Source organism: Sardina pilchardus, chromosome 22, assembly GCF_963854185.1.
Source record: "Sardina pilchardus chromosome 22, fSarPil1.1, whole genome shotgun sequence".
Lineage (NCBI taxonomy): Eukaryota > Metazoa > Chordata > Actinopteri > Clupeiformes > Clupeidae > Sardina > Sardina pilchardus.
The window spans coordinates 28,607,232-29,629,731 of record NC_085015.1 but is presented as its reverse complement, the minus strand read 5'-3'; the positions used below and the strand labels follow the sequence as shown (position 1 = coordinate 29,629,731).

Sequence of the window (1,022,500 nt, the reverse complement as noted above, 5' to 3'; positions counted from 1 at the left end):
GCATCTTGTCTTACCTTGTCACATGAGCAATAAAGCTGCTGTTTGATGTACGACAAGTCAGATTCCGTCAACGTAACCGCTGCACACGATAGACAGTTATGAGTACAAGCTATACTTCCGACCGAGTCATTCACGCTATATTTATTTTCTTTAGCCTTGTAACGGGCAGAGTTTTGAGGACGACGACGTTTTCTCTGTCCATTTGCTGCTAGAAGGACAGGTTCATCCATTTCATTCTCCATTTTCGAGTTAAACCTCAGTCTACTCTTTTACCACAGCACTGTTTACAAAAAAGCCGGCTCCTCAGCGCTTGAGAATACTAGAAGTCACATGATTCGATCTTGCGTTCTGATTGGTTTTCGGAACGTAGCGGCTTTTGTTGCAAAAGGGAAGTGGCGTTTAGAGGTTTCTGCTCCCAAATCAATATTTTAGACGAGGTGGAAAGAAGGATTTAGTGTTTTTGGAGGCAAAATGATTTTATTTACATATAGTATGTGGGGTAACCATTCACTCAACATCGTTATCTCATTTTTGACGGAGATGGCGTTTAGAGGCTTTTGCATCTGAACTCTTCAAAGAATAATGAGACAAATCTCTCTCCATAGAAGATGGGTCGTCACTGGGTCTTTCAGCAAGATAATGACCCTAAACATATGACCAAGTCTACACAGAAATGGTTCACCAGACACCGTATCAAGCTCCTACCATGGCCATCTCAGTTCCCAGACCTCAACCCCATTGAAAACCTGTGGGGTGAGCTGAAGAGGAGAGTGCAGAGGAGAGAACCCAGGTCGTTGGATGATTTGGAGATTTTGTGCAAAGAGGAATGGTCGAAGATCCCTCTTTCTGTTTTCTCTAATCTTGTGAAACATTATAAGACAAGATTAGGTGCTGTTTTATTAGCAAAAGGGGGTTGTACAAAGCGGTAGGCGTGTTTCCACTATCAAAACTATCGGGCCGTTTTTCAGGGACTTCGCCGTGTGCGCGTGTCTCCACTGACCGGGCCGTTCCGACAGGGCCGTCTTCAGGGCCATTTACAGGAACTAAAGGAGTACCTGATGGAGGGTAGGTACTAAAAATGTCCCGGTAGAGTCGCTGGGCGGTACTAGTGGCTACCTCGCACAGATTGGTTGTCGCAGTGACATCAGCAGATCACGACAAACAACCTCGAAATTTTAAGTGAGGAGTTGCTAGAGGATTTTTTCACAACATGAGAAGCAGAAGACGATCTACTTGACTCTACTCGTCAAAAGAACTCTTCTAGTCCTTCCAGTCTCCTAGTCAAAACAGAGCTTTTCGCTGTTGTCGTTGCTTGTGTGATGCCAATAAAACTCACTTTCCAACAAGTAATACTTTTACACTTCGCCTGTAAACTGAGCTAGCTACAGTACATATAGAAAGTTAATGGCAAGGGCTAGTAAGGTTTGCTAGCTAGGAAGATAAGGACTGTGGTTAAACGTGTTGTTACAAACTAACCTCATTGCTTGTGTGTGATATAAGACACACTTTCGGACACAATAAACCATTTAATTTAGCCTGTTAACCGACCTGGCTAGCTAACTTTTGCACCGTAGCCTAATGATGTTCGCTAGCTAGCTAGCTAGCGGTTTCGTCCACGCAACCTAAGCCTACAAGCTGTTTACAGCTCCTCTAGTCACGGTAAAATGTCATGTTTGGTATATATAGTTAAAGGAGAATTCCGGTGTGAAATTGAGCTTAACTGTACCGAAACATGTTAAGGTGTACTCACACGTGTTGTAAGACGCACCTTCGCTCACCCCCAGCATTCCGAACTCCTCCGTTTTCAGCCTAGCTTGCAGTAGGCTTGAATCTATTAGATTAGGCATCACGTAGCCTATGCAGCTAAATCGTTATTTTTAAACCATTAAAAAGGTTCAAAGTAACTCCACACTGCATTGGTAGACTTCTGAGGGTCCTGACATTTAAAACGAGATACTTAGAACTTTGGAAGTGCACAGGAAGTTTTAAAGACTGTTTATTCAAGCAGTACCTTCATAGAATCTCTCCGCTGGGCGCCATCTTGTGGTGAAGTCGCGATAAGTCGACTGACGAGCACAAACGAACAGGAAAGACGGGGACTTATTGCAAACTGTTGGATTCTGGGGTACTTTTACTGTAGTCTGATGTGTTCACCATAGAATGGGATTCTTTAAGCTCTGATATTAGATGCACAGTTGGCCATGTTTACGTCAGAGAAGGCCTTGCAGCTTAGAACATCCAGATATGGGTGATAGCATGGGCCGAGGGCCGGAGCCATTGTATCTGGGTCAGAGCTGTGTTTTTCCATCATGTTTGTGCCACGTTCAGTTTGTGACACGTATGCATTTGATTCATGATTAGGAGTATAATAATGTTACAATTGTATTTCCTCGCTGAGACGGATCGAGAAGCCAACCGCATAGCATCACTCGCGACGATACTATGTGCAACGCTTGATCATTCACACTACGAGAACTCTGTCAGTTTTACTGAACGAGAACTTAGACTGTGTCTGTTATTCACTTTATTGTACCAACCAATAAATCATCATTCAATCGCCGATCCTGATCCAGCCGTCAAGCTTTATTGACCAACTTCAATTCAGACATTAGAACATTAACTGAAACACAACGCAAACCACTAATGAATCCTACAAAACATTTTGAGCTTTGTTACTCATCATGCTCATGTAGACAGTATAACTATATTCCTATGGAATTACTTTAGCAATATGTTCCCCTGTCCTTCCTGTTCGTTCGCGCTCGTCAGTCGGCTTATCGCAACTTGATTCCAAGATGGCGCCCAGCGGAGAGATTCTATGAAGGCACTGCTTGTAAACAGTGTTTAAAAACTTCCTGTGCATTTCCAAAGTTCTCAGTATCTCGTTTTAAATGTCAGGACCCTCAGAAGTCTACCAATGCAGTGTGGAGTTACTTGGAACCTTTTTAATGGTTTAAAAATAGCGATTTAGCTGCATAGGCTACGTGATGCCTAATCTAATAGATTCAAGCCTACTGCAAGCTAGGCTGAAAACGGAGGAGTTCGGAATGCTGGGGGTGAGCGAAGGTGCGTCTTACAACACGTGTGAGTACACCTTAACATGTTTCGGTACAGTTTCACACCGGAATTCTCCTTTAATGTAGATACACTTATGATGTGGATGCTTGCGTTTCTTTACGAATCTGCAGTCTTACGGTGCATGTCCATTATTGCGGCGCGTTGACGCTTGCAGACGCCTAGACCCTCTCTTCGTCGCCGTTTGTGGTCGTGTAGTAGGCTAAAGCAGTTTATTACATCGAAATACACAATGCCAGCACACATAGGCAACTAAAGTGAAGATAGCTACTTAATACGTAACACTATTAGCCAGTGCAAGTAATTTTAACATATTTTGTTGAAATACTCACAAATGTCATTGCCATGTTCCTCCAAAGCACCTTTCTGTCTTGGTTCAAGTCGCCAACAATGTCATTTTGATAGGGTGCAGTGGCAAACTTGTTCTAAACTTAATGGCTTAGCCGTTATATAACTTATATATTTTCATTAAACCGAGACGATTAGCAGGCGGAACAAATATTTCTAGCAGGCTATGGTTCCGGACCGGAGGACTAGAGCAAAGGAGAACACTTGTTTACCAAAGACGTACTTTCATTGGCTAGCTGCCTCGCGTTTACCGCTTTCATTTGCATAAAGTTCAGCAGAGCCCAACTTCTTGACGCATCGCCTCTGTTCAAATGACCGCGCCGCCTTCCCAAGGTGCTTTGCGGAAGCGTTAACTACGCCGTGCCGCTCTCCATAGGAAATGAATGGGCTATGTGCGGCGCGGTGGCTTTTGCTGCGATAATGGACACGTAACGTTAGTTGGTATAGAAATGACTTAAGTGACAGCTATATCGAACCGAGTAAACGGACGCGATTTGATGACGGTGTCGCGAGGTCCATACAGGGCCATCACTGTAATGGAGACACAACGTCTGAGAGGACCAGGCCAGTCGGTCAAAAGTACCTTCCCCCAAGAAAGTCCCAGAGCCAGGGTAAAGGAAACACGCCTATTAACATCAGGGGTGCCAATAATTGTGGCACACATGATTTGATGTAAAATAATCATTTCTTAATGTGGTATTTTTTTCCTTCTAAATAAATGCACTTTTTTTAATTGTGGTCCTATATTATTTGGAAAAAAAAACATCTTAACCAGGGGTGCCAATAATTATGGAGGGCACTGTATGTTTGAGATAGATAGTTAAGCCCTTAGCCCTGTATCATGGTCTTCTATGAAACTGTGTATGGATTGGTTCTGAAATTCCAAAAGGTTCTGAAAGTAATGTTATTAGTAATGACATGAAGTTGCCGTGCAATTATTTCATGTAGCAGGCTATTTGATTTTTATATATCTATTCATTATTTAACTTCTTATGGAACACCTAATTTTGGGGTGTTTTTGCCCGCATTGCACATCATCTACTCAGGAGGGCACTGCTCCCACATACTTTGGCCCACCATGACAAACCTGACCTCTACTGAAACCTGACACTCAGAGGTATTATATGAAACAGTCTGTTTGACTGTGTGATGTACTGGCAAAGGGTTACAGAGGCTTGAATATTGTTTTCTCTTTCAGCCGGTAACATACATCTCTGGAACTGCCCACATTTGGGCCCTCTAGATCACCATGTCAGCCTTGAAACACAACTAACACCTAACACCAGGTCTTGTGAGCCTGTAACTCAAAGTAGATTACTATGGGCTAAAATATGGAGTTTTCACAAATTTATTTGTGTTGAAATACCTATGCGAGTGTGTGTGTGTCATTTTTAGAAATCTGCCAGAGTAGCAAATTAATATGTAAAGTTATCCTTTTTCTTTGATTCTATGACAGTCAGTGTCATGCAAAAGTGGATAAAACTAGAATCTCCAGAATGTTAGCTTTCATTTGACACCAAGATTATGTTTCTACTCAAAGGGGTTCTTGTGTAGTAAGGGTTTTATTGTTTGTATGCACCATCAAATCTCTGAATTCTTTTGGCCGAAATGACTATTTCCTTGTTTGAATGGATTTGGAAGGGCTATCTCTATGGTATATCCGGTAGTGTCACATATCAATCGATCCGTCTAACTCTTAGCATCCCGGAACCGTCGGTCCCATCTCCGAGACTTGCTGCAGTCCCGCGTTATCGTCATTCAAAGCGGAGGTCCCTGATTGACAGCTTTCTTGCCCAATCCCCTCCGGTTACGGATATCTCGACAACCAAAGGTCGCAGAGAGACATGGGAGGGCTCTATGAATGCGGAAGAGGCAGACGAATCGTCGGATGTTTTTAGCTTAGCGATAGCACTTTGCTATGGAATGCTACGCGGCTATACAGATAAGTTTCAAGTCGCAGATTATTTATTTCTAGTTTGTTGCTTTTGTATGAACTGTATTATACATCTACCAAACGTATTATGGATAAAACAACGTGGATATTCCATTACTATGGGTTCTTACGGACATGTGAAGGCCCAGCATTCTATGGTTGGCAGATCGCTATGGGGTCGTACAAGGACTGTAAGGTAAGGAGTCACTGATTCGAGATGGGTTTGGTGGGAGGGGGGGTACAGTACAGTACAGTACAGTAAGTTTTTTTTTTTTTTTTTTTCATAACGAACTATACATATCTTGATTCGTGAGAGTCTAAGCTTTCAACCGATATGTGACATGACTATGGAACTTCGTGATATGATGCCTAAAATTATGGGAGGGGGGAGTGGGGGAGGTGTGGGGGTGGGGGGTGAGTCGTGAGCGGCACGCCCGTTCCAGTACTGGTTAATTATTCTTTTTTTGTTGTTGTTCAGAATATGTGATCTACAAATGCAATTTTGGCTGCAGAAAGGGCAGTCACCACCACTGCTGTGGTGGCCTCACCTTTCCCAGGAAGAGAAGCTTTGAAGAGCATCGCTGCACCTGTCAGCCTCTGCAACATGGACAGTCATCAAATGATGCTGGTGTCGGTAGAGTTCTCAACGGGCCTGAAGATTACAACCCGACCCGACCCGGCCCGTGGCTTTCAAAGCCCGAGCCCGATGTAACCCGAAACATAAATTTGAATTATCTACCCAAACCCGGCCCGCGGCCCGACGCCGGCGATCGCGTTTTCCTATGTTATCTATGGAGACGGACAGTCGTTAAGGGCACAATGATGTGCAGTGGCCTACCTAACCCACGTAAAACCTAGTGAAACGATATTTTCCAAAATAGAAACATGTTATAAATGGGAAAACTTACTGTTCTTGCTATAAAAAAGGCAGAATCATCCACAGAGCATAATATTTCAATAACCACTTCATACACGCTTCATGATGAGTTGTTAGCTATTCACGAAGATGTATAGCCCAGCAACAATAGGCTACTGCCATTTTATTTTGTTCAAGGAGACAGCTTCTTAGAACTTGCACAGGAACTCATAAATGTTGGTGCAACACATGGCAGAGCTGCCGCAAGCTCTGTCCTTCCATCTCCCAACACAGAAGCGTCACGTCTGCCCCCGCTCCATGATTGCATGCACCTTGCATGCAGCAGCCAGACTTCCTTTATGATAGATAGATAGATTGATCCCCATAGAGAAATTCATGATGATTTGCGGTAAACAGCAGCGATGATTAATAAATGGATTTCTTTTTTTTTTCCACTGAGTGAAAAGTATTTAGCCCGAGGACCGACCCGACCCGAGTCATCTGCTTATTATTTTCGACCCGAACCCGGCCCGAACCCGCGGGTCGAAAATACCGACCCGGCCCGTTGAGAACTCTAGGTGTCGGTGCTACTGTCACTGCTGGACAGTTTGCACCCAGTACAACACCAACGGCAAAACAGGTGACAGTGAGACAGGTGCAGTGCCCAAAATGTTCAGTTGTCTTAAATTAAAAAAAAATCTCAAGGTACACATCAAGAGACAACACCCGATTGTCAAAGATGACATCACAGGGGATGGCCATTTAGCGAGTGAATGTCTGGACAAAACCTCCGGCACAAGCCAAGAAATCGTATGCGAATGTATCAGAAACATGGAAATAATGCACAGGAGTGGTTTCACCACATATGATTGTGTCCATATTCAATCATTGATGTACTGTCCACCTCCCCTCACCTCTAAGGGCCATCTGAAGGAAGATGTCCTTAGAGATATTGGCCCTCATCAACCGAGCGTAGAAACCAGCGTACATCTGAGCACAGAAATCGTCTTACGACGGGGCTAACGTGTGATTCATTAAACTTTCGTATCACCCCAATTCCAGCGTAAGAATAAACGTGTGTTGATAAATGTGGCGGCTGGAAACAAGCTTGATTTAAATATCACTCCCCTATGCTCGTTTTAATGGCCTCGCCCCTAGAATTTACGACATGCAATTATAAGGCATTATACTATATTATATTATATTAAGGCATTATACGTCCAAAAGAGATCATTAGTGATCTCGAGCCACAGTGACGTCCAGCTGAACTTTGTTAATTTTAACAGCTAGAAGCTGTCATCAAGGAAGGCGGGAAACTAGAGCGATTTAAGCCTACCTTACATTGCCAGACTTTGCAAAGATTTGGAAAAGATTTTTGAAAAACTACAGTCTCAGACCCTCTCACATCTAAAGACAATTCATTGAGTTTTTAGTCACAGTCTAGTCTCAGATTAGGATTTTGCAAAGACTGTGGGTCACTATTTACAAGACTGCTGCTAGATTCCTTCAAATTATTTCCATCGTGCAATAGGCTACACGTCATCATTCACAGGAAATCACATGATAGCCTACTCATATCAAAGTAATTTTTCGCGTTTCTGCAGCATTGTTTGATGTGTGACATCACTAACAGATATAGAGTTGTTCTGTCACGTAGAACAGCCGACTAATACATTATAAGAAATGAAATAACAAATAATCATAAAGGCTACAGCTGTCGCCTATTTTGCCCCTTCCTGTTTCATGTTCGCGCAAGGTTACTATTGGTTTTTAATGTTCACGTCACTATTTGCATGAGCCACGACTGAAAAGACTTCCGATAATATCAAACATGTTTGATATTGTCGTAACGGCAAAACTAGAAAAAGACTGCCTCCGACGGACTTAAAACCGCTAAGATTGGCACCTTACACTAAACGATTTAGATGACGGGAGCGCGCTGCGATTTCAGTACAACTCCCAAGATTTCCGCCCGATTTTGGAAATGTAGTCGCCGACTGTTAAAACAGACCAAAATCGTGCAATGTAAGCTAGCCTTTAAACGCAACAGACTTAATTTTCGCAGAGTGAATGCATAGATTCATTACAAAACCATACGACACTGAAATTTGCCCTTTGAAAATAAATTCTAATTCATGAATGTTGCGTTTGCCAAAGAGAAAGTAATCATCTCATATGACTATCCTAAGCCATCAAATTTGTCAATATAATATGCTATATTACAGCAAAGAGGCTGCACATGTGCAGGAAAGGTGTATGAAAGGTTATGTCCAAGATAATCCAAGAAATCAACTCTTCAACTTTCTAATCCACCGCCGATTTACTGCTGCACGGTGCTATTGTCGTGGAAAAAAACACTGACTTTAACTTAACTTTTAATCTAACTTAGCACTCTGAACAAAAACCAGCGGAGAATGATCTGAGATGAGAAGTGGCCGCTTGTGGCCTTTATTCGTTCTCCAAGACACAACTCTGAACAAGCAGAGACTAAGGCCCAATCCCAATGTCCGGACTCACGAACTCACGGACTTTGGTGCGCGTTCTCGCGAAATTCGTAAGGGTTTAGGGCTGTCCCAATGTCGAATTACAACGGGCGGGAGGGTTTGAGTACAGACTTACCGAGCCCTTTCCGTGAGTCTGCATCGGTGCAGACTTAACCTAAGGGAATTACCCACAGTTCAAAGTGTTGTGACGTTTACCGCGGAGATCATAGAAAAATCCGGAAATGAAGGTAAACAACAGCACGCACGACACACGTGCATGGTGCAAATGTTAGCAACGTCTTTGTTAGTAAACATCGCCAAGGTACATGTGATCTCGTGAAGTGCTGTCCCAATCCCAAATACCTATCTGAGCCTATGTGGCCTCACACACTCACTCACTTAGCACCTGAGATCAATTAAGTCTGTGAGTCTTTAGTTCCTAGTCTTTAGGGCTGACATTGGGATTGGGCCTAGGTGTTGCCAAGCAGGAGTCACGAATAATGGATGCCCTCTGCAGCGGGATGTCCACGACCCAGGCCTCGGGGAGAAGGTGCACACGTTCTGAAGAATCTCCAGAGGGAGAGGGTTTTTAAGTGTCATCATAACACCTCTTTTTTCTCCCTTCTGTCCAACCCTGGGCAGGTGTCTGCCCACTATGTAAATAGGAGACCCTTGTCTTCCAATCAGTACAAAACTGTATCTTCCACTGTAGACGTGGAAGAGGCCCCTTGGCCTGTCATTAAATGATTTAATTATTCTACAGTAGGCCTGGGTGAGTAGGTTCATAGGGTATCCGCCGTTCATTCCGACATACCAGCACTCCGACATTGACGTCCAATTGTCGTAGTGGAGGCATGTCTCCTTATGGGAAAAAGTCCCACCACTCCGACATTTTTTTTTTCATGGTCGCAGTGGCGGTATTTCACTTTTTTTTCAAACAACGTGCCATTCCGACATGAGGTAATTAATAGGCTATTAATGTTACAGTTATTATTTTGCTGTCACTTCGTCTTTTTTATGGCCTAGAAGGTTGTATTTGGTATCTGTGGATAGCTCTAGCTCTCCTCTTTTATCTGACATGCAAGTCATATATTTTTGACCAGGCGTTTCACGAGTAAATCAAACGAAAGTAGCGAGCCGAAGCTATATGACATTCTTATTTGTTTGTCACTTCGTCTGTTTTTATAACACAAAAGGATCGATGTGTTTGGTATCAACGGAAAGCTCTGTTTCTCCTCTTTCATTTGATATGCTTGTCATGTCTGTGCGATGCCTGGTCCCGGAGTAATCCAAGCGAGAGCAGTGGCTGTGTGCGTGAACGCAGAGCAATATAGACTGTAAATATGATATACTTTGATTTAAATTCATGATTTTATTTTATACTTTATACTTGATCGTACAGACACGTGTCTAGTCTCGTTGGAAAGCCCCGATTCTGCTCTTTCATGCAATATAGGTCTCATCTCGCTGTGACTAATAATCACGGAGCAATGTAACAGAGAAGAATGGGTGTGTTTTTTGACGCACTTTGCATCCGTCGGGCTCATAGGGTCCGTTAAATTGACTTGGAAAAAAATAGGATTTGTAAACTGTCGGAATGGGGGTACTAAAATGTGTCGGATTGGCAGCATGTCTAAATAGCAGCATGTCGAAATAGAGGCATGTCTAAATGGAAGTATGTCGTAGTGGTGGCATGTCTGAGTGGCAGCATGTAACCGGTTCATAGCCGGAACATGACGACTATGTGTGTGTGGGTGTGTATGTGACATCATCCTTCTGCTCCTGCCTGGCAACACATGAGGCCTGCATGAAAATTTACCACACTATGCCGCCTGAAAAACTTGCGTACACGCGAGTTCAGACTAGACGTGAGATTTGAGTATAGCACCGATCACGTTCATATTGATAAATGCCATACCTTGCGTATAAACAAGCGTACGCCTGTTGTACGCCTGTTTTTGGTCATACGCACGTTTCATAAATGAGGGCCATTGTGAGTAGCAAGTGGTTTAGTGAGGATAAAAAAGGCTATATCTCCAAAAACAAGAGGCAGCAACTGAGTGAGGCATTTCTTTGAGTATAGAAGTTCAGGTCGAAAGTTCCTCAACTAGGAAATTTGTCGCCGTTTTTGAACCTCACCTCTCTTACAGCAACCACTTGGGAAGAGTGATGGTGATGTTTGACCTGGTTAGAAACACATGGCACTGTCATTGTGCTTCGGGTTAACAAGCCTGCATCCACAAATGCATTGCCAAATGGCATCTCTTGCAAACTATGAAGCAGCAGTTCAGAAATGAAGATAATGAGGCTGAAGAGAAAGAAGGAGAAGAGCCGGAAACAGAACCCTGTTTGCTCGAACATAGGTAGGCTACCCTCCTCAAGAAGAAAAAGAGTAGTGAAATACATCTACAGGGGAAAAAAGTATCCCGCAGACTTGCCTACAGAGTTCTGTGGTCTGACGAGTGAGGCCAGACTTCCGATGCATCTGGTACCAAAGGAAAAACATTGTCCAGAATGTCAAAAAGCTCCGTAAACCCATTGGAATAACGAAGTCGGCAAAAACAGTCACACTGAAAGGAGTCGTTGAGGGTAAGTAACATGTAAAATTAACCTTGAATTGTATATATTTGTTTTTCCAAGGTTTAGGTGACACCACTGTTATAATTTCTACATGTAATACAGGTGTGACCAGTTATTTTAAAAAATGCGTTTCATGTGGCATTATGATTCGCTACCAAGAATGGGAGGAAGGTTTACACAATTTTGATCCTTACACTTCAGGTAATGTATAGTTCTTGATGTGAAGTTAGATATTGCATACACGCAACATATAATTTGTTATTGAAAATCCCATGTCTTATTTTAGACACAGCCCTAAATCGAGCCATTGAAGCATGCGAGTTGACCTCGGGACAAAAATATCTATAGTAGTGTGATACATGGGTACCTTCATTTTGAGGCAATAACAAATCATAAATATGATTTTGCTTGTGTTCGCTGTGGTAATCATCCACCTGTTGTTGTTATGGATCTCCATAAGAACTGTTCAGGGGTGCGTTTCTAGAAGAGTTAGCAACGGCGTTGTTAAACCAACGTGGTGCGACGCAACTTGCGATCAAACAACGACAGTGTTACACCTGTTTCCAGAAAGCATTGTACTTGTGTCGCAATTCGCTACCTCCGGTGTTCGAACACCGTTGTTCCAACAACGTTGTTGAGGACGCAACGGCACATTTCATTGGTGGAAAAAGTGTCAACGTTTAATACCCCACCCACTAGAAATTCTCTGTCATTGGATGCCTATCACTTGTCTTTTATATATCCTCCTTTCCTTCCTCGATCCTCGTCCTCACTGAATGATGGGGCAGCAACAATGGGATAGAGGACCGAGGATCGAGGAGGGATGTTGAGAGGCACCCTCTATGTGTCGACGTGTCTAATTTAAACCCAAAGTGATTCATGCTGGCATTATCATTGCTATCAGGAAAAAACGTAAACCTATGCAAGCACATAGCTGCTTAAGCTGTCCAATAGGCCATATGTACTTATTTGTGTGAAATATATATGGCCTAGACTAATTACAAATTATCACAACACTAAATCAGTGTCTGGTGGTTCAGCTGTTGCATGTCAGTACATTGAGCGCGCGCGGCCCAAGTTCGCATCTTACCTCTCCATGTCACTTTTGAGTAAGAGCAGACATACCACACACAACTATAGGTTAGACCCTAAATATATTTAATTGCTTTACATCGAGTGGCCAGGAACACGACATCAGTTTAATAGTTCCACGACATTACTTATTAGGGTTATTTCCACGTTTCACTAGTCAGAAACAAAAGCATGTGTGATGCATACGGGAAAAGAACCTACGATGTTGTGATGATAAGCCACCTGCCTTAACCACTATACTAATGAACGGTGTGCTTGACCCGAGGTTTGTAAATATCATAACAGTAGCCTACCAAAACGCAAATGAACGCAAGGTAACACAAGTAGCAAGAATGAGCCCAACGGTATTTTAATTTATATTAGCCTACAGCAGTGGTTCCCAAACTTTTAACAGGCATGTACCCCCTGAGACATTATAGATCTTCCCGAGTACCCCCACACCACCAATTGTTAACAACATGTTTTTTAATTATTATTAATATTCATTCGTATCAATTTTGTCACAGACAGATCTCACACACATTAGGCCTACAACACATGTCCAAGATCTCATTAAAGCTATTGTTAACTTTTCACATACTGATAACAAGTATTGCTTTTCATATATTAAAGGAGTCATAGAATGTATTTTTTGACCATTACAAATTGATCTTTGAGCCTAAATAATGTCATATGTAAATTTGTGGGGCTGAAAACGCCCCAGGAGCACTGCTAGATCGCCTAATACAAGGTCATAAATAAGCCTTGCAATGAAACAGTTTGTTTTTCCCGCCCACTCAGCAAGTTCATGAATATTCAAATGAGATGCGCGCTGATTGGTCTATTGACCGATATGTCCTGAAAGTTGATTGGCTCAATCCACCGGTCTGAAGCTAGAGCAAAGTGAAACTACGTTTACTGCTGGTAAATAAAGCCAAAGTCTTTGGTAAAGCTATCAACAATGGATTTAAATAAGGAATACAGCCGTACATGTATAAACCGAGTCAGAAGAAGGTTCTGACGAAGATGAAGTGCAGCAGATTCCCCAACAGAATTAATGTGTTAGATTGGTAAGTTTTATCAGTACATTTCTTAGTATAGTAACTCTCCAAAGTTAGCTGTAATAACGCTAGCATTACAACGTCTCTGCCATAGACCACATATCTAGATACTAGCATCGTAAGAGCAGTTTAACAAGAATTATTAATCGAAGGTATGCAAATGAGAGGGGGTGTATCTAAAGGGGGATGGGCGCCTATTACGTGTTATCTGAGCTCTGTTCAGATTGGAGCATTTCAACACGGCTGTTTCTATTTCCCAATTTGCATACGAAAGCAGGCGGGGGACGCGGCCCTTTGTCCTTTGGACACTGCTCGCAGCCTAAATTCAACAGGAATAAGGTGAATGTGGTTTTGAATTCTAGGACTCCTTTAACATTTTATATTTTCTTAACTTCTCTGCTGTAAAGTAATAATTAAAAAAGGAAGCACATTAACAATAGTTAAACTAAATTGGAGTAAACCACACAGAATAGGCCCACCTCTCCACCCACGTCACCAATCAATGTGAGGGATGTGCCTGGATGTTCTTGCATAATGCAGCGATGTTGCCGAATTGGGGACAGTTTCAGTCTTCGATAATTTTCAACAAACAGTCTGTACTCTTAAAGGGACACTTCACCGATTAGCATTAAGCTCTGTATCTTTATAAAACCAGTCATGTTTTTAAATGGTCATGCATCATTCCCTCAGTTTGCCTTGAGATGGGAGAAATACAGATTTTAATGTTGGACTTCCTGCTTTCAATGATGTAAAAATCATCATTTTACATCATTGAAAGCAGGAAGTCCTATTCATGGGTTTCATTGAAATCTGCATTTCTCCCATCTCAAGGCAAACTGAGGGAATGATGCACAACCATTCAAAAACATGACTGGTTTTCTAAAGATACAAAGCTTAATGCTAATCGGTGAAATGTCCCTTTAAGGCAGACCAACGCTGAGAATCCAGTCTCGCATAATAAACACGTTGTAGCAAATGGCATCAACGTCTTAGGCTTAGTTCACACTGGCAGTCGAAATCGGATGTCTTGCATATCCGATCGGAACCTGATCTTTCTGACTGACTGTTCTCATTGCATATTGCAAGTGATCACATCCGATCACATCCGATCTTGGCGTGCAATGCTCAGATCCGATATAAATTACACACACCTGGATTCATTAGGTAGAGTTGTACACAACCAAGTCGTCATGGATGAAAGTGGATTTATTTTTTATATTTGCCAACTTATTATGCGTAGCCGCGGCGCAAATACCTCGTCACCCTGAAAGTTTTCCATGTTTCACCATAAAATAATGACTTCAGTCTGACGATGGTTTTTGTTTTGCTGGTAGCCCTGGCGCACACTCTGAATCAATCAATCAATCACTTCCGTCACTCAGAATTACGTTGCAATTGTTTGTCGCAGTGCAAATGACGAAAGGGGCATGTTGAAATCCTATTCAAGTGGTTCGACTGTTCAGATTGAGTCATATCCGATAATAAGTGATATTGAAACCACCTCTGTATGTGGTGCGAATCAGCATTGGAAAAATCGGATTTCATGCGGTTTTGTGCCGTTCAGACTACCCAAAATTCAAGCTAGATACAATCCAGATAAGCAAAAAATCGGATTTCGACTGCCAGTGTGAACAAAGCCTTAATAGCTCGGTTTGCCTGGACCGGATAGGCTACTCTGCCCGCAAACTAACCCAGACATCTGTCACTGTCTTCTGACCGAACTCTGATAGTTTTAGTTTGCTATGATAGTGTCTTGACCTGAAAAGCTTGTCCCGACAGCAGGTGACAGCAGCTCCTTTGACGTTTCTGTTGTTGCTGCGTGAACCCGTTGCGTTTCAGCCATTTATCTGTAGCAGGCTGTACCTAACAGGATACAGCAGTCTGCTGTGAGTGGCCCGTAGTTAACGGCAGAGCCAATTGGGGTGACCAAGACCGTTTATAAACGGGGACTTTTCTTTTGACGGGTGACGTCACCGGCACCCGATGCTTGCCCTGGTTACTTGGTTGTCCGTCCACCTTAGCGCCGCAGGTAAGTTGGCTATACGTTTAGGTCCAGTCGGGTTCCCGTCTGTTGGGTCTCCAAGGGCTTATGTAATATTTCCTCCCGTAGAATCCCCTGCTGACGCAGCCCTTCATGGAGAGTGTAGCCTACCCTGCAATTGGCCATCAGAGCTTGGGCCTGAAACGCAGCGTGGTTAATCGGAGGTATGTTGCCACCACGAGCATCAGCTGATGGTATAAGTTAGATATGTTTTAATGTAGACATTTTATGTATTTCAGGGAGTGCTATATAGCCGGGGTGTGACTGCTGGTTGGCGACATCAGGCGCTGAACAGCTACTGCTTTGCGGATATTTTGTGTACGGGTTGCTTCATTGTGACCGCCCGACTGCCCCTCCCGACTTGTAATTGCTAGCCGGTGGCTAGCTTGTTATTGTTTGTCCAACGCTGTGGATTTCGCACGGCAGCTGTCTTTATTGTGAACGTGTGTTCATAGTGTGCTTGACTGTCATTACGTTGTTGTTTTGTTTCCGTCTGTCTCGTTATACGTAGTCTACATATGTTCCTTAATCTGTGGTTGTTTATTTTAAACCTTCTCTGGAGGTTGGTTACATGTTATCAATGTGTGTCCCTTACACCTGTTCCCTGTCTGTGTAGGTGCCGAGAATTGCCGGTGGGAGCAGTGTCCTGACGGTGGTGGTTCCTCTTTGGTGTGCAGTGGCAGTGTGTTCACCAAGTGTGACTTCTTCCTTGTGGTTTGAGTGTGTGTGAACCTGGCACGTGTGAGTGGGGTGCTTTTCATGGACGCTCATTGCTCGAGCCACTGCTTCCCACTGGTAGGCTTCAGCCCTATTCTCCCTCCCTCCTGTGTGTGTGTGCGTGTGTGTGTGTGTGTGTGTATGCGCGCGTGCGCACGTGCTTTGTGAATAGTATAAGTGTGTGTAGGCCTTGTTTAATTTGGTGTGCAGTGTATTGTGATTGCTGTGAATACGTTTGCTGTGAAGTCCAAACCACCTGTTGTGTGAAGTATTACAGTGTGTATGTGTGCTCTGTGGCTTTTATAAATAAAAAGCTATACTTTTGTACTGGACCACTGTTTCTGGCTAAATCCATCACGAACCTGAGTGCCTTTTTGTTATAGAGAGAACTAATTCTTTGGGTGCAAGTCCCATCGTGGCGTAGTCTGCTACTTAGTTATGTCCCACTTGCCACATATCCATCGATTGCAATTTTCTTTGTCAAATAGGCTAGTCGTAGTTTACAGTGGGTACGGGTTGAGAATGCACCTTCTCCCGCGGGACTCCCGAAGAGATCCCGCAGGCCGTCAAGACGATTTTTTTCGAGGCTAAGGCAATGTACCCAAACAACCACCAGGTGGCAGAAAGTTTCATCCCGCATTTCGACTGCATAATGATGAAGACCGCATAGGCTATCCGTCAATAGTCGACCCCTTAATCTCATTTAATCATTACAATGAAGGTGATGACTGGCGAAATTATTCAAACGACGTTTCAATGAGCCATTGTTGAAATGAATGAAAATGGTTATAGAAAATCGCCTACAGCCTAACGCCGACACAGCTGATTCTTTGATTGATTCTAAGCTGTTTTGATGTAGGGGATGGGTAAACTGGCGCGCTATAAACATGCTACCAATCAAATGTAATATTAGTAGGACTAGCCTACTTAGACACTTTAGTCATAGGCAACGTTGCCATGTTAATTTGGGCTAGAAGTGCTTGCTTGTGGCGCTCCTGTCCGCTGCTTCTCCCGAATTGTGTGGCAAATTTGTCAACAATCAGCTTAAATGTCAAATCATATTTATTTCTCTTTGTCGCCATGGTATTGGGGGAAACGCGGAGAAACGAGATGGTCAGTCCTCGTATTTTTTCTTCGCGTTTCGTTAGAAGACATATATAAGTAATAGTTAAAGTCTTCTTCCGTATTGAACAGATACGGGATGCTCTTTGTTCCGTGTTTTAAGGAACTACTCAATGCACACACACTACAATGAAAAACACACAAAGAAAACACTAAACATATAGCCTACAACCTAATGACACTTTAATGCAGCGTTTCTCATACTATGGGCCGCGAAACGTGGAGACTGCTGCTGGTCCGCGAGACATGGAGTGAAATTAAGTCCGGTGCTTCATCTGATAATTTGCTGCGCAATTGACCAAGCAACCGCGGACCGACAGAAAAAGAAAGCAAACGTTGCTGCTATCGGGAGGAAATGCTTGCTAATTTGATGTGTTTAAACATAGAGCCATACAATTAGGTGTGTCTGTGTCAACTTTTCCGAGGTTGTCTTGTCTACCAAATCCTAAACTTAAATAGCGTAAACATTTTATCTTATGAAAAACTCTTAGGGGGAACAGTTAGGCAGCCCTTCCTCCATATCGTAGTAGGCCTATAGGCAATTTATTAGAGGGGTCAAAAAAACTCATAAAGTAGGCTAGCCTGCTACTTTTTCCAGACTAAGGCCATGTCCACACGTAGCAAAACGAACTTCCCCCCCTCCGTTTTACCTGGCAGCGTTTCAAGAGTATTTGCGTCCAAACGGATCCATCTCAATCGATCTCAATTACGACTCAGCACGCTACTTCATATTCCAGGCCTTTGCGTGGCGCTGTTTCAGTTCACCTAATCACCAAAAACGGAGAGGAAGAAGAAGTTATAGCTTTAAAAAGACGAGGTGAAAACTATTCTTACGTGAGTGGAAGGCTAGAGCACCTGCCAAAAACTCCCGTTTACCCCTTGTTTCTCTCCTATCTTAAGGTCATCTCCTGCCGCCCGTTTTGTTGTTTCTCCCGAAAAACTCTCGTAATTTGCATGGCCATCATACTTCATTCGAAAATCACTGATCCATTCATTTTCTGACAACAGCTTGCCATACACCCGACACATATAGCCTACGCAATCACTTAATTTCAATTGATTTCAACCGTTCTGTCAACGTAAACTCAATAAGGAAACCGGTGCAGTTCACAGCCGAGTCTCGCAAGCAAGCGGGCTAGTTGTTAGCCTAGGCTACTCCAGAATTAGCTGTTATGAAATGGTTGGAAATTGAATCGATTAACACATCATAAACTGTTCTTGAGTGTAGCCTAACTTGTGTCCTCGAAACAAAATCTGACAGCAGCTTTGGAGTTTTGGAAGTAGGCTGCAGGCAGCAGTTGGATAGGCTGCATAGGATCTAGGTAAGGTAAAAAACAACGACCGAAATGTATTAACGTTATCCCGTTATTTTGAAAGCTAAATGTTGACAGGTATGGGCTAGGGGTCGAGGAGTGTGGCGATGACATCATCGAAACGCAGGTATATGCGTCTTCCCCCGTCCAAACGAACGCTAGAGGGATGCGTATTCGAACTTATGCACTCTGGGACCCGGTTTCAGATCGATTCGTTTTAGGGCTATGCGTTTGCAGTATTCGTTTGGACGAACGGCCTAAACGAAGCAAAACAGCTGCGTTTCACCCAAAACTCGTCTCTGTCTGGACAAGGCCTCAAAATGTGTCACTTTAGTGATTGCCTCTTTCAAATGCAAATTAGGTGGATGGGCTTTTGAATGGGCCTGCTGCAGGTGAGAGGACAAATCCTAAGAATTTATTGTTTTTAGAAAGTGCCATTATCATGGCCATATTCTCTTAGAACATAGGCTATATATTTGAAAACGAGTTGATTAAAGGTTTCTAATGGTGTTTCTATAATATGATAAAAGCAGAGATTGAGATGTGTGTTTGGAACCGTTTTTTCAAATCCCCCGGGGGGTATTTAGACTCCAGGGTGTTAAGCACTCATTCACAACTGTCCCATCGCTAAATGCTCTCTTGTGTTGCGTGATCACACAAGTATACCTGTCGTAGTGTGCTTTTAATTTGATAGGCCTAATTATTATCTCCGCCAAGAAGGTTGTTTTCATCGGGGCTCAGTGTGACAGGAACAGGTCAACCCCGCGATTAGGGGTGTGTGACTGATGACTTATTTGGCAAGGCTATCATTAGGCTTACTATGCATGGCTGTAGGCAGCTATGAGGCCACTGAGATCTGGACCTCATCGGTTTTGAGAGCTGGAAATACATGTGTTTGCTAAATATCGGTATATTGTTGTGCATGTTGCGTTCGCGACTCGGGGAAGTGAAAGCAGTTCTGTATAGATATTGCAAGTTCATGGTGATCATCAGCGCAGCTGTAGCTGATTGTGAAAGCCGATTGGAAATACATAAGTTTAGAGCTAACGTTTCAACTATGTTTGCCTTGGTAGACAAAAACACTCAAATAAAACCTATATAGCCTAAAAAATAACTGTAGTGCGTAATGGACACGGCTCTATATCCAAAATAATTTTTGAGGTTCGCCATTTGGTAATATGACCTATCCTTACTAACAATAATTTTTGGGCACGAATGAATGGGTTTGCCCTTAGTTTAAATGGAGGCCGGGGAGAGCACGCGGCAGCTATTGTTATGTATGGAGCTGGCTTAACAAACTTTGTTAAGTCAACTCTATATATAGTATATATATATAGTAGCCTAATAATTAGGCTATGTGCCACGTCCGATTTCGCAAGTGGTGTAGTAGGCTACATTTTAAAATCGACAGCCGTCTGTGAGATCCATTTCATGAAGAGCAATTGTCTTGTGCGATCATTCCCCCTCCCCCACACTCGTCTAACCAGTTCACTACATTATAGCCTACCTATATGCGGCACTGAGGACGACTGCCTCCCCCTCTTCTCTCTCGACAGACACTATGTCAATGTAAAAATGTGTGTGAGTGTGCGCTGAACCACGAATTCACATATTAACTTTTCTTTTCAGCAGACATCGCAAACATAAAAAAAATCGCAAAACAGAAAATCTTTCAATTTTTTAATAAAACAATGCCTTTTCTCTTGATGGGTTCCGTCTTCGAGTGGGGTTTGAACCGCGATCGCTGGCGTACGATTCACATGCTTCAACCAGTTGCGCCACAGCTCGACTGTAAGCACCGCTATGCTTTATTCGCGTCATGGACTTGAAACGCCGATCAAAAGTTCTGACATGTTAAACTGACGTTATTAATTCACCACATGATAAAATGCTGTCATATAGCTTAACGCCCAGCAGCCTATGGTAGTCTATGTCTATCTCTGAATCAACATGAACATGCATACACGATACATACGTAGCTAGAAACTTATTTTGCGGAGCTAGGCCTGCTAGTCGATGGTTACAATGAATCACCCTCACTGCCCTATCGCATATCTGACCATTCATTGTTACAATGTTACAAAATGCGCGATCTTCTCCATGCATGTAGCCTACGGTTATAAGTAAAGTGACAAGCATGTATTAAAGAGATTTCTGTTAAATACATTTTATATTCAGTCGTCAAAAGTGGTGGGGACAAAATATGTGATAACAAGTGCTGGGTACATGTAGGCTACCCAGCGTCGCCGGTTAAAATGAACATGCCTCCGTTTTAAAATAGCCTATAGCCTACACATTTCTAAGTATTCCTAGCATATACAGATGGTACGGGTTGAGAATGCTCCTTTCGTTCCCGCACATCTGGAGTCCCGATGCTTCGGGACTTTGTAATTAAAACTGCAACCGGAAGGGGGCAACATAGACCGCCCTAATAATATGAAGGTTCGGCTCATGGAAAAACCCGAGGACACCGCGCTGGTGACAAGCGGAGAAAAGAGACATGACGCTCGCAGAGCAACGTTTTGGTCAATGGAGAGGGAGAGAAATGCTCCGCATATCCGTGTCATTTAATCATTAAAATGAAAGTGATGACTGGCGAAATTAATCAAACGACATTTCAATAAACCATTGTTGAAATGAATGAAAATGGTTTTAGAAAATCGCCTATAGGACTATCAGAAGGAAATAGCCTTCAATTCAACCTGAAATACTCGAAAGGCAACCTTAAATTAATTCATGAATTCATTATGGTTACAAGACCGCATTTCCGTGAATAGGCTATTATTGTCGATGTCAAGGCGAAGACGAAAGAGATGGACAAGATGGACATTTTGGCAACATTTACATGCTAGGAATACTTGGCAATGTGTAGGCTATTTTAAAACTGAGGCATGTTCATTGTAACCGGCGACGCTGGGTAGCCTACATGTACCCAGAACTTGTTATCACAGATTTTGTCCCCACCACTTTTGACGACTGAAAATAAAATGTATTTAACAGAAATCTCTTTAATACATGCCTATGCTTGTCACTTTACTTTTAACCGTAGGCTACATGCATGGAGAAGATTGCACATTTTGTAACATTGTAACAATGGATGGTCAGATATGCGATAGGGCAGTGAGGGTGATTCATTGTAACCATCGACTAGTAGGCCTAGCTCCGCAAAAGAAGTTTCTAGCAACTTAGAACTATATGGATCTCGTTATGCATGTTCATGTTGATTCAGAGATAGACATAGACTACCGTGGGCTACTGTGCGTCAATATTACAGCATTTTATCATGTGGTGAATTAATGACTAACGTCAGTTTAACATGTCAGAACTTTTGATCGGCGTTTCAAGTGCATGCCGCGAATAAATGAACTCGACTGACTGAATCCTTTCTATTTCTTGGCTAAGTGCGAAGATAATGACACTCGAACTGTGGCGTAACTGGTTGAGGCATCTTTATCACACGTCAGTGACCGGGGATCAAAACCTACTCCACGAACCTCTCCGGAACCCATTACGACAAAAGGCATTATTTTATTAAAAAGCTTTGCGATTTTTTTATGATTGCGATGTCTGCTGAAAAGAAAAGTTAATATGTGAATTCGTGGTTCAGCGCACACACACACACACACATTTTTACATTTACATAATAGGGCTCGGGCACACGCCTTGCATTCTAGGAATATCGCAGCCATTTGGTAGCGCACTGAACGTAATATCCATTCATTCAGATGCACAAGACAAGAAGCAGAAATATAGTAGCGATTTATTATTTTCCTCTTGCGATCGTGGGTTGCACTGTTACACCCCACTACACAGCAACATACGACCAAGAAGGCAAAAACTAAGTAACAGGAACACACTAAAAGGCGGGAGTAAATCCATAGTAATCCATAGTAAACTAAGGAGTGAAGCTGCCAATGTGGCTGTGCCCGCAAAGTTTTGATGTCATGATCCCGAGCCCTAGTGTCAGGAAGTGTCTGTCGAGAGAGAGGGGGGAGGGAGGCAATCGTCCTCAATGCCGTATATAGGTAGGCTATAATGTCTAGTTAACTGGTTAGACAAGTGTGGGGCAGGGGGAATGATCGCACAAGACAATTGCTCTTCATGAAATGGGTAGTCTCACAGACGTTTGTCGATGTTTAAACGTAGCCTACTACATCACTTGCGAAATCGGATGTGGCACATAGCCTGATTATTAGGCTACTGGATTTAATATAGCAAGTCCATAGACTTTTTTCATCCTATATTAGCCTATATTAAAATGTAATGTGCTGCGGGGAAGCATTGGTGAAGTCAGTTTAAGTTGTCCTGTAACAATTTGCCTCTTATTATAATCAAGAGTATACAGCCACTACGCACATAATAGCCTAGGTTACGGGCGGATGCGAGCAACCCCATGCAAAAGAAGGCCTTAAGCTAACGGACTGAAGGCCTGTTTACATGTCAAACATGCATTAAATCTAAGAAACGAAAAACACAAATGTATTGTGTCGTAAACAGTTAATGACTTCGTGGCCACTATGCGCAACTGCATCGCGCAGTGAGCTGAAGGATAGGAGGACCGACACTTATTAACACAAAGCTTTGTAAAGCACTAACAACCACCCCTCAAAGTTCATTGTCCATAAGTCCAAACAATAAGTATAAAAATCCGACAATCCAAAACGATAACGAGATCTCCCAGAAACGAAAAACAAGTTTGTTGAGTAGCCTAGTCCTTCAACAATCTCAGCTTTTGCGTTTGTTAGATAAAAGGCATCCTGTCCTGCTGTATTCCAATGAGAAAAAAATCATCCACAAGGTAGGCTAAGGGTCATGGTAATGCAGCATGCAGGAATCTATATAGGGCCTACGCACAAAACGAATGAATGGGTTATATCGGCCAAAACGAATGAATGGGTTGGGAGAGTCGTCCGGCTGTATCAGCAGACTGCAGTCGGTCTCGAAGGGTTAAATAGCGCACGTACTTGAATTTTAATCTGAAGAAGACCACACGGTCGAAACGTCATTCCTTTGTGATAAAGAAAATAAAATCAAATCAAAAAAGAAGGATTTCAAGTGTGCGAACCTTTTTCCATTTTTTTAATGATTTAGCCTACTCTTGTTCTGCACCTTGACCGGGGATGTGCACAAACTTTTTTACTACACTTGAATTTTAAACCAACTCTTCTCTAGCCTATATCCTATAGCCATACTTTAATAATCAGATGTTATGCTCATTTTTGTAGGCTACACCTCACCGGCAAGCACGCACGCAAATGCTGCTTTTGCACATCTACAATATTGGCCAGGCTATATAGAATAGCCTTTTAGGACTGTATTTTGCCTTCGTGCAACTTTAGTTGTGCTCAATCTAAATTATTGTCAGTAAGGATAGGTCATATTACCAAATGGCGAACCTAGAAAATTATTTAGGATATAGAGCCGTGTCCATTACGCATGCAGTTATTTTTTAGGCTATTGTTTTATTTGAGTGTTTTTGTCTACCATGGCAAACATAGTTGAAACGTTCGCTCTAAACTTATGTATTTCCAATCGGCTTTCACAATCAGCTACAGCTGCGCGGCGTGGCGCAGATGATCTCCATGAAAACTTGCAATGTCTTTACAGAACTGCTTTCACTTCCCCGAGTCGCGAACGCAACATGCACAACAACCGATATTTAGCAAACACATGTGTTTCCAGCTCTCAAAACCGATGAGGTCCAGATCTCAGTGGCCTCATAGCTGCCTACAGCCATGCATAGTAAGCCTAATGATAGCCTAATAGTTATGACATTAATAGCCTATTAATGACCTCATGTCGGAATGGCACGTTGTTTGAAAAAAAAAAGTTAAATAGGCCTAGGCCTACCGCCGAGTGGGGATATGTCGGAATGAACAGCGGATACCAGCTGGGTTGTAAAACATTCGAAAACTTTGCAACTGCAATCTGACATGCCGAGCGTCTGTTCAATACGGAAGAAGACTTTAACGTATTACTTAGCCGAAACGTGAAGACAAAATACGAGGACTGACCATCTCGTTTCTCCGTTTCCCTCAATAACAAATTTGCCAAACACAATTCGGGAGAAGCAGCGGACAGGAGCGCCACCACAAGCAAGCACTTCTAGCCCAAATTAACATGGCAACGTTGCCTATGACTAAAGTGTCTAAGTAGGCTAGTCCTACTAATATTGCATTTGATTGGTAGCATGTTTGTAGCGCGCCAGTTTACCCATCCCCTACATCAAAACAGCTTAGAATCAATCAAAGAATCAGCTGTGTCGGCGTTAGGCTGTAGGCGATTTTCTATAACCATTTCAACTGTCAATTTCAACAATGGTTTATTGAAACGTCGTTTGATTAATTTCGCCAGTCATCACCTTCATTTTAATGATTAAATGAGATTAAGGAGTCGACTATTGACGGATATGCGGTCTTCATCATTAAATGCAGCTGAAATGCGGGATGAAACTTTCTGCCACCTGGTGGTTGTTTGGGTACATTGCCTTAGTCTCGAAAAAAATCGGCTTGACAGCCTGCGGGATCTCTTCGGGAGTCCCGCGGGAGAAGGTGCATTCTCAACCCTTACCCACTGTATTACTTCAAGCAGTTTCACCCAGTTCCATTCAGGATCCTCCTGATCTCCCAGTTCAGGGATATTTAACCATTCACACAACGCCCTATCAGGGCTGGTCCACGGGACCATCTCACAGCTCATCTGTTCGTCTGTAACATTCAGATCATTCACACCCCAGTTAGGCTTCAGTCTGCCTAAGACTTCTTTCCTCCATTCACTCAGACTTCTTTCCGTCTGAGTATAATTGCCCTTTTTACGAACAACAGGTATGAAGACACATTTGCCCAAGGAGCATCATTCACTCCTTACGTCTCAATCACTTCATGATTTATAGGACCAGCAGTACCATTCCATTATTTGTCAGAGTATTTATCACCCTACCCTTGGAATTGGTACTCTCCCATTTTGTTGATTTGCAAACATACACACACACAAAAATAAAAAGGTCAAAAATTTAAAAAGGAAAAAGATTCAAAAATGAAAAATTTGGTAGTCGTTTCACTGTCCATCTGAACCATCACAATTTTGGCGTGAAGGCAAAAGGGAAAATACTAACAAAATATTAAAAGTATCAATTGAGAATAAGATCAAGTTCAAAAAGTGAAAAGTGAAGTAAAAATAAAAAGTAAAAGGTTCAACGCCAAGAAAAAGAAATCTCCATCCCCGGCGGCAGAAATAACCAGTTGTCCCCTGGACATACATCCCGGCTTAGGTTGTGACATGTTAGGCCTGTAGGTTCACTCACTCACTCACTCGGCACTTATCTCCTTTATTTAAGTCTTGTGATACATTTTGAACATACAAGATGAGATTGTCTGCACAAGATACGGCAATTTATTCACTTGTCTTGCGAGTATGATGAACCTACTTAATATATGCCACCTTATGCGGCACCGTTACGCTAAATCACTCGCCGTACAAGTAGTTTACTTGAAGATACACCAAATGCTTACTCGCCTAGACTAGGCTTTTTCACTCGCCCGAGCGAGTAGTTCAGAAAACACTAATGCCTGTTGGCACAGACTACTCTGAATCCCTCACTTTGCGAATGGGGACGAATACACAACAAAAGAAACTATATAAAAGCTGTATCACTCCTTGGTGAGAGCAGCTTCGAATACAATGAAAGCTATATCACTCCTTGGTGAAAGTAGCCTCGGACACACAATAAAAGCTGTATCACTCCTTGGTGAGAGCAGCTTCGAATACAATAAGAGCTATATCACTCCTTGGTGAAAATAGCCTCGGATACCGGTTACACAATAAAGCTATATCACTCCATGGTGAAAGTAGCTTCGCACACACAATAAAGCTATATCACTCCCTGGTGAAAGTAGCCTCACATGTACAATGAAAATGTATTATCTCTCCTCAGTGAGAGCAGTTTCGAATAAACAATACAATTTTAATGTCTCTCCGTGGTGAGAGCAGTTCCGAATACACATTGGTCTGGTATGGAGGTCAAGAAGTTTTTGTGCTGGCCTCCGAAGCCACAGCCCCCCGACCTGCGCTCTCTCCCAAAGACTCAGACACAGTAGACCGTCTTGGAGTTACACACAGGCGGCGAGGTGTAGAGTCATACGCGCAGGTTTGCAACTCCGTACGCACCCTGGGGACGAACCATTGGTCCGACATCCCATTAGTCCGACATCCCATTCGTCCGAAAATGAACCATTCAATAGAGATCCCATTAGTCCGACATCTCATTAGTCCGAAAAAAAGAGAACCATTGGTCCGACGTCCCATTAGTCCGACCATACACAGTAGAGATGCATGGATGACTTGAAACTGAAAGATGCAAAATTCGTGGAAAAGAGGAGACGTCTTTTTTGCAGCATCTTGTGTCTAACAACAGGTGGAAATAGCCTAACCTTTTACCTTCGGCTGTGTTAATTAAACGCACAAGTTTTTTTTTTTTTTTTTAATATGACTAGGCCTAAATATGAATGGCAATAAACAGATAAGTCTGAGAATGAAGTTCAACGTAGCATCTGAGTGCGTCTCTTGACTATAACAATGAAACAATGTTGCTGTCTTCGGTTTAACAGTAAAGGAAGACACACACCAAACAATAACCCAGGTCGTGCACAGCGGCGCTTTATATTCACACACAATTAAATGTCCCAAACAATCCCAAGCGTTGCAATTCCCCCTTTCATTCAGCCCCGAAAATAAACCTAAAAGTCCAAACTAAACGAAAGATGTCCTATTTTTGCCAGGACCGCACACAAGAGTCAATAATAATCCAGAAAACGAAAGGGCCGCTGTCGACAAAACGTCCCGCGATGTAGCAAACAAAAAATATAATGCTCAGAAAAAAGGGAAAATGCGATTGCTGTCTCTCTGCTAGATCAAGCAATAAACACAGTAAAGCAATCTATCTCACCAAATCTGGTGAATGCACCAGCAGTCCACGAAGGCTTTTTCTCTTCGTGCGTCCGTTTGGTAACGCACCGGTCCAAACTGCGCACAGCGTTTAACCAATGTGAAAATAAGTTTCCTCAGTAGTCTTTTATTGTTGTTAGTTTCAAACTCACAGGAAAACATTTACAAACACTCGTTGCCGCAGCACTGAGTACTAGGCTAGGCCTGGCGCCACAGATTCAAAATCTCACAGACGCACTTGCTACCCTCTTCAGACGGCCCCCATCACCGGGTAAGGTGCGTGGGTGCGCGCGCATATAAAAAAATACATATAAATAAGTAGGCTACATATACATACAATTATATTACATGAGAACTACAGAGATATTATATGCAATTAAAATGTAATATTTAAGAAATGGCACAAACCAATGTGGCAGTGTTGTGCGACATTTTGGGAAGCCAGGAAATTAAAACGACATGTTTCTGGAGTGAAACTTTGAATTTAGTCAGACCTGTGTGATAGAAGAATATGGCAAGGCTCTATTTCTAGCTCATATCGAGAAGAATGCACGATGGAAATAACTGTGGATAACTTAGACCATAAAGGTAAGAGTTCATTGTCCTTAAGTTTAGCTATGTTGGAATGTAGCCTAGGCTAATTTGTGGTTTTGTCGTGTGAAAGTTTATAAGACTGAAACACGTTAGCTTTGATGTTCGTTTGCAAAAATATAAAACACATCTAGGCTATAGATGAAGTTCATCGCGGGATGCGAGCCTGGGTCACCTGCGTGACAGTCACGCACCCACCCACTCATGCTATTGAAATCAAACTATAATAGCGTCACATCAGTCTAACTGTAAACAGTGGCAGACGGAGTTTTTAGGAGATAGACCAAAGTCTGGATTTGTTTATTCATTGTATGGTCGGACTAATGAGATGTCGGACCAATGGGCCTCTTTTTTTCGGACCAATGGGATGTCGGACTAACGGGATCTCTGGTCAATGGTTCATTTTCGGACTAATGAGATGTCGGACTAATGGGATGTCGGACCAATGATACGGAACCACGCACCCTACGCGCAAGCGCTATTGACCATTGCTTCTGGTTAGCCTCGCTGCCCCTTATCGGCTGAACTGCGGTCCACGTCCCTTTCTCTCACCCTGTACAGACGCACACTTCGTACTGTCAGGATTTGGGCCCGTGGGTGGGTTTGGGACTGCGAGAACCGTTTCGTATTGGGACTGAGGAAGATTCGGCATCCAATGTGGAGACCAGCCCGCCAGAAGCCCACAACTTGGTCCTCTGCACGGACAATTAATTACTGGGCCTAACTCTCCGCCAAGGGACGCTTCCCCCTCCCAATAAATTCTCCCAGCCCCTGTGCTTCGGACAGACTTAGTACAGACGCAACTAGGAAGACTTTGAAATCCAATGTCAACCAAACAACCAAAAGCCCAAAACTCGGTCCAGTGGCTGGATTTACTTTACTGGTGTGTTCAGAGGAACTCCCCAGGGTACAATAGTAAGCCTGTTCGGACCACCGAATGGATACTTTTCATGCAGGCTGACCACTCGAAAGAAAAGTTGGTTCTTCTCCACTCATTCCCTCGAGGCCGGCCTTTTGGAACGCCGACGTTGTCATCAGGTATACGCCCCACGGAGAACCTCTCCCAGTGCCCCCGCGCACCCACTCAGCAATCATGCACCACTGACGCCTGACACAGTTGTCCGAATCGTCAGTGTAATCGCACTGGAAGGCTTCTCTCTCTTGGAGAACCCTCCAGCACGGTGGGGGAAGACACGCAACACCTGACTACTACAATTTTTAATTTGTACTAGTCCCTTGCGTTGAATTCGAGCTTAGACTATGTAGACATATAACAGAATAGAACAAATTTGTACTTTTCCTTAAATACCTAAATCTTTCTCATTCTATTAATTCCACAATAGCCTGCACGTTGGGCGCCATGAAACGTCTATTCATCTAGCAGAACACCTTGACCTAAGGATGCTAGGAACGTCAGGCCTAACTTTCCCTAAAGGCTGGCTTACATTGCACGATTTTGGTCTGTTTTAACAGTCGGCGACTAAATTTCCAAAATCGGGCGGAAATCTTGGGAGTTGTACTGAAATCGCAGCGCGCTCCCGTCATCTAAATCGTTCAGTGTAAGGTGCCAATCTTAGCGGTTTTAAGTCCGTCGGAGGCAGTCTTTCTCTAGTTTTGCCGTTATGACAATATCAAACATGTTTGATATTATCGGAAGTCTTTTCAGTCGTGGTGTCACGGGTGTAGCCAGGAGAGCAGAGTGTGGACCCAAGTGCAAGGCAAGACACAGCACGATGAGGCAAAATGAGGCAAATCAGGAATCTTTATGTAGTCTAACCAAAATTCAACTACACACACACCACGTAACACAACTAATGACAGACAAAGACTGGGGGAAGACAGAGGGCTTAAATACACAAGGGAACAAGACACAGGTGATGACACTGAAACAATAACCAGGTACAGGTGAACTTAACAAGGGAATGACAGGACTAATCATGAGAGACAGGTGAGGGGCGGAGACAAGAACAAACCAGACCACATGGAGAGGGTAAACAAAGGAGCACATGGAACAGGACACAGGAAGTAAACAGGAAGACACAAGAGGAGCAGACATAATGGAAAACACTAGACAGGGAGGACAAGACAGGACAGGATCGTTACAGTACCCCCCCTTTAAGGGCCGGATTCCAGACGGCCCAAAACAGAAAACAAAAAGTCCAAACAGGGCGGGTGGAGGGGGCCAAAGGCCGGAGGGTCAGGCGGGCAGTGGGGCGGACGGCCAGTCAGGCGGACGGCCCAGTGGACGACCGATCTGGGACAGCGGATCAGGCGGACGGCCCGGTGGACGATCAATCTGGGACAGCGGATCAGGCGGACGGCTCGGTGGACGACCGATCTGGGACAGCGGATCAGGCGGACGGCCGGGTCGACAGCCAGGTAGGGACTGCGGGTCAGGCGGACGGCCTTGTGGATGGCTGAACTGGGACTGCGGGTCAGGCGGACGGCCTTGTGGATGGCTGAACTGGGACTGTGGATCAGGCGGACGGCCTTGTGGATGGCTGAACTGGGACTGTGGATCAGGCGGACGGCCTTGTGGACGGCCGAACTGGGACTGTGGATCAGGCGGACGGCCTTGTGGACGGCCGAACTGGGACTGCGGGTCCGGCGGGCGGCCGGGTCGACAGTCAGGTAGGGGCTGCGGGTCCGACGACTGGGCTGCAGGCACCGAAGCTGGATTCGGGATTGGAGCCGGAACTGGGGCCGGAGTCAGGACCGGTGCAGGAGCTGGAGCCGGGTTCGACGCTGGGGTCTGGACTGCAGCTGGAGTCGGGACAAGAGCTGGCCTGGGGACTGGTGCCTGTGTCGGACTCGGGGCTGGAGCCTGAACCAGCGTCGGAGCCGGGACTGGCGCAGGGGCCGGAGTCGGGACTGGCGCAGGGGCCAGAGTCGTCGGGACTGGCGCAGGGGCCAGAGTCGTCGGGACTGGCGCAGGGGCCAGAGTCGTCGGGACTGGCGCAGGGGCCAGAGTCGTCGGGACTGGCGCAGGGGCCAGAGTCGTCGGGACTGGCGCAGGGGCCAGAGTCGTCGGGACTGGCGCAGGGGCCAGAGTCGTCGGGACTGGCGCAGGAGCCGGAGTCGGGACTGGCGCAGGAGCCGGAGTCGGGACTGGCGTAGGGGCCAGAGTCGGGACTGGCGCAGGGGCCAGAGTCGGGACTGGCGCAGGGGCCAGAGCCGGGGCCGGAACTGCAGTCAGGGGAACAGGGAGAACAGGGACAGGAAGGGACCAGAAGTCAAAGGGAGCCGAGTCCGGAGCTCGTCGGGGAGACGGGACTGGAGAGGGGACCACAGACGGAACGGCGAGGTGTCGGAGAGCCGGGACAGGAGCCAGGACTGGAGTCTGACGCAGAACCGGGACAGGAGCCGAACGCGGAGCCGGGACAGGAGCCAGGACTGGAGTCTGACGCGGATCCGGGACAGGAGCCGAGCACGGAGCCGGGACAGGAGCCGAAAGCGGAGCCGGGACAGGAGCCCGGACAGGGACAGGAGTCCGTCGCGGAGCCGGGACAGGAGCCAGGACTGGAGTCTGACGTGGAGCCGGGACAGGAGCCGAACGCGGAGCCGGGACAGGAACCAAGACAGGAGCCGGGACAGGGACAGGAGTCCGACGCGGAGCCGGGACAGGAACCAGAAGCGGCGCCGGGACAGGAGTCCGACGTGGAGCCGGGACAGGAGCCGGGACAGGAGTCCGACGTGGAGCCGGGACAGGAGCTGGGACAGGATCAGGAGTCCGACGCGGAGCCGCCACAGGAGTCTGACGCGGAGCCGGGACAGGAACCAGAAGCGGCGCCGGGACAGGAGCCCGGACAGGAGTCCGACGCGTAGCCGGCACAGGAGTCTGACACCGGGGCGGCACAGCAGTCGCCGCTGGAGCCCAGACTGGATCCGATGCTGGAGCCAACGCTGGGGCCCGGACTGGAGCCGGCGCTGGGGCCCGGACTGGAGCAGGCGCTGGAGCCCGGACTGGAGCAGGCGCTGGAGCCCGAACTGGAGCAGGCGCTGGAGCCCGAACTGGAGCAGGTGCTGCAGACGGAACTGCAGTGGGTCGGGTAGCCGGAACGGCAAAGTAGTGAGGAGCCAGGATTGGAGCCAGAGAGGGGCCCGGCCAGTCCTCATCAGAGGACCATTCGCCCTCACTGGTCTCTGGTTCCTCCTCCTCCACCCAAAAGAGTTCCCATGGCATCATGTGGATAGGCACATCAGAACCGAAATCGAATAACTTGCCTGCTGGGTCCATTGTGTGGTCTGTCATTCTGTCACGGGTGTAGCCAGGAGAGCAGAGTGTGGACCCAAGTGCAAGGCAAGACACAGCACGATGAGGCAAATCAGGAATCTTTATGTAGTCTAACCAAAATTCAACTACACACACACCACGTAACACAACTAATGACAGACAAAGACTGGGGGAAGACAGAGGGCTTAAATACACAAGGGAACAAGACACAGGTGATGACACTGAAACAATAACCAGGTACAGGTGAACTTAACAAGGGAATGACAGGACTAATCATGAGAGACAGGTGAGGGGCGGAGACAAGAACAAACCAGACCACATGGAGAGGGTAAACAAAGGAGCACATGGAACAGGACACAGGAAGTAAACAGGAAGACACAAGAGGAGCAGACATAATGGAAAACACTAGACAGGGAGGACAAGACAGGACAGGATCGTTACACGTGGCTCATGCAAATAGTGACGTGAACATTAAAAACCAATAGTAACGAGTCACGTGATCACCGCGAGGGATGCAGTAGTTTCTCATTACAGCTCCGCAGTTTCCCCCTAAATTTTTCATATTTTAACCGCATATATTAAACTTTGGTCGATTGTTTTATCTTTCTAAACGTATTCAACACCTTGCTATGGCAAATTCATCCAAAAAGACAGCTGCTAAGCAGACAACGTCGCGTTCAGTTGACAGTGAAGAACTCGCTGAGCTAGTTAAGCTAGCAGTTGCAGAAGCTATGAAGGAGGCTATCCCTAAGTTCGTAGAGGATGTGGTGGCTCAACTCTCCGCTAAAACGCAAGCCATGGTGGCTGAACAAATGGCAGAATTTAGGAGTGAAATGGTGGCCATGCGTGCTGACACCTCAAAGACTATGGAGTACATGGAGGCAAGTAAGAATCGCCTGACTGAAGTGGATGGCCGTCTCTCTGCATCGTTGAGCAAACTAAGGGATAGGTGTGCCAGTCTGGAAGATAAGGTAACTGACATGGAAGACAGATCACGTAGGGACAATATACGGGTGCATGGGATCCCTGAAAACACAGAAACGTCAAATCCGCTTGCATATCTGTCTAGTGCTATCCCAAAATGGTTTCCGGCGCTGGATTCTGTTGAAATTATGCGTGCACACCGGGTAGGCGCTGCTAATGAGGACGCTAACGGCAAACCCATTCCCCGTACTCTCCTGCTGAAGCTGCTACGTTTCACCGACAGAGATAGGATCCTAGGCGCCGCCCGAAAAGCGAACGTGGTGGAAGATGGGGTGGCTATTCGCTTCACTCCAGATTACAGTGCACAAACCTTCAGACGCAGGATGACCTTCTCTACCTCAATGAATGCTTTACAGCAACTGGGCTTCCGCACCTTTCTCCTGTACCCTGCTAGGCTGAAGGTAACGCGTGGAGGGGAAAGTCATTTTTTCAACACTCCACAAGAAGCTAAGGATTTCACAGAGTCTCTTAATGAATCATAGGCTACTTTTATTTACTTCTCTATCTCCATTAACGAAATAGCATAAGGTATTTTACTTTCTATTTTGTCTTGATATAAACTCCGCCATGTGTCCTACTTTGGGTTTAGATTGCATAATGAGCCCAAACAGACTATTTATCTGATGGCGATCTTCTGTCTTCTGTGAGTTTGACTTGGTGATTGGAGTTGACATGGCAAATCTTTTCTTACAATTTTATTTTCTCTTTCTTTTTATTTCTATTGTTTATCTTTGTTTTCCTTGCTACCATTTATTCATTTTTATGATCTTTCACTGACCGAACTATTCATTTACTACTGCGGTATTCACAGTGTTTATGGTGGGGGGTGGGGGGGCTGCGTGCTGGCCTACTTGGGGATGTTGCTCTACTCAAGGATCACGGGTCCAACGTTTAGGGGTACTCCAGACTCTTTAGGAGTGGTTTCTAATGTGTGTTATTGTTATGTTGTTAACAGGGACTTGGGAGTTTTCAGGCTCTCTCCCGTTCTTTGGAGAGGGTTATTGGGGTTATGGCGACAGGGTTATCAGAATTGGTACAGATCTCTCTTTTTTGGTTTCTACTTACTAATTTGTTTGCACTTAGATTGCTGCGCTGCTCGACACATTTTATATATTTATTTTTCTTTCACTACTTTCAATCCCAGTTGCAATGTATATTTTTTATTTATTTATTTTTTTCCTGACATAACTTAACATGGCTAATTTACATGTTATTAGCTGGAATGTTAATGGGCTTAATGGTCAGATCAAGAGAACTGCTTGCTTGGACTTCTTACGTAGACAACAGGTGGATATTGCTTTCATACAAGAGTCTCATTTAAGAACTGCAGACACCCATCGCTTTGCAAACAGACACTACTATGTAGCTGCGTCTGCATCCCTGAATTCCAAAACTAGGGGTTCACTAATTGTAATGAAACGCAATCTGTGTTTAAGTATACTTGATACATTTGGCAGTGAGGATGGCAGGGTTGCATACATAACGACTATTATTTCAGGCCGTAAATTTGCCTTTATTTCCATCTACGCTCCATCTCAATATGAACCTGATTTTTTCTCCAATCTTACTACAGTCTTATCACACCTTCAAGATTTCTCTTTAATTATAGGTGCAGATATGAACACCTGTGTAAACTTAGCATTGGATAAATCTGCTCAACACTCTACCTCCACACAACTACGAGCCTCCAGGGACATGCAGGACTTTTTAGCATCTCTTAGTTTATCAGATTTATACCGTACAATTAATCCCACTTTCAAACAATACACTTTTTATTCAGCTAGACATCAGTCTTTCTCCAGAATAGATTATTTATTAGCTTCACCTGGTTCCTTTTCTGAAATACGGAATGTTGTAATTAAACCCTGTTCATTATCAGATCACAGCATAGTCTCTGCTCATCTTACACTCCTGGGCACACCTCCTAGAGCATCGCGCTGGCGCTTTAACATTTCTCTCCTCAACAATGAAGAGTTCTGTATCTTTCTTAGTAATAAACTAACAACTTTTATTGAAATTAATGCAGGGTCAGTGGGGGATCCCAGAATTGTATGGGATGCCATTAAGGGCTCAATAAGAGATTCATCTATCTCTTTCTCATCTCATCTTAAAAAAAGCAGGCTCCTTAAAATATGTGAATTGGAGGATACCCTCACACAACTTGATGCCAAGCATCAGAGTGCACAGTCTGATGTCTTACTAAGGAAAATATTGACAACAAGGACTGAGTTAAATTCCCTACTGAGGCTGAGGGCAGAGTTCTTGATGCACAGAACCAGAAGGACATATTATTTCAACGGATCTAGACCAAGTCATTTATTGGCTCTCAGACTGAAACATAATGAAAAATACTCTAGCATTGTAGCCATTAAATCGTCCAATTGTACTTTAACTGAACCTGGTGAAATTAATTCTGAATTTAAAACATTCTACTCTACGCTTTATCAATCTGAAGTAATACTAGACCCAAACACCTGTGAAAATTTCTTTCATGATCTGGATTTGCCTTCCCTCTCCAGCCAAGAATCAGAAAGCCTAAGTTCTCCCATCTCTTTAAAGGAGTTGAGAGAAGCTCTTGCCAGTATGAAAAAGGGCAAGTCCCCAGGGTGGGATGGTATTCCGCCAGAGTTATATCTTGCTTTTTGGGACATACTTGGCCCACCACTGTTGGATATGATTAATACTGCAATTGATAAAGGTGCATTCAACTCAGGTGCTAATACTGCTATAATCACATTACTTCCCAAGCCAAACAAAGATCCTTCCCTGTGCAGTAATTATAGACCCTTATCACTTCTCAATGGGGATGTCAAGCTTTTTGCTAAAGTACTTGCTACACGCCTAGAAACATACTTGACAAAATTGATAAATAATGACCAAACTGGATTTATTAAGACCCGACTAGCATCAGATAATGTGCGCCGCCTCTTACATATTATTCATGCTGCAAGTACAGATGATTCTCCCTGCTCAGTTCTGTCCCTAGACGCTGAGAAAGCTTTTGACCGGCTGGAGTGGGATTATCTATGGACTGTTTTGGACACCTTTGGGCTAGGTTCTCAGTTTATTAATATGATTAAGGTACTGTATGCCAATCCTTCAGCAATGGTTAGTACAGGGAATATCTGCTCCACCCAGTTTTGTATATCAAGGGGCACCCGTCAGGGCTGTCCCCTGTCCCCATTGCTTTTCGCCCTCTCTCTAGAACCGTTGGCCCAGAAAATTAGACAGCATCCTGCTGTACTTCCTATTACATTTTGCAGTACAGAACACAGGATATCCTTATATGCAGATGATATCTTACTTTATGTTAGGGACGCAGGGTCCTCCATTCCTCATTTATTATCCACCTTTGATTTATTCAGCTCTTTATCCGGATATAAGATCAATTGGACTAAATCCTCATTAATGCACTTAAATTCGGCTGTATCACTCACGCCCTTGCCTTCTAACATCCCAGTGGTAACCCACTTTAAGTATCTTGGTGTTGACATATTCCCTTCCATATCTCGTATAGCCTCACAGAATTTCCAAGGCATATTTAATCGAATTGAAAAAGATCTTGACCGCTGGTCTAAGCTCCCGAATTCCCTCCGAGCCCGCATATCAGTTGTAAAAATGGATGTACTCCCTCGTATAAACTTTTACTCCTCTATGGTTCCCCTAGCTCCCCCAAAAGGTTACTGGGAAAAACTGCACTCACTCTTATCTAAATTTATATGGAATGGGAAGAAGCCGCGATTGAAATTAAAAACTCTTCAACGTGATAGGACACAGGGAGGATTGGCTCTACCTAATTTTAAGATATATTTTTGGTCTTTTGTTCTTCGCCCCTTATCTGTTTGGTTTAACCCTAATGCTTCAGTGTCCTGGAGACCAATTGAGGAAAATCTTTCGCAACCTCACAGGCTACAAGATCTGGTGTTCTCCAATATACCGCCTAAAGAGGCTAAAAAACGTCTAGGGCCTCTGATGTCTTTTTTGCTCTCAACCTGTTGCTCCGCAATGAAACATGTTAGAGTAAATCTTAAATGGCACACACATTCTCCCGCATTCAATAACTTTTCTCTTCTTATTGGTAAACTTCCTTTTTCTTTTCAACAATGGATGGATAAGGGAGTTTATGTTCTCCAAGACTTGTATGATGACAACGGCTTAAGAACTTTTAATGATTTGAAAGCTGATTATGATTTGCCTGGCACATCATTTTTCTTTTACCTGCAGTTGAGATCGGCCATGAAGGCATATGGTGTCCCATGGGGAGTACCACTTCTGACACACCCACTGCATAAGTTACTTGCTGTACAAGCACAAACGCGAGGGCTGGTTTCTAAACTTTATATTTTCATTTCTCAACCTCATGTAGCTTTACCAATAGAAAGTGTATGGTGCAGGGATCTACTCTCTACAAAAGAGGGTGATATTTGCTGGGACACAGTATGGGAGAATTTACAGGATACCTCCAAAAACCCTGACCACCAATTAATACATTTTAAATTCATACACAGAATGTACCTTACTCCAAGAAAACGTCATGCTATGAAAATTGTCCCGTCTCCTAACTGTCATCTATGTACACTTAATGTTTCAGGGACTTTTTTACATATGTTTTGGGAGTGTCCCAATGTGCTTGACTTTTGGAGACATCTATGTCCTACTTTTAGTGAAATGCTTGGAGTAGATGTTCCACTGTCACCGACCTTACTTTTACTTAATGATGACTCTACTTTAGAACTCTCTCTACAGCAGGGGTAGGCAACCTATGGCACGGGTGCCACTGCTGGCACGCCGAGGCATAATCACTGGCACGCGCCACCAGTATCAGCAAAAAAAAAAAAAAATCTCAGACTGACAGCAGGATCTTCCAATCCCTCTTTTCAGTGTTCAGCTCAACATACCTGTGTGAGCAGGTATTTTCGCATATGAAAAGTGTGCTCAGCCCTATCGGCAGCCGTTTGACCACGGACAATTCCGAGTCGTGTTTACAATTAAAAGTGACAAACTACGAACCCCAGATAAAAATTGATGATAGTGGCACACTCTTTGACTAGAAATTTTGAAGTTGGCACTGGATGTCTCAAAGGTTGCCGACCCCTGCTCTACAGCAAAAGCGCATATTATGGGCTGGTCTCACTGCAGCAAAGAAAATGTTAGCTTTGCGATGGAAACCGCCTCACACATTGTCATGGCAGCAATGGGCCAACTCTTTTCTAGATATAGTTATGATGGAGAGATCTGTGGCCCGGCTACATGGAGCTAGTCAGAAAACTTTGCGTGCATGGGATGAAGTTTACAATTTAGTTAAAGAAAGGGTGCAGCGTTAATGTGCTTGAATATTATTTTTATAATGTCTGTACTATATTTGTATTTTTCTATCTTTTATTTTTTGGGGAGTCGCCATGGGTTGGGGAGGGTGGGGATATTTCGCTCTGTTTTAGTGATGTAAAAGATTTTGTGATATCTTAAAGCATGTACGGTCATTGTATTTCTACCTGTATTTTGTAAACAATAAAAAAAATTGGTCACAAAAAAAAAAAAAAAAACAATAGTAACCTTGCGCGAACATGAAACAGGAAGGGGCAAAATAGGCGACAGCTGTAGCCTTTATGATTATTTGTTATTTCATTTCTTATAATTTATTAGTCGGTTGTTCTACGTGACAGAACAGCTCTATATCTGTTAGTGATGTCACACATCAAACAATGCTGCAGAAACGCGAAAAAATTACTTTGATATGAGTAGGCTATCATGTGATTTCCTGTGAATGATGACGTGTAGCCTATTGCACGATGGAAATAATTTGAAGGAATCTAGCAGCAGTCTTGTAAATAGTGACCCACAGTCTTTGCAAAATCCTAATCTGAGACTGGCCTGTGACTAGACTGTGACTAAAACCTCAATAAATTGTCATTAGATGTGAGAGGGTCTGAGACTGTAGTTTTTCAAAAATCTTTTCCAAATCTTTGCAAAGTCTGGCAATGTAAGGTAGGCTTTACACAACCACGATAATACCTGACCCTATTCTAAAGACATACAAACACAAACACTCTCACCGTGAACCATACAGTACAGACCAAAATGTCACCCACACATCACAACCTTTTGCCGTATGACCAGAGCTCCCCCCCCTCAGGCCAACATGCAGGGGGGGAGAATAGAGACAACCTTTGACTTACCCCACTTTCCTCCAGACACGCAGGCTCTCTGGAACAAAGACGTCCGGCCCGACAACTGATCCCCTAAGGGTCAGCCAGTAATGCCCACGGAAAGAGTAGGGCTACTTCATGCACACCGGGAGGGGAAAAGACCCCCTAAGATGGAGACTCGGACCCAAAAAGTGTCTTTCTCTTCCCCACTGGAAGCGGTTTTTATTAGTTTTTTTTGGTTCCAATAAATGTAATAGTAAAGTGAAAATCCAATAAAAGTAAAAGGTAATAAGGTATAAAAATAGGACTGGAATACAATAAAAAACAAAGAAAAACCCACTGACTAAAGGTTAACAACCCAATCACGATGCAGGTTCAAAAGCAACAACCAAAAAAACACAAAAATTCAACAGGAAAAATGGTTCAAATAAAGTGAAAAACAAAAGTATTTCTGTCTTCTTCCCAATGGTAACTAAGAAGCGACCCTGCGTGACCACCCCCCACCAGGTCCCAGCAGCCCGCTTCCAACTCTGTCGCTACATCTCGAAAAAACACAAAAGCCAAAAAGCCTCGAACTTATCTTGTTCTCTCTTTTTTATACTCCTTTCCCTAAGACTCCAACACTTCACCCGATTCTGGTGTAAACCGGTTTTTTGACAGTCAGATGATTTACCTTGCCATGACCCTTACACAGAATACTGATCAGCCACATTGACGTTTATTTCTGGGTATTGTTCCACTCAGATATCTCTGAGCACCTTGTGTTCTTTTGTGGTTTGTCTTGAGTGAGCTTAGCAGACAGCCTACCCTCGTGTGGTTATATGAACATCCTGTGCACCTGCAGTCACCACATACCTTACACAGGCTTACATTTAAAAATGATTACGTTTCAAACATAAAAATGTGAAATACTTCAAAGTTATATCATTGGCCCAAACTCCCTGACCATTCCTTGTGCTTGGGTATCTCTCACATTTTATTCACACAAGGTTTGATTCACAAATTTAATTTCTTTTTGTGTTTTCAAAGTCTTTTGGCAGCATGGTTCGTTCCAAATTTGATACATTTATTTTACAACATGTACTAGTGCGGACAGACAACATGTCGGCAATAGCTTACATAAACCGCCAGGGGGGACTGAGGTCTTCAGCACTACACGGTGTGGCTCAGACACTCCTTCTTTGGGTAGACAAACATCTCTCCTCCATCAGAGCGGTACACCTTCCGGGTTCGTTGAACTCCTGTTGTGGAGAGGCCGCCCGCATCCGAGCGAATGGAGGCTGCATCCAGCCACAGTGCACCTGATTTGGGTTCGTTTTGGGAAGGCACGCGTAGATCTTTTCGCCTCAAAGGAGTCGGCCCACTGCCCACTGTGGTTCTCCTTAAGCGGAAACGACGCTCCTTTGGGGGTGGATGCACTGGCGCACGTGTGGCCCCAGGGCCTCCTTTACGCCTTCCCTCCAACCTCACTCATCCCAGCAGTGCTGGAGAAGACAAGGAGAGAGAACTTGGAGGTTTTGCTGGTAGCACCACGCCGCCACCAAGTGCCTTGGTTTGCCGAGATTCACAATCTCCTGTCAGGGGATCCATGGGAAATCCCTCTGAGGAAGGATCTACTATCCCAGGCAGGGGGGCAGTTGTGGCATCCGGATCCATCTCTGTTCAATCTTTGGGTCTGGCCACTGAAAGGGAGGCACTCCTTGCTCGGGGATTGTCCAGTGCGGTGACACAGACTCTGCAGTGTGCTAGAGCCCCCTCTACAAGAGTGCTCTATTCTTATAGGTGGGAGACGTTCAAGACTTGGTGCATACGCCGAAACGAATGCCCAAGGTCAGGTCCACTAACGTCAGTACTTGAGTTTTTGCAGGAGCTCTTTGAACAGGGCAAGTCCCCTTCGACTTTGAAGGTATTTCTTGCAGCAATTTCAGCCTGCCATGAGCGCATAAATGGCAAAACTGTTGGAGCTAACCCCTTGTCTATACAATTCTTAAGGGGAGCTCAGCGACTACACCCAAGACGGCTTCCCTCTGTGCCTGCATGGCAACTCAATGTAGTCCTCCAGGCACTGACAAAATCTCCATTTGAACCCTTAGCAGATGTAGATATAAAATGGCTTTGTCTGTGCATGCAGACTGTTTCTATGTCAAGCCGGACGGGGCTGGAATTGTGCTGCGCCCTAATCCAGCCTTTCAATTCAATTCAATTTTATTTATAGAGCGCCAAAACATTACACATGTCTCAAGGCGCTTCACAGAGCGTCAAACCTTCAAGGAGAGCCCATGAGCAACAGGGGCAAGGAAAAACTCCCTAGAATTGGAGATACATATAGGAAGAAACCTCAAACAGATCCACAACTCAAGGGCCCAACCCATCTGCCTAGGGTCAGTTAAGTAGAGTAAAGTCATTTGTAGTATCAGAAGGTTCAAGCAGTCCAGTATAGGGAATAAATAGTCCATCAGTAATCCATTAGTAATTTTGGAGGGTAATGGGTCGCTAGGATGTGTGGCCCAGGGATCCTGGCAGGGAACCACAGCAGGCGATGGTAGGGCAATCATAGGGATGATGATGGCAATGGCACTCAGGGGGATGGGACTTCAGGTGTGATGAGGGCCAGGCACAAAGATGGCTGATGACTGGTAATGGTTCACCTCACAAGTGAGGTATAGGGGGTAAGGGAAGAGAAATAAAGTGTGTTAGTATTACTATAAGTCATAATGGTTGGTATTAATAAGTATATAAATGGGGATATAAATTGCTATACTATAGAGGGAAAAGGCAGAGGGGAGAGGGAGTTGAATGACAGGACAGAGAGAGAGGGAGGAGGGAGAGTTGAGAGAGACAGAGGGAGAGGGGAGAGAGTTGTACGGCATGACACATGAGAAGTCCATGACAGTGCTATGCTATAGCAGCATAACTAAGGCATGGTGGAGGGTAGTCAGCACCAGCACAGGTGTGGTTGGTAGCCACCATGGCAGGCATGACTGGAGCACCAGTCACACAAGTCCACAGCAGAGGTGGTCCGTTCCAATGAAACCCTGAAGTGGTTGCGGTTCCACACTGCACCATACCTAACTATAGGAAGCACTAAAGAGATATGTTTTAAGTCTAGACTTAAAAATAGGGAGGGTGTCTGCTAAACGGATTGAGGGAGGAAGATTATTCCAGAGGAGAGGTGCGCGGTAACAAAAAGCTCTGCCTCCTACTGTAGTTTTTGAAATTCTTGGAATTACAAGAAGTCCAGTATTTTGTGATCGTAAGGGTCTAGGTGGATTATATGGGACTAGAATATCTTAAATATATTCAGGTGCCCTGCCATTTATGGCTTTGTATGTTAGAAGTAGAATTTTGAAGTCAATGCGACTTTTAACAGGTAGCCAATGTAGAGATGCTAGGATGGGGGAAATATGTTCATATTTTTTGGTCCTAGTGAGTGTGCGAGCAGCTGCGTTTTGTATAAGATGTAAGCTTTTTAGACAGGTATTATTGCAGCCGGCGTATAGTGCATTACAATAGTCTAGCCTAGAAGTGACAAAGGCGTGAATTAATTTTTCAGCGTCTGGTAAGGATAAGGACTTCCTTATCTTTGAGATGTTCCTTAAATGGAAAAATGAAGTTTTTGTGATCTGCTTTATGTGACTACTGAGTAGAAGTTCTAGGTCAATTATAACTCCTAGATTTTTAACACTTGTGGATGAGGTCAGTGAGAGATCACTATATGTAACTTGTGATGTAGATAGGATGTCCCTAATCTTTTTTGGACCTAAAACCATAACTTCTGTTTTATCTGAGTTCAATAGCAGGAAGTTATTAGTCATCCAAATTTTTATGTCTCTCAGACATGTGTTGAGTTTGGCTAAAGGGGTTGGGTCATCGGGCTTTATGGAAATATATAATTGTCTATCATCTGCATAAGAATGGAAATTAATGCCATGTTTTCTAATTACAGAACCTAGGGGAAGCATATAAAGAGAAAATAATAGGGGCCCTAGTACTGAGCCTTGAGGCACTCCATATTTTACCATAGTCTGGGTGGATGGTTCATTATGGACCTGTACAAATTGTTGGCGGTTAGTAAAGTAAGATCTAAACCAAGCAAGGTGCAGAGTATTTGATACCTATGGAATGTTCAAGCCTGTGAAGTAGTATGTCATGATCTATGGTGTCAAAAGCAGCACTGAGGTCAAGGAGGACTAGTATTGATGCATATCCGTTATCAGCAGCAATGAGGAGGTCATTAAACACTTTAACTAAGGCTGATTCGGTACTGTGGTGGGCTCTAAAGCCAGATTGGTACAGTTCTTGAATTTTGTTCATTTGTAAGTAGGCGCCAATTTGTTTGGAAACTATTTTTTCAAGTATTTTTGACATAAAAGGGAGATTAGAAATAGGCCTATAGTTAGCTAGGATGTTAGGATCGAGGCTAGGCTTTTTGAGTGATGGCTTGATAACAGACATCTTAAACTGCTGTGGAACATGTCCTAATAGCATTGAATTATTTAAAATCTGAAGCAAGGCGTTATCAAGGAGGGGGAGAGCAGTCTTAAGAAGGTGAGTGGGAATAGGGTCTAGCAGACTAGTTGCAGATTTTGATGAGGAAATTGTGGAAGTGAGCTCTAATGTGTCGATAGGTGTAAATGAATTAAATGTTGTTCTAGGTTGCAGCTGTGATTCTGTTATGTTTTCACTATCATATAGCAGTGGAGTATGTGTATTTGGAGAAACTGACTGGTTGTCGATCTTAACTCTAATTGTTTCAATTTTGTCATTAAAAAAGTCCATAAAATCATTACTATTTTAAGCTCAAAGGAATAGATTGGCTTACTTCATTATGGCTCTTTGGGCCCAAGATCCTCTCAGCCCAGAACTTGAACCAGGTCGTTGCCTTAGACCCATTTCATCCCCCTCCCTTTGGGTCAGAGGAGGATGAAACATTGAATTGTCTGTGCCCAGTGCGGGCCCTCTTCTGTTACGTCAATCGAACACAAAGTTTCCGGGTGACAGATCAGCTTTTTGTATGCTATGGTGCAGGGCAGCGAGGAAAAGTAATCTCCAAACAGAGATTGTCACACTGGGTGGTTGAGGCTATTAAGTGTGCTTACGAGCTGTCAGGACTTTCTGCGCCTACAATGACTGTGGCCCATTCGACGAGAGGTATTGCTACGTCGTGGGCTCTCCTGAAAGGAGTTCCTTTGAATGAGATTTGCCAGGCAGCTTGCTGGTCTTCACCCTCAACCTTTGCCAGGTTCTACTCCTTAAATGTGACATCCCGCTTATCTTTCGGGAATGCGGTTTTGAGTTCTTAACTGAGTATCTTACTGAGTTCCACATGGTTGCTTTGTGTGCAGCATTCAATAAAAGTCTGAAAGACATTTTTTTGTCCTGTCTTTATTGAACTCTGTTGGTTGGTCCGTCCTCCGTGACGTTGTGACATACATGTATTCCAGCCCCTTGAGCTAGCCGTCTGGCAGCCTTTCTTGAGTGAAACAGAACGTTGGGTTACGGATGTAACCTTGGTTCTGTGAAGGAAAGAAAGGCTGCCAGACTTTGTCGTCACTCTGGACTTCGCGTTCAGGATTGATATGAGGACGACTGTGTGCCGCGTTCCGAGTTATATTCGGTGACACGACACACTCACGTGGGTAATGTTTTGATATAAGTCTTCCTCAGAATTCTCGCGCATGCGCGGATTATATTCCAGCCCCTTGGGCTAGCCGTCTGGCAGCCTTTCTTTCCTTCACAGAACCAAGGTTACATCCGTAACCCAACGTTTTATCATTGTTCGGCCAACAATCGCGGTAGCAGAGTAGTTGTTCTTGACTTAACTGGTTATTGTTGTTTAGTCGTGCACTCCGTTCGGTGATCTCCTTGCATTTAGAACTGTTTTATCATTGTTTGCAGGAGACACGCGACGGAGTTGCAATTGCTGTTTGCACACCGAGCTCCGTGATCGCTTTGCTTTAACAAACTGTCTTAACATTGTTCTGCAAGCGATCACGTTAGCAAAGGGCCGGTGTTTAGGGCTGCGCTTGCGTCTTTTTTCCTGTGCTTTGAAGCGCTCGGCGCGACTGTAGCTTAGTTTAATATAGGCTATACCAAGGAGGGCTATTACTTTCCTTTTTTGGGGGAATACTTTTCATTTCTACATTTTTCTTTTCCTCTGGCGCCCGGGTTGCCTTTCAATTGTTAAACTGTAATTGTAATTGTTAAATACCTGAGAGCAAGTCACGTTTGTTGCGCCCTGGTTTTAGGGAGGGCTTTTCTTTTGTCCGTAACTTGGCTATTATTTGTTGTTTACTTTGTTTATTTAACCACACTGGAGAGCAGTTAACTTGTTGTGAGCAGCCTGTGTATTTGTCCTGTTGCTGCATACGCCTAGCTTAGTTTGTTTATACTGTGCAGATGTTATTGTGGCCTTGTATTGTGGCTGAAGAGGTCTTTTTTGGACTGAAGAACCTTTTTTTGCGTTTTTGGGACCTTTTTGCATCTCGCCTTTTTTGTGATTTACCGAGGATATCACTGCTGCCCTCTAGCGAGGGGCTTACTAGATATAATATTGCTGCTGACTGCTTCTGGGTGGTTTTGTTTTTTATGTGTTTATGCTTTGGTGATGTACTGAACAACACAACAGAACATACAATATTCAATACAGTACATCTTTTGAACTCCTGTTTGGACCTCATTTCTTTATCAGTTTAGTATTGTTTATAATTTCTGAATTTTAGTTTGCTTATTAGTTTACTCTGTCTGAGTGGTGGTAGATAACCACCTGGCGCCCAACGACCGTTACCCCACTACCGCTACAACATATATTCACAAAAAATAACCAAATTTAGTGGGCATGTGTGTTGCTCATGCACATGGCCACCAACCCACACATGTTGCTTTGTTAGATTCCGAAATGTCACACGTCCGCACCGCAGGTGCTAGGGCCCGCCATTGCCGCTTGCGGCTATATTTGTTATTATTATTATTATTATTTGCTTCTTCATAGTGAACTTCATGAACACTTTGAACATGAGGGTTTTTTTTATTTAGTTGATTGAACATGACATACAGTACCAGATTTTTTAAAAGAAATGTAAAATGTACAGATATCAGAGTAAACTTGACAAAGCAATACATCACTAGCTATATACATGCAACATAATATGTGACCCTGTAAAGCGGAACCAGTCGTTTCGGTAAAATGTATTAAATTAAGGTATTGTGCTCACGTGAACGGCCATAAACTAAGCTTTCCAACGATATGTATATCGAGGGTATTACACAAACTATCGCTAAGATAACCGCATCCAAAGTTGACATGGTTCTCCTGTCACGATATGCCAGAAGAGGAGAAATCGCCTTTTTAAGCGGCACGTGCTCAACGGGAATGACAGCAAATGTGTTGAATCTTCGCCGGGTTTAACAGTCAAAACGTATGTTTTTCCGTGAAATGCGTTCACGATATGAAACTGTAGACTGTATACAGTCAAAAAACGTGAAAACGCGAAAACGTGAAATTCAACATGTTAACCCGGAAGTTTGTTATTGTTGATTTTCTCAAAATAACGTTGTGCGCAAAACGACTGATTTCGCTATGAATGGTCACATATATGTATAGAATGAAATATAACAGAGCATAATTACAAAAACATGTTCAAACTTGTTTATTGGGGCTGTCTGAGCATAATCCCAATCGTCTGGATGCCTGAATCTGAGCATCTAGATTTCTAGAGTCTTGGGAGAGCTCTTTGTTGTTTGGACACTCATAGAAAGCATTCTGATGTGCATTTGGAATTCTGTATTTCCATAGGCAAGTCTCTATCTCTCATTGTAGATCAACTGCTCTTGAAATGCGTTCTGATATAGGAGGATATAACACAGATTGGATTACATGGGGATTACATTAAAGAGGTACGCTGCAATTAATATTCTCCGCTTGATTTTGCTGTCCTGAATTAGGCAGTGGGCCGAGCCCCGATATTATACATTTTGTAAATTCCCATCCGCTGTGTACGATTTTTTTGCTAATCACATTTTCGAAAATCCCCTAACCACTACCGACATTGTTTCCAACTTTGTTTCGCGCATATTTGATGAAAAAATTGTTTTAAATGCGCGCCGTTTTAAACAGGCAAATTCACCAGACTACTACAGAGATCCCACTGAAATCTGCTGCGTTCCCTTGACAACAGGAAGTAAACAACGTGCGATGGCACTTGTGTACCGCTATCTTGAGCATGGATCTATGCTGTCAACTTATAAATTTGACAGGTTTTAATGCTTTTATTAACAAACTTGCAACAGCTCAATCCATTGAATCCGGACTGTATTCTTTGCTGATGTGGAATTTCTTTCTGTGGCAGATAATGGACTTCCAACTTCAGAGGTTTCGATATTGGTAGCATTTTGTTTACACAGATTTCCTGTTAACTAAAAAAACTAGATGCGTGCGCACCCGAGGGGCAGAACACGCCGGATGGCCGTGTCATAACATTATAAAGTTAACCTAATAACCAGCTGCTGTAAGCTACAATCGGCATTTTTTTGTATGCCACTGTTGTCTAAATGATGATAATATCTCATTTCTGAGTTTATTTCAGAGTTTGTCGTTCATTTTCATTATTCATATAAAATCGTCTTTTTTGGCGGTTTTGATGGTTTCTGGCAAATAAATGCATTACTTTACATTCCTGAACATTCTCTAACCATCGTCATTTCGAATAGTGCTGTTTTCGGCACTAACATTAATTTTAATCTTTTGCAGCTGCTTAATGCATGTTTTTGAGAAATCTATGTATTCGGTTATTAAGTGATGATGTAATAATGGGATAATAAATAGTTTTCCGGGTCCATCGGCTTTCAAACTCTCATGTTATTCTCCATAGACAGTAAAATAAACTATTATTTTCCGCTATTCTGACTAGCCTTCAAGAAAATTTTCATCTTATACGGACTTGTTGCCTCAGCCTAATCAAATCTGTATTTTTCGCGGAAGCCTGGACGTTACCCATTCATATATCATCCGGCTGCATAGCTACAGTGATTATTTTGTTAAAGTTTAGCGATTTTCTTTTAAAACCGCTAAAACAAAGGTGGTGATGACAAAGTTTACAAGTAGCAAAACCCGTCTGGCTGCGCTAATAAACGTCTTTTCACAAAATAGCTGCTGGGTCCGTGACGTCGGACTTAACAACCGAATAGGCCTAACATTGATCAAATGGAGTTTGGCATAAGTGAGACTATAAATGCAATAGGCCTATCATTTTATGATTATTCTAATAAATTGTGTATTGTTTGCAGAACTGTTTGTGTGTGTTTCTTTCATTGTCATCGTCTGTCATTGTGTAACGATGTGGCGAGCTATGCTCGCTAAAGTGGGAGACTCAGTGTCAAAGTTCTCTGCTATGTGGAGTAGTTTCCTGACATTTATTAAAGATGGAGATCAGTAGAAAATAAGGGGTAATAAGAATTGACCTTAAACAGTGTGTATTATGGTGAGTGTTGGGGGAGAGGGGGAGAGAGAGAACCTGCTGTGCGGCTATGTTGTGTATGGTTTGTTTGTTTTTGTTTTGGTGTTGTGTGATAATGTAGTGCTACTTACTACAGTGTATTATGGTATTGGCTTAAATACCCAATGTAACTGTCATTTTGCACTATGTTTTAAAATAAAAAACTGTGAATTATATAAAACGATGTGGCGAGCAACCTTGGGTGGGCTGAGCCTGGACGGGCTTTTCATTGTAAAAAATTAACATTGTAACACAGAATGACAATATCTAAGCACACATGTATGTGACATACACGTGTGCTTAGATATTGTCATTGCATATATGCTAGTAGCAGACTGAAAATGAAGTGCTGCATGCATGTAGCTGGAAATGCAAAAAGCCCTGTAACCCTTTTCCAACACAAGTTGGGCGAAATGTGTGCAGTGTGCACTTTCATGGGCAAACGTGCACACAACAGAAAGTGTAATTGCTGAAAATGCCATAGTGGCACATAACCTGAGAGACGACATTCGAGAGGTGCCAGCTAATGTTGGATATCACTGAGGGGCAGATGTACGAATGCTTTTGCGCAACGTGCATATAAAAAGATGGCCAGGTATGTACTAACAAGCCGCAATGAGGTGAAGACGCAGACTGCCTATCGCGGGAGCTGAGAATGGCAAATTGGGCTTCTCCTTCTCATGCATATGGATTTATGGGAGTGTCAGGTGATAGTAGGAGGTTTGTGTAAAAAGATGGGAGGAGAAGCGTAACATGCGCCTAATCATGTTTTCCCCTGTATGTACTAAAACTGCCTGTGAAAGCGCACGTCTATTTTGCGCCTAGATATTTCCGCCTTGTAAAAGCAGGTGTTAAATGCATCGATAAGAGAATCATTCAATGACAACAAAATTGCTTATTAGACCACCAGTTTTGCGTCTTTCTACTACATTAAAAGCAACCTTAACTTTTGATGGTCTTTCGAACGTCTACTTTCACTTTCATGCCATCCGCTTTCACTTTTCATGCCAAAGTTTCCTCCCAGCAAGCAAATAACGTTCTGCTAACTTTAAGTAACGTTAGCTTTTGGTTCCCCTATGGTTAGTTTTTCAGCAACCTACTAATAACGTTTAGAGAACGTTATCTCCAGGTTGTCAAAACAAATAACGTTTTTACAACTAAAAAAAAAAAAAGTTATATTTTGGTTGAATCCCAGCAAGAAAATAACGTTAGCCGTTGGTTCTCCCGTGGTTAGTTTATCAGTAACCTTCTAATAACCCTGGAGAGAACGTTAGCTCCAGGTTATCAAAGTTCCCCGAACGTTATTACAACTAAAAAAAGAAACATTATATTCTGGTTGCATTTCTCTTTTCACACATCGGTATTTTCTGGGTATGTGCGTGGGGTTGATTATTGTTGATGAAAATCGCCCCAGAGTTTCTAAGAGTTTCCAATTGAACACGACCAGCAGCCACACTGCAACTTAGTCGGAATAATTTGTTGCAAAATCGACATATAGGCCTATTCTATTCTCCCCCCCTCTGTTGGATTGATATTAGGCCAACCAGAGCCGGTTCCATACCATTGGTCCGACATGCCATTAGTCCGAAAATGAACCATTGACCAGAGATCCCATCAGTCCGACATCCCATTGGTCCGAAAAAAAGAGGCCCATTGGTCCGACATCTCATTAGTCCGACCATACAATAAATAAACAAATCCAGACGGTCTATTTCCTAAAAACTCCGTCTGCCACTGTTTAGGCTACAGTTAGACTGGTGTAACGCTGTAGTTTGATTTCAATAGCAGGGACATAGGTTAGTGAATGGGTGCGTGACTGTCACGCAGGTGACCTCGCATCCCACAATGAACTTCATCTAGCATTAGATGTTATTTATTTTGCAAACGAACATCGAAACTAACGTGTTTCAGTCTTATAGGCCTAGGCCCTTTCACACGACAAAACCACAATTTAGCCTTCCAACATAGCCTAACGTAAGGACAATGAACTTACCTTTATGGTCTAGGCTACAAGTTATCCACAGTTAGTCCACAGTTATATTCTGCCTCAGAATCACAGGCGAAGCACTGCTAGATAGGCACAAGGTTCTCATGCAGCAGCACTTGAATCCCATTCTGTGAAGTTCCAGTCGAAGTTAGGAGTTTTCAAGTGCTTCGTGAAACTAGCGGTGCTTCACCTGTGATGAGGCTGAATATAGTTCCAAGTAAATATCTGCCCAGGTAATAGCCTCGTTCGATTTTGCATTATGATTTGTACTTGTTCTGAACACACGTCTCCCAATATATATTTAGAAAGAAAATTAGATGTCTCGGTCACTTTTTTGGAGGACGTGCTAACTGACACCCTTCATTTACAGCAACTATGCTAAGCTAAAGCTAAAAACGCTGCTCCCAAAGCAGGACAATGCCCGGACGGATTTTAACCGGGTTTATTTCACTGTTCTAACTCTGGGGGTGACCAAGACTGGCTTAACTTCATTTTTGGGTGGCGTATTCCTTTAAGTATGGGGTCATTCCGTGTCAAATCACCCAATTTCAGCCAATTTGGAAAGTGACCCTCTCCAAAAAAATCTGAAATAAATCACAGGTGTTTGTAGCCTAGACCTATGCACAAATCTTAAATAGTATGTCTGGATCACTAATGGTTTAAAAACTGCAGCCCTTTGAAGCTTCAAGTCATTTTAAGCATTGTGGTGAACAATCCTTTTTGGTCAACTTGCAACGTTATTGGTTCTTTTGGTATTTCACACACATCAGTGAAACTATGTGAATGGAAGCACATTTTCCTGTTGAATTAAGAAATCTAATCAGATGAGACGTGTCTTGTGTAATTTTCCCTCTGTAAAGCTCTGAAAATGGCTATAAATTCATTATGTGAAAAGACATCATCACTTTTGAAGGCTTCTCATTCGAAAGGTATGTGCCACAAATTTCATCAGGTTTTTTTCCCACTCATATATGGACTATAAGGTCATGTCCATGCATCAACTTTGGTTGTAATCGTTGTCATATTGTCAGAGCATTTTGTTTTAATTGGGCTTGATTTTCAAAAAGCCCATTTTCGTCCTATCATTTCACCATGTGGACAGTTAACAGGATTTTTTTTAATTTTACCATATCACATTCTGTATGTGAGGATAATCTGTCCAAAATGTGGGCTTGTTGCTGAGTTTCTTTATTACAGTGCATGAAAATGCACTGTACTGTTATTCCTAGACTTCTTATTCCTCTTATTATTATTATTCCGCTTACCACTTTTTCTGCAAGCAATTTCTCTTCAACCGTTTAACTTAGAAACTTCATTCAAACTCTGTAACGTAGGTCTTCTAATGGATCGGGTTGGTATGACTTTTCAACTTTGTAACTTTTATACTTTTTGAACTATTAAATAAAAACTATTAAAATTTCCCCATAGACTTAACATTGTGATCATGACATCATAGAATCTTTATGCAAATGTGAACCACTCAGAGCAAATCAGAAGCCTGCGTTGTACACAGAGGCGGGAGTAACAAAAAAATCAGAAAACAATGGCGGCGACCTTGGGGCTTGTAACTGGAAATATTAAATGTGAATTAAGGTTTCTTGACCACCTTTAATGGTTTATTTTTTATACGGTTTATTGTTTATATGCGACATAAATGTGTTCAGGACACACAGATCATTGTAGGTTAACGTAAGCTCTCTAACGGTAGAGATAGCTTGTTAGCTTGTTGACCCATTATAACCTATTGAAAACACGTAGCAACTAAATAGCTAGCCCACTGAAATGAACTACTATCGTGTTTCTGTAGACCATGACTTGTTGTCAACATAAAAACATTCAAACGGATTGTTGTGTATGCCACCTGAACATACTTGGGCTAGATAAACCACTGGATATAATCTGAAGCACTAGACTGTCTCGCTAACTAGCAGGCTATGTAGGCAACAAACAACTTGGACTGGTCCGAGCTTGCTTCTGCCATCATAAGTCCACATCTGGCAGCACATCTGGCATATGTATGCACAAAGTGCGGTTAACATAACAAACCAAACGATTTCCGACTAAAACAAATAGCCGTTATCAAGCCAGGCACAATTGCTAGCCTAGGCTACGTGAATTAAAATAACGCAGACCACGAGAGACCTAGATAGTTAAGCTGTAAATAAAGCTAACTTCACTGAATCAATGTCAACTCCCGGTGTTGATCCCCGTCTTTTGGCAGGCGATTAGGCATACCATTTAAATGTTTACCACCGTTAATAGCCTATTGTGAAACTCATAGCCTGCTTCATCTAAAGTTAGGCTACAGCCAGGATGAATATTGTAATACTTCAGACACTTTGTCACACTTGAGGGAAATTTCCAGTGCTTTATTTATCAACCAAGTACCTTATATCACAACCGAGTTGCTGTCTTAGCCACAACTCACGCTTTTAACAGAGCATTTAACAGACCTCTCAGTCCAACTCCTTCACTCTCCGACTCCGACCTACTCAAACAAACACACGCAAACACACGTAGGCCTACCTAAAACTCCACCCCTAAGTTCCCCTTAAAGGGACACAACTATTTCAGGAACAGGTAACAGAACACATCACACACAATAAAGAGGACACCACAATATGATATCAATGTAATTCGGCTACACAGCCTGCCGAAATGACCGTTGAATATTTTATCAATTTGAAAAATATAGACCTAATCATTCAGCCAATAACGTCGGCGTCGCCTAACTGTGATTTTTGTGTGCAATGCACACCCTAGCTCTTCTACAGTCACGATAATGCAATACAATTATGATGTTTAACGTAGGCAATGTGAGCCTGCATGATAGACAGTAAAAGAATGACCTCTGAAGATTTCACCATTTCTAAAAAAGTAAATTTATGCACGCATATTGTCTACTCAAATTATCTCTTGCTGTGATCCCTCGTGCTCTCATCCTAAATTGCAGAGTTTATTGTAGCAAAAAAAAAACAACCATTCATGGTTTAACCATAAATGCATGACTTCATATCACAACATAATATCGATGTTACAGTAGGTTATAAAATAAACTAAGCCTAGTTTGCCTTTGGACTGTTCAAGAGTTCCATGCTGGTGTGTTATCTATATATGATCAGTTTGGAAATTGTCCTTCTGTTTATCAACACTCATGTCTGATTCAATTACCACCTAGGAACCTCCACCTAATTTAGCAACCTACATAGCAGAGTAACCACTATGAATACCCTATGATAAACCTAACAGCTATCTCAATTACCCTTGCAACAATATAGAAATCATCGCAATCACCCTAGTAATGTTAACAAAGACCACTTTCCATTCAATTCAACTTTCCATTTCCACTTTCTCTCCATCCATTTACTTCCAACTATGTATTCCTTCATTAAACTGTCCTCCTATCAACATCCATTAATCTTCCTATACATCCATTAAACTATTTGTCTATCAACATTCATTAAACTATCTGTCTTATCAACATCCATTAAACTGTCTACCTCTACACAGCCATTAAACTATGTCTATTAAACTATCTGCCTATCAACATTTATTAAACCACGTCAACCTAGCAACCATGTCTTAGCAACACCTAACAATCTCAATTACCTATTTATAGATCAGTGGTCAATCCTCATTCGCTCAGTTTTACCCCATCTCTCTTTTTTTATATAATTTGTGTTAACTACAAATTATATTGTACATTTAATTTTTGGCATTTTCATGCACTGGTAATTCCTTGGAATTGCATTTCTAGTTGGAGATATGATTTTTGGAAAATATTCTCTATAAATCCACTGAACTTGCATTGGATCTGCAGTACCACTTTGCACCACATGGGGTGCCCTTTTAATATGGCTATGGCTATGGCTATGGTTATTTAGCAGACGCCTTTGTCCAAAGCGACATACAAATAAATAACAATACAAATTAAATTAACAGTGAACAATTACAAACTAGGGAGAATAGTAATATTATCAGTAGAACAATAATTTTAAGCACTAACCTAATGAGAAATAAAACAGTGAAATGAGAATAGCAATCAAATAAGTCACTCAGTTAATTATATATGATAATAATAACTAAAGCATGGTATGGCTAAATTTAAGGACAATAGCAAAATAAATTTCAAATTCTATCAATAGACAAATTATAACAAAACAATACTATTATACAAACCATAACACATCACAAACTCAAAGGACTAAGTGCATATTAAATAAATATGCCTTAAGACCCCTCTTAAAAGATCCAAAGCTGTTGCTGGAACGGAGAGCACTGGGCAACTCATTCCACCAACACGGAACCACTGAAGAATAGGATCTACAATTTGACCTAGCATGTATGGTTGGTCGACATAACAGACGCTCCTCAGAAGATCGCAATGGGCGGTTGGGAATGTACATCGTGATTAAAGAACTGAAGTAGCTGGGAGCAGATCCAGTCAGTGTCCTATAGGCCAGAGTGAGAGATTTAAATTTAATTCTGGCTACTATAGGGAGCCAGTGGAGAGTAACTAGGAGAGGGGTTACATGTGTCCTCTTTGGCTGATTGAAGACCAGTCGTGCTGCAGCATTCTGAATCAACTGTAGTGGTCTTAATACACAAGCAGATACAATGGAAGTCAATGGAAGAGTAAGAGATTCACTTGTTTGCTGCACATATCCAATCTAAACACACATTTTATGGTTCATAGTTGAATTTCTCCAAGTAATTATAGCAACATGAACAACATACTACTCATAAATAAATCTTATTTAGAGAAAATAAGCGGATCAAGCAAATTATACACACATAAGACTGACTGGTCATTATACATACAAGATACTTGATGAGTTATCTCCTTTTCATGAATGCGTCTTGGATCCAGGCAATAGCGTTTTGAGCCCTCATACCTTTTGATTAAAACTTTTATGTGATGGAAACATGCATGGTCATCTTCATCTAAACTGCATCTGACGCTTTTTCTGCATCTGATAATGCACTGAATTCTTGAAACCCCTTTTTTCTTGAATATGTTCATGACTTTCATTTTCCAACTTCTATGGTGGTGTAGAAAACTGTTACAAAGATGGCAAGCTAAATCCTCTTGCTGCATGTATGATCAGTCAGTCGTATGTGTGTATATTTAGCTTGATCAGTTTATTTAGCTAAATAAGATTTATTTATGAGTAGTATGTTGTTCATGTTGCAATCATTACTTGGAGCAATTCAACTATGAACCATAAAATGTGTGTTTAGAATTTGGATATGTGCAGCAAACAAGTGAATCTCTTACTCTTCCATTGACTTCCATTGTATTAAAAGAGCATCCCATGTGGTGCAAAGTAGTACTGCAGATCCAATGCAAGTTCAGTGGATTTATAGAGAATATTTTCCAAAAATCATATCTCCAATAAAGAAACTCAGCAACAAGCCCACATTTTGGACAGATGATCCTCACATACAGAATGTGATATGGTAAAATTAAAAAAAATCCTGTTAACTGTCCACATGGTGAAATGATAGGACGAAAATGGGCTTTTTGAAAATCAAGCCCAATTAAAACAAAATGCTCTGACAATATGACAACGATTACAACCAAAGTTGATGCATGGACATGACCTTATAGTCCATATATGAGTGGGAAAAAAACCTGATGAAATTTGTGGCACATACCTTTCGAATGAGAAGCCTTCAAAAGTGATGATGTCTTTTCACATAATGAATTTATAGCCATTTTCAGAGCTTTACAGAGGGGAAATTACACAAGACACGTCTCATCTGATTAGATTTCTTAATTCAACAGGAAAATGTGCTTCCATTCACATAGTTTCACTGATGTGTGTGAAATACCAAAAGAACCAATAACGTTGCAAGTTGACCAAAAAGGACTGTTCACCACAATGCTTAAAATGACTTGAAGCTTCAAAGGGCTGTAGATTTTAAACCATTAGTGATCCAGGTATACTATTTCAGATTTGTGCATAGGTCTAGTCTACAAACACCTGTGATTTATTTCAGATTTTTTCGGAGAGGGTCACTTTCCGGCACTGGGTGATTTGACACGGAATGACCCTATGAAGAGTTGAGGGTAGCTACCAGAAAGAGGAACAACAAATAGCCAATCAGCTGACTGTAATACCAGTGATAGATTCAGGTTCAGCTGGGCAAATATAAAAAAGGTCCCGGGACCGGGACTAGGCGCGCTCTCCATCACCTCTTCTGGACTTCGTCAACTGAGCGCAAGAAGATTTTTTTTATTCAATAAAGTCAGAGCCCTAACCCTAGGTTAGGGATTCTGTTAAAAGGCAGCAGACTCCTTCTTCGAGTTTTCTTTTGCCTCCCCTGTGTCAACGAGAATATTGATCTCCTTGCAAGAATACTTTTTTCTTGCGAGAGGCGCACGCCTGCAAGGAGACCCGGCTGGAAAGGGGTGAGTTGTCCGTTTGAAGGGCTTACTTTCTAGACACTGTTAATGGGCAAACACTTATTACACAATATATTGACATACACTGGAGTAGCGAACTCAGCTGTGTATTTAGGAAGGAAAGTCCTAGACACTAACGCGGTCATAAAACCAACCGGACTGTATTTCGCCGACATGGTCCTGTAATTAAATGACACCAGATTGTATTTAGCAGACATGTATCTGTAGAAAAATTACATTGGATTGCATTTAGCGGGCATGGTTCCGTAAAAAAATTAATGTTCGGGGGCCTTTGTAAGGTCCGAAACCTGCACCATACAAGCAAAGATAAGGAAATCTGTTTTTAGTAACTAAAGTAGGTAAAAACGGAGTACAAATTATCATTTAGATCTGTTATATGCCAATGAGTGCTATACAGATGTGTCCTAGAAAACCCCATAGTTGATCACCTGGCCAAGACTTTAGAATTAGATTAAGTTTGTTGTATCAGTGTTTCCCACAGATTAGAAGGCAATGTGTGGTGGTCGCCCCATGTCCGACCCATATTTTCATTGCATCGCCTTTTTATCGCTCTCCTTTCATATAATGTAAATTATGTTTTTAACAAGATGTAAAGCTTGTCTTTATTTGAAACACACACATTATGTAATTATTTACATTCTATATACTGACATTTCTGATATTCATAACAGCAAACTTTATGCAGATTATAGCCTACTATTCATATTACAACTCCACTTCTTAAATTCAGCTGTCTGGTTGAAGCCTCAAAATATTGTAAACAAAGTAGCAGACTAAGCTTATCATACTTTACTGGTTGGACTGTTCAGTTTCCCCACATGTGTTTAAGTTTCAAGGTAAGCTAAGACTTTTTCTCCTTGGGACAGACCCTTTTAAGTCTTGGAGTTGAACATATTGGTATTGAGATGGTCAGTCAACTTGAATGCAAGAGTTTTATTCAAATGCCTGCAGCATAGCCTACTAATGATGCTAACCGAATTTGACAGTAATTTAGCTAGTTCTGTGCGTCAATGCGTTCACGATTGTGAATGTTTTATTTATATTAAATATGCATGTCAATGGCGGGTGTCCATTGAGCGCGCACGAGAGCCGGCCAAGGAGAATGAGTTTACTTCTACTGTTTGGTAATTTAGTTGTACGCATAGTCTACAAAAGTTACGGGAGAACTTTATGTTTCTACCCGAGCAGCGTCAGGTTCATCAGTGCGACCACCGATCACGTTTCCAGGGATGATCTTGTTGGTTTTCATGGAGATAGACGCGGTGTGCACGGAGGGGATGGGCTGTGTGTGTGCCTGTGTGTGTGTATGAGAGACAGACGCGTGAGTGACAGAGAGGAAGCGCAAGAAAAGGAAATTCAGCTTAACGAATGCTGCGCGTTTTTCAAGAGCGTTTCAATAGCGCAAAATAAATAAATAAATAAAATAACGAAACGCAATATGTGGCGGCACCGCCACAAATTTGTCTATGTGTGGGAAACACTGTGTATGTTTCCGGTGGGATGAGAGAAACTGTTTTCCCCCAGCCGTGTTACACAACTTACAATTAGGAACCTAGAACCCCTTTAACCCCAACCATTCACCCTCATCAAGAGGAGGAGAATAAATCTGAATTCCCAATCCCAAATTAGATTTAATAGTTGTCTTCTATGTCATAGAAATCTGTCACTAGAACAGTTATATATGAATCTTTCTGTGACCACTAGGAATAGGTCCCCATTGTCCCTACACTGACAGGCACCAGCCTTTGTAACAGGAAGAAGACTTTTAGAAATCATTGTCACAGATTAGTTTATGCAGTAAATGGCCAAGTCCCCCTATAAGAAGAGAGTCACATAATTAAGCACGTTTGCAGGTAATAAGGATTTTGATTCATGTATCAGTCCTTTCGTGCATCCTAAACCCATTGAAAAGGGGCCTTTGCCACAGACACGACGCTGATATATACTTCCCCTTTTTCGCTGAGCAGTCGCCTCAAAGAGTCAGAAAGGGGGAAACAAGCTATCTTTAGCAAGGCAGAAATCTCTTGCAGAGTCTAAAGATAGTATACACACACACAACCAGGTTAGCAGAGTGAGGGATTCACAGTAGTCTAACAGGTTTATATATGCACACACTCTGAGTAGCGGTCTCAGCTGAGACATTATAGGAGCGGAGCCCTGTAATCATCATATAGGATACAAAACGCAACAGGACTAATGGGACGTCAGACCAATGGTTCTCTTTTTTTCGGACTAATGAGATGTCGGACTAATGGGATCTCTATTGAATGGTTCATTTTCGGACGAATGGGATGTCGGACTAATGGGATGTCGGACCAATGGTTAGTCCCCCCAGAGAGCCAGCCCGTCGAAGGGGCCAGCGCGAGAAGAGGTTGAGAAAAGCTAGCATACTTCCATCATCTCGGGTCCGTGAAAAAAACAGCCAGCTGGTGTGTTGGTGTGTTAGCAGACTCAACCTCGCTAACTTTAAGACATTTGGATAACACAGAGATGAAGTTACTCACGTAGGCTATTGGCTGTGTGGTATCGATCACATTCTTCACATCGCTCTCCATGCACTTGTTCCATTAAGTCCAACAGGCTTTTAAAAAACACTGTAGCCTACAGGGTAAACCCATGGGTAAACCGGGTGGAAGAGCTAGCTAGCCATAGTCCCAGCAGGCACACAACGATTTCATGCTAAGTATGGCACCTGAAATGCATTCATGTTTTTAAAGCTTTATTTGTTATGAAAATATGATGATGAGGACCCAACAAATTCTTTCTCAAACGTTGAGACTGCATCTTAAAGAGGAACTATGCAGGATTGCCGATTTCATCTCTGGTTTCGGTTTCGTTTTTCGTTTTTCGCTTGTTTTATGCTTGCATTTTCTCTGCAGAGCTTCCCCGACAGCTTTAGCGTGTATATTTATACATGTATAGGCTATATTTAAATATATAAATTGCAAGCGTGGTTCTTCGTCTCAGACTTCCAGATGTAAACAAGGAGCGATCGTCTCCTGCAGAAAGTTGCATAGGGTCTCTTTAAACAACACAATGTTCCCGGGGGAGAATTGTTTTATATTAACACGTAGTCCAAGTTATAGCCTATGTTTACTGTGTTCACTCAGCCTATCCCACAATTCCCAGTCCCAATTTAAAACAAATTAAACCAAAATCCATCATAATTCTGAACCGAGGACTTTTAATAGAATACGATGCAATAAAAGCAGCCAGTTTTGAATTTTCAAGCAATGTGTTAGGCTAGTGCCTGCTCTGCTGATGTTTTGATCTGACTAATCGTTTATTATAGGAAAAAAGACACCGTAGACAAGAAAGTATTAGACCTAACCGCATTTAAATATTTAGCTGACACATACGTAGATTAACGGGCTGTATTCGTCGCAGTTCAGCAGGCAGCTAACGGTAAGTGAGAAAATATAGGTGTAGTGAATTGTCATTGCCTTAATCATCAGAGACGTTCGCTCCCCCAGGTCACAGATAGTCTATCGTCGCAGACGGCGAGTGTACAGCGGAGCCGTGTCTGGATGTCACGTTAAATCCACATATTTTTTTTCCCCTTTACACTTTGTTGCTGGGAGGTTAGGGGAACGTTAATGCAACCAAATATTGTAACGTTCCCTAAAGGGTAGGAGAACATTCTGCTAACCAAAATAAATAACCAGAAAAAAACGTTGTATTTTCGTCAGGAAAACTTTCCTGGGGAACCATGGGGCAACTTTCGCAACTTTCAGGCAACGTTCCCCTAACCAAGAAAAAAACGTTCTAAAAACGTTCTCCTAACCAGAAATTGTTAGCTGGGCTACTTGTTAGATTTGATTAATCTTCCATTGCCTACGTGCACAAGTAAGCCTAGTTTGAGAAGAACTACTGCTCTTCATTATCTTCCTGCTTGTTGACATTATGCATTGTATCATGATCGCTAAACTTTGGATTCCTTTTAATGTTGTCATCAGTTCACTTCATTCAACTGCGCTTCTGACTTAAGTGTTGTTCAGTTGTTGTCCTTAATCCGCTAATTGTGTTAGCGGGCGGAGAACGGCGCAGATTACACGAGTTTCAGGATTGGTAAATAGGACGTAAACTGAAGTATCTTAGCGTGTGCTTTCTGCGTGTTGGCCTTGGCGCAAACAACGCTACGATCGCTATTCTAAGTACATCTGGGCCCGTATTCACAAAGAATTTTAGGGCTAAAATTAGCTCCTAACTGGCGAATTTAGGAGAAACTCCTAAAAATAATGGGCGTGTCACTCCTAACTTTAGGACTCCTAATTTTTCTCACTAAAAGTAATTCACAAAGCATTTTAAGCCTAAAAGTAGCTCCTAAGTCTAGGACAGCTTAAAAGAAGTCGAGAGGACTCTAACTCAGTAAGACCTATTCACAAACCGCTTTTAGTGTCATTTCACGTCGCAATGTAGTGAAATGACCGTGCGGTTACAGGAGCTGTCATGCGAGGGAATCATTGTGCATTGCAACTAAGAGATGCAATAACGCCACAGACAATCAAAAAAACACCACTACATGTAAACTAAATGTAACGTGTCGTTGTAGGGCTAAATTAAATTAAATTGTTTATCTTCTTCGGGAATGTAGGCTTCATGCTTTCATACAGATTCATTTAAACCATGTTGCAAATATAGGCTACTGCTCCAGTCTGTGTTTCATTATGCTCCTAGGCTATTTGCTTTAGCCTACTCTTTATTAATTTAGGCTATACCCATTTATTCATCATCTTCCATCCTTCACAGTCCGACATAGCGCACGCATTCTCACCAGCTAAGACCTGACACCTGTCACTCAACTCGTCATCGTAGGGGAGGTTTTTGCCATCATTCCCGCGTTATAATCACCAGCCAATCAAGGTGGTCACTTTCATCAAGCTCGTGCATGAGTAATGACGTCAACCATAGCAACGAAGACTCACTTTTAGTTTAAGAGTGGGCGTTTCTCCTTACTAAAAGTAGGTCTGAAAGGCTTTGTGAATAACTTTTAGGGGAAAACTCCTAACTAAAATCTTCTAGCGCGATTTAAGGCTGGCTTACATTGCACGATTTTGGTCTGTTTTAACAGTCGGCGACTAAATTTCCAAAATCGGGCGGAAATCTTGGGAGTTGTACTGAAATCGCAGCGCGCTCCCGTCATCTAAATCGTTTAGTGTAAGGTGCCAATCTTAGCGGTTTTAAGTCCGTCGGAGGCAGTCTTTTTCTAGTTTTGCCGTTACGACAATATCAAACATGTTTGATATTATCGGAAGTCTTTTCAGTCGTGGCTCATGCAAATAGTGACGTGAACATTAAAAACCAATAGTAACCTTGCGCGAACATGAAACAGGAAGGGGCAAAATAGGCGACAGCTGTAGCCTTTATGATTATTTGTTATTTCATTTCTTATAATTTATTAGTCGGTTGTTCTACGTGACAGAACAGCTCTATATCTGTTAGTGATGTCACACATCAAACAATGCTGCAGAAACGCGAAAAAATTACTTTGATATGAGTAGGCTATCATGTGATTTCCTGTGAATGATGACGTGTAGCCTATTGCACGATGGAAATAATTTGAAGGAATCTAGCAGCAGTCTTGTAAATAGTGACCCACAGTCTTTGCAAAATCCTAATCTGAGACTGGCCTGTGACTAGACTGTGACTAAAACCTCAATGAATTGTCTTTAGATGTGAGAGGGTCTGAGACTGTAGTTTTTCAAAAATCTTTTCCAAATCTTTGCAAAGTCTGGCAATGTAAGGTAGGCTTTAGGAGTACTCTTAGTGGTAAGATGAAATGCTTTGTGAATACGGGCCCTGGCCCTGATAGTACTACTTGCTCTTCACCAACAAAGAGCATATTGCTAGAGCACTGAAGAGGAGAGAAGAAGACAGTGAAGGTTTGTATTAAAATGCTTATTCTGCTTATTCCTAGGCCAATATGAAAAATAAACGTATTACAAGTTTTCTGTACTCTGATGTTTGAATATGCAAATTAGGCATGATACAATTAAATATGCGCTGATTTGCTTAAACTTAAAGATAAAATATGACCATTGGATAAAGCCAGTTTATTTTATTGTTTTTTTTTTCCATTTGTTTCATTTTTTTTTCAATTGCACACGAGATTAAATGCATTTAACAGAGGGAATTATGGATATCTCGTTCAGTTATTCAGTAAATCAGGAAATAATGCCAATAGCCTTTAAAAAGTCAATTTTCGCTATGTTTTTAGGAACAACAAGTCATACAAATCAGGCTAAGAATAATATGTTAACAAGCCCTTCTGTAAAAACCTTCTAAATATGGTTAGGTATGATAAGTTTGGTGTATGTAGATGCTTGTGAAGTGGAGATTTTGTTCTCAGAGTGAGAGAGGAAACTCATCCATGGGTGCTAGCATCTCCCACTTGCATGTCTCTTAAGGGCCGTTCACACCCAGAACGATAACTATAATGATAACTATCATGAAATATCATCAAGATCATGAAAAATAGGAAATACCCCCCATCATATCCTATCAAATGCAAATCAACTCAAATAAAATGTACTTTACAGTCCAAGTGAGATATGGATGAGTTTCCTCTCTCACAACAAAATCTTCTTTTCACAAGCATCTACATACAGCAAACTTGTCAGTCTTATCCCTAACCATGTTTAGAAGGTTTTACAGAGGGGGTTGTTGATATATTATTCTTAGCCTGATTTATATGAAATTTTATTCCAAAAAACATGGCGATTTGTTTTTTGTATATTGGTAGTATTTTCTGATTCACTGAATAACTGAATGAGATATCCATAATTCCCTCTTTCATCTCAACAAAATGAAAAGAAAAAACTCAAACTGGCTTTAGCCAATGTTCAGATTTGATCTTTTTTGTGCATTGAGTTTATGCAAATCAGTGCATATTTAATTACATCACGCCTAATTTGCATATTCAAACATTAAATTACAGAAAACTTGTAATACTTTTATTTTTTATATTGATCTAAGCAATCAACTGGTGAAGTTTCATTGTGATGTCTGCTTGTTATTTTTTTTTACCCTATTCACCTGTAGTATCTCCGTCTTATATTCAACACATTGGACAAGAAAGGCTTAAATATACGAAATTGCCCAAGGGATATCACAGGGCTAAATCTTAAGAGGTACCCCTAGTCTAATAGATTCTGCAAAAAAAAAAAATTGGCTGCCTGACTAAAAGCCAAATATAACTGTTCACTGTGGCATAGTTCTGAAGTGCTTATTTAAAGCCTCAACAATGGTCCTTTTGGTTCCAACATGTGATGTTTGACACTATAGTGATAGTGACCTGTCCAATCAACAAAGAAAAATACCTTGGAGGTAAAAATATGGTCTAGGGTCTTGAGTAATATTTCAGTGTGACTTTTCAGAGATATTGGCAGTTTATTTGAGCTAAATATGACTATGATAATAGATTAAACATGGACATTGACTTACATTAAGAAGAATATATCAGAATAGGATTCCTTGTATCAAACAAAGTAGAAAAAATACATTATACAACAATTTAAGAGTAAAGGAAGCTGAGATATAACCTTTTCTCTTTTCAGTGGGGGTCATTTTGGACTGTATGCATAACTGCCACTAGGGGTGCCAACCCAACTTGTATCCATGGATTTTTTAAAACCTTAGGCCTATATCTAACACCCTGCCAAAAATCAAAAACTTTTCCAGAAGTGCCCAATTTTTCCGAATTCGGCCCTAGCTACAGCTGATAAAGTTCCAGATAGAAAAGTCCAACAAGTTGTCTATGGACGTACAGTGTGAGCAGTCTATCACATCCGAACATCTGATCGTGTAGTGTGAGAACAGAAATCGTGAGCTGTGAATTCACTCGTACAGTATGAGCAGCAGCTGAGTACCGCGATTGAAAAAATTGCACAGTGTATGCCCAGCTGTTGTCTCTACAGAAGGAACAGTGCGATTTCGAGGGAGAAGCCTAGAGATGGCCCTATCCAGAAGAATTGAACTGAACTGAGCTAAAGACCAGGGGCCTCATTTATAAACGATGCGTACGCACTAAAGAATGCGTATGGCTCGTTTTACGCAAGCTTTGGTATGTAAAAAAAATTAACTTGACGGTAAAATGTGCGCACCTCCACGCAAGCGCTGACCCCTGCATACGCACAAATAAAAGGGAAGAGCAGAAAGTGCAAACTCAGGAGGAAACAGGTACAACGACCCGACATTGATTCGATAATCGAAGTTTAACACAAACATAACATTGCGCAATGACGCGCATCAAAGACATAACTGACTTAACCTACTGGTAATCCTGTTTGAAATTGAAAACGTGGTCGGTTGTTGTTTTGTGCGCCCTTCAGAAATTCCATCTTATTTGAGGCAAGGAAGACATGTTGATAGGCTATATACACATTGGCCCTCATTGATCAACAGAGCGTAGAAACCAGCGTATATCTGAGCGCATAAATCATTTTACGACGGGGGCCCACGTGTGATCCATCAAACTTTCGTATCACTCCAATTCCAGCATAAGAATAAACGTGTGTTGATAAATGTGGCGGCTGGAAACAAGCGTGATTTAACCCATTAAGGCCTAAAGCGCCTGGAAAAAAAGCCTGTAAAACCTAAGGGCGATTTCAGGAAAAACCCCAAAAGCCTGAAGTTTTTCTGGAAATTCAGCAATTGTGTCAACGCCTACTAATTTATTGATTTCTCAGCCTCTGTAGGAGATAGAAACAAAATTCAAAAAGTATTTGAGAGCTTACACCTGTGGCTTTCCTGGGAAATTGAGTTTATTTAGTTACACCTTCACAAAAATAAAACATGTACTGTGTCAGTGCAGGAACAGCACTATTTCATCAGAAACGAGTGCATTTTCCACAGCTTGTCATTCTGATTGACATCTGTTGACTGGTTATATATTATTAGTATGGTCAGAATTTACTGATAGGCTTACACAAGCTGTAATAGTTTCAAAAAGTGACTGTGTTTACTATATTCCAAAAATGTAGGCAAATTGGGGCCACCACCTTCACGCTATCAGTAATATTGAATAATGTGTGATCATTGACAGTCCTGGTGATCCTAGTCTCTGCTTGACCCTCCACACACACACACACACACACACAAACAAAATGATGGCTTGTCATGTTTCTATTTCATATTTTGAATTCATAAACTCCATATATTTTGTTAATAGTTTATAGTATTTTATGATCTGCATAATTACTTATAGCTAAAAAATATTCAGTAATTTGAAATTTCTTTTTTTTTAACTATTGCACTTGTCTTGACGTTACAGTGGTGATATGTACTGTAGGTCTAATTGAGTGCCTGTCACTTTAAGAGGAACGTGAAAGTTAATTAGATTTCATTCTCAAGGATTTTGGCTAGAGGAAAATAATCACGCATAGTCTCATGATATGTTTTCATTATGTTTCCGTCATTGGTAAATCAAACATGTTTGATATTGTCGTAACGGCAAAACTAGAAAAAGACTGACTCCGACGGACTTAAAACCACTAAGATTGGCGAAAACTAGAGATTTAAGCGCAACAGACTTTATTTTCGCAGAGAGAACGTATCATACTACAAATACATTCATTACAAAACCGTACGACACTGAAATTTGCCCTTTATCCCTTAAACAGGCAGAAGTGAAAAATTAATTGAAAAAAATCATTTCATGTTATTTTCTGTCTCATTTGCACCTAAGGAAATCCTTCCCATACTCATTTTGAAAATATTTTGTATATTTTGGATTTTATGAGTTGTATCTCCCAGGATATGTTGCCCTATTAAGGTACGAAAAAAAATCAAAATGGTAAACATTTTAATGTTTTATTTAATAAACATAACTGATACAAGCTTTATTTTCTTAGCCATTTATTTAACAAATATTATTTTTTAAATGAATTATATATATTTTTTATGAAGCTCTTCATAGTATGAATAGCAAAATTCGTAAAAAAAATAAAATAAAATAAAAAATTCTGAAATGAAACCTAGTGTGAAGCATGGTTGGGGCAACATTATGTTGCGGGGATGTTTCTCTTCAGCAGGGACTGGGCAATTGGTCAGGATAGAAGGGAAAATGGATGCTGCCGAGTACACCCAAATGATGGATGGTGACTAGCCTTGAGTGGCAAAGTCAGAGCCCTGACTTAAATCCTATAGAAAATCTGTGGATTGACTTGAAGAGAGCAGTCCATCACCATTCCCTACAGAATTTGACTGAATTTTAACAATTCTGCACGGAAGATTGGGCAAATATTCCCCAATCTAGGTGTGGAAAGCTATAATAGACATATCCAAACAGATTGAGGGCTGTAATGAAAGCAAAAGGAAGCTATACAAAGTATTAAGTCAGGGGTATGATGACTTTTCCAAACCTGTTATTCTAGTTTTTATTTTTTTATTAATTTTCAGAACTGTTGACTTTCTTTTCGTGATTTTGATGTTGTACAGCTAAATTTGTGAATAAAACTGTTTATGTATGTTTTTAAAATGGGTTTTGATTTCAGGCTGTACGACAAAAAAAGTAACCATTTCAAAAGGGTATGATGACTTTCTATAGGCACTGTATATTAGTTTGTCTTCCTGTCTGAAACAAAATTTCCAATACCACATAGAATACACAATATTACACATTGACCACATGTTATACCGCTAATCTGGCAACGTATCTCGTGGGATACGTTTCAAAGTTGCTAAACTAACACCATGAGCATAATAGGCTTTATTTCCCTTCATAAATATATTTAGACTATAGTTATAATCAGTTATAATAGTTAATATGGTTGTTTAATTGAAAATAATTATGTTTTATACATATTTACTCATCTCATGGTCAGCCTGTGCTCCAGCACTGGTGGCCATTTTGATTTCTGATCAGGCTGACGAAACTACGGCTATGTCCAGAAGTCAAGCGTGCACGCTGGGTAGTACCTTCTTCCCAGTAGCGTATTAGTTAGCTTGCTCCTCAGTATGCGTCCCTACCTACATTTGGACAGCACTAACTAGTTGGCGTCACCTGACTCGGGGAGGGGGGTGTGTTGACGATTTGCATGACGTGTGGAGCTTGACCTGTGCTGAGGGCAAAAAAGATGCATCGATGCACGCTGGAAATCACGCCAAACGAAGTAGCCAACTAGTGAGAGCGCTTGACTTTCGGACAGTCTATTCTGACGTAACAACCGGAAAATGCACACTGCCCAGCGTGCACGCTTGACTTCTGGACACAGCCAATGACTTGATAACCTGAACCAAGTCATGTGACCTAGATACTGATAACAGACAAGACTCTTGATAACCGATAACTTGATTTGAAAAAAATATATATTGTGGCCCCATACAGGATGTTAAAAAGTATGTATCTCGTGGTGCACATCGCCTGTTTAAGGGGATGATTTAAAATATAGAATTCATGAATGTTGCGTTTGCCAAAGAGAAAGTAATCATCTCCTATATGGCTATCCAAAGCCATGAAATGTGTCAATAATATGCTACATTACAGTAAATAGGCTGCACATGTACAGGAAAGGTGTTTAGTCCGAGATAGTCCATCAATTAAACTATTCAACTTTCTAATGCACCGCCAATTTACTGCTGCGCGATGCTATGCCGCCTGAAACACTTGCGTAGGCGAGTTCAGACTAGACATGAGATTTGAGCGTATCCACGATATTCCGCAGCCAACAATGGGGGTCGCCATGACACCGAAACGGTTTTCTATTTCCGGCGAAGCTGCATTGTATCTGTTTTAACGTGACGGTTTACGGTGCTTAACATATCATAATGCATATAAAAGTAAACTTTTCTATTTCATGTCGGTTATATATGATGTAGTATATACATGCTGAGGGCAGAATTGTCAACATTTCGAAAGAAATCTAAGTTGAGGCATAATCTAGTTAGCTACAGAGAATGCACATGTTAACAGAATGAATGGAAGTTGAAAACAGTATCGTAACCATCGCAACGATACATATTTCCGGGTTAAGGAATAAGGTGGATAGCACCGATCACGTTCACATTGATAAATGCCATACTTTGCGTGGAAACAAGCGTATGCCTGTTTTACGCCTGTTTTTGGTCGTACGCACGTTTCATAAATGAGGGCCACTATGTTTTGTTAATTATCCTCTTATGGCTTTCATGCATGTTGTGTTATTTGTCAATAATCCATCAAGGCTCAAACATGTTGCTTGTTAGCTTGCAAATGCTAGGCTATATACAGAGGGATTTGCTGAGAGGTACCCGCCCGAATCATGCCATCCCAGTCTCGCTGCAAGTGCTGACTTGCATCAGCTTTCTTGCCACTGGCTGACCGGACTGGGATAGCCAACCTTCAGCCGAATTTTGCCAGACGTGTTAGGAGGTGTAATTGCTTTATCAACACACTACTTACACGGTGGGTGAACAGGCAAATAAAAACGCAGCAAAGTCTAATTTCCCAAATGTGATCCATGCTATTGACTGCCATCATATTGCTATAAGAGCACCGAGTGAAAATAAATGTGCCTTTGTTAGCAGGAAGCATTTTCATTCCCTCAATGTTCGAGTTATATGTGACACGGACATGTTGCTCTTGTTGTCGCCCGGTGGCCTGATTCATTTTGAGACATACTGTAGCAGCGGTGGGCGCAGACTGGATGCTGGAGCTGTGCACCCTTTACTAATTCAAGTTATGTTGTAGGTGACAGTTAGGCTGGGTGAACCCTGTCTGAACTTCCGGGGAATTTGAATTTCGCCCGGCAGCTCAGGCTGGATACCTGCAGATATATCTTCTCTGTTTCACTGCCAGAATCTTTGGCTCCAATCAGAAATGGCCATACTCTAGTCCTGGCACGCTATTGGCCGGTGACGTGAAGATAACGAAACTTAAGCAGCAACGAAACGAAAGCTGCAGCCGCTGTCGCTTCTGTTGCTTCTGTTTTGGAAGATGTTAAAGGCAAGTTGTCTTTGAAAACAGAACAAAAACTTGCCCTGGAACAGTTCATACAGCAGAAGGACGCGTTTGTGATTCTCCCGACCGGCTTTGGTACAGTAGGCTAAAAGTTTAATTTACTAACTAGCCCCGCTCGTGGCATTTGCGTACGGAGTCATTTGAACGATGCCCACTGATAACGCCTCTTTTGCAGTAGAATCAAAGCGCAGCCTCCCCAGACTAATGTTCAATTTTAAAAGATTGAGCTTAGTATGGTGAAAACCAGACTAGGTGACAGTGGGTATCCGCTGAAATGGTGGCTGTTCACGCCATTTATGAACCCACAAACAGTAAATGAAGTTGCGTTTTTTGTCTTTCCCGCTGTTTTCGGCATGTTGTCCACAGACATCAATATTCATTAAGGGCGTTTCTGTGAATATTTATAGGCAATTATGGGTGTGTCTTGAGGTACGCAAATTTAGAGTAGAGCTTGATTTATAAAGGGAAATTGGCGTGGAATGTGCGTGCACACGGTTTTATAAATCAGAATATTTCTGTGTGCACGCACTTTCTGAGTTCTGTGCACATGCCATCTTCTGGCCTACATCCTGCGCAAAGTTTTATAAATGAGGCCCCAGGGACGGACATTCCTGGTTCCAGAGAGTAGAAGTCCTGCCATATATTCCATATTCTTTCTACCAGTGCATTTAACACAGGTGATATCACTAGTTAGGATGAGATGGTTCATTAATGGTAGTACTTGGCAGGACTTTTACTTTCTGAACCCGGGATGTCCGCCTCTGCTAAAGACATGCTTGTGGACATAAAAAATTCCAAATTCCATGACAGGATGTTACTTATCAAAACAATACACGTTGAGGGAAACTGAAGAGCTCTCTAGACACTCAAATCGATCTGGAGACTTAGGGTGTTTCTCAAAGTCAAGGATTGGTCCTTCCAAGCCACTTTTTCAAGGACGTTACGTCATCAAATCTTGTCAAGCACTGTTCCAAAGTAAAGGATGCTTTAAAATTCTACCAAGTACTGAGTCCTTCGTTCTGATAATTTTGGAGGATGCATCGATGGATCCTCGGCATGAAGAAATAACCCACAATCCTTTGAGTATGGATGATTAGAAATGATCTGACGGTGTGATTAAAAAAAAGAGGGAGAAGGAGATGGAAAGTAGATGCAAAGAAGCAGTGTGTGTTAATGTAGGCTAAATACGATTTCTCAAGTGTTTTGTTAATATCATCATATATTTGCTCAGACATTTATATCAAGTTATTGTGCATTTTCATCCTAAATGCATATGTCAATGTGTATGAATAAGTTATGATAGACTTGTTATTAATTTATCTCTGAACTTCGCCCAATGCAAACTTTGTAGAAGTTTAACAAGGTTACCATTACCGTTGCCAATTACCGGTATAACTTTCCATTGACACTATACATAATTATAAACCACGGATTGTGATATGTGAAGACCAAGTCGAATGTGAAAATAATATTGTAGGCTACTCAAAAAAGTTTATTTAGAGGAAAGTGCAGCTGCACAGTTGTCGGAACTCCTGTAAAAACAGCACAATTTCCACGGTTCAAATAAAGCGCGCAACCGGAACCGTGCACTTCCACACTCGCTAGGCTGTTCCATTGCATGTGATCTTGACGGCTGGGGAGGGTACTGGGAAGTTGTGTAGCCTTATCTCTCTAGCACCCGACTCGCAAGAAAGCATTCTATCAAGGATGCACTCTTGATTTTGAGAAACACCGTTAGACTTAGCATCCATGTCATTATTAAAAGGTGAAAGGGCAGGGTCAATTATCTCACGCAATTTTGAGAAGTGGCTAAACAATGCATTACACAGAGCGCTGCTTTTGCAGGGCAAAGAATCGTCACAGTAAGACCATTCTAAATAAGACAAAAGGCAATCACTGCCAAACAGAACTAAAACTGTAATATATATATATAATAAAATGTAACTATAGAATTTGGAATGGTCTACATTTACTTTTTCATCTTGTAAAGCACTTTGGTCAACCGGAGGTTGTTTTAAACTGTGCTATACAAATAAACTATTCTTATTTATCTCATCCACTGTTGAAAGAAATGATTACCTAACAAGATGCTGGAGAAATCCAATTTTGGCATAAATATAAACACTGCACATACTGTAATGCTGGTGGAGCACTTGTAACTGGTTCTAGACCATAACATTGATGTTTTGGTGTAAGCTATATGTTTTTTCCATCATTTCAATTTAATGTGTTTCACCATGACATCATGTTTCTGGAGTTGGCAGTCCTTGTTAAAGGACACAAACTAAATTTCAGTAAATACAGTTTCAGTACCAATTTAGTAGAGGGTCGATGTAAAAGGCTGGGGCATGCCATCTCATTATTTATCTTTGGGGCAAACCACTGTTAACCATTTGTAACCGAAGGGTTGCCATTTCAATTTGCGCCCAGTATAGGAACAATTGAGCACTGCTCTCCCATACCCACATCCACGGCTGAAGTGCCCATGAGCAAGGCACCTTACCCCTATAACTGCTCCCTGAGCACCGCTGTATGAAGGCAGCTAACTGCTCCTTGTTAGTGTGTGCTTCACCTCACTGTGTGTTCATGGTGTGCTGTGTCTGTTCACTAATTCACGGATGGGATAAATGCAGAGACCAAATTCCTTGTATATGCAAGTATACTTGAGAAGCCTGATTTACATGATTTACATTTTTAGATTCATGTGTCTGATCATTGTTATGTGAACTGTATGAGAGTGTTGATGATGAACAATGCAGCTATGATCCATTTTTGGGTAATTTCGTTTGGGCTTAAAACAACATAAATTAGTGCAGTTTTGAGAAATACTGGAATAAATAGCAATATAGCACTGCGTCTTTGCTGTGCCAAAGTAAATTGCACTTTTCAGCCATTAACAAGATTCAACAAAAACATTTCATGTCTATGCTAGTGTGGAGAAAGCCTGTGCAAGTTGATTACTGAAAGCAGCACAGGTTACTGTCAATGAACACAAAAGGAGAATGTAGTAATCAACTTGCACCAACATTCTCCTCATAAGAACACAGCCACTGGAATAATAGTAAACTTGTGCACTGATTACCCTGTCTTTACTTATTAAGGCAAAAATGCCTAATTTTGTCTGCAGGGACTCTCCTAGGTAACATTAGCCAGGTTTCCATCCAAGGCGTTTTGGCGAGAAAGTATTTTAGCGCTTTTTTTTACCGATATAGCTGATGGCAACGCTAATTATCGATAGAATTTTGCAAATGTCGACAGAATATTTTTCCGTTTAACTTTAGCGCATTAACACCATATCGATTCTTCAAATGTCGCAAAAAATAGATTTTTGTCGAGAAAAAAGCCTTTATCGCACATTCATGTATCCCATGATGCATTATCATCACGTTGAAATAACACAAATATCGCGAGCGGTTTGCATGGACAGATGAGGAGACCCCCGGTATTTCCTCAATTTAATTGAGGAAAATGATATCACAGCTATTTTTGATGGAAAACGGCAAAGGAATGCTACAACATTTGTGAAGCTGAAATTACTGTTAGCTGGCAAATTTAAAAAACTGTCTGACTAATCTCTCCATTTTTGATTGTTTGTGGAAGGGGGTGGAAGGGGGTGTCACGTGGAAAGTAAAAGGTAGCCAATTTGCGACATACCCAAAATTCTGTATGGAAACGGCTCAAAGGCAGATTTTTTTGGCGATACACCAAGACTTATGCGACAGTTCGTTTTAGGGGTGTGTGACGTCATCACGCACAGCATTTTATCGACAGAAAGCCAGTTGGATGGAAATAGGCTGGAGACAGCAAATATCGCACAATTTTTTTCACGCATATTCTGTTTGTCGATAACAAAACGTCGCAAAAACCGGATGGAAACTTGTTTATTGACAAGCAATGATTTTTTGAGCATATTCCGTCTTACTCAACATTTCCGCGATTGACAGTTTTGATCCCAAATCAAAATTTAGATTCATCATCATCTACAAATAGACCCTTGGTTGAAGAATACTGATCTTTTCCTTTAAGCACAGTGTCATGGTTTATCCTGTCATGATCAGTCATGATCCTTCTTGGTCCTCCTCATGTGTAAGCAGCCACTTATTCACTACAAGAGAAAAAGAAAAACAAAAGGTCATTGCACATGTGGATACCATCTAGCCTGGAAGCCAGACCAAATGTAAATCCGCTCACAAAATTTGAGGTCGGAAAATCAACCTGAACTTGTTCCATTGAGAAGCTTCTATGAAACCTTGAGAACTGTGTGGACCAATCAATATATTTATATGATGATGGATAGATGAGCAACCATAGATATGTGAGCACAGCGCCTAGTCATTCAGGTCACCGTAGCACGCTTTGGTTGATTTTGTTTACAACAAAATGGCTGTCGCTGAAGAAGCTAGATGTATAGATGTCGTAATCACGTCTGTTGTACAATACATTGATAACTTCAATAACGTATGGTTATCAGCATGACCATCTTACACCAGCTGTATACCACACTACAGGCTGGTCACACCAACATGGCCAGCTTCCTCAGGTTGTCACGCCAGCATGTCCACCTGGTGGCCTAACCAGCTACACCAGTAAAGACCAGCTAAACCAGCTGTGTTTTTCAGCAGGGAAGCTTGGCATTGTTGGTGTAAGATGGTCATGCTGGTTTGCTAGAATGACCAACATAAGCTGGCATGGCCAGTAAAAGAGATATCTTTAATTCATGGCTATGGTTATTTGGCTATGGCTATGGCTATGGCTATGGCTATGGCTATGGTTATTTAGCAGACGCCTTTGTCCAAAGCGACATACAAATAAATAACAATACAAATTAAATTAACAGTGAACAATTACAAACTAGGGAGAATAGTAATATTATCAGTAAAACAATAATTTTAAGCACTAACCTAATGAGAAATAAAACAGTGAAATGAGAATAGCAATCAAATAAGTCACTCAGTTAATTATATATAATAATAATAACTAAAGCATGGTATGGCTAAATTTAAGGACAATAGCAAAATAAATTTAAAATTCTATCAATAGACAAATTATAACAAAACAATACTATTATACAAACCATAACACATCACAAACTCAAAGGACTAAGTGCATATTAAATAAATATGCCTTAAGACCCCTCTTAAAAGATCCAAAGCTGTTGCTGGAACGGAGAGCACTGGGCAACTCATTCCACCAACACGGAACCACTGAAGAATAGGATCTACAATTTGACCTAGCATGTATGGTTGGTCGACATAACAGACGCTCCTCAGAAGATCGCAATGGGCGGTTGGGAATGTACATCGTGATTAAAGAACTGAAGTAGCTGGGAGCAGATCCAGTCAGTGTCCTATAGGCCAGAGTGAGAGATTTAAATTTAATTCTGGCTACTATAGGGAGCCAGTGGAGAGTAACTAGGAGAGGGGTTACATGTGTCCTCTTTGGCTGATTGAAGACCAGTCGTGCTGCAGCATTCTGAATCAACTGTAGTGGTCTTAATACACAAGCAGGTAGGCCAGCTAACAGAGAATTACAGTAGTCCAGCTTGGAGATAACCATTGCCTGTACAAGAAGCTGAGTGGAATCTTGTGTCAGATAAGGTCTGATCTTCCTAATGTTGTACAGGGTATACCGACATGACTTTGCAATTGAGGCAACATGCTCAGAGAAAGTAAGTTGGTCATCAATTATGACACCCAAGTTACGTGCCGATCTGGTTGGAGTCAGTGAATTCAGACTGGAATATAAGGCATGCAGAAATCAAAACAATGGAAGAATCAAAACAGTGGAGTCATCAGTTGGGAAAGACAATTAACATTAAAGAGACCCTATGCAACTTTTTCATAGTCATAAAATCGCTTAGAAATCGTTGTTTTGCTTGACTGACCAGTTTTATCGAAAGCAGTCATATTTCCTCCCGCCCCCAGTGTCCCTATCCGCTATTGCAACCTTGCAGTTTGTGCAGGAGGCGATCGCTCCTTGTTTACATCTGGAAGTCTGAGACGTGAATGTTCGCAATTTATTTATATATATACAGCCTATATATGTATAAATATACACGCTAAAGCTGTAGGGGAAGCTCTACAGAGAAATATGCAAGCATAAAACGAGCGAAAACGAAAAGCGAAACCGAAACCAGAGATGAAATCGCTAATCCTGCATAGTTTCTCTTTAAGTATCATATAGTATAATATAGACAAACCTGTGGGAGCAAATGGTTTCACCCAAAGAAGTGGTGTAAACAAAGAAAATAAGGAGCCCTATTACAGATCCCTGAGGCAGGGGCGCCTGTAGGAGCAAATGGTTTCACCCAAAGAAGTGGCGTAAACAAAGATATAGTTAATTTTGATAACGTGTTGACTAACTTCACTTAAAGCAATAGTTCGGAATTTTGGACATAGGACCTCATTTCCAACTTAGTCGAGGTGATATAGGTCGGTGAAGACCATTTTCAGTGAATTTCTGCCCTTCCTTGAGTTGCAGCGTTCATCTCGTGCTAACGTAGGTGCCGAGATAACGCAAGTCAACGGTAACATCCAGCCTGCCTCTGAAAACACTCCACAGAACACCCGAAACAGATAAATTATAACGTCAGACTATCATGCACATGCCACATGTTGATAGAACAATGTTAGAAATAAAACTAACCTTGCATCGCATTGCAATAGCCTACTTTGTTCCCTGTATGGCAGTGGCGGATTGATATTGAGAAACTAGTCCCTCAAATTGTAATAAATCATTGAGTTGCAAGGTTAGTTTTATTTCTAAAATTATTCTATCAACACGGACATGTATATCGATAGTCTGACGTTTTAATTGACTCGTCTCGGGTGTGCGGTGGAGTGAGTAAGACTGTTGTTGATGTCAGACTGATGTTACCGTAGAAATGCGGTAGCTCAAAACCAGCGTTAGCAAAGGGGGACGCTGCAACTGAAGGAAGGGGCTAAACGAGATAAAAACGGTCTCCACCGACCTATATCACCTTGGTAAAGTTGGAAATTAGGTCCTATGTCCAAAATTCCGTACTATTCCTTTAATATAGTGTCACAGTCTGGCTCACAAACTGGGACAAAGATGGGAGACACATGAGAGGTTCGCAATATAACAGATGAATAATTTATTTACAATAATAGAATATAACAAAAACGTTGTAGATCTACTAAGGATAAAGAATAACACAACCGATTCCAACAAATACAGTTAAGCCAAAAATTATTAGTCCCCCTTATGAATTCAGACATAATCCTTTGTTTATACATGAAAATGACCATTTCCAAAAATGTGCCTAGTTTATATGATTACAGAAGCGCAAAGACAGTATGCTCACAAAGTTTGATGATCGTTGTTTACTCATGCTCTGATTTGTGACAAGAAAAGCAAGAATTGACATGTTCAAAATTATTAGCCCCCAGACCATTAATAGTCAATAATGTAGCCTTTCTTTGCTTCAACTGACAACAACTTCTTTGAATAGTCTTTTACTAGGTTGGCACATATCTCTTAAGCACTCTTTAGCTCCAGCTCGTTCAAACTGCTTGGTTCAAACTGCTTGATTCTCAGTGGGGTTGAGGTCTGGTCTCTGGGTTCTTTCTGAGGTCCAGACAGATTTCCTTTATCTTCAGTATGCCTGTAAAGGCAGTCCCCTCTCAGACAGGTGTTCAAGTGCCTGTAGGCCTGTTCCTTGAAGTCTTTAGGTAAACAATCAATGATGGTTGGGTGTTCAGGTGTTGTCTGGACATTGACTAACTGCAAAGGTGTGGCTTGAAAGGTGGCAGGTTGGTCGTGTGTGTTTAAAAGCAAAACAATCACATGGGGGCTATTCATTTTGACCACTCCACTTTTCAAACAATTTGAGATTAAGCATTTAGTACAGTGCGCTGTGTCAGAAAACAAGTTCTCGCTGGATTTGGATGTTAATTTTGATTTTTTTGCAGAAATTGCTTGTACAGATGTTAAATAACAAGATTTTTTTTGTCTTCAAATTTTCATCATCATATTTGTCATTTTTTCAGACATTGTTTGAGGGTAGCCCTAATATGCAGAACGATTTGTGATTTTTTGCCTTTTCTTTCAATTTAACTCATTCACTGCCTTTGACGTCTTTAAACGTCAATTTAGACACATACGTTGACTGCCATTGACGTCTATAGACGTCAATTGCCTTTTTCAATGGGGAGGGCTCCTGGGTGGGCTTGGGAACGATCTGGCAGAGTTTCAGGCTTGTAAACAGGCTGTACTACCGATCCCAACCGCTAGATGACAGCAGTGCCATTTGGATGATTAGTATCTGCCTGCAAAGTACACATACAGAGACATGCAACCAGCATGCAACCAGCTAACAATGAAGATCGACCACAGTGGATCTAGTTTGCACGCGATGCAGGGAATAAATATGCTTACTTCTTACATCAAGGATGGAAAACACGTGAACGGTATGATCCATTTACATTGGATATTGCTATATAGACTAACAACAACTTTGCTAGTGCTAGCTTGCTAAGTCTACCGTCCTGTTCAGAGTCTTTAGCGACCATCAGAGTCCCTAGCAACCTTGACGAGACTGACGAGATAACAGTGCAATCGCGGTAGACATACTCCTGAATCGCTAACGTTAAAAAGTTGATTTTCACAAAAAGATCGTTTTCTCCATGTTTTGGTCAAAAACAGGTGTTTTTAGCAAAACTAACCCATGTTCTACTGACGATTACTAAAGAACGGAAAACGATAGAAACAAACCGTTTTTTCCTGGTGAAAGAAGAGAGTCTAATCTTTCATTTGGTACCTTCGGTGTTTACATAGTCATAAAGCTCACCGTTCGGTGGATCTTGGAAAAACAGTCAAAATGCTGTAAAACGTCTGGCAGTATGGAGCGCTCTGCACTGAAAATCGCTGGCAGCATGGTAACTCATCCCACTTTTTGAGCACAAACTGTCAAAACACACTTGGAAAATAGCAGATCCTAGATAATATCCTCCGTTTTCTGACCTTTAAGTGTTTTAAAGGTTAAACAGACCCCCTTTGTAGTGGACAAAATTATATTAGCCTAGCTATTTCTTAATCTAGGCCTGTAGGCTAATACTTTTTTCATTTAAAAGTGTCATCCCTGCCTTTATGTACAGTAATGTAGTCTTAACATGGATTTCATGCATTAACATGAAAATCTTGATCTCATTTTTTCATTAGGAGTGTGCATTCTTAGTTTATATTGATAGGAGTTATGCTAGTACTGTGTCTTGTGTATTCTCACTGGATTTGAACGTTAAATTTTTTTTTTTTTTTTTTGGTTGCTTAGATTGATAGAAAAGGGATAGAAATAGACATTCCACGTCGTCTTCAAATTTATACCCTCCATTTTCACATTTTAGTGACATCATCATTTAGTCGGAGCTTAACTTACAGTATAGGCCTGCTACAAGGACCTAAACCATGCTGGAATTGGATGTAAAAAAAATGTGCTTAACTTGTTTGAACAAGGATAGAAACAGACATTCCACTTTGTCTTCGAATTTTAACCCTTAATTTTCACCTTTTTATGACATCATTTAGGCGATGCTTTAATTACAGTATAGGCCCACTGAAAGGACCTCACAATAACTTGCAGTAAAAAAAAACCAATACATTTTGTGAATTGTAAGAACTAAAAAGTGATTACTTATTAGTAAATAACTAGTCAACCTCATTAACTTTAAAGAGGAACTATGCAGGATTGGCGATTTCATCTCTGGTTTCGGTTTCGTTGTTCATTTTATGCTTGCATTTTCTCTGCAGAGCTTCCCCGTCAGCTTTAGCGTGTATATTTATACATGTATAGGCTATATTTAAATATATAAATTGCAAGCGTGGTTCTTCGTCTCAGACTTCCAGATGTAAACAAAGAGCGATCGTCCCCTGCAGAAAGTTGCATAGGGTCTCTTTAAGAACAGGACATTTTCTGAACGATATTAACTATTTACATTGAATTCCCATTTAATTGAAATGAATGCAAACAATATGAACTATTCCAAAACCAAACACAGGGAATATTCTTGGACAATTTTCCTTTGAATGAAACTCTACTTAGTTTTCACTCACTTATCTCCCTCACTTTCCTCACTATCACTCACATCATTTTTAAAAATCTCTTGGTTTTGACAGTCTACGCAAGTGCAGGCTTTCACACTTGCTCATATATGGCAGCCACATTTGACAAAGGCCAAGAGCACTTCAGGTGCTGAGTCATTTAAGCAGCAAACTGGTAAGAACCAATCTCCCTCCAGATACCACCCATGATCAACTGGGGAAGGCAGCTCAAGTTTTGCTTTAGTGCTGGACCTCCATACGTCAAATAGTTTGTAAATATGAGTGTAGCAGGACTAGGTCCACGCCCCTTTAAGACAGCTCGGCAGTGCCCTTCTGAGTGGCTCTGGGAAATTGGAGGTGAGCCAATCAGTACGTGGGAGCGGCTATAAGGTTTTAGCTTTTACGTTGAAGGCTAGCGTCGTAGCTACATTGTGTGCCTGACTCCAGCCTTCACCGCTCCCCGTATTGGCTTTGCCTCTGGCCGGTTCTGTGTGTCCGCCGACTTCTCGGAGTGCAGCTAGTCGCTGAACATGGGCCTTATGACTGACCACAGCAGAGCGATCTCGGGCGTAACAGGGAGCGGCAACATCAAGGCAACTTGGTTCCAGTTCGAATGCTGCTGTTTTGTCCTGTTCTGTTTTTGTCTTGTTTTGTGTTGGTTTTGTCTGTTTTCATTCTGTGTGCTAGAATGGCTGTGTTTAGCCACCACAAACTCAGCCCTCATTGATTAACTGAATTGACGACAGGTGTGCTGCTGTTTGCTCACGAGTGACTACGAATTCAGTTCGGTTGTGGAAGCTATTCCTTAGCTTGTTGCACTGCGTGTCATGATTTGTCACCATAAGCCTGCGTGAGTGATTGTGATGATTTTACTATTTGCTGTGACAACTGAGTGCTGTGCATTAGAGTGCTATTTTACTCACGAGTGTCTCATTCCCTGAATAGTCACCTCTACTGACTTTAGCGAACTCACTCTGGAGAGTACTACTGCTGTTAGCGAACCCACACTGGAGAGTACTACTGCTGTTAGCGAACCCACACTGGAGAGTAATACTGACTTGAGCGAACCCACACTGGAGAGAACTCATTCATGTTTTTAATGTAAATAAATACGTTTATTTTTGGAACACATGCCTCTCTGGTTTTCTGTGACCCCGAACCTGTGTTGCCCGTTAGCTTAACCCATTAACAAGTTTCTAAGAATTTATATTCTGAGGGGAAGGGCCTCAGATGGCGTAGTCGTCGTGTTGCAGAATGTAAAGCAAACCATTCACTTTGCCACATTTGGCGTAGTTGGCAGAGGATCACATAGCAAATCCAGAGAAGTGTGTTCCAGTGTTTTCTGTCTTTTGTAACTTTGTGTCTTTGCTTTGTTGTATTACTATTGGTTATCTTCTTTTTTTATTATTATCTCAGACAAAACAGCAGCTGTTTGTGGGACCAAGAAGGAGTCAGGTAGGCTTGGTGCATGGCCAGCTTCGGTTGGGTTTTGTGTCCCTGTCCGTCCCCCCCCCCCCCCCCCCCCATTGCCTTCCTGGTGCCCTTTCTCCTCCTCCCCCCCCCCCCCCCCCCCCCCCTTCCCGGTTTGTACGGCGTGTAGCTCAATGCAGCGCTGTAGCCAGGGTAGCTCCCCACCTATGCCTTTGGGTCATGGGTCGCCATAAGGGCGACAGCCATTAGCGGGGCCTGGTGTTGTTGCCTTCCTGGTACCCCCCCCCCCCCCCCCCTTCCCCCATCTTGTACAGCGTGTAGCTCAATGCAGCGCTGTAGCCAGGGTAGCTCCCCACCTACGCCTTTGGGTCATGGGTCGCCATGAGGGCGACAGCCATTAGCGGGGCCTGGTGTTAATGCCTCCCTGGTACCCCCCCCCCCCCCTCCCTCCTCCTTTCCCCCTTCCCCCATCTTGTACAGCGTGTAGCTCAATGCAGCGCTGTAGCCAGGGTAGCCCCCCACCTGCGCCTTTGGGTCATGGGTCGCCATGAGGGCGACAGCCATTAGCGGGGCCTGGTGTTAATGCCTCCCTGGTACCCCCCCTCCTCCTTTCCCCCTCCCAATTTTGTACAGTGTGTAGCTCACTGCAGCGCTGTAGCCAGGGTAGCTCCCCACCTACGCCTTTGGGTCATGGGGCGCCATGAGGGCGACAGCCATTAGCGGGGCCTGGTGTTGTTGCCTTCCTGGTACCCCCCCTCCTCCTTTCCCCCTCCCAATTTTGTACAGTGTGTAGCTCACTGCAGCGCTGTAGCCAGGGTAGCTCCCCACCTACGCCTTGGGTCATGGGTCGCCATGAGAGCGACAGCCATTAGCGGGGCCTGGTGTTGTTGCCTCCCTGGTGCCCCCCCCCCCCTTCTCCAAGGTGTACAGCGTCGCCTCATTTTAGGTTAATCGTCGGGGCGACGATTCAAAAGCCTTGGGAAGAATGTAGCAGGACTAGGTCCACGCCCCTTTAAGACAGCTCGGCAGTGCCCTTCTGAGTGGCTCTGGGAAATTGGAGGTGAGCCAATCAGTACGTGGGAGCGGCTATAAGGTTTTAGCTTTTACGTTGAAGGCTAGCGTCGTAGCTACATTGTGTGCCTGACTCCAGCCTTCACCGCTCCCCGTATTGGCTTTGCCTCTGGCCGGTTCTGTGTGTCCGCCGACTTCTCGGAGTGCAGCTAGTCGCTGAACATGGGCCTTATGACTGACCACAGCAGAGCGATCTCGGGCGTAACAGGGAGCGGCAACATCAAGGCAACTTGGTTCCAGTTCGAATGCTGCTGTTTTGTCCTGTTCTGTTTTTGTCTTGTTTTGTGTTGGTTTTGTCTGTTTTCATTCTGTGTGCTAGAATGGCTGTGTTTAGCCACCACAAACTCAGCCCTCATTGATTAACTGAATTGACGACAGGTGTGCTGCTGTTTGCTCACGAGTGACTACGAATTCAGTTCGGTTGTGGAAGCTATTCCTTAGCTTGTTGCACTGCGTGTCATGATTTGTCACCATAAGCCTGCGTGAGTGATTGTGATGATTTTACTATTTGCTGTGACAACTGAGTGCTGTGCATTAGAGTGCTATTTTACTCACGAGTGTCTCATTCCCTGAATAGTCACCTCTACTGACTTTAGCGAACTCACTCTGGAGAGTACTACTGCTGTTAGCGAACCCACACTGGAGAGTACTACTGCTGTTAGCGAACCCACACTGGAGAGTAATACTGACTTGAGCGAACCCACACTGGAGAGAACTCATTCATGTTTTTAATGTAAATAAATAAGTTTATTTTTGGAACACATGCCTCTCTGGTTTTCTGTGACCCCGAACCTGTGTTGCCCGTTAGCTTAACCCATTAACAAGTTTCTAAGAATTTATATTCTGAGGGGAAGGGCCTCAGATGGCGTAGTCGTCGTGTTGCAGAATGTAAAGCAAACCATTCACTTTGCCACATGAGGAAGAAATGCAGCTGGTGATGGTAGTCTTTTCACCTTCTTTTCCTTTTCAAAACAGCTCCCAGCAGAGGTCTTTCAAAGAAGAAGCTTGCTTTGCTGAAGTTCCATATGCCATGCACACAAATTTCTCCAGAGACTAAAGCACTTCTCCTGACAGGGAATCTAAGGTTGAACCCAAAGCATGCAGGCTGTCAATAATGGGGTCTCCCTCTTCAAGGTGCAGCTTTGTCCATTTTGTTTGCTTATCCCAACAAATTTGCCTCCCCAATCTGCTCCTGTGAGGGCATGAAATTCTCTTTTTGGTGTAGATTTATCCAAATCTACACCAACAGAAGGCAGAAAGCATTCACCATCGCCAGCTGCATTTCTTCCTCATATTTACAAACTATTTGACCTAAGTATGGAAGTCTTAGCCTGGTAGTAAACCAGACCCTGGAATCTTTCAGATTAAGGGTCTGGCCGTGAATAATGAAAATGGTCCAACTCGAGTGGCGGCACCAAGCATGCATTTGAAAATTTGGCGGCACCAGTCATGCATTTGAAAAAATCTCACTGCACACATTTGGACACTACGACCAATGTTTACTCTGACTGATATGGACTCTTCGACGCAATTGGATAACACTACGACAAAAAATGAAAGTTGTACCGCTGTCGTCATCAGTTTATCTCGCCCACACCTTTTTGGAGAGAACGTAACGTGCAACATTGCTCGTGGCCAGAGTATCTTGCGGATACAATTGCGAGAGCAATTGTGCTCTCGCAAGAACTCTGGATTTCCAGGGTATGGAAGTCCAGCACTAAAGCAAAACTTGAGGTGCCTTCCCTAGGTGATCATGGGTGGTATCTGGAGGGAGATGCTCTTGGCCTTTGTGAAATGTGGCTGCCATAAGAGCAAGAGTGAAAAAAACATTGTTCCTGTACTTGTAAAGGACATTCATGCACCCCAGCATGCACTTGCATATTGTCAAAACCAAGAGATTTTTTTAAAAAGATGTGAGTGATTGTGAGGAAAGTGAGGGAGATGAGTGAGTGAAAACTCAGTGGAGTTTCATTTAAAGGAAAATTGTCCAAGAATATTCCCTGTGTTTGGTTTTGAAATAGTTCATATTGTTTGCATTCATTTGTATTAAATTGGAATTCAATGTAAATAGTTAATATTGTTCAGAAGATGTCCTGTTTTTAAAGTTAATTGAGTTGACTAGTTAAGTACTGATAAGTAATCACTTTTTAGTTCTTACAGTTCACAAAATGTATTGTTTTTTGTACTGCAAAGTTATTATGAGGTCCATTCAGTGACCTATACTGTAATAAGAATCGCCTAAATGATAATGTCATAAAAATGTGAAAATGAAGGGTTAAAATTTGAAGACAAAGAGGAATGTCTATTTCTATCCCTGTTCAACCAATTTCAGTAAAAAAAGAAATTTTACTTCCAAATCCAGCATGGTTTAGGTCCTTATAATGGCCCTATACAGTAAATTAAGCTCCGCCTAAATGATGATGTCCTGAAAATGTGAAAATGGAGGGTAGAAATTTGAAGACAAAGTGGAATGTCTATTTCTATCCCTATTCTATCAATTTAAGCAAAAAAATCAATTTTAACACCCAAATCCAGCGAGAATACACAAGACACTGTACTAATTCCTAATAATATATTAACACTCCAAAATGCACCAGATTCTACATAATAACACTGGCGAATGTTTGATTTTTAAAATTTGATCAGGGATGAAAAATTTAGGGAGAATTTTAGAGTAATGTTCCAAAATTTCAGGGGGGCTAATAATTTTGGGCTTAACTGTAATAGGCTCAGACAGGCATCAGGGAAGAGACCGAACAACTGCAGCTCCATAGATTTAAAAGGTTGGCCTACACCGGGCCCTTGGTGCAGGCCAATCAGCAGCCAGCCCGATTCCTCTCCAACGGCCTGAAACTCAAAGAGACAGAGACACCTGGTGCCAGGGTGGAACTCTGCACCCCACAGGGACATGGGGCCGTGACAATAGAAAATTGTAAATAGCCAGATGGCATGCAGCTAATGGGATACTGTGCATAGTTGGGAAGTTATGGTAGGCCAATTTGGTGTGAATACACACGTCTACACAATGGGCAATTTTCTCTCCTTGATGAGTAGCCTCATGGTACGCACACTGCGTACGGATGTACACCTGCAGGTGCCACTCTCCTGAGGCACACCTTTGATGAGTATGTGAGCAGTAATTATTGTTGCACTAACATGTCCTTGTCACACGGTACCTTTTGTAAATCACAAAATCAGATAAAAGTGTCAGATAAAGGACTAAATACAGGTCTTTCAGTGTCCCAGGAATCACTGACAAAAAAATAAAGAAAAATCCAGAAGGATGCTGCTGTGCAGCAGTCATAATAAATAAGGTTAGTTGGGTTGATGGACTATGTTTCATCTTTTTTTGAAAGACCCGAGTCATGGAGCTAGTCAAATGAATATGCTTGGGCATGGTATGGATCACCTAGTGTTAATGTCTGAAGTAAGACAGAGCAGGCAATGACCGTGTAACAGCTACGGATAGGCAAGATTGCTACTGACCTCGATATTGCAATTTCTGAGCTCTTCTATTTGGACAGTCTTTGCCCAGCGTGCCGAAGTTGATGTTGGTGCGGATGCATCGATTGTTTAAAGGTTGTGTTGGACGAACATTGTCACTCATGCTCAGAAAAATGACAGATGGGTCGTTCTGACTCAGGAGACGCATAGAATGCATCTGTAAACACAGCACAGAGAAAAACAATAAAACACATTGTAGAGATACACTGTTCTCACTAGAATCAACTTCACAGGGCAACGAATTTAAGACTGTGCAAAAGATACAGTAGATAGATAGATTGACAAGGGAAATTCAACAAGCCAATATTGAGTATAAAAGGAGGCCAATAGCTAGCCCGGCTATCATCAGTCTAAGATCAATCTTTTGAGATTGAACTTTAGTCTGGGGTAGAGTGTGGATCGGGCCTTTTTTTTCTGTCCGCGACCGACCCGAGCCCGACAGCGCAGTGATCGAATCCGACCCGAACCCGACAGGCATTAAGATATTTGTGTCCGAGCCCGACCGGGCTCGACACAGTTCAAATCACACTATTTGCATAGGCATACTAATGACACACGTGGATATTGCTTGTGTGGAAAGTCCGATTGTATCAATCAATTGAAAGGCATTCGGAAACGTCGGCACAGATAAGCGGAGCCATGAGCTCTCACACACACGGAGCAAGAAGTGCACGCGTTAGAACAAGAGGCTGGGCACAGTTATGTTGGCTATGTCTACATGCCATGATTTGATTTTCCTCTCTCGTTTTTGATGGTCTTAAACTCTCCAGAGGCTAACTTCTGTTTGCAATCTTCCATCTTAGCACGGCTCACAACTGCACTTACTGTACGTGTTTCGTTGTCGCATGCAATAGAAAAATCTCGCGCACAGGAGGAAATATGTTTATGCTGTTAGGATCAGGAATCAAGATAATCAGGATAATCTATTACAAACCACAAAAATGAACATCAAGTGAAATAAGTTGTTTTTCATTTTACATTTCAAATGTCTTATCGCGCTGATGTGTCCGGGTCCGACCCGAGCCCGAACATAAGTTCTAAATATTTGTCCGACTCCGACCGAACCCGTCGGGTTCCGACGGGTCCCGTCGGGCTTCGGTCGGGTTTCCATGCTCTAGTCTGGGGAGTCTGCGCTGCATTTCTACTGCGCAAGAGGCATGATCAATGGGCACCGTTCAGATTAGACAGGTCATTTGCTCGAACTTTTGGGCCTAGTTTTTGGTCAAAGTTTTCTCAATGGATTCCTGGTCAGAACCCCTACTAAAACAGATTAAGACTTGGGGCATGTTAAATTTTGGCCAAAAATTCAATATGGCTGCCGTATGGGCAATTCCATATCAGTTGGAACAGGTCCGACACCATGGTCCTCAGTTTTTCCTGATTTTTGGTCCAAATGTTCCTCCATGTCTCATTAGAAGAAAACCAAAACTTTAGCTTGGTATCTTGTTTAGTTTCTGAGATATGGCTCTTCAAATGTGGATAGACGTGTCCTAAAAAAAGGCTGAAAATGCCTGTATTTAATGAGCACCACTTTTTTAAAACCCCTCTCCTGTCTTAAGGCTACCATATTATTTTCAAAAAATTTGAACACTGGGGCAGTACCCTGTTCAGTTGTCCAATATCACAAAGGAATTACAGTCCTTCCCACCACTGAAGACTTATTCATCTAAACAAACCCATATTTTTTTAAAGCAATGAAAAACAAAAAAACCTGTTTTAAATGCTTGGAAAACGACTCAAAAGTCAAAGACTAGACTAGACTAATCGTTATAATATTTTCCATGTTTCAAATCACTTGATTGCAGATGTTACAGAACCCTTACCAATTTGAGTTGACTGTGGGAACCAGATAACCTCGCAAACTCCTGTAGCCTCGTTTTTGTTGCCTTCATGATTTCCTTTTAAACGTTTATTATATTAAAAGGAAGATAAAATGACCAGTCAGCTGGAATCGGCCACTCTCCCTCCTGTGCGCAATATGCGTTCCCAATTAAATGGAGTAGGTACAGTTAGATAATGCTATGTGGTACAGATAGAGAGGGCTCAAAACAGCAAAAAATAGCAAATTGTCACATTGTAAACGTTCTCGAGTGAAACTCAGTTTGCTAAGTAAAGTATTTTTGCTTGAAACTAGGCTCGCATCCAAAACGACTTCTGCATGGGTGCATCTGAGACATGGGTAGCCTACTCTGTTCACTGAATGCTTAGTGCTGTGCAGATAAGTATACAAATAGACTACATAAATTGGCGTCACTACTATTCATTATTTGCTTTTTCTCTCCATCGCAGAAGATAACAGACAACGTTATACGTCTATCCTACATGGCACTAGCTTACACGCTGTGTTGATCCGCTTCACATCCGAACTCTCGCGTCATGGTAAAATGCTAGAGCTCCTCAATTGAGGCACAAGTGAATGGTTGACTCGTTGTGGTCAAACAAAGAGGCCTGCAATTGGGTTAATTTAGTAATGTGAGCGCTGATTGAATGTGTGCACGTCTGCGCAAGTAAAACCGAACATTATATAGATAGATAGATAGATAGATAGCTATCCAAAGAGAAACTACAGAATTACATGAGGAAATACGTCAGATTACAGAATTATCATAGACGCAGTATGTAGCCTAATTCAATAAAACTTGTTTGCATAGTGCTAATCATCCTCACTGTCGAATGAAACATAAAGTGTTATTTCAATCTGCTGCTTGTGTTAATGGCAATTTTGAACTATGACAAACAGTTTGTTAGTTCATGCTCGTCTTTTTCGAAGTGCAGAGCCTTGCGAACATTTTCAGAGTGCCAGACTGAAATTACAAACACCCGAAAAAACAAAACAATAAAAGAGTTGTAGTGTTGCAGTCTGTAGCTGTAGGTGACTAAACTACCAGGGATTTCTGTAGGCATTTTCCGAAAGCTCGCGAAATATTTTTTCTCTGGCTTACATTTCAGTCAAAAGTGTAGGCTGGGCTAGCCTGATTGCCATCGACTTGAAAGGCTCTGCGAGACTTTAGTCTGACCAAGAGCCTGTGCTAACATGGTTTCTCCAAGCGCTGGTTGACCCGCCTCCTTTAAGTGCCTCGATTTGCTACTGGTCGATGTCAGAAAGCGGTTTACCGAGTTTAAACCAGTAACAACACTCTTTCCTCTGCCTTGAACACGGCTCTACCCAGAGCCGTTGGAGCTGCTCAAAGTTGATTGGTTCTCGACCAAAGGGGGCAGTTTCGCAGATTTGGGAAATTCAGAAATCCTTCCCGATTAGCAGTTGACCAGACCAGCGACAGCAACGCCGAAGGTGTTACGTCACTGGGAGGGCGTGCCAGGCTAAGGCTGGGCCACTTAGAGGTTGCTTCCGGGCCGCCTATTGAATGAATAGAACTGTCTGGGCTACAGTATCAATCACACCGCCGAAATGCTACAGTGGACTGTACTGCCATCTCGTGGCGGCAAGTTGTAATACAGTTGTAATACATTTCACACAGAGCGTGAATCAGGCAACACGTGAAGGAAATGGCCATCACAATGTAACGCCTACTGTATGGCCGTCCTTTGGGGGTTAGCAGAGTGTTGATCACCAGCTCAATCCGTGTTTTTACTTCCAGGAATATTCCTGCCCCCTTGATACTTTCGGCAGTATTAGCTTATATTTAGGCTTGTAACCATAGACGTAGCGCATGTTTTTTGGAATAAAAAAACCTTCTAAACATGGTTAGGTATATTAAGACTGAATAGTTTGGTGTATGTAGATGCTTGTGAAGTGGAGATTTTGTTCTCAGAGTGAGAGAGGAAGCTAATCCATGGGTGCTATAGTAATCAACTGGTGAAGTTTCATAGTGATAAATGCTTGTTAATTTTTTTACCCTATTCACCTGTAGTATATCCGCCTTATATTCAACACATTGGACAAGAAAGGCTTAACATACGAAATTGCCCAAGGGATTTCATCGGGCACCCTCTTAAATCTTAAAGAGGTACCCCTAGTCTACTAGATTCTGGAAAAAAAAAAAACTTTAACCGACAAAACCAGGTTCACCTAAATTATGGCTTTTGGCTGCCGGACTATAGACAGAAATAATATTTTAGGCTAACTAACCTAATGACTGAGTCATGTATGTTTCAGGCCATTTACTTTTCTGGTGAAAGTGTCTTGCCACAGGCTATAATGCAAATCGACTTTTCTACTTTGCAGATTGCTTCATATTATAATATTGACCATATAGCCTATGCCATTACCATAGGCCTACAAACAATTGAATTATATTCATTCTGTAAGTATAATGACGCTGCCTTATAAACATGAGCTACGCGCAATCTTTTGCGTTTGAAAAAAATAAACATAAAACCCATGAAATTATATTCATATGATGATATGCTGAAATGTATGCTATAGGCTACTGTAGGCTACCTGGAATATACATTTCACACGCAACGCAGGCAGTCCGAGTTTGCCCAAGACGTGAGAACTCCTCCTGCAGAATTCGGCTAGTCAACAAATGCACGTGTAGGCCTATCCTAGTCATGCTGCCAACCCAACTGCTCGGGACCTGGTACTAGTTATAGCTCAATGTGTAAATCTACCGCCTATAGGCTACTGACCAGTTATCACGTGTAACAGGGGAGCTACAGCAGGTGCATAACGGAAGCGCTCCGTTTGCGACGCGTATGTTGCAGCCAGTTGCAGCAGTTAATAATCACCGTACTCAATGGAAGTAGCTACACCAGATGCGACAGTGGCGCGTACATTCGAAAAAAATAGACCCATCTTCTAAAATGGACTTTACGCGTCGCGAACGGAACGCTTCAGTTACGCGTCTGGTGTAGCTCCCTTGTAAGATTCTGTTATCATATTACAAGAGCTCTGCCTCTCCAAACATTTTGGGCGTGCAAATATATGCCACTATGGACGTGAATGCCATAACATACAATATCTGGTGACCATCAATTTTTTACGCTATTGCTCATAAATATCGTAATCGTTTTTTTTTAAATAGGCTAAGTAATTGACCAACAATGACCAACATTATCCCAATACCGAGAACGTGCACAGACCTGAACTGAAAGCCTAGTTTTACAAATGTATCAGTAACTGGTATCGTAGTACCAGATCATTTAATTTTTAATGTGCAGCCTCAATATGACTAGCCTATGTACGCTATGTCTAACTTGCTTCTGGTGTAACCGTGACAGATTTTACGACATAAGTAGAAGAAATGACTGTTTCCCAACTGTAGGGAGACCCCGAGAGCAAAACTTCCATGGTGTTGCTTTAATGTCTTTGGTCATTGTTGTGAAGTATGAAAAATTCAATTAAAGCAGACAAAGGGCAGTTTAAGAGATTGCAAAACATGGTGAGACATTTATTAGCTAACAACAGTTATAACTTAAAGCTTAGAGACCAGCGTCAGCACATCACTTGGGACGATGGCCTACTGAGCCTCCTGCGCTGTGTTTTCTCTGCATTTAAGGTGTCCTCTTCTTGAAGAAAACAAAATGTCACAAAGGCAGTTGAATCATCAAATTATCAAAAGGTCCCGGTCACAATAAGGGCAGTCGTTTGACCAGGTTTTGGTGTGATCAAAGACTGGGGTTGTGTCTAAAGTGATGAAATATTTCTACTACAGTTGTCCATCCAAGTACATTGGTTTTTAACTCATTAACTGCCATTCAATTTAGACACATACGTTGACTGCCATTGACGTCTATAGACGTCAATTGCCGTTTTCAATGGGGAGGGCTCCTGGGTGGGCTTGGGAACGATCTGGCAGAGTTTCAGGCTTGTAAACAGACTGCACTAGCGATCCGAACCTCTAGATGGCAACAGTGCCATTTGGATCATTAGTATCTGCCTAGAGTGCACAAGTCATGCAGAGACAACTAGCAAACACACTGAAGATCGACCACAGTGGATCTAGTTTGCACGCGATGCAGGGAATAAATATGCTTACTTCTTACATCAAGGATGGAAAACACGTGAACGGTATGATCCATTTACATTGGATATTGCGATATAGACTAGCAACAACCTTGCTAGTGCTAGCTTGCTAAGTCTAGCATCCTGTTCAGAGTCTTTAGCGACCATCAGAGTCCCTAGCAACCTTGACGAGACTGACGAGATAACGGTGCAATCGTGGTTGACATACTACTGAAACGCTAACGTTAAAAAGTTGATTTTCACAAAAAGATAGTTTTCTCCATGTTTTGGTCAAAAACAGGTGTTTTTAGCAAAACTAACCCATGTTCTACTGACGATTACTAAAGAACGGAAAACGATAGAAACAAGCCGTTTTTTCCTGGTGAAAGAAGAGAGTCTACTCTTTCATTTGGTACCTTCGGTGTTTACATAGTCATAAAGCTCACCGTTCGGTGGATCTTGGAAAAACAGTCAAAATGCTGTAAAACGTCTGGCAGTATGGAGCACTCTGCACTGAAAATCGCTGGCAGCCAATGAGTTAAGCACCTATGCCACCTATGAGTTTTTTTTAAAAAAAATATCGGAAGTAATAAACTTTGACTGTTTTATTGGAGACTTTTCTCTGAACACCTTTACACCTTGAAAAAAAAGAATAATAAAATAAATATTTTGTATCAGTTTCAAACTGTTTCCTGCGTGTGTTGGTATCTCTTAGCTGTAGTTCACACTTAGATTTTGGAGTTACCTGCATCTTAGTCATATATATGGGCTTGTTCATCAGTATCCATGTAGATGTCTCATAGCATGGGGGTACGGTCATAGAGCCTTCATATGTAATGAAACTGGAGGTTTCTGGATAAATATCCTTGATGTTCAGTTCTCCAAGAAAATATGCATCATCTGTGAGATAAAGAAGAATAACAGAAAGCATGACATATTGTTATTTCATTTGCACTGAATTAGAGTTAGCAGTCACCAGTTTTCTGTTGAAGCTAAATATTTAGTGAAGAACCAAATATTATATTTGAGAAGTCAATTCTGAATTTTTATAGCTGCATAAACCAACCTGGTCTCATTAGCAAAACGTTCCCCTGGGAACGTTTTTACAGACCCAGCAAAACATGTTTGATGCTCATTGAGCTCAATGCAAATCAAACAGGCTAATAGGCCTACTGGAAAAAGCACCATGCCAATCTCTAGCTATGGTGAAGGGTATGTGATGATGTGGGGCTATTTTAATTCCAAAGGCCAAGGGAACTTTATCAGGATGCATAATATCCTGGATCCATGAAATAGCTGCCTTTTAAAATAAATATCTGCCTGCCCCTATGATAACCCTATGTGATAAATTCCCATAGGGTTACATAGGGATCAAATACTTCCTTCCTTTAAGGAAAACATTTATTCATTTACGATACATTCTTCAATCAAAACGACAATTGGTGTCCTTGGCGGTTTTATTTTTACTCATTTTTTTAATTAAGGCATTAAGATCAATTGTCAAATGATGATTTTATATTACTTTTTTAGCATGGTATTAATGTTAATGTTAATGTTAATGTTAATGGAATTACATGTGCTCCCCACTGTACTTGCTTCCTGTCTATCTTTACTGTCCTATCTAAATAAAGGCAAAATGTCTAGAAAATATACTTACAAACTAAAAAAGGAATAAAATCTGAGGCTGTAAAAAGTTTATATTTAAGTAATGTCATTTTAGAACCAGCATTTTATGCTTATATTAAGTATATTATACCTATTTTGGGGATGTACAAATATAATTATAAGTAATCTGGTCTTAAACCCAGCGATTTCAGCTGATGTTAAGTTTCCAAATACCTCTGTAGACATGCTTATTTCTAGATTTTATATTTATCTTAATTCAAGAAATCTTGGCAAGTAAAATTATCTTGCTGCATGGACAGAAAATTTCACTTGTTTTGAGTACCTTTTACCTCAGATTTTATGTTTTTATCTTATTTTTAGACACACTTTTTTTGCAGTGCAGGTTTGAATTCAGCCGGTCCTGTTCCCAGGCGCATCTAGTCTTCTCAGCTGAAGGCATATTGAAATTCAGAATAATGTTGTATATAAAAGAAATGTTGCCCGTAAGGGTTGGATCACTCCCAAGTATTCTGTCAAGCAAATCACTGTCAGGAAGATGTGGGAATCAATAGTGTTCTCTGGCAAAGCTGTTCTAGTGGCTTATTTTGTGTGGCTTATTGCATTTTTAAAACAGTTACTAGGTCGATCTAGCAAGATTTAAAATGAAACAAAGGCACAGCAATGAAAATGTAACGATGTATTCATGGATAGATATTCATTCTAACGGCAAGAAATATATTTCCTCCATATAAATGGTTGCCATGTAACATTGAGACGCAGCTACTCTAACTTCTGTGCAAGTTGTGGTAGCGCATTACTACATTATAGAATGAAATGCGGTTATGGTGTATGTTTGTGTTGGATCTTACAACAGTATCGAACGCAACAGAATTATCGGTAATACTTTACATTACGGCTCGCTAATAAGGTGGTAATTGTATGGTAATTTCTATGTAATTTCATGGTAACAATCCCTTGTTACCACTTGTTACCACTTATTACCAGTAATTTCTATGCAGTTTCTAGTGCAATTACTCTGCTGTTTCTAGGTAATAGCAATGCAAACAGCATTAATTAAGGTGGTAATTTCTATGGTATTTTGATATCATTTTATGAATAATCCTTTGTAGCCACTTATGACAAGTTATTTCCATGCAGTTTCCAGTGCAATAACTCTGCAGTTTTTAAGTAATAGCGATGCAAACCATAGGCGTAATTTGCGGGGGGGTTACAGGGGTCATGACCCCCCCAAAAAATCATATCAGATAATATAACCCCCTCAATATCATCACATAATTCAGATTACACTGAATATGAAATATTCTGGAAGAATATTTTTTGTTCGTTTTCTTTATTCATTTCATTTTCCAGCAAGATAGTATCATTTTTTAAAAATATTCTGAAATGTACCCCCCTGCCCATCGACTACTTGGTATTACCCAACCTGCGTTCTCTACCGAAAGTTTGTTTACTATTTTGCGCAGTCGCTGGAATGAATGGTTGGAGAAAGCTCTCAACTCAGGTGGGAAGATGAAAAAGACATTGAAAGGCAGCCAGACAGCATTTTTTCCATTGTTGGTTGACACCAACCAAAAATAGGAAAATCCTGACCGAATGGAGGTATACCCCTATTGCTAAGTTAGCTGTTAAATTAGCTGATGATTTTTTTGACTGGAGTTGGCTGGCTAGCCCTATGAGCCCGACGAACGCAAAGTGCGTCAAAAACACACCCATTCTTCTCTGTTACATTGGTCAGGGATAGTTAGTCACAGCGAGATGAGACCTATATTGCACGAAAGAGCAGAACCGGGGCTTTCCAACGAGACTAGACACTTGTCTGTACGATCAAGTATGAAACTAAAATAAAATCATTAAGTTAAATCATATTTACAGTCTATATTGCTCTGCATTCACCCGCTCGCTTGAATTAAACGCGAACCCGCCATCGGAAAGATATGCATGTCAGATGAAAGGGGAGAGCTAGAGCTAGAGCTATCCACAGATACCACATACAACCTTCTAGGCCATAAAACAGACGAAGTGACAGCAAAATAATAACTTCATTTAGCTCCACTTACCCCATGTTTTTGTGTGGCATAGCTATGTTCATAATCCAACGTTACCATGTGTTTCAGTTTCTCTATGACAAGTCACGTTCATTATACGGTTTTGAGATCCTAGCAAACTGATGTATGGTATCCAATTCTAGACTCATATTGCATCCAAATTTGTTTGACAAATAACACTTTTTTGCCTTTACTTTGTTCATTGCAATGCAGTAAAAAAATATTATAGAGAATCATCATCTGTGCACGTCATGTGTGCTACCACGCAAACAAGTCAGGTCAGATCAGCTAGTGTCACAAATATGGAGCACAAAAAGTGTCAAAAAGTCATTAAATAAAAATTGCCATTTATTTCTGGAAGGCACACACCACATATTTCTGTAAATTGCTCAGCCCCAAAGTATACCTCCACCATGGTTCTTATAGGCCTATTGCAATTTTCAGGACAGTCAGGTCTACACAACCATGAAAGTCATGTCGAGCTGTAAGCGTGCTGTGGTGAGATACACGTCGAAATGTAGGAATTTGTATAGTATGCTTTTTCATTTTTTATTATTTAAAAATCTAAATCAAATCAATGCAAGTATTAATACATGTGGTAGATCTGGGTAGCCTAGACTGTGCTGAAAAAAACAATATGTAGCATGTGTGAATGGCACTTAGGCCTACAATGACCAGGATAAATGTTTCTAACTAGAGGTAGTGAAAATGCCCTTAAAACAGCCTAGGGCTCATAGGGCTAGTGCAGGCGCGCACTTTATACATAGGCCTACACACAAGACGGTCCATGTGAGCACACTGAATTTAACTACTGTGTCATTATGGCACAAACAGTCAAGTGAACAGCTGCATTTACATTAAGTAACCTAGCCTATATCATCATGATGTATTTCTAATAAAGGAACGGCAAATTAGCATGTTACCTTTTGCACAAGAAAATTATTCAATAAATAAATAAATATTGCCGCAAGTTTAACCCCCCCAATGGTAGACCCAAAGTTACGCCCTTGATGCAAACAGCTTTCATTTTAAGAATAATAAAATGGTAATTATTTGAAACTTTACTTATTGTTTTTGTTTAATTACATGACAAACAAGGAGGTAATTTCCAGGAAAATACACAGCATCAGGGCCGTAAAATACATTATCACTTATTTCCACCCAATTACTTAGTTATTAGCCTACAAAGAGACAAACCAAGTCATTGTCGTAGTAAGTTGGTAAAGAAGACATTAAACTAAACTGGAACAAGTGAAGTAATTTTATGGAAACTATATGGTATCAGAGCTGTAAAATGCACTATTGCCTCTTCCTATTTAATTACCTAGCTGTGTTGATAAACCCATCAATTATCCTTATGACATTTTTATTGTTGTTTCTGTTTAATTACCTGAAAAACAAGGAGGTAATTACCAGGAAAATACACAGCATCAGGGCCGTAAAATACATTATCACCTATTAGGCCAGTCAATCTAGCGTTTGACCCATAACTAATTGCAATAGTAATCATTCCAAGTTTTTTGTGATCCCTAGCTATATCTAATTAACATATAAAAAATCTACCCACTTATATTTAGTGGAACATACTTTTTTTCAAGGTCAAAGGTATCAATTTCCAATGCATTTTGCCATTGGGATTTACTACTGGTGAAATGGGTAAAATTTTAAACTATATATATCAAATTGAAACTTTCACAGTTGTTAACTCACATTAAGGCAAAGATTTTTTGTATTGCAAATTTTCTGAAATGTGATGTTTAGATATGCAAATGAGAACAGTTTTACCAAAATATGCAATAATTTGCATATATTTCTAGAAAACTAAATCTGAACAATAGGTACAGTCAGCTTCAAAATAATTGCTGCATTTTGCTACTATATTGGATACCAAAAGCCTATGCAAAGGGAATATTAGATATTACTTCATATCACCTCAGAAATTAGGAAATCAAGTCAAGTCAAAATCAATGCGTTTCAATGGAAGTACATTATAGAACAAATGATTGTCAATGATATGGTATGATGGAAGTATCTCAGTGCATGCCAACTCACTTGATATGTTGTCTAAAGGTCAATATCTTCCTTATGTGACTTGGCATGCGTTGAGATACTTCCATCATACCATATCATTGACAATCATTTGTTCTATAATGTACTTCCATTTAAACGCATTGATTTTGACTTGACTTGATTTCCTCATTTCTGAGGTGATATGAAGTAATATCTAATATTCCCTTTGCATATGCTTTTAGTATCCAATATAGAAGCAAAATGCAGCAATTATTTTGAAGCTGACTGTACCTATTGTTCAGATTTAGTTTTCTAGAAATATATGCAAATTATTGCATATTTAGGTAAAACTGGTCTCATTTGCATATCTAAACATCACATTTCAGAAAACTTGCAATACAAAAAATATTTGCCTTAATGTGAGTAAACAACTGGGAAAGTTTCAATTTGATATCTATAGTTTAAAATTTTACCTATTTCACCTTTAGTAAATCCCAATGGCAAAATGCATTGGAAATTGCTACCTTTGACCTTGAATAAAAGTATGTTCCACTAAATATAATTGGGTAGATTTCTAATATGTGATGCAGGAAGGTTTAAGGATCAATAAAAAGTATGAACCATTACTATTGCAATTAGTTTAAGTTTTGGCCCTTTTTTGAGCTAGATTGACTGGCCTATATTTCCACTCAATTACTTAGTTATTACCATCTCTGATCTGAAATAGGCTATTTTGTAGCCTACTGACATTCAACACACAAACACATGATGAGTACGACCTTTATTACTTTGTTCTGCAAAAAAAGAAAGTTAACATTTAACTTACAACATTTAAAGTAGCCTATAAGTCCGCCGAAAATTTAACTAAGCCATGGAAGAAGTATTAGCCTGCAGAGCTAGCATGAGCTACAGCCCAAAATCGCTAACAGTGGCATAAAGCCATAGGCTACGCTTTCAAATTTAAACCACTAACATTGCTCAAAACAGCGCAAAACCTCGTCAGCAGCTAACTCGGGGTCTCTACACATAAAACAAAGCACCAGTCAGTCTGTAAACATTGGAATAGTCTGTACACACTTAGAAATCGTTCGAGACTGCAACTCTATCTGAAGCACAGAAATGTCACGCGAGGTCTCACACGGAAGCACGCACGGGAGCTATTGTTGGAAGAGACTACGGGTAGTCTGGTGCTCAAATTACAGTGAGATCAGAGCCCGTCTTTTCTCTGGTGAGATATGCTACAGACAGAAGAAAGAGGACAAGGAAGACAGAGTGGTTCGTGTCTGTTCCTTTCCCGGCAGCGAAACAAAAATAAAAAGTTTACAATCCAGCAAGTTTTCATCAACTGTCATTGCGATATGGTCGGTCTCCGGTGGCTTATTGTTTTGAATGTGGACATTGACACCTCAATCGAAACGCTAAAGTGATGGATTACCGTGTCTGCTGTCATAATTTTGAGAAGGACGACTTCGTTATTCCGAGAGGAGCTTCTGACCCAAAGAAGTCAATGAAATATTATAATATTTTTATCTGTAACAAACACGTCACCTCTGTACCTGTATGAATGTTTTGGTAGGTTTAGGGTGCACTGCAAATAAAATATTTAGCCTACTGTTTCAGAATTTGATTATGTTGTTTTATTATTGCAGAACATGTTAAATGTGTGAAAACAATGTTTTTTTGCAGAACAAAGTTAAGGTTGTGCTCAACATGTGGTTGTGTGTTGAATGTCAGTACACGGTAACCTATTTCAGATCAGAGATGGTAGTAACTGCATGAAAAACTGCAGAGTAAATGCACTAGAAACTGCATGAAAATTACTTGTAACAAGTGGTAATAAGGGATTGTTACCATGAAATTACATAGAAATTACCATACAATTACCACCTTATTAGCGAGCCGTAATGTAAAGTGTTACCGAGTTAACAATTAAAACCCACAAGAGCTACACGTTAATTTGACGATAGTTAATCGCGACATACCAATCAGACGTCTGCGGTGTTGTGAGGCCCACGTTCTGCAATGTTGCCCATGTTATGGTCCTAAAACCCCAAAGTTTACGTTACAACAAATACAGGACATGCATTAACGCATAGGCTATGTTGTAATAACCTACTCGCAGGAGGCCACATAGCACACGGAAATCCTGCGGTGGAGGCCGGAGTCAGGTAAACAACCAACATTGTTCGGCTAGGATGTCGGCTATCAAAATAAAAGTCCGACTTTATAGCCGCTTCCGTCTAGGGATTGGCTCTGGACAATTGGAAGTGAGCCACTCAGAAGGGAACTGGCGAGCTAACTAAGGGGCGTGGACGTAGTCCTGTTACATTCTACCCCAGGCTTCTGAATCGTCGGCCCGATTGACCTAAAATGAGGTGCACGCTGTACACCTTGGGGGGGGGGGGGGGGGCACCAGGAAGGCATCAACAAGGCATCAACACCAGGCCCCGCTAATGGCTGTCGCCCTCATGGCGACCCATGACCCAAAGGCGTAGGTGGGGAGCTACCCTGGCTACAACACTGCAGTGAGCCACATGCTGTACAAAATTGGGAGGGGGAAAGGAGGAGAGGGGGTACCAGGAAGGCAACAACACCAGGCCCCGCTAATGGCTGTCACTCTCATGGCGACCCATGACCCAAAGGCATAGGTGGGGAGCTACCCTGGCTACAGCGCTGCAGTGAGTTACACGCTGTACAAAATGGGAAGGTGGGGGGGAAGGAGGAGAGGGGGTACCAGGAAGGCAATAACACCAGGCCCCGCTAATGGCTGTCGCCCTCGTGGCGACCCATGACCCAAAGGCATAGGTGGGGAGCCACAAAGTTACAAAAGACAGAAAAACACTGGAACACACGTCTCTGGCTTTGCTATGTGATCCTCTGCCAACTAAGCCAAATGTGGCAAAGTGAATGGTTTGCTATATTTTGCGACATGTCGACTACGCCATCTGAGGCCCTACCCCTCAGAATATGAATTTTCTGAGACTTGTTAATGGGTTAAGCTACCAGGCAACACAGGTTCGGGGTCACAGAAAAGCAGAGGCGTGTGTCCAAATCTAAACTCTTTTTTTTATTATCATCATTAAAACATAGGGAGTGAGTTCTCTCCAGTGTGGGTTCGCTCAAGTCAGTAATACTCTCCAGTGTGGGTTCGCTAACAGCAGTAGTAGTAGGCTACTCTCCAGAGTGAGTTTGCTAAAGTCAGTAGAGGTGACTATTCAGGGAATGAGACACTCGTGAATAAATAGCACTTCAAATGCACTCACGGCAAACAGTGTTAATTGGCACAATCACTCCACGCATAATCATGACACGCAGTGTACACACGATAAGGAATAGCCTCCGTAACCGGACTGAATTCGTAGTCACTCGGATAGCAAACCGTAACACACCTGTCACTCAACTTCGTGGTGGCTAAACACAGCCGATGCAACAAACGGAATGAAACAAACAATACAAACACAAAACAAAACAAAACAGCAGCGTTCGGAACTGGAACCAAGATGCCTTGATGTTGCCGCTCTCCGTTACCCCGAGATCTGCTACACAAAGAGTTAACAATTCAAACCCACAAGAGCTACACGTTAATTTGACGATAGTTAATCGCGACATACCAATCAGACGTCGGTGGTGTTGTGAGGCCCACGTTCTGCAATGTTGCCCATGTTATGGTCCTAAAACCCCAAAGTTTACGTTACAACAAATACAGGACATGTATTAACGTATAGGCTATGTTGCAATTACCTACCAGGCGTCACTGGATAACCAACTCGCAGGAGGCCACATAGCACAAGGAAATCCTGTGGCAGAGGCCGGAGTCAGGTAAACAACCAACGTTGTTCGGCTAGGACGTCGGCTATCAAAATAAAAGTCCGACTTTAGAAGGGAACTGCCGAGCTAACTAAGGGGCGTGGACGTAGTCCTGTTACACTTGCATAGGTTACGTTTTTTCCTGATAGCAATGATAATGGCAGCATTAATCACAGGTTTAAATCAGACACGTCGACACATAGTGGGCGCCTGTCAACATCTTTCCTCGATCCTCGATGCTCGGTCCTCCAGGCTCGTTCCCACTGATCTATAATGAACAACAGATAGACTATCCCAGTGTTGCCGCCCCATCATTCTGTGAGGACGAGGATCGAGGAAGGAAGGGAAGATGTAAAAAAACCAAATGATAGGCACTCAGTGACAGAGAATTTCTAGTGGGTGGGGTATTATACGTTGCCACTTTTCCCACCAATGAAATGTGCCACTGCGTCCTCAACAACGTTGTTGGAACAACGGTGTTCGAACACCGGAGGTAGCAAATTGCGGCACAGGTACGATGCTTTCTGGAAACAGGTGTAACACTGTTGTTGTTTTTATCAAAAGTTGCGTCGTACCACGGTGGTTTAGCAACGCCGTTGTTAGCTCTTCTAGAAACGCACCCCAGACCGATTATCCGGTGCGTCTTTTGGAAGAGCTTGTTTCTGATTGGAGCCAAAGGTTCTGGCAGTAAACAGAGGAGATAGATCTGCTGGTTTCCATTCAAATTCAATTCCATTCCATTCAATTTCCATTCAAATTCAAATTCCCCGGAAGTTCAGGCAGGGTTCACCCAGCCTAGTTTTCAAGTAGATTATTAAGAAAGGCTCACCTTATGCCCCCCCATTTTTGTAATGGATACTTTGTATCTCTTTCGAGCTTCAGCAGATAATTAAAACAGACACCAAAAACGCAAAAAAAAAGAAAAAAGAAAGGAAGAAAGGAAAGAGGTCCGTGTATGGTTCGTTCATTTGATATTCAATTAAGAACCAAAAATAAAAAAATAAAAAAATGACTTGTTATTTCATTATTTGTTTATGAATGTGATACGAAGAAGAAAATTACGCTTTGTTTTCCAGACTTTTGATTTCTTGGTCAGATCAAAAGTAGAAAATTTGAAAAACGGACTCAGGGCTAACTGATTTTGATGTTTATTTTTTTCCGATTGCTGTGACCTGGAAGTCAATTCAAAGTCACTTTATTGGTCTTTCAGTGCTCAGTGTTGCCAATTTAGTGACTTATATGTTGCTAGCTTTAGCGACTTTTGGCAATTTTAGCGACAGAAAATATTGTCTGGCAAACCAGAATCTGCGCGACTTTGCGCAACTCAGTGCCATTGTTGAATCGTCAGAAAATCATCTCCCTTCTCGTGCCTGTTTTCTTGAACATTGCATTCGCCCAAATCGTTGCTCCATGATTATAGAAGTAGCCTAATGATTAGTCTGTAGTAGCCTAGGCTATCAGGCCATGTTATTGCATGGAAGTAGGCTACAGTGGGTTGACACATGACGGCTTGACGCCGAAACGCGTTTGTTTTTTAGGCATGGTGCTACAATAAAGAATAAAAAGATAATGAACTGTGAGTGCGGTTCTTTTGCACACCCTAGAAGTGGCCACTTAATTCACGCACATTGAATTGTATTACAACTTATCGCCGCGAGGTGGCAGTTTAAGTCCGCTGTATTATTGCCCCGGTGTTATGTTTATGTCTGCTTTTCCCCAACTACTGGTTTCTTTGCGCAAGCTCGCGTTGCTCACAACAGCTGCAGGAGTTTTCTGTGCCATCACTACACTACAACCACTCGGACGAAAGACATGTGAAATATAGGCTATGGGCTATTTTAGCAAAAAGTGGACCACAACTTCATTCACAAGCAGAGCAAACAATTCAAATGAGAAAAACCTAGATTGTCAGCTGAGGGGACGTTTAAATAGCCTATAGCCTAGGCTAACCATAGTCTTGAGGTTAAATTGTGTATAGCCTATGGTAAAGTTATATTCGGACTGGTCTGACAGAAGCAGCAGCTGGCAATTGGAAGTCAATAAATAATTTCCGGGGTCACAGCAATAGGAAAAACATAAATATCAAAATCAATTTTGTCCCTAAGTCATTTTTTCAAATGTTCTACTTTTGATCTGACCACGAAATCGAAAGTCTGAAAAACAAAGCGTTAATTGCTTCTTCGTATCACATTCATAAACACATAATGAAATAACAAGTCATTTTTGTATTTTTTGATTTTTGATTCTCAATTGAATATCAAATGAACGAAGCATACACGGACCGAAAGAAGTCCCCCAATGATGGGGGGTGGAGGTGGGTTTAAAAAAGTTTATTTACTGGATAAAAAGTGTCACACTTCCATGGCACAGTACTTAGCTCTTCCAAATAGCTTAACATCATGATCATAAATACCCTCTCTGTCTTCATTTATTGGCCCAAAGTTTATATGAATATTGCACAATTTATTCAGCTAGGTTAATACACAGGGGCGGGCTGTTTGTATTACTTTCCTATTACTTTCCTATTTCCTAAAACGGATAATTCGGTAACAATTACTCAATTACTAGCAATTACTCTGCAGTTTCTAAGTAATAGTGATGCAAACAGCTTTCATTTTAAGTTTAATAAAATGGTAATGATTTAAAATGAATCTAGTTCTTGAAATGAGAGTCCAGGATTTACTTATTGTTTTTGTTTAATTACCTGAAAAACAAGGAGGTAATTTCCAGGAAAATACACAGCATCAGGGCCGTAAAATACACTATCACTTATTTCCACCCAGTTACTTAGTTATTACCATCTCTGATCTGAAATAGGCTACCGTGTACTGACATTCAACACACAACCACATGTTGAGCACAACCTTAACTTTGTTCTGCAAAAAACATTGTTTTCACACATTTAGCATGTTCTGCAATAATAAAACAACATAATCAAATTCTGAAACAGTAGGCTAAATATTTTATTTGCAGTGCACCCTAAACCTACCAAAACATTCATACAGGTACAGAGGTGACGTGTTTGTTACAGATGAAAATATTACAATATTTTGTTGACTTCTTTGGGTCAGAAGCTCCTCTCGGAATAACAAAGTCGTCCTTCTCAAAATTATGACAGCAGACACGGTAATCCATCACTTTAGCGTTTCAATTGAGGTTTCAATGTCCACATTCAAAACAATAAGCCACTGGAGACCGACCGTATCGCAATGACAGCTGCAGACAAACTTTTAATTTTTGTTTCGCTGCCGGGAAAGGAACAGACACGAACCACTCTGTCTTCCTTCTTCTGTCTGTAGCATACCTCACCAGAGAAAAGACGGGCTCTGATCTCACTGTAATTTGAGCACCGGACTACCCGTAGTCTCTTCCGGCAAAAGTTCCCGTACGTGCTGCCATGTGAGAACTCGCGTGACATTTCTGTGCTTCAGATAGAGTTGCAGTCTCGAACGATTTCTAAGTGTGTACAGACTATTCCAAAGTTTACAGACTGACTGGTGCTTTGTTTTATGTGTAGAAACCCCGAGTTAGCTGCTGACGAGGTTTTGCACTGTTTTGAGCAATGTTAGTGGTTTAATTTTGAAAGCGTAGCCTATGGCTTTATGCCACTGTTAGCGATTTTGGGCTGTAGCTCATGCTAGCTCTGCAGGCTAGCCTACTGCGTGATCAACGAAAAATACTTCTTCCATGGCTTAGTTAAATTTTCGGCGGACTTATAGGCTACTTTAAATGTTGTATGTTAAATGTTAACTTTCTTTTTTTGCAGAACAAAGTAATAAAGGTCGTACTCAACATGTGTTTGTGTGTTGAATGTCAGTAGGCTACAAAATAGCCTATTTCAGATCAGAGATGGTAATAACTAAGAAATTGAGTAGAAATAGGTGATAATGTATTTTATGGCCCTGATGCTGTGTATTTTCCTGGTAATTACCTCCTTGTTTTTCAGGTAATTAAACAAAAACAACACTAAAAATGTCATAAGGATAATTGATGGGTTTATCAACACAGCTAGGTAATTAAATAGGAAGAGGCAATAGTGCATTTTACAGCTCTGATACCATATAGTTTCCATAAAATTACTTCACTTGTTCCAGTTTAGTTACAGGCACATAATGTCTTCTTTACCAGCTTACTACGGCAATGACTTGGTTTGTCTCTTTCTTAGTAGGCTAATAACTAAGTAATTGGGTGGAAATAAGTGATAATGTATTTTACGGCCCTGATGCTGTGTATTTTCCTGGAAATTACCTCCTTGTTTGTCATGTAATTAAACAAAAACAATAAGTAAAGTTTCAAATAATTACCATTTTATTATACTTAAAATGAAAGCTGTTTGCATCGTTATTACCTACAAACTGCAGAGTTATTGCACTGGAAACTGCATGGAAATAACTTGTAATAAGTGGCTACACAGGATTATTCATAAAATGATATCAAAATACCATAGAAATTACCACCTTAATTAATGCTGTTTGCATTGCTATTACCTAGAAACAGCAGAGTAATTGCACTAGAAACTGCATAGAAATTACTGGTAATAAGTGGTAACAAGTGGTAACAAGGGATTGTTACCATGAAATTACATAGAAATTACCATACAATTACCACCTTATTAGCGAGCCGTAATGTAAAGTGTTACTGCATTGCAATGAACAAAGTAAAGGCAAAAAAGTGTTTATTTGTCAAACAAATTTGGATGCAGTATGAGTTTTGAATTGGATACCATAAGCCCTTTTTCCATAAGATTTTCAAGCGAATTAACTCATAAGTCGATGTAATTTTGAGCGATACAAGAAGTGCTAAAACGGTTTTCCATTCAAAAGAACAATTCTAGCGAATCAAAATGATGTCACAAGAGCCCTGTTAATGCGCATATTTCTACTGCGCTAGATGGTTTTCCATCAACAGTTGTAGCGAATGGAACACTTCTAGCGAATTTATCAAAGGTAGCAAATGGTACACCATTGTGAGGTCAACGTCTTTGAATGCGCGAGATGGTGTTTTGTTCAGTTTTCTTCAGTTAGCCTATTAGCCTGTTTGATGCTCATTGAACTCAATGCAAATCAAACAAGCTAATAGGCTAACTGAAGAAAACTGAACAAAACACCATGCCTACCTCTAGGTATGGTGAAGGGTGTGTGATGATGTGGGTACATTTTAGTTCTAAAGACCAAGGGAACTTTATCAGGATGCATAGTATCCTGGATCCATGAAATAAGTGGCCTTTAAAAATAAAAAACTGCCTAACCCTATGTGTTAAATTCCCATAGGGTTACATAGGGGTGCCAATATTTTTGCCCCCAGTATTTTGGGAAGAACATTTATTGATTTATGATACATTATTCATTCACAAAGAAAATTGGTGTGTCCTTAAAGGGATAGTTCGGGTTTTAAGACACAAAGTTATATGGGTTCCCTGTCAGCAACGTTGTGCATCAGCACTGACTTACCCCCCGACAGCGTCCTGTGAGCCGAGATCCAGACGGTAGTAAAGTAAAGTCTTTTTCTTCTCAAAACCATATGCGTTCAAAAGAGTGATATATTTGCACCACAAAAACGTTGTCCAGGAAAAATTCAAACCTCGTTATCACTTGGCACTATTTTTCTCGATTCCTATCACTGCGCGCTACTGACAGCTGGACAACGTTTTTGTGGTGCACATATATCACTCTTTTGAACGCATATGGTTTTGAGAAGAAAAACACTTTACTTTCGTGACCCCAGCAACTTGCCGGACTACTTTCTTCAGCATCAAAAACGATCAAAAACCGGCTGGATCTCGGCTCACAGGATGCTGTCGGGGGGTAAGTCAGTGCTGATGCACAACGTTGCTGACAGGGAACCCATATAACTTCGTGTCTTAAAACCCGAACTATCCCTTTAAAGGTTGGATTTTTCCTAATTTTATTACTTAAGCCATTAAAATCTATTTCCAAAAGATGATTTTATATTCCTCTTTTTAGTCAACTTTAGCATGGGGTGCCAACAATTTCAACCATGACTGTACATGATAACGTTGGATTATGAACATAGGCTATTATGCCACACAAAAACATGGGGTAAGTGGAGCTAAATTAAGTTATTATTTTGCTGTCACTTCCTCTGTTGTATGGCCTAGAATGTTGTATTTGGTATCTGTGGATAGCTCTAGCTCTCCTCTTTCATCTGACGGTGTCACGAGTAAATCAAACGAGAGTAATGGTAGCCGAAGCTATATGACATTATTATTTGTTTGTCACTTCGTCTGATTTTACAATACAACATGATCAATGTATTTGGTCAATGGAAAGCTCTGCTTCTCCTCTTTCATTTGATATGCGTGTAATGTCTGTGCGATGCGGGGTCCACAAGTAATTAAAGCGAGAGTTCTGGATGCGCAGGTGAACGCAGAGTAGACTGTAAATATGATATACTTTGATTTAACATCATGATTTTATTATATTTTCATACTTGATCGTACAGACACGTGTTTAGTCTCGTTGGAAAGCCCCGGTTCTGTTCTTTCGTGCATAGGTAAGGGATAATGTATAGAACGCCGGTCATTATCGGAAAATAATTCCCGACAGGATGAACTGAACCCCGACGCGCAGCGGAGGGGTTTTGCTTCGTCCTGAAGGGAATTATTTTCCGATAATGACCGGCGTTCTATACATTATCGCGCTTATTATACGGCTACTTGCCAAAACGAGAAAAGAAACTCATCTCAATGTGTCTTTAGCAATAACTTGGCTACGGTTTCGTGGCTTCCGCAACAACTAGCGGAGTGAACCCGTTGCCATTGGCAGCGGTCATTATTTCCTCGGAGCGGTCATCTATCAAGAAATAATGACCGGTAGAACGTTGTAGTCAGGGAGCCAAAGTCTCAAAAATGGGTTGAACCTGACATGGTCTGTCATACTTTTTATTTGTGTTTTTCCTGTTAACTTAAACCCTAAGAACCAATAATCAGAGGGTCTGCTCTGCCGGAAATATTGCGAAAAAAAATTGTGGCCATTTTAGTGTATGCACCCTGTATTTTTTATCAAAAAATATGAAAAATGTTTTTTTTCCCTCAGATTCTCAGTGGGCTGGGTAGGCTGTCAATAAATGCTTTCCAAATGCACATAACATATGTGCTGACAACATCCACTGAAAAAATAACCCTTAAAACACATTTCTACATGATTTTGGCTCAATTTAATGCAAAAAAAATAGGCGTTTTTTACCATTTTTCCAATACATTCATCTCTACTTCATTGGCAATCAACTATTTCCCAAAGTTATGACACCAGTCAATATGCCATTCTTTTCCCCAAACAGTATACTCATTCCAGAGACAAAAATTATAAAAATCCAACCAAAATCAATGGATCTGTAATGATTTTAGTACTAGTTGGCAATCAACAGGCTCAGAACTTCAATAGAATTTTAGGCTACTCTCAACATTCCGAAAGACATACTGGATATTTAACATGGTTGTTATGTCCACAATATTAAACCTCATGGCCTAGGCATCTTTTTCATTTCAACATAACCCTGTGCTCCAAATGGAAATGCCACAAAAGAATATAATACAGCAAAATTACTTTCCTTAAGGAGGGGTCTTATCTCTGTTCAATTTCGAGTTGCTGTTGCGACACAAAAAGAAGCTTCTCCCAGAAAAGACTCTGGGGTGCCAGTGACCCCCATCCACATACAGTATTTGACAATGCAGTGAGCATCACTAGTGGCTGTGCACATGGAGAAGACATGAAGAGAGGTCTTTAGTAAGTCCATAAACCTCTAGAGCTCCCGAAGGCTTGGCCCAAATAGAACCACCAGCAAGGTTGTTCCCAGAACCACAGAGACTCCATCTACAGGCAGGGATGAACAAAAACCTAAGGTTTCCCCCCCCTGCATTTGGTCTGAGTATATATGAAGAGTTCAGATGCAAAAGCCTCTAAATCCACTTTTGTCAAAAATGAGATAATGATGGTGAGTGAATGCTCTTCACATATAGTGTAAGTTAATTCAATAAATTAGCTTCAAAACTCACTAAATATCATTCTCTTCCTGGTCTGAAATATTGATTTGTAGGCGAAACCCTATATGAGTCTGATACAAAATGCTCATTTAAAAGAAAAGTGGTCAGACGGATTTAGAGGCTTTTGCATCTGAACCCTTCATATGTACTCTGTGCAGAGGAACCCAGTATGTGTCTTGACCAAATCTCCTGACCTGGAGAACCTCTCCTGTGTCCAAACTAAAGTCAAATGGGCAAGATAAAAACAAGGGGATGAACTGGTGTCTCTTGGTATTTTAACTACCTTCTCCCCACCATCAAGAAATTACACAAGGCTTTCCGAAATAAAAGATGAAAATTGGTCCTGTGCTTGAGTTAATACATGGGTGCAGTTACCAGGGTATTGATATGGTTTTGCTGCTTTTTCTTAATACTTAATTAACCTCAGAGCTGAAAAAAAGCTAAATCAGTGTGTAAGCCACGGCTAATAATTGGGAAATGGCGGTACACACAATGCTAGAATCATACTTCACAGCAGAGTGTCCCTCTCCCCTTAGGCAGCTGTACATTGTAAGGGACCGGTACAGATTCACCATCACCACCGTGATGCCATTCAGGCTGTACACGATTGAACTTCCGGACTTTATGTGTTAACTCATGATCATCTGCGTAGACTGTGGCATCAGAAGCATTGGACATGCCATGCTCCCATACAGTTGTGCTCATACTGTAAGTTTATGAACCCATGCTTAAGCTGACTAAAAAGAGGAATAAGTCATCTTTTGGAAATGGATTTTAATGCCTTAAATTCTTCTGGATAGGGCCATTTCTAGACTTTTCCCCCGAAATCACACTGTTCCTACTCTAGAGGCAACTGCTCCCACCCAGTTTGGCCTATACCATCAAATGCATGACCTCTTTGAAAAGATGAGACCCTGTAGTTTCTTACGCAATAATCAGAATAAAGAAAAGGTTTAGAAAATGAGGAAAATGAGGAAAAATCCAACCTTTAAGGACACCAATTTTGTTTGTGAATGAATAATGTATCGTAAATAAATAAATGTTCCTCACCCGTTTTTCAGACATGCATGAAAACATTTTAAAACAAAACTCACAGCCATAGGTTATTTTGAGAATGACGACTTTCTCTTCAGCATGGTCCTAACCGTTAAAATGAGTGTTGTAAAATATACACGCTAAAACTGTAGGGGAAGCTCTGCAGAGAAACTTCCAACAGGGTAACAGGGTAAATGTGACTTATAGTCTGGTGCAATAAAATTTTTTCCCTCTACATGAGGCATTTTTTGACTGATGCGACTTTATACTCCGGAGCGACTGGAAAATTACATCCCTAATTAACACCCTATGTTAAATTCCCAGGCAGATTTTTATTTGTAAAGGCCAGTTATGTCATGGATCCAGGATACTATGCATCCTGATATAGTTCCCTTGGCCTGGGGAATTAAAAAAGCCCCATATCGTCACATATCCTTCTCTAGGGTGGTCCTTATTTTTTAAGTCTCCAATTGTCCTGCTCTTAACCCTTCAAATTGTTCCTTTATATAAGGAAATATAGCATGGCAATTTTTATGGTAGTAACATAATTACTGGTAGATCATTAGCTTAAACTTTTGAGACTTGGATGATCTTCATAAAAACAGATCATTTGAATTGATATTGCAACTGGCTAGTGAAATTCCAAAAAAATCTTCATAAAAGCATCTAATGCACCATTTATTCCTAAATATGTATTATAACTAAATCCAAATGAATCCATCCATGACCCAGTTTGCAGATGTCCTATAGTGGAATCAATATAGCCTAGAAATCTAGCTGCCAGGGCAGTCTAGTAACTCTCCGTAGAGCTTGGGAGCTGGGCTTTGGCAGAAATCACCGGACCAATCACATTATGTATAGAGTCGGTGGGCGGGCTTAACCAGTGGTGGACGAAGTACATTGATTATGTACTTAAGTGAAAGTATAGATACCTTGTGTCAAATATTACTTGAGTAAAAGTGAAAGTACCCACTTTGAATTTTCACTTAAGTAGAAGTATAAAAGTATTTGCCTTCACATATACTTAAGTATTAAAAGTAAAAGTACTTCAATGAATTATGGTTCTAATGGCTTAATTATAATTATAATTTATCATTTCCACATCAAAGCTCCTGCTAAATCAGCTTACCGGTATATACTGTAAGGTGAACTACTAATGCCACTCTTCAAATAGTTTCTTACATTTCTCTATTTGCTTAGAAGCTATCTACAGTGGGGAGAACATGTATTTGATACCATGCTGTAGTTGCCTAAAAAAAGAAATATAAAATCATCATTTGACAATTGATCTTAATGCCTTAATTCAAAAAATGAGTAAAAATCAAACTGCAAACAAACAGATTGCCATGGTAGTTTTTCCAGTAGGCCTATTAGCCTGCCTGTTTGATGCTCATTGAGCTCAATGCAGGCCTATACTGGAAAAAGCACCATGCCAATCTCTAGCTGTGGTGAAGGGTATGATGATGTGGGGCTATTTTAATTCCAACGACCAAGGGAATGGGAAAAGGGAATTTATCAGGATGCATATATCCTGGATCCATGAAATAGCTGTCCTTTAAAAATAAAAATCTACCTGCCCCTGTGTTAAATTCCCATAGTGTTACATAGGGGCTCAAATACTTCCTTCCCCCTAGCATTTAGGAAGAACATTTATTTATTTACGATACATTAAATTATGATAATAATGACAACGTAATTTTGTTGTAGAAAATACATTTGTTAAGAACTATGATGCTGTTTGATTAATTTATAAATGGTACACTGTCACTTTAAGACTTGCCGGCTGCCCTTTATAAAGCGGAGATATCAGTTATCAATGCACTCTCTCCCTTTCATGCATGCTCACACGTTCCCAATTATGTTATGAGTAACGTTATGAGTAACAAACGCGTAAATTAGATTTGCTGCAATAGAGATTTCAAAGAGTAGGCTTTCATCTCTATGTAACATTGATATTGACATTGTAAATGTAAACGTTCTCTAAGAAGAGTGTTAGTTTGCAGTAATGTTAACCATTTTGGCAAAAAATGGAACGAGAGGGTTTTCATAAATATAACGGAGTAAAAGTACGAATTTTCACTTAAAAATGTAGTAAAGTCAAAGTACAAAGTCTCACCAAATATAAATACTTAAGTAAAGTACAGATACATCAATATGCTACTTAAGTACTGTAACGAATTACATGTACTTCGTTACTGTCCACCACTGGGCTTAACACAATGATGACTGACATGCGACCAGAAGTTGTGACCGTTAGGCATCCTACTTGAAAACAAGAAGATGATTCGTCTAGCTACCCTATTCTATTGCATGGAGAGGGAATTTGAAAGTTTATCCCACCCCTCCGATTTAGCCCTGCCTATAAGGGAGTTCCCAGACCCTACATCTTGATGTGGGTCTGGCTGGTCAGGCTAGAATCAATATATATTTCTATTGATGATCACCTTGGTTATTGTTCGGGTTTAGAGCATTTTTTGGTCTTCATTAGAACATTCAAACAATTGTATTCACAGAACCCCAAATACGTGCCACAAATATGTGCCCAAATATGTGTGGGCACAGCAATGGTCTACTAGCCTGGAGACCAGACTCTCTTCTTCGTAGAGAGTCTGGCCTAGATCTATTGGCAAACGTTTAGTTCCTGGTTTGTGGATGCTTGTCTTAAGTTTGAATTCATTGGAGTTCAATCACTAACGTTTGGTAGTGACATATGATAACTCCAGGGGACACAACGATAACGATAAGCTCGAAACGTATACGTAATCGCTCTTGGGAACGCCCTCTGTTCGCTGATTGAGCGGAGATGCACTTGCCAGCGTAAACAAAGCTGAATCAAGCTATTCCAGACGGAGTATGAAGAGAAATGAAATTGAGCTAGGTTAGGGCTGGACTGGTTAACTGCAGGGTTGCCGGTCCGATCCTCGACAAGTAGGAAAAATGTGGGCGGGGGGAGTGGTTGAGTACGCCCACATCCACGGCTGAAGTGCCCTTGAGCAAGGCACCTAACCCTTCACTGCTCCCAGAGCAGGCCGCTCTGCTGCTCCGGGTTAGTGTGTGCGTCACATCACTGTGTGTTGTGTATGTTTCACTAATTCATGGATTGGGATAAATGCAGAGACTGAATTTCTAACGTCCATCAAATCAAAGAGTATATATACTTCAACTGCATGAGGAAAAGGACCCTTCACCCTTCCCTGCTCAGCTTTGCATGCAGCTATGTTGTGTACCAAGAGCAAAAGTCATGGCAAAAAGAACAAGTGAAGCTTATTTGATTGGTTCCACCATACCAGAATTAGTTGGATCAAAACCGCCATCTATTAGAATGGTACTTGGATTATTTCTTCACCATCATCTAAATCTCCAAGAGACTATTACCTCAGTCTTCTTCTGCTACAATCAAAAGTAGGGGACTGTTGAAAACTTCAGACTTTTTTTGTGATTGTTGTCATGTTAGTGCTGCTCTGATTTCAATAAAATGTAGTTCATTTGCAGCTTCTTTTAATATTACTTGCATATCACAATAACACTGCATAGTTAACATAGGCAATCTTCCACATGATTGGGCTACGTCTCTATATATGTACTTTTGTCAACATTTTTGCACATTTCTAATTTATAAGTTAAAAGAAACACTTTGAGGAGGTAAAGCCACTAACATTTTGCCAAAAAAAAGTTGGACTATATAAGGACCACCCTACCCTTCACCATACCTAGAGATTCTTGTGTGACACATTCCCATTGGGAGCACAGGGTTACAGTATGTTGAAAAGAAAAAGATGCCTAGGCCATGATGTTTAATATTGTGGACATAACAACCATATTAAATATCCAGTATGTCTTTCGGAATGTTGAGAGTAGCCTAAAATTCTATTGAAGTTCTGAGCCTGTTGATTGCCAACTAGTACTAAAATCATCACAGATCCATTGATTTTGGTTGGATTTTTATAATTTTTGTCTCTGGAATGAGTATACTGTTTGGGGAAAAGAATGGCATATTGACTGGTGTCATAACTTTGGGAAATAGTTGATTGCCAATGAAGTAGAGATGAATGTATTGGAAAAATGGTAAAAAACGCCTATTTTTTTGCATTAAATTGAGCCAAAATCATGTAGAAATGTGTTTTAAGGGTTATTTTTTTCAGTGGATGTTGTCAGCACATATGTTATGTGCATTTGGAAAGCATTTATTGACAGCCTACCCAGCCCACTGAGAATCTGAGGGAAAAAAAAGCATTTTTCATATTTTATGATAAAAAATACAGGGTGCATACACTTAGATGGCCACAATTTTTTTTCGCAATATTTCCGGCAGAGCAGACCCTCTGATTATTGGTTCTTAGGGTCAAAGTTAACAGGAAAAACACAAATAAAAAGTATGACAGACCATGTCAGGTTCAACCCATTTTGTTGAGCTTTTGAGACTTTGGCTCCCTGACTATTGGGAAATCCCATTCAAGTCAATGGAGTGTTCTACTTGCATTGTGAAGAGCCGTATAATAAATATATATAGAGGCTATCGGGCCCTCAGGTCAACCTCATAAAGTCCGTTTCTGACAATGTGGTCTGAGACATTCACACCAGCGGCCTGCTGGGGGTCATTCTGATTGACATTCTTTTATTAGGATAGCCTCTTGAGATGTGACATCTCGTTTTCAAGAGGGTCCTAGGCGGGCGAATCCAAAACATTACAAACAAACAGTAGACACATACAGAAATAACAAAAACATACATACAAACACAAGACAACAAACAAACAAAAAAACAACAACAACAACAACAACAAACACACAGATAAACAAGACAAAACTGCACAAATGTCAGGACAACACAAATAACACGATACAGAGCCTACAATTCCAACAGTAACCTACACAAAGCAACTAAGACGTAATGTGATATTGATCAGAGAAAAATAGAATAAATAAATAAATATATAATAATATTTTCATACTTGATCGTACAGACACGTGTTTAGTCTCGTTGGAAAGCCCCGGTTCTGTTCTTTTGTGCATATACATATATATAGAGGCTATCGGGCCCTCAGGTCAACCTCATAAAGTCCGTTTCTGACAATGTGGTCTGAGACATTCACACCAGCGGCCTGCTGGAGGTCATTCTGTAGGGCTCTAGCAAAACTCCTACTGTTCCTCCTTGCACAAAGGAGCAGATACTGGTCCTGCTATTGGGTTAACAACCTTCTACCACTCTGCCCTGCTCTCCTAGAGCAACTGCCTGTCTCCTGGAATCTCTTCCATGCTCTTGAGACTGCAATGGGAGACACAGCAATCTTTTTGGCAATGACAAGTATTGGTGTGCCATTCTGGAGGAGTTGGATTACCCTGTGCAACCTCTCTAGGCTCCAGATACTGGCTTATGCTACCAATAGTAACACTGACCCTATCCAAATGCAAAACTAGTGAAAAATCAGTCAAGAAGGATGAAGATGGAAAAATTACCAGTTGCCACCACCTGTAAAAACATTCCTGTTTTGGGGGTCGTCTCACAGTTGGCCCTCTAGTACACCTGCAGTAAATTTCGTTGACATCAAAGCGGGTCAACCTGATTCATAACCACCTCTGTTAAGCCTACCTTACATTGCCAGACTTTGCAAAGATTTGGAAAAGATTTTTGAAAAACTACAGTCTCAGACCCTCTCACATCTAAAGACAATTCATTGAGGTTTTAGTCACAGTCTAGTCACAGGCCAGTCTCAGATTAGGATTTTGCAAAGACTGTGGGTCACTATTTACAAGACTGCTGCTAGATTCCTTCAAATTATTTCCATCGTGCAATAGGCTACACGTCATCATTCACAGGAAATCACATGATAGCCTACTCATATCAAAGTATTTTTTTCGCGTTTCTGCAGCATTGTTTGATGTGTGACATCACTAACAGATATAGAGCTGTTCTGTCACGTAGAACAACCGACTAATAAATTATAAGAAATGAAATAACAAATAATCATAAAGGCTACAGCTGTCGCCTATTTTGCCCCTTCCTGTTTCATGTTCGCGCAAGGTTACTATTGGTTTTTAATGTTCACGTCACTATTTGCATGAGCCACGACTGAAAAGACTTCCGATAATATCAAACATGTTTGATATTGTCGTAACGGCAAAACTAGAGAAAGACTGCCTCCGACGGACTTAAAACCGCTAAGATTGGCACCTTACACTAAACGATTTAGATGACGGGAGCGCGCTGCGATTCTAGCACAACTCTCAAGATTTCCGCCCGATTTTGGAAATTTAGTCGCCGACTGTTAAAACAGACCAAAATCGTGCAATGTAAGCCAGCCTTTACATAACTGTCCAGATCAATATCCCACAATTGTGACTGACTTGATGCTATACTCCTATGAACCAGTGTTCCCTTTATTTTTTTGAGCAGTGTATATATGTTACATTCCGTTTTGAGTTTATGAGGTAAAAAAGGTAACGTTTTACCTCAGCTTTTATGGCACGACGTAACTCATTAAATCCAAAGAGGTAAAAGCGGAGATCTATGGTATTTGTTCAATCAGTGCAGCACACACACAAACGTAATGTTTTGGACTGTTTGACATTAGCTAAACATGGTGACTTTGTTCGCTATCTTACGGGCTTACCATCAGCAGTCTGCTAGTTGATCTGGCCGTTGTTATGGAAACCATCACCAAACCGTCTTTTAGAAAGAATGTTGCAACAAGTTGACGGGGTTTAGTTCTAGATCTAGATGTTAGCTCGTCTCGTCGTGAATCTTGGGTTTGAACCATAGACTGTAAAAAATATTTGATTAAGTTTGAACTGGCCTTATATTAGCAAACATGCCATAGTTTAGCATTGGTAACTGCATCTGAATAATGTGGAAAATTCATAGCCCATACATAGGCTACCTTTTGTTTATGTAGTGACCCTGAGTCCTGACCAGGTGAGGATATGTTAGACACATTCCTTTTAAAAGATATATCCAAAGAAAAATATTTTTATCTGATCTGGATGTCCTGTGTTTTGGCTTCTTTTCAAGAGATGTGGGGAAATTGAGCTGCCTTTGTTGTGGCAGATGGCCCGTTGATAGTTACCAGTGACAGTGGGGAGGGGACAATTATAGGTGTGACCCACTCATCTAATCTGTATTCACCTGAAAAATCACTTGGCTGTCAAGAAATCAAACTTATTTGGAAGTTTTTACAATTACTAGTGAAACCACAAAATATTTCAGATTTTTTCCCCCACTTTTATGTAGCCAGTAGGCTACTTATGTTTACAAGATGCAGACTTCAAAAGTTTTCGATAGATATATTTATACTGTGCTTTTTTATAAAGTTTGAAGACCTTTGAAAATGGGATTTTGTAGGCTAAGGTTGTGTTTGCACTTTATTTAAATAAAACATTCTTTACATTCACTTCACTCTCATTTTCTTATTGCTTAGGACTTCTAGATTAAAACCATATGTGTCACTTTTGCATGGATGTTTTCAGTTAGACAAAAAACTTAAAAACCTAAAGTGGTAGCAAACTGCCTCAGAGTGTCTGAAAGGCCTCAGACCCTGAAGAGCTAACCTAAAGCTGGGCATACACTGAGCGATTTTTGGCCCATTTTGCCACGATTTTTGAGTCGTGCGACTATTTTGGGGATCAGGCCGAATTTTGGCTCAGTCGTGCGTCTCGCATCGTGTAGTATACATGGGGTAACGAGAAGCGATTACCACCTCACGACCACCTCCCGATCGATCGGGAGGATATCAAACCTGTTCGAAATCCTGGTCACCCCTCGTGAGTCTATCGCACTGTTGAAGCACTGTTACGATCCGATTTACCTCAACCTGTCACACTACACATGCGCAAACACAGATACGGACACCAAAACAAACGGTGTTGCCATAGTCTGCTTATTTTAAGTGACTCGGGCTTGATTTTGTGTGAAGTTGCTGGTTGCACGCAGGGCCTGCCTTACACAGAGGGCATTTTGAACCTAGGCTATGCAGCTGCGTCGACTCTACACTGTAGGCCCACATAGAAGAAGACTTTTTGGGAACGTTGCATGACGTCCCTTAAAGGTCCTCTGAAAGTGACAAACGAGTTTTATGACGGGCTTCCCGTCAGTAATTTAGCGCTTTAAAATGAAGTCAAATGATAAATTAAAACAATGGAGCTAATTCTTCTTTTCAACTTGCAGGTACAAGAGGAACAGGAAGAACACGGCACACCACACAACTCACACACTGACTAGCCTACACTCATTAACTGACTTGACTTCACCCACACTGTTTTTTTTTTTTTTTGGAATCAAAATAAATATTAAAAAGCAATTATTGCCTATGACTGTGTTTATATGTGTTTTAAGTGTATCCTAGTGTAGCCATGACAGAAGGTAGGTGTATGCAGTAGCTTAGGCTGTCTCATGAAATTATGTATGTTTTCACTAGCCTAAAAAATGTTCCCACCACAATAACATGTAGCCTACTGGCTGTGATTACCAAACAAATAAAAACGGCATTGTCTGTTCAGTTCCCATTATGCTACCAGGGGACGTTCTGGACATTTAAAAGACGGAAAGGGGACGTTATATTAATAGTTCCCAAAACGTCCCCAAGACGTCCCGAACGTCCCCTAAAAGTTCCCAAAATAACGTCCCCTGGCCATTTAAAGAACTCCGCATCGGAACCGTCTGGGGACGTCTTTGGAACGACACAATGTTACGTTCGGTGCACCACCACGTTTTTAGTGCGGTTCACTTTCACACTGTGATTAAATGCAACCGGACCAGAATTTATAAACAAAAACATATGTGCTAAGGTCGTTCAACCATTGGCAGGTAAACGTGTAGGCGGGGTGAAAAATAGAAAGCCAAAGTCAAAGTTGGTCCACGTAAATACTATGGAGACTTTGCGTGGGCTACTGTACTCGTTATTATCCTAGCAATAGTTTATAGTTTATAATAGTTACAGCTTTGCAGAAGTGTTCGAGCGTCAAGACCGTTTGATGCAACATGAGTTTAACAATATCATGCTCATAATTTTGCAACGACGAAGACGTGCAGCAAAACAGCGAGAAGGAGAGCTCTTATGTGTGTCCAACATGCTACACTAACAGCAGGCCTACGGAAGACGGAACAGGTAGGAGATGCAAAATCATTGCCAAAAAAGCGTTAGCCTACTGCTTCATACAGCTGTTGTCTGTCACTGAGCTATCCTACAATTCCCATAATGCACGAAAACTACGGGAGCTCGTCAAATCCAAAAAAGGTAGATTTCTGCAACTGGGTCGGATCGAAGTCGGGCTGCTTTCACACCATAAACGAACCACACCAGGGTTCGATAGGAACCGCTCCGAGACCACCTCCTCAGCTGGGTCTCGGTTCGCTTGTTTGGTCCGCACCAAAGTTCGAGTGATTGTATTCACACCAGTCAAAAAGGTCCGAACCAAGTAATAAACGAACTTGAGTTCTTTTTAATCGAACTAAACAAGGCAGGTGTGAATACGCCTTAAAACTTCAGGAAGAAGATGACGGGGGAAAAAAAAAAAAAAACTTAAAATCCAATACAATTTCTCCATTGACAATTGGAGAATAAGCCATAACATCGTAAACGTCCATGGTAGACTTAAAACCAGCTACGATGTGACTAACCGATTATACCTGCTCATATAGATGTCAAAAGTTAATGGGGGCATCAACCTTGTTTTGAGAAAACAATGCTTTATTCACGATTTAACGAGAGAGTACTACACTACCCGACACCCTAATGTGTAAAACTGGTGAAAGCAGAGCCTTTGATTGGTAGAGATTGCCGTTGCCATGGCAATCCCAAACAAACTGTACTCAACTTTTCCCGCGCCTATCGTCCTGCTAGTCTCGCTGGAACTTCAAAACTTAAAATGGCTGCAGGGCTGTCAGGACCGATGTGTGGTCTTCCGAAAAAGAACAGTTTTCTCATCTTGAAGGTTGAATTTACTCAATGGAAACGGTAGGAAGTAATCATCTTCTTTTCTCAGATTAATATGGAACCAAGTTAAACTATCGTTAGGCTGCAAATGTTGGAAATGTGTGTACGTTTGCAAAGCATCATGGGATTTGAGTTCTCTATCTCGGAATTTAAGATATGTACACAGTCTTGTACCTTTTGCTTTTTTTACATTTTCTGTTCATTTTTTCACTCGAAATTATAAGTTATATGCTTATGAGTCACATCGTAGCTGGTTAGCCTAAGGCATGGTCTAAAACTCTTTATATCAATTTTTCCAGAAGTCAATGGGAGAAATGAATGAGAAATTTACTTCTGGGCAAGCACCTCTCTCGGAGGAGAGGCGGGACTGTGGAGCTCTATATGACCGCTATGCTAACTGCACTAGCGGCTGTCATAAAGAAAGGTTCTGAGGTACTTACTTTTATATGTAATTCTTGTGATGGTGTCTCTGTTCAGCATGCGGTTCAAAAATGAATTTGAAGTTTCAGCAATCTGGAATGAAAGAAGAGAAACAGTTGTGTATGTGTGATCTATTAATAGACTATGTTGATATAATTTTATACCCTGAAGACAAAATAAATCTCTTTTTAGATCAAACTAGAACACAAAGGTAACTTTAGGGCTGTATAAAGTTGACACCATCTGCACCAAATATGTTTGTCTTGCTCTCATCAGACCACAGGATATGGTAGACATGAAAAATGAACAAATATTTTAATCCGTCAAAGGATTAACAAAAGACATACTGTAAGCGATGAATGAATACCAAATGAATGAATAAAACTAGATAACATCATTTTGAGAAATTTTATTTGGAAAGAGTGGTGGGCAGAGGAAACTGTTGGCAGGAGTCATAGTTGATGATGCTATAAATATGAACACTTTCACCTCAAAACCAAACTTGGTGTGTGGAGCACATCCCAAGGACACACAAAAGAAGACATTCTAGAAGACATTCTAGAAATGTCATTTTTTCTTTACACACATGTACATCCACTCTCTCTCTCTCTCTCAAGCAGACACACACACACACACACACACACACACACCAGGTACATGCAGACATTTTAAGGGACCATTGCTCTTACCTGAAGGGAACCCCTCTATGGGGGGGGGGGGGGGTCAACATGACTATGCACAAAGCAAGGTCCATAAAGACATGGATGACAGAGTTTAGTGTGGATGAACTTGACTGGCCTGCAGAGTTCTGACCTCAACCCAACCTAAACCCAATAGAACACCCAATAGAACACCTTTGGGATGAATTAGAGTGGAGACTGAGAGCCAGTCTCCTGGTCCAACATCAGTGTGGGACTTCACAAATGCACTTCAGAAAGAATGGTAAAAAAAATCCCATAAACACACTCCTAAACATTGTGGAAAGCCTCTCCAAAGCCTTTCCAGAAGAGCTGAAGCTGTTATACAGTAGCTGTAAAGGGTGGACCAACGTCATATTAAACCCTATGGATTAAGAATGGGATGTAAGTTCACATGTGAGACAAGGCAGGTGAGCAAATACTTTTGCCAATATACTGTATATATTCATATATAATTTATATTACTCTTATTATATGGCTCTCTAGAATGTTGAGGGAGCTCCCATTCACTTTGAATGGGCCTCTCAACGTTCTACCGGTCCGTTATATTTGCATAATGACCGCTCCGAAGGTATAATGACCGCTGCCAATGGCAACGGGTTCACTCCGCTAGTTGTTGCCACGAAACGGTAGCCAAGTCATTGCTAAAGACACATTGAGATAAGTTTATTTTCTCGTTTTGGCAAGTAGCCATATAATAAGCGCGATAATGTATAGAACGCCGGTCATTATCTGCGCGTCGGGGTTCTGTCCGTCCTGTCGGGAATTATTTTCCGATAATGACCGGCGTTCTATACATTATCCCTTACTAATTCACCACCTGTCTGTACTTGTATGTCTGCTTTTTTGCACTTCTGGTTACACGGAAAATGCATGATCTTCCTTTGATGATCTAGTTTCAGTGAGGGTCAAGGCTAGGGACTCAAAAGATTCATAGAATCCACAGACACACAGGTAGGTTACTATATATATATATACACATACATACTTTAGTGCGGTCAAAAATATCACGTTATTAACGCATTCACACAAAATAAATTTAACGCCGTTATTTTTTTTTGTGCGCCATTAACGCTCTTTCTGACCTGTGACAAGTTTTTTCATAAACTGCTGTGGCCACCTTAGAAAAACTACAGGACCCGGCTAGTCCGGAAGTTCAGGCAGGGTTCACCGGGCCTAGGACCCGGCTGTAAACCAGAAGCAAAACAGTAATGGTGCATTCCAGACAGCATTTAAACTAGTGGGATGTGGGATTTATCCTACCTCCAACTACGAAAGATGCACTGGAACGCCTGTCGAAGTGGGAGCTCCTACTTGCGAACTCGTAGGAGCTCTACCTGCCCCGACCTCAAAAAAATGAAGTGGGAGGATTATGGCGGCGCCCATGGAGACATGCTCCGTGAGAGGTAACTTCAAAGAATACGCTATAAACTTCAGGGTAGGGTTGTTTTAGACACAGTAATCAACTTGTTCTTCATATTATGACTTAAAATTGTGTCAACAAAGAATACAACGTATTGTGAAAGTAACGTTATAACGTTATACAGTTAGCCTAGCCGAATATGCTAACGTTACGACGGTATGCTAACGTTACGGCGGTCACCCATGTTTTCTATACCTCCCACTCCAAAATGCTTGGAACGCTTTGAAGTGAGAGGTAGAACCTTTCAGGTAGGGTAGGTCCCACCTCCCACTCGTTTGGATGACGTCTGGAATGCAGCATAAGCACGCCCCACAATGCCATTGTTTAGATGTCCAGCGGAAGACGTAAAAATAGACGCTGCTAACAAACTAATGAATGGAAGGTTTAGTTTTAAAACATTTGCCAGGGTCAGTTGATAAGAGCAAAGTTATCTGCATGTACTGTCGATGTGAACAGAGTTACCATCGTATCACGACAAATAATTATTAGCCGCATTGAGAATTTGAACGAAACAGAAGTAGGTAGAGCTGGCGTTGGGGCAGACAAACACAGTTGCGCTAACGGGAGATTAGCCGAACTATCTCGGGGTAAAGTTAATGTGAGTGTATGTGTGTGTATGTGTGCGACATCCCTCTGGCTCTTCTCTCCCCTTCCTGCTACTGTAACTTTAGACTGTAACGTTATCTGTCTTGTGCCTGCGTGTGTGTGTGTGTGTGTGTGTGTGTGTGTGTGTGTGTGAGAGAGAAAAACTATGTTTGAATTAGGCTTGAATTAGGCTACAACAATTAAAAGCCTTTTTTATGTTATTGCAGTATCTGAACTTCTAGGAGGAGAGAAGTTTGTTTCTTGCTCAGTGGTGCTGCCAACAGGTGTCATCTGCCCCAATACTTATTGACAGTACAGACATGGCTGTAACACTATACTGTGGTTTGCAATAAAATAATAATAATAAAAACATTTGCACAAAGCAAGCCTATCCACTTTACTTTGATAAGAGTATTACAAGTTTTTTTAATCGATTGACAGCACTAATATATACAGTATACACACACACACACAGTGGGGAGCACATGTATTTGATACCATGCTAAGGTTGTCTAAAAAGAGGAATATAAAATCATCATTTGACAATTGATCTTAATGTAAAAAAAATTGTAAAAATCTAACCGCTAAGGACACAAATTTTCTTTGTGATTGAAACTGTAAGCCAGGTTTTCAGATTCCTTTGAGGCAGATGAGAGCTGAGTGCCTTTTGCTGCTAATTTACATCTGTGTGAGCTTCTGATAGCCCATTTTTGTCCTAGCTAGCTCTGGCTGGACACCCCACAAAGCTTTGCTTGTCTTTCCCGCATAGTGGAGAGGGTCACCTGTGAAATCTCTGTAAAATGGATGTTGTGAATGCAATACATCCATGTTTGGTCTTAAATTAATACTTGTAATGTGGGCAACAGCCTAATCACGGTTTCATTGCAATCGAATGTATTTGTACATAGTTATAGACTAAGAAATACACTATAGAGTTTTAGACGCCACACCCACTTTCAGGTAAAGAAGTCCTGCTGAGCTGGGGGTGGCTGGATGAATGAAAAGAGAAGCTCTTGCAGTGATTCTCTCTCTTGGCTATCTCACTCTCTTGCTACTTTGCTCTGGTCTTGGCAGGAGGTCAGGCTGACCTCTTGCTCTCTCTCTCTCTCTCTCTCTCTGCCTTTTCTCTCTCTCTCTCTGTCTATCTTTTGATTTCTTTATGGGGTTTGTTATTTTCACTATTTGATATATTGTTTTATCTGGTGTATGTAGCATTGTAACTTGGTAACTTGTTAAGGTTTAAGTCCAAGTTTATTGTTTGTTTTGAAGTTAAGTTTACTTTCTACTTTGTTCCTTTGTTTAAGGATAATTACTGATACTTTACTCTTACACTCAAAGGCTCAAGGCCTAAATGGTTAATTCTCCTCGCTCAGTTTGCATATCTCTAAAAATCTAGTGTGCCATGCCATTCTCTACCATAGTTAAACAAACTAGTTATTTGGTAATTTATTAGAGGTACAATATATCTTATGGAGTCAGATACATCGTGGTGAAATTCCTAATAGCATTACCATCTAACTTCTCAGATATTTTAACAGTCCAATTCAACCTCATCGAAGCGCCAGACGTAGACAGAACGCGTATAAAGTGGGAAAATATATGATTGTATATTTTGCCTGCTTACAGAAGAATGTATCGTAAATAAATAAATGTTCTTCCTTAAATGCTAGGGGGCATAAGTATTAGACCCCTATGTTAAATTCCCTTAAGAGCAGGAGGATTTTTTATATATATTTTTATTTTTAAAGGCCAGCTATTTCATGGATCCAGGATATTAGTATCCTGATAAAATTCTCGTGACCTTTGGAATTACAGTAAAATAGCCCCACATCATCACATTACCCTTCACCATAGCTAGAGATTGGCATGGTGTTTTTTTCCAGTTAGCCTATTAGCCTGTCCGATGCTCATTGAACTCAATGCAAATCAAACAGACTAATAGGCCAACTGGAAAAACTTGTTTCTGGGATGACTTTGGTGGTGAGTTAAACAGCCAATGGTTTGTACTTACCATACTGACCTTCATAAATATCGACACAACTGCCAAACCATTTGGACTTTTGGCTGCCTCTGTGTAGTTTGTGTAGAGTTCATGGTTGTAGTGTATAAGTTGAACCTAAAAATAGACAAATACAGAAATCATGTATTGCATTTATAGTTACGGTTATGGTTACAGTTATGCTATTTGGCAGATGCCTTTGTCCGAAGCAACATACAAATAAAAAAAATAGTATAATTCAACTGTGAACAAATTCAAAAGCTGGTCAAACTAAGTAGGGAGAATAGCAATGTAATCAATAAGCAATATCGAGTTGAGACTAGACGTGAGATTTGAGCGTAGCCACCGATCAAGTTGAAATTGATAAATGCCATGTGAAATAAGTGTATAAAAAATCTCCAGTCCCAATTTTTTATTTGTCCAATCTTTTGTCCAATCGACACAAAACCTAAACAGACGATCCTCAAACAATTTTGGCTCATCATCATTGAAAAAAACAAAACAAAAAACCTATCCAAATAAATTGGCCAATCCGAATAGAGTGAATTTGATTGTGGTTGGGCGAGAATTGTAAACATATACCATTCCGACACCCTATTGGTTTGTAGGCGATCCATCACACCGCATCCCTGGAAGAACTTTACGAAATGGTTGATTCCAAAAACTCATTTCGGATGCACTGCTGCAAGTTCTGCGCACTCAAGCACCACAAGCTAATGGCTTTCAAAAACACACCGTCTAATTTGCATATTGCATATTGAGGTAAGCTTTTAGAGAGTTTATTATTATCAGTTGATTATTGTATATTGTAGTAACCTATTAACGTAGGCTACTAATGGTACATTTCAAATGTTTGCTATGGCTAGATAGCCTACTGTAGGCTACATGCCAAGACATGCCATGGCTTGCTTGCTAGCGGTAGGATATGATTTAACATAGGCCAGGTTTTTTTGGTGGGTACTGTGTGAGATTTGAAATTCAACTTTAGCCAAATGTTATCTGAGCTTATATTACTGCTATATGCGATATTTGTGAGTAAATTGTGTAAAGATATATTCTAGTTGATAGAGCATAGGCTACAGTAACCAGATGTCCGAGACCAAAACCGGGGACATAGCCCCGAAAATGTGGAAAAAACGGTAACATTTTCAGTTTGACTATCAATCTGCTTGAAATACATACAAGGTTTATCGTCAAAAACGGGGACATATGTAGTTTTTCCTATATTTTCCCGGGGACAGGCAATCAAAAACGGGGACGTCTGGTCACCCTCCTATGGGTAGGCATGATCCTGTCTGTGTATGAGAGTGTGCGGGCCTTTGTGTGGCAGATCCTATATGGGTCCTTGCTAACAGGTAATAGGCCAACTACCATCTAGACCCATCAGCTGAATGCTGTTCACAATGAATTTAGTCGGACTGTCTCATCAATAATGCTTCTTTTGTCATGCCAGCAGCTGCTTGTCCTAAGCAATCCTAAAACAGCTTTAAGTGTCAATATTCTGGTCTGCTCAATATAACTGCACAGACCAGTGAGGCTGCTTCCTAATTTGTAGTCTGACCTTCATTTATGAACTTCAAGCATGACATTTAACACAGTGGAAGTCCTAGATAGTCTGAGTTTGTGCTTTTAGAGAAATAATATGAATCTTAATCTGTGCCTGTGCATCCATTTTTCTCCACAGGAGAAACAGCCGACTCGTCTAGAGGCTACACACAACTTACTTCAGCAGCTCTCAAAAGGAAGTAATCCACTGAAGGTGCTTTGGCCCCACGGCTCCACCCTCCAAAAAAAACAAGTATTTTTTTTTGAATCACCTGGATTAAATGGGAAAATTACCAGAGATCTTAGTCACTTTTAAGCGACTAGCAGGCGAGATGCTAATGGTCTAAACTGATTCAATGATTTATGCTAGGCTGGAGCTAAAAGTTGTATCGCCAGACTCAAAGAACGGCTGGATGAGCGGGGAAAAAGGTAAATATCATTGTTTTGCTCCAGGGGAGGTGGAAAATTAGCTTAATTCCCCAAATGGTGGAATATCCCTTTAGATACTTGATTGGGTGATTGGTGTGAAAACAAACAATCTCGTTAACAGTAGACTAATTAACTAAGAAAGAGACTAATAGACTAAGAAATTTGACTACCTACCTGATATCCCAACTCGTGGGTTGGCAACTTCGGTCGCTCACACCTACCATCTATTTGTGTAACTGTCACAGGGTGACTATGGCCAGTGGGGGAGGTTGTAGCACAACAAGTATCTAATGAATGTAACAGCTGTAGACACTTGTCTAATTATGCTTCCGATTGATGAATGTGGGTGGCGGGAGTATTTTAAATGCCCTAGAGAAAACTGGCTAGAAAGCACGGACTGGAAAAAAACGGACGAGAGAACGGACTAGAGGGGGGACTTGGGGAGGGATGCAACAGTGGGGTGGACAGCGACGAACCGAGGCCGGGCCGAGCAGGACGTTGGAGAGAGGAGACGTTACTGAGTGCCGGAGCCGACCCCGAGACGAGGAAAGGCGGAGTGGATGCATGAACACGCTATGGACGAGGAAAGACAAGTTAGAGAGACACGCTATGCGTAGAGCCGACAACTGAGACCTGGGAAACGTTCACCGCATCTAAGCTAAGTGCCCTTGTATGTAATGGAGTCTGCTCGGCCGCTGATTAGGAAGTTGGCCCTCTTGAACATTGTGTCCTCCGCTCACCCCATGTTCTCTCTCTTTCTCCCCCTCCCGTCCCCGAGACGAAGTCCGCCCTAGCTGATTAACTGAAGTGACGGCAGGTGTGTTGCTGTCTGCTGACCGAGTGACTACGAATTCAGTCGGGTTGCGGAGGCTATTCCTTAGCTTGTTTAACACTGCGTGTCGTGATTGTCACCATAAGCCTGCGTGTAGTGATTATGTCAACGTAGTCTACTGTTTGCAGTGCCCACTGAATGCATTTGAAGTGCTGTCATTCACAAATGTCTCATTCCCTGAATAGCCACCTCTACTGACATAAGCGAACCCACACTGGAGAGTACTACTGCCGTCATTAGCGAACTCACACCGGAAAGAACATTGAATAAATATATTGTTTTAAACTACAGTACAGTTGATTCAGAATGCTGCAGCACGACTGGTCTTCAATCAGCCAAAGAGGACACATGTAACCCCTCTCCTAGTTACTCTCCACTGGCTCCCTATAGTAGCCAGAATTAAATTTAAATCTCTTACTCTGGCCTATAAGACACTGACTGGATCTGCTCCTAGCTACTTCAGTTCTTTGATCAAGAGGTACATTCCCAACCGCCCATTGCGATCTTCTGAGGAGCGTCTGTTATGTCGACAAACCATTCATGCTAGGTCAAACTGTAGATCCTATTCTTCAGTGGTTCCGTGTTGGTGGAATGAGTTGCCCAGTGCTCTCCGTTCCAGCAACAGTTTTGGATCTTTCAAGAGGGGTCTTAAGGCATATTTGTTTAATATGCACTTAGTCTTTTGAGCGTTTGTTATGTGTTATGGTTTGTATAATAGTATTGTTTTGTTATAATTTGTCCATTGTTAGAATTTGACATTTATTCTGCTATTGTCCTTAAATTTAGCCTTACCATGCTATAGTTATTGTTATTATATAATTAACTGAGTGACTTATTTGATTGCTATTCTCATTTCATTGTTTTATTTCTCATTAGGTTAGTGCTTAATTGATTGTTTTATTGATAATATTGCTATTCTCCCTTTTTGTAATTGTTCACTGTTATTTAATTTGTATTGTTATTTATTTGTATGTCGCTTTGGACAAAGGCGTCTGCTAAATAACCATAACCATAACCATAACCATAAACTCTACTCCTTGTCCATGCCATTTGTTGGGTGGGAATTGGGTTGCTCCCCTGGGGAAACAGTACAAGTGGCGAATAGTGCCCCTTGCCTGTGACATAACTGCATTTATGATGATGGACAATTCTGAACAGATCAACAATAATAATTCCTTCAGGAAAAGAGAGACAGAAAAACATACTGCATTTTTGACTAGAAGGATGTCAAACTCACTTCTCCGGCAAATGCCTGACCATTGAGTAGGTGCTCAGAACCTTGCCCATCTTCGCTGCCAAAGTGTAATCTGATCTCCTCAAGACGGTGACTATATGTCATTGGTCCACCAGAGATATTCACTAAGTGCTCCTTGTCCAGTCGTAGGGATATATGACGGCCAGTGTTGTACATGGTACCTCCCACCTGAGTAAAAGCAAAGTAGTTGTAAAGCTCAGTAACTTCACAAAGCTTTAAACAGGAAATTGCACAACGACTATAAAATCATCCAAACCTGGCTTCCACCTGGAATATGAAAGCAATTATTTCCATTGAAGTGTCAGTAGTTTTTGTAGCAGCTTTTGTTTTAGTGCCCATGTTGTAAGGTTTTATGTGGGCAATAATTAGCTACACTAACAACCTATAGAACATTACATGTAAGTTAAGCAAAGGATGAATGGGAACTGAAGTGGCCATTCAAGGTAATGACTCGGAGCATTCTGATGCAGGATTAGCCTTAAAAGCTGACTTTACTATTACCATGTTTACATGATGTTTTTTTAATTCCGAATTAATTATTCGGAATTAAATAGTTCGGAATTAAAATATTCTCCTTCGAGTTTACATGGAAATAATAATTCCGAATTGACGTTTACATGGAACATAAGTTAATTCCGCTTTATTTTATTTCGCTCAACGTCTGGGGGTCGGGAAAGGTTCCGATTGGACAGGCGGCGCATGAACGTAGCCTAATTAAGGTCTACCGGAAGAAAACAAACTCTAGTTGGCCACCGGCTTTTTTGTCATCTCGGGTTAACGTTACAGCATGGACAATAACATAATAAAAAATGTTTTCGCAATCATTCTCATAATAGGCCTACTATTTAAGGCGAGACACGGCCGGTGAAAACATTGGATTTTTTAGCATCAGTCAATTTCGAGATTTTGTGCTAGTTTGCTACCTTAGCATGTATTCTACCACCCTACTACAACAACAAAGTCCGATTTGCACATTTAAGTGTTTATTTCATGACATTTTGTCTACTCGCGCCTATATATTTCTCCTAATTTTACCAAAAGTTCCCATTCTAAAGTGTCATGTACTACCGTGACCGTGATCCAAATCATATCGTGTTTGACACCGTTGGAAAGCCCTGTTTCTCCTACCAGACGCTATGCTATCCAAATATGGGCATTTCCTTTGTATTAGCAACCAATCGCAAAAGTTCAAAGACGAGTCTAAGCTGAGAACGCATTTCATTGGCTGTGTTTCAAGGCTGTTTTCTCAAAACGAGTTTTTCCCCACACGCCATGCAAAGGATCTCCACTTCTGCAGCACCTACATACACCAAACGTTCCAGTCTTAAGGCCTATTCGGACGGGATTAGTTTTATGGGGTGACATCAGGTAAAGTAATAATTACCAGGTAATGTAGTCCCGTCCGGACGCGCCATGTCAGTAAACATAACGGAGTATGTCGGTGACATTTACAGACACTTTTACCTTCCGTAAAACGGTCCGGAGAAATTACCTTAGGTAATATTAATCCCGTGCGAACGCAACCCTCTGTAAAGATGTCTGTAATATTTCGTCACATCCTGATTTGAAAACAATTCCACCATAGTCTGAATGAAAACATAACATGCTGTGCAGCTCCTAATAGGACGTTAGCTAGTTTGCCTAATAGCTTGATATTGTTAGCCATTTCAAACTACGTATGGCATAACATAAAGCTAACGTTTGCTAGTTTAACTTGTGTAGTCTTTCAAATCTGAAAATGCCGCACGTACTTGACGCAAAGTATCACGTGCACGGCGACGAAGATGTGACGGCAGAACGTAAACGTAGTTACTCCTCCCATGTCAAGTAAAATGACAGCGATATCTAGTCCCGTCCGAATTGGACATTTATATTACAGAGGTCATATGATAAACCTGCATTACTCTACGTCCCCCTATAAAACTAATCCCGTCCGAATAGGCCTTTATTCCTAACTATATTTGGAAGATATTTACTGAGGGATTTGTTGATATAGCATTCTTGGCATGATTTATGTGATGTATTGGTAATAGCCTATTATGGTTTATCACACCACACCAGTAGGGGACGCTGTGCTACCCAGGATTGTATTGTTGTGCATGAGTTCATTAAACCAGTGTGGAATCATACTAAAGCGTGGACGGTCGTCATTCCAAGAGTTCAGCATACTACTGTAAGTTTATGGATAGATTAGAGCTTTAGGCAAGTCATTACAAATTGGCGACGAGAAATGTAACCCACTGATGCTGTCGGATGATTACGGAGACGAAGTTATTGAGGCCCTGGACCGAGAGGAAACGAATGGAAGAATGACAGCGCTTATTGGACGCATTGATGCCTTCGACGAAGCTACGGAGCAATGGTCAAATTATGTCGAAAGGTTTGAGCATTTTGTTGAGGCAAATGATGTTTCTTCTGCTAAACAAGTAGCCGTTTTTCTGAGCATGATGGGTGCTAATACGTATGGACTGCTGCGTAGTTTGCTAGCTCCAGATAAGCCGGGGGACAAAACATATGGGCAAATCGTGCAGATGCTGAATGCTCACTACTCTCCGAAGCCAATAATTATTGCGGAGAGATTCCGTTTTCACAAACGAAATCAAGAGGAGGGAGAAAGTGTTGTGCAGTACGTAGCTGTTCTAAAGAGGCTGTCGGAGCACTGTGATTTTGGCGCTCACTTGCAAGATGCAATGCGTGATAGACTTGTGTGCGGCCTGAGCAATGAAAATATTCAGAGGAAGCTACTAACTGAAGAAACGCTGACATTTCAGCGTGCATTAGAGATTGCTTCATCAATGGAAGCCGTTGCAAGAGAAGCTCAGCATTTAAAAACTTCGCTAAAAGTTAATGCGGTGTCATTTTCACCATCAAAAGGGGGCGACAAATGCTTTCGATGTGGCAAAACGAATCATGATGAACGTGATTGTTACTACAGGGAACAGCAATGTCACAATTGCAAAATGAAAGGCCACATCGCTCGACGGTGTAAAAATAAAAGGAGTGATCAGAAGTACACTAAGAAAAAGGATGAGACAAAAATGAAACAAAAGAAACCTCAGGAAACGGCTAGGACGGGGAAAATTCTTAAAGTCAAGGTTGACACTTCTGATAGTGAGTCTGCTTCAGATTCAGACTCTGAATTGACACTACATATGGTGACAGCAGTACAAAGTGAGCATGGGGAAGCAGTACATAAAGTCAATGCAGCGTCGTCTTTGATGATGATTAGGCCTAAGGTGGAGGGCCATCTGATCAATATGGAACTAGACACTGGGGCAGCGGTGTCCTTGATTTCAAAAGAGCTATACCAAACCAAACTGGCCCATATACGCTTACGAAAGACTGACGTAGTGTTGAAGACATATACAGGAGAGCTGCTGATCCCAGAGGGAATGTTGAAAGTGTGGGTCAAGTTAAACAAACAGAAAGCTAGATTGCCCCTGTATGTGGTAAAAGGGAAGTCACCACCACTGTTTGGCCGTGAATGGCTTAGGAATATCAGACTGGACTGGCGAGAAATTAAGACTGTGAGGACAGGACACAAGGCTAGTGAGACATTAGAAACTGTGCTAAATGGTCATGCCAAGGTGTTCAAGGAGAATTTAGGAACACTGAGGGGGTTTGAAGCCTCATTGACGTTGAAATCTGGCCATCAGCCCAAGTTCTGCAAAGCGCGCGTCGTCCCATACGCATTAAGGTCAAAAGTGGAAGCCGAGCTTGAACGCTTGTGTCAACAAGAAGTAATCTCTCCAGTTAAGTTCAGTGAGTGGGCTACCCCCATCGTCCCTGTCATTAAGAAGAATGGTGGGGTAAGAATTTGCGGAGACTTCAAGGTAACGGTGAATACAGCTCTATGCGCTGAACAATATCCAATACCTCGCATTGAGGATCTGTTCGCATCTCTGGCGGGAGGGCATCGTTTCAGCAAACTAGATCTTTCACAAGCCTATCTCCAAGTGCCTGTCAGTGAAAGTTCACGCAAATAACTCACCATCACCACACATAAGGGCATGTTTTGTTTCAATCGTTTACCATTTGGAATTACGTCTGCGCCATCTATTTTTCAGAGAATAATGGATCAAGTGTTACAAGGACTCCCCAATGTCCACTGTTTTCTGGACGACATCCTTGTTACAGGCCGGGATGATGCTCAGCATCTAAAGAACCTGAGGGCCGTACTCAGCCGTCTGGAGGAATTCGGACTTCGAGTCCGGAAGGAGAAATGTGAGTTTTTCAGGAGTTCTCTAGAATATCTTGGCCACATAATTGATGCAACAGGGCTTCACAAGTCACCAGACAAGATTCGCGCTATAGTGGATGCTCCCGAACCCACCAATACGAGTCAATTACGCTCTTTCCTTGGGCTCATTAACTATTATGCACGTTTTGTCCCGAATATGTCAACCCTGCTCCACTCATTAAATTCTCTGTTGCACAAGGATGTTAAGTGGGAATGGTCAAGGGAGTGTGAGGAGGCTTTCCGCCAAGCAAAAGAACAATTGGCTAGCAGAAGTGTTTTGACCCATTATAATCCACAACTTCCAGTTATACTTGCCTGCGATGCCTCACCCTATGGTGTTGGAGCCGTCATTTCCCATCGCCTGCCAAATGGGGAGGAAAAACCTATAGCCTTCGCGTCTCGGACATTGAGCAAAGCAGAGCAGAACTATGCTCAGATTGAGCGAGAGGCGTTGGGAATCATATTTGTAGTTAGACGTTTTCACTCTTACCTGTATGGACGCCATTTCACTTTGCTCACAGATCACCGCCCATTAACAACCATACTAAGCCCCAGCAAGGCGATTCCTTCGATGGCTGCAGCTAGACTACAGCGATGGGCACTCATATTAGCGGCACATAATTATACAATCATGTAGAGGCGTGCCGCTGACCATGGCAATGCAGATGGCCTATCACGTTTGCCACTTCCTGTGCAGCATAAAGATACGCTGGGGACAGTTGACACCTTCCTCATTAAACACCTAGAAAGTTTACCGATTCGTTGTGCCGATGTGAGAAGAGAAACCAGGTCAGACGTCACACTGGCACTGGTCATGGAGATGGTGTCAACTGGTCGTTTTCCGGCCAACAAGGGCTCCGATAGTAGTCTTTCACCGTACCTCGTACGGAAGGATGAGTTGACAGTTCTTCAGGGCTGTTTGATGTGGGGGAACCGAGTCTTAGTTCCAACGAAACTACGTCAGCAAGTCTTAGAGGAGCTACACGTTGGGCACCCCGGTGTGGTCAAGATGAAAGCCGTAGCGCGGAGTTATGTGTGGTGGCCGGGTCTTGATGCACAGATTGAGGAGAAATGCAAAACCTGTGTGTCTTGTCAGCGTACTCAGAAAAGTCCTTGCCTTACTCCCCTGCACCCATGGCCATGGCCCGCAGCCCCATGGCAGCGGATTCACATCGATTTTGCTGGCCCATTTGAGGGGCGCATGTTTTTTGTAGTGGTCGACGCTCACTCCAAGTGGCCAGAAGTGATTCTGATGGAATCAACCACTTCGACAAAGACTATTCAAGTGCTTAGGGGTCTTTTCAGTCATTACGGAGTACCGGAGGTTCTTGTGAGTGATAATGGGCCGCAGTTCACGTCGGAGGAATTTGCCAGCTTTTTAATATCGAATGGCATCAAGCATGTGCGCTCAGCCCCTTTTCACCCTGCGACTAACGGCCTGGCAGAACGCTTCGTACAGACCTTTAAGCACTCTCTAAAGTCATCGAAAGGAACATCATCGGTCCAGCAGCGACTGGATGCTTTCCTACTGCAATATCGGAACACCCCCCATACAACTACAAGGGAAACACCTGCTGTGCTGTTTCTACATCGCAAGCTTCGCACCCGTCTGGATCTGCTGAAACCAAGTGTGGCAGCGGTGGTGGATCAGGCACAAGATGCCCAGCGGGGCTACAGAGCGGCGCACTCAAAAGCCAGGACATTTAGTGTGGGCGATCCAGTCCTTGTTAGGGACTACCGAAAGGGAGAAGAAAAGTGGATGGCCGGGACTGTTACAGCACAAGGTGGTCCGCTGTCGTATCAAGTCAATGTTGGACCAGCACAACAGTGGAAACGGCATGCAGACCAGATGGTGGCCTGTCACCCCAACATGGTCCAGTCTACTACTGACATACAACCTACACCCATTACTAACAGTCCGCCAGCTCTGCCCGCATCAGGTGGAAATTTGGAGACTGCTTTCCCAGTTACTGAGTTTACCACATCACCATCAGAGCAGTCAGACATCACATACACTGACACCTCTACAACTACGCCACAGCAGATACAAAACAGATACCCTTGTCGGAACCGTAAACCACCAGACAAACTGACTCTTTAAGGTGTGAATGATCTGTTCAACTCTTCAGTGAGTGAGTGTGTCTCAAGAAAAGGGCAGAATAATCCCTTGACACGCTCAAGGGGACGGGGCAGTCTACCCCTAACCTTAGATATGTTTGTTTGTGTGTGTGTATCTGTTATGTAAAAAAAAAGAAAAAGAAAAAAAAAAAAAAATGGAATTTGACTTGGTTACACATGACATGTTATGTAACTACTGTGTTACAGTGGGTACTAGGTTGGTACTATTATGTGTTGCTCACTGCTTTGAAAAGGGCAAGTTGTGAAGATGAATAAGGGGGGAGGAGTTGTGATGTATTGGTAATAGCCTATTATGGTTTATCACACCACACCAGTAGGGGACGCTGTGCTACCCAGGATTGTATTGTTGTGCATGAGTTCATTAAACCAGTGTGGAATCATACTAAAGCGTGGACGGTCGTCATTCCAAGAGTTCAGCATACTACTGTAAGTTTATGGATAGATTAGAGCTTTAGGCAAGTCATTACAATTTACATGACTTTTTATGCCTAAAAATAGGGCGAAAATCCACTTTTTAAGCCAATTGGCAGTATTTTCTGATTTACTGGAAGACAAAAGAAGATATTCATAATCCCCTCTGTAAATGTTTTTTTTTATTTGATATATTAACACAACAAAAAAATTATTTTCAACCTGGCTTTTTCCAATGGTCAGATCCTTCGCATTAAAATATATGCAAATGCAGGCTAGTTATAAGGTACAGAGCGCAAAGTCTGAATTTTTCGCTGATGCCATTAGTGCAAACTCACATCAGCCCAAAAAGCTTTGGCGAGTCCTCACTGACATGGGCTCCAAGGGAAAATCAAAATCTAAGTCTGGTAATATTGGATTAGTCATTGAGGATCAGATGATTGTTGACAAACAACAGGTTGCTTGCCATTTTAATACCTTTTTTACAACAGTTGCTGCCAGTCTGGTTGATAAGTTACCTAGTGTGTCGGGTAGATTTGGCCTATCGTTCGTAAACTCTTTTTATAAAAACAAACATGTAACTCCTGATGCTTTCGAGATTGTCCCTGTCTCAGAGGAGAGGGTGAGAAGGAGTTTATCCACACTGTCAATTAACAAAGCCACTGGGCAGGACCTCATTCCACCCAGATTTCTGAGTGATAGTGCCAATGTAACCTCTAGGGTACTCACTCATATTATAAATTTATCTTTAAGTCAGGGTATTTTTCCGAGCGACATGAAAAGGGCCAGGGTCGTCCCCCTTTTTAAAAAAAGTAGCAGATCAGAGGTTGGTAATTATAGGCCCGTATCAATTCTTTCAGCCATATCGAAGGTGATTGAGCGTCTTGTGTATGAGCAGGTGGAAGAGTACCTTGTCAGACAAAATTTACTGTATGAACTTCAGTCCGAATTTAGAGCAGCTCATTCTACGGAAACTTGTCTTGTTCATTTATTTGATTACATCCGACAAAACTTTGATGAAGGAAAGTATGTGGGCATGGTTTTACTTGATTTGCAAAAAGCCTTTGACACAGTAAATCATGCTATACTTCTATCAAAGTTACATAGTATAGGCTTTAAAACTACTGTTGTGAAATGGTTCACCTCTTACCTCACTGGAAGAACTCAAGTATGTGATGTTGAGGGCACCATATCGGATCCTCAGGATATTACTTGTGGGGTGCCCCAAGGTTCTATCCTGGGTCCCCTTTTATTTTTAATTTATATCAATGACATGCCAGCTGCGGTGAAATGTGAGCTGCTTTTATATGCCGATGACTCTGCATTACTGGTCTCTGGGAGTGATGTCAGTGAGATTGAGAGGACTCTAGGTCAGGAATTAGATAGTGTTAGTAAGTGGCTTATAGACAACAGGCTTTCGATTCATCTGGGCAAAACAGAGTCCATTTTATTTGGAACCAAAAGGAAGTTGTCTAGAAAAAATGAACTCAAGATCACATGCAATGGCACTGATATAGTGTCTCAGAAAAGTGTCACATACCTGGGGCTAACATTAGAGCAGTCATTAACCTGTTCATCTGTTGCCGACAAAATATTATCCAAGTGTGCTGGTAAATTGAAATTTTTGTATCGCAAGACAAGACATCTAGATTTCTCTATCAAGAAATTACTGGTTGTATCACTGATTCAATGTCATTTCGATTATGCTTGTTCTGCCTGGTACTGTGGGTTATCAGTTAAGCTTAAAAACAGACTGCAAGTGATGCAAAATAATGTTATCCGTTACCTACTAAACGCACCCCCCAGGACTCATATTGGTAGAGATGCTTTTAAAACGGTAGGGCTGCTGCCAGTACATGTTAGAGTTGAGCAGTTAAAGCTGAACCACATGTTTAATGTCATAAATGGCTCTGCTCCCAAATATTTACACTCTCACATAGAAATGGTCCATACACAACACAATCACAATACTAGGGCCAGTGTCCGTTCTTGTAAAGTACCCAGGGTTAACAGTGCAGCTAGAAGCGCTTTTTTCTATACAGGCATCATATTGTGGAATAATCTGCCACTTTCCCTCAAAATGCTAAACTCCAGAGGGAGTTTTAGACGTCAGGTGAAGTCATTTTTATGGAATAGAGTAAATTAGCTTTTTAAATATAGATGAATTATTTTATGTGATCTGTGATTTTATAGAATTTTCCCAATACTGGATGATTCTGTGTTATATGTTGTTCTTTTGTTCTGTAATATGTCTTATATGTGTCTCAACCACCAAGGACCATGTTGGAAATAAGTGTTCACACTTTAACATGCCATCCTTTGGATTATGTTGTCTGTCTAATCCAAAATAAATCAAATCAAATATAAAAAAAAATGCAAATTAGCGCATATTTAAAGAGGAACTATGCAGGATTGGCGATTTCATCTCTGGTTTCGGTTTCGTTGTTCGTTTTCGCTCGTTTTATGCTAGCATTTTCTCTGCAGAGCTTCCCCGACAGCTTTAGCGTGTATATTTATACATGTATAGGCTATATTTAAATATACTGTATAAATTGCAAGCGTGGTTCTTCGTCTCAGATTTCCAGATGTAAACAAGGAGCGATCGTCTCCTGCAGAAAGTTGCATAGGGTCTCTTTAATGACATATAGCCTAATTAGCATATTCAAACATTAAATTAAAGAAAACCTGCAATACATTTTTTTCTCCTATTTATGTGAGTATTCAACTGGTAAAGTTTCATGAAGATATCTTTAAGTTTAAAATGTTCCCCTATTCACCTGTGGTGTCTCGCCTTAACCAGCAGCTTGAGAATATTATCAAGCTTTACGTTTGCTAGCTGAGGAGGAGAAGAGTGTCGGAGGAGGGGGGAAGAAGACTGAGCCGAATTTGCAATGAAATGAGCATGCGCTTCTTCTTCTTCCTCCTCGTGCGAGCATGCGCCAAACAAACAGAATAAACTTGAAGCGGAATCAAGGTATACATTAAGCAATTAGTTAATTTACGCTTTAACAGCGGAATAAACCACCCAATTACTTCGGAATTAAGTTTCATTCCGAATAATCATTTTCATGCGGAATAAACGTTTACATGGTCTTTTTAAAAGCGGAATTTAGTTTTATTCAGAATCAAGTTTGTTTAGTTGGAATTCAAGCTCTCATGTAAACGCAGCATATGTTATGTTAATATCACTGGAATTGCAATTCAGTACATTTCTCTGGTAGCCAGTGAAAATCCCAGACCAAGAGAACAGACAGAGACAATGTAACTGGACACATAGAGCCAAAAAGATTGCAAATTCTACAAAGGAGTGAGGCGAGGTGGCCAACAGGAGGGCCCGGCAGTAATTCTAAAGCAATTTACAAAAGATTCTCTGAAAAAAATGCTGACGTGGTACATGAAAATATAGCTGAAAATGTGGAGAATGCAATGCAATCAAGCATTTTGGCCAATGTGAAGGCACAAGCCAGCAGCAGAGCAAATGCTCGAGTGGTTACCTCCAAGAGAAAAAAAGAGGTGTGTTTTTAAAGAACATGCAAGCTTCAACAACACTATACTAAGGAAGCTCCTCCTGTCAGCACACATACTGTAGGTCTCCAAGATGCCTGGAAAATATTTGAACTGCTTAGTTTCATTGCGTTCTATAGTTTCAATTAATGTCGCTTATAGAGCGCCAATACATTACACATGTCTCAAGGCGCTTTACAGAGTGTTAGACATTCAAAGAGAGCCCATGAGTAACAGGGGCAAGGAAAAACTCCCTAGAATTGGAGATACATATAGGAAGAAACCTCAGACAGACCCACGACTCAAGGGCCCAACCCATCTGCCTTGGGTCAGTTACAGTACAGTCATTTGTAGTTTGAAAGTTACAATGACAATGAAAGTTCAAATAGTCCAGTGTAGGGAATAAATTGTCCATTAGTAATCCATTAGTTATTTCGGAAGGTGATGGGTCGCTGGGATCCGAGGGCCAAAGATTCGGGCAGGGAACCACAGCAGGCGATGTTAGGGCAGTCATAGGGATGGCGAAGGCAATGGCGATGGTAGGGCAGTCAGAGGGATGTGACTTCAGGTGTGATGAGGGACAGGCACAGAGATGGTTGATGGCTGGTAATGGTTTACCTCACAGGTGAGGTATAGGGGAAAGGGAAGAGAAATAGAGTGTGTTAGTATTACTGTAAGTCATATTAAGTATTAATAAGTATATCAATGGTGATATAAATGGTTATACTATAGAGGGTTTACAAAACGCTTTTACACACCTCTTTTGTGGGGACAGGTGCGTAGGAATAGGTTACCCAGTTAAACCCGAAGAGGCATCCCGCTGTAAAGTAGGGCAAAATATACGACAATATATTTCCCACTTTTATACGTGTTCTGTCTACGTCCGGCGCTTCGATGAGGTTGAATTGGACTGTAAAAATATCTGAGAAGTTAGATGGCAATTGTATTAGGAATTTCACCAAGAATCTGACTCCATAGATTGTATTGTACCTCTAATACATTACCAAATAACTATTTTGTTTAACTATGGCAGAGATTGGAATGGCACACTAAACTTGTAGAGATATGCAAACTGAGCGAGGAGAATTAACCATTTATTAGGCCTTGAGCCTTGGGTAAGAGTAAAAGTATCAGTAATTATCCTTAAACAAAGTAACAAAGGATAAGTAATCTTAACCTCAAAACAAACAATAAACTTGGACTTAAACCTTAACAAGTTACCAAGTTAAAATGCTACATACACCAGATAAAACAATATATCAAATAATGAAAATAACAAACCCCATAAAGAAATCAAAAGATAGATAGATAGAGAGAGAGAGAGAGAGAAAAGGCAGGGAGAGAGAGAGAGAGAGAGAGAGAGAGAGGGGCAGAGAGGTCAGTGTGACCTCTTGCCTAGACCAGAGCAGAGCAGGAAGAGAAGCGTCACCTCTTGCCCAAAGCTGAGAAAGTGAGAGAAGAGAAGAGAGCGCATCACACCAAGAGTTTCCCTTTTCACCATCCAGCCACTCCCGACTCAGCAGGATCTCTTTACCTGAAAGTGGGTGTGGCGTCTAAAACTCTATAGTGTATTTCTTAGTCTATAACCATGTACAAATATATTAGATTGCAATGAAACTGTGATTAGGCTGTTGCCCACATTACAAGTATTAATTCAAGACCAAACATGGATGTATTATCATTTGTCATGAAACAGATACATTTTAGTTTCCAACATTAATTCATCAGAGGCATGGAGAGGGGGAGAAGAGGTGTGTCCGAGGGCCTTTAACCAAATGGCCGGCCACACACACAATGGGAACAGTTCAAATGCAAATAGATCACCTGGACACAAAGGAGTCTAGCTGTGAGGTCGTCTCCCCCGTCTTTCAAGAGGACTCATGCCTGAGCAAGTAATGTTACCCTAGAAAGTTATGTATGGGAAAATAAGATTATCCTATAAACTCATATATGGAAAATAACCCAGCTTTACAGTCGCCCAGTTGACACTGTGAAGTCATTATCTCATAAGTGTCAAAAATGAAAGCTGGCCATCCATATTCACATATTTGTCCATAGTGTCCAAAGGAATCTCTCAGAGTAGTTTTGACATTAGTTGACCGAGCTTCTCCGGTCTGAAACAAGTTCTCAGGATCAGGTGAGCATTGCTGTAGCGTGGAACATTCTTCTCGTGTAAAAGCAATCTGGAGTTGAGCAGAATCGTGAGAGTATCGTCTGTCTGCTGTAACATTAGAATATGAATAGTCTTTTGCTTTTCAATGAGTTGGGCATGTATATAGGGAAAAGACAGGAAAGAGAGAAAGAGCAAAACAAACAAACCAATATACAAATTTTTAAATAAATGGAATTAAACACATTCTGGTGTATCTCAAATTGAAAAAAATGTTTCATAAGATAAATCATCTTTGTCACTGGCATTATTTGCATACTGAATACAAATCTATCAAGAAAATCAAATCAAATAATCAAAGAATGTATATAAATGATTGGTTAAAAGGAAAGCAAATTAGTTCATCCCAGCAGTTAAAATTCGAAATTTCACTTGTGTGTGACTGTGTGTATGTGCTTTATCACTTCTGAGCACTGTAAGAAGTCAATATTTTAGCTATAAGAATAATTGTACCACCAACATCTGTCTATGTGCTTTGAAGCAAAACATTTACAGAATCTATGCCCTTTTATATAAGCATACAACAAGTCAGTATATAACATTTATCTTATACTTAAATGTGTAAATTCTTTTTAGAGTGAGCATGAATGTTAGTACAACTGTCTGCCACAGCAGTCAGCCATGTGTACGTCTCCTTGGCAGATCTGTGTGTACAACATTTGTTCAATTTAGAAGTAAATCAGTGTGTTAGCAATTCATTTGGAAAAATTAAGTAAGCATGAGTCATCCTTGATTGTTAAGCGTCACACAGGCATCCAAAATCCAACTCAATAGGGTTTAGTGTTAGTCAATAATCTGTAACATGCACACCTAAGGAATTATCTCTCTATCAGGGGCTTATCTGTAGTCATAAAATATTTTACCTCATATCCATAACTCTTTGGCTCATGGACCGTTTAACGACAACAATTTGTTTATATCAGACTAGGCCTAGTTTTTCACGCAGAGGCTCTTTTGGCTTGGTGATAACAACACTGGTATAAAGCAAGGATTATTTCGTTTGGCTAGCCCTCAAAATGAGTACATATCAAAAAAATGTAAAGAATAAGCATACTACTGGCATTGGTAGGTGCTTTCAAACAGAAACACTTAAAGGTCTATCCCTCTACAGGGGCATACAACAAAGCCAGTACATATCGTATCATCTTCAAATTAAATAAACAAAAACTCATTGTCTGGATATGTGACTAACAAATTTCTCATCAGAGAAAACAACCTCGAGAGGGCACTGTTACAGGAGATGGCTATGTATTAAAAGGTGTTAAGACCCGGCTGAACAGTCTAATTATCCGTGATGTCTCATTTTTAACTGCAGATTTGATCATAGTGAGAAGTTCATCTTGCAAACCGTTTTGTTGTTTGTGAGGAGGCTTGTTTCGCTCGCGGCGCTTCAGGTAATATGGCGGAGGTTTCCCCAATCCGAGGGTCCAGCATTGTTGCTCGTCATGGCCCACTTTATGGCACGAATTGCAGAATCTGCTCGCTTTGGGTCCGCGTTTGTGGCCTTGTCGTTTCTTGACCAAGCCTTGGCTGTTTGTGTCCACGTGTCTCACTGAGGCCACAGCGCATTCGTCAGGTAGAGGTCCATTTTCAGGAGAGACAGACCTACTGGTGCTTGGGTTGTCTTGCAAAACAACAATGTCTGGGACCTCATTAGAAATATCAGCATCTCTCACATCAGAACAAGATGGCAACGAAGTTGGCAAAGTAGAGTTATCAGAAATATCGGTGTTCACAACATCTTTTTCATCAGTCATTTGCATTGAATTGCGAAGTGTTTCAATTTCATTCATTTTCTTTTGCAATATTAAAGACACGAGGCCTTCCACCATTGAAGGCTGTATATCACGTTTCCCCGCCTCAGTGCACGCCCAGAAATCATATATCTCCAACTCGCTAGAGTGAATTGTGATTCCTTCATGTGCTAGTTTGTCTAATGTGCCTTTGTATTTTAATGTTGTTCTCCATGCAGATAATACCACATTTTCAGGTGTGTTGTTCCTTAAGAGGACCATAGCTGCGAGAGTTATTTTTTCTGAATATTATGGTGAAATGTTAACATCAATGCACGTCTTCAAGAAATGTTAAATGTACTCACCAAATTTCACAGATAGAATCAAATCACTCACGACGACGATTCGCTGTTGTTGAGTAGAGACGTTTACATCTATTGTTTAAGGCGCGGACCGACGTAACTGGAATGCTTGTTTTAAAAGCAGTTTCAGATCACTAAAGGGATGTCACCAACTGTAAAGTAGGGCAAAATATACGACAATATATTTCCCACTTTTATACGTGTTCTGTCTACGTCCGGCGCTTCGATGAGGTTGAATTGGACTGTAAAAATATCTGAGAAGTTAGATGGCAATTGTATTAGGAATTTCACCAAGAATCTGACTCCATAGATTGTATTGTACCTCTAATACATTACCAAATAACTATTTTGTTTAACTATGGCAGAGATTGGAATGGCACACTAAACTTGTAGAGATATGCAAACTGAGCGAGGAGAATTAACCATTTATTAGGCCTTGAGCCTTGGGTAAGAGTAAAAGTATCAGTAATTATCCTTAAACAAAGTAACAAAGGATAAGTAATCTTAACCTCAAAACAAACAATAAACTTGGACTTAAACCTTAACAAGTTACCAAGTTAAAATGCTACATACACCAGATAAAACAATATATCAAATAATGAAAATAACAAACCCCATAAAGAAATCAAAAGATAGATAGATAGAGAGAGAGAGAGAGAGAAAAGGCAGGGAGAGAGAGAGAGAGAGAGAGAGAGAGAGGGGCAGAGAGGTCAGTGTGACCTCTTGCCTAGACCAGAGCAGAGCAGGAAGAGAAGCGTCACCTCTTGCCCAAAGCTGAGAAAGTGAGAGAAGAGAAGAGAGCGCATCACACCAAGAGTTTCCCTTTTCACCATCCAGCCACTCCCGACTCAGCAGGATCTCTTTACCTGAAAGTGGGTGTGGCGTCTAAAACTCTATAGTGTATTTCTTAGTCTATAACCATGTACAAATATATTAGATTGCAATGAAACTGTGATTAGGCTGTTGCCCACATTACAAGTATTAATTCAAGACCAAACATGGATGTATTATCATTTGTCATGAAACAGATACATTTTAGTTTCCAACATTAATTCATCAGAGGCATGGAGAGGGGGAGAAGAGGTGTGTCCGAGGGCCTTTAACCAAATGGCCGGCCACACACACAATGGGAACAGTTCAAATGCAAATAGATCACCTGGACACAAAGGAGTCTAGCTGTGAGGTCGTCTCCCCCGTCTTTCAAGAGGACTCATGCCTGAGCAAGTAATGTTACCCTAGAAAGTTATGTATGGGAAAATAAGATTATCCTATAAACTCATATATGGAAAATAACCCAGCTTTACACCGCACATCGTCCACCACGCATGCAAACATCCACCCACCCACCACGCACGCAACATCCACCCACCCACAATGCCCCCCCCAATGCCCCCCCCCCCCAGGCGAACCCACACACCACCTCTGAACCGCGCGTCGGAGCAGCATGGCCGAGCATGGCCAGCCAGAGTCCGCCCACAGGCGGCGCCACCCATCCGCAGACACCCCCCACCACCATCCGCGAGCAGAGAGAAGTGTTACATCGTGCTACATTTTAGACATTAAGATTTCCAGCAGATGGAGAACTCTAATGTGTCTTGACAGTGAAATTGTGCCGTCATTCGTAAGATCAAAATAAGGCATTCTAAATGGAATGTGATGCGATTAAGCTGTTCAGATCCTTTCCAGGTGTCTTGTAGACGTATGCGTGCCGACAGGGATCCTTATCAATTTTACCAGTAGGCCTATGGACATTTAATCTGGAAAGGCAAGGTATTCGACTAGCAAACAGAATAGGGTGACCGGATGTACTGGACAGTCCCGATTTTGAGATGCATGTTCTGAGTCCCGACAAAAGCCTTTCGGGACGCTAAAATGTGCTGGTTTATACCAACCACTACTAAAGTGTGGTCTTGTAATACTATAGCCTAAAGCCTCCGGCCTATGATGTCGTGGAAAATATACGAGTGGTGTGGACTGTGGAGCCCTACTCTGAGCCATAGCCATCCTTTTCAGAAGGGACCTTTGATTACCGCTTAATGAACTCTGAAAACCCCTTTGTTGAAGTGATTGTTCTGCTGAAAGCTATGGCGGCTGGAACAGGACAGAGGACCTGAATCTCAAGCGCCAACACATCAAGCAGTCTGGGTAGCTAGGTCAGTGGCAGGAACCGCACTCCTCCTAACTGTCAGCTTTTCTCAATGAGAACAGTATCTATGAGGCTTTTCAATCAGGTTTCAGGGCATTTCACAGTACTGAGTCTGCTCTACTAAAAGTGACCAATGACCTGTTGTTGAATGCTGACTCTGGAAACTGTTCTGTTTTGGTCTTGCTAGATTTAAGTGTGGCTTTTGATACTGTGGACCATGATATACTCATTGAGCGTCTGGAGCACTGTGTTGGAATCAGGGGATTGGCTCTCCATTGGTTTATTTCATACATAAAGCACAGAACTTACACAGTCAACATTGGTTCATGCTCCTCTGCACCCGCCGCTATGACCTCTGGGGTCCCGCAGGGGTCTATTTGGGCCCTCTTCTCTTTTCTCTATACATGCTTCCACTAGGTCAAATCATTCGCAAACATAATGTCTCTTTTCACTGCTATGCGGATGATCTACAATTATATTTACCTCTGTCCACTGGAAACCAGTGTGCTATTGATAAGCTTAATGACTGTATCAGGCAGTTAAATGCCAACAAGACTGAGGTTATTCTGTTTGGTCCTACCAAACAAACGGAAGGCCTGAGAGGAACCCTGGGCCCTCTTACCCCATCTTTGAAGCCACAGGTCAGAAATCTTGGAGTGATCTTTGATACTGATCTAAAATTTGATAAACAGATAAATGCCGTTGTAAAGGGCAGCTTCTTTCAACTCAAAACAATAGCTAAATTAAAATCATTTTTAACTGCAGTAGATCTGGAAAAAGTCATACATGCTTTTATCACCTCCAGATTAGACTATTGCAATGCCCTTTATACTGGAATTAATGAATCATCTCTTTCAAGACTACAATTGGTACAGAATGCAGCAGCTAGACTGCTTACCGGGACAAGAAAACAACAACACATCACTCCTGTACTGGCAGCCTTGCACTGGCTTCCTGTTAGATTTAGAATCCAGTATAAAGTGGCATTGACTGTTTTTAAATCACTACATGGGCAGGCCCCAGGTTATGTATCAGACATGATAAACTCTTACACTCCATCACGAGCACTAAGGTCTGCATCCCACGCGCGCCTGGACACACCCCGTTCCCACACCCAGAAGGGTGACCGTGCTCTCAGCATCCATGCACCACGCCTCTGGAACAGTCTACCACATGATCTTAAATCAGCATCATCTGTCACTGCTTTTAAATCTCTTCTTAAAACCTATTTATTCAGACTAGCTTTTAATAGTCTTTGAGTTCCTGTGGAACAATTGGATGTTGATGCCACATGTATCCTTGTCTATGTGTATGTCTTTCTCTGTTGTTGTGTATGTGAATTGTGTTAATCTGTGTATTTTTACCTGTGAAGCACTTTGGCATGAAATGTGCTATACAAATTAAACTTACTTACTTACTTACTTACTTACTAATGTTGGCCTTAGGAAGCACTAGCATGAGCCCTGACAGCCTTAGCCCAGCACTGTGAAGATTTGAGTTGCCTTCTGCTCACACTTGAATTTCCCCTTGGGGATCGATAATGTATCTATCTATCTATCTATCTATCTATCTCTTCCCTTTCCCCACATATTATAAGAACATTTGTACGCTTGTTTCACTGCAACCCGCATTTCTGACTGCTCCGTTCCAATTGGTTGACTCAATTGTCTGGGTTGAACATGGACCCAATCTCAGACCCAATCCCAAACCGCAAATTGCTAATTTTAAAGATAGGTAAGGTGATTGCTGACACGCTGAAGGTAGATCACCTGAAGCCCCCTGAAGATCGATTTCCTGAAGCCAAATAGTGGAATGTGGAAAGTTGTAAAGGAGATGCACAACTACAATTTAGACCTTCTAGTGGTCAGTGACAGCAGTTGATGAGTGACGAGTCACCAGCCGGGCACACCATCAGGAACATACAAGGTTAACACGGTGGCCGACAGGTGCAAACAATGTGCAAATTATGAAAACACATGCAAATCAACAAACCACGTGCAAAAAGACAAAACACAAAACGACTTAGGAACACACGTGGACATCATTTAGAAAATGCGCTTTACATTTCAGAAACAAGCTGATCCTCTCCACGCAATACACTGGGTGAAAAGGGTCTGAATCAGGGGATATTCATCGTGATATATTTCCTGATATGTGGAATATCAGGGAATATATTGGTTGATATGCTCCTGATATTTTTGTCCCATTTCGCATATCCGGAGCATATCAAAACTCCTGAATGGCACTGCGACGACATGCCAGATATCCTGACTTCATATACTCACCAGATATGATCCATGTTTCAAGTATTAGCTACTTATATGACCCAAGATATCTCTGGTATTTGTTGCCATATATCCCCTGATATGTCAAACATGACACTACGCATATACTGCCCAGATACTGCCAGGCAGAGCTAATTTCACAGGCATTAATGTGCATGCCTTTATTAGTTATATATTTAATAGTTTTGATTATTTAAATGAGTTATGCCCTATATGAAATAGTTTTAAATGTGGGATAGGCCTACATCACCAACACTGAGCTTATTGTTACACCCACAGCCATTCAACATTTCAATATTTCATTGATTGTATAAATTATTATTACATTATTATATTAATTTTACATAAACTTAATTACATTATTTACTTTGCACCTGCATTATTACACCTACTAAATCCCAGTGACTTAATCTAAACATTTAAATTCATATACGACAGGCAATAAAATTTGTTACATGGTCTTTATTGTATTTATCAAGAAATACTCAAATCAATATGGCTTGGGTACTGACACTCGCCGCCTGTCAATGACCTGTCTCGAGTGAGAACAAGACTTCTGCTTGACCTCAGTGGTTTCAACAGTCCATGGGCGTGAAATGTCCTTTAAATCATGTTGAGTCCTTGTCCGTACTCTTCTGGTATAGTTGTCCTGCAGGGAAGGCAGAGGTGCTCTGATGGGGATCCCTTTGGCAGTAAAGGTCAGGTGTCTGCAAAAAGAGAAACAAAGCATATATTGTACATGAATATAATTAATGTAAACTACTCAGTTTGTGTGACAAATAAAAGCAAACCCACAAGAGCCTAGAAGTCAGGTGCAATAGTTAGGAATAAAGTTGGGGTACACTTAGAAATGTCCGGTGCATTTATTTTGATCAAGGGGACATTTCGAAGTGACCCTACACTTCCGAACAGTAGTATATCTGTGTGCATACCTAATTGCAACACTGTCTGCAGAAGCTCTTGCCTTCTTGCGTAGACCACCTTTCTGATGCCTAGCACAGATCATACCCCATCTGATGTGCAGTACCAGCCTCTGGCTCCAGGCTGGGGTTGCTGGAGGGCACCTAAAATAAATAAATAAAAAAACAGCAATTGCCATAAATTATGTTATTGTTGATTAATATCAAAGTATTAAAACAAAAGGTAAGTCAATCAGGTGTACAAACATACATATATATATATATATATATATATATATATATATATATATATAATTACCTTATGAAGGCCTTTCCATCATCACCATCAATGTTAATTCTTGATATCAGTTTATTTGTGAGGGTTTCTGTCAATAGAAGATATGATTTAACACAATTATACATTCTGTACAATACATTTGAAATAGTGATTATGATCAGTTTGGCATATATTCACAACACTTACCACCAACATAATGGTAAACATGGCTAAATTTCTAAATTCAAGACTATTACAAATAGCCGCATATTCATGCATTACACTGCACGTATGTCAAACAAATTAGTATGGACAGTAACATACCCCATAGCCCTCATTCAAAACACAAAGACACTTACAGCATGTTGAGGGCAGCATCCATGGCTTCCAGACAAAGTCAAGTAGCATGTAGTAGTAGAAGGACAGACCGACTTTGTCCTGGACTATTGAGCCCACTACACGACATGAAAAAAGGGGATAAACTAACCACAGTAACAGACACAAATACATGCACACATATTATAATGCTATATGTGATACTACGTGTGTGCGTGTGTGTGTCTGTTTCTACCTGGTGAGTGTAGGCTACTCTTGATTGGAACTTTTTTCTTATGGAACTGGCACACATTTGGAATATTCCAGACTGCACTCGATGGTCTCAGGACAGCAGTCGTCACAACTCACCGCCTGCAAACAGGGAACAGAGGGAGACTAGGATTAATAACCTGAAAATACCATCACTGAAACACTACTGCCCTCACATGCATCTCACATACTTTTGCACAAGGTCAGGTATAAGCAAATAGGGGCTATGAAATGAAGAACATGTTGCCTAATGCTATCAAAATAGCCTACTTTGACAAGATTTGAGTCATTAAACTAATGCCCCCCATTCAAGCTTCAGTGAAAAGACTACAAGCTGTCAACAATCTTACCCAAATCTTGTCAAAGTCTTCTGGTGTAAGGATGGCTTAACACTACGTTACCTTTCACAAACTAAAGATCCCTGGCATTTACTTCGGAATTGACGTGGGTCAGCCGCCTGTCTCTGTAACGTTAAAGTTCACGTCAGCAGCAGCCACTTTAAATGTAAGGTATAGCTTCTAGCTAGGTTAGCTAACATTCAAGACTGATAGCCTAGACCATTTCATTTAAACTAAAACTTTACATTCATAACGACATCTCAGACAGACTTATGATATTACTACCATTCCATAATGGTAAAGTTAGTTATTGGAAAAGTTAGCAGCTAACATTAATTTGTAACAGCTAACGTTAGCGATGTTAGCTCGCTAGCTAATTCATAACGTTAGCTAATTCTAACATGACAGTTGACGGTTAACATTAGTGCTACATTATAAATAAAAAAAACCCTGTATTTTTCTAATTAATTCCAGTTTTCAATTAGCATACAAAAGTACTGTAGTTCTTACCTTGGATATGAGGACGGCAGAGTTTGTACAGCTTCAGATACATGACAGAAAAATGACGGTTGAACTGAAGTCGGACTCGGCAGCAGTGGTTGGATTTTAAAAGTCAGTTGGGTGGGGAAGTGCGTGCGCATGCTGATAAGCATCCGTTATATTTTAAGAAATCGTGGAAATTAGACATAGCCTACTGTTGGCATATTTTAAACTGTTACATTAAAATCACTACCAAACTCATAAAATCGAATATCTAACATAATAGCTTGTCTAAGGATGATAGACCTATTAATCCAGAAATGGTGTGCATGACTTGTGCTTTGAGTATCGCACCCCTGATTTCTGATTAGCAAATCAGGAGTCGAAATAAATAATATTTCCACTGATTCTTAAAAACTCAAGATATGATCAAAATTGTTCCTGATATGCTGCATGTCATACAAAATATCCGGACGGCATATCCCCTGATTCAGAGCCTTTTCACCCAGTGATAGGATAACGCTAAACGAATCATCATCTTGTTTTCAAATAACAGGATGCGTTACCGTCGCAACTTCTGGTCGCATGTCAGTCATCATTATGTTAAGCCCTGTGATTGGGCCGCTGGTGCTGGGGGTTCTCAACTTCCTGGCTCAATGGATCGTGCCTAGACTGCCCCGCCAGCCAAATTACATTTGCTGCCGCTAGGGGCGTCTAGATTTCTAGGCTAGGGATAACTATGTTGTGTGGCAGAATAACACTTGCTTAATTTGCATTGAGCTCAATGAGCATCAAACATAGGCTAACTGGAAAAAACACCAACTGGCCTTTAAAAATAAAAATAAATATCACTCAGACAGTCAGAAACATTGAATTCCAAACTTTGAGGGACTAATATCCGATTTCTTCTCTGATTCTACTCCTTGATGCACGGCTCCTCCGTGTGTATGGGGCTATTGCGATGGTAAACTGGCTTTGAAGCATAACGTTTCACTTCAGTTGACATTCACGGAAGTTATGGTTACAGTTTTTCTCAATTGTTTACACACAATTTCTGGTACTTGAGACACAATTCCCATAATATGTAGCTCATGCACCAACCTCCTGAACCGATTCTGCTGAACTAAGCACAATTTCTGCTTCACACTCAAATTGCATTTCTAAAACACACTGGCCCTCATTTATCAACCGAGCATAGAAACCAGCGTACATCTGAGCACAGAAATCATCTATACGACGGGGCTCACGTGTGATTCATCAAACTTTCGTATCACTCCAATTCCAGCGTAAGAATACGTGTGTTGATAAATGTGGCAGCTGGAAACAAGCGTGATTTAAATATCACGCCCCATATTATGCTCGTTTTAATGACTAAAAATGTTATGATCTAAAATTTACGACATGAAGGTGCATTATACGTCCAAAAGAGATCATTAGTGATCTCGAGCCACAGTCACGTCCAGCTGAACCTTGTTCATTTTGACAGATAGGCCTAGAAGCTGCCATCATGGAAGGCGGGAAACTAGAGCGATTTAAGCGCAACAGACTTTATTTTCGCAGAGAGAACGCATCATACTATAAATACATTCATTACAAAATCATACAACACTGAAATTTGCCCTTTGAAAAAAATAATTTAAAATACATAATTCATAAATGTTGCGTTTGCCAAAGAGAAAGTAGGCTATAATCATCTCCTATGGCTATTCTAAGCAATCAAATGTGTCAATATAATATGCTACATTAAAGCAAATGGGCTGCACATGTACAGGAAATGTGTTATGTCCGAGATAGTCCATAAATTCAACTCATCAACTTTGTAATCCATCGACGATTTACTGCTGCACAGTGCTATGCCGCCTGAAAAACTTGCGTAGCCTACGCGAGTTCAGACTAGATGTGAGATTTGAGCGTATAGCAGCAATCACGTTCACATTGATAAATGCCATACTTTGCGTGGAAACAAGCGTACGCCTGGTTTTGGTCGTACGCACGTTTCATAAATGAGGGCCACTGTTTTCAAACCACTACACGCAATTATCTGCATTTCTCTCAATTTTCATGAAGAAATTCTCTTGTTTTCACAAAGAACACACTGCCATTCAAATTCTAACTGCCCTACCATGCACACTGACTCATCAGATGGGCAAACACCTGTCACACAGTTAAACAATTAGCAATCAGAGCTTTAGTATTACAGCAGTAGTACAGGCAGAGGCAGGGCCAGAGGAGTGAGAGTAAGACGAGGAGGACGGGGAGGCCAAGGACCGTAATTTCTGATGAGACCCGAGCCACTAGAACATTGCAGTGCTGCGTATCAATGCAGTACAGTACCGTACAGTGCAATACAGCTCAATGAGCACAGTAGTACAGTATTGCCTGTGGGCTGTTCTGTAGGACTGTAAAAATAAAGTATTTGGGGAAAGTATTCCTACTTTGTATTCCTACAGTTTACAGTATTTTACTATTTGTTTGGCAGCTGAAAGATTACCAACAAAAGGCTGTCTCCTGACCAGGAAACTGAAATCATGAGCATTGTCCTAGAAGAAAACGCTATAACATACATACAAAAAAAAAAAAAGACAATAATGAGATATTTCAAAATATTGATAGGGTAAGCATATCAACTTACTGTATCAGCTTATCTACTGGTATCTACTGTTTGTAGTGTAACACTGAACAAAAAAAGGCATTATGATGAATGGAGAAGAAGTGTTTTCAATTCATCGCAGTGTTTCACACTGAGCACATCAGTGTTCAACTGGGCCTTGTTTATAAATGTCTTGATATATGATGGTCTGTGTGTGTCTTTTGAAAACAAAACACCATTTTGAGGAGAAAGTACATTGTTTTGAAGGTAGTTTTGCCCATTGTGTGTGTGTTTTTGGATTTGTGTGTAGAGTTCTGAGAGTATGAGGCATGTTTTCAGAAAATGTGTGTTAACAATCCAGAAAAACTGTAATAGTCACTGGCTGCAAGGCAATTAATTATTCATTTGGATGTGCAAAAAAATGTGAGGGGGCGCTAAATCAGCTAAAATGCACCGTTTTATTCTCCAGCACAATATAGAGTTGTGAAATAACATCTGAGCATTTCTTTACATACCATAATTGCATACTTTCTATGGTAACATTACAGAACAAATTCTCTGTTCATCCATTCTATGACCGCTTTAAGATGACCAAGTTGGCCACTTACCAGGTGAGCTTGTCTCACTCTACAATTATATACTGTACAATCATAAGAGCCAAGTGGCAACAGCAGGTCCCAGCTGTTGAATCTTTGAATAACTGATTAACTGTTCGAGAACATCCTTATTCAGTTATTCTTATGGAATGTGACAAAAGTTTAACATCAGGGAAGCAAATTTAAATGATTGGCTAAGTGCAAAGTCTTAAACATAACTTAAATTAGGCAATATCAATTTGCTGATTCAACACCATAGGCAATACATTGAATCACATTGATGAGACAACTCAATATGCCTCATAGCTATAGCTATGTCCACCATTCAGATTAGGGACCCTTGTCCTGTGCATAACTAAAATTTAGAAATGCAGCTATAGCTCAGCCTTACTTCTGATAACATATAAAAAGAACATCTTCAAAATTACAAATGACAGTAACCTATAATGCTTTGAGGTAGAATAGAAAAACAGAAAAAGACCCAACTATACCATTTGTCCATCTGTGTTGAGCCTCAGAGGGGTTAGGTATGGATCAAAGATCATGTGACTGGTCTCTACATTCACTGGAGACTGTCTTTTCCCAACAGAACATAAGTTCCATGCAGAGTTTACTAATCCCCAGAATGATGGTACTGCAAAAGAAAGTGTGGAGAGAGAGAGAGAGAGATAGAAACATTCAGTATGTGCTGTTATGTGCTATGTTTCTACTGCGCTGTGCATGATCTCATGTAGAATGAGTATGCCTTACAGCTCATGTGTCTTTATTTAAGCAATAAGCCCAGAGTGGCCGTGGTTTATGCTGAATTTAGAACAGCTAAGAGGCGTTGTTAGGCACGGAATTATCCGTTTTAGAATAGTATAATAGACAACTAAAACTACATTAGCCAAAAACACAAGCAAGAAGATGAGTGACCCATACGGAGTGTCTGTTCAGCAAGGTTAGAGGTCAGAGGAAGGAAATAGATGGACAAACTAGACAACTATGATTTGCCTACTTTGGTGAAGGAGATACAGTATAGGATCTTCCTTCCATTCTGAGCTACAAAAGCAAGTGACAACATGAGACAAAAGTATAAAAGCCGAGCACAAAGTTTTAAAAGCAGCTTGCTTCGAGAACCAATGCTCTGCAATGAATTAAAGCCACACTTCTTCAGTATTCTTTCACTTTGTCCAAATTATTCTGAGTTTTAATCAGTAGATTGGAATTTGACACAACATAATTTGTGGCCTGTACAGGAAACTGTGAAGGACCTGAGAAGGACAGACAGTTAAGACTTTATCACGGCATCATTTACAGTTTTTGCCTATTGCCTACACACGTTTTGCAGCATTTGGCTCATTATGTCAAAACTCTACACACAGCTATATAAGACATAATACTTGGGGATAAACAACTCACATCTATGTCAAAATGAAACTGCAATCAAAACATAACACTCCTTTCTAAAAACTAAATTCTTGCAACAAAACTAAACACACAAGCACCATTTGAATCACCCTTCCATATCACCAGTAACACACTGATGCACTTTATTTAAAACACTGCCGTCTTTGTGTTTCTATTTTTTTTTTTTATCTTATTTGGTCATTTTCTCAGCCCTCGTCTTCTGTAAAACTCAAAAGTTGTAATCAATCAAGTTTATACAAAAAACAAACATTCTTACAGAAATAAAGAGAAATAGAAACGTCAAATATAGCAACAAAACAAAAGTAAAAAAACCCTATTTGTTTATTAACTATTAGTTAATGGTTTGTTCATCATTAGTAATTAATTGTTCGTGCATAATTTATCATCACTTAAGCATTTGTTCATAAAGTTATGATTGGTTTGTTCATAGTGAATAAGCTTATATCCGCTCAGTTAAAAACATATACAACTATGCAAGAATGTCTTCTACTACACACTGTTAAGCATGTTATTAAATGCTGTGTTCTTAATTTTAAAGCATAATTCCTAAATTAACTCACACAATTATAGCAAACACGCGCATCTGTTTTATATTTCTGAATTTATAGCCACAATAGCAATGGGCAGGGGTAGTGTAGTGAATAAGGCATTGGGCTAGCATGCTGTAAGCCTCAGAGTTGGGGGTTCAATCCCCAGGTGCCACCATTGTGGCCTTGCTCTTTAATTTCATTGATAGTGTAAGTCTCTTTGGATGAAAGTGTCTGCTAAACGAATAAATGCAACTGTAACCTTTATAACTCATTTGTAAATATGTAACAAGGCATATACAGTCCACACTTTAGATGAGCTCACAATTATCATTAACTAACCACTTTTAACTCCTGAGTTAATCATGAATTACAGAATTAACATAGGAGTAATACTTTACAAATGATGATCAAAGCATTTACTAATAGTTTGTAACTGGTTCATAATAGGAAGATGATTTCATTTATAAATGGTTGTTTCATTATTTCTAAGGTATAAACCATGTATTTACAAACATTTGTTTTATCTACTAACAAACCATTCATAACTTTGTGAACAAATGCTTTACTGATGATGAATTATGCATGAACAATAAATTACTAACGATGTACAATGATGAACAAATCATTAACTAATAAGTAACAAATGCTTAATAAATGATGAATTGTGTGTAGTTGTTTTATAATAATATTATTACCGCTATGGTTACACTGTGTGTAAAGTATAATACAAGAAGTTTAGGTATTGAGGCTTTGATGATGTAAGCATTTGATTTTAGTGTGTAAGCAATTGGCAAAAACGGTAAACTAAGGTAAGGAACTTTTGCTTAAATAGCAGCTATCTCCTCTGACCAAGCTATATACTGAGTTATGAATATTTGTCTTGAAAGTCCTCCAGTAAAAGAATCTTGCTAAAACAAAAGACAAAGGTGGGAATTCTCCCATGTGCGTGAGTGTGCGTAAGTCAATACAATTATATAAATAAATAAAATAAAAATCACCAAGATATTGGCATGGTTTTATTTCAGTTAGCCTATAAGCTGGTTTCATTCTCGTTTTTAGACTAGAAAAGCTAAGTTTTTCAGCAAAATGTGTTCATGGCCGTACAGTGTAGACCTCCCACTGTTTCAAAACACACACACAAAAAAATCCACGATTTTAGCACAAGTAACTTAAATGGTAATTTTTCTCAGAAACGCCTGTTGCAACAAGCGACTGGTTTTGCCGTGGACAGTCACATATGTGTATTATCTCGAAATAATGAGATACTACTGTATCTTGAAATAACGAGATATGATCTCAAATTAACAAGATATGATGATCTCAAAAAAAAAATCTTCACTTGCAGTTCAGGGCTTCCGTACAGAGCCCGGGAAGGGTCAGGTGGGTGAATATTTTTAAGTGCACTTTTGCGTTCCCTCGCAAGGGCCCTCATTTATCAAACGAGCGTACGACAAAAAACGGGCGTAAAACAGGCGTACGCTTGTTTCCACGCAAAGTATGTCATTTATCAATGTGAACGTGATCGATGACTATGCTCAAATCTCACGTCTAGTCTCAACTCGTGTACGCAAGTTTTTCAGGCGGCATAGCATCGTGTAGCAGTAAATCGGCGGTGCATTAGAAATTTGAATAGTTGAATTGATGGACTATCTCGGACATAACACCTTTCCTGTACATGTGCAGCCTATTTGCTGTAATGTAGCATGTTATATTGACACATTTCATGGCTCAGAATAGCCATAGGCGATGATTACTTTCTCTCTGGCAAACGCAACATTCATGAATTAGGCCTAGGCATATACATTATTTTCAAAGGTCAAATTTCAGTGTCGTACGGTTTTGTAATTAATGTATTAATAGTATGATGTGTTCTCTCTGCGAAAATAAAGTCTGTTGCGCTTAAATCGCTCTAGTTTCCCGCCTTCCTTGATGACAGCTTCTAGCTGTCAAAATGAACAAGGTTCAGCTGGACATCACTGTGGCTCGAGATCACTAATGATCCCAGCTAACAATTTCTGGTTAGGAGAACGTTTTTAGAACGTTTTTTTCCTGGTTAGGAAAACGTTGCCTGAAAGTTGCGAATGTTGCCACAAGGTTCCCCAGGAAAGTTTTCTTGACGAAAATACTACGTTTTTTTCTGGTTGTTTATTTTGGTTAGCAGAACGTTCTCCTACCCTTTAGGGAACTTTACTTTATTTGGTTGCATTAACGTTCCCCTAACCTCCCAGCAACAAAGTGTAAAGGGGGAAAAAATATGTAGAATTATCGTGACATCCTTGCATGGCTCGCTGCACACTCGCCGTCTGCGACGACAGCCTAGCTGTAACCTGGGAGAGCGAACGTCTCTGATGGCTAAGGCAATGATTATAGTATATGAATCTTCACTTACCATTAGCTGCTTGCTGAACTGCAACGAATACGGGCCGTTAATATGATTACGTGTCAGCTAAGTATTTAAATGCGGTTAGGTCTAATACTTTCTTGTCTACGGTGTCTTTTCCTATAATAAACGATTAGTCAGATCAAAACATAAGCAGAGCAGGCGCTAGCCTAACACACTGTTTCAACATTCAAAACTGGCTGTTTTTATTGCATCGTATGCCATTAAAAGTCCTCGGTTCAGAATTATGATGGATTTTGGTTTATTTTGTTTTAAATTGGGACTGGGAATTGTGGGATAGGCTGAGTGAACAGCACAGTATAGGCTATAACTTGGACTACGTGTTAATATAAAACAATTCTCCCCCGGGAACATTGTGCTGTTTAAGATGCAGTCTCAACCAGAGGAGGCTTCTATAAGACTACAGGTGAAGCAGTGCTTCACCAAAAAAAAAGTAAACATAAAAAATAAAAAAAAACCTTACAATAATCCCATTTTCACTGTTTTGAAACAGAAAGACAGTCATTAAGACGAGTTGTTTTCCTGAATTCAATTCTGTGAGTGACAACAGCGCCATCCCCACACCCGCGGTGAAACAGACAATTGCAGTGAATCAGACGATTTTCTTGCTTCACTACCATCGATATCTTTTCCCATTGACTTCAATGTAAATCGAGTGAAACCCCCCGCGGCTCGTGGATTTTTCCCGTTTCAATGGATCCTTATGGCAGATAAGTCCCACCCGTGAAGCAGTGACCGATAGGGTAGAATTTTGCACTTCCGTCACTTGAATATGATTGACACAATACTCTGGCCAGTCAACGCCTTCATAAGGCAACTATCGTTAACTGACTTTGACAGCGACGATTTAGGAGAGCTTCATAATCAGCAATAACAACACATAATTTGTTGAACAGTCATTTCATAAGACATATCTTTATTTTTCCGTGTAGATGAGGATTTTGTTACTTAGGGTTAGTGAATATCTTTTTTGTTTCCTAATATAATTTGTTTAGCAAGAGCCCTTACAAGCTAGGAGGGTATTGCTAGGAGGGTAGCTAGCTTCGTTTCCAGACATAATATGAGGACAAATTACGAGTGGAAGCAGAGGGCAGACCAAAACTTTCTGTGGAAATTACACAGCTCGTTGATGCTACGGTAAGGAGACATTTCAATTGTAGAATGTGAGGAAGAACCGTGAGTAAGGCTGAACGATATACCGTTATGTAAGGGATAATCAACGACGCGCCGTGCTTCTATAGGAAAATAATGCACGTTCGAAGTGGTAATAAGGTCCCGACGCTGCAACCGCTTCGGTCGACGGGGTTTGCTCTGGGTTTGCTTCACCAAAATTTTTGATGACCAGCCGCCACTGGTCTCAACGTTTGAGAAATAATTCATTGGAGTCCTCATCATCATATTTTCATAACAAATAAAGCTTTAAAAACATGAATGCATTTCTGCCATTCTAATCGATTATGGATTAATCCAAAACTATTCGTCAGATTAGTTAGCATGAAATCGTTGTGTGCCTGCCTGGGACTATGGCTAGCTAGCTCTTCCACCCGGTTTACCCTGTACAGTGTTTTTTAAAAGCCTGTTGGACTTAATGGAACAAGTGCATGGAGAAGATGTGAAGAATGTGATCGATACCATACAGCCAGCCTACGTGAGTAACTTTATATCTCTGTGTTATCCAAATGTCTTAAAGTTAGCGAGGTTGAGTCTGCTAAAACACCAACACCCCAGAACTCACGGACCGAGATGAAAGTTTCTCAACCTAGCTTCTCGCGCTGGCCCCTTTAGCTGACGGGCTGGCTTTGGTCGGCCGAATATCAATCCAACAGAGGGGGGGAATAATAGAATAGGGCTATATGTCGATTTTACAACAAATTATTCCGACTTTGCAGTGTGGCTGCTGGCCGTGTTCAATTGGAAACTCATAGAAACTCTGGGGCGATTTTCATCAATCAACCCCACGCACATAACCAGAGAATACCGATATGGTTATACAAATAAGATACCTAAAAACAACTAAGTAGCAACGTTGTGTGAAAAGAGAAATGCAACCAGAATATAACGTTTTTTTTCTTTAGTTGTAATAACGTTCGGGAAACTTTGATAACCTGGAGCTAACGTTCTCTCCAGGGTATTAGAAGGTTACTGATAAACTAACCACAGGAGAACCAGCGGCTAACGTTATTTGCTTGCTGGGATTCAACCAGAATATAACGTTTTTTTCTTTAGTTGTAAAAACGTTAGGGGAACGTTATTTGTTTTGACAACCTGGAGATAACGTTCTCTAAACGTTATTAGTAGGTTGCTGAAAAACGAACCATAGGGGAACCAAAAGCTAACGTTAGTGAAAGTTAGCAGAACGTTAATTGTTTGCTGGGATCTCTTTTGGACGTATAATGCACCTTCATGTCGTAAATTCTAGGGGTGAGGCCATTAAATCGAGCATAATATAGGGATATTTAAATCACGCTTGTTTCCAGCCGCCACATTTATCAACACACGTTTATTCTTACGCTGGAATTGGAGTGATACGAAAGTTTGATGAATCCGACGTGAGCCCCGTTGTAAGATGATTTCTGCGCTCAGATATAGGCCTACGCTGGTTTCTACGCTCTGTTGATAAATGAGGGCCAATGTGATTATAAGCATGAAAACAGAAGCGTCTGCTAAAGAAAAACGGCTTGTTTCGGCGCAGCATGAGAGTTGATAACACATTAAAATGACATAGCCTAGGCTAGCCTACTGTAGGGTAGACTGAGTACAGTTGGGTCATGTGTACAGTTGAGACACCTTAAATATCTTGCCTGCAAACCAAGCCTGATCTATGATTTTTGCTACACATATGTGTGTTAGTGTTCTCTTTAATCATGGGAAATTTGGACACTGTGCATATCTCCTGTCCAAAGTGAGAATTTCACTTAACCATGTTCCTTCCACAGTGAATATCTTATTACTCCAATGTGACTGTTATACTTTTCTTACATCATTGCAAAGGTCATTCTGTGCTCTACAAACTGACATATTTCATGACATCCTTTCACGCAAGGTTGTTGCATTATTTAGAAAAATGTGCAAGATGGTCAGAAGGGTACAGTTGAGATAAAATCCCATTGGATTGCATGGTGTTTATTTGTGCATATCATGATGGCATTTAGGCAATATAGAACACAAATGTCGTTTTTGATATTTAAACTATGTATTATTAATGAATATACTGTATCTTATAACATGAAGATTTTAAGGATTACATCATAATTTGAAAATTAGCCATGATAAAACCAAGAAAAAAAAGATATTTTCTTCTTTAAACATTTGTCCATGCTTTACGTCTATCTGATGCCAATTTAGATTGATGGATTAAAATGGATTAAAATAAAAAGAAACACTCAGATTACACATTTTAAAAAGCTTGCTACATTTGCAGTGAATGGCTAGTCAGCCTTATTCCAGCATCATGAATGGGCGTCTCAACTGTACCATGCTACTGTCTCAACTGTACTCAATATAATTATATTAGGGTACGGTTGAGACAAAATGCCACCTTGTGTTTATGAGTTAATTGTGAAAAATCTAAACAACTTACGGATATACTTTGGGTTTTATTTTAGTGCACAGATCAAATAGGCCGGGAGCCAGGTCCACCCCTCAGGATGTTTTTTGCTACCTTTTTTTCACTATTATTTCCTATTATCTTATACCTTGAGCCATCACAAGATGGTAATGACCACCCCCAACTCGGCCCCGTTTGGTCTCAGGAGCCAAAAAACACCCTTTTTGGGAAAAGCTTTTGGCGGAATGACATAATTGTGAATATTAAGGTACTGGAGCTACATAAATGGTCATATAACCCTATAATTTAGCATGGTATATCCTGACACATAGGGGAAACTACCAAAAAAAGATTTTGGGGATTGCTGCCTTTTTGCTGTCAAATATCACCCTCAACATACCCCAAAAGACAAAAAAAATATCTGTCCGCCTGACAATTGTCATCAAAAGTGATCATTTTCAAGCATTTTATTATACATATCACTGCCTCAAATGTATATGAAACACTTCCCAAGTTTATAAGCTTCAATTTAAGTCCAAGATGACCTTTCTATCTAGAGGAGTTCAGCTGGTATGATCAAAGTTCTCCACTATACATCAAATCGCAGAAAACAGAACTTTCAAGCATTACCATTCCAAATGGGATTAAGCATATTTTTTTGCATATAAACAATAAACAACCTTTCTAACTAGAGGATTACAGCTGGTATAACCAAAGTTCTCCATTATAGCATAAGTCAAGAAGTCTAATTGCTCCGTTTTGAAACGGACTGGCAGAAAACACTACAGGCACCCAGGGCCGGCCATAATAAATCTGACCTGGACTAAATGTCGTCCTGAGCTAGGTATTACAGTAGGTGCACTAAAGTGTAGTTTATAGCTACATATCAACACAACTTGTATGCTTAAATAGTGTAACAACCATTTTAAAACTGTTTTGTTAAACTATTCAACCTTTATACTTGCCTATAGTCATCACGCATGCACCTTCCTCTCCCTCTCTCATGCACTCACATGCACAATGGCAAAGCATTCACTTTGTGACAACAACAACACAGCCCATTGTGTAATCTATGAAAATAATTGCGGGCCACAGCTCACTCAGCTTTTGGATTAACATGATACACATGATTTACACTTGTGATGCAAGTTGATAGACAATTGTGTAACAAAAGAAGAGAGAAATGTTTGCATAATTAAATGCAAAAAAGAAAATGTGTGCTGCATATCACCTTTACTATCTACCTCCCTTTTTTGACAACTGACATATCAGTTGTTCATATCAGTTACTGGACTCTTTTTGTGGTAATAATTGATATCGGTATCGACCCTGAAAAAAACATATCGGTTGAGCCCTAGTGAAGAGGCCATGGAGTCTCTTACAGTGGCTCTTTGGAGCAGCGTGCAATCAAAGGCACCACACACTGATGCATGTGGTCAGGACACTCTCTATAGTTCCCCTATAAAAGAAAAAGAGAATGGTGTTGGGAGATGGACCTTCTTCAGCCGTCGGAGAAAGTACAGACGCTGCTGGGCTTTTTTTGGCCAGGTAGTTGTTGGTGGACCAGGATAGATTGTCTTCAGTGTGGACACCAAGGAACTTGGTGGCCTTCACCTGTTCCTGTTTCCAGTAGTCAACGAGCACCTCTTTGGTCTTTTGGACGTTGAGAAAGAGATTGTTGCCCAGCCGTATATCATCATGGTTGCTGTTACGTTGTTACCCACTACTGTGGTATCGTCTGCAAACTTGATGATGTGGTTTGAGAGAGAGCTGGAAGTTGTGTGTCAGGAGAGTAAAGAGTAGAGGACTGAGCACGCACCAGGGTTCAGTGTGATGGTTCTGGAGCTGGTGCTGACAATCTGAACTGAACTGTCTGGGGCCTCTCCATCAGGACATCCAGGATGCAGTTGCAAATGGAGGTGTTGAGACCCAGCAAGCCAAGCTGCCCAATCAGCTTCATCGGGATGATTGTGTTAACCCTCCTGTTGTGTTCGCATGTGACTGATTGACAATTATTTTCTTTAAAAAATATTGATAACTTATTCTGACTCCCATGAGGCTCCATGACTTGCAGGGCATCTGAACACATAAAACAAATTTTGATCATTTGCATTACAATTTGCGTGTTTAATTTAACTTTAGAACACCCATGTGTATTCCCGGTCAAAAATGACCGACCATTAGAAATGAATGAGTGAGAAAATGGTCAGTGTATAAAATTGAATCCAGGCGCATACCTATTGATCAGATGGACTGTTTGTGTGCTTCTGTACATTAAAACACACACACAAACACACCATCACTCCCCCTATTTGCTTCTCTGCCAGCCCCCACTGGAACCTTTCCCCAATATAATGTTCTGCTTTCTGACTTGCATGAGCTCAGGTCAAGTTCAAAACAGGTAATATTCAACAGAATATAAGTTGATACAAAGAGCTATCACAACATTAGATGATAATATATGTATCACTATGGATTTATAACAAGTTATAATGCAGCAGCCATTTATGACGGATGCATAAAACTAGCAAACATGAAACGAACACAACAGGAGGGTTAAGCGCAGAGCCAAAGTCAATGAACAGCATCCTCACATGGGTGTTGCATTCAGTGCCGCTGCTGGCCATTTTGGTGCCTATGTGAGTTGCTTTGTGTTTCAAATTAAAAGTGAAGCCTGGTAGCCACCTAGCTATTTGAATGGATGTGCGAAACTCATCAATTCCATTCTACAAAGGAAAAGTAGTAGACTAGTTTTTATATTCTTGTCCATGTCCCAAATCACATTGATTGCAGCCTATGTTAAAGAGCCCTTTCACCGATCTGAGTTTAAAAATGATCAGTAGGCCTATCAGTAGGACCTACAGTATAGGACCCAGATAACCTCACAAACAACAATCTCTCTTTGTTGACTTGATTTCCTTATTTAAAAGGAGATACACAATGATAATTCAGCTGGAGTCTGCCACTCTCGTTGCCTCTCTCCTGCATTTAAGTGAAGTAAGTAAAGTTAGATCTGCTATATGTGGTGGAGATTGAGAGAACCCCAAAAGTACAGTATCATCCTTGAATGTACCATGGTGTTGGTGTATTTTGACATTGTAAATGTTATCGAGGAGGAGAGAAGCACAGTTTGCAGTAAAGCTAGGCTACTATTCATTGGCTATATTTGGGTGGCCCCTCTGTCCTTTGGTGCCTAAAGCACAGTGCATGATGCGCGTGGTGGGAGTGACGGCACTGGTTGCATTGTTCCAGGTGTTTAGGGGCAAAGTGGAGGGCAGATGAAATTGCATCACCCATGGACCTGTTCTTGCAATAGGCACACTGGTAGGGAGGGTGGTGGGGAGCCGGCGTCTGATTAGGACTAGCTTAGGACTCTCCGCTCCAAGCACTTCATGATGACTGAAGTGAGTGCCAACGGTCTGTAGTTGTTGAGCTCCATCACTGTTGGCTTCTTATGTAGCTTAGGACTGCCCGCTACAAGCACTTGGATCTAAAAAGTTATTTTGGTTTCATTTCTACTCAGAAACTCTAAGAGACTGCTTTATAGAATCCCTGAATTTTGCTTACTTGCCCTGACTGTGCTTGTTTGTGACTTTCAGCTAAACGACCCTTTAACTTTTAAGACCACCACAGGATTCTGCAAGGAGTACAGTATAAGGATTCTACAAGGAAAGAAAATTTACTGAAACGTTCATTAATAAGCCTTTATGCATGGGGAAACTTACTCATTCATACTTATATACTAATTTTTACACTTTTACTGTACATATTATTACAAGGGATAATCTCCCCAGAGCAACTAATAGGTTAAGTGCCCTGCTCAAGGGCACAATGGTGGCAGGCCTGATTTTAACCCACAACTTGTCTTGCTGCTTAGCCTGACGTTGTCATACTCAAAATTCTAGTCAGAATTTGAGTCTGATACTGCTCCACTGGGCTGTTAGCCTGACGAGCCAGACCCACATCAAGATGTAGGGTCTGGACACTCACCGTAGACAGGGCTCAATCGGAGGGGTGGGATAAACAGTTGTCTTTCAAATTCCCTCCCCGTAATAGGATAACGTTAAATGAATCATCTTCTTGTTTTCAAGTAGCAGGATGCGTAACCTTCCCTCTCCACGCAATAGGATAACGCTAAACGAATCATCTTCTTGTTTTCAAATAACAGGATGCGTTACCATCGCAACTTCTGGTTGCTTGTCAGTCACCATTATGTTAAGCCCACCCACCGACTCTATACACGCTGTGATTGGCCCGCTGGTGCTTCGGGTTCTCAGCTCCCTGGCTCTATGGATCGTGCCTAGACTGCCCCGCCAGCCAAATTACATTTGCTGCTGCTAGGGGCATCTAGATTTCTAGGCTATTGGGCTGTAATTATGGGGTGTGTTTCAACTGAACCAGGAAAAAAATGCCTCTTCACTCAATTGGATAGACCTACAACCAATCAGAGCAGCATCTTTGTTGTAAGCTAAGTCAACCAAAGCGCTCTTTGGTGAAGTGGTTGAGTATGTTACTGTTAATCATTTCTCCATCGTCATATAAAGCCCACCCTGACAATTTGATTGGTCTGCACAGCTCTGGTTCAAGCATAGTTGCGCCACAATGGAGCAATGCCAGACCGAACTTCCAAACCTTAAATGTTGTGGCCGGGGCTAAGTTCGGCTGGCACCCAGGCTACTTGCTGCTGCATGTTAGCCCATAGCCAGACAACCACCACATCAGGTTCTAAAGCTCGTAAGAGGATTCTCAACTGTCTTAATCAAGCGTCACTGAACAACCATCATCATTAACTGATCACACGGCTGACTAGCGTATTGAATACTCTCTCTTTCTGACTTCCATGGTAGCTACTATACAGTGTTGTCATTTCTGGTGATCCAAAGAGGTCAGAGGTGAGCAAGCAGCCATCAGTGAAAATGGACGTGGCTGTAAACTGGTCATCAGAGATACAGCCGGACTGCATGCCCAGAGCATAACTACACTGGACACACACACACACACACACACACACACACACACACACACACACACACATGCTCTGACCAGTGCTCATATGTACTAGAGTAGAACTCACATTTGTTGACTCTTTTAAAAATATGTTTAATATATGCTTAATCCCATTTGGAATGGTAATGCTTGAAAGTTCTGTTTTCTCCGATTTTATGCATAGTGGAGAACTTTGGTCATACCAGCTGTAATCCTCTAGATAGAAAGGTCAACTTGGATTTAAATTGAAGCTTATAAACTTGGGAAGTTTTTTGTGTACATTTGAGGCAGTGATATGTATAATAAAATGCTTGAAAATGATCACTTTTGATGACAATTTGTCAGGCGGACAGACATATTTTTGTCTTTTGGGGTATGTTGAGGGTGATATTTGACACCAAAAAGGCAGCAATCCCCAAAATCTTTTTTTGGTAGTTACCCCTATGTGTCAGGATGCACCATGCTAAATTATAGGGTTATATGACCATTTATGTAGCTCCAGTACCTTAATATTCACAATTATGTCATTCCGCCAAAAGCTTTTCCCAAAAAGGGTGTTTTTTGGCTCCTGAAACCAAACGGGGCCGAGTTGGGGGTGGTCATTACCATCTTGTGATGGCTCAAGGTATAAGATAATAGGAAATAATAGTAAAAAAAAGGTAGCAAAAAACATCCTGAGGGGTGGACCTGGCTCCCGGCCTAAAAGATATACCATGTAAGAACACAGTTATTTTCAGCGGCTTTTTACAGTCAAACTTTCAAGTGGTAATGGGGAAAGCAAAAACTGTCCCAACTGTACTCAGTCTACCATTGGGCCCAAGTTGTCTTTATGTCTTAGAACGTAGGCTAGTTTGAGATTTCAGGGGAGACTTATTTGGCTGCTCCTAGGGCCGAGGACGAGGTACTTGAATTGACTCCGGTTAACTCCCTCTCTCCTTCACAACAGCATGCAGGTTAATAACTTGCACAGTGGTTTGGATCCGAGGATTTATTTTGTGATCTCTATAACAATATAGCCTACATTCACATTGCTCAGAGGGGTATTCCACAAAGCCGGTTTTATCACAAAACCGGGTAAAGCCTACCTTACATTGCCAGACTTTGCAAAGATTTGGAAAAGATTTTTGAAAAACTACAGTCTCAGACCCTCTCACATCTAAAGACAATTCATTGAGGTTTTAGTCACAGTCTAGTCACAGGCCAGTCTCAGATTAGGATTTTGCAAAGACTGTGGGTCACTATTTACAAGACTGCTGCTAGATTCCTTCAAATTATTTCCATCGTGCAATAGGCTACACGTCATCATTCACAGGAAATCACATGATAGCCTACTCATATCAAAGTAATTTTTTCGCGTTTCTGCAGCATTGTTAGATGTGTGACATCACTAACAGATATAGAGCTGTTCTGTCACGTAGAACAACCGACTAATAAATTATAAGAAATGAAATAACAAATAATCATAAAGGCTACAGCTGTCGCCTATTTTGCCCCTTCCTGTTTCATGTTCGCGCAAGGTTACTATTGGTTTTTAATGTTCACGTCACTATTTGCATGAGCCACGACTGAAAAGACTTCCGATAATATCAAACATGTTTGATATTGTCGTAACGGCAAAACTAGAAAAAGACTGCCTCCGACGGACTTAAAACCGCTAAGATTGGCACCTTACACTAAACGATTTAGATGACGGGAGCGCGCTGCGATTTCAGTACAACTCCCAAGATTTCCGCCCGATTTTGGAAATTTAGTCGCCGACTGTTAAAACAGACCAAAATCGTGCAATGTAAGCCAGCCTTAAGTTAACCCAGGGTTTGCAGTAACTCTAGGTTTTCCGTTCCAAAATGAACACGGTATGTTAGCTACTATAGAAACATATGCTCTGAACCAAACCTGGGGGGTATTTCACAAAACCAAGATAGGGGATTTAGACAGGCTTACTGGGTTATCCTGGATGAACATAGCCTTGACTTGGTTTCACAGAAGAGATCGCATATAACTTACCATGGGAATTTATACTTGGAAGCTAGCCTGCTCCCGACCAGGCTAACAGCCAAGCTAAGTTAATTCTAATGGTAATTACATTATCTGATTGGTTCTGCTAGCTGTCATTCAAATCAGACCTCCATGCGATTTTTTTAAAGCGCTGTATTCCATTTATATATTATTTGCTACTCGCATTTACTCGCAAAACACAGCAGAATGTCTGTCTAATACCATATGGATGTCATTTAAATTATGGTGGCCTTATAATTAATAATACTCGTTGTTTGCTTCTTCTTTGACGGACGTTTGATGAATAGCCTACTGTAGTAGTTGATTGGAAGTGGAGGGGACATTTTTCGAAGGTGTTTTCAACTAATTCAGCTTTTAAGACAAATTAAGATATATATAGTCATACTGTGTGCATCTTTGCGGTGACAAAGCGCTTTCTTAATGACGTTGCATGCTGAGACAAGGAAGCTCTCACACGTGGGTGCATACGTACATTTGCATTCACTTGGTCTGCCACACCTACTCCCGCTATGTAACAGAAATAATCATGATTCCCATCCAAAAAAGTACAACTTTACCTCGTTGTTAGTCTATCAAAAGCGGTTGTTCACTTTGTGTGCAAGACGCTATTTTTCGCGTCTTTTTTATTCCAACCGTGAGTTATTTGGGGGAGAAACGAGAACGCGCACACATACCGAATAAGTTACACCTGGCTTGACCTAGCCGCCTCAACTCATCTGCGCTCAGCATTAGTGAAACGTATTAAGCATGTTTACTTTGACCAGGCTTGGTCAACCGCATATGTCGTCACTTATCTTGGATCTACTTACTCTGGTTTTGTGAAATACGCCGCTGGTCGGAGCAGGTTTTGCACAGATTAAGTTTGAAAGATAACCCGGTTTTGCTCAGGGTAGGCTATTTAAACCCGCGTTTTCCGCAGCTTTCTCGTGTTCGCAATGGCATGCCCTATTAATGAGAGGCCTATTGACATCGTGAGCGCAAATAATTTGTGCAATTGACCGAGAGAGATTGATAAGACCACGGCTCGACATCTTGATGAATTTTGGCTGAAGCGATATCGTTTTTCACGTTAAACTTTAATATATTTAAATAGCCTTATACGTTACCAATCGTGAACCTGCCTCAGTTCACTGCAAACTATTTGCATAGCTCTCCATTAATTTGCGAAGTGTAGTTTTCTGTACAGTATTTGAGATGCTGAGCATAGGGAAAGCTACGGTCTGCCAATCAGTGCGTACAGTCTGTCTTCAATTCAATTCAATTCAATTTTATTTATAGAGCGCCAAAACATTACACATGTCTCAAGGCGCTTCACAGAGCGTCAAACCTTCAAAGAGAGCCCATGAGCAACAGGGGCAAGGAAAAACTCCCTAGAATTGGAGATACATATAGGAAGAAACCTCAGACAGATCCACGACTCAAGGGCCCAACCCATCTGCCTAGGGTCAGTTAAGTAGAGTAAAGTCATTTGTAGTATCAGAAGGTTGAAGCAGTCCAGTATAGGGAATAAATAGTCCATCAGTAATCTAATAGTAATTTTGGAGGGTAATGGGTCGCTAGGATGTGTGGCCCAGGGATCCTGGCAGGGAACCACAGCAGGCGATGGTAGGGCAATCATAGGGATGATGATGGCAATGGCTCTCAGGGGGATGGGACTTCAGGTGTGATGAGGGCCAGGCACAAAGATGGCTGATGACTGGTAATGGTTCACCTCACAAGTGAGGTATAGGGGAAAGGGAAGAGAAATAAAGTGTGTTAGTATTACTATAAGTCATAATGGTTGGTATTAATAAGTATATAAATTGGGATATAAATTATTATACTATAGAGGGAAAAGGCAGAGGGGAGAGGTAGTTGAATGACAGGACAGAGAGAGAGGGAGGAGGGAGAGTTGAGAGAGACAGAGGGAGAGGGGAGAGAGTTGTACGGCATGACACATGAGAAGTCCATGACAGTGCTATGCTATAGCAGCATAACTAAGGCATGGTGGAGGGTAGTCAGCACCAGCACAGGTGTGGTCGGTAGCCACCATGGCAGGCATGACTGGAGCACCAGTCACACAAGTCCACAGCAGAGGTGGTCCGTTCCAATGAAACCCTGAAGTGGTTGCAGTTCCACACTGCACCATACCTAACTATAGGAAGCACTAAAGAGACTTAAAAATAGGGAGGGTGTCTGCTAAACGGATTGAGGGAGGAAGATTATTCCAGAGGAGAGGTGCGCGGTAACAAAAAGCTCTGCCTCCTACTGTAGTTTTTGAAATTCTTGGAGTTACAAGAAGTCCAGTATTTTGTGATCGTAAGGGTCTAGGTGGATTATATGGGACTAGAAGATCTTTAATATATTCAGGTGCCCTGCCATTTATGGCTTTGTATGTTAGAAGTAGAATTTTGAAGTCAATGCGACTTTTAACAGGTAGCCAATGTAGAGATGCTAGGATGGGGGAAATATGTTCATATTTTTTGGTCCTAGTGAGTGTGCGAGCAGCTGCGTTTTGTATAAGCTGTAAGCTTTTTAGACAGGTATTATTGCAGCCGGCGTATAGTGCATTACAATAGTCTAGCCTAGAAGTGACAAAAGCGTGAATTAATTTTTCAGCGTCTGGTAAGGATAAGGACTTCCTTATCTTTGAGATGTTCCTTAAATGGAAAAATGAAGTTTTTGTGATCTGCTTTATGTGACTACTGAGTAGAAGTTCTTGGTCAATTATAACTCCTAGATTTTTAACACTTGTGGATGAGGTCAGTGAGAGATCACTATATGTAACTTGTGATGTAGATAGGATGTCCCTAATCTTTTTTTTTGTCTTGCGCTGGAGCGGTTAGTGCGCGACTTCATCCGCTTTCCTGGCCACAACTCACGAGGGTCATTAAAGTTTCACCAACTCACAGGTCCCCAATGCTTCAAGTGTCCCCAAGTGGTACAGAAATTATCCTTGCTGTTGACTTTCCATATAGGTATCACTATGATACCATTCGGATACAATATTATGTCATTGGGTGCATTGATGGCACAAGTGCCTATAAAGGCCCCAGCCATATATGAGGCCGATTATGTGAACAGGAAAGGCTATCACAGTATAAATGTTTAGGAAGATTTAGGCTACGCAGCCTATATTGGCCATTTCCAATATCTTCAAGATAGTTTGTTAATCGCTGTCGATTTTATCATGATATGATGCTTCTTACATGATTAGCCTATACTTATGTGGAGGCAAAATTGCCTGGTTCGGTCTACGATGCCAGGATGTAATTTGGGCTATACATTTCAACAGACTGCGTTGCATTATGAACATATCATATAGACCTTATATAATTGATGTGCTTGTGCAAGCTAGCTCAAAGTTTGTATTTGGTCGCAGCGCAATTCGATGGGTAGCTCCTTGGGGAACGATGGTAGCCATGCCTCCCGACGCTCATTACCCTGTACCCTAATCCCGCTCCTGGACCACAGGCAACATTTAACCTGGCACACAGGAGAACCCGCGATTGAAAACACATTTGGGACATTGAAGTCCAAATTTCAATGCCTACGTAGTATAAGAGTGTGTGCGAACGGGCTTGCGTAATTGTTGCATGCGCCGTCCTCCACAATATAGCCATTTCGCGCAAAGAGATGTAGAAATGTATGTGGAAAAATAATATAATTACTACCATGAATCGTAACATTTCATCTTTACTTGATCAGATGATCGCTTGGGCCCGTCGGAGTAGCCTACATCTTTATAAAATAACAGGTTATGTGGTAGGAATGCTAAGAAAATTTAACTGAGATATGAATAGATTAATAGTTCAGATATTTAGGAACGTGCTTTTGTCATGAAACGCATGCATTCACGCATCCATTCATGTTTCTCTGAATGGCAGAGGCTTTGGTGTTACTTTAAAAAAGTTTTTCTAATTTATTACAGCCTGCGTTCGAGTTCTGAGAAACATGCGGCCCGTTTCTCGCCTAGAAATCTAGACGCCCCTAGCGGCAGCTAGCCTGTTTCGCCCTTTTGATCAGGATTTCCATGCTCCATACATCAGGTCTTTATAGGTTTGGCGTGTACGCGCACAACCCAGTGTTGATTAAACTATTTCATAACCGGCGCGGTGGAACCGACCGCTCTATTTTAGTCGGCTCAGGGTCAATCAACCTAGAGTTCAGCGTTAACTCTGTGTTTGTTAAACCTCCGTTCATGGAATACCCCTCAGGTCCCTGCAACATGCCTCTCTCTCACACTCCAAATTCACACACCCTCGCTCCCTCTCTACCCCTCCCACTCCACAAACGGAACCTGCGGCTTAAAGGACATACACATACAAGCAGGACCGGTGTTCCAGTTTAACTGGTTTGTATGTTAACTGGTGATATTTGCATAAAATCAGTGAATATTCAACAAGGCCCTTCCTACTTCTTAAACACATTCTGCTCTGCTTCCGCCCCTTAAGAGTTCACATTTTCACAAAATGCTTGCAAGTGAGAGAAAATAATGGATAGCCCATCGCTGAAAGCATCACCAGTGTATGTTTAATACATGTTCATCTAAGCATTAATCACACAAATACGACACATGCTGTGCGAACAGCAAAACATGATATGAAACAATGTAGCCTAGCCTAGATGGCTGGATTCGAACCTTGGATGTCCTGGACAAAAACATCAGACCACTAGCTGTTTACACCCCTACACCACAAGCTGCTGAAGGAGTGGGGTGATTTTCATTAATTTATTTGGCTTTTAGTCAAAGTTAACACAGGTTAACATATGTGAGAAATATACGCCTATCAGTGATGCACGGGCTGATCCAAATCGAGCGGGCGACCGCGGTCACCCGCGGTTATGGGTCAAGAAAAAATACTTTTAATGATATTCGGGTCATGTTTGGTCGGGTCGGTAAAAAAAAATATGCCGTTAATTTTTTGTCATTTATATCGTACCTAATTGTCTTTAGAAGAGAAAGACATAATTTGCAGCATTCCCACTGAAACGCGATTCTATCCCCCACATTTTGTTACGAACATGTAGAAATGCACTTGTTGTTTCTGCGTAGACAGACCTCGGCTCGGGCCTCGGCTACACTTGACATGCAGTTGTGTTCCGTTCTCAGAGCATATGCTTTCTGTCTATGATCTGCAGCTTTTTTCTCTAACTGCTGGCCTCCTGAAAATTCGGCTTTACTGAGCAGCGAAGTTGCCGATGCAATGCGTGCTTCTCAAGTCTGATAATTTGCAGCAAGATCCAATGGTATTATGGAAAGAAAAATAAACTAAAAGTTTCCCAAATCAGGAAATACTTCTTAATTTAACGTCATCAATGCATAGCCTACAATTGGTATGAGCATGCAATGTGCGTCCTTGCGCAACTTATAAAGTGGCTCGTTGGAAAGCCCCACGTCTGCTCTTTCGTCCAATAAAGGTTTCATCTCGCTGCAATTTATAATCACGGTTTTATAATCCATTGATGAACACGTTAATAAAGAGTTTCTTAATAATATTCTATGCCTGCATTTCATGCTTGGGAGAGCTTCAGGGCATTCATGTAAGGAACGGCTGAAACAGAATTTGTATAGGAAAATCCTTAGGCTAATTATGTTCATTGTTGAGTCAAATAGCCTAATTTTTGGATGAATGCTGACACGGAACAAAAAAAAGGTAGACTAAATGCATGTTTCCCAAATTCTGAGCAATTATAGGCTATATGATTAGGCAATAGATATTATTGTTTTACATGCATATGAGATACCAGTTTTGCGTAGCTCAATGACGCTACGACTAAGTTAGACTACTTTTTACAATAAGCGGGTCGGGAAGCGGGTCGGGTCCAGTATTTCAATATTTTTTTTTTGCGGTCCGAGTTGCGGTCGGGTTAGTTGTAAACGGCGGGGCGGGGCGGGTCGTTCAGACTATGTTAACTGGTGATATCACAATTTAACATGGGCATGCAAGTCTCGAAACAGTAGCCTAAAGTAGGTTCATCTTTGCTTCAACTCGAAGCCTACTATCAAACAGGCATGATCCCTACCACTTTATTCTGTTTTTGGGGTAAAATGAACAAGTAAGGCAAAAATGTGATCATCTATCATTGTTAAATTGTGGGTCATCTCACAGAATGTCACATGCTTATCTCAGCGAACAGATTTTTAAAAAGCTACTGCTCATAGCCTATAGCCTGTTGCAAAACATTCTTCAGATGTAGGCTATTGCTAATGTAGAATTCAATTTCAATTTTCAATTTAATTTCGCTTATAGAGCGCCAAAACATTACACATGTCTCATGGCGCTTTACAGAGTGTAAACATTCAAAGAGAGCCCATGAGTAACAGGGGCAAGGAAAAACTCCCTAGAATTGGAGATACATAGAATGTAGTAGCCTAATATTGATCGGCTGACAAACATTGTCACAACTTATTATACGGCTCTTCACAATGCAAGTAGAACACTCCATTGACTTGAATGGGATTTCCCAACGTTCTACCGGTCATTATTTCTTGATAGATGACCGCTCCGAAGGTATAATGACCGCTGCCAATGGCAACGGGTTCACTCCGCTAGTTGTTGCGGAAGCCACGAAACGGTAGTTCTTAGCCAAGTCATTGCTAAAGACACATTGAGATGAGTTTCTTTTCTCGTTTTGGCAAGTAGCCGTATAATAAGCGGGATAATGTATAGAACGCCGGTCATTATCGGAAAATAATTCCCTTCAGGAGGAAGCAAAACCCCTCCGCTGCGCGTCGGGGTTCAGTTCATCCTGTCGGGAATTATTTTCCGATAATGACCGGCCTTCCATACATTATCCCTTACTTATTATATGGCTCTCTAGAATGTTGAGAGAGCTCCCATTCACTTTGAATGGGCCTCCCCAACGTTCTACCGGTGATTAATATGTATAATCACCGGTGAAAGTATATGTATATGCTTCTAATTCACGTCTTTCATATCAATCCGCAACAAAGCTGTTCGCTGGTTGCAATGGAATTTCATTGAAAGTTACCAAGTATGTTGCCAGGCAACACCTAACAACTGTCAACTGTGGCGAACTATTTATTTTCTAGAAGTTAGCGGAAGCCACCAAACGGTAGCCAAGTCATTGCTAAAGACACATTGAGTTAAGTTTCATTTCTCTTTTTGGCAAGTAGCCATATAATAAGCGGGATAATGTATAGAACGCCGGTCATTATCGGAAAATAATTCCCTTCAGGACGAAGCAAAACCCCTCCGCTGCGCGTCGGGGTTCTGTTCATCCTGTCGGGAATTATTTTCCGATAATGACCGGCGTTCTATACATTATCCCTTACATAACATAGCTACATTAATTTATTGGGAAGACCATAGGTTAAAATATATAATTCATAAATGTTGCGTTTGCCAAAGAAAAAGTATAATCATCTCCTATGGCTATTCTAAGCCATCAAATGTGTCAATGTATGTAATAGGCTATGCTACATTACAGCAAATAGACTGCACATGTACTGGAGAGGTGTTAGATAGTCCATAAATTCATCTCATCAACTTTGTAATCCACCGGCGTTTTACTGCTGCACAGTGCTATGCCGCCTGAAAAACTTGCGTACACGAGTTCAGACTAGATGTGAGATTTGAGCGTATAGCACCGATCATGTTCATATTAGCCCTTTTTCCATTAAAAAGTTAATTCGCTTAAAAAACGATGCGCATCAAAAGTTAGTGCGACACATGTGATGGAAAATGACTTCTATCGTTTTAACACTCAATTCGACGCGCTACATTAATACGCTCGCTAGAGGTGGATTAAGGAGAGTTAAATCGATATAAATGTGATGGAAAAGGTTTGTAGCGATATAAGTTACTGTGACGCCTGCTCAGAATGTTCACAAAGTCTGCGCTAAAATCTGAATTCTATCTCGCGCATACAAAGACGTTGACCTCACAATGGTGTACCATTTGCTACCTTTGATAAATTCGCTAGAAGTGTTCCATTCGCTACAACTGTTGATGGAAAACCATCTAGCGCAGTAGAAATATGCGCATTAACAGGGCTCTTGTGACATCATTTTGATTCGCTAGAATTGTTCTTTTGAAAGGAAAACCGTTTTAGCACTTCTTGTATCGCTCAAAATTACATCGACTTAGGAGTTAATTTGCTTGAAAATCTTATGGAAAAAGGGCTAATTGATAATGCCAATAAAGTAATCCATTAAAAAGGTACCTGGAATGAATTTCCCTTGAACAGCTTCTTTATATGCCCACCATCCCTCATGACCTTTGTATGGATTTGGTTGAGCTAGGAGGCAAGGGACAAAATAAAGCAAAAGCAAGAATAAGTCAAGACATGTATTCAATAACACCAATTCAATAATACCTTTACAATGTGTCCCCACTTCATCCTAAAACCAATTGGTGTATAAGATTCAAGATTCAAGACTCAAGACTTTTATTTGTCTTTGAACAGTTGCCTGTACAACATTTTTTTTTACCAGCAAGGCCACAAAGGTGCAAAAAAGTCAAAGACTAAAAGTGACGAGTACAAAACAAAGATGATCAGTGTCATAAATAGGGCATCATAACTATAACAATAATAAAATACAGTGCCCTCCATAATTATTGGCACCCCTGGTTAAGATGTGTTCTTTAGCTTCTAATAAATTCATTTTTTTTTTTCAAATAATATAGGACCACAATGAAAAAAAAGCGTAAAATCCAACCTTTAATACAAGTGCATTTATGTAGAAGGGAAAAAAATCCCACATTAAGAAATAATTATTTTACATCAAATCATGTGTGCCACAATTATTGGCACCCCTGATGTTAATGCTTTGTACAACCCCCTTTTGCTAATGAAACAGCACCTAATCGTCTCTTATAATGTTTCACAAGATTAGAGAAAACAGAAAGAGGGATCTTCGACCATTCCTCTTTGCACAAAATCTCCAAATCATCCAACGACCTGGGTTCTCTCCTCTGCACTCTCCTATTCACCTCACCCCACAGGTTTTCAATGGGGTTGAGGTCTGGGAATTGAGATGGCCATGGTAGGAGCTTGATACGGTGTCTGGTGAACCATTTCTGTGTAGACTTGGTCATATGTTTAGGGTCATTATCTTGCTGAAAGACCCAGTGACGAACCATCTTCAGCTTTCGGGCAGAGGCCACCAGATTCTGATTTACAGCGCCCTCCACAATTATTGGCACCCCTGGTTAAGATGCGTTAAAATCCTTCAAATAAATAAATTTTTTATTGTAGAAACATTCTCTCACACTGAAAATTGTAGAAAAATGTAACCTTCAACTCAAGAGAATTTTAAGGTGGGAAAAAAATCCCTGACTGAGAAATAATTATTCTTCATAAAATCACCTGTTCCACAATTATTGGCACCCCTAACAATTCCTAGGAAATAAATGTAATTAAAGTATTTCTGTCATTTCTGTCATTTCTACAGTTGTTTACAAAGTCAATCAGAGTATGTAGGAACATTTAATTAGTAATTCTTAACATCCTGTTTCCCTGGGCTATCAATATGACGTGACACAGAGGCCATTTCTCTTCAACATGGGAAAGACAAAGGAACACACTGTTCAAGTAAGGCAGATGTGTGTCGACCTTCACAAGTAAGGCAATGGCTACAAGAAAATAGCCACTCGCAGAGGCGATTCTAGAGTCTGTGGGGGCCCTAAGCAAAAAATCCTAGGGGGCCCTACTTACACAACCGCCCCCCCCCCCCCCCCCCCCCCCAAAAAAAAAAAAAACTTGTTTTTATGTTTTTAACATGTTGCTAGCCCTATGCCAAGCATTTATCATTCATTGCAAGTGCCATTCACACATGCTACATACTGGGGTTTTTTTTTTCAGCACAGTCTAGGCTACCCAGATCTGCCACAATATCATGCATAAATACTTGCATTGATTTATTTTAGATTTTTAAATAATACAAATTCAAAAAGCAGGCTACTATAGGCCTACACGTGCCCCAGTAAAAATAAGCTGTGCCCCAGTAAAAAAAATGTTAAACAAAGTGCTGCTGTCAATGTCTTACATGTACACAAACGATGCAGAAAACAACGGCGACGGCCATTTGCAGCGCAACCGGGATCGCAGAGGCATGTCACGCATATCAGATGTAAGAGGGGAAACAGAGCTTTCCATTGATACCAAATACATCGATCCTTTAGTGTTATACAAACAGATGAAGTGACAAACAAATAATAATGTAATATAGCTTAAGCTACCGCTACTCTCGTTTGATTTACTAAATGGACCCGCGATTAGACATGTACGCATGTATGAAAAAGGAGACACAGAGCTATCCAGATACCAAATAGCCTACAACCTTATCTAAAACAGACGAAGTGACAGCAAAATAATAACTTTAGCTCCACTTACCCCATGTTTTTGTGTTTTTTTTTTTTTTTTTTGTGGCATAGTAGTAGCCTGTTCATAATCCAACGTTATCATGTGTTTCTCTATGGCAAGGCACGTTCATAATCCGGTTTTGAGATCTAGCAAACTCCTGTATCCTCCTGAGACCCTGCGTCCTCGTATGAGGACATTACATTTAGGCTCTCCTTTACCTTGTGCTTACTTTTTCTGAATAAAAACCTGTTGTCCTCATATGTGGACACTTCATTTTACCTCTAGTGTTATCAGACATACAATACAATGTTTAGGGAAAAAGCAATATGGCGTCGATATCCACCTCCACGCTTTACAGGCATACGCGTGAGAACTATCGTCATGGTAACGTACCAGTCAACGTTATGACATTTAAATTTTTTGTATATGTTTGTGAACAGTTGTAGTATGATATGGCATCAAGTTTCCCCCATTTCGATCATTGCAAACAGACCAGGACGTGTTTAAATTTCATGTCCTCATACGAGGACATCGGGACTGAAATGTACGCATAATTTCATTTTTAGGCTACATATTACATTGAAAATTGTCGTTCATTGGCCATATCAAACTACTGTAAAGCAATAATGGAAGTGAAAGTGTGGACATAGACATAATAGAGTAGCCTGAATAAATAAATCCATTGAAGGAATTTAAAGAATAAATAAATAAACAAATAAGAAACAAATAGAGCAGAACTGTTTCACTTCAATTCATTGTGGATAGACTTCTCTCCATATGGGTGTGACCCATACACAAAACTAACATTTACAAATAAACACTAAACTTAACCAAATTAATAACATGACATTTCTGTTCAATAAAAACAAACTGTTTTCTTAATAGTTGAATCTTAGGCACTTGGAGTACACATATGAATATTCACATTCTTTCTGGATTGGCAATCTCATTGTATTTTATGGTAATAGAGACCCAATGTCCTCATACGAGGACATCGTTTTTCTCAAAAACTACTTGATGTACAGAGGTGAAATTTTTTTTGTATGTTTATGAAGCCCTACTAAGCTAAAATAATTGAGTGAAATGAAAATAGCATTCAAATTTACATCCTGGGTCTCAGGAGGGTATGGCATCCAATTCGAGACACATATTGCATCCAAATTTGTTTGACAAATAAACACTTTTTTTGCCTTTACTTTGTTCATTGCAATGTAGTAAAAAGTTATTATAGAGAATTATCATGTGTGCACGTCATGTGTGTGCTACCGCGCAAACAAGTCAGGTCAGATCAGCTCTCACAAGTATGGAGCACAAAAAGTGTCAAAAAGTCACTTTTCATCACTAAATAAAAATTGCCATTTATTTCTGTAAGGTACACACTACATATTTCTGTAAATTGCTCAGCCCCAAAGTATCCCATCCACCATGGTTTTTATATTGCCATTTTCAGGACAGTCAGGCCTACACAAACATGAAAGTCATGTCGAGCTGTCAGCTTGCTGTGGTGAGATACATGTCAAAATGTAAGAATTTGTATATTGCATGCTTTTTGCATTTTTATTAAAATCAATGCAAGTAATAATACATGATATTGTGGCAGATCTGGGTAGCCTAGACTCTGCTGACAATATGTAGCATGTGTGAATGGCACTTATATGACCAGGATAAATGAAGGTAGTGAAAATGCCCTTAAAACAGCCAAGGCCTCATAGGATTAACTTCTGATTGGTCTGGGTGGAACATGCAATACTTAGAGTTTTTTGCACTTTTGGCTTCTAGAGAGGTAAGGTAGCACGAAGTTTCTTGAAAAACGAGGGGGGGGGGGGGGGGGGGGGGGGCTTGCGGCGGGGGGCAGTGCCCCAGTAAACCTTAATTCCTAGTGACGCCCCTGCCTACAAATTCTTACATTTTGACGTGTATCTCACCACAGCAAGCAGCTCGACATGACTTGGTTGTATAGGCCTGACTGCTCTGTAAATGGCAAGAACCATGATGGAGGGATACGGGTCTGAGCAATTTACAGAAATATGTGGTGTGTAGGCCTACCTTCCAGAAATAAGCTGATCTGACCTGACTTGTTTGCGTTGTAGCACACATGACGTGCACACATGATGATTCTCTATAATATTTATTTTACTACAATGCAATGAACAAAGTAAAGGCAAAAAAGTGTTTATTTGTCAAACAAATTTGGATGCAATATGAGTCTTGAATTGGATACCATACAGGAGTTTGCTATAGCCTATAGGATCTCAAAACCGTATGCTATTATGAACGTGCCTTGCCATAGAGAAACACATGATAACGTTGGATTATGAACAGCTATTATCGCACACAAAAACATAGGGTAAGTGGAGCTAAATTAAGTTATTATTTTGCTGTCACCTGGTCTGTTTTATAACTTAAAAGGTTGTATTTGGTATCTGTGTGGATAGCTCTAGCTCTCCTCTTTCATCTGACATGCGTGTCATCTTTCTGATCGCGATTTCACGAGTAAATCAAATGAGAGCTAGTATATGACATTATTATTTGTTTGTCACTTTGTCTGTTTTTATAACACAAAAGGATCGATGTATTTGGTATCAATGGAAAGCTCTGTTTCCCCTCTTTCATCTGATATGCGTAGCATCTCTGTGCGATGCCGGGTTTGCCAGTAATTCAAGCGAGACTGGATGTGCGGGTGTATGCAGAGCAATATAGACTGTAAATATGATATACTTTGATTTAACTTCATGACTTTCATACTTGATCGTACAGACGTGCCTAGTCTCGTTGGAAAGCCCCGCTTCTGCTCTTTCGTGCAATACCGGTCTCATCTCGCTGCGACTAATAATTGCGGAGCAATGTAACAGTGAAGAATGGGTGTGTTTTTTTGATGCACTTTGCGCTAGTCGGGCTCAATATGTGTGGATTGTTTGCACTCTTTTGGACACAGATCCACTGTTTATAAGCCGATAGCATACATGTAGGCTACTATTTGTAAGAGAGGACAGGACAGGAGCACACAAAATCACGTAACCCACCATTCAATCTCTATTGACGAAATTCTCGCTTGTCGCACCAGTAAACGCTCTGAGGTCTCGGGGCCCCCTAACGGCTCGGGGCTCCAAGCAGTTGCTTGCCATGCCTGTCGGCAAGGTGCGCCCCTGGCCACTCGCACACCTGCCCATATCTATGGTCAGAGGAATCGTTCAGAAGTTTAAAACAACTGGAACAGTGGTAAACAAGCCTGGAAGAGGACGCAAGTTTATTTTGCCACCATGCACAGTGAGGAGGATGGTAAGAGAAATAAAAAATCTCCAAAACTCACTGTTACAGAATTGCATCAAATGGTTGCATCTTGGGGTCACAAACTCTCCAAAACAACCATCAGGCGCTATCTACATGCCAACAAGTTGTTTGGGAGGCATGCACGGAAAAAAACCTTTCTCACTCAAAATCATAAGCACAAACGTCTGGAGCGGTACTGGGCCTTCAACTGGGACCATGTGCTTTGGTCAGATGAGACCAAGTTAGAGCTTTTTGACAACAAACACTCTAAGTGGGTCTGGCGTAACAAAAAGATGAGTATGCAGAAAAACACCTCATGTCCACTGTGAAGTATGGTGGAGGATCGGTGATGCTGCGGGCCTGTTTCTCTTCCAAAGGGCCTGGGAACCTTGTTAGGGTGCATGGCATCATGAATGCTTTCAAATACCAGGACATTTTAAATCAAAATCTGTTGGCCTCTGCTCGAAAGCTGAAGATGGGTTGTCACTGGGTCTTTCAGCAAGATAATGACCCTAAACGTATGGCCAAGTCTACACAGAAATGGTTTACCAGACACCGTATCAAGCTCCTACCATGGCCATCTCAGTTCCCAGACCTCAACCCCACTGAAAACCTGTGGGGTGAGCTGAAGAGGAGAGTGCAGAGGAGAGGACCCAGGTTGCTGGATGATTTAGAGATTTTGTGCAATGAGGAATGGTCAAAGATCCCTCTTTCTGTTTTCTCTGATCTTGTGAAACATTATAAGAGACGATTAGGTGCTGTTTCATTAGCAAAAGGGGGTTGTACAAAGCATTAACATCAGGGGTGCCAATAATTGTGGCACACATGATTTGATGTAAAATAATTATTTCTTAATGTGGGATTTTTTTCCCTTCTAAATAAATGCACTTGTATTAAAGGTTGGATTTTACGCTTTTTTTCATTGTGGTCCTATATTATTTGAAAAAAAAAATGAATTTATTAGAAGCTAAAGAACACATCTTAACCAGGGGTGCCAATAATTATGGAGGGTGCTGTAAAATGTCCTGGTATTTCAAAGCAGTCATGATGCCATGCACCCTAACAAGGTTCCCAGGCCCTTTGGAAGAGAAACGGGCCCACAGCATCACCGATCCTCCCCCATACTTCACAGTGGGCATGAGGTGCTGTTCTGCATTCTCATCTTTTTGCCCTATGAGCCCTATGAGAGTGTCAGGCTGGATGAACTCCTGTGACCAATCCTGACAGACTGTGGGCGGTCGGTGAGGAAGTCCTTGATCCAAGCGCACGTGGTGGGGGGGATCCAAGTCGACAAGCTTATTTATGTGGCTGTCCGGAATTATGGTATTGAAGGCCGAGCTGATGAAGAGCATCCTTACTGATGTCCCAGGATTCTCTAGGTGATGCAGAGGGCAGTGTGAAGGGCAGTGGAGATGGTGTCCTCAGTAGACCTGTTGGGGGAGGCAGCCCTTGATGTGTTTTAGGACCAGCATTTTGCCACCACAGGTGTTAGAGCAATGGGTCTGTACTCATGTAGACTACTGATGGTGGTGGACTTATTGTTTCCGATTTCAGACAGTGTGGGACAGTGGATTGAGACAAGGAAAGGTTGAATAATTCTGTGAACAGTAGACAGCTGGTCAGCACAGTCATGTTGGAACAGGAAGGGGCCACCGCCGAGCTGGGCTTGGTCCCTTAGTTCCAGTGTAAGGAACTCTGAATGCTTCAGTATTAACCAAGAGATTTTGAACAATTCCATCCTCCCAACTTTGAGGGAACAGTTTGTGTCACCAGTGCACAAAGCAAGGCCCATGAAGACATGGATGACACAGTTTGGTGATGCCTAGCCACCTAAGTAAACTATTACTAGCCTATAAGACACTTTCAACGACATGAAACTTAATAGTAAACCATCAAATCCAGATTTCAGTGCTCATCAGTCCCAACATTTAACAATATAATCAGACAGTCCAAAAGTAAATTAAATCCCACACCAAACTGAAAAATGTTTGATAGCCGCTCCAAACGAAACATGTGTCTCACAAATGCCTTCCTCGAAAAACAGCCTAAGTAAATAAAAAATACCCTAAATAATTTGTAGTGTCTGATACCACAGCTACTGGCACGCTGGCCTCCTTTACATTTCAGCAAATAGTGTAAGATGAATGTCAGTATATTAACGCTGCATGCGAAATGCCGGCGGGCCAGTTAGGGGGCCATATACAATTACATTACAAGACCGAAACTGAAAAGCAATACTGTGCATTAACTTTCAATGGTTGTGCAAACATCCACGATGTAGAGTGTGATTGACATACATTGCTGTTTAGGTTTGAATTGAGCTCGCTCATTGACCAGGAAAGGCATTTGCATAGCTACTGTCGGGAACACCCACTGGCATGCTTCTTCTGGGCAACTTTGCGTTTTCACCTTTGTGTGTAAACGCAAGGGTTTTTTTTACAGGTATCGTTGAAGGTGTGAAAGCAGTAAAGACAAAAGCGGTGTCGTGTCGAGTTAGAGGTACATTAATTTCCTACACAGTATCATCCACTAGGAATCCCTGTGCAAGACTGTTTTGCACTTTGATCACATAGTAACGTAGTAATGGGCAATATAAACGATGGGATATAAACAATATAAAATTGGCCTGCGATAGAGATTTCAGTTACTATCATAGTATGGATGTTGATGACGAAATTTACCCGTGAAATTTAGAGCCACACGCTGCAACCAGTTACATTCACATCATCTTCTTGAATAAACATGGCTGAATGTGAAATGGTTATCAGTGTTTCCCTCACATAGACTAATTCATATCGGTGCGCCACAGATTCAACATTCGTTATTCTTTTTCAAAAAATACAATTAAAAAAACACACATCATACACACACGTCTCTCTCTCTCTCACTCACACACACACACACACACACACAGCCATGAACACTGCATCTTCAGAAAAAACAAGATCATCCATGGAAGCTTTACCTACAGTATTTGGTGCAGAGAAGTCGCGTCTGGTGTAGCTACTTCCATTGATTATTATGATTATTAACTGCTGCAGCATACGCTTCGGAACGGAACACCTCAGTTACGCGCCTGGTGTAGCTCCCCTGTTACTATTATTCGACAGCAGTGATGGGCAGTAACGCGTTACTGTAATCCGATTACTTTTTTCAAGTAACGAGTAAAGTAAGGGATTACAATTGCAAAAACAGTAATTAGATTACCTTTACTTTCCTGCAAGCAGGCTGCGTTACTGCGTTACTAAACCGTGATTTAATTGCTTTGTGAGACTGTCTGACAATCAGTAGCCTAACGTGCAAGGCATTGCGAGAGATGTAAACAAAAGACGCATAGGCCTATCAGCCAAGTAATATCAGCAAGACAACGGAGTGCGGGAGAGAGTATGACCATGCTGCATTTCAGCCTACGTGAGTTGGGGTTTTCCTAAACTTTTCCCATAGTTCAGGACAGGGGCTTGTTTTAGCCTACTTCTTTACTTCACTTTAATCTTCTTTCTACTTTCATTTAATTTCAATGACTTATGCTTTTGCCTAGCTTTCACTCTGGACTGATGCTTCAACTCAAATGTCTTTTCAAATTCGAAATTGAGGTCGTTGACGTTCGAACTTGTTTTCGGTGGACATACGTATACGTTTGTAGGTTACCGTCGGAGTCTTTGCGAGACATGAGTAAAATGTCCGTAAATAGCCTAATAGGTAGAGCCTGTATCTTTCTCTGTAGGCTAGTCACTTTCAGACATAACCTGCAGTAGCCTATGAGGTTTGCCAAACGGAGATCCGACTCTTCGGTTAATTAGGCTATACCAGATTCTCTGTGTGTTTAAGTGAGGGGTGGTCCGGCCGCTGTCACAGGGCTACTGTTTTTGTTTTACCACCGACAGCGCGCCCGTTTCGAATGTTGTTGCAACGATGCAGCATGTGTTCTGTTACATCCGCAGCATCGATGAAAGATTGGAGCGTGACATGCAGGCGTAACGTTTAATTGGAACTCAGCAGTGACGCTCGTTGTTCATTTAACATAATCTGAAGGAATTCACGTTCAAGATCTTTATTTACAAATGTGTTGCATGCAGTTCATAGTTCACAGAACTCGTTTTATTACATTACATTACATTACATTTCATTTGGCTGACGCTTTTTAGCCAAAGCGACTTACAACATGGAAAAAAAAAAACAATTAGGTGTTTTAAGAGCATTTCGAACAACAATAAAGAATACAACTAGAAATGCAATTCCAAGGAATTACCAGTGCATGAAAATGCAAAAATAGATAGATAATATAGATATGGTTACTAAGGTGTAGCTAGGGTAAACATGGTGGTTGCATAGTTTACAGAGAGTTGATAGTGTGAAGGTAGACAGTTTAAAGATGAAACATTCCAGTTCTAACTTAACTAATGATTTCTATTCATGTTAAAATGTTGATTAGCTAACTTAGCTAATGATTTCTAGCAGTTACGCTAAAAATGCTAATTATGCTAGCAATGCTAACTTTACTAACAATGCTAACCAGGTTGATTAGCTAACTTAACCGATGATTTCTAACAGTAATGCTAAAAATGCTAACTATGCTAACAATGCTAAATTTGCTAACAATGCTAACCAGGTTGATTAGCTAACTTAGTTGATGATTTTTTGTAGTTATGCTAAAAATGCTAACTATGTTAACAATGTTAACCATGCTAACTAACTAACTTGCTAGTGAGGACTTTTATTTTGAAACATTTGTTGCTAGGGTATCCATGGTGGCCACTATCAGGAAACAAGAAGTTACTGCAGTATAATCATGTTGGTTGCTACGGAAACGGTCATAAACACTTAATTTTAATGGTTGCTATGTTGGTTGCTAGGTTGGTTGGAGGTTTCATGTAGTTGACTGGAGGCATAGTGGATGATAACTGACAGTTGGAATGGTTGAACAGTTCAATAGTTGAGTAGTTTCAATGGTTAAATGATTTAATAGTGTATTATTGCATTGAGGACTTTTATTTTGAAACAGTTGTGGACAGAGGAAACAGTTAACAGGATATGTAGTCTTCTGAGAGACTGTATGCTTAAAGCCAGAGAAACTGACAGTTGGTGCCCAGGTGGCCGGCCACCTGGCGTAAGATTCTAATTGCTGCCGTGATGTCATAATGAGCAATGTTAAGTCTATGGGGGAAATTGTAATAGTTTTTAACTATAGTTTAAAAAGCATAAAAGTTACAAAGTTGAAAAATACAAAGCCCACATCGCGTAAGTAAGACCTACGCGACAAAATTTGAATGGAGTTTCTACGTTAAGCGGTTGAAGCTGAATTGACTGCGTTAGAAGAAGAAGAACTACTAGAAATGCAATTCCAAGGAATTACCAGTGCATGAAAATGCAAAAAAATGTAGATATGGCTACTAAGGTGTAGCTAGGGTAAACATGGTGGTTGCGTAGTTTAAAGAGAGTTGATAGTGTTAAGGTAGACATTTTAAAGCTTAAACATTCCTGTTCTAACTTAACTAATACTTTCTAATAGGTATTCTAAAATGTTAACTATGCTAACAATGCTAACCAGGTTGATAAGTTAACTTAGCTGATGATTTCTAGCAGTAATGCTAAAAATGCTAACTATGCTAACATTGCTAACTATGTTAACAATGCTAACCACATTGATTAGCTAACTTAGCTAATCATTTTAGCAGTTGTGCTAAAAATGCTAACTATGCTAACAATGCTAACTATGCTAACAATGCTAACCAGGTTGATTAGCTAACTTAGCTAATCATTTTTAGCAGTTATGCTAAAAATGCTAACAATGCTAACTATGCTAACCATGTTAACAATGCTAACTTGCTAGTGAGGACTTTTATTTTGAAACAGTAGTTGCTAGGGTATCCATGGTGCCCACTATCAGGAATAAAGAAGTTACTGTAGTATAATCATGTTGGTTGCTATGGAAACTGTCAAAAACGCTTAATTGTAATGGTTGCTATGTTGGTTGCTAGGTACATGGAGGTTTCATTTAGTTGACTGGAGGCATAGTTGATGATAACTGACAGTTGGAATGGTTGAACAGTTAAATAGTTGAGTAGTTTCAGTGGTTAAATGATTTAATAGTGTATTATTGCAGTGAGGACTTTTATTTTGAAACAGTTGTGGACAGAGGAAACAGTAAACAGGATATGTAGTCTTCACAGAGAGATTGTATGCTTAAAGCCTGAGAGAGAGAGGGCTGCTGCAGGTGGGGCTGGCCACCTGGCATAAGATTCTAATTGCTCAACGACCCGATTGTGATGTCATAGAGGCCAATGTTAAGTCTATGGGGAAATTTTAATAGTTTTTATTTAATAGTTCAAAAAGTATAAAAGTTACAAAGTTGAAAAGACATACCAACCCGATCCATTAGAAGACCTACGTTACAGAGTTTGAATGAAGTTTCTAAGTTAAACGGTTGAAGAGAAATTGCGGTTAGAAAAATCGATCAGCGGAATAATAATAACTAGAAATGCAATTCCAAGGAATTACCAGTGCATGAAAATGCAAAAATAGATAGATAATGTAGATATGGTTACTAAGGTGTAGCTAGGGTAAACATGGTGGTTGCATAGTTTACAGAGGCTGTGTCTCATATGGCGCACTTGCACACTAAAAGCACGATTTTTAGGGCATAGTGCGTTCACACTGAAAAACAAGCGAAAACTCAGTGCTCTGAAAGTACCCGGATGGTGCACTAATAACGGACAAAAATCCAGTGCAAGATGATGGACACTACTTACACTAAACGGACGCCATTTTGCCTGCGTAGCGGAAGGGGAGGGGCTTTCCCCCAAGTTTTCAGATTTGAAATAATGGCGGCCAGCACCGAGATGGAAGCGATGAAAGCAGCGAATGCAAGCCGAGGGGAACTGCTTCGTAAAAATGTAAGTAACTTGAATGAAATGAAATTGTTTTACTAGTGTATACAACGATATGCCGTATACCTATCTCGCTCTCTGACAAAAGTTATGATTTACTTGTTCGTTAGCGATCATACCGAGAGTTAGCACACCGTAATGTTAACTGTTGTTTCTTAGCTTGTTAAGCAGTCTTTGATGACTACTGCATATTTTAAATGGTCCATGTTGTAGTTTATGTATGTCTTCGTTGTTGAATCTGTAGGTTGAGCATTTTAGAGTCTCTGAGGTGAACGAATGGTCTTTGAAAAACGCTTCTCGGAAAACGACGCCAGTTAGCAGCTAACGTTAGCTATCGTTAGCCAGCTATCGTCAGTGTTACCTTGGATTAAACGATTGTCACAACGAAATCAAATTTGGATCATGTGCTGGCGAACTCAACATTGTGTTGTATTAGATATATACTTTTATTTACTTGGCTACCATAGGTCTTGTTTTTAATGTAGTCGAGGTATCTCGGATGTTGCAGGGACAGATGAGGACACCGGGGCCGTAATATTGTGGCGGACGGCCAATGTGGCGCTTTTCACGGGGAAGAGGAACGGTACGGACACCTACAGGTTTGTATTAAATGTAACGGTAAGTGTTGAATTCATGTGGGTATGATAGTTAGTACGCTTTTTTGGTTCTTGTAACTTGTGACTAAATAATTTTCGTAATGTATTTTTTGTTGTACATCACGTTGTACAAAAGTCTGCAAAAGTCTGCAAAATATCCATAATCATCATAGTCTACATCTGGGAGGGTCTCCAATATTTTTCGCCAAATAGTGAAACTGGGATAGTTTTCTACCATTGCCTACCAGACAAGATGTTTGACTAACTTTTTTAATGTTGACAGATGTAAGACAGAAAGATTATGTTATCAGATTTATTTAGTGATAAGTGATAGCGATTAAAGTTGTGTCTATGTTGTGTCTAGTCTTAATTAGATCTTATATCTTCAGTTTGCTTATTCTGAGGTGTTGAATGAATGAAGACACTAGCTGGGCAGACACTTTTATCCAAAGTGACTTACATTGTCAACTCTTGAAAAGATTTGGATGGTTTAAATGTAATTAAGATCAGGGGCATAACATGCTGTTTCCATCCTCTGTCTGTTGTCAGCCCCAGAGGTGGTTCCTGGAGGTGCTGGTCCTGGTGCGGGTTGGTCCCTTGCTGCTCTCCCAACATCGACATCAGCATCTGGCTCCAGGACGTCCCCGTTGCTCACACAGATGTTGTGGAGAACAGTACAGCACACAATGACCTCCGGCACATACTTCACCTCCACCTCCAGAGCCTTGAGGAAAATGACTGCCATCTTGTTTTCAGGACCCCAAAAGACTACCCTTGACCGGTAGCAGTTGTATATTGCTTGGAGGTGGTTCTAACAGGCTGTCTGAAGGGTGTCATGAGGCAGATGGGGCGTGACAAGCAGGGGTAGCCACATCTCCAATGTGCAGTATCCTGTGGGGGGTAGGACTGCTCATAGTAGATGGGGCCTTTTTGTAGGACTTGGGCGTCGTGGACTGACCCACAACATCCAACAAACACGTCCAGAAATCTTCCGCCGTCGTCACAGATGACCTGCAGCTGGACGGAGTGAAATACCAGGGAGCGTCCTCTGCAGGGGGCTTCACGCGGATGTGCCATCAGTCAATCGCTCCTACCACCCTGTAATCGCTCCTACCACCCTGTTGAAGGCAGCAGATCCGGCTAGGCGGGCAAAGCGGGCACCCAAGTGAGAGAGTTCCTCTGCGGTGGGATGGCGGACCACTTCATAAAGCAGAACAGCGATCTTATATTGATTTTAATAAAGTATATGAAAGTTTGCTGCATCCCTGTGTTTTAGCCTCTTCCTTACTTTTTTATTAGATTTGTCTTACTATGATATACTGTAACTATGATTTTCTAACTATAATTGGTTATCTTTTGTCATACTTAATGTGTAAACATCAGACTACAATTAGATGTGAAACAATACATTAATTTAGTGGATTTAGTAAGATATTTATATTTCTCAAAGGCTTTTACTGGTGTGAATTGAACCTTAATACTAATGGTTATGGGAGAGACATTTTACTGGTGTGAATTGCACCTTAACACTAATGGTTATGGGAGAGACATTTTACTGGTGTGAATTGCGCCTTAATACTAATGGTTATGAGCAGTGTTGGGGAGTAACGCATTACATGTAATTGAGTTACGTAATTTAATTACATAATAAATGTAACAGTAATATATTACAGTTACTGTAGAAAAAAATGTAATTCAATTACAGGTACTTTTGACATTTTTCAAAATTACAATTTGAATTACATCTCAATATTGTCAGCAAAACTTTGCAAATAATATTGTATGTAAAAATAATTGTTTCCCTCCACAGCCATAGTTTGATACGGGACCTTCTGATAGGCTCTATCACGTCTACAGCGCCATCAGCGTAGGCCTACATGCCTGCCTGTAAACGTGTTATGATTATCATTATATTATCCTCACAAAAAATGTGATACTAATTCATGTATTGAATGCCCTTGCTGCCTTGTGCGCTTATACAGAACTGCTCGGCAGCCTGTAGACCAAGGCCGAAATCTTCGCATGGATTTGGGGACTATATATATCATTCAAAAATCGGAAAAGTAATCAAAAAGTAATCAAAAGTAATTAGTTACGTTACTCAGAAAAAGTAATTCAAATAGTTACACTACTATTACATTTTAAACAGAGTAACTTGTAACTGTAACACATTACATTTCTAAAGTAACCTTCCCAACACTGGTTATGAGAGAGACATGCGCACACACATGAATACTGGTATGTATGCTGATGGTGCTGAACATGAAAACATGAGGTTTAGTTCTCAAAGTACAGTGTTACATAAATGTGGGCTAAAAAAGGCATTTAATTGCAATAAGTAGGGTGATAAGCAAAAAACGAATATGAACTTTATTTTGACTAGTGCATGTATTGATAAAACTTTGTACAAACAACGTCGTTGGACACACTGCATGAAAAGGTAAGCCTAAAACCGGCGGGACGCTGCCATTAGGCATGTATTTTAGGGCGGTCATACATAAACAATTAAAATAACAGGCTAGTACCATCTCAGCTTGCGCTAATAATAGGAGTCGGATCTTACGATTACGTTGGATTCGGCGTCGCCTCCACGTGGGTAACGGGGTAAATAAACACGAGCAAAACCACGAGGAAGTTCATTGTTGTAAACAACGCCGTTCAAATGTTTAGCGGGTTGGAGAATCGCGATCACATGATAGCCTGTCACTTCCGCCAAGTGCAAAACGACAGTGTTCCACTCGAGACGATACTTACCCACGACAGTGTGCACTACAGAGGTAAGTGTTCAGTGCGCACTACGCACTACATTTCAGTGCACTGACGGAAGTGCGCCATATGAGACACAGCCAGAGAGTTGATAGTGTGAAGGTAGACGTTTTAAAGATGAAACGTTCCAGTTCTAACTTAACTAATGATTTCTATTCATGTTAAAATGTTGATTAGCTAACTTAGCTAATGATTTCTAGCAGTTACGCTAAAAATGCTTATTATGTTAGCAATGCTAACTTTACTAACAATGCTAACCAGGTTGATTAGCTAACTTAACCGATGATTTCTAGCAGTAATGCTAAAAATGTTAACTATACTAACAATGTTAAATTTGCTAACAATGCTAACCAGGTTGATTAGCTAACTTAGTTGATGATTTTTTGCAGTTATACTAAAAATGCTAACTATGCTAACCATGCTAACTAGCTAACTTGCTAGTGAGGACTTTTATTTTGAAACATTTTTTGCTAGGGTATCCATGGTGGCCACTATCAGGAAACAAGAAGTTACTGCAGTATAATCATGTTGGTTGCTATGGAAACGGTAATAAACACTTAATTTTAATGGTTGCTATGTTGGTTGCTAGGTACATGGAGGTTTCATGTAGTTGACTGGAGGCATAGTGGATGATAACTGACAGTTGGAATGGTTGAACAGTTCAATAGTTGAGTAGTTTCAATGGTTAAATGATTTAATAGTGTATTATTGCAGTGAGGACCTTTATTTTGAAACAGTTGTGGACAGAGGACGTAGTGAAACAGGACCAGTAGTCTTAATGAGATTGTATGCTTAAAGCCTGAGACAGAAGGTGCCTCTCATATAGCGTTTACACGTCCTCTCTCGCTCCTCACTGATCTACATAAAGAATGATGGAGCGGCAACAATGGGATAGTCTAGCCCTTCTTCTATCTTTCTTTATGTAGATCATTGAGGATCGAGGAGCGAGGGAGGACATATAAACGCTGCTTGAGAGGGACCCACAGTAAATACTAAGTTGTATGTAGATAGTCTAATTAATGTTGATAGACAGAATGTTTAATGGATGTTGATAGGCAGATTGTTTAATAGATATTGATTGACAGTTTAATGGGTGGATGAGTGAATGGTCTGAAGAAGATGAATGGATAGAAGGTTGGATGGAATGTGCCTTATATTCTTGTAGAATGGAGAGACACAGCTCTCTACTGAGAGTAGTGGATACAGATACAGGTGTAATCAATTTAACTGGCTAGTCTTAAGAGAGCCAGCCTGAGACAGAGTAGATTGTTTAAAAGTTGAATGTAGAGCGTCTAATTGATGTTGATAGGCAGACTGTTTAGAATGGGTGGATGAGTGAATGGTTTGAAGAAGATGAATGGATATAAAGTTGAATGGAATTAGGAGGAATTATTTTGATACTGTTGTGCGCAGAGGATACAGGGGAACAGAATATGTAGTCTTCAGAGAGATTATAAAGCCTGAGAGAAACTGACAGTTGGTGCCCAGGTGGCCGGCCACCTGGCGTAAGATTCTAATTGCTGCCGTGATGTCATAATGAGCAATGTTAAGTCTATGGGGGAAATTGTAATAGTTTTTAACTAATAGTTTAAAAAGTATAAAAGTTACAAAGTTGAAAAATACATTGCCCACATCGCGTAAGTAAGACCTACGCGACATAGTTTGAATGGAGTTTCTACATGAAGCGGTTGAAGCTGAATTGCGTGCGTTAGAAGAAGAACTAGAAATGCAATTCCAAGGAATTACCAGTGCATGAAAATGCAAAAATAGATAGATAATGTAGATATGGTTACTAAGGTGTAGCTAGGGTAAACATGGTGGTTGCATAGTTTACAGAGAGTTGATAGTGTGAAGGTAGACAGTTTAAAGATGAAACATTCCAGTTCTAACTTATCTAATGATTTCTATTCATGTTAAAATGTTGATTAGCTAACTTAGCTAATGTTTTCTAGCAGTTACGCTAAAAATGCTAATTATGCTAGCAATGCTAACTTTATTAACAATGCTAACCAGGTTGATTAGCTAACTTAACCGATGATTTCTAGCAGTAATGCTAAAATGCTAACAATGCTAAATTTGCTAACAATGCTAACCAGGTTTATTAGCTAACTTAGTTGATGATTTTTTGCAGTTATGCTAAAAATGCTAACTATGCTAACAATGCTAACTATGCTAACCATGCTAACTAGCTAACTTGCTAGTGAGGACTTTTATTTTGAAACATTTGTTGCAAGGGTATTCATTGTGGCCACTATCAGGAAACAAGAAGTTACTGCGGTGTAATCATGTTGGTTGCTATGGAAACGGTCATAAACGCTTAATTTTAATGGTTGCTATGTTGGTTGCTAGGTACATGGAGGTTTCATGTAGTTGACTGGAGGCATAGTTGATGATAACTGACAGTTGGAATGGTTGAACAGTTAAATAGTTGAGTAGTTTCAATGGTTAAATGATTTAATGGTGTATTATTGCAGTGAGGACTTTTTTTTGAAACAGTTGTGGACAGAGGAAACAGTTAACAGGATATGTAGTCTTCAGAGAGATTTTATGCTTATAGCCAGAGAAACTGACAGTTGATACAGGTGTAATCAATTTAACTGGCTAGTCTTAAGAGAGCCAGAGTGTATATGCTTGAAGCCTGAGACAGAGTAAATAATTTAAAAGTTGAATGTAGTCTAATTAATGTTGATAGACAGAGAGTTTAATGGATGTTGATAGACAGTTTAATGGGTGGATGAGTGAATGGTCTGAAGAAGATGAATGGATAGAAAGTTGGATGGAATGTGCCTTATATTCTTGTAGAATGGAGAGACACAGCTCTACTGAGAGTAGTGGATACAGATACAGGTGTAATCAATTTAACTGGCTAGTCTTAAGAGAGCCAGGGTGTGCTCTTAAAGCCTGAGACAGAGTAGATTGTTTAAAAGTTGAATGTAGATAGTCTAATTGATGTTGATAGGCAGACTGTTTAGAATGGGTGGATGAGTGAATGGTTTGAAGAAGATGAATGGATAGAAAGTTGGATGGAATTAGGAAGACTTATGTTGATACAGTTGATACAGGGGAACAGAAAATGTAGTCTCAAGAGAGCCAGTGTGCCTGAGAGAGAGAGAGAGCTGCTGCACCTGGACTGGCCACCTGGCGTAACATTCTAATTGCTGCCGTGATGTCATAATGAGCCATGTTAAGTCTATGGGGAAATAGCTCAATGTTAAATCTATGGGGAAATCATTTTTTAATTCATAGTTTAAAAAGTATAAAAGTTACAAAGTTGAAAAATACAAAGCAGACATGGCATGAGCAAGACCTACGCAACAACATTTGAATGAAGTTTCTACGTTAAACGGTTAAAGCTGAATTGGCTGCGTTAGAAGAAGAAGTTTAACTAGAAATGCAATTCCAAGGAATTACCAGTGCATGAAAATGCTAAAATAGATAGATAATTTAGATATGGTTACTAAGGTGTAGCTAGGGTAAACATGGTGGTTGCATAGTTTACAGAGAGTTGATAGTGTGAAGGTAGACAGTTTAAAGATTAACCATTCCAGTTCTAACTTAACTAATGATTTCTATTCATGTTAAAATGTTGATTAGCTAACTTAGCTAATGATTTCTAGCAGTTACGCTAAAAATGCTAATTATGCTAGCAATGCTAACTTTACTAACAATGCTAACCAGGTTGATTAGCTAACTTAACCGATGATTTCTATCAGTAATGCTAAAAATGCTAACAATGCTAACTATGCTAACAATGCTAAATTTGCTAACAATGCTAACCAGGTTGATTAGCTAACTTAGTTGATGATTTTTTGCAGTTATGCTAAAAATGCTAACTATGCTAACAATGCTAATATGCTAACCATGCTAACTAGCTAACTTGCTAGTGAGGACTTTTATTTTGAAACATTTGTTGCTAGGGTATCCATGGTGGCCACTATCAAGAAACAAGAAGTTACTGCAGTATAATCATGTTGGTTGCTATGGAAACGGTCATAAACACTTAATTTGAATGGTTGCTATGTTGGTTGCTAGGTACATGGAGGTTTCATGTAGTTGACTGGAGGCATAGTGGATGATAACTGACAGTTGGAATGGTTGAACAGTTCAATAGTTGAGTAGTTTTTAATGGTTAAATGATTTAATAGTGTATTATTGCAGTGAGGACTTTTATTTTGAAACAGTTGTGGACAGAGGAAACAGTTAACAGGATATGTAGTCTTATGAGAGACTGTATGCTTAAAGCCAGAGAAACTGACAGTTGGTGCCCAGGTGGCCGGCCACCTGGCGTAAGATTCTAATTGCTGCCGTGATGTCATAATGAGCAATGTTAAGTCTATGGGGGAAATGGTAATAGTTTTTAAGTAATAGTTTAAAAAGTATAAAAGTTACAAAGTTAAAAAATACAAAGCAGGCATGGCATAAGCAAGACCTACGCAACAACGTTTGAATGAAGTTTCTACGTTAAACGGTTGAAGCTGAATTGGATGCGTTAGAAGAAGAAGTTTAACTAGAAATGCAATTCCAAGGAATTACCAGTGCATGAAAATGCAAAAATAGATAGATAATGTAGATATGGTTACTAAGGTGTAGCTAGGGTAAACATGGTGGTTGCATAGTTTACAGAGAGTTGATAGTGTGAAGGTAGACAGTTTAAAGATGAAACATTCCAGTTCTAACTTAACTAATGATTTCTATTCATGTTAAAATGTTGATTAGCTAACTTAGCTAATGATTTCTAGCAGTTACGCTAAAAATGCTTATTATGCTAGCAATGCTAACTTTACTAACAATGCTAACCAGGTTGATTAGCTAACTTAACCGATGATTTCTAGCAGTTATGCTAAAAATGCTAACTATGCTAACAATGCTAACTATCCTAACTAGCTAACTTGCTAGTGAGGACTTTTATTTTGAAACATTTGTTGCTAGGGTATCCATGGTGGCCACTATCAGGAAACAAGAATTTACTGCAGTATAATCATGTTGGTTGCTATGGAAACGGTCATAAACACTTAATTTTAATGGTTGCTATGTTGGTTGCTAGGTACATGGAGGTTTCATGTAGTTGACTGGAGGCATAGTGGATGATAACTGACAGTTGGAATGGTTGAGCAGTTCAATAGTTGAGTAGTTTCAATGGTTAAATGATTTAATAGTGTATTATTGCAGTGAGGACCTTTATTTTGAAACAGTTGTGGACAGAGGAAGTAGTGAAACAGGATCTGTAGTCTTAATGAGATTGTATGCTTAAAGCCTGAGACAGAAGGTGCCTCTCATAGCGTTTACGCGTCCTCTCTCGCTCCTCACTGATCTACATAAAGAATGATGGAGCGGCAACAATGGGATAGTCTAGCCCTTCTTCTATCTTTCTTTATGTAGATCATTGAGGATCGAGGAGCGAGGGAGGACATATAAACGCTGCTTGAGAGGGACCCACAGTAAATACTTTAAAAGTTGTATGTAGATAGTCTAATTAATGTTGATAGATAGAATGTTTAATGGATGTTGATAGGCAGATTGTTTTATATTGATTGACAGTTTAATGGGTGGATGAGTGAATGGTCTGAAGAAGATGAATGGATAGAAGGTTGGATGGAATGTGCCTTATATTCTTGTTAAGAGAGACACTGATACAGCTCTCTGAGAGTAGTTGACACAGGTGTAATCAATTTAACTGGCTAGTCTTAAGAGAGCCAGCCTGAGACAGAGTAGATTGTTTAAAAGTTGAATGTAGATAGTCTAATTAATGTTGATAAACAGAGAGTTTAATGGATGTTGATAGACAGATTGTTTAATAGATGTTGATAGACAGTTTAATGGGTGGATGAGTGAATGGTCTGAAGAAGATGAATGGATAGAATGTTGGATGGAATGTGCCTTATATTCTTGTAGAATGGAGAGACACAGCTCTCTACTGAGAGTAGTGGATACAGATACAGGTGTAATCAATTTAACTGGCTAGTCTTAAGAGAGCCAGCCTGAGACAGAGTAGATTGTTTAAAAGTTCAATGTAGAGCGTCTAATTGATGTTGTTGATAGGCAGACTGTTTAGAATGGGTGGATGAGTGAATGGTTTGAAGAAGATGAATGGATATAAAGTTGGATGGAATTAGGAGGACTTATTTTGATACTGTTGTGCACAGAGGATACAGGGGAACAGAATATGTAGTCTTCAGAGAGGAGCCTGAGAGAAACTGACAGTTGGTGCCCAGGTGGCTGACCAGCTGGGGTAACATTCTAATTGCTGCCGTGATGTCATAATGAGCAATGTTAAGTCTATGGGGGAAATGGTGATAGTTTTTAACTAATAGTTTAAAAAGTATAAAAGTTACAAAGTTGAAAAATACAAAGCACATATGGCATAAGCAAGACCTACGCAACAAAGTTTGAATGAAGTTTCTACGTTAAACGGTTGAAGCTGAATTGCGAGCGTTAGAAGAAGAAGTTTAATAACTAGAAATGCAATTCCAAGGAATTACCAGTGCATGAAAATGCAAAAAAAGATAGATAATGTAGATATGGTTACTAAGGTGTAGCTAGGGTAAACATGGTGGTTGCATCGTTTACAGAGAGTTGATAGTGTGAAGGTAGACAGTTTAAAGCTGAAACATTCCTGTTCTAACTTAACTAATGATTTATATTCATGTTAAAATGTTGATTAGCTAACTTAGCTAATGATTTCTAGCAGTTGTGCTAAAAATGCTAATTATGTTAGCAATGCTAACTTTACTAACAATGCTAACCAGGTTGATTAGCTAACTTAACCGATGATTTCTAGCAGTAATGCTAAAAATGCTAACTATGCTAACAATGCTAGATTTGTTAACAATGCTAACCAGGTTGATTAGCTAACTTAGTTGATGATTTTTTGCAGTTATGCTAAAAATGCTAGCTATGCTAACAAAGCTAACCATGCTAACTAGATAACTTGCTAGTGAGGACTTTTATTTTGAAACATTTGTTGCTAGGGTATCCATGGTGGCCACTATCAGGAAACAAGAAGTTACTGCAGTATAATCATGTTGGTTGCTATGGAAACGGTCATAAATGCTTAATTTTAATGGTTGCTATGTTGGTTGCTAGGTACATGGAGGTTTCATGTAGTTGACTGGAGGCATAGTTGATGATAACTGACAGTTGGAACGGTAGTTAAATAGTTGAGTAGTTTCAATGGTCAAATGATTTAATAGTGTATTATTGCAGTGAGGACTTTTATTTTGAAACAGTTGTGGACAGAGGAAACAGTTAACAGGATCTGTAGTCTTAATGAGATTGTATGCTTAAAGCCTGAGACAGAAGGTGCCTCTCATATAGCGTTTACGCGTCCTCTCTCGCTCCTCACTGATCTACATAAAGAATGATGGAGCGGCAACAATGGGATAGTCTAGCCCTTCTTCTATCTTTCTTTATGTAGATCATTGAGGATCGAGGAGCGAGGGAGGACATATAAACGCTGCTTGAGAGGGACCCACAGTAAATACTTTAAAAGTTGTATGTAGATAGTCTAATTAATGTTGATAGACAGAATGTTTAATGGATGTTGATAGGCAGATTGTTTAATAGATATTGATTGACAGTTTAATGGTGGATGAGTGAATGGTCTGAAGAAGATGAATGGATAGAAGGTTGGATGGAATGTGCCTTAAATTCTTGTTAAGAGAGACACTGATACAGCTCTCTGAGAGTAGTTGACACAGGTGTAATCAATTTAACTGGCTAGTCTTAAGAGAACCAGAGTGTACTCTTAAAGCCTGAGACAGAGTAAATAATTAAAAAGTTGAATGTAGATAGTCTAATTAATGTTGATAGACAGAGAGTTTAATGGATGTTGATAGACAGATTGTTTAATAGATGTTGATAGACAGTTTAATGGGTGGATGAGTGAATGGTCTGAAGAAGATGAATGGATAGAATGTTGGATGGAATGTGCCTTATATTCTTGTAGAATGGAGAGACACAGCTCTCTACTGAGAGTAGTGGATACAGACACAGGTGTAATCAATTTAACTGGCTAGTCTTAAGAGAGCCAGCCTGAGACAGAGTAGATTGTTTAAAAGTTGAATGTAGAACGTCTAATTGATGTTGATAGGCAGACTGTTTAGAATGGGTGGATGAGTGAATGGTTTGAATAAGATGAATGGATATAAAGTTGGATGGAATTAGGAGGATTTATTTTGATACTGTTGTGCGCAGAGGATACAGGGGAACAGAATATGTAGTCTTCAGAGAGATTGCCTGAGAGAAACTGACAGTTGGTGCCCAGGTGGCTGACCAGCTGGAGTAAGATTCTAATTGCTGCCGTGATGTCATAATGAGCAATGTTAAGTCTATGGGGGAAATTGTAATAGTTTTTAACTAATAGTTTAAAAAGTATAAAAGTTACAAAGTTGAAAAGTCATAGCACACATGTCCTAAGTAAGACCTACGTAACGCAGTTTGAATGAAGTTTCTACGTTAAACGGTTCTAGCTGATTTGCGTGCGTTAGAAGAAGAATAATAAGAAGAAGAAGCCTAGGAAGAACAGTACAGTGCATTTTCATGCACTGTAATAAGAAGCCTAGGAAGAACAGTACAGTGCATTTTCATGCACTGTAATAATAACTAGAAATGCAATTCCAAGGAATTACCAGTGCATGAAAATGCAAAAATAGATAGATAATGTAGATATGGTTACTAAGGTGTAGCTAGGGTAAACATGGTGGTTGCATAGTTTACAGAGAGTTGATAGTGTGAAGGTAGACGTTTTAAAGATGAAACGTTCCAGTTCTAACTTAACTAATGATTTCTATTCATGTTAAAATGTTGATTAGCTAACTTAGCTAATGATTTCTAGCAGTTACGCTAAAAATGCTTATTATGCTAGCAATGCTAACTTTACTAACAATGCTAACCAGGTTGATTAGCTAACTTCACCGATGATTTCTAGCAGTATTGCTAAAAATGCTAACAATGCTAAATTTGCTAACAATGCTAACCAGGTTGATTAGCTAACTTAGTTGATGATATGTTGCAGTTATACTAAAAATGCTAACTATGCTAACAATGCTAACTATGCTAACTACCTAACTTGCTAGTGAGGACTTTTATTTTGAAAAATTTGTTGCTAGGGTATCCATGGTGGCCACTATCAGGAAACAAGAAGTTACTGCAGTATAATCAGAGCCATATAAAGAGAGAGTTGCGACAACTCGGGTACAGAAAATTTGGTTTGTGACGTGGTTCGTGTAACTTAAAGTAGTTCAAATAGTTCCCGGAAGCGATTTTGACTGTTCGTTAGAATCATAAAATAACCGTCTTTTACTGTCTGTTAACGAGTGTTCGATCCTAACTTCCGGGAACTATTGTTGAGAAAATATGGAACATTAGCGTCAATGGAGTTGTCGCAACTCTCTCTTTATATGGCTCTGAGTATAATCATGTTGGTTGCTATGGAAACGGTCATAAACACTTAATTTTAATGGTTGCTCTGTTGGTTGCTAGGTACATGGAGGTTTCATGTAGTTGACTGGAGGCATAGTGGATGATAACTGACCGTTGGAATGGTTGAACAGTTCAATAGTTGAGTAGTTTAAATGGTGAAATGATTTAATAGTGTATTGTTGCAGTGAGGACCTTTATTTTGAAACAGTTGTGGACAGAGGACGTAGTGAAACAGGATCTGTAGTCTTAATGAGATTGTATGCTTAAAGCCTGAGACAGAAGGTGCCTCTCATATAGCGTTTACGCGTCCTCTCTCGCTCCTCACTGATCTACATAAAGAATGATGGAGCGGCAACAATGGGATAGTCTAGCCCTTCTTCTATCTTTCTTTATGTAGATCATTGAGGATCGAGGAGCGAGGGAGGACATATAAACGCTGCTTGAGAGGGACCCACAGTAAATACTTTAAAAGTTGTATGTAGATAGTCTAATTAATGTTGATAGACAGAATGTTTAATGGATGTTGATAGGCGGATTGTTTAATAGATATTGATTGACAGTTTAATGGGTGGATGAGTGAATGGTCTGAAGAAGATGAATGGATAGAAGGTTGGATGGAATGTGCCTTATATTCTTGTTAAGAGAGACACTGATACAGCTCTCTGAGAGTAGTTGACACAGGTGTAATCAATTTAACTGGCTAGTCTTAAGAGAGCCAGAGTACTCTTAAAGCCTGAGACAGAGTAAATAATTTAAAAGTTGAATGTAGATAGTCTAATTAATGTTGATAGACAGAGAGTTTAATGGATGTTGATAGACAGATTGTTTAATAGATGTTGATAGACAGTTTAATGGGTGGATGAGTGAATGGTCTGAAGAAGATGAATGGATAGAATGTTGGATGGAATGTGCCATATATTCTTGTAGAATGGAGAGACACAGCTCTCTACTGAGAGTAGTGGATACAGATACAGGTGTAATCAATTTAACTGGCTAGTCTTAAGAGAGCCAGCCTGAGACAGAGTAGATTGTTTAAAAGTTGAATGTAGAGCGTCTTATTGATGTTGATAGGCAGACTGTTTAGAATGGGTGGATGAGTGAATGGTTTGAAGAAGATGAATGGATATAAAGTTGAATGGAATTAGGAGGACTTATTTTGATACTTTTGTGCGCAGAGGATACAGGGGAACAGAATATGTAGTCTTCAGAGAGATTGTAAAGCCTGAGAGAAACTGACAGTTGGTGCCCAGGTGGCTGACCAGCTGGGGTAACATTCTAATTGCTGCCGTGATGTCATAATGAGCCATGTTAAGTCTATGGGGGAAATTGTAATAGTTTTTAACTAATAGTTTAAAAAGTATAAAAGTTACAAAGTTGAAAAATACAAAGCCCACATCGCGTAAGTAAGACCTACGCGTCAAAATTTGAACGGAGTTTCTACGTTAAGCGGTTGAAGCTGAATTGCGTGCGTTAGAAGAAGAACTAGAAATGCAATTCCAAGGAATTACCAGTGCATGAAAATGCTAAAAAAGATAGATAATGTAGATATGGTTACTAAGGTGTAGCTAGGGTAAACATGGTGGTTGCATAGTTTACAGAGAGTTGATAGTGTGAAGGTAGACAGTTTAAAGATGAAACATTCCAGTTCTAACTTAACTAATGATTTCTATTCATGTTAAAATGTTGATTAGCTAACTTAGCTAATGATTTCTAGCAGTTAAGCTAAAAATGCTAATTATGCTAGCAATGCTAACTTTACTAACAATGCTAACCAGGTTGATTAGCTAACTTATCGATGATTTCTAGCAGTAATGTTAAAAATGCTAACTATGCTAACAATGCTAAATTTGCTGACAATGCTAACCAGGTTGATTAGCTAACTTAGTTGATGATTTTTTGCAGTTATGCTAAAAATGCTAACTATGTTAACAATGTTAACTATGCTAACTAGCTAACTTGCTAGTGAGGACTTTTATTTTGAAACATTTGTTGCTAGGGTATCCATGGTGGCCACTATCAGGAAACAAGAAGTTACTGCAGTATAATCATGTTGGTTGCTATGGAAACGGTTATAAACACTTAATTTTAATGGTTGCTATGTTGGTTGCTAGGTACATGGAGGTTTCATGTAGTTGACTGGAGGCATAGTGGATGATAACTGACAGTTGGAATGGTTGAACATTTCAATAGTTGAGTAGTTTCAATGGTTAAATGATTTAATAGTGTATAATTGCAGTGAGGACCTTTATTTTGAAACAGTTGTAGACAGAGGAAGTAGTGAAACAGGATCTGTAGTCTTAATGAGATTGTATGCTTAAAGCCTGAGACAGAAGGTGCCTCTCATAGCGTTTACGCGTCCTCTCTCGCTCCTCACTGATCTACATAAAGAATGATGGAGCGGCAACAATGGGATAGTCTAGCCCTTCTTCTATCTTTCTTTATGTAGATCATTGAGGATCGAGGAGCGAGGGAGGACATATAAACGCTGCTTGAGAGGGACCCACAGTAAATACTTTAAAAGTTGTATGTAGATAGTCTAATTAATGTTGATAGACAGAATGTTTAATGGATGTTGATAGGCAGATTGTTTAATAGATATTGATTGACAGTTTAATGGGTGGATGAGTGAATGGTCTGAAGAAGATGAGTGGATAGAAGGTTGGATGGAATGTGCCTTATATTCTTGTTAAGAGAGACACTGATACAGCTCTCTGAGAGTAGTTGACACAGGTGTAATCAATTTAACTGGCTAGTCTTAAGAGTGCCAGAGTACTCTTAAAGCCTGAGACAGAGTAAATAATTTAAAAGTTGAATGTAGATAGTCTAATTAATGTTTAATTTAAAGTTTAATGGATGTTGATAGACAGATTGTTTAATAGATGTTGATAGACAGTTTAATGGGTGGATGAGTGAATGGTCTGAAGAAGATGAATGGATAGAATGTTGGATGGAATGTGCCTTATATTCTTGTAGAATGGAGAGACACAGCTCTCTACTGAGAGTAGTGGATACAGATACAGGTGTAATCAATTTAACTGGCTAGTCTTAAGAGAGCCAGCCTGAGACAGAGTAGATTGTTTAAAAGTTCAATGTAGAGCGTCTAATTGATGTTGTTGATAGGCAGACTGTTTAGAATGGGTGGATGAGTGAATGGTTTGAAGAAGATGAATGGATATAAAGTTGGATGGAATTAGGAGGACTTATTTTGATACTGTTGTGCGCAGAGGATACAGGGGAACAGAATATGTAGTCTTCAGAGAGGAGCCTGAGAGAAACTGACAGTTGGTGCCCAGGTGGCTGACCAGCTGGGGTAACATTCTAATTGCTGCCGTGATGTCATAATGAGCAATGTTAAGTCTATGGGGGAAATGGTGATAGTTTTTAACTAATAGTTTAAAAAGTATAAAAGTTACAAAGTTGAAAAATATAAAGCACATATGGCATAAGCAAGACCTACGCAACAAAGTTTGAATGAAGTTTCTACGTTAAACGGTTGAAGCTGAATTGCGAGCGTTAGAAGAAGAAGTTTAATAATAACTAGAAATGCAATTCCAAGGAATTACCAGTGCATGAAAATGCAAAAATAGATAGATAATGTAGATATGGTTACTAAGGTGTAGCTAGGGTAAACATGGTGGTTGCATAGTTTACAGAGAGTTGATAGTGTGAAGGTAGACGGTTTAAAGATGAAACATTCCAGTTCTAACTTAACTAATGATTTCTATTCATGTTAAAATGTTGATTAGCTAACTTAGCTAATGATTTCTAGCAGTTACGCTAAAAATGCTTATTATGCTAGCAATGCTAACTTTACTAACAATGCTAACCAGGTTGATTAGCTAACTTAACCGATGATTTCTAGCAGTTATGCTAAAAATGCTAACTATGTTAACAATGCTAACTATGCTAACTAGCTAACTTGCTAGTGAGGACTTTTATTTTGAAACATTTGTTGCTAGGGTATCCATGGTGGCCACTATCAGGAAACAAGAAGTTACTGCAGTATAATCATGTTGGTTGCTATGGAAACGGTCATAAACGCTTAATTTTAATGGTTGCTATGTTGGTTGCTAGGTACATGGAGGTTTCATGTAGTTGACTGGAGGCATAGTGGATGATAACTGACAGTTGGAATGGTTGAACAGTTCAATAGTTGAGTAGTTTCAATGGTTAAATGATTTAATAGTGTATTATTGCAGTGAGGACCTTTATTTTGAAACAGTTGTGGACAGAGGAAGTAGTGAAACAGGATCTGTAGTCTTAATGAGATTGTATGCTTAAAGCCTGAGACAGAAGGTGCCTCTCATAGCGTTTACGCGTCCTCTCTCGCTCCTCACTGATCTACATAAAGAATGATGGAGCGGCAACAATGGGATAGTCTAGCCCTTCTTCTATCTTTCTTTATGTAGATCATTGAGGATCGAGGAGCGAGGGAGGACATATAAACGCTGCTTGAGAGGGACCCACAGTAAATACTTTAAAAGTTGTATGTAGATAGTCTAATTAATGTTGATAGATAGAATGTTTAATGGATGTTGATAGGCAGATTGTTTTATATTGATTGAAAGTTTAATGGGTGGATGAGTGAATGGTCTGAAGAAGATGAATGGATAGAAGGTTGGATGGAATGTGCCTTATATTCTTGTTAAGAGAGACACTGATACAGCTCTCTGAGAGTAGTTGACACAGGTGTAATCAATTTAACTGGCTAGTCTTAAGAGAGCCAGAGTACTCTTAAAGCCTGAGACAGAGTAAATAATTTAAAAGTTGAATGTAGATAGTCTAATTAACGTTGATAGACAGAGAGTTTAATGGATGTTGATAGACAGATTGTTTAATAGATGTTGATAGACAGTTTAATGGGTGGATGAGTGAATGGTCTGAAGAAGATGAATGGATAGAATGTTGGATGGAATGTGCCTTATATTCTTGTAGAATGGAGAGACACAGCTCTCTACTGAGAGTAGTGGATACAGATACAGGTGTAATCAATTTAACTGGCTAGTCTTAAGAGAGCCAGCCTGAGACAGAGTAGATTGTTTAAAAGTTCAATGTAGAGCGTCTAATTGATGTTGTTGATAGGCAGACTGTTTAGAATGGGTGGATGAGTGAATGGTTTGAAGAAGATGAATGGATATAAAGTTGGATGGAATTAGGAGGACTTATTTTGATACTGTTGTGCACAGAGGATACAGGGGAACAGAATATGTAGTCTTCAGAGAGGAGCCTGAGAGAAACTGACAGTTGGTGCCCAGGTGGCTGACCAGCTGGGGTAACATTCTAATTGCTGCCGTGATGTCATAATGAGCAATGTTAAGTCTATGGGGGAAATGGTGATAGTTTTTAACTAATAGTTTAAAAAGTATAAAAGTTACAAAGTTGAAAAATACAAAGCACATATGGCATAAGCAAGACCTACGCAACAAAGTTTGAATGAAGTTTCTACGTTAAACGGTTGAAGCTGAATTGCGAGCGTTAGAAGAAGAAGTTTAACTAGAAATGCAATTCCAAGGAATTACCAGTGCATGAAAATGCAAAAAAATGTAGATATGGCTACTAAGGTGTAGCTAGGGTAAACATGGTGGTTGCATAGTTTAAAGAGAGTTGATAGTGTTAAGGTAGACATTTTAAAGCTTAAACATTCCTGTTCTAACTGAACTAATAATTTCTAACAGGTATTCTAAAATGTTAACTATGCTAACAATGCTAACCAGGTTGATAAGTTAACTTAGCTGATGATTTCTAGCAGTAATGCTAAAAATGCTAACTATGCTAACATTGCTAACTATGTTAACAATGCTAACCAGGTTGATTAGCTAACTTAGCTAATCATTTTAGCAGTTGTGCTAAACATGCTAACTATGCTAACAATGTTAACTATGCTAACAATGCTAACCAGGTTGATTAGCTAACTTAGCTAATCATTTTTAGCAGTTATGTTAAAAATGCTAACTATGCTAACAATGCTAACTTGCTAGTGAGGACTTTTATTTTGAAACATTTGTTGCTAGGGTATCCATGGTGGCCACTATCAGGAAACAAGAAGTTACTGCAGTATAATCATGTTGGTTGCTATGGAAACGGTCATAAATGCTTAATTTTAATGGTTGCTATGTTGGTTGCTAGGTACATGGAGGTTTCATGTAGTTGAATGGAAGCATAGTTGATGATAACTGACAGTTGGAATCGTTGAACAGTTCAATAGATGAGTAGTTTCAATGGTTAAATGATTTAATAGTGTATTATTGCAGCGAGGACTTTTATTTTGAAACAGTTGTGGACAGAGGAAACAGTTAACAGGATATGTAGTCTTCACAGAGAGATTGTATGCTTAAAGCCTGAGAGAGAGAGGGCTGCTGCAGGTGGGGCTGGCCACCTGGCATAAGATTCTAATTGCTCAACGACCCGATTGTGATGTCATAGAGGCCAATGTTAAGTCTATGGGGTAATTTTTAATAGTTTTTAATTTATAGTTTAAAAAGTATAAAAGTTACAAAGTTGAAAAATTATAGCAACCCGATCCATTAGAAGACCTACGTTACAGAGTTTGAATGAAGTTTCTAAGTTAAACGGTTGAAGAGAAATTGCGGTCAGAAAAAGTGGTAAGCGGAATAATAATAAATATAATAATAAGAAGTCTAGGAAGAACAGTACAGTGCATTTTCATGCACTGTAATAATAAGAAGCCTAGGAAGAACAGTACAGTGCATTTTCATGCACTGTAATAATAAGAAGAATAGGAAGAACAGTACAGTGCATTTTCATGCACTGTAATAAGAAGAAGACCGAGGAAGAACAGTACAGTGCATTTTCATGCACTGTAATAAGAAGACTTGGAATAACAGTACAGTGCATTTTCATGCACTGTAATAAGAAGAAGAAGAAGTTGAAGAATAGGAAGAACAGTACAGTGCATTTTCATGCACTGTAATTATAAGAAAAAGCCTAGGAAGAACAGTACAGTGCATTTTCATGCACTGTAATAAGTGCATCAGTGGGTCTTATAAGTGCATAAATAAGTGAATAAGTGCATGAGTGAGTGCGATTGTCTGAAGTAGTGCTATGAGAGGAGATGTTCTTTGAAGAGCTGGGTTTTCAGACCTTTTTTGAAGATGGCTAGGGATGTTCCTGCCCTAGTTGGACCAGATAGTGCATTCCACCAACGAGGGACGACAGATGAGAAAAGTTTGGATTGGCCTGCGCGTGCTGGCGGAAGAGCTAGACGTCGCTCAGCTGAGGAGCGCAGCGGTCGTGTGGAGGCATATGCCTGTATGAGGGCATTGAGATAGGTGGGGGCAGAGCCGGAGAGTACTTTGTAGGCAAGCGTTAGAGTCTTGAATTTGATGCGTGCGGCCAGCGGTAGCCAGTGTAGCTGGATGAGCAGTGGGGTGACATGCGCCCTTTTGGGTTGGTTGTAGACCAGGCGTGCTGCTGCATTCTGGATCATTTGAAGGGGTTTAACAGCGCAGGCTGGGAGACCTGTCAGGAGGGCGTTACAGTAGTCAAGTCGAGAGATGACTATTGCCTGTACCAGGAGTTGGGTAGCATCTTGAGTCAAGTAGGTCCTGATTTTCCGTATGTTGTATAGCACGTAGCGGCATGACCTGGCTACTGAGGCTACATGATCGGAGAAGGTCAGTTGGTTGTCAAGAACGACTCCTAAGCCACAGCTTCAAAGATGGATCCTCTTCAGTTTGCATATCGTGCAAAAAGAGGGGTGGATGATGCCAAAATCTACATACTGAATACCATCCATGCACATCTAGAAAGCCCAAATTCTTTTGCCCGACTCCTATTTGCAGATTTCTCGTCTGCCTTCAACACCATTCAACCTCACATGCTGGCTAAAAAACTTATCAACTGTTTCAACTTGGATCATCAGCTAATTCTGTGGATCATAGACTTTCTCACACAAAGAACACAGAAGGTGCTGGTCAACAAGAGGTTCTCTGACAGCAGATACACATCCACAGGCTCACCCCAGGGTTGTGTCCTCTCACCACTGCTGTTCATCTTATACACAGATGACTGTAGAAGCCGCCATCCTGAACATCTAGTGAAGTTTGCCGATGACACTGTTCTCCTGTCCCTGTTATCAGGTTCTATCCAAGGTCACGGGCCTGTCCTCAGTGAGTTTGTGGAATGGTGTGATAGCTCCTTTTTGGAGCTTAATGTTACAAAAACCAAGGAGATGTTCATTGACTTCAGCAAGCATGGAGGATGCAGGACTGCAACTATAATACATGGGGAACCTGTTGAAGTGGTACAGGAGTACAAATACCTGGGCACCGTCATGGATGACAAACTGCGTTTTGACTCCAACACAGAGGTGATTCTCAAAAAATGTCAACAGCGGCAGTATTTCCTGAGGAAACTATACTCCTTTGGAGTGAGCAGGAAGATTCTCAATATTTTTTACACCTCCTTTATTGAAAGTATACTGACCTTTTCATCAATATGCTGGTTTCACTCTCTATCGATCTAAAACAAGAAACACCTCCAGAGCATTGTGCACACATGCTCTAAAATCATTGGCCACCCTCTTCAGTCTCTGACGTCACTGCATGACAAGGCAACCCTAAGAAAAGCCAACTCCATCTTAGAAGACCCTACCCATGTCTTACACAGAGTTTTTGAATGGCTGCCCTCTGGCAGGCGTCTGCGCTGTCCTCTTGCTAGGACCAACAGGAGGAAGGCTACTTTTACTTTTGAGGCTATTCGCCTTCTGAACTCAAATATGCTCCCAGCCCCCTCCCCCTCTCTCTCCTGGTACTAGGAGACTGGGACCCAGACACACACTCACACCCCGTCTGTCCTGTTCTCCCTTTTGTCTTGTCTTTTGTCGTGCGTCTTATATGTCACTATGCCTGCATGGAGAAATTGCCCCTCGGGGATAAATAAAGTTTTTTGAATTGAATTGAATTGAATTAAGTTTCTTGCAGTCCTGGTGGGTGCAACAGACAGGGAGTCGATTTTGATGTTGATGTCATGATGAATTGGTTTGGCTGGGAGGACCACCAATTCTGTTTTAGAGAGGTTTAGCTGAAGGCGGTGTGCCCTCATCCATGTTGATATGTCTGAGAGGCAGTTTGAGATTCGTGTGGAGACCAAGGGGTCATCCGGTGGAAAGGACAGATAAAGCTGTGTGTCCTCAGCATAGCAGTGGTATGAGAAGCCATGCGAGTGGATGATCTGTCCCAAGGAGGTGGTATAGATAGCAAAGAGCAGGGGGCCCAGCACAGAGCCCTGGGGGACCCCTGTGGAGAGGAAGTGAGGTGCAGAAAGTTGTCCAAGCCATGATACTTTAAACGAGCGGCCTGTGAGGTAGGATTCAAACCAGGAGAGAGCTGAGCCAGAGATGCCCATGTCTGAGAGTATAGAGAGAAGGATGCTGTGATTTACCGTGTCAAAGGCAGCCGATAAGTCAAGCAGAATGAGCACTGATGACTGAGCGTTCGCCCTGGCCTCCTTTAAGGCTTCTGTTACAGCCAGCAGAGCCGTTTCGGTGGAGTGGCCGGTCTTGAATCCAGATTGATTTGGATCCAGAAGATTATTCTGTGAAAGGAATTCTGAGACTTGTCTCTAAACTGCTTGCTCTATACCTTTGGATAGAAAAGGCAGTAGCGAAACAGGACGGTAGTTCTCAACTTGAGCCGTGTCGAGTGAAGGTTTCTTAAGTAGAGGTGTAACCTGGGCCGCCTTGAATGCCGCTGGGAACGTGCCAGATGTTAGGGAGGCATTGATCACATGCGTGATGGCTGGTGTGACGGTCGGGCCGATGGACTGAAGCAGGTTCGTCGGTATAGGGTCCAACGCACATGTGGTAGGACGGCTGCATGTCAGTCTCGGAGAGAGGCGCAAATGTTGAAAGGGATGTTCCAGAGGTTTGAGAGGTTTTAGCAACTGCGTCTGGTGAAGAGAATTGACTGCTGATTGCCGCCACTTTGTTTGTAAAAAATGAGGCTAGGCTGTCTGCAGTGAGGTTGGACGCAGGAGGAGGTGGCTGAGGGTTGAGTAGTGTTTTGAAGGTTGAGAAGAGTTTCCGGGAGTCTGTGGCATTGTTGATCTTGTCATTGTAGAAGTCTGTTTTAGCAGCCGTGATGCTAGTTGAGAAGGAGGATAGGAGTGTCTGGTAGTGTTTGAGATCATCTGTTGTTTTTGATTTGTGCCATTTCCTTTCTGCAGCTCTGAGTTTGGTCCGCTGTGTGCGTAGGGTGTCAGTTAGCCATGGATGGGAGTGTTTGGATCGCGCTGGCCTTGTAGTTAGAGGGCACAGTTTGTCCAGACACAAGCTCAGTGTGGAGCAGAGCGAGTCCGTGGCATCGTTGACCTCCAGAGTGGAGAAGGAGTTGAGTGGAGGTAGGTTGGAGGCAGAAGTGGGCTGGAGTCAGGTGGCGGATGTTGCGGCGGAACGTGACCATTGGTTGAGGAGTCAGGGGTTGTTCCGTCAGGCTGACATTAAATCGAATGAAGAAATGGTCAGAGAGAGGTGTTACCCAGAGGGAATCTGTGATGCAGTTCCGGGTGAGGATTAGATCAAGCTCTTTGCCAGCTTTGTGAGTGGGTGGGCTGCGAGTCAGCTCGAGATCGAATGAGTGTGCCAGGGCCAAGAAGTCTGCTGAGCCTGGAGCGTCTAAGTGGATGTTCATATCGCCGAGGACGAGTAGTGGATAGTCTTGCTCAGGGATGGAAGACAGCAAAGTGTCCATCTCGTCCAGAAAAGCACCTAGTTGGCCTGGTGGGCGGTAGATGACGATCACATAGAGTTTTACTGGGGCCGTTACTGTGACGGTATGGTATTCAAACGAGTCATATCTGTTTGCGGGTAGCAGTGGAGTGAAAGTCCAGTTGTTAGAAATTAGCAGACCCGTTCCACCTCCTCGTCCAGTTGGCCGAGGGGTGTGGGAGAGCGAGAAGTTGGTGGAGAGTGCAGCCGGGGTGGCTGTGTTTTCTGGCTTGATCCAAGTCTCAGTGAGAGCAAGGAGATCCAGGGAAAGGTGGTTGGCATACTCAGTGATGAAGTCAGCTTTATTGACTGCGGATTGGCAGTTCCATAAGCCCATGGAGAAGGAGGTTTTGGTACGTGAGGACTGTTTGAGTTGCCTGAGGTTAGTGGGATGTCTGGATCATTTTGCATGATTTCGTTTTCTGTGATGGCTGGTGTGAACAGTTATGTGCAAAAGGCACATTTTGATGTTGTCGGTTGCCTTTGCTCGGTCAACTTGCTTGTCTTGAACTCGTGTGTCTTAAACGAGGGCTGACGCTTCAGCCCAGCCTCTATTGTTATGTTGAATGCAAGATCAAGTGCAGCTGTTCGCACTAAGTGAATTAGCGTAGACCGCCCCCTCTCGTCAGCGCAGCTTGATTGTTCAAAAAGGGTGTGAAACACTAAACTGGTTAATTCCACCCGCTCACACCGAACGAAACTCGCAGTTATAATGCACTTCCCCTCTCAGCTGTTTGTTAGCGACGAGAATCCAATTCAAATGAACTGAAAGGCTAGGTAGAAGATCTAAATGGTCTGGTTGTTGCTCTTACAACGCACTGCAGCTGTTGTCTGAATTATCTCAGGTGCTTCCTTGTTATAAGGAGCTCTTCTCGTTCTGATCCCGCCCCCTCTCGTCAGCGCAGCTTGATTGTTCAAAAAGGGTGTGAAACACTAAACTGGTTAATTCCAACCGCTCACACCCAACGAAACTCGCAGTTATAATGCACTTCCCCTCTCAGCTGTTTGTTAGCGACGAGAATCCAATTCAAATGAATTGAAAGGCTAGGTAGAAGATCTAAATGGTCTGGTCTGGTTTTATGCACAACACTGCATTTGATTCTATCTTATAGGATGGAATATGCAGAAAGAATAGAATAAGGCTGAAAGGTGTATTGCTTAATAGCATATTAAGGTTGTGTAGCCAAGCTAGTGTGTTTTTGAAAAGTAGCCTAACTAAGTAAAGTAATTAGTAAAGTAACTAATTACTTTTGGAAAAAGTAATCAGGAAAGTAACAGGATTACTTTCTTGGATAAGTAATCAGTAATCAGTAACTAATTACTTTTCCCAAGTAACTTGACCAACACTGTTCGACAGTGCCGCATACATTCAAAAATGTCTTCTAAAATGGATTAAAAACGTTGCGAACGGAACGCTTCAGTTATGCGCCTGGTGTAGCTCCCCTGTTAGCAAACAAGTGATTGCGCCTTCTTTAGAAAGTTAACTAGTTGCAAGTTTGCGGTAAAATGTAGGTTGTCGAGGTCAAAACAATAGCCTATGTAGCAGCTGTGAATCAAATAAAATTATTGTAAATAATGTTATGTAAATTTTTCACTCTTACGCTGAATGTTTGTTGCTTCAATCCAGATGAGTATTGAAAAGTATTTTCCGTGACTGAAAAAGGACCACGGGGCGACCATCACACATTGCCTTAAATAAATAAATGTTCTCAAACCGCATACTGTTTCTTTCTTTCTTTTTTAAAAAAATAAATAAATAAATACATTTAGCAGTTCGTTAGGGTCTACGCAGTGCTTAATTTGAGCCGGAACAAGCCGGAACAAGATCCGGAACCTCCGACGTTGGATCCGGCAGCTATTCAAGGCTTAATTTGAGATCCGGAACCTGGCCTTACTTTCCTTCTCAAACTATGTTGAAATCGCATCTTTCACAGCCCAATTTTAAAATTTTCCCGGGGGAAGAACCCCCGGACCCCCGGGAATTGGAAGGGTCAGCCGAGGTATATGAACACCTATAGCGACACGCCTGGTGCTGTCGCATTTGTAGAACATTAGAATTTGTGGTTGCAAAGGACAGGCTATGAAACGTCTTGCCCTCAACCGTACACCGCGCTAATGACGTATTTAGCAGTCAAAATCCAAAACATGTATAGCAGGGAGAAATCGTTGGACATTCTTCATTATTTTGTTATTCAGCACCCCTGGTCAAAAAGAGGTTCCTGCGCGCCTGGTTCGTTCGGACCTTTTGGCCGCGGTCAACACTGTCCCCATCTCAAGTGCATGAGCGGGGTTTTTCGCAGATTAACTTGATTTGCGCAGCAAATAGAGCACAGGTGTCAAACTCAAGGCCCGCGGGCCAGATGCGGCCCGCCACGTCATTTCATATGGCCCGCGAGAGCTTTAAGGGTCTGATACAGTATGTGGCCCGCGAGAGCTTAAAAGGTCCGATACAGTTTTTGCGTTTAGGCAATACACTGCAATACAATGCACGCATGTGAGACTGACAGGGAGGCAACATCAACCACCTTCCTCTATGATCAGTGCAACTGGCTACATCAGATGTGATAGCAACGTGTACGTGTGAAAACAAAATAGACCAGTATTCTAAACTACTTTAGCGAACGGAGCGCCTAAATTACGCGCTCGGTTTAGCCTGCCTGTGAATTGTTTGAAGTGCGTGTGCTTCTTTGAGAGGGGAATCGATGTAAGTTGTAAACTACGTGATACGTTTACGTCTACGTTTAAAAGGCATGTATAATTGTGTGTAGTCCTATTATCCAAAAAATCCAGCTCCAAATCCTTGCTAATCGAGCAAGTGATTGTTTGGCCAAAAGCGAAAATAAGCCTATTCTGACCGAGAAGAGGTGCATTCATATCAGGCAAGCAGAGGTATGCTAGAAGTTTGTAGTAATCGCCCTGTTGCTTTGCATTTTTATTTCAGTTTAAAACGAACAACAAAGAATCCACACAACACCTTTCAACTTTAAAACTTCAAAGAAAAAGTCCACCGGGACCGTTCGCTTCTACTGTATGTGTATGGAACGGTGTAGGCTAGTGACGCATTTCATATGGATGCACTTTTTGATATGACAGTTAGCCTACTCGTTTGCATCACTTGCTAGATGTAAAACTGCATTTCGTTACTGGTATTTCACTCGTGCAATGACAGTAAAGTTGTATATACTCGAATCTACAAAACTCAGAAATATGAAAAAAAAAAGAATCCATGGCATGATCTCTTCCTGACTGACCAGTGACCCTCATTGAAAAGTCAAACTGTATGGAACTGACAGTGGTGTTTTGTTTTTACAAAACATAACAATAATAAAAAAGAACATGTCATGCTGATATCTTTTGCTCTTCTCGATTTTAGAAGTTTTACCGATGCTAAAGATTTTGTGGCTGGTGCTACAAATCTTAGAAGTTACATCTGGCCCTTTGAGGGCAACCATTGGGCTGATGTGGCCCTCGGTGAAAATTAGTTTGACACCCCTGAAATAGAGCATCTCTTTCCCCCTCTACCATCTCCTCAAAACTCTCTATTGGCCTTGCCGGCCCACTGCTTAAGCTACCCGGTTCAATCCCATTCCCTACGTGAAATCATGGATTGCCAAAGGACATATCTGCACGGGATCTGAGGAGTAGGGAAATAGAGGCAGGTGTCTATCAATGGATACTGTATGGGCTGTTGGACAAATAAGATATATGTGTAACTAAAATGAAGTCTTAATTATTCTCTGCTGGTACTCTCAATATATTGTGTTGCGTTAACGTGTGTTTGGAGAGTTAACGGGCGAACTTTGAGTGAGTAGGCCTATTGTGTGCTTGTTTGGAGTTCATCCTTTTACTCTGAGCGTTGTCCGTTGTGGTTAAAATAACCTTGGCTAGCTTACTGTCTTGCAGTGTTGGCGAAATAAAGCCTTAAACATGCGAATCTGCACTCTGTCTCCGCACTCGGTAACTGGTTTAATTGTAGGCTAGTGCACACAGAATCCTTGTGCGTCGTCGTCCCGCGTACCCTTTATTTATTTATTTATTTATTTATTTATTTATTTATTTATTTATTTTTGAGTCGCCGGATCCACCCATCATCTGCGTTCCGGCACCTCCCACTTTACAAATTAAGCACTGGGTCTACGTAACCTGTTCTGAAATGGTTTTCTTATAATCCTTATATCATGACAAACTATATTGCCAAAAGTATTGGGTCACCTGCCTTGACCCCCATATGAACTTCAGTCACATCCTATTCTTAATCCATAGGGTTTAATATGACGTCGGTCCACTCTTTATAGCTATACGCTTCACACACTCATGTTCGAATAGGAAGTGGCCATCCAAACTGTTCCCACAAAGTCGAAAGTATGGAATTTTGTCCAAAATCTCTTGGTTATTGCTGTAGCATTCAGAGTTCCTTTCACTGGAACTAAGGGGCTAAGCCTTGCTCGGGGATGACCCCTTCCTGTTCCAACATGACTGCACCAGTGTACAAAGCAAGGTCCGTAAAGACATGGACAACAGAGTTTGGTATGGATGAAGTTGACTGGCTTGCACAGTCCTGACCTCAACCCAACAGAACACCTTGGGATGAATTAGAGCAGAGACTGAGAGACATTCTCCTCGTCTAACATCAGTGTATGATCTCACAAATGTGCTTCTGAAAGAATGGTCAGAAAGTCCCATAAATACACTCCTAAACCTTGTGGAAAGCCTTCCCAGAGGAGTTGAAGCTGTTATACTGTAGCTGCAAAGGGTTGACCAATGTCACCCTATGGCTTAAGAATAAGATGTGACTGAAGTTGATATGGGGGTCAAGGCAGGTGATTGTTTGTAAAAAGTAAACACACACCTTGTGAGGTGCTCACGGCGGTAAATGAAAAGTTAGATTAAACAAAAGTGTCGTGGCACACTCGGAACTTCAAGATATTTTACGAATTTTTATTGACCAACGTTTCGGCTTAAGCCTTCATCAGGGTCATTTTCACATACAAGTCATTCAGGTCAAGGCAGGTGACCCAATATTTTTGGCAATATAGTGTATATTGTTATCGCAATAGGCTGCAATGTATATCGCATTATGGATTTTAGCCATCGGTGAGCAGGGAGGGGTTATAATAATAATACACTTTACATCGGTGATCTCAAAGGTGCCTTGCTCAAGGACACTTCAGCCATGGACTGGTCAGGCCGGTCACTGGCAACCCTCCGGTTACAAGCTTGACGCCCTAACCAGTTCAAGTTCAAGTTCAAGTTGTTTATTGTCATATATACCTTGCAGTATAATGAAATTCTTGTGCCACAGTTGCAATAAGGAGGGTAGGTAATAACAGTAGGTAGTGAGAGGGGAGGGGCTTAAATAAGGGGAGTTGAAATAGATTTGTAAAGTACCACACATTACTGAGCCCGACAGTGTTCAGCCCGAGCCCGACCCAACATTTTGCTTGACAGCTTTTTAAAAGCCTGAACCCGTTTACAGCCCGACATTATTGAAATGTGCGCACGCACATATCTTTTGCCTTTAGTCATGAATGAGTCATGTATACGTCTTTTAACATAATTTATTTATAACTAGGCTATAGGCCACTAATGAAAATGAAATGAAAATTTCTCCACACAACCACCAATACGAAAACAAATGGGCCAACGCGCCAATAAAAACAAGTCTTTGTTAACAAATCAAATTAAGATCAATTCTAAATTAAGATGTTATTTGGCAATAACAATATTAAGATATGACCAGGCTAATATTAAGATAAAGGCTCCGCAGAATTTGCTTCGCCACTTCTCCACTTCTCTCCACAATCCATTCCAGCCTCAACACAACGGTGAACAGCAGCTGAAATAATCAAATAGCCTATTAATGCCAACATTAGGCTATACTCTGTCTACCTTATGCATCTAAGACTCAATTAATATTTAGTTGGGTGGTTGACGTTTTAGGCCGAAAAAAAGTTTTTGAAAAAAAATTCAGATATTATGCATGGAAATCAGTTAGTTATGTTGTACTGACTCTCCCATTCCCAAAATATGTATGATCTTTTAGAATTTGTATTGGAATTCATATTTATTCACTAATGTCTTGTGTTAGTGACTAAAAGTATCATATGGTGTGACATGAAAGTTATTGTGTGTAAAACTATGATGGGGTATATATTTTTTATGTGAGTCAGTGTATCATAATCTTCTATCTTTACTTCATCAAGATCTAGCATTTCCTTGTGGAAATGTATTATATTTTACAGTATATTTATTCATCAATACACAAAGTAAGGCATTTGTCCCTAATCTTTCAATAAACTTCATATTAATTTGGACATACAGTATCTTGATACAAAAGAAATAAAATGCATACAATGTTTGCTGACCCTATTTCCTATCTGTTATATTCAGATTTGTATGATTTAGACTCCGAAAGCCTTTTTATTTTCATAATTACTTGATGTTTCTTGATGTCACACCAAATGATATAGTGTCACACCATATGATAAATTACACAAAATAACAATCTGTTAACGCAAAAATGTGAATATATGCATTTCACAAACAATAAATCACAGTTTAAGACAAATATATCACATAAAGGATCACTGTTAAAAACTCAGAACTTTGTAAAACAGAATTCCACCAGATATTGTATAGCACTTGGGTAATAGGTGCCACATATTAAATAATAAATGTTAACAAAATGTTAAATATGTTAAAATATGTATAACACTAAACTATTAATTAAACATATGTTTGAAAAAAACATTATTTATGTAGGAAAATACAGATTATATCATATAGTGTGACAAATAAATCATATGGTGTGACAGCAAAACCCCATCACACCATATGATATGGGGTCACTCCATATGAGGTTTCATGCACTTAGCAGAACAATGAGTCTTGAGGCTACATGCTAGGACCAAAATCATATGCTCACTTTAACATGGTAACATGGATTTAAAGGTAATTTTGACCAAAAACCTATTTACTTTTAAAATTTTCAAAAAAATGGGTCACACCAAAAGACAGCGAAAAGTGGAACTGAGATAGGAGTGCTAGAAATACTTGATTTATTGAAAGAAATATGAGAGATAACTCAACACGTAAACTTTCAATGTCCTTCTGAGAAGTTATTATACTTCCTGAATGAGGAAGGACCCCCTATCCCTAAAGGTCTCCACACAATTGCACATTTAAAAAACATAATTTAGGGTCACACCATATGATATTGATTTTTGGGACAAAATGTTTTTGTTTATGGCTTGTTCAAAAATATTATGCCTGGACTTTATACACTACAGACTTACAAGTAGACATATTTAGTATTCATTGTATTTAAGTAATGGGAAAATATATTAATTAGATTTTTTTTTATTCAAAATCAAACTTTATGAAATGGGCTCGGGACAGTCACGCCATATGAGCTTTTCCTGGTTTGGATGAACATTTTGAGAAATAGGAATATGACTGGCATGAATGGTCCATATGTTCATATAAAGCAGGATTTTCTGAACAATATAACCACATTTATTTGCAGATTAGACATTTCTTTACTTCAGTTTGACACTCTGGACCAAAAAAAGGCCATGTCATGTCAACCACCCAGTTACCATTTGGAAAACCTTTACTCTCACTTGATTAGGCTACATGTTTTGTGGAGGAAAATCCATTTTCGAATCTTTCTCGCACTCGAAACGCATGCATCACCTGACCACTAATTTACTGCGGAAGCCCGAGCCCGTGCGAAGTGACAAAAATTAAGACCGAACCCGACCCGACCCGTCGGGTCCCGGCAAAGATTTTAGCTCTATGTGACATGTCCATTCAGTATTCTGAAAGCTGCTGGAGAGAAACTATCTCTGAACCGTGTGGTGTGGGTGGTGATGCTCTGGTAGCACTTGCCAGAGGGAAGCAGAGAGAAGAGGGAATGCGCTGGATGGCTGACATCTTTGATGATTGACGCAGCCCTCCTCTGACAGCGTGTAGAGTAGATAATGTGAAGCTGAGGGAGGTCAGCCCCAATGATCTTTGATGCAGTCCTGACAGTCCTGGACAGCACTTTCAGGTCATGAGCAGACAGGTTCCCCAGCCACACTGTGATGCATCCAGTCAGTACACTCTCGATGATGCAGCGGTAAAAGTTCACGAGGGTTTTTGTTCCCACCCCAAAGCTCTTTAGCCTCCTCAGAAAAAAACAGTCTCTGCTGTGCCTTCTTGAGGATGCAGGTGGAGTGTAGAGACCATGAGAGGGAGCTGGTGATCTGTACACCCAGGAACCGAAAACTGCTGACCATTTCAACAGGTGAATCATTTATACAGAAAGGTACATGATTGCCACCTTTCTTCCTGAAGTCAATTACTATTTATTTCGTTTTGTTGACGTTCAGGGAGAGGTTGTTGTTGTGGCACCATACAGTCAGGTCTCTCACTTCCTTCCTGTAGGAAGCCTCATTGTTATTGCTAACGAGGCCAATCACTGTAGTATTATCTGCAAACTTGATGATGCTGTTGTTTTCATGCCTTGCCACACAGTCATGAGTGAACAGACTGTATAGCAGAGGACTGAGGCAACAGCCTTGTGGTACTCCAGTGTTGAGGGTCAGTGTGGATGATGTCCTGTTGCCTATTTTAACTAACTGGGGCCTGTTGGTCAGGAAGTCCAGCACCCAGCTGCATATGGGGCTGCTCAGACCTAGGTCTCTGAGCTTTAACACCAGACAGTGGCGTAACTATAGTAGGTGCAGCCGGTGCAGTCGCACCAGGGCCCGTGACCTCCCGGGGCCCGTCGCTACCCCCGTCCTGCCTTTTTTTTTCTTTTAGAACTTCACCATTAAGAATCAAACTATCAAATAGAAACGGCTAAATCAAATGTACCATCTTTCCTTGTCGTCATACTGTTTCGCCAGCTTATCTTATATTTCTTTCTACTGAGATACAGCAAGGATATCTGGTTGCTACAGTAGGCTTAGCGATTTGTTGTGATTTTTTGAATGGATAGCGGCTGCACATTTCAGTCATCGTTCAGTCATCGAGCGGCTGCAAGAAGCGGCAGGAGCGTAAAGAGCAAGGGGAAGGGTGGCCAAACTACTAACATCTATTTTTCAACTTGCCAAAATGCTGGTGGTAGATTATTTACGACAGTGTAACATCCACATTCGGGGAAGTGTGTAGCTAATTGCTCTCATGTTTCTGACATTGCGTGTGACTGTGACAACAGCTGAGCGATCTTTTTCCAAACTCAAACTTAAGACTTACCTGAGGAGCAGCATGGGGAACTAGAGGCTCAGTGGGTTAGCTATCCTGTCCATTGAAAATACGAGAGATACATTAAATATTGGGAACATCGTTGACGATTTTGCACAACCAAAGGTCTCACGGCCTAATTCATGCATATTGGGGATTGTATGCATATTAATGATTTTATTTGGTTTCTGCACGGTTAAATAAGGCTAAATTAAGTTTCGTTTCTGCGCAGTGCGAGTTTATAAGCAAGCAATCCACGCTTACAGTTTCAGCAGAGGGTTGAAAAAGTTTCAGCGCATTGGGTGTTCCTATAATTCCATGCGAGTTGATGTTAATGCAGTAGGCTAATATTAGATTACACTGGCCTGCAGACTATTAATAAAATAAATTTTTTATGTTTTCAGAATGGATCATGTAGCCTAGTCGTGTGATTCTTATTTGAAATTGTATCTGTAACTACTAAACTACTTCGGTGCCTCAGGTCCTTTGCATAGTCACCCTTAATGTGTATTGCATGTATCAGAGTTAAGACTTCCTGGGCTACCGTTATTCGTCATTCTCATGCAGGGGCCCGGACACAATTTTCGCACCGGGGCCCGCACCTGCCTTGTTACGCCACTGACACCAGATTAGATGGTACAACAGTGTTGAAGGTAGAGCCGTAGTCAATGAACAGCATCCTGACATACAGTAGGTGTTATTATTGTCCAGGTGAGCTAGAGCAGTGTGCAAGGCGATGGAGATGGCATCATCCACGGACCTGTTACGCTTGTATGTAAACTGAAGCTGAACGTATTTAGCTCTTCTGGAAGCGAGGCGGGGGTGTCCTTAAAGGAACACTTCACCGTTTTTTCATATTAAACTACGTTATTCTAGCCTAGAAATCTAGACGCCCCTAGCGGCAGCAAATGTAATTTGGCTGGCGGGGCAGTCTAGGCACGATCAATAGAGCTTAGAAGCTGAGAGCTGGAAAATCAAGCGATCCAATCACAGCGTGTATAAAGTCGGTGGGCGGGCTTAACATAATGGTGACTGACATGCGACCAGAAGTTGCGACGGTAACGCATCCTGCTATTTGAAAACGAGCAGATGATTCATTTAGCGTTATCCTATTGCGTGGAGAGGGAAGGTTACGCAGCCTGCTACTTGAAAACAAGAAGATGATTCGTTTAGCATTATCCTATTGCGGAGATGGAATTTGAAAGACAACTGCTTATCCCACCCCTCCGATTGAGCCCTGACTACGGTGAGTTCCCAGACCCTACATCTTGATGTGGGTCTGGCTCGTCAGGCTAACGTTATTCGCTTAATTACAGTTTTTCTCAAATGCTAAAACACATTTCACAAACGTTTTCTCCATGTTCCCCAATGTCTAAACACAATACCCTTTTCTAAAGCTACATAAGCACAACCACACCTTCTCACTTCAAAACTCAAACTTTCACACCAAAAGAGCAGCTAGAAGCTTTCAAAAATGTAAACACTATACACATCATTACACACTACAGCAAAACAATTGAAAACACAAAGCTCAATTTGTGAGAAGGTTCTTTGTTTCATGACTGCCAATACATATTTTTAAAAAACTTTAGAGTAACGGATCTTCTTAGATCTCTGCAGAGGATTAGGCATTTGGGGAGTTCTTTTCTAAACGCTATATCCACCATTTTACTAATGAATTTTCAGAAATATACTGTACATGTATTTTTTACATTTTGTTTTTCAAGTAATCTCAGTGAAACGGTATTGGGTTATGTTTAGTTACAGTAATTTATCTTTACTCAATAAAAACAAAACAACTGTATTTTTATTGATATTACCTGAAACACACAATTACTGTAAATACAGTAACATGATTTGTTACAGTACAGTAATGTTTTCAAAAATGGATTTATAGCGTTTTGGAAAAGAGCTCTTCATTTAGAGTTGTGAGTTTCATATGAAGAGTATAGAAAATTCTGCAAGTACACTGTAACACACAGGCCCGCCGCTCCGCATACGCAGAGTACGCAGAGCGCGTAGGGCCCCAAGTACCTGGCGGGGGCCCCCAAAATTAAGGTTGCTATTTTTTTAAATGATAATTAATATATTATTACATTACAAAGTTTTTTAAATTTTAGTTATTAAAAAAACTAAAAAAAAAAAACTTTATTAGAAGGTTACTGAAAAGCTAACCACAGGAGAACCATAGACTAAGTTAGTAGAACATTATGTGCTTGCTGGGAAGGCATTTTTTGAAAATATTTCACCCATCCAACCCCTTATTTGTGCTTTAATTTGAAGATTTATGTCAAATGAATCAGAAAACATTTAGTGTGTATACTCAACATTTTTAATCCTTAATCATTGTATCAATCAGTAGGGCTACACGTATTGACTGATGATTAGCTCACTAGCAAAACTAATCTTTCCACATGAAACCAAATAGAAAAAAATGACAAAGAACTACCTGTTTATACACAGAACAAAACAAATCAATAGTCTCCCAATTTACATACAGTAATATGAATGTACTTACTAAGACAGTGGCTGAAAAAAGTTGAAAAAGTCTCTATCTGAGGGCTCCGAAAATGCCAAAGTTTTGAAGTGACTACTGTATCTGAGCCTCCTTGAGACTGCACAGATGTAAGCGGGCCTTATTTGATATTGACAAATGTGATTGGTGCCAAATAAAAACTGACATATAATTCATGCATCAACATGCATTAGCTATGTGAATCAACATCCATATAATCCAATCAACATCCATTTAACATAAGTTATTTAAATATCTGCCTATCAACATCGATTAAGCACCATGAGACATGTGTATACGAATACGAATACGAAAACTTTATTGTCCACAGATTGTGAAAATTTGCCTTCGGTTTCACCAATACAATACAAGGATACATGAAAGACAGGACATTACAAACAGTGCATAGCCAAGACAGCAAGACAGACAAACACAGTCAATACATTCCATGAAAAAAGTAGCATTTCACTGGTTGGCTTTACAAAAGTATTAAATAAATAAATAGGTAAAAATAGTAGCCTAATTAAAAAGTTTTGCCAATTCTATCCTTATGTGTGCCTTTATTGCTATTTTGCACCTTCACAGCATTAGGGACAAAGGATTTTTTAAAGATGTTCCTATTTGCTGTTGGTACTCTAAAACGCCTCCCTGAAGGTAGTAGTTCGAATTCACTATGTACAGTGGGTACGGGTTGAGAATGCACCTTCTCCCGCGGGACTCCCGAAGAGATCCCGCAGTGCGTCAAGCCGATTTTTTTCGAGGCTAAGGCAATGTACCCAAACAACCACCAGGTGGCAGAAAGTTTCAACTGCATTTAATGATGAAGACCGCATATCCGTCAATAGTCGACTCCTTAATCTCATTGAATCATTAAAATGAAGGTGATGACTGGCGAAATTATTCAAACGACACTTCAATGAACCATTGTTGAAATGAATGAAAATGGTTATAGAAATCGCCTACAGCCAGCGTTATAAGAAATATATAAGTAGCCTAATAGTTAAAGTCTTCTTCCGTATTAAACAGATAGCCTACGGGACGCTCTTTGTTCCGTAGGCTATTTTAAGGAACTACTCAATGCACACACACTGGGTAAACTGGCGCGCTACAAACATTAAAATGTCAAATCATATGTATTTCTCTTTGTCGCCATGATATTGGGGGAAACGCGGAGAGGCGAGATGGTCAGTCCTCGTATTTGTTCTTCGCGTTTCGTTATAAGAAATATATAAGTAATAGTTAAAGTCTTCTTCTGTATTAAACAGATAGCCTACGGGACGCTCTTTGTTCCGTATTTTAAGGAACTACTCAATTCACACACACTGGGTAAACTGGCGCGCTACAAACATTAAAATGTCAAATCATATTTATTTCTCTTTGTCGCCATGATATTGGGGGAAACGCGGAGAGGCGAGATGGTCAGTCCTCGTATTTTTTCTTCGCGTTTCGTTATAAGAAATATATAAGTAATAGTTAAAGTCTTCTTCTGTATTAAACAGATAGCCTACGGGACGCTCTTTGTTCCGTATTTTAAGGAACTACTCAATGCACACACACTGGGTAAACTGGCGCGCTACAAACATTTAAATGTCAAATCATATGTATTTCTCTTTGTCGCCATGATATTGGGGGAAACGCGGAGAGGCGAGATGGTCAGTCCTCGTATTTTTTCTTTGCGTTTCGTCATAAGAATATATAAGTAATAGTTAAAGTCTTCTTCTGTATTCTCTGCCACATTCGACAACAGCATTCAAGTTCCTTCTCAGCACGATGACGTGACTTTGCTTGCTGTTGGCCCAGAACAACATGCTCGAATTCACCAACAGAGTCGCGGCAACGTTGGTAGATGCCTGCTCTTCAGAGCCATCACCACAAAGGAGCACTACAGAGCCTGGTGCAAAACCACCAACTGGGATGGATCGAAGGGCAAGCAAGCACTGCCACACAACGTCAAGACCTTTGTGTTGTCAACACTAAGCAGAAAGTTTCCTACGATGGGGAGAAGTGGCCGCAAGGACTGCATCGATAAGATCAACAAATGCCTTCGCAAGCCCCGAAACCCTGGCGATACATTTTCTTTCCTTTAATTCAATAAAACATTGTTTATCTGAAGAACTTTTCCGAGGTTGTCTTGTCTACCAAATCCTAAACTTAAATAGAGTAAACATTTTATCTTATGAAAAAACTCTTAGGGGGAACAGTTAGGCAGCCCTTCCTCCATTATGGTAGTAGGACTATAGGCAATTTATTAGAGGGGTCAAAAAAAACTCATAAAGTAGGCTAGACTAAATGTGTCACTTTAGTGATTGGCTCTTTCAAATGCAAATTAGGTGGATGGGCTTTTGAATGGGCCTGCTGCAGGTGAGAGGACAAATCCTAAGAATTTATTGTTTTTAGAAAGTGCCATTATCATTGCCATATTCTCTTAAAACATAGGTTATATATTTGAAAACGAGTTGATTAAAGGCTTCTAATGGTGTTTCTATAATATGATAAAAGCAGAGATTGAGATGTGTGTTTGGAACAGTTTTTCAAATCCCCCGGGGATATTTAGACTCCAGGGTGTTAAGCACTCATTCACAACTGTCCCATCGCTAAATGCTCTCTTGTGTTGCGTGATCACACCAAGTATACGACAAGTATACCTGTCGTAGTGTGCTTTTAATTTGATAGGCCTAATTATTATCTCTGCCAAGGATATAACAAAGTCTATGGATTTGCTATCCAGTAGCCTAATAATTAGGCTATGTGCCACGTCCGATTTCGCAAGTGGTGTAGTAGGCTACATTTAAAAATCGACAGCCGCCTGTGAGATTCATTTCATGAAGAGCAATTGTCTTGTGCGATCATTCCCCCTCCCCCACACTCGTCTAACCAGTTCACTACATTATAGCCTATATGCGGCACTGAGGACGACACTTGAGCCCGACACTATGTCAATGTAAAAATGTGTGTGAGTGCGCGCTGAACCACGAATTAACATATTAACTTTTCTTTTCAGCAGACATCGCAAACATAAAATGAATCTCAAAACAGAAAGTCTTTCATTTTTTTTTAATAAATCGATACATTTTGTTTTGATGATTTCCAGAGAGGTTCCTCGACTAGGTTTCGAACCCCGGTCGCTGGCGTACGACTCCTATGCTTCAACCACTTGCGCCACAGTTGGATGTGAACCTTAACGGGCTTTATTCGGCACATGTACTTGAAACGCCGATCAAAAGTTCTGACATGTTAAACTGACGTTAGTTATTAATTCACCACATGATAACATGCTGTCATATAGCTTGACGCCCAGCAGCCTATGGTAGTCTATGCCTATCTCTGAATCAACATGAACATGCATACGATACATACGTTGCTAGAAACTTATTTTTCGGAGCTAGGCCTGCTAGTCCATGGTTACAATGAATTACCCTCACTGCCCTATCGCATATCTGACCATCCATTGTTACAATGTTACAAAATGCGCGATCTTCTCCATGCATGTAGCCTACGGTTATAAGTAAAGTGACAAGCATAGGCATGTATTAAAGAGATTTCTGTTAAATACATTTTATTTTCAGTCGTCAAAAGTGGTGGGGACAAAATCTGTGATAACAAGTGCTGGCTACCCAGCGTCGCCGTTAAAATATGCCTCCGTTTTAAAATAGCCTACACATTTCTAAGTAGCCTATTCCTAGCATGTAAATGTTGCCAAAATGTCCATCTTGTCCATCTCTTTCGTCTTCGCCTTGACGTTGACAATAATAGCCTATTCACGGAAATGCGGTCTTGTAACCGTAATGAATTCATGAATTAATCTAAGGTTGCCTTTCGAGTATTTCAGGTTGAATTGAAGGCTATTTCCTTCTGATAGGCCTATATGTTTCTAAAACCATTTTCATTCATTTCAACAATGGTTTATTGAAAAGTCGTTTGATTAATTTCGCCAGTCATCACTTTAATTTTAATGATTAAATGAGACGGATATGCGGAGCATTTCTCTCCCTCTCCATTGACCAAAACGTTGCTCTGGCATCTCTGCTGGACTGACTGAGTTATAGGCTACGTCGAGTGAGAGAGCTGTGAGGTAGGCTGTAAACATTCGAAAACTCTGCAACTGCAATCTAACATGCCGAGCGTCATGTCTCTTTTCTCCGCTTGTCACCAGCGCGGTGTCCTCGGGTTTTTCCATGAGCCGAACCTTCATATTATTAGGGCGGTCTATGTTGCCCCCTTGCGGTTGCAGTTTTCCCGATGCTTCGGGAGTCCCGATGTGCGGGAAAGAAAGGAGCATTCTCAACCCGTACCATCTGTAGTGGATGGGAGGGGTCAGTTATGACTTTTTCAGCTTTCTTTGTGATACGCTCTTGGTAAATACTGCTTAAGTGTCTTTGTGGCTAACCTATAATTTTTGAGGCTATGCTCACTATTCTCTGCAGTTTATTCCTTCTTTGGGTGTTTAGGTTACCATACCACATAATCATATTAAAAGATAGGACACTTTCCACTAAGCTTTTATATACGGTTTATATACGGTATGGTACGGTTTTTGTCTTGAAATTCAAATAGCAATGGCAAACGCGATTCCAAAACACATTGCAATCTGTCCGTCTCCCGTCACCCATGGCGGGAACTACGTCACGTCTGTGTTTATCTCGCATTGGCCAGTCTTCTCTTTAAGGCGGGTCTTGGGCAGGGCGGCTGACGGTCAGACCAGGAGTGGCTGAGTGTGAATGAAACGATATGTAGCCCTGTCATTAGGCTTGTTCACGATGAGCTGCGGCTGACTTAGGCTGGCTTCATAGTCAACGAGAGCTTGAGAGTCTTAACGGGTGGGGCGAATATCACACGCAGCTGGTCCCGGACAGTCCAGCTGAGCTGCCGTGTGCCTGAATTCACTCGCGGGAGACCTCACTGGAGACCTCGCGGGAGATATCGCGGGATTTTGTATTAAATATAGTATAACTTTCATTTTTACTCATTAAAATGAGCATGATGACTGACAAAATAAATTGATATGATGTGTTTAAATGAACCACTGTTGTCATACAGTTAACAGGCCTGCATTGTAGCACATTAATTAAATATCAAGTGTTTCCGTGTGTATCTATTTAACCAACAGCATAAAAATAGCAGAATATCCTCACGTTTTCAGTAGGCTAGCCTACCGCTGTTCCATTTATCACGAATAAGAAGGTATCCCTTCGATTTCTGTTCATTTTAGCACATCCTAAAGTAAGGAGCAAAGAATCTAGAACAGAGCAAGATGGATCACAGGGATAAGCTCCAGCGTCGTCCCAGACGTTGGCTACAGTGCTGTTCGTAATATATGGATTAATCCATCTTGGACCGAGTCTTTGGTAAGGAGGCAGAACGAGACACCTGTCATACTCGTCATGGGGAGATTCCTTCCAAACGGCCCTATCACGACTTTGAACTGACGTCATTGGGGTGGGTTTCAACCTGTGCAGTCGCTGAAAAGTCAACTGCGCTAAGGAAAGTCCAACGCAGACGCCTGCGATATTTTAAGGACATGTGACATGATGTCACGGTGGTGACTCCCACCGCGTCTGCAAGAAGTCGGACATGATTTCTAACCAGTTTGCATTTCGTCTGTCCCAGTATGCACTGTGTTTAACCCAGCAGGCATCACATCAAGTCAGATCTGCGCAGATTTTCGAGAAGTCAAACGCACCTATCCAGCCCTGTTAGTAGCCCTGTGTTAGCCCTGTCAGTAGCCTATCTTACTGTCTATGGTCATGAATCTGGAGCAGTCCTCCGGCTCAGAGGAGCAAACGCTCCATCCAGATATGAGCTCCAAGGCCCTGGGCTGCCAGCTCCCTCAGCTCCCCTGGCTACCTGCGTGCTGTTTTTCACGCTTCACCCTGATACACGCTCCTGGAGGGGGTGGCACGGTCGGATCAAGGTCTCCGCACGCGCACACAAACACACACACACACACACACGCCTGCCTCCCTCAGTAGCTGGGCGATTGTTTTTGTCCATCACCTCCAACAGTAGGCTACTGTCAGCGCCAATTTCTCTTTTGCGTTCTCTTCTCTACCTGGAGACCATCACCCGCCCTGCCAAAGATCCGCCTTAAAGAGAAGACTGACCAATGCGAGATAAACACAGACGTGACGTCGTTCCCGCCATGGGTGACGGGAGACTGACAGATTGCAATGTGTTTTGGAATCGCGTTTGCCATTGCTATTTGAATTTTAAGACAAAAAGAGCGTTACAAAGTGCTATGCAAAAACGGGGGCGCTATTTCTGTAAACCAGGCAAAACATTTTGCCAAAAAATATCCAAAATGTTTTCAATACTTTTTCAAAAACATTTTCAAAAAACAATTTAAAAAATAATAATAAAAATAATAATTCAATTCTACATTGAATTTTGAACGTTAAATTGCAAAAGTAATTGACAATTAAATGATGAAACTGAATATTGAAAATTGAAATGCAAAATGAATTGCCATTTGAATTTTGAGACTAAAGTACCATGGCAAAATGCAATTCAATCCATGTTTATTCATATTTTTAACCAAAATAAATAATATTGATTTGATGATTGCATTGTCACTTTGCATATTAAAATACATTTTGAAAGAAAGTATTGCACATTGTAATATTAAATTGCATAATGAATTAGCAATTGCATAATGTAATGTCTTTTAGAATGGCATATTGCAGAATGCATTCTCATTTGAATTTTGGAACACATATGCTTCCATAAGAAAGTATTGCAAATTGCAATATTAAATTGCATAATGAATTGGCAATTGCTTAATGTAATGTCTTTTAGAATTGCATATTGCAGAATGCATTCTCATTTGAATTTTGGAACACGCTTCCATACCTATCATTGCTTATTCGGGCTGCATTTGTCTGCGAATAAAATGGCTTTAAAATGGAACTGCAATTAAACGCATTGTAGGACTCCCAAACCAATTTCGACTAACTGTGTCGTGCCTAACATGCAAATAAACTCATGCTCCACGACTTGTGGAGCATCACTGCAATTAGACTTAGACTACAGCCTATACCAGTAACATAGCACACCACGTAGTCTAAATTGTAGGCTATACAACAAGTATTCCCTTACTGGTAGCTATAACAGACCAAGCAACCTATTTGTAAACGGCATGCGTTCTCGTCCAGCCCAAAGCAACGCTGTAGGTGAAAAATGTAATAGCCTACGATAAATGGAATGGTAGACTTTCTTACAGGTAGGCTAAATGCCCTTTTCGATTGATACGTAATACAATTTCTAATCTATGCCTATTTCCGCTGGATTTAGACAGAATAGAGTTTCGTCCTACATCGTTGTCGTTTAACTGTAGCCTGGTCTATCTCTGTCCTGACGCTAAGGTAGCCTAGGGTAAATTATTCTTTGACACAGAACAAGAAGGCATGACCAAAATGTGTAGGTTAATATCTCAGTTTAAGGTTAGGCTACTGGAGACATTATCGCAATGCAATATTGGCATTGGTAGCGTTACAACACGAACCACACACTGAGTTCATCGCATAGTTCACTCACCTGAGGAACAGACGATGAGGTAGGCATGGGAAAATATAAGTACCTCCAAAGTAATATCCATGATTTGTCTTTATTAAGTGCACATTCCGCTGTGGACTATTAAACCAGCTTGCAGCTGTTCAGTAGTCAGCAGTATCACGCTTCTGCACACCTTCCAAATGTTTCCTCTTCGATACATTGCAGATTAGGATAGAGCTACCTCGCTCACATGACGCCACGCACTTTTATGCGATGGGATTTCAAATCGGCGAACAATTCATGATAGATTATAATCTCAATTAATACAACGAAATAATGAATAGGCCTACATTTTCCGTCATTATCCGTATGTGTTTTTCACGGATTCCGAATCACGCAGGAGGACCCATCTCCCATTGGAATAACCACGCTGACTTGCTTGGCATGCTTTCTAGTACCAGAAACGTTTCACCATCATCGATAGGCCTAACGTATCCTCACTCCATTACAATTAGGAACTGCAGTTATGGGACAAAACAAGTAGCCTATAAGGCCACTGCATTTTAGTAGTATAGGCTTGACTTTAAATGCAGTAACCAATAGCCTAGATTGTGCAGTGCAGTAATACTGTTTTTCCAAAACCAAAAATGCCTCTTCAGCATATGAACTGCAAATAATTTATCCAATGCAATTCCCTCTAAAGAAAATTGCTGTTTTGTATGGAAGCCCTGCCTGGGTGTTCCTATCCTGCCTTGCTGTTATTTCATTCACGCTGCTAAGGCCATGGGCTACCCCCCCAGCACACGACGTCATTTCAACGTTGATATTTGGGCTAAATCCCGTCGGTCCGTCATGGCCCTGATTTCAACCAAAATTAGACGTAGAATAATGGTCTTGTTTTGGCCGGCCCATTTTGGTCTAAGGAAAGACGCCTTTCGGACGTCCTTTTTCAGACCACATATCAACTAACTCAATCCTGATGTACATTATCAGTTATAGTCTACCTAGGACTACATTATCGTTCCTGTCGACCCTCTTTCCCCCCCGGGAATCGCCCAAATCCGCCGCGAACTATACGGGCGCCCGGCGCCGCCATCTTGGCTGCCTTCATAACTGCGTGTGTGACTTTTGTTTGTTTAGCCTACTCATGGCAACAGTTGATATGGACGGACAACTCTGTTTTTAGCCTTCTCCCCTCTGAAAAAAAAAAATCAGAGGAAAAATTCAGATGGAAAAAAATCAGTCATTGAAATAATGAGTAATTAAAATAACTTCACGAATTCTGATTAAAAAATCAAAAAAATCACATAAATGTTCACGTAAAGGAGACAAGAGTGAACTCTGCGCATGTACAAGAGGAACGGAGGCGGGAAGCCGTAGCCGAGCCCATTTCGAACTTTGTTTGAAACACAGTCAGTTCAGTTGAAGCCGTTGAAGAACAGCGTGAAGATGGAACCTGCTACTGAGGTAAGTGAGTTTATGCCTATGATTTAGGAAGTAGAAATGTAACATTTTGATCGAGAGTCAGTTTTGCCAAAACGAGACGAATGCTCTGAACACCATCAACAGTGCTATCAGAGATGATTAAAGCGGACAGCGGAGTAGCAGCTAATCGATGATCTGTGTGACACCATGCTAACTTAACCTGTCCTGGGCTAGTTTTACTTGTGTGGAGAAATTGTTCTGTGTTAATTCACTCTACCGCTGATAATCTAGTCGGACTTGAAACCCGTTTGTAATTGCTGTTAGGTCCCGTTATCTCTATGAAAGTAAAGTATTTTCTGTCTGATCTATTCAACACAATTTAGGGCCGTTTGTGGTAACGTAGGAAGTTAGGAACTGCAACACGCATGATTTCGTGGACCTGCTTAGAACGTTCACAAAGGTAGCGCGAAAATTTGAATTTTTTTCGCGGGTAGATCTACCCGTCCCGAAGAGTCCTTTGTAACCATGGATATCTCTCCACCGTCCTGCTAGATACACTAGACTAGAGTAGACAAGCAGCGCGCTGTTATCCACTTCATTTTTGTTGTAGCATTTTGGTAGCAACAACTTGTACTTGTTGCCAACAAGACTATTTTAAATACCAGAATCGCTATTAGGCCCACTCTCCATTTATTGTTTATGGTTCATAGCAAGCAGTCATCATCATTTACCAGTTGTGCAGCATGTTAATAGTGTTATTGTTGTTGTTGTTATTATTATTATTATGAATAATAATGATAGTAGTATCTATTTATTTATTGACTGTCATTTGGCACAGAGTAGTAACAGAGTGGTCAACATTGTCGAGGCTCAGATGCCCAGGTTGTGCAATATGTTGGTATTTTAAAGTGAAAGGTAGGGGAAACTAGCTGTGTGTTTATGTGATTGTATTGTAGCGCCGAAGCTATGTTACCCCTTGTTGGACTATCCCCTGTGGTCCCTTGTGTCCCCTGGTTTCCCGGTCTGTGTGTGTGTCTCCCTCTTCCTCCTGTGTTATAGACTGTGTCAATAAGTTCTGATGGGTTTGTGTTTAATGATTATTTTTGGAAATTGGTTATGTAAGAAGTGACACTTCCAGCGTGTTTTTACCAGACACTGCTTTTGAGGTCTGGGGTTCCTGTCATTTTTCTGTGTAACTGTTGCTTTTTCTAAAGCCTTTGCTCATTTGTCTTCTCAGCACATCAACTCTTAAGTGTGTCCCTGGAAGATCTACCATCAACTTCCAGAACTGCAACTGCTAGTATTGTCAGATGGTGAATGCTACTCAGGGTAAAAAAAAAAAAACTTTACGTAAAACCATTTTCATCTATTATTTCAAGTTCTGTCTCAAAATGTGTTTGAAGCCATTATTCTAAGCTAAAGTAACTGCTGGATGACATTGAAGAATCTGAACAGTGTACGGTTCACTATGTACTGAATTTTATTATTTCTAAGTGTTGTAGCAAGCAAAGTTGTTTTATTCTAACTTTGCTTTTTTGTCTTTTTTTTTTTTTTTTTTTAAACAGCAAACACCATTGTTACACCACTTTGAAGGAGAGCCTGGTCATTTGGTCCCCTCAGCTTCTCCCTTTCTCAGTGATGTGTTCATTGTGGCTGGGAGAATTGTGGGGCACTCTTTCCTTCATGGAGGACCCTGCTTGTCTGGACTCTGTGATGTGGTTGTCCATACTGCTTGGTGGGAGCCCAGACACGGCTACAGTAAACCTGGAGGACTGTGCAGACCAGTGGGGTGTCCTACGAAGCTCGATTAGTGGCTTAGCGAGGTATGTTGCGCTCAAAACCAGGGTATGCTGTCATACGAAAGTGGATTTGTTTTAGCGTCGCTGTATCACCATGGTATCTTATGCTCGCAACCAAACCTGCTCGGGAGCGGGTTATGTGCTTAGTTATAGCTCAAATCGTGAAATATCACCGCCCTCTGACCAATTCTAACCAATCCATTATCTTGAACAACGAAGTTATCTCACGTGTGCTAATCTGTCATACTTTGAACAGGTTCGGCCCCGCCTCTGCAAACATTTTGAATCTCGAAGGCGCTTTTAAGTATGTTGTGCGTGCAAATATGTCACTACTGTGGACATGCATGCCATACAATACCTGATGACCATCGACTTTTTGATGTTATAGGTTAGACACTAAAAAAGACCACCCTAGATTTCGCTACCGCTCATAAATGCGGAAGTAATCGTTTTTAAACCTAGGCTGTCTTGTGCGTCTCCACGTTTCACGATTGGTCAAAATCACCCCAACCACGAGAACGCGCACAGATCTGAGCTGAAAGCCTAGTTTGACAAATTTATCACATACCTGCTGTCGTAGGATCACTTAACTTAATACCCGAGTTGAGGCTTTGTGCAGCCTCAATATGTCTAGATAACCTAGATTTGTCTAACTTGCTTCGTAGGACACCCCACTGGACATTAGAGAAACAATCAGGCTTGTAGGTTTACATAGAAAATACTAATGTTTGATATGTTGTGTTTTTATTTTGTTTTGTTGTTTGTGTGTTGCCCCCAAAAGACTGTGGGTCTTTGATTTTATAATGATTTTAGAAAAACTGAGGAGTCAAGTGGTGGACCCACTATTATGATTCTATCAACTTTTAACACACTGTCTAACCATTATTTATCTCTTTCATGCTCTCCATCTTCAAGCTGGAGGTGAAATCAAGCTGAAGAAGCTGAAGCTGAATCAGCTGAAGAAATGGGAAGGGTACAGAACATGGCCTCTTCCTGGGACCTCCCTCCGCTAACCACAACCAACAGGGCCCTTAATGCTGTGAGTGAAATACATTTATATTTCCCTATGCTATAGTGTGCTATACATTTTCCTTTTCCCCCCGCATTTGGTAATTTAGTCAATCAGCAGACGCTTCTATCCAAAACAACCTAAAACTACACTTTGGAGGTGTGTTTTTTTTATGTCGGTCTGGTTTGACTTGATGTAGCCGTTTTAAGACGACTGCAGACGTGATTATTTCTGAGATTCTGATAAGTTTTCAACCATGACGTATGCACAATAAATTCCAGTTTTTAAAACATATCAGAATCTCAGAAATAATCACGTCGTGACGCCTTCTAAATGCGGCCGCGCTGTCAGCTGTTCATTCACGACAGCGGAAGTGAATTCCTGTTAGCATGCTAAATTCGACATCCAAACGTAACGAGGAGACTCGCGCGAGCTAATATGCTATTAATTCTGCTTAACATGCTGCGCAAATGTGTTCAAAACGGCTGCTGTACGGTCCTAAAATGTACACCCTACTGCTGCATTCAAGTTAACTCTGCTAACGTCTCACAACGTAGCCTACATTATGCATTCGAGCTGTATCTCCAAGCGTTAGAATGGTGTAAACGAAGAGACTCTTGTGTGGGGGAAATCAATGTGAATTGGAATTGTACATTGTAATTGATAACACCTGCGTGTTCAGGGCTGCCCGCGGTGAAGCCAGAGAGTGTTAGGAGACGCTAGCTAAGGCCGGGGATGTAGGAGTGAGGACTGATTGTCGCTTCCCAGTCAGGGGGTTTTCCACGTTAGCTGCTGTGGAGGCAGCGTTGGATCGGGTACTTCACCGGCCAGCGGGCCGGTCAGCGGGTGAGACCACACAAGAGTCTCTTCGTTACACTATTCTAACGCTTAGAGATACGGCTCGAATGCATAACTTAGTTTAGTCTCCCTAATGTGGGCTACGTTGTGAGACGTTAGCAAAAGTTCACTTGAATGCAGCCGTTTTGAACACATTTGCGCCGCATGTTAAGCAGAATTAATAGCAGTTTAGCTCGCCGTATGTGGCAACAACAATCCTTCAACAATCGTTAATGTTTTGTTAAATGCACATGCAGAGGCAGCGGTTTCATTCGGGCAAAGAAAAAGCTGCGTGCGTAAATAGCGCAGCTCAATGAAAGTGATTCAATTGATAACATGATTTTAAAATAATTTCAATCGTACAACATAGAACATTATTTCGTGGCGACCCGCCACAGATTACTCAATGTATGGGAAACACTGTTAATGAAAATGTTTCCTGTCATTTCAGCTGCGGTGAAAAATGGAGCAACAAGGCTAGGGAGAGCTGTAGCAGATCATCTTAAACATGATGCACCTGGACGGTCCGGTGGCGGAGACTTCCAAGAATTAAATAAAATTACAATGAAATGGATAACGTTTGTTTGACTGTTTGTTTACGCCTAGCTTGCTATTGTAATGTAGGCCTATTAGATTATGTATTTATCATCTAGATGGTTAAGTTGGTAAATGAAAATGCTTAATGCACATTTTAAAAGCCTATAATAGGATAATATAGGCTTATTTTAACAGCAATAGTATGGGTAATGGTAACGTTAGTAAGTGGTTAATGCACATTATTTAAAAGCCTATAATAGGATAATATAGGCTTATAAATTAATATATAATAGCAAAATTCTGGTTGAAAATAGGTCCATAGCAGCACCTAAACAAGACGTGGTTTCAACCAAATATAAACGTTGAAAAGGCGTCTTTCCATAGACGTCTTTTCAACGACCATGAAAAGACGTCATCTAACCTTTCACTTTTAAACCAAACTGGGCCGTTGTTTCGACGACTTGACAAGACATCTTTTCAACGACTTTTCAACGTGATTTTGCTGGGGGGGTAAGGTGCCTTCATGTGCTATGGTAATTATGGTAAATACCAAAAGCCGAGGTCAAAAATGCACATGAACACCATCTCATGTGGTATTTTCCACTGGGCAACTCGTAGAATATTTTGATGGACGAGTTGCCGAGATGAGATAACCTTTGACATTTTCAACATGGCGGAGAGCAACGGAAGAGTTGTGAATGATAGCATTGTTTACTACTAAACATTTTGTTAGCAGATATGTTTTGTAGCCATATACAATGTTGTGTCATTGACAATTGTAATATAATGCTTTAACACTCAGTGTACATTTTTAAAAAGCTGTTATGGTTTGGTGTTGCCTACCCAGAGCGATATGCTAGCTAGTGATGAGCGACAGGCAATTTACTCATTTCCTATCAGTACGGCAACAAAGCACTTGAACACAACACACTGGTGACTACCAGTTCACAAATGGAAAATATCATCTTTTCCATAGCACGTGAATGCAGTATAAGGCAGTCTGGAAACTAACACCCACATTTTCGATGTTGGTGACCAATCACAGAACAGGGGAGAAAGCAAGACCATGATGTGTTGTGTTGTAACCATGGAGGTATTATAAGAACTGGAGAAAGTGAACAAGTCCCGCCCCCATTCATTTCAATGGGAATGCTAGGCTAGTGAAAAGTGCCAAAATTGAACGATTTTTTCAGGCTTCAACATGGCGTTTCAAGGGGCTTGTTTCCGGTGCCGTTTTACTTAGCCAATTAAGTGCCAGGTTACTGATTGACGTAAGGTACAGAAGGAGAGCTCGTGCCCACACTAAGCTCGTGCATGAGCTGAGAGTGGAACAGTCACCAATCAGCATGAGGAGAAATCGGGCACCGGACATGATGTATTTCTGGAAAATGGCGACGAGGAAGTGCCTTGCTAATCGGCGAAGCTAATCAGTCAAATCCTGACCCCCTGGTTGTAACACGGTCTCACACCCAATTCGTCGAACGAGGACGCACGGTCAAGCCCCCTGGTGTCAATATCGGAAGCCGAAAGTGCCCCCGCGCGTTCATATGCAACGCCAAGGGCTGCCATAGACATCAATGTAAATCCTTTGGCGTCAAATGTAGACGTAAGAAGGCAGCGGAAAATTATCGGGAAAAACCATCCAGAAATAACCGCGATATCATAACATTTGCTGTTTCCGGTTTCGTCTATAAATTGAAAAAGTTAAATTTTGGCCTTACATATCGCGGGTTTTCTGGATGGTTTTCCCCGAGAATTTTCCGACGAGTTGGGTGTGAGACCGTGTTTGGATGAGCTATGCGCATTTGATTGACATCCGTGGCGCCCAATGAACAGATCTGGGCATTTTTTCAAATACGTTAGACTGGACCTGCGTCACACAGAGCAGGTTGTTTGCGCCACGCCCCTTTTGAGGGGAAAACAATCCCTCAGAACAAGTGAACCGGTGTTGTTCACGGTAGACAGATATGCCGAAAAGTTGCTGCGTGGTTGGGTGTACCAATCACAAAGCTAAGAACCCCTAACATAGGCTACACCAAAAATTAATCAGACCAAAGAAAACGGAAATCTAGGCTAACACTTATATGACAGAAATTATCATATCTTGGAATTATCTAACGATCTGAGCCTGCGAGTCAACTTCACTACATTAAAATTCAAATATGAGGCCAAAAATACAGGAAAACAATTTAGTTATTTAACTGGAGACTCAATGAGATACGAGTATGTCCGGGTATGACACTGGCCACTGAGTGGGGTTATTGCTACTGCTAGCAGGCTACTCGGGAGACTGAAGGGACATGTTTTTATTTTAATTGAATTAAGCTTTTGAGCGTATCTTTCACGGTCAACGACCGGCAAAGTGGTAATATATTGAGTGGTCCTATTGATTCGTTGTGTTTTCTGTTATTATTTACTCCTACGATATCGGTAGGAATTACGTTTATTGACCCTAATTTGCATTGGAGTTAATGAGAGAACATAATATATGGGATACTAGATGCAACAACATCGCCTGTGTGCTTGTGATAACATAAACGTGTATGTAAAAAATAGGGCTGTCAAAATAATGTGTTCATTTAGATTAATTAATTACAGAAAGAATAACGCATTAAACAAATTTATGCAGATTATTGACATTTCGTAGTGACGTAAAACCCAGTGCAGTCTGGCTATAGTGACTGAAGGAAGCAGACGAGAAAGCACTGCTTTAAATTAAATATTTAGCCTGCGTTGGGGAAAAAAGAAGGAAAAAAAACATCAATCTACTATATCTGCAGTAAGAAATTTCTGTTGCCTACCATAGGAGTTTGTGAAGTCTGAGGCATCACCTCAATGCAAAGCAATCTGAAGGGACGAGTAGCACACCTCTTGATGATAATATGCCAGCCTTGTCAAAGGTAACTTTGCTAATGTAGACTATTGCTTAGCCTACCCTATGAACCAACAAACTCCCTTACTAAATCGACTACATTTGTTTCACAAGTACACTATATTGCCAAAACTATTGGGTCCCTTTGCAACTGTAACAGCTTCGACTTTTTTGTGAAGGCTTTCCATAAGGTTTAGAAGTGTGTTTATGGGAATTGTTGGCCATTCTTCTAAGTGCATTTGTGAGCGAGGAGAGCGAGGAGTCTGGCTCTCAGTTTCCGCTCTAGTTCATCCCAAAAGTGTTTTATCGGGTCAGCACTCTGGTGCAGGCAAGTCAAGTTCATCCACACCAAACTCTGAGATCCATGTCTTTATGGACCTTCCTTTGTGCACTGGTGTACATCATGTTAAAACAGGAAGTGTGTATCCAAACTGTTCCCACAAAGGCATGGAATTGTCCGAAATCTATTAGTTAATACTGTACCATTCAGAGTTCTCTTCACTGGAACTAAGGGGCCAAGGTGTGGATAAACTTGACTGGCCTGCACAGAGTCCTGACCTCAACCCAACAGAACACCTTTGAGGTGAATTAGAGTGCAGACTGAGAGCCAGTCTCCTCATCCAACATCAGTGTGTGACCTCACAAATGCGCTTTTGGAGGAATGGTCAAAAATGCCCATAAACACACTCCTAAACCTTGTGGAAAGCCTTCCCAGAAGAATTGAAGCTGTTATAGCTACAAAAAGTGGACCAGCATCATATTAAACCCTATGGATTATGAATAGGATGTGACTGAAGTTCATGTGGGAATCAAGACAGGTGACCCAATACTTTTGGCAATATAGTGTCTGTTGTTTTCAAAAGTATGATTATGGTGGTTACATTTATTTCCATTCCAATAACTTCACACGTTACATTTCTGTTTGCACTTGCAGGCTATGCTGCTTTTCCTTGTCTCGTGTTTCCTACTGTTTAGTTTAATCCAGGGATGCCATGGATCAGATTTTTTTCCAGGGATGCCAGGGGACAGATTTTTTCAAGTGAGATCTCAGGGAGCCGGATTACACTTTCGGACTGAAATGGCCAAACACTGACTGAACACATGGATAGGTAGGCTATTTTTTCATGAAGGCCTATAGCCTGACGATGTCACACTCATACATTCTAGTCAGGATGTGAGTCTGAAACTGATCCATTGGGCTGTGATTATGGGGCATGTTTCAACAGATACAGGGCGGGGGGATGGCTCTGTACTCATTGGATAGACCTGACCAAACAGAGGAACGAATTAGCCTATAATAGCTTCTTCTGGGGTGCGTTTCCCGATAACGATGGATAAACGCACTTACGAGGGTTTTCTACATCTTAAGACCGTTCTTAAGGTTTTTTTGTTTTTTTCGACTGTTAACTGAAATATAGAAATGTTTCTGTTATTTATGGCGTGTGAAGTTGATGCTAAAAGCTATAGTGGGATTATGTTAGGGGCTCATGAAGAAACATAAATGTAGCCTAACGAACAATAACTTCATTGAACGTCCTTATCAACATTTGCCATTGAAACATTGTGTGTATCTGCACAAAAAAAGCATCATCGGACCTACAGGTAGTGATTTTTTAATTATGCGTTAGGCCTATGTGTTGAGTTCAAAACACAATGTTGTGAATGTCCTTTTTTATCTGCAGAAGAGCTGACGAGTTGCATACAGATGTCGGCGCGTCTTTCTAATCCGCCCTACACAGGCGTTGCACGTTTGCTAAATGGTATGTACGCAGTCGAGGACGTCTCATTTGCGCAGTTCATCGAGCTTCGTTCCTCCATCCTCCGCTCATTCCTTCGTCGTTTCCTTCGCAAAATGCACTAGTAGGAGGGGCTATGACCGGGGCGAGGATCGAGGGAGGAAGGAAGGACCGATAAATCGTTACATGAAAGTCACCCATGGTCTTGACCCCCTGGCCACAATGGAACAAGTCCAGACCGAACTTCCCTCCCATGTTGTGGGCGGGGCTAAAGTTCAGCTGCAACTAGGCTAGAAGACCTACACATCAAAAAGAAATTGCATTGTCACCAAAATAGCCTCACAATGATGCCTACAATTGCATAGCCTAAAACAGGAGACAATTTATACCCTCTATAAACATAGCCTAACATTTCCCTATCCATGCAAGTAGCCTACATTTAAACTGTAAATGTATACATCTTGTTGAAGTCAGACACCTTTTAACTTTCACCAGCTTGTCCATATCGGGGGACAGTTTCTGGGCAGTGGCTATTTTCATATCATCAGTCAGATATCCATGCGTCAGGCGATTGCACACTTTCGATTTATTGATATTCATTAATGAAAAGGCCTGCTCACATAAATATGTTGTCCCAAATATACAAAGTATTTTACCTACAAAGGCCATGAACATTGGGTACTGTGGTGGCAAGGATTGATAAAATGATTTGATTGCAACAGATGTGTAGTTTTGGTGTGTAACACTGCAGTTCTATCAGTTCAAAAACTGTGAATCGATTGTCAAACTCATGCCTGAGTCCAGAAATCAAGTTTGCGTACTTGTCCATACTCTGATGATTGATAGGCTGAGATTTTAGACTGGGGAAGTGGGCTGCATTGGGCTTGGAGAGCTGTGTCTCCCATAACGCCAGTTAAATTTGAAAAGCACAAACACTATCATAATACTCTGTGACCTGTTTGTTGCAGTCCTGCATAGTGATCAACACATTTAGATGTTCAGTAAAGTCCACTGAAACCATTCTGGGTTGTCCCATTCCGCCACAGGCTTCCCTTTACCCTGCATGAGCTCGGCCATCTCTGCATCCCCTTATCACCTGCGGGCTGAATGTGACATACAGTCGGGCCGGGTCCGCGGGCCATAACCCTGGCATCACTGCCTTACGCAATTTAGTCCATTCATCCAATCCGCAAGAAAAACTAGCAAATTATTCCACCAATGACAACATTTGTTGGCATGGTCTAGCCATTTCATTCCTTTGTCAGCCACCATCTTTGCTATTTTAAATTTCTCCGCCTATGACGAAACTCGGTCAGCTGATTACCTGTGCAAGCGGCGCTCCAGAGAGACGTGCAGTCAGAGAAAAAGGTGTGTGACAAGTGAAAAGTGAATCGCTATTTAATAGTATTTTCTTTCCTTACCTTTGTATGCACACAAAAATATAACAGCAATAACTTATTAAGTTAAGTATTAAATAAGTATTTTTTCTTAGTTCAGATATATTCATTCATTTAATATTTAATCCCTTTATAAGACCTTAAATATCAAAATGAAATATCACAGGGGGGCGCAAGACTTTGATGGCTCTAAGGTTGTTAAAAAAGTGTCCATATCCCCTTGCCATTATACTTCCTTGTTTATAAATTTGTTCTTACTTTTGCAGATCCTTAAATCATGTCATTTTGAAGAAATTAGTAAAAGCTCTGAACAGGTTGACAGTGCTGTCCCATTAAGGTGCTGTGTCCACCAAATGCGTTTTTTACAGCCAGAGCGCCCAAAACCTCCTCCTCTCGGCGCTTCGATAAGTGTTTATTGTTGCTAAGTTACCAAAACCAGTGACAGTTTATAACGAGAAGTGCCATTGACGAGCCCGGCGCTGTTCTAAAAGTTGAACAGATTTCAACTTTGAGCGCTCTGAGCGCTGCGACAAAAAACGGTCGGCGCCGACTTTTTTTTTCGCCGAGGGCGCTCAGCGCTGTGAGCGCCGAGCTACATAGACTTAACATTGAAAATTGTCGCCGTCGGCGCAAAAAACGCGTTTGGTGGACACAGCACCTAACTCGCCACAACAACATGACACCTTTGCTTATAGCACACACAAAAGCTGTCTATTATGATAATGGATAATATCAGTCAGGCATGTAATTGGAAAACCACATGCTTTCAGGTCGGGTAGCAGCAACTGACCTATGATAAAGCTGACATAAAACAAATGAAGAATTTGTGTAGATGAAACAATTCCCATTAGTGGTGATAATCTGCTGAGCATTAGCGATAAGGAGGAATAGTTTACCTTAGCCATTTGTTGATTAATAAAAAAGACAATTTGAACAAAAAGGAATACACATTATTACAGAAAAAGCACACACACAAAAGGAATTGATGTAGGACAGTTCTTTCACATATTCAACAGTGACAAACACAATCTTATACTGGATTATTCAGAGCACTTGATATCCCTTTACTTTAAAGATGACATATGCAAGTTTTTTTTTAGCTTAATGTGCCTTAACTAATCAGCTTCGGAGTCATTGGAATGGTTATTTGACTTATTTCGGGTTGAATGACGGCTGTTTCGCTTCCCCCTAGCGCCTCTGACCGGAAAAAACATGTGAGCCAGTTGTATCAATTACCAGATGACATGTAGAGTGATTTACAGTAATACTTAAAAATAACATTTGATCAATTAACCTTACATTTTTCAGTAGTGATAGGTGTGTGGATTTGAAGAAAAATGGTTTGGTTCTTAACCAAAATACAAGCTTCGGAGTGTTGCTTAAACATCGTCATCGTTGTGCTGTAGCTTTTTTTTTTTATTATGAATGTGTTTACATGCCTATATTCCTGTTAAAAGAGTCATGACTCACACATAATCGGAATATAATAATAATATCACTTGTAATAATTATGCTGAATAAAACCGGAATGTGGTGTGTATGGAGACGTAGTCATGTTGTCTTGATTGCAGATGCTGTTTATTGTGAGTTTATTAAGTTCCGGCGAAGTAGCTAAGTAATGTTAGGAATCCCTGATCAATATGATTGGGTAGGCTGCACCGATCCCTGATCAATATGATTGGGTAGGCTGTACCGATCCCTGATCAATATGATTGGGTAGGCTGTACCAATCCCTGATCAATTTGATTGGGTAGGCTGCACCGATCCCTGATTGGGTAGGCTGGACCGATGATTTGGGCGTTAATGCAAAGGCTATGCCTGTCACTGGTGTTGAATTGGTCTGATTTTTAACCTGGCTAAATATGACATTCTGCCTAGTCCAGCTATCCTCCACACATGGGGCAGGATAGTTACCAACATGCTTACTGTGCACAGGATGGGGGAACACTCAAGCGCAGTTGGCTTCTTGAGTGGCAGATAGAAGCAGGAGGAGGGGTAAGCTCAGCCTCTGCCATATCACCTGGAGGAGGGAGTGTGATGTTGAAAGATCCAAAACTGACATCCCAATCCCAAATCCCATCCAAAATGATGTGCCTGTGTTTTTCTACATCCTTAAAGTGTATCTGGTTTTGAAATGAAATGGGAGAGGACATTCCCATTGTTTTTTTATTACATATTATGACCAAACAACACTCACACTCAGTGACACATGTCCACTGTTAAATGACCAAAAGTGGATCTGGAGATGACAGCCTATTTATTCCTAATTTAACTCTACCCCACATGCTCAGTTTCCCAGGCCCTCGCTCAACCCTCATCCAATGCCTTTTAATGTCAAATCCAACATCTGTTGGTGATAGCTGTGTTGTACAGACAATGCTGGAAACCAATGGAATAATTAATCCACAGGGAATAGTCTTTCACAATTCACAAACCAGCAGTGAAAAACATTAACTGTAAAGTAGTAACTGTACACTATTGTCCAACATAAACACACAACACGCTTACATCCATAAGCATTAATTTCAGTTACACTGGCACTGATAGATGATGGGAAAAACACTTCATTAAAAAAGGGTCTAGATATTGTGTATGACTGAGGTCACATTGACCTATTTTTTGCAGGTAATTCACACAAAGTGGTACTTATCTTGAACACCTGCCTTAATACCTAACATTTTGTCTGATTAAAAGCAGAAATCTGATTATCTCTTTCTAACCAGAGAAAATACAGGGCATCTTGGGGATTAGGGTTAACAGTGTAATTAACACAGCTGGTTACGTCATATATTGGCATTTGTGTTTTCCTCTCTCACATACTTTGTGCAGGTAAAAATTAAAATATTTAAAATATTTATCTCTGTCTCTATCTCATTCATAAACTCACAAACTCTCACTCAGATGTTCACACACAAATCAAGAAAGGGCTTCAATTAAAATAGTTCTCAATGCTTGAAAAAAGATAATCTTGATCATTAAACAAAAATCTCAACAACAAAAAAAGAATAGCCAACAGAAGATTAATTCTAAATTGAGTGAACTGAGTTTCTCCAATATGACATACTGTGTGAAGCCAAGCTTTAAAATAATTTGTGCGCGTGTGTGTGTGCATGCATGGCGTCTCCGCTTGTGCGTGTGTGTGTGTGTGTGTGAGTACGTGTTTATGTGTGGGTGTGTGTGCGTGCGTGTGTGTGTGTGTGTGTGTGTGTGTGTGTGTGCTTATGCGTCACAAACAGACTCAACACCACCATCTACAGGCCGATTAGTGGAAATGTACACATAGATTACAGTGCATGAATGTGCATCGTAGCCTACTGTTATCGCTGAGCTTCTTCTTGCCTGTGGGCTGTTCTGTAGGCCTGTAAAAATAGAGTATGTTTCAAGTATTTGGGGAAAGTATTCCTACTTTGTATTCCTACACAGTTTACAGTATTTTACTATTTGTTTGGCAGCTGAAGGATTACCAACACAAGGGCGTCTCCTGAACAGGAAACTGAAATCATGAGCATTGCCCTAGAAGAAAACACCATAACATTACGGCAAATACAAAGAAAAATAATAGAAAACAATGAGATATTTAAAAATATTGATAGGGTAAGCATATCAACTTACTGTATCAGCTTATCTACTGTTTGTAGTACTGTTTGTAGGGTAACACTGAACAAAAAAAGGCCCATGTCATTATGATGAATGGAGAAGAAGTGTTTTCAATTCATTGCAGTGTTTTACACTGAGCACATCAGTGTTCAACTGGTCCTTATAAATGTCTTGATATATGATGGTTTGTGTGTGTCTCTTGAGAACAAAAGAGCATTTTGAGGAGAAATTACATTGTTTTGAAGGTAAAGTGTCAAAAACAATGTCAATTTTGCAGGAGAATTGCAGGGTTTTGCCCATTGTGTGTGTTGTTTTGGATTTGTGTGTAGAGTTCTGAGAGTATGAGGCATGTTTTCAGAAAATGTGTGTTAACAATCGAGAAAAACTGTAACAAACCGAAGGATTTTTATTTATTTTTTTTAAGGTTATTTTTTTGGGCTTTTTTTTGCCTTTAATTGGACAGGACAGTAGAGAGAATGACAGGAAGCAAGTGGGAGAGAGAGCTGGGATCGGATCCGGAAGGGACCACGGGGCGGGAATCGAACCCGGGTCGCCGGCGTGCGGTGCAGGTGCCCCAGCCAGTTGCGCCACGGCTGGGGCCAAAACGAAGGATTTCTGACTAAAACAAATATCATTATCAAGCCAGGGATACTTGCTACTTGAATGAAAATAACGTTAGGTTTTTTTTTCAACTGTTAAGGAACATTTCAAAGATAAGGAAGTCCTTATCCTTACCAGACGCTGAAAAATTAATCCACGCTTTTGTCACTTCCAGGCTAGACTATTGTAATGCGCTATACGCTGGCTGCAATAATACCTGTCAAAAAGCTTACAGCTTATACAAAACGCAGCTGCTCGCACACTCACTTGGACCAAAAAATATGAACATATTTCCCCCATCCTAGCATCTCTACATTGGTTATCTGTTAAAAGTCGCATTGACTTCAAAATTCTACTTCTAACATACAAAGCCATAAATGGCAGGGCACCCGAATATATTAAAGATCTTCTAGTCCCATATAATCCACCTAGACCCTTACGATCACAAAATACTGGACTTCTTGTAACTCCAAGAATTTCAAAAACTACAGTAGGAGGCAGAGCTTTTTGTTACCTCGCACCTCTCCTCTGGAATAATCTTCCTCCCTCAATTCGATTAGCAGACACCCTCCCTATTTTTAAGTCTAGACTTAAAACATATCTCTTTAGTGTTTCCCATTAGGTATGGTGCAGTGTGGAACTTCAACCACTTCAGGGTCTTACTGGAACGGACCACCTCTGCTGTGGGCTTGTGTGACTGGTGCCCCAGTCATGCGTCCCATGGTGGCTACTGACCACACCTGAGCTGGTGCTGACTACCCTCCACCATGCCTTAGTTATGCTGCTTTAGCATTGTGCTGTCATGGACTTCTCTTGTGTCATGCCGTACTTCTCCCCTCTCCCTCTGTCTCTCTCAACCATTTCCAGTCATCAGCCATATTTGTGCCTGGCCCTCATCATACCTGAAGTCCCATCCCTATGACTGCCATTGCCATCGTCATCCCTATGACTGCCCTACCATTGCCTGCTGTGGTTCCCCGCCCGGATCCTCGGCCCACGCATCCTAGCGACCCATTACTTTCTGAAATTACTAATGGATTAATAATGGACAATTTATTCCCTACACTGGACTATTTGAACTTTCTGATACTACAAAATGACTTTACTCTACTGTAACTGACCCTAGGCAGATGGGTTGGGCCCTTGAGTCGTGGATCTGTCTGAGGTTTCTTCCTTCCTTCTTTTTCCTTGCCCCTGTTACTCATGGGCTCTCTTTGAATGTTTAACACTCTGTAAAGCGCTATGAGACATGTGTAATGTTTTGGCGCTCTATGAGTGAAATTAAATTGAAATTGAAATTTTCACACTAAATCTTTGCTTGTCACACAATATTCTAAACATGTCTTCTAACACCATAACGACACCATGTTCGACACAGTTTTGTAGTTTTTCTCAAATGCTAAAACACAAAAGCCAATCCTCTAAACCAAATGACCAGTTGTTTAAACACATTTACTAAATCTAGCCATAATTTTTCAATATCATAAACACATTTCACATGAAAACACAATTCACAAAACACAATCCTCCGTTCTCATAAATCTAAGCACATTTTCCTTGCTAAAACACATGTTGCAAAACATGTTCTCAAATGAAAGCTCATGCAAAATGCTTGCCACAGTCAGCAATAACTGAACACAATGAACACACCTGGCATCATTTATTACACACAACGACTCCAAATTGAAGACACTTGTTGCTAATGCGCACAGTGACTGTGGTGTGTGTGTGTGTGTGTGTGTGTGTGTGTGGTGTGAATGAAGAAAATAAAAAAAACTTCACACCCTGATCATGTTTTCAAGAGTACTGTTGTGTCTGGTTTTTGCATTGAGTTGTGTTACAGTAGTGTACTTGCAGAATTTTATGTACTCTTCATATGAAACTCACAACTCTAAATGCCTTATCCTCTGCAGAGATCTAAGAAGATCCGTTACTCTAAAGTTTTTTAAAAATATGCATTGGCAGTTATGAAACAAAGAACCTTCTCACAAATTGAGCACTGTGTTTTAAATTGTTTTGCTGTGGTGTGTGTCATGGAACCGGGCTGGTTACCATCTGAAGTTCGTGGGTGTGGCCAAGGAAGCAGAGGCAGCAGTTTCAATGGCTGTAAAATACTGTAATCGATACAGCAAATTATTTGGGGGTAAAACACTGTTTTTGGTTTCAATATTGCTTACATTTTGACTGTGTATTTCAACTTCTCTTTGTAGATGACTCTTGAATATAAATATACATATTGGGGGGAATTCTCCCCTTTTACGTGTGTCTGTTGCGCACCAATGTTTTACGCGCATTCTTCCATCCCAGCTTATGACACACCCACATAGGGCAAATTCCAAATAAAGGCGGCCTTATGAAAGAGGCGTGATTTAGGTTGATATGAAAACGTGGAACGTGGACTTTCTCATTGACCTTCTGAATGCCATTTAAATCCAGAAAGAACACCAACCAGTCTTTGATTTTGAAAACGTATGCAAGGTGAACTGAATAAAGAACTGCCTACAGTAAAATAGTGTGTCATCACATAGCTTAGCAAAGAAATTACTTCACGAAATTCCACTTTTGCTTTGACGTTTGTCAAGACGTGCTTGAGGTGTGTAGATTTATGATTCAAAAACTCACGGTCGACAAAAAGGTTTCACTGACAGCTGCCTCGCATAATATCAATTTATCTATGCTAAGAAATATGTAGACTGACATCTGCAGCTTCGAACACAGTAGAGAGACTGGCATAACGAAAAGACGAGAGAATAAACTATGCTGCTCCACTATATAGTGCAGACGTCTGAGCAAATGTAGGCCTATGGATGACTTCGGTGAAGTTGGAAAGAAACGGACAGATTCGAACAAAGTATGCTATGGGATTATGACTTCTCGTCAAGTTAAAACTGAAGATGCATAATCGGTAAGCTCCAATACTGAAAGTGGGTGATTATAACGGGAATTTCACTATTTAACCCTCTACAACGTAGCCTATGAAGGTAATGGCGTGAAAAATGCCACCGTGTGACACAGCAATGCGGAAAACATGAAGCTGTATCAGCTTATAAGCATCACATTTGATACTGTAATGTCAATTTGTAAATTCCGTGTTGCCTACGTGTATTTAGAACTAGGCCTTCTGCCGACATGAGCAATATGCTGTTTCACCTTGTAGTGGCGCTCGACCTTATTCCAGCCCTCCAGAGTGCGTAGCAGGAAAAGTTGCTTAAGCCATTGCAGAATGCGCGCAAGAGTTGTACTTGTATATATAAGAAACGCCCAGATTTTGGGGTTGCTCCACCCAAAACGCGCAACTCTCTACCACGCGTAAATGGCCGACTTAAGTGGATGGCAGAATCCGCTTAGAGGGAAATGCGCGTAGTTGCGCGTTTTTTTGGACTTACGCACCCTTACGCGCATGGGAGAATTCCCCCCTTAGAGGGAAATGCGCGCAGTTGCGCATTTTTTTGGACTTACGCACCCTTACGCGCATGGGAGAATTCCCCCCATTAAGCTCATGAGAGACAAAAGAGCGTTGAATTTTTAGCAACAGTATGTTGTATCCAAGTGTGTATAATGTGAGGTGAATGTTTGCTTTAAAGATGTTGTAGAGTTTTGAAAAATAGACACAGAGTTGTGAAAATGTGTGTAAACAGTTTCTAAAAATCTGTAACAACCAAGACCTAGATAGTTTAGCTGTAGCCTGACTGCCACCATCTAAATAAAGTTTAGACTGGTGGCACAGCGGATAGGCTATCTACGCATAAAATCATGTTCTATCTGGGTCATTCCGTGTCAAATCAGACAAAATCCAGGAAAATGGTTGCAGCACCGACTCGGATTTTCTTCAAAGTTTGTATACACAATGTTTAGGTTCCATAACTAAAATCTGTAAAATATTTTTGTTCAATTCTATTGTTTTCATTGTCTTTTTGCCCTTGCCTTTTTACACTCTCTAAATGACCTTATCTTGGAGGCCATGTTAAGGTACTCATATCTTAAAAAGTATAATTCCTAGCCTGACTAAACTTTATAGAATGGAAGACAAGCATGTTCTCAGTAAGATTCAATGATTAAATGTTTGTACCACAGTCTCACTGGTTGTACAGAAGTCCCTAGTTTCTGAAAAAACATGCAAAAAAAGTGATATTGAGGGTCTCAAAACTTTTTTATTGGGACACACCTGCCATCAATGAGTCTTTTCTATAGAAATATAATCCTTTGTTAATGTTGTCTCACCTGTAACTACATGCATTTATTCTGTGAACGGGGCTTGGATGCAATATTAGAACTTTACACACTACATGTCCATATACTTTTCTATTTCCACATAGATTTTCATGATCCTACTACCTACCCCACATAGCATTTCAGTTACATGAAAATGACACAAAATACAAACATGCCTTGTTTTATTGTTATTATTGTCATGGTTATTTGTCGTGGAGACTTCAAATTGTGGGAAAACATTAATTAACTGCCGTATTTGAAGAGGAAATAGTGACTGATACCAAGTGAAAAAGATAAACAGTTTTTTTAATACCCTAAATATCACACTTAATGCACGTTTTTCCAAAATTGAGGGCCCTTTCGAGAGTCAAGAGACATTTAGTACAGACTTTAAACTGTTTACACATGCTTATTATGAGTTGATCTTCCACCCTAGAAAATTTGGGGAGGCTAGGGAACATATTTGTCAAGATATTAATGCCCAGACATGGCATGTGTTTTTCAAGCTGTAAAAATGAAAGAATTTCAAGGTCTAAAAAAGATATGAAGACAGATGATTTCCACAGAAATATTTCACAGGCCTTGGTTTTAGGACCCATTGATGATATACACAAAGTTTTAACAAAATCTGAGACGGTGCAGCAACAATCTTATCTGATTTGACACGGAATGACCCATCTGCCAACGTTAGGCCTAGGCTACCGTAACTTCACTGAATCAGTCTCTGACATGTGGAACCAAAGATCCTTCATTACTCCGCTTTAACCCTCTCTGGTGAAAGTAACCATGTATTATAATGCTCAGACTGATAATGACCAACTGAAATTGAAACCTGGCGTTTTTCTAGGCTGATTTGACATGGAACTACACTCTCCTCTGGCATAATAATCAAGGGAAGTTGCAAACGTACCATGGGCGCAGTGAGATCACGCACTACTTAGGCTACTGCTTGTTGCCTATGGGGACTATTTTCAGATATCAGTGTAGTTCCATGTCAAATCAGCCTAGAAAAACGCCAGGTTTCATTTTCAGTTGGTCTTATTGCATTTTCTAACTTGAGAAGAGACACTTTTTAAATGGGAAAATTACCAGAAATCTTAGCCACTTCTAAGCATGATGCTAGCAGGCGAGAAGCTAATGGTCTAATCCGATTCAATGATCTATAGGCTGAAGCTAAAAGTTGTATCGCCAGACTCACAGAATGGCAGGATGAACCGGGAAAAGGTAAATATCGATTGGAAAATGAGCTTATTTCCCTTTAAGGAATAAGATAGATGAGCTTCAAGCTAATATAAACTACATGAATATAGAAATGCTTCTATAGTGTTCACGGAAACATGGCTTAGTAGCATAGATGACCATGCAATTTCTATTCATGGCTTCAACAATCTGTTAAGACTCGATAGAGACAAATGCAGCACTGGAAAAGCACATGGAAACGGAGTCTGTCTTTATATCAACAACCACTGGTGCTCTACAACCCATCATTCGCAAGAGTCTGTACATGCCTTATAAAGGTAAAAGATAAAATATGATCTACCAAGAGAGTTTCCTCAACTATATTTTATTCTTGTTTATATTCACAATAACTATTTTCCTCAACTAGGCTATGTTTTATTCTTGTTTATATACAAGAAAATCCATCAATATATTACATGTGCCACACGTTTTGACAGAGTTCTTGATAAGTGCTATGGTTCTATTTCAGGGGTTTATTAATCTGTACCCCTCCCTCCTCTTGGAACTACTGATCATAGTTCTATCCTCCTTGCACCTGAATACAGACCAGTTGTCAAGAGAAGAGAGAAAGTGGTCAAATCTATAAAACAGTGGAATGAGGAAAGCATTGATGAACTAATGCTGCGTTCAACGGCATAAGGGATGTGGGACTTGGGATCCTACCTCCAACTAAAAAAAGTGCACTGGAATGCCTGTCGAAGTGGAACCTCCTACTGGCGAAGTCGGGGGAGCTCGACCTACCCCGACCCCACCAAATTAAATTGGAGGTTAATGGTGGCGCCCATGGAGTCACTCATCGTGAGAGATAAAACTTCAACGAATAGGCTATAAACGTTACTTCTCTACGTGTAGGGTTGTTTTAGACACTGCAATTTTAACACAACTTGTTTTTTCATATTATGGCTTGAAATGTTGTCATTATTACCTGTTATGCGTCCGCTATCTGTCAACCAATGTTACCCAGTGTGTCCATGCTTTTTGTTTACATTCCACTTCAATTACCTGGAACGCTTTAAAGTAGGAGCTAGTACACTTCAGGTAGGATAAGTCCCTCGTCCCATTGCCCTCGAACGCAGCATATGGACATGTTTTGAGTGTACATCTTGGGACATATTTTTACAACCTGATCTCACCCTAAATGAACAGGTTGACGGTGTATCATCTTAAATGTCTTTTTGTTTAGATAATATCATTCCCACCAAAGAAATCACCATCTTTCCCAATAATAAACCCTGGCTATCCTGAACAAAAAGAAATGTATACACTGGATCTATGTTGGAGAAGAAACAAGTGAACATACAGTACAGTAGAGATGAAGCAGGCCATGTACAAAAGTACAAAAGTAAGATCAAACAGAAATGTACACAAGGTAACCTCTAGGAAGCCTGGCAGGGTATTAAGACAATGGTAGCAGTCAACACTGTGCGTGACTTCAGACCTGTGTGCGTGGCTGGCAGCAGTGATGAATCCTTCCCTAATGAGCTTAACTCTTTTTACACCAGGTTTGAAAAAGATCACCAGTCTCAGTTGGCGGATATCATCACTAGCTTGACCCCGAGTGACCCTATCATCATCACAGTTGAGTCTGTGGTGGAATGTTTGAGAAGGACACAGATCAAGAAAGCCCCTGGTCCAGATCACATCTGCGGTTACACACTGAAATGTTTTCCAGCAGATATTCCAGAGGTCTCTATCTACTGCCACTGTCCCACAGTCATGGAAACACTCCACAATTATTCCCATTCCCAAGAAGAGCAGCCTTAGTCCTGAATGACCTAAGACCCATTGCCCCCACCTCCCTTGTTATGAAGACCTTTGAGAGGGTTGTGAAAGCTCATGTCAACGCCACAGCTTCAAAGATGGATCCTGTTCAGTTTACATATCGCACGAAAAGAGGGGTTGATGATGCCATCCATGAACACCTAGAAAGGCCAAATTCTTTTGTCCGACTCCTATTTGCGGATTTCTCATCTGCCGTTAACACCATTCAACCTTACATGCTGGCTAAAAACTTATGAACTGTTTCAACTTGGATCATCAGCTGGTTCTGTGGATCACAGACTTTGTCACCCAAAGAACACAGAAGATGCTGGTCAACAAGAGGTTCTCTGACATCAAATACACATCCACTGGCTCACCCCCGGGTTGTGTCCTCTCACCACTGCTTTTTATCTTGTACACAGATGACTGTAGAAGCCGCCATGCTGATCGTCATCTAGAGAAGTTTGCTGATGACACTGTTCTCCTTTCCCTATTTTCTGGTTCTTTCCAAGATCACAGGCCTGTCCTCAGTGAAGGATGCAGGACTGCAACTACAATACAGGGGGAACCAGTTGAAGTTGTACAGGAGTACAAATACCTGGGCACTGATAACAGACTGCGTTTTGACTCCAACACAGATGTGATTCTTAAAAAATATCAACAGCGGGCCACCCTCTTCAGTCTCTACACATCAGTGCATGACAAGGCAACACTAAGGAAAGCCAACTGCATCTTGGAAGACTCTACCCATATACAGAGTTTTTGAATGGCTGCCCTCTGGGAGGCATCCTTCGCTGTCCTCTTGCTAGGACTATCAGGAGTAAGACTATAGTTTTGAGGCTATTCCCCTTTTGAACTTAAATATGCTCCCAGCCCCCTTCCTTGTACTTCTACTTCCTTTAATCCAACTTCGAATTGTAATTGTACATCCTGTTTATGACCTCAATTCAAATTCAATTGGAATTCAATGAGGGGGGAATTCCCATGCGTGTAAGGGTGCGTAAGTCCAAAAAAACGCGCAACTGCGCGCATTTCCCTCTAAGTGAATTCTGCCATCCACTTAAATCGGCCACTTACGCGTGGTAGAGAGTTGCACGTTTTGGGTGGAGTAACCCCAACATTTGGGCGTTTCTTATATATACAACTCTTGCGCGCATTCTGCCATGGCTTAAGCAACTTTTCCTGCTACGCACTCTGGAGGGCTGGAATAAGGTCGAGCGCCACTACAAGGTGAAACAGCATATTGCTCATGTCGGCAGAAGGCCTAGTTCTAAATACACGTAGGCAACACGGAATTTACAAATTTACATTACAGTATCAAATGTGATGCTTATAAGCTGATACAGCTTCGTGTTTTCCGCATTACAGTGTCACACGGTGGTATTTTTCACGCCATTACCTTTACTGGCTTCATAGGCTACGTTGTAGAGGGTTAAATAGTGAAATTCCCGTTATAATCACCCACTTTCAGTATTGGAGTTTACCGATTATGCATCTTCAGTTTTAATTTGACGAGAAGTCATAATCCCATAGCATACTTCGTTCGAATCTGCCCGTTTCTTTCCAACTTCACCGAAGTCATCCATACATTTGCACAGACGTCTGCACTATAGTGGAGCAGCATCGTTTATTAGGGCCCGAGCACCGAGGTGCGGCCACTGAAAGTGGCTGCACCGTAGGTGCAAGGCCCTATTGTTTTTGCTCAGATTATTATTATTATTATTCTTATTATAGTATTTTCCTCTTACCGGACATGTTTTGCCCTTTTTCAGCAACTTGGCATGCTCTAAAACTCTTGAAATTTGGCAGCTATCTGTGGAATTGATGCCTCTACTGAGAGACAGACCTCTGGCCTAGGGTGTGGCTCAGGGACTCTATAGCGCCACCTAGCGCGCCGTCTATTGTGGTTGACACATACATTCACGGAAATGAGCCAAATTTGGTGGACATGTGTGTTGTATAAATCTGAACAAGTTTTACATTGAAACTATATAGTGAATCTTATAAGAATTTGAGTTATGATTATGATTATGATTTTTGCACATCACGTATTTTAAAACACTTCTCCTAGACGGTTTATCGAAATCATGTCATATAAGCACTAAAATGATCTTGAGGGGTTGCCCGAGAGGAATTGCGACCAGATTTTTGAATTTCAAAAGTATATTGAAATGGCGAACGTTTGAATTATGGCGTTTTATTAAGAAACAGGAAGTTGGTGTTATAGGCAGAAAAAAGGTTATGAATTGGATGTAATTTGGCAGCTACATGTGGAATTGCTTCTGCTAGTCAGAGACAGAGCTCTGGCCTAAGGTGTGGCTTTGAGACTCTATAGCGCCACCTAGCAGCACGTTATCTGTTGAGGTTGACACAAACATTCACGAAAATGAACCAAATTTGGTGGACTTGTGTGTTATTGCTATGGCTAGTCAGAGACAGAGCTTTGGTCTAGGGTGTGGCGTAGGGACTCTATAGCGCCACCTAGTGCGTTGTCTGTTGTGGTTGACACATACATTCACGAAAATGAACCAAATTTGGTGGGCTTGTGTGTTATTGCAATCGGTAGTCAGAGACAGAGCTCTGGCCTAAGGTGTGGCTTTGGGACTCTATAGCGCCACCTTGCAGCACGTTATCTGTTGTGGTTGACACAAACATTCACGAAAATGAACCAAATTTGGTGGACTTGTGTGTTATTGCTATGGCTAGTCAGAGACAGAGCTTTGGTCTAGGGTGTGGCGTAGGGACTCTATAGCGCCACCTAATGCGTTGTCTGTTGTGGTTGACACATACATTCACGAAAATGAACCAAATTTGGTGGGCTTGTGTGTTATTGCTATGGCTAGTCAGAGACAGAGCTTTGGTCTAGGGTGTCTCGTAGGGACTCTATAGCGCCACCTAGTGGGTTGTCTGTTGTGGTTGACACATACATTCAGGAAAATTGACCAAATTTGGTGGGCATGTGTGTTGCTCATGCACATGCCCACCAACAGACACATGTTGCTTTGTTAGATTCCGAAATTTCACAGGTCTCCGCACCGCAGGTGCTCGGGCCCGCCATCGCCGCTTGCGGCTATATTTAGGGCCCGAGCACCGAGGTGCGGCCGCTGAAGCAGCGGCTGCACCGTAGGTGCAAGGCCCTATTGTTTTTGCTCAGATTATTATTATTATTCGTATTCTTTCATCCTCTTACCCCGTGCGCCCTTTTTTCACCAACTTAGCATGCTCCAAAACTCTTGTATTTTGGCAGCTACATGTGGAGTTACTGTGGCTACTCAGTGACAGAGCTCTGGCCTAGGGTGTGGCTCAGGGACTCTATAGCGCCACCTATCGCGCTGTCTGTTGTGGTTGACACATGCATTCACGAAAACTGCCCAGATTTGGTGGGCATGTGTGTTCAATTAATCTAAACAACTTTTACATTCACACTATATAGTAAATATAAAAAGAATTTGAGTTATGGTTATGATTATGATTTTTGCACATCATGTATTTTGAAACACTTCTCCTAGACGGTTTATCGAAATCATGTCATTTCAGCAGTAAAATGATCTTGAGGGGTTGCCCAAGAGAAATTGCGACCAGATTTTTGAATTTCAAAAGTATATTGAAATGGCGAAGGTTTGAATTATGGCGACTTATTAAAGAAACAGGAAGTTTGTGTTATAGGCAGAAAAAAGGTAATAATTTGGATGCAATTTCGCAGCTACATGTGGAATTGCTACTGCTAGTCAGAGACAGGTCTTTGACCTGAGGTGTGGCTTTGGGACTCTATAGCGCCACCTAGCAGCGAGTTGTCCGTCGTGGTTGACACAAACTTTCACGAAAATGAACCAAATTTGGTGGGCTTGTTAGGGCCCGAGCACCGAGGTGCGGCCGCTGTAGCAGCGGCTGCACCGTAGGTGCAAGGCCCTATTGTTTCCGCTCAGATTATTATTATTATTATTATAGTTTTTCCGTCTTACCGAATTGCTTTTTTCACCAACTTAGCATGCTCTAAAACTCTTGTAATTTAGCAGGCATATGTAGAATTCCATGTCTTACTCAGAGACAGAGCTTTGGCCTAGGGCGTGGCTCAGGGACTCTATAGCGCCACCTATCACGCTGTCTGTTGTGGTTGACACATGCATTCACGAAAATGGCCCAGATTTGGTGGGCATGTGTGTTGCATTAATCTGAACAATTTTTACATTTACACTCTATAGTAAATATTCGAAGAATTTGAGTTATGGTTATGATTATGAATTTTGCACATCATGTATTTTGAAACACTTCTCCTAGACGGTTTATCGAAATCATGTCCTTTCAGCAGTAAAATGATCTTGAGGGGTTGCCCGAGAGGAATTGCGACCAGATTTTTGAATTTCAAAAGTATATTGAAATGGCAAAGGTTTGAATCTAGGTGTCTTATAAAAGAAACAAAAAGTTGGTGTTATAGGCAGAAAACAGTGACTAATTTGGATGAAATTTGATGGATTATTAGTTAGTGTGTTTGTAGTGACAGTCATATACAAAGTTTTGAATTTGGTGTTGTTTGTGATTTTTAAAAGCGCATTAATGATTGTGGTGGATACAGTTTTAGCTAAAATATTTTGAAGCGAGTTGATGAATGATTATAATCATATCAAGCTATGCTGCAATTTTGATTTTAACCATGTTAACAGAAAGTGAGTTATTTTTAATTTCATATTTGCCCAATCACACAGCCCCTCCTCTCTGTCCTTCTCTGCCTCTCTCTCTGTTGCAACTAACAGACACACGCACGCACTCTGTCACCCCCCTTCTCGGGTCCTCCCTAACTAACACACACACATTGACACACGCGCGGCTTTCTAGAGACACAGAGACAGAGACAGAGACCGAGACAGACACAGACACAGACACACACACAGACACACACACACACACACACACACACACACACACACACACACACACACACACACACACACACACACACACACACACACACACACACACACACACACACACACACACACACACACACACACACACACACACACACACCCCCTTTGGGCAACCGTGGCCTACTGGTTAGGGCTTGGGGCTTGTAGCTGGAGGATTGCCGGTTCGATCCCTGACCAGTCCACAGTTGAAGTGCCCTTGAGCAAGGCACCTAACCCCTGACTGCTCCCTGAGCGCTGCTGGTTGGGCAGGCAGCTCACTACTCTGAGTATAGTATATTAAAAAGTATACAAAAGTATATTGAAATGGCGAAGGTTTGAATCTAGGTGTCTTGTAAAAGAAACAGAAAGTTGGTGTTATAGGTAGAAAACAGTGACTAATTTGGATGAAATTTGATGGAGTATTAGTTAGTGTGTTTGTAGTGACAGTCATATGCAAAGTTTTGAATTTGGTGTTGTTTGTGTTTTTTAAAAGTGCATTAATGATTGTGGTGGACACAGTTTTAGCTAAAATATTTTGAAGCGAGTTGACGAATAATTATAATCATATCAACCTATGCTGCAATTTTGAAATTTTGACTTTAGCCATGTTCACAGTAAGTGACTATTTAGGTTTATTTGTGTTTGCATATGTCTTATACTCCATCCATTTAGCTGAGCAGGAGTAGGTGCTCTCTCTCTCAGCTGCATGTCTCTCTCGTCCCCTGCTACTTCTCTACACAGACTCACAGACACTCTCTCACCCCTCCCCCGTCATTCTCTCTCTCTCTCACGCACGCACACACACAGACGCACACACACACACACACACACACACACACACACACACACACACACACACACACACACACACACACACACACACACACACACCCTCCCTCCCTCTTTCCTCCCTCCCTCCTTCACTCTGGGCAGCCGTGGCCTACTGGTTAGGGCTTGGGGCTTGTAACTGGAAGGTTGCCGGTACAATCCCCAACCAGTCCACCACTAAAGTGCCCTTGAGCAAGGCACCTAACCCCTCACTGCTCCCCCAGCACCGCTGGTTGGGCAGGCAGCTCACTGCTCTGGGTCAGTGTGTGATTCACCTCACTGTGTGTTCACTGTGTGCTGTGTGTGTTCACTAATTTGGTTAAATTGGGTTACATGCAGAGAAATAAATTTCCCTCACGGGATCAAAAAAGTGTATATTCTATTCTATTGATCCATTTGTCTCTACCCCCTCTGTCTGTGTCTGTCTAGTGTTATTGCTATCGATAGTCAGAGATCGAGCTCTGGCCTAGGGTGTGGCTTAGGGACTCTATAGCGCTACCTAGCATATTGTCTGTTGTGGCTGACACATACATTCAGGAAAATTGACCAAATTTGGTGGGCATGTGTGTTGCTCATGCACATGCCCACCAACACGCACATGTTGCTTTGTTAGATTCCAAAATCTCACAGGTCTCCGCACCGCTGGTGCTCGGGCCCGCCATCGCCGCTTGCGGCTATATTTATTATTATTATTATAGTTTTTTCCTCCTTACCTGTTTTTTTTTTTTCACCAACTTGGCATGCTCTAAAACTCTTGTCATTTGGCAGCCATTTGTAGAATTGCAATCGAAACCCAGAGACAGAGCTCTGGTCTAGGGTGTGGCTCAGGGACTCTATAGCGCCACCTATCGTGCTGTCTGTTGTGGTCGACACATGCATTCACGAAAATGGCCCAGATTTGGTGGGCATGTGTGTTCTATAAATCTGAACAACTTTTATATTTACACTCTATAGTAAATATTGGAAGAATTTGAGTTATGATTAGGATTATGATTTTTGCACATCATGTATTTTGAGACACTTCTCCTAGACGGTTTATCGAAATCATGTCATTTCAGCAGTAAAATTATCTTGAGGGGTTGCCCAAGAGAAATTGCGACCAGATTTTTGAATTTCAAAAGTATATTGAAATGGCGAAGGTTTGAATCTAGGTGTCTTATAAAAGAAACAAAAAGTTGGTGTTATAGGCAGAAAACAGTGACTAATTTGGATGAAATTTGATGGAGTATTAGTTAGTGTGTTTGTAGTGACAGTCATATACAAAGTTGTGAATTTGGTGTTGTTTGTGAATTTAAAAGTGCATTAATGATTGTTGTGGACACAGTTTTAGCTAAAATATTTTGAAGCGAGTTGACGAATAATAATAATAATCATATCAACCTATGCTGCAATTTTGACTTTAGCCATGTTCACAGTAAGTGAGTATTTAGGTTTATTTGTGTTTGTATTTGTGTTTGGAGTATGTGTCTCATGCTCCATCCATTTAGCTGCGCAGGAGTAGGTGCTCTCTCTCTCTCTCCCCCTCCCCCGACATTTTCTCTCTCTCTCTCTCTCTCTCTCGCGCGCGCGCGCGCGCACACACACACACACACAAACGCGCGCGCGCGCATACACACACACACACACACACACACACACACACACACACACACACACACACACACACACACACACACACACACACACACACACTCCCCATTCTCCATTTGTCTATCCTACTTCTTTTAGCCTATCCTAGCCCCATGTGGTTGACACATACATTCAAGGAAATTGACCAAATTTGGTCAGCTTGTGTGTTATTGCTACTGCTAGTCAGAGACAGAGCTCTGGCATAGGGTGTGGCTTAGGGACTCTATATCGCCACCTAGCACATTGTCTGTTGTGGTTGACAAGTTCATTCACTAAAAAGGACCAAATTTGGTGAGCATGTGTTTTGCTATAGCTATTCAGAGACAGAGCTCTGGCAGAGGGTGTGGGTTAGGGACTCTATAGCGTCACTTAGTGTGTTACCTGTTGTGATAGACAAATACATTCACGAAAATGAATCAAATTTGGTGAGCTTGTGTGTTATTACTGCCGCAAGCCAGAAACAGAGCTCTGGCCTAGGGTGTGGCTTAGGGAGTCTATAGCGCCACCTAACGCATTGTCTGTTGTGGTTGATACATTCACAAAAATGAGCCACATTAGGTGGGCATGTGTGTTATTGCTACTGCTAGTCAGGGATAGAGCTCTGGCCTAGGGTGTGGCTTAGGGACTCTATAGCGCCACCTAGCACTTTGTCTATTATGATTGACACATACGTTCTCGACAATTAGGTACTCTTGTGTGTTATTGCTGCCACTAGTCAGAGACAGAGCTCTGGCCTTGGGTGTGGCTTAGGAACTCTATAGCACCACCTAGCTTGTTGTCTGCTGTGGTTGACACATACATTGATGAAAATTAACCAAATTTGGTGGGCATGTGTGTTGCTCATGCACATGCAAACCAACAAGTATGTGTTGCTTTGTTAGATCCCGAAATGTCACCGGTCCGCACCGCAGGTGCTCGGGCCCGCCATCGCCGCTTGCGGCTATATTTCTCTCTCTTTTCGTTATTTTGCCAGTCTCTCTACTGTGTTCGAAGCTGCAGATGTCAGTCTACATATTTCTTAGCATAGATAAATTGATATTATGCGAGGCAGCTGTCAGCGAAACCTTTTTGTCAACCGTGAGTTTTTGCATTATAAATCTACACACCTCAAGCACGTCTTGACTCTTTATAAACAAACGTCAAAGCAAAAGTGAAATTTCGTTAAGTAATTTCTTTGTTAAGCTATGTGATGACACCATTTCACTGTAGACAGTTCTTTATTCAGTTCACCTTGCATATGTTTTCAAAATCAAAGACTGGTTGGTGTTCTTTCTGGATTTAAATGGCATTCAGAAGGTCAATGAGAAAGTCCACGTTCCACGTTTTCATATCAACCTAAATTAAGGAGGAGGTAGATAAGTCTGGTTCTTTTTAAAAATAAATCACGCGTCTTTCATAAGGCTGCCTTGATTTGGAATTTGCGCTATGTGGGTGTGTCATAAGCTGGGACGGCAGAATGCGCGTAAAACATTGATGCGCAACAGAACCGCGTAAAAAAAGCTTACGCGCGAATGGGAGAATTCCCCCCTAATTGAATTGCAATTTAGGAGTCAGTCTTAATTCAAGTCTGTATTTTCTGAAACAATTCTGAAACCGATGGTGTAATCAAGGACGTATCACTGTCAATGGTAAATTCTACAAAGGGACATTGAAGTTTTAGTGGTGGGCCTTTGTCCCTATTACATGCCAAGGGAGTTCTCTCAATTAAATATAGTACGTTCTATTCCTGCAACAACAGCATGTGGAAAAAAAGCTTTACTGAACAGATGAAAAGATCTTTGAAACATTGAGACATAGCTGATCAACTGTTTAGAAAAAGACCAGCCATAAATTATCTCAATTAGAGACAGGTATTGTTATTTATTTCAAAACACAGACATTCACAATACTGTAAAAATACATTTTCTGGATTGATGTTGTTCAATATGTTCAATAGTTTCACCACTAGATGGCACTCATCTAGAGAGGGTAACCTCTCACAGTTTTTCTCGATTGTTTACACACATTTTCTGAAAGCATGCCTCATACTCTCAGAACTCTACACACAAATCCAAAAGCACACACATAATGAGCAAAACCCCTCAATTCTCCTGCAAAATGAAACTTTACATTCAAAACAATGTTATTTTTTCTCAAAATGAAACAAAGATACATGGTAGCAAATATATTTTATTTTTCCCACAAAAACAATGTACACAGTGTACATCCCAACCAAGACAATGTTGCATATACAGTGATCTGCATAGACAACAGCGTACTTTACTGTATGCAGTTGCAGTAAATGTTCAATAAATGTACAGTGTTCATTCTCAGATTATTTCTGCCCAAGTTATGGTCCAGTGTTACAGTTTTTTTCAATCGTTTACACACAATTTTGAAAACAGGGCTCTTTTTGTCAAAACATATCACACAATTAGCCAAACACCACACCCAATCAGCAGAACATAACAGATTGTTAGCAAAATGGAATATTTCTGTCAAAACAATACAGTTTTTCTCAAATGCTAAAACACATTTCACAAACGCTCCCTCCATGTTCCCCAATGTCTAAACACAATACCCTTTTCTAAAGCTACATAAGCACAACCACACCTTCTCACTTCAAAACTCAAACTTTCACACCAAAAGAGCAGCTCGAAGCTTTCAAAAATGTAAACACTATACACATCATTACACACTTCAGCAAAACAATTGAAAACACAATGCTCAATTTGTGAGAAGGTTCTTTGTTTCATAACTGCCAATGCATAGAGTAACGGATCTTCTTAGATCTCTGCAGAGGATTAGGCATTTGAAGAGTTCTCTTCCAAAACGCTATATCCACCATTTTACTAATGAATTTTCATAAATATATTTATTACATTTAGTTTTTCAAGTAATCTCAGTGAAACTGTATTGGGTTATGTTTAGTTACAGTAATTTATCTTTACTCAATAAAAACAAAACAACTGCATTTTTATTACCTGAAACACACAATTACTGTAAATACAGTAACATGATTTGTTACAGTACAGTAATGTCTATAAAATTGATTTATAGCGTTTTGGAAAAGAGCTCTTCATTTAGAGTTGTGAGTTTCACAACAACAATTCTCACTAGCCTGGCAAGCCAAACTACACAGAAATGTATAGGCAAAAATATTTTTGGCCACTAGGGTGCATCTAGATTTCTAGGCTATCCAAATACACTACTGTAACACAACTCAATGCAAAAACCAGAATCTATTGCACACAACAGTACTCTTGAAAACGTGATCAGGGTGTGAAATTCTTTTATTTTCTTCATTCACACCACACACAAACACACCACAGTCACTGTGTGCATTAGCAACAAGTGTCTTCATTTTTGAGTCGTTGTGTGTTATGAATGACGCCAGGTATGTTCATTGTGTTCAGTTATTGCTGACTGTGGCAAGCATTTTGCATCACATGAGCTTTCATTTGAGAATATGTTTTGCAACATGTGTTTTAGCAAGGAAAAATGTGCTTAGATTTATGAGAACGGAGGATTGTGTTTTGAAAATTGTGTCTTCATGTGAAATGTGTTTATGGTATTGAAAAATTGTGGCTAGATTTAGTAAATGTGTTTAGACAACTGGTCATTTGGTTTAGAGGATTGTATTTTGTGTTTTAGCATTTGAGAAAAACTGTAAACACATTGATAAAACCTTATACTGTTCTCATATCACTAACACATTCTTTTAATGATTCTACACTGTGTCCATCTTATACACACCAACACAATAAATTCAAAACACATCTGTAAAAACCCTCTTCCAATATATGGATCTTATTCAGACATATTGTTTGAGAGCATTAGGATAATTTAGAAATATTTTTGATGAACCCTCATCAAGCAATGCACAAAACTGATGCTGCAGGCAATATTTCTTTCTTTCACTGTACCATATGTTCAGTTACAGTGACAAGTCAATCAACAGAAAATGGCAAAATTATAGTTCTTACTAAAGTACTGTACACTTACAGTCACTGAAGAAAAACTAAAGCAACAATACAAACAGGTAACAACAATACATAATACTCTAATCATCTCTCTGTCTAGCTGGATCAGGCCATAAGAGTTCACCACATCACAGGCTATGGGTGCCTCTCATTTGGGCTTTTATACGTCCTCCCTCGCTCCTCTGGCCTCGATCCTCACTGATCGACATAAAGAATGATGGGGCAAAAACAATGGGATAGTCTATCCAGTGTTAGTTATAGATCAGTGGGAACGCCCCTCGAGGATCGAGCATAACACACCTGAGTGCTGCGTTTTCAATTTTGCACATGTGTGCTTACACATCTGGTGGATGTGATTATTCAATTTGTTCATTAGTGTGGTCATTGGCAAGCCAGGGCTTTATAATGAGAAGGAAGTACCTAACAATCTTTATCTGTGTCTAAGGTGTGAAAATGTGTTTTACGTTTTGACATTCACTGTGTGTAATGTTTCGCAAAAAGTGTGAAGCTGAATTTGTGCTTACTGTTGTACTACTCTGCGCAGGCGTTTTGCTTCTTAAGTGTTAAGTATTGTTACTGTCTGTTAATCTTAATTTTAGTGTGTAAACGATTGGAAAAAACTGTAATAAGCTTACCCTATCAATATTTGCCCTAATGTTATGGTGTTATGTTCTATGACCATCTTCTTGATGTCAGTTTCCCGTTATGGAGACAGAAGACCTTGTGTGGTAATCTTTCAGTTCTGCCAAACAAATAGTAAAATACTGTAAATACTGTGTAAGAATACAAAGTAGGAATACATTTCCCATATACTTGAAACATACTTCTATGTTTCTCAACAATTGAACAGCTCCCACCCATCAAAGATGAGATTTTACTGGTTAGTTTTGATATTGTATCCCTCTATACAAATGTACCACACAGTGGAGGTCTTAAAGCAATTGAGTACTTCTTAAATGAACGAAAAAATAAGCTGCCATCTAACCAAACAATTATACAAATGACTAAATTTGTTCTCACTCATAATTTCTTTACTTTTGACAACTAATTTTATTTACAGGAGTGGGGCAGTTCAATGGGTTCACCAATGTCACCTAGCTATGCATCTCTTTATGTAGCCTTTTGGGAACACACAGTCTTACTTAATCCTAATGCTAATCCCTTTTTGACAAAATTATTCTATGGAAACGTTTTTTGGATGACATCTTTATTGTGTTTAAGGGTAATGAGAATGAATTAGCATTACTCCATAACCTCCTCAACACTAAAGTCGAGCATTTATCTTTCACCATGGAAAAGGACTGTAATAAAATCAACTTTCTGGATCTGGGGATCATAAAAGGGGAGGATGGATTATACACAGATCTATATACTAAACCAACTGACAGAAACACACTTTTAACTCATTCACTGCCATTGACGTCTTTAAACGTCAATTTAGACACATACGTTCACTGCCATTGACGTCTATAGACGTCAATTGCCTTTTTCAATGGGAAGGGCTCCTGGGTGAGCTTGGGAACGATCTGGCAGAGTTTCAGGCTTGTAAACAGACTGTACTAGCGATCCGAACCGCTAGATGGCAGCAGTGCCATTTGGATGATTAGTATCTGCCTGCAAAGTGCACATACAGACACATGCAACCAGCATGCAACAAGCTAACGCTGAAGATCGACCACAGTGGATCTAGTTTGCACGCGATGCAAGGAATAAATATGCTTACTTCTTACATTAAGGATGGAAAACACGTGAACGGTATGATCCATTTACATTGGATATTGCTATATAGACTAACAACAACTTTGCTAGTGCTAGCTTGCTAAGTCTACCGTCCTGTTCAGAGTCTATAGACCATCAGAGTCCCTAGCAACCTTGACGAGACTGACGAGATAACAGTGCAATCGTGGTTGACATACTACTGAAACACTAACGTTAAAAAGTTGATTTTCACAAAAAGATCGTTTTCTCCACTTTTTGGTCAAAAACAGGTGTTTTTAGCTTAACTAACCCATGTTCTACTGGCGATTGCTAAAGAACGGAAAACGATAGAAACAAATCGTTTTTTCCTGGTGAAAGAAGAGAGTCTACTCTTTCATTTGGTACCTTCGATGTTTACATAGTCATAAAGCTCACCGTTCGGTGGATCTTGGAAAAACAGTCAAAATGCTGTAAAACGTCTGGCAGTATGGAGCACTCTGCACTGAAAATCGCTGGCAGCCAATGAGTTAAGGGCAGACAGTTACCATCCTCTACCATTAAAAAACAGTTTACCCTACAGTCAATTTTGTAGACTTAAGAGGATTTGTAAGAAAGAATCTGATTTTTCATATCATTTAACAGAGACACATCAAAAATGTAAAATATGTGGTTATAGTGAAAAAAGTATCCAGGATGCCACGAAAAAGATACTTTCAAAAACAAGAGATGATTTTTTCCAACCAAAGAAGAATAAAGAAAAGAAATCAAACTTGTTCATCACTAAATATACTAAGAAATCAGAACCATTTTTAAGAAAATAATTCAAAGCCATTGGCATATCCTACAAAAGGATGAAAGTATTAAAGACCTTTTTAAAGATTTTCCAACAGTGGTTTTCAAACGGGGCCACAATTTAAGACATGTATTGGTACAATCTGAATATGTCCCTAATCCTTTACCCTCCCAAACACTCTTAACACCTATTCCTGATGGAAATTACAAATGCGGGGCATGTGCCCAATGCAATTCTACAACTAAGAAAAAATATTTTAATCATCCTCACACAGGTAAAAAGATTAACATCAAAGGCATAATTACATGCAATACAAAAGGAGTAATTTACATGCTAACCTGTCCTTGTGGAAAAGCTTACATTGGGAAAACATCTCGTGAACTATAGCAGAGGATTGCAGAACATAGAAGTACGATCAGATGTAAAAATACCATCTATCCTGTAGCCAAACACTTTATGGAATTAAATCACCCAATATCATCATTAAAATATACAGGTAGAGAAGGTTCAACAATCTAAAAGGGATACTTTGATACAAGCTTACTAAAAAGGGAGACATTTTGTTTTAATACATTTTGACTGGCATTTTTTGATGAAGTTAAAAAAAATGATGTGATATAAGATTGTCTATGAGTGTACATGACAACCATTTATGATGAATTGACTTAACTTATTGAATGTGGACTATGTGGAATTTTATTGACTGTAAAACGTTTGATGAATTGATGGGGGGTTTGATGGGGGGTTTGATGGGGAGGGGGGGGGGGGGGGGGTAATTCATAGCACCCTCTATGAAAAGCATAGCTCCCGAATAGCACCGGCAGAAACAAATCTGAGGCGCCGCCCCTGCTGGTGGGGTTGTATATTTGGTAAATTATCTCTGGGGTGTGTTAGAAAATTTCAATTTATAATGTTAATGATCTAATGATTGTATGATAATTGACTATTTGTGTGGTTCTGGCTTGATCGTATAACCAATTACCCAGAATGCCTTGATTTGGCATGGGCTATATAAAATCACTGTTTGCTAGTTCCATTGAGAAACCTTGAAAAAGGCCAACTGGCCGAAACGTTGGTGTCAATAAAATTGGAGATCGAGACTGAGTGTGCGGCAACATAATCCTTACCTCCATAAATCCTCCATACGCAGTGTTGATACCATGTACAGTGTTGATACCATGGTATTTTCAGTCTTAGCATATACGGACATCCCTATGTACTGTAGACAGGGAATGGAGTTTGATGATCTTTAGAAAGCCTATTAGTTGCAGCACCTTCTTTGTAATAGGGCTCGGGCATACGCGTTGCATTCTAGGAATATTGCCGTCATGTTGGTAGTGCACCAAACGTAATAATCCATTCATTCATATGCAGAAGACAAGAAGCAGAAAATGTATAGTATTAGCGATTCTTTTCCTCTTGCGATCGTGGGTTGCGCTGTTTACACCCCACTACACAGCAACATACGACCAAGAAGGCAAAAACTAAGTAACAGGAACACACTAACAGGCGGGAGTAAATCCTTACAAGGTGCAAAATAAGGAGTGAGGCTGCCAATATGGCTGCCCGCAAAGTTTTCACGTCACGATCCCGAGCCCTATTTGAAAAGCAGTTATACTGAGGAAGCTGAGCCATTGCAAGGTCTGTCCTGGATGCTTCAAACCTCAGCTGAGATTTTATGTCAGCCCCACGTTCAATCATACAGACAAACTGAAGCAAAGCTGAAGGTACTGTAGGCTACAGTGTCAGTAATAGCACTGTTGGGGGTCATCCCTATGTTCCCCAGGTCCTATGTTCCCCGCTTTTCCAAAAAAGGGTCCCATGTTCCCCGGTCGCAATACATACCTGGGAACATAGGACCCTTTTTTGGAAAAGCGGGAAACATAAGACCCTTTCTAAAATTTAAGAAAAAAAGGGTCCTATGTTCCCCAGTCCCATACGAAGTGGGGAACATAGGACCCGGGAAACATAGGACTTGGGGAACATAGGTACACTCCCCACTGTTGTGGACAATTACTTCAAACTAACATGTATGGTCGCATTTGCCTTTGTAATATTTTGCTATTACATTTGGTTAGCATCATTAGCATGCTGCACACATTTGTTTGAAACTCTTGCATTCAAGTTGACTGATCATCTCAATACCAATGTTTTCCTTAAACGCACGTCGGGAAACTATAAGCAGTCCAACCAGAATACTATGATAAGCTAGCCAACTATGCTACTTTACAATATTTCCATGCTTCAACCAGCCAGCTAAATTAAAGAGGTAGCCTAGAGCTGTAGCCTAATAGAAATAGTAGGCTTTAATTTGTAAACTAAAGTATATTCTAGACAGAGAAAGAAAATAAATGATATTCGAGAGAGCGATAAGAGGATTTGATATTCAAGAGTAAGCTTCGATAAACAATATTTGAGTGCAGTCCAACTGTTTTTGGCCGCCATCTTGGAAACTAGCCTTGAATTTTTATTTTTTATTTTTTTTTGCACCATTTGATTTACCATGTCAAAATACATACAAATTGATGCCTAGATCATTTAAATACACCCAGCCATCAAAGTTTAATAGCAAAAATGTTTGATTTTTAGGTGTTTAATGTGCTTTTCTCAAAAAGTAGGTTATAGGGATTATTCATGCCAAATTTGGTGCTTGTACCACAAAGTGAACGATTGTCCTGGAATATGGACTTAACCTGCCGCACTAAAGAGGCAGAAAAGGACCATGACGAGAAAGTCAGGCGCTTTCTAACCAGGTGCAGAGAGCGCAACATCAAGCTGAATGCGGACAAATTCAAGCTCAGAAAAAAAGAAGTACCCTACATACAGTACTGTAGGTCATCTGCTCACGGGTGAGGGGCCGAGGATTGACCCGGAGAAAGTACGGGCGATCAGAGAAATGCCAAGGCCAACAGACGTAAAAGGGGTACAGAGACTAGTTGGGATGGTCAACTATATCTAAGTTCTATGACCACCTTTCGGATGACTGTGAGATTCTGAGACAACTCACACACAAGGAGAACTTATTAGTCAGGTAGAACCCCAGGATAGGTGTGACATAAGGTACTAATGCAATTTTTTTGCATAATCTGATAGTTTAGGGGGTGTAGACTCAGAATCTGACGGGTGCCGCTCCGGCACCCTTGAGCATTTTCCTTAAAATTACATCATCTGCCACACCCCTTTTTGATCATAGAAAGTCGTCTAAATATACATTAACATATAAACCCATCATGTATGGTATCAAATTAAAGCTCTTCTCATGCAGGAATCAGCTTTGACCATCAAAAAGATGAAAAAAAAAAGTTTTTAATGACAGAATCTGCCACGCCCCCTTTTGTTGACCATAAAAAAAGAACTAGACTCACATTACTGTATAAAACCCATCATGTATGGTATCAAATGAAAGCTCTTCTCAAACACAAATCAATGATGTCAATTTAAAAAATGCTAAAAATTATCCCTCCAGAGAACATAATAACTGTAAAATCTGGTACGGTCACACCTCTGAAATGGTAGGCTGAGCAACAAATTGTATCAACCCTCACCAATTAATCAAATAGAAAACAAAGTAGTACTTTATCACAGATTTCTGAAAGCAACTATATCAAGAACATGTTGCCAGGCTGGCCTTGTACACATCACAAACATCAAATGTCTCCTCCAAAGAACATTCATTCACTCAGACATTTCTCCCTCGCTGTCATCAGTATCCTCCACTGAAAGTCGAATTTTTATTTGCACACTGCTCATCACCTTTGCAATGGATCCCTGAAGCAGACGACCACCTCGTGACCCAAAGAGAGAGCCATTAAGAGACCAGGAAGGGCAGTACATCTGCTACACATGTGGAGAGTCCGGTCACACCAGTCAACAGTCATGGCCAAGTCACCCGGCAAAGACATGCTCCAGGAGAGGCAGACAGTGCACAGAATACTCCACCAGAGAGCGAACCAAGGCCCCCTGGTTAATCAATGATCAGGAGTGGGCTGGCAGACTGTGTTGACACTGAAGTCGACCAGTTCCTGAAACAAAATGCATTTGGTCACTGCTGGACGGTTGACCTGATGATCTCTGGAGTGAAGACAAGCTGCCTTTGGGACACTGGGTTTGAGGTCACCACCATCAAAGAGTCTCACTTTAGAGAACACTTTGGGGAGGAACAGCTAAAGTCCACCCATTGGGTGGAGCCTATGGACTGAACATGCCGGTCCTTGGTTGTCTCAAAGCAGATGTTGAGTGTTTTGGAACCACTCTTTAGTGGCGGTGCATCTTCATACTGAGAGACACCCATCTGGATGTTGTAAAGATGTAAAAATGGGCTCCCTGGCATTATGGGGATGAACATCATCAAAGATCTAGTGACCTCTCTGCTGGGTGTGGATGCAATGAGGATGAAAAGGCTGCTCCACCAGAGGCAAGTGTCCGTCGTGTGTTGGCTAGGGTCAAGAATGAGGTGGAATTCTTGGATTCAGATGGCAAAATTGGGTTTGTCAAGGTGGCTGGCAGAGAAGTGATCACCATCCCACCACACAGTAAGAAGGTGATTGAAGGCTGGTGCCTCCAACAGTGGAATGCCATTCCTGGTGGAAGCCACTCCAAAGATCAGCATCCAGAAGGGGCTTCTGGTTGCCAACATACTCGGAAAGGCAGCAGGTGGAAAAGTCCCTGTCGGGGTTATGAATACCTGTGAGAAGGCCATAAAACTAATATCCAGGGCCAGGGTAGCTGTGGTGTCCAAGTCACAGAGGATCTATCCAAAAGAGGTGGTGGGGTTTGATGAAATGGATGGGGTATTGCATGTTGAACAGTGTTCAGGCTACCGAAGATGGACACCAATGTATGCCTCTTCCAGTACAGGTAGCTGCAGGAGAGCTTAACTCGGCACAGCATGTAAAGCTTAGTGCACTGTTGAAAAGCTACGGGGATGTCTTCTCAAGCCACGAAAATGACTATGGCTACACAACTACAGTGACACATGACATAACATATAAACTGGTGACACCCACCCGATCAAAAGTTCAAGCGACATGTACAGGACATAGTGGGGCAAAGAGAGTAGCAGCCCCTGGGCATCGCCAGTGGTCATTGTGCGAAAAAAAGACGGGAGTGTGCGCTTTTGCTGTGACTACAGAAAGCTGAACATGGTCATGTGCAAAGATGCATACCCACTTCCACGGATAGAGGAGGCGCTTCATGCACTGGGCAAGGCACAGCTGTTCCCCACTTTGGACCTGACATGGGTTACTTTCAAGTGGCTATGGGTGACCAGGATAGAGAGAAGACAGCTGTCTTTACCCCGTTTGGTGTCTATTCTTAAAGCATTAAAAAAAATGATAGGATGAAAAATATTGTTTTCTGTAATTCTGGGGGGGATCCAAGGACAGTCATAATTAATGTGCTTAACTACCTGGGAAGTACCTCACAACATTGCTGTCAAATTCAGTGACAGATTCAAGGGAAATTATAACTAACATGCTAACTAACAAGGGTACATCAGACTTGCTATAATATTCACAATAAAATGAATTACTATTGAATGATTGTATTCCTGTATGTATTAGGCCAGGGGTTCTTAACCTTTTCAACCTTGAGGCCCAATTTGTTATAGTAGAAAGTGGCCCGGGGCCCATTTAATATTCATCATTCACATCCAAAAAGCGCACGTTTTTGTATTTATTGGTAGACATTTCACAAGTGCAATTTCATTACGTTACGTTAACGGTATTTGTTTTTAGACATGGATTCACTTAATGGTAGCTTTCTGGCGATGAACTTCTGGCCATCCATACATTCTAACACGTTGGGCAAGTCTCCCCTTTAGTGAAATGTGTAGTGTCAGAATCCCAGCAGTTTTGTAAGGATTCTTGTGAGTGCATAGGTATAACGACAATGTGCTAACGTAGCTAGCAGCATTTGCAGTACATATCCTCGATACGGATATACCCACAAGGTGAATGGCAGAGGTGGAAAACTCCAGCTTCAGAAAGTAAAAGTCCAATCATGTATTGGTTCTACCTGTGCACTTAACAGCTGGTTTGAGTGAGTGGTTGGCACAGATATGTGGTAGGACTTTTACTTTCTGAAGCTGGACTTTTCCACCTCTGATGAATGGAATTAAGTCTCATGCATTACATATCTCTGATGTCTTCATTTGATAATCTACCCAGTACCGCGGCCCTTGCGGCCAACAGGTGCAACACTGAACATGTCTTGCGGCCCTCTGGTTAAGAATCACTGTAAGTCTGGGCCGCGGCCCTGTGGTTAAGAATCACTGTATTAGGCTAAATGGCAGTTCCATCATTTATTCAATTTAATACCAAAATATGACATGATTTAGAGTCAGCTATTATGCGGCAAAAAGGAACGTAATCTGACCTTAAAGGTCACTTTGCAAATGGTATTTTGTTCTCTGAAGGGACCTGAACTATTTTTTTCATCTTTTTGATGGTCAAAGCTGATTCCTGCATGAGAAGAGCTTTAATTTGATACCATACATGATGGGTTTATATGTTAATGTATATTCAGACGGCTTTCTATGATAAAAAAGGGGTGTGGCAGATTATGTCATTTTAAAGAAAATGCTCAAGGGTGCCGGAGCGGCACCCATCAGATTCTGAAAGGACACCCCCTAAACTATCAATTTATGCAAAAAAATTGCATTAGTACCTTATGTCACACTTATGCCCAAATTCCACAAAGTTCTACCTGACTATATGGGAATGGTGACTGGATGCTATTGTCAACTAGCCAGGGGAGCACACGAGACAGGACACCTTGTAAATTGTAGGTATAGGAGAGAAATGTCCCTCCATGTTGATGGATCATTAGGTACATTGTCTTTTTTGGGAATACGATAAATCACTGCTCCTTTCCAGGACTCAGGCACTTTCCTATTTTCCAGGCAGACATTAAACATGGATGTTAATGTGTTACAAATGTGTGCAGTCTTTAGGTTTTCATATGTGACTTCATCTATACCACATGCCTTGTTGTTTGGCAAGCTATGTAAAACAGTCTCTACCTCAGTCATTGAGAAATGCATTGAGTTTGGAAAGTCAGTAGGATTTACACGTTGTAGGCTATTATCCCAGGGTGGCAATGGAAGAGGGTCGTTGATTGATGTTTGGCTTAGACATTATACATTACACATTAGACATTGGCTTAGACATTATTTTCGTAGTAGCTCGTTATCAGTGTGATATCTCTAGGACAAGGAGGTGGCACGGGGTACTCACTATTGTTTATGATGATCTGAATTGCCTTTGATTTTCTATGCTGCCACAGGTAAACTGCCACAGGCTTATTTCTACTCACTGGTTTGTGACGCTTGTATACGCACCTCAATCCAGTCCGTGATGGTGAACGGTGTCAGGATTCCAGGCAGTTGTTCACACACACAAACACACACACGCACATGCACACACACACACACACACACACACACACACACAAACACACACACACACACACACACACACACACAAAACGAATATACTGTACATGTTGTTTTTTCCAATCACAAATTATCCAGTAATTATTTTTTTTTTGATTTCTTTTGTTGCTATATTTGATTTGTGATTCTATTTTTCTTTATTTCTGTAAAAACTCTTGATTACAGCAGAAATTCTACTTTTGAGTTTTACAGAAGTAAGTAAGTAAGTAATATTATTGATAAAGCACATTAACAACAGTTCACACTGACCAAAGTGCTGTACATAGTGTAATACAAATAGGTAAAGAAATAACATGAAATAATATAGGCCTACAATAAACAATGAAATACAATAAAACAAGATAATAATAATAATAATAAGTAAAAATAAAAATAAATAAGAATTAATTAATAAGAATTAATTCTTATTAATTAATAAGAATTAATAAGAATAAATAAGAAGAATTAATAAGAATAAATCAGAAGACAAGGTCTGACAAAATGACCAAATGAAATTTAAAAAAATAGAAACACAAAGACGGCAGTGTTTTCTATAAAGTGCATCAGTGTGTTACTGGTGATATAAAAGGAAAATTCAAATGGTGCTTGTGTGTTTAGTTTTGTTGCAAGAATTTAGTTTTTAGAAAGGAGTGTTACGTTTTGATTGCAGTGTTTCATTTTGCCATAGATGTGAGTTGTTTATCCCCAAGTGCTATATATAGCTGTGTGTAGAGTTTTGAAATAATGAGCCAAATTCTGCAAAACGTGTGTAAGCAATTATAGGCAAAAACTGTAAACACATTCTCTGCTTTGCACATGTTTTTTTTTTCAATAGAAATTTCTCCAGTATTGTTTTTTCTTTTGTTTTGTTCCTACGTTTTTGATTTGTTTATTCACTTACATTGCATTGATATGTAATTCTTTTTTCTTTATTTCTATAAGAATGGTTTTGTTGCAACAAATGTCAATTGATTACTGCATAAATTCTGAGAGCAGAGTCTGTGAAAATGACCATAGAAATGTTTTGAATAGTGCACCAGTATGTTACAGGTGATATGAAAAGGTAATTCAATGGTGATTGTGTGTTTAGTGTTGTTGCAAGAATTTTACTTTTTATTAAGGAGTGTTACGTTTTGATTGCAGTGTTTCATTTTGGAATAGATGTGAGTTGTTTATCCCCAAGTGCTATGTCATTTATGGCTGTGCGTAGAGTTTTGACATAATGAGCCAGATTCTGCAAAAAGTGTGTAACCAATAGGCAAAAACTGTAAAAGGGGCATGCAGAGACATCGAAGTGGAGTGGATCAAGGGTGGATGTGTTACACAAGGTAATATCTTCCCTGTTGCCTGGCCCAAGAGGACATATAGCCTACCTGCGATGTCAACGAGGACTTGTGGCCAGATCTGAACAGAGCTCTAATGAGCCGAATTCTGCAAAAAGTGTGCAAGCAATAGGCAAAAACTGTATTTCAGGAAAACATTCCACAGGAATTTGTTGAAACGTTAAAACAAATTTACCAGTATTACAGGGCATTATACAATAATCATCAAATAACAATCCTGTTTTATTATAGGTCAAGACTACTCTTAATGGACTCTTAATGGACACACATTCATGTTACATAGAGAGATCTTAATGTAGGCTTGTATGATGGGCCGTATACATTAAGCTTTAGATCAGTTTTGATCTGATAATCTTTAAAGCACTGGATTGAGGTTGCTCCACAAAATGCCATCTGTGTCTAACAGGAGAGTGACAAGGACAAAGGTTTGCATAATCAACTGGTAATGTCAGGAGGAGGCTAGTCATTGTTGATAACAAACCAGAGGGTGGTGGAATAACAGGCTATTTCAAAACTGAACACATATTCTTAGTTTCTGACTGTAAATCAGGCAAGATCATATCTCCTGATCTGCCATTGGCTAAACGTTCATTTGATCATTTTCTGCCAATGCGCTACTTGAGCCCGCAAATTGTGGATGACCTTAGCGTAGATAATCTCCCATCCATCAGTTAAGCCAATCGCCCAGTTCATTCACCAGTCCCGCCTACCCAGTATAAAACCAGACACGTCCCTGACACGGAATCACAGATGGAAATCTCTGCGTAAGGATACACTACATCTATTTGCAAGGCTAGTCTGCTGTTCGTCCCATGAGGTTTGTCGCACCGAAACTACTTGTTTGATCTTTGGGAAGTTCAGCCAGTAGGTATTTCCTGTCATATTGGTAAAGTGCATTTGTTATAGCTCTAGGCCACTAGCCTCAACTACAAGCCAAGTTGTGGATGCTCAGCATATTCCTATTATGTGTATTAATCAATGTTTTCAGAAGTCGTTGCCCATACCGCCGGATAATTCAAAGCTTGATCTTTGGACGTATCCTATCTCTAACAGTAGTGGGTTTAGCTGAAGGTGGTAGTGACCACACGTGATTGGATTACATGTAGGCTCCTAAATGCGCCTTAGGTTGGATGTCTTAGGTTGGGTGTCTGGGGACAGTCATTAGGTAAATCAACAGTCGGCGGCGCGGTTTGAGTGGTAGCCATTTAGATCGTGCTAGGTGCAGAGCGCTGAATAAACACGCTTTTAGTGGACAGGTATGATATTTGTGTACCACGTCGTGCGTCAAGGCGCATGAGAATTTCTTGATGGGGTCGGGGGGCTCTTCATCTCGGCCCCCCGTCGGTACCGATGGCCAGAGTATTAAAAGCCAACCTCTGTAAGTCCAAATGGTAATGGGATTCTTGTGATTTCATGGCGTGGATTGCAATTAATCACATTTTTACATCTACAGAGCGATGTCTGGAGACGAAGAACGCACCTTCATAGCGATCAAACCGGATGGCGTGCAAAGAGGACTTATTGGAGAGATAATCAGCCGGTTTGAACGAAAAGGATTCAAACTTGTCGGAATGAAGCTGATTCATGTAAGAGATGGGCCATGTTACTATATTCCAATTATTATCCTACGCATGCGCTACGGTAATAATATTGTACATTGCATGAATTGAACGCTACACTCATATAGTTAATATAATTAGGATGACTTCTGTTGAAACCTAATCTCACTTGGCATCACTACAGCGACTTGCTTTAATTGAGGCTTCCCATCCTACCCTAGCCTAGTTATACTTGTGGGGTAAGAGGTCATGCCAGATTTAGCAGTGTAGGCCAATATCTGAGTTGCCAAATTCTGTCTGATGGTTTGTTACTTAATGAACGTGGTCTATATAACCTTAAGTAAACCCCTAAAAATAGATTCACAAGCAGGGGATTAGCCCACCATTCTATTCTTAGATGCTTAACCAGCTTGTTTAGGTCAGTCTTTATTCCTTGACTTTATACACCTCACACCCCTTTGACTTTTGATCATTTGATTGGTTTGCTTCCTCTTCATCAGAAGATTGTGTATCAGAATACGTTCTATAAAGATGTACAGAATGGATGAAACTTTAGATGCAATAAATGAAAACTCTCACATCACAGGCACCTGAGGACCTTCTCCGGCAGCATTATGCTGACCTCAAAGACCGACCTTTCTTCCCTGGGCTTGTCAGCTACATGCGTTCTGGTCCTGTTTGTGCAATGGTAAAGAGACTGATCACAATGATTGGATTTTCAGTTTGTCTCTCTTTGTTGATGTTTTCTGGAGGTAATGTTACTGAAATTAAATTATTAATTTGACATTTTCTTCCAACAGGTTTGGGAAGGTATGAATGTTGTTAAGACGGGTAGAGTGATGTTGGGAGAAACCAACCCCGCTGAATCCAAGCCAGGCACAATTCGAGGGGACTTCTGCATTCAAGTTGGCAGGTATGGTATTCCCCTCACTTCAGTCATAAAAATGCATTTTTAAGATGGCACACATTCCTTTAATCATTTACATTTTTGACAAAATAGTGTCAAAATCAATATGATAGGAACATGTATGACTAGATGTATAGGCAGTGATAGGGCACTGGCATAACAAACAGAGTGTGTAGGCTACACTGGGTTATCCCAGAGAGCAGGTTTAAGAAACTCTGAGACTGCATGAACTCTAAGATGGGAAACTCAGGGTAGATGTAAAGGGTAGAGCAAACTCAATGATTGGTTAGGCACAAACCAGCACAAAGTGCAATAGAATTTCCTGCACCAGTCAATGTGTTTGAATGCAGTCTATTCATTTAACGTAACACTTTTTTAATATTAGCCTACCTGGAAAAGTGGAGATATATTAGGCTACTGAACGCATTTCCATTTCAATTAAAAAGAAATTGCAGTTGATTAGTCATCAGCGAATGGTGACACTTTCATTTGGGATCTCATAATTTTGTGGAAAAGCTTTGCAAATCAATTTGATTTTGCATTGAATAGGTAAACAAGAAAATGACACCCCATATCCACTGACTGCTAAGCAGGAGGGAGTTGATATAATATAGACAAACACTGAGTTTGTTCAGCAAAACGAGTTGATATAATATAGAGAAACACTGAGTTTGTTCAACAAAACCTGCTAGCGAGTAGGTTAGGTTGACAGTCTTACTGACGTATGCTGTCTGACCCTATACGATTAAGCCTCTGTGTGGAAGGGAAAGCTTAGAGTTCAGGTAATGCTATGTAATATGGTCAAAGCAGTTTGTATGCGGGTCATTGACAAATAAGGCTTTTAAATATGTGTAAACTTTTTTTGTAAGTAGACTATGCTTGCTTTCGACCATGCTGTCTGTTGATGTAAACATGGAATAAGTTCCAGAGTGGCGCGTGGCCAACAACAGCTCATTAGCATTTAAGGCAACAGGCTCCAGAACAGTGTTTCCTAAAAGGGACTGAAACTGGCAATAAAGGAGCTGCTGATAATGTGTAATCTGAGGGGAATTTTTCGCAAACAGGTTCAGAGACGTTTTGTGCAACCCATCTATTTTGACTTTTTGAAAAAGAGGTCCAAAATATGGGACCTTTAACACATTATTATTCTGCGGCGACCCCTCCCATCAGCAGCACCCCCTCCCCATTCATTTCAAATTCCTACGGTACAAAACCCCACAGATGCACCACCTGGCATTTTGAGGGTTTGAGAGGGCAAAACCTAAAATATATAGAATTTGTGTGATAAACAGAAAATATGATCAAATTTGTCAGCTTTTATAGAATAAAATGAATGCTTGCTTGAATCATTTGAAAATATTTTAAAGTAATTGACTCAGACACAGCAATCCGCATGTCAAGACCTGAATCAAGCTGGTATTTTCTGTTTTGACAAAAACATAAAATTATTTTCTCAATCACGTCTCTTTCACAGGAATATAATCCATGGCAGTGATGCAGTTGACAGTGCCAATACAGAGATCAACCTTTGGTTTAAACCAGAAGAGCTTGCATCTTACACAAAATGTGACCACAGCTGGCTGTATTAGGCCTGTATTATGTCCTTCAGTTTCTCTTCCTTTATTGTTACCATTGAGTTACCTTTCATGTTGTACTTTGCATTGATTTATGACAGTTGACAACAGTAACTTCATCTTATTTTCTTGGAGTTTTTCTGCTGTGTATTGTGATGTTTGTATTTGTGTAACAAGTTCTATTTTCTGGATTTTCCTTTGTTGTAAGACATCACATAAAGGATATGATATCCATACCATCCATATTGGTATCATGATTGAATATTAACAGAGTTTCTGAAATGCAGTGGCTTTTATGGCTTTCCAATGGTACCTGAGCGAACCTGATGACGGTGAAACATGTTGTTCGCTCGAAATAAACCAAAGTATGGGTCATTCCGTGTGAAATCACCCAATTTCAGCTAAATTAAAAACATCTGAAAAAAAGCACAGGTGTTTGTGTGTGTTTGCACAAAACTTAAATAATATCTGTATAAATGGTTCAAAAACTATAGCCCTTTGAAGCTTAAAGTCAGTTTAGGCTACGCATTGTGGTGAACAATCCTTTTTGTTCAACTTGCAGTATTATTGGCTCCTTTATTTCACACACATTAGTGAAACTATGTGAATAGAAGCATATTTTCCTGTTGAATTAAAAAAAAAATCCAATTAGATCAGAGGTATCTTGTGTAATGTCCCCTCTGCAAAGCTCTGAAAATGGCTTTAAATTCATTATATGAAAAGACAATCACCTTTGAGGGCTTCTCATTCAAAAAGTATGTGCCACAAATTCATCAGATTTTTCCCCACTCATATATGGACTACAAGGTCATGTCCATGCATTAACTTTGATTGTAATCATTATCATATTGTCAGAGCATTTTTTAAAAAATGGGCTTGATTTTTTTTTTTTTTAAAGCTCATTTTTGTCTTCTAATTTCATCATGTGGACAGTTAAAGGGATATTCCACCATTTGGGGAATTACACTCATTTTCCAACTCCCCTCGAGCAAAACAATTGATATTTACCTTTTTCCCGTTCATCCAGCTGTTCTGTGAGTCTAGCCAGTGGCGTAGCGTAGTTGCGCAAGGCCCCGGTGAGAGTCTGGCGCTCTCAGTCGCTCCTGACCCATGGCACTCCTCAGATACTGTGGGTCTTTATTAATTTCAGCTTTGAAAATGACCGCTCTACCGTGGCTACAGTGACTGGTAAGGTGAGGTACAAAAACTTTCCACGACTTTAGTAAGAGTAGTAGCCTATACCTGTTTACATTTGCTAGCATGTGCAGCAGCCTATGATCAGAGATGACGTAAACATTTTATGACTGCACATACAGATTTCCCAGCAGGCCATGTTACAACATTTTGTACGATATATGATAAAATAATCAATAATGTTATTAGTTGTATTTATTAATTTTGATTCTAACATTGAAATATCATTAGTAAAATCAAAATGATAAGAAAAGTAGGAGAAAATACAAGAATTGGGGAATGGGTAGGTGCCACCATCAGACCATGTTGTAGGAGATAGTGAAGCAGTTAAATAGCGATCAGTTTACCTACATTGAAAGATTAGAAGAGAAGGCATCATTAATGACAAAAGTTGACTTTATGTCGCCTAGCTGGGAGGCGCGGGGCGAATTGCGATTTGCAAAGGGCCCTGCGAAGCTCTGAGGGCTGCACCGTCGAACGCTACGCCCCTGTCTATATCATTGAATCGGTTTAGACCATTAGCATCTCGCCTGCCAGCATCACGCTTCAAAGTGACAAGATTTCCGCTAATTTCCCCATTTAAAACTTGTCACTTCTCAAGTTAGAAAGTGCAATAAGACAAACTGAAAATGAAACCTGGCGATTTTCTAGGCTGATTTGACATGGAACTACACTCTCATTCTGGTGTAATAATCAAGGAAAGTTGCAAGCGTAGTATGGGCACAGTGATATCACGCACTACTATTGATTGTTGCCTATGGGGACTATTTTCAGGTGCTGCGTGATATCACTGCGCTCATGAATGCGTCTTGGATCCATGCAATAGCGTTGCGAGCCCTCAAACCTTTTGATGAATACTTTCATGTGATGGAAACATGCATGGTCATCTTCATCAAGTGAAAAACCTGATCTTTATCTGATCTGAATTTTAGAAACCCCTTTTTTCTTGCATATGTTCTGTTATGACTTTCATTTTCCAACTTATATGGTGGTGTAGAAAACTGTTACAAAGACGGCAATGATGCTAAATCCTCTTGCTGCATGTACGATCAGTCAGTCTTATGTGTATAATTTGCTTGATCAGTTTATTTACTCTAAGCAAGATTTATTTATGAGTAGTATGTTGTTCATGTTGCAATAATGACTTGGAGCGATTCAAATATGAACAATACAATGTGTATTTAGATTGGATATGTGCAGCATACTAATTGATACTCTTCCATTGTATCAAAAGAGCACCATATGTGGTGCAAACTAGTACTGCAGATCCAATACAAGTTCAGTGGATGTATAGAGAATATTTTCAAAAAATCATATCTCAATAAAGAAACTCAGCAACAAGCCCACATTTTGGACAGATGATCCTCACATACGGAATGATATAAATGGTAAAGATGTGTAAAATCCTGTTAACTGTCCACATGGTGAAATGAGAAGACAAAAATGGGCTTTTTGAAAAAAAAAAAAAAATGCTCTGACAATATGATAATGATTTAATGATTACAAGCAAAGTTAATGCATGGACATGACCTTATAGTCCATATATGAGTGGGGGAAAAAATCTGATGAATTTGTGGCACACACTTTTCGAATGAGACGCCCTCAAAGGTGGTTGTCTTTTCACATAATGAATTTATAGCTATGTTCAGAGCTTTGCAGAGGGGAAACTACACAAGATACCTCTGATCTGATTGGATTTTTTTTAATTCAACAGGGAAATGTGCTTCTATTCACATAGTTTCACTAATGTGTGTGAATTGTGAAATACCAAAAGAGCCAATAATGTTGCTAGTTGAACAAAAAGGATTGTTCACCACAATGCTTAAAATGACTTGAAGCTTCAAAGGGCTGTAGTTGTGGAACTATTAGTGATATTATACACTATTTAAGATTTATGCATAGGTTTAGTCTACAAACACCTTTTTTTTCAGTTTTTTTTTCGGAGAGGGTCACTTTCCGCCACTGGGTGATTTGACACGGAATGACCCCTATATCAGTGTCCGGAGGTTTATTCATTTGCTGGCTTATATGATGTTCCTGCTATCTACCAGCACCTAAATCTACCGGAGGCTGTGCATGAACAATCGGTTGTGCAGTGCATTAACAGAAACATAAATTCAATTCCAATTTCAATTTAATTTCACTAATAGAACGCCAAAACATTACACATGTCTCATCTCGCTTTACAGTGTTTTAAAGATTCAGAGGGAGCCCATGAGTAATAGGGGCGAGGAAAAAGAGTGCCTTTGAGCTCAACTGCTTTTTAATTTGTGTAAAATTTGGAGAAATTGTCCTGTCGTAGTGTGAAACTGGCTACTGTGAGGCATTGTCCTCAATGTATGATACAGCGATGTAAAGTAGTATTTCTTCTTTAATATTCCTTCTTTCAGTTTTTCAAATTGCTCACTCTCCCAGCACCAATGCACACCAGCTGTCCCATGACAACTGATGTCTTGTGTCATTATTTATTTCAATGTCATGTAATTGACAACGATGACAACAATGTGTTACAACAGCTTAATATTACATTTTATTAGGCTGCAATAGAATCATACAGTGATGACAATTACCAATTGTATGACGTTTCATCACTTCACTTGACACTGATGATGACATATAGTACCAAGCATGACATGTCACATTTTATTACTGTTACGAAGCAGAAGCAGGGCTCAAGTGAGGTGTTACCAAAATGTCTTTGTGATTCTTAAGTAAAGTGCGATAAAACTACTGCAAAGTTGAGGACTGTTTGGTTATATGGTGCCTCTCAGAAGTAGTCCCGTACTCCCGTACTTTGGTCAATTAAATCTATTTATCACTGATAGCTTTAGATTATAGCTTGGAGGACAAATGGAAAATATAAAAGATTTGAGGTTTATAAGACAATTTCAGGAATCATTTTGAGTTGTGGTCTAACACATATCATTGTTTGCTGTTTAGAGACTGAGCACCCGTGCTCCCTTTGAAGGAGTTGTGATGTAGAATGTCGGCTGTCCACTGTATTTCTCCTAAGAAAAATTAACACAAATATTGCAATTATATTACTATTATTATTCTTACTATAATTATAATTATGATATCAATAAATACATATGAACTCAGTCATCAATAGTTCCAGTCAATGGTTGGAATGCAAACTGACCATGATGTGTTGTTTTGCTTGGTTGACAGCATCAGCCTGAAGAAGAGTCACTGTGCAACCTCCAAATCCTCCACCAGTCATGCGACTCCCATACACACCAGTCACCTCCATGACTGCATTTACCAGGTCATCTAACTCTTTACAGCTGACTTCATATTGGTCCCTAGAGAAGGAAACATTCAATTTTAATGCATAAAGCAAAGCACATTTCTGGGAAGTGTATCAAAGGGGAACATCAGCGAGACATGTAACTCGGTATAAAGTCCATCATATTTTCACCTGAGTGAGTTGTGGCTTTCTACCATGAGCTTCCCAAATTGTTTGTAATCTTCCTGTCTTAAAGCCACAGCAGCCTGCTCAGTGCGCTTGATCTCCTCAATCACATGGCAGGCTCGCTGATATATCACATCGTCCATCCCACCTCTTGCAGCTACAAAACATCACGGTAACACTTTAGTTTAATGTGTCACTGTTACAGTGTACGTACCTAATTAGGTACAGTGGTACAATCTGTGTAACAACATGTACTATCAGGTACTATCATTGTACTTGCATTATGTATTTGTGGGTACCTACATATAGTTGCGACGTAATACTGAGTGCTTTTACAAAACGTTGCCAATTTGCCTACATTTTTCATCAGAGGCAAAGGGCTGACCTGAGACCTGCTGGATGGGGTAAATCTGGTCATGAAAGATTTGATATACAAACCATTCTTAGCTCCAGTCAAGGGGTCATTGTTTTCAGTGTACATGTAACAGCTGTGCTGCTACAACCTTGTTAGGGGTTTATGTCACTGTATCAAAGAGTAATGAGTGTGTACCAACACAGTTGATACATGTAACAGCTGCACTGCTACACCTTTGTTACTCTTTGATACTGTGGAATGAACCTGTTAAGTGTACCAGTTAATGACTTGCATGCACTTATGACATGTATGTTGTGTCTTTGATGTCTTGGAACATGTCTGCCATTACCCTATGTAGCACATGTATCAACTGTGTTGGTACATACTAACTCTTTGAAACAGTGGCATAAACCCTTAACAAGGTTGTAGCAGCACAGCTGTTACATGTACACTGAAGACAATGACCCCTTGACTGGAGCTAAGAATGGTTTGTATATCAAATCTATCATGACCAAATTTACCCCATCCAGCAGGTCTCAGGTCAGCCATTTGCCTCTGATGAAGAATTTAGGTAAATTGGCAAAGTTTTGTAAAAGCACTCAGAATTACAATGTAACAACTATATGTAGGTACTCACAAATACATAATGCAAGTACAATAATAGTACCTGATTGTACAAGTTGTTACACAGGTTGTACCACTGTACCTAATTAGGTAGGTACACTGTAACAGCGACACATTAAAATAAAGTGTTACCAACATCGGTAACACAAATGTACTGTATACAGACACGTCAAGGACAGTTAAGAAATACTTTTTTAGCCATTAAGAGTACCATCAAGGGCTGGACAGGCTATCTGGCATACTGAGCAAAGGCCCGGTGGCCCGACACACTTTTGGCCCAAATCGCCGATGTACGTGTTTGACCAATCATGGTGGGTGTGCGTCATCTGAGCCAAGAATGCCAAGGCGATTTTCTGTCCCAGTCCAGCCCTGGTTCTTTTGGACCGATCATTCCCTTGGCCATTGATACTCCACTTCAAATATGTTACTATTAAAAATGAATATTCTGGCTAATGCCATACCAATTTTTAAAAGAGAATTGGTCTGGGAGACTTAATTTACTTCCAATTTCCAAAGAGGGTAACAATAGTGAAATCGAACATGGGTACATTTTTAAATTGCCCGTATAATTAATTGTTATACACTGCTTGGTCAAATTTCCTATTGTGATGCACTATTTGGAACGTGCATTATTTTTCGATATACCGCACGGCTATGAAGTAGTTTTTTTTCTTTTGGTCTTATTATACTTGAATATTAATTCGCCAATGTGAATGTAACGGTAAAACAGCAACGTTGTATCTAAGACAGCGGCAATATAAACGAAAATGATAGTAGCAGTGGTATAAGTGGGATAATCAACTCCGCGGCCTGTGCGTTTCTAGGAAAATAATGCACTTATCGAAGTGTAAAGTCCCCTCCACCTGCGGCGTCGGGTCCTTATTACCACTTCGAACGTGCATTATTTTCCTATAAACGCACGGCGCGTCGTTGATTATCCCTTACATAAATTACACAACAACATACTCATAATTACTACTGATTACTACTGATAATAACTAATAATTGAAAACCCTGTTCAAAAGAGTTGAATTGTTAAAAATGTGGTGCACAAACAAGAACCAAACTGTCAGTAATGTTTTTAAGTCAGAAATAAGTAATAAGTAGCTTACAATGTTATTCTTTCAAAATAGCTACCCCAACATTGGGTATAAGATGATAAAAACATAACCTTGCAAGCTGTAAGCTACAAGCAAGATACATAATCGCTGTGGTACTTATCAAGACTGTTTTGCAAAAATACAAATGCCATTAAAAAAATGTGCATCTTCCTGTTTGCGTGAAAGTTCTGAATGGCAGAAAACTTGGCAAATGACTATAAAAGCCTATACAACCATTCGTCAGTCAGAAAGCATGCATCAAAGCTAGCATGCAGTATGCATGCAGTACTGTAAATGTCAGCTTGCAAAGGCTAGCATCTGTGTTTCTCACCCTCTAGGTCCTCTAGGGTGACATCCCTCAGACTGCTCTTTCCAAGCAGAGTAGCAGCCTCCTCACACTGGCGTCTTCGTGTGGAATATTCACTCCCTGTCAGAGAGTGCCTCACGTTGGAGTTTGTGATGAGAATCACAAGACTGGGGTCAGTCAGGGGCACTGGTGTAGCTTCCAATGATCTGGGGAAAATAAATAGAATATAGTCATAAAACTGGTCAAGGTTTTACTCTAAAACATCCAATTGGATATGTGTACTCAGTGTTTTTGATACCTGCAATCTATGAGCAGTGCATGAGCTTCTCTCCCCAGCACAGACACATACTGGTCCATAATACCACATGGCACACCTGCATATGTGTGTTCTGCCTTTTGGCATGCCATTGCCTTTGCCACATCGTCCATATCATCTGTGGGTCCACATATGAATTGATTGAGTCAATTAATGTGATTTTAGCAAAGACAATGGAGCCATCACTAAGCCCCTCCTGTCCTTTTAAAAAACAAACAAATAAATAAGTAAATAATAATAATACAAAAATAATATAAAATTATTCACCTTATGTTATTTTCAATAGTTTTTATGTTAGTGCTAGTCATTTTTTTCTGCCTATTAGTTGGCTGATACCTAGGCCATGGGGTCATCCCTATGTTCCCAGGGTCCTTTATTCCCCAAATAATGGGAACATGAAAAAAGGTCACATGATCCCCAGTTAAAGGGTCCTATGTTCCCAGGGCCTGGGTCGGTCTATTCAAAGACACCATGTGCGCAGTCTTTGCCCATGGACATTTTTCAGCTAAAATTTAACGAGTTGGACTAATTTAACATAATTATATCTATCTATCTATCTAGATAGATAGATATAATTATGTTAAATTAGTCCAACTCGTTATATATATATATATATATATATATATGTATACACACATAAGACAGTTCTAGCGATTAAAACGTTTAATGATAATTGGAAATAAACACAACGCAAGTAGCAACAGTGGAATAAGCAGGATAATGGACTCCAGGGTGGTCTGTACACAGAAATAAATGCATGATCGAGGCTCAAAAGTTGTCCATTATCCCTTACTTATTTGGATGTGTGGTGGCCTAACCCATATAAAACCAGGGTGAAATAACATGTTGCACAAACATTAATTGGGAACATGTATTATTCTAACTATAAAATGACAATAATTTATAGTGCATGATATTTCCATAACCGTAAGGTACACAATTCACGATGACTGCAAGGAGTTGTTAAGACATTCACTAGTAAGACATAACCCAGCAGCAATCTCTCTAATGTAAAATAACACCTACTTGAAATGCCATAATATGTTGTCAAATATTGAAGTTATGGGAAGTTTACACAGCTTAATCTGTATGTTTCTTTTGTCCCCCATGCACGTTTCAGAACACACACTTGACTTTTACAGGTTTAGCACCTACAATTCAGGGGAAAGAAGATTGCAGAGCTTTTGATAGCCTCACACTATGGTAAAAAGCATACATACACATTACTAAACACCACTATCAAAGAAAAGTTAAACACTTTGACAATAAAGAACATATGAAATGAGGTATGCCATAGTTAGAGGTTAGAAGGGTGAAAGTATGTTAAGATGTGCTAAGCTAACTTTCGGGTGACCTTCACTAAATGTAAACCAGACGTAGACTCGAAGGGGTCATGCAACTTAGTTAGTTTAGTTTTGTGACTGTGTTAATGAAAATAAATCTTGCCTGGACAAAGTTGTTGAAGGAATGTGTAAAAAGCAACTTCAAGTGAGGCTGAGCTTGATAGTCCTCCTCCCAAAGGTACACTGCTGATGATAACAGCTTGAAATCCAGGCAAGGGATGTGCTACCAAAAGATAGTGTGAATAAATGAGTGAACCCCACAACATACCACTAGCCATTAAAGAAGCAAATTAAACCAAAGATGACATTTCCTACAGTTTCAAACAATTCTTTACCAAAAAGACTATCAAAACTATTGTTCATTCAGGGAAAACTCACTGAGAATTTAGCCTTGTTTTACAGTGACGCCCTTCACCATTGAGGTGACAGGGTACAATAATGAATATAGAGCTACAGTGAAGTCGTGACTCAAGCACATGTTTATAACACATTATAATCATGAACAGGTTAGAGTTCGGAAAGACTTAATCTCCATGGGGAGCTTAATCCAGCAGTGGGCAGAGTAAAGGATACAATTAATCTCGCCCTGTTTGTTTGTACAGCCCCTGGAAACAATCACCACTCTTGGAAGATGTTCATTCAGTTGTTTTATTTTTTAGAAAAAAGACAAACCACAGATGTGCCTCAAACATGTACTGGGGACAAATACGGACTGTTTTGCGAGATCACATTATGTTGCCTTTGCTATGAAATAACCCACATGAAAGTGTTCTGCATTTTATCTCTCCATCATATAGTAAGTCTGTAGCCCTGATATATAATGATGTATGCTGTTTTCTGTTGTCTGTTAGTTCTGAATCTGAACAATTGATTGTCGCGTGTGTGCGACCGCGTGTGTGTGAAGTAGGCAAAATAAGGAACTGCAACTTAATTTCAGTGGCTAAGCTCTCCGTAGACAGCTCTAGTGGTTCTCACACGCATATTGTTGGATTTGCGAGATCTTGCAAATGACACTCGGGATCTCCCAAATGGAACTTGAGATCTGGCAAAACAAACACCAGATCTCGCAAATCAAAGTCAAGATCTCGCCAAACTATAGTCAGTGTTTGTCCCCAGTACATGTCTTTTTCTTTCTATTTTTCCCATGTCACTTTGAAGGCTCCGTATAAATCATCATATAGTACTTTTGCTCCTTTTTTTCACAGCTGGATTTCTCTGAGGCAATCAAGGATTTGGAGAATTGCGACACCCCTACTATAGATATGCACTCATCAATGAAAATGATTTTTTACAATTGATCTTAGGAGCGTTTGTTCGGTTTTTCCAACTGTTTCCCGGAGATGCTTGTAGTGTGAACGTGTACGCACTGCTTTTAAGTTGTTCTTCAAGTCAGTTGTCTATGTTAACAATTAACTCAAATGTCCCCTAATGTGGTGATATCAGGTGACTTCATGTGATCACATCACACCTGCCATTTGAACTTCAGACCATATGTTAATTAACTTAGAAATGAAAATAGAAAAATGTTGACATCTGCATAAGCATTCCCTGGAAGGACAAAAGACACAGACAAAAATGGAGCACAGCGTTAATCAAAATAACCCCACATCAACACTATACCCTTCACCATACCATTTCATTCTCATTGAGCTCAGTGCAATTCAAACCAGCTAATAGGCTAACTGAAATAAAACCATGTCAATCTCTTAGTGTGGTGAAGGGTATAGTGTTGATGTGGGGTTATTTTAATTCCAATGGCCAAGGGGACTTTATCAGGGTGCATAGTGTCCTGGATCCATGAAATAACTGGCCTTTAAAAATAAAAATAAAAATCCTCTATGGTAATTTAACATGGGCATTCCAATACTTATGACCCCTGTATTTTAAGGAAAACATTTATTTATTTACAATACATTATTCATTCACAAAGAAAATTGATGTCCTTAAAGGTTGAATATTTCCTCATTTTTTTCATTTAAGGCAAGATCAATTTCCGAAAGATGATTTTATATTAACTTTAAGCATGTGTTCCAATAGTCATCAGCCATCCCTATGCCTGGCCCTCATCACACTTGAAGTCCCATCCCTAGGACTGTCCTACCATCGCCTGTTGTTGTTGTTGCCCAGATTCCTTGCTCATGCATCCTAGCGACCCAATTCTTTCCTTAAAGTAAGTAAGTAAGTAAGTACATTTTATTTATAGAGCAAATTTAAAACAGTTTCCACTGACCAGTGCTGTACATAGAATATGGCTAAAAATAGAGAATAAAAGAAAATCAGAAGCGAAATATAAAAGTCAAGCACAGAGAAAGTAAGCAAGACAAATACAGAAATATAATAGACAAATAGACAAATAAACAGCCCTAGACAAAATAGAATAGCAGCAGTATAGAAGACACTTGAAAATGAAGAGAGGAGAGAGATGGACAGCTAGGAAGCAGGGAAAGCCAAGGAATAAAGGTGGGTCTTTAGTCGTGATTTAAAAGTGGTGATAGTGGGAGACAGTCTAACATCTGTGGGCAGGCAATTCCACAAACATGGGGCTGCTACCTCAAAAGCTCTATGGCCTCTTTGCTTGAGGCGGGTGCGGGCCACAGAGAGAAGACCCTTGTTGGCAGATCTAAGGGACCTGGATGCCGAGAGGGGACGGAGGAGGTCTGCAATATATGAGGGAGCCAATCCATGCAGTGTCTTATAAACAGTCAGAAGGACTTTGAAATGGATCCTAAAGCTAATGGGGAGCCAGTGTAAGGAGGCCAGAACAGGGGTGATATGATGGTATTTTTTGGTACCAGTAAGCAGCATAGCAGCTGCATTTTGTACCAATTGCAGACGGGAGAGTTGGGACTGGGGGAGACCAAGATAGAGGGAGTTGCAATAATCTAACCGGGATGTAACAAATGCATGAATTACTGTTTCTAAGTCCTTGGGAGACAAAGAGGGTTTGAGATGGGAAATAATTCTCAGCGGATGGAAGCTGCTCTTGATAACAGAGCTAATCTGCCTCTTAAAACAGAGCTCTGAATCAAGGATCACACCCAGTGGGCTAATTTTCCTTCAATCAGGGGTCTAGCTTTGGAAGGACCAAAAATGATGATCTCCGTCTTACCATCATTCAGCTGAAGGAAGTTATTACTCATCCAGTCCTTAATATCCTGGAGACAATCCAGAAGAGGCTGGATGGAGTTATCAGATTTTAAGGGCAGGTATAGCTGGGTGTCATCAGCATAAGGCCTATTCGGACGGGATTAGTTTTATGGGGTGACATCAGGTAAAGTAATAATTACCAGGTAATGTAGTCCCGTCCAGACGCGTCATGCCAGTAAACATAACGGAGTACGTCGGTGAAATTTACAGACACTTTTACCTTCTGTAAAACGGTCCGGAGAAATTACCTTAGGTAATATTAATCCTGTGCAAACGCAACCCTCTGTAAAGATGTCTGTAATATTTCGTCACATCCTGATTTGAAAACAATTCCACCATAAGGCCTATTCGGACGGGATTAGTTTTATGGGGTGACATCAGGTAAAGTAATAATTATCAGGTAATGTAGTCCCGTCCGGACGCGCCAAGTCAGTAAACATAACGGAGTATAGGCCTATTCGGACGGGATTAGTTTTATGGGGTGACATCAGGTAAAGTAATAATTACCAGGTAATGTAGTCCCGTCCGGACGCGCCATGTCAGTAAACATAACGGAGTATGTCGGTGACATTTACAGACACTTTTACCTTCCGTAAAACGGTCCGGAGAAATTACCTTAGGTAAAATTAATCCCGTGCGAACGTGACCCTCTGTAAAGATGTCTGTAATATTTCGTCACATCCTGATTTGAAAACAATTCCACCATAGTCTGAATGAAAACATAACATGTTGTGCAGCTCATAATAGGACGTTAGCTAGTTTGCCTATTAGCTTGATATTGTTAGCCATTTCAAACTACTTATGGCATAACATAAAGCTAACGTTTGCTAGTTTAACCAACTTGTGTAGTCTTTCAAATCTGAAAATGCCGCACGTACCTGACGCAAGTATCACGTGCACGGCGACGAAGATGTGACGGCAGAACGTAAACGTAGTTACTCCTCCCATGTCAGGTAAAATAACAGAGATGTTTAGTCCCGTCCGAATTGGACATTTATATTACAGAGGTCATATGATAAACCTGCATTACTCTACGTCCCCCCATAAAACTAATCCCGTCCGAATAGGCCTCAATTCGGACGGGACTAGACATCTCTGTCATTTTACCTGACATGGGACGAGTAACTACGTTTACGTTCTGCCGTCACATCTTCGTCGCCGTGCACGTGATACTTTGCGTCAGGTACGTGCGGCATTTTCGGATTTGAAAGACTACACAAGTTGGTTAAACTAGCAAACGTTAGCTTTATGTTATGACATAAGTAGTTTGAAATGGCTAACAATATCAAGCTATTAGGCAAACTAGCTAACGTCCTATTAGGAGCTGCACAGCATGTTATGTTTTCATTCAGACTATGGTGGAATTGTTTTCAAATCAGGATGTGACGAAATATTACAGACATCTTTACAGAGGGTCGCGTTCGCACGGGATTAATATTACCTAAGGTAATTTCTCCGGACCGTTTTACGGAAGGTAAAAGTGTCTGTAAATGTCACCGACATACTCTGTTATGTTTACTGACATGGCGCGTCCGGACGGGACTACATTACCTGGTAATTATTACTTTACCTGATGTCACCCCATAAAACTAATCCCGTCCGAATAGGCCTTTTAAAATCTGAAAATGCCGCACCCAACTGACGCAAAGTATCACGTGCACGGCGACGAAGATGTGACGGCAGAACGTAAACGTAGTTACTCCTCCCATGTCAGGTAAAATGACAGATGTCTAGTCCCGTCCGAATTGGACATTTATATTACAGAGGTCATATGATAAACCTGCATTACTCTACATCCCCCTGTAAAATAAGTCCTGTCCGAATAGGCCTATAGAAGTGAAAAGAGAGGTCATACCGCCCGGATGATGTCACCAAGGGGGAGCATGTATAAACAGAACAGCAAAGGGCCCAAAATGGAGCCTTGTGGGACCCCATAGGAAACAGGAGCTGAGGAGGAAGCGGAGCAACCAAGGGATACTGAGAAGGTTCTGTGTCTGAGGTAGGAACTGAACCAAAGTAGTGCTGTCCCCTTAAGACAATTCCTAATCCCTATGGACAATGTATTCCCTACACAGGACTATTAAAACTTTCTGACACTAAAAAAGACCTTACTGTACTGTAACTGACCCTTGGCAGATGGGTTGGGCCCTTGAGTCGTGGATCTGTCCGAGGTTTCTTCCTATATGTATCCCCAATTCTAGGGAGTTTTTCCTCACTCTTGTCACTCATAGGCTCTCTCTGAATGTTTAACACTCTGTAAAGCGCCATGAGACATGTGTTATGTTTTGGCGCTCTATAAGTAAAATTAAATTGAAATTGAAGTTTGCTGTATGATGTGAGAACACATTAGGCTTAGACTACTCAATCCTCAATCTGCTTTCAGGAGACTGGGCCATGATAGTGGTGCGTACATTTGCCCAACACCGATGACAGAATAGTTTATCCACCTTTTTCTACTACTACACTCTCACCCACCTTTTGTTATACTTACGTACCATGCTTGTTTCTTACCCACCAAATTGTTAGGCTGCCAGCTGCCTTTTCTCTACAATTTTCATTAGCTCATAGTCTGAATGAAGGCTGATATCATGAAACAATTTTGTACAAAACAGATGATGACATTGCATTACATTGTATTACATCTTACATTTGCATACCCGAGAGCTCCGAATCTGACATTAACTCAGCATATCCATATTGGTATTGAAATCAGATCAGCACAGGGAAATAAGTTGATCAATGCATCTCTGCCATGTAACTATGATCAGTTGTGGTTACTGCATGTAGTATTCCAATCAGATTTATTTTCAGTGTAATTAAACCAAAAAAAATGTTGCCTTAAAGAAATTCAGCATGAATATTCATAGTAACAAATGACAGAAAATATATGTTTCAGTATCTTTAGGTATTGTGAAATGGTGACGACTTTCAGTGGGGTTGAATGATTCTGCAAACTACAGTATGGATATTTGATCTAACATAAATATTACATTAATAAAAATAAATAGTTTCATTTATATAATAATATATGAAAGATCCTTTAATGTAGCACAGTAGCCTACCTCTGTAGTTCTGAATCACTCCTTTAACATAATTAGCCCAAGAGGGTTTCCCAGGCTGGAGGGGTGCAGTGGATGTTGGCAGATCAAAGTCAACCCTTTTGGATTCTTTCAACACCTCTGACACAGTTAACACTGAGACATTTGTTCCTGAGATCTGACTGCCAACTACCACAGTTACAAGAGGCAGAGCCTGGATGACATGGAAATATATAGTTAGAAGCCATCTAAATATAATTTAACATGGTTCACATAACTTTTGAGTGATTTTTTGCTTGTGGTTAGTTAGCAGACGCTTTTATCCAAAGCGACTTTTAGCCAAAACAATGTCATAACAATAATTAACAATAACAGTAGACAAAACATTGATATTATAATGTTATATTATAATGATCTTTCTAATATTATACAGTGTGAACCAACAACACCTCGAGGCTAAAGCTACATGCTTAGAGAGATTCAGTCAGTCATCAATTATGACATGAAAGTTATGTACCGTTTTACTGAGGGTCAGTGATGACAAACCAGGAAGTTTTCCAAATATGAAAACTAGTTTTTAAATAAGAATTTTCAGCAGACAACGGATTAACCCCCTCACTTGCTTAACAGACAACATAGGCACAGCAAATACATAAATATGTGGGTGTCTGCAGTGTCTGTCTGCGGAGTGCAAGGGCTTTTCCGAAACTACTGTAGTACCTACCACCTCCATCTCGATTACCAAGTTCACTTGGGTGAGAATCACCCTTGCAGCTAAATAAAATGAAGACTTGATTAGTGCGTGGGGTAGAATACAGCATTCAGCTTTGGGACAAACTTCACTCTGCCTAGTGGAAACAGGCTCTGACGTAGTCTTAACCATGGACATTTTTGTACAGGTGTACTCACACGGAACTCACATTTGCATGATGCGTGCCGCATTAATTGACGCACATCCTCGACAAGGGGCATCGGTATTCACTCTGCGTTAAAGGAACACTTCCCCGTTTTTTCATATTAAACTACGTTATTCCCCTAACTAAGACGAGTTGATACATACCTCTCACGTTTCAATGCGTGCTCTCACTGGCTCTGGCACGCGGCGCTACTTTGATAGCACTTAACTAGCCCAGTTCATTGATTAGGATCCAAACAGCGATGACGTTAGAAGCGACCAAACACCTCCATGTTTTCCCTATTAAAGGAAATATCCGGAGTAAAATGCACTTAGGGATGATTGGGAGTACATACGTTGAGTTGACTCACATCATGTCATTCGGATGTGTTTTGAGAGAGTTCGATTTTACCATTTTTTTAGCCAAAAACTCGTTAGCCTGGAAGTGACCGGGGCAAGTCCTTTCACCGCAACAAAACGCTATTTTTATACCTCTTCTACTGTTCCAAACAACATTACACTTACGTGGTAGTGAGTAGAGGGTCCCTAGAGACAAACCTAAGTATCCCCACGTCTTTATGTGGTCGGATAGAGAGTCCAGAATGAATTTAATCGAGTCAGTACCTTTCCGGAAATGTTGTAAAAGTGTTGTTCAATAGTTGCCCAGCTGCTGCAGCAACATTTCCGGAAAGGTACTGACTCGATTAAATTCATTCTGGACTACATTCTGAAGTTACATGCGTGAACGCACGTCCAACTTTGACCTGTTGGTGGCACTAGAGGGCTTGAGCTGCCAACATGAAACTTAGTCACATGAATCATCAGACTGTCCCTAATCAGTGTGCCAAATTTCACAACTTTTCACCAGTCGGTTCTATGGGCTGCCATTGACTTCAATGGCAGAGGAATTATAGTCTATAAATATAGCTGCAAGCAGCAATGAAGGGGCCAAGCAGTAGGCCGGAGTAACCACGGCAACTCGGAGTAACCACGGCAACTCGATGCTGTTAGCTCAATGCTGCAATGAGACATATGGCCATAAGCAGTCAGAGCAAGTTTCATGTCTAACACGTAAAAAAGCTACAAGCCAACTTGCATTTTTGCTAATTGCAGGTATCCTAAAGGTCAGAGGTCACCAAATGTCTTCGGTGTCCTCATGATCGGTTCACGAGTCCATATACCAAGTTTGGTTTTGATAGATGCAAGGGTTGCTGAGATATGAGCTCACTTCCTGTTTGGCAAATTCACACCCCAGAGGTCAAAGGTCACCAAATTTCTTGGGCATCGTCCCGATTGGGTCACGAGTCCATATACTAAGTTTGTTTTTGATAGATAAAATGGCTGCTAAGATATGTGCTCACTTCCTGTTTGGCGGCTTCGATTTGGCGAATTTCGATTGGCTGCAACGGGCAAACGCTTATGTCAATTGTTACAGAAATCAGAACATTAACAAGGCATGGCCTAAAGATGGTCTGTGCTAATTTTGGTGAGGATCGGTTGAAATTTGTGACCTAGGGAAATTTGTTAGTGTTTTTCATTAAATCCAATATGGCGGCCGAATCAATTACGTTGATGTCATAAGTTGCCATCTGTCGACATAAGGATCTACCACAGTATTACTAGACACCACTAGTACATTGTAATTCTAAGCACAACAGCAACTACAGGCCAAAAGGCATGTTTCTGAATAACAGCGCCCCCTAGAGGTCAAAGGTCACCAAATTTCTCGAGCGTCCTCCTGATTGGGTCACAAGTCCATATACCAAGTTTGGTTTTGATGCGTGCAAGGGTTGCTGAAATATGAGCCCACTTCCTGTTTGGTGGCTTCGCCGCGAATTTCGATTGGCTGTTACGGGCAAACGGTAAAAGTTCCGAAGAAGAAAAGCACAACTGGTATAGGGCATTGTCTGAGGATGCTCTTCGTCAAGTTTGGTGTCGATCAGACAAAAGTCGTGACAGTTATTATCTTTGAAGTGTTTTTGATGAAATCCATAATGGCGGAAAATCCATCATGGCGGAAAATGATGTCATAGGGTGCGTTGAACTCGGGCAGGTCCAAGGATTCTAACGATACTTGATTTTTGAAAATCGGACCAACGGGTCAAAAGTTACTTTGGCCTGTTGGTGGCGCTAGAGCAGTGGTTCTCAAACTTTTTCTTTCATTCCCCACTTTGATCAAGGGGGCTTTCTCGAGCCCCACCTGTCCATCATCGCTCTAAAAAAGTAGTAGGTCAAGCTCAAAATGTTTTAATTTATTGACATACTGTCAGTTTCTAAATATAGGCTACATCAGTAGGCCTAACAAATAACATTTGACGACAGATTATCACTTCAAAAATAGAGAAAAATATAGCTGCAAGCAGCAATGAAGGGGCCAAGCAGTAGGCCGGAGTAACCATGGCAACTCGACGCTGTTAGCTCAATGCCGCAATGAGACATAAAGCCGTAAGCAGTTAGAGCAAGATTCATGTCTAACATGTCAAAAGCTACAAGCCAACTTGCATTTTTGCTAACTGCAGCTATCCTAAAGGTCAAAGGTCACGAAATATCTTGGGCGTCCTCACTATCAGTTCACGAGTCCATATACCAAGTTTAGTTTTGATAGATTCAAATGCTTCTGAGATATGAGCTCACTTCCTGTTTGGCGGCTTCACACACCAGAGGTCAAAGGTCACCAAATGTCTTGGCCATCGTCTAGATTGGGTCACGAGTCCATAAAAAAAAGTTTGGTGTTGATAGATGCAAAGGCTGCTAAGATATAGGCTCACTTCCTGTTTGGCGGCTTTGCCGCCAATTTTGATTGGCTGCGACGAGCAAACGCTTCCGTCAATTTTTACAGAAATCGAAACACTAACAAGGCATGGTCTGAAGATGGCCTGTGCCAATTTTGGTGAGGATCGGTTGAAATTTGTGACATAGGGAAATTTCTTAGTGTTTTTGATTAAATCCAATATGGTGGCCGAATCAATTACATTAATGTCATAAGTTGCCATCTGTCCACATGAGGATCTTCCACAGTATTACTAGACATCACTAGTATATTGTAATTCTAAGCACAACAGCAGTTATAGGCCAAAAAGCATGTTTCTGAATTACAGCGCCCCCTAGAGGTCAAAGGTCACCAAATTTCTTGAGCGTCCTCCCGATGGGGTCACGAGTCACGAGTCCATGTACTAAGTTTAGTTTTGATGCGTGCAAGGTTTGCTGAAATATGAGCCCACTTCCTGTTTGGCGGCTTCGCCGTGAATTTTGATTCGCTGTTGTGGGCGAATGGTAATACTTCCGGAGACAAAAAGCAATGTGTTGGCAAAACACATTCTGTGGATGCTCCGTGTCAAGTTTGGTGTCGGTCAGACAAAATTTGTGAGAGGAGTAGGCTTTCAAGTGTTTTTGATGAAATCCAAAATGGCGGAAAATCCATCACGGCGGAAAATGACGTCACAGGGTGTGTTGAACTCGGGCAGGTCCAAGGAACAATACATGATTTTTGAAAATCGGACCAACGGGTCAAAAGTTACGTGCTTGAACGCACGTCCAACTTTGGCCTGTTGGTGGCGCTAGAGTGTATGAGGTGCCGACATGAAATTTGGTGTCATGAATCATGGGACTGTCCCTAATAAGTGTGCCAAATTTCACAACTTTTTACCAGTCGGTTCTATGGGCTGCCATTGACTCCCATGACGGAAGAATAATAATAAGAACACTAACAAACACAATAGGTGCCTACGCAGCTTCGCTGCTTGGCCCCTAATAAAAATCTAAATCAATGACCAATAACGTTAGTTATTGACAAGGTGTCCATCCTTGCTTCAAAAAAAGCTGACTTCCAAAAATAAAGATGAAGGGGCAACCATTGTGTTATAAATGAAGGTTCACCAATCTCACAACCTTGTTCAAAATCGTATTCAGGTCAGGCCTTGACATTAGCGCTTCCCTGAATGAACAATCCGTCCGTTGCGCATCGGGCGCTACCCTCTTTATCACGGCCTGCAGACCATTTATTTTACCGTCTGTGCACCATCCGAGCAAAGTCTCTCACATTTCCCATTTGATGTCATGTTCTGCCAGGTAGACTAATTGTTGAGAATGTTGAATAGCTCATCAGCAGTGGCCCTACGTTTGACATACTCGCGGAATAGAATATCTTCGCTCGCTGTCAAGTTAACAAAGCGGACATAAGCAATAACTAAACCACCTTTGTTACTGTCATAGACAGGTCATTTGAGGGAACTTTTGGGCCTAGTTTTTGGTCAAAGTTCTCTCAATGGATTTCTGGTCAGAACCCCTATTGGAACAGATTAAGACTTGGGGCATGTTAAATTTTGGCCAAAAATTCAATATGGCCGCCGTATGGGCAGCTCCATATCAGTTGGAACAGGTCTGACACCATGGTCCTCAGTTTTTCCTGATTTTTGGTCCAAATGTTCCTCCATGTCTCATTAGAAGAAAACCAAAATTTTAGCTTGGTATCTTGATTAGTTTCTGAGATGTGGCTCTTCAAATGTGGATAGACGCCTCCTAAAAAAAGGCTGAAAATGCCTGTATTTAATGAGCACCACTTTTTTTAAACCCCTCTCCTGTCTTAAGGCTACCATATTATTTTCTAAAAATTTGAACACTGGGGCAGTACCCTGTTTAGTTGTCCAATATCACATAGGAATTAATGCCGCGGTGATGTCTGTAGCCCAAGTAGCCTAGACGAGTGCATGGGGGAGGGGGAATGATCGGTTTCAAATAGGCTATGTTTGCAATGGATAGTGTGTTATGTCTTTGAGAATAACGGCTGGCTGATGAAGTTGTTGGCTGGCTAGCTGGCTCAGCCAAAACCTAAATGCTGCTGCAGCCGCCAAAGTTTTCATGACTGATAATGGCTTTAGTTGCCACTTCATGTCTACAGATGTCTATATTGTACTAGATCTCAACACACAATATTATTGTATTGTTTTGGACAACGTTCTGCACGTTTCACTTCAATCAGTTCAATGTAGACTGCATGCGTTGTGAACAGTGCAGCAATCTCTGGAAAGGAAACGGTGGAAGTCGCAGTAATAGCAAAGATTCTAGAGCGTAGTGCTCTATGATCTTTGGTAATAGCCTATCGCGTTCAATGCTGTAAATCCGTCTGTTCCAGAATATTTGGTTCATATCATCAATCTTTGGTTTTGGTGTTTGTGCAACTGGGCCCTGAAGATTTAACAAAAGTCTGAGTAGCCCTACGTAGGAATTAAGAAAGTATGTAAGGCGAAAATTAGGCTATCTTGTTTGCTTCTTTCCCCCATGTCATTTTAATTGGTCGTCAACTCACTGTGAGTCCTGTGTATCGTAGCAACGAGCACAATACTGATGTGGTGTATCCAGTGGGAAAATCTCATGTAGGCCTAGTTTCTAGGCTATCGTTTATTTTTCGTGTGTGTCTCTATGATATAATTATTTTTAGATGCACAAAGTCTAACTGACTTTCTAGGTTTGTCAGATGGCGGCTCAATTTGGCTCAGAAAATGATTGGCTGGCGAAATTATGTTTCGTTAATGGTAAACAGTATTGTGATTCATCCGTTTATTTCAGATAGTTTGTTATTAAAAACCATTAACAAAAAATAATTGTTAGTTGACGTTGAAAAACGGTCAGTGAATTCAGTCAATATAAGCTACATTATTTCACTCGTGCCGAGTTGTAAACCCGGGTCTCATGCGTAACAGTCGAGCGAGTTAACGTTGCGCCACTTAACGTTTTGTATTTCATACAATTGGAAATAGGTACTTGAAGCGACGCAACTCAGTTTGTCCAGCAAATATGTAAGAAAATGCTTATACATTAGTCTGAGCTTTAAAAGATAGCCTACAAATAGAAGATAAGATATACAACTATGAATGTATGTAGGCATACGCGCCCTACGTACATAAATACTACGACGAATTTCAGCTGAAAATATTTTTTACACACGTACAGTAGGCCTGCCTAATAGAACAACGTCGCATTTTACCACAGTAAATCGCCTCCATAGACTATGCCATGTAAATGAAAAATAGTTATTAAAATAAATAACATATATATATAATACATATTGCACATATATAAACTATATGTTTTATGGTAAAATATTATTCTCATGCCCGACTGACAGGAAACCCTTGCGACATCTGCTGTGAGAAAAGAGAATAGCAGCCTGGACAAACATGGCCGAAAGTGAGACAACATAGTGTTGTCACATAAGTGAGCGCAAAATAGCTCTAAACTAGCTTGTACTGGTGTGCTTTTGATCATGTAAAAATTCTGGGTGATAAAACACGCGTATTTAGGAAAATTCGTGAACGTAGGGTCCTGGAATTTAATCGAGTGAAAATATATATATTTTTTCTAATCACTGTGGTCAAATGACCGCAGCCCGGCAGTTCTAGGTATATCTAGGTCAAACCTACACGGCGCTTCTAGTAATACGCGTCATCGGTCAAATGACCGGCGCTTGGCGCTTCTAGTGTTAATGCATGCAATGGCATCAGATGTGCTTGTTATCAACGAGTTTGTGATTAAGTTGTTCTTCAGGTGAACAGTGGAACTAATTAATGGGATGACATTTCATTTAGACCTGATCTAGCTTGTTAGCTTGCTAGATGGAATGTTTCATGGCACTATGAAGTGAACCTGAAGCTAAACTTGTGATCACAGAGCATGATATGAACTCGGGTACAATTCTTCACAACAGAAATTTCAGTTATGAACTTCAGGCCAGGGGAGCTGTAGAAGCAAAAACTGTACTATACTCTCCTGCCGTGTGTCACTTGCCTAACTGTCCTGTCCTGCCCCTAGTGCCACTACTGTTCCAACTCGGAGCAGTGGCACGAGACTAGAGCTTGGGATAGGGGCGTGTACAGTGCAGTACTTCTTTTTGCCTCAACTGCTGTTGGATGTCAGGTTGCAGTCAATATATTCTACATTGAATGTACATTTCTGAGGTCTATATCACCACAGCAGGTCGATGTATTTGATGGAATATTTTTTTTTGAATGCAATGACTATCTTGCAGATGCTGAAAGTGACGTGACAAGACATTGCCTTCAATTAAAGGTATACTATGCAGGATTGGCGATTTCATCGCCGGTTTCGCTTTCATTTTCGCTTTTCATTTTCGCTCGTTTTATGCTTGCATATTTGCAGAGCTTCCCCTACAGCTTTAGCGTGTATATTTGACAAAATTCCTCAATCGGTCAGTCTGCCGTGCCTTTTCATGAGACGTTACATGACACTTCCTGGAGTAGATCATGGGTGCGTGCCCGGTGTTTCCTGAAGTTGCAAGTGTGGCTCTACCGCTATAGACCACTAGAGCGGCCAAAAAAAACACTGTTCGACCGGTAATGACTAATTTAATCATATAACAGTATGGAACGAATTGATTAACTGAAAAACGTTGCATAGTATACCTTTAAGTGGTCCTTGTAAGTAGAATAATTTTCTTTCCTTTTTGTTTTACCTTGTATGGATAACTGAAAAGTGTAGGTCAATGATGCTCTAAGGGCAGAATTAGGTCCATCCATAGAATTAGAACAATATGTTTGCAATGATGTAGCCTAGTCTAGTTAGCTGGTATACTGTAATCAATCCCAAATGTTAATATTTTAAGTGGGTAGAGATGCTTTTAAGTGGGTATACTATCTCTCTCTGTAGCAGTGCCTGCTTTGGTTGACACCATAAGGGATTCGTAAGGGACAAGTATACACTGACTTTTACCTGCTCTCTCCATTTTCCACTGTGCCTGTTCTTGCCTAGGACCAAGGATGCAGAGGACAAGACGGGTGTGTAGTATTGACTGAAATTATCAGAGAAGGTCATTTTTTATGGTTTAGGTCCAAACGAAGGGACCCTTCCAACCTCAGCATCTCCAACACCTCCTGTCACACCTCCAGCCAAATGTGCTACACCTTCCTCAGTTAACCTTCTTGTAGGTGTGCATGTCCAGCATCCTTTGCACATTAATGTCTTTGGTTGTTCACACACGGTTGTTCAGATTTGGGAATCTGAAATGTTTTTCAGAATGTCTTTGAAAATATAAATGGGTGTTAAAGGTATACTATGCAGGATTGGCGATTTCATCGCCGGTTTCACTTTCACTTTTCATTTTCGCTCGTTTTATGCTTGCATATTTCTCTGCAGAGCTTCCCCTACAGCTTTAGCGTGTATATTTGACAAAACTCCTCAATCGGTCAGTCTGCCGTGCCTTTTCATGAGACTTTACATGACACTTCCTGGAGTAAAGCATGGGTGCGTGCCCGGTATCTCCTGAAGTTGCAAGTGTGGTTTTACCGCTACAGACCACTAGAGCGGCCAAAAAAACCACCGTTCGACCGGTAATGACTCATTTAATCATATATAACAGTATGGAACGTATTGATTAACTGAAAAACGTTGCATAGTATACCTTTAACCCTCCTTTTTATATTGCAGTCTCACCATATCTCCCTTCCGCCTTTTCTGTGTGTATTCCTGTTCTTGTTGTTGTTAAAACACCCCCCCCAGCACACGACGTCATTTCAACGTTGATATTTGGGCTAAATCCCGTCGGTCCGTCATGGCCCTGATTTCAACCAAAATTAGACGTAGAATAATGGTCTTGTTTTGGCCGGCCCATTTTGGTCTAAGGAAAGACGTCTTTAGCACGTCCTTTTTCAGACCACATATCAACTAATTAAATCCTGATGTAAATTATCAGTTATAGTCTACCTAGGACTACATTATCGTTCCTGTCGACCATCTTTCCCCCCCGGGGATTGCCCAAATCCGCCGCGAACTCTACGGGCGCCCGGCGCCGCCATCTTGGCTGCCGTTAACTGCGTGTGTGACTTTTGTTTGTTTACTCATGGCAACAGTTGATATGGACGGACAACTCTGTTTTTAGCCTTCTCCCCTCTGAAGAAAAAAATCAGAGGAAAAATTCAGATGGAAAAAAATCAGTCATTGAAATAATGAGTAATTAAAATTCTGATAAAAAAAAAAATCACATAAATGTTCACGTAAAGGAGACAGGAGTGAACTCTGCGCATGTACAAGAGGAACGGAGGCGGGAAGCCGTAGCCGAGCCCATTTCGAACTTTGTTTGAAACACACAGTCAGTTGAAGCCGTTGAAGCGTGAAGATGGAACCTGCTACTGAGGTAAGTGAGTTTATGCCTATGATTTAGGAAGTAGAAATGTAACATTTTGATCGAGAGTCAGTTTTGCCAAAACGAGACGAATGCTCTGAACACCATCAACAGTGCTATCAGAGATGATTAAAGCGGACAGCGGAGTAATCGAGGATCTGTATGTTACCATGCTAACTTAACCTGTCCTGGGCTAGTTTTACTTGAGTGGAGAAATTCTTCTGTGTTAATTCACTCTACCGCTGATAATGTAGTCGGACTTGAAACCCGTTTGTAATTGCTGTTAGGTCCCGTTATCTCTATGAAAGGAAAGTATTTTCTGTCTGATCTATTCAACACAATTTAGGGCCGTTTGTGGTAACGTAGGAAGTTAGGAACCTGATTGCAACACGCATTATTTCGTGGACCTGCTTAGAACGTTCACAAAGGTAGCGCGAAAATTTGAATTTTTTTCGCGGCTAGATCTACCCGTCCCGAAGAGTCCTTTGTAACCATGGATATCTCTCCACCGTCCTGCTAGATACACTAGACTAGAGTAGACAAGCAGCGTTATCCACTTCATTTTTGTTGTAGCATTTTGGTAGCAACAACTTGTACTTGTTGCCAACAGGACTATTTTAAATACCAGAATCGCTATTAGGCCCACTCTCCATTTATTGTTTATGGTTCATAGCAAGCAGTCATCATTACCAGACGTGGAGATCCTGTTGACCAGTTGTGCAGCATGTTAATAGTGTTGTTATTATTATTATTATTATTATTATTATTATTATGAATAATAATGATAGTAATATCTATCTATTTATTGACTGTCATTTGGCACAGAGTAGTAAGAGTGGTCAACATTGTCGAGGCTCAGATGCCCAGGTTGTGCAATATGTTGGTATTTTAAAGTGAAAGGTAGGGGAAACTAGTTGTGTGTTTATGTGATTGTATTGTAGCGCCGAAGCTATGTACCCCCTTGTTGGACTATCCCCTGTGGTCCCTTGTGTCCCCTGGTTTCCTGGTCTGTGTGTCTCCCTCTTCCTCCTGTGTTATAGACTGTGTCAATAAGTTCTGATGGATTTGTGTTTAATGATTATTTTTGGAAATTGGTTATGTAAGAAGTGACACTTCCAGCGTGTTTTTACTAGATGCTGCTTTTGAGGTCTGGGATTCCTGTCATTTTTCTGTGTAACTGTTGCTTTTTCTAAAGCCTTTGCTCATTTGTCTTCTCAGCACATCAACTCTTAAGTGTGTCCCTGGAAGATCTACCATCAACTTCCAGAACTGCAACTGCTAGTACTGTCAGATGGTGAATGCTACTCAGGGTAAAAAAAAAACTCATCTATTCATCTATTATTTCAAGTTCTGTCTCAAAATGTGTTTGAAGCCATTATTCTAAGCTAAAGTAACTGCTGGATGACTTTGAAGAATCTGAACAGTGTACGGTTCACTATGTACTGAATTTTATTATTTCTAAGTGTTGTAGCAAGCAAAGTTGTTTTATTCTAACTTTGCTTTTTTGTCTTTTTTTTTTGAAACAGCAAACACCATTGTTACACCACTTTGAAGGAGAGCCTGGTCATTTGGTCCCCTCAGCTTCTCCCTTTCTCAGTGATATGTTCATTGTGGCTGGGAGAATTGTGGGGCACTCTTTCCTTCATGGAGGACCCTGCTTGTCTGGACTCTGTGATGTGGTTGTCCATACTGCTTCGTGGGAGCCCAGACACGGCTACAGTAAACCTGGAGGACTGTGCAGACCTGGACATTAGAGAAACAATCAGGCTTGTATGTTTACATAGAAAATACTAATGTTTGATGTTATGTTGTGTTTTTATTTTGTTTTGTTGTTGTTTGTGTGTTGCCCCCAAAAGACTGTGGGTCTTTGATTTTATAATGATTTTAGAAAAACTGAGGAGTCAACTGGTGGACCCACTATTATGATTCTATAAACTTTTAACACACTGTCTAACCATTATGTATCTCTTTCATGCTCTCCATCTTCAAGCTGGAGGTGGAATCAAACCTATCAGCTGAAGAAATGGGAAGGGTACAGAACGTGGCCTCTTCCTGGGACCTCCCTCCGCTAACCACAACCAACAGGGCCCTTAATGCTGTGAGTGAAATACATTTATATTTCCCTATGCTTTAGTGTGCTATACATTTTCCTTTCCCCCCCGCATTTGGTAATTTAGTCAATCAGCAGACGCTTCTATCCAAAACAACCTAAAACTACACTTTGGAGGTGTGTTTTTTTTATGTCGGTCTGGTTTGACTTGATGTAGCCGTTTTAAGACGACTGCAGACGTGATTATTTCTGAGATTCTGATAAGTTTTCAACCATGACGTATGCACAATAAATTCCAGTTTTGAAAACATATCAGAATCTCAGAAATAATCACGTCGTGACGCCTTCTAAATGCGGCCGCGCTGTCAGCTGTTCATTCACGACAGCGGAAGAGAAAAGTACCTGTTAGCATGCTAAATTCGACATCCAAACGTAACGAGGAGACTCCCGCGAGCTAAACTGCTATTAATTCTGCTTAACATGCTGCGCAAATGTGTTCAAACCGGCTGCTGTACGGTCCTAAAATGAACACCGTACTGCTGCATTCAAGTTAACTCTGCTGACGTCTCACAACGTAGCCTACATTAGGGAGACTAAATTAAGTTATGCATTCGAGCTGTATCTCCAAGCGTTAGAATAGTGTCAACGAAGAGACTCTTGTGTGGGGGCGGATCTGTGGGGGAAATCAATGTGAATTGGAATTGTACATTGTAATTGATAACACCTGCGTGTTCAGGGCTGCCCGCGGTGAAGCCAGAGAGGGTTAGGAGACGCTAGCTAAGGCCGGGGATGTAGGAGTGAGGACTGATTGTCGCTTCCCAGTCAGGGGGTTTTCCTCGTTAGCTGCTGTGGAGGCAGCGTTGGATCGGGTACTTCACCGGCCAGCGGGCCGGTCAGCGGTTGAGACCACACAAGAGTCTCTTCGTTACACTATTCTAACGCTTAGAGATACGGCTCGAATGCATAACTTAGTTTAGTCTCCCTAATGTGGACTACGTTGTGAGACGTTAGCAAAAGTTCACTTGAATGCCGCCGTTTTGAACACATTTGCGCCGCATGTTAAGCAGAATTAATAGCAGTTTAGCTCGCCGTATGTGGCAACAACAATCCTTTAACAATCGTTAATGTTTTGTTAAATGCACATGCAGAGGCAGTGGTTTCATTCGGGCAAAGAAAAAGCTGCGTGCGCGCAGCTCAATGAAAGTGATTCAATTGATAACATGATTTAAAAATAATTTCAATCGTACAACATAGAACATTATTTCGTGGCGGCCCGCCACAGATTACTCAATGTATGGGAAACACTGTTAATGAAAATGTTTCATGTCATTTCAGCTGCGGTGAAAAATGGAGCAACAAGGCTGACCGTGACATCGGGAGAGCTGAGGCAGATCATCTTAAACATGATGCACCTGGACGGTCCGGTGGCGGAGACTTCAAGAATTAAATAAAATTACAATGAAATGGATAACGTTTGTTTGACTGTTTGTTTACGCCTAGCTTGCTATTGTAATGTAGGCCTATTAGATTATGTATTTATCATCTAGATGGTTAAGTTGGTAAATGAAAATGCTTAATGCACATTTTAAAAGCCTATAATAGGATAATATAGGCTTATTTTAACAGCAATAGTATGGGTAATGGTAAAGTTAGTAAGTGCTTAATGCACATTATTTAAAAGCCTATAATAGGATAATATAGGCTTATAAATTAATATATAACAGCAAAATTCTGGTTGAAAATAGGTCCATGGCAGCACCTAAACAAGACGTGGTTTCAACCAAATTTAAACGTTGAAAAGGCGTCTTTCCATAGACGTCTTTTCAACGACCATGAAAAGACGTCATCTAACCTTTCACTTTTAAACCAAACTGGGCCGTTGTTTCGACGACTTGACAAGACGTCTTTTCAACGACTTTTCAACGTGATTTTGCTGGGGGGGACACTTGTTCCACACATTGAAAATGTAATAAACAAATGTATTGAAAACTCAAAATGTATCAGTCATCCTTTTTATGCTGTTCTAAGTGCTTTCTTGAAACAGATGATTGCTTATTGAGTTACAATGTTATCGAAACAGTGGGTGTCCTGAACAAACTGTTGAACAAACTTAACTTTAACATACACACTTTTAACATTTTGGCTGTTAGCCTATTTATTGTTCTTTGTTTATGTATTTTTATATGTTTATGGCTTAATCTGAAAATATTACTAAGGCTGTGTGGTGGCCATATTTACGCTATTCCTTAAAATAAACAAATTAACAGATTGACTGCATTGATCTAACTTTTAACGCTGTTACTGGTTGCCATCCTTTTTGTAGGCGAACTTCAGAGGTCTGTTTCAGACGCCTCGCGTTTCCCCGAGGTCTTGTCGGCTACCGTAGCTGAAAACACGTAGCCTACGGTCCCGTGACAGCGATGTCGTGTGTTCACTTCTGGCGCATTAGCTACCGTTTGTCTTGTAGTATTTCACGTCTTTTTAGAACACTAAATATACTGGAGGTGTCTAATGTTCAGTTACTCTTCTTGACTAGCTTTGACGTTAATCACTGATATGGTCTATCGAAGTTGATATATCGTCAAATCAACCAAAACTCATATTGGTTGCACCTAAGTGGTTTGCGACGAAAACTTGTGTGAAAGAATAGTTCCCGGGGTAGTCGACAAAGATTCTCCGCTGGTCTTCGCCAAGTCCAGCTTTTTCCAGAGCACCTCTCCTAACACATGCTGATAACATTCTGAGACAGAAGTAAGCAGAAAGAATCATTCTGATAACAAAAGTATTAGGCTACCTAGCCTTCTCTTACCATAGGCAAGACCAATCCTTGGTTGTAATCGGTGTGCTCCCCAATCAGGTTAACTCTCCCTGGAGCACATACGGCAATAGTAGGACCTTTTTCTCCGAAGGTTTCAATATACGCTTGCCGAGCCTTGTCCACCAATTGCTCTACAGTAGGGATAGGATAAGTTGCCATAATGCTAAGTTTTCTGTGGTTAGCTACTCCTTCTGCACAACATCAAACTGAGCGGAATTCTACCATTAGCCAGCCCGCACTTTCTTTTACTGTCTATGACACGAATCGATATTGCCATAGGATTGATTTCTGTGTCAGCAGACACATGGGCGGAGTTTATCTTGAATTTTGGCAGAGACGAACTAGGCAATCTTTGATTGTGCTTATCGCGGCCAGAGTCCTCTGAATCTGAAGTAAAGATACGCATTTACGCACACATCAGGCACATCCGGGAAATTTCGATGTGCTACACACAGTCTCTCCCCTTTCACCTCATCCGTGGACAGAGAATGCAAAAATACTGCGTGAGCGTGAGGGGGCATTTCTTATAGGCTATGATAGGATGCTACTTTGTACCAGTGCATTTAGCTGAATGCATTTAGGCTAGCAGAAATGCTTTAATGGCAGTATATGTTTATTTAAAATGCACCAAGGTGTTTATCACTTTTTCAGCACTCATTAATCTTTAATTAGCACTAAATGAGCAAGGAACATTGGATTAATGGTGTGCAAATAACCAGCACTGATGGTTCCAGCACTGATAGTCTCTGAATACAAATATCTTGGTATCTGGCAGAATGACAAACTCACATTTAATTAACATTGATATCCTAGTAAAAATGACTGTTATGCTCAAGGTTCCTTCTGAGTTGGGAAAGTTGGACTTCATGTTATGGTGCCCCTACTTCCCTCCTGGAATAATCTTAAATGTACGGTAATACTAAAATTAATTCAGATCTGTAATCACAAACATTCATGTCAGTTTGTACCTGTTTTCAGTAAATGTTATTATTCTATTGTTAATATTTTATGTGTTTACCCCCTTCCTCCTCTTTAGTATCATGTAGGCCAAGGTCATCTTATTAATATTTATTTTATTTTGTTTTTTATTTGTAGGCCTAGCCGTACTACATTAGAAAATATATATTAAAGCAAAATGGAAAAATCTGGGATGAATACTGCATGAAGGAATTTTAAGAACTGTGACCCTGAAGTTATTACCATTAGAAATTAAATGCTGTATCCAGAACAAACCATCTCACATGGTATCTCACATGGTAACAATTTTACCATACTGAGACTGCGGTAGAGCGATCGAGACATGAAATATAGGCTACATTCTGAACATGTTAGAAGGATTTCATTTCACCCCCCCTTTTACATGCACAATTTATTGTTTTCACAGCCACACAATTTGAAGTTCAACAGTGTGTGTCAAAGTAAAGCTTAGTATGTGACTTGGTACAAACTGAGCAGCCTACGGCCTGGTACCTACAAAGGTGAATTTGGTATAAATATTTATATAATTTTGCAAGTAGCCTACATTCCACCCCCCTTTTACACAATTTCTTGTTTTCACAGCCACACTTGAAGTTCAACAGTGTGTGTCAAAGCTTAGTATGTGACTCGGTATACAATCTATGGCCTGGTGCCTAAAACGGCGAACATGGTATAAATATCAATATATATTCTAAAAGTACATGTTATAAGGATTCTATTTCGCCCCCCCCCCCCCCTCCCCCCTTTTACATATGTGCACAACTTCTTGTTTTCACAGCCACACAATTTGAAGTTCAGCAGTGTGTGTCTATAGGCGCGTTCAAGTTCAACTCCAAATGACCTCTTGCAGCAGCGAGAGCTGCCGGTGGCAGCAGGGGAGGGGATACAAACGCTGCTATGAAGTTGTACACTCTCTACTTCCCGTAGTCTAGACTTGACCATGTGACGAAACACGAGGCATGGACCCGCAAGGACCCTTGTGGATATGAAGAGGCATCTAAACACCTGCACATACGTCAGGGATGTAAAAGCCAATTGGGGCAAAAGGCGCGTTCAAGTTGGCTGCGCAGCACAAAAACTGCGCAGCACAAGATGCACGTGGTTAAAAATCTGTCCACGATGGTCTAGATGGGCGTGTTTTCGACTCGGCAGTCGGTATCACATGGCCTCAACTTATCGCGGGAGCAAGGCGTGGCCAGGCGGCTGCTCCGCAAAAGAGCAGTCGGTCTGGAGGTACTGCGGAGAGCAGCGGAGCCTAGACCCTGCCTTCATGACGTCAGGTCTTTGCCCTAATTGGCTTTTACATCCCTGACGTGTGTGCAGGTGTTTAGATGCCTCCCCATATCCACAAGAGTCCGTGCGGGTCCGTGCCTCGTGATTCGTCACATGGTCAAGTCTAGACCACGGGAAGTAGAGAGTGTACAACTTCATAGCAGCGTTTGCATCCCCGCCCCTGCTGCCACCGGCAGCTCTCGTTGCTGCAAAAGGTCATTTGGAGTTGAACTTGAACACGGCTATTGTCCTGACGTCATGAAGGCAGGGTCTAGGCTCTGCAGCGCTCCGCAGTACCTAGAGGGCGGCTGCACTGCTGCTAAGCAGCCGCCTGGCCACGCCTTGCTCCTGCGATAAGTTGAGGCCATGTGATACCGACTGCCGAGTCGAAAACACACCCATCTAGACCATCGTGGACAGCTTTTTAACCACGTGCATCTGGTGCTGCGCAGTTTTTGTGCTGCACAGCAATCTTGAACGCGCCTAATAGCAGGCCTATCATGTGACTACAGAGATAATGGCCTGTAGGCCCTACCTACAAAGGCAAACTTGGTATAAATATCAATATTTTCTAAAAGTACTTCTGTCAGGACCACTTAAGTCAAAAATACACAAGAGAGAACTATCTTTAGAGCCAAATTTATTTTGTATTTGGCAGTATGGCTCTGTTCAGAGGAAGTTCCCTGTCTTCATGAGCTCCATGGAAAAGGCAGCGAACAGCAGTTCAGCCAGGAAGACTCGGGAAGCACCGTTTAAGAAAAAGACAGTGATTTAATTCGTATAGGGTTAACAAACATGACAGTTGGCAATACGGAAAGTCTTTGGCGTAGGCCCCGTCCTCGGTCCAGGGGCCTCATTTATAAAGTCTGCTGCGCACAAAAAAGTTGCGTGAACGGGACTGAAATGTGCGTACGCACCTTTCACCGTCAATGTCGGGATTTATAAAGAAAACCTATGCGTGAAAAGATGCGCAATTCTACGCATCCTTTGGACCATCCGTAAAGCTTTTTCACGCATGAAAATAAGCGACATCTAATGGTGACATCACAAAATAAAGCTCAGAGGGCATTAAAAAGTATCTCAACACTTCAATATTTCATTATGTTACTACCTTCGTGATCACTATCATTCATTCATATCACAGGCTATGAGATTTGTAAGACAGCCAACAAATAGGCCCAAGTTAACACTAAACTGCAAACGTTTTCACGTTTTCAGTAAGTCACGTTTGGTAATATTGATATTGATGTTCCTTAATAATAGTAATATAGCCTAAATGCCTCTCCCGACAGTGCGGCTACTTGCGCTGCTAGTCTAGACTAGAAAAGTACTCCGAGAGCGCCGATATCTTGCCAACAAACAGCCAAGCATAACAAACCGAAAACATAACCTCCTTGGCCGAGGTAACAGTTCATGTTCATAGTGTCCCTAACGCGAAATTCATTCGAATTAATGCAAATTGGTTTCTGTTGACTTCGGCTGACATTGACAACCACGGATGTGTACAGAGATCATTGCTTTCGTGAACCAAATATAAGCGCCTATAGTAATAAGAGGCCATTAAACCTTTTCCATAATTGTCTCTTAGGTTGTATTCTATTAACGCCTACCGTTCAAGCATCTACACTCATCTTACGTCTTTTCTCTCATTTGGGCCTCAAATTACTAGGCTGCAAGATATTCCGAGACAACCAGAAACTCATCTGACATAATGTCCCACGCATTATTATTAGCCATACGAGTCTTTGTTTATTAATACTTTGCACTTTATGCTATGGTGCACAGTATATGATGAGCCCAATACATGGCAAAATGTAGGATATGGTTATTAAGTTATTTTAAAACAGAATTATATCACTCGGTAAACTTATACTTATTTCACGGTAGGCTACACTTGTCAAACGTGATATTAGCCGTGTTCAAGTTCAACTCCAAATGACCTTTTGCAGCAACGAGAGCTGCCGGTGGCAGCAGGGGAGGGGATACAAACGCTGCTTTGAAGTTGTACACTCTCTACTTCCCCTAGTGTAGACTTGGCTAGACTTGACCATGTGACGAATCACGAGGCACGGACCCGCACGGACTCTTGTGGATATGAGGAGGCATCTAAACACCTGCACACACGTCAGGGATGTAAAAGCCAATTAGGGCAAAGACCTGACGTCATGAAGGCAGGGTCTAGGCTCCGCTGCGCTCCGCAGTACCTCCAGACCGGCTGCTCTTTTGCGGAGCAGCCGCCTGGCCACGCCTTGCTCCCGCGATAAGTTGAGGCCATGTGATACCGACTGCCGAGTCGAAAACACGCCCATCTAGACCATCGTGGACAGCTTTTTAACCACGTGCATCTGGTGCTGCGCAGTTTTTGTGCTGCGCAGCCAACTTGAACGCGCCTATTGCTGTCAGCCAACTTTCACTTCCTTCTTCAGATTGATGTGACGTCTCTATCATGTCAACGATAGCCAATAAAATGATCGGTATAAATGCTAGAATATTCATGAATCGTTTTGCATGAACCTTTTATGGGATATTGTGGGACGACAATGGGAGGAGTGTGGTGCTCGTGCACGCACGCACAATTCAACTCAGGTTGGTATTTATAAACAGCCGCCTGCGTAAACTTGTGCACCGCACAGTTTTATAAATCAGAATATTTTTTTGCGTACGCAAATTGCAAGGTTTGTGCGTACGCAATGTTTTAGGGTGGAATCTACGCACACCTTTATAAGGCCCCTGGTCTTGAAGCGATCGGACCCTGCAGATCTTGCCGAAATGAGACGGCAGGGGCGGAGTCTACCCCCTGGACAGCTGGACAGGGACCATACTGGTGGTGGTTGGGGAGGGAGGAGGGTCGTCAAAAGTCAGTATCTGAAGAAAGCAGCGAGACAGAGGGGTATTCCACGAACGGAGGTTTAACAAACACAGAGTTAACGCTGAACTCTAGGTTGATTGACCCTGAGCCGACTAACACAGAGCGGCCGGTTCCACCGCGCCGGTTATGAATTAGTTTAATCAACACGGGGTTGGTTAACACTGGGTTGTGCGCGTACACGCCAAACCTATAAAGACGTGATGTATGGAGCATGGAAATCCTGATCAAAAGGGCGAAACAGGCTAGCTGCCGCTAGGGGCGTCTAGATTTCTAGGCGAGAAACGGGCCGCATGTTTCTCAGAACTCGAACGCAGGCTGTAATAAATTAGAAAAAGTTTTAAAAACACCAAAGCAACTGCCATTCAGAGAAACCCTGGTAGGGGATCGCTGACTGCGTGAATGCATACAAAAGCACGTTCCTAAATATTTGAACTATGAATCTATTCATATCTCAGTTAACTTACCCGGTTTTGTGATAAAACCGGCTTTGTGGAATACCCCTCAGGTAGCCTACGTGACCAAGTTTATTATGAAGACAGTTGTAGTTGCCTATTGGCAATGAATGGGCGTTACATGGCTATTGAGTCTTCCCAGCAGAACTACGCTGGCGCTTGCAACACCCTCAGGGGGTAGGCTACCCTCCCAGTTGAAAACGGGATGAATGATAAAACAACTGCACAAGTTGTTTTATCATTCATCCCGTTTTAATTTAACACTTGGCAATACAGCATTCTAAGGTATATTTTCGATCTAAATGTCTTATTTAATCATATGGTACTTTGGGGTTAACTGTGACCATTTTTGAGGTCGTTTAAAACGCACCAAATCAACAGGCCACCTGTTCACCATTCACCATTCAAATTAACAGGCCACCTGTGCACCATTCAACAGCCTCAGAAAATGGTTACAGTTAACCCCAAAGTACCAATCATTTTACATTCCCTTTGATAACACAATAAAGTGTAAATTAATATTTTTCGTCTTATATTATATGAATTAATTGAAAAATAAATGAATATGTTCTGACTTTTATTTTGAAGGATAGGCGAATGGCGGCCATATTGGAATTTCCTTACCTGTCGCTAGTTTCACAGTTTCAGTTGACGTTACAATGCCCAGCGACGTAACTGCAAGGAGACCGGTTAGGCGAGAGAGTTTAACAAAAGTGTGTTACATCTTTCATATGCTAAAATAAATTGCATATGTTTGATTATGCTTATGTCAACTTGGGTTGCAGTTTGTAAGGTAAGGTTCGGTTTTCTTTGACCAAACGTCTACTCGTCTAGTTCTATCTGGCTAGGCTAGCTTGACGTTGCTTAGCAACACAGCAATTGTTGATTCTGGTCACAGAGGTTAGAACCTGACCTTTGGTTTGGGTTATGTTGGTTGCTAAATGTATAGTTTATCGGGCTAACATCTAGATTGCACTATGAAACAGCTTTTATCGCAACACATTTAACCAACCAATATGACTATAACTATTCTGTTCAAGAAGTATTGTGTGCAGCAGTAGACGTATGATGCGGTTGAATTAACAATGGGCTAATTCATCCCTGCTGCTTGATGCTAAGTTATTTAGTTAGAAACAGGTACGGTCCGGTTAGAAAGAGTAATTTATGATACAAGAATATGTTGGGAGGCATACGTTTTTAAATCCATCTATGCAATTACTAAACTACTATTAGTGTGGAGTTAAGCGCATGCGCCCGCGTGCGACCTGCTGTGTCCTGTGTACAGACCGTCTATGGTAGGCTACAGACTCGCTGCAGCATTACGCACTACTGGACTCAATTGCAATTTTACAAATCCAATTAAAACCTTAGGTTGGGCTTTGCGATATTTGACATCACAAGTAGGCTTTGTTCTAATTCGCCCATTTTTCAGTGGCTATTTCTAAGTTCAAGATTTTCATATAACCATGCCTCATGTTCATTATAGCTCTTTGGTTCATCAATTCATCAAAATCAATGTCACCTTGAATATGTGTTCTTCATGAATATGAAGAACACATCCCAAACCACAGACAACCGCACCAGATTCCTTCACTTAGAAATAACTGTGGCCTGATCTTTCAAGGATGCACCACCTTGAGCTTTAAACAATAGGCCTTCAATTTAAACATTAACTGAAACTTGAAACTGATCAATAAAGAGTAAATGTATTTCATGTGGGAAATTCTACTGCTTGCAAGCAAAATAAAGAAGATTTAAGTTGAAATTATATATTTAATGTGTGCACAGATAGAGGGAAGGTAAAAAAAAGCTGTGCTAGGGCATTTGAGAAGGATGCTGATTTCGTTTTTCTCGTCAGTCATAGTGTGGAGATGCTGAACTCTGGGGATCTTGAGTCTACTTTGGCCAAGAAAGAGAGAGAATGGAAGGAGTTACAGGCACTACACACTCGACAGCTTGAGTTGGCCCTAAAGGAAGCCACAACTGAGCTTTATGCCCAAAGGAAGCATTTCCAGCACCTTAAGGAGGACTTTCAATTCAATCTCAAGTTGTTGGAAGAAAGAGATCATAAGCTAGGGTGTTATGATGCCATTATCACAAAGTTTCAATTCAATGACTGTATAAAACAAGAGGAGGTGAGTGAGCTGCATGTACAAATAAGCAAGCTTCAGGAAACCGGAATGCAAGAGAAGAGACTATGTTCAGAACTGCATACCAGGTACCAACAAAAGATGGCAGACCTGCAGCTACATTTGAACACAGTGTGCAGGTACTGTAGGCTCAAACACTATGCTCATCATGCTTACATTTTGTTTTACCTCAAATTGTTGCAATAGCCTGTCAGACCAAACCAACCTCTAACCCACAAGCGCTTATAAGCATTCACCTTTTGTCTGTTGTCGTCGCTTCCTGTAGTGAAAAGAATGAAGAAATTCATAGGCTCGAGGAGGAGAATGAAGGGCTAAAGACAAGCTTAAAGCTAAAGATACAACAGACAGAGGGGGAGCTGGCGTTGCAAAAACAGGTGAGTTTGATGGGCGTTCAAAGGGAATTTGTACTTACCTGTAGGCTATTGCTAGGAAAACCCTGGAAATCTTTCACATATTTCTGGTGGCACTGAGTACTGTCAATACATAATTTATTTTATTCGTTTTATATACTCAAGCTGTGATCATTAACTGTAAAGCTGATGATACTGTACATGGGGCATTTTTGGACAATGTATTTTACATGGCTTTTCTGGCTGAACATTATAAGCTATTACACAACATACACATTGTTAGTCCTTTGGTGTAGCTTGGTATGCCATTTTGGCTTGACTACGTGGCTTAGTTAATCTTCAACAAAATAAAGCAAAATGGTTCAAACGATCATGCAAGACAATTCTTTAAAGCAAGTGACTTGTTTTGTTGTTTGAACATCACAGGAGATGATGGCATACTTCGATGTTGAAATGCGAAAACAAGAACATGAGTTCAACCTGAGGATTGATGAGCCATGCAATGAAGTCCTGTCTCATAAGCTCAAGGTAACATGCTGAGTCAAATCAGATAAAATCCTGGACATTTTTTACATTTGTCCAGTTAGTAGGTGTCTATTTTAGACACTTCCAGAATGTCCAGATTGTCAGTCAGTCTCTGGATACAGGAAAAAATAGCATCTTGGGGTAAAACAAGATAAATTGACAAAATTCCCCATTTTACCCTGGGTGCAATAAATTCCTGGATGCCAGACCGAAGTTTAGCTCCGCCTAAATCCTTTTTCTGCAGGGAACTTCGGTCTGGCACTTCTCCATTCGGCTGCTACTATTCCTGAACAACATCTGTTCGGACCAATCACATTGTCAGGCCGGGCTTTACGTGATGATTGACAGATGAACAGCAGTGACATTCATGGCTGAATGCGTCCTCGTTCGACGAGTTGGGTGTGAGACCGTGTTGGCTTGGGTTGATTTTGATTGCAACAGAAACGCTAAAGGGCCGTTCACACCAAGAACGATAACGATAACTATAACTATAACGATAACGATAAAAGCGTCCACACTGGCCAACGATAAGAAAGGTCTCTCCGTGATGGCTAGAATATTATGGGTTCTGATTGGCTGTTAGCTTTTTATCGTTCTCAAAATCGCTCTGAAAGTGATCAACAACGATATCGTTCTTCATGTCGTTATCGTTATAGTTTAGGTGTGAACGTTGTCATTCATATTAACAAGAGCGATATTTATTTATGGTTATTGTTATCGTTATCGTTCTTAGTGTGAACGGCCCTTAAGGCTATGAATGCATAATTCATTCATGCAGTTTGGCCTTTCGTTTAGCTTAGCTATTGAAACTGAGGTTTTATCACGGATTCACACAACTATTTCTGAACACTTAGACCAAGGTGGATATGTGGGAAAACTTCAGTTTCACTTTCACCAAGTTAAAACAGCATGTTTGCGTGATGTTGTTCCCGTTTGTTTAAAAATGTCTGTTTGCTCGTTGGGTTAACAACACACTTCCCCAGCTGCTCATTGCATACAGTTTGAAGGAATTATTTTTAAAAACGAAGGAGGATGTTTTCCATATAGCCTACCCTGCTACATATTTCATTGTCTTAGATTTCGCTATCAGGTGTTGTACAAGATAGATAGGGCCTACTGACAGCGCAATAACTTGTTCTGTTTGGTTTGGTCTATCCAAGGAGTGCAGAGCTATCCCCCCTTCCTGTATCGGTTGAATCACGCCCCATAATCGCGGCTGAATGGAGCAGTTTCAGACTCATATTCTGACAAGAATTGAGTATGACGTCGTCAGGCTAATAAATTCCCCCTCTTTTTTTTTTGTTTTTGTAACTTTATTTTTAGGTTTTCACAGTTCAATTATACAAACAACAACAGCTACATCCCCGATCCCACCCACCCCAGGGTACATACATCAGGGTTTCCCTCAGAAAATTTGTTAGTTAAGGTGGTGTCTGTCCAGGGGAAGGGGGCGTCGCCGTAGCGTCCCCGCCGCATCGCCGGCACTGCCCTACGATTGGGGGGGGGGGGGGGGGGTCGAGACCGTTGTTTTAACTGCAGCCGAGACCGAGTGACAATGACCGAGTCTTTTAGGAAGCAAGTCTGAGTCGAGACCGAGTCTTAAAGGAGTCAAGGCCGCATCAAGACCAACCAAAGAAAGGGGTTTTCATAATTTACATCACCAAGGATCATATAACAGTTCAATTCCCAAAGGGTAGAGAGGGGATTGTTGGCTACAGGAGCAGTCTAGCACACACATGTCTAAATAACTTCTTTTCTGATTTACTTGAAGACAAGGAGGTCAGCTGAAGTAAAAATTGAGTAGGCTGTCAGCATTTCATTAATGTTGAAAATGTTGAATTTTGACACTAATGACAGCAATATACCTGGATTTCACATTCATTGTATCAGATTTAATTGTATCAGCAACCAATTAACATCATTAACACAATTTAGACAATATTATACCTTAAAAGTGTAAGTTTACAACTCCAATACAGGGCCTTTTGTATCTTTCAAAACCTTTGCACTGCTCAGCATAGCACCATAGGATATATTTTAAAGCCAGTCAATATTATAATATTCTATTAAAACCAAGAATATTTGTAATGGTGGATATTTTAGAATATACCATGAAATAAAGATGAAACTGTATGAAAATGTAACATTGCGACTGTATGGTAAAGTTAGTGAATTGTGATTTAGTAGCCTAAAGCTGCAATTCTTTGATTGAAGCTGTATATTGTGCGTGCCTGTTGCTCATATAAGCTAAGAGAGCCGGAACGTTTTTAATGCTTTTTAAAACATAATTAGCGAGATCGTACCGCATTGAACGCTAATATTTTGTCACTAGCAACCAAATCTGTCATCTGTCAAATAGCCCACAGTTGCATGTTCAGCTCTGAACAAAAACATTCAGGAGTTATTTCAGCAAAACCAAAACGTATGAATGAAACTGGCATGGGAGACAAGAGGCTACAGTTTGAAGTTTAAACTAGCCTGTGTAGGCCTAAACCTCAGACAATTTCAGTATTTTACAACACGTGAATGAATAGCCGTCACAAGTTGTTGTTAGCTGTAGGCTAGATGGCACAAGTGTTTGTCACAACAAATTACAAGATGCAGTGGGCTATGCGTTCATAGTAGACGAGTGATAAAAAAAAAAAAAAAAGATAAAGCGCTCAAAAGTGTTATGCCGCTCATCCCATAGGCCTACATTTGGTAGATTCAACGGAGAACCATTCCTATGAGAGTCGTCAAATCTAGCTAGGTTTAGGCTATTTGTGTTCGCAGTCACTCTGAGATATGCGTGGCATTGGCACCTGATATCAAATACTCATGCTGAATGAGCGAGTCGCCTGTGCGCATAGGCCAACTCGATTTGAAAAGGTGTCTTTTTTTATGCGTTCTACAGAGAAGGGAGACTAGCGGCTACAGTTTGGAACGACAGGGAGAAAACATGACAGGGTAATACGGCGAATATCACTATACATAATACATTTATTTATTTATTTATTTATTTATTTATTTATTTATTGAAGACGCTAGTTAAGGCGGCGGCCCTGTGTTGTTAAGGCGGCCGCCTTAGCAGGAAAGCACTGCGGGAAACCCTGATACATACAGTAGGTGTTGAAATGTGATGGCCGTTTCTCTCGCGCTTTGCATGATTCACGCCCTGCGTGAAATGTATTACAACTGTATTACAATTTACCGCCACGAGGTGGCAGTACAGTCCGCTGTAGCACTTTAGCATTTTAGGAGGCATAGCCTCGGACAGCTTAAAATAATTTGAGAAGACTCCTAACTCACTAAGACATATTCACAAACTGCTTCTAGTGGCATTTCACGTCGCGATGTAGTGAAATGTAGGCCTACGTGCAGTTACAGCTGTCAGGCGAGGGAATAATTGCATTGCAACTAAGGGATACAATAACGCCACCGACAATCAAAGCCACCACTGCATGTAAACTAAATGTAACGTCTCATTGTAGGCCTAAATTAAATTAAATTGTTTCTGCTCTTTGTGAATGTAGGCTACATGCTTTCATACAGATTCATCCAAAGCATCTGGCAAAGAAACTGCACCGTTTCGTGTCTGCAATTGAGTAGCTCAATGGGTAGCGCTGCACTCTTTGACATGAGGATTCGACCTATCCAAAACCGGGTCAAGAGCGCAATACTTTAGACCGGACCCGCGTCACACAGAGGAGGTTGTTTGCGCCACGCCCCTTTTGAGGGGAAAACAAGCCCTCAGAACAAGCCTGAAACAAGCCAAAGTGAACCGGTGTTGTTCACGGTCACTGATCTATAACGAATAACTTATTATTAATAGATCAGTGTTCGCGGTAGACAGACATGCCGAGAAGTTGCTGTGTGGTTGGGTGTACCAACCAGAAGGGGCTGGAACGTTTCTCGCGAGTCAAGTTCATGGATGTACCGGTATTGAAATCGTATTGAAATCTCCTCCCAATACTAGATGATGTAAATTGATATCTGGTAACTTGGCTATAATAGTGTGTTCGTTTATGCTCTCCGAGATGCCTCGGATCTCGGGTGTGATGTCACGTCTGCGCTTCAACCGTTTTTTTATCTTTCACGCGTCCGAACATAGACGTCACGTTTTGCGGAAGCACTGGCCAAGTTCCAGGCGTGTTTAGCTTCTGTTAGCAACGCTAGCTACATTTACCAACACCAGTTAAACAAGTCTTCATTCAATAGTGCACTCACAACAAGGCCGATTTCCATTCCCATAGGCAGTGATACAGACGCAGTAAGGCATTGTAGTGATTGAAATCGTCATTTAAACCACCAAAGCGGTCCAAACACAATGAAAACCGTTAATATTTACAAATGAATATGGGCGCAGCCATCTTGGAATATCTCTCGGAAACTTCCCTCGGTCTCCTCTGAGTTCGACGAGCAGACGAGGTCGCCTTGTATAGTTCTTGTATAGAACGCCGGTCATTATCGGAAAATAATTCCCTTCAGGACGAAGCAAAACCCCTCCGCTGCGCGTCGGGGTTCAGTTCATCCTGTCGGGAATTATTTTCCGATAATGACCGGCGTTCTATACATTATCCCTTACATAGTGCATTCGTTTATGCTCTCCGAGATGCCTCGGATCTCGGGTGTGATGTCACTATCTGCACTTCAACCATTTTTTTATCTTTCGCGCGTCCGAATATAGACGTCACGTTTTGCGGAAGCACTGGCCAAGTTCCAGGCGTGTTTATAGTGCGTCCGTTTATGCTCTCTGAGATGCCTCGGATCTCGGGTGTGATGTCACGTCTGCACTTCAACCGTTTTTTTATCTTTCGCGCGTCCGAACATAGACGTCACGTTTTGCGGAAGCACTGGCCAAGTTCCAGGCGTGTTTAGCTTGTGTTAGCAACGCTAGCTACATTTACCAACACCAGTTAAACAAGTCTTCATTCAATATTGCACTCACAACAAGGCCGATTTCCATTCCCATAGGCAGTGATACAGACGCAGTAAGGCATTTTAGTGATTGAAATCGTCATTTAAACCACCAAAGCGGTCGCCTGGCAAGCCAAACTACACAGAAATGTATAGTCTGGGGTCGGACCATTCACAGAGCTGAAGCCTGTGGGTGGGATGAACAGTTGTCTTTCAAACTGCCTCTGCACGTAATAGGCCAGCATTTGTGACCAATCGTAGCCGGTTGGCAAAACGGCAAATACATCCTTCTTTAAAACGAATGACTTGAGTGCATCTTTCTGCTCAACCTTCAAAGAAAAGCCCAAGTCTAAGTCTTGCAAAGCCGATTCAAACCAGCGCGCTTCGTTAGCCTCATCCATCTTTTGTTTTTCTCTATGGTTGTGCAACACGGTCTCACCCAACACGTCGAACGAGAGTGCATGGTCCAGCCCCCTGGCTGGCGTCAATATCGGAAGCCGAAGGTGAGCTAAGGCGGGCTCTAGGACTCTGTACACAGATAGAGCGTTCTGATTGGCTAGGCTGGCCTTGTGCCTAGCGCAGGTTTGGCCTCAACGGTGCGACCCTCGACCATCCCGCTAGGCAAAAATATTTTTGGCCGCTAGGATGCGTCTAGATTTCTAGGCTACCAAAGCGGTCCAAACACAATGAAAACCGTTAATATTTACAAATGAATATGGGCGCAGCCATCTTTGAATCTGTCTCGGAAACTTCCCTCGGTCTCCTCTGAGTTCGACGAGCAGACGAGGTCGCCTTCCGTGGAAAGGGGGCGTGCTCGTGCATGTCACTAGGCAACGTCCTCGGATCTCGTCCTCGGAAGGTTAATAGAACGCACTATTAGCTTCTGTTAGCAACACTAGCTACATTTACCAACACCAGTTAAAGAAGTCTTCATTCAATATTGCACTCACAACAAGGCCGATTTCCATTCCAATAGGCAGTGATACAGACGCAGTGAGGCATTGTAGTGATTGAAATCGTTATTTAAACCACCAAAGCGGTCCAAACACAATGAAAACCGTTAATATTTACAAATGAATATGGGCGCAGCCATCTTGGAATCTGTCTCAGAAACTTCCCTCGGTCTCCTCTGAGTTCGACGAGCAGACGAGGTCGCCTTCCGAGGAAAGGGGGCGTGCTCGTGCGTGTCACTAGGCAACGTCCTCGGATCTCGTCCTCGGAAGGTTAATAGAACGCACTATTAGCTTCTGTTAGCAACGTTAGCTACATTTACCAACACCAGTTAAAGAAGTCTTCATTCAATATTGCACTCACAACAAGGCCGATTTCCATTCCCATAGGCAGTGATACAGACGCAGTAAGGCATTGTAGTGATTGAAATCGTTATTTAAACCACCAAAGCGGTCCAAACACAATGAAAACCGTTAATATTTACAAATGAATATGGGCGCAGCCATCTTGGAATCTGTCTCAGAAACTTCCCTCGGTCTCCTCTGAGTTCGACGAGCAGACGAGGTCGCCTTCCGAGGAAAGGGGGCGTGCTCGTGCGTGTCACTAGGCAACGTCCTCGGATCTCTTCCTCGGAAGGTTAATAGAACGCACTATTAGCTTCTGTTAGCAACACTAGCTACATTTACCAACACCAGTTAAAGAAGTCTTCATTCAATATTGCACTCACAACAAGGCCGATTTCCATTCCCATAGGCAGTGATACAGACGCAGTGAGGCATTGTAGTGATTGAAATCGTTATTTAAACCACCAAAGCGGTCCAAACACAATGAAAACCGTTAATATTTACAAATGAATATGGGCGCAGCCATCTTGGAATCTGTCTCAGAAACTTCCCTCGGTCTCCTCTGAGTTCGACGAGCAGACGAGGTCGCCTTCCGAGGAAAGGGGGCGTGCTCGTGCGTGTCACTAGGCAACGTCCTCGGATCTCGTCCTCGGAAGGTTAATAGAACGCACTATCACTAGGCAACGTCCTCGGATCTTGTCCTCGGAATGTTAATAGAATGCACTATAAGTCGTGAAAAAAACTGTGGATTGTCCCAGTTTGGACCATATACGTTGGCTAGGACGATGGGAGTGCCAAACAATTTCCCTGAGACTATAATGTAGCGTCCATTTGTGTCAGAGATAACTTGGGATGGTACAAAGGGTGTCCCCCTTTTAATCAAAATTGCCACCCCTCTGGCTCTGGCCCCATAGTTGGAGCAGAATATTCACCCCTTGCCAATGATCTCATAAAAGTTCGCGCCACAGTAAAATAGCTAGCTGACGGCAAGAAGACGAGTCGAATCAATGGGTTCTGATGGGACGTATAGTATAGCTCAGAGAATATAGTGAAATTTAACCTTCATACAATCCTTCTTCCAATGTCCCGCTTTCCCACAGTTGTAGCACCTTGCTTTCTTCTCTCCTGTCTCTCTGCCATCTCTCTTGTAGGCATTCAGGTTTCTTATCTTCACCCCTGTGTCGCGGGCTACTCAGATAGCACAGGTGACAACCTGATGGAAATCGACGATGTAATCCTCCCAGTTGTGGAAAATGAGCCTAACTCCCCTCTGAATCTCAGGCAGCAAGCCCTGGAGATATTGACTCTTCAGGGGGCTCTCAGTGGCTGCTGAAATGGTGTCGGAGTCGTGATTCATTCCACCATATTGCAGGTAAGCCTCCACGAAATGGTTCCCATAGGCGTCCACAGACTCCCCTTCTTGTTGTAGAATGGCAGTAACTCTGGACCAGTCGACCCTTGATTTGGCTTGTTGTCGTAGCCACTGGCGAATTTCTTCCCAACCGGCCTCCAGGCCCAGCTGGTTTTCTCCTAGCGCTGTCATGACTGTGATCCGGAGCAATTCTCTCTCCCTCACATTCAGCACACGGTGCAAGATCTTCAGGGCGTCCAGTGGATGCAGGTCTCTCATCTCCTTAAGTTCTTTTATCTTCGCCCAGGTACCACGTCCTGCGTCCCGAGGGTGTTGTACAGCCTTAGACCACTTCTCAATTTCGTCGGCTCTCGCTGGCTGGTAGTACACAGACACACCGTCGGCGTTGGCAATGGTGCGCACAGGGCATATCAGTGCCTCGTCCACTGATTCGTCCCAGACATCCCAGCCGTCCGTGCCTGGAATGGCCTTCCTCTTCTTTGGAACAGCACCTCCCTGGGCAGCCGTTGATGTGGATGCGCCCTCATTCGCTGTTTCTGGGGGGACTGGTACTGGTACCGGTGGCACATATCCTGGGTTGACAGCAGGTGGCGCTGGTAACAGCATGGATAGAGTTGGAGTAGGTACTGATGCTGCGGCTGGTGCTGCGGCCTGTAGCTGATGGTAGCCCAGGTGGGATGGAACCGTCTGAGGGCAATGGATTGCGAATGCACCTCCTGGTGTGTATGGAATGCAGAAACCAGAGGCTGCTGATGGGGCCACTGGTGGTGGTTGGTGGTAATAGTCCTGGGGGAGCTGTTCTTCTCCATTGCACTTCCAGAAGCCCCCACTATTGGAGGTGGCGCTGCCGCGCCCTGGCCAGGCAATTCCGGATAAAGACAGGTGCTTGATTGTTGCCCATCACACCCCTCGCCCACATGGAATGACGGAAATGGGAGGATCTGGCCCCTCCCAGCCGAGTGGGGCCGCCCTGCCAGTCTTCCTCGCCTCAGTCCATTTTGTTCCAGCAACAGGTCTGCTTCCTTGAGCTGTTCCACCAAATCACACTTCTCTGTCTCACTTCTCCACTTCTCCAAATCCTCAAATCTGTCTCCAACTCTTTTCCAGACTTTCCTGCCTGGGATCTCAATTGGGTTTCAAGACGCTCTCTTGCGAGTGTCACCTCCTGCGAGTGTTCTTGTTGCGCAGCACTCATCAAAGATAGTCTTAGCTGACTCATGATCTTGCAATATTTTGTCAGTAGTGTTAAAAACGCAATATTACGTTGTTGGCAATCAATGAGTTAATACTGCAGCACTTAAGTTCAGTCGCTGATCATCAACCGAACAAAAGACCTTTGGGAAACAACCAACCCTCCTTTTCTCATTGGCACGCAAACAGCATTTATGTCCCGAAACTCACACAGTTATAGCATGTCTTGATATCACAGAAACAGGAAAAACATTACCCCAAGCTTGGCCGTAATTAGTTAATCGATTACTTCTTTTAGTTCGTTCACGAAACTGTTATGTAACATTGATATAGGTATGGTATCCTTACTTTGTCAAACTCTTCATGACACAAACTTCAATAATCTCATTAAACAAGAGCAGCATTTAATTCTCTAATTTCTCTAAAGAATTATCTTTATCAGTTATCAATTATCAGTTTCAATGTCCTAATGTCTGAATTGAAGTTGGTCAATAAAGCTTGACGGCTGGATCAGGATCGGCGATTGAATGATTTATTGTAGGTGGTACAATAAGTGAATAACAGAACACAGTCTAAGTCTCGCTCAGTAAACGAACAAAGTCCTGTAGTGTGAATTGCAATCAAGCGCTTCTCGATCCGTCTCAGCGTGAAATACAGTGGGTACGGGTTGAGAATGCACCTTCTCCCGCGGGACTCCCGAAGAGATCCCACAGGCTGTCAAGCCGATTTTTTTCGAGGCTAAGGCAATGTACCCAAACAACCACCAGGTGGCAGAAAGTTTCATCCCGCATTTCAGCTGCATTTAATGATGAAGACCGCATATCCGTCAATAGTCGACTCCTTAATCTCATTTAATCATTAAAATGAAGGTGATGACTGGCAAAGGTCGTTTCAATAAACCATTGTTGAAATTGACAGTTGAAATGGTTATAGAAAATCGCCTACAGCCTAACGCCGACACAGCTGATTCTTTGATTGATTCTAAGCTGTTTTGATGTAGGGGATGGGTAAACTGGCGCGCTACAAACATACTACCAATCAAATGTAATATTAGTAGGACTAGCCTACTTGGACACTTTAGTCATAGGCAACGTTGCCATGTTAATTTGGGCTAGAAGTGCTTGCTTGTGGTGGCGCTCCTGTCCGCTGCTTCTCCCGAATTGTGTTTGGCAAATTTGTTATTGAGGGAAACGCGGAGAAACGAGATGGTCAGTCCTTTATTTTTCTTCACGTTTCGGCTAAGTAATACGTTAAAGTCTTCTTCCGTATTGAACAGACGCTCGGCATGTCAGATTGCAGTTGCAGAGTTTTCGAATGTTTTACAACCCAGCTGGTATCCGCTGTTCATTAGGCCTACAGTATTTAACTTTTTTTTTTTTCAAACAACGTGCCATTCCGACTAGGGATGTAACGATTACCGGTGTGACGGTAAACCATGATAAAAATGTTGATGATAACAATTACCGCGTTCATTTCGAATATCATTATTATCACGGTTGATACTACGGTGTGGTAACTGCGTGTTTAATTCCTCCCAGCTTCATCCGAGCCTGCTTTTGACACAAGCTGGAAGGCTACTATGAAACACAAGTTTACACAATTTGACCTTACTAATTCTGTTTTCTAATTGATGGATTTAACCATGATTCGGATAAGGCTACACCTGCTTTTAAAGGGCGCAACATTTTCACCCCAAAACGTGCGCTGTATCATGTAGCCACTCTGCGTCTTTTTATGTAGGCCTACTACACGTTCACATTAAATCTAGCCTATTCCACTAACGTTATCAGGAGAATGCCGTAAAGTTTTATGTTGAGCGCTGGGTGTCACTCATTGGATATAACAGATATACGAAACTCCAAATCATAAGATAAGCTATAAGCAGCCAACATTTCCAACCAAGGAAAAAGTGAGCACAATGCCACGGTAACCTACCTACAGTAGGCTATGGAATTTAGTTAATTTAGGCCTACTGTAGTGTTTAATTCAATTTCCGAAAAAAGCTACACAGCCTATTGGCAATCTTTTCCATCAAGGTAACTATCCCGTTAGCTCATGCGTCATGTCTATCATTAGGCTAATGTACAGTAGCCTAGTGCTCACCAAAATCATAGAAGTTAACATTGCAAGACACTTATCTTTTCTATGATCCCAGCAATATTTTCTTTGACTTGTTGATTTTTTGAACATACATTTTATTCAATGAAAACGGATATCCTTGAACTATGCGTGACTACTTTCCTAAAACCGAATGAAGGTTAATATAATTAGGCTACTTCACGTATCTCTTAAAGTGACAGGCTCTCAATTAGACCTACACAACACCCCTGTAATGCCATTAAAGACAAGTGTAATAGTTTAAAAATCAATATGAAGTATTCAAATTACTGAATATTTTTAGCTATAAGTAATTATGCAGATCCTAACATATTCTAAACTATTAGCAAAATATATAAAGTTTATGAATTCAAAATATGCAATAGAAACAAGACAAGCCATTTTCTGTGTGTGTGGAGGGTTGAGCAGAGACTAGGATTGCCACTGCTGTGAATGATCGGTATCCTGCTGAAGGCAATAAGGGTTTGCCTATATTTTTAATGTAAGAAACACTTTTTTAAACTAAAATATTTCAGCGTGTCTACACCCATCAGCGCTTTCTTAACATATTGTACACACAATTTTTAAAATACCGCGATAATACCGAAAACCGTGATAATTTTGGTCACTATAACCGTGGGGTTAAATTTTCATACCGTTACATCCCTAATTCCGACATGAGGTCATTAATAGGCTATTAATGTCATAACTATTAGGATATCATTAGGCTTACTATGCATGGCTGTAGGCAGCTATGAGGCCACTGAGATCTGGACCTCATCGGTTTTGAGAGCTGGAAATACATGTGTTTGCTAAATATCGGTTGTTGTGCATGTTGCGTTCGCGACTCGGGGAAGTGAAAGCAGTTCTGTATAGACATTGCAAGATTTCATGGAGATCATCTGCGCCGCGCCGCGCAGCTGTAGCTGATTGTGAAAGCCGATTGGAAATACATAAGTTTAGAGCGAATGTTTCAACTATGTTTGCCATGGTAGACAAAAACACTCAAATAAAACAATAGCCTAAAAAATAACTGCATGCGTAATGGACACGGCTCTATATCCTAAATAATTTTCGAGGTTCACCATTTGGTAATATGACCTATCCTTACTGACAATAATTTAGATTGAGCACAACTAAAGTTGCACGAAGGCAAAATACAGTCCTAAAAGCCTATTCTATATAGCCGGGCCAATATTGTAGATGTGCAAAAGCAGCATTTGCGTGCGTGCTTGCCGGTGAGGTGTGTAGCCTACAAAAATGAGCATAACATCTGATTATTAAAGTATGGCTATAAGATATAGGCTAGAGAAGAGTTGGTTTAAAATTCAAGTGTAGTAAAAAAGTTTGTGCACATCCCCAGTCAAGGTGCAGAACAAGAGTAGGTTAAATCATTAAAAAAAATGGAAAAAGGTTCGCACACTTGAAATCCCTCTTTTTTGATTTGATTTGATTTTCTTTAGCACAAAGGAATGACGTTTCGACCGTGTGGTCTTCTTCAGATTAAAATTCAAGTACGTGCGCTATTTAACCCCTCGAGACCGACTGCAGTCTGCTGACACAGCCAGACGATTCTCCCAACCCATTCATTCGTTTTGGGCGATATAACCCATTCATTCGTTTTGTGCGTATATAGATTCCTGCATGCTGCATTACCGTGACCCTTAGCCTACCTTGTGGATGATTTTTTTCTCATTGGAATAGGCTACAGCAGGACAGGATGCCTTTTATCTAACAAACGCAAAAGCTGAGATTGTTGGAAGGACTAGGCTACTCCACAAACTTGTTTTTCGTTTCTGGGAGATCTCGTTATCGTTTTGGATTGTCGGATTTTTATACTTATTGTTTGGACTTATGGACAATGAACTTTGAGGGGTGGTTGTTAGTGCTTTACAAAGCTTTGTGTTAATAAGTGTCGGTCCTCCTATCCTTCAGCTCACTGCGCGATGCAGTTGCGCATAGTGGCCACGAAGTCAATTGTTACAGGACAACTTAAACTGACTTCCCCAATGCTTCCCCGTAGCACATTACATTTTAATATAGGCTAATATAGGATGAACAAAGTCTATGGACTTGCTATATTAAATCCAGTAGCCTAATAGGCTATGTGCCACGTCCGATTTCGCAAGTGATGTAGTAGGCTAGCCTACGTTTAAAAATCGGCAGCCGTCTGTGAGACTACCCATTTCATGAAGAGCAATTGTCTTGTGCGATCATTCCCCCTCCCCCACACTTGTCTAACCAGTTCACTAGACATTATAGCCTACCTATACGGCATTGAGGACGATTGCCTCCCTCCCCCCTCTCTTTCGACAGACACTTCCTGACACTAGGGCTCGGGATCATGACATCAAAACTTCGCGGGCACAGCCACATTGGCAGCTTCACTCCTTAGTTTACTATGGATTACTATGGATTTACTCCCGCCTTTTAGTGTGTTCCTGTTACTTAGTTTTTGCCTTCTTGGTCGTATGTTGCTGTGTAGTGGGGTGTAACAGTGCAACCCACGATCGCAAGAGGAAAAGAATAAATCGCTACTATATTTCTGCTTCTTGTCTTGTGCATCTGAATGAATGGATATTACGTTCAGTGCGCTACCAAATGGCGGCGATATTCCTAGAATGCAAGGCGTGTGCCCGAGCCCTATTATGTAAATGTAAAAATGTGTGTGTGTGTGTGTGTGTGTGTGTGTGTGTGTGTGTGTGTGTGTGTGTGTGTGTGTGTGTGTGTGTGTGTGTGTGTGTGCGCTGAACCACGAATTCACATATTAACTTTTCTTTTCAGCAGACATCGCAATCATAAAAAAATCGCAAAACTTTCATTTTTTTAATAAAATAATGCCTTTTGTCTTAATGGGTTCCGGAGAGGTTCGTGGAGTAGGTTTTGAACCCCGGTAGCTGACGTGTGATAAAGATGCCTCAACCAGTTACGCCACAGTTCGAGTGTCATTACCTTCGCACTTAGCCAAGAAATATAAAGGATTCAGTCAGTCGAGTTCATTTATTCGCGGCATGCACTTGAAACGCTGATCAAAAGTTCTGACATGTTAAACTGACGTTAGTCATTAATTCACCACATGATAAAATGCTGTTATATTGACGCACAGTAGCCCACGGTAGTCTATGTCTATCTCTGAATCAACATGAACATGCATAACGAGATCCACATAGTTCTAAGTTGCTAGAAACTTCTTTTGCGGAGCTATAGGCCTACTAGGCCTAGTCGATGGTTACAATGAATCACCCTCACTGCCCTATCGCATATCTGACCATCCATTGTTACAATGTTACAAAATGCGCGATCTTCTCCATGCATGTAGTCTACGGTTATAAGTAAAGTGACATGATAGGCATGTATTAAAGATATTTCTGTTAAATACATTTTATTTTCAGTTGTCAAAAGTGGTGGGGACAAAATCAAAAAAACAAGTGCTGGGTAAGCTACCCAGCGTCGCCGGTTAAAATGAACATGCCTCCGTTTTAAAATAGCCTATAGGCCTACACATTTCTAAGTATTCCTAGCATAAATGTAGTCTAAATGTCCATCTTGTCCATCTCTTTCGTCTTCGCCTTGACAATACCTATTCACGGAAATGCGGTCTTGTAACCGTAATGAATGAATTAATCTAAGGTTGCCTATCGAGTCTTTCAGGTTGAATTGAAGGCTTCTAAAACCATTTTCATTAATTTCAACAATGGTTTATTGAAACGTCGTTTGATTATAATTTCGCCAGTCATCACCTTCATTTTAATAATTAAATGAGACGGATTAAATGAGACGGATATATGCGGAGCATTTCTCTCCCTCTCCATTGACCAAAACGTTGCTCTGCCATCTCTGCTGGACTGACTGAGTTATAGGCTGAGAGAGCCAGCTGTGAGGTAGGCTGTAAAACATTCGAAAACTCTGAAACTGCAATCTGACATGCCGAGCGTGATGTCTCTTTTCTCCGCTTGTCACCAGCGCGGTGTCTTCGGGTTTTTCCGTGTTTTCCGGTATGAGCCGAACCTTCATTTCATTAGGGCGGTCTTATGTTGCCCCCTTGCGGTTGCAAAGTCCCGATGCTTCGGGATTCCCGATGTGCGGGAAAGAAAGGAGCATTCTCAACCCGTACCATCTGTACAATAAGCAAAGTTAGTTATACTAAACATTCTAACATGAATCATACCCATGTAAACGTGGCAACAAGTGGAAAAACCCAGCTCTGACCCAGATACAATGGCTTCGGCCCTCGGCCCATGTTATCTGGATGTTCTGAGCTACAAGGCCTTCTCTGACGTAAACATGCCTACTTGTGCACCTAATATCAGAGCTTAGAGCTTATCCCATTCTATGATGAACACATCAGAATACAGTACGAATACCCCAGAATTCAACACTAGTAAAGTTTAATACACGAAAATTAAACATGATTACAATTTCTCTAATTTATATTACTCCATAATGCACACACTGCATAAACAGAAGTAGGCATCATTCATTGTACAATCCTTATAGGCAGCGGGTCAAACAGGGCCAGAGTTCATCCCCACCACGAAACTAACCTTTTTATGCATGCTCTTGCTATGCTGAAAGTGACTTTGGATGTTAATAGTAAACATTTTGAGATGCACTGCCTGTTTCAGCCATGGCCATTCAAGATGTGTCGGTGTGTGGCCTCTGACCCTATTTAGCCCGCAGCCTACTAGTTTTCAGCCACATACATGTTACCAACATATTTAAATGGACAAATGCAAACAGCGCATTCCTTTGTACTACATGCACTTTTATTTATTTCCATAGGTCAGAGAGACACACATGCATCCAATGCATCAGTTAGACAGCAACCATATTGCAGACTGTGTTGAGGAACAGCAGCAAACAATAAAAACCATCAGTGTAGGCACCCAGACAGATCAGGAAGTGCAGCGATACAGCAGCAAAGCCACAATGACTGATGACATTGAATTGTATCAAGTTCTTGACCCATGACCATCCTTACAGCAAAGACTACGTTTTAGGAAGGTCATTGTGTCTGGTGCAGTCCACAGGTCCAAGTCTGTGTCGATCCGAGCAGCACTGCGACAGTAGGCCTATACCTCTGAGCCAGAACTCACACTTGCACAGCATAAAGGTGTTTTGAAACCTGACAAGGCTCATTCAGTAGAGAAATATCTGAGCATATTAGCGCCAGGAACTTTCAAGTGAACCCACTGAAAAATAGAATCATTAAAGGGCAATTCCATATCAGTTGGAACAGGTCCGACACCATGGTCCTTAGTTTTTCCTGATTTTTGGTGCACATGTTCCTCCATGTCTCATTAGAAGAAAACCAAAATTTTAGCTTGTTATCTTGTTTGGTTTCTGAGATATGGCTCTTCAAATGTGGATAGACGCATCCTAAAAAAAGGCTGAAAATTCCTGTATTTAATGAGCACCACTTTTTTTTAAACCCCTCTCCTCTCTTAAGGCTACCATATTATTTTCTAAAAATTTGAACACTGGGGCAGTACCCTGTGTTGTTGTCCAAAATCACAAAGGAATTACAGTCCTTCCCACCATTGGAGACTTATTCATCGAAACAAACCCATATTTGTTTTGAAAGCAATGAAAAAAAAAACCTGTTTTTGTTCTCTTATGGTCATGAATGGCTAGCACTCACAGTTTTAAAACTCTACATATATATAGTCCATGAGTAAGAGAACATGTTGACAAAAAATTGAGAATGTTAGTTTTCGTATTTCGAGGCTATGAGCCTTCAAAGTTGGCCAAAATGGCGTTTATTCCTAAAAATGCCACTTTTATTGCCTTTTTCCAAGGACAAGATGAAATGCAAATCCAACATTTCTTTTTTTTCTGCAATAGTGTGGCTGTTTGTAGATCACGTGAATGTGGTAGATCCAACCTGTCCATTTTAATATCCCCACAGCACATGTCTGAAGTTAGAAAAAATGAAAAAATGTCTTGGCTGAAGGAGGTGTTGGTTTGATTTGTATGAACCTCTTAGAAGGACAATTAGGGGTGTAAACCCATTTTGTCTTTTTGAGGGATCAGCATGCCATCCTGTAAACAGGATAAAAATCTTATATCCCATTTTTACTCTTTATTGATCCCTTAGAATATGTCCAAAAGTTGTCATAAATGAAAAAAGGCGACTAAATTGAGGGGCTTATTAAATGGCCAAGTGGATCAAGTCACACAAGGCTAAAAATGAAATATAAGACAGAAGAGATACTGAGGGAGAACACTGTGAAATGTATAACCCCTGCTATGATGGCCTTTGAACCCACTGTGTCCTTAACTGAGGTTCATTCTTATTAAACAAATTTCTTCTGCATGAAGCATATTGTCTCCTGGTTGCTGTTGGAGTTACCGTTGTATGCAGCATGCATTGTGATTTGTTCTAATGGTATCCCTGGACAATTAACCCGAGATCCACTTAGATAAACATAACCCTAGGACCAGTGAAAATCCTACACTTTTTGGTCATCCATATCCATCCATTAAGTTGCAAGTCAAGTTAAACCCTAAGGGGGGATTTTTTTATGTCACACAAAGTGGGTACCAATCAACTCCAAATGGTCTGAAACATACTCCTACACAATATCTCAAACCATGATTTTGGCCTCAACACTTCTGTTTTTTGTTTTTTTCCCATTCGTTTCAATGGGAAATAGTTTTTTGGGAACAACTCTTGAACGGAAGGTCGTAGACTCAATCTGATTTGCTCCATCAGACATAATTCGACCATGAGGATCAAGCAAGAAGTGAATGTTTATTTCTATGACCTTCCGTTCTCTAGATATAGCATTTTTAAAGTTTATTTCCTGTTTTAAACCAACTTCCGGTTATCACAGGATATTAGGGACACAGTGGGTTCAAAGGCCATCGTAACAGGGTTAAACATTTCACAGTGTTCTCCCTCAGTATCTCATCTGTCTTATATTACATTTGTAGCCTTGTGTGACTTGATCCACTTGGCCATTTAAGCCCCTCAATTTAGTTGCCTTTTTCATTTTTTACAATTTTTGGACATATTTTAAGGGATCACTAAAGAGTAAAAGTGGGATACAACATTTTTATCCTATTTACAGGATGGCATTCTGATCCCTCAAACAGAAAAAAATGGGTTTACACCCCATATTGTCCTTCTAAGAGGTTCATACAAATCAAACCAACACCTCCTTCAGCCAAGACTATTTTTCATTTTTTCTAACTTCAGACATTTGCTGTTGGGATATTAAAATGGACAGGTTGGATCTACCACATTCACATGATCTACAAAGTGCCACACTATTGCAGAAAAAAAGAAATGTTGGATTTGCATTTCATCTTGTCCTTGGAAAAAGGCAATAAAAGTGGCATTTTTAGGAAAAAACGCCATTTTGGCCAACTTTGAAGGCTCATAGCCTCGAAATACGAAAACTAACATTCTCAATTTTTTGTCAACATGTTCTCTTACTCATGGACTATATATATGTAGAGTTTTAAAACTGTGAGTGCTAGCCATTCATGACCATAACAGAACAAAAACAGTTTTTTTTTTTCATTGCTTTCAAAACAAATATGGGTTTGTTTCGATGAATAAGTCTCCAATGGTGGGAAGGACTGTAATTCCTTTATGATTTTGGACAACAACACAGGGTACTGCCCCAGTGTTCAAATTTTTAGAAAATAATATGGTAGCCTTAAGAGAGGAGAGGGGTTTAAAAAAAAGTGGTGCTCATTAAATACAGGAATTTTCAGCCTTTTTTTAGGACGCGTCTAACCACATTTGAAGAGCCATATCTCAGAAACTAAACAAGATACCCAGCTAAAATTTTGGTTTTCTTCTAATGAGACATGGAGGAACATTTGGACCAAAAATCAGGAAAAACTGAGGACCATGGTGTCGGACCTGTTCCAACTGATATGGAATTGCCCTTAAATCAGTATAGTACAAATAATATTAACATAACTTTTGCATGATTTCAATATATTCCTACTTTCTAATATGAGAACAATTAAATTAACTGATTCAAACGCACTGTGAAAAGTCTTTGACATTTGTTCAGAATTGAAACTTGTATTCAAAAGCCGTAATAATGTAATGATAGAAATAGTCCTGATTGTGATCCATCACACAAGCTATGGTCCGTTTCTCCTAGATGTCCTCTAGCTGGTCCAGAGAGTGAACTGTCTGTAGGCAGTTAACCTGAACAGACTAAAAAGGCACTTGGACCATTTTAGATTTTATGTAAGGTCACCACGTAAAACAATATTTCCTTAATCAAATGTTAAAACACGTTTCTTTTTCGCCCTCGGTACGAACAAAATCGCCATCATCATCTGCCTGAGGAAACTAACTTTAGCAAGCTGGAGATAGCTAGCTCAGGCAGAGTTGCTAACGATAGCCCACAAGCTAACGGTAGCCAAATCAAACGACAGATAAGTATGCACATGTAGCGTAATCAATCAATATTTAGGTAACAGCAAACTTTTCAACCATGTCTATGTTTTAAACATTCGTCATGTATTGTACCGTGTGAAACTAAACATTACTGTTAGATCGTGCTAAAAAATGTTAGCTACAGCGAACTTACCTGCTGTTGATGGGCTGGTCCAAGGTTTCGGCACAAACTTCAAGTAGGGAGAGCATAGACACTTCCAAAGACGTCTCGTTCACAGCACAGTATCTGGTAACTCCATGACTGAGTGATGCACTGAAGTTCCCCAAGCAAATTACTTAAATATTAGCCTTCTGGCAACAGACTCCCTGGGGTCAGCACTGCTGTGCAGTGTCCAGTCCACAACGCACCAGGCGGTGTTACCCACCCTCTCCAAACCTGTGAGAATCGACGGGGGCTCGTCTAAATCACCCACTGTAACAATTCACGTTTGTCTTTCTGTCCTCACTGGTTCAAACGCGTAGCCACAGGGTCCCTGGCAACCTCTAAAGACCTTTCCTCCTCGTCTTCTGCCACAATTAACGTTACGTATGTCAGTCCCAGATGCATCTTGCTATGAGCTATCAGTGTGGAATGTTCACCAACCAACCCAGTGGTGTCATAGCTAGCCTAAAAGCAAGATGGTGGCGAGCCAAAATAAAAGCCTTGATACTGCTGTACTGACATGTCGTTTTAAATGATGGGAAACTACTTTACGTTTATTTTTTTCTGGCCAAATCAATTCTATTTAACTTTACTTTGATTCAAACCCATACAAATGAAACTGTTTCATGTCCACTTTAAGGTCAATGGAGAGGGAGAGAAATGCTTATTACCTTCTTTCAATGAAACAGCAGTGTCTGCTCAACTAATACGCTTCATAAGTCACAAACATTAACGCAATGTTTTGGACAGTTTGACATTAGCTAAACGGGGGTGCCTTTGGTGTTTACATAGATAAAAAGTGAGTGTTAAAGACGTCACTTCTCTGGACCAATGAGGGAACAGAAAGCGGTCGAAGGAAAGTCTGTGAAGCAGCCGCGCACTGTAGAAAATATCAATTGATTACAAGCCCCTGCTAAACCTAATAAAGCTGACTCCGCTGAATATGGAAAGTTTCAGTTCAAAGTAAAGTCAATAACCGTAGTGGGTTGATAAACCCACAATATAAGCTGTTAAGGAGAATGCCTAACTGTTCTCATGACACTCGTTTAGTCCCTAGGAATAATGCTTGTAGGTATCATCCTCGGCCGTTTTATTCGGGCAGTTCCTGAACACATTAAGGCTGGCTTACATTGCACGATTTTGGTCTGTTTTAACAGTCGGCGATTACATTTCCAAAATCGTTTAGTGTAAGGTGCCAATCTTAGCGGTTTTAAGTCCGTCGGAGGCAGTCTTTTTCTAGTTTTGCCGTTACGACAATATCAAACATGTTTGATATTATCGGAAGTCTTTTCAGTCGTGGCTCATGCAAATAGTGACGTGAACATTAAAGACCAAATGTGACCTAGCTCCAACACGAAACAGGAAGGGGCAAAATAGGCAACAGCTGCAGTTTATATGATTTTTTTGTTATTTCATTTCTTATAAATGATTAGTCCAATTATTCTACATGACAGAACAGCTCTATATCTGTTAGGGATGTCACACATGAAACAATGCTGCAGAAACGCGGAAAAATTACTTTGATATGAGTAGGCTATCATGTGAGTTCCTGTTAATGATGACGTGTAGCCCCTATTGCACGATGGAAATAATTTGAAGGAATCTAGCAGCAGTCTTGTAAATAGTGACCCACAGTCTTTGCAAAATCCTAATCTGAGACTAGCCTGTGACTAGACTGTGACTAAAAACTCAATGAATTGTCTTTAGATGTGACAGGGTCTGAGACAGTAGTCTTTCAAAAATCTTTTCCAAATCTTTGCAAAGTCTGTCAATGTAAGGTAGGCTTTACTCGTCCCGGTTGCTGAAATAAGGCAGAGACTGCAGTACTGACTCAGGCTGCTTTGAGCTGCAATACTCTGAAACCCAATGTGTGATACGCCTGGTCTACCAAAACCTTATGTTAGAGGGCTTAGGCTGAACTAAGGTAAGGCCGTCTCGCACGGACCAACCACTGGGGAACTGCTCATCGCTAACTCCGGTGCAATAGCCAGTTCTTCCGCAGCTTACTACTTCAGCTGACTTAACTTCTACGGTGGCAAAGTTAAATCCCAGCCTTTCATTGTGCCAAACACCGTTACCTATCACCACCGCTCTGGTCTCTAAGTACAAGAAAGGCTATGCGGATCAGCATAACAATTTATTTGTCAGGTACAAGTTAAGAATTCAATACATTACAAAAAGCATCTAAATAAATAATATGAAAATTACGAAAAACAGGTTAAAGAAATACTTAGGCTATCATACAAAAAACAGTCATAGAAATGTACATACCGGCTCAGAAAGTGATGACTACACACTGAGATGGTGCGGGAGAATCTGGCTACAGATATAACTCCCAGATTGGTGAATTGACTATCCTTATAGGCTACTACATTTGTGATTGGTTCAGACCGTAATAGAGGTTACATGAATGGAGATCACATGATGAGTACTGTAGGTGAAACTGAGACCATTGTTGTAGTGAAACCACTTGAGTAAATCAATCAAGACATGACAATACATTTGGTTAAATTTCCTGGTCCAAGTTAACTTCTGAGGACCTTGGACAAACATGTGACAGGAGGTCCACAATAGGCCCACACTTAGTAGCTAATCAAGAGTCCATATATGATTGAAATGAATGTCATCAGCCTAGGAATTAGATCCTTACAGTAACATTTAACCCTGCACTCCCCTGCTGCGCTGTGAAATCGTACAGCATACCCTGACTTGGTGTTTCATACCGCTCAATCTAGCTCACGTTCAGAATGATAAATTCGAAATTTTGCGTGGGAATGAGCATATGCTGTTGAGTGGTGGTGTCTTAAACGAGGGCCTTTGTTGCCTTTCTTAGCGTTGTGCTTAAGGGGCACCAGCTAGATGAAGATGTTGAAGTTGGTGCGCTAGTGTTGCGCGGGTGGGCTTTTTTTTAAACCCGCACCAACCCGACTCTTCAGGAGATCCAAACCGCCCCGCCCAACCCGCAAAAATATGTTCGAATCGTGACCCAAATCCGACCCGACCCGACCCGAGGAAAGAAACAAATGCACCTAATGTCTTTCGTAGCCTAATTAGCCTAATTCTCCCAATTCTCCCGTGCACGTGAGGACAGCAGTGGTTAAAATGATCGGTCATTTTGACAATCTGCGCTCGTCCACACCATTCATAATTGGAATCTACAGCCTAGACATAGCTAGTGTTAAATCTCTTCATGGACATAACGATTTTCCATTAATATTTCCCCTTGCAACTTCATAGGCTACTTTTGCGTGAAACACTGCCAAGCATAAACACATTTTGCATGCACAGCTGTTTATTCGTGCATATGACAGAAGCAAGGTGTTCTCGCATTGTGCACAACCTTCCATATCCCAGATCATTAGGCTATATGTCCATAAAATAGCATATGCGCGGTTTACTTTTTTCAGTCAGTCACTCACGCATGACGCAATTGGATGCTGAATTTAGGAGAAATTATGTTTTGCGCACGACCACACCTCCTGCGTTGTACATGGGATTTAGAAAGTCTGTAATGTAAAATGTCAGCCTAATTCGTTGCACCTAATATGTCATAAGTTCCCAATGTAATGTGCATTTTTACTTTTTTGACCTGACCCACCCGCAATGTTTAGAAAAAAACTACTAGGCCTACCCAAATCCACCCGACCCGCGGTTAAACCCGCGGATATCCACGGGTAATGGGCTGAACCGCACATCACTATGGTACGCTAAAATAAAACGTTTGGGAATCGCTGCCTTAGACTAGGCTTAGGCTATAGCCTTTCACCCTGAGCAGTGGCATAGACTTTATTTAATTTAATTTCAATTTAATTTCACTTATAGAGCGCCAAAACATTACACATGTCTCATGGCGCTTTACAGAGTGTTAAACATTCAAAGAGAGCCCATGAGTAACAGGGGCAAGGAAAAACTCCCTAGAATTGGAGATACATATAGGAAGAAACCTCAGACAGATCCACGACTCAAGGGCCCAACCCATCTGCCTGGGGTCAGTTACAGTAAAGTCATTTGTAGTTTGAAAGTTACAATGACAATGAAAGTTAAAATAGTCCAGTGTAGGGAATAAATTGTCCATTAGTAATCCATTAGTTATTTCGGAAAGTGATGGGTCGCTAGGATGCGTGGGCCAAGGATTCGGGCAGGGAACCACAGCAGGCGATGGTAGGGCAGTCATAGGGATGGCGATGGCAATGGCGATGGTAGGGCAGTCAGAGGGATGTGACTTCAGGTGTGATGAGGGACAGGCACAGAGATGGTTGATGGCTGGTAATGGGAAAGGGAAGAGAAATAAAGTGTGTTAGTATTACTGTAAGTCATGATGGTTGGTATTAATAAGTATATCAATGGTGATATAAATGATTATACTATAGAGGGTTTACAAAACGCTTTTACACACCTCTTTTGTGGGGACAGGTGCGTTGGAATAGGTTACCCAGTTAAACCCGAAAAGAGAATCCCGCACATTTCAGCACTTTATGTGTTGAAGCTTTTATTTTTGTACCATTTTACAATTTTCAATTTTCAATTTAATTTCGCTTATAGAGCGCCAAAACATTACACATGTCTCATGGCGCTTTACAGTGCTAGACATTCAAAGAGAGCCCATGAGTAACGGGCAAGGAAAAACTCCCTAGAATTGGAGATACATATAGGAAGAAACCTCAGACAGATCCATGACTCAAGGGCCCAACCCATCTGCCTTGGGTCAGTTACAGTACAGTCATTTGTAGTTTGAAAGTTACAATGACAATAAAAGTTCAAATAGTCCAGTGTAGGGAATAAATTGTCCATTAGTAATCCATTAGTTATTTCGGAAAGTGATGGGTCGCTGGGATGCGTGGGCCAAAGATTCGGGCAGGGAACCACAGCAGGCGATGGTAGGGCAGTCATAGGGATGGCGAAGGCAATGGCGATGGTAGGGCAGTCAGAGGGATGTGACTTCAGGTGTGATGAGGGACAGGCATGATGGTTGGTGGCTGGTAATGGTTTACCTCACAGGTGAGGTATAGGGGAAAGGGAAGAGAAATAGAGTGTGTTAGTATTACTGTAAGTCATGATGGTTGGTATTAATAAGTATATCGATGGTGATATAAATGATTATACTATAGAGGGTTTACAAAACGCTTTTACACACCTCTTTTGTGGGGACAGGTGCGTCGGAATAGGTTACCCAGTTAAACCCGAAGAGAGAATCCCGCATATCGTCCACCACGCATGCAAACATCCACCCACCCACCACGCACGCAACATCCACCCACCCACAATGCCCCTCCCCAGGCGAACCCACACACCACATCTGAACCGCGCACCCAAGCAGCATGGCCGAGCATGGCCAGCCAGAGTCCGCCCACAGGCGGCGCCACCCATCCACAAATAACCCCCCACCACCATCCGCGAGCAGAGAGAACGGGGCCCGCGCCAGCCCCACCCCACCCCATCCACAACACCGCACGAACACACACCAACGGCCCGACCAGGACACACAATCTGATCCGACCCGCCGCCCAGGCCCCCCGGAAGCAGCGCCCCCAGACGTGTCATCCTGTCATCCTGTTAACAGGGTAGGGAGGCGTAGGGAGGCGTAGGGAGGCGATGTAATGTAATTAAAATCGTTAAAATCATTGGACATTGGTGTAATGTAATTAAAATCGTTAAAATCATTGGACTTCCACTCTAGAAACACCACCCCAAGAAGGCCCGGACCGCGAGCCCAATCCAAATACAATGCCGCAACATAGCCCTCCCCTCCGCCATCCACTCCCAGCATTCCCACCTCCCCCGTCCCCCCCATACACACTGCTATTTAAAGGAATACGCCACCCAAAAATGAAATTAAGCTAGTCTCGGTCACCCCCAGAGTTAGAACAGTGAAAAAAACCCGGTTAAAATCCGTCCGGGCATTCTCCTGCTTTGGGAGCAGCGATTTTAGCTTTAGCTTAGCACAGTTGCTGTAGATGAAGGGTGTCAGTGAGCACGTCCTCCAAAAAAGTGACCGAAACGTCTACATTTTTTTCTAAATATATCTTGGGAGCCGTGTGTTCAAAACGAGTACAAATCATAATGCAAAATCGAACGAGACTATTACCTGGGCAGATCTTTACTTGGAACTATATTCAGCCTCATCGCCGACGAAGCACCGCTAGCTAGGCGCAAAGTTCTCACGTAGCAATCTTGTAAACTCCCAACCATAGATTCGACTGGAACTTCAAGGGATGGGATTCAAGTGGTGCTACGTGAGAACTTTGCGCCTAGCTAGCGGTGCTTCGTCGGCGATGAGGCTGAATATAGTTCCAAGTAAAGATCTGCCCAGGTAATAGTCTCGTTCGATTTTGCATTATGATTTGTACTCGATTACAAAAAAAAAATCTTTTCACTCGACGAAATTCCAGGACCCTACGTTCACGACTTTTCCTAAATACGCGTGTTTTGTCACCCATAATTTTTACATGATCAAAAGCACACCGGTACAAGCTAGTTTAGAGCTATTTTGCGCTCACTTATGTGACAACACTATGTTGTCTCGCGTTCGGCCATGTTTGTCCAGGCTGCTATTCTCTTTTCTCACAGCAGATGTCGCAAAGGTTTCCTGTCAGTCGGGCATGAGAATAATATTTTACCATAATACATATAGTTTATATATGTGCAATATGTATTATATATGTGATTTATTTTAATAGCTATTTTTCATTTACATGGCATAGTCTATGGAGGCGATTTACAGTGGTAAAATGCGAGTTTGTTTTGAAAACGTTGCAACGTTGTTCTATGAGGCAGGCCTACATGTGTAAAAAATATTTTCGTCGTAGCCTATTTATGTACGTAGGGCGCGTATGCCTACATACATTCATAGTTGTATATCTTATCTTCTATTTGTATCTTTTAAAGCTCAGACTAATGTATAAGCATTTTCTTAGAAACAATAGGCCTATAGCTTTTTTTTCAGCAGACATCGAAACATAGCCTACACATTCCCAAACGGATAATATCTTTCACTCATCATTTTTAATTCTCGCGCCTATGCCTGCTCAGCATAGCTGCTCACTCTATCTCCCCCCCTCCGAGGTAGCTAGACCCTACAAGATCCCTACAAGATTTTTACACAGCCTACGTGTGTAAAAAATATTTTCAGCTGAAATTTGAAGTTTTGGCCAAAACATTCACGGCAAGCGAAACTTCAGTGGGGGCAGGGAGGTAGACTTTGTTAGACTCCCCTAAAAGGAGTGTCTAAAGGTCTAAAGCTGCCAGTTACAACTGTCGTTCAAAAACAATTTACGATTAGATAGTTGTTTTTATTAAACTGCATGTGTAAAGCTTGATATTATTGGGAGGAATTATTAACCTTATTATTAGCCTTCCAAAGCACTCTTCCCTCGGAAAACATCGCAGAAGCCCGCTACTTCTCTCTCCCACGACTCCAAAACAAAACTGTTATCTGTCACAGCAATAGGCAAGTCAATTTTGAATCACAATGGTCAACGTTTCAGCACTTTTTTGGATTGTTCTGACGGTAGCCTACATTTATGACTAGGTGCAACGACTTGATTATTTTCAGCCGATAACTGAATGTTATAGCCTATTCGTAGATTAACTGCACTCAAACTACCGTGTGTGACATTGATTTAATCATCTTTATAACAATCTCCAAGATATTAAAAACTAATATTCATATTTATTAAAAACGAAATAGGCCTATATATAAAAAAATACTACGAAAAAGTCGAAAGTCAAGTTTGCTTAAGGTTTGTTCAAGAACTCTTCCAGAGTTTTTACCTCAAACAACACAAATAAAGATAGCCTATCTCAAACGTGCTGTATGTCATAATGAAACAACCACAGACTATCAACACGGTTTGACACGAATGAGACATGGCTTAGTGCAAACTGAATCTATGACCAAACTATTTGATTCGTGCACGAAGCGCCATCTAGCTATCATTATGTGTAAGTGACAGCGTCCCAGTCTAAGGACTCAGCGGTCATTTGACCGCCTCACCGCGCTTTAAGTAGTTCACACCAGCACGGCGCTTCTAGTAGGTCGTCAAAGCGGTAAAATGACCGGGGCGCGGCGCGGCGCTTCTAGGTATAAGTGGGTCAGAACGGCCCGGCACTTCTAGTGTTAAGTTGTTTATTTCATCAGAATATTAGCAGTCGCCACAGAGATAAGAACACACGCCTTGTATCAATATCCTCAACATCAATAGATAGCATGGACATGACGATCACAACAGACATTCTGGAACGGATAGAAGGTTGGCTCTCATCATTGCGTCAGTATCCTTAAGATCCTAGCCTATGCTTCCAGTTAAGGTGACAGCTAGATAGCCTACAACCATTGACTTTATAAATTTACAACGAGGCTACCGGTTGATACGTTTAGGTAGGAAATACATTGGATAAGATATACCAAACTCCGAGTCATGGTACCTAAGTTAAGCACCCAGCCAATTACACATGACCCTGGAAAAAATGATCGGGACAACTCACAATGCCATACCACAGAAGCCTAACCTACCTAAATCATAGAACACTTATAAATCATAGATCACTTATCTTTTCTATGACGCCAGACATATTTTTCCTTGCCTTCTTTTTTTCCCCGTTTTTGTTATTTAATGAAAACATGTATCCTTGAACTATGCGTGACTTAAAACCAGATGAAACCTAATTATTTTCACGTACTTCTTAAAGTGACAGGCACTCAATTAGAACTACACACCACCCCTGTATTTAAAGACACATGTAATCAATATGAAGTATTCAAATTACTGAATATTTTCAGTAATTATACACATCCTAAAATGCTATAAATTGTTAGCAAAATGTATAAGTGTATGAATTCAAATATGAAATAGAAACAAGACAAGCCATTTTCTGTGTGTGTGGAGGGTTGAGCAGAGATTAGGATTGCCACTGCTCTGAATGATCTGTATCCCGCTTAAAGGAATACGCCACCCAAAAATGAAATTAAGCTAGTCTCGGTCACCCCCAGAGTTAGAACAGTGAAAAAAACCCGGTTAAAATCCGTCCGGGCATTCTCCTGCTTTGGGAGCAGCGATGTTAGCTTTAGCTTAGAACAGTTGCTGTAGTTGAAGGGTGTCAGTGAGCACGTCCTCCAAAAAGTGACCGAGACGTCTACATTTTTTTCTAAATATATCTTGGGAGCCGTGTGTTCAAAACGAGTACAAATCATAATGCAAAATCGAACGAGACTATTACCTGGGCAGATCTTTACTTGGAACTATTTTCAGCCTCATCGCCGACGAAGCACCGCTAGCTAGGCGCAAAGTTCTCACGTAGCACCACTTGTGAAGTTCCAGTCGAAGCTAGTTGGGAGTTTACAAGACTGCTACGTGAGAACTTTGCGCCTAGCTAGCGGTGCTTCGTCGGCGATGAGGCTGAAAATAGTTCCAAGTAAAGATCTGCCCAGGTAATAGTCTCGTTCGATTTTGCATTATGATTTGTACTCGTTTTGAACACACGGCTCCCAAAATATATTTAGAAAAAAATGTAGACGTCTCGGTCACTTTTTTGGAGGACGTGCTCACTGACACCCTTCATCTACAGCAACTGTTCTAAGCTAAAGCTAACATCGCTGCTCCCAAAGCAGGAGAATGCCCGGACGGATTTTAACCGGGTTTTTTTCACTGTTCTAACTCTGGGGGTGACCGAGACTAGCTTAATTTCATTTTTGGGTGGCGTATTCCTTTAAGGCAATAAGGTTTTGCCTATATTTTTGTAATGTAATAGACACAGTCACACTTTTTAAAAACTATTTCAGCTTGTGTAGGCCTATCGGTGCTTTCTTAACATATTGAACACAATACCACGATAATACCAAAAACAGGGATAATTTTGGTCACTATAACCGTGGGGTTAAATTTTCATACCGTTACATCCCTACTTGGCAGTATAATGTATGGAACGGTTGAATATATATTGGCAGGTAAAAATTTTGAGTGGCTGGTAGATTTTAAAATCTACCTGCCACAGTGGCAGGTGGACAAAAAAGTTAATTTCCATCTCTGACATAATAGGTGTATTATACAGCTTCTGTGACGGATTAGCAAACTAGGTAAAATCATTTACATGTACTTCATTTTGCAGGTGGAGCTATTGAATAAGGAGCTGGAAGTATACACCAGAACTCAAAGTCAAGCCACTCAAGCATTACAGGCCTCTGAGGATCAGTGCTACCAGGCTCACAAAGAAATCCAGCATCAAGAATGGATCCTGAAAAATACTATTTCAATGAAGGATACTAGGTATTTTTTTTACATGACTGCTGTTAATTTATGCTGTTAGTTTATGATGTATACCAACAGCTAGATGATGTTTCTTGATATGAAGAGAGTTAAGCTCCTTTGCAAAGAGATAGCAACAGTTAGTGAAAACAGATAAAATAGAAACAAATACCATTTTTTTTACTTTTTGACTTCTCGTGGCTTTGGCAACCTCTGTTCAACAGTGACTGCCCATTCCGATTCCAGATTAAGAATCCAATTAATTTTCTCTGTTGAGAATTTGATTATAAGCCATACAATCATAACCGTCCAAGGTAGATTATATGTGACAACGAAGCAATTGAATAAGATCATTTAAACGCCACAAGTTCATATGATATCAACCTTGTTTTAAAGGGGAACTATGCAACATTCTCAACTTAATAAAACTTGATGGTTAAATGACCTGTTGTGGTGAAAATGGCGACTTTCCCTGCTCCCACTACCGCAGGGTTCCCCAAATAGCGGCCCGCGGGCCAGATGTGTGTCTTGTGGGGCAAGTGAGTGGCCCCCGCCCACGTGTGTCTGCCATGCACGGACAAGAATGTCAGTATACAGGGAATCCTCACTGCATCCAAGCGAGCAACTGTTGTGGATTATTGAATGCTCTCCATCTGCATTGAATCTGTTAAATATGCGTCATATTTCTCGCTCAGAATAGCAGTAACCTGAGCGACTGGAAGAAATTAGAAACGGGTCGTCTGACAGAAGTTGTGCTCAAAACGCTGTGTTGCGTTGCACACCACAGCAAACCCTTACGTGTCTGAACCAGTCCTCCACAAGCTACATAGAACACATAAGTATTGAATTTTGATTCTTCTGAATGAAACAATTGAATAGTAATTATGAAAAACTAGCAATGAACTTATTGCATCCTCAGTGCCCTCTAAGGTCCACAGTAATTTAAAATGTACATTTTCTTTTTTTTTCTTTTCCTGTCATAAATTTTGGTCAATGATTTGATTTTGATTTCATGATCCTGGGAACACCAGGGAACATGAAACTTGGCGGTCACTCCCCCACCGCACTAGGCCAATAATGCCTTCTTCTTTTTTTTTGCTAAAGAACTACATGAAGCGTTGCACCCAAGATGACAAAATGTTTAAGTATGTTAGTCTCAAGAACTCGTATCAACCTAGCCCATACCCACTCATTTGTGATTTGCACACATGCATGGATGCACACACACACACACACACACACACAAACAAACACAGACACTCACGCCCACACATGCGCACATGCGCATGCGCACACACACACACACACACACACACCCACACCCACACACCATTAAAGGAGCATTTCACCTAGGGATGGGCATTCGGTTAAATTTTCTTAGTCGATCGTCGGGAGAATTAACGATCAACTATCGATTAATCATTAATATTTACATATTAAAATTAATTGTTTATTAAATTTAAAATACAATGAAAATACAAAACCACAACGTGTTTGTTGCGTAGTGTGAGTCTTGAAGCAATGAAATCAATTTCACTGTGTGGCAACAATGAAACATTTTACCAGGCAGGGGCAATATTTGACGCCATTCTCAGTTAAATGCGAGTTTCCGTTTCGATTGCGCTCAGTTTCAACCTAGCATCAACTCGAATTTAGCATGGAGGACAAGCGATGCTCAACGAGCTGAGAAAATGACACAATGGATGTAGCGCATTGAGATGATATGCTGCCCTTATAGCCTACATTTATTGAGACCAGCATATCACATTCCGTCACGACATAGCCTATCACCAGACTGGTACGGTAGAATCTCACTAACAGCTGCTTCTTTTCTTCGTAGTGAGATTCATTACCAGTTTGGTAAATAACATTACAGGATGCACCGCGATATTTAGTCAAGTCATACATAGGCTATAGTTTGAGTTATGGCCGTGTTTGGATAAAGGCGTCTGCTAGCATAACCATAACCATACACGTCATTGTAGTAGTGTTTGCAGCGAACTAAGTCACTTTAAAAATTTAAATGGTCCCACACCACACTTCACCGTGACTTCTTCATGATTAGCCTACTTCAAAAATCAAAACGGAAACTCGCAGGTAACTGAGAATGGCGTCACACAGTTCCCCCGGCTTGTAAAATTTTTAACTGTTGCGGCGCAGTGAAATTAATTTAATTGTTTCAAGACTCACACTACGCAACGCAACCTACAATAGTTTAATCGATTACAAATATATGTTGTCGACGAAATTCTTAATGATCAATCCTCGATCGTCGATTAATTATGCCCATCCCTAATTTCACCATTTTGTATTAAGCTTTATATTGTTAGAACCTCAGTCATATTTTTGAATGGTCGTGCATCATTCCCTCATTTTCCCCTGAGATGGGAGAAAAAAGCCGAAAATGTACTTTTGGGTCATGTGGATAAAAGCCAACAACTCCCAGAATTCCCTGCCTTTCACTGCCTTACCAAGCCACCCACCAGGAAGTAGCTACAAGTACACAGAAGGCCTCATTTAGTGTAGGGCGATATGTAGCAAAATAAAGTGTTTGGAACATTTCATATAGATTTTTGCAAATTATGTTTTTTCACTTCCTCAGACCCTATAGTTTGCAAAACTACCTGTTTCCGATTTTTTCCCGGGCTGCACAGGCCCGAAATCCAAGATGGCGGATATATCACCAAAAATGGCAAATAATCGCCTTTTTAAACATTTCAAATGGACATATGGTATATATTAGGTATAATCATTATATATATATATATATATATGCATTTTCTAAATAATTGAATTACTAAATATGACCATTAGTAACATGAGTCTCATGATAATCAACCAATAATGGGTGTAACCACCATTATGTTATTATGGTACTTTTATTTGCATACCCGTTGACTGATTATGTTTCCTTCACATAACCTAACTAGAAAAGCACTTCCGCAGACTTCCACCTGTATCGCTCTACCTAGGTTGTCATACATTTGAACCTAAACTATTCAGATCGCCACCACGTGGTCATACCATGCCATTACACCACAAAGCGAAAAACATAAACGCCTCCAGAATCCCGACGGTGATACGGATCACTCCCAAAATTGAATAGTTTCTTCTGTGGGTCATTTCTGACCACCTCTGAACATTTTATCATTTGAATTAATATACTAGCACAGCCCTTGTTACTCGGAAACAATAAACAAAATGAAACGTGAGCTTTTTCAGGAAGAACTCAGTTCTGTAATCTTAACGATCTGATGGCAGGGGACCACCAGGAAAATGAACCAGCACTTGTGTGGTCAGACATGGACTTTTATAAAAGAGTTCAAAAGGTCATTTAAGTAGACTACATCACATGCCTACTACTACTATATGTAAGAGACATGGGATGTGTCTTTACTGGATAGGAGTAAGTATAGGAATAGTCTCCCCTGAGCTATAATAAGAAAATGTATATTAATAATCACCCTGTTTGATCAGTTGCTACACTACAGTATATTGCCAAAAGTATTGGGTCACATGCCTTGACTTGCATATTAAATCCCATTCTTAATCCATAGGGTTTAATTTAATGTTGGTCCACCCTTTGCAGCTATAACAGCTTCAATTCTTCTAGGAAGGCTTTCCATAAGGTTTAGGAGTCTGGTTATGGGAATATTTTACCATTCTTCCAGAAGCGCATTTGGGAGTCCCCATGTTCCTTTAGTTTCAATGAAAGGAGCTCTGAATGCTTCAGCATTGACCAAGAGATTTTGGACAATTCCATGCTCCCAACTTTGTGGGAACCATTTGGGGATGACCCCTTCCTGTTCCAACATGACTGTGCACCAATGCACAAACCGAGGTCAATAAAGACATGGATGATAGAGTTTGGTGTGGATGAACTTGACCTCCTAACCTCAACCTAATAGAACACCTTTGGGATGAATTAGAGCAGAGACCAGTCTCGTCGTTCAACATCAGTGTGTGACCTCACAAATACGCTTCTGGAAGAATGGTCAAAAATTCACACACTCTTAAACATTGTGTGAAAGCCTTCCCAGAAGAATTTAAGCTGTTAGTATCAGTTAGATATTTGAAAAAAGTGGACCAACATCATATTAAACCCTGTGGATTAAGAATGGGATATCGCTTAAGTTCATATGCGAGTCAAGACAAGTGACCTGATACTTTTGGCAATATAGTGTTTCTGGAGGTTCTGGTTTCATCTGGAGGGAGATTATCATTTTTTTCATGCTCTTCCATTTCACTGCATGTGCCTTAGCCATGGTGCTACTTTTGTGGTCACCATAGATGATCTGTCTCGTGAACTTGTAACACCTCCTGTATCACCTCATCCTCAAAGTCAAGGCTATCTCCACACTGTGAGAGCTATTGCACAGGGTTCTTTGCCATCTGGTCATACACTGAATTCTTATCCTTGCCACAGAATCCAGTTAGGATCACATCCGATCATACAGTGCAGCTGCACAATGCAGTCTACCATCTTGTCAGTTATCAGATCACTGCAGGCTACCATATTCTATTTTCTCTTGATGTAGAGCATACCAGAAAGTTGCTTTGAGATTAACGCTGGTTTGACATAGGCATCATTACCAGCAGAATCAAGGACAACAGGTCCATGATAGCCTGATTCTCGCAGCATTGCGTAAGTGGAGAAGATGATAGTGTTGAGATGATAGTGTTTGCCTCAGACTGGTGAAAGCAGAAGTTCTGCATTGGTTGCTGGGTTGACAAGTTAGTACAGTGGGGGCCACCAGAGTAAACAATCTCTGCATCAACAGTTTGTGCAATGTCAGTCAGGTAGCCTCATATACATTTTTGTAGATGCCCCATGTTACTTACGCTACAAAGCAATGTGTTAAATGCTTTAGCCTTGACCTTGAGGAGGAAGTGTTGCAGGAAGTATCCAAGTTCACAAGACATGTCATCTGTGGTCACACAAGAGTACCACAAGAGTAGCACCATGGCAGAGGCAGGTGCAGTGAAGTGGAAGAGTATGACAAATAAATCATCTATCAGTCTCACCCCAGATGAAGATAGCTTGTGCCAACGCTGCCTCTGTGACAACTACTTGCCATATCTAGTACGCCATCCCTCCCTGAGCACCATCCCATGCCAATCAGACATGGATGGGAGTTGGTGGATGGTCATTGTCGCCCTGTCCGCAACACAATACCTGCTCTTCCAACTCATCTACCTGCATTAAGGGCAGTTGAAGACAGCACGGAAGATAGTAGTGCGAGTATGATTGGGAAGAAAATGAAAATGATGATGTGCAGAGTAGAATTTCATCAGATAGTGGTGATTCAGAGTCTAGTGAGGCAGAATGCTCTGATTCGGACTAATCTTCTACTACTTTAAACTTCTTGGATGGTGGCCGTCTTGGGTTTCGGGGTCAGAACAATGTGTTAATGTCAAAAGGATGTCAAAAACACAATCCTTATGGTCAATTTACCACAAAAAATGTCTTCATGCATCATTTTAGGTGCTCTGGTTTTTATATCTCTTATACATGATTGTGTCAAGTTTGCCTAACAGGGTTAATTCATCAGGCTTTATGGAAAAGTATAATTGTGTATCATCTGCATAAGAATGGAAATGAATGTCATGTTTCCTAATTTAAGAACCATGGGGAAGCATAATGCAGGGAAAATAAGAGGGGCCCCAGTACTGAGCCTTGAGGCACTCCATATTTTATCATAATCTGGGTAGATGGTTCGTTATGGACCAGTACAAATTGTCGACAGTTGGTAAGGTATGATCTTAATCACGTGAGTGCTGAGTCTTTGATGCCTATGGTATGTTCAAGCCTATCAAGTAGTATGTCATGATCTATGGTGTCAAAGGCAGTGTTTCTTCTAAACGTCACATTTTTGCCTTCCCAGATGGTGGCCATCTTGGGTTTTGGGGTCAAAACAATGAGCTAATGTCAAAATGATGTCTTCATGCATCATTGTAGGTGCCCTGGTTAAAAAGTTCATTTGTGTATTAAAAATGATGTTTTCGCTCTACCAGATGGTGGCCATCTTGGATTTCAGGGCCAAGATGATGTCTAAATCTCAAAATGAGATGTATAGGGTGTATAGAAGTCAAATCAGTCAACAAAATATATTTGCCAGAGAATAGTCACGGAATTACTATACTATATGTTATTTTTTGTGATTTTTCTGCATACATTGACCGCCATTTTGAATTTTGGCACTAAAAATGATGAAAAAAATTGGAAACAGGTTGTTTTGTATTCAATGGGGTCCTAGCAAGTAAAAAAACACTAGTTGCAAAAATCTATATGAATCGTTCCTAAAATAGCACAATTCCCCTCACTAATTACTGTAACTTTTGGCATTAATAACGATTCTAAAATGAAAATGATTATTGTTTTATGTTGCACTCAATCTTGTGGCCATATATCAATTAAGTTGCTGTTCTTCAAAGGGAATTAGCGAAAAAATCGTGAAAAAACCCAAAACGTTAATTTTATATATTTCCATGTCAAATGTCCCGCAAATTGACAGCTAGAATACCCGACGTTTAGCAAGTATTAGTATCGCTAATACTATTTGTGCATTTTGATTGAGGCCTTGATGGACGCCTCCTGTTCTGTGCTGTATTATGGCTCGTACAGATAATCTTGTGCATCAAATTCACATACCAGATCTTCATTTGCCATATCAGCATTCAATGAATTGGTATTCAATATTAAATCGTAGTTACTTATCAGCTTTCTCCACAGACTGGGAGCCTAGCACGTTAGCTTAGCTTCCAACAAAGATGGCGGCTATATATTTTAGTTTCTGCAAGTGAAGTCCCACCCCTAGGGCCCCCCCCCCCCCCCTTGGAAAAATGAGGAAAGCCTTTGTAGTTTCACCTACTCGACAAATATATAGGACTTCCTGCTTTCAATTATGTAAAATGACGATTTTTACATCATTGAAAGCAGGAAGTCCAACATTGAAATCCGTATTTCTCCCGTCTCAAGGCAAACTGAGGGAATGATGCACAACCATTCAAAAATATGACTGCTTTTCTATACAACGCTTAAGGAGAAACTATGCAGGATTGGCGATTTCATCTCCGGTTTCGCTTGCGCTTTCCGTTTTCACTTGTTTTATGCTTGCCTATTTCTCTGCAGAGCTTCCACTACAGCTTTAGCGTGTATATTTGCATATATAGGCTATATATATATTTATAAATTACAAGCGTGGTTCTTCTCGTTCTTCACGCGTCTCAAACTTCCAGATGTAAACAAGGAGCGATCGCTCCCCGGACAAACTGCAAGGCTGCAATAGCGGATAGGGACACTGGGGGCGGGAGGAAATATTACTGTTTTCGATAAAACTGGTCAGTCAAGCAAAACAACGATTTACTGTTGTTGATTAATGGGTACATAAAACACTCAAAATATGAGCAACATTTTTTTAAAAATCTCAAAATGTTAAAGGCCAGTTTTTGCCGTTTTTGTCGTAACTTAATTTGGTGATGACGGAACTTTGGGGACACGTTGAGGCTGCACTTCTGAATTTTAATGTACTCTGAAATTGCAGTTCGTCACATAATTTATATCACAGCTACCTAAGAGTTGCCTAACGTTGTCCGATTTCAATTTAATACTTTTTTCTGAATTTGGGGAGGTGTCGTTATGGAGGCTATGTTTTCCATTTATTCCTTTGGGAAGAGGTTGTGGCTACACTTTCAACATAAATAGTTTGTATATTTACACTTCGAATTTCGTTACAGCATTTAAATCATTGCATGGTCCAAGCGGTGAGTTGATATGCGAAATGCTGTTAGTTATACACCGAACTAATAAATAATCAGAAATGCTGACCTGTCGCTGGCGCCCTCTTTACTGTCGTTCTAATGGCAGTGTTGGCCTTTATTTTGAAAATTGAAACGTTTACGTGGAGAATCGATTATACAATCGATTCAGTGAAAATGTAAGTCTACATTTTAAGTCTACAAATCAATCATGATTTTTTCGAAAAGTGACAGCCCTAGTATGAATGTGTAGTACCAAGGAGCTAATAACGCAAATGTGTTGGAAAATTAACCTGCAATGCGACCTAGCACACACACACTCACACACAAAAGCAAACTCACATGCAAACACTCATTTATAGGCAAATGGGTTGTAAGAGCAGGAGATGGAGACAAATTGACAAGCGTGATTTTATTTTTGCTGAGCGAATGAGCGGAGGTCATATATTGTACTGCTATAGTATGCGGTATAGCTAGTTTGTTGCTGGCGTTATTCTTGTTAATCTGTCAGTATTGGCTACAGGGGATCTTAACCCTCTAACCGCCCGGGTTTTTTGGCCATGGCTTGAAAGTGGTCAGAGATACAGTCCTACTGTAAATGTGAAAATCATTGAGTATGAGCTAAAGTTTATGAAGGGGGTAAATGTACTCATCTAATTTGCATATTATGACATCACAGGATGGCAATAACGTCACATTATGCACCTTTCAGTAAATACTGGTTGTTGAACACATTTGAGCAGTTTTACTTTGATTTTTGTAATTTCTCCAACATAACAAACAAACAGGACCACAGTCACATGTAAACCAACAATAGTAAACTATTAGTATTACCACAATCCTTATGTTACCATACAATAAAGTAGCCTGGTCAAATCAGTTCCTATCGCGGATGACTTTGTAGTTCTCCAGAGCCCTATTTTTACTAGCCCTGCTGTCTGTACCATGTCAATTACAGACACTATCATCATGATTATCACTGGCACCAAGCACACCATGCTTATTTGAACCCTCTGGTCAACATTGCTGCAGGTAGACACTGACGTATACACGCAAAGACGCACCTCCATTCACCTACGCATCTTGACTGTCACTGCCAATAGATGACCGATCATAATCTCCAAAAGGCAGATATTCTCCTTCAGAATGAGAGTAGGTGAATGACAGACCCAAGACTTCATAACACATGAGTTTGTTTTTTAACATTAACAAGGTAGAGGCAGAGCCAGAGGAGTGAGAGTAAGAGGAGGAGGACGGGGAGGCCAAGGACCGTAATCTCTGATGAGATCCGAGCCACTAGAGCATTGCAGTGCTGCGTATCAATACAGTAATGAATTTCATTACTTATAAATTCTTTTTTATAATTACATGACAATAAACTTGAACTTGAACTTGAAGTAAAGTACAATACAGTACAATACAGCTCAATGAGCGCAGCAGTACAGTGTTGCCTGTGGATTGTTCTGTACGACTGTAAAAATAAAGTATGTTTCAAGTATTTGGGAAAAGTATTCCTACACAGTATTTACAGTATTTTACTATTTGTTTGGCAGCTGAAAGATAACCAATTCAAGGGCTTCTGTCTCCTGAACAGGAAACTGAAATCATGAACATGGTCCTAGAAAATAACGCCATAACATTATGGCAAATATAAAGAAAAATAATAGAAAACAATGAGATATTTAAAATGTATCAACTTACTGTATCAGCGTATTTACTGTTTGTAGTACTGTTTGTAGTGTAACACTGAATGAAAAAAGGCTTAAGTCATTATGATGAATGGAGAAGAAGTGTTTTCAATTCATCGCAGTGTTTTACACTGAGCACATCAGTGTTCAACTGGTTCTTATAAATGTCTTGATATGATGGTTTGTGTGTGTCTTTTGAGAACAAAAGATCATTTTGAGGAGAAAGTACATCGTTTTGAAGGTAAAGTTTCATTTTGCAGGAGAATTGAGGAGTTTGCTCATTGTGTGTGTGTTTTTGGATTTGTGTGTAGAGTTCTGAGAGTGTGAGGCATGCTTTCAGAAAATGTGTGTAAACAATCGAGAAAAACTGTAATTTATTTGTTTCATGGCTCTTTTGTTGTAGAGCTATGTGCACCTTTACTTAAGAGTTTGGAAGTACCTTACACAGCCTCTCCTTGCCCCGCTCTCTCTCTCTCTCTCTCTCTCTCTCTCTCTCTCTGCCCCCTTCTCCTTCTCTCCCTCTTTCCAGCCAATGCCATAAACAAGCTAGGCATATGCCGTAAGAATACTGAAAAACCCCAAACGGTTTTACTATCTGGGACAATACCACTTAGTGACAAATCATAAACTACAATGATTGTTTTTTAAACTTAAAAAAACTTGATATTTTTTAGAATACAGGAGCTTGAGGGTCAACTAAGCCAGATGGAGTGCAAACGTGAAAAGGAAGAGCAGAAAGCATGCAGAAGGTATGATTTCAGCTCTTTAGTATTTTTGTCTTTACAGTCTACTTGTTCTGACAATGAGGTGGTAGACAATACATCATCGGAAGTTAATAATAGCAATAAAAAACTACTCCCTGTTATCTGGTTTAGGTTTTTCATCAGAAACAGTTCCACACTGTAAAGGTATACCAGAATATTAAAGGAACATGGCAACTTTTTGGGGAAATTAGCTTATTTGCAGTCTACCAGATTTAAGCCGCATTCACGCTGCACAGCTAGCCGGCAATTGACTGGCTTTTAGACGGCTCGTCCCGAGCGTTCAAACTGGAGCCGGCTAATTGGTGACATGTTTTACACCAACAATTGTTGAGAGATGGGCGGAGAGATGGGCTGAGAGATGGGCGGAGCTGTCGATGACGCGAGTTATGCGACCCACAGCCGGAAGATTTAAAATCAGCAAACAGCTGAGCACAGCTGTCATAATCATAATCACATACGTTACTCCTATTATCCGCCGCCACGTCTGCCCAACATATCTCATGCAGGGATTAAAGTTTTCCGGCACCGTGCCGGAATTCCGGCGTGCGGCCATTGACAGCGTTCATTTTTTTAAATATTATTTATTTGTTAACGCTATTGAAAAACACGCAGCATTCGTTAGGCTGAATTTCCTTTCCCTGCTCTCCCTCTCTGTCACTCACGCGTCACGCACCCTTGAACACACGCTCACACACACACACTCAGACACAGACACAGACTCCCCTTCGTGCACACCACGTCTGTCTCCATAACGAGATCATCCCTAGCGGTCGCACTAATGCACCTGACGCTGCGGGTGGAAGCAAGTTCTTCCGCAAATTTTGTAGACTATGTGTGCAACTTTACCAAACCGTATAGAAGTAAACGAATTCTCCTTGGCCCGCTCTCAATGGACACCCGCCCCTCGACATGCACATTTAATCCAAACAAAACATTCACAATCGTGAGTGCAATGACGCATAGAAGACGACTAGCTGAATTATTGTTAAATACGGTTAGCATCATTAGTAGGCTATGCTGCAGTGCACACATCTGATTAAAACTCTGCATTCAAGTTGACTGACCATCTCAATATACCAATGTTTTTCAACTCCAAGATTTAAAGGGCCTGTCCCAAGGAGAAAAAGTAGGCTATGAGCTTACCTTGAAACTTAAACAGACGTGGGGACACTGAACAGTCCAACCAGCTAGCTAGAGTATGATAAACTAGCCAACTATGCTACTTTGTTTACAATATTTTGAGGCTTCAATCAAACAGCTGAATTTAAGAGGTGGAGTTGTAATATGAATAGCAGGCTATAAGCTGCATAAAGTTAGCAGTTATGAATATCAGAAATGCCAGTATACAGAATGTATAAATAATTACACGTGTGTGTGTGTGTGCTTTACATCTTGTTAAAAAATCATTGAATAAATAAATTCACATTATGTGAAAGCAAAGCGATAAAAAGTCAGACATGACCACCACACATTGCCTTCTAATCTGTGGGAAACACTGTTATTACTCTTTAGAAAGAGAATCATTGTCTTTTTTTGAATACCTTAACTGAAATGGTTGCAACTAAATCTTATTCTTCAAATGCCTGCCTTCCAATTTCACATATCCTGACAACACGACACTTTATGATTGTAGGTCAATTTGTAACCTGTCAAAGACAAAGATTAGCAGCAAAACTTGATATAAAAAGAAATCCTAAATGCTACATGTAGCATATTGTAGTGTGTTGGACTACTATTGCCACCTATTGGCCTTTCTTGGGGTCCAACATCACAAACAAGGCCTGTGTCGTCTAACCTGACTTTCGCCAGATCCTGTAGTTCGCTGTCTGCTTCACACAAGGATCTGGGACTTCTCGATAGGAGATGTATTTCTGAAGGCGGGTCCTTGTAAAACATCCTCGCATGTGATTTGATAAACCACTTGCCTATTTTCTTGAATGACGTGCTAGGCTTCTTCAAGCTCTTGCCAAACCCGGTCGGAAGAAGAGTAAAAACATCCTTGCCACCAATAAATGTCTACAAAACTATTCTCTGTTAATCTTTTAAAGAATGAATACTCGATAGATTCGACAAAACGGTTGAAATAGCAGAACCAATGTCAGCACAAGACTCCTCGCTGCGTGCCGCCATTGTTATTTGAATCATACACTCGCTTCGGCGCTCCTGATTGGTTGCTAATTTTTTTAGATCACTGGCAGGGGTTTGGATTGCCCTCGCGTCCAGACCCTTGTGTGGAGCTCAGCGAAACGCCTCTGGTGGAGCATGGCGGAACTACAAGGGTCTGGCGAGAATCAGGCTATGTGTCGTCTGCAAACACTCCAAAAAGTAAACCGGTTTCCAATCGACCGACCAACATAGTGTCGTATAGAGTCGCATGCACGAGTCTAAAAAAGTTCAGGCTCAGGATTTTTTTTTGCTTTAATCCCTGCTCATGCTTTGTCCTCATATTAGTAGGGGAGATTATGTGAAAAACCGTTACGCGGCGGATAGATATATCTGCAACAGCTGGATTAGAGTTCTCACTCTTTGCAAACTCTTTGTTCTTTGCACCGAACTGGGTCCTTGCACTGTTGTAAACTTGTGAATAATCTTGCCATTCTAGCCAGTGCGGCTTGAAAACAAAAAAATATTTAAACGTTTTCAGTTAATTTACATTACAATATGTCTATGCCTTCAAGTCTGACTCGAGGCTCCATTGTCTGTCGCCAGTTAGTTGTTTTTCAGATGTTGTTCAATAAGTTCCAACACAAATTCAAAAGTACGCCGCGACACACTGGATATGCTTCCACACTGTTCTTTCAAATGTCAATGGCAATTGATCGAAAATCGCCAAACATCTCCGTCTCCGCTTCAGCATTTATTTATTAATTTGGTAAAATATTATAAAACATATCCTGCTTTATCTACAGCCAGGATAAATTAAGCTAGACCTTGCATGGCTATGGCTAGCAGCTATGCCTGAGACATGTAACGTTAACCTAGCATTATGATGAACAGCCATAACTAGCGTAAAACATTTAATTTGACAACAGCAAGTAACTTAGCTAGCTAGCATAATGCTACTTATCATATGTTGGCCCAACAAGCACTGCTTACCATTAAGCTACCATTGATTACCGTTGGTGCTTTTTCCAGTAGGCCTATTAGCCTGTTTGATTTGCATTGAGCTCAATGAGCATCAAACAGGCTAATAGGCCTACTGGAAAAAGCACCATGCCAATCTCTAGCTAGGGTGATGATATGGGGCTATTTTAATTCCAAAGGCCAAGGGAACTTTATCAGGATGCATAATATCCTGGATCCATGAAATAGCTGGCCTTTAAAAATAAAAATCTGCCTGCCCCTATGTTAACCCTATGTGTTAAATCCCCATAGGGTTACATAGGTAGTCAAATACTTCCTTCCCTTAGCATTTAAGGAAAACATTTATTTATCTACAATACATTCTTCAATCACAAAGAAAGTTGGTGTCCTTGGCGGATTTATTTTTGCTCATTTTTTTAATTAAGGCATTAAGATCAATTGTCAAATGATGATTTTAGCATGGTATGAAATACATATGCTCCTCACTGTAATAGGGATGGGCGATACCACACTTTTAGGATTCGATACAATACCGATACTTTTTCTTGCATTTTCATCGATAGCGATACTTATTGGCAATTTTTGTCTGTAAAAAATATTATTACATTTAAGACCAATCACAAGACAATTACAGACCATTTACAAAATGTATTATGGCCAAAGGTGTTGGCTATATAAAAGTAAGAAGAACATTCAAAAATGTTAAGCAATTTTACTACAAATTGGAAAAAAGTCAGAAGAATAAGGAAATGTGTCTCTTGATGAATGGCTCTTTCAAATGCAAATTAAGTTGAATGGGCTTTATGAATGGGCCTGCTGCAGGAGGACTGAATATCCTAGGAATTACTTGTATTGTTTTTACAAAGCGCCATCGATACATTTTCTTTTAAAACATCTATATTTGGAAACTAGTTGATTAAATGTGTCTAATGGTGTCACGTACAGTATATGTTTATTATTATGACAAAAACTCGCAGAGATTCAGATGTGTGTTTGGAACAGTTTTCCAAATCCCCAGTCAAAATCTGTCGGTGTAAGGTAGGCTTAAAGTGTCTGTTAAAATTTGACTGTGATCGGAATATTTAGAGACATTTTCACACTGTCAAATGTAACTGGACCAGCGCTTTTTGCAGACTCTCGCCTGTCTCTTTTCAATCTCACTGTGGCTCTCGGGGTGCGTCGTCTTTAAAAGTTTTAATAAACTGCTTGTGTTGCTGCTGTGGGAAACTGTTTAATCACACACTTGGCTCCTTGCCGTGAGTTTATCGACTGGTGAAATATAACCATAGCGCTTCGTAATATCGCTTCCTGTTTTTTCCTCTGGTTTCTGCATTGGTGCTGAGCGGGCTCTGGCTGTGTCGATGTCTGCTGTGTCTAACGTTGACGCTCATTCGCTCGTCTCCTATCACGTGACATGGACCAGCTCAATATGTCGCCAATACAGGGGTGTCCCGTCACATAGTAATTTTAGTAAGGAGTCAAAGCAGCTGAAAGTGATGCATACACCCCCAATTATTATTTTATAGTTTGTATCGATATTAAAATATATTCCAAATGAGTTCTACGTGAGTATCGATCTACTTAGGATCGATACGCCCATCCCTAGCACATCCCTAGCGCATTCCAGCAAAAGGTAACGAAGAGATATATTTTCAACCAAAGGATATCTGCTAACCTAAAAAAAATCTCTTTCCACTTAGTATAGGGAGATTACACAAATTCATCTCATTAGCTAGCTGCACACACCTAAACTAGATGGTAATCCTTCAGTTGTGAAGAGCAGCAAGCAAAGTCTGAAATCAAAGAAGCTAGTTGCTACTGCCATTAACGTCAATAGATACCCTGCCTCTGTTCGGGAGAATACTGCAAATAGTGTCGCGACCACCACGCGCAAGTATACATGGTTACAACGTTCCCCGTGATGTCAAATTGTCGCACGACAAGTCTGGTGTGTGGACTGTACCGGCGGCTTTGAAATATCGCGCCTCCTGTTCACATAGACCGAGCCGGCCAATAGCCGGTTACACCAAGCCGCGGATGAGGCGGCTTTCAGTGTGAAAGCGGCTTTAGGGGATACATACTCTTCTCCTCTGTGTGTGCAATAACCCAGTCTGACACCCCCACTGTTAGTCCAGATTAGCATAATTCATTAGACGTGAGTTAAAAAGTTAAACCAATTAGCCTATAGCTCCAAAAGTGACAAAATAGACTTCCTCCTATTTTTTCTTATGTACATGTTGTGACATGTTGTGACATGTTGTGACATGTTGTGATGTGTACCACGTGTAGAAATAACAGTGTAAAATGAGACGTTGATTGTCTAAGCAGATATGTTCTTTGTACTATATCTCCTGTTGGCGAAGCACTGCTACCTGGGCACAGTGTACGCAGCAGCATTTATTATTAGGTAACGCATGCACAGAGATTCAGTAGTTGGTGAAGTGAAGATTAGCATAACATAAGGTATTTCCGAGTATGTATTTGGAAAAATGCTCAAAGCCTTATGATGAGAGACCGAGATACTTAGTCCTGTCGATATATGAAATGTGCTAAAAATTCTCCTTTGTGTCCTGAGAAGTATATTGTTATATACGTTTGCAGGTATGCAGAACTGGAGGCCCATGCTCGTGATAGAGAGACTGTGCTTACCCACATGTGTGATGTCCATGCTGAACAGCTTTGTGAAACAGAGACCAGGAGAAGAGAGCTACAAACACAGCTGGATGTCTTACTGGCTGAGCAAACCATGAAAGACAGAAGCCATACAAAAGAATTGGAGCAGAGGGATCTGGAGATTTTGGGGTAAGAATGTATTAGCACCTTGCATGCTGTTTCTGTTATCCAAAAAATTATTTTCTGCACAGAGAAATTTTTCTCTGATAAATGAACGGGCTGTCACATTGAATTGCTTTCTGATTACATTGTCGATTACATCCTGTAAGTGATGTTATGCTTGCTATGTTGTTATGCTTTTCAAATCCTACATTTATGCTGACATGCACAGTGGGTACGGGTTGAGAATGCACCTTTTCCCGCGGGACTCCTGAAGAGATCCCGCAGGCTGTCAAGCCGATTTTTTTCGAGGCTAAGGCAATGTACCCAAACAACCACCAGGAGGCAGAAAGTTTCAACTCGCATTTCAACTGCATTTAATGATGAAGACCGCATGTCCGTCAATAGTTGACTCCTTAATCTCATTTAATCATTAAAATGAAGGTGATGACTGGCGAAATTAATCAAACGACGTTTCAATAAACCATTGTTGAAATGAATGAAAATGGTTATAGAAAATCGCCTACAGCCTAACGCCGACACAGCTGATTCTTTGATTGATTCTAAGTTGTTTTGATGTGTAGGGGATGGGTAAACTGGCGCGCTACAAACATGCTACCAATCAAATGTAGAAACGAGATGGTCAGTCCTCGTATTTTTTCTTCACGTTTCATTATAAGAAATATAAGTTAAAGTCTTCTTCCGTATTGAACAGACGCTCGGCATGTCAGATTGCAGTTGCAGAGTTTTCGAATATTTTACAACCCAGCTGGTATCCGCTGTATATTCCGTCATATCCCCACTCGGCGGTATTTAACTTTTTTTTTCAAACAACGTGCCATTCCGATATGAAGTCATTAATGTCAAAATTAATGTCATAACTATTAGGCTATCATTAGGCTTACTATGCATGGCTGTAGGCAGCTAGGCCACTGAGATCTGGACCTCATCGGTTTTGAGAGCTGGATACACATGTGTTTGCTAAATATCGGTATATTGTTGTGCATGTTGCGTTCGCGACTCGGGGAAGTGAAAGCAGTTCTGTATAGACATTGCAAGTTTTCATAGTGATCATCGGCGCAGCTGTAGCTGATTGTGAAAGCCGATTGGAAATACATAAGTTTAGAGCGTTTAAACTATGTTTGCCATGGTAGACAAAAACACTGAAATAAAACAATAGCCTAAAAAATAACTGTAGTACGTAATGGACTATATCCTAAATCATTTTCGAGGTTCGCCATTTGGTAATATGACCTATCCTTACTGACAATAATTTAGATTGAGCGCAACTAAAGTTGCACGAAGGCAAAATACAGTCCTAAGCCTATTATATATAGCCTGGCCAATTAGCCTATATTGTAGATGTGCAAAACCAGCATTTGCGTGCGTGCTTGCCGGTGAGGTGTAGCCTACAAAAATGAGCTTAACCCTCTCTGGATTGCCCTTAGTTTAAATGGAGGCCGGGGTGAGCGCGCGGCAGCTATTGTTATGTATGGAGCTGGCTTAACAAAGTTTTGTGCGTTATACATATAGAGAGAGAGAGAGAGAGAGAGAGAAAGAGAGAGAGAGAGAGAGAGAGAGAGAGAGAGATATTCTTGCATGCTGCATTACCGTGACCCTTAGCCTACCTTGTGGATGCCTTTTATCTAACAAACGCAAAAGCTGAGATTGTTGGAAAGACTAGGCTACTCAACAAACTTTTTTTTCGTTTCTGGGAGATCTTGTTAATGTTTTGGATTGTCGGATTTTTATACTTATTGTTTGGACTTATGGACAATGAACTTTGAGGGGTGGTTGTTAGTGCTTTACAAAGCTTTGTGTTAATAAGTGTCGGTCCTCCTTCGGCTCACTGCGCGATGCAGTTGCGCACTAGAGGCCACGAACTCATTAACTGTTTACAACACAATACAGTGTGATATTTGTGTTTTTCGTTTCTTAGATTTAATGCATGTTTGACATGTAAACAGGCCTTCTGTCCGTTAACTTAAGGCCTTCTTTTGCATGGGGTTGCTCGCATCCGCCCGTAATCTTATATAGGCTATTATGTGCATAGTGGCAGTATACTCTTGATCATAATAAGAGGCAAATTGTTACAGGACAATCTAAACTGACTTCCCCAATGCTTCCCCGCAGCACATTTCATTTTAAAAGCATATAATATAGGATGAACAAAGTCTATGGAGTTGCTATATATAAACCAGTAGCCTAATAATTAGGCTATGTGCCACGTCCGATTTCGCAAGTGATGTAGCCTAGTAGGCTACATTTAAAAATCGACAGCCGTCTGTGAGACTATCCATTTCATGAAGAGCAATTGTCTTGTGCGATCATTCCCCCTCCCCCACACTCGTCTAACCAGTTCACTAGACATTATAGCCTACCTATATGCGGCATTGAGGACGACTGGCTCCCTCCCCCCTCTCTCTCGTCTTGACAGACATTTGAGCCTAATTATGTAAATGTAAAAATGTGTGTGTGTGTGTGCGCTGAACCACGAATTCATATATTAACTTTTCCTTTCAGCAGACATCGCAAACATAAAAAGAATCGCAAAACTGAGAAAATCTTTAATTTTTCAAAAAAAAAAAACGCCTTTTATCTTTATTGGTTCCGGAGAGGTTTGTGGAGTGGGTCTCGAACCCCGGTCGCCAGCGTGCGGTATAGATGCCTCAACCAGTTGTGCCACAGCTGGAGTCTTGATCACTTGTCGCTTAGCCTACATTTTAACACTTGCCAACAAATATAAGGGATTCAGTCAGTCGAGTTTATTTATTCGCGGCATGCACTTTAAACGCCGATCAAAAGTTCTGACATGTTAAACCGACGTTAGTCGTTAATTCACCACATGATAAAATGCTGTCATATAGCTTGACGCAAAGTAGCCTACGGTAGTCTATGCCTATCTCTGAATTAACATGAACATGCATACCGAGATCTATATAAGTTGCTAGAAACTTATTTTGCGGAGCTAGGCCTACTAGTCGATGGTTACAATGAATCACCCTCACTGCCCTATCGCATATCTGACCATCCATTGTTACAATGTTACAAAATGCGCAATCTTCTCCATGCATGTAGCCTACGGTTATAAGTAAAGTGACAAGCATAGGCATGTATTAAAGATTTCTGTTAAATACATTTTATTTTCAGTTGTCAAAAGTGGTGGGGACAAAATCTGTAGCCTACATGTAGGCTACCCAGCGTCGCCGGTTAAAATGAACATGCCTCCGTTTTAAAATAGCCTGCCCTGTACACATTTCTAAGTATTCCTAGCATATAAATGTAGCCTAAATGTCCATCTTGTCCATCTCTTTCGTCTTCGCCTTGAAAATAATAGCCTATTCACGGAAATGCGGTCTTGTAACCGTAATGAATTAATGAATTAGTAATCTAAGGTTGCCTATCGAGTCTTTCAGGTTGAATTGAAGGCTATTTCCTTCTGATAGGCCTATAGGCGATTTCCTAAAACCATTTTCATTAATTTCAACAATGGTTTATTGAAACGTCGGTTGATTAATTTCGCCAGTCATCACCTTCATTTTAATGATTAAATGAGACGGATTAAATGAGACGGATATGCGGAGCATTTCTCTCCCTCTCCATTGACCAAAACGTTGCTCTGGCATCTCTGCGGGACTGACTGAGTTATAGGCTACGTCGCGTGAGAGAGCTGTGAGGTAGGCTGTAAAACATTCGAAAACTCTGCAACTGCAATCTGACATGCCGTGACATCTCTTTTCTCAGCTTGTCACCAGCGCGGTGTCTTCGGGTTTTTCAGTGTTTTCCGGCATGAGCCGAACCTTCATGTTATTAGGGCGGTCTTATGTTGCCCCCTTGCGGTTGCAGTTTTAATTACAAAGTCCCGAACCTTCGGGATTCCTGATGTGCGGCAAAGAAAGGAGCATTTTCAACCCGTACCATCTGTAATGACTATAACTCCTTATGCTACTGTGCTAAATTTTGATTGTGAGAGTTTTACACTGTCATTTGATTGAGTTTTGATTGTATTGAGAGCTTTACATTCTCATGGCTGTAGGTGTACGCTACCCTCCGAAATTAAAAAGGAGAGCATTCAGGTGTGTGTGGAGGCAGTACATTGAGTGAGACGCAGTTTCTTGCCCTGTGAAGTAGAGGAGGGGTGGGGGATATGGACAAAAAAATTATATCCAAATATTTTTTGTGATTTTGACAAAAACAAGAATTAGTCGATATCTTTTAACAGACTGAGATAGGCTACTTACTTACTGGTTATTATTTATGAATAGCATTATTACAATAATAACCATAATAATAACATGTAACAGTAACATGACTTTTCATATTTGTCAAAGGCTTCGCTCAGAGCTTGAAGGGACAAGATCCAGCTGGGACACCTACATCACACAGGTGTCAAAAGACATCGTCATCAAAGACACAGAGCTTCTGGCCTTGAAAGAACAAGTAACCAAACTACAGGACGAACTCAACAGATGTAATGAAGATGTGAAACGGTATGTGCCCACTGAGCAAAAAATGGTCCAAAATATGTCAAAAAGACGTGGTCGCCGAACTCCAGAAGACGTCCTCAGACTAGCCAGAATGAACGTTTTTAAGACGTACAGTGGGTGTTGGTTGACATTGGCCGCTTTCATGTGAGATTCTCATGAGAATCACGTGTGAATCACGTGTATTTTATTTATTTTTCCCAAGTGAAGCTGCAATGTCCCAAACAACCACCAGGTGGCACTTGTGAGCAGGGTTAGGAATGTCGGCATTTACCACTAGCCAAACAGTCCCAAATTGAATTCAATCCCGAAGCAAGCTGAACATCTTTTCTGCTTTTAATGGCCTAGTCTCACGACAAAACTTGTTATTGTTTATGAAGGTGTCTTCTGTTAGCCTATTTTATGAAGAGGCATCTGGCTGTTTCGTTTAGGTTTGTTTTGCTGTCAATGGTTTCATGAGGTAGGCCTAACCACTAAAAGCATAAGCCTATGTCCTAAGCACAACTGTGTTCTCGTTTTTGGGTCAATTCAGACATTTTATTTCAAATGTGTGGATAGGCCGATGGTACGCTTGTTTTTATGCTGGCAACAAAACAAAATGGTTCACGAATGTTATTCTTGACTCTAAATGCGGGAAACAATTCAAAATAAAATGTCCCATTTTCCGACGCACCACAAACCTCTTGCCTGTATACATTAGGCTATTTGAAATGTAAGCTGGCTGTTGTCAAATTTTCTAAAAATAAAATAGGCCTACAGGAGAAACTATATGGTTTATGCTCTCTTATGCTGTTTCATTCAGAACCGAAAGCGAAGGAGGGAGAATGAATTACGAACGTTCACTTTTGCATAAATAATTCCTGAACGGTTTTGATCAGGCGGGAAACAATTAACAATAAAATGTCCCATTTTCCAATTTCATTTGAATTATGGACTGCCTTTGAATTAAGTTTGATCGGACTTTCAGTTCACAGAAGAAAGTTTCAAGACGCTAAGATGTTTGCCCCGTAGCATTAACGGTGACTTAATTTATTTCAAAAGGATATGACCTCATGAATCCCATGGTTGTTTGTGTGTATGTATGGTTGGTATGTTCTACTTGTCTTTTTTTACCTATAATGATTAGGGGATGCATCTCAGTTGTTAGATTTGCACATAACATGTTTGCATAGGCTAGTCTTCTTTTTCTCGACTCTGCTCGGTTATGGGTCAAGAACAAATATTTTTAATGATATCATATTCGGGTCATGTTTGGTCGGGTCGGTAAAAAAAAATATGCCGTTAATGTTTTTGTAATTTATAGGCCTATCGTACATAATTGTCTTTAGAAGAGAAAAACATAATTTGCAGCATTCTCACTGAAACGCGATTCTATTCCCCACATTTTGTCACGAACATGTGCACTTGTTGTTTCTGCGTACAGACCCTCGGCTACACTTGACATTCAGTTGTGTTCTGTTCTCAGAGCATAGGCCTATGCTTTCTTTGTCTATGATCTGCAACTTTTTTCTCTAACTGCTGGCCTAGCTCCTCGACAGAAAATTCGGCTACTGAGCAGCGAAGTTGCCGATACGATGCGTGCTTCTCAAGTCTGATAATTTGCAGCAAGATGGAATGGTGGAACCATGGACTGAAAGAAAAATAAACGTTTCCCCAATCAGGAAATATTTCTTAATTTAATGCCATCAAGGCCATTGGTATGAGCATGCAATGTGCGTCCTTGCGCAACTTATAAAGTGGCTCGTTGGAAAGCCGTACGTCTGCTCTTTCGTGCAATAAAGGTTTCATCTCGCTGCAATTTATAATCGCGGAGCAATGACACACTCAAGCGGGCTGGGTTTTGGTTTTGATTTTTGTTTTGGTCCATTGATGAAGACATTAATAAAGAGTTTCTTAATAGTAATGCTGTAATATTCTATGCCTGCATTTCATGCTTGGGAGCCTCAACGTATTCATGTGAGTAACGGCTGAAACAGAATTTGTAGGCCTATATAGGAAACTCCTTAGGCTAATTATGTTCAATGTTGAGTCAAATATAGCCTAATTTTTGGATGAATGCTGACACGGAACAAAAAAAGGTAGACTAAATGAATGTTTCCCAAATTCTGAGCAATCACTAGGCTATATATAATTAGGCCTAGGCTATACTGTTTTACATGCATGTGAGATTCCAATTTTGCGTAGCTCAATGACGCTACGACTTTAAGTTAACTAATTTTTACAATAAGCGGGTCGGGTACAGTAGGCTATTTCAATAATTATTTCTTGCGGTCCGAGTTGTGGTCGAGTTAGTTGTAAACAGCGGGACGGGGCGGGCCGTTCAGACACGTACCCACGCATCACTGGTGGGCACCAACTTTTTTGATGAATTGATAAACATTTAAAATGTGGTGGGGACAAAAAAGTTCGTCATAAAAAGTGGTGGAGACATGTATGCTACCCGATTCCCGGCGAAAATGATGCTGCCGTTTCCGAAAGCCGAAAAGGAGTAGGCTCACTGTTGCAGACGCACACTCAACAAAAGATTGCTAATGATGTGTGAAACTGCTCTTGGGGGGTTGGGGGATTTTTAAATTCGTGTTGTAAGGCACAGAGGGGGGATGGTACAGTTCGCTTCCAACACTTAATGGCTCTCACCCAGCTGCTGCTGCCCATTTCGGAGCCCTAGAATCGCTTTGTGGTAGCCATCTGAATGGAAATCAATAATTTAATACAACAATAAAGGCTAACAGTAACCTACTCATTTGGACAACGTTACACAGCCCTATAAAGGCTAAGTTACCTTTAGTTTTGTTCTAGCGAAGGTCTACCGTTAACGTCAGGCTTTAGCTAGTCAATTCTGGCAAGCACACCAATTGTCTACCTGTTTTGTCCATCTGGAATAGGCGTAACTCTAGCTTTGCGTTCCATCCTTTCTGTTTTCGTTGTTGCGATATAATATCCATGATGTGTTGAGTTGTGATTTAGCTTCACATTGTGTGCTGATAACGCTAGCCGAGTTAAAGAAAACAAATAGTTGCGCGCCTGCGTGCGTAATTTCTCCTGCTTAAACAAAATGTGTGCGCGTGGATGTAACTCTGCATTAAGTTCATTTTGATAACGTGTTGACTAACTTCAGGCCTACTTAATATAGAAAATTGTAAATACCCTGATGGCATGCAGCTAATGGGATACTGTGCATAGTTGGTAAAGGTAGGCCAATTTGGTGTGATACACACGGGATATTTTCTCCCATTGATGAGTAGCCTCATGGTACGCTCAGGCAGGTACGCTGCAGGCAGGCAGGCAGGCGTGTGTGTGTGTGTGTGTGTGTGTGTGTGCGTGTGTGTGTGTGTGTGTGTGTGTGTGTGTGTGTGTGTGTGTAGCCTACTAATGAACCCAACCAACGTTGTGGTTCGACTGCACAATTACAATAGCACAACATAGATTGGAAGGATGGCCGTATAAACTTTCATTTCCCCAGCACCTCTCAAGACAATGCCCGTCCAATGTATTATCAAAGGCTATCAATCTGCTTCAAATCTAGATGATTTTACGAGTTCTCCCTACTTACTGAAATTCGCTGCGTGACGTGAGCACGAAATAGAATGCAAAATATTAAAATAATCGCATCGGACTCGGTGTGTACACTTAGATTTTTTACATTTTTGCACCGCAAATTCGTATCGTATCTGGTCTGTACGGGCCTTTAGTCCTTTGTTTTTTAATATAAACATTTAACTGGGGGCACACAACCCTTCTTGACAGCGACACATCCAACACTATTGAATCTGAACAAAACATTTAAGATTCAGACCTTCAACGCATTATTTTTTGTGACACATAAAGAAAGAAACATTTTGACAATCATTAAGAAACGGAGGCTACATCATTCATACTCCTACTTCCCGTGCATCTTGCATTTTACTTGCTTCCTTAATTTTGTGAGAGTCTGAGATTGACAGAGCATTAGACTCTGATCTGATGGACAGTCGTCAGTATGCATGTTAGAAGTTTTGATCGTGCGTTAAGTGTATGCCGCGAATATCAAATAAACTCGACTGACTGAATCCCTTATATTTTTGGCAACTGTTAAAATATTCAAAACCATGCACAGAAATATCAAAGATAATGGTAAGGCATGGTAGGCTACTGTTCTTCGATAAACAACCAATATTTAGATTCACTGCTCCCGTCCTCCGCTGATCGAGCGCAATTCGAATAGCCCACGGAACTACGATTAAAATATTTATGCTTTGGCTACTGTATTTCAGCGCCTACACCACCTTGAAAAATGTCTCTGCCCCCCGAGAAAGTAAGCCTGAAGCCTACATATTCACCAATCCTTATGGATTACTCCACAAAGCAAAGCAAACTAACAAGCGGTGGTAATTTTAGTGGAGTTAGAATGAACTACTTGGGACACAGACCGGTAGGCCTACGCGGTTTCAGCATCACTCTGGTTTCGTTTTTTTTGCGCGAGCCGAGTCCTGAGGAGCCAGCGAACTAGCCTTCATTCTCCTCGGAATGAGCCATTTAAGTACGAAGCTGATAAAGTAACCTAAATATAGCCTAGACGTGCGTTTAAAACTGGTTCTGGCGGCAACGGCGCAGCAGAGTCAGAAACGCAACAAGTCCTCAACATCGTTAAGATCATATAAAATGTATGTCCCCAGCACTTATCAAACCAAGCTGTAAAATAGCGTTTTGTCCCCTGAAAACTAAACCGACGCCCTTGGATAGATAGATAGCTATGCAAAGAGAAATTACAGAATTACATTCATGAGGAAATACGTCAGATTACGGAACTATTATAGAGACGCAGTCTAACTCAATAAAACTTGTTTGCATAGTGCTAATCATCCTCACTGTTGTCAAACTCTCGAATGAAACAAAGTGTTATTTCAATCTGCTGCTTGTGTTAATGGCAATTTTGAACTATGACAAATAGTTAGTTCATGCTCGTCTTTTTCGAAGTACAGAGCCTTGCGAACATTTTCAGAGTGCCAGACTGAATTGACAAACACCCGAAAAAACAAAACAATAAAAGAGTTGTAGTGTTGCAGTCTGTAGGTGACTAGGCTCCTAGGGATTTCTGTTGGCATTTCCGAAATATACTATATGGGCTGGGCCACTAGAGGTTGCTTCCTGGCCGCCTATTGAATGAGTAGAACTGGGCTACAGTATCAATCACACCGCAGCAATGCTACAGCGGACTGTACTGCCACCTAGTGGCGATAAGTTGTAATGCAGCTGTAATACATTTCACGGCGAACGTGAATCAGGCAAAGCGTGAGTGAAATGGCCATTCTCAAGTAACGCTTACTGTATGTCCTGGACATTGAATATACGGGCTATGCTGGGTGTCACATAGACGTCGTTAGAAGACGTCTGGAAGACTTAATTATTGAGCATCCAGAAGATGTCCTCAGAGTAGCCAGAATGAACATTTGACGACAATTAAAATAAAAGTAGACAATGACAGGTGCACAAACTCTTATTTGCCGCGAGATGAAGTCATCAAAGAAAAGAGAGTCATTTGCACATACTTTCACAACATTTCATTTTAGCGTGCAAAAAAAAGTTTCTTTTGATGGTATGCGAACCTTTGATCTCCGATTCCCAACCCGCTCACTCCTGCACTAGGCTACTCTATTTTGGCTGATGTGGTAATGGATAGGCTACTACTGATATCTCAATCACTATGTTGTGGTTGCTAGTTAACGGTAAACAAACTAAAAGATCATATTTTTTTTATTTTGCCTACAAACGGCCGGTTTTACCAGTTTACTTAACAATGTTTATGGGAATTTAGCACCACGTTTCCGTAAAAAAATATTTATTTATTTGTTTAAATCCAAACTTGTTAGATTTAGGACTTAGGTTTTTTGATGGATTTTTTTGAGCATGCACTGCTATATTCACATTATGACCTGGCAGAACGTCATTTATGAACTATTTCTGGCGGTCAATTAGACATTCACATTATGACCTGGCAGAATGTCCATTTGCAACTAATTTCGGTTGTCTATAGACGTCCCGAACGAGGTCGGACTGGACTATTTTCCCATTGTCATGTATTAACTAATTCTGGCTGTGAAATAGACATCTACATTATGACCTAGCAGAACGTCTATTTGCAACTAATTTTGGTTGTCTATAGACGTCCCGAACTGAGGCATGCTGGACTGTTGTCCCAATGTCATTTTTTTAACTAATGCTGTCAAATGGATGTCCAGATCATAGCCTGGACGGTCCGACATGATATCAACTTGTCTTGGACGTCCATAGACGTTGCTTGCTCAGTGGGTGGGTACTCCATTTCTATGATTGAAATTGGATACTCTAGTTCAGGGTTTCTCAAACTTCTTTGCTCTGGGGCCCTGTGATGTTAGGCCTTGGTGTTCCAAGGCCCTGCATAGGCGTCTGCACACTAGAGTGTGGATCGGGCCGATTTTTTCTGTCCGCGACCGACCCGAGCCCGACAGCGCAGTGATCGAATCCGACCCGAACCCGACAGGCATTAAGATATTTGTGTCCGAGCCCGTCCGGGCCCGACACAGTTCAAATCACACTATTTGCATAGGCATACTAATGACACACGTGGATATTGCTTGTGTGGAAAGTCTGATTGTATCAATCAATTGAAAGGCATTCGGAAACTTCGGCACAGATAAGCGGAGCCATGAGCGCACACACACACACGGAGCAAGAAGTGCACGCGTTAGAACAAGAGGCCGGGCACAGTTATGTAGGCTATGTCTACATGCTATGATTTTCCTCTCTCGTTTTTGATGGTCTTAAACTCTCCAGAGGCTAACTTCTGTTTGCAATCTTCCATCTTAGCACGGCTCACAACTAGTGTTGCTTTCGTCAACGAAAATTTTGACTAAATATCGTCGTCAACGAACTTTTTTCATGTGACTATAACGAGACGAGACGCAACGTAAATGCTGGCCATGTGACGATGACTATAATTAAATGTATTGGCAATATCGTTGACGAATAAAAACGAGACTAAATGTGGTTTACAAAATAAAAAAACATGCTAACATGCCTCTTCATTTTCGAAGACCAGGACAGGAATGTTATAACATTATTTTGTGTCGTTTAGTCGTGTTATTATTTTGCAGTATTTCTGTTTCGCGTCTCACTTCAGGGGCGCATCAGGTTGCATGGTCTGATTATCATACCAGAGGACCAGCGTTTCTTGCGTGGGCCTGTTGGTCATATCCGGTGCTTCTGTCACTCATCTGATAATATTTGATCATGTAGCAAATAAAAGGAGCGGTAGATACAGTACATAGCCTATTGTTATCGCTAATAGAAGCTAAGAAATAGCTATAGGCTACGTTCAGTCCGTTAGATCTCTCTCAGTTCAACTTTGCACTAGGCTATATCTCACCTCCGCATGTAGGCTAGATCTAATTCAGATGAAAATGTTAACAGGCAACTGCAGATTTGATTAGTGTATAAGCTTCTGTCCAGCTGATACTGGCGCTGTCATAGCCTATAGCCTACGATAATAACATTATTCCACCGATCAGCAACGAAGTTCTAATCATAGACACATTTTTAATGGAACCTTGGCTTAGTAGGCTATTTAATGTTGTGTGGGAATTGCAAGAAAACTATTGAAAACAATTCCTTACCAACCACACAAGTGGGCGTGTGTCGTTTATTTAAACGGTAGAAAAACTGAATCAAAGACGGAGCTGTTCATCAACAAATTCAGCATGGAGTTAAAACGTAATTTAAAGTCCCACGCATTTAAAGGGGCAGCGATCACTCAAGGCATAGGCCTGTAGCCTACGTGATGAACGTGAAATGCGTTTTATAGGCTACAAAACACTGCATTAAGATGACAACTGTGTGTAACCACACTTATAGGCTAGTTAATGGTGAAATAGCATCCACATTTACAGCATTCAATAGCCAGGACAACTTGATCTTCAGTTAAATTGTTCTCAGAAAAGGAACAGCAGGTCTACAGAATATTCCAAATAGTCCTTTCATGGTGACAGGGGGAGACCAAACAAACTCTGTGTAACATACCTGATTCCACTGTCAATGTTCAGTGCCTATGTAACCTGTAATATTTGTAATTTTCTAATCCATGAAAATTAACCAAAATGTATAATTTCCTATTAAAGGGGTAGTTCAGAATTTTGGACATAGGACCTCATTTCCAGGTTAGGCAGTGTGATATTTATCAGTGGAGACCGTTATCTGTACATTTCATCCAGTCCTATAGTTTCAGAGTTCGCTGGTGCTATAGTGCCTGCCACTAAAAACAGTCTTACCCAGTCTATGGAGGAACAACCCCTTTAAATAGAATTGCATTAATAAAAAGATGCTAAAATCCAATTTTCATTGACTAAAACAAGACTAAAAGTCATTCGTTTTCGTCAACTAAAACTAGACGAAAATAAGACTAAAATGCTCATACTTTTAGTCGACTAAAACTTGACTAGACTAAAAAAATATGAACGTGACTAAAACTGATAAAAACTAAAATGACAGCTTGACACAAAGACTAGACTAAAACTAAAACCAAAACAGGCCGCCAAAAACAACACTACTCACAACTGCACTTACTGTACGTGTTTCGTTGTCGCATGCAATAGAAAAATCTCGCGCACAGGAGGAAATATGTTATGCTGTTAGGATCAGGAATCAAGATAATCAGGATAATCTATTACAAACCTATCACAAAAACGAACATCAAGTGAAATAAGTTGTTTTTCATTTTACATTTCAAATGTTTTATCGCGCTGATGTGTCCGGGTCCGACCCGAGCCCGAACATAAGTTCTAAATATTTGTCCGACTCCGACCGAACCCTTCGGGTACCGACGGGTCCCTTCGGGCTTCGGTCGGGTATCCATGCTCTACTGCACACCCTCTGAACACCTGCCAATCCCCCCAACTTCCACCGCCTGCCAACATGTACTCCTTTATAGATAGCAGGCTTGTGCACAATTCCGAATTTTAGAATTGGCCTCCATTCAATTCTTGAATTGGAATTTGTATTGACTTGGCCCCACCCCACAGGAAGTTGAATTTTAATTTTTATTATTATTATTATTATTAAGGTTTATTGAGATAGGGACAGATACAAAAACATAGACAAGCTTAAAAAGTAATCTGATGCATGCATCATAGCATTTTTAGCTGACGCTAATTTCCAACACTTTGAAGTGGAATGACAGGAAAAACACTTTGAAGTGGAATGTAATTGATTACTGTTTATTTCAATAAATTGTGTGTTTGTTGCGATCATATCTGACATTTTGTGAAACTTAATTGTTAAACACTACCCTTAAATTATGTATATGAATTTCTTTGAATTTCAATTCTTCTTTAATTCAAATTTGAATTGTAATTCTGCATCCTGTTTTTGGAGTCATTCTCAATTCAGTTCTGAATTTTGCACAAGCCTGATAGGTACAGCGCCCTCCACAATTATTGGCACCCCTGGTTAAGATGTGTTCTTTAGCTTCTAATAAATTCATTTTTTTTCCAAATAATATAGGACCACAATGAAAAAAAGCGTAAAATCCAACCTTTAATACGAGTGCATTTATTTAGAAGGAAAAAAATCCCACATTAAGAAATAATTATTCTTCATAAAATCACCTGTTCCACAATTATTGGCACCCCTAACAATTCCTAGGAAATAAATGTAATTAAAGTATTTCTGTCATTTCTGTCATTTCTACAGTAGTTTACAAAGTCAATCAGAGTATGTAGGAACATTTAATTAGTAATTCTTAACATCCTGTTTCCCTGGGCTATCAATATGACGTGACACAGAGGCCATTTCTCTTCAACATGGGAAAGACAAAGGAACACACTGTTCAAGTAAGGCAGATGTGTGTCGACCTTCACAAGTAAGACAATGGCTATAAGAAAATAGCCACTCGCACACCTGCCCATATCTATGGTCAGAGGAATCGTTAAGAAGTTTAAAACAACTGGAACAGTGGTAAACAAGCCTGGAAGAGGACGCAAGTTTATTTTGCCACCACGCACAGTGAGGAGGATGGTAAGAGAAATAAAAAAATCTCCAAAACTCACTGTTACAGAATTGCATTGCATCAAATGGTTGCATCTTGGGGTTACAAAGTCTCCAAAACAACCATCAGGCGCTATCTACATGCCAACAAGTTGTTTGGGAGGCATGCAGGGAAAAAAACCTTTCTCACTCAAAATCATAAGCACAAACGTCTGGAGCGGTACTGGGCCTTCAACTGGGACCGTGTGCTTTGGTCAGATGAAGTTAGAGATTTTTGGCAACAAACACTCTAAGTGGGTCTGGCGTAACAAAAAGATGAGTATGCAGAACAGCACCTCATGCCCACTGTGAAGTATGGGGGAGGATCGGTGATGCTGTGGGCCTGTTTCTCTTCCAAAGGGCCTGGGAACCTTGTTAGGGTGCATGGCATCATGAATGCTTTGAAATACCAGGACATTTTAAATCAAAATCTGGTGGCCTCTGCCCGAAAGCTGAAGATGGATCGTCACTGGGTCTTTCAGCAAGATAATGACCCTAAACATATGGCCAAGTCTACACAGAAATGGTTAACCAGACACCATATCAAGCTCCTACCATGGCCATCTCAGTTCCCAGACCTCAACCCCATTGAAAACCTGTGGGGTGAGTTGAAGAGGAGAGTGCAGAGGAGAGAACCCAGGTCGTTGGATGATTTGGAGATTTTGTGCAAAGAGGAATGGTCGAAGATCCCTCTTTCTGTTTTCTCTAATCTTGTGAAACATTATAAGACAAGATTAGGTGCTGTTTTATTAGCAAAAGGGGGTTGTACAAAGCATTTACATCAGGGGTGCCAATAATTGTGGCACACATGATTTGATGTAAAATAATTATTTCTTAATGTGGGATTTTTTTCCTTCTAAATAAATGCATTTGTATTAAAGGTTGGATTTTACGCTTTTTTTCATTGTGGTCCTATATTATTTGGAAAAAAAAAAAATTTATTAGAAGCTAAAGAACACATCTTAACCAGGGGTGCCAATAATTGTGGAGGGCGCTGTAGATAGATAGATAGATAAATAATGTATTATTATTATTATTATTATTATTATTAGCAGTTAGTAGTAGGCCTACACCAGCATAACATTTCTTTCTATTGCTATTTTGGGTCCTGAAATGGCATATCAAGCATCTGCCATGGCTATATGACAAACAGGGGTCTGAATACAACTTCTGATATGAAAAATAAATTATTTTGAAGTCGGGGAAATGAGGAGGTATGAAAAAATTCAGAAACGTGATGTGATTTCAAAAAAGGATTTCTCGTGATTACTGCTAATTATACAGCTACATTCTACAGTAGGCGTTACTTGAGAATGGCCGTTTCCCTCACACGTTGCCTGATTCACGCTCTGCGTGAAATGTATTACAGCTGTATTAGAACTTACCGCCACAAGGTGACAGTACAGTCCGCTGTAGCATTGCTGCGGTGTGATTGATACTGGTAGCCCAGTTCTACTCATTCAATAGGCGGCCAGGAAGCAACCTCTAAGTGGCCCAGCCCATATAGTTTTAACTGAAATGTAAGCTAGAGTAAAAATATTTTGCAAGCTTTCGGAAATGCCAACAGAAATCTTTGGGGTGTTTGTAAATTCAGCCTGGCACTCTGAAAATGTTCACAAGGCTCTGCACTTTCAGACGAGCATGAATTTACAAACTATTTGTCATAGGCCTAGTTCAAAATTGCCATTAACACAAGCAGCAGATTGAAATAACACTTTATGTTTCATTCGAGAGTTTGACAACGGTGAGGATGATTAGCACTATGCAAACAAGTTTTATTGAGTTAGACTGCGTCTCTATAATAGTTCCGTAATCTGACGTAGCCTATTTCCTCATGAATGTCATTCTGTAATTTCTCTTTGGATAGCTATCTATCTATCCAATGGCGTCAGTTTAGTTTTCAGGGGACAAAAACGCTATTTTACAGTTTGGTTTGATAAGTGCTGGGGACATACATTTTATATGATCGTAACGATGTTGAGGACTGTTGCGTTTCTGACTCTGCTGCGCCGCCAGAACCAGTTCTAAGCGCACAGGCCTACTAGGCTATATTTAGGTTTATATATTTAGGCTTTATCAGCTTCGTACTTAAATGGCTCATTCCGAGGAGAATGAAGGCTAGTTCGCTGGCTTCTATCATGTCCTCCCCCAAAAATAAACGAAACCAGAGCCAGAGTGATGCTGAAATCGCATAGGCCTACCGGTCTGTGTCCCAAGTAGCCTAGTTCATTCTAACTCCACGAAAATTACCACCGCTGGTCAGTTTGCTTTGGTTTGTGGAGTAATCCATATGGATTGGTGAAAATGTAGGCTTTAGACTTACTTTCTCGGGGGACAGAGAAATTTTTCAAGGTGGTCTAGGCCCTCTATGAAATACAGTAGCCAAAGCATAAATCTTTTTATCGTAGTTCCGTGGGCTATTCGAAATTGCGCTCTGATCAGCGGAGGACGGGAGCAGTGAATCTCAATATTGGTTGTTTATCTAAGAACAGTAGCCTACCATGCCTTACCATTATCTTTGATATTTCAGTGCATGGTTTTGAATATTTTAACAGTTGCCAAAAATATAAGGGATTCAGTCAGTCGAGTTTATTTGATATTAGCGGCATACACTTGAAACGCACGATCAAAACTTCTGACATGCATACTGACGACTGTCCCTTAGAGTCTAATTGTAAGGATCACCAGGGTATCGAACTTGGGTGTCCTGTGTGACAGTCAGGAGACTTACCCCTAGACTACAGGTGACTGGAAAAACTCAGTAGCAGAGACAGAGACCAATTCAGCAGAGTTGAGTCAAATCAAAAAGCTCTTTACTTTGAGGCCATGCAGAGGAATCCAAAAACACAAAGGCAAAAACAGAGTAATCCAAAAGGTCAGAAACATCCAGGAATTAAAGAAGTCCACAGAGAAGCAATAAAAGGTAGTCCACAAAATGTACAGGGAAAAAGGCAAGGCTCAGAAGTCCATAGCAGCTGAATGTTCATTTAATTTTAAGTGACTATATGATTGGGGTTCTTATGATTTGACATTTAAGCTGACAGTTGTCAAATTTGCCGAACAAAATATAGGAGAAGACAAAACATGTGTGGCTTTCAACTTGTATTGATTGAAAATAGGCCTAATGTTACGATTTTCAAACCTGTCAATATTCAATAGGCCTACACTGCAATGCAGTGATATAATAAAACATAAAACGGATTAATAGAATTATACCCAGCACTTTTCTAACCACACTCAAGTTTATGTTATTGTCCCCGGCACTAATACAAACAAACTGCCCTTGAGCATGAGAGCGCATGAACCATATAGTTTCTCCTGTATTTTATTTGACAAATTTGACAGCTATTTCAAAACAAAGCTTTCTTTCTCTTTATCGCCATGGTGGTACGCATTTAGATTAAAGAATAATGTTTTACTTCTTAGCGTCTTGAAACTTTCTTCTCTGAACTGAAAGTCTGATCAAATTTCATTCAAATCCATAATTCCATAATTCAAATGACAGTTTTCTAACGAATAAGTCCCAACTTTTTTAATAGGCCCAAATTATAGAATATTTAAATAGGCAAGATGTTTGTAGTGCGTCGGAAAATGGGACATTTTATTTTTTATTGTTTCCCGCATGATCAAAAACGTTCAGGAATTATTATTATAAAAGTGAAACGTTCGTAATTCATTCTCCCTCCTTCGCTTTCGGTTTGGAATGAAACAGCATAATAGAGCATAAACCATAGTTTCTCCTGTAGGCCTATCTTATTTTACAAATTTACAAACAGCCAGCTTACATTTCAAATAAACATATAGCCTAATGTAGGCTAGGCAAGAGGTTTGTGGTGCGTGGGAAAATGGGACATTTTATTTTTTAATTGTTTCCCACATTTAGAATCAAGGATAACATCCGTGAACCATTTTGTTTTGTTGCCAGCATAAAAACAAGGGTACCATCGGCCTATCCACACATTTGAAATAAAATGTATGAATTGACCCAAAAACGAGAACACAAGTTGCACTTAGGACATAGGCTTATGCTTTTAGTGGAAACTGGCCCTGTGACCTCATGAAACCATTAGTGACAGCAAAACAAACCTAAACGAAACAGCCAGAAGCCTCTTCATAAAATAGGCTAACAGAAGACACCTTCATTAAAAATTACAAGTTTTGTCGTGAGACTAGGCTATTAAAAGCAGAAAAGGTGTTCAGCTTGCTTCAGGATTTAATTCAATTTTGGATTGTTTGGCTATAGTAAATGTCGACAATCCTAACCCTGTTCACAAGTGCTACCTGGTGGTTGTTTGGATCATTGCAGCTTCACTTGGGAAAATAAATAAAATACACGTGATTCACGGGTGAGGTCTCGAGAGAATCTCTCGTGAAAGCGGCCAATTTAAAGCAACACCCACTGTATCGCACCCCTTTCACTAGTGTAAGTCATCAGTAGTGTTGCTTTCGTCAACGAAAATTATGACTAAATATAGTCGTCAACGAACTTTTTTCACGTGACTATAACGAGACGAGACGCAACGTAAATGCTGGCCATGTGACGATGACTATAATTAAATTTATAAGGCAATATCGTTGACGAATAAAAACGAGACTAAATGTGGTTTACAAAATAAAAACCATGCTAACAACATCTCTCTTCATTTTCGAAGACCAGAAGGACAGGAATGTTATAACATTATTTTGTGTCGTTTAGTCGTGTTATTATTTTGCAGTAGGCTCTCTGTTTCCTGCGTCTCACTTCAGGCGCGCATCAGGTTGCATGGTCTGATTATCATACCAGAGGACCAGCGTTTCTCGCATGGGCCTGTTGGTCATATTCGGTGCTTCTGTCAGTCATCTGATCATATTTGATCATGTAGCAAAGGAGCGGTAGATGTATAGCCTATCGTTATCGCTAATAGAAGCTAAGAAATATAGGCTACGTTCAGTCCGTTAGATTGGCAACTCTCTCAGTTCAACTTTGCACTAGGCTTCTTATCTCACCTCCGCATGTAGATCTAATTCAGATCCGCATGTAGATCTAATTCAGATGTAGATCTATTCAAATGTTAACAGGCAACTGCAGATTTGATTAGTGTGTAGCCTAAGCTTCTGTCCAGCTGATGCTGGCGCTGTCATAGCCTACAATAATAACATTATTCCACCGATCAGCAACGAAGTTCTAATCATAGACACATTTTTAATGGAACCTTGGCTTAGTAGGCTATCTTTGTGTGGGAATTGCAAGAAAACTATTGAAAACAATTCCTTACCAACCACACAAGTGCGCGTGTGTCGTTTATTTAAACGGTAGAACAACTGAATCAAAAGGCGCGTTCAAGTTGGCTGCGCAGCACAAAAACTGCGCAGCACAAGATGCACGTGGTTAAAAATCTGTCCACGATGGTCTAGATGGGCGTGTTTTCGACTCGGCAGTCGGTATCACATGGCCTCAACTTATCGCGGCAGCAAGGCGTGGCCAGGCGGCTGCTCCGCAAAAGAGCAGCCGGTCTGGAGGTACTGCGGAGAGCAGCGGAGCCTAGACCCTGCCTTCATGACGTCAGGTCTTTGCCCTAATTGGCTTTTACATCCCTGACGTGTGTGCAGGTGTTTAGATGCCTCCCCATAGGGAGGGAAAGTAATCTCATCGCCATCTGGTGGTTGCGTTCCTAGAGGCTAGCGGGAGAGGATGGGATTTTCTTTTAGAAAAAATATATCTCGGCCCACGATGGGAAGTTAGTTAAATGCCTTCAATATGCTATGCATGTAGGTCAGCTCTATTGCTTCGAGTGGTCATACTTTATTTTTTAGGATCAGTTTAATTGTTTTGAGTTTGTTTGTAACATGGTGATAACGAACTACAGTAGCTAGCTACAGTAGCATTTGACGTCACCAGTTTGGGCGCTTCATCTCCAACTGATCAAAACGGCAATTTGCTTAACTGGCTTATCATATTTTTGTAATAACAGAGAGCGATGTAAACCGCGTGGTAATTACCTTTATGTTGGGATAACTTGTGTTGTGCTCCTACTCACACAAGAGCTGGCAGTAAGTGTGATTGTCTACTAACTAACCTACTAGCTAACAGGCTAATAAACAAACCATGCTAGGTGAGTAACGTCGTGGAAGGGTGTCACGTCACTTGAAGTTGTAGTTCATTTATGAAATGAAACTAGCAATTACGGTTTTTTTAAATAAGGCGAAATAGGGTCTGATATTTTCACAGTTAGTAGATTATTACAGTATGCAGACTGAAAAATATTTTTGGTGGATAAGATCGCTGGTATAGCTGCGTAGTATTTTTTTGAAAAGTCGGTCTATGGGACTTAACATTGGAGCTGCTCTTCGATAGGAACGCAACCACTTGGGGCGCTGGTTTTCACTTTCCCTCCCTATATCCACAAGAGTCCGTGCGGGTCCGTGCCTCGTGATTCGTCACATGGTCAAGTCTAGCCAAGTCTACACTACGGGAAGTAGAGAGTGTAGGCTACAACTTCATAGCAGCGTTTGCATCCCCGCCCCTGCTGCCACCGGCAGCTCTCGTTGCTGCAAAAGGTCATTTGGAGTTGAACTTGAACACGGCTAAAGACGGTGCTGTTCATCAACAAAATCAGCATGGAGTTAAAACGTAATTTAAAGTCCCACGCATTTAAAGGGGCAGCGACCACTCAAGGCATTGGCCTGTAGCCTACCAAAACTGAGTGATGAACGTGAAATGCGTTTTATAGGCTACAAAACACTGCATTAAGATGACAACTGTGTGTAACCACGCTTAGGCTACCTAGTTAAAGGTGAAATAGCATCCACATTTACAGCATTCAATAACCTGGACAACTTGATCTTAAGTTAAATTGTTCTCAGAAAAGGAACAGCAGGTCTACAGAATATTCCAAATAGTCCTTTCATGGTGACAGGGGGAGACCAAACTCTATGTAACATACCTGATTCCACTGTCAATGTTCAGTGCCTATGTAACCTGTAATATTTGTAATTTTTTAATCCATGAAAATTAACCAAAATGTATCATTTCCTATTAAAGGGGTAGTTCAGAATTTTGGACATAGGACCTCATTTCCAGGTTAGCCAGTGTGATATTTATCAGTGGAGACCGTTATCTAGACATTTCATCCAGTCCTATAGTTTCAGAGTTCGCTGGTGCTATAGTGCCTGCCACTAAAAACAGTCTTACCCAGTCTATGGAGGAACAACCCCTTAAAATATTCATTAATTAATATATCATTAATATTGCATTAATAAAAAGATGCTAAAATCCCATTTTCATTGACTAAAACAAGACTAAAAGTCATTAGTTTTCGTCAACTAAAACTAGACGAAAATAAGACTAAAATGCTCATACTTTTAGTCGACTAAAACTTGACTAGACTAAAAGAGTATGAACGTGACTAAAACTGATAAAAACTAAAATGACAGCTTGACACAAAGACTAGACTAAAACTAAAACCAAAACAGGCCGCCAAAAACAACACTAGTCATCAGCCACATTTTTTTTAAATCCTTTTTAGCCCCATTTCAGTGATTTCAGGGGAGATATTTATTATATAATTATTATAAATTACATAATTATATGTAATACAGATATAAATTATTTTAAAAGTCTGATTGACTTTTTATGCCAATATGACCTCCTGTATGCCCTTCATTCACTTCAATGGGAAAATAGCTGTCCAATAACTGCACAAAGTGTGTTAAAGAGACCCTATGCAACTTTTTCATAGTCATAAAATTGCTTAGAAATCGTTGTTTTGCTTGACTGACCAGTTTGATCGAAAACAGTAATATTTCCTCCCGCCCCCAGTGTCCCTATCGGCTATTGCAACCTTACAGCTTGTGCAGGAGGCGATCGCTCCTTGTTTACATCTGGAAGTCTGAGACGCGTAAGGAACAAAAAGAACCACGCTTGCAATTTATTTATATATACTGTATATATAGCCTATATACAGTGAGGAGCACATGTATTTGATACCATGCTAAAACAGGAATATAAAATCATCATTTGACAATTGATCTTAATGCCTTAATTAAAAAAAAATTAGTAAAAATCAAACCGCCAAGGACACCAATTTTCTTTGTGATTGAAGAATGTATCGTAAATAGATAAATGTTTTCCTTAAATGCTAGGGGAAGGAATTATTTGACCCCCTATGTAACCCTATGGGAATTTAACACATAGGGTTAACATAGGGGCAGGCAGATTTTTATTTTTAAAGGCCAGCTATTTCATGGATCTAGGATATTATGCATCCCCATAAATTTCCCTTGGCCTTTGGAATTAAAATAGCCCCACATCATCACATATCCTTGACCATAGCTAGAGATTGGCATGGTGCTTTTTCCAGTTGGCCTATTAGCCTGTTGATTTGCATTGAGCTCAATGAGCATCAAACAGGCTAATAGGCCTACTGGAAAAAGCACCATGCCAATCTTTAGCTATGGTGAAAGGTATGTAATGATGTGGGGCTATTTTAATTCCAACGGCCAAGGGAACTTTATCAGGATGCATAATATCCTGAATCCATGAAATAGCTGGCCTTAAAAAATAAAAATCTGCCTGCCCCTATGTTAACCCTATGTGTTAAATTCCCATAGGGTTACATTGGGGGTCAAATACTTCCTTCCCCCTAGCATTCAGGAAGAACATTTATTTCTTTACGAAACATTCTTCAATCACAAAGAAAATTGGGGTGCTTAGCGGTTTTATTTTTACTATTTTTTTTAATTAAGACATTAAGATCAATTGTCAATTGATGATTTTATATTCCTCTTTTTAGGCAACTTTAGCATGGTATCAAATAAATTTTCTCCTCACTGTATGTATAAATATACACGCTAAAGCTGTAGGGGAAGCTCTGCAGAGAAATATGCAAGCATAAAACGAGCAAAAACTTTCTTTAACCTCCTGAGACCCTGCGTCCTCATATGAGGACATTACATTTAGGCTCTGCTTTACCTTGTGCTTACTTTTTCTGAATAAAAACCTGTTGTCCTTATATGTGGACACTTCATTTTACCCTCTAGTGTTATCAGACACACAATACAATGTTTTGGGAAAAAGCAATATGGCGTCGAAATCCACCTCCACGCTTTACCGGCATACGCGTGAGAACTATCGTCATGGTAACGTGCCAGTGAACGTTATGACATTTATTTTTTTTTGTATATGTTTGTGAACAGTTGTAGTATGATATGGCATCAAGTTTCCCCCATTTCGATCATTGCAAACAGACCAGGACGTGTTTAACTTTCATGTCCTCATACGAGGACATTGGGACTGAAATGTACGCATAATTTCATTTTTAGGCTACATATTACATTGGAAATTGTCGTTCATTGGCCATATCAAACTACTGTAAAGCAATAATGGAAGTCAAAGTGTGGACATAGACATAATAGAGTAGCCTGAATAAATAAATCCATTGAAGTAATTACAAAAATAAATAAATAAACAAATAAGAAACAAATAGAGCAGAACTGTTTCGCTTCAATTGATTGTGGATAGACTTCTCTCCACATGGGTGTGACCCATACGTACAACTAACATTTACAAATAAACACTAAACTTAACCAAATTAATAACAGGACATTTCTGTTCAATAAAAACAAACTGTTTTCTTAATAGTTGAAACTTAGGCACTTGGAGTACACACATGAATATTCACATTCTTTCTGGATTGGCAATCTCATTGTATTTTATGGTAATAGAGACCCAATGTCCTCATACGAGGACATCGTTTTTCTCAAAAACTACTTGATGTACAGAGGTGAAATTTTTTTTGTATGTTTATGAAGCCCTACTAAGCCAAAATAATTGAGTTCAAATTTACATCCAGGGTCTCAGGAGGTTAAAGGAACACTTCACTGTTTTTTTCATATTAAGCTATGTTAAGACGAGTTGATACATACCTCTCACGTTTCAATGCGTGCACTCACTGGCTCTGGTGCTCGCCGCTACTTTGATAGCACTTAGCTAGCCCATTTCGTTCATTAGGATCCAAACAGAGATGAAGTTAGAAGCGACCAAACACCTCCATGTTTTCCCTATTAAAATACAGTTACACGAGTAGTCACACGACCAAGTATGGTGAGACAAAATACAAAGTGCATTTCTAAGCAGGTAAGAGGCATAACTATATTGTGTGGCGGAATAACAATTGGGAGCACTTAGACTCGACGCAGTAATATCCTCACTCTTGCGCTTTCAGTTTCACTTTGGAGTGAGGATATTACTGCGCCGAGTCTAAGAATGTCTCTCTTTCAACAGACTCTAAATGAAATGTAACTTTTACCAACAGGCTTACAGCTACCATTGAAGTTTAGTAAAACATGTTGAGTAATGTTGACCGACTTTTCTGTTCGCTGATGTGATTTTCCGACAGGTACAAGCAGCAGTTAACAAATGGGCTGAAGCATGAACAGACATTAGAACAGAAGTTGGTGCAGTTGGAGCTGGATTGGAAAAGGCGTTGTGAGGATGTGCGGGCTGAGGACTATATCAGAGACACAGAGCTTGTAGAAAGTCTCACCTTCTCCAGAGACAAAGTAAGCAAGCAAGCACAAACAAGGGTTTATAGATAGTGGGCACCCATTCATTACAGATACTTGCAAAATCTTAGATTGTTCCTCAAAATTCTATATATAGCCTTCAAAGGGATTGCAGGTCTCATTTATACACATATACACCCACACTCACATACATCCACACACTCCCTTATAAAAGGACTGTGAAATTCAACTTCTGTAGTGTTATATTAGGCACACATGGTTGTGAGGTATCTGAAAAAGTACTTCCGGGATTTTGAAAATCCCTGATAAAAGATGACAGAAGCTGTATTTCGCTGCTAAACTTGCTATAGAAGATCGTTGAAGACCAGTAACCACTCGGTGAGTTGCACATTTTTAAAAACGAACGTTTAGGGGTGTTAAGGACAGAATAGACCATGCACATAGCGAGCAATGTTAAAGCCATACAGAGAACATTCTTAAGCTGCCAAATTGCGCAAACAGGCTTAATCGTCGAGATTTCGGTTCTCGTTTTCATGCTAGGCAATACAGAAAACGGGCTTACAGTGTAAAATACCAAACCGAGTTTATGGTCATGTACTCATAAATATGCATTTATAAGTATTGAAAGTCCTTGTGCTCAAGTGTCCAACTTCATAAATCAGGGGTGTCAAACTCATTTTTACCGAGGGCCACATCAGCCCAATGGTTGCCCTCAAAGGGCCAGATGTAACTTCTAAGATTTGTAGCACCAGCCACAAAATCTTTAGCATCGGTAAAACTTCTAAAATCGAGAAGAGCAAAAGGTATCAGCATGACATGTTCTTTTTTAATATTGTTATGTTTTGTAAAAACAAAACACCACTGTCAGTTCCATACAGTTTGACTTTTCAATGAGGGTCACTGGTCAGTCAGGAAGAGATCATGCCATGGATTCTTTTTTTTTCTCCATATTTCTGAGTTTTTAGATTCGAGTATATTCAACTTTACTGTCATTGCACGAGTGAAATACCAGTAGCGAAATGCAGTTTTACATCTAGCAAGTGATGCAAACGAGTAGGCTAACTGTCATGTCAAAAAGTGCATCCATATGAAATGCGTCACTAGCCTACACCGTTCCATACACATACAGTAGAAGCGAACGGTCCCGGTGGACTTTTTCTTTGAAGTTTTAAAGTTGAAAGGTGTTGTGTGGATTCTATGTTGTTCGTTTTAAACTGAAATGAAAATGCAAAGCAACAGGGCGATTACTACAAACTTCTAGCATACCTCTGCTTGCCTGATATGAATGCACCTCTTCTCGGTCAGAATAGGCTTATTTTCGCTTTTGGCCAAACAATCACTTGCTCGATTAGCAAGGATTTGGAGCTGGATTTTTTGGATAATAGGACAACACACAATTATACATGCCATTTAAACGTAGACGTAAACGTATCACGTAGTTTACAACTTACATCGATTCCCCTCTCAAAGAAGCACACGCACTTCAAACAATCATGCGTTTCACAGGCAGGCTAAACCGAGCGCGTAATTTAGGCGCTCCGTTCGCTAAAATACTTTAGAATACTGGTCTATTTTGTTTTCACACATACACGTTGCTATCACATCTGATGTAGCCAGTTGCACTGATCATAGAGGAAGGTGGTTGATGTTGCCTCCCTGTCAGTTTCACATTCGTGCATTGTATTGCAGTGTATTGCCTATAGGCCTACGCAAAAACTGTATCGGACCTTTTAAGCTCTCGCGGGCCACATACTGTATCAGACCCTTAAAGCTCTCGCGGGCCATATGAAATGACGTGGCGGGCCGCATCTGGCCTGCGGGCTATCCTTGTATCTGCTGGTATAGGTCCTTATGCTTATGTATCGTCGGCCTGAAGGCAGGAGGGTGAAAAGACAGTGGCTGGGATGACTGGGGTCAGAAACTATGCACTTGGCCTTTCTTCTGCAGTGCTGACTGTAGAGGTCCTGGATGGATGGTAACAAGTTCAAGTTCAAGTTTATTGTCACGTTCTCATGAAAATTATTTATAAGTAATGAGATTCATTGTGCTCAAGTGTCCAGAAATAAATTAGAAAGAAAAATAACTAAATAAACCGCTCACAAAAAGTAAGGAAACTTGACTTTGGCCCATTATATCTCCACTTTAATAATACCAATCACTAAAGTGTTTTATGTCATTTTCATCGTTTATTAGTAGGGATGCACCGATCCGACTTTTTTAGTCTCGATACCGATACCGATGCCTGGGCTCTGCGTATCGGTCCGATATCATTGTTAATTTATAAACTGTATACCTCACCATGTGGAAAAGACTAAAGGCATCAGGCTTGACTAAAACATTCTTTCCCTAACTAAAATAAACAGTTGTGCACCAGCAGCAACTTGGAACAGCATTCAAATTCAAGTTCACAGTTATTACTAAATAATAAATCTAACTAGCTGACATGAAACTCAACAAATGCATAATTTTCTCCCATCAAAACAATTTTGCAGATACAAATCCCATATTAGTGACATACATCGAAACACCCCTGCCAAAATGGTGTCACCCGCGAAACCCCTCTATTTACTCATAGTGGTAGGGCCCCTCAGTTTCTCCACGATAAACTAATTAGTTCACACGGAGTTTGAATGGTGGTAAACGGTACTTGAAGTTGTACGTTTTATCAGTTTTAACAGCCAACTTGAACATTTGCATGTCTTGATACCAAGAACAGTTTATACAAATATGAAAATGACAATGTGTTTAGTTTGAGTAGCCTATTTTGTGTTGACTGTTACACATTAAACGTGTTGCCTAAATGCAACAAAACGCATGAAGATCGTAATTAATCTATGACAAATGGTGGCTAGTGTAGATATTCTTTTGATCCTATGACATAAACTTGGTATCTGTATTTATCCCATCCATGAATTTAAACACTCAGAGCACACAGTGAGGTGAGGCACACTCTCAGTGAGGTGAGGCACTAAATGGCTGGTTGCGCGTCATGGCTCAGCCTTTTTTTTAAACGAAATTAAATTTGGATCGGCCCATGGATCTGCTCATTTTTCCGATCCCCGATCCAGCTATTTTGTTCATATCGGGGCCGATATCCGATCCAAATATCGGATCGGTGCATCCCTATTTATTAGTCACCTTTACAATGAGGTACAGCTTGTAAGCATTGGGCTCCCATGGAATGAGCAACACAAGCAAACGTGTAAGTAGTGCCAACGAAAAATGTGCCAAAATGGCCTGTTATGCTGTTGGAATTCACCTTTGTTACTTCAAGCATTGACGATTGCACTCTCCCACAGAAATGAGGAAAACAAAACATGTTAGGCATACATTCGTTCATTTTATACTCAGTGTCAGGGTCCTCAGTAGCGTGTAGAGGATCCATATGCAGCCACAACAGCTTGGCACCTTCTTCTCATGCTGGTCACCAACCTGGCTACATTCTGCTGTGGGATGGCATTCCATTCCTCGATAAGGATCTATTAAGTCAGCCAACCTGGTTCTGTTGGTGACTCTGGCACGTACAGCACGCCCAAGCTGATCCCACAAGTGTTCAATTGGGTTGAGGTCTGGACTCACGTCACGGCAGGCCATTCTATCCTCTCCACTCCCAAATTCTGGAGGTACTCTCTGATGATCCCAGCTCTATGGGGGCGAGCGTTGTCATCCTGGAGGATGGCATTTGATCCCATATTCTGGAGATATGGAATTGCCACTGGCTCCAGAATCTCATCCTGGTATCTAAACTCACCTGGTAGCACTTGAAGCCCAAAACGAGATGTCTGGCAGCAGAACCCTATTACTGGCCATTTTGGCACATTTTTGGTTGTCAATGTCAATGTCAATGTCAAATTTATTTGTATAGCACGATTTACAGACGGCTGAACCGCACCAAAGTGCTTCACAGTAAAGTGCAAAAATGCAGAGAGTAAGTAAAAAGAAACACAAATTTAGTTAAAAAGATAAAATGAAACAAATAAAACAAAAGGAGAGATATCAAAAGGTAACCATGGGACACTGTAAACAGGTGCTTAAAAGAAGGGGAACCCTAATTAAAAGCAAGTGCAAAGAGATGGGTTTTTAACAGGGATTTAAAACTGCACAGACAGGGCCGCACGGATGTGGAAGGGGAGGCAGTTCCAGAGACTAGGGGCTGCAACTGCAAAGGCTCTATCCCCCTTTGTTTTTAACCTGGTCCTGGGCACTTCCAGTAGCAGCTGGTCAGCTGACCATAGTGCTCTGGAGGGGATGTGGTGATGGAGGAGATCAGAAAGGTAAGTGGGGGCCAGACCATGGAGGGATTTGAATACAGTCAGTAGGAGTTTGAAGTCTATGCGGTAGCGGATGGGTAGCCAGTGGAGTGATGCAAGGACCGGGGTGATATGTTCGCGCTTTTTTGTACAGGTGAGTAGTCGAGCAGCTGAGTTCTGCACTAACTGTAGGCGGCGGAGTTGAGATTGGTCAATGCCGGTGTAAAGAGCATTGCAGTAGTCCAGTTGTGAAGTGATGAATGCATGGATAACTCTCTCCAGAGCACTGCGGGGTAGGTAGGCTTTGGTCTTGGCTAGGGTTCGTAGGTGGAAAAAGCTTTTCCTAACCACTGCACTGACCTGCTGCTCGAACTTGAAGGCACTGTCAAAGATCACCCCCAGATTTCTGACAGAGGGCCTGATGTTGGAGGCGAGAGGGCCCAGGGCATCGGTGGAGAATGCCGTAGAGGTTTTGCCGAAGACAATGATCTCTGTCTTGTTCTCATTTAAGTTGAGGAAGTTTGCACCCATCCATGCCTTGATGTCCGCCAGACAGTCAAGCAGAGATTGGAGCGCAGCCTGCCTGGTTGGCACTACTCAGACATTTGGCTGTATTGCTCATTCCATGATTGCCCTATGCTTACAAGCTATACCTCATTGTAAAGGTGGCAAATCAACGATAAAAATGATGTGAAACACTTTACTGGTTGGTATTAAAGGGGAGATATAATGGGCCAAAGTCAAGTTTCCTTACTTTTTGTGAGCGGTTTAGATACTATGCAAAGAGGGGTTGGGGAGCACCAAGGGACACCCAGGAGCAACAGGGGCAAGGAAAAACTCCCTTGTTCAGGAAGAAACCTTTACTCTACTTGGGCAGATCCACGGCTCAAGGGGCCAACCCAACTGCCTGGGGTCGCTAGTAGAGGGAGCATGTAAGTGTGTGTGTGTGTGTGTGTGTGAGGGCAAGGGAATCCTAAGGGCAGGCATGTGTGATGTCTTTGGTGGAGTGGTAGTGGGTAAAAGGGGGGAGGGGGGGTAATAGTGGTGTACTGTATGTATGTAGGGGTTGGAGGGTTAAGGGGCAGTGTATATGTGTAGGGGAAGTGTGCATTTGTGTGTGTGGGGGGGCAGTGTGTTGTATAGTATGTGGCATAAAGATGCTGGTAAGGGGCAGTGTGTGTGTGTGTGCTGGGGGGGGGGGGCGCAGTGTGCTGTGTGTGTGGGGCAGTGGCATACTGATGGTTCAGATGAGGGGGCAGTATGTTGTATGTATGTGGCTAATAAGAAGCTGGTAAGGGGCAGACTGTTTGTGTATAGAGGGGGTGACCAGTGTGCTGAGTGTGTGGGGAGTTACTGTAGGTTAAGGTGGGGTAGGAGGGCAGTCAGGTGTGTGTGCGTGTGTATGTGTGTGTGTGTGTGTGTGCGTGTGTGTGTGTGTGCGTGCCTGTGTGCGTGAGTGAGGAGGAAGAGGGTAATAAATAATAAAGTAAATAAAATAAATATTACACACACACACACACACACACACACACACACACACACACACACACACACACACACACACTGACCCCTCCTGGGACAGCACTGCGGTGGCTACATACACACACGCACACATACACACAAACACACAGACACAGACACACACACACACACACACACACACACACACACACACACACACACACACACACACACATACACACACATACACAGAGACACACACATACACAGAGACACACACACACACACACGCATACACACACATACACAAACAGACACAGAGACACATACACTGGACACACAAACACCCATGCACACATACACACACACGCATACACACACAGACACACTGACCCCTACTGTGGCAGCACTGCGGTGGCTACACACACACACACACACACACACACACACACACACACACAGACAGACACAGACACAGACACAGACACAGACACAGACACAGACACAGACACAGACACAGACACAGACACAGACACAGACACAGACACAGACACACACACACACACACACACACACACACATTTATATATATATACACAGTGGCGTAACTATAGTAGGTGCAGCAGGTGCAGTCGCACTAGGGCCCGTGACCTCCCGGGGCCCGTCGCTACCCCCGCCCTGCCTTTTTTTTTTTTAGAACTTCACCATCAAGAATCAAACTATCAAATAAAAACGGCTAAATCAAATTACCATCTTTCCTTGTTGTCATACTGTTTCACCAGAGTATCTTTCTTTCTACTGAGATACAGCAAGGATTTCTGGGTAGGCTAAGTAATTTTTTTGCAATTTTTTGAATGGATAGTGCGGATGCACATTTCAGTCATCGTTCCGAGCAAAATGCCCTTCAAACACAAGAGCGGCTGCAAGAAGCGGCAGGAGCGTAAGGAGCAAGGGGAACTAACAGTAACATCTATTTTTCAACTTGCCAAAATGCTGCTGGTGGTAGATTATTTACGACAGTGTAACATCCACAATCGGGGAAGTGTGTAGCCTACTAGCCTACTCTGTTGTTTCTGACATTGCCTGTGACTGTGACAACAGCTGAGCGATCTTTTTCCAAACTCAAACTTATTAAGACTTACCTAAGGAGCAGCATGGGGCAGGAGAGGCTCAGTGGGTTAGCTATCCTGTCCATTGAAAATACGAGAGCCAGAGCATTAAATATTGGGAATATTGTTGACGATTTTGCACAACGAAAGGCTCACAGCCTAATTCACACATAGGCTATTGGGTATTGTATGCATATTAACGATTTTATTTGGTTTCTGCACGGTTGAATAAGTTAGGCTAAATTAAGTTTAGTTTCTGCGCAGTGCGAGTTTATAAGCAAGCAATCCACACTTGCAGTTTCAGCAGAGGGTTGAAGAGGTTTCAGCGCATTGAGGGTTCCCATAATTCCATGCGAGTTGATGTTAATGCAGTAATATTAGATAACACTGGCCTGCAGACTATTTATATATATATTTTTAATGTTTTCAAATGTAATGGATCCTATGTAGTCGTGTGTTTTTCATTATGTATCTGTAACTACTAAACTACTTCGTTTCCAGAGGTCCTTTGCATAGAGAATTGAAGTCACCCTTAATGTGTATTGCATGCTAATACATCCTTCGCTAACACAATAACTTATTAGAGTGATATGGCCCGATTCGCAATGTCGCACCGGGGCCCGCACCTGCCTTGTTACGCCACTTTATATACAGGGCTGTACGCTTAGCTTTTTCACTAGGAGCTCAGGTGCTCCTAAATGAAAAAATTTAGGAGCACAGAAAAAAAAATTAGGAGCACTATGAAATTTCCTTGAAAACAGTATTGCCTTAAGCAGGATACAGATCATTCAGCAGTGGCAATCCTAGTATCTGCTCAAACCCTCCACACACACAGAAAATGGCTTGTCTTGTTTCTATTTCATATTTTTAATTCAGAATTTGTGTACATTTTGTTAACAATTTATAGCATTTTAGGATCTGCATAATTACTTATAGCTTGAAATATTCAGTAATTTGAATACTTCATATTGATTACACTTGTCTTTAATGATATTACAGGAATGGTGTGTAGGTCTAATTGAGTGCCTGTCACTTTAAGAAGTACCGTACGTGAACATAATTTGGTTTCATTCGGGTATTTAGGAAAATACTCATGCATAGTTCACTACATGTTTCATTAAATAACATGAATGTTCAAAAAACTAACAAAGGTAAAGACAAATGTTTCTGGTGTAATAGAAAGGATGAGTGTCCAGCAATGTTAACTTCTATGATTTAGGTAGCCTACCATGGCATGGCAGTGTGAGTTGTCCCGTTCACTTTTTCCTTGGTCATGTTTAATTGGCTGGGTGCTTAACTTACTCTACCATGACTTGTCTTGGAGTTTGGTATATCTGTTATATCCAATGAGTGACAACCAGTGCTCAAAATAAAACGTAACGGTATTCTCCTGATAACGTTAGTGGAATGGATTTGTTGCGTTTTTTATCCTATCTGATGATTACAGGGCTCCTATAATCACAGCTGAGATCGCTACTCAGGGTGTGTGCAGGTATCATTTTAGACTCTGTGAGGCTCTCACTTTGCTAAGAGGGGGGTGTGGGTGCCACCGTCTTTAGACCAGGCGAGATCTTCACCTTGCTAAAGACTAAGTACTTCCTTTTTTCGACTCTGCGAGGCTCTTGCTTTGCGATCAAAGAGGAAGTATTTATCAGTGTCGTGTATGTTGCAAAGGCCCCTTTTCAATGGGTTTAGGATGCACGAAAGGACTGATACAAGGGAGAGGCTCTCTCCCTTTATGAATCAAAATCCTTATTACCTGCAAACGTGCTTAATTGGGTGATTCTCTTCTCATAGGGGGACCTGGCCATTTACTGCATAAACTAATCTGTGACAATGATTTCTAAAAGTCTTCCTCCTTTTACAAAGGCTGTCGCCCGTCAGTGGATAGACAAAGGGGACCTATTCCTGGTGGTCACAGAAAGATTCATATATACAGTACCTTCCAGAATTATTGGCACCCCTGGTAAAAGTTGACTAAAAATAGGTCTAAAAAATAATCTTTAGGTGATTTATTGTACTCCCACAATGAAAACAACGAGGAAAAATACACCCTGCAAGGGAAGCAAATTTATTCTGAGAAAAAGGAAAATCTCATAAAGAAATAAATGTTTTTAATAAAAACACGTCACTCACAATTATTGGCACCCCTACTTGTAATACCTTCTTAAACCTCCCTTTGTCATTCTTCTCTGACACCCCATTAAGATTGAGAATACAAAGTAAGGGATTTAAGACCATTCATCTTTACAAAACCTCCCCAGATCGTCCAGATTGCTAGGTCCACACTTGTGCATTCTTCTCGTTGACTCATCCCACTGTTTTTCTATGGAGTTTAGATCAGGGGACTGCTATGGCAATGTCTGAAGCTTGATTTTGTGTTCAGTAAACCATATTTGTTTTGATCTGTGCATTTGTTTTGGTTCATTGACCTGATGAATGATCCAATCATGACCAACTTTTAGGGCCTTGGCAGAGATTGTTTGATTTCCTTTGAAAATGTTCAGGTTTTTCTTGGTGTTCATGATGCCATGCACCTTAATTAGGTTCCCAAGGCCTTTGGGAATTAAAACAGCCCCACAATAGCACAGCCCCTCCACCATAATTCTGATTAGGCATGGGGTTCTTTTTAGTATAGTCATTCTTCTATGTACGCCAAAGACACCTTAAGTGTTTTTAGCAAAAGAGCATAATTTTATTTTCATCTGACAATAGACCACACTCCCAGACATGTCATGGTACCATTCAGTAACTCCTGCCATTTACATTGTTCATTAAATGACTCTACTAGCTTTAACCTGACATGCTGTCTAAATAATCTATTAGCAGTGAGGTCACTTTTGAAGATTTTTGGGGGGGACTTGGTGACCCCAAGATGATAGCTTTGTCTGTAACTCTCAACAGTGGTTCTTATGGATTTTTTTGCCTATCATACCATCCTCTATACTGTGCGTGGGAGCAAAATAGCCATGGGTCTTTGTCCAAGCATGTTTGCCACATTTCCAGATGATTAGAACCTTTTAGTCATCATTTTAACTGAAAATATAGGCATTTTCAACAAAATACCTAGTTTCCATAGACATTCTCTTACTTACAAATGTCAACATAATTTCTTTTTATTTCAATTTAGTGTATTCTCTTGTCTCTCCAATGTTGAAAAATGACTAGAGGATTTAGCCTCTGAGTGACTTCATTTTCATACCATAGTGAAAAAGAACGTCATGAACTACTTCTGAAAGTTCACAGACACTCTGATTTACTTTAAAATGTTGCATTTACATAGGAAAATGCTCCTGTTAAATGTTGTACATAATATGTTTCAGGGGTGCCAATAATTGTGAGCAAGCTGTTTTTGTTAAAAATATTTATTTCTTTATGAGATTTTCCTTTTTCTCAGAATAAATTTGCTTGCCTTGCAGGGTATATTTTTCCTCATTGTTTTCATTGTGGGAGTACAATAAATCACCTAAAGATTATTTTTTATACCTATTTTTAGTCAACTTTTACCAAGGGTGCCAATAATTCTGGAGGGTACTGTAACTGTTCTAGTGACAGATTTCTATGACATAGAAGACAACTAGTAAATCTAATTTGGGATTGGGAATTCAGATATATTCTCCTCGTGACGAGGGTGAATAGTTGGGGTTAAAGGGGTCCTAGGTTCCTAATTGTAAGTTGTGTAACACGGCTGGGGGAAAACAGAGCTAGAAAATGGTTGACAGAAGGGTGTGTGGACAACCAGAGAGGACGGAGTGCAGGGGGTTTGGGGGGACAGTTGCTGATGAATCCCTTGTATTTTTCCGTTGAAAAATGACATTAGGGAATTGCAGTGATCAGTGGAGTAAAACTGTGGAGGAAGTGAGGTTGGGGGTCATAGTGTGTTTTTGAGCTTTATTAACGTCTTCATCAATGGACCAAAACCAAAACCCATAGAGCCCGATTGAGTGCGTCAAAAACACACCTCTCTGTTATATTGCTCCGCAATTATAAATTCCAGTGAGATGAGAACTTTATTGCACGAAAGAGCAGACGTGGGGCTTTCCAACGAGCCACTTTATAAGTTGTGCAAGGACGCACATTGCATGCTCATACCAATTGTAGGCTAGCCTACAGTATATGCCTTGATGACATTAAATTAAGAAGTATTTCCTGATTGGGGAAACTCTCAGTTTATTTTTCTTTCAGTCCATGGTTCCATAATACCATTCGATCTTGCTGCAAATTATCAGACTTGAGAAGCACGCATCGCATCGGCAACTTCGCCGCTCAGTAGCCGAATTTTCTTTCGAGGAGGCCAGCAGTTCGAGAAAAAAGCTGCAGATCATAGATGGAGAAAGTATATGCTCTGAGAACAGAACACAACTGCATATCAAGTGTAGCCAAGAGTCTGTCTACGCAGAAACAGCAAGTGCATTTCTACATGTTCGTGACAAAATGTGGGGAATAGAATCGCGTTTGGTTCCAGTGGGGATGCTGCAAATTATGTCTTTCTCTTGTATGTGTAGGCTACGATATAAATGACAAAAAAATAACGGCATATTTATTTTAACTGACCCGACCAAACATGAACCGAATATCATTAAAAATATGTTTTCTTGACCCATAACCGCGGGTGACCGCGCATCACTGATAGTTTATGTTTATATATATATACACACGTATACACATATACACATACACACACAAACATACACATATACACACATACATATGCACACATACATACATACATACACACACACACACACACACACACACACACACACACTCAAAAAAAAAAAAAAATGAGAGAAGAAAAGTGCAGTTCTTGTAATGGGCTGTGCTGATCTGACAACTCTTTGTAGCGCTTTTCGATCCTGGGCAGTGCTGTTACCATACAATGTTGTTATGCCACCAGTCAGAATGCTCTCTATTGTAAAGCGGTAAAAATTGGTCAATATTTTGTGGTTCATAACAAATTTCCACAGACGTCGCAGAAAGAAGAGCCGCTGTCTAGCTGTCTTTGTGATCACACCAATATGGCTCACTGATGTTTCTACCTAGGAATCTGAAGCTTTTGACTCTCTCCACAGCTGCACTCCCAATGTGAATGGGTGTGTGTTCTTCTCCCTGCAGCTGCCTGAAACCCACTATCAGCCCTTTGTCTTTGTTACATTGAGCAACAGACTGTTACCCTGACACCAAGATGAAATTATGATGTTTTCTCTTAATTTTGACCTCTTTGAAGAAACCATAATTCATGTCAATATTTTAATTGTTTGAAATCATCTGGTCTGTATCCTTAGGCAATGGCTGCACTGCTTGACAAGGACAAAGAATTGAAAGAGATGACTGTCCTGCTGAATACATTCACCATAGACAAGGACCAGACCTTGGAGGGAAAACATCAGGCACTACCAAATAATTCTCAGGTGAGAAATGATCATCTAAAAATATATTTTACATCACAAGCACCTCTATGTTGGGTGGCTGAAATAGCCCTCCCACCAGTCAGAGGGTCTATATTGTGAATATTGGAGAAAAAGTTTTCCAATCGCAAGATATGACATTATAAGATGAGAAATAATAGGGATGAATCGCAGTTTCAACTAGAAAGCATTGTTTGTTAGAAATGTCAGGAAGATCTTTGGGAGTTCAAGGACCTCTAAAGTACTTTGGGAAAAAGGGGTGTATAGAGGTCCAGGAGACCAGGAAAGGAAAGTCTAAATATTTTTTTAACAAAAACACGTTGCCCACAAATATTGGCACCCCTAGAAAATCGTATATGCAATATGTAACAGAAGAATTTTCCTATTTTTATTCAAGTTCTTTAACCCTTATGTTATCCTCAAATCTTACCGACGTTCGTTATCCTCGGGGTCAATTTGACCCCAGCTAAATAAACTCTCAAAAAATGATTAAAATGATTTTTCTAACAAAATACCTGGGTCACTACATCACAGATCAGATGTCTGATGATGATGATGACATATATAGACAGTGTCGCATGCTATATGCCCAAGCTAATATTTTGAAAAGGAGATTCCAAATGTGCTCTGACAAAGTAAAAAATCAGCTTTTTAAAGCATACTGTACTCCACTGTACACTGCAGCCCTATGGGCAAAGTTTAAAAAGGCCAGTCTACAGAGGCTACAGGTTGCTTATAATGACTGCTTTAGGATATTACTGAAGAAGCCTAGGAGCTGTAGTGCTAGTGGCCTGTTTTGTAATGCAGGTTTCAGAACCTTCAGAGCATTGTTGAGGAACCTGATGTATAAATGTATCTGTCGCCTAAATATGTCACAGAATTACATTGTTATATTGCTGACCAATCCCAGATATAGCACAATTCGTTACCAGTCACCAACGTGAAGGTACTGGTATGAATGTCTCTTGTGAAAATGTGTGGGGGAAGTTGTTGGGTTTTTTTTTTGGTATGTTTGTTTGTTTTTTATGTAGGGCTGTTTGTGTGTTCTTCTATGGACCTTGAGTCTGACAAATAAAATGATGATGATGATGATGATGATGATGTACTTGTATATGTAATAATGATAATAACTACATGTTCTCATACTATTACAATAATAATATCCATAATGTGTCAAATATTCATTGACCTCATGTTTCATACAAATGGGGTCAAATTGACCCCAAGAACACCAATGTAACAATTTTTTTACAGGACATTGGAAACATATTTTTGTGCATATTTCATGTTTACTCTGTTGTACCCTTCAAATGAGGAAAAGTCATGAAACATGAAGCAAAACAAAAAAAGTGAACCATATATTTTATGATGTTGAACATTGACCCCAAGCACAACATGAGGGTTAAATTAACCAGAGTGTCTGCAAACTTTCAGAAGTAGTTCATGACTCTGTTTTTCACTAAGGTATTAAGTGACAATAAATACCTAGCAAACCTTCTCCAACATAAAAAAGAAAAGTCAATCATCCCCTCAATCACTGACTCTTGACTTATACTCCTCCCCTCACCAGCCCTCAGCCCCTGAAATTGATACAGATGGTACGGGTTGAGAATGCTCCTTTCATTCCCGCACATCGGGACTCCCGAAGCATCGGGAAAACTGCAACCGCAAGGGGGCAACATAGACCGCCCGAGTTTTCGAATGTTTACAGCCTACCTCACAGCTCTCTCACTCGACGTAGCCTATAACTCAGTCAGTCCAGCAGAGATGCCAGAGCAACGTTTTGGTCAACGGAGAGGGAGAGAAATGCTCCGCATATCCGTCTCATTTAATCATTAAAATGAAAGTGATTGGCGAAATTAATCAAACGACGTTTCAATAAACCATTGTTGAAATGAATGAAAATGGTTTTAGAAACCTATAGGCCTATCAGAAGGACTATTTCCTTCAATTCAACCTGAAATAGGCTACTCGAAAGGCAACCTTAGATTAATTCATGAATTCATTACGGTTACAAGACCGCATTTCCGTGAATAGGCTATTATTGTCAACGTCAAGGCGAAGACGAAAGAGATGGACAAGATGGACATTTTGGCAACATTTACATGCTAGGAATACTTAGAAATGTGTAAGCTATTTTAAAACGGAGGCTTGTTCATTTTAACCGGCGACGTTTCAAGTACATTTCCCGAATAAAGCCTATGAAAGTTCACATCCAGCTGTGGCGCAAGTGGTTGATGCATAGGTATCGTATGCCAGCGACCGGGGTTCGAAACCTAGTCGAAGAACCTCTCCGGAACCCATCAAAAGAAAATGCATCGATTTATTAAAAGAAACGAAAGACTTCCTGTTTTGAGATTCTTTTTATGTTTGCGATGTCTGCTGAAAAGAAAAGTTAATATGTTAATTCGTGGTTCAGCGCGCACTCACACACATTTTTACATTGACATAGTGTCGGGCTCAAGTGTCGTGTCGTCCTCAGTGCCGCATATAGGCTATAATGTAGTGACCTGGTTAGACGAGTGTGGGGGAGGGGGAATGATCGCACAAGACAATAATGCTCTTCATGAAATGGATCTCACAGGCGGCTGTCTGTTTTTAAATGTAGCCTACTACACCACTTGCGAAATCGGACGTGGCACATAGCCTAATTATTAGGCTACTGGATAGCAAATCCATAGACTTTGTTCATCCTATATCCTTAAAATGAAAGTGATGACTGGCGAAATTAATCAAACGACGTTTCAATAAACCATTGTTGAAATGAATGAAAATGGTTTTAGAAACCTATAGGCCTATCAGAAGGAAATAGCCTTCAATTCAACCTGAAATAGGCTACTCGAAAGGCAACCTTAGATTAATTCATGAATTCATTAGGCTACGGTTACAAGACCGCATTTCCGTGAATAGGCTATTATTGTCAACGTCAAGGCGAAGACGAAAGAGATGGACAAGATGGACATTTTGGCAACATTTACATGCTAGGAATACTTAGAAATGTGTAGGCCTAAGCTATTTTAAAACGGAGGCTTGTTCATTTTAACCGGCGACGTTCAAGTAGGCTACGGCGACGTTCAAGTAGGTACATGTGCCGAATAAAGCCTCTCGAAATTCACATTCAATTGTGGCGCATGTGGTTGAAGCATAGGTATCGTACGCCAGCGACCGGGGTTCGAAACCCAGTCGAAGAACCTCTCCGGAATCCGTCAAAACAAAATGAATCGATTTATTAAAAGAAATGAAAGATTTCCTGTTTTGAGATTCTTTTTATGTTTGCGATGTCTGCTGAAAAGAAAAGTTAATATGTTAATTCGTGGTTCAGCGCGCACTCACACACATTTTTACATTGACATAGTGTCGGGCTCAAGTGTCGTCCTCAGTGCCGCATAGGCTATAGGCTATAATGTAGCCTAGTGAACTGGTTAGACGAGTGTGGGGGAGGGGGAATGATCGCACAAGACAATAATGCTCTTCATGAAATGGATCTCACAGGCGGCTGTCTGTTTTTAAATGTAGCCTACTACACCACTTGCGAAATCGGACGTGGCACATAGCCTAATTATTAGGCTACTGGATAGCAAATCCATAGACTTTGTTCATCCTATATCCTTGGCGGAGATAATAATTAGGCATATCAAATTAAAAGCACACTACGACAGGTATACTTGTGTGATCACGCAACACAAGAGAGCATTTAGCGATGGGACAGTTGTGAATGAGTGCTTAACACCCTGGAGTCTAAATACCCCCGGGGGATTTGAAAAACTGTTCCAAACACACATCTCAATCTCTGCTTTTATCATATTATAGAGACACCATTAGAAGCCTTTAATCAACTCGTTTTCAAATATATAGCCTATGTTTTAAGAGAATATGGCAATGATAATGGCACTTTCTAAAAACAATAAATTCGTAGGATTTGTCCTCTCACCTGCAGCAGGCCCATTCAAAAGCCCATCCACCTAATTTGCATTTGAAAGAGCCAATCACTAAAGTGACACATTTAGTCTAGCCTACTTTATTAGTTTTTTTTGACCCCTCTAATAAATTGCCTATAGTCCTACTACGATAATGGAGGAAGGGCTGCCTAACTGTTCCCCCTAAGAGTTTTTTCATAAGATAAAATGTTTAGGCCTACTCTATTTAAGTTTAGGATTTGGTAGACAAGACAACCTCGGAAAAGTTCTTCAGATAAACAATGTTTTATTGAATTAAAGGAAAGAAAATGTATCGCCAGGGTTTCGGGGCTTGCGAAGGCATTCGTTGATCTTATCGATGCAGTCCTTGCGGCCACTTCTCCCCATCGTAGGAAACTTTCTGCTTAGTGTTGACAAAGGTCTTGACGTTGTGTGGCAGTGCTTGCTTGCCCTTCGATCCATCCCAGTTGGTGGTTTTGCACCAGGCTCTAGTGCTCCTTTGTGGTGATGGCTCTGAAGAGCAGGCATCCGTATCTACCAGTGATGCGCGGGCTGATCCAAATCGAGCGGGCGACCGCGGTCACCCGCGGTCACCCGCGGTCACCCGCGGTTATGGGTCAAGAAAAAATATTTTTAATGATATGCGGGTCATGTTTGGTCGGGTCGGTAAAAAAAATAAATTGTCATTTATATCGTAGCCTACATAATTGTCTTTAGAAGAAAAAGACATAAGTTGCAGCATTCCCACTGAAACGCGATTCTATCCCCCACATTTTGTCACGAACATGTAGAAATGCACTTGTTGTTTCTGCGTAGACAGACCCTCGGCTACACTTGACATGCAGTTGTGTTCTGTTCTCAGAGCATATGCTTTCTCTGTCTATGATCTGCAGCTTTTATCTCGAACTGCTGGCCTCTACAGAAAGTGGCAGAATCGTCTACTGAGCAGCGAAGTTGCCGATGCAATGCGTGTTTCTCAAGTCTGATAATATCCAGCAAGATCGAATGGTATTATGGAAAGAAAAATAAACTAAAAGTTTCCCAAATCAGGAAATACTTCTTAATTTAATGTCATCAAGGCATATAGCCTACAATTGGTATGAGCATGCAATATGTGCGTCCTTGCGCAACTTATAGGCCTAGTGGCTCGTTGGAAAGCCCCACGTCTGCTCTTCCCCACGTCGTGCAATAAAGGTTTCATCTCGCTGCAATTTATAATCGCGGAGCAATGGACTTTTGGTCCATTGATGAAGACGTTAATAAAGAGTTTCTTAATAATATTCTATGCCTGCATTTCATGCTTGGGAGAGCTTCAAGGCATTCATGTGAGGAACGGCTGAAACAGAATTTGTATAGGAAAATCCTAGGCTAATTATGTTCAATGTTGAGTCAAACAGCCACATTTTTGGATGAATGCTGACACGGAACAAAAAAAAGGTAGACTAAATGCATGTTTCCCAAATTCTGAGCAATTATAGGCTATATATAATTAGGCAATATAGGCTATATTATTGTTTTACATGCATGTGAGATACCAATTTTGCATAGCTCAATGACGCTACGACTAAGTTAGACTAGGCTACTTTTTACAATAAGCGGGTCGGGAAGCGGGTCGGGTCCTGTATTTCAATATTTTTTTTTTGCGGTCCGAGTTGCGGTCGGGTTAGTTGTAAACGGCGGGGCGGGGCGGGGCGTTCAGACACGTACCCGCGCATCACTGGTATCTACCAACGTTGCCGCGACTCTGTTGGTGAATTCGAGCATGTTGTTCTAATCTGGGCCAACAGCAAGCGAAGTCACGTCATCGTGCTGAGAAGGAACTTGAATGCTGTTGTCGAATGTGGCAGAGAATAGCCTACAGAAGAAGACTTTAACTATTACTTATATATTCTTATGACGAAACGCGAAGAAAAAATACGAGGACTGACCATCTCGCCTCTCCGCGTTTCCCCCAATAGGCCTACCATGGCGACAAAGAAATAAATATGATTTGACATTTTAATGTTTGTAGCGCGCCAGTTTACCCAGTGTGTGTGCATTGAGTAGTTCCTTAAAATACGGAACAAAGAGCGTCCCGTAGGCTATCTGTTCAATACAGAAGAAGACTTTAACTATTACTTATATATTTCTTATAACGAAACGCGAAGAAAAAATACGAGGACTGACCATCTCGCCTCTCCGCGTTTCCCCCAATATCATGGCGACAAAGAGAAATACATATGATTTGACATTTTAATGTTTGTAGCGCGCCAGTTTACCCAGTGTGTGTGCATTGAGTAGTTCCTTAAAATACGGAACAAAGAGCGTCCCGTAGGCTATCTGTTTAATACAGAAGAAGACTTTAACTATTACTTATATATTTCTTATAACGAAACGCGAAGAAAAAATACGAGGACTGACCATCTCGCCTCTCCGCGTTTCCACCAATATCATGGCGACAAAGAGAAATAAATATGATTTGACATTTTAATGTTTGTAGCGCGCCAGTTTACCCAGTGTGTGTGAATTGAGCAGTTCCTTAAAATACGGAACAAAGAGCGTCCCGTAGGCTATCTGTTTAATACAGAAGAAGACTTTAACTATTACTTATATATTTCTTATAACGAAACGCGAAGAACAAATACGAGGACTGACCATCTCGCCTCTCCGCGTTTCCCCCAATATCATGGCGACAAAGAGAAATAAATATGATTTGACATTTTAATGTTTGTAGCGCACCAGTTTACCCAGTGTGTGTGCATTGAGTAGTTCCTTAAAATAGCCTACGGAACAAAGAGCGTCCCGTAGGCTATCTGTTTAATACGGAAGAAGACTTTAACTATTACTTATATATTTCTTATAACGCTGGCTGTAGGCGATTTCTATAACCATTTTCATTCATTTCAACAATGGTTCATTGAAGTGTCGTTTGAATAATTTCGCCAGTCATCACCTTCATTTTAATGATTCAGTGAGATTAAGGAGTCGACTATTGACGGATATGCGGTCTTCATCATTAAATGCAGTTGAAACTTTCTGCCACCTGGTGGTTGTTTGGGTACATTGCCTTAGCCTCGAAAAAAATCGGCTTGACGCACTGCGGGATCTCTTCGGGAGTCCCGCGGGAGAAGGTGCATTCTCAACCCGTACCCACTGTACATTTTTCAACAATCTGGAATTACCCAAACTAACATCAGAACAAGCAGAACTCCTAGATGCACCTCTCTCCCTCAGTGAACTCACTACTGCTCTAAACAAAATGACAAATAACAAATCTCCAGGACCAGATGGACTGCCAGCCGAATTTTACAGACACTTCTGGGACATATTAGCACCACTATTCAACAAAGTAGTTTCAGAGATCAAAGATACCTCTACCATACCTACACATATGAACACTGCTGCTATGACAATACTACTCAAACCCAATAAGGACCCCACCCAACCCGCAAGCTACCGGCCACTTTCACTAATCAATACTGATCTAAAAATTATCACTAAAGCCTTAGCAACTAGAATAGAGCCTCAAGACTTATCCACCCAGACCAGACCGGCTTCATAAAAAGCAGACATGCCACCGATAATGTTCGCAGACTATTTAACCTTATCAACATATCACAACAAACCCAACAAAAACCCATCATCATGTCACTCAATGCAGAAAAGGCCTTTGACAAAGTAAACTGGTTCTTTTTATTCAACACTCTTAAAAAAATTGGGTTTGGAGAGTCGTTCATTCACTGGATTAAGACACTATACACTTCACCTAGGGCCACTATTGCCACTAATGGAATCACTTCACCAAGCTTTACACTGCACCAGGGGACCAGACAAGGATGTCCACTCTCGCCTTCTCTTTTTGCCATCTTTATCGAACCTCTCGCAGCAGCAATAAGACAAAACACCCAAATCCAAGGAATACAGGTCATGGACACACAACACAAAATAAGCCTTTATGCAGATGATTTACTACTCTACCTACAAAATCCATATGTATCGCTTAAAGAAACATTTAATATCATTAATCAGTTCTCAGCAATATCTCACTGTACCATAAACTGGAATAAATCAATAGTTTTGCCTCTCTCTGAAAATGTTTGGAACTCTGCAACTCAGGATTCCCCCCTCCCCCTTCACACTGGCAATATTAAATATCTAGGCGTTAATTTTTCCCCCAGGCTGTCAGAACTTTTCAACCTCAATTACACTCCCCTCCTCAGCAAAATCGAGGATGACTATAAACGCTGGACAAAATTCCCACTTACACTCATCGGAAGAATCGCAGCTGTGAAAATGAAAACTCTACCACAAGTCAACTATCTGTTCTCTATGATTCCCACTACACCCACAGATAATTGGTTTAGAACACTCAATTCACTAACAACAAAATTCTATTGGAACAATAAAAAACCCAGAATCTCATTCACAACTTTACAAAATAAAAAATCACATGGTGGCCTCGACTCGAGGCACCAAATTTCCATCAATATTTCATTGCAAATCAATTACAGTATCTGATTAAATGGACCCACAAAGAAAATCATAATTACCCCTGGTTAGAACTAGAACAATATCAATGCAAAAAAAATTCAGTAGCTGACCTTCCCTTTCTCCCACAGTCAATCAAAAAATCTAGCATCTATAAATCAAACACTATCTCAACAACTCTGACAGCCTGGTGGAAAACCAACCTAATCACTAAATCACCACTAGCACTGAATAAGTTTACCCCACTTTGGCACAATCCATCTTTCACCCTACAAAACAAACCCTTTCACTTTGTCACATGGGAACAAAAGGGAATCACACACCTCCGTCATCTATTTCAGAATAACCAATTTATATCATTTAACACACTAATTCAAGCATACGGGGTTGGGAGAGACCAATTTCTTCAATATCAACAACTCAAAGTAAGAATTAAAGAAAAAGCAAGTTTAAGCAATAATACGCTACAGCCATCTCCGCTAATTGAAGAACTAACCCAAATTAACAACCATAAAAAACTGACTTCCAAATTGTATACAATCATATCTGACTTAAACAGCACAATAACACTCCCAACTATTAAGTGGGAAAATGATCTCAAGCTCTCTCCCAACCCTGACTTATGGGAACAAGTATGCAAAAACACTTTCACCATGACAACTAATCCCAACCTACAGTTTATACAATATAAAGTCATCCACAGAACACACATCACTCAAAGCAAGATGTTCAAAATGGGATTGGCCGACACCGAGATTTGTTCACAATGCACTTTAGGGAGCACAGATAACTACCTCCACGCCATTTGGTTATGTCAGCCGGTTCACTCCCTCTGGACAAAGGTCACTGAAACACTATCCACTATCCTGAGTTGCAGAATCCCAACTTCAGCACCACTATGCCTTCTTGGCGATACCTCCAATACACATTTCCCACCTAAATTCAAAAACCCTCTGCTGATTTCTCTAGCTGTCGCTAAGAAAGTAGTCCTCCAGAACTGGAAATCAAGGAAGTCATGTCACATCACACACTGGACTAATTTAAAGGAGTCCTAGAATTCAAAACCACATTCACCTTGTTCCTGTTGAATTTAGGCTGCGAGCAGTGTCCAAAGGACAGCACCAAAGACTTTACCACGTCCCCCGCCTGCTTTCGTATGCAAATTGGGAAATAGAAACAGCTGTGTTGAAATGCTCCAATCTGAACAGAGCTCAGATAACACGTAATAGGCGCCCATCCCCCTTTAGATACACCCTCTCATTTGCATACCTGCGATTAATAATTCTTGTTAAACTGCTCTTACGATGCTAGTATCTAGATATGTGGTCTATGGCAGAGACGTTGTAATGCTAGCGTTATTACAGCTAACTTTGGAGAGTTACTATACTAAGAAATGTACTGATAAAACTTACCAATCTAACACATTCATTCTGTTGGGGAATCTGCTGCACTTCATCTTCGTCAGAACCTTCTTCTGACTCGGTTTATACATGTACGGCTGTATTCCTTATTTAAATCCATTGTTGATAGCTTTATCAAAGACTTTGGCTTTATTTACCAGCAGTAAACGTAGTTTCACTTTGCTCTAGCTTCAGACCGGTGGATTGAGCCAATCAACTTTCAGGACATATCGGCCAATAGACCAATCAGCGCGCATCTCATTTGAATATTCATGAACTTGCTGAGTGGGCGGGAAAAACAAACTGTTTCATTGCAAGGCTTATTTATGACCTTGTATTAGGCGATCTAGCAGTGCTCCTGGGGCGTTTTCAGCCCCACAAATTTACATATGACATTATTTAGGCTCAAAGATCAATTTGTAATGGTCAAAAAATGCGTTCTATGACTCCTTTAATTTCAGAATACATCTCAATGGAAAGAAACCACGCTCATCAAAAGAAGCATATGTCGGCCTTTGAAGAAATATGGAAACCATTTATAATCTTTACCAAACCCAACCAACATAATCTGTAACCACGTATATCCCTTCTGATCAACAGCAGCATCACCAACAGTAATTACATATCCACCCTGTCCAAGCACTGCACAAGCACTTCTTGTCCCTGGTCTCCTGTCTTTGTCTCTTGTCTGTCAATGTGTCTTGTCTCGTGTCTATCGCTGTGTTTTGTCTCTTGTCTGTCTCTTGTCTGCCTGTCCCATATGTCCTACAGTTTGTTGTTGCTGTTGTTGTTGTTTTTTTGTTTCCTGCTTCCCCTTGAAACAAAAAAGCTGTAACTAAAAAAAGATGTCCCCCGAAGAGGGTGGTGGGATTAAAAAAAAAAAAAAAAAAAAAAAAAAGGTATTAAGTGACAGACGTTAAACCCCCTTGTCATTTTCCAACATGGGGAAGTCAAGAGAATACACAAAATTGAAATAAAAGCAAAGGGTGTTGACATTTCCTGAAAATTCCTATAGTGTGTACGTACAGCTAAACTAATAATTGAAAGATTGTAAGCAACTGGAAATGTGACAAACTTGCTTGGACAAAGTGCCATGTTTATTTTGCCCCCAAGCACGGTATGGAAGATTAAGAGAGGCAAAACATTCCATAAAAACAAATGTTGGAGAGTCACAGAAAAAATGTATCATCTTGGGGTCACCAAGTTTCCAACCACCTCAGTGCTAATAGATTATTTAGGGGGCATGCCAGGTAAAAGCCTTTCCTGTATTTTCATTGCAAATGTGAATGGGCAGGGCAGGGGTTACTGAAGGCTACATTTCATGTCAAATGTATTATCCCATGGGGGGAATAAGTTGGAGCTAGGTATTAAGAAGCACACAACCCATGACACAACACACAAGTTGATAAATAGCAATGGAGACAGTATTACAACACAGATAGACATTGACCAGTACATGAAATAGTTGATAGGCGACCAGTGGTTAGAACTCCGGTGGGCGTGGTCGACACAGCAAACGGGACAGAGAGGGCTGCGCACCCTGAACAGGTGTTACACTTACTAGTTGAAATACAGTACATGCAGCAGTCATCATTCAAGTAATTCAAACACCTTAAATCATAAAGGGTACTACAGCATTTAAGCTACCTTAATGCCATATGGTATCTGCATGTGAAAAGACTATATTGTTAGTGCCCCCATGAGGAACCTAAGAAGTAGATGGATAGATAGATACATACACTACAGTGTAAACAGGATAATACAAAGCAAATCAACAAGTCAACATAAAACTAAAAGAGCAGTTAAATACTAAAGATAAAGATGTGCATGAGTGTAATAATGATTGGTACTGTGATCCAGTGTGAGGTGTGTGTGTCAGTTGGTAGTGCAAATAAGTCTAGTGACCAGCAATAAATATGCACAGTAAAAATGTTTTAAAAAGTAATAAAAGAACAAGAAATGCAATTTCAAGGAATTACCAGTGCATGAAAATGCAAGGGTTCAGATGCAAAAGCCTCTAAATCCGTCTGACCAGTTTTCTCTTAAATGAGCATTTTGTATCAGGCTCCTATAGGGTTTCGCCTACAAATCAATATTTCAGACCAGGAAGAAAATGGTATTTAGTGAGGTTTGAAGCTAAATTATTGAAGTAACTTAAACTATATGTGAAGAGCATTCACTCACCATCATTATCTCATTTTTGACAAAAAGTGGATTTAGAGGCTTTTGCATCTGAACTCTTCGTATAGATAATGTAGATATTGCTACTACGGTGTAGCTAGGGTAAACATGGTGGTTGCATAGTTTAAAGATAGTGTGAAGGTAGACAGTTGAAAGCTTATACATTCCAGTTCTAACTTAACTAATGATTTCTAACAAGTATGTTAAAATGTTAACTATGCTAACAATGCTAACCAGGTTGATCAGCTAACTTAGCTAATGACTTCTAACAGTTAGCGATATTTTTTTTCGTAGGATAGATCCGGGAATCTCATTAATATTCATGAGGAGACGTCATGTGATGGAGACGTTGGAGACCTATCACAAGAGTTTACTCTAGCGCGTCACACACCCGAGAAATGATACACCAAGTCACCAACTAAAGCTCACACCGCGGGAAAGTCGAGCAGGTGGATCAAAAACGAACTTAATTTCAGTTGCTTAATTGTTACAAACTTAATTTAATTGTTAATAAATCAAACGTTTTATTGAGCATCCAACTTCGTGTCACTCACTGGACTTACAAACAGGGTCAGAACGGCAGAAAGACGTATACGAAACTCCAATGGTAGCAGGCTGCTAGCTAGGGTAAGTCTGTCAGTTTTAAAGTTTTAACTTAGCAAGGTGCGAGCAATGAAATTATGTTGCCTCATACCGAGGTACCACACCTAAACAAAATAACTGAAGCAATACAATTTGTAGTAAGTTTGCAGATGCTGTCTTCATTTTTTTACTGATGTTTGCAAATAAAAGAACTGAATACCATCACAGTGGATGTTGGGTGTTATGGTAGGGGGGAAAAAAACCCAGAGAGAGGTTTGTGCAGGTTCTAAATGACACTGGTTTAGGTTATGGCTAGATCACAGTCATTTACTCAACCCAAATTGCACACAACACTCACTGATAAGTGTAAAAATACAAAAAAAGATTCATTCTTTAAAGTTAAAATCATTCACTTTGTGTAAGACAACAGTCATGTGAACAGTAAATCATTAGTATTAAACGTCAGTAGAATTGTACTTGTAAACATGTAAATCACTGCAATCTATCTATTCATACATTCATTACATCTATATTATCATTACAATCATTAGTGGGTTCCACCAAGGGACATGTTCTGTTCGACACAGTGGGACAAACAATGAGGAGCACTCTTCTTTCTCCCTGTTTTGTGATATGGATGCTCCCTCGCCGAGGCCTTTGTGGGCCGCCCTGATGTTAAGGCCCTTCGCCCACCCAGTGCCACCTTTCTGCGTGCTACAGCGGTTGGTTGGACCCCTATTTGGGTCGTTGTTTGCAGGTACCTACGGTATCGGGTTGCCTTGACACCCGGGCTCTTACTGAATGTTGTCAGAGCTGACTGCAACGAACTATCAGTTTTTAATTTATCAAAGCTGGATAGGAATGCTGACACAGGGGCTGTGAAGCTGGGGTCATCCCTTAATTTCTTTTTCAGACACTCAAATACGTCTGCCAACTTCTTTTCCAGTCCAGATGTTCCTTGAGGTAGCACAAAAAAAAAAAACAGATGCATCAAAAATACATGAAAAAGTGTGTTTTATTACCAGTCACAATTGGGATAATATGTGTGTGTGTGTGCGTGTGTGTATGAAGAGGTGTGTGTGTGTGTGTGTGTGTGTGTGTGTGTGTTTGTGCGTGTTTCTGCGTGTGTATGCATGTGTGTGTGTGTGTGTGTGTGTGCGTGTGTATGCATGTGTGTCTGTGTGTGTGTAGGTGTGTAGGTATGTGTGTCTCTGTGTGTGTGTGTGTGTGTGTGTGTGTGTGTGTGTGTGTGTGCTTATGTTGCCTCATACCTAGCAAAGGAACGAACGTCTGAGCGAATTTTTCAGACTAGCCTACATGTCATGTCTCTGTCTGTTTTTGTTTTGGGTTAGATCGTGATTGTACAACTGGTTTGGGGGCATCAAAGTAGAGCCTGAATCCTTTGCATTAGAAGTTTGACACTTCTACCTAGCTGCTAACAAACGGCTGAAAACGTTCTACTCAGAAACTCTAGGACCCATATCAAAATAAAAGTCCTAGCACATTTTCAGTGCATGCGTTATGTCTTGCAGTAGAGGGGTATAAAACAGCACAGGATGCTAAAACTAAACTAACAAGCTGGGGTACAAATAATTAGTGTGCTTGCTGAAAGCAGCACACTATTGTTCTTCCTATTATTATCAAATTTATTTATCTTGCGGAACATTTTTGTCTCCCTATCTTGTCCTAGGGATTTGGAGCTAGAGACGCCGTTCCACTTCTCACGCGTGCGTCCTGATGCGAGGATGGTGGCTTGTATAAAGCTTTTCGATACGCCTTGTCGTTCTCCCGTTATTCCAGTTTTTCCGGTCGATTTTTCCCCATAGGAATGAATGGAAAAGCGACTTTTGAGCGCTGATGCCCACACATTTTTCCACCTGTAGCCCAAACCGTAAGACATAAAGTCATGGAATTTGGTATGCTGATAGAGGAGACTACCCTGATTGACACCACCAGGTTTCATGCTCGCCACTCTCACGCTCTAGCGCCACCAACTGGTCAAAGATGGAAAATACGTTCATGCCCGTAACTTTTGATCCGTATGGCCTATTTTGATAAAACTTATACCATTGGAATCCTCTGACTCAGCCAATTCCAACGCACCATATGATGTCATTTTCCGCCATGATGGATTTTCCGCCATTTTGAATTTTGTCCAAAGTCAAAGTAAAGCTACCCTGGCCGCATAGTTTATCCGATCGTCATGAAACTTGGCACACATGATCTACAGACAAAGGCGGATCAACCGCCTTGATTTCGCCTTCATACGTCCAAGCGTTCGCCTGTGATAACCAATTAAATTCAGCGAGCGAAGCCGCCAAACAGGAAGTGGGCCTATCTTGGAAATTCTGTGACGTATGAAAGCCATATTTGGTGGGATGACATGAGACCCCATCCAAAGCACCCTCAATAAATTTGGTGTTATTTGGTTTGTCGATGGCTCTATAATTAGCAAAAACGTGTGTGTTGGTGAATGTATACTATTATTCGGAATAGCTCATCTTAAATTGCTTAGGTCATGCAGAAATGACATTTCAGAGTGATTTAAGATACAATGTTGATATTTAAAAAAAAAAAATCAAATCAAGGCCATTCTTGTAAAAGTTATTGGTGCAATTATCACAGCACTATGCGGTTCTGCCATGTAATTTCATACTTCCCTCATTGTCTAATGGTAGACCTGCACTTGTCATTCATTCAATGGATGGCTGAGATGGTCCGCAACGATGCAATGTGGGTGTAGTTCTAGGGTGGTCCGCAACGGGGTGTCTCATCTTGAGACTGTTTATATCTTAGCAATGCCATGACCCCGAGGGGCAAGTATGGACTTATACGCTGTTACGTGTTGAGAGTGTTCATTTGGTATATATACTCGACAATCACACGATGTTTCATACTGACGGTGTGTTTTGGATGATTTGTATTGACCTGAGCATTCTGGGTAAATCACTCGAAGCCGGCGAAATACCGGAAGTAGAGCGGTCGCCCTGTCTGTGGTGTGCGTGAGGCAACGAGGATTTTAATTAGAATGTATATTTAGACTTCAAATTTCGGAATTTGAGAAGTCTAGTTATGAGGGTAGGCTAAACTAACTGCAGTTCAAATAGTTGGTTTTAACTTTACCAAGGCTGTTTTAATACTGAATTGCAACTGCTGTTATGAAGACTGTATGAAAGACTCTTATTTTGTTGAGGTGTGGTTGCCTAGCGACGCTCCCTCGTGCAGTCTCATGTTTAGTTTTATCAGACGTAGCGTTCTATGATCTTTGGTTAGTAGTAGGCTATTACCAGAGAGTTGCAGTCATGACGTTAGCTTTATAGAGATTAATACAGAGTGAGTCTACTACCTGTAAGTTGAAGTTGTGTGCGTCCATGACAACAAAGTAAGTAAAAGTAATGTTTGGTTATGTGTATTGTAGGTGGGATGTGTCGTTTACGTTAATATAATGCAAGTGATTAGCATGCTAAACGGAGATTTAGCATTCAGGGGATGAATGAATGCTGTTTATGTTACGTGTGTAATTAAGACAAGTTGTGCTCATAGAGAGATAGAGATACACTTTATTTGGTAATCATATTACTAATAGCATTTTATTTGGTTCTTTACAGACCACACATTCCTATATGTATAAGTTCATCCACACTGTTGTGTGGAACCTGTTTGAAGAGAAAATAAAGAAACGACTGCTTCAACCGGTGTTTTAACTGACGCCACCCAAGCAACACAAAACCTCATTTCCATACAGTCCTTTAGCCCTCAGTAACAAAGACAGTTTGGAGCCTGGCAGACGTGAAGGCAGTGAAAGGTAATTAAATGCATGGTCCAAGAAGCCAAACTATGTTAACTGTAAATTTAATATGGAACGAGAGGTACATGTTGCTGATGTCGTTTCGCAACTCATCGAGCTAGCAATTGCTGTCAAGCTAGTCTACATCAGGCAGTGCATAGATAATATTATGACACTTTTTTACCGTCAGTAAAGCACCGAGTGAAAGTCAACGTTTGCTTTATATCCAGTGACAGTGGTGCTGATGTCGTTTGAATAAGTACAGTAAACTTATTCAGAAGATCTAAAAATATTTGCACTCATGCTAGCTATGGTCTATGTGCCACCTATGAATCCCCCTGTTGCTAGCTGCTGCCAAGTTGAAGTAGGCTGGTCATGTCTAAAGTGTGATTATTTTCAATAACTACTCTTCCTGATTGATTGTCATTGACACCGTCAGCGTGATTATTTTCAATAACTACTCCTCCTGATTGATTGTCATTGACACCGTCAGGGTATGGCTCACCAAAAGAGGGAGAAAGTAAGCTGTGTATGGCAGGTACTTGTGTGGTAGGCTAGGCAGTACTGTTCCATGTAAACTGCAGTGGTGGACTGCGTGATCGCTGGTCAGGCCACCCCAAAGAGTAGCCTAGGCATCACCAAATGGAGGACCACGGTCCGGGTCCGGACACAGTGACGGTTCTGTCCGGACCCAGCCTAATTGTCAGCCTAATATCATCAAAGAGCATCGTCCGTAGCCAAGCCAATCAACTCGATTGTTTACCTTTCAGCAACAGAGAATAGGCCTAGCGGGAGAGAGAGGAGATGAGAGAAAATGGCTTGCTCAACAATTAGAAAAAAACGAACTTTTAAAGATGAATGGACGGACCAATACGTTCATTCTGCTGTGAATATGTGCTGTGAAACTGTAGCGACGTTAGCGTCACTAACACGGGTCGTTTGAGGAAAAGTACAAAGTCCGTGAGGGCAAGTAACACTTGAAAAACCGCTGTCACGTCATCCTGCACTAAGCTTCCTTGTACGCCGCTATTAAAAGTATTACGGTTCCCCATTGACTCCCATTGATTCCGATCGATGTGCTGAAACAAACGCTGCTGACATATGACAGTAACCATTTCACTTTGATAATAACCTACATTTTTGTCCGACATAATAGAGCAAGAATTTCGACATTTTATCGACGCAACGTGGAGAAACTTAGTGGAGAACAAAAACATTACATCCGTGACCCATGTTCAATGCAATTCCCCATTGACCCTGGGTCACGAAAAATGGCAGCCGTTATTTCTTGAATGTCAGAGTAATGACATTCAAAATGATACCTTAATAATACACCACCATTCATAAAGTAACGAAGTATGGAAAGCAAAACACAATTTATCACATGGATCACCCAAACGACTTTGTGCCAATTTTCAACCGCGCAGCTTTTATTATCATAATAATGGGTGTGAAATATTCCTTAACCACTAGATGGCGGCATGGCACAGCGCACTTTGCATGACACCGCAACCATGATACAGGAAGTAAATGGTTGCTGTGTCATGCAAAGTACAGAACAAACAAACTTAATGTTAACGAAGTTGTTAACATTACGCCCTGAAGTAATGTAAACTGTAGCCTATTGTTGTTTGTGCTACAAAGAAAACTTTAATTGATATTATTGCAATATAATTATTATGGCCAAAATTGTTTTTATGAAATGATATATCAAAGCAGGTAGAAGTAACTGTAGTCACTTGACATTTCTGAGGATTTACATATTTCCATCAGTGCAGTGGTATAGAAATTCTTCAGTGGAGGCACCACACTAGTTAATCACGCTATCAACATCTTCTTACCTTTTCTTCTGTTATTACTATTCTTTAACTTTATGGTAGACAGTGAGTCCAGCAAATTGAGAACCTAGGATCCTGTTTATGTTTAAGAATGTGACTCCAGTATATGTTGAGACGTGGAAAAGGGGGTTATATTTATATAATGCAAATGATTATGTTAACAATGTCATCGAATATGTTGTACAAACAAGAAGAGCGAAATGGTAAGCTTTTAAGAAATCATCATCCACATCATAGTATGATGCTGTGTGGGGTTATGGACTTGACAGTTTTGCATGGAATTGCCCATACAGTATATACAGTATACATATTTAAGCAATATAGCACGAGTGGGAGTGGGTTGTTGCTAGATATTCCCACGGGTGTTGTTCGGCCGTAGCCTCGAGGCCGGAGGCCGAGTGGCGCAGGCAACAACACCCGTGTAAATATCCAGCAACAACCCACGATCACTATACAGCTTTTATACAACAATTCTACCACTTGTTTTTTGCGCTAATTTCCCATTATAATGTAAATCGCTAAAACTGTCTTGTTTGTAGAACTAACTTCTCTCCGCCACAAAGTTCTATTACTTGCAGGACAAACTGCCGTTACTAGTTCTAAATGGATGGTTGCTATGGCCAAAGGCCAGTCGTTAGTTCTAAAAGCACGTTGCTATGGCCAAAAGCCAGTCGTTAGTTCTATCTCTCCCGTTGTCAAGCAATGCAGAATATAGCCTAATAAACGTTAGCTCGCATTGCGTCTGGTTAGGACATGCTTTTAGCTTTGAAACATCACTATTTTACTTAGCCTACTTGCCATCCAACTAGCTAATATCCACCTCCGTCATATTCTATGTTCTGAGTGTCTGTATTTCAGCTTGGATGCAACGTGACAGTTCGTTTTACACTTGACAATTTGACATTGTATCGCGAAGTGATTTATTATTAGCTGTGAAACGTCTCTCGGCCAATCAGAAACAAAGAAACAGCTTCATAGAACCCAATTGTTGTATAATAAGATTTGACACATTGCAGTTTTTTAATGCTGGGGTTAATTATAAATCAAAGAATTGTGGGTAGATGTGGGTGAACTGTGCAACATGCAGTTTGTAGACAAGAGGCAGACGTAACAGACAGATATTTGTGTTTGAAGGGGTGGTGTGTCTGTGTGTGTGTCTGTGTGTGTGTAAGTGTGTGTGTGTGTGTGTGTGTGTGTGTGTGTGTTTATGTGAAAGTCTTCGTTGCTAGTCAACTCAGCGACATGCAGTTTGTGGACAAGAGGCAGATGTAACGGACTGACGTTTCTGTTTGAAAGAGTTGTTTGAAAGAGTGTGTGTGTGTGTGTGTGTGTGTGTGTGTGTGTGTGTGTGTGTGTGTGTGTGTGTGTGTGTGTGTCTTTGTTGCCGGTGTACAGTATTTCTGAATATGAATGCTGTCTGGACAGGAAATGGCATAGCTTTTATCACATGCAACCAATCCAAAATCGATTTCATATTCAGAAACGTTAACCAGTAACAGCCTGGTTGCTTTGACATATCAAAACCAAATTTTATCCTATTACATCATTTGAACAGGTGAGTTGTCCTGTTTATTTTACCATCCATTTGAGGCTATAACACATTGCAACTTATTCAACAGTGAGTAAACTGCGGATGTTCCCGCATAACAGGATAGCTATACTCCTAACATTACTCGTATTTGTTCTAGAAACATGCCTAGTTTCTTAGGCTCCCTCCTTCCTTCAGTGGTTACGTGTTTCATGCTAGCTACACGTGAACAACTCATACTTAATTCAACACAAGGTCTACAGACCTTAGAGGTGTACATTTCATTTTCATACATCAAAGCGTTCGCCCGTGACAGCCAATCAAATTCGATGGTGAAGCGTCCAAACAGGAAGTGAGGTCAAATCTCGGAAATGCTGTGAGGTATCGAGACCATATTTGGCGGGATGATTTTGGACACCATCCAAAGTAGCCTCAGTAAATGTGTTGTAATTTGGCCACTAGGGGGCGCCGCAATTAGCAAAAATGCATTTTGGCTCATATCTCTTTACGTCTTTGGGATGACATCTACATTTTTACATTGGAGGTGCTCTGGGACATACCACTGATAAACCTAGGCAACTCGTCAGGTCAGTGTAAGAATTCGGCAATCGAGGGCAACGTCGCCAAACTCGAAGCAGCTTCGCGTCTTGGCCAAACTTTGGCGCTTTGACCTGAGGGCGAGCTGTCGCATATCCTGCCGGGGCGCTCTCGCGGCGCTTCGGAGCAAGCACACTTCGCACTTTCCCACCGGGAAATGCATTCTAGTTGTATTTATTAATTCCAGTTTACTTTGGCACTAAATCATATCCATAACCATAATGTGGGCTTAAAAACTTCCCTCTCTGAGAGACCACCCCCCGCGCGCACACCTTCAGTCTAAAACCACAGTCTAAAACCATCAGCCGCCACTGGTTTAAGCCTACAAGTAGCATTCCCCGCAAACTGTATAATTCTCCCCCCCAAACTGTACAAATCCCCCCCAAATTCAGGCCCTGAGTGTGTATGTGTGTGTGTGTGTGTCTCTGTGCATATCCGTGTGTGTGTGTGAGTGTGTATGTATGTGTGTGTGTGTATGTGTGTGAGAGCAGAGCGCATACCTGAGTCAATCTCATCATGAACCAGACCACAATCCATGAGTCCATCAGTGTCTTCACTGCCTGTAGATGGTTACACAGAGACAGGCAGACATATATTCTACTGTAAGCAAAGGCAGTAGCATTCCCATGTAACATATTACGAGAACCTGTGTACAGAAATGAGTCTATGTTGTCTGACGGAATTTCCATGGCACTTGAATTGCTTCCCCTTTCTATTGCAAGATTGCAGTACTTTAGTTAAATGAACAAGTAAATCATGATAATTATATGATCTGGTGTGTGTTGAGGGGGCAGGGGGGGGGGGGGGGGGTAACCTGTGAGCTCCAGAGTTTCAGAATTTGGCACAAGAGGGGCCACAGTGCATTCCATCTCCGCTCCAGATGCATCTTCAATGCCTATACATTAAACATAGACAGACAGATCGGCTATTTGTATGTAGTTGTAAGGTGTTGCAAGAATATTTAGATTTGATGCAAATACATATAGAAGGAAAGGATAACATCTGAGTGGTTTACTTAAAAGAAGAATAAATTATTGTGTGCATTTGTTGTGCAACAGTAACAGTTTGCACTGATGTGAGATTGCAGTTGCACCTTCCAGAGGGTGAGATAGTGCCAACGTCTGGAACCAGTCATCAGGAATGTTCATTCCTGTTAAAAACAGGGTACAAACTGTGAACTTTACCACCAGAGGGTACTTTTACAGTTAACATCCCTCCCTCGAGTGAAGACTTTAATATTTCTCATTAGATATGCCACTTACCAGTGGCAATCTCATGGTACTGCTTCCTCATGGCAGGCGTTGAAATGCGGAGGAAGCTGTCATGCACACTGAACTTGCTTGCCACAGCACTCTGGTGTTTGCATGTTCCACCAGAGATACCAAGTGGGCAAGAACAGTAGCCGATTGCCATGTTGACATTGTATTTGTCATGGCCCGAGGAACTAAGAACAATGAAATTAATCTGATCCTCCTGAATAAACAAGCAAAAACTCAGTTACAGTCATAAAAATGTCTATAATGGAATAGTAGATAATAGTTTAGTAATAGAAAACAGGAGAGAAAAGAGGGAAGCAGTTATACGTACTTGAACAATCGCTTCACAGTCAACATCTGCATGTTGCATTGGCTTTGTGCTCCTCACTCTGCCATTTGCAACATCTGTTAGGCGGCGGATGTAGTAAGCCTCCAGCCGGGTGATGACGAAGCTTACCATCTGAGTGACGTTGTAGGCCTTCAGACGGTAGAATATTTTCTCTTTTAAAATGTGCATTGCGCTCTCAACATAGTTATTTGTGTGATTACCACTGGTGGGTAGTTTTGTCTGGAGGCAGATAGCCCACTCTTCCTTCCTCTTAAAGACCTCCTTCAGATGTTGGAGGAACTTTGGGTACCTCTGAGCTGTAGGGTCTTGAGACGCCATCCTGTAGCTGTCTTCCAGGGAGGATGGGGTGCCAGCATACACAATCTGTCTGAAGGAGGTCATCAAGTATGACCGATGGTCTTTGGCCACACCATTGTGGGAATTCCACAGCCACCTCCACATGGCCTGCAGCAGATGGAAGACACACAGGATGAGTGTGGCCCCTGGGTATACAGCATTGAGGGACTGTCTTAAGGCGAGGCAGTCATCAGTCATTATGACTTGTGGACCCTCCTGACTTTTGAAAAACCTCTCTGCTGGTAGGACACTGTTGAGAAGCTGCAGGGCAGCTGTGATGGTTGCTTGGTTCTCTGAGGTGGTGATGAGAATTCCCAGCGGCAACCCACCAGCAGTGGAATGTGTCATTAAGAGGAAGATGCGGTGGTTTTGGCGATCACAGTTCCCCGAGGAGTCAATAAACACCATTTCTCCACTCTGCTGGATCTGGCTATGGACCCTCCTCATGAGTGGGGTGCATATGGCGATGATGAGCTGATTATCATCAGTCATAGCCACCTTAGCACTGACCTCTCCCTGCTCCTCATTGTACTCACTCAGCTGTTTCTCCAGATCTGCTATCATCTCTTCCCCTGCTGCTGCTCCATAGGCCTTTTTGAACAGCTTGTAGTAAAGCCTGGGAATGCAAACAAATTAAGAGTGGTCATTTGTTTATTTATTTAAGTTTATTTAATTGATTAACACAACATCAAGATAATGATATGTTGCCCTCTGGGAGAAGATATAGGGTACCAAGTCACAAAACAAATAGGTACAAACACTCCATGGTCCCATGGTCAGTGTGCAATACTGTGTGTGTGGTGGCTATATGTGTGTGGATGTGAAGTTAGCTTCTTGTGAGTAAAGGGGGGTGTTTATTAGGGCAGTGTGCAATACAGTGTGCAATATTAAGGCAATGTGCAATACTGTGTGTGTGTGGGGGGGGGGGGGTATTTATTAGGGCAGTGTGCAATAGTGTGGGGGGGGGGTATGTATGTGTGTGTGTTGTGAGGGCTCAGTCAGGGGTCAGTGCCCCACATGGCTCCAAACAGGCCAACAAAGGCAGATGAGAGGCATGGTTGTGGATGGGCGGTACTACCCCAGAGCTGTCCTAACGAAGCTCCACCCCCCAGGTGCCTTTGATTACCTCTGGCCAGGTGCAGTGTATTGATCAGGCAATTGGCTGCCTTTTTAAAGCCGACCAGCACAGACTTCAGGCAGACTGGTTTGAGGAGAGTGAAGAGTGAAGAGTGGAAACCCGACATCAAACCGACATCAAACCAGTCTCAGGGTAAGGGCCTACGGCCACCCCTTTAACGAAGTGTTCTGTTTTACTTGTGGAAGACTGTGGGACTGTGTGCTGCAACCAGCTGAAGACGGAGAAGAGGGACAGGACTTCCAGGACGACCACAAAGCCGGAGGAATAGGTCAGTGGCAGGGACCACACACCCCCCCCCACTAACGTTGTCCTTATCTCTCTCCCTCTCTCTCACCTCAGAAGCAGACACGAGCCCTCTGACTGCCTCGGTCCAGGACTGAAGAGATTTGAGTTGCCTTCTGCTCCCCAACCCTTTCCCCACTGATTATAAATAAATACCTAAGTTTGTTTCACTGCAACCTGTGTCTGACCTACTTTGTTCCAACTGGTTAGCCCACTACCCTGTCTCGTACGGCCAGGCGGCCACATATGGTGGAGAATGCGGGCAGGTTAAGTCCTCGCTGTCAGTGGGTGAAGCCAAGTGGAACAAATTGGGTCAGAACGAAGAAAGGTTTTGAATATGGAAGAGACCTTGAAAGCCATTTTGTCAACCCAAGCCACGTTGCAGTCGGCAGTAGCGGAGCTCTGCAAGCATACAGGGAGGCCAGAACGACGGCCGAAGGATGTACTGACTAAGCTGAATCCTGATGATGACGTCGAGACCTACATTGCGCTGTTTGAGAGGACCGCAGTGAGAGAGAGATGGCAAAGAGTAGAATGGGCGAATATTTTGATGCCTTTCTTGACTGGTGAGGCCCAGAAAGCGTGTCGTGACCTCTCAGTAACCGATGCTGCTAATTATGATCGGTTGAAGGCTGCCATTCTAGCCCAATATGGACTTAGCCTCCCTGCTAGGGCACAACGGGTCCATGACTGGGCCTTTGACCCTGCTGTCCCAGTCCGAGCACAAGTAACGGCGCTGGTCCGATTAACCAGGAGCTGGCTGGAAGAAGCAACTGGCCCACCTGTGGTGGATCGAGTGGTGATTGACCGGTGCATCAGGGCGTTACCAAATGACGCCAAGAGGTACGTTGCCCAGCAGGGGGCCTTAACTGTGGAGACGCTGATAGCCTAGTTGGAGAATCATCGGGTGATGGGTAATCTAATGCGGTCTGAAAGTAACAAGCTGAGCAGCTCCAAACCCAAGTCAGAGAGAGACGTGGCTGGCAGAACAGGGAATCACCCGACAGGCCGAACCTCCTCGGTGGGGGCTGGGCCCACTCCAAGAAGACCCCAAATGCCCTCTCTGCTCCCACGATGTTTTTCCTGTGGAAGAGAGGGACATCTAGCCCGAGACTGCCCTGGCCGTGACGAGTCCATGCCCACCGCCGGATCCACAGAGGGTAAGGCCTTCTACTGCAACCACCTCACCACCTGTTGGGCTCATGAGGGGGTGCCAGCCCCAACGTTCCCGGTGAAGGTTGATGGGAAAGACACAGAGGCACTTTTAGACTCTGGAAGTATGGTCTCCCTGATCAGGCCCGAATTCGCCAGTGGAACCCAAGGAGAAGAAATATCTGTGTCCTGCATCCATGGGGACACCCGGAAGTATCCCACCTCTGAGGTCCAGATGATCACTCCACGAGGACAGTTCACCCTACAGGTAGGGGTTGTTCGGCAGCTCCCAGTCCCGGTGCTTTTGGGCCGGGATAGCCCACTTTACCCCCACCACTGGTCTGGGAAAGTAAATGGTCCAAAGAAGCGGTCCAGAAAACACCCCAAAAAGACGGAGAAGCACCCTGCTGCCCAGCCCGCTTGGGCTGCTCTTTCTCCAGGTGGTAGTCGTGCAGGAACCAGTGAGGACGAGGTGGGTGATGCCATCCACACGGGAAGAACTGCTACTGATCCCGAGCGAGTAGCTGGTGAGGTTCCCCTGGAAGACATACAATCAGATGAGGTGTTCTCTCACTTTCCGCAAGTGGAAGTTGGCGATGTTCACCGGTCAGGCAAATTTGGCTCGGCACAGCTTCGGGATCCCAACCTGACTCAAGCCTGGAGAGACGTCCAGGTGGTCGAGGGCCGCACAGAGGATGGGGTGAGTGAAGTGTCTTTTCCACATTTCATGATCAAAAATAAGCTGTTATACCATGTGACTAAGAGAAACTCAGAAACCTGTGAACAGTTGCTTATCCCCAAAGAATATGTTTCGAAGGTACTGTACCTAGCTCACGCTCACATATTAGGGGGACATTTAGGAAGGGAGAAAACATATGAACGAATTCTGAGCCGTTTCTACTGGCCAGGGGTTAAGAGAGCTGTGGAGGATTACTGCCGACACTGTGCCGAATGCCAGATCAATTGCCCAAAAACAGTGTACCGGAATCCACTAATACCGCTCCCCATTATCGAAACGCCCTTTAGCAGGATTGGCATGGACATAGTTGGACCCCTCCCAAAGTCTAGCCGGGGTCATCGCTATATCCTAGTTATACTGGATTATGCCACTCGCTATCCGGAGGCAATTCCTCTTCGCTCGGCGACTGGAAAGGCAGTAGCCAGGGAAATGTTCCAGCTTTTCAGTAGAGTGGGCCTGCCTGAAGAAATCTTGACTGATCAAGGGTCCTGTTTTATGTCCGAGGTGATGAAAAGAATGTGCCAAAGTCTGAAAGTGGGGCAGATCAGAACTTCTGTGTATCACCCTCAAACCGATGGCCTCGTAGAAAGGTTCAACAAAACTCTAAAACACATGCTACGCAAGGTCATAGATGTTGATGGTAAGAACTGGGATCAGCTGCTGCCATATGTCTTGTTCTCCATACGTGAAGTTCCACAGAGTTCCACAGGATTCTCTCCGTTCGAGCTTCTGTATGGACGGAGACCTCGGGGCCTGCTGGACTTGGCCAAGGAAGCCTGGGAGCAACAACCCTCCACCCAGCGCAGCATCGTGGAGTATGTTGAACAAATGCATCACCGGATGACTCAAGTCTGGCCCATAGTTCGGGAGCACATGCAACAGGCCCAGGCGCAACAAGCACAGGTATACAATCGGGGAGCCCAGGTGAGGGAATTCAAACCAGGGGACAAGGCGATGGTCTTAATCCCGACAAGTGATTGCAAGTTCTTGGCCAAATGGCATGGGCCCTATGAGGTAATGGAGCGGGTAGGACCAGTCAACTACAGAGTACGGCAGGTGGGTCGTAGGAAAGGTCAGCAGATCTATCATATAAACTTGCTAAAGCCGTGGCATGAGCCTATTCCTATCCCCACCCAGGCCTTTGTTGCTAACATGACTGTCCAGGTTCTGCCCCCAGTGAGGATGGGGGACCAGCTGTCTTCCAGACAGATACAGGACCTCAAAGAACTACTGGACAGAAACCGAGATGTGTTCTCAGAGATCCCCGGGCGGACGACGGTCATCACCCATGACATCAGAACAGAACCGGGAAAGACGGTAAGGTTGCGGCCCTACAGGATTCCAGAAGCCCGACGGGACGCCATCCGGGAAGAGGTGAGGAAAATGCTAGATCTTGGGGTAGTGGAAGAGTCTCACAGTCCCTGGTCCAGCCCAATAGTCCTGGTTGGAAAACCCGATGGGAGCATTAGGTTCTGCAATGACTACAGGAAACTGAATGAAATCTCTCTGTTTGATGCGTACCCTATGCCCCGTGTAGACGAACTGATTGGGAGGTTGGGGCCTGCTCATTTCATCTCCACCCTAGATCTAACAAAAGGATACTGGCAGGTGTCTCTCACCCCACAGGCAAAAGAGAAGACTGCCTTCTCAACACCAGATGGCGCCTTCCAGTATCGAGTCCTTCCCTTTGGGCTTCATGGGGCCCCGGCAACATTCCAGAGGCTTATGGACAAGGTGTTACGACCGCATCAAGACTACGCCGCAGCCTACCTTGATGACATCGTCATTCATAGCACGTCCTGGATGGACCACCTCCAGCATTTAACAGCTGTGCTTCAGGCCCTACGGAAAGCAGGGCTCACAGCCAACCCAGCCAAGTGTTCTCTAGCCCTGGACGAGGCGAACTACCTTGGCTACACTGTTGGACGCGGAAGTGTGAAGCCCCAGGTGAAAAAGGTGGACTCCATAGTGACTTGGCCCAAACCACAGACCAAACGTCAGGTGAGAACCTTCCTAGGCTTAGTGGGGTATTACAGACAATTCATTTATAATTTTGCCTCCATAGCCGCCCCCCTTAATGAGCTGATTGGGAAAAATGCACCCAACCGGGTGAGATGGACGGAACAGACCGAGCTGGCCTTCAACACTTTGAGAGAAGCCCTGTGCAGTGAACCGGTGTTGCGCACCCCAGACTTCAGCAAGACCTTTTTGGTGCAAACGGATGCTTCAGAGGTAGGCCTTGGGGCAGTCTTGTCCCAAGTATGGGATGGCGTCGAATACCCAATTACCTTCATCAGCCGTAAGCTTCTCCCCCATGAAAGGAATTATGCAACCATAGAGAAGGAATGCTTAGCTGTTAAGTGGGCAATGGAGAAATTACGGTATTACCTATTGGGCAGGGAGTTCACCTTAGTCACGGACCATGCCCCGTTGAAGTGGATGGCCAACAATAAAGACACAAATGCCCGAATAACCCGTTGGTTTCTACACCTGCAGGATTTCAGGTTTACAGTGGAACACAGAGCGGGGAAGCTGCATGGGAATGCTGATGCCATGTCGAGAAGAGATGAGTGCTTGTGGTCTGCCGCTCCCCACAGTGGTTCGGAGCTGAGGGGGAGGGTATGTGAGGGCTCAGTCAGGGGTCAGTGCCCCACATGGCTCCAAACAGGCCAACAAAGGCAGATGAGAGGCATGGTTGTGGATGGGCGGTACTACCCCAGAGCTGTCCTAACGAAGCTCCACCCCCCAGGTGCCTTTGATTACCTCTGGCCAGGTGCAGTGTATTGATCAGGCAATTGGCTGCCTTTTTAAAGCCGACCAGCACAGACTTCAGGCAGACTGGTTTGAGGAGAGTGAAGAGTGAAGAGTGGAAACCCGACATCAAACCGACATCAAACCAGTCTCAGGGTAAGGGCCTACGGCCACCCCTTTAACGAAGTGTTCTGTTTTACTTGTGGAAGACTGTGGGACTGTGTGCTGCAACCAGCTGAAGACGGAGAAGAGGGACAGGACTTCCAGGACGACCACAAAGCCGGAGGAATAGGTCAGTGGCAGGGACCACACACCCCCCCCACTAACGTTGTCCTTATCTCTCTCCCTCTCTCTCACCTCAGAAGCAGACACGAGCCCTCTGACTGCCTCGGTCCAGGACTGAAGAGATTTGAGTTGCCTTCTGCTCCCCAACCCTTTCCCCACTGATTATAAATAAATACCTAAGTTTGTTTCACTGCAACCTGTGTCTGACCTACTTTGTTCCAACTGGTTAGCCCACTACCCTGTCTCGTACGGCCAGGCGGCCACAGTGTGTATGGGGGTGGGTTGGCTATATGTGTGTGGATGTGAAGTTAACTTCTTGTGAGTAAAGGGGGGTATTTATTAGGGCAGTGTGCAATACAGTGTGCAATATTAAGGCAATGTGCAATACTGTGTGTGTGTGTATATGGGGGGGGTGGCTATAAAGTGCCTATAGAAAGTCATCATACCCTTTTGAAGTAGTTACTTTTTTTGTCTTACAGCCTGAAATCAAAACCCATTTTTAAAACAATCTTTTTCAGTTTTATTCACATATTTATCACCATACCTAGTGTGAAGCATGGTTGGGGCAACATTATGTTTGTGGGGATGTTTCTCTTCAGCAGGGACTGGGCAATTGGTCAGGATAGAAGGGAAAATGGATGCTGCCAAGTACACACAAATTCTTGAGGAAAACCTGTGTCCCTCTGCTAGACAGCTAAAGATGGGCAGGTCATTCGCCTTCCAACACAACACTGATCCTAAACATACTGCCAAAAGAACAAAGCAGTGGCTCAAGTATATGATGGTGACTAGCCTTGAGTGGCAAAGTCAGAGCCCTGACTTAAATCCTATAGAAAATCTGTGGATTGACTTGAAGAGAGCAGTCCATCGCCGTTCCTTACAGAATTTGACTGAATTTGAACAATTCTGCACGGAAGATTGGGCAAATATTCCCCAATCTAGTTGTGCAAAGCTATAATAGACATATCCAAACAGATTGATGGCTGTAATGAAAACAAAAGGAAGCTCTACAAAGTATTAAGTCAGGGGTATGATGACTTTTCCAACCCTGTTATTCTAGTTTTACATTTTTTATTAATTTTCAGAACGGTTGACTTTTTTTTCATTATTTTGATGTTGTGCAGCTAAATTTGTAAATAAAACTGGAAAAGATTGTTTTTAAAATGGGTTTTGATTTCAGGCTGTAAGACAAAAAAAGTAACTATTTCAAAAGGGTATGATGACTTTCTATAGGCACTGTATGTATGTGGATGTAAGGTTAGCCTCTTGTTTATATCTCTTTATGTCTCTGTATTATTGGTTGGTGTTTTTTGTGTTAATGTATGTTATGTGTCCCAATCTCACTCTCTTGATTGCCCAAGGCAAATTTCTCCACCTGGAGACAATAAAGGCTCATCTTATCTTATCTTATTTCTTGAGCAGCAGACTGTTATCCTGACACCAAGATGTCATTGTTGCCACCTCTGCTCTGTAGGCACACTCATCACCATTCTTGATGCAGCCGATTATGGTGGTGTCATCAGCAAACTTAATGATGGTGTTGGAGCTGTCAGTGGCTGCACAGTCATATGTGTACAGTGAGTACAACAGAGGTGCTTAACACACAACCCTGTGGAGCACCAGTGCTGAGTGTTAGACTGGAGGATGTGATGTTATCTAGCCGTACTGCCTGTGGCCTGTCTGTTAGGAAATTTAGTATCCAGCTGCACATGGAGGGACTGATGTTCAGGTCTTGCAGTTTCATGATGAGCCTAGATGGTATTATGGTGTGAGTGAGTGTGTGTACGCGTGTGTGTAGCTGATATGCGCTACACCTCAAATGAGTGGATATGGGATGTGTTGACATGCCCCCTAGAGACCAACACACCAAAATCATTTGATCATCCTAGGCCCTACCGTTCTCCATTATCATGAGTTATTATGGCGTGTATGTGCATGTGTGTGTGTCTGTGTGTGAGAGAGAGAGTCTGTGTGCGTAAAAGTGTGTGAGTGTATGTGCCCACCTCTGAACAAGACAGTAGGCCAGAGGCACGGGATAGGACAGTGAGAATAGGCAGGTGGCACAAAGACAGTTGGTTAGTGGCATGACCCACCAGTAACTGTACAGTTCAGTTATTGTTCCTATTGCTACTACACACCTGTAGCAGAACTGGAGATCAGGGCAGACAGAGCGATCTGCAGCAGCATATATGTAGTTCTCCCCCTCTTGCTCCTGCAAGTCAAATTTTAAAGTGTCTAGGGCCGATGAGGGAGAATGCCCATTCTGGAACAGAGCCTGCAGTTTGTCGCATGTTTTCTGGGAAACATCCCTGTTTTTAAGGGCTTCAGCACAGGACACCCGATGGTTGTGCTCATTCCGGAGCTTGATGTTAAAAAAGAATCCCTCGCTTATATGTGGATCTTCTGACCTACCATGAAATAGGTGTACAGTTTATTCATTGGTCCACTCCCCACTCCCACCAAATCCAGGAACCGCACAGCTGAAGAGACAAGTACTTACCTTGATTTTCTCCCTTTACTGAAAGATTTTCTTTTCAGAATCAAGTACAGCACGGCAGCACAGGAGGTGTTCTTCGTCACCTTGCCAGCACTTCCCCTGGTGTTGTGCTGGCATCTCAAGTCCACCTATGATGAAATTGGGGTAGCCGTGGCCCACTGGTTAGGGCTTCGAACTGATAATCACGGCTGAAGTGCCCTTGAGCAAGGCACCTAAGCATTCACTGCTCCGGGTGCGTCATGCACCTGTGCGGCGCTGGTTGGGCAGGTAGCTCACTGCTCTGGGTTAATGTGTGATTCACCTCGCTGTGTGTTCACTGTGTGCTGTGTGTGTTTACTAATTCGGTTAAATTGGGTTAAATGCAAAGACTGAATTTCCCTCACAGCCTAGGATCAAAAAAGTATATATACATACATACATACCTACATACATACAAATAAGTTAAATGAGATACATTGTTATTTTAGGAGTACCAGTAGGCCTATAACATAACATAACATAACATAAAAGCGAAGGTGGAGAGTGTGATGCAATTATTACAAACAGAGCACACACAACATCAGTGGACTGGGTATAGTAGCCTACTAACCCTATACGCATTTGAACCTTTCCCTGCGTCAGGGTACGTTTTAGACTTTCTCCAGGTCAAGCCTGAGGATTCCTGGAAGTCCTGGAGCCACCTCTGAACCTCTTCCTCCCTAGATAATAGTGCCCATAGGTTTGCCCTGAAATGTGTTCCTCCTAAGGACTCATAGGAGCATACATGGTGATGGTAGTCCTCAGGTAATAAGTCCTGTCAAGACAGGACCCATTGACTTGGGTTAGTGGTTAGTTAGGTCCAGAATAGCGGCAACCATAGGCTAGCAATAGGGCAAGTTACTACAGATGGCAATAAGCCATTGATTATTAATTGATCTGACCTTCAACTGCGGATACTTTGATACATTCTCCTGGCCTATATTGTCGCACAGCTCTTTCCTGCTCACTGAAATGTAAAATTGACAAAGCACCAGAATCACACTCGGCAAAGTTGATTCTGAGCTAGACCATTAGCCTGCTGCAACTAAGGTATACTATTTATAATCTCATACAGTGCGGAAATCAAGAGGCCATATCAAAATGTTTACTTACTGTCTGCTTCCACTTCTCGTAGGTTTAGGCTACAAACTTTGACAGTTCGCGTTAGATAGTGTTTACTTAGGCTACTATCTGCTTCCACTTCTCGCAGGTTTAGGCTAACACTTTGACAGTTCGCGTTAGATAGTTAACGTTAGATAGTTAACGTTACTCTTATGACATCATATCACAAAATCCAATAAAACACAGGCATGCATACATGGAATTACATACTTTATTAGAAAATGTAACATTGAAACAAAGTAACTTCAACATTACCGCGAAACGGCACACAACAACATGGCATACAGCAGCTGAAAGGCGCTAGTTAATTCACCCGAGAGGATCTGTTGTAGATGTGTAACGTTGGCATAAGGCTGAGCATAACCTTTTCTTAATGAACATTGCTCTTATTTATTCGTTTTAGTGTTATTTTTCGCGTTTTAGTGTTATTCTCGGTCTTCGTGTCGGTGTGTGTGTACTTGTATTCATGTAGGCTCGCGAGTGGACTCTTCCTGCAACACATGACGTCCCTTCACGCGACGTCTCCAACGTCTCCATCACATGACGTCTCCTCATGAATATTAATGAGATTCCCGGATCTATCCTACGAAAAAAAATATCGCCTACTATGCTTAGAATGTTAACTATGTTAGCAATGCTAACTGTAGTAACAATGCTAACCAGGTTGATTAGCTAATTTAATTGATGTTTTCTAACAGTTATGTTAAAAATGCTACCTATGCTAACAAGGTTGATTAGCTAACTTAGCTAATGATTTCTAGCCGTTATGCTAAAAATGCTAACTATGTTAACAATGCTAACCAGGTTGATTAGCTAACTTAGCTAATGATTTCTAATAGAGATTGAGAACGTGACGTAAAACGCAACGCATTTTGGGAATAGGTGCCCCAAAATTAAGTTGTTTTACTGACGTGCGGGAACAACGAAGTGCAGTTGTCGAAATGCCGTTTACCTGCTGTGTTATAAAATTCAATAGAGTAACATGAAGCTTATCTTTTATAGTTTTCCAGCGTGGAAAAATAATAGTATACGTCATGTTTCAGAGGTGACAAAAAGGCGAGGAATGGCTTGGATAGCAGCACTAAGGAAGCGCGAGATTATAACTGTTTTTCACACAATTTTTTCACGCTTAGTTTTCATTATTATCATGCCAGATCATAGACCCAGACCCACTAGTTTACATGGGCTGGCATCAGGCGAGCCAAACGTACCCATAATTCTTTGTGTTTTGATGACTTTGGTCACATGTCTTAGCGATCTCTATAGTTATGTTAAATGTTAACAATGCTAACTATGCTAACCATGCTAACTAGCTAACTTGTTAGTGAAGACTTTTATTTTGAAACATTTGTTGCTAGGGTATCCATGGTGGCCACTATCAGGAACTAGAAAATGTAATTCCATGGAAGGAATTACCATTGCATGTAAATGCAAAAAGGTTGCTGACTGTGTAAAACATTGTATTAGGCCTATAGTTAAAAAGACAACTAGCCTACACAGAAGAATAGACAAATAACAATAACCCAATTACAATTCCACTGAAATTACTTAGAAAGTCACATTTAAAAAGTGATTTATGAAAATGCATCAAAATTGTGGATATAGGCCATTATGGAAAATAACTCTTCATTTATTAGAATTTTAAAGACTGAAATGAAGTTGCCAACTTCAGACGAGTTGCAAGAGCTGACACTTTAGTAGCCTACAGTGAAACGACTAGGATAGCTTATAGCTTTCATATCTACACTAATGCAGGTTAAAAGTAGGCCATAGGCTATAGACTTAGACACCATTGGAATACGGAATACAATCTCAAACAACGCCAATCAACGATGATGCAGCAACAGGTAGGATATCTAGCAAATGTAACGTTAGCTTACAGTAGGATATTTTATGTAGGCTATATTACAGGATGAGCTAGTATGTTCTTCGAAGTGTCTCCAGGTGTGTGATTGTCCTAATAGGAATGTACAATAACTAAGCTGTTAACAAAGGTTTTTAATTTGTGAATGATACCGAAAGCTTTAAATGATTGCCTGGCTGGAAGTCTGAATAGCTGAAACGACTAGCTTGCTAACAAACAAATGAAATGATAGCAATGCAGTTTAGAAACGACTGTGAGAAGAAAGCTTGAACCTATATTTCTATCGTTGGATCGTTGTGTAAACCCTGTTGGCCTTGCAGCCTACCCGACGTTAAACCTAGCCTGGAGCAAGTTTGGTTGTCGTTAGCTAAATGTGTTAAATTTACGTTGACGTTAGGTTAGATTGTCTTTAGCTGTTGATAACGTTATCGAGAGCAAACCGGTTACTGTAACGATAAACAAATCAAGTAAGGCGTAGCCTAACAGGAGACAAGACGATGGTTTACAGCAGCTGTGGTGGCATGGTAGAATGTTTTTATAGCTGTTACAGCTTAATGAGTAGACATAACATTCAGGTTTAGCCTGGTGCAGCGGTGGCATGGCTTTGGATCAAAGATCCTTGATTACTGACAGCTGAGCACTGACGTAACAATTAATCTTTGCCGCCAAAGGGTCACAATGTAAACTCTATGGGAATTTTAGACTCTTTTATCGTAAATATCTCAAAAAGTATAAAGTTCACAAATGTCAAAAATACAATCGTCAAATCTCCGTTACAAGATCTTTGTAGGAGTGCTTGAATGACGTCAAACGGTTAAGTGGTTTTAGCGTTATAAACCGTCGATTTTGGTAGAATAATAATAAGAAGAAAAGGGATAACAGTACATTGCATTTACATGCAATGTAATAAAGAAGTTACTGTAGTATAATTGTGTTGGTTGCTATGGAAACGGTCATAAATACTTATACTTTTTAAACTATAGAGAGCCGAAGTCACGCCCTTCTACTTCCGGTCTATGGGACCTATTTTACGATTTTTTATGCATGGGAGTCAATGGAGAGATAACTATTATTTTTTGGTCCCGTTCGAGTTGGACCGTGCATTTCACATATGATGTGTGGGAATTTAAAAGATAATTTTTCACATTAATAAAGTTCTGTTTTTCGTTAGACTTAAAAGTTATGTAAGTTTTGTGCAAATCCATTCAGTGGACTACATCTCTCGTCTCAAACGATGCACGTCACCAACTAGCAAACGAGAGGCTGGCTAATTAGCTAGCTATTATGCTAGTTAACGGTTACATCTTGCTGCCAGCTAAGTCACTTAACAGTAGTGTTTGTACAGTCTATGAATGAAATACAACTTATCTGATGTGTTTAATCCTCTGACTCATGATATTTTCATCGGCAAGGGGGAAGCTCAAATAAGACCTGTTGCTGGCGCCCGTGGCTGTGAATTGGTCTAACGTCACTAACGCGACTGATGTGTTTGTAGTCGTTGGAAACACGATCTTTCACAGTGTTGTAATTCACTAGTTACGACATACTTTTCAAATGTCTTTACATGAAAAATTGTTATAAAAATTGACAAACATCATATGGGTAATTCAAGGCACAAGACAATCGGGACCAGAAAATAATTTATATTTCTCCATTGACTGCCATTAAAAAAAAATCCAAAGATAGGTCCCATGGAGGCAAACGAAAGGGGCGGGACTTCGGCTCTCTATTAGTTAAAAACTATTACAATTTCCCCCATAGACAGAACATCGCCCCAACATGACATCAGCAATTAGAATCTAGAATCCACCTGCAGCCAACTGTCAGTTTCTCTGGCTTTCAGCATACAATCAGAGACACTTATATATGAGGAGACACTGCACTGGAAAATTCGCCCATTGAAATGCATGGGGTAATTTCATAACGCAAAGATGGCGGGTGTTTACGCCGGTTTGCACATGTGTAACCTGCGTTGTGTGGAACCACCGCGGTCCAGCCCTGCACACGCCCGGACTCGAACCCGCGAGACAGCAGCACCTCGGATCGGGAGTCGAGCGCGCTAACAATCCAGCTAAAAGCCCAGGCTACTAGCTTTCATGCCAGCAGCGCTCTTGAAGCGTCGGGTAGTGAGGTTTACTAACTTTCTACAGCATAGCTAACCAGCTAGCACCCGTTACACATGTCCCGCCTCTTCCAGTGCCGTTGCTCCAATCATTTTGCCGATCCTTGGCGGTCACGCATGCGCAGTCCAAGATTACCAGTAAGAAAAAGGCTTTTTAAGCGTTAATTTGATACAAAACCACCAAACCCTTTCAGCGATTTTAGTCTAATTTTCATCGTGATTTCAAACATGTGATTTTTATGTCCCTTACACCTCTGAACATGGACATCCAGCTCTCTCCCCATTCATTTAGATAGGGCCTGGTCTTGTTACCATAGACCTACGTTCAAACTGGCTGCCCGACCCCATGGCCAATATGGCTGCCGAGTGACGTGACTTGCTTTAAAAAGACTTTGATACAATCTCTCTGAAGACTACATATCCTGTTAAACTGTTTCCTCTGTCAACAACTGTTTCAAAATAAAAGTCCTCACTGCAATAATACACTATTAAATAATTTAACCATTGTAACTACTCAACTATTCAACTGTTCAACCATTCCAACTGTCAGTTATCATCAACTTTGCCTCTAGTCCAGTGGTTCCCAAACTTTTCTGGCTTACGGCACCCCTATTTTTTTTAAAACTTTTTACTCAACCTGCTTTGTGCCATATTTGTACTTCATGCCATTTTCTTTAACCTTGTGATATGTTGGATAGGCCAAAACTGCTTTTATTATGGGAATTACTAAGATAAGGTGAAGTTAAGATCTTTTTTTGTTTTATTCAAATGAACTTCTTTCATTCAACTCATTTAATTGAACTTTTGAATAAATGGTTAACAGGATGTGAAGAGACAACTTGATAACCACCTGACCTCGGTGTGCAGTCTTAACCCATTTCACTGCAGAGGGCAGTGAATAACCGTGTTTGAAGGGGACGTGATTTAACGTAATTAACTATTTTTACGACTTGATTCAATACATCCGTCAGGTCTGGAGGCATCGTTTTTGCAGTAAGAGCCTCCCGATGCAACATGCAATGTGTCGCTACCATGGCAGGTTTCTGTTGCATACTGTAGCTTTCGTTACAAAGCCTTTGACCCGACCTGTCATTAAGGCCGCCCCGTCAGTGGCAGTGCACACACTTACGCACATATCCCAGCGAAGATTATTGTTCCTCAAGTATTCATCTGTCACCCTGAATATCTCATCTCCGGCAGCATGGTTGGTCAGTTCTTTGCAAAATAAAAAGTTATCTGTAAATTTGTCCTCATCGACATCTCACGTTAGCGAGCAGCTGGCAAAGGCCACTATACATAAGTGGACTCGTATTTGAAGCGCAAACTTCCCCAATAGCCGTAGCCAATGTTAGCCCACGTCTCCCTGCAGACCAGGCATACTGGTGTGGGACACGTTACCTCGCCACCCCAAGTGAACCCATACTGGAGGTATATTGCCTCACTTTTCTCTTTGCTGATTTCGTCTGGTCAGATTCCGAGGTCTGTCCCTGTGGAGGTGCATGGCGTTCTCTTTAAAAACGTATCCATTGCGCCTACGGAATAACGAACGAAGTCACCGAACAAACAATAACTAGCCTACATACAGCACAGTACGATACAGTAAACTGTAGCCTATTGTTTGTGCTGCAAATACGTTTTTGCAATAAAATGAATTTTGAAATGGACATTATGCTTTTTAAAATGTCATTAAATTATCAAGCCTTAGACATTTCCGCGGCACCCCTGAGCATGCGTCACGGCACCCCAGGGTGCCGCGGCACCCACTTTGAAAACCCCTGCTCTAGTCAACTACATGAAACTCCATGTACCTAGCAACCAACATAGCAACCATTAAAATTAAGCGTTTATGACCGTTTCCATAGCAACCAACATGATAGTGGCCACCATGGATACTTCTGCAACAAATGTTTCAAAATAAAAAGTCCCCACTAGCAAGTTAGCTAGTTAGCATTGTTAACATAGTTAACATTTTTAGCGTTACTGCTAGAAATCATCAGCTAAGTTAGCTAATCAACCTGGTTAGCATTGTTGGTAAAGTTAGCATTGTTACCATAGTTAGCATTGCTTACATACCCAGCTAACAATTTCTGGTTAGGAGAACGTTTTTAGAACGTTTTATTCCTGGTTAGGAAAATGTTGCCTGAAAGTTGCGAAAGTTGCCACAAGGTTCCCCAGGAAAGTTTTCTTGACGAAAATACAACGTTTTTTTCTGGTTGTTTATTATGGTTAGCAGAACGTTCTCCTACCCTTTAGGGAACTTTACAATATTTGGTTGCATTAACGTTCCCCTAACCTCCCAGCAACAAAGTGTAAAGGGGGAAAAAATATGTAGAATTATCGTGACATCCAGGCATGGCTCACTGCACACTCGCCGTCTGCGACGACAGCCTATCTGTAACCTGGGACAGCGAACGTCTCTGATGACTAAGGCAATGACTATATAGCATGTATGTATCTTCACTTACCATTAGCTGCTTGCTGAACTGCGACGAATACGGCCCGTTAATATGAATATGTGTCAGCTAAGTATTTAAATGCGGTTAGGTCTAATACTTTCTTGTCTACGGTGTCTTTTCCTATAATAAACGATTAGTCAGATCAAAACATAAGCAGAGCAGGCGCTAGCCTAACACACTGTTTCAACATTCAAAACTGGCTGTTTTTATTGCATCGTATGCCATTAAAAGTCCTCGGTTCAGAATTATGATGGATTTTGGTTTATTTTGTTTTAAATTTGGACTGGGAATTGTGGGATAGGCTGAGTGAACAGCACAGTAACATAACTTGGACTACGTGTTAATATAAAACAATTCTCCCCCGGGAACATTGTGCTGTTTAAGATGCAGTCTCAACGTTTGAGAAAGAATTCATTGGAGTCCTCATCATCATATTTTCAACAAATAAAGCTTTAAAAACATGAATGCATTTCAGGTGCCACTCTAATCGATAATGGATTAATCCTATTCGTCAGATTAGTTAGCATGAAATCGTTGTGTGCCTGCCTGGGACTATGGCTAGCTAGCTCTTCCACCCGGTTTACCCTGTACAGTGTTTTTTAAAAGCCTGTTGGACTTAATGGAACAAGTGCATGGAGAACGATGTGAAGAATGTGATCGATACCATACAGCCAGTAGCCTACGTGAGTAACAATGTCTTAAAGTTAGCGAGGTTGAGTCTGCTAACACACCAACACCCCAGAACTGGCTGTTTTTTTCACGGACCCGAGATGGAAGTTTAGCTTCTTCTCGCGCTGGCCCCTTTAGCTGACGGGCTGGCTCTGGTCGGCCGAATATCAATCCAACAGAGGGGGGAAGAATAGAATAGGGCTATACGTCGATTTTGCAAGAAATTATTCCGACTAAGTTGCAGTGTGGCTGCTGGCCGTGTTCAATTGGAAACTCATAGAAACTCTGGGGCGATTTTCATCAACAATAATCAACCCCACGCACATAACCAGAGAATACCGATATGGTTATACAAATAAGATACCAAAAAACAACTAAGTAGCAACGTTGTGTGAAAAGAGAAATGCAACCAGAATATAACGTTTTTTCCTTTAGTTGTAATAACGTTCGGGGAACTTTGATAACCTGGAGCTAACGTTCTCTCCAGGGTATTAGAAGGTTACTGATAAACTAACCACAGGAGAACCAACGGCTAACGTTATTTGCTTGCTGGGATTCAACCAGAATATAACGTTTTTTTCTTTAGTTGTAAAAACGTTAGGGGAACGTTATTTGTTTTGACAACCTGGAGATAACGTTCTTTAAACGTTATTAGTAGGTTGCTGAAAAACGAACCATAGGGGAACCAAAAGCTAACGTTACTGAAAGTTAGCAGAACGTTATTTGCTTGCTGGGTAGTCAGCATTTTTAATATAACTGCTAGAAATCATTAGCTAAGTTAGCTAATCAGCCTGGTTAGCACTGTTAACATAGTTAACATTTTTACCATAACTGCAAGAAATCAGTAGCTAAGTTAACCAATCAACATGGTTATCATTGTTACCATAGTTAACATTTTAACATGAATAGAAATCATTAGTTAAAGATGAACTGAACTGAAATTTGAAGTAAATGTGATATAACAGATGTATTTTATTTCTTCTCATTGGTACAATGATTAAAATGGCTGGATTTGTTAAAAGCGACAAAATGATACGGTGAAAGTGGTGTTGGTGTTACACGGGCGCCGCCATGTTGGATTTCAACAACCAGCTACGTCACTGGCATGGTAGGTCAGTCTAGCGCCCATGACTAGCACTAGTTGCGCAGCATCGTAGATAGTGAGTCTGTGGCTAACCAGAGCCCATTTGGGCTAACTGACATGGCTAAGGACACGGAAACTAACAGGACTAGGCCCCTGGCTGCAGTAATGAAATGTATAGGGTAACAGCTGGGGTTGAGAAACTTTTTCCTCGCAGGGTATTTTGACAAGGAACCAGCCCTCAACGCATGGTTAGTCCTATCTGCCTTAAAACTGCCCAGCCCTCCGACAGCCCAAGGACTTCGAGTCTGTAGAGAGAGCTGTGCTTTTGACACAACAGGGTCGTTGATTAGGGTTAATTATGAAAGACTGAAACCTGAGTCCATTCCATCAGTTTTCGTCTTTTCAAGTGATGCTACCGTATGGTGTAGGGCAAACCGATAGACACCACCGATGCTATCTGCCACAAAAACAGGGCGCTGAAACGCACACGCCAGGCAGGGGCTTAGCTGTTATCCCCAGCATGTCTACTAGGCAAAAGGCTGGATGTAACGTTGTCGTCAAAATACAAAAAACGTATATTCGCATACACACACAAATAAAGCTAACTGTAGGCTTTAGCGTTCAACAAAACAAACTGACACACTGGGACATATAGTCACAAAACAAGCTAGCTAGACAACAAACGATCCAACCTAGGGAAAGGGCTCACTTCCAGCCTCTAAACACGTTAGAAACACGTCAAACTAGGTCAAACTAAACAAGCCAGCACTCTGACCATAGACTGCATATTAAGTCATGACTCCGACGATATATCACATTTCGATCATAATGCGTTTATAAGCTGCTAACAACCACAGCGGGTCTGTTACACATGTCCCTTTCTACTCACCCTGAAGCTAGCTGATGTTCACCGTCTCAGGGCAGATTGTTAATGCAGTTCAAGTTCAATTTCTGAGTTCAAATCGCAGAAATAGCTGTCCATAGTACGAGGTATCCGTGGAATATCCATCCGTGCAAAATCCATCAGTGCAATTAGGGATGCACCGATCCGATATTTGGATCGGATATCGGCCCCGATATGAACAAAATAGCTGGATCGGGGATCGGAAAAAATGAGCCGATCCATGGGCCGATCAGAATTTAATATAGTCTCAAAAAAAGGCTGAGCCATGACGCGCAACCAGCCATTAAGCGCCGCTATAGCAGCAGCTCACTGCTGCGGGTTAGAGTGTGCCTCACCTCACTGTGTGCTCTGAGTGTCTAAATTCATGGATGGGATAAATACAGATACCAAATTTATGTCATAGGATCAAAAGAATATCTATAGCCTACTAACCACCATTTGTCATAGATTAATTACGATCTTCATGCGTTTTGTTGCATTTAGGCAACACGTTTAATGTGTAACAGTCAACACAAAATAGGCTACTCAAACTAAACACATTGTCATTTTCATCTCATCTGTATAAACTGTTCTTGGTATAAAGACATGCAAATGTTCAAATTGGCTGTTAAAAACGTATCATTTATTAGATAAAACGTAGCATTTATTAGATAAAACGTACAACTTCTACCGTTTACCACCATTCAAACTCCGTGTGAACTAATTAGTTTATCGTGGGGAAACTGCGGGACCGTACCACTATGAGTAAATAGAGGGGATTCGCGGGCGACACCATTTTGGCAGGGGTGTTTCAATGTATGTCACTAATATGGGATTTTTATCTGCAAAATTGTTTTTTGTTAGATTTATTATTTAGTAATAACTGTGAACTTGAATTTGAATGCTGTTCCAAGTTGCTGCTGGTGTACAACTGTTTATTTTTAATACTAGTAATATAATCAATAATGATGATAATAATAATAATAATAATAATGATAATAATAATAATACATTACCTTTATATCTAAGTGTTATTTTGTTAGATTTTTTAGGAAAGTAATGTTTAGTTAGGGAAAGAATGAAGAATCAAGTCAAGCCTGATGCCTTTAGTCTTTTCCACATGGTGAGGTATACAGTTTATTAATTAACAATGGTATCGGATCGGTATCGGATATCGACCGATACGCAGAGCCCAGGCATCGTATCGGTATCAGGACTGAAAAAGTCGGATCGGTGCATCCCTAAGTGCAATATCCATCCGCATCCACAACTCTGCACTAGCCTACAATACACGGCAAAACTTCTCAGTGCGTCGGAGTAAGTGGCGTGCAGATAACTTAGCAAGCGATTTCCTTGTCGGTCAGTAGCTACGTGATGGCACAAATATCTGAATGCTTAACAATAAACATAGCCTTAACTCGACAAAGGTGTCTGCCAAATCCCATAACCATAACTCAAAACAGCTGTGTCATTCTGATCAGATTATGCAGCCATGCCTATTCTGCTTACTGCACATTAATTATAGGCTAATATTATACATCAGTATTCCTTATTGACTAGCTGGAATTATTTTGTTCCCTTTCATCCTATGTGTAAAGCAAGCATGTGTGGGCATAATTGGGCATTATAGGATTGCATGTTGAACGGCCAGGCTGGATGAAAAATGTGAGAACCAGTTTCAACGCTACTCCTTATCAAACTGCTATATGATGATGAAATTGATCATCTGTATTTTATTCTCTCTACCCCCTGCCTTGTCAACAAAATTATTCTACTCGTGATTTCTGTTTAACTCGTAGGCTATTATAGGGGTTATCGCCGCAAAGTGACAGCAACATGCGTCTGACTCCTGTCAAAGGTTTTTTTTTTTTTAAACTTAAGGGCTGCTGGGGCCTGAAACTGTCGTCCCCCATCTGGTGATAGTCAGACACTACATGCCTGGACATCAGATCCTCAAATGTGTAACCCATGGCATTAAAATTAATAATTTTCGTGAGTATATCATATGCTGCAGCTGTTGCTTCTGAGGTCCTACCATGCCAGTGACGTCACTGGAATTGATAGTGTTCTAATACTAACAAACACATTTTTGTGTTGCTTAAAAAAGGCTATGTATTGATTTTCTTTATTAAAAATTTTAGTGCAATTTATTTGTAATTGTGATGACTAACACTTAATCAAAGTTAATTATTTCAGTTCAGTTCATCTTTAACTTTAACTGGAATGTTTCAGCTTTAAACTGTCTACCTTCACACTATCAACTTTCTTTAACCCTCTGGAGTCTAAATCTCCCCCTGGGGATTTGAAAAACTGTTCCAAAAACACATCTCAATCTTTGCTAGTTTTTGTCCTAGAAACATATAAGGGACACCATTCGAAACCTTTAATCAACTAGTATCCAAATATATATGTTTTAAAAGAGAATGTATCAATGGCACTTTGTAAAAACAATAAAAGAAAACCCTAGGATTTCAGTCCTCTCACCTGCAGCAGGCCCATTCAAAAAGCCCATTGAACTTAATTTGCATTTGAAAGTAGTGGTGCAACGGATCATAATTGATCCGTGATCCGTTCGGATCAGTATCTTCGGTTCGGCACACACATGATCCGCGGATTGATTTATAATAATTATTATTAATAATGTCCGTGTGTTCTTTTGAAGTAACATGCGTGTCCACAAGGCATGCTTCTAGTTCCTCCCTCTGCTCCCCTAGCCTGCCTGCGCGTCTTTTCTGCTCTCACACACGTTATTAGCGGTCATGCCATAACCAGCAATACATGGCTGCTAGTTTAAGTGCTGATGTGGCTGCACAGCAGCAACACAATAATAGCCTAATATCAAGTTAGTTTGTGCACACTTAAAGGGATATTCCGCCATTTTTGGAAATACGCTCATTTTCCACCTCCCTCGAGCAAAACAATCGATATTTACCTTGTTCCCGTTCATCCAGCCATTCTGTGAGTCTGGCGATACAACTTTTAGCTTCAGCCTAGCATAGATCATTGAATTGGATTAGATCATTAGCTTCTCGCCTGCTAGCTTCATGTTTAAAAGTGACTAAGATTTCTGGAAATTTTCCCATTTAAAACGTGTGTCCTCTCAAGTTAGAAAGTGCAATAAGACCAACTGAAAATGAAACCTGGCGTTTTTCTAGGCTGATTTGACATGGAACTACACTCTCATCTGGCGTAATAATCAAGGCAACTTACAAACTACTGGCACTACTACTGCTTGTTGTCTATGGGGACTATTTTCAGATGCTGCGTACGATATCACTGCGCCTATGGTACGTTTGCAAGTTGCCTTGATTATTACGCCAGATGAGAGTGTAGTTCCATGTCAAATCAGCCTAGAAAAACGGCAGGTTTCATTTTCAGTTGGTCTTATTGCACTTTCTAACTTGAGAGGAGACACGTTTTAAATGGGAAAATTACCAGAAATCTTAGTCACTTTTAAACATGAAGCTAGCAGGCGAGAAGCTAATGGTCTAATCCGATTCAATGATCTATGCTAGGCTGAAGCTAAAAGTTATATCGCCAGACTCACAGAATGGCTGGATGAACGGGAACAAGGTAAATATCGATTGTTTTGCTCGACGGGAGGTGGAAAATTAGCGTATTTCCAAAAATGGCGGAAGATCCCTTTAAATCTCTCAAGTTTGTTGCGCACCTACCTATGCTATGATATTTAGGTCATTTAGGCTTAGCCTACTGTTGGGTTCAATGTCAGCAATAAGCTACGCAACCTTGGCTAACTTGTACATCTGGAGATAGCTTGTGCTCACTAAAATCATAAAGGAGCATTGTAAGACACTCATCTCTTTTATGATCCCAGAAAGATTTTCTTCGACTTGTTAGTTTTATTAACATGTATTTTATCTAATGACATAGAAAGCATAACGAATTGCATGCACATATCCTTGTCATCATGCACTATATCCAACTTATTTTCACAAGAATGAAACCGTGAGACTGAAGGCTAATTATCCTCACGTATTTCTTAAAGCGACAGGGACTCAATTACACACACCTCCTATGCGCACTCCTACACACCACATTAAAGATATGCTAAATCAGTACACAAATGACTAAACATTTGTAGCTACTAGTAATTATGCAGATTGTGTGTGGAGGGTCAAGCAGAATCTTGAATGGCCACTGGTGTGAATGATCACACAATATTCAATATAAGGCTACTGGTGATTAACCCTCTAACCGCCTGGGTTTTTTTGGGATTTTTGCATACAAATTTCAAAAGGCCATGGCTTGAAAGTGGTCAGAGATAAAGTCCTACTGTAAATTTGAAAATCATTGAGTATGAACTAAAGTTTATGAAGGGGGTCAATTTACTCATCTAATTTGCATATTATGACGTCACAGGATGGCAATAACGTCAAATTATGCACCTTTTAGTAAATACTGGTTGTTGAACACATTTGAGCAGTTTTACTTAGATTTTTGTAATTTCTCCTACATAACAAACGAACAGGACCACAGTCACATGTAAACCAACAATAGTAAACTATTAGTATTACCACAAAACCTATGTTACTATACAATAAAGTAGCCTGGTCAAATCAGTTCCTATCGCGGGTGACTTTGTAGTTCTCCAGAGCCCTATTTTTACTAGCCCTGCTGTCTGTACCATGTCAATTACAGACACTATCATCATGATTATCACTGGCACCTAGCACACCATGCTTATTTGAACCCTCTGGCCAATATTGCTGCAGGCAGACACTGACGTACACACGCAAAGACGCACCTCCATTCACAGACGCATCTTCACTGTCACTGCAAATTACGACCGATCATAATCTCCAAAAGGCAGATATTCTCCTCCAGAATCAGAGTAGGTGAATGGCAGACCCAAGACTTCATAACACATGAGTTTGTTTTTTAACATTTGCCGTTTTTCTGCCGTTTTTCTGCTTCAATATGTCCACCGCGATCGCGCATTTTACTTCCGCGTTATAAACAGGAAATGCGTCTTCTTCTTGTGTTTCTCGCGAGTAATACAGGTACTTCCTGAAAACTTTGTTACTCAAGTTTGGGCTTGAATCGAAGCTCTGGATGTCTGCCAACTAGTGGTGGAGAGTACAAAGGAGATTTGTCACCCTACTCGGATCTACCGTCTGTTTTAATCAGTGACGTTGCTTGTCGCCGTACGGCGCCTTGGGCGGTTAGAGGGTTAAACACCAAATCAACTAAAATTGTAAAAAAAAGCATCGAAAAAGTCATTCTTGACTTAGTATCGGTATCGAAACAATAATTTTGGTATCTTGACAACACTAGCCTACTTTAAACACATGCTGAAAGTGCTTGAGCCACGTTACAACATCCCGTCAAAGACAAAACTATGTTTATTTGTCTTGTCTTGTCTTTTTTTTTTTTTTTGCTGATCCGAAAAATAATCCGATCCGTGACTCTTGATCCGAGGAACGATCCGAACCGTGACTTTTTCGATCCGTTGCACCCCTATTTGAAAGAGACACTCACTAAGTGACCCATTTAGTCTGACTTTTTTCCAATTTTGTAGTAGCCTGGCTAACGCCTACCACTTCTCAAATGAGACGTGGTCTGGCAACCAGACGTTAATTTTCTCGTATTTGAAAAAATGCCCAGATCCGTTCATTGGGCGCCATGGATGTCTATCAAATGCGCATAGCTCACCCAACTCGTTCGTATGCAACGCTAAGGGCTGCCATTGACATCAGTGTAAATCCTTTGGCGTCGAATGTAGACGCAAGAAGGCAACGGAAACTTCTCGGATGTTCTGTGATTGGTTCGCCAACATCAGGCGAACATTTGGGCGTTAGTTTCCAGACTGGCTTAGCAGCGGGATTGAAATCATCGCGCAAGGCAGTATGGGAACACCCAGGCTAATTTTGTAGTGAAACTACATAACATTTAAATGTTCTTTTTACGCATATGGAGCCAACACCATTGTTTTCAAGGTTCAAACTTCAAAAGTCTTAGCTCAATATAATAGTGTCTTTTTTACCTTTGACCTTTAACCTTTGAAAATTGTTTTTTAAATAGTTGTATTATAAGTATTTGAATTATATTTAATCGAGTCAGTACCTTTCCGGAAATGTTAGTAAAGTGTTGTTGAAGCGTTGCACAGCTGCCGCAGTGACATTTCCGGAAGGTACTGACTCGATTAAATTCATTCTGGACTCTCTATCCGACCACATAAAGACGTGGGGATACTTCGGTTTGGCTTTAGGGACCCTCTACTCACTACCACGTAAGTGTAGTGTTGTTTGGAACAGTAGAAGAGGTATAAAAATAGCGTTTTGTAGTGGCGAAAGGACCTGCCCCGGTCACTTACAACGAGTTTTGGCTAAAAACGGTGAACTCGAACTTTCTCAAAATACATCCGAATGACATGATTTTGGTGTCAACTCAACGTATGTACTCCCAATAGTCCGAAAAATTGATCTAAAGTGCATTTCACTCCGGATTATCCCTTTAACATTGCCCCAATATGACATCAGCAATTAGAATCTTACGCCAGCTGGCCAGCCACCTGCAGCCAACTGTCAGTTTCTCTAGCTTTAAGCATACAATCTCTCTGAAGACTACATATCCGGTTAAACTGTTGCCTCTGTCCACAACTTTTTCAAAATAAAAGTCCTCACTGCAATAATACACTATTAAATCATTTAACCATTGAAACTACTCAACTAGTTAACTGTTCAACCACTCCAACTGTCAGTTATCATCAACTATGCCTCCAGTCAACTATATGAAACCTCCATGTACCTAGCAACCAACATAGCAACCATTAAAATTAAGCGTTTATGACAGTTTCCATAGCAACCAACATGATTATACTACAGTATCTTCTTTATTCATGATAGTGGGCACCATGGATACCCTAGCAACAAATGTTTCAAAATAAAAGTCCTCATTAGCAAGTTAGATAGTTAGCATGGTGAGCATAGTTAGCATAGTTAGCATTTTTAACATAACCAGAGAGGGTTAAAGCGGAGCGAGAGGCCCCAACGTTCGAGCATTTCCGCGTTCTACTATTGCAAGGGGGTTGGGAGGGAATCCCCCTTTATGCAGACCAGAGTACGCCCTCGCTGCATTAATGTCAATGGGAGACTTGTGGAATGTTATCAATAAATTGGTCATTATGGCTTTCTGGATTTGTTGACGGTATTTTGGAATATTTTGTCATAATCTGTAAGTTTTTCCGATCATTTCAAGCCTAATAGTGTAATTTTTAGTGTATGGATTTGTTAAGAAAATAACTTAATATTAGACCATGCTGCTGCTGGTTACTGTCTGGTTGCTAGCTAGCTAGCTAGCCGCCTACCTAAGGTAACATTTTAAACGGAACAGTGTCATTTATTTGAAATGACAACTACCTGAATAACATTAGTGACATTAGTTAAAGTGGGTAGTTTATACTCAAGTGAACTGGCAACGGTATATACAGTTTAAGCGGAGTCTTTCAACTGTTAGTGACCTGGCACCATAGCTGTATTGTCATGGTTACTGCCATTCACTTCCATTGCTTTTTAAGCTAGCGTCCGCTAGTTAGTTAGCTCGGTTCACAGACTAATTTAATTATTCATTCCGTGTCCTATATAATGATTCATTGGTATCATGCATGCTTTTAGACGGAAATACTGTAATCACAATTATGTTTGTATGTTGTTATTGCTTATTAAGAGCGAAAGTTTATTTAGTGACGTCGCACGTATGCAGACCGGAACTGTCCCGTTTTGCTCCCATAGTAACGTATTGCGTTGCAGTATCTTGATAGTAATGAAGGATCTTTGACATAACTGTTAGAAATCATTAGCTAAGTTAGCTAGTCAACTGGGTTAGCATTGTTAGCATAATTAACATTTTTAACATACCTGTTAGAAATCATTAGTTAAGTTAGAACTGGAATGTTTAAGCTTTCAACTGTCTACCTTCACACTATCAACTTTCTTTAAACTATGCAACCACCATGTTTACCCTAGCTACACCATAGTAGCAATATCTACATTATCTATCTATACATTTTTTGCATTTTCATGCACTGGTAATTCCTTGGAATTGCATTCTAGTTCCATGGAAGGAATTACCATTGCATGTAAATGCAAAAAGGTTGCTGTTTTTGCAAAATTGTGGATAGTATTTTGGAAAATAACTCTTCATTTATTAGAATTTAAAAGACTGAAATGAAGTTGGCAACTTCAAACGAGTTGCAAGCGCTGACACTTTAGTAGCCTTCATGAAGTTCACCTACAGTGAAACGACTGGTAGGATAGCTTACATAGCCTACATATCTACGCTTAAATGCAGGTTAAAAGTAGGCCCTAGACTTAGACACCATTGGAATACGGAATAAAATCTCAAACAACGCCAATCAACGATGATGCAGCAACAGGTAGCAAATGTAAATAGCTTACAGTAGGATATTTTATTTAGGCTACACAAACATATTACAGGATGAGCTAGTATGTTCTTCGAAGTGTTTCCAAGTGTGTGATTATCCTATTAGGAATGTACAATAAGCTGTTAACAAAGGGTTTTATTTTGTGAATGATATCGAAAGATTTAAATGACAATTGCCTAGCTAAAACGAGTGGTAGCTTGCTAACAAACAAACAAACGTGGAAATGATAGCGATGCAGTTTGTAATAGAAACGACTGTGAGAACGCTTAAACCTAAATGGTGCAATTAGTAGGCCTATGTCTATCAGGTTCACTTAGAATGCTGGGTGAAGATCGGTGTCGTGTAGGCTGCTCTGTCGAGATGGCTAAAAGCTCTCGTGTAAGCCCTGTTGGCTGCAGCCGACCCCGGCATTAAACGTTAGCCTGCAGCAAATGATATTTAATTGTCGTTAGCTAAATACAGTGCTTACGTTAACGTTAGGTTAAATTGTCTTTAGCTGTTGATAACGTTACCTGGAGCAAACCGGTTACTGTAACGATATAAGCAAATCAAGTAAGGAGTAGCCTACAGCAGGAGACAAGAAGACACGTCTGGGTTTACCCGCTGTGGCATGGTAGAATGTTTTCACAGCTGTTACAGCTTAATGATTAGACGTAACAATCGATCTTTGCCGCCAAAGCATCTCAACGTTAACTCTATAGGAGTTTTTAATTATTTTATCGTAAATATCTCAAAAAGTATAAAGTTCATAAATGTGAAAAATACATTCATCAATTCTCCGTTACAAGTCCTTTGTATGAGTGTTTGAATGACTTCATGCAATGTAATTATAGCAGCAGGGCAAGGATAAGTTAGATATGGGTACAGGCATCAGTCATTGGTCAAATATATGTAAGGGATAACGGCCGACGAGGTGACCGGTTCGATGGAAATAATGGCTAGGTGGAGGTCTAGAACTCCGGCGACGTGCGAAGCACGGAGACGGAGTTACCTCCGCCGTGCCATTATTTCCATCGAACCGGTCGACCTCGAAGGCCGTTATCCCGCTTATCTCCCGTTTGTATTCATAACATGTATATTTAGAACATAGTTTTATTCCACCGTTGCGTCCGTTAACATCGCTAAAACTGTCTTGACTGCAGGGACTACTTCCCGCCACATATCAACTTTCTACTTGCAGGACAAAACTGCCGTTACTAGTTCTAAATGGATGGTTGCTATGGCCAAAAGCCAGTCGTTAGTTCTAAATGGCTGGTTGCTACGGCCAAAAGCCAGTCGTTAGTTCTATCTCTCCCGTTGTCAAGCGGGCATATCCCAGGATTCTGATTAACTTTAACTTTGAAAGATCGCTACTTTTATAGCCTACATGGCATCCAACTAGCTACAATCCACCTCCGTCATATGCTACAATGTTACTATGGTTCTGCACGTCTGTATTTCAGCTTGGATGCAACGTGACAGTTCATTTAAACTTCGCAACGAGTTTGGCGAATTAATATTCAAGTGTGCTACGGGAACTACTTCAAAGGTAGCAGGTTATACGAAGTTAATGGCCACCCCATCAGCCAATCAGAGAAGAGAATTCCATTGTTGAGGGAGATAAGGACAAAATAAGAGAAGGTAGACATAGTTATGTAAGAGTTGTAGCAGCAGTGCAAGGATAAGTTTGATAGGATGAAGGTATCCGCCACAGTCCAGTCAAGGGTATGGAGGGAGGGGTTGTGCATGTGGGCTAATGTAAAGAATAGAATAGAATAGAATATATACTTTTTTGATCCCGTGAGGGAAATTCAGTTCTCTGCATTTAACCCAATTTAACCGAATTAGTGAACGCACAGCACACAGTGAACACACAGTGAGGTGAATCACACAACCCAGAGCAGTGAGCTGCCTGCCCAACCAGCGGCGCTCGGGGAGCAGTGAGGGGTTAGGTGCCTTGCTCAAGGGCACTTCAGTCGTGGACTGGTCGGGGATCGAACCGGCAACCCTCAGGTTACAAGCCCGAAGCCCTAACCAGTAGGCCACGGCTGCCCTAGTAGCCAGTAAAGTAAACAGTGTCAACAGTACACAGTGTTGTGCAGAAATGCCATGTAAGGTGTATAGGAGGGTGGAGGTGCAGATATACTATGCATAGAAGTCCAACTCTCCTTTTCCCTTCAGTGAAGCATTGTAGAGTTGTATGGCCCTGGGTACAAATGACTTCCTCAGTCTGTCCGTTGTGCATGTCAGGGAGCATAGTCTCCAACTGATCAAGCTCTTCTGCTGTATGATAGTGCTGTGGAGTGGATGACAGTCGTTGTCCAGGATGTTGAGTAACTTGTTCAGGGTCCTTTTGTCTGATATTGAAGTGATGCACTCCAGTTCAGCTCCCACAACAGAGCTAGCCTTCCTTACCAGCCTGTCTAGTTGCCCAGCATCCCTCTTTGTAGTGCTTCCTCCCCAGCCTGCCACAGCATTGAAGAGGACGCTAGCAACTGGTAAAACATCAAGAGGAGCTTGCTGCAGACATTGAAGGACCGCAGCCTCCTCAGGAAGTGCAGCCTACTCTGCCCTTTCTTGTAGGTAGAAGTAGGGTGACCTGATAACTCTATTTACTTAATGACTATTGCTTTAATGTGTGGTGATTTGCAGCAGACTCCTGAACTCAGTCATGCCACTTCGGAGATTTACAAACTGGAGAAGCAGAATGCAAGTCTGCGTGCTGTGGTTGCTGAAATGAGAAAAGAGATGGAGAACCTGACTAGAGAACATTCTCCCACACCAATGATCAGCCACACTGAGGACAAGAAAATCCAAACTTGCCTAACGGGTGAGTCCTCCAATGGAACACATCTTATTTCAGCAACAGTTGTCATAAAATCACTTGTCATTGTGGAGGGATGATCAGAATAGGGAAGAAGGTAGTGTTAAGTGGTAAGTGCTAGATAAAACATGTCTAGTTGTTAGCAGTGCTAAGAGCGGAGGTAATCTTGATATTAGACAGCTTTTACTGATGCTGATGCTGATGCTTTTTAGCCAAAGCGACTTACAACATAGTAAACATTTTAAACTTTTTAATGCAATTCTATTCTAACAATACTAGGAACATTTAAAAAGGTAGAGTGCTGTAAGAATAAGTGCATCAATTAGTGCTGTTTCAAACAGTCAAGTCGCAGTTCTAGTCAAAATCAGAATCAGATTTTCAGCCCCCTTGTTTTCCCTTGTCAACGTTGCCATGATTGTGGCAGAGAATGTCTAATAGGGGGAGAACCACCACTCGCTAAATACTTCCGCATGGTACTGCAACTAGAGGGCGATCGCGAGCAAGTGGAGAATGAATGGAGGTGAATGGAGTTTCTCCTAAAATCCACTTTTCTCTGGATATCATTTTTTTCTGTAGAAATCGGAATATTTTATGTGAAAGGGGGGTCAAAGAAAATACACACGGCTGAGTATTAGATTTTTTAAGTCCCTTAATTGTTCTAAAAAGCCTTTCAAACAGAGACACTTATATATGAGGAGACACTGCACTGGAAAAATCGCCCATTGAAAAGCATGGGGTAACTTCGTAACGCAAAAGATGGCGGTTGTTTACACCGGTTGGCTATGGTTGCACATGTCCCGCCTCTTCCAGTGCCGTTGCTCCAATCATTTGGCCGATCCTTGGCGGTCACGCTTTTTGAAAGCTGCGTCGTGAAGAATAGAGCATGCGCAGTCCAAAATTACCAGTAAGAAAAAGGCTTTTTAAGCGTTAATTTGATACAAAACCACTAAACCTTTTCAGCGATTTTAGTCAGATTTTCATCGCGATTTCAAACATGTGATTTTTATGTCTCTTACACCTCGGAACATGGACATCCAGCTCTCTCCCCATTCATTTAGATAGAGCCTGGTCTTGTTCCGGTCAAAGTCGCTGCCCGACCCCATGGCCAATATGGCTGCCGAGTGACGTGACTTGCTCTAACACTAGAAGCGCCAAGCGCCGGTCATTTGACCGCTGACGCGTATTCCTAGAAGCGCCGTGTGGGTTTGACCTAGATATACCTAGAACTGCCGGGCTGCGGTCATTTGACCGCAGCGATTACAAAAAAAAAAAATCTTTTCACTCGATTAAATTCCAGGACCCTACGTTCACGACCTTTCCTAAATACGCGTGTTTTGTCACCCAGAATTTTTACATGATCGAAAGCACACCGGTATAAGCTAGTTTAGAGCTATTTTGCGCTCATTATGTGACAACACTATGTTGTCTCGCGTTCGGCCATGTTTGTCCAGGCTGCTATTCTCTTTTCTCACAGCAGATGTCGCAAGGGTTTCCTGACAGTCGGGCATGAGAATAATATTTTACCATAAAACATATAGTTTATATATGTGCAATATGTATTATATGTAGAGATGCACCGATCGATCGGCCGCCGGTCGGAATCGGCCGATTTTCACGTGATCGGCCACGACCGGCGACCGGCCGGTCAGTCTGAGACATGCCGATTTTATGCCAGTCAAATGCACTCGCACGTACTTGTAACAACATCACACTCACACAGCTGAGTTTGCAAAGTTTGATGAAGCTAGGCCAACAGTCAGGGCTGGATAAAGCGCTAATACTGAGTTTTTCTATGCAGTGAACGCTGTGCTTTGCCATATTGCGTGGAATTTACTATACTAAGCTGTCACTTCAGGTTACAGCGCTCATCAAAGCCCGTCCTTGCCGCTAATTGCGTGCCCACAGCTGAACCACAAGCGCTATCAATAAGCAGCGTCAGCGATAGCCTTTACTCAACTTAAGGCGAGACACGGCAGGAATAAACATAGTTTTGCTTCGGTTTGCCAACGTATCATGTATTCTTTCACACTACTACAACAACTAAGTCCGATTTACACATTTAGAGGTTTATTTCATTACCTTTTGTCTGATCACGCCTGTATATTTCTTCTAAATTCGCCAAAAGTTAGCATTCTAACGTGTCATAAACTACCGCGACCGTGATACAAAACATATCATGCCTGGTGTCGTTGGAAAGCTGTGTTTCTCCTGCATGACGTTATGCCATCCAAATATGGACACTTCCTTAGTATCCGCAAGCAATCGCGAAAGTTCAAAGAAGAGTGTGGACTGAGAATGTATGTCATTTGCTGTGTTTCAAGGCTTCTCAAAATTAGTTTTTTTGTTGTTGTCATTTTCCAACATCTCAGCCTATGTATCACTAACTTCAGTTATCAGTATTCTGAAGATATTTACAGTTGGATATTGCATATGGATGTGAGAAGAAAATAAATAGTGTTCCTAGTGCATTTCTACATGTGTGAAATTAATGTCCCACACTGGGATTAGATAGATAGATAGATAGATAGATACTTTATTGATCCCCCAGGGGAAATTCAAGACTGCAGCTGAAGAAGACTTGAAGAAGAATCTGTCTATTCACATTTTTCTACCAGCCATTGATAAGTTGATTACATTTCTAACATGTTGTATTAAAGAAAATATAGGCTAGAAAATAACTCTTTGTTTGTGCTGTAAAGTGGTTAGAAGAAATTAAATAGGAATCGGCTAAAATCGGTATCGGCCGGTCAAACTCGATGAAAAATCGGAAATCGGAATCGGCCAAAAAATTGCAATCGGTGCATCTCTAATTATATGTGATTTATTGTAATAACTATTTTTCATTTACATGGCATAGTCTATGGAGGCGATTTACAGTGGTAAAATGCGAGTTTGTTTTGAAAACGTTGCGACGTTCTATTAGGCAGGCCTACATGTGTAAAACATATTTTCAGCTGAAATTCGTCCGTCGTAGCCTATTTATGTACGTAGGGCGCGTATGCCTACGTACATTCATAGTTGTATATCTTATCTTCTATTTGTATGGAGTGAGATAGTTGTCAATATATTCGTGTCATAGATTTGATGCACGTTCGTATTTGTCTGTAGTCGTGCATGAAATAAATATTTGTGAGTTCTCAAATGAGTCCAGTCGTGCATAAAATATATTGTGTGTATTTTATCCATCAGAATACGGATGGGAAAAAAATACGAATTCAAAAATTACAAGTACGAAATCAAACTTTACAGGTAGGCTTTCATTTAGTAGCCTACGACTTCGCACAAGTGACTGAACTGTCAAAATAGCCTACGTCATCGCCACACAACCACTCTCATTGTCGTTGGTGGATGTAAAGAGCAACACCAGCACGGCCCTATTTTATATTCCAGATTTTGCTGAGAGCATGACTGAGACATTACTTGTTTGCTGGACTGATTAAGTTACGTTGCAGTGTAACGAAACTGGCAAGTGGCGCAGCGTTAACTTCCCTGACTGCGACGCTGGAGACCCGTGTTCACATCCTGGCAGGGACGTAATATTATTGTTCATTGACTGAATTCACTGACCGTTTTTGAACGTCGACGAACAATTATTTTTTGTTAATGTTTTTTAATAACAAGCTCTCTGAAATTTGTTTACCATTAACGAAAAATAATTTCGCCAGCCAATAAAAATAATTTCGCCATCTGACAAACTTTGGCTAAGCCAGTTAGACTTTTTGCATCTAAAAATAATTATATCAGAGACACCCGCGAAAAATAAACGCGAGCCTATAAACGATTCCCACTGGATACACTATCAGTATTGTGCTCGTTGCTACGATAGGCTACACAGGACTCAGTTGCATGTTCTGTAGACATGAAGTGGCAACTAAAGCCATCATCAGCCAGCCGTTATTCTCAAAGCAAATGGCTTCGGGGTCTATAGGCTACATAACACACTGTCCATTGCAAACATAGCCTATTTGAAACCGATCATTCCCCCTCCCCCATACACGTCTAACCAGTTCACTGAGGGGGGTGGGGGTCGTTTTGCTACGTGTGGACATGGTCTAGGCTACAGACATCACTGTGGCATTGACAAATGCCTCCCCACCCCCACTGCATGGCTGTAGGCTGGCTGTTTGTTGTTTACATGCAACTCGTGGAAGAATGCGCAATCATGTTTCATCGCGCGTTTTAGAATGTTCGAATTCGCCAGCGTGCGTGTAGGCCTAGTTGTGTGAATAGAAAAGAATAGAATATACTTTATTGATGCCTTGCTCAAAAGTAGGCTACTTCTGCCATAGCCTACCCAGGTCGGGGATCGAACCAGCAACTCTTTGATGTAAGGGCTGACGATCTAACCATCTAGCCCGACGGACGCAAAGTGCGCAAAAAAACACACATTCTTCTCTGTTACATTGCTCCGCGATTATTAGTCACAGCGAGATGAGACCTATATTGCATGAAAGAGCAGAACCGGGGCTTTCCAACGAGACTACACACGTGTCAAATACAATAAAATCATGAATTTAAATCAAAGTATATCATATTTACAGTCTATATTGCTCTGCGTTCACCCACGCAGCCACTGCTCTCGCTTGGATTACTCCGGGACCAGGCATCGCACAGACACGACACGCATATCAAATGAAAGAGGAGAAACAGAGCTTTCCATTGATACCAAACACATCGACCTCCTTGTGTTATTAAAACAGACGAAGTGACAAACAAATAAGAATGTCATAGCTTCGGTTACCGCTACTTTCGTTTGCTTTACTCGTGAAACCGTGGTCAAAAATATATGGCTTGCATGTCAGATAAAAGAGGATAGCTAGAGCTATCCACAGATACCAAATACAACCTTCTAGGCCATAAAACAGACGAAGTGGCAGCAAAATAATAACTGTAACATTAATATAATAGCCTATGAATTACCTCATGTGGTAATGGCACGTTGTTTGAAAAAAAAGTTAAATACCGCCACTGCGACCATGAAAAAAAAAATGTCGTGGGCTTTATTCAGATCGAACCGCGTAACTTAGGCTAGCATACAAACTTGATCACCCCCCGTGGATGCTCATAGCCCCCCCACTCGTTGCCCTCTGGCGCCGAGCCTGCTTTGTCCCTTCATAACGTTAATGTGTGTCTCAATCCATAATCACGAATTCACATAGAAGTTATCTTAAATTGTAGAAACAATAGGCCTATAGCTGTTTTTCAGCAGACATCGAAACATAGCCTACACATTCGCAAAACGGAGAATATCTTTTTCACTCATCATTTTTAATTAGCCTAGGCTACTTCTCGCGCCTATGCCTGCTCAGCATTTCTGCTCTCTCTATCTCCCTCCCTCCGAGGTAGCTAGACCCTAGATGCTTCTCCCTAAATGAATGAACATTGTCTTAGAAAGTAGCCGCGGTAGCCTGTAAAATGCGGCATGAAATCCTGGCTACTGTGTAATTGAAACCAGACTAGGTTAGGCTCTTTGTTCGGTCCGGTCATTTTCGGCGGCGCGAACATAGCTACCTATTAAATGAATAGAAGTGTATTTGGGGAGTGAATTAGAACAAGCCACCCATTAATTTTAGAGCTTAGATTATCTGCCCAAACCCGAACTGCGGGTTACGGATCTCGAGATCCAACAACACCGGTGTTGGGTCGACATTTTTCATCCTTCCCCTCCCGTCGGGTCAGGCTCCTAATCACAGAACGCGTATGCCTCCGTTTTAAAATAGCCAAGATTTCTAAGTAGGCTAGCATACAAAATGTAAAAACGAAATATAAAAAATGAAATACTATGAAAAAGTTGAAAGTCAAGTTTGCTCAAGGTTTGTTCAAGAACTCCTCCAGAGTTTTTTCCTCAAACAACACAAATCAACACAAATAAACGAACAGATAACTCAAACGTGCTGTAGGCCTATGTCATAATGAAACAACCACAGACAACACAGTCTGACAAATGTATTCAAACGATTTGATTCGTGCACGAAGCGCCATCTAGCTGTCATTATGTGTAAGTAACAGCCTCCCAGTCTAAGGACTCAGCGGTCTTTTGACCGCCTCGCCGCGCTTTAAGTAGTTCACAACAGCACGACGCTTCTAGTAGGTCGTCAAAGCGGTCAAATGACCGGGGCGCGGCGCTTCTAGGTATAAGTGGGTCAGAGGGGCGCGGCGCTTCTAGTGTTAAAAAGACTTTGTTTCAAATGTGTCAATGACGTCATTCATTAGCAGGATGCTAGTGTGTTATGGGCAACAACGACCAAGCCTGTGAGAAACCAAAGGGCCATAAGTAATTGTTCATTCAACTTTCGATCTATAAGCCATATTGAGCTTTCAGAAACTAAAATCCAATCTTCGATTTTTTAATGACAATCAGGTGAAACAGACCAATTTAGCCGTCTAGCCCCATAGACCCCCATTGTTTGATCACTTGCTTGTGATCGCCCCTAGTGGAACTGCAACAGGAACTGGAGGTACAATGGAGTTAATAGCGAGTGGACCAGCTCTCCATAAATGGGCTGTGGTTGTGGACACCTCAACAGGCACAAGCAGGTGGTAAGTCAAGGACTAGTTTTAAGTAATGAGAGGCAGAGGTGGAAAACTCCAGTAAAAGTCCAATCATGTATTTGTAACCTGCGTTGTGTGGAACCACCGCGGTCCAGACCTGCACACGCCGGGACTCGAACCCGCGAGACAGCAGCACCTCGGATCGGGAGTCGAGCGCGCTAACAATCCAGCTAAAAGCCCAGGCTACTAGCTTTCATGCCAGCAGCGCTCTTGAAGCGTCGGGGAGTGAGGTTTACTAACGTTCTACAGCATAGCTAACCAGCTAGCACCCGTTACATATTGATTCTACCTGTGCACTTAACAGGTGATCTCATCAGTTAGCTGCTCTACCTGGCTGAGGAGTTGTGCTAATTAGAATCAGCTGGTTTAAGTGAGTGGTTGGCACAGATAGGACTTTTTTTTTATAGGTAGGACTTTTCCACCTGTGATGAGAGGAGTTGGAGATGGAGTGGTATGTTCCTGCTCTAGTAGGAACTGGTAGTTCATGGTGGCAGAGCTAGACGTCGTTCGTCTGAGGAGCGCAATGGTCAGGTGGTAGCATATGCCTGTATGAGGGCCTTGAAGTAGATGGGAGCAGGGATGGGGGGGGCCTGTCGTGAGGAAATGAGGTGCGGACAACTGTCTAAGCCATGATGCGTTAAAAGAGCGTCCTGTGAGGTCGGATTCAAACCAAGAGAGAGCAGAGCTGGATATTCCCGTGTTTGAGAGTATAAAGAGAAGGATGCGGTGATTAACTGCGTCAAAGGCGGCCGATAAGTCAAGCATAATGAGTACTGTTGACCAAACGGTTGCTCTGGCTTCTTTTAAGGCTTCTGTTACAGACAGCAGAGCTGTTTCAGTAGAGTGACCGCTTTTGAGCCCAGATATATTTGGATCCAGAAGATTGTTCTGTGAAAGGAATTCAGAGACTTGTTTGGAAACTGCTCGTTCGATGCCAAGTTCTCAACTTGAGCAGCTAACCTTATGTTGTGTTTTCTTTATTTTCTTTATTTATTTGTATGCTATTTCAACTCCTCCTCAACACCTGCCCTGTGCCGGATATGTGGAAATCATCAATTATTAAGCCACTACCAAAGAAACCTGGATGACTTCCGCCTGGTTGCTTTAACCCCTATTTTAGCCAAATGTATGGAGAGGGTTGTAACCAAACATCTTACCAAATCCCTGAACTCACATCTTGATCCCATACAGTTTGCCTATAAGCCTCATAGGGGGACTGAAGATGCTACTCTCACCATGGTTAATATGGTCTCCAAACATTTGCAAAACACCAATACTTATGCACAAATTTTATTTGTCGATTTTACTGCCGCCTTCAACATAATGCAAATTCACATACTCCTGCAACGACTTATTGACTTGGGTGTGGATGGGGGGCTGGTGCACTGGATCAAGCACTTCCTAACTGACCGCCCACAGCGAGTGTGTGTCAGGGACACGGCCTCTGATGAAATAGTGCTCAATATAGGGGCCCCTCAAGGATGTGTTCTTTCGGTAACACTTTACTTGACAGGTTCGTTCATAACACATTCATAACAGCTGTCATGAACTGCACATGAAGCATTCATGACTGTTTCATGAAACATGACTCAACATTCATACCAACCCTTTCATGAATGCTACGTTCAGTCCGTTAGAAGGCTCTCAGTTCAACTTTGCACTAGGCTACTTATCTCACCTCCGCATGTAGCTCTACTTCAGATGAAATTGTTAACAGGCAACTGCAGATTTGATTAGTGTGTAAGCTTCTGTCCAGCTGATGCTGGCGCTGCCATCTGTACTAGGCTACAATAATAAAAATTATTCCACCTACGATCAGCAACGAAGTTCTAATCATAGACCCATTTTTAATGCAACCTTGGCTTAGTAGGCTATCTAATGTTGCAAGAAAACTATTGAAAACAATTCCTTACCAACCACACAAGTGTGCGTGTGTCGTTTAAACGGTAGGAAAACTGAATCAAAGACGGCGCTGTTCATCAACAAAATCAGCATGGAGTTAAAACGTATTTAAAGGGGCAGCGATCAGTCAAGGCATAGGCCTGTACCACAACTGAGTGATGAACGTGAAATGCGTTTCATAGGCTACAAAACACTGCATTAAAGGGATGGTCCGGAGTAAAATGCACTTTAGATCAATTTATGGATGATTGGGAGTATAGTTTTGGCTAAAAACGGTAAAATTGAACTTTCTCAAAAGTCATCCGAATGACATGATTTGATGTCAACTCAACGTATGTACTCCCAATCATCCGTAAATTGATCTAAAGTGCATTTTACTCCGGATAATCCCTTTAAGATGACAACTGTGTGTAACCACGCTTAGGCTACCTAGTTAATGGTGAAATAGCATCCACATTTAAAGCATTCAATAGCCTAAGGAAAACTTGATCAGTCAGTTAAATTGTTCTCAGAAAAGGAACAGCAGGTCTACAGAATATTCCAAATAGTCTAGTTTCCTTTCATGGTGACAGGGGGAGACCAAACTCTGTGTAACATACAGTACCTGATTCCACAGTCAATGTTCAGTGCTATAATTTAGCCTATACTATTTGGAATTTTTTAATCCATGAAAATTAATCAAAATGTATCATTTCCTATTAAAGCATTTTGGACATACTGTAGGACCTCATTTCCAGGTTAGCCAGTGTGATATTTATCAGTGGAAACCGTTATCTGCACATTTCATCCAGTCCTTCTAGTTTCAGAGTTCGCTGGTGCTAGGTTAGCACAAGTCAACGGTATTTGCCAGCCTGCCACTAAAAACAGTCAAAAGCGTCAAGAGCGCCGGAAATCATTCATTTTCTATGGAGAGTCGGCGTTACCGGCGTCAAAAGCGTTCTGGGCGTGAGCGTGGCTTCATGAGCTTCACGGGCGTCAAAAAAAGGTTGAGCCTCAGTTAACTTTATGGTAATTAGCTATGACACGGTTCGGCGTTAACTAATCAGAATGTCAAATTCGCAGGATTGCTGCTTGTGGTTTGTCCGAATGTTTCACGTCATGGCTTTGGCGCTTTCGGCGCTGAACTGGGTTGAGCGTCGGGCTATGAGCTTCACCAGTGACTTTGACGCTTTTGACGGTTTTGGTCTGAACGCACAGTTACCCATAAACAGTCTATGGAGGAACAACCCCTTTAAATAGAATTGCATTAATAAAAAGATACTAAAATCCCATTTCCATTGACTAAAACAAAACTAAATGTCATTCGTTTTCGTCAACTAAAACTAACTAGACGAAAATAAGACTAAAATGCTCATACTTTTACTCGACTAAAACTTGACTAGACTAAAAGAGTATGAGCTAAACTAAAGAGTATGTGACTAAAACTAATAAAAACTAAAATGACAGCTTGACACAAAGACTAGACTAAAACTAAAACCAAAACAGGCCGCCAAAAGCAACACTAATGTCAAGTCAGGGCCAGATCTATCTATAGCATACCAGACCATCGCCAAAACGAGTAGTTATAACAGCCTATGCTTTATAACCATTATATTTGACATCAGTATAAGACAGTTGTCATGGCACTTCCACAGATAGAACAGAGGATACCATGGAAGAAGTGATGAAAGAACTGAAAGCCAGGTGCTTGCACATTGATGGCTGCTTGGAAGAGGGATCTACCGTAGCCACATCTGCACCCAGGCTTACTGCCTCTGAGAAACTTGTGAGCCATATCAGAAGTCTTAGGAGCACCATAAGTAAATATACCTCTAATAAGTCTGTTTGAAATATTATGTTTACAGTATTGCCTTACTTATGGTCTAAAAATCTGTGCATTTTTCCCCAGATAGACTTCAAATGGAAAAAGAATCCAATCTTTCAGCACTAAAGAAAAAACAAGTCAGGGTAGCATTTCTAGAGACTGCTGTTGCCCATTTTCTGCAGAAGGTCTGTAATTGTAACTTCTCAGTTATTTCATGCAATGTTCTTTTTTTAAATACAATTATTTGAAAGGTTGGTTGACATGAAATGTTATTGAATTTCTCTATAGATGTTTAGATGATTGTGTTGTCTTACATCTTCTTATGACTACCAATAATGGTGTGAAGAGCAATGTATATATAGTGTGGGGCACATGTATTTGATACCATGCTAAAGTTGACTAGAAAGAGGAATATAACAATTGATATTTGACAATTGATCTTAATGTCTTAATTTAAAAAATGAGTAAAAATCAAACCTATTTTCTTTACGATTGAAGAATGTATCGCAAATTAATGAATGTTCTTCCTTAAATGCTGGGGGGTATTTAGTAGTATTAGCCTTTATGTGTATTAGCCTGTTTGATTTGCATTGAGCTCCATGAGCATCAAACAGGCTAATAGGCTAACTGGAAAACACACCATGTCAGTCTCTAGCTATGGTATATGATGTGGGGCTATTTTAATTCCAAAGGCCAAGGGAACTTTAACAGGATGCATAATATCCTGGATCCATGAAATAGCTGGCCTTTAAAAATGAAAACATATAAAATATCCTCCTGCTCCTATGGGAATTTAACATAGGGTAAAATACTTCCTTCCCCCTAGCATTTAAGGAAGAATATTTATTTATGTATGTTACATTCTTCAATCGAAAAGAAAATTGGTGTCCTTAGCGGTTTGATTTTTACTCATTTTCTTAATTAAGACATTTAGATCAATTGTCAAATGATGATTTTATATTCCTCTTTTTAGTCAAATACTGTACATGGTATCAAATACATATGCCCCACACTGTATATAGAATACTGTCATTATTTTTTTTGCTATATTCATTACAGTTTTCAACTCTTACAAAAGTTGAGTTCAGTTTCAGTTCAGATTCTTGTGTTCTGCCTTTACTATGTATGTTTTGTGTGCCTTTTCCTAGAGTCATTCTACGCAAACAGAGAATGAGAAGCTACTCCAAGAACTGTTCAGTAGAAAGAGATGGCGTGTTACTATGGAAGAAGATAAAAGAGATAACCACAAATCAGGGCAGGTAAGGTCTATCTGTTAGTATGAAATTGAAACATAAATCTGAGTAATTACAAATCATGGGAAAAAATAGCCGTAAACATTATTGGTCTGTCAATTGTTCTGTTCAGTGGACAAATTTTGCAGATCTAAATCACTGAGAAATGCTACTGCTTCAGAGCTGTATACATTTTCATAAAACCCTTTAAAGGTCTTATTGATATAAAGCAGCTTGTGTGTAGCACACCCTGCTGGCCATGTATGGCTGGGATAGTACTGTGTGCTTCTTGCTGTTTTATGTAATTGGCTAGTAAACACCCAGCCTTCTCACCCCCTTCAAGTAAATGCTGTTGAGTCCTGAACAATGAGAAGTCCACTTTCTGAGATAACGTATTTATATTTAAACTGAGAAAGTTGTTTTCAGTTTTTAAAAATATTTTCAGCATCCTTTGTGGGAGGCACATTGAATTATGAATCCCCTAATAGAAAAGCCTTTCCCTGATTTCCAGACTGTTCCTGGAAAAGGGATGGTTGGAATATTGAATTCCCTAAACAATGTAATCTGTTCTTGTAGCAACAATTTGAAGTTTGAGTCCTGAAGTAAAGAGGAGTTTTACCAACATCGTTGTGATGTTTATATTGGTTGGCTGTTGGCTGCTGGTGGTTCTCATCCGTGAACCACTTCCTTTCAAGGCTACCAGACACAGCGACGCCATCGACGCATTGTCTGTTATGTCAAAGCCATTTCCAACACTATGTTGTGCTAGCCCTAAAGGGCTAAATGCTGATAAATGTTTCAGTGTTCAAAGTTGAACTCAAACAGAGATGTCTTACAATGCTCTATGAGAGCCACAGAATGACAAAGAAACTACACGTTATTACACTCGTTAACCATCTTACAGTTACAGGGACCACAAATGTTTAATTCAAGTCCAACAAGAGTTTAGTTTAAGAGCCATAAAAACCATTAGGCTACTGCACTAGAACATGTGCAAAGAAAAGCACCATACATTAAACCATTAAATAATAGTTTAATGGCAAACATGGATTAAGAATTAGACCCACAAAACATCATTAAAAGTCCATCATTACGTTGCAATCTAGCTTAAGTGTTTCCTCTACCTTGATTTTATGTGTGTGCCTTCGAAACTCTGGTAAGACTTACTAAGAGACTGTTAAATTAAAGTTATAGTCCAACCAAATCCCTAAGTGGTTGAATATCCTTGATACCAAAGAGCACCTGTTTAAGACAATAAGTGAAGAAGCGCTCCTGACCACCAACCTGTTTGGGACCTGAGTTTGAAAGTAATCTCTCTCTCTCCACAAATGGCTATCCTAAGCCGTCAAATGTGACAACATGGCTGGCAGGGGTGATCCTAGGATCAGACCTTTAGGGGTGCTCAACCAAGGGCATCCGTAGACCTAGAGCTGCACTGGGACAGAAGACCGCCTAGGAGGGTACGGGGGCATGCTCCCCCGTAAGAACATTTTGTAGCTTACATGTGTGAATCTGGTATACTTTGAAAAGAAATTCAGTGGTTATAATTGATTATTTTTTTAACCAATGAATAGAAATATTGGTGCCGTAGCCTAAACTATTTTGCACTTCAAATTTTTAACCATGCACACACAGGTGGAATAGTCATGATGAAACTGCAACAAGTTTACAATCACAAAAAATATTTGCTGAATTTGCAGAAATGGACAACAATAGTGTACATTTCAGCACATCAGGTGCTTTCTAATAGTCTAGCTATTTAATTTGGTCTGATCTAATTTTATCATATTGTAGCGTGGCTCGGACATGCTGATATCTGTATTACGGTTATGCAAGATGTTATGGGGGAAATGTAGCCTACGGCTAAGATTGTCGTTAAACTGCCTTATAGTATGAGATAGTTGACGGTTACTCATTATATAGGTATACTAGACTAGTCAGCTGATGTGTTGTGGGATAAGGGGTTTATGTAACGGGATGCCACCCATGTTGTGGGATATAGCCACTGGGATCTTAGACAGGCCATTTTCATGTATTGTCATTCTTCCTGTTTGAGAGAAAATAAGCTACTCAGAAGAAAGTAATTCTTGCTTCGTCACAATATATTATTATTTAATTGAATTCGTTTCCATTTCAATTTGTAAAGGATAAAGTTGTGTGATGACACGGAAGGTTGCAGTTTGGTGACCTAACTATTTTTTATAGGCTGTAGTTATGCACCATGAAACCGTTGCACTCACGGAGTGAGACACAGACCGTGACTCAGGTGCGTGCAGAGACCTTTGAAGGGGCAGGGGCTCAAATTTTTAAAAAGGGCACATGGAACAAAATATTCAGAAAACTGCGTTCTTTTCCTGTCTTTAGTGGGCATCTTTGCACTGCAGAATATAATATAATGTTTTATAGAACATAATGCATACGAAAGCTAGAAAAGATACACACAATTTGAATGGTGTAAAAACTGGAACTTAAGTTTTACATTCCCTAGCCTATAAAGCTTTAATCATCTGCCACGATCATGTATTAATACTTACTTGTGTTGATTTGATTTTGATTTATAGATAATAAATATTCAAAAAACATACTATACAAATTCTTACATTTTGACTGTATCTCATCACAGCAAGCTGACAGCTCGACGTGACTTTCATGTTTGTATAGGCCTGACTGCCCTGAAAATGGCAATTTAAGAAAGCATGTAGTCGGACTTTGGAGCTGAGCAATTTACAGAAATAGGTGGTGTGTGCCTTACAGAAATAAATGGCAATTTTTATTTAGTGATGAAAAATTGTGTTTTGACACTTTCTGTGCTCCATATTTGTGACACGAGCTGATCTGACCTGACTTGTTTGCGTGGTAGCACACATGACGTGCACACATGATTCTCTCTCTATAATAACTTTTTGCTACATTGCAATGAACAAAGTAAAGGCAAAAAACTGTTTATTTGTCAAACAAATTTGGATGCAATATGAGTCTTGCATTGGATACCATACAGGAGTTTGCTAGGATCTCAAAACCGGATTATGAACGTGCCTTGCCATAGAGAAACACATGATAACGTTGGATTATGACCATAGGCTATGCCATAAAAAAGCCCCCACAAAAACATGGGGTAGGTGGAGCTAAATGAAGTTATTATTTTGCTGTCACTTCATCTGTTTTATGACCTAGAATGTTGTATTTGGTATCTGTGGATAGCCCTGTGTCTCCTCTTTCATCTGACATGCGTGCCATATTTTTCTGACCGCGGATTCACGAGTAGGCTAAATCAAACGAGAGTAATGGTAGCCTAAGCTATATGACATTATTATTTGTTTGTCACTTCGTCTGTTTGTATAACACAGAAAGATTTGGTATCAATGGAAAGCCCTGTTCCTCCTCTCTCATTTGATATGCGTGTCATGTCTGTGCGATGCCAGGTTTGCCAGTAATTCAAGCGAGGATGCGCGGGTGAACGCAGAGCAATATAGACTGTAAATGATATACTTTGATTTAGCTTCATGAATTCTTTAATTTTCATACTTTGTACAGACTAGTGTCTAGGCTCGTTGGAAAGCCCCACTTCTGCGCTTTCGTGCAATATAGGTCTAATCTTGCTGTGACTAATAATCGCAGAGCAATTTAACAGAGAAGAATCGGTGTGTTTTTTGACGCACTTTGCGTCGGTCGGGCTCATAGGGTTAACACAGAAAATGTTTGTACATTTCTAATTTCACAAACTATTAATGAGACATTTTAGTGAATATTCACGTTGGAACTAGCGGAAGTACACATTTTAAAAAGTAAAAAACGGGTCCTGTCAAAAGGGCACTTGGACATCAAAGGGGAAAAAGGGCAGGTGCTAGAGCCCCCCTTCTCTGCACGTGCCTGCCGTGACTCTATGGGATAGCGCCCTCGCGCGACCGCTCTTGAAGCCTTTTTAAACACGCCTATTGGCGGAGTGAGCTGTCACTCACAGGTAGCCCCGCCTACCTACGATAAATTGCAGTGACGCTCACTCCTCATCACATTGACCAGCTTCTTCAAGACGAGCATGCAGAGGGGGCATCGTTGGTCTGTGTCTCACTCATCTCCCTCAGAGAACCGTGGCTATGAAATAGCCTAACGTTCTCTTTCGGTCGACTCGTTCGACACAGACCGTGACTCTATGGGAGCTTTAAAAACGCCCCTGATGCCCAGCCGGTACAACATGACCATAACCAGAGCCAACTGAGTCCTGTACTAAGCAGTGTCCGTAAGCCCCAGCCCACTCACCCCGAGTACAGTGTGCGCAACAACCGGCGCCGTAACATCAAGGGGGTAATACTTAACAAAAGTATGCGAGGAGGCCCAGCCAGCGGCCGCACATACAGTCTGAATAGGTACACCTCGAAAGGCAGCCCAGGACGCAGCCACACCCCCAGTGGAGTGCGCTCTGACCACACCAGGGGGATCCTTCCGCGTGGCCCGATAGGCCATAGATATAGCCTCCACAATCCAATGGGACAGTCTCTGTATAGAGAGTGCACGTCCCTTAGCCCCAGTTGCGAAGCACACAAACAGTTGCTCACTGCGTCGGAAAGATTCGGTCCTTTCCAAATACATGCGTAATGCACGGACAGGGCATAGCGCATGAAGTCTCTCCTGCTCCTCCGAAGAAAACGGAGGGGGGCAAAATGAAGAGAGCCGCAGATCAGAGCAGCCATAAGACATAGGCACTTTTGGCATGAACGCAACGTTAGGCCGTAATGTAACACTATCGCCACCTGCACCGAACTCCAAACATGATGGATGTGTGGAGAGGGCATGAATCTCGCTCACTTTTTTAGTGGAAACGAGTGTGAGCAAGAGTGCTGTCTTATAGAAAACAACCTTTATGTCCGCTTGCTGCAAGGGCTCGAATGGTGCATCTCAAAGAGCGTCCAGCACCAGGGCTAGGTCCCAAGTCGGAAAAATATGTCTGGCCGCCGGACGGAGGCGGCAGACGCCCTTAACACTAGAAGCGCCGCGCCGTTCTGACCCACTTATACCTAGAAGCGCCGCGCCCCGGTCATTTGACCGCTTTGACGACCTACTAGAAGCGCCGTGCTGTTGTGAACTACTTAAAGCGCGGCGAGGCGGTCAAAAGACCGCTGAGTCCTTAGACTGGGAGGCTGTTACTTACACAAAATGATCGCTAGATGGCGCTTCGTGCACGAATCAAATCGTTTGGTCATAAATTCAGTTTGCACTAGTATCATTCGTGTCAGACCGTGTTGTTGATAGTCTGTGGTTGTTTCATTATGACATACAGCACGTTCGAGTTATCTGTTCATTTAGTTGTGTTGATTTGTGTTGTTTGAGGTAAAAACTCTGGAAGAGTTCTTGAACAAACCTTAAGCAAACTTGACTTTCAACTAAAATGCTCTAAAAGTGAATGGGTAAAAGTCAATTCACTCCCCAAATGCACTTCTATTCATTTAATAGGTAGCCTATCTGTTTGCGCCGCCGAAAATGAACAGTCTGCCGACAATGAACAGTCTGGCTTCAATAAGCCTACACAGTAGCCAGGATTTCAGGCCGCATTTTACAGGCTACCGTGGCTACTTTCTAAAACATTTTTTATTCATTTAGGGAGAAGCATCTTATAGGGTCTAGCTACATCGGAGGGAGAGAGATAGAGAGCTATGCTGAGCAGAAAGATATTCTCCGTTTTGTGAATGTGTATGATATGTTTGCGATGTCTGCTGAAAAAAGGCTATGGGCTTATTGTTTCTAGCTAACGTCTACGTGAATTCGAGATCCAGCATTGAGATAGGCTACACATTTTAACTGATCTGCGCAGGAGAACTGTAGCCCACTGGTTAGAGCTCCGGCCTCACATCCAAAGAATTGCTGGTTCGATTCCCGACTTGTTCGTGGCGGAAGTTACTTTAAGCAAAGCATCAATAAATATAGGCTATGTTCTGTTTTTTCTATTCACACAACTACACGCACGCTGGATTCGAACGTTCTGAAACGCGCATATGCGATGAAACATGATTGCGCATTCTTCCACGAGTTGCCTAAATAGCCATGCCTACAGCCTATGCACAGAGAGAGGCGGTGGGGGTGGGGAGGCAGTTAATTGTCCTCGATGCGCGGTGATGTCTGTAGTAGCCTAGCCTAGACGAGTGTATGGGGGAGGGGGAATGATCGGTTTCAAATAGGCTGTGTTGCAATGGATAGTGTGTTATATATAGACCCCGAAGCCATTTGCTTTGAGAATAACGGCAGGCTGATGAAGTAGTTGGCTGGCTAGCTGGCCCAGCCAAAACCTAAATGAGGCTGCAGCCGCCAACGTTTTCATGACTGATCATGGCTTTAGTTGCCACTTCATGTCTACAGATGTCTATATTGTACTAGATCTCAACACACAATGTTATTGTATTGTTTTGGACAACGTTCTGCACGTTTCACTTCAATGTAGATTGCATGCGCTCGAAGCGGGTGGCATGCGTTGTGAACAGGAAAGGAAACGGTGGAAGTCGCATCACGGACTTCTGTTTTGTTCTGTAATACCTCTATAATATCCTCTAGCCGCTATAGTATTTCTATAGCAATCTTGTAGTACTTCTGTAGTATGTCCCAATTTACTATAGTATTCCTATAAGATTCCTACAATATTTAGTCCCAAAATACTATAAGATTCCTATAGTACTTTTTCGTAAGCCTAATAACCTATCGCGTTCAATGTTGTAAATCCGTCTGTTCCAGAATATTTGGTTCATATCATCTATCTTTGGTGTTGGTGTTTGTGCAACCTGGCCCTGGAGATTTAACAAAAGTCTGACTAGCCCTACGTAGGAATTAGGAAAGTAGGCCTATGTAAGGCGAGATCAAGATTAGGCTACGTTGCTTGCTTCTTTCCCCCATGTCAACTCACTGTGAGTTCTGCAACGAGCACAATACTGATGTGGTGTGTCCAGTGGGAAAATCTCATGTAGCCTAATTTCTAGGCTCGTTTATTTTTCGCGTGTCTCTATGATATAATTATTTTTAGATGCAAAAAGTCTAACTGGCTTAGTCAAAGTTTGTCAGATGGCGGCTCAATTTGGCTAGTATTGTGATTCATCTGTTTATTTCAGATAGTTTGTTATGAAAAACCATTAACAAAAAATAATTGTTCGTCGACGTTGAAAAACAGTCTGCAAATTCAGTCGATATAAGCTAAATTTTTTCGCTCGTGCCAAGCTGCGAACCCAGGTCTCCTGCATAGTAGTCGAGAGATTTAACGTTGCGCCACTGAATGAATGCACCACAATCGTTTGGAAATATATTTCTTTGTCTAGCAAATAGGCTATGTAAGCAAATGCTTATTAGTCTGAGCTTTAAAAGATAGCCTACAAATAGAAGATAAGATACAACTATGAATGTACGTAGGCATACGCGCTCTACGTACATAAATGGGCTTCGACGAACGTTTTCAAAACATACTCACATTTTACCACTGTAAATCGCCTCCATAGACTATGCCATGTAAATGAAAAATAGTTATTAAAATAAATCACATATATAATACATATTGCACATATATAAACTATAGGCTATGTTTTATGGTAAAACATTATTCTCATGCCCGACTGACAGGAAACCCTTGCGACATCTGCTGTGAGAAAAGAGAATAGCAGCCTGGACAAACATGGCCGAACGCGAGACAACATAATGTTGTCACATAAGTGAGCGCAAAATAGCTCTAAACTAGCTGGTACCGGTGTGCTTTTGGTCATGTAAAAATTCTGGGTGACAAAACACGCATATTTAGGAAAAGTCGTGAACGTAGGGTCCTGGAATTGAATCGAGTGAAAAGATTTTTTTTTTTTTGTAATCACTGCGGTCAAATGACCGCAGCCCGGCCGTTCTAGGTATATCTAGGTCAAACCTACACGGCGCTTCTAGTAATACGCGTCAGCGGTCAAATGACCGGTGCTTGGCGCTTCTAGTGTTAAGGAACCTGCTCGCAAGAGGGTGCGCTCCAGGGGAGACGCCGTCATAGCCTACATGACAGGCTGAAGTGGCTGACAGGTAGACTTTAAGCGTTGAGTGAGCTTTGCCCTGTTCAAGCAGTTCTTGAAGGAACGTAAGCACTGTCGCGATCGAGCACTGGAAAGCGACAATGCCTCTATGGTCACACCACTTTTCGAATGCTGACCATTTTAAGTCATATAGAGACCTCGTAGAGGAGGCTCTGGCACTCTGAATGGTTGCGATAACATTCTGCGGCAGCCCTGCGGAGCTCAGCGCTTCCCGCTCACAAGGAAGGCGTACAGGTTCCAAATGCTCGGGTTCGGATGGAGGAGCTCTCCGCCCATCTGAGACAGGAGGTCCGTGCGGTTGGGGAGGCGCCAAGGCACTCCGACCAAGAGCTGGAAGATTTCCGCCAGCCATGGCCTGTTCGTCCACCACAGGGCGATCAATATCAAGGTGAGACCCCTGTCCCTCACCCTCGTCAGCACGTTCGGGACCAGGTGAACTGGGGGAAATGCATAGAGAAGGACATTCGGCCACGTATGCGCTAGCGCATCCGTACCCAACGGTGCGTCCTTGTCCAGGATGGAGAAGAACAGTTCGCAGTGCGTGTTCTCCTTCGATGCAAACAAGTCGATCTCCGCTCGTCCGATCCGAGCCCATATGTGTTCTATTACTGACAGATGAACCCTCCATTCCTGGTTGGAGGCTCTCGACAGTCTGTCTGCTCTTATGTTCAATCGTCCCGGGACATGAGTGGCCCTGAGCGATTTCAAATGAGCGTTTGACCACGTCAGAATGACATAGGCAAGACGGTGAAGGCGAAGTGACCGTAGCCCCCCTTGACGGTTTATGTATGACACCACAGCTGTATTGTCTGTGCGAATCAATACATGTTTTTGTGATAAAATTGGGAGAAAATGTTTTAGAGACAGAAACACTGCCAACAGTTCCAAAACATTTATATGAAGCTGGCTCTGCAGAGCTGACCATGAGCCGCCCACAGCCCAGTTCTCTAGAGTGGCGCCCCAGCCGGTCAACGACGCATCCGTGGTTAACACTTTGCGCACAGCTATCAGGCCCATCGGAGCACCCCACAACAGCAGCGAGGGGTCTCGCCACATTCGCAGTGCTTGCATGCACGATGTCGAGACGAATATCATTTTGTTCATGTGTGCGCCCCGCTCTGCACACAAGCCCAGGGAGAACACCCATCTCTCATAAACAGTTGGCCCAGTGGCACTACTGCTATCATTGATGCCATCAAGCCTAAGAGGCGAAGGCAAGTATGAAATTTCACTCTCCTCCCCAGCTGGAAGGCAGAGAGGCAGTTGCGGAACGACGAAGCTCGCTGAGAGGTGACTGTCGCCCTGAACGAGACAGAGTTTAGTGTGAGGCCCAGAAAGTTTATTGTCTGGGTTGGGATAAGTATGCTTTTCTGGTAGTTTATGAGAAAACCCAGAGACTCCAGATGTCTGAGGAATAGCTCTGTGTGTTTTTTTTGCTTGTCGGGCCGACTGAGCACATAGAAGGTAGTCGTCTATGTACCCATAAATTCTGAGGCCCTGTTCTCTGAGGGGGGCGGTAACGAATTGCATCACCCTCAAGAACGCCCTGGGGGCGGTGGCTATTCCAAATGGGATAGTTTGGAATTCTAGGGCCCTACCTTCGAAATAAAAGCGCAGGAACTGCCTGTGGGGTTCGTAGATCCCTACGTGAAAATACGCCCGTTTCAGATCTAGCTTTGTGAACCAGTCTCCCTGTCTCATTGACGCCAGGAGCTGTCTGTGTGAGCATTTTGAACTTGTAAGTGCTTATGTGGCTGTTCAGAGCTCTTAGGTCCAAAATGGGACGTAAGTATCTGCTGTAAAACCCCGAACACGCCTCATTTCGAGGAACTATTCGCACTGCATTCTGCTCGAGGAGGGATTCTATCTCCTCTCTCAGTATTTGTTTTGACTTTGCATTGGGCACTGACTGCAGCAGACCCCGGAAGCTTGGGGGTCTTTGAGCAAACTGTATTCTGTAGCCCTGTTCTATCGTAGATGGAACCCAGGGACAACTCACATGCCGTCGCCAAACCGGGAGAAATTTTGCCGGTATCGGCTGAATCAAATTGGGTGGGCTCGAATTTGTTTGTGTGCACATACTCCCCTCTAGTGGTCGAAAACAGTGTGACACCTGAGGTGCGATCAATATTTTCTGAAAGTCAGCCAAATATTTAGACTGTCCCAAGTGAGTTAAGGCTACGGGACTCATTACAGAGCAACCGTGTGGGTGCGCTGATTTTATTCCCACCACAGACAGGGATTTTGTGTTTGTGGGGTGACAAGTATGTGTTTGATTTAAACCCAGAGGAGTAACCATGGGACTTAGATAATCTGAGTGAGGGGACACTTGTGCGCATGAAGCCTTTATTTTTGTCACGTACAACATGTGCTTGTGTGACACACGATGAACTCCCCCAGAGCTGAGCGTGGGGGGGTTATGCATGAGTGTCGGCAAGGCGTGAGATAGCCGGCCCGACACCTCGTATGTATGTGCGGGGCTTGCACTCCCGCTACGCCGGTTTCTTTTTCTGAGCCATTGGGCCACGGCGTGGCGGTCGGCCGGTGAACCTGATTTCTTCAAGTAGCCGTTGTTCCAGGGACAACTGCCTAAAGTTGTTCCAGGTCCAACAACTCTGTTAACCAATCGCTGCTATGTGATGTCATCAATGTGCGACTTCACCCCCTGTTCAAAATTTCCCTCCTGAAATCAACATCTTTCCAGCTCTGTGTAGGTAAGTCATTGCACTGTTTCTTCTCAACAATTTCCCATGTAAAATAAGTGACTCAATGTGCATTTTCAAAATTATTTATTGTAAGAATGTTGTTTTGGTGCCAGTTTAGTAAGGAGTTTTCGAGTTCAATTCACCTTTTCGTTATAGCCCATATCTAAAGATATCCGTTAGCTGCTAATGGTAAGCATATGTTCAGTCAAATTCAGGCAATATTGTAATGACATGTATGTTTACTCCTCAATAGCTGTTAGACATTTTAGCATGAGCTTGTTAATAGCAATTTGTAAACTACCACAAGCTTTTATTTTAACCTTTCAATATGTTTGAATTTGCAATGTCATGTAGATTTAGTCAGTTAGGCTACTTGGCTAGAAGCACAGATTTTGGACTACTATTCTCCGATTAGTCTCTTATTAGTGGGCTAAAATCTTTATTTAGTGTACATTAAGAGTTGATACTTCTTTTGATCTGCGGAGGGTGCTATTGAGGCAATGTTAGTACAGGTTCATCATTGATCAACCCGGACCAACATTGATCCTGGGCCGTCATTACCATGTTGACCCAGGAGCAACATTTTCTCATTGACCCTGAGCTAACGTTACCATGTTGACCCAGGAGCAACATTTTCTTGTAGAGCCTGGGCTAACGTTACCATGTTGACCCAGGAGCAACATTTTCTTGTTGAGCCTGGGCTAATGTTACCATGTTGACCCAGGAGCAACATTTTCTTGTTGAGCCTGGGCTAACATTACCATGTTGACCCAGGAGCAACATTTTCTTGTTGAGCCTGGGCTAATGTTACCATGTTGACCCAGGAGCAACATTTTCCTAACATTGCACAATTACTGTTCTTTTCAGGGACGCAAAAAAAGTGTGCCTGCTATCGTAAAAGCTTTACCCAAAAAGAAAAAAACAAGGACAACAATATTCAGCGCCCTGTCAGAGCAGGAAGCAAAGGAGCTGGCCAATGGTTTTGCCACTAGACTGGCATTGGATGTTACTGCTGACACAGTCTGTGACGGAGTGGATGCTGCATGTGCTGATGTACTGTAACTAAGTGTTCTTCCATCCTAGACTAACACTACACTTTCCATTTTCCAGGTACACTGACCCACACTACTGTTTTATACTTATGCCTTATTCTTTATTGCATGAAAATGCAATGCACTGTTCTTTGAAGTCTTCCTGTTAAGAGTTCATGAAAACTACTGTTACTGTCTAGTGTTATCCAAAGTTGTCTTTTGTAATGAGACAAAATGCACTCTTGTTCTTCAAAGTCTTATTTTTCATATTCTTACGTAACATTTGTGTATCCTCATTACAGGAAGACACTTCAGAAATTACAAAGCAACCTGAAAGCAGCCTTGACGGAATCATCAATTTGGATCTCCAGCTTTGGATGCTACTATGTCTTTTCTTATTGACAAGCTGGACAGGGTTGCCAAATGAAAGGCACTAGTTGTCCTTTTAGTTGTGTTTTTTGTTGTAAAGCCACATTGTTTTTTGTCTTAAAACCCCCAGTTGTGTTTCAGTCTAATTAAATGTCATATAATTAGATGTAATTGGGCTTTTTGTCTTTGTTCATACAGGACATCTGAATCAATGAAAGACAATTTTTCATGAATATTTTCATAACATTTGGGGTATTTCATTTGACTTTGTGACACCTATGGTCTTCTGTTAAAAAACAACTTAAATTAATTCCAGGCACATATAGTTTTACCTACAGATCAGCTGATCAGATGTGCAGTATAAGTGCACTTACACAGACATAAAAACACATCCCACTTTCTCTCTTTGCTTCCTGTGGCAAACTTCAAATAGGCTTGGTTCAGTGAGGCCTGTATCCTCCTGAGACCCTGCGTCCTCATATGAGGACATTACATTTAGGCTCTGCTTTACCTTGTGCTTACTTTTTCTGAATAAAAACCTGTTGTCCTTATATGTGGACACTTCATTTTACCCTCTAGTGTTATCAGACACACAATACAATGTTTTGGGAAAAAGCAATATGGCGTCGAAATCCACCTCCACGCTTTACCGGCATACGCGTGAGAACTATCGTCATGGTAACGTGCCAGTGAACGTTATGACATTTTTTTTTTTTTGTATATGTTTGTGAACAGTTGTAGTATAATATGGCATCAAGTTTCCCCCATTTCGATCATTGCAAACAGACCAGCACGTGTTTAACTTTCATGTCCTCATACGAGGACATCGGGACTGAAATGTACGCATAATTTAATTTTTAGGCTACATATTACATTGAAAATTGTCGTTCATTGGCCATATCAAACTACTGTAAAGCAATAATGGAAGTCAAAGTGTGGACATAGACATAATAGAGTAGCCTGAATAAATAAATCCATTGAAGGAATTACAAAAATAAATAAATAAACAAATAAGAAACAAATAGAGCAGAACTGTTAAGCTTCAATTGATTGTGGATAGACTTCTCTCCACATGGGTGTGACCCATACGTACAACTAACATTTACAAATAAACACTAAACTTAACCAAATTAATAACAGGACATTTCTGTTCAATAAAAACAAAGTGTTTTCTTAATAGTTGAATCTTAGGCACTTGGAGTACACACATGAATATTCACATTCTTTCTGGATTGGCAATCTCATTGTATTTTAGGGTAATAGAGACCCAATGTCCTCATACGAGGACATCGTTTTTCTCAAAAACTACTTGATGTACAGAGGTGAAAATTTTTTTGTATGTTTATGAAGCCCTACTAAGCCAAAATAATTGAGTGAAATGAAAAATGCATTCAAATTTACATCCAGGGTCTCAGGAGGGTATAGGCCAAAATCACTACACTACACTACATTTGTATTATTCATGAGAGCATTTTTTATACAGAGGTCTATCACAAAGTGATTGATAACATTCAATATCTTTAATTGAAAATGCTGGAACACCAAAGTAACCCTGAAATTAACATTACCTTATTACATACCTTACCATACCTTAATGGGTAAAGCTGAGGGAAAAGTAGAGGTCTAGGGAATTTTAGGTTTGAAGAATCATGGGCCAACGGGCTGTAAGAAGAAAGAGTAGGCCTGTTCCTCATCTCTCAATTACATGTCCATCTGGTGCCGTGGTGAAGGTTATTTTTAAAGCAACACGAAAGAGTTTTTTGTACCTTAACCCGAGTCTGAATCCCCCCCTGGGGATTTTAAAAACTGTTCCAAATTTACATCTCAATCTCTGCTAGTTTTTTTTCCTAGAAACATAATTTATAAGTGACACCATCAGAAACTTTAAATCAACTAGTTTCCACTTTACTCTCATATAATTATTGTGGAGGACCTCTAGAATATAACCATATGTGCCACTTTTGCATTAGATGTTTTTAGTTAGATTAAATATTTAAAAATCTCAAGGTATAGCTGACTGCCTCAAAGTGCGTGAAAAGGCCCCGGATCTCCCAAATGTTAAAATAATGTTTCCAAAATCATTTCAGCTGTTCATCAACTCGTAACAGGGTGAACGGCACTTCTGCTTTCACTCTGCGTCCCTCTATTGGCTATAACCGCACTATGTAACTTAACCAGATCGGGTAGCGTATTTGTAGTTTGATGAAATGAGACATAAGAAACTACAAATTTGACTTGCTTCAATACATAAAATCATGCAACATACTCCACCTTGTCTGTGGACGTCGCTATTTGCTGGATAAACAAATAGCTAGCGTATTACAGATATGCCCCAATTATAAACAATTTGACTCAACTAAGTGTAGGTATCGGTGTAAGATACGGTTACAGCACAATCATTCAACAATTACCAATTATTTGATTACTGATCTGAGCACAGCTTTTGCCCTGGATCTCACCACAGTCAAAGCAATTTCCAGTATGGCATTAACAGGGTGGGATGCATATGGTGTAGATAAAAAGATCTAGGACACAATCGGGTGAAAGAAAAAAAGGCTAGTTTCAACAACAGATACATTCTCCTTAAAAGCATGTATTCCAGGGTATTAAATACATTTTAATTTTTTATGAAATAAAAAAAATCCCCAAAAAGGAGGCATGACAACATCTCTATATAGGTTTTCCCTTGCTTTCGTGACCATTCATTGGCTTGGAGGAGTATGATGTCTGGTTTAAGTCCAAGAGTGATCCACTTTTCAATCTTCAGAATAAGGTCTGGATGAATACGATGGCAGTGGCCATCCTCTTTTAAAAGTGGGTTGTGCCCACTGTGATCGTTGCACGTTCTCTGCACAACCACTTTCAAACCTTTATGATCATTTCTGACTTTGAATGAAACGTACGCTTTGCATCCAGTGACTCTTTGGCTTTTTACAGACACAGGACCAGACCTTGCACAGTGAAACAAATACTGTAGCATCACCTTTTTTGGTCACTGAAACTGGAATAGCATGTTTTCCTGAAAGATGCTGTGTTTTCTTCATTATGAATCTTTCTAATATGTGCCTGTTCATCAACTTCTTTCAGAAAATGGATATGAAGCTTGGTGTTTTTCCTTCTTTCCCTCTTTTTTTCTTCTTTAAAAACTGCTTCCTTGATTATATCCTCCATCTCTGAAATGCACACAACACAAAAATACCACTGTCAGTTACAGAGTACGCTAACTTAAAGGTAGGGCAAGAAATGTTTTCTTGGAGCACTTTACTATATTGATATAAGATCCCATTCACACCGGGATTGCGGCCAATTAATTGAATACTCTGACAGGGTATACATATTGAAGTCTAGTCCAAGCAAAGGGTCAACAAGAAAACATTGTTCTGTTAAAGGCTAACTCTTTACTATCAATGTTTAGTCCAACGCATATAAGCAAATAAACTGGCACAAATAGTTAATGATAAAATGTTGCTCCTGGGTCAACATGGTAATGTTAGCCCAGGCTCAACGAGAAAATGATGCTCCTGGGTCAACATGGTAATGTTAACCCAGGGTCAATGAGAAAATGTTGCTCCTGGGTCAACATGGTAACGTTAGCCCAGGCTCAACAAGAAAATGAGTCAACATGGTAACGTTAGCCCAGGGTCAATGAGAAAATGTTGCTCCTGGGTCAACATGGTAATGACGGCCCAGGATCAATGTTGGTCCGGGTTGATCAATGATGAACCTGTACTAACATTGCCTCAATAGCACCCTCCGCAGATCAAAAGAAGTATCAACTCTTAATGTACACTAAATAAAGATTTTAGCCCACTAATAAGAGACTAATCGGAGAATAGTAGTCCAAAATCTGTGCTTCTAGCCAAGTAGCCTAACTGACTAAATCTACATGACATTGCAAATTCAAACATATTGAAAGGTTAAAATAAAAGCTTGTGGTAGTTTACAAATTGCTATTAACAAGCTCATGCTAAAATTTCTAACAGCTATTGAGGAGTAAACAAACATACATGTCATTACAATATTGCCTGAATTTGACTGAACACTATGCTTACCATTAGCAGCAAACTGATATCTTTAGATATGGGCTATAACGAAAAGGTGAATTGAACTCGAAAACTCCTTACTAAACTGGCACCAAAACAACATAGTTCTTACAATAAATAATTTTGAAAATGCACATTGAGTCTCTTATTTTACATGGGAAACAGAAGAAACAGTGCAATGACTTACCTACACAGAGCTGAAAAGATGTTGATTTCGGGAGGGAAATTTTGAACGGGGTGAAGTCGCACATTGATGACATCACATAGCAGTGATTGGTTAACAGAGTTGTTGGACCTGGAACAACTTTAGGGGTGTTGTCCCTGGAACAACGGCTACTTGAAGAAATCAGGTTCACCGCGGTCGGCCAGTGTCGGAGTCGACCTGGATCGTCGGACGACATGCCCAGGTGCCCTGCACCACCGCGGGGGATGGTTGTGGCTGTGGCTGGGACTGGCGGGGTGTCGTTGTCTGAAAACGCTTGCTCGGCCACTGGCGTGCGTGCTTAGCTGGCTGTGGTGAGTGAGAGCGTTGTGCAGTAGCCGAAGTCGAGGCCGACGGGGCAAGTCTGCGGGGGAGGAGGTAGCTGAAAGCCTCGTTCTCTTTTTTCTTAGACTCACAGCGGGTCTGCTTAGCCTGGACCGCTGAACCGAACAACCCGCTGGGGTCCACAGGGGCATCCAGGAAGGCATGCCTATCCTTGTCAGGGACCTTAGACAGATTGAGCCAGAGATGTCGCTGGGCTACCACTGTCGGCCCCATAGCCCTCCCGACGGCCTGGTTGGAGCAGCGCGTGGATCTCATGACGAAGTCCATCGTAGTAAGGATCTCAGTCCACAGGTCTTTCACTGGTTTTCCCTCTTCGAGGGCTGCACCCACCTCAGCCTGCAACTCAGCCACATAGGCGAGGAGCAGCGACACAGTGTTTTGAGCTCGGGCTGCCTGGCCAAGAGCTTTGTAGTTCTTCTCCAGTAGCTGGGAGGTGAATTTAGGCTGCTTGTGCGGCAGTTGAGAGGACACGGTTAAGCCCATGTTGGTGTCCGGAGCCAGGTAGGACGCCAGTGACTGTTCAGCCCTGGGACAATCCAGCAGCCCCCTCTCGGCGGCGCCCTCCATCTCCGTTAGAGAGCCGAAACCACCGATGACCACCCGGTTAGAAAACGGTTTGCCCCAGGCCTTCGTCACGTCGTCCAGACAGTCCTGGAACGGGGAGACCGAAGGCTTGGGTGCAGGTGATGGAGGGGGGAGGAAATTCCCATCTAGCCTGTTATTCACAGGCGTCGGTGGCAGACGCGGCCACTTGACGCCAAGCCGTCTAGCAGCGCGTTGGCACGTGTCAAGGAACAGCTTGCCCGCTGTGGTGTGAGACTCCGCCGTAGCAGGCGCCTCCATAACCGACGCAGCAGTCGAGGCCGGTGCGGGCTGAGAGGGGGAAAGGCAGTTCGCCGCCGACACACTCCTCCATTGCTCCATCCTCCTCAGAAGAGTACTCCAGCACTTCCAGAGCGGGGAGTGGCATCGGAGATGGACGCGTCGCGGAGGAGGCTCCTTGCGACCCAGACCAGGTGAAGAGCTGAGCCTCGTCCCCCTCGCTCATTACGAGTTCGGAGAGTAGGGGGTTCGAGTCGGGAGATTGAGTCCAAAAATCATCAAACCGGCGCTGTAGTGTTCTGAGCCCGAAGCGAGAACAGGCAGCGCATCCCTGCGGGTTGTCCAAGGCCTCTCGGGCATTTTGGAGCCCCAAGCGGAAGACACAGGCGGTATGGGTATCCTTCCTCTCAATCGAATGGCCACAAGCATTGGGGCAAGGTCGAAGTTTAGGACGTACCGCAGAATGCATGGCTTAATTTAAGCAGTGGCAAAAACATCTAGTTATACAGAGTAGCTAGCGGAGAAGCGGGCAAACGCGGCTAGGCTCCAGGCGAGCCGAAGCGGCCAGATATTCAGAATTTTCCTTTTTCTTGTTCTTTTCTTTTCTTTCTTTCTCTTTTTCTAATGTCCCGACGTTTCGTGGGGTTGAGTATAACCTCTTCCCCAAGGAAACAGTTAAGCCGGAACACTCGAAGTTATAGATTTCGTTGGTGTGGGTAGTTACTCTTCAGTTATGGCTTCAGCGAGTCTTGAAGAGTGAAAAATGTGATGAGGAGTGAGCGTCACTGTAATTTATTGTAGGTAGGCGGGGCTACCTGTGAGTGACAGCTCACTCCGCCAATAGGCGTGTTTAAAAAGGCTTCAAGAGCGGTCACGCGAGGGCGCTATCCCTTAGAGCAGCGTTTCTCACTGTGGGGCGCAGAGACATGCCAGGTGGGGCGCGAGCTGACGTGAAAAACCGGAGATTTTTTTTTAAATCTGTAGCCTATGCCTTCCTTTATTGATAATTGCGAGAATGCACCTCCATCTCACAAAACACACACAAACAAGGTAGGCGTAATATAGACTCTTGTATCATTGACCAGATGAAAATATTCGTCTGTCCTGGAACCATAGTTCGAAAAAAAATGATTGACTTCGGCATTTTAATTGCAGCGGAAACAAAACAAAACATGTTTGAGGCGAGCGCAGTGAAATTGAAGGATATCTTGGCTATCTGTCCAACGACACAATTGCTGTTTTGCGATCTCGAAGAACAACTGCTTGACAAACGGAAACACTCATGTTTTGTCTTGCAAGTGGACAAGGCCACTGACAGCAACAAAGGTGGTTTAGTTATTGCTTATGTCCGCTTTGTTAACTTGACAGCGAGTGAAGATATTCTATTCTGCGAGTATGTCAAAAGTAGGGCCACTGCTGATGAGCTATTCAACATTCTCAACAATTAGTCTACCTGGCAGAACATGACATCAAATGGGAAATGTGAGAGACTTTGCTCGGATGGCGCACAGACGGTAAAATAAATGGTCTGCAGGCCGTGATAAAGAGGGTAGCGCCCGATGCGCAACGGACGGACTGTTTCATTCAGGGAAGCGCTCATGTCAAGGCCTGACCTGAATAAGATTTTGAACGAGGTTGTGAGATTGGTGAACCTTCATTTATAACACAATGGTAGCATATAGTTGGCCCTTTTTCTTTATTTTTGGAAATCAGCTTTTTTTGAAGCAAGGATGGACACCTTATCAATAACTGACATTATTGGTCATTGATTTAGATTTTTATTTTCTCTATTTTTGAAGTGATAATCTGTTGTCAAATGTTATTTGTTAGGCCTACTGATGTAGCCTATATTTAGCAACTGACATTATGTCAATACATTTTACATTTTTGAGCTTGACCTACTACTTTTTTAGAGCGATGATGGACAGGTGGGGCTCGAGAAAGCCCCCTTGATCAAAGTGGGGAATGAAAGAAAAAGTTTGAGAACCACTGCCTTAGAGTCACGGTCTGTGTCAAACGAGTCGACCGAAAGAGAACCCCGTAGGCAACAGTTAGCACATCAGCACATCTGTCTCGTCCTTAGACCTATGCCTTTAAAGCACGAGATACACCAACCCGACGGTTGGAGGAGTTGGATGGGGTTGGGAAGAAATCGGTCCGGTCTGGTTGCTGCACCTCGAAATGGCTACCCCTTGGCTTGCTTTGTTTGCTAGTGTAGCACAGGCTGGTTTGGTTTGTTTTTTGTTTACTACTAGGCTAGTTGTCCGTGCTGGTTGCAAGACGAAATGGCTTGCTTTGTTTGCTAGTCTAGCACTTGCTAGTTTTGCTACTACTAGCCTACTACTACAACAAGATACTTTCTTGGCTAGCGACACGTGTGAAATGTGTGTGCTTTGTTGATGTCCTGCTCACGAGACTAGCCACCCTAGCGCCCTTGGAGCTATCCCAGGGAGTGTTTTTCGCAGGCGCACAAAGTTTAAACGGTGGCGGGGTCGGTTGACGTCGCAGCGGTGTGTTTCGCAGTTTGTCGTCAGCTGATCTCAGTTAAAGGAGAATTCCGGTGTGAAATTGAGCTTAACTGTACCGAAACATGTTAAGGTGTACTCACACGTGTTTTAGACGCACTTTCACTCACCCCCAGCATTCCGAACTCCTCCGTTTTCAGCCTAGCTTACAGTAGGCTTGAATCTATTAGATTGGGCATTACGTAGCCTATGCAGCTAAATAGCTATTTTTAAACCATTAAAAAGGTTCCAAGTAGCTCCACACTGCATTGGTTGACTTCTGAGGGTCCTGACATTTAAAACGAGATACTTAGAACTTTGGAAGTGCACAGGAAGTTTATTAAAAAAGACTGTTTATTCAAGCAGTACCTTCATAGAATCTCTCCGCTGGGCGCCATCTTGTGGTGAAGTCGCGATAAGTCGACTGACGAGCACAAACGAACAGGAAAGACAGGGGGACATATTGCAAACATTTTGAGCTTTGTTACTCATCATGCTCATGTAGACAGTATAACTATATATTTCCTATGGAATTACTTTAGCAATATGTTCCCCTGTCCTTCCTGTTCGTTCGTGCTCGTCAGTCGGCTTATCGCGACTTGATTCCAAGATGGCGCCCAGCGGAGAGATTCTATGAAGGCACTGCTCGTAAACAGTCTTTTTTAAAATAAACTTCCTGTGCATTTCCAAAGTTCTCAGTATCTCGTTTTAAATGTCAGGACCCTCAGAAGTCTACCAATGCAGTGTGGAGTTACTTGGAACCTTTTTAATGGTTTAAAAATAGCGATTTAGCTGCATAGGCTACGTAATGCCCAATCTAATAGATTCAAGCCTACTGTAAGCTAGGCTGAAAACGGAGGAGTTCGGAATGCTGGGGGTGAGTGAAAGTGCGTCTAAAACACGTGTGAGTACACCTTAACATGTTTCGGTACAGTTAAGCTCAATTTCACACCGGAATTCTCCTTTAAGCACCCTTACGCGCATGGGAGAATTCCCCCCTTAGTTTTTAGTGTTTCCTCTTCATTTTGTATTAGTGTCCACTGCTGAACCTTTCTAGATAACTCACTGGTTGGCCACAAATCACCCAGAAGTAAGGGGAAATGGTTAACCAGTGTAGTGGTTTAGACTAAGCCATAAAAAGTCCCAGCCCATTATAATGAACTTCAGGAACATCAAAAAACACTATACTGAGATGTATCTATTCTCTGACAAGGATGCTTCAAAGGGCCTAATCATTGAAGACTCCACATTACCAGAAAAACTCAGACAAGCAGTGTGGTGGATGTCTCGGCTTAGCAGAGAAAAACAACAGCTAATTGAGCTAGGCAACTGTCTTCGAGCACAACTCACAGAGGCAGGACTGGAAGGTATATTAAGACTGGAAACAAGTTCCAACAATAATGATAATAATGATAATGATCATTGTTGTGGTGTTATTGTTAGCTGCCATGGATATACTCAATGTTGATTTATTTTTCATTGTACTTCAATGAAGAACTGGTCCCAACAACAAAAGGGCAAAGACAAGACCATAGTCACCTGTCCACCCTGGAGCACCTGCAATACCAACTCACTTCTCAGGTAATCATATATTCTATATCCATACTACATCTCATCTTTATTTAGTTCTCTCATCTCATTTACTGTGTTGTAAGTGAATACCCAGTTAAATCATTGTCGTCGAAGAAAGTACGTAATAAGATTAAAATACAATTTACTGAGTATTTTTTTATTATTTACAGTGAAAACTGCAAATAAAAGACAATCTTAGATGCATAGGCCAAAATCACTGCTAGCAAGGCTAGGCTCCTGGCCCTACACAATTATATCCCCGCCTACTTCACTGACCTCCTTGAAGTTTGCACCCATGCCTGCTCACTGAGATCCTGCTCAGCAGGCCGACTGCATGTCCCTAGTGTGAACCTTAGCACCCTGGGAGAGAGGGCTTTCAGCTACATCGCCCCCAAGCTGTGGAATTCAGCGCCATACTACATCAGACACTGTGACTCAATTACTGACTTAAAAAACAGACATAAAACATATCTCTTCAACAAATAGCACATCCATCAGATATGTACATTTGACAAACCCACCACGTGCCAGTGCTTTGTTGGATTCTGTATCCCTCAGGGATATGTATTTCAGTCTGGATAAAATGCCATTGTAGTCTAGCAGCATGTTTATTACCCTGTAGACCTGGGTTTGAGGCCAGGTAGGGTCACTGCTCTCTCCCATCGGTATATATGGTGTCAGAAGTGGGATGGCTTGGCATGAGACTATCCAAAGGCGTGCCCAATGTGAACTGTATGAGGGACCTCAAGGATAGGATGACCCCTGTGTGAGGGTAGGCTGAGTGCCATCACTACAGTTCAGTATGTATTCTGACTGCCCTTCCAACAAGTCTGGAAACATGGGACATGTTTAATGTTTTATAGTGCTTACTTATTCTTTAGATACGTCTTAATTAAATCATAGTTTTGTTATGTTGTCTGTCAGGAGTTACAGTATGCTCAAAGGGATCATGGCAACAAGCCACTTCCAATAATGAAGCCTTCTGTCTCTGAGAGTCAGCATGAAGACAAATATCAATCCTGTCAAACTAATCAATGGACACAGGTAAGCCAAAAATAAAAGCCTGAGAAGCTACATATAGCTAATCATTAAAACATATTTTGATAAGATGTCCTCAACTATTCCTGCAAATGTCTTATTTTACCCATTTCTATACCTAAGGATATTGTTTGCAGGAAAGACACCACCTCCACCTTGTCAAGTGCATTTAAGTCCTCCACCATTCCATCATCTCCCTGGATGTCCTCTGTTGACACAGATTGCTCTTTGCAAGATGTTTGGCACATATTGGAGAAAGGTCCGAGTCCAACTGTCCTCACACCCACAGGAAGTACTGACCAAGGTAAATAGTAACATATTAGACTTGTTTGTGTCACACATTGGCAGACAATGCTGTCAGTGTAGGAATTTAATTAGTAGGCAAAATTGTGCTTAATTGATAACATCTGCATTCTACACGCAAATATGGATCGATCAGTGCAATGCTCAGGTATACAGACTAAAGAGTAAGTTGTCTATACATTAATTCTCCTTCAAATCCACACTATGTTCTGAAAAAAACAAAGATAACAAAGATTTCTATTGAAAAATTACCTCTGTCATTGTGTTGGTATGTTGATGACGAGTCTCTACAGAAGGAATCTATTTGCATGCAAGACTGTGTGCAATAGCAGGATTCTGCTTGCTTTGTTAAAACGTGTGTGTGACCAGCAGAGTTCACATGCCTCTGCACTCACCTAGCATAGATTTCGGTAGATGTTCACTTGTCTGCCAAAGCCTATGAGACCGAATACGTCGACACAGACACCATATTTGAACAAGGGACACTTACTGGCAGAAGAATGGAGTGTAATGACAAGCTACAGGAGTTTTGGGCTTAAGGCCTTAACACTAGAAGCGCCGTGCCGTTCTGACCCACTTATACCTAGAAGCGCCGCGCCCCGGTCATTAGACCGCTTTGACGTCCTACTAGAAGCGCCGTGCTGGTGTGAACTACTTAAAGCAGTCTGAGGAAGTCTGAGGACTCAGCGGTCTTTTGACTCCTCAGACTGGGACGCTGTTACTTATACATAATGATAGCTAGATGGCGCTTCGTGCACGAATCAAATCGTTTGGTCATAAATTCAGTTTGCACTAAGCCATGTGTCATTCGTGTCAGTGTTGATAGTCTGTGGTTGTTTCATTATGACAGGCTACAGCACGTCAACTTGACTTTCAACTTTTTCATAGTATTTTATTTTTTATCTTTCATTTTTACATTTTGTATGCTACTTAGAAATGTTATTTATAGGCTATTTTAAAACGGAGGCATGCGTTGTGATTAGGAGCCTGACCCGACGGAACCGAGGGATGAACAATTTCAACCCAACACCGGTGTTGTTGGATATCGAGATCCGTAACATCGGCCCGCAGTTCAGGTTTGGGCAGATAATCTAAGCTCTAAAAGGAATGGGTGGCTAGTTCTAATTCACTCCCCAAATTCACTTCTATACATTTAATAGGTAGCCTATGTTCGTGCAGGGGGTAGTTGTCCTCAATGCCGCATAGGTGATGTCCTAAGTGAACTGGTTAGACGTGTGTATGGGGGAGGGGGAATGATCGCACAAGACAACTAGCCTATGCTAATTGCTCTTCTATTGAATGCCTCCATGTGCGAAGGTTTGAAATAGGCAATTTTTGCAATGGATAGTGTGTTATGTAGGCCTAAAGTGCTGCGCCGATCATCGGCCGTCTGTACCGTCTCTAAGCGTCGTTGTGCCTCTCCGAATCCGATGGAGACTGAACAATAATAATAGGCAAAAATAACTGAACTGAACAACTGAACTGAACTGAACAATAATAATAATAATAATAATAATAATAATAAAAACAATCGTCTTGCTCTAAAATGGGGTGTAAAAAATGACAAAATGTCATTTTGTCAAAATGGCAAACTGTCCTAAACATTGCGTTCGTTTTTGTGACTTATGAAGCATATCCGTGGTAAGTTGAGCAGACTGCTGTTTCATTGAAAGAGGGTAATAAGCATTTATCTCCTAGCCTGACGAGCCAGACCCACATCAAGATGTAGGGTCTGGACACTCACCGTAGACGGGGCTCAATCGGAGGGGTGGGATAAACAGTTGTCTTTGAAATTCCCTCCCCGCAATAGGATAACGCTAAACGAATCATCTTCTTGTTTTCAAGTAGCAGGATGCGTAACCTTCCCTCTCCACGCAATAGGATAACGCTAAACGAATCATCTTCTTGTTTTCAAATAACAGGATGCGTTACCGTCGCAACTTCTGGTCGCATGTCAGTCACCATTATGTTAAGCCCACCCACCGACTCTATACATTGGCCCGCTGGTGCTGGGGGTTCTCAGCTCCCTGGCTCGTGCCTAGACTGCCCCGCCAGCCAAATTACATTTGCTGCCGCTAGGGGCGTCTAGATTTCTAGGCTATTTATCTCCCTCTTCATTGACCAAAAGTCTTAACCATCCGTACAGCGTCAAGTGGCGCAATGCTTTCTCTCTCGTCTAGCATTCACTCGACCCGGGTTCAATTCCAGCCAGGAGTGGGATTCTGTAGCTTACATTGACTGAATTCGTTGACCGTTTTTCGACGACAACGAACAATTATTTTTCGTTAATGGTAAACAGTATTGTGATTTCTATCCGGACCTTGAAGAGGCGGTGTCGTGAACTTGGACTGTGCAGGAGGCGAAATCAGTGCAGGAGGATGGTTGCATTGGAATGGACAGATGCAGGGGTATCGTTCAAGTACAGCTCGCTGATATCAAGCCCTGCCGTTTGTTTATTCCAGATAGTTTGTTATTAAAAACCATTAACAAAAAATAATTGTTCGTCGACGTCATTGAATTCAGTCAATGTAAGCTAGGCCCACAAAATTTTGCTCAAGGCAGGGATTGAACTCGGGTCGGTTGATTGCTAAACGAGGGAGCTAGCGTTGCGCCACTTGACGCTGTACGGCAGACTAATGATCAATGGTCGGAGAGTTTTGGTCAATGGAGAGGGAGTTAAATGCTTATTACCCTACGAGCAGAGGTATCTGTTTGGTAAATCGATAGTAAATAGTGGTTTATTTACAGCAAATATGTAAGAAAATGCGTACATTAGTACATTATACAACTATAAATGTACGTAGCCTAGGCATAATAAGTAAGCTCAAATAAATCCATAAGAGAACTTTGCCCAAGTCCATAGTTGTATTGCCCACAGATGAATGATTTGGCCGAAACTAATTTAAATTCGACGAGTTTCATCTGTAAATAATTCATAAGAATCTCTTGCCAATGTCCTTTGTTAGTTGTGCGCAGATGAATGATTTGGCCGAAACTAATTTAAATAGGCTAGGCCTACGACGAATTTCAGCTGAAAATATTTTTTACACACGTAGGCCTATGCCTAATAGAACAACGTTGCAACGTTTTCAAAGCAAACTTGCATTTTACCACTGTAAATTGCCTCCATAGACTATGCCATGTAAATGAAAAATAGTTATTAAAATAAATCACATATATAATACATATTGCACATAAACCGCTCACAAAAAGTAAGGAAACTTGACTCTGGCCCATTATATCTCCCCTTTCGTAATACCAGTGTTTCATATCATTTGTATCGTTGATTTGTCACCTTTACAATGAGGTATAGCTTGTTAGGGCAATCATGGAATGAGCAATACAGCCAAATGTCTGAGTAGTGCCAACCAAAAATGGCCAGTAATAGGGTTCTGCATCTCGTTTTGGGCTTCAAGTGCTACCAGGTGAGTGCCAGTCACAGGTGTGCCTAAATTGGTACCTAAGCATGGGTTCTGCCACTTGTTGGATTTGTGGTTTCTCCAAGCAGCAACACTGGTGGAAATATGCCACGTTTGTCCCTTCAGGATAGGGCCCGTGCAATAGGGCAACTTGAGGCTGGTGTCCCAGCATATAGAGTGGCAGCATCATTTGGTGTCAGTCCTGGTACCATTTCCAAACTTAGGACCAAGTTCCATGAGACTGCAGAAGTCCGAGACAGACCATGAAGTGGCCGTCCCAAGAAGACAACACCCCAAGAAGACCGGTTCCTCACTCTTGCTGCACTAAGGAACCGCAGGCTTACTGCCAGAGACTTACAGGGATTTTACAAGATTTTTTCAACGGTACCAAAGCCGGCTCTCACTACAGACTAGGGGTGGCACGGTTTTTGAAAAATGCTCCGAACCGTGCGGATGGCATGTCACGGTTCGGAGTGTGTGTTCGTCGTACGGTCCTACGGTTCTGGCGAGTTATAGCATGCACAAGTAATTCCCATATGTGACAATGTGACAATGTGTTTCACGCGAGAGTAGGAGTATGGAGTTTTGAGTGCTGCGCGCAAGTCTTTAGAAATGGCAAAGTGCGAGAGACAAAGACTGTCTGGAGTTGCAGGATGCGCCAGCCTCTTATAGGTCTGGTGTGGGAACATTTTGGATTTGAGGTTACCTATGATGACAGAGGAGTTAAGACAGTGTTTTCCACACAGACTGATTTGTGGCGGTGCACCACAGATTCAGCACCAACCGCCACATATTACGTTTCGTTGTTATTTTTTTTTTATTTATAGGGATGCACCGATCCGACTTAGTCTCGATACCGATGCCTGGGCTCTGCGTATCGGTCGATATCCGATACCGATCCGATTTATTGTTAATTAATAAACTGTATACCTCACCATGTGGAAAAGACTAAAGGCAGGCTTGACTTAAACATTCTTTCCCTAACTAAACATTAGCCTACTTTCCTAAGAAAAAATCTAACAAAATAACACTTAGATATAAAGGTATTGTATTATTATCATCATCATCATCATCATCATCATTATTGATTATTTGACTAGTATTAAAAATAAACAGTTGTGCACCAGCAGCAACTTGGAACAGCATTCAAATTCAAGTTCACAGTTATTACTAAATAATAAATCTAACTAGCTGACATGAAACTCAACAAATGCATAATTGTCTCCCATCAAAACAATTTTGCAGATAAAAATCCCATATTAGTGACATACATTGAAACACCCCTGCCAAAATGCTGTCACCCGTGAAACCCCTCTATTTACTCATAGTGGTACAGTCCCGCAGTTTTTAACAGCCAATTTGAACATTTGCATGTCTTGATACCAAGAACAGTTTATACACATGAAAATGACAATGGGCTTAGTTTGAGTAGCCTATTTTGTGTAAACTGCCACATTAAACGTGTTGCCTAAATGCAACAAAACGCATGAAGATCGTAATTAACCTATGACAAATGGTGGTTAGTATAGATATTCTTTTTTTTTTTTTGTATATTTTTTGGACTTTTTGCCTTTATTAGTATAGGACAGTGAAGAGGTAGACAGGAAACAAGTGGGAGAGAGAGTTGGGGCGGGATCGGGATATGACCGCAGGCCGGATTCGAACCTGGGTCCCCGTGGGCACTCGGACCCGTAGATGGTACGGACGCTGTAGCCTGCTGTGCCACAGCGCCCCCCTTATAGATATTCTTTTGATCCTATGACATAAATTTGGTATCTGTATTTATCCCATCCGTGAATTTAAACACTCAGAGCACACAGTGAGGTGAGGCACACTCTAACCCGCAGCAGTGAGCTGCTGCTACAGCGGCGCCTGCAGCGCTAAATGGCTGGTTGCGCGTCATGCCTTTTTTTTAAACGAAATTAAATTCGGATCGGCCCATGGATCTGCTCATTTTTCCCGATCCCCGATCCAGCTATTTTGTTCATATCGGGGCCGATATCCGATCCAAATATCGGATCGGTGCATCCCTATTTATTTATTTATTATAAGTTCTTCCGCAACTTTTGTAGACTATGCGTGCAACTTTACCAAACAGTAGAAGTAAACTCATTCTCCTTGGCCCGCTCTCTTGCGCGCTCAATGGACACCCACCCTCGACATGCACATTTAATCCAAATAAAACATTCACAATCGTGAACGCAATGACGCACAGAAGACGACTAGCTAAATTACTGCTAAAATACTGTTAACACTAGAAGCGCCGGGCCGTTCTGACCCACTTATACCTAGAAGCGCCGCGCCCCGGTCATTTGACCGCTTTGACGACCTACTTGAAGCGCCGTGCTGGTGTGAACTACTTGAAACGCGGTGAGGCGGTCAAATGACCGCTGAGTCCTTAGACTGGGACGCTGTCACTTACACATAATGATAGCTAGATGGCGCTTCGTGCACGAATCAAATCGTTTGGTCATAGATTCAGTTTGCACTAAGCCATGTCTCATTCGTGTTAACCCGTGTTGATAGTCTGTGGTTGTTTCATTATGACATACAGCACGTTTGAGGTAGGCTATCTGTTCATTTATTTGTGTTGTTTGAGGTAAAAACTCTGGAAGAGTTCTTGAACAAACCTTAAGCAAACTTGACTTTCAACTTTTTCGTAGTATTTTTATATATACTTCGTTTTTAATAAATAATATTAGTTTTTAATATTTTGGAGATTGTTATAAAGATGATTAAATCAATGTCACACACGGTAGTTTGAGTGCAGTTAATCTACGAATAGGCTATAACATTCAGTTATCGGCTGAAAATAATCAAGTCGTTGCACTTAGTCATAAATGTACCGTCAGAACGATCCAAAAAAGTGCTGAAACATTGACCATTGTGATTCAAAATCGACTTGCCTATTGCTGTGACGGATAACAGTTTTGTTTTGGAGTCGTGGGAGAGAGAAGTAGCGGGCTTCTGCGATGTTTTCCGAGGGAAGAGTGCTTTGGAAGGCTAATAATATCAAGCTTTACACATGCAGTTTATAAAAACCACTATCTAATCGTAAATTAGATAGGCGGTTCCAGCCCTCAGCACCTTGGTGGAATATCTTTCAGACTGTGCCTGTGTGCATGGGGGCATCTCTCGTCTGATTTTGTTCATTGTGCCCACAATAGTCGTTTTGTGTACAAGGAGATTTTTAGCCAGTGCAAGCGAGGTGAAGAAATTGTCTGTTGTGACATTCTTCCCTAGGAAAGGCTCCATCAGGCGCATCACGACTATTGTACAATAGTAAACTATTTACAGCAAATATGTAAGAAAATGCTTATAGCCTACATTAGTCTGAGCTTTACAGATACAACTATAGAAGATATACAACTTAAAAGATATAGAACTATGAATGTACGTAGGCATACTAAGTAGCCTAGGCTAAGCCCAAATAAATGCATAAGAAAGGTTTGCCCGCAGATGAATGAATTTGGCCTAAACTAATTTAAATAGGCTACGACGAATTTCAGCTGAAAATTATTTGTACACACGTAGGCTGTGTAAAAATCTTGTAGGGATCTTGTAGGGTCTAGCTACCTCGGAGGGAGGGAGATAGAGAGAGCAGCTGAGCAGGCATAGGCGCGAGAAGCAGGCTAATTAAAAATGATGAGTGAAAGATATTCTCCGTTTTGCAAATGTGTAGGCTATGTTTCGATGTCTGCTGAAAAAAAGCTATAGGCCTATTGTTTCTACAATTTAAGCTAACTTCTATGTGAATTCGTGATTCAGCATTGAGACACACATTTTAACATTTTGAAGAGACAGAGCTGTAGCCTACTGGTTAGAGCTTTAACCCCTGAGCCCCAGACTTGTTGGTTCGATCCCCGACCTGTGTATGGCAGAAGTTCTTTTGAGCAAGGCATCAATAAAGTATATTCTTTTATTATTTTCTATTCACACAACTACACGCACGCTGGCGAATTCTGACATTCTGAAACGCGCATTTGCGATGAAACATGATTGCGCATTCTTCCACGAGTTGCATGTAAACAACAAACAGCCAGCCTACAGCCTATGCAGGGGGCAGAGAGATGGGGTGGGGGTGGGGAGGCAGTCAATGCCGCAGTGTGATGTCTGTAGCCTAAGATCATGTCCACACGTAGCAAAACTGGTTAGACGTGTATGGGGGAGGGGGAATGATCGGTTTCAAATAGGCTATGTTTGCAATGGATAGTGTGTTATGTATAGACCCCGAAGCCATTTGCTTTGAGAATAACGGCTGGTTGATGAAGTTAGTGGCTGGCTAGCTGGCTCAGCCTAAACCTAAATGCTGCTGCATCCGCCAAAGTTTTCATGGCTGATAATGGTTAGCCACTTCATGTCTACAGAACATGCAACTGAGTCCTGTGTAGCCTATCGTAGCAACGAGCACAATACTGATGTGGTGTATCCAGTGGGAATCGTTTATAGGCTATCGTTTATTTTTCGCGTGTGTCTCTATGATATAATTATTTTTAGATGCAAAAAGTCTAACTGAGCCAAAGTTTGTCAGATGGCGGCTCAATTTGGCTTAGAAAATTATTGGCTGGCGAAATTATTTTTCGTTAATGGTAAACAGTATTGTGATTCATCGGTTTATTTCAGATAGTTTGTTATTAAAAACCATTAACACAAAAAAATTGTTCGTCGACGTTGAAAAACGGGGGAGTTAACGCTGCGCCACTTCACGATTTGTAGATTGTGTATTTGAAAATAGGATAGCCTAGGTGTTTGACGCGACGTAGCCTAACTCAGTCAGTCCAGCAAATATGTAAGATGCTTATACATTAGTATGAGCTTTAAAAGATAGCCTACAAATAGAAGATAAGATATACAACTATGAATGTACGTAGGCATACGCGCCCTACGTACATAAATAGGCTACGAATTTCAGCTGAAAATATTTTTTACACATGTAGGCCTGCCTAATAGAACAATGTCGCAACATTTTCAAAACAAACTCGCATTTTACCACTGTAAATCGCCTCCATAGACTATGCCATGTAAATGAAAAATAGTTATTAAAATAAATCACATATATAATACATATTGCACATATATAAACTATATGTTTCATGGTAAAATATTATTCTCATGCCCGACTGACAGGAAACCCTTGCGACATCTGCTGTGAGAAAAGAGAATAGCAGCCTGGAAAAGCATGGCCAACCGCGAAACAACATAGTGTTGTCACATAAGTGAGCGCAAAATAGCTCTAAACTAGCTTGTACCAGTGTGCTTTTGATCAAGTAAAAATTCTGGGTGACAAAACACGCGTATTTAGGAAAAGTCGTGAAAGTAGGGTCCTGGAATTTAATCGAGTGAAAAGATTTTTTTTTTTTTGTAATCACTGCGGTCAAAAGACCGCAGCCCGGCAGTTCTAGGTATATCTAGGTCAAACCCACACGGCGCTTCTAGGAATACGCGTCAGAGGTCAAATGACCGGCGCTTGGCGCTTCTAGTGTTAAGGATAGGATGGTGAATATCCTTGAGTGGCAAAGTCAGAGCCCTGACTTAAATCCTATAGAAAATAAGCGGATTGACTTGAAGAGAGCAGTCCATCGCCATTCCCTACAGAATTTGACTAAATTTTAACATTTCTGCACGGAAAATTGCAAATTTCTGCAAATATTCCCCTATCTAGGTGTGCAAAGCTATAATAGAGACATATCCAAACAGATTGATGGCTGTAATGAAAGCAAAAGGAAGCTTTACAAAGTATTAAGTCAGGGGTATGATGACTTTTCCAACCCTGTTATTCTAGTTTTTAATTTTTTATTAATTTTCAGAACGGTTTACTTTTTTTTCATTATTTTGATGTTGTACAGCTAAATTTGTAAATAAAACTGGAAAAGATTTTTTTTTAAATGGGTTTTGATTTCAGGCTGTAAGACAAAAAAAGTAACTATTTCAAAAGGGTATGATGACTTTCTATAGGCACTGCATATAAATTGCTAGAAATTTATTTTGTGGAGCTATAGGCCTATACTACTATACTATACTAGTCTATACTACTATACCTATACTAGTCGATGGTTACAATGAATCACCCTCACTGCCCTATCGCATATAGCTGACCATCCATTGTTACAATGTTACAAAATGCGCGATCTTCTCCGTGCATGTACGGTTATAAGTAAAGTGTCAAGCGTAGGCATGTATTAAAGAGATTTCTGTTAAATACATTTTATTTTCAGTTGTCAAAAGTGGTGGGGACAAAATCTATGATAAAAAAAAGTGCTGGGTACATGTACCCAGTGTCCCCGGTTAAAATGAACGCATGCCTCCGTTTTAAAATAGCCTATAAATAACATTTCTAAGTAGGCCTAGCATATAAATGTAGCCTAATGTCCATCGTGTCCAACCTCTTTCGTCTTCGCCTTGACAACTATAGCCTATTCACGGAAATGCGGTCTTGTAACCGCAATGAATTAATGAATTAATCTAAGGTTGCCTATCGAGTCTTTCAGGTTGCGGGTCCAGACCCAGTGACGGTTCTGTCCAGACCCGTTAAAATTGTTGGCCTAATATTATCAAAGAGCATCAGTAGCCAAGCCAATCAACTTGATTGTTTACCTTTCAGCAACAGAGAATAGACCTAGCAGATGAGAGAAAATGGCTTGCTCAAAAATGAGAAAAATAGATGGTGAAAAACGAACTTTTAAAGATGAATGGACAGACCAATACGTTCGTTCTGCCTGCAGCCAGTTCCAAACTGTGTCTCATATGCTGTGAAACTGTGGCGTTGATAACATAAAAACGTTAGCAACACCATGAGACAAAACACGGGTCGTTTGAGGAAAGGTACGCGCAGAAGTCCGCAGTGAGGGCAAGTAAAACTTGAAAAGCACTCCGAGACCGCAGACCCCCTTCAATCGCGTCCTGGATTCAGACGGTGATCCAAATCACTCCCAGACTTAAATAGTTTCTTCCTTGGGTAACTTCAGACCTTTCCTGAAAATGTCATCGAAATCCGTCCATACGTTTTTGAGTTATCTTGCTAAGAAACAGACAAATAAACACAAACCCAGATAAAAACATAACCTCCTTGGCAGAGGTAATAATTATCAAATTGAAAGCACACTATGACAGGTCTACTCGTGTGATTACGCATGCATTTACAGGCAAATGAGTGTTCGTTAAAGATTGCGTTAAAGATTTTGTGGATTTTGGTGCAACACAAGAGAGCATTTAGTGATGGGACAGTTTTGAATGAGTGCTGCTATTAGCAGAGGATGTAGGCTATTGGCAGAGCTTGATGCAGCTGTTCAGAACGCAGTATGCAAAGGTCTTTTGTTTATTTTTTTCTTAAAGATACACTTTAGTTTATTCTGAATGTTTTACATATAATATAGGCCAGCTATATATAAAGACAACTACAGTATTGTTTTGAATTCCAGTACCATTCTACTTTTTGGTATGTTAAAAGCATATTACTTTGAAAACACTTGAAATGTAACAATAAATTAAATAGAAATGTACATGCATTGATTTTATTAACATCAGGGTATACTATTTTGAGTAACAATATTCGGACCTATGCTGGGAGGAAATTTTAGTAACTGGACCTCAAAATGTATTTTGGCTAAGTTAGTTTAAATGGTTACTCTTTAGGTGGTAACATTTGTAAGCAAATATGAGATGGTCAAGCAGAAGGCATTTGTAGAATTGAGGTGGAATGACCCTATTTCTACGTAGTTAGCTTCATTGGGATAACATGGCAGAAGAGGATGGAAAGGCTAACTTGGGAGATTGCAATGTTGTAGGCTACTTCACCACCCATGGCTATTCACCTTTACGGAGTGGGTAGATGATATGCGGTGGTGGCCACTGTATCGTATAGAGATATATTTTAGAGACGGACTGGCCATTCTCAGCACAGTATGCCAATACATAATTATCATAATATATTCTTAGAAAGTGCTTTCTTTCTTTCTTTTTTTACCCAAAGCCCAATGCATTATCTGATTATTTACTGTCTGAAATGTTAAAACCAAAACACTTACTGCAGGGCGTATTACAGAAACCCGTAAATCCATCCCATGTTTGCGTGCGGAATAAGGTGTATAGGCTACTACAGATTGTTCAGATTGTTTTTATATAGATTGAAAGATAGATCAGGAAGTTATCCAATAAGCTTAACAATAAGTATATTCATGGGTTTCATCAGGCCCCATTCCACAGGTGTATAAAATCAAGTACCTACAGTGCCTATAGAAAGTCATCATACCCTTTTGAAATAGTTACTTTTTTTTGTCTTACAGCCTGAAATCAAAACCCATTTTTATTTACAAATTTAGCTGTACACCTAGCCTGGCTAACGCCTACCACTTCTCAATGAGACGTGGTCTGGGAAGCAAGCGTTCATTTTCTCGTATTTGAACAAATGCCCTGATCCGTTTATTGGGCGCCATGGATGTCTATCAAATGCGTCTGTGCATAGCTCATCATCGTCTTGCTTTCCCCCCTGTTCTGTGATTGGTCCCCTATCTGAGGCAAAAATTAGGGCGGTAGTTTCCAGGCTGCCGTAGCAGCGTGAATCAAATCGCACGCAAGGCAGCATGGGAATACCCAGGCTACTGTACAACATCAAAATAATGAAAAAAAAGTTGACAGTTCTGAAAATTAATAACACATTAAAAACTAGAATAACCGGGTTGGAAAAGTCATCATACCACTGACTTAATACTTTGTAGAGCTTCCTTTTGCTTTCATTACAGCCATCAATCTGTTTGGATATGTCTCTATTATAGCTTTGCACACCTAGATTGGGTAATATTTGCCCAATCTTTCGTGCAGAAATTCAGTCAAATTCTGTAGGGAACGGTGATGGACTGCTTTCTTCAAGTCAATCCACAGATTTTCTATAGGATTTAAGTCAGGGCTCTGACTTTGCCACTCAAGGATATTCACCATCCTATCCTTAAGCCACTGCTTTGTTCTTTTGGCAGTATGTTTAGGATCAGGCGCGTGCCGTCCATATGGGCAGGTGGGGCAGCGACCTCCCAGATGCATCCTCCACAAAAACTAGTTCCTCAGTAAATCACTGCTCCAAGAGGATCATTGTCGTGTTTGAAGGCGAATGACCTGCCCATCTTCAGTTGTCTAGCAGAGGGACGCAGGTTTTCCTCAAGAATTTGGGTGTACTTGGTAGCATCCATTTTCCCTTCTATCCTGACGAATTGCCCAGTCCCCGCTGAAGAGAACAGGGTTCGTACGGGTACTTGAAATCCATGAAAATGCTTGGATTTTAATGTGGTGTTTTCAAGGTTTGAAAAATGCTTGGATTTTGGGTAAAGTGCTTGTGAATGCTTGAAAGTGCTAGGCCTACATATTTCTCGGCAGTCTGACCCAATAGACCAATTATTAAATGAAGGGAAATAAAATTAATTTGCTGTCTATTAGGGCGCTGTGCTGACAATGACGACGGGTTTGGTGCTTCTCATTCATCACTCCGCAAACATGTCCGTTCGCTAGTCTTCTTCATTGAAAGTGAAAGCAGACGTGTGTTGATGAATGTTTGATGCAAGTTCGATGTGTGTGGTGAACTATTTGTTTCTTAGCAGAAGCCATGAAACGGTAAAGGTTATTTATTTAAAGAGACATCATTTATGAAGTTGTTTTGGCTTTGCCACGCGTTCGCGTCCAGTTTGACGTGTCTGGATTTTCCGATAATAATGACAGCAGCAATCTCGTGATGCTGATATTGACTTTTAATTTATGCGCGTGTAAGTCTAAGCTATTGTGCTTGAAGTTAGCTGTGACCGACTAGCCTACTGGTTTTCATCGTTTTAACCACAAAGCCTGTCGACCTTAGGTCTACTAAATTGTTTAGTTAACACCTTGTCATTTCGCGTTTGTCCAGCCGTTCACCCCCGTGCGCCCCATGTCATTCAAAACATATTTCGGGATAGCCATCTCTCTTTGAGAAAACGTATGACAACAGTGAAAGATATTGACACGTTGGCATGCTTGGTAAACATCAGTCTTGCACATAATATTGAGCTGATTTTTTAGTGGAAATGGCTTACTATCGCATTGTGCTGATGGATGAAAAAAGTCGCCTATTTAAAGGCACAGTCTGAATTTTAATCATAGCTCTCCATTTAGTGTGTGCACTTTAACAACTAGTGATGAAGCATATAACAGTAGGGTCTGCCATTTATTTTAGGAGGAGGGATGTAGGGCATGATACTTTGGAAGGAGAGGGAGTGGTGCAATTTGATTTTCTTCGGAGCAACCTCTTCAAACAGCATCAATATCAATAGGCCTATGGTTCACTATCAGGACTAGAGGACTGTAAGGGGGCAGGCTATATGTGATCAAGTAGGCCTATATTAAAACATGTAGTCAAAATTATAACGTTATGTTGATTTAAGTTGAAACAAAACATGTTATGAACTGAGAAAATCCATGGTTCTACATCATTGTTGGCAAAATGATCATGATAGCCTACATATTTCAGCGATATCTGGTTTAGTCTTGAGTAGGCCTAGGCTACTTTGCTATAAATGAGTTATAAACTTATATATAGACTATATTGTGGTATGTTATAATGTTTGAAATATATGTATCACAGTTTATCAATAGTTCTCATAAAAGTCATCAGATGTCATCATTTAAGGGGTTATTTTTCAAAAATTTCTCCCGGGGGTGCTGGGCATATTTTCCTCTTTTTTGTCCTTTACCAATCACACCCCTGAAATATGGTGTGAATCAATCCATGCTGTTCAACATTATCGAGTGCTGTCAGTAAGAAAAAGAACAAGGAAATTTGATATGACATAGACCAAATAGAGCAGCAGCAAACACTAATGAAATGGTTCCATTTTCTATGCCCCATTCAGTTAACCTAATGATAGCTGCTGGTAGGCCTATTGGGCTTAGGTTGCATCAAATTTTCTGGTTCTTTGTCCTACAGTGACCTCAAACAACAGGGCTTTGGATTTGCTCACACTCGATTTCGTTACTGGAAAACTGGTCTTGAAAGACCTTAAAAAGTGCTTGAATTTGGCCATGAAAAAGGTGTACGAACCCTGAGAGAAACATCCCCACAACATAATGTTGCCCCCACCATGCTTCACAGTAGGTATGGTGTGTTTTGGGTGCATAGCAGTTCAGTACAAAAAGTTCAATCTTATTCTCCAAAAAATTCAATCTTAGTCTCATCTGACAATAATTTTCCACATGGTAGCAGAATATTCCAGATGTGTTTTTGCACTGAACTCCAAGCGCTATGTTTGGCGAAAACCAAACACAGTACACCACCCAAAACACACCATACCTACTGTGAAGCATGGTGGGGGCAACATTATGTTGGGGGTGTTACCTTTCACTTGAGACCAAGATTATGCTTCTGCACAAAGGGGTTCATGTGCAGTACCGTAAGCATTTGATTGTCAGTATGCATTTTGGATAGCCAAAAGCCCTATGGGGAGTTTCCATAGGAGAAAACGCATGAGCATACCTTGGCAAATAATGGTCTACAGCACTCATATTTCATGTTATATAGATCTACTTTTTCCAATCTTTTTACTTTACACCCAGCTTCACAAGACCTGGTGCTAGGGCTCATTTGTGTTTCTAAGTAATGCTATATGACTTAGAGGGCTGATATGTGGTCAGTTCAGAGATGCTTGCAATCCGCCAGGGCGAAAAAACTATATTCTAGCCTATGTGGCCCTGTGTCAGTACATCACACAGTCAAGCATTTGATTATAGGTCAAACTAGGTGGGAACAGTGGCCTCTAAAGCAGGCGCTGTGCAATTTTAGGCAAACCTTTAAAAACTATATTGCGCATCATGTTGTTTTAACCACAGTACCAGTGATCAATGTGCTTACTTGCAGGGTTTGCGACTACCATAATAGTAGCCTACCAAAATGCAAACCAACATGCAAATTAACACAAGTAGCAAGAATGAGCCCAACAGAGGAGTTGGTCTTTTAATTAATATGGAGCCAACAGCATGGCGCAATCATTGAGCCACGAGAAAAACAACAACTTTGTGATTTTTGGTTGGACGCTTGTGATTTTTGGTTAGGCGCTCGGTTAGTTACTTCTTTTAAAAGTAATTGAATTACTTGACCAGTCACTGTATATCAAAAGTAATTAGTTAGAATAGAATAGAATATATACTTTTTTGATCCCGTGAGGGAAATTCGTTTCTCTACATTTAACCCAATTTAACCGAATTAGTGAACACACAGCACACACACAGTGAGGTGAATCACACATTAACCCAGAGCAGTGAGCTGCCTGCCCAACCAGCGGCGCTCGGGGAGCAGTGAGAGGTGAGGTGCCTTGCTCAAGGGCACTTCAGCCGTGGTGGACTGGTCGGGGATCGAACCGGTAACCCTCCGGTTACAAGCCCGAAGCCCTAACCAGTACACCACTGCTGTTACTAGGGAAGGTAACTTTTAAGTTACTTTTATGTCTGCGTTTTAAATGTAAATTTGAACAGTACTGATCAGTCAAACACAATGAATATATACTTTTTAGACCTAGTGGGTCACTGACTCAACAGTTGACAGAGGATGCATGTCATCGATAACATGCCTACAGTGTAGCAATCAATTTATTCAGCTCTGCCTGGCTTATCGGCTGCACTGCAGTCCGTGTACAGTCTGGTTGTTTGCATGGAGTGGCACCAGCTTTCGTAGGGCTGGGGTCTTTCGGTAGCGTTGTCGATGCGTGTTGTTTCAACAGGTGCTTTGTAAGATTTGAATTGCTACTCTTAGATGTGGATAGGGTCTTTGCACCTGCACATATTTTACAACTCACCGCTACATTTCTGTCTTTAATTTCAACGAGCGAAAAGTATAAAGTAATGTCCATACTTCCAGGAGAGAAAGCTCATCCTATCCGCACTGTCGGCCATGATGTGGTTTATGCTCATTGATTGATTTGATCGGTGTATCAATGCGCCACCCTGCGACGTCAGATCATAAGCAGCTAAAGTGAGCCTATCTTGTCTTCTTGTCTGCAAGTGTTCGTTTTTCACAAAAGAGAGTAACGCGAGTAACAAACTCATTTAAATTTCAGTAATAGTAATTGCGTTACTTTATTTAAAAAAAATACTTAGTTACATGCTTGTTACCGCTAAAAGTAGTGGAATTACAGTAATGTGTTACTTTGTAAAGCGTTAAGTTGCGGGTTGCAGTTTTGGATGCCTGTTTTTTTATGTGGTCGCTTCTTTTTGGGCTTGCTTTCGTGTTGTTTCTGCAAAGAATCCACGCAGCGCCTATAGATACACAGTACATGTGCCTCTGCATCTACGCTGTAACTGTAGGCTCCTCTAACATGACCGACCCAGAAATGTAACATCAAGGGTTCGGGGAGGGGATGCTAACTGTTTGGTATTGGGTCGCTTCTTTTCAGGGCTTATTTTCAGAGACATGATGCTTATTTTTCCTCATGTGACCTGGCAACACTGCTGCCCAGGGGCTCTAGTTCAAACGACCACACTTTGCGTCCTGGCTTGCGATTGAGAGTTTGAACTACTGTTGTAAGAAAAATTCAATGCAAGCAGACTGAGGCAGGTTTAAAGACATTTATTAGTTAACCCTATGAGCCCGACGGACGCAAAGTGCGTCAAAAAACACACCCATTCTTCTCTGTCACATTGCCCCGCGATTATTTGTCACAGCGAGATGAGACGAATACTGCACGAAAGAGCAGAACCGGGGCTTTCCAACGAGACTAGACACTTGTCTGTACGATCAAGTATGAAAATAAAATAAAATCATGAAGTTAAATCAAAGTATATCATATTTACAGTCTATATTGCTCTGCGTTCACCCAGGCATCCAGCACTCTCGCTTGAATTACTCACGCACCCGGCATCACACAGACATGACACGCATATCAAATGAAAGAGGAGAAACAGAGCTTTCCATTGATACCAAAGACATCAATCCTTTTATGTTATAAAAAAACAGACGAAGTGACAAACAAATCATAATGTCATATAGCTTCAGCTTCCATTACTCTCGTTTGATTTACTTGTGAAACCGCAATCAGAACGATATGGCACGCATGTCAGATGAAAGAGGAGAGCTAGAGCTATCCACAGATACCAAATACAACATTCTAGGCCATAAAACAGACGAAGTGACAGCAAAATAATAACTTCACTTACCCCATGTTTTTGTGTGGCATAATAGCCTATGTTCATAATCCAACGTTATCATGTGTTTCTCTATGGCAAGTCACGTTCATAATACGGTTTTGAGATCCTAGCAAACTCCTGTATGGTATCCAATTCAAGAATCATATTACATCCAAATTTGTTTGACAAATAAACACTGTTTTGCCTTTACTTTGTTCATTGCAATGCAGTAAAAAAATATTGTAGAGAATCATCATCTGTGCACGTCATGTGCATTACCACGCAAACAAGTGAGGTCAGATCAGCTAGTGTCACAAATATGGAGCGCAAAAAGTGTCAAAAATGAATATCTGGCCCCAGCCATGGCGCAACTGGCTGGGGCACCTGCACCGCACGCCGGCGACCCGGGTTCGATTCCCGCCCCGTGGTCCTTTCCGGATCCCACCCCGACTCTCTCACTCATTCACTTCCTGTCTCTCTCTACTGTCCTGTCAAAAATAAAGGCACAAAAGCCCAAAAAATATACTTAAAAAAAAAAAAAAAAAAATCTCATCACTAAATAAAAATGGCCATTTATTTCTGGAAGGCACACACCAGAACACCATTTTTAGGACAGTCAGGCCTACACAACCATGTAAATGATGTCGAGCTGTCAGCTTGCTGTGGTGAGATACACGTCAAAATGTAAGAATTTGTATAGTATGCTTTTAACATTTTTATTATTTAAAAATCTAAATCAAATCAATACAAGTATTTATACATGATATTGTGGCAGATCTGGGTAGCCTAGACTGTGCTGAAAAAAATAATATGTAAAATGTGTGAATGGCACTTACAGTGACCAGGATAAATGCTCACTAGAGGTAGTGAAAATGCCCTTAAAACAGCTTAGGGCTCATAGGGTTAACAACGGTGTCATATCTACCAGCTCGGAGACCCAGCATAGCTCACCGCTTAGGGCAATGGCCGACTGAGCCTCTCGTGCTGCGTGTTCTCTCTGCATTTAAGGCGTTGCCCCCTTCGGGACAATTAGGGCAGGATTCGGGACAACTGCTTATTTCGTGACTGTCCCGAAATTTTCGGGACGTCTGGTCACCCTAGTTCCACATTTTGTTATGTTTCAGACTCATCTTAAAATGGATTCAATTATTTTCTTTTCATTAATCAACACACAATGCTCGAATACTCCACAAATAAAATAGGTGTTTGTAAATGTATGAAAATTGTATATTGCATTCACATAAGCATTCAGACCCCTTTGTGATTGCAATTGAGCTCTGGGCTTTCTATCAAAGGTACTTGAGATATTTGATTGGAGTCCACCTGTACCTAAATTAATTCAATGAGCAATATTAGGAGAGGCACTCAATAAGGTTTCACAGTTAATGGTATCCACCTTATTCCTTAACCCGGAAATATGCATCGTTACGATGGTTACGATACTGTTTTCAACTTCCGTTCATTCTGTTTACATGTGCGTTCTCGGTAGCTAACTAGAATATGCTTCAACTTAGATTTCTTTCGAAATGTTGACAATTCTGCCCTCAGCATGGATATACTACATCATATACAGTAGGTGTTGAAATGTGATCGCCGTTTCTCTCACGCTTTGCATGATCCACGCCCTGCGTGAAATGTATTACAACTGTATTACAACTTACCGCCACAAGGTGGCAGTACAGTCCGTGGTAGCACTTTAGCGTTTTAGGACTCCTAATTTTTTTCACTAAAAGTAATTCACGAGGCATAGCCTAGGACAGCTTAAAATAATTTGAGAAGACTCCTAACTCACTAAGACATATTTACAAACCGCTTTTAGTGGCATTTCACGTCGCGATGTAGTGAAATGTAGGCCTACGTGCGGTTACAGCTGTCATGCGAGGGAATAATTGCATAGCAACTAAGGGATACAATAACGCCACCGACAATCAAAACCACCACTGCATGTAAACTAAATGTAACGTCTCATTGTAGGCCTAAATTAAATTGAATTGTTTCTGCTCTTTACGAATGTAGGCTACTTGCTTTCATACAGATTCATTCAAAGCATCTGGCAAAGAAACTGCACCTTTTCGTGTCTGCAATTGAGTAGCTCAATGGGTAGCGTTGCACTCTTTGACATGAGGATTCGAGGTTCGCGTCTCACCTGAAGCGCTCTTGCACGGTGTAGTGCAATGTAAGAGAAACGTAACGTTATTTGTCATCATCAAACAGTGAGAGAAAACGCCAATAAGGAATACTAAAGCCAATTTATGTAGCCTATTTGTCTAATTCTCTGCACAGCACTGTCTAAGCATTCAGCATTCACTGTTCTGGGGCCTCATTTATAAAACTTTGCGCAGGATGTACGCCAGAAGATGGCGTGCGCTCAAAACTCAGAAAGTGCGTGCGCACAGAAATATTCTGATTTATAAAACCGTGCGCACGCACGTTCCACGCCAATTTCCCTTTATAAATCAAGCTCTACTCTACATTTGCGGCACCTGTGCGTACCTCAAGACACACCCATAATTGCTTATAAATATTCAGCGAAACGCCCTTAATGAATATTGATGTCTGTGGACAACATGCCAAAAACAGCGGGAAAGACAAAAAACGCAACTTCATTGACTTTTTGTGGGTTCATAAATGGCGTGAGCAGCCACCGTTTCAGCGGATATCCACTGTCACCTACAACATAACTTGAATGAGTAAAGGGTGAATGTTTAGAAATGGTCGAAAAATTGCAACAAATTCTTTTAGGATTTACACACAGGATTTAAACACGATTCGCCCGCACCTACAGTAGAAGCCACCATCGCGCAGAGCTCCAGCATTCAGTCTGCGCCCAACGCTGCTACAGTATGTTTCAATATGAATCAGGGCAACATTTGTGAGCAACATGTCCGTGTCACATTTACAGTATAACTTGGACATTGAGGGAATGAAAATGCTTCCTGTTAACAAAGGCACATTTATTTTCACTCGGTGGTCTTATAGCAATATGATTGCAGTCAATAGCACGGATCACATTTGGGAAATTAGACTGCGTTTTTATTTGCCTGTTCACCATGTAAGGAAAGTTGATGTAGTTTGGTGATGAAGCAGTTACACCTCCTAACACGTCTGGCAAAGGTTGGCTATTCCAGTCCGGTCAGCCAGTTCTCGATTCAGCCAGTGGCAAGAAAGCCGATGCAAGTCAGCACTTACTGTATATAGCCTACCATTTGCAAGCTAACAAGCAACATGTTTGAGCCTTGATTATTGACAAATAACAAAACATGCATGAAAGCCATAAGTGGATAATTAACAAAACATACATAGGCATAGCCTATCAGCATGTCTTTCTCGCATCAAATAAGATGGAATTTTTGACGGGCGCACGAAACAACAATCAACCACGTTTTAGATTTTAAACAGGATTAGGTTAAGGCAGTTATGTGATGCGCGTCATTGCGCGATGTTATGCTTGTGTTAAACTTCAATTATTGAACCAATTTCGGGTCGTTGTACCTGTTCCCTCCTGAGGTCGCAGTTTCTGCTTTTCCCTTTTTTGTGCGTACGCATGGGTCAGAGCTTGCGTGGAGGTGCGCACATTTTTCCGTCAAGTTCACGTTTTATAAATACCAAAGCTTGCGTAGAACGAGGCGTACGCATTCTTTTGTGCGTACGCATCGTTTATAAATGAGGCCCCTGGGCTGCGTTTCTAGAAAGCCTCGTATGCTAACTTGCATCGCAACCTTGAAAGTTCCCTGGATTTGGTGTTTCTAGAAAAAGTAGTTCAAACTCTCAAACTCTCAATTGCAAACAAGGACTGGGTAGGCTACCTTGGGAGTTGCGGTTGGTGATGTCGTCAGTGTCAGGAGCGCCTAACCAAAAAACACAAGCGCCCAACCAAAAATCACTAAGTTGATGTTTTTCTCGTGACTCAATGATTGCGCTTTACTGCAGGCTAATAGGCCTATGAATTAAAAGACCGACTCCCCTGTTGGGCTCATTCTTGCTACTTGTGTTACCTTACGTTAATTTGCGTGTTGGTTTGAGTTTTGGTGAGGTTCTATTATGGAATGTACAAACCCACATTTCATGCATACCAGTCCTTAGTGCAGTGGCTAAAGCAGGTGACTTGTTATCGAATCATTGCAGGTTCTAATACCGTATGCAATCAACATGATTTTGTTTCTGACTACAGTGAAACGTGGAAATAACCTTGTAATGCCGTGGAGCTATTATTTAAACTGATGTTGTGTTCCTGGCCACTCGATGTAAAGTAATAATTAAATATATTTAGGGTCTAATCCATTGTTATGTGTGGTATGCCTCCTTTTACTCAAAAGTGACATGGAAGGGTGAGATGCGAACCACTCGCAATGTACTGACGCGAAACAGCTGAACCACTGTGCTCTACCGTGGTCTACCGAAGGGAGCTATCTTTCCCCAAATCAGTAAGCTGCAGGCTGCACTCTCCCAAATCAACACGAACTTAGGGCTGTGGAGCAATAACTGGTCTTCAACTGATCGCAGAAAAAAGGTTTGTTTTTGTAAATTGTATTGTGGACACGTCAATACCATATAGCCTAATATAATATTATGTTCGCGCAGACTTCTGTATCGTGCAGAAGTAGGCTTGTGGTTTTGTGATTGACTATTTGTCGAATCAGAGTCACATCTGCAGTAAATTAGATAAAACTGCCTGCTCGTGATGACGTGCTATTGTTTATCTATGGTTTATCCTTGAATTTTCAATAAAGTATCTATCTATCTATCTATCCTCCCATCGAGATCCGTAACACCGACATTCCTAACCCTGCTCACAAGTGCCACCTGGTGGTTGTTTGGGTCATTGCAGCTTCACTAGGGAAAAATCAACAAAATAAGCGTGATTCACACGTGAGGTCTCGTGAGCATCTCACGTGAAGCCGGCCAATTGAATCCAACACCTACTGTATGACCAATATAAAATAGAAAAGTTTACTTTATATGCGTTATGATATGTTAAGCACTGTCAACCATCACATTAAAATAGATACAACGCAGCTTCGCCGGAAATAGATAACTGTTTTCGATGTCATGGCGACCCCCATTGTTGGCTGCGGAATATCGTGGATATGTCAAAGTGAAAACCAAGCCAGGGTTTCCGCTATATACATTTTACTGTGGCGGCCCGCCGCACCTTAATTTCTGCCGCCACACCTTCAGAATGTTCATAGCCTATGTAATCGAATATATCAACACCAAAGATACTGAACCTTTTTATCAATCGTCTCTGTCTACACATTTCTCCGGGCGGAGCGCAGTTTCACTTGACTGTCTACTCCTCAGCCCTCTCAGGTCTGGCTGTGGGTTCTGATTGGATTACGCTCCGCCTCGTCTGCTTTGTTGTTGTTCATCAGCTGATTAGCACGCATCTCAACTAGGGTATAATCCGGGGAGAAGGGATTCCCGGGAAATATGATCAAGACTATTTTCCGATTCTCGGGAAAGGTTATGACTGAAATCGGGAAATAAAATAAAATAAAAAACGCAAGGAGTTCACTTCTATTGTTGCTAACTTATACCCGCTCAACGAGCAGATGCAACAATTGTTTGAAGCTTGGTAGGCCTACAGGCTACCTCCGTGGAGTCGGCGAGAAAGTTTTCTACCTGCAATCATCCAAAACCGCCCTCAGCGCAGTCTCGATACTCTGTTTCTTGAAAGCACCACAAGAAAATGAAGGGCAGTTTGAGAAATCAATTACTTACGGAACTAAAAGAAATATGTAGCCTAAGTTGTCACGAGTTCAATGCGATGCTGATATCATATTGCAGTGTTTGTAGCCATTTGTTTTGTATTCAGTTTTACGTAGGCCGATTGCCCTGTCTTTTTGCAGTGCACCGTCGATTTCGGTGGGTCATTTTCTTTACAGTAATAGTTGGACTTGTGTCTGTTTAAAAGAGAAATACGCCTGCCCTGCCCTATAAAGAAGTAGCCTATTTGGTTAACTTCGAGTTCACTTGATCACGCAGCAGAATTGTTGATGAACATAAACGGTATTCTTTTGCCCTAATAAAGAAATAAATAAAATGCCTTGAGCCATCCTCCAAGCTTTGCCACTAATATGTTTAGCCATTCCTCTAACTTGTTTTTCAAAAAACCCAGGAAAATAAAATGACATCCTGCAAGCTTTGCCACTAGCCTGAAATTTTTAGCCATTCTTCAGGAAATGAAAATGCTCTGAGCCATCCTGCAAGCTTTGCCACTAATATTTTTAGCCATTTCTGTAAATGATATTTAACTTCAATATACACACATACAGTATGGTGTGAGATTTATATGCTCAGGGGGTTGGGGTCAGGGGTCACTCTGGGGTTGGGGGTGTTGGTGGGTGGTTTAGTCTCCTTCACTGTCTTGTAAACTGCCTAGCTCTGCAGGTTATGCTTGTTACAGGTATTCTAAGACTAGGTTTATTCATTTATTTCGTACTGTCACCATTTTAGGGTGTTTTTTGTAAATGTTCAATTCAAATACCCCGTACCCTCCTTTTGGGGTCGGGGTCCCTGAGCCGTGGTCCTGACCCCCGCACCTCCAAAGACATCCTAGGGGAAACACTGCAAGCCATGAGGTCGAGAGACAACTGTCCGTAGACCTGCAAGACAGGATTGTGTCAAGACACAGATCTGATGAAAGATACAAGAACATTTCTGCAGTATCAAAAGTGCCCAATAGTATGGTAGCCTATATCATTCTGAAATGGAAAACATTTGGAAGACCTGACAGTCTTCCTAGATCTGACCCCTCTGAGTAATCGGGGGACAAAGGTCAGACAGGTAACCAAGGACCCAATGGTCCCTGTGAATGAGATCCAGAGTTCCTTTGTGGAGATGGGAGAACCTTACAGAAAGCCAGCCAACTACTCTAGCGCACTATCAATCAGGAGTCCCTTTCCTAAAGCATAGTTGCTAACCACGATATATCTTCCATGGTGACAGCACTGCCAAATGTAAGTCAGTCATATTTGAGTCTCACATAAACAATACACAAATACAGTTTTGACATTCGGTCATATTTCAGTCATATTTTAGTTTATTTTAGTATCCATATAAATTAGTATTCATATTTTAGTTTTTTCCAAAAACCTGATGTGTGTCAGAATGAAGCTTAAGTGTTTGTGCACGTGCAAACCAAATCTGTGGGCTCACATTAGGTAGTTACTATCATAGTTAGCCACTATGCTTTCAGGAACAAACTCCAGGCCTTCACAGCAGTGGCCAGACGGAAGCTATTGACTGCTATTGCTATTGTTATCATTCTGTGTGGGTTCTCCCATTTCCACAAAGGAATTCTGGATCACATTCATAATGACCATTGGGTTCTTGATTAGCTGTCTGACCAAGGCCCTTTGTAATGCCAGGTGACATGGTAATATAAGCTTAATTTGAAACAAATCTAGTTAAAGATGTCCCATAACATTGGAGATGTCTGTTTGAGATCCATTTCCACTTCTGTATCCAAAGTATTTTGTGTCATCATATGAATCTCTGCTTGGATTTGGCACAGTAGCAAGCTTATCAGACCACTACTGGCTCTGTGTGTCTTGGTCTAAACCCAAGAGTCTTTGCAATCAAGAGACCATGAGGCAAAATCTGAGGTCTTGCAATCTATGAAAGTTGCTTCACTGTACTTCGTTTAACCCAGTGTTCTAAGTCAAAGAAAGCAAATGTACATTGTGTTTCAAGTTCAAGTTATTTATTTGTCACGTGCATTTAGTCTAGGAAACAAATCTCTGCACACTTGGATCAGGTGCATTTAGTGAAATGCTTAGTCCTCTGGCCTAAATGACTGCAGTGTGTATATGATGTAAATATAAATTGTGTTTCAAGTTCAAGTTATTTATTTGTCATGTGCATTTAATGAAATGCTTAGTCCTCTGACTTAAACGACTGCAGTGTGTATATGATGTAGATATAAATTGCGTTGCATTGCATTTAAATTGCATTAAGGGGGCAGCCGTGGTGTACTGGTTAGCACATTGGGCTTGTAACCGGAGGGTTGCCGGTTCGATCCCCGACCAGTCCACCACGGCTGAAGTGCCCTTGAGCAAGGCACCTAACCCCTCACTGCTCCCCGAGCGCCGCTGGTCGGGCAGGCAGCTCACTGCTCTGGGTTGTGTGATTCACCTCACTGTGTGTTCACTGTGTGCTGTGTGTTCACTAATTCGGTTAAATTGGGTTAAATGCAGAGAACTGAATTTCCCTCACGGGATCAAAAAAGTATATATTCTATTCTATTCTATTCTATTCTATTCTATTAAATTGAATTGAATAAGTGTTAAGGAAAAAAGAAAAATCTTAACTTTTAAGTAAATATGTAGGCTATTTTCACAAGAGACCCATAATCTTTAACACTGAATGTATTTATCTTGTCCAGTACACCCTGTCTTCAAACCACAGCTCAAAGAAGATTGTGAAGAAAAATCAGAGTCAACAACTATCACTGTTTTCCCCAGAAGTCAGTATAACACATCAGACCAGCAGCGAAAGAAACAAGCAAGGATGATGCACAAAGTCAAAACCACAAGGGCTCCTGGAAAGACAGTGGAGATAAGGAACTACAACATTAAAGATTGAGATAATAACTTGTAGTTGATATTGCCCCAGAATTGTCTTTGTATTGTGTAGGCTATACATTAAATGTCCATATAAGAATGACTGTTAGCTCTAATACAATGAAGATAAATAATAAATACAGTGTTTATATGAAAATAATGTTGTGGTTATTGGTTGAATTCTGTATGCCACCGCGCATCACCGTGGTAGCCTTTTATTACTAATATTTTTTGGTAATTTGCAGCTGCCAGATTTTTTCCTCTATATAATCGATAAGGTAGTAATATTTACCAAATATTATGCAAGAGATCATTCACGTTCATGTCTGCAGTTCTATGAACTCCAGTAACCCTCTGGTGGTACATGACATCATTAGCTGGGTGAAGCTCCACCTCCCACAGTGTCATCACATCACCCTATCACCTAGCAACACCCTTACATTCATTGTGATTGGAGGAATGGACACACCTCTGTTTTTTGATAGGCCTACCCTCACTTTTCACCAACTCAGAATAAACAGTTGAATTAACAATAGCGGCATTTCCTCCTCATTGTTATGCTTACAGACGCATCGCATTCATTTACAATGACAATCAAAGCCATTAAATTAAGAGTGGCTCTGAAATATCAATATAACCTGATGCGTTTACTGTTGTCTATGCATATGAATAGCATTATCCTCCAGTGTTAGTAGCCTAGTCTACATTGCCATTTGGAAAAGTCATGGGAAGTAAGGCATTCTTGAAATAATAAATGCCACTTTACCTCAAAACTGTTTTAAAGTAGGCTATACAATCATGGAACCTGCCCTACCGAAATGCATCCACCAATCTTGTGCTACTTCAAGCACGACTCTTCAGTTTCGAAATGTTGCTGTTTGTATTGGTCTGTTGACAAAGCCATCCTATGACTGGATATCACCTTGAACGTGAAGGCAAGACTGAACATGCTATTCGTCTGTCTCAAACGCAACAGCTTTTCCTTAAATGAACTCGAGTAACCCATCCTAGACATTTCAGATTTTGTATATGAAACTACAGGACCGCAGGCAATCACCCCATCTTTGGCTGGGTATACGAGACCTTCCTCCTCTCCTATTGGACTATGCAACACAGCCAAGTTGTCAGCCCATGTGGCGTGGCTTCAGAGCATGTCAGCCATTTAAATTAAGCAGTGAAAGAACCAAATCGACAAGACAAATTTTGAGGTGTAGGGTTAGTTCTGCCAAGGAGAGACTTCAGTGAAATTAAGTGAACGATTGTAAAACGCGAACACAGGATTATAACTGCGTTGTCCTCAATTCGCTTCAAAACCGTTACAGTTTGCGTAGAGGATATTCAGATCTGTCAGGTGCCGTTATCGTTATCTGTTCACAGGTAAGTGGCGTCATCTCTGTCTATGCTTTGCAATGTTACAACTTTGGAGGCTATCGTTAGAACAATAAGTAAGGCTACGTGCTATAGTATGCGATTGCTGCCAGCCTTCAAAAAACGTCATTTGGCAGTGTAGCGACTTCCTCGCCGAGGACTGCTGGGCAGTGTGGTCCTTATGACTGGGAGAATTGTGTGGATGCAAGTGAAGTTACTGTTTGCTGAGCCAACGGACCTCTGTCGTTATCATCATAGAAGATAGTTATGGGTGGACCAACAGTCAACGCATTTTGCGGATAGGGCTTGCTAGTATCTGACGCAGACCATGTCTTAGATTCGTACAGCTGCGGTCCACGGTGTTTGCATGGTGTATAATGTGTAATAAATCACTTTTGATAAGATGGCCTGCTAGCAAGTCGGTAAGCTAACTTAGCCTTGACATCAGTCAGAGAACGTTAACTGCAGTGTCATGCTAAAGTGGTCTTGCTGGCTACTTTGAATCAGATGTTCATCAGGGCAGTACAACCTACTGAAATATGGTTGCATTAGAATAAAATGTATTTAGGTCTGCAGCGTTAAGATACTGATATTTGATCTGTCTCATCCGACCGCAGAGGTCTTAGGGCCCCTGCCTATTAGTCATGATGCTGACTATCATTTTGAGGAAGTTTGGTGTTGCACTTTGAAGCGATGTGATGTCAGACACGTCTTTCTAACATATCGAGCCTATAACATTTGATTTTGTTGGTGTGATTATTATTATTATGCCTCCACTTTAATTACTATCAGTAATACATTTAGCTAACCACAGGCCTTTTGCTTTAATAATTGTATGTATATTACAGAGCACATACAAAGTTTAAAATCAACATGGCTACATTCATCCTGACAGCTATGGGAAGTACTGTTAAACAATTCTGCTGAAGTGTTGAAAGGTTTTTTTTAGGCTGCAGGATGCCTATTATCCTTCAGAAGTTGTGATTTGAATGACTTAATCCATGCGTATCAATGTAAAATGTGATTTGAATTAATAAATGATTCTATTAAAGAATGCTCCATTTGCAGCCATTAAAGATTCACTGCACATAATTAGGAGCACTGCTGTGTCATTGGGTCTGAGTGTGAGATCAAAATCTCCTTGGCAGGTTATTTTTACTCTGGGAGACTGTTATGGGTGAGGCCTCACTAATTATAATAATGGTGATTCCATGCTGTGATGATGTCATCACAGATTAATTAACTTTATTCTGACTCAGGCCACTTAGTGCCCCTGATCACACCTTACTGCTTACAGCACATGCATGTACACATTACATGCACTTCAGTTATCGCCGAGAGATTCCATTCTCAAACTTTGCCCATCGTCATTTTGTCTGGAGGAGTTAACTCCAGTCAGACGGCATCCAGTGACAATGGCTATGTAAAATGAAGCTTTAGGCCTAAGCTTCCTTTGTAGACCTAGAAATTCTTAAAAAAAATTACTTCGACTATGAAAGTCGCACTGATCTGTCAAATTAGCTCTAACATTTCTAACAAGAACACCGTTTTTGAATAATAGGCCCACAGGTGGAATATAGGCCTACCATCTTAGAATCAGATCATTTTTTATCTATAGTAGATGAAGTCTGTATGTTTGTAGCTTTTAGGTACATTGTCTCTATTCGTACCATTGTACCTTGTGGCTGCACACAATTTTAAACCTTTCTCTCTCTCAAGTCTGAAGCTAGGTTCCATGTTTCTGTCAGTGTCATGTGATGGATGTACAGTATATCAGGGGCACATAAAGCTTTGGCAGTTGTTTTTGTGGATCCTTGAAACAGATGCAGTAGGCCTAGTGCTCCCAGATTTAATGTGCAGCCTATTCAACTAAAACAGTTCAATTTCTGCAATACGGTTCAGTGCATGACATTTGAAACAAAAAAATTAAAGAAAAAATCAAACAAAATTATGGTACTATATGCAGGTTTAGGTATTTTTGGCGACTGTAGAGCTCCCGCTAGAGTATATTATATTTTACTCTGATGTTGTAAATAGCTAAATTCTTGTGACTTATCCCCCTGTACGCAATGAAAATGCTTTTGTTGTGGAGTTGAAGGATTAACAACAGCCAAATCTTCAAACAGCTGCTGACACGGTAATGTTTCACGATTCTCGTGAGATTTGTCAGACCACTGTGCATCTCAGTCGCGACTCACTCATACTTTATCTATACTGTATGTGAGTTAATGTAAACAAACTGGTGAATATTCTAATCTGACTATTAGGCCTAGCTATGACTATGAGTCATGAATCCATTGGTGCCAGGTATTTAGGGTTATTTAGTTCAAAGGTGTAGCTCACTTCTGTTAGTTGAAATAGAGGTTCCATGATCATGTATTAACAGGCCTACCATTTTGACAAAAAAAAAAAAAAAAAATCAGTAGATTTGTGCTTAGCTCAACTAGACTTAAGACTTAAGTGTGATAAAAGGAAAATATGGACATAATGGGTTGTAAAGGAACTTTCTAATTGTTGAAGATGAAGGTGGTGTGTGTTTTGTTCATTCTATAATATTCATACTACTATTACTATTATCCTTCAGAAGTTTGTGATTATCGTCATTGCAAGCATGGATTCAATAATTCAAAAGTTGTAGACTGAGGATCAGTGAAGCATCTGTTTGTCAGGCTAGAGATACATTTTTGAAAAAGCTGATTTAAGCTTAGAGTTTCATTGTTTCCTTTATAGGGATTGCATTTTTCTTAAATAATACATGTTTTCACATGAGCTATCATCATTTTACATTGAATCGGTTGGAATAGATTTTTGGTTCTGTAGATGTTTTCTGGGGATGGCCAGAAAAAAATGACTCATTATGAAAGTGGTTAGACAGGTACACGTTAGGCTACATTTTTGAAGACTGTTCTTTATATGTTGTGAGTCTGAGCATTCAAGTTAGTTACCAGTTGGCAGCTGTACACCAGATCGAAAAAAAGTAGGGAGAGGCAAAGAATGTTGCCTGTTCAGAACCAGTCCTAAATTATAAGCATAGGCTAAAGGAGTTTCTGCTTGGCGAGGCCACAAATGTTCTCAAAGGTTTATTGTGCCCTCAAAGTTGAATTCTGCTTGTGCAATCATCCTGCCTTTGGCAACATGGGGACGGTAAACAAGGAATGTACTGGCGCGTCAACAACTAGGCCAAGTCATTCAACCAATATGACCGTTTACAGGCATTGGACACATGGATGACACTGAATTGCCTGGGCTGCTTGCACACCCAATATTATTTAAAGTATTTGGACAAATTCTGTTGGTCAGAAAGCTCAAGACCTAAGTGCTTAAAGGCAAAATTACATACAAAAGCGTAACATTTTGCAGACCTTCCTTTGAGGCACACAATATCAGTCAATAAAGAAATCATGAGTGAGTCAAGCAAGTAGATTTTCATAATTTTGGCTCAACTGATTTGGAATGACCCGGTTACCCTTCTTAATAACATTTTGGTCACTGGAAATTTAAGGCTGGAAATGCTTTGATATTTTGAAACGCTCTACCTTTGTGGGCATCAGATAGGATCAGAGAGAACCTTGATCAGTTTCTTAAAAGAGCCTATAGCTGTTGACTACTACAATATTTGAAGAGGCAGAGAATTCATCAGCATCATATGTCATGAGCTACCCATCCTGATGGACAAGGTCTGAGTCATCAGGGCTTAGTTCTTTGTGCTAGAATTTGGGCGTTGGCGCCACCTAGTTAAAAATGAAATGGCAAAAACAAGGCATTGTAAGGTATCTTTGACAGTCCTAATGTTGTGAATGTTATCAGACTGCTAACCTTAAGTTGCCTTACTGTATGTTGCCATATTTTTTGCATGTGAAAAAATAGACGTGGGCTACTGTGTTCATAAATGTATACAGGCTACAATGAGTTTCTGGGCAAACGGTGGAGCAAATTCAGACAACTTTAACAGAACTTAGGCTATGTGAATAAAATATAATTTGCTTCTTAACTGGCATGTGTCCTTCCAAGACAAAATCAAAGATGATTGGCATGATATAGCCTAGTAGTCTCTCAAAATAGCCTCATTTGGAATATTCCTTCCAGGGCACAGTTTAACATGCAATATGAACATTGTTTTCACAACATGATTAGTTGCAGATGTTTTATTTATCGTTTGCTTTTTTTGTTTGAATTATTATTATTTCTATTTGGTATTGTGTTGAATGCTCCAAATGTAAACCATGTTGAGCTTCATTCTGTGCATGATACAAATAAAGCTTATTATTATTATTATTATTATTATTATTATTATTATTATTGTTATTAAACATTATCTAGCACAATCTGCAAGGAGCCTAGGCTGCTTGTTTGCAACATTTCAAATCACTTTTGCAAATGCAAGCCAAGTCTTTTAGCCAGAAAAAAGTGTTGAAGATTATTTGTTATCTGATTTGTTCCAAAAAATAGGCAAATCATGCTTACTCTACTAGGCTATGCTAATAAGTGTCCATAAGGCGTCAGAAATAGTCTTTGTTTTAAGGCCTGAATCATATCCAGATAAAAAATGTTAAAAAAAAGACACCCAAATTATATGTTAAGTGAAGAGTACCTTTTATATGTAATTAAATCTTAAGTATAGCACATTTATACACAGCTAACACTGACCAGAGAGTGTGTGTGTGTGTGTGTCTGTGTCTGCGTGCTTGCTTGTAGAAATGTAGTAAGTACAGTCATCATTTATCAGCAACCCTTCGCTCTACACCACTATCTACAGGCTGACTGGTGTACAGTCATTAAATGTACGTAAATTCATTTACTGTGTGACCCGAGGACTGATTCCCCAAAACTTTGTATACATTCAGAGGGTATCATTACGATCATACGCTTCAAATTTCATGCAGTTTTGAACATGTCAGCCAAAGATACTGCGATTACATCTTATTTTTACACCTCCTTTTTGCCTTTTATTTTAACCAGGTGGTGCTGTACCACAAATGAGTAGTTAAGGAACTGTTGAAATGGACCCTTGAGACCAACATACAAAAAATGTTTTGTTAACCTAGGTCCTGTGCTCTCAAGCTATTAACAGAAAACTGCGTCCGCCCTACCCTCCTTTTACGGAGTCCAATGTGGTGAGTGGGTGACGGATCAAAACAAATCAATGGTTTCAGTATTGCATTGTTGTTCATTGTAGTGCTATGTGCAACTTTAGCAAGGACAAAGAGTAGTCTCCTTGCCCCTTTCTCTCTGGCTCTCAATAGACACAACCCTCAGCAGCACATTTAATCCAAACATTGACAATCATGCATCAAGGCCTGCTGTTGCTAAATGTTATCCGTTAGTATTACTTTTATTCAAAACTGTTCCATGAGAAAATCGCATCGCTAACTTAAAATCGTGAATCATATAGAATTATGAGTTGACTGTATCGTTACATAGCTACTGTATACCGGAAATTTAAGATGGAGGGGTGTTCAAAGGTTTTCTCAAGTCATTTTTTTTTTTACTTTTTATTTATATTGTTAAATTCATCTAATTTTGTCTCTTAAGGTCTTTTCATCTCAAAAATGCTCAGTGGTGCCCAGACTTTTGCATGCAACTGTACTATATCTAGCAATCATTTTTTTTCTCTCTCTCCCACTTCACAGCACTTCTTGACACGATGGAGGATATCGTCATAGCTGGGATTTCAGGGCGACTTCCTGAATCCAACAATTTAGAAGAATTCTGGGAAAATCTTTTTAATTCTGTTGATATGGTTACAGAGGATGACAGACGGTGGAAGCCAGGTAAGTCATACAGTACATTTAAGTGTACAATTGGGAAGATGACCTTACTCATTATGCTCTGTTATCTGGTTGTAGATTGAACTAAATAGGATTTTTTTTTCAAGAAAACCACGCTTATTAATATGGTAGTTCACTGTTCTTTGAACAATCTTTATTTCTTGTCTAGGTGTTTATGGGCTGCCCTGCAGAAATGGTAAACTCAAAGAAATTGACAGGTTTGATGCTGCCTTCTTTGGTGTGCATCCCAAGCAGGCCCACACCATGGATCCTCAGCTCCGCCTCATGCTAGAAATTTCATATGAGGCCATTGTTGATGGAGGTAAGGAAAAGGACGTATGCTTGAGGAGCCTATGCTTGACTTTGACCTAAAAAGGGAAATACAAAATCATCTTTTGGAAATTGATCTTAATGCCTTAAGTAAAGAAATAAGGAAATATCCAGCTATCAGGGCGCTTACAGATTCAACGCGAGGCTAAGTATCACTACGCTTCGGCCATCCATGTGTAGCAAAATGTGTCATCCCAGTTTTTGGTATGCGATACGCGCAATACTATGCGTTGTCGGTGGGGGCGACACTGCAAGAATTGTCAATTATTTCAAATATATGCTTTATTTACAGAAGAAGGTTTGAATACAATAGTGGGAAAGGTTTGAATACAATAGAGGAAAAACTATGCAAGCTTCTTGTACAAACACATCCACATTTCTTCCCGGCTACCCAAAAAGAATTGACTAATCAACGTTGTATGTGTGTATGAAGTCAATGCTGTTTGCCCTACTCGAGAGGCTGAAATGGGAGAGAGACAAATTATTGTCCAATGTTTATAAGAATACCAGTGGTGTTAAATGGTTGTGGAGTGTTGTTGAATATGGATAATACAGTGCTAACCCCTGTTGCGAGAGAGGTCTATTGCATTTCACATATGGCCCACGTTGCTTGCGTCCGCTGTGTACACTATGAAAGTGAGCTCGTGTTACTTGCTCGCGTCGCTAGTGCTAACTCTGTAAAAGCCCTTATGGTGGTTTTCTTTCAGTTAGCCTATTAGCTGGTTGATGCTCATTGAACTCAATGCAAATCAAAACAGCTGATTGGCGAAGTGAAAAAAACACCATGCCAATTTCTAGGTATGGTGAAAGGTATGTGATGATTTGGGGCAATTTTAATTCCAAAGACCAAGGAAACTTTTATCAGGATGCATAGTATCCTGGATCCATGAAATAACTAGCCTTTAAAGGAACACTTCACCGTTTCTTCATATTAAACTACGTTATTCCCTTATCTAAGACGAGTTGATTACATACCTCTCACGTTTCAATGCGTGAGTCAGTAAGTGCACGCATTGAAACGTGAGAGGTATGTATCAACTCGTCTTAATTAAGGGAATAACATAGTTTAATATGAAAAAACGGTGAAGTGTTCCTTTAAAAGTAAACATCTTTCTTCCTCTTCCTCTAAATACTTATGACCTCTGTATTTTAAGGAAGAGCATTTATCTATTTGGATTAAGGCATTAAGATTATTTTATATTCCTCTTTTTAGTCAATTTTAGCATGGGTCAGCCTATCTGTAAGTGAAGTCAGAAATGATTGGAAAACCCATGATCACTCTTGAATATCTGTCTTTTGTCTTTTTTTGTGGGGGCTTGCACAGGTATAAACCCGATGACAATGCGTGGCTCTAAAACTGGAGTTTATATTGGAGTCAGTGGCTCTGAGGCAGGAGAGGCCTTCAGTAGAGATCCAGAGGAGTTGTTGGGATACAGCATGACCGGTTGCCAGCGTGCCATGTTTGCAAATCGTATTTCCTACTTTTTTGACTTCAATGGTATGGTTTTGTTCAACACAACCTGTTGTTTTTAGTCAACCAAAACAGTCTGGATATTGTGGAAAATGTTAAATTCAGACAATTGTTTTTTACATTACAGGTCCCAGTACAGCCATTGACACCGCTTGCTCTTCAAGTCTCTTAGCTCTGGAGAATGCTTTTAATGCCATACGTAACGGCCAATGTGATGCTGCACTGGTAGGCGGAGTAAACCTTTTACTGAAGCCCAACACCTCAGTACAGTTCATGAAGCTTGGCATGTTAAGTCCAGATGGAACCTGCAAGTCATTTGACTCCTCGGGTAACTTTTTTAATGCTTCTAAAGAGTCTAGTTGAACAGCCCCTGATTTTCTATGTTTAGTACATTGCTGTACCAACTTGATTGATGGATTGTTGTATACCATTAGCCTGGCTAACGCCTCCCACTTCTCAAATGAGACGTGGTCTGGCAACCAGACGTTAATTTTCTTTTTCTATTTGAAAAAATGCCCAGATCTGTTCATTGGGCGCCACGGATGTCAATCAAATGCGTCTCTGCATAGCTCATCATGGTCTTGCTTTCTCCCCTGTTCTGTGATTGGCCACCAACATTAGGCGAAAATGGGGGCGTTAGTTTCCAGACTGCCTTAGCAGCGTGAAAGAAATCACCGCGCAAGGCAGTATGGGAAACCCAGGCTAGTATACCATAGCATTCCTTATCTAATTATTAATGACTGGCTGTGTGTGTGTTTTTGTTTATCCTTTAGGAAATGGTTACTGCCGATCTGAAGCAGCTGTTGTGGTGCTGTTGACTAAGAAATCTGCAGCCAAAAGAATCTATGCTACAGTGCTTAATGCAGGCAACAACACAGATGGCTACAAAGAGCAAGGTATTAACTTAGAAAACAAGAAATAAACTTTTTTTTCCAGTAGGCTATGAAGTTTGCAAAACAAGAAAACATAATACTTTTAATATGATATTGCCTGAAAAGGCCTTTTCACCTAGCTTGGAAGCCAGCCTTAATTGAACCTTTCACCTTTCACCTTTCACCTTTCACTTTCATCTTACACCCGACGTAGGGCTTCATTCAGGTTCCATTCAGAAATGTTTGAGCCTTGGTGCTATCTAGTGAGCCAGGCTGCATTTTTAAACAGAACCAAGGATGTGTCATCAACAGACGGAGTTGCATGCAAAGACGAGGGTTAATTATATGTATAAACAAGAGATAATGATATGGCAGTTATCCCATAAAAACGGTAGAAACGAGACTTTATTAGCATTGTAATGCTAGATAACACTGGTAGATAACAGATAACATATCACATGGCAGACAGATAACCGATAAAGAGTAAAAGGTCCGCACACTTGCTCTCACTTAGTTTACTTTATTAATTCAAGTTACGTTTCGAGCCGCATGGCTCTTCTTCAGACTACTGAAGGAGAGCCATGCTGCTCGAAACGTAACTTGAATTGTTAAAGTAAACTAAGTGAGAGCAAGTGTGCGGACCTTTTACTCTTTTTTGGATCTTAAGTTTTTGGCTCCTGCACCTTTATTTAGATGTGCACACTGTTTGCAACTAAATAGACAGATAACCGATAGCAAATCACATGGCAGACAGCACAGACCGATGCATTGCAAAAATAGGATCAATTAGTTATCATGTGTCTGTACAGAAATAAATTACATTTTTCTACATAATAAATATTACATATTATATAGGCTATATGGCCTGATGAAAGTGAACAGCTAAGATACTGACCAGTCTAGGAAGGCCTGCTCCAAGATCAATCCTAATAAAAGGCTGATAGACAGCCTATCTGAACACTTGCTTGTACACCAACCAGCGGTAGGCTATCCACATCGCCAGCCTTCGCTGGACGTAGCAAAAAAAAGCTACTTAAAGGGATATTCCGCCATTTTTGGAAATACGCTCATTTTCCACCTCCCCTCGAGCAAAACAATCGATATTTACCTTGTTCCCGTTCATCCAGCCATTCTGTGAGTCTGGCGATACAAGTTTTAGCTTCAGCCTAGCATAGATCATTGAATCGGATTAGACCATTAGCTTCTCGCCTGCTAGCTTCATGTTTAAAAGTGACTAAGATTTCTGGTAATTTTCCCATTTAAAACGTGTCTCCTCTCAAGTTAGAAAGTGCAATAAGACCAACTGAAAATGAAACCTGCCGTTTTTCTAGGCTGATTTGACATGGAACTACACTCTCATCTGGCGTAATAATCAAGGCAACTTGCAAACGTACCATAGGCGCAGTGATATCTTACGCAGCATCTGAAAATAGTCCCCATAGACAACAAGCAGTAGTAGTGCCAGTAGCTGCAAGTTGCCTTGATTATTCCGCCAGATGAGAGTGTAGTTCCATGTCAAATCAGCCTAGAAAAACGGCAGGTTTCATTTTCAGTTGGTCTTATTGCACTTTCTAACTTGAGAGGAGACACGTTTTAAATGGGAAAATTACCAAAAATCTTAGTCACTTTTAAACATGAAGCTAGCAGGCGAGAAGCTAATGGTCTAATCCGATTCAATGATATGCTAGGCTGAAGCTAAAAGTTGTATCGCCAGACTCACAGAATGGCTGGATGAACGGGAACAAGGTAAATATCGATTGTTTTGCTCGAGGGAAGGTGGAAAATGAGCGTATTTCCAAAAATGGCGGAATATCCCTTTAAGACTACATCGCGGTCACTCACTAAAATCTTAAGTAGCCCACCCAGTCTGTAGGCCCTACCCAGAAATAAGTGCCCATCGTGCCCATTGCTTCCCATCGTGATGTCTGTCAACCATCACGATCGGCACAACCCTACTGTACTTAGTCACAGAATCACAAACAGCCCCTTTCAGCACAATATTCATGTCAGATTTTGTTTATTTAGTCTGTATAGAACAGGGACAATTTTCACTTGATTTGCTGCTGGCATACTAAGGCTTGGTCCTGAGAGGGCAAACAAGACTAATGTGTATCTGATGCTTGCAGGTGTAACCTTCCCCTCAGGAGAGATGCAACAGCGTCTTGTTCGATCACTCTATCAGGATATTGGCATCTCTTTGGACCAGGTGGAGTACATTGAGGCTCATGGTACTGGTACAAAGGTAAGCGCAAATTCACAGAGCCTTTACACAGTACAATCCCTGCCTCTCATTCAAAATAAAATCCAGGCAGGTGGGTAATGTGTGAGCATCAAAAAAACAAAGCCAAAGAAATCAGTGGTCCTCTACACTTAGGAGTATTATAGGTCTTTCATACGAAGTGGCCACTGAATTTAAATTGAAATAAAAGTTGCCACATCATTCATTCTTGGACTTGTTGACCATGGTGTTCACAACAGCTCACTGAGTGGCGCAGTGGCAAACTGTTCTGCCACGCAAGCCATGAAAACAGTGTGAAAAGAATAGGTTTCAAAGCACAGCTGTGCTGCTGTTCTATTGTATTTATCTCCCTTAATAATGGGATTCTCTTCGCTGATTGGGTGGCCATTAACTTCGTATAACAGGCTGCCTTTGAAGTTGTTCCAATTTTTGGCCATATCGCGCTTGAATATAGATTCGCCAAACTAATTGTGAAGTTTAAATGAACGGTCATGTTGCATCCAAACTGCAATACAGACGTTCATAACATAGTAATGTACATAACATAGTAATGTCTCTGTGCTGCACACGTCGCCGGAGTTCTAAGCCTCCACCTCGCCATTATTTCCATCGAACAGGTCATCTCGTTGGCCGTTACCCCTTACGTGAAAGCCATATACTGTAATACTCTTTGACCCTGCAGCTGGATATCTGGATATCTCTACAGAAGGCAAAAAAGGGAGATACTGTATCAAATGCAAAAAAATAGCACCCATTCCCCCAATGTCATGTCCAGCATGTATGCCAAGACCCCAAAAAAACCTCACACATGTTGAACTGTGGCATTAACACTCCTCTTGCTTTAGGCTGCAGCCAGTTAAAGACTACACATCAACCAACCGAAATCAGAGCCCCTCTTGCTACTCTGGAATCACCAGTGTGGAAGTATTTGTCATTCATTCACTTCAGTTAACTCTAACTTAACCTACTCAACTAGCCAACAAAATGAGCCTACTTTAAGGCTTAAAATGCACATTGATAAGTGCATATTCCATGAACACTATCCTTGGGTCTCTTTAGAGTGTGCTAAAACAGTGAAATGAAGCAACACAGAATGATAATTTAATCATGTTCATGTCTATTTTTATTGTTTTAGGTTGGGACAGAATAGGAAAAAGCTCAAAAAGTAAATAGCATAAGGAATGCTTTAAAATGCTTTGGAAAAAAAATAAATAACATAAGGAATGCTTTAAAAGTAATATTTTAAGAAAGATCGAAAGTCGTGAATTGTGACTTTATAATCGAAAATTAAATTGAAATGAGGATTTGGAGAATCATGACACCCCTATTAGCAATTAAGTTGAAATTGAAATGTAAGCTTTTATTTTATAACACATTTGTCATGTACAAAGTGCTTTACATGTAGAAGTTAAGACGAACCAAAAAAAAAAAAAATCCATAAATGAAAGTAGTCCATTGGTGAAATTCACTCTTGGCGTGAACAGTGCAGTGAGTGCACACAGTATGGTGTCATTGCAAATCGACTGGGTAGCTTTGTCTCAACAAATTTTGTCACAACCTTATCTCCAAAATTTCAACACTTCATATCAAAATGGTAGCCTGGTAGTAAACCAGACCCTGGAATCTTTCAGATTAAGGGTCTGGCCACGAATAATGAAAATGGCCCAACTCGAGGGGCGGCACCAAGCATGCATTTGAAAATCTCACTGCACGCAATTGGATAACATAACTAATGTTTACTCTGACTAATTCTGGACTAATTACCGTTATCGTCAAAATCACAAAGAATATCGAGATATTATTTTTTGTCCATATCGCCCACCCCTACTGCGCAGTCCTCTCCAGCACAAGATTCTCAATGGGGTTAAGGTCTGGACTCTGGTAGCCAATCCATGTGTGAAAATTATGTCTCATGCTCCCTGAACCACTCTTTCACAATTTGACTTTGATGGCACGTGCATATTCCAAGATGACAATGCCAGGATTCATCAGGGAAGAATAACCTTGTCATTCAGTATTCAGAAGGTCAGCTGACCAGCTGAATTCGTTGGGCACATAACATTGCTGAACCTAGACCTGACCAACTACAGCAACTCCAGATCATAGCACTGTCCCCACAGGGAGGCTCTTACCTATTTGCTTAGTTAAATCCAGGTGATAACCTTTTTGTGGCCAGGCAGTGTATAATTACATTGCATGTGAATGCAATGTACTGTTATCCCTATTCTTCTTAATGTTATTATGCTTCTTCCGACCAAAATCCACGGTTTATAACGCTAAAACCACTTAACCGTTTGACGTCATTCAAACACTCATACAAAGGTCTTGTAACGGAGATTTGACGATTGTATTTTTCACATTTGTGAACTTCATACTTTTTGAAATATTTACGATAAAAGAGTTTAACATTCCCATAGAGTTTACATTGAGACCCTTTGGCGGCAAAGATTAATTGTTACGTCAGTGCTCAGCTGTCAGTAATCAAGGATCTTTGCTGCGCTAAACCAGGCTAAACCCAGAGCCTGGCTAAACCTACTGTAACAGCTGTGTAAACATTCTACCATGCCACAGAGCTGCAGTAGGCTAAACCTGGACGTTATCATCTTGTCTCCTCCTGTAGGCTACTCCTTAAGCCTACTTGATTGTTAACATCGTTACAGTAACCGGTTTGCTCTAGGTAACGTTATCAACAGCTAAGACAATCTAATCTAACGTCAAAGTAAGCACTGTATTAAAGGGATATTCCGCCATTTTTGGAAATACGCTCATTTTCCACCTCCCCTCGAGCAAAACAATCGATATTTACCTTGTTCCCGTTCATCCAGCCATTCTGTGAGTCTGGCGATACAAGTTTTAGCTTCAGCCTAGCATAGATCATTGAATCGGATTAGACCATTAGCTTCTCGCCTGCTAGCTTCATGTTTAAAAGTGACTAAGATTTCTGGTAATTTTCCCATTTAAAACGTGTCTCCTCTCAAGTTAGAAAGTGCAATAAGACCAACTGAAAATGAAACCTGCCGTTTTTCTAGGCTGATTTGACATGGAACTACACTCTCATCTGGCGTAATAATCAAGGCAACTTGCAAACGTACCATAGGCGCAGTGATATCTTACGCAGCATCTGAAAATAGTCCCCATAGACAACAAGCAGTAGTAGTGCCAGTAGCTGCAAGTTGCCTTGATTATTCCGCCAGATGAGAGTGTAGTTCCATGTCAAATCAGCCTAGAAAAACGGCAGGTTTCATTTTCAGTTGGTCTTATTGCACTTTCTAACTTGAGAGGAGACACGTTTTAAATGGGAAAATTACCAAAAATCTTAGTCACTTTTAAACATGAAGCTAGCAGGCGAGAAGCTAATGGTCTAATCCGATTCAATGATATGCTAGGCTGAAGCTAAAAGTTGTATCGCCAGACTCACAGAATGGCTGGATGAACGGGAACAAGGTAAATATCGATTGTTTTGCTCGAGGGAAGGTGGAAAATGAGCGTATTTCCAAAAATGGCGGAATATCCCTTTAAGCTAACGACAAACATAACTTGCTCCAGGCTAACGTGGTCGGCTGCAGCCAACAGGGCTTAGCAGCTACACAACATCTTCACAGTGCAGCCTACACAACACCGATCTTCACCCAGCGTTTTAAGTCCAACCGGATAGACATACGCCTGACACCTAGTTGTTGCACCATTTAGGTTTGCCTTTTTCTCACAGTCGTTTCTAGTACAAACTGCATTAAGTTGCTATCATTTTCACGTTTGTTTGTTAGCAAGCTAGCACTCGTTTTAGCTACTTACTTCTAGCCAGGCAATCATTTGGCTTTCATATCATTCACAAATCCAAAAACCTTTAACAGCTTATTGTACATTCCTAATAGGATCACACACACATAACACTTCGAAGAACATACTAGCTCATCCTGTAATATGTTTGTGTAGCCAACATAAAATATCCTGTACAACGTTTTGCTAGATATCCTACCTTGCTGCATCATCGTTGATTATTGTTTGAGATTGTATTCCAATACGTTTAACCTGCATTAAAGTGTATATATGTAGGCTATGTAAGCTACCAGTCGTTTCACTGTAGGTGAACTTCAGTAGGCTACTAAAGTGTCAGCGCTTGCAACTCGTTTGAAGTTGGCAACTTCAGTCTTTTAAATTCTAATAAATGAGGAGTTATTTTCCAAAATATGTTGATGCATTTTCATAAATCGCTTTTTAAATGTGGGTGTCCAAGTAATTTCAGTGGAATTGGAATTGAGTTATTGTTATTTATCTATGCTTCTGTGTCATACATAGCCTATGTTGTCTTTTTAACTATAGGCCCAATACAATGTTTTACACAACAACCTTTTTGCATTTACATGCAATGGTAATTCCTTTCATGGAATTACATTTTCTAGTTTATAAATTGTTGCTCAGATATCCACTAAGATGACTATGACTAACTATCTTTGACTGCTTCGGGCCTTACTCTTTCGCTATACCTTCGAGGTATAGGTAAATGCAGTCCAAATGCAAAGCAATGTAAGAACAGATGTAATGGTGTGTCCAAGAAAACTCTTGACATCTTGATTTCTACACAATTATGTGGAACTACTGCTATGTTTTTTTGCTCAGTTCGGTACAGTGCAGCTAGTCCTTCAGTTCTAACTCAAAGTGAATTCATTTCCTTAGGTGGGTGACCCCCAGGAGGTGAATGGTATTGTCAGTGTTTTCTGCCAGGAAGAACGTAAACCCCTGCTGATTGGCTCTACCAAATCCAACATGGGTCACCCTGAGCCTGCCTCTGGTTTGGCTGCTCTTGCCAAGGTAAGCCTTTTTTGTTTTTAAATCTCACTCTTTCTATCAAGTTCAGATCGGACCCAGTTCAATTTCAGCACCTTTTTCCAGCTGTTTTATTGTGGTGTGTCCTTAACTCTGAGCATAATTATCAGTGGACTGGACATTAACTGAATACCAAGTCATACAACTTTCACATCTGCTTTTCTGAACTAAATTAGTTGTTATCCGTGGTACCTTTTACAACAGGTGGTCTTGTCTCTGGAGCATGGCATGTGGGCCCCAAATATCCACTTCAACAACCCCAATCCAGACATCCCAGCGCTTGTGGATGGCCGTGTACAAGTGGTGACCAAGCCTATTCCCACAAGTGGTGGCATTGTGGGCATAAACTCCTTTGGCTTTGGTGGATCCAATGTACACATAATCTTGCAACCCCCTGTTCCCAAGGTCTCAATTACATCCAAAGTCAAGTCACAGTCCACCCAGCTGCCAAAACTGGTGCAGGTATGTGGACGTACTGAGAATGCCGTGGATGAACTTCTACTTCAGGCCAAAAAGCACACTGAGGACCACAGTTTTTTGACCCTGTTGAATGAGGTATCAGGCATGCCAACCGCCAGCATGCCTTACAGGGGTTATGTACTTACTGGAACAGAAAATGACAACCGTGAGATACTCCAGACCTCACCTACACAACGGCCTCTCTGGTATATTTGCTCAGGTGATGTACAACAATGGAATCTCAGATTGTTTGCATTGTCTAAATACAAATTAAGCGGAGGTGAGTGCCGTATTAATACTTGAACAACATATCTGTGTGAATTTTCCGTAGGTATGGGCACACAATGGGCAGGTATGGGCCGTAGCCTAATGCAGCTCCAGGTGTTTCGGGACTCCATCCAGCGCTCAGACATTGCACTGAAGGACACAGGTCTGTGTATCTCAAAGCTGCTCATGGATGCTGACGAGACCACCTTTGAGGACACCGTTCATGCTTTTGTGGGCCTGGCAGCTATTCAGGTATGGAAATATGTGTGGTCTAACTCTGAAGGCTCTAGTTTTAGATGGGACTCCCACAGCAATTATGGGAGTGCATGCACAGTGTTGCATGACCAGGAAAGCAAGTGGTAAGGTTTCTATTTGTCTGGCATTACATTTGCAAAAAGAGACAAATGAACTGAGTGAATGAACAGGCAACACCGCACGTTTTGATCAGGTAGACATGGGAAGGTTGATCCTATGTCTATACTGATGTTTGTAGCCCAAACTGCCATCTTGTTCTTTCACCTTAGTGAATTTAACATGCATTCCCATTTTTGCTATTAGATTTCACTGGTAAATAGGCCAAATGTGTTAATTTATGATTAATGCTAAAATTGAGACAATGTGGGTTCAACATAACCGATATCTACAGAATTCTCAACTACCAGAATTTCTGTATCATGTGTTCTATTTGTAGGCCTAGCCTTTGTAGTCTTTGTACATGTGTGTGTTTGTACCCCTCCAGATTGCCCAGATTGATATGCTGCAGAAAATGGGGCTACAGCCTGATGGGATCGTAGGGCACTCTGTAGGTGAGCTGGCCTGTGGATATGCTGATGGATCATTGAGTCACACGGAGGCAATCCTTGCAGCTTACTGGCGGGGACGCTGCATCAAGGAGGCCAACCTGCCACCAGGAGGCATGGCCGCTGTTGGTAAGATATCAGACAAGTGTGTAATACTAGGCTGGGGACTAGACAAGTGTGTAATACTAGGCTGGGGACTAGACAAATGTTAGAGTATTTGAATTTGTTCTGACAAAACCGTCTAGCTACTCTGGAGTTTCTGGTATCTCTCTCTCCCTCCCTCAACAACGTGAACAACGTGAACAATGCACATCACACACTCACCAACCAATCTTGAACAGTCTATTCAGAAGAGGGTGTGATTTCTAGGTGTAGACACAGTCACTGTCTATGGGTAGCGTAAGTTAGTGTTGTTCAAAAATTAGCAAGGGTAATAGAATATGGAAGCAGTTCTAATTTGGTTTCGAAACAAAATAGCAAGGGATTTTTAAATTAAACTTACAACAATATCCATGCATTAAGGCAGAAGGGCTATCTACAGTATGTACACATCTCACTCCCCATCCATGCTTTTTTTGTGCTAAATGTTTATCTATGCTTCCTCCAGCTTGATGTTTAAATTAAATTGATGAGATCCGCACATTAAGGCAGATTAGGCTACTACACAACCGTGTCATTTATCAATCAATAACCGAACAACTAATTATGTAATGCATCACACTGTTACCTTACCTTCTACCCAATGTAAGCAATCATCATTCATATGGAGACATATCAGTGACTGATTGAAACAAACTAAATTGGAAGAGCTCTTTACCCAATCAAAGCAACACACTGCACTTTTATTGATATTACCTGAAATGCACAATTAAATAACATGACTTTTTAATGTTAATGTCAAAAATGGATTTATAGCATTTTGGAAAAGAGCTCGTCATTTATTTGGAAAGTTAGCAGTCTAGCAGTGAGTTAACAGTCTAACCTGAAGAGTGGACGGGCAGAGGGGCCTGGAGAAGAAGGCAAGGAAAGAAGAAGAGAGAATGATAAAGCCAAATAACAGGCCCTGCTGAATGATCTGCTAATAGGCAAAAATAAATCAATTGATCTACCCTATTTAGGTCTGTTGAAATTTGTGTGCACATTTTCCCCTATGAGAAATGTTCACAGTAGACTGCTGGGAAGAATTCTTAAAACATCACAGGATGAATTCATGAATTATTTTAGAATAGATGTCTACATGTAAATATTGAGCTCTATATTGTATATCGTGAAATAGACTAAAAATATTGCAATGTTATTTTTAAGTCATAATGCCCAGCCCCAATAGACCTCTGAAGTTCGACGTTTTGCGCTACAAAGTTTTGTCCTCTGCCTCAAGTGGATACTGTGATCTTCGGTAGGTGAAGATGGCACACTTTGATCTTTGCTACCCCAGAGCTAACTTTCAATGCAACTTGCCATAGGCAGTTAGCTTCAATTAACATCCGGAACTCCTTATATGGGCAATGATGGCAGCTTTGAAATGTATATTTGACTTAGAGTGGGAACACTGTTACACAGTGATGGTGTATAAATTGTATTTGTACCCTGCCAATAGCTGTGCTGTATTAAACAAGACTGACCTGTATTTCCTTTGAAATTGAGTAAACAACTACATTTAAATTATTTGTTTACAACAAGATGTGCTGCCATACAGTACTTCTGAAATAATTTGATATGCGATGTAGTTTCGTTGCCTATTTCCAGAGTCACCGCTTCCTTTCACTTTTATAAGAGACATCAACAAATACCAATCCAGAAACACTGTCTGGGGTCATTTTGTAACTTGAATGAACTCCAAGTACTCTGTGTTCACCTTAGCTGCAGCCATTGAAGCGCCACTGACCAGAGCATTGGTCCCTCAATCCTTGCTGTGAACCAATTCTCACTGGACCATTGTGTCCTGTGGCATTTAGTCTCACTGATTTGTCTCACAAGAACCTGCTCCCCTTGCAGTCTCTCTTGTCCAGACACACTTCTGACTTCCATCAGTGTTCTCCCTCTTCCAGGGGTAACTTTCCCTTAGTACCCTCAAATAAAATAACCTTAGAATAGAATCAAGAGAACCATTGGACCACGATCCTTTTAGCAGCCTCAGCTCCTTTCAGTGTTTGTCCTCAAAAAAATCAAAATGTGTTGTGGCTGTCACAATAACATACTGTAGGCAAGACTCTGCCCTCTTGCTGTGTCTGACTTTGCTCTGTCGGTAATTAACGATGTCAAACTCACACCCTCTTGTCTCAAAGATAGAACTGTCTCAAGGATTACGGTAACTCCACAGTTTAACTGGTCAGACAACACAGTTCACATTTCATTATTAAAGTCAGCTTGTTTGCATAACTACTCACATAAATGCTGCATTACTACTAACCAACCAACATCAATATGTTCTTTTATTAACTTTGACAAGGTTGTAATAACTCACTGAATTTGCATTTTACTGCACATTTTAAAAAGCCCTCTGTTAATAATATCTTCCCATTTTCTTTCTTTTCTTTTTAATTGACCAGGTCTTACATGGGAAGAGAGTAAGGCCCAGTGCCCACAAGGTGTGGTTCCTGCTTGCCATAATTCTGAGGACACAGTCACCATTTCAGGGCCCCAGGTACTCCAAGACCATGCATTCATGGCCAAAAAAAAAGTTGATAGGACATTTTGTAGTAAGCCGTATACCGTATGTGACAAATTTGTCTATAAGAAAAATCTGAAATGCATAAATGCCAGAGTTTCCTGGTAGATTGTGTGCATGTGAAATCTAACCATGGTAAAATATGCCTTTAATCTGTCTCCACAGGATGCAGTCAGTAAATTTGTAGCAGAACTGAAGGAAAAGGGCATTTTTGCCAAAGAGGTGCGTAGTGCTGGTGTGGCCTTTCACTCTTACTATATGGCCTCCATTGCACCCAACCTACTGGCTGCTCTGCAAAGGGTAAGTTACTCAACCAACAGAATACATGCACAAAAAGAGACTTCAGCTATAGAATATCTATGGAATATGCTGACTCATTTAGATTATTTCACTTATTATTCAAAATGTGACCCATGACCCATACATACTATTGTGTCATATCTCTAAATGTTCCTAAATGTATTATTGTTGAGGTCTGTCTGTCAAATAAATATGTTGAACGAGACACCACAATTTCAACCAGCAAATAGAATCAGTGATTAATTTACCAGTTACAGTTTAGCTATTTGATTGGTTTGCACTGTCTAGCACTGTATACTGTATCTTTCAAAACAAACACAATATATTTATCTCACAAACTACAGACCCTGCACTATGCCCTATAATGTATGCATACCATATGTTCTAATTAAGCAATAAGCCCCGAGAGGCCGTGCTTTATACTGTATAAACGAACAGCTAAGGGGCGTTGTTAGGCACGACGCGAAGCGGACCTAAAACCCCCTTAGCTGTTTGATTATACAGTATAAAGCACAGACTCGAGTGGCTTATTGTTCTTATAAAACGGTTATTACGTCGATCTAGCAAGATTTCATGAAACAAAGGCACTGCAACGAAAAATTTAACGATGTATTCATAGATAATCATTCTTCCTCCAAGAGATATATTCCTTCCATATGAATGGTTGCCATGCAACAACGAGACGCAGCCACTAGCACCACTTGTGCTAGTTGTGCTAGCGCATTACTATAGAACGATATGCGGTCAAGTTGTGTGTTTATCATGATATATACAACGGCATCAAACGCGATTCAGCCAATCATAATCAAGGAACGGAACTATCCGTTGTAGAATGTACAATAGTGAAGGGAATCATGTAAAGTTATGTTGAGCACATTCATTTGGAAAGTTCATAGCATGCACACAGACTGAAGCATCGACATAGGTCTGTACAGATCGTGGATCAACTATGGTCAATTACACCACTAGTATTAAGGAAGAGAAACAATATAATGGTGCTAAAACATCTGGTCAAAATGTAATTCCTTTTGTCAAACTGAGTACTTCAGGAAGGCTAGTAAGGTCTAACTTACAGTATCTTGTTTAAACAGTCATCAATAACCTGTTTAAAATGGTTTCAGGTTATTAAGAGCCCTAAGCCACGCTCAGCCCGCTGGATCAGCACCTCTATCTCACAAGCAGATTGGGAGAGCCCACTGGCACTCTACTCCTCTGCAGAGTACCATGTCAACAACTTGGTGAGCCCTGTGCTCTTCCAGGAGGGCCTCGGTTTTGTGCCAGACAATGCTGTGGTGGTGGAAATTGCGCCACATGCTCTTCTCCAGGTTAGAATGTACTTATGCACGCATTTTGTTTTGTCAAGTGCTCAGTTTGCATTTCATGAAGGCAATAATATATCTGTCCCAACGGTCTGTTCACAATTCTAGTGAATGTAACAGTGGGTGGGTCTGTACTTAGATGATTAATGTATTGTGTGATGACTCTCAGGCAATCCTTAAACGGAGCCTCAAGCCTACTTGCACCATTCTTCCACTGATGAAGAGAGGCCATGGAAACAATCTGGAGTTCTTCCTGTCCCATATAGGCAAAGTGTACATGAACAGGTAGGCATAGTTTGGCTGATATGTGCTTATACCAAAAATAATGTCAAACTCAAGTCCAACAGGTGATGTATAGCTAAGGTACCGGTAGATGGGCTTGCTGTCGAAATCACAGAGTATATTGTCCCTCATTATGCAGGATGTCATTACAAACCATTTAATAGGTAAACATGAGCCCAACTAAATCTGCTGTAGTTGTTCCATGAATAGATAGTTCATCAAAGGATAATTACGATAATTAAAATTGAATACTAGCAAGGTACTGCTGAGGCTGAATGAACTGAGTACTGTTGAGTGGATTATACCTAAATTGTGCACAGATGCAAGTGAAGGGGAGTTGGCTGTCCACAAGGTTTCTTAAAAGGTTTTGTGTAGGAATATATATATATATATATATATATACTTATACAGTATATATCATTTTTCTTTTCCCCCAATAGTATCAACTTGAACAGCAACCAACTGTACCCAGCCATGGAATACCCAGTTCCTGCAGGGACTACTCTGCTCTCCCCGTATATCTTGTGGGATCATGCACAAATATGGGATGTGCCCAAAGCAGAAGACTTCCCATCTGGATCGGGGGGTTCCTCTTCTGCTGTAGTCTACAACATTGGTGAGAGCAGTTTGCACATCCATTTTGCGATGGATATTTAGTGTTGCATGTACTGAAATCTTTCAGAATAGATTTGCAGTGATCGACTCAAAATGTTTCTGTGACGAGCTTTGTTTTTTAGATTACCGGTGCAGGTTGAGTCCAGTTGTGTAGACAGTAGAGATTAATAATGAACAGTGTATAGTTGAATAAATAGTTGGTGCCTTTAATCATGCCTTTTACCACTTGCCATACTGCTCGTGAAGTAGTGTGTTTGTGGTCCTGTTATCACCAGGAGATATCGTCACATGCCAAGGACTGTAAATATTTAAACATCTGTTCTGAAATATGTGTGGTTTTCAATCCTTTAAATAGATTTGAACCCTGAGTCTCCAGACTACTTCTTGGAGGGTCACTGCATTGATGGACGTGTTCTTTACCCTGCTACGGGCTACTTGATACTAGCCTGGAGAACTCTGATAAAAAGTTTGGGAACTGTGATGGAGCAAACCCCTGTGACCTTCCAAGATGTTACAATTCACAATGCCACCATCCTTCCTAAGGAGGGTAAGACTGACCACATCTGTTGAAGTATTGTCAAGTTTAAGTGGTGCATTGAAGAGTTGAACATGAGCTAGAGAAGTTTAAGAAGGATCAGCTGAAAACTTTGTTTCTTGACCGATTACAGGTTCTGTCCAGTTGGAGGTAAGGTTCATGCCTGTGACGAATCGCTTTGAGGTGTCTGAGAATGGCAATCTGGCTGTCAGTGGTAAGTCACAGGCAGACACCAATTTATTAAAAGTAAAAACATCCCTAATTAAACAGAAGTCTGAAACCTGTGGATGATCGTTTCCCTCAATAGGCAAAATTAGTCTTCTTGAGGATACTGCTTTGAACTACTGCCACACTCAGCTGGCAGAAGTCATGAAAACTGTGAAGGAGGATGCCAAGCTGAAGTCAAGTGACATCTATAAAGAGCTGCGACTGCGTGGTTACGACTATGGCAAAACCTTCCAGGGCATCTTGGAATCTAACTGTGCTGGTGTGTTCCTGAATGCCTTGAGCCATTACACATTAAATAAGACACAGTTGATGGAGAAAATGGAAATTATTATTATTTGAGTTGAACAATTTGATATGTACACTGTAGTGATTAAATTGATCATTTCAACCAATAATCTGTATTCATAGACTGTGTGTAAGCTTTAGTGGTCTGATTCTAACTGGATGTTGTAGGTGACCAAGGAAAACTGGAGTGGACCGGGAACTGGGTTACCTTTCTAGATACCATGTTGCAGATGATTGTAGTAGGTTTGTCTGGCCGCAGTCTCCGCCTGCCTACACGGATCCGCTCTGTATCTCTGGACCCTACATGGCACAAGAAGTTTGTACATGACTACGTAAATGACAAGAAAGGTACATAAAAACACCAGAAAATACATTCTCAGCATCTTTAAACTAGAGAATGAATTGAACACGTTCACAAAATGTAGGCACCAAATGCGACTGAATGTTTTAGAGCTAACAGGACCCTCTGCATGGCTTTTAGTATTCTGTGCTGCTCTGACTGTCCACTTTTATTGACCGTTATGCTACTATTTTTGAATTTGGAGATGTAGCCTACTGTTACTGATATAAATCAATTCAATTGATTGAACACGTACTTAAAGTATAAGATGTTCTCTTCATTCATTCACACTAGCCATATAAGAATTAATTTAGTTAATTTACATTTTGGAACATTGTGAAAATTATGTTTAATTCACAATTACAATTGTAGATAAAATGTTAAAGCAACACTAAAGAGTTTTTCGTACCTTAAAGGGATAGTTCGGGTTTTAAGACACAAAGTTATATGGGTTCCCTGTCAGCAACGTTGTGCATCAGCACTGACTTACCCCCCGACGGCGTCCTGTGAGCCGAGATCCAGCCGGTTTTTGATGCTGAAGAAAGTAGTCAGGCAAGTTGCTGGGGTCACGAAAGTAAAGTGTTTTTCTTCTCAAAACCATATGCGTTCAAAAGAGTGATATATTTGCACCACAAACACGTTGTCCAGGAAAAATTCAAACCTCGTTATCACTTGCCACTATTTTTCTCGATTCCTATCACTGCGCGCTACTGACAGCTGGACAACGTTTTTGTGGTGCAAATATATCACTCTTTTGAACGCATATGGTTATATGGTTATGAGAAGAAAAACACTTTACTTTCGTGACCCCAGCAACTTGCCGGACTACTTTCTTCAGCATCAAAAAACGGCTGAAAATCTCGGCTCACAGGACGCTGTTGGGGGGTAAGTCAGTGCTGATGCACAACGTTGCTGACAGGGAACCCATATAACTTTGTGTCTTAAAACCCGAACTATCCCTTTAAAATAATGTTTCCAAAATCATTTCAGCGGTTCATCAACTCGTAACAGGGTGACAGGCACTTCTGCTTTCACTTTGCGGCCCTCTATCGGCTATAACCGCACTATGTAACTTTACGAGGTGGGGTAGTGTATCTGTAGTTCGATGAAATGAGACATCAGAAACTACAAATTTGACTTGCTTCGATGTCGCAATACATCATACTTTCATAAAATCATGCAACATATTCTTCCTTGTCTGTTATTTGCTGGATAAACAAATAGTGTGTGCAACAGAGGAAAAGTGCTTTAGTGTTGCTTTAATATATGTGTGCCTCCTCTTCTGTCTTTTCAGCTGTGGATGTCTTTGTCAATCGCTGCCTGGACAACATAACTGCAGGTGGGGTACAGATCTCCGGTCTCCATGCGACTGTGGCTCCCCGTCGCCAGCAGCAACAGAGACCACCAACACTTGAGGAGTTTGAGTTTGTTCCCTACTGCCAGACTGATTGCTTAGAGACCAATACAAAGCTGGGAGAACAGATGAAGGCCTGTAAAGGTAAACAATCATGATCTAAAAATCATATATTCCACAGCATGATGAGAATATAAGCCAATCATATCTACTTCAGTTAACTTTGAGATTGAGAATAGCAACTTTTTTGTTGAATGATGAGCTTTACTGTATTTTTGGATAGTCTATTTCAATCAGGATGTATTGCCTCACTTTGGTTTGGTTTGGAAGGAGTTATCAAGCATATTTAGAACTTGCAAGCTTAAAGCAAGACTATGCAATCATTTGCCACTTTTGGATGTATACTTTCATCATGCAACCATTTTGATATCTTTTAAATCCATTTTGATGATATAAGGTCGTGAAATGGACATAAATACACTTGTTGTTCCCACCATCCATCCAGGTTATGTTCTATGTATTTCTCTGTTCCGGGTAGAAACACACCACAAAAATGAAAGAAAACCATTCACAGCATGACATTGCTGATTATTTTGCTAAAAGACAATAGGTAGCATGTTAGCAAGCTTCCAGCAGTTCCAATGGGTGGTATTTCCAAGGATGTGTAGTCCTTTTAGGTAGCTAGCTCACCATTTTTATATGAACAAACTATTAGAGGTCAAGGAAGATATTGACCCAATACCAAAAGCCACAGAACAAGTTCACTAACTTATTTCACTTGTGTGTATTTGTAGTCCTCATCAACCATCTACAAGGAAAGCTCCAACACCAGGGTGTGAAGATCGCTATCCCAGGTCTGGAGAATGTCAGTGAGGCTCATTCAATTGACGAAAAGTTTGAGGAGGGATTGCTAAGGCTGCTATCAGTGCTTTGTGGTCTGGAACTGAATGGCAACCTGCAGTCTGAACTGGAGCTTACTGTACAAAAGGAACGTAACTGCCTGCTCACTGATCCTCTACTTAATGGTCTGCTGGACTCCAAAGCACTGAGAAACTGTCTCGACACTGTCCTAGAGAACAGCACACCTGGAAAAGTTAAAGTACTGGAGGTTAGTGAACTGTTGTACATCTATATATAATTCCCATATTTTAGTGCACCACTGTGTTTCCCCTACATGCATTCAGCAGCGGTACTATTTTGCAGTACACTCACACTCACACACACACACACACACAGACACACACACACCTGCACTCTGTCCTTCAAAAATAAACCCTTACTTTCTTTAATTTTGGACTTTCTCTCTTCTATTATCATGAATCTCACTCCTGTAACTGTTTTTTTACTTATCTAGTCTGTCAGCCCAAGTTACAGTATGAGCAACAATAGGCTACGTTAACAATGAACCGTTGTAGTTTATAGCTTTAGCTACATTTTGCTTTCAGCTTTGTTAAAAGCCTTTTCAGAATGTTGAGTACAAGAAATAAATCTATTGTGTAATTAGCATAAACAGCATTTGTGGTTTCTGAGTTACTCCTTGCACACTTTCTCCCATTGTTCATCAGGTTATGTCTGGTGAGGGTCGCATCTTCTCTCGTGCTGCTGACCTCCTGAACATTCAGCCCATGTTGCATGTTGACTACATAGCCACAGATGTCTCTGGTGATCTGCTGGATTCTCTTCAGAGTTCTATGGATGACCTTGGGGTTTCCTCAGCTGTATGGGATCCCAGACAGAGTGCTGCAACTGGGGCTCTAACAAAGGCTGATCTAGTCATCTACAACTGTGTCTTGAGTTGTATTTCTACAGTGGAAATGCTGGGGAACCTAGCCTCAGCTGCAAAGGAGGGGGGATTTGTCTTATTGCACACCCTACTGAAGGGAGACACATTGGGGGAGATGCTGGCCTTCCTCACCTCACAAAACAACCAGAAGGGTCTAATGACACAGGTACAGTACATATGGGTTTCGTATGTTGATATCAGTTCTGGATAAAAAAAACAATTGATCGATGTTGGATTGAATTTTCAACAATATTGAAGCAAAAATCTCGTTTGGAGTTTAGTGCATGCTAGAGAGGGATATCCGTCCATTTGGTTGATCTGAAATTTTAGTTTAAAAGAGTCTTAGGGCGCATTCACACTAGGTCCGCTGGACCGGACCCGGGCTCGTTTGGTCCGATGGTTCGGTTGTTTTTTATAATGTGAACGGAACCGTACCGAACTCGGGTGCGGACCCGGGACCGGACCCGGGTCCGCCTGAAAAGGTGGTCTGGGGTCCGGTTCGCTAGAATGCTGGAGCAAATTGCTAAGCAAACGTTCTAAAGATTCTAAAGAATCTTTACCTTTGTCTTCTTCATTGCACCACCTTCTGCTGTGTTGCCAAGTGATATTTGTAAACAGAATTCTGGAAGTTTGTGTTGCCTATGACGCAAACGGACCCGGGTGCGCAGACAAACATGTAATGTGAACACAGACCAACTACGGTAGAAGTAACCGCACTCGGGTCCGGTCCAGTTAAAAGGACCTAGTGTGAAAGCAACCTTAGATGCGTCTTCTATCTCAAAGCTGTTAATGTGTATGTATATACAGTACGTTATAAAGTTTTTGGCTCTTTGTTTTGTATTAATGCAATATATGTTGGTGGTGTGTAAGAGTCAGTAACTCCTGTCCTTCCCTGCAGGCTGAATGGGAGAAGTTGATTGATCAGGCTTCTCTGACTGTTGTTGCTCTGAAGAAGTCCTTCTATGGTACAGTTTTGTTTCTTTGTCGCAAGCGGACCCCTAGCAAGCAACCTGTCTTCCTGTCTGTGGATGACATGCATTACAAATGGGTGGAAACTTTAAAGGTAGGATGAGTTGAATATACAACTCAACACATGATTTTAATTGGTGTGGAAAGTACTCTACCAGGCTTCAGGCTTGTGCAACATTTTCCAAAACTAAAATATTGTGTTCTGGTACAGTACATGAGGCAGGACGTCAAGATGTGAAACAATGAAACAAATCCAGCCCTGCATATATGCAGTCACCATTTGCTAGTCATACTTTTTGAGATGGCTCATAGGAGCATTATGTTTTCTTTTGTTACATGCTACAGTGCAAAACATTTGTGTTTGAAACATTTAATGAATATTGTTTTTCTTCTCCCAGAATACATTGGCTGAAGCTTCAGACAGTACTCTGTGGCTCGGTGCCACTCAAAGTCACAGTGGTGTTGTTGGTATGGTCAATTGCCTGAAACAAGAATCAGGTGGCAATCGCATAAGGTGACGTATTGCATTGCTGTTCTTTATCCAAATTCAAGGCTCACGAGTTGGGTTTCCATTCAGCTCATTCATATCATTTAAGTAGCCTGGTAGTAAACCAGACCCTGGAATCTTTCAGATTAAGGGTCTGTCCATGAATAATGAAAACGGCTCAACTCGAGGGGCGGCGCTAAGTATGCGTTTGAAAATCTCACTGCACGCAATTGGATAACACTACGGCCAATGTTTACTCTGACTGATTCTGGACTTCGACGCAATTGGATAACTGCAACCAAAACCAAAAGTTGTAGCGCTGTCATCAGCAGTTCAGCTCGCCTTTGTCCCGCCTACGCCGATTTGATTGGTTGCTCCGATATTGGTGCAAAGCGTAATGTGTATCATTGCTCGTGGCCAGAGTATCTTGCAGACACAATTTAAATTGTGCTCTCATGAGAATTTTGGATTTCCAAGGTATAATTTAAGCACATTTTATAAAAATGTGTGCTGCAAGGTTTTATATTTTTGAACATACTGTACGTACTGTAGATTATAAGATTTGGGCATACTGTATGCAGTGTTTTAGGATGGAATCTATAAATGAGGCCCCTGGTAATTGAAAATACTACATCGAGTCATGTCTGGACGCCTGAATTTGATAGAGATAATTGTTGTCGTTTATTAGTGCGGAAACAAAAAAGAACAAATACGGCCTCACAGATGGTCTGTTAATCCACCAACCATTAGTGAATCAATCTGTTATTCTCTATTTTAGATATTTGAATATTTTAATTCCAACAATTATATTGTGGATGTATACAACAATTGGGTTAAATTGGGTTAAATGCAGAGAAACGAATTTCCCTCACGGGATCAAAAAAGTATATATTCATTCAATGTATTTTGTGAATGGTCAAAATGTATGTTTAAAAGTTGAATGGAAACCCAGCTATTTTTGCAAGAAATGAAGATTAATCACAAATAATGAGTGAAGTGTATGAGCAGTTAAGTCATTGTAACTTGTTTGCTTTTTAGATATTCACATCACATCTTATTTTCTTGATATTTTTTGTTTCCTAAGTGATTGACTGATTGATTTGATGGAGTTGTATGTATATAGTTATTATGAGACACTAACTACTGTTTAATTGGAAGTCCCATGCTGAACTTCCTTCTTGTTTCTTTGGCAGGTGCGCATTTGTGTCAAATCTCAGTGAATCCTCCACCATTCCCTCTTTACTCCCCACCAGCAAAGACATGCAGGGTGTGATCGAGAAAGACCTCACCATGAATGTCTTTCGTGACGGACTCTGGGGAGCGTTCAGACACCAGCTAATCTCACAAAGTATTGCCTGTCTATTCAGTTATTTATGCCATTCACTGTTCTCAACACAGAACGTATAAGACTAAAGCCATCAGTGCCTTTGTTAAGCTTACACTTTGCATTGCTGCTTTTGTCTTGGGCTGAGCAGAGCTGGAGGAGGAGCAGACGGAGCATGCCTATGTCAATGTGCTGACACGTGGAGACCTGTCCTCTCTGCGTTGGATAACTTCACCACTGAAATTCTTTGTTCCCTCTAACCCCAATGTGCACTTGTGTCAAGTGCACTATGCCTCCCTCAATTTCCGTGACATCATGTTGGCCACAGGGAAATTGCCACCAGATGCCATCCCTGGTAGGAATCTCTCTCTCTCCCTCAGATGTGTTTGCCTCCAGTAACTCTATTGGTTGCTCACTAATTCTTCATCAATTTCTCAAAATGAAATGAATGCTATTTTTTATTTGTAGGTGACCTAGCGCTTCAGCAGTGTATGCTTGGAATGGAATTCTCTGGGCGGGACCCGAGTGGTCAACATGTGATGGGCCTTTTGCCTGCTAAAGGCCTTGCCACGTGTGTTGATGCAGATAAACGTTTCCTTTGGGAAGTGCCATCTAACTGGTGAGGGAGCCTATGATATGGTTACATTATGTCTTGTGATACAAAATAATGGTGATGCACAGTTGTAATGTTACTCCTCACTTAAGTCAAACTAGGTCAAATGCAACTCTCCTTTTTTTTTTTAATCCCCAAACGTATGGCCTACATATTAGTTTATCTTCTACATTCATGTATATTTACATACAGAAAATATTCTCTTTACAGGACACTGGAGCAAGCAGCTTCTGTGCCAGTGGTGTATGCCACAGCATACTATGCCCTTGTTGTTCGTGGCCGCTTGCAAACTGGAGAAAGTGTGCTCATCCACTCTGGCTCGGGTGGGGTGGGCCAAGCTGCTATTACTATTGCACTTAGCATGAACTGCCAGGTCTTCACTACTGTGGGTAAGAAGAACCACTTTGTATCTAATTAACACTGGGGGCCAGATGTACTAAGACAGCGCTAATAACGAGTTTTTGTATGCGTAGAATGCGAACGCTGTGCTTTGCTTTATTGCGTGGAATTTACTAAGCTGTCACTTCATTACATTAACAGTGTTCATCACCACCCATATCCCCGCCCCCTATACAACGCGTGCAGAGCTGAACCACAAGCACAATTGAATATTGCAACTTTAAAAAGAATCAAAGTTTAGCGATCATACATGATACAAATAGATGTCAACGAGCAGCGACCGACAGATTAGGCCTAGTAGTTCTACTAATCCACTTTAAAATAAAAAATACTTGAACTATTTACTGCACATAGATGATATGACTTAATGCCTAGTCTAACAGATTGGGAAGTGTCTATGTTGTGAAAGAGAAAATACGATTTCATCGCTATTACCACTCTTCTCCTCCCCTGTACTTGCGCGTTACACCCATTTTCAGCTGATCCGCCCAGGAATTAATATGCATGACACAGAAAAAGCGCAAAAAGCAATTTTCAGCTCCCACGGCAGGCAGTCTGCGCATTTCCCTCATTGCAGCCTATTTGTACATACCATTGCCATGCTTTTACGTGCACATTACGCCTAAGATATGGGCGCAAAACGTTATTACATCTGGTCCTGGCTGTGTAAACATGCACTTCAGTATCCCGGTTATGAGCAGGGTTTCCACAAGGTTTTAAGAAGTCTAAAATCTTATCTTAAAAGTGCAAAGGCTTCTGATATGAGACACTTGCTCTCAAATTCATGTGGTCCTCTTTACGTAATATAGGTTTGGGTTTTATCATGGCCAGAGTTGTTTGCAGATGTGCTCTCTAAATATTGGGACCATGGCTCATACACCCCAAGTTGTGCTCTACTCCCTTGTTATACTGTCAAACTAGATTCAGGTGCACGTTGGTAATGGGTAGGAAAGAAATAAATCAAGCATAAATTAAATTGAAAAAGACCGTGATGATATAAAACTTCACCGTATTTTTGCATTTCACTGTGTGGTGCACCTAGTGTGCCATGGATATGTCTTGGGTTGATTGATTGTGTGCTCAGTGCACACTTGATAAGCTTTACCGTGTGTAGTTTTAAACATCAATGTGGCACACCTGTCATTGTACTCTCTCTCACACAAAAATGAATGGAATGTCGATGCAGTAGAAAATGTATCAAGTGCAGAGAGGTTACTAGTAGCGATGAATCCAAGTGGGATTGTGCAAGAAGCATTTCAACATTTTTCGACTGAAATAAACAAGGAGAAATAATATTTATTATTCAAACAAATATGGAAGCTGGGTAAGCATCATTTTCAGTGAAGCAGAGATATGGCGGTAGTACATGATAACCCATTTTTGCACAAGGAAGGCATATAGGTTTTAGTAAAGGAATACTGTATATCATCTAGCAACAATCTGATACTCATGTAGAAAAATTATAATGATCATGAGAATGGACATTACAATAATGTCACCCTCAAGGTCGCATACCAACAAATGCTGCCCACTGCCTGAAATGAGTCTGACACCCTGGTGTAAGGAGCAGAGTTATGATTGGAACATTTAAAATGAACATAGAACTAAACATCAAGAGGGGAAACGATATACATTGTATTACTACCTTCAGTATTTTTGTGTAAATGCTTATTATGTTGTAGGCTCTGGAGAAAAGCGGCAATACTTACAGGAAAGATTTCCACAGCTCGCTACAACATCCTTCGCCAACTCGAGAGATGCTTCATTTGAGCAACACGTCCTACACCACACACAGGGAAAAGGTGAACACAAACACATGTCATTAAAACAGTTCTGTAATTTCACATCAGTTTACATATTTACAACTGTCTTATACTGTGTATCTTAATATGAACCTTCATCTGTGTCATTCAGGGGTGGATGTAGTTCTTAATTCTCTAGCTGAAGAAAAGTTGCAAGCAAGTCTGCGTTGTTTGGCAAGACATGGACGCTTCTTAGAGATTGGCAAATATGACCTGTCAAACAACACTCCTCTTGGTGAGTTTGCGGACCAACAGTCTTGGAGAATGTGCCAGTGGTCAAAATGATGTGTGTGACATAGCATTATTCTCAAACAAACTATAAAGGCACCAATAAAAAAAAGTTATGGTGAATGGGGTGTATTTTGCCAAATCAATCATAATATGTCTGCCTTGCCCTCCACAATTATTGCCACAGATGATCGAGGAGAGGATTTTAAAGGGTTATAAGAAATTCATCTTTTGATGAATTATCTTAATCATAGTTCCCTACTGCATCTAGGAGGAGAATAGTTTATGTTGCTATGTAGCAATGATTTCAGCAACAAAGGTGTGCAACTTTCAAAATTCAATCTAATTGAAATTGGAATATGACTAGGTTATTGTTTATGTTAAATGTCTGACGAAGTCTATGTCCAGTCTGATATCCTAGCTTTTTTATTAAAGCAGCACTAAATAGTTGTTAACCTTAAAATAATGTTCCCAAAATAATTTTGATGCCACCTCAACTCCTAATGGGACGAACAACACTTTTGCTTCACTCCGTGCAGTGTTACATTGCTTGGAATAAGAATAAGCAAGTTGCTAAATAGCAGGCAGGAGCACTGAACCCCTCCCACCACTAGGAGACTTGTAGGTGGAGTTAGCAAGCAATGGGAATAGAGTAATCCTGCAAAGGATGACCATACATGTCGTGAGACAGTTGCCTGTTTCTAAGTCTATGTTCAAAAGTCGAGAAGTCATCAGTTTAGTCATGGGTTAGCCAATATGCCTACTGGCTTCGACAGCTAGCATGCTAGTTACTGTTACTAACCACAACAAATGTCTAATTGTGAATATGTAATTTACCTCCTTGGCAATAACTTCTGAAGGTATAAGGTTCACTATGCACACGTCACAGCATGTCACCGCTGCTACTGTCACTGAGTGGCAAAAAGACGAATTAAGGGCAGCATTCCATTTGACTCTCCAGTGCAAAAAAATAATCAATGCTATATTATAGTAGTATACTATAGACTGTACAAATGGATATTTATTGGAATTTTAAGCTCTCTTTCTACAGACTGCCATCCTTGCATTCCCTCTATATCATCTCCAAGTTATGTTTATAGTTTGTTACACAGATGCTCATTTGTCATGCTGTACGGTGATCACAGACTCAACTGTAGGCAGACCCCGAGGGCAATTCTTCTTTAGTACTGTTTTTTGACTTAACACACTCATTTTCACCCATGCAGGCATGGCTCTATTTTTGAAGAACATTTCTTTCCATGGGATCCTTCTGGATGCACTGTTTGAGGAGGGAAATCGTGAATGGGTGGAAGTCTCTCAACTCCTGAAGAAAGGCATTGCCAATGGAGTGGTACAACCACTGCGCACTACCATTTTTCAGCGAAGTGAAGTTGAGGATGCCTTCCGCTACATGGCCCAGGGCAAGCACATCGGGAAAGTCCTCCTACAGGTTGAAACTTAAACACTTTCTACATTTATTTTCATTTGAAAAATAAATTCTTTCTCTGAAACCGGTACTATCACCTAAGGCAATGATTAGAATAATATTTCCTTCCTGTAAGGTGTGCCCTGAGGCAAAGAGGAGTGATGTGTCTCTTGAAGTCACTCCTCTCTCCATACCTGCCATTTGCCGCACATTCTTCCCGTCAACATCCTCTTATATCATCACCGGTGGCCTTGGGGGCTTTGGCTTGGAGCTGGCCCATTGGCTGACGGAGAGAGGGGCCCGCAAACTGGTTTTGACCTCCCGCTCTGGAATCCGCAATGGTAACTGCTCGACCAAACATATTTTAAATAATTTTTAAATGTTTTTCCTGTAAGAGTGAGGTGGTGAGAGCCCATATCATTTAGCTTTACTAATGTTTGACATTTGGTCTTGAATGTATTTTGTCGTTGAGTCATTGAAAACTAGAAAAATATTCTCCAGCTGGAAAAAGTACTTCTCAGATATGTTGTAGAGAGTGTTTGTTTCATTAGGAAGTAACACCGTGTATATGTGTTAGGATACCAAGCTAAGAGAGTTCAAGAATGGCAGGCCATGGGTGTGAAGGTGGCGGTTTCCACCTGCGATGTCGGCACTCTCAAAGGGACAGAGCAACTCATTGCTGAAGCCTGCAAACTTGGACCTGTTGGAGGGGTGTTTCACCTTGCTATGGTAACCACTATCCTGTTTTGCATTATAGTTTTCTAACTTTACAATCAACTTACCTCACTGGAAGATAAATATGTTAATGATGGAAAAAACGAAGATGAGCTAAAAAAAAAAGATATTTGATAATGAAACTATGACTAGACTAAATAGATATTGTTTTCGTTAAAAAAGAGGAAACGGGACTAAAATGTCATTTTCCAGATATCACACACATAAAATTATGTGAAACTGCTGAACCTTTCCAGTGATATTTAAACGGTGTGATGAATGACTCCCAAGAAGATTAACGTTGAACTTGCATGACATTTAATCATCACAATCATTTACATTCTGCACATGGCTCTGCACACGCATTACTCTAAGTGAAATATCTAACAAACTCTTTACTCAACACATACCAAACTATATCACAATAAACAGCAGACCTTACCAAATACGAGGATAAAATGCATGCCTCTGTACAATAAGCCATTCCCGAGTAATCATTACTTGTGAAGAGTCTGGTTTGCTGATTTCAGTGTAAAAAGTTTACTTTGTCAGGTAACTATGACATTTAGCCAATATTTGAGATGTGTGAAACACTATTTGACTGACATGGTAGGCCTAATCAGAAATCATTTGTTATTTTAAAAAGTCTAAACTGTTTTGATAACTTGACTAAGATACCTTGAGTTCTCTTTTGACTAAAATTAGACTAAAATTACGAGACTTTAGTTCACTAAAGCTTGATCAACAAAAATGATCTATGAATAACTAGATATGACACAAACTAGAAAGGACAGTTAACACAACACAAGCCTAAGACTAATATTAAATAACTAAATAAAAAGGTGACAAAATTGACACCAGTTACTGTTAATGTATATTTAGGTGAATGCAAATACAGTACACACAGTGCACTGAATTATAAAATGGAAGTGTTCATGTAATTCTTTTCTTCAAGGTTCTGAAAGATGGAATGTTGGAAAATCTCTCTCCAGAGCATTATCTGGATGTCAACAAGCCAAAATACCATGGAACAATCCACCTTGACAGGTACACATAAGGAGCTGTTTTTTTGTTGTTGTTGTTGTTGTTGTTGTTGAATGGTGTTTTGACATGGTAACTGGTTTGCAAAACTGTTAAGTGAATGCTGTAATGAAGGTTTATGTTTTGCCACATAAGGTACTGTATGCCATGACAGTCTACCTTTCATAAATAGCTTGCGCTCTATGTAACGCAGTCAGTTTGCAGTCAGACAATGTATGTAATATTTGTAGCTACTTCAGAAAACAAAATTTTGGTCAGACACTGAAGAGGCAATGCTCAATGATAAACAGCGTGAACGTTTTTGGATGCATGTAACATGATGTGCATGATGCATTGGAGCAAGACCAATTTAATTTGTTCTGGATTCAATTTTAGATAACCAGTTAAGTCACCTGCCCACTGAGTGTTCCCAGACCCCTTTATAAGATGAATTTAGTCAGATTTTATGAATCAGTGTCTCCCCTGTATAATAGACTAGACCTACAGTACAGTACTATGAGTTCTTAAAGGGATTTTAAATGGATATTGGAAATAAGCTCATTTTCCACCTCCCCTCGAGCAAAACAATTGACATTTATCTTTTTCCCGTTCATCCAGCCATTCTGTGAGTCTGTTGATACAACTTTTAGCTTCAGCCTAGCGTAGATCATTGAATCGGATTAGACCATTAGCATCTGGCCTGCTAGCAGTGTCTCTTCTCAAGTTTGAAAGTGCAATAAGACATACTGAAAATGAAACCTGGCGTTTTTCTAGGCTGATTTGACATGTAACAACACTCTCATCTGGCGTAATAATCAAGGAAAGTTGCAAACGTACCATGGGCGCAGTGACATCACGCAGCATCTGAAAATAGTCCTTGCAGTAGTAGTGGGTGATTTCACTGCGCCCATGGTACGTTTGCAACTTTCCTGAAATCAAGGACAACTTCTGTAGCTGAAGTTAGGCCATCAGACATTTTTGAAGATTTGATATTATCAAATATTGCCCCACATCTGAATTCAGGCACAGTGTTTAGTTTAGTTTTAATAATTACCCTTGATATCTAATGTGCTATGATTTAAGCCTGTTGTACAAAAAAATCCTTATGCTATGTTGCCACCTGCCATGAATCAATATTTAAAGGCAATGGCATTTTTAAAGGAACGTTATTAACTGTTCTTCTGTAACGCTGTAACCAGTTACTAACTCTAGAGGAGAGGCCTTGGAACACTAGAACGGGAATGGAAAGATAATGTTAAAAATAATGAACTGAAATGAAAATCAATGTCTTTATCATCTCACTCAGTACTCTTGTTCTGTGTTGAAAATATTCATATAAGAAGAAATCCATCCAGCCATTTTGTGTTTTAAAATTGATTAGTGGTGAAAAGGAACAAGGGACTTGAACCAGCATAAAACCTCATTTCTATCCATTGCTGAAAGACTGACCGACTTCTTGTTTTGTCGTCTCAGGGTGACCAGACAGCGCTGCCCAGATCTTAAGCATTTCGTGGCCTTCTCTTCTGTTAGCTGTGGCCGTGGTAATGCTGGCCAGAGCAACTATGGTTTTGCCAATTCTGCAATGGAACGAGTCTGTGAACGTCGGCGCCATGATGGCCTACCTGCCCTAGCCATCCAGTGGGGTGCTATTGGAGATGTTGGAGTTGTTCTAGAGACCATGGGGGGCAATGACACAGTTATTGGTGGCACCATGCCCCAGCGTATTTCTTCCTGTATGGAGGTACTGGATAGATTTTTGTGCCAGTCTAGACCTGTGATGTCTAGTTTTGTGATGGTAGAGAAAGTGATTGCAGTAAAAGGAGAAGCTGGTGGGCAGAAGGACCTGGTGGAAGCAGTGGCACATATACTGGGTAGGTACCATCTCATTCTTTAATAGCTATTTTGATTTTTATACTTAACACATTTACAAAATATTGTGCAATTTTGCATTTGTTCTTCTTTGCTGTGTTTCTTATCTTCCGTTTCTTTCGTTTTAGGTGTGCGTGATGTGAGCAGCTTGAATGCTGATTCTTCACTGGCGGATCTTGGACTGGATTCACTAATGGGTGTGGAGGTGCGGCAGACTTTGGAGCGTGACTATGACATTGTCATGGGAATGCGTGAGATTCGTCAGCTAACTATCAACAAGTTAAAGGAACTTAATTCTCAGCCAGGAGACAAGGAAGGTGTGTGTGAGGCTGAATTGTCTTTTTATTATATTTCGTTGTTACAGTATGTTACTCTGGCCCCTAGTTGCCTAATGTTTCTGCTAAGGGTTCACTGGTATATTCCACAGCCAATGTCAAACAATCAATGTGCATTTTGTGGTCACACTCACACATGCAACACTGTTTTTGGCTTGCCAAAATCAAATATTTCCATTAAGTGATGCAAAGCTATTGAGTGGGTTTTAGCTGCCAGTAAGGGTCATTCTCGGGAATTGTGGCAGTTTGGCCGTTGAACTTCAGTTGCATCCACCAAAAGCCATGGTAGTTATAAATAAAGGCCACAGAATGTGAAGGGAGGAAAAAATATTGAAGGCTACCATCATTTGACAGCAGCAACGTGTGACACAATTATCTTTTAATATAATGCTTGGATTTATATACAAATATAACAATAATTATAATACTCTCTTCTCTCTTACCACATGTAAAGCACCACATTTTTAACGTAGTCTGATATCATGACCCATCTTTTGCGGTGTGGTGTTATGTCAACATGTCTGGGGTTTATTTTCAAATTCACATTTCCATATATCATTTTTCCATTTATATTTGTAAGTAAGTGTGGTCTCTAAATCAACACACAAGCGGAAATGTTTCATGCAAAAAAAAAAATGTCTTATTACTTTGTTTAATCTCAGTTACCATGACACTTTTCATTGACAAATCTTATATTGAAGATGCATACTTCTTACTGTTCAATGTGTGTTTAGAATATTCATGCATATTTATGGAAATGGACAAAAACTGCTTGACGGAAAACTTTTGTGATTTTGTTACTAGGCTACGCATATTTCGGTAACACTTTACATTACAGATTGTTAATAAGTGGGTAATGTTATGGTAATATGTATGCAATTTAATGGTAATAATATTTTTAAACCACATATTACAAATAATTAATGTGTAATTTCTAGACAATTACTGTGCAAAATGATACAAATAACTCGGGTTTAAGGGCAAAATAAAATGGTAATAAATGCTGTAAATATGTACTTACTGAAGCAATAAATATTTAGGATTTACTTATTGTGACATAATATGTGACCTGTTATCTGTTGTTATGATGAAATAAATGAGGTAATTTCAGAATAATTATATGGTATCAGGGCTGTAAAATACTGTTTTGTCTTTTCGAAAGGTTTTCTGTACGGTGGGGAGTTGTTGAAATCCTTTCGAAAAGACAAAACAGTATTTTACAGCCCTGATACCATATAGTTATTGCGAAATTACCTTATTTATTTCATCATAATAACAGATAACAGGTCACATTTTACCATCAAACTAACTACCACAAAAACTTTGACTATTGTGTAATTGTGCCTTAACACTTAAAAGTTACTGTGTAATATAGTCCTTCATAGCACCATCATGTTGGTATAATTACAGAAATATTATGTCACAATAAGTAAATCCTAAATATTTATTGCTTCGATAAGTACATATTTACAGCAGTTATTACCATTTTATTTTACCCAAGTTATTTGCATTGTTGTTGTATGGTAATTACACAGTAATTGTCTAGAAATTACACATTAATTATTTGTAATATGTGGTCTAAAAACATTATTACCATGAGATTGCCTATATATTACCATAACATTACCCACTTATTACTGATCTGTAATGTAAAGTGTTATTTCTTACAGCTCTAGAAAAAAAATAAGATATCATCCTATGGTTGCTGATTCTAGTGAGTTGACGGTCATATCCAAAAGAGACCACTGCGATTTGATATGACTGTCAACTAATTTGAATGTCACTGAACAATCGTAGGATGACATTAGAAAAATGTGCAGTTTGTCTTAATTTTTTCCAGAGCTGATGGAAATTTGGACCATATTTCAAGTACCCACCATTTCCATTGAAAATATTATCATTCTCTGCCTTCTTCAAAGCCACAGTTATAACATATTAAAGAATGGCCTAGTGTGGTCCAGTTTTCTGCTCACAGTAAAATACTGTTGATACGTGTTGAAGTAATGTAGTTGTAAAATGAACCGTCAATTTGAGAATTTTACTTGAACTGGGACAATTGAATTTATTTTTAAGTGATAACATCGCCAATCTCTCTGTAGACATACTGTACATACACTAATGGATATATTTGTTTTCCCTCCAGAGTCTCGGCAGCAGTCATCCAAGAAGTTCAGCCCACGGGCCCTGCTGGAGTCAGATCTTAGTTTGATGTTAGTGAACCCAGATGGACCCACTGTCACTCCACTCAATGCGGTCCAGAGCTCTGAAAGGCCTCTCTTCTTGGTCCATCCCATTGAGGGTTCCATTTCTGCATTACGCACCCTCTCTAGCAAGCTCAGTGTGCCCTGTTATGGGCTGCAATGTACAAAAGGTAAGGGATAGTTCCCCCTAAAAAGGAACAGATTACACGTTATCAAAATAATGTGCCGCGGGCTAGAAATTGGTGCTGGCGGTCACGTTTTGTATAAGGGATGTGTGTTATTGTGAGTCTCTCATCCTTAAGCTTTGTCATTGCTACTTTTGTTTCTTATATATTGTTTAGATTTGACTTTTAAGTTTTCTTGTTACTTCTTCCATCTGTCTCCTACAGCTGCTCCATTGGACAGCATTCACAGTATGGCTGCATATTACCTTAAGTGTGTGCAGCAGGTGCAGCCAGAGGGGCCTTACAGAATTGCTGGCTATTCCTTTGGTGCTTGTGTAGCCTTTGAGATGTCCTCCCAACTTCAAGAAGCTGGCTACCCAGTTGAGCACCTATTTTTGTTCGATGGCTCCCACTCTTATGTGGCAGCCTATACTCAGGTGAGTAGAGTCTATAGCTCTTGATTTTGATAATTTGATGTCCCCCATACATTTTTCATTCTAGTTATACCCAAGGGCTTAAGTAGCCCAATTTCGTTAATGATATGTAAAAATAATGTATATCGTCTACAAGTGAGTTTAAATCAATATCGCTCACATGAATATTTGAACAACAGAAATGTGAGAAAATAACCTGCCCAAGTGAGAAAATAAACTTTTTAAAATCAATTTGTCACCATTTTGTGGCTTGCACTGAGAAACAATTAGTTAAAGTTCCAATGCCATTAGAGATGAACCGACTTGTTTAGGTGCATAATGTTACTGTAGGATCCATATATGTACGTCTTATACAGTAATCAACAGTAGGCTTTCTTGTGTGTCAGAACTAAAATTTGAGCTCTCAAACGTATAAACATTAAGTAGCGGGCTATGTCAGTCTAGTTAATTGATACCCAAAAACATTTGACACCTTTTCAAAATACTATTTGTGCTTATGTGTTTTGAGCATTAGCAATATTGTCAGTGAATGCTAGGCTAGCAGTTCTTGCAGGCTTACTGTACCGAACATCAAGGTACATACAGAGTCAACAGACTGTTTACAGAGTGATATGAAGGACATGAATCAGAAGCACTTATCCCATTGCCATTGACAGCGGTTGTGAATTTTTTGCAGTGGTCATGCAGGACATTGGAAATGGCTGTTCATGTTAATGGATCTTTTTGCCTATTCTGAAGAGCCATATGATAAAAGGCTTATAAATGTACTTGTAATGTCAGAGTAAGACAAGGCATTCACAACTGATGGTGTCTTTGTTGTCTGGATTTATATCTGTAATTTCTTCTACCCTTGTACAGAGTTACAGAGCAAAGCTGACCCCTGGCAAAGAGTCAGAAGCTGAGACAGAGGCCCTCTGTGCCTTCATCCAGCAGTTCACAGGAATTGAGTACAACAAGGTAAAAAGACCCATCCAATTCTTACAGGCACACCTCAATCATAGAGGAACCTGGAGGGCTTTATATGATGACAGATAGAGGCTGATGGCGACAGGGTTTAACATATATGGACATGTGTTTTCTTTGGAATTGAGTGAACTGCATTTAAACCATTGTTTACAAGACAGATTTCATTCCTGCACTTCTAAAAAAAAATGAGAAGTTTGATATCACCCCTGGTAGTCAGTGGAGCCTTTCCAGACTCCCTCTTAAACTCAACTGAGATAAGCGGTAGGGTGTCAAACGAGGCTAGCAGTACCATTTCTTGCAGACATAATGCTGTAAATGTGGATAGATACTGTAAGTATTTAGATATTAGATAAGTAGGAGTAAGAGGAATTCAAAGTCATATACTAGTCTAGAACACATTTTTGGGGAGGTTATAAAAGTACACTCATGGCAAAAAGAATGACCACCATATATCCTGTACTAATTATAAGATACTTTAATTTTTGATCATTGTGAATTAACTAAAAATGAACAATCTGTCTTTTACTAGCTGTTGGAGACTCTTTTGCCACTGTCAGACTTGGAGGCAAGAGTGAATGTGGCTGTAGACCTAATCACCTCCAGTCACAAGAACATCAGCCGCCCATCTCTACACTTTGCTGCTTCCACCTTCTACCATAAGTTGAAAGCTGCAGACAGCTATGTACCTGCCACCAAATACCATGGCACCATCACCTTGCTGAAGGCCAAGACCAGTAGCGATTACGGAGAGGGCCTTGGAACAGACTACAAGCTCCATGAGGTGACATTTCAGATACTTTACATTATAGCAGATGATGGTTTACTGAAGGAAAAAAAGTGTAAACATTAATTATTTCATAGAGGTCAGTGGCAATGGATAGTGAGATGACCGTGACCGTGAGTGTAGAGTCTGTCAAATGAGCAAAACCAATTTAATATTGGGCTCTTTACAGTTAAATTCAGTTAAATATAGTTGAAGTGACTATTTCTGGTATAACCAGCATGATGGCTATAGATACTGTAGTTAAGTTACAGTAGCAGGAATGCAAGAACATATGTGACCCTGCAAAGCGAAACCAGTCGCTTCTGTAAAATTTACAAAATTAACTTAGTGTGCTCACATGAACGGCCATAAAATAAGCTTTCCAACGATATGTATATCGAGGGTATTACACAAATTATCGCTAAGATAACCGCATTCAAAGTTGACATGGTTCTTCTGTCACGATATGCCAGAAGAGGAGAAATCACCTTTTATAAGTGGCGTGGACAACGGGAATGACTGCAAATGTGTTGAATCTTCATCGGGTTTAACAGTCAAAGCATATGTTATTCATGATATGAAACTGTAGACTGTATACTGTCGAAATTTGCGAAAACGTGAAATTCAACATTTTAACCCGGAAGTTTGTTTATTGTGGATTTTCTCAAAATAACATTGTGCGCAAAGCAACTGATTTCGCTTTGAAGGGTCACATATGTGTGATCAGTGGATGGACTGTTAAGCTTGCATTAATGTGTGTTCTTCTTGTTGATGCCAATTTGTGCATTGTCTTAAGATGGCAAATTATATTTTACAGAGGTACACATTTTCCCAGCAAGTATTTTCTCAAGTGTATGCACCATTTAGACATGTGGCCCCAAGTCTCGGAAACACTGGTCTCTGGTAGCCTACTTTCAGACTGTTTTGCTTTTCAAAAAAAAAAACTTGTGTCTTATCCCTGACAGGTCTGTGATGGGAAAGTGTCCGTTCAGGTCATTGAAGGCGATCACCGCACATTCCTAGAAGGTGAAGGAGTGGAGTCCATCACTGGTATTATCCACAGCTCACTGAATCCCATTACCATGTAAGGGAGAGCTGACATGCTGGCTTTATTTGTCAGCTCACTCTTCATTCCAGTATGCTTCCTAACCATCACCTTGTGAGATCATCTCAGTTTCCCTACATCAGTCTTCTATTTGTGACCAAAAACTCATCTCTGGCTTCTAGATTGTTTCTCTTTAATTGTTCAAAAAAGGATTTGGATAGTCTTGTTACAGGTGTTGCATCGTCGCATTTTATGTTGATTTAATACAAGTCTTGCACAAATGGAGTATATCAATATTATGTCAGCATGAACTGAGTGCATCAACAGTTGTAGAAATTGAATGCGTCTCTTGAAAAGGGATCAATAAAGATGAATGCGTCTCTTGAAAAGGGATCAATAAAGATTGCTGTGTCTCTTAAAAAGGGATCCAGTTCAAAGAATAATCCTCTACAGGTAGTCATACACATCCCTACTGTATCATGTTTTTTCAGTGATTCCCATTCATCGTTCCCAAAATCTTTTTTTTATATTATTTCTTTCTGGAGAAGTTTACATACGTACACTGTTGAAATGAACAGTTTTGAATTAGGCGTCAGCAGAAGTGGGTCAAGAATTATTATTTGTAAAGAATTTTTTGGTCTGTTACATGTGTAAGTGTGTGACAGGTAAACAATGCCGCTTTAAATTGCTTATCTATCTAATCAGTAGGATAACATGTAATGTTTTGCATAGTGAGCTTACCCAAAAATTGACTATTTTTATCCACAGTGAATGTTGTGATGTACGTGAAGGGCACCTGTAGAATTAATGCAGTCAATAGCTGTGATTTTTCTAGTAGATTAACACTGCTCTGTCAAAGTCCTAGAAATGTGTAAGAACCATATTTTATCTTTTATGGTTGAATACAACGAAGTGGGATTAGTTACTTCTGGCACTAGTCTCTTGGTCTTTCTGAGACTTTTTGGCAAGTCTATGACGAATGCATCAACTTCTGATTTAGTGTTGTGAATTGCTGCGCAAGTTGTCAAAAAAGGTTTGTAATTCATTTTTATTTTTTTATTGTAATTTTTCAAGTATTTATTGCACTAGTCTCAATTAAATGCTACCACTAACAGTTCAGTCAGTGTCCTGTTTTTACTCTCATTTACTCCATAAGACTCTTTCATCTCAAATAATTAACTTTTAGAAAGGTGAATGGTAATGTTTAAAAATGTACAGTGTTAGTTAACTTCAGGTAGGCAAACCCCTTCACCCAGGACAAAAATTTACTTAATCTGCGAGAGAAGCAGGGACTCTACTCCCTGTGCCACATGCTGGAGAATAGTTTTAAACATTTTGGAGTGTGTCAATAATTAACTCCTTAATAATCCATGATTTTGGCTGACCTCTGGATAATCAATCAATCAATCATCAGAGGCAAAAAGGGCCAATCTTTGTTTTCAGTGATTCATGGTTTACTATAACTCCTTAAGTATTGGAACACATGCTAAGTTGACTATAAAGAGGAATATAAAATCATCTTATGGATATTGATCTTAATGCCTTAAATAAAAAAGGACATTTGTAATTAAAAAAAATGTTTCCCTTAAAATACAGGGGTATTGGAATGGTGTTGGTGTTAACCCTACAGCTCCCTCCACAATTATTGGCACCCCTGGTTAAGATGCGTTAAAAGCCTTAAAATAAATACAATTTTTTAGCCTATTGTAGAAGCATACTCTCACATGTAAAAATGTAACCTTCAACTCAAGTGAATTTTAAGGTGGGAAAAAAAATCCCTGACTGAGAAATAGTTATTCTTCATAAAATCACCTGTTCCACAATTATTGGCACCCCTAACAATTCCTAGGAAATAAATGTAATTTATTTAATTTAAAAAGTATTTCTGTAATTCCTGTCGTTTCTACAGTAGTTTACAAAGTCGAGTATGTAGGTACATTTATTTTGTAATTCTTTACATCCTGTTTCCCTGGGCTATACAGTCAACTCCAAAAGTATTGGAACACATGCTTAAAGTTTAATATAAAATCATCTTTTGGAAATTGATCTTAATGCCTTAAATGAAACAATGAGGAAATATTCAACCTTTAATGACATCAATTTTCTTTGTGAATGAATAATGTATTGAAAATGAATAAATGTTTTCCTTAAAATATAGGGGGTCATAAGTATTGGAACGCCCATGTTAAATTCCCATAGAGGATTTTTATTTTTATTTTTAAAGGCCAGTTATTTCATGGATCCAGGACACTATGCACCCTGATAAAATCTCCTTGGCCTTTGGAATTAAAATAACCCCACATCAACACTATACCTTCACCATACTAAGATTTGGGCATGCTCAATGTCGGTTATTAGCTGATATTTGGTATCAATCGAACAGTATTTTTATGTAGATTAAGAATTTCAGGTGCCTACAGCACAGATTTGTACTAGAACAAAGATATACAGCTTTGAATGGACCATGGTATAATGATTATTTGGCCAAAATCGTATATTGTCACATGTAGATATTAGCTGATCTCCCATACCGGTAAAAGGATCTTTACCAAACTTGGTGTACACACTCACCATAAGTGCTTGATGAAATTAGTAGGTGTTCAGTGTCTTGGGGTCAAAGGTCAAGGTCACGTGATGTCATACTTGACATGCAATGTTTGTTTTATACCTCTAAAGCAGATTGAAGGATCCTCATTAAACCCAACACAGTTAATTAAGCCTAAATTGGCATTAAAGGAAATGATAAGGCATTATAGATCATGGGGTCACAGGTAGAGGTTAAAGGTCATGAGGCTATAGCTGGCTGAGGCATAGAATCAACTATCTCAATTGACATTACAAAAGATTAAGACATGTATAAAAACAGTTGTTTCAAACTCCACATCTTATTTTAGTATTTTATTATAATTATTGTAAGAACTATCATTACCTTGATGAACATGGTTCTTCAAGGCCTTATTTTGGGTTCCACAAAGAACCTGTCAGACAAAAGTTTCTTTAAATAACCTTTTTGAAAATGAATATATCTTCAAAGAACTTTATGATATGGTTCTTCAAGGCAGGAGGTCTGTTCCCAGAGTGCAACAGCCCCAGTCAACATATTCTCAAAGATATCACATATAAAGCCTTACTGAAATGTAATCTTGAAATAAAATACAACTAAGTGACAGTGGCACTAAAGGCTATACTGTTGTGGTCATGGTGCCATGTAATTGTTTATTGGTGCCTTAAACCATCAAATAGATTCTAACCTGAAGAATCAGGAGATCTTTGTTTGACAATTTTCAGAAGTCATTAAAGCGGTCATTTTGGGTCTTGAAAATGTTGTACTATGGCATTAAAAACGCCATATACTGTATAATGCTACAGGTTTTACTGGTATATAGGGTAACATTTTAAACTTTTATGTATCACCACAAAACTTTCCCAGTTATTCACTTACATGAAGACAAGATTTTTTTGTATTATACGTTTTCTGAAAATTAATGTTTGAATATGCAAATGAGACTTAATCTACTGAAATAGGCGTTAATTTGCACAAACTTCCAAACCTGACATGTACATATTGGATGAAGCCACTTTTAAAGTTAGCATTGCAGTTGAATCATATAATAGTAGCTATCCTTTATGGAGGATTAAGGTTTTAGCCCTTTATTATTAAATACTTAATAGTTCCTGATACAAAAATAACTATTAAGTATGAAAAAAAAAAACAATGGCAGAAAACGCCTTCATTTATGCATTCCTCAATTTCCATGACATGTCAATGCTGCTGACTGTGGAATTGACTGTTTACCATGATACAAGATTTAAAAAAAAAAAAAAAAAAACTGATGGGTTATACAAATAAGCAGGGCTATTGTGTGGAAACAGCTCGTGCCAATGTGGTAGAAAACACAAAACACTTTCAAGGCATGTAAGAAGGAAAACATTTGTCTGCTTTGCTACCGACAATACTGAACCTTCAATATGAACCATCTTTGGTAAGTATGCAGCACATACAAGCTTCGCCAAAGTAGATAGCTGATTCTTTTCACTTTTTGTGAGAGCATCTGTAGAGCACTGAGGACACACTGAGGACACAATCATCTGCTTTCAAGTAGATGTTGAACCATGTGGTCTTTCCTATTCCAGAAAAGCGGTCATTACTTAGCAGAGGTAGCTATATAGATTTCACAGACTTCTGAATGTCGGCAAGGCCCATTAATGTGAACTGAACTTTCTGTAGCAATAATACTAAATAATAAATACAATCTTAGCAGACTGAATATGTTGATATTTTACTTTTGATTGAGTCTCTGGATTAGGCCTACTGGTGGCACAGAAATATGTGAATCCAGTCAAAGTGGCATGTGTGTGAGATGGGGGTGGAGCCAAACAGCTGGCCATGGGATAAATGGTAGACAGAGGGACCACTGTTGGGAAACAAAATAGATTTCGCCTTCATAGAGAGTGTAGGCAGAGGATGGAGAAAGACTGGATGAATGCATTAGCCATTCCTGTTGAAGAAACATTATGTGGTGGACATCAAATGAACATTCTACTGAAAGGTACAATTAATTCTGCTAAATATACCATATATGTAAATAATGATTCCAACATAAAATGCTTACAATTACAGAAAGACTGTATTTTGATAAACTAACACTTAAAGTAGAGTGAGGTGGAAATATCTAAAGTTTAATATGGTTCAGGTATAGTGTGGTATTATTATCTCATGAAATTAAAGCCAGTAACCTTTTTGATATTAATAGGTATCAGCTACATAACTAATCTGGGTGACCTTTTAAATACTAGACATTGAAGCATGATATGGCTAATTGTTTTCACTGGAGCTGCTGAATGCTCTGATTACCATGCCGGAAAAAAACTAAAAGTGACTCACCTTGCAAAAAATGATAAATACGACCAATAATCACTTTTTAAAATTGAGAGTTGATAATTTTAAGGGAATAACTGGTTTAATTAAGATGTATATGTTTGCAAGCAAACCAAGTTTGCTCAAAATAACATTTGTCATTGTATTTTCATGAAAGGATCTACTCAACATATAAAACTACAGTAGATAAATATAATGGACCAAGCATTGTGTTGTAACATTCAACCTGTCAAAATCAATCCCTTTTTATCCCGTTTATGTTGCCTCCAAATTGACTTACAAGATCGCAATAAAACATAGCAATAAAACATTATTAGCTTTGAAAGTAACAATTTAAATCAAATGGAATAAATAAAAAATCATGAAACTCTATGAGGGTATCTAATCGTTAAACCAAAATGTGTTATAGTTAACCAATCTTTTCATTTACTGCTCTGAATCTCTTAGATGAGGTCTCAAACTATGTAATGCACAGTACACCCAGCGCTGTATGCACTCATTGTCTCATAGATTCAACAACAGGGTTATGTGATGAAATCCAGTGTGTGGGTGTAGTGAGGGGGGCTTTGAAATATTCCGAATTTTCTGCCTCTTTGGTTCTGTTGTGGAATGCATTTGAACTCTTATCTCAAACAGCGAGAAACGCAATAGAAATATGCTTGGTAATTGTGTGTATATAAATATCTAGTTTATACTAGACTCTCCTGCCATGTGATTACTTTAACCATATATGTTTTAATCCTCATTTCATTACTTGAGGCATTAAAGGGATATTCCGCCATTTTTGGAAATACGCTCATTTTCCACCTCCCCTCGAGCAAAACAATCGATATTTACCTTGTTCCCGTTCATCCAGCCATTCTGTGAGTCTGGCGATACAAGTTTTAGCTTCAGCCTAGCATAGATCATTGAATCGGATTAGACCATTAGCTTCTCGCCTGCTAGCTTCATGTTTAAAAGTGACTAAGATTTCTGGTAATTTTCCCATTTAAAACGTGTCTCCTCTCAAGTTAGAAAGTGCAATAAGACCAACTGAAAATGAAACCTGCCGTTTTTCTAGGCTGATTTGACATGGAACTACACTCTCATCTGGCGTAATAATCAAGGCAACTTGCAAACGTACCATAGGCGCAGTGATATCTTACGCAGCATCTGAAAATAGTCCCCATAGACAACAAGCAGTAGTAGTGCCAGTAGCTGCAAGTTGCCTTGATTATTCCGCCAGATGAGAGTGTAGTTCCATGTCAAATCAGCCTAGAAAAACGGCAGGTTTCATTTTCAGTTGGTCTTATTGCACTTTCTAACTTGAGAGGAGACACGTTTTAAATGGGAAAATTACCAAAAATCTTAGTCACTTTTAAACATGAAGCTAGCAGGCGAGAAGCTAATGGTCTAATCCGATTCAATGATCTATGCTAGGCTGAAGCTAAAAGTTGTATCGCCAGACTCACAGAATGGCTGGATGAACGGGAACAAGGTAAATATCGATTGTTTTGCTCGAGGGAAGGTGGAAAATGAGCGTATTTCCAAAAATGGCGGAATATCCCTTTAAGATCAATTTTCAAAAGATGATTTTATATTTCTCTTTTTAGTCAACTTTAGCATGGGGTGCCAACACTTTCAGCCATGACTGTATTCTATGATGGCTTGTCCCAACATAGGCAAGAGTCTAAAGTGACAAGTGACTTAAGTGGGAGTTCACATAAAGTGCAGATTTAAAGTTCACTTCCAAAAGTGCAAATGTAACAGGGTGACGCTGATGTTAAAAAAAAATACAGTAATACTGTGACATAAAATAGCATGAATACAGTTTAAAAAATATTGAAGACCTGTGTTGGATTTACTTCCATGAGGTATTGGTGTAAGGATGGAGAGCTGTTTAAAAATCTAATTGCACTACAGTATATGCTATTTAAAGTTTGTGTTAATGGCCCTCAGCCTTCTACCTGATGGGAGTATCCTAAGGAGATGGTTGGCAGGATGCATTACGTCCAGCAGGATTTTCATGCCCTTTCTTTTTGCATGTGGGCCTTGTAGTTTGCTGATAAGGGGATGAGTTTGCAATCTGTGATCTTGGCCATGTGAACTATTCAGTCTAGCTATAGCCTGTTCTGGACAGTGGTGTTTCCATTCCGGACAGTTATAGAGAAGGAGAGAATACTCTCAATAGTGGCACGATAGAGTTGCAACAATATCCCCTTACAGGCCACCCCAAATTCATTCAGCTGCCAGAGACAGCCTCTGGGGGGCTCTTTTAGTGATTGTCTCCTCATTTCATTGAGGATGAGACTATGCTCCCTATGTACACAATGCTTGATATGCTATACAGTAAGTAACACTAATTGTCCAGCTTAGTCTACTAAGTCAAAGAAGAGGTTTGCTGATAATGATTGATTACCCTTGGAGTGTTTGGTGGAAACAGACTTAGGCTATCTTGCACACAGCGGCAAGTTTTATTTCTAACATTATTCTATCAACACAGACGTTTACATCGATAGTCTGGCATCATGATTTATTTGCCTCAGGTGTACTGTGAAGAGGATCAGACTGTTTTTAGTGTCAGGCTAGCGCATACTGTTGACTTGCGCTAGCCTAGAACCAGCAAACTCTGCAACTAGGACTGGATGAAACAAGCTGGAAACGGTCTCTACTGATTAATATCACACTGGGTAACTTGCAAATAAGGTCCTACTGTATGTCCAAAATTCCGAACTATCCCTCTAAGGGTGCAGGCATGACCACAGGGGCTATGAATGCTATGCACACCCATCTAGGCTACAGACACCCCCATCCACGCAACCAAACAAAGCATTGATCATACAGTATTTGTCAGTTTCCCGGGTTTCGTTTGTGCATTGGTCACCTACATGTAAAAAGTAACCTGCAACATCCACATATCTTTACAACAACGCCTAATGATGACGACCTATACAGCCCTGTACAGTCTAAAGTTTCCTTTAGTTTTGTTCCAATTTACCATTGTGTATGGCTTTAAACATTGTGTGGTTTTGTGCTTGGTTGTCATCAAAGCATACTTTCTTTGCTGTTGCAGATTTGTCTTAGTAACGTGTCTAACACAAATTTGTATGGACACAAAATATTGGTGGTGTATGATCGTGTGTATGGACAGTGTGGATGATGGATGATGACTTTTGACATTGTTTGCATTGTGTACAGATTGTGTAGACTGTTTTGCATACCGTAAGTATAGTTGTTGAGTGGAAGAATAAAAATCAACTGGAAGCAGCGGTTTCCTTAAATGGTATCTGCACTTTGATTGGGTTTGAAGCAGTAGTCACAGAGGATGTTAGTAGACTAACAAGTTGCAGGAGTAGAGGATGAGGAGGACATGGGAGGCCTACTGTCTTCTCTTAGTAGGTGGCCACTATGATGCCACATGGTCACGTCGTGTGGCGCTTATATTATTGTTGGCTACAGGTGTTACTGGGGAATTCCATGGATGATGGGCAGGACTGGAGTGAGATGGTTGATGCTTTAAACCAAACAGAAACGCTTGAGATTCCTGAGTGGGTGTTTCATTACAAGTGATGCTGTGGGAGGTCTCAATGGTCATTCGTCATGTCAACTATATCTGGGATGCACACAGGTAGGGTGTAAAAAAGTGAGCATTCTAGGTGAAGCACAGCTCCCATGAGGACCCAGGGTGTAGTCCAACCTGAGGTCATTTTCCAAACCCATTCTCTCAATCATTAAACAGCACTGTTGTGTACTTTCCTGGAAATTCAGCAAACAGCTGCATTTCAATTTCACCACTTACATCTCAAATCAATAAGGGAGAGTCGTCAGACCTCTTCTTAATTCAGAGCCCAATTTGCGGTACCGTATAGAGTAGGGTTGGAGATTGAGAATGCAGAAAACAAAGCAGTGTTCTGCTTAGTCCTGTAATCCCAAACGACCTAATTTGATATCAGCCAGATGAGTGTCATCTAAATCAGAATCTAAATCTATATCAGAAATGATTTTGACCAGCAGTGCCCTAACTTTCACCTGGCACACAGATGTTTGGGACAAGTGTAAAATGAGATTAGATGTTATCAACCCCGCCCCCCAACCCCCCCCACACACACACACACACTCACTCACACACACACACACACACACCCACACACACATACACACCAGTATGTCTGGCATTCCCTCCATCTCCCTTGCTTCTGTTAAGCCCCTCCCCTGCTATGGCCAACAAGTGGTCAGCTGTCAGTAAGAACATGTGGTGGTTGAAGCCTGCTGCTGCTGAAAATAGAATTAGAGCAGGCCAATGCCGGAGAGGGAACACACTGCTTGGTAAAAGACCTTACAAAAATCACCGAAGACAGTTTCACAAAGGTTACACATCTAATGGATCTGACTGCTTTAACACCTCAGGTACATATTTGTTTTGTTTTTTTTGTGACAATGACTGTTAGTTTGAGGAGATGGGTGATCTTGTGGATCACAGAAAACAGTTGGCAGTAATGTAAAACTACCACATAATGTACCCACATATTAGATTCACATTTCTCCTATAAACAGTTTTCAAGACACGTATTGTGTCCCTTTAACTTTTAAACTTTAGCAGTTCTTTATTAGATACCAATGTATGTTTTATGTCAGTGTTCCTGTATTGTCAAATATTTGCCTGGTGACCCGAATAGACCTCTCTTCTTATCTCCTTAAGAATGGATGAACAAGATAGGTTGAGTCAGGCCTCCAGTGTGGTAACCATTTCTTCATTTCCTGTGAGGCCCCAGGTATAACACTACTTTTCATACCATTCTTTTGTGACACATTTGTGTAGTTGGATTGGATTATTATGAACAGGTCTCAAGTCTGAAGAATACATTTGATTTAATGTATAGACAGGTGAAGAGAAGGTTCAGACGTTTGGGAAAAGATGTTATGCAGTAAAAAGAGATCCTAACTGCCCTGTGGTGATCAGAGGATGGCTCTACAAAAAGGTATTCCTTTGATGCTATTTATTTGCTGTTGAATGAGTCTGCACCCTTGTGTGATTATTTTAGTACACGGATCAGTAAATTTGAGTATTCATGGGCTTCATCAGGTCCTTTTCCACAAAATCAAGCACCTACTGTAGATTATGAATATGTACGGAAAGGGACCTGATGAAACCCATGAGTATGATTCTCAGGAATATATGTTTGGAATTGGGGAACTACTCTGGTAGGCTATTTTGAAAAATATCATCATATTTAACCAGCCACTGGCTAAAGTAAAAGAAAGATGCTGTCTAAATGAAAGAGAGAAATCTAATGTACAACAGAGATAAGATACAACTTAAAATTGCAGCAGCAAAGATTGAAGATGCAACATTGTTCTGAACAGGGTGTTATGGTAACAAACAAAGTTGTAACAGCGAATATATTCAATACCAATGTACTGTATGTTTGGACAGACTTTTCATCCAGTGTTTTTTGTTGTTCTTTGTTGTGTTGAAGATTAATACTGAAGACAAAACTTTGATATGCCTCAATGATAGTCTGCATAATTATAGGCTACACATAAGTATACACACTACACAATATGTAGCCTATTGATTTTAATTGATCAAGGTAGCTTTTGCTATGATACCAGCTTTACACACTCTGCAGTAGATCTCAACAAACTTCATGAAGTAGTCAACTGTATTTTCCAGCAGTGCTGAAAAAGTACCCCATTTACTAGGCACTTGTTAGCTGAACCAAAGTCCTTTTAGGGAATTCTTGTCACTCAGCAGGACAAGATCAGATTTAAATGAATAGGGAGACATCTGTAACTCCACAAAATGAACGTCATGTTGGCATTAAAAGTACAAAAGTAAGCTAACTTTGTTTAAATCTGAACTGAACAATGTAATTATTCTCCAAAATGTATGATGTCACATTATCTTGCTCACTGTGCATGCACCAACCTTCATGGCTATTGCCATGGTTATGGGGAAGGTATAAATGCTCTAGCACCATTTTCTTAACTTCAATTATTACAAGCAAGAATTGGTGTTGATGATTTGCATGGACCTTCACCCATATTGTAGGACAGTATGGGACTGAAGTTGTGGAAGCGAAGATGGTTTGTGCTCTCAGAATACTGTCTGTTCTACTATAAAGGTAAATAAAAAGTTGTGATTTATTTGTATTTGCATTTTCAATTCAAGTTGATTTAGAATATTAGCACAAACAACATGATCAAAACTCATATAAATTTAAAATAAACACACAATATTCACAAAGGGGGGAATTCTCCCCTTGGCGCATAAATAGCGTAAGGTTTTTTTTACACGTTTCAGTTAGTTATGCACTTCTGTTTCACGGGTATTCTGCCATCCCTTCTGCTTCTGACATACCCACATTGCGCAAGTTTGAAATCAAGGCGGCCTGAAAGAGGCGTGATTTATTCCAAAAATGACCAGACTGATCCACCAAGATGCACAGTCTACAAGCTCCAATATCCAAAGCCAATTCTAATTGGGTTTTCACTATTTAACAATGTAGCCTCATGGATGAGGTAATGTCAGGACATCATGCCACCGTGTGACATTGTAATGGGAAAAAACATGAAGCCGTATCAGCTTATTAAGCATCACATTTGATGCTGTAATGTTAATTTGTAACGTTCGGTGTAGCCTATATGTATAGGCCTACTGCCGACATCCAGCAATATGCTGTTTCACCTTGTAGTGGTGCTCGACCTTAATACAGCCCTCCGGAGCGCTTAGCTGGAAATGTGCTTAAGCCATGGCAGAATGCGTGCAAGAGTTGTATATATAAGAAACACCCAGATTAAGTGAACGGGTGAACTGTGCGCAGTTACGTTCTTTATACGCACCCTTACGCACCCTTACGCACCCTTACGTGCCCTTACGTGCCCTTACGCGCATGGGAGAATCCCCCCCCCATAGATTTTTTAAGCTGTTGTAGGGCATGTACTGTATAATGTTTTAAGCATGTTTTTCCACCCTTTAGACAGCAGGGAGGAGACCATTTTGGGCAGCATCCCCCTGCCAAGCTACAATGTTCTCTTCTGTACCCCAAGAGAGTGCAAGAACCGGAAATACACATTTAAAGTAGGGAAAGGATTTTTACAACTTTTTTTTTACATGTTACTGAGTTATGAAAAGAAGTACTTAGAAATTGTTTTTGACAATTTATTTTAATCTCAAAATGAAAAACATCAGAAAAAATCCAACCTGGAGGTAAAATGACTGCAAAACAATGCATCATCAAGAAAATGTGGTAACACTTTACATTACAGATCGGTTATAAGTGGGTAATGTTATGGTAATATGTATGCAATGTAATGGTAACAATATTTTTAAACCACATATTACAAATAATTGATGTGTAATTTCTAGACAATTACTGTGCAATTACCAAACAACAACATTGCAAATAACTTGGATTTAAGGGTAAAATAAAATGGTAATAACCGCTGTAAATATGTACTTTCCGAAGCAATACATATTTAGGATTTACTTACTGTGATGTAATATTTCTGTAATTACACCAACATGATGGTGCTATGAAGGACTAAATTACATAGCAACTTCTAAGTGTTATGGCTCAATTACACAGTGGTCAAAGTTTTTGTAGCTAGTAGTTAGTTTGATGGTAAAATGTGACCTGTTATCTGTTGTTATGATGAAATAAATTAGGTAATTTCACAATAACTATATGGTATCAGGGCTGTAAAATACTGTTTTGTCTTTTCGAAAGGATTTCAACAACTTCCCACCGTACAGAAAATGCTACTTTCTTTACCAAGGGTGCCGATAAATGAGAAGGACATTGTGTTTGTATTTGACAGGTCGTACATAAAGGCATGCGCACCTACTTCTTCAGTGCAGACACCCAGGAGGATATGCTGGGCTGGGTCAGAGCTATCAGCCAATCAGCAAGCATGGATACAGAGTCCACCATTTCTAAGTGAATCCATCCTGTTTATAACTTTCCTCTGTTTCAAGACTGTCTAAACTATTTTAACTTCAAAACCAAAGTTAGGTTGTACTATCACCCTCTATTAGGTAAACATGTAATATGTGCTACTGGTATGCCATTACAGTTGTACAGTAATTACTGTGATGTTTATTTGGTGATGTTGGTTTTCCCCAGGCGTTGCTCTAGTTACCAAGACTTCACAGAGGTAGACAGCACTGAGTTTATGCATACTCAACATAATTCATCAATGAGAGATGTACAAACCAGCAAAAAAACGACTGAACCAACTAAGCATCAAGGAGAAAGAGCAGAATCTCAGATAGAGTATGGAGGAAAAAAGAAGACTGTGCAAAGGAGGTATGGTAACATTTAAACATCAGCTCATATTAGGAGGTTTTTAATGTGAATGGTGTCAGTTCGGGAATCTACAATGTCCAGAAGATTTTACCTGTAGTCTTGCTAAAATTGTAAAAATCATTTGGACTGAAGCCCACATAAATTCATACATTTCTTTCATTGTTTACAGTGGATGTAAAATTATTTTAGCCAGTGCATGATGTGTATCATTCAGAAGTTCGAAAAGAGCTGGCATTTCTAAAACTAGTGTGCATTATAGCATAGATATCCAGAAACTGTTCTGTTTCCTGCTATGGCTTGTCTTACAGCCATAATTAAACACTAAAGTGACTATTTTCTTATAATTTTAACAAACATTTTCTGTACTATTTTCCTTGGTGTTTGGTATGCAACACTTAGAGGAAACTTCAGACAGGTTGGGTTTTAGCCTAGCTAATTACATTTTTGCAATAATTAATTTTCTGTAGAGCATGTGCATTCTGGATATTAACATACTGTAGGTATGCCCTCCTTTTAGGAGAATTATCTTCACCATTGGGTAGAAGACAATATTTGAATTGGGTATATCTGGCCATTTGTGTGTCTGCTCACATAATTAAAAAAAAAAAAAAAAAACTGGTAAAATGTACTTCACACTTATTTAGTTAATCAAGGAACTACACTGATGAGCACTCCAGGAGGGTGCAACATTGTTTGGAATTCTAGAAAAAAAGAGTCCCATACTTTTAGATGTAGTCTTCCATGGACATAGTTTGCTGTGTGTTTTGTAGACAGTGGACGAAACAGCATGTGTTGGATGCCAAGTGGATGCAAAAGTATTTTACTAATCCAGGTTTTCGTGAACTATTACTCTTTGTATAGTGAACTGTCAAACAAAGAACAGACTGATGAGTGCTGCCCACCCTTCCTCTCTGTTCCACAATACTTCCCTTCCTGTCCACAATCCCTGAGCTCCAGGGGTCAACTAGACTCACGTCCCCACACTCCAGTTGGGAGAGTTGACATTAGACCTAATAACGACCTGCCACCAATACCGCCTTCCAACAAACAAACATTTGGTGTGGAAAGACATACACACAAGGTAAGGAAGACATAAACACATACACACATGCACACATGTGCGCACACACACACACACACACACACACACACACACACACACACACACACACACACACACACACACACACACACACACACACACACACACACACACACACACACATACGTTTCAAGGTACTGTACACATGAGCAGTGTGGTGAAGGGCAGCTTTTATCATCTAAGAACTATAGCTAAGCTTATACCTTTTTTTTTATCTCACAATGATCTTGAAACTGTTATCAATGCTTTTATCACATCCCGCCTCGACTACTGTAATTCCATATGTTGGTCTGACCTAGACAAACATTGCTGCAGCTAGACTTTTAACAGGAACTAAGAAAATGGATCACATCACACCTGTCCTGGCTAACCTACATTGGCTTCATGTCAAATACAGAATTGATTTTAAAATCTTACTTTTTGTTTGGATGGATTAGCCCCTTCTTACATCACAGAGCTTTTACTGTAACTCCTTACTCTGCCCCAAGGTCACTCAGGTCATCCTCTCAGCAATTCCTCACAGTCCCACATGCTCATCTTAAAACCAGAGGAGATAGGACTTTTTTAGTAACTGCCTCCCAAACCTTGGACTAGCCTCCCTCCCCATGTCAAATCTTGCTTAACCATCTCTAGTTGCAAGTCTAGCCCGATAAACCACCTTTTTACCCTGGCTTTTGGATCTGTCTATCTCTGTAATCTCTGTTTTCTCATTTCTCATCTTAATTTATTTATTTGTTCTTTATTTCTTTAATATTAATTGTAGTATTTATGTATTTATTTGTCTATGTATTTATCAAATTTATGCTATGCTTTGGGTCAACGGCTGTTGTTTTAAATGTGCTATATAAATAAAGTATATGTATATGCAGTATATATCCTGTATTCCTGTATATATAATTTCTTTGACTCTGTCATCATTGGATATGTTTCTGCAGGGATCTGTGAGCAGCCAGTTACCACCTTTACCATCTTCCCGACCCTCCCCTAATTTAGGAAACCCACATTACCAGTCCCTTCACAGTCAGTCATATGTATGTCAGCATCCAGCGACTCTGGTACTGTCAGCCTTTGCTGTTCACGTTTGGCTATCAGTCTGTCTGTTTGTTGATGTGAAAGTTATTGCACATCATATAGTGCACTGAGATTGCACTGTAAAGTTGCTTGAAAATACAGTTTTCTGTTTTTGTTTTCAGTCTGAAAGGTATGATGGATTTCAAGGAAGTGAAATTCATTCCAGCAAAACTCCTGATAACCACGTTGATGTAAGACAATGATATAAAACTAGTTAATTGCTTGCTATGATTGATTGAACTATACTCATAATTTCCTTTGCACGGTTTTTTATTTTTAGGTATTTCCTCTTCTCCTCTCTTTTTTCCCTGCTCACACTGACTCATCACTACTGTGTTATTTTCAGGCTGTCTTGACAAAGCTCTGTGGATGTGACAAGCAGCTTCAGGCTCTTTGTGTAGAACTGTCTCATTTGCAAGTGGAAAAGGTGAGTAGTGTCTTGTCCTCTGAAACAGGTTCATCTATGTATACATTACAGGATCGTCTATCTGTCTGTCTGTCTGTCTGATATTTGCATATCCATCAAACCGATCATCCGATTGATTTCAAACGTGGCAGGTAGATGAGCAGAACAGGTTGATTGAGTTTGTTCGGTGTAAGGGTGGGTGCTATTTCAGAGTGTTCAACAGAGTGACTGCTTGGGGGAAGAAGCTGTCTTAGTGTCATCTGCTTTTGGCAAACAGTGCCCTGTGTCGTCTACCAGAGGGGAAGGAGATTGAACAGTTTGGGACACCCCACAGGAGCCCCCACTGTCATCTCCACAGTCACGAGTAAGAAGACTGGTCTATTTTCTTAGAACGTACGTGCTGCTATCACATCTGGTGTAGCTACTTCCGTTGATTGTAGTGGAAGCCAGAGACGGTTTAGAAAGCGAGACGATGAACAGAAGGGTTCTTCCTGTTCCCCTATGACGCAGGGTTCCCCAGCACCACGCCTTTTTAAATCTTTTTTTTTTCGGATTATGCCCCAGCCCTTATCTCTACAGTTAGAGATTGGAAATGTTAATGCATTTTCTGTAATTAGAGTGCATGAAAAATGCACTCTATTGTTATTAGAGTGCATGAAAAATGCACTCTATTGTTATTCCACTTATTCTTATTATTACAGTGCATGGAAATGCACTGTATTGTTATTCCTAGGCTTTTTATTTTTATTTTTTTTTCTTATTATTATTCTTCCAGGCCCTAATTTGACTCTAACCGCTTATCGGAGGAACTTGGTTCAAACTTTGTCACGTAGCCTAGCTCTTGCATCAAAATTTCAGTCTATTACTTTTCATATTTCTACGACTTTTACTTTTTAAGATATTGAATAAAAACTAAACTTAATTTTGCCATAGACTTAACATAGGCTTTGTGACATCATACTTAGCTTTTAAAGAAATAGAATGGAATCAACTTTGCCGGTGTTGTCTCACTGACTTCAGCAACTTCAATGGAACTTCTTCTCTGTGTGTCTCTCCATTGAACTGGATAGCTCACTTGTCATCCCCACTTTCTTTCACTTTTTTTCTTCACTTCCTCTCACTTTCTCTATCACTCTCTCTATTTCTCCCAATTTCAATAACTTTTTAAAACTATATTTAAAATAACACTTTTTTATAGCAAAGCAACCACTATAATTACTTAGTAACAACCTAGCAACCACTTCCATAATGACACCCTGGCAACCACCTTAGCAACCGACGTGATTTCCCTAGCAACCAACGTGATTTCCCTAGCAACCAACCTAGTAACCACTTTTTATAGAATAGTAACCACTTTATTTAGCCTAGCAATATATAGTAATCACTTGAATTGCCCTAGCATAATCCTAGCAATGACTTTCCATGCACTGGTATTTCCTTCAGGAAATGCTTTTCTAGTTAGAGTGCATGAAAATGCACTCTACTGTTATCCGATATCTTCTTATTAGAGTGCATGAAAATGCACTCTACTGTTATCCGATTTATTAGAGTGCATGAAAATGCACTCTACTGTTATCCGATATCTTCTTATTACAGTGCATGAAAATGCACTGTACTGTTCTTCCTATTCTTCTTATTATTACAGTGCATGAAAATGCACTGTACTGTTCTTCCTATTCTTCTTATTATTAGAGTGCATGAAAATGCACTCTACTGTTATCCTGTTTCTTCTTATTATTATTTTTCCTCTAACGTTTTTGTGCGTGCAATTCAGCGTCAACCGTTTAACGTAGAAACTTCATTCAAACTGCGCTGCGTAGGTCTTACTTAGGTGACTTCAGCTATGTATTTTTCAACTTTGTAACTTTTATACTTTTTGAACTATTAAATAAAAACTATTAAAATTCCCCCCATAGACTTAACATTGCGATTATGACATCATAATAGGGCAATTAGAATCTTATGCCAGGTGGCCAGTCCAGCTGCAGCAGCTCTCTCTCTCTCTCTCTCAGGCTTTAAGCATACAATCTCATTAAGACTACATATCCTGTTAACTGTTTCCTCTGTCCACAACTGTTTCAAAATAAAAGTCCTCACTGCAATAATACACTATTAAATCATTTAACCATTGAAAATACTCAACTATTTAACTGTTCAACCATTCCAACTGTCAGTTATCATCACCTATGCCTCCAGTCAACTACATGAAACCTCCATATACCTAGCAACCAACATAGCAACCATTCAAATTAAGCGTTTATGACCGTTTCCATAGCAACCAACATGATTTTACTACAGTAACTTCTTTATTTCTGATAGTGGCCATCATGGTTACCCTAGCAACAAATGTTTCAAAATAAAAGTCCTCACTAGCAAGTTAGCTAGTTAGCATGGTTAGCATAGTTAGCATTGTTAGCATAGTTAGCATTTTTAGCATAACTGCTAGAAATCATCAGTTAAGTTAGCTAATCAACCTGGTTAGCATTGTTAATATAGTTAGCATTGTTAGCATAGTTCGCATTTTTAACATTAACTGCTAGAAATCATCAGTTAAGTTAGCTAATCAACCTGGTTAGCATTGTTAATATAGTTAGCATTGTTAGCATAGTTCGCATTTTTAACATTAACTGCTAGAAATCATCAATTAAGTTAGCTAATCAACCTCGTTAGCATAGTTAACATTGTTAGCATAGTTAGCTTATCTGGTAATCAGGTTAGCTAATTCAATTTTAAACTGTTTATCTTAGCACTATCAACTTTCAAAAACTATGAAACCACCATGTCTACCCTAGCAACACCTTAGTAACCATATCTACATGATTTATCTGTACATTTTTGCATTTTCATGCACTCGTAATTTCCTTGGAATTACATTCTCTAGTTATTATTAAACTTCTTCTTCTAACGCTCGCAATTCAGCTTCAACCGTTTAACGTAGAAACTTCATTCAAACTTTGTTGCGTAGGTCTTGCTTATGCCATATGTGCTTTATATTTTTCAACTTTGTAACTTTTATACTTTTTAAACTATTAGTTAAAAACTATCACCATTTCCCCCATAGACTTAACATTGCTCATTATGACATCACGGCAGCAATTAGAATGTTACCCCAGCTGGTCAGCCACCTGGGCACCAACTGTCAGTTTCTCTCAGGCTCCTCTCTGAAGACTACATATTCTGTTCCCCTGTATCCTCTGCGCACAACAGTATCAAAATAAGTCCTCCTAATTCCATCCAACTTTATATCCATTCATCTTCTTCAAACCATTCACTCATCCACCCATTCTAAACAGTCTGCCTATCAACAACATCAATTAGACGCTCTACATTGAACTTTTAAACAATCTACTCTGTCTCAGGCTGGCTCTCTTAAGACTAGCCAGTTAAATTGATTACACCTGTATCTGTATCCACTACTCTCAGTAGAGAGCTGTGTCTCTCCATTCTACAAGAATATAAGGCACATTCCATCCAACATTCTATCCATTCATCTTCTTCAGACCATTCACTCATCCACCCATTAAACTGTCTATCAACATCTATTAAACAATCTGTCTATCAACATCCATTAAACTCTCTGTCTATCAACATTAATTAGACTATCTACATTCAACTTTTAAATTATTTACTCTGTCTCAGGCTTTAAGATACTATGGCTCTCTTAAGACTAGCCAGTTAAATTGATTACACCTGTGTCAACTACTCTCAGAGAGCTGTATCAGTGTCTCTCTTAACAAGAATATAAGGCACATTCCATCCAACCTTCTATCCATTCATCTTCTTCAGACCATTCACTCATCCACCCATTAAACTGTCAATCAATATCTATTAAACAATCTGCCTATCAACATCCATTAAACATTCTATCTATCAACATTAATTAGACTATCTACATACAACTTTTAAAGTATTTACTGTGGGTCCCTCTCAAGCAGCGTTTATATGTCCTCCCTCGATCCTCGATCCTCAATGATCTACATAAAGAAAGATAGAAGAAGGGCTAGACTATCCCATTGTTGCCGCTCCATCATTCTTTATGTAGATCAGTGAGGAGCGAGAGAGGACGCGTAAACGCTATGAGAAGCACCTTCTGTCTCAGGCTTTAAGCATACAATCTCATTAAGACTACAGATCCTGTTTCACTACTTCCTCTGTCCACAACTGTTTCAAAATAAAGGTCCTCACTGCAATAATACACTATTAAATCATTTAACCATTGAAACTACTCAACTATTGAACTGTTCAACCATTCCAACTGTCAGTTATCATCCACTATGCCTCCAGTCAACTACATGAAACCTCCATGTACCTAGCAACCAACATAGCAACCATTAAAAAGTGTTTATGACCGTTTCCATAGCAACCAACATGATTATACTGCAGTAACTTCTTGTTTCCTGATAGTGGCCACCATGGATACCCTAGCAACAAATGTTTCAAAATAAAAGTCCTCACTAGCAAGTTAGCTAGTTACCATGGTTAGCATAGTTAGCATTGTTAGCATAGTTAGCATTTTTAGCATAACTGCAAAAAATCATCAACTAAGTTAGCTAATTAACCTGGTTAGCATTGTTAGCAAATTTAGCATTGTTAGCATAGTTAGCATTTTTAGCATTACTGCTAGAAATCATCTTTTAAGTTAGCTAATCAACCTGGTTAGCATTGTTAGCATTGCTAGCATAGTAAGCATTTTTAGCGTAACTGCTAGAAATCATTAGCTAAGTTAGCTAATCAACATTTTAACATGAATAGAAATCATTAGTTAAGTTAGAACTGGAACGTTTCATCTTTAAACTGTCTACCTTCACACTATCAACTCTCTGTAAACTATGCAACCACCATGTTTACCCTAGCTACACCTTAGTAACCATATCTACATTATCTATCTATTTTTGCATTTTCATGCACTGGTAATTCCTTGGAATTGCATTTCTAGTTAAACTTCTTCTAACGCTCGCAATTCAGCTTCAACCGTTTAACGTAGAAACTTCATTCAAACTTTGTTGCGTAGGTCTTGCTTATGCCATATGTGCTTTGTATTTTTCAACTTTGTAACTTTTATACTTTTTAAACTATTTGTTAAAAAGTATCACCATTTCCCCCATAGACTTAACATTGCTCATTATGACATCACGGCAGCAATTAGAATGTTACCCCAGCTGGTCAGCCACCTGGGCACCAACTGTCAGTTTCTCTCAGGCTCCTCTCTGAAGACTACATATTCTGTTCCCCTGTATCCTCTGCGCACAACAGTATCAAAATAAGTCCTCCTAATTCCATCCAACTTTATATCCATTCATCTTCTTCAAACCATTCACTCATCCACCCATTCTAAACAGTCTGCCTATCAACAACATCAATTAGACGCTCTACATTGAACTTTTAAACAATCTACTCTGTCTCAGGCTGGCTCTCTTAAGACTAGCCAGTTAAATTGATTACACCTGTATCTGTATCCACTACTCTCAGTAGAGAGCTGTGTCTCTCCATTCTACAAGAATATAAGGCACATTCCATCCAACATTCTATCCATTCATCTTCTTCAGACCATTCACTCATCCACCCATTAAACTGTCTATCAACATCTATTAAACAATCTGTCTATCAACATCCATTAAACTCTCTGTCTATCAACATTAATTAGACTATCTACATTCAACTTTTAAATTATTTACTCTGTCTCAGGCTTTAAGATACTATGGCTCTCTTAAGACTAGCCAGTTAAATTGATTACACCTGTGTCAACTACTCTCAGAGAGCTGTATCAGTGTCTCTCTTAACAAGAATATAAGGCACATTCCATCCAACCTTCTATCCATTCATCTTCTTCAGACCATTCACTCATCCACCCATTAAACTGTCAATCAATATCTATTAAACAATCTGCCTATCAACATCCATTAAACATTCTGTCTATCAACATTAATTAGACTATCTACATACAACTTTTAAAGTATTTACTGTGGGTCCCTCTCAAGCAGCGTTTATATGTCCTCCCTCGCTCCTCGATCCTCAATGATCTACATAAAGAAAGATAGAAGAAGGGCTAGACTATCCCATTGTTGCCGCTCCATCATTCTTTATGTAGATCAGTGAGGAGCGAGAGAGGACGCGTAAACGCTATGAGAGGCACCTTCTGTCTCAGGCTTTAAGCATACAATCTCATTAAGACTACAGATCCTGTTTCACTACTTCCTCTGTCCACAACTGTTTCAAAATAAAGGTCCTCACTGCAATAATACACTATTAAATCATTTAACCATTGAAACTACTCAACTATTGAACTGTTCAACCATTCCAACTGTCAGTTATCATCCACTATGCCTCCAGTCAACTACATGAAACCTCCATGTACCTAGCAACCAACATAGCAACCATTAAAATGAAGTGTTTATGACTGTTTCCATAGCAACCAACATAATTTTACTGCAGTAACTTCTTGTTTCCTGATAGTGGCCACCATGGATACCCTAGCAACAAATGTTTCAAAATAAAAGTCCTCACTAGCAAGTTAGCTAGTTAGCATGGTTAGCATAGTTAGCATTGTTAGCATTTTTAGCATAACTGCAAAAAATCATCAACCAAGTTAGCTAATCAACCTGGTTAGCATTGTTAGCAAATTTAGCATTGTTAGCATAGTTAGCATTTTTAGCATTACTGCTAGAAATCATCGGTTAAGTTAGCGAATCAACCTAGTTAGCATTGTTAGTAAAGTTAGCATTGCTAGCATAATTAACATTTTTAACGTAACTGCTAGAAATCATTAGCTAAGTTAGCTAATCAACATTTTAACATGAATAGAAATCATTAGTTACGTTAGAACTGGAATGTTTCAGCTTTAAACTGTCTACCTTCACACTATCAACTCTCTGTAAACTATGCAACCACCATGTTTACCCTAGCTACACCTAACTATAACCATATCTACATTATCTATCTATTTTAGCATTTTCATGCACTGGTAATTCCTTGGAATTGCATTTCTAGTTATTATAGTGCATGAAAATGCACTATATTGTTCTTCCTAGGTTTCTTATTATAGTGCATGAAAATGCACTATATTGTTCTTCCTAGGTTTCTTATTATTATAGTGCATGGAAATGCACTATATTGTTCTTCCTAGGTTTCTTATTATTAATCCAACTTCTTCTAACGCTCGCAATTCAGCTTGAACCGTTTAACGTAGAAACTTGATTCAAACTTTGCTACGTAGGTCTTACTAAGGAGACCTGTGCAATATATTTTTCAACTTTGTAACTTTTATACTTTTTAAACTGTAAATTAAAAACTATTAAACATTTCCCCATAGACTTAACATTGCTCATTATGACATCACGGCAGCAATTAGAATGTTACGCCAGGTGGCCAGTCCAGGTGCAGCAGCTCTCTCTCTCTCTCTCTCAGGCTCTTGAGACTACATTTTCTGTTCCCCTGTATCAACTGTATCAACATAAGTCTTCCTAATTCCATCCAACTTTCTATCCATTCATCTTCTTCAAACCATTCACTCATCCACCCATTCTAAACAGTCTGCCTGTCAACATCAATTAGACGCTCTACATTCAACTTTTAAACAATCTACTCTGTCTCAGGCTGGCTCTCTTAAGACTAGCCAGTTAAATTGATCACACCTGTATCTGTATCCACTACTCTCAGTAGAGAGCTGTGTCTCTCCATTCTACAAGAATATAAGGCACATTCCATCCAACATTCTATCCATTCATCTTCTTCAGACCATTCACTCATCCACCCATTAAACTGTCTATCAACATCCATTAAACAATCTGCCTATCAACATCCATTAAACTCTCTGTCTATCAACATTAATTAGACTATCTACATTCAACTTTTAAATTATTTACTCTGTCTCAGGCTTTAAGAGTACACTGGCTCTCTTAAGACTAGCCAGTTAAATTGATTACACCTGTGTCAACTACTCTCAGAGAGCTGTATCAGTGTCTCTCTTAACAAGAATATAAGGCACATTCCATCCAACCTTCTATCCATTCATCTTCTTCAGACCATTCACTCATCCACCCATTAAACTGTCAATCAATATCTATTAAACAATCTGCCTATCAACATCCATTAAACATTCTGTCTATCAACATTAATTAGACTATATACAACTTTTAAAGTATTTACTGTGGGTCCCTCTCAAGCAGCGTTTATATGTCCTCCCTCGCTCCTCGATCCTCAATGATCTACATAAAGAAAGATAGAAGAAGGGCTAGACTATCCCATTGTTGCCTCTCCATCATTCTTTATGTAGATCAGTGAGGAGCGAGAGAGGACGCGTAAACGCTATATATGAGAGGCACCTTCTGTCTCAGGCTTTAAGCATACAATCTCATTAAGACTACAGATCCTGTTTCACTACTTCCTCTGTCCACAACGGTCCTCACTGCAATAATACACTATTAAATCATTTAACCACTGAAACTACTCAACTATTGAACTGTTCAACCATTCTAACTGTCAGTTATCATCCACTATGCCTCCAGTCGACTACATGAAACCTCCATGTACCTAGCAACCAACATAGCAACTATTAAAATTAAGTGTTTATGACCGTTTCCATAGCAACCAACATGATTATACTGCAGTAACTTCTTGTTTCCTGATAGTGGCCACCATGGATACCCTAGCAACAAATGTTTCAAAATAAAAGTCCTCACTAGCAAGTTAACTAGTTAGCATGGTTAGCATAGTTAGCATTGTTAGCATAGTAAGCATTTTTAGCATAACTGCAAAAAATCATCAACTAAGTTAGCTAATCAACCTGGTTAGCATTGTTAGCAAATTAAGCATTGTTAGCATAGTTAGCATTTTTAGCATTACTGCTAGAAATCATCGGTTAAGTTAGCTAATCAACCTGGTTAGCATTGTTAGCAAAGTTAGCATTGCTAGCATAATAAGCATTTTTAGCGTAACTGCTAGAAATCATTAGCTAAGTTAGCTAATCAACATTTTAACATGAATAGAAATCATTAGTTAAGTTAGAACTGGAACGTTTCATCTTTAAACTGTCTACCTTCACACTATCAACTCTCTGTAAACTATGCAACCACCATGTTTACCCTAGCTACACCTTAGTAACCATATCTACATTATCTATCTATTTTTGCCTTTTCATGCACTGGTAATTCCTTGGAATTGAATTTCTAGTTATAATTCTTTTTCTTCTAACGCTCGCAATTCAGCTTGAACCGTTTAACGTAGAAACTTGATTCAAACTTTGCTACGTAGGTCTTACTAAGGAGACCTGTGCAATATATTTTTCAACTTTGGAACTTTTATACTTTTTAAACTGTAAATTAAAAACTATTAAACATTTCCCCATAGACTTAACATTGCTCATTATGACATCACGGCAGCAATTAGAATGTTACGCCAGGTGGCCAGTCCAGGTGCAGCAGCTCTCTCTCTCTCTCAGGCTACATACACTGGCTCTCTTAAGACTAGCCAGTTAAATTGATTACACCTGTATCTGTATCCACTACTCTCAGTAGAGAGCTGTGTCTCTCCAGTCTACAAGAATATAAGGCACATTCCATCCAACTTTCTATCCATTCATCTTCTTCAGACCATTCACTCATCCACCCATTAAACTGTCTATCAACATCTATTAAACAATCTGCCTATCAACATCCATTAAACTCTCTGTCTATCAACATTAATTAGACTATCTACATTCAACTTTTAAATGATTTACTCTGTCTCAGGCTTTAAGCACACTCTCTCTTAAGACTAGCCAGTTAAATTGATTACACCTGTATCAACTACTCTCAGAGAGCTGTATCAGTGTCTCTCTTAACAAGAATATAAGGCACATTCCATCCAACCTTCTATCCATTCATCTTCTTCAGACCATTCACTCATCCACCCATTAAACTGTCAATCAATATCTATTAAACAATCTGCCTATCAACATCCATTAAACATTCTGTCTATCAACATTAATTAGACTATCTACATACAACTTTCAAAGTATTTACTGTGGGTGCCTCTCAAGCAGCGTTTATATGTCCTCCCTCGCTCCTCGATCCTCAATGATCTACATAAAGAAAGATAGAAGAAGGGCTAGACTATCCCATTGTTGCCGCTCCATCATTCTTTATGTAGATCAGTGAGGATCGAGGAGCGAGAGAGGACGCGTAAACGCTATATGAGAGGCACCTTCTGTCTCAGGCTTTAAGCATACAATCTCATTTAGACTACAGATTCTGTTTCACTACTTCCTCTGTCCACAACTGTTTCAAAATAAAGGTCCTCACTATAATAATACACTATTAAATCATTTAACCATTGTAACTACTCAACTATTTAACTGTTCAACCATTCCAACTGTCAGTTATCAACTATGCCTCCAGTCAACTACACGAAACCTCCATGTACCTAGCAATCAACATACCAACCATTAAAATTAAGCGTTTATGACCGTTTCCATAGCAACCAACATGATTATGCTGCAGTAACTTCTTGCTTCCTGATAGTGGCCACCATGGATACCCTAGCAACAAATGTTTCAAAATAAAAGTCCTCACTAGCAAGTTAGCTAGTTAGCATGGTTAGCATAGTTAACATTGTTAGCATAGTTAGCATTTTTAGCATAACTGCAAAAAACATCTAACTAAGTTAGCTAATCAACCTGGTTAGCATTGTTAGCAATTTTACCATAGTTAGCATTTTTAGCATTGTTGCTAGAAATCATCAGTTAAGTTAGCTAATCAACCTGGTTAGCATTGTTAGTTTAAGTTAGCATTGTTACCATAGTTAGCATTGCTAGCATAGTTAGCATTTTTAACATAACTGCTAGAAATCATTAGCTAAGTTAGCTAATCAACCTGGTTAACACTGTGAGCATAGTTAGCATAGTTAACATTTTTACCATTACTGCATGAAATCAGTAGCTAAGTTAACCAATCAACCTGGTTATCATTGTTACCATAGTTAACATTTTAACATGAATAGAAATCAGCAAATCAAAATGTTTCAGCTTTAAACTGTCTACCTTCACACTATCAACTCTCTGTAAACTATGCAACCACCATATTTACCCTAGCTACACCTTAGTAACCATATCTACATTATCTATCTATTTTTGCATTTCATGCACTGGTAATTCCTTGGAATTGCATTTCTAGTTATTACAGTGCATGAAAATGCACTGTACTGTTCTTCCTCGGTCTTCTTCTTCTTCTTATTATTCTTCTTCTAACGCACGCAATTCAGCTTCAACCGCTTAACGTAGAAACTCCATTCAAATTTTGACGCGTAGGTCTTACTTACGCGATGTGGGCTTTGTATTTTTCAACTTTGTAACTTTTATACTTTTTAAACTATTAGTTAAAAACTATTACAATTTCCCCCATAGACTTAACATGGCTCATTATGACATCACGGCAGCAATTAGAATGTTACCCCAGCTGGTCAGCCACCTGGGCACCAACTGTCAGTTTCTCTCAGGCTTTACAATCTCTCTGAAGACTACATATTCTGTTCCCCTGTATCCTCTGCACACAACAGTATCAAAATAAGTCCTCCTAATTCCATTCAACTTTATATCCATTCATCTTCTTCAAACCATTCACTCATCCACCCATTCTAAACAGTCTGTCTATCAACATCAATTAGACGCTCTACATTCAACTTTTAAACAATCTACTCTGTCTCAGGCTGGCTCTCTTAAGACTAGCCAGTTAAATTGATTACACCTGTATCTGTATCTACTACTCTCAGTAGAGAGCTGTGTCTCTCCATTCTACAAGAATATAAGGCACATTCCATCCAACATTCTATCCATTCATCTTCTTCAGACCATTCACTCATCCACCCATTAAACTGTCTATCAACATCTATTAAACAATCTGTCTATCAACATCCATTAAACTCTCTGTCTATCAACATTAATTAGACTATCTACATTCAACTTTTAAATTATTTACTCTGTCTCAGGCTTTAAGAGTACACTGGTTCTCTTAAGACTAGCCAGTTACATTGATTACACCTGTTTCAACTACTCTCAGAGAGCTGTATCAGTGTCTCTCTTAACAAGAATATAAGGCACATTCCATCCAACCTTCTATCCATTCATCTTCTTCAGACCATTCACTCATCCACCCATTAAACTGTCAATCAATATCTATTAAACAATCTGCCTATCAACATCCATTAAACATTCTGTCTATCAACATTAATTAGACTATCTACATACAACTTTTAAAGTATTTACTGTGGGTCCCTCTCAAGCAGCGTTTATATGTCCTCCCTCGCTCCTCGATCCTCAATGATCTACATAAAGAAAGATAGAAGAAGGGCTAGACTATCCCATTGTTGCCGCTCCATCATTCTTTATGTAGATCAGTGAGGAGCGAGAGAGGACGCGTAAACGCTATATGAGAGGCACCTTCTGTCTCAGGCTTTAAGCATACAATCTCATTAAGACTACAGATCCTGTTTCACTACGTCCTCTGTCCACAACTGTTTCAAAATAAAGGTCCTCACTGCAATAATACACTATTAAATCATTTAACCATTGAAACTACTCAACTATTGAACTGTTCAACCATTCCAACTGTCAGTTATCATCCACTATGCCTCCAGTCAACTACATGAAACCTCCATGTACCTAGCAACCAACATAGCAACCATTAAAATTAAGTGTTTATGACCGTTTCCATAGCAACCAACATGATTATGCTGCAGTAACTTCTTGTTTCCTGATAGTGGCCACCATGGATACCCTAGCAACAAATGTTTCAAAATAAAAGTCCTCACTAGCAAGTTAGCTAGTTAGCATGGTTAGCATAGTTAGCATTGTTAACATAGTTAGCATTTTTAGTATAACTGCAAAAAATCATCAACTAAGTTAGCTAATCAACCTGGTTAGCATTGTTAGCATAATTAGCATTTTTAGCATTACTGCTAGAAATCATCGGTTAAGTTACCTAATCAACCTGGTTAGCATTGTTAGTAAAGTTAGCATTGCTAGCATAATAAGCATTTTTAGCGTAACTGCTAGAAATCATTAGCTAAGTTAGCTAATCAACATTTTAACATGAATAGAAATCATTAGTTAAGTTAGAACTGGAACGTTTCATCTTTAAAACGTCTACCTTCACACTATCAACTCTCTGTAAACTATGCAACCACTATGTTTACCCTAGCTACACCTTAGTAACCATATCTACATTATCTATCTATTTTTGCATTTTCATGCACTGGTAATTCCTTGGAATTGCATTTCTAGTTATTATTCCACTTCTTCTTCTAACGCTCGCAATTCAGCTTGAACCGTTTAACGTAGAAACTTGATTCAAACTTTGCTACGTAGGTCTTACTTAGGAGACCTGTGGAATATATTTTTCAACTTTGTAACTTTTATACTTTTTAAACTATGAATTAAAAACTATTAAAAATGTCCCCATAGACTTAACATTGCTCATTATGACATCACGGCAGCAATTAGAATGTTACGCCAGGTGGCCAGTCCAGGTGCAGCAGCTCTCTCTCTCTCTCAGGCTACATACACTGGCTCTCTTGAGACTACATTTTCTGTTCCCCTGTATCAACATAAGTCTTCCTAATTCCATCCAACTTTCTATCCATTCATCTTCTTCAAACCATTCACTCATCCACCCATTCTAAACAGTCTGCCTATCAACATCAATTAGACGATCTACATTCAACTTTTAAACAATCTACTCTGTCTCAGGCTTTAAGGATACACTCTGGATCTTAAGACTAGCCAGTTAAATTGATTACACCTGTATCTGTATCCACCACTCCCAGTAGAGAGCTGTGTCTCTCCACTCTACAAGAATATAAGGCACATTCCATCCAACTTTCTATCCATTCATCTTCTTCAGACCATTCACTCATCCACCCATTAAACTGTCTATCAACATCTATTAAACAATCTGCCTATCAACATCCATTAAACTCTCTGTCTATCAACATTAATTAGACTATCTACATTCAACTTTTAAATTATTTACTCTGTCTCTCTGGCTCTCTTAAGACTAGCCAGTTAAATTGATTACACCTGTATCAACTACTCTCACAGAGCTGTATCAGTGTCTCTCTTAACAAGAATATAAGGCACATTCCATCCAACCTTCTATCCATTCATCTTCTTCAGACCATTCACTCATCCACCCATTAAACTGTCAATCAATATCTATTAAACAATCTGCCTATCAACATCCATTAAACATTCTGTCTATCAACATTAATTAGACTATCTACATACAACTTTTAAAGTATTTACTGTGGGTGCCTCTCAAGCAGCGTTTATATGTCCTCCCTCGCTCCTCGCTCCTCACTGATCTACATAAAGAAAGATAGAAGAAGGGCTAGACTATCCCATTGTTGCCGCTCCATCATTCTTTATGTAGATCAGTGAGGATCGAGGAGCGAGAGAAGACACGTAAACGCTATATGAGAGGCACCTTCTGTCTAAGGCTTTAAGCATACAATCTCATTAAGACTACAGATCCTGTTTCACTACTTCCTCTGTCCACAACTGTTTCAAAATAAAAGTCCTCACTGCAATAATACACTATTAAATCATTTAACCATTGAAACTACTCAACTATTGAACTGTTCAACCATTCCAACTGTCAGTTATCATCCACTATGCCTCCGGTCAACTACATGAAACCTCCATGTACCTAGCAACCAACATAGCAACCATTAAAATTAAGTGTTTATGACCGTTTCCATAGCAACCAACATGATTATACTGCAGTAACTTCTTGTTTCCTGATAGTGGCCACCATGGATACCCTAGCAACAAATGTTTCAAAATAAAAGTCCTCACTAGCAAGTTAGCTAGTTAGCATGGTTAGCATTGTTAGCATAGTTAGCATTTTTAGCATTACTGCAAAAAATCATTAACTAAGTTAGCTAATCAAACTGGTTAGCATTGTTAGCAAATTTAGCATTGTTAGCATAGTTAGCATTTTTAGCATTACTGCTAGAAATCATCGGATAAGTTAGCTAATCAACCTGGTTAGCATTGTTAGTAAAGTTAGCATTGCTAGCATAATTAGCATTTTTAGCATAACTGCTAGAAATCATTAGCTAAGTTAGCTAATCAACATTTTAACATGAATATAAATCATTAGTTAAGTTAGAACTGGAATGTTTCATCTACTGTCTACCTTCACACTATCAACTCTCTGTAAACTATGCAACCACCATGTTTACCCTAGCTACATCTTAGTAACCATATCTACATTATCTATCTATTTTTGCATTTTCATGCACTGGTAATTCCTTGGAATTGCATTTCTAGTTAAACTTCTTCTTCTAACGCTCGCAATTCAGCTTCAACCGTTTAACGTAGAAACTTCATTCAAACTTTGTTGCGTAGGTCTTGCTTATGCCATATGTGCTTTGTATTTTTCAACTTTGTAACTTTTATACTTTTTAAACTATTAGTTAAAAACTATTACAATTTCCCCCATAGACTTAACATTGCTCATTATGACATCACGGAAGCAATTAGAATCTTACGCCAGGTGGCCGGCCACCTGGGCACCAACTGTCAGTTTCTCTCAGGCTTTAAGCATACAATCTCTCTGAAGACTACACATATCCTGTTAAACTGTTTCCTCTGTCCACAACTGTTTCAAAATAAAAGTCCTCACTGCAATAATACACTATTAAATCATTTAACCATTGAAACTACTCAACTATTGAACTGTTCAACCATTCCAACTGTCAGTTATCATCCACTATGCCTCCAGTCAACTACATGAAACCTCCATGTACCTAGCAACCAACATAGCAACCATTAAAATTAAGTGTTTATGACCGTTTCCATAGCAACCAACATGATTATACTGCAGTAACTTCTTGTTTCCTGATAGTGGCCACCATGGATACCCTAGCAACAAATGTTTCAAAATAAAAGTCCTCACTAGCAAGTTAGCTAGTTAGCATGGTTAGCATAGTTAGCATTGTTAGCATAGTTAGCATTTTTAACATAACTGCAAAAAATCATCAACTAAGTTAGCTAATCAACCTGGTTAGCACGGTTAGCAAATTTAGCATTGTTAGCATAGTTAGCATTTTTAGCATTACTGCTAGAAATCATCGGTTATGGTAGCTAATCAACCTGGTTAGCATTGTTAGTAAAGTTAGCATTGCTAGCATAATTAGCATTTTTAACGTAACTGCTAGAAATCATTAGCTAAGTTAGCTAATCAACATTTTAACATGAATAGAAATCATTAGTTAAGTTAGAACTGGAATGTTTCATCTTTTAACTGTCTACCTTCACACAACTCTCTGTAAACTATGCAACCACCATGTTTACCCTAGCTACACCTTAGTAACCATATCTACATTATCTATCTATTTTTGCATTTTCATGCACTGGTAATTCCTTGGAATTGCATTTCTAGTTCTTCTTCTAACGCACGCAATTCAGCTTCAACCGCTTAACGTAGAAACTCCATTCAAATTTTGTCGCGTAGGTCTTACTTACGCGATGTGGGCTTTGTATTTTTCAACTTTGTAACTTTTATACTTTTTAAACTATTAGTTAAAAACTATTACAATTTCCCCCATAGACTTAACATGGCTCATTGTGACATCACGGCAGCAATTAGAATCTTACGCCAGGTGGCCAGCCACCTGGGCACCAACTGTCAGTTTCTCTCAGGCTTTACAATCTCTCTGAAGACTACATATTCTGTTCCCCTGTATCCTCTGCGCACAACAGTATCAAAATAAGTCCTCCTAATTCCATTCAACTTTATATCCATTCATCTTCTTCAAACCATTCACTCATCCACCCATTCTAAACAGTCTGCCTATCAACATCAATTAGACGCTCTACATTCAACTTTTAAACAATCTACTCTGTCTCAGGCTGGCTCTCTTAAGACTAGCCAGTTAAATTGATTACACCTGTATCTGTATCCACTACTCTCAGTAGAGAGCTGTGTCTCTCCATTCTACAAGAATATAAGGCACATTCCATCCAACATTCTATCCATTCATCTTCTTCAGACCATTAAATTATTTACTCTGTCTCAGGCTTTAAGAGTACTCTGGCTCTCTTAAGACTAGCCAGTTAAATTGATTACACCTGTGTCAACTACTCTCAGAGAGCTGTATCAGTGTCTCTCTTAACAAGAATATAAGGCACATTCCATCCAACCTTCTATCCATTCATCTTCTTCAGACCATTCACTCATCCACCCATTAAACTGTCAATCAATATCTATTAAACAATCTGCCTATCAACATCCATTAAACATTCTGTCTATCAACATTAATTAGACTATCTACATACAACTTTTAAAGTATTTACTGTGGGTCCCTCTCAAGCAGCGTTTATATGTCCTCCCTCGCTCCTTGCTCCTCAATGATCTACATAAAGAAAGATAGAAGAAGGGCTAGACTATCCCATTGTTGCCGCTCCATCATTCTTTATGTAGATCAGTGAGGAGCGAGAGAGGACGCGTAAACGCTATATGAGAGGCACCTTCTGTCTCAGGCTTTAAGCATACAATCTCATTAAGACTACAGATCCTGTTTCACTACTTCCTCTGTCCACAACTGTTTCAAAATAAAGGTCCTCACTGTAATAATACACTATTAAATCATTTAACCACTGAAACTACTCAACTATTGAACTGAAACTAAGCGTTTTTGACAGTTTCCATAGCAACCAACATGATTATACTACAGTAACTTCTTTATTCCTGATAGTGGGCACCATGGATACCCTAGCAACTACTGTTTCAAAATAAAAGTCCTCACTAGCAAGTTAGCATTGGTAGCATGGTTAGCATTGTTAGCATTTTTAGCATAACTGCTAAAAATGATTAGCTAAGTTAGCTAATCAACCTGGTTAGCATTGTTAGCATTGTTAGCATTATTAGCATAGTTAGCATTTTTAGCACAACTGCTAAAATGATTAGCTAAGTTAGCTAATCAACATGGTTAGCATTGTTAACATAGTTAGCAATGTTAGCATAGTTAGCATTTTTAACATTACTGCTAGAAATCATCAGCTAAGTTAACTTATCAACCTGGTTAGCATTGTTAGCATAGTCAACATTTTAGAATACCTGTTAGAAATTATTAGTTAAGTTAGAACAGGAATGTTTAAGCTTTAAAATGTCTACCTTAACACTATCAACTCTCTTTAAACTATGCAACCACCATGTTTACCCTAGCTACACCTTAGTAGCCATATCTAAATTTTTTAGCATTTTCATGCACTGGTAATTCCTTGGAATTGCATTTCTAGTTTTTATTTTTATTTTTCTTCTAACGTTTTTGTGCGTCCAATTCAGCTTCAACCGTTTAACGTAGAAACTTCGTTCAAACTGCGCTGCGTAGGTCTTACTTAGGTGACTTCAGCTTTGTATTTTTCAACTTTGAAAACTTTATTGTTGAATTTATATTAATTTTTTAAAACATTTTTTCTCCCATAGACTTAACATTGGATTATGACATCATAATAGGGCAATTAGAATCTTATGCCAGGTGGCCAGCCCCACCTGCAGCAGCTCTCTCTCTCTCAGGCTTTAAGCATACAATCTCTCTGAAGACTACACATATCCTGTTAAACTGTTTCCTCTGTCCACAACTGTTTCAAAATAAAAGTCCTCACTGCAATAATACACTATTAAATCATTTAACCATTGAAACTACTCAACTATTTAACTGTTCAACCATTCCAACTGTCAGTTATCATCAACTATGCCTCCAGTCAACTACATGAAACCTCCATGTACCTAGCAACCAACATAGCAACCATTAAAATTAAGCGTTTATGACCGTTTCCATAGCAGCCAACATGATTTTACTACAGTAACTTCTTTATTCCTGATAGTGGCCACCATAGATACCCTATCAACAAATGTTTCAAAATAAAAGTCCTCACTAGCAAGTTAGCTAGTTAGCATGGTTAGCATAGTTAGCATTTTTAGCATAACTGCTAGAAATGGTTAGCTAAGTTAGCTAATCAACCTGGTTAGCATTGTTAGCATAGTTAGCATTGTTAGCATAGTTAGCATTTTTAGCATAACTGTTAGAAATGATTAGCTAAGTTAGCTAATCAGCCTGGTTAGCATAGTTAGCATTGTTAGCATTTTTAACATAACTGCTAGAAATCATTAGTTCAGTTAGAACTGTAATGTTTAAGCTTTAAACTGTCTACCTTCACACTATCAGCTTTCTTTAAACTATGCAACCACCATGTTTACTCTAGCTACACCTTAGTAACTTTATCTACATTATCTACTGTATCTATACATTTTTGCATTTTCATGCACTCGTAATTTCCCTGGAATTACATTCTCTAGTTCTTATTATAGGTCATTATTATTCTTCTAACGCTTTTTGTGCGTGCAATTCAGCTTCAACCGTTTAACGTAGAAACTTCATTCAAACTGCGCTGCGTAGGTCTTACTTAGGTGACTTCAGCTATGTATTTTTCAACTTTGTAACTTTTATACTTTTTGAACTATTAAATAAAAACTATTACAATTTCCCCATAGACTTAACATTACATTATGACATCATAATAGGGCAATTAGAATCTTATGCCAGGTGGCCAGTCCAGGTGCAGCAGCTCTCTCTCTCTCTCAGGCTTTAAGCATACAATCTCATTAAGACTACAGATCCTGATTCATACTTCCTATGTCCACAACTGTTTCAAAATAAAAGTCCTCACTGCAATAATACACTATTAAATCATTTAACCATTGAAACTACTCAACTATTTAACTGTTCAACCATTCCAACTGTCAGTTATCATCAACTATGCCTCCAGTCAACTACATGAAACCTCCACGTACCTAGCAACCAACATAGCAACCATTAAAATTAAGCGTTTATGACAGTTTCCATAGTAACCAACATGATTATACTGCAGTAACATCTTTATTCCTGATAGTGGCCACCATGGATACCCTAGCAACAAATGTTTCAAAATAAAAGTCCTCACTAGCGAGTTAGCTAGTTAGCATGGCTAGCATTGTTAGCATAGTTAGCATTTTTAGCATAACTGCTAGAAATCATTAGCTAAGTTAGCTAATCAACCTGGTTAGCATTGTTAGCATAGTTAGCATTGTTAGCATAATTAGCATTTTTAGCATAACTGGTAGAAATCATCAACTAAGGTAGCTAATCAACCTCATTAGCATAGTTAGCATGGTTAGCAAATCTGGTAATCAGGTTAGCTTATTCAATTTTAAACTGTCTATCTTCGCACTATCAACTTTCAAAAACTATGAAACCACCATGTCTACCCTAGCAAATCTGGTAATCAGGTTAGCTTATTCAATTTTAAACTGTCTATCTTCGCACTATCAACTTTCAAAAACTATGAAACCACCATGTCTACCCTAGCAACACATTAGTAACCATATCTACATGATTTATCTGTACATTTTTGCATTTTCATGCACTCGTAATTTCCTTGGAATTACATTCTCTAGTTATTATAGTGCATGAAAATGCACTATACTGTTCTTCCAAGTCTTCTTCCGCAACTTCTTATTATTACAGTGCATGAAAATGCACTGTACTGTTATTCCAAGTCTTCTTATTACAGTGCATGAAAATGCACTGTACTGTTCTTCCTAGGCTTCTTATTCTTCTTCTTCTAACGCTCGCAATTCAGCTTCAACCGTTTAACGTAGAAACTTCATTCAAACGTTGTTGCGTAGGTCTTGCTTATGCCATGTGTGCTTTGTATTTTTCAACTTTGTAACTTTTATACTTTTTGAACTATTAAATAAAAACTATTAACAATTTCCCCATAGACTTAACATTGCTCATTATGACATCACGGCAGCAATTAGAATGTTACCCCAGCTGGTCAGCCACCTGGGCACCAACTGTCAGTTTCTCTCAGGCTCCTCTCTGAAGACTACATATTCTGTTCCCCTGTATCCTCTGCGCACAACAGTATCAAAATAAGTCCTCCTAATTCCATCCAACTTTATATCCATTCATCTTCTTCAAACCATTCACTCATCCACCCATTCTAAACAGTCTGCCTATCAACAACATCAATTAGACGCTCTACATTGAACTTTTAAACAATCTACTCTGTCTCAGGCTGGCTCTCTTAAGGCTAGCCAGTTAAATTGATTACACCTGTATCTGTACCCACTACTCTCAGATACATTCTCTGTGTCTCTCCATTCTACAAGAATATAAGGCACATTCCATCCAACATTCTATCCATTCATCTTCTTCAGACCATTCACTCATCCACCCATTAAACTGTCTATCAACATCTATTAAACAATCTGTCTATCAACATCCATTAAACTCTCTGTCTATCAACATTAATTAGACTATCTACATTCAACTTTTAAATTATTTACTCTGTCTCAGGCTTTAAGAGTACTCTGTCTCTCTTAAGACTAGCCAGTTAAATTGATTACACCTGTGTCAACTACTCTCAGAGAGCTGTATCAGTGTCTCTCTTAACAAGAATATAAGGCACATTCCATCCAACCTTCTATCCACTCATCTTCTTCAGACCATTCACTCATCCACCCATTAAACTGTCAATCAATATCTATTAAACAATCTGCCTATCAATATCCATTAAACATTCTGTCTATCAACATTAATTAGACTATCTACATACAACTTTTAAAGTATTTACTGTGGGTCCCTCTCAAGCAGCGTTTATATGTCCTCCCTCGCTCCTCGATCCTCAATGATCTACATAAAGAAAGATAGAAGAAGGGCTAAACTATCCCATTGTTGCCGCTCCATCATTCTTTATGTAGATCAGTGAGGAGCGAGAGAGGACGCGTAAACGCTATGAGAGGCACCTTCTGTCTCAGGCTTTAAGCATACAATCTCATTAAGACTACAGATCCTGTTTCACTACTTCCTCTGTCCACAACTGTTTCAAAATAAAGGTCCTCACTGCAATAATACACTATTAAATCATTTAACCATTGAAACTACTCAACTATTGAACTGTTCAACCATTCCAACTGTCAGTTATCATCCACTATGCCTCCAGTCAACTACATGAAACCTCCATGTACCTAGCAACCAACATAGCAACCATTAAAATTAAGTGTTTATAACCGTTTCCATAGCAACCAACATGATTATACTGCAGTAACTTCTTGTTTCCTGATAGTGGCCACCATGGATACCCTAGCAACAAATGTTTCAAAATAAAAGTCCTCACTAGCAAGTTAGCTAGTTAGCATGGTTAGCATAGTTAACATTGTTAACATAGTTAGCATTTTTAGCATAACTGCAAAAAATCATCAACTAAGTTAGCTAATCAACCTGGTTAGCATTGTCAGCAAATTTAGCATTGTTAGCATTTTTAGCATTACTGCTAGAAATCATCGGTTAAGTTAGCTAATCAACCTGGTTAGCATTGTTAATAAAGTTAGCATTGCTAGCCTAATTAGCATTTTTAGCGTAACTGCTAGAAATCATTAGCTAAGTTAGCTAATCAACATTTTAACATGAATAGAAATCATTAGTTCAGTTAGAACTGGAATGTTTCAGCTTTAAACTGTCTACCTTCACACTATCAACTCTCTGTAAACTATGCAACCACCATGTTTACCCTAGCTACACCTTAGTAACCATATCTACATTATCTATCTTTTTTTGCATTTTCATGCACTGGTAATTCCTTGGAATTGCATTTCTAGTTATTTTCTTTATTATTATTCCGCTGACAGCTTTTTCTAACCGCAATTTCTCTTCAACCGTTTAACTTAGAAACTTCATTCAAACTTTGTAACGTAGGTATTCTAATGGATCGGGTTGCTATGATTTTTCAACTTTGTAACTTTTATACTTTTTGAACTAAAAATTAAAAACTATTAAAAATTTCCCCATAGACTTAACATTGGCCTCTATGACATCACAATCAGGTCGTTGAGCAATTAGAATCTTATGCCAGGTGGCCAGCCCCACCTGCAGCAGCCCTCTCTCTCTCAGGCTTTAAGCATACAATCTCTCTGTGAAGACTACATATCCTGTTAACTGTTTCCTCTGTCCACAACTGTTTCAAAATAAAAGTCCTCACTGCAATAATACACTATTAAATCATTTAACCACTGAAACTACTCAACTATTTAACTGTTCAACCATTCCAACTGTCAGTTATCATCAACTATGCCTCCAGTCAACTAAATGAAACCTCCATGTACCTAGCAATCAACATAGCAACCATTTAAATTAAGTGTTTTTGACAGTTTCCATAGCAACCAACATGATAATACTACAGTAACTTCTTTATTCCTGATAGTGGGCACCATGGATACCCTAGCAACTACTGTTTCAAAATAAAAGTCCTCACTAGCAAGTTAGCATTGTTAGCATGGTTAGCATTTTTAGCATAACTGCTAAAAATGATTAGCTAAGTTAGCTAATCAACCTGGTTAGCATTGTTAGCATAGTTAGCATTGTTAGCATTTTTAGCACAACTGCTAAAATGATTAGCTAAGTTAGCTGATCAACGTGGTTAGCATTGTTAACATAGTTAGCAATGTTAGCATAGTTAGCTGATGATTTCTAGCAGTAATGCTAAAAATGCTAAGTTAACTTATCAACCTGGTTAGCATTGTTAACATAGTTAACATTTTAGAATACCTGTTAGAAATTATTAGTTAAGTTAGAACAGGAATGTTTAAGCTTTAAAATGTCTACCTTAACACTATCAACTCTCTTTAAACTATGCAACCACCATGTTTACCCTAGCTACACCTTAGTAGCCATATCTAAATTTTTTTGCATTTTCATGCACTGGTAATTCCTTGGAATTGCATTTCTAGTTAAACTTCTTCTTCTAACGCAGCCAATTCAGCTTTAACCGTTTAACGTAGAAACTTCATTCAAACGTTGTTGCGTAGGTCTTGCTCATGCCATGTCTGCTTTGTATTTTTCAACTTTGTAACTTTTATACTTTTTAAACTATGAATTAAAAAACGATTTCCCCATAGATTTAACATTGAGCTATTTCCCCATAGACTTAACATTGCTCATTATGACATCACGGCAGCAATTAGAATGTTACGCCAGGTGGCCAGTCCAGGTGCAGCAGCTCTCTCTCTCTCTCAGGCACACTGGCTCTCTTGAGACTACATTTTCTGTTCCCCTGTATCAACTGTATCAACATAAGTCTTCCTAATTCCATCCAACTTTCTATCCATTCATCTTCTTCAAATCATTCACTCATCCACCCATTCTAAACAGTCTGCCTATCAACATCAATTAGACGATCTACATTCAACTTTTAAACAATCTACTCTGTCTCATGCTTTAAGCACGACTCTAGACTAAGCCAGTTAAATTGATTACACCTGTATCTGTATCCACTACTCTCAGTAGAGAGCTGTGTCTCTCCATTCTACAAGAATATAAGGCACATTCCATTCAACTTTCTATCCATTCACCTTCTTCAGACCATTCACTCATCCACCCATTAAACTGTCTATCAACATCCATTAAACTCTCTGTCTATCAACATTAATTAGACTATCTACATTCAACTTTTAAACAATCTACTCTGTCTCAGGCTTTAAGAGCACACCCTGGCTCTCTTAAGACTAGCCAGTTAAATTGATTACACCTGTATCTGTATCCACTACTCTCAGTAGAGCTGTGTCTCTCCATTCTACAAGAATATAAGGCACATTCCATCCAACTTTCTATCCATTCATCTTCTTCAGACCATTCACTCATCCACCCATTAAACTGTCTATCAACATCCATTAAACTCTCTGTCTATCAACATTAATTAGACTACATTCAACTTTTAAATTATTTACTCTGTCTCAGGCTTCAAGCATATACACTCTGGCTCTCTTAAGACTAGCCAGTTAAATTGATTACACCTGTATCAACTGTCAGTTTCTCTGGCTATAAGCATACAATCTCTCTGAAGACTACATATCCTGTTAACTGTTTCCTCTGTCCACAACTGTTTCAAAATAAAAGTCCTCACTGCAATAATACACCATTAAATCATTTAACCATTGAAACTACTCAACTATTTAACTGTTCAACCATTCCAACTGTCAGTTATCATCAACTATGCCTCCAGTCAACTACATGAAACCTCCATGTACCTAGCAACCAACATAGCAACCATTAAAATTAAGCGTTTATGACCGTTTCCATAGCAACCAACATGATTACGCTGCAGTAACTTCTTGTTTCCTGATAGTGGCCACAATGAATACCCTTGCAACAAATGTTTAAACATAAAAGTCCGCACTAGCAAGTTAGCTAGTTAGCATGGTTAGCATAGTTAACATTTTTAGCATAACTGCTAGAAATGATTGGCTAAGTTAGCTAATCAACCTGGTTAGCATGTTTAGCATAGTTAGCATTTTTAGCTTAACTGCAAAAAATCATCAACTAAGTTAGCTAATCAACCTGGTTAGCATTGTTAGCATTTTTAACATTGTTAGCATAGTTAGCATTTTTAGCATTATTGCTAGAAATCATCAGTTAAGTTAGCTAATCAACCTGGTAAGCAATGTTAGTTTAAGTTAGCATTGTTACCATAGTTAGCATTGCTAGCATAGTTAGCATTTTTAGCATAACTGTTAGAAATCATTAGCTAAGTTAGCTAATCAACCTGGTTAGAACTGTGAGCATAGTTAGCATAGTTAACATTTTTACCATAACTGCATGAAATCAGTAGCTAAGTTAACCAATTAACCTGGTTATCATTGTTACCATAGTTAACATTTTAACATGAATAGAAATCATTAGTTAAATTAGAACTGGAATGTTTCAGCTTTAAACTGTCTACCTTCACACTATCAACTCTCTGTAAACTATGCAACTACCATGTTTACCCTAGCTACACCTTAGTAACCATATCATCATTATCTATCTATTTTTGCATTTTCATGCACTGGTAATTCCTTGGAATTGCATTTCTAGTTCTTCTTCTAACGCACGCAATTCAGCTTGAACCGTTTAACGTAGAAACTTCATTCAAACGTTGTTGCGTAGGTCTTGCTTATGCCATGTGTGCTTTGTATTTTTCAACTTTTTAAACTATTAGTTAAAAACTATTACAATTTCCCCCATAGACTTAACATTGCTCATTATGACATCACGGCAGCAATTAGAATCTTATGCCAGGTGGCCGGCCACCTGGGCACCAACTGTCAGTTTCTCTGGCTTTAAGCATACAGTCTCTCAGAAGACTACACATATCCTGTTAAACTGTTTCCTCTGTCCACAACTGTTTCAAAATAAAAGTCCTCACTGCAATAATACACTATTAAAGCATTTAACCATTGAAACTGCTCAACTATTTAACTGTTCAACCATTCCAACTGTCAGTTATCATCCACTATGCCTCCAGTCAACTACATGAAACCTCCATGTACCTAGCAACCAACATAGCAACCATTAAAATTAAGTGTTTATGACCGTTTCCATAGCAACCAACATGATTATACTGCAGTAACTTCTTGTTTATTGATAGTGGCCACCATGGATACCCTAGCAACAAATGTTTCAAAATAAAAGTCCTCACTGCAATAATACACTATTAAGGCGAGACACGGCAGGTGAAAACATCGTTTTTTTTAGCATCAGTCAATTTCGAGATTTTGTGCTAGTTTGCTACCTTAGCATGTATTCTACCACCCTACTACAACAACAAAGTCCGATTTGCACATTTAAGTGTTTATTTCATGACATTTTGTCTACTCGCGCCTATATATTTCTCCTAATTTTACCAAAAGTTCCCATTCTAAAGTGTCATGTACTACCGTGAACGTGATCCAACTCATATCGTGTCTGATACCGTTGGAAAGCCCTGTGTCTCCTACAAGACGTTATGCTATCCAAATATGGGCATTTCCTTTGTATTAGCAACCAATCGCGAAAGTTCAAAGACGAGTCTAAGCTGAGAACGCATTTCATTGGCTGTGTTTCAAGGCTGTTTTCTCAAAACGAGTTTTTCCCCACACGCCATGCAAAGGATCTCCACTTCTGCAGCACCTACATACACCAAACTTTCCAGTCTTATTCCTAACTATATTTGGAAGATATTTACAGAAGGATTTGTTGATATAGCATTCTTGGCATGATTTACATGACTTTTTATGCCTAAAAATAGGGCGAAAATCCACTTTTTAAGCCAATTGGCAGTATTTTCTGATTTACTGGGAAACAAAAGAAGATATTCATAATCCCCTCTGTAAATGTTTTTTTATTTGATATATGAACACAACAAAAAAATAATTTTCAACCTGGCTTTTTCCAATGGTCAGATCCTTCGCATCAAAATATATGCAAATTAGCGCATATTTAATGAGATATAGCCTAATTAGCATATTTAAACATTACATTAAAGAAAACTTGCAATACATTTTTTTCTCCTATTCATGTGAGTATTCAACTGGTAAAGTTTCATGAAGATATCTTTAAGTTTAAAATTTTTCCCTATTCACCTGTAGTGTCTCGCCTTAAATCATTTAACCATTGAAACTGCTCAACTATTTAACTGTTCAACCATTCCAACTGTCAGTTATCATCCACTATGCCTCCAGTCAACTACATGAAACCTCCATGTACCTAGCAACCAACATAGCAACCATTAAAATTAAGTGTTTATGACCGTTTCCATAGCAACCAACATGATTATACATGATTATAACATGTTTCCTGATAGTGGCCACCATGGATACCCTAGCAACAAATGTTTCAAAATAAAAGTCCTCACTCGCAAGTTAGCTAGTTAGCATGGTTAGCATATTTAGCATAGTTAGCATTTTTAGCATAACTGCAAAAAATCATCAACTAAGTTAGCTAATCAACCTGGTTAGCATTGTTAGCAAACTTAGCATTGTTAGCATAGTTAGCATTTTTAGCATTACTGCTAGAAATCATCGGTTAAGTTAGCTAATCAACCTGGTTAGCATTGTTAGTAAAGTTAGCATTGCTAGCATAATTAGCATTTCTAACGTAACTACTAGAAATCATTAGCTAAGTTAGCTAATCAACATTTTAACATGAATAGAAATCATAAGTTAAGTTAGAACTGGAATGTTTCATCTTTAAACTGTCTACCTTCACACTATCAACTCTCTGTAAACTATGCAACCACCATGTTTACCCTAGTTACACCTTAGTAACCATACCTACATTATCTATCTATTTTTGCATTTTCATGCACTGGTAATTCCTTGGAATTGCATTTCTAGTTTTTATTTTTCTTCTAACGTTTTTGTGCGTTCAATTCAGCTTCAACCGTTTAACGTAGAAACTTCGTTCAAACTGCGCTGCGTAGGTCTTACTTAGGTGACTTCAGCTTTGTATTTTTCAACTTTGTAACTTTTATACTTTTTGAACTATTAAATAAAAACTATTAAAATTCTCCCCATAGACTTAACATTGTGATTATGACATCATAATAGGGCAATTAGAATCTTATGCCAGGTGGCCTGTCCAGGTGCAGCAGCTCTCTCTCTCTCTCAGGCTTTAAGCATACAATCTCATTAAGACTACAGATCATGATGTTTCACTACTTCCTCTGTCCACAACTGTTTCAAAATAAAAGTCCTCACTGCAATAATACACTATTAAATCATTTAACCATTGAAAATACTCAACTATTTAACTGTTCAACCATTCCAACTGTCAGTTATCATCAACTATGCCTCCAGTCAACTACATGAAACCTCCACGTACCTAGCAACCAACATAGCAACCATTAAAATTAAGCTTTTATGACAGTTTCCATAGCAATCAACATGATTATACTACAGTAACTTCTTTATTTCTGATAGTGGCCATCATGGATACCCTAACAACAAATGTTTCAAAATAAAAGTCCTCACTAGCAAGTTAGCATGGTTAGCATTGTTAGCATAGTTAGCATTTTTAGCATAACTGTTAGAAATGATTAGCTAAGTTAGCTAATCAACCTGGTTAGCATTGTTAGCATAATTAGCATTGTTAACATAGTTAGCATTTTTAGCATAACTGTTAGAAATGATTAGCTAAGTTAGCTAATCAACCTGGTTAGCATTGTTAGTATAGTTAGCATAGTTAGCATTTTTAGCATAACTGCTAGAAATCATTAGTTCAGTTAGAACTGTAATGTTTAAGCTTTAAACTGTCTACCTTCACACTATCAGCTTTCTTTAAACTATGCAACCACCATGTTTACACTAGCTACACCTTAGTAACTATATCTACATTATCTACTGTATCTATACATTTTTGCATTTTCATGCACTCGTAATTTCCCTGGAATTACATTCTCTAGTTCTTATTCTTCTTCTAACGCTTTTTATGCGTGTAATGCGGCTTCAACGGTTTAACTTTGAAACTTCATTCAAACTGTGTCGCGTAGATCTCACTTAGGTGACTTCAGCTATATATTGTTCAACTTTGAAACTTTTATACTTTTTAAACTATTTAATTAAAACTATCAAAATTTCCCCATAGACTTAACATTGTGATTATGACATCACAATTCGATTAGAATCCTATGCCAGAACTCTCTCTCCCAGGCTTTTAGAATCCTATGCCAGAACTCTCAGGCTTCTAGAATCCTACTGTATGCCAGAACTCTCTCTCTCTCAGGCTGGCTCTAATAAGACTACAGATCCTGCTCAACTGTTCCCTGTGCCCACTATCAAATCGTTCAACCATTTAAACTAGGCTACTCAACTATTTAACTGTTCAGCCATTTTAACTGTCAGTTGTCATCAACTGTTTAAACTACTCAACTATTTAACTGTTTGGCTATTCAAACTGTCAGTTTTCATCAACTATGACTCCCTCCAACTGTTTCTACTGCCTGAAACTAAATTCACTATTAATTAATTCAACTATTTAAACTACTCAACTATTTATACTCAACTATTTAACTGTTTGGCTATTCCAACTGTCCGTTTTCATCAACTATGACTCCCTCCAACTGTTTCTACTGCCTGAAACTAAATTCACTATTAAACAATTCAACTATTTAAACTACTCAACTATTTAACTGTTCAGCCATTTTAACTGTCAGTTGTCATCAACTATTTAAACTACTCAACTATTTATATTCAACTATTTAACTGTTTGGCTATTGCAACTGTCCGTTTTCATCAACTATGACTCCCTCCAACTGTTTCTACTGCCTGAAACTAAATTCACTATTAAATAATTCAACTATTTAAACTACTCAACTATTTAACTGTTCAGCCATTTTAACTGTCAGTTGTCATCAACTATTTAAACTACTCAACTATTTATACTCAACTATTTAACTGTTTGGCTATTCCAACTCGTTTTCATCAACTATGACTCCCTCCAACTGTTTCTACTGCCTGAAACTAAATTCACTATTTAACAATTCAACTATTTAAACTACTCAACTATTTAACTGTTCAGCCATTTTAACTGTCAGTTGTCATCAACTATGTATCCCACCAACAGTTTCCTCTGCCCACAGCTGTTTCAAAATAAAATACCTTACTAAAATAATTCACTATTAATTAATTCAACTATTTAAACTACTCAACAGTTAAACTTTTTGCCCATTCCAACTGTTAATTGTCATCAACTATGACTCCCATCAACCTTTTATCTGCTTCACCTCTATCTTTGTGCTTGAATGATATTTGAAACATTATCTAACAATATTTTACTGAGCAGAAATGTCTCAATTTTCATGCACTCGTAATTCCTTGGAATTGATTTCTCTAGTTCCAACTATTCTTATTAGAGTGCATGAAAAATGCACTCTATTGTTATTCCAACTATTCTTATTATCGTTCTTATTCTTCTTCTAACGCTTTTTGTGCGTTTAATGCGGCTTCAACGGTTTAACTTTGAAACTTCATTCAAACTGTGTCGCGTAGATCTCACTTAGGTGACTTCAGCTATATATTGTTCAACTTTGAAACTTTTATACTTTTTAAACTATTTAATTAAAACTATCAAAATTTCCCCATAGACTTAACATTGTGATTATGACATCACCGATTAGAATCCTATGCCAGAACTCTCTCTCCCAGGCTTTTAGAATCCTATGCCAGAACTCTCAGGCTTCTAGAATCCTACTGTATGCCAGAACTCTCTCTCTCAGACTTTTAACCATGCAGTCTGGCTCTGATAAGACTACAGATCCTGCTCAACTGTTCCTTGTGCCCAAAACTGTTTCAAAATAAAAATCCTCACTACCATAATTCACTATCAAATCGTTCAACCATTTAAACTTCTCAACTATTTAACTGTTCAGCCATTTTAACTGTCAGTTGTCATTAACTATTTAAACTACTCAACTATTTATACTCAACTATTTAACTGTTTGGCTATTCCAACTGTCCGTTTTCATCAACTATGACTCCCTCCAACTGTTTCTACTGCCTGAAACTAAATTCACTTTTAATTAATTCAACTATTTCAACTACTCAATTATTTAAACTACTCAACTATTTAACTGTTTGGCTATTCCAACTGTCAGTTTTCATCAACTATGACTCCTTCCAACTGTTTCTACTGCCTGAAACTAAATTCACTATGAATTAATTCGACTATTTAAACTATTCAACTATTTAACTGTTCGGCCATTCTAACTGTCAGTTGTCATCACCTATGACTCCCTCCACCTGTTTCTACTGCCTGAAACTGTTACTTAATGAAAGTTCTTACTACAATTATTCACAATTAAAGAATTAAACATTTAAACTGCTCAACTATCAACTGTTCAGCCATTTTAACTGCCAGTTGTCTTCAACTATGACTACCACCTCCTATTTCCTCTGCCCACAACTGTTTCAAAATAAGTAATCAGTGTCATAATTCCGTATTTAATAATGTAACTATCTAAACTATGCAACTATTTAACTCTTTAGCCATTCGGAATTACAGTTGTCATCAGCTATATATCCCACTAAGAGTTTCCTCTGCCCACTTACTGTTTCAAAATAAAGTCCTCACACAATAGGCTAATTCTCTATTAAATAGCTCAACTATTTTAACTACTCAACTGTTAAACTTTTTGCTCATTCCAACTGTTTATTGTCATCAACTATGACTCCCCTCAACCTTTTCTCTACTTCACCTCTATCTTTGTCTCAATTTTCATGCACTCGTAATTCCCTGGAATTGCTTTCTCTAGTTATTCTTCTTCTAACGCTTTTTGTGCGTTTAATGCGGCTTCAACGGTTTAACTTTGAAACTTCATTCAAACTGTGTCGCGTAGATCTCACTTAAGTGACTTCAGCTATATATTGTTCAACTTTGAAACTTTTATACTTTTTAAACTATTTAATTAAAACTATCAAAATTTCCCCATAGACTTAACATTGTGATTATGACATCACCGATTAGAATCCTATGCCAGAACTCTCTCTCCCAGGCTTTTAGAATCCTATGCCAGAACTCTCAGGCTTCTAGAATCCTACTGTATGCCAGAACTCTCTCTCTCAGGCTTTTAAGCACAGTCTGGCTCTAATAAGACTACAGATCCTATTCAACTGTTCCCTGTGCCCAAAACTGTTTCAAAATAAAAATCCTCACTACCATAATTCACTATCAAATCATTCAACCATTTAAACTACTCAACTATTTAACTGTTCAGCCATTTTAACTGTCAGTTGTCATCAACTATTTAAACTACTCAACTATTTATACTCAACTATTTAATTGTTTGGCTATTCCAATTGTCCGTTTTCATCGACTATGACTCCCTCCAACTGTTTCTACTGCCTGAAACTAAATCCACTATTAATTAATTCAACTATTTAAACTACTCAACTTTTTAAACTACTCAACTATTTAACTGTTTGGCTATTCCAACTGTCAGTTTTCATCAACTATGAATCCCTCCAACTGTTTCTACTGCCAGAAACTAAATTCACTATTAAATAATTCAACTATTTAAACTACTCAACTATTTAACTGTTCAGCCATTTTAACTGTCAGTTGTCATCAACTATTTATGGCTATGGCTATGGCTATGGCTATGGCTATGGCTATGGCTATGGCTATGGCTATGGTTATTTAGCAGACGCCTTTGTCCAAAGCGACATACAAATAAATAACAATACAAATTAAATTAACAGTGAACAATTACAAACTAGGGAGAATAGTAATATTATCAGTAAAACAATAATTTTAAGCACTAACCTAATGAGAAATAAAACAGTGAAATGAGAATAGCAATCAAATAAGTCACTCAGTTAATTATATATAATAATAATAACTAAAGCATGGTATGGCTAAATTTAAGGACAATAGCAAAATAAATTTCAAATTCTATCAATAGACAAATTATAACAAAACAAAACTATTATACAAACCATAACACATCACAAACTCAAAGGACTAAGTGCATATTAAATAAATATGCCTTAAGACCCCTCTTAAAAGATCCAAAGCTGTTGCTGGAACGGAGAGCACTGGGCAACTCATTCCACCAACACGGAACCACTGAAGAATAGGATCTACAATTTGACCTAGCATGTATGGTTGGTCGACATAACAGACGCTCCTCAGAAGATCGCAATGGGCGGTTGGGAATGTACATTGTGATTAAAGAACTGAAGTAGCTGGGAGCAGATCCAGTCAGTGTCCTATAGGCCAGAGTGAGAGATTTAAATTTAATTCTGGCTACTATAGGGAGCCAGTGGAGAGTAACTAGGAGAGGGGTTACATGTGTCCTCTTTGGCTGATTGAAGACCAGTCGTGCTGCAGCATTCTGAATCAACTGTAGTGGTCTTAATACACAAGCAGGTAGGCCAGCTAACAGAGAATTACAGTAGTCCAGCTTGGAGATAACCATTGCCTGTACAAGAAGCTGAGTGGAATCCTGTGTCAGATAAGGTCTGATCTTCCTAATGTTGTACAGGGTATACCGACATGACTTTGCAATTGAGGCAACATGCTCAGAGAAAGTAAGTTGGTCATCAATTATGACACCCAAGTTACGTGCCGATCTGGTTGGAGTCAGTGAGGATGAATCAAGCTGGATATTGATCTGTTGGGGAATAGCTGTTTTTGCTGGAAACACCAAGAGCTCAGTTTTGGAAAGATTAAGCTGAAGGTGCTGATCCTTCATCCAGATTGAAATGTCCTTCAGGCATGCAGAGATCCGATGGGAAACACTGGAGTCCTCAGGTGGGAAGGATAGGAAAAGTTGAGTGTCGTCCGCATAGCAATGATATTCAAATCCATGAGAGCGAATAATCCCACCTAAAGAAGTGGTGTAAATAGAGAAAAGGAGGGGCCCTAATACTGATCCTTGGGGGACTCCTGTAGTGAGGTCATGAGACTTTGATATCTGTCCCTGCCAAGACACGCTAAAAGAACGCCCTTTAAGGTAAGACTTGAACCAGTCAAGAGCTTTCCCAGAAATTCCCAGTTCATATAGTGTAGAAAGGAGAATGTCATGGTTAACCGTATCAAAGGCTGCAGATAAATCTAACAGAATTAACACTGATGACTGAGCAGAGGACTTAGCTACTCTCAATGCTTCAGTCACAGATAGAAGAGCAGTTTCAGTAGAATGACCACTCTTGAAACCAGACTGCATAGGGTCTAGTAGGTTATTCTGATAGAGGAAGTCACACATTTAAACTACTCAACTATTTATACTCAACTATTTAACTGTTTGGCTATTCCAACTGTCCGTTTTCATCAACTATGACTCCCTCCAACTGTTTCTACTGCCTGAAACTAAATTCACTATTAATTGATTCAACTATTTAAACTATTCAACTATTTAAACTGCTCAACTATTTAACTTTTTGGCTATTCCAACTGTCAGTTTGCATCAATGACTCCCTCCAACTGTTTCTACTGCCTGAAACTGTTTCAAAATAAAAGTCCTCACTCAAATAATTCACTATTAATTAATTCAACTATTTAAACTATTCAACTATTTAACTGTTCAGCCATTCTAACTGTCAGTTGTCATCAACTATGACTCCCTGCAACTGTTTCTACTGCCTGAAACTGTTTCATATTGAAAGTCCTTACTACAATTATTCACAATTAAAGAATTAAACATTTGACTGCTCAATTAATCAACTGTTCAGCCATTTTAACTGCCAGTTGTCTTCAACTATGACTCCCACCACCTATTTCCTCTGCCCACAACTGTTTCAAAATAAGTCATCAGTGTCATCATTCCGTATTTAATAATGTAACTATTTAAACTATGCAACTATTTAACTATTTAACCATTCCGAATTACAGTTGTCATCAGCTATGTAGGCCTATCCCACCAACAGTTTCCTCTGCCCACAACTGTTTCAAAATAAAAGTCCTCACACAATAATTCTCTATTAAATAGCTCAACTATTTGAACTACTCAACTGTTTAACTTTTTGCTCATTCCAACTGTTAATTGTCATCATCAACTATGACTCCCCTCAACCTTTTCTCTACTTCACCTCTATCTTTGTCTCAATTTTCATGCACTCGTAATTCCCTGGAATTGCTTTCTCTAGTTCACATGTGTTCTTTACATTCTGACACCGACATGGTGTTTTTTAAGAGTCATTGCATGAGAAAACCAGGCCGAGGTCGGAAGATGGGGGTCGGCCAAATCGGCTCATACTTTGTATGTGTGATAAGTATGTGGAACTATGAACAGCTATATAATTAAAACACTCCAGCTTTTTTTGTTATGAGAGCCTCAAAAATCCAACAATTCATGGCTAAAAATAACTGAAATTGCAATGGCTACCCTGATTATCCTGATAAAGATGTCAACATAAGCTTTATATTGCCATAGGGGGCCATCCCCAAACTTGGCCTCTCAGTTCCAGGGAAAGTAACTCTGAAATCTGAATGCTTCAGCATTAACCAAAAGATTTTGGACAATTCCATGCTCCCAACTTTGTAGGAACAGTTTGGGGCACCAGTGCACAAAGCAATTAAGGTTCGCAAAGACATGGATGAGAGAATTTGGTGTGGATGAACATGACTGGCGTCAACCGAATAGAACACCTTTGGGATGAATTAGAGCAGAGACTGAGAGCCAGTCTCCTCGTCCAACATCAGTGTGTAACATCACAAATGCACCTCTGAAAGAATGGTCAAAAATGCCCATAAACACACTCCTAAACCTTATGGAAAGCCTCTCCAGAAGAGTTGAAGTTATTATAGCTGCAAAGGGTACGTCATATTAAACCCTATGGATTAAGAATGGGATGTCATGTCACCTCAGTTCATATGTGAGTCAAGGCAGGTGACCCAATACTTTTGGCAATATAGTATTTCCTTTTGATCAAATGACATAAGCCTAATGTTTAAGCCATGCTTAAATTCTGTTCACTGCACATTTCTTCTATTATAATATGATATTCAGTATTAATTATGGAACTATGTTATTCTCTATCATCCTATTTTCTTTATAGTTGGCCTGCCTGTGAGCATGTATTGGAATACAGTTTTTTACAGCATGTTTGAAAGGGCACTGCACAAAAAACACAATTTCAGGTGGATGGGTATGTTTTGTTTGTAGGAAAATCTTCAGGCTGCTCTTGAAGTGAGCCACATACAACGGGACGAATGCAAGTATACAGAGGCAAAAATGACCCAGAAAGCCTTGCTACAGGAAGAGCTGGTCACCCTCAGAGCTAGAATATATGATGTGTCAACAGTAAGTTTATTGCAGTATTATAGACGCCATCTTCAGTGTTCAGGCACAGTCGGACACAAACTATTAATACGGCAACATTATGTAGCAGGCTGGACAATATATGACATGGTATGTTGTATTCTGTATGTATTACAGGACATGGATTATGTGTGGTGCCAGTATGAGAGGATGGAATCTGAACTGGCAGTGTTTCGCTCTCAGCTTCAGCATGTATGCCACTATGGCCTACACCAGGTACAGAGACTTGTAATTAAATATGCTAACACTAGGGATGCACAATAGGCCTATTGAATTTCAGCTGATATCCGATATGCCGATATTTACAGCGTCATTTTGACAGATTCCGATGGCGATATACTGTATAGTCTTTCCTGTACTACAATTAGCCTGTTATTATGGTAGCGTAGGTTATATGCTGTGGATATTAAAAACTTGACTTTGATTCAACCCTGTATCATTTTAGAAATAGACATTCACTCTTAATTTTTTTTTTATTATTTCAAATATGGCACAATAAGTAATATTTCATATTACTTTAATATGTCATATTTGAATAGGCTAGACAGTTCCCTAAGATTTGTGTTGTTGGCAATATGACACATTATTCTCAAATGAACAGAAATGCAGCTGTAACCCTATAAACTTCAGTGTGCAACAGCTGTCAGTCTGTAGAGTGAAATGAATGAGACCAACAACACGCAGGCTATAACTTCACAGCTAGGCTTCGTTCTGGACCTCAAGACACTCGGTAATAATACTGTACATTGGCTAGGCCTACTTCAGAAACCGATACGGTTTCAGCTCATAACGTTTTTTCCGGCTTAGGCCTACTTTTCAGAAACTCTTTGTAGAGTTCAGGATGATGGCTCTAAAGATGTGTAATTAACTTGGTCATTTTACCTCTCCTCAATGGTACTTTGAAAGCACTGCAAATAGCCATTATGTTATCCGTTTCCGGAAATTTTAAATAGTGCCACACAGCTGAAGTATCCTATGTTGTCCATAACCTAAACATTTGCTTCGCGTGCGCATAATGACCAGATCACGTTATCGGCCAGGCACGTCGGCAGATATGTTCATATCTGCAGATGCCGATAAGGGTAAGTCATGAAGCTTTTATCTGCAATCTGACATCAATTTCTGAACAATATGATTGTGCATCCCTAGCTAACACTGATTATCATGTCTTCTGTGACAATCGAGGACAATAAAGAGAATAATACCTTGTCTCTTCCAATTATTTTGTTAGGAGCAGCACAAAGCACAAAAGCAACTGTGGATGATGGAGGACATTCTGTGTGGTCTGAGAGACAGCAGAAATCACTACAGGCTAGTATTAGGACTGCATGACCAGCCAGGTAAGTAATTATTAACAAGTGGCTGATGATATAGAAATCTATAGGCATATCTATGTAGAATTTGACATGCGGTGGCAGTAAAATTACCCTAGCAACAACCTAGCAACCATAATGTCAATCTAGCAACCACCAGAAACCAACTTTTCCTGTCTATGGAACCAACATGATTACTCTAACAATCACCATAGCAACCGCTTTATTTAACATATCAACCACCATGTCTTCCCTATCAACACCATATTAACTAGTTCTATATTTAACTGCATAATGATATTTAACACAGCATTTTTTATTTTCATGCACTGATAATTCCTTGGCATTGATTTCTAGTTCTTCTAACCACCTTTTCTGTGTTTAATTCAGCTTGAGCCATTTGATGCAAACATTTGCTGTGTAGCTCTTCTAAAGGACTGGTATGCAATATATCATTTTTGTAAATGTTATAGTTTACAGGGTATGAATGATGGAATGAATTAATTAATGAATTGCTTTTATTGCCACTATACACATAAATGGTAAATGGACTGCATTTATATAGCGCTTTTATCGGCTTCTGCGAGCACCCAAAGCGCTTTACATAATCATGTCTCACATTCACCCATTGACACACCGATGGCAGATGTACAATGAGATTAAAAGATAAAGATTAGGATATTTGGTTCAAACTTTGAGACGGAGCTCTTCAATGAAATGTTTCAGCTATGACTTCTCATATTTGTGTGATTTATATTAAATAAAAACAAAAAACTTGAAAGTCATTCCAAGGAATTACTAGAGCATGAAAAATACAAAAGAATATGATGTAAAAGATCACACAGAGTAAAAACAGGTAATGCAGAGAGAGTTACAATGGTGTGGCTAGGGTGCATATGATGGTTGCTATTCTAAATAAATTATGCCTCTTGCTACAATAATGTTTTTGGTTTGGTGGTGGTTGCTAGGTTGTTGCCAGGGCAGGGGTTGCATGGAAATCAATGAATCACATGAGCTCAATGCAAATCAAACAGGCTAATAGGCTAACTGGAAAAAACACCATGCCTACAGTATCTCTAGGTATGGTGAAGGGTATGTGGTGATGTGGAGCTATTTTAATTCCAAAGGCCAAGGGAAACTTATCAGGATGCATAGTATCCTGGATCCATTAAATAGCTGGCCTTTAAAAATAGAAACATATAAAAAAAAATATTCCTGCTTCTATGGGAATTTAACATAGGGGTCAAATACTTATGCTCCCTGTATTTCAAGGAAGAACATTGATTTATTTACGATACATTCACAAAGAAAATCGGTGTCTTAAGGCCAGTTCAAACCGAAGATTCGCGACGGTCTGAGACGGTTGCGGAGAGCAGTTGCGGCAGTGTGAATCAAAAGTTGCAAGCAGTTGCAAGCAGTTTCAAGCCGTCGCTAAAGATTCAACATGTCAAATCTTAGTTGCAGAGTTTTAGAACGTTGCTGGTTTTTAGAATGTTGCAGCTCGTCTCGTCGCGGATCTTGTGTTTGAACTGGCCTTTAAAGGTTGGATTTTTACTCATTTCTTGAATTAAGGTATTTAGATCAATTTCCAAAAGATTTTTTCATATTCCTCTCTGTTGTCAACTTTATATTATATATTTAATTGTACACTCTTCAGGTGAAGAACTAACTGGACACAATTTGGTAAGTTATTACAGTCAATAGCATGCTTAACACAAACTAATATAATGACATACAGTACTACGAAGCTTTCTGTGTGTAGACAGCTTTATTCTAACTTGAACTTGAACTTATTTTCTGTATGAAGACTGATCACCTTGTTATGATGTGTGTGTGTGTGTGTGTGTGTGTGTGTGTGTGTGTGTGTGTGTGTGTGTGTGTGTGTGTGTGTGTGTGTGTGTGTGTGTGTGTGTGTGTGTGTGTGTGTGTGTGTGTGTGTATATTAATCTATTACATCCAGGAGGTAGAGTTGGATGCCCCATTTGCTCCCCCTTTGACTCATGACCTTTGGAGAACCAGCCCAAATATGTGTAGGGTAAGGCTACTGTATTGAGAGTGTGTTTCAGAGATTGCACATAAGAATGATGATTATATACCATAAGATACCATGCATTACATCCACACTGACTGTGTATGCACATTATTTTATAGGCTGCAAGGTGTGATTCGCATATCTATAGTAAACCGTTTTCTTGCTACCAAGAACAGAAACAGGATGACTGGAATCAAGGTTACTGAAAAATATCACTTTCTAGTGTGATAATGAAATAGAATAACAATGCAAAGCCACTTGTTAGTCTTAACCGTAGTGTTTCTTTTTCCTTTCCATAGCTAGTAGAATTCATACCTTGCCATCGGCAGATCCAACTGTGAATATTACTAGAATGAATGGCACGAATGGCCACAAAAAAGATGGCAGAGTAAGTGTGCAAAATGCTAATGCTAAAACAAAGCTGCAGCTACTGCACTGCCAGATGCCCATGGAAACTGCACACTAACATACACTATTTTCTCTGCATCCATCAGAAGGAAATCAGAGAGCAAGAGCAAATCGAGAGAATGAAGAGCTATGAGGAAAAAACTGGTACCCAGAGGGAAGCATCTGTATCCAAACCCTCTGCTGCCGAACATGATCAGAGTTTCGACTTGGATGAAGCCACAGCTTTGCCCCTCAGGGTGACACGTGTCATCACAGCAACCCTGCCCTCTGCACTCATTGCACATCGAGTTTCTGTGCAGGACCCACCGCTTGAACTGCTTAATCCACTCCCAGAGCAAATACCCCAAATGCTGCCTAAAAGGGCTCCAAGTAAACCCACGCGGATGTCCTCTCAATACACTGGACTCAGGATACCAGAGGAAGAAAAAAATGATGTGACAGCTCAGAGAGCAGTAAAAATGGCACGACAAAGGAAGGAATCATCTGGTAGAGAAGCCCCTCAACAAAACAGAAGACAATCGACAACATCTAAAGAGCCGAGGCTGGCTCAGGAAGTCGATGGGAATGTGAATCCAAACGGTGAAGAAAGAAGAGATCAGGTCAGGTTTCTAACCGTTAACATGTGCATTAAATTGAATAAACAATTTTGTTATTATCTTATAGATTTGGTATGTTAAAAGACATGCTCAGACAAATACAGTAAATGAATGCTTCATGCAGACTGTATTGTTTGTAGTAAAAATGTTTAATTAGTTTGTATAAACAATGTTTCTATAGACAATAATGTCACAACTATTTACTTCTAACCAGAACTCAGACCTTAATCTTCGCCATGAGCAGAGAGAAGCAAAACTGAAGCGAGTTGAGCGCATTAGACAGAGAGTCATCAGAAGGTGGGTATACTGTACAGTTAGGCTGGGTGAACCCTGCCTGACCTGCCAGCAAATTTGGATTTCGTCTGGCAGCTCAGGCTGGAAACCTGCACATCTATCTCCCCTGTTTCCTGTCCACAACATTTGGGTCCAATCACAAACTAGCTCGATCGTTGGTCTGATTGGTTGAAGGACTATCCAAAAGCGCAGCCATTTGAACTATGCCCATTGATCACGCCTCTTGTGCAGTAGAAATAAAGCACAGCCTCTTAAAAGATTGAGCTTAGTATAGCCAGACTACTGTACAATAAATGCAGAATGTAAGAACTGGCTGATAATGAGATATACTATTATTATCTCATGTAGACGTGATTTGATTGAACAATACTAATACTACAATTGTTGTTATTGTTGTTATTATGAATATTATTATTTAGTAGTAGTAGTAATAGTAGTAGTGTTATTGAGACACTTGATAGTGTTAATAAATATACTGTATAAACTTGGCTATTGTTTATAGTGTGTGCAATCTGTGCATACATGAAGATTCTCAAATTTCAAATCTTATTGTGACCTTTGGTGTTAGTCAGACTGTTCCTCAGACTGTTCCTTTAGAATGCAGGTTAAATAATAAGTTACATGCATTTGTGCCACAGTGCATCTAGAGACCAGACTGTCCAGACTGGCAATCTTCCTACAGGTAATCCCATACTCCAAGAAACTAAATTGTCAGGTAATTAATTTTTTGTTTTTATTTTAGCGATATAGATTTTTGTTTATGTGGTGTCTCAGTATTTTATTTACCATTCTTTTTTAGATTCTGAAGGGCAAGTATTCCAAAGCACTTCTTCAAATATTAATGTTGGCGACAGTGTCAAATCCTTGGATTCTGGCCATGAAATCTGCAACAATTTGTCATCTCACATACCGTCATTTCCAGTTCAAAACACGACTCTAACCAATGAGGTTGGTTCAACAGAGAAGCCCTCACCATCCAACAAGAACCGATCTGAATGGTTCCTGTCAACTTGTGAATGGCAGGAATTCAGACCCTTGGTCAGTTCTGGATTTGAATCATTTTTTTATGATGATACAACTAAGGCTGGATTAGAGGTTCTGTCAGACCACTCATCAGCCAGCCAGCAAAACAAAGACTCAGCTAATAAGCAATTAAACTCAAGAAAGATTCACATATCAGGAGCAAGACCCAGGGGCAGAGAAAATAGAGTAGAATTACTCAAGGGGGCTTCCGTAAGTCAGGATAAAAAGGAGAGAGTAGGGGAAAAGTTATGTGAAATGACCACACTTCCATCAATGTCAGTCATAATGACACCAACGGCAAATTGTAGTTGCGATGAGAAAAATAGTAGTCTGACCAAAAACGAGAATTACAAACTTCCTACCGATCCAGAGGTATCTTCTGTATCATCAGAAAAATGTTTACATCACCAGGTAAACCTTGATTTGTCTGTTTATGAGGAGATACCACATGCTGATGATTCTTCACAAAGAAAAAACTCAAAACATTACAATAATGTTAATTCATTAACAACTGAACACTCAGGACATGAGACGCAAGATAAATGCGAAAAGCGAAAAGATAAATGTGTAGATGGAGTTACAGTGGATGTCATGGCAGAGAAAGATGAATGTACACAAAGTGAGACAGTGTCATGCATTCCTGCAAATAACCAAAGCAATATTCAATCAAAAAGTAATCAGCCAGTGTACTGTGCCATAGCTATGAATGGACTGGAAAATCACAGTCCTTCATTTCTTTGGAGTAAAGTTACTGTGGACAGCACTAGTTTATAATGCTATCATCAGAAGTCAAATAGAAATTCACCAAGACACCTACATGCAATGTTACAATATTTAAGCATTATATACTTAATTCAATCAGTTAGAAAAATACACTTTACAGTCAGGAACTATGTACATATACACATTTGTTGGATAAAATAATGGTAAGAACTTAAATTACGTTATGGTTGCTAAGTTGTTTCTAAACAATATATTCATAATTTAACATAGTAAATCAGTAACACATTTTTTTTAATGTACTGTAGTAATTCAATGGTAAACTACCACATTTTTGCAGCAGTTAACCAGAAACTTGTTTACCAAATTTACAAACATGATATAGTGGCTGTCTGATATGAAACTTCTTGAATACAGAGTGATTGAGAGGAAGCTAGACTGCAGAAGTAGGTGAAAGCTAACCTTGCTGCTTTGCGCACGATTTCATTGCCGCTGCTAGGTAGCATGCATTCCATGGACCTAATTTTCGCCTCAGATAGGGATCGCAGACGATGACGACATCTAAGCAACACAACAAAGCTTGTATTTTGGTTAAGAACCAAACCAGCTTTTGTTCAAATCTGCACACCTATCACTATTGAAAAATGTAGGGTTAATTTATCCAATGTTATTTTTAAATATTAACACACTCTACATACTGTATGTCATCTGGTATAGGCTAATTGATACGACTGGCTAGCCCATGAGCTACACACAGATGCATTTGATAGACATCCGTAGCACCCAATAAACGGCTCTGGGAGTTCGGAAACCATGCCTCAAATACGAGAAAAGGAATGTTTGGTTCCCAGACCACATTGAGATGTGGTGCCGTTTGCCAGGCTAGGTGAAAGCAGCACCATGGAAAAACTGATGTTGAATTGATATTTATGCTCCATTTAGCGCTAAGACGGTAGGCCTCTACCTAGTTTGTCAAAATCCAACTGGGTCATATACCCAATCAAAAATGTTACTATCAAAAAATCAATCCATCAAAATCAATACTTACATAGTGCAATATCAAGCATTCTTGGCACTCACTGGCAATGTTAGAGATTATTACAGTAGGCCTATTAGCATCTAAATGAGTTTGAAGCCTTTATTTTAGGGCAAAATGACTCCATTGTGTTCCTCTAAACTACAGAGACCGATGAGTATTTGTAGCTTGCTCTTCACCCTGTCAATCAATTGTTAACTGTAAGCTACTTATGTGTGTTTTTTTCTCAAGCGCTTGCAAAAATGAAAGTAATTTTTAAAGTAAAGTAAGCATTACATTCATGAACATGGCAATACTTCATTTGCAACATTCATTGAATATCTCCAATAATGTTTAATGATGTAACACTGTATTAGTAATTCATTAATAAATGGTGAAATGCTTTACACTTTACAAGGCTCCCTTTTGGCAGTTGTAATGGTAGTAATTTGTTAGCAAATGATGATGTGTCTACATTTTATAAAAATGCTCCCTTTTTCCAGTTATAAATGGTACAAATGAATCAATAAATGGTGATGTATTTTACACTCTATAATATGGCTCCATTCAGTAGTTATAGGCCTATAGTGTCACAAATATATTCACAGTCACGCATAACTAAGTTCGGCAAGCTTAACTTTACATTTCATAACATCAAATAAACATATATCACTCCTTAATTATATCACTTCATCCAAACATTTAGATAGATAGATACTTTTATTGATCCCCTAGGGGAAATTCATTTCCTACAACTAGGTGAAATAATTGTCATACAACAGTTACCTAGCTAGCAAGCTAACCACTTTACATAGGAGATTATGGTAAGTCCTCAACATTGGGGTATTGGATTGTCAGTTACATAAGTACATCTTTTTGCATAACCGTTGTGTTACGAAAATTACCTGTGAGCTGAATCTCTCTAAGCCACATCCTGTTCGCTGCTGATTGGTGGCTCTCGGTAGGCTTTCTACCCTAGAAATTAATTGAAAGGACATCTGTGCCAGTCTCAGTAGGCTACTGAAGCAAAAATGTGACCATTCAAACCAAAATCAGTCGTTTTGCGCACAACGTTATTTTGAGAAAATCAACAATAACAAACTTCCGGGTTAAAATGTTGAATTTCATGTTTTCGCATAATTTCACTGTATACAGCCTACAGTTTCATATCGTGAACGCATTTCACGAAAAAACATACGTTTTGACTGTTAAACCCGGCAGGATTCAACACATTTGCTGTCATTCCCGTTGTGCACGCGCCGCTTAAAAAGGTGATTTCTCCTCTTCTGGCATATCGTGACAGGAGAACCATGTCAACTTTGGATGCGGTTATCTTAGCGATAGTTTGTGTAATACCCTTGCTATACATATCGTTGGAAAGCTTAGTTTATGGCCGTTCACGTGAGCACAATAACTTAATCTAATAAATTTTACCGAAACGACTGGTTCCGCTTTACAGGGTCACAAATGAAAAGCGGAAGTAGGCCTACTGGCAGAGCTAGGCTAGGAGAAAGGGTCCGTGTATGCTTCGTTCATTTGATATTCAATTGAGAATCCAAAATCAAAAAATAAAAAAAATGTCTTGTTATTTCATTAATTGTTTATGAATGTGATACGAAGAAGCAAATAACGCCTTGTTTTTCAGACTTTCGATTTCGTGGTCAGATCAAAAGTAGAACATTTAAAAAAATGACTTAGGGCCAAAATTGATTTTTATATTTATTTTTTTCCGATTGCTGTGACCCCGGAAATTATTTATTGACATCCATTGCCAGCTGCTGCTTCTGTCAGACCAGTCCGAATATAACATACCATAGGCTATACTAGCCTACACAATTTAAGCTAAAGACTATGGTTAGCCTAGGCTTTTTTTTTTTTATTTATTTGACCAACTCACCATCTCTTTCAACAAGAAAGTCAGGATTACACAAAAAAGCCCTGAAGCTTATTTCCATTGTGGTCCCACCAAAAAAGACCGTAGGCTATTTAAACGTCCTCTCAGCTGATAATCTAGTGTTTTCTATTTTGAATTGTTTGCTCTGCTTGTGAATGAAGTTGTGGTCCACTTTTTGCTAAAATAGCCTATGCACACCTGGGACATAAATACATAGGCCGATCAAAATGAGAAGTTTGGAATGTTATGGCGATTATTTTTCTATGTGCAGATCAATCTCCTTCAACATCTGGATCTTACTCTCTTTAATGAACATATAGGCTAGTGGGCTAATTATCCATTCGGTCAGTGGAAAACATGTTGCTGTCAGCACGCAGTAGTGAATGTTGGGTGCGTGGTCTTGCGTGCCTGGGTTTTAATTTTTAACTTGACATAAAAGGGATAACGACTAATTGAAATGTACAATATTGAAATTGAAACCTTAGTTGTATATTGGATTATTTTTTCAAAAAATGTTTCAATATTTGAGTTTTATTTTCTCTGGGAAGTACTGTTTTAGGTAAGGTCTTAAAATCCGTTTTTTGATAACTGTTTCAACCTTGGAAATCAAATGAACAGAAGGTACACGGACCATAGCCTACACGGACCGGGAAAGCATAAAGAGCGGATGATTTGAATCAGAAAACTGAAAAAGGAAAGCTTTATTCCATATTGGATATATTGTATTGTTAGTCATTGCTATTTGCTATTTGCTGTTTTTCTTGATTTTTGTCAGATTTGTGAGTGATAAAATAATGATGAATGTCTGCGTAACCTAATGATATTTTTCAATCCAGAAAACTGGTGAGTTGCTTGTATACAGTACACGTGTAACCTGCATTGTGTTGAACCAGCGTGCCCTGCACACTAGGGTGACCAGACGTCCCCGGTTTCAGGGGACAGTCCCCGTTTTTGGTGGCATGTCCCCGGGATAATGAAAATGCTCCCGTTTTTCCACATTTGGGGAGTATGTCCCCAGTTTTGTTTCTTGTACATCTGGTCACCTTACCCAACGCCTGTACCCAAACCTGCGAAACAGCAGCACCTCAGATCGGGAGTTGAGCGTGTTGACAATTGAGCTAAAACCCAAGGCTACTAGCTTTCATGCCAGCAGCACTCTTGAGGCATCAGGGAGTGAGGTTTTCCATCATTCCACACGCACAGCAAAGCTAACTGGCATCTGCTACACACAACATGGGAATTCCATAAAATTCAACAAGAAACACAAATCCCTACAAATCTATTAAATAACACACTCCTCATTCATAATATCTAACTGGATCACACATGTAGTCACAACAATAATGTGTTTTCACCACAGTTTACTTTTTCAGTTCTTATATTTTCCATTATAGAAATATGGGAATATACAAATTACATTCTAACAACATTCCAAGCCGTCATTCTATTCTGAGTTGTATAAAATCACCAACATGCATCAGTCACAATCAATGGTCATTAATTTGAGTTCATAATACATCTACATAAAATCATATTTCATATAACACATTTATAACACAAATGGAATCAAGAAAATAAAACACTCAATACAAAAACTGCTTTTCCCCTATATGTGAAAAAGCAATGGCACTCTTAAACTGGTCTCTCTTTTAGTCTTTACTGAGGATTGTGCAGGTGGAGTTCATGCCCATCCAGAAACCGGGCAGAATCCTCTGTGTCATTTCTGTTTCTATTCTGTGGAGTAGTTTCACCTCTTTACTCTTTCCCCCCTCTTTCCTGTCTTGGACCAAATAGAAATTGATGATTCCAGCAGGCTGGTCAATGTAGACACCAATGGTTGAACATTGTGGCACCCCACGGATTTCTTTGTTAATGCCATTATACCAGGCTTGATAACAGACTCCAGACCACTCCAGAGCCCAAGACTTCTCATTCTCTCCCAGACCGCAGGGACCATCACCTCCTCTTCTCCCCACACCTTCATAAGTGGCTCCAATGACCATCCATCCTGAATACTCCACTTCCCAGTAACACCGAGCACCCCACAGAGACTGTTTACATAGTACCTGAAGAGGCAAGACAAAAGGGCAATGGAATATGAATACAACTGATATAGAGGAGAGGGAATAGTGGTAATCGTAAAATATTGCACGATACCTGTGGTGAAAGTTCATAGCGTTCTGGAAGGTCCAAGCAAGGACACACCTCCACTGTCCGACGAGTCACTTTAGTTCCTCCATCTGAAATCCATAGCATCTTGTTGGCTGTTTTGTCGTCAAGAGATAGACTGATCCAATCTACAAAACATTTCACAAAATAACAACAAACATTTTTTGGTTGTTATGAGACAATTTGTAGCATAATATGATTAAAACTGAATCATAATATGTAACAAACTTCAAAAAGTAATAGCCTTGACCTCATCTGCTGACTTGAATTAATTAATGCATCCCTCCCCCCATACACACACACAAAATAAAACAGGAAAATGCATAGTGTAGGAATAGAGCCTACACCATGCTTAAAATGCACATGCATGATCTACCTCATTTTCCAGACATCTACAGTAACTCACAAGAGAAATAAATTACATGGCCATGGCGATTACTCGCTTCTGTGGTTACTATGTATCCCTTGTTTTGAATACATTTGAATACATTTTGAGATTCATTAGCTCTTTATGAGACCTGACCTGTTGCTCCTAAACCACCTTCAAGGAGTAAAAGAATATGGTAGATTTAGAAGAAGGCTGACCTTACATTAGATCTGTGCTGAGACAAGAGGGGGACTATTTCTCAGAAGTTGAAACTATATGAGAAAATGTCCAACATTTCATATTGATGTTAAATTGAATTATGTTATGTTGAGGATTAATAGACAAAGGAGAGATTGCAAGGCTTACTAGCCTGAGCACCAAAATTAGGCATATAATGTCAGATAAGTAGGTTAATTGAATTGAACTGAGTGGCCAAACTACAGTATATGACAGATTAAAACAAGTTCAGTTGCCATACACTGTAAGTGGTCACTGTCAAAAATGACAGAACTTCAGATCATTGCATCCCATTCTATGAATTCCATCCCATCCATGGTTGACCATTCCAAACCATTCTGAAGATCAACATTGTATAGCCTATGCACATTAATAGAAACATGCTGCTGCCAGAGTTCTGTTTCATTATAAAATGATGCATATAGAAGTATTTTTAGATCAACTACACATTTTCAAGAAGAAAGTACAGTCCATCTTAAGCACAGTCATGAAAAATATTCTTACATTTCATTAGCTCAGCTCTACATGTTGGCTCTTTGATGTTGGGCTCATAGATGGGCACCTTTTCTGTGTAGGAAAAGAATTGTTGGGTGAGGATATGTCAGAAGATTATGATTATTGTAGCAGATGTTCTATAAATGATTGCAGAATAATAACAACAACAGTTACAGCATGATAGTAAAATGTATTGGATAGTCTTGTGAGTGTAAATGGCGAGTGCCTTACTACAGCTGGAGAATAAGGCGTTTTCTCAGAACTGCTTTTGTGTTTACTTTCATACTTTTGACATCCCTCACAAAAAAATTGTATTATGATACTTTTGCATCCTCACAATACCGTCAGAACAGCCTGATATGTCTTTCTCGCAGATTATGTAAAAAAGCAGTTGGGTTTTCATTATATTGAGTGTGGAAGTTGCCACTAAAGGCATTTTCAATGTTTCACTAGAAAAAGGTTTAGCATTAATGTCCTTAGTGAAATTTTAAACACTTAGGGGAGAATTCCCCCGTTAAAGCAGCTGGGCAAAGCACAAATCGGTTCACACAACTTAGAGCCATCCATGGTGGAATTTTCCTTCCTTTCACATACTTTGCACTTTGCCTGTAATTTACAGGTACACTATGCAAGATTTTCACCTTAATATAACATTTACGAAGCCAATTTGATGGTAAATGTCACAACCACGCTATCCCAGCCCTCTGTTCCGGCTCCAGTTCCTACGGCTACTCCAGTCCGGCTTCCTGCCCTACCAGCATTTGCAGATCCAATCCGTTCATCCTCCCCAAAGTTTTAGTTTGCCTCCTTAGTTTCCCGCCTTGTTCAGTTCCCACCTGTTTCCAATTCTAATTATGTTCCTATTTAATCCCTGGACTCTCAGTTTGTGTTGTTGGTTATTATTTGTGAATTCAGCGTGAAGCTCTGTGTGAAGACAGAACTTTTGTCGTGTTTGCCCACTGTGGCTTTTGATTTATTTATTCAAGTAAAACAACGCCTTGAGCGTCTGCATCCTCAAACTTTTGTTTTCGAGTCTCCATTTGTGACAGTAAACAAACTTGTAATAGGCGAAATCGTTCACCTTTCACTCAGAGTTTTTTATTCCTCTTTTAGTCAACTTTAGCGTGGGTGCCCAAAACGTTTGCATATAACATAGACGTAGCGAGTCGTTACTGAGAAATCCAGCCATGCAACTTCGAGAACGGTGGCCGGCCGACAAATCTCACGAGAATTGTGAAACATTACCATGTCATTACAGCTCTTTGAAGATCCTTCACCTCCACGACAAAAGCATTTTCATTGCGTACAGGTTGGACGAGAAATTTCACGAGAAATTTGCTATTTACAACAGCAGAGTAAAGTATAAATATATCGTCACTCTAGAGGGAGCTCTAGCAACTAAAATACTTAAACCTGCATAGTGTACCTTTAAAGTAGGCTGTATTATGACCGTAACCATGATGTATAGCCTTTTTTACCTGTTTGTTTATTTTCTTGTTTTGTTGGTTTTGCAACTTTGTATCCTAGGGCAAGAAAGTGACACAAACAACATAAATATTAACAGAGCTATAACCTATGTTTCTCTGGATAATCATAAAGTGATTGGGAGCTATGAATTTGCCTACTTTCCATATGGACAGAAAAATGCCCAGTGACATTCAGAACAGCTGAAGAAATTAGAAGAAAGTTCTAAACAATACCTGTATTAGGCCTATATCTTATTTTCTTTCATTATACATGCAAGCAAATGTAATGTTTTGACATGAACAATGGCTCTGATAGAGACATCTGTGGTTGACACACGGATACTAGTGATTCCATCCAAACCACTAGCTGTCTCTGCTGGAGTTGGAGGCCAAAAGCAACTTCTTACCAAGACTTTAATGTCATCTCTTAAACTGTGGCTTAAAGACAAAATCGTGCACTAGACCAATGGTGTATAAAACACATCAGAGAATCATAAAAGACTTTGTGCACTTAAGTTATATTTACATTATGAAAGACTGTTGGCTAGGTAAAATATAAGAGATGCCTCAGAAAGTTACACAAATAGAGTTTTGTTTTGTTTTGTCTTTAAAAAAACTACAATAATTATCTGTAATGTAAAAAAAAAAACCATGCATTGCACATCAACATGCACTGTAGATGCCTATACCTGATTTCTTGGCTTCAGGCATGGACCTGGTTGGAGTTCTAGTTGGCATGTTTGAGCTGTCTTATAAGCTTTCTTCAAAGGTGATGCAACAACAAATGTTGGGTGAGCCTCGGGCTCCCTCTTATATAGGTGGGAGGGGATTAACAGGAGGTGCCTCTGAAATGACAAAAATGGGGATGAAACACTAGTTCGTGGCACACTTACTACAGCAGATGAGATGAAAATAGTAAATAGGTTAGAAATGACACTTGAAACGTGTGTAACCTAAGTATGACTCCCAAGACGTCAAATGATGATCATAAACATACCTTGAATGCTTTCTTCATAGTACAACTTTCACAATATGTCAACACGTATACACATGTCTATAAACACACATATACACAACTAGAGAGAGACGACAAAAAGAAGGAGGAACTCTGTAAATAGGGTGCATTGCTATTTTCAACTGATGAAGTTGGGTAGCCAATATCAGTGTCTTTATATGGAGTAAACTAATACTGCAATGAGGTATGAATGATTTTTTTTTAAATTCACCCCTGTGTCATATTTACTGACTTTTGTCACTGGTTATATGTTGAAAGTGCTAGTCACCCACTCTGTGTAGAAATGATCTCTGAAAGAAATGTTCAGCTGACCAAGCAGGCTCAGTAACTTGTTAAGAGAGAACAGGAAAGACAACACCTCAGATGATGGATTCATGTAGAAAGGCGTGAAAAGACTTGTTGACAATGAACGTGATAATATGAGCATGACCCAGTCCAGATATACTCTATCAGCAACTTCTGTACTTCAACACTTATTACACTTCAAATGAGATTCCACATAATAGTTTAAAATCAATTTAAAAAGTGTGTGAACAGGCAACTGCTGTGGGGAGAACATACAAACAAAGGACTACAGTATATACAGTGCCCTTCCAAAAGTATTGGAACACATGCACAAGTTGACAATATAAAATCATCTTTTGGAAATTGATCTTAATGCCTTCAATAAAATAATGAGGAAATATTCAACCTTTAAGGACATCAATTTTCTTTGTGAATGAATAATGTATTGTAAACAAATAAATGTTTTACTTAAAATGCAGGGGTCAAGTATTGGAACGCCTGCTGTATGTTCAATTGCCATAGAGGCAGGCAGATTTGTATTTTTAAAGGCCAGTTATTTCAAGGATCTTTCAAGGATTTTGGATTTTACTCAAAAAAGACATATCCGAGTTAGGAGGTTTATATATATTAATAATTGTATAAAGTTCCCCAAACATTTCACAAATATAATAATAAGCTCTAGTCTGTTTAGACAAAAATGTATGCCAAACTTTGGGAATATAAAATATAAATAATTATTTTGCTCCATGTGACATGTGACAATCCAAGAGCACAAAGGTGAAGTGATTTGCTCCATGTGACATGTTATACATACTTTTCAGAAATCCAAGAGCACAAAGGTGAAGTGATTTGCTCCATGTTACATGTTATACATACTTTTGAGAAATCCAAGAGCACAAAGGTGAAGTGATTTGATCTTAATGTGCACCCAAAAGCCTCGCATGGTGTGAATAGGAAGCTGCTGGAGCGCATATGTAAGGACCAAAATGATGGGCGCAGATTATGTTTTTCATTGTAAATCACAAACCTGATGGTGACAGTGCATATCAGTGTTTCTGGATTATAGTGGACGCGTACTTGTGCAGTCCCTTGTCCTAACCCACCATACCCACAATATGGAGGGGGGTTCATACTAGCACTATCAATCTTGTAGGTAGAGTGCATACTGCATGCATGCTAATATGTTTTATCCCAAATGAAACACAAATGACTTCATCTGCCTCCTCCCTTCTGTCCAGCCCAACCCCTACTCACCTTCTGTATCTCTCCATCAGGCTAGTCTCAAGTAGATGTGTCCTCCTTAATACAGTAGGTGGTCCTGTATATAAAAACCCAGCTGTGTCCAATAGTTGCTCAAGGGGTTCAGGTTCTGGGCTTTGTAAAGTCTGTAAAGCACTGTATAAGTTGAGATCATTCAATTATTCACTTCAAATGTCTGCACCAAAGGGCGCTCTCTGCCAAGTATTAATATAAAAGGGGTTAAGCAAGCTATATGTTTTAGCATTTAATTATGTTTCATTTCTAGACGAGCTATTTTGGATAAAATGTTTGGAAACATATTTGTATCTTTTGTAAACTAGAAAAATGGTGATGACTTTCAGAGAGGTTGGATGCTTTTACAAGGCTCTGTATCTTGTTTCATGCCCTTTGCTAAAATAAGCAAACAGCTGACAGTTGTCAGTTGAACATTTTTGTGTTGCACATTTATGTTGCCCATGTCTTGGTGAGTGAGTAAGTGATCTTTATTTATGCACCACAGTCAAAATATTAGAAATGTCATTCAAGAACAAAAGCAATGAATATTAGCCTACAGATCAACATAAATAGAATTATTACTAGGCCATGGAGTAGCAGTTAGTGTCAACTCCCGGAAAGCAAACCATGTTTGAGTCCCTGTTATTTTAGATAAACGTGTCTGATAAATAGCAAAATAATGCATTCTACTACAGTATCAAAAATGAGAAAGTCATTATTTATCAGTCTGATTATCCAGACCGAAACTAGATGCATGGCGGTACAAAATATGACCAATGCTCAGTTCTGCATATTCTCTCCACAAAAATGCTTGTCAACTTGTCTGTATGTGCGTGTCTGTGTGTGTGTGCGTACGGGTGTGTTTATGTGTGTGTGTGTGTGTGTGTGTGTGTGCATGTGGATTTGTGTGTGTGTGTGCATGTTACCAAACATTACTATATTACAGTGGTTATGGTTATGGGATTTGGCAGACACTTTTGTCCAAAGCAATATACAAATAAATATAAGACAATAATTATTATGACTGCCGCTAGTGTAGCTGTCATAGGGATTATCATAGTTTTTTTTTTTACCCTGTCATCTACTTCCTGAATTTTTGGTCAATGATTCCTGGGACACCATAACACCGGGGGACAGGAAACGTGGTGGGCATGTAGCCCAAGTAGACTTTTACTGAAAAAAATCGCTTCGTCCCCTGGGGCCACTTCCCGCACTTGCATTGGGCTCAATGAGAATGAAACCAGCTAATAGGCTAACTGAAATAAAAACCATGCCAATTTGATGGTGAAGGTGATGATGTGGGGCTATTTTAATTCCAAAGGCCAAGGAAACTTCATCAGGGTGCATAGTGTCGTGGATCCATGAAATAACTGCCATTTAAAAATCTGCCTGCCTCTATGGGAATTTTAAAACAGCATAGGGGTTCCAATACCTGTATTTTAAGGAAAACATTTATTTATTTACAACACATTATTCATTCACAAAGAAAATTGATATCCTTAAAGGTTGTTTATTTCCTCATGTTTTTTATTTAAGTCATTTAGATCAATTTCCAAAAGATGATTTTATATTCCTCTTTATAGTCAATAGTTTATAGTTTATAGTATACAGTGAGGAGCATATGTATTTGATACCATGCTAAAACAGGAATATAAAATCATCATTTGACAATTGATCTTAATGCCTTAATTCAAAAAATGAGTAAAAATAAAACCGCCAAGGATGCCAATTTTCTTTGTGATTGAAGAATGTATTGTAAATAAATAAATGTTTTCCTTAAATGCTAAGGGAAGGATGTATTTGACCCCCTATGTAACCCTATGGGAATTTAACACATAGGGTTAACATAGGGGCAGGCAGATTTTTATTTTTAAAGGCCAGCTATTTCATGGATCCAGAATATTATGCATCCTGATAAAGTTCTCTTGGCCTTTGGAATTAAAATAGCCCCACATCATCACATACCCTTCACCATACCTAGAGATTGGCATGGTGCTTTTTCCAGTAGGCCTATTAGCCTGTTTGATTTGCATTGAGCTCAATGAGCATCAAACAGGCTAATAGGCCTACTGGAAAAAGCACCATGCCAATCTCTAGCTATGGTGAAAAGTATGTAATGATGTGGGGCTATTTTAATTCCACCGGCCAAGGGAACTTTATCAGGATGCATAATATCCTGAATCCATGAAATAGCTGGCCTTAAAAAATAAAAATCTGCCTGCCCCTATGTTAACCCTATGTGTTAAATTCCCATAGGGTTACATTGGGGGTCAAATACTTCCTTCCCCCTAGCATTTAGGAAGAACATTTATTTATTTATGAAACATTCTTCAATCACAAAGAAAATTGGGGTACTTGGCGGTTTTATTTTTACTCAATTTTTTAATTAAGACATTAAGATCAATTGTCAAAGGATGATTTTATATTCCTCTTTTTAGGCAACTTTAGCATGGTATCAAATACATTTTCTCCTCACTGTATGTGTTCCAATACTTATGGAGGGCACTGTATATTATTATTATTATTATTATTATTATCATTATTATTATTATTATCAATACATTTTAGAGAGAAACAGATATTGTCAATTAACATAATTTATTATAAAATTAGCATATTGTGGAATTGTATAACCAACAGTTGTAACATACAAAAAACAGCGGTACAGCGGTAGCCAAGGTCAGCCTAAAATGTGCAACTTGTAGTCTGGCGTGCACGCACACAGCCCTAAAGCCACCACATCATAACACATTGTAACTTGCAGCCCTAGCCAGCCACGATGTCAAATACATTGAAACATGCAGCATGACTAATTATACATGGGAATGTATTACAACTTTGTGTTCGGTAAGGTCTACTGTATATTCTGATATTGGTTTGTCATGTGTTGAGTGGAGAATTTATGAGATACAGTGGGGAGGACATGACTTGATGCCATGCTAAAGTTGCCTAAAAGAGGAATATAAAATCATTATTTGACAATTGATCTTAATGCCTTAATTCAAAAAATGAGTAAATATCAAACCGCTAAAGACACTCATTTTCTTTGTGATTGAAGAATGTATCATACATAAATAAATGTTCTTCCTTAAATGCTAGGGGCCATAAGTATTTGACCCCTATGTTAAATTCCCATAGAGGTCCCCAATGTTTTTTTTTAAAGGCCAGCTATTTCATGGATCCAGGATATTATGCATCCTGATAAAGTTCCCTTGGCCTTTGGAATTAAAATAGCCCCACATCATCACATACCCTTCACCATATCTAGAGATTGGCATGGTGTGTTTTCCAGTTAGTCTATTAGCCTGTTTGATGCTCATTGAGCTCAATGCAAATCAAACAGACTAATAGGCCAACTGGAAAAAATACCATGCCAATCCCTAGCTATGGTGAAGGGTATGATGTGGGGCTATTCTAATTCTAAATCTATCCTGGATCCATGAAATAGCTGGCCTTTAAAAATAAAAACATATTAAAAAAAATATAACATAGGGGTCAAATACTTATGCCCCCCTAGCATTTAAAGAAGAACATTTACTTATTTACGATACATTTCTTAGCGGTTTGACATACATATCTGGTCTGATCATTTGTAAAAAATAAATGAATACATATCCAATTATTTCAAAAGATTTTATTTGGCGAAAAAAAAGAAGAAATGATCTGTCTGCAATCTGAACATAGCCTTATTGTGTTGTACATCATGTAGGCTACTGTTTAAGTAAATGTTTACAGAGAAGCAATACCACGGACCTTCACAATAATGATTTCTTTATGGATATGTATTAAACACAGCTGGAAATAGCTGCAAGCAACGCAGGGAGAAAACTACAGAGGAACAAATAAAGCAAAGGCACAAAGAACACAATTGTGTTGTTGAGGTAGATACTGCACCACTGAACCAAGGTAAAAGTTGATCCGTTTTCTATACAAACTCAATCAAAGTATCAACTTAATCAATCAAAGTAACAAAGTTAATGCTGGCAGTCAATCTCTCCTGTGATTACTCTTACAAAGACCTGAAAGTAGACTCCCCTCCAATCAGACTATTTCGTTTCTGTTTGGAAATTACTGTAATGACAGGATTTAACAAAGCCTTCCAATTAGAGATGTACAACACACATGCCAGAAGTGCTGCTATATCTGACCTCATATGGTAAAAGGACATTTAGTTTAATCCTCTGAATCACTACTGTCATTCACTTCTGTTTCTATCTCTCGCTCATTTCCTTGTGAAGCACATGACCCCTCCTCCAGGACAAGGAAACGTCTGAGAAGTGCTTCAACTGCTTCCACATCACTGTTAAAACAAATGGGGGTTTAAGTGAGATATTCTGGTTTTGTTACCAGTGTAGGTTAACCCTATGAGCCCTAGACTATTTGAAGGGCATTCTCACTACTTGTAGTTAAAAGCATTTATCCTGGCCATTCACACATGCAATATATATTTTTATATTGTGTATATATTTTTCCCGGCTACCCAGATCTGTCACAATACCATGTATTCCTAGTATAAAATAATATAAATCTTATATTTTGACATACAGTGCCTACAGAAAATCATCATACCCCTTTGAAATAGTTACTTTATTTGTCTTACAGCCTGAAATCAAAACCCATTTGAAAAACAGTTCTGAAAAATGAAAAACTAGAATAACAGGGTTGGAAAAGTCATCATAACCCTGAGTTAATACTTTGTAGAGCTTCCTTTTGCTATAATTACAGTCATCAATTTGTTTTGATGTGTCTCTATTAGATTGGGGGATATTTGCCCAATCTTCCTTGCAGAATTGTTCAAATTCAGTCAAATTCTGTGGGGATTGGGGAACGGCGGAGGACTGCTCTCTTCAAGTCAATCCACAGATTTTCTATAGGATTATAGGATTATAGTCAGGGGTTTCTTTTATCTCACATTTTTACCTTATGGAGTTAGGAGCTACACCATCATGATATTAACATCTATAAATAAATCTACATGCTATATACCCACCATTTTCCTGCCAGTACGGCATTCTGAGTGAGAGGATAAGAAAAGCCAGTCTCCATGTGCAGTATGAGAACATATCCTTTTCCCAGGTAGCGCACCTTCTCCTCCTGGACACTCAGATCACGTAGCTGCTGCATGTCCAATACCACTGCAGAGAGAGCCAATTGAAGTGGTCAAATGGCCTTGTGTCAGTGTGAAGCGTGAAGTGGTCAAAAGTGGCCAAATGGCGTTGAAGGTTTAGTTCACACACATGAAATGAAATCATACCTGTGTTATGGCCCCCACGTGTCACTGTGAGCACCAGTGCATATAGACTGAATGTCTTCAGTTCAATTGTGTTGCGGGCCTTATCAAACACAGCTTCCTGTAAACAGAATGGACACAGATAATATAGACCTATTTAGGACACCTTTTGGGAAATGTACACAGTCATATAAACATTTTAGTAGCATAGATTTAGAGATTATATTTGCTTCCTTGATTGTTTGCTTCCATGACTGGCAGCTTATACTAATGACAAACATCAAAGTTTAAATTAATTTATTGAATTAAACAAAAGGCCAAAACTTCACATCACTTTTGAACTTAACTTTGACGGCAGTAGGGGTGTTAAAAAAGGCCTAGATAGAAGTCACCAATCACCAATATACAGTATTTTAATTCATAATAACTACAATACATATCTCCCTGTATAAACATCTCCATTGTGGAACTACTTGGTCCCACCCCAAGACCGCAACTCTGCCTCATTGCAACATGATGCTCCCATATACAGTAGGTCTCTAACTTTCTGTTAACTTCAATTTACAAAATGCCTAACAATGGCAATTTCTAATGTTGGAGTAATTTAGCCAAGGACACCTCAGGATTTATGCATCAGAATGATCATCTATTTGCTTTCTATTGCTTTGATTTTCTGTAATAAAAGAACAAAGTACAAGTGTAAAGTGATATTAAGGGTATTTTTTTCTTTCTTTAACAATATTGTATTAATGTTGTGGTAGCAAGTTGGCACACAGCTGTGCAGTATGGATGTTGTATATGTTTAGGTCCTTGAACTCAGTCTAGCACTCCCCCGGACTCAAACCCGCCAACTCCAGCACCTTGGAACAGGAGTTGAGCATGCTAGCAATTCCACTAAAAGCCCAGGTTGCTACTAGCCCTCTTAATAGTCTCTTAAGGTGTTGGCAGGAAGATTTACACGTAGCTGTGTACATACTACACAGCTACGTACCAGCTGGCTATGTTACACTTTGATATGTATCAATGTCAATGAATGATTCGTAAAAGATAAATACATACCTCTTATGATATAGGCTGCAATCATAGAGGTATAGATAGGGAAAGGTCATTAGATTAGCTCTCTGCAATGCATGTAACTGGCGCAGCTAATGACACCCTAACAGCTGCTGAGGGTGCTTAGGGGTGACGCATGACACATTGATCACTACGTGGGCCAGCAAGCAATCACGCAACAACTTATCAAAACTGTGCTTGTTGCCTGTAGAGGCACACTTGTTACCAGATCTTGGCTTCTAGCTCGTCCATCCTGCTTTCAATCTAGACGCAATCAGATGACCTCATGTGCCACTGAAAAACATTCGCCTGTGCAAGAGCTGCCCGTGCGAGGCTGAAGTTTGTCACACACCAGAGGGATCAAAGTCATGTTGAATTTGAAGTCACCCTGGTGCACGCCAGATAGGGAACGGCGACTGTAAATACTCCAGTAGGTTCCATATACTGTATCATAAATTCCAATTTATGTGCTGTTCTGAATTATGTCACTATTTTGTACACTGTAAACATTCAGATTACCTCCCACTCTTCCATGTTTTGAAGGGCCACGAATAAACAGCCGGTCACATAAAATGACTTCCACCACAGGCTATCTAAAAAAGAAAGCAAAGAGAGATACGAGTGACTTTTTAAGATACTTATTTCAGATTCAGGTAATTTTTTCAAGATGTGAACATTAGTGATAAAATAAGAATATTCATTGTACAGATTAAACACTCACCAAGCAGACCACTTGCGGGAGCATCAAATTTAAAAACAATCTCAAATCTCAGTTCCATGTTTCTGCTCTTACAACTTTGGGCCAATTACTTTTAATCTTTTAGATCTTCAATACAGATATGCAATAGCACTCACCAGATTTAGCACATATAGCCTAATCAATCAACACAAAAGGCATGGACATCCTGGTGATTTCTGGTGCAAATGATAGTTTATTATACAAGACCTACTGATTAACTTTGGGCCACGCCCCAGAAATCTGCATCAGGCCAGGCACAGAAAAGAGTGTACCAACATGCTAACTCAAATTTACAAACAAAGAAAATCATGGAACTTCTTAAATCTTAAATAACATCTATGATCTATCAATCTATTAAGATAAAGCAATGCATAAAATAGTTAAGCTTAATAGATGGATAGACCAATAGGTGAAATTAGATTTAATAATTTCCATGATTTAAACAAATCTACCATCTTCAATCCTGTGAGATAGATATGATCCAGGTTAATGTTGAAATACAACAAAAGAGACTAAACAAGACAGACAGACAGACAGACAGACAGACAGACAGACAAACAGACACACACACACACAGACAGACAGTACACATAGACACACACACACACACACACACACACACACACACACACACACACACACACACACACGCTTGAGATGACATTCCAGACAAATAGTCTACTCACCTGTACTGTAGTATGCAGCAGCAAGTCCAATGGATAACATACCTGAAAAAGACACTAGCTTTAATATGACAGCCATCTTAATTGAATAAAGACTGGCTTTAACTGCTTGACATAGATTTTCCATGACATTATACCGGCCTTAAATTATGGCATATTGCCGATTAGCTATATCTTCAAGTGCCAACATAGCCCACCTACAAGTAATGACCACGCGCGAATCCCAGGCGACCTCTTCAGATGTAGCAGGTCCGCCGTGTGTGTTTGTACAAGCATATACATCTGTGATAGACAGTTAGATACAGTAAGTCGGAGAGCATTAAACATGTGTGAAGTAGCCGACGTAAAATCTATAGGCTACAACCCATTTCGGCCTATAGATTTCATAGCTATTATAGCGTCATTATTTATTATCAAGCAAAAAATCTGGGTTCGCCTATTAGGCCTACCAAGATTGGCATATCGGCTACTACATCAGCCATAAAATCTGCGTTTGTTGTGATCTTACCTTGTTAAATATAGTCAAAGGCTACACCACCCAAAAATCTAACGTTGAGGCATAGGGAAATGGAACAAGCTTGGACTTCCTCATTTTCAAATGGATTGACTGTCGCGCACGCCTACGTCTTTCCTTGAAACAGGGTCAGAGAGAGACTATTGCGCACTCTGTAGGCAGACGTGGGCAGTGTTTTAATTATATGTATTTGAAGTAGCATTGCACATTTTTGTCATTTGTATTTTGCAGAATTGAAAAAAAATCAGATGTAATTTGTAACAAAATACGTTGAGGGATATAAAGTATTTTTTAAAAATCTGTCTTTCCCCCCCCAAATAAGCTCAAATTCCATCATCCTTAATCTCCAACAGAGTATTATAGGGTCACACCTGAAGCAAGGTTTTTCATGATTCACTGAAACTGACAGAAGAACATAAATCATCCGGTTTTGGAAAGAAAAAACCTTATAGCCTACTACCTCAGAGCCTATTTGTTTTGCAAAAACCCATAGCTCCCGGTTCTTCTGGTCCGATCTGACTGTCAATCACAGTTCGTGCACAGTCACTATTAACAAACACAAACTCGATGGGAGGGTGCTTGGTGGTAGTGGAGGAGAAGTGTGAGAATTGCATGCATTCAAAATGTTGGATAATAGCACCTTCATGCCACATCAGATCTTTGGAAATTCTGACCTCTGGTAGAGGAAAGATGACTTGAACGCAAAGTCGGGTCAGATTTTTTGCTCTGAGACTCGTGCGGAAATCTTGTGACCCAAGGTATCCGACTTGACCTCACTATCATAGTCTCCAACCACAGTGGCCTGCCTTGCAAGAGGCAAATCTCACTCTAATTACAAATAGGCAAGGTAATTTATCGCTAAATTAAGTCTACAGATAGGAGCACTCATCCGAAACATTTTCCGTCTTGCTCAGCCATAGTAAGCTGTTCTAACGTAATTTATGCGTTTCCTGTATTTGCTTTCCGAGCTGATCTCATGAACACACTTTTTGTGGAGGTCGGGATTTTTAAAGTTGGATCATTGGAGTTTCCGAATAGCATGAGGGCAGTATTAGTCCCCTTAATCTGCTACACTGCTGCAGCTTTAAACTCAAAATTGTGAGACTAAAGTTGAAATGTCATGTCAACATGCCGACATTAAACTTGAAATTACAGTTTAAACATACTGTGTCACCTACACTTCCAACTGCAATATTCAAGCATCATGAATTATACTTAAAATAGGTGTAATTTCAGATAGATTGCTTCATGTCTTTGTGAATGTCTGTTAACAACTCATTGCAGTCATTGTGAAGCGTAGCCTTGCCATGGGTTTCATCAGGTCCCTTTCCACAGGTGCATTATGCAGTTTGCATTGATAATCAAGGTGCTTGACTTTATACACCTGTACGGGACCTGATGAAACCCATCAATATCTCATGGTTATGGTTATGGAAATACCATGCACTAATGCTAGCTAGAATAATTCATGTTTCCAATGATATTATTTTTCTACAGTTTTAAACATTTTATTTCACTCTGTTTTTACGTGGATAAGGCCACAACACATCCAAATATGTGCCCTTCATGGCACCTAGAGGCATCGGCATCACGCTATCTGGCAAAAAAAACAACTTTCTACTGTAATTTCCTGCTAAATGAGGTTGTCTCAAACTAGTTCTGCCTTTGGTCCACCAGATGGAGCTTGAAGTAAATATATGTAAGTAGGCCGTCTGATGACGCATGGCATATTCTCATTCTCTCTCTCCTCTCCCTCTTTCCAGTAGCCTATTCAATAAGTAAATACCAAAGTAGATGTGCACGTAAATAAGATGCAATTGTATAAAGAACTGTATAAAGAGCATTAATGGTGAGTAATAGGCTACTGTTATGCTACTGTGATTCTTATCAATGTCACCTGTATAAAAATGGAAATACATTAGATGTGTTTTGAATAGGTTTTATGAGATGAATACCCAGGCTGATCATTTCCTTTTGTTTGTTTGCCTTAATTTGTTACCTCTCCCTTGGCCTGACGTGTTGCGTCTGCAGTCTCATTTCGTGTGCCCTTCATGTCATACTTGAAGGGGCTCTGAATAGCCACCTGTAGCTCCAGATGGGAGGAACTGATGGACACTCTCCACTGCATACTGGAGTGTGCTGTGAGAGCCTGGACATTTGCACCCAGAGAACCAGATGAAGATGTCTTAAGATTTATTTATTATGATATTTGACTTCCAAAGTAATTCATTATTTGTTATTTTATCTGTTATTCTTTCATCTTTACAAAGTTTTAAAACTAAATTATACCTGCTTTATGAACCCAGTCAGACATTTCCTTTTGAACACTGCAAGTGCTGTGTGTGTGTGTGTGTGTGTGTGTGTGTGTGTGTGTGTGTGTGTGTGTGTGTGTGTGTGTGTGTGTGTGTGTGTGTGTGTGTGTGTGTGTGTGTGTGTGTTGAAGCTTATGTGGAGCCTGTCATTGTTGTGAAATGACCCTGCCACAGCTCAGTGCTTCAGTGCTCATTTAGAAAGGCAGAAGTGAAACTGACTCGTTGAAATCCCACTCATCAAAAAGCCTAGCTTCAATGAGACCAACAGAAAGATCTGTCACCTCCTGATAGACCATGTTTTCATACAACAAAACATATGCCGTGTGTGATAACGATTCCTCTGGGCCCCCCTTCTCACACTTAGTTTTTTTTTTTATTGATGTGAAGAATGTATACAAGTGAATTGTGGATTTTTATGCAATCCAATCATATGATAGAGGCATAAACAAACTCTGGCTGTGAGGAAGTGATAAACAGAGTTTCCTGTAGCACACTGCCCAAGATAACACTTTCCATGGAGTACAGAGTGGGTCAAGGTTCTTGTAGCAAGTACCAGTGATTTCAACCGTAACAATGTGTGTGTGTGTGTGTGTGTGTGTGTGTGTGTGTGTGTGTGTGTGTGTGTGTGTGTGTGTGTGTGTGTGTGTGTGTGTGTGTGTGTGTGTGTGTGTGTGTGTGTGTGTGTGTGTGTGTGTGTGTGTGTGTGTGTGTGTGTGTGGTGGTGTGTGTCATAGTCAATTGTTTTATATATGATTATGTTTGAATTCTTGCAACAGCTGAAATGTTGCTTGTCTCATTGATGGTTGGTCAAACAGTGGTCGTATGGCTGTGTGTTTTTAGACAGGCTAATAACAGTAGGCTACAGTCACATACTCCAGAATATGTTTCTGCCTGCCTTTATATATAGGAAAAGTGTAGGAATGTACAGAAGTTTTTTTTTTCAAATTAACTGATTCCTGTCTCATTTGTAAAACATTCTAAGAATACTAAAACAAAAGTTAAAAACACTGATCCTACTATTAACCCCCAGACAGAAATATGAAACTTTATTAATAAATCAAGATGGTGATCAAGATGATCTCAAAAGCTTGGGGAAACACACTTACACTGTATATGCTCCCTTTTAGATATAGGCTGAATATACTGTAGGCTAACTGATGTAACCCACCTTCAGTTAATTGTGCCAAGCTAGGCTAACAGTGTCTGATTGGGTTATTGCATGCACCGAAAAGAGAAAGGTATGGATACTCTTATCTAACTCAGGGATATGGCAAATAAGATAATATTATATATTTTTAATGAAGAAATGTGCTTTCATAAAATGCATGAGATTTCACTTCTGATTCAAAGTTCAAAGCTGGAAGTAGCCTACATGGAGAGCTCTGCTCATCTGCATGACCATGACCTGGCTGGATGAGAGCATCCCAGATGTGGTGCACCTCCCGGCTTCACACCAATCCAAGACCTCTATCATCCAAACCACCACTTGTTCAAGCTTCTCCCCTCTGGAAGATGCTACAGAAGCTACAGATGCTTCAGACTAGTGCAATTATTCTCTCTATTATTTTTTATTTTGCTTGTTTTTTTCTTTCTCTTCCTTTTCTTTTCTCCCTTCCTCAGTGAGAAGTCAGAAGTGAATACACACACTACTGAAAACATTATCATGAATAATATATTACATTTCTTGTTATCGAGTATGTTTTCGACAGACCAAAGCTGCATACCTTATACTAATTAAGCAATAAGCACTGGGAGGCTGTAGGTGACACTGAATTCAAAACAGCTAAGGGGCATTGTTAGGCACCATGTGCACTAAGACCATCCCTAGTTGTTCTAAAATCAGTGTAACAACTCACGGGCTCAAGTGGCTTATTGCTTTTCTTAAACTGTTGCTATGTATCTGGCACGATTTCATGAAATAAAGACACAGCAACGTTAAATGTAAGGCTTTTTTCTTAAATAATCATTCTTCTCCCAAGAAATATATTTCCTCAATCAGAATGGTTACCCAGCATCATTGAGACACAGATACTCTCTTTTGTATCAAGTGTGTATCAATGAAATGCGGCCAAGGTGTATGTTTGAGCTGGATTTTACAACAGCATCAAACACAATTCAGCCAATCATAATCAAGGATCTGAACAATCCATTTTAGAAATGACATTATACATTAGAGAACAAAGTAAATACAAATACTCCATCCATTCAATGTCATCTTTAAGTCTGTTGCTCAACGTCACATCTACAAGACTAAACTGATCTTGAGGCTGCACAATAGAAACAGTAAACTCATTCAATTTAACTTCATTTCACTCTAAACAGCTCCACAGAGTGGTTGTATTCAGTTTTTTTACTGTCCATCCATGGTTTCAGAGACCAAAACAACATTTCTACATTTCTATAATTTCATAGTTTTTACCATTCATTTTGGGATTGATTGGAAACACTGTTTTTTGTTTAAGACTTTTGAACCCAAACACAGTCCTCTCTGCAGACATGGAGACATGTGTGACAGTGTAACATGAGTAGGCCTGTATATAGTAAGTAAGTAAGTAATATTTATTTATAAAGCACGTTTACAACAGTTCACACCGACCAAAGTGCTGTACATAGTGTAATAATAATTAGGTAAAGAAATAAAATGAAATAATATACAATATACAATGAAATACAATAAAATAAGATAATAATAATAATAATAATAATAATAAGTAAAATAAAAATAAATAAATAACAAAACTAAATAAAAGTACACTTAAAACACAAAACCATCAAACTAAGGGGGAGGGAAAGCAAGGGTGTAAAGGTGGGTTTTGAGCCTTGATTTAAAAGTAGAGATGGAGGGGGCATCACGTATGTGTGGTGGCAATTGGTTCCACAAACGTGGAGCCGCAACAGCAAAGGCCCTGTCACCTTTTTATTTTAATCTGGAGTGGTGGATATGTAGAAGACCCTGATTGCAAGATCTCAGGGATCTAATGGCTGAGTGGGGTATTAGGAGGTCTGAAATGTAAGATGGGGCCTGGCCGTTGAGGGCTTTGAACACCATCAGAAGTATTTTAAAGTGGATCCTCTGATGCACTGGCAGCCAATGAAGGGATGCAAGAACAGGTATATGAGCTGATGACAGAGGCTGGACACTCAAGAAAGAGAGGGCATGTGATACACTTATTAGATTTAAAAAAAAAATCTCACTATTTTAGACGTAGAACTTACACGAAGTAGAAGTTTGAAAATAGGTCTGCATGAGTAATAAGGTATTTTCATGATGTAATCATTACACTATCTTGGTGGTTAGGGTGGACAGTCATAAGTTCGCACTTGAAATCTTGTAAGAGGTATGTTCTGGAAGATAGCTCATGGTTTTAACAAATGTCAATGGATGTTAAAATTGTGAGAGTGTATTGAGGAAGTGGATAAGGAGGTGATATAGCACAGATATTGTGCAATGCGAGCAAATGCATTTTGTACTGATAGTAGACAGTAACAGCGCCTCCATCATCACCTTTAACAGGGTACCTCTAAAAGTAGAGATTACAGAGGAACTGTTTACACCTGTGTTATCAACAGTCACACACACTCACACATATAGCGTGTGCATACTCACTCACACATACACAAGGGAAAATCCAAGTATAGTTTACAGAGATATGCAAAGCTTTCTTTGTTTTACACTGGAACTGCACTGTCTTGAACATTGATATAGATATCTAAGCCTTATGCTATATTTGACAAAGGTGCTCTTTACCTAAATGCACTTACACCAAAGAATAGAAAATCGATACTAGATATCACATTCCCTCCTTCATTGCCATGCAGACAGCAGAATCCTAGTTATGAGCTCGGTTTATAGCATTCAGATAACTTGTCTTCATTCCAGTTGACCCTTCCTGTATCACTGACACAGTGTATTTACCATGACATTTTAAATGACAACATTTTACTTCATTAAGATCTTTAATCACTACAAGATAGGCTATATGTTTACTAAAGCAGAACCTTCTGAAATGTCTGACCTCTGCGCTTCTGCCTCCATTTAGTCAAATCCCTGCACTGCACTATCCCCCCGCATTCTTTAGCTGTAATTTACCAGAGTTTCCTCACATTTTCATCTTTGTTTTCACAGTCTGCTGTGGGCCAAAGAGGAAGCAAAACAAATTAGAGGCCATTGTTTAGGGCCTAAAGCTCACCCAATAACATTATTTGTGGAAACATACATGTAAGAATAACTTCCTGAGTGATCCAGATTAATTGCTTGTGTCAGGAGGAAACTGTCTGCATACCCAACGCTTCGAGAGAACCATGAAGCAACCCATGTGTGCCGTCTCTCTCTCTCTCTCTCTCTCACACACACACGCACACTCCATCTCCTCTCTTGCTCTCTGTCTTCCTCTCTCCTTACCAATTCTTTCAACACAGAGCTGGTACATCCCGTCACTGCTGAGAGAGACAGGAAAAACTTTGCATGACTTAACATGACTTAATCCCCCTCAATGACAATGCAGAAACTCAGAAAACAGGATATATTCTTGAGTGTTAAAATACCCATTTACTATCTGAAGGGGATGTTAAAATACCCATTTGAAAATGTGACTGAACCAGAAAGGCTTATTGCTACATCTTGACATATCATATCTGGTGAATTGGTTTAGAGGAGTTGCATGAAGAGTACTTATGCTTGAACCTCACTACTTGCCAGCCTTGAGTGGTCCTGTGCTGCTTAAACCTGCTTGCAGCCAGCCAAGTAAATCAGCCTGTCTGCCCAAGGCTGCACCAGGGTCATCAGCAGCCACTCTCCTTAGAAGTGCTGTCTTTATTTATTTAACCTAAGGGTCAGTGCTCAACTTTTTTTCTGGTAATGGGGTCAAAACCCAAGTTCCATAGGGGGGCTGTCTTTGTCTCTTTCTTTGTGTCTCTCAAAACTCACAAATACTTTATTTACAGAAGGATTGACCAAGTAAAGGTGTACAGAACAGAAATAAGATACATGTACAGTAGCATAATCAGTTGTATTCAGACAATTATATAAACCTGTATAATTGCATGAAAATATAATCTCTCTGTGCCCGATAAGGTTTTGGTCTGGTGATAAACCATTGCTTTAATAATTGCTCAATGTTTAGTGTTTCGATTCTATTAAGATACTCGGCAAACCAGGGTCTAACAGAGTGACATTTTCTGGTATTGATTCCTTCGTTGTGCAAACATGTGCAAACTGACAAAATATAGTCACACAAAGCTGTAAGTTCAAACATTTGTTGCTGGTTAGTTAACTTTATAAGGGTTGAGTTTACTTAAGCAGTTCAAATCGATAGACTCACCATAACAACACAGTCTATCATAAAACCCAGCACCAATCAATAGGCCTTTCACTAGCACATTGGCCATGCAGTCTGAGTGTGCTGATAAGGTGCAATGTACAGTCTGCCAATACGACCAGGAATATAGTTGTAATGTTATCCTACTGTGCAGTGGGGAGATAAGACCTCCAATCACCCTTTTTGATCACACTTATTTGAATTCCTTTGCTCTGTTGGTTGGTGCCATGGTGGATAGTACAAAAAAAATCATGTCTAGAGAAAGAGAGAGAGAGAGAGAGAGAGAGAGAGAGATCAATGGCATTTTAAGTTTAAGGTTAATAGGGAGTTTATGACCATGAGAATGCCCTTGGTACAAATTTCACAAAAGCATGACACATGGTCTTTGCAGACTTCTGGATCAACACTCAGCTACTGAGTATGAACAAAACAATGACAAACTTACCCAGTTAAATAGAAACACATCTAGATGGCTCTCCTTTCAAAAGTGTTCATTTGCCAATTACTCACTTTTGATCATAACTGTCAGCCAATAAATCCAAATAAAAATGGCCATGTCTGAGGGTCCATTTAAACACACAAGTGCCATTAAACATTATGACATTGTACACTGTCTAATTATCAACATAGAGCCTATACATATGGAGACTGTTTAGTAATTGACCATGTAAGTAGACAGAGTGATGGTTTAGATCATTCACTGTGAGGGATTGTTACTTTACAACATTTTAATTGTTCACATTTCTGTAAGATCATATGTTCATGTTAAGTACTTGTCGTACTCTTTTGTCAACAGCAACTCCCAAAACATTTGAAGAAAAAAAACAGGAGTAACAAATGTGTATGACTATATTAAATAACTAATGTACAATACAAGTTTTTTTTAATGATTCTTGAATCTTTGGAATCAATGGAATGAACAGCACAAGGTAGATTATTTTAACACTCAAGCATCGTGAATGAAAAGGGTCTCAACAGTAATCTCTGGTTGTGAAGAGACGGCAGAAACAAGAGATCTTAACTGGATGAACAAACATGAGAGGGAATGAATCTGAAATTTGTATGTACAAATCTGAAATATAGGAGGCAATTCCTATATTTGGTACGTTATCTTAATATATGATGTGTGCTTAGTAAACTAGAATTAATACCAACAGCATATGACCCATTAATCCTACTCACCATACATTAACCTGTTGAGGGGTACGGTCACAAATATGTGATTAGAATGTTCGGTGAACTGAGAGTTCCGCATTATGATGAGACAATTACCCTCCGAGATTTTCCCCACAGACTGTATACAGAACACTGAAACTATAGATCGTTTGCATTGAATTCTAGAAGGAACTTGGAAAATAATTCACTCCTCAACAGGTTTTAAATATAATTCCACAACACTCAAACTATCAAAAGCCACTCAAAGAGAAAAGTAACATTAAGGCACACCTTCCTCATATTTTTGACGTATTAGTCTGATTCAAGGCTATAGGGACACTCCTTTTAAACATTAGTTAATGAGTGGTTATAATTGAACAACAATGGAATGTGACTGCTGTAGTTGTTGACCTTGGTAAAGTGGACACCATTATCTAAAGGCGGGGTGGGGGGAGAGCATGGAACACTGGTTGATAAATTAATGAGACACCAGTGTTTGTATGGATACTGTAGCCTATCTTCTGCTGTCTCTCTTGCCATTGACTATAGTGACACAGATGAGCCACATGCTCCACTAAATGGAAGCTGGATCCCCATTATGCGGGTTAGTGTGAGGCCATAAATCTGTGCGGCCAACAAACAATGTCCACAGAGACCCCTCTTATTATTATTTATTGGTCCACAAGCAGTGTTTAATTGACCATGAAGCAATTTACTTAGAAAGACTGTAAACAGTGGTTCATCTGGCTAGTGGACACTGGTGGAATAGAATGTCTTTCAAAATGAATGGTGCGTAATAGCTAGCATTCTGAGTAGTACTAAGCACTGAATTGGCGTGCTATGAAATGGTGTATAGTCAGAAGGTCAAGAAAACTTGTGCAGACATATTTGTATTTGGGTTAAGGTTTTAAAATATGTTTGTAGTCATGCTCATGGTGACTTAGCAGACAATGTGATATACCTGTGCCAAATGATGCACATTGTATGGAACATAGGCCTACATACACTGTTCAACAGTAGGCCTACACAGTTTGTGGTACAGGCATAATCTAACCTGATATTTAATATGCACACTCACACAGTATGTATGACCATTCTCGTTACGGTCATTTCCATTAAGGCCATTATAATGTCAACATTTATTTACCTTGCACCTTCTATCTAGAATAGAATATTGCAATCCTAAAATGTTCTTTCAGTAGAAAGATCAGCTTGTCCATTATCAGACTCATTCAAAGGGGTGGATTCAATATTTGGGCAGTTTTATTCCAGTAATTTAATCAGGACGCAGAGGAAGAGGAACAAACAAAGCATTAGTCTCCTGGGTCCTTTGGTATCACACTGGAGATCTGATTGAGATTTTAGAGTACTTACACAGAGAACACACATTCTAACTGATACCTACAAGATAATTGTTTGATGTGTCTGAAAGGAGTGCCACAAACAGAACACTGAGGTATGATATATTTTCAATTAAGAAATTAAACTACCGGCCTTTAAACAGCTTTCCACAGGGCTTCTCGGGGTAGCACTATCTCCCTCTTGGAACTGAGTCAATATTTGGTGAGGAGTTGTCACAGAAACCACTTCCAAAGTGCCCCCCAAAACAGCATTAAGCAGTTCAATATTTAAATCATTAATTCATTGGGCCTGGTGTCATTTACAGCACTAGACAATGAGCTGAAAGGTAGATTCCAAAGGCACCCAGAGAAATATCACTAAGGGCTTATTGTGAACTCACCCATGCTATTTATTTTTCAATTAGATCTAATTCAAATTGAGATTGACCAGTTAAAGATTATTCACTTACTACCTAAATTTACTTCAAGTCCAAAACAAAACAGGGCAGACCAGATACAGTTGTTTGGAATAGCACACATAAACAATTGAGGGCAATATGATGTTCATTACATGTTTGAAAGGGTTGGATATATATGTAAATTGCAATCATTGCTTTAGTGTTGTAATAATAAACTATACCTACCCTTAATAAATCATGTATAGTACCCAACCTAAAACATGCCTTTCACTGTAACTTGTGTTTTCTTGAATTGCAAGGTAATAGCGTGTTTCAAAAACAGTCAAAACACAACTTTAGAACCTTGTCAACCTTGCCTAGTTTTGTAAAAATGGCAGACTACACCTAACCAGGATCCCAAAAAGTGAAATGATTAAATATTTAAAGTGTATATAAATTGTTTAGTTTAGGTGACGGATGCATCATAGGTTGTGAGGTGGCTGCTTTCCCAAATGGGACATGCAGTGCTATTGCCAACAATAACTAGGACGTTACCTAAAAGGCAGATATTAACATGGAAAGCTATAATGCGGAAAAAAAAGGCATTTGAAAAGATTTGTATGTTGTATGTATGTTTTGGAACAAGGGTGAGAACATGAGGTTTGAAAGTTGCATAGATTTGATACCCATGATAGAAAAAACAATAAGAAGCTGCTTATGAGCTGCATGGTCAAAACATAATGAACAAAACTCCACAATCAATATCATGCTTCTACTGTTATTAGTGCTTGATTGGTGCAAATCACAGAGCAAACAACACATGATTGTCAGCTATGCAAAAACTGGTGCAAGAGAATGAAGCCAACCACTCTTTATTGGACTGAACTGTTTAAAGATTTGAATCCTGATTAGGTCATGTGTTAAGAGCTTCACTAAATGTTACGACAATAAAGCCTAGCAACTCATCACACCTCTGAGCTGCAGTATTGATGTGGGTTAAATTTTGCCTTAATATTTTGAGTTACTGACAACTATGGCAAAGGTCAACAAAACGTCTGCAAATAGTGTAGGCCTATTTGATATATAAATGAATGTTATTCCAATATGTTGACAAATCATTCAAAACTGAATACAAATATAAAATACAAATATAAAATCTACATTTCTTTGGTCAAAACTTGCAACACTAGGTTTGTACAATTGTATTTAATGCAACCAATTATTTTTGTATCTACAAAAAACACACAGTGCTACTCTGAATTTCAACTTTTATTAGTTGTCAACAACATCCCTGTCTGTAAATGTATGCTTTAGGCTACAGAGCAATGAACCAACCTATAACATCTGGTATCTGGTGTGAACTTGCTGTTTTGACTTTTGTATGACTTCTAAGGCATTGCTCAATTCAGATGGAATCACTGTGCTTTCTATTGATTTTGGAATGGGCTTGCAAATTGAAGCTCTTTGAACTGTGACGGTAATCATACCAAATACAGCTGAAATACCTCTCACTGTCAAGTTCAAACCATTACAGCCTCTGCAATTATTAACAAAGAGCTTACTTTGTTAACCAAAATGTTCTGTTATTTGTCTTTTAGGCTGAACCAGATAATGATGGTCAAAATAGCAAGCAAACGTGTAGGCTATAAATTATGATATTACTGATTCAGTAGAAAATATCTTACATTCCTCACAAGCTAGCCTAGGCTACTTAAAGGAATCAAATGTCTGAAATTGCATAACATTGTCTTTAGCTTTCTAGATATCAAAAGCCTATTTTGTGATTCCAGTGATGGATTTACCCCTAATTTTGCTCTTGGTTACCCCTTGTTTGTAGTCTGTCAACAGCTTTGATATCCTGAAAAATATTCAAGGTCTCATTTCAAGTAACATGTACCCTTGGTAACTTACAATCACCCTGGTCCCTGGTTGCTCATTAAATCTATCACTTAAGCGTTCAAAAATGCACTTCTGTGATAAAATAAAGATGACTTTCAGATCACGTTTCTTTTTAACTTGGTGTACTGTATGAGCTACATAGCACATCTTTATTAATTCACGTCAACAATAAACGAAATATGATACATATTCAATATTTACAACAAAAGTTCTTCAGACAGAAAATGTCAATGATTTATTTTTGCAAGGTTAGGGGAAATTCGTCCTCAACGTCCAGTTCTTGGTCCGAATTCTCTGAGATGCCTGACTCGTTGTCTTCCCGCAAGAGTGAAGTGGAAGAACACTGAACGTGGCTGAGTGGAACCTGTGCTGGATTGTGTTGATCTGGATTGTGTTTGACTTCCACGTCAAAATGTCTTTCGGGATTTTCGTCATCGATGTCTCGTTTTGGGCACTGTGGGTTTTCCTGTGGGATGAATGTTACATCATAAGTAATAGCCAACACGTTGTAACATAGTTGCTTCCCAAAGGCTACCACTGAACCAAAACAGCCAAGCCATTCGACGAGTTCAGTAGGCCTAGTCTAAAGACAAAGTTAGGCTGTTTTAAGATCAGAAGGCCTAGTCTTCGTCGAGATTTCGCAACTGTCTTTCCTTCTGTGTCAAGCTGAGAGAACGATGTGCCCAACTAGGCTAAGCGAGAAATAGGCCTAAACAATTCCGCCGGTCAGGATTTTTCCTGTCCTTCTTTTTTTTTTTTTTTTTTTTTTTTTTTTTTGTCTTTTAATAGGCCCTACATAATTTCGTAGCCTGTTCAAGACAAGAACAGCTACTTGGATTTCAGATCAGGTATATAATCAGTGTTGCGAAGAATAATGGGAAGCTATATGGACCTAATATCAGACAAACTGTAGGCCTAACCTAAAAGTAGACTACATTTCTTGTGCCTGTTGGTCTACCTGTTTCAGCCGTCGCCACTTCGCCCGGCGATTCTGGAACCAGGTTTTCACCTGTCGAATGCATAGAAAAAATACGATGCCAAATTATATAAAAAAAATATACACAATAAGATCCTTGGAGGACGTAGTCCCAGTAGCCTATACATCTCTTCGGTTAATCTTACCTGCCGTTCACTCAGTTGCAGCATTTTGGCCAGTCGTTTCCTCTCTGGTGGAGACAGATACTTCTGTGTTTCGAACTTTTTTTCTAGTTCAATTGTCTGGTCATTGGAAAATCGGACTTGTCCGCCTTTCCTTTTGTGCAGGGGACGCTGAATGAATGGAGTCCATAACAGTGGTTTGCCTTGTGTGACACAGACATGAAGTACAAAGTAAGGATAACGAATGGAGACGGAACAAGCTAAAATTCTTTGATTTGTTTTGGTGCCAGATGTTAAGGGGAAATATAGGCCTACATGTAGGCTATACAAAATCGCATAGGCCTAGCCTATTTAAAAAAAAGTTCAGCCGCATTGTCAGTTGTAGTTCAATATTTTAGCTATAGTTCATAGTTATCTTTATCATTATAATGTTCTAATACGCCTGCTTTGTTTAATCTCAGAGATGGTGAAGCATAGCCTAGTCTACGGCTTCTGACATCCGTTTGAACCTGTGCTTATGAGGAAGGCAGTTGAGCGCGATTGGCGCACAACCATGGCAAAATTTCCGTCAATGTGTTTCCTGTTGGTTTATCTTGTGAATGCCTTTAACATCCGTCTTTTCCAGTCACAAAAGACATAGGAAACTGCGGTGTGTGTGTGTGTGTGTGTGTGTGTGTGTGTGTTTGCGGGCGCGCAGCCGCGCGCGCGCGTAACAAACTGCTCTAGACAAAACAGAAGTGACAGAAAGGTTTCATAATTTAGCTATCATTTAAAACGTTTAGAACAGATTCTGCATCCCATATCATCTTGTGTCAGACTCAGAGGTAGGCCTACACATCCAATCCAAAATTCTACTTTACAATTTGTGCCCATGCAGGCTACATGATACCGTTATTCATCAATTAGGCCTAACGCCCTAATAACTGAATGACGGCCCTATCTGCCGCTCATGCCCAACCAGGACATCAGCCTATTGTTTTAGCTGTTCTGAAGTCACATCCCGTACCGCGGAAATGAACAATATTTGCAAAAAACGGACCTCGGCTATCAGAAGTGGAGTGTTTCCTGAATAAGGCTGTATTGAGGATGTCGATAAAATAATCAGTATTGTGCACGACTCCCGGGGAAGTGCCTACAAGAGGCCGCCAGGAAAACATTTAACAGCTTCTGAAACCAGATTTACTCCTATCGAGAGCTCAAGATTTCCTGCCTGAACGGAAAGGATCAGAGTTTGCTTAACTGCAGCAGTTAACCTCAGGCCAACACCATGCCTCTGAGAATAGAATAGGCTACAAAATAGAATGCAAGGCAGTATTTTAACCAAGGGGGGCAGTCATATAGGCTAAACTCTGTTGGATTGTTATTTCAACTAAGGGGAAAAGTACCAATTATGTTAGTTGGTAGGCTGAAGTTTTAAGAGAATTGCTTAAAATTACGCATGACAAGTGACCAGTCGGGAGCATCTGCCTATTCAGGGACGCTTTCATTTTCTAACTTTTAGCCTACAGTTTTATGAGGGGACCATAGAGAATTTGCCTTAGGTTAGGCTATAGGCTGACGTTAAAAATCCTTAAAATCACGAGAGGATTCTACCATTATCTTAACCAGGAGGTTTAGGGTTAAATAAATCCGTGTAATTTAAATTGTAGTAAAGCCCATTTAACGAAATCCACTGAAATTTTAATATTTCAGTCCGTTTGCTTCGGGTGTGTTGCCTAAGCGACAAAGGTAGCCTACACTTTCAGCCTAGGTAGGCTTACAAATTAAAAAAAGATAATAATAAACTCACCTAGACTATCGTGTCTGATGAGTGCATGCGCGTATTCTCCCAGTGACCGGTTGAAAGGGTAGACTGAGGATGAGAAAGCCCCTGTTGCGTATGGAGTCGCAAGAGCTGAGTGGTGCGATAACGCAGGGTGGATTGGCGTCGGCTCGCAGATTGAACTCCTGTAAGGTGATATCAAACTTGTGAATGACGAATTTGGTGATGGTAGAGTCGGCGTAGAGACAACGGGTGTAGAGGCTGGAGTTCCATTCCTTCCAAGTATATCTTCGATGTAGAAGGGAGTTGGGTGGACGTGCTGAATTGGCGTCGGGGCATACAAAGGAACGTTCATAGCCGAAGTTACCGGGTACTGATATTGCATGATTCCTTTGCAGAATTCAGTTCATATGACAGGCCTGGTCCGTTTCTAAACTCTCAGTCGACCGCAAGGAATTATTCGAACTCCATCAATTAGTTAGTTTTCCCACCTCTTTGGGGCGACTACACTTGATATCTTAGATTTGAGAGGGAGGGGACATACGTCAACTTCCTCCAGGTAGCCTTTGCACGGATTCTGATTGGTTGCCAAGAAAGTAGTCCACTAAAATAATTATTCGTTTAACTAGACTACTTTTGACCGTTCAAATGAGTCTTTGCTCAGTCACAGGCCTATCAATTCTGATCTGGCTTAGTGGGAACATTTCAAGAAACTAACACCCAATTAATTAGTGATAGGCTAGGTCTAATAGTCTACCCTACCAGCCTACTAATAGACATAACAACCTAATAGTATAATAACCTAATAATAATAATTATAATAATAATAACAATAATAACCTTATAATAATAATAATAATAATAATAATAATAATAATGATAATGTCCTATCATTTTAGCGGCCCATATAGGCTACCCATAACATTGTTCTAGGTCTATAGGCCAACAATAACAATAGGCTACTACTGATAAGTAAGCTAGGTCTATCATAATAACAAGAATAATAGTCTTTGCAACAGCACAAAAACAGCAACAATAGGCAAATAATAATAATAATAATAATAATAATAATAATAACAATGATAATAGCCTAATAATAATAGCCTAATAATGGTGTACCTAATCATTCATAAACCCTTAAAAAGTTTCTGTTTTGAAGAAAGGCTGGGCTTTGGCCATAAACTGGCTTCATGAAGGCTATATTCATAGGGTCGAAATTTAAGGATTTAAATCAAGAGAGTCATTATTATTATTCTGTAGGCCTATTCTATAGCCTAACGTGTCAGTGGGCCAGGATTTTTCTATAGGGTCCTATTTTCTAATCTATAGCATCATATAGCCTTGCAGGCTTGACTATACCAAAATTATCTGTTGCCAGATAATCCGAGGAGCGAGGAGCGAACGCATCCGAGGAGCGAACGCGCCAGTGTCTTGATGATTCATGGATAGGCTATAGACTATGAAGTTTGAAAGTCGGAGGGGGGGGGGGGGGGTAACCCTACCTACATGACAGGTAAATCGATGAAAGCTAATATTTGAGGTTTGGTAATCATTCCTGTTAAATGATCTAAGTAGCCTACCCTGCGGCGTCGGGCTCCTGTGTAAAACAACCTACCAACTCAACGTTATCTCATGTCTGTCCAATTCTTACGTGTCACTTCAGGCGCCAGAGCACTGGTCTCCACCTTGACAGAGAAACTTTGTGAAGATGTTGCCTAATAGGCTAGTTCACATCTCTTTTCGTCTGTCAGTGGCTCACACACAGGCTTGTAGCCTACGTTTAAATGAATAGGCAGACAGCCTACCAGACTGATTGTTTTGAACTTTGATGTGATGTTTATTCTCTCCACCAAACAGTAGGCCTGCCTACAACTGGACTAGGAACGATTTGATCAGTTTATTTGCATTCAATCTGAAAACTGCATGTCTTGTAGCCTAACTGTGAAACAACTATTCGATTTTGGTAGACTAATATTCACTAAGGATTAGGCTACCTAGGCTACATCTTTAGCGAAGTCATCACATTAATTAAGTCGTTTCAAAGTAGATAAGCAGTCAAGGAAATAGGCAACCATTAGGCCTAATCAATAGATACACCAAATAAACCATTAAGCTGAGACAATGGTATTGCACTCTTCATTAATCAATTCTGAATTGAAAACGGATTTTAGACATTCTGGTTAACTTTAAAACAAGACCAGGAGGTTAGGCCTATACCACATCCATCATTTGCTTTTAACATTACCATATGAAAACTGCGGATGATAGCCTACTTTGATCTTAGGCTAAACGATAGCCTATTCCTTTTACTGTGTAGGCTATTAAAAAGTGATGATCAATTATATCTAGCCTAGGCTACTTCACAACTTATTTTAGGCCTTCACGAGGCCGCTTAGTCAAAAAACTGGTTCCCATTGGGACATCACGACAGGACAGATGCTTCCCCGCATGCAGTTTAACTTATAAACACCAGCATAGCATAGCCTAATGTTAATTTAGGCCTTCACACACTAACACATATCTTCCTAAAAATGTCGTATATGTCTTCCCTTCATTTTAAAACCATTAACTAATTATTGACAACTTAAGTATATTATTATGGAAATGTCATTATAGGCTAAAATATAAAACACATGACGGTTGTAGGCCCTAGCCTATTTGTAGACTTGCCATTGCCTGTGCGTTCCAGCTGCACTTCATATTTGACTATTTTGAGCGTATGTAAAAGATCATATTTATGATTTAACTGTGATGAAAGAAGAAGAAGCATTCAATGTGAAAGAAAGATGGGATGTCAAAATCTCAACCATGTAAGACGGCGCCTGGTATCGTCAGACTGGAAAAATTCATCCTCAGAATTTCTCATCAAATGCACTGCATGGGATGACCAATTTATGAAACCACATAAGCTACGTTAGGCTAAACCAGTATGCAATTTATCAGTAGGCTTGCCTTCGTTAAATAGCAGCCTACGTCGAGAAGAACTGTTTAATGACATTCGTGCAGAATAGTCAATCATTTCAAGATGTTATTTCACATGACAGTGTTAATATTGACAATATAGTCGCGAGACTATAAAAGTAGGCCTATTTATAGCCTCAATTCTAGCGCATGCCTACATTTGACAAGAACAACGTTGTTGAATTTAAAGTAGGGTATTTTATAGGCTAGAAATTAGACATTAAAACTTGAAGAAATACTGGATTAATTCAAGACATTTAATTTAATGTGTAACGTTGTCCACTAAAGTAAATCCCGTGGTTAATTTTCGGTCACATGAAGGTCTAGCTCATCTTGAATTTTTAATGGTAAATTGCTGCCGTCTAGTGGTAGTCTAACGTGAGAGCTATATGTCCAGGCTGTTTTACACATCTAACAAGCTGTGCAATTTCTTGCATTGAGGCCTTTTTCTAAACCAATTTGAGTTGTCATTGTTTTTGCTGCCCTAATCCAGAAATAACAGTAGCCTATAGCATACAGTAGCCTACCCTCCAGAATTATTGGCAAATTTGACTAAAAGCAGGTATAAAAAATAATCTTCTGGTGATTTATTGTAATTCTTCAATTCAACAAAATGAGGAAATATCCAACATTGAAAGGAAGCCAATTATTTTGAGAAAACGGCCTACCCCTATACTTGTAATATCTTCTTAAACCTCCCTTTGTCAATAAAACAGCTTGTAATATTCTTCTCTGACACCCCATAAAGATTGAGAACACAAAGTAAGGGATTTAAGATCATTCATCTTTACAAAACCTCGCCAGATCATCCAGATTCCTAGGTCCACACTTGTGCATTCTCCTCTTTGACTCATCCCACTGTTTTTCTATGGAGTTTAGATCAAAGGACTGCAATGGCAATGTCTGAAGCTTGATTTTGTGTTCAGTAAACCATATTTGTTTTGATCTGGATATTTGTTTTGGTTCATTGACCGAATGATCCAATCATGACCAACTTTTAGGGCCTTGGCAGAGATTGATTGATTCTTTTGAAAATGTTCAGGTTTTTCTTGGTGTTCATGATACCATGCACCTTAATTAGGTTCCCAAGGCCTTTGGGAATTAAAACAGCCCCACAATAGCACAGCCCCTCCACCATAATTCTCATTAGGCATGGGATTCTTTTCAGTATCATTCTTCTATGTACGCCAAACACACCTTAAGTGTTTTTAGCCAAAGAGCGCAATTTTCTTTTCATCTGACAATAAATCACACTCCCAGACATGTCATGTTACCATTAAGTAACTCCTGCCATTTACTTTGTTATTTAGGCTAAATGACTGGACTGGCTTTAACCTGACATGCTGTCTAAATAATCTATTAGCAGTGAGGTCCCTTTTGAGGATTTTTTGGGGGACTTGGAGACCCCAAGATGATAGCTTTGTCTGTAACTTTCCAACAGTGGTTTTTATAGATTTTTTTTGCCTATCATACCATCCTCCATACTGTACATGGGGGCAAGATAGCCATGGGTCTTTGTCCAAGCATGTTTGTCACATTTCCAGATGATTAGAACCTTTTAATCATCATTTTAACTGTAAATATAGGCATTTTCAACAAAACACCTAGTTTCCATAGACATTCTCTACTTACAAATGTCAACACACTTTCTTTTTATTTCAATTTAGTGTATTCTCTTGTCTTTCCAATGTTGAAAAATTAGCCTCTGGGTGACTTCATTTTCATACCATAGTGAAAAAGAACGTCATGAACTACTTCTGAAAGTTCACAGACACTCTGATTTACTTAAATAAGTTGCAATTAGATAGGAAAATGCTTTTGTTAAATTGTGTAAATAAGAATATTCAGGGGTGCCAATAATTGTGAGCAATGTGTTTTTGTTGAAAATATCTATTTCTTTATGAGATTTTCCTTTTTCTCAAAATAAATTTGCTTCCCTTCCGGGGTGTATTTTTCTTAGTGGGAAATGCGCGTAGTTGTGTGGTTTTTTTGGATTTACGCACCCTTACGCATCCTTACGCATCCTTACGCGCATGGGAGAATTCCCCCCTAAGTGAAATTAAATTGAAATTGAAATTGAAAATTCCACGCACCCTGCTCAAGACAGGGTAAAGCACACCACGGCAACGTGGGTCTATAAGGCTTGAGGAGTAGGATTTCTATTTCCAATTAGGCTATCTAAAATAGGAGAATAAAGTAATGAGCTTTACTCTGTAACACGTTACACCCAACTCTGTCCAATACTGATGGCTGGGCTCAGCTTGCAGGTTTGCTTAGCAGCCTAACCTAACAAGGCACTGCAACAAGATGCGATATGGGAGATGTTCAGAAGGAGGTACTAATCATTTTAATTAAACTTAAGCCTACCTTACACTGACAAACTTTGACAAGATTTGGGAAAGATTCTTGAAAGTGTTTTGAGTTGGGCATTAGTTAAAAGACTACAATCTTTCACGTACCTTTCCTTAATCTTGTCAAAGTCTGTCAGTGACATGTAGGCTTTAGGTGTGTTTTGGACATGACATGCAATAAACCAATTAGACCCTCGTCTACCATTCCCTTTAAAAGCCAGGCGCTTGAATGGTGTATTGGTATTATGGCGCAATTACCAGGGCGACAGAGCGGTTCAGCCACGATGAAACCGACATGCTCGTGCATGAGGTAAAGGCCCGCCAGCACACCATTTACGAAAGAACGCCACCAAAACTCCCTGAGGTGAAGCAGGCGTGAGAGGAGGTCACAGCGAGCGTGTTCTCGTCTTCTGGCATCATAAGAACAGGCGCACAATGCGTAAACGGTACAATGATGTCAAGAGATGTGGACAGCACAAGCTCGTCGCAAACCGAAAGCATCGTTTGGAGGTGGACTAGGCAATACTGAGGATCTGACGCCAGCGGAGGACCTCGTAGACTCTACCCTAGAAGTCTGCGTCCAACAAGGTCAGTCAATGCTTACTATACAGTGCATACAGGCTTACTATACACAGACTTCTTGTGAAAGGGGTTTTGTTTACTGTAATGATGGAGAGATGCTTCAACATGCTGGAGAGAGAGCTGGTTGGAATCAACTCTCAACTCCCGCCTCAGCCGGATGGATATACTGTTTGCAGTCTCTGGGGCGCATAGCAAATAATCTGGGGAGGCTTGTGGAGGCAGTTGAGCGTGTTGCTCCTGCTGCAACACCACCTCCTTCTCCTTCCACTCGATCTCCTCCATTCACCAGGAGCAAACTGCTCCCTGCTCCTTTTAGACTCTCCTGTACCCGGCTCCAACGAAATGCTCCTCGCCTGTGAACCCAGGGAGGGCAAAGAGGAGGTCATGAGTGAATGCATTTTTCCGCTATGGTTTTTCTATGGTCGTTGAACTATATAACAACCCAATATTTGTAGCTCCATCATTTCTTTGAACAATCACAATGTGAATTCAGGATTATATAGGCCTATACATGGTAGGCCTACAATCTTTTGCTTAGTGTCCAAATAATCAATGAAATGTTCGGGGTTGAAAATACATACAATTATTAGGTTTCTCACTAGGCTACAGATGTGTCAGCTCTTCTGCCAACTGATCCCTCCTCTGCCCTGCTGCTAGTGCATTTGGATTCATTGGCATCGGCACATGCAATTCAGCATCACGTCTTCTAAATGTGACTGTTGATTATTGACTGCTGACTGCTGACCATTGACAATTGACTGCTGACTACTGATTGTTGACTGTTGACTACTGACTGTTGACTATTGACTATTGTTGACCATCATTCTACACCTCCATCACTCTATCCCTCCATCATTCTATACCTCCACCACTCTATGACTATCTCTTCATCATTCTATTCCTCCATCACTCTATAGCTATTTTCAGACAGGTTTTCTGCACATTCTGCGATAATTATTATTGCTTGCCGCATTTCTGACAGTAGCAGACATGAAGCATACAGTCTATGCGAAATGTATATGGCCACCTGTTGTTCACATCTAATGTAGAATTTCCGTCAATTGAGCTTTAGTTCGCTGGGCAGATAATGACGCCTAATAAATGCGGCCGCGCTGTCAGCTGTGGACAGCGGAAGAGTGTCGTTTTTACACCGGTAGTATGGAGGAGGCTATAGCCTTGGCGTATTACCTGCAGTGTGTTAGAGAGATGGAACTGTTCAGTGACATAGGTCATCACTGACAAGTGCGGATTTTTTCCGCGATTGCATTCACATAGCAGCTGTGGCGGCCACATTACGGAAACATGACTAGGTCGTCAGCAGGAAAAGTTCCGGTAGTATAGCCTATGGAAATATTAATTCAGCACAACGAAAAAGTTCTGTGAACATTGCGGAAATACACGTCTGTCTGAAAGCGGCTTATGACTTATGACGCAGAGGATTCCTCCATCATTCTCTATAGTACCTCCATCACTTTCAATTTCAATTTCAAGTTCAACTTAATTTCACTTATAGAGCGCCAAAACATTACACATGTCTCATAGTGCTTTACAGAGTGTTAAACATTCAAAGAGAGCCCATGAGTAACAGGGGCAAGGAAAAAGTCCCTATAATTGGAGATACATATAGGAAGAAACCTCGGACAGATCCACGACTCAAGGGCCCAACCCATCTGCCTAGGGTCAGTTACAGTAGAGTAAAGTCATTTGTAGTATCAGAAAGTTCAAATAGTCCAGTGTAGGGAATAAATTGTCCATCAGTAATTTGGAAAGTAATGGGTCGCTAGGATGCGTGCAGTGGCGCCAGCAGAAAATTGTAACAGGGGTGGCCAGATGAGGCCATTGGAAATGTTAGGGTGGCACCAATCAGCGGGGGTCTGGAATTTTTTTCACATTTTGACTGCTAAACACATGAGCCCTAGGCTGTTGGGCATTTTCACTACCTTTTAGTTAGAAGATCTGGATAGTTTAGTCTATCCAGATCTGGCACAATATAAGGTATTAATACTTGCATTCTTACTACACACATTCTTACATTTTGACGCTTATCTTACCACAGCAAGCTGACAGCTCGACATGACTTTCATATTTGTGTAGGCCTGACTTCCCTGAAAATGGCAATATAAGAACCATGGTGGAGGGATACTTTGGGGCTGAGCAATTTATAGAAATATGTGGTGTGTGCCTTACAGAAATAAATGGCAATTTTTATTTAGTGATGAAAAATTACTTTTTGACACTTTTTGTGCTCCATATTTGTGACACGAGCTGATCTGACCTGACTTGTTTGCGCGGTAGCACACACAACGCGCATACTTTAATAACTTTTTTTTTTAAAGATTATTTTTTGGTTTTTTTTTATGCCTTTATTTGGACAGGACAGTAGAGAGAGCGACAGGAAGTGAGTGGGAGAGAGAGTCGGGGTGGGATCTGGAAAGGACCACGGGGCGGGAATCGAACCCGGGTCGCCAGCGTACGGTGCAGGTGCGCCAGCCAGTTGCGCCACTGCCGGGGCCACTCTATAATAACTTTACTACATTGCAATGTAGTGGTGTAGTCGCCAGCATACCCGTGATGACATGAAACAAACAAATGTACAAAATAACAACATCATGAGACGAGACAAAAGATGACGGGCGGAGTGGCGTAATCGCCAGCGTACCAGTGACAACAACACAACAAACAAATTCACAAAATAACAAGACACAGACAAAAGATGCCGGATGGAGCAGCGTAATCGCCAGCATAGGCTACCCGTGACACCAAGACACACAAGACAGACAAACAAATAAACAAATGTGAAATAAATAATAAAACAAACAAAAAACAGAAAAGTCCACGGCAACTTAGTCCACCGACCGCATCCAAGCAAGCGTCAGTGCGCTGTCTGCGTAGCCTAGCCTACTTGTAATCGCTGGGGCATCAATGGAAAGCTCTGTTTCTCCTCTTTCATCTGATATGCGTGGCATGTCTGTGCGATGGCGGTTTCGCAAGTAATTCAAACAAAAGTAATTGATGCGTGGGTGAGTGCAGAGCAGTATAGACTGTAAATATGATATACTTTGATTTAATTTCATGATTTTTGATCGTACAGACAGTGTCTAGTCTTGTTGGAAAGCCTCACTTCTGCTCTTTTGTTCAATAAAGGTCTCGTCTCCCTGCACCTAAATATCGCGGAGCAATGTAACAGAGAAGAATGGGTGTGCTTTTTGACGCACATCTACATTTTACGTCCATCGGCCAGGGGTAGCCACAGGGGCGGCCAGAGTTTATGTTGTGGTGGCCGCGGCCACCCCTGGCCACCCCTTGCTGGCGCCCCTGGATGCGTTGGCCAGGAATCCGGGCAGGGAACCACAGCAGGCGATGGTAGGGCAGTCAAAGGGATGGCAATGGCGATGGTAGGGCAGTCAGAGGGATGGGACTTCAGGTGTGATGAGGGCCAGGCACAAAGATGGCTGATGACTGGTAATGGTTTATCTCACAGGTGAGGTATAGGGGAAAGGGAAGAGAAATAAAGTGGGTTACCGTAAAACTCCAAACAATAGCCCGGGCTTTTATTTTGCCAAATCGCCAAAATGCACCGGCGTGTATTTGAGACAGGCGTCTATATGAGACAGGCGTTTAATTTAGTGTTGTTAGCTGAGTGTAGGTTTATTGTAGGATTAGAAATAACTACCCAATAGCATAAGCAGTCGGAAAGCATGACAACAGGAGGTTACCACATTATATTACGGTAGGCTACTTTATTTAGCCTATAATTCGAATGTGTTTCACAAATCAGATCATATTAGAATTAGCCTACTATTAGATATGTCTTAAATTATTGGCAGCTTAAAATAGGCCTAACGAAACGATGTGACAGCGGGCTGAACAATTCAAGTTACCATCGAGCCTGTAAACTTGTTGCCCCTGATAACACATCAACAATAAAGAATGAATGCTACTCTGTAAAACAACTGATCCTATTAATTGCTATCACCGTGATCCTCAACTAGGCTAGGCCTACTACAAGTTGATTTGCGAATTCCTCCTCCTCGTCGCTCTCCTCCACTTGCCTGCTTTGCTTGTGCAGCTCCCGATGCGCAGGGCTCTCCCTCTTTGGAGACAGACGTTACAGCTCAGCCATACGCACCCTCTTTGGATCAACCGAGAAATATCTTGCCGCTGCTTCTCCCGAATTTTGTTAGGCAAATTTGACAACTATCAGCTTAAATGTCATTTAAATCAAGTCTTCTTCTTTTCCGCCACGGTATTGAGAGAAATGCGGAGAAACGCGGAGAAACGAGAGAAAGTGAAACTAAACAAAGAAAGTTCGTGATAAAATATGTTGTCTAGTGCACAATTTAAAAAAATGGCATTAATTAAGTAATGCAGGACATAGGCCATTGTCGAAAAAAGTTAAGCATTTGGATCTCTGGCTTTCACCTCCGCAGTCATGCAATTATAAATGTAGTGTGCGCAATCTGCACCTGCTGGCGATCTGACGGGTATAAGAAGAATAAATACAACCCGAAACTAAAAAAAACAGACCAGGCTTCTGTTGGAGACCGGCCTGTAACCCCAAATCTGTAGCCACACCGGGCGTTTAAAAGAGACATGCGTCTATTTGGGACTCGGCTATTGTTTGAAGTTTTACGGTAGTATTACTAGTCATGAGGGTTGGTATTAATAAGCATATTAATGGTGATATAAATTATTACACTATAGAGGGAAAAGGAAAAGGAAAAGTCCAACAAATGGATATTCACTCCCGCTGCTGCCTGCAAACAAACATGACTTGTTTGAATACCATGCCAGACCGTGACCGCCCCAGTGAAACTCTATGTGATCTCATCTACCGTCATCTACCGCCCACCAGGCCAACTAGGTGCTTTCCTGGACAAGATGGACACTCTGCTGTCCTCCATCCCTGAGCAATCCGTCCACCATCCGCTACTCGTCCTCGGTGATATGAACATCCACTTAGACGCTCCAGGTTCAGCGGACTTCGTGGCCCTGACACACTCGTTCGACCTCGAACTGGCTCATAGTCCGCCCACACACAAAGCTGGCAAAGAGCTTGATTTGATCTTCACTCGGAACTGCACCACAGACACCCTCATGGTGACACCTCTCCATCTCTCTGACCATTTCTTCATCCAGTTCAATGTCAGCTCGACAGAACAACCCCCGGCTCCTCAGCTGATGGTCACGTTCTGGGCCATTTCCGTGAATGTATGTGTCAACCACAACAGACAACGCGCTAGGTGGCGCTTTAGAGTCCCTGAGCCACACCCTCGGCCAGAGCTCTGTCGCTGAGTAGCGTTACCAATTCCACACATAGCTGCCAAATTTCAGTTTTAGAGCATGCCAGTTGGTGAAAAAAAGGCAAAACGTGGCCCAGATGGAATTTAATCTTGCTTCAGCGGCCGCACCTCGGTGCTCGGGCCCTAACAATGCCACAGACTCCCCGAAACTTTTCTCAACTTTCAAATCGCTACTCAACCCTCAGCCACCCCCTCCTGCGTACAACCTTGCTCCGGATACCCTTGCCTCATTTTTTACAAACAAAGTGGCGGCAATCAGCAGTCAATTCTCTCTGACAGGCTCAGATGTTACACCCTCTAAACCTATGGCGGCTGCTGGAACATCCTTTTCAACATTCGCGCTTCTCTCCGAGAGTGAGGTAGCTAGACTCCTGACATGCAGCCATCCTACCACGTGTGTGTTGGACCCTATACCTATGAGCCTGCTTCAGTCCATCAGCCCGACCATCACACCAGCTATCACACATGTGATCAATGCCTCCCTAACATCTGGCACGTTCCCAGCAGCGTTTAAAGCAGTCCAGGTTACACCTCTGCTTAAGAAACCTTCACTCAACCCGGCTCAAGTTGATATTGCTGATATGCTTTATCTGTCCTTTCCACCTGATGACCCCTTGGTCTCAACACGAATCTCAGACTGCCTCTCAGAGGCACACCACCTCCAGCTAAACCTCTAAAAAACAGAATTGGCTCCCAGAATCCAGCAATTTGATTGGCTGTTAGAATCCTGCCATTTGATTGGCTCCCAGAATCCTGCAATCTGATTGGCTGTTGCAATCCAGCAATCTGATTGGCTGTTGCAATCCAGCAATCTGATTGGCTCCTAGAATCTGTTGGAAAGGCTGTTGGAATCCTGTAATCTGATTGGCTGTTGGAATCCTACAATCCTACAATCTGATTGGCTGTTGGAATCCTGTCATTTGATTGGCTCCCAGAATCCTGCAATCTGATTGGCTGTTGGAATCCAGCAATCTGATTGGCTGTGAGAATCTTGCAAACTGATTACCTGCCAGAATCCAGCAATTTGATTGGCTGTTGGAATCCTGCAATCTGATTGACTATTGGAATCCAGGAATCTGATTGGCTACCATGGCCATGTACAATCCACCACTAATATGTAGCTAGCAACCAAGTTTCTGCCACTCGCAAAGTACATTTGTTTTCTTTCATGGAAACGGTTGCTATGCTTTCCTGCCTCTCATTGGCTAATTCGATGAGAACGTCTTAGAATCAGTGCAGATAACATTTATGATTGGTTTGCCCCAGTATTCACAGCAGCAGTAACTTAGTGTGGACACAGCGACCGAAGGCAAAGGGAAGAAAAAGTGGAACGGCGAACTGGTTCAGGTCGTTCTTTTTAAAGACCAGTTCGAAAGAACTGATTCGTTCGCGACCGACACACCACTACCTCCGTCATATACTAAATGTTACTATGTTCTGAACATCTGTATTGTACAGCTTGGATGCAACATGACAGATCATTTAAACTTCACAAAGAGTTTGCCAAATTAATATTCAAGTGTGATACGGTCAATAAATTGGAACTACTTCATAGGTGTGCAAATAACATACGGTTAATGCACCCCCTTTTAGAATGCAGGACAATCGGGAATTCAACCAAGCAGTGGAATAAGTGGTTCTAAAAAGCTCCAACAAAATGTTTGTCAAGTGCAAAATAAAATGATGCTATGTTTAGAGCAGGGATGACTTTCATGACTAAGAGGGCCACATTTTTTTTATCATCACCATCAAAGGATCAGATATGGCCGCGCACTTCCACTAATCTGACATGAAGTCAACCAAGCTGTGGAATAATTAAGCAATATAGCACGAGTGAGAGTGGGGTTGGTAAAGGATAGATAGATAGATACAGTAGATAGATAGATAGATAGATAGATAGATAGATAGATAGATAGATAGATATACTTTAATCATCCCAAAGGGACATTCTGTTGTTTCAGCAGCCTTACAAAAAACACAATCAACCATCACATACTGTACACATGTAAGACACAACAGACATGGTTTCCACCACAAGACATAGCCAGAAGTAGTTGTCATAGGCATAAAAGATAAAAGATAGAAGAATGGCCTATAGAAACAGAAACAAGACCCTTCCCAACAAGTTAAAGTTAAAGTGCAATTGCATCAAGACTAAAAACCAGTGTCCTTAAAAGATTAATCTTCAATATTAATCTTCCCTCTCTGCTCATGGGGGAGTCATTATAAAGTGCTATTGCAGTGGGTAGGAAAGTCCTTCTATATCCGTCCTTGCTACAATTGAGTTGGCGAAATCTCCCACTGAAGACGCTTTGTTGCATTAGTGTTCTGTATAGGGGATGTGATTGTCCATAATTTGTATCAGTTTCTGTAACATCCTCCTCTCCACCACCACTTCCAGTGGCTCCAGAGTAGACCCCACCGAGCCAGCCCTTCTAATCAGCTTGTTCAGTCTGTTAGAATCACTGGCCCTGATGCTGCTACCCCAGCAGATGATGGCAAAGAAAATTGCACTAGCCAGCACACTGATAAAACATCTCCACATCAAAGGATAGTCCCACGAGGCCGGAGGAGCTTGGATGCAACGTGACAGTTTGTTTTAACTTCACAACTTCACATTGCAAAGCGGAGTGATTTATTACTATCTGTGCAAAGTCATGGAACGTTTCTAGGCCAATCAGAAACAAATAAATAGTTCCATCGAACCCAATTGTTGTATAAGTTAATATACTGTACGTGTTGCATTTTCATGCACTGGTAATTTCCTCGAAATTACATGTTCTAGTTTTTTATACTGCCCTTTCTTATACTACAGTGGGTGGTTTGTGCTTCTCAGTATTAATAGGAAAATTATTAGAGCTTTAATTCCAGACTGACATTGTTACTATTCCCTATGTTATTTCATAAATGGTTAGTAGATAATATTCCTTGGAAGAAAGTGTGGTCCTTACTGTACTTTTCGAATAACTATGTTACTAATAAAGTGAGAGGTTCTGTTTAGGCCTAAACTAATAAACAGGTTTTAACCAGCAAAATCCTTTCTTCAAAGATACAAACAGGATATTGAGTCTAACTGCTCATTTTGTAATGGCACTGATGAAAATGTGTCATATCTTTTTTGGAATTGTTCCCATACAGTAAAATCGTGGTCAGAGTTCCTAAAATTAATTCATGCCGTATCAATCCCAGATTTTTCATTTTGCTTTAAGGATGTTTTCATTAGTATGTTTAACTTTGAAATTGAATATGTAGGTAAACACTCTGTATGTGTAATACTTCCACAGGAGCAATTTCAGTGGTTTTAAACCAATAATTTCTGGTTTTATGACTGAGTTAGAAATTAATTTGATGCAATTAAGTATTCAAAAACACTAAGGCAGTAAGAAATGGTTCTTTATGAGTGTAACTTCAAAGGTTTATTAATGTTCTCTCTATCTGCCTACCAGCCTGTCCACTAGGCCTTTGACTGTGTCTGTACTAGCCTACCCCTGTTGTTGTGTTGTGAGAATGCAGTCTAGAATACTGCTGAATGCAGCCATACTGTCCAGCTCTATACAGTCTATATGTGTGAGTTGTTTGACTATAATAATGAAATGTATTTAAATAATAATAATAATAATAATAATAATAATAATAATAATAATAACCATTTGTCCTCATGAAATGGACCACACTACCTTGTTCTACCAGGAGTCTTAAACATTGCCGGTTGCAAGCTGGTTGCTGTTTGACATGGCCTATTTTTTACAGTCTATGGTCATGGCCCTTGCTTCTATGCTTCCAGCTGTCATGAATTGGTGTTACCTTGATCTTCTACCCCGTCACATGCAGCCGCGGAAGAACCTGATACTATACATTCCCACCCCCTCACAGAGCCATGCTGTTGGTGTTCTTTGGTTCCGCCCTTCCAGCACTGGATGTGTGTTTGCTGAGCCAGCGCCATGTATCGGTCTGTGAGGAACCTCCAGCGATTTAACAACCTCCTGCGTCTGCAGAGTGGCGTTGGTGTCATTCACGGCGCCCCAGCGGTTGGAGTGATACATATTTATTCACGAATGGTATGAGTTTTTAATTCGTTGACAAATATCGTTAACGTTACTGTATGAGATTGTCTAATGACCTTTTCTAAGCAATCGCTAACCTAGCTAACAAGGCAGTCTAATAGCAGTCTATATTAGCAAGTAGCTGAGTAGATCTATCTTAGTTTACAAGCCATAACGCCAAATGACTGCGGCAGTGTTTGAGTAACTTAGATGTTAGATGTGTGGAATAGAATTGAAAATAATCGTTTAGCGAAACGTAAAAGCCAGTTGGACTACCTCAACAGTTGTTGGGCAAGGTCAAATCAGACTCCTGGTTAAGTTGCTAACGTAAAGAATACGCTGTCATGAATCTGGAAAAGGCTAGCTAGCTAGCTTTAAGCTTGATGTAACGGTACTGCTAGTTCTACTATTTATAGCCTGCATTCTGAGTCTCCAAAAGACCCTAGGCCTACTGTACAGTATATGTGCAAATGTCTGAAAATCACCATTTATTTTGCCCAGGCAAGTTCAGAATCCTTCAGACTCGAACGTGACACGTTCGGGGAGCTGAAGGTACCAAGTGACAAGTACTATGGAGCTCAGACTGTCAGATCCACCATGAATTTCAAAATCGGTGGTGTGACTGAGAGAATGCCTGTAAGTCATTGAAAATGTCCCTTGATGAGTCATACATTGTTTTTCTGAAAAGTGTACAGGGCTACAATAAGTGGTGCAATAAAGTATGTACAATCTATTTAATTTCCAGATTCCGGTTATCAGAGCATTTGGGATTCTGAAGAGAGCTGCTGCAGAGGTTAACACAGACTATGGTTTGGATCCAAAGATTGCTGAGGCAATTGTCAAAGCTGCTGATGAGGTACTGAGAGATAAGTTACATGACGTTCTTAAAGGGGCAATGTACCGTTCAAATGAAGGGTTGTTCAGCTTTTTGAGCTCAACAACAACCATGCAGATTACAACCATCTCTCTTGAGCTCATGAAACAGTTTGATTGCAATGGCTTTGTCCAAGCCACCTTGTTTGTTTTTCAGAGCAGAGCAGAGGCTGTATATGAACACTGGAGTATTATTTGAAAGCTACAGACATAGAACAGACAGCAAGAGGACTAAAAGGCAGAATTAGCTGAATTTGACACTAGGCGTTTTTCCACCGACAGCAAACCCGTTCTTGAATGGGTTCTGTTCGGAATTCTTTGAACTGTGGTGCTATCGTGAACCAGCCCGCATTTCCACCAGTTTTGAACTGAACCAAGGTTGTGCAACAAAAGATGCATTAAAGGTAAACTATGCAGGATTGGCGATTTCATCGCCGGTTTCGCTTTCACTTTTTATTTTCGCTCGTTTTATGCTTGCATATTTCTCTGCAAAGCTTCCCCTACCAGCTTTAGCGTGTATATTTGACAAAACTCCTCAATCGGGCAGTCTGAAGTGCCTTTTCATGAGACTTTACATGACACTTCCTGGAGTAGAGCATGGGTGCGTGCCCGGTGTCTCCTGAAGTTGCAAGTGTGGTTTTACCGCTACAGACCACTAGAGCGGCCAAAAAAAACACCGTTCGACCGGTTATGACTCATTTAAAGGTATACTATGCAGGATTGGCGATTTCGTCGCCGGTTTCGCTTTCACTTTTCATTTTCGCTCGTTTTATGCTTGCATATTTCTCTGCAGAGCTTCCCCTACAGCTTTAGCGTGTATATTTGACAAAACTCCTCAATCGGTCAGTCTGCCGTGCCTTTTCATGACACTTTACATGACACTTCCTGGAGTAGAGCATGGGTGCGTGCCCGGTGTCTCCTGAAGTTGCAAGTGTGGTTTTACCGCTACAGACCACTAGAGCGGCCAAAAAAGACACCGTTCGACTGGTAATGACCCATTTAATCATATATAACAGTATGGAACGAATTGATTAACTGAAAAACGTTGCATAGTATACCTTTAATCATATATAACAGTATGGAACGAATTGATTAACTGAAAAATGTTGCATAGTATACCTTTAACGGGACAATGATGTGACCGTTGGCCTGTGAAAATGGCAGAAATTAGCAGTGTAAAATGCTACAGTTGATAAGGAGGGAAAACCCATGGCTTCTCCCCATTGAACAGTAAAGTGACACGGCCACTGTGGTTCGCAGGGGAAAAAACAACTATTTTCTGGTTCAAGCGCTGAACCAAAGTGCCATGTCCCGAACTGATTTTTGCTTGGTTGAAATGCTCTGACCAGTTCAAATGTTGGTTTGCGAACAGGAACAGAGCTCGTTCTCTGTCGGTGGAAAAGACCTGTAGGTGTAGTCAGACATAATCTTGGCTAAATGATGGGGAAGGGGAGCAGCAATGTTGGTCACTTGATACTTGATACGGTATGATGTTTTCCCTCAATATATGACTTTGCGCTGTTTAGGTAACTGCTGGAAAACTGGATGACCACTTTCCTCTAGTGGTGTGGCAGACAGGATCAGGCACTCAGACTAACATGAACGTCAATGAGGTGATTAGCAACAGAGCCATTGAGATCCTTGGAGGAAAGCTGGGCAGTAAGGATCCTGTCCACCCCAATGATCATGTCAACAAAAGTCAGGTATGTTTTCAACTGATAAGTACTATCTCTAAGTTAATCACAAAAATCAAGTGTTCAAAGGAAGGTGAAATATTTAGTGGAGAATGTTTTTTTTTTTGATTTCCAGAGCTCCAATGATACGTTTCCAACGGCCATGCACATTGCTGCAGCCAGAGAGGTCCATGAGATTGTCCTTCCTGGGCTTCAAACGCTTCATGACGCCCTGGCTGCCAAAGCTGTAGAGTTCAAAGATATAATAAAGATTGGACGCACACACACACAGGATGCTGTTCCTCTCTCCCTTGGACAGGTACAGAATCTCATACACCCATGTCTGCTTTTTGTCTTGACACAGTTTCATAAAACCCTTTATTGTTTATTTAACAGTGTATTTCAACAGGGTTCCCACAGGTCATGGACTTTCTGAAATATCAATATCAAATATCATGGAATTTTAGAATGTCTATGCCAGACATGGAAAGTCAGGGAATTTTGTTTGTTTAATTTCCAACATTTAGTTGCCATTTATCAATTTTTAATTACATGCTTCCAGTAATACTGGCTCTGTATTTCTGGTCAACATTTTTTAGTCAGTGTAAGTCAGGAAAATCTAATTTAATTTAGTGGGAACCATGTTTGAAGACTATGCACAACCACCCTCAATTGATATTTATTTTAAAATTGTGAGTTGGGAGGGTATCTTAGGGGTTACACAGTCAGATAACTTTGAAAAAAGAGAAGGGATTGCACTCCTCTTGGGAAATTTTAATGATTAATCCAACTCAAGCAAAAGTGTCCAGTAATGTGGTTGCACAGTCATGCTCATGCTATGGGTCCTTGTTAATATTATAATATTATGGAGTGTAAAGGATACGGTGTGTTTTAAACTAGGGGTTTAACAATGCACATCACAACTTGGTACGTACCTTGGTATTTAAGTCACGGTTTGGTTAATTTTCGGCACAGTAACCTGTAAATGCTGCTAACACTCACTGACAATATTCCTGATACTCAACATATAAGCAGGAATAGTATTTTGAAAAATTGAAAATTTTTTGTGTGAGAAAATGGTCTGCATGAAAAAAGCCTCCTGCTGATTGCTGTTTAAGCAACATTCAGTACACATCTGAATAAGTACATTCAGTACACATCTGTATTGAAACTAGCTTCCTATACCTAAATGGTTCAGTCAAAAAACGTGTACCTTTACACCCCTAGTTTAAACTGAAGTATTTGAGATTTGGGGATTTAAGTTCATAAGATTTCTGCAGTTTACTAAGGGGTATCAATTTGAAATAGGGAGGATACATCAGTAAATGTAGCTCACAAAATATGAATTTGTGAATGTTTTTTTGCTAGAGAATGATGCAAATGTAGTCTGTAGGCCAGTAGTTTGAACAGAGGGATATGCCTTTTTTAAGGAAAGGATCTGGTGTAATTGGAGTTAATTGGGAAGAGTATGTCTTCAATGAGTAACTATTATGTGGAACGATTTCTTTTTGCTGTCAGCCATGTGACTTCATTGATTTAATTTAAGACAGTATTTCACTATTTCAAACCATGCAAACTAAGGTTACTAGGAGTTTGCAAATAATTATGGCATCAATCAAGCAATCAATAAAAGACATTTATATAAAAAGTAACATTAAGTAGGAATCCCCTTTCCTCAATTTTCAATGTACTGTATTCTCGTTTAGAGCTAAGTTGGTACCCAATTTGTCTAAAACCAATGAAAAGGGTCATGCGCCTTTCCATGTCAACAGTGCTGCATAGTGCAGTTGTAGTGGCCATGCATCGGTAATGTCAGAGATTCCGCATTACAAGTCAATGTAGTGTCAAAATGAGGATGGATGATTTTAATTTGAATTCAATTGATTCATTTGGTTTCCTAGGTATCCCATCAGACCACTGGTGCTGATCTGAGATGTGCTTGTCTGTCATACAGGAGTTTGGTGGTTATGTTCAACAAGTGAAGTACAGCATACAGCGGGTCAAGGCAGCCATGCCTAGAGTGTATGAGTTGGCAGCTGGAGGAACCGCAGTGGGCACTGGCCTAAACACACGTATTGGTTTTGCTGAGAAGGTTGCCGAAAAAGTATCTGCTCTCACAGGTAAGCAGGAGAGAGAGAGTACATCGATTAACACCAAATAATGGATCTAGAGCTGAATTAGGACAATTTCCATTAATAATAAAAATTCAAAAAAGAGCAATTACATTTTATAATCACCTCAAGTCCAGTGACCCAAATTCTTAAAAATATCAAGCCCTTTGGTGTCAAGAGCAGAATATTACAAAGAGTGCCCTCAGCCAATTAATAATACATTTAAATTCTAACACCAATTCAAATATCAATACAATAAACCACAAGAAAATCATGACACAACAAAAAGAAAAGTACATACATCATTGGAAAAACACAATTAAAACTCAAAGTAAAATGGAAATATACCAATCATTAGAAAGATATTATAAAATAGAATATTTATACATTATGAAAGACCCACAGATCCGAAAACCAGTCACTGGGTACAGACTCAAGTCCCTTTCCCACATGAGCGAGACATCCGGATGTCAAACGGATATCAAACGGGTGGCTGTATGTGGGAACGCAAAACTCGGGTATTTTCTTACCCGGAAATCACCCTACTAGCCCCCTAGTACTACTTCTAGATGTTACCCGGGTGCGCTTAGGTGGGAACGCAGCCGGCGCAGTTCTGGGTAGAGATGGGGGGCGTACCGATGACGTATAGAAATGCGCCCTTGCAGCCTGCTTGCAGCACGAGGCAGAAAGTACAAATTGCCATGGTAACGTTAAACATTGCCCTACGAGTATGAACACAGACGAGAACACCGGAGTACAGAAAACAGTGACATTTTGTTGTGTACGTACAATAAAATTTTAAACTGCAATCACGTTGTTGTGGCTTGTTGCGGGACAGGCAGGATTATCCTTGCAAACGTGAATAGCTTGAAGTGTTGTCGATTAGCTTGCAACTAGCAACTGTTACTGACTGCTAGCTGTTTATTACAGTGGTTAGCAAAAACAGCTAATAGTTAACGTCACTGTTATTTAGCATTGTTGCTTTTTGTAGGAGTTGGGAAGGAGCCTCAGACCTCTGTGTGCTGTTTATATATTTTCCAGGTGTGTCATTATTTTCTATTCATTTGTTGTGTTGGATGTTTATACCAGAGAGGGTTGAAGTAGAGCTTTGTTTAGGCTACTGTGGTCCTGGCGTTAGCTATTTTTTCCTCTATGCTAGCTCCCGCTGACTAGCGAGCTAACTACTTCTGTTGTTTCATGATGTTTTGGATCTGATGTAAGTTCGCATCATCCAGGCAACACAGCACAACAACGCATTTATTTAGCGTCATCTCCTTCGCCCTGCAAGTGTTGACATTGCCCCACCCCTCGCGGCTCCTACTCGGGTCTAGTGTGAACACAATTACCCGTATCTCACTCGGACATTAGACTCATGTGGGAAACGTCCGTGTCGTGCCTCTACCCGGGTAAATATCTCCGGGTAACTTCTAGAAGTTATGTGGGAAAGGGACTTCAGTGACCACACACTAGCCATAGAAAGAGGCCGCCACAAACAAACATGGCAACCAAAAGAGGAGAGAGTATGCACATGCTGCACACAAGAAATTGAAAATGAAAAACATTTTCTTTTATATTGTAAACAATTAGAAAAGATTAGATCAAAATATTTCCCAAAATTTGAAAAACTAATCCCACATTTTAGAAATTTAAATAATGACATCAAAATTAAATACATATTAGGAGAATACCCGACATTACAAACACTAGCGGCACGATATGTGACAGAATGCCATAAAGCAAGAGACAGCCACTGGGCAAGCCACTAAGTTTTTATTATTATTATTATTTTTTTTTTTTGTGTGTGTGTGTGTGTATAAGTGAAAGTGTCCTAATGTTCTATTATTTTATTATTATTATTCTCCATAGTCCATGTCAATTGTTGTTATAATTAATGTCTAATTATTTGATGTAATTACTGCTTTGGCAACACTTAGTCATGCCAATAAAGCTCTATGAATTGAGAGAGAGAGAGAGAGAGAGAGAGAATTTGTTTATTTTGTTAAGATATATTGTAAAATGGCCTGGACAGATTTGTCGGTATCCCCAAAGAGATTCTAAGTCATTGTATTATAGTGATGATTCCAACAAACTTTCACCTCAATCAGTATCACAGATGTATTCAATCTCACATTCAGTCATTCACCCTATTTTAATAGAAAAAAAATAGTCACTCTGCCGTTTTGTATTAATGAACACGGAACATGGGGAGAGAGTTTTCAGTGGAAATCAGAAAGATAGTTATAGACATGCAAGTCACAGATAAAAGCTTGATTGAAAACCACATTCAAGTAATTTGATGTACCTGTGACTTCAGTTCCAAGTATTGTGAAGAGGTTTTAAGGTCCATGGGATAGTTAACCTCCTTGGTGGTTGTAAGAGGAACATTGACTCTAGACTGCACAGAAGGATGGTATCAGTGCAGAGCATAAAGAAATATTATGGGATAGTGACACAGAACACACAACTAAAGAATGACTCGAAAAAGAAAATCTCGATTTGAATGATCTCTGGGATACAGAAACTGCAGATGCAGAAGTCTCATTGACAACTACAGAAATTGTGTGTTGGCAGTGATTCCTTCTACAGGCTGTGCATGCAACACAATAATGTCAGAATGTAAATAGCAAATGAAGATACACGTAAACTAACTGAAGGTTTTGGTTCATTTCTGAATGGTCAGGTCTGCCATTTGTGACTGCGGAGAACAAATTTGAAGCACTGGCTGCCCATGATGCCCTGGTGGAATTAAGCGGAGCCCTAAACACTGTTGCCGTCAGTATGATGAAGATTGCCAATGACATCCGCTTCCTGGGATCAGGTCCACGTTCTGGTCTGGGCGAACTTGTCCTGCCAGAGAATGAGCCAGGCAGCAGCATCATGCCTGGTAAGTCAAGGATGGCTAAAAAGAAAGTCTGAAATAGAGATGCACCTATATGGAATTTCAGGAGCAATAACAATGACCTATATATTTTGGTTTGTTGTAGCTGATAATTATACAATAACTGATACTATTACTCTTGCATTTGTGAAAAGTGAAGGTAACAGTATTTTATAAGCAGCATTTAATCGTAATCATTTTACTTAAGCCAAAGATGGACAGCACTCATTATAGGCCTGTCCATGGAACAGCTGCAAAACTAGTCAACAAAATAGCAGTCTTGTTATAAAGATGGTGTGGCTCCTTTTGAGGTGAATGTGACATCAGTGAGTGAGTGTTACTAGCACAGAGATGATGAACACAGAAATCAGAAGCTTGAAAAAGCTTTTTTAGAAAAAAGCATTGTGTCATGAGGTTCAATTTATGCTTCTTCTCTCTCAGGCAAAGTGAATCCTACTCAGTGCGAGGCCATGACTATGGTGGCAGCTCAAATAATGGGAAATCATGTGGCTGTCACTATTGGAGGCAGCAATGGACACTTTGAACTGAATGTCTTCAAACCAATGATCGTAAGTGTGAAGAATCTTATTATTATTCAGGGTTGGAGTAGATTGTGTGTAGACTGTATGTAGATTGTATTTCTCAGATGGGCTCATTATTGCTCCCACTCTAGATTATGCCTGATTCTAGTCCTTGATTATTCTTGGCTGAATCGTGTTCAATGCCATTTTAAAATCCAACATAAACATACACTTCGAACGCATTTCGTTCTATAGTAATGCGCTACCACAACTTACACAAAAGTTACAGTAGCTGTGTCTTGATGTTGCTGGGCAACCATTCAAATAAAGGAAATGATGATAAGATGATGTTTTTCTCAGCTATTGACTAAATTGTCTTAACCCCCCCCCCCCGAACCAGATAAAAAATGTGCTGAACTCTGCAAGGCTGCTGGGAGATGCGTCCGTCTCTTTTACAAACAACTGCGTGGTTGGCATTGCACCAAATACGGAGAGAATTAATAAGCTGATGAATGAATCCTTGATGTTGGTGACTGCGCTTAATCCACACATCGGTATGTGCACATATCACAGAGAAACAGTGTTTATAAGCTAAGAAACTCAAGGTTGAACCTTTTATATCCTGTATATCCTGTAATGACAATACACTACTAATGTTAGCATGTACTTTTTTCACAGGTTACGACAAAGCTGCCAAAATTGCTAAGACTGCTCACAAAGATGGCTCAACTCTTAAAGCCACAGCAATCAAGCTGGGCTATTTAACAGAGGAGGAATTTGACAAGTGGGTGAGGCCTCAGGATATGCTTGGGCCTAAATGAAAGAATTATATGTAAAATAAAGATGTTTTTGATTAATATGTGATCGTTGTGTTTTCTTTGACTTCATTCTTAGTTATATCTTTTAGCACCACGATCCGTCAGTATGAGTCTTCTTTTTAAATGTAGATTTACATTCATTCATTTAGCAAACTCTTTCTCCTAAGGACTTACATTGTCAATTACATTTTAAGGGTATTTTTACATTGTCCTCGGAGCAACTCAGGTTTTAGATGAATTCACGTCAGCAGTTCTCGGGTATCATTTGTTTTCCTTGCTCTATACGTCCTATTTGAAAGGGATTGATTGATATCTACTGTATTTATACCACTCTCTTGCCCTATAACTATTAGTCTTAGTTTATGATTTTTTTTTTTTTTTTTTTTCGTATTGTGTTTACATCCAGAATATGCAATGTGAGTTAGAAGTAAAAACGATATCTGCAGCTTAATAAATTTCCTTTTTTATTGTCAATTGTCAAGGAACAAGGCCTGGTGGGAATGGGGAAATGTGTTTAGTTTACCCAATGATCTTAATCATTCGTGTCATTCGTGATTACTTTATGTTGTGAAGCTACTTCCATGCAATCAGCAATTTGTTAGCGTAAAAGTGGCTCACAGAAGAGACAACAAAGATGAGAACTGGAGGAGACTAAGTCCAAATGAATGAAATTGAAAGAAAAGTTGTTTTATGCTAGTTTAATGCTAGTGTAATTACAATAAGTAAGGGATAATGTATAGAACGCCGGTCATTATCGGAATTTTTTTTTCAATTTTTCAATTTAATGTCGCTTATAGAGCGCCAATACATTACACATGTCTCAAGGCGCTTTACAGAGTGTTAGACATTCAAAGAGAGCCCATGAGTAACAGGGGCAAGGAAAAACTCCCTAGAATTGGAGATACATATAGGAAGAAACCTCAGACAGACCCACGACTCAAGGGCCCAACCCATCTGCCTTGGGTCAGTTACAGTACAGTCATTTGTAGTTTGAAAGTTACAATGAGAATGAACGTTCAAATAGTCCAGTGTAGGGAATAAATTGTCCATTAGTAATCCATTAGTTATTTCGGAAGGTGATGGGTCGCTGAGATCCGAGGGCCAAAGATTCGGGCAGGGAACCACAGCAGGCGATGGTAGGGCAGTCATAGGGATGTGACTTCAGGTGTGATGAGGGACAGGCACAGAGATGGTTGATGGCTGGTAATGGTTTACCTCACAGGTGAGGTATAGGGGAAAGGGAAGAGAAATAGAGTGTGTTAGTATTACTGTAAGTCATATTAAGTATTAATAAGTATATCAATGGTGATATAAATGGTTATACTATAGAGGGTTTACAAAACGCTTTTACACACCTCTTTTGTGGGGACAGGTGCGTAGGAATAGGTTACCCAGTTAAACCCGAAGAGGCATCCCGCACATCGTCCACCACGCATGCAAACATCCACCCATCCACCACGCACGCAACATCCACCCACCCACAATGCCCCCCCCAATGCCTCCCCCCCAGGCGAACCCACACACCACCCCTGAACCGCGCGTCGGAGCAGCACGGCTGAGCATGGCCAGCCAGAGTCCGCCCACAGGCGGCGCCACCCATCCGCACAATTCCCGACAGGATGAACAGAGTCCCGACGCGAGAAGATTGGGCAAAATATTCCCCTATCTAGGTGTGCAGAACTAATAGAGACATATCCAAACAGATTGATGGCTGTAATGACAGCAAGAGGAAGCTTTACAAAGTTCAGGGGTATCAATCATATTCAATCAGGGGTATGATGACGACTTTTATTCTAGTTTTCAATTTTGTATTAAATTTCAGAACTGTTGTCTTTTTTCATTATTTTGATGTTGTACAGCTAAATTTGTAAATAAAACTGGAAAAAGTTTTATTTTTTATTTTAAATGGAAAAAAAGTAACTATTTCAAAGGGGTATGATGACTTTCTATAGGCACTGTATAAAGATGCAAGACCCTGCTTTCAGAGGTCTGTCCCTGGTGATGTAGGCTATACATGATATAGAAAAATCTGTCCATATACATTCAAATATTATATTTCTGTTGCGTAGCTGGGAATATCATGAACGTAAATGGCATAGTTTCATCTACGGACGTAAATGGACATTTTATGGTCAATATTACACTGATGGGAACATGAAAGATGTCAATTCCTCTAGGCCTCTAGGCCTTCGTGTTGTTTTAGGTGTTATGAAATAGGTAAGTTATTAGGCCCACGTTTTTTTTTTTTACTTTCCTAGGAAGGTATAGTTCTCATTAGCAGTTTCATGTCAACCATGAAACATTAAGCTGTGTCCAGTCTTTAAGTCAAATTCATTGAATTTGGACCTGAGAATACTTGGCAGCAATACCATACCATTACCACAAGGAAATGATCTTACGTCAGGTTGGAGATAAGCACTTTTCAAAGACATTTTTTTTTGTTAGAAATCTGAGCGTTGGCATGGATTCAAGCGTATGCACGGTCTAAGATTAAATCTGTGCGTAAGAACATTTTATAAATGAGGCCCCAGGTGCAAGTTTGGTGAAACATGCATGTCCATATTCCCACTGCACAATATGCTGTGGTTACAGTACACGTCATGTGTATCATAGGCTTGTGTACACCTGTGTGTGTGTGTGTAAATGTCTACAAGCCATGCCAATCCAGGTGCTGAACAGAAATATGTCAGACAAATGTCGCCATACAACATTCTGCTCCCAAACTGATTTAATGTTTTTTAACCTCCACATAATGATGTTTCGAGCCCAAGCCCTTCTCAGATATGGTCAAATAAAAACATTAAATCAGTTTGGTAGCAGCATATAGTGCAGAATCTATACTTTATCATCAGTGTGTCTGTGTATGTATGTTTGTGTGTGGGTGCCTGTGTGTGTGTGTGTCTGTGTGTCTGTGCCTATCTGTGTGTGTGTGTGTGTGTGTGTGTGTGTGTGTGTGTGTGTTTCAGATAGTTCCATTGTGTGTGTGTGTGTGTGTGTGTGAGTTACTTCATGCAACCACTAGAGGGGAGCCACATACTAAAGGGAGATGGCGATGTCAAAGCACACCCGCTCTAGTCCAGACCTGGGGAGGCAGCTTGATGGGACCAGAGAGTCACACTGCAAGAGTATGAACATAGAATCTTCTGGACCTCTTCTGGAATAGTTTCATCCAAAACACCTTGGGGCCTGAACAACTTTCTCCACAGGTAAAATACCCTCCAGTATCTCTTCATAATATTGCATACACTACCTGAAAAAAAAACTACAACTTACAAAAGATTAAGATTTATTATTTAGATTCTCGTTTAATTCTGAGCTGATTAATGTTCTGATTTGATTTATTTTCATTTACTATTTCAGTACTGACTGGCTTGACAGCTAAAGCCTACTTATGTTACTCTTATAGAATGACAACTCACGCAGCATATATATGACTGTTTAGATACGCAGTTGGCTATTAAGCAGATGGAAAATAGCAAAATAGTTTTGTTCAGAAGTTGATAGTAGTTACGGTATGTGTGTTTGAGATCTCAGTCTCTGCAGTTTGAGTATAGAAAAGGGTTAATGATCCGATTAATTATTTCTCACTGAACTGGTGACTGCTCCACCTAGCACTGTTAGCTTCTGTAGTAAAGAGGATTTGGGAGAAGGAAAACATGTGTTTTACTATTCTGTGTTTATCAACTGTACATCATTTGTATTGAATTAAGTGAGAAACTGAAGCTGAACTTTCAATTTATTTGGTAATTCACTAGAGGTAGTCAGTTACAATATATTTGAATATACAAATGCAAGAATCATTTGATTGAAATTGAAATCCACACAGCTCATCTCTCACTGATATACTGCAATCATACAATGACGTCTAATAAGAAAACCAGATGACATGGTAATGAACATTTTACAGACTGGCTCAAACTCTTTAAGCTTTTCACAGGTCATGTCAAACAAGCTACAGTAAGTTTGGTGCATGTAAACATGTAAGCATGTAATTGTTGTGTATTTCTTTATTGTTTTGTATTTCTTTATTTATTTTTGCTTCAATCTGAATGAATTCTAATTTCAAATGCCAAAGCTCGCCAATTGCTTCCATTATTTCTGTCCCAGAGCTCCTTGCAGGGAGCACCATGCAAGATGCAGATTTGCATTTGTGTTCAGACTTGAGGCAATTAGATACATTATTCATTATTTTGTAGTGTAAGTACTTATGTCAATGCATATCAATCCATTCTTTTCCCTCGTTTGATTTACAGAAGGACTCCCAATAATTCTGCCAAAGATGAACTGTAGAGTTCTATTGGTTGTGGTCTTCTGCTTAACAGCCACAGGCTCACACACAAACCAACCACAAGGCTCCATTCCCTCACTCTACAAGACTCATGGCAACACATCCAGACGCCAGGCTCTTCGCAGCAAACAGGACCTTCTGGCCTCTAGTCAGGAGGCATTAGTGGTGACTGAGCGCAAGTACTTGAAAAATGACTGGTGTAAGACGCAGTCCCTACGGCAGACTGTGAGCGAGGAGGGCTGTTTGAGCCGCACTGTGATCAATCGTTTTTGCTACGGCCAATGCAACTCTTTTTACATCCCACGTCATATCAAGGACCAGGACTCTTTCCAGAGCTGTGCTTTTTGCCAGCCACAGAAGTTCACCATGCTCACAGTTGAACTGGACTGCCCTGAACTGCAGCCAGCCTTCCGTCATCGGAAGATTCAGCGAGTCAAACAGTGCAGATGTGTCTCCATCAACCCAAGAAAGTCCAGTGAGCGGTGAAGAGAATTTACTATGATATCCAAAAGACCTTGAACTAAATCTCTGATTAGACAATGCAAAACATGTAATCTCTAGCTATAACTACACATCTTCTCACTACAACATCAAAGTGAAAGTCATACTTAACCTCATCTCAGCATTTGGAGCTGAAAAGGATGGAAAACATATTAACACAAACAAAATTCGTCTTGTTCTGGGAAAGTGACACTGGCATACAGACTTTAATAATAATAATAATAATAATAATAATAATAATAAAAAACAAGGCAAAATGTTTTGTATTAGACATGACATCAAGTGGTGCAGGTCCATATATGAGGCTGGACTGAGGTGATACTACAAACACAGACAAGAAATAGCACTAGTATTCTATGGATCAGTACTCCTCACCTGGTGCCCACGTGAACACCTTTCCAGAGGACATTACAATGCATTTATTAATAGGCCTGTGTTTTATGTAAAACATTAAATATTCATAAACTGTGATCATTATTGTGACTAAGTGAGATACAATCAAAGGTGTCAGAATTAAACATGGACTTTATTCGTCCTTTTATTTTACATATTATATTGTTCTTAAAACAAAAATACACATTTATTGCACATGAAATAAACTCTGAACTTTTGAATTATTCAATGAGTAACACTTTGAACGCAAAACTCACATGCTGGAAGAATGAAGTTCTCTTTACATTGGATCATTATACCTTTTTTACATACAATTCAGGAGAAACAAAAGTCAGGCATGGTCAATGAAAATCTATTTTGTAAAATTAATTTACACAAAGGTAATGCCTCACACTTGCTCAAACAAACACTATTCACACTTTGAAGTAGTAGGATTATTTAAGAGTGCTCAGATTATTTAACACACTTTTTCATATTTTTGAAACTGGTGATGATGAGCATTCCATATTTCCATAACATGAAGCTTTTGTTCTGAATATATCCCTCATCATTACAAGCATCTGTCAGCGGAGGACCACATAACCAGACAGAAAAGAATGTTTTTTGAAAGAGTGGAGATAACAATGACCTTTCTGTGCTTTATCTCCATCTACCAACTCATATGCATGAGAGTTATAATGATTTATATGGTGTCTAGTAGATGTTGTGCATTCTTTTAATTGGACATAGGTTAATCATTAACTTTAAAACCCATTAAAACCTTAGGGATTGACACAATGCACCACTGGGCACGGTAAAATCATATTCTACATATGTCAGTAAAACAGACATGTAACTCTCTCCTCAGTAGTCTCTCCCTACTCTCACGTTTGCCACACACACACACACACATACACACACACACACACACACACACACACACACACACACACACACACACACAAAGATAATAATATTGCTTTAACAATGATTGCAAACTATACTGAACTAAGATTCCGGGATATATAGTGTCATCATGCTGGATTTCAGGACGAATGTTTTTGTTGTTGTAATTGTACTTTCGTGAGTTTGAAATGGTGCTGCTGTTACATTCCACACAAAGAGCCTTGATATACCAAAGTACATGACATTCCTCTGATGACCAGTAGAACAGGAGAGGCTTCATTGCCCACATTCACTATTTTTTTTACATCATTAAGTCTTCCCAATTCCCAGTTTGGCTTTCTGCAGAGTAAAACATAAAGAATACAATGTCTCAGAATAAACTAGTATTTCATTTGCATTAGCATATTTTTTTAATGGTAATCTCAAAACTGCTATGAGAAAAAGACTCACAATTCCAGAAGCTTCTCTGGGTTTGACACTATAATTGGCCTTCTCCTTCACTTGCTTGAAGTGTTCCTCTGCAGTTTTTACTCTAAAGGAAAACCAAGAAAAACTCAGTGACAGAAGGAATGTAGGGTATGCTTAATCATCAACAATGAACATGAAAATTATTTATACCACAATTTTTTAAGATAAAAAGGTCAACTTATTAATTAATTAGCCTAATTAATGCATCTATCAAAGGCCCCATGAGACCAAACAACCTAAGGTAACAATGATTTTTTTCTTGCTTTAATTCTGTGAACAGAAGTATATGAAAAAGAGGGATCCCAACTATAAAAGATGTGATGTACCCCAGACACAAATTGGATGGTAACTGGACATCGCACATTGAACCCTGCAGTGAATAAACCTTCTTCTTGACACCTTAATGGACATGCGAGTGACAGGCGCTAGCACCCATGGGCTTTTAGCCTCCTTGCCAGCATGCCCGGCCCGCCTCCCAATCCGAGGTACTGCAAGTTCACTTCTCAAGAATGTGGTGGTCCAAACATGACCTTATTCTGCACACCCTCTTGGATTGTTCTAAAACGTCCAACTTCAGACAATGACTAAGGAGGCCTCCAGTTATTAAAAAATATTAGCATAAGCAACCATAGAAATAAAGATGAGCACTATGAATAGAATAAATATGCTTTATATGACTGGAGTCCGTGAACTCATGCCCCAGAGTGTAATGCTGCAGCTGCCTGGCTGTGTTAGGTGCGGGCTGTAGCAACTCGGGCTATAAAACAAGTTTTCATTTTTACTTTTAACATTTTTAAAACAATCATGATCTTATTACAATACTCGCATACTGTACACACAAACACTTACACGTTCACATGCTTATTCATCGCAGTAAAACATAAGAGTAGAAAGCAGAGAGAAAAGGTTGACACAACTTGTTGATCTCCTCAGATCCTCAGTAAGTTAGACATTCATTTCTCTAAGGCCTGTACTGTACATTTTACAGGCAACTTTTTATATCATATCAGCAGTGCAAAGCTAAAGGCATCTTAATTTTTTGACAACATAAAAACATATTACATATTTATAGCAACACAATGTAGATCTTGTACCTTAAAATAAAGGCTTCAAAAATATTCGAATGATATGATGACTTGTAAATGGTATAACTGTCTCTATCAATACTATTCGGTGTCCGCAGAATGCTTGTTATGACGATTGACTTAAAGAACCACATTATAGGAATTCACCTTTTTGTCATAGTTACAGGAATGGATGATTGTAAAGACACAAAATAGCATCTGAATAGTAGAACTGGTATACTGCTACGAATACGTAAACATTGCCCCAATCCAACGAACATGCTTTACTCGACTTGCCGAAAGCAAAAGAAAATTGCCCCATAATGGTCAAGACAAACAGCTTCACAAATGTTTAAAATTAAGAGAAAAATGGATTCTTGCTGCAATCACTTCACCCTGCACTTGACGTTCTAAAGTACTGTTTATGTAAAATGTCTGGCTCAGCTGAGGCAGTCACTGGGGTAGGTTACCATGCACAATGTATGAGAAACATGATATGGAGCGGTACATCTTGAGACAGATCTACAAAAGATAGCTCTGGTCCAATGAAGATGGCAAATTAGTAGAAAAGGAGAATTTTATCTTGTTTTAGAAGAACACATAATATATTTCTTGACTCAGTCTTATCAGAAGACCACATCGAACCACTGGAAGCTAAAGGTACCAATTAAGTATTCATTTTATTACCAAGGTTATAAAAAGGTTTAGGTCATTTCACCAGTCATCTCCACATTAAATGACTTCCAAATTCACAGATATAATCTAAATATTAAACATATGGTGCATGTTCAGAGAGAGAGAAAAAAGAAGTCTGGCAGAAGCAGCGCACAGCAGGCAATGTGCAGGACTCAGGGCAAGCTTTCTTACCCGAAATGTTTCAGAATGTTCAGATAAATACTTTTGATACCTAAGCTACACTTATATGCTCAATGTACCCACACAAACAAAGTACAAATTGAGAATATTAGAGATAGTTTGGGGGCAAAAGCAATGTTGAAAAGTATGAACATGTACATGCTATTAAACCAGGAGTTTAATTTCAGTAAGGCACAGGAAAAGATGCTAAACTCTAAATATTTTTTATTTAGGAGCTGTTCAATCTACAACCAAGCCTAATTAAAAGGCGCAGTCTGGGATTTAACACCATTTCAAGCCCATTTTTTTTGTCACATTCATCTCCTAACGACCGCTAGCCAATTCCACAATTGCACGGTAGAAAAAAGCCTGTCTACATTTGTTTTCAGCTTTCACAACCTGGGCTACCTACAAAGTGGAGCCAATCTGCCCCCGAACAAAAACGAAACCCTGCATGGGATTTCACTGGGAGTACTGGAAGTATGGGTGAGCTACCTCTAACATCATACAGGATACAACCATAAACAACTGGCTGGTGGCAGCCATAACAGAGACCTCCTTCATGGTACAACCAATTTTGAATGGTAGTATCCATAATATCCAATTTTGCTACAGTATCCATTAACATTAGGCAGCGGGCTACATACAGTAGGACTACCGTGCCCTACAGTATGTGACCTTCTACAAGTCATCATATGCTGTGTTTGAGTGTCTAATAGGTCCTAGTCAATCAGAACTTCAGACCAACAACCTTTCTAGGTATTTTTGAGGATCAATCAGAACAGTGTTTAGGTGACCATCTTGATGTGTTAAAATGTGCTTAAATGGTTTTGTAGGGTTTCCTTATTCACAGGGCTAAATCAGGGATAGGGTTATGTTTTCAATGTTAATATTCAGATTCATATTCTACACATCCGGGGATGTGTAGAATATTTGGCGGCACGCAATTAATGTGATTATAAAAAACAATTATGCATTAGGCTCGGTCCTTAATCGTGATCAACAGCCCTAGTTTTTTTCTATATTAAGTCTATATGTATGGAACCCTGGATAGTTTTTACCCTCATTAAAACTAAATTGTTTTACTAAATTGAGTGCACAATCTAATCAAATGAGACCACAATGTAGTAAAACTAGCACACTATGTAGTAAAAGGAACACACAATATTTTATTTGATTGTATGCACAATTTAGTATAAGCTTTTATTTATATATATTAAAGGAACCATATGGTAACTTTGCCCAGCCATAATGTAAATTATCTTTTGCCAATGTCATCAGTTATCACATTATTATATGGTTATTTGTTACCCTATTGGTTCATTATTATGACGCTATTGACTGGTATCATATTATTAGCTGCTATGAAGCCTGTTCTCCAAACATAACAAAACTGTTCTGTTCTCCAAACATAACAAAACAAAACTGTTTTGTTTGGCTTAAACATCAGTGGATGTGCCACCATCCAGAATCTCTGATGGTACCTTTAATCAATTGATAGGAAATGAAACCCAACCCATAAAAATGATGAAAAACTTGCCTTTCCTGCAGCATTAATGTGGTCTCCCTCTTCCAGTGACTCTTGAAGTCAGTCGAAAACTCATGCCAAATTGAGAAGAAGGTATTAGGTGATACCTCCTTTTCCCCAGATTTAGGCTTCACCAAAAAGTAAACAGTTAAATCTAAGAATCTGAAAAAGAAAATGTGTTTTTCACAACATTGATTATTATAATTATTTATCAATTATTAATTATTAATTATAATCATTTTAATCCTATGAAAATGACAACAAAAAACACAACCTCCCCAATCCATAAAGGAATACGCCAACATGCCTACCATACCATACTGCCCACCTTAATGAGCTATGCTAAGCTATGGTAACGGGCGGGTGCTTCAGACTGAGTTAGTGCACGCACAGAGACAAGAATCGCCTGATGTGGTCCCCCTGCCAGGATCCCTGGCCCACGCATTCTAGCGACCCATTACTTTCCGAAAATTACTAATCCCTATGACAATTTATTCCCTGCACTGGACTATTTGAACTTTCTGATACTATGACCTACTGTACTGTAACTGACCCTAGGCAGATGGGTTGGGCCCTTGAGTCGTGGATCTGTCCGAGGTTTCTTCCAATTGTATATGTATCTCCAATTATAGGGAGTTTTTCCTTACCCCTGTTACTCATGGGCTCTCTTCAATGTTTAACACTCTGTAAAGCGCCATGAGACATGTGTAATGTTTTGGCGCTCTATAAGTGAAATTAAATTGAACATTTAAATTGAAGAAGGGTATCCATCATCTCAGTTTGGGGAGATGGTGAATAAGCTAATTTCCCAAAATGTTGTCATGTTCCTTTAAAATCGTCAAGCCCAAAGCTCAAATATTGGTACAATGTTAATGAAATATAGCCTAGCAGCATATAGAGGAAAATAAGGATTAATACTAATTGCATACAAAAACAAATCGTACGCTACCCTTTTTTCCAAATCTAGGGCCTTGTAGAAAGTCAAAGAGAATGCCATACACATTTTTAATTGTTTGTCTGCTACCCAAAGTTTGGGCTACTTATGAATAACACTTCATTATATTAATGCCCAAACATGGCTTACCAGACAATGTGATTTTCAGGCTGTAAAACTGAAGCAATATCAGGGGCTGAAAATAATATGAAGACCTATTATGAAGATTTGAACAGAAATATTTTACAGGCCTTGGTTTTGGAACCCATTCTTGATAAAGACAAGGTTTGATCAAAATCTGAGATGGTGCAGCAACAACCTAATCTGATTTGACACAGAATGACCCATACAGCTATTATACAAATGTAGTTGCTTTAGTCGAAAACTTTCTTTTCCCCTTTCCCCCTCTCATTGTCCTGAAGAAATGAGCACTTTGGTGGAGTATTGCCACTATCAATTCCTGTTATTCATGACCTATATTTATTTGTTGGTGAAATCTCCTTTAGGTGGACAAGCAATTTGTAGACTGTAAAAATTATGTTTTTCTTATATTGATAAGAGTGTTCTCAACCATCAACGCATTTATTAAGAATAAAATATTTGTATGTTGCTTCCAGCATGAGGCCCAGTGACACAAAATCACTTTACCAAACCATACATTTGTGAAAATGACTGTCCTTGCTAGCTCTACACACGACTTGACACACGCACACACACACACTCCTTGTGTTCTGTATACATTTCAACATTCTTGATAACATTTCTTACATCCTATGAGTTTCTGCCAGCTGTGTCTCTTGAGCCTCCAAGTCAGTTTTTGCTGAAAAGAAAAACAATGATTGTTAGTGGTCAGCGAGTTTACATCAAGTTTCATTTTCATGATGTGACGCCCCGGCTTTACCGTGCCGTGCAGTGTTACGCCTTGTCCTCCCTCTGTCTGTATGGTGCTCGTAGGTACTAGGCATATTGTTGCTATCTTGTCTTGCATTTCGACCTGCAGGAGGAGCTGCAGAGTTCTGGTGGCTAATGAGGGGGCGTGGCTCTGTGTGAATGGCTGTCAGGATAAAGACTGTGTGCTGTGGACTCCTCGGGGCTCTCTGTCCTGCTCTGGCCTGACGCAGTTTACACATTACTGATGTGCATGACATTATATTTTACCTTTTCTCGCTTCTCACTTACTGACTTGTGTAATATTTGTAAATAAATTGAAGGTAGGGTATGGAATTCGCTTTTTTGGCCATTTTTGCAAAATCACTAGAAATCCTATTCCTAACCTACTTACAGCCATTGAGTTGGAAGCACTGAAATGGAAATTAAACACGTCAATCATCTGTGGAACGGGCAGGGCTCGAAAAACTCCAGCCAATTATATTCTTGACCCGCTAGCATCATTTCACAGCTCGTTCATAAATCTAACGGATCTTCCTCCTCTTCCTCCCCCTACCCCCTGCGTGCGTGACCCTTTCGTGCACATACTCAAACCTGTTGAGCAGAGCAAGTGCTAAAACAAAACCAACTAGGCCTACTGCACGTCCCCTATGTCCGCCGTTGTTGTATGTGTCACTTAATGTCTATACAAACTAAGACAGCGGATTCCTACAGAAACTCAAGCACCCACGCAATAGATAAACCATGTACCAAAAATGACATTTTACTGTGACTGGAAGAGTGTTCCGAAACTTTAACTTCCGAAAACCAAACCAGATTCTGTTCAAATATACATACCTAGGGCTACTGAAAAATGTAAGGTTCATTTATCAAATGTCATTTTGGTGATATAAAAAGCGCTGTTGTTTTAGAATTTTACGAACGAAAGGGGCCTAATTGGTGCTTTAACAATAATGTATAAAATCATCTGCCTTTGGGGATTTGTGGAACTATTACCTACAACCCTTTGGAGGTGAATAAAGAATGTAAAACTAGCTAGCTAAGTAACCTGCTTGGGGAAGTTGATGTGGGTGATTGTATAGACACTAGAGCTCATATAGTGCTGTACAGACACCAGGCTGGCATTTCATTTTATACAGCTCAAGAGTGCCTTGCCTGGCTCGCTCTTGCACATCTGAATTCTTGCTCGTGCATGATGCAGAATGTTCTTCAAATGGAGGGTGGGACTGTTGAGCTGAGCATTTTCAAAATCTGCCGGCCGTTTTGCGAATTCCATACCCAACCTTTAAGATTATCATTTAAACGTTGCCCGACGGTGTCAGTCTCCCTATGTCCTTACCCTTTGAGCCAATTATGCAGACCGCGCAGTGAGCTTTCGCAACTTGCACAACCTATCATTACTATTCTCTGCGAGCGCATCCTTCATTTTTCCTGCGCAAATGTACGTTCTCTAGATAGGAGCTGATATTGCGCCCTAACGGGTCTGTCAGTGAAGAGAAGAGGTGTGGTCCGGCGCAAAGCTCGCCAGTCGCTAATATATGGATGCAGAAAGTAAGTGCGCCACTGACCAGGAAAAACCTAGTCGGGAATAATTTGCGCATAGCTGAAAGGCTATTTTATGAGTGCGTGCACACACCCTATACTTCTTTCATCAGCAGGAGCGTGTAGCAGCATATGAAAAAGGAAAACTTTATGGAGTCCCTCTTGATATGAAATAGACGAGACGTGTAATACGCTAATAATTAATTTTACTGTAAGGTAAATTATAACCCCCGATATCAAAAGCCCTCAACAATAAAATAGGCTACACCATATTTTAATGATATGCTGGGAGAGTGAAGTGGGCATTGGCAGATGTTTAGACACTAACTCACCTTTGAGTAGGAAGTCCTCCATTTCGTTTTTGAAGGGTTGTAGGTGTTCTTCTGAAGATACTTTGCACACTGATTCCATCTGTGTTGTACATGCTAAAAACACATAGAACAGGGTTAGAATTGAATACTCTTCATCATGTGAAAGATTTAGGCCTATTAATAGCAAAAGAACAAGGATATACTTTAATTGGGGGCTTTTATGCCTTTAATCTGACAGGATAGTGGAGAGTGACCAGAAGCAAGTGGGAGAGACAGATAGGATGGGATCGGGAAATTACCCAGACCAGAACCTGGTACAGTTCTGTTGTTTAAAAAAAAATGTGCTACTGCAAAAATCAGTCAAATAAGTAAATTAATGATTTATTTTGTCATTACCAACTAAGTCTCTTCTTAACTTTGAGAGATCCCTTTGAAAGTCTTCAAATTTCATCTGGGAGGCCTGAAAAAGATCCTGAGGCTCGGGAATAGGACATGTGCGTGGGTCCTTGGCATCCTGAAACCCAAAACACACATGCAATCATTAGAGTACCAAGACATAAGGGAACATCAAAATAATGCTTTGAAAGATTTGGGTAGATGGATTATTTCCTATCCATCCATCTGATGTTGGATCAAGTAGCACTTGAAGTGAGAACTACGCTGAGAACTACACTTTATCAAAACTTTTACAATTTTATTGACAAATAGATCAAGTAGAGTATATCTGGCTACAACAATATGTTTGTCAAAGACATTATCACAAATTAGCCAATATCTGCACAAACTCTTCTGATCTGACATTCCATGCATTTGATATTAGATCCAGCACATTTAACACAGTCACCTGATACTGTACAGTCATACAGTTGGCACTGATTAAAGCTTGGCTGAGTAACTGATTTATTGTAGCAATATATTCAGCGGCATCCACCTGTTAAGCCATCCTATTTATAGGATATCTGACCACAAGTAGAAACGAGTAGCATACCTCAAGGTTCCTGACGTAGTAGGCCGCAATGTAAGATATAAGACTTCCTTTATTGTCCTAAATAGGAGGGAAACACTGTATTAACTTGTGACCAAAATCCACACTACTATTTTGACTATTTCATAAGTTCTCAAAAAATATATATATATATATATATACATATATATATTGTTCACATGCCCTCTCAAATTTAAATTAATTTGAAAAACTTTCTAAAACAAACTTTTTAAAAACTAAATTCAAAAACATTTACATACTATCAACTAACATGGTCAATATTACAGGTCTTCCCATTATTACATGGAAGCTATAATACAATAATATGTGATGATTCAATATTGTTTAAATAAATATAAAAATATATAAATATATATTTTTCTATGCAGCATGATCTGTCTGTCCACTCACATTGGTCTTCACATCCTTCAGTTTTGGGAGGATGTCCAGGGTAAAACCATCAGCTTGGCCTCGAGTCCTATTTCCTCCATTCATGTAGTTACCAAAGACTAACACAAGACCCAAAATCTTCATCACAGCCGGACCTTTTTGTAGAGCCTACATAAAAAAAAAAACAATACAAAGAGGGGTAGAGGGGTAAAGGAAGAAATTATATAGATGCAATTAAAAGAGAAGATGCACTTAAATTATACTTTGTAGACAGAAAAGAACAACTTACTGAGCAGACTCTCTGCAAAACCTCCAGCTTGCGATGAATTGAACTTATACTTTCAGTAAAAGTTGACTGAAAGAGGATACAAAATACCCTTCCTGAGAAACTGGGGATTTGGGACAACTGATAGAGGAACCTAAAAGAAGGATATGAAACAGTTACCTACATATACAGCAACAGCAAAATCAAAATCTAACAGCAGTTCATTAAAATGGAAACTAATAAAACAGCAATATAAGCTGCCATTTTGAGGGTATTTAGTAATAAAAATACAGTCATCCATTTCACTTAAATGCGCTACCAATGTTGCTTTAGCACAAGAGCCCATCAAACGTGAATTAGCTGCATTTAAAAAACAATAGACATTTATATACAGTATGTATATATAAAAAGTCTACTTAAACTTAAACTCTTTCTTACTGTTCTGGTTTGTCCAAAGGTTTTGCACTTTCTTTTCCCTTTGTTGACTTGATGTGCTTTTCAATTTTATCCATCTCATCTTGTTGGGCTCTCTGAGTGAAAATGACAACATGGAATTACAGCAAGATATATGCAGGTGAACTCAAATTACATTATTCAATAGATAGTAAAAAAGTTTAAAAAAATACTAAAAAAAAATAGGTTGGTGCAACCAAAGAAAGTATGTGTGTGTGTGTGTGTGTGTGTGTGTGTGTGTGTGTGTGTGTGTGTGTGTGTGTGTTACTTTCTCCTTACATTTTCAAAGAGAGCTTGCAAGGTTTCCGTATCAACCACAGTGTTGTCTAGGTTCAATATTGCTGTTAGACAGGAAAGACAGAGAGAGCAATATTGCTTAGTGATCTGACAGAGGGGGAAAAATCAGTATACTGATGGCAAGTAGACTGCCAATTTCCAATGCTCAAGAGAGACTTTGGCCCGTAGAACCCTACGGTTCTCAGGATATTCACAGAAAACTGTGTCCGCCTACCCTCCTTTCGGGGGGGCCCTAGTTTGTAAAAACCAATGCCACAGCATATAGTTGACAAAACTGAGATAATGGGTGAGACAGTTTTGGATGCTAACTTTGGAAGCATTGACAACTGAGTTCTTGGTACAGTAAGTGAACTTAGGCATTGCTAAAACACTGCTGCAGCCTTAGATTTCAACTTTCTGCAGTTTCTGTTTTGGCCTACCCACCGTGTTGAATGTCCTTCATGTCTAGGTGGAGGCTAGACATCAAGATGCCCACTGCCTGAGAACGCTTGTTGTTCAATAGTTTCATCACCTATGAACACCAGACAGGGCAGAAAAAACTGCTGATAAATGGCTCTGCAATTAAAGAATGCTCCCACTAAGGATTTCTTCTCCTGGTCATATAATATGTCTGCACAACTACCCATTATTACATGCATAATATCAACAAGTTCAACAAATATGTATTGTGAGTATGTAATGTATCACATCTTATGTTATGTATAATATTACTAATATAATATGAAGTACATACTGTACATAAGACATATAAGTGCTAGAATGTGGCCTTCATACTGAATGGAATTCAAAACAACTTGAGCTGGTCCACATCTACAGAGGCACTGCTTCTTTCTTTACACACAAACTGCATTTTAGTAGGCTACTACTAAAATGTGGCTTGTATTATCTATATATCAAAGCTTTTTCAGGATATTGATTGGCCAACATGCTAATGGTTACGCCATCTGTTTACCACCTGTATTACATTGCCACCTGTGCTTTGTGGAAAAGGAAAAGAAAGCTCTTGAGGAAAAGAAAACTCCAAATGTTAAGTAAGGGATAATGGTCGGTTAGGTATCCCAAGATACAGAAAAATGCATGCGATGGAGGCAAAGAATCATCTGCCAAGATCATTATTTCCATATATTACAGGGGTCGTTCGGAATTTTGGACATAGGACTTAATTTCCAGGTTAGCCAGTGTGATATTCAACAGTGGAGGCACATTTCATCCAGTCCTTCTAGTTGCTAGCCAAGTCCACGGCATATGCTATCCTGCCACTAAAAACAGTCTTACCCACTCCACATTACACCTGAGGCAAATCAATTATAATGTCAGACTATCGATGTGCTATGCTCAACTAAATTGAACAACTTTATTCTGCCTTTAAAATAGACCATGTCTCTTTTCCTGTGCCTATTTAAAATCAGCAATGTCAATTACAATTGTGAGATTGTGAGAAAACATTTTGCATGTAATGAGGGAGCAAGTAAATAACTCCCAGAACCTAATTATGAGCAGTTATGGTAAAAAAATAATAATAAAATAAGTAGCACATCTGTATTATTTGTGAATAATTTGCCCACTGTCCAAAATCTCAAACAGAATTGGACAGGAGAGTTGAATACATATGCAAGTTGAATATTTCCGTTTTATAATGCAATTTATGTTAAACACATAAGTTATTTTGACTTTTGGAACTGTAGTGCATAGATATTCAAAAAATACTGATTAGGAAAATATGTGTATCTTTTTTATGTAGTACTATCTTTTTATAATTTCATTTATAATTTAGACTACATAAAACACTATGGTTATCAAAAGCAACAAACAGTGTAAAATCAATCAAGAAAGTAGTCAGAGTGGACTCACCTGTTTGGTTTTGGATTTAGTAATGGTGTCAGAGAGAGGCTTCTTCTTCTCCTTTACAGCACGCTTTGAGAACATTTCCACAAATTCGTCAAAGTCTACTTTGGGTTCCTCAATCATGTCCCACACCAGAGGACTTGATTCCCTGAGAGTAGGCAGGTGGAAAATGGACATCACAATCACATTGGTGAATCACTTCTACAAATGAAAGTTTGAAGTTCTATCATATCATATCTTTGTATATGGCTAAATAAATGAAGGGATTGAAAGAAGAAAAGCAGGATACCTATCCATGAACACTTCTATTTTGCCATTTAACACTAGGTTAGGGTTTGTGTGCTTCACTAAAAGATGTAGATGCTATAGACTTTCATCAGGTTCTTGAATACATTGTATACATTTCATTACCTGCTGCATGTCCACCATGATGTGTTCATGCTATATGAGGTCAATATTTTGCATACATATACCATATACATATATGAGCTTATACTTAATCTGTTGAGTTATTTCCAGTTCAACAGAGAAGTAACTAAAAAGGTAGGAAAGAATTATTTTAAAAAATAGATTACTTTTTCTCTTGAAGCTGTATTCTTGTCCAGTACAGAGGCTTCATGGGTCTCGGAGGTTCCACTAGTCCCTTGCGAGGTGCCTTCTCCTGCTGCATGGCCAATGCATACATTCCTGGGGGTAAAGGTGGGGGTAGAGATCCCAAACCAAAGGATGGAGTTAGGTTGAAAGCCCCTGGGGGCAGCGGCAAGGGTGGTGGCTGACCTATGCCTGGGGGTGGTGGAGGTGGTGGTGGTGGGGGTCCCATCCCCATTAAAGCTGGGGGAGGTGGAGGACCAACCCCTGGTAAGGGTGGGGGTGGTGGAGGTCCAACCCCTGGTAAAGGTGGAGGTGGTGGGTGTCCCATCCCTGGTAAGGGTGGGGGTGGTGGAGGGGGTGGGTGTCCCATTCCTGGTAAGGGTGGGGGTGGTGGAGGGGGTGGGTGTTCCATCCCCGGTAAGGGTGGGGGTGGTGGAGGGGGTGGGTGTCCGATTCCCAGTGGGGGTGGTGGAGGTGGAACGTGTCCCATCCCTGGTAAGGGTGGGGGTGGTGGAGGGGGTGGGGGTGGTGGTACAGCGTATCCCTCCCCTGGTAAGGGTGGAGGTGGTGGAGGCAAATGGAGTCCAATCATTGGAAGAGGAGGAGTTGCTACACATTCTGGCTGAGAAGGTAACGATGGAGGAGGTGGTGGTAATGCTGCATTAGACAGAGGGCATGAGGAGTCTGAGAGGGCAGGCAAGGGAGGTGCTTCAAAAGATGGCTGCAGATCATTCTGTTGCTGCTTCTGCTGGCATTGGCACAAGATGCCTGTTGCAGATGTGGGTAACTGTGGCACTGGCAGATTAGGGATGTCGGTATGGTCAGACGGCAACCCTGAGGGAGGCCCTATCATGTGGAGCAGAGTGGAGTTTGAAGGCACTGTAAACTTTAAGCCCTCCTCCAATGGTGATGTTTGTACTGACTTGGCTTCTAAACTACTTGTGAGTTGTTGACTTAACCCTTCTTCAGTTTGCAGGTCCACATCACACGTGTCCTTCAAAAGTCCCTCTTCCCCACCACACTCTTGGTCCTTCGTGCTGATGTCCTTTTCCAGCAGAGGATACTGTTTCTCTAGCTCTGCAATTTTGGTACGAAGGTCTTCAATCGTCTGTTCAAGCTGCTGAATCACATTCACATGTTCCTTCTTCAGCCGAACAGTTTTTAACACCGATTCCTCCTGAACAGAGAGATAATGGAAGTAAATGAAAGTATGGAGGTGAACTTTAACTTGGGGTGCCACCCCATCCCCCTCTCTACTGTGCAATAGAGGAGCAGGCTGTGCTTGAGCAAGCAATGCATCGATTTAGTGAAACCCATGTCAGTTGACACGTCATGTCATTTCTCATTTTAAAAACTAAACACAGCGCAGAGTATAGTTAAGAGAGGACATCCCTTCATCTTCTTGCTGTCCATCATCAGTCTCAATACAGAATTGGCCGTGGTAAAGCGTAACACAGTGCTTAGGCCATAATAATTTCAATGAGTTAATAAGTTCTACGGGTTTCCCCTACAATGTAATCAGCAACGTCATCGCTGGGTTTTCAGCGCCACTGCAAAATCCCAGCCCGATCTGACTGCGATTGACTTTCGCCCTCCGGCTCAGACAGGACACTTGCACATTTATCTCTCCTGCTTCCGTTCCAAAGTTGCAGGGACTAGGCCTGCTTGTTTAACCGATCCTGGGGGAAGAAAATAGGTCTACAAGAAAAGCCAGATGAAAGTTCAATCATTTTTCTTAATATTAATCCCTTGAGGGATTTGTTTTGGTTTGCAAATAAATCCTGATGGAGAAATTATTTGCAAAATGTTCAATAAAAAATAGCATATCTGAAATAATTTCTTTGCCTTTTGTCATTACATAAAATAATCGTAATCATAATTGAAAATCGGATTTTGAGAGAAAATCGGGAATTTATTTTTGGGCAAAATCGAACAGCCCTTGCAGGGACCAATCACAAAGTGGCTTATCCACTTGACACACTCTGATCATTGATCTAATTGGTTGAAGCACTATCAAAGAGTTCAGTGTCATTTGAACTATAGCCATTGATCATGCCTCTTGTGCAGAAGAAATACAGCACAGACTCCCCAGACTAATGTTCAATCTAAAAAGATTGAGGTTGGTCTGATAATAGCCAGGCTAGCCTACTTGCAGTGTTGGGAAGGATACATTCAAAACGTATTCCATTACAAAATACAGAACACATGCCCAAAAATGTCATTTGTAACATATTCTGTTACATTACTCAATCTGAGTAACATATTCTGAATACTTGGATTACTTCTGCTTACTAAACAGGCCTATTCTGCTGTGTTCTTCTATTCCAAATGGCTTAATCTGTTAGGCCCATACTGTATACTGTAGGAGAATGTAAAGTCAACTAAGCTACCAGTTATAAAATAGCAAGGTGACCAGTAAAACTACAGCAGGCGACTACCCCGAGGCGAATCTAAAAAAAAAAATCTTAGGAGACCTCTAAGACACTTCAGGTTGGAGCAGGGGTGTAGCCAAAAATGATCATTAAGGTGTGCCTGTGAGATTTTAGGTGGCATCAACCCAGTAAAAATGAGGGTGCAGAGATATGAATGACCTGTAAACACTATACTGTATAGCCTATCAGTGCTCTCAGATTTTACTCGAATAATTCACTTTCAGAGGCTGCACCATAATTAATTTTAAAACTTAGAGAACTGTTACTTCTTGATATAAAGTCTGACATGAGACATTATGCAAATATAATCACATAAGAATTTCCCAGATAAGAGTAGCCCAGACTGTCCTGAAATAGGAAGATAGTTCAGAAATAGTCAACAGGCTATTTATTGCAGTATCATCAAAACTATTCCATCTGTGTGTATAGTTAAATTCTGAAGTATAAAATAGTTTAGGCTACACAGCAACAAATATTTTCATCCATAGATAAAAAAAAAAGTCCAACCTCTGAATTTCTTTTCAATGTGCACCAGGGCGCGTATTCACAAAGAATTTTAAGGCTAAAAGTAGCTCTTAACTGGCGAATTTAGGAGAAACTCCTAAAATGAATGGGCGTGTCACTCCTAACTTCAGGACTCCTAAATGTTCTCACTAAAAGTAATTCACAAAGCATTTTAAGCCTAAAAGTAGCTCCTTAAGCAATCCACGTCGCAATGTAGTGAAATGAACGTGTGGTTACAGGAGCTGTCATGCGAGGGAATAATTGTGCATTGCAACTAATATAAGGGATGCAATAACACCACCGACAATCAAAACTACCACTGCACTAAACGTAACGTCTCATTGTAGGCCTTAATTAAATTAAATTGTTTCTCCTCTTTGCGAATGTATACGTGCTTTCATACAGATTCATTTAAACATGTTGCAACGATAAGCTACTGCTCCAGTCCGTGTTTCATTGGGCCTATGCTCCTAGCTATTTGCTTTACTCTTTATTAATTTAGGCTATGCCCATTTATTATTCATCTTCCATCATTCACAGTCCGACATAGTGCATGCATTCTCACCAGCTAAGACCTGACACCTGTCACTCAACTCGTCATTGCAGGGGAGGTTTTTGCCATCATTCCCGCGTTATAATCATCAGCCAATCAAGGTGGTCACTTTCATCAAGCTCGTGCATGAGTAATGACGTCAACCATAGCAAGGAAGACTCACTTTTAGTTTAGGAGTTGTCGTTTCTCCTTACTAAAAGTAGGTCTGAGAGGCTTTTTGAATAACTTTTAAGAGAAAACTCCTAGCTAAAATATTTTATGATTTAGTAGTACTCTTTAGGAGTTTAGGAGTACTCTTAGTGCTAAGATAAAAATCTTTGTGAATACGGGCCAAGATTGATTCATACATGATACATTATACATTACAAGGGAAACAATGTTCTATATTGTTGCTTTGTGATGTTAAGAGCTCATTTCTGAACAACAGAGAGAAATGCCCCAGCCCTGCAAAGTATTTTACCGTTTTATACATCATAGGACCATATCACCAAATCAAACGCTCAGCTCCTTTCTCCCTAGTATAATGCAGTAGCAAGTTCCCCTGCAGTGTGATACTGTACATGACTAGACCGGAGCTGTATTCAGATCTGTAAACATAGGTTAACATTCATGTACATCTAGCTTTCTGTTTGCCTCCAGCACTCACAGAGAACCATCTCCTTAAACTGTTTGGGAACATGCATGGGTGCTAGAAGAAGTTGGGTATGAGAGACTATAGAAATTAAATGTCACCACTCGGCTGGTCTATAAACATTGAATACATTCAGGAAAAATGCTGGATATGAGCGGATATCACTCCGATGAGAACAATGAATCATTCATATAATTTAATTAAAAAATAATTAATTAAATTATTAATAATTAATTGCATCAATTGGTATCCATTATGTATGGAATCTGTGGTATCTATGTGTGAACATGTGATCATTATGTTCTTTGTTCTAAATAATCATATGATTAACTATTATCTTCAAATTATACATTTATTATCCAATAATTCTACATACTGCTGCAATATAACCGGCATAAACTGGTATGTCAAATACAATAATATGCTGCCCTCTACAGGTGATACACAATATGCTTTATGGCTAGATATGAGTTCTCTCAAGTCATCAAAATATAGTTGATACAAATTGAACATTTTAATTCATGATTTGCCTTTTTCTGTTTGTTGACTTCTTTAATATTGCTTTTCTGTGAGTATGTGGAATGTGCAGTACCTGCAGGTCCTCTATATCCTGCTGCTCCTGCTGCTCCTGCTGCTCCTGCTGCTGCTCCTGCTGCTGCTCCTGCTGTTGCAGAACAAGATGCTCCCCCTGGTGTTCTGTGGCACACAAAATCCACACTTCCACATCAAAGGCCATTATGTACAGCATTTCTATCATATAGCTTTCCCTTACAATAGTGTAGAGAAGTGAATACAGCAATGGAGTTTCACCACCAGGTTTAATGACGATGACAAATCCTCGGAATACAACATCATACAACAAGTGATGAAGGATATTGCAGCGAGGGATTAAATGTTTGGGAATTCTGTTGAGTTGCACTGATAACAAACCAATAGAGAGTAAGGAGTCATGGGGAGGGACATGAAATGACAAAATCTCTTACAAGACTCCCTGGCGCAGTGAAAATATGTACACTACACATAATGTGAAATTCATATTGGGATGTCTGAGATATCAGGCACCAACACTCCCGGAAATCTCTCAACATGCAAGTATTAGAAATGTCAGAAATTGTGTCATCATATAGAAATGTAAGAAAGAGATTTCTTCATTATTAGTAGTATAGGTGTAAGCGTATTTCCTCATCATTAGTAGTACAAGTTGCTAAGCAACATTATGTCTGTACGCAAAAATAAAACAGATCACAATAGGTCATACAAAAAAGTATAAAACAACTAAGAATACTCACCCTCACTGTCTTCTACAAGAATAGGGGCATGAATTAAAGGAGAAATATCCAGTTTATAAACATAATAGTCAGGTACTTTAAGAGGGTAGTTTGTAAAGCATTAAATTAGAGTGAAATGAGTGAGGGCAAGAAGTACAATCCCACAACATCTGTACGCTCAAGGTTTTTTGTCACACCTGCCTCTGTGTACTTCAGTCCTGGCTTCTCTGCTTCCATTCGGCCTGGAGGCCAAAGGGTTTTTAGGTGTCCAGGAAGACGGCCCTCGAGACCCTCCAAAGAGTGGGGCGGCTGGCTAATGGCAGCCCAGGTATACAACTGGTCTTGCTAGGGGAAAAGGGAAATATGAAAAGCAGTGATGTTTAAATGCATTATGCAATAACTGTAAGGAAATGACTGGTTGTTGCATAAACATAAAAGATAGATCTAATGCTTTTGCCATAATCTTAAAAATTGGGTTTGGGTCCGTGTATGATTTGTTCATTTGTTTTTACCATTTAGAACAATCAAAACAAAAAAGCACTTGTTTTTTCTCTATCCATTTCTAAAGCCAATAAATAAATAAATAAATAAATAAATAAATAACACAGATAACGAGTAGTTTTTTTTTCTGTTTCCAAAATTGTATTATGTACAAAAATAAAAAATAAAAAAATAAAGACAATTGGGTAAATGAACATAGGCTATGCTTTCTATTTGAGGACAACAGTGACTTCCGGGTCACGCAAACTGTGTTCTGGCAAATAAAGAAAACGAATGAAGGAATGTAAGGGGTTGTGAGGGTTCTGTGTATGATTTGTTCGTTTGTTTTTCCATTTGAAACCAACAATAATAATAATTTAAAAAAATGCACTTGTTTTTAAAACCAAAATGAAAAACACTGATAATGAGTCATTTTCATTTTTCTATTTTGTTCTCAAAAAGAAAATGGACAAATCAGATAACAAGACTTGCACTGTGTCTCAAACCGCATACTTTTGCACTTACAACACCTAATTTGAGTGCATGAGGGCGCTCTCATTTGAAAATTCCAACACCACGCACTGCAAGTCTCCAGATGGTGCACTCATAATGGTGAGCGTGGAACACTGGACACTTTCCGCCCTCTACGGATGCCTACCTGGCTTTATCTCCCTCAACAATGGAATTCTCTTCTCTGATTGGCTGATGGGGTGGCCATTAACTTCGTATAACCTGCTACCTTTGAAGTAGTTCCCGTAACACACTTGAATATTAATTCGCCAAACTCATTGCGAAGTTTAAATGAACGGTCACGTTGCATCCAAGCTGAAATACAGACGTGCTGAACCATAGTAACATTGTAGCATATGACGGAGGTGGATTGTAGCTAGTTGGATGCCATGTAGGCTATAAAAGTAGCGATCTTTCAAAGTTAAAGTTAATCAGAATCCTGGGATATGGCCGCTTGACAACAGGAGAGATAGAACTAACGACTGGCTTTTGGCCGTAGCAACCAGCCATTTAGAACTAACGACTGGCCTTTGGCCATAGCAACCATCCATTTAGAACTAGTAACGGCAGTTTTGTCCTGCAAGTAGAAAGTTGATATGTGGCGGAAAGTAGTCCCACAGTCAAGACAGTTTTAGCGATGTTAACGGACGCAACGGTGGAATAAAAATATGTTCTAAATATACAGGTTATGAATACAAACGGGAGATAAGCGGGATAACGGCCTTCGAGGTCGACCGGTTCGATGGAAATAATGGCACGGCGGAGGTAACTCCGTCTCCGTGCTTCGCACGTCGCCGGAGTTCTAGACCTCCACCTAGCCATTATTTCCATCGAACCGGTCACCTCGTCGGCCGTTATCCCTTACATATACTGTAGCTGAAGGGGAGGGAGCGTTTTCATACTCCGCAGTAGAGAAAGCTGAAGCAGCAGCAGTGGAAAACACACTTTAGAGGTACATAATATACAAGGAAGTTATAACATAAACTGTTCATGTTTTTACACAGTATGACCATGTTACTATTGAATAGAGGACACCAATAAAGTTATATCTAAATGTTGTGATCGTCATTAGTGTTTCATTTGAGACAACACTATTTTGTTAATGTACCTACTCCGCCAGTAAGCACATAGTGCACATTTGGGGGCAGCCATGGCCTACTGGTTAGGGTTTCAGGCTATTAACCGGAGGGTTGCCCGTTCGATCCCCGACCAGTCCACGGTTGGAGTGCCCTTGAGCAAGGCACCTAATCCCTCACTGCTCCCCGGGCACCGCTGGTTGGGCAAGCAGCTCACTGCTCTGGGTTAGTGTGTGATTCACCTCACTGTGGGCCAGATGTACTAACGTTTTGCGCCCATTTCAGGCGTAACGTGTGCGTATAAACATGGGGAGGATATGTACAAACAGGCCGCAATGAGAGAAACGCGCAGACTGCCTGCCATGGGAGCTAAGAATGGCTATTTGCGCTTTTCCGTGTCATGCATATTAATTCCTGGGCGGATCAGCTGAAAATGGGTGTGACGCGCAAATACAGGGGAGGAGAGGTGCTAATAGCAATTGATTAAGTATACCGCCATATGTATGAAAACAGCGCACGTCTATTTTGCGTTGAAAAACTTCCGCCTCCTAAAAGCAGGTGTAATCCAATTTGCGGTTGACTGCTTCTCTTAGAAAAACTTTTAGAGACAGCTGAATCAGTATTCAGAGCATCAGTTTTATTCATTGTACCATGTCAAAAGCTACCTTAACTTTCGTTTGCCTCTCTAATATCGTATTGTCTCTTTCACGACATAGCCCACACTTCTCAATCTGTTAGACTAAATATTAAGTCATAGCCCTAGTCTATGTGCAGTAAATAGTTCAAGTATTTTTTTTAAAGTGGATTAGTAGAACTAATCTCCATCTGTCGCTGCTCGTTGACATCTTTGTATCATGTAAGATCGCTAAACTTTGATTCTTTTTAATGTTGCAATATTCAACTGCGCTTGTGGTTCAGCTCTGCACACGCAATTGGCGTTGTAGAGGGGGCGGGGACGGGCGAATTTCCCTCATGGGATCAAAAACGGAGATATACTTATACTTATACACTATACTTCACGAAAGTGTACTTATGGAGGTACGCCAACAGAGATGCAGTGTTGCTCTCACGTTCTTCCTTAAGTGTGACTTCTGGGTCAAGCCAATTGTGGCCTGGAAAATAAACAAAATGAATGAGGGAATGTGAGAGCTTGTCTTGTACATTTTTCTGATCTGTCCATTTTCGTTTTGAGTACAAATTGTAAAATGAGAAAAAAAAGACTTTCGTTGGCTGTGTTTTTCATTTTGGTTTTGAAAATTGATATAGAAAAAAACAAGTGCATTTGTGTTTTTTGTACTCCATTTTGTCCTTCCATAAGGGTCGTACAAAGTGAAACCAAAAGTACCATTTTGTTCCCCTCAGTTTAATTTTCTTTTATTTCCAGCTTCAGACATGTCCTGAGGGGATGGCAAGAGAAAAGAGTTGGATCTAAAATGTTGAAGTTGACTACAGTTGAGGGGCAGCTGTGGCCTACTGGTAAGGGCTTCAGGCTTTTAACTGAAGGTTTGCCAGGTCAATCCCTGACCAATAGGAAAAACATGGGTGGGGGAAGTTGTTGTGCACTGCTCTCCCATGCCCACATCCTTGAGCAAAGCTAATATACTATGCAATATTGACTACTTCTTTTGGCAACAGACGGGGCAAAATGGCTCTTTTGATAATAATGCAGACCCCTGAACTAGCTGAACAACACAGGTGACCACTACTGCATCATTTCATGGAGTGCTGAAATGTACACTATTTGACATGAACTATGAAATTCTGAACTGTGAAATTGAGCAACATGTTTTGTGGTTGTAAACGTATTGCAGTATCATCATAAATTAAAATTCTGGGCTGAGCACATAAAGGTCTGATCCTACATGTAGAATCCCCCGTGCTGGAAAGGGTTACAAAGCCATTTCTAAGGCATTGCGACTCCAGCAAACTATGATGAGTCATTATCTACAAATAAAGAAAGCTTGGAACAGTCATGAACCTTTCCAGGAGTGACCGGCCACAATAAGAAAGAGAGCAGGCAAAAATAGCATCCATGGGAGAGTTGCGAAAACCACGGCTGACCAAAAAGAACAAGAAAAGAAAGCCTTGTCTCACATTTACAAAAAAGCACCTCGACTGATAAGTTGAAAGTGGAACTTTTTGGAAGATCTGGGTCTCGTTACATCTGGCGCAAATTTAGCACAGCATTCCACAATAAAAACATCATACAACAGTCAAAAACAGTGGTGGTAGTGTGATGGTCTGGGGCTGCTTTGCTGCTTCAGGACCTGGGCGACTTGCCATAGTTGATGGAACCGTGAATTCTGCTCTCTACCAGAAAATCCTGAAGGAAAATGTCTGGCCATCAGTTTGTGACTTTAAACTTAAGCGCAGTTGGGTTACGCAGCAGGAAAACGATCCAAAGCACACAAGCAAGTCCACCTCTGAACGGCTCAAAAGAAAAAAAAATAAGGTTGTGGTGTGGCCTAGTCAAAGTCCTGATTTGAGTCCAATTGAGATGATGTGGCATGACCTTAAACGGGCAGTTCATTCATGCTCAGAAACCCTCTAATGTTGCAGAATTAAAACAATTCTGTAAAGAAGAGTGTGACACTTTATCTGCAGTGGTATAAAAGACCAACGCAAACGTTTGGCACAACTAGTTATTAGGTTTCACATGGGTGATATAGGCTTTGAATAATTCTTCACCTTCAATTAATGAAATTATTATAAAAGCAGCATTTTTGTTTACTTTGTCTGTCTTTTTATCTCTTCTTTCTTTCTATAATTGGTTGGATGATCTGAAACATTTAAATGTGCCAAATATGCTAAAAACAAAGGAATTGGTTTCAACAGTTCCAGTTGATTCAGCGATTGCACGCAATTTCAAGTGCTGCCCATGTGAGTACACTGTAAAAAAAACCACACACACGTCTAGGCAGCCCAGGCTCTGAAAACTGGGGATCTTTGTCAAACAAATGTTTAACCCTTCGGGTGATTCAGATATGATGCTTACATGTGGACGTTATTGTAAACGATAACAACAGACATGAACAGAATCTTTGCATGGATGAACAGGTTGAACGTGGTTGAAAACGCAGATGAACAGAATCTCCGTTCTTCACTTTGTTCATACATGAGCTCAAAATGTTCATCCAAATACTAGGGAGTAGTGTAAGAGCCGGATAAATTCGGAATTCCAAATGTCCGGTTATGTTGTTCAGATTTAAGATCCAATTGCATGATATCTGCAGAACATGTGGGCTTACACCTATGTCTGAAAGCAAAGCTAAGAAGGTGGGGGCAGTGTGTCCCCTAAACAAAAACAAAACCATGCGTGAAGTTTGTCTGGGAATACTGAAGGGAGGGGTGTGTTACCTTGCTGGTGAGATTCATTTGCTCTTTGGTTAAAATATAAGGTGTTGTTTAGGACAAAAGCAAACTTTCTTTGTTTAATAAAGGTACCTTGTGGTAACCTGTGATACTAATCTAATACATAATGTTTAACACCAAGTTGCCAGACATCTTGGTGTAGAAAGCATAAAATGTTTTGAGCTCTGTATGCCATTATAGATCTCCTTCTAGCAAAATAAACTGCTCTACCGGCACACTAATGTTACATGACATACTGTAGTACAAGCACGTACTGTATGCAAAATACAGTCATGGCTGAAATTGTTGGCACCCGTGCTAAAGTTGACTAAAAAGAGGAATATAAAATCATCTTTTGTCAAATTGTAGTTTCTGACGTCTCATTTCATCGAACTACAGATACACTACCCCACCTCTTAAAGTTACATAGTGTGGTTATAGCTGATAGAGAGCCGCGAAGTGAAAGCAGAAGTGCCGTTCACCCTGTTACGAGTTGATGAACCGCTGAAATGATTTTGGAAACATTAATTCAAGGTACGAAAAGCTCTTTAGTGTTGCTTTAAAGGTTGGATTTTTCCTCATTTTATTACTTAAGCCACTAAAATCAATTTTCCAAAAGATGATTTTATATTCCTGTTTTTAGTCAAGTTTAGCATGAGTGCCAACAATTTCAGCCATGACTGTATATAACATAAAATTGAGTTGAATAAATTGGCCCCACTGTCAACAATGCCTGATCCAGTTATAAGTGTCACCATCAGATCAATATCATATACCACCGGTGCATCCAAAGCCCAGATCGAGCTTTATCCAATCATATCTAATCAAAATGTTATTTCAGATTCTCAGAGGGGAGGTTTTAATTAGCTGTTGAACTCAAATATCAACAAACTGCACTAAAACTGTACTTGATATATTTTCATTAAATTATTCTCACATACAGTACATTCGTTGCTCAAGGTGAATACTAAATGCCTGCATGACTTTGTACATAATATAAGTAGGACCTGTAAACCTAAAAAGATGACAACAAGGAGGACTCACATTGAACTCTGGAGTAATCTGAGAAGTGCTGCTGCTATACTGTTCACGGAAACAATCGCCAAAGGGTAAGAGAAGGCCCATGGCAAGGATACGGGAGCACAACTTTTCTGCTTCCTCTGGCTGAGCATCCTTCTGCTGTTGGAAAAACCTTTCCAACAAAGTACGACCTGGAAAATTCCAATAATGACACTGATTACAGATATGAATAAAATTACAAAACAATCACAGAATTAAAATGGAAAAGGATTAATCAGTTGGGCCACCTGTCTCTTTGGAAGCTTCCACCAAACAAAAGCCGGTTCGGAACCTGGCACCTTGGTTCGGAAGTCGAACCAAAAAATACTTGTTTTTTCTTGTGAACCAGAGTGGGCGTGTCATGTGCCATTCAGTGGGGAAAAGGCTAAAAGCACGAGTTTTCCGTCCATATCAACTGTTGTAGTAAACAAAACGATTCAACTAGCATTACACTGCAGACTTGACTAGCATTTTAAACAGCTAGTTTCTGCCGGCTGGTTTACCAGATAGCACCACGGTTCAAAGAATTTGGAACGGCACCAGTTCAACACCAGGTTCGTTTCGGTGGAAAAGGGCCTATAGTGCCAGTTGGTTTAACATTTGGTTTTATGCTCTTTTTTCATTTTTATGTTCTACCCAATGCTTTATATCCACTCTCAAAGCCCCACATGTCCTTGCTAATATACTTTATACTGCTATTAGATTGGCAATTTGTCCTGTGTTTGTGACCATTGGTTGACAGATTGGTGGTTAGCTTGCTTCTTTAAGTTAATTTTGGACAGGGGCTTCTTAATGTGTTTTTACCATTTTGGCACAAGGGATTTTAACACCTAATCCTGTGTATGAATGTAATCTACACAAAGACAAATATCTTTTAAACCAATCCAGAGTGACATTTCCTTTTCATACCTACAATTCAAGCTGATATAATGACCTATGCTCACCTGTGAAGACATCTTGAAAAGTGCAAGTCTGACCACATGAGGATCGGCGGGCTGCACACAAAGGCTGGCTGCCACCTTGCAAACGTTCGTCCAAACCCCTATATTCCAAATAGTCAGCAGACCCAGCCTTTGGAGCCAACGGACGGTTTTGAAGCTCTTCAGTCCAGTCCGCAGAGCGGCTAATAGGTCCAGTTATACTGTAAGATCTTTTACGTTTCCGTTGCCACTTCTCTCCTGGCCGGTCCTCTTGGTGACGCCTAGAAAATAAGGGACTGTGTACTGGTGAAGGAGCAGGAGAACCGCTGGTGGAACCACTGAGCTGGCGTGTGGTTGTCTTAATGTAGTATGAATGGACAGGAGGATAAGGTTTCACCTGTGGGCTGGAGACAGGTGTTGTCTGTATGGACTTGGGAGTAGCCAGAAGACTCTCCTGCGACCACAGGGAATCTGAAACAACACTTTTACGTCTCTTGAATGCTGGGGATGGAAATCTTGGTCTCTCCTCCAAAGTAGTAGAGTCTGTATCCAAAATATTTGCATCATGTTCCTCTGGATCAGAGATAGCCACGCTACTTCTTACATAAATATTTTCCACATCCAAGATGGTGTCCTTGTGACTCTGACTACTTATTGTGCAGACAGAGTTCTCTTCAGAGTGTTGAGGTGTAAGGGTTGGGCTGTTATCAAGCTCCTTTTCCTCCTCAACTTCCTCAACAGCCTCGACTGCACTCTCAAATGAGGCAGTGAGGTCAGGAAAGCTGTTAATGCTGGTTGTCGTAGCAACCATGCTGTCATCTCCCCCCTGTACGTCGCTTGTTGTGGTGGGGGGTGGTAGCGAAGCGGCTACATCCTCACTACACATGCCCTCTCCCTCTTTTGTCCCTTGAGGGAGTAGAGCAGCTGCCACCGGTGCAGACTGAAAAACACAAAAGGCCTTAGAACTGCTTAGTTCTCCATTCACAGCAGCCGTGGAGGATACACACCTCTCCCCCTCCTTCTGCTGCTTCTCTGCTATGACCAGGGAAGGCAAATCCACATCAGCCAAGAGCCTATTTTCTGCCTGAACTAACGAGGGGGGCTCTGTTTCAGAGGTGGGGGTTGTAGCAGTCTTGGTGGCAGTGGTCTTTTTAAGCTCCGCAGCATTAGTCCATCTCGGCATATTCTCAGCGCTGGGAATAATGACCCCCTGCTGGAGCCTAATAGCCTGCTCGATATCTGCAAGTAAATCATCCTGCTCAGTCGCAGAGTGAAAACTGTAGATGTCCGTATCAGAGCCTGAGCTGCCTCTTTGTTGTTCCTGCTTTTCAGGAGGGACTGGTGGCTGGATCTCTTTAAGTGGCGGGCAGGGTGGCTCAGCGTCGGCATCCGAGTGTCCTAGCTCATCGCCCGAGAGGCTGAGCTTGGGGGTTTTGTTGCGCAGTGACTGAACACTATCCAACTCCTCCTGGGAATCCAATATATCCTCTTTAGAGCTTGCAGAAAGGCCCTTTTTAAGGTTCTTACGTTTGCGTATGTTTGAAAACACAGACGACTTTGACTCTGACTTGGCCTTCCTCTTGCCTGTGTCTCCTCCTTTGCTGTGCTTACCATGATGCTTCTTCCCATGAAATCCTTTCTTTGTGTTGCCCTCTGCATCACACAGGCCTCCATTGTCCACAGTCCCGTCATTTCCATCCCCTGTGGTGGCTCCTCTCTTTAACTTGCCGTCCTGGTTGCCCATGGTTTTCAGAAAGTGTGCTCCCCCTGAGATCAAGCCATGGCTTTGCGCTGTGTGTCGTTCCAATGAAACAGACGCGGCTGCTGTTGCTGCTTCTACCGAGTGGCTGGTTGAGGGAGGCTCACTCTCCCCTGATGATGTCAGCAGAGGAAGGGAGGATGCTGATGCAAAGGATACGTCCTCATGCCCCTCCTCCTCCTGCAGCAAGACACAATGGCGTTGGTGGTTATACTGATACGAAATTGACGTGATATAAAGAGATATGGTAGCCTACAAACATCACAAAAATCAATCATAATTATTTGATATACACATTAGTCCCTCGTGGGCACATTTTGTGAAGTCTAGAAAATGTAGGCAGGCTTTCAGGTCAGGCTTTTCCATCTTACTCTAACATGGTCTAGGTAGCAATACTCTATAAAAGCCAATGGATTACACGCCAAAATATCAAACTTAATAGGCCTACACAAATAAATATTTTACTATATTTACCATGATTAATTTATTCTTAGACAAAAAAAAAAGAGTAGGCTTTTAAACATAAAAAGGAAACAGTCATCAGTGCTATACTACTAACCTAAAATATAAGGCTAAGCTTAGGTTCACATCTTCGAAAACAATCATTGTCTCAAAATATGTTGACTTGCACAACTATTTTGAAGGGGCTCCTCTGATCAAAAAGGTTGAAAGCAAATGTAGCAAAAATGTAGCAAAAATAACTATTTGTTTACATCTCCTACTCCATCCCCTCCTTGAATTTCCCCTTGGGGATCAATAAAGTATCTATCTATCTATCTATCTATCTACTGCTTTAGGTATATCAATGAGTGTGTGCATGTGTGCGCTTGCTTTTGTGTACAGTATGTGCGCTTCTCTGTCTGTGAGTTTTCGCTTGTGAGTATGTGTGGTGGGGGTAATGGGGTATGTGTGTGTGTCTGCTTGCCTGCATTTTTGTGTCTGTGTGTGTATGTTCACTTGTGAGTGTGTGTGGGTAATGGTGTGTGTGTGTGTGTGTGTGTTTGTGTGTGTTTGAGCGTGTGTGCATGTACGTGTTTATGCGTGTGTGCCTGCCTGTCTACTGTGTGTATTTGTATGTGTGTGTGCAAGTCTGTGCTTGTCTGTGTGTGTGTGTGTGTGTGTGTATGTGTGTATCTTTATATATGTGTGTGCATGCTGTATGTAGTGTACAATTACTAAATGTACACATATATTCATTTATTGTATGGTCCCTCATGAACCAAATTACACAAAACGTGGCATACATTCAGAGGGTGTCATAATGATCCTACACTTCAATCTGTCAACCAAAGATGCCTACGATTACAATGCCTCATTTTTGCTTTTTAATTTTTGACTACGTGGCGCTAGGAGGCAGGGAACTGTTGCGCTCTCGATGAAAGTCTTTTTTACACAGGTGCGTCAAACCAAAATATATCAGAAAATGGCAGGAAAGGTTCGCACTCTGAAAAAATAGTAGACATAAGTCTTTGCTGAAGAAGATTTTTACTGAGGGTGAGCAGATGTTTCAGCCATTAGGCTATTCTCAATGCTCGCACTGAGTCAACCTACGTGGCCTAATACATTAAATGAGTGGTTATGCGATGGGTTGACATGGCCCCTGGACGGCAACATACAAAAACATCCTAGGCCCAACGGTTCTCAAGATATTCACGGAAAACTGTGTCCAACCATCTGCAGGCCAGTTGGCGTACAATCTCTAAATGTATAAACAATTCATTTATATGACACCCCCATGAACGCAATTCCACAAAACTTGGCATGCTTTCAGAGGGTGTCATAATGATACTTCCAATTTTGTGCATGCACAACATAACTGAGGATTATGGTTATGTTATTTGGCAGACGCCTTTGTCCAAAGCGACATACACATAATAATAAAACAAATAGACTACTGTAAATGTAACAGTGAACAAACGTTTACAGACTAAGTAGGGAGAATAGCAATATAAACTAAATAATTTCAAGCAAACCTAATACAATTAAACAATGAATATGGGAGAATAGTGAATAAACAATAAATTAATTCAATCAATCATATACTAGGCCTAACTATGGCATGTTAAGCAATATTGAAACAACAATTTAATCAATGACCTAATGAAGACAAAACAACTAGCCTACGACTACATTATACAGACCATAATCATAAGCAGCGTTTACTAAACGTGCATCTTGAAGAAATATGCCTTAAGACCCCTCTCAAAAGATCCAAAACTATTGTTGGAACGGAGAGCACTGGGCAACTCATTCCACCAACGAACCACTGATGAAAAACAATCTTGAATTTGAACTAGCGTTTAGGTCGACACAGCAGACGCTCATCAGAAGACCTGGGCAGTTGGCCTACATCTTGATCATTGAATGAATGCAAAGAGCAGGGAGCAGATCCGTTCAGTGTCCTATAGGCCTTAGCCAAACTGAGAGATTTGAATTCAATTTTGGCCACAATTGGGGAGTCAGTGGAGAGTAGATGATGTGCCCTCTTTGGCTGACTGCGTGCTGCAGCAATTCTGAATCAGTTGTTGTAATGATCTTAAGACAGAAGCAGAGGTCAGCGAACAGTAGTTCGGCTTGGAGAGAAACATGTCGCCAACAAGAAGCTGATTTACGGTAGGTTATGCCGAAGCAAGAAGCAGTTATGGCCTACAACTCCGAGCTACTGACCAGTTTTCCTAGCTCGCTAGAAAACATAGAAGGCATAGAAACCAAAAATTAAACGGAACTTTATTCACTATGCTGAATGACACCTGCTATAGGCTAGGCCAGGTGACATACGCGATAGTGATTTTGTTGTTGAGTTTGTTCTCATTTCTTTCAGTGACGTTAACTTAATGTTTTTTAGTAGGCCTAGGCTAGACACAGCATTCCAATTCATTGTTACTTTCAACGCAGGATAGTCCCTGGCCGAAAGCAGCAGCAATTTATAGGCTTACAGGGTCTCTAATTAACAAGACTGTGGCTGAAATGTTATAGGCCCAGACGCGTAGGCCTACTCACAGATTGCCGATTCCACTTTCCTTCCATGGTCTGATTTCCCCCGGGAAGACGTGCCCCAATTAGTGTAGCCTAAAAGCCGATGCAACCGCATGCACACGTGGCGGTAAATCTTTTGTCATCATAAGGCCAGCCCGGGAGGTGCAATTTACAATATAGGCTAGTAAAATGAGCGCACGTTTTCTGGATATAGCCTACACCAAAAAAAATATCTTGCTATGGGTTCCAGGGCTCGTTGCCATGTTAATCACTTCATTCATTAGCCTAATATTTATTTCATGCATTTTGATTGCAAAATGTGGTCACATGAGGTCATGGCACCACTCGGTTGCAAAAATAAATAAAAAAAATAAAAATAAAATAGTCGGGAGCTGCAAAATAACAGAGCTTGTAAACTTTTAAAAGTTTTCATTTTCGCACACTCCAAAAGTCGCCGGCAGGTAAAGGTGTGGGCTGTTGACGTTGATGTGACGTAGGCTATATTTTTGTTGAAAAATAATTAATTTAAATTAGATTTTTTATTGTGAAATGTGAGCTATTAAAAATGATAACACTTCAATAGGCCTGTGATAAATGGGCATGCAACATGCACAAATAGCCTACAGGGTATGCAACAGCCTATATTTATAATAAAAACTGTCATCACTGTTATCAGAGAATTAAATCAAGAATTAAAAGGGAATAGGAAACTTAGACAGCTTGTTGTTGACTTCATGTTTTGAGAAGCTTTCCTTCCTCAAAATCTGTGATGAATAGGGTCACCTTAACACATTTGTCCAGGCCTAGAACATTTGCAGGGAATTTTCACGCATTTCCGATAGTTTTCATTAAAACAAGATGGAAATGGGACAACAGCCTGAATATGTGTGAATCGAAGCTATTAACCTTCGAGTACGGATGGATCCACAAATGAGTTTTCATTCTTATTAATATTGTGGGATAGGCCATTTTGTCTTCACAGAGGTCTGAGCTCTCAAGTGTTCTTCTAGTTACCATATTAAAATCAGGGTGCTTGAGGGAGGAGAGAGGGTGGAGTGTAATGCTCATACATGGACGCTTAATTTCACATTAATTGGGATGTATAAGGAAAAGCTGCGCGGATTGCTGTACACGCACAATGTCATACATCTGATTGTTTTGTGCGTGAGCTACTTTTCAGCTTTTCACGTACGCAATGTTTTATTATGAATTTCATGCAAGTCTTTGTGAGGTCCCAGGTCCAGGGGCCTCATGTACAAAGACTTGCATGGAATATTTATACTAAAACATTGCGTACGCACAAAAATATCCACAGATGTTGCTGTCGGAGGCAAAAAACTGTTTTATTTGATTCTCTGTCCTCCGGCATCAGCAGTGAAACAAAACAAACGGACTGGGAGAGTGTGACCAAGGCAGTGAATGCTGTGGGATTGGAAAACCGCACCATAGGCAATATAAAAAATAAATGGTTGAATGTGAAGTTGGAAGTAAAATCACACTCACACACACACACACACACACACACACACACACACACATACATACTCAGGTATGCACACACTCATACACACACACACACATAAACACACTCACACACACATATGCACACACACATTTGTTTACATACACAAAAGTTACAAGAGTAGGGGGGATGAAAATTGACAAGAGTGATTTATTTTTGCGGAGAGAATGTGCAGGACTGAGTGTCATATTTTGTACCATTTTGCAGTATATATTTAGTTCTGATTGTTAACTAAGAAACTAGTGTCTCAGCTTTCCAAAGAGGTCAAGAATGTGATTATAGGCCAAACTAGGTGGGAACACTGGCCTCAGAAGTAGGGGCTGTGTAATTTCAGGCTAAAACTTGAAATTGGTATTAATAATTATATTAATTTAATTTCAATTTAATGTCGCTTATAGAGCGCCAATACATTACACATGTCTCAAGGCGCTTTACAGAGTGTTAGACATTCAAAGAGAGCCCATGAGTAACAGGGGCAAGGAAAAACTCCCTAGAATTGGAGATACATATAGGAAGAAACCTCAGACAGACCCACGACTCAAGGGCCCAACCCATCTGCCTTGGGTCAGTTACAGTACAGTCATTTGTAGTTTGAAAGTTACAATGACAATGAAAGTTCAAATAGTCCAGTGTAGGGAATAAATTGTCCATTAGTAATCCATTTGTTATTTCGGAAGGTGATGGGTCGCTGGGATCCGAGGGCCAAAGATTCGGGCAGGGAACCACAGCAGGCGATGTTAGGGCAGTCATAGGGATGGCGAAGGCAATGGCGATGGTAGGGCAGTCAGAGGGATGTGACTTCAGGTGTGATGAGGGACAGGCACAGAGATGGTTGATGGCTGGTAATGGTTTACCTCACAGGTGAGGTATAGGGGAAAGGGAAGAGAAATAGAGTGTGTTAGTATTACTGTAAGTCATATTAAGTATTAATAAGTACGTATATCAATGGTGATATAAATGGTTATACTATAGAGGGTTTACAAAACGCTTTTACACACCTCTTTTGTGGGGACAGGTGCGTAGGAATAGGTTACCGAGTTAAACCCGAAGAGGCATCCCGCACATCGTCCACCACGCATGCAACATCCACCCACCCACCACGCACGCAACATCCACCCACCCACAATGCCCCCCCCCCAGGTGAACCCACACACCACCTCTGAACCGCGCGCCGGAGCAGCACGGCTGAGCATGGCCAGCCAGAGTCCGCCCACAGGCGGCGCCACCCATCCGCAGACACCCCCCACCACCATCCGCGAGCAGAGAGAACGGGGCCCGCGCCAGCCCCACCCCAACCACAACACCGCGCGAACACACACCACGGCCCGACCAGGACACACAATCTGATCCGCCCCGCCGCCCAGGCCCCCCGGAAGCAGCGCCCCCAGAGCAAAAGTCCAGAATGCTTCATGTCTTTGGACGTGTCATCCTGTCATCCTGTTGACAGGGTCGGGAGGCGTAGGGAGGCGATGTAGTGTAATTAAAATCGTTAAAATCATTGGACATTGGTGTAATGTAATTAAAATCGTTAAAACCATTGGACTTTCACTCTAGAAACACCACCCCAAGAAGGCCCGGACCGCGAGCCCAATCCAAATACAATGCCGCAACAGCCCTCCCCTCCGCCATCCACTCCCAGCATTCCCACCTCCCCCGTCCCCCCCATCCCACTAAATGCACAGCCGTGCACATCTGATCAGACCGCATGCCCCAGCCAGACCGCCAATATACGTCCACGCAGAGCCACTGGCGAATGGAGCCGACACGAACCCCCCCCCCCCCCCCCCCATCTACAGACGGCGACGGGAGGCCCCCCGCGGACGAGCAACGCCACCCGCGAACGGACCCCGACCGGCCCAGAGCACCCAGCCACACCACCCGGGCGCGCAGCCCAGACATGATGCGCAAGCCCACCCGGGGAAGGCCCATGACCGAAACGGCGCAAATGGACAAAAGCCCGCATGCGCAGTGAATGAACAAATGCCCGCACGCGCAACAGACAGCACGCGGGACCCTCCCCCCCAAGCTACACTATAGAGGACAGGACAGGGAGAGAAGGAAAGAGGGAGAGTTGAGAGAGACAGAGGGTGAGGGGAGAAGAGGAGTTGTACGGCATGCCACATAAGAAGTCCATGACAGCGCAATGCTAAAGCAGCATAACTAAGGCATGGTGGAGGGTGGTCAGCACCAGCTCAGGTGTGGTCAGTAGCCACCATGGGATGCATGACTGGGACACCAGTCACACAAGCCCACAGCAGAGGTGGTCCGTTCCAGTAAGACCCTGAGGTGGTTGAAGTTCCACACTGCACCATACCTAACTATAGGAAGCACTAAAGAGATATGTTTTAAGTCTAGACTTAAAAATAGGGAGGGTGTCTGCTAATCGAATTGAGGGAGGAAGATTATTCCAGAGGAGGGGTGCGCGGTAACAAAAGGCTCTGCCTCCTACTGTAGTTTTTGAAATTCTTGGAATTACAAGAAGTCCAGTATTTTGTGATCGTAAGGGTCTAGGTGGATTATATGGGACTAGAAGATCTTTAATATATTCGGGTGCTCTTCCATTTATGGCTTTGTATGTGAGAAGTAGAATTTTGAAGTCAATGCGACTTTTAACAGGTAACCAATGTAGAGATGCTAGGATGGGGGAAATATGTTCATATTTTTTGGTCCTAGTGAGTGTGCGAGCAGCTGCGTTTTGTATAAGCTGTAGGCTTTTTAGACAGGTATTATTGTAGCCGGCGTATAGCGCATTACAATAGTCTAGCCTGGAAGTGACAAAAGCGTGGATTAATTTTTCAGCGTCTGGTAAGGATAAGGACTTCCTTATCTTTGAAATGTTCCTTAAATGGAAAAATGAGGTTTTTGTGATCTGCTTTATGTGACTATTGAGTAGAAGTTCTTGATCAATTGTAACTCCTAGATTTTTAACACTTGTGGATGAGGTCAGTGAGAGATCACTATATGTAACCTGTGATGTGGATAGGATATCCCTAGTCTTCTTAGGACCTAAAACCATAACTTCTGTTTTATCTGAGTTCAATAGCAGGAAGTTATTAGTCATCCAAATTTTTATGTCCCTCAGACATGTGTTGAGTTTGGCTAACGGGGTTGGTTCATCGGGCTTTATGGAAATATATAATTGTGTATCATCTGCATAAGAATGGAAATCAATGCCATGTTTTCTAATTATAGAACCTAGAGGAAGCATATAAAGAGAAAATAATAGGGGCCCTAGTACTGAGCCTTGAGGCACTCCATATTTAACCATAGTCTGGGAGGATGGTTCATTATGGACCTGTACAAATTGTTGGCGGTTAGTAAGGTATGATCTAAACCAAGCAAGTGCAGAGTCTTTGATACCTATGGAATGTTCAAGCCTGTGGAGTAGTATGTCATGATCTATGGTGTCAAAAGCAGCACTGAGGTCAAGGAGGACTAGTATTGATGCATAGCCGTTATCAGCAGCAATAAGGAGGTCATTAAACACTTTAACTAAGGCTGATTCGGTACTGTGGTGGGCTCTAAAGCCAGATTGGTACAGTTCTTGAATTTTGTTAGTTTGTAAGAAGGCGCTAATTTGTTTGGATACTATTTTTTCAAGTATTTTTGATATAAAAGGGAGATTAGATATAGGCCTATAGTTAGCTAGGATGTTAGGGTCAAGGCTAGGTTTTTTGAGTGATGGCTTGATAACAGACATCTTAAACTGCTGTGGAACATGTCCTAATAACATTGAATTATTTAGAATCTGAAGTAACGTATTATCGAGGAGGGGGAGGGCGGTCTTAAGAAGGTGAGTGGGAATAGGGTCTAGCAGACTAGTTGCAGATTTTGATGAGGAAATTGTGGAGGTGAGCTCTAATGTGTCAATAGGTGTAAATGAATTAAATGTTGTGCTAGGTTGCATCTGTGATTCTGTTATGTTTTCACTATTATTTGGCAATGGAGTATGTGTATTTGGTGAAACTGACTGGTTGTTGATCTTAACTCTAATTGTTTCAATTTTATCATTAAAAAAGTTCATAAAATCATTACTATCTAAGCTTAAAGGAATAGATTGGCTTACTTCATTATGGCTCTTCGTTAAGCGGGAGATTGTGCTAAAAAGACATTTTGTATTGTTTTTATTTTCTTCAATCAGTGAGGAATAGTAAGCTGACTTGGCCTTGTTAAGTGCTTGTTTGTAAGCGATGAGGCTATCTCTCCATGCTTGGCGAAACACTTCCATTTTAGTGGTGCGCCACTTTTGCTCTAGTTTGCGTGTTTTTTGCTTAAGGGTTTTAGTCTCTGATGTATACCATGGAGCGTGTCTTGTTTGTTTCCTTGTTTTCTTTTTGAGTGGTGCTACAGAGTCTAGGGTTGAGTGTAGTGCATTCATTACATTATCAGTTAGTAAATCGACCTCTGTTGAGTTAAGGGAAGGACCTTCTGTTTTAGGAGAAGGGCCCTCTAATATATCCTGAGTCACAAATGTGGAAAGGGTTAGTGGAATTTGTTCTAGAAAGTCTGCAGTCGTTTTTTCAGATAGGCTGTGACTATAGTAGTAAGTGGAGTTAGGTACTAAATAATGTAGTGTCATTTCAAAATATTAAGGCCTCAGCATCTCCTTTTCCCAATAGAATATGAATTCCTGCTTGGTCTAATTCCAGAGCTTTTTTAGCTAATTTATCAGCAGTCTCATTGCCATCAATTCCACAATTAATCCAACAAAACTGAACAACTAATCGGCTTATAAGATTTATAAGATGCTTCACCTCTAATACCAATCTTCACGAGTTGCATTATCTGTTATAAAACTTACTGCCGTAGAGTCGGTACATACGTATACTGTAACTGATTTAAAAGGTTTAATCTCTTCAACCCATCTGAGGGCAGTTACTGTATTACTGTATTAATTCAATGGTCAAGGTTTATATTCCCAACCGCCCACTACGGTCTTCTGAGGAGCGTCTGTTGAGTCGACCAGCTATAAACACTGGGGCAAATTCAGGATTTTTCTCATCAGTAGTTTCATGTTGGTGGAATTAGTTGCCCAGTGCTCTTCGTTCCAATAGTAGTTTTGAGTCGGTCAAGAGGAATCTGAAGGCATATTATTCAATATACATTTAGTCTACTAATGTTCTTGTGGTTAGGTTTGTATGTTTTAGCGTTGTTTTGGTACCATTAGGCCATTGATTAAATTGACATTGTTTTTATTATTGTTTTTATGCCTTAGTTATTGTTATTATATAATTGATTGAATTACTTTATTGTTTAACTATTCTCCTTTTCAGTCATTATCTTATTTTCATTGGATTGCTTATATTGACACTTTATTTTTTAAGTAGCTATTCTCTTTAGTCAACACTATAGTATGATCAACTAACTTTAATTAATTATTGTCTTGTGTTGCTTGGACAAAAGCGTCTGCTAAGCACCATCACCATAACCATAACCATAACCGTATTGCAGTCATCTCTATTGAGTATACTGACAAAAAGTCACGCACTCTACCCTGTGTCTCCAGCCAGGTTGGCTATTTGTTTGCCACTACAACAAATTAGTAGCCTACGATTACGGTAGTCGCAGTGCCCATGCTTTGGGATTTTCTCGCCTGTGCACAGGATCCCTATAGATCCGTAGAGGACTGCTGGCCACAAACTGCTATAGGGTTACTGCTGATTGGTTGTCAACATTCTATGTGACCTAGAAATGGTAGGTCTCAGTTTTGCCCAACTTAGTCATCTTTTGGTGATCTATTGGAGCTCATTGTATTTATTGTTCTCCACTCGTGCAGGCCTGAACAAAGGGGGGTGGCCAACATCCGAGGCTGTTTTGTTTCTGTTTTTCCATTTCCTATTGTCTTGCGTTCTTGTGATGTCTGTCTGTTCTGCCTGTGCTTTGGCAACGCTGGTTCGGTGGCTGGTTTGGGCGGCTCCAGTCTCTCGTTTGGCCCTGCTGTTCCGAAGGTGTGAGCTGTACAACAAAGGCCGAGACCTGTGGCACCAACTAGACCCATGGTGTTCATTCTTTGTTATTTTTATTTAGTGTAGGACCTATTGTATTTATTTTTCTGTTCTGTGCTTGGGCTAAATGGGGAACTCCCTGTAAGGTGTTTAGTGTTTACTCTGTGCTGTGCTGTGCTGTGCTGTGCTGTGCTTTGCCATGCCTAAGTAGGCCTACTTCTAACTTTCTAACATTCTTACACATCTGAGTTTAACCACCATTAAACCAACGATTCTGCATTGGCCATGAAGCTATTCCACTACACACACAAAGATACACAACTTTCAGTAATCTTTCACATTACTGCTGGTCATCATACAAATTATTGGTGTTCTGTCTCTCCGCCAGAGCTGGAAACATATATTTTTCTATTCGGAACCACATCTCTATGTGTTAGTCTCAAGTTTTTTCTCTTCTTTGTGCATGCAATAGCCCAGTTTGACATTATTAGCCTAGCTAGCATAAGCCACTGGAAGTGGATCACACTATTTAGGCTATAGCTCCCTTTTAGCTATAGGCTTACGGGTGTAACCCACTTCCACTGATAGACAGTGCATCTACCTGTTGAATTTCCCAGTAGTAAAGCACAGGAGGGGGACATCTCACATAACTCACATATCCCATAAGGCAAGTGCACAGCAGCTTCATACAAAACGGATTTTTGAACTTCTCCACCCATAATAAGCTTCACACTGACACCTTGTTGTGTTGCTCTAGCAATTACATTTTTTAATAAAAAAGAAAAATACATACACAAACTCACCAGAGACAGAACACTAATTAATTTGATGAGGACTAGAAAAACAAGCGGATGATTATTGTGGGTTGACAGTTGCCAAAAATGTGTAACTGTGTTCATCAAAGACTTAAGTCAAGAGCAGAATGCACATAGTGACTTGCACACATTAGAATAGAACTAATAGCAGTGTGGTAATCTGTGATATTATCATTTCATTTTTTCAAAAAGTATGAAAACATTTGTAAAAACATCTGAATTGTATGAAGAACAGGGAATTGAGAGTTATTCATTAGGAGAAAATTCTGTTAAACTGATTTACTGTGTCGTCAGGTACTAACAATGTACAGAGTGCAAGGCATGTTTTTACAAATTACTAAGAGCAGAACTACTAAACAAAGAGTTAAACAAAGCCTTTATCCTACTTTGGCTCTTTTTTACGACTGGCCGGTGCCTGCCTTTGTTGAAAATGTGGCTTATTCTGCTTCTGCATATTCCATTGACAGAGTAGAATCATTTTGAATGTGTCACGGAAATTCTTGTTGCAGAGGGCATAGCACATAGGGTTGATAGTGCTGTTCACATAACAGAGCCAGTAACCCAGAGACCAAAGGGTTTCAGGAATACAGTCAGTACAGAATGTGTTCACTAGGACCATGATATTATAGGGTGTCCATGTAATGATGAAAGCCAACAGAATGGCACTCAGTGTCTGAGCAGCTTTATTTTCGGATTTATTTGACTGATTTTTACGTTTGCTGAAGTGTGATTTGGCTTTTGAGGCAAAGCGCTTTGCCATGGTGGCACTAGTAGACTTTGAAGCTGTCTTGCCAGTCTGACCTTCTGTAGTATCCTCATCTGCCTCATCAGCCTGGTCGTTCTGTACTGGTTGGTTAAGATCAGTGTTGCTATTGCTCTTGGAAGCTCCAGTGTTAGCCTTGTCATTTTTGCCTTTATTGCCAGAGCACTTCAGGCCAGCTAGGTCTTTGGAACGATTCTCTGTCTCCTGGTAGATTTTCCAGAAGAGAAATGTCATGATGGAGACCGGCAGGTAGAAAGCCGCAATGGCCGTGCAGAATGTGATGATAGGCTCAGACAGGAACTGGATATAGCACTCTCCGGGTGGCACCGTGCGTTCCCCAACAACAAACTGCCAGAACAGGATGGCAGGGGCCCAGAGCACAAAGGAGATGGTCCAAGCTGAGCAGATCATGGTCATGGCCCTTTTAGTTGTTCTTTTAGCTCGATATGTCAGGGGTTTAGTCACAGAGAAATATCTATCAAAACTAATGACCAGGAGGTTCATAACTGAAGCATTGCTGGCTACATAGTCAATAGCAAGCCATAAATCACATGCCCAGTTTCCCAAAGCCCAAGTATCCATAATGATGTATGTAGTATACAGATTCATAGAGAGGGTGCCAATAGTCAGGTCCGCAAATGCAAGGCTGAGCAGGTAGTAGTTATTCACTGTCTTGAGTGCTTTGTTAATTCTGAATGACACTAGTACGAGTATGTTGCCAGTTACAGTGACCAGGGACAAAGAACCAGTAAAAAAAACAATCACAATAACCTGCCAGACTGATTTTCCACCCAGTGGGTCAAATGGCACAGTCAAATTCTGTGAACTATTTAAAGGGCTGCTGCTGTCAAGAAAATTGTCATCCTGGTTTGAGTCTTCGTGCTCTGGCCAGTGATATCCATGCTGGATGCTAGCGTCTCTCATCCCTGGATACGTATTCGTCAAGGACATCGTGACTGAACTGGTGTTGAGGCTCATACTGGAAGCCTGGCATAGTCTGTGAACAGAACTGACAAAAAGGGAGTCATACTCACATAGAGGAAAAGTATACAGCAGTCACATCAATAAGACAATGAATCATGCACATTTGATTTAGTTAAAAAATACTGTTGTGTCAAGTCTCACACTTTTCAATTCAATGTAAATAAAATAAACCAACATGTTAAAGGTCTGATTGTCTTCACCAAAATTGCACTCTCTAATTATCAGGACCTGAATAAGGCATTAGCAGTGCCCATAGACAATTTTAAATGATCATATTGCAGAATATTTTGCATGACATGACACAATAAAACAATTAGTATGTTAAGTAAAATAGATTAGTATTAAGTGGGAAAGAGTTCAGATGCAAAACCCTCTAAACGCCACCACCATCAAAGATGAGATAGCGATGGTGAGTGAATGCTCTCCACACATACATAAAAATACCAATTTGTAGGCAAAAACGTGTAGGAGCCTGATTATTATTATTTTTTTAATTTAAAAGAAAAGTGGTCAGATGGATTTAGAGGGTTTTGCATCTGAATTCTTCAAATGGTCCTAATCGGAATTGTTTCTCGCTGTTTTAAAGATGTAGTGCATCATCATGAATGATGCAGAGTCACATCTAACTGGTTAGCATGATGGGTATTCCATCAGTGGTGGATGAATCTGGGTGGGGGAGAAATTGGTGATTGGGACAATCCCATTCAAATCCATTTAGCCTGCAGATTCCATTGCACTGCTGATTCTGGCATAGATTAGCATAGCCTGTAAAGAAATACTGTAATCACTAATACAGGCTATACTAATTAAAGCCAGAATCATCAATTTCGGTCTTCAGAAGGAGGTCCAGCCTATCTAGGAGTAACTATGCCAATATAACGTAGAGCAGAGTCCAAAAAAGTAACTGCTGAACATTGAATAAAGAAAAATTAATACATAATTTCACACAAAGCTCCTTCAGAATACAGGTTCTTTCATTAGTTGTACAACTATTTGAGGAAAAGCATGGTGTCAACGCACAGTGCAGTGATGTACAGTGATGGTCCAAGGCTGCCTGTCCTGTTCCTCCATAATACAGGCCCTTGTTTTAGTGGTACCATTTTACGTTGAGAAGGTCACCAGGTCCCACTGGTTGAAAAACACAAATAATAATTTTCTCATCCCCACTCTTGAAATGGACATGGTGTCATTGGGGTTTAATACCTTATAACTTGAAATAGGCATTTTTGTCTCTTGGTAAAAAGAAATCCATAAAAAGCTAAAATATTTGTCCAGGTGTATCCTTATAAAGGTTAAGCGGAAATGTGCATGTTTGGAGATATGATCAGCATCCTGACCAAGTCCACTTTGGGATGAGGTGAGAATGTCAACCACCAAAACACCACAACCACAGGGGAATAGCTATAGAAATGTATTAGTTTTGGATGTTTTTCATTCAGACAATGGGACCTGATGACCTTATAAGTAAATGGTAACACTTAAACAACTACATCAAGGCTACATCAACTACATTGGGGCTACATTAAGATTTTTGGAGGAAAAGATAAAGCAGTCTGCTGAGAGACCTGTCCCAATAGGGGCGAGCTTAACAGATGACGACAGTGTTACAACGTCGAAGTCCGGAATCAGTCAGTAAACATTGGTCGTATGCTATCCAATTGCGCGCAGAGATATTTTCAAATGCTTGGTGCTGCCCCTCGAGTTGGACTATTACTCATAGCCAGACCCCAAATCTTTCAACCTGTTGGTCTGGCTTTCCAGCTACAAGGAACCAGAGACATGGCAATAATCCAGCAAAAGATAAAATATTTATTTTCAGCTGAAGTATATCTACTGCTCAGACGTTTCTCCCTGTTAGACGGTATCTGGAGTCAGTGACTAGTGTCGCGCTGCCAAGCGCAAGTATAAATAAATATAAATGCGCGTTGGTGATGTCAAACATTGCGGGCGCAGGGACCAATGTGTCCAGTGTGTAACTAGTTGTGCACTCTGGCTTCTCACTGCTGAGAGCTGTTTACACCATCCAGCCACCATTACGCAACTCTGCCATGACCAAATATTAGCATTAACTAGCCTATTCAACACCATCTCCACGCTCTACATTACTAGAGGTGTATAAACATATGAATGATTTCACGTGTGAGTACTAGTCGCCTCCGGTAATGTACCTTGAACTACGCACTATCGAAGTGCAGCCCCAGCCGGTGATCTACCGCTTCTGGGCTGCCTGTGTATGCCATTGTCAAAGCCCTCAATGGACCTGATAATATGAGCACTTGCCCATCGTCGCCGATGAGAACCCAGTGATTTTGATGACAAAACTGGCGATTGCCACCACTGGCAAATTTGCCACTATGCTCCCTAAAAGTATGCCATTACTGGCTAAATGAATGAAACTAGCTAACTGAAGAAATTTGCTGGAAGTTTGCCAACACTGGCAAAGTTGTGGCACTATTTTTTTTTTTTTTTGTTAACGAATTCTGTTGTTTTCCACAAATCACCCACAATGTGCAAACACACCACTGTGAGGTTGAGGTAGCCTACATCCATTTTTAAACATGTAAAACTTCATCTTATGTTTAACAGTTGATGGCTCTAGGCTGTAGGCTTATTTCTGATCAAAAAGTCCTAGGCTAGGATTTCAATCAAATTCTATTCTAAGATTTTGGAACTAATAGGATCAGGATTGGGACCTACAGGATTGACAGGATTCCAATCAGATTTGGGATTTTTGTTTTTTTTTGACAATCCTATGGGATTCATAAATCCTATAGGATTTTGAATCCAAAAATCTGATTGGAATCCTCTAGGATTTTAACAAGGTTTGTTTTGACATTGTTAATAATATTAACATGAAAGGATGGCAGAATTGGTTTTACATGTCCATGTTTGCATGCAGTTTAGGTTCCTTTATGTCTATCTGGGTGGTAGAAATCTGACTGACTGTTGAATGTATGTATAATTACTAGCCTGTCCATGTTTACTCTGGAGGGAGAGAAACTTGTGCATTTAATATAACACCGAGAAGTACAAAGTCAACATCAATGCAATTGAATATTGATAACATTAACAAATTGTCTCATTTTGCAGAGTAGGCTACATGATAGAGTGACTTACAGAAAAAGATTGGGAAATATTAAGTTCATACCCTTACAGAAAATTACTCCACTAGCCTACTTCAGTTGTCAAAACGGCAACTCTTTTTTTTTTTTCATAAGGGTGGGCATACGATCAACCAACAAGGACGTAGCCTACATCTTAGGGGCTTAATAACATTATTTAATTGACAATTGTTTAAACTGCACAAGAAGCCTATTTACAAGATGCTTACCTTCCTTTGAGATCTGTAGACTTCTACTAAGCGAGGTTTGTCCAGGCAGACCAGTCTGCGGCTTGTCCGGGCAGCCTTAGTAGTATTTTGTGACGTCTAAACTTCCCGATTAACTCACAGCAATGTGATAAATTGTTACTTACTCATGGTAAGCTGCCATGGCAATTTACTTTCCATATCTAAACTGCTCTAAGCAGGTAATCTTCTATTTCACTCTCTGTTACCCAATTATAAGCACCGCCCCTACGCCCTCAATTTAGAAGACCCAATGGACAATTGGAGCACAGATTTAGAGATGCTCACTCTACGGACTCTCAAAAACTCTGATCTCGCTTTAACTTCATCTGGGGTGGGCCATTATAGGTTTTCCCTCCGACATTACATTGTGCCTACTCCAGAGGGTGCTGTTCCCACCTATTTTGGCCATCAGAATTAATGTGTGATGTACTGGCATTGAGTTTCAGAGGCTAGAATATTGTGTTTTCTTATTACCGGTTTACAAACATTTTTGAACTGACCACATTTCAGCCCTCAGAGTCACTTGAGAATCACAACTGAGCCCTAGCAACAGGTATGTGTATTTACTTTTACAGCTGTGTGTAAAAGTAGATCAATATAGAAGAATAGATAAGTATATTACAGTTATTTGTAAAGGTATGTCCATGCTTAGGCAAAATGTCCTATGGATATGTCCCAAAATGCATACTGACAATAAAAGGCTTACTGTATATGGACCACTAGAAGCATAATCATGGTCTCAAATGAAAGGTAACACTCTGAAGTTTTACTATTGGTATTTTGATTGTATGTCAGGGGTTCTATTATATACTTTTTTTTGTTGGGGCAGTGTTTGTGTATAAGATTAACTATATAGGTCAAATTCAAGATTTTTTTTCCCATCAGTGGTTCCATGTTGGTGGAATGAGTTGTCCAGTACTCTTTGTTCCAACAACAGTTTTGGATCTTTCAAGAGGGGTCTTTAGGCATATCTATTATTAGTCTAGCGCTTATAATGATTATGGTTTGTATAACAGTGTTATGTGGAAACTGGATGTAGGCTATTGCTCCAGTCATTTGAGTATAAAGACCGTTTTCATGCAATAGTATGGTGGTGTAATTGTGGTAATTTTGTATTGTATATTGAGAAAATCTGCAAACATGTTAGTTTGTTTTGCTAAATTGTGCCTTCATTCTTCTAAATGTTATGGTAATTTTACTAAATGACCACACTTTGTACTAAAATTATCGCACAATTTAGTTAAACAAGTGCACAATTTACTAAAATGAGCACGAGAGCGAATAATTTAGTAAAATAAGCACACAATTTCATTAAATGAGCGTGCACGTTCTCTCGACATTCAACAACAATCTCTGAACCATAATTAAACTCAACTTAATTTGGACATGGACTGAGAGCTATATCACAGTAGCCAGATTTAAGTTCAACTTAATATCTCAAAAAATGTTTCCCTCCCCCAATCTATCTTAGAAGAAACAGGTTAGATCTCATTTCAAGTTTTGATTTCCTACAGGGATTTTCATTGCAATGTGTGCCTAAAACATGGCATGGTACGCCACTACGCCTATTTACTGAACAGAGAGCATCTGGTAAAAACTGCATTCCACCTGCTGCTGGAGTCCTGAACGACGAGATGGCCCCCTCAGATGTGTGTGTATGCATTCTTCATTCTGGTATTTAAATAGCTCTCTTGGAAATATGGAGGATAATACTTAGACTTATACAGATATACAGATACTTATACAGATAGGGTGAGGGCATGTTCTTTTGTTCTTCTTTTTCCTCACAATGAAATGAAAACCTTAATCATGGGCTCATATGTTATATTCATTCAATTGTATATTCAATATTCAAAATTTCAAATGAACCTACTGTAAATGAACTTCAGAGTGTGCATTTCACTACCTGTTGCTGAGTTATCTGGTGTAGCCAGTAGCCATCGTACCCTCTTTAGAGTTCTGAGGTTTTGTTTTCTGACTGTTTTTCTCTTTGTGTTTTATTTTTGTCTATTAACCTAGAAACCACAAATGTATCCTTGATTGCATCCTCATTGTGAATCTGCCTGGTCTCTGTTAGTTGTGTATTTCCAGACCATGTCCATTTCTTAATTAGTATTTGCATTTTCAACATTAGAATTTAGTATTACACCACACAAATAATCTTCCATTAAGTGTTTTCTTACCAATGGTGTTGACTCGAGGACTACGGACATCTGTTCAAAGCAGCAGATAGATTAAGGGATCCGATCAGTCTATGCAAAATAAAACTGACAAGGGTTCTTAATTACAAATTTATTCATGAATTCTAGAGTAAAAATAAACAAGCACATACACAAACGGGGATAATGGATTTCCACACAAGCATACAAGTGTGATAAGCATAAATAGTACTATATGTTTATTTAATTACATGTTTCAGGAAACATATTTAGTCATAAAATTGTTGCGTATGTTGGTAGCTTGTGAAAAAGGTGTAGGCTAACGTCTATCTACCTACACAATTTGTGATCTAGCAGATAGAGAAATCCTCATAGGATTCTCAGACGATTTGCAAACAGAATTGTATGATTCAAACAACTGTATCATTATAGTCCTAAGCCAACTGCGGGGTGCTATACACTCTTTTCAAAAATTGCTTTTATGGTGTTCTAGGAGTTAAGTAACATGATTTTCAGAGCTTCCCACATCCTCTTCCAATGTCATGCAGAAGACTTGAGTGGATATTTTTGTTCCAACTTTTTTGAAAATCTGAATATGTGGCCTGGACACCCATTTAGACAGCAGAAAGGAACTCCTACTGCCACTGTAAGAATGATTCCTACCCAGTTGACCACTACAATGTAATAAAATAGCTTACGGTTAACTGATAATCAGAAACTAGAATAAAATCAGAAACTCTTTTATTGAAACCAATGTCAGTATTTCTTATCGTGTTAATATGCATATTTCTTGACTGTTCATGTATAGTATCCATATTGTTTTGTTCTGTTTGTAAACCAGGTAAAACTGTCAGTTTGAGTAAATGACAGTTAATAGGGTAGCTTGTCTAGTTAACTTCACTATATGTCTGCAGGTCACTGATTGTCAGAGGCTATATCACAGCAAGAAGGTAATCTACAAACTTCAATAAATAATAATTTATTATTTGAAAACCATGCAGATCCATTCAATCCTGTGTTACAGTTAACATACAGTATATACTAACAGCTCTACAGAGTACTATTATGAGTCAGATTTTTTTCTCCACAATATTGTGATTTTGGTCTTCAAAAATCTTCACATTGAGTAAAACATCACTTATTGTTTTGTTGTCTGTTCACTCATTGTTATTGCAGTGATTTTACTTTATTTAATACAACAAAAAAGCACTTCCATCACCTATGGAATGGGTATGTATGTGCAGTGGTTAAACCATTCTATGTGATTGTAGATTCCAGCAGTGCTTTCTAAGATTAGGCCTCCTGCTCCTAGGGTGTCATAAGATCATGATCCTTACTGGTGTCAACTAGAAGAAGAAAGAACAAGAATAGTCTGGCTAAAAAACAAATACACAAACAAAGGATATGTCATCATCTTGAAGCCTAAGAATGCCTATTAGAGTCCCTGAATGGATATTGCTTCAAATTTGAGATCATCAGTGCTTGGAAAAATAGGTTGGGAAATGATATAAGCTTTCCTGGACAGGTATGACATTTTTGGCCAAGGTAAGACGTAAGAATTCAACAACACTTGGATATTATCGAGATACTGTAACTGTAAATGATCCTTAACCCTATAAAACATTTGTGATACATTGATCTTGCATCTTTATTTTATTTTTCCTTAAACTTGCATTATAAACATGCAATTAAACATTTTATGAGTAAAATTTCAGATCTTTCTAGATTTCATACAAAGTATAACTCTGTCACTCTCTTGCATAATAGCATTGCAAACCACAAAAAAAAAAAAAAATGGACAAATATAAGCTTAAGAAGGGCTATACATGTATCTTATCAGAAAATTAATAACATTTGTACTGAGGGCCACCCCTATTCATTTCCCATGACTCACTCTGTCTCCACAGTAAACCACTGTATATCCAAATGTCTTCTTTTCCTTTCCTCTCTCTATCTCTCTCTTCTCTCTCACTCACTCACTGACTAAAACACTGTCATGCACACATTCATGCAGAGAGACAATCACACAATTGCAAAAAAATCACAGAGATAATACGTCTGTGGTGCAGTCCTGTAAACTACCACGCAGCTTTGCATAGCTCGACCTAAGCTTAGTAAGGCACTATTGTATCATGTCCTCTGGGTCTACAATCATGGTTTCAGTTCTGATAATCCATTAAAGATCCATATCTCATTCTTGATGAACAAAAGAGGTTTAGGATGGCCAAGACAATGCCCATTTCATACATAAATTCTGAAAGAATGCATTTTGCCAGTCTCCATGGGCAGTCTTCTCGCTTTCTCCATACTAGATATCTTTTCTTTTCTTCACTTCATTTTCCATCTTGTAGTTCAGCCTGTTTTTGCTTGTCAATGAGATTAAAGCAAAATGTAAAGATAAAGCATTCAGTCATTAAAACACAGTCTGTGTGCTCCAAACAGCACATAGGGTTAATTATCCAGAATATAATGTATATACAGAGTCTGAGAAGCATTACAGACAAAAGGGAGGCAGAGAGCGGGCCTCTTTGATTGCTCAGAAAAGAAAAAGTGGAGTCTCTGGCCCTAGTTGAGCTGGTCTTCATATTGTTTACGGAAACAGTCTCCTGCAGGGAAAAATTCCCAGCACCGTTCCTGGTACATTTTCCAGACATATGATTCCTGTTAAATAAAATATATGCATACTGGTTAATATATTAATGTGACAAACAATTCCAAACAAATGCTAATTACTGATTTTCTTTTTTGGTATCTAAATACAGGTTCCTCAAAAATAACATTCCTGTAGTGGACATTTGTGTTGTTTAAAGAGAAATGTACATAGTTTGTGTCCCTGTGTGCACCTAGTTTTAGTTTTCTGGTGGTGGGCAAAGCCATTTACCTGTCCGGTGTGCTCTGTTTCATCTTTATTAATGAGATACATCACAAAAAATCTGTGAATGACATAAAATATCATATTATCATATGGTCATTTATCATATTCAACACACCAGCAGACTTACCCATAACCTGAAGGCAACGGCGTCGTTAGACCTGGGCTTTGGGGGCTATAGCCCCGGATGTCTGTGCCTTCAAAAATGCTGAAACTCGCCCCAGAATTTTTGTAAGGTTCGAATTGAATGCCACGGTCCGCAGCCACTAGCCTGAGGTGATTTGCTGTCGCTAGGGGCGTCTAGATTTCTAGGCTAAGCATTCACAATTGCAATATTGTTAGTAACGCTGACCTGGCGTTCCTTATGGAGTCGGAATAAATTGTTGCAAATGCGACATCAGTGTTCTATTCTTCTCCCCTCTGTCGGACTGACTGTTAGCTATAGCCAACTTCTGTAACTCGCTAACTTTAGTTCATAGTCATAGACAGTTCATTTGGATAACAAAGAGAGAAACTTACTCACGTAACCTACCAGCTCTGTAGGACAGATTATCAAAACACGTTCTGCACAATTTGTTTTCCATGAACTTGTACCATTAAAGGTATACTATGCAACGTTTTTCAGTTAATCAATTCGTTCCATACTGTTATATATGATTAAATGGGTCATTACCGGTCGAACGGTGTTTTTTTTGGCCGCTCTAGTGGTCTGTAGCGGTAAAACCACACTTGCAACTTCAGGAGACACCGGGCACGCACCCATGCTCTACTCCAGGAAGTGTCATGTAAAGTCTCATGAAAAGGCATGGCAGACTGACCGATTGAGGAGTTTTGTCAAATATACACGCTAAAGCTGTAGGGGAAGCTCTGCAGAGAAATATGCAAGCATAAAACGAGCGAAAATGAAAAGTGAAAGCGAAACCGGCGATGAAATCGCCAATCCTGCATAGTATACCTTTAAGTCTACTAGTACAGCAGTAGCTAGTATAAAACAAGTGGTAGAGCCAGCTAGTATAAAACAAGTGGTAGAGCCAGGCTAGCCACAGGTAGTCCTAGGCAAACATACCAATGATTTCCATGCAAACTGAAAATTGGACGAGGAGTTGTTTTAATTAATCCATTTTCAGTTAGCGATTAGAGCGGCACCTGGAAAGTATGCATTCATTCATCATGTCACAGGCAGAAAAAGCTTTATTTGTTATTAAAATATAATGAGGAGGACCCCAACGAATGGCTTTCCTTTCCTTCTCAAACTACGTTGGAACGGCATCTTAAACAGCCCAATTTTCAAAAAAACACGGCCCCCCAACGACAAAATAATAAATTAAAAAAATAAAGAAATAAAAAATTAGTTGGGCTGCAGCCCCGGATCTGTTGCACTTCTAGTGACACCCCTGCCTAAAGGGCATAGTTTCAGCAACAAAATAAGATTTAAGGCTGAAATGTAAGTCAGTCTAGTTCTCACTGAATATCAGCTCTTTCATTAAAGAGGAACTATGCAGGTTTGGGGATTTCTTCGCTGTTTTCTCATTTTACCATTGCAGGTTTCTCTGCAGAGCTTCTCCTACAGCTTTAGCGTGTGTATTTTACAACACTACTCAATCAGTCAGTCATACATGAGCATGATCGCGAGGCTGCAAAACTTTCTGTTTGTCAGTCCCACCGGCCTGGTGGCACAAACTTGCAAGCGTGGTTTTTCTGCTCACATGCGCAAGGGGTAAGCCACACAGCCATCATTCAACCCAACATAAGTCGAAAAACGATTACATTGACTCCGAAGCTGATCAGCATGTCATGCCGTTTTCCTTTACAAAATAGTTAAACTTTTATTTCTAAATTTAACACAATTCCCTGCTTCAGGTCAATCTCTTTTAATGACGTCCATTAGGGATATCACATCTGCTCTACTGCACTTACACAAACACAAACAACTGGCAGCCCATACTCACAGATAATTTGCCAAGTTGTGCTCCTGCAGGGTATGTGTTTCAAAGCCATGAGGTACAGTATCAAAGTAATCATTCCCTATTCCACAGATGAAGCATTTGGTCTGCAAACAAAAGGAAGGTTCTGGGATTACACAAGAAAGATGATTTTTTTACATTTTTAATTACAATACATTACCAAGGGTTTTGAACATGGGCATTTTAAAGTTCCTACATATTCCCATGTGGACTTTCTGTTATACTATCAATTAAAAAGTATGAAAAGTTTGAGTGTACCAAAAATCCAATATAACTTCAGGCACTTGAATAACTAGAAATAATGTCCGCTCTTACCTCCATGTCTTCCTTCACCTGTTCCTGTTGGTCTCGCAGTTCACCAAAAGCATCAATTATAAGACCTGTACATGGATGAAGAAATAATCAAGCTCAAAAGCATCCAAAGGCAATGTTTTCTTTCTGTTAAAATCAAGTACTATCTTAAAAGGGACACAATGCAACCATCTTCAGTAAAACATAAACAAAAAAAACCTTCAATGTAAGCAATTCTCCATCTACAGCATTTAGCCATGGATCTATGGTATCATTTATGCTTCTGCGGCCACTTCACGCAATGACTACGCCGTTGCCTTGACACTGGTGTGACCCTTTCGAAGTTCTGCATGGCTCACCACCGGAACTAGACTGAGGAAACCCAGCCTGATCTGCCGGCTACTGGATTTCGCCCTGCAGCTCAGGCTGGAAACCTGCACATTTATCTCTCCTGCTTCCGTTCCACTTTTGCTGGAACCAATCACAAACTATCTTATCCACCAGATGCACCCGGATCGTTGGTTGAAGGACTACCCAAGTGTACAGAGCAATTTGAGCTATGCCCATTGATCACGACTCTTGTACAGTAGAAATACAGTGCAGACTCTAGCGTTCAATCTCAACATATTGAGCTCAGTCTGGTGATAGCCAGGCTACACTGCAACAGTAATCAAAATGGTGAACTCCATAGACAGCCATACTGAGATGGTGCTGATTTCAAAACCTTACTGACAAATAGAGACTTTACAAACGGATAACTCCGTCATTGTAACCAAAACTCATGTCTGAGTTTATTTGCAAAGCTTATGTCAGTGAACTAGCATGTTGCTACTGCCCACAGTAGGCAGTCGGTTATCAACACACAGGGTGAGTCGACCTATCACAGTCCTTGCCACCTGGGCTGCCTCAACACAAGGTTAGAACTCTTTTGAGCGACAGCCGACAGCTCGGATGGGGTTCATGGCGATGCACAGGGGTCTGTGAGAATACGCCGTTGTTTCAACGCAGAAGCACAAAATCATCACATTACATTTGTCTGACGCGTTCTAGCCAAAGCGACTTACAACATGGTAAACAGTTAAAGCTTTTAAGCAATTCTAACAACAATTCTAGGAACATTTCAAAAAAGGTAGAGTGCAATGACAATTAAACAGTCAAGTCAATAGTCAGGTGGTACTGTAAGTCTAGAATCAGCAAGACTAGTTGTGCTAGAGATGGATGTTGGAGGGCCAAGTCGCTGCTCTAGTAGGAACTGGTAATGCGTACCACCACCGAGGAACAGACGAAAGAAGTTTGGCCTGCCTGATTTATTGTCTCTTTTCATACAAACAAAGATCTGTTTGTTGCCCCATTTCATCTGTATCCGTAAGCTTTCAGCAAATGTGCAAAAGATGGATGAAATCAACTCAGAGTATGGACAAAATGCTCTGTCCATCTCCATATTTGAAGATAAATGACCTTAGGTCAGATTTTGCTTTCGATGGGAGAAACAAGTGTTGATACTATACTCTTTCTCTCACCTTGAATGATGGCTAGCAGAATGACAATAACAAAAAAGAAGAAGGTGATGTCAAAGATGATACGGTAAATCTCGTATTCATCTCCAGCTGGGTCCTCTATTTGGTCGCCAATGCCCCCTCCTGCCCTCACACCAACGTACATGTGGAACATATAGCACTGTGGAGAAACAAACAGAACAGTCCTTACACATCAACAATGATGAACAATTTCAGGTTTGTGGTAGCCTGGCTAGCGCCTACCACCTCTCAAATGAGACGTGGTCTGGCAACCAGACCTTCATTTTCTCGTATTTGAAAAAATACCCAGATCCGTTCATTGGGCGCGACGGATGTCTATCAAATGCGCATAGCCCATCCAACACGGTCTCACACCCAACTCGTCGAACGAGGACGCATGCCAAGCCCCCTGCCGTCAATATCAGAAGCCGAAGGTGCCCGCGCGTTCATATGCAACGCGAAGGGCTGCCATTGACATCAATGTAAATCCTTTGGCGTCGAATGTAGATGCAAGAAGGCAACGGAAACTTCTCAGATGTTCTGTGATTGGTCACCAACATCAGGTGAAAATTTGGGTGTTAGTGTCCAGACTGCCTTAGCAGCATGAATGAAATCACCGCGCAAGGCAGGATGGGAACACCCAGGCTAGGTTTGTGGTATGTAGGGGCTGAATTCACTTTTGGTCAAATAGTGTTAACAACAGAAATTGACTGAAAAAATCCTTTATTTGCATCTGCAAAATCAGCATCATGAAAACATAACATCATAAGAATAATGTAATCATGTAGGTCTGAGGCAAAGTAAAGACTAACAGTAGCTAAGGTGTGGTAGCTTCTAAACTTCATGATCTTTCCATATGATACAGATATCACCATCCCTGCCTCCACAGTTACTTCCCTCTCATATCTCCCCAGAGTATTCTGGGAATTTAAATGGTTTGAGAGTCTATGACTACCTATGCAAATGTGTATTAAAGTGCAATCTGAACTTTATTGTAATTTCAAAACTTTCAAATTTCAAATTCTCACCTCAACTTCATCACATGGACTACAACATCAGAGAGGATTACTTCTGCTTTTGTGATGCCATCTTAACCATCCACTAGAAACAACAACAATCAACCACCAACATGTTCCTCTGGAGCACTGTTACATCTCATGAATATGAACAAGTTTGCTGTGGAGACTGTAGACAGGTTTACTAAACGAGAAAGAAATGTCGAATAGACATGACAACATTGTAGGATGCATAAAGGATGAGACCATCGTTTTTCAATATAGTGTCCGTTTCACAATATTTGAAAATCTAAAGGGGAAAGCCAAACCAATGCCTGTGCAATATTTTAGTCCACTGTCAAGACTCGAGTGCTCCATTAATGTATGCATTACATCACCTCTGTGTTCTTCCTGACTGTGCAAAATCAAACCGAAAAACACTTTTTTGTATGTAGTTCTAGCCTCTAAGTAGCCTAGCCTAGGAACTGTGTAGTTCTAAGTAGCCTAGCCTATGAACAACTGTGTTGTTCTAAGTAGCCTAGCCTAGGAACTGAATAGTTGTAAGTAGACGGGCAATCCAGTTCTATTCCCATCATCCAACTCCAGATTTCCACCAAAAGTGTCCTGAGCCTACCAAATAAAGACAAGGGAGACACAAGACGCTTCAAGGGCTACTGCATTGGTCCCTGTGCTTTGAAATGTCTGTATAACCTGTCCTGTTCCTGAGACCCAGTGTTTATGTTTTTCCTTTGGCCCCTCTTTTAGAGTCCTTAATAGGGATAAAGTGCTATGGTTGGTTGACTGAGCAGGATTAAGAGATGGGGGTGGCTGTTCTGCTGTGGAGTCTTCTGTCAGTCATCAGGGGAGCACACAGAGAGAGAGCTGATATCTACCAGGGATGTATTATTCTTCCTTCCCTACTGACCCATGACTCGGAGCATATGGCCATCATTGTACATCACATTCCTTTTATGACTGAAGGTATTTATTTATTTTGTTTAAATCATGGTCTTTTGTGCATCATTACCAACGGGTGTTTACTTACACCCTGATGCAAATAAATTGAAACAAATCCTGATTTCTCTGAATTAAAATGCATCCCATCCCAACTCTTGGCCTTGACTGAGTTCTCAATCAATGTGATTTTTGATTGCTAAAGAGGGAGGACTGTAGAATTCTGGGGTATTCTCACTGTATTCTGATGTGTTCATACATCATACAACATGTATGTTACTCCTGTGTAGAGTATATAACAGGGAGAGGTCCATACCATTGTATACATGGGAAATGTAATGTGGAACCAAAATGCGAAAAAATAGTATTTTAACGTTACCATTTTGCCAGGGTAATGGGATCAGGTGGGGCTTAAAAATCCGCCAAGTGTTGAATGACAGAAAAGGGTGGAGAACCAGAAACACTAGTTTAAAAGGTAAAGATCATAATAAAAAAAGAAAACATAAAACCCACACAGTAAAATAATTTTAAAATAAAGAGTAATTAAAAAGACAAAATAAGACACAAGGTAGAATAATTTAAAGACCGATTCAGAATTTGTAACTCAGTGTAACTCAGTGGTCATAAAGGAAAACTATGCAGGATTGGCGATTTCATCGCCGGTTTCGCTTTCACTTTTTGTTTTCGCTCGTTTTATGCTTGCATATTTCTCTGCAGAGCTTCCCCTACAGCTTTAGCGTGTATATTTTACAAAACTCCTCAATCGGTCAGTCTGCCGTGCCTTTTCATGAGACTTTACATGACACCTCCTGGAGTAGAGCATGGGTGCATGCCCGAGGGCTCCTGAAGTTGCAAGCGTGGTTCTACCGCTACAGGCCATAGGGCGTCCGAAAAAAACATTGTTCGACCGGTAATGACTCATTTAATCATATATAACAGTATGGAATGAATTGATTAACTGAAAAATGTTTCTAAAATGGAAACGTTAAAATATTACTTTTCGCATTTTGGTTCTTCATAACATTTCCCATCTCAATCTACTGAATATCATTTGCTCGTATAATTCATGTCTGTTTGTTTATGACTCCTGTGCAGTAGTCGAGTTGAGGGGGGATGGCATCCCCCTTTGGAATTGATATGGTCAAAATCATCCCCCCTCTGAAACGGCCATCCCCCTCCCCATCCCCTGTAATTTTTCAATGAATGTGATAATATCACCACTATTTCATTTTCAACATTTAGCTTTTGCGCACATCGAGGCTAAAATACTGTGGACGAGGGGCATGCTCCTCCTATTGTCACGGCAATCAGCGACATAGAAGCATGCAGCCTTCTTTTACTGTCTATGCGCACGACAGGTGATTTCATTCAGCAGCATCATGGCCAAGTGACAAGCAAAGTTTGATCTAAGGGACGTCTATACCTGAAACGCCCAGTCTCCCTTGTTTGCTAAAGTGAAGGTAGGCTACCTAGCCCGCTAGCGAGAGCTAGGTGTTCACTCCAGCTGTTTCTGAACAAACTTGCCAATGCCATAATGTAATTGGAAAGGATAGGCTACCGTAGCGGCTCATGGCGAGCTAACGCAATGTTGTCCAACTTTTTAGGTCATCTTATTGAGAGTGATGTATGAACGCATCCTCACTCACACGAAAGAATGGTTTTGTAGTGTGCGGTTCTGCAAATAGACAATGTCACGAGGTGGCTGAAGAGACAAACGTCTGAGCATCTGTTCATCTTTAGAATGATTATTCCGCTGTGCAGGTAGCCTAGGCACAAAGAATACGCTTTTGTTTTGCATTTTTAAACGTAGATCGTAAGACTGAGACTGAGCTACAAAGTATCCCACCAACATTGTTGTGTGGCAATTAAAGTTTCTGTTCTAGGCTACTGTATGGTGGTAGAATTCCACCATTTGGTTTCATTTAACTTGGCTAGATTGGTAATTAGAGTGCATGAAAATGCACTCTACTGTCATCCGATATCTTCTTCTTATTTTTCTTCTAACGAATTTGTGCGTCTAATTCAGCCTCAACCGTTTAACGTAGAAACTTCATTCAAACTGTGTCGCGTAGATCTTACTTATGTGACTTCAGCTATGTATTTTTCAACTTTGTAACTTTTACACTTTTTGAACTATGAATTGAAAACTATTACAAATTTCTCCATAGACTTAACATTGCGCCGCCATGTTGGATACCAACAACCAGCTACATCACGGGCATGGTACGCTAGTCCTTGGCTAACTAGCATAGCTATGACTAGCATTAGCTGCGCAGCCTCATAGTGAGTGAGTCTGAGGCAAACCAAAGCCCATTTGACACAACAGGGTCGTTTATAAGGGTTAATTCCGAAAGACTGAAACCTGAGTTCTGAGCTATAACAGAGCCCCTTTAGGGAGAGCCGGTCCACTTCCTATTAACTCCATTGTACCGGATTGTTCCTGCAATCTGTTGAAATTCCGCTAGGGACGTTGCCGAGCAAGTGATAAATGAATTGTGGTCTATGGGGCTAAGCGGCTAGAACTCGTTTTTTTCACAGTTGACAACTTAATTTCTTAATGTACATTGTCGTAGTAGCTACCTGAGTATAGGTTTTCCACTGGAAATGAAATAAAAAGTCACTCATGTCCTTTCTGCTTTTCATAGGATGGGCCGTTTTCCCTGTAACATGCTAGCATTTAGCTCATGGATGCTCGCGACACTCGCAACCGATTACGACCGTCGTGAAGCTGAACCTTCTTTTAGGTCTATGGCCGTAAAGTGGTTCGCTTGTGTCATGTGACATGAACACTTTGAAAGGGTTTTTAGGAATAACAACACATGTTGAAAATTGTATTGGTCAGCTGATTGTCAAGTCAAGTTATCCTGCATCGCATGCATTAATGCAATTTTAGGAGAAAAAATTATATAACGACAAATGTGGTACTGGGGGGTTCAGCTCCATTGCTACCCATTCATTCATCACTTGCTCGCGATCGCCCTCTAGTTGCAGTACCATGCGGAAGTATTTCGCTAGTGGTCCTTCTCCCCTTATTAGACATTCTCTGGCTATAATTTAGCACACATAACCAATTCATTGCAGGATTCTGGGAGCCAATCAGATTGCAGGATTCCAACAGCCAATCAGATTGCAGGATTCCGGGAGCCAATCAAATCGCAGGATTCTGGGAGCCAATCAGATCGCTGGGTTCTGGGGGCCAATCAGATTGCAGGATTCTGGGGGCCAATCAGATTGCAGGGTTCTGGGAGCCAATCAGATTGCAGGGTTCTGGGAGCCAATCAGATTGCAGGATTCCAACAGCCAATCAGATTGCAGGATTTTGGGAGCCAATCAGATTGCAGGGTTCTGGGAGCCAATCAGATTGCAGGATTCCAACAGCCAATCAGATTGCGGGATTCCAACAGCCAATCAAATTGCAGGATTCTGGGAGCCAATCAGATTGCAGGATTCCAACAGCCAATCAGATTGCAGGATTCTGGGAGCCAATCAGATTGCAGGATTCTGGGAGCCAATCAAATCGCAGGATTCTGGGAGCCAATCAGATCGCTGGATTCTGGGAGCCAATCAGATTGCAGGATTCTGGGAGCCAATCAAATCGCAGGATTCTGGGAGCCAATCAGATTGCAGGGTTCTGGGAGCCAATCAGATTGCAGGGTTCTGGGAGCCAATCAGATTGCAGGATTCCAACAGCCAATCAAATTGCAGGATTCCAACAGCCAATCAAATTGCAGGATTCTGGGAGCCAATCAAATTGCAGGATTCCGGGAGCCAATCAGATTGCAGGATTCCAACAGCCAATCAGATTGCAGGACTCTGGGAGCCAATCAGATTGCAGGATTCTGGGAGCCAATCAGATTGCAGGATTCCAACAGCCAATCAGATTGCAGGACTCTGGGAGCCAATCAGATTGCAGGATTCTGGGAGCCAATCAGATTGCAGGATTCCAACAGCCAATCAGATTGCAGGACTCTGGGAGCCAATCAGATTGCAGGATTCTGGGGGCCAATCAGATTGCAGGGTTCTGGGAGCCAATCAGATTGCAGGATTCCAACAGCCAATCAGATTGCGGGATTCCAACAGCCAATCAAATCGCAGGATTCTGGGAGCCAATCAGATTGCAGGATTCTGGGAGCCAATCAGATTGCAGGGTTCTGGGAGCCAATCAGATTGCAGGATTCCAACAGCCAATCAGATTGCGGGATTCCAACAGCCAATCAAATTGCAGGATTCTGGGAGCCAATCAGATTGCAGGATTCCAACAGCCAATCAGATTGCAGGATTCTGGGAGCCAATCAGATTGCAGGATTCCAACAGCCAATCAGATTGCAGGATTCTGGGAGCCAATCAGATTGCAGGGTTCTGGGAGCCAATCAGATTGCAGGATTCCAACAGCCAATCAGATTGCGGGATTCCAACAGCCAATCAAATTGCAGGATTCTGGGAGCCAATCAGATTGCAGGATTCCAACAGCCAATCAGATTGCAGGATTCTGGGAGCCAATCATATTGCAGGATTCCAACAGCCAATCAGATTGCAGGATTCTGGGAGCCAATCAGATCGCTGGATTCTGGGAGCCAATCAGATTGCAGGGTTCTGGGAGCCAATCAGATTGCAGGGTTCTGGGAGCCAATCAGATTGCAGGATTCTGGGAGCCAATCAGATTGCAGGGTTCTGGGAGCCAATCAGATTGCAGGATTCCAACAGCCAATCAGATTGCGGGATTCCAACAGCCAATCAAATTGCAGGATTCTGGGAGCCAATCAGATTGCAGGATTCCAACAGCCAATCAGATTGCAGGATTCTGGGAGCCAATCAGATTGCAGGATTCCAACAGCCAATCAGATTGCAGGATTCTGGGAGCCAATCAAATCGCAGGATTCTGGGAGCCAATCAAATCGCAGGATTCTGGGAGCCAATCAGATTGCAGGATTCTGGGAGCCAATCAAATCGCAGGATTCTGGGAGCCAATCAGATTGCAGGGTTCTGGGAGCCAATCAGATTGCAGGGTTCTGGGAGCCAATCAGATTGCAGGGTTCTGGGAGCCAATCAGATTGCAGGATTCCAACAGCCAATCAAATTGCAGGATTCCAACAGCCAATCAAATTGCAGGATTCTGGGAGCCAATCAAATTGCAGGATTCCGGGAGCCAATCAGATTGCAGGATTCCAACAGCCAATCAGATTGCAGGACTCTGGGAGCCAATCAGATTGCAGGATTCCAACAGCCAATCAGATTGCGGGATTCCAACAGCCAATCAAATTGCAGGATTCTGGGAGCCAATCAGATTGCAGGATTCTGGGAGCCAATCAGATTGCAGGATTCCAACAGCCAATCAGATTGCAGGACTCTGGGAGCCAATCAGATTGCAGGATTCTGGGGGCCAATCAGATTGCAGGGTTCTGGGAGCCAATCAGATTGCAGGATTCCAACAGCCAATCAGATTGCGGGATTCCAACAGCCAATCAAATTGCAGGATTCTGGGAGCCAATCAGATTGCAGGATTCTGGGAGCCAATCAAATCGCAGGATTCTGGGAGCCAATCAGATTGCAGGATTCTGGGAGCCAATCAGATTGCAGGGTTCTGGGAGCCAATCAGATTGCAGGATTCCAACAGCCAATCAGATTGCGGGATTCCAACAGCCAATCAAATTGCAGGATTCTGGGAGCCAATCAGATTGCAGGATTCCGGGAGCCAATCAGATTGCAGGATTCCAACAGCCAATCAGATTGCAGGACTCTGGGAGCCAATCAGATTGCAGGATTCTGGGAGCCAATCAAATCGCAGGATTCTGGGAGCCAATCAGATTGCAGGGTTCTGGGAGCCAATCAGATTGCAGGATTCCAACAGCCAATCAGATTACGGGATTCCAACAGCCAATCAAATTGCAGGATTCTGGGAGCCAATCAGATTGCAGGATTCCAACAGCCAATCAGATTGCAGGATTCTGGGAGCCAATCAGATTGCAGGATTCCAACAGCCAATCAGATTGCAGGATTCTGGGAGCCAATCAGATTGCAGGGTTCTGGGAGCCAATCAGATTGCAGGATTCCAACAGCCAATCAGATTGCAGGATTCTGGGAGCCAATCAAATCGCAGGATTCTGGGAGCCAATCAGATCGCTGGATTCTGGGGGCCAATCAGATTGCAGGATTCTGGGAGCCAATCAGATTGCAGGGTTCTGGGAGCCAATCAGATTGCAGGATTCCAACAGCCAATCAGATTGCAGGATTCTGGGAGCCAATCAAATTGCAGGATTCCGGGAGCCAATCAAATTGTTGGATTCTGGGAGCCAATCAGATTGCAGGATTCCAACAGCCAATCAGATTGCAGGATTCTGGGAGCCAATCAAATCGCAGGATTCTGGGAGCCAATCAGATCGCTGGATTCTGGGGGCCAATCAGATTGCAGGATTCTGGGAGCCAATCAGATTGCAGGGTTCTGGGAGCCAATCAGATTGCAGGATTCCAACAGCCAATCAAATTGCAGCTTAACTCGCTCTCAGTTTCCCAATTTTGATGACAAGCTTCGCTGGAAGCTAATATTCGATGGTAGCTTCATTAGGTTGCTAACTAGCTAACTTTAATATCATCAGTTTAACATAACCAACGTACACATTACGTATTAAAACTATTCCCACGGACATTGTAGGAAATGTACATTAATGTGAGAATACATTTAGATGCAACTTATGTGTATGTGGTGTTATGCCATACGATTTAGCTTGCTAAACCGAGCTACTCAGTCCGGCCATTGTCAACAGTTCTACAATGGGTGTACTCGAGACAGTTCTGGCTATTTAACTGGAATTACCAAAATGAGGGAACTTAATGGTACTCTTAACCTCGGTGATACAGAGATAACTATCAGTCCAAACGTGGTTTAGCCGTTTATTGATCTTTGTTAAAATATTTAATCTTTTTAAAGATGTTTTCTGTACTCACACCGTCCACCTCCATTAGATTGCATGCAGTGGAAACGAATGTTTTCCCCCACAGGGATGTTTCAGCCATGGTAACCACGGTAACTGGGGGCGGGAACCACGAGTATGACGAGATGCCGTCTGTATGTATGCTAGAACTCTCTCTCCCTCTCTCTCTGTTTCCTGTGCGTCCTAAGCAGAAATGTTTGCATTTTCATGCACTCGTAATTCCCTGGAATTACTTTCTCTAGTTATAACAAGTTATCGTTGAATGCATTAAAATTGATGTCTGGTTCACTAATTCAGATCTGATAGATATGTGATAATGTTACTCTGAACTGGGATCAATTTTAGCAACTAGACGTAGACATTATCTATAATGTTAGTGACACATAAAATGTACATGAATTGGAAGAAATGTAGGATTTGCCAATGTCCAGCAGGTCACGCTATAAATGGACTAGAATACAGGATATTGCATCTTAAAAATGTAACATTTTCTGGGGGAGGACCCCCATACCCCCCGCAAGACTAATACCCAGATGTGCATTTTAAAATCCACCATCCCCCCTGCCATTTTTTAACAACTCGACTACTGCTCCTATGTGTGTGTGTGTGTGGCCTTATCAAAAGGCATAATCAAAAAAGCCATGTCTCTTTTCTCCACTGTCTTTGAGAACCACTGTCTGACACTATTCTTTGACTATTGTCCATCTATGCTTTTATTTGCTATTATTGTTTGCTCTTGTTTATGTAAAGCACATTGAATGACCTCTGTGTATGAAAAGTGCTATATAAATAAACTTGACATACTGATTTAATCTACATCATGAATACTGATTAAACCTGTTATATTAGCCTGTGAATTAACTTCTGAAACTCAAAGTAACTTATAAATGATCCCACTAATTTCATTTTCAATTATTTTTGTGTTACACTGCTTGGAGGTGAAATTCAGGGAAGAAACTCACTGTAAGCATGTCATCACACTTCATGTCTGGTGACTCGCCATCCTCACTCTTGTTGTAGAATTTGCGGAAAAAGTTGAAGGCCACCACAGTGTAAAGATAAACCACTACTGCAAGTAAGCCAACTGTGAGGACCAACTGATCACACATACACACACACACACACACACAAGAGAGAGAGAGAGAGAGAGAGAGAGAGAGAGTACAAATTCAGGATTTGTACAGCATACAAAAGAAGTCATACCCAAGTCCTTTAAACAAAAATGACATCATTTGGTGGAAGACCAGATGTGCATTTACAACTGAACAGCGCATAACATACTATAGCCCTTGGGGGCAATTGCGGTACATCAAAATAAATAGCTTTTTAAAGCCGTTATCTACTGTAAGCTAAAAGCACTAAACATCTATGCTACTATACTACGATGAAAAGGGTCCCTTCTTCAGGTTGCTGCTATCTTGTGAGGAGAAAGTCAGCACAAGGTTAACTGTCCTCGTTTTGTGTGCAGTGACACTAACTTTTGCTAATGGACCTGTATAGACTTTTTCCACACAACATGGTGGCGACTGGAAGAAGAGAAAGGTACTGTAATGCACCCCGACTTTTTTGCAGCATAGTAGATTAATTATTTAAAATATATGTCAGAATAACTTGTACAAAATTGTGTTTGTTACTGTGGCATTTATGCACACTTTGGCTTACATGAACATGATGAAGATGATTACAACAACTGCAACATGCACCTGTATCTGAAATGGGCAATGATGAAAGTGACAGCAAAGGCAAAAGTACTGGAACATTGGTGGAAACAAACTTTCACATTGAAGGTGGAAGAGATGGAAGAGTGGCACATGATATATTTGCGTACAAGTACAGTAAGTAAGAAGGAGCAAACATAGGATTTCTATTATTTCAGTGAGAGTAAGTCACAAAGCCCTTTGGCACTAAAAGCAGCAGATACAGTATGAATGGAAGAACTTAGAAGTAGTGAAGAGGACTCCCATCTTGTGTTTAATTCGCCTATCTGATATCTGTCTATTATTTAGCAATAGAAGTCAATTAGATTCAGCGTACCAATTTAAACAGCACACATATATTATGGACAGTGAGAGTGTACATTGCACTACCCGTGTATAAATTAAATTGACTGACTGATTTGGTGTTGTTTTAATGGTTAATTGGCTTTTCCAATAAGTGACCCCAAACTTTTGAACGATGGTGTACGAAAGTATTGAGTTACCTGCCTTGACTTACATTTGACTTCAGTCGCATCCCATAGGGTTTAATATGACGTCAGTCCACTCTTTTCAGCTATAACAGCTTCAACTCTTCTGGGAAGGTTTTCCACAAGGTTTAGGAGTGTGTTCCTGGGAATTTTCGACCATTCTTCCAGAAAGGCATTTGTGAGGTCATGCACTGATGTTGGATGAGGAGACGCTCTCAGTTTCCGTTCTAATTCATCCCAAAGGTGTTCTTTTGGGTTGAGGTCAGGACTTTGTGTAGGCCAGTCAAATTCATCCACACCAAACTCTGTCGTCAATGTCTTTATGGACCTTGCTTTGGGCATGCTAAACAGTTTGGGGATGGCCATTTCCTGTTTCAACATGACTGTGCACCATTGCACAAAGCAAGGCCCACAAAGACATGGATGACAGAGTTTGGTGTGGATTAACTTGACTGGCCTGCACAGTCCTGACCTAAACCCAATAGAACACCTTTGGGATGAATGAGTGTGGAAACTGAGAGCCAATCACCTTGTCCAACATCAGTGTGTGACCTGACAATTACACTTCTGGAAGAATGGTAAAAAATTCCCAGAAGAGTTGAAGCTGTTATAGCTGCAAAGGGTGGACCAACGTCATATTAAACCCTATGGTTTAAGAATGGGATGTCACTTAAGCTGATATGCAAGGCAAGTGACCCAATACTTTTAGCAATATACTGTAAAAAAATGATATTCAGTAGTGTCATGCACAAAGTTTGCTGTGATGGATCAGAGAGTGCCAGGCACATTGTTTTGTTTTAGCAATTATAACACAGCCTTGCACATTCACATTATGGCAAATGGACGCACCCATAGACATGTGCTTACTTGAAGGTTTCGCATATCACTCAGCTGTTTACCTGTTTTCCATTGTGGGTAACAGAGGACAAGATTGTCCTCAAGGTCTTGAAACCCATGGCTATGTCCAGGAGGTGAGCTGCAAAGAAGAAGTTATTGTAGTGTCCCAGAATGGACATTGTCATGTACCAGGCCAGATACAGGAAGGACTGCAAACAGAATTAAGCATGAAGAAAAATCAGCAGAAAGCAGGTACATTTGGACATTTAATAAGAGAAAGTGGAAGAAACAATGCAAAGTCTCAATAAAGGGGCACATTTACATTGTCTGTGAAGACAACTCCCAATTTCCATATCTGGTACTTCAAATCAATGGAATTGATTCTGTAAAAGAGCAAGGATAAGAAAATTCAGAAAAAGCTCTATACAAAGTAATCAGCCAAGTTATCCTATGCCTAAAATAAAGCAGCAACCATAAGAAATCAGGTCAATATTTTAACTGCAGAAATGGATCTGGTTAATGCATTTCAAAACTCACAAACAATATATAATAAGGACATAAAAAGAAGTACAAAGTAAATGCAATCACAAATATGGTGAAGAAGCATTTCATTTTGTTGCAAATTTGCAGACCTCTTTTATGGCTATTTGAAGTTGCCTTGTGATAGAAAACTAGTATGTGGTTTACCAATGTTTCTAATTGGTGTCTATGAGCAAGCACATAAAAACAGCAGAGACATATTTCTCAGCAAAATAAGTACTTGTAGGTGCTCTCCAAGTCTTGTGTACATCACTCACACAGCAGCTAATGAACTGTCCTTCTTGGGCTTCCTCTTCTCATGCGCATCACTGAAGTCCAGCGCAGCTTTGTCCATCCCCAGCAGCTCACTGATGCGGTCATGCCCATAGAACTCACCATACTTGTCCATCACCTTCAAAAAAAAGGGTCCAGCTTAAGGGTTAGGTGAACCTTTTTTAGCATCATTTGTTTAGATTACATGCATAAGTCTACTTTCATCCCCAATCCTAAAATAGGGTCCGCACACAAAGTAAGTTTTATGTAGTGGAAATATAATGAATGTGTCAGAGGGTATTGGGAGCACAGTGAGAGATATTGGGTGCGTAGTTCATACAGTATACAGCATACAGGCTGACTGAAGGTTTAACCACAGACTACTGAAGCCACAGACTCACTACAAAATAAATGCAATATATATATATTTAGACCTTGGTTCTTCATAGGAGTGCCTTGAGTAGCAGTGCCTCTAAGTATTGCAATATCATTATCTTAAAATTGTTGACAAAACAAAGGTTTGAATTTTAAGTACAACCCACCTTTCTTTTCACAAACTTATCCCAGTAATTATTAGGAAATGACCTACAAAAGAAATCTTTAGTTATTATCAGTAGCATAGAGTTATTATCAACTAGAGCATCACACCAGAAAAGTCTGTGTAATTACTCATGTTGCGCAATAAAGGCAATTTATTACATTACATTTACCATTATAATTTCCTGTATATTCAAAAAAAAAAAAAAAATCACAAATCACGTCACAAGGATACATGCAACTCTTCTGATAGTGCCCCTTTCCTAGCTCCCAGCAGCTTCTGAAATTCAATCAAAATCTCACTCTCACAAATAGGACTGCGACTGGATTGCCACCATTTTATTTAAATTCTATTTACAGTACGTCTCTTGTCCAATTCATTCATCTGGTAAGCAAGCGTCTGCAGTCTTTTCTTTCATGGCTCCCCCATGGTGGAACTACCTTCTTAGTGATGCTTTGACTAAACAGTTTAAAGGGCATGTGTCAAATTAATTTGTTTTGGCTGTACATTTAAAAATATAGCCATAGCTTTTGTAGCTATGTATAGTTACATTGCTGTCATCACAATTTTTTTGTAAGTCGCTTTGGCACTGCTAAATTACATTACATTACACCTATTCATTTAGCATGCTTTTAACCAAAGCAACTTACAGAATTAGGAATAACATACAGTGCAGAGGAGACTACTGCATCAGTCAATACTATCACTACAGGGTAAGAGTGCAGACATTATAAGTACTAGTCAACGTGTGGTAGTAGGACAATTTCTAGAAGAAGGAGGCAGAGGAGAGAAGAGGGGTAAGTGCACGGTAAATGCACGTCAGGTGCATTAGCTTGGTAGAAGTGCTAGGAGAGGAGGTATCTTTGGAAGAGTGGGTCTTCAAGAGCTTCTTGAAGATAGAGAGGGACAATCCTGCTCTGGTGTCACCATCAAGGGACTACAAATATAAAAATAGTCTGGATTTCTGTGTGTGTAGAAGTGGCAGTGCCAGACAACGATCCTAGGAGGAATGCAGTGGCTGAGGGGTAACCCTTTAGAAGCCTTTATGAGAGTATTTATGTAGGTGGGGGCAGACGCAGCCATCATTTAGTCACACCAACCAGTATTAGTGACTTGAATTTGATGTGGGCAGCTAGGGATAGCCAGTGGAGTTCATTGAGCAGCAGGGTAACTTGTGCCTAAGTAATTGAAACTGTAATGCACACATTGTTGCTCCCCTGCTGTCAGCATTTAGAATTGAGAAGGTAAACCAAACCAGTGGCTTAGGACTACCATCTAGTGGGCACGAGTGTAGGTGTCCTTTTGACATGGTGGCTGTTGAAATGAGTGTGCCAGGACCAGTTTTGGGACAAGTTTTGATTTCTACTAAACAAGTCAGTAGTAAGATGACAGTCTTCTTAAAAGCTACTTAGAATAGCGGAAAAATAGTTACGTAGAATAGTTGGAAAAATAGTTTATTTTACTCTCTATGGAGAAAAACAAGTGAGTCTGAAAACCGTTGGACCCGGAAAGATATTTATTATCCCATTATTACATCCTCACTTAATAACCAAATTGCATTGAGTCAGATATTTCCTACTATTATTTTTCTCCGCCAAAATGCAATGGATCTAGCCAGGGTGTTCCCATGCTGCCTTGCGCGCGATTTCATTCACGCTGCTAAGGCAGTCTGGAAACTACCGCCTTAATTTTTGCCTGAGATAGGGGACCAATCACAAAACAGGGGGGCAAGCAAGACGATGATGAGCTCTACACAGACGCATTTGATAGACATCCGTGGCGCCCAATGTACGGATCTGGGCATTTTTTCAAATACGAGAAAATGAACGTGTGGTTGCCAGACCACATCTCATTTGAGAAGTGGTAGGCGCTAACCAGGCTAATGGGATCAGAGTGGACAGTGGAATTTTGCAATGGAAAAGTGGAAATATTCGATGCTAGCAGTGCTATGCATTAGAGTTACTTCTGTGGGTTAATGGTTTTAAGCAATAAAGTTCTCCTTCGTGTTGTCACTTCAGTCTGAGTTACATGTTGTTAGACTTATACACAGTTCTAGCAAAGAGGATCTTTTCAAAAAAGTGGTTACATTTGCTGCTGGTATATCATACTCACTGAGTATTGATGACCAGCCTATCCCACTGGCCTTTGATGTCATCCTCTGAAGGCTGCTCAGTAATATACAGGCCATCAAACTCCAGCTTTCTAGCCACCTCTTTTTCACGCTTGAAGATTACCAAGGGAACCTGAAAATAGATTTTTTATGTCATAATGCACTTGACGCAATACCACAATACCACAAATACACTGATCTGGAAAAAAAAACTATACCTTTGGCAGAACTTATGAAGCATAATGTAGATGAAACTCATACCTGCATGTTGCCATAAATCATCAAACACTATTCTAAAACTAAACCGCCACTCTGTCCCTGTCCTTAATATTAGTTTAATAGACAATATTAATACACAATAATAACAGAAATATTGTTTAGACACCAACCTTCAGGCAGTAGTACCCTATGATGCAGCAGAAAGAGATGACTGTGTGCAGGATGGCAAGGATGCGCAGAGTAGGCTCCATGTAGCCACTACTTTCCTCAAGGACAAAATGCACAGTCATGGTGCGATCAGGGGTAGCACCCAGAGGATTCCAGTGCAGGCCTGCATCTACTGGGCTTCTAAACACCTCCTTCTCCTCAATCACAGCTGAAGATGTAGACACCTATGTATCAACAAGAATAGGCAAGAGCATTTCACGTCATGTTTGCTGAAATACATTTGAGATTTTAAGAAATTAAATACTACAGCGTCATCTAGTATCATCATTGCAGTACATTACAACAGGTCATTCTCAATATTTTGTATAATCATGATAATGTATACACAAATATTTCTGAAAAAAATCTACTATGAATCAGGTCAATATAACAGCAACTCAAGACGTACCTTATAGAAGAGAAGGATGAAGTTGATAGCAAAGGCCACAAACAATGCCAGCATCCTCATGTTGTAGAAGTTCCTGGCAAAGTAGTTCTACAAAGGGTCAAGACACATGCTGTTCAATTAGTCTGACCTGTCCCCATAACTAGCTTTAGTAGCAATGGGTTTTGTGATGCTGGGACTCATCTGGAACTGTTAACAGCTTAAGAAAATTGCTATCTGCACAACACAGGACAGTTAATAGGTCAAGTCAGATATCATTCCATCCGTGCTTCTGTATTCAGGTATGTTAAGGTATTTGGATAAGGTAAAACTAAACACCATTTTGTTGTACACAGGTGTTGCAAAGCATTCTTTATTGCTATCTGGCAGCTTGTGGTATGTATCTTATCTGTTTAGTGCATCTCAACAGATAACCACAGGGCATTACAGAAATCTAGTTATTTGCACAGCTTGGATTTGACCAGACATCACAATATTTGTAACCCCACGCTTAAATGGCCTACTTGGATAACAATTCTACATATTTTTTTAACAGTTTACCCTACCAGATTGGATAATAGAGTCTCAATTAGACAGTTACAATTCCATATGTTTATTATTCAATTAGCAAAGCAAAATCTTGTCTGTATTGCACCTTATTCATAAGTCACTTTGAATAAAATGATTTGCCACAATAATACATGTAAATATAATGCCATTAGTGTGGTCTTACAAGAAGCTTCCTCTGGTAGACAATGATTTTTTTGCAGAATGCAGATTCCTGCAGGTCTGGCTCATCGGATTTGGAGATGTGGATCTGTCTGACCCTCTGCTTTGGCTTGAGCTGTTCCTTATCTTCTACTTTCTCCACACGTTCTCCTCTGAAACAAATCATGTGAATGTCCCATGAACCAGAAAGAATGATCCAGAAAGACATTTTGAAATAGTCTGTTTAAATAGTCAGATTGACAGTATGATGAGAACATACTCTGCTTTCTCTGGCTCTGGCTTAATGTCTTCTGTTCCCCCTTTTTCCTCTTTTAATGATTCTTTAACCTAAAATGCACAATACACAAGACACCATCAAAAATGTACTGGCAAAATATTTGATGAAAAATAGTAAAGACATAAAATATTATAAAACAAGAGGAAAAACCCATCAAACCCATCACCACACATCTTCACTACTAACATAAAACAGTTCTTTAGATAACGCCTCAAAGAATATTCTTATAAGCTATCCCTCTGTGTCAGTTTATGACCACTGATTCACAGGTGAAATTCAAAACTTGCCAGCCAAGTTAATGCACCTCAGTTTTTGGGTTTCTTACTTTGAGTACTTAGTTAAAAACAACTTTTTGGCCTACATGCTTTCTGACATTGATGCCATCTTCATAACTGTAAATAAATCCTGACGTCATTTTTAGGTCCCTCACTCAGTTTTGAACCCATATACTGTTCCACTTAAACAGCATTGGACAACACTCCCCCATCATTAATTATACAGAAACGCTGGTCCATATTTACACCAACTCCTGTCTCAACTACTTTTACTCCATCTTCACTGGCATTACAAAAAAGGCATCCAGTAGTCAAACACACAGCTCACATTATTCTTTCTCAACTCTACCGATTACCCATCTCAATCTTGTTTTATCATTTTGTGACAGACTGGATGCACAAATATACATAAAGATGGCTCTGGAAAAAATTAAGAGACCACTGCACATTTTCTACATCCTACGGTTGCTGAGTGACATTTGAATGAGTTGACGGTCATATTCAAAATTAAGAGACCACTGCAAATTTGAGTTGTATCCTGTATATATAATTTCCAGAGCTACAGTACCCTCCAGAATTATTGGCACCCTTGGTAAAAGTTGACTAAAAATAGGTATAAAAAAAATCTTTAGGTGATTTATTGTACTCCCACAATGAAAACAATGTGGAAAAATATACCCTGCAAGGCAAGCAAATTTATTCTGAGAAAAAGGAAAATCTCATAAAGAAATAAATATTTTTAACAAAAACAGCTTGCTCACAATTATTGGCACCCCTGAAACATATTACGTACAACATTTAACAGGAGCATTTTCCTATGTAAATGCAACGTTTTAAAGTAAATCAGAGTGTCTGTGAACTTTCAGAAGTAGTTCATGACGTTCTTTTTCACTATGGTATGAAAATGAAGTCACTCAGAGGCTAAATCCTCTAGTCATTTTTCAACATTGGAGAGACAAGAGAATACACTAAATTGAAATACAAAGAAATTGTGTTGACATTTGTAAGTAAGAGAATGTCTATGGAAACTAGGTATTTTGTTGAAAATGCCTATATTTCAGTTAAAATGATGAATAAAAGGTTCTAATCATCTGGAAATGTGGCAAACATGCTTGGACAAAGACCCATGGCTATTTTGCTCCCACGCACAGTATGGAGGATGGTATGATAGGCAAAAAAATCCATAAGAACCACTGTTGAGAGTTACAGACAAAGCTATCATCTTGGGGTCACCAAATCCCCCCCAAAAATCTTCAAAAGTGACCTCACTGCTAATAGATTATTTATACTGCATGTCAGGTTAAAGCCAGTAGAGTCATTTAATGAACAATGTAAATGGCAGGAATTACTGAATGGTACCATGACATGTCTGGGAGTGTGGTCTATTGTCAGATGAAAATAAAATTATGCTCTTTTGCTAAAAACACTTAAGGTGTCTTTGGCATACATAGAAGAATGACTATACTAAAAAGAACCCCATGCCTAATCAGAATTATGGTGGAGGGGCTGTGCTATTGTGGGGCTGTTTTAATTCCCAATGCCTTGATTTAATGCCTTGGGAACCTAATTAAGGTGCATGGCATCATGAACACCAAGAAAAACCTGAACATTTTCAAAGGAAATCAAACAATCTCTGCCAAGGCCCTAAAAGTTGGTCATGATTGGATCATTCATCAGGTCAATGAACCAAAACAAATGCACAGATCAAAACAAATACGGTTTACTGAACACAAAATCAAGCTTCAGACATTGCCATAGCAGTCCCCTGATCTAAACTCCATAGAAAAACAGTGGGATGAGTCAACGAGAAGAATGCACAAGTGTGGACCTAGCAATCTGGACGATCTGGGGAGGTTTTGTAAAGATGAATGGTCTTAAATCCCTTACTTTGTATTCTCAATCTTTATGGGGTGTCAGAGAAGAATATTACATGCTGTTTTATTGACAAAGGGAGGTTTAAGAAGGTATTACAAGTAGGGGTGCCAATAATTGTGAGTGACGTGTTTTTATTAAAAACATTTATTTCTTTATGAGATTTTCCTTTTTCTCAGAATAAATTTGCTTCCCTTGCAGGGTGTATTTTTCCTCATTGTTTTCATTGTGGGAGTACAATAAATCACCTAAAGATTATTTTTTAGACCTATTTTTAGTCAACTTCTACCAAGGGTGCCAATAATTCTGGAGGGTACTGTATATATATATAATAAATAACAAATATAGGGCCTGTATACAGTATGTGTGAGATAACATCAGATTTCCATTTTCACTTTCAAAAATGCACAATATGAAACACAACGGTAACAAGAATATCTTGTGAAAGATGAATTAAGATTTCTCAAGTACCTGATGTCTTCTAGGCTCAGGGGAGGGACTAGGAGGAGGTATTGGGGCATTTAATAAGTCAGTCAGGCTGGCATTTGGATTGTGAGGCATTATCTTGTACTGTCCCCCTTCTCTTCGTAAATCTAAGCCAAAGATGTCTGAAAGAAGTTCTGTTTCATCTGTAGCAACAGTGAGGTCGGCTAAGTCCTCCTTTGTCAAGGGCCTCTCAATTGATTTATTTTCCCCACCTTCTTCAACCTCCCCACGCGCCTCCTCCTGTGTTGGGTCAGGCATGCTGGTTATGAGGTCAGACATTTTCATGGTCTTGGTACCTTCCAACAGATTACCCCCAAGGAAGGTGTTGTATATAATACGGAAGAACCCACGTGAGACGCTAAATGCAAAATGCAGAAGTCCAATCAGCACACTCCAGTAGAAGGCAGCAAGTGCCATTACCATGTCCTGCAATGTCATTTTCTTGGCCCTCTTCACCTGTTTCTTCAGGCTCTTCATGGAAAGCACTTTCATTAACACTATAACATTATAGCGGAGAGCTAGAAGGGCTGTCCTTACAGTGGTAACAGAGAAGAAGCCCATCTCAGGGCTCTCCTCCTCAGGCTTTTCTCCCCGCTCTGTGTCCTCCTTGCTGGCCAAGCGCTCACTAGCATCTGACATTTGTGCTGCAAGCTGCATCTCAAAAATGGTGTCTTCACAGAAATTGACAAAAAGCTCCATCTTTTCCTTCTCACCACCTTCGTTGACAACATCAAAGATAAACTGTCGTTTGGACTCTTTTACCTGTGGCTTCTCCCACTGTGTGCGGCTAGACTCACTAATTTCAAAGTAGACACGTTCAATACGCTTGGCACTACCCATGATCTCAATGCGGCCCAAGAAAGGCTGGAAGTAATTAAGGACACTCTCAGCCAACTCCAAGAAGGTCTGAAGGCGTGAATCATGCGGCATATGCTCAGAAAGGTTGGTTAGAAGTACAGCCACATTAAAACCAATGTCTTTGGCTGGTTCATGGAACCTTTCCACAAACTCCTCATAGTCAAGAGTCTCATTCTCATCTGTCTCTACACAGGAGAGCAGGAAGTCTGTTTCAGATTGTGTGTAGTGTTTGTGACTCTCCATTGCTTTATGGAAATCTCGCTTTGAGATAATCCCTTTCCCATCAGGGTCATATTCTTTGAAAGCATCTGAGGACGTTAGGTCTTTAAGCTTGAGGAACATGTCAAAAAACTTCAGTATCATCTCCACATTGTTGGAAGATTCCACCAGCATGTCCACCATCTGTTTACCAATGGTCCCATTCACAACATTACCTGCCAAAAAAGATTAGGATGACTAACACTGTTTAAAATATACACTGTAAAAAACATAAATTAATCATAAGTTAATCAAAATGCTACCTTCCAACATGGATAGCAACATCACAACCATGTCTTTTTGGAGATCCATTAACTCCTTCAGCAAATCAATTTGGCTAGAATCCTGCAAATCACAAAAGATTAATGAGCTGAATGAGTTTAGCTACATTCAAGTAATAGTGATGAGTAGATAGCTAGATTATGGAAAACAATTTGTTAGAATTGTGGCACACCTGAGACAGCTTCATCTGCATATGAGCAAACACATGCAGAAAGCCAACCACTGCATCCCATAAGCGACTATGGGCTAGACTCTGCTGATTTCCTGTACATGGGCCCTTTGAAAGAATTAAAATGTTTACTCTACATTCAATTTGAAAACATAAAACAGACATAACATAACTACATTTACAATTCACAATATTTACCTGTATATACTCAGTCAGCGTGTTGAAGACTTGCTTTGCTACATTGATAGCTTTGGAGAAATTGCGTTGCCCCTGTTCATCAATGACATCTTTCCCCGAATAATACCAATAGAAATCACTGATGGACTCCTGCAGACCAAACCAAACAGCAAGTGTTTACACCACTGACACAACTGGTAAATAATTTAAAAGAAATCCTTAATATCTTAAACTGGCCTGGACTCTGAGGAGGTAGTCAACTGTAGATATAATGATGTTAACAGTTGTGTTGTTTCCTGTCTGTGTTCTCAGATAATTCTGGAAATCTGGAACATAAAATCAAAACAAATGAATTGTACATAATTGCGTTGGGAAAGCACTACTTGCCACATTTTTGTAATAAAAAGTGTGGGGCAATTATGCTTCATAACTATGCTTACCATGATTAAACATCCCTCATGTGACCTACCTGAGTTATGTCCTTCACACAGAAGTTGCAGGAAGCGAAAGAGGTCACAGGTGAACTCATCATCTTGCATCACCTTCTCTCCTGTATAATGTTTGACAACAATTAACCATCAGTTTCACAACTTCTTTTTCAATTTACAATCACACACAAATGCACATGTCAATAAATATGCCTGAAAGCATTCCCTTATATTGACTGTCTTTCAGCTGTGGTTTCAGATTATCCTCCATCTCTAAGATTTTACAAAATGTGTTTCACAAAGATTTCCCCAGTGTTCATTTGAGTAAAATCAAATCCAGGACCTGACAGTCATAATCACAAAGTGATGTGTCAATATCCATCAGAAGACTTGGGGATTGAATGGGGATCCACTATATCCCAAAATATAATTAGCTTATTTTAGCTCAATTAAAATGTAAGAAGGGTACAAAATATTCTATTGTGCAAATTATTTCTACTGCATTTTTTTTCTGGAGCATTTTTTTTTTTTGTCTTCTACTTAAATCTTATCAAGTCTTACATTCATTGTCCTTACCCTTTCCTCTGATTTGGCTTTTAAACAACGCTAAGCCATGGAAAGCATTAAGAAATTGATAACTTGGATATGTAAATGTCATTACTCTTCAGAGAAACCATGTTTGTATTCATAAATACAATAATCTGTGAATGATCTTACTGAACAGAAATATGGAAACAATGGAAAACACAACGATTAGAAATAGAACACAATATTGATTTCCAGGGATGGGGGGGAAACAAATGAAAGAGCCACATATTGATATAAAACAATTCAGCACATCCAACCAAAGGAAGAGACAATAAAACACAGAACACACTGACTACATCACAAAACACAGAGTCAACAGCTGAACCTCTGGAGAGGTATAGAGAGGTTTGCTGATGTGCTATTGGCCAACCCCCTCACATTAGCGCAGCCATTTCCAAGCCACGACCAGAGTTTAAAAATGCAACAAGAGACTACAGAGAAAAGAGTACACCACAAGGCCTTCAAAAAGACAAAACAACGAGAAAACAACATTACACCCAGCCAACTGCAAAACACTTGAGGATGGGAGACTTCAACAGCTTCACTGTTCTTACATGTACATCTAGTGTGCCAGATACTGTGCAAATCCTGAGAGGGGAGAGCAAAAATAGGATGACTTATGTACAACTCTAATGTCATAGTCTAATGTATGCTACATAACAACTCCACAAGCTCGGCTTGATTATACAGACAAGGGTGGAATCAGCACAGACTATGCATCAGAAAGTAGCAAGATAAGTAAGGATTTGTTAAGGACTCAGGACCTGGACAGCGCTGACACAAAGGACAAGAGCTAAATCACAGCAAATGGCGTAAGTCATAATTACCACGCTCATGAGTGATGACTGAGGAGGGGGGGAAAGACATAACGTTAAAATCAAAGGAAAAAGGAAGGGGGAAAAAGAAAAGAAAAAAGTGAGAATTCAAAAAGATCAGAAATTGCTTCCATAATAATTTTCTTGATTCTTTTTTCTAAATTGTTCAGAAATTCCAAAATATTAAAAATCATCATCAATAGCTTTGACTACAATGCTGAAATGGGTGTAATGACAAAAAAGAGTGTGTTGTTAATACAAAATAGCAACAGAGGCAGGGCATAAAACTTTGCCCATTTGTCTGGTAATCTGTGCTCACTGTTGCTGCAACATCGTGGGACTAGAATAACACAAGATCATTTAGATCATGCTTCTCTCATTTGCCATATACACAGATTGTAGAACAAAACGGTTTATGTGTTGCTTGAATCCAGTGGAAATTTGCAATGTATTGAGTGTTCAATATGCTAGACCAACATAATCAAACAAACAACAGTACTAAGATAGCTCTAAGGTGAGCAAACATAGTTTGCCAACTGAGTCAGACAATGATAAATACATAAACTGGTTTACTCACAATCTGGTGTTGGTATACATTCAAAGTATTAAATTCAGGTCAGTTCTAATAGAGGCTGGGAGGTTATACTAATCCCACGAAAATACAGCATCCAAAAACAATGGCAACTTTCTCCATTTTAAGAAGCCTTTCTGAGACAAGCAGCTCATAAATATTTTTTTGTTGTTGTTTTGAAAAATGACCGCTAAATCTAAAATGGGTACTGTATATCAACAAAAGAAAGCAGGATGTTTGTGGGCATGCCAGGAAGCTGACTGTTAAAAACTCTTGACTAACAAAGATATTATGAATATAATTAAGGTAATTTCTTAAATATTTAAATTTGTAATGCTTAAAATTATGTGTTGTTCCTGTTTTAAATACATTACAAATTTACAAATCAGATTTGGTCCTTGCCAATTGAGTATAATTAGTTGACATTTAAGATATAAGATAACAAGCTTCATGGTGCACCAGCCTCTGGATATTGGCAAATTAAAAAAGCAATATTTCAATTCAAATGTAGTAAAAATTGTTGACAACCAAACAAAAAATGGAAACAAGGAAACTGCAGGGTTATGTTCTATGTAAGATTATATTTTTAGTTGCTTATGTGAAATAGTTTACTCTGACAGTGCAGAAATGTCTTTTTTGTCATTGAACCCTTGTCGATTTTTCTTGTACAGATAAATTTAAGTGAAACAACCAAGCAAACAAAAACAAACAGTGCAAAACCAAGATCTGTCATAGCAGGTTATGTGATCTGACCTCTGTCTGAAATGAGGACAAAAAAGGAAAATGACAGAAGTTTCAAATAATATAAAAAAGGACTAAATGCATCCAGTAGCAAGTGAAACATGAAATTTAAGTACATGTGTTATTGACCCAAAAATATTAATGAACGTGGACAACACAGAAATTAAAAAATAAATATTGATAAAAATAACAAATAAATCAGAAAAATTAAAAAGGTGTCAGAAAACAAATCTGTCAACATTGAATGTTTTTATGCACTTCAACATCAGCCCACTTCAGCTGGGTTTATCTATGTTAAAAAATGAACATAAATAAAAGAATAACCTTCTATGTAAATAATAACCTTAGGACATAAAAATAAACTTAATAATTAATGTGTTTTCATGTGCTTTACCTTGGTTCTCAGTGACGTATTCACTTGTCAATGATTCAAACAATGGTTACAGTGTTGTTAACATACCAATTCCCATACTAAAAAAGATATATGCTGTATAAGATTTTCATTTTCTTATTATTGCATCTATAAAAAATATAAAAATGGCCCTAAAACCTTTTCCTTGAGCCTAAAAAAAGTACCTGAGCCTTCTTCAGTCACCATACCCAAGCCTTCAGCTTTGTTTTGTCTCTCGAATGCATTGAGATCTAGAACACTGAGGAAGAAGGGGAGGATAAAAGGGTACAGAGGTAAATGTGCTGAGGACACTCTGTTCGTTTTCATTGAACTTTCATGACCTATAGGTGTCTTACCTGCAGGACTGCATGAGACCTGCCAGACTCTGAAAAAAGCCCACATCTTTCTTATCTTTCAGATAGTCCAGCATTTTCTAAAAAGGAGAGGCAAGCAGGTATTAAAAAGTGCAATCATGCCCTCCAACAAATACAGTAACAATTGTCTACTATGACTAATTTCCTATGTTATTTCTGTTGGATTCCCTGGTTGTTGCGTTGTGTTGTTTGCATTGTGATTCTTAGCAGCACTTAAAGAAAATATTTGCTCTCAGGGTCCGCCTGCAGTTGAGAAGTGCAATAATAGATGAACACGTTAACATAATAAATGTGTGTCTTTGTAACAAACTATAAACATAACTCTGATACAATAGGGAATGCACAGAGAGTAGCTTGTAGAAAAAGAGCTCCAAATTATGTGCCATCACAATGATTCTGGAAATGTAATTTAAGGTAAAACAACTCTTCAGGGCTGCTTTAAGAGGTGTTTCAATTTTAATAAAAATGTCCAATACAAGAATTAGAGCTACCACGGTGTAACATTTTCAATAAAGCAAGATCCACCAAAAATCAGATGCATTTCTCTAAATGTAGTGAGACAATAGTCCTCCCCTTAAATCCACTGAGGAGGCTCTCATGTATACAAACACATGCACACACACACACACACACGCACACACACATACACAATAAGAATAGATGCCTTTTTCATTTTGCAGCTTGGTCTCTCGCTTAAAACTTTAAATAGCCTATGAAACACAACAATGATGATTTTGACAAATGTGCTTTTGAGAAGTCATTATGTTTGTGTGTTTAACAAGGTAGAGTTCATTCATTTCATTGTATGCATAATATCATTGCAGATACATGACTTGAGATCAGCTACCTGTTGCACAGTGGAATTTCCTCCATTTAGTCCGGCAATCCCCAGCTTTAATGTGGATGCAACCATTGGTCCCATCTCCCCTGAAGAACAAATAAACCATGTATGGTCAAAATCAATTGTTCACAGTCAGGTTCTACACTTTACCTGTCTTTGGAAGAGCTGAATTGATAAAATATACATCATATGCATAAAATATGTCATTCATTAAATTATGTAATGGTAATAATCGTTTAAATATCACAGTGGGCAAAAAGGAGATAGCAAGATATATTATAGTTTCCTTCCACTGTTTGCTGGAAGCTTGTTCTTGTTCTATGAAGTAATTAAGTTTATCATGTGAGCGATAGGGCTAGGGGTGTAACAATTCTCACAACCCGATCCACTCTCTGATATTATACTTGCACTTAAAACTGATATTTGCATATGAAGGAGGAAACAAGCATGTCTCCAGTTGATGGTAACTTTGTAGACATGTACCCAAGTCTCTTTATTCAACAAAGCCAAGGTACAAGTGCTTTTCCATTCTACTGTATGTCTGCTTTTCCATATGAAAAAAGTGATCTATGGAGCAGTTCGAAAATACAATTTAACATCTATTAACTAATTAACGATGGACCCGTGCAGCCACTGATACCTTTACTCGCACTGATAGTTTGAAGGACCATCTCTGCAGCGCCTCGGTCATGTAATCGTGCCTGTTGGTAAAGTAGTTTCTGCTTTTCCATCTCCTTTTCCTGGTGGAGAGACGAACAGGTGGAAAATCAACATGGACCACCCATTTAGGTTGAAATCGGCCTTGATGTTGGGAAGGCATGCAACGATGTGAAATAAAAAATAATCAATAATGCATCAAATGCATGAGCACGAAAGCACAACTATTTTGAAAATGTAAGCACTAGCAAGTACAGATATTTGTGTTCAAATGTAAGGCAGTGAAAGTAAAAGTTGTCAGAAATGACAATTCAATTTCAATTTCAATTTCAATTTAATTTTTAATTTTACTTATAGAGCGCCAAAACATTACACATGTCCTATGGCGCTTTACAGAGTGTTAAACATTCAAAGAGAGCCCATGAGTAACGGGGGCAAGGAAAAACTAGAATTGGAGATACATATAGGAAGAAACCTCAGACAGATCCACGACTCAAGGGCCCAACCCATCTGCCTAGGGTCAGTTACAAGAGACACCTGATACACTACCTATGAAGTACAAATACCCAATACAATCTTTGCAAATACAGTAACTGTCACTAGTATGATGAATATGAAGGCTACTGTATGTTTCAAGGTTTTCTGGAAACTATCCCATGTTCAATAAATTCAGAGTAGCAGCAGCACAAATTGCTCCCAACAATATTTAAACCTATTTCTTGAACATAGCCCATCAAACACAATGAATCATCCCATCAATATCTGCTACAATTGGTCGATTTCTGAGAAACAAGGTCTAAATTGAAGTTTTGTGGTTGGAGCTGAGGTATGGTGCAGAAAACACTGCTTTCAAAAATATGTAAATTGCAATGCTTGGCCATGAGATGTTAGAAATACACTGGGAATGGTATATGATATCACCTACTTCAAAACTTTTCACTTCCTCACCATCTTCATCCTCTTCATCATGACAACTCTGACAGACAGGCATTACAAATAATTAACTCACTTACACAATAAAAGTAAAAAAAAAAAGGTAATTTGTAATCATGTACCTTAATGTACCTTAATATTAATATATTTCAATTCTGAAAGTCGATTTATGAGTGAAAATACCAGACAATACCATTTTGTATTTTGTATCACTTGTAATAAAGTGAACTAGCAAGTTGTAAATACTCAATGTATACCTTTGCCATGATATCTGCGTAGGCCATGTAGAGAGCGTCTTCCTCTAGTTTACTGAACAACAAAACACCCAGTGAGTAACAGGTAACAGCACATACAACCTGAGAATAGTTCTAAACAACATTCACTTACCATTTCTCGGTCAGTGCAGTTCTACTGAATAACTGGATAAGCTGGTGCAGGGGGTCTATGTGTTTGGTGGTTTCATCTTCCTCAGGGGGTTCCTCTCCTCCAGGTTTCTAATTTCAATTAAAATCACAGGTAATGGCACACATAGCACAGTTATATTTAGTTATATATTGGATAATACTCAGTATTCCACTACTACATGTATAGTAGTGGAAAATAATTGTATTTTTGCGATCAACATTATTTTGAAACTGCTGTTATATCATAATAGTACAAAATACATACGGCCAAGTCCTCAATAAGCTTGTCTTCAAAGTAGTGCTCCTCTGTTTCTATCCAGGATCTCAAGTAACCCTGCAGGAATAGATTGACTGCTCGGTGCCTGAGGAGAGCCAGATGGTATGACATTAAAAATGGAAGAAATTACAGACTTTTACTGATCAATAATGATTGATTATAGAATATGGAAATGCAGGACTAAATTGTCCCATATCGTGCCATCTAAAAAGTGATGCTGTCCTACTTTCAAAGAAAAAGTCCATGCAGCACTACCTGGGCAGGTTATAAAGGGGTGCCATCCTGAAACAGGCCACTACTGCTCTCTTCCTCTGCTTAGACAATAGCTTGTGCCACACTGCTTTCTTACTCCTCTGGGGATGTTCAACCTGTACGAAAATGAGCATACTGTACCTTTAGGGCATCTTCGGATATTTTCCATTGGACATTTTGGAAAGCAATTTCACACAATGTATCAATTAACCATTTATAACGGATGGTTATTATAAAGTGCTACCGATGTTTTTAAAAATAAATAAAATAAATAATGTTGAATATATGTAAAGCACTTTGTAACTATGTTTATAAAAGCGCTCTCTAAATAAAGATTATTATTATAATGTTCATGATTAGTCATTGTTTTGGTAAATAAAGGCTTTGATTCGAAAACCAAACTTTCAATTAAGACCACAGGTGACATATCTAGGATTTAGAATAGAAGAATAGAATAGAAAAGAATATATACTTTTTTGATCCCGTGAGGGAAATTCATTTCTCTGCATTTAACCCAATTTAACCAAATTAGTGAACACACACAGCACACAGTGAATACACAGTGAGGTGAATCACACATTAACCCGGAGCAGTGAGCTGCCTGCCCAACCAGCGGCGCTCGGGGAGCAGTGAGGGGTTATGTGCCTTGCTCAAGGGCACTTCAGCCGTGGACTGGTCGGGGATCGAACCGGCAACCCCACGGCACCAACTCCGAAGCCCTAACCAGTAGGCCACGGCTGCCCATGATTTAGTAACTGTTGTGCTTCCATCACATATAGTTTCTCAATCTACTGTGACTCCCACAAGGTACGTACCTGGTCCAGGTGGAAGAGCACATGGGCAATATCAAGCACCCTCTCCACTGTTTTCTCCGGGTCTGATGTATCCTCACTTCTATTGGGCATGTCTTTATATAGTGCCATCTGCCAGCGAATAGCAGGATCCTCCAGCTGACAAGACAGGATTGAACAACTCTGTGTAGTTATGCTGCAATGATTCCAGCCCAGTGTAATTGTAACTCCAAAACACATCTGTTCGCTCACAGATCTTGACTCATTGGTGAAGTGATACAACCAAACATGCTCTGTACAGTCATGTATCTTACAGACATAAGCAATCGTGTTCTAGGTTTGGCACTGCCTTGGCATGCTGTGTGCTTTAATGTGCCATGCCGCTGTAATCCCTCTGATGAAGCTGTTTCATTATACGCTGAGTACTGTCCAGAATGGCAAAACTGCATAAATATGGGGGCAATGTATGTCCAGGCAATTCAGGACCAAAGTTCCTAGCCTGATGGTTACTGACCCACTTCAGAATGAAAGTGTGGCACTTAACCTGTTTTTTTAAGTGAAAGACACTGTACAGGTGGTGAAGATGCAAATGAGAAAGACACATGCAAAGGAGAAAAGCAGAGATGTGTAGAACAATGGAAAACAGAGTGACATGGAACGTGGAGGAGAAAGTAACATACTGAGCTAGAGGCTTTCTAGCTAACCAACCACCAATCAACCACAACTGTGTCTTGTTTGTGGCTGCTGAAAAGGTGAGGTATATCTTCAGGTGTATCTGGTCATGATTTCTTTCAATTCTGGAGGGAATGCTTAATATGCATTTTGTAGAAGTCTGGGATTTGTTTGGATTCCTCTAGGGCAGGGGTCTCCAAGCTTTTTTTCCTCAGACAGCTATTTTGACAAAATCAACATTGCCGAGAGCCTGTTTTCCCTCCGAGAGCTACTTTGACAAAATGGACATTACATTACATTTGTTTGATGTGACTATGGCCGAGAGCTTTTATGTTAGTAGTAGCATGCCATGTGTTCACACATAGTTGATCTCCACCCAAAAAATATATGATTTTTAAAGGTTCCTTTTCAACTCATTTACCTTCTCTCTTTGTAGACTGTGAATTTGATTTCATAGGAATTTTAACATATATTTCAGATTTACAGTATGAACATCTTCCTCAACCCTACCGTACTTAGAGCTACTTAGAAGCAGATGGGGCGCTACCTGTTGGAGACCTCTGCTCTAAGGTGAATGGCTCTGGCTCTGGATCTGGCTCTAATACTGTACATGACTTAGGAGTAAACAAAAAACACAAAATAATGGAGGGTTCATGCCGGTGGTTGAAAACAATCCATACTTTTCCCTGAAGATGGAGATTGTTGCGTATAGTCTCTCGCACCTCCGCTTCAGTATCTTTCTGTACAAACAAACAAAAGCACAAGAAAAAAAATGTTACTGACAAGCCTAAAGTAGGCGTACTGTATAACTAGACCACTGGAGTGGAAGCTTATGAGTGGATGCAATCAATTGTCAATTGGCTAGTTAGCTGGTTTACAGCTGATTCAATTGTTGCAGAGTCTGTTTCCAGCATCATTTACTGGATAGTTCCACATAACATTTACTGTTATAGTTACCATTAAAAAAAACATTGAAACTTGGGTTGAAACTTTTTTTATCAGATCTACTTCATAGGTGGCCAGATACAGAATGAAAAGCCACTTTGTCAATCAGAAAGTATTTCTTGTTTCTGGGAAATAAACTAACAACATATGCCGTATACAAGAGGAGGATGCTTTCACTTTCACTGAGACAACACATATGTTTAATTTACATTTACATCCATGTAGTCATTTAGCATGATGCTTTTATCCAAAGCGACTTCCAAAAAACAATCAAAGTACTGTGTGACAAGCACCTGTTAGAGCAGCAACAATAGTAGGGCATATGTATGAGGGCATTCAAGAAAGTGGGTGCAGAACCGGAAACTCTGAAATTCGAAACTTCGAAAAACAAAGTATTAGTGATTTGAATTGAATGTGAGCAGCTACAGGTAGCCAGTGGAGCTCAATGAGCTGCCGGGTAACATGTACCCTTCTGGGTTGATTTCACCGTCCAGGCTGGGAAGCCAGTCAGTGACAGTGTACTGTAACTGTAATCGCATCAAGAGTTGACCATGGCCTTTATCAGGAATTAGGTAGTACTGTATAATCACAAGTACAACCTGATTTTTTCTTGTGTTGAAAAGTGCAAACTGACACGACCAGGCAACCGAGGCAACATGATCAGAGAAGGCTAGCTGGTCATTGATCATAACTCCTAAGCTTTTCGCTACCCTAGTAGGCGCAAGAGATAGGGAGTGAATTTTGATGCTAATGTCATGGTGTATAGTGGGTTTGGCAGGGAAACCAGCATTATCATTTTATTCATATTAAAATACAGACAATGGCCCCACTGACTGCTTTGTACTGTATGTATCAAAGTATATAATGTATACTTTGTATATAATGTATCCAAGTGCTCCAATACCTGAGAGAAGCGATTCTTAGCGAGTCCAATCAGTTCCTGATCTCCTGGAGCACAAATGTTCAGGCCAACAGGCAGCAGCCTCTTGAGAGCAGCTACAATAAGAGAGGTCTGCATAGAGTAGCGGTCCCCTTTTTTCTTCATCTTTTTCCTCTCCTGGTCTGACCCACATCCCTGTTTTACACATCAAGAAATCAAAGAGGTCCTATGAAACACACACCTTAGATACGGAAAATGATAGTGGTACAGATTTTTCTGTGTAGGCTATAAAGGATTTCTTGCGCAGGGTTCCATTACAGTTGGATCACAAAAGTTCACAGCAAATTTTCTCTGAACCAGATTTTCTGAGAATTGAGATTGGCTGCATATCATGCCCCACATTCTGATTCCATGGAATCTTTGGATTAGGTGTAATTACAATGTCACACACCATCAACAACAGGGTACTCAGACATACACTATCAACATACAACCCTCCATATTCTGTACTTACTTTTGACATTTTCGATTTGGTATCCGTAATGAGGAAAGACATGTTGTTTATCTCATTCTGAACAACAAAGTTTTGCTCCTCCCTTTTGAAGTTCTGCAATCGGGGAGGATGAGCACTGATTCAGAAGATGCACTACACCACTGCGCTGAGTCACACTAAAACATTTAGACAGTGCACCATTACAAAGAAAAGTGTGTGTGTGTGTGTGTGTGTGTGTGTGTGTGTGTGTGTGTGTGTGTGTGTGTGTGTGTGTGTGTGTGTGTGTGTGTGTGTGTGTGTGTGTGTGTGTGTGTGAGTGAGTGAGTGAGTGAGTGAGTGAGTGAGTGAGTGAGTGAGTGAGTGAGTGAGTGAGTGAGTGAGAGAGAGAGAGAAATAGCTATTTGATTTACATGTGATTTTGCCCAAAATATGAAGATTTCTGCCACCATACGGAATAACTCTTCTGCTTCTGGGTTAGGTTCTTTAAGCCATTTTGCCCTATGAAAAATAATATTAGAATTAAAACAAAAATTAAGAAGTCCAACATGGCATTCATTTTATCCATTGTGAATCACATGGTACAGTACCTGTTGTAATCCACAAATCGTATGAGGAGAGGATAGAACGCATATAGATCCCGAACAAGGATGGTGAACTCATCTAGGATGAGAAGCTCCGACTCGGACATCTCTCCCCGCCCCTCGGCCTTCATATTCTCCTCATCGGTCAGAACGATGGCGGCTTTCTTCTTCAGTTTCTCCATCAAAGGTAGGAAATGGGTCTTTAAAAGTTGAGGCTTGGCCTTGCCTATGATAGGCTGAGAGAAAACTGCAAATTGAAGAGGTTAGTAAAAAACATTAGAAATATACAGTGTAAGGTTGAGTATCAAGTATTCTGGACAAATATCAACATCTGAATTGAACTTTTAGATTCTCTGCAGTGACCGGAGAGATGTAGCAGATGTGTACTGGGGAATCATTACACTGTGCCTACCTGCCAGCCGCTTCATCCAGGCTCCTTCATCAATTCCCAGATTGTTATAGATTATTTTCAGGATGTTCCCCAGCAGCGTGTTCATGTGATTGGATGTGAGTGAGGTGCAGCAGCTCTCTGCGCGCTCAGGGTTGTTCTCCGGCCCATATTCCCACCAGCGGGACATGTAGCTGCACAACATGGGCAGCACCACCTCCATCACATGAGGCATCTGTGTGTAGCACATGCCTGACTCCGCTAGCTCCATGATCTCTTCCAAGGACTTCTCAAGTGATGGAATGAGAGGACACATTTCCTCCACCTGAGCAGGTAGTCCCAGAGCTAAAACCAAATAGAGCAAAATGAACTAAGAGACGATGCAGTAAAAGGAGACACAGTTACATTTCAGCAGGTTACCTACTGTATGTGCGCTCTACTGTAAGTCACAAGTAACCTGCTGAAACATGTCTGTTACAACAAGGTAAGTACTAACAATGTAATGACAATTTATCAAATGACAGCAGAGAAAATCCTGACTTTTCTATCAGAATTAGATTTTTTGATCCCGTGAGGGAAATTCGCTTCTCTGCATTTAACCCAATTTAACCGAATTAGTGAACACACACAGCACACAGTGAACACACAGTGAGGTGAATCACACACTAACCCAGAGCAGTGAGCTGCCTGCCCAACCAGCGGTGCTTGGGGAGCATTGAGGGGTTAGGTGCCTTTCTACTGTATGTGTAGTATGCAACTACTGTATTGGACACACTCCAAATTCAGTCAGTTGAAATCAATGAAAAATGAAAAAATAAAATCATCTGTTGTTGACGTTAGTGTGAAGAAAACATTCTGTGGTCATAATTGTTTACTCTTACTGACAATTTACACAATAAACTAGATATACTGTAGATGTGAGTGGAATGTAGTAGTAAAAGGTTAGGTGAAAGTTCCCTTTTGTATGTACTGTACAGTATGTAAGGATTTACTTTTTCATTCATGTACATGCCGTTTACAAAAACTGTGGTAGTCTCTCATTTACACATGCATTTACTATGCTTTATGAAAGTCAAATGTTTTATACAATGACACAGTAAAAAATGAAACCATACTTGTTCTCTCCCTTGAGGTTTTGACATTATAAATGGAGTGACTATTACATTTGTTGAGTTGAGGTTCCAAAAAGGCAACAGGGAAAGCTCCTGAAAAAGCTGCCAGGCATTCCCCTATGGCTGGTCGCTGTCTAGAAAGGGGAGAAAAATTCTACTAACATTATCATTGAAACACTAATACCTGTACATGTGAATCTCTTCCATCCCAAATAACTTTCTTTGTTTTACTCTGTATACATCTATTATTTTTCAAGATTTCATTTTACATAGTCAGTGCTTATAAATGAAATCCAAAAAGAGTGTGTTATGACTTGAAACTGTTAAATGAGAAAAAATGTTTTAACATACCTTTCAACATAAATGCTTTTGCTAGTGCCCAGTAAATATAGGCTGTTAAGTAGCCTATAGCATGACACCTGAATATCATCAACTGTAAAGAAAACATAACAAGAAGTCTGTTCAAATGAAGGGATTCTTAGAACGTCATGGGTTTTTATTTTTGGAACAGCCTCAGTAAGTTCAAAGTTTGTCAAGGAAATCTTAGGGGGTGAATAAGAGGTGCGATAATACTTACGTATGATATCCTCCCCAAACGAGTTCTGTGTGATATGCTCAAAGAGGGAGGAGAGCACAGGCAGCAATGCCACGGTTGTGTAGTTGATGATCTGAGTTACTCCCTTAGGCTGAGCACGGGTGTGAGTGAACTGGCCTAGTTGTAGGTTCTCTATCGTTTTCTCCAAGTCCTCGGCAGCATTGTCAAAGAATGCCCGCAGTGCTGCCTTCACGGTGTCCAAACCTGTCTTCATCACAGTTCTCAACAAAACAAAGATATAAACTCTAATGAATATCATATAATCTCATAAATATAAAATCTACCCATTAGATGTATGTTAGCTGTACTGTCAATGTCTTAAATTCATATGAAACCCTTTGAATTGTAATATGCATTGATACAACTGAACTACATATCATCTATTAACAGTAGTCAAAATAAAAAGAAAAATGCTATGGCAACAAATGATTTGAGATCAGTTCAGTCTTGTGATTGAATATTTACCTGGCATCAAGTGTTTGTCCTAGTATGTGGAGACAGTTCACAATAGAAGCCGCATCATTTCCTAAGAGAGAAAGTGAATGGATGTGTTGCTCAGTGGTGAAGTTCATTATTCTAGCACTAAATTCCCTCTCCCCCAAAGGGTTCTAACAAATTTGTCCAGATCTGTATGAAGCATATGCGTATGAATGAATAATTATATCAATCATACTCAGAACACATGTACTGTACTATAATATGAGTAGTGTACTGTATTTACTTATAATACACAATTAACCCGTCATGCACTCTAGTCCCACAAATCAACAGTGAAGCGTACAAATGGCATATTATTGTGCAAAATGTCCACAAAATGGCATACGGTATATTGAACAAGGCTGTATATACAACATATTTATGTATATGTGCACAAAATACATCCAAATTCATCTGTTACGCCAAATAAATTATTCAATGTTAAGTAACGTCATGACAATGAATGCGTACAATGAATGTGGGACTCGTGTAAATATCCTGTATATGAAAACAATAAAAATGTTTAATTAATTATTGCTACAACAATACCTTACAACAGTTGTTGATATATTCATTATGTATGTTTACAGAGGTCTGAACTAGTCTGATAAAGAAATTTGATTGGACTCAGATCAAACCTAACCATCTATTCTGCATTGTGACACCACTACTTTTATTACCTTCATTTTCATTATTCTACACCAGTTGGAACATAACATTGTGAAATAACTTCACAAATAATATTCACAAAACCACATATTCTGTCAAACATGCAGTGAATAACTGTTAGAAGACAAATAGCAACATGCACACAAAGGAAATTTGATGTGGAAATGACTTCGGAGTCTGAAATGATCAGGCACAGCTCAAGACAATACTGGAATGTTTCCACACTATCCTTACCAAACAGTGATATCCTATGTCTGACAAGAACTCCGAGTTTGCAGAAGAGGCTAGGCAAGAGAGGTTTGAAAACAAGAGAAAGGGAAAAGGAGAAAAACATATTTCTAATAGTGTTAGAAAACTGTTAATATTTATGTGTTTTTCTTTTTTTTGTTAAATGAGCATGAAAAGAATGCAGAAGAAGTTGAGTCAGAATTTCAGAATGGTTCTATTTGTATTTATAATGTGCTTTAGTGTGTAAACTGTCATCCTAATCAAATTTGCATGTATAAAATGAGAATAAAATCAGAAGCAGAACAAAGTCTTTTACATTTTACAACCACAATTCAATTTTGCTCAATACCTTCAAAACACTTCCACACAAAGATCTTTTATGATCATTGTTAAAATGTCTGTAAAAGTGGCTACTATACAAACTAAAGGTTTAGCGGGTATCTACAACTGCCCACTCTGTTCTAGATTGCCACATCCATGGCTAATTTACCTAGCACCTACAGTACTCAACCAAAAACTACTTTTGAGAGAACACAAAGCTGTACAAACACCAACACTCAGGTTAAGGTGGGGATTAGGGTATTGAACTTTATATAGGCTACAGAGTGTCCACCAGATATTTTCACTCATAGATCGTCTCAACATCACCTTTTGCATTACATTTTTAATCAGTAGACAGTAAGGTCACTTTTAACAAATTAAGCTAACAACTCCAGCTAGCAATCTTACCTCGTCACCATTTCTTTCTCTTTGTTGGAGGCATGGCCACCACTGCTAATAGGGTGCAATGCAGTGGACAGGAAGTACATATGATGATTTTTGAAGTACTGATCCACAAGGGGTAAGACCACCTGTGATAAAGGACACACAAATCAGATTCAAAATGAGTCACTCAATTACCCATTATCACTCAAAATGAGTGATAACTGCTTTTTGCAATTTATCTTAATGATCATTTTCATTCAGTTACACTGTGGAAATCAAGCATTGTACTGTTCTCCTCAGTAAAGTTTCAGAATATGTCACAATGCAGCCTTCATGGCCTAAATAGGCAGCTTCACCAATTTTGAACCAAACTTGAGTGTTTTGAGATTTACAGTACGTAGTCAACATGACACGAGTGAGAGAGATAATGCGTAGCATTTAATCACAGCTACTAGGACATTATTTACCAGGTCCATTACCACAAGTGTCACCTTGCCTGGTAACACTTTATTTTAATGTGTCGCTGTTACAGTGTACCTACTGTACCTAATTAGGTACAGTGGTACAACCTGTGTAACAACATGTACTATCACGCACTATCATTGTACTTGCATTATGTATTTGTGGGTACCTACATATAGTTGTTACATTGTAATACTGAGTGCTTTTACAAAACTTAGTGAAGTGTAGTGAATTTTTCATGATCATCAGAGGCAAAGGGCTGACCTGAGACCTGCTGGATGGAGTAAATCTGGTCATGATAGATTTGATATACAAACCATTCAAGGCCTCATTGTCTTCAGTGTACATGTAACAGCTGTGCTGCAACAACCTTGTTACGGGTTTATGCCACTGTATTAAGGAGTAATAAGTGTGTACCAACACAGTTGATACATGTGCAACGAAGGGTAATGGCAGACATGTTCCAAGACATCAAAGACACAACATACGTGTCATATGTGCGTACAAGTAATTAACTGGTACACTTAACAGGTTTATTCCACTGTATCAAAGAGTAGCAAAGGTGTAGCAGTGCAGCTGTTACATGTACACTGAGGACAATGAGGCCTTGACTGGAGCTAAGAATCTTTTGTATATCAAATCTATCATGACCAGATGTACCCCATCCAGCAGGTCTCAGGTCAGCCCTTTGCCTCTGATGAAAAATTCACTACACTTCACTAAGTTTTGTAAAAGCACTCAGTATTACAATGTAACAACTATATCAAAAGGGTATGATGCCTTTCTATAGGTACTGTACAGTAGATCTCTCTATACCAAGCAATAGTTGGTGCTGTGTTTTTCTGACATCCCAAGACTCTACATATGGGTAAATATCACATTCTTGAAGCTAATGTACTTTTTGCCTCAATTGTCAAATTAGTTATCCCAGGGTGTATACTGGTTGAAGTTGGGACCCTGTGGTGAGAGTGTGGTTGGACATTCTTAGGAGGCCTAGTCTAGTAAATGCTGGTGCCATTGAAAAGGTGTCAATAAAAACAATAAAATAAACTGCTAAATTATGGTCTACCTCTTACAATTTTGGAAACAGTTACTCTGTAGAGAAAAAAAAAGAAAATATGCATCTATTGGAACAGATTGATCAACTATTGATCTATGATCTACTTTGCTTTTCACCTTATTTAAGGAAGTACTGATGGACTTGCAGCTGAGATTGTCCCATTGTCTCAGCCCAAATCCAAATGATTGTAAATTCAATTTAAGATCTCAAAATACTCTGTTCATCTGCTCAATCTATTCTTATCTTACCTTATTTCTCCTAAGGGTCCCTTAGGAGAAACAGGTGAGATCTCATTTCCTATGGGTTGATACAGTAAAATAATAAATCCATGATTTATGAACTGATGCTCAAATCATAAATAGGCAGTACTATTTTTACAGTATATCACATAGTGGTATTAGATACAGAACTATTCCAAACCGGCAACCAATTTTTAAGAATATACTAACCTTTCCAAAAAACTTCATCTGCTGGTCATTGATTTTTTCTCCCTTTGGCTGATTACTGGCATCTGAAATCAAGGGCATAATAGCATCACAACCAATTGATGTACAGTATAATGGATATGGTGTGAGTATGATGTAAGAATGAATGTCTTGAAGAACACTACACAAGAAAAAGCACACAGCAATATGATTTCATGATGAATCGTAGAATGTGAGATATTTTCACTTTACCAAATTCCAGCAGATGTTCATGGGCTTGGTCCACATAGGTGATGAGTTGCAGTAGGAAGGTGTAAGCAAATCGCTTCTCTATGGAGGGCGTGTCAAGATCCTGCTCCTTTTTAGCCCTGTGAATACAGTACATAACACATACAGTTTGGTGTCGCTGCTAAAAGCTAGAGAGCAATGATGAATCCAGAATGCTTTGATAGAAGGTTGAGCCCGAGCGGTTTGCTTTTATTCAGATAACAGTGAAGAGTGGCAGGAAGGGAGTGGGAGAGATATAGTGGGATCAGGAAATGACCACAGGTCAGATCTGAACCCGGGTCCGTGTGGGCACTTGAACTCAAATGTGGCATGGACGCTGCAGCTGCTTGTGCCCCAGACCATGGATTGTCTTACTTCTTGGCGAAAATCACTTGGACAGGTGTACCAACACTTACACTAGTCTGCATCTAGTCTGGCTATCGCCATACTAAGCTCAATCTTTTAAGATTGAATATTAGTATGGGGAGTCTGCGCTTTATTTCTACTTCAACCAATCAGACCAAAAATATGGTTAATCTTTTGGATAAGCTAGTTTGTGATTGGAGCCAAAGGTTATGGCAGGGAACAGGAGATAGATGTGCCGGTTTCCAGCCTGAGGTGCCGGGCGAAATCCAAATTCGCCGGCAGGTCAGGCAGAGTTCACCCAGCCTAGGATCAAACCTTAACCAATGGGAAGTTATCCCCACGTGATCTCATTGATCTCCAATCACCTGTTTTAAGAAATGTGTCACATGCCTTACACACTATACAGTAAGGCAGTGTCCATGATAAACTAGTCTTGTTTTCTTCAGAAAACTGTGGTTAAATTCATAACAATATGGCTTTTGAATTCATCAACCCTAACTCACTCACCTAGACACAGTATAACCATTTATCTGAAAGAACTTCAGGATGTCTTGTGCTTTTTCTCTGTCTCTTGATTTCTCTTTGGCCGTTAGAGTGTCATAGGGCACCAGCAAAGGATGACTCCCTCCACCTAGCAAAACACAAACAAAGCAATATGACAATGCATGGTATGCGTATAACGTGTCTTGTCTACTAACCAACAATGACCGTCTTTTCTATGGGCTCTGAAAGAGAGTTGATGATGTGAGGAAAGAAATATAGAAACACAGGAAGAATAGATCAGGTTTTGGCACTGAAATAGACACTACCTTTGGCTTCAAGCTCCGACTTCTTATTCTTGGCCCATATGTTATGATAATTTTCTGCAAGTAGTTCGGCCATGGCCTGAAACAGAAACAGTCAAGAACAGACTTGTTGAAAAATCTATTGACAGCAAAATACTGTATGGGTAGCTAGAGATTTATATTCCATTAAACATCACTACCTAAAATAGATGGGACTTGACTACTAATAAGCAAATATGTTATTTAGCCAAAGATACATATGGGCAATTAAAAGATTCCCAAGTTGACATTTTCTACAACCACTGCATCAGAGATTTGTATCAATATACAGTATTCAGATTTACATTGCCACTGAGATTTGCACATGCTCCAAATGGGTGAAGTTTGATGGATAAAGGTGGTGCCATATTTGATATTTGAAATTGATCAGAACTATAAAGAAATGGGAATAGGAAATCTATGTGCATAATCACACAGCCTATTTCAATATATGTGTTACTACACGTAAGTAAAACAACTAACTGTAAATTCCGATTCCATTTATACAAACAATATTATTCTATGATTTGCTTAACTCTAATTATGAGCACTGTGGAGATATGGGTTTTTAGCAAATCTAGGACTCATCAACGAATATTCTTTTTGCTGTTGAAGACTTGTCTTAGTGTGGTTGCACACATGGCGAACTTGGCTTTTGAACGCATTCATTTCTGTAGAAAATGTGAAGCTTGCATGTGCACGTAAGAGAAAAATTGAGTTACAACAATCATTGAGCTACCATGCGGAATGCATGCACAGTTCATAAGGAGTTGGAAGAGTAAGGGGTGGAGAGAAAGCGAGAGAAGCATTGTTTTGATTGTACATGCAGCACCATTTGGTGGTCATATGTACTGCTATGTGGTGCATCTAGTTCTTTTGGCCTTTGAAGTAAGATTTAAGGGCAATCAGTTAATAATATGTTTTCTCTTTTCTTCTTTAAAATCTTATGTCTGTTTTTTTTTTTACTTTAATGCATTTCTCCATTTCACTACTATTGTGTACTATTTCACTTTGTACTACGGTGAGATCGCAATCTCGACATCATTGAAAATTAGGCCTACTCTTAATGAATTTTAGAGAATGAAATAAAGGTTGAATGAACTTTTGGTCTGCAAGTTCCACTGCTCTCATGCTCTGCTGGTCCACCTCTAGCGCTGGAGTGAGTTCTGAAGGGACCCTGAGTGGTTTTAGAGTTCAAGCATGTGCTTGGGTGGCAGTTTAACAACACCCAAGACCCTCTCTGTTGATAAGTGCCTACAGTATCACTCACGTGTAAGTCTCTAGAGAGAGTCACATTACTCATGTCGATTGGTCTAGGGCTGAATCCGTGAGTGCCTTCCATAGAATGCTGCTTGCAATGGAATATAATGCATAAAAAATGTTAACACAACATTTAAACATCATGATCCTTCAGTACATTAAGGAATGAGGAATCATAATGTAAGCAAATCAGTTAAATACTACTCATGCTACTTATGGCCATCTCTCTATGCGGGCTGAGCTGAATTACAAATAAATTGCTAGTGAAATTAACTTTACTTATGTCACACTTCCTGGTAGTTGCTAGTACTCATTAAGGTAAGGTAAGGTCATTTTATTTATATAACGCATTTAACGTGCACTGAGTGCAACCCAAAGCGCTTTACAAGGGTTAAACTAATGTTTAGAACAAAGAAAAGATACTTAGGCACCATCATGCATGTAGAAAGGTGTGGGCAATAGGCCCAGATGCAAGTACAACCCTGTTGCCAAATAGACAAAAATATAATTAAGGAATAAATCAATAGAGTTGTCTCTTTGGTCACCTGACTTGATAAAGATATCCGCCGTGTACGGTTGTGAAGGCTAGTTGTGTCGCCTTCTCGAGTCCTCTCAATGAGCCAGCCCCATGACAGGATGGTTTTCAGGGATTCCTTTATGGGACCCCGATAAATCTCTTTGTCCTAGTAAGACAAGAATATATATCAGGGCAGTTACAATAGAAGATTTGGCATACTGTAATGTATTCATAAGTTAAATTATGTTGTACTGTTGACTGTGTAAGGGCTGTAAGGGCAACACTCAACATTATGTCTTCCTTTTTAAATGAAACACTGGCAACAGAGATTTAGATCACTATTTCCATTATAACATATCTCAATGGCACATTATATAGTCAAAAACCCTTTGTCAAAACAGTGGAAAAGGATAAGCAAATGGAAATAGCCTTACCTTCTCTGACAAGCTTTTGTATGGTTTTAGAAGGGGGTGTGTCTTGGTGAATTCACATAGCTGGTCACCATGCACCCAGCCTTTGGTAAGCTGAGAGAAAATGACATAAGATGATGGGGGGTTTTTTCTTATCCAGAACATACCACTTCACTCTTTGAAAAAAGATGGAAATACCTTATCCATAGACCACCTCTCGTGGGAATGCTCAGCAAATTTGATGATGAAATTATCCAGTTTTTCAGGGATAACCACGCTGTGTGGAAGAATAAGCATTACTTCAAAGAGGCAAGCAGAGTATGTAAATAATGAAACTAGTTTTTAATGACAAACAGACAGACTTTGAAGTATCAACTGGCTGGGGGTTGAAGTTTCCCTCTGCATCCATCGAGGACTGCTTCTCCATCATGGCCACATAGTTGGACTCCATGTAGTCTGGTGGCAAGGCTCCGGCAACAGCACTTAGGCAGGGCAAAGCCAGCTTGAACAGCTCGTGCTCGTACTTCTGCGAATCACACCAAAGCCAGTAGCTGTATAAACACTAAAGAACACCCCTTTTACAAAGGCTTGCTTCAGCCATAAAAGAGTACACAGTACACCTACTGTTTTATGCTTTTTTAAAAAACAGAAAATTAACAGATGTGGGTAAGGGTAATGTAGTAAACAAAGAAAAGAGTTTAGCAAAGCTGTTTGTTTACATGTTTTATATTTTAGGCTATAGCCTATCACCATACTGACAAATTTCACTGCATTCTTTACTTTAGTAATGATATGCAAGTGACAAATACACCTCCTTGTTGTTTACGTGTTTTATACTTTAGGCAGCCAATCTCTGCTATGAAGGCAGCATCACCCTTGCCATTCCCTCAACCATCTTAACATTAGATAATGGGAATGTTTTTCTAAAACACCTGAAGGAGTTCCCATACTGTACTGTACTGTTGCATGGGAACATTTTGCTTACTCCTAAAAGAGTAGATGTTTCAAAACCTTTGACTACAGTGTAGCAAAACATGAGCTGTGAACAGTGAGGGGAGATGTAAACAAATCTAGTATTTCCATTAAACACCTCATGTTTCCCAAGGGCCAGCAATGAAATGCAATGTCTTACCTTCCTTGACAAAGCATCAAAAATCCCCCAGAACAGCTTCCTGGAGAGGTGCAGTTCTTCATCAGAGGCAGCTCCAAAGCTGCCCCAGCCTCCAGACAGGCAATAGTACTTCCAGCAACGCTCATAGTGGTTGGTCAACAGCTGGAGATCACAAACAAAGCCACTCTTTCATTAGTTTCTTATTAGATAATGCCAGTGCTCATGTAAAAGGCAAACCATGTTGAGGAGAACTTGTCTTACCTTAAGGGGCATTTTAGTGTGTTCGTTCAGCAGGGGGACATCAAACACCAGCCTTCTGAGTAAATGCTGCATCATGGAGGGCCTCAGTTTCCTACACACACACACACACACACACACACACACACACACACACACACACACACACACACACACACACACACACACACACACACACACACACACACACACACACAATGAAGGGAAACTGTCATTAAAGGCCCTATAAATGATGTTGTGCAATGTCACTTTTGTTGACGTTCAAACAAAACAGAGAGCTAGCTTGCTACTCCCTCCCCCCCCCTCCTGTGCCAATGAAATTCCTAAACGCACCTAACATTGGTTATTGGCTGGAACACTGTCTGCTTTGCTTCATGGTGCAGCTTGCATAAGTTTGTGTGTGTTGCCGTTTACAGAGCCTGGCCTGTTCACAGACCGCATTTTGTACTGTGGATTCAGGCAACAGGCAGCTAGCGGATAGTGAGGAGATGTTTTCAATATGTGACAAACAATGTTTTAGCCTAAAAAAGCATGTCGTTGCTTGGAACACCTTTAGGTGGCTATAAAAGATAAGGATTCTGGGTTGTTATATCATAATGATAATATTCTAAACACAAAAACACAGGGTTGCATTTAGATTCATCTAGGTACCCAAAGAGCTGCATAGTGAAGGGGGAAACATTCTCCAATCATCAACAATGTGTAGCACTTCCTAATCTGCTGAATAATCCCCTCAATAGTCCCCTCAATGTAAAAAAACATAAATATTTCATAAAAAGAACTGAAAAAAATACTTGATTAACTGCTCAGTTGTCAATTATGTCAGACTATTTAAATAATTGATTAATTGTATGAGTGATTGTAGCTAGCCTCTAAAATTTTACGAATCACCCATACAATTAATCATAAGTGATTCTAGCTAGCTTCTTATATTTGAATAAGCTTTCTTTACTCTATGGCTGTAAAATTGAATATATTTGGGGTGTGACCAAAAACAATACATACAAGAACAACATCACACTTTGGGAAACACTGATCAACTTTTTTCAACATCTTCTGACCTTAAATATTAGTAGAGTAATCAAAGAAAATAATCAACAGATTAATTGACAATGGAAATAATTGTTAGTTGTGGTCCTAAAGCAAACATAAACCAAAAGATGCATCAAGGCATTATCTCATATGAAATGAAAACATTTTATAAAATAGTATATTAGAATATTAACGTACTGTATCTTCTAATCACCTTTAATTGACCTGGTCCTTTATCCTTCCTTACTGTATAATAAGAGCTCTGACTGATGTGGTGGCATGTTACATATATGGTATCACAGTCAACTGAACTCACCCACACACAGCCAGCAAGCACTCCTCTATGGCATCCCTCTGGGCCTTAGTTAGGCAGCAGCCCTTTGACAGGCGGTACACAGTGTGAAGCAGAGAGTCAATGAGCGAGGCATAAGGCTCTGTGCCAGCAAACAGTGGGGCACATTTAGTAAGCAAAGGCAGCACAGCTGTGCACAGGTAGCGGTTCAAGGCCAGGGCCATATCTGTAGCACTCAGGGCTGGCTGCAAGAGAAAACCGTAGCATTAGACTGGAAGACAAACTCATTCAATGAAGCAAAGAGAGCATGTATGGATGACAGTGCCGTGTGGGCCTTTAAAGTAAGAAACAATGGAGTCGAACCCAAAACCCACTGTGTCAAGTGATGCCGCTGCGCGAAGGTCAGGCAGGAAGCCCACTTCCAGGAGGTGAAGCAGGAAATTCTGATCCTCAATCCCATACACCCGATCCAAGAAAAGAACCATGGCTGCCTTGTGGTCAGGGCAGAAGCCTGCTGACATGTCAGGCTCTACAACCGATCCATCTGGAAGTAAAATTTCACAGTAAAGTCATTTTGCATCTGCAAAATATAAAGCAGGACCCAAACTATTACGAAGTGAGGACAAGTACACTTAATATCTCAATATACTATCTATTAGAAGCGATTATGTGTCCTTATTGTTCTTCCAAATCACATCTGACCTCTGCTATGAGAGACACATTCTACGGTATTGAAACAAAGAAGACAGACTGGAGCCCGCTGATTAAACGTGCAGTCTTCACCACTGTATCCAAGTCAGAGTCCAATTCTACGATCAATCAGACTTATCATTGTAGCTCTGTTTGTAGGTGACACCAACACGGTCATCTTTATCATATACTGCTTCTGTTATTTAGAACACCTCAATACCTTGACTGAGGTACATAGTGTTGATCAACACAAAGACCCACCTTTGGCCAAAGTGGGCATACGAAATGGGATGCTGATGACCCCCTCAAGGTCCTCAATGGGGATCAGAGAGCGCAGAATTGCTCTGATCCGGATGGCTTCGCCCTTCCCAGCATGGATCAGCTGAAAAACAAACATCAACTCTCAGGCTTTATTCCTAACCAGCATATGAGCTGATGTCAAGTATTGGTACAATATGCCCTTGTTCCTAGATCTGCTGCAATAGTCCTACAATATCCAAGACTCTTTATTATTCTCATGAGTTTAGGGAACATCTTATCTACTTGAGTATTATCCATTAAACTACACTTTTGACATGAAAAATACACACTTACAAAGATGGATATCACTCATCACATTGTTGATATTATTACTTGCACTACTTCTACACTACACTATTTCACTACAACTATTATGTTGACTAACACTGTGGAATTGGGGGCAGGAAATGGATATGCTAAGAACCCTCCCCTGTTACCTAACTCCTGAGTGAATGTGAGAGATGTGAGGCATGCCTAAATGGGCCGCAGAATGAGCTGCAGCACCCTTACATGCATCTCAGGAGCACAGCGGCCCAGCAGGTCAATGAGGGCCGAGTAGAAGGTCATGATGGCATTGCCCATGTGGATGGTGTCATCTTCCTCATCCTCCAGAGAATCACTCCTGTGGAGGGACACAAGCACTGCTCAGAGTGGAGGATGATCCGGGATAGGCTTGTGCCAGTGGCACACCATCTTGATTTTAATTATATGAAACCGCAGTGACAGGTTAGAATGTTGATGTCAGTAAGTAAGTGAGTAAGTTCAAAAAGATGCTCCTAGACATACAGTGTTCTGCTGGCCTCAGCGACAGGTGAGGGTCCGTCCCTGCAGGGGTCTTCTGAGAAATTGATGGCCTCTTCCATGGCCGCCAGAAGGCCATTCCCTCCCTCCCCTCTCAAGGCAGGACCGAAACATTCAGGGCGCCGGATCAGGAGCCTCACAACCACATTAGCGTTCTCCTCAACACTCTCTCCTATGGAGAAACATTCCATATGAAAGCATTCACTTCAAAGCATTCACTTATGTATTTAGGCCCAGGGCAACGTTACAGTTTATCTTAAATATAACGATGACTAAGTATGCATCAGAAGAGCAAAGTTACAGCTGGCAAATGGCATTACCATGTTTCTAAATGGAAATACATCCATATTTGACATCTATATACAGTATTTACAATCTGTAAGATCAATCACCATTGCAAAAGACTGCAAACCGCAGAAAGTCCAAGTAACGCTCTCCTTCAACAGGGTTCCAGCCGATGTCAGGATAGCCTTTAGAGACTAACATCATGCAACTCTGGAGTCCACAGCCAGCCAAATACTGCACCACCTGGAGGGGCACAAGCACACATTACTATACACACAGCATCATCACTGTCTGTCGGAAGTTCTTGATTAGCTTGAAGTGACACATATCAGTTGACCTTCAAACTAGGGCACGGTGAGAAATTACATCATATGCAAATATTTGTTGTTGAGTGTTACAAGCATAATCCAGGTAATGCTATTTCTGCTGGCGCATTGACTGCAGTGCTCTGAAGTGCATCCTCTAAATACCATGGGCTTAATCACGTTGTTCTGCTTCCAAGGTGAACATCCCAACTCTCTTGAGATGCTTAAGCCTGAAATATAGCTGCTGTATGTACTGTTTGGCCTAAATAAAAGTTCTCCCTACTTTGAAAGAAAGACAAACTTACTTTCTCGAGGTCTGGTTCCCTCAGGGCCAAGGCAAGCTCATTGTTATCCATCACTGAGGCCGCAGCCACATCCAGAGGAGTTGAACCCCGCATAGAAGGAGAGGCTGAAATAGACACACACACACACACACACACACACACACACACACACACACACACACACACACACACACACACACACACACACACACACACACACACACACACACACACACACACACACACACACACACACACACACACACACACACACACACACACACACACACACACACACACACACACACACACACACACACACACACACACACACACACACACACACACACACACACACACACACACACACACACACACACACACACACACACACACACACACACACACACACACACACACACACACACACACACACACACACCATGTCATAGGTGTATATAGATAGGTAGGGTATTTCCATAAGAGGCTAATCAACAACCAAGCATATTTATACACAACATGACAAAAGATTCAACAGCACTTCACAATTGGCTGACGTCAACTGTAAATATGTTGCATGGTACAACATGTCAAACCCTCTTTCTCATAACAGTGTAACAGATCATACAATACTGCATTTAATCAATGGACAATAGAGCATCTTTCACAAATATGCCTTTTTTTGTTTAGTAGCACATTTTCAATGTGTGCGTGTGTGTGTGTGAGTGTGAGTGAGAGAGAGAGAGAGAGAGAGAGAGAAAAAAAAAGTAAATTGTAGCCTAGGTATTTTCTAGCTATTAAAAGACTTACCAAGTCCCACGCTACTGTTCTCAAGCAGGTAACTGAGGTGATCAAACATCGCTTTTTGGTTTTGTCTACTGATGCGGCAGAAGTAGCAAAGAAAACGACAGCAGTTGGCCACCATCTTAGGAAAGGTAATTTCCTTGATAGAGACAACAAATATGAATACAATTACTCAAGCTGCTCTTACCATGCATACATGATGAACAACCAACTTAATGGAAAGCAAAAAAACATTGTGACCTTCTATTGTGATATCTAAGAAAATGTATCATTGAAAAAAGTAAACAAAGTAATAATCTCAGAAAAATCTTTGCTGAGCATTCCCAGACTTGTTGATAATTCGGCATTCTACTTGAGAGTAAAATTAATTAAAAGATTGAAATTTATGCAAGATAATCACAAATGTGGCAGCCTACAAACTCAAAAGTCATTACCTTTGATTCTCCACCTCCCAATACATTCACCATGACTTCCATCACAGTCTCATGCATGCCCAAGGCCCTCATTAGATTTGGATGCTGATAGAAAACTTTGTTGTTCATAATATCACTGCAGGACAATACAGATTCACATCAGCCAGATCACATGTTCATCTCTGTAATTTACAGTGGTAGTTGGAGAAGATGGGAAGAGCGTAAGATGAAGATGTTCTAGGCAAAGCTCTAGTACTTACCCCAGGCCCCTAATCATGAGCTTCTCCTCTTCTCGGCCCATCCTGACGCTGAGTAGAGAGCGGATCTGGCCCAGAGAGGCCAGCAGGTTGATGGTGTCCTCCACAGACACTGAGTTGATGGTGTAGGTCTTCGGCAAGGCACGCACCTGTCCCCCTATACCGTCATACTGACGATGCAAGAGCACAAACATGGCTCTGACCAGCTCTGGGTCCTCAATCACACATTCCTGTGCCCAGCGCACCATCGTCTCAGAGATAAGCTGCTGAAGAGTGCCTGCCGAGAAAATTGGACTACGTGTTGGAGAAAGAGAATAGCCATTTGCCAATATTTGCATGAAAAAAACATCTAGTGTACAGAACTCAGCCATTTTAGAATTCATACATGTACCAGTACATATACAGTACACATATATTTACATGTATGGAGTGAGAAAACACTCAGCTGGTAAACCAAATTTTACATGATTTTCTAGTAACACTTCATTTTACGGTGTCCTTGTCTAAGTGTATCTACATAATGAAGTACAGTGGAACAACCTATACAACAATCTATGTAACAATATGTAATATCATGTACTTATGTAGTCCATATATACTGTTTTATTAACGTGTACCTACAGATCATTAGTACAAGTGCAGTAAGAAGAAAGTCTCATCATCATTCTCTTCTCAAGTTCCCTCCATAGCCACTTTTTCTCCTTCCCCAAAGAGAGGGGCCATTTTGGCTAACTATTTTAAAAAGCACTTCCTATCAAATGTGTACTTATGATCTGTAGGTACACAAAAATACATACAGGTAATGTATGGACAACAGGTAATGTATGGACAACAAGTACATGACATTACATATTGCTACATAGGTTATTACTCTGTAGATGTAGATATACTGGAACAAGGACCAATTGTTACCGATTTTCTTTTCTTATATTCTAACAATTCAGTGGGATAACTGTAAAGTTGAGGAACCTCACAGTCGGAATATGGCTGATGCATAATTGAATGACTGTATGTGATTAAGATCATATTATAAGGGGGCTCCACATACTTGGTTTCTTGACTTTTTTTTTCTTAGGCAGATCAGCCATTTTCTTTTTCAAATTATTCACTTTTTCCACCAGAGACATCAGTCGACCGCGTATTGTGAAATCTCCATCCACTTCACCGAGCCTCTCATCATCCTGCTCGATTCCTGTTCCCAAATGAAATATAGAAGATAAGATACTTCTCTTCTGAATAAACATATGAATCAAATCAAATAAATTGTCAATTGAAAACATGCATTCAAACAGTATGTATACATCCTTATATAAACTCTCATAAAAAGAGACATTAAAGATACTGTATTAGGAGATAATATATTTTCAATAGTCACTGACTACTAACAGTAATCTGTAAAAATGAAGTCTATTTGTATGGCCTTTAACCACTCTCCTTGCCTTCCCTTCCCCTACATTGTGTGTGTGTGTGTGTGTGTTTGTGTGTGCCCGCTGACTTGTGTACTGCTGACTTATGGACACATTTGTTCTAGTTTTTGGCATCTTAATGTTGGCACCCTTGCACTATAACACCCATTATGAAACGTTGAAGTACTTAAACGTATTGAACTTCAAAGAGAATTTGATGAAACGACTTGTAATTTGAAATCAAATGAAGTACACAAAATGTTTGTGTGTGTGTGTGTGTGTGTGTGTGTGTGTGTGTGTGTGTGTTTGTGTGTGTGTGTGTGTTTACATATATATTTTTGCAGAGGTGTGTGTACCGCAGTGAGTCATTAAGTCTTGGTGGAAGTCCAACAACTGCTCTCTGATACCGTCAGGGCAGGGACAATCCTGCTTTTCATCTTTGAAGCCTAGCAGCATGTTTATCTGAGAAAAGACAATGCAAAGCCACTCACCAACAAGACACTTCAGTGGTCAGCTATGCTTTAATGGCGTCATATCATGCCAAGAGATGCATACCTGCTCCTGGGGAGGTGAGCGAAACTCTTTGGTCTTTCGAGCTGTAAGTGCGGCAGACATGTTCAGAGCTTGCATGACTTCGTTGTACCGGAAACGCTGATTGTCTTGCAGGTTTGCCACAAAATCATCAGAGAAGGCTACCACGGCCTCAATCCGGTGACGCACCTGACAGTCACACAGGTACTGCAGCAGATGACACATCTGATGGACATAAGAGACGAGGAAAGCAGGACGTTGTGAGAGGTTAAATAGCACTAATGTACACAAACAGCAACATCCACACAGTCACTAAATAACTTAACATACTATCATAGTAAACCTATGACCAGCTGATATCAGACAGGTGGTTCTAAAGGTGGACATTATCAGGGTCACACAGTGAGATATACAGTGGAGAGGTCTTGACCTGCATTTGTGTGATTATTTGAGCTATTTGTGAGATTGAATATGCTACTCTGTTACCTGGAGCTTGACTGGCTCAGGCAACTTCATCTGGAGCAGACCTTCTTTGGGCACCTTTGCTGTTTGTTCTCCTTCAACCTTCCCGCCTTCTTTCCTCAGTGCCTCGGCCTTCTCACTAGCTGCTGCACCCTCCGCTGTGTGGCTTGGGCCAGAGGTGGCCTTGCCCTCCTTGGAGAAGACACTAGGCTCAATGAGTTGCAGAATGATTCGCAGGTCACCGTTGTGGAAGACGCCCATAATGAGCAACGTATAGAAGAGTTTGATTAGTGGCACAAACAGGAACTCTGTGCTGCCACCGACGGGATCTCGCACATGAAGACTGCCCTCACACACAGCCTCAGTCAGCATCTCCATGGTCTTGGTCTTCAGGATCTCCAGAGGAAACTCGGGGCTGTACTGGAAACAGTCGCCGCTGAGACTCTTGTCCATCCCCACGAAGCTGGGCGAGGAGAAGCGCATGCGCGGCCGCAGGGAGGTGCTCAGGCCGATGCCTGGCAGGCCGTGCTTCTTCTGCTCGTCGGGGAAGAGCGTGATGCTCTTGGTCTCCTCCGTCATGGGCACGATGAACTCGCTGTTCATCATGAGCCGCGCCGTGGCGTAGCTGCTGAGGTGGATGTCGATGAGGATGTCGTAGTAGCCCGTGCGCAGCAGGCCGGGCATGTGCTTGTTCTCGATGGCGTACAGCAGCTGGGACTCGTCCACGTGGCTGCAGAGAGCATGAGCCACGCGGTTGTTGCCCAGCGCGCACACGGCCGAGTAGAGGCGCAGGGTGTGGTAGTGGAACTTCAGCAGCTCCCTCTGCTCCGTCAGCTCCAGGATATCCACCGACCTGTGAGAGAGAGGACAGCTACGCTTGAATCAAACGCTTTTCATCTGTGCAGCCTGCCCAGCATCTCTATGGAGGAGGAAAAACTGGGCCGAGCCATTTGATCTCCAGATCACCAGCAGGCCATGGTGGCCAAATCAAGAGCAGTTGTGTGAATGTGCTTCGAGGGTTCCTCTCTACTCTGAGGTGTTCTTGTACCTGTTCTCCTCGGGGATGTGCAGAGACATGAACTGCAGGGGCTCGTGGCACTGCACCTGCCATCCCAGGCGCTCGCTGACGCGCGCCACCTCCACCCTCAAGAAGCGGTTGGGCACGCGGCTCCACAGCACGGGCGTCAGGTACTGCACATGCAGCCGGGGAGGGCACTGTGGCACGGCGTTTTTACGCTCACTTTTGAAAAGGCCAGCAGACAAGGGCATCACATTCTGCAAATAAGAAGCACACACATAGTCACACATCTTTTAGGCGATAAGATCATTATGACGCTAACATCTGAGGGGTGTGCCAGTAAGCGTGTCCTCACCTTTATGCTTCCCAGTTCAAACTGGAACACGTTGGGGCTGGTGGCCTGAGCAAACACTGCAGGGAACAGCTTGGTGCTGGGCTCAACCTAGTCAAATGTAGAACACGGACCAAACGCTAAAAATAGCACAGCAAATAGGATGGACCTGTTTTCTTGTTGTGTTCTATCCGAGCACAAGTGACTTCTGCCCATCTGTGACCCATGTCCCTGATATCTACCATTGTCTCAGTGAGAACAGATCATTGCCCTGTCTAATTAGCATAATGGGCACGGGTGTGAGAGGCATCTCGTACTCTCTTTCCTCCCAAATAGCCCCCTCCTGCTATGACCAACCCTCCCCCTTCACCTTTTGTCACCTGTCCACATCTCTCTCTCTCTCTCTCTCTCTCTGGTCTAGCTCACTCAGGTAGACCCCCATAGCAACAGCTAACCCTTGTCATCATAAACTTAAAACCACGCCTCACAATTTTAAAGTTAAAGTTGATTGATAAATAGCAGATGCTGTTATTCAAAGCAACCACCAATGACTTCTTTTCGATGTTATGTCACTATGGCAGTATTTTACTATTCTAGTAAAAACCCAGTAGTCTGATCTTTCATGTGCATAAAGCAATCTCCTCTGCCACAGGTGATAAAAGGGTCTTAGTTACCTGGTAAAAGGTGCTGAGCTCTTTGCCATTGCTGGTGAAGCTAAGCACACCACTGACACAGTCCACCTGGCAACCGATCTCCAGGCCATTGTTGTTTCGACCCTGACCAGGGCTGGTGGTCTCGCCTGCCCATACCATGTAGCAATTACTGCGCTTGATGCTGTCATGCAGATACACACACATATAGATCAGGCTTTCAAACATATTACATACAGTATGCAGACACACATTATGGCATGTCATTTAGGACTTTTATGTATCATGCGTAAGAGTGTAATAACTGAAAACAGATACGCATACAGTATACAGACACACATGCCATTTTAGGATTTGTATGTATCATGTATATTGTATAATAAATGAAAGTGTGGCATAGATGTTGATATGAAATAAAGGCCTGAATACATGAACTTGAATAATGGAACATGGATAGAATACAGAATGAAGACCAACATCAAGGCACTGGTGCCATCTTGTGTTTTCAATGTGCAATGTATTTGCATTTCAAACAAAAACATAAAATCAGTGAATTTGAGTTTCTCAACTAACCTCTCATGGACCTTGCCTTTCTCATCCCCCAGGGTCACAGTAACAGTCCTAACCTTGTCTTGCTGAAAGGCAGTGTCATACTGATGGAAGTCTGATGTAACCCAACCCACCCACACACTCGATGGTTCCTGGCCAGGGAAGATCCTTACAGAGTAGTAATACTGCAAGAAGCACACAAGCTGACAATGAATTGTTCTGTAGTCTGCTCATACCTTGTTGAAAGGCTGAGGAATCAAGGATTTTCACAATGCCCATACATTGGCTGTGTCAGATAAAGATTGATGGCACTCTCACCGTTGAGGTCTGCATAAGATAAGAGTCATCTCTTTCAGCCTCTGCTATCACCTCTTCTGGCAGACGTGCTGATGACTGGCTGGTGTTGAACTCTGGCTTTGTCTTTTTAAGCATAAACCTGAATTGGCACACATAAAACACACATGTATGTCAGGGGATGTCACAAAGTACATTACGTCTACATAGCAGGTCTCATATTTATTTTGCATAACATAAATGTAGTGTGTGTGTGAAAGGAAGTGTTCTGAAAAGGTTTTTGACCTTGACTTGAACTTGGATGGCTTTTCCTGGTTGTAGTCCTTGTGGTTGTTGAATTCATCAGTGTCCTTCTCTGGTCCGTTAGAGCCCATGTGACTATGGGAACTCTTCATCAAGACCTCAAAGTCAGATTCTGTTTCAAGGTCGTCCAGGTCTTTCTTGGAGGAGAAGAATCTCCCATTCGAGGGCACGGCACTGCCTGGAGACTTGCAGAAGACCTCGGCGCACTCAATGGGCATACTGAGGCGGTAAAAGACGATGTCACTGCTGCTGTTCTGTGAGCCGAATGACCTCTGCATGACCTTTAGACACGGTGAGCTCTCCACGGTGCCATCTATCCTTGTGACCTTTTCATGAACAGAGTTAACACCAACAATATAACAGCAGTGATAAACAACAATCTCTACCTTCACACTATTTTATCCTATTTTATTATTTGTTAGTTTATGCACTTTGTACAGCACTTTGGACAGTGTGAGCTGTGGTTAAATGTGCTCTATAAATAAACCTTACTTACTTACTTACTTACACACAGAAACACAGAGACACATGCACACACGCACACACGCGCACACGCGCACGCGCGCACGCGCGCGCGCGCACGCGCGCACGCGCACACGCGCACACGCACACGCGCACACACACACACACAGACTTATCCTAGAGCTTTGTTTCTGAGTGGTACAAAGTGAACATTAAGTGCTGCTGGTTCATTTTCATTTAACATTGCCCTTTGCCTTTGATCTAATGACATTATGGGTTTGGTTTGGGGGAGGGGGGCAGCAGGGATAACCCAGTCTGCAGTCTAATACTGTTACTTTCTATGTTTATAAGGGGAGAGGCTTGTGAGTTCCACCAGGAAAGCATTGCCAGTGTCATTTTTAGCAATTTCAAACTAAACTGATTCATTTAGAACAATTATCAATCTAATAAATCTTGGAATCGATCTTCAATTGTAGCATAATTGGTGGTCTTGTGCAAGGAAAAGGAGACACTACTGTATATGACCATTTACATTTAAAATCACATTTGTGGTTTTGGCCATCTAAATAGTCCTGTTTTGTCATGTTCAATGCAGCAGAAAGACATTTTGAACAAGCTGTCAAATACACAACAGCTAAAAAGGGAAAACCAATGAACTACTTACCTCAATGTGCTCATGGTTTGAAGGGACTGGTATAAACTGAGGGAGCCTCTTGCTTAACCACATGGTCAAATCTCGGTTCATGTTCACAGCAAAAGGCTCAAAACCTTCTTGTAGGCCACATATTGTGAAGTACTTCAATGTGCTTACGTCCTTGCCAAAGTTCATGCGGCCAATCTGACACACACCCAGACTACACACAGGGATGAATCCTGGACAGTGAAGAGGCAAAAATATGTTCCCCTCAGATTAAGTATACAGCATACACATAGTACAGACATGCTACTGTTGTAACACATGAGTGTTGATCCTGAAACATAAGGGCAGCTATCAGTGAACCATGTAAGAGATAATGTCAGTCTGCCAGTCAGCATTGGAAAATACATCCCAGCAGGACAAGCAGGACCTGTCTCGTCTAAAGGGATGTATTTTAAGATACCAGCTGAATACCAGTAAACATTATTGCACTTATTATATGGTTACTTCCTAAAACAATTACAATAACTTCCTGTGTACTAGCCACATTGTGTATAAGCCACAGGACAGTGTTTCATGCAAGAATCAAAACCATATTAATGCCATATCAACTGCCCCCTTGTATTAACTGTATTAAATAAACTCATAGCTGAAGACACTTTGTGAAATCAATGTATAAGCCACAGCTAATAGTTGGGGAATTATGGGTAAATTAACTTTCTCTGTAACATGTATGCGTAAACTATTTAGAATTTAGAAAAATAGCTCTTCACACAAAAAGAACCGTACAGGAGTTGATCATTCCTTTACAATAAGTGAACAGACCACTTGCTGAATGATTTGCATTTCTTCAACACAAGAAAGGAATCTCTTAATCAACTGACCTTCCCAAATTTCAAAATCTTTAAAGGCAAGCTCTGAGCCAGAGTCGTCAAGCAACACTTCCCCATTTAGTGTGAACATCATGGTGTGTTCACTCATGTCCACCATGCATCCAACCACATCTCCTGGCTGCCAGGAGCGCCCAAAATGTTCATTCCCCTGGTGCCACCGTTGGGCCTGTAGTACATGGACAACACATGAAACAAACCCATGCTATTTGTTTACGTCTCAGAATCATCTAAAAATGTACATATTTTTATTTGTCAATATACTGTATGAAAAACTAAAACAGCACAGCACACATCAACAATTTGCTTCAATAATCAGCTTCAAATCTCATTAAATAGTTTAAGCCCTCAATTTCATTAAATACAGTATGTAAGTGTGCTTACCTTGAAGCCATCAAAGACAAATGCGTGTTCATCAGAGCCCAGTTCCTGGTCAGGCAGGCAAGCTGGTCGGGCCCAACCTACCCTCATCTCTCCAGCAGTCACCACTTCAAACTCAAAGTACCACTTCCCCACGTTCACGCCGTATGTCGTCTCAGCACGGAAGATACGAAACCTCTCGGCTGACATGTTGCTTATGTCTGCTCTGGATGCTGGTAGATGAACATGTCATTGTGAGTGCTGATATAAATCTCTACATTTAGTGATGGAATACTCTAGGTGTGATCATCAATATACCAGACTTGAATTTTTGTTTTAGATAATCTGAAAGATAATCAGCCCTCTATACTTGGAACTAAAAAGGGATCAGGCATTATGTTAACAGTGACAATTTCATTGCTTTAAACCATGATACTTACAGTATAAAAAAATTAACAAAGCAATGACCTGATCAAAACATTCTGAGATACTAATCTCCAGGTGTATTTAATTAATCTCAAATGTTTCTAATACAACTCAACAGAATACATAGTTTGGGCATTCAAGGACCAATCAACTTCAGTAATAATGAAAATGTTGATAGCAAAAATGAGAGTAAATAAAATGGCAGGGGTTATTTACAATAGGATTTTATACTGTAGGTTGTGGGTGTTGCCTGGCAGAGGTTTAGAAATGAAGGACTCACCGTGGTCTTGGTCTGGAGCCTCAAGGCTATATCCGTAGCCTAGGAGTGTACGCACTGCTTCTCGCAAGCTGTCCTTGTTGGATTTCTTGGTTCGTTCATCAAGCAATACATATGGAACCAGCCGTGGGTTCCTCTTGCTCTTTACATCCTAAGGACAAGCAAAAGTAAGTTTCTCACTCCACATTTAAACCATCCTTCTGTAATTCCCACTCCATGGATGGACTGAAAAACCTCTCATGCTTTTTCAGTCTTGGACTGCCTGCTCAAAATATCATCACTACATGATCAAAGGGACATATTTAATTGATAAGGAATTAAAACTGGACTCAGCTCAATTCTGGGATTTCTGCTACAGTTGCTTGGATAGTTTATCTACCAAACTTATCTTCCCCAATATTCTAAAATGAGTTTTTTTGCTGATGGCACTCTAAGTAACTATACAGTATGGTCTGGCTAACCATACAACTTCTATTTTCTTTCTGAAGAACATCCTCATACTGCATGTAGCCGGAGTTCCTCAGCATCTACAGAATTGGGCCTCTGCAACTACCCCAATTAGAACTGCCCTCCAACATGCCTGTTGGATGCCATAAGTCCAGCCCTGTCGAATCCGGTCCCTTGCCCAAACATTGTGGGCATTTTCTGCCAGCTTGTCCACCATGGCCTCCTGGGCGGAGGCAAGTCTAATGTGACCCAGGTCCATAGGGGCTGGTTTGTATCCACTGGAGAGTTCATATCTATAAGATGGAAATGTAATAAAAACAAAACTTGTGTACAGTATTGCACAAAATAATGTATATTCAGGATGGAACACTAAGTGTTAACCTTCAACTGACCTAAAGCATATTTCAGTTCATGAAAAAGGGTCAAAGAAATCTCATACTCACTTGGAGGGGAGCTTAAGCTTCTTGACTTTCTCAACAGCATGCTCATCTGCCACACCAACATGGCAGCCTAGTGCCAGAAGGGTCCTGACAAAGATAAAGATGGAAATACATTTGATCTGTGATGCACTTCCAGAGGCTTGTAGCAATGACCAAGGCACACAAGAAAACTGCAGTCCTCCATCCTTCCCTCCCAATCTGTGCTAAATAGACACTATTGAGTTAATTAAACTAAAGCCGTTCCTCTTGTGGCTCCAAAGGGATTGGTGTCACGAAAAGAGAAACTGAGAGGAGGTTTCAACGAATTACAGTTTTTTACTATTCCTTAAACACTACACTCAAAAGCATCCCACAGTTAGTGAAGCCTCAAGGAGCAAATGATCAGCCCATATCTGCACAACCTTTTGTCAACAACAGAAATGTAAGGCAATGTAGCACAGGAGGAAGGAAGTTTTCAGAGTCAAAGGCTGTTAGCTAGTGTATGGTGTTACAGATTTGGTATGGGGTTATATGGTATTATGTAGGGCAATAGGGTCGTGTGAAAAGCTGAAGCAGATCAAAACTTTTTGCACTTCACAATGTAGAGAAAAAAAGTTCTCAGTGTAAAGGTCTGTTCTGATGTGTCGTGTTTGGTCAGTATATTCTTGTACTTATCCTGTAATTATCCTCTAATCCTACTAAACAATATTTCTGGGTGGGGGGGGATCAATACAACACTATATCCTAGGAAACCTGTTTAGTCAAATGTGTTTTGTATTGAGGACATTAGTGAGTAATTGATTACAAAGTTTTGACAAATAATTGTAGAGTTTTGACTGAAGTGTTTGATTTTGCAAAAAAGCTAAGGGATGCTGTTTGGGTGTAATATTGTGTTTATTATAGTGTTTTGGAAAAAAACTGGCCTTGTTTTTAAAGTTATGCTTACACAATTGAAAAAAGGTGTAATGCATCAAAAGCACTACATTTGGTCTCTGGTATGTACAAAGCAATTGGCACAATGGTAGAGAAATGAAAATGATATACCAATGAGTTACAAAACATAAAATATACAAAAACTAAAGAAGTTAACTAACAAAATACAGAAATATAGAACAAGGTCACAGAAGATAAGAGAGGGGGTAACAAAAAACAATGACGTTAAAAAGTAAATATAAGGGTAATTTAGGATAGGCAAATTAGGATTTCAGTTTAACTGACTTGAGTGTTTCCACGGACATCTGCAGATTGTAGCTACGTTCTTGTTCTGGAAGCTTCGAGAATTCAACGAGACAGGGATGCTGTCTCTTGTTGTCATCCCGAATCTACAGCAAGGAAAGAATACTGAAGGGCTAATTCCATTTTAACAGACTTTGGGGTCATTGTGTACACAAACAAACCTCTAAATTCAATGGTCTATTTATTCATGTGTTGTTTGTTTAAACATTACTATTATTATTACAGGAACATCTCAGGGACACCCCTGCCCACGCACGCACACTTCTTTGTTGATAACCAACTCACCATGCCATATGTCCAACCAAGCTCTACCTTGTTCATCACCCAAAGCTCATGGATATTTTCAGCAAGCTTCTCACGAATCCGTTCCAAATGAGGTGTCAGCACAATCTAAAATCACACGATAGTAGCCTTTGTGATAAAATGTAAAGCAATCAACAAAAAGTAGAAATGTGAAGAGTGAGCAGGAAACGGGTGGGAGAGCGCGATGGGGAATGAGTTCAATGGGTTTTGCAACATATCATAATAACTGTGCATTTGGGGCGAGCTTGCCTACAGTAGAACGAGGTGTGAGACAGATCTCAGCTTCATATCATAAAATTAAACAGAGTATCTTATCTGACCGATCATAGGATACCATAAAGTTGTAAATCTCTGACAACAGTTTAAATCAAGAAGCGGTCATTGATGCATAAAAAAAAAAACAATAGCCGCTTGAGAGTCACGACCATGAAGAGCATATCACTAAATTTGGTAAAAAGAGTTTGGTTAAAATTGCAGACAGCAGCTTTATGTCAATTAGTTTAGATTAGTTAGTTTAGTTTGTTTAGTTCATTTAGATCCATTAGCCATGACTACTGTCAGACAGACAGGGGATTTCATACATGTTTGCGGTGAGATACAATTACATTTATTCATTCAACTGATGCTTTACCCATAGCATAGCCAAAAGAGATGCTGACTGAAATAATTCAGACGACAGTGAGGAGCAGAAGGAGCAGCTTACTGTAGAAAGAAGCAATCAAGTTATTGACCAGAACAAGAGATATTGCAGTAGTGGGCACTGGGCAGAGAGGAGGTGCATGGTAAGTGTGAGGTATGTTAAGTTTGTTAGAAGTGTTGGGAGAGGAGGTGCTCTCAGAATAGGTGGGTCTTCAAGAGATTATTGAAGATGGAGAGGGACAACCCTGCTCAGGTTACTCATTCCACCATCAGGAAGCCACAAACGGGAATAGTCTGGATTGCCATGTGCACCAGTGCAGGCAACGTTCCTCAGAAGAATGCAGTGGCTGAGGGTACTCAACAGAGGTCCGGCTTCAGAAAGTGAAAGTCCTACCATGTATTGGCTCAACCTGTGCTGACGAGTTGTGCCATTTTGAATCACCTGGTTTACTGAATGGTTATAGCAAATATGTGTCAGGACTTTTACTTTCTGAAGCCGGACTTTTACACCTCTGGTACTCAAGTAAGAGGGAGTACACCCAGAGATCACTTAGTAGGCAAGCATTAGTGATCTGAATTTTAGCTGAATTCAGCTGAATGAGTAGCTCATGAGTCATGAGTAGCATGGTGATATGGTAGGATGAAAACCAGGCGTCATGCTGAATTCTGGACCATCTGTTGAGGTTTCACTGTGCAAGGCAGGAGGCCCTTTAAAATGGAGTCACAAACAGCAACAGATGACCACGGCCTGTAAAAGGACTTACACACTGACATCTGGAGTACAAATATACATGAGGAAATTTGGAGAAGAGTGGGGTCATGTACAGACCTTCAGGTGATTTGGAATGACCCTATTGTGTATGGGGGGAATGTGCTACTTTTCCTTTGGAATAAACTGCTGAGTCATGATGTGGCCTGCATGTGTTTTGTTGGTACCTGGCTAGTGTCCACTGGTATGGGAGTGAAGGCAGCCTGTGAGAGGGTGATTGTGGGGCCCAGCAAGTCCCTGGTAGCTCCATGGTCCTGCTTATACTCTTGAGTGTGCTCCACTCGCAACTTCTCTCTGGGGAGCACAGCCTCAAAACAGGGAGCGTAGTTGGGCGGTGGTAGGAATTTGAACTCACCATGACGACCACCCAACAGGAAACGCACCCTTTTAAAAGCAGACAAATCACATAAGCGTACCGTAAAACATACAGTGCGTGTTTGTGCCCAACAGTGTTTGAAGGTGTGAGCCAGGAACTTGATATCCATTAATTCAACACTTCAAAAACAAGAGTCAAAGCTACATTGCATAACATATGGTGTCATAACACCAGCTGCTGTAGCTCTACAGGAAGACTTCAAATGTCTAATACAGCTAATCGAATAACGTCTAATTGATAACTCATTCCTCATAACTGCTGCTCAATATAAAAATGAAACCTTTCCAATATAGGTTTGAATCGGTATAGTACAAAATCAGTGGTGCTTTGCTTACCCTCTTGAAATAACTATGGTCATCACTAACTCAAGAACATCATTTCATATAATTGGGAACCACATCAATAACTTTTCTACATCAACCTTATTTTTGATGATAAACTAGAAGAGCTTTTTCATCTGTGTACAGAAATAGATTGCAAATCACAGGCTGACTTTGTGTCATTGACATATAATAATAATTGTTGGCAATAAAAGAAAAGAAAATAATAATACTACTAATAACACTAATAATAATAACAATAGCTTTAAGTAGACAAAGGCACACCCCTTCTACTCACTTGACTCCTGCTGAGAAGCTAACCACAGGGAAGAAGAGCCCATCAGAGTTGAAGTTCTCAAACATGCCCTGTACTGGCTGCCCATTGATGCGAAAGGAGATACTGGGAGCGCTGAGGTCCAGGCAGCAGCTGACAACATCCTCTGTGCGCAAAAGATGCTGAATAGGGGAGCTGACAGTACGGGCAATGCAACCTACGAGGACACACACAGGAAGTCATCAAAGCACAGTCTAGAGGAGAAGAGAGCGTTAATATTTAAGTGCTTGGCCATCTTCAGGGAACACTATGTTCCTGTACAGTGTTCATACAGCAGATGCCGTGCTAAAGATGGCAGACTTCATACAGCTACAGTGGTCATGAATGGTTGCAAGATTTTGTCTTCTGAGGCACTGACTACATCACAGTAGAGTCCCCATATGGAGGAAACCCGTGGTTGGCTATAGAAGAGTAATAATCTGTTAAAGCATGCACAACAAACTGATGACAGCAGTCTTACCTGACCACAGATGTAGCCCATCAAAGCCATACGAGTACAGGTCATCACCAACCCCATTGCTGCCCCAGCCCTCCCCTCCTCCTGGGTAGGGAGAATAGCCATGTGTCGAGGCCCAGCCCATTCGCAGATGGGTAGCTTCAGCAGTGATGAAGGGATCTACATGGTCCACAATGAGCTCATAGTACCACTTCTTATACTGGGCAGAGCCTTCACTGACACCAAGGAAGATGTTGGGCCTCATGCTAGCATATAAAGAGAGACAAAGTGAGATAGTATACAACATCCAAATGATACATCTCAAAATCAACTAGACATTTTCAAACTTAACTTAAAAAAAACAGAGCACAGCCCTACCTACTGACTTGGTTGACCAGCTGCGTCTGTAGCAGCAGATCTCGGCCTGGTAGGAGGTTATCACAGATGAGGTGCTGGTTGGAGCGCACAGCAACACCATGACACACGCACAAGGAGCACAGCACGTCCAGCACCTACAATTCAAGCCTCAGAGGTCACACAAAGAAAGAACTGGAACACCGTAAAAGGGCGGAATAAACTAGACCAGTCTCATACCTTATGGTTACGCCCATGTTTGTCCAGAAGAGAGATAATCGATTTGATGTGCCCCTCCTTAATTATGTTTAAGGCTTCCGGACTTTCCACCAAGACACAATGCAAAACTTCTAGTATACCTGCAGTATGAACAATATGAGAATTTATGGAGACAGATGGAAACACATCAGGCTGCAAATTGACCGGCAAGAGCAAATAAATGTAAAAGGACTTTACAGTATGTAAAGTAAATGGCTTGCTGTCTACCTTGCTGTCCCTACAAGTCGATTGCATGGGAGATGCATTCTGATTACTGAACAACAGGCACTGAACTGACTATTCTACACTATGGGTCAAAGACCTAGAGGAAGACAAACGTAAGACATTGACCGTAACATGAGAAACGAGAGCTCTCAGGATAATCTGATTTCCAGGCTGGTAAGGGGGTGCCAACTTTGAATCATTTGACACTCAAGTGCCAATGCACAGGGGAGCGCTAAATTCTGTTATATACGTCGGGTGTGCAGGGTTTCTAAAAAGGGAATTGTCACTCAATGCAGATCTTTATCTAATCCTTTGAACTAGATATTAGACAATACTGTTAATTTAAACTGATTTTAATAATACATGAGATCCACAATTAAATGTGTTAATTTATCTGATGCTTTATCCATGCAAATGAGGACTGGCATTCCAACTACAGTGCAAAAGGAGACCTTAGAGTAGCAATAAATAGTATCTGTACTGTACATACAAGATAACAAGAGGGTGTTATAGCTCAAAATGACAAACCAGAAAAACTTAATCAAGATACTAAACAGAAAAATCAAGAGAGAGAGAGTGTGCATGTAAGTGTTACGAGTTAGAAATCTCTTAGTATCGCTGATAGTACCTTTAACTGGAGGGAACTGGTTGTGACTGAGTGGTTTAGAAAACTGGCTAATGATTGCCACCACTTTGTTTGTGAAGAATGAAGCAAAGGTGTCAACTGTGAAGCTGCTAGCTGGAGGATGAGGAGGGTTGAGTGTTTTGAAAATGTAACTGTAACACAGTACAGTAGATCTCAGTAGATAAAAAGTTTGCAGCAGTGATGCTTGATAAGGAGGACAGAAGCAACTGGTAGCTTGGGAGGTCAGTATTTTTTTTTACATTTTTGTTCCATTTTCTCTCAGCAGCTCTGTGATTAGTGCACAGCATTTGGAGGGTATCACTCAGCCATGGGTGAGGCTGGTTAGTTTGAGCAGGTCTCACGGAGAGAGGAAACAGGCCATCCAGACAGTAGCTCAAAGTAGAACACAGAGGCCCATTAACCTCCAGAGAGAGGAATGTGCTAGGAGGAGGTAGAGCGGAGATGACCACTGAGACAAGTGGATGGAAGAAGGTTCCGGAGGTCGCGGTGGAATGGGACCATAGGTAGAAGAAGAGATGTGCCAGAGACATATCAATTAAATAATGGGCAGAGGTACAGAAGTGCAACTGAGTATCTGTGGCACAGTTATGAGTAGGAATGACATCAAGCTCTACTTTGTGAGTAGAAGGGTTGCAAATCTGCTATAAGTCAAAAGTGTGTGTCAGGGACAAGAAGTCCACTGAGGTAGTCCAGGTAGGATGGTCTATGGTGAACATATCAGTTGTGTGGTGGAAACAGGGCCTTGGGCAAATGGAAGGCTTTGCCTTATTCTGTGGCTTGAGTCGGTGGACTCACACAGGTCACCTCACCAGTCACAGAAAAAGGTTTGAAATCTTTCACTTTGTGTATTTTAAATCTAGAATATATGAAAGTTTTACTTTTTGAAATGAATTATGGAAAAATTAACCTTTTCCACAATATCAAAATGTTTTAGCTGTCAGTTCCATTGAAACTGGATATGAGTAGTGCTTTCAATGAGACAGGAATGTGAAAAAAACTGCTCCTGATGTGTCGGATGTTTGCTCTCTTTAGAGGTACTGCAGTGATGGAACATTCATGAATTCTTTATGGAATGCACATCCTCTCTCTCTCTCTCTCTCTCTCTCTCTCTCTCTCTCTCTCTCACACACACACACACACACACACACACACACAGACACACTGTTACACTATCTACGCGGGTCCTTCTGGCCTCGTCTAGCTTTTCAAATAACTATATTTGATTAATAATACTCTTTAACTTATTGAGCAGACATAGTGCAACCACATGCAACCTGTACACTCTGTCCACGCATACATATTCTCCCTCTCAAACAAATAAACAAAACACACATCCACATGCACAAAACCCAACTCACTATACTAGCCATACAGACTACCTATACATTACAATGCATCGAGATGTGATGGACAGCATACCATGGTAATGTTTCTGTGTATTGTTGGTATTTGTGGCTAACATATTGCTTTCCACTATCAAAATACCATGAAAGAGCAGTAGTCAGTAAAGAGGCTTGTCTCTGCAATGCAGGCTAGGTGGCAATAACCCATGTTTTCAAGGAGCCAATGGGTTGTGAGAGGAGTTCTTCTGTATCCAAACGGCAGCTTCTCCCGTAAGCCGGGTTGTTCTTCTCTTCTCTCCCTTTCTCTCTGACATGCCCCTTTGTTTTGTTTCATCCTCACACACGCCCAACTACCGGCATCCATGGAGCAGTCACAGCCAGTGCGCCAGCACAAAAGCAGCCATGCAAAACCACTGGGTCTGGGAGAAGATGGCGAGGCTAAGGCAAGTACTACAGTTCACAAGACTGCGCTGCAACATTTTTTCTTTTCAACCTTATTCTGCTCTGTTCTGATTTGTGCTCACATAAGAAAAGTGTGATAACCTAGTGTTTGGTTGTTAATGATTCTGCAGGTCAACACAATTAAACCAAGGCTAGAGACAACTCAAGCAACCTGTGCTCTTCGATAAACACGAGACCTGAGCAGGGTGGTTGGTTGCTGCTAAGGGAGGATTGGTCATTCCACCCTATCAGGGGTAACCAGCAGAGGGCAACAAATGAGGTACAGTATGCCACACTTACCAGAAGAAGCTTCAAGGCGTTCTAAACGACTGATCAGCCAGTCCAAAGAGCCTGAAAACTGGGCACAGTTCTTCCGGTTACCCCTTATGAGGGCAGCTAAGAAAAACAGGGGAAGAAAACAATAATATGGTTTTTATTCCAGATTTATACAGGATTAGTTTTAACCAGAGATTTGTTTAAACCTAGAGACTAGATTATGAGGAAGGATATGAACGCTGCCCGGTTAAAAAGGCAACTATGGTATGTTATTCAGTTTGGCTCCTCAATACAGTAGATTCCTTTTCTATAAAAATGAGAGGTCGAATCTCTGAATCTATGGATGGCCATTAGTGTCTTCACCGATACCAACTAAGTAGTGGCAAGGCAAATAAAATCATTCTATTAACGCCATGTTTGTCTTTTAGAGTAACACATACTGTATTATCTACTGTATAAGAGGGCTGAAATGCCAAGAGCTACTTAGTATATACAATATTTTTCAGGTTGTTGGAGTGATTGTAAAATGTTTCAGCAAGAGGAAACAAACAAAGAGGGAGACGACTAGGTTAAAGAGGAATGATCTTCTTACCCAGCAGCTCATATAATGAGTTTAGTATAGATTTCCAAGCTTCCCCAGCTTCTCTTCCCGCCACATCAGCAAAATGGGCTGCACTGCTATATACATGTAGCCTGTCAATGCACTCTAACACCAGACTAATCATACCCTGTATAGAGACGCACAGAGACCGCACATACAGATCACAGACAGACACACACATTTACACACACACACACACACAACAGTACTTCAGATTCAAAATATGTTTTGGACTCAAGCTCTAAATCCGTATATAAAAATATTCTGTAATTGTGCAATACTTTGATCTACCTCCTCTTGGAATAGGTTTTGACGATTCTTCAGTGCACGGAGACGGTTTTGTTTGTCCTCGTGTTCTAAATGGTCCTCTGGAGGCTGGAAGTAGCCAATCAGATCCTCTAGGCTCAAGCTGACAGATTCAATGGGCAAGTCCAGTGTGGAAACCTTCCCTTTTTTACTCAAGGAATCTAGACCCCTGGAGATGAACAAAAACATGTCAGTCAAAAGTGTTAAAGGTGCAGAATTTGTAATCCTGTCCAGTTTTGGGCTCAGTCAGTGAATGGGTCCTGACAGTCCTCAGCTGCCTGCTCAGTGTTTGCACTGAAACAAACACTAAAAATAAACTGAGTGATGCATGGCAGCCATTTTGCGCCAGAATGCTCACCACGCACCAGCCTGAGGTGGAAAGTGAGACACTCTGTCAGCCAACTGCAGTGGGGATGATTAGGTGGCTAGATGGGACGAGCCAGGTTTGACCAGTTAGCCAAGGACACCTCAAGAGTGTGCAGTATCCTCTACAGCCTAATGTCCCCAGCACAGCACTAGCCACTGCCCCCTGCTAACCCACCAACACCACCTCAGGCAGCAACGCAGTGTTCCCCAGGAGCTCTGCTATCCAAGTGCTACTGAGCCAATACCTACTCAGCTTCAATGGGCCAGCAGAGACAGGGGAAATGTTGCTATGCTAATGGCCCAACAACAACAGTTTGTGAGAAAAATGTTGGATCTGCATCAAATGTTGGACTCCATCTATAGACTATACATATTCTTTATTGTAAAATGCTACCATAAACAATATCTTTCCATGAGTCTGCACGTGTGTGTGTGTGTGTGTGTGTGTGTGTGTGTGTGTGTGTGCATAAAAGAAAAAGACAGAGAAAGGGAGAGGAAGAGAGCCAGACCTGATAAAGATGTTGAAGAGGAAGACTGTGCTGCGGATGACGCGGGCGGTGCGTGACTCCTCATGCTGAGAGCGGGACAGTGAAAGGCCGTCATCCATGTGACCCTCATGATGCATTATAGCCTACAGGATTCACACAGCACAACAACGCACAATTACAATGACGTTAGCATGACTACACACGCAGGGAATACCATGACAGCAATATATATAGCAATAGGCAGGTACTGTACTCATACTGTACATCTCATTATTGATGACTAATTATTGAGGAGCACTGGCATGATGTACATCTCATTATTGATGACTAATTATTGAGGAGCACTGGTATGATGTACATCTCATTATTGATGACTAATTATTGAGGAGCACTGGTATGATGAGCAGAGTGGTTTCATTCTCCACATTACCTTTCTCTGTATTCCACCCATTCGTGCACATTTAGCATCCATGGACTGGTAGGTCATCCACAGACATGTATCAACATGCTGGATGTAGCACACAGAGTCGCCATACTTAATCTCAGGGACACCCATGCCATCAACCTCTTTCTTGAAGCCCAAGTCCAGTTTTTCCTACAAGTATTGGACGAGGAAAATAGACATTTTAGTTCAAGGGAAAAGGACAAAAGGCAGTTGTGGGTGTTCTGGAACCCACAAAAAGTAAATAGAGTATCACTCCTCCTCAAACTCTTGTCAAAGAGTTACAGCAACATGGCATCAGGACTTTTTGGTACATTGGCAGTGCTAAAAATGAATTACAGATTCTCCATGGACAAATATGTAGTCCACAGGCTGCTTGGCATGAGAAAAAATAAGGTCTTCCTGGGAAGAGAGGTTTGGGGAAACATCACTGACGTTTCTGTACCTTGGAGGAGCGGAAACAGAAAGCTGTGGACTTGATGTCAGCCCTCTCCTTGTCCATGAGGAGTAGGCTCTTGTCATCCATAAGACTGAGGTACTTCCCAGTGGTTACGTGGCGGAGACGAAAGGGCTGGCCCCAGCGAGTGTGACTGCCACTCCATCTACACACAAGAACAAGTCATTTGATCTTCACTGGCCTCACAACACCATGCTTTGTGTCTTGCAGCTATTTACCACCATACTCTGGCACTTCTGTATTGTGCAATATGAAATGTTCTGCAACCAAAAGGTAAATGTAAATACGAAATATGTAATTAGGCACTAGATCATATTCACCTTCATTAAGCTAGTGCTTCTCCTACTGTAGGTGTACATCTTCCAGGGGCCTCATCTATCAGTCTTTTTGTACGACTTACCATAGATCTATTGCTGCATTCCAGAGAACAAGGACACCGGAGATGGAAAAGTACAGTGGTGTCCAAGTTGTCTGGAATGGAGCATATGTGTATGCATGACCCAATGATTTGAGTATAAAGGTTTTCCATCAGCGTTATCAATATGTTCATATTTTACTCTTTTTGTTGTCAATTCTCATGACTTATCCACCATGTACACAATGAAAATGCTTTGATTGTGGAGGTGAAGGATTAACAATAGGCAAAAACTACCTCTACAGAGCTATATCAAAGTCCTTTTAGGTAAGTCCCTCCTCTCAGAGGCTGGAGCAAGGTCGGGCTCATGAAGCCTTAAGCACCTTGGGCAGTTCTGCCTGAAATAGATTCCCAATAAGTGTCCAAAATGCATTGCAGTATGGCCACCGAGTGGAGAGACTGTGTGGGCATCTGTGTGAGTATCTTCTAAAATAAAAGCACTGAAAACTTTTAAATGAATCCAAAATGATGTTTAGTCACCACAGCACTTGAAGTAAAGCATGATCCAAGTGGCCTGTCAAGCATTACATGAGTAATGTGTAATGACAGCTAAACTAATAATCTAATGTGTGCGGAATCTAATATTGATGCACATTATTTATTGGTTTGCATTAACATTGTGTTGAACAAAACAACAGAGACAATGGCTGTCCCATTTACAAACGTGTTCAAAATGGCAGGTTATAGCAGAGAGTAACTTGAAGTTAAAAAGCTAAAATTAGACAGCAGATGCAGGTTGTAGAAGAGCAGGTCCTTGAGAAGTGTGGCCTAAACCCCAAAATGTCAGTTTGATAAAATGCCTCAGGCTTCACACTATTTTTAGAACGCTAACCACTCAGAAAAGCAACATATGTGCAGTGGCCTAAAATGTAACAGATGACCTACCACTGGCCTGATAAAGTGGACTTACAGAAGTGCCGCTGAAACGTAATGCCAGCAGCTCTAGAGTTAGCGGTTATCATGAACATTTAAAAAAGAGATGCAGAGCTCATTTATTCATTATAAAATGCCAGTGTGACTGTGCTCACATGTCTGCCTTTTAGACTTTGGCAGAAAATCGAGCAGAATTGAGGTTGTTGCCAACAATATGTGACTTACGCAACTCGCAGAGTCTCCAGTCTCCAGAGGGAGCGGGCATGAGTGGACACAGCTCCCCCCTCATAGTGCACTGTCCTGGGGAAGAGAGAAGCTCTGTGTTACAGCACGGACACCTGGGAGTCAGCATGTCATTATTTCTGTTCACACACATTGCAGGTCTTTCAAAATCTTTAATTGTCACGTCATTGTCTCAGTTTTAGCTGTCAGGAAATAGTCCTGCTGTAAATATCATCTATTTATAGTCTTCCAAGATTCTACCTTCCAAGATTCAGAAACTCTTTCGCTACATTGTAAATGTGTCTAAGTACAGCCTGGTAATTAGGTCACAGAACATTCATGTGATGAACTCATCTCATCGCGAGGGGTCCTGGGAGGTAAAGCAATGCTGTAATTATTCAAAAAGTCACAGCTCCATCTTGGGAATAGATTTTGGTCAGGAGAGAGTACATTATGGCAAACAAGTGAAACCTTCTGTTCAAATCCCAGAGTGGCTTACCTCTCCCTTCTCCTATGCATGTCCTGTAGTGAAATCAGAGCAGCATGCACCCTACTTTGAAGGTGAGCTACTTAGCTTGGACAAAAAGTGCATCCAAAGTGAACACAATATTGCAACTTGTTTGAGGGGTGACTTTGCCCCAGATAGGCATATAATAAGTTATTTTTTGCTTCCACAGTACTGCACAAATTTGACTTACATAGTACAAATTGGGCATGCACTGTTAAGATCGATTAAACATCATGAGCTGCTAAGTAAGTGTCCACATTCTGGACCTCAAAATATAGATCTCAATGGGCATTTTGAAATATATGCGTCATACCATGGACTACATTATAGTTAGACAAGTGATTTTCTTAATGCTGTTGCATGGTTTAGTCATGCAGTGTTTTTTTGCTTTTGGGAGAGATAGCAACAGAGGCACAGAAGTAAACTAAATTAATCCAGACGGATGAGACAGAGAATATCAGCATAATGGTGTAAAAGTATGTAATCACTGGCTCAGAAATGGCTTCATGCAATCACTAACAGATTGTTTAATTTAGCAGAGTGATGGCGATGGAGCCCAACACCATACATCAGTACATCCTGTGAGGAAATGTTTGTCCCAATCAGCCTCCCCAGTCCTATATTTAGAAGTAAAGCCTGTATTGTATTCAGGGTGTGAAATAGAAAGGTCAATATGGATCATCGGTTTTTCTTTCATTTCTCAGAAGCAGGAAGTCAGAGCAGCACACTCACTCATTGACCTGTGGCTAATAAAAATAATAATCTATCAGAAGAGGGTCATGATCTCAGCATTGTTCAACCATAAATCTATACTTAGATTATGCCATTGACTACATTATTCTACATTATAATCCACTTCACCCCCCCCCCCCCCCCCCATAAATCAGTTCAATGAAAAAAACAGCCCACCGATGGCCAAGTGCAGAGTAAAACCTTTCATGTTGGTTTGCTAAAATATAACATTGAGGCATAATGTACAATACAAGGCGTCAGTGCAGTCCTCCATTTTGAAATTATAGACAAGCTGTCCACAGCAATAACAACACCGTATGCTTAATCATGTTGTTCTGTAAACCCTGTCACCAGAAGACGTCCCGAGGAACCCATAAAAGCCAAGCGTGTAGAGCCATGCTGACACCACACAATGGAGCTAGTTTCTCAGCGCGCCCAGAGACTGACCTGCGCTGCTCCTCTCCATGCTCTCCAGATGGCACCGTCAGGCACTCGTCCATGTGACCATGGAGCAGGCGCAGCACATCCCCTCCAATCAGGAAGCCTGCGCCAAGCAGATGATATAGAGACAAACATATGGAATCGTCTGTGCTGTTATAGCAGTGGATTTGGCCTTTTAGCTGGGGTTCCCTTTCATGGGCTAATCCCAATTTCATCACATATGCACCTGGTTGTATCTGAAGATGCATACACCACAAAACAATTTATTTCTTTTTCTCAGTTGTTTTGGTACATTTCTCAAATCATCCTCAACATTTTCAAAACCGTGTCTGTATTTCTTCAGCAATTCAGAATCACACAATAGCTAGCTACGTTTACATGGCCTCAACTCTCTCAAAATACTATACTGGTGTTTGAACTGGTGTTTCAAACTGAATCAACCCATCAAGGGCAGAACTAGCTGGAAGAGGATCTGCAATTGCATGGACGTGACATGACGTATGACTATTACACTTACTTTGATAGGCCAGTAGGCTACAAGTCTTTTAAGACTTCTTTTTCTTGAGTTTTGTTAATGTTTATATGTATATATGATGTTATCCTGAATGAGATATAGCAGCTCCCATGCATCCCCTCTACAGAGATAAATATGTTTGTTTGTGATGAGTCAAGATAGTATGTGGAACAGCAGAGGTAAGTCCTAATTTAGCTATTCGGCAAGTTAATGTTAAGCAGAAAAAAAGTAGTTGATATGAAAGGTTTAGACTAATCATTCCTTTACGGAAATAATACGTATTAATCGCTTTAAAAAAAGGTTGAGTCCAAGTAAGAGACAGTTGAAGCATAATTGTGTATACAAATTAGTGTGAAGGTGTTTGGTCTCTGCATTATCCTGAGAGATATCTTCCCAAAATGTCTACAGTATGTGTGTTTGTCAGATAGATATCCACCTTGTGCAACCTCGCTTCCTGAGCAGATAGGGGCCACACTCCAGAGGGTCTGCTGGAAGGCTGCATCCACATGCAGACTGTCATTCCCATACGACAGGTGCTTCATGGAAGAGCAACAGAATGAGAATGAAAGAAAAAAAAGAGAGAGAGAAACAGTTGAAGAATTTTGCTGAGTTGAGGCAAAAATTAGGCATTCCAAAGTCCAAAAAAATCAAGCCTTGTTTGTTTTTCAACCTCTTGCCTCATGCACAACAATCAGTGTGATACAACATACACATATAAGACAGGTGAAGTACCATAACAGTGACAATAGTAAGGGGCTTACCAAGTAGCGCTCTGAAGAGACACTGACCAGAATGAGGTCATCACCAACGCGCACCTTCTCTCCTTCTGACCGTTGTTTAGAGGCAGGATGAATAGTCCACCAACATGCCTCACCTGTTCACAGAGGAGGTGTTTTTGATGGACTGATTAACTGGGATTAGCCATATATAACACTGCAAGGACACACAGGCTAGTGGTGGAACCCATACATGATTACAAAACCAAAGCATCTGACTTAACATAGAAGACAGTACAGCTGGTACAAATTCCATCAACCTAAAATCGCTTGTTATAACCACAATTCGTGGATGCGACAGAACTGGGTACTACACTTGATAACTTTAGACAGGCTTTGCTATATGGAATATCAAGCTAGTATGAAGCATTATGGAGGTCTTGGCAAGCAGACCTACCTGTTGTGTCCTCCTGCAGACCTACATCAAATGCTAGTTTGTCTGTTGAGGAGCGTGATGTTGATAAACAACACAGGTACTGAAGAGACAGAAGGAACACATGAGAGAGGAAGAGCCTGAAGATCAGATCAGTGACACATTTGAAATACTGTGGGCTGGATAAAAATGACAAATGAAAAACTCACCATTCCACTATACGAGTGTCTAAGGAGAACTGCATGTCCGTAAAGTAAAGTACGATGTCCCCCACCCTGGGCAGTCTGATCACACATACACACAGACACACACAAACACACGCACACGTCACATTTTACTACAATGAAATCCACAGACATCAAAACTCTTTAAGGGGCCATTCTTCTTGAAGTACCAATGTGAGTTCTTTTGAATGTTCTTAACGTGTATTATTCAAATTTATAACCCATCAAAATGAAACATTTTATACCAGTCTTCATAAAAAAGACACCAACATGAAAGTGAAACCGATACATACAAATGGCTGTGACTACTTTAAATTACACTTAATTATGAACTAACAGATACAGTATGACAGAACATTTTGTTGGCACCAGACCACTCCAATAGTGGTGGAAAGGAGGAGTGCTAAGCTATGCTGACAGCACAACCTCTAGCTTTTTCAGGGGCACTCACACATGCGGACAGCTGTAGAAACAAAACGGTGCATGTACATGTACACACTCACAAGCACAAATATACAGAGCATATGTACTCACAGACACAGACACAGACACAGACACAGACACAGACACAGACACAGACACAGACACAGACACAGACACAGACACAGACACAGACACAGACACAGACACAGACACAGACACAGACACAGACACAGACACAGACACAGACACAGACACAGACACAGACACAGACACAGACACAGACACAGACACAGACACAGACACAGACACAGACACAGACACAGACACAGACACAGACACAGACACAGACACAGACACAGACACAGACACAGACACAGACACAGACACAGACACAGACACACACACACACAGACACAGACACACACACACACACACACACACACACACACACACACACACACACACACACACACACACACACACACACACACACACACACACACACACACACACACACACACACACACACACACACACACACACACACACACACACACACACACACACACACACACACACACACACACACACACACACACACACACACACACACACACACAGTTAGATGAGAAGGGAGCACTCACCTTCATCATGAATTTCTGATTGCCCATAAATCAAGAGAATAATGGGATTCAGAAAAACAACAAAGAATAACAGCAGTTTAGGATATGTGCTACCACTGGTATGTGTGATGGACTTTACCCAGCTAGGGCAAGACATCTGGCACTAGTTACGGGTGGTATATTAGGGCAGGGTAAAAAGGTAAAGCAGTAATGCTTTATAAATAGCAAAATGGCAAAAATAAGTGGAAACGTGGGGCATGGATTGATAGATGAATGGTAAATGAGGAAAAGGAAAACATACCCATTTTTCCACATCAACTTGCTGAAGAAATGGGAAGCATAAAGGGGAGGAGAAAAGAAGTTGCCTTGATCTTCCAGGGACAAACAGATCAATACCACTATACTGTATGCAAGCTGAGCCTCATAAAAGCACTGCTAAAACTGATACAAGTTAAAGGAGAAATCCAGCAATTGTTAATAGATCTCCGTTTTTCGAGGTCACCAAGTACTGTTAGCACGAAAAAAAAAGGAAAACAATCGGTTTTACCTAGCTCGAGGTGCTACACCCAACAGCTAAAGCTGTCAGGCAGCTACTTATAACGCACCGTAGCTGCCTGGAAGCTCTAACTCGACCACCTAGCAACTCGAGCTAGAGAAATATGATGGTTATCACAAGTGACCTAACCTTGCAGTGTGTACTTCTTAAAAGTCTACTTAAATTATTTATCTGATGGATGTCTTTCAACATTCATAAAGGAAGAGAACAAAGCCTAATTTATGCTCCATATTTGTGAAAATATCTAGCTGTCTGTTTCAAATGTTACTCTGTCTCATCCATATATGTACATTTTGAGAAAATGTGCAAAGATGGACAAATGAATCCAGAGTCTGGGCTTCGGAAATTAGCCTTAATAAACACTGCTTTACATAACAAATCAACATCAAAATGGTTGATTATCTCCTCTTCAGGGGCAGTCTCCCTCAGTCTAACCCTCTGTCCATGTCAACGTGGAGCGGTCCATGAATAAATCATTTATAGTGCTTATCTCTTTACATATTAGGGACATGAGATCAGAACAGCATGGGCCTCAAGCTACATTCGAAAGGCAAGCAGCTAAGAGAGAGAGACTTACAGGAGAAGAGGGAGTGAGTGAGAGAGAGAAAGAGGAGAGAAAGAGATGGACTGTGGAGGAGAGGCACAAAAGGAAATGAGGCATGAGGCAAAGTGTCAGGGTTAGAAATGGCTACGAGACAGAAACAAACACGACAGATGAGCAGAGAGGAAAAAAGTTCTGACGCTCTGAGAATAGAGCTGTGGAAGACACTGCATTCTCTACTGCCATCTTCCCTTGAGCTGCTGTGTGATAATCAAGCTTGATGTTTGCCTGTATGGCCAGCTGGATAAGGAGGGAGGTGCACTGCAGAGCTCTGGCATTGTGTGATCTCATTACTGGAGGTCCCTGCATGAGGGATTACACGTCATCAGCACAACGCATTTACCTATCTGACCTGCACTGGACCGCAACACTTGTACTTCAGGAAGACTAACAAAGAGGTGATGAGAAATTGCTTAAGCCCATTGTAAATCTGATTACACAGAGAAAGGAGAATAGAGCTCTAGGACTTCAATCCTTTAATCTGAGTATTTTTTTTCTGTTGCATTACCCAACATAACCTGACTGAGATTCCTGTTAACCAAATGGCCAGAGTAAACTACATCGGCAATAAGGGTGCAAATGCGAAGGCTATGTGGCTTTAGACTAGAAATACATGTGGCTTTAGACTTAGAAATTACATTTGTACACTGTTCATAGAAAAATGTTCAAGAAAAAAGATAACTAATTGAAGGTCATAAATGTTGAATGTTGTTGATTCAGACGTGTCCAAAGAGCTCACTGGACAATGGTCCTTTACTCCAAATTCCCAACTGGTTAAGGAGAAAAGGAACAATCCTACATTACTGTAAGGTCAGCAAAAGCTCTGTGGCAGTCAAAAAAGGTCAGTCATCTCAATTATTGCAGCTCAGCACTGCATAGTGAAATGTCTGGCATTTCACATTCAACTACAGGATGCAGCAACAACATAGCTATAGCAATGTTTAATAAATCACTGGATCTGTGACTGGTCAAATTATTTTAAATGTGGTTAAAAAATATATACAACAAAATTCAGGGCATAGCACTGTGAAAAGAATTCAAACGTCAAAGCAAAGCCTTTAAACAGAGACACTTATATATTAAAAAGACTTTGCTTTAAAGACTCAATTTCAAGGTCACCTCTTATCGCTCTCCAAGCTGCGCACGCAGCTCGATTGTTTATTACGTGTAAATCGGTCTATACAGTGGGGGGACTAAGCATTTGACCCCATGCTAAAGTTGACTAAAGAGAGGAATATAAAATCATCTTTTGATAATTGATCTAAATGCCTTAATTAAAAACAAATGGTAAAAATCCAACCTTTAAAGACCTTCCTTTGTGATTGCAGAATGTATCGTAAATAAATAAATGTTCTTCCTGAAATACAGGGAGCATTTGACCCCTATGTTAAATTCCCATAGGAGCAGGAGGATTTTTTATACGTTTTTATTTTTAAAGGCCAGTTATTTTATGGATCCAGGATACTATGCATCCGGATAAAGTTCTCTTGGCCTTTGGAATTAAAACAGCCCCACATCATCACATACCCTTCACCATAGCTAGAGATTGGCATGGTGTTTTTTCCAGTGAGCCTATTAGCCTGTTTAATGCTCATTGAGCTCAATGCAAATCATTATGTTTTGTATGTCATTAGATAGAATACAATTTTAAAAACAAAACTAGTAAAAGAAAATCTTTCTGGGATCATAGAAGAGATAAGTGTTTTTCAATGTTCATTTCCATGATTTTGGTGAGCATGATAGACATGACACATGAGCTAACGGGATAGTTACCTACAGTAGAAGGAACTCTCAAGATGTACAACTTTGTCATGTTGAGATATTAGAAAGTATGTGCTGCTGGATATGTTCAATAGTTCTTGGTTGAATGCTGGAATTCCAGGTAAATAACATAATAAAGTATGTTATTTCACCATATGGTTTAGGGAAAATGAGTTTATGCGATGAACAAGTGTCATGCCAGGTGATGACTAAATATTTTTGAAAAAACTGCAAACAAGACATCATTGTAGCAATGTTGTTTTGTGTTCCATACAACTATGTGGAGACAGAGAAGACAGGTGGCACACATATCCTGCACAAGCTCAACCAACAGACAGACCTCCTCAAATCAAGCCGTTCACATTCAGTCTGACAAAATGCTAAATGTATTGATCAAAATGGGTTACTCAAGTAGTCTATATTCATAAATCAATTAATAACTAACATTTCATGAATTGTGGGGTGAAAAAGCCTATGTGTAAAGAGAATTCCCAATAAATGTAAACATGTATTGTACATGTTAACAGTTACACAGTAACAATACTGACACTGCGGTCAGTCAGTGGGTTCCCCCTCACAAGATCCTCCACAGACTTTTTGACTGCATTCATACTGTTGGTGTCTGGAAGGAGCCAACATCACATGAAAATCTCAGACTTTGAAATGACCACTAAAGATGGTCATCCCTCACCGCCTCTCTTCACATGTTCCGTTACCACTTCCAAGTTGAAGATTCAGGTAGAAGTTGCTGGAGTTTATTGTGAACAGTCTTTGGCTGCAAGGCAGTCAGTCCGTGTAAAGTTCAATGAATTATTCATGTTGGTGCCAGATAAGCATGGGGAGGAGCTAGATATCTGCTAAAATGGGCCGTTTTATTCCCAAGACAAATAATAGGGTTGCAAATAGGCTTGTAAAATAGCATCTGATCATGTTTTTGACTGACCGAAGTTGCAAACCTTCTATGTTAATATCAGAGAAAAAGGTCAAACAATCCATTCATCCCTTCTGTGTCATTTTAAGGTCATACCTATACATCATACTTCTCATAGACATTGACCAACAACTAGCTACTCTCTGTAGATACTGCTCGTCACTCTTTCTCTTCACCGAACTGTAAATATAGGAATAGACTGAACATTTCCCTCAGGAATGATAATCATATTTATCTGCATTTAGAGCATAAGCGGCCTGTTTGATGGGAGACCCAGAGTACTCACCCCCTCAGCTTTCTCCTCTGTGTTGGCAAGCATCTCTTGAAGGGCGCGAACTGAGAGTGACTGTTCCAGGACGAAGGTACATATAGACAGGTCTGGGGGAACATTCTATGAAGACACAATATACAAATCAATCAATTATATTTCTTATGTACATGGTGCGACTGATCAGATAGACAGCAGCCACTGAACAACAAGCCATGACAATCTCACTGTCAAACCGAGTCACATCAGGTAGTCATTCCTCTCACATGCAGAGGGACATGTTTAAGGTCAGTCTTATGAAATGTGTCATCTTTTTTACTGCCAAATACCAAATCAGAAGACCTGATATGAACAACTGATCAATAAGCCCATTAACACAATCTTGGTTTTGGCGTAGTATGGAAATATGAATGATTCAATATAAGTTAAAAGTGTTTGGCTGGTGGCTTTAAACTTTGGATTATAAATGTAAGATACCATTTCCCCAATTAAATAATCTAATTCTGCAATACAAAGGGGAGCAGTTTCCTACATGGCTTATAGTAAATCGACTACATCTCTATGTGGGAAACCAGACAGACCAGGATGTACAGTACATAACAGCATGTTATGTCAATTATGTCAAAGATCTTATGAAGTATAGGCCAGCACGTCTTTTTGTAGGTCTACTTCTCTTAAATATAGCCTGTAGCTAATTCTCAGGGGCAGTGGTCTTCAATGAGTACTGTAAGTGTGTATTTACAATATAAGGCACTGTCTAACCACTGCAGCATCCGTCAGACTTACCTTTGAATTGGAAGTCGACTCAAGAAAGCAGAGTCTGTTCCCAAAGCCCTCGGCTGCCAGACACAGCTTCTGCTGCTCTTTGTTGATGGTGGCAGAGCACTGCAGCACCACTTCATCATCCTGCACAACACATAGCACAGCGCTCACCATCAACACCAACCTCACACATTCAACACTGTGTAAGAAGATTAGAAAGATTAGAGTCCTAATGTCACTCCACAACTGCTAGGAGAATATTCATTTGATCTAAAGGCAACCTTCACAGTATTGCAGATAAATAAAGTCTTGGTACAACAAAATGTGTCATTCGTAAATAGTTTTAAATGTTATACTGTACATCTCAACAAATTGCTTTGCTAAGTCATCAACATTGCTAAACAGTTCATTCTGATTTTATTTTGCTTTGCAAACTACATTCACATAATGGCTATAGCAATTTGCTTCAATAGGTGACAATTATAAGTTATTCATGCAAAGCACATCAATATACTTGTGGGTTACTTCACTACACAATGTGTAAACACATCCAGCTTTTAGCTGCAGAAGTATAGTCTTCTAATCCCTAGAGAAGAACTTGACCTCTTCAGCTGTTTGGTGAACATAAGATCAAGACCACTGAGTTTACAAACTAATCCCTGAAGTTTCCTGTTGAACCTAATGCCAACAGTTTATATTCCCATCACTGTCTCTCAGATGTGAGAGACAGTGATGTGATGCAGTTCATACAGAAAATAAGCTTGCATCAAAATAATTGTCCTATCAGACATAATCAGTGAAAGGTGCTTTCCTTATGTATGTGAAAAACTCAAAGGAAAGGAAAGGAAAGCTGTAGGAGTCATGGATTTAAATGACCCCCTTCCAATGATGACTAATGGCACATTAATGTATGTCTGTATCCAAACATCAAGAAATCTGCGCACTTACTTGTCTTTTAAAACAGGAGTATCACCCAAGTTACACTCAAACATTTACACACTCACATTTTGAAGCTGCATACACATAAACATACAAAAACACCTGTGCGTGCACGCGCACACACACACACACACACACACACACACACACACACACAGCAGAGTGCATGTCAATGCCACAGGGAGTGGACAAGAAAAGAACAAAACATCTTCACTTGTGGTAAGTATGAGTGCACACTGCGCTGCAGCAGTTTATCAGACACAAATAGAAACGAGTGGGTTGCGCTATGTGACCTAACAAAAATCAGAGCATATTTCCCCACCTCCGTGAAAGGTGTGTGGGTGAAGAGAGGATGGGAAAGAGAGGGAACAGTTGCTCTCACCTCCAGACGAGTGGAAGACCATCATTTTATCTTTGCTATATACAGTATGTAAAGAAAAATTAAAATAAAACAAAGTGCCATTTTTGGGATGGATGACATATTGCAATATGTCATGGAGAGCTAGAGAATCTGGAGGATAAAAAAAACTCTTAGCGTGTGAGAAAAAATAGCATGGCAATAAAAGTAGTTCCTATATGAGTTTCTGAAAACTAAAGCAAGCCTTGAATTGACTGAAATATCTTCGGTACCCTGTCAGGCATGGTCCACAAATACGCAAACGAAGGTTATGTATATAACCACGGTTCTATGAGTTTCGGATGACCGCCAGAGGCGGTGCTTTCAGCACATGGATATCCATCACACGTACGTGTAGGTCGAGTATTTATATCAACAAAGTCACCTGTGACCTGGGTGACGTCTGCCCTGTGCGCCGGCACAAAAGGCAGGTCAACCCAGGATACGATTCTTGGCAATCTTCTCGTGGATATTCCGAGTGACTGCCAAGCTCTGGCGGTCATCCGAAACTCATAGAACCGTGGTTATATACATAACCTTCGTTCTATTTCGTTTCTCCTGACCGCCAGAGGCGGTGCTTTCAGCACATGGATGACTAATACCAGCAGGGTCACGAGGAATGAATGCGTGCCTGTTAAGGACGCCGTGAAAGCGCAAAAAGCACAGCTTCAGCAACTGGGTTATGTGGAACAACATTAACCCTGTAGAATCATGCAAAAATGCAAGTTGAGACCCATGATACCCCTGCACAAATGTCCAAGAGGGGTGCACAAGGTAGTGCTGCCCATGAGGTAGACACACCTCTGGTGGAGTAACCTTACACATGTAGCTGTGGCTGATAATTTCAGCTATCCACCTTGACCGTCCATGCTTGGACAGGCTATGGCATAGTCTCGGTCCTGTATGACAAACAAATAATGCATCGGACTTCCGGATTCCGGCAGTCCACTGTAGATAAAAACCTTAGTGTTCGTACCAGGCATAAAAGCTCTGCACTTAACCCCTGCTCAGAGCTCTGACCTTGGGGTTCAAATGCTGCCAGACTAAAAGGCTAGTTTCCGAATGAAGACGAACAGGTCTTGGGAGAAAGAGGGGTTCGGTCATAGATAGATAGAGATACTTTATTGATCCCTAAGAGGAAATTCAAGTTAGGGTCACCCCTGTATCCCCAGGGTGCCAATGGCATTCTCTGCCTCCAGACAAGCATTTAATTCTCCTAATCACTTGCTAATGTAAAAGTCAAGAGAAAGACTGTCTTCATAGACAGCTAGTTCAACTCTACAACCCTACAAGTTTCACATGGGGGTTTGCAGAGAGCATGCAAGGCAAGAGGCAAGCCTCAGGAGTGCACAGAGTACCGTCAAGGAGGTCTCCATCACTGAGCCCTCTTCAGGAAGTGGGTCACCAGAGTATGGGACCCAAGTCACATCATCCACTCCTGTTGTGCATAGATAAGATGGCGGCAATATACCCCATACCCCTAGGGGGTGGAGGCTGTGAGGCCTTGATCAAGGAGCGATTAAAGAAAAGGGAGTACAACCTGTGTGAAGCAGCGCGTTGGCTCCTGATTTTGTACTTGGCACCAGCTGGAAAAAAGTTCTCACTTATTTGCGTAGAGTGCATTGGTGGAGGGTGCCCAGGAGCTGTGCATAGTATGCACTACTGCTGGCTCGAGAGCCCTAGTAACAGTTCCGGTCCTTCAGTGGCCAGACCTAAAGTGTCAGCTGAGATGGATCCGGTTGCCAGATCCAGCCGCTTAACCGTTAAAGGAGATTCATTCTCACAGGGAGACACCTGGGTTCTCCACGTAGGAGTTGGTTTAACTCCGGAAAACAACACTCTCCCTGACCATCAGGGGGCTATTAGTAGCAGCTCGTGTCCTCCTGTCACAACCCTGTCCAGTGTTGGCAATATCGAAGGAGGGAAAGCATATAGCAGCTGCTTTGGCCATGCGTGTGCCAGAGCATCTATAGAAATCCAGAGGTAAAGGTGTGTTGTTGGCTAGGAGGCGAGGAGATCCACCTCCAGCCTGTCATACGTGTGCCAGATTGCGTGTACCACATCTGGGTGAAGTCTCCATTCTCCAGGGACACTGGAATGACAGGAGATATGCTGCCATGTTCAGGATACCAGACTAGTACATTGTCCTCAGGCTCAGTAGGCGAGGATGAGCCCATTGCAAGTTGCAACAGTTGAGTCAATCTCATGGCCTGCCTGGACTTGGTGCCCTCCTGGTGGTTGACGTGGTAAACCACCAATATATTGTCTGTACTAATAAGGACATGCCTTCTGACCAGTACTGGGAGGAAATGCTTCAGGCCAAGCAGAACAGCATGTAATTTCAATACATTTGTGTCTCGCCCCTGCTGTAAAGGACTTCATTGACCCCTATCACCACTTCTCTGGAAGAAGAAATGGACCCTAAGGGGACGCCCTGAGTAAGATCTTACTTCCAAGTTGCAGATGTCCCAGACAACTGGCAGTAACCCTGACCAGTTTGTGTCTGTGGCGAATGGGATGCAAGTGAGGGCTGCTTACCCAGATTTGAAAAGGTCTCAATGAAAGGAGGCCCAGTGGGGCCACTGAGGAGGCTGATGTGAGCATCCCCAGCAGTCTCTGAAATGTCATGAGAGTAAAACTCTGACAGTGGCTGAGTTACTGACAGATACTGTCGTCCCGTCGCTGAGAGGGGATAGCTTTTGTTGCATGTGAGTCCAGTTGGATACTGAGGAACACGATGACTTGGAAGCTCTTCTTGTGATTCCACTGTCAGCACTTACTTTAAACTTATACTTACCTTATGATGTGGAATATCAGTGATGTCGACTCCCTGGGGGCATCTGCCCTTGACTGGGAGCACATGAGCTAGTTGTCCAAGTGAAGGTGGAGGCCACCGTCCTCATTTTTTGGAACAATGAAGTAGGTGGAAGAAAATCCAAAGTCTAAGGACTCGACGGGCTTCTTCCCCAAAAAGTCCAGACCACTTCGCGAAGGGCCAGAGCCCGGGTTGGATCCCTGATAATGGTCATTGTAACCCAACGGAATCTTGCCGGTAGGTGTTGACCTGCATGCCGTAACCCTGGGACGGGGTCACCACAACCCAGGGACCTGACGTGTGACGCTTCCCAGCATCTTAGCCGCAGGCAGGTGAAGTGTCGACTGCCGTGGTAATGCGTCTACTGGGGTTCACATGTTGCATACTTTGCAAACTGCTGTTTAGCTTGTGTAACTTGTGTATGGAACAACAGGAAAGGAACGGAGTGCTCTCCTGCATGGTTCCAAAAGCAGACACTGGGCCAACCATATTTGGCCCTGAGTAAGGGTTAGGGAAGACATGAACCTACCCAACTCTGCTCATAATGCTAATAATAATAATAATAACATTTATTTATATAGCACTTTTTCAAGCTCAGAGCAGTTGCTCAAATAGGTAAATGCCTGCAGAGAGGCGCCACTCAAGCTCTGCACAGATCGGACAAATAAGTCCTGCAGTGACTGGAACAGGGATAGCAGGTGGTGGGACATCAAGCTACCAACGCACCCCACGTGTGCTGCTGTGTTATCACTTCTGATAATGAAATCATCAGTCAAGTGGCATTGCAACTGAGGACAGCCTCGTCAAGTGACGGCGCTAGGGCTGGCTCGTTAGGCATGCCATGTAGTCCGTAGCTGGACGCATCCTGCATGTTGGCCAGTGCCGTACGGTCACACAAGGTGAGAAAAACACTTAAGGCCTGCCTAGTGTCTCTGGAACCCATCAATATATGGAGCTCTGAGCTTCCCAGAGCACTGTGGTTCATTCCCTGTGAGCGGGGATGATAGTGGTGGGAGCCCTGGTCTGTTCAATCACCCTTTACAATTTCCACTTCGCCTTCCTGATCAAAGATTACACTCTGAAGCCTTAGTAAAGAGAACATCTTCCTCCTGGCCTCCAAACGCTGGTGACAGCATTGAAGGCAGTCACAACTGTTATTTGTCTATACCTACTGGTTGCAGATTAAAAAAGGATCTGTTCAAACTCAGAGATCAAGATGTCCACCCTTTTGGTCTAGGGCACGTCTTTCACGTTTGCACATACCAGTGCTAACATGTGAATCAGTCCTCCGACACTTGTAAAGACCAGTATGCGAAGGACGTCTCTACATGGAACGGGTGGCTGAGCCCCCTGAGCAAATCTGGCTGACCGTGCCAGTAGGCTCAAGCAAGTGCAATTCATATGCACGCCAGCTCTATCAGCCCCTGCCCTAAGTAGTCAGCACCAAGGCAGGAAGGGCACATATCGTGGCCACATCCGATTCAAGAGGGGCTCAAATAGTCAATGCCAGTCATAAACATGTTTAAGCAGAGGCACGCACTGGTTTAAGCGTGTCACACTACCAGGCGATTATGATACTGTCTGATTACAGTAGTCATTGATGAAAGTACTGAAACTGTGTACAGCCACATGAGAGTCTGGGGCAATCTAGGACGAGCACATCCTTTTGCACGAACGAACAACCAACAGAGTGAGCTATACTCTCTAGCAGATATTAAATTAATGCGTTCAGCAATGTATCCAACAGCACAATGTAGAGCGAGTACACACCTGTGCAGCAATGAAATACAAAAGGTCAACATATCAACCCGTTGTTGACAGTAGTCTACTGAAACTGTTTACATGGCTAAATGGTAGCCTGGGGCAGTCTAGGACGAGCACATCCTCTTGCACGAATGAACAACCCACAGAGTGAGCTACTCTCTAGCAGAGATTAAATTAATGCGTAGCCTACAGCAATGTATCCACCAGCACAATGTAGAGCGAGAACACACCTGTGCAGCAATGAAATACAAAAGGCCAATATAGCAACCTGTTGCTAACAGTAGTCTACTGAAACTGGTTACATGGCTAAATGGTAGTCCGGTGCCGTTTAGGGCGAGTACAATCCTTTGCACAACGAACAGCCAATAGCAGTGAGCTACTCCTTATCAGATATAATGCCTTCAGCAATGTACTATATCCCATAACACAATTTAGAGCGAGTACGCTACACCTGTGCATCAATAAGATACAAATCACGATCACCAAGTATGCAAAGCATTTGCAATTTTCAGAGTGAGCACACTCCCTTGCAAGATAGATCAAACTGTGGAAGATCTATTCAACTACGTGAGCGACAATGTATTTATCTACTCACTATTCAGTTAATGGGAGGCTTCGTCTACCCGCTCGCCAGGGAATCCCAAATGGCTCGCAGCCAACGATTACGTTAACATCAAAACTTAATTAGCCTATCGGTGTAACAGCCGACTCAGACTCAAAGTATTTCAAAGTGAGTTCCACATTTCCATCTGAACGAACGCGCTAGAGCGTAGACACAACTGCGCATCGTAAGAACATAACAGAGAGTTTGCGGGGGAAATCACATCCGTAACGGTACGTTACAGTAACCAAAGTCACTTAAATTCAAGCTAGCTAGGCGTGAACGCCGGTCCAAGCTCACTACAAGTCAGCTATGCAGCGTGATCGCTTCATAAAGCACAACTATCAAAGAAAATGTGCTTACCTCTTTCGGATGACATTCAACTTTGAGCAGTAAAATGTTGATAATGATAATTTGATTATGGCTAATCGCAGTCTTTCAGAGGGCGAAATTCGCAGCTCTGACCCATCTGGGTTGCAAGACTCCAGAGCGATACCAAAATGTTTGTAACACTCACAACCTTACTCACGCGAGAAGATGAAAAAGAATCGTATCCTGGGTTGACCTGCCTTTTGTGCCGGCGCACAGGGCAGACGTCACCCAGGTCACAGGTGACTTTGTTGATATAAATACTCGACCTACACGTACGTGTGATGGATAGGGGGGGGTTTCCAAGATGGCGACCGTGTAACATGTCTTTCAGTGAGCTCCTGCACAAAATATGTGAAACAGTAGGAAAACATTGGTTACCGATTATCCAGTATACAACTAAACCGAACTTAGTTTTGTAAAGACCGGTAGCACCTCCATGTCGGGCCGTGATAGGAAAAGAATGCTCAACAGCGAGATGAATGATGCTGAAGCTACTCCAGGTAACGTCTTGATAGCATCTTGCCATGATTACGCTAGCACCATGTCAACAGTAGCAGTTGTGACAGAAGAATTTCCCTCGTTGCCTGTTACCCCGTGCAAATCCCCTGCTGCAAAAAAGGCTCTCTATGGAGAGGGTGATCTCTCACAGGATAACTTCGTTGTGTCTGCCCTCTCCAAGCTTATAAATGAACGGGCTGACTCTATTGAAAAGCTGGTTAACGAAAATTCGAAGAAAATAGATGGAAACCTGTTGAAAATAGAGGGGTTGAAGAAAACGGTGGACTTTGTTTGCGGTGAAATCAAAGATACGCAGGCGAAGGTGACAAATGTTGATTCTCGTCTCAAAGAAGAAGAACTCAAAGTCACCAAACTTCTAACGCGTGTCTCTGATCTGGAGTCTTACTCTAGAAGGTGGAATTTGAAGCTCTATGGCATTCGTGAGAGCCAGAATGAAAACGTGAAGGAGAAAGTTGCGGAGGTGTGTCAGGCTATTCTCCCAGACGCAAAGCTTAAACCAGCTGAGGCGATCGACATAGCTCATCGTCTCGGGAAACCAAATCAACCAAACACCAAACAGTCCAGCACCAGGCCGAGAGCCATCATCATTCGCTTCGCTATGAGGTCTTACAGAGATGCCCTTTGGAAGGCTGCGAAAAATCACCCCTTCTTGCGTGATGGCAAGCTGCGTTTGGCCGAAGATCTGTCACAACCGATCAAGGAAGCCAGGATGATGTTTTGGCCAATGATAAAGAAAGCACGGAATGAGGGAAAGTCTGCTTACTATGTCGGAGCAAGGGCCTTCATTGATGGGCACGAATTAACCTGACTTTGAATTTCCTATTTGCAGCCGGTTGGTCTAATAGGCCTATTTAACTTCGGTTCTACCTCTGATGGAAAATATTAGCCTATTAGTTAGGTGATGGAGTTTATCCGCTTAAGAATTATTTTTCTTGTGAAATTAAAAATCTGTATAAGTTTGGTTATATTGAAGTGTACCATTATGTTTGCTCACTTTTACTGTTTCTCACAGGGTTTTGATTAGGACGGTTATACGTGCAGTTTGCTCACTGTATCCTATTCTTAGTCTTATCTCATATCTCAAAAGTTAACTTTCTTTCTTAAAGCATTTCATTGTCTATAGTTTCATTAAACGCCAGGGGTTTAAGAAATATTACAAAACGTAAAGCATTATTTTTATTTGGTAAACAGCAGAACTCAGATTTATGTTTTTTTCAGGAATCACACTCAGTTACAGGTGATGTGAATTTTTGGAGAAGCCAATGGGGGAATGATTTGTGGTTTTCTCACTGCAGTGAGAGGTCAGCAGGTGTGTTAACTTTGAAACATAGGTTTAACAGTGATGTTTTGCATACAGACACTGATCCAAAAGGGCATTTCATTTGTCAGGTTGTTAATTGTAATAAAATATTTTTCATTATTGTAAATGTGTATGGGTATAATACCAGTGCAGAGAACATACAGTTGTTTGTTGATTTGGAAATCAGACTTCAACATTGGTTGCTTAAGTTTCCGAATTCACACATAGTAATAGGAGGGGATTTTAATGTAATTATGAATCCTCTAGTAGACAGATGGCCACCACGTGCCTGCGTTACTAACGCATATTTGAAGCGTTTTATGGATAAATTTGATTTAGTGGATGTATGGAGGGTGAAGTTCCCAGATACAGTTATGTACACTTGGAATAACAAAGATAATACAAGGTTATCCCGCATAGACTTTTGGCTGGTCTCTAACAGTATTAATGAACAAAATATTTCAGTAAATGTTTTTCCATGTCCTCTGAGTGACCATAAAGCTATATCTATATCTATTAATATATTTCCTTCAGATAACGGTTGTAGAGTCAATTATTGGAAGCTAAACAACTCGCTTCTTGAGTATAATCAAGTGCAGACCAATATTTCTCAATTAATTTCACAGTTTTTTGATAAAGCCAAAGCTGAAAATTCATTTAGATTAAATTGGGAGTTATTTAAATATGAGTCCTCAAAGTTTCTTCGAAAATTTGGTAGTAATCTAGCTAAATCCAGGATTTCAGAAGAACAAAAAGTTATCAATAGTATTTCCCTGTTCTCTCAGTTGTCTCCAGACACTTTAACAGAAGAGAATAAAATAGAAATGATTAATTTACAAGAAAGCTTGGATAAAATGTACAAAAGGAGGGCTGAAGGTGCTTTTGTAAGGTCACGGAGACGGTGGTTAGAAGAAGGAGAACAGAATTCAGCTTATTTTTTTAAATTAGAAAAATATCGTGCTAAAATGAACACTATTAATCAACTAAAAATTGATGGCATTGTAACTGATGATTCTAAACTTATCTCAAACTTTTGCTCCACTTTCTACAAGAACTTGTACACATCAGATTATTCAGAGAGTGACACCCAAAGTTTCTTCAGTTTATTACAAGATATCCCCCAACTTAATGATTCAGATAGAGTTGTTTGTGATCTTCCTTTATCCCTAACAGAGGTTAGTAATTGTATAGGGCTTCTTAAAAACAATAAATCGCCTGGTACTGACGGGTTAACATCTGAATTTTATAAATCATTTTCTTTGAAGTTAGCCCCCTTTTTACTACAAGTGTTCAATGAAAGTATTTTAGCCAATACATTACCTTGGAGTATGTCTCAGGGCTTAATAACACTCATTCCAAAACCTCGTAAAGATATACTTTCTATTGATAACTGGCGCCCTATTTGTCTTTTAAATAATGATTACAAAATATTAGCTCTTATATTTGCTAAAAGAATTAAGATAGTACTTGCGTCAATTATTGACGAAGCACAATCAGGGTTCATGCCTAATAGGCACATCTCTGACAATATTAGGTTGGTTTTAGATATACTTGATTACTCAAATTTAATTTCAGAGAACAGTTTCATCCTTTTCTTAGACTTCTTTAAAGCCTTTGACACTGTGGAGCACAATTTTCTTTTTCTTTCACTTAGGAGATTTGGATTTGGAGAATTCTTTTGCAATGCCATCAGAACCTTATACAACAATGCTAATTGTTCTATTAAGCTTAAACATGGATCATCTCCTAGATTTGATGTACAAAGGGGCATCCGTCAAGGTTGCCCCATATCACCATATCTTTTTTTACTTGCGGCCCAACTTCTATGTACATATCTTAAATCAAGCAATCTAGAGGGAATCACTATTGCTGATAGAACTATTATTATCAGTCAGTTGGCTGATGACACTACTTTGTTTCTGAAGGATAGCTCTCAAGTTCCTCTTGCAATTAGTATTATAGAATTGTTTTCTAGGGCTTCTGGTCTTCGTTTGAATCTAAATAAATGTGAACTATTAGCTATAAAAGATTGTGATGTGGATTTAGTAGCTAATATTCCAGTTAAAGAATCGGTTATGTATTTAGGTATAACTATAGACAAGAATGACACTCAGAGATGCTCAGTTAATTTTAGTCCTATTATTGAGAAAACAAAAAGAAAACTGAATCAATGGCTTTTAAGAGATCTTTCACTAAGAGGCAGGGTTTTGCTTTCAAAGGCTGAAGGGATATCTAGATTGACCTACACTGCACTTTCACTTAGTGTTGATACCCTTACCTGTAAAGCTATAGACAAACTTCTCTTTGACTTTGTTTGGAAAAACCGCACTCATTATGTAAGAAAATCTGTTATAATGAATGAGTACTGTAAAGGTGGCCTTAACTTTTTGGACTTCACAACTTTAAATTATACTTTTAAAATCAATTGGATTAGGCGATACCTCAGGCATCCAACCTCTCTGTGGAACTTCATTCCTCATTACATCTTTTCTTCATTAGGTGGTCTCAACTTTCTTTTGGTTTGCAACTATAATATAGACAAAATTCCCCTCAAACTTGCGTCTTTTCATAAACAGATGTTATTGGCCTGGTCGTTAATTTTCAAACATAATTTTAGTCCCCACAGGTTTTATATTTGGAATAATAAATATGTCTTATTCAAAAATAGATCAATTTTCTTTAAACAATGGTTTAATAATAATATTTTGTTGGTCAGTCAATTATTTAACCAAGACGGTCAACTTTATTCTTATTCTGAATTTCTTCAACGATATGGTATCCCTGTTACTCCTAGGGAGTTTTCTATTGTTTTTGATGCCATCCCCACAGGTGTAATTGCACTTTTTAGAGGGTTTAGGGCTGATTGTGATCTTCCTGTTTTATGTAATGTACTTGATACTGATGTAGGTAAAAGTTGCTTTTCTCCACACTGTAAGAATATTAACAAGATCATCCGTCAGCTTTTTCAACATGACATCATTAGTAAACCCTCTTCCCTTTCACACTGGTCTAGTTTTGTTGGAGATATATGTTGGGACAAGGTCTGGCTTCTGCCGCAGAAATTCTGTCTGACTAACAAGGTCAAAGAGATTTCTTTTAAAATGCTTCATAGGTTTTACCCAACGAACCACTATTTACAGAAGCTCAAAAAAGACATTGACGTTAATTGTACTTTTTGTGGGAATCAAAGGGAAACTCTTGTGCACTTATTTTGGTTATGCCCCCATACTAAATTACTTTGGAGTAAGCTGTCTAAATACTTAGTTGATTTTATTTACCCTGACTTCTCCTTGTGCTGGGAAAATGTCCTTTTTGGTTTCATTAATTTTGACAGAAATCTTTCCTCTCAGTTTTATTTAATCAACCTTATTTTAATTTTGACCAAATTTTACATTCATAAATCTAAATTCCAAAATAAAACACCAAACTTTGTAGAACTGTCAATTCACATAAAACAATATATTTCCACTATATCCTGTTGTAGTAACAAGAAGGCTGTTAGAACACACACATTATTTGTATTTTTCAAATGCTTTATGTAGATTGAGTTGTTTCTTCATTGTTTATTATTTTCTTTACTATTATTTATTTTTACATCCCCTGGCGTTTTTGATCTGTTTGTGTCGTATACAAATGACTGTATACTTGTTGTTTTGTGATCAATAAAAAAAAAAAACGTACGTGTGATGGATATCCATGTGCTGAAAGCACCGCCTCTGGCGGTCAGGAGAAACGAAATAGAACACACAGGCTGTGTTCGAACTGCGTGCTAAATACTAGTCACATACTGATAATGACGTGAAGTAGCAAATAGTATGCAGTGTTTGGAAAATGTAATATTACCAGTACACAAAAGTTTCCCGGATGTTATACTGATGGGATACTGCATCCCATAATGCATAGCGATTGTTTCCAGCTTCAGAAAATTTCAGTAACAATGGCGGACAGCGAAGGGACAAGTATGGCAAAACCGGCGGAGATGAAGAGCACAAATGTGAGTATTAGTTGGGTGTTTTGGTATGGAATGTTTCGTGGCTTCTGTTATTGTGGAAGTTTTATTACTGTAGAGCTGTATTTGTGTATGTGCAAGTGAATAAATAGCCCAACTTAACCAAAGCTAACGTAAACTAACTGGCGCTCAATGGAAATGAATGGTAGAAACCTGTTAGCTTGCTAAGTCGCTAAATAGCATGACGATTTTCTAGCCTCTAGGTAACGTCGTCATTCACATTAACAAGAGCAATGTTTATTTATAGCCTAGTTATCGTTATGGTTATCATTCTTGGTGTGAACGGCCCTTATCTCCTAAGTATTCTGTCAGTTATAACTGACAGAACTCTATTCGTACTTTTAAAAAATAAGTTTAATTTACAAAAGTGTAATGTGAAAATCTTTGATAGCTAAGTTGCTTTGGTATCTACTGAGAAATGAGCACCTGGTTCAAAACAGTTCCCAGTTTAAGCCTACTGCTCTTTGATAAGTGATATCATAGCCGGATTTGGGTATAACCAGAGAATGTCTAGGGCTCTGGTATAGCCTAATGATGGAAAATAAAATGGTAATGGCAGAAAATAATTTTCTCCTTACTAATATTTGATTTTAAATGAGTGTTTATAAGAAAGTGTCTAAGATGGTAAAAGATGTAACCTCTATCTCTAGGACTGGCACAACGTCATGCACAGTGGTCTTGGGAACATCGAAGGCTTCTGCAACAACCCTGTAGGAGGTGGCACTGGATAACCAATACTGAATGATGACAACCTCCAGTCTCTCCCCCAGCCTCCATCACAGTCCACTTCAAGTGTGTCCACAAGGGCATTGACAGAAGTCGTTCTTCAGATCCACATCTCCAAAGAGGAGACGGACAATAGATAGAATAGTGTTGCCATTCAGTTAGCAATATTGTCCCCTGGGGTCATTCTGAGAGAATGTGCACTTGTTGTTTTTCTTGATGTTAAAGTTCAGACATTTTAATCAATTGAAAGTATTTTGTTCAATGTTTAGTGTCATTTGTAAGGTAACTGTCATACAGTGGTCATTATGGGATTATCAATTGTCAGTGTAGCACAGTTACATTTACTTAATTTCACATTTCACTTAGTTGCAAACCCAAGTCTTGCCAATAATGACACCTTTTTGATCCATTAACCATGGTTGCATACGCCTTCATAAGAAAAGACAACTGTGGGCTACAATATTGTTAGTTTCTCTAGGCATATTGGTCTAATCACTCTGAATTCCTGCTGAAGAACGAGATTAAAGACCATCAGTATTGCAGACCTTCTTCTCCTTGCTTGTTTGTTGGCTCTCACCACAGAGAGGTAGCCTAAGACATATCAAAACGATAGGACACACAGAAGTGCTACTCTCTCCACTGATCAACACTAGAGAAACGTTTTATGAACATTGTTGGCACTCTGATGGCAGCACAACAATAATTTTATAACACTGCACTTACCTGATTTCACAGCTTGTGCATCCTCTTAGCCTAACTCTTATAACTTTTGTATCAATTCATTGTATTCTTTTCTGTTATTTAAATTCCATTATATCCTAATAAGCTTAGGTGATTTTATTTATCCATAAACATATTATATATGAAACATCACACAGAGATTCTTCATGGGTAGGCTATGCTTTCTCCAGATGTCCAGACTCCAGTGTAGCCCAAAAGCTGGCTGATTTGATAAGTAAACAGAACAATCCTCCTGCCATGTCAAGTTTATTTAGGCTATAGCCCATTTCATGCAACGTGCTTTACATAAACAAAAGCAAACTTGTGATGTTCTAAATTTCCAAGAACGCTAGAATTGAAATGCAATGATTAATGCATTTCAGCTTAACTCGTTTCCCACTGCAGTCTTATACAAATGAATGAGGTAGTTCGACTAATTGCCAATACGTTTTTCTTGCAAGTAGGTGGCGGTGCGTGCTTTAGGCTGTAGATGCATCACTGTATAAAATGCCTATCTGGACACAACTAGACTGGAGGAACATGCTCAGTACTCCACATTTAGATTCGCTTCGTTTAGCTACGAACACAAATCATTATAGCCTGAGCATGTGTCACTAACGGGATAAACGTGAAGAATTCCCCAAAATATCAGACGTAATTGCGCTCACTTTAAATTGATTAGTTTAGACAGTTTCTTCAAGTCTACCTCTAAATAGGCTACTCGGAACAGAACACATAGCCTAACTATAACATGGTATTGATTAAAATCTACGTTGAGCTCTCTAGAATGCATTGCGTTAAAATGACCAACGTCACCGTAAGCTTGCTCACTTGATTTTACTAATCCATCAGCTGTTTTCCACAGGTGCATCAGATACGCTAGCGATGGTAAAGGTCACAGACTAGTCGACCAAAAATGCTGACAAAGTTGGTATGGCTAAACGCTTTGTTGCGGTGCTGACTAAACTTATGAATAGAGTTCTGACAGTTATACAGAACACTAAGGAGAGGGTCGTTCACACCAAGAACGATAACTAATAATTAAGCGAACACTGGTAAATGTTAATAACGACGTTAACAAGAGCTAGACAAGCTTGATGCTTACGACTTAGCTTTCTAATATCATTCATTTCCATTGAACGCCAGCTAGTTCATGTTAACTTTGGATAAGCTGGGCTATTTCACTTGCACATGAACACAAGTAGCCTAGGCTACTCAAACTTCCACAATAACAGAAGCCACGAAACGTTCCATACCAAAACACCCAAACAATAATCACATTTGTATTCTTCGCCTCCGGTTTGCCATAGGCTTGTCCTTTCGCTGTCTGCCAGCGTTGTTGATTTTTTCTGAAACTGGAAATAATCGCTATGCATTATGGGATGCAGTATCTGAGTAGTGAGCATCATTGGTACACTGAGGATTTTGCCACCATTAGTACAACATCCTGGGAACTTTTGCATACTGGTAAAATCTAATTTTTCACACACTGCATACTGCTCGCTAGATTCACGTCAGTATCAGTATGCGAATAGTACTTACCACCCATTTCAAACAGTGATTTAGTACGCTGTGCTGCTGGTGACGGCTACTGCGTACTGGGGTGGGGGGCGTAGTGTGCAGTACACAGTGTATACTTGACCAGTATGCAGTATGTAGTACTTAGCACAAAATTTCGAACACAGCCATCAGTTTTTATCATTTTGCTTTGCTTTGTTTTTTTTTTCTGTGATGGTCGTTACAAGGAATGGGCAAGCAATGCAGGCACTGCAAAAACTGCAAACAGTCTGAGCTTCCATCGTGTGATAAGTACAAGAAAAAGGGGGACTGTTAATTATTCATTGTGCTGCAGCTGAGTGCAGCCACCTTTTAAAGCATGACTGTGGTAAGAAGAGCTGCTTTGCTTTCACTCTCACTCTTCAATGTGCAATCAATTTACTCCTATTGCTGGCTAAAATGGCATATTTCTTCTCAGGTCATGATGCTAAGGGTCATTCTGCCCATCTTTCAACCTGTCCTGCTCACTGTCTCTCTATTCACTACGCTCTCTTTTTTACTCTCCATTTTTGAGTGCTTTGCCTAAGGCCCCCATAAGGAGGATTTGACAGAAGTCTCCTTTCCCTTCATTGGTGTTTTGGCTCAGTAAATCAAAGATACATTTTCAAAATATCAGCACAAAAATTCTGACAGCAACAAATATGTTTTGCTAGAATCCGGTAACACCAGATTATGTCTAGAATATAACTGATACATGTATACCCAAACATGTAATATTCATAAATAGATATGCTAGAATATATATTCATACAGCAATATAGCACCCAGTAAACCTTTTCATGCTGTTATTCTATGGTCAGCAACAGATTACATAGTGTCAAATATGCAGCTTACATCACATATATGCGCTTTCCTTAACATTTCATCATGTGGTTTCCTTAAAACAGCTTGAACGGGATGCTGTACAGTAATTCCAACAACATGCTGAATCTATGGACTGTGCAGATCTAGTCTATAGTACTATGAGCCAGACTACTCCACAAAAATGTGAAAAAAGCTTTCCCAGCATAATATTGCTAAAGACATGAGTTAACATGCTAACAAGTGAAAATCTTGCATAGTGTTCCTTTAAAGCAACTCTATGTAATTTAAATGAAAGAGAACGTTATCTCTGTTATTGCCACTACACGCCTGAAACACCTGGCAATGCCCTACAGAACTTTGGTGTACCGTTCAGGATATGTGACCCTTTTCATCACTTTTGCACACACTCGATACCCCTTGAGAAACATTTTCTACAGCGCAAAAATGATGCCAAAGGGGTACCAGTATGTTGAAAGTTGACACCAAGGAGTATCAATTCTTACATTGTGTTGCTTAAATGTACTTTACTTAAAATCAGAAAGCACAAATGTGTATGTAATTATCACATACAGTACTATACATGTATCTAATATTACCGTACTTGTGTGACAATGTGCCACATTGGGACTATAGCCACTTTCGGTTCTTATGTGCTGCTTCATCCTCAATAGAATAATACAGTATATGTAACACCAATCAGAGTAGAAGCCGAGTGCAGAAAAGAATGAATTGTGGTTCTAGAATGCTCTACAGCGTGTAGCGGTGCCTTAGTATGTATTTGCTGTGTAAGATCAGCTCTCCTGCATAGTGGATCAGAGAAGTGTGATGAGTCTGCGCAGTAGGCAAGCGTCAGCAGTGGCTGTGTGGGTGGGTGAGAAAGTGCTTTAACCCTGAACTGCTAGCTCTATGAGTTTGTTATATAACCATGCAACATAGAGAGCTAGTGAGATCTACATGCCTCAGTTATTATGCATCAGGAAGGCATTCCCAGAAAAGAGAGATTCTCTCCTTCCCCATCAAGCTACAAGTACACACACACTCTCATTTCTACCCCCAGGCACATGCGCCCACTCTGCCACAGCTATACAAATTCCAACCACACAAATAAGATTTAGCAGTCCATGTGCAGACTGCAGAAGATAACATGCATGTGTATGAAGCAACAGCTTGACCGACCATCAGTTAGGAATATTTTCCTATAAAGTAATAACTGCTCATACCAAATGGTCTTAAATGTAATTTAAATACAATGTAAAGCAATGCAAAATGCACTGTATGTACAGTGGCACAATAATAGCCAACTGGTATAAAACATTTAAAAAAAAAAAAATATATATATATATATATATATATATATATATATATATATATATATATATATCTTATATTATATATAAGATATTCTCCAATGTCATCCCATAAAAGATGGAGAATAAAATGTTAGCACACCCACTGGTTTTCTACAGAGATCAAAAAGAGTGCTTTGCAAAAATCTGAGTTCATTAACCCTGTGGGGACTCTGGGAGATCGCCAACTTCATGGCAGTCTGCATTGTTTTCTTAAAATGTGTCATAGGCTATTAGAACTTCTAAAATGGAGTGACGTAGGAAGCAAGTTTTGTCATCGGTTGCCATGGTGCCATTGATGATGGCTTTTCTTAGACGTTGGGCATGCACTGAACTGTGTGAACAAACTTGGTGTTGACTGAACTAGCTCAGATGAGCAGCACTGGAATCTCATAAGTTTCCCATCTCATGTTAAGTCAGCCCAGAGATCAAGGTTAGCCTGAGTTTGTTAAACCTCCTTTCTGGAACATCTCCCAGATTAGGGGACTAAGAAGAACATAGCAGAAGTTTGACTTTGTGTTGAACTGAAAATATACTTTGAATCACTGACCTGCTGGATGGTCAAATCATGACCCATTTTTTATATCTTGGCAGAGGCAAACATATTTCAATTTAAAATCAGAGGATCAACAGCGTCACCGTACATATCCGTAGGCATAAGCATAGGTTCTTTTCACTATTACTATACAACAAAGAACACGATTCCAGGCAAAGTCCCAGTAGAACTTAGCAAACTCCAGCCATTCGCAATTAAATGGCAGGAGATATACTGTATGCCTTCCCAATGATTTATGTCTTTTGGAGACTTGGTGACCCCAAGATAGCTTTTCTTCTGTACACTACAAACCACTGACCACTGTTTTAGAATTAATCACTGTGCATAGAAATACAATTCCCTTTTTGAGTACCCACCAAAACAGGCCACAAGTAACATACTAAGGTTTAAGTTTTAGGTATAGTTACAGTAGGTACACAGTGCACACAGAGCCACACTGAGGTCACACACACACAGATGAACTACTACTAGCTCTAGCAGACCACAGGGAGAGAGACTCATGGCATTTCTTTGATCTAATAGGTAGTGCAATTTGCATGATATGTTAAATATCAGCTTGTGAAGCTACCAGAAACCATTTCACCATGACAATGCTGGTTAACATTTTAGACAGCTTAGGTCTTTACACAGATGGCAGTAAAGTCTGTTGGGTTTTATTGTGATTTTTCAACATATAAGGGGAGTGAAATAAGGTGGGTTCTATTTAGGTTTTGATTATACACTATATCTTTTTTTGCTAAAATGTAGCTCAGTTCTGGCATGAATGTTTGTAATGCTACAGTAATGTAGACAAAGTATCTCTACATTCCAATGTAAACCATTTTGAGGCAGCAGTGGCCTAAAGGTTAGAGACGTGGCTTATGACTGAAAGTTCGACATCCTGACTGAAAGTACAATATCCTGAAACTCTGAAAGTATGATACAATTTAAAAATGTTGATGGCGCTAATATAGTGAATGAAGAGTGCTTTCGTTTCCCGCAACATTTGCACCTGAAGTGCCCTTGAGCAAGGTACCTAACTCCCAACTGCTCCCCAGGCATGGCACTACTGCTGCCCACTGCTCCTGTTCCAAGTGTTTGTTCTCGCTGTTCCTAATTATAGAATAGGTCAAAATGTAGAGGATGGGTTAAATACAGAGGGTTTTTTTTTCATTGCCCACTGTTGTAGAGTAGAACATTCTTGAAATCAAAAAAGAAAAGTAAAGAGTATTTCAGGGAAATCCAGGATGAAGTAGCTTGCCAGCTGTATTGTCTGTTAAGTCCTGGAATATGTTTGTACACACTTTGGTGAACTGCTGTTTTCTAATTAAACCTGACTTGACTTGGAGTTGACTGACATATGATGTAATCTAGGACAATTGTGATGGTAATGCAACTAAAAAATGCTGCTTTCAAAAGAGTTAACCTATGTAAATGTGATTGTGATGTATGGACATAAAATCCAGGCAACGTCCTGATGCATAGGGCTAGTTATACAGAGGGAATAGCATACTCCTTATGACAAGCAACAAAACTAGGCTTCAAGCCAAAAACTAAGCTTGTGGCCATTGGAACACTGCTTGCTGCATAGGACTAGAATAAATTGAGAAATATAGGATACTGTACAAACAACTACAATAGTGGTTGCCGTGACACCTTAAAATACAAGTGAGGGGCACACCTGAGTAGCTGTAGTGGAATCAAAAATGATGTTATGATGCATCATGTACTGATGACTTACAGTTTCGGCCTATTGCATACATCGTTTTTGCAGAATTTGGCACATTACATCAAAACTCCACACATGCAAATAAGACAGCACTTGGAGATAAACAACTCACTTCTATGCTAAAATGAAAGACTGCATGAAATAACTTAAGTTCCTTCCAAAACTGTTATTCTTGCAACAAAATGATACACACATGCACAATTTGAATTACTCTTTCTAATCCGCCACAACACACTGACATGCTTTATACACGCATGTACAGTATGTTTGTGTGTGTGTGTGTGTCTGCAGCAATCAATACAGTGCTGTACTGTAAACCAAACAAAAATGAAACGAAAAAAAAAAATAACTCCAACACTCCAAACACAGAAATGTAATTGTAACAGATAGGGGTGGCAGGTCTATAGATCCTGCCTTCAATTGGGATCTGGCCACATAAAGTAACCTCATCATCTACAGTATATCAGGCAATATCCTCGCGGGCTATGAAATGGAGAAGATATCACTTAATGTTTCATATACACCCTTGACCTGACCCCACATTAATGTCTGTGCATACCCCTTCCATTGCTTGCAGAAGATGCAGGCATTTGTATGTGGCTAGTGGCCACATACATAGCAACCCTGCCCACAACATTTGAGGTCGGGCAGTTCAGTCTGACATTGCTCCGTTGTGGCGCAACTATGCTCGACCAGAGCTTTTCGGACCAATCAAATTGTCAGAGCAGGCTTTATATGATGATGGACAGATGAGCAATAGTGCCACCGTGGCTACAAAGCATATGATTTCCATGAAAACTGAGGTTTTATCACTGATTATCACACAATTAGTTCTGAAAACTTAGGCCAAAGTGGATATGTGGGAAAACTCCGGTTTCACTTTCATCAGCGTGTTTGTGTGACATGTTGTTCCCTCGTTTGTTTAAAATCTCTGATTGACCTATTTGCTCATTGGGTTTGCAACACCCTTCCCAAGCTGCTCATAGCATGTTTGTAGCATCGGTGTGAACGGAATTATTATAAAAACGAAGGAGGGGAAATCCAAATAGCCTACCCTGCTGCATATTTTGTTGTCTTAGATTTCACTTTCGGGTGTTGTTTAACATATTGACAACGCAATAACTTTCAAAAAAGACCAGAAGCCATAAGCTATTATAAGCTACAGTATTTTATTGATCTGATTGGTTATGCAGAGAATCTCAACTCCGCTTTCAATTCCAACTGCAGAACAATTATTTCCTTTCATTTCCTACAATGAGGAACCACTTCAATAATTTCCTACAATGAGGAACCATTTCAATATTTAAAAAAAAAAAATTGAATCCATTTAAAGGAGGAGATTTAAGGACTTTGTGGTACATAAATTCAAAGTGAATTAGTTCACTTGTCAGAAAATGGTTTAGATTTAGATTATTTCACTCTTTGTCCTTCTCCTCTCCAAGGCCTACATCCCTTGTGGTAACTGAGGTGAGCAAAAAGACCATCTAATTACCATCTAGAAGATTAGGTGAGACGAAAGGGAACCCAGAGTGCAGCCTTCCTCTCAGTAATGGTACTCTCCCACACCTCCACTCAATGCGTTGACAGAGGCGCTTCTCATGGCGCTTCTCATTCACTTTACAGTACATGGGCTAACGTCATCTGTTGCCCAAGTGTATATGGAGGGAAAGTCATCTCATTGCCCCCTATTGGTTGCATTCCTAAACTTTAGCAAAGATAATGGGATTCTCCATAACTCGTTTTTTTAAGAAAAATTATATTTCAGTCCACATCAGAAATTTAGTGGAATGGCTTCCATATGGTATGCATTGAGGTCACCTCTATTGCTACCGGTGTTCATACTTAATTTTTAGGACCAGTATGATTTGTTAAAAGATTTTGACAATATGGTGATGAATTGAATGCCCATGCGTTAAATCACTTGACGGTCGGGCGGAGCCTAGATATTAGACGTGGTGCAACAAGGTTGTTAGATGAGGAAAAAGTCAAACAGGAATGTCTGCGTTTGTAGTTTCTATGTTGCTCTTTGCACAAGAGTACACCCACAGAACAAGAGCAAGTAGCCTCACAGGCTGTTTTTCTCGCCAACACTGTGCTACAGTATAATAAAAGACTGAAAAGCCTATGACCACAAAAAAGGCCCATTTGAGATGGTCGTGTTTGGATATGTATGTCATTTGCTTGGCTCTTTAAATTATACTAGACTTGGACTTGATGCTTGGATTGTGTAAAAATGTTTCAAAAGATACTGTACATTCTATAAGAGCCGATATCGTAACCCCAAAACACGTGTGAAATGTTGTCTGAGCCCACTATTAAAACGTCAGCAAGTTAACTACCCTCCACTGGCAGCTAATGGACTCTATCCAGTAGTGATGCAATAATGTGCCGATAACATTTTTCAGGTCCAACTGCTCCCAGGGCCACTTGTTTTTGGAGGTGATGGTGACACAGGTTGTCAAAACCCGCTGGCTCCGCTCGTAAATGTTCTTGGACAAGAAAGCTGTTGGGGCCCCATGACGTCAGACTTAAACAACAACTGTACACGTCAAGAAAACCCACCAGCAAGCATTAATGCAACGCAAGCATCTGAATGGGCCATAAGGATTGTGAGGTACAACACCAGGGTAACTGAGATTAATGTTTGCTATGATTAAGATAACAACATTCGTATCAAAGCAGTAGCAGACACAATGTAGACTACAGTCAAGTGCTGCTCTGATCACCTTTGCGTCTAATATTTACTGTTCTAAAACCAGTTAATCAGTTAATTGACACCCACTGAATAGCACATGATGTAAACATCCTCAGAAACAGTAAACCATGCCTAAGCCATCACTTAAGATAACAAAAATCCTACCTTTGAATTTAGAGAATGGCATCACAATGGAAAGGATAAACAAAGAGAAATTATGCTTTAATGCCAACAGATTTCAACTAACCATTATACACACTACATTCTTACTCGTCTCACTCGTCTTAAAGCAGCATTTTGGAGTTCTTGTCTAAGACTAGCAATCTAGATAGACAAGCACATAAAAGGTAATCAAAGACATAACCTAACTTAATAAATACAGACTCACTCAAGTACATGTTGCACCCTACTGTACGTGCACGCATATCAGTGTCATACTACATCACAGTGTAGCCACCTGCTAAGGGCTTGTACTAGTTTTCTTACAGTGAGCAACCCACAATGGTTCTCCTGTTGTATGGCTGTTTTTGACTCTTTCCCACTCAGTTGCAGCATATAGGCCAGTGGTGGGTGTTTGGTGTGGCGTGGGAAATAAACCACTTTATACAATGTGTACTCCGCCAACTCACACACCAAAGTGCTCTAGAGAGGCTGTTTAGCAACGCACTAAACACCCAGCCCACATTCTATCCACTTCACTACAAAGACATAGGTGAAATATTATAGAAGCTCTAGGCCTATCCAGAGATCTATCAGCAGTTACTGGACTATTGGTCATCAGTGAGACAATGCTGCTGAGATCAGGTTACATGCCTGTGAACGCCTTCTCACATGGCTGTATTTGTTGATGGCAAACTGTTTATGGATTCAGCCTTGTAAATTACAATGTTTATCATGTTCTTCACAGGTAATATTGACATCTATGCAAACAATTCTTTTATTTTGTAATATTATCCAAAAATTAAACATGGTTGCTGTTCAGTCAAATATGATGCCATCACTGCTGCATTACTCACTGGTACTCCACTTCAGAGACTGAGCAAGGTGATACAACCAGAGGGCTGCAAACACATTACACCATACTGAACATACTGTAGGCAACAATGGGACCAAGCAACAAACCATGCAAATTCTTATTATGTTTTTGCTGGTGTTGTAGAGGACTCTGGTATTTAGTTACCCTTTTCTGCCTATTCCAACATATGTTATAATGTGATGTTCTATAGCGGTAATGTGAACTACTGCTATTGAAATAAAACATCTTTAGCACACTTCTTCAGCTATTGCAGTAAACTCCTGACTCCCCAACCATGATGGCTACAGTTGAGGCCAAAATTATTGCCCCCCCTTGTGAAATCAGACATAATCCTTTGTTTATTTATGAAAATGACCATTTCCAAAAATGTGCATAGTTTGATTACAAAAGAGCAAAGACAGAATGGCCAAGTTTGATGATCATTTTTTTACACATGCTCTGATTTGTGACAAGAAAAGGGAAAATTGACGTGCTCAAAATTATTAGCCCCCAGACCATTAATAGTCAATAGAGTAGCCTTTCTTCGCTTCAACTGGCAACGACTTCTTTGGATAGTCTTTTACTAGGTTGGCACATATCTCTTTAGACAGTCTTTAGCTCCAGCTCAAACTAATCTTGCATGGACTCTTGCTTTAAGCACATGCCACAGATTCTCAATGGGGTTGGGGTCTGGTCACTGTGCAGGCCACTCCAGGACCTTGATTTTGGTATCTTTTAAGACGTTTTGGACCACTTTTCACATATGCTTTGGGTCATTATCATGCTGAAAGACCTGGTGGCAACCTAAGCCTAGACGAAGAGCAGACGTCTTTATGTTATCCCTCAACATGTCAACATAATCTTTCTTTTTCATGATCCCATGCACCCAAACAAGGCTCCCTGTGCCTGAGACAGCAAAACAGCCTCATAACATGATGCTCCCACCACCATGCTTCACTGTAGGAACTGTATTTTTATGGTTGTAGGCCTTACCCTTTTTTTCACCAAATATAGGCAACATCATGTGGCCAAACAGCTCCAGTTCAATCTCATCAGACCAAAGGACAGTTTTTCAACACTCATTTTTAGCTTTTAAATGTGCATGGGCAAAGTTCAGTCTGAAGTGCCCCTTTTTTTTCCTCGGCCGATGACCTTGGAGGCCTCCACGATAAAAAAGCCCTCGCTACTGTCTTCCTCAAGACTTCAACTCCAGAGGTCTCAAGGTCAGCAACTACCATTTTGGCGGGTGTGCAGGGATGCTTGCTAACATCCCTGATGATTTTTCTCTCTAGAGATTGAGACATTAGCATTTTCATCCACACTTGTTATTTGTTATGCACAAACTTGGAACTCTTTGTACTTTGTAATGATGCCTTACACAGCTATTCTAGAGACTGTGAAGCATCTAGAATTGTGACCTTCCACAGAGAAATCAGTCACATTGTCCAAATTTTCAAAATCATAGTTATTACGTTTTCAGGAAGGGGCATAATCAACCTTCAAAACGATACCTATATCTAATGAATTGAACGTCATATTACTGAAATAAACATTCAAAGGAGTTGAGTTCATCCTGTCATGCTAAGAGAAAAACAGAGAAATCTGCTGCTGAAGTTAACTCACGAACGCTTTGTAAGGTCGCCGCTATTTTAAGATTTACGGTACTTACTTGTACCAACGACACAGCACGCGGATGGCTTGGTGGTTGTCAATGAGTGCATTTACCGTAAATATTGGAATAGAGCGGCAAAAACGAGACGCCTCTAACTTCCTGCTGGAATTGAATTTCTCACCTCAAGAAACTCACGTTTTTAGACTAGAAAAGGTACGTTTTTCGGCGAAATGTATTCACGGCCGTACAGTGTAGACCTCCCACTGTTTCAAAACACACACAAAAAAATCCACGATTTTAGCACAAGTGACATAAATGGTCATTTTTCTCAGAAACGCCTGTTGCAACAAGCGACTGGTTTTGCCGTGGAGAGTCACAATTACAGTATAGCCTTCCCCCATGGTATAGGCCTCCATGATTTTCTTTCTGAGGTCCAGACTGGTTTCTTTCATTTTCAGCATGCCTGTGAAGGCAGTCCCCTCTCAGACAGGTGTTCAAGTGCCTGTAGGACTGCTCCTTGGAGTCTTTCGGTAAACAATCACTGCTGATTGGATGTTCAGGTGTTGTCTGGGCACTAACTAACTGCAAAGGTGCGGCTTGAAAGGTGACAGGCTGGTCGTGTGTTTAAAAGCAAACCACTTTTCACATAATTTGAGATTAAGCACTCCTAACAATAATATTAACACTCAAAAATGCACCAGATACTACATAATATCACTGGCGAATGTTCCAAAATTTCAGGGGGGCTAATAATTTTGGCCTCAACTGGATGCTATTCTCCAATCTATTCCAAATCATCCACCATACACCACAGACATGTTAATAATGTTAAAACATGATGTTTACTGGAGGCAGTCTTGAGGCACTCGGATCGACGTACAGTATCAAGCAAGAAAATGAAGTGCAGTTCGTCATATCAGCATTATTCCATTTGTATATTATTATTGAAAATGTTGCTGTATTGTGGCATGGTGAAATAACAGAAAAATTACAAATACGAAATATTGCCCACTAGTACATAGGGTGTCTGAAAGGCCTTGTGACTCACTGCTGTCTATTAAATTAATTATACAATACATTTGCATTAAAAATGACATAGTAAATGAATAATAAATCAATAAATCTAAAGATTATTATATGGCTGTTCACAAGGCTAGTAGAAAGCTCCATTGACTTGAACGAGATTTCCCAATGTTCTATGGTAAAATTAATATGCAATTACAGCTGCAAAAATATAATTACCGTTGTCAATGGCAACGGGTTTTGTGCTTCTGAGTTACGTCTTTCATATCACTCTGCAAGGAGTCCAGTCACTTCTTGCAATGGAACTTCATTCAAACGTGAAAACAGGCGGTTGATCAACTCTGTTCTAAAGAATGTTTGATTCAAGTTCAGCGTGCGTTGCGAACTATTTGTTTATCAGCAGCAAAAGCCACGACGAAACTGTAACAAATAAATGTACACACATAAATGACACACATATTGTGGAGTTTTTTTTCCGTTTTAGCAAGTAGCTGTGCAATAAGTGGGAGAATGTATGGAATGGCAGTCATTATCGATAATAAATGTGGCAAACAAACCCGTTCATCCACTCAAGTCTTCTTCTGTTCACTTCTGAGAATAATTACAGGCAGAATTCAAGGACTATAGCCTACTGTATGTATGGGTTCCTCCTGGCACACTTCAATCATTGATCTATTGATCTCCTTCCTCATGCTATTCACATTTTATCATGGCATTATTCCGAAAACCTTTTTCACCATATGAAAATAAAAGTAATATTACTGGTATGTCATTGTTTAAGATGATCCAAACAACATCAAGGCAAATGGGAGCTAAAGGGGAGTCCAACTAATTATAAGAATGTAGGCCAACAATGGTTTCGGCCAGGCTGTGTAAATATGACCTGAGGTTTTGACCGAGGGGTGAAAACTTACTTGAAAACGTGTTCACAAAAGATTTCAAATCCACAAAAGAATCTCAAATCAGCAATCTCCATGAACACAAACACAGGAGAAGAAATTACTGCAGTAGATCCTTCATGCTACAGTATGTCGAGCAGAATGCAACTTTTTTGGTCATCATTGTTTTTGGATAGGCCTACTGTATAAAACTGGTTACAAATTACTGTGTACTTGTAATGGGACATTACGGTCTTAATTCTTTTTTTACTTTCATTAACAATCTTCTCAAACCAGGCACAAGGCCTAGTTCATTGGATAAATTAATCAGATATGTGACCTTTCTAAATTCTTTCAACATTTGTACAATTTGTACCCTGGTACAAGACCAGATCAGTAAAAGGTTAACATATATTTGCTCATCATTTATTCAATCCAAACCCAAAGGTCAATTTCAAAGCATGTTGCTCTTCAAAGTGTTACACATGCAGAGTTCAGTGTCTATCCACTGAATCCCCTTACAGACAAACACTGAAATCTGGACATGATCTAGAAGATTGTAGAGGGTGGGCTGTATGTATAAACACAATTGTCAGTATTACACTGTATTTGACCTAGACATCACCCGGGCCTTACCCTACCTACCCCCAGCCCTCCAGATGTCACACGGGTGAACGTATGTCTGAACACAAAAGGGTAAGACATGGGTAAATTCACGCCTTTGTCATGCGAAACAGTGGTGTCCACTTGGGTTAACTGTAGCTAAACTGTTCTCCCTGTGTGTCTCCTCACCATCCTCTAGCTGGTCCAGGTGTCAAACATCCAATTTAAGACCCTTTAGCGCAGTTATGCATACATCCAATACGTGAACACGTAACACAATTTAAATGCAAGCCGAGATAGCAACCATCACATCGCAAAGTAACAGTGGGCAATGGCCAGATGGCCTTGACGGCCTTAATCAGACAGACTTTTGGTTACCACTTAAATGAGAACAATAACTTAGGAGAAAGAAAAGACGGTCTTAAAAGGGCAACTTTCAATCTCCAGGATATTCTTGTGAGTGCATCTTTGGGCAAGTGGGGCCAACGTGGAAGCACAGTGCACACTGCACAGTGGAGCTTTTTTCATATCAGCGATTTGGTCTTGCCTTGTCATTGATTATCATTATTGAATCTATATTGTGCACCACACCCTGACAGTAGCCTATAGTATAGTGTGTCAGCCTCCTAACCTAATCCACCTGGACTATTCACTCTATGAACAAAACCCACCCAGGCCATGTCCGTGCGTGAGGGTCATCTTTGAACACTTCATGTATTTTCTGAGGAAACTATACTCCTTTGGAGTGAGCAGGAAGATTCTCAATATTTTTTACACCTCCTTTATTGAAAGTATACTGAATTTTTCATCAATATGCTGGTTTCACTCTCTATCCATCAAAAACAAGAAACACCTCCAGAGCATTGTGCACACATGCTCTAAAATCATTGGCCACCCTCTTCAGTCTCTGACATCACTGCATGACAAGGCAACACTAAGAAAAGCCAACTCCATCTTGGAAGACTCTACTCATGTCTTGCACAGAGTTTTTGAATGGCTGCCCTCTGGCAGGCGTCTGCGCTGTCCTCTTGCTAGGACCAACAGGAGGAAAGCTACTTTTACTTTTGAGGCTATTCGCCTTTTGAACTTAAATATGGGAATCTAACTATGCTCAATCAATAACAAGCTGACCATCATATTTTGGTCACAATTACTTATTCAAAAGGTGTATTAACATTTTCACTACTCTTAAATCACCCTGCATCCTTACAGACTGCTCTATGCGTCAATGTGAGATTGAATGGAAACAAGCTGACCATTAAAAAATGACCATTTAACTACAGTATGTTGACATCAAATCACTAAAGTGATGTTGATGAATAAAGGGATAATGTATAGAACTCTGGGGAGGCTTCCGCTTCGGGGCTTCCGCTAACAAAATAGATAGTTTGCATACTTGACAGTTTCAAGTGTTGCATGGTAAAGTCTTACTAGCTGACTAGCTTAAATGACATTCCATTCCAAGCGAACAGACTTGTTGGGGACTGATATATTTAAGAAGAAGCACGACAAAGCCATTGACAGCGGCCATTACTTTTTTCACAAGTCCTCTAGTCAAAAATAATGATCCCATTCAAGTCAATGGAGCGTTCTACTTGTATTGTGAAGAGCCGTATAATAAGTCATTAAACTATGTTGACATCAAATCATTTGAGTAAGGTTGATAAGTCACACTGGCTGCTGCTGATGGCCAATCTGTTGAGTGAGCCAAATGGAACGGTAGCCAAGTGTTGCCAAGTACTGTAAGCAAACCAAATCTCCACATTCTAGCTCAACGGACAACTCAAGAACACCTTAATTTTTGGAGTGACTCTGTGTAAACCTTCGTCGAGGCCGAAAACGGCATTTTTTTGAGTAATTGAGTAAGACCGGAATATGCATTTACTGTATAAAGAAATATAGCAATAGTCTCAGGGTAAGATCACTACATCAAAGAAAATTACTACTTTGAGCCTGTTACAAGACTCAGAATGTCATTACAGGTCCCTACCAATAAACCAAAGTAAGTTTGAATTTGTAAGTGTACAGACAGGATATAAAAAGGACTGTTTGTGCACTGTTTTGGCGATTTCATTGTGCAAGGAGTTGCATTTTGACGTACACAAACATGGATAAGTGCTTTCCCTGATCGAGAAACATCCTGTCCATGTGTATCAGAATACTCCACATTGTGATTTGATCACTGATTACTCCAAGTATGACCTTATTCCGGTAAAAGTAATCTGTAAATGCTGTTTAGGCTACGTAGCCATGCTAATCTCTTAATTGGATTAGTATTAGAGAAAAGTTGTCTGTAAATGTTATATTTTTATTATCATTACATTGTAGAATTTCTTTTGAATTTATATGACATTCTTAGGCTGCAAGTAGCCCTTACGAGCCCTAGTACTGCAGTGATAATTAACTATAGAAGACTATCAATCTCAGTATCAATCTCAGAAAGCAAGAAAAAATACATTCAGGAATAGAAATATTCCCTTTCCCCACCAATTCTGAAAGAAATCAACATGTGCTCCAGAATAAACCCTTCAGTATTGACAGAACAGGCTGGATTGTGTGTGACAGACCCCTGATTTTGGTCTGGGCTAATTCAATATGGCATTGGCTACTTACTCATTTTCAATATCCTGATTGTATGCTAGTATTCGTCAATAATTTAGTCTTGGATTATGCACTATGCAACAGATATTATATTCTAATGCAAAAAAACATAAATAATGCAGAATATAAAACCAGCAATTGCATAATGTTATCCTTGTATTCAAGATGAAGCAAAACATTCCTTAAAATAACAACTTCACACCACCACCAATTGCACATGCCTAAGTCACCCTCATAGATCTGTGGTAATGATGTAACAGGGCACTGCAGCGAGATTGAGAGTGAGGAAGAAAGAGAGCAACGTGGGCTTACAACAGTGATGGATCAAAGTCACGCTGCAGTGCTAGAGCTCTTTCTTATGGTAGTCCCCGTTTTAGTTATTAACTAGACTAAATCAGACAGTAGGTGTGCAGTAGGTTCAGTAAGGTCCTCACTGTCTCCATCAACTGAAACTGGACTGCCCGAGGGCCAAACAGTGGAAACGAATAGGAATATAACAGCTCTGCTAGATGGGCTTCTTTTAACTGAAATAACATACTCCAAGTCAAAACTTCCATATAGCCTAATGCAGGCTAAGAGGGCACCCACTTCATTATGACCCATCATCATGTTCCCTAATGTTAGCCTATAGGCTGTCTGACAGAACTCGCGTTGTCAAGTTTATTGATTAAACATGGACCAGCAAGGGGCGCATTTGCTTATTAGGCCCAAATGAAGGTTTGCACAAAAATGCAGTGACTGTTGGCTACACTCAGGATAGGCTACGTTCACCAAACAGTTCGGAACCAGTTGGTTCATCTCAAATCTGTTAGACGACATAGTCTACACACGAATTTCATCCATTTCTTGAAAAACTATAAATTGCCTTGAATATAGACAAATAACATTGTGGTCATTCTGATTGACAGCAACAGTTTATTTTCACGCGAGCAGAACATGGGTGCAGCACATGAAGCTAATGCCAATGACTAATTAAGTTGTCATAGGCTCGAAATCTCGTGAATGTATTGGATCGCATGTAAATCTCATCCCCCTCCCAATACCTTGCTGAGAAGGAGACGTAGGGAGTTATCGATTTACATTGGAATTCTGCATTAGCACTAATGGTGCAAAATCGGCGGAGGGAGGGGTGCAGTTATGAAATAGCACTGCAATTTAAACCACTATTAGCCTACCGGAGCTGCTGCTCGAACTTTCTACAATTGTTTGGGAACAATCAGTGTTTAAAAACGACATATGAATATTTAAAAGAAGGGTAAACAGACAACATAGGCTATACCAAACAAACAAACACGCACGCACAAATTGCCTACACACACACGCGCGCGCATCAATACCATAACAGACTGCGGTTGCGGGAACTGCGGCGGTAGAACGTCAGTTAACAAAACCACTAATTAGGCCTATTCCATCACTTTGGTAGCTATTCATTAGACTGCAACCAGAGGAATCGTATTCTGAATGAGTTCGCTTGCAATCTAAGCTTAAATCAGACACAGACACGGATTCAGTGTGCTATGCTGGTCAACAGGGGTAAATCTGCAGTAGCCTGCTGCTCAGGATTTTAGGAGCGACGCAATGCAAACAGATGAAGCGGTCTAAAACCGGACAGCAATTTCACCAGTGCAGATGACTTAAACCTAGTGCATCTTATCTAAGTGCACTCTGCTGTATCTTATCGAGGTTAGAGAGTGTGGTTAAACAGCAAGCCAGACATCATCTGCCATGATATTATCTTTCAGTCAACAACACACAGCAGCTGCGAAAAAATCTGTCTCATATGACCGCAGTGTAAATACAAAAAGGACACGCAATGATTCGTTTTCAGTGGCGGTTAAAATGACTCGCGGCATACAATAACTTAGAAGATGGCTAATAGGCAGGTGACGAAAAAAGACAGCGGCAACTCCCTTGCCTAGACAATTCGCAACGCGTGATGCTGCAGATTGCGGCTGCAAACACTTTTCACATATCAATTAATTTGGCTATCGCCGGTAGGCTACTTACGGTTCGCAAAAACTGAATTTCATCTTCGCCTTCTCCTCCTTCTGCCATGGTTACCCACAGACAGTAGATCACACCCGAATGGAGTCGAATCTGAGGTGGCAGGCAAAACGTTATAGTAATGTAGGCAACGTCTCCCGTCGCCCGCTTATTGGGTGGACAGAATGATCAAAGGGAGGAGTTGTGCAGGTGTATGTGGGTAGCCTAGCCCACTGTAACCCAAACGTGCAACTCCCTCTTCTGGAAAAAAGCTGAAATAGCCTAAAGCTTGTCGCAACACCTGAAGTAGGCCTAGGCTAGACTAGCCCAAGTTGAATCTAAACTCGCCCCAAAACGTAGAACTCGTCTTCTGGGTGAAAGGCTGAACTCAATGTTTGCGACATATTATACAGTCTGTCTTAGCGATAAAAAAGCACAAATGTAGAAGCAGCACATTCTATCTAAAACATTAAGCAGAGGCATGCAATTACCCTATAGTTGATTGATTAAAATAAAAACTGTGAAACAGTGATTCACTTTGTGTCCAAGCTAAGTGCAAGTAAATTATGCCAAACGGCGTAAATCTAAATAAGTTTATAGAAAAGAAGACAGTTATGCATACTTCCAGGGAATGTTCTCTTGATTAGTCAGGAACAGGATTGTGAAACCCCAGTTTTGATGATGATGTGTGACATTTTCACATTTTTAAAGGCAATTAAGATTCCTCTCACCCTATCTGCTTCTGAAGCACTGTAAATAAAGTACCATGGACAGCAACTTACAGAAAGGCAGACAACACGTAACACAAGATGAACACAACTAGGCCTAGCCTAATTTTGGATTTGGAGAAACACTGAAACAGTTTTTTTAACTCAATTTAACATTAATCCCATAATAATGCTAAGGCATTATGGTAGTTAAACTAAATGTTTTACAGCAGATTTGCCTTCATTAGTTGTTCTTGGGGATTGCACCGGTATTGTCTTAGTAAAGCAGAGCTAAAAGGCCTAGTTTGTAAGTGATAGGCTTACTTGTTGTTATAGTGCTTCTTTTGCAGCTGAAAAGAAGCACTATAGCTGAATTTAAGGCGATTTGCATGATGAGCACCTCAATATCCATACAGAACACCTGAAAAAAATGCAGTGACTGTTGGCTACACTCAGGATACGCTCACCAAACATTTCGGAAACCAGTTGGTTCATCTCAAATGTGTTAGACGACATAGTCTACACACAAATTTCATCAATTTGTTGAAAAACTATGAATTGCCTTGAATATAGAAATAACATTGTGGTCATTCTGATTGACAGCAACAGTTTATTTTCACGCGAGCAGAACATGGGTGCAGCACATGAAGCTAATGCCAATGACTAATTAAGTTGTCATCTCCTACGGCAACTTTTACGTATGTAAATCAATGTGTGCATGTGTGCACTTGCTTTTTTGTATGTGTGCTTCTCTGTCTGAGTTTTGCTTTTGAGTGTGTGGTAGGGGTAATGGTGTGTGTGTGTGTGTGTCTGCTTGCTTGCCTGCATTTGTGTGTGTGCTTCATGAGTCTGTGTGCGAGTAAGCTCACTTGTGAGTGTATGTGTGTGTAATTGTGTGTGTGTGTGTGTGTGTGGAGGGGGGGGGGGGGTTGTGTGTGTGCATATACATGTGGGTATTTGTGCATGCGCATGCATGCCTGTCTATTGTGTGTGTGTGTGTGTGTGCGTTTATGTGTGTGTGTGTGCCTGCATGTGTGTGCGTAGTGTACAGTCACTAAATGTATTGTACACATATATATCAATTTATTCTATGGTCCCCCATAAACCAAATGACTCAAAACTTGGCATACATTCAGAGGGTGGCACAATGATCCCATAATGATGAAATTTCGTGCAGTTTTGAACTGGTCAACCGAAGATACCAGTGATTACAATGCCTCATTTTTGCCTTTACATTTTTGACTAGTTGGCGCTATACATTAAATGAGTGATTATGGGATGTACTGACAGGGCCCCTGGACGCCAACATAAATAAAATATTTGGTCATCCCAGGCCCTTCAGTTCTCGAGATATTCACAGAAAACTGTGTCTGGCCATCTACAGGCCAGTTAGTGTACAGTCACTAAATGTAAGAAGAGAGAGCACATCACCCCTGTGTTAGTTGAATTGCTCTGGATTCCTATTTCCTAAAGAACTGATTTGAAGGTTATGTTTATTACTTAGAAAGCTCTGAATGGCACGGCACCTTCAAGTATCTCTGAGCTTTTAATATCTTATCAGCCACAAACTAAACTTATTTTTTTTTTTTGGCCTTTTTGCCTTTTTTAATGTTATAGTACAGTGAAGAGTAGACAGGAAACAAGTGGGAGAGAGAGATGGGGTGGGATCGGGACATGACCGCAGGCCGGATTCGAACCTGGGTCCCCGTGGGCACTCGGACCCGTATATGGTACGAGCGCTGTAGCCTGCTGCGCCACAGCACCCCCCTAAACTAAACTTATTTTTTAATGCTAATATTTCAATTATACCCACAATGCTCCACAGCCAAAGTGGAAAAGCTGCTTTCATCCATTACGTCACAAAGCTATGGAACACCCTGACCTGCCTCTGTACATCAAGCAGGCAAATTCAGTGAATATCTTCAAGAAAGAACTGAAAGCATACCTGTATAAGAGAGCCCTTAGTTAACTCCTCTTATTTTGCAGACTACTTTCCCAGATTATTCCACACTCAACTGCTGCCATTAGAGCTGCAGCCGGCCAGAAGCAGACGGGCTCCCCCTGTTAAATCAGGTTCTGCTCAAGGTTTTTTCCTGGAATAAACATAAGGCTGCTGGTCTTTCTGGTTGTTGTGATCCTTAAACGTCTGTATATAAAGTCATATAATCAGAACACATACTAAGAGCATGCTAAGGCTAACCGCTTAGAGTCCAGCATTTGTAAGCATTTGTTAGCAAAGCCTATATATATATATACACACACACACACACACACACACACACACACACACACACACTATATTGCCAAAAGTATTCGCTCACCTGCCTTGACTCACATATTAACTTCGGTCACATCCCATCCTTAATCCTTAGGGTTTATTCTGACGTCGGTCCATCCTTTGCAGCTATGACAGCTTCAACTCTTCTGGGAAGACTTTCCACAAGGTTTAGGAGTGTGTTAATGGGATTTCTTTGACCATTCTTTCAGAAGTGCATTTGTGAGGTCACACACTGAGGAGGTCAATGTGGAGGTGGTGAACACATACAAGTACCTGGGCGTACATCTGGACGATAAACTGGACTGGTCAGTCAACACTGAAGCAATATACAAGAAAGGGCAGAGCAGGCTGTACTTCCTGAGGAGGCTGCGGTCCTTCAATGTCTGCAGCAAGCTCCTCTGGATGTTTTACCAGTCTGTTGTTGCCAGTGTCCTCTTCTATGCTGTGGCATGCTGGAGAGGAAGCACTAGGAAGAGGGATGCTGGGCGACTAGACAGGCTGGTAAGGAAGGCTGGCTCTGTTGTGGGAGCTGATCTGGAGTGCATCACTTCAGTATCAGACAAAAGGACCCTGAACAAGCTACACAGCATCCTGGACAATGACTGTCATCCACTCTACAGCACTATCATACAGCAGAAGAGCTTGATCAGCTGGAGACTACGCTCCATGACATGCACAACAGACAGACTGAGGAAGTCATTTGTACCCAGGGCCATACAACTGTACAATGCTTCACTGAAGGGAAAAGGAGAGTTGGACTTCTATGCATAGTATATCTGCACCTCCACCCTCTTATACACTTACATGGCATGGCTTACATGTCTACACTCTTTTTGTCCATTTATTTGACCAATGACTAATGTCTGCACCCATATCTAACTATCCTTGCACTGCTGCTATAACTCTTATATTATTACTATGTTAGGTTTATTTTAATTGTCCATATATTTATACTAGTACTGTTATTATTATTACTATGCTTACATTTTGTACTGTACAGTACATATTTATTGCTGGTCACTAGAATGTAATCTTGCACTGTTGCACTGTTGGATTTACTATGCTTACATTTAGTACTGTACATATTTATTGCTGGACACTAGAATTTAATCTTGCACTGTTACACTGTTGGACTTATTTGCACTACCAACTTGACACACACCTCATACTGGATCACAGTACCAATCCTCAGTACATTCATGCACATCTTATCCATAGTATTTTACTGCTCCTTTAGTCATGTTGATTTGCTTTGTATTTTCCTGTTTACATTGTATTGTATGTTGTGTGTGGTGTCTTAAGCTGCTGGGACCTTGAATTTTCCCTTGGGGATCAATAAAGTATCTATCTATCTATCTATCTATCTCTGTTGGATGAGGTGATTGGCTCTCAGGATCCGCTCTAATTCATCCCAAAGGTGTTTTATTAGGTTGAGGTCAGGACTCTGTCCAGGCCAGTCAAGTTCATCCACATCAAACACTGTCATCTATCGCTTTGTGCAATGGTGCACAGTCAGGTTGGAATAGGAAGGGGCCATCCCCGAGCTGGGCTTGGTCCCTTAGTTCCAGCGAAAGGAACTCTGAATGCTTCAGCATTAACCAAGAGATTTTGGACATTCCATGCTCCCAACTTTGTGGGAAGTTTGGGGATGACCACTTCCTGTGGCAATCATCCATATAGAAACTATTAGACATTGTTGGAGCCTTTTAAATACACATACTGCCATTAAGACATTTCCCATATTAGAAATGCATGCATCTGGCAGCTAAATGCACTGGGACATATACTGTATATATCGGGGTTATCACAGTGCCTAATGTAGGAAATGTGCTTTCTCCCCTCACTGGTCCTTCATGCAGTGTTTTTGCATTTCTCTGTCTGCAGATGAGGTGAAGTCACCAGTACAGTATATCTGAAGTAGCTGATTCTTCACTAAAATGTTTTGGTAGTGGGTTAAGTGGTGATGGTCACTGACAGGGCTGTACACTGCGAGCAGGTCGTCGCATTTGCGCGTAAATATATATTAGTGCGAATATAAAATTTAAAATGCTCGCACACGTGCGAGTACTGATTTCAACCCTTTCATTCGCATTTTGCTCCTAAAATGAATCCACACCAAGTGGATGAAAGTATAGTACAATTTTCGCGCATCTAATTTCAGAGTTGACAACCCTTACGCACCTGGCTAGACACTCATGCTTTCAGCATCAACTTCGCAAGTGTCACTGCAAATCCAGTCTTCTTTTTTCTTCAATCTGTTCGTATTAATTACAGTAGTTGGTGACTATGCGATTAGGCCGGTGAAACGGTAAAAATGCTATAAATGATAAATAATGTTGACTGTAACAATTACCGTGTTCATTTCAAATAGGCTATTATTATCACGGTTGATATAGCTAAACATGGTGTGGAAACCGTGCGTTAAATTCCTCCCAGCTTCACCCAAGCCTGCATTTGACATAGGCCTGGTAGACTTCTATGAAACAAAGATGGTATCCTGATTCAGTTGTCTAAATGATGTATAACCATGCACGGTTCGGTGTAGGCTACATCTGCTTTAAAAAGGCGGAACATATTCATCGCAAATATGCGCTGTATCATATAGCCACTCTGCGTCTTTTTATGGCTACATTCACATTAAATCCATTCCACTAACGTTATCAGGAGGAGAATACCGTAACGTTTTATTTTCAGCACTGGTTGTCACTCATTGGATAGCCTATAACATATAAAGGCCACCAGACTCCAAGACAAGTCATGGTAGAGTAAGTTAAGCACCCAGCCAACTAAAGATGACCAAGAAAAAAGTGAACGGACAACTCATAATGCCATGCTACGGTGGCTATACCTACATGTAAATCATAGAAGTTCACATTGCTGGACACTCATCTTTTCTATTACACCGGAAATATTTGTCTTTCCCGTTATAAGTATTTTGAATTTTTGAATATATAACATTCATGTTATTGAATGAAAACATGTAGGCTATCCTTGAACTATGCGTTTATATTTTCCTAAAACCGAATGAAATCTAATTATGTCCACGTAGGCTACGGTACTGCTTAAAGTGACAGGCACTCAATTAGACACACCACCCCTGTAATATCATTAAAGACAAGTGTTAGTGTAATCAATATGAAGTATTCAAATTACTTTGAATTTTAAGCTTTAAGTAATTATGCAGAACCTTTAATGCTATGAATTGTTAACAAAATGTATACAAATTCTGAATTCAAAATATGAAATAGAAACCAGACAACCCATTTTCTGTGTGTGTGCAGGGTTTGAGCAGAAACTAGGATTGCCACTGCTGTGAATGATCTGTATCCTGCTTAAGGCAATAAGGTTTTCAAGGAAATTTCATAGTGCTCCTAAATTTTTTTCTGTGCTCCTACATTTTTTCATTTAGGAGCACCTATGCTCCTAGTGAAAAAGCTAAGCGTACAGCCCTGGTCACTGATATAAGGTTGTGAATTGCTGACCGACTACTGATCAGATCACCATTTTTCCTGCCAGTGGGTCAAAATTCTTGTTTTGTGATGTAGCCACTACAGTACATCTCAATCGGTTCAGAGATTATCACGTTATTGGGAAAGGTTGAGGATTATTACATTATCAGGTTTTATTGCATGTTTTTGGAGTCATGAGGGGATTGTTAATGGGTAAGTATTATATTATCAGGCTCTACAGGGCTGCAAAAATATGAAGACAGGATTTTTATATGTTTTGGGACCCATTCATGATAGACAACAAAACCTGAGACGATGTAGCAACCTTATCTGATCTGACACAGAATGACCCCTATAGCAGCTTCAGTAAACTTTGAAAAGGCACAAGGCCACTTCTCTTACAGTCCACACTTGTAGAGGGATATGGGATTGATTCAGGGCCATTAATAATTGAAACTTATGAAAAGATGGTCACAATGAACACAGATGGGGAAGGCTTTATACTTACTAGCTAATATTGACATTGTAACTATCATCTTTCATCTCATTCACCCTCTCACTTTTATCCTTCATGAGCTATGTATTGAGTGTCCTACTGCAGTTTGTGGTGTGTATGTTCAAAGTAAAAGGTGTTTCTAATACAAAAAAACAAATGAACATAGATGTTTCATAAAAGTTTAATAGTCGTGTAAAACATTTTGTGTGTGTTTTTTTTTATTTTTAAAAAGACAATTTACACAATAAGTTTGATAGCTGTTTTAGTATGTTTATTTGATAGTGCTTTTGGACAAAAAACGGGTCACAGGCACTGACATGTTATTGTGCCTGAACTTACAAATAAATAAGTATATTTGACTCTTTATTTTGGCAGGCATGATATTACTGAAAATGTAGGCAAAATACTGGATCCAGAGTGTCTGAAATTCCCCCACAGAGGGTTAACAACTCCAGGGAGACTTGGTTGAGTGTTTAAAGATCGAAGGTTTTTAATCTTTATCATTGATTAAAAGCTTGCTAAACACATCTGCTATGTTATGTTTACCCTTAATTTTGCTTTGATTTTGGGAGTGGAGATAGAGTGGAGGGTGTCTTCGACCCTTATGCAAGGAACAACAGCCACAGAGGTGTCCCATTAAACGGTATTATTGGATGAGGCAACAAAAAGCGGAGTGGAGTTTCCTCTGCGGAGTCCATTCATTTTGTATAATGTGACACCTAAAAGGTCATTATCCCCCTGATTTCACCAACAAAGGAACCATTTGGTTTGAAGTACGAGAAGGATATCATTGGGTAGTTTGCTTAGTTATTGGCTGATTCCACTGTTGCTAAAACAGAATTCTAATTACCTTGTTGATTGTTGTCAGATTATGTGTTACTTTAGGTTCATTCAATTCATTGGGCAAACAGTGACAAAAATTTGTGGTGAACATGTTTTCTTTGAACAGTTCAATTTGAACGATTTGGTGCCAACATTCCATTGTTTGGAAACGTTTGCTTATGTTTGTGAATTTGAATGCACCTCTTGTCAACTAGCTAGTTTTTCCAAATTACATACTAGTTGACAGTTAGATTAAATTACATACTAGTTACACACACTGTTTCAATCTAATGCTATTTACTATTGTATTGAAGTTAGTTACCACTGAAAGTTTCCAAAGCACAGAGTACTGATATAGAACAGTGATTTAACCTTTTTCATTTGATCTACTGGATCTAGCATTTTGTATCAATCTAGTGCATTTGTTTCTAAACACCATACGTAACTAGTGCGTGGCATCATTCCTTTTATAGCCTTGGCCCATGCATTACCCCTTGCTCTAATAGAGCATTAGACGGGGTCATTAAACCATGGGTTGTCTTTACCACAAACTCTAAATCTATTCAGAGGTGCATACTTATTAATTAGGGCCAAGAAGGTTGTCTGCCATTTTATAGACTCACTATTCACTATTAAACGGACCAGGCAATACTGCTTGGTCATTGAAATGATTCTTTTACAAATCTGTATTAAAAGATAAAAACAAACCTGACATTTAAAAATACACTTCTAAAAGTCCTGAGAATTATGTAAACACTGGAAAAAGGGGTGACCCTGGAATCACAGCAGCAGATGTGGATCAGTCAGTAGCATAGCCAATGATTGGTCCCAACCAGCGTTCCACATCAGCTACCGATATCTGTTTTCTGTTGGCATAGTCTTCAACCTGTAACACATAAAAAATACTTCATTTTGACTAAGGCTGCACCAATTAACGGATTTACCTATTAGTTGACAACTATTAAGTTAATTGGAAACTCCTCAATCTTGAATATTTGACTTGCTCCTCTATGACAGTAAATATCTTTGGCATGTGGACAAAATAAATCTTGGGCTTTATAGGAAACAATGATTTCCTAACTATTTTTGCTGCATTAATTGTAGACAGCAGTGAATCAGTTATTAAAAAAAAGAATCCACTGATTATTCTACTATGAAAATAAAAGTTACCTGTTTTTTTTGCTTTTGTTAAACTTCAGTAAGACTAACGCATGGCTTACAGTCTATCCAAACATAGATAAAGGAAAACCTGTTTGACCGCTGTGGTACACTTATTCTACAACGGAGTTCATCCTACATTAGGTTTGAAGCCGGTCAGGGCAAGATATATGCCCCTGTAAAACAATAGATACAAATGTCTGAACTACTTGGATTCATGAGTCTGTAAAGCAGAAAAATATCAATATCCACTTTTGTCATCAAGGCATGGCACCCAATAAGAGCATGCTCTCCCCACATAAAGACTCTTTTGTCCTCTGATTGACCTCTTGAGTCTGGCATAAAGTAGCATAAAGCATGTCACGCATGTCATGCTGGAAAACAATCCTTGAATGGTCTACTTTTGAATGTATACATAGAGTGATCAACTCAATCAAACAAGCTCAGTACAAACCAGAAATGACTGAAATCACTGTTAGAGCAGATTCAAAGTTAATGTAAAAATACACATACCTGTTCTTTGGTGATTTTTCCCACAGCAAAGTAGCTGGACTTTGGATTGGAGAAATACAGTCCTGAGACCGCAGCAGCAGGAGTCATAGCTAGAGACTCTGTCAATCCAATACCTTAATATAGGGATATAATGTTATACTAAACTGATCAAACCAGAGCTATAACAGTCATACATAAAAATGCATATTTGGTCGTTGTGATAAAACAAAAATAACTGCAGAGAATAAAGCACATATATTTATTTACCTGTCTTCTCCTGGATATCAGCCAGTTTCCACATGGTGATCTTCTCTGTGTGGTCTGGCTGGCTGGGATAGCCAGATGCAGGGCGAATGCCAGAGTAGCGGATCCTATGCAGGTCAGTGGCCTGAAGGTCCTCTTCAGAAGAATATCCCCACAAGTCTTTGCGAACTCTAGCATGAAGTTCTTCAGCAAAAGCCTTGACACAAATATTTGCACACAGGTTTGGTAAGTACCTCTGAGCAGTACATGGATGCCATTTAGAGAGTGCATATTTCAGGATTTCAATTCATGAATTGCAAGTGTTTGTTGTCACAGACTGTGGTATGTTTCCAAATATAGTTTTGGAACTGAGAGCTTCATCCAGAACAGACAGGATCAACCAATATTCAATACAATATCCCTACTTAAAGCGTAACTCCGGCAAAAATGGACAAAAGGCTGTTTTTCTGAATGAAAATACATCAACTAAGCCGTGGAGAGAGTATTTTTAGTTGATCAAGCACTACAGAGCTAGCACCAGCAAAAGCTAGAGCCCAAAATTGCAAACAGTGGATTTTTTTTTAAAACCACTAATAATGCTCAAAACAGCGCTAAACCTCATCAGTAGCTTGCTCTGGGTCTCTACACATAAAACAAAGCACCAACAATGTAGTTTGCAAACCCAGAGTTTATAACAGAAGACTGTTAAGAACACTTACGAGGGAAAGTCAAGATCTCGCATCACATAATAGATTCTCCTTCGAGAGGAGCTGGTAAAAAGAGAGTTGGTAAGTGTTCTTAACAGTCTTCTGTTTTCCCTCAGAGTATCATGAGACTAGGCAACAGTGTACAAGTACCTGGAACAGAGTAAATATGTAATAAGACAATTTGCAATCAGACCTCAGCAAGTCGATCTGCAAGTGCTTTGACCATGATGCTGTTGTAGTCATCACTTTGACTCTCAAATTTCCGACTTAGTTCCTCAGCACCAAAACAGGCCACAGCAAAGAGTCCAATGTAGTCACAGACACCACTATCTTTAGGTGCGATGAAGTCAGATAGGCAAAGATAAGGGTCTGGACTTGTGGAGTCTTTCTCAGCCTGGCAAAAACAAAACACAGTTTATTTATTTGCGACATGCAAACACACATACACACCTGAAATATCAATATTCAGACTATTTTAATTTTGTTCTATCAGAGAGCACACACCTGCTGCCGGAGCCCATAAAAGGTGGCAATAGGCTGGCTCTGGTGGGGGCAGGTGTTCTCAGCGTACACATGGATGTCATCCCCCACACTTTGTGCTGGCCAGAAACCTACTAGTCCTCGAGCCCAAAGCCCTTGGCTATCTATGAGCTTATCTAAAAGTTTCTGGGCATCATCAAATACTTTTCTGGCCTCCTCTCCTGAGGACACAAGAACACACACAAAACAAATTCACAATGGCTGCCCATACAATAAGCAGCTGGTTCAAAGACCACCAACAGGTCCTAAACAAATGTGTGGAATGCCTAGCAGTCATGACAGGGCTGCTCACATAGATATTTGGCACTTCTATGGTTGTTTTATACCAACACATGTTGTGCAGTAGGCAAATGGTCAACAAGAAGCTCAATCTATCTATCCATCTATCGATTTACCAGCATTTCAAAATGATTTAGGGACTGATGTTGATTTTCCATACCTACAGTTTTATCCTTGAAGATTTTGGGATAGCCTCTATTAGGGTATTTGCCTCTCAGCTGCCAAATATCGAAGAAGGGCTTCCAGTCGATAAAACTCACCAGCTTCCGCAAGTCATATGTCTCAAAGACATGTGTGCCAATGATCTGTGGACGTACTACATGAGCAAGTTAGTCAATATTCTGTTTTCATATTTTGGGTCAATATTAATCATCTGAAACTCCTAATATATTAGGCTTTAAACACAGATGTCTGACAGATCAAAATGAAGTAGGCTGCACATCATCAATGATAATAATAATAATAATTTAAACCTTAATTTGCACATTTAAGAGAACACATTTAAGAGAAAACATGAGCTAGCAAGGAAGCTATATTGGTTATGTGGCGACCTATGCTATGTCAATTTCTATTAGAATAAAACACTTCTCACTTCTCAGCAGAAGAACTGCACAAATGGAAAGGGGAAAATGATCAATGCACTAGAACAGGCTACTGGGAGCAGCTGTTATTGTAGGACATTTCATGAGTAACTTTTAACAATGTCGTTCAGCACACACCTGGTCTAGGCTGAGCCTGCCAGTCAATGTATAGACCTCTCTCCCGCGCCAGGCTGAGAGACAGGAAGCGTCGTTCCTGAGAGAACAAGGACCAATCAATCAGAAGATGCAATGTTGCATGGAGCAGGAGACAAGATATTTAAGCTGTCTTCATGTATACCTTCAATGAGTCATAGTGATCTTGTCGGATTTCTTCATATTCCTCCGAAACTTCCTCAAAGTACTCTTCTTTCAAATTTTCATCAAGAAGTTGACTGCACTTTAGGAGAGTGAATGAAGACAGACAACACTTACTCAAGGACCTACGAGGTACTCTCTAACTAGATTACCCAGGATAAACTGATTTATACCCAGCAATGAGTGAAGTCCAAGCAGGGAGCTGCTGGATCCCTATTGTGCTAGTTCTGATTGTTCCGCATTATTATTATTCCTAGGGGTTTCACCAACTAGTCGACACTGTAGGCGGTAGTCGACAAGTAAACTACTGTATGCAGGATTGGCGATTTCATCTCCGGTTTCGGTTTTGCTTTTCGTTTTCGCTCGTTTTATGCTTGCATATTTCTCTGCAGAGCTTCCCCTACAGCTTTACAGTAGCCTGTATATTTATACATATATAGGCTATATATAAATATATAAATTGCAAGCGTGGTTCTTCTTGTTCTTTACGCGTCTCAGACTTCCAGATGTAAACAAGGAGCGATCGCCTCATGGACAAACTGCAAGGCTGCAATAGCGGATAGGGACACTGGGGGCAGGAGGAAATATTTTTCGATAAAACTGGTCAGTCAAGCAAAACAACGATTTCTAAGCGATTTTATGACGATAAAAAAGTTGCATAGGGTCTCTTTAAAGCAACACTAAAGAGTTTTTTGTACTTTAAAATAATGTTCCCAAAATAATTTCAGTGGTTCATCAACTCGTAACAGGGTGAACGGCACTTCTGCATTCGCTTTGCGGCCCTCTATTGGCTCTATCGGCTCTATCGGCTATAACCGCAGCTTAAACCGCAGTTTACCAGATTGGGTAGCGTGTCTGTAGTACTGCTGTTGTAGCTTTGCTGCCGTTTTGATATTAACCAATATTTCCTTAACGTCAACTAACACATCAACTTAATAAACAAATAAATTAACGACTCGTCGACTACTGAAAATCACTAGTCGTGAAAGCCCTAATAGGTCCCAGAGCTCTCAATGCCAATATTACGTTGAACACATTTATGCATGCTGGTTCTGCAGAGCACTGCATTTGTCTAGATAGAAAGACAATCACAAAAGAAATAACTTACCACTACAACACTCCTTGAAGCATCCAAAACATGTACCACTGGGAAACTGTACCTTGGGGCAATTTTTACAGCAGTGTGAGTCCTATGGAGGGAGTGACATATACATACTGTAAGTTTGAGAGAGAACCATTTGCTATCACTGATTAGGTTTCATCTAGTATCAAATGACATCTGTTGCATGTATGTTTCACCTTACATTGTCCTTAATGCACAAACTGGTGCATTATGAAACTGAAGGTTAAAACCTGCCCTTTAATCTGCATTCAGAATCTAATCTGTATACTGCCGCTCACTTACTTTGACGTGGTTGCACCCCCAATCAACAAAGGGACCTGCATCCCAAGGCGGTCCATCTCCTTTGCTACGTGAATCATTTCATCCAGAGATGGAGTGATGAGGCCAGACAGACCAATGATATCTGGCAAAAACACAGACGGCTGGGATCACAACAATCCAACTGTTGGTGGGGAGACACCCACTTTCATAGATGAAGTCCATTGACCATTAATGGTGTGATGATCATCACACTACCGAGACTTATTGTTGGCATGACTTACGAAGAGGATATGCAAATAATAAAAAAAACTCACCTGCTTTTTTCTCTATTGCCTCCTTCAGGATTCGATCACATGGAATCATGACCCCCAGATCGATTACCCTGGAAAATTTAAATTTACATTAGGGGAAGCTGTCTGGGCCTTAAGTATAAAACATGTTGCTTGTTTATTTTTTATTTTATACAGTTTACATTTAGTACATAACCCCATGAGTGCTAATTCATTCATAGTTAAGTCATAGTAAAAATAGTCAGGGCCCATATTCACATTTTTTAAGGCTAAAAGTATAGCTCTTAACTATAGAAATAATGGCCGTGTCCCATGTAACTTTAGGACACTTTTTTGACTAAGAGTAATTTATGATGAAGCATTTTAACCCTAAAAGTAGCAACAAAATCTGGGACAGCTTAAAAGAACTCACTAAGACCTATTCACAAACAATCCTAAGCCGCTTTAGTGGCATTTCATGTGACTATGTATTGAAAAGAATATGCTGTTACAGGAGCTCTCAATTGTGAGGGAATAATTGTGCATTGCAACGAAGGGATCCAATAACGCCGCCAACAACAAAAAACACCATTGCATGTAAACTAAATGTAACGTCTCATTGTAAATTAAATTAAATTGTTTCTCCTCTATGCAAATGTATGTGTTTTCATACCGATTCATTAAAATCATGTTGCAAAGATACTGCTTCAGTCCGTAGTGTAGTCATTATGCTACTAGGCTATTCGCTTTACTCTTTATTAATTTAGGCTAGGACTATTTATTCATCATCTTCCATCCTTTACAGTCCTACATAGTGCACACATTCTCACCAGCTAAGACCCGTCACGTCTCACTAGCCATCGTAGGGGAGGTTTTTGCCATCATTCCCGCGTTATAATCATCAGCCAATCAAGGTGGTTTCTTCAATCTAGCTTGTGCCCGAGTAATATAAGTCAACCATAGCAACGGAGCTCTTATCTTATGAGTTGTCCTTTTTCCTTACTAAGAGTAGGTCTGAGAGGTTTTGCAATTAAGAGAAGTAGGAGTACTTTTGGTGGTTTGTGAATATGGGCCCAGAAAGCAGACGAAAAGAGCAATACTGGTGATTTACCGCAAGTCTATTGGCAGAGACACACTTTGGTGTAGCATGGGGGGTGCTTATTTGCATACACTTTCTTTTTTTGCAGTCTTCAGTAATGTTGCTGCAGCGGGCTACATGTAATGAAAGAGAGCGAGAGAGAGGACTATAAAGCCCACCTTCACAAACAACTGGGTAGGTCGGCAAAACTGGCACAAAGACAGGCCAATCCTATTCTCTCTCACTATTTTTTTCCCCTAGTGTTTTCTATTTCTCTCTCTATCTCACTCTCACATGAAATGAATTTACAAGACATTTTAATTCACACGCTCTGGAAAAGTGGGATGTCTGCTCATTTTTGTATGCATTTTAAGTAACAAATCATACCGGCGTTCTTTGATGTGACAATGTGTGCCCAGTGTGCAAAATGCATACAAGTTGGCCGGTCTGACATTGCTTTGAAAAAAATACTGTCATGGATGTGACCTTGTTGTTTGTAGTAAAACATTTTAAGCAATTTTGAACAGTCTTCATAATACAGTATGTTCTTCCGTATCACTGGCTGTGAGAGTATTGAGCTACTGAGTATAGTAGTATATTCCCCACCTGAAATTGTTGCATCCCAGCACAACACCCACAATGTTTTTACCAATGTCATGAACATCTCCTTTTACAGTAGCAAGCAGAATAGTGCCTTGGTATGGATCCTGAAAGAGTTGGAAGCATTAATAGATGTTAAGCAGAAGCACTGTACATATACTGGATACAATAAAAAGTGTCAACCAAGCACTTTTTTCTGCTGCCAGCATCTATTTTCTATAAAGAAAATCATCATACCCTTTTGAAATAGTTAATTTTTTGTCTTACAGCCTGAAATCAAAACCCATTTACAAATGTAGCTGTACAACATCAAAATAATGAAAAAAACAGTTCTCAAAATTAATAAAAAATTAAAAACTGGGATAATAGTGTTGGAAAAGTCATCATAACCCTGACTTAATACTTTGTGGAGCTTCCTTTTGCTTTTATTACAGCCATCAATCTGTTTGGATATGTCTCTATTATAGCTTTGCGCACCTAGATCGGGGAATATTTGCCCAATTGTCTGTGCAGAATTGTTAAAATTCAGTCAAATTCTGTAGGGAATGGCGCAGTGATATCGTACGCAGCATCTGAAAATAGTCCCCATAGACAACAAGCAGTAGTAGTGCCAGTAGTTTGCAAGTTGCCTTGATTATTACGCCAGATGAGAGTGTAGTTCCATGTCAAATCAGCCTAGAAAAACGCCAGGTTTCATTTTCAGTTGGTCTTATTGCACTTTCTAACTTGAGAGGAGACACAAGTTACCAGAAATCTTAGTCACTTTTAAACATGAAGCTAGCAGGCGAGAAGCTAATGGTCTAATCCGATTCAATGATCTATGCTAGGCTGAAGCTAAAAGTTGTATCGCCAGATTCACAGAATGGCTGGATGAACGGGAACAAGGTAAATATCGATTGTTTTGCTTGAGGGGAGGTGGAAAATGAGCGTATTTCCAAAAATGGCGGAATATCCCTTTAAGCCACTGCTTTGTTCTTTTGGCAGTATTTTTATAGCCTGGTCCTGACCATCCCATAATACTACCATTTCATTTCGTAGTGGAGGCAATCCTTGGCCGGAAGTACGAGGATGGCTCGCGAGGCTAGTATTTTTAGGGATCATTGTCGTGTTGGAAGGCGAATGATGATTTTCTATAGGCACTGTAAATCTTACGAAGTTCAGCGTTCATAGTGTAAAATGTCTTTCCCTGCAGCTCTCAGAGTATTTTGAGGCCCTAAGACCTCCCAATGACTTATTAGTGATTTAACATATGTTTATAAAGTTCTTTCATCCTTACTATGTCCACGGATGAAGAGTTTGCCTGCATTTCCTCTCTCTCCTTTTCCATGAAGGGGATTAAATAGCCAACAGCTTTCTTCATCACACGCGCAGACTTTATCACCTGCTCAGACGTACAAACAAACAAAAGCATATACTGTAGAACTATATAAACAGGTCTTGCACAGGTCACAAGAGGCCACCAACCTGGCTGTGAGCATCATATGCAAAATAGCACAAGTGCTAAACACATGATCATGATGAGAGTAGAGGCTGAAGAGGAACAATAGCCACGTTTACATGGACAGTTTTTTTGTCATTCCGATTAAACTATTCCGATTGAATTTTTTTGCGCCGTCTGTTTCCAGGGCAATTTCTATTCCGATTGGGATATCACTTAAGTTCATGTGGGAGTCAAGGCAGGTGACCCAATACTTTTGGGAATATAGTGTACTTTAGTGTAGCATGGGGTGTGTATTTATTAGCACACATACACACAAATGAGAGGGATAGGTCAAAGGTGAAGGGTGAAGGGATACAAATGGGACTGAGCTCTGGACACAAGGGCCTCTACCTGTGGCAGAAACATCTTTCCGGCACCGAAGAGATCACCCACAATCTTCATGCCATTCATCAGGGGTCCTTCAATCACATGCAAAGGTCGAGGGTAGCAAAAAGAGTTCGCCCGTGCCTCTTCGGTGTCCTCAACAACATATTTATCGATACCCTGTTATGATTGAAAAAGAACATCAAATAAATATAATGCAGAATATGTCAGGAACAAAATCTAGACTCTGGAGCACTGGGCCACTAAAACACTACACACTGCATATTTACACTGCTCAGTGAGAAAAAAAAACACTGCTATAATATGGCCGATGATGCTGATTGGGTCATAAACGGCCACAGCAATGAAGAAGAATGACTGAAGAATGTTGCTATAGAATATTATTATATCTATTTGTTGGAATTTGTTGGTGTCTGCATCATGTTTTTTGCTCGGTTATGTTGCTGATTGGATCATACATGCGCACAACAGCAAAGAGGATTAACCAATGACAGACAGTTGAGCCTTCTGGGGGCATCATGGGCCTAATTCAATAAAACACCTACAGTATGAAAGAAGGCGTCTGCTAGATAACCTCAGTGAAATGCCCTGCTAGTGACTAGTGACTGTTTTTGCACACCAAGGTTGCTTTGTTGGAGATTTTGTTTTTGTTGCTTTGGTAGAGCGTTCAGGCAAATATGCTGCCACCACTCACCTTTACTAATGCATATTCAAGTCTCTCTTCGACACTTGTCTTCCTCCACTCATCAGTTTGCACAACTTTCTTCCCTCCTTTGGCCGCGGCCTGAACAAACACGTATAGATATAGACAAAATAATGTGTTTCAGTGTAAATGCAATCTGAACGTAAAACAAATGCAAATTCAGCGGTGAAAAGGGTCACAAGTGCACTTAAATATGTTGATTAGACGAACGTGGGCTGGGACATGTTCAGGACGAGTATATGGAAGTGAAGACAGTAGATTAGCAACAGTTGATTTAACAGTTGATTAGCAACTCTCACAGTGTCATTCATCTTCATCAGAAACCATGGCTCAATAGAACAATCTGGAATGCTCTGAATACAAGCTGTTGCCTTCAACAAAGGGCTTTTCTCTGTAGACATGGCATCAAACAAAGTGGCGTCCTACAGACAAGCTGTGAAAGCAGCAAACAGGCAGCACAGCAATAAGGTTGTTCTTGTTCAAAGCTCAAGTGTCTTACCTGAGCATAAACAAGTAGTTTCTCTGTGGCATCTGGGTCTCGGTTCCAGATCAGGTTCTCACAAAGTTCCAATAATTCCTTGTCAATGTCATCATACACAGGCAAACTGCCTGCATTGACTATGCCCATATCCAGTCCATTCTACACACAGATGATATAAATCATACAATTAAAAACAAACCTTTAGACCTAAAAGATACACTAAAAACTAAGAAACTGTCATCAAGACACAAAGTCAAATGAATTTTGCCAAATGAAATGCTGTTCATTCTTCACTATATGCAATAAAACAAATCATGGCAATGCTAAAATATGCATTGCAACAGCATTCTAGCCATATGCAGCTCATACTGCTACTGAACGTTCATAGCACCCATGAACTACTTACGGTGTGTCATCTCATGGCAGGGAAGTGAACATGGCAACTACCCAGCAAACATCATCTTTTATTCAATTTATATCTCTCTTTCTTTACTATTCAAATGGGTGGTTGTGACGCCCATACTCCAGTCCAATATACTATACTCTAGTTACTAGTACAGTGTACCTTGATGGCATGGTAGAGGAAGGCTCCATGCATGGCCTCTCTGATCACCTCCATTCCCCTGAAGGCGAACGACAGGTTGGACAGTCCTCCGCTTACCCTTGCCCCAGGCAGGGTCTCCTGCAGAATGACAAGGGAACGAGTGATCAGTTCAGCTTATTCCCAGAGGCTGTGCTTTGACATATAAACGTTGTCTGCACCATACATCAGGCAAGTTCTTATGCTATATAAATGTTACGTTCCATGTTGCTGGTTTTAAAGTACCAATTCATGTATATGATTGCTGTTACCCAGCTGTTAATCTTTTGAAATTCCCAGATGACACTAGAGCACACATGGGCAACATCCAGCCTGCGGACTGCGCACGACTCACTAACGTCTTTAGTCCAGTGCTGTGCCAACAGTGCTGTGCCGCTGTGCTTATAGAAGTAGCCTACTGCTATAATCCTACAGAGAGCGCTGTCTACAATTGAAATCATGCTAAACTACTGTCCTTACTGACTGGTATAATAACAGCACAGCTCATGCAATGCAAAACAATCAGTGGCCAATAAGAGAAAACATATATTGCAGTCTTAAAAGAATACACTTAACATACATTTCAATATGACGCATGCTAAATCATACAGCAAACTTGTCTTTGTGCACGAGCAAGCCCAATGCAATGTTTCTTCAGTATTTGTTAACAATTTCTGTGTTAAATGCGTGTACCTATCTGTGACTGTGATACGTAAGACAAATGACAAGATGAGGTGTAAATAGGCTCAACGTTGGTGCCGTTTTTTAAACTGATTGCTGTAAGAAGGCTAACTATTTCTGCTGTAATTGGACATAAAATTTAATTCAACAGCACAATACGTTTCAATCAGCCATCGAGTGTGTGGACAATGGCATTTCCCATGGTCTGATCATGATTTTTGGAATGATATCAATTTATTAACAAACTTACAAAAAAAGAATCATGCTTGCAAATTGTTTGCAAATGAGACAGGCAATATACAATATAATAGCACCATTGAGTAGCCTACTTTAACAACTTTTTCTACTCATAAGTGAGAGTGTTAAAGTGAAATGGGCAAAACAACTTTTAAGTAAGGTAGACTATAGTGTCCAGACATCAAATAATAGTTGAATAATGATTCCCAGTTCAGGGGAAGCCAGTTGTAATGTCAGAGAAAGAGGATGCATGCAATCAGACAGGTGCGTATGACACATTTGCTGAGGGCAGTGTCTACAGAGCATAACATTAAATTAAATGAAAGTCACTCACATGTATTTTGCATTCTTGGTAAGCTACAGGTTCATATGTGAAAGACCAACAAGAAGCCCCATGTTTTTAAAGGTGCCCTGCCACATGTATTTCATCACGTATTTTCTTTGTGGTAATGTCTGAAGTTCTACTATGGGCTTAAATCCTTATACAGTATGCATTACATTTGAGACTTGCTCATCTGGAATACATAGGAGCAGTTTTGTGCTTGATACCTTGATGCATTGGGTGGCCTTGATGAAGTTAATGGCATACATGCTGTGCTCCTCTATTCCTGTGCCAATGGTGAGGATGTTGGGGTCAAAGATGATGTCATTGGGATTGAAGCCTACTGTAGTGACCAGAAGATGGTAGGCCCGGCTGCAGATCTCTACTTTCCTCTCAATCTCTACTGCCTATGGCAAATACAGAGACATTCAATTACACATAGAAAACCATAATTTTAATGCAATTAAGGTCAGAGGAATCCCAAAACGTTGAGATCAATTCAGCTCAATCAATTACAGACATACAGTAACTCCTTGGAGAAATGCTATGCTAGTGTACAATGTATACAGACCTGCCCCTCTTCATCAAATGCCATGACAACAACAGCAGCTCCATAGCGACGGACAAGGTTGGCCTTCTTCAGAAAATCAGCCTCCCCCTCCTTCAAGCTCAAGCTGTTCACAATGCACTTCCCCTGACAGCACTTCAGACCTGCCTCGATGACCGCAAAGTTAGACGAGTCGATGCACAACGGTACCTTTAGAAACACAAGCTAAATGTGACCATCAATACTTTCACCTGACCAGGCGTACCATATCATCAACATATAGAATTTTGTAAATAATAAGAAATAAGAAATACTTTAGTAATCTCAAAGAATACCACAATTTGACTGTCTTCTTCTGAAGCCTATGTTAATATTTGTAATGTTTCCAACCTCTTCTTTGGAATGTCAGCCAATTGCTTCTCCAGAGTCTTACCTTAGCAACATCAGGCTCTGAAGCAATGAGGTTACAGAAACGGGTCATGGCAACAGGACCATCCAGCATACCCTCATCCATGTTGATGTCTAGCACCTGGGCTCCCATCTCTACTTGAGCTTTAGCGACGCTCAGTGCTTCCTGGGTATCATAAAACACACATCAGCTGACTGAATCATCATTCAACAAAGCATGTCATAATCATAAATCCTTCAAAAACGACTTTGATATGAAATCTCGCCCGCTGTGGCTCACCTCATAGTCGCCGGACATGATGAGTTTGGCAAATTTGCGTGATCCAGCCACATTGCAGCGCTCACCAATGTTGACGAAGTTTGTGTAAGGACCTATACGAAAAGGCTCAAGGCCTACAAGAAAACAACTAAATTAAATGTCTGAAACTCTAAACAAAATGTCTGAAATCAAAATAATTACTGAAATTGAAAGGATGCTTACCTGATAGCAATAAGTAGTCATGAAAAACATTTGGGGCAGGAACCCTAGGCTGACAGTGTCGCACTCCTTCAGCAATTGCCCTTTCAAATAAAACAGAAAGATAATTGGGGAAGTCATTTAAAAACATTGTATGAATTGAACTAGCATATCCTTGTCTACAATTTTATAACTTGATCTAATTAAAAACAAATACAATCATAAAGATTGGTGCTCTACAGAACAGACCAGAGTACAAAAAAAAAAGAACACCAGTCTATAGGTCTACTTAAATGATGGCATGTGGAACATATGAATGCGCTGAAAGATCTGACTGCATTGGTAGTTGATAGAATTGTGCCTATTTATTTATGGACTCTTCAGGGCCGGTACTAGAACCAGACTGAGCAAATGAGCTAGAGCCCCAGCCATCTCTATAGCCGTTCTGCTGGCCCATACAATCCCTTTCTTTTTGTGGAGCCATGACATAGTGGGCATGACGGCTATTCCATAACATTACAGACCTAAGACTTTCCTAGAGGAGTACTTTCTTGTTCAGACTTTTCTGGGGGTGACCTGGGACCTCTGATTGATGTGATATGGAATGACCAATATTTAATTCCTGAAATTCATGTGTTCATGATCAAATGTACTTTCTATGGGATCAAAACCCAGCTAAAGACATCTATGAGCGTATAGTTACCGTATGTGTGCAGGTGTCGTTCCACAACAACCTCCAATGACGTTCACAAGCCCACCAGTGGCAAATTCCTAAACCAAAGAATAAAGCAGTGCTAATACAACACAACTAAACACAATACAACACTCGTGTGGAAAGACAGGAAAGGCTGGAGATGAGACAGTTTTGAGTTTGAGTTCCATATCGAATAGGGGTTCGATTTAATTCACGATGTCACGATTTGATTTGATTTTTTAAATATTACTATTAAAGCATTCCTTATGCTAAATGTTATTTGCTTTTGCCCGTTTCCTATTCTGTTTCAGGGGGCTTTTTGTTTTTCAGAACAAACAATTAAACATAGACGTGGACAATGGACATAGTGAAATGAAACAAGCAAGAGGGGCTTTGATTTCAGTCGGTTGATGTGTATTTTGTGTGTAACTGGCTGCAGCCTAAAATTAGAGGAGTGTTGACGCTGCAGTACAAGTGTATATGTCTTTATGTGTCTTTGCTCTTAGCATACATGTTGGACGTAACATTGAGGTTTGGGGTCGATTCTACCTTTGAGTTCGAAGTTCGAGATTGAGATGAAATTTCGATCGGTTTACAGTACATATACAAGTAAAAATAAGTAAAAAATCCTCCCTTGAAAGGATCATAAACGGTCACAGCAATGAAGAGGAATGACCAAAGAATTTGACAGTATTTGTTGGTGGAGAGCACATCATGAATGTGGAGGATGTGGGTCTTGGACACCAGACATCACTGTTGAGCTGTCTAGAGGTGCTGTGGGCCTAACCCAAGTCTTGAACATTTTTTCATTTTTCATGAAGACATCCAGGGCAAATAAAATAAAAGTGTGAAAAAGTGCAAAGTGCAGTGCAAATGTTTCAGTCAGTCCCTGGCTTTCTTCAATGCAAAGAGTTTGAAGGAAGGTGCCCACTTGATAACTCCTATGAAATGCTCTCGAATGCTGTTCTGTTGATGTAATGTTTTTTTGCCAAAAAAGGTTTCTTTGTTGGTGATTTTGTTTTTGATAATTAATAAGTTTGGTTTTTGATTGGGAGCTGTGGAAAATCCTAGCCATTGATGTCCAAGAGGTTAATATGCTAATCTTCCTTTAAGGGAGGAGGCGGTGATGAGGGACAACTGGATGTTTTAAACAGCTTTACCTTTAAATGTGCTGACGTTAACTCTGGAGTTTCATCATACCCTCCAAATGTATTGGGAAGACCTGTTCAGAGTGGACACAAAGTAAACAGGCAATAAGACAACTTTCTTGTTTGTAAGTTTACAATTCATAGCATCACCTCACTATGATAACGGGCACTTGGGCACTTTCAACATTCAGATATTTACTTGTATGCTTCCCAAGATCTGACACAATCCTGTTTGCAGGTCTGCCGACAATTCTACTTTCCATCTCATGGGCTTGACATACACGATCAGCTGTGAGACGTATGCCTTTCCTAATTATGTCCAATTAATTCAATTATGTCCAATTAATTCAATTCATGTGAGCACAAGTTCGAGAGTGATCTCAAGGACCATTGATAGAAGTACAATGCACCAACGCATAATTGCAAGTGCCCTAAAATATTTTGAGAGGGTCTGAAAACTTTCAATATACTCTGTACATCTGGCTCCACAAGACTACTTTCAAACACCACAAGGTGGTTAGATTGAGATCAAACACTTGAATGGATTCAAACACAACCCATGTTATGGTGCACATGCAAAGACAGTTTTTACAACTGAATACCGGTCTCAAAACACTACCTAAGAATGAAAGGATCACAGATTAATAAGCAAACAATTTGCATAAAGCACAAACATCAATCAATACCAATTTATTCATGTCTTCTAAAGCTATGCCTGAAGGCAGCGTAAGGACAGTCGGTCAGTTCATGGAATACAGTTACCTGCATTTGGATAACAAATGATGAAAGATGTAGTGCTTTTCCCAATGGCTTCAATAAATGGCCTCATTTCGGCAGCTCCAAGTGCACAGTTTAAACCAATACTGAAAGACAGATGGGGCACATATTGAGACAGAAATGTTCATGCAATTTATGCCTAACCAACAGACTATGTGCATGAAAGGCTATTCCTGTACGTTAATGTATTTTTGGAGCATTAACTGTGCTTTAACGATCATCTTTTGGTATATTCTGCTCCTTTCATCTTCACTCTGACACTGAATATCCTGCTTGCCCAATAATAACATTTTTTTTTTTTGTGTGTGGCTTTTTCGCCTTTATTTGTATAGGACAGTGAAGGGTGAGACAGGAAGCAAGAGGGAGAGAGAGATGGGGTGGGATTGGGAAATGACCGCAGGCCGGACTCGAACCTGGGTCCCCGTGGGCACTCGGACCCGTATATGGTATGAGCGCTGTAGCCTGTTGCGCCACAGCGCACCCCAATAATAACAATTTTAACAAACACATAAGTCCTTCTTTATCGTAACATGCTGATTCCCTAGTGCAGCACCCAACAGAGTCAGTGTAGACACTGATTACATTAACAGCAGCGGCAGGTTCAAACAAACCTGGCTCCACAGGAAACAAACAGAGAGCCTTTCGTGCACATAGTCTATTTCTCCCAACACTAGACATTGACCGTATTAGACATTTAAAATATGGCATGAAAGTAAAACCCTCTTCCTTGGAATTCTGTGAACTATCTATACTCACCACATAGGCTTCGCATGAGAAAGACTAATGACAAAGGCCTCTCCTGTCTGGCCTGATAGAGTACGGCCACTTTTGTCCACAATAGTCCCAGAGATCTTTAACAGACACAGTGACAGCAGTGTCAAATAGATGACATCAATCACCCATCATCAGCATTTGGTCAAATGCTAAACTTGGTCAAATGCAAATGAAAACATCAATTCAAATCACGCGCCATATCCTTACAAATAATGGTCTTCGCTCATAGCACTCCTCAAAAAGTTTGTCAATTGCAAACAGGGCTGCCTAAAAAATGAGAGAATGTAATATGTTAAAAAGTAATGTTATATAAGCATAATCATATTACACTTGCTATAAGGCAATGTCAAACATCCTTTACCTTTGCATTAGCTGTATCAAAGATAGTCTCGACTAGCAAGATATCTACTCCACCATCCAACAGCCCTCTGGCCTGTTCAGTGTAGGCTTCCACAAGCTCATCAAAGGCTAGAGAAATACAAAAAGGTCCATTAAAGGATATGATATGATTATAAGGAGTTATGATATAATTATAAAGCAACATGTGCAGAAATCACTTCCTATCCAGTTATATAAGGTACAGTCAGCGATTGCAAATCACATCACATTTGTTTTTGTTCATGTTTATATCTAACTTTCTAATCAGATGTTTTTGTCCAAAACATCTATATTTTAACCAAGGTCCAAAGTATCCCCAGAGAAAATGAACAGGGCTTAATTTTTTACAGTGTATTCATGGGATGGGCAGCTAGGAGATCATGAGATCTTCACTGTACGTGTACAAACTCAGGTAAGATCTTTATGTGGGGATCAAAAGTTTTGTTTACATACAGCTCACACATGTGGTGACTAGTCAGCTGAACAGTAATCTGCGCAATCGTTATTGCCATTAATGTGCTGTTCTATTAGCATTAATAAGGAACAAATCATATCTTATTTGCATGAGTGAGACAGACACTAAAAGAGACTTGTTCAAACAGTGTTTCGATTGTGGCCTTTTGCGATAAAAATGTATATGGTTATGGCATGGTTATTATTGCTATTTAGCAGACCCCTTTGTCCAAAGCGACAAAACAATTAAAAAATATAAATAAATGTTCACTTAATTCAAGAATGCTAAATATTGTTTAATTATCAACAAAATGACAGACTCCTAATCAGGTCTGAGTTCAATTTTCACCACTGTACTATTTACTTGCACTATGGAAATAAACTTGAATCTATCTATCACTTGAATCTATTAAATCTTAATACAATTTAGTCCAGATTCATCTACATCTTTCATTGCAAAAACTGAATCTAAATTCACATGGTAGAATGAAGATATGAGTTCTCACAGACGTTCCTGTAATCCGGCCTCTCCACAGACGGAGACACAGACAGAGTTCTGTTGGTGGGGCCCATTGCTCCTGCCACATACCTTTTGGTACCTGAGAACAAACATAATAAATGCATAATAAATAAAGACAAAATGCAAGGCATCACCATGCTTGGCATCACACATGAAGTTTAACAGACTGACCTGTTTCAGCTGTGACATCATCTGCTGCCCTCCTGGCCACATCTGCAGATGCTTTGTTGAGGCGATATGCCTAAAGAAGACGTATCCACATTTCACTACAACATTGTTTTGGTAACACTTAAAGAGACCCTATGCAACTTTTTCATAGTCATAAAATCGCTTAGAAATCGTTGTTTTGCTTGACTGACCAGCTTTATCGAAAACAGTAATATTTCCTCCCGCCCCGTGTCCCTATCCGCTATTGCAACCTTGCAGTTTGTTCAGGAGACGATCGCTCCTTGTTTACATCTGAAAGGCTGAGACGCGTAAGGAACAAGAAGAACCACGCTTGCAATTTATATATTCATATATAGCCTATATATGTATGAATATACACGCTAAAGCTGTCGGGGAAGCTCTGCAGAGAAATATGCAAGCATAAAACGAGCAAAAACGAAAAACGAAAACGTTTTGGAACCCTCCGGTTCCAAGCCCGAAGCCCTAACCAGTAGGCCACGGCTGCGGCTGGTGATATTTCACCATTTGGGGAGAGTTAGAAAATGTAATAAGACCAACTGAAAATGAAACGTTCTAGGCCTGAATGAGAGTATAGTTCCATGTCAAAATATAGCTACAAGCAGCAATGTGGGGGCCAAGCGAAAAAGTGGGAGAGTGGGCATGTGGGCGTATGTGTGTGTGTATGTGTGTGGCTGAGAGGGGGAGGGGTGCCCTTTTTCAGGTAAGAGCAATGGCCCCTTAAAATGTCTGTGCATGTCCCTGATGTGTTGTCTGTGTTTGACAGAGAAAGCGGGTGTACATGTGTGCACAATGTGTACAATGTTCTTTTCCTGTGTCCTTGGGATGTGCTCCTAAGTGATAGGTGAAAGTGTTGGTATTTATAGCGCCCCTAGAGGTGAACTGTCACCAAATGTTGTTTTTCTTTTGCATCCTCAGAATGGGGTCCATATACCAAGTTAGGTTTCTATATGAAATTTGGTTTTATGTGAAAGCGAAGATGAATTATTAGCTTACATTCTTTGATTACAGCACCACAAAGTGGTCGAAATTTGGCAAAATTAATTGGATTCTGAGCCCATGTACTAAGGTTGATCTTGATAGGTAAAAGCCTTGCTGAGATATAGGTTAACTTCCTGTGTGGCGGCTTTGCCGTCAATTTCAATTGGCTGTGACAGGCAAATTCTTTTGAATATCAATAAACAAAATGAAAACTTTTGTGCAGCTTGGTCTGAAGATCATGTGTGTTAAGTTTTGCTAAAAAGTGGACAAAATGTGAGACCTGTGAAACTTTTTCAAAGTTTTGACCTTGAACTGTTGGTGGCGCTACAGCGTGAATGGTAAGTCTCGTAAATTGGTGGGGCCATACCTTTTGCCTTAATCCACTGAGCCAGTTTCACTTTGATAGGTCCAAGTATTGCAGAGCTACTTGCATTAATGCTGTTAAAATGTTGACCTGTTGGTGGCACTGGAGTTTTGGAGTCTGGAGTCTGTAACTTGGTTAAAGTGGTCAGTGGCTTGAGTAGAATAAGTGTGCCATATTTTCAGAAAACAAATCTGAACTTTTTACTGTACGGTTCTATGGCAGAGGAAACAACCATTAGGTGAAAGTGTTTGGTGGAACTAGAGTTTTGGAGCGTGTAAAAGTGGTCAGTGGCCTGAGTAGAATATGTGTGCCAAATTTCAGAACGTTTTACTGTATGGTTTATGGCAGAGGACAGGTGTGTAATAATAATAATAATAAGAAGAAAATGTACAATCCCTATGAGTGTCTCGCAGCTTCGCTGCTTGGCCCCAAAAAAGCCTAGAAAATCGGCACGTTTAATTCTCAGTTGGTCTTATTACACTTTCTAACTCGAGAGGAAACAAGTTTTAAATAGAAAAATTACTGGAAATCTTAGTCACTTTCAAACGTGATGCTAGAAGGCGAGATGCTAATGGACTAATCTCAAAAAATCAATTGTTTAACTCCGGTGGAGGTGTAATTCCCCAAATGGTGGAATATCCCTTTAATAAGCAACTAGGGGGTCTAGATGTAACGTTACTGGTATGGATAAAAAAAAGAGTTTATAGACTCTGTTTGAATATGTGATATTGTCAGAATAGCAACATATTAAGACAATGTACTAGAAGGCACAGTTAGTTACAGGTACAGTTTTTCATCCATACTATATCTATATACACTATATTGCCAAAAGTATTGGGTCACCTGCCTTGATCCCCATATGAACTTCAGTACACATCCTATTCTTAATTCACAGGGCTTAATATGACGTTGGTCCACCCTTTGCAGCTAGGACCTTGTTTGGTGCACTGGTGCAGAGACATGTTGGAACAGGAAGTGGCCATCCCCCAACTGTTCTCACAAAGCTGGGAGCATGGAATTGTCCAAAATCTCTTGGTTAATGGTGAAGCATTCAGAGATCCTTTCACTGGAACTAAGAGGCCAATCCCAGCTCGGGGATGGCCCCAGCCTATTCCACCATAACCATGCACCGGTGCACAAAGCAAGGTCCATAAAAACATGGATGACAGAGTTTGGTGTGGATGAACTTGACTGGCCTGCACAGTCCTGAGTCCTGACCTCAACCCAACAGAACACCTTTGGGATGAATTAGAATGGATCCTGAGAACCAGTCTCCTCGTCCAACATCAGTGTGTGACCTCACAAATGCGCTTCTGGAAGAATGGCCAAAAAATCCCATGAACACACTCCTAAACCTTATGGAAAGCCTTCTCAGACAAGTCGAAGCTGCAAAGGGTGGACCAAAGTCATATTAAGAATAGGATGTCACTTAAATCATAAGGGGGGTTAAAGCAAGTGACCCAATACTTTTGGCAATATAGTGTATATATAAAACCTTATATAATAAAGATATGATATATATAATATACAATAGCCTTAGATCAATACCAACTAGTTGCTTATTAAGGATTTACCAAGAATACATCTCATACACGTGTAATGACCCTTACTACAGATCTTATTGAATACACATACTACTTATGCATAAATGGATAACATTTGTGTTGCCTGAAGTTTAAGTGATACAAATATTCTTACTAGATAAATTACCATCTCTCTACATAATAAAATTAAGACTGTTGACACAATCACTTTCTAGATTGAACTGTGGCCTGTACTCATGATGCAAGTTAACATACCTAGGTTTATATTTTCTTAAACAGCTACTTTTCTAGTGACTATATTAAACAGACACACTTTGATGATATTCAAGAAAAGTTCTATGATGCCCCAAAGTTCTTACCAAGTCCTCTAGGCCGTAGTCTGCTTGTGCAATGCGTGTGCTGCTGAATGTGTTTGTTTCGATTATGTCTGCTCCAGAGAGCAGATACTCCTGTTGATGACCCAAAGAAGATTAAAAAAAAGTGTAGAAGTGTCAAATCTGGGGGCACACTAACAATAAAAATACAAACAGATGGTCTAAAACAAAACATATTCCACCAAACCCATTGTGAGGCGCAAACCTATATCATACATTGACATTCATTTTGGTTGAACTAACTTCACCAATTAGGCTATGGAGCAACCGTATCTCCATTTTACAATACCTTGTGTATAGCGCAGATTATGTCTGGCTGGGTGATGCTCAGAAGATCGTTATTCCCCTTCAGGCTTTTCAAATGCTCTCTGAACTCTTGTCCCCTGAAATCCTCCTCCTCCAGATTTCTCTGCTGAATCATTGTGCCCATGCCACCATCTAGGATCATAATCCTCTTCTGTAGAAGCCCTCTGAGTTCATCCTCTAGACAGGACTTGACAGACTCTGAAAAATGCACTTGTCATGTCAAATGTGTGTTCTATGTGAGACATCCTGAATTGTTCTTCCATTATGCTAACCTATGATCCAATTGATCTTGACCCAAAATGTAAAACATATCATCTGTGCTCAGTCCTCTTTTAACAAACACAACAGCAACTACTTTCAATAAAATCCAATCAGTGTTTATTGGGTGGGTTAACAAAATTTGAATGTTAATATTAATATTGAAAATACAGCGATGCATTCCATATTGACTGAAGAAAGATGCGGGTCTAACAATCCACGCAGACCTTTTTACTAAAATTGGAAATGGTCTAAGATTTAATTTGATGCAACATATATGGAATTATTTGCTCCAAAACCAAACCCAGCCAATGTTTTTTTGGAAACAGTACTGGCAAGTATATTAGACAGTTTGACACTAAAAGTGTGCTCCTACTGTACGTAGAGACCTTGTATGATATCTGTACTGTTTTCCTAAACATGGATAATGTAAGGCGTCAGGGTTGATATCACTTTGTGTTGGGAAGTCATATTTGTGTTTTGGGAAGTCATATTTAGGAATTCATATTTTTTACAAGTATTATTCATTATCTGCCCAAGCCTTGAGGTTTGGAAGACTATGCCCCAATCCCAATGTCAGCCCTATAGACTAAGGACTAAGGACTCACAGACTTAATTGATCTCAGGTGCTGAGTGAGTGAGTGTGTGAGGCCACATGGGCTCAGATAGGTATTTGGGATTGCGACAGCGCTTTTCGAGATGTACCTTGGCAATGTTTACTAACAAAGACGTTGCTAATATTTGCACTATGCACGTGTGTGTCGTGCTGTTGTTTACCTTTGTCATTTCCGGATTTTCCTATGATCTCTGCGGTGAACTTCACAACACTTTGAACTGTGGGTAATTCCCTTAGGTTAAGTCTGCACCGATGCAGACTCACGGAAAGGGTTCGGTAAGTGTGTACTCAAACCCTCACCCGTTGTATTTCGACATCGGCACAGCCCTTACAATTTTCGCGAGAACGCGCACCAAAGTCCGTGAGTCCGGACCACTGATCTATAAAGTGGTATAAGTAGAAAAGGTATTCTTTATAGATCAGTGGTCCGGACATTGGTATTGGGCCATTCTAAGTATGACCAATGAGTGCATGCACCCATGAGGACCCAGGTTGGAATTCAGACAGATCTCTCTCCCACCCAGCCCACGCTCCACCGTACCTAGATCAGTGGTGTCCCAGGAGGTCAGACTGTGCCAATATTTAGAGCTTTAGTCTCTCATTGATTTAAATCAAATGTTCAGCCTTTACTGAGTCAGATGTCTATTGACAAGTTAAATTCATAATGTCCGAACAAGAGTAGATAGTTTAGCGCACCTTCAGTGATCAAAACATGCATCGACTACAGAAAGATTCGCGTCTGGCTCATAGCCTATGAAAACACTCCCAAGTTCCGCCGGTGTTTCATCTCGACGAGGCCGCTCAACTCGACAGAAGACCGGCAACTAATAACAACATCTTTAAGTCACCTGTGCTGTTTGTGTTTTGTAGACACAAGTTCGGAACTTCTTGCGCCATATCGGCTGGTTGCTGCCAAATTTTATGCATCAAGTTAATGTTACCCGGAAAAGCCATGAGAGCTACTCACGCTGAAACAAACGACATGAATATACCCTGCTAGATCTGATTGTTGGGCTGTTAGGAGTAATTCGCTAAATCAATTCCATGTAGGCTAAACAAATGGTGAAAAACCAACTTGGTCAGTAACTTGGTCAGGCTACACGACAGTTTGACCACTGGTCCAGTGATAAGCACGTGCCGACCCATATTGTTCTGACACATGTCTACTTACTGAATGTGATCCAAGCTAGATTAACCTACCTACCATGTTTTCATGTGAAGAGTTCACACTAGCTCCTGCATAGCAGTCGGTAGCTTAATATCGCTAAATAACTTTTAGCTGACGTTACCTGATCCAGTAGTAACTTTTGTACGCTGATGCATTGTAGGCGCCATAGCATACACTTGAGGCGTTCCTGTTTTTTTAACAGTCGACTGGAACAGGCGATTCAGTCGACATAGCCTGGGCTGCAGTAACGGTAGTAACGTTATTTTGATTCTCTCTTTACGTGGATACCTTTCTAGGAAATGCAGGTTGCATTAACCCAGAGCTAGCAACCACTGCTTGAATTTTTACTTCACGCATGCGCGTAGTAAGTTGACCAACTCCTGGGGCCGTATGGGAGGGCATACCAGGCTACTTGCAAAACGCCCACTCTCCCGTTATAAATGAATGAAGAAAGGAAGGAATTAATAAACAATAAAAACAACTAGCCTATGTGACAAGTTTATTGATTAGACTGTTATGAGTTCAAATCACTTTCAAGTTCACTAGAATTTCAGACAAATTCAATGCCACTGTCAACATTGGAGCAACTACAGAAACAACAGAGTCTAACAATGCTGAGGCATGGTGTGCTTTTTTAAGAGAGGACCCTGCATGTTGAGGGCGTGATTAGAGGTCACTTTCCCCATACAGGGCGCTGGAGAAGGCTGTGTAGTCCAGTGCCCCAGGCATGGCATCAGGCCCAGCGTAGGGTGGCATGCGCATGATGCAATACTCTGCCTGCTCTGGGGGCAGCTCTCTGCGCAGCTCCTCCAGAAGAATGTAGGGCTGTAAAGATAGCGACAGTCAAACAAAAAGATTTGTCATATTCTGAAAAGCATATCTGAAATGCATTGCTATGCACACTGACAGATACCAATGACCACTGAAGGCAAAGGAAATGAACCAAATTAATAATATAGGCTATATCCAAGAGGCTGTTGCTGTGTAGAACTTAGAATGTATTTCAGAATCAGGCTTGTGCACAATTTTAGAATTGGCCTCTTGGAATGACAGGAAGTGGAATTCAAAACAATTCCACAGACACAGGAAGAATGTGTTGAATCCCCCAAATCTCACACATTAAGGTTACTTTGCAAATGTAATTGATTACTGTTTTCAAATATAAGTTGTGTGTTTGTTGCGATCATACTGTATCTGACATATTTTGTGAAACTTCATTGTTAAACACTACCCTTAAATTAGGTAGGCTATATTAATTTCTTTGAATTTCATTGAATTTCGATTCTACTTCCTTTCATTCAAATTCAAATTGTAATTCTACGTCCTGTTTTGTACCTCAATTCAAATTCAATTCAATTTCAAACTCAAGAACTGAATTGGAATTTAGGAGTCATTCTCAATTCAATTCTGAATGTTGCACAAGACTGTTCAGAATCTTGCTGACCTTGTCTCCAGCCAGAATCTTGAATGAGGCCATGACTTGCTCAGCCGTGTCTGTTTCAGACGTCTCCCGTGTCATGAAATCCACAAAAGATTGAAAAGTCACCAGGCCTTTGCCATTAGGGTCTACCAGCGACATGATGCGTGCAAATTCAGCTTCACCCTGTAAGGGAACCATAGACAACCAAGTCAAGTCAAGTCAAGTTCATTTATTCGTCTCCCTTGGGAGAAATTTGGGCTAGAGACAGGGTACTGCTGCAGACATACATTAAAACATACAGGGACAGCAATGTGTCAGACAATATGGACAACCAAACAAAGACAAAGAGGAAGGTACATAGCTGGCAACCAGATGAGGACCAAAGTGCAAGAGGAGCTGACTGTGCAATCTGCCCTACCTGAAGCTTAAAACTAATGCACATTTAAAGTGCCAGTGCACAATAAAGTGCTAGTGCAATCCAAGTGCAGTGCACAATAAAAGTGCTAGTGCACAATAAAGTGCAAGTGCATATCAAAGTGCAGTGCACAGTTAAGTGCAAGTGCATATCAAAGTGCAGTGCACAGTAAAGTGCTAATGCATATCAAAGTGCAGACCAATAAGTATGCTTCTTTTATGTACTCAACTTTTCCAAAAATAATCTCTGCATGATATCACTGTTGAAGTAATAGACACAAAAGTACCGCGTCAATTTCATATTTTGATATTTATGTCAGTGATATAAAAAAAACAAGGATGTGTATTACCATTATGTGTACTGGATGTGGCTATGAGTACTGCAGGGATTTATTATCTACTGAGACTATGAGACTAGCAATAACATATTGAAATGTAGGAGTATGACAACATGTTGCAGTGTCCACATGCATCTGATGCTCAATAACACGGAGTGTTCACTTGTAGGTTTGTAAGCACATTATATCCAATATGTAAAGTATCTAATATTGGTCATCCATTTTGTCATCTTAGGACATTTCAGACTGCCCCACAGCTCTTCAAAATAGCACAGACACAGACACCATGAACACTCTAATATGATTATTTTTCACCGGGTGTTTGTCACTGCTATTCTCGATGTTCTCATATCTTGACATAAAGTGCAGTCTATGGGCCGCTCTCGGTGAAAACAAAACCATGTGGTTGTATTTGTTCATTGAAAATGTCATAAAACTATTCTGATGAACTACATAATTACATAACAGTAAAAGTGTTGCAGTCTGAAGTTAACGACAGTTGGATTGAGTGAGTGTGTGTGCCTACCAGATCGTAACCCATAGAGATCAAACAGGCCCTGAAGTCATCTGTTTCCATGCCACCTTTCTTCTTCTGCAGGGAGAGAAGAGGAGATAATTTCTAAAGATTGGCCTAGTGATCCAGTATGATTTTAAGAATGCAGACACCGATGATCTAATTCATTCTCTTACAAAGTACTGAGTAGTTGTACTGGGTGCACTCATCAAGACACAATAACGCTCAAAAAACCCAATCATATGCGCTCTTGACCTTTGATCACAGGCATTTTAGTAGTTAAGCAGTATATTGAAATAAAACAGATCTAGTCTTGCAAAACCAAACTTGCTACCATGAGATTTCCATATACACATCATGTTCCCTGAAAAGCAATATTAAGATATATTTAGTTGACATAAATCTTTACATGTAAAGTGAACAATTAAATGAAGAAGCGTACCCGGTCAAAGTGAGTGAATGATGAACGGAACTCATTGAGCTGTTGTTGACTGATGCCCTTGGCATCCCGAGTTAGGATTTGTGTTTCCACTTCATTTATGGTCCTAGCGATGGTAGTAAGGAGGACTTCCCAGCCCACACGGATGTGCTACATATGAACGCAAACAGGACACAGAGCACTTCGGTCAAGTTTTCATCTATAGATGGGTTACAGTAATTTCCAGCATATAAGCCGCATTGTGTATAAGCCGCAGGACAGTGTTTTATGCAAGTCGAAAGAAACAAAACCATATTAACACCATGTTAACTGCCCCCCTGTATTAACCTCATAGCTGAAGAAATTTTGCAAAATCAATGTTTAAGCCGCGGCTAATAGTAGGGAAATTACGGTAAATGTAGACATGCCCCAGTCCACCCGAAAAAGGATACAATTCTGTCTTTAAAGGAATAGTTCGGAATTTTGGACATAAGACCTCATTTCCAACTTAGTCGGGGTGTTATAGGTCGGTGGAGACCATTTTCAGTGAATTTCTGCCCTTCCTAAATTGCAGCGTTCATCTGTTGTTAATCTGGTGCCGAGATAACGCAAGTCAACGGTAACATCCAGCCTGCCACTGAAAACAGTCTTAATCCATTCCACAGAACACCCGAAACAAATAAATTATCGATGCACATGTCTGTGTTGATAGAACAATGTTAGAAATAAAACTAACCTTGCACCGCATTGCAATAGCCTAATTTGTTGTATGGCAGTATGGATTGATATTGAGAAACTAGTCCCTCAAAATGTAATAAATCATTGAGTTGCAAGGTTAGTTTTATTTCTAAAATTATTCTATCAACACGGACATGTACATCAATAGTCTGACGTTTTAATTTACTTGTCTCGGGTATGCTGTGGAGTGAGTAAGACTGTTTTGGATGTTACCGTTGAAATGCGTTAGCTCAGAACCAGTTTAGCAAAGGGGGGACGCTGCAACTTAAGGAAGGGATTCAACGCGATAAAAAACGGTCTCCACCGACCTACTGTATATCACCTCGGCAAAGTTGGAAATGAGGTCCTATGTCCAAAATTCCGAACTATTCCTTTAATATGTAACAGAGCAATGAAAAGAAAGTGTGAAAATAGATAATTATACATAGATATTCTAAAATGGCCTGGGCAGAATTATTGGTACCCCTAAAAAAAGATGATCAATTATTGGATTATAGTTAAATTTCAAAGTAACTACAGTATTTCACCGTAATTAGTATCACAGATGAATTCAATCTTATATTCAGACATTTAGGGCCCCATTGTACACCCTTTCTTAGCTTAGTGATTTCATTTGACAGATGGGAAATATGAAACGTGCGTTGAGGTAGCACAAAATTACAGTAGGCTAAGAGTACTTCTAACAGTGGATTGTGATTTTTCATTCCACTGAACTTGCGTGATAGCATAACTCAACAAGTAGCCCAGTTCGACAGAACACTGGCTTAACATAAAAATAACCCTTTTGAACAATGCACCTGACACCTGATCACAAAATCCCGCTGTTAAATTGTGATCACAGCATGGGTGCGTCCGTCTCAGACACTGTTTGTTAATTTGTTTGTTAAGGAAGTTTCCAGAGACGGCTCGCTGAGGGGGCGCTATGCTGTTTGGCATCTACAGTGCTACGCGCTCCGCTCTAGTCATGCGCTGGCGGAGACGGAGGCTCCCATACTGTGATCCCAATTGATCTGCATTCCGTTGTTCTTTCTTAGGGACTCTTTATCTCTTTCTGTGTCTGTCTCGGTAAACTGAAATTGAATTTCATGGTCTGAAACTGAATTGTGAGAACGGAATGTGAATGTGCAAAGAGTGAAATTTCCAGTAAGGATCATTTTCGTATCAGAGCAAATGAGTTCAATATCAAAATATTATATTAAATTTCACTTGTTGGCAGTGATTGAACCCAGAGGTTGGTTAAAGGGTATCCTTTTGCCAATGCCATTTTCATTTGTTTTGTTATATAAAATATTCTGTTGAATGGAGAGTCGAGTTCATATTTGGAATAAACAATGATGGATGCCAATTACTTTTGTAATTCTGTACATTTTCAAAGTTTATAATAATTTGGTTTTTCAAGCCATTCAAACCATTCAAAGTTCTCTGTCATCACAGTATGTGAAAATAGGTTATATCAACAGCATGACTTAATGAACAGTAAAAATATTCAACACATTGTACCTCCATTGAGTAATTTGTATGCTTGTTGTCAAAAATGAGAAACTCTTGAATATGCTGATGATCTCCTTCCAGCTTGTCAATATTAGGTTTGTAGTTGATGATGATTGATTCAAGCTGTTTCATCTGAGCCATTTGGTCTTCCAAAGTGCCTCCAAGATCCACAGAGCTGCGAGAAATTTCCTAAAGAGTAAGAACAACAACTATAAAAGACTGTCGGAAGATAATGTTAATTGGAAGTGAACTTGAGTTGAGGTTTACAAGTGAATACATTTTTACCTCCATCCTGGTCTGAATCCAGGGTCCAATGACATTGGCCTGGGCAGCAAACTGACGTCTCAATCGTTCATTTGAGTGTTGTTGAGCTAGCTCTTCCTGTAAGGAACTATCCCGCTGAGGTACTAATTTCTTCACCTGTTCACCACAATAATCCAGCAAAAGGAATGTTGCATTAAGAAGGTGATCCTACCTGTGTAATGTTTATTCAGATTAATACAAAATCGTAAATTGATCTGGTGAAAATTAACAAATGGTAAAGCCTTTAATTAGAAATGTACAATTTGATTTCATACTGATATGACTGAAGAAAAACATTTCCATGCTTTTGTTAATAGTAAAAGTACATTTTCCTTGAAACTTAAATGTGCAAATTCCCATATCAGCTGTAATAATATGCAAGTATGACCAAATAGAAGAATCAAACAATGCCACGGGTGTGGCTGTAAGCAGAGGGAATTGCCAAAGGACAGAAAGGCCAGTTATGACCAAGGCATTTCTTTTAATGAAGGTTATTGGAGGTATGAGGGGGAAAGAGCATCTTGGGAAATGTGCAAATAAGTGAAGGTGGGGCTCATTCATCACAAATCCTTCAAAATATGAAATGTTTGATCATGACTTCATCAATCACAGTACTAAATATCGGTGCTGCCTCTACAACACTGCACACTCCCTTTTATTCTAGCATTCATGATATCCTCTAATAAGACCTCATAGCTGTCATTATAGATGCTATCTTGCGTAGCAGCATTTGCATAGTAATAAAATATCAAATTTAACTCACAAACCTTCAAATGTCGAATTGTACCGATTATTATTATTATTTAGGGCTGTCAAAACAACTGTTTTATTTCAATTAATTAATTTGAGAAAAAAATACTGATATAAATATTGAAGTCTTAAGTCACACGTCCCATTGTACACAACCTGACTTGATGATTGACATCATCATACATATTTCCACATAACTGCTAGGCATGTAATCAGAACAATGAATAGTACCTTGTCCCATTTCAACCCAAGGTCAGCTGGGGTGATGTTGCTGTATGGGTTGGAAAGATTGAGAGAGATGCCATAACTTTGCGCAATCTTCTGAACTTCAGTGTAAATGCTCAGTATGGCCTGGCGCTCACAGTCAGCCTCAGGCATAGTTGCTTTGAACTGATCATGGGCTGAGATCAAACTCTGCAGACAAGGAAACAGGCAAGGCAATTACATTTTCCTTGTTGAAAAAATCAGGACCTGTGTATTACCTCTTAATTCATACGTCAAGGGAATATGATTCACAACAAAACATATTTCAATACAATTTAAAGGAACACTTCACCGTTTTTTTCATATTAAGCTACGTTATTCCCTTAACTAAGACGAGTTGATACATACCTCTCACGTTTCAATGCGTGCACTCACTGGCTCTGGCGCGCGGCGCAACTTTGATAGCACTTAGCTAACCCAATGCATTCATTAGGATCCAAACAGAGATGAAGTTAGAAGCGACCAAACACCTCCATGTTTTCTCTATTAAAATACAGTTACACGAGTAGTCACACGTCCAAGTATGGTGAGACCAAATAAAACGTGGTGCATTTGTAAGCAGGTAAGAGGGATAACTATATTGTGTGGCGCAGTAATATCCTCACTCTTGCACATTCAGTTTCACTTTGGAGTGAGGATATTACTGCGCAGAGTCGAAGTGCTCCCAATGTTATTCCGCCACACAATATAGTTATCCCTTTTGCCTGCTTAGAAATGCACCACGTTTTATTTTGTCTCACCATACTTGGTCGTGTGACTACTCGTGTAACTGTATTTTAATAGGGAAAACATGGAGGTGTTTGGTCGCTTCTAACTTCATCTCTGTTTGGATCCTAATGAATGCATTGGGTTAGCTAAATGCTATCAAAGTTGCGCCACGCGCCAGAGCCAGTGAGTGCACGCATTGAAACGTGAGAGGTATGTATCAACTCGTCTTAGTTAAGGGAATAACATAGTTTAATATGAAAAAACGGTGAAGTGTTCCTTTAATAAAACACATCATTAATGATAGACAGAATTAAGTGCTCATAAATAATGACAGGCCAACCCTAAAATTGTAATTGATTTAAGGGCTTCAATAGAGCTCTCACGCTTTATGGCAAATTGAGAAATCGCTAATACTTTGACTTTGTGATGCCATAACATTTCACTTAAGTGTGCCTTTCCAAAAGCACTTAATTTGGCGTTGGACACTGATCAACTTGGAGAATCAAAATTCTTTGAAAGAATTTAAAAGCTCTATTGGGTAGCAGTTCTGGGAAACTCATAGTGATGCTTTCAAAACAGTGGATATCATGTTTTGTTTTGTTCTTCAAGCGCGCACGCACGCACGCACACACGCACACACGCACGCACGCACGCACGCACGCACACACACACACACACACACACACACACACACACACACACACACACACACACACACACACACACACACACACACACACACACACACACACACACATTCTGTAAATAGACACACAAGATTCACACAGACTAACACATACTGTACACAAACACACATACACCCACATTTGAACCATGTTCTCATGGAGAAAAGTGCTACAGAGTCAGGGACACAAATATCAAAGATGCAATATAATACACACACAAACGTTTGGACCAGTGTATAACTCAATAAGCATAATACTCATAACATAATAGTTATTATGGGTATAAATAACAATGTCTCCGCTGCCAATAATAGCAGAGAGACAGCACAGTACCCGTTTATCCCTCTTTTTGGCCAAGCTGTAGAAGACCTCTTACAACCAACCTGTGTGTGTGTCCTAGGTAGGGTTGCAAAGGGGCGGAAAATTTCCGGTAAATTTCCGGAAACTTTCTGGAAATTTCCCATGGGAAGTTAGGCTGGGGAATTTTGGAAATATTCAAAATTGTAAACTTTTATGGAATTACAGGAAATTAGGGAATTAATGGGAATTTACGGGAATTTTGTTTTTTACTAGCAGTTTACATTAGCTAGCCAAGACTGCCGTGAACACTGACTTAACTCGACTTGTTACAAAAATGTTTAATGAATTTATTTCAATCCTCGGTTGGCCAAAAAATGCCGATATTACATACATGTATGACCCCAAACCTCACAGATTGTGATTATTTTAAAAGTGCCAAGCTAAATCAGACCAGTAATATGACCATATGATTATTAACCATCCCATTAGAGCTTATGCAAAATTACGTTCTTCCATTTACATGAGGACAACAGTGATGACACGCCAAGAACTGGGCGATTCTGTTCGCAAACTTCCCCCAGTTTCGCACCAGTTATTCCCACATGAGACAACGTTTGCAATGACGTTTTCACCGGGAAAATTAGGTTTCCTATATGTCTAGTAGCCTATGTTGATTGTTGTGTGCATGTAATTGACCTGTGTGCAGGGTAGAAAATAGAAATTCAACTGAATTTGCATTAAATCAGGTTGTTTTAACTAACTTTATGCTGAAAGATGGGTTTTTTCCAACTACATTAAGGTCTCTGTTATATACTAACTTGCCAGATACAATATTTCCAGTTTATTCCCATTAATTCCCATTTATTCCCGTTAATTCCCGTATATTCCCGTTAATTCCCATGGAAAGTTTCCAACTTTGAAAATTCCCGGAATTTTGCAACCCTAGTCCTAGGCTGCCGAAAATCACACACATAGGTCCATGCACACACACATACAGTACACACATACAGTGGTGGCCAAAAGACACAAGCAAAATTAAATGTTTTCATGATTTGCTTGCTTACATGACATGGCTGAAGGAAAGGAAAGAAGAATAGCTGCTGTACCTGAATCTCCTCCACACTGTGCACCAAAAACATGTCCTGCAAGTCCTCTATGGCACCCTCCAACCAGTTGTTAAATGGTGCAGATCTCTTGGCAAACTCAAGGAACAGCTGATCAATGGTCTCAAGCAGCTTCTCTGTTCTCTGAGAAAATGCACAAAGTTCATTGCAGATTATATTGAGGATCATTAGTCACAATTTTTGGAAAACCTTGCTGGCCAATTCATGCAATCCTGTACCAGAGTATAGCTGCCAACCTGGTACATGGGAGGCTGGCATGCTAACAAGGACTAATGGATGTTAGCATCTGTTGCTAGCATGTTCCTTAAGCTGTCTCAAAGAGAGCATTACTGACAGCACAGCTTTATAATCTTTATAATCCTGTGGCCGCCATTATGGTCATGATGTTAAAATACACATATTGTAGATGAATAGGGATATCACTACTGTTTTCATCTCAGTTTTTTATCTCTTCAGCAATGATTCATCCATACCTCCAGAGACTCCCGCCTCTTTTGAGTGAGCGTACCAAGCTGGTCCCATTGGTCACATATCTTCTGGCAGCGTTCATTTATGGTTGCAGAATCATGGTAGTCAAGCTCACTATGTACAAAAATTCAAATGCAGACGCTCAACTTTAATATCCTTATCCCCCCCCCCCCCCACACACACACAGTTCTATAGGCAACACATTGTACAGTTTAGACACTATTCATAAAAATAACAGCGCAGAAGATTTTTTTAATCAAACAAGCATAAACAAAGACACAAACTCAACTGATCACAAGTTGAAGGAGTTTAAGGTGCACGGTTTTATATTGCAAAAACTAAAATCTAACTAGGCGTTAGTCCAACCAATTAAGGTCAAAACATCTATTTGGGTTTTTTAGTGAGAAAACACTTAAGTTAAATGATTTTACGAGAAAGCATTAGGTAAGTCTCTTTATACTGAAAACAATACTTATTATATACTGTATACACAAAAAACAACGTATTTAAAAAAAAAAAAAAAAAGTGGGGCAGTCGTGGCATACTGGTTAAGGCTTTGAGTTTGTAACCGGAGGGTTGCTGGTTTGATCACCGACCAGTCCACAGCTGAAGTGCCCTTGAGCAAGGCACCTAACCCCTCACTGCTCCCCGAGCACCGCTGTTGGGCAGGCAGCTCACTGCTCTGGGTTAGTGTGTGCTGCACCTCACTGTGTATTCACTGCGTGCTGTGTGTGTTCACTAACTCACGAATTGGGATAAACGAAGAGACCGAATTTCCCTCACGGGATCAAAAAAGTATATATTCTATACTTATACTTACATTAGATTTTTTTTTATCTTGATCTAGATGAATAACACTTGGTTAGAATTGATTAGGTAAGCCGTTTTTGTAGTGCAGAAATCAATATCAGAGCAGCAAGACACCTTTGCTGGCTGTCACCATAACATGACATGACATGACATGACCTTCCACCTACTTCTTTCGTGCAAACAGACTACCTCATTGTTCAAAGTTCAGATGCCAGCACAACATACACATCCACTTTATTGTCATCCCTAAAACCTATTCGTCATCACAGAAGAGACTATTTAAGGATAACTTATTAAGAGAAGGTCCAAAAAGAGTGACAGAGAGATTAGGGGAGTGATGGTGTCACCTCTAAGCCCCTCCCTGCTCCTTTGCATGTGCTAATATGCTTCCAATCATAGAGGTTGACATAGAAGGGAATCCTGGCTTGGTATTGTATTGCTAACAGCATGCGTTGGATAGATGGCTAACAAATATATACCCCTAAATAAACTCTACCTCTTCCTCCCCCTCTTTTTCCATACTTCTGTTGTCTCTTATGACAAAACCCTTGACCTTTAACTTGGCCCTCCAACAGAGAAGATCTCAGTGGCAGCCACTTAGCTCAAAAGGAGACACACCAGACACCACCACTGAACCCTGAGGGAGACATGCAAATGGAGGCTGAAGGGAAGCCATAAGGGGACTCTGCATGCTCAGTGCTCTGCTGAGAAAGTATGCTGCAACACTAAGGTCACCCCTCAAGCTTGTGAGCGAATACCCGGAGTGCTGTGAAATACTCTCACCCACCACCCCCTTCACTAGTCTCATTTATCACTCTAAAGCAACTGAGCCAGAGCTAGGGAAGGTCACCTCAGTATCCTGACAGATTTAGAAGTAGGCTGTCTGTATTTTTATCCCGATATCATAGCACTGAAACGGATTTAGCAGCTACCCCATATCATGGCAAATACTGGTGTTTTCAAAACTGGTAACCCTTGAGATGGCCAAACAGTTTGGGGATTGTTGTCTTCTAACATGTCTCTAGTTTAAGTTTTGGCATGATGCCCGAGCCTTTTTGTCAGTTAAAGATGTAAGATATCACTCTGTAAACAAACCAACTCCCATAAAGGGGAGGAAAATACAGGTCAATAGGGCAAAACATCTAACAGATACCACCATGGAGTTTATTATTTCCATTAGGATCATTCTTTTTGTATTACACATGCTTTAAATGTTTAAATTAATACAAATAAATTGCAAATGAGGTATTATCTTACTAAACACACACTGTTTCGCATTCATCTACAAAACAAAAACACTGAACACTAGATGAAGCCAGGTTCAGCTGTCACATGTTCAATTTTCATTTAACTGACATATAAGATCAAGGGTTTTTACAAAGGAAATTGTCTCTTCATTCACACATCTGTCATTTTTGGACATCTTGTTTTTCATCAAGCAATGGACAAAAACTAGGTGGCATAATTATTGACATCCTTGTATTTAATATTTTGTAAAGCTTCCCTTTACCAATAAAACAGCTATTGCATCTCATAAAGTTTGTGCTGATTCCTAGGTCCTCCCTTGTCCATTCTCTTTAGCCTGCCCCTGGTTTTCTATGATCAGGGGACTGAGATGACCATGGCAGAAGCTTGGTTTTGTTTTCAGTAAACGCTTTTTGGGTTTTATAAATGTAATTATTTTTAGTATATTTGTAGAGCATTCACCAGGACCTGTTATTTGGCTATCCTCTCTTAACTCCTGTTTTAATTATAACAGTCCAAACTAGAAAAGCACTCAGAGAGCGCAGACCTCCGCCTGTATTGTTCTTCCTAGGTTGTCATACATTTGAACCTAAACTATTCAGATCGCCACCACGTGGCCATACCATGCCATTACACCACTAAGCGAAAAACATAAACGGCTCGGGAATCCCGACGGTGTTACGGATCACTCCCAACATTTAATCATTTCTTCATTGGGTCATTTCTGACCTTCCCTGAAAATTTCATCGAAATCCATCGATTACTTTTTGAGTTATCTCGCTAACAAACAAACAGACAGACAGACAGACAGACAGACAAACAAACAGACAGACAGACAAACAAACCGCTGGTCCCCGATGAAAACATAACCTCCTTGGCGGAGGTAATAAAGAAGGCGGCAACTGCTGTTACGTTGGTGGAGGTAATAACAAATCCATGCGTTTGTATTATTTCAAAGTTTCATTTTCTTTCCTTCTTTCTTTTTGTGTGGCTTCACGTTAGCTTTCCAAATAAAGTCTAACACTGATAATGAATGAAGATAGCTTATGACGGATAGAGGTGCAATGTAACTGTGTGGTGTGTTCCTCAAGCCGTTCAGTTATTGATTAATAGGGGCAGTCGCAGCCTACTGGTTAGGGCTTGTGGTAGCTGTTGGTGCCCTCATCAAGGGTTTGCATGTCAGTTGGGTATGTTGCTGATCGAATCATAAATGGCCACAGGAACGAAGAGGAATGACTGAAGAATTTATGATATTATTTGGTATGTTGATCATTACGTTATAAATCTTTCTGTCAAACTTGTTGTACTGTTGTAGCATTTACCCAATGAATCAACATGTGTACAATATTAACAATATGTACAATATTACTATTGTAAGATAATTCAGGAAAGTTTTCTTAACATTCCCGGAATGTTCATCTTAATTACCACATTAAGTTAAGACACATCCACATAATTCCATAGCCAATTTCCAGTTTTTGCCTGAAATTACACAATGCCTACTTCAGAGGCCACTGTTCCCACCTAGTTTGGCCTATAATCAAATTATCTTGCTTTTTGGAAAGCTGAGACCTTGTAGTTACAGAGGATAGAAAATATTTTTTTTCTTTCTACCGGATTAGAAGCATCTCTGAATTGACCACATTTCCACCATCTACTGTAGGTCACTTGATATGACTTAGAAGCAACTGAGCCCTAGCACCAGGCCTTGTTAATCTGTGTGTACAAGCAGATCAATATAGAATAAAAATATGAGCATTTTAGACCATTATTTACAAAAGTATAAGCATGCATTTTGTAAAATGCCCTATGGAGACTCCAAATAGGACTTTTGGTTGCCCAAAATGCATACTGACAATCAAAAGAAAGGTAACAGTCTGTAGTTTCATGCAGGGCTGTACACTGCGAGCAGGTCGTCGCAAAAACGACAAAAAATATATTAGTGCGAGTATAAGAAATTAAATACTCGCACACGTGCGAGTACTGATTTCAACCCTTTCATTCGCATTTTGCTCCTAAAATGAATCCACACCAAGTGGATCAAACTTGTATAATACAATTTTCGCGCATCTGTATACAAATTTTAGAGTTGACAACTCTTACACACCTGGCTTGACACTCACGCTTTCAGCATCAACCTCACGCTCCCACACACGCAAGAAATGTCACTCCAAATCCATTCTTCTTTTTCTTCAATCTGTTCGTTATCAGTTGGTGACTATGTAGCAATTACCGGTGAAACGGTAAACCATGATAAAACTGTTGACTATAACAATTACCGTGTTCGTTTCAAATATTATTATTATCACGGTTGATAGGCTTAACACGGTGTGGAAACCGTGCGTTAATTCCTCCCAGCTTCACCCGAGCCTGCATTTGACATAGGCCTGGTAGACTTCTATGAAACAAAAATGGTATCCTACTGATTCTGTTGTCTAAATGATGTATTTAACCACGATTCGGTGTAGGCTACATCTGCTTTTAAGGCGCAAATTTGCGCTGTAGGTTATCATGTAGCCACTCTGCTTTTTTTTATGGCTACGTTCACATTAAATCCATCCCACTAACGTTATCAGGAGAATACTATAACGTTTTATTTTGAGCACTGGTTGTCACTCATTGGATATAACAGATATAGGCTACCAAACTCCAAGACAAGTCATGACAGAGTAAGTTAAGCACCCAGCCAATTAAACATTACCAAGGAAAAAGTGAACGGACAACTCACAATGCCATGCCACGGTAGGCTACCTAAATCATAGAAGTTAACATTGCTGGACACTCATCTTTTCTATTACACCGGAAATATTTGTCTTCACCGTTGTTAGTTTTTTTAACATTCATGTTATTTAATGAAAACATGTATCCTTGAACTTTGCCTGACAATTTTCCTAAAGAATGAAACCTAATTATGTTCACGTAGGCTATGGTACTTCTTAAAGTGACAGGCACTCAATTAGACCTACACACCACCCCTGTAATATCATTAAAGACAAGTGTAATCAATATGAAGTATTCAAATTACTTTGAATTTTAAGCTATAAGTAATTATGCAGATCCTATAATGCTATGAATTGTTAACAAAATGTATACAAATTCTGAATTCAAAATATGAAATAGAAACCAGACAAGCCATTTCCTGTGTGTATGGAGGGTTTGAGCAGAGACTAGGATTGCCACTGCTGTGAATGATCTGTATCCTGCTTAAGGCAATAAGGTTTTCAATGAAATTTCATAGTGCTCCTAACTTTTTTCATTTAGGAGCACCTATGCTCCTAGTGAAAAAGCTAAGCGTACAGCCCTGGTTTCATGCCTGTGTTGTATGTCAGGGGATATGATATAGAAAGACTACATTAATATGAAATAATTACACACAAATATTTTGGCAATTTTATGTTGGTTCAATTGGTGTGTATAAGATGGACTATACATCTACACAACTTGTATTGTATGAAACAACATGGATATGTAATTTCTATAGACTCTTAAGGACATTTCAAGACCCAATATGCTACATCTACTTCTTCCTAAGGGAATACACAAGGGCTAGAGGGTAGGGAAGCGCCAAAGGGTGGAAGGGGGCAGTCAGGCATTTTGAATTGAGACATACAGTAGTAAGATAAATTTGATAATGTAGAGCACCACACATATTTTACATGAAAGATGTTATTGTAATTAATTCCTAAGAGCCAGAATAAGCTTTCAAATGGTGTATAATATGACTATGCTACACAACAATATGATGCAGAAGAATGACTTAGAATGTTGGGGGGAGGTGAGGAGGGAGGTGAACGTTTCACCATGTTTTGAATGATTTTTTATCATTCAAAACATCTTAACTGAGTAGCTTATAGAACTACTGTGTTTCACAGCCCAAACTATGGATACTATAATCAAGGGAATGACTAAATCTTGCAATTTGTGCTGTTCCTAGACCTTTTTTTAAAGGTTCCATAAATAGACGTCAGCTGAAGGTTCTACAAAATGGAACCTTTAGCAAATATTCTAGGAATGATCGCTAAATGTGTAACCTTCAACGAACCTTTAGGGAACATTCCCTGAATGTTACCTGTCTGTTGAGAACCTATCTGACCGGTGTTTGCTACTTTATGTTGGTATGTTTAGTCCAAACTGGTGAACACGCTACCAAAGCACGAGTGTAGCGGCTGGTAAAAAAGTGTTTTGCTTCTTTTGCCTCTATCCTACCACAGTTGCAACAATGTGATTGGGAATGGTAGAGATAATAAAGACTGGTATGGTCCTTACTTGAGCTCCTGGGCAATGGCAGCAATCTGTTCCACACGGTCTTGATGAGCAGCCAGGTCACTCTCAAAAGCCTCATGCTTCCTCAGAAGGGCTCGCAAATCGGTCAGAGATGCAGCCTCATAGTCTCTCTTTGTCAGCAAGAGATCTTTACCTGAAACATTATGAAATACCTTATTATCCTCAATATTATTATTACTATTACTATTACTATTACTTTTATTTTGAGTTAATAGTAGTACTATAGCTATGTGCTGCCTATTACCTTCAGACCATGCTTCATGGGTGGCGGCTTTCTGCCGGAATTTTTCTGCCAGATGGTCTAGTCGCTCAAGTCGACGAATCTCAGTAAGCAACCACTCCTCATACCCCTTCTCTGCCTGGTCAAGGCCTTGCCATGCTGTGGTGATATCCTACCCACCAGAAATTACAGTTATTGATGAACTGTCTGTTGTTCCATGCGTTTTTGCTCAACGGAAGAACTAAACCAGAGGTCAAAAAATGCCAATTATGTTTGAAATCTTCATTTGCAGGAGATGACTCTCCCATTAGTCCTCATCATTGGTTACATCTACTGGACCTACTTCCTTTGCACTAGAGGTTTATTATATTCCCGTATTCTATGTTACATACTGAGCACTTGTCTCCTTGCCTCTGTCCTCTGTCCACCAGATCCACCTGCCCTCCCTTGGATTTACTGACAAATGTAAAATGATACTATAGCTGCTGAGAAAAAAAGGCATAAATCCATAGATTCCAATGAGTGTAGTTTTTTTTTCATCTACAGGTAATGATCAATATCTAACGTTTAAACGTTAGACGTTCTTTTACTGTGATTGAAAATTGCTAAAAGGAGCTTCATACCACACAATAGATTGTAAACAGAGCTGTCAAATTCCAAATGATAATACAGAAAACATGACTTACCGATACCATCTTCCCCTCAGATGGCATAAAAGCTGGTCGGTTGCTGATGCGAAGTTTGGTCTGGAGTGTGTTGAAATTGATCTCCAGTTGGCACTTCTCTTGGACTTTGGGTGGCTTGTGCATTCGCCGATAGTCACGGAAATCCTCCAGTTTTCGCCTCATGGCCATCATAGTCTTTTCTGGGGCACGATTCTCAAGCCAGGGTGTAGTACGACGGATCCACTCTAGCAGCTACACAAAGACACTGGTCAAGCTCTAATACTCTTACTCAATTAAGACTCCAAATAACTATCTGGATCAGTGTTATGTCTTTTCTGTGATTTTACAACAGTAAATAATACACAAGTAATACCTCACTGGCAAGCCTCTCGTATTCCTCCATCAGCTTCTCATTCTCCTGATTTACTCCCAACACCTTGCAGATCCTGTTAGCTGCAGTCTCTGCCTGAACACAGAACATCACCATTGTCTTACTTCAGTGGACATTTTAAGATCAGTGCAACACAAATCCATGGAATGAATTAAACTATGGCAAACCTCTACTAGCCGTGCTTCCATTACTTTAAAGGGTAATGTCATAACTAACTTGTCCTCAGTTGCATGGATCACAAAATAAAGCCATGGTGACAGTTTACATAAAGACTGTACAGGTCTGTCCTGGGCTCTAGAAATTAAGATATGGACATCAATGTCTGCCCAGTGTGTGATTAAAGGAGGTGTGATGTTAGCAAAACAAATACAAGATTATGTTGACATTATATCTGACATTATACCTGTTCCGCTCCAGCAAATGCATGATAGAAACATGAGACATAGGTCATGATAGCTCTCTCATCTGGCTTGGGCGTGTTGGCAATGTCTAGTTAAAAGGATAGACAAGATGAATGAAGGAATAAAGAAACCAAAGAATGAAGGAATGAGGAAAATAATACAGAAGTAACAGGTTCATGTGCTAACTTGAGATGGAGAGAGAACTGATGGCTCAACAGCACAGTAAGAGAGTTGTACAAAAACAATTAAAAAGGCGGAGGTCACAAAAAAGGAAACTATTTAGGCTAAGGCTCTTGCCAACTTGGCATAAAGTTTTAGTCTGGTAAATCAAACTCATTCACAAAGTGAATAGAGTCGGGTCACTCATTATTATTGAGAAACCTTTCCACCACTTGCATAGTGACAGGGATAGACTTTGCGCCCACTTGGAAATCATAGATACAGCCTAATCAATGATCAGGGATTCATAGCATTACTTCCTGTGAATGACAATAAACAGCATGGACAGTCAAGAAACAATGTATGTGGGTCTACCATTGCTGAAAATAAATGTACACATTCTTTCCACTGCATTTTCTGATTTTTGTAGGCATTGTTACTACCAATTACCACATCCACTTTCGAATTCAAAACTATAGTGTCATCCCCTGTTGTCGCTGATTGAGCAGGTAATCTGCCAACCAATGGAAACGTTAATGAACTTGGTGTTCCAGACTAGTATCTAAGTGGGCATGGCCAATCTAATAAACTTTGTGAAATCAAATCCAATTATTGAATTTCTTTGCATAATGTGTAAGTCTATAGACCAGTTTGGACAAAAGATATGAATTGAAAAGATATGAAAAGATATGAAAAGATATGAATTGAATTGATATGAAAAGATATGAATTGAAAAGATATGAATTGAAAATGAAAAGGAACATTTTCTTTCTAAATTTTTTTTAAAAAAAATACCCAGGTGTAATGCCTTACCCGGCACATTCCTACATATGTTTAGGGAATGTCCCACAGTTGCCAAGCTATGGACATTTGTAGTGGAGGAACTGTCACAACTACTTGAAATCACTATCCCCAGGACACCACACATTTGTCTTTTGAATGATGACCTTGAATATTCCATAATCCAAAAGAAAATGTTGATGGCAGGTTTCACGGCATCTTAGAAAGTTGTTTTACAGTTACGGATCAACCCTTTTAACGTTTTTGGATAAGCTATTTGGATAACATTGTAAATTTAGAATATCATACTGCCTGGTTGAACAAGGCCCAGGTATCCACCCTGCAAAAATGGGAGATATTAATATGCAGGGTCCAAGATCTCATACCCCTTGTGCAATGAGTTGCCTTTATGTGTGATACATATTGCTGTTGAGTGCTTTTATTCTGTAAAAGCTCTTAAATATAATCTTGTATTTTCTATTTTCTATTTTTCTTTTTTCCACTCTTTTACCATGTGATGTGGTTTAATATCTTTCATGTAACCGTCTTGCCACCCCCCTCCCCTGTTTATGAAACTCAATAAACAGTTGATAACAAAAACATACCCAGGTGTGTGGATACCAGGGCCTGAGACCAGACAATCCAAGACCATTTTGCAACTGAATCAACATTTTCATAACATCACCTTTGCTACCCTAAGGCCAATTTTACGGTACTCTCTTTGAGATTACTTAATTCTGACACTCCTATGCTCGGTGTATCATTACCCACTACTGAGTCCTTAGCCATGAAAAGATGGAAAGACTGTACTAAGTGTTTATTACCCAGTGTGCTTAAATGTTAACCCAGCCGTTCTGCAGCTCAGGCTGGAAACTGGCTTATCCACCTGAAACACCCGGATCGTTGGTCTGATTGGTTGAAGGACTATCGTGCACAGAGTCTTTTGAATGCCTGTTGATCAAGCCTCTTGTGTGCAGTAGAAAATACAGAGCAGACTCCCCAGGCTAACGTTATCCAATCATGAGTGTCCAGAATCTATTCACAAAGTGAATAGTTTTAACCAGGCTATAAAATATGGCCCCTTAAGTTGAACTTAAATTGGACTTGAGTTGAGACAAGAGAAAAGCTATGCATTAGGAATTTGAGAAATACAAGACAATGGTCAAAACCTTATGTTCATCATTCATCGAGCTCAACAATGGTTAGGACAAATAGGCTACACAAAAAAAAGAGATCTTATTGTTTTCTTTCCTCAACAGCCACTTTTGGCTAAAGTGTATGTCTGTTAGACTTGCATATGTTTAGTTTATCCATCAGATTTCTCAGTCAGATGTCTCTTGCATGTCAGAGACAACAGAGACAACATGACAGAGACAACATGACAACAGAGAAAACATGTGAAAATCAACATTTTGGTACCTTCAGCATCCAGCATTTTGGGGATATCTAGATGCTTTTCAGCCACCTCAAGGGCCAAATTAAGGTTCCCCACTGGATCATTCTACAAGGGCCAAACAATATCCACCATGAGTTTCTGAGATAGAAATGAGTTAGACCAAGGAGCAAGTCAAATTTGAAACAAAGAGACGTACAATATTGATATCCAGTACATGTCCAAATAGTTACACACAAAAAGCAGAACAGGGGCTGATGCCAATATTTGCTAATGAATTATTCTGACATGTCAAAGGGTGCAATGAAACAGAGATCAGTTGAGTAATGTGTAGCGTTTTAAACATCTACAAGGACATGACAGATGTTAGCTTTAAGTCAGAGTTTGTCATCAATACTTTTTTAGAAGTTTCATGGAAATTGTGGGACCTTAAAAGAACTCCTCATCTGTGCACTGACCTACTCATGTTTTTGTGTAACATAGTGTTGGTTGGTATTACAGTACATTTACAGAATGGTTTTACCCACTAGTTTGTATGATACAGTATTCATTAACACAGTGAATAATGTGCTGAATGTTATAAAAATGATGTTCTTAATGTTCAGAACTGCCACTGGACACAATCACACCCCCTAAAATGAATGATGCTTTTTATATGTAATTGCAGTCACTATTTACTATGACCTGTCCTGAAGCTTACATTGGTGCTAACTGCGCTATTGTTGGTGTTTGCAAGGTTTTGCATGCCTTTTAGACAAAGAGTTTACTAGTTTTAGGCCAAAACTCATAGCACTCAGTAGCAGCAACATTAGTCCTCTCCCATGCATAGTGAGCATGTGGCTGACCAATGACCTTGTTCAGCTTTGCGTAGTCAATGAGATCGGGGCGATGTCTATGTATCAGCGCACAGAAGGCCAGGCCATCTTTCCAACTTTGTAGCCACAAAGGAAAAATGGGTGTCAATTTAAGGATCAAATTTAGTACAAAGAATTTTGCTGAATACACAACATGAAATAATGAGACAAAAATAATACATTTGTGCATCAGGGAAATCTTTGTTTCCATTGCTAACAACAGTATGTAATATTATTACTAAACAAGAGCAGTGTTTGCAAACAACCTCTTTACATAATGAACACAAAATAAAATATGCAAGTTATCTTAACTTTAACTTTTCAGTGGAAAGGTAAATGTAATGTAAAAATATGCAACTGGTTTTCTTTGGATTTTGAATGTCATTTCTTCCTGAATGAGCACATATGAATAAATGTGTATATAGGATTTGAGGATGCACTGAAACAGAAAACATAGTGTTTGTAGTTTTGGGAAATGGCTCTGTATTATGGTATGGCTGGTAATAATGAGCATTAAAACTGTGTTTACCGGTAATTGATTTTGTGTCGAGACAAAACTAGACAGAACTCAGTTTAGCTTTAACAGAAAGAGTCTTTCAGGGGGTTCAACACTTCACAACAAGAACCATGGCAAAATCCATGATGACATGAATACTGATCGGCATAAGATAAGGACAAAGACAACTTTGACAATATCCTAAAAAGGTTAATGATGAAGTAGGTTTTACTTTAGGCACCAGTCAGTGTTCTTCTCAATGGGTGAGATATTTAAAATCACACTAACCTGCAATGAAAGTTCTGAACATTAACATTCCGGTAAGGGGCAGTCTTTCTCTGGCACCAAAGGAGGAGGCCCTCCTTAGCAGATGTTTCTGAAAAAGGCACATTTTATATGACAAAGACTATGATCATTGAACAATTCCATTCTGTTAAGCAACAGCTATCTTTCTTACCTTCAACTGTAATATCTTGGATGGCAAAGCGAAGGATGATGGTCCAGATCATGCCCAAAGTCATCTTTAGATTTCCATCCACAATTTCTATGAGATAAAAATAGCTACATTTATGCAGAATGCCAGCATGCCATCAACATTAAAATTTCAGTTGCCCTAAAAGCTAAGAGGCAAACAGATGGAGAACGTGCCTACAGTCATGACACTTTTTTGTAACTTATTAGCATCTCAAAATAATGCCAACCTACCCTCTGCACCAATGGAGACAAGCTTTACTCCTTTACTGGTAATGTACTCCAATGCTTTGTTAACATTGGCTATTTTGTGAAAGCGCATTTTTCCTCTGTCGGGTTTAGGTAGCCGCTCCCCTGTAAACCAAAAAGCCATCTCTTAAAAACTGCAGAAGTGACTGCAAGAGTTACTGAAAAGAATCCAGCCAGTTAATGCCAGTGTTACCAGAAATAACCTCCAGTAATAGCATAAGTTTGAGGCCATTCCGGAAGTCCTCCTCAATATTTTCAATCTGAGTCCCCGCTTTCCTCAGGTGGGAGTTGCACCAAGCGGTAAAAGTCTTCAAAAAAGAGAGGAAAAGAAGGACATAATTGTCTATATGTACGCATTAGTAAAATAGCATCTTCACCACATTCATTATATGGTCATTTCTTCAAGTTTAAACCAAAATGTACTTTTAAAAGAGAAATTAGCCACAGCACTCAGTGTCAGCAAAAAAGTTGTTATGCCAACTGAGTTTTACAGATAACTTAATAATACCAAAACACAGTATGATGCAGACAAACCCAAAGCAGACAGAATGTAGGAGATCAGGCACAGAGTGATATGGGGGAATGAACTGGGCAGTCTCCAAATATAATGACAACACCATGATCTGAGCAAATTCTTCAGTTGACTAAAAGTGTTGTTGTGCTTCCAAGCTACTCTCACACAACCATGTTGAAAATATAAAAGTGCCAGTACTAAGATATAAGCAGAGTAATAACAAGTAGCTATAACAACTATACAAAATGTGCCAAGCCTTTGTCATCAAGTACTGTGAAACATGTGACCCTGCCAATAGAACCCCATGGATGATTAATGGTCCACCAGACACATTGCAAACAAGGCAATTCCATTGCTATTGGTGGACATCTGAATGTCCTCTATCCACCGCACACTACTATATTCAGAACAACAGCTGGAGAGTTAGACAACAAAGCATGTTGTGATAGCTCTAAACAGGTGCTCATTGCCAGATATCATAATGTATCATTCTAGCCTTAGAAATGTTTTTTTGTCATAGCCTACAATTGTATTTCATTACATCTAGCAGAATAAAAACTAGTCTGCAGCTTAATATTTGTATTTATTTTCTATACTGTATTACTAGGTTATGTAGCTGACTTGTACCTAAACTATAAGAACAACACAGGAGTTACATTGCAACTCATAAAAGAAATCACTTCAAATTCATATTATTTTTCCTATTAGACACACTTGACTTGACAACAGGCTTGTGGGTGCAAGGCTGCATGTGCAAGTGATGGGAGGATCAACATTAGGTCAATATAAAAGTGACAGTAAACCCTTTGCCAGATTAAAGAAGCCAGCATGAGGTGGAGTAGAAACACAGCTGAAAATAATGAACCATGTATTTGACCTGCTGGTTGGTCAAGAACCCTATTTTCTGCAGTCATGCATGGGTTTAGATGTTAACTTCAACCTATGAACACAATAACAAAAAATCAGGCTTTGTCATCTTCAGCAATCTTAACAATGGCTTTCTTTATTTCACAGAAAAATGGTAGGCTAAAGCAACACGTGTTTGATACCAGAACACTGATCACATTATATACACATTGTATATACATAGGCTAGTATAAATTGTACCAATATGTCTGTTTCTGTGGTATAGCCTAGGAAATTAGTGTGCAACAAACATTTATTATGTCAATGACAAATGTTCTGTTTACATTTTTCTGACCTACTGTACTGCATTCTGACTTTAACATTACCTGTGACTTCCGTCTACATTCTCATTAGTGCCTTCTAACTATGGTCCCATCAGTGCAGTAGACTTGTGCTTACCAGTTATTTTGGTACCTAATAAACTGAAAAAAGACTGGACCAAACAAATCTGTTGTTTATCCTGAATATATATGAACAGAAGAGCATAAAGACTTTGCAATGAGTTATGTTGGAATAATGCATAAGCGATTCACAAGTAGTCTAAGAAAAACGTCATGAGGAGTGATCCAACACTCTGATTTCAATCTAAAAGTATTGTGCCTTCTAAATATAGATTTTATGACGGGATCAAAGCCTTCTTTCAGCACGTACTATGTTTGGATCGTCACTGTGCTGTGGCCATACACCTTGACCCAATGAAATGTGACACCATTTCCATTATACCTCTACAGTGCTATACCCTTCAGTCCACAGACGTCACCAGACATTTATGGTGACGGGAACTAAGCCATCACCCCCCAGCCCCCCCCAACCCCCATCCCCCATCTCCAGTCAAAAAAACAGTGAGGCTACTTGGTCAGGTTGATTGATGCACAGTAGATCTCATCAATACTTGTATAGAAAAGAGACGTAATGAGGCTATCCATCAATTTAATCTATTTTGCAATGTGCAAAATAGACATACTGTAGACTTATGCTCTATTATTGTCGCCTTCAATGCATGTAAAATGAACAAATACAAACTGAAGTACTAAACTAAAATTAAGCTTTCAAGTAGGCTAGGTGACATGAAATATAGCATAAACAAACCCATATCACATCAAACAAAGAATATTCAGCATTAAAATATTTATTTCTGTGTGGCACCTTCAACTAGGCTACGAAAAGTTCAGTGCCTCCAGGACAGGTTAATTGTATAGCCTACATTAACATAGCCATCAGACCAAACGGGTATACAACAAATCCCATTATATGTGTCTAAATGAAAAGTGGACTAGGGTGATCTTTTCTAAATTGTCTGAATGTAAAAAAGTAGCCTACTTAAGACAAACTTACACTCACTGATGTAAAGGGTTTTATAAAGGAGTAGCCAAGGTCGTCCACAAAGTAGCCAGGTTAGCCTATTGTAGTCTACTATAGCACTTCTTGGAAAACAAACCTTCCTCTGTTGCTTCTCCCATGCCGGGTCCAGCAGTAGGTCTCTGTCCCACTCATCCTCCTGGGTCATGTAGACCTCTTGCACGTAACCATTGTTGTATTGTATTGTTTCTTCTTGGAACATGACTGAAATCCTTTAGAACAGAAACAGATATTATTAGTGGGTAAGCAAATCTGTTGATCCTTGTTGCCTAATTCGACCGGGCTGTGTTATGTCCGCCGGTTGTCTATCAATTAATATTAGTTTGTCATGTGACTTAGCCTATGTCACGCACTGCACACATCACGGCAGTAACCTACGACGAGTGTCGAGTAGTCTATGACTATTCCACACGCAATGATGATGTTTGAGACAGGCTATTGGCTAGTCGCGATGCTTTAGATTCGCCGGGGGAACGCAACAGGGGCTCTAGCAAAAAAAAAAAAAAAAAAAAATCACCTCTGAAAAGATAGTTCCCACCAGGTTAGTCTACTATGTAGCCGAGCCTGGCAGCACAAGAAAACGTTTACATTTAGGCCTACGTTTACAGTTTTTCAAGAAAACTAATGTAGGCTAGCCTGTATTAATCGATTTTCGAAACATCTGACATTTAAGTCATATACTATCTTGCATACAGCAAACTGGACAGTGTAAAAGATACTCTAATTGAGTAGCCTACATTTTACACTCTTTTCGGTGTAGCCTACAATATTAGTCTAGTCGTAATTTCTTGAACCCAGAAATGTTGAGTACCCTAAAGTTTTATTGCAGAAATGTCATCTATAGGCCTAATAGATGGAATTTAACTTGGTTGCCTAAAGTTGCACTTTGGGCAATTTGCATAATTAGCATAAATATATAGGCAATTAAGGTGAATAGGGTGCAGGTGAATAGGGTAAAAAAATTAAATAATAGATATCACTATGAAACTTTCTTAGTTGGTTACTTGTGCTAAGATGAGAAAAAAATGTATTGCATGTTTTTTATATTTTAATGTTTACATATGCAAATGAGGCCATGTCTCATTAAACATGCGCTTATTTGCATACTGACAAAATCAGATTGTTTAATAATAAAGTCATGCTCAAAATATTTTTTTCCAAGGGTAACATGTGTACTTGGGGTCTGAGTTGGTGAAAACCTTTAAGGAACCTGTCAGGAGGCAGTGTTGACCTATGGACAGACGGATTAAGAAATTAGGTGCTCCATGCAAAATAACTATAACAGCATGCACACTGTACGCAAACCTACAAGAACTGTACATAATATGCAAAATAACTATATCCAGCATGCACACGTACACAAATACACATTAACTATATACAAGAACTATACAACATATAAAATAACTATGACATTTTAAAGGCACAGGAGCAAGATGTTTTTGTACGGTCACAATTATGACAATTGGGATTAAATGGGTCAATGGGTTAACACTGCCTCCTTACCAGGTTCCTTTAAAGGTTTTCACCAACTCAGCCCTCCAAGTATACATGTTTACTTTGGAAAAAAGAAAAATTTTGAGCCTGGCTTTATCACACTATCTGATTTTGTGCGTATGCAAATTAGAGCCTTTTTTATGAGATATGGCCTAATTTGCATATGTAAACATTAAAATATAAAAAACATGCAATACATTTTTTTCTCATCTTAACACAAGTAACCAACTGAGAAAGTTTCATAGTGATATCTATTATTTATTTGTTTTACCCTATTCACCTGCACCCTATTCACCTTAATTGGCTATATATTTATGCTAATTATGCAAATTGCCCAAAGTGCAACTTTAGGCAACCAAGTTGAATTTCATCCACTAGGCCTATAGATTACATTTATGCAATAAAACTTTAGGGTACTCAACATTTCTGGGTTTACTATTGGGCCTATGGGGATTACGACTAGACTATATGTGCGTCCAAGAGTCCAGTGTTCCTATTTGGTATGCATACTGAAACACAAAAGCTAAGGTAAAATGTAGCCTACCACTTTAAAGATAATATTTTGCACCAAAATATGAAGAAATGCGTATTTTGAGACTACAAACTTACTCTTACTTAGAAATTACTGTATGCTCACCAAAATAACACTTAGCCTATGACTACAAACAATATTAACTCATTTAGAAATGAGTAGATTTACACAACTCTCACAGTTGAAGATATTTTATTTTAAACCAGTCAGGACAGTGTCTAAAATGCATTACAATGTTTGTATAAATTGTATTGTATTGTATAAAATCCACAATCCAGTTTGAAACAATACAGCGAACATTCAGAAAAAACAAGTAATTAATAAAAAATTAATTGTTCCACATTATTTAAAATAATTTCCATTCATGAATTGTAACAATCATGTCTAAAAATCAGGAAGTTCTGACAAAATATAAAAATATGTTTACATAGGCCTACTGGACTGGCGTAATTATCTGATTGTCTACTTCGGACACTTTTGAATGTCTCTGGGCTAGTGTATCCACATCTCAGCACCTTCCGTAGCCAAGAGATGTCAATCATGTGATGTGTTGTGAATACACTGTACCAATCATGTGATCTTGCCGCTGGATCGAGGTTGATGTTATGAAGCTTGCACACGCGCAGTAGATGCCCGATAAGTGCCCAAAATGCAATATGGCCATTGAGTGGAGGGACTTGCCTAAAGGATTTTGGTGTAGGCTATCAAAGTGGCATTTGGGAATCACGAGTCCAACATGGGTGTCTTGGTGAGGTTCTTGGATCCTTGATTTCTGGCTTCAGAATTCCCCACTTCCATAAATTGAAAGGAAATATCTTCTCCAAACAGTAACTGTTAATGTATTCAGGCATTAATACATATCTGTAGCCTATGAAACTCCAAAAATAAACAAGCTGTGAACTTTAAAGTATAAGGATGTTGTCATGTTTGGTCTCTGATTAATGAGCTAACACTAGACCCATTCTCAAATGAGAATGGGAGTGGACTCACTATTTACAGTTACAGATATTGCTTTAACAGATGCTTTTACAGCCAGTAACACAGTTTATAATCAACATTGTAAGCAACATTGTAAATGTGTGTTGAAGAGTTGTTGACTAAATCAAATAGTTTCTCAGTATTCCACAGGTTGCTTGGTAGTAGCCAAACATGTGGGTTTTCACAGTGGGCTTTGACATCACTAAATAACCATAACCATCACTATGACAAAGCTGGTTAATGTTAGAAAAGTCAACGTCATTCAATATGGATTCAAATCAAGCGGCAACATTCTAAACTGAACAATGAAGCCTACCCGGAAGTTCGAAAAACTGCAATACCTCGAAAATCCGCTGGGGACTGGTCCCAAAACAGAGCAAATTTCCATAGACGCCCATGTTAAAATGTCCGTTTTCACGGCGTAAATTCGTGTTTTTAAAGCCTGGTCCCATGGACTTTTATTGTATTTTTCGGTAGTTTCCCGGTCCCTGACAACTGTGAGGGGTGTCAGTACACGATCCGTGACTGGCTGTAAATCCGTACTGCGCATGCGCATAATGACGTAATAGGAAACGTAACGATTCCTCTGTGAAATGTGTACCGCGCATGTCTTGATCGCTTGACGGCCAACAAACGGTACAACTGACGGCACGACATACCTTTATAAGCTGCACGTTATGTTAATAAATAATAATTTATTATTCAGTTCACGGCGAGTCTGTTTCGAAGGATATTTAAATTGAAAGGCTTAGCCTATTTTTACCAGTATGAAGCCGGTTTTCAACGGTTGCAGCAAACGGCAAGCACGCAGTTCAAGTCATCACTGGAGTGACCTGTGCATAACTTTGGATGAGAGAAGACTCAACGCCTGACTTAAATCTTGCGAAATTACGGTGAACTTGAGGTAAGTCTTGTAGACATTCTCTGGTCTTGTCTAGCATTTTCCTTCTAAAGCATTAGCAATTGTTTCCTTAACATTTTACAATAACTCTACATATTTCGAGCTCTATCACCAAGTTCTATCACCCATATTAAACAGAAAGAAAGAATTCAGAAATGCAGTTCAATTAACAATTATTAATTAGGACAACAACCGAAAAATATTTATCATGTCTGTGTAAAGAAGTGCAAGCTAGGGAAAATATATAGAAGTGGCACCAACTATACGGCACGAACGAAGCTAGCTGTTTAGCTCAAGGTAGCTAACATTGACTAGCTGGGGTGTTAGCTCGTTGTTTCTTTGCAGCTTGGATGCAATTTACGTGTATATTAAATTGCTCAGCCTCTGACCTGTGAAAGAAAATAAAGTGGAGCAAAAATGTTAACTGGCTTAGTTGTACTTCTATGGCACGAACGAAGCAAGCTAACTAACATTAACACTATTTTCTACCTCGAGGATTCTTTGCAATTTAGCCAGGCAGAGAGGGTTAAAGCGGAGGCATGAAGGATCTTAGGTTTAGCTGCTACCCTAACGTCCGTGATATGAGGATCCCGTTGGCATTAACAGACCAGGCACATCCGAAGTTAATTACCAACAATGAGCCAAGTACGACTATCCATTTGCATAGGCATAGGCTATTCTTGGGTTTCATCAGGTCCATTTCCACAGGTGCCATGCAGTCTGCGCTGAAAGCCAAGGTGTTTGATTTAATACACCTGTGGAAAGGGACCTGATGAAACCCATGAGTAGCCTATGCAATTAACTTCAGGCGTGTTTGACTTATAAATGCCATCAGGATAGCTGTTTAGATGTGTAGATCTCGTATATGTATTGTATTTTTTTTTCTATTTCCGTACACAGGTGTTTGTGTGTATGGCATGTCACAATCATAGATTTGTGTGTTATGTGTTAGATAATGTTTAGAAACTTTGCTCTTTGTGAACAGTTGAAATTTCCCCATATTGATGGACCCTACTTTATGCACTGTGTACAGTTATGCTGGTACACTGAACACAGGACTGAGGTGTGCTTAGAAATCAATCCTCATTTCTTTTTCTTTTTTCTTTTTGCAGGATCCTGAATTTTGTTTTTTGAGAGGAGGGCGCACCAGAGCCTTTGAGGGCATGCATTGTAACGTGAGAGGTATGTATGTATCAACTAGGGGTGTCAACAATAATCGATTCGGCGAAGCAATCGCAATGTGGGGCATGCACGATTCAGCATTGATGCGGCAAAGTGCCATAATCGATTATGTCACTATTTATTTTCTGGCCTCGAGTAGCCTACAATAAAGTTGACGTTTCAATTAATGCGGGGGGGATTTCCAGAGCAATGTTGCAATGACATGCGCCGCCTGTACAGTGTTTCCCACACATGAGTCCATGGGCCAGATGAGATGTTGGTACCACTCAAGGTGGCACTCAGGGGGGCAAAGGTTGCTTATACTTTTTGAAAACATACATGTCTGTTGTTAACATTTTCTGGAGTCACAGCTAAATTAGGGTTATCACCTGTTAAACCCTATTGGAAGAAAAACACATTTAGACACCGGTGCATGTCTTGCTATTGGCCTTTGTTAAAGACATATTTACATAATCTATTTCATTATGGTATCATTTTGAGGGGGACAATCTGAGCTTTCATTCAAGTCCTTTTGTGAACACTTTGGACAAGTACAGCCAACCCTGGAGCTCTTCAAACTTTTAATCATATCTTAAAGGTATACTATGCAGGATTGGCGATTTCATCGCCGGTTTCGCTTTCACTTTTCGTTTTTGCTCGTTTTATGCTTGTATATTTCTCTGCAGAGCTTCCCCTACAGCTTTAGCGTGTATATTTTACATATAGAGCATTAGAGCGTAGAGCATTGGTGCGTGCCCGAGGTCTCCTGAAGTTGCAAGTGTGGTTCTACCACTACAGACCACTAGGGTGACCGGAAAAAAACACCGGTCGACCGGTAATGACTCATTTAATCATATATAACAGTATGGAACGAATTGATTAACTGAAAAACTTTGTATAGTTTACCTTTAAAAATGGAGTGGGAGCATAAATGCATTGAATATGAGGCTAGTTTTTGCACTTAATGATGGGCCACTGTTTTTCTTTTTTTTTTAGCTGCAGCAGGAACTTAGGCTTTCAATGGCAAGGGCTGTTTTCCTCAGCATAATGACAGAGAAACGAACTCTGATAATGCATTGCTGACGTTAGCAATGACTACTAGCTGTTTCTATTTCCCAAACAATTCCTTAGCCTACCTTTTCAATTCAATGACCCACCTCCTCCATATGGCCAACATAACGTTACTTTTCACGAACATGCATAACTTTGTTCAACTATCATGAATAGGCTATTTGAAATGTCCATTTAGCCTACAAGTAAGTTAGCCAAACTAATGAATCTGTACCTGTCCAGGAGCAAATTATCAACAGTGACGTCTGTCTTCTAATTCTTCTCCGTTTTCAGCCGTATCAATCTCCTAAATCCTTGTTTTATTTCGACATATTTCTGATTCATAACAAGGTCTTTTAGGTTCCATAACGTTAGACATTTTTTATCTGATATGTTTGTAGCGGCAGCTGTCTATGGTGGTACATAGCATAGCTGGCAACCCGGATGGCGAAATACTACTGACTTCGTGATTCGTAGATAAGTGTAGGGCGGCGCATCAAACCAAAACACAACATAACAACATCAACAGTTGAGGGCTGCAACTTCACTTTTAAATGACAGTATCTTGGCCGGACTACTGTTGTCAGTGATGTAAGTATTTGAAATTAGCATGATTTCTAAATGTCTAGTGACATATCAGGGCCATTTTATGATTAATTGAAATACATTTCCTACATACGGTTCCTTTAATACCCGAGTTAAGGCTTTGTGCAGCCTCGATATGTCTAGATAGCCTAGACATGTCTAACTTGCTTCGTAGGATACCCCACTGGTGGCGACCTAAGCCTAGACCAAGAGCAGACGTCTTGATGTTATCCCTCAAAATGTCAACATTATTTTTTCTTTTTCATGATCCCATGCACCCAAACAAGGCTCTCTGTGCATGAGACAGCAGAACAGCCCCATAACATGATGCTCCCACCACCATGCTTCACTGTGGGAACTGTATTGTTATGGTTGTGGACCTTCCCTTTTTTCGGCAAACATAGGCAACATCCATGTGCCCAAACAGCTCCAGTTTAACCCTATGAGCCCTAAGCTGTTTTAAGGGCATTTTCACTACTTCTAGTTAGAAGCATTTATCCTGGTCATTGTAAGTGCCACATATTGTTTTTTTCAGCACAGTCTAGGGTACACAGATCTGCTACAATAACATGTATAAATACTTGCATTGATTTGATGTAGATTTTTAAATAATAAAAATTTGAAAAGCATACTACACAAATTCTTACATTTTGACGTGTATCTCACCACAGCAAGCTGACAGCCCGACATGACTTACATGTTTGTGTAGGCCTGACTGTCCCGAAAATGGCAATATAAGAACCATGGTGGAGGTATACTGTGGGGCTGAGTAATTTACTGAAATATCTGGTGTGTGCCTTCCAGAAATTAATGGCCATTTTTATTTAGTGCTGAGAAATGACTTTTTGACACTTTTTGCACTCCATATTTGTGACACTAGCTGATCTGACCTGACTTGTTTGCCTGGTACATATGATGATTCTCTATAATATTTTTTAACTGCATTGCAATGAACAAAGTAAACGCAAAAAAAGTGTTTATTTGTCAAACAAATTTGGATGCAATTGCAATATGAATCTTGAATTGGATACCATACAGGAGTTTGCTAGGATCTCAAAACCGTATTATGAACGTGACTTGCCATAGAGAAACACATGATGATTTTTTTCTCTCTAGAGATTGAGATATTTAGCATTTTCATGCACACCTAGGTTTGTTTTGCACAAATTTGGAACTCTTTATACTGTATAATGATGCCTTGCACACCTGTTGAAGAGACTGATGCATCTAGAAATTACAGTATAGCTTTCCGCCATAGTATAGGCCTCAATGACTTTCTTTCTGAGGTCCAGGCTGATTTCTTTCATCTTCAGCATGCCTGTAAAGGCAGTCCCCTGTCAGACAGGTGTTCAAGTGCCGGTAGGCCCAGGGGGTCAGGATTTGACTGATTAGCTTCGCCGATTAGCAAGGCACTTCCTCGTCGCCATTTTCCAGAAATACATCATGTCCGGTGCCGTTTTCCCATAGTTTTCCTCATGCTGATTGGTGGCTGTTCCACTCTCAGCTCATGCACGAGCTTAGTGTGGGCACGAGCTCTCCTTCTGTACCTTACGTCAATCAGTAACCTGGCACTTAATTGGCTAAGTAAAACGGCACCGGAAACAAGCCCCTTGAAACGCCATGTTGAAGCCCGAAAAAATCGTTCAATTTTGGCAATTTTCACTAGCCTAGCATTCCCATTGAAATGAATGGGGGCAGGACTTGTTCACTTTCTCCAGTTCTTATAATACCTCCATGGGTAGGCCTATTCCTTGGAATCTTTAGGTAAACAGTCAATGCACATTGTAGGGAGAATTTTTGAGTAATGTTAAAAAATTTCAGGGGGGCTGATAATTGAGGCCTCAACTGTATATCGCCTATTCCTCCAAGATGCTCAATACCCATAATACACCACCCCAAAACCACCAGCGCCACACTGCACACCTACGCACACCTAAAAATTATAATGAAAGATGTTGAGTCTATAATGTATGTATGTACCTGTAGATTCTTAGTGTCTGCCCTTTTGTTTTTCTAATCAGCATTAGTGTATGAATGATTGTTTTGTTGTAGTGCCATAGTAATATTATTTTAATACATTATTTTTGTCTGTCCTTTTTCTTTCTTACTTTCACTCTGATTTAACAGTTCACACCACCAGAAGATGCAGTGTAACCAAGTCCACAAAGACCCCCCCCCCCAGTGCAAGCTGAAGGACACAAATGGCGTGACCGTTTGCATTGACAGACTCTTCTAAGAGTTGGTCGTTTTTAGGGTGTAACATGGCAACAGATCATCTTCAGTAGCCTATTATATATTTTTGGAATGCCTTTAAAGAGTAGATGTGATTTAAGCTATAATTAGTTATATTCCACCCTTCTATGTGCTTGTTAACACCATCTTTCAGTGGGACATGACCGTTTGCATTGACGGACTCTTCTAAGAGTTGGTAGTTTTTAGGGTGTAACATGGGGACAGATGATCTTAGGTAGCCTAAATCATATATGTTTTCATTGTGGGAGTACAATTAATCACCAAAAGATTCGTTTTTATACAGGTTTTAGTAAACTTCACCCAAGGGTGCCAATAATTCTAGAGGGTACTGTCGCTATTGCTGTTATTGTTAAGACAAAGTTGTACTCAACACTAAGTTATACTCAATATCGCAGTGCTTCTATATGCACAATACATTTGAATGTTAAACAGCTTGCTGTGGGTTTCACAGCCTTTTACATAGTAGCTGCTAGACTTTTGACAAGGTACTTGGCATTTGTTCATGTGAGTTCTCAAACACTGTCCACTTACCTATGTGGTGCACCCCTCAGCTTTAAGCTTGTACATCTAGTGTTTATGTTAGCTAACTGTATCTTAATGTGGTGCTATCAGAGCAAGATATTAGAAATGGCGTATGATGTACAGGGACTCATAGTTTATTATGGTATTGCGGTCATTCGGTACAGTTACTACCATTTGCGTTGGCACCTCTGCCATACCAGAACAGTGTTTCGGTGCCCAACCAGTTATAATACATTGATGTGAATGAAGTGCATTCAAAATGAAAAATGATCAACTCAAGGTGATTCTCTTTCACAGAAAACCTCGGAAGCCAAAGAAGTAGATGAGGGCTTGACTCAGTGACACCCAAGCGAAAAACCCATTGCAGTAATCCCTACTGGAGATGAATACACCAATAAGTTATCTAAATCATGTTTTGCCATTTTGACCTCCTACCTTATGACTCTACCACTACACATGATTCGTGGAAAGAGGCACGCACACTCTATTAAGTTCTGTTTAGTCTTAGACTTATGTGGTAATTTATATATATCACTCATGACAAAGAAGGGGGGGTCTCTTGTAGCCTACTACAGATAGATAGATAGATGGATACTTCATTGATCCCCAAGGGGAAATTCAAGAGGTGAGGTGATACTGAGGTGTATTTACAGTCGGAAGTTGCAGAGCATCTTCAAAAGGATGAAAACCAATACACTCTAACCTTGAAGGGTTTTGCCAAGATGTGTTCTACTTCGAGTATGCAATAAAATATAGTAATAAACAATAATTGAGTCCATTTTTTTGTCGACACAACAAGTTGGTTTACTTTGATATTTTTCATTAATCAATGGCTATAATAGCATTCATTTAAATGTAGCTTAGAGGTGATCATCTTTCCCATTCTGTCTGATCCAGTCAAATTATTTACATACTATATTAGGCATACAGGTGTGCATGCACGCATGCAACCTTTACGGGCCACTAAAAGAAAATGTTTCCCAGATCAGCTGTATTTCATGATTAAGATTTAGCATGACATTTGTGTGAATGTGTACATTTGTGCGTAGTGTGTATTTGACACTTTAAGATCATTGATTTGACGTAAAGCTAATCGTTAGCGTGAGGACATATAGTGTCTGGAATTCGCTTAGCAACCACCTAAGCTGCTAACATTAGCAAGTAGCTAACTTTGTAAACACAACCCAGGCCAGCGATCGACGTTTATTCGAGCTCGTAATTGCTGTCTGGGTAACCGCTATATTTCTTTTTGTTCATTTAAAACATGTACATTTAAACTATTTATACTTTATTACTCTTCTACTTCTAACGGTATGTATTAACCAGAGCCATATAGATACAATCATGCGTAGAACCGATCATGCAAGTGTCGTAAACAATCGAAAAACACGGTGACCTTCTGCGCATGCGCAAGATTACGCGCATGCGCAGTACGGATTTACAGCCAGTCACGGATCGTGTACTGACAAGGGGGGTGAATTTTTTTCTAACTCGTTAGTTTGGATCGCATTTGGATATAAAAAATTAATGACGTCGTCAACTTGATTGACAGCTGACCAATGTCGAGGTTGACGTTGCCAGCCGAGTGGACGTCTCAGCCGTGATCCTGAATCTTCATCACCGTATCCTCTCTGAACATTTTTATTGAAATATCTCTGCTGTTAACTGTACTAACCGACACCAGAAGAGGACATCACTCTAGTTTTCCGGTAAGTGACATTCCACTATTATTTCACGTAGCTGCTAGCTTATGTGAACGTTAGCCTTAGCATCAGTAGCAAGCTAACGTTAGCATAAATCGCTAGGACAAATTAGCGTCTGTGGTATGTCTCTGGTTTAACCTACCGCAAACATGCTGGCTTACTATCGGAAATCCCCACGTAAGTGTAACATTAAGGAAGTAATGAACTAATTTGCTTATTGTTGAAACCTAATGGCAGAAGCACCCACAAACATTCATTTAAGAAATGTAGTGAAAACCGCTGTTGTGAGTTAACTTCATGTTAATGTTACTAGCCCAGGTACTTGAGTTAGCTGTAATCAACAAACAGACTGTGTAAGGGTAACATATGTGTTTTCTTCAAAAAACCTTTAGGGAATACTTAGTCTGTTGTCAATTTACAGCCTCGGTTGTTGCATTTAAGATCACAACGTTTGTGAAGACATTAACCTAAGCCGAAGATTCCTCAATCCTCACATTAAACGGCTTGCTTTCTTCTTGCTGAGGTGAAGCGCTATGAACCTGACTGTATACTTTGAACACGGGAGCTGTGAGCGACATCTACAGTAGTCAACATACCATTGTCAGTTATAGGTTAGACACAAGGAAACAAAAGTGTACTGTAACATATGCGTGTGCCAAATCAATATATGCAACACAAGAACAGACTGATATGTCCCACATTGGAGTGTAATTCAAATAATTTGATTATAACAATGATTAACAATCTACCATTCTTGCCTGTGTCAAGTTTCTCTTTAGATGATCCAGCCAGGCTGAACCAGTGGGTGCTAAACATGAGGAGCTGGCTCCTAACAGTTCTCGACCAGTGACAACTTCTGATTTCAAAGACTCTTCACCAGCAGACCCCTTCATGATTACCTTATTTACATCTGAGTTTGCAAAGCAGTCTATATACTGACTATTTACTAGCTTACAACATTGTGTTATTTACCTGTAATGCTCAAGACATAAGTAAAAATGCAAATGTACTTCCGCATCTGGGTCTTTAATTCAACCTACTGATTGTTTTTGCTCCCACTGCAATTTAATCATAAATGTTTGACAGCATAGACAAAACTGGTTTGACACAAGTTAAATGTAGGTCACAGTTGACCAGAAAAGTCCCATAAACATTTGTGTTTTTATTTTCAACTTCAGTGCCATCAACAGTAATTTTGTTAATGAACAGACATTGGTTTTGACATAAGTAAAGGAAAGGGTGTAACAGTCCATCAGTCCATCAGTCCATCAGTATCAGTAACAGCATCTCTTAGAAAAGTTCCATAACCATTTGTAAGTGCAAGTTCAGTGCCATCAAAATGCAGGTTGCCTGCTGAATTCGGCTGGATACAGACATTCAACAATATTTTAAAAATATTCATTGCCCCAGACAGATTAACCTGGTCTCTAAGAAACAATGCAAAGTTGTGTGGATGGGGCATGAGACCCAACACAAAGCTGCTGTTCACCCATACTCGATCTTCTTGGGGTTTGTGGATCCCCATCGATGACGCAGATATGATAATGGTCATGTGGGGGGGATGGAGATCACACAGGTTCTGCTTCATCTCTGCGGCAAAATCCACTCTTCAGGGACTAGGCAAAAAGGAGAAGGATGCTATGCCACCTCAGTCGACCCCAGCCAAGCCATTTCACCTGCATTTAGTCCCAGGTTAGAGCTCAGGGACCTCCTTGCCACCTCCTCTCCACAGCAAACATAGCAGTCTTCAATGATCCACACATTAGGTACTGCCAAAATAGAAAGGTAAACATTTAATTACATTCATACCTGTGTAACCTACAATGAAATGAAATGCAATACAAGTACAACACAAGTGTCAACTAACAACACTTGTAATCACCAGTAGTCACGAGTGTGATTTTGACAGTAAAATTACATATTGTGCAAATCATTGCTCTAAAATGTTATTTAGTTTTACTCATTGCATAATCCATAACACAACACCCTTGTATATTCATTGTTTTCATTAGGTCCCTTTCCACAGGTGTATAAAATCAAGCACCTTGACTATGAATGCAGACAGCATGGTGTTTGATTAATACACCTGTGGAAAGGGACCTGATGAAACCCATGATTATTGCTAAAACATAAACACATCAATGATGTACAACTAATACTAGACTAAGATTGTGTCAATAACTTGACGGAATAAAGCGAGCTAGTTGATGTTGACATAAATTATTGTTAATGTTACAATGAAATGACCGCCACATTCAATGTCACAGGATCATCCGTTTCAACGTTTCATAACTACATTACCAATAATAAAATGAGAACAGAGATGGGTAACGTTAATCACTAAAGCTAAAGATCAATGTATCTGTAGTGGAGTCTAACTTTCTCTATCGTGTATTGTAAATGGGGTAACGTAACGTTAACAGCTAGCTTATTTCACCTGCTAGAAGGTGGTGCAAACACAACTCGGTCCATTATTTGTAGTAGGCTAACTTGTTAGCAGCACTAACTATTCACATGAGTTTACCCGGTTAGCTTGCAGGATACATAATCATAAGATGTCTGAACACATGCCTTTAAGAGACATACATGAACACGGTTCAACTTACCAGCAAATTCAGGTGGGTTAGAATCAGTCTTCGACTTCGGTGGCTTCGCAGTAAACGTAGCAGTAGTCTAGCTTGCCAGTCTCGTAACGTATTAGCTGCTTAGCTGAACAAGCCGAGACAGAACAGAACACCTGTTCGGCTCAGTTTCGCACAAAGCCCGCCCTTTCACCCATTTGATTGGATTGGCCAGAATGTGGGCGTGGTTAGGATTTCCCAACGTTTCCCAAGATGGCGCCGCCCATACCCCCCATAAACGGCTTCATTTGAGTTCTTCAGAAATCTATGGGTGACGTCACAGACGCTTTGTCCATATTTTTTACAGTCTATGATTCAAATCCAAAGCAGTCTGATTGCTTGATCTTATTGCCTTATCTCTTAAAAGATAAGATGCCTAAACCTTCCAAAGGAAATCTTCCAGACCAAGAAACCACAATACAGCCGTTAATATGATGCTGAGAAAATGTATTGTAATAACGAATCGAAAAAAAACATGGATGGTGTAAAATAGTATCCTGAGTTGGCCATGATTGGACCTTGGTCACTTGGGTCAACAATCAAACAGCAACAAAATAGCTGGTTGGCCAATCAGTGAGGTCCACCAGAAAAGTCCTCCTGAAGACAGACGGGGTTGCCAACTGCCACGTCATAATGCCGGCCACCCTCAGTCACCAGGCAGACAGAGGGCCAGTCCCGAATGTGATCATCCGGGTAATGAGTGACAATGAAGTCCTTCATGTTGGCCATGTAGAGGCGGTAAACGTTGATGGTGTGGTGCAGTGTGTAACCCAAGAGACACAACTCCACCGAAAACACGGAAATTAATACAACAGCCGTTAGTAGTTTATACCACAACAGACTTTGATACGCCTTCTTATTTGGCAGTCAATGGGTCAACAACAACAACAACAAGCGCATCAAAAGTCTCCCTGAGCCTTCTCACCTGCTCCATGCCTCCACTGAAACCAACCTGGCTCAGGTGGTTGGCCAGGAAGTAGCGGGAGAATAGCAGCCAGCAGAAGATTGGCACGTCTTTGCCTCTCTGCATGGCATCGTGCAATTCCACGGCACAGGTTAGCATCAGGAGCTTGAGCGCCTCCATGACACCAAACTCGTCCTCTCCGCCCTGGAAGAGCTGACCACTTCAGCACCAAGGGGCTGGACAGCTCCTGCACATTCTTCGGTACTCAAAGAATAGCTTCAGGCTGCATCAGGCCTTGCCACAGGGATGACAAAAAAACATTTTAACAACAAAGTATTGTGAAGCGGACAAGCAAGGTGTTTCATGACACATTCCATTCTAATGTTAGGCGTAGTGTTCAAAACAAAAGTGTTGTTCTTCTGTTTCATAATCAGTCATGGGTGTGTTTTGAGCATAACATCCTTTTAACCAATGAGAGTTTGAATTTTTGCAAAACGAGACGAGAAATGTTGTCTGTTAAATCTGAACACATAGGCCTTGTAACCAGAAAATACATCTCTGGCGATTTAGGTGTACCTATCAACCACTACCCAAATCAGCAGCCCACTACCGACAGAACTACTGTTCCGAGCTGAGGTAAGAGCATCTATTTGCAGCAGGTGTAGTTTGCTTCTGCCCTAATGCTAACCGGAGCTGCTGATGTCAAGTAGACAAGAAAACAACTGTCTCAAACTGCAGATTCAGCAGTGTGTCCTTAGGACAACTTTCCAAACAAGCTGTTTTGTAGACATAACGTTACGTCTTTTCCACTCGCAATATTGTTATGTCTACAACGTAACAGCAGTTGCCGCCTTCTTTATTACCTCCGCCAAGGAGGTTATGTTTTCATCGGGGACTGGCGTTTGTTTGTCTGTTTGTTTGTTTGTCTGTCTGTCTGTTTGTTAGCAAGATAACTCAAAAAGTGATGGATGGATTTTGATGAAATTTTCAGGGAAGGTCAGAAATGACCCAAGGAAGAAACTATTAAATTTGGGAGAGATTCGTAACACCGTCGGGATTCCGGAGCCGTTTATGTTTTTCGCTTAGTGGTGTAATGGCATGGTATGGCCACGTGGTGGCAATCTGAATGGTTTAGGTTCAAATGTATGACAACCTAGGAAGAACAATACAGCGAACAATGCGCTCTCTGAGTGCTTTTCTAGTTTCAATATTGTTTCTTCAATATGAAACATTTCACACTTCCTTAAAAGTGAAAGTTAGTATATAGAATTGCAACATCTAATAGACGAAGCCTCAGCTGCATACAGGTCATTATTGTAACCTGACGATGTGTTGCAAATGAAAGGAACTACACGTGAATGATGGAGACTGAGGGTTTTCTAAGTTATCCTAAACTTTGGCCCTTGGTGTATAAACCATTTCATTGTCTTTGATTAGTAGTGCAGGGCAACACATCTCTCCTCAACCAGTCTACCAATTCAAAGTTTGAATTTTGCCTATGAGTAAACGAACATTTGTATTTTCCGGTCTTTTCCTGGGCTCTTTAGGAAGGAGGTTAGGGGGAAAATAAAATTCACCCCCTATGCTCGCCAAAAGAAGAGCTTCACCGTGAAGTTTTTCCTGCTGGATGAGCAGAACTGCAAGACTCCTACGGGCGAGGAGGAGCTCCAGCTCATGTTGGCCGAGCTGGGCAAGCGATCTCTCGCATTGACAGAAAGCACTACCCACACAGAGGTGTCCCTAGTGTTTCGTTACTTTGGTTACTACAGTACTGTTTACCTCACCAACACTCAGTCACCCTACATTGCCTTGAAGGTCTATTTTTCTAGTTGTCGTTGTGTTTACACTGTAGTTTATGCATTGCTCAGAAATGAACAGTTGTACGATGAAATGTGTAAATCTAAAAGTTGTAACCATGTGGTGAAATGTGTTATGCTAGTTGACAGACTTACTGCTTGAGTCTTACCAAAAGCTAGGCACTATATCTGCTGCTGGATGTTGCACAAATCCACAGGTAAGGACTGCTTCCTTACACTCAGTATAACCATGGGCTGTGGAAACAAATGTGAGCTAGTAGTTATGTTTACACTTACAGTACAGGCCAAAATTCAGATGATTATTGCATTTTCTGTAGTTAAAGAGTCACTTCACCCCATAACTCCACCCACTTCACATTTCTGAAAAAGGCTTTCAAAATGGGCGAGACGTTCTCAACCATGGTGATTTCGTGTCAATCTGGGAATGAGTGCTGCAGACATGGCTTATCACAGGCAGGCTAATCAGGGCGGCAGGTGTTAGGGCGTTTCATTCCTAATTTGTAACGACCCGGTGACGTAGTGTTGGACGAGAAGTACAGGACTTCGTCAGCATTCCAATAGCATTTTGGACCAACATGCCATGGCATGTTTCAACCTGTAGAATGCGTGGAGAGCAATATCTCCAATACAAAATCAGACAAAATGTTACTTTTGTCGAGAAACACGATTTTTGTCAATATTAACCCTGGTAATAGTACAGTTCACCACTTATGAGTATTTTCAATCAATCAACAGCTCAAAAAACATATTTTAGGGTGCAGTGACTCTTTAAGGGAGAAGTTTAGTGTGAATCATTCAAGAGCCCTGTTAGGTCACCAAGTACTGTCAGTAGGACAAAGAACAAGAACATTTGATATAGCATTGACCAAATACTGAGCCAGCAACTAACATGAAATGAATGTGGCGTAGTCACTTTCAGTCTTGTTTTGCAATGCCCCATTCAATTTGAATTGAGTTGAATTCAACTTATCAGTTTATTTGTACAATGTTGCTTAACATTTTTGGGTTCTTCTGGTTTCTCTGCTTGCCTCCCGAATTCTGAAATTCAGGTGTTCTAGCTGATGCTCCTGGGAGCTTCACATTTTGATGGTAGAATTCAAATGGCCCTGAAATCTATTTTGCTTTTTAAGGAGAGATATGGTGTGAATGTGAAACTGAATGAGGCACAGATTCACTTTTGGTTTCATTTTGTAATGCCCCAGTTGGTCAATGATAGCTGGTTTGTTACTTATCATTCGCTTATAACACCTAACCGCCATTATGAGCGAAAACGAGGCTATGGTTGGTAATTACGTGGGCGTGGCCTCGGCGTGAAAACACTGTCAGAGCCCTTCTCTGACAGCTGAGTACTCGGCACCGACATGGACCGTCATGGATGCTGGACTGAAAACCTTCAGGCATCAGCGGAGGGAGTGGGGGGGCAGACACTCCGGGCCCCACCTTTGGCCAAATCTTGCTGAATTGTTGTATTTAACGACGCTTATTTGTACTGATTGCTGGATGCTACTAAACTAAAGGGGGTCATCCCTATGTTCCCCAGGTCCTATGTTCCCCGGTTTTCGCCAAAAGGGCCCTATGTTCCCCGGTATGTCTTGCGACTGGGGAACATAGGACCCTTTTTGGGAAAAGTGGGGAACATAGGACCCTTTTTAAAATTTACCAAAAAAAGGGTTCTATGTTCCCCGGTCCCATACAAAGTGGGGAACATAGGACCCGGGGAACATAGGACCTGGGGAACATAGGTACGCTCCCAAACTAAAGATGCCGCTGGTCCGTAGAGTGCCCTCACAATGGGAGCCCGTCTGTCATGCCCTTATACACTGCATATTAAATAGCCCGCAACAGGCATTTTCCCTCTCACGCTACACTGTCGCGTTTTAAAAGCGAAACTGATGCACGACCGGTCTGGGTTTTCAGAAGTAGCCTAGGCTACAGGATGCATTTACCGTAAAATCAAGTGACTTAGCAAGATCTATACCTATAGGCCTATTTAGACTTAGGCGCAAAGGCTTATCGTGACAACAGCTGTCAGTTCGCATCGTAGTAGGCTGCGCAGATACACAGAAATGGTTAAAAATGCCTGGAAGCCTCTACTCTATAACCGCACACCAGGGCATGTGAGCGGAGCTGAGCGCGGGGCGAGTGTGGAGCGGAGCTTGCGAAATATAGCCAGAGCGCAGAGCGGGTTTTTATCCAAAGGCCAGAGTGATGGTTCCGTTTCGCTCCAGTTCCGCTCCGATACCACTCTCACCACGAGTCTAGAGCATGCACAAGTCCACACAGAATCACGTGTGCCGCTAGAGGTCATTTGTTGAGAGACTGAGAGATGGAAAGATGGAGTTTCTCAAATATTATGACAAGCAGGCAGACAGGTCATATCGGTGCAAAATTACTGTAAAAAAGGTAGAGAACGAGATTGAAATTGAGAGTGAATGTGGCGATACACGAGGAGGTGGTGCGCGAACATGGGGAGGCCAGAGAAAAACGTGAGCATTTCCATGTTTGCTAATCAATTAAATACATGTTATCAATTAAATACATATTTTAATGTAGCCTATTAAACCCTGTCCATCATTTTTATTTAGGCCTAGAGAGAGAAAAAGAGCAAACAGAGAAACAAAGTGAGGGACTCAAAAGTTTCTTTGCAGTCAGAGCCCCGACCATTACTGGGGCGAGAAAAAAAGAATTGGACAAAGCATTCTTTAGAATGGTCTACATGGACTATAAACCGCTGACTGCAGGAGAGAGAGAAGGGATGAGATACTTTGCCGGTGCGGCCCAGCCAGGCTACATACCCCCATGCTACAACACTATACGGGACCCGCTGATGCCTCATGCTCGGGAGGAGATGAAGGATGGCTTGCGAGACATATTGAAAAAAGGTGATGGGTTTGTTGTGTCAACAGACATTTGGACCAGTAGAAGAGGCCACAGCTACCTTGGCATAGTGACCAGCTTCATTGATACTACATTTACCACATGTATGAAAGTGTTCTAAAATACTGGAATGTGGAAGGACGTGTGATAAGGGTAGTCACTGACAGTGCCAGCAAAATGGTGAAGGCATTTAACCTCATCCCTATGACTGAAGAGGAGGATGAGCTCTTGATGATGATGAGGGGACTGCAGGTGCCAGTGGCAGCAGTGCTGAACATGAGGAGGAGGACGGACCACCTGCGCTGTCGCAGATTGAAGTGGAAGAGGTCGCGGCCAATGTCGAAAACATGATCAGTACGTACTTTACTGTATCCAGCTTACATTTAAAGGTGACATAGAATGGAAATCATTTTTTTCTTGGTTTTCATGAATTATGAGAGGTTGTGCATAAACAAAGAGCTATCATGAACATGAGGCATGGTTGTGCCCTCCTTGAAAAAAATCTTGAAATTAGAAATAGACACAAAAAAATGGGCTATTCAGCAAAACTGCTTGTGATGTCAGACCTCGCAAACAGGGGCGTAGCCATGGGTGGGCCCGGATGGGCCTGGGCCCGCCCACCTGTCAGTCAGGCCCACCCAATCAGAAGGCCTCCTAAATCCACATTCCCCTTGTTACTTTATAAAACTGTATGCAATTAGTAGTGAGCACTGGGTTACAGCTATAATGCAAAAGGTTGTTCTATTTTTGCGATTAGTATTTATTAAATGTCAGAGTATCATTTTTGGAGCATTGGAGCCGTAGCATCTTACATTCTGAAATACCAGATTGTGACTGCGTGCGCACCTGCATGTGACCCTCCCCCTTCTAACGTCTCTCTGAATCAGACATGTTATCGTGTTATTACCTGGCTGTTAGCTATAGCTAACCCAGAATAAATATGCCTAAACAAAGTAGTTTATTGAATTTTATGGTACGTGGACGTGGTCAGAGTGAACAGGAGATATCTAACAATGCTCATGAAGCAACACAGTCCGATGTCGAAAACGTTTCCAAAACTTCAGAACCAGCAACGCTCGAGTCTTCAGCTACGCCTGCTACCCCTCCATTAGAGATGCGCGGATAGCGGTTACAGCCGCGGACTCCGCGGTTAAACCGCGGATCGGGCGGATGACATAACAGCAAAAGACGGATTCCTGTGTAGTTCTGGCAATTAGTCGCTATTGTTAGTGTAGGCTAGCCTACTTTTGATTTGAGGTCGGCTACGACAGCGGCCGAGAAGCTCCGTGTGTGTAGGGCAGGCTACTTCTGATAACTTTTCGCAAGGTGTTGTAGTGTAGTGGTGACTGAAGTTTAAATCTTTCATGGCTGATATAGTTTCTAGCAAAACTTGACATGGGTTTGCCTTACCATTCTATGAACAGACACTGCTTCCGATTTTGACTGAAAGGTAGCCTACAGTTTTCTAAATGAGTTTTCTACTTTTCTTCTATGTGTGCACTGTTTTTCCTCAGCGATGGTAAAGGTCCGAGGGCACGAGATGGTTTGCATAGGAGGCGCTATCTATCGGCGAACAGTATAATTACAATGACGGTGCGGTACATTTTTTTTTTTTTAAAAAAACACGCATTTTTAATCACAGTAAAAATGATCATCCGCGGGCCGCACTGAGTGAGGAGGCGGGCCGCATGTGGCCCGCGGGCCGCCAGTTGCCCATCCCTGTTCTAGGCCATAAAACAGACGAAGTGACAGCAAAATAATAATTTAGCTCCACCTAGTCCGCGAATAATGAGACAGAGAAAAAAACTTGCCATGTCTATAGAACTGCTTTCACTTCCCCGAGTCGCGCACGCAACAGACACATATCAAGAAGTCTTCACAATGACATTTTAAATGTGAATCTTTATTATTTTACACAATTGGATATAGTTATGACATTAATAGCCTATTAATGACCTCATGTCGGAATGGCACGTTGTTTGAAAAAAAAGTTAAATACCGCCACTGCGACCATGAAAAAAATGTCGGAGTGGTGGGACTTTTTCCCATAATGAGACATGCCTGCACTACGACAATTGGACGTCAATGTCGGAGTGCTGGTATGTCGGAATGAACGGCGGTAGCCCATGCCTGCTTTGTTTACTATGAGAGATGGCAACGCCGCCAGTGAATGTGCGTGACAAACTCAAAGGTAACAACAAGTTTAAATTAAGTTGCCTATGTTTTCGTCTGCAGTGTGCAATAAGAAAGTAGAAGTTTATAACTTTAAGGCCTGCTGATATGGATTGCACTGTCTGCCTGGAAAAGACGTGCACTCGTGCAATCAAAATTAACGGGAGTCTTCAGAACAGGCTCGTCCTAGTCGTCACCCTGACAAGCTGCATATAGAGTTAATTGGCCTGTAATGCGAATTTGTTGTTATTCTATTCGGACTTTCTTTCTTTTTGTATAAAGAATAACGTGTAGCCTAATTGCCATTAATTAGACTAAATAGCTGCATCTTTCTAGAACAAGAGCTTTCTCGCGTCGCATCAGTGTCTTGGATCACCCATAGACCTTTAAACAAATAGCGGATGGCGGGCGGGTGCGGTTCTGAAAAAAACATAAAAAAACGTATGCGCGGATGGATGGCGGACGGATGATGAGTTGTATATGCGGTTGCGGATAGAATAATAGTCCATCCGCGCATCTCTACCCTCCATGCCAAGGTAGGCTACCTTATTAGCAGCTAGCCTAACCATAAAAGCTGAAGTAAATCCGCAATATAATCAGTGGTGGACGAAGTACATTGATTATGTACTTAAGTAAAAGTATAGATACCTTGTGTCAAATATTACTTGAGTAAAAGTGAAAGTACCCACTTTGAATTTTCACTTAAGTAGAAGTATACAAGTATTTGCCTTCACATATACTTAAGTATTAAAAGTAAAGTAGGCTACTTCAATGAATTAAGGTTCTAATGGCTTAATTATAATTATCATTGATCATTTTCACATCAAAGCTCCTGCTAAATCAGCTTATAAGGTGAAATAATAATGCCACTCTTCAAATAGTTTCTTACATTTGTCTATTTAAAAGAGTATAAGCACAAAGCATTAGAAGCTATCTACAGTGGGGAGAACATGTATTTGATACCATGCTAAAGTTGCCTAAAAAGAGGAATATAAAATCATCATTTGACAATTGATCTTAATGCCTTAATGGAAAAAAAATGAGTAAAAATCAAACTGCAAACAAACAGATTGCCATGGTGCTTTTTCCAGTAGGCCTATTAGCCTGTTTGATGCTCAGTGAGCTCAATGCAAATCAAACAGGCTAATAGGCCTACTGGAAAAAGCACCATGCCAATATCTAGCTGGTGAAGGTTATGTGACGATGTGGGGCTATTTTAATTCCAACGGCCAAGGGAACTTTATCAGGATGCATATATCCTGGATCCATGAAAAAGCTGGCCTTTAAAAATAAAAATCTGCCTGCCCCTATGTTAACCCTATGTGTTAAATTCCCATAGGGTTACACATAGGGGGTCAAATACTTCCTTCCCCCTAGCATTTAGGAAGAACATTTATTCATTTACGACACATTCTTCAAGCACAAAGAAATTATGATATTATGATAATAATGACAAAGTAATTGTGTTGTAGAAAATACATTTGTTAAGAACTACGGTGAATATGATGCTCTTTAATTCATTTATAAATGGTGCACTGTCACTAAAAGACTCTTGCCGGCTCCACTCAATGGCTGCCCTCTAGTTTATAAAGCGATATAGTTATCAACAATTCACTCTCTCCCTTTCATGCACGCTCACACGTTCCCAATTAGGCCTACGTTATGCATTATGAGTAACACGTAAATTAGATTTGCTGCAATAGAGATTTCAAAGAGTAGGCTTTCATCTCTAGGTAACATGCTGTTTTGATATTGACATTGTAAATGTAAACGTTCGCTAAGAAGAGTGTTCAGCAGTTTGCAGTAATGTTAACCACAACGTTGTTGCTGAAATAAAAAATAGCGAAAAGCCAATGATAGCTTGGCGGGCCAGATCTATATAAAATAATGCATGCTCGGCGGGCCGCATTTAAGTGCGTGCGGGCCGAAGTTTGGACATGTGATTCGCTTTGCCAAAATGGAACGAGAGGGTTTTTCATAAACGTAACGGAGTAAAAGTACGAATTTTCACTTAGAAATGTAGTGGAGTCAAAGTACAAAGTCTCACCAAATATATATACTTAAAGGAGAATTCCAGTGTGAAATTGAGCTTAACTGTACCGAAACATGCTAAGGTGTACTCACACGTGTTGAAGACGGACCTTCGCTCACCCCCCAGCATTCCGAACTCCGCCGTTTTCAGCCTAGCTTGCAGTAGGCTTGAATCTATTAGATTGGGCATCATGTAGCCTATGCAGCTAAATCGCTATTTTTAAACCATTAAAAAGGTTCCAAGTAATTCCACACTGCATTGGTAGACTTCTGAGGGTCCTGACATTTAAAACGAGATACTTAGAACTTTGGAAGTGCACAGGAAGTTTATTTAAAAAGACTGTTTATTCAAGCAGTACCTTCATAGAATCTCTCCGCTGGGCGCCATCTTGTGGTGAAATCGCGATAAGTCGACTGACGAGCACAAACGAACAGGAAAGACAGGGGGACATATTGCAAACATTTTGAGCTTTGTTACTCATCATGCTCATATAGACAGTATAACTATATATTTCCTATGGAATTACTTTTGCAATATGTTCCCCTGTCCTTCCTGTTCGTTCGTGCTCGTCAGTCGGTTTATCGCGACTTGATTACAAGATGGCGCCCAGCTATTTGAAAATCTGGAAAAAGGAGTGGTCGAAGTTGTCCATTGATGAAGGGTTGTTGTATAGGACCATCAAGCAGGCTGATCAGTGTGTGAGGCAGTTGGTGTTGCCTAAGCAGTTTCATAGTGTGGTGTTTCAGTCTTTGCATGATGATATTGGCCATTTGGGATTCGATAAGTCCTATAGTTTGGTTTTACTGGCCTCGTATGAAGACTGATGCAGAGAAATACTGTAAGTCATGTGAGAGATGCATCAAGCGGAAAACGTTGCCTCAGCAAGCTGCTCCTCTTTCTCACATCCAGAGTTCAGGGCCCATGGATCTGGTGTGTATCGATTTTCTTTCGATTGAGCCTGATTCGCGTAATGTTAGTAATGTGCTGGTCATTACAGACCACTTTACGAGGTATGCTCAAGCTTTTCCTACACGGGACCAGACAGCTGTCACTGTTGCAAAGACGCTGTGGGAGAAATACTTCCTTCATTATGGGTTGCCCACCCGTATTCACTCTGACCAAGGTAGGGACTTTGAAAGTCGGTTGGTAAAAGAGATGTTGACTATGTTGGGGGTGAAGAAGTCACGTACGTCCCCGTACCATCCTCAGGGGGATCCCCAGCCTGAGAGGTTCAATAGAACCTTGTTAGACATGTTAGGCACTTTGGAGTCCCACCAGAAATCAAAATGGAGTCAGCACATAGCGCATCTGGTTCATGCTTATAATTGCACTCCAAATGAGGCTACTGGCTATTCACCTTATTTTCTCATGTTTGGTCGGGAAGCACGGCTCCCTGTGGATGTTTGTTTTGGTGTGTCCGTGGATAACCTGTCGTCCTCCTCACATTTGAAATATGTGGAAAAGATGAAGCAGGAGCTACAAGCTACTTATCTGTTAGCACAGGCGTCTGCTGACAATGAACCAGGGTAACAAGGTGCGCTATGACCAGAAGGTCAGGTATCACTGCCTTACTCCTGGGGATCGGGTGTTGATTCGGAACCTTGGTTTGAAAGGAAAACAGAAGCTGGCAGATAGATGGAGCTCTTGTCCTTATATCGTGGAGAATCAGCTTTCAGACCTCCCTGTGTACAGGTTGAGGCCGGTGGATGGTAAAGGTCCAATCAAGGTGATGCACCGCAACCACATTTTGCCGTTGGGACAGGAGGTGAGATTGGGCCCCGGAGTTGATACATCTCCAGCTCCGTGCCCCAGAGTTGTGAGGCCTAGAAGGGTTAAGGAGAATCGTAGGGGTGGTGTCTCTGAAGTGTTGCCTACCGAAACTCTCAGACAACTTAGCTCTTCTGATTCAGATTCGGAATATTGCTGTTATGAAGAGTATGCAGCGTAAAACACACCTCGGAGTGCCAGCACACAGGTCAGCCCGCCTAAACCAGAGTTCACCGCGCCGTGTGTCTCCACCCCATTTATACCCCTTTTCCACCGCCACGAACCAGGTGCTGGTTCCGGGCTGGTGCTAGTGCCAGTTCGGTGCTGGTGCTCCCTGCCGATTATCCAAGAACCGGCTCGCTTTTCCACAGACTGAGTGCCAGAGTAGTGCTGCGTCGCTACGTCACTGTACGTGCGCTTGCCTTTTGTATCCCAAAACAACCAGCAGAAATGGAGACGTGGTGGAGAAACTTATTACGATTAACTTAGTGCACAAAAAGCTCAAATGTCGAGAGTTCAACCGTATCACTGTATCCATTTGACTGTATCCATCCGTTGTTATGGTTATGGCTACGCTGGTGTGTTTTGCTGCTAGCTAACGTTAGTTAGCCTGACCAGAAACAGTAGTTCATATCAGCATGCTAGGTATCTAGTTGCTATGGTTCTAATAGGTCAACAAGCTAACAAGCTAACTCTACCGTTCGGGAGCTTACAGCAACCTACAATGATCTGTGTGTCCGGAACATATTTGTGTCACATATAAACAATAAACCGTATCAAAATTAGCCTTTAAAAGTGGTCAAGAAACCTTTATGCACATTGAATATTTCCAGTTACGACCCCCGGAGCCGCCGCCATTGTTTTCTGATTTTTTTTGTTACTCCCGCCTCTGTGGACAACGCAAGCTTCTGATTTGCTGAAATCCCGCTCCCAACACCTGACGTAACTGGTTCTTATCTCTGGACCAGCTCAAAGTTGGTGCGGAGTTGGAACCAGTTTTCCTGGCCCAGAGCCAGGTTATTTTGTGTGGAAAAGCAAAGAACCGGTTCCAGACTTGGCACTGGCTCCAAACCAGCACCAGAACCGCGTCGGTGGAAAAGGGGTATTAGAGTCCCTAGGCTAGTGCACACACCTAGTGAGGTAGTCGCATCTCCCCTCAACACTGCACTCCCCATTTCTGCACACAGGTCCCCTGAGGTAGTAGAGGATTTAGCAGCTGCAGGCCGGGATGGTAGCCGTCCTGATGTTCCCTTTTTAACTATCCCTGCAGCTCCCTTAGACTCAGTACCCTCTGCAGTGTGTAGGTCACATAGGGAAAGGAAGCCTGCGGATCGTTTGACTTATGGCAAACTGGGAGTGCAGAGCAAGCACACTAGTCTAGTGGCGTCACATCTAGCATCAGAGCAGCCTTCTCATGCCTGGTGGTGTTCTCCACAGGCTCTTTGTAGCACATGTACACCCAAGCCATTTCTTATGCCGTGCAAGACTTCCATACACATCTGCCATTACACACCTGCCATTACACCCATAGCTAGCTGTTAAGTATTAGGCTGTGTTTGTTGTTTTGGTTGGTTGATTTTGTTTTATTTGGTTTCCTACTCAATGGGGGCATGCTGTTTAATTGGTGGGGGGAGAGTGTAAGCACCTTTAAAACTAAGTTTGTTTGTTTTACATTAATACATTGGCCACAATGTTTTGTGTTTACATGCTTGTGTACTCTGGAGTTCTTTGCCTGTAATCCAATCAGATGTCTTTATTTGTTTTGCTTTTATTTGAATTGTATAACCAGCCAATAAATTCTTGTTGTTTAATTATGCCCGCGAAACTGGGGGAATCTGAACATTCCATAGCTTTACCTCAGTTACGTGACGGCTCGTTCAGTTCAGTCCAGTGCAGAGTCCCGACTAGAGAAGTCCTGTTTTGTCGGCTAACTACTCTGTTAGTGCCAGTGATTGTCAGCGACCCGCGTTTGCTTGTTAAGCGACTCTAGTCTGAGTGTAGTGTTCGGTAGACAGAATTCTGTTTGGTGTGAAACCCGGTGCTGGTTTATACAGCGTTGACACTACTCGCTAGCTTGCTACGCGCTAGCTCCGGGACCTACAGCGCCTCTCCGGACGTGCCAGCCTTAGTGTTTGGAAGGACTGGGTCGTGCCTCCGTTGCTGGGCCCATCTGAGGACGACAAAATCCCTGGGACATCTCCGGACTGGGGTCGTTGGATTGCTGTTTGCCACCTGTCTCGGAGAGACGCATAGTTTCTCTGGTGCTGGGCCCACCAGAGAAACCAACCACAGCAGGCTAGCTTGCAGGACTACCGTGATCAACGGGGTTTTGCCAGTCACCCGTCTCCCGTTCTCTGGTGCTGGGCCCACCAGGACCGGTCGAGACCAGGGGCCTGTACTACGAAGCGGGGTTACTGGCTTAGCTGGGTAACTTCGAGAGTAAGTTGATCACGTGTGGCGTAACTTCCCGGTTAACCCGTACTACGAAAGGTGGATAGGTTTTAACCGAGGTATGCTGCCATGGCAATTTACGCTGCATCTCAAACCTGCTCCGGCGAGCAGGTTATGTTCTTGGTTAACCCGAGGTTTGCGGTTAACCACACCCTTTATAGGCGAAGTAGCCTACCACCCCACAATGTCGACGTAGGCTACCTGGAAGATCCATTATTGGAGCGCAAATTGTAAGCGGCTCTCTTCGCAAGGCGAGGGTTTAAAGACCGCCAGAATCTTTCTCCATATTATAGAATGTTCTCTATGAAAGATAGCCTATACATTCTCAGCCGAGCATTTGTCAGCTGAAAGTGGAGGCTATAAGCATAGGCACTATGCTATAACATATTTTCATAATTAAGATATATTAATGCAAGCTATAACTAGGCCTGTATAGCCTATAAACCTTCTGAGTGTTTTTGAGTTTCATTTTCACCTGCTGCCACTGCCGTTGCATCTAAAATGTTCACAGGATAGGCATACACTAAATCAGTCAATGAGGCTAAACATTCAATTATCCTTATTAATCTACATGGCATGAATTGTGTTGCATCTGTAGGACTCTTATGAACTCAAAATAGCCTATTTCAACACATTTCACACATTCCGCAAGATATTAATCCTCCGTAACACACAGGCTATTTAGCCTAAGGAACATGAAATAAAACTTTACTTTCATATGTCCAATTTGCAATACGTTGCCAACAGCCTTGTCTTGCTTTGTTTGCTGCCGACGTAATTGATTTGTGTCGTAGAGTGGGTTTTAATTCCTCGCAACTTTTTATAACCATTGCGCATTCCTTATCCATAAAATAACGTGATCACGTCATGATTAAAAGTGGTGGCTTTGCACTGCAACCCGCCCATTTAATGTGAACGCGCACCAACTCTGATGAGGTTAACCCCAGTTCAACAAATCAACTTCTTACTTAGCGTCGTAGTACCGATTAACGCCAATGAAGATAACCAGGTTTTGTCAACCCCGGTTTAGCAAAGTAACCCTGGGTTACATCTGGGTAGGTGGAACTCCCTTCGTAGTACAGGTCCCTGGTTCAAGGGCAACAATAACAGTAGGTGTTTTACTATTTTCCAGGTGAAGGTGGGCAGCGGAAGTTGGTTGTAATACCTCCTGACTCAGAGGGATACACTGGTCAGCAAACTAAATCCACCACTGGGAATGGAAAGTACACACTGTTTATAGCTCCTTTACAGGAGCAGATAGACAGGACACCGCTACCTCCTGATACAAAAGAGTTTCACAACATGCCAAAGTCCCCATGTGCAATCTTCGGCGTTATGATTCCCTTACAAGCTCTGCCAAGCCACATCGAAAGCTGCAAAGACAGCATTGATCTGTGCAGTTCTTCAGAGGTTGTATGTCAAGTCTCTGGCCTGTCAGGCCTTGTGCATGATTAACTGTAATGAATATGGACCTTGTTGAATAATGTTGTTTTTCCAAACCTAGGAAGGTTACGACCATGACCTTAGTCCAGAAAAGGTGAGATTTCTGTTTATTTGTATTCTGAAATTGTAGAATTAAATTCAACATACATTGATTAATTTTTTATCTTAACACCATGTCCTAACTGCAAGCGACGCGACCGAATGTGTGCAACAAAATCAGTTCCATCGCTGTATTTTCAATTGGAATGTCCTGACTGAATGCGATGCGACCGAACGCGACAAGTTGCTTTGCTACACAACTTCTTCAACCCTGTTTTGTCGCTCTGTCCGTTTCTATTTTAGTCGCATCGCGTTGCCTTGACATTAACTGTTTCACGACGTAACAAAGGTTCATTAAAGAATGTTAACGGATACAATGTGGACACAAACTATCCGGCGCAACGCGACAGTCGCGCAGTCGCTTACAATTAGGACACGGTGTTAGACTGCAGAATGTCCTGTTTGTCGGAAAGACTTCAACATTAACATCATTGAGGCCCATGCCTCAGATTGTGGATTAAGGTACTTGTATAGAAAAAAGTAGCCTGATGCATCAGCATCTTATTTCACTTTGTTCATAGCATCTGAAACCTATCCATTTGGATTTGTTCGCTTCAGGGAGGGCTGATACTTTCTGCTTGACACCAATCGCTACTGTTTGGCAGTGACATATGTTACGCACTGTAATTAATTATTTCAATTCTCTGTTCACTCTGGCCCATTTTTAGACAATGCAAACACAGCTAATTTTCTAGTTTCCTGACTAGATGATGGTAGTAAATGTAATTGACTGGAAGCACTGGGTGGTGCTAGCCTGGTTAAGAAAATGGTGAAATTGTTTTTTGAATCTTTGTTTATTTTACAACATTTGTGTTTGTAGAAGACAGGAACAGGAAGACCTCAGCCCTCAGCCTAAAATCCTTTCAAAGGTAAAGCCTTTCTTCCGCTTACTCTCAGACCAGAAAAGTTAACACTAAAGAAGAAGTTGGTTTGTCTGTTTTCGTACATTTACTTTCACATCACTCTTGTAGTGTTTGTTACACCTGGGTCCTCATTTATTTGGCTTGTGTATGCAGTCGTGGGCAAGCAGTTAGGGAGTCGGACTTGTAGCCCCAATAACTGGGGTACCCTGAGCTTGGTACCGTCCATAAGCACTGCTCCCTGGGTGCTGTAATGGCTGCCCCCTGCTCACATGTGTGATGGGTTAAAAGCAGAGAAAGATTTTGTTGTGTGCACTGTGTGCTACAATGACAATGGGACTTTACACTTACACAAAAATTATGCATGCTCTTTTTTGTGTTTTAATTTGAAGTTTGGAGGAGATTTTGGAGTGGGTGACTCTTCAGGTGGAGGATGGCGGTACCGTTTCTATAATAGTATCGAGAGATGACCTTTACACACACGCGCGATGAAGCAGAGGCAAAAAGTCTGACATAGACCGAGAGTCTCCTTTTTTGGAGAAGATGGTATTGATACGGGCGCCCTCAGCAAGGAATTTTCCACAGGTAACCTATTGGAAAGCACACACCTTCTCTCCTTTGACATGTAGCTTTGAAATGGTGCTTTTGCAGTTTCTGCAAATTCTTTATTTTTCAGAGATGATTGCTGAAATTGAAAACAAGCTTTTTGTTGGCGGAGCCGACAAGAATGGGAAAAATCCCCTCTACTGTCTTAGTAGCCTTGACCAGAACCACTTCAGGTAAATCGGAAATCACAAACGGAATCCTAAAAGGTTGAGATGTTTTGAAGAAATCCAAGGCACTCTTCGTCTTCATTAAAAAGCTTTTCATCTAACTGAGCTAGTTCATAGTAGAACACATTAGAATTGCCAACATGTTTCGGCCTGCAGTGGCCTTCATCAGGGCTTTAAACGAGTTCAAACTTCCCCTAACTTCCCTATATGCATTTCACGTCATGATTTGGTGTGCGTCTCCAGTCCGTGCGCGCCGGTAACGTGCGCGCCATCGGGTCTCTCCAGTTCGTACTTGTGCATGTACCCAAAACAAACATGGTGGATATCTTTCTGCCCTTACAGCAATATTATAGAGAACAATTTCATCAAAAACACATTTCAGAAAAAAGTCAACATTAACTCATTGGCTGCCAGCCATTTTCAGTGCAGAGTGCTCCATACTGCCAGACGTTTTACAGCATTTTGACTGTTTCTTCAAGATCCACCGAACGGTGAGCGTTATGACTATGTAAACACTGAAGGTACCAAATGAAAGAGTAGACTCTCTTCATTCACCAGGAAAAAACGGTTTGTTTCTATCGTTTTCTGTTCTTTAGTAATCGTCATGAGAACATGGGTTAGTTTGGCTAAAAACACCTGTTTCTGACCAAAAAATGGAGAAAACGATCTTTTTGTGAAAATCAACTTTTTAACGTTAGCGTTTCAGTAATATGTCAACCACGATTGCACTGTTATCTCGTCAGTCTCGTCAAAGTTGCTAGGGACTCTGATGGTCGCTATAGACTCTGAACAGGACGGTAGACTTAGCAAGCTAGCACTAGCAAAGTTGTTGTTAGTCTAAACAGCAATATCCAATGTAAATGGATCATACCGTTCACATGTTTTCCATCCTTGATGTAAGAAGTAAGCATATTTATTCCCTGCACCGCGTGCAAACTAGATCCACTGTGGTCGATCTTCAGTGTGTTAGCTTGTATGTCTCTACATGTGCACTCTGCAGGCAGATACTCTGCAGGCAGATAATCATCCAAATGGCACTGCTGTCATCTAGCGGTTCGGATCGCTAGTACAGTCTGTTTACAAGCCTGAAACTCTGCCAGATCGTTCCCAAGCTCACCCATGAGCCATCCCCATTGAAAAATGCAATAAAGACGTCAATGGCAGTTAATGAGTTAACATATATATATCTGGTCAAAGAAACGCAACCATATCTATACAGTCATTTAAACCAGGGTGCGTCATAGCATTTAGATTATGAATCCACCGGCTCTCCTTCTGGTTGAGTAGTTTCTGCCTGTCCCCTCTTCTTGTGCTTACAGGGATATGATCGATGCCTATTGCGGTAAATGTAACAGGTGCATTGGCATGTGCGTCTGTGAAGTGTTTGACCATGGCATAGTCACAATTGCCACTTTTCCTGCATATTTGTGTTCCGCCAAACGATCTTTAAGGCGTCTTTTGGTTCGCCCAACATAAAAGGCTTCACACAGAGTGCAACTCAAAAGGTAAATAACGTGGGTGGTCTTAGGGCTGGGCGATATATCGGTATTACGACTACGACCGGTATATTTTTAAAAACGATATGTATTTGAGACAATACCGTCATACCGATATAATATTTTTAAATAATAGACGTATAATCAAAGCCACTTGCTCTTCTGTGTTCAGACTATTCAGCTGCAACTCTCTCGCGTTGCTCAACTGCGCCCCCCCCCCCCCGTGTGCGCGTTCTCCCAAAGAGGCAGCACTTAGCAGCACTACAAAGTTTCACTTACAGTCATGGCGGACGCGGAGGTAGTTGATGAGCGAGAGCTAGTCTCAAAGAAAAAGAGCAATGGCTCTGTAATTTGGAGATACTTTGGCTTCAAAATTACAGACGTGGAACAACAGGAGGTTATCTGTAAAGAGTGCCGAAAGAAATTTATCCCAAAAGGTGGAAGCACCAGTAATTTATTTCACCACCTACAACAGCAGCACAAAGTGCTTAACGAGGAGGCTGTCAAATTACGTGGAACTCCTACTGCAGCCTCCAAGACTTCACATGTCGTGGCCAGTCAAAGCTCATTGGAAGCATCCTTCAATAGTGTTACACCTTATGAGAAAAAATCCAAAAGATGGCGCGACATAACCAAGGCGGTGGCCTACCACATCGCCAAGGACATGGTTCCAATCTCAGTCGTGGAGCAAACGGGCTTTGTTAACATGCTGAAGGCACTCGGCCCGCGATACGAGTTGCCTAGCCGCAGTTACTTTTCAAGACAAGTTCTGCCAGAAATGTACACGACATTACGTCAGACGCTAACACAGAAGCTCTCAAAAATTACACATTATGGGCTGACAACTGATATGTGGACAAGTCGAACATGCGAGCCTTATATGTGTGTGACTGTCCACTTTATCGAAGACTGGACTATGACTACGGCTTGCCTTCAGACAAGCTATTTTCCGGACAACCATACTGGCGAACATATCGCCGACGCCCTGCAAGACACCCTAACCAGTTGGGGACTAAAAGAAAAAGATCTCGTTGCCATTACCACGGACAACGGGAGCAACATCATTAAAGCCGTGGAGCTCAACGAGTGGAAGAGGATGCAGTGTTTTGGGCATAGGCTTCATTTGGCTATCGGTGAGTGACTCAGTTACGGTTTTTAAGTAGCCTAATGATTTAAATATATTTAATTGTTATTACATACATTTTCTCAAAAGTGCAGTTTTTTTTCTGTAAGCCTACTGCAATATTTTATATGAGTCTATTTTATTAATGGAGTTTGGTATTCAAAATGTTGCATTTACCATTACCGCAGTAATAGGCTAGGCCTAGGCCTACTGTAGAAAATAATTGCCGTTTTAGGCCTGCTACGCAGGATTTTTTCGCAAGTGGTTACACTGTTAATATGAACATTTAGCACAGGGGGTCTACTGGCTTTTTTGCTTTACTTGATTTATTTACTGTAAGTTGCCTTTTGAAATAACCAATGAAATGTATCGCAAATCACCATATGCACTCTTTCTATTACTCTGACAGGACATGGGATGGATGACAGCCGGATCACGAGGGCCGTCAACGTGTGCAAAAAAATAGTCAGTGCATTTTCCTACAGCTGGCTCAAAAGGAGGGACCTCTCAGAGGCTCAGCAACAGCTTGGACTTCCAACTCATCAGCTGATCACAGAGTCCGCCACACGCTGGGGATCAAGACAGCTGATGATTGGAAGAATCCTTGAGCAGGAGGCGGCCATCACCAAAGTCCTTTCCTCACACAAAAAGACCAGGGGGCTCATGTACAAAGCTTGCGTACGCACAAAAATGCTGCGTACGCTAACTCTCACGCTCACATCCGGATGTACAAAGACTGACTTGAACGTGAGAATGTGCGGTCCTCCACGCAAGCTTCATGCCTGGCGTACGCACATTTCCAGTGTGTATCGTCAGTTGGCGACACATAGAGGCAATGCAGCGAAACAACATTAGTTGATCACGAATCAAGGCCTTTATTTGCACAGCATATTGTGAAATGTGGGCTATTAAAAATTTTTCTAAATAATTGGCCATGCAACATGCGTTTATAGTACCAAACTATGCAACAGCCTATATCTGCAATTAAAACTGTAGTCTTATCAGAGGATTTCAAGAATTAGGTAGCCTAAAGTGAAACGTATAGAGATAGTGCCTATATTTAGTTCCATACATGATTATTCACTTGCTTATCAAACATTTCAGATTTCGAAGAGCTTTCCTTCCTCGAAATCTGCGATGAATGTGGTTGGCTTCACGCATATGTCCATGTCTAAAACATTTTCCGGGTGTTTTCACATATTTCCTACAGTTTTCAGTAAAACAAAATACAAATGGGACAAGATGATCAGCGTGAATAGCTTAGTGCAAATTGAAGCAATTTCCATGACTGACTGCATAGGCTACTTTCCTCAAGTAAGCATTCACATTATTGTTGTAACACTTTTGCAAAATATAGGAATATGATCCAGAAATCGTCGTGGCAAAGCCTGAATAAACTTCTGCTATGTGTGTTCTTACTCGGACACGAGTGATTTAATGACCTATTAATTATTGCAGTTATTTTGTAATGCTTGAAATGCCCACCAAACCACGTATGTGAACCTTGTCACTTGCAGACTGACCAATGAATCTGCCACGGTCTCTGGCCCTTGTAGCCACTGCCACGCTCTGCCTTTACTGTTTTTTTGTCATTAATTACAGATGATAAAGACGTAGGCTACTGTGTCTTTACCATGTTGTCTGATAAGAGCACTTCTACCTCGCAATCGCTGGTAATAAACTTTTTAAACTTTTTCGATTTGATTATATAAATTATTACATTTTGTAGCAGGTTCAAGAACGGATGGATCCACAAATGATTTTTTACTCTTATTAATATTGTGGGATAAGCCATTTTGCCTTCGCGGAGGTCTGAGTTTTCGAGTGGCCTTCTAGTTAGCATATTAAAATGAGTGTGATTGAGGGAGGAGAGAGGGTGGAGTATAATGCTCGTGCATGTGCGCTTAATTTCACGTTATTTGGGATGTACAAAGGAAAGCTGCGTGGATTGCTGCGTACGCATGGTTTCATACATCTGAATTTTTTTGTGCGTACGCTTCTTTCCAGATTTTCGCGTACGCAATGTTTTAGTAAGAATTCCACGCAAGTCTTTGTACATGAGGCCCAAGACACCTACTCCTCACATGGCAAGACATTGAAGTCCTGGAGACAGTGCAGAAGGCCCTAAAACCCCTCCAGGACTTCACAGATGCTCTGTCAGGGGAGGACTATGTGACACTTTCATATGTCAGACCTGTCCTTGATCTTTTCAGCACAGGCATCCTGGCAGAGGAGGAAGATGACACTGAGTTGTGCAGGTCAATAAAGAGCAGCATTAAGAACTACCTCAATGACAAGTATGCTGATCCAGCTACAAGTGACCTACTTGACATGGCCACATTAGTGGACCCACGTTTCAAGGATGCATATGTTCAAAGAGACAGGGTTGATGCCTTGAAACAGAGAGTTCTGGCTGAGGCAAAGGCCCTCTTGCCTGATGAGGGGAGCTGTGAGCCTACTCCAGCTTTGCTGCCAGCAGACCAAGAGGCAACAATGGGACCTCCAACAGCAAAGAAGAAGTCATTGGCCAGCTTTTTCAAACGGAGCACAGCAACCACCAGCAGTAACACACTGACACAGCATGAGCAACTTGAAAATGAACTTTCAAGCTATTTGCTGTCAGCTAGGATAGAGTGATACAGATCCTCTGAAATGGTGGAAGGAACATGAGACAGTCTACCCAGCACTTAGTCACCTTGCAAAGAAATACCTCCTAGTACCTGCCACCAGTTCTCCTTCAGAGCGTGTTTTCAGTTGCAGTGGCAACATTGTAACCTGTTATAGGGCATCCCTTAAGCCTGAAACAGTGGATAGGCTAGTTTTCCTGGCACGGAACTTGTAAGAAATGTACAAGTACAAGTTTAGGTAGCATACTGTGTCAAGCCTACCTCATTATTGTCACAGTATGTGGGCATGTTTTTGCTTAAATATGTAGGCTTTATCACTATTTGCACTGTACCCATTTTAAATGTACTGCTGGTATTATGGGTAATTTTATTTCCTTTTTTTTACTCAGTGCAGTTAAATATTTACAAACAGGTCAGGTATTGCCAATTGGTTTATTTTATTGGCTATTAACGGTAGCCTATGTTTTGTGTTACCTTTGTCTTTTTTTTGTAAAGCTGAAGGCCTGTGTTACTGGGTCAACACTCAACATATTGAATGTTAATTTTGTTATTTGCACAGCTCTATCAGAGCAGCTGTATTGCCTATTGGCATTGTTTACACTTTTTTGTACAGTCTGAAATCAGATTAAAACTGCTCAGGTACCGTGTTGCCAAATCAATTGGTTTATTATATTGGCTATTAACGGTAGCCTATGTTTTGTGTTACCTTTATTGTTTTTTTGTTGTAAAGCTGAACGCCTGTGTTGTCAGACAGGTGGGGTGTCCTACGAAGCTCGATTAGTGGCTTAGCAAGGTATGTTGCGCTCAAAACCAGGGTATGCTGTCATACGAAAGTGGATTTGTTTTAGCGTCGCTGTATCACTATGGTATCTTATGCTTATGCTGCTCGGGAGCGGGTTATGTGCTTAGTTATAGCTCAAATCGTGAAATATCACCGCCCTCTGACCAATTCTAACCAATCCATTATCTTGAACAACGAAGTTATCTCACGTGTGCTAATCTGTCATACTTTGAACAGGTTCTGCCCCGCCTCTGTAAACATTTTGAATCTCGAAGGCGCTTTTAAGTATGTTGTGCGTGCAAATATGTCACTACTGTGGACATGCATGCCATACAATATCTGATGACCATCGACTTTTTGATGTTATAGGTTAGACACTAAAAAAGACCACCCTAGGTTTCGCTACCGCTCATAAATGCGGAAGTAATCGTTTTTAAACCTAGGCTGTCTTGTGCGTCTCCACATTTCCCGATTGGTCAAAATCACCCCAACCACGAGAACGCGCACAGATCTGAGCTGAAAGCCTAGTTTGACAAATTTATCACATACCTGCTGTCGTAGGATCACTTAACTTAATACCCGAGATAAAGGGATATTCCGCCATTTTTGGAAATACGCTCATTTTCCACCTCCCCTCGAGCAAAACAATCGATATTTACCTTGTTCCCGTTCATCCAGCCATTCTGTGAGTCTGGCGATACAACTTTTAGCTTCAGCTTAGCATAGATCATTGAATTGGATTAGACCATTAGCTTCTCGCCTGCTAGCTTCATGTTTAAAAGTGACTAAGATTTCTGGTAATTTTCCCATTTAAAACGTGTCTCCTCTCAAGTTAAAAAGTGCAATAAGACCAACTGAAAATGAAACCTGCCGTTTTTCTAGGCTGATTTGACATGGAACTACACTCTCATCTGGCGTAATAATCAAGGCAACTTGCAGACTACTGGCACTACTACTGCTTGTTGTCTATGGGGACTATTTTCAGGTGCTGCGTACGATATTACTGCGCCTATGGTACGTTTCTAGGAGTCCTAGAATTCAAAACCACATTCACCTTGTTCCTGTTGAATTTAGGCTGCGAGCAGTGTCCAAAGGACAACACCAAAGACTTTACCGCGTCCCCCGCCTGCTTTCGTATGCAAATTGGGAAATAGAAACAGCCGTGTTGAAATGCTCCAATCTGAACAGAGCTCAGATAACACGTAATAGGCGCCCATCCCCCTTTAGATACACCCCCTCTCATTTGCATACCTTCGATTAATAATTCTTGTTAAACTGCTCTTACGATGCTAGTATCTAGATATGTGGTCTATGGCAGAGCCGTTGTAATGCTAGCGTTATTACAGCTAACTTTGGAGAGTTACTATACTAAGAAATTTACTGATAAAACTTACCAATCTAACACATTCATTCTGTTGGGGAATCTGCTGCACTTCATCTTCGTCAGAACCTTCTTCTGACTCGGTTTATACATGTACGGCTGTATTCCTTATTTAAATCCATTGTTGATAGCTTTATCAAAGACTTTGGCTTTATTTACCAGCAGTAAACGTAGTATCACTTTGCTCTAGCTTCAGACCGGTGGATTGAGCCAATCAACTTTCAGGACATATCGGCCAATAGACCAATCAGCGCGCATCTCATTTGAATATTCATGAACTTGCTGAGTGGGCGGGAAAAACAAACTGTTTCCTTGTATTAGGCGACCTTGTATTAGGCGATCTAGCAGTGCTCCTGGGGCGTTTTCAGCCCCACAAATTTACATATGACATTATTTAGGCTCAAAGATCAATTTGTAATGGTCAAAAATGTGTTCTATGACTCCTTTAAGGTAGATGGAAGTGTGTAGATGCCCGTTAATGTCTTTCGTGATTTCTAGGTCTAGGAAGTTGATTTTTGTTTTACTGTATTCCAGTGACAATTTTATATTCACATTGGTGTTGTTGAGATAATTGTGAAAGATTATCAACTCTTCTTCGCTACCATTCCATATCAAGATGACGTCATCAATGTATCTAGACCACCAGATAATATCATTTTTGTAGGTATTTCTGTCCATTTTTGTAGGTATTTCTTTGTCCAAACACATAGTCCTCCTCCCACTTACCCATAAACAAGCAGGCATGACGGGCTGAAGCATGCACCCATTGCGCAGCCTTTAATTTGTTTAAAAAGTCTATCTTGGAATAAAAATATGTTGTTGTTCAGTGTCCATTCTGTTAAATTCAGTAAAAAGTTTGTAGGAGGTCTTGAGGTGAGATGAGGGCTTCCTCCCTCGCTTTCAGTAATCTCTCATGAAGTTCCTTTGTTAATGTTTCCATTGGATTTGTTCTCAATGGTCGGTAGAACGTCTCGTCATTGAGTTGTTGTTGCGCTTCTATGACATATTGTTCATACCCCCATACCACAATAGCTCCTCCTTTGTCTGCTGTCTTTATCACAATATCTTTATTGTCGGTTAAGTGTGTCTCTTTCATCTTTGGTCAAGTTTCGTTTGTGCTGGGAGTTTTTCTTTGTGAGCACTTGTTCTATCTCATAATTAACTTTCCTCTCAAAAGTATTCAGAGTAGCGTTCTGTACAATTGGACAGAAAATTGATTTGGGCTTAAATAGTGTGTTGGAATAATTAGTCACTAGGGGCCTGGAAGGATTCAGCTTGTACCATGCTTTAAGGTGTAACGATCTATAAAATCTAAAGAGGTCAATTTTGACATCAAAGACATAACTCTGACTAGCATTCTCTCTGACAGGAAGTTGCAATCAACCATTGTGATTGGCCGCAGCAAGTTAGAGGAAAAAATAAAAGCTAATAATTAATTGAATAAACTGAAGTCGTTCCCATTTGTTTTACTGTAACTATATTCTAAGAATCTGTTGCATATCTGAACATTACTACTGTTACAGATATCTTTTATTAATTATATATATATTAGGGGTGTCACGATATCAGAATTTCACAATACGATTATCATGTCAAAAAATATCACGATAACGATATTATCGCGATATCTATAGTAATAATGCAAAGAAGGCAGTCCTTCAAAAATATGTACATTTTATTAATTTAGAATAAATAACATGGAACAGTGTTTGATGACATACAGCACATATAACATACAATCATTTAAAACAAGTACTTAAACAAGACTTGTGTGTGTGTGACAGAGAGAGAGAGTGTGTGTGTGTGTGTGTGTGGTGAAAGAGAGAGAGTGTGTGAGTGTGTGTATGAGAGAGAGAGAGAGAGAGAGTGAGTGGTGTGTGTAAGACAGATAGTGTGTGAGTGTGTGTATGTATGAGGGAGAGAGAGAGTGAGTGAGTCAATGTGTGTCTGTGTGTGTGTGTGTGTGTGTGTGTGTGAGAGAGAGATATATTTTGGTTTTATGTAAATAAAAGTTCAAAAGTTCAGAGTTCATTTAAAAATAAATAACAGAACAGTGTAAATGACGTATAGCACATAACATACAATCATTCAAAATAAGGAACGAGAAACTTTAACAAGGTGTGTGTGCGTGTGTGTGTGTCATTGTGAGTGAGTGAGTGAGTGAGTGAGTTAGAGAGGGAGGGAGAGAGAGAGAGATTATTGCAGGTTTTTATGTAAAAAAACGAGCATATTAAGCTTATCTGGTTTTAAGCAGGAGCGGGAGGCTGTTTGGATGTTTCCTGAAGAGCTGAACACCCTTTCCGAACAGACACTTGTGGCTGGTGTGCAAAGAAGCTTTTTTGCCAGCTTGGCCAGCCTGGGAAATTGTGTTTGATGGGTTTTCCACCATTTCAGTGGATCTTCTTCCGTTGGTGCAGGCATGGCAGAGTACCTTGACAGTTCTAGGGTCAGCATCTGTTCTGGAGTGGAGTCCCGTTCTCTCTCCTCTTGCTGTTTTCTCATTGCCAGGGTTTTGAGGAGACCAGAAATTCCCTTTGATGATGCAGAGCTGGCTTGAGTGATGTCTTGGGGTCCAGCAGCTGAATCGGTGCCAGCTTCCTCCACAATATCATTCTCTACCTCTCTTTTTAGAAGAGGAAGTACGTCCTCGTTTTCAACAAAACCCAGCCGGAATCGAGGGTCAAGGGCACATGTCATAATGACAAGATCAGCTATTTTTGGATCTAAGTACCGGGACAGAAGATCTTGTTTGATGGCACTCTTCATGCTGCCCACTAGGTTGCTGTCCCCATCCTCCATGGCCAGGATGTCCTCAGTAAGATGTAGTAGCACTGGTTTGAGGGCAGAGACAGAGATACAAGTCTCTGAAGACAGTGAGTCGGTGAAGGCTCTTAGTGGCTTGAGTACTCTGGCTGTGTCTTCAAGTGTTGAAATATATGCTCCTTTAAGCACAAGGTGCCTGGTGTTCCGGTCTGCCATGAGTGTGGCAGCCACTGCAGCATGTTGTTCAACAAACCTGAAAGCACACAATGTAATTGGTTATGTTTATTATACGGCTCTTCATTATGCAAGTAGAACGCTCTGTTGACTTGACTTGAATGGGCTTTAGCAAAGGTCTATGGTCACTTGCTTTCCATATAATGACCACCACTGAACCATTAATGACGACTGTCAATAGCAACGAATTTTATGCTTGAGATTCACATCTATACATTATCCCTTACGTACTGAAAACATGAAAGAAAATGATGAACAGAGAAAATAGTTAAGCAAGTGTGTGTGTGTGTGTGTGTGTGTGTGTGTGTGAGAGAGAGAGAGAGAGACTACTGCTTATGGTTTAACATACCTTGAGACCATGTCGTAAGTAGATCCCCACCTAGTCACTACGTCTTGGACGAGGGTATGTTGTGGGATGTTCATCTCCATTTGGATCTTTGCTAGCTCCCTTCTTCTCTTCCAGGAGTGGTTGAAGCCCTGAACAACACTCCTGCACGCCTTGATTGCTTCCACCCTGTCAATTTTTAAAGATTTCCCTATAGCTAGATTCAAATTGTGGCCAAAGCAGCTCATCCAAACTGTTTCAGTTTTAAATGCAGCCTTCATGTTGGCAGCGTTGTCTGTCGTCACGCTGACCACTGCGTTCTTACTGATGCCCCAGTCCTCCAACAGATTGTTGAAGGTCATTCTGATGTTCTCGCTGGTGTGGTCGAGGGGGAGGAATGCTGTTTCAAGGCATGCTGATTTCAGCTCCCATCCAGATGTTATGAAATGAGTAGTTAAACTCATATATGGGTGGCCTGTCACACTCGTCCAAAGATCAGTAGTAAATGCAAAATGTTCCCCTTCCTGCAACAAGCTCACAACACCAGCCTTGTTCTCTGAAAAAAACTGTCTCCGAGGCATCTTATATTTTGGAGCCAGCTGTTTCACAAAGGCACAAAATCCTGGCCTCTCCACCATTCTGAAAGGCATCATGTCTTTGGCAATAAAATATGTCAGTGCCTCTGTGATGGCCTCTGCATCATGTTCTGCAGCCTCATCTACCTTCCTTTTTCTGTTGAAAGTTTCGAACATGCTCAGCTGTCTTTCTGTACTTCCTTGACCACGTTTTCTGGATGCTGCCTGTGCCTAATCACCAGAAGAAGAAAAAAAAGACAATGTAAATATAAGGCTATTTTCACATTACTGGTCACTTTTATTAGCCTATCTGTTTTCACCAATGTGACTTCTAAAGGATTCCTAGTTTAAGCCTAAACTGTAGCAACTCTAGGTTTAAATAGGGTTCAAATAGACCATTCCGCCCTGTCAATCAAGACGAGAAATAGGCCTATCAGATAGGCTACCACCATATCGGAACGACACCTATTATCGCACTTAGGCTACGTGTATGTGTCACTTAATATTTATTTCTATACAAACACACCGTAAGTGTATCCAAATTAGCTATCAAGCTATGTAGCCTACCAAAAATTACATTTTACCGTGGCTGTAAGGTTACGTGTACAAAACATTGTTGTTTTAGAATTTTAGAATAATTGGTGTCGTGTGGTAGAACTTAGTAAAAAGTAAGATGTCTCGCGGCTCCTGTTACATTGTATCACTGTGCCAGCCACCCAAAGGTTTAACGGCAGTGCTTGCTAGTGCTAACAAACAATAATCAGAGTCTGTACTGTTCTGTTCATCATTAATTCATTCATTCTTTCATCTTCTAAGCTAAATTCCTTATCAGATATGTTAGTTATACTGTAGGCTAATAGCACTCAACTTAGGACATCATCGTAAAGTTATCAGCTTACTTACCCTCTCCACGGTAACAAAGTGATTGGGGTGGTGAATTCTTAAGTGGGAGGCGAGGTTTGTAGTATTTCCACCTTTGGCGATCACTGTCACACCGCACTCTCTGCATACCGGGGCTTCCTGTACAAGACTGCTGTCCTGTTTTCTCAGCCCAAAATATTCCCATACGGGAGAAAACACTTTTTTGGCTGGGGGAAAAAGTTGATCCATATTTCGACTTTCGAGAAGCTTGCGAAGCCAGTAGAAAGTTAGCGAGCAGGAAAAATGACATCAAACGTCGCTATAGCGACCATACAGTCGCGTGCATAGACTAATAGTTCTATAATCTATTAGGTTGCGTGTGTGACTTTTAGGAGGGAGAGAGAGAAATGGAGAAAGCGCTCGAGAGAAACAACAAGCACGAAAAGCATATTTATTTAAAAACGATTGTGTCATACGATAATATCGTTTATACATTATTCATACGATATTTATATTTTTATATTTTATCATCGCAGTGATCGTAACACCGGTATATCGCGACACCCCTAATATATATATATATATATATATATATATATATATAAATAAATCCAGTGGAGGACAGAGTCAGTAAACTATTTTACTAATTCACAATCTGACAACATTTGCACAGCAAGTGCATTTATTTAGAATTGTCACAGTAGCCTATTCTCAGGGAGGTCAGCAATCATTTTTGCTATTGACAACGTGTTTAGAAATATGTCTCGCGGGGGGTCTTAACTGGAATCTGCTGGTGTGTCTGCTCTGGTTTGCTAAATTGTAGGTTAACACCTTTTGCCTTTGTGTGTGTGTGGTGGGGTGTAGGTGGATGCAGCCTTTCTTCTGGAAATCTGCTGACCAGTCTACAGTGACCAAGGCTCTATAAAATACAGTCGGGAGGTCACCGTTATGAACATCTCCAAGATTTCCTCCAAGAGATCGAGGATTGTGGTATGTTTGAACTGCTACTATTTTAAGGAACACATGTATTTGTTGTTCTTTATACACCTCAATTGTACATGAAGAGGGACTAGCAGCATTGGCATACTTTCTAGGCGACAGACCACAAACAGTAACTCCCCCTACACATTTTCTTCTAGATTTAACAAGATGGACTTTAAATAACAATATCTTTATTTTCCAAGACCGCCTTTTCAGACAAGCTAAAGGATGTGCAATGGGAGCTTGTTATAGCCCCTCCTATGCAGGGTTATACATGGGTAAATGGGAACGAGATTTCATCTTTAACCCCACTAATAACCTCTACTGGAACAAAATAATCTATTGGGGTAGGTACAGTATATAGATGATGTAATTCTACTATGGGCAGGCTCTGAATCAGAATTAATGTCTTTCCTTGGCTACCTTAATGGCATAAATGAAAATATCAAATTGTCTCTGGAATTTGACCAGCAAAGAATCTGTTTCTTAGATTTAGAAATATACAAGGACAAGGAAGGTTTTTTACATTCTACTATCTATAGAAAACTAACTTCACGTAATACTATCCTACACGCTAAAAGTTTTCATCCTAGACATTTAAAAGATAACATACCCTATGGTCAATTCCAGAGACTCAATAGAATCTGCGACGAAACGGATGAATTTGAGACCAAAGCTATAGAAATGGAAAATAGATTCATTCAAAGAGGCTATGGAAAAGAAGTTCTCAGAAATGCCAAAGATAAAGCAAAAAACTTACATCGACAATCACTGCTAAAAAATGGGAACTCTAAACAAAACTCCGAAAGGGTTTTCTTCTCCACAAAATTTAGTACAGAAGCACACCAAATCAAAACTATTATTAAAAAAAACTGGAACTTACTACAATGTGATGTCTCTTTGAGCAATACATTTCAGGACCTCCCGATATTTAGCTTTAAACGCTCATCCACTCTGAGTGATAAACTTGTCCATAGTTATTTGCCAGCACCTCCTAAAAACACATGGCTGTCAGTAAGACCACAAGGCTGTTTTAAATGTGGAGTATGTAATCACTGTTCCAGTGTAATGAAATGTAAGAGCTTTGTAGATACACATGAAAAAAGAACATATGAAAAACAACATTTTATCAACTGTAAAACAACACATGTGATTTACAAACTGGAATGTCCACTCTGCAATGTATTTTACATTGGCAGAACTAAACGCCGATTACAGGACAGAGTGTCAGAGCATAAATATGCTATCAAAACAAAAAATGACAACTATCCAATGGCATGTCACTTTAAGGATCAACACAATAGTGACCCCTCTATCCTAAGGGCCATAGGCATAGACCATATACCACAAACGATAAGAGGAGGTAATAGACTTAGACAACTTAATCAGCGAGAGAGCTACTGGATCTTTAAATTGAAAGCTACAGTTTATCCGGGTCTTAATGAAGAGGTAGAATACTTTCACTTCTTATGAATTCTAATGCTGACTATACTGTATGTTGTAGTATTCAGATCACGCCAGTAGACTGAATCTGTATGTCTACATGTCTATAAGTTTGTACGTGCTGCTTACATCATTACGTTTGTATATGCGCCAACCGGATGTGAGGTTAAGGGCGCGGGTTCAGATAGTTTTCCCCGGCAAATAAAGCACTATATTGCGAAGCTCCGTCTGATCATTTATATGCAAGTAAATGCTACTCATAAATGTCACACTGGCGACGAGGATCTAAGAACGAGTAAGTTACACCGACGTTTCCCCAGGAAACAGAAAATTGCGTGCGGAAGAAAGTTCGGAGCGAAAGAAGAACTATTCAGCTAGTTAAAAAGTAAGTGAGCTAGTTAGGTGGCAACCAGACAATTAACATGTTGCTAGCACACGGCCCAGCCATACCACAGTTTGATACGGAGAATGAACCCAGCTCTATCGGACCGCGGTGGAATAAGTGGCTCCAGAGATTCGAGAACACAGCTGTGAACATAACCGGGGACGCAAGATTGAAAGCCATGCTGCTGCATCTAGCCGGCGAAAGAGTGCACGACATATACGACACAGTGGCTGAAGAGGGTGATAAGTATGCGGACGTGAAAACGAAACTGAACGAACACTTCTCGCCCAAAAAGAATGTCCAGTATGAGATTTACGTCTTCAGGAAAGCTGCACAACAGCCTGGTGAGAATCTAGATGCATATAATACCAGACTTCACATGCTAGCGAAATACTGCGAGTTTGTTGACGTGGACAATGAAATAAAGTCACAGATCATCCAGAGCTGCACGTCTTCCAGGGTGCGCAAATACGGTTTGAGGGAGGCAAACAAGACATTAAAAGAACTCCTTGAATACGGCAGGACTCTTGAACTGTCTGAATTACAGTCAAAGGGCATTGAAGAAGGTTCCAATCTCACTACTGTAGTGAATCAGGTGCATAGACGTCCCCAGGAGAAGGCATATCAAAAACGTGCACAGTGCAGAAATTGTGGGGGTGAGTGGCCACACGACAATGAATGTCCTGCAAGAGGAAAACAATGTAAAGCTTGTGGAAAGCAAAACCACTTTGCAAGACAGTGTAGATCGAAACCACAACACACAGAGCAGCAGACTGGGACACAGGCATACAAGAAAGGCTATAGAAAAAAAGTCAACCAGGTAGAAACACAAAGTGAACCTGCTCAGCGTGAGTCATCTTCAAGCAGTGATGAATCCTATGCATACACTGTTAAAAGCAATAGCAACACTAAGCAGCCACTGACAAATATCAACCTGAATGGAGACACAGTACCAGCTCTTATCGACTCCGGTGCTGCAGTAAACATCATCAGTGAGAGGACGTATAATAATCTGAGTCTCCAGCCTCGCCTCTTGCACACAGATCTCAGAATACTAGCCTATGGATCGAAAGATGCGCTGCCCATCCTAGGGAAGTTCACAGGCAGCGTGGAAGCGCGGAACAAGAACAAAACAGATGGAACGTTTTACGTGATCAAAGGTGATGGCTGCTCCCTACTCAGCTACCAGACAGCTGATGAACTGGGGCTGATCAAAATTGTACACTCTATCAGCCCTCCCCCAATGGGCCTCACAGTGGCAGATGAGCTTGTGAACAGCCACCCTGAGCTGTTTGAGGGCATTGGTAAGCTAAAGGACGTTCGAGTGACCTTACATATCAATCCAGACATCCAGCCAACGTGCCAGCCACACCGCAGAGTTCCTTTTCATGTACGTGAGAAAGTTGAAGCTGAGCTGAAGAAACTCGAAGCCGAAGACATCATCGAGAAAGTGACTGGCCCAACACCCTGGGTCTCGCCCATCGTAACGCCACCAAAGCCCAAAGATCCAGAGAAGGTGCGCATATGTGTCGACATGCGCCAGGCAAACACAGCCATCCAAAGAGAGCGTCACCTGACTCCTACTATGGACGATGTCATTCATGAACTAAATGGAGCGACTGTGTTCTCAAAACTGGATCTCACGTCAGGATATCACCAGCTGGAATTACATCCCAGCAGCAGGTACATAACCACTTTCACAACGCACCTGGGCCTAAGGAGGTATAAGCGCCTCAACTTTGGCATCTCCTCAGCTGCAGAGGTGTTCCAGAACGCCATCCATCAGACACTTCAGGGCATCGCCGGGGTGAAGAATCTCAGCGATGACATCATTGTCTATGGGGCGACACAAGCTGATCACGACAAGAGCCTGACTGCTGTGTTCCAGCGACTTAAAGAACGCGGTCTCACACTGAACCGAAAGAAGTGTGAATTCAACAAGACTCGATTAGAGTTCTTCGGGTTCATATTTTCCGATGGTGGCGTCTCAGCAGATCCAAAAAAGGTTGACAGCATTCGACAAGCCGACAAGCCCAAGGATGCAGCAGAGGTGAGAAGTCTCTTGGGTATGGCGAACTACTGCTCACGCTTCATCCCCAACTTTGCCACAGTCACCGAGCCCTTGAGAAAGCTCACAAGGAAGACCGTTCCCTGGCAGTGGGGTGCAGAACAGGACGCAGCGCTGAGCACGCTAAGAGAGAGCCTCACCAGCGAGACCACAATGGCATATTTCGACCCGAACAGGGAAACAGAACTCATCGTCGACGCCAGTCCGGTAGGACTAGGGGCGATACTGCTGCAAAAGGACAAAGGAAAGAAACACATCATCGCATATGCAAGCCGAGCGCTCAGCGATGTCGAGAGGCGCTACTCTCAAACAGAGCATGAAGCGCTCGCAATTGTGTGGAGCTGCGAACACTTTCACCTCTACATCTACGGCAAAGAGTTCACAATGGTGACGGACCATAAGCCGCTCGAACTCATCTGGAACAACCCGAGGTCCAAGCCGCCTGCCCGCATCGAGCGATGGGGACTTCAACTGCAGCCATACAACCTCAAGGTAGAATACAGAAAAGGCTCTGACAACCCAGCAGACTACATGTCCCGTCACCCAATCCAAGCAGAGGCACCTACCAAAAACACCCGTGCAACAAAAGTAGCTGAAGAATATGTGAATTTCATCATGCAGAACAGCACACCAAAGGCAATGACTCTAGATGAAATCAAGAGTGAGACACTCAAAGACGCGACACTACAAAAGGTCAGTGCTCTCATACGCAACAACACATGGCACACAGTCACAAAGGACACCGTTCTAAGACAATATGAACATGTGAAAAGCGAGCTCACAGTGTCACATGAAAATGACATCATACTAAAGGGCTCCAGGATCGTCATTCCCTCCTCACTCGAACACAGGGTACTCCAGCTCGCACATGAGGCACATCAGGGAATCACAAAAACAAAGGCCCTCCTGAGAGAGAAAGTGTGGTTTCCAAACATTGACCAACGAGCTGAGGCGATGGTAAGAAACTGTCTGGCATGTCAAGCCACCACACCAGAAACACACAACGAACCCCTGCAGATGTCAGACCTCCCCGACACAGTTTGGCAAGACGTCAGTGCAGACTTCTACGGCCCACTGCCGACAGGTGAACACTTGCTAGTCATTGTAGATGAGTACTCCCGTTACCCCGTGGTGGAAGTCATGCACTCCACCTCTGCGAATTCTGTTATCCCTGTCATGGACAAGATCTTCTCAATGTTTGGTATCCCCAGAACGGTGAAGACAGACAATGGTCCCCCCTTCAATGGTGAGCAGTTCAGCAAGTTTGCGGCCTACATGGGGTTTCACCATCGAAAGATCACACCACTTTGGCCCCAGGCAAATGCCACTGCAGAGAGGTTCATGAGAACACTTGTAAAGTGCCTCCGTGTTGCCCATATGGAAGACATCCCCTGGAAGCAACATCTCTACACATTCTTGCGCGGGTACCGTTCAACGCCACACAGCACAACAACCACCTCACCCGCTGAGTTGCTGCTCAAACGCAGGATACACACGAAGATGCCTTCGGTGAGCACACCCAATGGACCAGACCAGGATCTTCGCAGGAGAGACCGCAAAGCCAAAGCCAAAATGAAGGTGTACTCGGACACTCGCCGACACGCTGCACCTTACTCTCTCCGACCTGGTGACATGGTGTTGTGCTCTCAACCCAGGCGAAATAAACTTACAACAGCTTACAATCCCAAGCCATACAGTGTGACCGCTGTCAAGGGCTCTATGGTCACAGCTGAGCGGAATGGACACCGGGTGACAAGAAACTCATCCTTTTTCAAAAAGCTCGAGCCTGGCCTGTTTGACACACCAGCAGCAGACAAAGGGGATGAAAAGGCTGCCGCAGACACAGTCCCAACGTTGGCAAGATACCCTTCTAGGCACCGACAACCTCCACAGTACCTCGGCGATTTCAATACAGCCTGAGAACAACAGGCAACATGGACTATGAAAACAAAACAAAAAAAAAAAAAGAAAAAAAAATATATATAAGAAAGATAGAGGGTGAAAAGAGTGTTTAAGTAGAAAAAAAAAGAGACTTTATTTGTAGACAAGTTTGTTCATCTGAAAATGTCTATAAAAACAATTTATATGTTCTGTGTTTGAAATGGCACTTGAGAAAGCACTTAATTGACTTATTACACTGAAGCAATCCAGTTGTTGTTTATATCATAGTGTTTATTGTTTACAGACCAAGTGAATGTTTAAGTATTGACTATTCAAATCAATCAGAAGTTAAAGTTAAAGTTAAAAAAAAAAAAAGGAAGTGATGTAGTATTCAGATCACGCCAGTAGACTGAATCTGTATGTCTACATGTCTATAAGTTTGTACGTGCTGCTTAAGGCTGGCTTACATTGCACGATTTTGGTCTGTTTTAACAGTCGCCGACTACTTTTCCAAAATCGGGCGGAAATCTTGCCAGTTGTACTAGAATCTCGGCGCGCTCCCGTCATCTAAATCGTTTAGTGTAAGGTGCCAATCTTAGCGGTTTTAAGTCCGTCGGAGTCAGTCTTTTTCTAGTTTTGCCGTTACGACAATATCAAACATGTTTGATATTATCGTAAGTCTTTTCAGTCGTGGCTCATGCAAATAGTGACGTGAACATTAGAAACCAATAGTGACCTCGGTCGACGAACACGAAAACGGAAGGGGCAAAATAGGCGACAGCTGTAGCCTGTATGATTATTTGTTATTTCATTTCTTATAATTTATTAGTCGGCTATTCTACGTGACAGAACAACTCTATATCTGTTAGTGATGTCACACTATCAAACAATGCTGCAGAAACGCGAAAAAATTACTTTGATATGAGTAGCCTATCATGTGAGTTCCTGTTGATGATGACGTATAGCCTAGTGCACGATGGAAATAATTTGAAGGAATCTAGCAGCAGTCTTGTAAATAGTGACCACAGTCTTTGCAAAATCCTAATCTGAGACTGGCCTGTGACTAGTCTGTGACTAAAAACTCAATGAATTGTCTTTAGATGTGAGAGGGTCTGAGACTGTAGTCTTTCAAAAATCTTTTCCAAATCTTTGCAAAGTCTGGCAATGTAAGGTAGGCTTTACATCATTACGTTTGTATATGCGCCAACCGGATGTGAGGTTAAGGGCGCGGGTTCAGATAGTTTTCCCCGGCAAATAAAGCACTATATTGCGAAGCTCCGTCTGATCATTTATATGCAAGTAAATGCTACTCATAAATGTCACATATGTGTACTGTTTATATGTAGGTAAATGCACTTGTATATATATGTTTATATCTAACAATGTCTCATATCTTTATATCTTTGTATTTGAAGTGAGGCCCCCTGCTGACCACCATTGTAATCTCAGACAGCCATGGTTACCTTTGTCAAGGAGCAGCTCATTGGTTGATTGATGTCCAATTAACACACCTGATAACATTCACACAATGATGTATATCAATTACCTCAGAACAGAGACTGTTCACTCCCTGACGAAGGCTTCCAGCCGAAACGCGTCGGAGTACGTTTTTAATCAATGAATTGCAAAGTAGAATAAAGGCTTTTTAACATTTCTACTAGAAGAGTGCCTTGGTATCTTTCACTTTTCTGGACACTTATTAAGCCTTCGACCAAAGAGCACCATCTAGCACCACATTTTCCAGGTAGCACTCCAGCTCAACAATCTTTCTCTACATGTATTTGTTTGATTCACATTGAGTTGCATTGAGTGCCACTGTTAAAAAACAGTTGTTGGTCAGATGAGCTGTGATCATGGTTCAGAATTCATAAGGCCCATGAATCACACTTGTGTGGTGATTTTAAAGTCAGCAATAATTGTGGTGCTTACTGGTTTAAGTTCACACTAACACTTTTTTTTTTTTTATTTCATTAGATGATGGCCAACTGACTGTTCCAAAAGTGATGACAGTGGCTGACGGGACAGGCGCACAAGCCGGTCTTACCCAGCGAGAAGAGGGTGTCTATACAATTTAAGCATGATTGTGATGGACACGCAATTTGTTTTCCGACAGTGAGTGCCTGCAGTCGCACGGTCACACTTCCTGTATTGCACATGAGCACAATTCAGCAGTTCAGAAATATAATGGATCTGGCCTTAACCCACGGAGGCTCCTTTGACCGAGCTTGATTGTGCATGTGTGGTGAGGGGGAGGGTACTTGGGCAATATCAAGGCCGTTGGTTTGATCATTTTATTTTAGACATAGGCCTACTCTTTTTCGTTCTAGTTGTATGTGAATGTGTTGAACTTAAAGTAATCACCGCTTACTTCCAAGCAGTAATTTTGATTCTTAATTTCTTTTATTTTTTATATGTTCTTGTTGTAACTTGCACTTTTTCAACTGTTATGTATTTGGTTGTGAAATTTGAATTTGTTTTATGTGTTTTTGTCTTATGTAATGCTGGTTTCATTGTTTAATTATGTCTGATAATTTTTTTTATTTAATGATTGTTTTGTGTGTCATGTTAGACATAGCTGCTCTGATGTCTAGCAGCACCCTCATCCATCACCCAGGTGTTTGAGCATGGAGGGTGGATGATCAGATTTACTGCTGTCGTGTGTGTGTAGGTAGATCAACTGTCACTGTTCAGCTCTACTGTAATCACTATTCAGATTCAAGTAAAGATTACTCGTAGTAAAGCTGGGTGACACTAACCCAGACATCTCGCCACACCCGCTCAATTCTAAAGACAAAATGACTACAGTGAATATTATGACAAAGTTGAAAATTTTTCTGTAACAGACATTTCTTTCTTATCTACATTTTTCACATCAATAGCTGACATCTAATGATTTCGTTACTAGTGCCAAAAATAACTTACTTACTTATACTTAATTCATGTATATACAATAGATCATAAAAGTACACCCTTTTCATTTTCTCTCATATCTTTTCATGGGACAACACTATGAAATGTTCATACAACTCAAAGGGGTCAGTGTACAGCTTGCATAATAAAAGTTTGTTGTCCCATGAAAATCTCTCAACAAACCACCATTAATGTAGCCTGAATAGTAATCCAGACACAATCATCGTTCAGATATTAAACATGAATTTCTTTCAGATTATGGGTCTGGCACCCAGTAATAAGTGGCGAGCAGTGGCACCAAGCATGCGTTTGAAACACTCACTGAATGCAATTGGATAACTTTACGATCAATCACAACAAGGAACAATTCGAGCCAGCACTTGATCAGTTTAGCTCGTAACTTTGGCCCGCCTATAACAGATACACCGATTTGATTGGTTACCACAAAAATGTTGGGTAACGTAACAACTAGTCGGTGCCAGAGTCTCTGCAGGCGCAATTCAAATTGGTAGCTGGTAACAAAACAAAAGTCTCACATCCAACTGTGAACATTTCGTAGTCATGGTGCCCAAATTGACATTTTGTGTGAGCACTATAGGCGTCGATTGCGATGGGGACGGTGAGGACACGTCTTCATCAGATTTCGTCATGAGTCATTTTGTCCCCACCACTTAAAAAAAAAAAAACCTCGAGCTCAATTTGGCTAAAAACTAAAAAGTAGCCTAAAGTTCATAACACATATAGCAGAGCCGTATCTGGCTCTGGCAGCCACAACTGCAACATTGTTACTAGTGCTGACCTGGCGTTATGGAGTCCGAATCATTTGTTGCAACTTTAGAACGATGTGACCGGCCACCCGGGGCCTGTACTACGAAGCGGGGTTACTGGCTTAGCTGGGTAACTTCGAGAGTAAGTTGATCACGTGTGGCGTAACTTCCCGGGTTAACCCGTACTACGAAAGGTGGATAGGTTTTAACCGAGGTATGCTGCCATGGCAATTTACGCTGCATCTCAAACCTGCTCCGAGCAGGTTATGTTCTTGGTTAACCCGAGGTTTGCGGTTCACCACACCCTTTATAGGCGAAGTACCACCCCACTATGTCGACGTAGGCTACCTGGAAGATCCATAATTGGAGCGCAAATTGTAAGCGGCTCTCTTCGCAAGGCGAGGGTTTAAAGACCGCCAGAATATTTCTCCATATAGAATATTCTCTATGAAAGATAGCCTATACATTCTCAGCCGAGGGAATTTGTTGCATTTGTCAGCTGATCGAGGCAAAGTGGAGGCTATAAGCATACTTGGGACAGCCGTGGTCTACTGGTTAGCGCGTCGGGCTTATAACCGGAAGGTTGCCGGTTCGATCCCCGACCAGTCCACCACGGCTGAAGTGCCCTTGAGCAAGGCACCTAACCCCTCCCTGCTCCCCGAGCGCCGCTGGTTGGGCAGGCAGCTCACTGCTCTGGGTTGTGTGATTCACCTCACTGTGTGTTCTATTCTATTCTATTCTTTTCTATGCTATAACATATTATCATAATTAAGAAATATTAATGCAAGCTATAACTAGGCTTATATAGCCTATAAACCTTCTGAGTGTTTTGAGTTTCATTTTCACCTGCTGCCAGCTGCACTGCCGTTGCATCTAAAATGTTCACAGGATAGGCATACACTAAATCAGTCAATGGGGCTAAACATTCAATTATCCTTATTAATCTACATGGCATGAATTGTGTTGCATCTGTAGGACTCATGAACTCAAAATGTATTTATTTCAACACATTTCACACATTACACAATATATTAATCCTCCGTAACACACAGGCTATTTAAGGAACATGAAATAAAACTTCACTTTCATATATCCGATCTGCAATACGTTGACAACAGCATTGTCTTGCTTTGTTTGCTGCCGACGTATTTGATTTGTGTCGTAGAGTGGGTTTTAATTCCTCGCAACTTTTTATAATCATTGCGCATTCCTTATCGGTAAAATAACGTGATCGAAGTGGTGGCTTTGCGCTGCAACCCGCCCATTTTATGTGAACGTGCACCAACTCCGATGAGGTTAACCCCAGTTCAACAAACCAACTTCTTACTCCGCGTCGTAGTACCGATTAACACCAATGAAGATAACCAGGTTTTGTCAACCCCGGTTTAGCAAAGTAACCCTGGGTTACATTTGGGTAGGTTGAGCTCCCTTCGTAGTACAGGGGCCTGTACTACGAAGGGAGCTCAACCTACCCAGGGTTAACCGGGAGTACGGGTTAACCGGGACCACACGTGATCAACTTACTCTCGAAGTTACCCAGCTAAGCCAGTAACCCCGCTTCGTAGTACAGGCCCCAGGCCCCCGGCGTCCTCTAATTTTGTTTGTAAACGGGAAATACGTGTAGCCTATTGAAGTCAATAAATGACATATAGGGTACTTCAAAATAGATATGCTCTTCTACAAGCAACTGGTGCATCCACGGCTGGGGACAAGTTGATCAAAAAGAGAAAAATACCGGAGCAGCAGTTATGGCTTACTGTTTTTTTTTGTTTGTTAGTTTATTGTAGGCTAATGCAAAGGTGCACAGCAACAGTCTAACGTTTCGATTAGCCTACATCTTCGTCAGAGTCTGTTATCAACGTTCTGCTAGATACACATATAAACTCAGTAGACGTAGACTTCGACCTAGTGGGGAAATTAGCTTTTAAAATATGACGACGAGGACCTCAATGATTGGCCTTACTTTCCTTCTCAAACTATGTTGATATCGCATCTTTCACAGCCCAATCTTAAAATTTTCCCGGGGGAAAAACCCCCGGACCCCCAGAAAATGGAAGGGTAAGCCGGGCTATAGCCCCGAATCTTTTGAACACCGACTGCCTCTAAATCGATGTCACGACATGTCACATTGTCAACATGGTACATGGGTACATGAAGCAGAACATAATGGGTCATTATGTCTAATGCTTTTTGAAAACGTAAGTCTGTCTTCATCATAAAACGTGTCGGACATCATATTTTTGTATTCATTTACATAAGTAGGCCTAATTAGGGCAGCGTCTTTCAAAACATGACCTGAGCAAAAGATGATAAAGAAAATGAATGCGTCATTGTTCCCAGCACTTCTGAAAATGCACTTCCGAATGCGTTTCTGTCCCCAGCACATTTCAAACCAAACTGACGCCCATGGTGAGCACCATTATTATACACTGCCTTATTGGAATTCAACAGAGATGTACTTGTTTCTACTGTAATGAAGGTAAAGGTGCTCACACAAAATATTTACAGCTATTTACAGTTTGGGCATAATTTGGACATGTTCGCTGTACCGTACTCACTTTTGTTTCAACTTTAAAGCCCAGTATGTGGAGATATTTATAAGCTGTACAGAATACAGAATATTTGCAAAAATGAGATGATATACTGTAAATACATTCATAAATGGATGCAAGGGATACAAGGAGGTTTATTTGTCACAGGCTTATCATTACTAAAGTAAAGAATGCAGTGAAATGTCAGTTCCTTCACCTGTTGTGCATATATAGAGGGGGGGGTAGTAGAGAGAGGCAGGACAAGTGCAAAAAGCATTTAAGTGCATGGGGGGTAAGAGTAAGAGCTGCAGGGGGTGAATGATGTATGTGTATGTGTGTCTGTGTCTGTGTCTGTGGGGGGGTGGGGGGTGGGGGGGGGGGGGGGGGGGGCACCACCAAGCGCAGCAAATCGACAGAAACAATATAAGCTCACAATAATCAGACCGGCCCAAAACGTTAACGGCCCACCCAATTAGCCACCCCGGGCCTGGGCTGGGTGGGCGGATGCCATGCGCACGTTCTGACTTCCACCCACTGGTCTATAAAGATTTTTTTTTTTTTAATTCTTCAATCCAGGGTACCCCCAGGTTTGTTAAACCTAAATTTAAGACTTTTTAAGACCTTTTTAATGCCATTTCAAGTGAAATTTAATACCTTTGTCGCACCCATCAGAGAAGAATAAATCATATCGAACACCAGATTAAACCTCAAATAATTACTACTTATTATGAGTGTTTGACATAACAAAATTACATTTATTAAAATAATCATTCAGCATTCATTCTACTGACTCACACACACACACACACACACACACACACACACACACACACACACACACACACACACACACACACACACACACACACACACACACTGGATCTGTTGGCCCAGTTCACAAATTAAAACGTGACATGGGGCGTGTGGAGTGACAGTAGTTGTTCAGCCTTATGTACAGAACGAAATGTCATCATAGCTGATCCATTACGCAGTCAGCTAAACATTTGAAACGTGCGCAAAACGGCATGAACCCAGTATCGGCATGTCACATAAAACACAAGCCAGAAGCAATAAGTTGGTCATCGGATAATCCTGCAAAGCCTTTTCATAGGCATGCTACGTTTATGACATAATATAACGTTGATTACGAACACATTTAATCACAGCTGAGAATTAGCTTAAGCAGAGACATTTTAAACGGAGCTGCCGGCTGTTTGCGATTTGGCTAATTCTTGCTCTCGGAGTGCTTATTTGCGCGTCTTTAAGATGGTGAACAAATGTAGCCTAAGCATGATTTTCTGAACTCGGCATTATCACTAATTTTACCCCCATAACTGTCGATGACTGAAAATAAAAAGTGATAGCTAGCCTACAACAGAAAGCCTATTCAGTGTGCTTAGGCTAATCGCCATAGCCTCGTCTAGTCTGTTAATCAAATGAATGTAAGACAATAAAGTTGTCCGTCATGTTATTGAAAGATAGTAAAATCGACCCCCAATATGAAACCTCGGACCTAGCCGCGAAAAAGACGGGGAAATAAGCCGAGTGCCGGGAAAATCACACTGTTTGCGCGTGCATCACAACGCAGATTTGATAGTTTCACCTTCACTTTTACCATGGGCACAGAGAATTTAGTTCACGTTACGCTACGATGTTAGTCTAGTGATAATTTGACTAGTGATGACTCTAGTGATGACGAAATTGAATACTTTTAAGGCCTTAATTCTGGAAAATTGAATTCAATACTTTAATACTTTTAAGACTCCGTGGGTACCCTGTCAATCAGTTAATATAGGCTAAATATTTGACGTTAAAGATGTTATAGAATGTAATAGCGTTCTATACCATAAAAAATAACGTCAGTTACTTTGCTGAGTAACTAATTACTTTTACAGTGTGGTAACTGAGTTACTAACTCAATTACTTTTTAGCAGAAGTTATTTGTAACGGTAACTAATTACTTTTTAAAGTAAGATGACCAACACTGGTAGCAACTAGCTTCTTTGATGATATTTCAGACTTAGCTTGCACAACTGGAAGATTGCATCTAGTTTCTAAGGTGTGTGCAGCTAGCTAATGAGATGAGTTTGTGTAATCTCCCTAAGTAGAAAGAGATTTTTTTTTTAGGTCTTAGCAGATATCCTTTGGTTGAAAATAAATCTCTTCGTTAAGGCCCGTTCACACCAAGAACGATAACGATAACGATAACTATAAATAAATATCGCTCTCGTTAATATGAATGGCAACGTTCACACCTAAACTATAACAATAACGACATGAAGAACGATATCGTTGTTGATCACTTTCAGAGCGATTTTGAGAACGATAAAAAGCTAACAGCCAATCAGAACCCATAATATTCTAGCCATCACATTCATTAACATGAGGAGAGACTTTTCTTATCGTTGGCCAGTGTGGACGCTTTTATCGTTATGGTTATAGTTATAGTTATCGTTATCGTTCTTGGTGTGAACTAGGGATGCAACGGTTTTCAATAATTTATTGAACCGTTCGGTTTGGCCTGTTCGGTTCAATAGACTCACCTAAACCGCAATATTTCGGTATACGCGACATTAAACTTTTTATTTAATACAAGGTTATTGCACGCGCGTAGCCTGGGAGCGATAGCAAGGAGTGCTTAGGACCCGGGGGATGAGTTTTCTCTGACTGTTCAGCTTGCCTCTTGTCAACCTTGCAACAACCAATCAGAATTTTACTGAATTTCCCAAGACCCAATAAGCACGTTGAAATGCAAATGAAGGAGTCATGTGAGAAGAAACAAACTTTACCGGCGGCTGCACGATCATGGCCACATTCGAAGTAGCCTACGAACAAGTCAAAAAGACCGTCAGTAAACAAAGCACAGTGTGCAAGCACTGCTTCACAACGATCACCTAATAAAGGTAACACATCCAACATGTCGGCCCATTTGCGCCATCATCACCCGGCTGTAACCTTAAGTGGAGCAGCACGGAGAGCTAGTTTGCCACTGAAAACACAACCATCCATTGCTGCAGCCTTTTCGGCAACCTATAATTCCCAAAAACACAAAGACATAACGAATGCGATTGGCGTGTTCATAGGAAAAGACATGATGCCCTGCCTATACGGTGGTTTTGGGTATGGGATTTCGCTACATGATAAATGTTCTCGATCATCGCTTCAATATCCCCTCCGGCACGCATTTCAGCAGTAAGATTCCTGAACTGTACGAAGTGTGTAAGAGAGAAGTTGAAAGTGACTTTTAAAGTTTACATTTTATGCAACCTACTTAATATTACAAAAGGGCTATATGTTCTGTAAGACAACAGGTAAGGGATAATCAACGACACGCCGTGCGTTTATAGGAAAATAATGCACGTTCGAAGTGGTAATAAGGACCCGACGCCGCAGGCGGACACTTCGATAAGTGCATTATTTTCCTAGAAACGCACAGGGCGCGGAGTTGATTATCCCGCTTATACCACTGCTACTATCATTTTCATTTATATTGCCGCTGTCTTAGATGCAACATTGCTGTTTTTACCGTTACATTCACATTGGCGAATTAATATTCAAGTGTAATAAGCCCAAAAGAAGGGAACTACATCATAGCCGTGCGGTATATAGAAAAATAATGCACGTTTCAAATAGCGCACCACAATAGGAAATTTGACCAAACAGTGGTATAATAAATAAATAACTAGAAATGCAATTCCAAGGAATTACCAGTGCATGAAAATGCAAAAATAGATAGATAATGTAGATATGGTTACTAAGGTGTAGCTAGGGTAAACATGGTGGTTGCATAGTTTACAGAGAGTTGATAGTGTGAAGGTAGACAGTTTAAAGATGAAACGTTCCAGTTCTAACTTAACTAATGATTTCTATTCATGTTAAAATGTTGATTAGCTAACTTAGCTAATGATTTCTAGCAGTTACGCTAAAAATGCTTATTATGCTAGCAATGCTAACTTTAATAACAATGCTAACCAGGTTGATTAGCTAACTTAACCGATGATTTCTAGCAGTAATGCTAAAAATGCTAACTATGCTAACAATGCTAAATTTGTTAACAATGCTAACCAGGTTGATTAGCTAACTTAGTTAGTATTTTTAGTATAACTGCAAAAAATCATCAACTATGCTAACAATGCTAACTATGCTAACCATGCTAACTAGCTAACTTGCTAGTGAGGACTTTTATTTTGAAACATTTGTTGCTAGGGTATCCAGGGTGGCCACTATCAGGAAACAAGAAGTTACTGCAGTATAATCATGTTGGTTGCTATGGAAACGGTCATAAACACTTCATTTTAATGGTTGCTATGTTGGTTGCTAGGTACATGGAGGTTTCATGTAGTTGACTGCAGGCATAGTGGATGATAACTGACAGTTGGAATGGTTGAACAGTTCAATAGTTGAGTAGTTTCAATGGTTAAATGATTTAATAGTGTATTATTGCAGTGAGGACCTTTATTTTGAAACAGTTGTGGACAGAGGACGTAGTGAAACAGGATCTGTAGTCTTAATGAGATTGTATGCTTAAAGCCTGAGACAGAAGGTGCCTCTCATATAGCGTTTACGCGTCCTCTCTCGCTCCTCACTGATCTACATAAAGAATGATGGAGCGGCAACAATGGGATAGTCTAGCCCTTCTTCTATCTTTCTTTATGTAGATCATTGAGGATCGAGGAGCGAGGGAGGACATATAAACGCTGCTTGAGAGGGACCCACAGTAAATACTTTAAAAGTTGTATGTAGATAGTCTAATTAATGTTGATAGACAGAATGTTTAATGGATGTTGATAGGCAGATTGTTTAATAGATATTGATTGACAGTTTAATGGGTGGATGAGTGAATTGTCTGAAGAAGATGAATGGATAGAAGGTTGGATGGAATGTGCCTTATATTCTTGTTAAGAGAGACACTGATACAGCTCTCTGAGAGTAGTTGATACAGTTGTAATCAATTTAACTGGCTAGTCTTAAGATAGCCAGAGTACTCTTAAAGCCTGAGACAGAGTAAATAATTTAAAAGTTGAATGTAGATGGTCTAATTAATGTTGATAGACAGAGAGTTTAATGGATGTTGATAGACAGATTGTTTAATAGATGTTGATAGACAGTTTAATGGGTGGATGAGTGAATGGTCTGAAGAAGATGAATGGATAGAATGTTGGATGGAATGTGCCTTATATTCTTGTAGAATGGAGAGACACAGCTCTCTACTGAGAGTAGTGGATACAGATACAGGTGTAATCAATTTAACTGGCTAGTCTTAACAGAGCCAGCCTGAGACAGAGTAGATTGTTTAAAAGTTGAATGTAGAGCGTCTAATTGATGTTGATAGGCAGACTGTTTAGAATGGGTGGATGAGTGAATGGTTTGAAGAAGATGAATGGATATAAAGTTGAATGGAATTAGGAGGACTTATTTTGATACTGTTGTGCGCAGAGGATACAGGGGAACAGAATATGTAGTCTTCAGAGAGATTGTAAAGCCTGAGAGAAACTGACAGTTGGTGCCCAGGTGGCTGACCAGCTGGGGTAACATTCTAATTGCTGCCGTGATGTCATAATGAGCCATGTTAAGTCTATGGGGGAAATTGTAATAGTTTTTAACTAATAGTTTAAAAAGTATAAAAGTTACAAAGTTGAAAAATACAAAGCCCACATCGCGTAAGTAAGACCTACGCGTCAAAATTTGAATGGAGTTTCTACGTTAAGCGGTTGAAGCTGAATTGCGTGCGTTAGAAGAAGAATAATAAGAAGAAGAAGAAGAAGAAGACCGAGGAAGAACAGTACAGTGCATTTTCATGCACTGTAATTACACATTACTTTATGCTGCACTTCACTATGGATAATATTGCCTGTTTATGACAGAAGGCAATGATGGTGTTCTTTTCTTAATACATAATACATTATATAATACATTTTTGTGATTCTGCTTCATCTGTGTCTGGCTATGCATTTAATATTTTCTCTGCAAGTAGAAGCACATTGTTGATTTGAAATAGAAAAGGCAAATATAACCTCCTGTATGCTAGAGCCAAGATAATATTGATATATTGAAACCGAACCGTTACCCAAAAACCGTGGCCCAAAAACCGTGATACAAACCGAACCGTGGCAAAACTGTACCGTTGCATCCCTAGTGTGAACGGCCCTTTACCTTTTGCTGGAATGCTTATGTGCCTCAGTCCTAGTAATTTCCCTTAATTCCCCCTGTTGCAACTCTCACTGGTAACTTCGTTAACTTATCCAACGTCTAGTTCACGACTGTAAACAAATCAGTCATCCGAACGGCAACTCTCGCTACAGACTAGCCAAGTTAACTTCTCAAACTGACTATTATTCAAACTTCATGACTACAGTCGTTTTAAAAATGAATGGGCTTATTTAAGATGTGGGATAGTCTATATGATAATGCCTGAATGTGGTTTATGTGGTTGATGACTGCAGAAGGACACTGGCTCCATGAGCTTGGCTTCAATCTCTTCCTAGTTGTTGTGCAAGGTTGGCGCGTGCCGCTGATATCAAATGTTCGGTGCACAACACGTCGGCGCAAGGCTCAAATCTGGCGCGCGACAGAGGAAATGACATCATTTTGACGTAACATGACAGTTCGGGTGCGTCGAGTATACATCTGCCATAAGGGCAGGCATGTGTGATGTCTTGGGTGGAGTGGTGGTGGGACCGTTAAAAAAAAAGGGGGGGGGGGGCAGTGCTGCAGTCAGGTGTGTGTGTGGGGGGGGCAGTGTGCTGTGTGTGTGGGGCAGTGGCATACTGATGATTCACAGGGTGGTGAGCAATGTGTTGTATGTATGTGGCTTAATAAGACGCTGGTAAAGGGCAGCGTGTGTGTGTGTGTGTGAGAGAGAGAGTTAAGTGTTGGAGTGCATGAAGAAATGTGCCATATATATGAAGTGCTGCAGCCAGGTATCGGCACGGCATCGGTATTGGCCTATAAAAGCTTTAAAACTTAATCATCGGCATCTGCAAATATGAACATTTCTGCCGATATACCTGGCCGATAAGGTGACGTGCAAATGATGCGCATGCAGAGTTACAGCTGTCTAGTGCGATGGAATTTCTGTGCATCTGTCATGTTGTGTCAGGAATGTGTAATTGTAAACATCACAGTTTTAAGGAAACTGTAGTTGTTCAAGTGGCAGTGTGCTGTGTGTGTGGGGCAGTGGCATACTGATGATCCAGAGGGTGGTGGGCAGTGTGTTGTCTAAGGAGTGTGGCTTCCTATGATTCAGTGAAGAGGGGGAGTTAGGTTAAGGTGGGGTAGGAGGGCAGTCGTGTGTGTGTGTGTGTGTGTGTGTGTGTGTAAGTGAGTGAAAGTTAAGAAGTCTGAGTGTTGAGTGCATGAAGAAATATGGTATATATACTGTATAAAGTGCTGCAGTCAGGTGTGTGTGTGTGTGTGTGTGTGTGTAAAAGTTGAGAAGTATTGTGAGTGTTGTGAAGTGCATGGAGAAGTGTGTATACAGTATGAAGTGCTGCAGTTAGGTGTGTGTGTGTGTGTGTTAAGATGTGTTTGTGAGTGCTGGAGAGAGAGTGTGTGCAATTGCAGTATAGTGTGAGTTCATGATTCGGATGGCCTGAAATGCATTCACATATTAAAAGAATTAAGAAAAAATACAAATTACCTGGGAGGCCAACCGTACTTTTCTACCACTTTCAGAAAAAATGATGGAGCCGTGCTTGATCGGTTATTTGTTGCTGGCTCCAGGTACATGATCTGTACACAAACAGATAAACACAAATGCTTGTGATTCAGGAATTGAAAGCCAGTCTGATACATCAATATATCAATCATTAATAAATCACTTCACCACAGGCCTGTCTCATGACATACCTTTCTGGAGTAACCGTCAATTGCTCCAAATATGACAATGTTGTACCTGGAAAACAAACACACTGTACTTTCTGTATTCAGAAAGACTTAATATTAAACCTCCATTAATTTCAGAAAGCTACCTTATTAATTTATGATTGGTGTCCATATGGACTAGGGACAATGGATGTTGTACACAGTACGTCCTTCGGACAATGCACCCAAGCTGTATCACAAGCTGTGGGTCCTTCACCCGCTCCCACTGGACCCTGTGCCCGTCTGCCTGTAGGCATCCTTTAACTATTCTGTATCCTGCATTCGGCAGTCTTGACTTTATTGATAACACAGCTTTATCTAGCTCAGTGTCGGTTAAAGGGGCACTTCACCGATTAGCATTAAGCTTTGTATCTTTAGAAAACCAGTCATGTTTTTGAATGGTCGTGCATCATTCCCTCAGTTTGCCTTGAGATGGGAGAAATACGGATTTCAATGAAGCCCATGAATAGGACTTCCTGCTTTCAATGATGTAAAATTATGATTTTTACATCATTGAAAGCAGGAAGTCCAACATTGAAATCCGTATTTCTCCCATCTCAAGGCAAACTGAGGGAATGATGCACGACCATTCAAAAACATGACTGGTTTTCTTAAGATACAAAGCTTAATGCTAATCGGTGAAGTGTCCCTTTAAACTACTTTATCTCCCTCAACAATGGAATTCTCTTCTCTGATTGGCTGATGGGGTGGCCATTAACTTCGTATAACCTGCTACCTTCAAAGTAGTTCCAATGTGTTGCCCGTATCACACTTGAATATTAATTCGCCAAACTCGTTGCGAAGTTTAAATGAACTGTCACGTTGCATCCAAGCTGAAAGTGAAACACAGACGTTCAGAACATAGCAACATTGTAGCATATGATTGGTGGATTGTAGCTAGTTGTATGACATGTAGGCTATAAAAGTAGCGATCTTTCAAAGTTAAAGTTAATCAGAATCCTGGGATATGCCTGCTTGACAACGGGAGAGATAGAACTAACGACTGGCTTTTGGCCGTAGCAACCAGCCATTTAGAACTAACGACTGGCCTTTGGCCATAGCAACCATCCATTTAGAACTAGTAACGGCAGTTTTGTCCTGCAAGTAGAAAGTTGATATGTGGCGGAAAGTAGTTCCACAATCAAGACAGTTTTAGCGATGTTAACGGACGCAACGGTGGAATAAAACTATGTTCTAAATATACAGGTTATGAATACAAACGGGAGATAAGCGGGATAACGGCCTTCGAGGTCGACCGGTTCGATGGAAATAATGGCTAGGCGGAGTCGCCGGAGTTCTAAACCTCCACCTAGCCATTATTTCCATCGAACCGGTCACCTCGTCGGCCGTTATCCCTTACGTATGAAGATCTGCTTGATAGTCCAAGGTTACGCATGCGCCTGAAGATGGTTGATTCACTGACGCCCAACAGGTGCGCTATAGACGATATTGGTAAGGACATGTCAATCAAGTGGGCCATCATGTCTTCAGAAACTTTTAATTTGGGGCGTCCTCGTCCACTGCTTTCTTCAGTTACAAGAGCATGGGGTTCCTCTGGAGTTAGGGCTACATTGATCTTTTCCTGAAGGCTTAAAATGCATTGCAGAACATCAGTGGGTATATGAATGACAGTAGATGCAGAAGTAAAGATAAACGCCTCCTGGTTGATAACATACTGGAAATAGTCCAGATCCAAATGTTGCTGATCCAGTATCCAGTTATTCTGGTAAACAGGTGCCCCAGTAACTGTGTCGTCAGCGGTGATTCCTATAAATATAGGATTGTCAGTTATACATACAGTACTTTATCTGCATACAGCCTACTTGTAAATTCAATCTATTGTTTGTCTTACTTTTCCTGCCCAAAAAACACCCACCCGCAAAATGACAGCACAGACACAAAATTCCTGTATCTGAGCCTTATAATCATAATATGGTCACCACGGTGAATGAAGGGGTCATGATATACGGTAGGCTACCGTATCATCTTGGGAAACTATCCTAACTTGAGCATGCAGTGTATGCCGAAAATAGCCATTATTGCTTAAAGAGTAACTTCACCCCATAACTCCACCCACTTCACATTTCTGAAAAAGGCTTTCAAAATGTAGACTGGCTAGCGCCTACCTTCTCAAATGAGACGTGGTCTGGCAACCAGACGTTCATTTTCTCGTATTTGAAAAAATGCCCAGATCCGTTCATTGGGCGCCACGGATGTCTATCAAATGCGTCTGTGCATAGCTCATCATGGTCTTGCTTTCTCCCCTGTTCTGTGATTGGTCGCCAACATCAGGCGAAAATGTGGGCGTTAGTTTCCAGACTGCCTTAGCAGCATGAAAGAAATCACCGCGCAAGGCAGTATGGGAAACCCAGGCTATTCAAAATGGGCAGGACATTCTGAAATTTGGAAGAGAGTGCAGCCCTGCTGCAGCCAATCAACCATGGTGATTTCGTGTCAATCTGGGAGTGAGTGCATGGCTTATCACAGGTAGGCTAATCAGGGCAGCAGGTGTTGGGGCGTTTCATTCCTAATTTGTAACGACCCGGTGACGTAGTGTTGGACGAGAAGTGCAGGACAACGTCAGCATTCCAATAGTATTTTGGACCAACATGCCATGGCATGTTTCAACCTGTAGAGGGCGCGGAGAGCAATATCTCCAATACAAAATCCTACGAAATGTTACTTTTGTCGAGAAACACGATTTTTGTCAATATTAACCCTGGTAATAGTGTAGGTCACCACTTATGAGTAATTTCAATCAATCAACAGCTCAAAAAACATATTTTAGGCTGCAGTTACCCTTTAATGCTGTAATGTTTGGAGCAATGTGCCCACCACCACGAATATCGTCGGTCTGCGGAAACATAAGTAGGCGTTTCTATCTAAGTCGGAAACACCCCCCTTTTCTTCTTCTCCTTCTTCAAGGAACTATTAACATCCGGTCTAACATGTATGTCAAAGTAAGGGCACAGCCCGCTTTCCATTAGCATTGAACCAAACTTAGTAAAGCAGAACTAAGTTTAAACGCAATCCAGCAGAAGTTGAAAATGGTTGTGCAGTGCATTGTTGTAGGCCTACTTGTTAAATAGATTATCCGTTACGAAAAAAATGTATTGTACTGCAGTATCACGACAGTATTTCCTATAATAATTACAGAATTACTGCACATCAACATCTACAGTAATGCAATTATTTGGATACGAAAAAAACGATATTCATAAAGTTACCGCTGCATAAGCACCATGCTACTGCATTGTCAAAAGTCAGTTCTTTATTGGCCATTTGTGCATAAACCATAGACAAATTGGAGTTCTTGTGCAGGCCCTTCAAGTCAAATATTTAAAAGCAGACATGACAAATATTTAAAAGCATACATGACAAAAACATGATTCATACAAGACATCAGGCAAACATTAACGTCAAATTATACTGTGTACCCAGTCTAAGAATAGCCTACAGTCCCACAGAGGCAGAGTAGTTTAAGTGCTACAGTAGCCTACAGTGCAAATCCTGCGTCCCTGAGACTGTGTGTGTGTGCGCGCGTGCCCAAGTGTCACACATCCAAGATATTGCACCCTGTCCCATGTGGATACAAGTGCATACTTCTCATATTGCAGTTTAGATATTGCACAGTTGTCCCATTGATATTGCACTGGATTTCCATATTGCACAAGATATAAACATTTTCCCATAATATTGATATTGCACATGATCCCCACATTCCACTGTTAGATTACTGTCATATTGTTGCTGCACAGTTGTCCCACTAATAATATTGCACCTGATTCATATTGCACATTGTCCCATTAATAGTATCGCACAAGATATTGCACATTGTCCCTAATATTGCACATAATCTCCACATTACACTGACAAAGTATTGCACATTGTCCCCTTGTTAGCCTTGCATGTAGTCCCATATACAGTACAGTACAAGATATTGCATATTGCCCTTATTCCCCTTTGTAGTATTGCACCTTTCCCATATTCCACATGTTTACAGATTTTTCACAAGTTGTATGTGCAGTGTTTGTGTCTGAACAGAGTGTGCTGGGTGAAAGGAGTCTTTGATGATTCTCTCTGCTCTCTTCTGGCAGCGCTGTGCATACATGTTTTCCATAGAGGGAAGTTTTTCTCTTATGATCCTCTCTGCAGACTTTATAACATGTTGTAGAGCCCTTCTCTCAGCCTGTGTGGTGTTTCTGTACCAGACAGCGGATTGTAGGATAGGCCTACTGTACAATATAATATTTGACACAAAAATGCTGCAGTAGTGTTTTCCCTTCACTCCTTTGTGAGTCACAAATCAGCTGGCAAAGCATTACAGTCTCATAATATTGCTTTGCATTTACAAGGATTTAGCTCAACAATACACAAACCTAACACATCATTCCCCCCTCCCCATTGATCCTCCATCCCTGCAGCACCCTCTCCGATGAAGTAGTCCATAGGCTGACTACAGTCAAATGTCTTTCACTATTCCCAGGCTGTGTATCCCAACAAATTACAAATATTGATTAATATCCTGGTCATTGAGCAAATGTGTTTAAGGTATATGGAGCATTATGTAATCAGACAGCATAGCTCAAGTTCATACTCAATATGGATTGTTCAATAAAGACACAACAACCATTTATTTGCAAAGTAGCCTAAACTTTATTATAGGACAAACCCAGAAGACATCAACTTTTTTCATGTTTCATAACAGTTTAAGCACCAAGCATGCATTTTCCCAACTTTTGTTAGAGAACAAATGTGCAAATGCGCAATCCTGTAGATTTCGCCAATACTTTGTTGTAGAACAAACACAGAAGAGAAACTTCTGCAGGCCATGCAAGATAAAATAAATAAAAGTAAAACAAAATCTTGGCCTGTGTGTGTGTTGGTGTGTGTGTGCGTGCGTGCGTTGGTGTGTGCGTGTGCCATGGGAGCTACTTTGGAAATTGTACATCTTGTACCAAGTACCTCCCATAGCCTGTGTTTAAGCACCAAGCATGCATTTTCCCAACTTTTGTTGGCAGAGAACAAATGTGCAATCCTGTAGATTTCAAAGCTACTCTTCCTGGGAAAGGTGAGGCCACAACCGCAGTGGTGGTGACTGCCCTTTCTGCAGCCCAAATTGCATTTGTAGATCACATATTCTTAACAACAAAAGAATAATTAAATAAGAAATAGATATAAACATCAAATAGCCTGCTAACGTTACATGAAACAATTGAATGGCAACTTCACTTCATTACTAATAACATTACTTTCAGAACCTTTTGTAATTTCAGAACCAATCCATACAGTTTCATAGAAGACCATGATACAGGGCTAAGGGCTTAACTATCAATCTCAAACATACCTCCATAATGTACCACCGTTTTCAAATGGCTCTGCATGTGCATTTCCACCCTGGCATAGTCACCCTTGTACTCTGGGCAGAAAGGGCAGTGGAGCAGCGTGCATCCTGGGTCTGAACAACTTCGTAATTGCAGCTTCTGACCGCTAGACAGTATGGAAGAATGCAACTGCAGTGATAGGAAGACATATGGAGAACATTAACTTATTAGAGAACATTATCCAACTTCTGCTAAGATTCTAGTAGTGATCAACTAACAGGCCTCTAAAGTCAAACTGACTATTCATGGATTTCATCAGGTCCCTTTCCACAGGTGTATACAATCAAGCACCTTGATTATCAATGCAGACTGCATGGTGCTTGATTAATACACCTGTGCAAAGGGACCTGATGAAACCCATGAATTCAAGTCCATTTCCACAGGTGTATTAATCAAGCACCATGCAGTCTGCATTCATAATCAAGGTGCTTGATTGTATACACCTGTGTAAAGGGACCTGATGAAACCCATGAATACAGTATTAGTAATTGTACTGGTCAAACGTTGTAGAACTCCTAGATGTCTTTGTTTTACATGACAACTCTCAATAATTCTTTATGTCAATAGGAACATAACAAATGAACCTTTTGGTTTTTAATTATGGCATCACTCATGTAGCAAATGCATCACATCATTGCAAGGATCTTCGGCATAGCCAAAACAAATTCAGCTCGATTCAGCTCCACTACGGTCACTCTAATCAGAATTTAGGGTAATTTGGTGTTAACTGTAACCATTTTTGAGGCCGTTTAAAACGCACCAAATCAACAGGCCACCTGTTCACCACTCAACAGCCTCAGAAAATAGTTACAGTTAACCCCAAAGTACCGAATTTAGTTAGGCCTACGTTACGTCTTCACTTTATATGGGTTTAGTTGAAAACAATGTGCGTTGCTGGCATGCTTTTAACGTTACCACATAAACACGATAACTAATTTTATCACGTACCATTTTAAGTAGGCCTACATATTTTCATACAAACAAACAAGCAACATATCACAAGCAAACAATCTATTCCTCCGTTCTGCTTACTTTCGCCTTGCTACCCATATTCTAATATAACGCTGGAATCGCTTAAATGGTAGTATAAGATATAGTTATAGATATAGAAGTTACTTACGTCTCATGGGTTTAGCTTCAGTTTCTCTGCTATCGTAGCTTCTGCGTAGCTTCGACGAGGACTTCAGAGGACTTTTACAAACTGACGAAAGGAAGTCAAACTCCGGAAATTAAGCATTTCCCAGAATGCAGTGCAAAGCTCCTTCTGATTGGTTGACTATTCACGACAGGAACGCCTAATTGGGGAGTTTCTTGCTACATATGTAACGCCCATGCCGCAGACCGACCCTCCTCACCACCACCGCCGCCACCACCAAGACAGGTAAGTTAGCTGCTACTGCTAGCAGGCTAGCTGATACCTGACGATGCTATAGACCCAAATGTCGGCTAATAACGTTAATGCAGCCAACAAAACAAAACAAAACAATCTCCTCTTTAACTTTTACCATGAATACAAAAGTAAATTTGACTACCGACAACTTTATCGCGAGCTACAACCAACCAACCTTGTGTGACTTAAGGGCTTCATAAAACAATTACAGTTAGCAGCTAATCCCAAAGTACCGTTTCGGAGTCAGCATCAGCATTAGCAGTGCTACACTGTTTAACAAGTTAAGTTAGAGCAGAACAATGTAGAAATTCGTGTTTGAGTTTAGGCTTACCTGGTTTCCTTGGTCAGCCATGATTCACGGTACGCCTGTTCCCGACAGGTTCCCGATCTTGCCTCTTCCACGGCCTCTAGCTTTTGGCGCAAGCCCAGCCCGCCCGGTTATCTTCAGTGCATGCGCAGTCTTGATCTCGATCTATGGGTGCCTCTCATGCAGCGTTTATACGTCCTCCCTCGCTCCTCGGGCCTCGATCCTCACTGATCTACATAATAGAGGAAGGAAGGGATCCGATAGACTACTATCCCATTGTTGCCGCCCCATCATTCTTAAGGCCTGAACACACCAACCCGATAATTTCTCAACAGCAGAGCCATGTACTGTATGTGTGGGGCAGATAGATGGTTCTCTCTGGTTTTATCAGAGCGACTTCAGGTGGTCTGCTAGACCCCCCTCATCTCCCCTGTCCTATGACCACTTGTACTTGTTTTATGAATATTTTTTTCCCATCCGTATTCTGATGGATAAAACTATACAATATATTTTATGCACGACTGGACTCGTTCGAGAATTCACAAATATTTATGTTATGCACAACTACAGACACGTGTATCAAATCTATGGACCCTCACTCGCGCGCGTTAAATCAGAGACTACTCTCTCGCGAGCCGAGGACGTCACCAATCTACACTACTCAACGACGGACGAACATCTTGTGCATTCTCTCAAAGAAAAATACTGGCTGTATTGTGAAAATGCACATAATGCAGGTAAGTTATCTGTGTCAGCCTTGCTTTGTTGGGTAAATGTCAAAATGCAACACAAAATGTAATGCAAAACTATGTCGTGAAATCCATAATGTATTTCATTTAAGGACGATTCTGAGCCAACGCAGCTGAACTCTCAACCCTTCCAACAGAATGGAACTACCGAAAATCTAGGCCTACGACGGTCAGCTCGAAACATAGGCCTACAGACCCCCAACTATTGTGACCCTGTTAGGCCTACCAAAAGAATTGTAGGTATTGTGTGTGGGTAAACTAAAGAATAGCTAAAATGGTAACTTTATCACATACCGGTAGGCTAGTTTCATGTGCAAGCTAGTAAAACCAAAACTGACATTTGCAGAGAGACGAGTTTGAAAAGGAGGATTCGATTGAATCTGAATCTAGTGGCCCTGAAGAGAATGATGTAAGTGATCACAATATAATATTATGAAAGTCTAATTGTCACACAGTTGAGTTGTGAATTGTCTCCATACAGCTATTGCTATCTTTTCGTGCCTTAGGTGTGCTAATTGATATTGTGTGTTGAAATGTTAAATTCTTCTCAGACTCTTTCAGAGTTTGAGCTGAAACGGCTTGAAAACATTAGACAGAACCAGACCTTCCTCTCATTCCTGCATCTACCACAGGTAGGCTACAGTCACAGCTCAGTATGTCAAAGAAGTATTTGCCTTTAGAACTATTTTTGCCTCATTACGTTGTCCTGCAGACCACTAGATAACTACAGTAACTTCTCCCCTGAACAGTTAGCCCAGATGCTGAATCCTCAGTTAGGCAAAAGGACGTACAGGTAAGTCAATCCTCTCCCTGAAATGAGTGTGGGCTCTGTAATATCGCTGTCGACAACTACCTGAGTGCTTCAGTTGTACCAAAACATGTGCTCACTGAAAATCCTTCCATCCTTATTTTGTGCAGTCTCTGCACACTGGCGTTTTTAGGAAAAAGGTGGAAACTAAAATCACTTTTAGAATGTCTTGAAGCCAAGCTGATTGGCACACTACAGTGCTTCTTAGAGCCGCCCATGGACATTACAGTAATACTCTGGTAGGCCTTCATTGTACTTCTTACGTTTCGTTACGAGATACAACTAAAGCACTCATCTTCAGGTGCTTTTTGACAGCTTTGTCAACGGACAGGAAACTGGTTTACTGATAGCAAGTTAGTGCACAGAGTGGGTATAATGTAACCAGTCAGTCAAGGCAGCCTGCCAGCTGTTATGTAATAAAGATGGTTCAGTTTCACCTGCTTTGGTGTCAACAAAATGAACTACAGGTGCACTAGAGGGACAACAAGATGACCCCCAAAATAAGAATGGTTTTACAGGTGGCGGTAACTGATAATCTTTCCATCTATATCCTTCTTGACCTGGAGCCTGCAAAGGTTGCACAGCGAGTCACACCCCTCCAGAATGGCACACCAATACATTCCTGCACCAGCAGCCCAGGTAGCAAACAGACGTTTTTTTAGGTGCTCAGTTGGTGTCAGATACGTTCAGAATTGGTTCAGAATAACATTCCTTTTTGGTAAAAGTGTAGGTTCCCGATTACGCTTTTAACACGTTCCAGAATAGTTCATATTAAGTGTCCAGTAGCCTACGTTTTGTGCACGTTGAAAAAGGGTGTTAAAAGAACCAAAATGTTGTGAAAATAATATGATGAATGGACGTGCATATTAGGTTTTTGTTTTTTATGTCACCGCGATATTATCTAACAGTTACAGCATTTGTTGATAACTACGATGTCTATGGGAGGGAAACAATCAACATCGTTACTGGTTTCACATTACAGATTTGTAATTGTACTAATACATAACGTTAGCTTACTTTGCTATGATTACTTGAAGTTCAACAATCGCATTCAATTGCAGGTTCATGTCAGCTACACATTTATACCGGATTAGGTCTAATACTTTCAATTTAATTTTTATGCACGACCAACCATTCAAAAACATGACTGGTTTTCTAAAGATACAAAGCTTAATGCTAATAGGTGAAGTGTCCCTTTAAGGCGGAGCAAGATATTTCGTCGTAGTTCATGTCTATGGGCTCAAAATGGGGATCACTTCCTCTGCATAAAGAGGCGTGTCATTGCGTACCATTGACGTATTCATGGGTTTCATCAGGTCCCTTTCCACAGGTGTATAAAATCAAGCACCCGATTATCAATCCAATTGTTATCAGTTGCTTGATGATGTTCCAAAATAATCTTGCTGCTCTTTCAAGCCTTCTACATTTATTATAGTGCATGAAAATGCACTATATTGTTCTTCCTAGGTTTCTTATTATTAATCCAACTTCTTCTAACGCTCGCAATTCAGCTTGAACCGTTTAACGTAGAAACTTGATTCAAACTTTGATACGTAGGTCTTACTAAGGAGACCTGTGCAATATATTTTTCTACTTTGTAACTTTTATACTTTTTAAACTGTAAATTAAAAACTATTAAACATTTCCCCATAGACTTAACATTGCTCATTATGACATCACGGCAGCAATTAGAATGTTACGCCAGGTGGCCAGTCCAGGTGCAGCAGCTCTCTCTCTCTCTCTCAGGCTCTTGAGACTACATTTTCTGTCCCCCTGTATCAACTGTATCAACATAAGTCTTCCTAATTCCATCCAACTTTCTATCCATTCATCTTCTTCAAAACATTCACTCATCCACCTATTCTAAACAGTCTGCCTATCAACATCAATTAGACGATCTACATTCAACTTTTAAACAATCTACTCTGTCTCAGGCTTTAAGGACACACTCTGGCTCTCTTAAGACTAGCCAGTTAAATTGATTACACCTGTATCTGTATCCACTACTCTCAGTAGAGAGCTGTGTCTCTCCATTCTACAAGAATATAAGGCACATTCCATCCAACTTTCTATCCATTCATCTTCGTCAGACCATTCACTCATCCACCCATTAAACTGTCTATCAACATCCATTAAACTCTCTGTCTATCAACATTAATTAGACTACATTCAACTTTTAAATTATTTACTCTCTCAGGCTTCAAGCATATACACTCTGGCTCTCTTAAGACTAGCCAGTTAAATTGATTACACCTGTATCAACTGTCAGTTTCTCTGGCTATAAGCATACAATCTCTCTGAAGACTACATATCCTGTTAACTGTTTCCTCTGTCCACAACTGTTTCAAAATAAAAGTCCTCACTGCAATAATACACCATTAAATCATTTAACAATTGAAACTACTCAACTATTTAACTGTTCAACCATTCCAACTGTCAGTTATCATCAACTATGCCTCCAGTCAACTATATGAAACCTCCATGTACCTAGCAACCAACATAGCAACCATTAAAATTAAGCGTTTATGACCGTTTCCATAGCAACCAACATGATTATACTGCAGTAACTTCTTGTTTCCTGATAGTGGCCACAATGGATACCCTTGCAACAAATGTTTAAAAATAAAAGTCCTCACTAGCTAGTTAGCATGGTTAGCATAGTTAGCATTTTTAGCATAACTGCTACAAATGATTGGCTAAGTTAGCTAATCAACCTGGTTAACATTGTTAGCATAGTTAGCATTTTTAGCATTATTGCTAGAAATCATCAGTTAAGTTAGCTAATCAACCTGGTTAGCAATGTTAGTTTAAGTTAGCATTGTTACCATAGTTAGCATTGCTAGCATAGTTAGCATTTTTAGCATAACTGCTAGAAATCATTAGCTAAGTTAGCTAATCAACCTGGTTAGAACTGTGAGCATAGTTAGCACAGTTAACATTTTTACCATAACTGCATGAAATCAGTAGCTAAGTTAACCAATCAACCTGGTTATCATTGTTACCATAGTTAACATTTTAACATGAATAGAAATCATTAGTTAAGTTAGAACTGGAATGTTTCAGCTTTAAACTGTCTACCTTCACACTATCAACTCTCTGTAAACTATGCAACCACCATGTTTACCCTAGCTACACCTTAGTAACCATATCTACATTATCTATCTATTTTTGCATTTTCATGCACTGGTAATTCCTTGGAATTGCATTTCTAGTTAATTCTAATATGGAAAATAACACACACAAAGCATGTACACTTTTCAAAAAATGCTAAAAATGTACCTGAAGTGGTCAGAAGGGGTTGAGGGTCATAAAACCGTCCCCAAAATTCACATTCCTAACTCTATAGAAGCAAGATCTTAGCATCTTACCATAGATGCAGACTATACATTAATTATATACATATACTAGACATTAATTGTGGGTTAAAGGTTGAGGGTTCAAATATAGCTTTGCTGAATATGATCTTGCATATGGAATTAGGATTGTAAAGTGCTAGACTATCATCTTGATCATCCTGTTCACCTTTGCAGGAAAAGGGCAGAAGCGATCCTTCCTGTAAGGAAATCATTGCGTCTACAGAAGAAAAATCCAGAATCTGTGGTCATGCTGGATCTCTCCACTGTGCCAAAGAAAAATGTGAGTTGGTGGTTTACTGCAACCGGATATCACACATGCACACAAATATCATAATTACAAACATGCTCATATTTCTGTAGGTGATGGTGCATAATGTGAAGGGACCTGTACCAATGTATCCAGTGAACTTGCAGGACAGCCAACTCCCTGAGGGTCTTCTCCATCTGTGGACTGAGGTGTGATCGTTGTACACTATTGAGTAGATTTCAACTTTTGAGTCGATTTCATTCCTGATTCAACCCTGTCTTCCTAGGAACCTATACAGCACGAGTGGAAGAAAGTGGACCTGCATGTGTAGGTTGACAAACAACACAAAGGACAAGTTTGCTGGGACTCAATATTTACATAACCATGGTGTTAAAATTCAGTAACACTGCTACAGCCTTTTTGTATGTATGTCTGTGTTGTATGTATGTCTGTGTTTGTATATAATATAAGCTTATACACGTGTGTGTGTGTGTGTGTGTGTGTGTGTGTGTGTGTGTGTGTGTGTGTGTGTGTGTGTGTGTGTGTGTGTGTGTGTGTGTGTGTGTGTGTGTGTGTGTGTGTGTGTGTGTGTGTGTGTGTGTGTGTGTGTGTGTGTGTGTGTGTGTGTGTGTGTGTGTGTGTGTGTGTGTGTGTGTGTGTGTGTGTGTTAGGTACAAGGAGGGCCTGCAGAACATGCATAGACCTGAGGAGCAAGTGGTGAAAGTGCTGAAGAGATGGATCTCCTCAGCAGCCTTCCATCCGTGTGGCAGCAGTCTCCTCATGGCCGCCGGGGACGAGTGCGGCCAAGTAGGCCTCTGCAGCCCGGTGAGGGGGCAATTGCCAGACAAACAAGTGTTGTGCCCAGCATTTACAGGCTACCCTCAGATACACACACATACTTAACTCTCACACATACTGTACACTACTAAATTCCTAAGTCGGAATGAAATCTTGGGAGTTTTACTGTCGTAATGGTGCGCTTCCATTATCTAGATCGTTTAATGTAAAGTGCCAATCAGCGGATTTAAGTTGGTCCAAGTCTGTCTTTTTCTAGTCTTGATATTACGTCAATGTCAAACATATTCAATATTGTTTCAAGTCTTGTCTTGGCTCATGCAAATAGTGACGTGATGAACAACTAATAACTAATAGTGAGCTCTCTTCAACACCAAACAAGAAGCGGCAAAATAGGCTACAGCTGTTGTCTTTATGATTATTTGTTGGTTTATTTCTTTTCTTATAAATTATTAGTATATTAGTAGGATATTCCATGTAACTGAACATCTCTATAGCCCAGTGACCAACTGGAAAGTACTTCAAGTTTACCTGCTCATGCATACAGTATGAAGGTTAGCGATGTCACTGTCACACAAGGAAAAAAATGCTGTAGAAACACTAATATAGGACTGATATGAGTAGGCTATTTAGTTTACATAAGCCTTGTTGAGTTCCTGTTGATATCTAGTGTACAATGGGAAATCATGTAAATAGTGACCCTGCAAGATTCCTAGTTATTGCAAATAGATTTCATAGTCTGTGACTATAGAATATGTGACCTGTCTCTACATATGAAAGGGTGTGAGAATGTCTTTCAAAAATAGTTTCATAATCTTTCAGTCTTTTCAAAATGTAAAATTGGTGATTTTTGAAATCCTACCTGAATTTTCTCTTCAAGGGGGCTACCTGGGGTGACAATGGAGTTCTACAGTTTGAACCTCACACAAGTTCGGTCTCCCACATGGCTTTCTCCATGTTACATCCTTCAACCTTGATCACCGCCAGTTACGATGGCACAGCACGGGCAGTACACATGGAACGAGCAGTGTTTGATGAGGTTTGAGCAGATTTAAATAGTTTAGAATGAAATTACATTACTAACTGAATCAGAATATACAGTACGTCCATAGGAACTTCAGCGATATCCCATTCTAAATCCATCAGCGTTTGGTATTTGTCAACTCATTTCAGCTGTAACATATTTATTACCTCCGCCAAGGAGGTTATGTTTTCATCGGGGACCAGCTTCTGCATAGTTTAGGTTCAAATGTATGACAACCTAGAAAGAACAATACAGGCGGAGGTCTGCGCTCTCTGAATGCTTTTCTAGTATGTACATTTATTCATTAGGTGTATGCACTTTTCCAAAGTGACTTGAGCAGTGGAATAACATTTAGGCTCTTAATATTTAAGCATTTTTAGATTTAAGCTACAGAGCTAAACAGGCGATAGAATAAAATGTAAGCTATTAACATTAAAGCATTTTAACATTTACATTTTTAAGCTACAGGGCTACAGCTATAGCATAGAATGACGTTTAACTACAATGCAGAGGGGAATAGGGCCAGGAGTTATCGCTGTATCTATCTAATAATCTGGGGAGGCTATCTACAATATTCTGGAGGGTCTGTGGGACAGTGTTTTCCAGCCTATTCAGAAAAGCATTTGTCAGGCCAGGCCGTGATGTTGGATGAGAAGGCCTGGCTCACAATATCTGTTCTAGTTCATCCTAAAGAAAATAGATTGTGATGCACATGTTCTAGTCCAACATCAGTGCCTGACCTCACCTACTCTTCCAAATGAATTCTCATTAACTCTAAAATCTTGTGGAAATCTTTCCCAAATGAGTGGAATCTATTACCTATACCAACTCCATGTTAATATCAATGGAGTTAAAGCGGGAGGTCATTGAAGGTCCTGCCGGTGTAATGGCGTCCGATTACCTTAATGCCTATGTAGCGTTTTATAGTAAGATGAAAAGTAAACCCATTTTCCAAAAGGGTAAAAACATATTTTTTCTTAATTATTCCCTGTATCTTCAATCTAATTAATGGGTTGATATTGGAATATCAAATATTTGACATCGAAGATTGTTGTTTAGATGAACCACCTTTGATTACCCCTTATACCCTCTTTGGTTTTAGGTGTACCACTCTGATGAGCAGCTGAAAGGCTTTGATTTCCTGTCACATGACTGCTCCACTCTGCTCATAGGAGATGTACAAGGAGAGGTTGCCATCGTTGACACACGGACTCCAGGGTATGAGTCTCTGGAGTTTACTCCTGAAATGTCCTCTGCCTCATTGAAGAACTTGAAGTTTTATCTGAGCAAAACATAAATCAGTTTCAATCAGTGAATAAATGGTAAAAGCATTTATTCACTCAATACTTCAGTCACAAATGTTTTTTTTTTGGCGTTTTATTCACCTTATTCTGTGCCATGGGGGGCACCATCTTTCCCATTTTGTGATCGAACATCTGGATGAGCAGTACATCCATAGCGATACATTGGGATAGCATAGCAGTTACATTCACGTTCATTGAGTTCTATCAGAGCCTGTTTATAGAGAGCCCATTCACTCCCTATTAATTCCATTATTCCTGCAGTCTGTTGCAGTTCCGCTGGGGGGTGTTAGCGAGTAAGTGCAAAAACAATGTGGGTCAATGGAGCCAGACAGCTACATTTGTTTCTTTCACCTGATTGTCGTCGAAAAAGAACAAATGCAGTTTTTTCCAATCGTTTATACACTAAAATTAAGATTATCAGACAGTTAACAAAACTTAACACTTAAAAAGCAAAACACCTGCGCAGGGTAGTACAACAGTAAGCACAAATTCAGCTTCACACTTTTTGCAAAACATTACACACAGTGAATGTCAAAACGTAAAACACATTTTCACACTTAGACCCAGATAAATATTGTTAGGTACTTCCTTCTCATTACAAAGCCCTGACTTGCCAATGACCACACTAATGAACAAATTGAATAATCACATCCACCAGGTGTGTAAGCACACATTTGCAAAATTGAAAACGCAGCACTCAGTTGTGTTATACAGTCTTGCCTTGCCAACGAAGACATAAGGTGCTTCTCACCATGCCTCCTCGATCCTCGATGCTCGATCCTCGACACTAACACTGGATAGACTATCCCATTGTTTTCGCCCCATCATTCTTTATGTTTGCCATTTTCTGTTGATTGACTTGTCACTGTAACTGAACATATGGTACAGTGAAAGAAAGAAATATTGTCTGCAGCATCAGTTTTGTGCATTGCTAGATGAGTTTATTGTATATTTTCTCTATATCTCAAAAGTAATCATGAAGAAAGTCTTGGGTTCATCAAAATATTATTGGAAGAGGGTTTTTACAGATGTGTTTGAATTTATTGTGAATTTATTGGAGACAGTGTAGAATCATTAAAATAATTTGTTAGTGATATGAGAACAGTATAAGGTTTTTATCAATTTATTTATTGTTTTGACTGAAATATTCCATTTTGCTAACAACATGTTGTGTTCAGCTAATTTGGTGTGGTGTTTGGTTAATTTTGTGAGGTGTTTAGACAAAAAGAGCCCTGTTTTCAAAATTGTGTGTAAACGATTGGAAAAAACTGTAAGTGACTTAAAATATATAATACTCAGCAGTGTGTATTGAGTGAGAGGTTGTCGATGTTAAAATGTTCGGGCTAAGTCCTGGATCTTCGCAATCCTGCCTACGGGACCTTTAAGACATTTATGTTATACACCTTTGGTATCTGAAATTAGGAAAACACTGAATTTGGAGTGGCTGTTCTGTAAAGACTTTCTAAACATGGTTACCAGACAAATAACATGTGTGAGTTTCTGCTACTCCCTGCAGTAAGTGTTTTAGTTTTAGCATTTTAGACAGTAAATAATCAGGTAATGCATTAGGCTTTGAGTTAAAAAAAATAAAGAAAACATTTTCAAAGAATATATTATGAGCGGCCACTGCCGCATATCGTCTACCCTCTCTGTAGAGGTGAATAGCCTTGGGTGGCGAAGTACAATATTGTCCCTGACCTCCTGATGGCATTTTTCATTTTCCTCCCAATTTGGCTTCTCCATCCTCTTCTGTCATGTTATCCCAATGAACCTAACTAGATGCTGGCTTTGCAAGGTGTGCATCATCTTTAAGAACCTCTCCAATATTATACTTCCCATATTTGCTTTTCCTGGAGGAGTGTCATTATGTGTCATTATTTTAAATTCTTGCATCTTCAGCTTCTCTACGGTCTCCATCTTCATCCTTCTATCACATAGTGACGAGTTCATGCTGCATCGAAGTCTTTTAGCCAATGATGTCTTTGAAAAGCAATTATGAGTTAAATATTGATGTGAGCCTTCTTATGATGTTTTAAGTATTTTAAAATATATATATATTTCATTACCCACTAATGACCCAAATATCATTAAAATATTTGTTTATGACTCGTAACCACGGGTGACCGCAGGAGGCTGCCCAATTTCGGGCAGCCTGCGCAACACTGATGTAGCCACATGTCCCAAGTGGTGTTGCACCTAATTTCATGTGTTCCTACCTGTGTGTTCTCTCAGGATGTCTCATGAATCTCTCCATGCTCTTGGTCAAGGGATTCTGTACAGCGTCCATGTCCACCCTGTGCAGAAGCAGTACTTTGTGGTAGCTGTGAACAGGTATGACTGACTAAATATGTTAGTGGTTATTATTTGTAGTGTTTAATTTAAACCTTTCTTCTGAAGGAGCTTTCTTTCGTGGCCTTTTGCCTGCACTAAATCAGGCACTTTATGAAGCTTAGTTAGCCCTTAGTTTCTGTAGGATCTGTCTGTGAATTGCGTAATGAGAACTCTCCAGAGGATTTTTAGTATTTTGGAGTAACCAATTGAATAGCAGATGTATTCAGTGTGCTATACATAAACTTGCTAAATGTGTTTCATTGGAATTACAGCAAATGAATTGGAGTGGGGTGATTGCTACATTTATTAATTTTGCATACACATGTCAGGTGCATTTCAAATTAGAATTTCGTGGAAAGGTTTTTCCCCATAAATAAAAAGTGAATCTTTCATATATTCTAGATTCATTGTGAGATATTTAAAAAATATGTTTTAATCGTGATGATTATGGCTTACAGCTCATGAAAGTCAAAGATCAGTATCTCAGAATATTGGAATAAAGAGGTTATAATACCGACCAACCAAATTTTGACGACCTTACCATCTGAAATAGTAAAAGCATTTATTCACTCAATACTTGGTTGTTCTCCTTGTGCACAAATTACTGCATCAAAATGTTGTGGTATGAAGATATTTAGCCTGTGGCACTGCTGAGTTATTATGGAAGCTCTGACTGATCGTAGCCTTGAGGTCATCTGTATTGTTGGGTCTGGTGTCTTGACCACGTTGTCTTCCTGACAAAACTCCATCAATTCTCTATAGAGTTCAGATCAGACGAATTGTGTCTAATTTTTTTAGATGCACCTGTACACATCCACACAGTGATAAGACTTTGAAACTTTTTTAGGGCTGTCTATGCAGGATATCACTTTGTGAAGTTGTGGTGGTTGGGTTCTAGTGTATTGCTGTCTGTGTGTTGACAGTGGAGTTCGCATATATGACATACGGAGCCTGAAGGAGTCCACCCAGCCTGTGTCAGTGCTGGATGGACACATCCGCTGCGTGTCCTCTGCCTATTTCTCCCCAGACACTGGAAACAGAGTGCTCACCGCCAGCATGGACAGACTCAGGTGCGTGTGTTTGTATGTGTGCATGCTAGGATGGGGGGACTACTCTTTCCCTTAAAGGGATATTCCGCCATTTTTGGAAATACGCTCATTTTCCACGTCCCCTCGAGCAAAACAATCGATATTTACCTTGTTCCCGTTCATCCAGCCATTCTGTGAGTCTGGCGATACAACTTTTAGCTTCAGCCTAGCATAGATCATTGAATCGGATTAGACCATTAGCTTCTCGCCTGCTAGCTTCATGTTTAAAAGTGACTGAGATTTCTGGTAATTTTCTCATTTAAAACGTGTCTCCTCTCAAGTTAGAAAGTGCAATAAGACCAACTGAAAATGAAACCTGGCATTTTTCTAGGCTGATTTGACATGGACCTACACTCTCATCTGGCGTAATAATCAAGGCAACTTGCACACTACTGGCACTACTACTGCTTGTTGTCTATGGGGACTATTTTCAGATGCTGCGTACGATATCACTGAGCCTATGGTACGTTTGCAAGTTGCCTCGATTATTACGCCAGATGAGAGTGTAGTTCCATGTCAAATCAGCCTAGAAAAACGGCAGGTTTCATTTTCAGTTGGTCTTATTGCACTTTCTAACTTGAGAGGAGACACGTTTTAAATGGGAAAATTACCAGAAATCTTAGTCACTTTTAAACATGAAGCTAGCAGGCGAGAAGCTAATGGTCTAATCCGATTCAATGATCTATGCTAGGCTGAAGCTAAAAGTTGTATCGCCAGACTCACAGAATGGCTGGATGAACGAGAACAAGGTAAATATCGATTGTTCTGCTCGAGGTGAGGTGGAAAATGAGCGTATTTCCAAAAATGGCGGAATATCCCTTTAAAGTGTAACTACACCCTAAAATATGTTTTTGAGATGTTGATTGATTGAAATTACTCATAAGTGGTGAACCACGCCATTACCAGGGTTAATATTGACTAAAGTTACGTTTCCCGAGAAAAGTAACATTTTCTATGATTTTGTATTGGCGATATAGCTCTCCGCGCCTTCTACAGGTTGAAACATGCCATGGCATTTTAGTCCAAAATGCTGACCTAGTCCTGCACTTCTCTGGCAACTCTACGTCTCCGGGTCGTTACAAATTAGGAATGAAACGCCCCAACACCTGCTGCGCTGATTGCCTGTGATAAGCCATGTCTGCTAGCCTAGAAATCTAGACGCCCCTAGTGGCAGCAAATGTAATTTGGCTAGCGGGGCAGTCTAGGCGCGATCCATAGAGCTTAGGAGCTGAGAACTTGGAAATCAAGCGGACCAATCACAGCGTGTATAAAGTCGGTGGGCGTGCTTAACATAATGGTGACTGACATGCGACCAGAAGTTGCAATGGTAACACATCCTGCTATTTGAAAACAAGAAGATGATTCGTTTAGCGTTATCCTATTGCGTGGAGAGGGAAGGTTACGCATCCTGCTACTTGAAAACAAGAAGATGATTCGTTTAGCGTTATCCTATTGCGGAGAGGGAATTTGAAAGAAAACTGTTTATCCCACCCCTCCGATTGAGCCCTGACTACGGTGAGTTCCCAGACCCTACAGTACATCTTGATGTGGGTCTGGCTCGTCAGGCTACGTGTCTGCAGCACTCATTCCCAGATTGACACGAAATCACATGGTTCGCGTGTGCCCCTCCCTTCCAAATTTCAGAACGTCCCGCCCATTTTGAAAGCCTTTTTTCTGAAAAAAATTCTGAAACACACTATAAATATATCGAGCTTATCGACTTTTGAAGTTTGAACCTTGAAAACAACGGTGAACATTCAGAAATGTTACGTAGTTTTACTACAAATTGGAAAAAAGTCAGACTAAATGGGTCACTTAGTGAGTGTCTCTTTCAAATGCAAATTAAGTTGAATGGGCTTTTTGAATCGGCCTGCTGCAGGTGAAAGGACTGAAATCCTAGGATTTTCTTTTATTGTTTTTACAAAGTGCCATTGATACATTATCTTTTAAAACATATTTATTTGGAAACTAGTTGATTAAAGGTTTCTAATGGTGTCACTTATAGGTTTCTAAGACAAAAACCAGCAGGGATTAAGATGTGTGTTTGGAACAGTTTTTCAAATCCTCAGGGGGGGATTTAGACTCCAGAGAGTTAACTACACGTGGTGTAAGAAGTGGGATGGTTTGCTGTGGGGGCATCATGGGCATGCCCAAAACAGGAACATAGTACTGCATCCCATGATGCCTGTTTGTCATACCAGCTGATTATCACTGAAAACATTTTTCACCACATTCATGAACAACTTTAGACATGTTGTGGGGATATGGTGAATACCTGCCACACAGTGCATTCTGAGTCTTACTGCTTTGGCAAAACAAGTTGAAATGCAGCTTCATGCAGAAGTATAGTATAGTATCACTATATACAATCCAACAGCCTATTTCTATGGCCATAAATAGCTTTTTCTTACTTTCAGTGTTTTTATTTACAGTACCCTCCAGAATTATTGGCACCCTTGGTAAAAGTTGACTAAAAATAGGTATAAAAATAATCTTTAGGTGATTTATTGTACTCCCACAATGAAAACAATGTGGAAAAATATACCCTGCAAGGCAAGCAAATTTATTCTGAGAAAAAGGAAAATCTCATAAAGAAATAAATATTTTTAACAAAAACAGCTTGCTCACAATTATTGGCACCCCTGAAACATATTACGTACAACATTTAACAGGAGCATTTTCCTATGTAAATGCAACGTTTTAAAGTAAATTAGAGTGTCTGTCAACTTTCAGAAGTAGTTCATGACGTTCTTTTTCACTATGGTATGAAAATGAAGTCACTCAGAGGCTAAATCCTCTAGTCATTTTTCAACATTGGAGAGACAAGAGAATACACTAAATTGAAATAAAAAGAAATTGTGTTGACATTTGTAAGTAAGAGAATGTCTATGGAAACTAGGTATTTTGTTGAAAATGCCTATATTTCCAGTTAAAATGATGAATAAAAGGTTCTAATCATCTGGAAATGTGGCAAACATGCTTGGACAAAGACCCATGGCTATTTTGCTCCCACGCACAGTATGGAGGATGGTATGATAGGCAAAAAAATCCATAAGAACCACTGTTGAGAGTTACAGACAAAGCTATCATCTTGGGGTCACCAAGTCCCCCCCAAAAATCTTCAAAAGTGACCTCACTGCTAATAGATTATTTACAGCATGTCAGGTTAAAGCCAGTAGAGTCATTTAATGAACAATGTAAATGGCAGGAATTACTGAATGGTACCATGACATGTCTGGGAGTGTGGTCTATTGTCAGATGAAAATAAAATTATGCTCTTTTGCTAAAAACACTTAAGGTGTCTTTGGCATACATAGAAGAATGACTATACTAAAAAGAACCCCATGCCTAATCAGAATTATGGTGGAGGGGCTGTGCTATTGTGGGGCTGTTTTAATTCCCAAAGGCCTTGGGGACCTAATTAAGGTGCATGGCATCATGAACACCAAGAAAAACCTGAACATTTTCAAAGGAAATCAAACAATCTCTGCCAAGGCCCTAAAAGTTGGTCATGATTGGATCATTCATCAGGTCAATGAACCAAAACAAATGCACAGATCAAAACAAATATGGTTTACTGAACACAAAATCAAGCTTCAGACATTGCCATAGCAGTCCCCTGATCTAAACTCCATAGAAAAACAGTGGGATGAGTCAACGAGAAGAATGCACAAGTGTGGACCTAGCAATCTGGACGATCTGGGGAGGTTTTGTAAAGATGAATGGTCTTAAATCCCTTACTTTGTATTCTCAATCGTTATGGGGTGTCAGAGAAGAATATTACATGCTGTTTTATTGACAAAGGGAGGTTTAAGAAGGTATTACAAGTAGGGGTGCCAATAATTGTGAGTGACGTGTTTTTATTAAAAACATTTATTTCTTTATGAGATTTTCCTTTTTCTCAGAATAAATTTGCTTCCCTTGCAGGGTGTATTTTTCCTCATTGTTTTCATTGTGGGAGTACAATAAATCACCTAAAGATTATTTTTTAGACCTATTTTTAGTCAACTTTTACCAAGGGTGCCAATAATTCTGGAGGGTACTGTATTTGCCTGGCATTATTTGCCAGACCCCAAATAATCTGTCTTTTTATTTGTACCTATGCAATTATTCAAGTCAAGAATTTTAGCGATTATGACAACAATGTTAATTGAGGAAATATACTGTAACAGATTATTTTGCAGCATTCTATTCTGCAACAATGCTCTTGATTTGTCCAACACACCCCTTTGCCTTACAGTGTTAACGGTTGAGTACCTGATATTATTTTATTTAATTTTGGTATATGTATTACATTTCAAACTCCAATTTGATTAGCTATTTCTTTTTATTTTATAGCATAATGATATTTCCAATATAATTTTTGCTTTATTCAAGCAGCTCTATCACCTCCCCTATTTTCTTCTGTTGTCTCCCAGGGTGTTTGATACATCACAGCTGGCCTCCTCAACTCCTCTGATGACCTCCTTTGAGTAAGTGCCTTAACAGACTGACTGGGACACTGAAGTATCTGCAAAGCCTACAGTCAATATACAGTATTTACAGGCCCTTTTGTTTTTCATTTTGTGCCTGACAAGTTGTAAATGTTCTAAGTATGTAATTGTATGTAATTATTATAATAATAATGTAGTTGTAACTAATTTGTTTCGTTTAGCTTGGTATCAAACGTGTTACCCTCACCTCTGATAGGGGATGTTTTCATGTCTAGCTGTCTGTCCCCGACAGGGACTGTCATCAGTCACATAACTGGAATTAATGTGGGCAGACATGAATGTGGGAATAAAATGTTATTTTATTTTATTTTATTTTTCGTGTGTCTAAGCTTATATTAATTTAACCTGTGTGTGTTAGTGTTGGTGAAAGGCAATCGATGGCGCCCCGCCGGTCACAGCAGCAGGCGTTGTGGGACCCAAAGCAGGAGGACTGCTTCATGGTGAGCACTATGAAGGAGCCGAACAAGATAAAGGTGTTTCATGAGAGCGGCCATCTGGCCCACATGTTCGACAGCCCCGATCAGCTGACAGCGGTGTTCTCGGTCATAGCCTTTCACCCCAGCAGGCGAGCACTGCTGCAAGGGGATTCCCAAGGCTGGCTGCATGTTCTTATCTAGACGCCCCACCCCAAATAACTTGTTAGATTTCTACATCACCCTTATTCTCTGTTGTTGGGTTGACTTAGTTAAGTTTCAGACCATTCCCATTATGGTCAATTTCATAAAATCAGTTCATCTGCAAATTAAATATTTCTTGTAAGTGTTTGTGTGTTATTGCTGAAAAAATAAACCTATGAACATTTTTGTTGAAGTTGGCGCTATGTCGATTTGTGTTTTCAAAACATGGTTTGTAAATTGTATCTGCAAATTGAATATTTCTTGTATTGGTGTGTTATTGCTGAAAAAATAAACCTATGAATCTGTGACAGTTCATCTGCAAATTAAATATTTCTTGTAAATTGTAAATGTTTGTGTGTTATTGCTAAAAAATATAAACCTATTAAGTTTTTTTATTGAAGTTGGCGCTGTGTTGATTTGTGTTTTCAAAACATGGACTGTGTAGACCTTAGGATGATGGGGAAAATCCCTCCAGCTAAGCATTCAGTAATGAATATTATACTGGTGCAAAGCTGGTATAGGCTACTTTTAAAACAGTGCCGGGTGCCTGTACAAGTATGCTACTTTATTTTTAAACTAAATGCCAATGGTCGAAAAAAAATGCAATTGCTTTAGTAGTCTATATTCACTGTATGATATCTGTAGGGTTTTTTTTTTTTGTATTGCTGCCTTTTAACTATGGTAAGCTATAAGCAAGTAGAGGCCGCTCAACCAGGCCTACACTGAGGTCAGATGGAGTAGGTCTGAATTGATGTGTATCTGTCTGGGACAGCAGAGCTTGTCTAGTTATGCTAACAGAGTTTTATTTATTTGATTAATTTAATAAAATGCATGCCACTTCATGTTTTCAGATTCTCGCACCATGTTATGTTGCCAATTGTGTTGCCACCACAAACTTGTTGCACTCCCCCATCTGTATCAGTTAGTAGGCCTGTTGAATGGCCTCTACTTGTCCAGTTTTCTATTGTTAAGAGGCACCGTTTTAAAAGTAGGCAATTCATTTTGAAAAACCAAATGGGTATACAGCATTGTTCAGAAAGATGTAGGCATTCCTTTTAATATGAGCATATCATACCTACATCAGTAACAGTATGTATGCATATGCATTTGTTGGTCACAACACACTATTCTTTACAAGCAGTAGCTAGCCACTTTATAACGCTTTGCCTGCTCTCTGTCTCAGGACATTACCTCTTTTCAGAGCCTGAAATGAATCAGGACCTAGGTCACTTTCACACGTGTATGCTACGCAGTCCTCACAAGTGGGCGTCACAGGGGAAGTATCTTAAGTACGTGATTGGCTATAGCCTAGTTTTTTTGTAAATCAGTCACGAAAAAAAATGCCGCTGTGATTCATGGGCAGACAAGTGCTCAAGATTTCAGAAAGTGCTTGCTCTCCACGAAGTATGCACTGATTGTCCATGAATGCCGTGGATTACAACTTTTCAGTAACATTGGATAACCCAGACATCTTTATCGGCAGAGGAATAACCGTAACGCGGAAATAATCGCTTTTAAAGTTGTTGCCGAACTACAACTCCCAGACTGCTCGATACTCCATCGGGCGTTCAATCCAAAGTGCAGAGTTCATGGTTGCAGGATGCAGAGATAGGTGAAATTTTACAGTAAAGTTTTCATAAGTTCCTAGCTGTTCATCATCAGATCGATTTTCTCCTCAGGTAAGATTACTTATTTTGATTTCTACAAAGTGTAAACAAAAGCTAAATTAAAGTCTTAATCGCCAGATATACGTCGAATAGCAGCAAACTCTGATCGTAGCCTATGCTTTTCAGGTGGTTTGGGGTTTTTAGTATCCGTTTCAGTGCAAGGATGGCTGAAGGGTCTCAGAGAACTGGAGAATTGCCAGAGGACGTCATGTCAGATGATTGCATGAGTTCCTACACTCACGTCTACAGCCCAGACCTTTTGAAGTCAGTGTAGAGACTCTCTCTCACAAACACACACACACACACACTCTCACACACACACACACATACACTCACACACGAGAGAGTGGTGCATGTCTGCAAATGTCCATCTGATCTGGTTGCAGAATGCAGATCATATCTTGATTAGCATGATATGTGTGTCTGTGTCTTTGCAGAGATCATGTTGCTTTTATCACCGGTGGTGGCTCTGGCATTGGATTCCGAATAGCTGAAGTCTTCATGAGGTACCACCTGTGATGTGCCTAATAGTATTCACTCACTTGCTTTTAACACAACCTTTCACCTCAATTGTTATCACGTTTCACATACGGCCCTGTCCAGTGATAGATGTTATCTGTCAACACTCCCAGGGACCTTTACCCTTGTATGTTTAGTTATTCAATTATGTTCAATGCATACAGTATGTATATTTCAAACTTGCTTTGCCAGTAGTATAAAATATTTTGGTTTGAACTTTGAATGTAGGCCTAAATAACTTTTAACTGCGTATATAAACTCTCCTCGGTCAGCTATCTCTGCTGTTATCCATTGCCATTTACTATCACATGTGACCTCTGACCTCAGGCATGGGTGTGATGTGGTGATTGCCAGCCGAAATCTACAACGTCTAACTGAGGTAACTGCAACTCTTTTTCATTGGATTTTCAGTCATTTAATTTGATTGCCAATATTAAAAGAAATAGTCTGTGTGTGTGCATTTATATGTTTGCAGGCTGCAGAGAAGTTAACTAAAGCAACTGGTCGGAGATGTCTCCCTTTGGTAATAGATGTTAGGCAGCCGGAGACCATTAACACAGCCATAGATCGAACTTTGGAGGAGCTGGGACGTATCGACATACTCATCAACAGTAAGAAACACATCCACACTGTAATTCGTATATACACATAATGGGCTTGTTTTGAGCTCCGTGACTCATAGAGATAGAAAAGCACAGACATTCTATTCTTAGGGAGCTGTGACCTTTAACCTATATCAAGCAACACTCACATACATAAACCGTCTCCATTCACACCTACAGTATGTAAGCTTAATATCTATGTCCTGGTTTTGTATTACCTGTATCTGATGGTACATGTAACTAAAAGAATTTGTCTGATGTAGACGTTCATAACATCAAGCTTTTTGTGGTTAGATGCTGCCGGTAACTTCCTATGTCCTGCCTCATCTTTGTCATTCAACGCCTTCAAGACAGTATTGGAGATCGACACCATGGGCACTTTCAATGCCAGCAAAGTGGTCTATGAGAAGTGGTTCAAGGTAAAATGATCTAATTGTCAATTAATGATCTTCTTTCCCAGTGAACATTAGGTGAACAGAAAACTGAATTTACCAGACAATTTTGAACTGTGAATGTATGGAGGGCAAAGGTCGTAGTAGTCATGTAGTCATGCATGTAGATGAATATCATAGATAGCCGTGTGAATAGAACTGATATGTTGTTTGACTAATTGCAGGATCATGGAGGTTCTATTGTAAACATTTCTGCCACTCTGGGATACAAGGGTCAGGCTCTCCAGGTGCATGCTGGGTCAGCAAAAGCAGCCAATGGTGAGTTTAGAATTCCTGTATAATACACATGAGTGGATTTATAAGACCACTTGGGTGTCTTTCTGAAGAAACAAGAAACTCCTTGTTGAGAACTTAGACAGAAAGGCATAGCTAGGTTTTGAAGTGCCATAGTGCCGAGGATTTTCACTCATTCTTGTCACAATTTCTTGCTTTTCTTTGTGAGCTTCATGTCAAGGCAATGTTTCTTTTTTTCCTCAATCGAGTATTAACTAATAAGTGAAATTCCCTCCACCTAAAGGTGTTAAGGTGTTCTAATATCTAGCTTTTATGGACAGTTCATACGAATTTAAGACACGTAGTTGCTTACATGCAAAGCTACCAATCTTTCAAAAACAAATTCTCCTTCCTCCCTTCTGTGTTTTAGATGCCATGACCAAGCACCTGGCTGTGGAGTGGGGCCCCAGTGGGGTGCGTGTGAACACAGTTGCACCAGGACCTATCTCAGGAACCGAGGGCTACCGCAGACTGGGTGAGGGGGCTCTGCCTAGGGCATACACTTCATACTTGTATGTACACTATCGGGCTAGCACTGGGGTCATCTGAATGGTTTGATAGTTTAGCGTTCTGTGTTATGCTAGCTCATTAGTAGACTTTTTTGATTCTTACAAAGTTAATTGTACAGCTTTGTACGTGTACGTTATGTACATCATGATCTCCAATAACAGTATTCCCTCTAACTTCCAACTTTCCCCCTCTACTATACCATCTTCTCTTTGTCTTCCTTCTCTGTTGGTCTTGTTTCCCCCTTCCTCTTCCTCTTAGGTGGTCCTCATGCTGAGACTGCTGGTGCTTTCAGCAGCATCCCCCTGCAGCGTGCAGGGAACAAGACTGAGATGGCCCATGCAGTACTCTTCCTCTCCAGCAGGGCGGCGTCCTACATCACAGGCAGCATACTGGTGGCTGACGGTGGAGCGTGGCTGACGTCGCCCAATGATGTACACCGTCTGCTGGGTATACTCTCCTCTCGCTCTGCTAAACTCTGACAGACGACACTCAGGTGTGTGTGTGTGAGGTGTGCCAGTGTGTGTGTGATAAATGTTGTGCCCTTCAGATGTTTACCTTACCTGCACCTAGAGTTTTAACGCTTTTTGGTGTGTGGTTCTGCCTGCCTGTGTGTGTTAGTGTGTGTGTGTGTGTGTGTGTGAGAGAGAGAGAGAGTGAGTGTCAGTCTGCATGCTTACCTGTTTGAATGCTACTTGTTACTGAAAAAAGTTGCACAAATAACAGCTTATCCTTCTTACAGTGTCCCCACTAAATCAGTTAAAGGGATATTCCGCCATTTTTGGAAATAAGCTCATTTTCCATCTCCCCTCGAGCAAAACAATTGATATTTACCTTTTTCCTGTTCATCCAGCCATTCTGTGAGTCTGGCGATACAACTTTTAGCTTCAGCCTAGCATAGATCATTGAATCGGATTAGACCAGTAGCATCTCAACTTTAAAAGTGACTAAGATTTCAGGTAATTTTCCCATTTAAAGGTATACTATGCAACGTTTTTCAGGTAATCAATTTGTTCCATACTGTTATATATGATTAAATGAGTCATTACCGGTCGAATGGTGTTTTTTTTGGCCGCTCTAGTGGTCTGTAGCGGTAGAACCACACTTGCAACTTCAGGAGACACCGGGCACGCACCCATGCTCTACTCCAGGAAGTGTCATGTAAAGTCTCATGAAAAGGCACGGCAGACTGACCGATTGAGGAGTTTTGTCAAATATACACGCTAAAGCTGTAGGGGAAGCTCTGCAGAGAAATATGCAAGCATAAAAAGCGAAACCGGCGATGAAATCGCCAATCCTGCATAGTATACCTTTAAAACGTGTCTCTTCTGAAGTTAGAAAGTGCAGTTAGACCAACTGAAAATGAAACCTGCCGTTTTTCTAGGCTGATTTGACATGGAACTACACACACTCTCATCTGGCGTAATAATCAAGGCAAGTTGCAAACGTACCATGGGTGCAGTGATATCAGGTACTACTACTGCTTGTTGTCTATGGGAACTATTTTCAGAAGCTGCAAGTTGCCTTGATTATTACGCCAGATGAGAGTGTAGTTCCATGTCAAATCATCCCATAGATATCAGAATATTCGATATAATACGACAAATGGCGTCTTTATGTCAGGCAACTGCTGAATGAGAGTACTGGCACCTTTTCTCATCCAATTCAAGCACTGAATGATATCTAATAGTCTAGTCGTAATCCCCATAGGCCCAATAGTAAACCCAGAAATGTTGAGTACCCTAAAGTTTTATTGCACAAATGTAATCTATAGGCCTAGTGGATGAAATTCAACTTGGTTGCCTAAAGTTGCACTTTGGGCAATTTGCATAATTAGCATAAATATATAACCAATAGGGTGCAGGTGAATAGGGTAAAAAAAAAATATATATATATATCACTATGAAACTTTCTCAGTTGGTTACTTGTGTTAAGATGAGAAAAAAATGTATTGCATGTTTTTTATATTTTAATGTTTACATATGCAAATTAGGCCATATCTCATAAAAAGGCTCTTATTTGCATACGCACAAAATCAGATAGTGTGATAAAGCCAGGCTCAAAATGTTTCTTTTTTCCAAAGTAAACATGTATACTTGGAGGGCTGAGTTGGTGAAAACCTTTAAAGGAACCTGGTAAGGAGGCAGTGTTAACCCATTGACCCATTTAATCCCAATTGTCATAATTGTGACCGTACAAAAACATCTTGCTCCTGTGCCTTTAAAATGTCATAGTTATTTTATATGTTGTATATAGTTCTTGTATATAGTTAATGTGTATTTGTGTACGTGTGCATGCTGGATATAGTTATTTTGCATATTATGTACAGTTCTTGTAGGTTTGTGTGTGTGTGCATGCTGTTATAGTTATTTTGCATGGAGCACCTAATTTCTTAATCCGTCTGTCCATAGGTCAACACTGCCTCCTGACAGGTTCCTTAAAGGTTTTCACCAACTCAGACCCCAAGTACACATGTTACCATTGGAAAAAAATATTTTGAGCATGACTTTATTATTAAACAATCTGATTTTGTCAGTATGCAAATAAGCGCATGTTTAATGAGACATGGCCTCATTTGCATATGTAAACATTAAAATATAAAAAACATGCAATACATTTTTTTCTCATCTTAGCACAACTAACCAACTAAGAAAGTTTCATAGTGATATCTATTATTTAATTTTTTTACCCTATTCACCTGCACCCTATTCACCTTAATTGCCTATATATGTATGCTAATTATGCAAATTGCCCAAAGTGCAACTTTAGGCAACCAAGTTAAATTCCATCTATTAGGCCTATAGATGACATTTCTGCAATAAAACTTTAGGGTACTCAACATTTCTGGGTTCAAGAAATTACGACTAGACTATAATCCTACTGGAGAGGACTGACATTTATAGGAGGACTTGATGGAGCAGAATATAGAGACAAGGAGGAGAGTGAGTAGAATTGTCTAAAATAGAAATATCTACTGATTCCGCCACCAATTTCTGTTTCAGGATTCTGGTCCTCTGAGATGAAGAGAGATAAGAAGTAGTGCCTCCATCATCCTCAAAGAAGACTGAACAAATGTCTCACACAGAGCATTCCTTCATATCAACTAGTAATCATGCTAATGTTTGCTATACCTTGTCTTCCAAAGGTATATTTGCACAGCTAGGGACTGAGCTACAAGTTGCCCTTGGACTGTACACTCTATGGCGCTTTTTGTTCATCATTTGCTAGTTTGTGTGTCTTTTGTCTTTCACATATTCAAATTTTCAATGTTATTTTTTTTTTTCGTTTTTTGTTAAACCATGAAACACTAAACCAATCTAATTTCGTATTTGTTGTCAGTGTATCCTGTGTTTATTTTTGACCACATTACATTTAATGAAACCACGTGAGGGCGCAATGGTATCATAAAGTAAAGCATATCAATATGGTGCTGTTTACTGTAGCCTTAGCCCACACATAGGCATACCCTGCTCAGTATCCAACATCAACAGAATAGTATTTGTGATGGTCTAAAAAGGGAATTAGAAATGTCTTTTAGTAGGCCCATTTCTTTTTCTCGTCGACAAATAAAAAAGATGATGCTGGCTCTGGACTTGGCCTTGTTTGGAGAAGCGCGGTGCTTTTGACAGCAGTAGCGTGATTTTAAATAAGCAATACTATGCCTGAGGTTATTGCCCCGTTCCTTTGCATAGTGTCCTTTTTCTTTTGCTGTGCCCATAACTAAATCATTTTCTTGACGCTTATGGTTGATATCGGCAGACTGCGGCGTACTCGCTGCGCTTGCGTGCTCACTGTTGACGTCGCTGTGTATGCGGTATGAGGATGGCAGAGGTTGCATCGGTTGCTGATGCGAGCGCAATCAGCCAGTTGTGACATTATCGCTTGGAATACAAATGGCACCACCCATAACGAATAATCTGGGAATCATACTTTCATCATATCAATCAACTCTAACGTCTATGAAACAATAACGTGGTGATGATGAAGGAACACTCATGGGGTTATAGCTAACAGCTAACCAGCACAGGTGGATGATTCGTGGAATTATTCTTGGACTCAGGCAGCCTTGACGGAGAAAAAACAAAGCAATAATCCATCGTTAACATCTTTCAATTGGAGAGTCGTGGGGATTGGCACGGTATTACGTCTGGAACTAACGATAACACAAGGATTTTATATTCTCTGTTGGCGGTGGTAGACGTGACCAACGGATGGGCCAGCTAGCCCCCTCAGCTTGCCCCGTTTTCAAGGGAGGGATGCTTGTATCTTTTAGCCTGTTAGCCATATGTCGACGCTGTTAGAGCTACTAATCCAAGGCTTGTCTACCAGCAACACAATCTGTCACTCAACGATCTAGCTAATAATTCTTACTACGGCGGCCACTTAGCTATCCGCTGCAGTTTTAAACGAGCTGCAAACGGTAATTCATATTTTTTTTCCCTAATCAGACATTTTTCGAAGAAGCCATCTCCGGACCGAATAAACCCGTTAGCTAGCAAGGTGGGCTACCGGGTGTAGGCAGTGGTGTTAGCCCACTCAGATAACACTATCTGGTTGGATAATGTGAAATATTTAATAACGATGTCTCTAACATGTTCGCAAATTAAGCATTTGTTTTTTGGCAACGCCTGTCTTAGGTGTTGAATTGATAGGTTCTTAAAAGAAGTGTACATTTCATTTTAATTTCTGCCCTCGTTAGCTCGTATTTGCTAGGTGTATGTTTATAATGTCATAGCCTGCACCTATGGTGTCATAAGTAGTTCACGGCGTTTGGTATGGTGATGATATCTGTAGATTAGTACAGATCATTTTCACTCTGGAAACAGAAAAACATTAGAAGTTATAAAGATTTATCACATCAGTTTATCCTCAGTAGCAGCCGTCGGACAGAATGGTGGTGTTTTCTAGATAACATAAAATTACACGCATATTCTTTTTAGTTGGCTGCTCTTATTGCAATGATAAAATGCGTGCTCTAAAATCTGCTGAATAGGCGCTGTAGTATTTCTTTCCCCTCGCACATAGCACTACACAATCCCAGATAGACATAGCCTTCTATAGCCACCTAATTTTTGTTTGCGTTATAAATAAATGCCTGTGGAATAGAACGTAGGACACAGTTATAAGCCCTGTAGTTATTTGACAACTTGACAGTATTAGAAAAAATATCTCATCGCAGTTGCTTATTTTGTAATCCACCTTAATGATCTCGGGATTTGGTTGTGGATAAACGCGCCTTTGAAGGGGCTTTAGTTAACTAGATTAATTCTCAGCCTGTAAACATAGACGTGGAAGTCAATCGCCTTATCGTGAATTTCGCCACACTTGTGCATGGTGGATGTCGGCGTTGCCATTGCCCTCTCCATAGCTGTCCTTGGACACTTTTTGTCTTGTGTATTTGAAAAAGAGGTTCAGCTATGGATCTCAGCGAGCAACGGCTTGCAGGCTGCGTTTTTTAGCACTCCTTGTGGCGGACAAACATGGAACAGATTTTGATGTCCAGTCCTGGAAGCCACACTGACTGGGATGGAGATCAGAGTAGCCTCGGGTTCATGCTTCTGGATTCAAATGATCCTGTAACGCCATGCGGAAATGAGGAGGCAGATGAGCGGCAACTTCATTTTGAGGAGGGAGACAGGAATGTCATGTCTCTCAGCCTGGGAGAGATATTCTCTGAAAATGCCTTAAATTTAGATGACCTGTTCCGGACTCCCCAGTATTCTGGTGTAGAGCAGGTATTCCCATGGGAGCAAGATGCAGAGCCCTGTGCCTCACCTTGGGAAAGCCAGCGCTCTTGTTCCCAGAACATACTACCAAGTGAGCATGGCGACCACCTTGAGGAAAGTGCCAGCCCCTGTTCCAACGCCAGCCCAGCCATTACAAGCAGTGTCCAACAATGGGCCGAGGACGCCACAGACATCCTCGAGAGCCCACGTGTGCGCACAGACTCGCTCATCGCTGGTGACTCCACAGGTGATGTGGAGCAGGAGACAGGTGTGGACGCCCACACACAGAAACCTTTGTGTCCGCAGACACTTATACACACTTCAGCTCAGGACCCACAACACGTTTACACCCCCGAGGAGCATACAATGACACACAGGACTCCGCAGTTTGACCACACACTCACAGGTGTGTGTTTGGAGCCCACAGCTCCCCCAAATCAAACAAATACTCCGCTTGTGTGCGAGGAGATGGATCTGCTGCGTGTTTGCTCAGAGCAGCGTATACCTCAGTTCTCACTTGAGGAGGATGCTTTTCAGCAAACACAACAGCAAATATCAGAGTTCCACAGCAGTTGGCTCTCACCGGCAGACACGCTTTTAACAGAAGCATCTGAATACACAGGGCAGACTTTTGCGTCCGAAAACATGACAGAATCAGAAATATGTCAACAAACCCATGAAAGCTCAGATGGAGACATGCTTTGTGAAGGTGGGATTGAACTGATACAGACTAAGGCTGACATTTCTCAACACACAGAGACAGAGGAAACAAATGCCCTCACACTGTTATTCTCACCTGAGGAAGAAATTGTGACGAACCAGACTTCTCACAGTCACATTTTGAATGTACTGACTGATGGAGATCTTGGGTGTGAACTTGCAACTCAACAGTTGTGCGAAGGAGACAGTTTGTCTGTATTGATTACAGAGGTGCACACATCTGAACACTTACTTGAGGACACAGTTCAACAAGTCCTTTCTGAACAGACACCTGAAGAGGAAGCATCACTGGATAACAAACCTGTGGAAGAAATGCCTGAATCTGTATCAGAAGGCATCATTATGATTGAAGGAGACCTGCTATCTGAAGCAGTTTCTGAATACACAACTGAGACTGAATTACATAAACATGTTGGTCAACATACAGAAGAACTGTATGAAGGCGATGTGTTGTCTAACGAGACACCAGAAAAAAGCATATCGGAAAATCCAGCAGAGAAACACATAAAGCAAAAGGATGCTCTATCTGAAATTACTTCAGAATCATATCAGCAACTAAATGAAGGAATTATAGCTGAACACACACCTGAAGAAGACATTTTGCCTGGATGGATATTTGAGGTAAATCCGCCTGAGACAGAAATGTCTAAACCCTTGGCTGAAATGGTCGGTTTTTCTGAGCTCCTGCTTGAGTCTGAACCATATCGACACACACTTGAAGTAGACATGTTTTCTGAACACATCCCCGGGGCAGAAACATCTGAACACTCAGTTCAACACACCCCGAATGGAGATACTTCAGTTGTGATGGATCTTCAGCACATACTTCAAGCAGATGGTTTTACTGAACAAACAGAAGTGGTTGATGTCTTTCCCAAGGATGTCATCGAAGCAGGCAGCTCACCTGATTCTTCCAGTATTGCTGAGATAAATCCCTCAGATAAGAGATGCACACTTGACTTTGAAGACTCGGATGCCATGCCAACAATATCCGATGAAAACACAAAAACACACATATTCAGCCGAGAAAATATTGAAGATGAACTACTTGTTTCTGCAAACTCTGAAAACATAGAGGACACGACTACACTCCAACTTAACAATTTAGATACCACAGATTCCCCAGAAGTTGACAATTCGAGCAAATCACCGGAATTCAATGCACAAAACCTGGACAGTACAGACATTTTAAATCTTGAAAACTCACAAACAAATTGCACTGAACACACTGACGGGACAAACACGCTCTCATCTGAGATCTCACACAACACCGAGGACCCATGCGTCACACACACAATGAATACTGAAGTAGCATATGACTCACTGACATTCAGTACTAGCCACCCAGATCATGTACACACTCCTGACGCTGAAAACACATCTGAACTGGACGCCACTTGCCCTGACCAACAGATCGTGGAGGGGTGTGACTCTTGTGTTGAACCGATGAGTGACGGCGTCAGCACACAGCCTCAGGAAAAATCATGCACGCTTACCCCACCAGAGTCTAGCAGTGAAAACACACCTGCACCTGACAGCTGTTCTCCAGACACTCAGTCAGAATCTATCAGTGTGTGTGCTGTGGACCAGGACGCCACTCTCACAACAGGTGGCCTCCCCCTCCTTCTCACCTGTGCAGGTGACCAGCCCAGTGACGTGGGTGGAGCCCCGGGGGAGGCCTGCTCAGCCAATCAGACGCCAGCTCAGCTAGAAGAGCACCAGGGGGAGGGAGAGGCTCTCACATTCACCCAGGTGAGTCCTGAGCAGGTAACTCAAGCCCAGCACGATGGCAGCTCACCAACGCAGGGAACCACACAGCAGTTGATGGAGGTGAAGGACGTGCTGGTTTTACCCGAATATGGGAGCCTGGACCCAGATCCGCCGGCCAGCGTGGAAGTTCCGAGTTCCGGGCCCATCTCTGTAGCCATGGCGTCCATGGAGCCCCTGAGAGCCGTGTTCCAGGCTCTGGATCAGGATGGAGATGGATTTGTACGCATGGAGGAGTTCCTGGAGTTTGCAGCTGCATATGGAGCTGAACAGGTGCGTACATTTATTCATGGGAGTACACATGGGTGTTTGTCTAGGTGATTGTGTTGGTAGGGACTTTTTACATGATTGGAGGTTGACAGTATTTTCTTATCAGCTACTTTGAATGCAGGAAGTTAGCTCATAAAAAAATCATCTTGTGTGGGTGAGGGGAAGCAAGGGGGCATGGAATCAGAGTTCAACGAGAGTTTGTTTTTTAGACATTTGTGTGACTTTTTGAGCCCACAACAACTAATGCTGAAGGTGTCCCTTCAAATGAAACAGCTGCTGCTGCTGCGCAGTGCACATTAGCTCTCCTCTATCAGCTGACCTCATAAGTGGGACTCCATGGAACAGAGATAACCTAATGCTTTTCCATCCAGCTACGATGCCTAATCAAATACTGTGGCACTCAGATCAGTGTTACAAGCTTAAGACTCAAGCTTTCCCAGCCAGAGTAGCAAGGTGACAATAAAGGGCTTATGTAAGGTTTGTGTGTGTGTTTGTGGTGATCGCAACCTCTTTTATCTGGCAGAGGAGTTAAGACTCCTCATCCAAACCTGTTCCGAGCTGACAGAACAGTTACCTTTTACATGTAAATGACCAGCCATTTGTGTGTGCTCTGTTTTCTCATCTCTCTCTCCCTCTCTCTCTCTCCCTTTTATCTCTCTCTCTCTCTCTCTCTCTCTCTGTTATTTTCAGTACTTTTCTTACTTTGTCATGGCTTCCAGGCTCTCCCTCTGTGTTTGTGTGTGCGTAGTGTGTTTCCACTGGTCACAATACACCCAGGGAAACCCAATCCCACAGATACTCCACAGCTTCTGTTTTATTATTCAGACCTCAGAGACTCAAAACCCACACACACATGCACACACACACACACACACACACACACACACACACACACACACACACATAGTCCCTCTTTCTGTCTCTCTCTCTCTCTCCCTCCTGCTTGCCTAACCCAGCCCATCTAGGTTTCTGTTCCTCTCTTGCTTCTCTCTCTTTCTCTCTCTCTCACCCTCTCTCTTTCTCTCTTTCTGTCTCTCTCCCCCCCTCCCTCTCTCTCTTTCATCACTCTCTGTACACCTATCACAGTTAATTTTTAAGCATTCAGCGTATCATCCACAGAGAATGGCCCGTCTACTTTGCCATTTAGCCAATTTGAGCTGTCTGCTTTAATTGTTAGTTGGAAAGCTAATTAGCATTAATGCTGGCTGATGTGCCAGGCCACATAATTGTGGTGCAAGGCGACATAATAGTGATAATTTGCGAGGGTGAACTGTCAGAAATTCTGACAGTCAGGTTTGGTTCATTGTTGTGAGTCATCACCTGCCACATTCACTATAGTAGGACCTTTGTTTTTAATTCCGTTGGTTATTTTCTACATAGCCACTGTCAGTGCTTCAAATATATTCGTTGGCACTGCAGTTGCCCTCGTTTTTTTTGCATAGCAATGTATTCTTCATCTCTGTGTACTTGCCTGCAGGCTCCATTGCTTTGCTCCTCTCTGGCATCAGGCTAGCTTTTCTAAGGGTGAGGGCTAGCTTCTGCAGGGCAGTTGGTTGCAGTGTTTCTTAGCACACTGTCTACTCGGCTGATCCATATTGTGTTTTGCTGATGAACCGACCAACACATTGTTGTTGTTGGCTGTACTCACTTACATAAGTGGTCAGCAGTTAGCCTAGCCGAGGCGCTGCTCAGCGTTGGCTGGCTGCAGTGGGATGTTTATTTACATGGGGGGCTGGGGCGACTGAGCACAGAGTGGACTGGCTGCACCTGCTGTCCCAGGCTCTCCATTTTGGAGTGTGTGTGTGTGTGTGTGTGAGGGAGAGAGGAAGAATTATTAGTCTTGAATATTTGAGGTGATACGCCAATATCAGAATGTTGAGGTCACTGTAGGAAATGACACATCAACACACACATATACACACACACATTTGCGCGCGCACACACACTCGCACTCGCTAAGAAAGCGGTCATCTGGTTGATGTTAAGTTTATGACTTCCAGGGAGATTAGAAGTTCTCCCACTCCACCCTCATGCTGTGATGGTGTGTGTGTGTCTGTGTCCTCGTTGTCAGAAAGAGAAATAGAGAGCGTAATGCACCATTGAAGAAGTTTGGGTGTGTTGGTAGAATTATAGCCTGTCTTGCCTCTGATGTAACTGTACACACACACACACACACACACACACACACACACACACACACATTCATAGATGCACACTGATCACGAGGATATTCCCTCCCTGAACTCTCTCAGGCTCCTTTAGGCCCACACCTCACAGTGTCTAATGTGGCCATAACGTCAGACATGCAGACAAAATACAAGTCCGAAGTTAAAGGCCAGCTTGATGTAAGCTGCCCTAACCTTGTGATACCATATGACTGTCTGTCTTATCAGTGATTTTATAGCCACTGCTGTCCTCATAACCGTTATGTAAGCAGAGTGAGCTGCTGAGATCAGATGAATCGCATCTGATCTGACTGTGTTTCTGCATGTGAACCAAACACGCAGAAAGAGTTGGGTTTCTCATTTGGATACATTTTCTGTGCATTCATGCCATACCAGTGGGTTATTAACTGTTTGGATGAGATGTTCTTGTCATTCTAGAAGGGTCATTCCACCTCAATTCAACAAATGCCTTCTGCTTGACCATCTCAGATTTCCTTCAAAATTTTACCACCTGAAGAGTAACCATTTAAACTGACTTAGCCAAAATATTAGATTGGTATACCTAATACATCCAGAGAAAAACGTTTTTGAACATGGTACCCCCCTTCTGATTTTTGGCACATTGGCGCCCTCATCTAAATCTGCAGCAACGTTCAGATGTCATTATCTCAAAAAGTGTTCAAGCTAAAGACTTCAAATTTTCTGGGAATAATGATTGCTACCTATAGATTCCACATATTCATTTGTAGGCCGTATGTATTGATACTGACTGTGTTTCAATCTTGTGAAATCAGAAGAAAAATGGCAGATTTTTTTTCAACCCCCACATTGGGTGCTCCATTACACAATTTGTAAACAAAATGTTTGACAAATGGTTATGTCTCTCTACAGAAGTGTTTAAGCTGTCTTTGAAAAAGTAATTAAGAGGTGTCTATATTGCTTTTTTGTTGGAAGTATTGTAACACAAAACTGAAAAATAATCAATTTGGATGATATTGTATCTCCCCATTACAGAGGTATGACACGCTATACCAATGAATTGAACACATCTCCAGAAAGAGTATGAAATGGGCTTTCAGACTGTGAAATTTCAAGATGGTATTATGGCTGCAGTTATTAAAAAACATTTTTTTAAATATTGGTCTATTACAACAATTAGCGTTGCTTTTTTGTGCTATTATTTAATGATTTCATATCCTTGTCTTATTCCTGAGTATCAGATGTTTATGTCTCATACTGTTAAACATTTATATTTTCATTTACTTGCTGAGTGATGAACTAATAAAATATTTCCTGTATTTCCGAAATAAACTGCTGCTGTCACTATTTAATGCCACTAGATGTCACTGTTCATGGATATCAGCAATGTGTTGTTATAGTAGACCAATATTTCAAAAATAACATTTCAATAACCATAGCCATAATACCATCTTGAAATTTCACAGTCTGAAAGCCCATTCCATACTCTTTCTGGAGATGTGTTCAATTCATTGGTATAGCTTGTCATACCTCTGTAATGGGGAGATACAATATTATCCAAATTGATTGTTTTTCAGTTTTGTGTTACAATACTTCCAACAAAAAAGCAATATAGGCACCTCTTCATTACTTTTTCAAAGACAGCTTAAACACTTCTGTAGAGAGACATAACCATTTGCCAAACATTTTGTTTACAAATGGTGTAATGGGGCACCCAATGTGGGGGTGTGAAAGAAATCTGCCATTTTTCTTCTGATTTCACAAGATTGAGCCACAGTCAGTGTCAACACATACGACTTACGAATGAATATGTGGAATCTATAGGTAGCAATCATTATTCACAGAAAATTTGAAGTCTTTAGCTTGAACGCTTTTTGAGATAATGACATCTGAACTTTGCTGCAGATTTAGATGAGGGCGCCAATGTGCCAAAAATCAGAAGGGGGGTACCATGTTCAAAAATGTTTTTCTCTGGATGTATTAGGTATACCGATCTAATATTTTGGCTAAGTTAGTTTAAATGGTTACTCTTTAGATGGTAAAAGTTTGAAGCAAATCTGAGATGGTCAAGCAGAAATTTTCTCTAAAATCCGTTGAATTGAGGTGGAATGACCCAGAAGTCTGCAGGGGTTCATTTGTGGTTTCTCTGACTGTTTCACCATCGAAGCAAATTGAAACAGGATGCGTGAACACTTTCTGTAGTATAATGTATGAGACTTTCAGCAATCAGCATTGATTTATCATTGGTTGCGTTTAGTAGAGGCTTAGAACTCATCATTAGCGTAGCGGTCTTGCAATGTGTTGGCAGATGAAGTATAAGTTGGAGGCGGGTTGTATTTTTTCTTTCTTACCGCAGCAAAACTTTATGTATATGATTACATTTCACCATTTTTCTCATTCTCCTTCCCAACAGTGTATTTCCATTGTTGTTATTATTATTATTTATTATTAGAGATCATTTTTATCTGGCTTTGAAAGCATTCAAAGTATCTGAATGCTACCTCTGTCTAACTGGTAATGTATGACTTTGGAGGACATCTTGTCAGAATGTTTCTCAATTTCATCAATTATGGCCAATCGCCTCTCTGGCCTCGTGCCCGCCTGCACACTGGTGTTCCTGCTCTAATCGACCACAGCTGATTCCACTGATTTAATGCCTTGGAACAGGCTGCGTGCGTGCACGTACGTGCATGTGCATGTGGCCATATATGAGTGAGTGGATGGTTTTGATGTGTTATGTCAACCACAATCAGACTGAATTAAAGCTCATGTGCCTTATTCACCTCTTAACTTCTGTAGCGGTTGTTCCTCCGCGGTTTCTGTAATGTTTAGTATGAGCAGCTACCTGTAATAAACCTTGGCTCAGATAGATAAGCTGCTCGCTCATGCCATCCATGTAATGGCTCTCCTTGTGTGCCATCACGGGGATGACAATCAGGTTAGATAATATAGAAAAGCCTGCAGTCACTTTCACATGCCTTATTCAGGGATGTCCTATTTTCCATTCATGCTGTTGGGGTTTCAGGTGATCCATATAAGGCTGGCCTAGCCAGCACTCGCTCTAGATGATCAGAACAATTCAAAAACATTCCAGGTCAGACTAACATCCTTTCAAAGAGATCCATACTGTTGAGAAAGGCCATAGATGTAGACCTCAAAGGAGCTGAACCAAAAGGCCTAATGTGACCACAGCTCTCCTGTTTGGCCCTCCTTTTGGCACTGTCTCTCTGTCTACCCCATTAGCTGTTAGCCATGCAGCTCCATGATCTCGTACAATGGAGCTCTTCCAGTTGGGCCATGCCAGTACTGGGCGATGTGCCCCAGGGGCTGATACAGGCACCAAGAGATTAGGCTAATGCTTGGCTTGCTGGTTGCATTCAGGGAACGGGATGGACTTAAAGCATCACTGAGAGCAAGTCCAGCGCGGCAGAGCGCGGGACCATAGTGTTGTGGGCCGTTTGGGACGGTGGGCATCCCAGATGTAAGATGTGAGCTCAGGTCTGGATACTGACCGGCTCACTCCAGCCTAATAGCAAAGCTAAATGGGTAATGACTGATTGTTACTAGTGACCAGATTACCAAACCTTGAGTATTAAATAAATCCCCTAAAAGCTTTGTGATCAGCCGCGGGATGGCTAATTGTATTCATTATGGAGTAAACGCTTGAGTCTGCCTAGTTATCTGTGTCTGCGTTTGGCTGCGTGTCTTGGTGTGTGTCCATCGGAATGTTTTTTTTGTCCGTCTCATTTGAATGTTCGACTGTGTTTCTGATCCGAGCTGGGATGCAAATTCTGACCAGGAAGCTGAACAGGAAGGAATGAAGCAGGGAGGACAGGCCTGGCAGGGGGAGGAGAGTGATGGTGAGGATAGTGGCTGTGGTGATGGGCCATTATTAGTAGCCACAGTGGCTCCTTTTGAGGTTGGTCTCCATACTTTGGCTCCTCTGTCCTCTGCTCAGTGAGCCTGACAGTGGAACACTGTGATGACGTGATCCTAGGTGGCGGAGGGTTGAGTCCAGACAGTAAAGAAACCTAATGTCATGGGATGGTTCTTTAATGAGTCCTCTTAAAAGCATTCGGTGGTTTCGTTCTTGTCTTGTGGCAGGTTTGGCCCAGTGGTATAAAGTGTTGTTCTGCCACATATGCCAGTCTCAGCCAGACCACAACAGAGGACGTTGAGTGTCTACCGCAGGCCTGATGCCCCCTCACACTACAATAGGCTTCCACTTCACCTAACACTCAGATGTCCACCACAACGACAACCATCATTGCCCAGGCATTCCCCTCCACCCTCTCTCTTTCGCTCTCTTGGTCTTTCTCTCTCTATCTTTCTGTCTCTCTGTGTCTCTCTCTCTCTCTCTCTCTCATTCACAGTTTTGCCCCCTGGTTTTAGGTCAAAGCCCCAATAATCCTCACTGGAATGTCCAAATTTCCCTTTGTGTTGCTAAGAGAGAGCAAGAGAGTTCATAAAAGCTCTTTCCCTCTCTTGGAGTAGGGTTTTCTGTGGTGAAGTCTTGTGTGTGTGTGTGTGTGTGTGTGTGTGTGTGTGTGTGTGTGTGTGTGTGTGTGTGTGTGTGTGTGTGTGTGTGTGTGTGTGTGTGTGTGTGTGTGTGTGTGTGTGTGTGTGTGTGTGTGTGTGTGTGTGTGTGTGTGTGTGTGTGTGTGTGTGTGTGTGTGTGTGTGTGTGTGTGTGTGTGTGTGTGTGTGACAGAGAGAGAGAGAAAGAGAGAGAGAGAGAGAGAGAGAGAATTCCCCCCACTGAAGTGGACACAAAGCCTGTCTGCGAGGGGTCTAAACACATTCACACACGCCCACGCAAACACACACTGACATTTTCTCACTAACCACCGAGCACTGCAAGAAGTGCATCATCTATTTTCACACCTGATGTCTCACTTTCCAGTTTGTTTTCTTAGTCTGCTGTCGTTGTGGTGTAGGTGTGTGTGTGTGGATTAATATATGAATGTTTTAGCTCTTCACACCGGGAGTCATTTCTAAATGTCACAGAACTTTTTAACTAGCCTTACTCTCAGCTGGAAAGAGGCTTGCATGTAGCACATACTGTACATACAGACAGACCTGTAAACAGAAAGACACACACACACACACACACACACACACACGCACGCATGCTGTGTGTGGGCCATTTCATTTGTAAAGAAAAGCAAGTTAAAAAGGTGTGTGTGAGAGACAGTGTGTTTGAGTGTGTAGGCTAGCTCTTGTGCGGGTAGCCTGATACCATAGCCTCACACAGTATCCCTCCACACCAAATTATCTGTTGCTAGGTTACAAGGCACATGCGTATCAATGGTGTAACTGATTCTATCTGTCCGAGGGCAGCTGGAAAGGTATTTCTCTGCGTATGTGTGTCTACGTGTGTGTGTGTGTGTGTGTGTGTCTGAAGAGGTCATAGCAGGTTTATGACTTACGAGGTTGGATTTGTTCCTGGCAAATATGACAGAGCTGTACGAGCCACAGTGTGTACGGCAGAAGATCTCCTATTGCGCACAAGCAAAACACACTGTTTACTCATCTCTCTCTCTCTCTCTCTCTCTCTCTCTCTCTCTCTCTCTCTCTCTCTCTCTCTCTCTCCTCTCTATTTCTTGCTCTCCCTATCTCTCTCTCTCTCTCTCTCTCTCTCTCTCTCTCTCTCTCTCTGGTAATGTGATTTGCTGTGGGCTTACAGCTCTGATTTCATCTGTCTGTCTGTGAGAGAAGTGGTGTGTGTTTCAACTGATGCCATAATTACATCAGATAATATCATTATTCTGAGAGAACATTGCAGCCTTTGTTTTTAACAATGTAATGAAAGTGGACAACACGTCTGACGGTTGGCACAAACATCCATGAAGTGGGCGCTCTCACCTTGGGAGATCCAGAGGCAGCAGATAGGGATGTCTTTCTCACTGGACTCTTTGAAGTGCTACTACAGGCACAGTGGTCATCATCTGTTGATCATTTTGATGGTTAAATAGGTCAGCCTCCACTCAGCTTATAGTACTATGGGAATGGGGTTTACTGTGATGCCAGATCTCTAATACTACAAGTGTATTACGAGTAGCTGTTTTTAACCTTGTGTTCTGTGTGTGTGTGTGTGTGTATGTGTGTGTGTGTGTGTGTGCGCGCGTGTGTGTTTTGTCCATGTCTACAGGTGAAGGACCTGACCCGGTTTTTGGATCCCAGCGGACTGGGCGTCATTAGCTTTGAGGATTTCCACCGTGGGATCACAGCCATCAGCAATGGAGGTACTCATCCCTACACACACACACACACACACACACACACACACACACACACACACACATCTCCCACCACACACAGGCATGATATGCACACATACCCATATCACTTTGTCTCACTGGACACTCTTTATATATGCTCAATGGTTCAATTTCTCTTAATTAGGAATCTGTTGCTGCCGCACACACACACACACACACACACACACACACACACACACACACACACACACAGAATCGAAAGAGGATATGAAAGGTAATTAGTGAACTTGATGATATAGAGAGAAGACAGAGGAGGATTGTGGGAAGAAGAGGGAAGAGAGGGAAATAAAAGGGGAGGTTAAGAGAGAAGAGAAAGAGCGGGAACCTGGGAGACCAGAAACACACTCTTCTACTGAATAATTCAGACGAGGACCACAGACACCTCACATGACGTCATTACAGACACACACACACACACACACACACACGCAGAGGCATTCACTCACCAAGCATGGTGTTTTTGTGTGTAGGTTCAGAGCCAGACCTCTATCGACTGGAACTCAATGCTACTGATGCCAGGTTGCCAGCAGAGGAGTATGATGAGGTAAATCACACACACTCTCTCTTTCTATCAGCCTCTCTCTCTCTCTCTCTCTCTCTCTCTCTCTCTCTCTCTCTCTCTCTCTCTCTCTCTCTCTCTCTCTCTCTCTCTCTCTCTCTCTCTCTCTCTCTCTCTCTCTCTCACTCACTCACTCACTCACTCTCACAAATTCAAATTCAAAAGTTTGTTTTTTCTGTCAATGACACCTGACAAATGAAGAAACAGCTTCAAATGTTCAGTTTCTAAAGAACAGTTCGTCTGATCTGACCAGTATCCATAATTCTGTCTTGTAGAGTGTTTCCAAACTAGCCGGTAGCACACATGTTCTACATGACCCTCCACCATCCATGCAGCAGCGGTGTGATATTCCTAGAGCCCTTCAGCAGGAGTGCTGCTCAACTCCTCATGCCCTCTCCTCCCTCCCCCTCTCTTCTCCTCCCCCTCTCTTCTCCTCTCTTCTCTTCTCCTCTCTTCTCTTCTCTCCCCACTCTGTGCTCACACTATCTAGCATTTCCATTCTGGCACATCTTGCACACCACATACCCACAAATCATCTGCTTAACCCTCTCTCTTTCTCTTTCTCTGTCACCCACTCTCTAACTCTCTCTCTAACCATCCCCCTTCTCTCTCTCGTATTCCCCCTATCTCTTCTCCTCTGTTTTCTCTTTCATTCTGTCTTTCATTTCTCTCTCCATCACTCTTCTACACTATCTCTCTCTTGCTATTCTCCCCATCTCTTCTCTTGCTCCCTTTTCCCTCTCTCTCTCCCTCCCTCCCTCTCTTTTTGTGTTTCCTCTGCTCTATTATGTTCTTTCTTTGTCATACACGCGCAGTACAGCCTCGTATGAGGCTCTGTTATTATGTTTTGTGGCTAGCATATCTGACATTCCTCCTTCCTGGCGTGTGTGTGTGTGTGTGTATGTGTGTGTGTGTGTGTGTGTGTGTGTGTGTATGTGTGTGTGTGTGTTAGTGAGAGAGAGTGAGTGCATGTGTGTGTGTGTGTGAGAGAGAGAGCGTGTGGGTGTGATTGTGTGTGTCGTTTATTTTACTTTCCTCGTGGAATTCAGCAACCGTCTCAGCAATTTCTCAATGTGTTCCCTCAGTAAAGAATGTGTGCGTCCGTATGTTTTCGTGTGTGTGTGTGTGTGAGTGTGTGTGTGCTAGAGAGAGGGAGAAGGAGCAGCTTTCAGTCATGTAAAGACAGTGCCCTCCACTGGTGAGGAAAAGAAAATTACTGTTGTAGGGATGGATACACACACACACACACACACACACACACACACACACACACACACACACACACACACACACACACACACACACTTTGCAACAAATGCGTATTAGGGCTGCAACGATTCTTCGAGTTACTCGATTAACTCGATTATGAAAATTCCTCGAGGCAAAACATCTGCCTCGAAGCCTCGTTAAATTCCTATGGAAGCACACCAGCGCGTCATACATTCTGAATTTAGTTGGCGCGATGGCGACAGAGGTGTGTGACGGGGCGAGTAGCCACCGTCACGGCAGTGAGCTGCCATCATATGTGTGTTGTCTATGTCGGGTTGCAATGCATGTATATGTTTGTTGAATGTGTCTATGTTTCCCGTTTATCCTTCTACCGTTTATATCGGTCATACAAGTCATTAATCAGACCCTTCCCCGTTTCTGTTATATGTAGGCCTACAAATGATCAAACACCATGGCGAGGCGTAGGCTACGCTAATACACCTAACATCACAACTCCCGACAGTTTAAAACATTCACCAATGAATCACATTATGTCTGTTAAAATGATCACACAACGTCTTGTCATAAATGTTCCGTTTATTTAGTTTCAAAGAATTATCAAGTCATTAGGCTATCAAGTTGTCACGTGTTTGTCCTACCCGGTGTCCATTGTCGCGTCTTCAGTCTGTTTGTATAGGAGTGAATGCTGCGTCTTTTTAAAAAACATTTTGGGACTTCCTGGGTCACCTGGAAGTTCGTTATTGTAAATGAATTGTAATTCCTAGTTCCTACTAGTTCCTTGTATTTTCTAGTTCTTTGGAATGTTGTTTTGGGCTGTTCTAAGCTTATTTATATTTATTGTCTGCAACCACCCCTGCTGAGATTTCGTATAGCCTATTGCTTGGTCCAATTTGAGGGGTGCGTTCAGGAGTATTTAAACTGGTTTGTTCAGTCTGATAGGGGGGTGCTTGGTGTTGAGACGTAAGTCTTGCGATACTCCGCTATTTTATTGACTAGTTCAATTAGTCTGTGTAGTTGATTGTTATTTTTGAGCCTTGATTGAATTCATATTGTTTTGACTGTCAAGTCAGTTTATTTGGTTTAGCAAAAGTATTTATTTTTATATTTTTACTTTCGTTACAATTTCTCTATTTTTGCCCTTTGGGCCTTAAAGGTTGGGTACGGAATTAGCAAAACGGACGGCAGAGTTTGAACATATACAACCTCAAGTCCCGCCCTCCATGCACGAGCGACAATTCAAATGCGCAGCGCGAGAGCGAGCCAGGCTAAATGAAATGCCAGCCTGGCGTCTACAGCACTATGAGCTCTAGTCTCCATACAATCACTCACATCAACTTCCCCAATTACATTCTTTATTCACCTCCAAAGGGTTGTAGTACATATGGTTCAGTAGCCATAGGTGTGTATATTTGAACAGAATCTGGTTTGTTCTTACCAGAGCGATTATCTCCTGAAATATCCGAGTTTAGTGCTGGCCCGTTGGTTCGCCTATTCCACCGTAGCTCCAAGCTGTTAAGTTTCGATTTCATGTTTACAGCACTCTTCGTGTCACGGTAAAATGTAATTTTTGCTACATAGCTTATTTATTGCGTGGGTGATTGAGTTTCCGTAGGTATCCGCTGCCTTAGTTTGTATAGAAATGAAGTGACACATACAACAAGAGGGGAACATGGACGTGCAGCAGCAGGCAGTTGGTTTCGTTTCAGCACTGACTCGCGGTCACCAGCTTTCGAAAGGGTCGCGCGCGGTGGGGAGGAGGAAGAGGAGTAAGACGTTAGATTGACGAACGAGCTGTGAAATGATGGTTTGGGGTGAGGAATTCTATTGGCTGGAGTTTTTCGAGCCCTGCCCGTTCCGCAGATGATTGACGTGTTTAATTTCCATTTCAGTGCTTCCAACTTAGTGGCTATAAGTGGGTTAGGAATAGGATTTCAAGTGATTTTGCAAAAATGGCCAACAAAGCTCATTCCATACCCTACCTTTAATTGGGAAAAATGAATACCCATCCTCATTCATCCTTTTTCTGAGTTGCTAATTCCATCAACCTCACACCGCTCCGACCACACCTACCCTGGCCTTTACTATTTAAGCTTGTATTTACAGTTTTACATGTTATCCATGTTTTACAATAAGTTGATTTAACTGTATTGTAGTGTAATTATTGTCACTGGCACTTAAATGGGCTTAGTTTTGGAGCCATATTTTGGATTTGGAATGAATACCTCTGTTTTTTTTACAGCCACATCATTCTCGTTATGCATGATTTGTTTTGGTTGTTTAAAAACGCAATTTTTTTTTTATCCGATTCATCGATTAATCGATCGATAAAGTGCTAGATTAATCGATTACAAAAAGAATAGATAGCTGCAGCCCTAATGCGTATTGAATTTAAATGGTTAGTATTACTATATTATAGAAACATTTGTGTGGGTGTCTGTCTGTCTGTCTGTCTGTTTGTCTTACTGCACCCATACCTGCAAGAAACAGTCTGATCTCATTCTGTCACTTTAGAATTACAAACCGGATGCTCTGGAATCACACCTGTGGGCTCAACTTTCTCTCTCTCTCTCTCTCTCTCTCTCTCTCTCTCTCTCTCTCTCTCTCTCTCTCTCTCTCTCTCTCTCTTTCTCTCCCTTTTTTTTTCTCCTGCTTGTAAAGTAGTATGGGATGAATGCTTGTGCTGTTTCTGTCTGTTTGCTTTCAAAACATGCAGTGGTTGGGTGGAGAACCATGCTGGGAAACTTGCGCTCACACGCTCATACACACACACACACACACACACACACACACACACACACACACACACACACACACACACACACACACACACACACACACACACACACACAATCATTCATATATCTTACATTTGTGTGTAAGTAGTCATAGACACTTTTCACCTTAGTGTGCCTCTTTATTTCTTAGTTAGTTATTGTAGACTTATTTTCCTCAGTTCATCTACCTTGAAGCGTGTGTGTATGTGTGTGTGTGTGTATGTGTGTGTATGTCTCTGTGTTTATGTGTATCTGTTTGAAGGTACAGTAATAAACAGGCGTTAGCTACGCCTGCTGGTAACTCCTCCTTGTTTTATGCCCTTCGGACTCCCCTTCCCTCACACACACACACACACACACACACACACACACACACACACACACACACACACACTCACACTCTTCCCAGGAACAGGCTGGGCTCACATAATATCCCTTACGCCGTGTCACTCACTCAGCCACTCATTGGCTGGCTGGTGTGTGTGGTGTGTGTGAAGCAGAAGGTTGTTTATGGCTCTGGTGTGAGGGCCACAGCACAGTCTTCCTTTAGTGTAGCCCAGGCAGGGACCATGGTACTGGGCATGACTGATGGTGGAGTCAGCCTCTCCGCTCCTGGAGATCCACAGGGCGCTTTGCAGGTAGGAATGGGCCCCCTCGCGCAGCAGCACAACAGGGCCCATTGGGTGCTCAGGTGCAGCTCAGTGTTCAGGATCTGTAACAATGGGACTGGTAGGGTGATTAACTGTGGCAAGTTTACCTTGTTTGGAAATTGATATTGATATAGATATGATTGAATTGATATGGATATTGATATGAATGACTGTCCTGCCTTGAGTACATGGTTCTCTTGTCACTACATGGATTAGGATGAATAAGAGTGTTATTCTTTGTTAGTTTTTGTTATTGTTTTGTTTAGTAGTTGTTTGTTGTTTTGTCTGTGTTTGAAGTGTGTTATGTATGTGGTGGGAGTATACCGTTTATTGTGTAGGCTACGTCTCTATGGCACAGTGTAAAACATCACATATAAACTTTTTGTCTTGTCTGTTATGGAACTGTGGAGTCCAGAAGGTCATCGTTATGGTAACTTAGTGAGACTGATGACCCAAATGAGAGCCTGGGGTTGGGATTGACAGCTAGACTAGTTTAGTCTGTTGGACTAGATTGTACCAGATCCGATTAGATCATAACAGCGGTGTGTGAAATCTTCTTCCTTTTTTATATGTGGCTGCAATGCCCAGTCCTGGTGTGATGGGTGTTTGTGTACCTGTGTTTACGTAACATGTAAGATCATCATGTCTCATCAGGTTTTACTGCCTAGAGTGTTAATCATTCATCATACTGCTGTATTAGTCTTTCCATTGTGTGTGTGTGTGTGTGTGTGTGTGTGTGTGTGTGTGTGTGTGTGTGTGTGTGTGTGTGTGTGTGTGTGTGTGTGTGTGTGTGTGTGTGTGTGTGTGTGTGTGTGTGTGTGTGTGTGTGTGTGTATGTGTGTGTGGTGTGTGTTCCAAAGCCCCTGTGTGTGTGAGTATTGGGGGTGTATGCGGGGGCAGTAGGAACCTCTGACGGGAAAGCTTACTTCCATCACAGCTTAAGCCTAAACGGGGAAAATGAGAAAGAAATGAGGCGGTGTGAGTGTGCCATTGAAACAGACTAGCTTTGTTGTAGCTCTAACCGCCGACACTCAAGTACACACTCTTCACTGGCCACACACACACACACACACACACACAAACACAAACACACACACAAACTCGACACTCTACTCCACTATTCCGACACAGTTTCCTCCCAGTAAAAAAAATGCTTGTATTTCTGTCAATGTTATTTGACTCAGGTATAGTTTCATAATCATGTTCAGACTGTTGTATTAACTGCGTGTCTGGCCCCCATGTTTTGCCATGACACAGGATTCTGTGATCTCTTGGCATTGAGAAAAGGTTTTTTTTTTTGGT

General features: G+C 40.6%; 19 protein-coding genes and 5 long non-coding RNA genes across 34 annotated transcripts in view; 13 read left to right on the top strand and 11 right to left on the bottom strand.

The window, feature by feature from the left end:
• Positions 1-74,211: 74,211 nt before the first annotated feature.
• On the bottom strand, positions 74,212-232,960 carry ca10a (carbonic anhydrase Xa). Its single transcript, XM_062526053.1, has 9 exons — positions 232,853-232,960; positions 177,770-177,844; positions 155,202-155,344; positions 129,938-130,123; positions 125,916-126,011; positions 121,210-121,282; positions 93,062-93,216; positions 86,391-86,565; positions 74,212-74,451 (listed from the first exon to the last, which is right to left on the bottom strand). Exons 1-9 carry the CDS (start codon positions 232,911-232,913, stop codon positions 74,405-74,407), a joined length of 1,011 nt encoding a protein of 336 aa, XP_062382037.1. The 5' UTR covers positions 232,914-232,960; the 3' UTR covers positions 74,212-74,404.
• On the bottom strand, positions 149,528-150,578 carry LOC134070687 (uncharacterized). Its single transcript, XR_009936956.1, has 4 exons — positions 150,481-150,578; positions 150,164-150,230; positions 149,878-150,009; positions 149,528-149,652 (listed from the first exon to the last, which is right to left on the bottom strand). It is a non-coding gene; the product is annotated as an uncharacterized LOC134070687 (long non-coding RNA).
• LOC134070285 (uncharacterized) lies at positions 189,959-191,881 on the top strand. Its single transcript, XR_009936910.1, has 3 exons — positions 189,959-190,074; positions 190,577-190,667; positions 191,214-191,881. It is a non-coding gene; the product is annotated as an uncharacterized LOC134070285 (long non-coding RNA).
• Positions 232,961-251,414: 18,454 nt separating the features above from the next.
• Positions 251,415-282,589, top strand: nme2a (NME/NM23 nucleoside diphosphate kinase 2a). 3 transcript variants are annotated; one of them, XM_062526049.1, is made up of 5 exons: positions 251,415-251,524; positions 279,874-280,006; positions 280,566-280,667; positions 280,780-280,892; positions 282,361-282,589. In XM_062526049.1, exons 1-5 carry the CDS (start codon positions 251,514-251,516, stop codon positions 282,473-282,475), a joined length of 474 nt encoding a protein of 157 aa, XP_062382033.1. In that variant the 5' UTR covers positions 251,415-251,513; the 3' UTR covers positions 282,476-282,589. The 3 variants fall into 3 exon arrangements, with proteins under 3 accessions (XP_062382033.1, XP_062382035.1, XP_062382034.1); XM_062526051.1 differs by lacking the exon at positions 251,415-251,524 and adding an exon at positions 279,181-279,284; XM_062526050.1 differs by lacking the exon at positions 251,415-251,524 and adding an exon at positions 279,190-279,237.
• Positions 282,590-286,159: 3,570 nt separating this feature from the next.
• On the bottom strand, positions 286,160-312,574 carry galk1 (galactokinase 1). Its single transcript, XM_062526219.1, has 8 exons — positions 312,187-312,574; positions 297,324-297,513; positions 291,218-291,337; positions 289,754-289,889; positions 289,480-289,661; positions 287,076-287,226; positions 286,797-286,959; positions 286,160-286,662 (listed from the first exon to the last, which is right to left on the bottom strand). Exons 1-8 carry the CDS (start codon positions 312,352-312,354, stop codon positions 286,591-286,593), a joined length of 1,182 nt encoding a protein of 393 aa, XP_062382203.1. The 5' UTR covers positions 312,355-312,574; the 3' UTR covers positions 286,160-286,590.
• LOC134070031 (uncharacterized) lies at positions 307,168-310,848 on the top strand. The gene is made up of 5 exons (XR_009936878.1): positions 307,168-307,339; positions 308,546-308,637; positions 308,854-309,097; positions 309,318-309,425; positions 310,713-310,848. It is a non-coding gene; the product is annotated as an uncharacterized LOC134070031 (long non-coding RNA).
• On the top strand, positions 311,860-517,006 carry ccdc57 (coiled-coil domain containing 57). Of its 3 annotated transcripts, none has more exons than XM_062526216.1 (19): positions 311,874-312,128; positions 319,625-320,035; positions 320,182-320,290; positions 320,693-320,794; positions 350,317-350,474; positions 360,574-360,648; positions 366,349-366,549; positions 370,851-371,009; positions 391,415-391,577; positions 403,647-403,772; positions 456,105-456,282; positions 466,365-466,529; positions 466,619-466,719; positions 467,683-467,793; positions 489,037-489,190; positions 489,319-489,404; positions 490,320-490,439; positions 490,557-490,737; positions 516,669-517,006. In XM_062526216.1, exons 2-19 carry the CDS (start codon positions 319,638-319,640, stop codon positions 516,866-516,868), a joined length of 2,787 nt encoding a protein of 928 aa, XP_062382200.1. In that variant the 5' UTR covers positions 311,874-312,128; positions 319,625-319,637; the 3' UTR covers positions 516,869-517,006. The 3 variants fall into 3 exon arrangements, with proteins under 3 accessions (XP_062382202.1, XP_062382200.1, XP_062382201.1); XM_062526217.1 differs by having other exon boundaries at positions 311,876-312,128; positions 456,108-456,282; XM_062526218.1 differs by lacking the exon at positions 516,669-517,006 and having other exon boundaries at positions 311,860-312,128; positions 490,571-490,731.
• A 1,036-nt stretch (positions 517,007-518,042) lies between these two features.
• fasn (fatty acid synthase) lies at positions 518,043-562,831 on the top strand. The gene is made up of 42 exons (XM_062526215.1): positions 518,043-518,223; positions 523,845-523,985; positions 524,152-524,304; positions 525,637-525,810; positions 525,911-526,111; positions 526,557-526,679; positions 528,782-528,897; positions 533,569-533,703; positions 533,923-534,397; positions 534,509-534,696; positions 535,184-535,373; positions 537,794-537,888; positions 538,078-538,212; positions 539,334-539,537; positions 539,701-539,816; positions 540,254-540,429; positions 540,784-540,975; positions 541,097-541,177; positions 541,271-541,450; positions 541,645-541,824; positions 543,111-543,314; positions 543,965-544,278; positions 544,736-545,119; positions 545,852-546,016; positions 546,321-546,436; positions 547,603-547,757; positions 547,885-548,088; positions 548,202-548,352; positions 548,557-548,735; positions 550,428-550,547; positions 550,660-550,782; positions 552,002-552,225; positions 552,338-552,542; positions 552,779-552,930; positions 553,871-553,962; positions 555,409-555,806; positions 555,933-556,121; positions 558,283-558,510; positions 558,730-558,941; positions 559,797-559,895; positions 560,434-560,685; positions 561,633-562,831. Exons 2-42 carry the CDS (start codon positions 523,859-523,861, stop codon positions 561,753-561,755), a joined length of 7,530 nt encoding a protein of 2,509 aa, XP_062382199.1. The 5' UTR covers positions 518,043-518,223; positions 523,845-523,858; the 3' UTR covers positions 561,756-562,831.
• A 3,349-nt stretch (positions 562,832-566,180) lies between these two features.
• si:ch211-234p6.5 (uncharacterized) lies at positions 566,181-621,907 on the top strand. The gene is made up of 22 exons (XM_062526214.1): positions 566,181-566,262; positions 571,270-571,342; positions 571,451-571,549; positions 572,623-572,695; positions 573,551-573,651; positions 574,392-574,510; positions 574,697-574,879; positions 575,741-575,960; positions 576,917-577,036; positions 577,175-577,243; positions 577,399-577,479; positions 613,934-614,071; positions 614,207-614,305; positions 615,321-615,429; positions 617,060-617,085; positions 617,363-617,437; positions 617,554-617,632; positions 617,734-617,822; positions 617,929-618,441; positions 618,653-618,735; positions 619,371-619,414; positions 619,532-621,907. Exons 1-22 carry the CDS (start codon positions 566,228-566,230, stop codon positions 620,527-620,529), a joined length of 3,426 nt encoding a protein of 1,141 aa, XP_062382198.1. The 5' UTR covers positions 566,181-566,227; the 3' UTR covers positions 620,530-621,907.
• Positions 621,908-625,033: 3,126 nt separating this feature from the next.
• On the bottom strand, positions 625,034-628,856 carry LOC134069731 (tripartite motif-containing protein 16-like protein). The gene is made up of 4 exons (XM_062525759.1): positions 628,808-628,856; positions 626,662-626,724; positions 625,542-625,681; positions 625,034-625,450 (listed from the first exon to the last, which is right to left on the bottom strand). The coding sequence occupies exons 1-4, from the start codon at positions 628,854-628,856 to the stop codon at positions 625,034-625,036; spliced, it is 669 nt and encodes a 222-aa protein (XP_062381743.1).
• Positions 628,857-634,291: 5,435 nt separating this feature from the next.
• On the bottom strand, positions 634,292-638,975 carry LOC134069927 (cytochrome b-245 chaperone 1 homolog). The gene is made up of 7 exons (XM_062526072.1): positions 638,886-638,975; positions 638,575-638,659; positions 638,381-638,422; positions 637,475-637,548; positions 635,927-636,023; positions 635,663-635,807; positions 634,292-634,972 (listed from the first exon to the last, which is right to left on the bottom strand). The coding sequence occupies exons 2-7, from the start codon at positions 638,657-638,659 to the stop codon at positions 634,846-634,848; spliced, it is 570 nt and encodes a 189-aa protein (XP_062382056.1). The 5' UTR covers positions 638,886-638,975; the 3' UTR covers positions 634,292-634,845.
• A 12,443-nt stretch (positions 638,976-651,418) lies between these two features.
• hhex (hematopoietically expressed homeobox) lies at positions 651,419-654,699 on the bottom strand. The gene is made up of 4 exons (XM_062525675.1): positions 654,201-654,699; positions 652,436-652,614; positions 652,272-652,322; positions 651,419-651,779 (listed from the first exon to the last, which is right to left on the bottom strand). Exons 1-4 carry the CDS (start codon positions 654,556-654,558, stop codon positions 651,549-651,551), a joined length of 819 nt encoding a protein of 272 aa, XP_062381659.1. The 5' UTR covers positions 654,559-654,699; the 3' UTR covers positions 651,419-651,548.
• Positions 654,700-669,269: 14,570 nt separating this feature from the next.
• Positions 669,270-678,333, top strand: fh (fumarate hydratase). Its single transcript, XM_062525674.1, has 10 exons — positions 669,270-669,428; positions 669,915-670,049; positions 670,159-670,269; positions 671,813-671,989; positions 672,096-672,278; positions 673,914-674,079; positions 676,751-676,954; positions 677,390-677,517; positions 677,870-678,023; positions 678,148-678,333. Exons 1-10 carry the CDS (start codon positions 669,312-669,314, stop codon positions 678,288-678,290), a joined length of 1,518 nt encoding a protein of 505 aa, XP_062381658.1. The 5' UTR covers positions 669,270-669,311; the 3' UTR covers positions 678,291-678,333.
• A 3,048-nt stretch (positions 678,334-681,381) lies between these two features.
• grem2b (gremlin 2, DAN family BMP antagonist b) lies at positions 681,382-683,061 on the top strand. The gene is made up of 2 exons (XM_062526730.1): positions 681,382-681,493; positions 682,541-683,061. Exon 2 carries the CDS (start codon positions 682,567-682,569, stop codon positions 683,059-683,061), a length of 495 nt encoding a protein of 164 aa, XP_062382714.1. The 5' UTR covers positions 681,382-681,493; positions 682,541-682,566.
• A 522-nt stretch (positions 683,062-683,583) lies between these two features.
• On the bottom strand, positions 683,584-711,298 carry fmn2b (formin 2b). The gene is made up of 19 exons (XM_062525758.1): positions 709,579-711,298; positions 708,620-708,786; positions 702,356-702,503; positions 702,180-702,191; positions 701,483-701,586; positions 696,755-697,947; positions 696,186-696,327; positions 694,758-694,845; positions 694,317-694,378; positions 694,023-694,114; positions 693,609-693,738; positions 693,341-693,487; positions 692,933-692,989; positions 692,341-692,458; positions 691,966-692,058; positions 689,972-690,023; positions 688,282-688,431; positions 684,805-684,886; positions 683,584-684,693 (listed from the first exon to the last, which is right to left on the bottom strand). Exons 1-19 carry the CDS (start codon positions 711,296-711,298, stop codon positions 684,664-684,666), a joined length of 4,587 nt encoding a protein of 1,528 aa, XP_062381742.1. The 3' UTR covers positions 683,584-684,663.
• Positions 711,299-722,515: 11,217 nt separating this feature from the next.
• On the bottom strand, positions 722,516-727,962 carry chrm3b (cholinergic receptor, muscarinic 3b). 3 transcript variants are annotated; one of them, XM_062526318.1, is made up of 2 exons: positions 727,650-727,962; positions 722,516-724,343 (listed from the first exon to the last, which is right to left on the bottom strand). In XM_062526318.1, exon 2 carries the CDS (start codon positions 724,310-724,312, stop codon positions 722,954-722,956), a length of 1,359 nt encoding a protein of 452 aa, XP_062382302.1. In that variant the 5' UTR covers positions 724,313-724,343; positions 727,650-727,962; the 3' UTR covers positions 722,516-722,953. The 3 variants fall into 3 exon arrangements, with proteins under 3 accessions (XP_062382302.1, XP_062382303.1, XP_062382304.1); XM_062526319.1 differs by having other exon boundaries at positions 722,516-724,331; XM_062526320.1 differs by lacking the exon at positions 727,650-727,962 and adding an exon at positions 725,339-725,367 and having other exon boundaries at positions 722,516-724,331.
• Positions 727,963-730,789: 2,827 nt separating this feature from the next.
• ryr2a (ryanodine receptor 2a (cardiac)) lies at positions 730,790-849,961 on the bottom strand. Its single transcript, XM_062525565.1, has 102 exons — positions 849,884-849,961; positions 817,341-817,460; positions 816,573-816,677; positions 811,377-811,451; positions 811,192-811,270; positions 810,780-810,892; positions 810,455-810,554; positions 809,511-809,607; positions 807,827-807,901; positions 806,302-806,458; positions 805,845-806,009; positions 805,436-805,557; positions 804,546-804,729; positions 804,246-804,381; positions 803,678-803,773; positions 800,705-800,823; positions 800,489-800,622; positions 800,135-800,376; positions 799,639-799,831; positions 798,812-799,028; positions 797,219-797,323; positions 796,916-797,019; positions 795,722-795,805; positions 795,412-795,571; positions 794,835-794,982; positions 794,153-794,361; positions 793,763-793,937; positions 792,906-793,114; positions 791,762-792,105; positions 791,501-791,618; positions 791,207-791,367; positions 790,658-790,817; positions 790,008-790,094; positions 789,683-789,909; positions 788,659-789,487; positions 788,197-788,397; positions 787,998-788,103; positions 787,284-787,427; positions 786,239-786,512; positions 786,000-786,114; positions 785,572-785,704; positions 784,783-784,886; positions 784,280-784,415; positions 783,873-784,059; positions 783,597-783,708; positions 783,048-783,168; positions 782,471-782,640; positions 782,121-782,341; positions 780,776-780,866; positions 780,536-780,676; positions 779,766-779,929; positions 779,602-779,680; positions 779,428-779,517; positions 779,022-779,159; positions 778,487-778,564; positions 777,202-777,277; positions 776,900-777,023; positions 776,012-776,127; positions 775,784-775,845; positions 773,837-773,958; positions 773,114-773,163; positions 772,199-772,259; positions 771,716-771,954; positions 771,490-771,571; positions 771,142-771,272; positions 770,051-770,371; positions 769,645-769,885; positions 769,468-769,555; positions 769,079-769,171; positions 768,589-768,759; positions 767,420-767,479; positions 766,092-766,226; positions 765,280-765,392; positions 765,013-765,109; positions 764,731-764,837; positions 764,601-764,652; positions 764,336-764,386; positions 763,394-763,493; positions 762,760-762,839; positions 761,895-761,971; positions 761,724-761,797; positions 758,474-758,554; positions 758,242-758,330; positions 758,026-758,154; positions 757,831-757,935; positions 757,640-757,721; positions 756,246-757,552; positions 753,610-753,677; positions 753,355-753,502; positions 752,646-752,732; positions 752,200-752,421; positions 751,813-751,943; positions 749,705-749,747; positions 749,168-749,301; positions 748,693-748,753; positions 748,433-748,579; positions 746,311-746,445; positions 736,474-736,630; positions 734,978-735,042; positions 734,648-734,748; positions 732,708-732,759; positions 730,790-732,487 (listed from the first exon to the last, which is right to left on the bottom strand). The coding sequence occupies exons 1-102, from the start codon at positions 849,929-849,931 to the stop codon at positions 732,392-732,394; spliced, it is 14,865 nt and encodes a 4,954-aa protein (XP_062381549.1). The 5' UTR covers positions 849,932-849,961; the 3' UTR covers positions 730,790-732,391.
• A 7,083-nt stretch (positions 849,962-857,044) lies between these two features.
• Positions 857,045-882,455, bottom strand: mtr (5-methyltetrahydrofolate-homocysteine methyltransferase). Its single transcript, XM_062527104.1, has 33 exons — positions 882,161-882,455; positions 879,981-880,195; positions 879,677-879,766; positions 876,414-876,483; positions 876,229-876,321; positions 875,253-875,359; positions 875,099-875,158; positions 874,874-874,968; positions 874,103-874,203; positions 873,353-873,414; positions 872,202-872,269; positions 871,523-871,602; positions 871,322-871,434; positions 871,067-871,207; positions 870,658-870,843; positions 870,314-870,493; positions 868,832-868,948; positions 868,285-868,425; positions 867,777-867,866; positions 867,089-867,241; positions 866,534-866,638; positions 865,264-865,364; positions 863,625-863,692; positions 863,332-863,452; positions 863,035-863,116; positions 861,910-862,008; positions 861,750-861,825; positions 861,191-861,346; positions 860,716-860,912; positions 860,405-860,605; positions 859,529-859,721; positions 859,283-859,395; positions 857,045-858,497 (listed from the first exon to the last, which is right to left on the bottom strand). Exons 1-33 carry the CDS (start codon positions 882,204-882,206, stop codon positions 858,411-858,413), a joined length of 3,807 nt encoding a protein of 1,268 aa, XP_062383088.1. The 5' UTR covers positions 882,207-882,455; the 3' UTR covers positions 857,045-858,410.
• A 70-nt stretch (positions 882,456-882,525) lies between these two features.
• On the bottom strand, positions 882,526-907,471 carry LOC134070689 (alpha-actinin-2-like). Its single transcript, XM_062527105.1, has 21 exons — positions 907,252-907,471; positions 904,587-904,701; positions 904,379-904,498; positions 904,131-904,217; positions 903,962-904,049; positions 903,176-903,254; positions 902,350-902,431; positions 899,994-900,079; positions 899,573-899,665; positions 899,221-899,451; positions 898,559-898,706; positions 898,297-898,447; positions 891,981-892,089; positions 891,490-891,630; positions 888,657-888,839; positions 887,658-887,792; positions 887,382-887,561; positions 885,168-885,314; positions 884,738-884,803; positions 883,484-883,642; positions 882,526-882,864 (listed from the first exon to the last, which is right to left on the bottom strand). Exons 1-21 carry the CDS (start codon positions 907,372-907,374, stop codon positions 882,706-882,708), a joined length of 2,682 nt encoding a protein of 893 aa, XP_062383089.1. The 5' UTR covers positions 907,375-907,471; the 3' UTR covers positions 882,526-882,705.
• Positions 907,472-910,808: 3,337 nt separating this feature from the next.
• On the top strand, positions 910,809-917,286 carry LOC134070672 (uncharacterized). Of its 2 annotated transcripts, none has more exons than XR_009936948.1 (3): positions 910,809-911,083; positions 912,193-912,262; positions 916,949-917,286. It is a non-coding gene; the product is annotated as an uncharacterized LOC134070672 (long non-coding RNA). The 2 variants fall into 2 exon arrangements; XR_009936949.1 differs by lacking the exon at positions 916,949-917,286 and adding an exon at positions 916,004-916,023.
• Positions 917,287-937,357: 20,071 nt separating this feature from the next.
• Positions 937,358-959,365, top strand: LOC134070388 (uncharacterized). The gene is made up of 3 exons (XR_009936923.1): positions 937,358-937,406; positions 951,201-951,326; positions 959,069-959,365. It is a non-coding gene; the product is annotated as an uncharacterized LOC134070388 (long non-coding RNA).
• Positions 959,366-978,874: 19,509 nt separating this feature from the next.
• On the top strand, positions 978,875-995,251 carry LOC134070101 (WD repeat-containing protein 76-like). Of its 2 annotated transcripts, none has more exons than XM_062526323.1 (15): positions 978,875-978,983; positions 979,133-979,231; positions 979,342-979,404; positions 979,547-979,627; positions 979,745-979,788; positions 983,334-983,439; positions 983,520-983,615; positions 983,693-983,733; positions 984,078-984,231; positions 985,082-985,240; positions 986,328-986,443; positions 988,762-988,860; positions 989,784-989,930; positions 994,367-994,420; positions 994,800-995,251. In XM_062526323.1, the coding sequence occupies exons 1-15, from the start codon at positions 978,969-978,971 to the stop codon at positions 995,056-995,058; spliced, it is 1,533 nt and encodes a 510-aa protein (XP_062382307.1). In that variant the 5' UTR covers positions 978,875-978,968; the 3' UTR covers positions 995,059-995,251. The 2 variants fall into 2 exon arrangements, with proteins under 2 accessions (XP_062382307.1, XP_062382306.1); XM_062526322.1 differs by having other exon boundaries at positions 978,918-978,983; positions 979,088-979,231.
• Positions 995,252-996,448: 1,197 nt separating this feature from the next.
• On the top strand, positions 996,449-1,002,406 carry decr2 (2,4-dienoyl CoA reductase 2, peroxisomal). 2 transcript variants are annotated; one of them, XM_062526569.1, is made up of 10 exons: positions 996,449-996,737; positions 996,852-996,989; positions 997,163-997,231; positions 997,572-997,623; positions 997,720-997,855; positions 998,141-998,265; positions 998,463-998,556; positions 998,942-999,046; positions 999,340-999,528; positions 1,002,081-1,002,406. In XM_062526569.1, exons 2-10 carry the CDS (start codon positions 996,889-996,891, stop codon positions 1,002,116-1,002,118), a joined length of 909 nt encoding a protein of 302 aa, XP_062382553.1. In that variant the 5' UTR covers positions 996,449-996,737; positions 996,852-996,888; the 3' UTR covers positions 1,002,119-1,002,406. The 2 variants fall into 2 exon arrangements, with proteins under 2 accessions (XP_062382553.1, XP_062382554.1); XM_062526570.1 differs by having other exon boundaries at positions 996,451-996,737; positions 999,340-999,574.
• Positions 1,002,407-1,006,519: 4,113 nt separating this feature from the next.
• rab11fip3 (RAB11 family interacting protein 3 (class II)) overlaps positions 1,006,520-1,022,500 on the top strand; it is a 30,893-nt gene continuing 14,912 nt past the window's right edge. Inside the window, exons 1-3 of one of the 2 annotated variants that reach the window (XM_062526444.1) lie at positions 1,006,520-1,007,564; positions 1,015,856-1,015,949; positions 1,016,456-1,016,529. In XM_062526444.1, the coding sequence (XP_062382428.1) occupies positions 1,006,821-1,007,564; positions 1,015,856-1,015,949; positions 1,016,456-1,016,529 (912 nt within the window). In that variant the 5' untranslated portion in view covers positions 1,006,520-1,006,820. The remainder of the gene's footprint in view (positions 1,007,565-1,015,855; positions 1,015,950-1,016,455; positions 1,016,530-1,022,500) is intronic. The other variant, XM_062526445.1, reaches the window with a different exon arrangement.

Bases quoted from the DNA above. Each gene is read 5' to 3' on its own strand.
- ccdc57 (XM_062526216.1), top strand. From the start codon at position 319,638: ATGCTGAACTCTGGGGATCTTGAGTCTACTTTGGCCAAGAAAGAGAGA. The intron at 320,795-350,316 runs GTAACATGCTGA...TTCATTTTGCAG, and splicing joins TCCTGTCTCATAAGCTCAAG to GTGGAGCTATTGAATAAGGA. The intron at 350,475-360,573 runs GTATTTTTTTTA...GATATTTTTTAG, and splicing joins ATTTCAATGAAGGATACTAG to AATACAGGAGCTTGAGGGTC.
- nme2a (XM_062526049.1), top strand. The intron at 280,007-280,565 runs GTAAGAGATGGG...CTCACATCACAG, and splicing joins TCGGAATGAAGCTGATTCAT to GCACCTGAGGACCTTCTCCG. The intron at 280,893-282,360 runs GTATGGTATTCC...TCTCTTTCACAG, and splicing joins TTCTGCATTCAAGTTGGCAG to GAATATAATCCATGGCAGTG.
- LOC134070101 (XM_062526322.1), top strand. The intron at 979,628-979,744 runs GTAGGCTACAGT...TCCCCTGAACAG, and splicing joins CATTCCTGCATCTACCACAG to TTAGCCCAGATGCTGAATCC. The intron at 983,440-983,519 runs GTGAGTTGGTGG...ATATTTCTGTAG, and splicing joins CCACTGTGCCAAAGAAAAAT to GTGATGGTGCATAATGTGAA.
- ca10a (XM_062526053.1), bottom strand. From the start codon at position 232,913: ATGGATATTACTTTGGAGGTACTTATATTTTCCCATGCCTACCTCATC. The intron at 126,012-129,937 runs GTGAGTTTGACA...GTCTATTTTTAG, and splicing joins GTCAGGCATTTGCCGGAGAA to GTTCAACTTATACACTACAA. The intron at 93,217-121,209 runs GTAAGTACCTCA...TTTATCTCACAG, and splicing joins CACAAGAATTACATATAAAA to ATGATGCATATTTTCTTGGA.
- LOC134069731 (XM_062525759.1), bottom strand. From the start codon at position 628,856: ATGCCAACTAGAACTCCAACCAGGTCCATGCCTGAAGCCAAGAAATCA. The intron at 625,682-626,661 runs GTAAGAATATTT...AATGTTTTGTAG, and splicing joins TAGAGCTGAGCTAATGAAAT to ATTGGATCAGTCTATCTCTT. The intron at 625,451-625,541 runs GTATCGTGCAAT...TTGCCTCTTCAG, and splicing joins GCTATGAACTTTCACCACAG to GTACTATGTAAACAGTCTCT.
- decr2 (XM_062526569.1), top strand. From the start codon at position 996,889: ATGGCTGAAGGGTCTCAGAGAACTGGAGAATTGCCAGAGGACGTCATG. The intron at 997,624-997,719 runs GTAACTGCAACT...ATATGTTTGCAG, and splicing joins ATCTACAACGTCTAACTGAG to GCTGCAGAGAAGTTAACTAA. The intron at 998,557-998,941 runs GTGAGTTTAGAA...TCTGTGTTTTAG, and splicing joins GTCAGCAAAAGCAGCCAATG to ATGCCATGACCAAGCACCTG.
- ryr2a (XM_062525565.1), bottom strand. From the start codon at position 849,931: ATGGCAGAAGGAGGAGAAGGCGAAGATGAAATTCAGTTTTTGCGAACC. The intron at 778,565-779,021 runs GTGACCAAAGAG...CATTGCAAGCAG, and splicing joins GGATATCTTTATCAAGTCAG to CATTCTATGGAAGGCACTCA. The intron at 768,760-769,078 runs GTAAGTACAGAA...TGTGTAAAACAG, and splicing joins CCAAATCGAAAATGTCAAAA to GGATGTGGGTCAGACCAGGA.
- LOC134070689 (XM_062527105.1), bottom strand. From the start codon at position 907,374: ATGTTCCAAGAAGAAACAATACAATACAACAATGGTTACGTGCAAGAG. The intron at 902,432-903,175 runs GTCATTGGTCAG...TGGCCCTTGTAG, and splicing joins ACTACGCAAAGCTGAACAAG to AATGATCCAGTGGGGAACCT. The intron at 887,793-888,656 runs GTACTATTCATT...TGTGGTGAACAG, and splicing joins TTGGGTTGAAATGGGACAAG to GTGAAGAAATTAGTACCTCA.
- grem2b (XM_062526730.1), top strand. From the start codon at position 682,567: ATGAACTGTAGAGTTCTATTGGTTGTGGTCTTCTGCTTAACAGCCACA.
- fasn (XM_062526215.1), top strand. From the start codon at position 523,859: ATGGAGGATATCGTCATAGCTGGGATTTCAGGGCGACTTCCTGAATCC. The intron at 539,538-539,700 runs GTTAGAATGTAC...GATGACTCTCAG, and splicing joins CGCCACATGCTCTTCTCCAG to GCAATCCTTAAACGGAGCCT. The intron at 544,279-544,735 runs GTTAGTGAACTG...ATTGTTCATCAG, and splicing joins GAAAAGTTAAAGTACTGGAG to GTTATGTCTGGTGAGGGTCG.
- fmn2b (XM_062525758.1), bottom strand. From the start codon at position 711,298: ATGGGCAACCAGGACGGCAAGTTAAAGAGAGGAGCCACCACAGGGGAT. The intron at 694,379-694,757 runs GTGGGTAGGCCA...CCTGTCTAACAG, and splicing joins CATGAAGGACATTCAACACG to CAATATTGAACCTAGACAAC. The intron at 688,432-689,971 runs GTAAGAAATGTT...TTTCTTTTTCAG, and splicing joins CTGGCAGAAACTCATAGGAT to ATTCTTAGATTTAACTGTTT.
- LOC134069927 (XM_062526072.1), bottom strand. From the start codon at position 638,659: ATGTATATGCTTGTACAAACACACACGGCGGACCTGCTACATCTGAAG. The intron at 638,423-638,574 runs GTGGGCTATGTT...TGTCTTTTTCAG, and splicing joins CGCGTGGTCATTACTTGTAG to GTATGTTATCCATTGGACTT. The intron at 635,808-635,926 runs GTATGATTTCAT...CTCTCTCTGCAG, and splicing joins ACGTGGGGGCCATAACACAG to TGGTATTGGACATGCAGCAG.
- hhex (XM_062525675.1), bottom strand. From the start codon at position 654,558: ATGCAATATCAGTACCCGGTAACTTCGGCTATGAACGTTCCTTTGTAT. The intron at 652,323-652,435 runs GTAAGATTAACC...TGCATTCGACAG, and splicing joins TGCAACTGAGTGAACGGCAG to GTGAAAACCTGGTTCCAGAA. The intron at 651,780-652,271 runs GTAGACCAACAG...TTCATCCCACAG, and splicing joins AGTGGCGACGGCTGAAACAG to GAAAACCCACAGTGCCCAAA.
- galk1 (XM_062526219.1), bottom strand. From the start codon at position 312,354: ATGGCAACTTATCCTATCCCTACTGTAGAGCAATTGGTGGACAAGGCT. The intron at 289,662-289,753 runs GTATCAAAAACA...TATTTTCCCCAG, and splicing joins GCACTGCTCATAGATTGCAG to ATCATTGGAAGCTACACCAG. The intron at 286,663-286,796 runs GTCAGTTTGCAT...AATTTTTCTTAG, and splicing joins AAGCAAAACAACACATCATG to GAGAAATACAGTGGACAGCC.
- mtr (XM_062527104.1), bottom strand. From the start codon at position 882,206: ATGGCGCCTACAATGCATCAGCGTACAAAAGTTACTACTGGATCAG. The intron at 875,360-876,228 runs GTGAGAACTCAT...GTATTTCTCTAG, and splicing joins GCCGGATTACAGGAACGTCT to CCTTTGATGAGCTTGTGGAA. The intron at 868,426-868,831 runs GTACACTGTACT...ATCTGTGTGTAG, and splicing joins TCCTCTACCATGCCATCAAG to AATGGACTGGATATGGGCAT.
- fh (XM_062525674.1), top strand. From the start codon at position 669,312: ATGTATCGGTCTGTGAGGAACCTCCAGCGATTTAACAACCTCCTGCGT. The intron at 670,050-670,158 runs GTAAGTCATTGA...TTTAATTTCCAG, and splicing joins GTGTGACTGAGAGAATGCCT to ATTCCGGTTATCAGAGCATT. The intron at 678,024-678,147 runs GTATGTGCACAT...CTTTTTTCACAG, and splicing joins TGCGCTTAATCCACACATCG to GTTACGACAAAGCTGCCAAA.
- si:ch211-234p6.5 (XM_062526214.1), top strand. From the start codon at position 566,228: ATGTGGTGGACATCAAATGAACATTCTACTGAAAG. The intron at 574,511-574,696 runs GTGAATCCATCC...GGTTTTCCCCAG, and splicing joins ACAGAGTCCACCATTTCTAA to GCGTTGCTCTAGTTACCAAG. The intron at 617,438-617,553 runs GTAAGGCTACTG...ATTATTTTATAG, and splicing joins CCAGCCCAAATATGTGTAGG to GCTGCAAGGTGTGATTCGCA.
- chrm3b (XM_062526318.1), bottom strand. From the start codon at position 724,312: ATGAGCCTCAACACCAGTTCAGTCACGATGTCCTTGACGAATACGTAT.